Source organism: Lissotriton vulgaris, chromosome 11 (genome assembly GCF_964263255.1).
Source record: "Lissotriton vulgaris chromosome 11, aLisVul1.2, whole genome shotgun sequence".
In the NCBI taxonomy this organism is placed as follows: Eukaryota; Metazoa; Chordata; class Amphibia; order Caudata; family Salamandridae; genus Lissotriton; species Lissotriton vulgaris.
Window position 1 is genome coordinate 260,490,749 of NC_141699.1, and position 1,153,433 is coordinate 261,644,181.

General features: G+C 46.1%; 3 protein-coding genes across 4 annotated transcripts; all 3 read right to left on the minus strand.

Moving 5' to 3' along the window:
• Positions 1–66,732: 66,732 nt before the first annotated feature.
• LOC147679625 (SEC14-like protein 2) lies at positions 66,733–335,807 on the minus strand. Its single transcript, XM_086943202.1, has 12 exons — positions 335,624–335,807; positions 264,173–264,248; positions 262,621–262,664; positions 233,556–233,618; positions 226,690–226,878; positions 207,583–207,678; positions 189,900–189,960; positions 183,151–183,234; positions 152,430–152,536; positions 131,682–131,821; positions 106,503–106,672; positions 66,733–68,060 (listed from the first exon to the last, which is right to left on the minus strand). Exons 1-12 carry the CDS (start codon positions 335,675–335,677, stop codon positions 67,912–67,914), a joined length of 1,233 nt encoding a protein of 410 aa, XP_086799328.1. The 5' UTR covers positions 335,678–335,807; the 3' UTR covers positions 66,733–67,911.
• A 117,840-nt stretch (positions 335,808–453,647) lies between these two features.
• LOC147679626 (SEC14-like protein 2) lies at positions 453,648–954,692 on the minus strand. Of its 2 annotated transcripts, XM_086943203.1 has the most exons (12): positions 954,125–954,692; positions 865,336–865,411; positions 851,518–851,561; positions 850,408–850,470; positions 698,077–698,265; positions 692,928–693,023; positions 663,216–663,276; positions 620,816–620,899; positions 542,443–542,549; positions 540,000–540,139; positions 518,960–519,129; positions 453,648–460,235 (listed from the first exon to the last, which is right to left on the minus strand). In XM_086943203.1, the coding sequence occupies exons 1-12, from the start codon at positions 954,176–954,178 to the stop codon at positions 460,087–460,089; spliced, it is 1,233 nt and encodes a 410-aa protein (XP_086799329.1). In that variant the 5' UTR covers positions 954,179–954,692; the 3' UTR covers positions 453,648–460,086. The 2 variants fall into 2 exon arrangements, with proteins under 2 accessions (XP_086799329.1, XP_086799330.1); XM_086943204.1 differs by lacking the exons at positions 850,408–850,470; positions 851,518–851,561; positions 865,336–865,411 and having other exon boundaries at positions 954,125–954,568.
• Positions 574,229–575,920, minus strand: LOC147679627 (uncharacterized). Its single transcript, XM_086944667.1, has one exon. It carries the CDS (start codon positions 575,918–575,920, stop codon positions 574,229–574,231), a length of 1,692 nt encoding a protein of 563 aa, XP_086800793.1.
• Positions 954,693–1,153,433: the final 198,741 nt, after the last annotated feature.

A 1,153,433-nucleotide genomic window follows, 5' to 3' on the forward strand; every position in this document is an offset into this window, starting at 1 on the left:
AAGGACTTTTTATCAGTTGCCAAGAAACCTAAGAAGTTTAGAATACCAATAATATCTGCTAAAATGGAATCCTCACCCTTTTCTAGACACCAGCTACTCCAAGATCCCCATCCTGATCAATATCCTTTAAAAGTTCCCTGGCCCATGATGCACTGATGACTGTGAATCATCCTTTGAAGGACCTGGCAAGTCTGCGCGTGGTCTGGGATCGCTTTCACACTACTAGGGTTAGTTTGCATGTATGCTTAGGCTGTGGATTTGGCACTGCAGGGTTTTTGGGAATTTCTGGAAAGGCTGGGAGTAGAACTGGATAATCCATTGATAGTTCAAATAAGATTGGATACCATATCTGAGCTCCCCAAAGTGTCATGGCCACCACCACCCTTGCAGCTGTAGGCGAATCCGAGCCAGACATCTAGAAATCATTGACAATGAGGAACCGCATACTGAGGCTACCTTGACAAGTCCTGAAGAAAGCATCCATAGTTATAGCTACCAGATCCGGTCTTCAGCTGAAGAAATTGGATGGAGGCAAAGAGTTCTACACTGAAAGGCCCCTCAGATCGCCTGATATTGCCTGAAAATTGTGACATCTAACTGGTATTTACTGCTGCCGTAAAGACTCCTCGAATACCAGTCTGCCATCACATTGACCTGACCAAGAAGATATTCCACTCTTCAAGAGATGTCTTGGTGAAGACAAACTCCCATAGTGCTTTGGCTAGCTACACCAGAGGCCTTGATCTTGTACCCCCTAGCATGTAGATATATCTGACCACAGTCAGATTGCCCATACATATGTGTATTGCACGCTTTACTCTTACGTTTGATAAACTTTGGATCACAAAGGAGCCTGCAAAAAGCATTAAACAATTTAAGTAAGTGAAGTGATGTCTTCTTCTCCAAACATCCTCTCCAGTCCAGGCAGTGCCACACCTTGCCTCCCAGCCCCTTAGACTGGCATATGACTCTAATGTTAGATCTGAAGAAGTAAGGAAGACAGCGTCACCGTTCCAAGCCTCCATGTGGTCTAGCTACCATTCTATTTTTTTCCTTGCTACTACGTCTAAAGAGATAAGCTGGGAATAGGTCAATCCTTTGTTCATATATTTCCTATTTACTCTCTGTGGAGCTCTGTAACATACGTGGGTCTGGGAATATCACCTAAATAAAGGAAGCCAGGAGACTAACTATCCTTGCATGAAGTCTAAGAGATATTAGAGGATACTTTAATATATACTTTAGCTCCTTCCTTGTGGCTCTTCATTTCAGCTACAGGAGATTTAGCACTCCTCTATCCAAGCATAATAAAAACCCTAAGAATTCAATAGTTTTTGAAGGCATTAAGTCCAACTTTTCCTGGTTTATGATAAAGCCTTTGAATTATGTCCACAGCTTCCTGCACCTGTGACACCAAGAGACATTTGTTCTGAACCATGAATATCATGTCATCCATTAAAAAATATCCATCCTTATAGCTCTTGACCTCAGGTAGGCTGCTACTGGTTTGACTACCTTCTTTAAGTACCATGGAGCTGTGGAGAGACCAAAGGTTAGGGATTTGAATTTGTATGTCTGAACATCCCCCTCCCATATAAGCTGGAGATATCGCCCGTGATGCTGATCAATGAGAACCATTAGGTAAGCATCTTTCAGATCTGTCCTCATGATCCAGTCCCCCAATAAACGAATATCACTTACGGATACCACTGTTTCCCTCTTGACATGTTGGTATGTTACAAATTGGCTTAGTCTTATAGATTTATCACTGTCCGGAATTTCTTGTTCTTTTTCTGTACTAAGAAAATATTGCTGAAAAACCCTTTGGGTGTAGTCTATACCTTTCTACTGCTCTTTTTCAAATGAATTCTATTACTTCCTTGGGGATTAATTCTACCTTCCCTGGGTGAAAATCATTGGAAAAAGTGCCCTTTGTTGTTAAGGGATGGAATAATAATCTATTTGGGACTCAAGGAACTCGAGAGATAGTTTGCCACTTCTAGAAAAGCTTGGCTAGCCTGCCACCAACTTTTGAAAAGGAAGGGTGAGAACTCTTATCATGGGCTCTCACTCCCCTTGCTTATTCACTGAATGGGCCAAATTGTCCTCTTCTTCAGGAAGAAGGGTGTACCGGAGAACCCAATCTGTCGATCAAAGTAGGGTCCGTTATGTCACTTGGCCAGCAAATCAATCCTTAAATCTGCCGGCCGTGGGAGAAACTCGGCCAGCAAAGGTCATAAGTGACAAATGGGCATTTGCCAAGGAAACAAACGCTTTGACATATTTGTCTTTTTCTTTTATGTAGGCTGCCTCAAACAAGGAAACCTGAGATGAGTATCCAACTTCTGACTCTGCCATGTTACCTAGCTTAGGGGCAATTCTAAGTAACAAGCTCTTGCTTCTCTCAATAGAGACCCCCTCACTGGCATTGCTTATAAAGCATATAGCTCTGTATGCCTAGTTAGATATTACATCAGGATGGGAACTTCTGAGATCTGTCTCCTGCTTTGTTGCACCTCGCATTAAGCTATGGGGCACCTTTAGCTCCTCCTTGTGAACAGAGCAGCATTCTTCATCCTTTGAAAGGTTATTTCAAGTCATTATATTTCTGTCAGCAGTACCATGAAGGTGTAGTATTTTGTTTTGGGATTGGGCAGGGGCTCCTTGTCATGGGGTGGCATCATCCGGCAGTGCCCATTAGTTAAAGGCTTTATAAATCCAAGGTGGCCAGCTCTCATGTGCTGTCTCTGCCAGACGGAGATGTACCTGCTCCTGTAATTTGTCAATGTCAAAATGTTTGCTGTTTTGTGATTTCTGAGATTATCCTGTTATGCTGTGAAGTTTTAGTGTTTTCTGCAATATCACAATGTTTCATAACTTTTCATTCATGTTGTGTGACATTAAGTCAATCTACGTCTTTTTGATGACACATTCAGGGCCTGATTCACAAAGAGCCTCTGTACTTGAGGCAGACGTACCACAGTCATGGGGGAGTCTCTGTACTCTGGAATACTCATTGCGGCGATTTTGCCCCAAATGGTGATACTCACCCACAACTGTGGGCCTCCCCCACGATTGTGGAGGCCCTTTGTGATTCAGGCCCTCAATCTCCCTGGCTGTCTTTCATTTGAGTAAGCACACCTTTGTGTGAGAGTGGGTGCGTTCTCCAGTTGAGGTTTTAGGATTTATTTTGGGGCTTGCGTCATTGTACGATATGATCTCACTATGTTAGTCAGATGTTACAGATGTGGTATGGACAGCAGAGTTAGCATCAAGTTAGTTGTCAAGCAAATCATTTTGACTGGGGACTAAAAGACCAAGCAATCTATATTGCTCGAGTGGCTAACTACAGTGGCAGCTGGTAGAGAATGGTGGTGGGTGAGGGGGCGTTTAGAAAAAAAAGACTAACCTGCTCAGCACTGGTCACCAGCCGTAGCCTTTTCTTTGTCCTCGCTGTTCTCCTGGCTCCCGGCAGCACCCTGGCTCCTCTAAGCCCATCACAACGCTGCTGTCACTATGACAGCAGAGTTGTGATTGGTCTGAGCGCCGTGGTTCGGCGCCCAGACGGGGACCGACTGCCTGTGCATGTTCTCCACCCAGGCTGTGTATTACTGCCCGGTGGAGAACATGCTAAATGCGCATGACGGTTTGGCCAACCCAAGACAGCCAACCAAACCGTCATGCGCCCTTAAGGTGCAGCAACCAATATTCCTACCTCTGATGTTACGGGAGCCCAGCCACCCCCCACTGCCGAAACCTACCTGCAAGATACTAAAAATAAAATGCTAATACCTTCTGTTATTATTTTATTTTTCCTTTTACACTGCTCCGAGAGCAGTGGGGCGACACTCCTCCACCATAGCAGAGGAGCTGCCACTGGTTAAATAGGTCTTACACACTCTGGATTCACAAAGCAAAGTTTTTCTTTGAGTAACAGATCTTTCAGATTCCGACCTTACAGAGACTGGACGGATGCCTCACTTTAAACGAAGACCTGACTCGACTCACAGGCTCACCTGCTTGACAGGAGCCCCAGGCAGTTGTCTTGAACAGGACAGTCTTGACTCTGTCACATAAAAAGATGGCAGATTACACAGCTACATTGCTGTGGCACACAAAGGCAAGTAGAAGGTACCCTTATAGTCGGATAGCCTCCTAAATACTGATAGGCAAGAGCAATCACAAGGTCAAACATCATCTAATAGTGCTATAAAAATGGAAATACATTCCTGCATTAAAAAGCAAACATTGTACACTTAACATTCCTGTTATGGATTCAATTTTAGATATATGTGATTAGCTATGAGACTTTCCATTCTGGTTTAATTTATGCTCATCTAATTTATTTATATCTAAAGAGGGGTGAATTATTCATTCACATACATTTAAAAATGTTCCAGAAATGTGGGCCTACTCATATATTGGTCAGTACCTATCCCAGACAGACCACACAGGAGTGGGGCTGGTGGTGGAGAGGCATGCAGGTAGCTGTAACCATATAGGACTCACACACTAGGACTGGTATAGTTCTCATTGCCTGCTTTCATGCATTGCCACTTGCTGTTTCAGAAATGACCGTTAAGCATTTCTAGTACATAAAGCTCTGCTAGAGCACCTCAAACATGACAAAAAATACCTTCTGATATGTTAGTACTCAGGCGATCGCATACACACAAACACATTTCCTCACCCAACATGGTCAGGTAGATTATTCTGCATCCCTGTCATTTTGCCATTAGGCTACAGTCTAGGGGGCTGCCTTCAGAAAGAGATGGTCTTCCAGAAACCAACCATGCCCCCATTCTAGTCCTGTTCTTTCTCAGTGTGGGGGTGTTTTGCCCCTTTTTCCCAGGGCTGAGGATAAGTGCAAGTCCGGCCCTCATCCTCGACCTGCATCAGGCCTTTGTCTACATAGATCGTCCCTTGCTGGATATGACAGTGCAGGATCAAGGTCTGTATAACTAGCCCACTGTGATACGTGCAACAGTTGGGTGTTGACTGCTCTCCTTTGATCTCTACATTAGTAATCTTGAGTCCCTAGGTGAATTCTACCTTGAAGGGTAGGCACTTGCAGATGACATACCCATTGCCAGAAACCCAAGGGCACTGAGCTCTGTTGCCTACACTTCAAACTTATTGTAACATGACAAGGCTGGCCATCAAGTAAAAGGTGATTGCAATGGTCTATAGGAAATAGCATTCAACAAGTTTGGCTCACTTTTTTCAATTTAGATCTTCATAAATAGTATAGGATGTACAATACTCATCACCATGTATTTGTGACAGGTGGCTGCGCCCCTTTGGTCTGCCATACATGATCCACTATGCAGTCACTGCCCCTCCGCTATGCTCTCCGTGGACAGCTTGCTGCCCATTCCCCTGACCCATTCCTATCTTCCCTCCATTGTCCGTGTGCATGCCACTATCCCCTCCCTTCCTACTGCTCTCTGTTAGAACCTGGATCTCTAGTTTGCAATGGTTTACACCCTGCCAAGGAAGGTACCCTTGCTCTAGTCAGGGCAAGTAAGGTACATACTAAGAATAACCCATGCTCACCCCCTTGGCAGCTTGGCAAGATCAGTCATGCTTATCCCAAGAGGCAATGTGTAAAGTATTTGTAAACGCACACACAGTAACAAAGTGAAAACACCTCAAAAGTACCCCACACGAGTTAAAAAAATATCCTATGTTTCTCTGATCAAACAAGACCAAAATGACAAAAATCCAACATACACTAATCAAGTTATGATGTTTTCAATATTAAGCAAAGTTCTAGTTCTAAGGAAACAATAGCTCCGACTGGGGCTATCGGGTCACCCCTGACCAGGACAAATCCACAAGTTCAGTCCAGCCGCAAGGACTGCAGGCTGGATACAGGAGTCTGGCAAATCCACTACCATACCTTGGATATGTCAAAACTCAATGATGATGTGAGGCGTAGGGTAGGTGAGGTGTAGCGAAAACAGGTGATGCATTGGTTCAATACTGCTGTGCAGGGTCGTTGGCATGTTAGTGCTCAGGGACGGCGCAGTGCCCAAAGGCGGTGAGGCGTCACTGTAGCACGTGAAGTGTCAGTTCCTGGAGGCTGTACAGGGTCGTTGAGCTGCTAATGCCTGGGGGAAATGCAAGGTGCAGAGGAGGTGATGCATCAGTTGCAGGTGCAATACTTCTGTTCCTTACGTCTGTGCAGAATGGATATTGAAGTTGGAGGGCAAGCCACGAAGCCTCGGTTTTGTGGCCTCGAGGTTGAACCACGGGGCCACAAATGTGGCATCAGAGTCAGAGCAGTGTGTCATGGACGTCGACGGTGCTCAGGACTCTCGCAGTGGCTGTTCTTCAGAGGCACGGCGACGGAGCCTGCATTGTAAGTCGCTGTCGTTGTGGCAAGCAGGGACCACAGCTTTGGTGCAGGCAGTGGCACGGTGTCAGAATTGCAGACAGGTGGCAGTTTCAAAGTCGCTCAGCATCGGTTTCTTATTGTAGCATGGCAACTTACTTCTAAGGGCCCAATAACTGGAATTGGCTCCACTTGGCAAGAAGGGCTCGCAGCAGATGAACCCGGGTATTACAGGAGGGAAGCTCAACTCAAGGCCTTGGAGAAGCATTAGAAAGCAGGATGTAGATCAAAATTTAGCCCTCTCACTCCCGGGACAGAAGCAGCAGGCAAACGCAGGAAAGAAAGCAGAAAACTGACAGTCTCTCTTGGCAGCACAACAGCCTTTCTTCCTGGCAGAATGTCCTCACTCCTGAAGTGTACTGAGAATATGGTGTCAGAAATCCAGTTCTCATACCCATTCTAACCTTTGAAGTAGGGAGACTTCAGAGAAAGGTTGTTGTAGTGCCAAAAACCCTGTCCTTCCTAGTTCTGGTTCCAGACACACTATAGGGATGGAGACTTCTTTGTGTGGGGACAGGCACAGCCCTAGTCTGGTGCAAGTGTCAGCGCCTCCCACCATTCTAGCTCAGGAGGCTTAATTAGCTGGGTTATGGGCCACCAGGATATGCGGGAAACACCTCAGCTCCCTTTGTGTATGACTGTCTAGAGTTAATTCACAAAGCCCAACTATCATCCAACCCAGACGTGTATTGTAGGGACAGGCAGAAGAACGGAATGGTTAAGTGAGAAAATGCTGATTTTCTAAAAGTAAAACCAAAGGGGGTGATGGACTGAGTGTTGAGTGTAGTTATATGTGAGCATATGTTCCTTTTTTCTAATTGAATAATTTTTCATTCAACATGGATAGATCCATAATTTCTTTGTATTATGATGGCAGAGTCTGTTACTCTATATTCCATCCATTTATTTCTCAATTAGTCCATTTCACTCTTTTTGTAGAATATATAAAACTTTATTGAACATGACAGAGACAGCCGACACATGTTTCACTCAATATGGCGAATAACGCCAGGGCTTTCTCAAGTCTATTCAAATTTTCTACATCATTCTATTGCTGAAATCCAGTTGATATCATTGTGCAATAAGTTAATAACGCATTTTAATTTAAAGAAGATGAGCGAATGTCCAAAAAAGTCCTCCATGTAATACAGTGTTGGCGATGGTCCCCCAGTCAACTGATCTGGGTTTAATCCAGCATCTTTCTTCAGCTCACTCCACCACCCCAGTTCAGACATGGCCATATGCAAATAGTCTGACCCTGTGCCTCTTGGGAACAGCCCAGCCCGAACTGCCAAGCCATGTCTTCCCTGGACCAGAAAAAAACATGCTGGGACCGGTTTCTGGCTAATCAGCCATCATGAGCCACGCTAGCTTGAATCTGGTGGCAAAGTGAGCAAGAGACTCACGTCTGGGCATACCCTGCCAACTTAGGGCAAACAAAGCAGGCCAGGTCTAAACTGGGGTGGCATAGTAAGCAAAATAATGATGGATTTAACCCAGATCTCTTGACTGGGGGTGAATGTTTTGATTTGTTCTGCATTCCGTCCATCAATCAGTCTTTTGCTTTCTCGCCCTAAATGCGCCAGGTATGCCCAGATGTGGGTCCTGTGCTCACTGTGCCACTGGAATCAAGCTATCCTGGCTGAAGAGGGGTGAAACCCCGAAACTGGTATTAGGATGCTTGTTTCCCGTCCAGTGAGTACCTGGCTTGGCAGTTCGGGCTGGACTGTTCCCATGAGGCACAGGGTCAAGACTGATTTGCATATGGCCAGGTCTAAACTGGAGTGGCATGGTGAGCAAAATAAGGATGGATTTAACCCAGATATCTTGACTGGGGGTGAATGGTTTGATTTGTTCTGCATTTTGTCCATCAATTGTGTGTCTTTTGATTTTCTAAAAGTGCCATTTTCAGACCTGCAATCCAAGAACCACCTCCACTAAAAGATGTATTCTTAAATTTTGGAAGTTGGAAGATACACTGGTATGATGTTACCAGGCAGCTCCAATGCTATGGGAGAGATAGACCTTGCTGTTGTGAAAACCAAGTTTAGCAGTTCTTCAATACCAGGACATATAAAACTCACAAGTACATGGTCTACCTCTTAAATACACTACCCCTTTCCCATGGGGCTACCAATGGACTGCCTTAGAGGCGCCTGACATGTAATAAAAGGGTATATTTGGGTGCACTTGCCAGGCCAAAATCGCAGATAAAAACTGTACACACAGGCACTGTGATGGCAGACCTGAGACAGGCATACAAGGCTACTCATGGAGGTGCCACACTCAGTGCTACAGGCCCACTAGGTAGCATTTAAGTTACCTGCCTGTATTAGGGATGTCAAGTAATTCAAATATGCCAATCACTGAGAAACCAATTACCATCATGTTTTACATACTGAACACTTGTACTTGCAAACTGGTCAGCAGTGGTCAAGTGCCCAGAATCCTAAAACCAGAATAAATGAAAGTCAGCACACAGTCAAAAAACAGGAGGTCGGAAGCAAAAAGAGTGGTGACATCATGCAAAAATATGCCAGTCCTAACACTCTACATGGTGCATTGTGTATCCATTGCATCCTTCTACCTGCCCTGCATGAACAGCTTGCTGCCTCAGCCCCTGTCCTCCTCCCACCTGACCTCTGTTGCCATGTGCAGGTCCCTGCCCTATTCCTCCTGCCCTCCATGGTTGGTTGTGCTTCCACTGCCTCTCCTGGCTGCCCCTTGTGTTCAGCCTACTGCCCTTGCCCCTTTTCCCTCCTGGTCTCTATTGTCCATGTACAAGTCTCTGCCCTCTGCTCTCCATGATCCATTGAGCTGCCACTTTCTCTTCCACCTGGTGTGTGTAGTCCATTGTACTTACGCTTCCCTCTCATACACTTTTTGTGGTCAGCTTGTTGCTCTTGTCCCCTTCCTGAGCCCTCAATTGTTTGAGTCTGTGCACCTGTGCCCTACCTCCTGGGTTCCATGGTTTGTTGTATTGCCACTGCCCCTCCTGTAGTGTTGTGTGAGAGAATGCTGCCTGTGTGCAGCCACAAGCAAAAAGAACAATTGATGGACAGAAGGTAGAACAATATCATACATTCACCCCAGTACAGAGATCTGGGCCTAAATCCATTGTTGATTTTGCTCCCCATGCCATTCCAATTTGAACCCAGTCATATGAAAATCAGTCTTGACCCTGCACCGAATTGGAACAGTCTAGCCCGAACTGCCAGGCCAGGTCGTCCCTGGACTGGAAACAAGCATCCTAGGATGGGTTTCACCCCTCATCAGCCGGGATAGCTTGACTCCAGTGGCATGGAGAGCACGGGACCCACTTCTGGGCATACCCGTCCCACTCGAGGTGACAAATGCAAAAAGAACAATTGATGGACAGAATGCATAACTATGTCATTAATTCACCCCAGTACAGAGATTTGGGCCTAAATCTATTGTTTGTTTGCTCCCCGTGCCATTCCAGTTTGAACCCAGCCATATGCAAATCAGTCTTGACCCTGCACCCAATGGGAACAGTCCAGCCCGAACAGCCAGGCCAGTTCCTCCCTGGACTGGAAACAAGCATCCTATGACCGGTTTCAGGGTTTCACCCCTCATTAGCCAGGATAGCTTGACTCCAGTGGCATGGAGAGCACAGGACCCACGTCTGCGCATACCCATCCCACTTGGGGTGACAAATTCAAAAAGAACAATTGATGGACAGAATGCAGAACAATGTCATACATTCACCCCAGTTCAGAGATCTCGGCCTAAATCCATCGTTTTTTTGCTTCCCATCCCATTTCAGTTTGAACCCAGCCATATGCAAATCAGTCTTGACCCTGCACCCAGTCAATTGTCAGTCAGTACATCTTTATTTCGGTTAATAAAAACCATAAAAGCAATACACTACAAAAGTTCATTATATACACATTATATACACATTAAAATTTGTACAGAAATAAGATATAAACATGATTACAGTTCAAACAATCTAAAACAGTTAAAATCCTTGATTCAAAGAGAAAAGAGACAACATCTATTTCATGAATATAAAGGCCCAACCCTATTTGAGGCAATCCTCATTCAGTTATGTGTCCTCCTGATAGTGAATTCATTAGGGTGAGTCTGATTTTATTTATACATGCTGCCGCTACCAAAAAACTGGCTACACTATGCGTAACCTGCATAGAATCAAGCATTTGTAAATGTAGGAGGGCAGGCCTCACCTGGACGAATTTTAGTTCCTTAAGAACAGGGTATACATTTTTTTTACGGGCTACCAGAAAGTGCTCACAAAACATCACCAAGTGGAGCGTGTCCTGTGTAGAGAGACTATCACAGGTGCAGGGTGGAGTATCTTCAGGGGTCCCCCACTTCAGATAGGTGCCTAGTGTGAGGTGGATGAGGTTGAACCTGAATCTAACTAAAAGGAAACGATGGTAAGAGTTGGTCACGTACTTCAGATAGGGTTCCATGACTGGGGAGATCGTAAGTTGATAGATTGATTTTTTTTTTAAAGTAATTTTTATTGTAGACACACCTTACGCAGGCCAATAGTTACACATATTCAGTATCAATCAGAGTGCTACAGTCTGGTATACCATTGTCTCGTTTACACAGCCTGCAGGCCCACATCCCGGGGGCCGGGCGGCAACAAAGTCTCTGCACCCACATGCCTGGTTGTACTTCCACAGGATTATTGTCTCGGAGTTGTGTGTGTGCCTACTTTTACGTCCTCAACTAAGTAAACCCTGAACTCCCCCCCAACTCCCCCCCCCGGTTCGAAGAGTCTAACCCCCCCCCCTTCCCCCCCCCATCCCACCATCCGCACAGGAGCCTCTCGATGTTCTAATCTTGGACTTCAGGCTTTCCCTTCTACCGGTTCTCTTAACTCCTGATTATTGTGATGTGCTGCCCCCGGCCACGTCTAGGTCCTCCCCTTCATCCACCATTCCACTATCCCTGAGGCCCTGTACCATTACCTCCCAGGCCGTCGCTTGTTCTAGCGCTCGCTCATTAGCAGTTCTATGCGCTATCTGATATCTATGTGTGCTATCGCAGGCCGCCCACTTCAGAAATTCGTTGTACCACCTCTTATGCGTCGGGCCCGTCCTTGCCTTCCAGTTTCTAGTAATCTCACGCTTGGCTACCATCAATCCCATATCTATGAATTTACTTGAGAGCTTGTTTTTGGGGGTATGTGGGAACCAATGCAGGAGGCACGCCGCTGCGTCAAAGTCAACAGTCCGTCCCGTCACCTCGTTCATGGACTCACTCACGGCCCGCCAATAGTCCGACAGGGCCGGGCATGACCAGAGCATATGCACCAGCTCGGCTCCTTCTGCCGCGCAGCAGGGGCACCTCGCGTCGGTCGCGCCAAAGTATCTCAGGATTCTCCCAGGGGTCATGTACGCCCTGTGCAGTATATAATAATGGATAATTTGAAATCGAGCGTTCCTTGTGCTATTACGCGCCCTCCGCACCAGTTGTGCCCATGTCGTGTCCGGAATGGGCCTGCCCAGGTCAGTCTCCCACTTGAGTTTCGGCGCGTCGAGGGGCGGCAAATGCTCGTGGAGCATTCTGTTATATAAACAAGACACCGCTTTCACCGTTCCCGCCGCCATCATGGTGTATTGGCAAGCCATGGCCGTCTCCGGCTCCGCCAGTCCCAGTCCCCAGTGTTTCTGCATTGCCCTTATCACAGCTGCGTGAAGGAGATAACCCCCGCGCGGGAGGTCAAATCGTTCCTGGAGGGCTAGGAACTGGAGGAGCTCCCCGTTTTCGAAAAGATCCCCTACCACCTGTATTCCCGCCTCCTCCCACTGCTGCAGGCGGGACCAATCGCCTCCATGGGGCAGCGTAGTTAGTATGCCCAGTGGCATCTCCGGGGCGTAGGGGTGCTTAATCCCCGCTCGCTTCTGCGCCCGGTTCCAGCAGCGCCGAAATGTATCCTGTTCGAGGGATAAGCCCCGGGCGACAAGTTTCTGTCCCAGAGCGATGTAGGCTAGTATGTGTTGTGGCGTACCCCGCAGTCGCCCGTCTTCCGGGCCCCGGTAAACACGAGCCACCTCTTGCGTAAATATCTGCAACTGGGCAGCAAGGTAGTAGAGCTCATAATCTGGGAACGCCAAGCCCCCCTCATCTTTCGGGCGGGTGAGTGTCGCCAGCGCCACTCTACACCTGCCCGCCCCCCACAGGAAGGTAGTTAACTGGGATCTAAGTCGGCGGAAAAAGGAGCTGGGGATCCAGATCGGGAGCGTTCGAAAGTAGTACAGCAGCCGCGGCAGGGCCACCATCTTCAATAGAGCTATCCTACCAGCTATGGACAGTGGAAGCGTGGCCCAGAATGTCATGCTACCCTTCAGCCCCCTGACGCATCTCTCCACATTGCCCTCGAACAAAGCCGCCGCTGTGTGATAGACGTAAACTCCGAGGTAATGGAGGCAAGTCGGCTCCCAATTAAGTAGCGGTCGGTGTTCTGGGCGGGCCGCGCCCTCCCTTAATGGAAAAAGGCACGTTTTCGTCCAATTAACCCTCAATCCCGACAGGCCGCCAAATCGTCCCAGCAACTCCTCCGCACCATCGAGCTCTGTTGCGTCGTTGTCAAGGAACAACAGGAGATCATCGGCGTACAGCGAGATAAACTGTCGCCCATCTCTAGCTTGCACGCCTGCGAAGTATCGCCCCCTGCGGGCTTCCGCCGCCAACGGTTCAATCGCCAAGGCGAACAGTAATGGGGATAGGGAGCACCCCTGCCGGGTGCCTCTCTCCACTGGGTACTGTTGGGACACCAGGGATCCAACCCGCACTCTCGCCCCTGCCGCTGCATAAAGCACCTTCGTCCAACGAATATAGCCTACGCCCAGCCCGAAGCGCTCCATGACTGCATATAAATAATCCCACTCTAGACTATCGAACGCTTTTTCAATGTCGACCGAGAGGGCAAGTGGGGTTCCACTCCCCTCCCGTAAATCTTCCATGAGTCGGATAAGCCTTATAATATTTCGCGTCGTGTTTCGGGCAGGGTTAAAGCCATTCTGGTCCTCATGGACCAGAGTGGTCATGTGCGGCAAGAGTCTCGCCGCCAGTATAGAGCTTAGTATTTTATAGTCAGCTGTGAGCATTGAGAGCAGCCTATAGGATGCAGGACTGCTGCCTTCTCTGCCAGGTTTCAGTAGCGGAATGACTATCGCTTCCCGCATCGATTGGGGGAACCGACCCGTGGTTCCCGCTTCTTTGTACACAGCTAAAAGCCGCGGCGCTAAGGCGTCCACGTATTTGCCGTAAAATTCAATGGGCAAACCATCTATACCCGGCGTCTTATTGCGGGCCATGGACTTAATAGCTTTTCTAATCTCCCCCAAGTCGATGTCTCTCCCCAAATCCTTCGCTTGCTCGTCCTCTAAACACGGTAGGGTGAGGTCGCCCAGGAAAGCCTCTGCCTCCTCCCCCCGGTCGCCCGGGGTGCTACTATAAAGTTTCTCGTAGTATCTCTGAAAGCCTTCCACTATGGCCAACTGGGTGTAGGTCAGCCTTCCCCCCTCCTCGGCAATCTGCAAGATAGGGGAGCAGCGTTTCGTGGGGTTAGCAAGCCACGCCAACAGAGTGCCCGATCGGTCGCCTTCCACATGAGAACGCAGCGCGTATGCCCGATGATCGTAAGCCCGTAGCCTTTCCACTTCGACCGCCACCGCTTCCCATAAGTTGATAGATTGATCTCACCATAGGTTTCCTAAGTTCAACTTCCTCCCTTTCCAGCTCAGGTGAATTGAGGAAGTTACGCTTGATCCACCCTAAATCCTCATTCCTGAGGCCCTGTGGTGACAGATACATTTCTGGACGCCCCAGCCTCACGCATGCCGCTCTAACATACGCGAGCCAGGGTATTCTGTCTACTCTATCCAGGGCCAAACAATCCTTGAGGATTAGGTGGTTAAGTGTGATCTCTTCATTTAGCCAGGTTTTAACCCATCGTAATAAAGGGGCCATTTTTAAGTGATCAGAAATATACCCCAAGCCTACTTCACAGTGGATGGAATATGTGGGAGATGATTGAGGGAGTGACAGGAGGGATCGTATAAACTTATTTTCTATGATTTGGATCCCTGTTGTTGGAACATAACCCCATATATCAGCCCCATATGAGGCAATCGCAACGCATTTTGATTTATAAATGCGGATCATAGCCTCCATGGGTCTTGCACCCAGTCTTTTTGAGAAGTTCATAAGGGCTGTGGTAGATCTTGCAACCACGCTACCCTTAAGTTTCATCTGGGGTCCCCAATTCCCTCTTTCATCAAATAATACCCCTAAATAACAAAAGGAAGGTACCCTTGAGATTGGCGTTCCATTGCATCTAAATGTTTTGATCTTCGTGGTTTTCCTGCATAAACCAGCCACCATTACGTGGGATTTCGAGGTGTTGATTTTTAAGTCCAAGGCCTCCATGAAGGAGCCAAAATGATCTAACAATCTTTGTAATCCAGTACCAGTTCGAGCAAGTAGGACGGCGTCGTCCGCGTACAGGAGGACCGGTATAGCCGACCCTCCCATACGCGGCACGTCCAGGGTGGCCAGCTCTAAAGATTTACCCAAAGAGGTAATGTAGAGCGTAAATAGGAGAGGGGCCAGAATGCAGCCTTGTCTGACCCCTCTTCTAGATCTAAATTGCTCGGTACATCTGCCCTCCCTTGTTACCTTAACAGAGGCCAACAAGTTCTGGTAAAGATCATTTAAAAAATTAACCAACGTGATGTCCAAGCCCATATCCCGCAAAATGAACCATAATTTAGAACGATTAACCAAATCAAATGCGGAAGAAAGATCCATAAAACCCAAATATAAAAGCCCCTCCTTCACCACTGTGTACTTACTAATAATGAAATAATTCGACCGCCACCGCTTCCCATAAGTTGATAGATTGATCTCACCATAGGTTTCCTAAGTTGAACTTAAGTTCAAGGCCCCCTGATACACAAGGGATGCCTGGTTTCACCATGGGATGCCCAGGAGTGGACACCCCACAAGGAAAAGCCAGGAGGGGTTCCCTTGTGGTAGGAGTACAAGCGCCGGGATGCCTCCGGGTCACTGTTCGCGCTATACAAATACGCCACATTTACATTTACATAAAGGTTTAGGCATTGATCCATGGTCCCCCTATGTGCCCAAAAAAACGTACTGGAGATCAGAGAGAACCCCACTCCCCTCAAGCCAATCTCCCAATCTCTGTAAGATAACTCTGCCTAGGATCTTTACGGCAGAGTCCAGCAGGGAGATTGGCCTGTAGCAAGCGGGGTCCCCCCTGTTCCCTTTCTTGAAAATCGGAACAATAATAGAGGTAGACCAGGAGGATGGGGAGCCTACGGTGAGTATTGCGTTAAAGAAATTTGTTAGAATTTTGGACCAAAATTGTGGGTTCAAAATATAAAGGTCTGCAGGGACCCCATCCGGGCCGGGGGCCTTATGTTTGCTAGTATCTTTAATCGCCTTTTCCACCTCAGGGATGTTAAACTTAATGGACATATTGTTTCGAGGTAGTAGATCTAGGGGAGTAGTAGTCTCATTATCATAGATGTTTCTAAAGTGATTAAGCCAACTCTCGTCTTCAATTACACAGTCCATATCTGATTTCCCCTCCTAAGTTAAAAAAAAGACTGATTAATGATAGCCCAACATTTTTTGCTGTCTCTCAACACATCAACAGATTGTAGATGACCCCAAGCTTCTTCCTTAATTTGGTTCTTACGATTTGCAAGTGCCAGTTTGTATTCCTTACGAAGGTTCGCCACAATTAACCTATCCCTGGGTCCACATTTCAGCGCTTTAAGTAGGGCACTATGGGCGAGTGAGCACTTTTTGTCGAACCATTTAAACACCTTCTCATGATGCCCCAACTGCCGGGCCAGGTCCTCCCTGGACTGGAAACAAGCATCCTAGGACCGGTTTTGGGGTTTCACCCCTCATCAGCCAGGATAGCTTGACTCCAGTGGCATGGAGAGCAAGGAAACCCACGTCTGGGCATACCCGTCCCACTTGGGGTGACAAATGCAAAAAGAACAATTGATGGACTGTGAGTGTCTCTGTTCATCATCTACTTGTGTTTGCTTTGTTTGCCCTAAGTAGGCAGGGTATGCCCAGACGTGGGTCCCTTGCTCACTTTGCCACTGGATTCAAGCTAGCCCGCTGATGAGGGTGTTACCCTGAAACCGGTCCCAGGATGCTTGTTTCCGGTCCAGGGAGGACCTGCCCTGGCAGTTCGGGCTGGCCTGTTCCCATGAGGCACAGGGTCAAGGCTGATTTGCATATTTCTGGGTCTGAACTGGGGTGGCGAAGTGAGCTAAAGAACGATGATGGATTCAACCCAGATCTGTGACTGGGGGTGAGTGTCTAAAAAGTTTCAGCGCTCCGTCCGTCATCTACTTGTGCTTGCTTTGTTCGACCGTGTGCAGCCAAGCATTATTTGAGCTAAGCGATTCTTGGAGATGACATGTAAATGCACAAGTCGCAAGACATGTTCTGGTGGAAATAAATCACTTGGTCTTTGACACCTCCCTACTGCTCTCCATTGTGCCTAGTACTGCCGCTCCCCCTACCGCTTGCTGTTCTAACACCACTAAGGCAACATCTAATATTGGGGTGTAGTGAACATTTCAAAAGTGGAGTTCGAGGACCAATCTGCAGCTCTCATTATGTCATGCAACTGAAAACCTAACAGGTATGACTTGAAGCCATCGCTCCCTGTTGGAAGCCAGAGTCCCAGTCCCGCACTACTGTCACCAAGTGCGAGACCCGGGGCTCCCCACTCAACGTTAGGCCTAGTAAGGACACCATTTGAAATAGCCCTGCTCGCCCCCTTAGTAGCTTGGCACGAGCAGCCAGGCCTATCTCCAAGGCAAAGTGTTCTGTATGTGCAACCACACCCACAGCAACCCGCTGGTGACACCACAAATGGACTCCACACGAGTTTGATAAAAACGAGTATAAACTTTATACAAAAAGATACACGATCAGACCACACAATACATGAGCCAACATAGAATAAAGGGTACTATTCGTTCCGGCTGGCTTGTAGGTCCAAATCCCAACCACTGCTTTCAAAATATTATGCTAGTCGCAATGCTAGAATCACACATGTTGCAATAGTGCACTGCGTAATGATACAATCCTGGGCTGGGCAAAGGAGAAATATTACAATGCGTAACGATACACCTATGTACCTGCAATGGGAGAAATAATGCAATGCGTACCGCTACATTCATGTACTGCGCAATGAAGGAATAATTCAATGCGTCACACCCCAATCACGTACTTTGCAATGAAGAAATAATGCAATGAGGGCCTCTACAGTCATGTACTTTGCCATTAAAGAATAATGCAATGCGTAACTACAATCATGTACTTTGCAATGAAGAAATAATGCAGTGGGGGCCACTACACTCCTGTACTTGGCAAGGGAGAAATAATGCAATGCGTACCGCTACATTCATGTACTGCGCAATGAAGGAATAATTCAATGCGTCACACCCCAATCACGTACTTTGCAATGAAGAAATAATGCAATGAGGCCGCTACAGTCATGTACTTTGCCATTAAAGAATAATGCAATGCGTAACTACAATCATGTACTTTGCAATGAAGAAATAATGCAGTGGGGGCCACTACACTCCTGTACTTGGCAAGGGAGAAATAATGCAATGCGTAGCGCTACAATTGTGTACTTCGTTACACAAGAATAATGTCAGGCATCATAGGACAGTCCGGCAGTTCGTTAGCAGCAATATTGGCAATGTGTATTACGACAATCAGCCTCTTCGATAACAGTTGCCCCCCACACGGTTCAACAATGACACAGAGTACAGCCTTTACTCTGGCTCCTGCACTGCCACTCCTTACGCCAGTACGGGCCCCACTCTGAGCCAAAGGAAGGGCTCACATCATCAGAAGGACTGAGAGGCAGAGAGAGTGTCCCTCGGAGCCCACACCCCACCCAGGTAGTAATCTTGGTTACCTGGGGGTGTGACCCCACTCTCCTCTCCTCCTTCCGTGAACTGGGCCTTCCGTGCAGAACTCTCTCAATGGGCCTCAGCAGCTCTGCCTGGCAGCTCAGCCAGGGCTGCAGGTCAGGGCTGCGACTGTTAGGAAGGACTCAGGCGGCCGCAGGGCACACATACCCCACGCCCCTGAAATTACTTTTATACCAGGTGCACGTTCATCACCGCACCCTCCGGGTCTCTTCTGGCACGAAGCCACACACAAAACGCTCATGGGACTCCAGGTCGACTCCGAGTGCACGCTCACCAGGCACTCCTTCCTGCGGTCTCAGTTGTCACCAAGACACGCACACCGCGCTGCAGAGACTCACTTTCTTCCATTGCACAGGATGATCAGCCGATCACCTCCACAGTCCGCACACTGCTTCATTGAAACTTACTCTACCTCCGGTGTCCGATATCCAGGCGCTCTTCACCAACACCTTTGCCCGCACCACGACATGCTCACCATGTCCAAGCCTCACTTCTCCTCCGGTGCACTCAATGACCAGGTGCTCTTCACCAACCCCTTCGATACACCCTGACATGCACCCTGCGCATCTGAGACCCACTCCACTTCCGATGCACACGTTGGTCAGGTGCTCCTCACCACGCCTCCCGTGCACCACGACATGCACCATGCCTGTTCGAGACTCACTCCACCTCCGGTGCACACGCCGACCAGGCGCTCCTCACCAGCGCCTGCGGTGCACCACGGCATGCACCGTGTGCGTCCGAGTCTCACTTCAGCTTCGGTGCACACGCTGACCAGGCGCTCTTCACTAACGCCTGTGGTGCACCATGACACGCACCCAGCCCAATAAATGTAATCTGTATTACGACGATCAGCCTCTTCGATTACAGTTGTCTCCCACACGGTTCAACAATAAGCCAGAGTACAGCTTCTTACTCTGGCCCCTGTACTGACACTCCTTACATCAGTACGGGCCCCACTCTGAGCCGAAGCAAGGGCTTATGTCGTCAGAAGGACTGGCCGAGAGAGTGTCCCTCCGAGCCCACACCCCAGCCAGGTAGTAATCCTCATTACCTAGGGGCGCGACTCCACTATCTTCTCCTCCTTACGTGAACCTGGCCTTCCTTGCAGAACTCTATCAACGGGCCTCAGCAGCTCAGCCTGGCAGCTCAGCTCCTCCGGGGCTGCCGGTCCAGGCCGCGACTGTTAGGAAGGACTGAGGCGGCCACAGGGCACACGTACCCCACGCCCCTGAGATTACTTTTATTCCGGGTCTCTTCTGGCATGAAGCCACACACACAATGCTGATGGGACTCCACGTCGACTCTGAGTGCATGCTCACCAGGCACTCCTTCCTGTGGTCTAAGTTGTCACCAAGACACGCACACCGTGCTGCAGAGACTCACTGTCTTCCGGTGTACACGATGATCAGCCGATCACCTCCACAGTCCCAGGTTGCACCAAAGCACGCACACTGCTTCACTGAGTCTTATTTCAACTCCGGTGCCCGATATCCAGGCGTTTTTCACCAATGCCTTTGGCCGCACCACAACACGCTCGCCATGTCCGAGCCTCACTCTTCCTCTGGTGCACTCGATGACCAGGCGCTCTTCACCAACGCCTTCCATGCACCCCGACAAGCACCCTGCGCATGCGAGACTCACTCCACTTCCGATGCACACGTTGGTCAGGTGCTCCTCACCAACACCTCCTCTGCACCACTACACGCACCCTGTGCGTCCGAGTCTCACTCCACCTCCAGTGCAGACGCCGACCAGGTGCTCCTCACCAGCGCCTGCGGTGCACCACTACACGCACCCTGCGCGTCCGAATCTCACTTCAGCTTTGGTGCACACGCTGACCAGGCGCTCTTCACTAACGCCTGCGGTGCACCATGACACGCACCCAGCGAGTCCGAAACTCACTTCAACTGCGATGCCAAAGTTGGCCAGGTGCATCTCCAAGCACAGTCCCAACAGCTTCTTCCTTGGTTAGAACAGAAAACTGCAGACCAGCCCCAGATCACGAAGCAAGGGTTGGTCTTTCCCCAGCAGTCTCTTTAGTTGCTCCTTCCTTAGCAGAGGTTCCTCTTCAACACGAAATGGGTCCAAGCCTTTTCAGTCTCAATCCATTTCTGTTTCATTCCAACGTTTAGGGGTTTCAGCTCTCATAGTTATACCCCTTAATGTCTTTGAAGTTTGTTGTGCTCAGGGGTCCCTGACCTCTCCCTAAATCAATTCTGGGTGTCTCCCTCCCAGTGTTACCTTTTCCCTTTGATACTAGGGGTCTGGATCCTTAATCACTCAGCAGGAGATGGGTCAATTTGTTTATAGCACCAGCCCAGGCCTTTTCACCTCCCGGGCTTCTCCTCCCCCTACTCTTCAGATGCAGGGCAGCCTGGTGCCATCTTAACCCTGGGTCAAAACTTCTCCCAGCTCCTTTCACCTCTCAGATCCAGACAGTCAATCCCCATTCAGCAGAGACACACAGAAATGCTTAAAGCACAAAACTCAGCCACTTTCTAATAGAGTGGTTTCTGAACACACAGTGACAAAACCACTTTCACAGAAAGATGTGTTATGACACTGTGAGGTCATACATACTAAACTTCACACCTCCATTTTAAACTTATAGGAAACTAGGCTAACAAACACAACACCCAGCCTCACCTATTCTGTCCTACGGGCAGGATGGCCTTTCAGCAGTGAAAAACAAAATGGTGTGTTTTTCACTGTCAGGACATAACACACACCTTAGTATATGTCCTGCCTTTTACTTTCACTGCACCCTGCCCAGGGGTTACCGGGACCTACCAAAGGGGTGCCCACTGTGTATGAAAAAGGGAAAGTAACGCCTGGCAAGTGGTAGCACTAGTCAGGACAACGTTCTAACTTAGCAAACTGAGAGCAGGCCCTACACTGCAGGCCTGAGTTCCCTTCTCCGTGCAATTTTGCATTACTAGCCCTGGCACACACAGTGCACCTCTCTAGGGACTTTACTGGTAAGGCAAACATACCAATCATGGCCAACCAAATACCATTACACTTTACATAGGGAACACTTGTACTTTGACACTGATCAGCAGTGGCAAAGTACCCAAAGCATCTAAATTGGCAACTATATGTCAAGAAAAAGCTCTAGGGGAGAGCAAAAAGTTTAGGGAACTTTCGCCAAAAAGGCCATGTCCTACACTCCCCTTACTGAATGAGCGACAAATTTACTGGTGTCAATACCAACTTCCTCCATCAGTCATTTTACCCATCGAGCTAGACGGGCTGAAGATTCAGAGTTAAAAGTTTTCTGAAGGGAGATTAAAAGTTGACTGCCGATTGATTGCCTTAATTCTCTAGTACAGTCTTGGTATTCTTTCAGACCATGTCTAATGCATAGATTCTGATTGCAAGGGAAACTTGGATAGGTGTGGCCCTGCCGTTCAAGGCTGCCATACGGTCATGTCCCCGTTGAAGTTCTGATCTGGTCTCTGGGATCAAAATCACTACCTCTGAATAAGATATCCCTTGCTGAAGGTGTTGGTTCTTGAGGCGTTGGAGAGCTCTGTAGTGCAATGGGGTAGAGAAAATTGCCTGTATAGAGTATGCAAGAAAGCCCACTATACTGGACACAAGTCTCAAGGAGACCCTGTTTCTGCGAAAAGAAGATCAAATTCCCTCCTGAACCGCTTTCAGTTTTTGCTGTGGGAGCACTAGCAGCACTGTTGAGGGGTCAATCTGAAACCCTAGAAACTCCATACGTTGTTAGGGGGTAAGCATGGATATTTTCTTGTTCACTAGATAGCCAAGGTCTTGGAGTCTTACACCCCTGGTGTGCAAGTGTTCCACAACAGGGTGCAGCACATTGGTGAAGCACCAAGGGGCAGATAACAGACCAAAGGGAAGGTCTTTGAACTGGTACCACTGACCCTCCCAGAAGAATTGTAAGAATTTCTGGTGGGATGAGTAGACAAGGCTCGATAGGTACACGTCCTTCAGAACGAGACAAACCAGCCAACCCTTGTTTCTGAGGAGGTGGATTCCATCCATTTTGAAATGGCAATAGAGGATACAGCTGTTGAATTCACACAGGTTGATGACCAGATGTGAGCCTCCTCCCTTCTTGATTACCTTAAAGATATTACTGCAGAACCCTGAGGGGTCGAGACAAGCTTGAATAAATTGCCTCTTTTTGTAATCATTTGCAGATATCTTCCTGAATAAAGGTCTGATCTAGTTAGGAAAAATGGATAGGTTGTGGGGGCTTGGCTGGCAGTGAGTCTCATAGAACTTGATCTTGGAGCCTGATACGGTCTCCAATACCCAGGAATGATGCATTTTGGCTCTCCAGTTGGAGATGAAGAGTCCCATCCTGCCCTTCAAGATAACTGACAATGGATGAATGAGACTTACCTAGGGTGATTGTTCCAGCGTTTTAATTTCCTTAGGAGCAGAAGGAGCATCATTCATATAGGTAATACCCCTGCAGGCTTTGGCAAGATAGAAGATGTTTTGCACAGGATCAGCGCTTTTTGCATAGTTAAGGATTTGCTACATAATACATTATCTGCTACATAATCTGCATATTTTAGCCCAAAAACTTCTTTCTGTCTCAAATTAATCAAAGGTTACTAGATTTGCGGTGACCTGTGTTGTCACCCAGTAGAAAGCCCCCTGCAAAGATTACCTGGCAATCTATCAGCTGCTTATTACTGTATGTGGATGATAAAAGTACTAATATGGTGAAACCTTTGCCCAAACAGTATTAACATGTACAAAAATGACAAAATGATGCTGTAATACTTTCACAAAATGTACTGCATTATGTTGCATTATTTACTGTGTCTTGCCACATAATTTAGTAAATCCTGCCATATAATTTGGTCCTTCCCTGTTGTATAATTCCAGTGGCCCTGCTTATGACATCTAACATTACAACATTGATGACACCACTGCGCATGGCAATGGCGCCAGTTATAGTTAAGTCAGTTAATGTCTTAAAAGACATTTACAAGAATGTTTTTAAAGCTTTTTTAAAACACATCAAGGAAGTTTTGTGGTAGATATTCTTCATCGCTGGGAATCCAAGTCCATAACCCCTGAACTGTGAATCTGCAGTTTCCTCTCTAATGTAGCAATGTTCTTAAGGTTCTCAACAGCATTTGACTGCTTGACCTAAAATACGTAGTGACTCAGTTTTTCCCGGCAAAGTGGGACTATGCCCTTAAGTCATTTAATAAGAGGATCCAATTAAACTGTAATGTGTTTGGCTACCTACAATCAATGAAGAAGATGCTGTCTTGCCTTGATGTTGTCAGTTTTTCCTAGATTAAGCACCAACATTGCCACCATGTGTGCACATGTTCCACAGTGCGATCTGACCGTCTACTGCCTGGGGAAAGTGAATGGTGTAAAAAAGTTGAGATTCTTTTTGTTTCTTCTGATGGCTGTTTGTCGGCTCTAGAGTCAGAAATTATGGAGCCTAGGGGTGAGGAGCAAGGGAGTGCCTATAGATTAGGAGAACCCCGAAGACTGGATTTGTAAGTCGAGTCAGGGCTGGACTGGCCGTACCAGGAATCGGGCGTTTCCCCTTTAGGCTGGAGGACTGGGCCTGGTTTTGTTGTGATGGTGCCGGTTTTGTTACTGGGGTGGATTTTGCAGCAGTGCTGCAATATCGACCTCCAGTAACAAAAGCTGAAGCGCTTCACACTTGCTCCCTTTCCTCCCCCGAGGGTTGGTACAACAAAACTGCCAGGGCAGCTTTGAGTTCCCAGTCTGACCCTGAGTTGAGTACTTACCGATAAATGTACAAAACTGTTTTCCTTCCACTGGATTGCATTCCATTTCTGCCTTTTGCACTGAATGCCTATCTTTTACAATTGCTATGTTTTGCCACTTTTTGATTGACATTAACCAACTCTTGTAAAGTGCTTCTATTCCTTTACAACACAAAACTGTATTTGAAAAGTATTGCTATTCTTGAAACTGTTACTTACCGGCAACTGAGTTCCTCTTGATTCTAAAATAAAATAGCAAAGTAATAACTTTTTATACAAAACAATTGGTCTTGGGTTCAGTCTCTGAGTGTGTGTGTAATCATTTCTTGCCTGAGTGTGTACAGCAAATGCTTAACACAGCCCTCTGATAAGCCGAACTGCTCGACCACACTGCAAAAAATACAGCTTTTAGTATTATCTACTTAAGCCTCTGTAAACCTCTGGGGATCCACTGGACTCTGTGCACACTATACCTTACTTTGGTATAGTATATACAGAGCCAGCTTCCAACAAGGAGGAAATCAACTTGAGGGCCAGTCCACAGATACCGTACTGCTGAATCTTTCTGATAAGTGACTTGTGGAAGACTGTATCGAAAGCTGCAGAGAGGTCAAGGGGATGATTGCGGCCATTTCTCCTTGGTCGTGGATGCTTCTGATGTTATCGGTGGCCACAATGAAGGCTGTTTCTCCACTATGGTTGATGCGAAAGCCTGAATGAGAGCTGTCTAGGAGTTGATGAAGTTCTGAGTGGTCTGCAAGTTGGGTATTGATTGCTTTCTCAATTACTTTAGCTGGAAAAGGAAGAGCCTGTACCTGCTGAGGGTGTTGGGTCCCCTGATGGTTTCAATAGGGAGTTGACCTCTGCATTTTTCCAGCAATATGGGAAGGTGGCAGTGGTTAAGGAGGAGTTGATGACAGCGGTGAGCACGGGGAGATGATGGTTCTTCCAAGGTTGTATATGAAGTGAGCGCATGGATCTGAGGGGGCTCCTGAGTGGATGGTATTTATCAAGGCATTGATTTCTCCATTCGAGGGGGCTTTCAGTTGCTTAGCTGCTGTTTGAAAATGAAAGAGGTGTCCGGCTGGATGGAGGAGTTTGTTATCTGTATGCTGTTAGTCAAATGTGTTGTAATTCTTGGTAATTTTCAGTCTGAAGAATTTTGAGAGGTCGTTTGAGAGGTCGTAGGAGAGTGCTTGGAATGGAATGATGTCGTTGTTGGCAGCTGCTAGATTGGAAAACTCCTTGACAATGGTGAAGAGTTCTTTGCTTTTATTGGAGCTGGCTTCAAGACTGAGAGTTAGGACCTTTTTTCCTTGCGTCTCGTAGTTGTTGGTGGAAGAGGTTGAGGGAGGCTTTGTATGTGAATCTTGCAGTGGTGTTTTGGTGAGTCTCAATTTTCTCTCAAATTGTTTGCAGTGGTTCTTGGACTCCCTGAAGTCGTTTGTGTACCAGCTGGGTTGTTTGTTGTTTTTGTAGGTCTTGTTTCTGGAGGGAACGGTGTGGTTGGCGCAGTTGATGTGCCATTTATTGAAGAGTTTGGTGCTGACATTGAGGTTCCCGGTGTGGTTGGGTGGGCATTCCTGGTGGGTCTTGGTCCAATTTTCCTCAGATTTTTTTCCCAAATGTCTTGATGGTGCTTTGGGTTTTTCTGGTGGGTGACTTGGTAGGCGGGTATCTTGAAATGTATGATGCAGTTGTTGGATCATGTGAGCAGGGTCATGTGGAAGGTGGTGATCCTGCTGTTGGAGGAGAAAATAGGGTCAACTATGTGCCCTGCTGTGTGGATTGGTTCTTGGATCAGCTGGCCGAGACTGAAGTTAATGGTATCAAGGAGGGCTGTGGAGTTCAGGGCTGTGGTGTCTTCCAGGTGGAAATTGAGGTCTCCGAGGAGGATGTAGTTGGTTGATCTAATGCAGTGGGGAGCGATGAAGTTTGCAAAGCGATTGAGGAATTCTGCTCAGGGCCCACGGGACATTAGGAAAGGGTTCCCTTAAGGGTGATGTTGTAATCAATTCCTTTTTTGAATGGAGGTTGTGGAGGTTTGTGTCCAAGTCCGTGGAGAAGGTACAGTCAATTGAATGTTTGTAGATGATTGCGAGTCCTCTGCCTGGTTTGTGGGTTTGGCTCTGGTGTCCAGTTTTGTAGGCAGGCGGGATGGGTGTGGCGATGCCTGGGTTGAAGGCTTGGTTGAGCAATGTTTCAGTCAGGAATAGAAGGTTGGTGTGCTGCTTTGGAGGATGTCCCAGATTTTGGTGAAGTGTTTCCCCAGGGATTGGACGTTGAAGAGCATTGGGGACAGTTAGTGTGTGATGGTGTCAGGTCTGAGGTGTCGCAGGTGAAATCACAATGGTGTAGGAGAAAGGTCCTACTGTAGTGCTGGGCGATGCACAGCAGCAGCGTGTTTTCCGGTGTCAGTTGTTGAGATTGCGGAGGATGGCGGAGGAATAGTGGCAGCGTTCATTGGCTCTGGTGGCGGCAGCTGTGGTGTTGCGTTGAATGGTTGTGGGGCCAGGGTTTCTAGCGCTGGACGAGGTCTAAGTGCAGACGGGCACAGACAGGCTTGCCTTTGCTGCGGCCTGCATTAAGTAAATCCTGGGATGGGCGGGGCTTCTGCTGGCGGTAAAACGCTTTGTGTGAAAACCCAGGCAGCGGAGGTGTCACTTGGTCAAAAAAAGGCAACTGGATCAGGAGGCCACTGGCAAGTTAGGTTCCCAGGTGCTTACTAATGTGGTTGCGCTGCGGCCTGCATTAAGTAGGTCTTGGACTGGGCGGGGCTTCTGCTGGCAGGGAAAACAGTGAGATGGAATACCCGGGTGGGAAACCCAGGCAGCGGCTGTGTCACTTGGTCAAAAGGCAGCAACTGGATCTGTCTTGAACAAGCAGGAACGGGAGGCCACTGACAAGTAGGTGCCTACTAATGCGGTCATGCTGCAGCCTGCATTAAGTAGGTCCTGGGGTGGGCGGGGCTTCTGTTGGTGTGAAAAATGGTTAGCAGGAAAACCTGGGCGGGAAAACCCGGGCAGAGACACTAAGTTCTTGACTAATTTAATTTCATTTAGTTGGGAAAAAATTAGGTGAATATTTTGAATCTGGCATCAGTAGGACTCTACATAAAGAAGCTATTTATATGAAACGTAAATATTTAAGAATGTTTAGTAAATCTGTTCTTACTGAGGTTCATTTCCGAATTCAGAAAGGGTACTCTATCTGAGAGAATGGTGGTTAAAGGACATAGGGCCCGATGTAGGTAGCCCTTTACCGATCCAAATCGGCCGAAAATACCGATTTTCGGCCGTTTCCGATCGGTAAAGGGCTACCGAGATGTAGGGGCACATATTCGTTAATTTTACCGAATCGGTATCATTACCGAATCGGTAAATATACCGATTCGGTAATATGTACCGAATCGGTAAAATAATGACCGATTCGGTAATATTTACCGATTCGGTAAAATTACCGAAAATGCAATGTAGGTAGGCAATGTACCTTCTGCACATGGCTTACAGAATCGGTATTTTACCATGGAATACAAATCCATGGTAAAATACCGATTCCGGTGTGCATGCACATGTGTGCATGCACACCTATGTCATGTGACAGGCAGACCTGCCCTTAGGGCAGGTATGCCTGCCACATGGCACCTGTGCCTGTTTTGGGGGTGCCAGAGGGTGTCAAAGTGACACCCCCTGCACCCTTGTGAATTCTTTAATTACCGATTCGGTAAATACCGAATCGGTAATGCCTAATCATTCCCATGGGCTTTAAAGCCCATAGGAATGAATGGGCATTACCGATTCGGTATTTACCGAATCGGTAATTAAAGAATTGTTAAGGATTCGGTAACGAATCCAGATGTTGGGACCTACATACCATTTACCGATTTTGAAATACCGAATCGGTAGGATTCGGTATTTTAAAATCGGTAAATGGCATTTACCTACATCGGGCCCTTAGTTTGCTTGCCTCTCAATAAGACTGAGGCTGGATGACAACAACCTCAGAGTCAATGGTATTGTATGGGATGTTCCTGGAGAGATGAGTAAGATCAGCGATTAAGTCTTCAATGGAAGAGTTGTATTTTTCAAAAAGGAGATTAGTGCCTTAGAGGCAAGTAGGTGGACAAAGATCAACTTTTGAAAATGCTTCTATTGCGGATCTAATTATCACAGCCCTATATAGGCTCTATTTTGGTTTGAGAATGAGTAGCAGTAGTAAAGGGTGATAAGAAGGCGGTGATGAGGACATAATTAGATCTGGCCAAGATGATTGGGTTCAAGGTATGGAAACGATTTTGTTTGGCAATAACGAGGTTGAGGGTGGAGCCTTTACTATGGTATGGCTATGGGTGCTACAAAGTTGAAGGTGGTCACTAGGTGAGAGAAAAGTCTCCAGTGCAAAATTGACCCAGTCAGAGGAGATATTCTACAGGATAATTAAACAAGCATTGGAAATGCAATAGGTCTCACATTAGAAGAGTTGGAGCTATTGGTCTTGTAAATCTAATAATTTTTTAAGTTTTAATTTTGTTATTGTAAATGCCAATATTTATATAATTTGCAAATGTGACACCTATAGCATTATTTAACATTTGTTTGTGTCATTTGTAATAAAGCATATCAGTAGTAATAGCAAATCGAACTATCACTGTTTTGTCCGGCAGAAAGCACTTGAGTTGCAGAACGAATGTGCAAAAATAAAAAAAAGTTTAGGATGAAAGCCACATACATACGAACACATATAAAAATACAGCCCCAAACGTAGCTCACATTCATGTCTTCATATGCAATCAACTGGCCTTTAGCCAACTCACTCTTGGATCTTCTCGAGGCGGACAGACTAAGTCACATTACATTGATGCGCTTGAATTTACAGCGCTTGGAAATCTGCCATGAAACGCTATACGTTGTGGCCACCTGAAGCGCCACCTCACGCAGTTTGCAGCCCTTGTCCCTTCGCATGGATGTAGGTGGCATTCATAAACAACAAATACACGTCTATAAATAAACTTTTTTCACTACTATGCCCTTAGCTCCCTCGACTAAATAATTTAATTGTTCTGCTTTCCCTTGTATTTTGGACCTTACATTCTAATGAGACCAACAGTGTTCCCCGACGGAAGTCTTGCACCCCGAGGTTGTGACGACACAGACTCACAGCCGATCAAGTATGCGAAACTACATAAAGGGCTGGAAAAAACATTGAGGCGCGGAGGGCGTCTGGACTGCGGTGGGGCACAGAATGGGGGGGTCAGGATGACGCAGCGGGGGACCAATGTCGCGGTGGGATGGAGGTTGAATGGTAGAAGAAAAGTGCAGTTGCAAGGGAGCGGGAGGTTCAAGCGGGCAATGGTGGCATGACCTTGGTGGTTATGCAGATGGGTAACGTCATGCGAGGAGGAGGGCGGAAAGCGCGCCAGTGAACTCGGCAGCAGGGGCTTTGTCAATTTAACGTTATTGCTAAATACAGCGTTTGCCTTGAAGTTCTGATACAAACTTCACCAGTGTTGATAGAAATGCAGAGCACATTAGACCATATGCTGCACACTTCCAACAGTAGATAACATTGAATAATGGGCCAGTCTAAAGGTCATCGGGTCGGATTGCCTGTAAAGGAGGGAAGGATCGGGTTGGGGGGACTGTCCAGGAGAAGGTTGGGGCGGGGCAAGGTAAAAAGCGAGCAAGGGGTGGGAGAACGAAAGGGCGTTAAACAAGTTTAAAATAAAAAAAGTACACTGGGGGGAGGAGAACACAAGTTAAAACGAGACACGGCCTGGTGGCCGTGAAAGTTGCAGCAGAGGAAATGAAAAGTGGACGCGGGCGATCTCCCAGCACTGCATTTCTCGACATAGGAAGTACCCAACTACTGGTGGCCTGAGAAGCGTCCGTGAAGCAGGGGGCGAGGAGCCGAACCCTTTGATGTAGCTCACCGCCTGGTGGCTGTGAAAAAAAGCAATTAGAGGGGAGGAGAAGTGAGGCCAGCGCGCACTGCGCACGCTGGGGAAGCCTGAGGGAGGGAGGCTGATGGCTTTGATGTGGGGAAATGCACGTGCTTGTGTCCACGTGCACTGCATGAAATCGCCAGTTTAGTTAAACTCTGGATAAGCCCCTATAATCTCGCAAGCTCAATGCGCAAGCGCATTGACAGGCGAGACCTAAAAACTCCCAGGAGGATGGTGTGAAAGCAAAAAAGCAGGTAGAAGGGATTAGTTAAATAAAGTAATTTTAAAAAGTTCAGTTGTTCCCTGTAGGGTGGGAAATACAAATGTTTAAATTGTCTTGTCTAGAGATGTACAGTTGAGGAAGGCACAGTTTAAAGTAGGAGAGAGCGTAGAGTGAAGGAAGAAGGTTTTGTGAGGGACTACAATCTTAACTGTGAAATCATTGCGTGAGCACAAGCCTAGTCTAATCTGAAAGGGATAGTGTGGGTTGTTATCATGAAACGATAGGTAACATTGTTTTGGATATCGTGCAAAGCAAGTAGTCAGAACGTCTGAAAAATACATACACAGTTACCCGAACAAATATCGTAAAGACTCGGCCTGAAAGGTTAGGACAGTCATTCATATTACTCGCATGATATTTCTGAGATCTTACTGACACTTCACCGGTCCCAACAGTTTGCTCCCTAACATAACACCGGCGGCCTTACACACGGACTTAAAATATTCTGAAAGGTTGTCAGAGGCACCGCAGTATGTATAGCTGATGCAAATGTAATGCACACCGTCAGCTGTACTGCAGTATGTTGATGCAAATATCTGATGCCAATGTAATGTACAGTGACTAAATCTCTTGTCAATCCTATTCCTCTTCGGTTTCACCACTAATTTGTCTGTCCTTTCCCTCTTACATCTCTCACTCTCAAAAAACAAACAAAAGGGGCTAGTTATATACATCAATGTATAAACGACTATTATCCAATCTTGGCTAACCCTGTAACAGTGGTTGTGATTGTACTCTTGTAAAAGCAAATAAAATTGTTTTTTTTTTTTAAAGAAAGGGCTCCCTTAAGTGTCCTGATTTTCCATGCTAGTAGTCAGCACCAATCTGAGAAAGACCACAGACGTACGTACACACGATCTGCATTGCTGTGAGTAATGTTAACGTGAAGAATGTTGTACTAAGTAAGGTTTAGCTTGGACGCTGAAGGGTGTAATATCGCCGGTAATAAACTAAAAAGAATCAGCAACCAGCTGTGTCCATTTTCCATAATGAGTGTACGGCAGGTGTATATTTTATTTTGCAGGTGTAGAAGATCGCATGTGGGTGGCACACCTACAAACTGATCGTTCACTGCAACTTTTACCATTACACATACGTTCGCTCTTTTAAAAGCAAGTGTCTCTAGTCTTGCAGCTGCGAGGATTGTGTGTGACGGTCAGACTGATTCTGCAGCTGGGATAACTCACAGAGCGCCCCTAAGCAGAGGCTCGAGCTCCGCCTCCAGCCTCGTCTTACGTGTTGGGTCTGAGTGGTTTTATCGTTTAGCCAAACAGCAGCTTGCCGCTGTGTCACGTGACTAAACGACCGGTAAAGGCTCCAGGCTTAAAGTAGATTTTTCAGAGAATGAGCAGAAAGAATAAACACGGAAGCCGCTGAGCTGGGGTTTATTTTGAGAAGGTGAGGCTAATTTGCCGGGGGGGAAGAGCACACGAGTGATTCAGGGAAGGCAAGTGGACTAGATAGCTTCCGTTGGAAGTGACGTGATGTAAAAGTACTCCCTTCACCTCTACGAAATTTGGACTCGACTGCCGTTGCACCAAGTGATTATTTCTTAACTTTCAGGGAAGCCGGTGTTCGGGTTTTAGAACTCTAACGCAAACATTTGTAAGGCAGCGGTGGTGGTAGAACAGTAATCAGAGTGGGAGTGCTGCAATTGATGGTACGTCACCGAAGTCATAGGCATTGTTTTTAATATATTTATTTACTTATTAACAGACTTATGTCATTTAAAAAAGGCAATACGAAGATTTTGTTTATATTGATTAATATACATCATGTTTCTTAAAATCTCAATTCAGCATAAATTAATTTTTTGACACCAAAATACAGTTACATCTAAAATCTTCCACTGCTCATGAGATCAAAATAATCTAAAAACCATGAGCCGGAATTTATCTCCAGTATGATAAATTCCTTATTTTTTTGGTGCAAAATGCAATTATTTATTTACAAAGTATGCAAATGACCACTCCCTTAGGCATTGTGTAAAATCCAGCTGTCACATAAAGAACAAGTGCAGTAAATGCATTCAACAGGTGAGTGGGAATGTTGTGGTATGTGTTGTGGGGTCACTGTATTGGGACACTGACCAGGAACGAGGCAGCAGGGGTTGTTGCAGATCGCAGGGAGCTAGAGGTAGCGCTAAAAAACTGAGACACACTCTGGGCTATGGGCTATACTGACTGGGACCGGAAGCTACGATCGACCCCGGCCCGTTTATTTATGCCCTCTGGCCAGAGAGTGCAACATTGTGTGTGGGTGCTTCTGGGGTTTTGCCAGCCGGCAGAACAACTAGACTGCTACATCCCATCCCAAATTAGTTCTTAACAAAACATTTTCTTATTGGCTCAACTTTAAAACAAAGTTCAACACATGAAATTAGCAAGTCTCTGGCTAGGCCGAGGATTTGGCCGTAGGTTGTATGGCCACCGATTGTCCTCACTCTCCTCCCTAGGGATCTCCTCCCCATCAGCCTGCACGGGTGATGTTGGGCTGGCCGTTGGCGATCAGCTCGGACCAGCTTCCACCATACTCACGTCCGTACTTGGCGAGGGTTATCCTTCTACAGCTGGCGGTGCAGTCAATCAGGAGAGGAACTTGCTTGAACCACGATACGTTGCGGGTCACCACTTCACCACTTCTTTCAACAGTGATGGCTGTTCCTTTCGTTGGCTTGACTGTCCATGGTCCTGCTTCATACGGAGTCCGAAATTTCCCACCGGGTCGTCTGGTACGTATTAGCACCGAATCTCCGGGGACCAACATCCGGGAGCGAGCCTTCCGCCTCCGACTGGCCTTGTCATTGGTGGTTTGTCTTCTCTCTTGGGTCGCTTGCGGGTCATAAGGCTCAGAGATCCAAGTGTCCGCCATAGGCAACATATCCCGCCATGGACCGGTCAACATGAGAGACCAGGGCGAGCGTTGCGTGGTACAGTGCGGGGTGCCCCTTTATTCTCGCAGGAAGTGTTGAAGCGCTGCTTCAGGGTCTTTGTTTTCAGCCGTGGCGATGCATAGCACCTTGTTGATTGTTCGCATAAACCGCTCGACTTCCCCATTGGCTTGCGGCCACTGGGGAGTGATTCGGTGATGCATGATCCCAAGTTCTTCCAGGAATTCTTTAAAGTCATTCCCTTGGAATGGGGGTCCATTATCCGTCTTGAGGACCTTGGGCAGTCCGAACAATGCGAAGATCCTGGTTCGAATCGGCTGTACGTTGGCAAAGCTTGTCGACGGCACAACCTCCACGAGGGGGTACTTGGTGTAGCTGTCCACTATCACTACGGTTACCCTCCCATCAGGGAAACTTCCAAAATCGAGGCTCACCCAGGACCATGGTGATGGGGCAGGATCTTCTGTAATGACAGGAGCAGGAGCTTCTGACGTGCTGGTGAGCTGGCATGATCGGCAGTTGCGAACCACCGTGTCCTCGCTTTCCTCGAGGTTGGGGAACCATACTTTCTCCCTCATTCTCGACTTCATTCTTCTGGTTCCTTGATGGTCCTCATGGGCAAGGAGGGTAGCCTGTTCTTGTAGATCTTTTGGGATTACGATCCGAGCTTCTCGGAGTACTACACCCTTGTCTGTGAAGCTCAGCTCATCGTGTATCCTCCAGAATTGCCCCAGCCTATCTCTGTCTGCTTCATTCCATCCAAGAACGTCTCGGAGGAAACCATACCATGTTCCACTGCCTAGTGCTTGGACTACTCGTTGGAGCACAACATCAGTGTCCATGTTTGCCTTGATCTCATCGATCGACATGGTTCGCGGGCATGACCATTGCGAAAATATGTTGATGAAATCCTCGGTCGTCGACTCCTGTTCAACCTCAGATCCACTGATTCCTGCAGGGTGGCGAGAGAGAAAATCTGCAGGGTTTTTGGCCCTGGGCCGGTACACTAAGTCCATTTGGTATTGTTGCACCTGGATGGCCCATCGCTCTATCAGAGGTGTAGGATGCGGCGCCTTGCCCTTGAACAAAGGAATGAGGGGTTGGTGATCCGTCACCACTCGAAATGGGTGTCCACTTACATATAGATGAAAATGGTAACATGCCCATTTCACAGCTAGGGCTTCCCTTTCGATTTGGGAATATCGCGATTCCGTGGCAGTGAGGGCCTTGCTGGCAAACGACAACGGCGCCCATGTTCCAGGTTCCATCTCTTGTGTGAGTAGTGCCCCTAGCCCAACAGGGCTGGCGTCGACCGATATCTCGGTTGGTCTGGACGTGTCGAAATAAGCTATTGTGGTGCTGTCCAATAGGGCTGCCTTCACTTGCTTGAATGCTTTGATCTCAACAGAAGTCCATTTCCACAGGGTCTCCTTCTTCGTGAGGTTCCTCAGGGGCTCAGCGATGGTTGCCAGATTGGGAATGAACCTTGAGCAGTATGTGGCCATCCCTAGGAAACTTCAGACTTCAGCTGCACTGGTCGGAGCAGGAGCACCTTGAATGGCCTGTGACTTTCGGGAATCAACCTTCACTCCGTCTGAACTGAAAACTTAACCAAAGAAATCAATTGTCTTTTTGAAAAACTAGCACTTCTCTCTGTGTAGTGTTACACCATGCTCCGCAAGTCGCTGTAACGTGGCCCTGATCCATCAGTGGTGTTCCTCGATGGTTTTAGAGTGGATCAAAATGTCATCACTTACATTCAGTACGCCTTGAAACCCTGACAAGATTTCCTTTACAGCATTCTGGAAGATTTCTGCAGCTGAGGATACACCAAAACTAAGCCTCTTGTATTAGTGGAGCCCTAGATGTGTCGAGAAAGTTGTTGTGTATCTGCTCTCTTCCGCTAATTGTAGTTGGTGATAGCCGGCATTGAGATCCAGCTTTGAAAACCATTGTGAGCCGTTCAGGTCGGCAAGGATATCATCAACTGTCGGTGTGAGGTGTCTCTCCCTTTTGATTGCTCGATTCGGCATCCTCATGTCTATGCATATTCTGATCTTGCTAGGCTGCTTCGGTTTTTCAGCTATAACCATAGGCGACACCCACGGGGTAGGGCCCGACACCTTCTCAAACACCCCTTGCTCTTCCAGCTTTAGAAGCTCCTGTTCAACTAGCGGCCTCAAATGAAATGGAATCCTCCGGTGTCGCAGCGCTATTGGCTGTATAGCAGTGTCAATGTGGAGTTTGACGGGTGGCCTCTTGATCGTCCCTAAGCCGGTGAACAACTGTGGGAACAACTCCAATATGTCTTCGGTCTGGAGCATTTTCACCGCATTTGCAAATGCTATTAACTGCAGGTCTTCGGTGGTTTGACTTCCCACCAGTAGGTCCTCCTCTCGGTCGACCACATGGAATGTGTTTGTGACTACCTTGTCTTCCGCCTTCACATGTACTGTCATCTTTCCACGGAGTGGAAGTGGGGTCTGACTCCCATACGTCAGAATGCAGATTTTGGACGGAGTGAGTTTCGGCCTTGGGTTTAACTTCTTGTATTGCTGCAGTCCCATCACATTGACTGTGGCCCCTGTATCGATAAGGCCTGTGACTAACGATCCATCGATCTCGATGTTGCACTTGGGCTGTGGCCTCCCGACTTTTCTTGAGGTCGCTTGCAAACGACACGAAATAGCATTCTCCTTCGTCTTCCGTCGACGAATCATCCAGACCCTGATAACTGCGGGATGGCGTTTTCGCCGCTCGTATCCCCGGTGGTTCTTCAAGCGATAGATGCCTTACCGCCCCAGCTACGGACTTCTTCCCCATATTGTTCCTGCCTCGAAAACCTCCTCGGCACATGCTCGCGAAATGGTTAGGTATTCCTCATTTGGAGCACGTCTTTCCTCTGGCTGAGCAACCGTCCTGGTTGTGCTCCTCCCGACCACAGTATCCACATGAGGTGCTTCTTGGCGTCTTTGCAGGCCGTCTTCCACGTCCACTCCGCGTTGGTGTGCGGATGGCATCCACCCTCTCCGTCTTCTAGCACGCCTGCGCACTCGCCGACTGGTTGAGCGCGGCTTCCATGGCCGTCGACCGAACATCCGAGAGTTCATGGGATCGTGCAAGAATCTAAATCTCCTCCAGGGAGATGCGTGGCTGTCGGATTATGAGGGTCCTTAATGTTTTGTTGCGACATCCTTGGATCAGTTGCGCTGTAACTTCCTTCATCTGATCATCCTCTGGGCACATGCTCACCAGTTCTCTGAGCCTTCTGTGGAAAGCGTCCATTGACTCTCCTTCCCTCTGCCTGGACTGGCGGAATTTAAAACGTTCAACTTGCGGGTTCAACTGGGGTCGAAATGAGCATTGAGTGCCCTGACTGCCGCATCGTAGTCATTCGGGGGTCCAGTGTTTGGGAGATGTTTGAACAACTTATAGATCTCATCGCCTCCAAAGTGCAACAACAACAATCTCTTAACGGCCCCATCAGTTTCTCGTGTTGCGATGAAATAATTGTTTAAACGACCAATCCACACAGCCCACCTTGGTGCAGCAGTTGACGGCTCAATCAACTCGCTGAATGGAGGTAGTGCCTGGATTTGTGAGTGTGCTGGCGGTGGAGGCGGCTGAACTGGCGCTGCAGCCTGTTGCGGAGGCGCATTCTGTGCTGGTTGAACGGACATGGCTCACTCTGGCTAGTGGCAACGTGTGTGTGGATGTAGGAAGACTCCTTGTAACTTCCTTCTGCCCTTGATCTGAGCTGTCTGTCGCAATTGTTTGTTGACCAGCTGTTTAAACCGTGATGTTGAGGAACCTGTGTGTGTGACTGATTCTGCCCACTGTGATATTGCCCTTCTTCTCCTCTCACTGGCCTTTCCACACCCATTGTGCCTGCACTTAGTTAAAAATTTTTTGGTTTTCTCAATGCGTGTCATCTAGTGTGCTCAACTGACCATGTCCCCACACTTTCTTGACTTTGCCAGTGCTTGTTGGGTCGTTCTTCCTGCTTGTGGCCCCGGCGCGCTTGCACTCGCGCTGCTTCCGATTTTTATTCTGGCCTGCCCTCACTTGCTGCTCCGCCGGCTCACCGCAACGCGTGAAATAAAAAAAAAATTGATACTTGTATAGCGCACTACTCACCCGCAAGGGTCTCAAGGCGCTTGTACGAATACCACTGTGGAACCCATCCTGGCTTTCCCTGTGAGGCGTCCACTCCTGGGCACCCCCAAGGGGGAGGCCAGGCATCCTTAGCGTTGTGGCGGCCGTTGTGGAGATTAAGCAAGCTATTGCCCAGAGTTGCAGAGTGGGACTCCATGATTGGAATAGGCACCGAGGTGAGAATTATCAGGTCCGTGGAATTTTGAGCCCAAGACCCGCCGAGGCGGGAAATTGAACCCTGGTCCCGGGCTAGACCTCTGCATCAGGGTCTAATCATTGAGCCACACTTCTCCACAGGCGTGGCTGTCTTCCTGCACATGTGCGATACCAACCGGCTACTGCGCATGCGCGCACTGTCTCTCCGTGCTGTGGGCCTCACTGCGGGTGGTGACGATGCGCTGGGCGCTCCGGTGAGTTTTCGCCTCCTCTGTGCGCCGTCGCTCACCTATTTGTCGCGCTGACCTGGCCTCACGCTTGGCGTCTCTGCTCCGCTTCGCGAGTCGAGGCAGACTCCCTGTGTTAGTCGCCGCACCTCTCCGCCTCTGGGTGACGGGAGTTGCTGGGTTCAGGTTCCGGTGCCCAACACGAAACGAGCATCCCACCCTCGTCGCCAGTGTTGTGGGGTCACTGTATTGGGGACACTGACCAGGAACGAGGCAGCAGGGGTTGTCGCAGATTGCAGGGAGCTAGAGGTAGCGCTAAATAACGGAGACACACGCTGGGCTATACTCAGTAGGACTGGAAGCCACGAGCGAGCCCGGCCCGCTTGTTTATGCCCTCTGGCCACGCCTGGCCAGAGAGTGCAACATTGTGTGTGGGTGCTTCCGGGGTTCTGCCAGCCGGCAGAACAACTAGACTGCTACAGTATGTAACCAGTGGTGCATTTTCTGAGCACTTAGTTGCAAATATATTCTAAAGCATGGCATATTGGCTCACTCATTTACATTGGGCACATTTTCCATTAAAATGGCCACTGAATTCAAAATTTGCGAACATACGTGACAAGAATTTTCAATTCTATTAAGGACAAGGAGGCGAGGATTATGCTTGTTCAAAGCTTATCCACCACAACAGAAGCAATATGTGCAATAGGATTATAATAAAAAGTTTTAAACACAGAATCAGATGACCAATCGGCGGCCTTCATGATGTCCATCAAAGTCACCCCTATTGAAAATGCTTTAGAAGCCATAGCCCCTTGTGCAGAATGTGCACCAAAGATAGAGACGTCTATACCAGCCTCAGTCATGAGCCATCTGACCCAACGGGCCAAAGTAGCTGGGGTGACTGGAGAAAAAGGCTTCTGTAAAGCAATTAACAATTGACCTTGCATGTCCGGTCGAAAAGGAGCAGTACTCGCCTTATAATCCTTTACACATTGAACCACGCACAGTTTGGGATTATTGGGAAAAGATGGATAGGTGACAGAAGACTTATTACATTGACCCCCACATGCATCAAACTCCCGTTTTGCGATTCCAAATTTGCGATTTTTAGCGAATCGCAAATATGGAATCGCAAAACGGGATGCATCATTGAAAGTGGATAATATTTGCGATTCGGTAAAAATCGCAATTTTTACCGAATCGCAAATATTATGCGAATTCAAATGTGCGATTTCGCAATTCCCATTGATTCCTATGGGCCAAAAGGCCCATAGGAATCAATAGGAATTGCGAATTCGCAAATTGGAATTCGCAAAATGTTGATGCATTTCATGGGTGCAGGGGGGGGGTCCAAAGGACCCCCCCTTGCACCCCTGAAATGTTTTTTTAAATGGATGTTTCACACACACATGTCCTAAGGACATGTGTGTCTGTAACATGAAAGTGTCTAAAATGCTAATTTGAGCATTTTAAACATTTTTCGCAAATTACCGCGAGGTTCCCCCTCGTGGTAATTTGCACTTGCAATCTTCAAGATCGCAATTTTTTCAACAAATGATGCATTGCATTTAAGGAATCGCAAAATTGCGATTCCTTAAATGCAATCGCATTTTCCAAAAACGCAAAATTAGCGATTTTGGACAAAAAGCAATGATGCATCCCAAAAAGCATTTTTGGAATCGCAAACGGCCGATTTTAAGGAATCGCACCGTTTGCGATTCCAAAAATGCTTGATGCATGTGGGCACGAGTGCGTCTGGAAATAGCAAAAGTAACACCCTCCGGAGTGAAACTGCGACCTGCCAGGTCCAGTGCACGAACATCAGACACGCGTTTGCATGATATAAGACACAATAGCATAGTCAGGTTTGCTGAAAGCTGTTTGCGCGATAAAGAAAAATTGGAAGGCCAGGCCTCCAAGAAACGCAAAACAATGGAAACATCCCACAGGGCCACGTACTTCAGACAAGGTGGTTTCACTAGGCGAATACCCTTAAGCAACTTAGAAATCAAAGGATGTTCACCCGCAGGCTTGCCATCAATAAGGATTGACCCGCCGAGATGGCTGAACGGAAGTTATTAACCGTTCGATACGCAAGACCGGATGAGGCGATGGAAGCCAGAAAATTAACAATCAGAGAGACATCTGCTGAAGCGGGATCCACCTCCTGTTGAGCACACCAAACACACCATCGTTTTCAAGACCCTGCGTAACGTTTGTGTGTATTGGGTGACCAAGCCTCGCTGATAAATCTGGTAGCGTCTCGTGAAAGGCCTTGGACCTGCCACCGTTCCCTTAAAGTCTCCACACAACTAGGAGAAGATGGCCTGACTCGATCAGGGGATGAGGATTGCCGAGAGGGTCCAGCAAGACATTCCCCCGCTGGGGAAGAAGGAGCAGCACCGCACAACTCATTTCCAGGAGAACTTGGAACCAAGCTTGAGCCCTTCACAGAGGAGTGATCAGAATCCGCTCCGATTGATAGTCTTGCTCGAGCCAGGACCCTGGGGATCATCATAAACTGGGGAAAGGCGTAACACATGAGCGATGGCCAGGTCTGCAGAAATGCATCCGTGGCCAGGGCTTCTGGATCCGGTCTCCAGCTGAAAAACAGGGGAAGCTGAGTGTTAAGGCGAGATGCAAACAGGTCGATCTGACACTGATCCCAGAGAGCGGAACATGCGAGGGTGAAGTCTCCAATCGCTGAAGTCCCGAAGATGACGCGAGTTCCAGTCCGCAATCAGATTGTTGCGACCAGGAAGATATTCAGCAATAACTGGGATCTTCCGCTGAAGATGAAAGTGCCAGTAATCCTTGGCGATTTCCGCCAAAATCTTGGACTTCGTCCCGCCCAACTTGTTGACATACCGAACCGCTGAAACTTTGTCCATGCGGAGAAGAATGCAACAATTGGTCTGGCGGGGAGATAAACAATGGATCGCAAAGGACCCCGCTAGCAGCTACAGGCAATTTATATGGAGAGACAATTCCTCCTGAGACCACCGACCTCCCGTCGACAACGGACCGAAACGAGCCCCCCAACCCCACAGGCTGGCATCGGACTCTATCACCACCTCTGGGGAGGCTCTGAATAGGGCTCGCCCATTCCATGCTTCCATGTGGGCCAACCACCATTGCATCTCCCACCTCGCTTCCTCTGAAAGAGGAACCAGATCTGAATAGCGAAGGCCTTTCTGGAGATGACGGATCTTCAAACGTTGAAGTGCCCGGTAATAAAGGGGGCCCGGGAAAATAGCTTGAATCGAGGAAGCTAACAGACCGACAATTCGTGCTATAGACCTCAACGACACCCTCTGTTTGGATAAAACCAAATTCAACTCCCTCTTGATGGATCAAATCTTCTGATTGGGCAAGAGGAGTTGACAAGAGAGGGAATCGACTTGGAAACACAGAAATTCTATCAACTGAGAAGAAAGGAAGACTGACTTTGGAGGATTCACCAGAAAACCCAGAGACTGCAAGAGAGTGATGGACCACTCTAAGTGCGTCATTAACTTCAGAGGACAATCTGCCATGATCAGAATGTCGTCCAGATAAATAATCAGGCTAACTCCCCCGGCTCGCAAGGATTCCACGATGGGCCTCAGAAGCTTCGTGAAGCACCAAAGTGCCGACGAGAGGCTGAACAGGAGAACTTTGTATTCCAACCAATTCCCCTGCCATTGGAATTGCAGGAACCGACGGTGTGGACCGTAAATCGCGATTGACAGATACGCGTCCTTGAGGTCGAGACGGACCATCCAGTCCCCTTCTCGAAGAAGATCCCGCAAAAGATGGATGCCTTCCTTCTTGAAGTGACGATTAACCACCCCTCCTTTGAAGTCCCTGAGATTGAGTACCAACCGGGACCCGCCCCCTTTTTTTCGGAACCAGAAAAACCGTACTTGCAAAACCCTGAGGGTGGCGGGTAGTCTGAAGAATTGCCCCTTTCTTCAGAAGGGAATCTATTTCCTCTGAAATGAACTTTTGATCTTGAAGGGAAAACACCAGAGGAGTAGGAGGGTGGGATTGACATTGGGGATGGTAGAACTCTATCTTGTAACCCTGAACAGTCTCCAACACCCATGCATCGTTGGAGATCAGACGCCAGTTTGGGAGAAAAAATTGAATCCTGCCCCCTAAGACAACTTCCGAAACCGGGGTCAACCTCACCTGAAGTGTTGGAATCCTGATGTCCTCCCTGAGAGCCGCCGTAGCGTAGTGTCCTTTCTTATATTGTCCTCTCCCCTTGCGAGAGGGATAGAAGTTGGTTCTGTTATTGTAGCCGTTATTCTGACCACCTCTTTGGAACTGTAATCCACGTAGGAATTCTGGTTGGAGCCGCAGCCGAACGATCGTCCCCTGTGTAGTCCGGTCCTAGCAAATACCGGGCAAAAGGCTAGTCGTAGAGAAGCCTGAGCCTTATCCAGCCCACTAAAGGTTGCCATGAATTTTGTCAACTCCTTCAGGAAAGGCTGGCCAAACAACAAACCCTGAGCCAAGGGACCAGATTCGGACGAGGATAGTTCTGCCAACTTGGGATCCAATTTTAGAAGAATGGAGCGGCGCCGCTCAGAAGATATCGCACAATTAGCATTTCCTAATCGACAAATAGCCCTCTGGGATCATTCAATCAACTAGTCAGGGTCAACCAGAGAAGAGGACTCCTTGGCCTGAAACCCCAGGTCCAAGATTTTAGTAAGAGGACCCAGTAAATCCAACATCTTATCTTTGCAGGAACGCCACGCCCTATCAAAACCCTTTTTCGGGTCCTTGGCATATTTCTTAAGGAAGGTGACCATAGTAGGGTCAACCTCTGGAGTGTCAGCCAAGTCAGGGCGCGGACACTCAGACCGAAGGCGAGCTCGGACATCCTTTTCAAAAGGCTGACGAATATGCGCTTGAACATATTCAGCCACGGCTGGGGATGGAAGCCAGGAGGAGGATTTGGGATGAACAGTCAGAAGGCTCAAAAGTAAGAACTGGAGGATGCGATGGAGCATCAACATAATGCTCTTTACGAGCTTTCTTAGAAGGAGGAGGCCCATCCTGCTCTGAAGACGAAGACTGAGTCTCATCAGTATCAACCTGAATCTGTGACGTCGAGGCCCCCATAGAGGACTTACTGGAAGACCGGTCAGAGGACAACGTCTTCGCCAACTTCTGAAAATCAGACGCATGGGGATTACTGGGAGACTTCGAAACACGAGAGGACGGCAACCAACCCTGTTGTTGCGCATATTTTGAAAGATGACGCTTCAAAGGGGTAATTGCGCAAACAAGCACTTTGTTAACAGATTGTTGTACCCCTTAGTCCAAAGCCTCAACCAATTCCTGCTCCATAGAGCCAGAGGCATCATCCTCATAATAATAGTCGTCCTCCTCATAGTAATACTCCATAGTAACACAAAGGTTAACAATAATGCCCACGGAGGAGACTTGTATCAAAATGGCCAAAGGCACAATGCAGACCCAACCCCAAAGCAAGCCAACAGCACACAGGTGGAACCTGTGGCAACAAAAGTAATAGTGGAGGGAGGGCTTGCTAATTAAATGTCACTCGAGGCAAAGCCTATGAAAATTGTGCAGCCCAGACGATATTCTCTAAGGCTGGGCGTAATTCGGGGCCAAAATGCAGGCTGTGGGCTTATCAGGCAAGAAACGCCGGTGTCAAGAGATCTCTGTGTCAAAACCACAAAGAAAAACAACATAAATGGCCGCCGCACATGCGCGGTAATGGCTGCCTGCCAGTAAATATCGGGAAACACTCGCGCCCCATCCCCAAATCTCCCGCTCCACTTGAATTAAGGTGCGGGCGAGGTACGCCCGAACCGGGGAGGCGAAAGCGCGCTCCCCGCAACGCGGAACAAAGCGCCGAGCACAGCAAAATGAAAACCGGCAGCAAAGCAAGAAAGCAGGCGAGAAACAGGACACAGTAAAGCGCTAGCAAAGCGCGCACCAAAGCGGCAATACAGTAAGAACATAAAGCATCTACAAAGCCATGAAACACTGAAACAAGCAGTAATGGTAGAAAAGCACTTAACTGGCTGCGGAGCAGCAAAGAAAGAGGATTTGGTATTCTCTGAGTGACGTTTTATACTGGTGACTCTATGATCTGTCATGTTATACCCTCGTGTTCATGGGTACTGTAGTTTTTCTTTTTGCCTACTGTTTTGTAATTGGTTGCTGAGCATTTCTATTAAAAGAAATGAGAAAGCATAATCGGAGCCTCCTGTCCTGACATAGAATTTGCACAGACATACAGTTTTACTGATAACATTTATAAAGTGCACAAACAATAATTAGTGGAAATCGAGGGTCGGTGAATATTAGATTTGGATATCATCAAGTGTTTTGATTTGCGTTGACCCTACTAAAATCTTTGCTTCCTCCGCTCTTCAGATTTACAAAAAAAAATTGCTACATTTGGGCTTTGGTAACTGGTGATATATTCTGAAATATTTGTACAGTTAATTTACAGGTATTTACATTTTGTTGTGTTAGAAAAAAAGGAACACTTACAGCCTTTTCTTTTAGATTCTCTGTCCCCCATTTATATTGTCACACGGCTTACTGTTGTAAATAGCATGTCTTCTTTTTTCTGTTTTCCTTTCTCGCTTCCACCTGTTCTCTATATCCCTTCTTTGTCACCCTTTCCTTTTCCTGAGTCCTATAGTGGAACATTCCATCCTGAAAGCAGACTTAGAATGTTGTGAAGGGAATGTTTACCGTTGTATGGTGACAGTTGGATTTACTGTGAGAACGTAGTTGGAGACACTTGAATAAACCTGCTTTGTATCTTCTAAGTGTGTGGCATTTCATTATGGCATTTCTTTATACTCCTTTACAAAATCCTTTCACTTTGCAGTCAAAGAAAGAAAAGTTAACACCAATCTCCATTTTGAAAGAATAATCTAAAAAGTAAGACAACATAGCCTGACTTTTGACCTGTGTTTGACCAGCAAATGTACCAAGATGGAAATAAAATTTAAAAGAATCTTGATTGCTCGTTCAGGTTCTGCACTCAAGCATTTATATTTTGGAGGTGCTACAGCACACTCTGCCTACCTGCTTCCAGCACCTATGTTGTAAGGTGGCGGTGCGCTGTTTGAGTATCAAAGTCAAAATGTTGTGTTTTATTTACGACTTCTGCTCTTCTATGCTTCTTAGCTCTAACGGCTACAGGGAAAGTTAGCAAGGCCACACGGCCTGTTTACAAAGTTGTTGGGCTGAACTGCCCCCCCCTCCCCACTATGTTACGACCGTATCTGGTTATAAGGAGCAAATGAATTAATAATGAGAGGCAAAAATTGGTGAGGAAGGGACACAAAAACTGAAAAGAAGCTGTGTTTAATGCCAGAAACCTGAGGTGCACTGGACATAGAATAAGAGAAGACCGCAATGAATGAACCAGCCCCAAGACCAATAGGGTGAGCGAAAGCTAGGTGAGAAGTAAATATGTGTTGTAATTTTCTCCTGTTACTGTATTATCCCCTTTTCCATCATCTACACTTTCCTTTTATTTGAACCTTCCTCTGTCCTTACTTCTCCCTTTTCTTACCCCCCTCCCTCTTTCCCCTCGGTTGGCACAACTCTTCTGTTGGCCAAGAGGCTACCTTAAAATGTTGGTGTGAGAACCTCCTCTGGCGGAGCTGCTGCTGGACGTGGAACTGTGGAGGTGGAATAAAGACGTTTCTTAACTGAACCTGGTGTTTCCTTCGTCTTTGTAACACTGGCAACGAGTTTAACAGGGTAGCAAGCAGAAGGCATTAAAGAAGGAGAAAGAAAATAGAAAGAAAGTGGGTCCAATGAATGAATGACTAATGTCAATAGAGATAAAATAGAAAAAAGGAGAGTTAGAAACGAATACATGGGGAAGAAAGGACAATAGTGTTTCTTGATGGGTTGGTGGTGGTAGGATCGCACTGCATTGCCCAGGAATGTGATCTTGTCTTGAATTTCCCTATAAGCAAAGCAAACAGCTCAGTGTGTGATGGGCCTTTTCACTGAGTAGGAAACTGCAAGGGCAAGCTGCAATAGAAATGCTGATCAAACTGCTCCCTTTTCTATTATCTTTCCAACTGAAATTCTCAATGCCTAACCTTCACGAGGTGGTTCTTCTAATTTTTTAATGAATTTGTGTAAATATATTTTCCTTTTTAACCTTTCCCTTGTTCGGCAAAGACGCAATGGTTGAATGCCAAATAAAAATCTTTTGAAAAGTTTGATACCCTGTTTCTTCCACTAGATTGTTGAGGTCTGGAAATCGGACTTATCTCTCAGGTGAGCATTCATCTTCGATATCCTGTGATGGCTTGTGTGTGCAAGATGCCTTGTTCTACTGATATGTAAGTTCGATAATACAATCCGGTCTCTTCTCAAGACTAGACGGCATTCCAACTTGCATAACTCTTATCTGGCTCGCATTAACTCCTTCAAATTATTTTTAGTTGCTACCTCTTGATATTTCTTGCCCTTCAAGGAAGATTCTTTATTGACTGGATCTTACAGCTATCGTTTTTGTCTACGTTATTTGTTTTCCTTTGTTGTTTAAAAATGGGCTTTTGGGAACGAATGTTATACAGTTTGCTTCACCCGTTACTTAATATAGCTTTTCTTTTTTTTGCTTATGGTTTTGAGTGTCTACACTGGTAGTCTGTTGAACTGGTTGTTAACTCATAGCCAAAAATGCAATTCTTGCTGCTGTAGCACTGACTTTTCTATCCAATGTAGAGCTCTCCCTTGAAATAACAGGAACAGCACCTTGTAGTCTGTTTTCACTCTAAATTGATGTCTCATCTATTTATAAATATTGTGCCACTCTCTGTTAATGCATGGGTGCCACAGTCCAGTTCTTGAATAAAGATGGCAACAAACGCCAGGAGACTAATCTCCATCAAAAAACAAGGAAGAGAGAAACAGAGATTCATTCAGCTTCCAGAACCAGTGCTTAAATAATCAAGATGAATGAATCCCTTACGTTGAGTTCCAGAGTTTATTGGAAGTTTATGATGAAGACACTCAACCACACTATCACGGCTGCAGTATATCTTGGTTCTCTGCTTATTTGATTAAGTGGAGTGAATCATCATAGGATCTTGGCACCTGAGTGGCTCATTCTCCAGGTGTTCATCATACTCCACCAGGAGGGAGACTGTCTGGTGTGTGACAGTCTGCCTTTAATTGGATCGAGTCTTTCCTCACTGGCAGAGCACAAGCTGTTCGTTTGGGCCCTTTCACGGCAGCCAGGGCACCCACGACTTGCGGAGTCCCTCAGGGCTCCTCTCTCCCCCCCCCCTTTTATTCAATTTATACCTCCGGCACTGATCCACTCGCTCAAGAGTGTAACTATGTTGACGATTTGCAGATCATCTTCCCTCTCGATTCCCCCGATGCTGCTAATAGCTTTCAAGCGGTGATGATCCACATACAGCTGTGGATGAACCATAACCAATTAAAATTAAACCCAGGGAAAACGGAGCTTATCCTTCCTCGAAATAGCCCAGCATACTGGGTTCCCAGTTCTGGCCCAAGGAGCTGGGCCACCCCCCTGCCCCTGCAAGCTCGGTGAAGAGCCTGGGGGTGGTCATTGTTGCGGAGCTCTCTCTCAAGGCTCAAGTAGGGGCTGTGATCTCCTCTAGTATGTTCCAACTGCGTAAAATTCGCAAAATAGCCCATCTACTACCGCATGCGGCATTGGTCCAGGTTGTGATCGCCTTGGTACTATCCCTCCTCGATTTCTCGAATTCCCTATACCATGGACTCCCACAGTCACTGCTCCGCCGTCTTCAAATTGTACAAAACCAGGCTGCCAGACTTATCCATAAAACTCCAAAGTGGCAATCCGCGAAACCACTACTGCGCAAACTGCACTGGTTGCCAGTTGAACAAAGGGCGGCCTTCAAGATCGGCTGCCTGACCTTCAAGGCTCCACTGCAATAGTCCTGATTTCCTCAAAACATTGATCACGCAGCACCGCCCGGTGCGCAATCTCCGGTCGGCTCACCTTCACCTGCTGGTCGCCCCTACAGTAAAACTTAAAAAGTTCGGCGGCTGCAGGTTTGCCCACCTGGCCCCTAAACTATGGAATCCTCTTCCCCTGTCAGTCAAGTCAAGTTGCTCCCTACTGAATTTTAGGAAACTTCTGAAAACCCTGCTTTTCACTCAAACCGGTTAGCCTGCCCCTTGCAATCTCTACACTCTTTCTCTCAGCGCCATGAAACTTATGGTGTCAGTGCGCTCTACAAATTTCGCCTAAGATAAGATAAGCTTAAAAAAGTGGGCATGCTTAATTGGATGATTACAGGTCCAATGCACCTGGTGAATGGCCGGTCAACATGTTTCAGCCTGTGTCGGATGGCTTTCTTTAGGACCAGAGGATCCAGCTGTTGCAAACATTTCAGGGGCTGTGTATGTGCTATGACAGGTAAGAGGATTCCCTCACCCTATAAAGTCAACATGTTATATTTAATGCCTGTTGTGGACATGTGGAAATAGGGCAAAGAAGACGGCCACAGCACATGCCGTACAAATCCCACATGGCGGGATTACAAGCCACCGTGCCGGCTTCATGGAACTAAGACTCCCGCATAGATTCCAGCATTAGACCAAATTAAAGCCCTAGGGTTGGCATCCCCTGGCATTGAGAGTTTATGGGAAGGGGACACATGCACACCCCTCCTGAGCTCATTAATAATTCATACTGCTCTTGTCAACCTCTGGCCCGCCCTGGGAGTTTTTAAGGATCTTGCAACAAAGCTCCACGCGCTCCAGTTCTCGGCTGGTGTTCAAAAGTCAAATCCTTCTCTTGTCTGCCCTGTTTAGCCATTTCACACACACCTGTGCTTATTTTGCTTCTGGAGGTGGGCCCTTGCTACCTGGAGCCTTTTCCACAGACCGTCTGATCTCTTAGGTGGCACATTCTGTAAGGACTAGTTCCACTGGCTCCCTGCCCCATCTTTTCTCCTTTTTCTTGTTCTCTGGTGCACTTCGACCCTTGTTTGCGTGCAGAAGCCCTTTCTTCCTGCAACTAGTCCGAAATGGGTTTAAGGGGACCAGCTTCCCTAGTCCTGGAAAGAAAACCCTGATCCTGGGGCCAACTGTAGGTAGAGTCCTTAGTCCATTAGAGCCCCAGGGGGCTTGTCTTTCCAGTTGTCCATGCTACCACCACCGTCCAATTCCAGTGAATTTGAATTATTTTTTTCTTTTAATGTTCCAGTGTCCAGCTCCAATAAAAAGCACTCTCTCACCCTTGTGCACAAGTTTTTAAGTGGGGATGGAAGGTTCTAGATGTCAGACACCCCTGGCTGAATCACATTGGTAGCCAAGAAGATAGTATTTCAATCCAAATCCGCCACGGGCCGCTGTTGCATTACGAAGTTTGGAGCACTTGTGTTAGCATCTTACCAAGGTCTGCACACACGTTCTTCACTTCTCATAAAAGACGACAATACTATCATACAATTGAAATACTATCTTCTTGGCTACCAATGTGATTCATCTTAAAGCCCGTGACGTATGTCTTCATCTATGTCCTGATATAGGAATTTGATACTGGATACATTTGAAATATTACCTTCCTGACTACTGATGAGATTCACCTTAAAGCCCGTAACGTTGTCCGCATCTTTGTCCTGATATAGGAACCTTGATATTGGAAACTCTTGCTACTGTATTGCTACTGTATTGCGTTGCATCAGGATCTACCACCATCTTTGCCCTGACAAAGCTCCCATGGTTGGGGAGCAAAACGCGTTGGCTGTCCTAAACATGAAAAAATAAAGGAAAATATAATTTTTGATACAACGTGGTCCTGTCTTGCTTCATACTTGGTGCTGCCTCCACTCTTTTCCCAAAGTCTTCGTCTGGATTTCCAGTGGGACCAAACCACAGCAGGTCCTGGAGGTTGTCAGCACAACAAATACTGAACACTTTGAGGGACGTTGGAAAATAGAGGTGCTGGTTGCTTGATCCGCTGTGGAACACTAATATTATGTGTCCTACCTCCGGTCACTGTCTAACCCTGAAGAATCCCTCCTACGGGAGGCTACCTGTGATCAGTTACCGGGATGCCCCCTACCGTAGTATCATCCATGCAACCCTCACACATGTTAACGTGTAACCAGCCAAGTGCCTCTTACCCATGATGCATTGCAGCTGCCTACCTTAAAAGGCAGACCTTGGTGGTAAAAACACACAGTCCTTTTACTGTGGGTAAGACACCCCTTCTACCTCGAGTTGGTGAGGCTCACCAACTGTAATAAGTCAAAAACCAGGTGATCCAAAAGTGAAAAATTGTTCCGGATTAAATTGTCAGAATCCATTTCGCTACAATTATGTATGTCTGGTCGCTGATGTATGTGGAACAAGGTGATGTAGAGGCCTTCCTTGATCAGGAGCAAACTGGTGACAGCTGGTGTTTAGGTATGGCATGGACAACCACCTAACAGACCCACCAGTAGTTTAACACTTCCCATCTTTATAACCCACTTCAGAAGCCTCATATACATGCAGACTCTTACTGTGTATGGTTTTTATGGATTTATTAGGTGATTACGCTTGGCAAACACTACAGTGTAGGCTATTCCTCCATTTTAATAACCTTCTCAAGCTAGCCCATTTAGGATCCTACTTCTGTTCTGAAATGGAATGGCATCTGCTGTGTTATAGAGTCAGAGAATGCACCCTGGTGTCAATAAGCTGTCTTCACCAAGAGCCATTCTAGAGCTGCAAATTTAGGTTTGAAGAAATAAGTATGTCTTCCAGCTCACTGGTGTGTGTGTGTATATATATATATATATATATATATATATATATATATATATTCTCACAAAAACCTTTATTTAAGTACAATGTATGCACAGTACAATTATATAATTACCTGAAATGCAGAAAATTAGGCACATCAATACATTGCAGCACAACAGAGATACTTGCGTGTTCATGTGTCAATAGAGGCAACACAATGAAGAGGTATCGGGGACTCATTGGTAGGGGGCAAGAGCAAGTGCTCGGGGGGAACATCAAACACAAAGGGGGTGGGCAGGCCATGGAAAAAAAGGGACCAGCTTATGGACCAGCACCGGCAGCTGCCGCGGGCGGGGAGCCAACGGGGAGCGTGGGAGGGGTTGCTGATTGCTGAGAGTCACGGCTTGAGAGATAGGTGACAAGTGGGCCCCATATATTCAGTGGACGGGTTTTAGCTGGCAGGAGATCCCAGAACTCAGACAGCAGGGTATGGCAGGGAGATGCATCTTCAAGCCAGAGCTTTGAAGAACCTTGCCAGAACCAGCAGCATGGCCGTCAAACGGTGGGAGGCGTCCGGACAGAATTGAATGAAGACTAGGAGGCAGATCGTGGGGTCAGGTTGGAGCGGTGAAGAGGTGATTTCTGAGATAATTGCACAGACATCCTGCCAATATGCCGAGACTCGGGGGCATAACCAGGCGAGATGAGCAAAGTCAGCCGTGGGCGCGGAGCATTGCAGGCATCTGTCACTGGCCACAAGACCTAATCTGTGGAGCTGGGCAGGGGTGCGATATAGTCTGTGTATATATTTGAAGTGAATCAGACGCAAACAGTAATTGGGGGAAAGGCGCTTGGTCTGAGTGCAACAGTACAGCCAATCCGCTTGGGAGATCTCCATTCCCAAGTCCTCGCCCCACGCAATGCACGCTCGATCGGAGGAGATGGAGGAAGCCACAAGCGTGTTAGCATAGATCTTAGTGACCAATTTCTTTGGAGAGGGGGAAGCGTAGAGCATATTAAGAGGAGCCAATGATGGAGGGGGCTGGGGAAAAGTAGGATGAAGCTTTCTGCCGGTCGCTCGGAGCTGGTAAAAAATCAGTGTCCATGGGGCCAGCATTGGGAGCAAGCGAGAAAAAGGTCTCCCCAGGGTACAGATCCGAAATTGTGAGGAGGCCTAGGCGAGCAGCGTGTTTAGCCATCCCCGACGATTGGAGCGAAGGAAAAGCGGGGTGACGGGCGATGGGCATGGCATCTGCCGAGAGCAAATCCATGCCGTAAATCTTACGCATGCTATCCCAGGCCCAGCGCAAGGTCTCGACCGTATCGATCTCAGTACATAGAAGCTTCGCCGGGGCGAAGAGTGCAGTTGTGAGCGGCCACGGGGTAGCAAGGTCAGCCTCCACTGCCACATGGGGTTGGAACGGAGTAGGGTGGAGCTAGAAATGGAAAAAAACTGGCCTGAGCGCTAAGAGAATAGAGCCTAAAATCCGGGGCTCCCAGCCTGCACTCGACATTGGAAGGGTCAGAGTTTCGTAAGCAATCCTGGGTTGTCGTCCCGCCCAAACCAGAGTAATGAGCAGTGAGCAGACCTTGCGAAAAAAATGAGCAGTGGGAGGGCTGGGGATGTGGACAAAAAGATATAAGAATTTTGGGAGCACCGCCATCTTTGCGATCGCTATGCGCCCTGCAAGGGAGAGCGGAAGTCGGTTCCAGAGAGGGATCTTGGACTCAAACCAATCAACCGCGCAGCCGAAGTTGGCCTACCAGAGCTCATCTACATCCCTGCTAAACCAAACGCCCAGATATCTTGTTGCCTCTGAGGCCCACACAAAAGGATAGTCTCAATCAAACGGGGTATTGGCATCAATAAGAGGAAATAATACAGATTTGTTTCAGTTAACCTGGATACCGGAATAGCCACCAAAGCGTATCACCTCTCGGACAAGAGGACTGTGATTCTCCTGAGGGTGATTAACATAAAGGGTGATATCATCCGCATACATGGAGAATAGTAAAGCCCGCGCTGCGAAGCCAATGCCCTTCTGAGTATGATGCTACCGGAGTCGAGCCGCACGGGGCTCCATAGCTATAGCAAAGAGCATGGGGGAGAGTGAGCAGCCCTGTCGGGTGCCACGCCTGACAGAAATGGGTTCGGAGATCTGGCCGTTAAATCTGACTTAAGCCCAGATGAGGGAGGAGGTAGAATAAAAAGGCCACTCCAGGGTATAAAAAGCCTTAGTGGTATCGAGCAGGGAAGCCACTGCAGGAATAGCCGGGTTGATCTGATGCTGGACGGAGAAGATGGTCCATAGGTTATGAGAGGTGGCGCGGCCGCAAATGAAACTTGATTGGTCTGGGCGGGCAATGAATGGCATAAGTGGGAGTAGGCGGGAGGCAAGCTGCTTTGCAAAGATTTTATTATCCATGTTAATAAGTGAAAGGGGACGATAAGAATCCCTCAACTCAGGGGGCTTATCCAGCTTGAGAAGTAATGTTAAGAGTGCTTCGTGCAATGATGGGGGGAATTGACCCGATTCAAAGGATTCATTATACATAGCCGCAAGATGTGGAACCAGTAGAGGGGCAAATTCTTTGTAAAAAGATGCTGATAGGCCATCAGAGCCAGGAGCCTTGTCACCTGACATACTGTTTATGGCAGTGAAAATGTTCTCCTTCGAGAAGGGCTCGTCCAAATATTCCCGATGCGCATTTCCGGGCCAAAGGAGTTCAAGAGTGTCACAGCATTGGTCGAGAACATCACGGGATGAGACTGAACCGGCTGTATAGTGTAGAAAGCACAGAAGTGCACTTTGATGTCTTCAGGAGAGGTGGTGCGAGATGGCCACCATCTTGCAAGGCGGTGTTATACGATGCTGTGCGAGGCCAACTAAGGAGGTTAGCAAGAGTTTTACCGGGGCTGTCGCCCTCGCCAAAATGACGCGCCCTCGCCTCTCTTCAGAGAAAAGCCAGTTCCCTGTCTGCCTCGTCGGAAAAAGTAGGAAGCTTCTCACGTATCTGAGCAAGCGTGTTAATGCAGTGGTGGAAGCAAGCGTTGGTGCAGCCCAGGACTTGTTAATCATCCACCACACAGCAGAGGGGGCAGCAAAGGACGGTTGCCGGGCAGCTGGGCCGACAGGGGGAGAGATGGTTCGGTCAGGCTTTGGGCTGTAGGCAGCCGGGGGAGCGACACCAGCGCAGATCTCGGCCCAGCAGCGGCCCAGGAAGGCAGGAAAGGCTCCAAAAAGCGCCGCCGGAGCAGGTGTGTGGCGGTGATGTGAGTTCGTGCAACAATTCGTTCAGTGCCTGCAGGATTTTGTAGGACGTTGAGCTTAGCCGGCAGAGCCCACTCAGAATTTGGCCATTTTGCAGCCGGCTAAGCCATGCTTCTCCACTGGTTCATATATTGAGTGCAAATTGAATCGATATAAGAGCCTCTGCAGTACTGATCAGCATGTTGGTGTGAATTACTCTCACTGGGGCTAGTGATTTGCTGCCCCCGTAACATATAATTTTGAGTGTATGTTTGTGTTCCACCTTTGGACAAAGCCATAGTTGCTAGGCTCCGCTGTGTCTGAAAGGCAGTGATTTGTAGGCTCTGCAACTTCACCTTATATTTGGGGTTGGATTGGACTTAATTTTGCCAACAAGCCTCCAAATATTATGAGAATAATTTCTTCCCTTTCCACATCCCAATGGAGGAAATGCTGCAACCATGTCTAGTCATCCTGTTCTGTCACAGTCAGATCCTTTTGTCATAGGAGTTGTGCGGTGTCATTGAGCGAGGACATGTGGAGAAACACAATTTTAGGAAGTGGTTTGGGCATTTGCACCCCTATCACTTGTTGAGGCGAAGGGCATCGCTGTCTCACCTGAAACACTGTTTCTAAGCCATGGATAGGTAGTCAACTTCACCAAATTCACCATACATTCCACCACCCAGACAGAATGACGTGTAGACTTGATCTGTTTTGAAAGTCTGGGTTGGGCTGTGTTGTACTGTGGGTTTGCACAGCATCAACAAGGTCCCCGTTCCTCCACTGTTCCGGCCCGTGATTCACATATTTAAAGCACCTCAGATCGAGCTAGTTGAAAGAAAATAAAGTATTTGGTTTTGAAGTCTTATTATCCATCGGTCTTGAACACGTTGTAAAAGAGTTTTTGAAATAAGCTCTGTATAAGGTCCCTGGTTTATGGCAACAGTGTTGGCAGGAATGAAGAAAACTTGAGAACTTGGATTGTACTTAAAGTAGTACGATAATAAGCAAGATCTCTCACAGTCAATTCAAATGGGGTGATTGGTCTGTAGATCACGTGAGTGAAGTTGTAAATGCTTCTTACTGGCCTGTACTCTTACTTGTGTTTGGTTGTGTTGATTGTTTTATACACAAAGCACTGGGGTATCTAGGGGTCCCTATGATGCATAGTTGTTTCTTGGGTGTAAGAGTTATGGAATTTGCAGGACAGTCTGCGTTGGCTTGGACCATGTGCATGCCGCTAGTGGACTTGTAAGCTTTGGGGATGCACATAGCTTGATGGACTTTAATATGTTGACCCATTTCTTGAATTTAGGCTATTTTGTGGTTCTTGACTGCCAGGTATTCTTTGAAGATGTGTTTTTTGTGGTTTTGGCATCTAGGTGCCTTTTGCTTGTCTGAATGATCTGTCTAAACTCTGTCCTTGTTAAATTGCGTAAGAGTCCTTTTCACCTGTTTAGGCCATATATGTGCCTGTTCTTGATTGACTCCGTGTGGAAACTAGCTAAGTACATAAAACACACAAAAGTCGATGGGAAGAATGCTTACAAGTCTAACCACTGGCGCAAGAGAACGATGGGTTGGAATGCTACCCTGAGAAATTGCCAGTGATTAGAATTTTTGCAAGCATTACCCCAGCACCTTTTGTGTGTGTGTAATGTTAACTTGCAAGTTCAGCACTATGTATGGTTTTAGTGATTGAAACTGTTTGCGCCTCATGGATGACTGCTAGCTTCATAGTTACCTGGGAGCTTTCATTTATTAGTTTCTGGAAGCATTTATTTATAAGGGTTTCATTGCAGCCATCTTATTTTGTGGCTGTCCGTGGCACTTGCTTATATTTGTTTTGGCTGCAAGTTGGGCAAATGCTTCAGTAAGCGCATTTGTTTTCCCCTCCTATTTGCTAGCTTTGAGCATGTCAAGTTAATTGCAAGAGCAAATCTGGCCTGGAAGCGTTTTTGACAGGCCTGTGGTTTGGCTGGGTTAATGCAGCAGTATTTTGTGCAGTCCTGATGTTTGCAAGATTCGATCTGAAATTGGGAAAAATGTGGTCTTTTGGTTTCATTCTAAGTCCCATAAGAATCTGATGAAGTTCACTGTATTCTGCTGCATAGAGCTCTCCACTCATGCTCGGAAGGCAACAAGTAGAGCTGGCTGTTATGTAACGGACTTGCTGCGAATATGTTTTGTACCAGCCATTACTTGGCATTTTGAGGCCCTATTTGTTGTTTGCTAGTTATCCTTGTAGCATTCCTGTCACAATGGGTGCATTTGAGCAGTAGGTCTAGTCATGAGACCTGAAGGCTGTCTGGACCAGATAGAAGGGTTGGCTTATCTGGGCTAATGTCATTAGGGTCATCATTTTGTCAGGTGAGTAGACCACTCTGGAGCAGGATGGAGGGAGATTTTCTCATCTTTGCTTCTTGAAACGTTCGAGGATGCATGTTGGAATTTTGGTAGCTCATGGTAGTAGTATCCAGATGGTATCTACCAAATTCGGTGAATTTGAGTGTTGTAACTATAATAGGGTTCTTTATGAGCTGGTCGTTTTATCAACTAGTTATAAGTGACCTGCATAAACAGTTCAGCTCCGTTTTTAACAAGGCCATGGTGGATTACACCCCACACACCAAGGATGGAGAGAAGAGACCAATAGGTTTAGTATGAGACAGTGTCATGATTATAGCTGTTCCACCCATAGTTTTCTAGCAGTGCGAGTGCTGGCTAGAAGTGTGGGTTGGTACAAACATAAGATTGCCGGCCGGACTTATGTCACACCCAAAATGTTGACCTAGTGCACCACAAATTGTTCAGTTGCTTGCAAGGTTTATAACTTATAAATAAAGGTTTCGTTTTCAGAAACGGCTCACAGATATATTTACAATAACTAAATGAGCTATCCAATGCTTAAAATAACTGCCCAGTGCAGGCATTTAGTAATATGGAAATCAACTATTATGGAAATAGGGGTTACCTTCACAAAATAGCATCTGCTCCGGAGACCCTTTCGTTACATTGCTAAAAAAAGACCTTTCACACATTCCTAGTTATAGGTTTCTGTTAAGTTTTTCATACTTTGAGATATAAAACATCGCCAGGAGTTAATGATGTTTACAGCTCTGCCTCTAGGTCTTTAATATAGCTTTATGGCACGCCACAGCAGGCTGAACCGGCCATTAAAGGCACGCTCCAGCGTTAAAGGCACAATGCGCCCAGCAGGGCAGGATGTTCTAATTAGAAAAACAAAGACCTCTGGGAGCCTGAGGGGATTGAATTTCCCCTAGGCTCTGAAGCCTTTGTTCAAAACTCTTGCTGTGGAAGTTCTACAGTTAACTGCCGCACACAGGGTCACAAATTTTAGCTGTTGAATATGTTATACTTAGCTTGTGTGACTTCCCTGCTGCTCAGCTAGTGTGGGTATTGGAATGCCTAATGTCATCATAGAATCTTGGGTGCCTGGCTGGTGTGTGGAGAGGCAGTTGATGGCAGGCAGGCTGAGTGGCAGGGAGGCCACTCCTGGTGGGGTTATTCTAATCTTGTACTCAAATACTTGGAACTTAATCTGGAACTAAGCCTAATTAAATCCAGCTTATTAAATGTACTTGGCTCAAGGACTTCGTTATTTACAACAGAACATTCACAGCAAGAACTGCTTTCCGTAGTTAAGCCAAGCCAGAGAAACTCAGGAGCTGAGCAGCATTCACCCCTCCCTCCTTCTGAAGCCCTAGTGAAAATGTGCTACAGGGGTGGGAAGGGTGAAATCTGCTTGTGTCCTTCTGCATGACCTCTGCCTTTCACTTTCCTCTTCCTGATTAGTATACTTAGTATACTGATTAGTATACTTTCAAGAGGCAGGGGAAACAGAAAGGCATGTTATTAGGACATTGAAATGTTGAGAGCAGCGGGCCTGTATAAGTTAATATAGCCCGCTGCAAGTTGACACTGGTGGAATTTAGGAAAGGAACATTCTGCACACTAACATACCCAGTAAGTCCATGGAAGCATACTAGATTCTACACATATAAATTAGACTGAAAAGACTAGGGATCAGACAAAACCGTGGGTAGGCAGCCATTGTTAGAGAACAGCAAGAGCAGAGCATCAGCTAACGTTTGGAAGTGGGAGTATTTTACTCTCTACTTTTGGAAGTTGGGACTCTGATATGAGCATTTTATGTGAGTGAAAAATAAAAGGTATGTAAACATTTGCTTTACCCATGCTTTCTATTTTTTTTTATAACCAACTTTATTGAAGGTGTCGCAGTTCACAAAAGTACAGTGTACATGCACAACAGTACAGAAGCCCAGCCGTCAATATTGCAAAACAATTCAGGATCAAATGACTATCCGTCAAAGCTACACCATTTCTCCCATTTTCGGCTGTGCTTTTGAGGGCAACCACAAGGCTAAAAAATCTTTTACTCTTGGTGCGCGCACCAGTCCACCCCCTTGCGTCAACACCTGACAATCTGCGGTTTTTGCAGTTTCAAAGTACGAGCTACATTCCGATAATCGACCAAACATGCCACCCCCAAAACGATTTTCTCAGCCCGGGGGCCCCAGATCTCCTTCACCAACCCCAACAGCATACTACGGGGTGTGAACTCCAGAGGGAGTCCCAAAACTGAGAAGAGTACATGCGCCCCCCCCCAAATGGCCTCATTGCCGGACATTCCCATGCTATATGTAAGAAATATGCAGCTGGGAGCGATCATCGCATACATTCTGCCTGAGTGTCTGGGAGCCAGTGCTTCAGGCGCCTTGTGGTGAGGTACGTCGCATGCACTGCAGGTAATTGAATTGAAGCATACACAGCTGCGATGAAATCACCAACTCACAGGGCTCCTTACTGTCCTTCCTCCATTCCGATTCATCAAGTTATCTCACCCAGGCTTCCCACCTCTGCCTATCCCCCTCGAGACCGTCCGGGACATGGATTTCGAGCAAGCAATAGAGCATTGAAATTGCTCCTTTAGCCAACTGCCCAAAGAAAACCTTCGCCTCAAGCGGACTAAACTCGGGTAGCGAATCTTCCGTGAGATCGTGGGCATGGTGTAGTTTAAGGTAATGAAAGAACTGTGAGTTGGTCAGGGAATATCTGGCCTTTGGGTCCTGAAAGGTCACAAATCTACCTCTCTTGTAGATGTCCCCCAAATAGGAAATTCAAATTCAGTCCTAGGGAATAAAGCCCTACAGGGTTGAGAACTGACTAAACTAAGTTCCCCACCAGACGGTAGTTCCAGCCAATGAGCCGGATAGCCGGTAAGGGAAACCTGCATGCAAGAAGGTAGGGTGGTGGGTAGCTGCACCCCATGCAGAAGATCAAGCAAACCATCTAGACTCCTCAAATGAATCGGCAGGCAGTGCCCCGGGTCAATTCACCCACCTGTGAACCAGTTGTTAATCAGTACAAGTGGGCTGCGAGGTAGTATAGGTAAATGTCCAATAGACCCAAATCACCATCAAATGGGGATCTGCACAGTGACTGAAAAACGACCTTGTGCCTACCACCCGTCTACACAAATTTGCTGCTCCTGGTGGTCAGGGGATGAAACCATTTGCGGGGGATGTGGCAGGGATAGTTACCAAGAGCATACAGGTAGTGCAGCAAGCACACCATCTTGAAGAGGGCGTTACGTCCCATGGGGTTCAATGGCAGGACTGCCCAGCGGCCCAGGTCTCATTCAAGCATAAGGCCCAGTCCCTGGAAGGAAGGGCCCAGGCTAGATCCGGGAGGGGGGACACATGGATCCCTAGAAACATAAAGGAATTGTGCCTGGTAGGAATGTCGAGGCATCTACCCGCCCTGAGGCATCTCCCTTCACCTCTACCAGACAGGTCTTACCTTCATGAATTCAGAGCCTGGACGCCTCGCCGTATAAACGAAGAAGCGCAACAGACCTCGGGGGCTGGAGTGCTGCAAATCTTTCAGAAACTAGGATATCGTCTGCATATAATGCTATGCGGTACCCCAACACCCCCCCCCCCCCCCACTCCCCCTCACTGCAGGCCCAAACCTGGGACTCGCAGCATATGTCGCGCCAGGGGCTCTATCACCAAGGCAAATAGTAATGGCGACAGCGGGTACCACTGGTGTGTGCGGCGTTTGATGTGAAACTGGGAAACACAGAAGACAAAACCCCATTTACATGGACCATGCCAGTCCGGGCATGATGAAGAATATGGACCATACGACAAAACCAGTCTCTCAGTCCCAGCCGCTGGAGGACTCTATGCATCAAATTCCATGACACTGTGTCAAAGACATTGGTAAAAATCAAGTAACAAAAGGGCCTGGGTACCATCTAGGTCCTGCACCCAGGATAAGTTTGCATGGACCCTCCACAAACAATGACACATGCTACGACCTGGCATGAATCCACATTGATCTGGATGGATCAGGTGTGGTAATACTTAACCCAACTATGCCACTAGAGCTTATGTATAAAACTTAATGTCAGTGTCAATGAGGGAAATCGGGCTGTAAATTGAACATTGCTCTCTAGGAAGACCCTGCTTGGGAGGGACTACAATTGCTGCACAATCTAAGTCGGGTGAAAAGGGCCCCTGCTGCAACGCAGCTGTATAGAAGTGCAGAAGATGGGGACATATGATGTCACGTAAGCACTTGTAGTATTCAATAGGATACCTGTCCGGGCCAGCTGTCTTCCAAGCTTGTAATCCCGACACCGGGGAGCTCACCTCCTGCAGCGTTAGGTCCTGGTCCAATTATCGAGCCAGAGCACTGGGTATAGATAACAGCAGTATGCTTTCCAGTAGAGGGTTCGCAACCTCTGCAGTGGTGGGGGATATCATAAATACAACCCCCAATAAAAATCAGCAAAAGTCTGAGCAATAGCTAGAAGCTCCTGCCGAAGGAATCCCAAATCACAGGGACCACCCGGTTTTAAATCCCAGGCGTCGCCAGCCAATACAGTAGTTTGCCCGACTTATCGCCGGTTGCATACACCCTCTGAGTTGACGCTTTCCAGCAGTGCTTGACTTCCTCAAGAGAGACCTGTAGCAGCTCCGTACGGACTATGGCCAAAAGATGATGAGTGCTTTCAGTGTCATGACAACGTAAGGCAGCTGCAATATTTAACCTTCGAGGTCAGTCAGCTGTGCCATATGGTGAACCTCCGCCTGACGTACATAGCCTTTAAGATGGCCTCTCAGAGAAGGCTTACTTGATGCCCAGAGCGTTGCTGCCGATCAGACAGAGCCTACATTAAGCTTGAAGAACTCCTGTAGTTCTTTGACGAAAGCAGCACACTTAGGGTTTGCAAATGCCAGGCACTGAATCTCCAAGCGGCGCGGAAGGTGGCCGGTTGGCTACCCCAAGGCAACAGATGCGGGGCGGGATCAGAAATACCACATGGGAGGTTACACAAAGATTGGACCGAAAAGAGATCCTGTACCCACTGCAGGTCAATACGGGACTCCGCTGCATGTGCCGCCAATTGGTTAGTGCAGGCCCACTGGGCAGAATGCCAGGAGCACAGTACATCACAGAGGCTTAGTAAGCTTGTCCACGATGACAGACTGACTGAGAGCCCCTACCCAGGTACAGGGCAATGGAGGCATCCGGATCGGAGATACCAAGCTTTCTTTTTAGATGGAAATTCATAACAGTTGAGAAAAAAAATAGAATATTTGTCTTCTTAAAACCTTCGTTCAGATCGAGGAGCAACAACAGTAAGGAGCCTCCATATAAATGCTGAGATCACTGACCAGGCCGTTTGACTAGAGCACTGCAGGTGGACACATGGGCACACGTCTCAGTCCTGCTAGTGCCCTGGGCAGAGGCGCAACTAGAGCCAAATTTCAGGGGGGCTAAGAAAAAAATTTGGGGTGGGCTGAATCTTTAAGCACTAGCCAGAGTGGAGCCGCAGGGACTCTTAGAAAGGGTGAAACAACAACAATGCCTCATTATTATGCAAATGGTCTTTTAAAGACCTGTGAAGTGCTTGGGTGCCCTGTGTGTGTGCCCGGGAAGCTGTTTCATCCCGGGCTGTCACACACGAATGGGGGGTGGGGGCTGAAGCCCTTGGAGTCCAATGGACGTTGCGCGCCTGGCCCTGGGGGATATCCATTAAAATCTGATTCTACCCGGTAATATTGGGTTTGGTTATTATAGTCTGCTACAAGCTTAGCTCCTCTAAATGTGGCAAAACATTTACTTTTTGGTGCTTTTTGCACTGAAATCCTTTTATCCCATTATTTACACCGTCCACACTAAGCCACCCCTCCTCGGTATATATCGACAGCTTTCTACTTGGGATATATACCCAAGGAAAATTGCAGGGTGCATATCAGTAATTACTAGGTGAACACCACTCATAATCTTGACACCTGTACAAACAGGTAGAAATTATCCATCTCTCTTGTTTTTAGAGCCTATATGTGTGTGTATGTATATGTATGTATATATATATATATATATATGTCCTCCACACACCCTTGCGCTCAAGAAGGCACTCAACAATGCTCTTATCAGTGATTGCCTTGGTGCTGCTCGCATTCCTTCTGCTCAAAAGTTCCAGACATGCTCGACGTGTTTTCGAGAAAGACGCCTCTTAATCATGAGCTTCACACAGATGCACAGAAAAACTCACCTGTTTCTTCACTCTCTTTTTATTGAATGAAACCGCCCTCAGTGGGCGTTGCTTACAGTAAGCACCCCATTTCATGATGGTCATTGCAGTCCAACAGGTAAGTTCAGTGTCCTTCCTATAGTAGGCTCCGTGCCCCCGTGTGGAATTAAAAGCATGTGAGTGTCCTTTAGTAGGTAGGAGCTTCTGAAAATGCATGCTTAATACTTAAACTCGTTGCTTTCCTCAGCCTTTCTACAACATCAGAAATGGTGCACCTCTTGTTAGCACGGCTCGGGCAGGCGCGCAAAATTTTGTCCTCCAGAAGGAACTCAACAAAGCTCTTATCAGTGATTGCCTTGGTGCCGCCCACATTCCTTCTGCTCAAAAGTTCAAGCCATGCTCGACAATCTCCTTCTACCTCCAATCTCTCTCTTTTACTTTCAGCAAGATCCAAATACCACAAGCACCTCTTCCATGAAAAAGCATCACATTTCAGATCCCTCCTTAACTCGGCCAAAAACAGACCCCAAAATTTTTTAGACCTCCTCAAAACCCCAAACTGCTCTCTTCAAACCATCACGCCATGAGGATTCGTCAAAGAAAGCAGCAGAATTCACTATATTCTTTGATGAAAAGGTCAAATCACTGGTGGATCAGGTCACCCACCCCCATTGAGGAGCAAAAATCCTTAGTCGCCTGGCAGAACTTTGCCGCCATCTCGGAAGATGACCTCAAATGCATCCTCGAAACCGAACCCTCCAAACGTTCTTCTGACCCCATCCCTAGTGTCATCGCCATTGATTTCTACACCCATACTCTCTTACTGGACCAGGCTAGTTAATCTTTTCCCCAGTCAAGGCTTCCTCCCTGGTGCCCTCAAAACAGGACAGGTTACCCCTGTTCTAAAAAAAAAAAAACCTCAGCAGATGCGAACGACCTCATCAACTTTCGCCCCATTACCAACCTTGCTTTTCTTTCCAAAATCACAGAAAAATGTGTTGCGAAACAATTTTCCCTACATATTATGGACAATAATCTCCTTGACGTGTTCAGTCTGGCTTCATTCAAAATTGCAGCACTGAAACAGCCCTGCTGCAAGTGATTGATGATGCGCTGCATATACTCGAATCTGGGGAATCGTGCCTTCTGATTCTTCTTGACCTCTCTGCAGCCTTTGACACTGTTAATCACAACACCCTCCTTAACACAGACAATGAGCTTGAAGGCACAGTGCTTAAATGGTTTGCCTCATTCCTGTTGGATAGATCCCAAATGATCAAAATAGCGAACAGTCTTTCTTCTCCATTAGCGGTAGGTCAAGGCATTCCTCAAGGGTCTATCCTTGTACCCACTGTGTTTAATCTCTATCTGGAACCATTAGGGAACCTCATAAGTAAATCTGGGATCCACTACCATCTCTATGTGGATGACACTCAAATCTACCTCAAGGTGACTTCCGCACACAATCTCTCACTACTCAACTTGCTCTCAACTCTATTCACAACTGGATGTTAGTTCACCAACTCATTCTCAATCCATCCAAAACTGAATTCCTCCTCTAATCTACCTCTCTCTCCCCTCCCTGTCAAATTGCCCTGACGAAGTTCCATCTGGAACGAAACGCGTTGGCTGATGTCCATGTTTTTATTTGAAACCTAAATAAAGAATCTATTTTGGGGGGAGGAGCCAAGATGGCGACCTGAACGGACGCGCTGTCCTCGGCTCCGCCGGCCCCTGATTCCCGCACCACGATCCTGTACGCCCGGCTATCCTATTTTGGTTCCAGAAGGTGCGGGATACGGAGCTGCAGCTGCTGGTGTGCCGCCGACCTCTCCACCCGCCCCGGGACCAACGCTGTGGACGGACGCGCCCCGGCCCGGGATCCAGCTTCTTCTTCAGCGCCCTGCTGCCCTCGCGCCCCCTCCTGCAGCTGCTCCGTGACCGGGAGAATTCGGCTGGACGGCGCTCCCCTCTGCATTCGCGACCGGTGCACTGCCGGCCGGCGGGAACCGCTGCATACCCCCAGGGCTGCGGGGTGCCGGATGGCTCGGGCGACTCACTAGCGGGACCTTTGTCTTTGGCCGCCATGTTCCTGCTTTGTGCTTCGAGTCCCTCCGCCTAGTGACGGCTGCCCTGCCTTACTCCGTGAGCCTCCCCACGCACTTGTAGACCCCCGGATGGTCCACTGAGACGGGCGGATCCTTGCCGGCCGGTGGGTGCCCGGTACCCGCCTGATCGCGTCCCGCTGATTTCCCCTGCCTCTCCCCGCACTGTGTCGGATGGGGAACAAGATGGCGCAGCGGACGGCTGGCCGCTGACTCGCAGGCTACACGGCTCCCCCACCACAACAGCGAGCGTCCCGGCGTTGTAGGGATCGGAACAACTCCTTCCCACAGGACCGCGACCATGGGGCCCCTCCAGCCCACATTCACCCTTGCTGACGTTGTTGTAGCCCTGGGCGAGTTGCGAATGGAAATAAGGGACAGCTGCGACGCACTGGGGGCACAACTTGACGCCTGTGCCCAAGACCCCAGCCTGAAACAGGGGCACTGCTCCCAACAAGACTCGGGACGGGAGTTGCTACAATCTGACGCCGCAACACTGTGTCGGGGGATTGCAGAGGATGATACTGTAGCCATCGTGGGAGCCGGTAAGGGTCTGTTGCCTTTTACTATTATCATCGAGGAAACAGTGTATCCCCCTTGCTCCACGCTGGACTGTGTGATGTGCGAGAGCTCATGGCCTGGGATCCCCGTGTGTTGCCCTCCTGCCTTATCGCCGGCTTGCCTGCCTTGGACTTGGACTGCTTTGCTCTGTGATCTGCACTGCTGGACCATGATAGAGCGGACTGTGGCCGAGGTGGATTCTTCTCCCGGGACCGGTCACCATTCTTCCCTCGATTGCGCACCTCCCCCCCCGCTTGAGCGGCCATCTTCCTTTGTCCTCCTGCACTACTTTGGACTAGTGAGCGGTGGGGGTGAGAGACTGAGTCCCAGGACTGGCCAGGGGTAGGGGACCCCCTTTTTCCTTGCTTGGTGTCCGGGCGGGTGTGAGAGGGTGAGGTGGACTCTGAACTTCGTTGGTCTTATGGAAGTTTGCGCATTGACTCGCTCCCCACTGTATTGCTCGCTGTATTTCTATTGATGTTACTGTTGGGGTGGGGATTGCTTATTGGACCGGCAGAGCTTGCGCGCATGTTTCATTGCTCCTCCTCCCAGATCTTTTCTTAGGGGCGTTTCGGGACAGGGGTCCTGTTTCCACTCCCTATGTCTTTGGAGTTTGCTCTTATTTTCCCCTTTCCTTTCACTTTTTCTTCTACCCCTCTTTTCTTCTCTTTCTAAATTTCGGGTTTACGGGGCGACAGACACTCTGCTAGGGGGGGATAGGCCATAGCCTCTGCATGTGTGTAGGGTGGGGGGTTACTTGTTAGTTGAGTTTTTATTTCTATGGTTCTTCTTTTTTGCCTTTTTATGATTTTCCCCTCTTTCTTAGGCCGTGTTAGGTATGCTGGGGGTTGGGTGGTGGTGTCATTTAAGGTGGGTTGTTGATTCAGCTTCCCGTGGTCTAACTATTTTGTGGCCATCCTCTGGTTGGGACTGGCATGTTGCTAATTGCTTTGCCGGACCTTGATATCCTTGTTTTGTCGAGTCCCGCCTACAGGGTCCTTGCCTTTTTCTCTTAGTTGTATTAAGTGTGGTGTAGTATGACCTGATCCTGATATTTGCACAGAAAAAAGACTTTGAAAATTAACCTGCATTGCTCCTTTGCCTAGGTATGACGGCGCTTTTCAGCCTGTTCCTGTATTGTAATTCTTGTCGTACCGCATTACCCTGGCACCGTATTGCATGCACCAGTGCTCACTGTGTGACCGTGGCCGGCCGGATGGTTGTGGCCCGTATTTGTACTGTCTCTGTGCACAATAAAGGTTTTCAAAAATAAAAAAAAAAAAAAAAAGAATCTATTTTGGACTATATACGGAATCCTTTGACTTCATCCTGGTGCACTTAGTCCTTTTCTTTTGAATACATATCTGGCTTCCAGTGGAGTAAAAGTGTGGCATACGCTGGATGCGTTTTCACAGACATTTTATAAATTGGTTTACTTAAGAAACTGAGGTGCTGAGCCTTTGGTCGGGCGCATTTTTTCTGATTATTAGCGTATATAAAGATATATTGTCATGTTCATAAATGCAAAGTTCCGATTATGGGGCGCACTGTTTGGAGTGGGAGAAAGTACCTCTAAAATTCATTGAATCTGAGAAATAAGGGTTCATTCTTGGGAAAGGGTTAAAAATACAAGTTGAACTTCAAGCAAGAGAGTAAAAACAGGAAGAGTTTCAAATATTTATTTTTTTATTATTGATCAGACGAATAAAAGATTTTGTTATAAATCTAGAGTTTCACATGACACTTCTTATTTTACAAAGACTACTCTGAGCAGAAAAGGCTGAGTGATCGAGGGAGGGCGTTTATGAGATGTGGCAATTGGAGCTTAGTGGTAACTGTGGATAGAAGCTGCAGCCTCGGGAACTGCAAATATTCACAAAATAACCCTTTTGCTTGTGCCAACATGCCTCTGGAGAATAAAGGCCCCTGCGCCATGCAGTGGGTACACCTACCTGCCACCCTGCTTACAGCATGGGGAAAGTCCCTTTTGTGGTCCTGCTGTTAGAAGTGCTGTACACATTTGCCTTGTAGGCATCACAACTGCTACTACAGTAATCAAACTCAACATATACATTAACACATTTGTTTGAAAGTGCTACTTAACAGCGTTGGATAAACAATCATTTAGGAACATCATTCCGAACACCCAAATTCCACCCAATCTTGAATCTGGCTGTGGAAAGCTGAGATGTGAACATGAGGAGCTTTGAAAGACTGAAAGGCAATGGCAAGAGAGGCTTCACGTGCTAGTGGGAATGAGAGAGCCCTGGGAGGTGGGAACAGAAGAGACTTAGGAGAGCTGAGCAGCTTGGCGGGGCTGACCTGGTAACGACCAGTATCTGGGATAGGAGAGCGGCCCTTCGGAGAACTGAATAGAGAGAATAAGAGAGCCTTGGTTGAGCTGATGAAGTGTAAAGCAAGAGACCTGTGAGAGCTGCAGGGCATTCATGGAACAAGCCTCGGAGATATTCGCAGGAGTAATGGCAGAGGCCTAAGACTGCTAAAAGGTGGGAACAAGCAAGGCCCAGAAGTGCTGAGCGGTGCGAATGAGAGAGGTCTGGTAAGGGAGAGTGCTGGGAATGGGAAAGGCCTTCTACAGCTGAGCAGTAGGAATTACAGAGGCCTTGTGGCTCTAAGTGACAGAAATGAGAGAAGCCTTTCAGAGAGTGAGAGCTTACACAAATGTCAAGGAGGGTAATGAAAGCAGACTAGAAGCACATCAGGGTAGGTACGAAAGACACTCAGCAGAGTCGAGTGACAGAAATGAGCAAGACACTTGAGCTTCAAGGATTGAGAAACCTTCAAGACCCGAGAACCTACAAGACCAGAATAGGTGGGGAATCAGGGTTAATCAGTAAGGCCAAGAGCACTTTCCATCTGGGTGCCGAGGTTCCGGATCTTTTCCTCGTAGTCTGGGTCGGGTAACAGCACCTCTACGGTGTAGCTTATCTTCTTGGAGTGTAGGTAGCTGTAGGTATTATCGAAACGTATGACATCTGCAATAAAACACAGAATAATAAGAAACGGACACAATGTTCCCCCATGTGCTCATTAACCCTCATTTACCATACGTTTTTAGGTCTGTCTCTGTCTCCACTCGCATGAGTAGCCTTCTTCACGGACCAAAGCTTGCATTTAAATTCCCCCTCATACCCAGTGTCACCATTTGACTTCCACTGCTGACCCATTCTCACAATCTGCATCCTCCCTGGACTCCATCTATGTCTCCTCTATAGACAAAATATCACCACCTACCTCCTCTATTCAGATTCAATCTTGCTATTTGCCTTCACAGACAAACGCTTACCACTGTGCCGCCGTCTCATTCTCTTATTATAAAACTCTTTTTATTGAAAAATGGAAGCTTCATACAGTATAAAGTTGAGAGAAAGTCTACAGTCATAACATGGCTATAGATCTTTCTTTCATTGCATATCAGAGCAGGCGTTTACCAGCAATTCAAGAGCGGCACCTTTGTGGCCCAATAACATTTAGAGTACACGCATTGGCCTCCTTTCCCCCACCCCCACCCCCCTTGGTGGCTGTCCCTCAGTCCTTCATTAATCCGTACCCCCTGTACTCTTGCCAGAACCGCCAGGCCCACCACACTCTCCCACTTTTTTGGACAGCCTTGGACTTTGTAGATCACTTGTTCCACCCTTTGGTACCAATCTAGTTCTGCTTCCCATACTGCAATCTCAAGGGGGAGGAGGAGGGGCACGGCTCCCCACGCCCTCCCTCTAATTTTCAATCTCATCGCCGGTCTCTTTCTGGCAATCTTTCATTCACAGCCCTCCTCCCCCTCAAATGCTGATCTCACTCACTTGCTTCTTTTTAGTAGTTGATCATCTCACCTTTCTCCTCTATAGCTACCTTACCCCCTCTTCGCTCCCAATGTGTAGTCTGTGACTCCCAAGACGATACCAGTCCCATCTGCTCAGCTGTGTAAACATCAGCTCAATTTGTAATTACTACACAATTCTCTTTGAACGTGTAGCTGTGATGTTCTGGTGTCAGGCCTAAGTTCTTAATTGAGCACTAAATGACTAAAAACATTCACTTATTCATACAATAGAGGCCAGCGCAACATTGCTTTGCAAGGCCTCTGCATGGCTTGTTTCCAGCCTAATTTCTGCTCTAATTGAGAGAACGAACACAAGTCGTCTTTCTAGTTGACCAGGTCCACGTCCCTGGCATCTTACCTACCATTTGGTCTACGTTCTTTTCTATGTTCTTGACTTGCTGCTAACAGTTTTTGTCTGTCTTCCTCCTATCTGATCTTCCTATGGCTGTACTCCGTGTCCCTCCATATATATACATGTTTTTTCTAATACTTTTCTTCCAGTTGAGCATCCTGCATACTGGACCTGGCCACCACTGCCTTTTCTTGTCTGCTTTGCCTAGCTGCATACTTGTTTTGTAAGAGCAGTTTACATTCTCTATTTCCTTGTCTGTGCCATTCTATACTTGTTAACCAGTTCCAGCAAGGGTAAACTCCTGTTGTGGGTGCTGCTCATTGCAAACACATGACAATAATGTCTCTTGAGTCTGGATGGCCTGCCCATTCACATTCTGAGGACAGCTATCTTCTACAGCATCTCATCTGTGAATATTATGTTGAATTATTTACACACAATTGTGAGATTCGACACATCTGTTCAGAGACTACCGAATAAACAAGGGTAAATTAATGAGGGGGAGGCATGTCTGAAATTTTAACAGAATTTAAATTAACAGCTTTCCTTTCTCAGGGATTCTGGAAGAGTGCCATACTCTTGCACCACTGACTTACAAAGAGGTACCACCTGTCTGATAGAGACTTCTAGCTGCAGATCCCTTACCATAGGATAATCTCCAGGCATCAGACTAGATCCAGAATTTTTTCGTGAGCAGTACACCTGTGCGTCTGTAGGTGATGTCAGCTCCACGTGGCATCGTCTGCACTGGAAGGGACGTGTCGGTAATAGGCGCCACCCTAATGCACTGGCGTCAGTTCTTTCCTTTCTGCACCAGTTAGCAAAAATCTGGAGAAGTGTTGCCCCCAGTCATTTTTTGACTGACCTTTTTCAACCCTTTTATCAAAGATTTTTGAGACTGTGTCTTCTGGTGTGGGAGGGATGTCCACAAGGAAAGCTGGGTCTAAGCCCTTTGCTGCCTGTCACCTCTAAATGTCGGTGACGGACCCACACCGTGTCTGTCTCTGGTGCCTCAAGTGTGACCATGAAGCAAAGACCTCCATAGATTGCCTTCCCCTGCACTCCAAGGCCTTGGAGGAGCAGTCCCTCAAGCTCCTTGCTACTCGATGTGTAATGTACCGACAGTCTCTATTTCAATCAAGCGGAAGGTCCTGTGCGGAAGGCCCCAGGAGGAAGGTCCTGGGATGGGATGCTGAGCTACTCCAAGCACTCGTCGTCACAGTTAGTCGCCCAGGAATTCGAGTAATTCCCACAAACGGAAGAAGAGCAACAAGTCGTAGAGGTCTTCTACTTTGCCCGGTCTGTCAAAGTCCTCTGACAAGACGAGGGAGCGTCTGCATTTGAGGCTTGGCTCCGCGGTTAAATCTGCCCCTGGACCATCCCAGCGCCTCCCTGAATTTACAGGAGCCAGAGTGACCCCTGCCTAACCGAGTGAATTTTATGAGGCAATGCACCTCCCATTTGGGCAGCCCATCACTGCTGGTGCGCCTTTGGGACCCACGGGCTCAGGAGGGGCCCCTTCTGGACTTCTGCCGGCGGGTTTGCACCCGGGGCAAGTTGGGCCCCTTGGATCCATGGATGGATTCAAAGTGTCGCTGGTTACGCCACCTCGACCTTCCCTGGCACCAGCTCCTCTGCCAACGCCCCTGGCACCGCCCTCTGTTGTGCAGTTTCCATACCCATCTGCAACTCCGATACGGAAACAGATGGGCGTCATCTGTCGCAGAATCTAGAACCAACTGGGGGCAGACCACACAGGCCAGTGTATCCTATTCCTTTGGGGTAGGACTTGGAGATGATTAGGAGGGGCCATTGGATCCTGACGAATACCGCCCCAGGTGTCACAGAGAGCACCTGGTGTGAGGTTCTGGCGGATGCCAGTGGATTGGATACCTCCCCAGATAGTGGCCTGGTTTCTCCTCCTACTGTGGCTACAGAGGACGGAGCCTTTTTCCCTATGGTGGTGAGGAGTGCGGCTGAGGTCCTAGACCTTCAGCTCCCCACTGTGGTTGTCAAGACAAATGTCTTGACTGTGGTGCTTCATCCAGGAGTCACCACATCCGAACTGCTTCTCCCATTTAACAAAGCCCTCAGGAACATCCTACTCTGGGCCTAGTCCAAGCCCTGCATAGGAGCTCCTGTGAATGGGTCGATTGCCCGCTGCCATGGCCCGTCACAGGGCACCCCAGTTTCTTCACAATACACTCCACCCCGGAAAGCTTGGTGCACCAAACCTCCACTTCCAATTTAAATCCTGGTGCATTCTCTTCCACTCTCCCAGACAGGGATTCCAAAAGGCTGGATACCTTGGGGATGAAGATGTCATCCTCCGCCAGATTGGCACGGCGAACGGTGAAAACTGTGTCCCTTTTGAGCTGATAATCCAACTCGCTCTGGTTGCACAGGTACTGCCTATTGTCTTGGAGGAGACCCAAGCTGTACTCTCTCAAGCTATTACTAACTGGAGAGAGGTAGCTAAGTTCACTATAGTATGTGGCCTGGATAGGACTGACTTGCTAGTTAGAACGGTTTCATTGTCAGTGGCCCTATGGTGCTACGCCTGGCTGAGGACGACTGGATTTTCTGGGGAGGCCCAGGCCAAACTTTTGGTGCTTTTGATGGCTCCTGACTCTTTGGTGACAAGGCGGAATCCACACTGCAACACTTCAAGGACAGCAGCACTATGGCCAGATCCTTGGGCTTTTCAATGGCCCCTCTCAATTCACTGTCCGTCTTCTCAGTCTTTGCGTGATCGAGGATGCAGCACCCACGGACCTCATGGGTCAAAAGCCAGGGGTCGAGCCAGTCCACCCCAGCTGCTGCAGCCTCCAAGACCCTTTAGTTTGTCCTCCGACCTTCACAGGCACCAGTGGGAGGCAGGATACACCATCACCTACAACACTGCAGGTCGATAACATCCGACCACTGAGAAGCCTTTGTCCTATCTATGCTTGCACCCACTCAATTTCTTCCTGAAAAAGGCAAAATTCTAAATGCTCATGCTCGCTCAAGTCCTGTCTGCCATGGACCCAGGAGGCTGGATGCTTGTGTTGGACTTGCAGGATGCATACTTCCACATTCATGTCCTGCTTGTCCACAGATGTTACCTGCCGTTCACGCTGAACCTCGAGCACTTTTAGTTTACCATGCTCACTTTTGGCCTTACCAGCGCTCCTCAGGTGTTCACTAAGGGGATGGTGGTGGCTGCTGCTCACCTGTGGAGATCAGGGGCTCCAGTCTTCCCCTATCTCAACGACTGGCTATTGAAAGCATGCTCGCCATAGGCAGTTGTGTCTCGCATCCAGACCTCTTGCACTCACTGGGGTTCAGTATCAATGTGCCGAAGTCACACCTGATCCCTTCTCACGTGTTCATTTTTACTGGAGCTATTCTGGACCCTGCAGTTTCAGGCTTATCCTCCCAAGCAGGGCCAGGTTATTTAGACTACCTCTGAGGCTGCTGGGCCACATGGCCTCCTGCATCCTGCTTGTGACACATGCACCTTGGCTTATGCGGGCTATGCAGTGGCACCTGATGCTACAATGGGCAAGTTTCAATGGATGCAGCATTAGGGGAGTCTCTCCGACATGGTCCAGATTTCGAAGGGCACTGCAAAAGATCTGCAGCGGTGGCTGACGAATCGTGATTGAATCAGCGGCAGATCCCTCTCTATTCCCCAACTAGATCTGATGGTAGTGACCGATGCATCAACTCTTGGGCTGGGGCACCCATCTGGGAGAGGTGGAGATCAGAGGACTCTGGTCTCCGGTGAAATTCGGACTCCACATCAACTTGTTGGAGCTCAGAGCAGTCCAGTTGACATTGAAAGCCTTTCTACCCTCCATCAAGGGAAGGCTAGTGCAGGTGTTAACAGACATCACTACTTCCATGTGGTACTGCAACAAACAGGGTGGGGTTGTGGACCCTCTGTCAAAAGGCCCTGCTCTCCTGGACATGGCTGGATTATCAGGTCAGGGCTCTCTGGATGCCAGAGTAGTGGAACTCAGCTGAAGATGCACTGCGGATCACAAGTGGCATCTCCAATCTGACGTGGGGCAAGATCTTTGAAGGGTTATTTGTCTGCTATCTTCCCTTTTTTGCGGCTGCATGACCTAGCCTTCCCTTTTCAAGTCCCTTATTGTAAATAGGTTCCTTAAGGTCTTCAGCACATATTCCTACTGCTCCCTTTTTGATGCCTCAATGGGACTTCAATTTGGTTATTACTTTTCTGATGTTTGTTCCCTTTGAGCTTCTTTATAAAAGTCCTCTTAGGCTCCTCACCATCAAGACTGCCTTTCTGTTGGCAAATACATCTGCCTGGCAGGTCAGTGAACTGCAGGTGCTGTCATCTCTGCCTCCGTACATTTCTTTTTACCTAGACAAACTGGTGCTTCTGCCTCAAGCGGCCTTGTTGCCAAAGGTAGGCACCCCTTTGCACGTAGGCCAGGTCATCACCGTGCCTACCTTTTCGGCTCCACCTCATCCCTCTAAGGAAGAGGAGAGACTTCACCAGCTGAACCCAACAACGAGCGTTGTTGTTCTACCTTGACTGCACACGACTGGTCCGTGTGGATGATCAACTCTTCATTAGGTGTGTCAGAGCCAAGAAAGGGAAGGTCGTACAGAAACTAACCATCACCCGATGGATTGTACTCTACATTAAGATCTACGATGCACTGGCCACGAAGCAACCCCTCATTCCACCAGAGGAAAGGCTACAACCACACCGTTAGCATGCAGAGTTCCGGTCCTAGACATCTGCCAGGTTGCAACTTGGGCTTCATTGCACACGTTCACCGAGTGCTACTGCTAGGACAGTCAAGTGCGTCGAGATGGGCACTTTGCCCGTTCAATCCTACAGGACTTTCTAGTCTAAATAGAGTTTGCAGACCCACCGCTGGAGGGGTATTGTTTCGGTATCTATTCTAAGGTAAGGACTGTGGCTAGAAGTCTCTATCAGATGAACAAGTTACTTACCTTTGGTAACGCCTTATCTGGTAGAGACTTTATCTAGCTGCAGAATCCATACCGACCCACCCATCCTCCCTTCTCTGCAAACAGATTTTTAGGTACAGGGCTGTTCCCTTTCCAGGGACCCAGTTTTTACACACCAGTGGTCCGTGATCTTCATAGCTGCACACTCCTGGTGTGGAAAGTAGTGAAAAGAAATTGACGTCCGCATTCTCTGGTGGTTCCTACATAAGCACCGCGCACATCAGTTACGGTACAGACGACGCCAAACGGAGCCGAATGATGCTACTTACCAGCGCACAGAGGTACTGCTCATGAAAAAGTTCCAGATCTAGTCTGATGTCTAGAGAGTCTCTACTGGAAAAGGTGTTACCCAAGGTAAGTAATTCTTTCATTAAGTTCAGCCCGAAAGATGAGTATTTTAAGATGCAGTTTTGATGCTCAGCGCAATGAACAATTAGGGAGATATTTTTGCAGATGGTTCCTCCTAAAAAAAGGGCACTGATGGTAAAATGTTTTCAGCACCATGGAATGCTCTGAAATGAATGTGTTGGCCGTAAAAATGACAAATGAAGAGACATTTCATGCTCACATTTTCTCTTACTCAAACTGTAACAGCAGCATTTTGACTATGGTGAAGTCTGTGGGTGGAGGTCCAAAAATCTTGTGAAAGCTAGTCTGGAAGACTAGCCTTAGGCATTCAATTCTGCTATATAGCGAGGCAATGAATTATGGGTGGAACATCTAGCAGAACTTCAAAGTAAAAAAATAATTTCTTCAGAGTAAAGGAAAGTTCATAGTCCACCACGATTCCTATATTCCTAACCACAGCAGATGGGTTGGAATATGCTTCTGTTGGCCGCAATCCAGTTCTCTATACTGAAGAACCTTTTGGCCCCACTGCGGTCCACATCGCCCACCCAACAGCTGTATACATTTGGATGGAAGGAGGAATATATATTGACAAAGGCTCCATGCCGAAACACGTAGATGCTTTTTACCGATATATTCTGGATGGACCCTTGTTGAGGGCCATTCTTTCCCATCGAAAAAGGCAAACGCTGAAACGCGTCTGGTCGCTGTGGCTTCCAAATAAATCTTTGAACTCGCCCCTGAGAGTGCTTTCCTTTCTTCTAAAAACGAGGCAAGTCGGAGCATATATATATATATATATATATATATATATATTATATTCCATATGTAAGCACCTGACACTTGGAGGCCCTCTCACATGGTGTTATTCTTTATTTCAGTGAAGCAGCATCAAAAGGAGTACAGTGAATACAGCAACCTCTTAGCCGAAGTTCCCGATGCGTTTCAGGCTCATCTTGCCTTTCTTCAAAGGGATGGCAATAGGGAGAGACAGCTCGCAGGTGTAACTTGTAGTGCTCATCACGAATAGTCCCGCCCAGTGGGCGTGCACTTGCGCTGCATTCTGGAAGTGGAAGTTTCTTGGCAATAAACCTACAGTAGGGCCAGCCGCCAGTCTCCTCACAATATTAAGAATCATACCACTCCCACTGAGGCTGAACTTAAATTGAAGCGCCGCGAATACGGCGCAAAATCACTCAGCCGCCTACTTGCTAAACCAGTGACCAAGGGCTCAGCAAGCCCGAAACGCGTATGGACATTTGAACATTGCTGCATGTCGGTGCAGATTTCCTTTGCCACCCGAGTGACAAAAAGGTCTTTCAACGCTGTTGAGTGGTGCCTCAATCTTAGGGCAGCGTCAAATGGAATATGTAGCAGCCCGACCCGGGACGCGAGGCACCCCGGCGCGTAACAGCTGCTCCTGCACGCCGTTCAAGAATCAAGCGGCGTCAAGTGGAACAGCGTTACCGTTCCCGAGGATGACATTGGCGGGGACTTGGTTTCGACAAATTTTTTATTTTTTTTATTTTGAGTTTTATATAGCGCGAACAAGATCTTTGCAGATAACAGAGCGCTTTACACAGGCAGGTGGAAGGGTAGGGGAACAAGGGGGGATAGTAGGGAGGTAGATCATCAAGTTCATGTACATAGCAAAAAACAAATTACGTATAGTACAGGTATGAGGTAGCACGGCCTAGTTGGAGCGTAGGCCATCAAAACGCTGTGAATAATACCGAAATCGATAAAAAACTGATATGAGGTAGTAAGGATCTAAGCACTTTAGACTAATATAAGTCCAGACACACGTACATAGGAATATATAGGCTGTATCATAACAGAATACTGATAATACTGTTCGCAATGTAAATCAAACAAATTGTTCAACTGTATTTAGCCATAAGGATACTTTTGACTTCTTTCTTAAAAAGAAGGGAGGAAGAGATGAGCCTCGTTTCAGGAGGAAGTGCGTTCCAGATCCTGGGCACCATTCCAGAGAAGGAGCGTTTGTAAGTTTTTTCCTTCCGGAATCTTCGCGGTTTCAACAGAAGATTGTTTGTGCTCCTGATAGCTCTGGACCCACCGGACATTGTCAGCTTATGAGTAAGGTAGCTGGGTGATTTCAGGTGTATAGCCTTGTGCGTCATGCAGGCAATTTTCAGCTGTATTCTGGCTTCAAGAGGCAGCCAGTTCAAGGATTTGAAGTCAGGGGAGATATGCGAATGCTTTTTTGATCCAGTGATGAGTCTTGCAGCCGCATTTAGTGACGCTCTGAGGGGTGCAGTTGTCGTTAGGGGGAGGCCACAGAGGGCCACGCTGCCGTAGTCTATGCGAGGGATGACTAGAGCTTGTACTGCTGTTTGGAAGTCTTTTGCTGGGAGGAAGGGTTTCAGTTTCCTCAAGGTATTTATTTTGAAGTTCGCCCCCTTAGTAGCCTTGCTGATATGCTGCTGCATGTTGAGGTTGGTGTCGAGTGTTATGCCTAGGGATTTTGCTGAGTCCACGATGGTCGGTTGGACATTGAGTGCTGTTAGGTGCTTAAGCCATGTTTGTGCGGAAGATATTTTCGTGGGAGGTGAGATTAGGAGGAACTCAGTCTTCATAGCATTGAGTTTGAGGTAGTTGTTGGCCAGCCAAGATTGGGTGCTTCTGATCGTTGAATTCAGACTCAGGATGTCTTTGGGGGATTGTAACTTGAGATATATTTGCGTGTCATCAGCGTACATGTGAAAGTGTACATTGGATGCTTGTAACAGAGTGGTGAGAGGTTCCATAACAAGGTTAAACAAAGTAGGGGATAGGCAGGAACCTTGCGGGACACCTAACGATACCGGTACTGGGGAAGACATCAGGTTTTTGCTCTTGAATTTTTGAGACCTGTTGTGTAGAAAGGAAGTGAACCAACGAAGCACAGACCCAGAGAAGCCCATTCTTGTCTTAAGGAGTTCGAGTAAGTTCTCATGTTTCACTGTGTCGAATGCTGAAGAGAGATCAAGAAGGATGAGCAGGCAGGTATTATTTTGATCTAAGATTTGGATGGCGTCGTCAATTATGTGAGTCATCGCGGTTTCAGTACTGTGCCCTGCTCGGAAGCCTGATTGGTGTGGGTTGAGGAGATCAAACTGTTCTATGTGCTTTGTCATTTGTAGTTGGACGCATTTTTCTAAAAGTTTGGCGAGAGTGGGAATGTTGGTAATCGGACGGTAGTTGTTTAGGTCCGTGGGGTCGGCTGTTGGTTTCTTCAATAAAGGTGTAACTTGTCCAACTTTGAGGGAGTCCGGGATGGTTCCTTGTTGTAGTGAGCTATTGATAATTTTAGTCCAGAGTGGGAGTAGCAAAGGGATGAAGTCTTTTACGGCGTTAGCAGGAAGAGGGTCAGTAAGGTGATTGGATGGTTTTAGGGTGCTGAGTATTCTGTCAATTTCTTCTTCAGAGTAGGTGTCAAAAGATGACCATGTCGCATTGTTTTTTAGTTTATTTGGTGTTGAGCAGTTGGGTATTGAGTAGAGGCTTGCGTCAATGAGGAGGTCGCTCCTTATATTGTCAGTTTTTTTGTTAAAGAAAGCTGAGAAATCTTCACAGGAAGGAGTAGTGCTCATGATGTCGACAGCTGGGAGTTGTTCCTTAGATTGAGATCGGATTAGCTCGAACAGTTTACTTGGACGGTTTTTTGCTTGGTCTAGCTGCATTCTGAAGAACTCTGACTTTGAGCGTTTTATTTTCCTGAAGTATGCATTTCTCTTTTTCCTCAGAGTTTTGAGATGCAATGTCGAGGGAACTGCTCTCCAGGTGCGCTCTGCCGTTCGCATAGCCCGTCTCTCTTCCTTGAGACTCCCGTTGTACCAGGGGTTGGATATCTTAGTGGATACTCTTTTCAGTTGCATTGGAGCGGCCTCATTGATTATTGAGGCCATGGAGTTGAGATAGTGGTCAGTTAGGTCCTGAACGTCAGTAGCATCGGTAGGGGGGAGTAGGAGATTGCAGCTGTTGGGGGGTAGAGAGTTTGGATTGAGTTTCCTCATGTCTCTTTTCCAGACTTTGGGCTTGGCGTATTGCACCGGGATGAGTTTTACTTTTTCCTTGATGAGGAATGTGATAATATGGTGGTCTGACCAGTCACAAGGTTGTATTGAGTCAAGTTGAGTGGTGCCTTCTTTGGAAATGACCAGGTCGAGGATAGAGCCTTTGTCATGTGTCGGGGTGTTGCAAATTTGAGTGAGGTCCGAAGCGGTAAAGAAACTTTTGAGGCTATTAACTACTGCGTCACCGCAGTCATTCCAATGGAGATTGTAGTCACCAAGGTAAAGTTGTGTGTTTTGCCGTCCTGCGTTGATTGATATTGTGTCCATGAGTTGTTGGGAGAAGACGATGTTGTCCTCCGGGGGGTGGTACATGATGTGTAGTGAACATACAGGTTTGTTCTCACTGGTGACATCAAGGCAGAAGTATTCACAGGAGGTAAGAGAAGGAGCGGTGACTTTGTTAATAGATAGGTTGCTCTTGTAAATGCAGGCGATTCCGCCACCTGTCTTGTTGTTGGACCTGTCAAGTCTAGAGATGCAGTAGTTGGGGGGGACTAGGATATCCATGATAGGATTGGAGGCTTCAGTTAACCATGTTTCAGTTAGTATGGCCAGGTCAAGGTTCCTAGACAAGATGAGGTCAGCGACCTCCGTCGCGTGTTTTTGGGCCGACCTACAGTTGAGAAGTGTGCATTTGAGTCTGGGGGTGCAAGGGGAGGTGGAGGGTTCCGTAGCGAGAGGGACTTTAGTGAGGTTGTTGGGAACAGAGCCTCTGTTGCTATGAGTGGGGTGCCTACTAGGGTTGGAGAGAATCGTAGAAATGGACATGTGCGTGGTGGTTAAGCTGTTTTGGGTTGCCGGGACATATGAGCTGAGTAGGGTGTGTATGTCGCGGTCCGAGAGAGTCTTGATTGCGCGCTGGGGGCGGTTGGCGGTATTGCGAGAGGGGATAGAGGTCCAATGTAAGGGGCGGTTAGGATGTGTCTTGATAGTAGGCTTAGGCCTGTTGGAGGTATTGCGAGAGGGGATAGAAGTCCCATGTAAGGGGTGCCTAGGATGTGGGGGGGAGTTGTTCATTCGTTGAAAAGTGGTCGTGAGGGGGGGTGCTTGCTGTGCGCGAGGAGTAACTCTTTGAGCGAGTGGAGCTCTTCTTTCACTTGGAGGAGGGTGGTCATGATTATATCCAGCGTGCCGTTGGGAGTGGGGTTAGAGTTATTGGAAGGGTAATCAGCGACAGGAGGGGTGAGGCAAATGCGGGACGAGTGGAGACTGATCGTTGTGGGGAGGCAAGTGTAGTAATGGGGAGTGAGCGTGGGGGGGAGATGTTGAGGGGGGAGTGGGGACCAGGAGTGGAGGGGGGGCTAAGGGTGGGGATTGAACTGTAGAAGGAAGAGTGGAGGCTTGAAGTGGCGGGGGGGAGATGTTGAGGGTGGGGTGTATGTCTGGCATGGGTTGAGTGCCGAGAATATGGGGGGCGCTGATGAGGGCGGAGTGAAGGCTAGGTGTGGCGGGAGTGCAGGGAGTGGGGGGGAGATGTCGAGGGGGGGTGTATGTCAGGATTTCTTTGAGTGGGGGTGGGGGGGAGATGTTGAGGGAGGGGTGTAGGTCTGGAATGGGTTGAGTGCCGAGACTGGAGGGTGCGCTGTTGAGTGAGGAGTGAGGGCTAGGAGTGGCGGGAGTGCAGGGAGTGAGTAGGGAGATGTTGAGGGAGGGGTGTATGACAGGATTTGTACGAGTGCAAAGAGTAGGGTGGGGGGTGTTGAGGGAGGAGTGGGGGCCAGGAGGGGGGGCGCAGGGAGTGGGGGGAGAGAGGACACGGCTGAGGGGAGAGCTAGGTGCGGCGCGGGTGTAGGGAGTGGCGGGGGTGGAAAGATTGGGGGGGTAATTGGGATGGCATAGAGTCGCGTTGTGAGGGTCAGAGGCGGTGGGTCGTTCTGAGACGTTAGTTGGAAGTGAGGAGTTCTGGTTCAGTTGGATTGGGGTATGTGTGGAGGGCCGCCGATTGGAGAGGTGCTCTTTGAAAGTGGGGAACAGGTTGTCGAGTAGTTCCAGGTTCCTGTCTGTGGCTTGAATTAGAACAATCCCGTTATTGTAAATAGTAATGGCTGTACTGCCAGGGAAGCGTTTGGATGGAGCGATGGAGAGTGATAGTCCATGAGCGGATTTCCTGATGGTGGAGACGTTGAGTAAGGCCTGGAAGGTTTTTCTCCATTGAGCTCTGCGTGCGGTGTGGAAGATGATATCAGTGTTCAGGGATCCATTTACCGGAGAGAAGTAGGTGTCAGCAAAGGGTCTTTCAGGGTGGGACCTCAGGAGGTTGTGTTGGTCAGCAAACCGACTTGAAGGCTTTTAAATTGAAGAAAGGTTTGGGGGCATACCACTATAGGTACAAACCACTGAGACCAGAGTGTAACAGAATCATGCCACGCCCACTGAGGCTGAACTTAAATGGAAGCGCTGCGAATACGGCGCGAAATCACTCAGCCGCCTACCTGCTAAACCAGTGACCAAGGGCTCAGCATGCCCGAAACGCGTATGGACATTTGAACATTGCTGCATGTCGGTGCCGATTTCCTTTGCCACCAAGTGAATAAAAGGTGTTTCAACGCTGATATGTGTGGTGCCTCAATATTAGGGCAGTGTCAAATGGAATATATATATGCACATGGTGTTTTAAAAGAATAAATAATTGAAAACCTACTGTTGCTGGGGTGCCGTGACTTTTGTACCATACGTGGAAAAACGAAGGAATCTGAAGCAATATATATTAAAAAAGGTTATTAAAATCTACCTTACCGACAGCCTGGGGTCCGTGTCTTCATTTCGCCGAGGTCGGAGGTTGTGAAGATAAGTGGTTTATATATATATATATATATATATATATATATATATATATATATATATATATATATATATATATATATCGTACTGGCGGTCGCCAGTAGCTAGTTATAGTTAGGCCCTAGTTTCCATAGGAAATCCGCAACATTCTATTTGGAATAACTTTGGCGCCGGTCAACAAATCTTTGCAAAATTCTCCAAGAAGATGGGGCCACGGAGCTGAGTTGCAGAGTGTTGTAAAAAGGGAGCGTGGCCTCTGAACACCTCTCTGCAACGCAGCTCCCTGGAGCATACCGGAGGTACCTGGTGGGCTAGTTGGCCCACAGGGGACCTCAGGATTGAAGAGGAATTAATTCCCCAACTTAAAACGCGCCACAGGGCGTGTTTGCACACATGTCACCTCAGGCCCCGCCCCCTTCTTTCACTATTGAGCAAAATATTCCTTTAAAATCAGCTGAACTACGAATTCCGATTTACTCACCTGTTATCACGAGAGACCTCAGTGCCGCAACTTTGAGCCTAGTACGGACCCTGAAAAGGAAATCTAAGCGTACTTACCAGTAACTTGTATTTCCTTCCATAGGAATCTATTGTGTGGTTTTCACCAGAAAAGTTTCTAAGTGTCTATTTTTGAAACGTACAAATATTCCTCTAAAATCCGCCGAACTCTTAATTCCGATTTACTCACCTGTTATCAGGAGAGACCTCAGTGCTGCATCTTTCAGCCCACTACTGATTCTGAAAAGTAATTCTAACCGTACTTACAGTAACTTGAATTTCCTTCCATAGGCTTACATTGACTGGTTTCACTTGGCAATTCTTCTAAGTGTGGAGTTTTGGAACTTTAAAAAATTCCTCCAAAATCAACCGAACTACGAATTCCAATTTACTCACCTGTTATCAGGAGAGACCTCAGTGCTGAATCTTTCAGCTACTACTGATCCTGAAACGTAATTCTAACCGTACTTACAGTAACTTGAATTTCCTTCCATAGGCTAACATTGACTGGTTTCACTTGGAAATTCTTCTGTGTGTGGAGTTTTGGAACTTGAAAAAATTCCTTTAAAATCAGCCAAACTACAAATTCCGATTTACTCACCTGTTATCAGGAGAGACCGCAGTGCTACATGTTTCAGCCCACTACTGATCCTGAAAAGTAATTCTAACCATACTTCCCAGTAACTTGAATTTCCTTCCATAGGATATCATTGCCTGCTATACAATATATATACATTAAAAAAATATAAAATTAAATAAACAAATATTACAATTTCAATATTTTTAAAAACATTTTTTTCAATTTATATTAAAAATATGTAATGTAATTTAAAAAATAAAATATCTAAAAATAAATAGTTAAAAACAATGTAGTAAATCAGTATAAAAAAATATAACAATTAATACATTTAAAAATTATCATTTACAAAACCTTTGAAATTCACTGAAAAAACCATAGGTTTCAGCCACGTTATAGATAGGAATTAGCATTTAAAAAACCTTAGAAATTCACTGAAAAAACCATAGGTTTCAGCCACAGTATAGTTAGGAATTAGCATTTAAAAAACCTTAGAAATTCACTGAAAAACCCATAGGCTTCACACATGTTATAGTTGGCTGGACATTTCACTCATACAAAGCCATTGAAATTCCCCCGTTATAGTTAGTTCAGCTAACTATAACTCGTGCGCCCGCAATGCACTGCTGATGACGTCACATATTACATCACTCATGACATGGTCAGTGACGTCACTCATGACATCACTCATGACATCCTTGTGAAAGAGTGGCAGACCTCCTCTCACCATAATATAACCTTTGATACACACACTCAAAAATTAAATTTTCAAATAAATGGAGACACCAATACCAGTTACAACAACCTATTCAGTAATTCCAACATCTACATACACATCCACTCATTCACCAACAGTTCTATATAGTGACTCATACATGTACTCACTCATCATATGCACTCATACACCTAGAAATCCTGTTACACACCGACACTCATCCATACAGTTACTCACACAGATACTCACACATGCAAATAAACTATCAAACATCCATTTACTTGCATATACAGCTCTACACACACCACTACACTTACTTCTGCAGAAACATACACATACTTACTCTCTTAAACAATCACTTATAGAAACACATACTTATTTATACAGGAACTCTTCCAATCTCTCACTCTCACATATTCTCACTTATATACATCAATACTCACATATACTAGTTTAAAACATATGTAGTTACTCATAAAGATATTATTGAGACGTCATTCACTCACTAACACACCCATACACACACTCATCCACCCATACAGTCCTGCACACATGCTGTCTTCAAAACACATACAAACAGTGAGTCAGTCAATCATGCATCTATGCGCTAAGTAATACCCCCCACCAAACCATACAGACACTCATACTGATACTCAAAAAAACAACTAAAAACCCATATAGACACTCATGTAGCTACTCACCAACCCATGCAGCCACTCATACACAAAGTGAGACACTGATACAGATATTTACATATTTAAACATTACTCACTAATACATGTATTCACTAAGATACACTTAATAAGTCAGCTATACAATCAATTTTACAAAACAAACCCATCCATTTAGACACTTACTTACCAATTTATTCTTCCATCGACCTTTAGATATACATGTATAAAAAATATTTATTTTTCAGAAAGACACACATTCACTGGATGATGTCATCAGTGATGTCATTTGAGATGTCATCAGTGATGTCACTGACCATGTCATGAATGATATATTATGTAACGTCATCAGAAGTGCATTGCGGGCGCACGAGTTATAGTTAGCTGAACTAACTGTAACGGGGGAATTTCAATGGTTTTGTATGAGTGAAATGTCCAGCTAACTATAACCTGTGTGAAACCTATGGTTTTTTCAGTGAAAAAAATAAATAATATATATATATATATATATATATATATATATATATATATATATATATATATATATATAGATATAGATATATATTCCGGATAACTCTTCCCACTTAGCCCAATTCCTCCAGGCAAAGAAAGAGCGCGGACCACTGTGGCTAGTCAGCTGCAGTTAATTCAGACTCCATAGTTAGTGCAGCAGCCATGACGCGTTTCGTCCCTCACAGGGGACTTGATCACATGACGCGCTTCTGGCTTGACAGTTGGTTTAAATATGTTTTTAGCTTTTTTACTGCTTACACCATGTGACAAATCATTAAAGTGACAGTGCAATGTTAAAACATCAATCTACTCTTTCATAGTGCCAACCTGGGGCCATGATTACTGCATAAATGCGTGACGGCAACTAATAATCGGACAGAGAAATTACATCAATGTACACATATAACCATACTCCATATTTATAAATAAATATACATATATAAATATAAATCTCTTATCAAAATTATGAGAACATCTTGGACAATGTAAAACTAGTATTTGTGTTACACTGATGTCACCACTATCATGGTTTGTTCCTGTAGTTAATACTAGTTTTCATCATGGTATAAATACCATTAGTTGCTCCATGTATATTCATCATGAATAAGCTTGATGTTTGTTCAGAGCCAAGTGCAATACATTTAAAGTGCAATAGTCATACAACTGTGCAAAACCAAATAAATAACTAAAAGGAAAAGGGCATTTTGCAGCTGCTATGTTGCCTATACATTTTCAGTGATGGCATGAAGATTTAGAGGGAAAGACAAAAATTGAACAGTGAAAACCTTATACTGTTTTTGATATAAATACCTAAAGAGAGATGGGAATTTTAAAACAAGATATTAAATCAATACCAAATAGAGTTTTATATATAACAGGGATTCTAAAACTCTGCAAAATTATGTATTAATAAATATATAAATAAATACATAAATATTTCAAAATAAATATGACACATTTCTGTTTCTGAATTTTGCATGACGTGTGTCCTCTATGTAGCTAAACAATATAATTGCATCCATTGTACTAAAACCCATTTAGTATATCTGATGTCCATACGGGTACACATTTCATTGCTGAACAGTATAAATATATATTCTAATTCACAACCTGGACCAAGTTGTAAAAATAAATATATAAATAAATGAACATCCATAAAAGCCACCTTAAAAATTTCGTGTTTGCTATAAAATTCAATTCATGAGTAAACTAGGCTCAGTATTCATTCTTTCTTAGTTATATATCAAGGCTGGTTAACAGTTCCTCCGTGGCATTTAAACCCCCTGGATGTTTAGTATTGAGGTTTAAAATATACGTCATCTCAAGTCTACGAAGTGCTTTTGTACGGTCCCCACCCCTCTTTGGTATTGGGACTGAGTCCAATAGATAATATTGTAGCCCCTTCGGACTGCCTTCATGTTTTTCATTAAAGTGACGTGCCACCGGATAGGAAGGATCATTGTTCTTGATCGCACGGATGTGTTGTAACACCCTTTTGTGGCTTTGTAGAACAGTGCTTCCTACATATTTTAATTTACAGGGGCATTCCAATACATACATTACATGATCAGATTTGCAATTCAGTACTTTATCAATGGCAATTTCCTTGTCACTCAAAGGGGTTTTGTATTTGGTCATGGACACTGCGTGCTGACAGGCTTTGCATGTTTTACATTTAAAAAATCCTACCTGTTGTGATAAACATGTATTTTTAATTGGTGGTCCGCACGGGTCATTCTTTACCAAAATATCCCTCATGGACTTACCCCGGCGATATGTAATTGCCGGTTGCCGTGGAACTCTAGAGCCAATAATGGGATCTTGTTTTATTAGGTGCCAATTTTTCTTCATTATTTTCCTTACTGCACCTTCCTGTTGATTACATTTTAAAATGAATCTGAACTTGTCCAGTGACTTGTTGTTGCTTGACTCATTATGTTTGATTCACACCAGATTCTCTCTAGATTCCTGCTTGCTTTTTAAGAGGGCTTTATCCAGACATTTCTTACTATATCCCCTCTCTTGGAATCTTTTTATGCATTCGCCCTGGGCTAGTGTAAGGTCCTGCTCATTACTACATATGCGTTTTAAACGCAGTAATTCACCATACAGGATGCTTTGAATTTGGTGCTCAGGATGGGCACTGCTAGCATGTAAGATAGCATTTCCCGCTGTGGGTTTTCTGTGCAAGCAAGTCTCAAGGTTACCTTGTTTAATATAGACTTCCATGTCCAAAAAATTCACTGAGTTTTCACTGATGTGGCCACTAAAATTGAGATTAAGTTGATTTACATTAATCTCAGCGATTCATTTTTCTGCCTAGTCTTTAGTGCCTTGCTATACCAGGAAGAGGTCGTCAATAAACCTCCACCAGGTCCTAATGTGTTTGGACATGGTCTCTTCGTGTCCCTCCATGAGAACCAGCTCCTCCCACCAGCCCATATGCAAACAAGCATAGCTGGAGGAGAAGCTGGCTCCCATGGCGACACCTCTGGCTTGCTGATAATAAGCATTTTGAAACAAAAAGATATTGTTGGTTAGGCAATTTTCTACCATGTTCAATAACATGTTGGTATGCTCACCGTATTCAGGACCCCTGCGTGCCAGATAATATTGGATAATTAAACAACAGGGGGTGGTGATGAACAGAGTTTCTGAATAAAGCAGAATACTCTCACCCAGTCAAGAGATCAGGGCTTGATCCAACACCGTTTTTTAGCTCACTGCACCATCCCAGCTCAGAACCTGGCTATATGCAAATTAGTCTGTCCCTGGCCCAGTGCATCATGGGAACAGGGCAGTCCAAACTACCAAGCCAATTCTTTCACTGGGAAGGAAACAAGCTTCCGGGGACCGGTTTCTGGCATTACAGCCGTCTTCGGCCCGGATTGCTTGAATCCTGATGGTGCAATGAGCAAGGGACTCACGTCTGAGTATACCCTTCCACGCTTATGGTGGACAAAATAATTAAACAACAGGGGGTGGTGATGGACAGAGTTTCTGAATAAAGCAGAATACTCTCACCCAGTCAAGAGATCAGGGCTTGATCCAACACCGTTTTTTAGGTCACTGCACCATCCCAGCTCAGAACCTGGCTATATGCAAATTAGTCTGTCCCTGGCCCAGTGCATCATGGGAACAGGGCAGACCAAACTACCAAGCCAATTCTTTCACTGGGAAGGATACAAGCTTCCGGGGACCGGTTTCTGGCATTACAGCCGTCTTCGGCCCGGCTTGCTTGAATCCTGATGGTGCAATGAGCAAGGGACTCACGTCTGAGTATACCCTTCCACGCTTATGGTGGACAAAATAATTAAACAACAGGGGGTGGTGATGGACAGAGTTTCTGAATAAAGCAGAATACTCTCACCCAGTCAAGAGATCAGGGCTTGATCCAACACCGTTTTTTAGCTCACTGCACCATCCCAGCTCAGAACCTGGCTATATGCAAATTAGTCTGTCCCTGGCCCAGTGCATCATGGGAACAGGGCAGACCAAACTACCAGCCAATTCTTTCACTAGGAAGGAAACAAGCTTCCGGGGGACCGGTTTCTGGCATTACAGCCGTCTTCGGCCCGGCTTGCTTGAATCCTGATGGTGCAATGAGCAAGGGACTCACGTCTGAGTATACCCTTCCACGCTTATGGTGGACAAAATAATTAAACAACAGGGGGTGGTGATGGACAGAGTTTCTGAATAAAGCAGAATACTCTCACCCAGTCAAGAGATCAGGGCTTGATCCAACACCGTTTTTTAGCTCACTGCACCATCCCAGCTCAGAACCTGGCTATATGCAAATTAGTCTGTCCCTGGCCCAGTGCATCATGGGAACAGGGCAGACCAAACTACCAAGCCAATTCTTTCACTGGGAAGGAAACAAGCTTCCGGGGACCGGTTTCTGGCATTACAGCCGTCTTCGGCCCGGCTTGCTTGAATCCTGATGGTGCAATGAGCAAGGGACTCACGTCTGAGTATACCCTTCCACGCTTATGGTGGACAAAATAATTAAACAACAGGGGGTGGTGATGGACAGAGTTTCTGAATAAAGCAGAATACTCTCACCCAGTCAAGAGATCAGGGCTTGATCCAACACCGTTTTTTAGCTCACTGCACCATCCCAGCTCAGAACCTGGCTATATGCAAATTAGTCTGTCCCTGGCCCAGTGCATCATGGGAACAGGGCAGACCAAACTACCAGCCAATTCTTTCACTGGGAAGGAAACAAGCTTCCGGGGACCGGTTTCTGGCATTACAGCCGTCTTCGGCCCGGCTTGCTTGAATCCTGATGGTGCAATGAGCAAGGGACTCACGTCTGAGTATACCCTTCCACGCTTATGGTGGACAAAATAATTAAACAACAGGGGGTGGTGCAGTGAGCTAAAAAACTGTGTTGGATTAAGCCCTGATCTCTTGACTGGGTGAGAGTATTCTGCTTAATTCAGAAACTCTGTCCATCACCACCCCCTGTTGTTTAATTATTTTGTCCACCATAAGCGTGGAAGGGTATACTCAGACGTGAGTCCCTAGCTCATTGCACCATCAGGATTCAAGCAAGCCGGGCCGAAGACGGCTGAAATGCCAGAAACCGGTCCCCGGTAGCTTGTTTCCTTCCCAGTGAAAGAATTGGCTTGGTAGTTTGGTTTGCCCTGTTCCCATGATACACTGGGCCAGGGACAGACTAATTTGCATATAGCCAGGTTCTGAGCTGGGATGGTGCAGTGAGCTAAAAAACGGTGTTGGATTAAGCCCTGATCTCTTGACTGGGTGAGAGTATTCTGCTTAATTCAGAAACTCTGTCCATCACCACCCCCTGTTGTTTAATTAGATAATATTGGATGGCTCTGAGACCATCTCTATGTCTGATTGACATGTATAACAATGTCACATCCAGTGTAATCAGTAAGTAATCATCATGCCACTTAAAATCAAAAAATTTTTGCAAAAAATCCCAAGTGTCTCTTATGTACAATTTTTGAGATTGAACAAATAGTTGGAGAAAAAAGTCAATATAAATTGAAGTCCTTTCAAAGATATTTCGAGCTGAAATTATGGACCTACCTGGGGGGTTTGCTGCATCTTTATGGATCTTGGGGATGAAATATAAAATCGGTGTTACTAGGTTATTGTTCCTCAAATATTTATATTCATCCATTGATACTAATCCAGTACTCCTCCAGGCTGATAACTTCAAGTTGTAGACTCCATTTACTGTCATTAAAGCTTATTTGTTGCAGCGATTGTAACAGTCCATGTCGTTTAGCTGCTTCATGACCTCGTTGATATAATCTTCACGTTTCCATAGGACTACATTGCCCCCTTAGTCCATTCTCCTTATGACTATATCATGATCCTTTTTAAGTTTGGTTATTAGTTCATGAAATTGGAGCTCCTTTACATTTTTTCGATGGTTTTTGTCAACAGCGCTGGTGTTTTGAATTTTCCTATATACATTTTACAAATCATGCACCACTTGATCTTGAAAGCTGTCAATTGTGTCCTTTAGCATCATGGGATAGAAAGTCAGAGGGTGGCTTGAAAGGTGTATGTTCAATTGCTTGTACAGTGAAAGGGGACAAAGGTGTTTCTTGTCTAGTGGAGGAGGTGTCTCCTTCCTCCAATAGAGCTTCCAATACGGACTCCAGTTGTTTGTCTGGTTCATTGTTGCCTGCGCCTGTATCATTTTGAGATTGCAAGGCAGAATTATCATTTGTTGATGGTGGCTTTGTAATTTTAGACCAATTCGTTTGTTTAAAATACTTTTGCAATTTTAACTTCCCCACACTCTTATAAATATCAACTCTCGTGGTTGCATAATTGAAGGAATTGTCGGGACAATAAGAGAGTCCCAAAGATAAGAGTTGTTCTTCTGCCTTGTTCAAAACAACCTCAGTTAGATTGATCACTGTTTTGGGTGTTGATTCAGCAGGTTCAGTATTTACTTGCACCAAAAATATTTCTGTTGCCGTTTCAGTTGCCTTTTGCTGCTGTTTTCTACTGCACCTGCTTGCCTTGCGCCTCTCCCTGCGCTTTCTGCTTCTGTTACTGCAGGGTTGCCCTGTGATTTCCATGGGCGTAATGTTTGCAGGCGCTCTTGTCATAAAAAATCCACCTCTTCTGTAAGTGAACATTTTCTAGCTCCCTCTTTCCTGGTTCCCCTACGATTCACCTGTTCCTGTTCACTGTCTGCTGTGGAGCTTGCATCAGATGCTGATGTTAAATCCGTTTGCATACTTGAGATCATACTTTCTATACTTTTTTTCGTTTGATGCCTTGTACCAGCTTTGTCTGCTTTCAAATGTTCAAATTTGCGGGCAAATGTAAATATTCTACCGCATTCGTAGTCACAACGATCTCTATGGAATTTAAACGCCTTACATTCGCGAATAATATTCTCTTCTTTTTTCAACCTTTTTTTCATGTCATTTTTTATTTTCTCCAATAGTTCAGTTTCACCTATTTCCTCAAGTTCTTTATTTAGTTTGTCTATCACCTCTGATAATCTTTACCAGGATAAATAATAGTTTGCGCGAAGACTCTAAATTGGTCTCAGCCCACTCGCGCATCATGTCACGATCGGGTGCCTCGTAACTTGGGGCCAATAAGATTCTTAATTCCCGCCGTACACGACCCACATCTATGTAACGCTGCAGGGATTTTGCCTCCCACCACTTTTTCTGCTCTGCTCTCATTGCTTTTTCTAGGAGCTTACTTTTTTCTTTTATCCCGGTATTTGATGTAGTTGTTGTTGCCTTCTGGGTAATTGAGTCTGTACTCGATATGTTCTCATCACAGAACATATCAGCTGCTGCCTGCTCTCTTTCCATCAGTGCGTCGGGTGCCATTGCACTTTCTTTCTGGAGTTATGTTGTGAATTTCAGTTTAGTTCCTGACCACCGGAGGAACCGCGTAATTCAACAAGTGCGGGTATTCGTTCCTCCGTTGTGATAAGACGCCACAACTCCGCTCCCAGCTTTTGCTCCGACCATCACTTCTCGGAAGTCGCCTGCTCTCCCCACGCTGATACCTCAGCGCAACGCGTGTCAGCAGACCCGCACCCGCCTGCCTGAGCAGCGGAGGCGTCACAAGCTTCAGTTCCGGTAAAGCACAGTCCTCCTGGGGGGATAATTGCAAGGTAATTCTATTTCAGGACAGGAGGCTCCGATTATGCTATACTCATTTCTTTATTAGAAATGCCCAGCAGCCAATAAAACACATAAAAAAAACACAATACCCATGAACACTTGGGTAACAACCATAGAGTCTGCAGTATATAAGGCCAGGTAGATAGTCACACTTCCTATTTCTTTGCTGCTCCGCAGCTAGTTAAGTGCATTACTATTATCTACTTACGATTTTGCTGTGTTTTTGCTTGTCTTTCTACTTAGCGCTTTGCTTGCGCTTTGTGCCGTGCTGTGCTTCGCGTTCACTCGCGTCTGTGCCGCTTTTCCCCTTCTTTTCTTTATTGCGGCGTTGCCCGGCTGGGAGCGTGTGTACATCTCCCTTTCGGTCCGGGGGCTTTGTGCCCGTGTCCTTTGCCTGTGGAGTGGGAGTTGGGGGTTGTGGAGGACTCGCGCTGCCTGCGCGAGCTCCTCTCTTCATTTTGAGGCAGCCGGTGTCCGCGCATGCGCGGTGGCGATATCTAGCGCTCCGTGTGTCTGACTGAAACCGGAGCTTCAGAGAAGGACGTCCCTTGAGACTAGCACACCAACAGCCTCAAATTTAACCCCAGTTTGACGCCGGTTGCTGGAAAAAGCTTCCGGCTGGAGAATTTGGCATAGGCTCTGCCTAGAGTGCTTTTTTGTAAGACGGCAAGCCCTCCCTCCACCTTTTAAATATTTTTGAGGCAGTTTTCTGCTTTTCCTTGGCTTGCTGTGGGGTTTTTGTCACTCCCCCTGACTTTTGCATTCGGCAAACTTTATATTCAGTCATCTTGTGGGCAGAATTACACTGTTGGTGTACAATGAGTGAATATTACTATGAAGATGACAATGACTACGACGAAGAGGCCTCTGAGTCTCTTGAGCAAGATTTGGTGGAAGCCCTTGATAGGGGTGTACAGCATTCCATGAATAAAGCACTGGTTCGTGCGATAACTCCTCTGAAGAGACATTTGACTCAATATGCTCAACAGCAGGGTTGGGTTCCTGCATCGCGTAAGTCTTCCGGTTCCCCAGGGAATCCCCATGCCTCAGACTTTCAGCGGTTAGCCAAGTCTCTGTCCGCTGCCAAGTCCAAATCTGCAGCAGCTGAAGCTGATAGTGATGAACAACTCTCCTCATCTTCTTCAGATCACGTTCCACCACCTCCAAAGAAGAGGAAGTGCGAAGAGCATTTTGTGGATGCCCCTACTCATCCTCCAGTCCTCACCTTTGATCCCGCAGACATTGTCCACCCCAATTCAACGGCTTGGCTCCCATCCCCGAAGGTGGTGGAGTATGTGCAACACCACATTTGTCAGCCTTTTGAGAAAGAGGTCCGTGCACGTCTCTGTTCGGAGTGCCCTAGGCCGGATCTGGCAGACAACTTGGCAGATACACCAGAGGTGGATCCCACCATGGTGACTCCTCTTCGTAAGTTTGCAAAAGATCCGAAGAAGGGTCTGGACTGTTCCTGGCGTTCGTGCCAGGACAAGGTCCTTGGTATGCTGGGCCTGCTTACAAAGATTTTGGATCTTGGCTTCAGGGCCAACGAGTCATCTGCGCTGGTGGATCCGGATGAGCTTATCGAGTGGGCTCAGAGGGCGATTTGCCAACTTGGCAACGCCAATTACGTCCTCTCCAGTGAGAGGCGTAGGTCTATCCTCCTGAAACTCGACCCAAAACTGGCAGAGCTTTCCACCTCTGAGTCGGGTCCTGCAGCTCAGGGCTTGCTTTTTGGTCAGCCATTTTGAAAGAACTGACCCAGTTTGTCAATACCTTTAGTGGATTAGACAAAGCCCAGACCTCGCTCCGACAAGCTTTTCGTCCGGTTTTCAGCAAGGCCGGACGAAACAGGGGACGCTCGTTCGGCCGTGGTCAACAACAACCCAATCAGAAAGGGGTACCTGTCCCACAGAGGAGGGAATACAGATTCCGGCTACTCCCAAAGATCAAACTTCTATCCCTCTAGGAAGGGTCGCGGACAGTACAGAAAGGGACGTTCCGGTGGAAACTCCGGTGGATATCAAGATTCCGCAACTTCAGGTGAGCCTGATTCCTGCATGCAGTGTTGTTCTGGGGGGCAGGATTCGTTTTTTCCTAGACAATTGGCGCTTGATCTCCAGCGATGCATGGGTGCTGGAGACGGTCCAGGGGTACAAACTAGAGTTTTATCAGCCCCAGCGTCAATCCAATCGTCCCTCTCCTCTTTGTTTTTCCCAAAGGGATCAGGAGTTCATCACCGAGGAACTAAAGTCACTTCTCTTAAAGGGGGCGATTGTTCCAACCGTGCGTCATCCACAGGGGTACGTCAGCACGGTCTTCCTTGTGGAGAAGAAGGGTGGGGGCTCAGGATTGGTGCTCAATCTAAAGGAGTTCAACGGAGGAGGGGTCTACAGACACTTCAAGATGGAGGGAATCCATCTGTTGCGGGATCTTCTGCGCGAGAAGGACTGGATGGTTCGTCTAGACCTCAAGGACGCTTACTTGTCCATTCCCATCTTCCGCCCGCTTCGCCGCTTCCTCCAGTTCCACTGGCAGGGGACTTGGTAAGAGTATCAAGTTCTCCCGTTCGGCCTCTCGTCCGCACCTTGGTGCTTCACGAAACTGTTGAGGCCGGTCGTGGAGTCTCTTCGCAGTCGGGGAGTTCGGTTGATCATTTATTTGGACGGCATCCTCCTTCTGGCGGATTGTCCACTCAAGCTGATGTCTCATCTGGAGTGGACCATAGAGCTCTTGCAATCCCTCGGCTTTCTGGTGAACGCTCAAAAGTCTGTGTTGCGCCCGACTCAGGTGATAGACTTCTTGGGTTTCAAAGTCAACTCTCTTACATGTCAGCTTCTATTACCCAATCAGAAGATTCGGTATATCAAGAGGGAATTGACTTCCATTATTACGAAACCGACTGTGTCATTGAGGTCGTTAGCACGTGTCGTCGGTCTCTTGGCTTCTTCCCTTCAGGCGATCTTCCCGGCCCGCTGCACTACTGAGCTTTGCAGTGCCTGAAGATTCGTCATCTCCAGAACGGCCTCAGATATTCGGATCAAATTCCTCTATCGGAGGACGCGAGGTCGGAGATGCAATGGTGGCTGGATCATATGGAGGCTTGGAATGGTTGAGCCCTGTTCGGGTCCACGCCAGAGGTGGTGATCGAGTCGGATGGCAGTCGTTGGGGCTGGGGGGCCCGGTGCGGTCCGGTCTCAACAGGGGGTCGGTGGTCTCCCCAAGAGCACTCCCTCCACATCAACTGTCTGGAGCTCCTGGCGGGCTCCTTTGCGATTTGTTGCCTCTCTCCCCTTCAGTTCAACTGCTGTATACTTCTCCGCATGGACAACGTGTCAGCAGTCCGCTATGTCAACAAACTGGGGGGGACTCGGTCGAGATTACTGGCGGAGATTGCCAAGAATTTTTGGCACTTTTGTCTGCAACAAAAGATCACAGTTATTGCAGAATATCTCCCTGGTTGCAACAATCTCATTGCAGATTGGAACTCGAGGCATCTGAGGGACTTCAGCGATTGGAGACTTCATCCTCGCTTGTTCCGTCATCTCCTCCGGTCCTGGGGACAATGTCAAATAGACCTATTTGCTTCCCGCCTCAACACTCAGCTCCCACTACTCTTCAGTTGGAGGCCGGATCCGGAAGCCCTAGCCACGGATGCCTTTCTCCAACCGTGGCCGACAGCGCTGTGTTATGCATTCCCCCCGTTCATGATGATTCCCAGGGTCCTAGCTTACACGAAGCGCTACCAAGCGGAGTTGATCTTGATTGCTCCTCTGTGGAGGGCTCAAACATGGTTCCTGGTTCTCCTGGAAATGGCTTGTGCAGTGCCGTTCTTTCTTCCCCAGAAGTGGAATCTCCTGCTAGATCCTCTTCAGAATCCGCATCCCCTGATTCTATCAGGCTCTCTCCTTCTTCTGGAGTGGCGGATTTCGGGGAACGCTGGTCGGTCCCAGGCCTTTCTGCGGACGCTTCCAGATTCATCAGTGACGCCTGGCCTCCTGGTACCCACAAACGCTACAGAGGCTCTTGGAAGCGTTGGAGTGACTGGTGTGTTCAACGGAAAGTTGATCCAACATCGGCTGATGTTTCTGTGATGGTCAATTTTTTGGCCTTGCTTGCTTCGTCTGGTTTGGCGTATCGCACGGTGAACAACTTCCGTTCTGCGATCTCTGCGGGTTACCTCCACGTGGACGGTAAACCGGCGGGTGAACATCCTTTAGTGGCTAAATTGCTCAAAGGTATCCTTCTTGCAAATCCTCCACGTCCTAAATACGTTTCATTATGGGACGTGTCTATTGTTTTGCGTTTTCTGGAGGCTTGGCCGGTCTATTCTTTACCCGTAAACAGTTGTCAGCCAAACTGACTATGTTGTTGTGTCTAGTTTCCTGCAAGCGGGTGTTGGATGTACGTGCTTTAGATCTAGCCGGGCGCAGTTTTACTCCTGAGGCGTCACGTTTCGTCTCTCTAGGCGTACCAAGACCAATACTGCGTTTATTTCTTATCCGTCCTTCCCTGCACATCCTAACCTTTGTGTCGTTCAATGTCTCAAAGATTACGAAGTAAGTACTTCTTCTTGTCGTTCTGATATGCAGGGTCAATTGTTGATTGCTTTGCAGAAGCCCTTTCGCCCCGTTACCCCGGCTACTTTGGCTCGGTGGGTACGTTGGCTCATGGCGGAAGCTGGAATTGATGTGTCTGTGTTTGGGGCTCATTCTGCACGAGGGGCTATGGCTTCTAAAGCTTTCTCGTTGGGTGTCACTTTGTTTGATATTATGAAGGCCGCTGATTGGTCCTCTGGTTCTGTTTTTAAAACCTTCTACTTTAAGCCTATTGCTCATGTTGCTTCTGTTGTGGTGGATCAGCTTTAAACAAGCATAATCGGAGCCTCATGTCCTGAAATAGAATTCAAAATTTGCAAACATAAGTGACAAGAATTTTCAATTCTATTAAGGACAAGGAGGCGAGGATTATCCCACCCATTGTTGTATACATTATTATTACTGTAAGCATGTTCAAGATTTCCTTGATGTTGACATGATGCAATGATTTTGTTTTTCTACCCACCCTTCTTTTTAGGATCATATTGCACAGACTGTGTATTACGGCTTTCTGTCTCTTTTCAGGATCTGATCCCAAGTGACAATTCTTCGTGGAGGCCTGGATTTCCCTGCCTGCTCCTTTGAGGATTGTGGTTCCTGTCTTCTGCTTTGTTGGCATTTGGAAATTTCCTTGGCTGTCCTGGATTGGAGATGGTGTTTTACCTTAACTGTCTTTCCATGTTAATTTTTACTGGTTATTTGAACAAGCTTTTCTCACCAAAGAAAGAGGAAGTGTGACTATCTACCTGGCCGTATATACTGCAGACTCTATGGTTGTTACCCAAGTGTTCATGGGTATTGTGGTTTTTTATGTGTTTTATTGGCTGCTGGGCATTTCTAATAAAGAAATGAGTATAGCATAGTCCTCGCCTCCTTGTCCTTAATAGAATTGAAAATTCTTGTCACGTATGTTTGCAAATGTTGAATCCTCCCGGATGCCGAATAGACGTTTGCTGCTAAATCAGTTCTCATTTGGCACAATTAGCCCGAACTTGCAGAGGGGTCCGCGTTTGAGATCGGAGGAGAGGAACCGATCTCGTCATATTCCGGATAACTTTTCCCGCTTAGCCCAATTCCTCCAAGCAAAGAAAGAGCACGGACCACTGTGGCTAGTCAGCTGCAGTTTATTCAGACTCCATAGTTAGTGCAGCAGCCATGAAGCGTTGCGTCCCTCACAGGGGACGTGATCACATTACGCGCAGGCTTGACAGTTGGTTTAAACCAGTGACCAAGGGCTCAGTCTTAGGGCAGCGTCAAATGAAATATATATATATATATATATATATATATTATATGTATATATATATTATATATGTGTGTATATATATTATATATGTGTGTATATATATATATATATGTGTGTATATATATTATATATGTGTGTATATATATATATATATATATATATATATATATGTATATATATATATATGTATATATATATATATATATATATATAATATGTGTGTGGATTGTTGATTTCAACTAAAGAAAACATCTTGCCTGAAAGACTGCAGTGTCTGCGTCTCCTTCTTTGCCGCATGCAGGTTGCGGGAGTTGTTATATATATATTTCATTCTCCAGAAACACAGCTCAAGCATTCAGACCCGTAGCGCCTCTGCTCCTGGTGCGAAAATCCTCGGCAGAGCCTCGCCGAATAATGTCTCCAACAACTTCCTCTTGATGAGAAAAATGAAAACGCACTCACAGGAAATAGCGTTTCCCCAATTTTTTAATTCTCCAAAGCATCTCCCAGGTCACACAAACCGACGAGTTTCGTTATCCCCTGATAACTTGCTCACGGCTCAACCGAGGAAGGAAGTTGTTGGATATATATATATATATATATATACGCACATACAGTCCCGTTTATCAAAAATAGGAAGAAGGTCAGTCCGATCACTATGAAGAATAAATATGCAAAAGGAGTGAAGAACTGAATGACAAATTGCTCAAGATAGAAATAGTTTCCAAGTGAATGGTCTTGGGGGATTCCATCCTTCACAGACCTTACAGTAGATTCGTAATAAGGCACATATTTCATGCATCAAAAATTAAAGAATTTAATTCAGGTCAATGACATATGTTGGATATCAGCCTTAGGAAAAGTCTGGAGAAGCAGGGGATGTTGATGATTTTAAAGGTAGAAGAAAGATCGCAACAATCTATCACTACCCGACTCATAGTTTGAGGTCTTCCAGGTTCTCTGTGCTCATGCCTGATTAGAAATTAGTTTGGTGGAGGATTTGTGTGTGTTATTTTCACTTGTCCCATTTTACTCTCACAGCTTGCGCTGGAAGCACTGTTGGGTACATGATGGGCCATCCAACCGCAAGTGTGAGTGTTTAGTATTTGTTATGCCGCTGTACAGCAAAAAAAGGAATCCACATCAGATGATTAGCCATTATACAGCAAACGTGGGTGTGTAGTACATGTTGTGCCACCACAGCTATCATTTGGCACAATCTCCCTTTGGTCCCAAGTTGCATCTATGAAGCACATTTTGAGAAGCTCTGTTAATCGGCAACCAAATCGAGTTCAGTTGTGCCTATCCTGACCTAATGTCTGAAATCACAAATCAAACAATTTTGATTGCAATATAGGAAGAAGAGAAGGATAGGGATGAAAATATAATAAAATCACCATATAAATGTTTCCCTTCCGATATAAAACATCTCTAATCCCATATCTTTAAATAATAGATACATTATCAGCATGACCTATTTGTTTTTTGGACGCTTCATTTACCCAAGGAGTACACATTCTATTTATCCCAAGGGTATATGAAGGATTGGGGACGTAATCGGCTGCTTGTCTTTCTTCACATTTGTATACATTTGTTCTGTTGCCAAAGACTAAAGCAGGTAGAACACCTGATCTTTCTCTAATGTAAAATTGCCCCTACAATAGCTTTCAGTGCATAGCAAAAGTGTTTTTTCATATTTGCGTATGTGTGGAGATGGGACTGGCTTTATCAATAAGCAAATAAAGACACTCACATAAGATAGCACATTAGCATACCGAGGGGGCGTGACCAAAATAACACCCGGGTAGCAACGGCCTTACACAGGTCTCTCAATAGAATGTGTTTGGGGGTGGGGAACTTGTGGGAGAGTTCTTCACTAATCCCTACCACACTTGAGCTTTATTTCTCAACCCATGAGCCTATGGTGATAGGCTGCAGATGGTGCAAGGACAACTGGAGGTCGGAGAGTGGCAGAACAAGACTGTGACCCATAGATATGCTGCAGCCCGCCTGCTAGAGATTGTTAAACGGTCTGCCATAATGAAGTAGCGTGATCATTTTTCTATGTGGAATGTATAAAGAGGTGCCCGCCACAATGCCAAATTCTTCAAAAAGGCACAAAAGGAGGAGATAAACTGCACGCCCATCACCCTTCCCCCATTGGGCCCGGTAGCAAACAGGTTTTTGGTGGAAGGAGATGTGTACCATTTGACTCTGGAATCTCTTGCAGAGTACTACCCATATGGTTTAACTCTTCAGTTAATGAAACACGCCATAGAATAAAACAAAACGCCTCCCCTTTCATGTCTAATTTTAATGTGCGAACAAAGCAAACACAAGGAGACAGAGCTACAGAGCTTTGTCCAGGCACTGGAAAACCGAGTACAGTAGGTAAAGGAGACCACCCAGGCCCCTCCTGACAAAGGGGAAAAGGCTTCAAAACGACATTAAGGAGCTGCAAGAGGGCTTGGAAAGTATGGCCCAGGCCCTATGTTGGGGATTTCTCAAGGGTGCAAATACTCAGACCAATGTGACTTTCTGTCTGCTTGGATAGCAGAGGGATTTTGGATACCTGTATCTGCAAAAAGGTGAAGCTTCAGCTGCAAAACTGCCAATCCTTCAACAGAGAAACTGATCTTGTAAACTGAAGTAATGACCATATTTTAGAAGCAGCAACAAGTAGAGGGAAGATTTTATTGGAAGGCAGCCCTGTTCATTTTTTCCATGACACCTGCAGGATAATAGAGAAAAAGAGGAGACCGTTCATGCTGCATCACTGTGAATTTGAATCCAGGTATATGCAGTCGAGGATTCTCTGCTTTAGAGTGCATTTGAAACTTGTGGTCTCCTGAACGTCTTGCAGCGGATGATGCCGCCCAATTGTAGATCACCTGCTTAATCGACCTTTATATGAAACTTGCTGGGGCGTCTTGCCTCATGGTGAACTCCATGCTATCTGAGGGACTGCATAAAGTGAAAGAGCTTGGAGGCCCCTTGCCAGCCTGAATTAGCCTCACTTGCGTTTGACAACTTCAAAAGTGAACTTTGGATAATGTTGCCTACTGCTGGAACCACAATTTCCCCATAAGCTCTTGAAATTGACTTATTCTACTTCTCTTCTCTTTCCTGCTTCCAGCCCACTCTCTGCCCCTTCTTCAGTCTCACCTACTGTGGTTATCCTTTTACCTTTCCCCTTTTTTTTCTCATCTTTTCTTTTTTATCGATCAATCAGGATTTATAAAGTGCTTGGGGAGGCTGTTCCAGATCTTTGCTGCAATGTGGGAGAAGTACTGTACTTCTGTAGATGTGGGGAGGACGGGCAAGTGAAGGGAGGCGGAGCGTACTCTTCTTGGCACTTAGTGGAAGTTCCGTCGGTGGTTAAAATATGCGTTGGTTGTGTAGAGCCTTGTGTGCGCGGGTCAGCAGATTGAATTAGCATCTCTTCTGTAAGGGAAGCCAGTGGAGTTTCTTGAGGTGGGGTGTTATGTGGGTTCGTTGGGGAAGACCGAGGATGAATCTGGCTGCGGTGTACTGTATGGTCTGAAGTCTCTGTAGAAGGTTGATGGCAATTCCTATGTAGAGGGCATTGCCTTAGTCCAGTCGATTAGGGATGAGGGCCTGTGTCACGGTGTGTCTCGTGTGTAGGGGTAGCTGCTTACAGATCTTTCTTGCGTAGCATGCGCAGAGTGAGGAAGCAGGCAGAGGAGAGACAGTGTTGATCTGTGATTTCATGGTGAGCTTTTTGTCAATGAAAATTCTGAGATTTCTGGAGTGGTTGGAGAGAGTGGGTGCTGGTCCTAGGTCTGATGTCCATCAGGAGTTGTTCCACATGTGGCTGTTTTTGCCAAAGACCAATACATTTGTCTTGTCTGTGTTCAGCTGCAGGTGGTTGTTCTTCATCCAGTCGGAGACGATTCTCATGCATCTGTGGAAGATGGTTCTGGTGGTGGTGGGGTCATTGGTGAGGGAGAGGTTGAGTTGTGTGTCGCCTGTGTAGGAAATTATGTTGACAGTGCGATCTGTCGATGTTGGCCAGCAGGGTCATATATGCATTGAAGAGCATGGGGCTGAGGGAAGAGCCCTGGGGGACACTGCAGGTGATCTCCTTGGGTTTAGAAGTGGATCCTCTGGGTTCTTCAAGTGGCGAAGGAGGTGATCCATCTGAGTGTGTCCCCTTGGATGCTGATGTGGTTGTCTTTCGATCAGTTTGTGGTTGGATAATATATCAAAAGCTGCCGAGTGGTCGAGGATTATTAAAGCTGCTGTTTCTCACTAGTCGAGAAGGGTTCGGATGTCGTCTGTGGCTGCGATCAGGGCGGTTTCAGTGCTGTACTTGCTGTGGATGCTGGATTGGAGGCATCGAATGGATGGTTCTGCTCCAGATGTGTCATGAGTTGATATATGATTTCTGTCTCTCTCTAAGCTGGAGCCCTTCAGAACCTTATCTGTAACTCTGTTTCTCAAGTGTAGGCATCTTTCAAATGTCCTGTCCCAGAGGTAGCTCCCATTCTAATAGTATCACAAAGGAATTTGTTCTTCAGGTCGAAGTGTTTCACCTCAGTAACTCGGGGTTATTGAAACTACTACTGTGTCTCCTGAAGACAGTAACATTTCAAGACTAGACATCAGCTAACTGTAAAGACCTTCTTCCATAGGTCTCCATCAACAGCAAATGTAAGGCAAATTAAAAAACCATTCTACCTCAGTGTTTATCTAGAAGTTTGAATCCATTTCAGCCCAACCTTTTGCATTATCAATACTAGAAATACGGTAATCTGGACATAAGCACACAACATCTAAAGTACATCTTTCAGTTGTATCGAGATTTCTCTGGGTGCCTATCAGTCTCTAGGGGCTACTGAGGCCAGCAGAGAATTCATCGAGTTTTTTCAGGACCATCCTGCCCACTTGCCCACCAATTACTAGATTGGGACTTGTTACTGTTTTATTACAATTAATGAGGAGCTTATTTGGATCGATCCCTAGGACAAGTGTCATGTGTTTCAATGGAAAACAAGTGCTTCTCCCATTAACATCAGCTAGGTGAAGCATTCGCTTTAAAGAGCCATTTCTTTATTTCAATAAAGACATGGTTATACTATGCACAAACCTACATCTCATACCAATAGTGTCATCTGACTTCCATCTTAATGAGCCAGTTTTACTCAAGGCTTTCTTTCAACACCATTCAGATGCAGTTCATAGAGCTCTAAATTGTCTTGATGTTAGGAGATAAATACTTAGAACAAAAGACTTCAGCAAATCAGAACAGCGGTTCCCTTAATTTTCAAACCCTCTTAAGGAATACATTTTATCTAAGCAAGGAATTTCAAGATGGATTGAAGCAGTCATCCAATTCTGTCTTTACCAAAGGAGGAAGACCACTGACTAGTTCAGCCATGGCACATTCTGGAGAAGTTTAGCAGTGCTCTACACAGAGGAGCCTCTGTCGTACATTTGGTGAGCTGTCACATGGAAAAATTGCCACACAGCTATCTGGCATTTCTGTCTAGCGGCACTATCAGATGGTGAAACAGCAGTGGAATAAGCAATTCTTTAGAATCTGTTTTAATAAGGTGAGCCTATTTTTTTGTGGGACACTGTGCACAAGTGCATGTTGAGTGTGCTTGTTACTGCTTACTAATCATAGTATGAGAGATCTAATGCTGGAGAAGGAACAGGTTACCATCAAGTACCTATAGTTCTTCAGCATTGGTATATTTCATAGATTCACATGTATCACTACTCCTTCACCTTTAGAGGCCACTTATGGTTATATCCCTTGTGTATATTGTATTAGAAATCTAAGATGAGATTTCCACTGCGGGCGGTGAATAGAGGACATTCATATCACTTGCTTGAGTTCAGGTTCTTTTCAATGTGGTGAGTGTGCTACTTGAGTGGCAGTGGTTAAGATACTGTGAATTGATATGGCTATTCCAAGGTTACAGTGGGTCTTCCACCTTGACAATGGGGAATGAATTCAGCATGTGAATTTGAAAAATTCTTTACCAGCTATAATAATAATAATACTGTAATGCAATTTAAGTTTTAATAATTATTAATAATTATGAATGGTCGGTAACTCCGACCATTCAAAATGTGATTTTCATGTGTTGGATGGTTGATGTTTGCTATTGGTTTGTGGTCTTATATATAGAAGGATTTCAATCCCTGGCCTGCTTTTGGGAGTTGCTCATTGTGAGTAGTTGCAGTAGGAGCACTAGTTCATCTTGAGGTGATGCCTCTTTTATTATTGGCTACAGTGATTGGTCTCACTGGTGTTTTTCACATGTTTTTGTTTTACGGGTGAGCTTGTTTCACGTCTTGTAATAATTGGTGGCGTACTTCCTCATGTATATTATAGTATTTTCATTTTTATCTGTATATATCGATATTGTTTGCTATTGTTTGAATTTTTAGGATATATTGTATACTAAGGGTCTTCTATATACGTGAAAAGCGTGACACTTTGTCCTGAGGATCGTCTAAAGTACTTTTTAGATGCCTGCAGGCCGAAAAGTCAACTGATTGAAAACCACAGTTGCCAAATTGAGAGGCTTTCAAACCTCTTTCAAGAAAATATTTTTCTATAGACTGTGACATAAGGAGAACGCAGCGGTTGGGTGGTCCCTGGTCTGGCACGTATCACCAATTAGACTTTAAAAGAAGTTTGGCGATTTTTTTCGGACAGTAGGATAGTGAGATTTCTCTTTCCCCTAACTATATGAATTTATTATGATCCAATAAATTACAACTTGTATAGTTATATAAAGAAGTATGCCTACTATAACAATGTGTTATGCATAATCTAGTAGATGTTGTTCTGCTACTTTTAGCATTCTATATTCTGACAGCATGCCCTGAAACAAGTAACTAAGTCTAATGTTCTGCTTTAGGAGACAATTTGTGTTTTGTATGTTCGTACCCAATCTCCTGTGGGATTATTGGGTTTCCCTATCATGTTGTACTTGCTTTGAATGGGAGGTGCAGAAATATGCTCAGTCCTAAAAATATGGCATACAGGAGCATTTCTGTGTTTTTTTTCTCTACACTTTCTGGAGACGGGGAAATACAGGGGAGTTCAAACAGAACAGCACTGCCAAGGATAGGCATACAACAATTACGTTTATGTGAGTTGAATAGATATGTACATGGCCCTCGATAGCACACAAATTGTTTCTAATTTCGAATTTTCTAGGATTGGTGTCAGTGTCTGCACGCTGAGGGCACTTGCGGTGTCTGTACGCTGAAGACGCTAGTACCTCCACATGCAGAGGGCGCTTGGCAGTGTCTTCGCACACTGAAGCCTCTTCGGAGTGTCTCCATATGCACAGGGCACTAGTTTGCTTGGTATTATCTGCACACAGCGGATGCTTTGCAGCGTCTTTTGTTTTTCCATTCTCAACATCAACCCAGCCCTAAACGGTGAGCATGGAGGTGTTGTAGCTTTTGTTAACATTGATTTCCTTGATGTTGCCAGGAATGCCATTCACACCATAACTTCTCCTTTTGGATATTTCGCTTTAAGATTCCTCTGAGTGAGACGTGACAACTAGTAGAGGGAGCAGCCTTTCTTTACTCATGTGATCTTTCTCCAGAAAGGGATTCCTGCCTTTCGTTTTGGCCATGCAGGCTAATCTACTCATCCTCTCTCAAGGTGGCATAGGAAAGGAAGCTGCAATGATGATGACATCTTCTGGGATTGAGATTCTGGCTGGCATAGGCATAGGATACCGATCCAGTGGGGGCCTGTTTTAGCTATTCTTCTGCCACATTCTGATCATTCCACAAAAAGAAAAGTCATTATTAAGGCCCGGGTGGTAAATTCCGTTCCGCTCGCGGAATTTGGGTAATTTTGCATTCTGCGGAGAACGTTGAATTGCCAAATATTCAACATCCGCGGCTTCATAGAATTTTGTGCTTGTCAGCGCTTTCAAAATGCGTGTTCGTGAGATATTTCTCCCCGAGCACGCAAACCGCGTTTGCGAACAGGAAAAAAGCATCGCAAACTGGCAGAATAAGCAATTCCACGCGTTTGCTGAACTTTTGTGTGCTCGCTTAGATTTTTTACCATTTCGCTGAGCTTTGCGTAGCATGACTACGCAAATTCTGCCCACCAAAAATGAATTCTTTTTCTTTCTTGGGAAAAAACTAAATAAATACTCAGTCCTAAAGGTCGTAGAGTGAACCAATTTTTATAAGGTTCTGAAAGGTTTTTATGAGGGATAAAAATGTTTTAAAACAGCCAAGCACAATGCTCCAAGATCCTATCTAAAGGAGCCATAAAAAGAGCTGTATTTTAAAGTAAATTAACTAAATTGGCAATGTAGCCCGTTTCGGCTGCTAAGTTATACAATTGTGTATTTCCTAGCCTTTCTGAACTAACGCAAATATGTTACACAAACGTGTCTTTGGAAAAAGCGCTCTGGGATCTCCGTATGTGGGTGCGTCTATTCAGTGTGTATGATTGTCGATGGAGGGCCCTGCTGTACCTGCTGCTTAGCCAGTGTGAGTGTGGTGTAGAATGTTGGTGTAGACTGGTGTGGATGATGCTGCGGAATGTTGGGTGTGTGAAGTTGGCAGTTGGATAATTAGTGTTGAGCAGCAGGAAGGCTGCTCCTGGTGGGGCTCTCTGTACCTTTTATCTGGAACCATCTATTTGAATAAATACTATCTTAAGTAACCCTGGAACCAGATCCTCGTTTCATTACAACAGGCCCCCAAGGAGAATACAAACAAGGCCAGAACATTTCCAACCTTGATCAGCCACAAGAGCTAAGTACAACCTCAGCTTTATGGCACAGCGAACTCCGGACTCGCATCTGGGGGTGCCTGTATCCTACTTGATAGGGGTCCAGGACTGATTTGCACTTGTGTTATCTTATGGAAGGGAAATGACCCTGGCATTTACAGTGGCTGTTTTATTTCAAGTACTCCATTCATGACTTTTTTGTTATTCTCATAGACAAGGCATCGCAACACTGATGTATCCCTTTGCCTCCATGACAATCAGAGGGTACAAGTGTAATATATAGATGAGAAAAGGCTAAAAGTAAATTGTGGAACTGCATTAACTTACAGACGCCAGGGTCATTGCAGATGAGGGAGCCATCTTCTGGTACTAGATGTGCATTGTACCGGTCAGTTGTGACCACCTCAATCATATCTACTGCTTTCTGACGCTCGCCTGCCTTCGTTTTCCTGTAGACTCCAAAGCCAATGTCCTCCGAGTCTGACTTAAACTGCCACCTGGGGACGAAACACACATTGGTGAGACAGGCTACTTTCACGTTTGGGAGCAAAACACTGTGTATAGTCAAACTAACAACTCTGCTAAAGGGGAGGAATATACCTAGGCAAGCCGTATCAACAAGCCACTGTGAAGCAACACTAGGTGGCAGAATAAAAACAACCTCTCTTATGTGGGTAAAAACAAACTGGGGCAAGCCACACTAACAACGCTCTTATTGGAGAGCAGCACACCAGGGAAAATCACACTAGCAAATATCTCCTGGACAGCATCATACCGGGGTGTGAAAAAACAACTCGTATGTGTTGGGGACTCACCAGGGTAAGTAATACCAGCAACGCACCTAGGGAACAACAGCCATGTGAAAGTCAAACCAACAACTCAGATGTGATAGAGCACGCCTAACTAATAACATTAGTCTGGGGGAGCAGCACACAGGGGTAAGGAAAAAGTACAACTTTAACTGGACGAAAGATATACCAGAGTTAGGAAAAAACAACATCTACATGACACAAGATGCTTTTAAATCTCGAAGCACCACAGCTGGGGACAAAAAGCCTCTCTCCTGGAGAGCAATACACTGAGGCGGGTGCACGATTTTACAACGCATGCAAATACCACGCATGTTTTATTTTTAAACAAAAACGATTGCATTTTCAGTAAAACGGTACAGTGTATCTGAATATTAATGCTGCATTCAGACAGTATCGGGCATACAATTGAGCACTGACAAAGCATATAGAGGGTGTACAATCTACCTTTTTTGTGCACTACATATTAATGACCCCATTCTCCCAAGCCCCCCCCTACAAAAAAAAGTATGTCATATGTTACTAGGTGTGAATTGGAGGCCGGAGCGGGCGTACTGAATATGTAAGTGCGTATACAATGCATAGTGAGGGGATTGGGGCAACAGGGATGTCCAGCGCACAGGTGACTGGTCTTGACGTATTATTGTTCATCAGGTGAGGCTGTATATAGTGCTTTAAATCCTTCCAACATAATATCCCATTCGAGTGAGAGTTGTTTTTGCGTAATCCTCTGAATTCTTCTCTAAGTATAGCCTCACTTTCTGCCAAGCCCCATCGCTCAAATTCTGTTCACCAGTGTTCAATTCTAGGGAGTCTTGAGGATACCTGTTGAGCCAAGAATAAGGCCAAGTTGGCAAACCCGATTGTGGTCGTGGAACTCTTGAGTCTACGACGTAAACTTAGTAACATTGTGCAGGTGTGTTCCATTGATCAAGACCAGAGACGGCAGTCAGGGCAGAGGCTACACCCGTCCAGTATCGATATATTACAGGGGGTGACCAAAGCAGATGGAGGAGATCAGCATCCAAAGCTTTACATCTTGGGCACTCGGAAGAGAGTGTAGTAAAAGCAATATTTATTCTGTGTGGTGTTAAATATGCCCTATGTAAGATAGAGACTTGTATGAGCTTAAACCTTGCATTGCAGGAGACCTTTTTTGGGTATTCTAATTTGTGGGCCCACTTCTTATCCAAGAATTCACAAATCCGGTAAGTTTCCCATTTAAGCCTAATGGGGGTAAGGAAGACTTTGAGATGCTCCCTATTGCCATGATAGAACCAGTGCACAAGGTGTCTGCCATGTTCCATGGTATATAATCTTCAAGGGATTAGGTGCTGGAGGCAAAAGCTTCTTGTAGGCCGGAAGATCTCTGGAGTGCATAGCCAATAAACCTTTGACATGTCAATTTGCAGCGATTCACAGGCGTTTGGACCCAGCGGCTCCAACAAGGGATACTGTCCAAATTGTAAGGAAGACCGGTCGGGCCTCTGGGGAGCCACAGGTCCACCACCAGTGTTGTTGAGCCTCGGAAAGTCTGTAGGACGACAGGAGCAGCAGATCAGTCAGTTTCGATGCAGTGCCTACAGATGCAGAGGGGTGACTCCTTCATTCCAAGGTAGATAACTTTGTATGTCCTTGGTGCCCACAGGTCCCTGGAGAGCATGAGAGAAGCACAGACCGAATACTTGCAGAACAGCGCGACTAGGCACAGCAAGAGTCTTCCTTGATGTAGTCTCTGTTCCAGGCGAAGTGTCCAGATGGTCGAAGAGTATTTTGGTGTCTGAGGTTAGTCTTGTTCTACGATGAATCTGAGGACCCACCCACAGGTGAGCCCTCAAATGCCCAACTACTGGTTGGAATAACTCGGAGATCCCTCCCAAGTGAGGGGCTGGGCAGAGGGGAGGATACTCCCATGTCCTTTGTCCAGTTTCACGCCAGAGCAGTAACCAAGGTTTCCTGAACTGGCTCAAACCTGTTTATGCAAGGAGGGCACCAGATGTGCTCTTCAGTGCAGTCTGGTGGTGCTGGAAAGTGTCCCCACCCCAGCCCAATACACTAAGCCCTGTCTGGGTAGTGGTCACACCTCCCTGTCAAGGAAACCTATTGTTCTACCTTCCCCTGTTCAAGCTGTGCTCAGCAGCAGGAGGGTCCTCTAAGGGGCCTCCCAGTACCTGGGATCATACTTCCAGCACCAGAATCAGTGTTGAAGTATGATTTCAACCTGTTTGATTTCAAACATGACCAGGTTCGGTGCAGCCATTATATAGTCAGACATCTAGTAATGACTGATGTTCACTACATACCTAAAAATGGCTGACTGTACTTACAAATCCTGGAGAATCAACTCTGGTGTTTGTAGTGGTGTCCTGCTCACACAGGGGAACCCTCACACTTGTAATTAAGCACCCTGCCTACCACAGGGGTGACTTATAGGTTTTATCTGTTGTGAGAGGTGCAAGCACCTTTTCACATGGGTTGTAATGGCAGGCCTGTAGCCAGAGTTTAAGTGGACTCCTATGGGTTGCACAAAACATGCTGTAGCCCATGGGAGACCGCTGATGTACCTATGCCCTGGGTATCTTAGTGCCATGTACTAGGAACTTTTAAGGGTAGACCAGTAGCCAATTCTGGATGTATCAGAGTACTTACCAGAGCCAATTTAGGGTAGAGAGCACAGTTGCTGGGGTCCTGATTAGCAGGATCCCAGCAGACTACAGTCAAAACACATTGACACCAGGCAAAAAGTGGGGGTTGCAATGAAAGCAGATCCTACTTTCCTACACACAAACGTATGGACATGAGACTAACCTTGCCCAGTTGAGTCTTCATTTTCTAAGTGGAAATGTCTGGTGAGTCCATCTGCGTTGGCATGGGTACTCCCAGGTCTATGTTCCACTGAAAAGGCCATTCCCTGTAGGGAAATGGACCACCACACACGTTTTTTTTCTTTTTCCCTTCAGCTGTTTAAGCCATAAGAGGGGCGTATGGCCTGTCTGAACAATGAAGTGAGAGCCATACAGGTATTGCCTCAACTTCAAGGTCCAGACCACAGCAAAGGCCTCCCTCTCAACAGCTGACCAATACTTCTCCCTGGGGGTCAACCTTCTGCTTATAAAAGTTACTGGTTGATCCTGGCCCTCTGCATTAAGCTGTGATACTACTGCACCTATCCCTATCTCTGAAGCATCTGTCTGGACAATGAATGGTTTGGAGTAGTCAGGACTTTTCAGAATTGGAGCAGAGCACATCGCTTGCTTCAGGTCATCAAATGCCCTGTGACTGCTAACTGTCCACTGAACCTGCTTAGGCATCCTTTTGGATGTGAGATCATTAAGGGGTGTCACTAGGGATCCATAGCCCTTAACAAACCTCCTGTAGTACCCAGTCAGGCCCAAGAAAGGTCTGACCTGAGTCTGGGTAGTGGGAGCAATCCAGTCCATGATGGTCTACATTTTGCTCTCCAGTGGTTGAACTTTGCCTCCACCTACAAGGTGGCCTAAGTACACATCCTTCCTATGCCCTATCTGGCACTTTGTGACCTTGATAGTGAGGCCTGTCTTTTGCAGTACATTTTTGAGGAGGGCCAGGTAATCCTCCCAGGTGGCGCTAAAGACAGCTATATCATCTAGATATGCTGCACTATAGGCTTTCAGACCTGTTAAGACTTTATTCACCAGCCTCTGAAATGTAGCAGATGTATTTTATAAACGAAAAGGCATTACAATAAATTGATAATGCCCACTGCGGGTTGAAAATGCTGTGTTTGGTTTACTCCAGCATCTTTTGGACCTCTCTCCTGATGCAATATCTGACATGGGCAGGCTGTCTGTAAATTGTGCTCGTTACAGACAGGCTGTCACCTGTGTCCACTTCATGGGTATACCAGGTGGTTTGACTGGGTGTCTGAGAAAAGAGACCAGGAAACTGATTGAAAACATGTCTGCAATCAGCCTGCTGTTGATTAGCGATTCTGTCTGCCAAGACTACTACTTCAACTGATCCATCAACAGGGTTGTGAGAGAGGAGATCAGGGAGAGCGTCTCTCTCTTCCTCCTGTCCCTCATCAGTGGCCATGAGCAAGCTCATATCAACCTTGTCAACAAAAGGTTTCAGATGATTCACATGAAGTACTGTGTGGGGACTTCTTGGTGTATCTAGGTCAACTAAGTAGGTGACCTCACCTTTCTTTTTCAATTAGTGTGAGGGCCACTCCACTTGTCTTGGAGAGCTGTTGTGGCCCCATGCTCCAACACACATACTTTCTGTCCTGGCTGATAAACTGCCAGTACAGCCTCTTGGTCATGCCAAGCTTTCTGAAGCTCCTCTTCCCTGGCCATAAGTTCACTAGTGTTGCCACCATGAGGATTCTAATCCAAAATTCTTCCGAGCCCTCTGGACTTCTAGGGATTCCTTATCTAGGGCCAACTGTTCCTTCTTGATTCTGAGCATGGCTCTCTCACGTTTGAGCAGGTGGTATTCCCTTTCTAAAGACTCCTCCCTCTTGCTATAGATGGAGGTCCCTATTGTAGTGGCAGAGGAGGTTGAATTAACTGAGGAGGACCTTCACCTCCCCTTAACCCTTTGTTTTCTCCCAGGAGGAATAGGGGGTCCTAACTCCCTCGAGGCCCTCCCTCTGTGTCACTAGAACTATATCCTGAGGGACTAGAGTTTTCCAGTAAGTAGACTCCGCCTTGACATGCCCCGAAGCAGATTCATGGGTGTTGGACACTCCTGGCTCGTCTTCTGGGGCATGACCAGCCATATCTAAGTTATCCTTCCCATCTGACCTTTTTTCTTGGTAGCAATAACTGTTCCCCAAAGTTTACTTCACTGTTAATACGTAACTCTCCAAATGTTTCTTGTAAATAAATCATCATAGTCTTGAGCAAGTCCTCCATGCCTTCAATCATTGTTTCAATTAAATGCTCAATATTTTGGTTCACGAAGCATATTTGCTAGTTTTGAGCATTTTATAGTATTTGTGCGCCTCTCATCTAACAACGTTTTTGTGCTTTTAGTGCATCCCATGCACTGCTCATTTGTGACCTTCCACTGACTGTATTCATTTGTAAGCTTCACACTCAAACACTATGTTTCTGGTGTTCATCATTAACACCTCATATCTGAGCTTTGCCACACATCTCATTCTGCTTATCTCACTATACCTATCTTCTGTGAGCATCTCATCCGTGTCTCTCACAGCAGGCTTTTTTACATTGGTAAGCATCTCTCTTCCAAACAAACACTGTTCATCTAATTTTTGTGAGCATCTCACACAAGGCTAATTCTTATTGCAAATTTATCTCATAGGACTTATTATACTTTTGTGCAAGATAATGTGTTTGAGTGCACTCTACACTCAAATCATCCATATGCAATAACGCTTCTGATAGATTAGACAACAAAAGTTTCTGTATTGGGCTGTATACTTTGCGATGCATTCTGGGTTTCTCCACCCTCCAGCCTCAGGAATGCAGGCGATAAACTTTCAGTGTTTGAGAAACTATTCTACGCTCTCCTTCTTGTGCACTGTTAGAACAGGGGTATCCAAATGGGGTTCCGACTGACTTTCATACTTAAACAGACACATAGAATCATATACCATACTATTCAACCTGCCAGCCTTAGGGTGGCCTTATACCACATTTTTTGCCTACTTACCTCCTCTTTTTGCTGATTCTTTTTGTTGGCCTTATGACTCTGAGCACTTTGCCACTGCTGACCAATGCTGAAGTGCATGTGCTTCTCCCCTAAAAATGGTAACATTGGTGTATACACAACTAGCATATTTAATTTACTTCTAAGGCACTGGTACAGTGGTATACCATATACATAGTGCATGGAAATTAAATGCTACTAGTGGGTCTGCAGCACTGATTGTGCCATCCACACAAGTAGCCCTTTAAACATGTCTCAGGCCTGCCACTACAGAGCCTGTGTGTGCAATTTTACTGCCATGTCAGATTGGTTTTAAAAATCTCTTGCAAAGCCTTAAACTTCCCTTTTATTACACATACGTCACACCTAAGGTATTTCCTAGGTAGCCCATAGGGCAGGGTGCTTTCTTACTAAAAGGTAGGACATGTATGTTTCAGTTTTGCATGTCCTTGTAGTGAAAAACACCTCCATTCGTTTTTCACTACTGTGAGGCCTACTCATAGATTAACATTGGGAATTCCTTAATATTCTCTTTTAAGTTGGAATTCCTGGTTAGAAAGGAGTAGCTGTGTCATGTTTTATATCCTTGGAATCGCAATGATAAATCCTCTTTACTGGTTAGGTTGGATTTCACATTAGTATTCTAGATATGCCACATTTAGTAAGTGGACATTTCTCTGCTCTTACAGCTCTGTGTGCCTGCAGCCTGTCTGCAATGCACTCCAATAATAGTTCAATTGCATTTTGAGGTTTTGGAATATTGTGAAGAGCATTAAGTTTACTCTTCCTATTTTTGTGTCCCACATCTGCTTGATGTATGAAGATGTAAGATTCAAAAACATGTTTTTTCACATTTGGTCTACTTGCTTTGTGAATGCAAATAACAATTAAAGCATACTTGCAAACTGTGACTTCATGCCAGCCAGATAGGATGGGTGTCCCTAGCGGCACAAATTTGGCGGGTGTCCCTAGCGACACAAATTTTAATTGTGCACGTGATGATGCAGGTACCGATTCGGATGAAGACGAAGTCTTCGACAACCCCTATGATGAATTTATCCTCGATTTAAACGATCAAGATCTTAATGATCTGGATTTCAATATCCAGTCTCTGAAGTTGACTCTTCCCCTACTGATAAAGATGCCATTTTTGACCCCTTGGGTGGCGAGATGTTCTCCCCCCTCAACATTTCCCACCCCAATAGTTCTAAATGGTTCCCCCAGGACCACGTCTCTAAATTCATTACTAGATGGCTGAGAAACTCTCTCGAGAGGGAGACTCGCAATACCCTCAGATCTGAATGCCCAAGACCATGCATCGAAGACACCAAATCTCGATCCTGACCTTATTAAATGTTTGTTTAAATTGGGCAAGGACCCCAGAAAAGGCCTTGAGAGAGCTCTCAAAAGTTGTCAATATCGTCTTCTTGACGTTCTCGGCCCCCTTACTAAGATTCTTGACTTGGCCGAAGAATCTTATATTTCTAATTCACCCCTTGACGCTAACCTGATTAGAGGCTGGAGCCAAAGGGCAATCGTCTTGCTTGGAAATGCTAATTCAGGCCTCAACATTGAAAGGAGGAAGACCATCCTCAATAAAATTAACCCCAAATTGGGCGACCTGGCTAAGAAGGAGCCTTCAAAAAAACCCAGTGGGCTCCTCTTCAGCGAGGATATGATAAAGACTATAGGGAAGTACGTTTCCACCTTCACTGCCCTAGACAAGGCCCAGAACAACATGAGGCGTGTCTTTTAATAGTAACTTTTTTGGACAGGCCGGAAAAAGGGGCCGTTTTTCTGGCCGTGGAAATTACCGTCCCTACTTATCCACAAGAGGCAGAGGAGCTGCTGGCAGAGGTTTCTAGCCTACCAACCGGCAGTTTTACCCCCAGAGAGGAAGCGGTTCTTCACAACAGAGGTTTCTCCTCCCGAGGAACTCCCAACAACAACCCTCCAAGTAAGTCCTCTCTCCTCTCCCCCTCCCAGGGTCGGGGGAAGACTCAAACACTTCTACCATGTTTGGAAATCCTTGACTCAAGACCTGTGGGTTCTCGACACAGTTCAGGGTTACAAAATAGATTATGTGGAACTTCCATCTCAAACACATACACCCAATCCCTTGGTTCTTCCGATAGAACATCAGGAAATTGTCAAGGAAGAAATTTGTTCTATGCTCCAAAAAGGCGCCATTATCGAAGTTCCTTTCTCCCAAAAGAGATTTGTCAGCACTCTCTTCTTGGTCCAAAAGAAGGAAAAAGGTTGGAGACCAGCCATAAACCTACGAGAAGTAAACAAATACTTAGTGTACAGACATTTCAAAACGGAGGACATTCACCTCCTCAGAGACCTTCTTCTTCAAGGGGAATGGCTGGTCAAACTAGATCTTACTATCCCCATGGCGGAAGAACATCAACCATTCCTTCAATTCATTTGGGACAATCACCTGTTTCAGTTCCAAGCCCTCCCCTTCGGACTGTCATCCGCCCCTTGGTGTTTCACCAAGATTATGAGATCAATCGTCTCTCTCCTGAGAGCAAAAGGGGTTATTCTCATTATCTATCTAGACGATATTCTCATCATGTCCCAACTTCACTCTCAACTCTTGCAAGACCTCAAGACCAACATGACTCTTTTTTTATTTTAATTTTTTATTATTTTTTATTATTTATTGCAAGCAGGTCAGATTACATACAGCATTCAATTGGTACACCATAATAAAGAGAAATAATACATTTTGTCATATAAGTTAGAACATCCAAGAGCATAAATTAAATAATAGATTAAACATTCAATATCAAAAGCAATAGAGACCAGGTTATACAGAAAAAAAGGTGTATCAGTCAGTAAGAACCACACAGTTAAACAAAACACACCAGCCATCAGGCGCTTGACTACGCTAGTTCTCCCTGAATCCACTTCAGAATTGGCGCCCATATTTTCCCTCCTAAGGCTTTTTTTCGGCCCTTTTGTTCTATAGATTGCAAATTCTAGGTTATACATAGCTAGTAAACGAGCCTTCCAGGTGCAAAAAGATGGTGGATCTGGGCTAATTCATTCTTGAGTTATACAAGCCTGCAAAATTGCCATAGAAATAAAAATCAGATTTCTCTTTTCATCTGTCATTAAAGCAGAGGACGTTCCTATCAGTACTACCTCCGCAGTTAATTTTACTGGGGACCCAAACAATACGAAAAGAAAAGATTCACTTGCACACAATAAAGAAGATAGATGTGGGCAACAAAAGAACATATGAGCTGCATCAGCAGCGAACAACCCACATCTACTACATGATGTACCCCCTGCTGTTCCCCACTTTGGGATTTTTGCTGGTGGTGTAATAAAGATCAAAGAGGGCCATATAATGTTGTGTGCGGGTTCTACCGGTCAAGAGAATAGAGTTGGCCATAGAGATTGAATCCTCTATCATAATATTCTCAGACCCCAGCTTCTCAACCGATCTATTTTGCACCGTTAATAAATCATCAGGACATATTGATATTAGTAAATTATAGAAAAAAACAATCTTTTTTTTGCTATATAAGCTGTCAATTAGAGGAATCTTGTGTAACCCAGAGCATTCCAGAGGCGTTAAAGTATTAAGAAAACTATGTAGCTGGATGTATTTAAAATAATCAGAAGTTGTAAGATTAAACTTCAATTTGAGATCTAAAAAGGATATCATATGATTATCTTGCCAAATATCCCCAAGACAGTTAATACCACAATTGCGCCATCTCAGCATTATAAAATCTCTAGAAATAGCAGGAAAAATGTGTAATGATGTCAAAGGGGTATATCTCAATATTTTTAGAATCCCTACATGACGCTTTATTAGCTTCCAGGCCCAGAACGCTGCTTTTAAGGTCTTGAATTTTGTTTTCTTATAGTAGCTGGGTTCTACATTTTTTAACAGACAACCACGCGCCTCAACCCCTTGCGCAAACTCATATATAGATGGAGCATGTGATTCTAAAAGTTGGGCTTTAACGCCTATTATTAGAGGGGTAATGAACTGCAATAGAGACGCCAGATAATAAAACAAGAAATGTGGGATTCCCCAACCCCCTCTTGTCTTCGGAAGAATCATCTTGCTATATGCTCTAGGCTGGCGTTTGTAGCCCCATACAAATCTAGTAGCCATCCTCTCCAATTGTTTGAAAAAGGTAATAGGAAACTCGAGAGGCACCGTTCTAAATAAGTATAAAAATTTCGGGAGTATTAGCATTTTTAATACATTATTCCTCCCGTATAAAGACAGATGGAGATGGTCAATCCGCTCCAGTGTAGAATTACCCTTTTTGAGAACGGGATTAAAATTAAGTTCTGGGATAGCTGAGACCGGGGTGGTGATCTTGATTCCTAAATATGTTGCCACCGAGACTATATTAAGATGCGCAGGGGGGTACTGGCCAACAAATAGTATTTGAGTCTTGGATATGTTCAATTTGTACCCAGAGAAAGCACCAAACTGAGTTGCAATCTCTTCGATCTTTGGGATTGCTTTTGCGATATCTGTGGTGATCACCACCACATCGTCCGCATAGGCCAATGCTCTATACCTGGTGCCCGCCACCTCCACTGGGGATATGTCCTTCGCTTGATTCAACTCGTTAAGAAAGATGTCAATATAGATAGCAAAAAGAAGTGGTGAGGACGGGCACCCTTGCCTTGTACCGCGATGGATAGAGAACAGGGAAGACATATTTGCTCCGAATTTGATACAGGAAGTTGGTGAATCATACAGAGCTTTCAATGACTCTATCATACGTGGACCAAACCCTTTCATAGCAAGCAGATCCCAAAGATACGGCGAGGCCACCCTGTCGAATGCCTTCTCGGCATATATACCCCTATAGGCGTATTAGTACCCTGTGCCCAGTCCATAAGAGCAATAACCCTTCGGACATGATCCGTGGTATCTCGATTGGGAATGAACCCATGTTGCCAACGTGACACTATAGAAGAAATTATCCCTGCAATTCGCGAGGCTAAAATCTTTGAGATTACTTTACTGTCAGCGTTTATGAGCGAAATCGGCCTATAAGAAGCTGGATTTAGAGGAGGCTTATCTTTTTTGAGGAACGCCATTATAATTCAATGCCTCCAAGAGGCTGGAGTTACTCCTTTCTGTGCTTCCAGAAAGGTGGACAACAGATCTTGTTTTAATATATGTCTAAATAGCCTATAGAACTCCAAAGGGATACAGTCAGGACCCATTGCTTTGTTAGCGGCAAGAGAGAACAGGGCCATCTCAATTTCCTCCCATGTAATATCGGCGTCCAAAATCTCAGTTTGTACGACAGATAGTTTCGAGGTGTTAACTAATGAAATAAAATTCAAAATAGAAGCCCTAGAATAAACTAGAGTATCTTGCTCCTACAGGTTAGCATAAAACTGCCTAAAAACCTCCATGATTTCCTCAGGGTTATTATGGACCTGGCCTGTCTCATCTTGTATTGCATTAATGGTGTTAAATACCTCTTTTTGCTTTATCTTCTTCGCCAAGATCCTGCCCGAGTTTTCCCCCATTTCGTAAATCTGTGACCTAAAGACTTCAACCTGATCCGCCAGTTTGGTCGCAAATATCTCGTATAACCTTGCTTTGTGAATAGCTAGAGTGTTTTTAATATGTTCCGCATCTTGTGATAACATAATGGCATTAACTAACTTCTCCTCCCATTCCTGTACCGCCTTATAATATGAGTCAAGTTTATTCCGAACTTCCTTTTGCTTCTTGATCGAATAAGATAAAGTCTCCCCGCGCACCCCAGCTTTAAAAGCGTCCCAGACATTTTGAACCGAGGCGCTTCCTCTATAAAACTCAAAACAATCCCTAATCCAATTGCCCATGTATTCTATATAGGACGGGTCTGCCAGGAGTTTCCGCTCGAATGACCAGGGTCTTACTTCTGCCATACATCCCGCCTCTATCTTAACCTCTATCAGGATCGGATTGTGGTCTGAAATTATTCGAGGAAAAATCCCAAATGAAGTGATATTGTCTAGTCCAACAGGAATAAAAAAATAATCCAAGCGGACAAACTTCTGGTGCGGGGCAGAAAAAAATGTAAAACCGGGTGAGGAAGAATTTTTAACAAACCCCACATCACAGAGACCATAGTCCACCACTAAGCCTCTCAAAGCCTTATAAGTCTTTTTTTTGAGACCTGGGTAAGTTAAATCGCCCCGTATATCGAAGCCGCCATCCAGATGGATATTTAAATCTCCAGAGATTATGGGCGATGGCCAATCAGCCAGCTCTAAACTTAAAAAATTCAAAATGTCGGGATCGTCAGAATTTGAAGCATAAATTGAGCAAATTGTCCAAACTTTGTCATTAATGCTAATCTCAAGAATCACCCATCTGCCATACTGGTCTACTTTAATACGTTTAAGGCACCCCAGTCCTCTTCTCATAAGAATCGCCACTCCCTTTGTAGTGGTGCCTTGTTGAGTGCACCCCAACACATGCAGACCCAACTCGTTAAATAGGTGCCTATCCTTCCAGGTAAGATGCGTCTCCTGGAGGCATAATAAATCTATCTTCATGCTCTGTATTATTTGTGCACAAACCCCCCTTTTCTTTTTGTTAAGTCCACATATATTCCATGAACAAATCCTCAATTTTCCCATCTTGGTAATTTATTCAGTCACAGAAACATGGTCTCCCCCTAATATACATATATTAATCTGAATCTCCTCTTTAGGATAGAAAAAGAAAAGCTTTTTATATATCATCAACAAACTCATATTCATGTTCAACTTCACATCACACCATAAATTGCTCTTGGTTCCAATTTTTCTGACCTTGCTTGCCCCCCCCTCAACCCCCCACCAACTTCCCAGTACCACCCTGCCCCTCCCTCCCCCCTGCAGCCCCTCCCTCCCCCCGCAGCCCCTCCCCAAAAAGGGCAAAGGGACTGAATAGTCCCTAACATTGATGATGTGATGAGAAGCATCTAGTGCCTCGCGGGTCGCTTCCCATTGCATTGCACATTTACATTTTCACTTTATGACGTAAACGATAAGTAGAGAAAAATAAGTTCCATTCTTTTTCACTAGAAGAAGAGAACGAACACTTAAAAAACCATAGCAGATATCAGAGAAAACGTGAGTAACGATTATAATGAGGCTAATAAGTCTTTAGCCGTCCCCTCAGATGTTAGATAGTGTGATCTCTCTTTATATATTACTTTCAACTTTGAGGGGTTAAGATGAAAGGCCTGGGCACCCTTAGCCTGAAAAAGTGGGATTAATTGACGAAATTGCCAGCGCTGTTGAACAGTGGCATGGCAGTAGTCAGGGCGAACAAAAAACTCCAGGCCTTTCCCCCTACGTTTCCGATCCGGTCTGGCCAAATCATAAAGCGCCTCTCTGGCCAAAAAGTTGTTTAAGCAAATCAGTATGGCCCTTTGTTTAACATTTGCATCCTGTCTAGTGTTCTTTTGAAAAGGGAATCTATGGGCCCTTTGGAGCTCCACGTCCCATTTCCAGTGGGAGAGTTTTGGAAAAGCTTCTAAAAACAGTTCGCTAACAAATTGCCTGATATTCCCCCCCTCGCTTCCCTCGGGTATGCCCAAAATTTGCAGGTTGTTACGCCTAGATCTATTTTCCAGATCAACCAGCTTCCAGTCAATCTCATCCCTTAAGCCTTCCAAAGATGATAGCTGTGATTTTTGCTGAGTCATAGTGTCTTCCATCACCGAAATCCTACCTTCGGCCTCCACAACTCTAGCGGTGATTTCATTGCAAGATTTGGCCACACGCCTTAGGTTATTTTGCAGCCTACGGACTGCACCTTGAGTGTGCAAATTCTCTGCTCTTGTCTCCTCCCTATGCTAGAGCATGACCTGATACAATGTACCCAAAGTGATTTCCGGAGTCTGTGGCCCGTCTATTACATCTGCGGGTGTGGTTGTTGGTGAACAAACATCATCGCCTTGTAATGTGAGGACCGTAGTTTACTCCCCGGCCCACTCCGGCCTGCCATTCTCCTCGCCCGCTGAACTCCGTGATTCCTGTGTCAAGTTATTCGCACTGTTAGCACTCACATCATCCCTCCATTCTTCACCTCAGTCTAAACTCTCTGACTCCAGTGCATTGGACAGATCGGACATAGAGTAGAAGTTCCCTGCTGAATCAATGGAATCTGTGTCCCCGATGGGGTCGGTGCCTCCTGTATGTTACTTCCCACTAGTAAAGCCTCTGGTATATTGTCAGTATTACCAGGACATAAAGAGGCAGGAATCTGAGTGGATGGGCTATTCTGAGGCATAGTTGCAATGTCCCAAGCAATCAGATTGTCATCGGATACTAGACTAGTCTTATCAACCTGCTGATTTTTTTTCTTAAACATCCCCGGTATTTTGGGGATTGCACCAGATCTACAGACCCCGGAATCCCCCATTACTGCCTGTATTGTCGAAATTGGAGTGGAATCACTAACTTCGGCAGGGAGAGAGCTTGAACTTGGCCATATATTTGGAGCTGATAATTGCTTCTTAGTAGCCATTATATAACCTAAGCTTGAATTAGCACTGCCTGTGTTTTGCCCAGACTCCACAGCTGCCTCTGTCGCTGTCACTGTCGCCGCTCTCGTATTCGGCTTCTGGCTCTTAGATGCTTTGGTAGAAGTGGGATTCTTGGGAGCCATCCTGTTTCGAGAGCTCCTTCCCCGATGGTGGTGAGGCCAAGGCTGAGACAGAGGGTGAGATCGAGAGCGCAAGCCTTTGGACGTCTCTTGATGGTATCCTGCAAGCCCCCTTTCAGTACCCTGCTCCGCAGTCCAACTCCGAAGACTTATAGAGAGTCTCGGTTTCATTGTAAATCGGGAAAAATCCATCCTTACCCCCTCAAAATCTTTAGAATTCCTTGGTTTCACCATAGACACTTCAAAATTCCTCCTCCTTCTTCCCAACAAGAAAATAGCCAAGATTCGGAAAGAGATCAGATTTTTTTCTAAAACAACAATCCCTTACCCTTTGAGAATTGGCCAGACTTCTGGGTCTTTTCTCTTCCTCCATTCAGGCCATCTTTCCCGGTCCCCTCAACTATCGTGCCCTTCAGAGAGTGAAGGCCAAAGCACTCAGATCCGGTCTTTGGTACGGAGACCTTGTAATTTTAGATCAACAAGCAAGGTCGGAACTCTCTTGATGGCTGGACAATTTGGATGCATGGAATGGAAGAGCTATCTTCGGGTTGACACCGGATTTTGTCCTGGAGCCGGACGCCAGTCGTCATGGTTGGGGTGCCCGCCTTCTCGGCCAGGACACAGGCGGCGTCTGGTCTCATTCCGAATCCTCCCACCATATAAACTTTTTAGAGCTAACTGCTGGCCTTTATGCCCTGATGAGTTTCAAACACTCTCTTCAGGGCAGGTCTGTTGTTCTGAAGATGGACAACATCTCTGCAGTCTCTTGTATCAACCGCCTTGGTGGAACAAGGTCAGCAGACCTCTCCGATTTGGCCAGGAAACTCTGGATGTTCTGTTTAAAACACAAAATTTCTCTGAGGGCAGAATATCTCCCCGGGAAATCGAATTTTTCCGCAGATTGGAACTCGAGATTTCTCCAAGATTTCAGCGATTGAAACTCGACGTGAACGTTTTCAATTCTCTGTCTCTTTTTTGGGGCCCATTCGATGTGGACCTCTTTGCCAGCAGATTGACTTTCCAACTTCCCCAGTATTTCAGCTGGATGCCAGACCCGGGTGCTCTTGCAGTGAACGCCTTTCTCCAGCCATGGTCCCTTCTTCACCCTTACGCCTTTCTCCCCTTTGCCATGATTCAGAGGGTTCTTCAAAAAGCGAGACAGGATCAGTGCTCCCTTGTTCTGATTACTCCTTTCTGGCCCTCTCAGGCGTGGTTCCCCACAACTCTGGAACTTTCGTGCGACATTCCCTTCCTGATTCCTGCAACAAAAGGTCTGGTTCTAAACGCAAACGGAGAAGATCACCACTTGTTTCTTTCAGGGAGTTTGAACCTTCTTGCCTGGAAAGTGTCAGGCAATCTAACGAGTTGTCTGGACTTTCGTCATCTGCTCTCACTCTCCTCATAGAATCCTGGGCACCAGGAACTCACTACAGATATAATAACATCTGGAGAAAATGGTTTCGTCGGTGCATGGAGAGGAACTTGGATCCCGTGGAGGCTCCTATCGTCAATATAGTTAATTTTCTTGTTGAACTATTCGACAATGGCCTCTCCTATAGGTCGATTAGTTGTTATAGATCTGCCATTTCCGCCGGACATTCCCTTGTTAACTGTAAGACGGTAGGTAATAATGTTATTATCTGTAGAGTTTTAAAGAGTATTAGACTAAGAAGACCTCCTAGGCCTAAATACCAATCTGTGTGGGACGTTAAACTTATGCTTGACCTTTTTGCTCTTGGCCTGATAATTCTCTTCTTAACAGGAAATGTCTTTCCATTAAACTTGCTTCTCTTTTATGTTTAATTTCTTGCCGTAGAGTTTCCAATGTGAAATCTCTAGATATTTCTAATAGATGCTTTGACATGTTTGGTGTTAAGTTTGAAATCCTTAGGAGAACGAAAACCATGTCAGATTGAATTTTTTTCCCTCGTTTTGACTACTGCAAAAAACTTTGTGTTGTTGATTGTATGAAAGAATACGATTCCAGAATGAAAGACCTTCGCCCTCCTGATGCCAATCAACTTCTCATTTCTTTTGTCAAACCTTTTAAACCTATCTCATCCTCTTCTATTGCCAGATGGGTTACATTAGCTATGAACCTTGCTGGTATTGACCTTTCCAAATTTCAAGCTCATTCTCTCAGAGGTGCTATGGCTAGCAAGTCCTTCTGGTCTGGTGGTAAGTTAGATGTTATCCTTAAAGCTGCTGATTGGTCCAATGCCTCTACTTTTGCTCATCATTATTGTAAACCTATTGAACATATGCCCGACGTTGTTCTTCAAGGCTACCAACATGCATAGTGTAGCCTCCTGTCTTGTAATGAAATTGCGATTCTCCTATTAACATGACCAGAGAATCATTAAAGACACGGAGGCTAACATTATCCCTCCCTTCCCTCCCTTGGACGGAGTATCTATCTTATGCTTTTTTGACTATTTGCACTTCATATGATATTGTTATTTGGTCATGTTCATGTTTACAATTTGCTTTTTTCTTTGCAAGATTCTGTCAACCTTTTAATTTTTCACTTTTATTTTCAGATAATTCGACCTAATGGATCTTCATGGATTTGCCTTCATTTGCTTCCTTGGAATTCACCTTCTTCATCGCTTTCTGGTCCAAGTTGCACCTTTATTTTGCTGACTTTCTCCTTGCTTCATTGCATTTAAAAGAGGCAGCTCTACTCTTGCTCATGCCTTATATTGTTGCTATGTTGTCACCACATTCTAGTTCTTATCTTTATGATGTAAGCGGCTGTTTGTGAGTTGCATTAAAAGATTAAGGCATACTGTTAGCCTCCGTGTCTTTAATGAAATCCAGATTCTCTGGTCATGTTAATAGGAGAATCGCAATTTCACATTACTATTCTAGATATGCCACATTTAGTAAGTGGACATTTCTCTTACAGCTCTGTGTGCCTGCAGCCTGTCTGCAATGCACTCCAATAATAGTTCAATTGCATTTTGAGGTTTTAGAATATTGTGAAGAGCATTAAGTTTACTCTTCCTATTTCTTTGTCCCACATCTGCTTGATGTATGAAGATGTAAGATTCAAAAACATGTTTTTTTCACATTTGGTCTACTTGCTTTGTGAATGCAAATAGCAATTAAAGCATACTTGCAAACTGTAACTTCATGCTAGCCTTTATCAATGTTTCACTACAAAACTATGCAATTGTATTCAGTTAACGGAGCATACGGCTCTCATACAATGGGTGATTTGTATTGGGTCATTGGAAAGTTCAAAAGGATGTCCTTGTCCCCCCTAGAAATGTAGTGTCTCCTACGGCCCTGGTGCTCTTGTATTGTGGACAGTTCTGTCAACAGTGCTTGTTGAACTCTTTGATCAATAGTAATACACACCCACCTGTAAGTACACCTTATTTGCATTCCTCTCCTGACATGCCTATTTATGTTTAGAATATTTGGAGATATGTGAGCCTACGGTTTCAGCATACACTCTATTTTGTAAAACCACAAGCTGTAGCTTCCATGTAGATATGCGAGGTCTCTCAGCTCCCCACTCCAAGCAGAGGACCAAGGGTCCATGTGCGAGAGGGTGCGAGCAAGATAATTACTAAATGATAGAAAAAAACAATCAAAAGGGGGAGAGATATAAACCTAAGGGAGTGAACTTAATGATTTGCTGGTCTCTTTGTGTGCCAGTTTTCAACCCGAAACTCTGAACCAATATTGACCACTGGTGGTGGTAAGTGATCACCACTATGCTGTAGTATCAGGTGGCATCATCATTGGGTTTCGAACCTAGGTACTTGCTTCCCTAGGTGAGGACCGGCTCCTCTCGAGAAAAAGTACCAGTGGGATATGTATGGGTGAAAAATTTCTAGAAATTCACCTTTAATATGAAGTGCAGTATACAGGGGTGAGATTAAAAATTGTGATGTCAATCAGACGTGTAAATTGTCTTTAACATCGCTAGTGTACTGAGACAGTTTTGGCCCTTGTTGCCCAGAAGGGTCTAGGCCTTCGTCGGGACCGGTGTTGGAGATCAACAGATTCCTTGTTGTGACTTGTAAGTGTACTTCAAGCATGGGTGTATTCTGCTGAGAGAATAGGACGAAAGTAATTAGATAGTCAAAAAACAAAACTAGATTGCGGGAGGTGTAGAGGAACATCACCAGCGTCCGCAGAAGCCACAGAGGAAGCAAGCGGCTCCTGCTTTGCTCCGGAGCCTGGAAAAAACAGATCCTGAGAGGCTAGCCCATCAGTAGGTGCAGCAGGTGCTCCCACCCCACAGAGTCGGCCCGGTGTGGCATAGACCGGGTGCGGCCTATGGGTGGTGGGAGCGCCGATAACGGCGCTTCGGACACCGGTGGTGCAGTGGTTACTTTTTTCAGGCAGCTGTAGTGTCAGCACCAATGTCAATTGCAGCCGCTCCACGGCAGAAGTGGCGGCCTCCATACTGCCCCCGAACCTGACCCCTGTGACTAGAGCAAATTTGGAGGAACCCAAGCTATCAGAAGGCGCTCCACTCCCACAGTGCAGACCGGGGGCATATTGTGGGATGTGGGAGAGCCCGACACGCTGCCTCAGGCCTGGGTAGTGAGGAGGCATTAGTCCTGACTTACCTCAACTTCCCCTCAGATCGTGATTTCGGTGGCTTGTGAACCAGGAGGATTAAGATGGACCCAGAGGCCTACCCTGTGAGGAGGGAGAGATAGGGATGTGTAGTGGTTTGGTTGGGTTCTCATTCCTGGAGATTCACCACCCCATCTCTGGCCCCAATGGAGACCTGAATTACATCTTTCTTCAGCAACAAGGTGAGGAGGCATTTGTTTTTGTTTAATCTAAGTTTCCTCTCAGCACCCATGTGCCCAACTTTAAGGGAACTCTATCCAACGGGAGTGAGCTTGAGAAGTCAGTGCCTGTTTTCCTTCAAACTCATGAAATATTTTTTTTAAACCTCATGGGTTTTAAAGTGGCTGGTAACGTGAGCCCAGGAATATTTAAAATCTATATGTTTAACTGAAAACAACTATAAAGTGACTGGCACTGTGAGACAAATATCATCCATAAAGTGACCGGCTCCGTGAGTCAGATAACTGTGGGACCATGAGCTCTGGGCACCTGCGTGGAGCAGTGCCACAACAACCTAAGAGGAAACGGAAAAAGAAAATTGGCAAAGATGACTCTTAGGCACAAGGTGGAGGGCCAGCCTCACTAATAGAAGAAAAGTTAAACATATCAACAATAATTACGACCTGTTCCCCAAATGTTTGTCCGTTAAATGTTCCGGAGGAGAATCATGTAAAGAATCCAAATGAGACCCTACAGTCAACTATTACAGATTATTTTTCCATGGGGGAAATAAAAGAAAGGAAAAGATCTCTTGGAATACAAAAAATGGCCAAAGACATAATAACGACAGAAATGAGCAGTATAAAATCGAATACAATATCATCCAATTGTAAGCACTTCCCAGGGGAAGAATTGATGAATAAAGATATGGCAGCTGCCAGCGTCAGTCCTCAAAAACCATTAAAGATAAATAATAATATAGCTTCTAATCAAGTGCAGGGTGCTCATTCCTTGGTCTTAAAAGCTCAAGTTCATTTTCCCTGTTATACAACTTTATTGACTAAGTCTAGAGGCATAAATAGTGGGTATGGGAATGGGAAAAAACAGCATTCTAGTTTAGAGATGGATCTGAGAAAGGCTTTGAAAATGATGAGAAAGATGGTGAAACACCTCATGGAGTGGCTTTTGGCATTTGTCGAAAAGAAGATAATATGCGGATTAGTGTATCATCAGGTATAGAGTCAAATTCAACTGACGATATATTTCTACCATGCTTCACTCAAGCACCGTCTGTTTCTCCCCCGGGATTGACTAACGGGAGAGAAACAGACGGTTGCTGTTACTGCTCTTCAAGTGATCGCGGCTGCGGCACTTCAGATCCGAATTTCTCACTGGGCGGTGATAAACTCCTCACATAAAGATTCAACGCTTGAACATAGGAGAAGTTAATAAGCTCCTTTAAGGCAATAAATAAGACGTCCCTAACACCAATCTGCGACACTTCAGATCCGAATTCTTCACCGGACGGTGATAAATTCTGTATATAAAGATTCAACGTTTGAACACAGGAGAAGTAAATATCTTCCTTAGAGGCAACAAATAAGACGCCCCAAATACTAATCTTCAGGTTGTCCCCCTCCCCCCATGTCCTGATGAAGACCCGAACTGGTCGCTAATAAGACAGCACCGCATCCCAGGGTCGAAACGTCGACGTTATTCCACCAATTGGTCCTCACTACATCTGAACAGAAAAAACATGAATAATTGCACTGTTTGAGAAAATTGAAGTTATTGTTGGACCTGTGTTTTTAATTGCATTTCTATAAAATTGTATCACTGTACCAGTCACTTCTAATCACCTGATCACATTTATTCACTTGTGCACCTTGTTATTGTTATTACTATACTGTGTGGACAACCAAACTTTTAATGGTTAAAAACAACTTTGCAAAGGGATTGAATAATAACAACTTTGCTTTTTGCTAAAATGTGTGGTGTGTGAATTTTTCATGAAAATAATTCCATGATTAATAATGTAAGAAGGCATATAGAACTATACACTGAGTAACAAAGAAATTGACCACAATCCGACAGAACCAATTTCTATATAATGCTACAGGATACCCAACATAATCCGACAGGTGTTCCAACTTCTATAAATTCCCGACAACATTCTACTATTGGCTATAACATTATTTCAAATAAATTATCGAAGAGTCTTATTGGGTGTCAAGTGGCCCCCAGAGTAGAAAGTGATCATAACCCACAATTAATTAATTACATTATTATTGTCAGTGTACTACTTACCAAAGTCAAGAGTTCCTGATACAGGGCCAGTTGCTTATAATCTGAAAAAGCTGGTGTTGAATTCAGCAAAACAAGAGGAGTTTTTTGCCTTCTTAGTCCCTATAATAGCTCTAGTACTAAATGACGACTGTCAAGGGAAATCAACAGCGGAAATTTGGCCAGGTCTCTGTTCTTCAGTAGTTCGCTTTTTGGCAAAACCAGCTTTTAGGGGAAACCACTTTAGGCCAAACAGAAATATGTGGTATTCATACAGGTTACACCAAAAAAAGGCTCCTAATAAAGCATCCCAGACTATTTGCAGTATACCACATGGAGCAATTACATTTACCCAATTGTGTTTAATAACGAATTTGAGAAAATCATATAAACATATAATTTGGAAAGCAAAAAGAGAATATAAGGAAGGACTGTGGTTAAAAGTGTACCATGTGAGCAAGACAAACAACCTGAGAGCTTTTTGGGGAATAATTAACACACTTGACCCTGGCAATATGAGAGCTAACAGTGCCAACATCCCAGCAACAGCCTAGGAGCTATTCATCCCTATCCTGTATGGGTATGGGTCCACTACTGCAAATGTGTCAAATTCCAACACAGATGCATGTATGCCATTTTCGATAATCAACATACATAACTGGAATGAAGGGCATGAAAACTCCTATGACGATCAAGTATTAATATTTGAGTCACAATATAAGGACATGGTAAAGTCAGTGATAAGTAGGATTAAATCAAAGGGTGTGCCAGGCCCAAATGGGCTCCCGAAAGCTGTCTTTAAAGCTAGAACGGACTTATGATCAACATTTCTCACTCAAATGTTTAAAGAAATTGTAAAAACAAAATTGGTCCCTGAATCCTGGCAAGGCAATATAATACATCCCATTTATAAAAGTGGCCCTCCTGACAACCCAGAGAATTATAGGCTAATTGCCTTGATGGATGTAGAGATGAAAATGTCTGCAACATTACCAATTAAAGATCTAGAGGAATGGGCAATGACATGGAAAGTTATTTACATTTTTCAAACCAGATTTCACAGGGGACAGTCCACAATTAAAAACCTGCAGTTACTTACCCTGTTGGCAGAGAGAGCCAAATACATAAAGCAAAAACGTTTTATTTGTTATGTAGATTTAAAGGCCCCTTGTGATTCTATTTCACATAATCGTATTTGGGCAAAGCTATTAGCATGGGGCGTATCATAAAAAGTGCTGGATATGATTGTATTGTTGTTTAATGTATTGTTGTATACAAACACGTGCAGGTACAATTGGGGGACAGAAGTTGTATCACTCGCTACCTTGAAACACATAGTGGCTATAAACAGGGCTGCGTACTTGCCCCATGTCTTTTTAACTTTCACATCATCTACATAATGTTAATGCGCACTCTCCAACCCTTACAGGCCAAAGTATAAACTATTTGCAGTATGCAGATGATACCATTCTATTAAGTCACACACAAATAGGGTTTCAAAGATTGATAGTCATTTGATCAATATATGTTTGCGAATGGTTTACAAGTAAATATAAAAAATAAATTATGATAATAGGATCAACTAAATCAGATAAGACATTCTGGAAAATTAATGAACTATCGAAACAGTAAAGGAGTATAAATAGCTAGGAGTTACACTTGATGATAGAATGACTTTTACACAACATTTTGAAAAAATTAAAGGCCAAAGCAACTTCATTGTCTTTTGCTTTTAGATTATTGCGAGTTAAACTATTATGCCCAAGTTACTAGTGTTTACTAAAGCTAATGAAAGCGAAACTCATTCCTTCGCTCACAAACCGGTCAATACTTTTTCGGGGCAAGGAAAGAAAACTTTTGGACAATTACAAATAAAGGTTGTTTAATCAATTTTTAGGATCCCAAAAAACATTGGACAGGCTACTGTTAGATTGAAGTTTTGGTTTACTAATCCAATCGTTAGTGAGGCAAACTGTGTTTTTAAAATGTTTATTTTCACTCTATTTATTGGATCCCGAGACACTTGCTTATATGTACTGGCAAGAAATAAATAAGAAAGTGTATATCAGCCCATGCAGATTATATTTAATGGCAAGTTCAATATCTTCAAGCTCCCATCTTTTGATTATATGGATAGAAATAAGACAGTTTTAAAACAGATTTTAAATCAATAGCCAATTTTGTTTTATTTTTATAGGATCAGGATAAGATTGCAAAAAAAAGCATGCCCGGTCAGTTATTAACTCGTATAATAAAATGAAGCCCCAATCCCATCTAACTTCCTATTTAAAACCACTAGTAAGGGATAGAGTGCTTAAGTTAAGGTTTGCCCACTATCCAACAAAAGATGGGATCCCAAGATGGGTACAAGATTGGCAATCGCAAAACTGTAGATTATGTGGCTGTACCAATGAAACATTATGGCACATTGTGTGTATTTGCACCAGATTGCGTCGAGAGGGAGGTTAACAATTTTAAAACCAATATTTAAGGAACTAGGGGTGAGAACGTGCTGCCAAGCGATTTATACTGTGCCTTCAAGGGCATATTATTAATTTAATAGTTTACTTTAAGTTTATATACATAGCTGAGAAAAAAACAGACTCGGGATGATGCTTTGGTCAGGCTATAAAAATAGAAAGTGGCTATGTTGGTAACCATAGTGACTTATCTCTACAGGTATTGTAACTGGAAAGAAATCTTCACTATGTCTAATACTATTGATGATATAATATCCTAAGCATAAAGAAATCTTAAGAAGCACAAATGCACTTTATACATTAAGTATCAAGATAATAATTGGACACAATACGTGTATGCTTTATGTATAGCTTCTTTTAAGGAACTGCACAAAGACACTTTAATTATTGGGCTGAGAGAGGTTCTTATGGTATGTTATTACTACCCCAATACTTGTAATGAATGTATGTAATAGCTCTGTTTTATGATGACATCTGTTGTTTTTATTGTAATGATTTTTATTAATTGGACAATAAAGACTATATTGACTAGTGACACTAAGAAAAACAAGACAAATTATGTTCTCTCTTCCTTTCAGGTTTCGTAGCTGTGTGGCTCTAAATTTATGCATTCAAAACTACTAGCTAATAATGACACTTCTTTTCTTTCAGCATGTTCTGCCAAGTACCAGTGAGACCCAGGTAAATAGTCACTGTAAATATTTACTAATATTACTAATTAAGTTTCTGTTCGAATTTAAATTGCAATACATTTAAACTTTTATGCATTAGAACCTCTGAGGCTCCCTTATAGGGTTTAGGTGTTCCCATACTAGGTTCCCTGTCATGCTGTAGCCTCCAATTAGTTCCAATTGTGTGTCGGCAGTACAAAATATTGCTGTATGACTTTGTGTATTCCTTTTAGAAACTCTGCATTGCCGGTATTGTGCTATACAATTGTACTAATGCAAAGCGTGCGGCACAATTGGTCTGAAACACCCCCCACCTGGAGATTCATCACAAGTTGGCCCATTTTCTCTCCTATCAAAAATGCAGGTAACACAGGTTCTTGAAAGCCGAGCTGCTCTGCTGATCAGCAGCTGCCTACCTGAGGACACAGCCAGGGAAGAGGATCTCATACTCCAGCTGCTCGGAGGAGCCACGGTTGACCGTCACACTCTGCTCATAGGTCACGCTGAGCTGGTCCCACATATAGTAATTCTTGGGTATTTCCCCACCATAGTTAATCTAAAAGAGGAAGGTAGAGGTTAACCACATTCACTGCCATTTTTGGGGTTTTAAGCACCCTATAACTACATATAGGCAAACCACAGAACTGCATAGGGGAACAATCCACTGATAAAATGAGGAAAGCAAACGTGCACCAGCATCAAAAGCAGACCCTCTTCTGAGGCCTGACCTGACCATGGATAGGAGAGCATATACACAATGACAGGACCTTTGCCGATGGCTCCTGGGTGCACCAGTCCTACGATCTACTGCAGAGGCTACAGACATGTTCACAAAAGTTAATACATTGTCTTATATTTAACACATGGGTAAACAGAATCACTTCTTATGTCCTTTTAATTTTTGAAAAATAAAGGAAGTGAAGCAAAACAGTTTGGTTAAGCGATGATGCATGGTTTAAAATGCAGTTTTAATGATGTACTTGGGAGGGTGCCCCCCTTAAGTTACATTACTCCACTGGTGTTTCGAACAAACTGAAGCGTATTCTTGGAGTTGATGAGAACATAAGAGCTATATGAATGATGATTCTAGATCACCGTTTACCATTATTTCAGAATTTTTAGTTCAAAATAGTTGTAAAGATAAGCGTGTTGACGCCAATGATATGAATGTTGTATGTTTTTGGTGGTAGTATTATTCGGATGATTAGGTCTCGCCTAAGCAATCCCGTTAGGGATTCTGGCGAGATTATAGAAAGGCTTTCAAAAGTGTCCCCAAACTGCGGATCGGGTACAGTGCATGTGAGCCGGGCGCGTGCACCTCGCACACCATCGGCGTCAGACTTCAAAGGAAGCCGCTCCCCGCCCCCGCCACCCAATGTCGCTCCCCTACCCCACCACGCAATGCAGAGAGCGTATTTAAGCAGCCTTTTGGCAACTGAGAGACTCGCGCACCTTCCAATACTTTGCTGCATTCTTTGTTCCCAGCCATTTCTTATTGTCGCAGTGCTCCTTAGTTGTCACATCTCTAAAGCATTAGTCCGCTTATAAACGCCATAAATATTAAGCGCTATATCTAGATTATTGGTCAAACCTTCCTTACTCGCATTACTACCCTGCCTCGTTGTATCTTTCTTTCTCAGCTTCTGTCTGAATCATTTTCTCTCTTTGTGTTCTCCGATTTCTTCTCAAAGCTTCGCCACTCTCGCTTTCAACCTCGCCCAGAGACAGATTTAGCTGAATTACCAGCTTCATGTAGTCCCAGCAATTCATAAATACACAAGCTTTGTCAAAACTGCGTGCACATCGCACACCATCGGCATCAGACTTCAAAGGAAGCCGTTCCCCCGCCCCCACCACACAATGCCAAGAGCTTGTTTAAGCAGCCTTTTGGCAACTGCGGAGCTAGACAGCCAGAGACTTGCGCACCTCTCCGATACTTTGCTGCATTCTTTGTTCCCAGCCAGCTCTTATTGTCGCAGTGCTCCTTAATTGTCACATCTCTAAAGCATTAGTCCGCTTATAAACGGCATAAATATTAAGCGCTATATCACAATCGAACCCTCTGGAAATATTTACACGACCTCCTCACCATTTGGTAGCCTGACTTCAAAGGAATCCGCTCCCCCGCCATGCAATGCAGAGAGCTTGTTAAAGGAGCCGCTCCTCCTGCAAGCTCTTAAACACAAGTAATACGCTCCCCCGCCCCCCATGCCGAGAGCTTGTTTTCTTTGAGAGAGCTTTTCACGATTAAGAACTTGTGCCCTGCCATAAAGGGACATCATACAAAATAGCTGCAGCATATTTTATTTTTCTTAGCCACGTCTCTGGCCCACTCCAATTTCGCTCAGTTTCACAATGAATGTACTTTTTTTTATGCACTTCAGACGCTGTGGGTGGCCTGGCCATTCTTTTGGTTACTTCCTCACATCTCTGTAGAAGAACTTGAATGCTCACATGGTAAAGGCAAGGAGACTGTAGTAAATGTCCTCTCCACTGTTCTCCTCTGGATAGACTGTACTATGATACTTGTGACATCATAGAATGCCTGGGTGTCCCTCTGGCTCTCAGTGCCTCTCTATAACTTACTGGGCAGTTGGTCATCTGAGGCTGAGCTGTTAACAGCTGGCTCCTGGTGGGGTCTACTCCTGTACTTAATATCTTAGAAGGAACTTACATTAAAGGAATCTTACTTACAGAGTGGACTGTGCATCTTTCCTTTACTACATTTTGGCGACGTTTTAAAGAGGATGAACCTACGTGTGAAATAAGGAAGCTTCTACAGGAAAGGAATTAAAGACATTTTGCTATTGCTTCTACAAGGAAAAGAACTAAAGACATTTTGGAATTTTAATTAAACTGAAAGGTAACGCCCGGCTGACCCCACCAGTGTCCTGTTTCACCTTGGACAGCCTGCACCTGGGCGTTTGTTTGTGAAGGAGCTGATCACTGTGAAAGTACCCTTTGTCTTCTTGCTGTCATCTGGATTGTCTCCAGCAACAAAAATTGTCTGAAACTCATCTGGCCTGATCACCCTTTTGTTTTTCTTTGACCTTTTTAGCCTTGACAGTTCGCAGTTTGGTCATGTTTGGGTATCCTAAGACCATGTGATGTGCCCACTTTCACAGATCTGCTCAACTCCAGCAGTTCTCTTCACAACTACCTTTGACTCAAGGACCATCCGTGAGTGTTTATTTATAAGTTTGCAGTGTACTTCTATTTTGTCGCCCTGCAAGTGAGCTAATTCGCATTTTTTGGAAGGAAACGGTCTCCATCTTACCGATGCATGGGGGCATTTCAGTTTCCAGCTAGCACCATTTGGCCTGCGTGAGATGTCAGCGCCGGCCTTTGTGGAGTTGTTTGGAGGTTACAAATTTCTTGTGGTGCTCATGATTTGTCAAGAACTGTCTGTCATCTGAAGCCTGACAGACACCCCTAGTCAGCCGCGCTGGTGTGTGCAGAAGGAAACGCGTTTGTACGCTATTTTTGAAATACAGACACAAGCTATGCGGTCTGTGTGAAGGAGGAATTTTTACACTTTTGTGCTTTGTCTGCTAAGGTACAGTGTATTTCATAAACTTTTTTTTAGTCCGCTTTCGCATTATTTGCGCCGCGCTGCAAGTGACAGTTCAACGGTCACTTTGACTTTCAATTAACTGTGCGCGCGTTAAGCAATGCGCTCGAGGCTTACCTTGTTTTCGCGTCGAGCACCTCGGTGGCCATTCTGACGTCTGCCTATCTTAGCTGCTTCAACGGGCATACGTTTGCCCAGCACTAACGTGCTGAGAGCCACCCTGGGCAGCGTATCCTGCGTGCCGCCATTTTAGGATTGTTTTTTTTTTAGTTTGTCTCCGTTTCCTACCGTTTTAAGCATGTTATACACACGCTTTGCCAACCACGTTTTTGATGCTCTGCAAACCACGTTGTTTTCCTCAGTGCCACGTTCTGGGCGACATGTTAGACACGACCAGTATCTGTTCGTCAAGGTGCATTACGGAGCTTTTGTCTTTCCTACCCTGGGTGACTTTTATGACGTTTATGAACATTTACATTTGGATCTCTTCAGGCTTTCTCTACATCGCTGGGTGCATTCCAGACTTGCCTTTTCCAAGTGGAGGTCTTTACAGGAACCCGGGTGAGACATCGCTCACCGGAGCTTGTGTTACCTGTTATTTATTGTTTTAGCTCTTTTCTTGCTGCATGTTTTGTCTGTGTCAACACTCTGCTGCATGTTTGGAGCTTTACAATTTCATTGTTTTCACAATGCCTGTTTTTTTTGTTTAATTGGGGTTGTGTGGGCGGTTGGTATAACAGCACTTTGAACTTGTCTTTTAACCTGGTGTAATTTTTTGGGTCAGGGTTCTTAGGTCATTGTTGTTCTGGTGTACCCTATTGTTGGTCTCCTTGTGGGTAGTCAATGCCCATGTTTGTGTCCTAGGGTTATGCAGAACCTTATCTGGATGTTAGAGGTTAATGGGTGAGTATTCTATTTGGGTGAGGTTGTGTTTTTGTGGGTATTCAATGCCCCTTTTCAGTTCCCAGGTTTACTTTCCTGCGGTGTACCCTCCTTAGGGGATGTGGTGTTTTTGTGGGTAGTCAATGCCCTTTTCCCAGGTTTACTATCCTGCGGTGTACCCTACTTAGGGGAGGTTGTGTATTAGGTAGGTTGTGTATTTGTGGGTAGTCAATGCCCATTTCCCTGGTTTACTATCCTGTGTATTAGGTAGGTGGTGTATTTTGGGTAGTCAATGCCCCATCCCAGTTCCCAGGTTTATTATCCTGCGGTGTACCCTACTTAGGGGATGTTGTATTTTTGTGGGTAGTCAATGCCCCATTTCTGTTCCGAGGTTGGATATACTGTGGTGTACCCTACTTAGGTGAGGTTGTGGTTTTTAAAGGGTCAGTACCCTGTGTTGTTTTTTTTTTTGGGTGAAGTTTGTTAAACATCATTTCTTTTTGACACTCTGCTTCTATCTAAGTCTACCTGCCTGAGATTCGTGGCCAAGGGTTTCATGTCGGTGGGACTTTGTAAGAAGTTTTTTCATTTTCTTCTTTGTCACCATGTTTTGTAAAGGGTTTGTGTCTTCGCTCGTCTTTGTTTATCAGGGTGTACCCCTTTTGTGAGCGTGACAACCTTTCTTTGCTACTTTGGTTCTCATTCATCTTAACCATGCTTTTACCCTAAGGGAAGGGGATGTGGCATATAGTAGCATTTAGTTGTTTTTGTTATTTTAAAACCTAGCATGTTATTGTATTTCTGTTCATGCTAATGTTATCTCATGCAGTACTTTTTGCCTCTAAAGTACTTTGCCGAATTGTTTCTTATTTGGTTCTTTCTCCATAAGGGAAGAGGATGTGTAGTAAATGTCCTCTCCACTGTTCTCCTCTGGATAGACTGTACTATGATACTTGTGACATCATAGAATGCCTGGGTGTCCCTCTGGCTCTCAGTGCCTCTCTATAACTTACTGGGCAGTTGGTCATCTGAGGCTGAGCTGTTAACAGCTGGCTCCTGGTGGGGTCTACTCCTGTACTTAATATCTTAGAAGGAACTTACATTAAAGGAATCTTACTTACAGAATGGACTGTGCATCTTTCCTTTACTACAGAGACAACACAGCTAGCTGTTTCATGCAAAACACAGCTGGCAAGCAACCGGAGAACATTTTGGTTATTGAATTATATTTGTGTCAGCGTTTCACCTTTCATCATTTTCAATAAACAGAACACTGCATTTCTAAAGTGCAGAGGAGGAGGTACCCATTTTAAAATACATTTCTTCATTATCGGGAGATTGTTAAAAAAATATATTTTAAACATTTAATTTGGGGTTTCTTTCAGACAACGTTCTCCTTCCTATATGCTCCATCTCTGAACTTAATTAAGTCGTCCTCCAATTAGCAGTTCAGTACGCATCGTAACAGTAAGATTTACGCTTTGGAAACACTTATTTCGAAGAATTCAACTAATTTTGTTCAATTTTATTTTCAGCAGCTCAGGAAATAAAAATAACATGTTTACACGCCCTCACACTACTTTAGGCCACACACACTGCGCACTCACACACTGTGCCCTCACACTACTTTAGGCCACACACACTGCGCACTCACACACTGCGCACTCACTCACTGCGTAATCACACACTGTGCCCTCACACTACTTTAGGCCACACACACTGCGCACTCACACACTGCGCACTCACACACTGCTCACTCACACTACTTTAGACCACACACACTGAGCCCACACACTACTTTAGGCCACACACACTGCGCCCTCACACACTGTGCCCTCACACTACTTTAGGCCACACAAACTGCACACTTGCACACTGAGCACTCACACACTGTGCCCTCACACTACTTTAGGCCACACACACTGCGCACTCACACACTGCACACACACACTGTGCACTCACACACTGCACACTCACACACTGCGCACTCACACACTGTGCCCTCACACTACTTTAGGCCACACACACTGCGCACTCACACACTGCGCACTCACACACTGCATAGTCACACACTGCGCACTCAAACACTGTGCCCTCACACTACTTTAGGCCACACACACACTGCGCACTCACAAACTGCGCACTCACACACTGCTCACTCACACTACTTTAGAACACACTGCACACTCACACACTGCGCACTCACACACTGTGCCCTCACACTACTTTAGGCCACACACACTGCACACTCACACACTGCGCACTCACACACTGCATAGTCACACACTGCGCACTCAAACACTGAGCCCACACACTACTTTAGGCCACACACACTGCACACTCACACACTGTGCCCTCACACTACTTTAGGCCACACACACTGCACACTCGCACACTGCGCACTCACACACTGTGTAATTTTGTTCAATTTCATTTTCAGCAGCTCAGGAAATAAAAATAACATGTTTACACGCCCTCACACTACTTTAGGCCACACAAACTGCGCACTCATACACTGTGCCCTCACACTACTTTAGACCACACACACTACACACTCACACACTGCGCACTCAAACACTGTGCCCTCACACTACTTTAAGCCACACACAGTGCACACTTACACACTGCGCACTCAAACACTGCGCACTCACACACTGCATAGTCACACACTGCGCACTCACACACTGTGCCCTCACACTACTTTAGGCCACACACACTGCACACTTGCACACTGAGCACTCACACACTGTGCCCTCACACTACTTTAGGCCACACACACTGTGCACTCACACACTGCACACACACACTGCGCACTCACACACTGCGCACTCACACTACTTTAGGCCACACATACTGCGCACTCACACACTGTGCCCTTACACTACTTTAGGCCTCACACACTGCACACTCACACACTGCGCACTCGCACACTGCGCACTCACACTACTTTAAGCCAGACACACTGAGCCCACACACTACTTTAGGCCACACACACTGTGCCCTCACACTACTTTAGGCCACACACACTGCGCCCTCACACTACTTTAGGCCACACACACACTGCGCCCTCACACACTGCGCCCACACACTCTGCACCCTCACACACTCTGCACCCTCACACACTCTGCACCCTCACACACTCTGCACCCTTACACACTCGGCACCCTCACACACACTGCACCCTCACACACTTAGTGCCACATAATTATATGCTACATCAATCAATCAATCAATCAGAAATGTATAGAGCGCGCTACTCACCCGTTAGGGTCTCAAGGTGCTGGGGGGGAGGGGGCGCTGCTACTGCTCGAAGAGCCAGATCTTGAGGTGCTTTCTGAAGCTGAGGTGGTCCTGGTTCAGTCGTAGGTGGGTGGGTAGGGCGTTCCAGGTCTTTGCTGCTAGGTAGGAGAAGGATCTTCCTCCAGCGGTGGCTCTATGGATCCGCAGGATGATGGCGAGGGCGAGGTTGGTGGAGCGGAGCTGGCGGGTGGGTGTGTAGAACGTGAGTCGGCTGTTGCAGTATTCCGGGCCCATGTTGTGGAGTGCTTTGTGTGCGTGGGTGAGCAGTCTGAAAGTGATCCTTTTGCTGACGGGGAGCCAGTGGAGATTTTTCAGGTGGGTTGAGATGTGGCTATGGCGGGGAATGTTGAGGATGAGTCGTGCGGAGGTGTTTTGTATGCGCTGGAGACGGTTCTGGAGTTTGCTGGTTGTTCCTGCGTAGAGGGCGTTCCCGTAGTCCAGTCGGCTGGTGACGAGGGCCTGGGTGACCGTTCTTCTTCCGGAGCATGAGCAGGGTGTTGAAGCAGGAGGATGAGACGGCGTTGACTTGTTTGGTCATTGTGAGCGAGGAGTCCAGGATGAAACCCAGGTTGCGTGCGTGGTCCGTGGGTGTTGGTGCAGTGCCCAACGCCAAGGGCCACCAGGAGTTGTCCCAAGCCGAGGAGGTTTGTCCTAGGATGAGGACCTCCGTCTTGTCCGAGTTGAGTTTCAGACAGCTGTGCTTCATCCAGTCTGCTACCTCTTTCATACCTTCCTAGAAGTTAGATTTGGCGGTGGCTGGGTCCTTGGTGAGGGAGAGTATCAGCTGGGTATCGTCGGCGTAGGAAATTATTTTTATGTTATGTCTTCTTGCGATGGTGGCGAGGGGGCTCATGTAGATGTTGAAGAGTGTTGGGCTGAGTGAGGATCCTTGGGGTATGCTGCAGATGAGTTCGGTTGCTGCAGAGCGGAAAGGGGGAAGGCGGACTCTCTGGGTTCTGCCGGTGAGCAATGAGGTGATCCATTCCAGGGCCTTCCCCTGGATACCCGTGTTGTTGAGGCGGTGTACTAGGGTGCGGTGGCATACGGTGTCGAAGGCTGCTGAGAGGTCCAGGAGGATGAGGGCTGCTGTTTCTCTGTCGTCCATCATGGTTCTGATGTCGTCTATGGCTGCGATGAAGGCGGTCTCGGTGCTGTGGTTTGCTCGAAATCCGGACTGGGAAGGGTCAAGCGAGTTGTTGTCCTCGAGGAATGCGGTCAGCTGTTTGTTGACGGTCTTCTCGATGACTTTGGCCGGGCAGGGGAGGAGTGAGATGGGCCGGAAGTTCTTGAGGTCCCTGGGGTCTGCGGTGGGTTTTTTCAGGAGGGCGTTGATCTCAGCGTGCTTCCAGCTCTCAGGGAAGGTAGCTGACGAGAAGAATGTTTATGATGTTCCGTAGGTGTGGTGCGATGATGGTGTCGGCGTTGTTGAAGATGTGATGAGGGCATGGGTCGGTGGGGAAGCCGGAGTGGATGGTGTTCATGATGTGGATGGTGTCTTCACTGTTGATGGGGGTCCAGGAGTTGATGGTGGTGGTGGGGGTCGTTGGGCTGGTGTCCGACGGTGGGGTTTGGGGTCCGAAGCTGTCGTGTATGTCTGCAATCTTGCGGTGGAAGAACGTGGCGAGGGCGTTGCAGAGGTCTTGCGAGGGGGTGATGTCGTTGTTGCTGGCGTCCGGGTTTGAGAACTCTTTGACGATGCTGAATAGTTCTTTGCTGTTGTGTGTGTTGTTGTCTAGTCGTTCCTTGAGCGATGCTCTCTTGGTGTTCCGCATCTGCTGATGGTATTCGCGGGTTGCGGATTTGAGGGTTGTCATGTTTTCCATAGTCTGTTCTTTGCGCCAGTTCTTTTCGAGAGTTTGGCAGGCTTTCTTTGTGGTTTTGAGACAGTCCGTGAACCAGGAAGGTTTTCTGGTGGTGGTCTTGCTGTGGGTGTTCTTGAGTGGAGCGAGGTCGTCGGGGCAGTTGGTGATCCAATGTGCAAGGTTGAGCGCTGCGGTGTTGGTGTTGGGAATGCTGGTGTTGGCAGGTGGGTTCTGGCTCAGTGATGCGGTGAGTTGGTCCGTGGTGATTTTGCTCCAGCATCTGCGGGGGATCCAGAGCGTGTGGTGGTGAGATGTGGCTGTTTTGAACGTGAAGTGTACGCAGCTGTGGTCGGTCCAGTGTAGTCCTGTGGCGTGGTTGAAGGCGATGTGGTCCATAATTACACTGCACTCAATGCAACATACACTCCAAACAATACCACTCAGTGCCACATAATTACACGCCACATAATTACACTGCACTCAATGCAACATACCCTCCAAATACCACTCAGTGCCACATAGTTATATGCAACATACTTACACTCTACTGAATGCAACACACACTCATCACAATACCACTCAGTGCCACATAATTATATTCAACATAATTTCACTGCACTCAATGCAACATACACTCCAAACAATACCACTCAGTACCACATAATTATATGCTACATAATTACACTGCGCTCAATGCAACATAAACTCCAAATACCACTCTGTGCCACATAATTACATGCCACATAAATACACTCTACTGAATGCAACACACACTCCACACAATACCACTCAGTGCCACATAAGTATATGCTACATAATTACACTGCGCTCAACGCAACATAAACTCCAAATACCACTCTGTGCCACATAATTACATGCCACATAAATACACTCTACTGAATGCAACACACACTCCACACAATACCACTCAGTGCCACATAAGTATATGCTACATAATTACACTGCACTCAATGCAACATACACGCCAAACAAAACCACTCAGTGCCCCATAATTATACACACCACACAATTACACTCTACTGAATACAACCTACACTCCACACAATACCACTCAGTGCCACATAATTATATGCTACATAATTACACTGCACTCAATGCAACATACGCTCCAAACAATACCACTCAGTGCCACATAATTACACGCCACATAATTACACTCTACTGAATATAACATACACTCCAGACAATACCACTCAGTGCCACATAATTATATGCTACACAATTACACTGCGCTCAATGCAACATACACTCCAAATACCACTCAGTGCCACATAATTGCACGCCACATAATTACACTGCACTAAATGCAACGTACACTCCAAATGCAACTCAGTGCCACATAATTACACGCCACATAATTACACTGCACTCAATGCAACATACACTCCAAATACCACTCCGTGCCACATAGTTATATGCAACATAATTACACTCTACTGAATGCAACACACACTCAACACAATACCACTCAGTGCCACATAATTATATGCAACATAATTTCACTGCACTCAATGCAACATGCGTTCCAAACAATACCACTCAGTGTCACATAATTACACGCCACACAATTACACTCTACTGAATACAGCATACAGTCCACACAATACCACTCAGTGCCACATAATTATATGCTACATAATTACACTGTGCTCAACGCAACATACACTCCAAATACCACTCTGTGCCACATAATTACATGCCACATAAATACACTCTACTGAATGCAACACACACTCCACACAATACCACTCAGTGCCACATAAGTATATGCTACATAATTACACTGCGCTCAACGCAACATAAACTCCAAATACCACTCTGTGCCACATAATTACATGCCACATAAATACACTCTACTGAATGCAACACACACTCCACACAATACCACTCAGTGCCACATAAGTATATGCTACATAATTACACTGCACTCAATGCAACATACACTCCAAACAAAACCACTCAGTGCCCCATAATTATACACACCACACAATTACACTCTACTGAATACAACCTACACTCCACACAATACCACTCAGTGCCACATAATTATATGCTACATAATTACACTGCACTCAATGCAACATACGCTCCAAACAATACCACTCAGTGCCACATAATTACACGCCACATAATTACACTCTACTGAATATAACATACACTCCAGACAATACCACTCAGTGCCACATAATTATATGCTACACAATTACACTGCGCTCAATGCAACATACACTCCAAATACCACTCAGTGCCACATAATTGCACGCCACATAATTACACTGCACTAAATGCAACGTACACTCCAAATGCAACTCAGTGCCACATAATTACACACCACATAATTACACTGCACTCAATGCAACATACACTCCAAATACCACTCCGTGCCACATAGTTATATGCAACATAATTACACTCTACTGAATGCAACACACACTCAACACAATACCACTCAGTGCCACATAATTATATGCAACATAATTTCACTGCACTCAATGCAACATGCATTCCAAACAATACCACTCAGTGTCACATAATTACACGCCACGCAATTACACTCTACTGAATACAGAATACAGTCCACACAATACCACTCAGTGCCACATAATTATATGCTACATAATTAAACTGCGCTCAACGCAACATACACTCCAAATACCACTCTGTGCCATATAGTTACACACCACATAATTACACTCTACTGAATGCAACACACACTCCACACAATACCACTCAGTGCCACATAATTATATGCTACATAATTACAATGCAACATACACTCCAAACAATACCACTCTGGGCCACATAATTACACGCCACACAATTACACTCTACTGAATACAACATACACTCCTCATAATACCACTCAGTGCCACATGATTATATGCTACATAATTACACTGCACTCAAGGCAACATACACTCCAAATACCACTCAGTTCCACATAATTACATGCCACATAATTACACCGCACTCCATGCAACATACACTCCAAATACCACTCAGTGCTACATAATTATATGCTACATATTTACACTGCGTTCAACGCAACATACACTCCAAATCACCACTCAGTGCCACATAATTTCTCTTATCTATTGATCTATCTATCTATCTATCTATCTATCTATCTATCTATCTATCTATCTATCTATCTATCTATCTATCTATCGCCCTCACTCTATCTATTTATCTATCTATCGCCCTCACTCTATCTATCTATCGCCCTAACACTATCTATCTATCGCCCTCACTCTATCTATCTATCGCCCTCCCTGTATCTATCTATTGCCCTCCTCTATCTATCGCCCTCACTCTATCTATCTATCACACTCTCTATCTAGCTATCGCATCACCACAGCATCACCCAGGGGCACCACAGCATCACTATGCGCTACCACAGCATCACTGAACGCCACAGCATCACTCGTCGCCACCACAACATCACTAAGCGCCACCACAGCATCAATCTGTGCAACAATTCAACAACTGGTCCAAATATGTTCTCTCAATGTTTCAAGCTTTGTTACAAATGTCACAAAAAGATGTTAATATTTCACTTCTGTTCTTGGATTTTCATCACAATAAAATACACTGAACATAATCTTCACAAAAGTTATTTACAAAAGTTTAAGCTATTGCCATAATAAATTACAATAACTTTTAGTTAAGTATTCATTATAAAAAAAAATTAAAAGCCATTGTTATTTGTAATATCAATACATCTAAGTCACGTAAATACAACACATATTACATTACAAATGCTATAGGTGTCACAGCTGCGAAAGTTGTAACTATTGGCATTGTAAATGACAAAGCTATTAATTTAGCTATTTTCAAAACCAACACATAAATAAAACATTTGTCATTTACAATACCAATAGCTCAAACGTTCCTAATGAGAGACCTATTGCATTGCAAATGCTTGTTTTTTATTTGTTGCAACAATATTTCCACGGCCGACCTATTTTTGGAAATGTGTAAGTCGTTATTAATGGTCAGCACATTGTAAATGGGTGATAGAAAGTCAGTTTGGGAATGGGCCTAATGAACCTGTTGAAGACTCACTGCTTCACTACTTGACATTATTTTAACGGCCATTTAGGAACAAAGTTATCGTGTGGGTGCCGGTTCTCTATAGGCTTCCAATATCCAGTTTCTTACTATGGCTTTGTTTAAAATCCAAAACCAGTGAAACAAGAGTGCCAAAAGAATATTCAAATGCATCAACATCTGCTTTGATGTACCATACCTTTACGGTTGTATGTCAGACCCACGCAGGCCTTTACCATGCTCGTCTTAACAATTTATTTATTTATTTATTTATGTGGTTTATAGAGCGCACAGCTACCCCCGAAGGGGTGTCCCGGCGCTAGAACCTGAGCCTCCAGGGGAGAAGAAGGACCATAGAGCATGGAGCAACAGTAGGGTAAATCAGAGTCCGGAGAAGAGCCAGGTTTTGAGTTTGGCTCGGAAGATGGGTTCGGAGGGACAGAATCTCAGATCGATTGGCAGAGTGTTCCACAGTTTTGCCGCAATGACACTGAACCCTCTGCCACCCATTCTAGATAATCTAAAACGGGGGGAGATCAGGAGGCGGCGGTCATTGGATCTCAAGGATCTGATGGAGCGAGATATCGAGACACGTTTTTTCAGGTAGTTGGGTCCGAGGTCGTTGACGGCTCGGTAGGTAAGGGTAAGGATCTTGAACTGGATACGGCTAGCCACTGGTAGCCAGTGGAGTTCCTTACGATACGCGGAAACAGATTGGTGGTAGGGAATGTTACCAATCAATCTGGCCGCCGCATTCTGGACAATCTGCAGCCGGTCTAACAGATACTGGGGGGCACCAGCATAGAGGCTGTTAGCATAGTCCAGGTGGGACGTGATGAGGGCTTGGGTAACTGTACGGCGGGAATCCAGAGGGAGATAGGGGATAATTTTTTTGATCATGCGCAACTTCAGGAAGCAGGCAGAGGTCACTTTATTGACCTGAGTTTTGCATGAGAGGGAGTCGTCAAACTGGAAACCCAGGTTTCGAGCAGAGTGAACGGAAGAGGGCGCGGGATCAAGTGCCGTGGGCCACCACCAGGAGGAGGGGATGGGAGCTTTCTGATTGAAAAACAGTACCTCCGTTTTGTCTGCATTTAGTCTGAGGTGGTTAGCAGTCATCCAGACACTGATGTTGTTGAGGCACTGGCGGAAGTTGGTGAATGCGGAGTCCGAGTGGTCTCTGAAGGAAAACACCAGCTGAGTATCGTCAGCATAGGAGACCACCCTGACTCCGTAGGACTCCACAACGTCGGCCAGTGGGGCAAGATAGACGTTAAAGAACAGGGGGCTGAGGGCGGAACCCTGTGGCACACCGCATGACAGGGGTTTTTCTTCCGACTTGAAAGGCCGTAGCAGTACCCTCTGACTTCTTCCCGAGAGGAAGGACTCGATCCAGCTGAAAGCAGTGCCGCCAATGCCTATCTGTTTGAGTCGGTCAAGGAGGATGGGGTGGGAGACCGTATCGAAAGCTGCGGACAGGTCGAGGAGGACCAGCATGGCCTCCTCGCCCCTGTCCGCGCATTCCCGAATAGTTTCCGATACTTCCAACAATGCCGTCTCAGTGCTGAATCCCGCTCTAAATCCGGATTGTGATTCGTGCAGTAGAGAGTGGTTTTCCAGATATTCCGTGAGTTGCAACTGCACGGCTTTTTCCAGGACCTTTGCGGGTTTGGGGAGGAGGGAGATGGGGCGGTAGTTGGCGAAAACAGTGGGATCTGCATCGCTTTTTTTAGAATAGGAATCACCAAAGCCTCCTTCCAAGTGGTAGGGAAGAAGCCATGGTGAAGGGAGGCGTTCCAGATGGAGAGGAAGGAGCAGGCTAGCGAAGGCGCCAGTTCTCCAATGAGTTTCGCCGGGACAGGGTCAGAGGGGGCGCCGGATTTGCAATGGGTAAGTAACCTAATGGCATCGTCCCGGTTGAGTTTATTGAAAGAGAGAAAGGACGGGGAGTCTGGGGGACTAGTGGGGGTAGGCAGGGGGACTAACCCTTTAGGGAAGGAGACACAGAGTTTATTTATTTTTTCAAGGAAGTAGTCTGAAAGTCCCTCACATAGAGCCTGACTCGCAGTGTTCTGAGTGGCCCTGGCCGGAGGATTGATGAAGTCTTTAACAATGGTGAAGAGGGTTTTAGACAAGTTTTTGGCCTTGGTAATTTGAGAAGAAAAATGATCTTTCATAGCGATTTTTTTTTGTTTGAGGAATGTTTTCAGGGCAGATCTGTAGGAAAGTTTGGCTTCAGGGTCGTAGTTTAGTCTCCACTTACGTTCGAGTGCTTTGCATCTGCTTTTCTCCTCACGGAGGGAGGTGGAGAACCAGGGGGCGGAGGGTCGCGATCTAGTGGAGGTAATGACTTTCTGGGGAGCAATGGAGTCAATAGCATTGACAAGGGCAGCATTTAGCCTAGAAACATTTCCATCTATATCAGAGGAGAGGTGCTCCGTCTGGAAGTGGAATACCGGGTCCAAGGTGGCACAGGTGACCTTGTGCCACTTTCTTCCCAACTCCTTCCTAGGGGCCAGGGGGGCAGTTTTCCGTCCGAGGGCAAGAGAGAAGGGGATAAGGTAATGGTCGGACCAGGTGAGGGGGAGGGGTGGGAGGACAGTGATAGTCGAAAAATTGGCGAATATGAGGTCCAAGGTGTGACCAGCCACATGAGTGGGACCTGCGACTAATTGTTTAAGGTTCAGGCTTTCCATAGTTTCCAACAGATTGTTCGCCTTCACGCAGAGAGGATTGTCTACGTGGAGGTTAAAATCACCTAGGACTAGAAAATATTGGTGTTTGAGGGATAGATCAGCCAGTTGGTGGGAGAGGGCAGTGAGAGAAGGGGAGGTGGCGGTAGGGGGGTTATAAACTAATGTGCCAGCCAGTATAACTGTCGCGGAGTCAGATATAGAGAAGTACATGGCTTCAATTATAACAATATTAGTAAGTTTGGTAAAGGTCAGCTGGAGATAGGATTTTAGGATGACGGCAAGACCGCCTCCAGATTTACCACCAGCCCGGTTCATGCATTTTATATCGTATCCTGGGGGGATGGCCAGATAGATATCCGGAGAGGAGGAATCAGTGATCCAGGACTCAGTGAGGAATAGAATATCCCATTCGTCTGAGGAGATAGACATCCAGATGTCATTGGCATGACGGGTCCGAACCACAAATGCGGGTCCGAACCACCAATGCGGTCCGAACCACAAATGCTTCTTTACAACGCATTCCGTTACCAATCAAGTCGTTACAACAACGTGTCTTAGGAAAAGTGCTGGACTTTGGAATAGTATAATTTACTATTCCAATTCCAGTCTGCGCAACAGTAGGGAAAGTATTAGACTTGGACCAACGTCAGTCCAACAGCACTTTCCTTAAGCCAAGTCCTTGTAATGACTTGCATGGTAAAGTAAGACTCATTTGTGATTCAACTGCGTTGCTAAGGCACAGCGTGGTTCGAGCTGCAATGTAAAGGCTGTTTCTCTTTATTTACCCTAGCTTCTCAGCTACCGGGAGTGCAAGGGCAATGGCAATTGCGTTGAGCAAGAAATACTGCGAAGCTGGCAATAATATCACAAAGCCCCAAAAACTAAAACTCTCCAACAAAACGTGAAATGGGATTCCCACCTAGAAAAGAATTGTACCTCCAGAGCACCAAAGCCTGATTTCCAAAGTCCGACGTTGAGATAATTGGGCCGCGGATCTCCGATGGTTAGTGACAGATGAACTGGAGACTTCTTGAGGAGGCCGGTCACAGCTCCATCTGATTTCCAAACACTAATATTCCAATAGGGTTTCCGCTGGTCCTGGGATTATCCTAGAATGCTGAGTTAATTTTCTAGGAGTACCACATTCTAGGGTTCTGTATCTCATGAACGGTGCTCACTTTCATAATTTTCAAGTGCAGAAGCAGTTCTTTCTGGGTTTTCATCACAAAGCAGGGTGGGAGCAGGAAATAAATGTATGAACCAAGGGGGACAGTATTGGAATCCTGAGCAGCAGCTTTTTCTGCCAATGCATAACAAACATTTACAATGCAATGGTCTCGGCATCATTAAAGGTAGAGCTATTGGCATTGCTCATGACATTTTTTTTTCTTTCAATCATAAATAAATGGCATTGTCATTTACATTGCCAATACACAGCACTCTGTACTCAACAGCACACACTACTCTGCACTCAACAGCACACACTACTCTGCACTCAACAGCACAACTCTGCACTCACTACTCTGCACTCAACAGCACTACTCTGCACTCACTACTCTGCACTCAACAGCACTACTCTGCACTCACTACTCTGCACTCAACAGCACTACTCTGCACTCACTACTCACTACTCTGCACTCACTACTCACTACTCTGCACTCACTACTCTGCACTCACTACTCTGCACTCACTACTCTGCACTCACTACTCACTACTCTGCACTCACTACTCACTACTCTGCACTCACTACTCTGCACTCACTACTCACTACTCTGCACTCACTACTCTCTACTCTGCACTCACTACTCACTACTCTGCACTCACTACTCACTACTCTGCACTCACTACTCACTACTCACTACTCTGCACTCACCACTCACCACTCACTATTCTGCACTCACTACTCACTGCACTCACTACTCACCACTCACTACTCTGCACTCACTACTCACTACTCACTACTCTGCACTCACTACTCACTACTCACCACTCACCACTCACTACTCACTACTCTGCACTCACTACTCACTACTCTGCACTCACTACTCACTACTCTGCACTCACTACTCACTACTCACTACTCTGCACTCACTACTCACTACTCTGCACTCACTACTCACTAGTCACTACTCTGCACTCACTACTCTGCACTCACTACTGCACTCACTACTCACTACTCTGCACTCACTACTCACTACTCACTTCTCTGCACTCACTACTCACTACTCTGCACTCACTACTCACTACTCACTACTCTGCACTCACTACTCACTACTCTGCACTCACTACTCACTACTCTGCACTCACTACTCACTACTCTGCACTCACTACTCTACACTCACTACTCTGCACTCACTACTCTGCACTCACTACTCTACACTCACTACTCTACACTCACTACTCTGGACTCACTACTCACTACTCACTACTCAGCACTCACTACTCACTACTCACTACTCTGCACTCACTACTCACTACTCTGCACTCACTACTCACTACTCTGCACTCACTACTCACTACTCACCACTCACTACTCACTACTCCCTACTCTGCACTCACTACTCTGCACTCACTACTCTGCACTCACTACTCACCACTCACTACTCACTACTCACTACTCTGCACTCACTACTCACTACTCTGCACTCACTACTCACTACTCTGCACTCACTACTCTGCACTCACTACTCTGCACTCACTACTCTGCACTCACTACTCACTACTCTGCACTCACTACTCACTACTCACTACTCTACACTCACTACTCACTACTCGCACTCACTACTCGCACTCACTACTCACACTCACTACTCTGCACTCACTACTCTGCACTCACTACTCTGCACTCACTACTCTGCACTCGCTACTCTGCACTCACTACTCACTACTCTGCACTCACTACTCTGCACTCACTACTCTGCACTCACTACTCACTACTCTGCAATCAGTACTCACTACTCTGCACTCACTACTCTGCACTCACTACTCTGCACTCACTACTCTGCACTCACTACTCACTACTCTGCACTCCCTACTCACTACTCTGCACTCACTACTCTGCAATCAGTACTCACTACTCTGCACTCACTACTCTGCACTCACTACTCTGCACTCTGCACTCACTACTCTGCACTCACTACTCTGCACTCTGCACTCACTACTCTGCACTCACTACTCTGCACTCACTACTCACTACTCTGCACTCACTACTCACTACTCACCACTCACTACTCACTACTCACTACTCACTACTCACTACTCACTACTCACTACTCTGCACTCACTACTCTGCACTCACTACTCACTACTCACTACTCTGCACTCACTACTCTGCACTCTGCACTCACTACTCTGCACTCTGCACTCACTACTCTGCATTCACTACTCTGCACTCACTACTCACTACTCTGCACTCACTACTCACTATTCTGCACTCTGCACTCACTACTTTGCACTCTGCACTCACTACTCTGCCCTCTGCACTCACTACTCTGCACTCTGCACTCACTGCTCTGCACTCACTACTCTGCACTCACTACTCTGCACTCACTACTCTGCACTCACACTATGCACACTAACTCTACACTCACTACTTCACACTCTGCGCACTCTGCACTCGCACTCACCTTCTGCCTCACTGAGGGATGAAGTGAGCGCCGTTCTACTGGGCAGACCTGGGGTCGGGTGTGAGATTCTATAGCAAAGTGTTTAGAAATGAGGAAACACACGATTTAAAGCGTAGTTAATAAAATGGGGAATCAAAGGCAGAGGAGCAGGCAAAATGGCAGTATTATTCACCTGTGCCCGACCTGTTGGGAGAAGAGAGTAAATGTCCTCCTGGGCGATCAGTTGCAGACTTGGTTGGAATGCCCCCGGCCCTCCTGAATGCTCGCTTCCAGGCATAGCAGCTTTCATCCAGACTCTCACAACATGACCGCGCGGGAGATTCTGTCACAAGTGTAGACCAAACCTGCTGCCGCAGCAGGAGCACAGCAGTGGCCTTTTATTTCGGTTTTAAACGTCTGAGGTTCTCACAGCAGCAGTCCTGTAACTCCCGAACCGAAAACCTCCTCCCTCGCAAACATCAAAGAGCATAATCACAAGCTAAGGATCAATGGGCTCGAAACAGCGTGGTGGGCGCGCACGAGACGCAGCGTGGGCGTGCACATCAGCTGAAGATCGCCGGAGAAGACACCGAGTCTGCCTGCTGCCATGAGTGACCCGCTGCGAGGGAAAGAGCCGGGTGAGTGGGGGTAGAGGGGGGGCGGCAGAGAGGGAGTGGGCAGAGAGGGAGGGTGTGTGTGTGTGTGTGTGTGCGTGCGTGAGTGTGTGCTTCCGTGAGTGTGAATGTGGAGCAAGAGATGTGCACGGCTCCAGGAGGCTCGGCGTGCGCGTTCACGATGGGCAATCGGCGCTCGTCCCCCAGTCTACGTCCCTTCAGACCCATCTTGGCAGCAATAGGTCTCGAAGCCGAGACCTAAAAAAGGGGGATATCAAAATTGGTCCCAGGGTGTGGATTCAAGGAGGTACTAGCCAAATTTCAAATGCCTTCTGTGAAGGAGGATATTGTTGTCAACAGAACACTCTTTCAATTTTGTTTTAAGTTTCGAGCCCGTGCGTTGGAATATGTTTCCTTTTGAATGCTACTCTTGAAAGGACATTTTTTATAACTGGAAAGGGTTCAAATACTTGCCACCAAATAAGAAGATTTCAACGCCAATAACAACGAAATATTCAGTCACTTTATGTATTTGCTTAAAAGAAGTGACCTGGTATTGGATACTAGAGGAGTGTCGCGCAGCAAATAGTTCAAGAAGCTCTGAAAAGGGTTCAATTCCTTACCTTAGATTTACATTTGGGGTCTCCATCTGGATCAGTGAGGGACCCACCATAGTATACAGGAAGGTTCTCAGGGGCAATGTACTTCACTAATTCTTCCTTCCAGTTAGCTAAGGAAACAAGACAAAATATGTAAGAACCCAAAATAACCTTTAGTCAAGAAACATTCTAAAGCTTACAAATTAGCATTTCAAAACATACGCAGAATCTACGATGAAATGGTCCTCAATATGTTTCAAGCCAACAAAGAAACTTTGAAACTAGAGAAACTCTTCTATAAATATCCAGGGGCGAAGAGAACCTTCCCTTACACTACAACGCAAGCAAATTCTTCTTATCCTTCACAGAATCCTTACTGATACCATGAGCAGTTAAAAGAATAGCAAGCTCGCTCCAACCTGTTAGTGAGAAGTAATAAGTACTAAACCTACAAAATGACAATTAACAAATGTTCTGAAGATTTTCTTAACATACTGTTATCAGTTTTGGTGTCACTGAATGCAAAGCAACAGGGCCTTCTAACAATGTGAACTGATCTCCAGGTACTAGCTGGTATGTATTCCTAAGAAAGTTTGCAATAGCTGCTTGGAACATCCTGGCGCTAAATAATAACGTGTTTATGGAAAACACAACTCAATAGTACTTATTTTATCAACCTCTGAAGGAAGAAAGGCTGAGTGGACCTGCCTGAATTTGAACCATAAGGTCAGAGAGGGTGCGTTAGTCTATCTAGTCTCCAGAGCTCTAGGTCTTCCTGTGATGGACTTGATTGCTTTTAGTAAGAAAGAACAATAGCTGAGACATTCCAATTAGATAATAAATGTGTGAATGACATAATTCATGTGGAAATGGGGGCGTAAATGATGAATACCCTGATTATTTTTTCTTTTGTCTGGACAGCACCTGAGAGCTAACTAAGGGTATGCAAGTTATTTTTTTCTGCTGGTGTTGATTGATTTAGGAAAAGTATCAATGTAATTAGGTTACTATGAAATATTGAAATATATTTTGGGGGGCCACAAGTGGTGCAGCTGGTACAGTGGCACCGGGGTCCAGAGGCAGAAGGGGGGCCTCTTCATAAGCTGATTTCTTTAGTGCTCTAACATGGCCACATCAGGATCCCTTTCGTACTGTGCTTGGAGGTCCAAGTGAGATGATGCTTCAAACTTGAGTAGGAGACTGGATGGTTCCAGTGAAAAATCCTTGGGGGCACTGTTGAAGACGTCAAGAGCTGGTGCGTATTTACAGCTCTACCACGTGTGTGCTGTATTTGCGCATGTACACATACTGAGGGTGATGGGTGCACAGAGCGCATGCTCATGTACCGCACTGTGTGGGCTCCTTGGCAGTGAGTATAGAAGCATGGCAAGGATTTGCAGCATTTCACATTTAGTGAAAAAAATGCTTTAAATGAATTAGAATGTTGCAAGAGGATTTGAAATTATTGGCTTTCCTTGGTTCTAACATTGTAATATGTCATATGTTATTAATTATAACGCATGGAAAGAAAGTGTTGTGATTTTGTTTAGAATCCGTGGCTCCGCTCCTAGAACCACAGTGGACTGTTGGGGTCGGGAGATTCTGTGGTGAGAGGCGCACGCTGACTGACTGAGTGGGCAGTTGCTGGCTGAAGGCGGCAGAACCGCTGACGTCGTGTTGCTCTACCTGGAATAAACCTTTGAACTCTCATCTTGTTTCCGCTTCGTGTTGTCCATTAGAAATATGTAATGCAGGCATTTTGGTTCCTTTTGATGTGAATGCCAAAACTATTATCACTGTGGACGCATGTGACACTGGCATAGGGGCTGTATTATCACAGAATGATGGTGTTAATGAAAAAACTGTGGCATTCTCCTCTCGCACTTTGACTCCCACTGAGCGGCATTACTTAGTTATAGAAAAAGAAACCCTGGCTGCCGCTTGGGGTGTGGAATATTACAGGATGTATGTATGGGGGCGCAGATTTATGCTATGCACTGACCACAAACCTTTGCTGAAAATACTGTCACCTGGTGAAACAGGGAAGGGGTCAGCCAGACTTGCTCGGTTAGCCTCGAGGCTACAAGAATATAATTTTAGCATTGAGTTCATTTCAGGATGGCGCAATGTCCAAGCCGACTGCATGTCGCGTCTGGCCTTAGACTGGGAAGAAGTAGATAAGACAGGCGTGTCAAAGAGAGAGAGAGAAGGAGCTATCTCTAGTGCTGATGATGTGAGTCAGTGGAGTTGTGGTGCTGTCAGTAAAAAGGAATGGGTAGAGGCTATGACTCAAGATGAAATTCTTAAAGGAGTCCTCAACCTCATCGAGAAGGGCAGACGCAGGGAAAGCGCTTTGCCTATAAGCATTAGACCTTTCAATGTGATCATTGACGAGTTATCCACTGTCGAAGGAAAAGTTATCATGCGAGGTGATAAGATAATTCCTCCATTTGGTATTCGTAAGAGACTGTTTGATTTAGCCCATGAAGGACACTTGGGCCAAACCATTACAAAGAAACGTTTGAGAAATTAATTCTGGTGGCCAGGAATGGATGGGGACGTGGTTGATTGGGTTGAGAGATGCAGTGAGTGTTGCGAGAGTGAAAAAAGACTTAAGGTGGGACCCCAATCTGTGCCAAGTTCCATCCATGACCCAGGTGTGGTGTGGCACAGTATATGCCTTGATTTTATTGGACCCATGCCGGGTGTTCACCCCAGTAAAAGATTTGGCATGGTTGTAATGGATGTTCATTCCAGATGGCTTTCTGTGTATCTCCTCCCCGAAATAACCACTAGAATTACCATTAGAGTACTACGTATGATTTTCAGAGAGGAAGGTTATCCCACTGTCCTTATTACGGACAACGGGACCCAATTGACCTCAAGTGAAATCAGAGAATTTCTAAGAGAGTGTGGCATCAGACATTCTCTCACCACTTTATATAACCCGCAATCCAACGGAATTGTGGAAAGAGCCAATCGCATGATTAAGGGAGCTATAAGTTTGGCTCTCATGAATAATCTTGACATGGACGAAACTTTGAGTGAATTGATATGGGCTTATCGCACAACTGAGAATTCTACTACAGGTGTAGTTCCCTTCATTGCAATGCGAGGCAGAAAACCTACTTCTAAATTAATGCCTCCTTGGATCAGAGAATTGGTAGAAGGGAAGAATGCAAGTGGTAGTGGCAAGAGTACTCCTGTGCACGCTACCATGAAAGAACACACCCAGGAGAAAAACTTGCATAGTATTCATGTAGGTGACTGGGTCAAAGTCCTATCAGGACGTTGGGTCAGAGGTCTATGCTAGTTTCGTGGCCCCTTCAAAGTTCAGGAAGTGTATCCTTTCTATGTTGTGTTGGCTAATGGAGAAAAATGGAACTTACGTAGAGTAGCAAAGTATTGCTCACAAGATCATTCTCCTAAAACCGTTGTTAGGAAGGATTCATGTTCAGGCTACATGTTGGCTCATGATTATCAATTACTCAACAGTGCTCGTACTGTTGCAGAGACGAGGGCACCAGGTCCCAGTGGGAACAACTTGAGCACAAGTCAAAGAGCAATTACTGTGAACGAGGAGTCTCATGATTCTCAAAGCACTCCACCTTACCAGAGACCCTTGCGAGTCAGGAGACTTCCTCAACATTTGAATGATTTTATGGTGGGATGACTTATTATTTTCTGTCTCACTTTTCTGCCTTTCCCCGTCCCGTCTTTTCTTCTCTTCCCACCCTTCTTCCCTTTGTTCTTTCTCATTCTCTACCTGCGTGTAGAGGAAAGGGGGGTATGTTGTGATCTTGTTTAGAATCCGTGGCTCCGCTCCTCGAGCCACAGTGGAATGTTGGGGTCGGGAGATTCTGTGGTGAGAGGCGCACGCTGACTGACTGAGTGGGCAGTTGCTGGCTGAAGGCGGCAGGAGCGCTGATGTCGTGTTGCTGTACCTGGAATAAACCTTTGAACTCTCATCTTGTTTCCGCTTCATGTTGTCCATTACTATAGAAAGTTTGGCCCCTATTGTTTTTTTAAATGCTAACAGTCAAATGTAAATCATTCTAACATCTTGCTAAGAGTAAATATAATGCTATTACTACCACTATCTAATGAATATTGAAATGTTCTGAGCATTTGTGTTTGTAGAGGATTTTGATTGTTTATGTTGAAATGCCCATTTATCATACTGAACTGGTCAACATTGCAGCGTGCCACCTGGCGCCAACAGTATATAGTATAACACCGGGCATCTCGTCAAGGTACAAACGAAAGGGAACCTAAGTGTACAAGCTCGGACACAACCAATACGAATCCATGTATGATGTTACCTGCACCAGCGATGCTTCAAGCAGTTCAGAGGCATCACTCCTAAACTCTCCTGAAAGTTACCATTATAAAGAAAAAGAAAAAGTATACCTGTCCTGCTGAGAGATGGGAAATCTGTAAAGCCAGCCCTGTTCTGTATCATTAAGTTGGTATTTCTTCCTGTCCTCTGTTTTGTAACTTCATCCGACCTTTGAGTTTGAGTGTAAGCTGAGAGTCACCTGAGCACTGTGAATATATTATGATGTATTGTCCAGGAGCATGTATACCATGCTTCATTCCCTTATGTGGGGAGATGAAATGCCTGGCTTGGGTGGGAATAGTCCTTTCCGAATACAGAACCGCAGGCATTTCCTGCTCACCCCTTTCTTCATATAAATACTGGGCTGCACAGAGGACAGCAGGACAGGATGGAAGTGGGTCTTCAGGGCTTCCTATAGGCTTTAACAACTATTCCGTGCTACTAACAGTGATATTCATAACATTCATAGGAATAAGCACACTAAGCAGCTGTGTTAAACAGTAGACGTTTGAACAGGTATTATACAGGAGGCTGTTAGTCTTCTTTTCAGGTGAATGCAGTATACCCAAGGGCTGGATGGCTGGGAACAGGAACTAGAGCCTAGTTCATGTACCATTGTTCATTTGGGCAAGTAAAGCTTGCATTGTTCCTCTCTCTACTACACCTGTCTTGTTTGTGTGTGAGGGAAATTCAAACTACTGGTGCCGGTTCCTTCCCTGTTTTGTGTAAGGAGGTCCTGCACTACTGCTGCTGGTTCTGTACCTTTACTTCTGTATAAGATAAGTCTGCACCAAAGCTGCACATGCTCTAAAATCTAGGTTTTTATTTGAAGCTTACACTCCGACACCATGTGCCTGACCTATTGTACGCATGCGGCAGGCTTCCACTGCTGCTACTGGTTCTTTAGTAGTTCTCTATGCGGTGAAAAAGTGGCTTATCTTGTTGCTGACTGAACTCTAACGTTTTGTGTATGCTTTGTCTGCACATGCACTGCTGCTGTCCAGTACTACAACTGTGTGGTAGAGATCAGCATTGTTGCTGTTTGTGCACAAAGATTTTTGTGTATGATGATGGGATTCTTACCCTTATGCTGCATGCTCTAAACCTTTTATTTGTGTGTATCAAGTAGAAAGGAGTTCCAAACCAGAGGGGCCAGCACTAAAAAGCTATGCCCCCCAATTCTTGCCCTTCTTTGTTTATGGATGTTTAGAAGATCCATGCCGGCTAACCTTAATTCTCGACCTGGCTCATATGTCCTGATTTTAGCCTGGAGCCCTAGGTAGGCAGAGTTAGTAACATCTAATCTAGACAAGATGGTAGTCTTGATCACCGATTTAAGGGCTTCTAGTGGTAACAGATGTGCCAGTTTACTATTAGATTTTTAAAGGAAGGCACATCTAGACATAAGTGCTCCTACCTGAGTTGCTAAGGCTAGATGACTATCTACCACAATCCCCAAATTTTTCACTATAGAGATCGGGATAGCAGGATTACCCATCTCAGAATGCCTCCAGGCAGTAGGCTAGATGTTGGAACTGGCAATGTCTCGTCGACTGAAGGGAGGCCCCCAGCCAGGCAGAACCTACCGCCCCCCCTTCAAGTTGCCAGTGATTATACTCGCTGTATAACCCGTGCTCACCCTTGGGTAGCTTGGCACTGAGCAGTTAGGCTTACTACAGAGGCAATGTGTTAAGCAAAGGCACAGCAGACACTCGTGATAAATAAACCGAGTGTTGCAAAAGAGACTTCACACTGGATGTATGTAAGTAACTTTTATATTAAAAACACATATTCAAACTTTATAACATGAACATCATATACTTTTGGGCTTGAAACACATTTTGAAATATTAATAGCAGTAAATGGCCCACACGTATTATAATCTCAATAGGATGCCCAGTGTGGACAATTCCCAATCTAACCCCCCTTCCCAGTATAGAGAGAGAGAGCTCCCTTATGCAGTGCACAATATAAAAAATATGTACATACACAAAAATAGAACACTTGCTGGAGCCATGTGGGTAAACCCAATGTCAAATGTATTGTTCTTTTGGCATACCATCAATAAATAAAGCGGCACCTCCAGCCATTTTCGTAAAATATTTGGCAGCCCGCACACGATCACTCTCACAACAAGCATTTACAATGCAATGGTCTCCCCTTTGCCAAAGTTAGAGCTATTGGCATTGTAAATGACAATTTTTTTATTTATGTGTTGGTTTTGAAAACAGATAAATAAATGGCATTGTCATTTACAATGTCAATAGCTCAATCTCTCGCATATGGCACAGAAAGAACTGAGCGATGAAAGACATCACATAGAAAAGTAGAGCAACAAGTCAAGCTTAGGGAACAAAGGGCAACCTAAGGCATTGCAGGCCTTGAATAAAGCGACACAGCAAACACAGACAACTAATGGGGTCAGTAAAACAACACAAGAGAACCTACGACAAGACTTTAAACAAAGCAACACATGGCAAACTAAGACAACACACGACAAAGCAGGGCATCAAAAGGGAAACAAACAGAAAATAAACCAAAGTAATATATGCCTCACATTTCACTACAAAAAGCAAGACAATTCCAAACAGGCTAAGACACAAGGCAATCTAACGCAACACACGAAAACTACCTTAACACGAGGTACCCTGAGGTAATTTAAAGCAAACCATGAAATGCAAAGTAGGAAAAATACTTATAAGGTTCCAAAGGCGAGACCTATTGTCTATGGTGAACAACACTTACAACGCAACTTTTACATCGCAGAGCCTTTACAACGTAACCATTACAACGCAAACTATTACAACGCATTGCTCTGGGGGGCGCTCTAGGATAGGGAATATGTTAATTTACTATCCAATAACCTTCCCTAGTGTCCACGGGGACTGGAGTTGGAATAGTAAATTAAACTATTCACTATCCATCGCCCCAAAGCACTATGCGTTGTAATGGACTGCGTTGTAATAATTGCGTTGTAAAGGCATGCGATGTAAATGAATGCGTTGTAACGTCATACATCCATTGTCTATAGCAATGCTGTTAGAGTGTGCAGTCGATATGTCTAGTCAGTGTATTTTATGCACCTGCGTTAGTTCACTTGAGGGTTGTAGTTGTCTCGTCTGGAGGTCTTCATTTTTTCTGAGAAATAATGCAGCTTTTACGTGGTTCATGGCAGCAATTTCTACACATTTTACATGCAAAAGTACGAAACTAATTACAGAGGTATGGTTTAGCGGAGCTCGTGGTTGGGATGTGTAGGACTTGGTTAGGTGGCCGACTTTTTTTTTCTGCATACATTTTGGAAGACCGTTTATACAGACCGACACATTAATTAGAGCTATTGTTGTACCATGATGCTTGATTCAAAATAAAGTTTAGACATCTTGTTTTCCCGTCCTCACCACCCCCGTGACCGACGGAAGCTTTGAGAGGGAAAGAAATAAATGGTTCAGGGTTGCAGTGTTCATGAGTTGTTTTTTTTTAAATGTAATACTTCCTGATGTTCATTAAATCAATAGTTTTGGGAAGTTTGAGGGGACGACGCCGATCTAATTATGTAGCGCATTGTTTTAATCAGCAATGTCGACATTTGAACTCGCTGATGTAAAATTTAAACGTTATAGAAAAGTTTCATTAAAGGATTTGCGCTTTGCAGAAGGCTTTCACTAGTCAACATTAATCTTGTGGCATTGTGCAGATACCCATCAGTAGTATTCTGTGATTCCCCGTTTCCTGGATGTCTAAGTTGGTGTCAGAAATGCTGAGAGTGAATGCTGTATTAGTATGTTATGTGAGGGTATAGCTAGGAGACAGACAGTTACATGAAGGATGAAGCTCTGAGGGAACACATCTTCTGTTTCTGTAACCTAAGGGCCCAACATGAAATAAAGATCTTAATTGAGTGGCTCTTGTACGAAAATCCTGCCCTCTGACTTAAACGTTTTTGCAACATGTCTGAAACATAAAATACAGTAAAAATCAGTATCCTGTGTGCCCCGGTGTCACTGCACCTGCTGCCCCAAGCCTCGCTTCTGGGTAACACTAGGATGGCAGGGACGGGTCGGGCACCACGCACCATAGTATTCTAATTCACGCTCACTAAGACACAAGCGCTCAATCGCATCTGCCTTCTACATGGTTGTCGAGGATCAGCAGAGGCGTCAGTTCTGGACGCTCAAACCGCAACCGCGCATCTGCTTCCAGCTACTGCCAGAGCACACGACTGCAAATGCCCTGCAGTCCTGTCCGTCAGAAAAGAATGTGCAGCAGGATACAGGGTGCGGGGATAGGACCGCGAGCACGTGCACTTTGCACCAGTACAATAACACTTTGAACGAACGCTTCTCAGGACTAACTAGTGCAAAATCGATATTTGCGCGTAGTGAGCTATGCAAAATGTTTACCATACGCCAACAGTGCAAACCTACTCATTTCTAGGTCAGCTAACCTGTGCACATGCTTTGCACTGGTGTGGAGATGCAAGCCTGCAGTGCACTAGTGGTAAATTGGAGGGGGGGTGGGGGTGTCATTGTCTACTAACAAGATCTAATCTGCCAGATTCTCCGAATACGCGGAGAATTCAGTGTTGTTGTAGGAGCAGGACACAGTGTTTACTTTGTGCAAGAAAACACTGGTTTAATTTTGGGAATCAGACTTAATTTCTCACCAGACTGATTCCGAGAAAGCGATAGAAAGGCAGAAAAGAGGAAGAACGATTAAGAGAAACCCAACATAACAGAAAGTGGGAGATAGTGATGAACGCGAACATGAATTACATATAAAGAGGGAGTTTAGAGAGGTGTACGACAAAGGCATGAGGTGAAATAAAAGAATCACAACAAGTGTGTACTTATTGTCAGTGTTGTGCAAATCGAGTCGTCATTGGTTGATTGTTTCAAAGAAGCTTTTCATTTGAATGCTCGTGCACACAGTTTTATTTATGTTGCTTAATATACCAGGTGTGGTTCATGAGCACACAATTTTATTTATTTTGCTTAATATAACAGCTGTGTTTCAGCACCCTGAATACTCGTGCGACTCTGCTGGCGCTGAATACTGGTGGCGCTGGTGGCTGCGGAGTGACACGACAATGACAGCTCAGCATACCCTTCTGGGCGCAAAAGGAAGGCCGGGGCCAGGTGCGGTGAGCCAGGGCTATCAGCGGTCCTACATTATTGAAAAGTCAATATGAGATGTCTCACTATTGCCTGCCGCCTAGCCTACCTCTGGAGGCATCCCACTGACTCAACTCCACAGCATCCGCGTGTTCGGTGACTCCCAGGACGAGCCCCGGCCGCCTGCTCGATTTAAGGCAGGCAGTGTCATCGTCAGGCGCAGTTCTTCACAGAATCCTTCCCCGCTAAACACTCACTTCAACCATTCAAGGAGTGCTACTGAGGCTGCAGGCCTCATTAATAATAGATCCATGCCTATCAATAGATTTAGACAACTGGTATTTACGTATTGGTTCTTATTGGAGTCAACGAACTGTCGTATGCCCCGATCCCTCGTCTAGCGGCTACATAAAAAAAATTAAACAAGCTGTGAGCGTGCACTCTCCCGAACTTCCGGTTTCGGGATGTGCACGCTCACGGCTGTCGTGGGGCGGGACTTCCGTCTTTGCGAGAAGCCCGCGCCCACAGAGTGGATGGCCCAGAGGAGCGGTGGCAGCAGAAGTCAGGAGTGGCGGCTGAGGCCGCCGATGTGGTAAGTGGGGCTTGGGGGGCGTGGGGCGCGCGCGTGTGTGTGTCTGTGTCTGCGCGTGTGTGTGTCTGCACGTGTGTGTGTCTGCGTGTGTGTGTGTCTGCGCGTGTGTGTGTGCGTGCCTTCGGCCGGCCTGCATAAGCGCGTCCACAGACCTTGGTAGTCTCGTGCACCACTCTGTCTCCCTTGAGAGACAACTCGGCGACAATAGGTCTCGAGGACGAGACTTAAAAACACATACACACACAGAAACGCACACACACACTCACTTCGCACCGCATAGCGGTGTGATAGGTATCGGCCAGTCCGCACGGCACACTCTTACACATATACGCACTCAGCACCCTAATGCGGTGGCACTGATACTCATCAGGTCAGTGGATCGGGGAAAACTCTGTGAACCCAGCCTCCTTCCACCCTCTAGTTCACACCAATTTTCCTATACCCCCAGATGGAAGATAACCAGCCCCACCTCCCGGACACTGAGCCGCATATGGCCAAAGTCACACTTATTCTGGGTCCTCAGGAAGTAGGTGGCACTATATAGCAGTTTTAACCCCTTCGGGGCTAATGACGAGCTGGGCTCGTCATGGCGCTTACCTGCCGTGCGCTGATGACAAGGCCAGCTCGTCATCAGCCCCACCCTCGGGGGAAGCGCTGGCGCTCCCCCGAGGGTCTCCGATCTTCGTTGTTTTGCTGGGGGCGGCAGCGGAAGAGCTTCCGCTGCCGCCCCCGCCCCCCCATGGGAATCCCTGATGACGTCAGCGCGCACAGCGCGCGCTGACATCATCAGGGATTCCCAGCGCTCGGGAAGCCATTTGCTTCCTGCGCGTCTGGGGAAAAGGTAGGTTTTCAGTGTCTGGCGGGGGTTTGGGGCAGCGAAGAGGCATCAGGGGAGAGGAAAGAGTTTTTCCTCTCCCCTGATGTCTCTTTGCAGGGCATTTCTGCCTCACGATCGCGCACAGCATCGCGATTGTGCGGCGGAAATGCCCCCACTAGCACCAGGAATGTAATTTTAGATTATAGGAAGCGACCCCCTGGGCAAGGGTCGCTTCCAGGTGAGCTCTGATAATGTTTTCGTTTTTCTGCCCCCCCTGGGGGCAAATCGGCCCGTTTTTTTGGCCGTTTTGCCCCCAGGGGGGAGCAGAAATTCCCCACTAGCACCAGGGTTGTTTTTTGGAGCCAAGATGGCGGCCATATTTTTTGTTTACGTTTTTCTGTCCCCCCTGGGGCAAATCGGCCCGTTTTTTTTGGCCGTTTTGCCCCCAGGGGGGACAGAAAATGCCCACTAGCACCAGGGATTTTGTTTTTAGCTTTTAGGAAGCAAGGGCAAGGGTCGCTTCCAGGTGGCCTCACACTTATCTTTTTGTTTTTCTGCCCCCCTGGGGGCAAATCGGCATTTTTTTGGCCGTTTTGCCCCCAGGAGGGGGCAGAAATTTCCCACTAGCACCAGGGATTTTTGTTGGGGCAATGTGTTTGTTTTGGGAAGCGACTCCTTGGGTAAGGGTCGCTTCCAGGTGGCCATGATTGTGTTTTTGTTTTTCTGTCCACCCAGGGGTCAAATCGGACCGTTTTTTTTGCCGTTTTGCCCCCAGGGGGGGGGGGGGGGGAGGGGCAGAAAATGCCCACTAGCACCAGGGAATTTAAATTTAGTTTTTAGGAAGCGACCCCTTGGGCAAGGAGTAGTGCTTGGCTGGCGGTGTGTGTGGAGTGGCGCTTGGCTTGCAGTGTGCGTGGAGTGGTACTTGGTTGTCTGTGAACGGAGTGGTGTTTGGCTGGTGGTGTGTGTGGAGTGGTGTTTGGCTGGCGGTGTGTGTGGAGTGGTACTTGGCTGGATGGTGTGCGTGGAGTGGTACTTGGTTGTCTGTGAACGGAGTGCTGCTTTGCTGGCGGTGTGTGTGGAGTGGTGCTTGGCTGGATGGTGTGCGTGGAGTGGTACTTGGTTGTCTGTGAACGGAGTGGTGTTTGGCTGGTGGTGTGTGTGGAGTGGTGTTTGGCTGGCGGTGTGTGTGGAGTGGTACTTGGCTGGATGGTGTGCGTGGAGCGGTGCTTGGCTGGCGGTGAGTGGCACTTGGCTTGCGGTGTGCGTGGAGTGGTGCTTGGCTGGTGGTGTGTGTGGGGTGGTACTTGGCTGTCGGTGTGCGCTGAGTTGGGTTTGGCTGGCGGTGTGCGTGGAGGGGTACTTGGCTATCTATGCACGGAGTGGTGCTTGGCTGGCGGTGTGTGTGGAGTGGCGCTTGGCTGGTGGTGTGTGTGGAGTGGTACTTGGCTGTCTGTGCACGGAGTGGTGCTTGGCTGGTGGTGTTTGTGGAGTGGCGCTTGGCTGGTGGTGTGCGTGGAGTGCTACTTTGCTGTCTGTGCACGGAGTGCTGCTTGGCTGGCGGTGTGTGTGGAGTGGCGCTTGGCTGGTGGTGTGCGTGGAGTGGTACTTGGTTGTCTGTGCACAGAGTGGTGTTTGGCTGGCGGTGTGTGGGGAGTGGTACTTGGCTGGATGGTGTGCGTGGAGCGGTGCTTGGCTGGCGGTGAGTGGCGCTTGGCTTGCGGTGTGCGTGGAGTGGTGCTTGGCTGGCGGTGTGTGTGGAGTGGTACTTGGCTGTCGGTGTGCGCTGAGTGGTGTTTGGCTGGCGGTGTGCATGGAGGGGTACTTGGCTATCTATGCACGGAGTGGTGCTTGGCTGGCGGTGTGTGTGGAGTGGCACTTGGCTGGTGATGTGTGTGGAGTGGTACTTGGCTGTCTGTGCACGGAGTGTGCTTGGCTGGTGGTGTTTGTGGAGTGGCGCTTGGCTGGTGGTGTGCGTGGAGTGCTACTTTGCTGTCTGTGCACGGAGTGGTGCTTGGCTGGCGGTGTGTGTGGAGTGGCGCTTGGCTGGTGGTGTGCGTGGAGTGCTACTTTGCTGTGTGTGCACGGAATGCTGCTTGGCTGGCGGTGTGTGTGGAGTGGCGCTTGGCTGGTGGTGTGCATGGAGTGGTACTTGGTTGTCTGTGCACGGAGTGGTGTTTGGCTGGTGGTGTGTGTGGAGTGGTGTTTGGCTGGCGGTGTGTGGGGAGTGATACTTGGCTGGATGGTGTGCGTGAAGCGGTGCTTGGCTGGCGGTGAGTGGCGCTTGGCTTGCGGTGTGCGTGGAGTGGTGCTTGGCTGGCGGTGTGTGTGGAGTGGTTCTTGGCTGTCGGTGTGCGCTGAGTGGTGTTTGGCTGGCGGTGTGCGTGGAGGGGTACTTGGCTATCTATGCACGGAGTGGTGCTTGGCTGGCGGTGTGTGTGGAGTGGCGCTTGGCTGGTGGTGTGTGTGGTGTGGTGCTTGGCTGGTGGTGTGTGTGGAGTGGTACTTTGCTGTCTGTGCACGGAGTGCTGCTTGGCTGGCGGTGTGTGTGGAGTGGCGCTTGGCTGGTGGTGTGCGTGGAGTGCTACTTTGCTGTCTGTGCACGGAGTGGTGCTTGGCTGGCGGTGTGTGTGGAGTGGCGCTTGGCTGGTGGTGTGCATGGAGTGCTACTTTGCTGTCTGTGCACGGAGTGGTGCTTGGCTGGCGGTGTGTGTGGAGTGGCGCTTGGCTGGTGGTGTGCGTGGAGTGCTACTTTGCTGTCTGTGCACGGAGTGCTGCTTGGCTGGCGGTGTGTGTGGAGTGGTGCTTGGCTGGTGGTGTGCGTGGAGTGGTACTTGGTTGTCTGTGCACGGAGTGGTGTTTGGCTGGCGGTGTGTGGGGAGTGGTACTTGGCTGGATGGTGTGCGTGGAGCGGTGCTTGGCTGGCGGTGAGTGACGCTTGGCTTGCGGTGTGCGTGGAGTGGTGCTTGGCTGGCGGTGTGTGTGGAGTGGTACTTGGCTGTCGGTGTACGCTGAGTGGTGTTTGGCTGGCGGTGTGCGTGGAGGGGTACTTGGCTATCTATGCACGGAGTGATGCTTGGCTGGCGGTGTGTGTGGAGTGGCGCTTGGCTGGTGGTGTGCGTGGAGTGGTACTTGGCTGTTGGTGTGCGCTGAGTTGTGTTTGGCTGGCGGTGTGCATGGTCTGGTGCTTGGATGGTGGTGTGGGTGGGCTGGCACTCGGCTGGCGGTGTGTGAGTAGTTACTTTCTGTTGGTCACTACACACAGCTAGTTGAGTGACACTCTACGCAGTCCATCATTTTCTGTACTTGCTGTGTCAGATATGTGGGTGTGCGAAAGTGATGGGCCCTTGAATGGCGCTGGCAGCTGGCGCTGTAAATGTGTTGTATGTGTCACACGTACAAAAGGTGTATGAATGTCCTTACTGCCCCTGTGTGATGGGGGTACTGGTAGGAGCAAAAGACTGACTTGCACCAAAGGGGTCAGGCAGAAAAAAAAAATTCAAAAAATTAACCAGTGTCTTGATGTTAAACCTCATCTAATCCCAATTGGTCTAAGCCCTATTTGATGGCCCATCTGGCTGAATTTAAATTTGGGGGGCAAATTTGTGTGTTGTTGTTTTAGTTGTTATATTGTTTGTGAAATGTGGTAGTAATTTTTTTTTCTTCTCTATTTTTGTCTTGTTTCAGGCTTTTGCTGTTTGGATTGTTGTAGGTTGCGTGTCTGTTTGCAGCTTGTGTAGTTGCTTGTGCTTGGTAAGTGAATGTATTTTGTACTACTTTCCCTTGATGTTTGTCTTTTTGAAAAAGGCTGTACTTCTAGCAGTTTGTGTGGCTCTGTGTTTTTTTTCTTTTTCTTTTTCAGCATTAGTGTTTGATGTGCACTTTGTTTTCTAATCTGTCATTTCTTTTTTTCTTTCTAGTGGGATATCATTTATTTTTGCTGTGTCTCAACAGAGTAGGTGCCGGTGAGTGTAGCTATATTTGGTAAGAGTGAAATTGTTTTGGATAGTATTTATCTTTTTGTGAAAGCCTTACCTTGTTTACTTCTTACTTTGCACAGTGTAGGTTGTTGTTCATTTGTGTGTGCAGTCTTCTTGCTTTGTAAGGATAATGGCTAGTCGCAGGATTACTGCTCAGCAGGTTCTTGGTTTGCTTTTTGAGTCTTCCTCTGACCATGGTTCAGAGAGTGAGTCCGATTTGGACTCCCAGGTGGCGGCAGAAGATTCTGGCAGTGAGTTTTCTCTTCGCATGGAATCATCATCATCGGATGATGAATCTTCTTCTAGTGCTGATGAAGGGCCTATGGTAGAGGAGGACATTGAGGTGCCGGTAGTGGGCCAAGAGGCACCTGTGCTGCTGCCTAGGGGCGCAAGGTTTCCTTTCTTTTTACGTCGGCAAGAGGCATGTGGGCTGGAGCCTGCGCCTAAAAGGCTTCACATTGCTGTGGTGCGCAAAGAGGCATCTGGTGCTTTTTGTCTTCCTGCTGGTGTAGTGCAGCAAGAGGCATCTGGGGCTGTTAGGCTTCCCATTGGTGTAGAGCGGCAAGAGACATCTGGGCCTGCTTGGTTTCCCGGTGGTGTAGTGCAGCAAGAAGCATCTCAGGCTGATGGGCTTCCCGTTGGTGTAGTGCAGGAAGAGCCCTCTGGGGATGCTATGTCTTCTGTTGGTGTTGTGCAGCCAGAAGTATCTGTGGCTGTTAGGCTTCCCATTGGTGTAGAGCGGCAAGAGGCATCTGGGCCTGCTGGGCTTCCCGTTGGTGTAGTGCAGGAAAAGCCCTCTGGGAATGCTATGTCTTCTGTTGGTGTTGTGCAGCCAGAAGTATCTGTGGCTGCAAGGCTTCCCGTTGGTGAACAGCAGCAAGAGGCTTCTGAGCTGCAGGCTGGGGTGGCTGCTCCCCCCGTTGATAGGGATGGCCTCTGGGTTCCCCCTGGCATGGTGCAGCCGGCATTGCCAGAGTTCACTGGTGTTCCTGGATGTAGAGTGAATACTGAGAATTTTCTGCCAATAAATTTTTTTCAGTTGTTTTGTGACGATGTGTTTTTGCAAGAGATTGTTGATCAAAGTAATTTGTATGCTGAACAATTTTTGAGGGCCAACAGTGCCAGCCTTAAGCCCTATGCTAGAGCAATCCGGTGGACTCCCACAAATGTTGAAGAGATGAAGAAGTTTTTGGGATTAACTTTTTTGATGGGCTTCTAAGGAAGCCATCAATGACTTCATATTTGTCCAGTAGTCCCTTGATGGCAACAGCTATATTTCCAGCAGTCATAAGTCGTGATCGGTATATGCTGCTTCTTCGGATGATGCATTTTGTTGATAATAGTTTAGCGTTGCCACGCGATCACCCTGATTGTGACCGTTTGTTTAAAATTCGGCCTGTCCTTGATCACTTTGTTGATCGTTTTTCTGAGATCTTTGCACCTGGTAAAGAAATTGCAGTGGATGAGTCTTTGGTGTTCTTCAAGGGCCGCTTGGTTTTTAGGCAATACATTCCTAGTAAGAGGGCACGCTATGGAATCAAACTGTATATGCTGTGTGACAGTGAGACTGGATATGTCTACAATTTCAGGATGTACACTGGTAAGGAGTCCAGCATTAACCCTCCTGGTTGTCCTGCTACTTTTGGAGTGACTGAGAAAATTGTGTTTGAACTAGGTAGAGGATTATTTAACAAAGGCCATCATTTATATGTAGATAACTTCTACACTGGTGTACGGTTGTTCAAGGAGTTGGCCAAAGTGGGCACTGTTGCTTGTGGCACAATGCGCAGTAACCGTAAAGGTTTCCCAAAGGAACTTGTTTGCAAAAGGCTTGTGCGGGGACAGTCTACGGCATTGCGAAGTGGGGAGCTTCTAGCTGTGAAGTTTTCAGACAAGAGAGATGTGTACATGCTGACTACTATCCACGATGAAAGTACAGAACCTGTGCCTGTTTGGGGTCAGGGTGCTGAAGTGCGCAAACCTGTGTGCATTTTAGCTTACAATAAGTTCATGGGTGGTGTTGACAGAGTAGATCAGAGGTTGGAACCTTATGCTGCTCTTCGAAAGGCTTACGTTTGGTACAAGAAGTTGGCTATCCATCTGTTCCACTTGGCATCCTTTAATGCTTTTGTTGTGTACCAGAAGTCTTGTCCTGAGACGAAGATGCCTTTTGTTAAGTTTCAGGAGTCTATAATAGGCAGCCTTGTACTTGTGCAGCAGGCAGGTGTTCCTAGATTTGGAGTGGTGGAGGAAGTGGCTAGATTGAAAGATCGCCACTTTCCTGAATCTATTCCTTCCACTACCGCAAGAGACTTTCCGACTAGAAGATGCAGAGTCTGTTGGCGAAGAGGCGTGCGGAAGGAGTCTCGTATATATTGTCCTGACTGTCCTTCTAAGCCTGGATTGTGTCTGTCAGCTTGTTTTAGATCGTACCACATGAAAACGAAGTTTTGGGAGTTTTAATGAGCTGTAAAGTGAATTGCCTGGTCTGTATTCTGTAAACAAATGTGGTTTGTTTCAAGGTTTGGCATTAGTGCAATATGTTTAGTTTTAGAATTTGTGTTAGCTGATTTGTAGGTATTTCCATTTGTTTAGTGTTATTTTGAAAAGAAGAATTCTAAATGTGATTGTGGTGTGTGCCGGCTGGTGCTTGGATGGCGGTGTGCGTGGACTGGCACTTGGCTGGAGGTGTGTGTGGACTGGTGCCTCCCTGGCAGAGTGCATGGTTTGGTGTTTTGCGGGTGGTGTGTGTGGATTTTTGTTTGGCAGGCAGAGTGCATGGTTAGGTGCTTGGCTGGCGGTGTGAGTGGATGGTGCTTGGCTGGTGGAGTGCAAGGATTGGTGCTTGGCTGGTGGTGTGTGTGCACTGGTGGTTGGCTGGTGGGCTGCGTGGACTGGTACTTGGCTGGTGGTGTGTGTGTGCAGTGGTGCTTGGCTGGTGGTGTGTGTGGAGTGGTGTTTGGCTGGTGGTGTGTGTGGAGTGGCGCTTGGCTGGATGGTGTGCGTGGAGTGGTACTTGGCTGTCTGTGCACGGAGTGCTGCTTGGCTGGCGGTGTGTGTGGAGTGGCGCATGGCTGGATGGTGTGCGTGGAGTGGTACTTGGCTGTCTGTGCACGGAGTGGTGCTTGGCTGGCGGTGTGTGTGGAGTGGCGCTTGGCTTGCGGTGTGCGTGGAGTGGTGCTTGGCTGGCAGTGTGTGAGTGGTACTTGGCTGTCTGTGCACAGAGTGGTGCTTGGCTGGCGGTGTGTGTGGAGTGGCGCTTGGCTGGATGGTGTGCGCTGAGTGGTGTTTGGCTGGCGGTGTGCATGGTCTGGTGCTTGGATGGTGGTGTGAGTGGACTGGCGCTCGGCTGGCGGTGTGTGAGTACTAACTTTCTATTGGTCACTACACACACTGCTAGTTGAGTGACACTCTACGCAGTCCATCATTTTGTGTAGTTGCTGTGGCAGATACGTGGGCGTGTGAAAGTGATGGGCCCTTGAATGGCGCGGTCTGCTGGTGTGAGTGTTGTAATGTGATGGGTCCGCGGCTGGCGGTGTGAATGTGTAGTATGTGTCACACGTATGAAAGGTGTATGAATGGCCTGTAAAGAGGTTGGTGCCTTGATGTGGCTTTACAGCTCACGAGCTGTGAGTCAGTGGTTCAGTTTATCATACTTTCAATTATACGCAGTGTATTTCATTTTTGTGAAATTACTTGCAAATAAAATTGTATGTACTGAATCATCACTCATCCTCGTACCAAATCCAACCAGTATGTGTGTGTGCTTGCGGTTTAGATGGCTGTCCAGTAATATTTGTTTTTTTTTCTCTTTCAGAAGTAGGATGTACCTTGTCCCTTTTTGTGAATGTTGTAATGTGTTGCTTTTCCTTCCGGATGGTGTCAATGGTCTGGTGTGTATCAGGTATGAAAAGTGCGTGAATGGCCTGTAAAACGGTTGGTGCCTTGTCGTGGCTTTACAGCTCACGAGTTGCGAGTCACTGGTTCGGTTTTCCTGCATTTATTTATTGACAGAGCATTTCATTTTGATGAAATATCTTGTTAATAAAATTTTATGTACTGAACCATCATTCGCCCTCGTGCCAAATCCAACCTGTATGTGTGTGTTGTTGAGGAATAGATAGCCGTGCTTGAATGTTTGACTTTTGAGTAAGTCTGTTAAGGTGTACATTATAGCTAGAAATAAATTACTAAATTTAGATATTATTGATAAACCATGGGAGTATATGGTCATGTCTTTATGGTGTATTCTATTTTTTTTTATCCACAATCTCCTGCAAACTTGAAAATGTCTGTCACAATTGCCATGCAATAGTGTTCCAAGAATTGTACGCTCTCAAATTGAAAACTTAAATCTTTCAAAACAATTTCGGCACAAATGTCCTACCACCCAGCGTTCCCCTTGTTCTCCCGAGTAAAATGATACCTCACTTGTGTGGGTGGGCCAAAGGCCTGTGACTAAGGCAGGGGGGCTTAACTTGTAAAACTTAAATACTACTTTCTTCAAAATTCATTTTTGGCCTGTTCTGCTTTGGGGTACCCACACAAGTGAGGTATCCTTTTACTCGGGAGAACAAGGGGAATGCTGGGGGGTAGGACATTTTTGCCGGAACGGAGATCCCACGCAAAAAAGTTTGGAAAAGTGATATTTCTACCTAATTTTAAGGTTTGCAAGGATTTCTGGGTAGGAAAACATTGGGGGACCCACGCATGCCATACCTCCCTGGACTCCCCCGGGTGTCTACTTTTCAGAACTGTTTGGGTTGGGTAGTTTCCAAAGATGCCCGCCGAGCCCCGGTGCAAAAACTCAGCCCCCCCACCCAAAAAAGAAGGTAATGTTGCTATAGGTTTTTTAAATTTCTCCACCGTATGATTTGGACCTTTTCCTGTTGCAGCCACTATGCCTAACCACGCAAGTGAGGTACCATTTTTATCGGGAGACCTGGGGGAACGCTGGGTTGGAGGAAATTTGTGTGAGCCCAGTGATGCCACGATTTCCCACACAAAAAAAAGTGTGAAAAAACTGATTTTTTCAGCAAAAATTGAGGTTTGCAAGGGATTCTGGGTAAAGGAACGTTGGAGGATCCACGCAAGCCATACCTCCTTGGAAGCCCCCGGGTGTCTACTTTTAAGAAATGTGTGGGTTTGGTAGGTTTCCCTAGATGGCCGTCTAGCACGGGGCCTAAAACCCAGGTAACCCCTCTTGCAAAAGCTGGTGGTATTGACATTCCAGATAGGGGGATGAGTTTTCTTAATGTCTTCGAGGAAATTCTTGACTTCAGGGATTTTGAAAAATTTTGTGAAGGACATTTGCGGTAGAGCATAATTGCTACAAGATGGACTTTAATAGAAGAACATTGCAGTTTTGCTTTAGTCAAATGAAGCAGATCTAGTAGAGTTGCCTCTTCCTGGCAAGAGATAGGATCAAATTTCTTCTGAGCACACCAGTGGCAGAACCTCTTCAGTTTAAGAGAGTATGACACAAATTTTGTTTGTTTGTTTTTTAACAATCATAACACAGCTGTGTCACAAACAGGACACTTCTTGACAATAATCCACAATGTTCAATGACTGTACAGGGCATGATTTCCCAACCATTGAGTACTTACCCAACAGGGTCCACATCACTCCTTATCCTCCTTTCCTCCTGCATTTCTTACTTGAAACTGTGATTACCCTTGAAGTCTCCTGTATGTCTTCCATGCCCCAAATCTTTGTCCATTTTTGTGGGCAGCCATTGTCCTCGTAGATTTACTGCTCTTCCACCATACACCAATGCATGTTGTCCTTCCATGTCGCTGTCGTGGGTGTTTCTCCCACCTTCCGCAGACTAGCTATGTGTCTCTTTGCCACTCCCCATCCCACTGTCAACAATATTATTGTGTATTTCAAGACTCTCCCCCCCCCCCCTCTATATGTTCAGTAACGTGCATTTTACTGGGCTGTGTAAATTCGCCCCTCTCCCTCCCCAACTGCTGCCATGCAGTCTCCTATTTCCTCTTAATAGCCCTGCACAGTGGTGCATGTCCAGAGTATGTGAATGAAGGGTCCTACCTGGGTGCAGTCTCTGAAACAGCAGTCTGAGTTGGCTCTGCCCATTTTCTTCTGGGCTACCCTGGAATTGTAGGATCTATGAAGAATATGTAGTTGGAACAATCAAAATCCCGATCTTATCACCATTTCGGGCGGGGCTCTTAATGCCTTCTCCTCCCAGGGGCCCAAGACTACCTTCCAGCTTTCTTTTAATGTTTGGAGTGTGTCAGGGAGTGGTTTTATGTTAGATCCCAGAGACTGCTTTTTTCCTCAGAGGGTCACCCAGCACGCTATCTTCTAATGGGGAGGAATCTGGGATTTCTATACCTTTTTGAACATGGACCACTATGCATATCGGAGCTGGAGGAACGAAAGGCCTCAGAATCTGGCATATCATATTCATCCTGAAGGTCTCTAACTTGGATAAAGTCATCTCCATCGCAGAGATTCCCTAGTTTGCTTATGCCAATTCAGTCCCAGCATTGAAATCTGAAAAACTTGACTACCTCATACATGAGGCCACTGTCCCATGGAGGGGGGTGTCTCTCTCGCCAGTCGTGCTTCCCATCTTGAATATTTCGTGACTTTCCTCTATTCCCTCACCATTGCTTGAATGCGAATCAGCATGTCTACTGCTATGCTATGCCTGTAAAGTACCACCATACATCATGTGTTCTCCATCACAGGCCTATCAAACCTGATTGCCGGCATGTCCTGTTTTGGGAATACCCAATCATTTATCGTGGATAGCTGTGTGCCCCAGTAGTACTTCCGCATATCCAGTTGCACGATTCCTCCTTCGCAATGCCCGCTCTTCAACTTAGCGAGTTCTATCCTGGCTGAGCCCACAGCAGAAGTCCAATTTCAGAATCTAGTTTCTGAAAAAAGCTGAGTGGTATTTTATATGGGGAATTCTGGGGTGCGTATAAACATTTTTGCAGCCTTGCCAAGCAGTAACAGCAGCAGCTTCCTCCATTGTCAAATGTTCCCCTGGAATTTATCCAGAATTGTGTATAGGTTGCTCTCCAAGAAAGTGCTCCTGTCTCCCGTGATATAGATGCCTAGGTATCCCTGGCATGAGACCTTTATCGGCCATTCTCTTATTTTGTGGATATTCATTCTATTCAGTGGGTATATGTGGGACTTCTCCCAATTTATTATATAGTCGAATATTTCCCAAAGTTTCCAAAAATAGGCAGTATCCTATCTACTGTCGGTTTGTGCTGTACCATGTACAACAGAATATCGTCTGCATATAGGGAGATTCTCTCCTCCCATGTTTCCTTTCACTATAGTCCTGTATTTAGGGGGTGTTCCCTGACACAAGCCGTTAGTGGCTCTAGGGCCAGTGTGAATATCATCGGTTACAGGAGACAGCCCTGTCTTGTGTCCCTGTCTAGCTCAAATGGACTAGACAGAACCCCATTAACTCTCACTTTTGGCAGCGGTTCACTGTAAAAAAGTACAATAGATCATCTTAAATTAGGACCAAGGCCCAGTCTGTTTAATAGCTCAAGCATGTAGGGCCATTCTAGTGTATCAATAGCCATAGTTGTATCCAGGGGTAGCACTAGTGTGGACTCCTGTATTTCTCTACTGTACTCTTCAAACTGAGTCTCAGACTTCTATCTGGCATAATTGATCTGGGTGGATCAGGGATTATATAATACGCTGCAAGTAGGACATTAAAATGTTAGTGAGGATCTTGGCCTCTGCATTTAACAAGGATATAGGTCTACAAATGGCTCAAGTGTCACATTGTTTGCCGTTGTTTCGTATGACTGTGATTGTGGCTAGCGCCTAGTAAGGGGAAAGCTTTCCTTTTGCTCATGCCTCCTCAAACATTCTGAGCATGTGAGATGTCAGTTTGTCAGACATTGCTTTTCCATTTGGGCCTGGCGCTTCACTCGATTGTTGTCCCCTTATTGCCATGCCTATTTCATTAGTTGTCACTGCGGCATCCAAGTCCTGCCTATCCGCCTTGGAGAGTTGTGTCATCTTCACATCCTGGAGAAAATTGGTACTCTCCTCGGAAGTCACCTTTGCGACAGACGTGCAGACTTATGCAATAACATGCAGCAGCCTGAGCAGCTGAGCCTTCACGGGGATGTCACTTGGCAAAAGTATTGATTCTGGACTCAACTTGTAATATTCATTGCGCTGATTTTTCTGGTCCCATCTTGTCCCTCTCCCTGTGCTTACCCTCCCTCTCTCTTAGCCCTTACATGCCTGCTCTGAGGCATCAACACCAATTTGCCCCTTTACATCTCCTACCCCTCCGTGCTGTGTGTTTGCTCGGACAACAGGAAGCCTCCTAGGCAGGCTTTTGGTTTTGGCTGCGGCGCCTGGCTCTTGCTGTGCTTGCTTGGCACCGTAGGCTTGGGATGCACATTTAAAGAATAAGGTATTATTCAAGGCCACCCACAGGAACGCTGCTGGCATGGACGCTCAAAGATCCACGTGTGGGTAAAAAACAAACAAAAAACAAGGTCTTAATATATGGTGTGTTTTTATACACTTCATCTTGGGGGAAGAAGGGATTCTAAAGTGCTACTAACAGTTCTGACATCTTGAGACCACAAACATGCAGGGTCAAGATTATTCGCTTGCATGGTGCAAGAGAAAATTCTAATACTTCAAGCTCTGTTGTTTTAGTTTTTATTATTGTATTTGATTTTAGTTTACTCACAACATTCTGGCCTAATTACACTGTTGGGCGTTCAACCAATGGCGAAATCATCCAAGGTTTCCTCCACAATGGAACTCCGGATCAGATAAAATCCTCTTTGTGGACAGAGTTTGGAGAGTATTTTTTATACTTGGTTGATCGGGTAGCATTAGTTTGTGTTTGGTCGGTCTTGGGCACATGTTTATTTAGCTATTTGCATGCTCCATTTTCGTGTTTAAATCATTCAATAAACGGCAGCGGGCACTTTCAACTTTATTTTTGGTGTCTGCAACCTCCTACGCTGTAACTGGCTTTGTACGTCATTTCACCAGGTGGCAAATAATAGTAACTTATCATAACGGCCGCACTGCACCTATTCCCTGAACTGTACCATACTTATGTATCTGTATTACTACGCACAGCCATCAGTCATTGTTTATGTGGTGGTTGTTGGCCACAGTTTTATTACTCATTACATTCTCATATTTGTACAACTCCCCTGGACACCTTCTCGGAGCCGGGTCATAAATCAATGGGTATTATAAATCATTCTGTCACAAATCTGTCATCATTTTGTTGTCATAATGTGTGTGGCCACTCCGCTGGCCACACGCTTGACCCCATCTTCTCAGCAGGCTCCCACGTCTTCTTCAACCGCACCACCGAACTCCACTGGACCGACCACTGCTGCATCCGCTTAACCTTCCGGAAACCCACAACACACCACAGCACCCAGCAGATGCCCCGTCACCGCTGGAGCAAGGTCACCGAGGACCAGCTAACCACCACCCTCGCCCAGAGCCCACCAGCAGATTCGACCGCCGCCGCCGCCCGTAGCCTCAGACAGTGGATGGACGACTGCACCAACACCCTCGCCCCGCTCAAGAAGTCCTCCAACACCCATACCAGCAAGAGAGCCAGCTGGTTTACCGAAGACCTCCATGCCGCCAAGCGAACCTGCTGAAAACTAAAAAAAACTGGATCCGTGAACGAACACCGGAAGGCTACACAGCCCAATAGAACGCCACCCGCAGACACCACCACCTCATCAGATCCGCCATAAGGACCACCTTCAAAGACGGCCTAGACAACAACGCACACAACAGCAAAGAGCTCTTCAACATTGTGAAGGAACTCTCCAACCCCAGCTCCAACACCAATGACATCCCACCGTCACAAGACCTGTGCAACTCGCTGGCCACCTTCTTGCATGGCAAGATCGCAGACATCCACGACAGCTTCGACGCTGTCAACACCCGGCAACCGCTGAGACCCCCGCTCCCACGACCACCACCCGCACCAACCGCCTGCTCGCTTGGACCAACATCAACGACACCATCAAGATCATGAACACCATCCACTTCGGATCCCCGGAAGACCCTGCCCGCACCACATCTTCAACAAAGCCAGCAGCACCATCGCACCCCATCTCCAGAAAACCATCAACATCTCCTTTGAGACAGCGACCTTCCTGGAGAGCTGGAAGCACGCCGACATCAACGCCTTACTTAAGAAACCCAAGGCGGACCCCAAGGACCTCAAGAACTTCCGACCAATCTCCCTGCTCCAGTTCCCGATGAAGGTCATAGAAAAAGGCCGTTAACAAGCAACTGACAAGGTTCCTCGAGGAGACCAGCAACCTGGACCCTTCCCAGTCCGGGTTCCGCTGCAACCACAGCACTGAAACTGCCCTCATTGCTGCCACGACGACATCAGGACCCTGCTTGACAACGTAGAAACCTCGGCCCTCATCCTCCTGGACCTGTCAGCAGCCTTCGACACGGTCTGCCACCGCACACAACGAACACGCCTCCACAATGCCGGAATCCAAGAGAAGACCCTGGACTGGACCACCTCCTTCCTCTCCGGCAGAACACAGAACGTCCGCCTCCCCCCCTTACGCTCCGAAGCCACCAAGATCATCTGCGGCGTCGCCCAAGGCTAATCCCTCAGCCCAACGTTGTTCAACGTCTACATGGCACCGCTCGGCCACGTCGCATGACGCCATGACCTCAACATCATCTCCTACGCCGACGACACCCAGCTGATCCTCTCCCTCACCAAAGACCCCCACACCACCAAAACCAACCTCCACAAAGGAACAAAGTCCATCACCGACTGGATGAGAAACAGCCGACTGAAGCTGAACTCGGACAAGACGGAGGTCCTCATCCTCGGATCCACCTCCTCGGCCTGGGATGACTCCTGGTGGCCGACTGCACTAGGAGCACCCCTACACCCACCGACCACGAACGCAACCTAGGGGTCATCCTCAACTCCACCTGTTCCATGACAAAGCAGGTCAATGCTCCTCCTGCTTCAACACCATCCACATGCTTTGCAGGATCTTCAAGTGGATCCTCACCGAAACAAGAAAGACGGTCAACCAGGCCCTCGTCAGCAGTAGACAGGACTACGGAAATGCACTCTACACAGGAGCCCCGGCCAAACTCCTGAAACGGCTCCAACACATCCAGAACGCCTCCGCATGCCTGATCCTCGACATCCCTCGCTGGAATCACATCACACCCCACTTGAGAGACCTGCACTCGCTCCCCATCAACAAGAGGATAACCTTCAAACTCCTCACCCACGCACACAAGGCACTACACAACACCGGACCAGCGTACCTCAACAGCTGACTCAGCCTCTACACCCCCACCCGCCAGCTCAGCTCCGCAGACCGTGTCCTCGCCACCTTCCCCCGCACCCGAAGAGTGACCGCCAGCGGCAGACCTCCTAACCTTCAGGAGACTTCTGAAAACCTGGCTCTTTGAACAGTAGCGGCTTCCCCCCCCTAGCACCTTGAGACCCTCACGGGTATGTAGTGTGCTTTATAAATGCTATGATTGATTGATTGATCAATCATTTTGCATGAGCATCATACATCATCCGCCAATAGGCTATTATTTGTTGTCATAAATCACTCTACCTGATCATTTTAAATCAGCAGCCATAAATCATGGTCATAAATCATCGGGATGTCCTAAATCATTCTGTCCCAAATCTGTCATAATTTTTTTGTCATAAATCATTCTGCATGGGCATCATAAATCATCAGCCATAAATCATCGGCTGGTCATAAATCACTGGTTAGTCTTTTCCTCATTTGCATATCCTAGGGACACAAATCACCCTGACAGCTCGTAGATTGTTCTTTGTTGTTTTCCACGTCCCTCTGCTTGTGGGGGGTAGCCTTTCCCTGGAGCCAGGCCCGAACTCACTACCTTGCTAGTCTCTCCTGCGCCCTGCCGTCCGGTGGGGGCTGGGCTGCGAGTGCCGTCTCCGTTTGCTACCCCAATTTTTTTGTCAGGCGCACTCACCCAGCCGTGAAGCCTTCCTGAGTGAGTGGCCCTCCTTCTACACACCGCACTGTCTGTGTGTTTCCGTAACCAAACCAATACACCTTTTGTTTCCGCCCCTTTTGGTTGGGTTCGCGATCTTTTTGCGCTCTCATCGCATGAGGGTAGCTTCTTCCAAGAGTTAGGCCCCAGCTCGCTATCTTGTTGGAGTCTGTTGTGCCCTGCTGTCCGGCGGGTGCTGGGATGCGAGTGCCATCTCAGTTTGATGCCCCCTTTGTTAGACCACTTCACTTAGCCGTGAGGCATCCCAAAGTGAGTGGCACAACTTCACTGAGCCGTGAGGCTTCCCAAAGTGAGTGGCCTTACTCCCACACACTGCCGGGTGTGTCTCCATCGCCAATCATTGCATCATTAGTTCCTTTCGTCCCTGTCAGCACTGCGACGCTGCTGTTGTAGGTGTGGGTGGGTGGGACTCAAAATCCGTTGGCACCGCTCCCCCAGCTCCCTGATGTAAAGGTGAGCTGCCCAGGGAGAGCGTCGCCTCAAATCCTCCTCCCCCTTTCTCTACTCCCTTTGTTCTTGGGAAGGGAGAGGAGAAGTCCTTAGGTGCTTTTCGCCGCGCGGCCATTCCCTGCAGCACAAACCAGCGCTAACCAGATCTGTTCCCTGCAAGCTCTGGTGGTCGTTATGGCGCCAGCCCTAGAGGCCCCCTTTGGGGGCGGCCTCTGCTATAACAGCGTCACTGCGCCCATTCCCGGAACCTTACCATACTTGCGTATCTGTATTGCTACACACAGCCAACAGTCATTGGTTTTGTGGTGGTTGTTGGCCGCAGTTTTTTCACTCATTACATACGTCATATTTGTACAACTCCCCATGACACCATCTCGGAGCCGGGGTCATAAATCATGATCATACATTATCATAATTGGGTATCACTTGGTGTCATTTGGACATCATAAATCAAGGGACATAAATCATCGGGTACCATAGATCATTCTGTCACAAATCTGTCATCATTTTGTTGTCATAAATCATTCTGCATGAGCATCATAAATCATCCGCAAATTGGCTATTATTTTTGTCATAAATAACTCTGCCTGATCATCATAAATCAGCAGCCATAAATCATGGTCATAAATCATCGGGATGTCCTAAATCATTCTGTCCCAAATCTGTCATCATTTTGTTGTCATAAATCATTCTGCATGGGCATCATAAATTATCAATATGTGTGAATAAAACCACCCAGGCAAATACTCAATACCTAATAGCACATGAAAGGTGGCGAACACCACACAAATAATGATCAACTACTGTTTTTACACATAGAATACATTTTAATTCCTTATAGAAAATATTGTATGATAAAATCAATACATGGTTATTGACATTTGATAAAACATTTTGGCATTATAGCATATGCATTCTTTCATACACAAAACACTTTTAAATATTAAAACTAATGGATGTTCGCCACCTTTCATGTGCTAGTAGGTATTGAGTATTTGCCTGGGTGTTTTATTCACACATATTGTTTACCCTGACCCAGGAAGTTGATTCTTATCAGGGGGTCCTTGTTTCTCCACATACATCATAAATTATCAGCCATAAATCATTGGCTGGTCATAAAGCACTGGTTAGTCTTTTGCTTGTTTGCATATCCTAGGGTTGTAAATCACCATGACAGCTCATTGATTGTTCTTTGTTGTTTTCCACGCCCCTTTGGTTGTAGGGGTAGCCATTCCCTGGAGCCAGGCCCCAACCCGCTACCTTACTAGTCTCTCCTGCTTGCTGCTGTCTGGCGGGGGCTGGGCTGCAAGTGCCATCTCCGTTTGCTACCCTGATTTATTTTTTTTGTCCGGCCGCACTCACCCAGCCATGTGGCATCCCAGAGTGAGTGGCCCTCCTTCTACACACCGCCCTGTCGGTGTGTTTCCGTAACCAAACCAATACACCTTTTGTTTCCGCCACGCCGCCAGGGAGGCTTCCGTCTTCCTGCTGCTCCCCCTACCCTGTGTCATCCCTTTGCGCATCCTGCTGCTCTTTCTGTGGACCTGCCCATGTCATTGCTCCACTCGAGCGCTAGGATACCCACCTCTAGCCGTATCTCTGTGAGGCTGACGTCTAGTAAGCTCTGACAGCAATCTTCCTACAAACGCCATGGTGTGCTCTGCTCCATCTTTGCTATTATGTTGTGGCACGCTTGTGTCCTTTTTGGAGTTTTCCAGCACTGTAGCCTATCCCCTCGAAATCCGTTGGCGCCGCTCCCCAGGCTCCCTGATGTAAAGGTGAGCTGCCCAGGGGGAGCGTCGCCTTATACCCTCCTCCCCCTTTATCCCCTCCCATTGTTCTTGGGAAGGGGGAGGAGAGGTCCTCGGGCGCTTTTCTCCATGCGGCCTTTCCCGGACGCGCAAACCTGCGCTAACCGGACACGTTCCCTGCGGGCTCTGGCGGCTGTTATGGCGCTGGCCCTCGAGGACCCCTTCGGGGACGGCCTCTGCTATAGCCTTCTGTTTTCGGAGTTTCAGCATCTGTTTTTTACAGGTGAATCTCGTTACTCCTTTCATTTAATTCCATTTACTCTGCATCTCGTTTCAGGCAACAACCTATATTGAATCAAGCAGGATAAAGCTCTGCTTCCATTTCACGTGTATGGGATTCCATACTCTATGGGTTCTTGGCAATTTCTCCTCCAAATGCTTTTTGAGGAATGCCCTTTATTCTTTTACATGTTAATTTACTCCCCCTTAAAGTATAACAATATTACAGTGCAGTACTAACTTTAAAAGGATATTATACTGTTTATTCTTTTTGTTATAATAGGGTTGTTCAATTGTACGACTTCTTGTTTTTGGCTTCCAATAGTCAAATGAGCACTCCTAACCCAAGATTAAAGGGGCTGTAAAATGCAAACATTCCTCAGCCCTCTGATTCAGCAGCACTTATATATGTGCAATACACCCAAGGAGAGGCTTTTTTTTACGTACGCACCTGCTACCTTCCTGTGCCACCTCATGCTGTGCACTGGTCCACCTCTCGCCTCCCCCTCTGGGTGCCCCTCCCACTCGTTTGTCTCTCTCTCGTAATCTCTGATACTTCTCACTCACTCTTGCTGCCTCTCACATTGGTTCACTTCACGTCTTCGAGCACAGTTTCTTTCCTGTGCCTTTTCAAGATTTCTATCCCTCAAACCTATGCTCTCCTCCTTTTTTTGAGGTGTCTTCTGCGTACACATATGCACCCTCTTTATGCGTCTGTGCCCTGCTCTCCCCATCTTTCTCTTTTTCACACACTTTCTGCTCCTCTATACGAAGTTCATTCACCACTTCATTCACAAAGTACTTGTCCCTCGCTCCCGTTCTATCTATTCTGTGCAGCTCTCACCCCTATCTATTCACCATGCCACCTAATTCCACTGCACAACACACAGTTCCATCCCACACAATTCCACAATTAACAATTCAAATTCAAACCACATAATTCCACTCCAAACCACATATATCCACTTCTCTCCACTAAAAACCAAAACACTTGGGGAACAGACATTGTCATTTACAACGCCAATAGCTCTAAAGGTACTAAATGCCCGACCTATTGCATTGCAAATGCTTGTTTTTTAAAAGTATTTTATAAATCCTGAACCCAGTTCCAAGAAGCAGCAGAGACTTTAGCAGAGAAAATGTTTATCGTATTAGGCATATTTCATATATGATCTTTTGTAAACAGAGCAACATAGTAGGGTTTGGATGAGGGTGAACCATCACAGCGATGACAGTGTGTGGGTTCTTATGTATGACCAGCTTCATTGTCCAGAATTCTCCATCACCATCATGTGTGATGTCTATGCAGCCTCCATCCATGCCCACCACTTAAGAAAATGGGTTGCAGATCTCTTACCTCCCAATACAATGATTTTCTTGCGGGTGTTCTCACTCAAAAAATGCTTGATAAGGTTGTATGCAACTGGGAACAACCTTGGGGCTGTAAATCAAGGCAAGGAATTAGATGGTTTGTATTATCTCAAACATAAACAATAGGTATGGTTGCACTGAACACATGGGCCAGTAGATTTCGGTGCAGTCAAATGACGCAGAAATTATCATGAGAAACAAACTATGCAATATTTAAAAATGTCTAGCATTGTACGTGCTTATAGTAAATGAACATACAATCTAATAGGAACCAAACAAAAATCAGGCGTCCACATACTAGATGAAATGTAACCGAAAGGGAATGGCTACAATAGAGTTGCTTCAGTGTCTACTGAGGGGCAAGCAAAAGGAGGGCACTTTGTTCAGTTGTTTTCCAAGATATACCACATGCTACAAAGCATAGCCTTCAGGATGAGACTTATCACTCCGAGTTAGGGATCTGACTTATTATGGAGAAGAAACTTGGTAAGACATTGATGTGTGTCAGATGTAGGACATCCTAGGTACCAATATCACTAGCACTAGGCCATTAGTATTTCTTCCCACGAATGCTCAACTGCGCACCTACTCGGGCCTCTATAGCCTTCCCCATGAACGACTACAGTCTTGCTTGCAGCCCATCTATTTATTTCAGCTCCTGGCTTAGTGGTGGAGTCCCTAAAGAATGTCGCGTCAGTGCTATCGCTCTTTTAGCCAGCAGGAAAACCAAATTGAGGAATCTGTTGCCTCCATTCTTGGGTTTAGGGCTGGCAAAAGATCTGAGACACTGAGTGAGGTGTGTGCAGATCCATCCTTCCCAGTGTCTAATCTAGTAAATCTGTAATTTCTTTTAAATATCTCTTGATCTTATAGCAGGCACATACTTTGTGAACGATTCCACATCTACTGCACTGCACCTAGGACAAGACAGAACGTGTTGAGCAGGTATTTTATTGAGTCTCTTTGGTGTAAAAAAATTTCTGTGCGTAAAGTCAATTTGTATTTATAGAACTCTGGAGTGTCGAGAGATTTTGTTTGCATATTCTAAGATGTTTCTCATTTCCCATCTTATATTTCTTTTATTTGCGTCGGTAAACAGACAAAATATCGACTACAAAATATCGAATGGACATAATATCGAGTAAAAAATATAGGCTGGACAAAATATCGAATGGACAGAATATAGACATCAAAAATATCGTTTTGAAGGTAAGTAATGTAATATCAAATTTTAAAATATAGTCAAAATATCGAAGTACATAATATAGGTTAATAAAAATATCGAACATTTAATAATATCGAATTTTTTATAGTGTATTTTATGTGTTAAAAGTGTTTATTTTTGTTATAATGTAATTTAATTAATGAATTTAATGTTATTTAAATTTTGCGTAATTTAATTCTGTAGCGGGTTGTGGGTTTATAGGGGAATAGGGTGGGAAGTAATTTAATTATAATTAATTAAATATGTAAATTTATTTATTGGTATTTGTTTATAATTAATTGTTAATTAATTTTTATTTTTAATAATTAAATTTTAATTGGAAATTAATTTTATTTAATTGATTAATTGATAATTATGTTAATTTAACTAATTTAATTTCTGTAGCGGGTTGTGGATTTATAGGGGAATAGAGTGGGAAGTAATTTAATTATAATTAATTAAATATGTTAATTTATGTAGTGTTATTTATTTACAATTAATTGTTAAATAATTGTTATTTGGTAATTAATTAAATTTTAATTGAGAATTAAAGTTATTAAATTGATTAATTGATAATTATGTTAATTTTACTAATTTATTTTCTGTAGTGGGTTGTGGGTTCATAGGGGAATAGGGTGGGAAGTAATTTAAATATAACTAATTACATATATTAATTTTTTTGGTATTTATTAGATTTTAATTGTTAAGTAACTTTTTATGTATTAATCAATTAATTGTTAATTTGTAATTAATTAGTAATAATAGATAACTAATTGTAATGATTAATTTAAATTAGTATTTGTAATTAATTAATTATTATATTATAATAAATTGGTAATTAGTTGTAATTATTTTTTTTATAGATATTAATATATATATATTTTTAAATAATATATGAAGTATCTACTTTCCCTACTGTTGCACTCACTGGAGTGGGAATAGTAATTTCTACACCTACGCTATCCAACGCTTTCCCTACTGTTGCACTCTCTGGAGTGGGAATAGTAATTTTTACCCCTACGCTATCCAACGCTTTCCCTACTGTTGCACTCTCTGGAGTGGGAATAGTAATTTTTACCCCTACGCTATCCAACCCTTTCCCTACTGTTGCACTCTTTGGAGTGGGAATAGTACTTTTTACCCCTACGCTATCCAACGCTTTCCCTACTGTTGCACACTCTGGAGTGGGAATAGTAATTTTTACCCCTACGCTATCCAACCCTTTCTCTACTGTTGCACTCTCTGGAGTGGGAATAGTAATTTGTACCCCTACGCTATCCAACGCTTTCCCTACTGTTGCACTCTCTGGAGTGGGAATAGTAATTTTTACCTCTACGCTATCCAACGCCTTATCTACTGTTGCACTCTCTGGAGTGGGAATAGTCATTTTTACACTTCTGCTATCCTATGGTAATAATATTGGATATTTTTACTATACATATATGTTTTACCAAATATGATTATAATTTTTTTTATAGCTTTAATTAATTATTTAATTATTATAAGGTAATTTAAGTATTTTTAAGTATATTTTAGTAAATAATTTCTAATATTAATTTAATTTAACATTCTTTTTAATAAAGTCGATATTTTTATAAACTATATTTTTGTAAACGATATTTTTTACTCAATATTTTTGTACTTACCTGTTTGTAGATACAAAGTCGATATTCTGTCTGTCGATATTTTTTCGCCGATATTTTTGCTAGTCGATATTATGTCCCTCGATATTATGTCAGTGATCCATTTGCGTCATGCCAGGCAGGGCTTTATATTTTCATGTGAACGGTCCCACAATCTCACCTAAACTGATTATTCAGTGCGTCGGGCTCTGGGTTACCTGTTTCACATTTGCCACACAGTATGTTTGTCAGGATGCCATATAATTAGAATTGGCCCCTGGGAAGTCCGTCCGTGCCCATCAGGTCAGTTAATGATTTCTATATGCCCATGTCATGACACTCACCTACCATTACTATCCCTACCCTTGTTCAGGCTGCATGCTGACTGGCTGTGAGAAAGCTGTGGGCCCTTGGTATGCCCACATATGGGAGGCATAAGGTATATGCTGAAAACATCTTGGTTTCCAACAAGCAACACCTCTAACATTTCAATGATCTTCAGAGCGGTCTGTGGCATCTACCATATGTGATCCTCTGTCCAGTGAAGAGACCGGTCAGGACCCCTCAGCCTATCACATCTGTTGACAATCCTGTTTCATGTAAATGGGTGTCACCCAGCTACTGTTTCTACCCATTGAAACTGCAAGGCTAAGTAGTATTTCTCAAAGTCTTAAGTGTTTAGGCATCATTCTTTTATAGGATATTTCAGATTTTCTAACACAAACCTGTGCCCTTGAAGCTAGCACCCATAAGCAAAGGGTAATAAAATAATACGGTAGATGGAAGAGCATCGCCATCTTGGCCAGCGCTGTTTTACCTACGGTAGAGATTGCCACTGTGTTTTAGAATCTCATACAGCCTTTCAAGGAGCACATGGCTTGACCTATGTTTTTGACCATCAAGCCATCGTTGACTTGATAAAGTTACACTGCAAGTTACCTGAAGGGGCACCTTTCCCACGTGGCTCTAAACGTCACCAGTTCAGCCCCCCTTCATTGGTTAAATCTGGAATGCACATGACTTTCTCCAGTTGACAATGAGGTCCGAATGTTGACCAGATTCATGAAGATGGCCAAAGTGGGTACTTTTTAAAGAAAAAATGTATTTGAGTTTTATATGGCGCTGGCTAGACCTGGAGGTATCAGAGCGCTTTACATAAGGTTCCACAAAATTACAAGATTACATCAATTACGTCAGTTACTAGAAAAACATTTCAGGAGTGTGGGAGACTAAATAAATGGAGCTTGGAGGGAGATAGGATGGAGTGACGAAGGAGACTCGGCACAAAGTCTGGCTGGGTAGGTGACGGCTGAGGGGGAAGACCACAGCCCATCTCCTCTATAGCTATCAGGTAGCTCCACCGGGCATCAGCCAATGTTGGTCCATCAGAAATATAAATAGGTTGTCATCATATAAGAAGATAGTCTTTGGGCCATCTTTTGACCGAATATTCCTGTCGGCACTGCTGTTCTTCATTAGGCTGACATGGCAGCACTGTTACCAGGAACAAGAATAAGGGGGTGGATGGGCATCACAGCCTAGAGCCTGGGGTCACTTACACTGGTGTTTAAATAACCCTGCCTGTCATAGCTTTAGCAGTGGTATTGGCACACAGCATTGAAAGCCATTGGAGTATCCCCTCTCCAAATCCTGTACATTAAAGCACAGTAGACATAATGTGAGCTATGGATATCAAACACCTTGCTGATGACTCTCGACAGGACCATTAAATAAATCATTACTTGTGAAGCACAGCTTATCACCCGTGAGGGTCTATCCAGGTGCTGCCATTGTAACCTGGTATGCCTCCTCCACGACCCTGAATAGCCTACGAAAGTTCTAGGATGTATTATGGTTTGCAATGGAGCCACTTGGCTCTGACATACCAAGGAGGGTGCAGCAGGTAGATCCATTGGGCAAGGATCTTGCTAGCTATCTTATAGTCTGTATTCAGCAATGACAAGGGCCTCCACGAGGTCCTGTCCAGAGGATCACGTTAGGGTTTGAATATCGAAATTATAAGCAATTCACCTCAACGCAGGTGCTATAAAACCCCACAAGTTGGCAGACGGAAGTTAAGAATGCCCTAAATGTGCTCTTATGCGAGCAATGCCAAAAGCAGCTATCACCGGCATGACCAAGGACTGCCTGAAAAAGCAGGATACTGTAGACTCCACTGCTTTCGACAAGATGTCTACCTGCTACCAACATTACTGAGAGCGGCCAAATGAACCCATCTCTGCCCAAGGGATTCAAGGTCTCTATACGGACCAGGAACCCTCTATTGGCTTGCTGTGCATACAGGCAGCTCGCAAACAAACAGTGTAAATTGTGCAGCGACTTTTTGCGACCAGCCTGTCATTTTTTAATGGAATCTATTTACAAATAGATTCTTGTGAACACTTATAACTCCTGATAGCTTCTCCCACTGTAGTGTGAGTCTAAACGTTTCCACATCACATATACCCAGTGCGACTTTCATCAATAGCTTTCCACTGTGTGCTGAAATCCTTGTCCTTAATGCTGAGTGTTGTAAGGATGAATATCAGTTTCTGACAGTGCAAGGAGGAAACAACGCTCACAAACTTTTTTTAGGTTGAGCCTAGCTGCAGCGCGCATGCACTGCTCGCTCTGCGAGGCATGCTGTCAGAATATGCAGTGGAAGCCCCGCCCACTCTCCACCCATATTTTGAATTGGCTTGCGTCATTGTCTTTTGTAGACGCTGGCTTCCGATTCATTATACAGCTTGTTAGTCCTTCCTGGGTACCTCCTTGTCGCCATTTGTTACCGCCCATAAGGACTGGACCTTTTACTTGGCTCGTTACACAGTCTGGTTTATCTAGTAGGTAAGCACTATTTTATTTATTGACACTAAAGGGTACAATGGGGGTTGCTTTGTTGTACTTGCATGCTGAGCATGGCTCCTGTTTAGGGACACCGCGCTCCGTTTCAATTTTATTTTTAAAGTTTGATGGGTTTTTTTCATTTTAAATTTACTCCCTCTTCAGGGACACCGCGCTCAGTTTTATTATTATTTTTTTTTTAAACTTTACTACTGAGCGCGGCGTCATCCCCAGGGACACCGCGCTTGGTTTCAATAATATATATTTTTTTAATTTACTACTGAGCGCAGTGCCCAATTCAGGGACACCACGCTCGGTTTAATTTATTTTTCTAACTTTACTACTGAGCGGGGCGCCTGCTTCAAGGACACCGCGCTCTGCAATGGGTATTGCATTTGTGGGTCTTTGGACTGTTGGCATTGTAAATGACAATACCTTTTATTTTTTTATGAAAGGCATTGCCATTTACAGTACAAATGGCTCAAAGGCTCACGACTGTGAGACCTATTGCATTGTAAATGCATGTTTTACTTAACTTTCCTTTCAACTTGTTTTCAAACTATGTCATTTTACGTCCAAAGGAAGTATGTAATAGCCACCTTTAAGTTGCCACTCCAGTCCTGGGCTAACGCTGCGTGACAGCTATGTCCAAAGAAGACCTTTTAGCTATTTCAGACACCTTCAATGGTTGCTCTGTTTTCTTTTTCTATTTTTGCACAGGACCCAGCATTTCACAAATAATTACAGTACTAAATACGTTTCAATATTTGTTGGTGAGAAAGTACTTCACTCTCCCAGTTACAGCTAAGCAGTTCTGATACCATTGCTGCTGGTGAGAATTAACTCTACAGACTTTGTGATATGTACTTAGAGGAGTCATTCTGCTCTTTCACTGAAAATATCCAATGGGCGGAGCCTTGTAGCAGTAGGGGAAGGTGTGCACAGTGTGTGTTGTTTCTGATGATCCATAGCCTGTGTGTCCATTTGCTAGTGCGCGTTTGGGTGTGTGCATGTGTTGTGTGCACAGCGGAGTAACCTAGCACCTGCAGCAGGATGTGGTCTTACCTTTGATAATGAAGAAGAACTTTAGAAACTCTGGATAGTTATCTTCAAACATAGTCATTATCTGTGGAGACAGCAAAAGGGGTTATACAGCTTTACTGCAGATCTCTCAGAACCTAGCTTCAGGCCATGCCACAATAACAGTCAATAAGAACATCAAACGCAGAGCTAGACTTGCAGAACGTCCTTAATAGTGGCATCCTTAAGTCACAGGGACTCTGCTTCAGGGGAGTTTCTCCTCACAGGTGCATACAGGTGCATACGTGTTCTCAATGTGTCAGTTGCAGCCAGACAGTCATGATCTGCATTTCTCCAAGAGAGTCTGTTTAAGATTTATAGGCAGTCACTCTTTGAGTTTTTAACACCATCACTCTGCAGCATAAAATAGCCAACCTTTAACTTTGTTGAGTAGAAAGCCATTGGCATAAAGAGTAAAGAGAAGAAAATAAGGTCAAAATCAAAGCTGAAATGCTAAAATATAAACTAATACTTCTCAAATAAAATCTTTCTACTATTCTAGCAAAATCACTGAAGCTCCAGACAAGCAGAAGGAGATCTTTGAGATACTGAATGAACTATCGACCTAAAAATGAGTTACAAAGTTTAGAGACACCAGAAAAGTTTTGCGACTCTCTAATTACCTTCTTTATAAACAAGATTGAGTTGATTATAATTCAGTACAAATCAAAAGAGATGTAAAGACCTGGTTGTTTTAATAAAAAACCTTCACGGAGTGACTACAGCTCCAGTGCCTCAAGACCCCCATGGGTGATTTGTTGCGCTCTACAAATGATTGATTAAAGAAGAGCCTCGTGACTAACTCTATGGGCTTACAGATCTCGGTTGAAGATTAGAACCCTCATTGCCTTTCTTCTTTTGACCTTTTAGATGGGAGCTACTTACAACACCTGATGGCAATTATGAGGACCATAGCCTCGGCAATAGCACTACCACTTTTAAAACTATTGAACAAATCCCTAATGCAAGTCTCAGTACCTAAAACATTTAAAAATTCAATGGTCATTCCATAATTTAAAAAGCATGGAAACAACTTGAAGGTTTTAAAAAAACTACTGCTCCATTTTCTGCTCCCATCTCAATCCAAAATAATCAAAGTATACGTACCCCAGGCATTATGTAACCTCCTTTAAAAATCTAAATTCCTCGATCCACTACAAGCAGGATTCCGTCCTGATCACAGCTCCAAATCTGTGATTCTATCTGTATTAGATGACTTTTGGCATGGCAGTGATAGCAGCTAGGTCTTTGCTCTAGTGTTTTGGGATTTGACTGCAGCCCTTGATATGGCCAACCATAAGATCTTGCTCGATCAATTAGAGGTAGCAGGACTTAGTGGGACTGCCTTGCACTGGATGAATACCTTCTTGGAAGTACTGGAAATTGTGGTTCAGCTGGGACCTTTTACCACAATCTCAACACATGCATCTTATGAAGTCCATCAGGGATCCTCTTTATCCACACTTTTATTTAATGTGTATGCCAGAGTTGGGACCATGACAAATGCCCGTACCAATCCTTCCGGCAATAATAAAGCCTCCTTATCAGATTTCCTATTGGCGAGGAAATTCTCCTTAGTCCATGCTATATCAGATTTTCGACTAGGTTCAAGGGCTGTAAACAACTCTGACCACCCAAGAGCCTGAAAAACCTTTTGCACATACTTCAGCCAGGCAATATTTGTCCTACAACCCATACAAGTAACCTACCTTTGCACCAGCACTTTCTGGTGGATACTCTATCTAACCAAATATTCCTCCCCTTTTGAATATTCCATAGGTGTCAAACTGGATCCGGTGGAGTTGTGCGGCTCGGTGCTGACTCTGAAACGCATATAGGTGCCACTCGTATGCATTTACATCATTTGCTTTCCAGGCTGTTCGCACATCCACACACAAAACCCAACAGCAAAGTGGGTTTGACCAGTGCGCAGATATCTATCTTTGGCACCTTTTTAAGTGGAAAAGAACTCCGTTAACAGAACAGGGAGGGGTAAGTGGGGAATCTGCAATTAGATTGAGTATTTACCAGAAAGAGCATTACTGAAGGTAAGTAACTTGTTCTTCTGATAGATACTTCTAACCACAGATTCCTTACTTAACTTTTAAACAGATACCAAAGCAGTACCTTCTAGGGGGTGGGTTTGTGAAGTGGCTGAAACTAAAACTTCCTAGAGGATGGAGTGGACAAAAATGTCCATCTCGACCAACCTGGCTGTACAGACAGTAGTGCTTTGTGAAAGCATGGGATGACACCCACATAGCAGCCTAGCAAATATCTAGAACAGGTTCTCTCAGTGCCAGTGAAATGGTAGCAGCCTTGAATCTGGTAAAATAAGCCTACAAACTTCCTGGGGATATTTCTTGGCGAATGCATAGCTGATTTTAATGTAGAGAATGATCTACTGAGAGATGGTTCTCTTCTGCACTGCGCTGCCTTTTTTAGCTCGAGCGAATCCCACAAAAAATGGATCATCTGCACAGTGTTCCCTGGTACGATGAATGTAAAAGCTAAAAGCCCATTTACTTACTATCCAGCAATTGAGTCTCTTTTCCTCCTACTTAGATGGAGCGGAGAATACCAGCATGGTGATGTTTGCCCTATGTGAAAACTAGTCACCACTGTCGGAAGAAAGGAAGCTCAGGTTCTCAGGACTAGCTTGTCCAGGCTTTAAGTAGTGTATGACAGGTTGACAGAGAGAGCTTGCAGCTCACTCACCCGTCGTGCTGATGTTGTGGCAATCAGGAACACTGTCTTGAGGGTGAGAAGACGTAATGGGCCGCTGTGCAGTAGTTCAAATGGAGTACACATCAAAATGTGAGGACCAAGTTAGGGTCCTACTGAGGCATGATAAAGGGAGAGAGTGGAAACAAATTCTGCAAACCTTTAACCCTGTGAACGTATCACAAGTGATTTCAACAAAAGGCTGATCCAGTCACCGCAAAAAGGCCGAAATAGCCAACAGATACCCTTTAACTGTGCCCAAATCTAGTCCTTGCTGGGCTATGAACAACACAAACAGCAACACTTTGGATAACGAGGCCAGTCAGTCAGTCTGTTGAATACCTCACCTCACTACAAACTTGTCCCATCGGCAGGCATTTTCTGATTTTGTTGAGGGTTGTCTGCCTGCCAATATGACATCTTCAACCTCAGGAGGGGGAATTTAGGGGCTGTCAGTGGTTGCCACTTAATCTCCAAGTATAGAGGTGAAGATTGCAAAGGCCTAGGTGCAGGTGCAGGCCTCTGCCTTGCTACTGTGACATAAGATACTTACCGAGGTAGTAGCCTGCTTAATGGACAGATGCTCATGCCTAGAGTTCCGGATACCACACCGTCTGTGCCCAATCTGGTGCCACTAGGACTTGGGCCCAGTGGTTCCTGATTTTCACATTTCTGGTAAGAAGTATCAACAGAAAGGCATACAGGAGTCCTGAATCCCACTTCAGGCGGAACACATCTCAAAGAGTGTGAGAGAGATGCCTTGGAAATTTCAATGTGCAAAAGTGCTGACATGGCATTTATGAAAAGATTGAGGCAAGGTTCCCCCCAGTTGCAGAAGAGACGTTACGCCATCTCTGCATGCAGCTGCCATTTGTAATCAGAGGGGCATTGTGATTGAGTACATCCTACCTGGCATTTTAAAGATCCAACCTGGTGGTGTACCACAAAGAAAATAGATGTAGTGCTTCCCGGCACAAGGTCAATGACCACGCCCTGCCCTGTTTGATGGAATACCACATGGCAGTGCTGTTGTCTGTGAGCATCTGCACCAGCCTCCCTTTGATGATTGGTAGGAAGGCATTCAATGCCAAGCAGAGGACCCACAGCTCCAGTAGGTCGATATAGAGCTTGGACTCCACCAGAAACCCGCTGCCTCTGATCTTCACCTCTCCCGAGTGGCCTCCACAACCCAGAAGCGATGCATCTGTCACCACTGCTAGCTCTGGGTGGGGTACAGTAAGGGATCTGTCGCTAACCAACTCACAGTCCAGCGACCGTCACAGCAGATCTTTTGCAGTCTCCTCCAAAATCTGGTTGTGATTAGAGGATGCTCTAATGCTATGCCCACTGGGACTTCAGATCTCACTGCAGAGGCCGCATATGCCTCCTGGTGTACTTGACCAACAGGATGCAGGAGGAATTCAGTCCCAGCAGCCTCTGAGATGCAGGACAGAGGTTAAAATATTGGTATATTAGATGGAAGGTTCTGGACTCTTCATTCCAATGGAGAATCGGCGTGTCTGTTAAGGAGTCAGGGGTGACTTTGACATGTTTATAGTGAACGCCAATGAAATGATGAGGTTCGTGGTGGTAGAGGTAGGTGACTAATACATGTGGCGAGCCCTCCTTTTTTCAGCTCTCCTAAGTCGTGGTAGGGCTAAGACTAAAACCCTGATCTCAGACGGTGTGCTGCAACCACCACCATCACTTTAGTGAACGCTTATGGGGCATTTGTAAGGCCAAAAGGGAGCCCAACAAACTGAACATGCTCCTGCCCACCATAAACCACTGATGGCGCTTGTGGGCCTGCAGGATAGCAATATAGAAATAAGTGTCCTATAGTCAATCTCTAAGGTCGAGGGGCAGACAAGGCCTGAGCCAGGGTGAGCATCTTGAAATTGTCCTTCGCAGGAAGTTGTTTAGGGAGGCAAAGTTTAAGATTGGACTAAGGCCTCAGTCGTCCTTGGGTACCAAATAGTAGCTGGAGAAACAACAAAAGCCTACTTCTGATGCCAGCACCCTCTCAATGGCTCCATTGGCCAGAAGGGGCTGCACTTCTTGCTGCAAGAGGGATGGATGGTCCTTTGTCAGACATTCTGAGCCTGGTTGAAGGTATAAAGGGGTTATCAGAAATGGTAGGGTGTAACCCCGCTGGATTATCTCTAGGAACCACTTGCCCAATGGTTTTGCATGCCCCGGCAGAAAATGTCAGATTCTTCCTCCGACATGGTCGCTGTGTGCCTTGATGGGCAGATGAAGGAGGTTTTAAGGCTGCAGCAACAGGTGGGGCAGAAGACTACTGCACACTTCCCCTGTTGTCCACGGGGCCTGCTGTTACTGCGACATCAGCCACAAAAAGGCTGAAGGGTTTTCTGGGCAAGTTGAACTTGATGGAGATATTGGAAGCCACTAACAGGATCCATGGAGGGGGAAAAAATATTGGTGCAGCAGACATATCGGGGTGAACAGGCCCAAGGAGAGTGCTGTGGCTCTACTATCCTGAAAGTGCTCAAGGGACAAGTCTGCCATCTCACCAAACACACAAGAGCAATCAAAAGGCAAGTCCATTAATGTGGACTGTACATCACTTTAGAAGCCAGTGGACCTCATCCAGGCGTGCCTCCTGAGAGCAACACTGATGCCAATTGCCCTGCCTATGCAATCTGTGGTGTCCAAGACATAGCACATGGTAACTTTTACTGCATCGCCGCCATCCTGAATAATCTATATAAAGACAGTATGCAAGTTGCCGGGAACAACCAATAGAAATGTCCAACAGAGTCCCAAAGGGTGTAAATATAATGCCCTAAGGGGTAGCTGACATTAAAGGAAAGTAGTACCAAAACTGGTTGATGAAAACATGCGCCTCCCAAGGGTTTCAATACACTTGGATTTCCTTGCTCATTGAGTCTTGCACAACTATCCTCTCAGTCATGGGATGCTGAGTTAAAACATTTGTGCTATCTGCATGTTTGCCGCTGGTCCAGAACAGAGTTTTTCCCTAGTTCTGAGAAGAGTATCTGTGAGCGCTTCATCAAAAGGAAGTACAGGCTCAGTATTTGACTGCACAGGTTGAAGGCCCTCAGTGAGGACATTAATTTTAACCTCCATATTGGTAACTGGAGGTGGAAATCCTCTGCACCCCCTTTGCATGACTATGGCTAAGGAAGCATTTCTTCCATGGCAGAGCCCGAGGCAAAGTATGCCCAGTGTCGGGCAAGGTGTCCAGTACGCTAGCACCATGAAGGTTCCTATACCAATTGTCATCGGAGTATGACTGGGCAAATTCATCCTCAGCCTCATATGCATCGTTGTTAGTGGCCGTTCCAAATAAATCTGAAGGGTTTGGTCCCTACCTTGAGACAGGGGCGAAATATCAGAATCTGATGAGTTGCCGGCTGCGGCCCATAGGAATCAGGGCATAGTGTCAATTGAAGTCCAAGCTGTGCCAACTGAGTCAAAAAGTACAACAGGTTGAGCTTCGTTGCCCAATGTTGACATCCACAACTATTCTCTAGGGTCTGGCATGGGTGAAGGCGCTGGGGTCGGAGTCGGCAGCAAAGCCAAGGCCGAGTCCGTAGCAGGTCCAGCCAGCACAGTGGTTGGACCTGCCGATGGAGTCCCAGGTTAAGGCCCTCACAGATCTGTTGAGGCTGGAGGCCTGCCAGACCGAGCCGGTAATATGTGCTGCAGTATGGTTCCACAGAATATTGTGATTTGCTGCAGCCTTGCAGATAACCCTGAAAATTCAGATTCCCTCAGGACAAAGATTTAGCACCTGCTCTGATTTAAAGGCGCCCTAAAACATAATGATCACATCACCAGGCTCGGTCCACTAGGCAGACCAGGAGCAACGTGGCCGGTTCTAGCCAGCTACACACCACATCCAGACATCGAAAAAATGTCAGACCGGGAACTTTTAGCCCAGCTAAAAGTACTAATTAAAATACATAGACAATTAGTCCAATATGTAATGCGGACTTCAACAGTCCAACCAGCTATTAACAGTCCACAGCTGACCCCTCATCAGGTAAACACAAACAAAATTACACCACAGAACATACAATCATGTCTTGGTAAAACACCCGCAAAACGGGAACAAATTCCATTCTGGCTAGCACAAAAGATAACTCAAATAGAGGCAGTATTTCCGGATACTACCCCTAGTGAGAAACACAGAAGTCTTACTATCTGCCTTCCAATGGGGATCGCACCACATGTGGAGGATTGTGACACTTGGGGCACAGTCTTTGCTTCCATTTACACAAAAACACACGGTGTTCCGTCCATGGCGGTAATACCAGATGTACTGAGACAGATTCAAAATGAATACGGTCCAGAACCTGCTTTAACTCTTGGTATGAAATTACTGAAAGACTTCAAGCAGGTCTCGGCTATATTATTAGCCAACATAAAAGGAGAAGCAGCATCTGTGGCGATCCGCCATAAATTGAAATAAACAGATATAACAGCCCAACCAATTGAACTTGCCAGAATCATAGAAAAATCCTATGAAGAACTAGGTAGAGATAGTTTGGGTGGGAAACCGGTAAAACCCCAACTAACTGAAAATCCTGAAAAGATATTTATTAAAAATAATCTAAACACTCCAAAAAAGAGTTGGGATGGAAATAAACAATCCACTCCAAAAGAAAAAAGATTCCAGTCCAGAGTAAGGTCTCCTTGGCGGAGAGAAAGATCTCCAAGGACATAAGTCTCCCCAGAGGGAGCCCTCTGAAAAAAGATACAACCTTAGAAATAGGGATAATTTGAAAAAACCTGATAGATATCAAGATATTGATACACGTCCCTCTCGATCTTTTCAGACTTCCTCGCAGAAATCGGAAAGAAGAGGACGGTCAGAACACAGGGAAGAGCACGTCAAGTCCAAAGACAAGGAACCTGCTCAAAATAAAAAATTACAATTTCCAAGAAAGAAGGTAGCCAGTATTAACATAATCAAACATGCCGAGGATACTGAGGACACAGCTGAAAAACGGAGAGTGGGCTCAGACAATGCTAGACAGCGCAGCAAAAGTGACAATAGCTCGCAAGATCCTGATGAATCATCTGGAGACAGTGGACACGAATGAATACATTCAGGTGGAAACTGCAGATACCAGAGTTAGCAAACCTCATAAAATATACGAAATAACATTGCGTATAGAGGGAGATAAGACTAGGAAAGTAAGGGGTCTGTTTTGGGATAACCTTTCAAAAGGCTATGACATCCTATTAGCTGAGAAAGACTGGCCACCAGAGTTTGTCAGGGAGTGCCCTCATGGCGAAGAAATGATTATGCCTGCCTTCTCAAATCATATTCCAATACATAGAAAATACGCATATGCAAGAAAATGGGCAGTAGCTCAAGCTCCTGCATTATATAAAAATCATGTAGGATGGGATGAGGACTCCCCTCCTCACAAAATCCAGTTAAAATGTCAACCAACTGCACAAAGGCAGTACCCAATGAAGCAAGATGCTAAAAAACAAGTCAGGGAGATCTTAGATCAACTTGAATGCCAAGGGGTGATCGAAACATGCACCTCTCAAATGAACAATCCTTTGTTTCCTGTCTCCAAGCCAGACGATTCATATCGTCTAGTCTTGGACTACAGACACCTTAAATCATGTTGCAAAACATTTGCAGTACAAAACTCACACAGTGCAGCACTAATGAATAACATCGTTCGCAAAAAATACAAAACAACATTAGACATCTCTAATGGATTCTTTTGTCAAAACATTGCACCTGAAAGCAGGTATTTAACCGCTTTCTCAATAATGGGGTCACAGAAATTTCTGTCGACTCCCACAGGGATTCAAGAATAACCCAGGATTATTCTCAGCAAGGGTAACAGAGTTACTACAAATATATGATGATGAGGCATTATCTTTTGTCGATGACATCTATCTCACAGATGATGACATGGATACTCACTTGAAAAGAGTGAACACCATAATACTTGGGTTCGCAGCAAAGGGTTACAAATTCAACTTTAAAAAGTCACGAATTGCCCACCTAACTGTCCTGTTTTTTGGATATGAAATATCAAGTGAAGGCAAAAGCCTAGCAGACAACTTCTTAGAGAAGTGCGCTGTACTCCAAGCACCAAAAACGCTGAAGAACTTACAATCAATACTAGGTTTCCTGAATTTCGGAAGAACTTACATTCTAAATTATGCAGAGAGGGTTAAACCTCTCTATGAATTAATAAAACCTGATTTTAAATCAATCAATTGGACTCAGAAACACACAGAAATTTTGAGATCATTGCAAACAGACATGTTAGCTAAAACAAAATTACAAACTCGCGACAACACACGCAACCTTGTAATCCGAGTCATCCCAGGAAGATGCGGATTCACGTACCTGACCTCTGATGAGGGAGAAACGGTACCAATAGCTTACAAATCACATTTGTACACACAAGCTGAAAAAACATTCAGTCTTACAGAAAATATTGTAAATGCGGTCAAAATTGCTGTAGCAAAAGAAAGAGCCCAAGCCCAAGGCAAAAGAATAACTGTTTATACAGCAGAATCAGCCCTTGAGGCGTTATTAAGCCCAGTTAATCTAAAAACAGTGGCATTAGATCCAAAATGGATACAGTGGGAAAATTCTCTTGCTGCAGAAGACGTGAAATACTATTTTGACCCGAACATGAAAAAACGGAAAGATCTAAAATATAAAGAAGAATATCCTCTGCCAATCGAAATTCTGCCTCTCCAACAGTACTCTTGTGTAATCTATATGGACAGATTTGCACAACATTACGATGTGGATAATAAATCCTACAATGCAGCGTGCGCGATTGTTAAAGGTCGCTGGGGCTGTGGTAAATTCAGACCAAAAATAACAAAAACTGAATCACTAAGAAACTGTTCGGCTCAGCGAGCTGAAATCAGATCTTTAAAGATGGCGCTTGAAAATGCCGATCGTGAATTCCCAACACTAATAGTGTGCGATTTGCATTTCTGCGTCAAATCTTACAATAATGACTTGCAGAACTGGGTTCAAAACGATTACAAAGATGACACAGGTGCCACAATAAAGCATAAGAAGCTTTGGGAACAGGTAGTTCTTTTGCAGAAAGAACTACGAAAGACTCACGTGATACATACACTGAGTCATCAACGGGATGGCGTTCACGTTGCAGGGAATTCATTGGCTAATACAGCCACAGCGGAAGCAACTCAACCGGCTTCCGTAGCCACAAAAAAGCGTTCAGAAAAATACATAGACGGGAAACCATGGTGGCGGTAAAAACGTCTTCAAAAGGCGACTGTGCAGCATTACCCGTGAACTATCCACTCAATTATACATACATAATTGATGCAAACTCCGTTCCTTTTGCTCAAATCCCTGGAGTGGGGAATAGAGTAATTCCAAACACGAACAAGGAGAATATTCTTGATAGCGGACGCACACATGGGATTGGGTCTAAGGCACCAAGAGATCAAAGAATCTCTGAAAGAATTACAATCAGAATACTGGTGGCCGGGGATGAGCCTGCAACATTACAAATTTGCAAAGAGCTGTCCAAACTGCAACAGAGATCGCAGTAGCGAACCGACCGGAGTATTGCCATGGCCATTCTTGTAGTTAGCATAAGTAAAATCCAGCGTCCAATTAATTTCTTTTTAAGACTAGATTCACTTAAAAATACAGACCTCAGCGCTCGGCTGACTCCAGAACTGTTATAAAAGATTTGCGAGTCTTTATCGGCACATACACAATTGGCATGCTAAATTCTGACCAGGGTCCTGCTTTTAGCTCTCGAGCTTATAAGGAGGCCATGACCAGCATGGGCATTGCATTGCGGTACTCTTGTCCCTTCCATCCTGAGGGAAATGGGATTGTGGAAAGAAAAAACCGGGACATAAAGCAATCTATAACGGCGAGGGTATTAGTTTCGGGTGATGGGTGGGTCCAACATTTAACAAGTGTCCAGCGTAGTCTTAATAATCTGCCAAGAAATTCTCTAAAAGGTTTCAGCCTGTACGAACTATTGTTCGGTACTAAAATGCATATTCAGGACTTAGATAGTCAGACTTCAGTGGTAGAAAGAAAATGCTTTGATATCAAAGATCGTTTGGCTGTTTTACAGGACTTAAATGAAACAAGAAAAGCCCTGAGCAACATAAAGTTAAAACAGCAGCCAGCAGCCACTGAAGATAAACCACCTGTCCCAGCAAGGCCTGTCTGGATTCCAAAGATTGGGGATCTGGTCAGAGAGAAGATCGCGGTGAAGAAGGAATTTGGGCCTTCTTACAGAAAAGCAGTACCTGTCTTAGCTGTCAGCGGAACAAGATCAGTTGTACTACCGCCCCTTGCTGGTAAAAAGGAGAACCGAGTTGTATCCATCGACCTGGTAAAACCACAATCATGTGGCCAATAATAAGTAGTAGGCCCAGTGGACTCCCAAGAAATAGCAGAATGCCAAAATTTGCTACAATCCAAGAGGTTCAAACTGAGAGACTAATCACATTTGATAAACATGCAGTGAATAAAAAAGGACTATGCAACCACGCCATGGAACTTGTGCCTCTTGAAACCCAAATTGAAACAGTCCATCAAGAAACACCTGTCTACAACGATGTAGCCTCAGACTATGCTAATGAAAGGAAAAATGAAAAAGCAAAGGAAAATTCGGAAGCAATTCCAATAATTGACAGAACTGCATCTGGCTACTTCATCAATTTCGATAACTTTTCTGAAGATCCAAGCGAACCTGAAGAAACGCCAGCAACAAACACCTTCAAAGACAAATTAACTGAACTCTTTCATCAACTAAAAGAAACCTATCTGATTTCTCCATGGATTGAATTTTGGATTGTGTTAGGTGTACTTTTCCTCCTGCTTTGGCTCATCGTGGTACTTTGTTTGGGAAAATTAATTGAGGGAAAATACAGTACAATGGACACAGCAAGTCAGAACATCAACTTGGTCCTAAAGCCACACAAGTCATCTCACATCGAGAAAAGAGAACTATCATCAGTGAATGTCACAGCCATTCCAATACCCGGCAGGGTAGCTTGGGACAAAATGGATTACGAAATCTATGGCCCGGTTGAACTCTTGAAATATCCACATCAGTTAAAGGTTTCATTAAGTGACTTTGTAAAACCAAGTACATTCTTTGATGATTGGGACTTTGAAAGCATAAATAATATGATGTCAGATTTAGTAATGTCAGCAAAATTTACAGAACATGATTACTTACAGGGTTCGTCGAATTATGAACAAATGTACTGTTACAATCACTTTGCACATTACTATTTACATAAATCTGCTCCAGCTAGAAATGTTTTTAAGTATAATCAATGGGAACATTGTGCAACTCCACCTAAAAGCAGTTCAAAAACCTTTTATGAGAAATTCCCATACTTCTCAGGGTTTAACACAAGTGATGCAGAAACGTTTTATTTTAAACTGTTAAATAAGACAGGGATAAAAACAATGTTGACAAATACTAAATTGATTTATTCTGAAACATTTTATGAAAAAATGATTACATTTGGTTTTGAATTCTGGAAAAACAACATTGAAACGAAAACCATCTGGGGTACAAAAAATTGGCAGGTCTAAGGTTTAGAAGCATTATTTAGAGCCTGCATGATCCCAGAACAAATAATATTCTTGAATGACACCATTCAACAGACTACTTGTCTTGGCCTAGCTAAGATTAAAGACTTAAACAAACCGTCTATTCCAAAGCCAATACCTGATGGTAATACCACCACAGATGTTGAGATAGACGTATCCAATATTTTACACCAAAACAGAACACATCCTGATTGGAAAACGTGGTTGATCTGGCCAACAGATACAAATAACTGTCAAGATAGATTCCTGAACAAAAAACAGGGGTTCAAAATGACCAGACCAGACCATAGATACTCCCAGAGACAACATCTAGGGATAGTAACAACATACAGTGTAGGGAAACTATGCCTTGAATGGCTACAGACATCCACACTGGCTGAAATTAAGCAACACTTGACTTTACTTAAAGACGGTGCTGACTTGCGTGATTTCATAATGGGACCACGCAAACAGCGTCAAAAACGTTTCATAGCGGCCGGTATATACGCTGCATACAACGAAGCTTGGAAAGTAACTCAAATTGAGACAGCAGAGAAAATACGAGAAATTGATCGTATTAATTTGGAAAAATCACTTTCTGTTGTGGACAATGGGTTAATGACTCTGTCCTCCAGAATATATTCACTGGACAGTATTGTATCATCTGCTATCGATATAATAGATCAGGACTTACTAATGTTACAACACGGTCAGTCCCAATTACGTTCTATTGTACAGCTCGGCTGGACGTTGCAAAATCTGCGTTCAGGCTACGTGCCATGGCGTTTGATAAACACAACGTCATTATTCTCTATCTTTAACCTTACTGATAAACAAATCAGTTTGGCACAAAAAGGAGCAGACTATATGATTCTGAGCATTGAAAAACTTGAGAGATTACCATTGACAATGTCAGAAAGACCTGTCATTGAATGGATAATACACGGAATAATTACAATTCCGATAACAACTTTCCAATTTAAATACTGCCAAGAGTATATACCAGCGGGCCAGTATGAAAGGTTGGGTAAAGGGTACATTAAGTAATCATGGAAATTGCCTTACACACACACATGTTATAGTGAAAATAAACAGAATGTATTTCTTAGTGGTAACAATTTTAAACAATCACTAAGCGGTATACTTCTGTGCCAAGGTATTAATTTGCATGGGGCATATGAGGGGACTTCAAATAACCTTTCATGTCACCAGCACGGCACACCTGCAACACAAATAGAGCCATTCTTTAGACGGGAGCTATATTCTAATAATGGACCACAGCTGTTGTGGCATGGTGCCAGGGAAATATATAACAAAACGGTTGGAGTAGGGTCTAAGGGGAGAACATGTTTATAGACCTGCTAGACAATCTACATACCCATATACCATGTGGAAACAAACAAACTGACTGTCAGCGGTCTGTAAAGTAAGAGGACTAAGTGTCTGAAAAGCAATGGATGTCACTATGTATAGGAAATGAATCCCATCAGCCCACCCAAATGGCGGAGCATCATCATCTGGGACTTTTCTGGATAGTCGTATGGATAGGGAGATACACTTGTTGGAATAGTGTGTTAATCTCCACTTCGCCGAGACCACCAGTGATGGATCCAACCATGGAATAACAGGGAGGGATAAAGTGGTGTGGGATATTTTAATTGCAGTGCGAGAAATATGTAAACAAAAAGTGAATAATTTAAAATTGGCTACCGTGACAGCAAGAGAAACTTTAATAAGGAGCAATCAAGGTGTCAACATTAAAACAAAGTGTACGGCAGTTTGAAAAAATAACTGTCCAGAGAAGATGGTCAACATGTTTCTGCCATTTAGTAGGGAAATTCCCTCCTGGCTTTCATCAGGACCTAATAGTACACTACTGCAAAAGACAAAAGAAAGTGCAAACAAAAGTATTTACACCAAGATACATGATACCGGATATCCAGTTGTACGTGGAAGGTCTCCTACGTCTCTTTGTCCGGTTCAAAATCTATTGGTTTCTTTCCCAATAATCCTTGTGAGTAAGCCTCACCTCACCTGGCCACTGCTCAGGATTTGGAGGCCCGCTCTCTCCGTCGGTACCTCTGGCCTCGTCCTAAGCCAATGGTGCCAGGGAAAGCCTATCTCGTAAGCGTTAGTTCCATGGTCACTTGCTGTATGCAAGTATTGTATCCAAACAGCACTCCAGATACGGAGGCGACGATTTGGCCTTCTTTGAATATCTCTTCTATTCGAATTGATACTTTAAGCAGAATGAAGTCTGTTCTTTTACAGACAACCGTGCCTTTAACGTCATCAAAAGAAACGTATGATCTTCTGGTTGCAAGGACAACGGTGGAGATACATACCCTTTTATCAACAAATTGCCCCGTGTATTTCGTAGAAATGCTAAGTCAAATCCTAAATATGTCTGATGCCAGTGGTATCCCACATATATTTACGGGACTGTTAACACCCTTCAAAACAGTTCTTGGCATTTTTCCCAATTTTGTCCATTCTGTCTTTGGCGGCCTACCACTACTTTTGGGACTCGTAGCAGGAATTTTATTTTTGATCCTTCTGCTCCGATATGGCAAGCCTAGTCGCAGACAAGACTCCAGCAACGATGGAAGAAACAATCCTAGCTATACGCTATCGGGACCGCATAACTAAAGTCCTTGGATTAGCCCGGCTAAGAGATCTGAATATGACCTGGTTTCTTCCATTCAGACCAATCTGGCAAAATTGCATCCTACCTGTGCTTCGATGTATGCTATGCGGAGAAGAATGTGTGTTGGATGTCTGTCTTACACTACCATCAGCAGTACCATTGGATACAGATACTTTGCTAAGTCCTATAACGGCTCATGCATCGTGTTGTCCCCAGCGGCTACCCATTCTGATGACGGCATTCGTTGAGACTTCACCACTACGATTAGGTGGCAGTGAAGTACGAGATGAGAGCAGCATCACCCAGGTACGACCTTCTGTGAGCATTGCTGATCCTGGCATCGATAATAGCAATCATTCTCACGACTGCACTGTTGCGGCACTTTCAAACTTGGTCGAACTTTCACCTGATGTCGTAGACCAATTTTTTGCGAGTTTGTCTGAAATGATGTTCTCCCCTGAACAGAAAGAATAACTTTTTAAGCAACGAGCACACAACGTTCCCCTGAACTCTGAATTCGGCCTTCAGCTTTGATAAACAAAAGCTACTGAAAACATTTGGAACTATTTTTTCCCCTGAAAGCGAAATTATTTTTTTTCAAACTTCCAAAATATTTACCTTTTTCTGGCACATGTACTCTGCTTAAAGTAGAACTATTCTTAAAGAACAGAGCTTCTATTTTTAGGAACTCTAGAGACAATATATTACCTCAGCCTCTAGCACATTTACAGCAACTGTATTTATATGTGATGGAATGGTCTCGACCTTCTTTTCTGTATTAAGAGCCATTTCATGTGTAATTTTCGCAAATCGTTCAGCTAATATATATAAGCATGTTTAACTGAATGATTACACTGCTTGAAAAGCGTACAGTACCAATAATCATTTTCGTGTATTTCGCATACACCATTTCAAATGCAAAAATGTATTTTGGGGTGGGTTGGAATACACATGCACCTTTGAATGTTTACTATTGCTTAGTTTTAGTAATGATGGACATTAGATCGTGGAGTGGGTATTGTGTTTTTATCTAGGAACCTAAATCAATATTGCTATTTTATGCCCTTGTACGGCTATAATCAATAATATCTCTATAATGGCATAAGAATCAGATCCATATTTAGTAAATAGCCCTTGTAGTCCAAAGCACGGCAAAGCTACTTCCTTGGATTCCTAGAGAGCACAACAAGTTCTTTCGACACACCAAACCTCCAGCAACCTGGGAAATCCCCATTTGCTTTTGTTTTGATTTGTCATTGAACTCCTGTGAACACTAAAGGAACAGTCAGTTCTTAGTGACATCTTTATTGACGTCTTATGTCCAAACCTTACGTCAAACTCGGCACCTTTCAGGTATAAATATACCAACATTGCCTTAAGCAAACACACGGTGGTGGTTTTGGAGCCGAGCAGCTATCTACTTGCCCGAGAGCCCAGCTGATGCGAGAGCCCACGGACGCTGCCCCTCCCTTTTGACGCACTGAGAGAGACGCTGTCTTTTCTCCTGCCGAGAAATCCAGCTCCGGTGTTCTCAGCCGCCTTCGCTGGCTGCTGGGATATCGAGTCCTGAAAGAGAGATACCAGACCTCCTGCATTCTATTACCCAGGTACGGAGCTGACTAAATCCTTAAAGAGAATTCTTGAGTCAGATTCTTGGCAAAACCAACTTAACTTAAACTGCTACTTACTTACTCCTTCCCACGTATTAGGCTTAGGTCAGGTACACCGGGGTAGGCGTATTTAGAAGCACCAGTTGAGTGAAGTAGTGTGGCTCACTGGTTAGAGGCGGCAGACCCGAGGACGGCCCGGGACCAGGGTTCGATTCCCGGCGCGGCAGGTTTCTGGACCAGGGTCAGCGGACTCGATAATTCTCTCGCCTCGGTGCCCACTCTGATCAGCGATCACACTCGGCAACTCTGGGCATTAGCTTGCCTCATCTTCACTAACGGCCCCACCAGACCGCCGGGGATGCCTGGTCTCACCCTGGAGATACCCATTAAGGGACCATCTCTCAGGGAAGCCAGGAAGGGTTTCGCAGCGGTCGAAGCGCCTTGGGACCCTACGGGTAAGTAGTGCGCTATATAAATGCCAATACATGATTAGTCAATGTATATATGTATGTATATATTTTATCTATTTTAAAGTATCTTATGGCTAAGAAACCATATCAATGCTTTTACAGTATTATTTCATAATACTCTTTTTACAGTACGCACTTTACTTTACATTAAGTATTGCAATTATGGCAATTCATTTCTCTTGCATGAGAAAGAAGACAGCTCAATAAATTACACCTTTTATTGAAAATGCCCGTCTCTCTTTTCTCTGCACTCTGGTGAAACGAAGTACGCACAATTGGAGTGAGTGAAATAGCTGTCTATTGTTTTCACACGACTCTAGAGATACACTCTTATTCTGAGGGAGCAAAGTTGTCATGTTATATGGTTGTCAGAAGCTAATCCCTTCATGTCTATCCAGGGAGGTTAAACTCCTCCTCGTTTATTTGAGAAAGTTTCTAGTTACCTCTGAGCTAGCTGGCAAACCTTAAGTCTAATATAGTCAGTAGAGACCTAGTCGACCTCAGTCCTACGTCTACACTGCTGAATATATTATTCCAATGCGCAGAGCCTATTGGGAATATTGGAACTACACTACAGCATCTTTTTACAGGTTTTCTGTGTATTTTCATCTTCCAGGCCTCTTCTCACCTCTCCGTAGGTCTCTATTGCTGGAATCCAGAGATGTTTCAGCCCCAGCCCCTCTAGGTCATAAATCATCACAAAGTCTTCATTCCGTTTACCGAACTGCAAGAGACAAATCACATGTCAAATTAGATAGGCTGTTTAGGAGCTTCAAGAGAAATTTAGAAGAGGCATACAAAATAATGTCACACTAAAACTGTCCAAATACAGGCTTCCACCAGGCACCATCCTGACACTTCCCTTGAGGGTGTGGAGATCCAAAAACCCTACATTAGGAAGACCACAAGAAGAGTGGAGCAACTGGAGACTCTAGGTACAAAGCTCTCCCAAACAACAATCCTTCACCAGACGAGGCATGCACCAGCAGAGGTAAAAAGAACATTCGAAGATCTTAGAAAGTTTAACACTCCACTGTGAATGAAAAAACAAGGAAAGATTTTGATCAATTGAATGGGGGATTCTTATGGTGTCAAGTACAAATCCTGCACAAAGGGCCTATGCATCCAAATTAGCAATAAGTACAGATATTCACGGTACACAGATAGGAGAAGAGAGATAATTAGGTCCTCAAAGCAGATGCCCCCAGAGGCTGGTGTATGGATTTGTAACACAGTGGGCAAAATGACACATTGCGACACTCTACGCACAAGGACAACTATTCTGCTTGCAGGAGGATTCTGAAACTCCTCTCCGAACGACAACGAAGTCTGCATCTTAGTTTTGTCTTAGTATATAACCAACGCCAGAGCTCAAGAAAACTTGGAGTACAGGGAGAGATAAAACCAGCAGCCAAATGCAGCTTCTTTTACCACATCACTTGTAAGGCATTGTCTGGAATATTGTCTAGTTTTGGAGTCTGTCTCACTAGAAGAGTAATGGTAGAATGGAACAGTCTAAAGATCTGCTACAAATGTTAAATAAATTGCCTAACTAGAGGGTCCTTTTAGGAAAGGCTCATTCTTTAATTTAAACAATTTTGTAAATTTTTTATCAAGTCTTTGATATTGCATTGCCTCTTGATGCAGACCGTACCTAATTGGGGAAAAAATATATATCTGAAACAAACAGGGTAGTATTAGATTCCTTACCTTAGAATATCCCGAGGCGCCAGACTGGATCCGGAAACTTTTGCGTAGCAGTACCCCTGCGCGTCGGTAGGCATCGTCTGCGGCTCCGCGTCCGTCATCAGCGTTGTTGGCGCCGGGATGATGTTGCCGGAGTACTTAGATGCCGCCCGCGCGCGCTGACGTCAGTTCTTCTTTTTTCCGCGCCAGCAAGCGCCGATCTAAAAAAAAGTGGTACCCTTAGTCAATTTTTGACTAAACTTTTTTGATCATTTTTGATCTTTCTTCGAAGTCGAACCACTCCGACGGTGCCGGTAGGGATGCCCGGGTTCAAGCCCTGTGTCGACTGCAGCTGACTGATGTCGGTAGCCGACCCCCATCGCCGGTGTCTACATTGCCTGGGGCCCGACCACGATGACAAGTCGTGCCCCGACTGCAGGGCCTTGACGTCGAAGGCTAGACGGGAATGGTCCCGTCAGTGCCTCAAGCTCCGGCAGTCGGCCCCGGTCCGGAAGGAGGTCGAGGGACCGGTCGCGGGGCCTGAGTCATCACAGCTGGGAGAGTCGACACCACTCCTCGGGCTCCAATTCCTCGGGTAAGAGGCACGAGAAGTCGAAGAGGCAACATCGCTCTTCTGACTCCCCCCGACGCACGCGCAACGGGGCCGGGGGTTCGGGCAACACCGCCCGCGCGGCTCCACCGGAGCCGCAGGCATCACAGCCTGCTCCATACTCGCCGGTCCCTGGGTACAACGTGACATCGGATGAGATCGATGCCTTCCTAATGGCCATGAGGCCGCTCCCTCCTCCGTCGGGTTCCGCGGTGCCTTCGAGCCCCGCGGTCCCAGCTGGGAGCCCAAGCGGGCCGGGCCCCACTGGATTCAGTTCCGGATCCGGGTCCTCGCCGGCGACGTCGTCCCCGGCCCCCCCTCGAACCAGTTCCAACGCCGGAGCGGCGGCGCTCAACACCGGCATTCGACGTCGAGAGAAGAATTTTTCTTCTATGATCCAGCCCCATCATTTGACCCGGAGTACCAGGAGATGGGTGGCGAGGCGGATTGGGAGAGGTCTGAGGACCTTCTGGCACGTGAGTGTCAGTCTTTTCAGGACTGGGCAGGTGAGCTAGGGGATGCCAATTGTTTGGATACTTCGACAGACACTGGTTTTGTCTCCTCTCCTACTGTGGCTACCGAGGAGGGGGCTGCCTATATTGTGGTGTTGACGCGGGCGGCCAAGGCCTTGGCCCTTGAACTCCCCGTCGCGGCCGTGAGGACTAACCTCCTCACTGAGGTCCTTAAACCCCAGGCAAGCTCATTCCCAACGGCTCCCCCCCGATCGGAAATCCAAGAGGTACGAACAGTATGGTAAGAAGATGTTCTCCTCACTGAGTTTGGGGTTGCGGTCAGTTAACACCTCATGCCTCTTGGGCAGTTATACCCACTCTCTGTGGGACATGGTGGCGGACGTGCTGCCACAATGTCGGAGGAGGCCCGGACTAAACTCGCCCAAGCCCTTGTGGAGGGTCGAGATGCGGCACTGTATTCCATCCGATGTGGGCTGGATACAATGGACTCGCTGGGCAGGGCGATAGCAACGACAGTGGCGATTCGTCGCCACGCCTGGCTGAGGTCCACCAACTTTTCGGCTGATGTCCAGAACACCCTTATGAACATGCCGTTTGATGGCAGTCGCCTCTTTGGTGACAAGGCAGACGATTGAGCGCTTTAAGGACTCCAGGGCTACAGCCAAGTCCTTGGGCCTGTTGGCCCGCGCCAGCAACCTGCTGCCTTTCGCTCCTTTCGTGGCCAAGGAAGGGGCGCCCCAACACGTCCTGCCAGCCATGGGCTGCAGACTAACATCCAGCGTGGTGGCGGACGTGGTAACCGCTGCGACGGTGCCTGGGGACAACAGCGAGGCCAGTGCACATCCACCCCCGCAGCATCCGCCTCAAAGCCCTCCTGGTACGTGCTTTCAGGCCCATGTGACGCCAGTGGGGGGCACGGTTCGCCATCACCTCCTCCACTGGCGCACTATCACGTCGGACAGGTGGGTGCTGCAAATCGTCCGAAGGGGCTACTCCCTCCCCTTCGAGACGACCCCTCCAGCCATCGTGTCGGGGGATCACTTAGATCGTCTGCGAGAGGAAGTTACGGTACTCTTGGCCAGGGGGGCCATTGAGCGCGTTCCTGGGCCAGAAGTAGGCTGTGGTTGCTACTCCCTCTATGCCCTATCTTGGACCTGCGGAACGTCAACGGCTTCCTCCGGAAGGAGAAGTTCAAGATACTGACACTGGCTCAGGTCTTAGCTGCCCTGGACCCGGGAGACTGGATGGTAGCGTTGGACTTGCAGGACGCTTATTTTCACATCCCCGTCCTGCCGGCCCACTGGCGTTACCTGCGGTTCACGGTAGGCCATGAGCACTTTCAGTTTACCGTGCTCCCCTTCGGCCTTACCAGCGCCCCACGGGTGTTCACGAAAGTGATGGCGGTGGTCGCAGCTCATCTGTGCAGGTTAGGGGTGTCAGTCTTCCTCTACCTCGACGACTGGTTGTTGAAGGCAGGCTCGCCCCAGACAGTCGTCAGCCACCTCCAGACTACGACCGACCTTCTGCACCTGCTGGGGTTCTCCATCAATGTGCCGAAGTCACACCTGTGTCCCTCTCAGAAGCTACTCTTCATCAGAGCGGCTCTAGACTTGGCGCAGTTTCGGCTTTATCCTCCTGAACAGTGGGTTCAGGATATTCAGGCTCTGATTCCGATCTTTCAGCCTTCATGCCGAGTTTCGGTCAGGTTGACGCTGCGGCTTCTGGGGCTGATGGCCTCCTGCACCCTTCTGGTGCATCACGCCAGGTGGGCCCAGCATCAGGGCAACTTGTCCGGCCATGTCTTGATCTCGGAGGGCACTGCAAGATAGTTGCAGTGGTGGCTCACGGACCGCGATTGGGTCAGCGGCAGATCCCTCCCCCTACCCCAACCGGAGCATGTAGTTGTGATGGACGCGTCCCTCCTGGGCTGGGGGCGTCACATGGGGGAGACGGAGATCAGAGGCCTCTGGTCTCCGGCGGAGTCCCGGCTCCACATCAAGCTTCTGGAGCTGCGGGCGGTCCGGCTTGCACTGAAAGCATTCCTCCCCTCTGTCCGGGTGAGTGTAGTGCAGGTGTTCACGGACAACACCACCGCCATGTGGTACTCCAACAAACAGGGCGGGGGTGGGGTCGTGGACCCTGTGCCAGGAGGCTCTGCGCCTCTGGCAGTGGCTGGAACATCAGGGCGTGACCCTGGTGGTTCAACACCTGGCAGGTTCCCTGAACGCCAGGGCGGACAAACTCAGCCGTCGGTGCATGATGGATCAGGAATGGCGTCTGAACTCGGACGTGGAGCAAGGTCTCTTTCAGCAATGGGGAGAGCCTTGGTTAGATCTATTCGCCACAGAAGAGAATGCGTAATGTCATCAGTTCTGCGCATTGGAGTTTCCAAGGCGGCACTCGCTCGGAGACGCTTTTCGTCATGAATGGAGTTGCGGTCTGTTGTACGCCTTTCCGCCTATACCATTTCTGCCCAGAGTGCTGAAGAAGATCAGACACGACCGGGCCCAAGTCATCCTTGTGCCTCCGGACTGGGCACGAAGATACTGGTATCCCGAGCTACTCAGTATGTCAGTCGACCCCCCGGTTCATCGGCCTCTTCAGGAGGACCTTCTGTCGCAGCGGCAGGGGACGGTCCTCCACCCGAACCTGTCCAGCCTCCACCTCCATGCGATTGAGCGGCGACAGTTGAGGCCATTTCACTTGCCTCCTGAAGTCTGTTATGTGATTCTGGCAGCCAGGCGTCCCTCCACAAAATCGGTATACGCCTGCCGGTGGAACAAATTTGTGGCATGGTGCACAGCAAAAGCTGTGGACCTTCTTTCTGCCCCTCTTTCTGAGGTTCTCCTTCTTTCTCTGGCCCAGCAGGGCTCTGCTCTGGGCACCTTTTAGGGCTACCTCTCTGCCATTTCCGCCTTTCTACGGCTACCTGATCAGCCCTCTTTGTTCAAGTCCCCGGTTGTAAATAGGTTCTTGAAGGGCATCACTCATGTTTCCACCTGTTCCTTTCGTGATGCCACAGTGGGACTTGAACCTTGTTCTGACTTATGTGCGCTCCCTTTGAGCCACTTCATAACTGCCCTCTTCGTCTTCTCACTCTTAAAACTGCATTCCTGGTTGCCATCACCTCTGCCAGGAGAGTGAGTGAGCTCCAGGCTCTTTCTTCACAACATCCTTTCCTTTCTGTCCATCTGGACAAAGTTGTGTTGCGGACGCGACCCTCTTTCCTGCCCAAGGTAGTCACAGCCTTCCACATCGGGCAGTCCATCACCTTGCCCACTTTCTTTCTGCCTCCGCAGCCCTGAAAGAGGAAGAGAGGCTCCACCGTTTGGACCCAAAACGTGCGCTCTCATACTATCTGGATCGCACACGCCAGTTCCAGAGGGATGACCAACTTTTTGTTGGTTACGTGGGCGCTAAGAAAGGACGGGCGTTGCACAAGCGAATCATTTCTCGGTGGGTCGTCTTGGGTATCAAGGCATGCTATTCTTTGGCTAAAAAGGAGCCTCCTGTTGGGCTGAGGGCCCATTCCACTCTGGCCACGGCGGCTACTACTGCCCTGGGTCGGAGAGTCCCCTTGCATGACATCTGTCTGGCAGCTACGTGGGCCTCGTGGCCTCGCTGCACACGTTTGCTAGACACTACTGCCTGGACAGCCAAGTCCGGAGAGACTTGGCTGTTCCATTCTCCAGGACTTTCTGGTGGGATCATTAGTTCGCAGACCCACGGTTGGTATTGCTGGGGTATCTATTCTAAGGTAAGGAATCTAATACTAACCTGTTTCTTTCAGATGCACAAGTTACTTACCGTCGCACTTTCCTTTATTTTCTCATTTTCCCCTTCTCTTTCATTATATCCTTCTCAAGTTTGTTCCTTCTCTTCAAAATGTGTTTCCTCTGCTTGGTTCCACATTTCGTTTCCTTCTTTTCCCTTTTCCAGTCCTTATTTCCTTTTCTCTTTTCACCTTCAGTCCCTACTTCTTTTTCAACTCTTCTTTGTTCAATTTTGTTCCTTATCTCCTTTTGTCCTTTGTTCCATCAAACATATTCCTACTTCTTTCCTTTCTCTCTTTCTATATTTTCTGTGTTTTTTTCCTTTTCTTTCTTTCTTATTTTGCCTCCTTACCTCTTTCTATGTTCTCTCTACTCCTCCCTCCCTGACCTCTAGCTTCCTTCCTTCCTCTTCTCTGTTCAGTCACACCTTTTTCTCCCTAACTTCTTTCCCTCCTTTCTTGCAGTCCCTCTTTCGTCCTCTCCTTCTTTTCCAATATATTTCTTTGTTTGTCTCCATCATATCGGCTCTCCTTTCTGCAAGTCTTGCTTTCACACTTTCATTTCCATTCTCTCCTGCCATCACTCTTTCATTTCTTTTCTCTTTCGCCCCTACACTTGTATTATATCCTTCTCAAGTGTATTCCTTATCTTTCATACTTCTTTCCTTTCCTATTCCATTCCTCTGCGTAGTTCGTTTCCTTTCCTTCTCGCTTTTCCATTCCTTGTTTACTTTTCTTTTCACCTTCAGTCCTTGCGTCATTAAAATCTCTTCTTTGCTCATTTTTGTTTCTTATCTACTTTCTTCCGTATTTATGTTTTCTACGTCCTTCTTTCCTTTCTCTCTTTATACCCTCTTTATATTCCTCTTCTTTTTTTCTTTTACCTTTCTAATTTTGTTTCTTTCACCCGTTCTATCTTTTCTCCATTCCTCCCTCCCTGCCCTCTTTCATCCTCTCCTTTGTTCATTCTCACCTTTTTTCTTTTCTTTACTTTTCCTTTCTCACATTCTTATTTTCATATTCCTCTCATTTCTTTCTTTCATCTAATTTTTGCCTCCAATATATATCCATGGACATAAGCATGACTACAACAATAGGTTTACTGGTAAAGCCCAATGAATCCTTCATATACATATTGTGCTAATAGTCATAGTTAAAGGTATCATTTATATGTTACAACTCTCTTTCTGTGTGTCAATGCTTAATCATTTTGCCAAACAGCAATAAAATATCAATAGCCAGCTGTGTCAATACTTTTTCTAGCATCACAACAACAAGTCAACATTATTCTTAATTTTAAATATTTAAGGCAGGACCAAGATCTATAATGGAAGTCCTTCAGGATGATCTCTCATAATAGCCAGTATCTCAACCCCTGAATTTTATAACAGAAAGTGACACTTGCATCTTACAAGTCAAAGTAAAAGGATTAAGCAGCTCCTTAAGAACCCTTCAGGATGCTGCTGTCATGCCATTAATAATTTTCCTCAGTGGAACCAGACTAGGTGTTTAAGGTACAGTGTTTAGGTTGCTCAGCATTTTATCCCTTATTTGAAAACTAGACAGTAGCTCCACATGGGTTTATTTGATCAAAAATCGCTCTCACTATTTCTAATTCCTATTTTACAGAAGGAAGGTATTAAAAAGGTTTTCATTGGAGGGAAATAAACTGAACTGAAATCAACTACAATAAAGAGGATGTATGACGTTACAACGCAGGCTATTACAACGCCTGCCTTTACAATGCGGTTTTTACATCGCAATCCATTACAACGCATAGCGCTTTGGGGTGCTGGATAGTGAAAAGTTTAATTTACTATTCCAACACCAGTCCCCGTGGACACTAGGGAAGGTGTTGGATAGTAAATTAAACTTATTCCCTATCCTAGAGCGCCCCCCAGCGCAATGCGTTGTAATGGTTTGCGTTGTAATGACCGCGTTGTAATGGTAGTGCGTTGTAAAAGTTTCGTTGTAAAGGTTGTTCACCCAATAAAGAATTTCTCTGTCTTTCTTGTTATCCTTCTTTTATCTTCATCTTTTACATTCTCTTCAATGTTTTTCTCTTTTTCCCCTCTTGCTTTCTAGCTGCCTCTTCTTTCTCCTTCTCTCTTAATCTACTTTCTTTCCCTCCTTTCTTGCAGTCCCTCCTTTCGTCCTCTCCTTCCTGTCTTATTTTCAATATGTTTCCTTGTTTCTCTCTTACATATGTTTCTCCCTTCCTTAATTTCTTGCTTTCTCACTTTCTCTTTACTACTCCACTGCCTTCCCTCTTTCCTTACTTTTTCCTTCTCCCCTTCTCTTTCATTATTTCCTAATCAAGTTTATTCCTTATCTTCAGTACTTCTTATCTTTCCTATTCCTCTGCGTGCTTCCCCATTTCCTATCTTTCACCTCTCTTTTCCATGTCTTATTTCCTTTTCTTTTCACCTTCAGTCCTTACCTCTTTTCCCTCTCTTTTTTGTTCAATTTTGACCCTTATCGTCTTTCTTCCTTTGATCCGTCTTTCATTTTTCTAATTCTGTCAAACTTTTCTCTCTTTATATCCTTTCTGTGTGCATTTTTTACTATACTTTCTTTCTTTCTTATTTTACTTCCTTCCCTCTTTCTAGCTTCTCTCCATGCCTGCCCTCCTCCTTTATTCCTCTCTTTTGTTCATTCTCACTTTTTTCTTTTCTTAACTTTTTCCTTTCCCACATACCTATTTTCATATTCCTCTCATTTACTTCTTTCTCTCATCTAATTTATGCCTAAAATTTATATCCATGGACATAGGTATGACTACAATGATAGGTTTATTGGGAAACCAATGAAGTCTTTCTGTACATATTGTGCTACTAGTCATAGTTAAAGATAAAATGTATATGTTAAAAATATTTTTCTGTGTGTTAATGCTAGTCATTTTGCCACACAGCAATACAATATCAATCACCAGACATGTCAATTATTTTTCAAGCATTACAAGTAAACATATTCTAAATCTAAAATATTTAAGGTAGGGCCATTATCTATAGTGGAAGTCGTTCAGGCCCTATCTCTCGTAATAAGCAGTGTCTCATCCCCTAAACTTAATATCAAAAAGTGGCACTTGCTTCTCACAGGTCAAAGTAAAAAGATTAAGCCGCTCCGGACCCTGCAGAATACAGCTTTCATACCATTAATCATTTAGCTCCCTGAAACCGGACTGGGTGTTTAAGGCAGTGTTCCAGTTGCTTGGCATTTATGTACCATGATCTGATAACTAGGCAGTAGCTCCACATAGCTTTATTGGATCAAAGGTAGCTCTCACTATTTATAATTTCTATTTTACAGGAGGACCTATAATAATAATCCACATTTGGTTTAATTGAAGGACAAGAAACAGAACTGAAATAAATTGCAATAAAAGACTCCACCGAATTTATCAAGATCACTTTATGGAGAGAGGCAATGTAATTTCCAATAAAATGGCGAATATATTAAAATCACACATGTGACGCTACCTGGATTTAATGAAGAGAAGATCTTAAATACAAGACAATATGGCGTACTTAAAGTAAGTTTAAAACAAAGACAAAATATACAATAATAGACCCACCACCCCTACCCAAATGTAACAAAAATTGCAATTAATAACCTTCAAGCCTTTTAAATAACTTCCACAAAAACAACTAACTCATCTCAGCGTCCAGTACTCTTTAACCGTAAATAGTGGCTACTTTCTTCTGTCATTTTGAAACATGTTTTGAAATAATAAAAATATTTGAAAAATAAACTATTCATAAATTGGAATCATTAAATACCTACTGCTATTATAAACAATCTCATACAAATTTAGCTTAACAAATCACTAGATCCCCTCACATTTTAAAAACAAAATGTTATATATGAAGGTATTAAAAAATAACTTCATAACCAGCCTATAATCCCACTATAATTATTCAAATAAAACTATTATATTTCCCGTACAAAAATGTAATATTCTTTTAACAACCCCAGCATCCCAATTACAACAGTACCACAACAGCAAACAAAAACATTACACTCCCCAGAGTATGATATAGTAAAAGAATATCCCCATTACAAATGTTTTCCTCATAATTACACTAATCCTAAAAATAAGGCCAAAAAATCATAAAAAATCACTTCCTTAGAATACCTTATTCGACGATCTTTAAAAAAAAAGTCAGTATCTTCTCAAATTAGCAATTTGAACCTAGAAAAGATCCTCTTTTCAACACAACCTTTTTTGTCACTCCAACCCAAAAAATATCTCATATATTATACAGCAGCAGCCTGCAAATAATATTTAAAATTAACTTAAAACCACCATAAGAACTAAATCACACCCAGTACAAACAATACCAAATAAGTGCTCACCCTAATGGAAGATTATTACAATACCATTGGTTAATCATATAGAGTGCAGCTCTTCAAAGTAAAATATATACTACAACTAAAGTACTTTTTATAAATACAACAAAGTTATATACTCACTAAATAAAGTATACATACTACCAAAATATAATCAGTTTACTATATACAAATACATAGATCCATTAGCAATATTTTAAATATGTAATGTATATATTTATATATGGATGTAAAACTAATCTTTTCATATATTTGATTCATAGACTACAGAAGACCTGCCAGAAAAAATAACTTCACATATATGGAATTGAAAAAAACATGCAAGAAACAATGACACTAACAACACAAGTTCAAGGCAATGAAAACTTACAATCAACATTAATATTGAATCATTAATGGATTGATTTATTATCATCCCACAAGTACATTTGGCAGATGAATTAATTAAACATTTACCAGTAACATGTACAATCAATAACAATGGACTCATCAAAGACATTCTACAAGAACTTTTAACAGTATGAACAAATAAAGAAATGTACATGCTTTATATTAATTAAAATGTTCTTCTGCTATTCAAATAAAATCTTTGCACAAAAATTAAAATCCTATATACATATACGCACAAAAATAAACAATAAAAAATTAAGAAAAAATTAAAAAGGAGCCATTTTAAGTACTTACACTTACTCATTGAAACAGATATACAATTGTATGCTCCCAATACCCTTTGTATTCAAAGAGAAAAAAAACAGACTATAGAACATTTTCTCTCACAAGCATTAGTTATAACTTGCTACATATCTTTCACTCTCAAACAATGACACAGAAGCTAATCCTCTATTTTTTCACTTCTCCTGTAATCATTATCCTTCTAACAAACACAATCTGTTCCCCCTCTCTTAGATTGACTCATCCTCTCTCTTGCTTCCTCTCTCTCATTCCACAACACACAAATCCATGCTGCATACATCCACTACACACAACTCATTTTCACATTTCATAATAACATGCCACACAATTCAATAGAACACACATCTGCTCCACATCATTCCACTCCATGCCATATAATTTCAAACCAATAAAATAAACTCCACATAATTAAACTCTGCTCCATACCACAAGATTCCACTTCACATTACACTGTGCTGCATAATTCCACTCCAAACCATATAATTCCACTCCACACAACACAATTCAAGTCCAGATAATTCCACTACACATAATTGCACTCCAACCTACATTTATTTATTTTTTTATTTATTTTTACAATTTATAGAGCGCGCAAATTCCCTTGGGTGTCTCGGCGCTATGGTCAACAGGGTCATGTTAGTTTATTGGGTAAAGAGCCAGGTTTTAACATTTTTTCTGAAGCTAAACAAAGAGGGGCTGGTTTTAATATGAAGAGGAAGAGAGTTCCAAAGTTTAGCAGTTGTGACCAGAAATCTTCTGTCACCCCATGAGGCCTTGTTAATAAGGGGACAGGCAAAAGGAAAGCTGAAGCAGAACGGAGGGATCGAATAGGGGTATAGAAGAAAAAGCTTTTTTTTAGGTATCCTGGTCCTAGATCTCGGGTGGCCTTAAAGGCAATGCATAAGGCCTTAAATGTGGTTCTTGATCTTATGGGCAACCAATGTAACTGAGTAAGGACTTTTGTTACTGAACTGAATTTAGGTGTGCCTGATAAAATTATTGCAAAAACAACATGTGATGGACTGAATGTGGACCAATGTCACACACTCCCCCAGTCAAAAGATCTGGGCCCAAATCCATCATTTTTTGCACTCCACACCACCCTGGGTCAGATAATGGCTTTATGCAAATCAGCTCTGACCCTGTGCCCCATGGGAACAGTCCAGTCCGAACTACAACAGCCATATCTTTCCCAGACCGGAATCAAGCATCCGAGGACCGGACCGGTTTCGAGGTAACACCTCTCATCAGCCCGGCTAGCTTGACTCCAAGTGGTGTGGAGTGCCTGGGACCCACGTCTGGGCATCCCCAGCGCACTTAGGGCGGCAATTGCAAAAACAACATGTGATGGACTGAATGTGGATCAATGTCACACACTCCCCCAGTCAAAAGATCTGGGCCCAAATCCATCGTTTTTTGCACTCCACACCACCCTGGGTCAGATAATGGCTTTATGCAAATCAGCTCTGACCCTGTGCCCCATGGGAACAGTCCAGTCCGAACTACAACAGCCATATCTTTCCCAGACCGGAATCAAGCATCCGAGCGGCAGCATTCTGCACAAGTTGGAGCTTTCTTATTACTTTTTCCTGGGCGTTTAAAAGGAGGGCATTACAATAATCCATTTTTGACATTACTAATGTGCTTATTAGTGTCTTGCTTACATTGTCGGGGAGCCACGGTGTGATTTTAGTTATCCTCTTTAAAGTGTGGAATGATGAAGAAACAATAGAATTAACATGAGGGAGAAAGGAGAGTTTATCATCAAAGATCACTCCTAAATTTCTAACCTTGGTGACTGGGCAGGGAGGAGATCCTAATTCCTCAGGCCACCAAATAGGAGAGAGATTTCCAAAGGTCATGACTTCTGTTTTGTCTGAATTTAATTTTAAGCAGTTATGTGCCATCCAGCTAGCATTCCCTCTTGAAAGCTTGCTGCCACTACTCCGCCATCCCTATGCACCGACAGCACAAGTTGGGTGTCATCGGCGTAGGAGGTTAACCCCATTCCAAATGCTCTGATAATCCGTGCTAGGTCCAACGCGTATATGTTAAATAGTGTCGGACTTAAGGATGAACCCCACATGGGAGCATGAAGGCGGGGGAAGAGAAATCGCAGAGGGCAACAGATTGAGTTTTGTTAGTGAGAAATGAGGCTAGCAGAGTTTTTGCAATGTTTTTAATGCCTAGGGACACACATTTACATTCCATGTAGATTCACTCAAATCCAAAACAAATATTTACACTCCACAAAATAAAGTCAACTTCACAAAATGCCACATAATTACCCACGGTATAATACTACTCCACACCATGCCTCATAATACCACTCCAAACCATGCTAAATAACTCCACATAATTTTAAGCCACACATTTCTGCACAAAACAAAATGACACTACACATAATACCACTCGGCACCACATAATTACACTCTACTTAATACAACATAAATACACCCCAAATAACTAAATGCACTCTATGCCATATACCAGCAATCCACATAAATGCACTCCACACCATGACACATAATTCCAGTAAGCATAATTTTGTGCAATGCCACACAGTTTCACGCCACACAATTCAACTCCACTCATTTCTAATGCACACCACATAATTCCACACCAAACCACATATTTCAAATAAACAACACATTTACACAACACACTACATACCTCTAATCCGTACAAGAAATTTACACCACATAATACAATTCCACATGCCAATCCACAACACACAATGCCATTCCACATAACTAACTCCATAACACACAAACTCACTCTACATAATTCCAGTATGCCTAATACCATTCAATTCCTATACACATAGTTCTACAGCACACCGTGCCACATATTTCAAGTACACAACTACACACCACACAATTCCACGCCACACAATTCCACGCCACACAATTCCAATTCACACCCATCTCTCCCTTGCACTTCCACCAGCTGTCATCTTTCCCCATCACACCCATTGCCCCGCTCATCTCTCCCTCACACTCCCACTACACGTCTGATCTTGCAATCTCACTTCCCCCTCTCATCCCTCCCTCACACTCCCCATCTCCTCTCTATACTGGCAGCTCACACATGCTACCTTCCTACACCTCTTCGTGCTGTGCATTGGTCCACCTCTCACCTCCCCCCCACACCTGGGTGCTTCTCCTACTCATCCTTCTCTGTGTCTCTTTCATACCATCTCTTACCCCTCCCCATAACTCTCTCACGCACTCTTCCCGCCTCTCTTATATGGTTTACTTCAGGTCTTCGAGCACAATATCTTTCTGGTGCCTTTTCAAGGTGTCCGTTACTCAACCCCACGCCCGCCCCCCTCTTCTTGGGGTGTCTCTGCTTGCAGAAACCCTCGCTCTCTGAGTCTGTGGCCTACTGTCCCCTTTTTCTCTCTTTCTCACACACTTTCTTCCCCTCTGTCTGGAGTTTATTCAGCACTACGTGCACAGACTACCTATCCCACTGTAACTTCCTTTCTATCTATTCTCTGCAGATTGCATCCCTATCTATTTATCATGCCACATTATCCCACTACACAAATAAACCACACACTTCAACTACTAACAGTTCCATTTAATTCACAAAATTCAACTCCACATCACATACATCCACTCCATACCAAATTGGACCTATTAAATTGCAAATGCTTGTTACTTTAGCAACAAGAAGAAAGCAAGTATATGAGCCCAAAACTGGAACCAAATGAAAGAAATATATGTTAAATGTATTAGAGTTATCAGTGCACCAAAACCCAATGTCCCTGTGGGATTATTTTTGCTTGTAAATGTCTACATTTCATGTTGGGGTGTCATACGTAGTCAATTTAAAATGTAAACAATATTTTTCAAATGAGTACTTTTTAGGTCTCGCCTGTCAATGCACTTGCGCATTGAGCTTGCGAGATTATAGGGGCTTATCCAGAGCTTAACTAAACTGGCGATTTCATGCAGTGCACGAGGACACAAGCACGCGCATTTCCCCACATCAAAGCCATCAGCCTCCCTCCCACAGGCTTCCCCAGCGTGCGCAGTGCGTGCTGGCCTCACTTCTCCTCCCCCCTAATTGATTTTTTTCACGGCCGCCAGGCCGTGAGCTACATCAAAGGGTTCGGCTCCCCGCCCCCTGCTTCACGGACGCTTCTCAGGCCACCAGTAGTTGGGTACTTCCTATGTCGAGAAATGCAGTGTTGGGAGATCGCCCACGTCCACTTTTCATTTCCTCTGCTGCAACTTTCACGGCCGCCAGGCCGTGTCTCGTTTTAACTTGTGTTCTCCTCCCCCCAGTGTACTTTTTTTTATTTTAAACTTGTTTGATGCCCTTTCGTTCTCCCACCCCTTGCTCGCATTTTTATTCACGGCCGGCCGGCCGTACTTTCACTTTCACGGCCGCCAGGCCATGTCTCGTTTTAACTTGTTCTGCCCATGCTTCTGACCCGTCCAGACTGTACTGCTGGTATGGCCTCTTTTTCTGCGTTCCTGCTGCCTGTAGCTCTCCTAAAAGTAGTTGGGTACTTCCTATGTCCAGAAATGCATTGTTGGGAGATCGTCGCGTCCACTATTCATTTCCTCTGCTGCATCTTTCACGGCCGCCAGGCCCTGTCTCGTTTTAACTTGTGTTCTCCTCCCCCCAGTGTACTTTTTTTATTTTAAACTTGTTTGACGCCCTTTCGTTCTCCCACCCCTTGCTTGCTTTTCACCGTGCCCCCCCCACCTTCTCCTGGACAGTCCCCCCCAACCCGGTTCTTCCCTCCTTTACTGGCAATCCGACCCGATGACCTGTAGACTGGCCCATTGTTCAATGTTTTCTACTGTTGGAAGTGTGCAGCATATGGTCTAATGTGCTCTGCATTTCTTTCAACACTGATGAAGTTTGTATCAGAACTTCAAGGCAAACGCTTTATTTAGCAATTACGTTTAATTGACAAAGCCCTTGCTGCCGAGTTCACTGGCGCGCTTTCCGCCCTCCTCCTCGCATGACGTTACCCATCCGCATAACCACCAAGCCCATGCCACCTTCGCCCGCTTGAACCTCCCGCTCCCTTGCAACTGCACTTTTCTTCTACCATTCAATCTCCATCCCACCGCAACTTTGGTCCCCCGCTGCGTCATCCCGACCCCTCCCCCCCATTCTGTGCCCCCCGCAGTCCGGACGCCCTCCGCCTCAATGTTTTTTCCATCCCTTTATGTAGTTTCGCATACTTGATCGGCTGTGAGTCTGTGTCTTCACAACCTCGGGGTGCAAGACTTCCGTCGGGGAACACTGTTGGTCTCATTGGAATGTAAGGTCCAAAATACAAGGGAAAGCAGAACAATTCAATTATTTAGTCGAGGGCGCTAAGGGCATAGTAGCCAGGTTCTGAGCTGGGGTGGTGCAGTGAGCTAAAAAACGTTGATGGATCAAGAAATCTGTTGACTGGGTACGAGTATTCTGCTTAATTCAGAAACTCTGTCCATCACCACCCACTTTTCTGAATCGTTTTGTCCACCACAAGCGTGGAAGGGTATGCTCAGATGTGAGTCCCTTGCTCACTGCACCATCAGGATTCAAGCAAGGCGGGCCGAAGACGGCTGTAATGCCAGAAACCGGTCCCCGGAAGCTTGTTTTCTTTCCAGTAAAAGAATTGGCTTGGTAGTTTGGTCTGCCCTGTTCCCATGATGCACTGGGCCAGGGACAGACTAATTTGCATGTAGCCAGGTTCTGAGCTGGGATGGTGCAGTGAGCTAAAAAACGGTGATGGATCAAGCCCTGATCTGTTGACTGGGTACGAGTATTCTGCTTAATTCAGAAACTCTGTCCATCACCACCCCCTTTTCTGAATTGTTTAGTTAGTGAGGTACTGAAACACAATGGGAAATGAATTGTGAAATTTTGAAGCATTTTTTAGGTTTTAAAGGGACGGCAAGAATAAAGAATTTGGAAGAAACCAGGTGCTGTCGCATAAAGTGTGGGGAAACAAAAGATGCCTGCATAGAAGGAAGATAGAGATTCGGACATTAACACAAACAAGAGCCCTTGGATTGGAGAATTAAAGCTTGACAAAAAAGGACGCGGCCATGGAGGAGACTGAGAGAGTGACAGATTTGTAAAATGGAGCACTGGAGGGGAGGGGTGTAAAAACACAAACATAATGAAGGAATCTGTATGGAGGGGGAGGGTGGAGGAATGACGAATAGGACAGGCACCACAAAGGAAGCTGTAATTGCTGAGAGGGGTGGGGACAAACTAAGCATGTGAATCGAAAAACAGAATGCAAGCATACCTTTCTATAATATACAATGTCTCTCACCTTGGTATTAAAACCAGATATTGTGTGTTCATTTGTGTAAGGGGTTGGCTCCATTCCCTTCTAGTAAACAATATCTCTCACAAGCAAGAGTGCATGCACTGTCACAGGTGAGACCTAAAATCGCTTTGTCAATATGGATACCTCTACACTCACAATGCTAAACAGCCACAGTTGCAATGACCCTGACTCCAAGTTAATAATACCACTGTAACAAAATTAATAACAAGTCTCTCAATACTGCATGTTTTATCATTCAAATATGAGCTTTAAATATGTTTTAGAACTGATGGGTTGTGAAAATCCACACATTTACATCAATACAAGCTTTTCAATTTTGGTATACATATATTAATTTAACAAAGAAAAAACGTCTAATTTAATTGACTGGCCTGCACATAGGAGAGCTATTTATAGGTAGCTGGAGAGCTACCAGTAGCTCACAAGCTACTCATTGGAGAAGCCTGGTCCTCACTAGGGTTGGGCGTAATTTGCGAAGTAGCGCTACGCGTAGCTACGCAAAGTGCACTTCGCACTACGCGAGCTACGCGTAGCACTTCGCGAACTGCGTAGTAGCATGTTCGCACTGTGCAAGATGTCGTTTTCAATGATTGCACAGTGCGGAAAAGCATCCGGCACTGTGCAATCATAGAAAACGGTATCTTGCACACTGCGAGCTGTACTTTTCTGCCGCTCGAGTACATTTTTACTCGAGCTGCAGCTTTCTCTGGTAGTTTCTCATGGCGAGCGGTCGCGACCACTCGCAATGAGAAACCTGACCTCCCCGCGTTGAGAATCTAGCCTGGAGGTTTATTTTCCATGCTCGCGATCGCGAACAAGGAAAAAGTCTCACGAGAATGTAATTTTGCTTGCTCGCGGTCGCCAACTTGACGCTGAGGACCGTGAGCTAGCAAAAAATGACCGCTGCACTACGCTACGCATGTTTCCACTGTGCTATGTGCAGTTTGCGTAGTGCGAAGTTGCGCAAACTACACAAGCATAGCGTAGTGCTTTGCCCAGGGTTAGTCTTCACTCTATAGCTCCTCCTGTGGCTAGTCTGTGCTTTCTAAATGTTGGCACTTTCTCCCTCAGATTTGTGTGCATTCCTACTATCGGTGCACACTGCTGTTTAAGTAAACATTGTCTTCATATCAGTACTCACTTTCTCTGACATTGTCTGAACTCGCGCCACCTTAGCCTTCTTTCCTGCTCAGCACTCACCTTTACTGACATTCCTCTCTGCCTTCAGTTCAGTATAGCACTCATCTTTGTTTACTGTTGCCTGTATTCTCACCAGCTCAGCATTCACCATCTGCAGCCCCATCACCTCAGCACTCGCCCTCCTGCAAAGTTGTCTGCAATCTCTCTAGTTCAGTCTTCTTTTTGTCATACAGCAATCAATACCATGGCCTGGGAGCGTGTGGAGTGGGGTGCTAGTGAGAAGCACCACTCCCGCTTTTTGTTACAGGGATCCGATATTGCAGCACTGCTGCAAAACCAGCCCCTACCCCTCCAGCCCACTGGGGAAACGCACGGTGCCCGCTACGCCCAGTCCTGCCCTGATCAACACTCACTCAGCTCTTACATTATTGGAAAGCTGTCTGCGGCACTTGCTTTCAAAATCTCAGAGTTTGCCTTCTCTGATATCACTCTGCCATCTGTCTAGTTTAACATTCACATTCTCTCATAGCTGTGTGCACTCCCTCCAATTTCGGGTTCACTTCCTCAGACAGCAAACTGTACTCTCATCAATCAGCACCCATCATTTTGTACTATTTCCAGCTATGCACTCACCTTCTTCAATATCAGTCCGCAATTTTTCCAGAACAGCACTCGACTTCTAAGATCCTACTCACCTCCTCAGACAGCCGTCTGCCCTCCTGCTGCAGTTTTTCACAGTCCCGAGCCTTGGTTTTGACAAGGTCTTGTTTGGATGCAGATAAGAGCAAACCTTTAACATCAAGAGGGCCCAAAACATCGTACCAGACAGGGCTTCCCTCGCGGTCATGGCCACACATCCCTCCGGACATGTACAACTGGACCACCTGCAAGCAGAAAAGGCATGTCAGCTGGGGGATGGAAGAAGAGCCAGCACTGTGGACCTCAACAAAGAGGCCATGACATTCATCCTCCTTGCTTAGCTCGGAGACCTACTATTATATTATTCTCCATGTGGTTCATTTTTCCACCTAGTGATTTGGGAGCTAACGTGTTTTAACCAGCTGGAACTTCAGAAGCAACATCTTTTCCCCAGCAAGGATGAGTTGGTGCGGGACGATGAACACACTTCGGTGGATTAGCTTTCTCTCTTTCGCCATGCCTCCTCCTTCTATTAATGGGGATCATCTTTCGGTATAAAGCAAAATACATGTCCCGCTACATTTGATCTTCTAAATTTGTGTTAGCTGAACAGACACGTTTTCATCCTTGTGAATACTACCTTGATGGCTTACAAAATTGAGATCGATCTTGAGGCATAACTATAACCATTGTTGAAGAAGTGTGATGGGGAAGCAAAAGGTTAGATATGGAATGAAACTGGCTTGCCCTGCGACCCATCTCTCTTTTTGGACGTACTTGCTTTAATTTAAAATACCCTTCAGCCCTGGAACCAGAAGGGGTAAACATCTGTAACAGAAGATATAATGAAAAGAACATCACTCTGCATGAGTTCCTTCTTTTGTAGCTGTTTGCCAAATTACAGTTTGCCTTCTAACTCGATCATCAAAATATTTCTATTAGATAAAATGCTGTATTGTGGAAAATCTTCACAACACCAAATGCTTGTGCTTAACAGTCAATTAATTGTATAATAATTGTTGCATGGTTTATCACCTAGGGACCTCTAGGTGTCAGCTTTGTCTGACAGAGGAGCACACATACAGCAACTCTTTCATCGGTAGGGAGGCATGTTCCTAATGGACAATGGGCAAATGCCTTGTTTTTCTCAGTACACCTTTTTTGGTACACCTGGGGCGTATCTGCCAACCTCACTGGCAGCGGTGGCCGGCACAGGTAAACTCGGTGTGGTGGGAGCGGTGTGAGGCGAGAAGTCGACAGACGATGGAATAGGTATATTTAATTAAATAAATAATACCTATTCCGTTGTCTGTCGGCTTCCCCCCTGCCGCGCTCTGCCCCGTCCCTCCACCCCGCCGCGCATAAATGAGCCGGCCGCCGCTGTCTGCTGGTTCTTAGGCCATGGCCCATGTACAGGACAGTAAGGCGAGAGTGTTAGCTACATTTTAAGAATAAAACCTGGTTATAAGTAAATCATGACATTGATACAGCATGATCTTAAATGTTTACTTGCATTGGATGCTGTATGGAGTGTTTTGGCATCACACTTGCAATATTTTTTTATTTCTGTCTTTGGTTTACCTGGTTGTAGATAATGTAAAAGACTGCGATGGTTGTCTGACACCTGTGAATTTGCATACCTCAAACACCGAAATCTGAAATATTAGCATTTTTTATTTTTGAAGATAGTGCTCAATTATATTTCATTGGGATTTGCTAGGAAAGCTCTGCACTGTGTATTTTACATATTAATACGAGAAGTTTCATTCTGCAAGCTTAATTATAAGTGGCTCATTTAATAGCTATGTCTGTGCAAACACCTATTGGAGCACGTGGCAGTTCTTGGAGTTTATCCAGAACTCCACTCTTCAGGCAGAACGCAGAGTGGGCAAAACTATGTGAACTTCGCCGACGGAGCTGAGTTTACCGTCCACTGCTAATGAAAACAAACAGATCTGAGAAGCAATGAACACTTGATCAACTGTATATATTTTTCTACAATAAAAAATTACAGAAATAGAGAAAACACTCTGCAATTTCCTTCGAGGAATACAATTCAACCTAAGTAGAGTCTATATGCCTCCGGTGCACCCCTTTAAACTGTGTTACACTTTATCACTAGTTTAGTCCGAGTACAGACACTTCTCATTTTACTTTAACTTGAGTTGGAACACGGCGACCCTCCTCCACCCTTTCGAATAAAGAAGAGTGCGGTTATTGAGTGCTAATAGGTGAAACATGAGCCATAAATGATGCAAAAGTAACAAAAGTTGAAGAAAGGTAAAGACCAATAAAATGTTGATGGGCCTTTTGAATTTTATGAAGGTTGATGTCCTGTCTGAGAGTGACAGGAGATGTCCTTTCTGGAGATGAACTGTGCAGGTATACTTACTGTACCCGAACCGCTGTTGGCCAACAATTGTAGTCGGGTCTCCTGGCCCCATGTCTTATCAAATCAAAAATGGTATATTAAGATCTTTGGTTTGTTTGTTTCTTACATGTCTGGTTTTGAGGATCCGACTGGTATCTCAGTTCCAATCCTTGACACTCACAGAATGTTTTTTGCTGAACTTCAAAACATCTTACACAAACTAATTATACAAAAGCAATCTACTATGATCAGGAAGAGCAAATGGTTTAACCACGAATGTAAGCAAGCTAAACTTAAATTGAGGGCTGCTGCTAAAATATATGTTTGGGACAAAATAAATGAGGCTAGAAGGCTATTCTGTACTGGCCAAAGCCAAGGTAGAGTGGAATGATAAGGCTGGCCAAGACCGACTAGTAGCACATAACCAGAAGGATAACAGAACCTAATGGCGTATTATGTCTAATGGTGGTACAGACAATCCTCTGACTTTCCAACACCACATACAGCCTGAAAATTGTATTTTCTTATTTTAAAGTATTATATGCTCCAGCGGATTCTGCCCCCTCCGCCACTATTCCGTTAAGCCCAAAGAGGGCAGTTCCCACATCACGAGTGAAATCCTTTAAGGCTCTGAAACTTGAACCTGTGTAGTTTACCCTAGACGAAATAGCAGATGCAATTTCTCCCTAAAATCAGCCACGGCTCCTAGACCTGACTAAATACCTAGAGACCTGTTCAAGTCTGAATCTTTGATTTGGACATCTTATCTCAAATGTAATTACTCTTGGAGCGAAAATTCTGGCTACCTGGAAAGCTGCTGAAATTATACCAGTGTATAAGAAAGGTGACCCATGTATTCTTTCAAATTATAGGGCTATAAGCCTCCTGAACAATTTACAGAATTGTTTTGCAAGGCAGGTACTTATCATCACTCCAAGCTGGCTTTCGTCCTAAGTCCAGCACGTCTGACTAGGTTTTTTCTGATTGGCTCATATCTATTGGAAGTAGGTTTTACTTTGCAAGCAAAGATTGTATGTGGCCGTTGTGGATCTCAGGGCTGCCTTCAATATACTGCCCAGAGAGAAACTGTGGAATGTGCTGCTGAAGCTAGGGATACCCAGAAATCTGGTCAATCTTATAGTATAGTAAAGTTGCACACTGGAAATTATGCTCAGGTTCATTGGCTCAGCATGGATTTCATTCCAGTTTTGTGCAGCGTCCATCAGGGGTGTTTCCTCACCCCCACTTTATTCACTCAATACATTGATGATGTGGCTCAAACCCTTTTAGATTGTCAGAATGACTCTCCTCTTCTAAATAACAAAAAATACCAATTCTATTATTGGTTGACGACTCACTACTTATTTCGAAATCTTCCATGGGACTCCAAACACTAATTAGCAAATTCCAGGATTTCTGCACGAGCAGAGGCCTACAACTAATTGCATCTAAGACTGAGTTTATGGTATTCGGAGCGGGGAGAGGCAGGGCCTGCATTGTGAGAGCATTGTGTCCTTGAAAGAGTAAATCATCTAGATTACTGAGGAGTTAGATTTACTGATAAATTTAGTTGGGGTCCCCAACTTAACAAGAGAATGCTTCTCATCAAGCATGGAGCTTTGGCTCCTTTGTGGCAGCATACAAAGTCAAACTCCTGTACAGTATCGCCTGCACTAGAAGTGTACCGTGCAAAAGCCCAGAGCGCTGCATCCTTTGTGGCAGAAATCTGGGGATAAACTAAATCCCAGCAACTGTCTACAGCTAAAAATAGTTTTGCAAGGTCTCTGCTATCTTGTCTGGCCAGCACCCATTGGATTCCACTTTTTTATGACTTGGACATCAATTGAGTTAACCATACAGTTGCATTAAAGCCACTGACATACTGACTACGCCTGTGGACTACCCCAGAACTCATGGAATACAGGGATTCGGCTAAGAAAATGACGAACCGTAGGAATGTCTGGCAGATTCTCTGGTTTAATTTTGTATGTAAGTGGTTTTTGATACTTGGGCTTGAAAATCTTTGGAATAAGGTTAGCAACAACTCTAACGTGGAAGCTAGAATGTTTAAAACACATTTTTGGCCTTTTACGCACGAGCAATGATTTATGAGTAAGACAAGTAGGCAACTAACTGACAGATTGTTGGAATTTAAGGATATTCCGATGTTTGAATCCTACCTTGATTTGATAACACCTGCATTTACAAAGGGTTTGTATGTGCCTTTTCGCCTTGGTTGCCTCCCATCAAAGGTTTTTACCTCTAGGTGGAAGAAAGGCACTGGTTTTAATCTCTGCCCTGCTTGTGGGATGACACCCGAGACTGTGGAGTTCCCACAGTTTTTTTGTCCTGAATATATACATCTAAGGCGCAAATGGATACAAACAATTTGTCTAAATCTCAGATCTAAATCTTATCTAGAAGTCTATAGGATTTTGACTACAGAGACGTCGACTCCTCTAGTATTCGCTGTCAGCCACTACCTAGCTGCAGTATTGCGCAAGCGTGGACTTATCTTGTCTGTGGAATGCTGAAACAATCGAGTTGTATTGAATATCATTTTATCCTGAGTCTCTGCTGAATTAATTTAATGAAGTCTTACATTACTATTTTGTGAGGGAGCCATGCATTAGGTTGCTATATTCTGTTGAAAGATGATTTTTATAGCATTTTACTGTATAGGTAATATTTATTTTTTATAGATGGTACTTTTTTAGCTTTGGATTTTTTCTTTTACTATGAGCTTTGATGGTTTTATAATATAACTGAATCAAGCATATTTGATGATGGTGCTACGCCTGCGCCGCAGAGAAAGTGGTGATAATAAAGCTGTTGTTGTCCTGATGAATGGCTTCAAGCTCAGGTTTCTGAACTGATAATGAAAGGTCCTGTTAAAAGTGATACCATTTCTTGAACATGTTTATGACTGATGGAGGAATCTTTCATGAAAACCACCTATCACATAATGGTATTGTACCCATCCTCCCCTTGTAGTGATATAAGCTAGCAAGATCAAGCCTTGCCAATTTCTCTTCCACAGAAAAGGGATTGATGGAAGAATTTGAACCAACAATTCTTAATGAGTAATTCCTCTAGGTAAGGTCCAATCCATCATTTTAGCTACTTTATTCCATTACACAAAATGACCAAATATGAATATCAGTCTTGGCCACACTCCAAAAGAAGAAGTCTAGGTCAAACTGATAGGCCATGTCCACTCTACACAGGAACACTAGAAGCCCTGCATACATTTTGGCTTTATTGTGGCTCGACAGTGTTGTGTATCTATGTAACTAGGCACAGTGGGTTCAAGGCTCACCTATAGAAAAGGGTGAAAAGTTCTCAAATATGTATCATTGATTGAAAGGTACTTATTGCATCCTATATGTTATTGTGTTTTTCCAATAAAAAGAGGGTGGTAACATAAAAGGTGATTAGGAAGAAAGGACATGGCAAAATTACTTAAGAGGCATTTCTGCAATATTTTAGTTTATTTGTGCTGTGTGAAAACTTTATTTCTTCCCCATGGGGAGTCAGGGGAATTGATATCTCTATAGTATTTACTCTTCAGTAAAACACCAGCACGCTGCAACATTAATTATTTTGCTACCCTTGTGCAAAAGTTAAAAAAAGTTTAATTGCCCAAACAGGATCGCAACAAAGAAACTTGCTCCTGTTTTAAAGAAACGCAGTGGTCTCTCACTCAAATATCTGAATTTCACACGGTAGAGGCTCACTGATGAAAGCGAGAGCAATCCGAGAGCGTAGGGCTCTATACTCCCTTTAGAAACTGCTCTTTGGTAGATCCAAATCTATCCTCACTAACCCCGATCTTCAAGGCAATTAACAGAGAGAGAGGCAGAAACAGAAAGTGTCTTTTTCAGTTTCTATAGGTTTCACATACTTGCTTCTCCCTTACCCCCATGCATCAACCAAGAAACTGATGATGGGCAAATGGTGAGATGGTAAACCCTGTGATGTAATTTGATGACATGGAGAAGTGTGGCTCAATGGTTAGAGCAGAAGACCCTGATGCAGAGGTCTGGCCTGGGACCAGGGTTCAATTCCCGCCTCGGCGGGTCTTGGGGTCAATTTCCTCGGACCTGATAATTCTCGCCTCAGTGCCTATTCTAATCATGGGTACAACTCTGGGCAATAGCTTGCTTAATCTCCACAACGGCCCCACCAGTGCTGGGATGCCTGGCTTCACCTTGGGGGTGCCCAGGAGTGGGCATTTCACAGGGAAAAGCCAGGAAGGGTTCCACAGCGGTATGCGTACAGCTATACAAGTACAAATTAATTTCATTTCATTTCATTTCATCAAAGTGCCAGACTCATTGACTTCTGCAACCCCTGAAGGCTTGGTGAAAAGGCATCCATGGGAAGGAGGGAGTGGAGGATAGGCAAAGGGAGAGAAGAATATTGGTTGGAAAAAACAGTCTGACAACAAAGATGGGAAGACATTGTGAAGATGAGATACATAAGAGAAGAACACATTAAAAAGAATTGAGTTTAAGGGGTTATGTGGGGAAAGAGTGCATGCATGCTCACCTCTGGGGGGCTCCAATTTGTCACGATGTTATCAGCATCCATATGCTTCCGGAACTCAACATGCTGGTGAAACAAAAAAAGAACAAGTAAGAATAAATGCAAATCTCTGTGGCTTTGTGCTTATTTGCGTCTCCATTCCCGCATCACAGTGTAATGAGGAGATTAGTGAGGGGCATATTCCCACCTTCTGGGGCATCAGTCCTGGAACAAGAGAGTTCTTCTAGTGCACTTCAACCCTGACCTAAATCCCCCAAAACAGAAAAAGTGGCTAGATCTTGAGTCTCCACCCTTTTCATTAATAAAAGCCACTTACATTCAATGAAAATCATGCAGAGCTACTTATATTGTTTGTGTTGTGCACATCAGGCAAGACTGCATTAGCAGCCACCCCATGCAAGATTACCAACCATGATCACTTCAGGGCATGATTGCCAGCAGTACTGTATATAAGCCTCAGCAAAGCTATGTTCTATGTGAGGTCTATTGACCTTGCCAATGTTTTTAAGCCATCTCCACACAACTGCTGTGAAACATGACTGAAAGAAAAAAAAAGTGCTATGCGGTCAACACTGGACACTTTATAGCGCTTTTTGTTTTACTTTCAACACAGCTGTATGGCAAAGAAAATATTGACAGAGTCAAATAGCTCAACTATTTGGCAGAGTCAATGTTTTTTAAGCCAAACGAGGCACCTTTTTATTTTACACTTTCATCCATACTGTGCAGCAGCTGTTTTGCTGTACAGTATGGGCAACAAAAAAAAACACACACTGACAAAGTCAATAGAAAGGAAATCCCTGAAGACTTTACTCTTCAAAGACGCGTTTACATCCCAGTAGTTAGGTCGCCATCTCTAGACATTTCTATACTTTCATCTTGTTTATTGTTGCAGTACCTGGTCAGAAGCGCTTTGAGACGACATGTCGGTGAGTTGGCGCGATACAAAACCCAGTTACAAATTACAAATTACATAGATCTTGCATAGGTGAGACCTATTGGCTTTGCCAGTGCTTGTTGGGAGCACTTATCAAATAATAATCTGTTGATTAAAATGATGCAGATGGTCCTTTCAGGAAAATAGACTGTTTAAAGAGCCTATATTTATAGAAAGTATTAAAAAAATCTGGTATTTACTTAAAATAAAAAAAACAGCTCCACTTTTTACCTTCGCAACAGGAAGAAGGCAAGTCTGTGAACCCTTAAACAGGAACCAAACAGTGGTGGCTCTTCCGCTAAGGCAGACGAGCGTCGCCCCACTGCTCTGTGAGCAGTAGTTAAAGAAAAATAAAATTATAACTAATGTTATTATCATTTTAGTTTTCCTTTCCTGGTGTAGGGACGGCTGGACTGTCAGAGCAGGGCAGGGGAGGAGTGGGATGCCAATTCCAAGGTGCGCCATGATGCTTTGACCTGCCCCCTCGGGCTGGCCAACATGTCATGCGCACTTTGCATGTTCTGCACCCAGACTGCATTACAGCCTGGGTGCAGAACATGCCAGGCTCCCATTCCATGGCTGAGCGCTGATCCACGGTGCTCAGACCAATCACAGCGCTGCATTGGCTAGGGGAGTCAGGAGCCTGAGTGCTTCCTGTGCCAGAGGCGGCGGTGGCGAGTGGACAGAGAGGCGGTGCCGGCCTGAAGGTAAGTGGTGTTTTTTTGTTTTGTTTTTTCCTATTTGCAACACTCTCTAACCCACCTGCCCCATTGCCCCATTACCCCCGTAAATAGCGGCCGCCACTGGAACCAAATGAAAGGAAATATATTTTAAATGTATAGAATGAGTGTTTCACCAGAGCACAAAAACCGAATGTCCCGGTGGATTTTTTTTTTGATGTCTATATTTAATGTGGATGTGACAAAAGAAGCAGATTCACAATGTAAACAATATTTTTCAAATGAGTACTTTTTCCGGTTAGTGTGGTGCCGCAACCCAATGGGAAAATAATTGTGAAATTCTTGCAGCAAGAATGAGCGATTCAGAAGAAACCAGGTACGGAGGCATAAAGTGTGAGGAAGCAGAAGATGCCCATATAGAAGGTAGAGATGGGAACAACGAACACAAACAAGAACCCTTGGGTAAGAGAAATAAAGCTGGGGCCAAAAGGGACGCGGCCATGGAGGAGACTGGGAGAGAGAAAGATTCAGAAAATAGAGTGGGGGGAGGTGTAAACACAAACATAATGATTAAGGAAACGTCATGGGGGGTAGGGTAGTGGAATGATGAATGGGACAAGCACCGCTAAGCCAGAGCCCTGGGGGAGTAAAATACAAAACCAGAAAAAAGCTGCCTTTGTGGAGAGGGGTGAGGGCAAACTAAGGGCCTCATTTACGAGGGCTTAGAGGCACTTTTGCGCTGCCAGATCGTTACTTTTTTGACGTTCCAGTGGCCCAATGTGTCGCAGATTATTTACAAGGCCATATAAAGCTACTTTACATAATAAATATTTGCCCCTTTCATGCAGAACACTGCACAGAGGGGCATTCCATGGGTGTTGCTGTAGGTGTTCCCATGCAACACCCACGGAATCTGACGCATTCCCAGATTTACAAGGAATCGTACACCTGGGAATGCGTCAGATTCCTATGCCTCCCTAGGGAAGGCATAGGTGTGGAGCAACACTTTTATTTCTCCTAGTGTTTTCCTCTTTCTATGCGTGCTGCATTCTGCAGTACGCATAGAAGGAGGAAAATGCCACCAATGATTGTTTTTGTGCGGTAAGGTGTCCCTTCCTACACAAAACCGTCATTCCGGCAACGCAGGTACCCTTGCACCATGGCACCATGGCGCAATGGTATCTGCGTTAGCGCATGGCTTCTGTTTGTGCGCTGGCTCAGGGGAGAAGGACCGGAATGCGCTATATCCTGCAGATACGCAAAAAACACAGTTGATGGACAGAATGCAGAACAATGTCTTACATTCACCCCAGTACAAAGATCTGGGCCTAAATCCATCGTTTTTTTGCGCTCCATACCACCCTAGGTCAGACACTGGCTATATGCAAATCAGCCTTGACCCTGTGCCTCATGGGAACAGTCCAGCCCGAACTACCAAGCCATGTCTTTCTTTGACTGGAATCAAGCATCCAAGGACCGGTTTCTGGCTATCAGCCTTCTTCAGCCTGGATAGCTTGACTCCAGTGATGTGGAGAGCCTGGGACTCATGTCTGAGCATACCCAGCCCACTGGGGTGAAAATTACAAAAAACACAGTTGATGGACAGAATGCAGAACAATGTCATACATTCACCCCAGTACAAAGATCTGGGCCTAAATCCATCGTTTTTTTGCGCTCCATACCACCCTAGGTCAGACACTGGCTATATGCAAATCAGCCTTGACCCTGTGCCTCATGGGAACAGTCCAGCCCGAACTACCAAGCCATGTCTTTCTTTGACTGGAATCAAGCATCCAAGGACCGGTTTCTGGCTATCAGCCTTCTTCAGCCTGGATAGCTTGACTCCAGTGATGTGGAGAGCCTGGGACTCATGTCTGAGCATACCCAGCCCACTGGGGTGAAAATTGCAAAAAACACAGTTGATGGACAGAATGCAGAACAATGTCATACATTCACCCCAGTACAAAGATCCGGGCCTAAATCCATCGTTTTTTTGCACTCCACACCACCCTAGGTCAGACACTGGCTCGGGCTGGACTGTTCCCATGAGGCACAGGGTCAGACTGATTTGCATATAGCCATGTCTGAACTGGGGTGGCAGAGTGGGCGAAAGAACGGTGATGGATTAAACCCAGATCTTTTGACTGGGTGTGAGTGTTTGATTGATTCAGATGCTCCGTCCATCACCACCCCCTTTTGTACTGCTTTTGGCCGCCATAAGTGTGGCGGGGTATGCTCAGACATGAGTCCCTTGCTCACTTTGCCACTGGATTCAAGCAAGCCGGGCTGAAGACGGCTGGAATGCCAGAAACCGGTCCTCGGAAGCTTGTTTCCGGTCCAGGGAAGACATGGCTTGGCAGTTCGGGCTGGACTGTTCCCATGAGACACAGGGTCAGACTGATTTGCATATAGCCATGTCTGAACTGGTGTGGCAGAGTGGGCTAAAGAGCGGTGATGGATTAAACCCAGATCTTTTGACTGGGTGTGAGTGTTTGATTGATTCAGATGCTCCGTCCATCACCACCCCCTTTTGTACAGCTTTTGGCCGCCATAAGTGTGGCAGGGTATGCTCAGACGTGAGTCCCTTGCTCACTTTGCCACTGGATTCAAGCAAGCCGGGCTGAAGACGGCTGGAATGCCAGAAACCGGTCCTCGGAAGCTTGTTTCCGGTCCAGGGAAGACATGGCTTGGCATTTCGGGCTGGACTGTTCCCATGAGGCACAGGGTCAGACTGATTTGCATATAGCCATGTCTGAACTTGGGTGGCAGAGTGGGCTAAAGAACGGTGATGGATTAAACCCAGATCTTTTGACTGTGTGTGAGTGTTTGATTGATTCAGATGCTCCGTCCATCACCACCCCCTTTTGTACTGCTTTTGGCCGCCATAAGTGTGGCAGGGTATGCTCAGACGTGAGTCCCTTGCTCACTTTGCCACTGGATTCAAGCAAGCCGGGCTGAAGACGGTTGGAATGCCAGAAACCGGTCCTCGGAAGCTTGTTTCCGGTCCAGGGAAGACCTGGCTTGGCAGTTCGGGCTGGACTGTTCCCATGAGGCACAGGGTCAGACTGATTTGCATATAGCCATGTCTGAACTGGGGTGGAAGAGTGGGCTAAAGAACGGTGATGGATTAAACCCAGATCTTTTGACTGGGTGTGAGTGTTTGATTGATTCAGATGCTCCGTCCATCACCACCCCCTTTTGTACCGTATCCTGCAGATACAGCGCTTTCCTGCCCTTTTCCTTTCATGCCCGGCAGCGCAGGAAGTCCTGCTACACTGCCATGTATCAAAAGTTTGTAAATGAGTCCCTAAACATGTGAATCCAAAAATGGAAACAAAATGCAGGTATACGTTTTTTTTAATATACAATTTATCTTACTTTGTTATTTAAACCAGACGTTACAACGTGTTCATTTGTGTACTTTTTCGTCAAGGTAACGGAGTTTGTTAAAAAGTAATATGTAGGCTACCTTGGAAAGTAAACAAAAAAGAGATGTGAGTAGGGAGCACAGCAACTTAGAACAGCCCTTTTTCCAGAAGACATCAATCCTGTAACATGAGCTGTTTCCTTTTGATGTGGCTGTGAGAAAAGACTGGTGAAGTATATTCTTTATCACAACCCCAACAGCAAGACACTAATCAAAATGAAGCAATCAGTATTTGGTCCATGGTCCAGACAAAAGAAGAAAAAGTGAAGCTGGGACACACTGCCCAATGAGAAGGCAGCAAGTAAGAGTGACAGTGAAGCCAACGAATGGTAAGCAATGGGTTGGCTCCAAGCCCCTTCTAGTAAACAATATATCTCGCAAGTAAGAGTGCATACATTGTCACAGGAGAGACCTAAAAAGGCTTTGTTAAAATAGAATGCTTCTACAAGGGCAATATTTAACAGCCACAATTGGAATGCCCCAATCAACAAGTTAATAATGCTACTGTAACAAAATCAGTAACAAGTCTCTCAATGCAGCATGCTTTATCATTCAAACACGAGCTTTAAATATGTTTTAGAAATTATGGGTTGTGAAAATACACACATTTTCATCTCTGATATTCACTTTTCAATTTTGGTACACGTATAATAATTTAACCATGCAAAAGCTTTTAATTTAGTTGACTGGGCTGCACATAGGAGAGCTATTCATAGGTAGCTGAAGAGCTACCATTAGCTACTCTTTGGAGGAGAAGCCTGGGCTAGATGAAGCAATGGAGGACTATCTTACAACAAAGTGGAGTCGTCTTTCGCCACTCATTCAATCAATCAATCAGGGATTTGTAAAGGATGGCTACTCACCTTTGAGGGTCTCAGGGCGCTGGCCTCACTGTGTTTGGAACATGAGAATTGTGTGAAAGGCATCTCAATCGTTTAAACCAATACAGATCTAGACAGTAATCTCACTTAAAAATTCACCATGTAGTACCCTTCCTCTCAAAGTTTAAGGGATACATCGTAGTTCCCTTGATTTCCAAACTGTTATCTTCGATTCACCCATCTTACAGTGCACCTCAGCTCTGACTTGCATCTCTACCTGCATTTTGAGTACTTGTACCATAGACGCAGATCTGCTAGTGTGCATAAGGCAACAATATCTGCATCCCCTTTAGTTCCAGTACCATGAGCTCTTTCACACTTCGCTTACAAAATCACAATCCTGGTGTTTTCCAACATAGTAAAATAATGGCCCACACACCACCCATCCTAGCCTTCTGATACATATCAATGTATGTTTCTGATAGAGAATTCCAGCAGCAGATTCCTCACGTTTTGAATAGTCCCCAGACATCATACTGAATCCAGAAACTTTTCAGCAGTACCTCTGTGTCCCGGAATATGGAACAGTGCGACTCGGCACTGACGCTGTTCTGCTCCAGAAATGAAGTGTGGGGTTTATATAGACACCACTACCACGCACAGACATCAATCCCTTTCTTTCAGCGTCTACAGCCACAGATCCAAAGCTCTCTCCGTGTCTCTCAGAGTTGTTACCTTAAAAACGTTTTTCAGTGTGCAAGGAATGTCATCCCTAAAAACAACAAGTTTTAAGCCCTGTAGGGACGTCGTAAATAAATGTCTGTAATGGATCTCCATCAGGTGTGTCTGTGGTTCCTGGGGTTGAGCCATGACTCTAAGGCCTTCACCAACTTCGTGTCAATGAATCTGAAGTCTATCAATGATGTGAAGCCAAACTTTACATCGCCAAGCATCAGAAGACTCCTTGCCCAGAGAATTCCAAGTCATGCTCTGCGTCCAAGGTTCAATCTCGGTCCCATTCCCAAAGGCAATGTAGCCACTCCACAAGCCAGTCTTTGTCGTGCTCCAAATCCTCAGGAAGAAACACAAGAAATCAAAGCCCTTCTTGATCACACTCTCAAAGTTGGCTGACTTTAGAGCCAATCCCGCTCCTGGTTCCTGCAGAACCTGAGTTTTCGGGACCTTTATCCACTCTGGAGCCCATCGAACCCTTGCCCATATCAAATCTCCCATAGAGCTGCCACCTCCATCGCCCCTGTGTTTCGTCGCACCATTTACTACTCCATTTAAACCACCACCTTCCACATGACTGGAAGCACGCCAAGATCAACCACCTGCTGAAGAAGCCACCTGTCGACCCGACAGACCTCAAGAACTGCAGACCCATCTCTCTCCTCCCCATCCCAGCCAAGGTCATCGAGAAGGCCATCAACGTCCAACTCTCCGAGTTCACCGAAGAGAACCACGTACTGGACATCTCTTAGTCCGGCTTCCGAATCAACCACAGCACCGAGACCGCACTCCTTACTGCCACCAACGGCTTGCACTCCATCCTCGACAAAAGTGAAACTGCAGCCCTCATCCTACTAGACCTCTCAGCTGCCTTCAATACCGTCTCCCACCCCACACTAATCACGAGACTCCACGACGCTGGTATTCACAACAAGGCCCTGGAGGGGATCCACTCCTTCCTTACAAGCCGAACACAGTGAGTCAGACTTCCTCATTTCCTCTCAGAACCTACAGCGATCAGCTGCAAAGTGCCCCAGGGCTCCTCCCTGAGGCCCACCCTCTTCAACGTCTACAGGGCCACCCTCGGGGCCATCATCAGAAACCACAGACTCAGCATTGTCTCTAACACTGACAACACCCAGCTGATCCTGTCCCTCACCAACAAACTCACAGCCGCCAGAATTAAATTTCACAGCGGGATGAAGGCTGTTACCACCTGCATAAAAGATAGCTGCCTCTAGTTCAACTTGGACAAGATCAAAGTACTTATCCTGGGATGACTCCTGGTGTACCACCGCACTGGGTACCTCTCCGACCCCCATGGACCACGCACGTTACCTCGGCATCATACTGGACACCTCGCCCACAATGTACCACCATATCAATCCCATATTCACAAAGTCCGCCTGCTTTGAAAAACAGTCAGATGGATCCAACGCATTCCAAAAAGACGGTCACTCACGCAATCATAATCAGCATACTCTTTTTTTTTTGTAACTCTTTTTTTTTTTGCAAGTAGGCATGACACATAGGTAAAATTTTGATCTGCAATTTAGCAACAATTGTTACATTGTAAGCGAATCATTAAATGTTACTCCTTGCAAAGTGAAAGTGAGTTACATTTGTACAAGGTTAATACACTGATAAAATACTCCCTGGACTTCGGAGGTTCACAAATCTCCCCTTTGTGGACATTCCACCACCCCCATATTTGCGTCCATTTGTTTGGACACCCCCTGGATTTGTAAATTAACTTCTCCGTGTCCATACACCAGTCCATATCTTTGTCCCAGTTTGCTGAAGTCGGTGGGCTCCTGGCCCTCCACAACTGCACCCATCTGCCAAGTGATCATTCAATCAGTGGTCTTGTCTTGTCTTGATTACTGTAATGGACTTTTATTGGGTGCAAACAAAACGGTCATGAAGAGACTACAACGGGCTCAGAATGCTGCTGCCCGCACCCTCTTTGCCTTCCCTAAACACTGCCACACCTCCCATCTCCTGCACCGCCTACACTGGCTTCCAATCGAACGGAGAATTCACTTTAAAACTCTTTGCACCATCCATAGGATTCTGTACAATCAGGGCCCCCAGATTCTGCAGGGGCTCTGCTCACTGTATGTGCCGACACGAACACTGCGCTCTGCAGACTTGCACCTGGCCTGTACTCCCAGGGTGCGCAGGAGCAGAGCAGGGGGGCGCTCATTCAGGTCCCTGGCCCCTGCCCTTTGGAACTCTATCCCAATCTCAGCTCACCACACTAAAAATCACTGGGCTTTCAGGAAACAGATTAAAACCTGGCTATTTTCCTCCATCTTGCCGGTGATGCCTGGGTTGGGCGCCAATGCCCCGTGGCGTCCACATCTTAGGCCTTCCCGGGCTTTCCTCCTTCTAGTCTCTCACCTCCCATCTTTGCTTCCTGCTCCCCTAGCGCTGGGACGCCCCATTGCTGGGGTAGACATGCGCTATATAAGCCCTACTAACATAACATAACATAACCGAGCAATGTTTCTTTTTGCAACCATCAGCCCCAAGGTAACCTACGTTCATTCCTGGAATTCAAGCCAGTATGGTCCCATACGTTCAACATGGCCAATTTAATATTACAATGAATCTGTCGCCCCAACGCTTCCCCATCAGGTGCAAAACCTCCTCCCAGTAGCTCTGGATCACTGCGCACTCCCAGAGAGTATGGATAAATGTACCCTCCTGCCCACATTGTTGCACACAGCCACTATCCGGAGTGTAACCCATACTAACCATCAGAGCCCTGACAAGTAGGATATATGGAGAAGCTTTAGCTGCACCTGACGGAGCCTGGAAAAGAGAGATGGCCACCTCCCGAGGGGAGGCCACCACCACCTGCCATTCCTCATCATCCAAACCCACCAAATCATGGTCCCATTTGGCCTCAAGCGGGTCAGGGGATCTGTCATGTTGTTGCTTTTTATGAATGAGTGATATGGCTTTCTCTGGTAGGTCACTGTCCAAATTTCTGTCTTCGAGTGGGGAGGATTCAGGGAGTTCACTACCCCTGGGAAGCACAGCGAGCAAGGCATGCCTAATTTGGAGATACCTGAAATATTCAGACTTAGCTAAATCGTCTTCTTTCAGAAACCGGGAGAAAAGGACCACCTCCCCCGACTTCCACAAATCACCCACCTTGGAGATACCTATGAGGTCCCATCTATTGATTCCCTTCAAGCAGATGAGCTTACCTCATCACCAGCAGACTCGACTGTGGCAAAGCACTCTACGCCAGCGTTACCCAGAAACAGCTCAGGAAACTACAGAACGTTCAAAATGCTGCAACCAGACTGGTCTTCAACATCCCCCGCCGCAGCCGCATCATCGAACACCTTCGACAACTCCACCGGCTCCTCCCAGTCAGCAAGAGAATCACCTTCAAGCTCTTCACACATGCCTTACAAATCTCTCCACAACTTAGGTCCTGCAAATCAGAACCACCGCCTCTCATTCCATGTACCCCCCAGACAACTTTCCTCCGCCCAACTTGCCCTGACCACCGACCCACGGATTCACAAGACCAGAACCCGGAGGAAGATCCTTCTCCTACCTCGCCACCAAGACCTGGAACACCCTGCCCCTGAAACTCAAGCAATCCCCGTTGCTGACCCAATTCAGGAAGGATCTCAAGACCTGGCTCTTCGACTGAACCTCCACGCCCAGACGGATCAGCAGCCCCCCTACCACTCAACGCCTTGAGACCCTCACGGGTGAGTAGCCACACTATACAAACTCCTGAACAATTGATTGATTCAGCCACACCACATCAGATAAAAGAGTTCTGTGCAGCTGTGCTCCAGCTCTTTGTTTCCCTGCAGACTCCCTCTTGAGTGTCTTTGGGCTTTAAGGAGCAAACCTTTCACCTGGGATACCGCCGGCAGCTTTGCCCGCTGTTCCAGCTGAACCCTCTGAGTCTGTCTTGCCTCGCAGCCCCAGGCACGTTGATGGTAACTTCATCAATGTCAGAGAAGGTGGCCGGCTGTTCTCTCCGATGCCAGTTTACCCTCGACCGAAGTCACGCCCAAGTCCATCCGAGACACCACTTCTGCTACTTGATTTGTAACAAGGATGTCAACACACTCTGCATTCCATTTTTGGGACAGATGTGGAAAATCACTGTGACCCGAAAATTGAGTTCACTCAGCCCTACCAGTATGACAAATGGTACAAGGACTTATAGGAGGCTAGTGGCCATTATATATCCCCAGAGACAGGTCTTTTTTCTACCTAAGACATGGTTATTATTCCTGCTGGTCCTTTCTAGTGCTCAAGAAGGATGGCGATCTTCAGCCTGCATCATCTCAATGCCTTCATCCAGAGAGAGAAATTCAAAATGTTCACCCTGGCCCAGGTCTTGTCTGCCCTCTATCCTGGAGACTGGAGGGTGGTGTTGGACCTGCAAGACACTACCTAGCGGTGGAGCAGGAGCATTTTCAGTTTGCTGTGCTCCACTTTGGCCTCAGCAGCCCCCACAAAAGTGATGGCAGTGGTATCAGCACTGTAAAACAGACTACATTATCTGTGGGTCTAACCAGTCACTTGGCGCCTTAGGGCGTCCTATACACAAGTAAAAATATTTTGAACCTCTCGATGGGAAGTCCTATTTAAAGGACGGAATCCTGTCACTCACCAAAGGTGACATGTTTCATCATCTGGGATCTCCTCCCAGCTGTAAATCTTAGTACAGCCGAGGGCTACAACCCCCTCACTGTGAAGGAAGAGCTCAGGGATGTTTTCAGAGTACAACAGGATGTACTAAAATCTAACAAATGAAGAGCTACAGTTCCTTACTAGGTAATGGGTGCAGTGCTCAGTGAAAAACCGTGATGGTGTACTGAAACTAACTACCCGAAGAAAAAAGAGTTTAATATGTATCTCGTGGTGTCAGGGTTAAAAACAGTACTAGCGCAGTTTTAAAAATAACTGCCACTTTCAAGTTAGAGGGTCGGTCTACATGTTTCTGCTATCATGACCTACAGAGTGTCTAGGATTCCTCAGGACCTAAAAGGAAGTGTGAAAAAGATGAAAAAAATTGAAATATCTACAGCGCAGGTAACAACCGCTCATTAGAACAGATATAACCATACACACCAAACCTCTGTATTCTAGGCTTGTGTAGTTGTCAAACCGGTATTGTGTGCGTAAGACACCTCACCTCACCTGGCAACTGCTCAGGACGTGAGGCATCTCTCTATCGGTTGGTACCCCAGGCTACACTGAACCGTCATCGGAGGTGGTAGCAGCACACCTTCAGTGTTCAGGAGTGTCAGTCTTCCCCCACCCTGAAGACTGGATGTTGAAGGTGGGCTCACTCCAGGCAGTCGTCAATCGCTTCTAGACTACGGAAATCCTCTGATCATCTTTGGGCTTCACTATCAACATGCCAAAGTCACACTGGACTCTTTCCCAGATAATCCCCTTCACCAGAGCTATTCTAGACACAGTTCGGTTTCATGCCCAGAGTCGAGGACATTAAGGCTATGATCCCATTCTTTCAGCCTTGGTCCTTGTTTTCAGTGAGGTTCAACTCTGGGGATGCTGGGACTGATGGCCTACTGCATCCTCCTGATGGCCTCCTGCATCCTGCTAGCTGAGCATGCCATGTGGCATATGCAGGCTCTGCAGTGGGATTTGAAGTTCCAGTGGGCCCAAAATCAAGTAGACCTCTCTGACCATGTTTGTATCGCAGTGCAGACGCTGAAATGTCTGCAATGGTCATTGCTAGACCGCACTTGGGTCAGCGGCAGATCCCTCTCCCTTTCCTATCCAGAACTGACAGTGGTGACTGATGCATCGCTTCTGGGTTGGGACCGCCATGTGGGAGAGTTGAAGATTAGAGGTCTCTCGTCTCTTGTCTCCTGCACAGTCCAGCTCCAGATCAAGCTTCTGGAGCTGGGGGCAGTCCATTTGGCATTGACACCCTTCCATCTGTCTATCGAGGGGAGGTTGGTGCAGGTGATCACGGACAACACCAACACCGTGTGGTACTGCTACAAGTAGGCTGGGGTAGTGTTGCTCAACCTATGCCAGGAGACCTTGTACCTCTGGAAATGGCTAAACCACCAAGAAATATTCCTGGTGGTGTACTTCCTGGCATAATCATTGAATACCAGGATGAACAAGCTCAGCTGCTGGTGCCTAGTTTATCACACAGCAGTTACACCCAGAGTTGGTGCTAGCCCACTTCCACGAATTGGGAGAACCATGGCGCGATCTGTTTGCCAAAAGTAAGAAGGCACAATGTGAGCACTTCTGTGCATTGGAATTTTCAAGGTATTTCGGGCTCAGAGATATGTTCCACCTCGAGTGGACCTAAGGACTCCTCTATCTCTTTCTACTGATACCACTCCTACCCCAAGTTCTCAAGAAGATTAGGATCGACCAGACCCAAGTCATCGTAGTGGCTACGGATTGGGCACAGAGAGTATGGTATCCAGAACTTCTATGCTTGAACATATGTCCTTCAATCATGCTGCCCCGCTGGGAGGACCTGCTGATGCAGCAACAGGGCAGGTTTCTGTACCTGGTCCTCCTTTATCTCTCTCATGCTTGGAGATTGTGCGGTGACAGCTGAATGCCTTTTACCTTCTTCCTGGGGTGGTTAATGTCACCTAGGCATCCAGGCATCCCTCAACTAAATCTATATAAGCCTGTTGTTGGGGCAAATTAGTGGTTTGGTGTGGCACATGCCGGATTGACCCCTGCAAGGCCAAGTTAACTGCTGTTCTCTTGTTTGTTCTGTCTCTTGCCTTGCAAGGCTGAGCTTTGGATTATCTTTTGGCTTCTTACGGTTGCCAGATCAGCCCTTGTTGTGTAAGTCACCAGTTGAGATGTTTTTTTTTTAAAGCACTGCAACACGTTACCCCTACTCCTGTTGTAATGCCCCAATGGGACGTTAATCTTGGTCTGATTTATCTGATGCGCGCCACTTGACAGCTGTCATTTACAGCTCCTTACTAGTAAAAGTTTCTCATTGCCATAATATTGACTTGGCATGTGAATGAGATTCTAGTTCTCTGTGTCAACCTGCTGTTTTTCCCAGATAATCTGGATCTGCAGACTCGGGTATAGTTCTTGCTGAAACCATGTTGTCCAAACCATCAACTTGCCAGTGTTCTATGCTCCGTCTCATCCCTGGAAGAAGAAGGAGAGACTCCATCGCTTTAACCCTGGAAGAGGGCTGTGCTTTTACATTGAGTGTTCCAAACACCACTGGATGGACAATCAGCTCTTTATAGGGTTCTCTGATGCGAAAAAAGGCAAGGCGGTGCAGAAGAGAACCATCTGCGGTTGTATCATACTATGCATTAAGATCTGCTACACACTGGTTAAAAAGCAGCCTCCGGAAGGACTGCATGCTGCTTCTACCATGATCAAAGCTGCTACCTCTGCGCTAGCATGCAGAGTCCCTGTCCTAGACATTTGCCAGGTGGCTGTGTTGGGATCAGTCTACACATTCTCTAAGCATTATTGCCTGGAGAGTTGGGTTCACCGGGAGGGGCATTTATCTCGCTCAGTTCTGCAGGTGTTTCTGGTTTGAGTCCATTCACAGACCTGCATCCAGTTGGTACTGCTTTGGTATCTATTCAAAAGACGAGGATCCTGCTGCTAGAAGTCTCTATCAGAAGAACAAGTTACTTAACTTCAGTAGCACACTTTCTGGTACCCTGCCATCTTCCCTCTGTGATTGGACTCTACCCATTAATAAGATCCCAAGACTAGTAATCTGCACACCGTCTATCTATTTGCTTTGGGGGTCTGCGTCTGGTGGCGTAAATAATCTTGAAAGCAGCTGACATAAGCGCGCAGGAATGGTGGCTATATAGGCCCGGCATGCTAGTTCCAGAGCGGAATGACATTAGTGTAGAACTACACAGCACCGCCTTCCATTGCGCAGAGGTACTGCTGAAAATACCCAAATACCCATGTCCACTCTAAACCCTAAAAATACCCTTGCCGCCCAAATACCCCTACCCACCTTAGCCCTAAAAATACCCATGCCATCCTCAACCGTAAAAATACCTTTGCCATCCAAATTCCCTTACACACCCTAAAACTACCCTTGCCTCCCAAATACCCTTACCCACCCTAAACCCTACAAACATGCTTACCACCCAAATACCCTTATCATCCTAAACCCTCAGAACACCATTACCACCCAAATACCCTTCCCCACCTTAAACTCTAAAAAAAACATTGACACCCAAATTCTCCTACCCACCCTAAACCTTAAAGATACCCTTGGCACCAAAATACCCTTACCCGCCCTAAACCTTATAAATACCCTTGCCACCTAAATACCCCTCCCCAATCTAAACCCTAAAACACCCTTGCCACCAAATTACCCTCACTCATCCTAAACCCTACAAACACCCTTGCCTCCTTAAACCCTAAATGTGCCCTTGCCACTCAAATATCCTCACCCACCCTAAACCCTAAAAAATACACTAATCACCCAATACCCCTACCCACACTAAATTATCCTTGCCAGACAAATACCATTATCCACCCTAAACAGTATAAATACCCTTGCCACTCAAATACCCTTGGTCACCCTAAACTCTAAAAACAGCCTTGCCCACCCTAAAATTACCCTTGCCACCCAAATACCCTTACCCACCCTAAACCCTAAAAATACCCTTGCCACTCAAATACCCTTACCCACCCTAAACCCAATACCCTTGCATCCAAATGTCCCTACACACCCTAACCCTAAATACCCTTGCCACCCTAAGCCCTAAAAATACCTTTGCCACTCAAATCCCCTAAAACACACTAAACCCTAAAACAGCCCTTGCTACCCAAATACTCTTACCCCCTAAACACACCCTTACCACCCAAATAACCTTACCCAACCTAAACGCTACAAATACCATTACAACCGAAATACCCTTGTCCACCCAATATCCTAAAAACACCCTTGCCACTCAAATACCCTTACCCACCCTAAACTCTACAAATACCATTACCACAGAAATACCCTTGTCCACCCAATATCCTAACAACACCCTTGCCACTCAAATACCCCTATGCACCGTAGATCCTAAAACTTGCCACCCAAATACCTTTACCCAACCTAAGCCCTAAAAATATCCTTGCCACCCAAATACCTTCCCCCACCTTCAACTCTAAAACATATCCTTGTTGTGTAGATACCCCTACCCACCCTAAACCCTAAAAATACTCTTAACACCCAGAAACCCCTATCCACCCTAAACCTTAAAAATACACTTGCCACCCAAAACCCTAAAAATACCTGTGCCACCCAAATACCCTCACCCACTCTATACCCTAAAAATACTCTTGCCACCTAAATACCCCAACCCACCCTAAACCCTAAAAAATAAAATACCCTTGCCGCCAAAAAAACCCAAACCACCCTAAACCCTAAAAATACCCTTGCTATTCAAAAACCCCTACCCACCGTAAACCTTAAAAATACTCTTGCCAACCCAAAACCTTTACCCACCCTAAACCCTAGAAATATCATTGCCACCCAAATACCCTCACCCACCCCTAAACCCTAAAACCACCCTTACCCATATATATACACATGCACTCGTACCTGTGAAATACTTACATTTTTGTTGTAAAGGCATGCATAGAAAATGTATATGCGTGGTAGAAATGTGCATAGTAAAAGCATTTGCGCAGCAATGGATGCTTGGTAAAGGTATTGTGTGGTAATGGCCGAGTGTATAGGCTGTTTCCCCCATAGCTGTCATGTGTTGGAGACAAAGATATGGATAGGGTGAGGGACAGAAGGATGAAAGGCTTATCTGTGGCACTGATTTTTTTTTCTTTCCAAGGACCAAAATTCCACCTTATAAGACCTCAAATAAGGATTTACAAAGGACAGCTAAAGTACAGTTCCATCGCACTGCCCTTATCAATGCCACAATTACTGCGATGCTTAGGTGCTATATCCCTCAAATTTAAACCATCTACAGCCCTCTCATGTTTTTAATAAGCAACTGCTGCATGATTCAAATATTTAAACAGGATGTTTTTTTGTTAGTTTGGATCTACAATATTGCTGTCAGTCAAGCACAGTTAAGGAAAGCATGTAAAGCGGGTCAAATTAGTCTTTCAGCAGCCCTATAATAAAGGAGTGGTTTGAAAAAAATCCCACGGGTTGGTCCCGGGGGGGGCAAAGAGGGGTGGGGGGGAGGGAGAACATCCTTCACCACGCAGTCAATAACATGATGTGCCTTTACACCCGTAAACAGTCTAAATATCGATTTTTTTTATTTCCACAGGCAAAAATATCGAGTTTATAATTTCGGAGGGACAGAATATCGAAATCAAGAATATCGACGATCAGAATATCGACCTGAAGGTAAGAAATATCGTTTTTGGTAATATCAAAGTTAGTAATATTGATAGCAAAAATATTGATGTTACTAATATCGATATTAATATTAGTGTTATGTATTTTATTTTATACGTTTGTTTTTATAATTTTTGCTAATTATTGTACTAGTTTTAAAATATATGTATTACATTTTTAGAAGCTATTAATAATTTATTTAAGTAAAATATGCGTTGTAGTACCGTAGCGGGTTGTGGGTTTATAGGAGAATAGGGTGGGAAGTAATTTAATTACAGTAAATTAACTAAATATTTTTTAGGAATTATTAAATATTTTTAAATACATTTTGCATTTTAGTTCTGCAGTGGGTTGTGGATTTATAGGGGAATAGGGTGGGAAGTACTTTAATTGTAATTAAGTATATATGTAATTCTTATTTATTGGTATTGATAAATATTTTTAAGTTAATCAATTATTAATTGGTCATTTTTTATTAATAGGTAATTAATTTGTGTTAGTTGATTGATTGGTAATTATATTAAGTGTATTAATTTTTTTTGAAGTGTGTTTTGAGGTTATAGGGTAATAGGGTGGGAAGTAATTTAATTGTAATTAAGTAAATATTTTTTTTAGTGTTGAGTATTGATAATTAAATTATTGTTATTCAATTATTAATTGGTTATACATTTTTAATTGTTTTATTTTTTAAATAATTGTTTATTAGTTATTATTGGTAATTAGATTAGATTGTTTATAATTTATTGGCTTTCATCAATTGCTAAATGTTTTTTAATAATTATTGTTTTATGGTATTGATTTTTAAATTTTTTAATGTTATTATTATTTGTTAAGAAATGTTTAATAATTATTATTTAATTGTATTTATTTTAATTGTTAATTATTAATTGCCAATTATTTTTTAATGATTATTTCTTGGTATTGTTAATTAATTTGTTGTAATTTAATAATTAAATTGTTATTTTTACAAACAAAATATTTATTTAATTATTAGTAAGTTGTTTTGACCCCTATGCTGTCCAACACTTCCCCTACTGTCGCACCCTCTAGAGTTGGAATAATAACTTTAACCCCTACACTATCCAACACTTTCCCTACTGTTGCACCCTCCGGAGTTGGAATAGTAATGATTACCCCTACGCTATCCAACACTTTCCCTACTGTTGCACCCTCTGGAGTTGGAATAGTAATTTTAACCCATACGCTATCCAACACTTTCCCTACTGTTGCACCCTCTGAAGTTGGAACAGTAATTTTTACCCCTATGCTATCCAAAACTTTCCCTACTGTTGCACCCTCTGGAGTTGGAATAGTAATTTTAACCCCTATGCTATCCAAAACTTTCCCTACTATTGCACCCTCTGGAGTTGGAATAGTAATTTTTACTCCTACTCCATCCAACACTTTCCCTACTGTTGCACCCTCTGGAGTTGGAATAGTAATTTTAACCCATACTCTATCCAACACTTTCCCTGCTGTTCCACTCTCTGGAGTTGGATCAGTAATTTTTACCCCTACGCTATCCAATGTTTATTGTTTTACTTAATGTAGTGTCTAATTTAGTTAAAAAAAAATGTTTTAATGTGTTATATATAGTTTTGATATTTTTATTTATATTATTATTGTATGTGTATTCATGTATTTATGATTTATAAAATGTTTTTGAACAATTTATAAGTTATTAGGGCAATTAATTGTAAATATTATTAGGTAAGTATATATATTATATTTTATATATATATGTTTATTTTTTTTACATTATGGGGTCGATTCAGATTTGGGAAACAAATCCATACGACGATTCGTATTCGTAGCCGTTTCCGTACGAATCGTAGTAATTCGTCCGAATCGCGTAGTACGATTTGTTGGCTCGAAATACGTACGAATCCTCACGAACCGAAAGAAAGTCAAGGGTGAGTCCGCACGACATAGACCCGCACAGTAAACCGTACGAATCATCAACATGCCGTACGTCCCGCCAAGTACGATCCGGACCGGGGAATGAGGACGAGATTCGTACGGATACGTCGGGTATGAGCAATTCGTACGGAGTTTTACACTATCGCATAAGCACCGTACCCCTAAATTCAAGGGGAGTACGCAAGGGGTGTACGCACCATACACGTACGACCTTGGGGGGTACGGACCGTACCCCTACCCACCGTACACCTAAATTCATGTGGGGTACTCACAGGGACATACGCACCGTACCCCTGTAATCCAGGGGTTTACGCACCGTACCCGATGCACCGTACCCCTGCAATGATGGGGTGTAGCACTGTACACGGGGTCCGTTCTGTATGCATTTCGAGTCGAAATCTGGTTTTCGGGACGTAGCAAAAGCGTTGTACGGAGTGCTGTCGACACGAATCATACTTGCTGGGTCGGAAAAAGCAGCTTCGAACCGAACGGAAGTCGCGTACTTCGTGTTCCGAATACGATTCGTACGGATCATTGAGTCGTACAGTCTTTGGTACGAATCGTACGGAGAACTGCATTGGGTACACATCGTACTACATCGTACGTACGTGTACGGTTCTCCGTATGATTCGTACGGGAAAAGCTCCGTACAACGATTCGGATGGGATTTTACCGAATCGGAATCGGCCCCTTTATGTATTCCTTATAATTTTAAATATATTTTTAACTATGTTTATTTTAATTATATGTATTATTTATTTAATGTTATATTATTTTTAAACATTAAAAAAAACAATATTTTTTACAAGGCTATTTTCCCCCCGATATTTTTGTACTTACCTTAATGTAGATAGGACTTCGAAATTCTTGATGTCGATATTCCACCTCTGATATTTTTGACGTTGATATTTTCGACGTTGATATTCTGTCAGTGATTCTTTTACACCGCAGTCAGTTCTACGACTGTAACATTATCACGCATTCCTATATCATGCAAGTCGTTGCATCAACTTGCTTTAGGAGACGCATTGTTATACTGGTGTTGAATTTTAAGCCCAACACCTTACCTACTGATACCCTGACTGGAGTTGGAATAGTAGTTTATACTATTCTAAAGTCCAGTGTCCACCAAGGCAAGTCATAGTAACAACTTGCATGTTAAAGGAATGCGTGCTAACGTCACTGTTGGGGTATTGACTGCGATGTAAAGGCATGCGTAGTGAATGCATACAGGGTTCCATCATACAACAGTCATAGGATGGTTGGGATCAGTGAATGTTTCATATCCATCCAATTATGCGCTATTAATCGAAATCTGAGAGTATGTGTTACCAACGCTGTGTGCTTGTCAACATTATTTTGGGTTTAGGTTCTATTAGGGACCTATTCCGATGTCGGACGGACTTAGTTCCATCCGACATCGGTCAGGTGCCGTAACCTACTGACCTGCTGTCATCGGTTACAGCCCTACTAATGCAATGCGACCGAACAGGGCTCGGTCGCACTCGTATACTTCACAATGCAGGCATGCATTCAGAGCGGAATGCATGCCAGCATTGAGAAAAGCAGGGGTGAAGTTCATTCCTGCACCCTATGGCTGGCACCCCATGGTGCCTTCCACCGTGTGCAGGGATCGACAGAGGGGCACCATAGATTCCCCCAGGGCACCATTTGGCGGCCTCGCACCCATGTGGGCCCGGCTGGGGGCCCATGGAGACAGTTTCCGACTGCCTTTGCTTGCCGGAAACATCGGCACAAAAAGGCAGTGAGAAAACCGCCATCATACTCCCTCGGTCGTAAAGAGGTGACCGGGGAGTACTGAAGGATTTCCAGAAGACAGACGGGCTCCCGAGCCCATTGTAAGCCATCTGGAAATTCGAGTTGGATTCCATTCCGACCGAGGCCATCAGAATGGCTCAGTCGGAATGGAATCCAGCTGGCACATACCGATGCGGTCGGCCCTTCCGACCAAAATTGGAAAACGGCCCCTTAGAGTTATATTGTGGGGTTCAAAATAATTTACGCCCCAAAAATGTAGGCCACACGTGCACTGCCAGGGAGTCCCACGCAATCGATCCCAACGGAATACATGTTGTTAGCGTGGATCCAGTTCTTATGTTATCAGAGGGGCTGATTCCGATCTCGATCGGAAGGGCTAGGAATCGGGTTCGGTATTAGCGGGTTGGATTCGTAGGCTGAATTTCCGTCCGGTTCGTACACGGGTCCGGACGACGAAGTACGATGCGAACAAGCGCGAAATCTCCGGCCGAATCGTTTCCAGGTCCGAACCGCTCTGTACGTCTCGGCCGTAGGCTAACCGTGGCACGCAATTGAGGCGAATTCCGACCGAACCAGTACAATGCGCGATTCGGACAGCCGGATCGAGTAGGAGCTTCCGGCTCACAATAGCTCCCGGAGCGGGACTTTGGGGGTCCGCATCGGACGCCCTGTTAACCGCAGCCTTACGCCTCGGACACAGGGGGAGACCCATGGGTCTCCCCAACACAGGCATGTACGGTGAGGATGGCATCAATGCGTACACACTCTAGGGGGCGCACTTGTCTGGAACAAACCCATTCAGTCAATGGGAGCCCATGTACGCCTTGTATGACCGGCTCCCATTTACTTCAATGGGAGTCCAGCCGAAACGAGTCCGACAGCATACGGACGCATTGTACTCGCACGGTTGGACTGCAGGAGTCCAGATCGGTCAGAAAACACCACGGATCCGGCTCGGTCGGAGTGATTTCCGACCCAGATCGGAATCGGCCCCAGAGTGGGAATAATCTAAATGCATTTCAGGACTCATTCATTAATGCAGTGATCCTGACAATACCATACATGTTTATAACATTAAAGGTGTATTGGACTGATACATACTATGGAGTTCGATTAGGAAGGATACATTTAAGTAAGTTGACAAATTATTAGGTCCTTTATAATTAACGGTTTGATGGAACAGGAGAGGAAATGATACATATTGATTTGCATGATTGATATTGGTTACCCATTGGATGAATAAAAATATGAACTCTATCTATGTTTACAGAAGACAAAAAATTGATGTAATAGCAGTAAGTTTTACTTACATATGAAATTCAAAAGAAATGATCATCCAAAAGGTGAATAAAAGGTGCCCTAGGGTTAAGTAATCATTTATTAAGAACAGTGACCCTCTTAAAACCAATAGAAACAAATCAAGGACTATCATGACTGCTGTTTACATGTTAGAAGATGATGAGAATTACACATGGTTTCTAATTTTATTAGCAATTGTTCTTGTGATCTGAAGAACGTATTCAAATTTCAAATTCAAATTCAAAAAGCTTTATTCGAAATTCATAATTGAAATCATAAAAGCATGCATTAAAAAGTGCCTAACACATTAGTTAAGTTGTACAATATAAAACATTCACCAGGATTAAAAAATGTGTTTCAATAAAACAAAAAAGTCTAAAAATATGGTTAGTTCTCATGATTATTTACATTGAATTTCTAAACTTGATTACTAGTTTTAAAAAGCTAGACACGGTGTAGATAACAGAGTCATTTTCTAGCTGTTGCAGCCTAATAAATGCTAATTTGCAAGTGCAGTGCCCCCACGCCCTTAAAATTGGTTTCAGAAAAGCCCTCCTTGGTGCAGTATACAATTTACAGAATAGTATACAATGAATATTTGGTTGGGCAGAGGTATCATCACATGGGCACATTAAGTTCTCCCTTGACCAGTTGTTACAGTCTGGGAAAGTGGTCAAGCGGAAAAAAGTACCCAGCCTAAAACGGGTCAATAGCATCCGAACATAACAGCTTGATTGATTTAGAAGATATCGTTGGGTCCCCTCGTTAATAGTAATTTGCTGATAATCCATAACTGAGATTTTAGCTTTTTCCAAGCCCCACCTCTTTTGCACTAAGAGATCTAAGATCATTTTTTCAATGACTTTCGGGCCACCAATTCCATGCTGGATATCCTCGTAAAGTATTCTGGGTGACCAATCTCAGTCAACATGTTCTTTACGTATGCTAGCCATTTAATATTTCTAGCTCCGTCAAGATTGAGGCAGTTGAGGATCAGATCTCTGTTTAACGTTGTCTCGGGAGTGACCCATACCTTGTGCCATAATAGTATGGGTGCTATTTTTATAATATCTAAAATGTACGGTTAACCCAGTTCAATATGTACAGTAAAAGTGGGTGTTGATTTGGGGGCACCCAGTAAATATCGGAGGAACTGATTCTCACTTTTTTGGATCGATTGTGAATTTTCGATCCCCCAAAGGCCTGAGCCATATATGGCTGTAGGAATACATTTAGCCTTGTATATTAGAATTAGTTCTTTTACTGGTTTGCCCCCTATTTTGGCTGCAAAATTATTCAGGGCGCCTACTGCCCGGGAGAAGGCTAAGTTTCTGGCACTCAGTGCTGTGTGCCAAGTACCCCTCCTGTCGAAATGTATTCCGAGGTAGGAGAATTGGTCCGTTGTCTCGATTCTCCGACCGTCGAGAAAAATTGGACAGGGAGCCCTCTTAGTCCCAGGGCCGCAAGCCATGGTGTAAGTTTTCGTAGTATTAACTTTAAGCCCTCTGTCTCTCATGAAGTTGGTAAATTTCAGGACAGCCCTCTGTAAGTCAACCCTAGTTCGAGACATAATAGCGGCATCATCAGCGTATAAAAATAATGGTGCTGGTTTTCCCCAAATGGTCGGATAGTCAAACTGTGATTCCCTAAGGTGTTCGCCTATGGAATTTATGTATAGGGTGAACAGGAGGGGTGCTAGTATGCACCCCTGTCTCACACCCCTCCTAACGGGAAACCTGCCTGAACACTCTCCCATTCTGCCATAGCGTACCCTGGCACCTGCAACCCTATATAATTCTTTAATAAAAGAGAGGATATGATCTTCTAAACTCATATCAGTTAGTGTGGACCATAGTTTCTTATGGTCCACACAATCAAAGGCGGAGCTCAGGTCCACAAATGTAAAAAAAAGGTTTCCCTTTTTGGCCTCGGTGTATTTAGAGATAACTAAGGCCAGGTTCAACCCCTGCTCTATTGTGCCTTTGCCTGTTCTAAATCCATTCTGTAGGTTTGAGATGATACCACCCTTCTCTGCCCATATTTGGATCCTGTTTAAAATTATACGGCCTGCTACTTCATTAATGCGTCGAGAAGCGAGATTGGGCGGTAGCATATGGGGTCATTTCTGTCTCCCTTTTTAAAAATTGGGACAACTATTGCTTCGTTCCAGGACGGTATAAACCAGTGATAATTTGCGTAATTTAAAACATTTGTTAGCATGGGAGCCCAAAGATCGATCACGGTTTTATAAACATCTATTGGGACTCCGTCCGGGCCGGGAGCTTTACCTGAGGAGCTTTCTTTGATAGCCTTGATGACCTCCTTATAGTTAAAAGTGATACCTAGCGGGAATGCAGTGGCTTGGTTATTATCTTCTTCAACATCCGCCTTCTCGGTCATAGAATTTACAGGGTCCAGGATGTTCACGTTATCATAAAGATGTTTAAAGTGATTCACCCAAGTTTCCCCGTTAATGGCTATGTCTATAACGTCTGTCTGTTTATTCTGCAAGTAAGGTATATTAACCGCCTTCCAAAAAGCGGTGTTGTCCTTGCTTTTTGAGGCTGCAATCAGAGCCGACCAGGCCTCTTTTTTCAATGATAATTTTCTTGTTTTGACCGCTGTCTGATACAGTTTTCTGGCTTGACGGATCTCCATAGGGGACCTGGGGGTTACGTGCAGTGCCTTTTTTAGCGATTTAAGTGCTTTTGTACAGTTGTTATCAAACCAGCCATTAGGTCGATTTAAGTCTGATCGATATTCTCTGGTCAGTAGCCTTTTTAACTCAGCTTGAATATTTAAAAAAGAGCCCAGAACTTTTAGGAGCTCCTCAGTTTGTGACAGACAGATAGAGATATCTTTGTGGGTTGTGATTACTAGGTTTTTTTAAAAGTCCCACGGGTTCCACCTTGTCCCATTTGATGGTATATCCATTTCTGGTTACTAGGTTAGACATCGATTGGTAAAATAATTTGTCCCCCGATGTCTGTTGACACCCTGCAACTTTTAGGTTAAAAGAAATTGGTTAATGATCACTAAAAACAGCATCAAGTGTGTCCCATGAGGATACTAACCGTGCATGGGTTGTCGATATAAGGGTAAAATCTATCGTTGAGTTACACCCCCTTCCGTGAAAAGTTGGACAGAACGAGATAGATGGGGTGCATAACTCGTTTACAAAAGCCAAATTAAAATAAAAAATCATGCTATTCAACGTGTTACCAAGTTTAGAGTGTATGAAATGGGTAGGATTGTCGTCCTTTTGTTCAGCTAGGCCGCAAATGCCTGTCGAACTGTAGGGACAGATAGTACAGTTAAAATCACCCACCCAGAACAAGACCGTCTCCCCTACAATCTGGTCTTTAAGAGTGGTAACATTGTGCATCAGTTTATTCATTACATTTTCCAAAGTGTTTGTTGGCACATTATTGTAAAAATGTATTAAAATCATATTCTTTACATGTCCCCAACTAATTATTAAGATTTGGTAGAACTCAGTGGTCAAGTATCTAAGTACTTTAATACCCCCTGTAGTAGAGACATAGATACACAAGCCCCCTTTATTTCTCCCCTGGGAGCTTGCTACTGCAGGTGTATGAAAGGTCTGAAACCCAAGTATGTGTAGTTCCTCTATGGACCAGGTTTCCTGAAAACAGAGGATGTTGTGTTTGATAACTATGTCTAACCATGGTTGGTGGGTCACTTTATTTGCCAATCCTGCAACATTCCAGGAAATTATATTATGGCTGGGATTCATCCTCTTGGGGGGAGTATTATCGATTACATCTCTAAGTGTCACGACCCTAGTTGGGGAGGGAACTACCATAAGTTGATATTCATTTTGAAGCCTAGAGTCAATGAGTGGTTTGTCTGCCTTATTTTGGTCCAGATGGGGTGTTACCCCTTCTACTGCTAATTCCTTGTCCGTATTTTTAATCCTAGCCCTGCCTAGATATGCATTGCTCTGAGAACTAGTTAAAGCCGGTGGAGACAAAGGGGCCATTTCTTGTAAATTCCCCACCGGGGCATTCGTCGTTTGTCAATCTAATTCATCCAGGCCTGTTAATGCCTCATATCGATTACCTAAGGGAATGGACCATTGTGGGTTAAAAACTACTTGCTGTTGTCTGCCGTGGTGGTGAAAAGAAGGCTTATCTTCATATGGTTGCTGTGGGTAAAAAGGCGCCCATCGATTAGAAACTCTGAGGGTTTGAGCTAAGGGGATGCGTCTAGATCTCTTGAGGGTCTCACAGTAAATCTTGTATTAGAAGAGGCCAGTAACGATTGGGGGTAGATGTAGCTCAGATCACGAGTTGATATTTCTCCACCTCCCCTCTCTAAGTACCAGTCAACTATATGAGTGACTACCCTGCGGTCCCTAAAATTAATAATTAAAACGTCCTCCTCAATATCTTTGGATCTGTGCCCAACCCAAGCTAGTCTTCTTACAAATACTATTTCTCCATTTATGTTAGGGGGCAGTGGTCTGTTATTTTTTAACCAGTAAATTGCTTTATTTTTAAGGTCTATATAACCTTCCTTCTTCCCTTCTGCCAGCTCTGGAACCCCAGTAAGGACTATAATATATGGGGCTGCCTCTGGTGGCAGATCTATATGCTTCCCAATTCCTTTTATGATCCTATCCGGGGAGTGTACCCTCCTAGAGGTTACATTATTAATTTCTGACACATTCGCACAGCCTACTAGTCTCGCCTCCCCAGTCATCCTTGATTAGCTGTCTTTATTTACAGGCAGTGATGTAATCTCTTTTGATGTTAATGGATGTCCATAATGGTGTTGATGTCCGTACCTTTCTGACCACAAGTCACCTGGGACTGAGTATGGGGTTTCTGTTCCTTTAATAGCTTAGTATTGGAAACAGTTACATTCAATATCGTACTAATTTGTTCGCTCAGCCTCTTTACCCTCTCAGTAAGGGGTAATAGGAGGGATTTTACCAGATGTTCTATACTCTCTAATAAAACAGCGGTGGGAGTAGACACAGGCGAAAACATATTCTTTTGTACCGATTTTCCTTGGCCCTTTGCAGGGCTTGTATGAGTTCTAAGTATTTTGGCACGTCTACCCCTGTGATAGTCCCCACCCCGCTTTCTCTTTGATGTAACCCCTTGCCCAGGATATTTATGTGGTATATAATTTTTCCTGATCCTAAGATTGGGTTTAGGTTCCGAAGTTGGTGGAGACTTCTCCAAGGAAGAGTCGAAGGAGGGATCCAGATTAACAACATTTGTATTTTTCTCCTTAGAAGATGCAATGTTGCTAGTCGGTCTTGTAAGAGTAAGGGAATACCAGGGTCACTGTTTGGATTTGCTTCTATACATTGTGTAGGTGGGGAAGTTGCTGTTTGAATGGAACCCAAAGACGAGCGTTTATTGTGGTGAAGTTCTAGGGACATACGAAGTTCTGCGGCTGCTATCTCATGATCTAATTTAGTAGCAACCTTGGTTAGAAAATGATCTAGCGTCCCCCTGATGGTCCCACCCGCCAATGAGTTCTTGCTTTTACTTAGGCATGTGGTCATTTTGTTATATGTTTAATCAGGCAGATTATATCATGCAAAATAGATAAAAATAGATGAATAAGCACCACCGTGGACCCTTAAAATTTGATAACAAGTCCTTAGCATAAGCAGAGTCTCTTACTGTACGTCCCATATGTTAAGGCCAAGAAATGTGCCCCGGCCTGGCCTCGTCTGGCCCCGATGGCCACAGATGGCCCCGCCCTTGTCCCGGGCGTCTCCCGGTGCGTCCCGCCCGCGTCCTCGCAGACGAGGGTCAGCACTGATCTTTATGCGCCTCCTGGCGTGGATTGATGGGCAGGGCAGCAGCGTCACCTGGAGCCGGACTGCGGGGCTGCTGGCAGTGGTAGTTCCGGGCCGGCGGAGCTAAGCCCAGCCGGTGCAGAGGTCAGTAGGGATTGGTGGTAGTGTGTTCTCATCGGAGCAAAACCCGGCCGAACACAAATTCCCCTGTAGTAGCAACACAAAGTCCTCGGGCCACACTGATCCTTATGCGCCTCCTGGCGCGGATTGATGGGCAGGGCAGCAGCGTCACCAGGAGCCGGACTGAGGGGCTGCTGGGAGTAGTAGTTCCGGGCTGGCGGAGCTAAGCCCGGCTGGTGCAGAGGTCAGTGGGGATTGTCGGTAGTGTGTTCTCAGTGGAGCAAAGCCCGGTCGAACACAAATTCCCCCGTAGTAGCAACACAAAGTCCTCGGGCCACACTGATCTTTATGCGTCTCCTGGCGCGGATTGATGGGCAGGGCAGCAGCGTCACCTGGAGCCGGACTGCGGGGCTGCTGGGTGTGGTAGTTCCGGGCTGGCGGAGCTAAGCCTGGCCGGTGCAGAGGTCAGTGGGGATTTGCGGTAGTGTGTTCTCAGCGGAGCAAAGCCCGGCCGAACACAAATTCCCCCGTAGTAGCAACACAAAGTCCTCGGGCCACACTGATCCTTATGCGCCTCCTGGCGCGGATTGATGGGCAGGGCAGCAGCGTCACCAGGAGCCGGACTGCAGGGCTGCTGGGAGTGGTAGTTCCGGGCCGGTGGAGCTAAGCCTGGCCGGTGCAGAGGTCAGTGGGGATTGGCGGTAGTGTGTTCTCAGCGGAGCATAGCCCGGCCGAACACAAATTCCCCCGTAGTAGCAACTGAAGTATGTATAATAGGACCCTACCCAGACACCTTAATAACTGGATTTGAAACAGTATAAATGTACCTGGAATTCAACAACAAAATGTAACACATTTAAAAAAAAAAAAGTGAAGCAGAAGTTGTACTGAAAAAGGTGACCTGTATTGCATAGATTCCATTAAGATATCAGAAAGTTGAAAGGAAAGACAAAAAACTTGTATTTATTGATTTTAATTTTCCTCTATTATATTTCAACCTTGAAAAAGTTATTTGGAACGAAATGTTTTGGTTGATTGAATTTTATCGCTTGAAGTAAGGAAAGAAAAAAGGATTTCTTGAATTAGAGGTGTACAGGGGGCGAATATCTTTGGATCTTGTATTACAGTTTGGAGAAATATAAATGAACTCTGACTTACATTGAAAGAAACACTGTACATACTAGAGTACGTTTCGCATAATTATAGGATCTCACCTTGCGCAGCATGGCCTCCGATTTCTGCAGATCAAAGTTTCTGGCTGAAATATAAGAATAGAGATTTACTGGGGGGAAACAGCAGCTTGTGAGACTTTAGACGGGTGAATTCCAATGAAACATCCACCTTTAGTTACCTTAATTTCCAGTTTATTAGCCATTATATACTCTTTGCCAACCAGCAATCATGATTAAATCCCATGCTTTATGCTACCTCGGTCTGGCAGCAAGCCCAGGGCCAAAGTGAATAGACTGCGTGTGACCCATAGAAGAATGCACCATTTATGAGCAAATCGCCTACAGTTATGTGGTTAATTGTGCCCATAAGAACAGCTTCCAAACACCACGCAACTACGGTTAGGCGCAGTAACTGGCACGAAATAACACCCTCAACACCATCCACATAGTGTTGGCTGCTTCACATTTCAACCCAAAAAAACCCTCCCAACCCCAATAGGTGTTAACTTTAGTTATCTTGTGCATGCTATGCCCAAAGGGGTGTTGCCAATACATGGTCTGATTGTGAATGTGGTAGACAAACAGCATACACCCTGGAAGCAGTTGGACACGCGTGAACTACATGGCTTGGATGGCACTGCAGTACTCGCTGGCACACAGCTTTAAAGCCACAGACAGTGGCATCATTATTCAGCTTGAATATCACACAGGCTGAGGGCCCGGCCATCCCACCCTTGTCGCCAAAATGTTGTAAATAAATAATCCAAGGAGTAGCCCCACCAGGAGCAGTCTCCCTCTGCTCAGCCTCTCATCCTCCAACTGACACTCTCCACCAGTCCACACACCAACATTCCATGACATCACACATTATTCTCCTGCCATGCAGGCTGAACAGAGAGAGCATTGATGTGAAGAAAGAAGAGGGGAATTAACCATTACAACACATAGCATGGGAGAAGGAAAGGTTTCTTGCCTGTAATACTAGTTCTCAGTCATAGGAATCTTTGATGAATCTAAAGGGAGCCCAAGATATTTAGTATCCATGGATATCAGCAAAGATACTATGGTGGAGAAATATGGAGTTCCTGCCTTCACATTCCCAAAAGGCGGAGGAACTCATACGGCATGCTGAAGGAGACACCAGGTGCTTGAAACGCATAGCCTGGAAGGTAAGGCCCCCAATACATTAAGAACAATTCAGCGCATGCTTTGGAATCCAAGAAAGGACCTAGCAGCACATAGCCTGGAAGCTACAACTGATCCCATCAGATCAGAGCGGCGGCTTCTCTGCAGTGCGAGAAGCAAAAACATAAAACAGTAATAACTTTTAGTTATTACCATTTTATGTTTGCGGGTGCTGATCTGCTCTCCGAAAAGGGCAGGGGAGGAGCTGTGTGCCCACTCCTGAGTACGCAAAGATTTTTGGTCGTCCCTATTGAGCCTCCCAAAACAGTCATGCGCACTCCCCTGTCCTCCATGCAGGCTGCATAGCTGCCTCAGTATGCACTACTGCTCCCTCCTCCTACCTCCCCGCCCACCACACACCACCCACCTCTCCCTCCTCCACTCACACTTACATCTCCCCAATGCTTACCTCTGAGCCATCGCAGGAGGTAATAATCGTCCTGGGCTGGGAGTCCGGGCAGCACATCCTTGATATTCTCTTGGAACTGAGGAGATAGAAAGTGCAGCAGGCGGTTTAATGTGTAGAAAGGGCTCTTGAAGGTGTACAGTTGTGGGGCCCTAGGCCCCCATGCAGTGATAGTAACAACACAGACACAGTCATATAGTTAGTGGAACTGGCCCAGGGTATGTGCACCCGGCCCCTTATATTACCAGGGTCATATGCCCTGTGATGGCTGTGTTGGATTGGTGTGGGGTGGAATGTAAGCCAGCACTCAGGGAGTGGCTGGCACAGCAAAGGCTAGAACAGTAACCAGCAGGTCACTACATCCCTCCCAAACTTTATTAAAACTAGAACAACAAGTCCAACCTGCGGTAGAGAATAAAACAACAATAGAAAACTTCCACTGAGTCTATTCAGCTGCTTTCAGAACAGGACAATGGTACAACTGCAGCTTGGATCACCAGTTCTACTTGGCACAGTTCAGTGGTGAACTGCTGATCTGTTCCTCCCTGGACTCATGGCGTTAAAATTTACAACCAAAGCCTATATGTACAGTTCACAGGGACAGTGCATGTGGAACGATCGTGAATCTGGAAGATGTTACGTCTTCACAAATACGTCCTGGCTTCATGAACCTCAAGCCACCGACAACGGATGACATCCTGGTTGTTGTTGCAGCTGCAGAATGGTGGAGTAATTACAGGCATCCTTCTCTCACCAGGATGCCCCTATCACAGGTATTCCCCTCTCACAGGATGCCCCTGAGGTCCTCTTCACCAGGCTTCCACTGCACTGGGTGTACTTCACTGTGTCACTCCAACACCCACCTACAAGTCCCTTGATTCACCTGGAGGGTAGGTGTTTCCGGATTGGAGTACTCCTGCCATACGGATTCTGGTGCACCAGCATTGATAGGATGGTCTTTGGAGGATCCAACTTACGACACGAGCTCTTCGTCTTCCTGGGACCTGCGGGGGAGTTGCTGTGTCCTCATCACTCGTTTCGGGATCCCGCTCTCACTGGTAATCCCTGAGGCCCTTGCCCCTTGATCGCCACGGTCTGGTGTAGAGTGGTCGGATCCTCTTCTAGATCCCATGTCCAAGGTCACTCAGGACGTCCGGGCAGGACCACAATCCAGTCTCCCATGTGACCCCAAAGGTGGATGGTACCAATGGTCCAGCTTGCTCTCATCTGCAGGTGCCAGGTTTGCTTGGTGTAACCAAAGGCTTCTGGACAGCCACCCTCTCATGGTGCCACAGATGTTACATGGGTACTGTGCTTCGCTCCCAATGTTCTTTCACTCAGTCGTCTTCTGTACCTTGTGGTGTGCCAGATGTCTGATCACATACGTCGCTCTTCTTTCGCTTTTTACTTTAGACTTTTTCTGTGGTGGCCTCATGCCACACAGTTTCCTTTTCCTTGTTTTTCACTTTGCGATGGGGTCTGGTCCCATCTTGTCTTACACTTCTTCTATGACCAGGCCTCTCCATCTGACGTGCACTTCATACGGGTCTTCCTGGCCATGTCCTACCCCTAGGACAATGCTTTCTCCTCATCCAGTGACCAGACCTCTAGTCGTAACCTTCTTCCTTTCACGACCTCTCCTGGGTCTTCATCCTTCGGCTTCAAGTCAATCTTCATCTTCTTTGACCACTCGCAGGTCATCTTCTATGACATCTGCAGGCCATCTTCTCTGACTTCTCCCAGGTCATGTCCTCTGACCTCTTGCAGGTCATCTTCTCTTGAAGACACAGTCCTGACGCCTCAATACTACGCCGATGTGGGTCTCTCCTTGCAGCCTCCACTTGGGCTGGCTTCACAGGATCTGTCACCTCTTGTGACAATCTGGGCCCTCTTCTTCGCAGGGCTCTCACTCTCTGGCTCCTGTCCATACTGTCATCTTCTCCAATCTGGTCTTCGGCCTACTTCTGACTGTGTACCGTCCTTTTATCACTTGAGGGCACTCCTACTTCTGGCACCATGTGCGCTCAAGACCTGCACTTGCATCTTTTCACCACTGAGCGCACATGCCTCGCTATTTCTTCAGTCCTTCTGGAACTTGCTGCGTGGGGCTGTTGCCCTGTACCACACCCTCCATCCAGGTGCAGTTTCTACTGGTGTCCTTACTGCTGCAGTGACCACCCATGGCCACTAGATGTCACTGCATTCCTTCTCACAACCCCTTGGCAGCCTTTCCCATCAAGGTTCCCTTCCTGCCACTGTCCAACTTAATCCCACTGGGGGAGGGAGGGCTTGCAGCAGCCTTTTCTATCCTGCAGTGCACTTCTCTATACTCTGTTTTCCATTGCCATTGGCCCTCAGCTGCCTTACCTCTTAATGTCCCTTCAGGGCTTACTTTCTGACTGGGATTTAAGTCCTTGAGCTTACATGGCATGACCGGGTCTTGGGTGGGTTTGCCACTTCAGTCTCTACCTATTCACCCCTCCCCACATCACCTTGGAGCCACAGCAGCTGTCTTTGTGCTGTGGTGCAGTTCCCTTGCACTGTCCCATAACAGTCCTTTTCTTTTTAGGGCTCGCCTGCTGATGCGCTTGCGCATAGCTAGCGAAGCTCTATAGTGGCTTATCCAGAGTTTAACCACAGGCGATTACACTGGCGATTCCATGCAGTGCATGTGCGCTTTTTAGGTCATTGCGCAAGCTTTGTATATATGCTCCATGGACCTTCAGTCCTATCTGATCTGCCCTGCATGAAGGGTTGAAACCAGTAGGGTGAGAGGAGGATGGACCAGAGCATTTTGGTTATAACAGCATGCCACGTGTGCCACCAGGTCAGGAGCAAGATACAAGCCTGAATAGGGCTTTTGGCACTGAGCATTGAAAGGCTTGGGGCACAAACCCCTGATCCAAAACTCCCACTTTAGTTCCAATTGGAGTAGGCAAAATCTGCTCATGTTCAGCTGTAATCATGCTCGTTATATAGGTCTCTCCTCATCTCACTATCTGGATTAATGGTGTGACCTACTGTGATTACGCCCTTTTAGTGCACATATGCGCAGCACTTTGTTTCCCTTACGCTTTGCTTAACTAAATCGAAACACGTGCCACTATAAAACCACACACCTCCAACAATCTGTGTTCACATATCTCACATATCTCACAAGGACCCAACACAGCAGCCATATATTCTACAGCGGACTATCAAGGTGCTCCCAACCTAAGGCACACCGTGCCCAAACATCCACAAAGCCAGCTACACCAGGCCCAGATCATCCCTAACTACTGGACAAAGAGAATGTTGCATAAGCAACTGATAAATGCCCTCTGGTAAATTTCTCACACACCCAACCATAAGGTAATTTAAGATGGCACCAAACCCGAGACGGTCCAGGAAACAATATGCAGAACACTTCATCACTGAATGACTCCGACTCCAGAGAAAAGGGCCGAAGCACACACTGAGGCACCTTCTGACAGCCAATGGTGATTCAATGACATACTAATGGCAGAGTGTGTTGTACAAATAGCAAATTAATGAAAAATGTTTGCTGCCTGCTATTATTAGAACTTCAGCTGGGTATGCTTTTCGGTCTGTGCCTTTATCTGTGATTTCTCACAGGCATCTGTTTTTAGATGTATTGTCCTTTGTCACTACTGCTGAAAGCCAGTTCTTGACGCAAACTATCCTTCCTTTTGGAGAGCTTTTCAACGTCACTCCTACCACCTCACCAAGCTTCATCCACTCCTCCCGGTCAAATCCCTTGGCCTGCGGTATGCTCCCCTTGTTTGCCACGTGAGCACTTTCCTAATCAGGGCTCTAGTTTTCACAGGACAGTTTGTGGAGGGTGGTTATAAGGAAGGATTGAGACATGACTGTGTACACAGAGTACTTGGTTGTGGTAAGCAGAATTGTCAGCCTTGAGATCTAGAATGTGGAACAGGGTGAACACATGAAGGGCTATAGAAGTGCAGAGGTCCTTTGTGAATCTCTATATTACTACTTGCGTTACTCCCTCAGTAGAGAAAATCATGTAGAGTGTAGAGCTTGTGATATCAAAGCTTCCTAAATCCAATCATTCTAAAAATCCAGATCCACTGGGAGTCATGGTAGCAGAGATGATGACAGTATGTAGTGTGAAGGCCACCTCTGATATGGAAGGTTGCAGCAGAGTGCTTACACGTGATCCATAGCCATGCCCGACATGGCTATGGATCACCATTGTGGAGCCGCGGCTAATATGAACTTTGGATTATATCAGGACGACTGCCTTTACGTAAGGATTCTATGAACTGTGCTTGCCTCAATCTCCCTCCTGACTGTAGTCCTTACATAGCAGTCTTGGCTAAAGTTCCATGTTTGCCCACAGCCGGCTGGAAACCCATGATGACCTGCACCGCCAGACAGGGAACCCAAACCGGCCCTGGCAAACAGCTCGGCCGCCCCTGAGGGGGTGGGTGCTAGTTGGAATCACCACTCCCTTCTCATCACTGCTGCTTTTATTACAGTGGACCGATATTACGGCTATGCTGCAAAACCAGCCCCGGTAACAAACACGGCTCCCCAACGGTCCAAAATCGGCCCCCACCCTGGCAGCCCACCGGGGAAATGCCTGGTGCCAACTATGCCCTGTCCCGCCCTAATAACCTGAAGAACAAGGTATATTATTGGCTAATTAAAAATATCAGACATCAGAATTTTAGAATATAGAGACATTTTATTTGTCATAAGGGTGGGTTGGATTTGCCCATCAAGAAAACATTTTCTGTGGACTGCATCGTCATAAACCATAGAAACTCGACCCTATCTGGACGTTCAATTCTGAACTGGTCTCAGCATGCTTGTTGGAACTTTAAGAACAATCACATAACTATCCTGCCATTGAGTTATTTCTGTTGTCAATTTTCTTGCACACAGCCTGTCAGGAATGGTTTACCACCCAGGTCTTCTGAGCACATCACGCGAGCCAGTATCCCTACCTCTAACATATTCAGCACTCTATCGGGTCTAGAGGATTTAGATTGACTGTCAAATGATCATGGTGTATCAATTGAGTCTAGTGGTAATGTTGGGGCAGGGTCGGCCTGGAAATGCCTGCTCACAGTGAAATGCCTTCCGAGCAGCTACAAGATTTGGACCCTTTAACTAATCCGATTTGCTGGAACATTCTAAATGTCAGATCCGAATTGGTTCAGTTATATTGCAACTATGATACTGTGTTATTGCAGGAAACCTGACACCAAGGAGATATCATTTGGGATGGGTATGAATTTTTTTATTGTACCTGCCACTTGTCTGCTGGGGAAGAGACCTGGGAGAGTTGGCTAATATGGTCTGAGTGTCTAAGCTATGTAAGTTAATTTCAATTTCATGCAATCATTCGGGGATTCGAGATTTGTGAATTGTTCACTCCAGCAGGTTTCATTTTTTTCTGATTATTTTTACAATCTGATGGATGAATTTGGTTGTCAAATTAAGGTATTGTTTAACGTAATTGAAATTTTGAGAAATTGGTCTAAATGCATATTGAGCAAGTTTCTTGTGGTTGTCAAGGGTGACTTTAATGCTAAGTTAGGCCAACATGAAATCCAGCTCGATCCTTTTGCAGCGATCAACTGTATCCGGCCGCAGTGTCGATCAGAGAGTACCACTATTATTGAGACACTTGTTGGCGTTTGACCTTTGCAACCTGACTGAAATTTAGAGTGACTTGGCAATGCAAGACACCATCTTTATAGGCCAAGAACAAGGAACAATTACAGCTTACATACTCCTGTTTAGTGGTGTGGTTAATCATGTGGTTGCCGGGGGCACTGACACAAGTGAGTATAGTGACCATAATCCTACTGAATGAAAACGCTTCCTGCTAACTTGCTTTAAACCATCTCAGTGTAAAGGAGTCAGTAACCTGATCCCTAAAGAAAAGGGACTTGGGCTTAGATGGCATGTGATACATATTCCTTCCTTGCTGCTAATGAATGAAAACTCTTCCTGCCAACTTGCTATCAACCAATCCAGTATAAAGGAGTCAGTAAACTGACCCTTAAGAATAAGGGACTTAGGCTTAGATGGCATGTGATAAATATTCCTTCCTTGCTGACTACTACTGTCAAGGCTAATCTTAGTGGAACATCCACCACCGGAACTAATTGTAGCCTTTGAAAAACTAAACCAATTCATTAAGTCCCTTTTTATTAGCCCTACTGAAAATGTTAACCTTTATTCAGCCTGGCTGGTTTGATAAGGATTATAGGGCTGCTATCAAATTGTGTGAGCTGCCCTAATCATCAGCCCTAGGGATAGGAATTTGTAGCTAACGCTAGGCAACACTACCAAAAGAGTCTTAAAAACAAAAGATGGCCCTCAAAGAGGAAGCTTGGACTAGCCTTACAATCTCATGTAAGGAAAAGGACAACAGAGGCTTCTGGGCTATTGTGAATGGGAAAAGGCAAACTGAATTCAAAAGTGATGGGTTAGGGACCAACATCAATGCAGACAGCTGGATCAACCCCATTAACCACATGGCTGCTGTGGGGATTTTTGCGCTGTGCTGCAAATTGCCATTTTGCTGGCACCATGACGAGCTCAGCTCGTCATCAGCACACGACACCCGTGGGTGATGACGAGCTGAGCTCGTCATCAGCATCGAAAGGGTTAAAGGTATTTATTCCTTTGAAAATTGCAGGATTGTGCAACCAACTGAGATTTCCCATCCTTTTCTCTTAGATGTCAGGTTTAACCTCAACAAGGTAATTACTGTTATCTCCACCAGTCCATCTAAAAAAGCACCTGGTCCAGATGGGGTGCCCATGGATCTCTACAAGGAGAACACTGTACTGTAGGCCCCAATAATCACTAAGGCATTGAATGATGCAGTATCCTGTTAGATTCTTGCCTCTTGGCAGCATGCTGTTATTATCCCAATATTTAAGAAAGGCAATAGGGAGGGCCCTCGCTGCTATAGACCAATCCCACTTTTGGGTTCAGTGGTGAAAGGGGGAAGCTCCATAGCCTGAATCCGCTGTGAGGGGAACGGCCAATGTCACTTACCGTTGCGGGAGCCAGCGGGAGACTGATGCTATTGCTGCCATTGCTGCCACGTTGTTGGAGCCGCCAGCGCAGCCGTGAGGGGACCGGCTCTGCTCAAACTACAATCCCCAGAGGGCCCTGCGAGGCACAGAGCCCATGGCGCTGCCGGAGGGCACCAGTGGCCCTCAAAATCAGCTGCAGCATCAGTGGCCAGAAGAGGCCGGGCTGGGCCACCCCCCTTGGCGAAAGACTTTTCTGGAACTCACGAAGGTACCTGAACATAACGGTAGGGCCAATTATTTACCACGTACTGGTTGCAAAGAACTCTGTAAGTTGCAGGTTATTTAAGATCCTGAGCCATAAACCCTTTCCCGGGTAAACTGTGTGTGTTCCTATTTTGGTACCTATTGCATATTGAATAATTAAGTCAGCCAATTGATCTATTTTATTTCTTTGTATTGGAGCAAGCAGTTGTGTATATTAACTCCTTCCTTGCTGCCGTTGGCCATTGGCCGACGGCAGCACTACCTCCCCAGTGCTGCCGTCGGCCAATGGCCGACGTGGCCCCGCCCGTTTTGCGGAAGTGCCGCACTGCGGGAAAAGCGGGGCCACAGTAAATGGGTTAACATGGGGAAACAGAGCATAAAAGCGCTGTGCCATGCACCTCCACGACCAGTAACTCCCCCTCTTCCCCAAACATCCATTGATAAAATGCTCCAAAGAGCGATATGGGTGGTTGCAACAGAAATAGAATGCACAGAGCGTAGGTTATCTCTGACCCCTGACCTTCAACCACTGTGTACACCTCCTAACCACCCGATTGTCTCTGATTCCCCCACCCCTACCCCGGAACAATCTTGCCAAGTACTCCACAAGACAAGGGAGAGGGCCTCACTCAAAAACTTTTAGCGAAGAAAATAGGACCGGCTAGAGGAGCTAAGAAATCCATTGTTTGTAAGTCTAACAGTAGAAATACTAGAGCCGGGACCAAGAGGAAAGCCACCCATGGTGATTCCATAGCACTCATAGAGAGTGGCCTAGACCCTAATAAGCAGAGTGAGGCCAAGCGGAAAAAGGTTGATTTAGAACCTACTTGGTTCCCTTCCCTGCTGAGTTTTCTAAAAGTACAAATTAGAGCTATAGTAAGGTAAGAATTAGCACATATTCATGGGCATATTGATAAAATAATTAGCCTCCAAGGGCAGAGAATTGAGTGTTCACCAGCTATTGCAGTCAAAAACAGCCCACCAGTCCAAGAAGAGGTGGTGGGCTCAGGACCATTAGAGACAGGGGTGAGCATTCCTGGCCAGGACGGGGGAAAATGTTACCTGTAGGGAAAAGGAACCTAATTGCCCAATGGAAAAAAGAGCAAACGGAGGGAATAGGGAGGTCGATGGACCAAGAGTTGCTATAAATACTGCCGCCAGTCTGGACCCGGCTGACAAGCCATCTAGTCCAGAGTTGCCCATCCCACTCTTCCCCCAGCTTTAATCCCTTATGTAGTAGTTCTTTCTGGAGTTCCGTCTCTCAGTCTAGGGGCAAAGGAATCACACTCCGAGTTAAACAACAATGCCTACATTTTTTCTCTAGTAGGGGCCAATTTGTCAGTGCAAACGATATTCTGCTGACAAGTAGAGTAAGTTGGGTGGGTAACAGACCAAAAGATATAAATGGGGAGTGTATAATAGTTAATCTAAGGAAGCCTCACATTATACAACATCAACTGTACCCAATCTCTGACCATCAAGCAAGAGGGGGACATATTAGATGCCTTTCTCTTACCTATTTTTATGTGCTCAACAATGTTAGTGTAAGGTGTGAGGAACAGGGCACTGGTTCAAATGTATGGCGCTGAATACCCCCACAGGGGGGACAGAATTGTTTATACCAAAATCTCATCCAGTTTACTCTCCCTTCACAAAATAGATTCAGTCATTTAGATGCAGTAGACTGACTGTTGGAGATCGAAAAGGGTAGGGAAACAGCTGGGATAGCTAGTGAACAGCAAAGACCTGATAGCTCACACCCTGAGAAAGAGAAATCTGCCCCCAGTCATACTGATGTTTATCTCTGTCCTGTACGAGCTCCACCTTCTGTCTCTTCGATCCAAAAATTGGCTTTGGCCAAGTTACAGGCTAAAAGTGGGCATTTGCCCATTAGAGGAAATGGGTCCTCTAATAAGGCTGATCTACTCTCCGTTAATTCTGCTTGTTCTCTCCTCTTGGCTTCCCTGCTGGTCTTAAATGAGGATGCCACGGAAGGGATCCACAATACCCCCCTATCCTTATTAAAACCCAGTCTAAATTTGAAGCTTCTTTCATGGAACATTGCGGACATCAAAAACAAACTGAATTGCCCGGACTGGGAAACACTGGTAGATTCCTGTGACATTTGTATGTTCCAAGAAACCTGGGCTGTCGAGGAACACACTTGTCCGGGATTTGCATCCTATTACAAATTAGCCTTCTCTAAAGGGCAGGGAAGACCGTCGGGAGGGCTAATTATATGGATCGGGATCCATCTAGGATGCACTGTCTCACAAATAGAAGAAACTGGGCCAGACATCTTGAGCCTTATCCTGTCTTTTAACAAGGTTTACAAAATCTAATTGATTAATGTTTATTCCAGGCCTGTGAATAATGGAAAGGAGTCACCAACAATAGACCATCTACATATAATAATGTCGGGCGATATAAAAGATGGTCTGATTCTTTTGGGTGGTGACCTAAACTGTCAATATGAACCCCTAAAAGACTTTGATGACTCTTGTGGCAGAGAAGAAGATGAGGTATGGGCTATCCCTGAGATAAACTCAACCCCGATCAGGGCCTGGTCTTCTCTGGTGCTTCAAATCAAGGCTTTTACTTTGAAATATTTTCTATGTGCCTGCAATGGTCGATTTAGTTCCGATTCGCCTGGTAAATACACTTTTAACAGGGTGGGCCACGAGTCAATATTGGACTTCGTTTTAATAGAATCCAGAATTTGGTCTTTCGTGACTGGATTTACTATTCTACCCAGGCATGATAGTGATCATAACGCCTTGTTAGCAACCTTTGAGTTACCTCTAAAAATGGAATCAAGAGACTTAGATCAGTGTCCCAGGGATATTCCTCTCCAATAACAAAAAAAGGTTAAGTGGGCACAGATGGAAAACTGTCAAGCGAAAGAGGCACTAGTCTATGAAAGTATCATTCCCGATCTCATGACCCTATCAGACCTGGCGGACAAGGGGCTACACCTGAAAATCACAGTAGATTACGGGCCATAAATCACTCCATCTACTGTAAATTAAGAGAAGCATTTTAGAGACCCTGCCCGTGGGGCAGAAGAAGTCATCAAAAGGTAACGTGGTTTAACAGCACCTGTAAACAGGCAAAGAATACTCTTATAGATGCTCTTAAACATAAATGTCAGAGTGCCATCAAAACAGCTCGGGCCCAGTATAAAAACAATATTGCTTCTGCCAAGGTGGCCTGGGGAATAGACAAATGGGACAGGTTAAAAACTGCCCTGGAATCCAAGGATCCAAGATCATTCTGGAACATTGTTGCAACCCTGCAGTAGTGAGTGTCGGACTCCCTTGGATGCAAACATAGCGGCAGAGAGTTGGGTTACCCACTACCAAGCTCTGTACTCTATACCACCAGACACTGGTTCTATGGTAGTATCATCTCCCTTCACACTCCCTACCGTAGATATAGATTCCCCTCAAATCTCCCTGGCTGAAGTAGAAACTGTAATTAAAAAAATTCCAATAGGAAAAGCTGCAGGGCTTGACAATGTACCGCGAGAGCTATATAGAAAAGAGCCTATAGTCTGAGCCCCCTACCTGTGGTTGATTTTTAATGCCATTCTAAAAGGGATGAACCTACCTGAATCGTGGCTGGGGGCTGAGGTAATTCCGGTATTTAAGAAGGGCTGTCCTTTTCAGCCCTCCAACTATAAACCTATCAGTCTAATAGATATAGCTCAAAAGGCCTTCGCAAGTATCATTCTTGATAGAGTCCAGACCTGGTTGCAGGAAAATAAAATAATGTCCCATCTACCGGCTGGGTTTAGATCCAAAACTTTGACTATGGACCAGATATTTAGGCTCCAACTCCTTCACTTGAAATCAGTAGTAGCAGAGGGGGGAGCCTCTATCTTGTCTTTGTGGACCTGCGGAGTGCCTGTGACATGGTTCCTAGGGAGACTTTGTGGAGAGTGTTGTGGGAGCTGGGGATACCCCCATATCTTTCAGAGATCATCATTCGGCTCCACGCAGGGTACTATGCCAAAATTAGGTATGGGAAAGGCGGGGATCTCACCATCCCTATTTCGGTTAATAGGGGAGTTAGACAGGGGTGCGTCCTGGCCCCCACCTTATTTTGTATTTACATCAACGGCCTGGTGCGCGCCCTTGAGCCAATGCAAGAACATCGATGCCCCGAAGTTGGCTCGGGGTCATGTGCTGGCGTTGATGTTTGATGATGACACGCTACTCCTGTCTAAGTCCCCTATGGGGCTACAAAGAATAATGGATGGATTTTCACTTTTTTGTAAGGATAGGGGGTTGGAGATAAACATACAAAAAAACAAATATATGGTTTTCAACCCAGGGAAATCGCTTCATTCTGGCCCATGCCTGAATGGCTCACCCCTAGAGAGGGTTAGCGAATTTGAGTACCTGGGCGTCACCCTAAATGAAAAAATTACTTGGGGGCCCCAGGTCACAAAGGCTAACCTTAGACTAACCCGAATCTCGGGGGTTTGGCCAAAGTTTTTAGGGATACCCATCACAAACCTATGAGCCCTGTCTTAGAGATTCACAAAACTCAGGTGAGAAGTGCGTCACTGTTTGGTGCTGAGATATGGGGCCACTCAAATATTAATCCAATGCTGATCACCGAAAATACATTTCCAAGACAATTAGTTGGTCTTCCGGTGAGCACCCCTCTATTCCCTCTCCGTATGGACCTAGGAGTAAGACCAATCACCCAGGTTGTAGGATGCAGGCCACTTCTTTTTTGGCGAAGGATATGGGCTACCCCAGAACTCGCTGAGTATAGAACTGAGCTAGAGGAGATTCTTAGAACTTCGGGGAACTGGAAGTTTCCATGGCTCATGTATGTTAAAAACTGCTTGATTGCTCTAGGATTCTGTGATTTGTGGGAGAACCCCAGATTGGCCTGTGAAAGCATTACTAGGAAGGTCCTGATAAGAAGAAACTGGGATGTTCAAATGGGTAATTTGTATCTCAAATAGGGCCGGCTCCAGGCTGTCTATATTCCTAGACGTAAAATGTACATACATGTTGGAGACTGTACTTGACGTTATTTATCCAACCCTGGCTAGGAAACTCTATTTACAGTTTTGATATGGTTGTCTCCCGCTCAATGCATACACAAATCAATGGGCAACCGGGCAGGACCTGGGCTGCCCTGCTTGTCCAGCCAAGGAGGAGACTGACCTTCCCCTGCCCTTTTTCTGCCGAGGATACTGCAAAATACTTCGGAAAGAGATTATAAGCTTGTTCAAGAACTTGGGCTCTGGGCACTGCAAGGAAGTCTATAGACTTTTAAAAACAAATACAGACTTGCATATTGTATTTGCAGTTTCCAGGTTTTTGTGTCGTATGTGGTGGGCAATTGCAAAACCAACAGTTGATGGACAGAATGCAGAACAATGTCATACATTCACCCCAGTACAGAGATCTGGGCCTAAATCCATCGTTTTTTGCACTCCACACCAACCCAGTTCCGACATGGCCATATGCAAATCAGCCTTGACCCTGTGCCTCATGGGTACAGTCCAGCCCGAACTGCCAAGCCATGTCTTCCCTGGACCGGAATCAAGCATCCTAGGACCGGTTTCTGGCTATCAGCCGTCTTCAGCCAGGATAGCTTGACTCCAGTGGTGTGGAGAGCACGGGACTCACGTCTGAGCATACCCTTCCCACTCGGGGGGACAAATGTATGTGGTGGGCAATGTCAGAAATTTTAAAATCGGGATGGTTTTTAGGTTTAAAGTATTTTATTAAGGTATAAAAAACATGGGGAAGGGAATAGGAGGTCAAGCGAACATACAGTACAAAAAGCGAGATGTTGCAGCGGTTCAGAAGGAAAGTAGGGAGACAGGAAGCCCCAGAGGGTAACAAGGCATAAGTCTTAAGGCAATAAGGCATCGCGAATGACCCCCCAGGAGACCCCCATTCTCTTAGCAAGGCCGAGCTGAAATAGCGTCCCGCAACACAGTAAAAAAACACACCATCCCTCCAGCCCCCCAACCCCGGAAAATTAGGAGAAAGAGAAGCAAAGGAAGAAAAGGAAGAAAACAATACCCCAACATCCCCGTCCGAAGGTCAGCATTAGAAGCATATAACCCCGCCCCCCACCCCCCGCCCCAAACCCCTGACCCCGCACATTCACTCCGCTGGAGCCGCCGGCGGCGTCAGCCTAAGAAGTCGCAGGTACCGTGGGCATGTGAGCTCGCGGAATTCCGTGGATAGCAGTGCCAAAAAGGGGTGCCAGAGTTCTTCAAACTGGTCAACATTCCCAGCCACCGTCAGCAACATCTTCTCCATGCCCAGTACCTGCCAGAGCCTGTGTAACCAACCAGTGACAGAGGGGGCAGTGGGGGTACGCCAGAGTACCAGGATGTTTTGAACCGCGGAGCCCAGCGCAATCGCAATCTGCCTACCCCTGCGGGACTTCAGCGGGTACATCAGGTCATTGGGGAGGCCTAGCAAGACATACGCAGGGAAGCGCGGGAGCTCAATCTCAAAATGCCTGTCCACCTCATCCAAGACCTCTTTCCAATAGGCCGACAGCACCGGGCACTCCCAGAGAATGTGCGTGAGGGTACCCTCCTGTCCGCAGCCGCGCCAGCAACCTCTATCGCCGATTTTGCGCATCTCGTAGAGCCGCTCCGGGGTGTAATACCAATAGGTGGACACCTTAGTAAAGGTCTCCGTCAGCCCAGTGTGGTACGCCGAGTGCCTCGCCCGATACGCAATCCTGTCCCACTCTTGGTGGCTCAAGGTCCTGCCCAATTCCCTGTGCCAGCGCTCCCTCCCTGGGTTATGGTAATGAAACGGCGGGGGTTGGAGAAACTTGTACAAGTCGGTGATAAGCATGGCATCCGAGGTCCGGGTAACCAGCCAACGCTCATAGGGCGTAATCGAGCGGGCAGCGACGTCGCGCACTGGGGGTTGTAGAGCCCAGTGGCGGACTTGCATATAACGCAGTCTGTCCCCCTCCGTCAGGCCAAACTCCTGTCGGAGCTGCTGGAAGGGGAGTACGCCCTCCGGCCCGTAGATCTGGAAAAGCGCCCTGCAGCCCGCGCTCACCCAGTGGGAAAAGGCTCCCGGTTCCAGGCCCGGAGTGAAGTCCGGATTGCCAGCAATGGGGGTGAACGGCGATGGAAAAGTGGTGAGCTCGCGAAGCTCGCACACCGCGTCCCACGCTCTCAGCGGAACCCGGGTGATAAAAGAGGCGTAGAGGTTTGGCGGGCGGTGAGTGCGCCGCAGGAACGGGACTTCCTGGAGCGTACGGCCCGCAACTGCCTGGTCTTGAAAGAGCCAGTGCTTGTCCGATTCCCACCAGCTCCACTCCACCAGATACCGAAGTTGTGCCGCCTGGAAGTACTTCCGGAGGTCCGGGACCCCGAGACCCCCCGCCTCCGGGGCAAGCATGGAGAGGACCCGCTTCATCCGAGGCTTACGGCCCTGCCACACAAAGCGGGAGATGTCTGCCTGCGCCTGTCGTATCCAACCTACAGGGGGCTGGAGAGGTAGGGCGCGAAAAAGATACAGGATCTGAGGCAGTATCGTCATCTTCACCGCTGCGATACGGCCCAGCCACGAGAGCAGGCCCTTGTTCCATCGGCCGAGTTCCTCTTTGATCTTTTTGCCCAGAGAGGAATAGTTAGCAGCGACCATTGCAGGCAGGGAAGGCGCAAGCAAAATCCCCAGGTAAGGCACCGTGGAGGAGGACCATTGCAGAGGAAAAAGACGCTGGAGGTCCCGCCTGGTGTCAACAGAGAGGGACACGTCCAGGGCGGCCGACTTAGACATATTCATTTTGAAGCCTGCCACACGGGCAAAGGAATTCAGTTCCTGGACGCAGGCAGGGAGCGACCGCCTAGGGTCATCTAGGGTCAGCAAGACATCGTCCGCATACAGGCTGACAGTATGCGTGTATTGCCCCATCCTCACTCCGATAGCGTCCGGGTTATCGCGAATCCTCTGGGCAAACGGCTCCATATAGAGGGCAAACAGGAGCGGTGAAAGGGGGCAACCCTGTCTCGTGCCACGCTCAATGGCAAAGCTGCCGGAGCTGTGTCCGTTTACACGCACCGATGCTGACGGTCTCTTATAGCAATTAAAGATCATAGTGCGGAACTTCTCGCCGATCCCCAGTTTCCCAAGAACCAGCTCGAGGTACGGCCAATGAACCCTATCAAAGGCCTTCTCCGCGTCTACCGATAGCAGCATCCGCTCCCCCGGGACGCGTGAGGCCTTTTCTAGCACGTGCGTCACCCTCTTGGTGTTGTCGACCGTCTGCCTACCGGGTACAAAGCCGGTCTGGTCCGCCTCCACCAAACCTGGTAGATGTAGACCCAGTCTGGCCGCCAAGATCCCCGTGTACAGCTTGAGGTCCACATTTAGAAGCGAGATGGGCCGATACGAGCCGCATAGAGTCCGGTCTTTTCCCGGTTTCGGGATAACCGACACGGTCGCCGAAAGAAGGTCTGGCGGGATGGCTCCCGGTTCGGAGAAGGAGTTGAATAAACGAGCTAGGAGAGGCGCGACAGTGGGACAGAAGGTCTTGTAAAACAAGGCCGTATAGCCGTCCGGGCCCGGGGCCTTGCCGTGTTTCAGCCGTGCAATAGCGGAGATGACTTCCTCCACGTGAATATCCCTCTCCAGGTGGGTCGCCTGGGCGGGGTCCAAGGCCGGGAGGGTCACTGATTCCAGATAGGCCTCAGCCTCTCCCGGTGGGGAGGGCTCTGCAGCGTACAGCGCCTCGTAAAAGGCACGGAAGGAGTCCGCCACCTCCGCGTCACCGGAAACCGGGACCCCATCTGCTCCCACTAGCTCCTTCACGACGTTGCGTTGCTGCGCAGCCCTGAGCCGGTGGGCCAGGAGCTTACCGCACCTATTTCCGCCGGTGTAAAAGGCATGTTTCAGGCGCAACGCCGCATACTCCGGCCGGTCCAGGTCCAACGCAGAGAGAAGTTTCCGCGCCGCCTTCAGCTGCCTCCAAACACGAGGCGCCTCCGTCCAGCGGTGAACTTGCTCAAGTTCCCTGACCTGCGCCGTTAATTCCTCCCTCTTGCGTTGACGCGCCTTGTTCTCCGCCGAGGAGATGGAGATAAACTCCCCTCTGATGACCGCTTTCAGAGCTGCCCACTGCGTTGCCAGGGACGTATCGGGGTTGCTGTTGTGGATCAGGTACTCTTGAATAACCTCCTCCACTCGCTTCACCACCGATTTCTTATGGAGAAGCGTGTCCCGAAGCCGCCACATCCCTCTGGAGGGGGGGGCCGCCGGCCAGGCAAAAACTCCGGAAACCGGCGCATGGTCGGACAGGGACAAAACCCCGATGTCAGCCGCCGTGGCGGCGTAGCGGAGCGGGCCACTCACCAAGAGGTAATCCAACCGCGAGTAAGTGCGGTGTGCGTGGGAGAAATATGAGTAGTCCCTATCGGCGGGGTGCATGATGCGCCAGAGATCATGCAGATCCATCTCTGCGATCTGGTCCTGTACCGCTCTAGAAAGCTCCCCCGTCTGCGGAAAGCGCTGGGCCGACCTGTCTAAGGTGGAGTCAAAGACCATGTTCAGGTCTCCCCCCAAGATGACGTGGCGGTCGGGCGAGGCAGTAACGTCTACCAACACAGATTCCAGGAAGCGATCCTGGTGGTCATTTGGGCTGTATACGGAACCAACCGTAAAGGCAACACCCCCCAGACGCATGCGATACACTAGGAGCCTCCCCTTCTGCTCGGCATGTTTATATAGCACCTCACCTCGGAAGGAGCTGGCTAGAAGAATGGCCACCCCTGCAGTCTTAGTCACCGCAGAGGAAAAGAGTTGCGTGGGAAACTTGGCAGAGCGCAGCCTATGGCAATCTTTAGAGAGTAAATGGGTTTCCTGCAGGAGGCAGATATCCGCCTGCGACCCTTCTAGCAGGGAAAGAATTGCCCTACGCTTCACAGGGTTGTTCAGACCCTTAACATTAAGGGTCACTACTTTCAGGGGCGGCATCACTCCCAGGGAAGCAAAGCGCTGTGCAGCAAGCTCGGGATCAGTGGAAGGGGCGCGCGGGGCAGGGGCGCAGGGAAGGCCAGAATCGGCTCCGCATATGTTCGGACAGTATCGGACGGGACCCCCCCAACACCAAACCAGCTTCGAAACCCCCCCAAAACCAACCCATGGCAACCAGCCAAAACCAAAAACAAGAAAAAACACCCCATAGTCTCAGTCCAGCCCAAATGGGCGAGTCTGCAGAAAACAGTCAAGTGGACGTTCAGCCACACACCTCCAACCTCACCCCCCCAACCCCCAGCCCCAACCCAGCATCGAAGAAGCTAAGAGTCTCTCCCCCGGAGAAAAGTTAGGCCGTCTGGGCCACGCCATTAGATTCAGGCAAGTTCCTGGCCGCAGTCCTCAGGGCCTCCGCCATATCCGCCCTGATGGTAGGGGAGTCAGGGCGACTCGCTGGTGCTGACGATTGGCGCCTCCTCGATCTCCGTCGGCCTCGCCGCTCTGGGCGCCTCCATGCGGGTGTCGCCCCTTCTTCCTCTGTAGCTGTGAGTCCCAGCACCCCACAGACATCTTGTAAGGAGCGCAGCTGATGTAGCACCCCATTCCATCGGAAAATAAGACGGAAGGGGTGACCCCAGGAGTAGTTCGTCTCATGCTCTCGCAGAAAGTCTGTAGCAATGCGGAAAGACCTGCGCTTCTGCAGTGTGATGGCGGACAGGTCTTGATAGAGCGCCACGGGTCGTTCTCGGAAGGACAGCGGCTGCTTCCTGCGGGCCTCTGTCATAATGCGCTCCTTTAGGGGAAAATCCGGCAGGAATGCCAGGATATCAGGTGGGGGTGCCGATGATTGGCGCTGGCGGCCCACTCTGTGTGCTCTGTCTATGCGGATCGGGAAGTCCGCTCCTTCTCCCAAGATGTCGCGGAACAGGTCCTGCAAATAGGCCACTAGGTCCGCACCCTCATCCGCGGACGGAACGCCCCGCACCCGGATATTATTCCGCCTGGATCTGTTCTCGAGGTCCTCCGAGTGGGCCTGGAGCTCGACACACTGCTCCCGTAGGCGGAGGACGTCCTGCTGGAGATGAACTATCTCCTCGTCGCGGCGCTGGGCCGCCGTTTCCACCGTGTCGACTCGTTCGCCCAGGCCTTCGATTTCTCTCCGCACTTCACGGACCTCTCCCGCCACCTCGGTCTTGAGAGTCTGAAATTCCTCCTTGAGGGAGCTGAATAAGTCCTCCATGAAGGACCTCGTGACAGGCGGTTCGCCCCCGGTGGCGTCTGTTGAGGCTCGGGAGGACCCTGGGGATGTCTGCGCCCTGTCGCGTAGTTGCTGGGCCCTGCCGAGCATGTCCGGCAAAGTGCGATCTCCCCGTGTTGCGCCTCGTCTTCCGGCCATCCTGGCCTCCGCGGTAGTCGAGGCCCAGAGCCGGCCGTTGTAGACGCGCCCAGGCGCTCGTGGGCACCAGATGCGAAGTCCTCACCGAGGACAAGGGTAGTGCGTCACAGGCGACAAAATGGCGGCTCGGGTCAGGGCGAGACGACCACCGGGCCAGGCAGGGCGGTCAGCAATGTCCGAGTCGGAGGCCTTCAGCCGTGTGCCCCCAGGGAGGACAGCAGATGTGTAGGTGCCAAGAGAAACCCAGGCGCCCGTATGACCAGGGCGCGGGCGAGGGTCACCAGCATTAGTTCGGCAAAGACAAGATGGGGGGAGGGTAGAACCCAGGATGCCAGCCCAGACCAGCCAGTCTATGGGCGACCCTCAAATGGCCACGGGTCGGGGAAGTGCGAACCCAATGTCTCCCAGTACCATCGGCCAAGACGCCCGGCCCGGGCTCCGCTCAGAGTTCACCGTTCCACTCCTCCAGGCTCGGGGTCCGCAAGGCGTCACACTCCGATACCCATGGCGGGGGAGTAGATCGTCGTCGCAGGGCAGGGGTCTGTCGTCTAGCGATGGTCCCGACCACCAGGGCGCCGGTCAGGAAGCCTCCACACTCCGCGAAGTCCGTCGAGTCCGTCCCCCGGGATCTCCAGCTTTCAGCACTCGACTCCGCCGAGGCGCGCGGACAGCGCCGCAGTATGCTCCGCCTCCAGGCCCTTCTCCTCGGGGCGACCCAGGCTCCCTTTCTCGGTTCAATCGTTGAACAAACTTTTAGGGGACTTCCCCCGGGGCAACAGAAGTCAAAGTGGTATCAAAACGTGCCCCAAGAACTCCGGCACAGTTCTCTCGCCCGCAGTGCGACGGCGGGGGGAGAGAAGCGCAGGAATCGGGGCTCGAGCTGAGCCGGGCCGGAGGAGCTACGGGAGGAAGCGTCCGCTCACCCCGCCATCTTGGCCACGCCCCCCCGGGATGGTTTTTAAATTATTTATTATTATCACTTTTGTAAAAATGGAATTTCCCTGTTTTTTTATGTTTTAAAAAATTGCTAAATGTTTTATTCTTGCTGCTTCTTTTATGGCTCCTGCCGAACTAAAGAGTTTTTGACTGACTGACTGAAAGGGGTTGGCCATATCATTTTGTGAAGGATAGAGGATTGGGTCCAACAGATTGGTGTCCTTAACAAGGTGCAATATAACTTAGAGAGCGACTGGAGTGGAAGCCCTAGGAATCCCAGACTTACTCACCACACCTTGTGCCATCTCAAGAGGGGAAAGCAGTAAGGTTAAGGAGCTCTACCTGAGGTGTGTAGTCCCAAGTAGGGAGGGCAGGGAGATTATGAAGCCCAAATTGAGAGAGTTGGTTAGCATCCAAACCATTATAGTTGTTGAGGCATGCCTTTCATACAAAAACAATGTTTGTGAAAGGGTACTCTTGATGAAATTCTGCATGGGGACTATCAGATGTCATCTCTGCTTTCCTATAGGTCAATTTGACTCTATGTCCATTTTACTTTGCCCTTGCGATGAATCTTTTCCTCAAACTTTGTCTCACTTTTTGATTTTTTTGTAAATGTTATCAAACATTTAGACGTAAATACTTAGTACCAATTCTTAAAACTACTCGTGGTTTTTAGCAACAGAAACCTGCACTATATGTTCTCAGTAAGTTGCCTGACTATTCTGTGTGTTATTTCAATGAGAGCATTTTTTTTTTAAAAAGTCTTACTCTGACGCAAGTCCATTGATTTCTAGCTCTCTTCTAATTTCAAATGCTTATTTCGTTGTATATGTATTGGAGCACATTAATTGCTATTAATTTTACTTTTTTGCACAGTCACCTATGGAAGATGGCTGAATTACAAGGTGTGCGGTCACATGGCTTGATACTGATCTTAATTATGTTTTTATGTAATTTTATTGTATTTTTATCTACTTTATATTATGCTTTTTCTTTTATGATTATATGGTTATAAATTAATAAAGATGAATAATGCAATGTGGAACTTCCCTTGCCCTTACTATGTTACCGATAAGGCTGGAGGAAGATAAAACAAGCTACAGTGCCTGGCCTGTGGATTACGAAAAGCACTGTCCCCGGTGGCTTCTAACTGCAGCTTCCTTCTCTAAACAGGTTGCCTAGGGCCTTGTTAGTAAATGTTCAGTCGCGGGTCCAGCATGTAATACATCCCTAAGGTGAAAATGATGTAATGGTGGAAAGTACAATGTGCATTGATCCAAATTAGATTGTTACATAATAGCTCACTTGTGGTCTTCATATGATAAACAATCATACGAATTTGTTAAACTGTGGGCACTTACCAAATCAGTGGGCTGGGGTTTATTTGTTTTTATGAGAACACAAGTCCTTGTGATGTGTCCTCATCAGGCCAGTCTAAACAAAACATGGCCAAAACGCATAAACAATATTATACCAGGGAATCAAAAAAGGACTAAAGAACTATATGACACTTTTTAACGTTCTAAAAAAATAAGGGGAAATAAATCCTTATTATAGGAAAAGCACCTCATGGTGCAAATAAGGACACTGAAACTATCGTGTCCTGCCCCCGAATAAAATGAAAACAGAATGAGCTATGAAAGAATGAATGGTTTTCATGCAGCTTGATATGTAAAAAAACGTGAATAATGAACTGATGTAGTTTTGAGATGAATTAAAGAACTATATAAAAGTAGGGGTGTAGAATGGTAATAACATACAGCCTGATTCATCAATCATATTTGCGCTCGCAAAGGGCCAGATTCTGAGAATCTGGCCCTTTGCGAGTGCAATTTTTGCATTTGGGATTCATCATCCCAAATGCAAAATCGCTATTTAGATACACGCAAATTTGCGAGGAATAGCATTTAAGGAATCTCTATTAGAGATTCCTTAAATGCTATTCTTGAAACATTTTAAAATTGCGAATTCGCAAATTTCGGCCGCTATTTACCTCGAGGTCAAACCTCGTGGTAAATAGCGAAAACTTAGAAAAATGCTTTTAAAAGCATTTTTCTAAGTTGCATGTTACACACACACATGTCCTTAGGACATGTGTGTGTGCAACACCTGTTGAAATGTGCATTTAAGGGGTGCTACAGGGTGTCCTTTGGACACCCCTGGCACCCTTCAAATCGCTATCTTATTTGCGATTAGCAAATTGCTAATCGCAAATAAGGAATACTCCCCATTCATTCCTATGGGCCTTTGGCCCATAGGAATGAATGGGGAGTTATTCCTTATTTGCGATTAGCAATTTGCTAATCGCAAATAAGGAATCTGTAGGAATCGCATTTAATTTTGCGATTCCTACATGAATCCTGTTTTGCGAGTCTGTAATAGCGATTCCTTATGAATCGCTATTTCAGACTCGCAAAACGGGTCTTTCATGAATCTGGCCGATAATGTGTTACCCTTTGAGAATATATATAATTGATCCCTAAGAAGAATTAAAGTTATTGTAACAAGTCACTAAAGACCAGCACCCACTCCCATGCAGAGGTTTAGTATCCTATGAGGAGGTCAAGCATGTCACACACTTACTAGTTCTTCTTTGTCTCCTTGCTATGTCACCTCCTGTCCAACTATTGGACACTCCAGAAACTGTTACAGTCCTAGGTGACAGTAGCAGGGACACTCCACCTCCATGTTAGCTCACCCTGAGTGCACAGCAGCACCACTCCTCTTCTCAGCATATTTTTTCCTTCCTCTTATTGCTGGCCACCCGTCTCCCACTACGACTTGACCAGAACATTCTCTTCCACCCCTCCCTCTACGACTAAACATAACATTCACTCACATCCTGTTGGAAGATAGGATTCTTCTACATGGTTACCCCCACTTTTTGCCTGGTGTTGTAGTGTGGCTCACCAGTTAGAGGCGGCAGACCCGAGAGCAGAGGACGGGCCGGGACCAGGGTTCGATTCCCGGCGCGGCAGGTTTCTGGACCAGGGTCAGCGGACTCGATAATTCTCTCGCCTCGGTGCCCACTCTGATCAGCGATCACACTCGGCAACTCTGGGCATTAGCTTGCCTCATCTTCACTAACGGCCCCACCAGACCGCCGGGGATGCCTGGTCTCACCCTGGAGATACCCATTAAGGGACCATCTCTCAGGGAAGCCAGGAAGGGTTTCGCAGCGGTCGAAGCGCCTTGGGACCCTCCGGGTAAGTAGTGCGCTATATAAATGCCTATACATTTACATTTACATTTACATGGTTTTGGACTAGTCTGACTGGGATCCTGCTAAACAGGACCCCAGTCTCTGTGCTTTCTCCCCTAAATTTGTATGGTAAGTACTTAGGTACCTCCCAGATTGGACACTGGTGTACCTTTATCAGTCCCTACTATATGGTAGTAAGGTACCCGGGCATAGGTACATCAGGGGTCCCCCATGAGATGAAGCATGTATTATGCCGCCCATGAGGGACCACTCAAACTGTAACTACAGGTCTGCCATTGCAGTCTGTGTAAGTTGGTGCTATCACCACTTACAAAAGATATAGGTTTCCCTATATCTAAGGTTACTACACTTAAAACCTATAAGTTATCCCTAAAGCAGGCCTTTCAATCTTGGAGGCAGTGTGCATGGTTCTAAGTGTGAGGGTGCCCCTGCATGAGCAGGACACCCCTACAGCCTTCACAGTCCATGATCCCGGGATGTAAGTGCATCAGCCATTACGATATATAGAGTGGCCATGCGTCTTTACATGATGACCATCTCTAAACTGGCTGTAACGAACCCTATCATGTTTGGTATCAATCATGTTTGAATCATACCCCCACACCCTAAACGGTGTCAGAGATATGATTCTGTGCACTGTAAAGCTCCTCTGGGAGGCCATCAGTGCTCCAGGTACCAGTCTTCTAGATCTAGACAGCACAACATGGATGCTGCTGACCCGAGACACGATTCTGCCCTCCTGCTGCTTAGCCAAGCTAGAGCAGGCAGGTAAAGGCAGAATAATAAGTATCCAGTCACAGGGTGGTGTGACCACCAACCAGACAGGGTTTAGTGTATTGGGGCCGGTTGGGAGCACTTTCCAGCAACATTCAGTTGCTTGAAGGGCACATTTGGTGCCCTCCTTCCATGATCCAGTTCATACCAGCTCAGGGAGCCGTCGGCTCCCGCTCTGGTGCAAAACTGGAAAAAGGATGTGGGAATAACCTCCCCACTGTCCGACCCCTCCCCTGGGAGGAAATCCTGAATCGTGCCAATCCTTTCCTTAGGGTACTAACAAGCTTACCTGAGGGTGGGTCCCTAGATTCATCGTGGGACACGATTCATTACAAGGTACCACTTCCTCATCAACATTATGGGCACTCAGGACTTCGCTCTGGGCATCAAGGCTGCAACTGGGAAGTCTCACGCTGCTCCTGATCTCGTCGCCCTGCTCGTCTGCTGCAATGTCCATGCCTCTGCTCCATACAGGAACCTTCCATGGCCTGTGGGTATCCAAGACACCCAAAGGAATCTCCCTTGAAGTGAAGGAGCCACTTCCCTACATCTGCAGGTACCGCAACTAAGCTGGCCAGTCTGCTGATCCTGAGCTTCCACGGACTCCGAAAGGCTCAGTAACACAGGTGGTGGTTCTTCATATCCCTTGTGGCTTTCCCTGTCCTCTCACCAAATTTGAGGCCAGTAACCCTCATTGAAGCTGCAGGAACTGAACCCTTATGCACCATGTTGACTTGCTGTTGCAAAGGCTTTTCGGCTTCCTTCCATCAAGATCTTCGGGCTCCATGTAACCCCCACCTCAAACATCTCCTGTGACCAAGGATTTGTCCTCACTGCATCCCTTGCACCGTGAGCCTGCATCTTTGGTGAGCTGGTCAAGGTCCTCTCACAACTCCATTGCCTCCGGCCTTTGGGTCCTTTTGAGGATCTTATTTGCTTTATATGGGGTTCCCTGATTGCTCAGGGCCTGCCCTGACTCCCCTGCTTGTGGTAAGTCACCTGGACTTTGCTGATCCCCATAATGCACCTTCTTTGCTTTCCACATTGTTTGCAGTTGCCAAGGCTTGTTGGTGCTCTCAACGGACACCAATCCCTCAACTCTCAACATCCGACATGGGACAGCTTGTGAATGGCTCTGGTCTTCCACTGCATTGCCTGGTCCTCACAGCTGCAGCTCCAAGGTCACTGTTAACTTCCCTGCAACTCTCGACTTCGGTGGGCATTCGTCTTCCGGGCCTCCTGCTCACTTCCAAGTGCCCTAGACTCTGTCCCCTCTGCTTGCAGGTTCTTCACATCTTGAATCCACCATTGGGTTCCACCGGACACTTTAACCTTCTCCAGCAGTGGCATCTTCCTGAAGTCCTCCATTGAGTTCGACTGCGGTTTCCGACGCCACTTCACACCTATGCACCCAGCTTCCCTGGTGTAGGTATCCTGGTTCCTAGGGTATCCACAGGTGGGGTGGCTCTCCAACCGTATGTCTTCCACAGGGTTTATTCAGGATCCACTGGAAATGGTCCTTCTTCTTTTAAATTGCAACTGCAACTTACTCATTGACTTACATTGATTCTAATGTTGTGTTCCCACTCTGCACAGAGCCTCCGTGGTGCTGCTGGTTACTTACCTGGGGTTGGTCCTTGGGTGCTAGGCACTTCTATGTCTTCTGGGTATAGTCTTAACTCAAGTCGTAGTTCGCATACCACTATTTTAGTATATGATTTGGTCTCCCCCTGGTGACCACTGTGTATTTCATGTTACTTACCCGTTTCTATTGAAAAGTATTGTGTGCATTGCGTATATCTCTGGCTAAGAGATAACTGTATGTGATAGTGAGTGTGTTATAATAAATACATATTTTTATAAATACACTGTGTGGTTCTTTTTGACTTAATCTATACCTATAAGATTATGTTCTGGTAAAACAAGCTGCTTTACACTCCTTCTGGACTTAGCCTGAAGGCTGCTCTCCACAGCTACCACTTAGATAGCTTTCTAAGGTTGTCTAGGACCACTAAAATCACCACAAGGGTTGTATAGATTGGTGCAGGGTGCCCACTTACATATGTGTGCATATCACACATCCTCTTCCATCACTCACCAGAACATTCTCTCCCATCCCCCTCCACGAGTCACCAGAACTTTCTCTCCCACCCCCTCCAAGACTCACCAAAACATTCTCTCTTTAGGCATGCCTGTGGGATCCTCATGCTGTAGTTTCCTGTGTGTCCCATACACAGTATGTTGAAGCTGGTATCTGGAACTCTGGGAGCAAATGCTGTTGTGTGTGTATGTGTGTGTTAGGAGATGTGACAGTTAGAGGTAGAATGGAGCCCTGACAGGACCTAATTGATGTTGCTATAACCTAAAGGTTAACTTAATATAAAGAACTTTGATCGCATCTGAGTGGCTCCAGACTCCTGTATGAAGACCCTAACCTCTAACTGCAACGTTCTGGTGGCAACTTGTTAAGGACCCGTGTGAAAATGCAGCACGATGCTGGTGGCTGTTGCCTCCTTAAATTGTGATAATTTGTAATAAGTTTAAAATAAACAAGACCTTTGCTTTGACTTGAATTATTTTAGGAAGGTAGAGGGTGAGTGTTGGGATGGATGTCCTTATTTTGAATCCTTGTCAATAAAGAAGTGATTTGGATACTGAACTCTCAGGTTCCAAGGTATTCCAGCAAAAGTGCCTTCATAAATACTCCACCACTCAGATCAAGAGTCAGCACCACATTGGTCTCCAGCAAGCTCTTAAGCAAGAGCGCCACTGGTGTTGTGAATCCCTTCCTACACTAATTACCATCCCAGGCAACCCCCTGTTAGAGATAGTTTTTTTTTGTTAGCAGGTTGTTACCCTGTCCTAGTAGGGAGCCTTCTTCCTAGTCAGGATAAGGGGGATACACTTGTAAAATAACCCCTACTCACCCGCTTGGTAGCTTGGCACAAGGAGTCAGGCTTATCTCAGAGGCAGTATGTTAAGCATTTGCACATAACCAGCAGTAATACAGTGAAAACACTACAAAAGGACACCACAACAGTTTTAGAAAAATGTATGTGCAAAACAAGACCCATCATGATAAAAATCCACCATACAGTTCTTGAAAATATCACTAAGCAAAAATAGACTTCGAATACAGTTCCTTGAAGTCAATAGCGCAGTCAGGGCTATCATGAAGTTGTGAACAACAAATCCAAACAGTTCTGACTGACCGCAGCGTCACTGGCCAGCTACGGTGTCGGGAAGAACAGCAAAACAGTACTTTTAGAAATGTAGGGCGTCGGGGACCTCGTGGTGAAGAGTCGGTGTGGCAGGCGTTTATTCGGGAGGTCGGTGCAGGAGTCTTCGGGCCCTTGAAGTAACGCGCTTTGTAGATTGAACTCCGTGCGGTTAAAGTCAGGAGTGCTGGTGTCGGTGGGCGTTGGGCCTGCTGTGCAAAGTGCAGCAGTGCGACGTGCTGTGCCCTTAGGACCAGGTGCAGGCAGTGGGTCAGTGACGGTCGTCCAGCAGCGTCAGTGAAACCAGGGTTGCAGTGTGAAGTGGTGCAGTGTTCATTGCAGTGCTGGCAGGTCAGGGCGCAAGCAGCGGCGGCATCGTTGCTGAAGCACCGTAGTCGGCTGATGAACTGAAGTCAGTGGTGCCGGCTGCGGTAGGCCAAGGCTGCGGTGTGGGGCAATGCATAATGTAACTTAACAAGCTGTGCCCTCAGACCACAGTGCAAGCAGCAGCGTCGATGTCGGCATGTAGCGTTGTCGGGGATACCAGGGCGGCTGTGTGAAGCAAGGCAGTGCAAAGTGCTGTGCCCACAGGCCGCGGTGCATACTGCGGCCCAGTGGCGGCGGCGGGCGGCAGCAAGACCAGGGTTGCGATGCAAAGTGAGGTGGTGCCTTCAGTACATGGAGCCGTCAGCGGTGTTGTTGGCGGCGTCAGATTGCTTTTTCTTCTGTTGCAGCACAAAACACACAGTTCACAGTGCTGGTATCAGATGAACTTGAAGCCTTTGCTGTTCCTGAGACTTCTTGAACAGGGAGAAGCTCTACCTCAAGCCCTTGGAGAACCTCAAGCATAGAAGTTGCAGAAAGTTCAGTCCAGTCCTTTCTCTGCCCAAGACAGCAGCAGCCACTGAGGTGGCAACACAGCAAAACACAGCAAAGCGGTAGTTTCTCCTCACAACTTCTCCAGCTCTTCTTCTTGGCAGATTCCTTGATCCAAAAGAGTTCTGAAGTCCTGGGGTCAGGGCCCCAATATTTATACCACATGTTCTCTTTCTCTTCTTTGTGGCAAGGGTCTCCGAGCCTAGTCCAAATCAGTTCTGCCCTCTCTGGTCCAGCTGCACTACAGGAGGTGAAGACAGCATTGTGCATAGGAGACACTGCCTATTCAGGTGCTAGTGGAAACGCCTCCCACCACTCTAAATGTAGACCAGGCCTATTCAGCCCTACTATGAGTCACCAAGGAAAGGCAGGACACACCTCAAACTCCCTAGTGACTGTCTAAAATCAATGCACATCCCCAGCCGCTGTCACTCCAAAACCAGACAGTCAATACACAAACCAGCAGAGGCACACAGAAAGGTTTGGGAAGAAAATGTCTACTTTCTAACAGTGCATTTTTCAAACACACAATTTAAAAAACATCTTCTAAAAAGAGGTGTTATTAAATTCTATCGTATCCCAGTGGAGAGTTATTCTTCTAAGATATTACAAAGCAACTCCCATGTTAGCCTATGGGACAGCTAGCCTTGCAATAGTAAAACAACTAAATTGGTAGTATTTCACTATCAGAATATGTCACACACACCAGGACATGTTCTATCTTTCAAATACACTGCACCCTGCCCAGAGTGGTACCTTAGCCCACCTGAGAGGTGCCTTACATGTAAGAAAAGGAAAGGTTAGGTCCTGGCAAGTGGGGCACTTACCAGCTCAAGATGGCAGTAAAAACTGTGCACAGACATTACAGTGACAGGTCTGAGACACCTTTGAAAGGCTGCTCATGTGGGTGGCACAATCAGTGCTGCAGGCCGACTAGCACCATTCGATTTACAGGCCCTGGGCATACACAGTGCACTATACTAGGGACTTAACAGTAAATCAAATAAGCAAAACAAGGAAACACCAATCAATGAACACAATTTACAGTAGGAGCACTTGCACTTTAACACTGAACAGCAGTGAAAAAGTGCGCAGAGACTCTAAACCAGCAAAACGAAGTCCAACATACCATAAAATCAGAAGGCCAGAAAGCAAAAAGACTGGGGAAACACACCACTACCTAACCGCCCGGGAGTTTTCTTCCCTAAGGGGGAAGAACCTAGACAGACCATTGGCGCTGGCATGTTCTGTGCCAGGGCGGTGTTCCACTGTAAAGTGATGTGCACATGGCTGCCTTTAGGGCATCAATAGCTGTCTGGCAGGCATCAGTTCTGATCATCTTCCTGGGCTACTACCTGGAAGTCAGCTCAGTCAAGGGGCAACAATGGTACCATAGCCCTTGACAAATCTCCTATAGTCACCAGTGAGACCTAAAAAGGCTCTCACCTCTGTCTGGGTCTTGGGGGGCACCCAAGCCATAATGGTGTTGATCTTAGGTTGTAGTGGTGCCACGGGCTGCTTCCTACCAGTGCCCTAAGTACACCACAGACCCTTGTCTGATCTGGCACTTACTAGCCTTGATCGTGAGGCCTGCCCTCTGCAGAGCCTTCTACACTTGCCAGAGGTGGCACAAGTGATCTTCCCAGATGGAACTGAACACTGCAATGTCATCCAGGTAGGCAGCACTGAAGTCCTCCAGTCTAGCCAACACCTGGACGACCAACCTCTGAAAGATGACAGCAGCATTTTTCAACCCAAAGGGTATCACCTGAAACTGGTAGTGCCCCTCTGGTGTTGAGAATGCAGACATCTCCTTGAACCCCTTGGTCTAGGCAATCTGCCAGTACCCAGACGTTAAATCAAATGTGCTGAGGAACTTGACAGCTCCCCACCAATCGATGAGCTCATCAGCTCTGGGGATGGGGTGCATTTCAGTCCTGGTGACGGCATTGAGCCCACGGTAGTCCCCGCAAAATTGAAGTTCAGGAGTGGCTTTGGGTGAAGCAACCTTAGGGACTAACACCTCTGGGCTGCCCCAAGGACTGTTCGAGGTCTCTATCACCCCTAATGCCAACATCTTAAAAACTTCTTCTTTGATGCTGGCTTTTACTCTGTCAGTCAGCCTGTAAATTTTTTATTTCTCAGGAGGACTATCCTCAGTGTCCACATCATGGGTGCACCAATGGGTGATACCTGGGGTCAGGGAGAACAGGGTGGCAAACTGCCCCAACAAAAGGCAAGAGTCACTCTGTTGCTCTGGGGTCAGTGTAGGGAAGAGGTTCGCACTTTCCACTGACCCATAGCACTCCTGCCCTCCTTGGTAGACAGGAGATCTGGAAGAGGTTCACTCTCCTCTTCCACCCCATCATCTCTCACAAAGAGTACGCTTACTTCAGAACTCTCAAAGTGAGGTTTGAGTCAGTTCACATGGAGGACCCTCAAAGGATTCCTGGGATATAACTTTTATGCTACACCACCTCAAAAGGCCCAGTCCACTTGTCCTGAAGAGCGCAAGGCTACACTGAGGCAAAGACCCACATTTTCTGGCCAGGTTGAAACTCTAACAGAGTGGCATTCTGATAGTACTAGCTTTTCAGTTCCTCCTGGCTGGCTTCTTGGTTCACCTGAGCGAGTTTCCAAAAGCGCAAAGTTTGGTTCCTGAAGGCCAGCATGTAGCTAAATACATCCTAGGGAGTTTTCCTGAGAGCTGCCTCCCTGCCTTCCTTCACAAAACTGAGAGGTCCTCTCACAAGGTGACCATTCAGAAGCTCAAAGGGACTGGACCCTAATTACTTCTGTGGTACCTTCCTGTATGCAAAGAAAAGGCATGGTAAGAGAATGTCCCATTTACGTTCTGTTAGACCCTTGATCATGCCTTTTTGGATTTGGTTGAATCTCTTCACCAACCCGTTACCTTGGGGGTGGTAAGGCGTGGTGAACGTGTAGGTTACACTTCACTCCTCCCACAGAGATGTCATAAACTTCTATATGAAATTTGTACCCCAGTCAGTTACCACCTCTCTGGGGAACACCATACGGGAAAAGATCCCCATTAATACCAGGTCCACCACTGGCACTGCCGTTGTCCTGAGAGGGGTAGCCTCCGGGCATCAGTTGGCATGGTCCACCAAGACCAGGATGTACCTGTTGCCCATGGCTGTCTTGGGGTCCAGGGTCCCCACAATGTCCATACCCACCCTCTCAAAATGGGTGCCAACAACCAGAAAGATTGGAGAAGAGCCTAACACTTCCTCCCACTCTTACCACTTGCCTGGCAAGTTTGACAATACCTAAAAGGAGCATCAGACTGCCTTCGCATTTGGGGCCAAAAGAAGTGGGTGACAATCCTTTCAAAGGTCATGTCCTGCTCCAAATGTGCCGTTGAAGGAAAGACGTGAGCCAGACCCAGTAGGAAGGTCCTAAAGCGCTGGGGTACCACCAGCACACGGCTGACCCAGGCTCAGCGACCTTAGGCTCACTGTATAGGAGACCATTCTCCCAGTAGATCCAGTGTGAAAAAGACAGGGGGAACATGCCAAAGGATGCCAGGTCTAACACCCCCCTTTTGTTTACAGGTTCTTTGCTTGCCTTTTAATTTAATTCCTGCCTTGTGTTGAGGTGATAAATGAATGTAGTGCACCTTGCTGCACTGGCCATCGATCACAGTCTTGGTACCCTCGTCTGAGTTCGAGCAATTCAATTGTCTGCTCTAGCTATTAGATATCAGTACACCTGGGATAACATCCAGCATGGGCTGAGGTTCACCTGAGAGTCACAGCCCACCAGGTGTGATCGGTGCAGATAAGAGCGGTGGGGCGGAGCAGGAGGCATGGTGGGGAGAAGTCGACAGACGACGGAATAGGGAAAATACAATTAATAAATAAATAAATCTATTTACTTTGCTCTCGCCGAGTTGGCAATGCGGCGAGCGCAAGTAAATGGTTTTCTTCCCCCTTTAAAAATTAACATTATTGAATTATTATGCAGGCTGAATGAATTACAATGGACTGCCCAATTGCTGAGTGTTATGGAATGGGGGTCAGAAAGGTAACATATTACGTTGTTATTGTATGTATATAGCGCTAACTACCACTGACGAGGCATTGAAGTGATTTACGCCGGGCGAACAATCCTTCTTTGGAATCCAAGGTTAGTGGTTAATCCTGTGGTGATTGGGATTAGTCTTGTGCTCTTATTAAAACCCTGTCATGCATTTACTCCAGTTTCTTTGTGGTGGTTTGAATTCAAAGGAGTTTCTTATACTAATTTTGTTTAGTAGAGTGTGACCAGTACCCAACGCCATCAAGGCACTATACTGGCCATATGTGAGGTCATGCAGTTGGTTGATGAGATTAACAGATGAGATAGAAGAGATTTGGTATTGTGAGGTTGCAGGTATGGCTTTCAAACAAGGAGAGGTTGTGATTTTTGGCAGAAAAACAGTAATAAAGCTTATAGCAAACAAGCAGGTGATTTAAAGTAGGCGGTGATAAGACATAGGAGGCATGCAGATTTGGAAATCAATGAGAGAGTCACTTGTAAGAAGGGAGAGGAGAGTTTTTATGCAGGATTTGGGGAATACAGAAGGGCTTTTTTGCGATTGCATGCAATCTGAAAATTCAGAACTGTAGAAAGAACATTTTTACCTGTGAGATAGTACTGTAATAGCTACTTTGTTAGGCACAAGAACAGGCAAACAGTCTATCTGCTGCTAGGCTACCCCTAGACTTCATTCTGTAAAGACTGCTCTTAATATATGTTGTATATATTGTGGCATTAATATAGCACTTACCCTCCGTGGAAGGGGTTTGAAAGATCAGCGGTTGGAAGAATAAGCTGATGGCTTGACGTATATTTAAGAGAATATCAAGAGCTTTAGGCTGCACTCAAAGGACTCAGTTACTTCATGATCACTACTACTTCATGAATACTACTATCCCTCAGAAAATCTATAAACCCCGCCCAGCTAAAAATCAAGAAATCTGGTTTTCTGAAGAGTTAAGATCTTTGAAACAAAATACTAGAAAACTGGAAAAATTATGGAGACAGTCTAGGAGGCTGGAAGATAAAGTACTCTTAAGTTGTACCATAAAGCCATCAGGACTGCTCAGAAAAATCACATTGCAGCACAACTTATAGAGGCAGGGAAAGATTCTAGAGTTCTGTATAACATCCTACAAACCTTTACTAGACCAGCAGCCTGTGAGACTGTGGAGGTAGCCACTCAAGAGCTGTGTAATGAGATCTCTGCCTTCTTTATGAAGAAGATAGAGGCTATCTATGAGAGGATAGTGGCCTCAAAGACGGCTGAGGGAATGAATAATAACAACAGATCCCAGTCGAGTGTACAATCAGGACCTCTTACCCAATGCCTCTCCAGCTTTCCTCCTATCTCCTTGGAGGAGGTATACTCATTGGTTGCACAAATCAAGAGTGGCAGTCCTCATGATAGTATCCCTGCCCGTATCTTGCCTAAGCTGGTAGAAGTTCTTGGACCAGAAATCCAGAACTTGGTTAATCTTTCCCTCTGTACAGGGCAGGTCCCCACGGACTGGAAGAGGGCGCTAGTAAGACCACTGAGGAAAAACACTGCCATTCCCTGGACGGTGTTGGCGAATCTAAGGCCTATTTCTCTTCTTCCCTTTCTGGGGAAAATTATAGAGAAACATGTAAATCGCCATTTCTCCAGCTATACTGAGCTAGTAGGCGGTCTGGATCCATCCCAGTCGGGCTTTAGACCAAGACACAGCACTGAGCCCACCTTGCTGTCAGTCGCAGACGATCTACGCATGCTCCAGGATAAAGGTCACTCTGTTATCCTGGTTCTGCTGGATCTGTCTGCGGCGTTTGACACCGTGTCATATGACATCATGACCACCAGGCTAGTTAACATCGGCCTGGAAGGCAAGGCGCTGTCATGGCTGAGGAGTTTCCTGACAGGTTGCACCCAAAGGGTTACTCTGGGGGCTTACCGGTCAGAGGAGTTGGAGATCTCTAAGGGGGTGCCACAGGGCTCCTGTCTGAGCCCTACTCTTTTTAACATCTATGTGGCCCCCCTAGCTAACATCATGAGATCTTATGGATTTATTCCTGTGTCATATGCAGATGACACCCAACTCCTCTTTCCTTTTGAAACCCTTACGGTGGAGGTCAGGAACTCCTTTGCTCAGGGGATGAAGGCGGTGGCACACTGGATGGCATCCAACTTCCTGCAGTGCAATGTTGCAAAGACGGAGGTGATGCTGTTCGGTGAGGCCAAACTTCTGTGGACTCCAGACTGGTGGCCTCAAGATCTTGGCCCGGCTCCAGAGCCTAAGCAGGTAGTGAAAAACATCATGGTAATCAAGTGGTGGGCTCCTGCTTTCATATCATCGGGATGCTACGAAAGGTATTTCCCCTACTACCAGACTCTACTAGGAGAACTTTGGTGCAGGCCCTAGTATTGAGTCGCTTGGACTACTGCAATGGATTGCTGCTGTCAACAAATGAAGCAGTAAGCTCTAGGCTCCAGGTGGTTCAGAATACCGCTGCCCGTCTGGTTTTGAACCAGCCCTCTCGCACCCCCTCCAACCCCCTTCTGAAAAAGCTGCATTGGCTATCCATTAAACAGAGGGTGAAGTTTAAGATCTGCTGTATAATGCATAAGTGTCTACAGGGGAAGGGCCCAGCATATTTGACTAATAAACTCTCCTGGTATATACCGACACGCTCCTTGAGATCCAGTGAGCAGGCCTTGCTTCAGGTCCCAAGATTTAAACAAGCATTTGCAATGCAATAGGTCTCGCATTAGGAAAGTTTGACCTATTGGTATTGTAAATGACAATTTTTTTATTTATGTGTTGGTTTTGAAAATAGTGAAATTAATAGTTTTGTCATTTACAATGCCAATAGTTTTAACTTTCGAAAATGTGACATCTATAGCATTTGTAATGCAATATGTGTTGTATTTACATGACTTAGATGTATTGATATTACAAATACCAATGGCTTTTATTTTTTTAAAATAATTAATACTATAATTAATAATTAATAATAAACTATAAAAACAACGTAGCGTGTTATCATTTTATTTATCCTGTGCTGGCAGGGGGGCTACGCTCGTCCGCCATTACAGAGGAGCCGTCCCTGCATGATGTACCTCATATTCCCCTTATAACCAAACCATACATCGGTGGTGGCGGCCATACAGAAACATTGGAGGGGAGGGCTCATCGAACCGGACACGACTATGGCATGCCAGTACGTAGTAATGGCAGCGGGCACCTTTAAGGCGGTGACCTGCCTCCATAATAGGATGCTAAACGAGGGACTGGAACCGCTCCTGGGGCTCAAGGCGAAATGGGAGGAGAGCATTGGTAGGCCCATTCCGGACACGGCATGGAGCCATATACTGCAGCGTACGTGGAAGGGCACGAGGAACGCGCGTTTCCAGCAGGTGCACTTCTTTGTGTTACATAGGGCTTACCTGACTCCGGAAAAGATAAGACGGTACTTCCAGGTGCAGGACGCACGGTGCCCGAGGTGCTTGTCGCCGGAGGCGGACATGGATCACCTGTTCTGGGGTTGCCCGAATCTGGAGGCCTATTGGGCAGAGGTAGGGAACCTTCTCAACGCAGTGACCGACAGGGAGGTGGAATTTGATATGGCGGCATGTCTGTTGCTCTGGTTCCCGCACACCAAACACACTAAGGTGACAAGCAAATTCATTGACCTGGGGTTGATACTAGCACAAAGAGAGATTTCGTGGCATTGGAAATCTAAGGGAGGGCCGTCAGTAAGGAGGTGGATGAATGATTTGCTGCGGTGGTCCGAGTGTGAGAGTGTGCTTCGAATGAAGCAGGCTGCCAAGCTTGATAATGAGAAAGCCTTGGAATCAGCGCGTGCGTGGGAATTGGTGGTGCAGGCCTTGCGTGATTCATTAGTGGAGGATGAGGACTGAATGGATGGGACCTGAGGACGCCGCGAGGCATACTAGTTCAGAGATATCATTGACACTGTAGCGGAACCCATACAATAATCAGGAACATGACACACGCCATTAGCGGTTGCTGGGGAGGGGGCACTAGGGGGTTGTTTAGAGGGAGTTCGGGGTGGGTTAGGAGCCGGGAGGTAGATTGGCTGCAGTAGCGACTCTGGGACTGAGACTGGGCCTGTGGGGCGTAGGTGGATAGAGGGAGGTGGCAGGGGGTACGGGACAGACATGATAAGGCCTCACAGAGCACGGGGGTGGAGCGGTAGCGGCTCTGTAGCATTGAACTGCACATGTAGGATGGCTGATGTTGGGGATAGGTTGTGGTTGGAGGGGTAAAATGCGGATACGCAAAAAGTTTTTCGACCATTGTCCCAGGGACGCTCACCATGATGTCTTACTATTACTTAGGACACTGCGCCGCCCGGCCTCCGGGATGCGGGCTGAATGGCTGTGTATGGTACACGCTCTCACAATTGATGCGGGGGGATACCATCAGTGGACTGGTTGAACAATTGTAAGCTAAGGTTTCTAATTCTGCAATAAAAACAAATTTAAAAATAAATAAATAACCAAACCATACATATGCAGCCCCCACGCTTGCATGACACCCCACACAGACGCTAGCCTCACACTCTAACCGCATACACACACGCACATCGCCCATGCTCGCATGCTACACACACATTTATGTTGGAGCCGATGCTGGGGGGCTTAGGTGGGGGCCTGGTAGTGAGTGCAGATGCTCTGGCTGGCAGGCAGCGGTGGCTTGTGTGTTTTGTGCTCTCTCTGGCGAGCGGAGCAGTTTGGCTGCCGAGCAAGCCGGGGCCGTGGGAGATGATTGGCAGTCGCACACAGCTCATTATACAGGCAGCTGAACATTTTGTGGCGAGGGGGGGAAGCTCAGACCACGCAAACCTCTAAAAGTGGGAGAGGCTGGTACTATTAATTTTCAATTTCATTTGACTTAATAAACACGATTGTGCACATCCCAGACAGCGCCACATGTGGCGGACTGTCACAAGAGCTGGTGCGGACAAGTAAGTGCCGGTGCCGAGCACCAAAACTGCTGGCTCAAATTAAAGCACTGGCTCCTTATACAAAGTTACAAGCATTGGCAAAGCTAATTGGTATCATAAGATCTAAGGAGTTTGTCTATGTTTTTTAGCCCGAAAAAAGAAAGGCTCTGATGCAGCCAGAGCCAACGGCTCATAGGGCTTTTTTTTCTTCTTTTTTTTTCACTTTCCGCCATTCTGCACGATAATCTTTCCGTTGTACTACCTGGCTATGTCTGTCACTCTGCCTCTATAGCTACCTGCCTGTTTCAGGTGTCTGCCACCTTGTTAAAGGGAAAAAACGCAGTTTGCCTTGTGACCGTCGTATTTCTAAGCGCTGTCACAGGGGCACCCTATGGATGTATGGGTCCCGGGTAGGTTTGCACGCAGTGGTCAGCAGGGGACGTCGTGTGCAAAGAGGGCTGCGGCAAGCACCTCACAGCTCGGGTGCATGTCACGCATCAGGGGTGAGCTTTGTATGCACTGTACCTTCGGTAAAACATTCCTTTTGACCGTAAAAAGCTTTGTGCGTCGCAGACAGCCCTCCGGCTCTGGTTGCCACCGTCCTCTGCGTCACGGCGGCCGTCCCTGCCAGCAGACTCAACATGTGCCGGTTTTGATATCAGCAGCGAGATGCCAAGAGTGCTCGCGTATGTATGAATGAAATGAGCAGCTGTTTCACTATTTTCGGGGGAATAGCTATCCAGAAGAAAAGACAACAAGACCTGGACGAGATAATAAGCTGCAAAGAATAACAAAACGACAAACGGGCAAAACACAAACCTGCATTAAAAAAACAAGAAAGCAGCTCGGGCTGGGCGGAAGTCAGGCAGCCCTCCTCGAGACAGAGGCGGGGCCTGACCAGAAGCAGGAAGTCAAGCGCGACCAGAGCTTCCCAGGAGGCAGGCTGCAATGGCTGGCGCAAGGCTCCGGAGCAGAGAGAGGAGAGCCCTGCGTGCAGCCGGCGTCCGCCCAGGAAGCCAAGGAGCGGAGTGCCAGTGTCCCTGTGTCCATTGACGCCGGAGGGAGCAGCCCCGGAGCGGGACCTGGCTGGGCACATTGTCTCCCCGGAAGAGTCCTGCGGAGGAGAAGTCCCGGTGAGTGGGGCTCTGTCCTTGCGTTTCTGGGGACAGGAGGTACTCGGGGCATGTTGAGGGCTGCGGGGGCCATGGTATTTGGAGTCCCCAGTGTGGGACTCCCAACGATAGTGCCGGCATCTCTCCAGAGCCCACAAGGCTGCCCAGGGGCACTGGCTCGAAAGCGAAACTGACGACGCACACACAGCAAGTAGCTAGGAGCGCGCTCCCGCGGTGAAAACTGGAAACGAAAAGCGCGTGGCACATTGCTGTCCACATTCCCAAATACGGGTAACATTAGGTCTGAAGCAGACCCCATCAATGCTCACGCATTGAGGGTCTGCTCGACCTAAAAAGTAAGACAAGGGGGAAGAGCTCTCGCTGTTGCTGGTCCAACCTTGTGGAACAGCCTCCCACTGTTTTTGAGACTGTGGAAGGACCACTTTCCTTTTAGGAAACAATTAAAAACCTTCCTTTTTCAAAATTTATCCATACCTATGGCCAAGCTCCGCTAGTTGTTTTCTTAGCTGCCAAAGGCGCGGAGATACTCCTATGGGAGGTGATCCTAGCGCGGTATAAACATGCAAATAAATAAATAAATCAGTAAGTTGAGAGAATATACAGGGTAAATAAAGCAAACACCAAGAAGGAGATTGTGCAAAGGCTGCAGTGAATGTCTTCTGATGTTCATCCTTAAACTTTGACTTAATTTGAAGAGCAAAGTGGCATAGCTTTGTCTATCCCTGGTTTAGGATGGCACAAATTAGATGTGAGGACAGCTTCCCCAGAGAGTGGAAGTGTATTGACTGCATTCCTGTGGCTGGAGGGTGGAGACCCAGACACTTGAATCCAAAGAAAACTTTGTTAGCAAAGGCCTGCTGACTAGACTTGTTGAAATCCTGTATTTTGGTAGGGCTAAGGGGTGGAACTGTTGATTCTGTTGTGCAAGTTGAAGGGGCCCTTTAGTGACAGCCAGCCTTTTAACTTTCTTGATAACACTCATACAAGGTACTGATGTACTGCCTGTCACAATGGAAAACCAGGCCAGAGTGCACTTATACAGAAGTCAGGCATGGGGGAGATGGCAACAGATCAACAAAATGGGGATGAGTTAGAAATAAGTTAAATGATCACAAGGCAGATGAGAGAAAGCAAAGAATCTGTGCAAGTAGGCTTTCCACTGGTACGGGAGAAAGTATGGGGCAGATTTACAAGAAAGTGACACATCTGTAGAGGTGCGTCACTTTCCCTGCGCCACCCTGAGAAACCCTTGCGCCACCATGGATGCGTCATATTTACAATACAGCGCACCATGGCGCAAAGGTTTGACAGATGCGTCAGAAATTCTGACGCATCTGTTGGTGCAAAAGTCATGCATTGCTGGAGTCGTGTTGCAAGCAAGACGCAACTCCAGCAATGCATGGGGAAGCCTATCCTCATTGTGCAGCATCACTCCTTCCGCCTGCTCCAAGCAGGCAGAAGGTTTTGACGCAGTGGCGTCCTAGAAGAGGTGCAGTGAAATCTCATAGATTTCACTGTGTCACTTCCACGAGGCTTTTTCGCATCGGAAAGCCCACCCTGCATACATTATACCTGATGCACGTATAATGTGACGCAGGGCTTTACAACGTGATGCATCTCCCTAGATCTCCCAGCATCACATGGGACACATTTTTATGGCGCTGCTGCATCACAATAAGTGTTGCAACCGCAGCACAAAAATGACGCAAGGGGCTTGTAAGTCTGCCCCTATGTGTATAGTGAGATTGGCAAAGGAAGCACAAGAACAGAATAAGCAGAGGTCGGGCACATAATAATACAGAGAAAATGCAGAGATGGCTGGCTGTACGGTGAATCCAGAGAGTAAATTAACAGAATTCATGCGAGATCCAAGACAGCAAAATGTATATGCATATGCAAACATTGGCACCAACAAACAAGCAGTGGCAAAGAGGAATAGAAAAGTGCTGCAGGACAGCATTCTGAACTTTATCACAGGCACCATCTTCTGCCTGGATCTCCATGGAGGGTCTTTGGGAGGGAGCGAGTGTGGGATGGAGGAGACAGGGAGAGTGAAGGTGGAGCAAGGGAAAGAGCACAAGTGCATTCTGGAGAAAAGTAAGGAGAAAGACATGCGCTCCAACAGAATGCTAACAAATGAAAGTTTAAAAAAAGTATTTGCATGACCCCAGCACCATGTTGTGGTTCCGTGGTCCCGAATTGGGTTCGATAGTTTGGAAACCCGATTTATAAAGATTGTCGGAAATGGACGATCTTGGTGTCAGCAGACCGCAAATGACGAGTCTAACGTGTCTGAGTGTTTTCGTATGAATCGATATAGGAGAACACTCTGCATTTGAGGATTTAGTTTGAACCCTCTGGTTCCATTTTGTAAATGAGGCAGCCATCTTGTATGGTTGCCCTAACATAGGCCCTATGATTGTGGCCGAACGAGTCCTTGACACGTACGCCTTAGCTGACTTCTGGTTGACCTGACCGAACTGACTCCTTGCCTGGGGCGAATCCTGCTGAGCCAGTTCCTTGGTTAGCAGCTGCACTGATAAAGATCAAAGAACAGGACGTGGTCCGATTTTATGGGCCACCGTTCCCACTCCTCTATCTCCTTTTCATCTGTTTCTGCCTTTCCATTACGACATGTTCATCGATCTGGGTTGAAGGTTTTATGATGGGTTTGTCCGGCCTGATCGAACAGGAAACTAGCATATGTGCGATCGTTTTGGTGGGCTGGACAACGGAAAGTGGGATTAACTTTGACTGTCGTGATTCGCTACTTTTTGAAATGCTACTTGTTCATTGGTTCGTTTTGTATGAACCGAATGTAAATTGTGATGTTGCCAGAAGTGTAATTTTCGGCATAAAAGACTGAGTTTCGTTCATTGAGATGGTGCAGTCTCTTTCGAACTACCCGTGTGTACTTCGTAGACCTCTGTCCCTGGTTGTAACCAATAAACTTTGGTCTTTGACGTCATCGAGAAGTATCCCGTGTCTCTGTTTGCCAAGACAGGGGAATCCGGGGTCTTTGGGTGTTGCCCTGACACCACTGGGTTATTGTAATAGTATCGGTTCCGAGAAAACTCAGTATCTCATTTGGCGCCCAACGTCGGGCGACTTCAGCGGTACCGGTCCAAGCCAGAGGTTCGTGAGGAGTGTCATGAGAAAATTCCAGAGGTTGGCCAGCCACTTCAGCGACCCCTGTATGTCGACGTGGTTCCGAAGGTCTTTGCTTCGAGGCTTCCCGCGTCCCGACGGCTATGAAGGACTGCTGCCCTGACTGTCGCCCTGTTTTGGAGCCTTAGAGGTTTGTAGAGCGAGACGATTGACGGGTCTTCTGGTGACGCCATCGACAACTCAGTTAAGTATAAAGGGAGCGTCTCCTAGTTCTTAGTTTGGTTTGTATCCTTTAGTGGATAGCTTTGATTTGGTACCTGCAGGCCCCAAAGCCAAGGGATTCGTGTATTCACGAGCTTATCAATTTTAGATTACCCTTGTTGTTTGAAGCTAGACTAGTGAGCAAGATGCCTGGTTTTACCAGTCTTAGGAATTTGTTTAGTTGCGGTACTATGAGGGATTCCCGGTTAGAGGATTCGTGTCCGGTTCCTCCGATCGGAACTCCTACATACGAGTTGTATGTGAAGCATGGAGTAGGTCCTATTAGCTATAATGAGATTTGGATTAAATATACGAAGAATGACGGTGTCCTACAGTGGCCCCGTTATGGTAGTTTTGAGACAGAAGTCTTAGACAATCTTGAAGTGAAGTTGTTCAAGAAGAAAGCCCGGCCAGCGATGTTTGACTCTTTCCGCATATGGCGCAAAGAAGCCAAACAGAAAGAAATTAAGTTAGCGAAGAAGAATAGAAAGGGTATGTCAATGGTGCAAGCCGCCGTTGCATACAGAAATGATGAAGAAGAAAGAGATAGTGAACAGATGCTTAGAGTGAGGAAGTTAGCGGTAGACAGATGCTACCCAGTCTTGCCAGCTAAAGAGCAGAAAGATGAAAAGGATCTTGTGAAAGACCCTTTGATGTCGCATTTGCTGAATTCACCACCACCTTATATGCAGAATGCTACGGCACCCCCACAGCCTATTGTGGCCGTGCAAGCTCCTATTGCTTTGCCTCCTGTTATTCCTCCACAGCCAGCTCCTCCGTTGGTTGTTCCTTCTAATGCGCAGCCTTCTCAAGGGTTGCCCACTTTGCCTCCTGCTACTACTGCTGTTTCTATGCCTGTTCCGACTATGGCTCCTACTACTATTGTTTCGTCTCCTCTTGTCCTTCCTACTGTTCCTTCTCCTAGACAGCGGATGACTGCTGCCTTTTCTAATTTTCTAACTCCTATTTTGGGACAAATGGGTATGTCCCCTATGAATGAGCGTAGACAATCGCGTAGTCAATTGCCCGATACAGATGAGCGAGTGGTTCTAGACCATATGACACGTAGATGGGTGACGTATAAGTCCCAGTATGATCTAGAAGGTATTATGGATGTTTTCCGACAATGGGAAGCACCAAAGCAGCGTTACGTTTTTGAACTCATGTGTGCATTCCTCCATGAACAATGGATGGATGAAGTGGGTAGAGTTCCTGTAGAATTATCCCGATTGCGTTCGGAATTTGCCAAAGGAACGATTGTGAGTCTACCCAATGTTGAGAAAGCGGTATCGACGTTACTGTTGCTCCGTAGCGATGTTCCTACTGAACAGTTGTTTGAGCCAGATTCGTCAGTTAGGAGACATGCGCGCCAATATCCGATGCGAGAGGTTCCTCCAGTATGGAGACCTGGTGATGCTGCTGCTATTCCACCGGTTCAAGCACATTTCCAGCGAGTGTGGGTACATGTACCATGGAAGCGAGTAGAAGTTCTAGCGCTTAAGCAGACGTTACCAGATCCGCGAAAAAGTCCGGCGGGATATTATAAAGAACTTGCGCAAACTGTGAGTTCGTGTGTCATGAATTTGGCGGACATAGATATGCTCTTTGGGAATGTTGTTCCACAGTCCATTTGGAATGTCATTCGTCATACAGATCATGATCATGAATTGGGTGATTCGTGGGTGAATCTCGCTGCAGCAAATGATAGACAAGTTGGAGGTGCTAAGCCTGAAGATGTTATTACTGAACTTCCTGGTAGGATTATTACTTTCATGAAGACTTTAATGCCTGAAGTCCGTGTTAATTGGGATAAATTGTCAGCCTGTAAGCAGAAGAAAGAAGAGTCTGTTTCAGACTTTTTCTTGCGTTTCGAGGAAACGTTTGTCGATCATAGTGGTCAGGATATGGCTATAGAAGGTGGCCAGAGATTGTTTGTTGATAAATTCGTGCACAATCTTCTTCCTGAGTTGTGTACTAAGTTGAAGGATTCCAAGAGTTCTTGGCCTGTTTCTACTTCGGCACAGATTCTTGCTACGGCTCAGTACTACGAGAATAGACGTAAGGATGAGTTAGAGAGAGCGGATAAGAAGACTAAGGAACCGAAGACTAAAGTTCTTCTACAACAAGCTTATCCACCTCATGTTAGTAATCAGCGTGACTATCAGCAGCCTCAACAGTATTCGAGGAACTCGCAAAGAGACGAGACTCCTCAACAACAGCGTATTCCCTATGGGCCTAATCAGTGTGCGTATTGTAGAGAAGAGGGTCATTATAAGAATAGTTGTCCCGTTCTGTTGCAACGTGCAAATAGCGCTCCTGGTGTTAGAGGTAGAGGTGCTCAACAAGTGCCTGGAGGTAGAGGTCGCGGACAGAACGCGCGCCCTTTGCCACCGCAGAATTCAATGAACAGCTTTGATCAACAGCAGACTTCTTCTGGTAGATCTACACAGTACTACGTAGATGATTATTATGTTGAAGGCGATGGAGAGCAAGGTGGTGATTGTTAGGACAGCCATGGACAAAGAGAGGGAGTTGTTTCAGTTCCGGTAGATCAGAGTGGACCTTACGTGGAAGTGATTGCATCAGGTGTGTCAGAGCCTTTTCTGCTAGACACTGGTGCTACGAAGAGTTCTATTATGCATTCGAAACTCCCTGGCGCACCTTTGTCTGGCTTAAATAATGTTTCTATAGGTTTTTCTGGCGCCCCCGTTATGAATCCGATTTCCGTTCCATTGCCTCTTTCTGTTGGTCCTCGTAGGTTTGAAGCACCCCTTCTTTTGACAACAGGTTGTAATGAGAACTTACTAGGCCTTGACTTGTTGAAGAGATTATATGCGACTTTGTACTGTTCCCCGTCAGGAGTACATCTTACCTTAGGTGAGAATGTGATTTCTCCGATATATGTGTCGAAAGATTGTCTTCCACCTGAATTGTCTTCTCTACCAGATTCCTTATGGGCTACGGGTACAAATGATGTGGGCCTGTTAGACATTCCTACATATGTTGTGACGTTGAAGGCGAATGCTCAGTTACCACGCATTCCGCAATATCGTATTTCAAGCGATGGTGAACGAGCGCTTTTAGCGATCATTTATGATCTGATTGATAAAGGTATTATTGAAGAGGCTCGAGGTAACGTGTGCAATAGTCCGGTTTTGCCTGTTCTAAAGAAAACTGATTCTTCACAGCCTCCTGTATATAGGTTTGTTATTGATCTCCGTGAAGTGAACAAGATTGTTGTTCCGCAATTCCCTGTTGTACCCGATATTACTGCGTTACTGACACTGATTCCGGCTTCTGCTACCTGGTTTTCGGTGATTGATTTGAAGAATGCTTTCTTCAGCATCCCGATTGCCATAGAGAGTAGAGATATCTTTGGATTCTCTTTAGGAGGACAAAGTTTCCGCTTTAAGCGCGCTCCTCAAGGTTATTGCGAGAGTCCATCAATTTATAGTCAAGCTCTGAATACGCAACTTGACTTGTTGGCCTTACCTGACGGTGCGGCCCTTATCCAGTATGTTGACGATTTGTTGGTCGCTGCTGATACTGAAGACATATGTAAGGATGCCACTGTGTCCTTGTTGTGTCATTTGTCTGAATTCCATCACAAAGTTTCTCTTTCCAAACTGCAATTTTGTCACCAAGAAGTTACCTACTTAGGTCACCTCTTATCGAAGGAGGGAAGGAAACTGACCCCAGAAAGAATCCAGACCATTGCGAAAATGAGTGTCCCTACGACACAGAGAGAAGTACGTGCGTTTTTGGGTATTACGTTGTACTGCAGACAGTGGATCCCGAATTTTTCCCTTTTAGCGAAACCTTTGATAGCCCTTACGGTTAAGGATACTCCAAATCCTATTCCTTGGACTGACGAATGTCAAAAGAGTTTTTCTGAACTACGTAATGCGTTGTGTTCGGCTCCTGTGTTGGGTACTCCCGACTACAGTAAGCCTTTCACATTGTATGTCCATGAAAGAGAGGGATGTGCATTGTCGGTTTTGACCCAACAATTTGGCGGGAAGCAACGCCCATGTGCGTACTTTTCGTCGACTTTAGATCCTGTAGCCAGAGCGTTGCCAAGTTGCCTGCGAGCAACTGCAGCAGCGGCTGTTTCAATTCGACAATCTGCTGGTTTGGTTATGGATAATACGCTAGTGGTTATGGTTCCACATGCAGTGGATACCTTGTTGAATAGGACAAAGACACAGCACTTGACTAGTGCTCGGTTGTCGGGGTATGAGCTTACGTTGTTAGCGAGCCATGTGCACATCAAGAGGTGCAATACCCTTAATCCGGGGATGTATGTCGTTACAACGCATACTTTTACTCCGCATACCATTACAACGCGGTATTTACAACGCATACCGCTACAACGCATAGCGCTTTGGGGTGCTGGATAGTGGTAAGTATAATTTACTATTCTAACTCCAGTCCCCGTGGACCCTAGGGAAGGTGTTGGATAGTAAATTAAACTTACCTCTTATCCTAGAGCGCCCCCCAGCGCCATGCGTTGTAACGGTATGCGTTGTAATGCCTGTGTTGTAGTGGTAGTGCGGAGTAAAAAATGCGTTGTAACAGGTGCATACCTTAATCCGGCTACGTTGTTGCCGATTTCGCTTGAGGCAGACGATGATAGTGAAGAGCAACACGATTGTTTCTTGAGAACTGAAGAAGAAATGAAAGGGAGGATAGATCTGAAAGATACTCCTCTCCCTGATTGTAACGATGCTCTGTGGGTTGACGGCTTGTGTTTTAAATTACCAAATGGAGATACCACTGCAGCATATGCCGTGACGACTTTACATACAGTCGTCGAAGCTGCACACATTCCTTATAATTCTGCTCAAGCGGCAGAGTTAATCGCACTTACGAGAGCATGTGTGTTGGCGAAAGGGAAAAGAGTGAATGTGTATACTGATAGCCAGTATGCGTTTGGAGTGGCCCATAGTTTTGGACGATTGTGGCGTGAACGTGGATTTTTGACATCTCATGGGACGAAGATTCAGCATGGGCAACTGGTGAATGAACTTCTTGAATCTCTTACGCTACCTTTGCAAATAGCGATTGTGAAATGTAGTGCCCATAGAAAGATCACAGATGATGTTGGTCGTGGTAATGCGTTTGCGGATGAGGTTGCGAAAGAAACTGCTAGGAATGTGACGAGTCGAATGTATGTTGTGGGTCCAGCGAGATGGGTTCCGGAGAAAGGCATGTGCGAAGACACCATTGAGAGTGTGAAGTTTATCCAGAATGAGGCTTCGTAGAAAGAGTTGGACGAATGGAGAGAGAGTAAGGGTAGGTTGGATTCGAATGGTTGTTGGACTGATTTATCTGAGCATCAAAGATGGTTGCTGCCAAATGCGTATGTGCTTCCAGTTGTTACAATGGCACATGGATTGGCACACATTAGTGTAAAAGGGATTTGCAAGTTGTTGGCTCCGGTTTGGCAGAATGCAGGAATACCCAAATGTGCAGAGAACTTGGTCAAGAATTGTATGGTGTGTTTGATGCATAATCCTGGCAAGGGAACTCCAACACCAGCTGGTCATTTTGCTCCTCCTACGTATCCGTTCGAGGCATTGCAGCTAGATTTTATCCATATGGAAAGATGCAACAACTTAAAGTATGTGTTAGTGGTTGTTTGTTCTTTTTCTAGATGGGTAGAAGCTTACCCCCTTAAGGATTACACTGCTTTGTCCACTGCCAAAGTTTTGATAAAAGAATTCTTCCCGAGATTTGGATTGCCGAGAATCATTTGGAGTGATAACGGAAGTGAGTTTGTGGGTCGAATGATGAAGAGAGTGTGTGACGGTCTCGGGATCAAGCAGAAATTCCACGCTGCAAATCATCCCCAATCAGCTGGTTTAGTCGAGTGCTATAATGGCACTTTGAAACTCAAATTAGCCAAAATTCAAGAGAGCACTGGTTTACAATGGCCAGATGCTTTGCCTTTAGCACTCTTGTCCACCCGAATGACTGTGCATTCAAGAATGGGTTTGAGTCCGTATGAGGTTGTGTTTGGTCGTCCGGCGAATATTTGGGGCGTACCAAGACCAACGAGATTTAGCGACCTTGAGTACCCTGATTTGCTTGATTACTTGCGTGAATTGACAACTAAAATGAGTGTTTTACGCCAACAGGTGCACAACTCTCTTCCACAAGCTACAGATGATCCAGGTCATGTGATCGAACCCGGTTCCTGGGTGTTCGTCAGGAACTTCCAGAGAACGAAGAATACTCAGCCCCGCTGGATTGGACCTTACCAGGTCCTCTTATCAACGAGATCTGCGGTGCGAGTACGTGGAAAGCGTCATTGGATTCACAGGTGCCATACGAAGAAAGCACCCTTACCTTTACCGTATGATAAGTGGGTTCAAGACGGTCTTGCAGACTCTGAGACTGAGACAGTACCGAAATTTGTCACATTCAGTGATGCTCGTTTGATTGGGACTAATTCAGAATTGGAGAGCGATCGGCTTTTGCAAGCAGCAATACCTCCTGCAAAGCGGTTGGACACTACCGATCCTCAGCTGTTGTTTAAGGATCAAGAGTTACCTGGAAGAGACAGATACAATTTGAGATCGAGAATTAAGGACAAATAAAAAGATTAATAAAGTTGATTTTTTTTTTAATGTTTACAGGTTAACTCTCCACCAAGGATCTACGTATTTTTGTTTTTCTGAACTGCCATCCAGTTCTTGCTGCTAGGGTCGCGGTTGCTACCAGTCTTGGGAGTGCAAGCCTGAGACACTAGGTCTTGGGTTCTGTTGGTCCGAGGCAGTCTTCCTGGGTTCAGCGGAGGCCCTCTCAAGCAGAATCAACCAACCACCGCGAGCAGGAACTTTAGTTTAGGATGGATTTCTTTGAGTTGGAGAGACCTGTGCAGACACTGACTTTTAGAAAACGTATTTGCAGAAGAATGTCGAAGAAATGTTTTTTGATACCATGCATACTTTTACTACTGAGTTTCGTAATTTTTATAATTGGTTATGTAACATTTGTTTTTAAAGTGACGTCTAATTCCACTGTGCAACCTACACCTTCACCTACTATTTCCTCTCATTCTTTCCAGCCTTTGCCTGAATATGAGGTAGTCAGACGTAAGGAGTTCGCTAATAATTCCTTCATACAGCTTTTACATCAGCATAAGTTAGTGATTAATACAACAAACTGCTGGATTTGTGGTTTGATGCCTCATACAGCCGATAAAGGAATTCCTTATTTGGTTCTACCCTTTAGTTTGAATGGTTCGATCCGAGCTTACAGAACCATGTTCATATATGCCCCCAGTGTTGACCCCTTACGTTCACCGAGAGATAATCCGAAGAATAGTCCTATAGCTAGAGGCATAGTCGACATGATTCAAGGGACTAATGCAGTAGAGACTATTCCGAAAGATGAGAGACAACCATATAGTGGTTGGAGCGTAAATGGATATGGAGTAAGTCTGAGTATTAACCAGCGTGCGAAAAGTCCTCTACCGATCTGGATAGTGCCCCATAAGGGTTACTATTGTCTGCAGGGCAACGGTAAAAATCCGAAGGCTCAGTTAGGGAAGAGCGTTTGCACTGAGACTTATGTCTTTCCGTCTCAGTCTTCCCCAGCGTTCTTAGCTGCTAAGGGTACTTACTTTGTTTGCTATGACAAAGCCTACACATGGTTGCCCCATGACTTTTTCGGGCACATGTTTTGTTTCCTTTCTGTTACCCCCCACTTTTACAGCTGCGGCAGATTATCACAAGACGAGAATTAATAGAGGTGTCTTTAGCCAAGAAGACACTGCAGGACAAGAATTGGGTGATTTCTTCAAGGGTTTTCTGCCGTTTTGGGGACCTATGGCTAACAGTAGGAATATTCGTCAGCTTACGAGAGTGGTTGAGTCCACCATAGTTGAGACTGCCGGTGCCCTTGGTAACTTGACTGCTGAGCTCCAGTCGGATAGACTTATGACACTTCAGAATAGAGTTGCCCTAGACGTTATTCTAGCAGATCGAGGGGGAGTTTGTAGATTGATCCAATCGAGCTGCTGCGTTTTTATTCCAGATAATGCTCCGTCAGTCTTCCAGGCCATTTCTAAATTGCACAAAATCTCCGATTCTGTCCATCTGGACAAAGGGGATTGGTCTTTGATGGGATGGTTATGGGGATTGATATCTACTTGGGGTTGAAAGACTTTGATGGTCATTGGGATGGTCTTAGCGATTCTGTTCATGTTCTGTCTCTGTGTACAGTGTGCTCCGGCTATTTGTGGCCTTTGTGCTACTTTGTGCGTACGGAAGCCTATCCGGAGAGAGATGCATAGTAATAAGATGATGCTACAGAAGCATATCGATGACCTGATGAATATAGATCCAGATTCAGATTAAAATGGGTCTGGGTTTATTGCCTATGATAGGGTAAAAGGAGGGTCTGTGGTTCCGTGGTCCCGAATTGGGTTCGATAGTTTGGAAACCCGATTTATAAAGATTGTCGGAAATGGACGATCTTGGTGTCAGCAGACCGCAAATGACGAGTCTAACGTGTCTGAGTGTTTTCATATGAATCGATATAGGAGAACACTCTGCATTTGAGGATTTAGTTTGAACCCTTTGGTTCCATTTTGTAAATGAGGCAGCCATCTTATATGTTTGCCCTAACATAGGCCCTATGATTGTGGCCAAACGAGTCCTTGACACGTACGCCTTAGCTGACTTCTGGTTGACCTGGCCGAACTGACTCCTCGCCTGGGGCGAATCCTGCTGAGCCAGTTCCTTGGTTAGCAGCTGCACTGATAAAGATCAAAGAACAGGACGTGGTCCGATTTTATGGCCCACCGTTCCCACTCCTCTATCTCCTTTCCATCTGTTTCTGCCTTTCCTTTACGACATGTTCATCGATCTGGGTTGAAGGTTTTATGATGGGTTTGTCCGGCCTGATCGAACAGGAAACTAGCATATGTGCGATCGTTTTGGTGGGCTGGACAACGGAAAGTGGGATTAACTTTGACTGTCGTGATTCGCTACTTTTTGAAATGCTACTTGTTCATTGGTTAGTTTTGTATACACCAAATGTAAATTGTGATATTGCCAGAAGCGTAATTTTCGGCATAAAAGACAGAGTTTCGTTCATTCAGATGGTGCAGTCTCTTTCGAACTACCCGTGTGTACTTCGTAGACCTCTGTCCCTGGTTGCAACCAATAAACTTTGGTCTTTGACGTCATCGAGAAGTATCCCGTGTCTCTGTTTGCCAAGACAGGGGAATCCGGGGTCTTTGGGTGTTGCCCTGACACCGCTGGGTTATTGTAATAGTATCGGTTCCGAGAAAACCCAGTACCTCAATGTCCAATCAAAATAGTTGCAGTGCTTGTGAACTTTGATGAGTAGTGTGTTCTGTGGTGTGGTTTCCATTTTGTGTCCAGAGGGCTCCGTGTTATCAAGATCCCGGGATAAACATTGAGTATTTTATGTTGTATCTTGACAATCAAGGTCTGTGGTGCCAGACCGTGAAGCATTATTGGCTGCACATAAGATAGGGACTTATTAACTTCTATGGTGAGAGTGTATTTATTGGCTGTGGTATTTGGTTAGTCCTGTGTGCAGAGGAGCAGACCGCACTGGTCAGGGTGGTTTCCCACTGTTCGTGATTTCGTTTTGTGTGTGCAATAGAACCAGGAGGGTGTTATTCCCCTGCAATGATTGTGTACTGTGAACTTTCTTTTAGTGGAACAGACAAGGCTTTTCTTTTTATTATATAATTATTATTGCGAAGTTTATTGCTGTGGTGTGAGAGCTGATGTGAGGTGCTGTGAGTTAGTATTGGTCGGTCAGTGTCTGTGCAGCACTGGGATTGGTCATTAGGTCAGAGGGTGCTGCACTGTGAGTGGCTTGTTTTGTGGTGCCACAAATAAATTGGAAGTTAGTGTTGTGTGTACATTTGTGAGTTGTTGAGAACCACAGGTTATTTTTATTTACTTTGACTGAATTTGTACTGTGATACCAATAGAGAAAATATGACATTCATCAAGAAATGTAGGCCCTATTTAGTGATGTTGTGAGAGTACCTGTCCATGATTGTGAGGAAACCCGTCTAGGAGCACATCTGCTAATTACATGGCTACCAGTGTTGGTTTACACATGTGTATTTGGCTTAGACAGTGTATTAAGGTAACTGCAAACCAAGGCTCCCTTGCAATTACCTCCCTATAGTACTTTCAATCTGAGAATATCTAAGAACCTGAGGTGGGTGTTGTATGAAAAAAGCCACCTAAACCGGCTCTGTATGAAGCTTGGATTCATGGGAAGATACAGCACATGCAAAAGAGAAGAGAGAATTAAGTCAAAAAGATAGTCAATGGTTGGATGGAAGCTAAGTGGAATGCAGAACTGCAAGCATGGAGAAAAGATGTGATTGAGGTAGTTAGGATGTACCTCGACTTAACTAGTGGAAGAATAGGAAGAGAAAAAAAGCACAAGAGGGGGAATGAGACTGAAGTAAAGACTTACGAAGGTAGCAATAGTGACTCTAGCGATGACTATTTGGATGATTAATTGGATTCTTGACCACCTACATATAATGTGATTGAGCTAGTAGGAGGAAACCAACCTGTTGTCTGGAACAAAGTTGTAGGAGGGTCCCCACCCTTGGTCAACCTGGGTGCGAGAGCACCTGTAGAACAAGGTCTCCCTTTGTAAGTCCTGCCCATTGCAACTGATATGCCTGTGGGTAGTACCAGCTCTTCGTATAATGGCTCTGAACACTGTCATTGTCACCCCAGCTCTAGTTCATCCTCCAGTTGTGACTGTTCCTGTTATCCTGAGCACAAATGCCACTGTAGATTCAGGCGTGATACCTGTAGAGAGTGTACCTGCTCTTGAGGTAGACGAAGTCCCAGAGTCAGAGATCCCAGAGAATGACGGCACTCCAGTAACTGCATTGTACGTGGTGAAAACAAAAATTTAGCTTGAGGAAATCTTATCTGCGTGTGCCTTGGAGTTGTGGTGATTTTTATTTTTACATTCACAAATCAATTTTCGAAATTAAGAGAAAATCCTGATCTGTGGTATAGACAAGTTGGCAGATTTATGAGCATATTGAAGGTGCTTTGGGAAGATCTGAATACCTTCTTTGACACTGTCATTCCCATGAGTTGTGGGCAGAGTGTAAGATTTCTGTGAAGTAGCTAAATGCCAAGTCTCTGAGGGATGCCCAAACGCATGCTCCCTCTACTGTAGTTATGGAAAAGTATAATCAGGTGATTAACTTTTTGAAGACAAAGTTTCCCCAGAAAGAAGTTGATTGGCTGAAACTTTTGAGTACTATTCAAGTGTCTAAACAGTCAGTGCATCCTATTATGATCAACTCATGCAAGTATTTTGTCAGCATAGCGGTGGTGAAAATCCCTAACGAGGAAATCTTAGCAATTCGGTGTCAAAGTTCTTGGTATGCATCCAGAGATTAGCTTGCACATCCAGTAGAATGTGATTTATTAGCAGTCAAAGCCTTGGTATGGAATCCTGTGATATGCAAAGTATTGCAGTGATCATTTGGAAGTCAAACACAAGAAAATTAAGAAGAATTGTGTTTGGCTTAAATGTAGATAGCCCTGGGGGGATTTCAGATTGGTCAATACATGACGAATTCTGGCTATAGTTCTAGCAGTGGTACGGAAATGCAGAGAGTTGAATATCAGTGCAGTGGTCACATGGTACAGGTTAGGAATGGTATACCACTCGGTAGATGGTGAGGAGTGCTGGTTGATCCAAATTCGGGAATGGATATAATTATGTTGGAGAAAACAATGTTGTGTCCTTATTGTAATAAGTTATGCCATTACAAGCTGGAATGTCAAATGAATGCAAATGGAATATAATTTGATTGACAAGGGCCTCATGTGACTATTAAGCGAGCTCCAACTATGAAATGCAAAGACTTTCAGATCCTAACATTCACTGAACCCCATTAATACAGTACAACTGTATGGTAATCCGAATTCCAGAGTTCAATAGAACCCTTTCCAGAGTCCAGAGATTTTGCAAATGTTCCTGGCCTTCTACACCTTTGGAAATCTAGGATCTGATCAATCACAATGATGGTGCCTCAGAGGAGAAGGAGATTGCTTGCTTGGAGCAGTGTTTGAAGTAGACCAGAGTAGCCCATATGTAGAAGGAGAGTTGAGTGGCCATCCAGTGTCCTTTTTATTCAACACCAATGCTACCCATTGTACTATAAGAAGAGTGGTCGTTCCAAACCTGCCCCTCTCAGCAAAACAAGTCCAGGTTGTAGGTGTTGCAAAAAAACAGAAAGCGAATCCACTTTCAACCAACGTCCCTGTGAAGTTTGGTCTCCTTAAAGAGGACCATTAGTTTGTGATTTGTGATGCAAGTCCCATCAATTTGTGGGGCAGAGATTTGCTCTGTACACTTAACTGTGTGATTTACATTACACCGGATGGTGTTGAGCTTTAACCACATGATGAGAGTGCTACTTTTAAATTGTACACACTGAAGCCCATTGTTGGGCTATTCTATGTTCTGACAAAAGAGGACCTGCCATCCAACTTAAAGGATTATGTGCAGGACGGAAAAATGCTTATTCCAAGATTCCTGCAAATTGGGTTGGGGACTGCTACTTAGCTTTGATCCCCTAGGAGTATCAGGTAGATACATTAGATAACCAGGGAATTGAGCTTTCGAGGAAAGCTAAACATAGTGATTCACAAATAGTAGGCAGTGTTTTTGTTGCCTTAACCCCCCTCTGTAAGAGTGATTTCAAATTACTTGATTAGAAAGCTGTCTACCTTAGGGGATAAACTCACACCCAGTACAGCTGGTGCCTTGTTAGTTGTCATTACAGAACTAGTTGCTATTATAGCTGTGATTTTGCAGCATAGGCTTGCTTAAGATAGTTTGCTCACAAAAGAAGGCGGAGCTTGCAAAACATTACACGCCCTGCAATGTTGCACTTTTGTGCTAGTTAAGAGTAAGAAGATCAACAAATATGTAAATATTACAAGTCTATCTTAGGAAGCAAAAGAAAAGGATTTCCTGCAGTGTGAAAATGGTTCAGTGGGCTTGGTGGTGGACTTTTAGGCACTATATTGAAACCTATTTTTATTCTGTGAGTTTTTGGAATTTGTTTGTTTTTGATGATAAAGGGATCAAAATTGATGGATGAAAAGAATTCAGAACAGAACAGTGGAGAGAGAGAAATAAGCTACGGGTAAGGGATTGAAAATAAGGAAGAAAATGAATTGGAAGAAAGGCTGTTGGTGCTGTGTCTATGACGAGCTGAAGGAGTCAGCGGAATCTAGACATAAGCAACAATGGTCATTAAATGTTTTCTGGATTGTCATGAAGGAAAATGGTGGATTTTTTTTGTGATGGCTCTGTAAGCTTTCAGAGGGGGTAAATTGGTGATGCATTGTCGCTATTTTTCGTTTGCATTTAATCACTTACTACTATGTCACTTATAACCAATGATTTCATCATAGACCCTGAATTCCATGTAAAATACTTCAGTTGCAAGACAAAAGAAATGCACATTGTTGTACAAAAAGATATAGCTTCATCATTGCTTAATCAAGCTTTCATTGGTGCTATTTAGCTAGTGGGCATGGGGCAGGTTCAGCTTTTGGCTGCTTTTGCATGCCCTGTCTCCAAAGGTTTAGCCTACTTTGGATGGCATTGAGGGCTTGAATTAGCTGAAATACATTTAATGTTGTTCTAAACAGGGCGACCTTAAAATATGCCTCAAACATCTTAACAGGGCACTGCTTTTGGACTGTGGCAGTGGCTCTAGCCAGTCGTACGCAAACAAAAAAGGCCAATAGCAGGCTTTGGTCGTTGAGCCACTCGCAAAGGTCAGTTGGTTCATGGCTCAATCCAACCCTGCCAACCACTTCTATTAGGGGGAAAATAGTCTATGTGTCCAAAGACCTGGTACAGAGAGCACATCGACACTGAGTGTACAGAAGCCGGGCCCATGAGAAGATAGTACATGTATGCACATAGGCCTCCCACAGATACTGTGGATACAACAATGTATGTGTAAGGGGGTAAGACTCCTGACAAAGAGGCACACAGACACTATATGCAGAGAGGTGTGGAAACGGGGAGAGTACATGGAGTAAGTGCAAAGAGGCCTGACCAGGGACGGACTGGCGTAGCGGGCACCGGGCATTTCCCCGGTGGGCTGCCAGGGTGGGGGCCGGGTTTGGACCCCTAGGAGTGCCGTTTTGTTACAGGGCCGCTTTTGCAGCATAGCTGCAATATCGGCCTCTGTAACAAATTCGGCCAAAACCGGCCCTGGCAAACAGCTCGTCAGGCCGAGCACATTGCCATGGCAGGTTCAAATTCCCAGTCCAGCCCTGGGCCTGACTGGTGGGAGAAAATAGAGCATATGCACAGGGGCCCAGTACATTGTATCAAGATATGGTAGAAAACACATTATAGGAACATGGGCCAGGTACTGGAAACATATAAGAAGGGAATGTAAAAAAACTTGAAAAGCGCCACAAGCTTAGAAAACAGCAGAATGCTGTGAGCTGATCTACAACCAGTGGGCTTATTCACAAGCCCCTATCGCCACCACGTCACTTTCAGTTATGTTGTGGTGGTGATTGGGGCCTCGCCTTATTCACAAGGCAGCGTTAAGCCACGTTGTGAATAGTCCCCCTTTCAGCCCGTGTTTAGCGTGAAAGGGGTGTGCAGTCGGTGTTGTGGTGGGCGTTTCAGTGCAACGCCCATTGATATTTACGCTGCCCCCTATTCACAAGGGCAGCGTAAATGGGAGCTAACGCCAAACTTAAGACCAGGAAAATCCTGGTCTTAAGTTAGCGATACGAGGAGAAATGCTTCCTTTCTCTTCGTTTTTGCATTTTCCATTTGTGCTGTCTTTAAGGTGTCCCTTTCTGTACATAAACAAACCTATTTTTAAAATGCCGCTTTGTAACTTACATGTGTGCTGCATGAAGCAGCACACATGTAAGTTACAAACTAGCACTGTAGGTTTGTTTATGTGCAGGAAGGGACTCCTTCCTGTACATAAACAAACCTCCCTGCTTGCAGACACACTTGCACTCTGGTGCAAGGGTGCCTGCTTTGGCGCTAAATTGTGAAACAGCGCCATCGCAGGGGGAAAAGCAAGGCTGCACTATGTCCTTGTGAATATGGTGCAGCCTTGCTTTTCCAAAGTGGTGGAGAGACGTTAAGCCTAGCAGGCTAACTCCTTTCTCCGCCACTTCCTTGTGAATATCCCCCTCAGTGCTTTAGGTTGGATTAACACATCTTTTCTCTAGGATGAAGTGCAACTTAAGGTTGGAGTAACTTGCATTTTGTACATGCATACATTATGTACATTTCCCAATGGGTGTAATCCACTTATGCCTACACACAAAAGGGATTTCCTTCGACCTAGTGTCTGTAAATAGTGCATACAAAAATGTAACTTTCTGAGTATTCACAAACATTTTGTTTTAAATTTCGTTTTGTTTGAACAGTAGATTCTGTGCCTGAGACGTACACTACACCAGGGTAAAGTGGTGGTTGCTTCATTGCAAGTATTTATAAAGATTTTGCAATGCATTTGTCATATTTCAACTCATATCTAAGTTGCACTTGACTGGTCCAGACAGCTGCAGCGCTGGAAGTTCACCAAAGCATGCACATTTTCCTAGTGAGGGTATAGGTATGAGAAACAACCACTGTAAAAATGTTTCATAGGAAAGGGAAAATGCAGTTTAAAAAACCTAGGGCCTTATTTATGAGGCCTTGCGTCAGTTTTGCGCCGCCGGTGCGTCACTTTTTGTGACGCACCAGCGGTGCACAAAATGCGCCTTGTTGCGCCATATTTAAAAAGTGACGCATCTAGGTAGATGCGTCATTTTTTAAACCCCTGCGCCACATTATACCTGCGTCAGGTATAATGTATGCAGGGGGGGCGTTCCCCCGCAAAAAGCCACGTAATAGTGACGCAGTGAAATCTATGAGATTTCACTGCGTCACTTTTAGGATGCTGTTGCGTCAAAATCTTGCGCCTGCCTCACAGCAGGCGTAAGACTGACGCAGGCCCTTTCACATGGGGCTTTTCCCATGTGAAAGGACGCATTGCTGGAGTTGCGTCACTTTTGTGACACACTCCAGCAATGCGTCACTTTTGCGCTTACAGATGCGTCAGAAATACTGACGTATCTGTAAGTCCTTGCGACATGATGCGTCATACATTAAATATGACGCATCATTGGTGTCGCAAGGAGTGCGCAGTGAAAAGTGACGCATCGCTGTTTTCACGCAGCGATGCGTCACTTATCATAAATGAGGCCCCTACATTCCACAATTTTCTTAATACCAAAGTGTGCAATGCACAAGTGCGCATACTAGGTTGCGAGGGAGGATCATGGGATTAGATGCAAGGACTTAAGCCCCAATTCTCAAACTGTAAATTTCCTTTGTGGTAATCATCTTTCACCTTGAGTGTAAAGAAATTAGACGACCCTGTAATTAGAACTATAAAACAACGTGGAACGTTCAATTTTCATCTTTTATTTCGAATGACTAGGAGGGTTCAAATTCCTTGGAAACCTGGAAATGGTTACAGAACAATTTGCTGTCAACAATGGAAGGCTTAGTGGGTCTTTGAAAGAGAGCTCAGATTGCCTTAGATTCAAGGAATAAGTAGTAGGTAACACGAGTGTGTTTGACAAAACCATTCACCTGGATCTGGTCAAACGACACCATTTTGATGGCTGGGAAAGAAATATAATTCGAGTACTATGAGAGGGAGCTAATAGTACCAAACTGAAATCTTTTTTACATTTAAATCTTTTTTACATTTAATTTTTTTTTACATTTAAAGTATTGGCTGCTATGAGAACGGTCTCAACCCTAACTCCAGACGTTACCAATATTGCTTAATAATGATGTAAGAATTGCTTATACATGTAGAATTTCTAGTGTGTGCTGTACAGTGGATCAGGCTGAAGAACGCATGCCGTCCTGTGTCAAGCAGCATTTCTAAAACTAATTTCTGTTGCTGTGCAGTGTAATATTAACCATGTGAAACCTCTGAGCTGAAACAGATATTAAATGGCCTACCACCCATTGAAGACATTCACTGGACTTGATCCTCAATGGAGAATCAGACATCACCAATAAAGGAGTTCAACAAATTGGCTGATCTAACCACACTTCATACTAAACTTAACAGAACATCCCTGCAGTGGAACAAAAATCATAACAATGTGATGTACAATAGCATGACTAACAACATGTTAAACCCTACCTGCATCATTGATAGAGAAATTAAGAAACCGCCTAAAACAACAGCCATTCAGCGATCATTAAAAAGCTTGAAGAAACTCAAGAAGAAGCTTCAAGAAACTCAAGTACACAAGTGAAGAGCTATTTCTCATAGTGTTTCTAACAAGAATTTAAAACACTATAAGCAAAAGACACACAGATGGTGGACATAATGCAGAGCAAATCAAACATTATACCCCAGTCAATAGATCTGGGTTATAGCCATCGTTCTTTGCTCACCATGCCACCCCAGTTTCGACCCAGCCATATGCAAATCAGTCTTGACCCTGTGTCTCATGGTAACAGTCCAAATGGAACTGCCAAGCCAGGTCCTCCCTGGACCGGAAATAAGCACCCTGGGACCGGTTTTGGGGTATCACCACTTATCAGCCAAGCTAGTTTGATTCCAGTGGCACAGTGAGCCAAGGATACACGTCTGTTTCCAGCCCAGGGAGGACCTGGGCTTGCAGTTCGGGCTGGACTGTTACCATTGGGTGCAGGATCAAGACTGATTTGCATATGGCTGGGTCCAAACTGGAATGTCATGGGGAGCAAAAAACGATGGATTTAGGCCCTGATCTCTGTACTGGGGTGAATGTATGACATTATTCTGCTTTCTGTCCATCACTTGCTCTTCACCCTGAGTGGGACGGGTTTTCCCAGACGTGGGTCCCGTGCTCCCCCTGCCACTAGAGCAGTGGTGGTTTCTGGTGATGGGCAAAAGGGCTGTGCCCCGCAATTTAACTGGCCCTAGGCTGTGGATGGTAATTGATTTTTGCAATTACCATCCAAATTGTTTTGTCTGCTTAGAATGACCCGCCTCGAAACAATCATGAGGCAGTTTTTCTTGGGCGCGTTCCCAAAGCACATGTGCCAGTTATGTGAGTGAAATCTAAGCAGCTTATGGGCTGACAAGGGGCCAGCTCAGTCATTCAATACTTGGGGTCCCTGGGGATCGCCCAGTAATGACGTGAGGCAGCGTCATATTTTCACTGCAGCCCCAGGCGTGAACAGTATTAACCCTGTATTTCCCAGGGCTGTCTGTCAATCCCAAACTGCCTCTCACAACCCCTCCCTTTCCCCAGTCCTGATAGGGTGACGAGTTTTGAAAGGAGGCATTTCAGCTTTTGGAAGAGGTCTGACATCACAGAGTCATGAGTCTCAACTCATCGCTCTGTATATCTGGGTCACATGCTGCTTGCTCTTAAAGTAATACACTGTGTAGGCTTCTGCACCTCGTGTATCTGTGTAGAGCATTACAGCAGCTCGCCTGGTAGATCTGCTACAGAGATTAACAAGCACTTGCAATGCAATAGGTCTCGCATTAACGAGAGTTTAAGCTATTGGCAATGCAATAGCTTAAACTCACAAATGCGAGACCTTTTACCTTATCATATATGATAGCACCTTCAAATGTGAGTTCAGCACGCCTACTCTACAAAAAAACCCCCACAAATATCACATTCCTATACATGAAAGGGGGCGCGACTCCTAAAGTGTTCCAGAGTCTCACTGGGAAAAGCATGTACTCCCTTGAGTCAAGTCCGGCAGACAAGTCTCAGTGCTAGGTCTTAAAAATACCAAGGACTGACACTCAAAACTTGACAATACCAGGCAGTTAACACTCCAACCTGAAGGTGTAACAGACACGGCCCCAAGTGCCCGGTGCTCTCCGGCGTGCACGTCCAGGTGGTATCTTTCCCAGTCCCAGAGTTATGGACTGAGACGTTGAAGCCTCATCTTCTCATAGGGAAACAAGGCCGCTAGGATTCCCTGGCAGAAATACAGGCTCTTTGCCTCATCAGCTTGGGCAAGGAAGGCAGGTGGTTACAGGCACAGTCCCACCCCTAAAATTAGAGTGAGCCGGGGCTGGGAACACTGCCGAGCCCGCAGACAGGGCGTTTCTGTTTGGGCACTGCCATCCCAGCTGATGGGAGGACGTGGGTGCGTTTGTACAGTGTCAGGGAGAGGGGCGACGATCAGCTGTCGAACACACACCCGAGCTGTTCACTCAGAGGGGAGCCCGCAGCACAACTGGTGAAACCTGAACAGTGTCAGGCCAGAGCACCAGAAGCAACTGAATGCACGAGCTGCGCAATAGATGACAGTTTGGTTGTAGTGGAGGTTTGAGGGGCGGAGTCGGAGTGCTCACGACAAATGCACGTGTTGCTCTGCAGTGACGAGCCAGCATGTCACGTCAACTGCACGGCTCGAGCCAACAGGCAGTCTATCCTCACGCCTGCATCAGCCAAGCCGCGATGGGAGGGGCGCTGCTCACGAGCCTTGAGACAGCAGCCACCGCTATCAGCTATTAACATTGACAGTTAGAGTGACCTGATACTGAAAAGTAACAAGCTTTCTCCGCGTGCACATCTCCTGTCCGCGCAGGCACAGCGAGCAGGAGACCGGGAGAGACAGGAGAGGTGCACGCATACACATGACCCGTACAGGACAGGAGATGTGCAAGCGTACACATGACCCGTACGCGTGAACATCCCCTGTCTGTACACATGCTCATCTCCTGTCCCCCTTCGGCCAAGAAACCGACGACAAAAGATCTCGCCAAGGCGAGCAGCGCATGCGCTGCGTTGCTGGGTGAGACATAATAACCGAAGCATCGTACTGGTGCATACCCCTGACTTCTGCAGTTTAAACTCTAGCAGCAGATTTTCCAGGCATGGAGAAGTCCTGAGAGTTCCCACGTATGGAGAGGGGAAGGCTTGTTGTTACACATTTATGTTAAACAGCTAACAAACTTTGGCAAAGCCAATCGTACTGGCAGGTTTTTGGTGTAGGTCAGTTGTTGTGTTATATATAAGGATAGAATAACATCGCAGAGAGAAAACAAAATACCGGTTGGGAGGCACACTATGGGATTCACAGAAATGTATTTAACGTGTACCCTTTTAGAGACTCAACACATTTTTCATCCCACTTAAAGACCTGTTTTCACATATTTCTATATTACTTATTGCAATCAGCAGCTTTGGGTCCTTCCCGAAGCCTGGTTAGAGCATTTTCTTCCAAAGTGGATGCTGCATGCAGTGCAAGAGATTGGGAAAGCACACACTTTTAAAAGTTTGAAGTTGCAGTGTTGTACAATTTACACAATCCTGTAACTGTTGTATTTACTAATGCAGTAAGATGTAGGTCAGTTTTTTATGTGTTTAATATTTCAAAAATATACGTTCCTGCTTCTTTATAAGCCTTGCTTTATCATTAAATTAATTTGCTTTAAAATGCACCTTTTGCAAATCTTTTTTTCAATCATTTTCTCTGGAGGAGGATACGGCCTCGACCCCATGTTTGTCATTTAATCTTGACTGTGTCACTCACTACATAAAAGTAATACCGAACCTTTATGCCTCACCACTTTTAAATGTCACCAGTTGCCACTGCACTGGAGTCAAGCTATCCTGGCTGCTGAGGGGTGAAACCCCGAAAACGGCCCCAGGATGCTTGTTTCTAGTCCAGGGACTGTTCCTATTGGGCGTGGGATCAAGACTGCTTTGCATATTGCTGGGTCCAAACTGGAATGGCATGAGGAGCAAAAAAGCAATGGATTTTGGCCCAGATCTCTGTACTAAGGTGAATGTACGACATTGTTCTGCATTCTGTCCATCAATTGCTCTTTTTGCTTTTAAAGCAATATAAACACAATTTGGAAAACTAAAAATACTTTGTCATTCCACCCTGGACAATACAGAAAGTAAATATTACAAGCTGAAATAAACAAGCCAAAAGTGATACTATTCAAATATTCAGAATTTGGTAATGATCTGCACTAAGCACCATCACCACTGACATTACCTGATCAGTCAGTACAGCAGCATAGCGTAGAAAACAAATATTTTGTATTTACTGTAAGGAAGCCTATCTGCCTTTGCTAATCTGGACTTTTGCCCTGTTAAAGTCTGAGCCTTAGTGAAAAGCCCTCAGCCCCTATATACGCTCTCAGCCCCTACATACTTTCTGAAATGGTTAACTCTTCGACTTCCAGATCGTGCTTGTCAAACTCTCGACTGACTTGACACAGTGACAGGTCACTAGGCTTACCTTAGAAGAAATCAATTATTTATTACCAGCGTACAGTCAATTGGCAGAAGAACATGGCCACCTTATATTTTAGTTGGTGTGTTGATATTATGTGGCTGTGGAGCTGGTAACAGTTTTTTCCTTAAAGGCAACATCTACAGGTAGCCTTTTGTACCACAAAAGCAACTGAAAAATGTTTGCATCCTGCTAAATTTCTCCAAGAAATAAAGTTCTGACAATTTTGGACAGTGGGTCTGATGGCAGATTTTACTATGATTTTCACAAGGTTTGTAGATTTTGGGCTAAACTCCCAAATCAGAAAATAAAAAAAAATCTCTTTTTGATCCCAAATTATAAGACTTCTCTATATTAGGTTTTGCATCCAGCGTAAGAGATAAGAGCTTCATAATGCACCTTAACTTAAGTAAAAAACACAGTAGCCGGGAATACAGTTCTTTCACAAACGTTGCCTTGTAAATTTTCCAAAAGTTTGCAAGGTTTGTCCGGAGGGAAACATGGTGTCATTTTCCCCTGTGAGTACAAGGCTTGAGGAGCAAATGTGTTGCAGGAATAGTAAACTGCAGCTTAGATACACTGGGGCTTATTTACAAGCCTCTTGCGCCACATTTGCGTTATTTTTAACATGGGAAAAGTGACGTACGGGTGGCGCAAGAGCCTTGTAAATAGGCCTTACTGTTTTCTTGTACCTATCGTCTGCTGGGACACCACATGACTTCTGACTGCATATGTACTCACATTTAATTTCCACCCCAGAGCCTGGCAAGTGCATTTCACGAAACGTCACCTTTTTACCCATCCCTAGTTGTCTTCTTTTTCTCAGTTCAAAGGAATACACAGATAATATAGGGGTTGGAGTAAAGACATTACTGGGGTCTGCCAGGGCCAGCACAGGTAGCCTTGAAGATGGTCCTCACATTGCTTTTGATCACTGATTTGCATGATCAGCACTGTGGCTTTTCTAGCCACAGTAAGCACTCTGCCTGGTGTTGAATGCAGCAGCCAAACTGCTTTCGGGCATACCTCGGTTTGCGCCCACTACCAAGGAAATAAAGAAATTGCACCGGCTACCGGTAAGAAACCGAGTACGCTTTGAAGCCCTGTGTCTGGTCTTCAAGGCGCTGCATGGTTCAGGTCCTGACTACTTAAAACAGTATTTCTACTGTTACACACCAAAAAGGCCACTTCGCTCATTAGGGGCTTGGTTGGTCTCAGTGCCACGTATAAAAAAAGTTTGATGGGGAGGCAGAAGTTTCACTTACAGTGCGGCCAAGGCCTGGAACGACCTGCCTTTCCAGCTAAGATGCATTACGAACCTCTTAGCTTTCAGGAAACGCCTAAAGACCTGGCTCTTTGCCCAATGAACTTCTTCCTTTGGCCACAGGAGATATAACTAGCGCCAGGACACCTCCGGGTAGCAGTTGCGCTGTACAAATATCATTAACATTTCTCTTGAAGTATTGGAATACCTGTCAAGTTGCGGGGTAGGTTTATAGTGCCATGGGAGAGTTCCTTACCTGGGAGACAAGCCTCTGAGTCCATCAGCTTGGGAATAATATGGGTTTCAAAGCCATCCAATGCCCAAGGTAAGTTCCCAGTGAGAATAGTTAAAACGTCTGTAGATTTTGACAAAGTGCACCATAGTGCCCACTTAAATACAGCCTAGATGCAAGCGATCAAAGTACCAAAGAGTACCCGATGAACCAATATTTTAAAAAAACGCAATGAAAATATTCGTAACCACGTACTACAGCAACCAAAAGCTTACTGAGGGCTTTTCAAACTGATTTCAGACTATGCAGCCAACCCAAACCAGACTCCTTCAGATCACCTACATTGACAAGGGAAACTTACCACTTCTGGTTGAACAACCTTCAACACAATAAATCATCATATACTATCACGGTTCAAAGAGAGACTCGCAATATACAACTTCTTATAATTGAATTGTATCCTTGCTCTATAATACAACGTCTCAGGTGTGTAGAGGCAACTTTTCTTCTCTAAACACCAAACACACATAGCTCTTCAGGGGTTGGCGCTATCTCCAATACATTTTTCTGAAAGCCTTTCCATGACTTGCGACATTTTTATTCAATGACAACCAAACAATAAATTTAATCATGCAAAATATACACATCTCACTGCAAAATAGATTGGTGGGAACTAATTGATTCATTCTAAACAGTTTCACAACACAGACAACGTCTCTCATACAAGGTACCAATTGATGCGCAACTTTTAATTTAAACCCACTGTGAATTATTACTGCCTATGTGACCAATCAATATAGACAGCTACCCGATGGGGTGATCACAGCAAGCACTTTAAATGTTTTGTGTATCCCTGTTAAGTCTCCCCAAGTGCGTATTCCCAATCCTGTTTCCTTTTTTTCTTTCCTTTCCACAGGTTTTTTCCTGAATCCAGGATTGAACACACTTTTACATTCAGACCCTTATTTGCGGTCTGTAAATTACATGTGGGAAGGGCGCGCCTTAGTGTGTGCGTACCTCCCCTTGTAAATCACACGGTCCTGACGAAAACCAGAGAATTTTTTATATTGGTTGTAACATGTAGACCTAGTTTACTTTATAATTTCTTTCACATAGCACACTTAGCTATTTTTAATTTTTTTTTTAATATATCACACTTCTCGAGACACCAAAGCCTTCCTAGTTGGGCAAAGGTGCCACATTTGTTTTAGTTAGGGTTCAGACGCTCAGGAATAAAATCTTGAACGGAGTAGTACTGGCCCTTTTTAATATACCTTCACTCATTTATAATTAGCACATATAAAAAGAAACAATATCCCGCTCCACTGTAGTCAGGTGTCGTAGCACACCCTATAGGCACTCGGCCTATGGGGTGGGACCCCAATGATGAAGCATGTCACCAACCAGGTTGGTGAGTGAGGGGTCTTCTTAAAGGACTACTACTGTCCAGATAACGGGTTTGGGGCACTTTGTGCTTACCTAGCCATACCTAATAGGAGAGAGCAAATTGCTGTTTTCCTCTCATTCAGGGGGCACTCCTTCATTGTTATTACTATTAGTTCCGGGGACCAGGAGTGCCCACCTCACATTTGTATATGTAAATTCCCTTACTCTCCCTCCTGTTATAAACATTCACAACAACAACCCAGAAACAATGAAAACTGTAAAAATACTGCACATGTTATCCAGCTTCAAGTTGACCGCAGGTGAATAGGTAAACTTCATTACTTGGAGCAGACCCAACTAACCACAGCCTAAAAAGATCTAGAAAGTCCTGGGTGAGAAAAAGGGTTAGAACAGCCAGAGCTACCATATGGGTGAAAGTCAACTATTGACTTTCTTCTTCCAAAAAGATTGCAACATGCCCACATAGGATCCAAAACTTTGCTAAACTGCAGATAAAGTTGTGGGGAGAAGCCCAGGTTTTCACATGCCTATCACATTATTTAAAAAACAATGGGGCATATGTACAAGGGAAGTGACTAAGAGAGGTGTTAGCCCGCCTGGTTTAACGCCTCCCTCAGCCACGTCAGAAACGCAGGGCTGCACCATATTTACAAGAATATGGTGCATCCCTGCATTTTCCACCTGTGCTGGCGCTACACTTAGCAGCCTAGCGCAAACGCAGGAACCCTGGCACCATAGTGCAAAGGTGTCTGCTTGCAGGGGAAGATTGTTTAAGTGCAGGAAGGTCGCCCTTCCTGCACTTAAACAATCTTGAAATGCCCTTTTGTAACTTCTATGTGCTCTGCCTAATGCAGCACACACAGAAGTTGCAAAACGACATTTAAAAAAAAATGATTGTTTATGTGCAGGAAGGAGGGCCTTCCTGTACGTAAACAGTCATTGGCCTTTTGCTGTTTTCATGTATGCAACGCAGCACACATGAAACAGCAAAAACGTTGCGCCAGGGTAAGAACAGGTTTTCCCATGTATTAATTCTGGCGCTGCCTCCTATTTACGCCTCCCTAGTAAATAGGAGGCAGCTTCTGAATCAATGGGTGTTGCGGTGGAACGCCCATCATAACACCTATTGCCTTCCCCTTTCAGACTAAGCGTAGTGTGAAAGGGGGCCTTATTTAGAAGGCAGCGTTAGGCCACGTTAGGTGGCTTAACTTTGCCTTGCAAATAAGCCAAAGCCCCTATCGCAACCAGAACGTCTCAAAAAGTGGCGTTCCCCTGGCGATAGGGGCTTGTACATTTGCCTCAATGTATTAAAGGTGGACGTTGGAGTGAGTCAAGCACACCAGTATAGCTACAAAATAAAAATATTACTCTACTAATACCAACTCTCAATCTCACATTGGACCCTCGACACAGAAAACATGAATAGCGACTGGACATATCCAAATGACTCCCTGCCAACCCTAACCCACCAGATATAATAGGCAGCAGCGGTCCATGCAGGTAACAGAGGTGGGGCGGTAGGGCCAGGTAAGGGGAGATTTCGAAGGACGATGCAGAACAGAGGAAAAATTAATTATTTATTTAATTTTCCCTCTGCATCGTCCCTCGGAAGCCCCCCTTACCTGGCCTCACCGCTGTTACCTGCACGAACCGCAGCTGATAATAGGCCTGTTAATACAGAGACAGCGCCAAATAACATGAATTGACTGCCACCTAGCAACGCGCTTGACTGCACACCTGGCCTAACTAAAGCGAAATGAGGAGTGGTATGTTAATATCTCAGGAATGAAACGGTGTACAGTTCCACAAACACACTAACATGTAAGGTTTCTATGCGCTGGTTTCTAAGCAAAGATCTCAAGGGAACTGTTCTGGAGGTGAGAGGAGGGAGCAAAGAGGAGAGGCCCATGCTGACAGAACGCTACTCCGAGAGGGCTGATGGGAGACACCTACCGGAATACTAGGGTGAGACTCTAGAGCAGTGGGAGGCAGACATGCACACATGATAGTAGTAAAGGGGATGGCAAAGGGAGTCACACGCGCTGGGTGGGGGAGAGGCAGGTCCTGGCTGGGGTAGAGGCTTGCACATGCTGGTGGCGGAGGGTGAAGAATCTGTCAGTGACAACGGGGTACAAAAAAAGATAGATAGTGATACCCTTGCATGGGAGAGAAAAGGGGGCTAAAATCACGACGTACACCCAGGGAATCACTGATCTTCGACCAGGAGGGCATATTTGTGCAGAAGAGCACCAAACGCCCAGATTGGATAGACAGCATACACCCATGCACGGGAAAGCAGGCACGCCCGGTAGAGAACAGACCTTCACCAGAGAGTAGAATTTGACACCCAAAAAGCCCTGCTGGCAGAGATCAGAAGTTAGGTTGTGGGAGAGGAGAGCGAGTTTGTAGGAGGTAGCACCTTAGACCGCGCCCTAGGGTGCTGGAGACCTTACCTGTGCTTCTTAAGGCATTATACCGCTTCACACTGGAATACAGGAGCCAGACTTCCAAACTCTTACAAAATGTATATGAATTAGAGGCAAGCTATAGCCTCCCATGTGATACTGGAGACTCAGGCATAATATTTGATTTTTTTTTAAAGAATAAGTACCATAATAAGAGAAGAAAAACAAGTTATTGAATTTAAGAGGCATTTAAGCTTCAGGCATAAACAAAAAGGGACAAAACTGTGTAGAAAGCACCAAGAAGTCATGTGTAATGTTAGATGCTGTGCAACGTCTGTCTGAACTGTTAAGAACACACAAGGAAAGAACTGTTGTGCTTTATTGGCCTCAACTACTGTTAAATTCTATGTTCATAGGTGAGTATCACTTGCTATCGATCTACAGTCACTGTTACACGGACACACAGCTAGATGACTGCTGTGTGACAGACATCAAAGACAGACAGATGTATATAGACAGAAGTATGGACAAACTGGACGCTGAGACCAGCACACTGACACATTCATGGACAGGCGGCAGATGTAACTTTTATTTAATGCATGTTTTACACTGGTCGCCACCAGATCACAAGAGGGGTGTCCCGACACCTTAATAGAGAGTGAAGCAAACAACAGATGTCGAAGCAGAGTGGGGTGCATGGAGAGGCAGATACGAAAGAAGGTTTGATGGGGAGCTCAGAAATAGGTAGGATGAGGTGGTCAAGAAGGAGCTGCTCAATCCACCGAGTCATTATGGGAAGTGCCTCATAATTTATGGTCTATAGGTTAGTTGGGTCAGATTTTAGATGCTAATGAGCCGAGCCAGTGTGGTGCTCCGTTTTATCTATACGTAGCTAGTGTAAACTTAGCATTAATCATGGTGTGGCAGCATTTGCCAAATGTTAATGTTATGGAAATTTATATAGCGCACGGCTGCTAGCTTAGATGGAATCGAGTGTTGGTAGGTATGACGGAGTTTACAAAATATTGTAAATCAGTTTAACATTATTCTGGGGTCATGGAGGAGCCAGATGATGTTGTGAAAGTATTAGTGTGGCGTGCTCCCAGTGGCTTAGGCCTACTGCCAATCTGGCCTGAACATTCTGGACCAGTTGAGTGGATTTTAGATTGGTGCAATCCTGAGAGTAGCGAGGCTAGGGTTCCAGTACTGCAGTATTTTAATCTGTCCTGATGTTACGTTGGCTGTATGTTGGACAGAGGAGATATTCGGCACTCTATGTCGTAGCATGGAATTAAATTCCTGGGCTTTAGGCTACATATGTGTAATTACTGTAGTCTCATTTCCCTTTGGCTGACATTTTGTTTTGGTGTCCCTCTGGCACAGCCACTTGACATGCATCGAATTTTAGACTGCTGGAAGCCATTTGATTAAAATGTGTCCGTCTTGTCGGGGTCAGTCTTGGGCATGGGCGAGCTGGGCCCAGGCCCGGGGCGCCAATATTCAGAGGGACTTAGGGGCAGATTTAAAAGCCCCTTGCGCCTCTTTTGCACTGCCTTTGTGTCACTTTTGTGACGCAGCAGTGACGCAAAAGATGCGCCATGGTGCGGGCTATTTACGACGTGCTGCATCTGCTAGATGCGTCACGTTGTAAAGCCCCGCACCTTAAGGAGGCGTTCCGGCGCAGGAACGCCTCCTAAAAGTGGCTGAGTGAAATCTACAAGATTTCACTCAGTCACTTTTAGGCCCATGATGCGTCAAAACCCTGCGCCTGCTTGAAGCAGGCGTAAGGCTTGACGCAGCATTAGTAGAATGGGCCCCCCAGATCATTGCTGGAGCTACGTCGCACATGCGACGCAACTCCAGCAAAGCGATACCTTTACGGCACAAATGCGTGATGCATCTGTGCCGTTTTTGCCCCATGGTGCGCCGCATTGTAAATGCAAACACAACAGGACATGGACATGGCTTTTGTAGTTCGGACTGGACTGTTCCCATGGGGCAACAGGGTCAGAGCTGATTTGCATATCGCCATTGTCTAACCCAGGGTGGTGTGGAGTGCAAAAAAACGATGGATTTGGGCCCAGATCTTTTGACTGGGGGAATGTGTGACATTGATCCACATTCGGTCCATCACTTGTTGTTTTTGCATTGTAAATGCGGCGCATCATGGGTGGTGGAGGCATGGTGCACAATTACGGGCGCATCCCTGCTAATTTGCAGGGATGCGCCAGTAATTGTAAATATGCCCATTAGTGTCATACAGACAGCAGCTCGACCATCCCAGTTATTCTCAATCAGGTCCCTTTAAAGACTTTGTGATCAGCCCTTAATGTACATCAGTTTAATTCTTAGCACCCCATCAAGACTCTGCCCTCCTCCCACCTCCTGAGGTCACATCACACCGACCACACACACATTTTCTTTCGTACCCCTCCCAGGGCGCTGTCCCGGCCAATCCGATTTAGGGCCGGCCCTGAGTCTTGTGAACATCTGAAAGAGAAGTCCCTGGTGTTTAGTGGTTTATATTGAATTAAAAAATGTAGGTAATTGCTCTTTAGAGTACCTGTTTGCTTTTACGTCAAAGTGTATATGTTTGTTTCTGGGAAGTGCTAGTACTCTACTCTCACATTAAATGTATTGCAGCGGTGCCAAGAAGTGCAGGTACTCTCCCTTTCAAATTAGAGAAGTGCAGGGATTCAGTACCGGACAGTTTGAAGCACTAATTGGCGCACTGGTCCAGTGACAGTCTATGCAGAGATGTTTTAAGGCATGGGCAAAGTGGGCAATTGCCCAGGACCCCCACCTTCTAAAGGCCCTCTGGAAAGTGAACCTTCGCTCTGTCTCACCTCTAGACATCACTCACTTGCTCTCTCTTTGCCCCAGGTCATGTTAAGGATGTTTGTAGTCACTAAGAAGACGTATGTTACCTGTTCTTGTTTCATCACGTTTCTGAAAGTGTTTTTGTTATATCATGTCAACCTGAATTAGAAGAAAATAGTAAAAAAGAAATCACAGCTTTTCCGAAAAGGGGCCCCAAAATAAGAGTTGTCTGGTCCTGTCTAAACCTAAGATGACCCTGAGTCTCATTGGTCAGAATAGCTGACCACTGGGGAAGAAAGGCTTACGTTGAAGTGGAGAGCTGGGAGTAAGTGTCCTTGAGTGCTGTCTGCAGGAGGCTCTAACTGAGGAAGGACCAACTCGGATAGCACGAAAAGGGGTCGATGGACTCCGTGGGCGGACAGAGAGCAGGATAGAGACGAAAGGAGAACACCTGGGTGGACGGGAAGGAGTGGTGGGCAAACGGACAGACAGGAGTGAGGGGAGATCGGGTGAATCATGGCTGGATGATGGGTGAGCTGAAGAAACGCATATGAATTTGAATGAAGGGTTTATGGACAGGAGGACAAGCAGAAGGGTCAGATAGGTGTGAAGGATGAACAAACCGTGGGGGGCAACCAGGGTTGGACAGATAGGAAGAAGGGATGGTCGGGGAGAGGTGGACAACCGGAAGAGACGTGGACAGGATGGGCATACACGCAGATGAACTGGTTGAAGAATGGGCAGACGGACAATAATAACGCCCGGGTGGATACCCTGGCAGACAGACGGACAGAACGGATGGATGGGTACTTACCTTGGCTAGAGCCTCTGCCTGCGCCGGACTGAGATCGCCCACTCTCCCACTCATGGTGTCACAGACTGATGGCCCTCGTGGCTGTCAGTGATACGGCTCAGTCTGTTTCCTGCTGTTCGTGTAACTCTGATCTTTTCTCACTTCGTGTATATCTTTTTCTGCTTCCTCACCTCTCCTTCCTTCGCTCGACTCTTTGTCTCTCTCGCGCAGAAACACTCTCTTGAGCATCCAAACCGCACCTCGCACCGGCCCTGCCACTCCCCTCAGTGCCCCGCCCCTCCCCTGTTCTCCTCAGGTCTCTCTTGTACCTTCTGCCGTCTCTGCGCTCTCAGAGACCCGTCTGTTCCGGTGTTTTGTCTCTTCCTGCACCTTTCCCTTCCCCTGAGCCCGGTGCTGTGTAATAATACTTGGTAACCCAGGGGAAATGCTGCGTCTTCTCTGCGCTGTGCTGTTTTCGGAGCGCTTTCTTATTGGACAACTCGGGCGTCTTTTCTGTAGCCCGAACCCTCAAGGAGAAGGCATCGTTCCCCGCCTCGCAGGGGCAACGAGAAGCAGCTGCGCTCGGAGCACTACTCCTGCTAGAAAGCACCTGCAACCGTTTTGCCCAGAACATAACAAACCCCTTCAGTGAAGGTCTCTGTGAGGCGCTGCACGGGCTCGGTTTGTTCACCTTCCCATCAGCTCTTATAACGGGTAACGACAGCCTGTCTGGAGAGGCCGAGAAATACAGACAATCAAATGTAAACGAGGGAAATAAGCGAATACCTAAATACGAACAAAAGCATTGGCAAAGCCAATAGGTATTGCCTGTGGAAACAATTGTGTTTGCAAGTGGCTTTTAGCAATGCTGTGTAGCATGGCTATAGAGCAAACAAAAGAAGGCGCTAGGTGCATCTTTGGGCGTGGTTACATAGCCCTTCTGCTCCATGCCTCGGCCCTTTCTTCGACAAACATCTAAGCTAACGACGTTTTAAGGCATGTGCAAAGTGGGAAGTCGCCCAGGGCCTCACCTTCAAAGGGGTTCCATGGGGAAATTAAGTTTCTCTGTAGCTCACTTTTGTGTACATGTGTCTTAACCTTTAACGTATAAGCAACATAGGGCTTTAATTAGTTTAACATGGGTAATACAATTCAAAGTTGTTCCTAAGAGGGCCCCCCCAAATATTTTTTGCACTGGGCCTCGAAAAATCCCTAAGATTACGCTACTGGCCTGTGGCTCTCTGTAGCTTGTGAAGCTTACCTGGAGTGTATCCAGAGCGGAGCCCTACACTCTGCCGGACATCGAGGCCTAGCCTGACCTTCGTGGTTGTGTCGCCCCGGGCCCTTGTGGACCTGGGGTACCGAGCTCTGGGCAGCCCGCCCAGCTGTGCTTCTGTGGGCAGCTCTTCCCCCCGACCAGAGAGCTGAACGACAACTCCAGGCCACAGGCTGGAAGCAGAGCTCTCGGAATCAATTATTCAGGGGTTTTTAAAGCGCGCTACTCACCCTTGAGGGGTTCAAGGTGATGAGGGGGGAGGGGGGAGGGGGAAGGGGGGGGCAGTTCCGGATCAGTCGAAAAAACAGGTCTTGAAGGTGTGCAGAGTGGGGGAGCGTCTGATGTTGACTGGGAGCTTGTTCCAGGCCTTTTGTGCGACGTAGGAGAAGGCTCTTCTCCCTGGCCTGGTTCTGCGGATGCATGGGGTCTCTCCCAGAGCGAGGTGGGCGAAGCGGAGGTTCCTTTTGGGTACGTGGATGGAGACCCTTTTGTTGAGGTATTTGTGTCCGATGTTGTGGAGGAATTTGTAGGCATGGGTGAGTAGCCTGAACGTTACTCTCTTCTCGATGGGGAGCCAGTAGAGGTCTCGTAGGTGTTGGCTCATGTGCTCATGTCGTGGGGTTCCGAGGACGAGTCTGGCTGTGGTGTTCTGGATGGTTTGGAGCTTGTGTAGCAGGGATTTGTTCATTCCGGCATAGAGGGCATTACAGTAGTCCAGTCTCCTGGTTATGAGTGCATGGGTGACGTTCTTTCTGCTTTCGGGGGGATCCACTTGTAGGTTTTGTGGAGGGAGTTGAAGCAGTTGGAGGCTACGGCGTGGATCTGGTGAGTCATGGTGAGGGAGGAGTCTAGAATGATTCTGAGGTTTTGGGTGTGGTCTGTCAGAGTGGGTGGGTTTCTGAGGGTGGAGGGCCACCAGGTGTTGTCCAAGGCTGTGGAGGAGGGTCCAAGGACGTGAACCTCTGTCTTCTCCTAGTTGAGCATTAGGCAGCTGTTGCTCATCCAGGCCGCGACGTCTTCCATTCCTTCCTGGAAGCTGAGTCTGGTGTCTTCGGGGTTCTTCATGAGGGAGAGGATGAGCTGGGTGTCGTCGGCGTAGAATACTATGCTGAGCCCATGCTGTCTAACGATGGCGGCGAGGGGGGCCATGTAGATGTTGAAGAACGTGGGGCTGAGCGAGGATCCTTGGGGTACTCCACAGTTAATCTCTTTGGGTTCGGAGAGGAAGGGTGGGAGTCTGATCCTTTGGGTTCTGCCGGCAAGAAAGGAGCGGATCCAGACAAGAGCGGTTCCCCGTATGCTGGTGTTGTGGAGTCTGGCGGGCAGAGTGCAGTGGTAGACGGATTCGAAGGCTGCTGTGAGGGCTAGTAGAATGAGGGCTGCGGTGTGGCCCTGTTTGAGTAGCATGCGGTAGTCATAGGTGGCGGCGAGGAGGGCGGTCTCGGTGCTGTGGTTGCTGCGGAATCTGGACTGGGAGGAGTCGAGGATGGCGTTCTCTTCGATGAAGGTGGTCAGCTGGGCGTTGACGAATCTCTCGGTGACTTTGGCTACGAAGTGAAGGAGAGAGATGGGCCGGTACTTTTTCAGGTCCGTTGGGTCAGCCAAAGGATTCTTGAGGAGGGGCTTGACCTCAGCCTGCTTCCAGTCGTCGGGTAGATGCCGGATTCGAAGGAGGCGTTAATGGTCCGGCATAGTTCGGGTGCTATGGTGTGGCGGCTCTATGGTAGATGTGTGGTGGGCAGGGGTCCGTGGGGGCTTCTGTGTGGGTGTTCTTCATGATCATGGCTGTTTCTTCGGTGGTAGTTTCCAGGTGCTGATGGTGGGCTGGTTGTCGATGGCGGAGAGGAGGGTGGTGTCTGGAGTCTGTCCGCTGGAGTTTTCGTAGAGGGCCTTGATTTTCAGGTGGAGGTATTATTATTAGGACTTATAATGCCCAACAAATCATCCCCAAGGGATCTCTCGGTGCCTCAGTGGCACACTACCAGTGGCTAATGACTGTTAGAACATCCATGTTTTAGCTGTTTCTTAAACTGCGCCAGGGTAGTGCAGGCTCGGATCTCGTCTGTTAATCTGTTCCAGTGGAAGGGGGCAAGATGCAAGAATGCTGGTCCTCCCATTTTAATTTTGCTGATTTTCTCAGGAGAGAACAGTTTCCGATTACTTGATCTCAGTTGGCGCACAGGGACAAGGCCGGTCCCTTGACGAGTTTTAAACACTGTAGACGAGAGCTTAAAAACGGCTTTCTTCCTAATGGGCACCCAGTGCAATTGTCAAAAGAGAGGTAATGACGGGGAGCGTACCGGTTTATTGAGAGCACGTTGCGCTGCTGTATTTTGTACTACTTGCAGCTTTTATGATAGATCCTCCCTCATTCTAACTAATAGTAAATTACCGTAATCTAGTCTACTGACTAGCAGTGCCTGAATTAGGGTCTTTCTGGCCGCCAGGGGGATCCACGGAAAAATCTTTCTCAGCAGTCGCAATATTCCAAAGCATGTACCCGAAACAGTCTTCACATGTTCCTCCATAGAGAGCTTATTGTCAATCATAATTCCCAAGTTCCTTGCCTGCTTTTTTGGACAAGGTGCATCCCCAAGTTCCATAGGCCACCAGTCCACAGATCACAGTTCCTCAGCATTCCCAAACAGAAGAATCTCCGTTTTATTGGAGTTGAGCTGAAGGAAGTTCTTACTCATCCATGTGGCTATTTTCAACATACAGGACTTAAACTTGGCTCTGGTTGCTGCAGGATCCAATTTAATGGGGTGGGCACTTCCTGGTGCTGCAGTTCTATGGACCTAATTTACATTTGTCGCTTTCTCCCCCTTAAGAGGGAATTTAAGGGCCCAGTGAACCCTTTGGCTGACCTGGGGAGTTGACACTTCTCTGTTGACTTCAGAGGTGCTGGGCACTACTGGGGACATCACGCAGAGGGCCTTTCATGGAGTAATCGCTGCCGGTACTCAAGACGCTGCCCTGCCCAGGTCTCCTGCCATGTTTGACTACACCTCAGGTCACCAGACGGTAAAAGATAGGAGATCAGCATTATCCTCCGCAACTCATTCCCACCACCATGAAGCCCGCACATGAGAGACCCCGGAAGAGGTCTTCTGCAATGTTGACTCTGAAAACCCTCACCTGTTGGCCCTGGATACTGACGAGTCCCCCCATTGATTACCCCACAGACTTCGAATGGTGTGTTTTAAACTAAACTGCGAGTGGTGATGCCCCACGCTTGTCTGCTTTTTCCCCTTGTTACAGCGATAGTCAAGTAAGAAGTATTGATCCAGTAGAAGCCTTTTTCTAACTTTTTCTACTTGCTCTCTCTAACTACACTGGGCTCTTATTTACGATTAGAAAACTCGCATCACTGCACTTTACCACTGAGGCAATGGTCCTCTGATGGATCTTTCTCCGAAATAGTGAGGGGTGGGAAATTATGATGTCCAGAAACCCATTGACGACCCAATGAGGACCATTAATTGGTAGCCAACTCACAAATTTGAGATAATGTTCAAATATGCGCCTATATACTACTCTTTCTTTGTCAAGCATCTATGAAACAGAATCTCATATGCACAGTTTCTATGGTATGAACATAAATACACACTAACAGACACAGGACATTTTAGATTTTTTGGTTGTTGTACTAATGATCCAAAATCAATGCATATAAGTAACATTTTCAGCATTTCAGTCAAGAATCTTACAGCAGGTAGTATGAAACCCTACGGTTAGTCAAAATTCAAATCCAGTGGAGGATGATTAAAAGTTATAGATTCCTACCACCATTGGAAGGCAAGAGGATGTTTTTTAACAGAATTCAAAGAGTTCTATAATAGGAACAAAAGAATCAAGTTAAAGTCCACTACTTGGTGAGTCATGGACTAAAGGGGGAAATTAGCAACATCAGAAAAGTTCAAATATGGTTTCTCACCAGACAGCCCAAAAGAGATTGGCTGGCAAGATCATTGTCAAGGGGGTACACGCATGGGGCATAAAAAAAACAGGCTATCAGCAAAGAAGGATTCCAAACAGTCTGCTAAGAGCAGCAGCACCCAAAGGTGGTCCGAAAAGTAAGAACTAAGAGGATTGTTCATCAAGAGGAAAGGTATGTGAGCTACCCTCAAAAAGAGCATTTGAAAAAGAGCATCCGTGCCCCTCCTTTGGGTTCTCATCCTTTACAGTCTTTATGACACTCCTGTGACATCAGTCATCACACCATAATGGTTTGATCATCACGTTGTTGTTCATTTGATCATCAGGTACAATTTTGTTACTCCAGCATAGTTTCACATACAGCTCATGAGAAACAACTGTTTTTCCATTCTCACAGGTTAGTTGACAGAAGAAAAATACTTTTTTGCATTCTGTGGAGTCAGTTTCAAAGGTTAGGTTCACATCAACTTACTCTACAATGAACACTAGAAGAATATCCCTAGTCATGCGAAATGTCGGATATGCAAAACAGATAAAGCAAAATTTGAAGAAATGTCAAAAGGGATGATGCAGCTTAGGAAAACCAAGTCAATTAAACACTTTTAAAGTTAACATTTCTTTTTTAATGGAATGAACTCATAATTAGATTAAAACATAACGAAATAAATCAAGCATTTCATATAAAGAAATAATGGTAATATTGTCAGTGATAACTGTACAGAAAATGACTAGAGCTAAGTGTGGCCTACTACCATAAAATTCTAAAGATACATACATGCAAATTATTCTTAAAAAATAATTTTCTAAAATTGTTTCTAAATTCTCATGATCCTAATAATGCCAAGTATCAGTACTGCAAATATCAATAATGTAGCACTTATTAACATTTTGTACCACATTCTACTTTATGATGCATTACAATGAAAGCAATAGAAATGCTTAGTCATTAAAAACTGCACTATTTTTTCAACGTTCTCATTATTATTTTTATAAGTAATCTGTTATAACACTTTATTAGTAAGTATATTAATCTTTTTGCTTTTAAATGTATCTTTTTCTACACATTCAAGCATGCTATTATGGTGCTGTTACTTCGACTTTTCTCAGTTTCGGTCTCATTTTCTCAGCTTGTGCAAAGTGCACATTTAAGTTTCTGTGTCTAAATCAGTAAATATATTGTGTAAATTATAATCATATTTATCACTTCATCACTCTCATTAGACTTCTGCTCTGCAACAGAGCCACAGACTACCACTGATGGAAGCTCATATGGTTTGGCCTTCTCCAGCTTTGTTGGTTTATGGTTGTTCCAAGTTGGACGGGGATGTTTGTTTACTGCACTCAGTTATATATTATTGTGATTGGCCAGAGGGTACTGGGTGGTCGCCCACTAATCGTGCAATACTTGATGGGATGGTGTGGGCAAATATTGCTGTTCTGGGGCAGGTTCTTCTTTGTACTTCTCTGTACTGATTTCTCCTCATTACTGCATGGCTGCTAGAGGGCCATGTCCCCAGTTGAGGTCAACATAGTCACATGGAACATTAGGGGCACTCGGACAGTAGCTAAGCGCTATGCAGTCTTTGCCTACCTAAAATGAAGAAACACGCATATAGCATTTACAAGAGAAGAGATGCACTTCATGCAGACCAAAGCTCAGAGACTTCAGGGGTGCTTGTGAAGGCAGGTGTTCTCTACTGGCTACTCAGCCTTTTCTCAGGGGGCACTAATTTGGGTGTGACCTGGATCTCGGTTCTGGCCATCTACTTACTCTTATTGATGCTGAGAGCAGATATGTGGTGGTGCATGAAAGCCGGGAGAGGTCCACAATAGCCCTGGGTAGGGCCAATGCCCCAAACTTGTAGCAGCCTTCTTTCCTGGCCAGGCTTTCCAGCAATGGAGAAATGAACCCTGGGTAGAGGGTATTTTAACTGTGTACTGGATATTTCTCTTGATAGATCATTCCCCCCTACGCTGCCTTCACTGGTCATTACCAGGCGCTATACGGCCTACCGTTAAAGCTGCCTCTGTGAGATCCTTGAGTCCCTGCTGGACGATATGGACCTGCTGCTTTTCTCTTGTGAACAGCGATTGGAATTCGAAGCATCCATCACTCCAGAGGAAATACGGGGAACCCTGCTCTCGACAGGCAAGACACCTGTCCTTGATGGCTTGCCCTTGGAGTTCTACTGGAATTTTCTGACCTTTTTGTCCCAAACTGGAATAGCTAAATCAATCGGCCATTGAGTATGGCAGTCTTCCCCCCGCTGAAGGAGGCTCTCCTTGTGTCTACTCCTAATCCAGGTAAGGATCCCACTGATCTCCTCTTATGAATCCCTAACCATTCTCAACACAGATTACAAAATGATTAGCAAGATTCTAGCCAGTCAGTTGCTCCCCCTTTTCCCTCAACTGATCCATCTGGAACAAAATGACTTTGTTCTGGGTTCGATGTACCTTGTTAAATCTTAACAGGCTTTATCGGATCATGGAGTTTATGTCCAGACTTTACGCTTTATACCCAGTGGCCTAACAAAACGTGCTAGAGGGGGCCCCCTGGAGCAGGAGCCACCCGTGGGGCTGGGGGGCTATTGTTACACTATTGCTATGCTGCCTGTCTGGTCTTAGACCCTGAAAACACCTTTGACTCCCTAGACTGGTCTTATCTGTTTCAGGTGTTATATAGATTTGGCTTTGGAAATTACTTATTATTATTGAGTGGGCTGCTCTATGCATGCCGCTTGGTGAGGGTCCAGACTGGGCGCCTTATCTCTGATCCAGTCGCCATACATCATGGCACCAGGCAGGGTTGCCCACTCCAATTCCTCATTTTAAGGTCTCGCTGATTGTCACAGAGTGGAGGTTCACTAACCTCAACTGCCGGATACAACAGGAGTGATGCTAGGATACGAATCCCCCTACTCTGGCAACACCTGTGAGTCTGTTAATAGAGCTCTACAGATATATACCATAGCCGGCAAAGGGTAAAAAGGGACAAAGGAAACAAAAACGTTGGTGCAGTAAATCAAAAGACTCGACGTGAAGGGGAGGTAACAGTCTTCGCTTCTCTAGGCGCCCCTGAGTACCTGCATGTGACACAAACAAACAAACAGTAAGTGAACCCCTCCCTACCCTTGTGAAGGAGGTATCAATGAAGTAAGAAACATCCAACTACACACTTACAGAATATACTGCCCCACAAGCTCCAAGCAAAAACAGTTCAAAAATGGAAAAATAAAGAAAAGAAATCAGAAGGGTCTATAGGCTTTTCAATGTCAATGAATCCTCCAGGTATTAACAGCATGACCTTTCCGATGTTTAGCCAATAAGTAAAGGTCAAAAGAATTGTACTTAGCTGCCCATAAGAACGATTACGCAGGACATGCGATTTCAGGTGTGCCAAACATGTAATCCTGCGCTGCTTCTTCCTTCAGAAACAGCGGTGCAAAATGATGGCAAATTCAGTCTCAGTCAATACCGCACATCTATCAAAAATCAATTCCTTTCCGTTTAAATATTCTTCAAGATGAAAAAAAGTAAATCCTTTGTTACTCTGTGTTCTTTATCACGAGGCACAAGGAATACCACTAGGTCCTGCTATTGCCGCGAATGCGCTCCAGCGCTGATTCCAATGTCGAGAAACAATGCAGAGTGTAAACAAACACTAACGCTCTCCAGCGCGGTTCGAAAAAATTCTCGTACAACAACCCCAGCAACCTGGGGAAGAACAAACAAGAGAACTCGGCTTGGGGAAATCCAGGAAGTCCTCAGGTGACAAGCACCGGAGAAAGGGAGGAGCAGGTTTAGATAGGCAAGAGGAAAGGGAAAGGAAAATAGGACAAGGCTTCAGGCATTCTGGGATATGTAGTTGTCTACTTTCTCACTGCTCTATGGCTTAATCGTGACAAAACCCCCTCTCAACGTCCGACGTCTCGGCGGACCACCAGGCTTACGGGGATACAAGGTGTGGAATCATCGTAGGAGACGCGGACAATGTAAATTACACTTGGGTTCCCACGTGCGTTCCTCGGGGCCATACCCCTTCCATCCCACGAGATACTGCACTCAACCCCTCGCTCTCCTAGAATCCAATATAGCCTCAACCTCATATTCATCCTCACCATCCACATCTATAGGGACCGGTCTCACAGGCACTCTAGACCCTGGGAGGCAAGGTTTGAGAAGGGATACATCGAACACCTGATGTATACGCCATAGGGAGGGGACTTTCAACTCCATAGCTACAGGGTTGATAATCCGAACAAATAGATAGGGACCTACGAATTTGGGCTGAAGACGTGTGTTACCCTTTATCCTCAAATGTTTAGTACACAACCAAACCTTATCTCCCAGCTGGTAAAGAGGTTCTGGAATTCTCTTCCTATCGGCGTTAGCTTTGTCCCTAGCCCTGGCTTTTTCCAAGTGTGCCTTGGCTTCAACTAAGACCTGTTTCAAGTGTGCATGATGTTCTTGAATAGTGGGATTAGCCGATTTTCCTGGCAGTTCTAATGGCAACATGTTGGGGTGATAACCATTGATGCAGAAAAAAGGGGAACATCCTAATGACGAGTGCTCGGCGTTATTGTAAGCGAACTCTGCAGTCCATAGTAATGTTCTCCATTCCTCTCCGTGTTGTAGTGTAAAGCATCTCAGGTATTGCTCCACGGTTTGATTTAACCTCTCTGTTTTACCATCAGTTTGAGGGTGGTAGCTGGTAGAGAGTCTAGCATCTATTTTCAAGATGACACACAAGGCCTTCCAAAATCTAGACGTGAATTGGGACCCCCTATCTGTGATAAAAATGGAAGGGATGCCGTGTACTCTCACTATGTTTTGTAACACTACCACAGCTAATTCGCCTGAAGTGGGGAGTTTATGCAAAGCTATAAAATGACCCATCTTAGTCAGATGGTCCACCACCACCAGAATCATAGTATTACCAAGGCTGAGAGGCATTTCGACTATAAAGTCCATAGAAATAGTATGCCACGGGCAGGAGGAGTGGGTATAGGTCTGAGTAACCCACTTGGTCTTTGATGTGAAGTCTTGGCTTGCGTACAAACATTCTGAGACGTACTGTTCAGTGTCTTTTCTCATAGAGTCCCACCAAAAATACCTTGACACTGTTTGTAGAGTTTTCTGTTGTCCCAAATGCCCACCCAAGACGGAATCATGAGTCCATTCAAGAACCTGCTGTTGTAAAGGCCCTTTTGGCACATAGAGTCGTTTATCATAAAACAATAATCTGTCCTTGCTTGCCAGCCGAAACTCTCTCTTTTTCCTGTCTTACCTCGGCTCCTGTAGCCAGAGAGTTCAAACTTAAGCTAGGGATACATTACGAACCTTCGGGTTTTCAGAAGATCAATGTAAAAAACTCCTAGGAGGGTCTTCTAAAAGTATTAATACAGTCACCCTATCAAAAGGTGATGACGACAAGTGGAATAAACTGTGGAATCTTAAGAAAAAAATGATTCGAACAGAATTTCATGCAGAATTTATTATCCAATACTGCAAGAAGGGGGTCATTCCCAAGGGCTTACAAATCATCAATGAACCTGGGTTATTTGTAAAAGATGAGAAATTCAAAGATAACTGGACACTAATCCCGAACCGATGCAGTCGCGATTGGATGTTACTTATCATTGACACAGGACAAAACTGGCTTTTTAATTGATCATTGTATATTTATGTACCGAGTATCATTTATTGTGACTTATGAATACATATGTATGAATTTTTTATGTGTAAGAAACTGTTTATATTAAGTCATTTGATGAAACCTTTTTTGATAAATACTGTTTTGATATATTTTATGTTATGATTTGTTTTATGTACGAGTATATGAGTAGTTGGGGATAGAATAGTTTTCAAGAAAGGTGTCATTGTTTACAAGTTACACTTGAGAACTAAGTTAGAATACACAGAAAGGAATCTTGTTTTTGTCTCGACATATCACTTCAGGCCACGCCCCCTTCCTTCACCACTGTGCAAACGCGCCCTGTGGCGCGTTTTAGGTTGGGGAATTAATTCTCTTTCAATACTGAGGGTCCCTGAGGGCCAAATAGCCCAACAGGTATCTCCAGTATGCACCAGGGAGCTGCGTTGCAGACAGGTGTTCAGAGGCCCAACCCCTTTTTACACCTCTCTGCAACGTAGCTCTGTGGCACTTACTGGAGGTACCTAGCGGGCTAGTTTGACCCTAGGGAGCCTTAGTATTGAAGGGGACTTAATCTCTCAACTAAGAGCGGTGACAGGGCGCGTTTACACAGTGGTGAAGGGAGGGGGCGGGGCCTGACGTGATGTGTGCAAACACGCCCTGTGGCGCGTTTTAAGTTGGGGAAAAAATTCTACTTCAAACCTGAGGGACCTCTGAGTTCCGTGACAATTGTAAGTGATGTTTTTGACTCGCACGAATATGGTCGAGTCTGGTATCTATGAACCCCAAATGACGAGTTTAGTGGGTGTATGCAGTTTCGCTGTGCTAACCTAAACCGTTCGTCTGTTATGTGGGATGTTCTATCTGTACCCACGGGTTCCATCTTAGATATGGCATCCATTTTGTCTCTTGCCCTCAAGTAGTCAGCGAACGGACGCTGTCCGCTTCGCGACCCTGGGATTCCCGAGAGATGTACGGAAGACACATGTCCTTTGAGAGTGTCTTTATGACGAGGGGGGGTGATACTGTAAGGCAAATGGCCCCGCTCGAGGCTCATCTTGCCGTGCCGGTCTATTGTCTCAGCCGTGCATCTCATTAGGCACGTCCCTTTGATGCCAGGAGCTCGTGTTTCCCGATACCTCCCCTTTTACACCCTTTCCAATTCCCCACTGTCTCCATCTTCCTTTGCACCTGTCCTTGTTCCTTCTTCGATCTGTTTTACTGCCGATTGGAATGCACTAATGGTGGGAAGATGTTTTTTTTCAGTTGGGAACCACCAAATGTTTCCGCACTTATGTTCCGGACCTTGAATGTATCAAAGAGACCAAAACGACCCCTCTGGGGAATAACTATGGGAACCAAGCCATAAACCTTTGTGTACCATGTAAACCTATGGGTGAATTATGTATAAAAGGAGCGATCCACAGAACCAATTTGAAGCAGTCTCCACAAGTAGCACGCGTTGTACTTGCCGTGATTTCTGTGTTCCCTGCAGTAAATAAAGCTCGAATCTTTGACGCCGAAGGAAGTGTCCCGTGTCTCTGTCATTTGTACGCCGGAGCAGGTTACCCACGAAGGTTTCAGGTGTTGTCCCCTGGCACCGCTGGGTCTTAAATAACCCAGTCCTTCAGTTGGCGCCCAACGTAGGGCTGCATCAGTGGTACCGGTCCAAGCCCGATGATCGTGAGGAACTTCGTGTGAAATCTCCGAGGGAAGGTGCACTCCGCTTCATCGATCCTGTTGTCGAAATAAGTGGCCCGAAGACTTTTCCCGCGAAGATTTCCGCCTCCTGACGGCTGCAACGGACTGCTGCCCTGACTGTAGACCTGTTTTGGCGCCTGGCGTAGACCTTGGTATAGCGAGACGATTGACGGGCCTTCCTGGTGACGCCATCGATCTTTGAGTTAAGTATTTGTGGGTCGCTCCCAGAGTTCTTGGTTGTGGTTACTTGGTTGTTGCATGGTTCCATTGCATTTGTGGTTCTTGGTACTTTGTTGTGATATTTGACGACTGCAGACGCCAAAACCGAGGGTTTTCGCTCTTTGCTGGGACTTGGTAAATCCCGTAACCCTTGAAGTTTGTGAAAAACGGCTAGTGTGCAAGATGCCTGGTCGCTGTACTTTGTTTAGTTGTTTCAGACGTTGTGGTACGGATTCCCGACTGGAGGACTCGTGTCCGATACCTCCGGTTGGAACTCCCACTTATGAGCTCTACAGTAAGCACGGGCTAGGCCCGATTACTTTTAATGATTATTGGATTCGGTATACTAAGAAGGATGGTGTCCTTAGTTGGCCACCTCATGGTAGCTTTGAGACTCCAATCTTAGATAATCTAGAGGCTAAATTATTTGCGAAAAAGTCAAGGCCGGCCATGTTTGATGCCTTTCGGTTGTGGCGTAAAGAAGCCCGACAGAAGGAGATCAGACAGACTAAACGTAATCAGAGAGATGGTGTTGCTACCATTGTAAAGAAAGCAGAGCAGTTTCAGCGTGATAAGGAGGATAAGGAAAAGGAAGTGTTTGATAGGCTACAGCGTATGTCCATAGATAAATGCTATCCTGCTTTGCCTACGGAGTCGGATAAGAAGGAAGAACCAGTTGAGGATCCGCTAATGTCTTATCTTCTGAAATCGCCACCTCCGTATGTACAGGGTACCGCTGCTCCAGTGGTTCCCCCTGTACCTGTTCCCCCACCTGTTCTTCAGCCTGTTCCTCAACCTGCACCCGTTCTTCCGACTGTTCCTGCCCCCTTACCCACTGCTATTCCCACTGCTCCTCCACTTCCGCATACTCCTGCTCCCGCTACTGTTCCTGCTCTACTAACTCCTGCTGTTGCTCCTGTCTCTACTCCTTCTCTTGTCAGTCCCTTGTGCTATACTTCTTCGGCTACTCGTAGTCGTACTTCTCCTGTTGCGGCTAACTTCTTTCATTCTCTTGGACCTGTCCTTGGGTCCGCTGGTTCAGATGGTCCTCAGAGACGTAGTCAGCTTCCCGGTGGTAGGGAACGCGCTTCGCTATATAACATGGCGATGGGTTGGATGACGCATCCTCTTAGAAATCCTCCACGTATTGTACTTGATACGTTCTGTCAATTCAATGTACCAACACAAAGATTTGTTTTCGAAGAAATGTGTAAAGTTTTGCGTGATCAGATATCGGCCGATGCACCTGAAGAGGTGTTGACCGCTTTGTCTGATCTTCAACTTCAGTTCTCGAACGGACTGATAGTGGATACCAACGTTCGACGTGCTGTTGAGCGGTTGTTATCTTTCCGTCCCACTCCTATACCTCAAGCCTTGTTTGTTGAGGACGTTGAGAGGCAGTTAGATGCGTCTGGTCAGTTTCCCATGCGGGAAGTTCCACCTGTGTGGATGCCAGGCGATCCTAATGCTAACCCCATTATTCCACCCTACTTCCAGAGAGTGTGGATTCATCTCCCATGGAAACGATCAGAAGTGTTGCAGGTGAAGCAATCTTTGCCTGACCCTCGCAAGAATCCTGCAGGGTATTATAAAGAGTTATCGCAGCTCGTAGATGCTACAATAATGAATCTTGCCGATATTGATATGCTGTTTGGCAATGTAGTACCGCAACCGGTCTGGGCTAAGATTCGTCAGGAAAACCATCCTAACGAATTGGGCGGTGATTGGGCTGCCATTATAGCGGCGGATGGGTTGCAAACTGGTGGTGCTAAACCCGAGCAGTTGATTGCTGCTCTCCCTCAGAGAATAATTACACTAATGAAAACTCTTATGCCGGCTATGAGGGTGAATTGGGACAAATTGTCAGCTTGCAAGCAGAAGAAGGACAAGAGTGTCTCCGACTTCTTTACGAGATTTGAGGAGGCATTCATTGATCATAGCGGGCAGGATATGGGCACTGAGGGTGGTCAACGGTTGTTCGTGGATAAATTTGTCTCTAACTTATTGCCTGACTTGGGCAGTAAGTTGAAAAACTCTGAAAGTGCGTGGGCCGTTTCTACTTCGGCTCAAATATTGGCTACAGCACAGTATTATGAGAACAGAGAGAAAGAGGAGAACGACTGCGCTGATAAAAAGACGAAAGAACTTAAAACTAAAGTGTTGTTACAGCAAGCGTATCCTCCGCGTTCGAATCAGAATGCTTCACAGCAAAATAGATCGCAGTCGCAATCTAATCGACCACAATCTAGAAATGACTTCCCATTTCAAAGATCCTCGTTAGGGTACAATCAGTGTGCCTATTGTAGACAGGAGGGTCATATAAAATTCAACTGTCCTGTTTTGAACGATCGTAATAGTGGTAACTCATCTAGAGGAGGTCGTGGTGGTTCTCAGCAGGCGTCACGTGGTAGAGGTCGTGGTGCTCAAAATGATCGATCAGATAACCAATCAAATTCTAATAATTGTTTCGATCAACGTGGATCATCGCAAGGACGATCTGCGCAGTACAATGTAGACGATTACTACGTCGATCAGGGAACTGACGACAGTAATTACTAGGACAGCCATAGACAAGGAGAGGGAGTGGTATCAGTTCCGGTTGATCAGAGAGGGCCTTACGTCGCAGTTGCTACCTCGGGCGTCGTTGAGCCTTTTCTGTTGGACACTGGTGCAGCGAAAAGTTCTATTATGCATTCGAAACTCCCTGGCGCACCTTTGTCTGGCTTAACAAATGTTTCCGTTGGTTTCTCTGGCGCCCCCGTTAGCAATCCAGTTTCACGCCCTTTGCCTCTTACAATTGGACCACGTGAGCTTGAAGCTCCGTTGATTTTGACTACTGGTTGTGGTGAAAATCTCTTGGGTCTGGATTTGCTAAAACGTTTGTATGCAACTCTGTATTGTTCTCCTGCGGGTGTAAAGCTTACGTTAGGAGAGAGGGTTGTCTCTCCTATGTACTTGTCTCTCGATAAGCTTCCACCGGAATTGAGTTCTCTTCCTGCATCTTTATGGGCAACAGGTCCCAATGATGTGGGCCTGCTTGACATCTCCCCTTATGTTGTTCAGTTGAAATCTAATGTGCGATTGCCACGTATTCCCCAGTACCGTATCTCTCTTGATGGTGAACGAGCACTGTTAGCGATCATCTATGATTTGATCGACAAAGACGTTATTGAAGAGACTCGGGGAAACGTGTGCAACAGCCCTGTACTGCCTATTTTAAAACGTACTGATCCTTCGAAGCCACCTGTTTATCGTTTTGTTATCGATTTACGGGAGGTAAATAAAATTGTGATTCCTCAGTTCCCTGTTGTGCCTGACATCACGGCGCTACTGACTCTGATTCCAGCCTCTGCGTCTTGGTTTTCGGTGATCGATCTGAAGAATGCGTTCTTCAGTATTCCGATTGCTGAGGAGAGCAGAGACCTTTTCGGTTTCTCTCTTGGTGGACGCAGCTTCCGGTTTAAACGCGCTCCTCAAGGCTACTGTGAGAGTCCATTGATTTACAGTCAAGCCTTGAAGGGTCAGCTGGATGCTTTTACGTTGCCGGTTGGTGCGGCCTTAATCCAATATGTCGATGACTTATTGGTAGCTGCGGATATTCAGGACATTTGCAAAATTGCTACGGTGTCGTTGCTGCAACATCTCTGTGACTTACATCACAAGGTGTCACCTTCTAAACTCCAATATTGTTGTCAAGAAGTAACCTATCTAGGTCACTTATTGTCAAAGGAGGGAAGGCGGTTGACCCCAGAGAGAATTGCAGCAATTGCACGAATGGCTGTGCCAACAACACAAAGAGATGTGCGTGCCTTTCTAGGTATTACGTCGTACTGCAGACAGTGGATTCCAAATTTTTCATTGCTAGCGAAACCATTGGTGGCTCTTACGTGCAAGGATGTTCCAACTCCTTTACCATGGACGGAAGAATGTCAGAAGAGTTTTTCTGAATTACGTGATTCATTGTGTTCTGCTCCTGTGTTAGGTACCCCTGACTACAGTAAGCCGTTCACATTGTACGTTCACGAGAGGGAAGGTTGTGCTTTGAGTGTCTTAACGCAACCTTTTGGTGGTAAGCAACGTCCATGTGGATATTTTTCCTCGACCTTGGACCCGGTAGCTAGAGCATTGCCGAGTTGTTTGAGAGCAACAGCGGCAGCTGCGGTGTCCATCCGACAATCAGCAGGATTGGTCATGGATAATATGCTTACGGTGATGGTTCCGCACGCAGTCGACACTCTTTTAAATCGTACGAAAACTCAGCATTTGACAAGTGCGAGGTTGTCCGGATACGAGTTGACGCTGCTGGCAAGTCATATTCAGATAAAACGTTGCAATGTTCTGAATCCGGCAACTTTGTTACCCATTAGTACAGAGTCAGATGAAATAGCAGCCCATGACTGCTATTTGCGAACAGAGGAGGAAACAAAAGGTCGAGTGGACCTTAAAAACACTCCTTTAGAAGATCCAGATGGAACATTGTATGTAGATGGCTCGTGTTTTAAATTGCCGAATGGTGATGTGACCACTGCGTATGCTGTTGTAACTTTGAGTACTGTTGTGGAAGCTGCGAGATTGAATCAGAATTCTGCCCAGGCTGCAGAGCTGATTGCCTTAACTAGAGCGTGTGTGTTAGCAAAAGATAAACGTGTGAATGCGTATACTGACAGTCAGTATGCATTTGGTGTCGCGCATAGTTTTGGACGGTTGTGGAGAGAGAGAGGTTTTATGACATCGCATGGTACGAAGATTCAGCATGGCCAACTTGTGAACGATCTTTTGGATGCACTTACGTTGCCTAAACAGGTAGCGATTGTTAAATGTAGTGCACATCGTAAGGTGACGGATGATGTTGGACGTGGTAATGCGTTTGCGGATGAGACTGCTAAGGAGACTGCCCGGAACCTTAGCACTCGGATGTATGTGGCAAGTTCGGTTAGGTGGCCTGCGGAGACTAGCATGTGTGAGGACACTATCGAGAGTGTGAAGGCGATACAGAATGAGGCCACCGAGACTGAAAAGAAGAAGTGGAATGAAAGTACGGGAAAATTGGATGCGAGTGGTTGTTGGGTAGACTTGTCGGAACATAAGAGATGGATGTTGCCAGACGCGTATGTGCTGGCTATTGTGACAATGGCACATGGGTTAGCACATATTAGCGTGAAAGGTGTTTGTAAGTTGCTGTCTCCCGTGTGGAAGAATGATGGTATCACGAAATGTGCTGAACGATTGGTTAAGAACTGTATGGTATGTATGTTGTACAATCCTGGTAAGGGAACCCCAACTCCTCCTGGTAGCTTTGCTCCCCCTTCGTGTCCCTTTGAGGTGATTCAATTAGACTTCATCCATATGGAGCGATGCAATAACCTGAAATACGTTTTAGTTGTGGTTTGCGCGTTCTCCCGATGGATTGAAGCCTATCCTCTCAAGGACAACACTGCTTTGTCAACGGCGAAAATCCTACTGAAGGAATACTTTCCTCGGTACGGAATGCCTCGGGTTGTATGGTCTGATAATGGAAGTGAGTTTGTGGGGAGTGTGATGAAGAGTGTGTGCAAAGGCCTTGGAATTAATCAAAAATTCCATAGCGCCAATCATCCCCAGTCAGCTGGTTTGGTTGAAGGGTATAATGGCACCCTTAAACTAAAACTGGCAAAGATTCAGGCTACGACTGGTCTTTCGTGGCCTGACGCTTTACCCTTAGCCTTACTGTCAACAAGGGCAACTGTACACTCCCGAGTAGGGCTTAGTCCCTATGAAATAGTGTTCGGTCGCCCTGCAAATGTGTGGGGGGTCCCTAGACCAGGTGTGTTCCGCGATCTTGAGTACCCAATGTTAATTGACTATCTTCATGATCTGACTGCTAAACTGAGGTTAATTCACCAACAGGTTTACGAAGCATTGCCGACGCAGACGGAGGGTCCAGGCCACCAGCTCCAGCCTGGAGACTGGGTGGTCACCAGAAACTTTTCTCGGAAGAAGAACTTGGAGCCCAGGTTCACCGGACCCTACCAGGTCCTCCTTGCCACGAGAACTGCCGTTCGTTTAGAGGGCCGGAAAAATTGGGTGCATGCCACCCATACGAAGAAAGTTCCTATTCCGTTACCGGCAGACTCGTGGGTAAGGAAGGGCATTGCTTCAACTGAGTTCGAAGGATTGCCGGCGTTTGTTCCTTTTAGCGACGCACAACCTGTCGGAGAATCCCCAGTGCAGCAGAAAGATACTGTTGAACATTTGTCATCAAAAGACATCCGACTGATCAACAGAACTCTGTTTCTTCAACGGATCCTTTGTTCGATGAACAGACACGTCCTGGGAAAACTCGATACTTTTTGCGATCCAGCACTAAGGACAAATAAAGTATTGTTTTGCCCCTTGGCAATTGCATTATCCTGTTTTCCACGATCAGTCTGAACACCTGTATCATTGCAATTATTCTTGTACATATTGAAGGTTCTTTTCCTATGTATTTTTGCTTCCACAGCTGAGAGACATTGCATATATATTGTAAATAAAGGCCGTAGGGCCGCGCGCGTACTTCCTTCTGGTTAGTAGGTCTTGACGCTAGGTTAAAGACCGTCGGTTCCTGGGAACTCCTAGGGATTGACTATTGCTACACAGAACGAAGTGCGTCAAGAAACGTTGCCGACAGTCATAGGGGATGGCGTTTTCAAAGCTGATGGACGTGGAAAGAGCACAGGCACAAAGATTCGAGCTACAGCAACTTAGCCGTACGAAATGCTTTATGTTTCAGATATTTGTATTGCTTTTGATTGTTTCTGCATTACTGGCGGGTGGGGTGTACCATATGATGTCGTACTTCTTACCTTCTGCCATACCTACACCTACTCCTACTTCTGATTCTAAATTCCCCTCTACTACATCTCCTCATTCCTTCCATATCTTACCCGAACACGAGCAGGCTAGACGTGCAGAATTTCGCAATAATTCCTTTATTCAGCTCCTTCACCAGCACCAGTTAGTGGTTAACACTACTAATTGTTGGGTGTGTGGGTTGATGCCACATACCACAGATAAGGGAATTCCATATTTGGTTTTGCCGTACAGTTCCCAGGGTTCCGCTCGAGCATTTCAAACAATGTTTCGAAGCGCACTAGGTTCCCACCCCAATCGAGAGCCACGATCCCCCTACTCTGGCCCTGGCTCGTATCAAAAACCTTTGTCTATAGCGATAGAGGATCTAGATAGAGATATCTATGAACCATCGCTTATTCCCGAAGAAGAGGTACAAGCCTATAGGGTCCTGAGTAGAGGCGAGTATAGTGTGTTCACTAGTGAAAAACAGCTTAAAAGCTCGCCTCCGATATGGGTCGTACCCCACATTGGTAATTTTTGTCTAATAGGTCGTGGCCGAAGATCGAAAGCCCGACTTGGAGAGAGTGCTTGCACTGAAAATTACATTTTGCCAATGGTCTCGTCCCCTGTGTTCCTGGCTGCCAAGGGTACATACTTTATCTGCCATGATCGTGCGTATGCATGGTTGTCCTTCCACTTTGTGGGCTCATGTTTTATCGCAAATTTGTTGCCTCCGACGTTCACTGTAGATGCAGACTATCACAAGACTAGAGTTGTGAGGGGCGTAATTAGCGAAGAGGACACTGCCGGTCAAGAGGCAGGAGACTTTTTCAAGGGTTTCCTCCCGTTTTGGGGGCCTATGATTAATAGTAGGAACCTGAGACAGTTGACTCGAGTGGTGGAATCGACAGCTAATATTACTGCCAGTGCCCTTGGTAATATCACCACAGAACTTCAGGCGGATAGACTTATGACGTTACAAAACCGTATGGTTTTAGACGTGATCTTAGCAGATCGAGGTGGGGTATGCAAGGTGATCCATTCGAGCTGCTGTATTTTCATTCCTGATAACGCTCCAACTGTTTATCAAGCCATCTCAAAGTTGCATAAAATCTCTGAGTCCATACACGTGGACGTAGGGGGTTGGACGCTACTTGGGTGGTTTTGGGGCCTGATGTCGACTTGGGGTTGGAAGATTCTGATGATTATCGGAGTTGTTGTGGCGTTCCTGTTCACGTGCTGCCTTTGCGTGCAGTGTGGTCCTGCCTTATGTGGCCTCTGTGCTACAGCGTGTATAAGACAGCCGCCTGTTACCAAAGAAGCTCGATTGGACAGAGCTATGTTACAGCAACATCTAGATGGTCTGATGAATATCGAGTATGATTCCGACTAGTGCTTGCCTACATGAGGGCAAAAGGAGCGTCTGAGGTTCCGTGACAATTGTAAGTGATGTTTTTGACTCGCACGAATATGGTCGAGTCTGGTATCTATGAACCGCAAATGACGAGTTTAGTGGGTGTATGCAGTTTCGCTGTGCTAACCTAAACCGTTCGTCTGTTATGTGGGATGTTCTATCTGTACCCACGGGTTCCATCTTAGATATGGCATCCATTTTGTCTCTTGCCCTCAAGTAGTCAGCGAACGGACGCTGTCCGCTTCGCGACCCTGGGATTCCCGAGAGATGTACGGAAGACACATGTCCTTTGAGAGTGTCTTTATGACGAGGGGGGGTGATACTGTAAGGCAAATGGCCCCGCTCGAGGCTCATCTTGCCGTGCCGGTCTATTGTCTCAGCCGTGCATCTCATTAGGCACGTCCCTTTGATGCCAGGAGCTCGTGTTTCCCGATACCTCCCCTTTTACACCCTTTCCAATTCCCCACTGTCTCCATCTTCCTTTGCACCTGTCCTTGTTCCTTCTTCGATCTGTTTTACTGCCGATTGGAATGCACTAATGGTGGGAAGATGGTTTTTTTCAGTTGGGAACCACCAAATGTTTCCGCACTTATGTTCCGGACCTTGAATGTATCAAAGAGACCAAAACGACCCCTCTGGGGAATAACTATGGGAACCAAGCCCTAAACCTTTGTGTACCATGTAAACCTATGGGTGAATTATGTATAAAAGGAGCGATCCACAGAACCAATTTGAAGCAGTCTCCACAAGTAGCATGCGTTGTACTTGCCGTGATTTCTGTGTTCCCTGCAGTAAATAAAGCTCGAATCTTTGACGCCGAAGGAAGTGTCCCGTGTCTCTGTCATTTGTACGCCGGAGCAGGTTACCCACGAAGGTTTCAGGTGTTGTCCCCTCGCACCGCTGGGTCTTAAATAACCCAGTCCTTCACCATGGGGGCCAAGTAGCACACCAGGTGCTTCCAGGAAGCGCCACTGCACTGCGTTGCAGAGAGGTGGTGCAGGTCGTGCCCCTTTTTAGGTCGAGCCTGACGTGCAATCAATGCAAAGCATTGATTGCTGTCTGCTCGACGACTATTGTCAGCCGTTTCTGGGAATGTGGACACGAGAGTGGCACGAGCGCAGATTTCACCTCGTGGGTGTGCACGGCGCCGTGCCCATCTCCTGCCTCGGAAGCTCCAACACCACACATGCATGCGCATACACAGAGACACACACACGAGAGCCCATGCACGCACCCATACATACATACAGAGAACCCACCCCCGCCGTCGCATACACACACGCGCACACACACACACTGCATACACACACGCTCCCCCCCCCCTTACCTCACCGGGCTCTTTTCTTGCCCTGTTTTCTTGTGGGCTCCTTCTGCCCGGCTAACAATGGATGGATGGGCGGGTGGGTGGGGGTGATGCGGCCAGGGGCTCCAGTGCTGCTACGGCCGGCGGGGGCGACGCGGCCAGGGGCTCCAGTGCTGCTACCGCGGGCGGGCGGCGGGGGGTGATGCGGCCAGGGGCTCCAGTGCCGTCCATCGCCTCTTGTACGCCATCAGCAAGCGGAGCCGGAGAAGCGGCCAAGAACACTGTGCGCCTGCGCGGAAGGGCATGCGCCCGCCTGACGTCACTGCTTCTCACGTGAGAGGCGTACGGCACGGCCGGGTCTAGTTACTACTTAGTTCCGAAGTGGCTACGTCGTGGGGAAGTCTTCGATGAGCGGTATGTGGGTCATGGGCGAGAGATTCGTAAAGAAGGTGATAGGGTGGCTTACTCGAACAAAAAAAAGTGTCTGAAAAGGAGTTGTGGATAATAAAATCGGCAAGTTACCAGGACCTATCGTCTATAAATAAACTGAGCCCATGTTTTTCGGATTCCTTGCAGTGTTTCCATTGTAACAATTATTTGTTCAAGGGCAGTGTGCTTGTGTTTGTTTTAACCGCGTGTGTTAGCGCAGATCGAGGTTTTGTGAGACTGCAGTGTGATAGATGTTTATTTACACAGTGACTCGCTCCTTACATTACAACAGGAGATACTGGAAAAATAAAACTCTTTATTGTTGAACGTTATTGTGTTTGCATTTTGTAACCTCTATTCTTCATTAATGGTGTCAACGTACTTGTGTAAAAATACCGTGTCTGTTTCTACCGTTACTTTATAATCCTTGCATTGTTAGGGAGTTTCGTCGTCTTTCGCCTACCACCATCCCTTTAAATATCGAGTCCGGAATAGTTACTCTGCTCACGAAACACCTGCTCATGGCTTGGAGATGCTGTCCACCTATTAGGAGCAATCGATGTTAGTGGCTGCATTGCTATCTTATTGGCTGTATCATTTTTGAGTCCTCGGACTGTTCTCCTGTAATTGGACCAAAAAGGCGGTACTGTACAGTAATTACCCTTTTAGATAGAGCTGCATCCCAATCGGATTTTTTTTCCTTTCCTGCCTATCTCGGTCATTTGTCCCATATTCTCCTCCCCACTCCCGACCAAAGTATATATATATATATCATCGCCGACTTGACCCCACCACCATCCTTCTCCACATTAGGCCAGAAGGTCGCCACCCTCTTTGACTCCTATATCGGGGGGGGGGGTTATTTCAGCAGGCTTATATAGGAGTAATGTAAATGTAATGTAAATGTAAATGTAATGTAAATTGATACTTGTATAGAGCACTACTCACCCGCAAGGGTCTCAATGCGCTTGTACGAATACCGCTGTGGAACCCATCCTGGCTTTCCTGTGAGGCGTCCACTCCTGGGCACCCCCAAGGTGGAGGCCAGGCATCCTTAGCGTTGTGGGGGCCGTTGTTGAGATTAAGCAAGCTATTGCCCAGAGTTGCAGAGTGGAACTCCATGATTGGAATAGGCACCGAGGCGAGAATTATCAGGTCCATGGAATTTTGAGCCCAAGACCCGCCGAGGCGGGGAATTGAACCCTGGTCCCGGGCTAGACCTCTGCATCAGGGTCTGTCGCTCTAACCATTGAGCCACTGTGACAAGTGCCAATCTCCTGTTCTTTTCTGGTTCTTATGTCTCGTATATAGCAGCGCTGTTGCCACTTTTTCAAACTAATTGTACATTTTCTCTGCCTCTCACATCTTTTACAAGAACACGCAATGGAATCCTGTTTACATGTACTTAGTTCTTTTTGATAGCCATGGAGAGGCATTTAAGTTCAGTTGGTTAAGATAGGTGTTTGAAAATCCCATATGCTCTACTAAACTAAAAACGCATACTTGCTAGTAACCCTTTCTTGATTTACATCACCTCATCTCAGATGATTTATTCCTTCTGTGATCTTTTCCGTTAATTCATTTTTGTCTATCTGTGAACAGTTAATTCAGTTCATCACAGCTATGCGCCATTCCCACAGGGGATAGGATTTGGCTTAACAGCCATAGCTGCAGACTTTGGAACTGGGGAACCAGGTTCAAGTCTCTACTTCAACTCAGCAACCCATGCCATTATAAATTACAATAACTTTTATTTAAGTATTAATTTATAAAAAAAGCCATTGTTATTTGTAATATCAATACATCTAAGTCACGTAAATACAACACATATTGCATTACAAATGCTATACGTGTCACATTTGCGAAAGTTATAACTATTGGCATTGTAAATGACAAAGCTATTAAATTCGCTATTTTCCAAACCAACACAGAAATAACCAATTTGTCATTTACAATACCAATAGCTCAAAATTTCCTAATGCGAGACCTATTGCATTGGAAATGCTTGTTACACATTTCTGCTACGCATCTCTGTGGCGCTTACATCTTTGAGCCCAGTACTGTTCCTGAAAAGTAATTCTAACCATACTTACCAGTAACTTGAATTTCCTTCCATAGGCTAACATTGACTGGTTTCACTTGGAAATTCTTCTAAGTGTGGAGTTTTGGAACTTTTAAATATTCACCTAAAATCAGCCGAACAACGAATTCCGATTTACTCACCTGGTATCGGAAGAGAACCCAGTGCTGCATCTTTTAGCCCGTTTGCAAAAACAACAGGTGATGGACCGAATGAGGATCAATGTCTCACATTCAACCCAGTCAAAAGATCTGGGTCCTAATCCATCGTTTTTTTGCACTCCACACCACCCTGGGTTAGACAATGGCGATATGCAAATCAGCTCTGACCCTGTGCCCCATGGGAACAGTCCAGTCCGAACTACAAAAGCCATGTCCTTCCCAGAACGGAATCAAGCATCCGAGGACCGGACCGGTTTCGAGGTAACACCTCTCATCAGCCCGGCTAGCTTGACTCCAGTGGTGTGGAGTGCCTGGGACCCACGTCTGGGCATCCCCAGTACACTTATAGCGAGTTTGCAAAAACAACAGGTGATGGACCGAATGAGGATCAATGTCTCACATTCAACCCAGTCAAAAGATCTGGGTCCTAATCCATCGTTTTTTGCACTCCACACCACCCTGGGTTAGACAATGGCGATATGCAAATCAGCTCTGACCCTGTGCCCCATGGGAACAGTCCAGTCCGAACTACAAAAGCCATGTCCTTCCCAGAACGGAATCAAGCATCCGAGGACCGGACCGGTTTCGAGGTAACACCTCTCATCAGCCCACCTAGCTTGACTCCAGTGGTGTGGAGTGCCTGGGACCCACGTCTGGGCATCCCCAGTACACTTATAGCGAGTTTGCAAAAACAACAGGTGATGGACCGAATGAGGATCAATGTCTCACATTCAACCCAGTCAAAAGATCTGGGTCCTAATCCATCGTTTTTTTTGCACTCCACACCACCCTGGGTTAGACAATGGCGATATGCAAATCAGCTCTGACCCTGTGCCCCATGGGAACAGTCCAGTCCGAACTACAAAAGCCATGTCCTTCCCAGAACGGAATCAAGCATCCGAGGACCGGACCGGTTTCGAGGTAACACCTCTCATCAGCCCGGCTAGCTTGACTCCAGTGGTGTGGAGTGCCTGGGACCCACGTCTGGGCATCCCCAGTACACTTATAGCGAGTTTGCAAAAACAACAGGTGATGGACCGAATGAGGATCAATGTCTCACATTCAACCCAGTCAAAAGATCTGGGTCCTAATCCATCGTTTTTTTGCACTCCACACCACCCTGGGTTAGACAATGGCGATATGCAAATCAGCTCTGACCCTGTGCCCCATGGGAACAGTCCAGTCCGAACTACAAAAGCCATGTCCTTCCCAGAACGGAATCAAGCATCCGAGGACCGGACCGGTTTCGAGGTAACACCTCTCATCAGCCCGGCTAGCTTGACTCCAGTGGTGTGGAGTGCCTGGGACCCACGTCTGGGCATCCCCAGTACACTTATAGCGAGTTTGCAAAAACAACAGGTGATGGACCGAATGAGGATCAATGTCTCACATTCGACCCAGTCAAAAGATCTGGGTCCTAATCCATCGTTTTTTTGCACTCCACACCACCCTGGGTTAGACAATGGCGATATGCAAATCAGCTCTGACCCTGTGCCCCATGGGAACAGTCCAGTCCGAACTACAAAAGCCATGTTCTTCCCAGAACGGAATCAAGCATCCGAGGACCGGACCGGTTTCGAGGTAACACCTCTCATCAGCCCGGCTAGCTTGACTCCAGTGGTGTGGAGTGCCTGGGACCCACGTCTGGGCATCCCCAGTACACTTATAGCGAGTTTGCAAAAACAACAGGTGATGGACCGAATGAGGATCAATGTCTCACATTCAACCCAGTCAAAAGATCTGGGTCCTAATCCATCGTTTCTTTGCACTCCACACCACCCTGGGTTAGACAATGGCGATATGCAAATCAGCTCTGACCCTGTGCCCCATGGGAACAGTCCAGTCCGAACTACAAAAGCCATGTCCTTCCCAGAACGGAATCAAGCATCCGAGGACCGGACCGGTTTCGAGGTAACACCTCTCATCAGCCCGGCTAGCTTGACTCCAGTGGTGTGGGGAATGTGTGACTTTGATCCACATTCGGTCCATCACTTGTTGTTTTTGCATCTTTTAGCCCAGCACTGACCCTGAAAAGTAATTCTAACCGTACTTACCAGTAACTTGTATTTCCTTCCATAGGAATCCATTGTCTGGTTTTCAGCTGAAAAGTTTTGAAGTGTCTATTTTCACAAAGTAAAAATATTCCTAAAAATTCACCTGTATGACTTAAACGCATTCTTTCAACTGTTTACAGGAGATGCACCAGTGCTGGATCCATGATCCACCACTGAGTAAGAAAAAGTAACGATAACACTACTTACCTGGTAAGTGAATTTCCTTCCATAGGGTAACATTGACTGGTTTCATTTGGAAATTCTTTTAAGTGTGGAGTTTTGGAACTTTAAAATATTCCTATAAAATCAGCAGAACTACGAATTCCAATTTACTCACCTGTTATCAGGAGAGAACTCAGTGTTGCATTTTTGAGCCCAGTACTGATCCTGAAAAATAATTCTAACCATACTTACCAGTAACTTGAATTTCCTTCCATAGACTAACATTGACAGGTTTCACTTGGAAATTCTTCTAAGTGTGGAGTTTTGGAACTTTTAAATATTCAGCTAAAATCAGCCGAACAACGAATTCTGATTTACTCACCTGTTATCAGGAGAGAACCCAGTGCTGCATCCTTTAGCCCAGCACTGACCCTGAAAAGTAACTCTAACCGTACTTACTAGTAACTTGTATTTCCTTCTGTAGGAATCCATTGTCTGCTTTTCACCAAAAAAGTTTCTAAGTATCTATTTTCACAAACTAAAAATATTCCTTAAAAATCACCTGTATGATTTAAATGCATTCTTTCAACGGTTTACAGGAGATGCACCAGTGTTGGATCCAGGATCCACCACTGAGTAAGAAAAAGTAACGATAACACTACTTACCTGCTAAGTGAATTTCGTCCCGTAGGATAACATTGGTGATTCTATGTGAAAACATTTCGAAGAGTCAACTTTTAAAATACAATAATATTCCTTAAAACTCACTACTGTAACCAAAACACTTTTACTCAACTGTTTACAGGATATGTCCAAGGACTGAATCTAGGATCCAGTCCTGTGGTTAGAAAAGTAATCCATAAAGTAACTAATTGCATTTAACTAGAAATTCACATTGAGCTCAATGTTGCACTGTGTTTGAAATTGAGTTGCCCATTGCAAAAACTGTAACTACTGTACTTAAAAGTATATTGCCTATTTGCAAAGTATTTAAACTAAAGTAATTCATTCTGAGAAAGAATATTTTGTAATGTAATGTATAATGTACTTATAATGTAATTTAAAAAATAAAATATCTAAAATAAATAGTTTAAACAATGTAGTAAATGAGTATCAAGCAAATAAATATAACAATTAATACATTTAAAAATTGTCATTTACAAAACCTTTGAAATTCATTGAAAAAACATAGGTTTCAGATATGTTATAGTTAGGAATTAGCATTTAAAAAACCTTTGAAATTCACTGAAGGAACCATAGGTTCCAGACATGTTATAGTTAGGAATTAGCATTGAAAAAACCTTAGAAATTCACTGAAAAAACCACAGGGTTTAGGGGTGTTATAGTTAGCTGGACATTTCACTCGTACAAAACCATTGAAATTCCTCCGTTATAGTTAGTTGTACTAACTATAACTTGTGCGCCTGCAATCCACTGCTTATGCTGTACATATTACATCATTCATGACATGGTCAGTGACATCACTGATGACATCACTGATGACATCTCGAATACCATCCTGAAGCAAATCTTCGTGGGTGGTCCACAGATGCCTCCCACTCCCCCCAAAAAATGCACTGGCCCAGGAGGATAGGATCCCCCGGATCTCTAATGCACTGCCCCGCCCAACCATGGTCCACCATGGGGGATTTCTAAAAAAGAAAGCCAGGAGACCGCTACATTTTTTAAATCAGCTACGTGACATGGTTCCTGACATCACTGATGACTTCTCTCATGTTGGGGGTACAGTAGAGAAAAGGCTGAATTAGATCTGTTTTTTATTATTATTAAAAAAAACGTAAAAACACAAAAACATTTAAATATCAGGAAATAGACTATACACGCATTTTAAATCACATCAGCAATCAGCAAAGCACAAATGAAGCACCCTTTAAAAAATAAAAATCTGTGAAGGAAAGAGGGTTCCTATTGGATCAAAAGAAATCAAGACATGGAGATGTGCAAGTGATAAACATTTACTGAAACTTGTCATTACACATTCATATTTAAACAATCTATTTATACCAACAAAACTGTACTGTAACTGTAACTGTCTATTAAAATGTATTGGGCCTTACAAAGGAAAATGTGAACTCTGCAAATGACAGTGCGCTACCTCAAGAATTCTCCAAAATGCCACATACGGGATTATGGAATTCTGCCAGGGCATTTAGCAGGATCATTCCAAATTGAATCAAACATTACCATATATTGGGAAGCTCCTCCGGTGTTACAGCAATAAATTGGACATGAGTGTCCAAGCAAGTATAATTAAAATGGGCATAGCGTATATCATGAGAAAACCCCCTACTCCACCTAAACAGTAAGATTTAAATTACATGGGAGTCGATCGTACCATTTACCATCGTCCTACATCAGTTCCCGTAAAATGGCGAAACAGTGCCACCCGGTGGTCTAGTGCTGCAAATTCTAAGCAGCATTTCGGTAAGATTGTTGAACAAAACGCAACTGCATCGAGCCCATACAACAGCATTTCATCTGTAGTATTTTTATATAATATTTAAAGACATGTTAACCTGTCGGTTACCAGTGGCATGCAAACTTAGCTTCCCAATTATCACAACTCAGCTGTATTTATCTAGGGGGAACAGCCATCACAAAGCAACTGTTACTACGCGTTGCTATTACATCGCATGTGTTACAACGCATTAGATGTTACAACACATAGTAAAAACTACGCATACCATTAAATCGCATGCACTTTTTCAACGCATGCAATGTAATGGCTTTCCACATCGTTGTGAGGAAACTGAGGCTGTTTCAAAAAGGAAGTAAAGGCGATTCTCATGGAAAAATTCACATGATCATTACCTAAGGAAACCATGACTTCTCTAGTACCTCAACTGTTAGTTCTTTTACAACATGGGTACAAACAGTCAACCTACTTTGCACAGGTGCTCTCTCAGTCCGCGCACTTCTCTTTGTTTTATTTTGCACAACGTGCTACTCATATTTGATCTAGCTCCTTTGTTTGATTTATGTTGCACATTATGTCACATATATTTGGTTCGACTTATCTCTATTTTGTTGTATAATTTTTCATCACTACTTGTAAAGCGCTCTGATATCCGCAAGGGTCTGGTTCGCGCTCTATAAAACTTTCAAAATAAAAAAATAAATAAACTACGTCCACCGCCCCTGGAAGCAGGAAGCAGGAACCGGGAGGAGAGATGGTGACACTGGAGAGGAACCACGAGGAAAGAGGTAAGGATGATTGTGCTTGGGGTGGGGCTAGTGGTTTAGGGTAGTGTTGTAGTGTTTTAGGGTTAGCGGTAGTGAAGAGGTGGGAGTAGTGTGGGTAGTGTTGTAGTGTCGTAGTGTTTTAGGGTTTAGGAGTAGTGTAGGGGTGGGTAGTGTTGTAGTGTTTAGGGTTTAGGGTAGTGTAGGGGTGGGAGTAGTGTGGGTAGTGTCGTAGTGTTTTAGGGTTTAGGGTAGTGTAGGGGTGGGCGTAGTGTGGGTAGTGGTATAGGATAGGGTAGTGTCGTAGTGTTTTAGGGTTGGGGTAGTTTGGGGTGGGAGTAGTGTGGGTAGTGTTGTAGTGTTTTAGGGTTTAGGGTAGTGTAGGGGTGGGAGTAGTGTGGGTAGTGGTTTAGGGTAGGTCAATGTCATAGTGTTTTAGGGTTAGGTGTAGTGTAGGGGTGGGAGCAGTGTGGGTAGTGTCATAGTGTTTTAGGGTAGTGTAGTGTAGGGGTGGGAGTAGTGTGGGTAGTGTCGTAGTGTTTTAGGGTTAAGGGTAGTGTCAGGGTGGGAGTAGTGTGGATAGTGGTATACGGGTGGGTAGTGTCGTAGTATTTTAGGGTTTAAGGTAGTGAAGGGGTGGGAGTAGTGTAGGTAGTGGTTTAGGGTAGGTCAGTGTCATAGTGTTGTAGGGTTAGGGTAGTGTAGGGGTGGGAGTAGTGTGGGTAGTGTTGTAGTGTTTTAGTGTTTAGGGTAGTGTAGGGGTAGGAGTAGTGTGGGTAGTGGTTTAGCGTAGGGTAGTGTCGTAGTGTTTTAGGGTTGAGGGTAGTGTAGGGGTGAGAGTAGTGTGGGTAGTGTTGTACTGTCATATTGTGTTAGGGTTTAGGGTAGTGTAGGGGTGGGAGTACTGTGGGTTGTGGTTTAGGGTATGGTAGTGTCATGGTGTTTTAGGGTTAGGGGTAGTGTAGAGGTGGGAGTAGTGTGGGTAGTGTTGTAGTGTCGTAGGGTTATAGGGTTTAGGGTAGTGTAGAGGTGGGAGTTGTGTGGGTAGTGGTTTACAGTAGGGTAATATCGTAGTGTTTTAGGGTTTAGGGTAGTGTAGGGGTGGGAGTAGTGTGGGTAGTGGTTTACGGTAGGGTAGTGTCGTAGTGCTTTAGGGTTTAGGGTACTATAGGGGTGGGAGTAGTGTGGGTAGTGATGAAGTGTCGTAGTGTTTTAGAGTTTAGGGTAGTGTAGAGGTGGGAGTTGTGTGGGTAGTGTTGTAGTGTCGTAGTGCTTTAGGGTTTAGGGTGGTGTAGGGGTGGGAGTAGTGTGGGTAGTGTTGTAGTGTTTTTGTAGTGTAGTGTTTTAGGGTTTAGGGTAGTGTTATAGTGTTTGTGTAGTGTTTTAGGGTTTAGGGCAGTGTTGTAGTGTGTGTGTAGTGTAGTGCTTTAGGGTAGTGTTGTAGTGTATGTATAGTGTAGTGTTTGTATAGTGTAGTGTTTTAGGCTTAATGGTAGTGTAGAAGTGTAGTGTTTTAGAGTTTAGGATAGTGTTGTAGTGTTTGTGTAGTGTAGTGTTTTAGGCTTTAGGGTAGTGTGGTAGTGTTTGTGTAGTGTAGTGTTTCAGGATTTAGGGTAGTGTTGTAGTGTTTGTGTAGTGTTTTAGGGTTTAGGGTAGTGTTGTAGTGTAGTGTTTTGGGATAGTGTCGGGGGGTCGTGCCGGGCAGTGTAGTGTTATTGTAGGGAGAGGACTGGGGGTCGGGGGAGGGTTGTGTAGGGGTAGGGTTTCACTTACCTTGCAAACTTTAACCACGAGTATAGCTTTACGACGCATGCCTTTGCGTTGTAATGGCATGCGTGGTAATGGCATACTTGTGGTAATAGTTTGCGATGTAATGGCATGTCGTTGTCATTGACATTGCGTAGTAATACCCGAGTTGTAATGGCATGTGTGGTATTAGTATGCGATGTAATGACATACATTCTTTATCTAGAAGTAATGCAAGCATATAGTCATAAGTTATCATAACGAGGATGACAGTGTTATTTGAAATAAATATAACGTGGCAGAAAACTGGTGACCGGTGGCATCGGGCAACATTGACATTGGTAATGCAGTGCTCAGTATTGGTATTTCCTTACACCAGGGGCCGTCCCAGTCCTGCTAGCAAGGGCGAAAGATAGCTGGAAAAGGCCTTGCATGCGCACTGCTAAAAGCGTTTCATTTAGCATATTTAGTGCCGGCCCATACCGGTGGGGCCTGCACCCTTAGCGCTGCGAATTCCCATCTGACCGTCCAAGCCCACGTGCAGGTTGGCAAACGAGAAGAATGTACAACAGGTGTGGAGGACCAGTGCTGTCAAGTGCAGTAACTTTTCAGCAAACTCCCTGCACATGTCCACAATATATATTTCAATCAATCAATCAATCAAAAGAACTTTATTCGGATATCCAAGTATCCACAGAAGTATAGATACATGAAAACACTGCAAGAATAAAAAGACATCATAAAATCCCAAATATATATTTAAATATGCCCCTGGGACCTGTCCCACCCAAGAGTTTAGTTGAAAACAGGTGCGGGAGACCACACTTGTTTTGTAAAAATATTTTTTCAGTGAATTTGCGGATCAGCAGCAATTTTCTCCACAATTTTGTTAAAAAAAAAAGGTGCAGTCTAAATATCGATTTACTAAATATTGACCTACAGTAATATCGAGCCAAGAATATCATTGGACAGAATATCGACCCTAAGGTAAGTAATATCTATTTTTTTTATATCGATGTAAGTAATATCGATATCAAATATATCGATGTTACTAATCTCGATGTTACTAGTATCGATAATCTCAAAGTCAAATGTGGAGTTCCTAATACGATCCAGAACGCTTAAGGAAGCGGGCTTTGAGTAACATCTTGAATTGCGGGAAGGAGGCGGGCATTCTGATATGTGGGGGGATGGGTTCCAAATCTTGGCAGCATTACCCGCAAAGGATTTGCTGGATGTTTTGTGTTTCTGGGACTTCATAGGAATGAGTAGGAGCGTGTTGGAGCTTCTGAGGTTCCTTGACTGACCGGCCCTTTTGAGCTTGTTGGCCAGATATTCTGGTTTGCTTGTATGCAGGGCTTTGTGTGTGAGGCAGGCTGTACAGAAGCTTGATCGTTGGTCAATAGGGAGCCATTTCAGATCCTTAAGAGCCGGGGAGATGTGATCGTATTTCCTAGTTCCCGCGACCTTTCTTGCTGCGGCGTTTAGGGTAGAGGTCAGAGGTCCCAGGTGCGATTTGGCTGTTCCAGTCAGAGTAGCAATGCCATAGTCAATTCTAGAGAGTACCAGAGCCTGGGTGGCCTGTTTCAGGTCTTTCGTGGGGAGGAAGGGTTTCAGTTTGTAGAGAAGTTTCAGGTTCAGGAAAGCACTTTTGGCAGTTTTTGAGATGTGTTCTTTCATGTCCAGTTTGGGGTCAAGGTATGGAGTTTGAAGGAACAAGAGGAACATTCAGGCCGTTTAGGGCTTTGAGCCATTCTAGAATTTGTTTTTTTTAAATCTTTGTTCGAGATGAGGAGCACTTCTGTTTTTTCTTCATTAAGTTTGAGGTGGTTGGATCGAGCCAATGTTAAACTTCAGTAAGTGTGCAATTCAGTCTGTGGATGTCTGCGATCGACGTGGTTTCCAGATAGAGTTGTGTGTCGTCCGTGTAGAGGTGGAAGGGGATGGTGGACTTCCTTAGAATTGAAGTGAGGGGCTCCATGTAGATGTTGAAAAGTTGTGGCGAGAGTACTGACCCTTGTGGGACTCCTCTACTGATGGGGAGGGTGTCCGATTCAAAGCTTTTAATTTTGATTCTTTGTGTGCGGTTGTTGAGAAAGGAGGAGAACCATTTTAGAACAGTCTTTTCCAGACCCGCTTTATCTTGGAGGACATTGAGTAGCAGGGCATGATCAACTGTGTCAAATGCAGCCGAGAGGTCTAAGAGGATGAGAAGGCTACATTGGTTGTAGTCGAGCGACTAGGACATTTAGGATTGCGGTTTCTGTACTGCAGCCTTTTCTGAACCCTGATTGGTGTGGGTCGAGAAGATTTGTGTTCTCTAGGTGATGGGATAGCTGAGACAGCACACATCTTTCCAGAACTTTCGATAAGTGTGGAAGGTTCGAAATTGGTCTGAGGTTGTTCATGTCCTGTTGGTCAAGGCCGGGTTTTTTTAGGAGTGCTGTAACTCGACCTACTTTAAGGCAGTCAGGAATGGAGCCTTCGCTCAAAGAGCTGTTGATGATTTTGGCCCAAATTGGAGCTAGAGTAAGCTTCAGGTCTTTGGTCAATCTCGGGGGAAGCTGATCAAGGGAGTGGGACGAAGGTTTGGCGGTGGCTATGAGATTGCGTATCACTTCCACCTGGATAGGCCGGAAGGAGGACCAGCGAATGGTTGCGGTTGCAGGCCTGATGTGGGTAGTTGCAGAGGGGTGGGAGGAGGGCCTAGCGCAAAATGATCGATCAATTTTGGCAATTTTTTCACTGAGAAAGCTGGCAAAGTCGTCACATTGGGATTTGGACGCCGCCATGTTGTCTATCACAGGAATGGAGTTTTGGTTCCTGATGATGTTAAAGAGTTCTTTAGGGTGGTCTTTAGCATTGTCTAGAGCCAAACAGAAGAAGGATGACTTTTTGCTCTGATATGGTTATAGTAAATTCTGCGTGCTGTCTTGAGTTGGTCCCGGTTGGGGGAGGTGTGGTTGGACCTCCAGGTTCTTTCCAAGGATCTTAGGTATCTTCTTTCTTCATTAATGTCAGTGGAGAACCAAGGCCTGGAGGGGATGCTTCTTGTTTTTATTAGTTTCCAAGGTGCCAGCTGATCTAGGACGAGCTCCAGCTTGGAGTGGTAAAGCGAGGTGAGTTCCGTGGTTGAGAAGAGTTCCGTCGAGTTCGGGAGGAGTGAGCTAAGTCCTTCTAGCTTGTCAGGGGGGACTCTCGATAAGTTTCTGACCCACTTGGGGGAGGTTTGAGTAGGTGGGAGGGAAAGAACAGTATGATTGATATGAAAGAGAATGGCGTGATGGTCTGACCAGTCCACCGGGATGATGTGGTCAATCGAAATTGTCTTTTTATCCGCGATGATTGCAAACCAGCCATCCACCTGGACATCTTTGGTCTGGTAACAGTAGAAGAGGCTCTCAAAACGCTAGCCATGATAAAAAGTGGTTCCCCCAGCGACCCGGTTCCCATTTGCATCCTAAAAACGGTGGCATCTAGAATCGCCACTCTTCTAACTGACCTCATTAATTCCTCTCTATGCCAGGGAACGGTCCCTCCCGGCTGGAAGGCTGCAGTCGTTAAAGCCCTTCTCAAAAAAACGCTCCTAGATCCTTCGGATCTGGCCAACTACAGGCCAATCTCCCTTCTCCCTGGAATCAGCAAGATTACGGAAAAACTAGTTAACAAAAAACTCCCCCACTTCTTGGAGACTAACAACCTTCTCCGGAAATCACAGACTGGATTTCGCCCTCCTGGCTGTGGTTGAGGAGGCCAGATGCATTCTGGATGCAGGAGGATCAGTGGCAGTGGTCCTTCTGGACCTCAGTGCGGCCTTCAACACTGTTAACCACCAGGTCCTCATCAAGCGACTCAATGACATAGGGGTGGTGGGAACTGCTTTGTCATGGCTTACGTCATTTCTAAGCAACCCCACCTTCCAGGTCTGGGAGAGTAACACCCGCTCCACGGCGATTCCCCTCCAGTGCGGAGTACCGCAGGGCTCCTCCCTTAGCCCAACTTTATTTAATGTTTACATGTCCCCACTGGAGGAGGTGGTCGCCCCGTTTGGAGTAAAAATCGTTAGCTACACCGACGACACCCAATTGGCCGTCTCCCTATCCCAACCTGACCAAGGACCGTCCAATCTTCACACCTGCCTATCTGAAATCCTCATCTGGGTGAGGGAATCAGCCCTAAAACTCAATGGATCCAAGACTGAGATCATGCTACTCGGGCATAAAGGGTCCACCCTTCCCCCAAACATCTGGCCCACATGCCTGGGAGAGCCCCCCTCTGCCAAAGAGGAGATCAACAGTATAGGGATCTGGATGGAAAAGGACCTTTCCTTTAAAACCCAAGCTAAAAAAACAGCGGGAATCTGCTTCGGCCTTCTCAGATCAGTCCGAAAAATTCTGCCCCTTCTCCCGCAAGCCTCCCGGAAGCTGCTCATCCAAGGTCTGATCCTTTCCAGACTGGATCATAGCAACACCATCTTCCTGGGAGCACCCAAATCCACCCTCAACAAACTACAACAAATTCAGAACGCCACAGCCCGGCTTCTCACAAACACCCCGGCCAGAACATCTGCCAAACCAGCGCTGAAACTGCTGCACTGGCTCCCAATAAGAGAAAGGATAACATTTAAATCCATTTGTTTGGCACATAAACTTCTACAGGACAAGGGCCCCCCCATCCTCAAAAACGTAGTCACGCCCTACAAAGCCAAAAGGCCCCTCCGCTCGGATCATGAACTCCTTATCACAGTGCACAGAGTAAAAAAGGCACGCACAGGAGGTCGGCGATTCTCGGTGAACACGGCTAGACTGTGGAACGCCCTACCTCTCAAACTCAGGAGCGAACCCTGTCATCTCCGCTTCAGAAAACTCTTGAAAACCCACCTTTTCCCCTGAACCCCTTTTCTCTTGGTCACCACCTCTGAATCAGCTGTCTTGGTTTTAGCGCTGGGATGCTTCTGGGTTACTACGCGCTCTATAAAACCCGCATTCATTCATTCATTCATTTATCAAGGATTGCTCCTCTATGGTGGGTTTCTTCTGTGCAGTGCTGGGTCATATTGTGGTCTTGTAGAAGGGTGGTGAGAGATTGGATGAGCAGGTTTTTTGTTACATTCCATCTTAGGTTGAGGTCGCCCAGAATTATTCTGAAGTCGCTGTTGAGAGCGGTTTGAGTGATCAGATCCGCCAGCTGAGCGCCAAATTCGGAGGAGTTGCCCGGAGGATGGTAGAGGAGAAGGCATTGAAGTGGACAGTGGTGAGGCAAATTGAAGTTGAATGAAAGGCATTCAAAGGAGTTATATATGACGGAGGGAGATTCAGTGATGGAGAGGTCACTTTTGTGGATAATAGCTATTCCGCCACCTTTGTGTACGGGCCTGTCTTTGTGTATAATTGAGAAACCATGCGGCACCAGCGTGTCCATGATGGGAATGGATAGAGTGTTTAGCCATGTTTCAGTGATGAAGGCTACATCCAGGTCATGGGAGAGAATGGTTTCGGCTATTTCCGTTGCATGTTTGACAGCGGATCGGCAGTTGATGAGCATACAGTTAATCGGGGTGTCAGTATTCGAGTTTGGGTTGACAGAAGTAGCTCTGGGTAAAGAGGAGAGATAGGTTGGTGGTCTAGCAGCTTTTCGGAGGGGCGGGTTCCTCCCCACTCCAGTGATGACTTGAAGCGAGGAGAAGGGTGAATGGTATAGGGGTTGTGTTTGGGCTGGCTGATTAGGAGGGGTTTCGTAGGAGGCGATGAGGGAGCTCACATCGTGGGGCGAAAGGGAGGGAACAATTCTTCTAGGATTGTCAACTCGTGACTCGGTCCTGGGTTTGGTGAGAAGAGGCCGAGAGCCTGGGGGGGGGGGCATGGACCCAATGGGAGGCAGAGAGTCATTCCTAATGGGAGGCAGATGTAGGTGGGGAGGTGCGATGTGAGGGAGGGTAGCTGGAGTTTCTCTAGGGAGAATAGAGTTTCCTTCAGGCCACAAATCAGAGTAGCGATCTGGGCTTCTAGGAGGTCCAGGCATTGCGTCATTATGAGTGCTGGGGAGGAGGGGGGCGGGTGGGTGAAGCTGGGCCTGGAGTGAGAGGAGCAATGGGGCAAGACGTTGATGGGGGGTAGAGTAGGGGTTGGGGGGCCCGGTTCCAAGTTAGTATTCGATTGTGAGAGGACTAGAGAGTGAGAGGGGCTTAGGGGAGAGTTACTGTTGGGTGGTATAACAGGGGAGGGAGGCACGGAATTAGCTTTCGAGTACGGCGAGCGAGGGCTAGGTAGGGGGAGGGGCTTAGGGGCGAGTTACTATTAGTGGGGATAGTCGGTGGGAGGATCTGATTCGTGTTTCGTGTTCGGATGGGTCAGGGATAGGGAGGGAAGAGGGTTGCGGTCCCTTTGGAGGTGGTGGTTATCTTCACTAAGGGGGACGGTGTGAGCTGGAGGAGTGTGGGTTTGCTCAGGGGGCTGTGACTCGGGGTTGATAGGTGGTCTGGGATCTCTATGGGAAGGAGACTGAGAACCTGGAGTGCTATGGGAGACGTGGGGAGGAGGGAAGGAAGTCGGATGGGTAGGTGGGGGTGGCAGAGTTCTGGAAGTTTGGGTGACGGGGGAGGAGGCCTGGGGATGTAGGGTGGAGGGGGGTGGGGCTGGGGGAGACGGATGACTGGGGATGAGATTAAGCGCAAGGGGAAGGGATTGTTGAGGTGATGGAAGCATGCTCTGCGGGTTAGGAGTTTGACCAGAGTCATTGGGGGTGGAGGTGCGCGGCTATTAAGGGTAGTGAGCCATAGCCGTCTTAAGAGTGAGGAAGAGGGAGTCGAAGAACTCTAGGTTTTCATCTTTCGCCTGGATTAGAATGGTGCCATTCACGAAAATAAAGATGGAGATGTCTCCGGTCAGGGACTGTTGGTTCAGGGGGAGATAGTTAGTTTCCAGTTGTGTTCAGAGAAGGTGGTTTTGGAGACAGGGAGGAGTGAGTTAAAGGTGGTGACCCACACGTCTGGCCTGGTGATGTGGAAAATGAAGTCCATTTTTCTCAGCCCTCTCGCTGAGCAGTGGTAGGTGTCCACAATTAGTGTTTCGGGGTGTTGCCTAATTAAATTCTGTTTAAAGCGTTTTTTGGCTTTGAAGGAGAGACTGTGTGGGAAGGTAATGGTGATGGAGCAAGGATTTGCACGTAAAGCGACTTGCTCTGATTCAAGAACCTCGCCTAACTTGTAATCATATTAATTCAACCTGTCCGTCATTTATTTAGCATTTTCCCCAACACGCGGGTGTCCCCAGGAGGCTTGCCTGTGTGTCTTTTCATCCTAACAATGCTTGCACTACGGAAATGGCTGCTTCGCAGAAATCCAGTCTGCGCATGCGTCGGTCATACCCATGTGATGTGACGCACTCGCATTTTGGAGGGATGTTTTCGCTCATGCGCATTGTTGCAAACATGGCCGCTTGTCCCTAACCATGCTCTCTGCTTGCCACCGCTGCTTCTGCATATCTGTCTTTTTGCACTAAACCTTAATGCTATAGATATTATAAAGTAAGGGGTGCAGTGAAGCTTTTTAATGGTGTACAGTGTAATCATTTTTACATGTGATTCTGATTTGTTCTCGCTTACTTTTCATGTACCGCGTATCAATGGGCCGGGGGGACGGGGAGCCGATCCATATTGAAGCTCTTCTAAACCCCGTCACGTGACATGGGAAAAACCCCTCTGCGCAGAAGCTGAAACAAGCCAGCTGGCTCCTGAAGCACGATGCGCCTGGGAACCCACCTCGAAGATGCTGCAGTCTACCTTGACTGCGCAACATTGTTGCTATATACTGTGCACTTTCATTGTTTTCTATATTCCTATGCCTGGGAACGTGAACTCTAAGGGGCGGGTATGAAAAATTATATATTAATGAGGAGAACACTGAATTATAGGAGGTGACAATGACAAAGTCACCTCTCCTGACCAATCATAATGTGGGAATCTGTCACTTGCAACATTTGTGGGTGGTCTAGGGGTCCCCAAAACAGTATAACTGGCCTAGTGTAGCTTAGATAAATTGTCCGACTTGTCCGAGTAGCAGACCTGTCACTGACCCTACGAACTCTATAGGTGATTAATCTAGAGTGCTGCGGAGCACTCTGTCCATACTTTCCACAAGCTCCTAGGGGTGGAAATAGTCCTAAGTGCTGGCGAAGCACTTTGCTGGGAAATTCGAAAACCCAATCGGGGTTACTGGCGGATTACTTGCAGAGAAGGGGTAACGCAGGCGTTGCATCCGAAGCTGTAGGTGTTGGTCGTACCTTGGTGAGCCCAGTCCAGACCCAAATCCTGAGGGGTATCCTGTCCTGACTGTCCTTGAGCTGTACCTGCTCGCATACTGGTATTCCAATCCTTGAGGGTCCTTGTCCCCGTCTTTCCAAACTGACCCGTGGCCAGGGTTAGTCCTCATTCCTGTCTAGGTAATTATTAACTGTGGGTGTACGTCTTTCTATCTCTCTTTCTTCTCTTCTTAATAAAGCACTCTTGCCTGTGATATTGCCCTATCGCCTTTTGAAAGCAAATTATATGCAATTGTTTATTAGAAATGTTCCACTTCTCTCCCTACCTGTAGGATATTATTGAATTGTCATATTACATTAGTGTGTTCCATTTTTCCCTCTCCTTTAGCATGGTTGCAGTGAATTTAGTAAGAATAGCATAAGTAGCCTAGTTTAAGTACACATTTTAGGTCCTGTTCATGTCCCATGCCCTAGCTTAAACTTTGGTGAATAGCTTGTTCCTCAAATACTCTTACCCTATCAGTGTTCCCAATTACTCTAAATGGTACTTGCCCTAATACATAGTTACATTGTGGCTTTAATATTAATAATTGATGTATTAATGTGTATTTGCCTTATTATTTTGGCATATTCATTCTGAAATTTCTTTATAAACTTAAAAAAACTCATCAGGTGTCTGTGGTCATTTTACGGTATAAAGTGTGGATAAATGTACTAAGAGTATAAGAGTTCTACTCCCTTAGGTATCCTGTCACCTGTCCACTGCTAGCTCCTGATCCATCAGGAGTAATGTGCCTGTGGTAAGTCAGGTACATGAATAGTAAGTGGTGTTAGAGTCACCCTCGAATTACTCATAGTAGCGTGCTAAGGATTTCACCCGGTTCATGAAAAACACTGTCATTCACATGCACGTTAGGGCCCAGTGCGTGGAAATTTGGTAAAACTAGTGACCCGGGTGACCTGCGCGCTCTATCAGTAATTTTCTGGTAGCAGTAGTATGGTTAGGACTAGTTAAGATAGGTAGGCAGGATAGTTGATAAACAAACCGTGAAAATAAAATGTGCTGCTGAAATTTCTATGCTGCTATATTGATTGCATTGATTCAAATATTGCGCAAATGTTTAAAGGATTTATATGTATATGTAAATGATTTTTTGCATTGCTGCTATAAGTATTATATGTGATATTAACAAAAATTGTTTGTAAGTGTTCAGTGTAGTCCGAATCCCCGGGGAAGTATATAGCTAACGGTGAGCAGAATCCGGTTAGCTGGTAAGGTCACTTGTCGTGAGTCATTAGTGCAGGGTTAGGAATACATGGAAGCACTAATTAGGATCTTCTTGCATCTGAATAAATGATAGCTATGAGTCCTTTTGTATAAAACTTCCATTGTGATATCACCTAGTAAGGGTCACATGCGGAAGGAGTAATAGGGTCTCCGAGGCTTGAATGGTAAGTAAAATAGTCCGCTGGTGAAAGCCTGACTTAGTATATATCCCTGAAAGAAGTGGATGAGTCAGAGGAGTAGCAGGTTCTATATTGCTCGTGTGGGAGGTTAGGCAGAGAAGTCTATCCGGAGTGAATGAAAAGTAGACAGAAGTGGTTTACTTGTAGTGAGAAGAAATTTTTCTATCTGTTTAGAACACTCAGACACAGTGGCAAACGTTGTGTGTTGTTGACTAAAATTTGCACTCGCACTTTAGGAAAAGTTAAAAGTTTCCGTTACCTTGTGAAGGAGGGAGTCGGTCGGAAGACTGCTCTGACGTCACTCCGTGCCGCGCTGGTATTGGTCGAGACAGCGGGCGTGTAGTGAAGCTGAAATTGTAAAGGAGGGGTGAGTGCCGGAGCGTGAGACCTCGTCTCGCGAAAAGGCCGCGCACCCATTGGACAAGGATTTTTGTAATCACAGTGTTGATTGGTTACTACGAAGTAAAAGTCGCATTAGTATTGGAAGCACAAAGGTAAACAAAATTAATCAACAGGAGCTTGAGAGGGGTCTGGAAAGGTGTATGTGGTATCCTGAGTTCTTACCTAATCCACAAAACTTAGGCTTCTATAAGGAACAGATTTTACGAGGTAGACCGCGCATAATGTATGGAGTAAAAAGAAAAATTTCATTTGTCGATAAAATAAAGAACTTTTTTAAAACGGACAAGCCCATTAGAACAAGGGAGGGTGTGATCATCCCTCCACCAAATACTCCTGCCTCCTTCATGATGTTTGAAAAAGGGTATCATACCTGTGTATGGCTAGAGAACTGGGCAAAGTATACTGCAGATGACGGAGTTCTAGCATTCCCTATTGATGGTACGTTTAATGGCAGAATCTTGTTTAACTTGAGGACCCGCATGAACGAATTACATCCCAGACCCAGATTAACGCAGTACGAAGCCCTAGAAGAATGGGAGATTGAGGCTCTGGAAAGAGATAGACCCCGGATGGACAAGGGAGTAAGCAAATGGTATCCGAGGGTCCATAGAGAAACCAAAGAGCAGAAAATGAAACAGTGGAGACAGAATATGATGGTTGAAGGATTGTTTCCAATGATGGGGGTACTAGAACAAAGGAAAGGGAAATGTAAAGAGAAAACTCATCACTTAATGGCTGTGGGAGACTCTGAAGATGAACACCTAGAGGATTTGTTGATGAAAAACCCCCCTCCCTATGTTGCAGAGTCTGAGCCTCTGAGTTCACCAAACCCGTTTTCTAAATATCCTAGATGTCGGAGGGAAAGCGAGACAGATGGAACGGGAACGGATAGTAAAACCAGTGATGGGGATGGGTTTTGCAAACCTAGTTCTACGGTCCCGAATTACCGCCCGTTTGGGGAAGACCCACCTCGGTTGGTTACTCCGACAGCCCCAAGTATTTACCCTCCCTTGGTACCCCAAGTATTGCACGACAATTCCGCAGAAAAGGCTTTGCGTGAGCGAGAGAAGGAAGCTCTGGCTAAACAGCGAGATGATTTAGTTCGGACCATCGCCCAGATACATCCCCATCCAGATTCACTGACTATCCCAGTAACTATTGGCCCAGCTATTCCTCATTACGGGGATAGACTGGCTAGTCCACGACCTACTGTTATGACCCCAAATATGCCAACTCCTAGCATTCCACTCCCGAGAAAAGAAATGCTCATAGATGATGATCAAGAAAGCGAATACGAGTCAGTGGTCTTAATGGATATGCCCATTAGGGAACCTAGAACTAGCATGCCAGGAGCAAGAAGTCAGAGTAGGGCAAAAGAGGTTCTGATTGAAAGCACGTCTGGGGTTAGGAGTGCCACAGTAGTATCTCCAGAAGAATTGGACAGATGGACCAAAGAGTTAGAAAAAGAGACCACACCCCAACCAAAACACTTAGAAATCTATAAATTAAGGATAGAAATAGAGGAACTAATGGCTGGAAATGTAGGATTAGACCGATTAAACTCCTTTAACGAAGAAGAGTTACTGTTCATCAGCAAAAACCTTACCCGGAACGCTAGATTACTCCATGAGAGATTGATGGACACTGCCGCAGAAATGGGAATCGATGTCAGTCGCTCCAAAATCCTTCAGAAACCCTACAGAGTAGATTTTTCAGACAAAGACTTAGAGAGCTTGAATGTGGTAGGAAAACAGATCCAGATAAAAGAATTACTGAAACTCTTACAGAAATGGGGGGATGTAGGAAAATGGAGAACCCAGTGGGCAAAGAAAAAGGAAGACAGTAGGGCTAAGTCCCAAACTTCAGAATACGTGCTTAAAGAAGTAGGTCCCGCAGAAAAATTGTGTCCCATGAGAGAGGTCCCTGGGGGAAAATACGTCCATGTTCCTTGGTCTCGACAGGATATTGTGTCATTTACAAATGACTTTCCAAAATTACGGGAGAAACCAGTTGATTCGTACAGACAGGTCAAACGCTTCATAAAAGTTCAGAAGTGCCTTCTGAAAGACCTGGATGGGTTTTTCGACATTGTAGTACCTGTAGATTTATGGACCGAGTGCAAAATTGAAATTGATTGGCCCAATGACGAGTATGCGAGAGACCCCAGAACCGGGGCTCCCTCACCCGAGGTAATGAGAAAGTATGATCAAGTCATACAATACCTCAAGAAAAAGGTGCCCGCAAAGGAAACCGATTGGACCCGGATAGATAGAACTACCCAAGAGCGCGATGAAACCGTCCACTCCTTTTATGAAAGATTGCTGCAAGTGTTCAAAACTTACAGTGGAATCGATAATGTGGACATGAAGGACATGACCCATTTCAGTTACAGATTTGTGCTGGGATTAAGGCCCGAAATATCCCAATGGATTCGAGATAATAAAATCAGTTGCCAGGGAAAGCCCATAGATGATGTCCTCAAGTACGCCAAGTACTGTGAGGATGAGATAGAAAATAAGAAGAAAGCCCTAAAGGAGAAGGTGACGTGGGCACAAGTGAAATTGGCTGAACAGCAAGAAAAACAGTTAAGTAAATTGAATTCTAATAATAATACCCAGAATATCAATGCTGGGGGAGGAGGAAAGCCCCGGGTAAAATTGAGTCGGGAGGAGGCTATGAAGAAGTTCCCCAGCCATGGGTGCGGCCAGATAGGGCATTGGAGAGACGAGTGTCCACACCTTCAGGCCGGTAATGCCCCGATAAATGGTTTAAATCCACAGGTGCAGAAAGAGGGGACAAGAAAGAACCAGCAACAGGTAAAGCTACCTCCAGTACCTCGCGCTCCTAGACAGAATTATAAGAATCAGGGCCAGCAGAATGAAAGAGCGGAGGTATGGGAAGGAGAGAATGAGAGAAATGCAGCAATTCCACAGTACTTGTTAAATGATTCTTTCCTCTGTGATGATCAAGATTGACGGGGCCTGAGGGGGGAGGACAAGGAGTGCGTACTTGGCGCCTCCTTACCGGTAGACCAGACTGGACCATACATTGAAGGAAAGGTTGAGGGAAAAGACATCACCTTTCTATTGGACACTGGTGCTACCCGTTCTACTGTGAGAACAGTGGATGTTCCTAACCTACCCCTCTCGGGAGAAGCAATCCAAGTAGTGGGTGTCTCCAATCAAATAATCAGTACTCCAGTAACTGAACCTGTGGAAATTTCCATAGGAAATTTTAAAGAGATGCACAGATTTGTGGTCTGTGATTCCAGTCCCGTGAACTTGTTAGGACGTGATTTGTTGTGTAAGATGAACTGTACCATCTATTGCACACCAAATGGTGTCGAAATTCAGACCCCAGATGAAGATGGCCTGTACAAATTGATGTTAGTAAGACCTGACACCGAAATTAGACCCTTGTCTGTTGACGACCTACCTGAAGAACTCCAGTTAAGAGTGGTACCCGAAGTATGGGATTTCACGGGAAGAGATGTAGGCTTAAAGGCAAATGTGGATCCAGTTAAAATAGCAATAAAAACAAATGCTGTATACCCCAGAACAAGACAGTACAAAATGAGTGCAGAAGTAAAAGCGGGAGTCGCAATTGAAATAAACAGGTTACTTGAAGCAGACATCATACAGGAAGTAATGAGCAGTCCCTGCAATTCGCCCATCATTGGGATTAAAAAGCCTAGCGGAAAGTACCGGGTAGTGCAGGACCTGCGTAAGGTAAACCAAATTGTTGTACCTTGCTGTCCCATTGTGCCCAACCCTGCAGTGATACTGTATCAGATTCCTTGGAACGCGGAATGGTTCACTGTCATTGACCTGTGCCATGCCTTCTTTTCCATCCCATTGCATCCAGAAAGCAAGTTCCTTTATAGTTTTGAATTTGACAGCCACGTCTATGTCTGGAATCGTGTCCCCCAAGGGTACACTGAAAGTCCATCGATTTTCAACCAGATCCTAAAGAAATGCCTTGAATTTTTAGTACTGCCAAGAGAGTCCGTTTTGGTGCAGTACATAGATGACCTTTTAGTGGCATCTAAAACTCAAACTGACTGTGTCACGGACACCATTGCCTTGCTGAATCACCTAGGAAAGGGAGGACATAAAGTATCGCCAGATAAATTACAGTTCTGTAGAAACTCAGTAAAATATCTGGGGCACCAGATAGAGAAAGGGATCCGAAAAGTCACTACAGAGAGGATCAAAATAATTCAAACAATGGACCTACCCCGAACGCAGAAAGAAGTAAGAATGTTCCTAGGAGTTGTGGGGTACTGCAGGCAATGGATTGTAGGATTTGCAGCTCTAGCCAAACCTTTGATAAAAATGACCAAGAAAGGAGTGGAAGACCCAGTCAGTTGGGACAGTGAAAGCATGTCCGCCTGGGTAAAATTGCGAAATTGTCTATGTACCGCTCCTGCATTAGGCATGCCTGATTATTCCAAGAACTTCGAACTGTTTTGTGACACAAGAGAAAATTGTGCACTCTCAGTCCTGACCCAGGAGCATGGGCTGGTCAGGTGTCCCGTGGCCTATTTTTCGGCCACTTTAGATCCAGTGGCTGCTGGATTACCCGGATGCCTGAAGGCAGTAGCTGCTACTTGCGTCAGTCTAGAACAGAGTGAGAATATTGTCATGGGACATCCTGTCACTGTATATGTTCCACATTCTGTTGTAATCCTACTGACGAGAACCAAGACCCAGTATCTCACACCTAGTCGGCTGACTAAGTATGAGAGAATTTTAATTGGTGCTGAGAATGTAATTATTTCCCGGTGCAATGTCTTAAACCCTGCAACCCTGTTACCCGTTCCTCTGGATGTAGAGGCAGAGGATGAAATGGAGCATAACTGCATCGATTTAACAGAATTCAGCACTAAGCCACGTCCTGATATCAGAGAAATAGCCTTACTTGATGGGGATCTTACCATATTTGTGGATGGCTCGTGTTTAAGACATGAAAATGGAGGTCTGAGTGCTGCCTATGCTGTAGTCACATTGACGACAACCCTGGAAGCGTCTTACCTGTGCGAAGTAAAGTCTGCCCAAGTAGCAGAACTAATCGCATTGACAAGAGCTTGTAGGCGGGGTAAGAACAAAAGAATAACTGTATATACCGACAGCCAGTACTGTTATGGGGTTGTTCATGACTTCGGCCAACTATGGTTACAAAGAGAATTCATGACTTCCTCAGGTACCCCTATCAGAAATGGAAAGGTGGTACAAAACTTACTGGAAGCTATTCAATTACCCAAAGAATTGGCTGTGGTCAAATGTGCGGCTCACAGATCCGGAAATGATGATGTGACAGCCGGAAACAGATACGCTGACCAAATCGCCCAGTTTTGTGCCCGACACCAAATGTCCCTCCAAATTGGGTTATGGGGTGGTGGAAACAGCTGCCAACTGATGTTGTTTGAAAATGTGTCAACATGGGAGGAATTGAGAGACTTACAACAGGCAACAGACAGGGAAGAAAAAGGCTGATGGAGGGCGAACGAATGCAGAATAAGGAATGATGGCGTGGTGGTAAACTCAACTGGGGTGCCTGTACTGCCCGACAGCCTGGTAGATCCCATGGTCAGGATGATACATGAACTAACACATATGGGAAGGGACGCAAAGTGTCGTGTGTTTGACAAGGTGTTCTATAATTCAAAATTCAGGAACCAAGCGGAAAGGCTTTGCCAGAGGTGCCTAGTGTGTCAGCAATTCAATGCAGGAAAGAGGACTGTAGTAGAACAGAGTACCATTGGAAAGGCAGTGGGTCCCTTTGTCAGGATGCAGGCGGACTTTATAACTATGCCCAGGTGCAAAGGATATAGATATGTCCTGGTCATAGTTTGCCTGTTTTCCAGGTGGGTGGAGGCCTACCCAGCAAAGAAAAATGATGCCTTGACTGTAGCCAAACTGTTACTCAGGGAGTTGATACCTAGGTATGGAATTCCTGAGACGATTGAAACAGACCAAGGTGGGCATTTTGCCAACGATGTCCTAAACGAACTCTGTACAGCATTTAAGATGGAGCAAAGGCTGCACTGTGCATACCGTCCAGAGGCTTCTGGAATAGTTGAACAGCTAAATGGCACGATAAAGTCCAGACTGGCGAAAATGTGTGATTCCACCAAAATGGACAGGATAGAAGCTTTGCCCCTTGTGCTGATGAGTTTGAGAAGTATTCCGAACCAAAAAACAGGCCTGAGCCCCCATGAAGTGCTAATGGGGAGAGTGATGCGACAGGCATGGGTACCTGGACACAAACTGCTAAGTATTTCGGATGATTTGGTATTAGAATACTGCAAGCAACTGGGTGACCAAGTGCGTTCTATCTCTCACCAGATTGGAGAGACAGCTGACGACTGGCCCAAGACCCCAGCACATAAACTGCAACCAGGTGATTGGGTGGTGTTAAAGAAACACACCCGGAAGAGTTGCCTTGGACCAAAGTGGGGAAAGCCTAGACAAGTGATCCTTGTCACCACAACTGCTGTAAAGTGTGCTGGTGTACCGAAGTGGATCCATGCCAGCCACACGAAGCGGGTAACTGGAGAAAACGCGACTGAAGTTGAAGGTAGTCCAGCTGAGGAGACTCCCGAAGAGGGTCCGGATCTCGCTGACATCGAACTACCGAGCACAAGTCAAGACGTTGATTGGTTCCCTGCCGACGACCAGGTTCTTGATCCAATGCGAACCAGAAAATATTCTTACCTAGACAGTGAGTGGGATAGTGCAGGTGAGACAGAACTAGAGGACGAAGGTCAGGTCATCGAGACTCACATCAAACCTGATCAGGAAGTAGGCCAAGCAGGGACAGATCAAGCCATCGACACTCCTCCTGAAACTCCGGAGTCTGGAAAGGGACAGATAGTGGTCAAAGTTGAAGTTCATGCGGAAGAAAATGAAGGGAACGAAGTGCATGAACAGGAGCAGATAGAGATAGATGAACATGTTCAGGAGGCAGAATCCAGATCGTCTAAAAGTAAAGAACACATACGAAGCCAACCTGAACAAGGCCAGCCTAGAAACCAGGCAGAAGAAATAGATGAAAGACCTGGAACTAGTCAGACAGGAAGGGAAATAGACACTGTCAAGCCCAAAGAACAAAATCAAAGTGAAATAAAAAGAGTGCACGAGGAAGGCCAAGTTTCCTCGACCACTGAAAGCCACAGAAGCAAGGGTGAACCCCGATACATCAAAAGACTGAGACTCCGAATAAAGACAGTTGAAGAAAAACTAAAGGACCGAAAAAGGGCAGAAAGTGAAAGGAAAGCAGCCCGAGGCAAGTCTCTGAGAAAGAGCGACAGAGTAAAGAAACAGAATCGGCTGTATCGGAGCCCTGAATGGACTTACTTGGTGTTGGAAGAAATTGACGAGCCCAACCACAGTGGCAAAAGTGACGAAGAGTCCATTGCTGATCAGAGTTCTGACGAAGACCCTCCTTGAGACAAACCCGAGTGAGCCTTTGGTGTGAAGAGACAAAGAGGGGTTGCAAAAGCCACCTGTAAGCTATAATGTCTGATTCAAGTGTCAATGGAAGATCCAGATTTAGTTGTTGTAAGACTTGCTGTAAAATATGCTTATGTAGTATAGCCATGTTGATAGTGATATGGATAGGACTAACAGTCTTTATACCCTTTATGATAAGCAAAGATCCTAACCTGTCCCCTACTGAACCAGAGATGTTAGACACAGACGTTGTACAGACTGCAGAAACACCACGAAGTTTAGAACGACGTGACAATACAGTTAGTCTGAGACACACGCGACCTAAATTAGAAGCATCAGATGAGGGTGGACTACATTTTCACAAGATGAGAAACCGGACACATTTAAATGTTTTTGCTAACCTTTTAGTGCACTATGTAGAAGCTATGGAAATAGAAGATTGTTATGTCTGCATGAAGCTACCCACTTCTGTAGCTGAAGGTGTGACCTATCACCATTTACCCCTAACCTATGGAATTTCCTGTAGTATATTAGCCAGCTTATTCTATAGAAGCACGTTACAGTACTACTACTCAAACACTGACGTAATCTTTTCAGAACTCCCTATTCGAGGAAACCTGAACCTTGTACATATTAAAAGTGAGGTGACCCGCTACATGGGAGAATATTTCCTGACTATAGGTGAAATAGACTTAAATGAAGCAAGACAAGCTAATCTGACCTGTTCCTTGCAAGAGCAGGAAAAGATGTTTATAAAAATGGCAGACAGAAGGAGGGAAAAGTTTCAGAAAAAGGCAAATGACGAAAAAGATAGAGTCGCTAGGTGGGCAGAACATATGGACAACACCTCGCAAGGCGAAGCTAATCCTGCTTTGTTGCTGGATTTTGAACGGAAAGGGAAACTTTGTCTCCATAGAGAAAGGACAGAATATTATAACAATGTATTCATCGGTTCCAGCGAGTGTGAACATAATTACAAGGTAATTGGAGGTTGGGGTTTCAAAAATGGGTCAGAACCTGCGTTTCCAGGAATTTATTATATATGTGGGAACAAGGCTTATTTCTAATTGCCGGATCACTGGTATGGAAGCTGCTACTTTGGCATTGTCTTCCCAAAAATATACCATGTGAATAATGCTGCTGGAAGCAATGAAGAAACTAATGACTTAGCGCGTAGAAAACGTGAAAGTGTAGGAGAAATTATAGGTGATATTTTTAGTGCACTGATACCTGGAATGGGGGTAGTTCTGAATACTCACAGAATCTGCAAATTGTCTACAGTAGTGGATCGGTTATCAACTGACACTGCTGCTGGATTCCTGCTGGTCAATACTGAGATGGTTGCGATCAGATCAATGGTTTTACAGAATCGCCTTGCTCTTGACACCTTATTGGCAAAAGAGGGCGGAGTCTGCAGGATGCTGAAGGCGCAACATTGTTGCACCTACATACCTGACAAAAGTATCGAACTTAAGAAATATGTAAGGAACATAACTAATTTGGAAAAAGAACTCAAACCATTAGAGGTTGACAGTGCCTGGACGAGACTGACTGGAGGTCTCTCCTCTATAGGTAGTTGGTTTTCTAACTTAGGTAAAAATCTTCTATGGAAAATACTGATGCCAATAGCTGGAATAGGTGTGGTTGCACTGATCATATTCATTTGCTGTAAATGTCAAAAATGCAAAAAGTACACTGTGAATAAGAGAGGAGTGAAACGAAATATTGATGAGTTAGAATTAGAAGAATTAAGGAATCAAATCTATAAAAAGGCCAAGAATCACCACTCTCATAGAGAAGCCGAAAGAAAACTCAACAATAAGTCAGTTGAAATTGAGATGGATGATATGGAATAAGGAAGTTGGCATCTGTTTCCTTTAGTGATGATAGTAAATATCATCAAAGAGGGGATTGATGGAGCAAGGATTCGCACGTAAAGCGACTTGCTCTGATTCAAGAACCTCGCCTAACTTGTAATCATATTAATTCAACCTGTCCGTCATTTATTTAGCATTTTCCCCAACACGCGGGTGTCCCCAGGAGGCTTGCCTGTGTGTCTTTTCATCCTAACAATGCTTGCACTACGGAAATGGCTGCTTCGCAGAAATCCAGTCTGCGCATGCGTCGGTCATACCCATGTGATGTGACGCACTCGCATTTTGGAGGGATGTTTTCGCTCATGCGCATTGTTGCAAACATGGCCGCTTGTCCCTAACCATGCTCTCTGCTTGCCACCGCTGCTTCTGCATATCTGTCTTTTTGCACTAAACCTTAATGCTATAGATATTATAAAGTAAGGGGTGCAGTGAAGCTTTTTAATGGTGTACAGTGTAATCATTTTTACATGTGATTCTAATTTGTTCTCGCTTACTTTTCATGTACCGCGTATCAATGGGCCGGGGGGACGGGGAGCCGATCCATATTGAAGCTCTTCTAAACCCCGTCACGTGACATGGGAAAAACCCCTCTGCGCAGAAGCTGAAACAAGCCAGCTGGCTCCTGAAGCACGATGCGCCTGGGAACCCACCTCGAAGATGCTGCAGTCTACCTTGACTGCGCAACATTGTTGCTATATACTGTGCACTTTCATTGTTTTCTATATTCCTATGCCTGGGAACGTGAACTCTAAGGGGCGGGTATGAAAAATGATATATTAATGATGAGAACACTGAATTATAGGAGGTGACAATGACAAAGTCACCTCTCCTGACCAATCATAATGTGGGAATCTGTCACTTGCAACATTTGTGGGTGGTCTAGGGGTCCCCAAAACAGTATAACTGGCCTAGTGTAGCTTAGAGAAATTGTCCGACTTGTCCGAGTAGCAGACCTGTCACTGACCCTACGAACTCTATAGGTGATTAATCTAGAGTGCTGCGGAGCACTCTGTCCGTACTTTCCACAAGCTCCTAGGGGTGGAAATAGTCCTAAGTGCTGGCGAAGCACTTTGCTGGGAAATTCGAAAACCCAATCGGGGTTACTGGCGGATTACTTGCAGAGAAGGGGTAACGCAGGCGTTGCATCCGAAGCTGTAGGTGTTGGTCGTACCTTGGTGAGCCCAGTCCAGACCCAAATCCTAAGGGGTATCCTGTCCTGACTGTCCTTGAGCTGTACCTGCTCGCATACTGGTATTCCAATCCTTGAGGGTCCTTGTCCCCGTCTTTCCAAACTGACCCGTGGCCAGGGTTAGTCCTCATTCCTGTCTAGGTAATTATTAACTGTGGGTGTACGTCTTTCTATCTCTCTTTCTTCTCTTCTTAATAAAGCACTCTTGCCTGTGATATTGCCCTATCGCCTTTTGAAAGCAAATTATATGCAATTGTTTATTAGAAATGTTCCACTTCTCTCCCTACCTGTAGGATATTATTAAATTGTCAAATTACATTAGTGTGTTCCATTTTTCCCTCTCCTTTAGCATGGTTGCAGTGAATTTAGTAAGAATAGCATAAGTAGCCTAGTTTAAGTACACATTTTAGGTCCTGTTCATGTACCATGCCCTAGCTTAAACTTTGGTGAATAGCTTGTTCCTCAAATACTCTTACCCTATCAGTGTTCCCAATTACTCTAAATGGTACTTGCCCTTATACATAGTTACATTGTGGCTTTAATATTAATAATTGATGTATTAATGTGTATTTGCCTTATTATTTTGGCATATTCATTCTGAAATTTCTTTATAAACTTAAAAAAACTCATCAGGTGTCTGTGGTCATTTTACGGTATAAAGTGTGGATAAATGTACTAAGAGTATAAGAGTTCTACTCCCTTAGGTATCCTGTCACCTGTCCACTGCTAGCTCCTGATCCATCAGGAGTAATGTGCCTGTGGTAAGTCAGGTACATGAATAGTAAGTGGTGTTAGAGTCACCCTCGAATTACTCATAGTAGCGTGCTAAGGATTTCACCCGGTTCATGAAAAACACTGTCATTCACATGCACGTTAGGGCCCAGTGCGTGGAAATTTGGTAAAACTAGTGACCCGGGTGACCTGCGCGCTCTATCAATGGCGTAGGTGTTCCTTCCAAGAGGAGATAAGTGGTTAAGTGACGGGCTGGGATGCATGTCTAAACGCATGGGCGGAGGCATCGTAAGAGAACTAGGGGGGAGTGAGGCCACTAGGTGACTGAGGTGACCGGCGTTGACAATGGTGGGAGAACTTAGTTGTAAAATCAGAAGGGAGGGAGTTCAGCCTGAGGCCACTATTATAACTTCCTTGGGAAGACTCTTGAGATTGGTCAAAGAAGTTTGTTTAATAAGATTGTGTGAAGTCCGAGGTGGCGGCCGTATTGGGGCCAGGCAGCCCTAGGTAGGGGCGGAGAGAACTGGAGCTTGTGTGAGGGGCAGAGTATGGTGCCCCTGTAGATCGGCGTTAGTCTCCTCTGGTCGCGTCGTCGGGCTAGCGCAGCAGGGTCCCAGATGGAGTAAGTAAGGTTGGGAAACTCCTTATTCGGCTAATAAAAAAAAATGAGTTGTCCCAGGTGGCGACCATATTGGGGCCAGGCAGCCCTAGGCAGGGGTGCAAAGAGCTGGAGCTAGCGTGGGGGGCAGGGAATGGTGCCCCTGAAGATCGGCGTTTGTCTCCTCAGGTCGTGGCACCGGGCTAGCGCAACAGGGTCCCAAATGGAGTAGTTAAAGCTAGGAAACTCCTTATTTGCCTTTTACAGGTTTAAGAGAAGTCCAAGGTGGTGCATATTGGGGCCAGGCAGCCCTAGGCAGGGGTGGAAAGAACTGGAGCTAGCGTGGGGGCAGAGTAAGGTGCCCCTGAAGATCGTGGATTGTCTCCTCTGGTCTGGTTCTGAAAATTCTGAACCTATGTTTTAAATATCATGATTCTGTTATGAATTTGGTATCAGCAAACCGCAAATGACGAATGCGGTATGCATGAGTGTTTTCATCATGTTACATCAATGGATTCACTGTGTATTTGAAGGTTCTGTTTTGAACCCTTGGGTTCCATCTTGTGAATAGCAGCCATTTTGTGCATTGCGCTTACAGTAGGCTCTCACCATGGCAGAACAAGCATTTAAGGACATAACCTTAGCATGGGTTTGTGCTGACTTCGGCATGACCTGACGAAAGCTGACCCTGTTGCTTGAGGCTAACCTTGCCAAGCCAGTTCCTGCCCTTTAGCTGATCAAGATTATAGATCAGAGCACAGGACATTGTAAAGATTTACTACACACAAACGTGCCTATCTTACTTCCATCTGTTCCTGTTCCTGCCTCCACGAGCTATTTATGACATGGGCTGTGATCTTAATGTTTTGGGTTTATCCGGCCTTGTCAGCTAGAGAATGTACGCATTATGTGGACATTGTTTATGGCCTGGACTTATCTTGAAAGTGGGTTTGTCATCATACAGTGCTTTGTGTGCACGTCCTGGGAGTGACCAACAATAATGTACTTCAAAGAGAAAATGTGTGCCTAGGGCATAATAAATTGTATAAAAGGTCTGTGCGGAGACCATTCAAACCGGCTGCCTCATTCAGTTGCTTTAGGTGTGACTGGGCGACGTAGCCTCACAATTAATTGTAATAAAGATGTCTTTTCATATTTCAGATTCTCTGTTGATTTATTTGCTGCTTTTGAATGGACTACTTATTGGTAAGACCCCTGAGAAGAAGTATGAGGATTTTTAGGTACATCAGATGGTGCGACCAACGGTGGGCCTCATTATGAAGTGACTATCTGGAGGAGTAATCTTGTCAAAGGACAGAAATCTACTGGGGAAGGCAAGACAGAAATCTACTAAAAGAGGTACTCTGTGCACGGAGGTTCTGGGGGATTCTCTGTCTTTGCGGCTCAGTATATTATGATTTTTCTGACTTAAACTCTCCAAAAGATGTCGCTCCTGACTGAGCAACCTTTTTTTTGGGCGTAAGTTTTTTTTAAGAAAGAGACTGTTAGTGCAGTTAGAACTTGGCAGTTAGAATTTGGACAAGGTTTGTATATGCGAATTGCAATTTGTGTAGGCAGGTAAGGAAGGGATTTTTTTTCTCTCCATCTGCTTTAGTTGAAGTATAAGTGGGTCGCTCCCAGTTCTTTGTTCTGTGGTTCTTTGCTTGGCTTGTTTAGTCCTTAGTATTATTTGAAGATTGCAATTTTCAATAACCGAGGGTTTTGTATATTTACAAGTGTATCGATAGAGATAGCCCCTTGAAGTTTGAAGCTAGATTAGTGAGCTATAAGATGCCTGATCTTAGCAAATTTGAAGGTTTGTGTTGGCCAACTTTGTATACGTTTGGATTAGCCGGTTTACGAACATATTTCTTCCTTGGTGATTTTGCATCCCCAGGGAATTCAAATATGACATAATACATAACAAGGATCCTTTGCTCTGTGCAATTTTATGTATGGAGATATACAGAACGATTTTTGGTGTTCTGCCAGCTACAGCTAGTGAATTGAGTGTATTTTTGGTTTCCTGCACATTCAGTGGTCTGTTGGGCTGTTTCTGCAGTCTTTTGGAACACTATTGAGAAGTGTTTCTTGTAAATATGACTTACAGCTACGTACAGTCAGGACTGTCCTGTTTTCGTGCTGAGTGTTGATTTGTGGGTTTAAATGTGTGTTTAAATGTTTATGTGGTTTTTCTCATTAGTGTAACTTCGGTATGTACATAGCGTTCGCGCAATTTATGAAAGAACTGTATTGTGTGTCCTGAATGTTTCAACACTTTCTGTTTATGTCTGAAATGAGCTCAATGTGTGTGTGTGGGTCACATTTAATAGATATAAATTAGGCCCCAAACAAAAACGAAATTACCTATTTTTGCAAAAATAAATAAATTTACAGCATTTTTCCTTAGATGCACTGTATTAGACGTTAACAGGCAAACCTTTCAGCTGCAGTATATTTGATTGGAATGTTCATTCAGCCAGCACTTTTTCAGTTAAACACGGGTGGAATTTTGCATAACAGTCCTTTTAAATAAATGTAGCGCAAAAATGTGACGCAGGATTGTGACGCGTTTCAAGTTAGGCATATGCGCTTAGGTTTGTGAGTTACTTCATCTAAATGATAGGCAAGTGATGCAGCGGGCTCTTATATGTAGAACAATAACAAAAAAGGAATAATTGGTTTTTTTTAGAAGACAAAAATTATTAATTATGAAAAATAATTATTAAAAAAATAAGTGCTACAGTAATCGTTTTTTAATTTTTATAAAGCTTAACACTCATACTATGACCTCCTAGCATTAAAATTTGATTTAAGTTATGTTGCATCACTAAAATGGCAAGTATTCGTGTGTATAATTTCCCCTTGGCATAGGCGCAAGCAAGCTCATTTTTATAAAGTATAAGTTATTATTTTCAAATACCTGACTCATGGGTTATGTAATAGACATTCTAGTAATGCATATTATGCAAGAAAATTGTAGGATATTCATTTTTAATGCCCAAAATATGAAAGTCGATTTTGAGTAAAAGCACTGTTTAAACTGCATTTTACTTTCATTCAGAGTACTTTTAAAAGTGTCTCAGGCTTATGCAAATGCATACATTTAGGTTTTGATATATATTTGTAGGTTGTGCCTTCTTATGGTTCAGTGGGTTAATGTGCCAGTACACAGGCTTGTTTTAATATCAGGGTTGAAGGTTCTAGCTTCAACTAGGCCTAACGAAAGTTTGTTTATTTAAGACTGATGAAGTGTGTACCATAGGATTGCAACAAGCATTTACTCTAAAAAAGTGGTCTGTGTGTCTTTAGGTTTTGAGAAACATTGACAGTAAATGTAGTTGAATGATCTGGGCATAGAGATAATTTTGGCGCCTAAAAAAAGAGAAATTATTTTTCAACATAGAGTAAATTATTGCAGGTTAGATAGAGCCTTTTGGCTTTGACAGCTTCAATGTGGCAGAGGCCGGGGGCCGGGAGAATTTGCAGAGGCTGGCTTGAGTGCGCTGCTGAGATGTTATCTTTTAGTTTCCTGTAAACAATGGAGAAGGCTGTCATGTTGACATTTGTGACCCTTTAATTAGGACTTTGCCTCTGAGGAATGCAGAATGAGCTCTCTGAACAGGCCTCTAGAGGTGAGGTTTCTGGTTTCTCCGTGAGAACATCAATAAAATAAAAAGAACTTAATTTAAAAGGGAAAATAAATAGGGGTTTCTCTGAAGGTCCCAAACATGTGTTAAATAATCTGCAGAACTGATACATTTGTGTCTCCACGCTAAGGAAAATAATGTTTGCTAGCTGCGTTTATTTTACAGAAAATGAAGTGTTGCATTGTCTTAGATAAGAAAATAAGATGCAGCCCTTTTCCAAAATTTTGAAGGCTACAGGCCTAATTAAAAAGCGATTTGCTCATTTGTTATTAATTTTCAGTGCACATTATAGGTACCAAATTAATATGGAGTGTCAGTATAACCATTTCTTTTAGAACGGTAAAAATAAGATGGCTTGATGTTGCGAGGTGAACTGACAAGAGAGTAACAGTTATGTAATGAAAATTTACTTTTTGTGTATGTTACAATTTTTTTGTGTTGTGTATTTTTCTGCTTCTGACAACAGATTATTCATGGATTGTTCTAAGGCAGACAAGACACGTGAGTTTGGTTAATTGAAAAGAGATGTGTTTTTGTGTAATTTCTTTGAAATGTTTTTTTCATGTTTTCGTTTGTGTATTTGGCCCTATCGTGAAATATTTTAATTGGTCCTGTATGTTAGGAGAGAGACAGTAAAGTTATATTTGACAGTGGACTCCAACAGCGTTGTGGTCTACTGTCAAAAGGATGGTACAGGCCCAAATATTGGGTTTTTGGCTGCAGGTTTACAGTGCATAAAGTACATATGCCATGGTGCTGTGTGTCACCGCTTTGTATGTTTTGTTTTATGTTGTTACTATTACAAGTTCTCCTGTGTTGTGAAGGGATCCGTATGACGATACGTATCGTTACACAAGAGTTAGATGGATTTGGTATAATGATAAATTTCACAGATATGGTTTTCATACTGTGAGGAATACAGGCAGCACTTTTACCAGTGCATGCCTTAATCTGGCTATAATGATATTGAAGAAAACTTAAAAGATATACAGGTTCAAAGTGTATCACCTGATGTTAGTCACTTACTGCACATTCCCTTAAAGCAGTGGTCTTCAATCTGTGGGGCGCGACCCCCAGGGGGGTCGTGGAACCCTGGGAAGGGGGTCGCAGATTGTCAGTTTGCCTTAGATGGTGTCAGGCTGATTGAGGGTGCTCACGGTGGAGGCCTAATTCACACCGAGGGGTGAAAAACAACAAAGCCTCATTAACAAGTAAAAGGTCTTTTGAAGACCTGTGAAGTACTGGGGTGCGGCTTTGTGTGTGTCCCTGAAGGTGTTTAAGCCAGGCTCACATACACAAGGAGGGGAAGGGATGGGGGGCAGGGGAGGAGGCTGTAGCTCTTTGAGTTCAATGGACGTTGAGGGCCTGGAGCTGTGGGTCCTGCCTGTAAAGCACAAAGCACGAACCCTCACACCTGGCGCCTGTGCAGGAGAAATGTGCCTGACAGTCTGTTCTTCAGGTGAGATGTTGTTACAGCCTGTCCGCCCCCAGCAGGGAGGCACAGAGATGCCCTCCCATGAGAGAGGAAGAAGACACAGAGAGATACTGACCCCCCCTCCGCTCACCCCCATGAGAGAGGCACAGAAAAGGTGGGTGGATGAATGGATGAAAGGGTGGATGGATGAAGGATGGATGTATGGATGGATAAAAGGTTGCATGGATCATGATGGATGGATGTGTGAAAAGGTGGGTGGATGAATGATGGGTGAATGGATGGATGAAAGGGTGGATGGATGAAGGATGAATGGATGGATGTAAGGATAAAAGGGTGCTTGGATGAAGGATGGATGGATGGATATGTGAAAAGGTGGGTAGATGAATGATGAGTGGATGGATGAAAGGGTGGATGGATGGATGATGATGGATGGATAGATGGAAGGAAGGATGAAACGGTAGATGGGTGAAAGATGGATGTATGGATGGATAAAAGGTTGCATGGATGAATGATGGATGGATGGATGTGTGCAAAAGTGGGTGGATGAATGATGGGTGATTGGATGGATGAAAGGGTGGATAGATGAAGGATGTATGTATGGATGGAAGGAAGGATGAAACGGTAGATGGATGAAGGATGGATGGATAAAAGGTTGCATGGATGAATGATGGATGGATGTGTGAAAAGGTGGGTGGATGAATGATAGATGGATGGATGGAAGGATGGATGGGTAAACGATGGATGTAAGGATGAAAGAGTGGATAGATGGATGTATGGATGGAAGGATGAAAGGGTGTATGGAAGGATGAAAGGGTGGATGGATGAAGGATGGAAGGATTAAAGGGTGGATGGATGGAGGATGGATGTGTGAAAGTGTGGGTGGATGGATGATGGATGAATGTGATGAGGTCTAACAGGCGCATTTATGGTTGTCGATAGTTGTTGATGATGAGGAGTACCAGTTTATAGAAACTTTTGTTGGAAGGGGGTCCTTAAGCCTAAAAAGGTTTTACAAGGGGGTCTCAGCATCAAAAAGTTTGAAGACCTCTGCCTTAAAGGAATAGGCAGCCCTAAATTTTTATGTATCCTTGATTGGACCTAAGGATGGAATTATAGATCTGTGACTCAAGGTGACCTAATTTCTATATTGCGTTACTTAATCATGTTCTGTTTCCCAAATAGCATATGGCTTTGTCCCTTGAAAGGAAACCAGGTTTCATTTTTTTCTCTCCTGAAGAGAGAACAGGAACATTAGTTAGGATTACCGTATATGGTGTAGTTGCCAGCGGTAGAGTTAAAATTTTTGTAACTTTGGTCTTTTGTGTATCCCCCGTACTCTTGGTGCTGTGTCACATGCCTGAGGCATCCAAGCAAACTCTTGTTCTTCCTATAGATTTTTCTTTTGTTGCTTCTCCCCTGATCAATGTCGCATTATGCTTAGTTATTGGGGATTTTAGTTGTGTCCTAGTTCCATTTCACTTTCCCATATTCCTTTCACCAGTCAGCCCATTTATTATTATGGGTGTATTGTTTATGTGCACACTTCTAGACTGTAGTGATGTATCAGGGACCCCCCATGTTATATAAAATGTTTTTTCAGACTGACTGTCAGGGTAGTGATAGGCTGGTTAACTGACCCAATATTATAGTAAGACAAGTTTTCCATCTCAATAGGAGATATCTTAAGTTTACTCTTTTGAACATGGCGAATTTTCAATGTCTATTTTACATTTTTCAGTTCTCTTTTTGTTCCTGCTGCTTTAATTTTTGGTGGGATCAGATGTGTTCTAATCATGCAAATACCAGGACTTTCTAGTGCTTGTCCTTTCTCTGCACATTTGATCATTAGCCTTTGTATTGCATAGTGCACCTGATGCACATTTTTTTAAAGGGACTTTTCTTCATGTCCTTGATAATCTGTATTATGTTGTTTCTCTATTTGAGATGTTCTAAGATAAGGAATTTAGGAACACCTAGGCTTAATAACTGAGGAAAATATGTATTTACCCCATTAGCATTGGCCACTGTGTGAGGACATCCATTTAGATTCCTATGGCGTATTGCCACTCCCTTGCGGATTGCAGGCCACCTGTTTGCAGTCCCCTTGTTAAAACCCATGAACTGTTTTTTGTGCTTGATTTGAGGGAAACTAACAATTGTGTTACATTTCCTATATCACTAGGTTCTGCTGGATCTTCCAGAGTCAAAGGAAGAGTGATTCCCTGCAGACCTGTGATCAAGACTAAGCCCACTCCCCAGATGAATGACAGATTTATTGGCTCTACAATTTCTGCAACAAGGAAGCTGCGATGCTGGACAGCAATCATCAGCGTGACATCAATGGTACCTCCCAAGCAAGGCATTTGCTTCATTGGAAGGCGTTGCAGAGAAAAAAGGAGCTGGTTCTTTGTTTGCCAAAGAACGGGAGCTACTGTGTGTTTGAGCTTTGTACCTGGTATGTGCTGGAAACCTCTGTCAGTGTACAGTCCCTTGAGCTCTTGGCCCGAGTTTTGGCCATACACACGCCTCTTTTGCTTTGCTCCAGCGGAAAGGCAGTGCACCCAAGGATCCACGTTTGGAAAAAGGCACTACATTCTGGCGTCCATGGGAAAGCAGCTTGAGCATCCTCTGACACTAAATAATGAGTGTTGGAGTCTGAAAGTGCTGCTGATCTTGAAAGGTTGTTTCTCAGTAGTGCCTGGATCTGCACAAGATGCTTTGTGCCCTTGATCAATGAAGAGCACATCATTTGTAGTGTCTGCCACAAAGAAGAGACACTGGTGCATTGTTTTGAGACATTGAGACTTTCGAGTGAGCTGTGGGTGTTTTGCCAGAAGGGCACTCCAACTAAACAGTATTTTTTTCTCATGAAAAAGCCTGAATTGAAGAGGCTCAACGCGGAAGAAAACAATGGAAGCGGATTTGTAGGCCAAGAACTATGACTATGGACTAATAAAAAGTTTTTTCTTTTTGATTGTGCAGCTCTCTCATCCACGAAACTTGCTCATTTTTGATTTTCGAACCGCCACCCGGTTCTGCTGCTAGGGTCGCGGTTGCCACAGTCTTTGGAGTGCAGCTGGAGACGATTAGGTCGACAGTTCTGGTTGGTCTAAGGGAGTTGCCCTAAACTGACAGAAGCACTCCTTAGCAGAATCAATCTCCCACCGCGGGCAGCAACTTAGAGGATGGAGTTTCCCAGGATGGAGAGACCTGCCAGATCAACGAACTTTGAAACCAGAATATGCACTGTGATGGCGAAAAAAATGATTTTTAATAATATGCATTTTTTATGTTGTGTAGTGTGATGATGTTTTTAATAGGTTATGTTTGCTTCACTTTTCAAGTGACATCTGTACCCACTACACAGCCCATACCTCTTCCTACTGTTTCCTCGCATTTTTTTCACCCTCTGCTTGAACATGTAGTCTGCTAGAAGATTGGAGTTTGTCAAAAATTCATTTGATCAGCTTTTACACCAACACCAGTTAGTGATGAATATAGACCTGGACTCAGATTAGCATGAGTATAGGTTATTGCCTATGTAAGGGCAAAAGGATGGTCTGTGGTTCTGAAAATTCTGAACCTATGTTTTAAATATTATGATTCTGTTATGAATTTGGTATCAGCGAACCGCAAATGACGAATGCTGTATGCATGAGTGTTTTCGTCATGTTACATCAATGGATTCACTGTGTATTTGAAGGTTCTGTTTTGAACCCTTGGGTTCCTTCTTGTGAATTGCAGCCATTTTGTGCATTGCGCTTACAGTAGGCTCTCACCATGGCAGAACAAGCATTTAAGGACATAACCTTAGCATGGGTTTGTGCTGACTTCTGCATGACCTGACGAAAGCTGACCCTGTTGCTTGAGGCTAACCTTGCCAAGCCAGTTCCTGCCCTTTAGCTGATCAAGATTATAGATCAGAGCACAGGACATTGTAAAGATTTACTACACACAAACGTGCCTATCTTACTTCCATCTGTTCCTGTTCCTGCCTCCACGAGCTATTTATGACATGGGCTGTGATCTTAATGTTTTGGGTTTATCCGGCCTTGTCAGCTAGAGAATGTACGCATTATGTGGACATTGTTTATGGCCTGGACTTATCTTGAAAGTGGGTTTGTCATCATACAGTGCTTTGTGTGCACGTCCTGGGAGTGACCAACAATAATGTACTTCAAAGAGAAAATGTGTGCCTAGGGCATAATAAATTGTATAAAAGGTCTGTGCGGAGACCATTCAAACAGGCTGCCTCATTCAGTTGCTTTAGGTGTGACTGGGCGACGTAGCCTCAAAATTAATTGTAATAAAGATGTCTTTTCATATTTCAGATTCTCTGTTGATTTATTTGCTGCTTTTGAATGGACTACTTATTGGTAAGACCCCTGAGAAGGAGTTTGAGGATTTTTTAGGTATATCACTGGTCACGACGTCAGGCTAGAGCAGCGGGGTCCCAGATGGAGTCATTAAGGTGGGGAATCTCCTTGTTCACCTCCTATAAGTTTGAGGGATGTCTGAGGTGGTGGCCATATTGGGGCCAGGCAGCTCTGGGCAGAGGTGGAAAGAGCTTGAGCTGGAGATGGGGTGGCCTGGGGGGGGGCAGAGTATGGTGCCCCTGAAGATTGGCGCCTGAATTGATTGCGTTAGCAAATGGGCCCAAAATGGAGCAATATAAGTCGGGAATCACCTTCTTTGCCTTAAGTTTTAAAGGCGGGCCGCCATCTTGGAAGCAGGCAGCCCAGGTTGAACGTCGCGTCTCCTAGGACCAGAGCGGGGGGCCACGGCCTCTCCGATACGGGCCTCTCTCGCGTCACTGCTGCGAGAATCAGCGTCGCTGTTGCAGTTCCTGGCACCTTACTCCTCTCGTCGGAGCACCTCGCCGCTTCTTCAGGGCAGTGAGCCTGGCCGCGCTGCAACCAGTAAATGTGGACAGTTTTACCGGAGGGGGTAGCCAGGAGGGGGGGGCAAGAGCATCGGCGCTGGCCCGGGAAGGGCGGGGGTCAAAGATGCGTACCTCCTCTCGTAGCGGTCTCGCTCCGTCTTGATCCCGCGGACGCTCTCAGGGGTACAGGGTGGCCGCCGGTTCCGGGATAAATCGCCGGGAGCGTAGCTTGACAGTCCTTCCTTACGACAATGGGGTTCGGTGTTCCTTTTCCAATAAGCCAGTCTCTGATGGTAGTTGTTCTATGATCGTCCACTGCAGGTCATTTACTGTGTGGGTTTCAGACAGGTAGTGAGACACCATTTTTGTGGTGCTCTTCTTACATCGAACATTACTTTTGTGTCCGACGATTCGGATTTTGGCTGGTCATGACGTCATGCCAATGTACTCCAGCCCACAGGGGCACGTGATCATGTACACGACGTTATGGCTGTTGCAGTTGGTGAACTTTCTCAGCTCCCATTCACTGCCATTTCTGAATTTCACCCATTTACTTTTTTTGGTCAGGTGGCACGTGCTGCAATCGCCACAGGGGTGGTGGCCCTGGACCGGCTGTAGAGTGGGATTGTTCGTATGTGTGGGTGCGCCTGTGCGTGGTCGTGTGTGGACCAGCTTGTCCTTGAGGTTCCTGCCTCTCTTGTGTGCGAACAAAGGTTTCTCTAAGTTAAGGTCACCGCAGATAAGAGTTCTCTAATGCTTGTTCACAATTTTTGAAATTATGTTCGAATGGGTGTTAGAGGTTGTTACGCAGATGGGTCTAGTGTCTGGATCTTTGGGAACTTTGTCTTCCAATAGAGCCTCCCTGTTATTATTGCGCACCCTTTTTATTGCCCTCTCTATGATGGGTGCCGGGTACTTTCGATGGGAGAGTTCAGTTTTCAGATCTGAGGCTTGTTTTTTTGTAATCAGTAAAATAGGTGCAGTTCCGCCTGAGGTGAAGAAACTGCCCATAAGAGAGATTGTCGCGTAGGTAACGTGAATGGAAGCTGTCATACAGCAACAGACACGTCTTTGATGTCGGTTTGAAGCTTGTGGTTGTCCTCAATAATCCATCCTCAGGGTAAATATTGAGGTCTGGGAAAACCAATTGGTCACGGGATGAAGTGCTAGTGAATTTAAGTTAAGGGTTTTATCGGTTGAGCCACTCCATAAAGTGCTCAATCGATTGGGGGTCACCCTCCCAGATGACCACATAATTCTACACATAATATTATTTATGTATAGGCAGTATTAGACTGTCGCATGTGAGTAGGGTAGGGATCTGTGCACCCGTCCTGAAGAAGAAGCTTTAGGCTTTGAAACATGTCGACGCACGCAGGAGGTTATTTACATTAAATCCACGAAACCTCCACCACACTATTTTAACAATACCAGCACCGAGGTATATTAAAATTCTTTTTAGCCCTCACATGTCAGGTATTTTTTAACACTCACTTTCCATTCACTTCTGACTCTACCACTCACTTCCCTCGCACACCACACATAGTGATTACATAAGTGCTCTCGCTTCCGCTGGTTAGTAGCACGCTGCGGTCCGTAGAGGGACGCTAAGACCCCTATGATGAAGCATGACACCAAGGGCCCATTTGGTGTGTGAGGAGTATTTAAAGAACACCACATGCTTCCCACCATTGTAGAAAACACATCCAATTCCAGATCTTTTTCCTATTGTTTCACCTATCTTGCATAGTTGAATTCTATTTGTTTATAAACAAAGTTGGGGAGATTGAATCCGCCCCGTATGTCTACGTGGACACGTTCCCCTTTCCACTCCATCCTTTGATATATATCACATGTATTTGTTGACACGATTTTTAAGGACTATTGGTTCGTCATACTAAATGCTTTTCTTTCCAAGTGCTCAGATTTATCCACCATACACTTTGTGTATCCCACATGATCATTATTTTTGTCTTGTATGATGCCTCAAGAGACTCCGAAGGCTTTTCCCTACTAGTGCCACTTATCTACTCAATTTGTACATTTTTCCTTTTCCTATTCTCTTTTCTTTGTTTTTCCCTTCTTTTTCTGCGTTTTAGTGACTCCTAACAATATCATAGTTTCAAGTAACGTGATCCCCACCACCACAGTGCAGTAACCCCACCACCACAGTGCAGTAACCCCCCCCATCCCTCCCCGTCCCTCCCTCCTCCATAAATAGAGCAATCAGGATAGCCCTGAATGATGGTTGTCAGTGAAAGGTCCTTGCCGCTAGGCCGCATCTTGTATTTTAACAAAGGAAAAAGTCGGCCTTGATCTATTTACACCATGTATGTTTTGAACACAAAAGGAGGAAGGAGAAGAAGCCCAAAATAATAAAAAAGAAAAGAACACACCATATAACCACAAGGTCATAGTCAATTGAAGAGAGTGCCCCCAGCCCCTGATGGTCTACCGGAAAGCCCCAGAATGTATGTTTGTCAATTAACATCCCCATCAATCAAGGGTGATAAGGGAACGACATTCCATTAGGCTAATACTTATTCGCTAAATTAGCATCCTTATCTCATACTGGTTAATTTCCTCTAGCCTTTACTTGCTCCCTTTTTTGCCTTCTGCGTTCTACCATTGTGTGACAGAAGTCAGGTTTGGCAAAAAATATCACACCGTTAGCCCCCGCCAGTGAGTTCGGACGGGCTTGTTCATAGACAAATTGTCTGAGAAGGAAGTTCCCGAATAACACAGGAATGCCCTGGGTTTTTCTCCGAATGAGCTGCTGCCATTTTGTAGTTGTTTCAAGTTGAAGGGTATGTGATGTGCCCGTTGGACTTCATGGTCCCAGTTTGATTGATCCAGGAAGGTTTCACGCAAAAGTTTCATGATGTAACGCCTTTGGTCATCTCCCTCGACTCCTTCTGGGATGCCTTGCAAGTGGAGATTGTTCCTGTGCTGTCGATTCTCCTGCTCCTCCATTTTCATCCTTATGTCCATCAGGCATGCATCATGAGTCGAACCTTGATGTTTTAGAGCAATTACTTCCGTTTTGAAACTCTTTGTGTGACCTTCAACCATGCTGACACAGTCGCTGATGTCAGTGCGTATTTTGTTTAACTTTCGCAAGCCCCCTTGAAGCTTTTTAGCAGCCCCCTTAGCTGCTCGGTTGTCGAAGCGGACCTCTTCTTGAAATTCCTTTATAGAAGCTAGGATTGAAGCTGAAGAGGGTTCTGCCAAGTTTTCTGTTGTTGGTTTAATATTTTCCCAGATCGAGGTCTGTTCTGCTTCTTCGCAAAGGGAGTAGGACATTTGTGAATCTGAATAGTCCCATTTTAGTTTACTGCATCTTTTAGATTGGTTTCTGATTTTCTTCTGGTGCTGCACAGTTCCGGTACCTTTAGAGGGATCCATGCTGGTGTCGTCAATTGAGCTTGTTTGGTCTCCATCAGAGTTCATCAGAGGTCGTCAGAGAGCCGCCGAGACAGAATAGAAGTTTTCACCATTGATCTCTGTGGTCTAGGGGGCTTGCAGGCCGGGATTAGGTTCTACTCCAAGAATATAATCCCTGATGCCTGTTGTTAGACGTTTTATCCCAGTCTCAGTTTCGACTAGCTGCATGGTGGAGCCTGAGACTAAGGAGGCTGAGGAGGCGGAGTCCGGAAGTGATATTAAGCCTGAGTCTGATATGGCTTCAACAGCAGATTCAGTGGGAGCAATAGTAGAAAGTAAATTGGCAGATAGATTAACTGAGGTCAGCAGTCCTTCTGTGTGACTTTGAGCTTCCGGCTGCTCACTGGGGGGATAAGTTATCTCAGTTTGCAAAAGGGGGTAACTTTTTTTAACACAGGTTTGGATCAGGGTTCATGCTCCTTTGTGTTTCAGTGAATGAACTGTCTAGTACGAGCTCAGGGTGGGTGTAGAGTCTAAAGCAGTGTGTGGTATTAGTGGTGGTGCCTTGGGACTGGAGAACATTTTGGCAATGGTTGGCTGAGAGCCCTCTCTTGCACCCCCACTGCCCGAGCCCCCCGTAGCTCTTTTGAGGCTGTTAGCCTCTCATTTACCTTTAGACGGGTTGACCGACGCTGCTGCCTCCCCAAGAGCAGTACCGACTTGTGCAGGTGGAACTGCCTTTATCTTGTTGCCTTTCCGATTTTGGCTCCTTTTGATGACATACTTTAGCTCCACTGCCGTCTTCTTGCCGGTAGCACCAGTGTACAAGATATCGGAGCGAGCGCTAAGGCAACAAAGTAGCACAGTAACCAGCATCTCAAAAAGGAATGTAGCACTCTTCCTTGAGCAGCAAACCTGTGTATATTGTTAATTGTGCTAGCGCCTCCACTAGCTTGAAAGTGGAGCCGAATGACTTGCATCCTGCTCCCTCCCAGGTTCAACATTGCTGGTTAGTCCGAATAGCTGATGGTCGATGTGCACGGCTTGCGGGCTGAGCGGCGTAGATTCACGCTGACACCATCTTGCTTCCCGGGACCAAATCCCACCCAAATTCCACCTTTGTCAATGTAGTTTGTTTAAATTTTTATTTTAACATTTTTATTTTAAAAGACATTTAAGGTTTTAAGAAAATGCGATATTGACCAAGATGAGGAGCTGATATGTTTTACAAACAATTATATTTTGTTACACAGCTACTGTCTGCATTATTCTTGCCTCATCATAGTCGCTAATTGTAAAGCGGGCAGGAAAACGTGACGATGTGGTAGGCGGTTAACACTTGGTTTTATTTGTATTTTTAGCGAATAGCTCTCAAACAAACATGTTCAGGCAGCGATGTCATTGTCAGGGGGAATCAGTTTGTTTCCCTCCTTGGCGTCTTCTTTACTCGCCGTCTCTCAGGCTCGGGTCCATGGTGAAAGAAAACAAAAGGCACTCAAGTTAGTGCCGGGCTATGGCATACTTGTGGAGAAAGGTGTGAGGATATTTCACCTGCCTTTCTGGAATGGTGCAAGGGGGGGAGAAAAACCATCGCAAAGAGGCAAGCAGGCTTTGGGCGCATCAGGGGTACTTAACCCTCAGACTCCGTAGGCTGCGAAATCTCGTATGCCTGCCCAGCCCTCCCGGATGCTGTTTCTACCCTCCTCCCAGGAAGCGCGCTTGTACCTTCTCAAGCCACGTTTCTCCGGGAACGTAGCAGGTGCTGAATGGGGTCATGGGCATCCGGGCTTCTCCACCTCTTCTTCCAAGCAGCTCCAGGTCTTCTTCCCTTCTCCCTGCACCCGGCTTCCTGATTCCGCTTTGACGATTCCATTCTCGGCTCCTTCCTTCTTCCGGGGATCAGCTGCCTGGGATAGGTCTCGGCGGCTTATCTGAAGCTGACGCTGCAAAATCCCACCCCCAGGGTGCGGAGCTCAGTTTGTCTGGCTGAGGGGCGTTAAAGGGCCAGTCCTACAGGTCCCAACACTCGTCCTGTTCCATCCAGTAGTGATCCGGGACCGGGGACTGAAAGTGAAAGAGAGGGGCGGGCTGGTGAGGTGCGGCATGTAATTGTCTGGGGAGGAAGGAGGCTGGATCCCGACACTAATATACAGTCCTGCAAGCTTTTAACTCGAGAAAGAGCAATGTGTACCATACCCTCTTTGAATTCAGTTGAGCCAATGTTAATAAATGCATAATCTAAGCTTGGTCCTTGAGATTTGTGTATTGTTACTGAATAAAGAGGAAACTGTTCAAAACAAATATATAAATCTTTCCCAAACAAGAATCTAACTGCACATTTGGAAATATGTTTGTGCTGTTTAATTTGGTCAAATTTGATGTCTTGATTGTTTCCAGACGTAACAAAGTCCACAAATAATCCCATTGCTCCATTTACTAGTCCTTTTGAAGTTTTTCCATATATATAAAGCTTTCTCCAGTCCAGTGATTCTCCATTTTATCTTTAGCAGGAAGATGTACACTTGTTACTTTTTCCAGATTTAGCATTTCATAGTTTAATTGTGCACTTTCTTCTACAGTCAGCATTAAACAAACAATGGTTTTTGATTGCGAAATAAGATAATGCATAACTTCAGTAGGTGAACAAAGGTTAGGAAATAGTTTTCTTGTATTTCATGCCCTTACCATAATATTTGTTTAATATGTTACAATACCACGGCGAATGCCTTTCACCTCAGCTCCTCTCCACCTACAGCTTTTGGTGGAGAGTTGTAGCCCATATCCGGGACCTAGCGGCCCCAATATGAGGAAGAAGCCCCATGATGAAGCATGTCACCTTCGGATGAGTGAGGGTTCACATCCTTATAATGGAATACTTTTCCTTAGTAAACAAACTAAGGCCCACATGCATCAAAGCAAAAACCGGTCGCAAACGGGCAGATTCTCAGAATCTGCCCCTTGCAACTGGTATTTTTGAAAAAATCGCAATTTAAGTAATCTCTAAATTGCGATTACTTATATTGCCGTTGCATTAAGGAATCGCAAATTGAGATTCCTTAAATGCAATGCATTAAAGTTAAAAAACAAGCGATCTCACTAATAAGGCGGTGCAAATTACCATGAAGTTAAACTTCATGGTAATTTGCAATAAATTCTATTTTACACACACACATGCCCTTGGGGCATGTGTGTGTGCAAGATGTACTCATATGCAGATTTCAGGGGTGCAACAGGGTATCCTCTTGACACCCTGACACGCTTGAAATTGCATTCTCAATTTGCGATTCTCTAATTTGGTATCGCAAATTGAGAATGTCTTCCCATTCATTCTTATAGGCCTCTAGGCCCATAGGAATTAATGGGGAGGTATTCCTTAATTGTTTAGAAAACGCTCTTTTTTAAGCGATGTCTACATGCATAGCCTTTTGCTATTCCTTATTAGCGAATCCTTATTTTTCGCTAATAAGGACTCGCAAATGGCATCGTTAATGCATGTGCCAGTAAACCCCCCCTGACTCAAGTAGAACGTATGTTTTGTGAGTTTTAGGTATTAATAGGGAGTGATACGTTCTCCTCTGGGACTGTCTCCCTTGGATTCCTAGTGTGATTTTGATTGAATGCCTTTCAAAGTCTTGGTATTTTCTTCATCGCTAGCTAGCCTCATATTTTATGTTAATTCTGTATATGTGAAATGCAATCAAATGTTGACATTGCCTATACTTCCCAAACAACTCCAATTTTGGCTTTGCAAACATTTGTTGAAAATCTTTTTTCCTTTTACAAGTGTTAGTCATAATAAGTCTTCCTACACAACCCCACGTTTGCCTCCAAACAGCACATCATAAGACTGCATAGGAAGATGAACAAAACCAACATTAAGTTAGAAACCATACTTACTCCATCTATATTCAAAACCTTTAGATTTTAAAGGTCTCTATCAAATTCTTCCCATGTATCAGTCAATAATGGTTAAGTATTCCAGTTTTTTTAATCATGCTCCACAGGTAGTAAGAGTAGTCAAGGTAGGTGATTTTTTAGATTTAAAGTGCTGCCAAGCCAGTAGAAGAAGTAAATGGATGTATGACGTTACTCCGCATACCGTTACAACTACCTACCATTACAACGCGACCATTGCAACGCATACCATTACAACGCATAGCGCGTTGGGGTGCTGGATAGTGGTAAGTATAATTTACTATTCTAACTCCAGTCCCCGTGGACCCTAGGGAAGGTGTTGGATAGTAAATTATACTTATTCCCTATCCTATAGCGCCCCCCAGCGCAATGCGTTGTAATGGTATGCGTTATAAAAGTCGCGTTGTAATGGTAGTGCGGAGTAACGAATGCGTTGTAACAGGTGCATACCGAAGTAAATATATACAAGATAAATTAGAGCTAGTAACTTTATGCACCTAAGCAGTAACTACTCTAATAAGAAAGCTTTCCATAATCATGCATGCCCACTTACATATTGTAATGTCGGTTCATAAGTGGTACATTCACATATTCCATTTTAGTCCTTGATCGTCTAATTCTTTTAGGTATTTAACATTTTTTAGTTGTTCACTATTTAATTGCTATATTAAGTTATCTACATTATATATATCCTTTTTGACTTCGCCCATTACATTTTGAACCTCGTCCATGGCAAACACAGCGTCCATATCAATATTTGACTGTCCAAGTGGGTCAGCAGTCCTAGAAGTAGAACTATTATTATTAGACGGAGTATTATATTGAATTTCTGCATTTATATTGTTCTCTTCTATTTCTTGATTTGAGCATGTGTAAGTATGTCTGAAATTCAGGCAATACAATGTCATTTTTATAAAAATGAAATGCATCTTTATAGCATTCAAAGGGACATATAAGTTCTATTTAGTTGCACTATGGATTAAATAGTTGAAGAAATGCTAAATAGTTAAATTCTTTCTTTTCTTCTGTGGTACAACTTATTTTACAATGATTAATAACAATAGGTTTACTATGACATATTAAAGAACCATTGGTACCCTCCACTCTCCATTTCCAATGCTGATATCTAATGTCACATTGTTTCTATATTTGTAGAACTGACCATAGGGACATGATTAGGATTGTCTAACAATGGACTTGTCTTTAAGTAGTGTGTGTTCAACATATTTGTTTTCAAAATGCCTTTGTGTGTGGGCTCAACATGTTTGAGGTATTCGGTTTTGAGTAGGCTTTTCAAAACTCTTCGCATTGATGATGACAAGCCTAAATTAAGCCATGTGATTGCCCTTGTTTTACAAGGTAAGCTTGAGGAGCTTAGGCGGTCACTGGCTTCATAGCTACTAACCTCATGGTGATATAGCATTTGTAGGCTAAATCTGTATAATCTTTTACTTAAGGATTGCTCAGCAGATATTTTTCTCATACTTCCTTCATATCTGTTTTTTCTGCCTTTGTAAAGTAGGAAGTTAGATGACATGCAATCGCTGTTGAGTTATCTGCAACAAATTATATATGCATGTTAGCATCCCACTTATGTAGATTTAAAGGGTTGTAGTCATTGATCCGTTGTGATGATTAGGGTTTTAAGGCTGTCTGCGTTTTTCGGTGATTTGCCAGTAACCACATATTTTACAAATGACATTAAACTGTTTCCTCTTCTTTTCTATAGAATTGGTCTTGAGAAGCAGCATTTTGAGTAATATTTAGATTTGGCGCAATATTTTGTTAAGCAGTATTTACGGACTAAAAGAGTAAAACATGCTCAGATAGTTTCTTGTTGTTCTCTTTTTTTGAGATGTCACATAATGTTCAGTAAAAATGTAGAACTGGGTCATCAGATTTGGATCCTAACTTAGGTGCGTCTTTGATCCAGATAAGAATATGAATGTGCGGTGGACCTCTTGCTTGATACCCTTTCGCTAAAAGCAATCAAGTACTTCAATTATACTTTATTGTTGGTTAAGTAGTGAAGCATAGTTTGAAATTTGTGACTGAAATATCTGCAAACATTGCCAGAATCCAAAGAACATATGTCTGCTTGTGCTTTTCAGTTAATGTCTGGAATATTAGCATTTGCTTCAAGAAGAAATTGATTCAAGTTGTCCCATCCGTACTCAACACAGTTTACAGTAATAAATGAAGTAGGTGGTCCTAAATTTCTGAGCATACATTTCAATTCTCTGTGTCTTCAAAACCAATATTAATTTGTTCCTTGCTGACGTGCCATAATGTTAAGTTATAGACAGTCTAGATTTTCATGCACCTTTTCAATAAAATCCTGTGTTGTTATATTAATTCAAGGCATTTCCAGTTTGCATATTATGTTCAACAGCATAAGAAGGGACAGAAAGTTCACTTTCATATAGTAGTGTGAAAGTCTAAGGAATATTGTGTCCCCTCCTCCTCTTGATCCTCTGAATATAATGATATAGCTCGGTAATCACATGCTGTAATATGGACTGGATGATCATCATATCCTCTACCTTTTCCAGTGGTTAACATTTTGCTTCTAGTGCTTTTTCCCATACACTAATAGGCTCTCCTTTAGCTTCCTTCCTCGGATACAGTTCTAAAGCATAACCTATCATGTCTCTGGGATGTAGTGGGTATATAATTCAATGTATTTATTCAGCCTGTGGGTCATCAGTAATCTGATCAAATTGTCCTGTTTGATATGTTTTTCAAAATGCTAAGGGGCAGATTTACGAGCCCCTTGCGCCACTTTTATGCCGCTGTTGCGGCACTTCTGTGATGCAGCGGCAGCGTAAACCATGCACCATGTTGCACCCGATCTACAACGTGACACATCTAGGGAGATGCATCACGTTGTAAAGTCTTGCGCCACATAAAACCTGCATCAGGTTACATGTGGGTGTTCCAGCGCGGGAGGGGGGGGGGGGTGTTCCAGCAGAGTAAAGCCTCGGCAAAGTGCCAAAGTGAAATCTACAAGGTTCCACTCAGTCACTTTTGCGATGCCGCTGCGCCAAAACCATGCGCCTGCTTGAAGCAGGTGTAATGCGTGATACACCATGTTATGTATGGGCAGGCCACTAGCATTGCTGGAGTTGTGTCGCGCTTGCGACACAACTCCATCAATGCGCCACCCTTCCGACGGGAGATGCATCATGCATCTGTTTATCCTTGCGCCATGATGTGCCGCATAGTAAATGCAGCGCATCTGTGGTGGCGCAAGGGTAAACTTGCGTGACCCATCTTACCTGGCGCATCCCTGCTGATTTGCAGGGATTCACCAATCATCATAAATCTGCCCCTAAGTATGTAATGGAGATGTAGTTGCAAAATCAAAATGTTGATAGTATATGTTGATTTTGATTTTCTGAATGTGCTTTTGGAACTTTTTTTACACCAATTAATTATTGCCAATTTTCTTTCTGGTTTTGTAGGTATTCCATTGACTACAACCACTAAGGTTCTTCTATTTTGTGTTTATATTTATTTTTGAAGTCTAATGGCCACTACTTCATGTAGCTGAAATTTTCCAGATTTTGGTTGCATTCTAGCTATGGTTTCTAAAGAATGCCCTGTTTGAAGAACAAGTTGCTTACCTTCAGTAACCCTTTTTCCGGTGGATACAGTATCTGCACGTGGATTCCTCACCTTTTAAATAGCCCCTTGCGCAGCATTTCACAGAAAGCTTTTTACAGCTCTCCCACATCGACGAGGACGTCACAATGGTCCGGCTCCGCTCGCGACTCCACACAATGTCATCAAAGCCATAAGAAGACCTCTTCGGCATGCTGTCAGTTGCACCCATTTTTTCTCTGCCTTCGAGGAAAACGGATGAACCAACAACATTACACAAGTATACACAGTATACAATATATGCACAAATATACTCAGTATATCATTCAAACATGAAAGGAAACTGGAAATTCTAAAATATAGACATTTCCTAGTGACAAGAAACACAGAAAGTCATACCCAAAATGATTTGCTGTATAAGTAGGCAGACAACGGGGAAGCGGGCAGGTCAGTGAGGAATCCACAGACAGATACTGTATCCACCAGAAAAAGAGTATCATCTGACAGATGATATAACATCCACCACATCCGGTGGGTTGAACTGTTCAATCTCCAGGCATGAGGGTGTAGAATCTGCACCTCCGATTGCGAGAGGAGGTCTGCCCTGAAAGGGAGACGGAGCGGAGGGTGCGATGAGAGGTGAAGTAGGTCTGTGTACCACACCCTTCTTGGCCAATCCGGGGCGATCAATATGACTTGGGCCCGGTCTTGGGGAACCATCCTCCGAACCCGAGGAATCAAGGGTATGGGAGGGAACGTGTAAAGAAGCTGTGAGCCCCAATCTAACTCGAACGCGTCCCCCAATGCTCCTTGCATCAGATACTGGAGACTGCAGAACGACGGGCAGCACACATTCTCATGAGTGGCAAACAGGTGCAACTGAGGAAACATCTATATTCTGAAAATGTGATGGAACACCGCCAGATGAAGACGCCACTCGTGATCGGCTGAGTACTACCAACTGAGACTGTCCGCATGCACATTCAGCACCCCGGCCAGATGAATTGCAATCACACAAATCTGATGGTCCTGAGCCCAGGACCAGAGTCACAGAGCCTCTCTGCAGAGACAATACGACCCTATTCCTCCCTGTTTTTAATGCACCACATAACGGTAGTGTTGTCCATCAGTACCTGAACTGACTGACCATGAAGGGAGGGAAGTAAGGCCTTGAGAACCAAACGTATTGCCCACAATTCTAGAAGATTGATATGAAGCAATATTTCCTCTGGAGACCAAAGACCCCTGATCATCAGATCCCCCAGATGAGCACCCCACCCAGAGTGGAGGCATCCGTTATCACTGTGTCCACTGGAGAAGGAGGTTGAAACAGCTTCCCATGAGACAGGTTGCCTGAAACACTCCACCAGAAAAGCTCTGTTGCAGTGTCCCTAGAGATCCGGCCTACCTCCATGAAATCCCTATTGTGTTGAAACCACTGCCTGCAGAAGCACCACTGGAGTGCCCTCATGTGCCAGCGTGCAATGTTGACCAACAAAATGCAGGAAGCGAACAGACCAAGCATGCACAGAACCTTCAGGACTGGAACATTGGAATCATAGCTTGGATGTCTAGAATCCTCTGAGGAGGCAGGAAGGCATGACTCACAGTAGAGTCCAGTACTGCCCCTATGAACAGGTTGCGATGAGAGGGCACCAGGTGAGATTTGGGTACATTTATCGAAAAACCCAAGTCAAACAACAGCTGTGTTGTTCCCTGTAGATTACGCAACACCATCTCTGACGACATTGCCTTCAGCAGGTAATCGTCTAGATAGGAGAAAACAGGAATCCCTGTCCTCCTGAGATGTGCTTTTACTACCGCCATCACCTGTGTTAAGACCCGTGATGCGGATGTAAGACCAAATGCGAGGACCGCAAACTGATAATGTTGAGATCCCACCGTAAAAGGGAGATACTTACAATGCGACTCAGGATGGTAATGTGAAAGTACGCATCCTGTAAATCAATCAACACCATCCAGTCTTCCTGCTGAAGTGCCACTAAAACCTGAGCGAGGGTCAACATCTTGAATTTCTCCTGTTTGAGGTAAAAAAATTCAAGACCCTGAGGTCTAGGATCATTCTCAATCACCCGTCCTTTTTGGGGATCAGAAAATACTGAGAGTAGCATACCTGACCCATGTTCCTGCTCCAGAACAACCTCTATCGCACCTTTCTGTAGCAAGGACAGAACCTCCTGTTGCAGGAGCAACAGGTGGTCCACCGAAAACCTGCCCTGGCGAGGAAGGAAAGGAGGGTAAACTCCTGGAAAGAGAGGGCGAACCTATTTTCTACAAGATTCAAAATCCAAAGATCTGATGTAAAATATTTCCAATTTTTTTTTAATGGGACACCCGACCACCCATGGGTCTAACATGAGCTAGGATGGGGGATCTAGAGCTGCTTCCCTGCGGAGCCAGTTGGGGGAACGGGGGAGGGGGAGGAGGAGACTTGTTGGCGAGCAGCTCCTCACAGATGACCTCTTCTCTTCCCTCTGTAGGTTCAATACAGCGGGTTCTGTTGCTGTTCCTGCTGCTGACAACCCCAAAATGGAGCAGCCTTTCCAAAGCCCCAAAATCTTCAGTATCCAAAACTCTTAGGCTGAGATTGCAAACTTAGAGATTTAACCTTAGCTCTACTATCTTTAAAATGCCATAGCACTGAGTCCGCCTTGGTTCCAAAGAGTCTAAAGCCATCAAATAGAAGATCCAACAGTGTGGACTGAACATCTGGAGAGAAACCTGATCCGCTCAACCAGACATGCCTCCTAGTTGCCACCGATGAGTCCATCACCCTAGCACCGGAGTCAGAATGTTTAATTTGACCTCTGAAGTGGGCAACTGTAAATCCAGAAGGCCAGCAGCCTTCGTTATAACAGAATGGTAGGAAGAAACCTCCTGGGAAGGAAGAGCTTTGGGAGAAGAGAGTTGCCACTAGCTTCCTGAAGCCCTTCAAAATCATGCAGGGAATCCAGTATCTCCCATTCCTCTGCTTCTTCCAGTTGATCCTGGAATTCCTCCTCTTCCCGAAGCCTATATACCTCCCTTCTTGATCGTATCTTTGGTTTTGACGCCAGTGCCAGACGCGACACCGGTGACATCGGAGCCGGCATCAATGGAGGCACTTCAGGGGCGGATGGAGGTGCTGCACAAAGTCGAGATGGTGCAGGACCGGAACCTGACAGTGAGAATAGTCCATCCTTCCCTCCTGGGACAGGATCGGTGCCGAGAACCTCGGCGTTGGGAGAGGCCACGTCGTAGTCTGTGGCACGAAAGGCATTAAAGATGCCTGGGCATAATGATGGGGTACACTCATGTTGAAGGAAAGTGGTCCCTTGGGGCCACCAGGCACACCGGTTGGGTTAACCGCACTGGCAAATGTGCCATAGATTGCATTTAAAAAATGCAAAGGATCCATACCTGGAGCTGGAAAAGTAGGGCCTGATTTGGAACCGCCCAAGGTCACAAGGCTGGTTTTGGCTGTGGCGCTGGAGACACCGGAGCCAGGGGCGTAGTGGTCGGATGTAAAGGAGTCGCTTCCCTGGGCGCCGGAGAGCCCCTAGTCCCTTGGAGCCAGAGAATGCACCGGAGTTACCTGCAGTGAAGGGGAAGGCGAGATGTTATTCTTCCTGTGACGCATGACACTGCTTTTTCTTATGTTTCCTCGACGACTTCAAGGTGTGTGGAGTCGGCGACTTCGACCTCAGTTTTGTCCTCTTCCAAATCTCCTCAGCTTCTTCGCCCGGGCCTTGAACAGTTTTGCCCACCTCTCTTGAGGGCCTTCAGGTACATATGGCAACACAAAGAGCCTCCCTTGGCGTTGTAGTCAGACGACAAGCACCAAAGGCAACCATCGTGGGGATCTGTGATGGACATGTGTACCCCACATTCCCTACATGGTTTAAAACCAGACTTTGTGAGCAGCCATCGAACTTCTACAACTAGAACAATGTTACACCACAAAGAAATGGAGAGTCCTAGAAAAACCATTACGCGTCGATAGCGTGGAAAAAAGGGAACTGACGTCAGCACTCTGACAAGGTCTTTTTATGGCTCTGATGACGTTGTGCGTAGTCGTGAGAGGAGCCATACCATTGTGACGTCCTCATCTACGTGGGAGAGCTGTGAAAAAGGTTTCCATGGAATGCTGTGCAAGGAGTAATTCAAAAGGTGAGGAATCCACAGGCAGATGTATCCATCAGGATTCAAATGTTTTCAGATAAATTCAGTTGCTGTAGTGCTCTAGGGATTGGATATATTTCCAAATTGTTTTGAATTCCATGTGAAGGCATGATGTTATGGTCTAGTATTCCAAGGTGGATATTGTATATTTCATGGTATTTGCAGAGATCTTATCAATCTTCTGTAAATAGTAAGAGAGTTATTTTTCCATGTCAATTTTTCCTCATTTTTTTTTTCAAGGAGATCAATCATTTTTACTTGCTTCTTACAATGTGTACTACTGCAAAGAAAATGCAACTCTGACTAGGGATTTCTGAAATTGTTTCTTGTAATTCAATAATAATGAGATGATTTCCAAAGTGCCTGGTTAGTCCCAAAGGAGTGTCCCCCCGCGCTTGGCCTTGCCTAAGTACATTAAGGGATTTTCTGATTCATTGTTAGGGAAGGCAACATCTGGACAATTTCTGTTCTCGGAGAGTGCATCAAATCATTTAATTTGGATATAGTCTGTAATATTGTTGACTTGTGCTTGAATAGAGTGAAGTAGAGCATAATTCAGATTTTCCACTAGTAGTAATGAGGTTTTACAAAGTATAATATCCCCTCAAGTTTTCTTACCGATGAATTATGTGTGGATAGCATTTTGACAAGGTGAAATATGGTGTCACACTTGATTCTCACACAACTTTAAGAATGTCCTTGGAGGTTAATAATGGTCTGAAATTAGCAGATATCTAGTCTTTGGAGAACTGTCATTTTTTAAAGTAGTGATTACATTGTATATGTCATTTGAAATGTCCTTAGCTTCAGAATGGATGTGTCTGTGATATTACAAATAGTATTGCATTTCCGTTCAAATATGGGGCTCTGTTTGTTTCCCAGCAATCTTCACTAGATATTTTTTGGTTGAATTTGTTTTCTCCCATACCAAATTTCCTTGTAACACTTCTTAACACCAGCCTTAATGTGTGACTGCAAACACATGATTATTCTGTTGATGATAACTCTCTTCAAGAAAGTATGGTTCAGTGTTTGACATAATGAAAAATGTTACAGAAGTCTAGTCTTGTTAGTTGTTTCTTTCGTAGTTTATGGATTTTATAAATTGTAACTAAACAGTCAAGGATTTTGACTCAATTCATTCTGAAAATTAAGAGTTTTCTTCTGACATGAAATGATTTTTCAAAAATATGTTGAACACATTATTTCTGTGTACATTTCTCTGTCTTTTCCTTATGAAAGAAGGTGTCTGAAGCAGATTTTTCAGGCCTTGTGTTTTATGATGTAGAGTGGTGTGGCTCACTGGTTAGAGGCGGCAGACCCGAAAGCAGAGAACGGCCCGGGACCAGGGTTCAATTCCCGACGCGGCAGGGTCGTGGACCAGGGTCAGCGGACTCGATAATTCTCACACTCGGCAACTCTGGGCATTAGCTTGCCTCATCTCTACAACGGCCCCCCACATTCGCCGGGGATGCCTGGTTTCCCCTTGGAGATACCCAGTAAGGGACCATCTCACAGGGATAGCCAGGACGGGTTCCCCAGCGGTCTACAGCGCCACGACACCTCAGGGCAGCAGTGCGCTTTACAAGACCACATACATTACATTACATTACATAATGCTTGCAGTGATACTCCTAATCTTGTCTCTTCTTATAAAAGTGTATATTTTTCTTGAATAGCCAGCATTTTCTTTGTCGTAATAGCTCATTATTAACTGTGCTCTCTTAGTCAATTGCTTCCTATTAACGTTTGTACTACTAAGGTTAGTGTGTGTTTAATTTTAATTTAATTTCATTTTTAACTTTACAGGTATTGTTCTTTAGCCATTGTATTCAATGTGGCCAAATCTGATTTAGAAAAGACATAAAGAAGCAATGGTTACAGTAGTAATTCTCCTAACAAAAGTATTATTTTTGTGTAATAAAATGCTTGTATTATTTTTATAACAACATAACATTAAAAATTGTACCTGTTTTATGTACATATATATAAATGGAGGTATAACTTTCAATTTCTGTATAAAGTCTTTGAAGAAGAAATACAGTTGTATTGTTTTCCAACAGTCAACAGAGATTCTGTGGTTGTAGGTGTTATTTAGTAGTACCGGTCTGTGTTTATAGCCCACCTTGTGTTATTAACCAATCCTATAATGTTTACTTCTTAATGTTATTCCTTATCAAGTTGTCTATGTATTTCATTGTCATGTGACCAGACATGTGAGTTTCAAATGCCTTTCTAATACTTGTTGAACGTCATTGCTGTAGACTAATTTGTCTTCTAACTCCATTCTGGTTTTTGGTACTATTGTGGTAGTCGCTCTTCTATTTTGTACATGATGATTATCTGTTATGTACCTACTGTAAAGCTCTCCGATACCCCTGGGTCGGGCCAGTGCTATAGAAAACTTTGTAAATAAAAAATAAATAAATAAATACATTAGGAGCCCACTTTGTATTTAAGCCAAGCATTGTCCTCTTTCAAAATTAAGGGCCTGATTTAGATTTGGCTACATCTAAACTGAGGGGGCATAGTGTGCAAAATTATGATAAACCAGGATGCAGCCTGAGTAATTACTAGTAGCTGAGATTAATTGACCACTGTACGATTTCAAGAAGGACTCATATTGTGTTGCTTGGATGTCAAAGCATTATACACATCTATTCCACATATTGGAGGAATCGAAGCAGTAGAATGGGCCTTACTAAAACAAGAAGAATTGCGAACTGACAAGGTATTCCTACTCGAACTACTTCATTTCTGTCTCCATCATGGATATTTCACTTACAAAACTGAATTTTTTCTACAAAACAAAGGAACATCTATGGGATTTTCTGGAGCCCCTGCCTACGCGAACACCTATATGGCTAAATTCGAGGAAGAACACTTGTTAAAGGACCCTGAATGGAAAGAAAACACAACCCTATATTGTCGGTATATTGACGACATCTTCTTGATATGGCACAACTCCCAAGAAAAGCTTGAGCAAAAAATTACAGAACTCAACACTTATGATGAAAACCTTCAGTTTACCAGCACCATAAAAAGTACTAGTATTCCCTTTCTTGACGTATTAGTAACGATAGAAGACAACGGAATCAGCACAGAAATATACCACAAAGCCACTGACAGAAATACAGCTTTAATGTTCAACAGCTTTCACCCAAAGAACCTTATTGAGAACCTGCCATACTCCCAGATGCTAAGGGCGAAAAGAATATGCACTGATACACAAACACTTGAACACAACCTGGAAACCATCGTTGACAAGTACATGGAGAAAAAATATCCCAAATCTCTCCTAGAGAACACTAAACAAAAAGTAGCCATCAAAGATAGAGACTCATTACTCACATCTACTACAAAACCCCAGACAAGCCGCCAGGTATTTGTATCTACATACTCCACCAGCTCTCGAGAAATTAAAAAAAGTATCATCCAACACTGGGATCTTCTCAGCAACGAACAGGACTTTCAAGGGTTATTCAACGAGAAACCGATTTTTGCCTATAAAAGATCTAAGAACATCAAAGAAATGTTAAAAACACCCATCAGGAACCCTCATGAAAGGTATCGAGGAACTATGAAATGTCACAACTGTGTGCAGTGCAACAACGTCATAGTAAGCAGCAATATCAAACATCCGTATACGGGTGAAGCTATTCAAACCAAACATAACGCTAACTGCAACTCCACACACCTGATTTACGCCATAAAATGCCCCTGTGGGTTGTTATATATAGGCAAAACAGAACGAAAAGTTAAAACTCGTATATCAGAGCATAAAAGCACTATCCGAAATTCTAACCCCAATAGCAGTCTAGCCAGACACTGGAATGAAAATAGACACACCATAGCACAACTTAAATTCCAGGTGCTCGAAGTAGTTCAACCCACCCCTGGTCAGGATCCTACAAAAAAATTACTTCAAAGGGAAATCTTTTGGATTAAAAGATTAGATTCTCAGGATCCCAAAGGGATCAATGACAGAGTAGACCTAGGATGCTATCTGTAATATTGTATCCTTTGTCGCCTGCGTGCGACTTGTGTTCAGTTGTGGTTATGATCACGTCTGATTCATGATCTGTACTCAATTGTAATTTTCAGCAGACCGTTTTACAGTATCATCAGCTTTTTCTTCTATCATTCGACACTGGTTGGTTTCTATCTCTTATTTCCTTTATTTACACCTCTCTATCATGGCTGACACTTCTTTCAGTTTCTCCTGTAGTCCGTTTTTTTAGTCAGTTTTTTTAGTCCGTTTTCTATTCACTAGCTTGACATGGTAGTCCCACTTCCATGCAACTATCCTCAGAACTAAGTAAGAAACAGATTGATTCCCTTGGGTAATGTACACGAAAAGCTAAAACATTAGCTATAACAAAGTGAAATTTTACTCCTCAAATTAAAAATATAAACAACATTCAAAGTACATAACAATTTATTGAAATATTAAAAAAGCTTACAATACATTTGTAAAATAGTATAAACACACAATTAAAAACAGATATATCTTTTTGTGACCTGCACAAAAATATAGGACAGACAAAACTAAATTGTAAATCATAAAACTTGAAAGTTTTACAAGGCATACATTCACAGAAAAAGTTTCAAACTGCCCTGGTGTTATAACCTCACAATCTTATATGCATCAGGGAGGAACAACATGAATTGTACTTGAGCTTGCGTCGACGCGTTTCGGTGGTTTTACGTTTGATTCGGTGCCACCTTTATCAAGACTGTAATTTTCGTTGTCTGTCATACAGTTGGATCTTCATAGGTCTCCTAAGATGGATATACATGAAATTAGATATCTAATTTTCAAAAACAGATTAACTCCATCTACTACAGCGATTCTAATCTGTCTGTCATCTAAACAGTGCTTTGCGGAGAATAAGTTGGAACATCACTTATTTCTTCTTGGAGCTTAGAGGTTATCTACACCTTAAGGTTCTAGACCCTACTGCGACCCATTGTTGGGGCTTGATTTTAAATTAAGGTTCCATGTTATGGGATATTAGTTTAGTGGATGAACTAGAGAAGTGGTTAGTACTCTATTGTGGGGAAGGCTAATGAAAAAGCTTCCTTTCCATAAAACCTTCTCACTAGACCTCTCAGTATATGCATACCTGTATGTTTCTTTAACGTATCGTTTCTTATAAGTTGTAGTGGCTGTGATTTTCAGGTAATCAAGAGATGTTTTTACCATCTACAAAGGGAAGAACATGTACCCACTTGATTAATTCTATAATGAATTATATTCAAAACCTATAGTGTTCTAGGTCTATATTGAAAGGAACATACCTGCGGACTATTATAGTCATTCCTATCCAATAACGGTTGTGGAATTTAGTTCAGGTCCGTCAATCTGTGGACGTTTTTGTACAATTAGCCGACCGTTATATCTGGCAAACGTCAGGGAGTACTGCTGGGCCAATTCTGGGGATGGGCTAAGTGAACCATTCTACAGTGGAAATAGAAATTGGGAAAAAAACCTATTTCAGGATGTACCTCTATGTTAGTAACTAGAGTGCTGCACTAAGAACACATGGGCATAAGTAAAGACTCTATCGAATTCTTACCGATATTTGTGGACCACTTGTTGTCAAGAAAATGTTTGAGAAGGCGCGGTGTGCTGCCTTGTTCTAGTTAAAAACGGGGTATTTTGGATAGTCGTATCCCCTAGGGAGGTAAGAATAAAGCTCTAATTAAAAACGGGTTTGCAAAGATTTTAACGACTAGCCTATAAAACGGAGCCCTGTTGGGGAGATTCTTACCTGTTTTTGCTGTAGCCTTGCTTCACTACGGGTGTCTGTTCTTCAAATGAGAGATTGCGAGTGAACACACGCCTCTTCTCTAATACTTCCTGCTTGGTGGTGATTGGTTATAGAGTAGCTGTCATTAAGGCCAATGGGAGCACGCTACTGCCAAGTAGCTCTATTTGCATATAAGCTGTCCTATCGTGACGTGGGGTTAGGGAACACGTTTCTGAAGGGCGTTTCTGAAGGGCGTTTCCTAGCTAGGTTAAATATAGTTCCCTATTAGGTCCTCACCCGGATATGGGTTTCTCTCAAACGTTGTAATGTGCGCTCCAGGGAAATGATTGATTGTCACAAATGCTATCTGGCTGATTCCGTAAACAAATGGCTTGCAAATTGAACTCATTGGGGCAGTGTGTGCTATCTATAGAGTATAAGTTATATTGTTGTAAATTAAGCCGCTCGTGCTCTAATTGATAGGGAAAATCTCAACTTGACTCATGACACCAATGGGAGCGAGCTACTATCTAATACCTATAAATGCATTGTAGGTTGTCCTATGCTTACATTGTATTAGAGGACACGTCTCTGGTGGGCGTGTCCTCGCGGGGTTAAGTGCAATTTCCTTTCGGATCCTCGCCCGAAAACGGATTTCTCGCACGCGTATCAATGGGCGCTCCGGGGGGATGAGCAGTTATAGGAAATACACACTGTAGGATCAAGTACTGATGGTTGAGTTATCCTACTGACTGGGGCAGTGTCTATTACTGTTGGTATCTTAAGATATTAAGGCTCAACTGGTTTTGCCCAAATTTTTAAGGAGACGCCACAAATTTACAGATAACTCCCTCATCTCCCTAATTACTGGGAGCCGCTTATTTCTATAATGACAGGGATATCACAGGTATCCGGTATAAGACTATGGAGAGGCTGGGTTGTTAGCCTTACAAGCACTTTGCCCAATCTTCTCTGGTATTCAAACCCCTATCTATAGTATCAAGGTAGCAGAAATACCATTGTTCTCTTCTTTTTCTTAATCTATCTATGTCGCCACCTCTTCTGGTTTGTCTTACCTTCTCTAGTATGAACCATCTGAGATCTTCGCAAGAATGCTGCTTGTCTTTGTAATGTTCAGTCAATGGCGCATTAATTTTAGAAGTACGTATTGCTGATTTGTGCTCCAACACTCTGGTGCGGAGCTCTCTACTTGTTTCGCCCACGTACCCTAGATTACATGGGCACAATAGTAAGTATACTATATTCTGGCTACGGCAATTATTAAAAGTCCTAGGTTTTAACTCCTTGTCGTTGTATTTGAAATTGCTGCCTAAAATGCAGTGTGGGCAAATGGAACAAGTTCCACACTTATAGTTTCCTACAGCAATATTACCTGACAGAGTGAGCTGTTGTTCTTTTGCGGTGGGGTAAGTATGTACTAGACTGTTTTTGATGGTCTTATTCCGTCGAAACGAAAATAGGGGTTTGCTTAGTTGGGTTTCTCTATTTTGATTAAGTATTTTCCAATTTCTGTTTATTATATTTTTGATCTGATTGCTCAGATGGGAAAATTGGGTCACAAAAATTATTCTATTTAGAGGGGAATTATTTTTAGACTTCCTTTCTGGGTTCAAGAGGCTATCACGGTCATAAAACCTGGCACGTTTAAGTGCATTCTTTACAAGTTTCTTGGGGTAACCTCTATTTAGCAATTTTAATTTGGTGTTCTCCGCATGTTTATAGAAGTCGTCCAAATTGGTACAATTTCTGCGGAGCCGCAAAAATTCCCCGAAAGGTACATTGTCTTTTTGGGACTTGGGGTGGTTGCTAGAATATAGTAAGAGGGTATTTTTATCGGTAGGTTTAGTGTAGAGTTCGACCTTGAGGGTCCCTTCCTCTTCCTTGATAATTACATCCAAGAAAGTAACTTGCTGGTTACTATGTTGCCCTGTGAACCTTAGGTTAGGGTCCCCCAAGTTAAGCCACTCCAAGAAATTGCAGAGGGTCTCGCTGGCACCGCTCCAGATGAAAATGATATCATCTATGTAGCGGTGCCAGCAAGAGATATTCTCATAAAATGGGGCCATCTCGTTAAATATATGCTTGTCTTCAAAATTACTCACGTACAGGCAGGCCAGACTAGGGGCACATGTAGCCCCCATACTGGTCCCCTTGACCTGTAGGTAGAGGTCCTCTTTAAAAAGGAAAAAGTTTTTTTTGAGGATCAAATATATGCATGACATTATAAATTGGTCGTTGCCTCCTTTTAGATCTTCCTGTTCTAATATGGATGCTATAACTTGTATTGTATCATTTTGTGGAATATTGGTGTAGAGGGCTTCAATGTCCAAGGCGACCAGAAGCTGGGTCGCCTTGTTGAACCCTCTACCTTCGAACGTCGTGATCGCATGGGTGGTGTCTTTAAGATACGATCTTTGTTTTTTGACGATCGGCTGGAGAAAAAAATCTACATACTGGCTTAAGGGTTCTAGAATTGAACCTATACCGCTAATTATCGGTCTCATTGGTGGATTGTCCAGCTGTTTATGGATTTTGGGGAGACCATATATTGCAGGGATTGTTGGATGGTTATTGTGAAGGAATTTATATTCATTGTCACTTATTAGCCCGTCTTCCTTTCCTTTCTGTAATAATTCAGTAACTTCAAGTTTTAATGTATCTAAATCAGTCAATCTAGCTCTTTTGTAATGTTCCTCTACGTTTAGTAAGTTTCTAATGTTTTGTTCATAATGTTTCGTGTTAAAGACTACAACCCCCCCCCCTTTATCAGCCGGTTTGATGGTAATCTCCTTGCTATTTTGGAGGTCCATGAGGGCTGTTTTCTGTTCTTTAGTTAGGTTATGGTTGATTTTGTTTCTAGCTGTTCTGTCATACAGGGATTTAATCTCCATCTCTACTATATGTTCAAATATCTCAACCTTTTTCTCTAATTGGTTAAGGTTAGGGAAGAAGGTTGACTTTGGTTTAAAACCCGTTACACTTTCAGGGGGGTTATAATCACGATTTTCAAAAAAATGGTTAAGTCTAACTTTTCTGAAGAAATTTTTTAAGTCACTTTCTAGATTAAATAGTGGGTAAAAGGTCGTAGGAGCAAAACTAAAACCCTTCTGAAGTACTTCTTCCTCTATTTCTGATAGAACCTTGCTTGAGAGGTTGATGATGGGGAAATCTTTTATCGCCAGTACTGTTTGTTCCTGGTCGTGATGTATTCTTTGGTGGTGCTCTGAGGTGGATGGTTGGGAGGAGCATCCTGGCGATTGTAGCCTCTGAAATTTCTGTTGCCCCGATAAGGGCGTTTCCCTAAAAAAGGTTCCCTTTCATAACTGCGGCCAGATCTGTTCTCTTGGACTCTCTCTGGTTCCTCCTCACTACCTGATCCTGAGGTTTCTGAGAAGGTTATTCTCCTATTGTCACCTCCTCTGGAGTATATTGGTCTCTGTTGGTAGGGTCTATCGCTTCGGGGTTCGTTTTTATTAGAGAAATAGTCTTTATTAGTATAGGGGTAGACTCCTTCTACTGAATATTTCTCTACGTCTTTTTTAAATTTTCTAAGTTTTTTGTTTGTCAGGTACTCCCTATAGCCGTCAACATCGTGTTTGATCTCTTCTAATTTCTTTTTAGCATCATCTAGGGCTGGTGACTGGAGTATTTCTGCTTCCATTTTGTCTATCTCTTTCCTCTCTATCTCTATTATTTCCTGTGCTGTTTCTATAATTAAAATTAGCCAATCTCTACTACAGCGATTGGCTATCCTAGTCCAAGTTTCTATAAATTTAGGGTGTTCGACAAATAAGCCTGGCTCATTTCTAACCTGCAGTCCAATTGGGATTACTCCTTCTTTAAGGTAGTCTATCAGGAACTCAGCATGAAGTTCCGTTCTGATTAGTTTCTTTTTTGTATTCAGAATTTTAACTAGTTGCTCATGGCTACTGTTATTCAAGCCTTTGTTACTGCCTGCTTTGGAGTTTAGACTCATCAGTCTGTTATATTGTTCTTCGGAGAACCCAAAGGTTTGGAGCTTGTCCATACTGGTTTGCAGTTATGGATTAGCAGCTTATGTGCGACCCTATATAATGGGTAAGATGAGACAGACGCCTCTCCAACCGAATGGTTGTGCAAATGTAATGTAAAGAAAGAGAGGAACCCCTTGAAACAAGCAAGGGAATTGGGGTGTTAGACCTAAGTAAGAAACAGATTGATTCCCTTGGGTAATGTACACGAAAAGCTAAAACATTAGCTATAACAAAGTGAAATTTTACTCCTCAAATTAAAAATATAAACAACATTCAAAGTACATAACAATTTATTGAAATATTAAAAAAGCTTACAATACATTTGTAAAATAGTATAAACACACAATTAAAAACAGATATATCTTTTTGTGACCTGCACAAAAATATAGGACAGACAAAACTAAATTGTAAATCATAAAACTTGAAAGTTTTACAAGGCATACATTCACAGAAAAAGTTTCAAACTGCCCTGGTGTTATAACCTCACAATCTTATATGCATCAGGGAGGAACAACATGAATTGTACTTGAGCTTGCGTCGACGCGTTTCGGTGGTTTTACGTTTGATTCGGTGCCACCTTTATCAAGACTGTAATTTTCGTTGTCTGTCATACAGTTGGATCTTCATAGGTCTCCTAAGATGGATATACATGAAATTAGATATCTAATTTTCAAAAACAGATTAACTCCATCTACTACAGCGATTCTAATCTGTCTGTCATCTAAACAGTGCTTTGCGGAGAATAAGTTGGAACATCACTTATTTCTTCTTGGAGCTTAGAGGTTATCTACACCTTAAGGTTCTAGACCCTACTGCGACCCATTGTTGGGGCTTGATTTTAAATTAAGGTTCCATGTTATGGGATATTAGTTTAGTGGATGAACTAGAGAAGTGGTTAGTACTCTATTGTGGGGAAGGCTAATGAAAAAGCTTCCTTTCCATAAAACCTTCTCACTAGACCTCTCAGTATATGCATACCTGTATGTTTCTTTAACGTATCGTTTCTTATAAGTTGTAGTGGCTGTGATTTTCAGGTAATCAAGAGATGTTTTTACCATCTACAAAGGGAAGAACATGTACCCACTTGATTAATTCTATAATGAATTATATTCAAAACCTATAGTGTTCTAGGTCTATATTGAAAGGAACATACCTGCGGACTATTATAGTCATTCCTATCCAATAACGGTTGTGGAATTTAGTTCAGGTCCGTCAATCTGTGGACGTTTTTGTACAATTAGCCGACCGTTATATCTGGCAAACGTCAGGGAGTACTGCTGGGCCAATTCTGGGGATGGGCTAAGTGAACCATTCTACAGTGGAAATAGAAATTGGGAAAAAAACCTATTTCAGGATGTACCTCTATGTTAGTAACTAGAGTGCTGCACTAAGAACACATGGGCATAAGTAAAGACTCTATCGAATTCTTACCGATATTTGTGGACCACTTGTTGTCAAGAAAATGTTTGAGAAGGCGCGGTGTGCTGCCTTGTTCTAGTTAAAAACGGGGTATTTTGGATAGTCGTATCCCCTAGGGAGGTAAGAATAAAGCTCTAATTAAAAACGGGTTTGCAAAGATTTTAACGACTAGCCTATAAAACGGAGCCCTGTTGGGGAGATTCTTACCTGTTTTTGCTGTAGCCTTGCTTCACTACGGGTGTCTGTTCTTCAAATGAGAGATTGCGAGTGAACACACGCCTCTTCTCTAATACTTCCTGCTTGGTGGTGATTGGTTATAGAGTAGCTGTCATTAAGGCCAATGGGAGCACGCTACTGCCAAGTAGCTCTATTTGCATATAAGCTGTCCTATCGTGACGTGGGGTTAGGGAACACGTTTCTGAAGGGCGTTTCTGAAGGGCGTTTCCTAGCTAGGTTAAATATAGTTCCCTATTAGGTCCTCACCCGGATATGGGTTTCTCTCAAACGTTGTAATGTGCGCTCCAGGGAAATGATTGATTGTCACAAATGCTATCTGGCTGATTCCGTAAACAAATGGCTTGCAAATTGAACTCTGCTTCCATTTTGTCTATCTCTTTCCTCTCTATCTCTATTATTTCCTGTGCTGTTTCTATAATTAAAATTAGCCAATCTCTACTACAGCGATTGGCTATCCTAGTCCAAGTTTCTATAAATTTAGGGTGTTCGACAAATAAGCCTGGCTCATTTCTAACCTGCAGTCCAATTGGGATTACTCCTTCTTTAAGGTAGTCTATCAGGAACTCAGCATGAAGTTCCGTTCTGATTAGTTTCTTTTTTGTATTCAGAATTTTAACTAGTTGCTCATGGCTACTGTTATTCAAGCCTTTGTTACTGCCTGCTTTGGAGTTTAGACTCATCAGTCTGTTATATTGTTCTTCGGAGAACCCAAAGGTTTGGAGCTTGTCCATACTGGTTTGCAGTTATGGATTAGCAGCTTATGTGCGACCCTATATAATGGGTAAGATGAGACAGACGCCTCTCCAACCGAATGCGCCATTGACTGAACATTACAAAGACAAGCAGCATTCTTGCGAAGATCTCAGATGGTTCATACTAGAGAAGGTAAGACAAACCAGAAGAGGTGGCGACATAGATAGATTAAGAAAAAGAAGAGAACAATGGTATTTCTGCTACCTTGATACTATAGATAGGGGTTTGAATACCAGAGAAGATTGGGCAAAGTGCTTGTAAGGCTAACAACCCAGCCTCTCCATAGTCTTATACCGGATACCTGTGATATCCCTGTCATTATAGAAATAAGCGGCTCCCAGTAATTAGGGAGATGAGGGAGTTATCTGTAAATTTGTGGCGTCTCCTTAAAAATTTGGGCAAAACCAGTTGAGCCTTAATATCTTAAGATACCAACAGTAATAGACACTGCCCCAGTCAGTAGGATAACTCAACCATCAGTACTTGATCCTACAGTGTGTATTTCCTATAACTGCTCATCCCCCCGGAGCGCCCATTGATACGCGTGCGAGAAATCCGTTTTCGGGCGAGGATCCGAAAGGAAATTGCACTTAACCCCGCGAGGACACGCCCACCAGAGACGTGTCCTCTAATACAATGTAAGCATAGGACAACCTACAATGCATTTATAGGTATTAGATAGTAGCTCGCTCCCATTGGTGTCATGAGTCAAGTTGAGATTTTCCCTATCAATTAGAGCACGAGCGGCTTAATTTACAACAATATAACTTATACTCTATAGATAGCACACACTGCCCCAATGAGTTCAATTTGCAAGCCATTTGTTTACGGAATCAGCCAGATAGCATTTGTGACAATCAATCATTTCCCTGGAGCGCACATTACAACGTTTGAGAGAAACCCATATCCGGGTGAGGACCTAATAGGGAACTATATTTAACCTAGCTAGGAAACGCCCTTCAGAAACGCCCTTCAGAAACGTGTTCCCTAACCCCACGTCACGATAGGACAGCTTATATGCAAATAGAGCTACTTGGCAGTAGCGTGCTCCCATTGGCCTTAATGACAGCTACTCTATAACCAATCACCACCAAGCAGGAAGTATTAGAGAAGAGGCGTGTGTTCACTCGCAATCTCTCATTTGAAGAACAGACACCCGTAGTGAAGCAAGGCTACAGCAAAAACAGGTAAGAATCTCCCCAACAGGGCTCCGTTTTATAGGCTAGTCGTTAAAATCTTTGCAAACCCGTTTTTAATTAGAGCTTTATTCTTACCTCCCTAGGGGATACGACTATCCAAAATACCCCGTTTTTAACTAGAACAAGGCAGCACACCGCGCCTTCTCAAACATTTTCTTGACAACAAGTGGTCCACAAATATCGGTAAGAATTCGATAGAGTCTTTACTTATGCCCATGTGTTCTTAGTGCAGCACTCTAGTTACTAACATAGAGGTACATCCTGAAATAGGTTTTTTTCCCAATTTCTATTTCCACTGTAGAATGGTTCACTTAGCCCATCCCCAGAATTGGCCCAGCAGTACTCCCTGACGTTTGCCAGATATAACGGTCGGCTAATTGTACAAAAACGTCCACAGATTGACGGACCTGAACTAAATTCCACAACCGTTATTGGATAGGAATGACTATAATAGTCCGCAGGTATGTTCCTTTCAATATAGACCTAGAACACTATAGGTTTTGAATATAATTCATTATAGAATTAATCAAGTGGGTACATGTTCTTCCCTTTGTAGATGGTAAAAACATCTCTTGATTACCTGAAAATCACAGCCACTACAACTTATAAGAAACGATACGTTAAAGAAACATACAGGTATGCATATACTGAGAGGTCTAGTGAGAAGGTTTTATGGAAAGGAAGCTTTTTCATTAGCCTTCCCCACAATAGAGTACTAACCACTTCTCTAGTTCATCCACTAAACTAATATCCCATAACATGGAACCTTAATTTAAAATCAAGCCCCAACAATGGGTCGCAGTAGGGTCTAGAACCTTAAGGTGTAGATAACCTCTAAGCTCCAAGAAGAAATAAGTGATGTTCCAACTTATTCTCCGCAAAGCACTGTTTAGATGACAGACAGATTAGAATCGCTGTAGTAGATGGAGTTAATCTGTTTTTGAAAATTAGATATCTAATTTCATGTATATCCATCTTAGGAGACCTATGAAGATCCAACTGTATGACAGACAACGAAAATTACAGTCTTGATAAAGGTGGCACCGAATCAAACGTAAAACCACCGAAACGCGTCGACGCAAGCTCAAGTACAATTCATGTTGTTCCTCCCTGATGCATATAAGATTGTGAGGTTATAACACCAGGGCAGTTTGAAACTTTTTCTGTGAATGTATGCCTTGTAAAACTTTCAAGTTTTATGATTTACAATTTAGTTTTGTCTGTCCTATATTTTTGTGCAGGTCACAAAAAGATATATCTGTTTTTAATTGTGTGTTTATACTATTTTACAAATGTATTGTAAGCTTTTTTAATATTTCAATAAATTGTTATGTACTTTGAATGTTGTTTATATTTTTAATTTGAGGAGTAAAATTTCACTTTGTTATAGCTAATGTTTTAGCTTTTCGTGTACATTACCCAAGGGAATCAATCTGTTTCTTACTTAGGTCTAACACCCCAATTCCCTTGCTTGTTTCAAGGGGTTCCTCTCTTTCTTTACATTACATTTGCACAACCATTCGGTTGGAGAGGCGTCTGTCTCATCTTACCCATTATATAGGGTCGCACATAAGCTGCTAATCCATAACTGCAAACCAGTATGGACAAGCTCCAAACCTTTGGGTTCTCCGAAGAACAATATAACAGACTGATGAGTCTAAACTCCAAAGCAGGCAGTAACAAAGGCTTGAATAACAGTAGCCATGAGCAACTAGTTAAAATTCTGAATACAAAAAAGAAACTAATCAGAACGGAACTTCATGCTGAGTTCCTGATAGACTACCTTAAAGAAGGAGTAATCCCAATTGGACTGCAGGTTAGAAATGAGCCAGGCTTATTTGTCGAACACCCTAAATTTATAGAAACTTGGACTAGGATAGCCAATCGCTGTAGTAGAGATTGGCTAATTTTAATTATAGAAACAGCACAGGAAATAATAGAGATAGAGAGGAAAGAGATAGACAAAATGGAAGCAGAAATACTCCAGTCACCAGCCCTAGATGATGCTAAAAAGAAATTAGAAGAGATCAAACACGATGTTGACGGCTATAGGGAGTACCTGACAAACAAAAAACTTAGAAAATTTAAAAAAGACGTAGAGAAATATTCAGTAGAAGGAGTCTACCCCTATACTAATAAAGACTATTTCTCTAATAAAAACGAACCCCGAAGCGATAGACCCTACCAACAGAGACCAATATACTCCAGAGGAGGTGACAATAGGAGAATAACCTTCTCAGAAACCTCAGGATCAGGTAGTGAGGAGGAACCAGAGAGAGTCCAAGAGAACAGATCTGGCCGCAGTTATGAAAGGGAACCTTTTTTAGGGAAACGCCCTTATCGGGGCAACAGAAATTTCAGAGGCTACAATCGCCAGGATGCTCCTCCCAACCATCCACCTCAGAGCACCACCAAAGAATACATCACGACCAGGAACAAACAGTACTGGCGATAAAAGATTTCCCCATCATCAACCTCTCAAGCAAGGTTCTATCAGAAATAGAGGAAGAAGTACTTCAGAAGGGTTTTAGTTTTGCTCCTACGACCTTTTACCCACTATTTAATCTAGAAAGTGACTTAAAAAATTTCTTCAGAAAAGTTAGACTTAACCATTTTTTTGAAAATCGTGATTATAACCCCCCTGAAAGTGTAACGGGTTTTAAACCAAAGTCAACCTTCTTCCCTAACCTTAACCAATTAGAGAAAAAGGTTGAGATATTTGAACATATAGTAGAGATGGAGATTAAATCCCTGTATGACAGAACAGCTAGAAACAAAATCAACCATAACCTAACTAAAGAACAGAAAACAGCCCTCATGGACCTCCAAAATAGCAAGGAGATTACCATCAAACCGGCTGATAAAGGGGGGGGGGGTTGTAGTCTTTAACACGAAACATTATGAACAAAACATTAGAAACTTACTAAACGTAGAGGAACATTACAAAAGAGCTAGATTGACTGATTTAGATACATTAAAACTTGAAGTTACTGAATTATTACAGAAAGGAAAGGAAGACGGGCTAATAAGTGACAATGAATATAAATTCCTTCACAATAACCATCCAACAATCCCTGCAATATATGGTCTCCCCAAAATCCATAAACAGCTGGACAATCCACCAATGAGACCGATAATTAGCGGTATAGGTTCAATTCTAGAACCCTTAAGCCAGTATGTAGATTTTTTTCTCCAGCCGATCGTCAAAAAACAAAGATCGTATCTTAAAGACACCACCCATGCGATCACGACGTTCGAAGGTAGAGGGTTCAACAAGGCGACCCAGCTTCTGGTCGCCTTGGACATTGAAGCCCTCTACACCAATATTCCACAAAATGATACAATACAAGTTATAGCATCCATATTAGAACAGGAAGATCTAAAAGGAGGCAACGACCAATTTATAATGTCATGCATATATTTGATCCTCAAAAAAAACTTTTTCCTTTTTAAAGAGGACCTCTACCTACAGGTCAAGGGGACCAGTATGGGGGCTACATGTGCCCCTAGTCTGGCCTGCCTGTACGTGAGTAATTTTGAAGACAAGCATATATTTAACGAGATGGCCCCATTTTATGAGAATATCTCTTGCTGGCACCGCTACATAGATGATATCATTTTCATCTGGAGCGGTGCCAGCGAGACCCTCTGCAATTTCTTGGAGTGGCTTAACTTGGGGGACCCTAACCTAAGGTTCACAGGGCAACATAGTAACCAGCAAGTTACTTTCTTGGATGTAATTATCAAGGAAGAGGAAGGGACCCTCAAGGTCGAACTCTACACTAAACCTACCGATAAAAATACCCTCTTACTATATTCTAGCAACCACCCCAAGTCCCAAAAAGACAATGTACCTTTCGGGGAATTTTTGCGGCTCCGCAGAAATTGTACCAATTTGGACGACTTCTATAAACATGCGGAGAACACCAAATTAAAATTGCTAAATAGAGGTTACCCCAAGAAACTTGTAAAGAATGCACTTAAACGTGCCAGGTTTTATGACCGTGATAGCCTCTTGAACCCAGAAAGGAAGTCTAAAAATAATTCCCCTCTAAATAGAATAATTTTTGTGACCCAATTTTCCCATCTGAGCAATCAGATCAAAAATATAATAAACAGAAATTGGAAAATACTTAATCAAAATAGAGAAACCCAACTAAGCAAACCCCTATTTTCGTTTCGACGGAATAAGACCATCAAAAACAGTCTAGTACATACTTACCCCACCGCAAAAGAACAACAGCTCACTCTGTCAGGTAATATTGCTGTAGGAAACTATAAGTGTGGAACTTGTTCCATTTGCCCACACTGCATTTTAGGCAGCAATTTCAAATACAACGACAAGGAGTTAAAACCTAGGACTTTTAATAATTGCCGTAGCCAGAATATAGTATACTTACTATTGTGCCCATGTAATCTAGGGTACGTGGGCGAAACAAGTAGAGAGCTCCGCACCAGAGTGTTGGAGCACAAATCAGCAATACGTACTTCTAAAATTAATGCGCCATTGACTGAACATTACAAAGACAAGCAGCATTCTTGCGAAGATCTCAGATGGTTCATACTAGAGAAGGTAAGACAAACCAGAAGAGGTGGCGACATAGATAGATTAAGAAAAAGAAGAGAACAATGGTATTTCTGCTACCTTGATACTATAGATAGGGGTTTGAATACCAGAGAAGATTGGGCAAAGTGCTTGTAAGGCTAACAACCCAGCCTCTCCATAGTCTTATACCGGATACCTGTGATATCCCTGTCATTATAGAAATAAGCGGCTCCCAGTAATTAGGGAGATGAGGGAGTTATCTGTAAATTTGTGGCGTCTCCTTAAAAATTTGGGCAAAACCAGTTGAGCCTTAATATCTTAAGATACCAACAGTAATAGACACTGCCCCAGTCAGTAGGATAACTCAACCATCAGTACTTGATCCTACAGTGTGTATTTCCTATAACTGCTCATCCCCCCGGAGCGCCCATTGATACGCGTGCGAGAAATCCGTTTTCGGGCGAGGATCCGAAAGGAAATTGCACTTAACCCCGCGAGGACACGCCCACCAGAGACGTGTCCTCTAATACAATGTAAGCATAGGACAACCTACAATGCATTTATAGGTATTAGATAGTAGCTCGCTCCCATTGGTGTCATGAGTCAAGTTGAGATTTTCCCTATCAATTAGAGCACGAGCGGCTTAATTTACAACAATATAACTTATACTCTATAGATAGCACACACTGCCCCAATGAGTTCAATTTGCAAGCCATTTGTTTACGGAATCAGCCAGATAGCATTTGTGACAATCAATCATTTCCCTGGAGCGCACATTACAACGTTTGAGAGAAACCCATATCCGGGTGAGGACCTAATAGGGAACTATATTTAACCTAGCTAGGAAACGCCCTTCAGAAACGCCCTTCAGAAACGTGTTCCCTAACCCCACGTCACGATAGGACAGCTTATATGCAAATAGAGCTACTTGGCAGTAGCGTGCTCCCATTGGCCTTAATGACAGCTACTCTATAACCAATCACCACCAAGCAGGAAGTATTAGAGAAGAGGCGTGTGTTCACTCGCAATCTCTCATTTGAAGAACAGACACCCGTAGTGAAGCAAGGCTACAGCAAAAACAGGTAAGAATCTCCCCAACAGGGCTCCGTTTTATAGGCTAGTCGTTAAAATCTTTGCAAACCCGTTTTTAATTAGAGCTTTATTCTTACCTCCCTAGGGGATACGACTATCCAAAATACCCCGTTTTTAACTAGAACAAGGCAGCACACCGCGCCTTCTCAAACATTTTCTTGACAACAAGTGGTCCACAAATATCGGTAAGAATTCGATAGAGTCTTTACTTATGCCCATGTGTTCTTAGTGCAGCACTCTAGTTACTAACATAGAGGTACATCCTGAAATAGGTTTTTTTCCCAATTTCTATTTCCACTGTAGAATGGTTCACTTAGCCCATCCCCAGAATTGGCCCAGCAGTACTCCCTGACGTTTGCCAGATATAACGGTCGGCTAATTGTACAAAAACGTCCACAGATTGACGGACCTGAACTAAATTCCACAACCGTTATTGGATAGGAATGACTATAATAGTCCGCAGGTATGTTCCTTTCAATATAGACCTAGAACACTATAGGTTTTGAATATAATTCATTATAGAATTAATCAAGTGGGTACATGTTCTTCCCTTTGTAGATGGTAAAAACATCTCTTGATTACCTGAAAATCACAGCCACTACAACTTATAAGAAACGATACGTTAAAGAAACATACAGGTATGCATATACTGAGAGGTCTAGTGAGAAGGTTTTATGGAAAGGAAGCTTTTTCATTAGCCTTCCCCACAATAGAGTACTAACCACTTCTCTAGTTCATCCACTAAACTAATATCCCATAACATGGAACCTTAATTTAAAATCAAGCCCCAACAATGGGTCGCAGTAGGGTCTAGAACCTTAAGGTGTAGATAACCTCTAAGCTCCAAGAAGAAATAAGTGATGTTCCAACTTATTCTCCGCAAAGCACTGTTTAGATGACAGACAGATTAGAATCGCTGTAGTAGATGGAGTTAATCTGTTTTTGAAAATTAGATATCTAATTTCATGTATATCCATCTTAGGAGACCTATGAAGATCCAACTGTATGACAGACAACGAAAATTACAGTCTTGATAAAGGTGGCACCGAATCAAACGTAAAACCACCGAAACGCGTCGACGCAAGCTCAAGTACAATTCATGTTGTTCCTCCCTGATGCATATAAGATTGTGAGGTTATAACACCAGGGCAGTTTGAAACTTTTTCTGTGAATGTATGCCTTGTAAAACTTTCAAGTTTTATGATTTACAATTTAGTTTTGTCTGTCCTATATTTTTGTGCAGGTCACAAAAAGATATATCTGTTTTTAATTGTGTGTTTATACTATTTTACAAATGTATTGTAAGCTTTTTTAATATTTCAATAAATTGTTATGTACTTTGAATGTTGTTTATATTTTTAATTTGAGGAGTAAAATTTCACTTTGTTATAGCTAATGTTTTAGCTTTTCGTGTACATTACCCAAGGGAATCAATCTGTTTCTTACTTAGGTCTAACACCCCAATTCCCTTGCTTGTTTCAAGGGGTTCCTCTCTTTCTTTACATTACTATCCTCAGAACGGCAGCTATTCCGCCAGCACTCCGCGTAGAGTCACGGAGTTTCCCGGTCTCTTCAAGGTGAGCGTCCCTCGTAATACTCCGTAATCGGAAACCTACGGGAACTTAGTAGTTTACTTATCCCGCCATTGTTACTTTTTCAGCACGAAGAGCTTTCTGCTTAGAACCGTTTCTACTTCCATCAACATACCGCCAAATCCCGCTGCCAACCCCTGGTATGTTTGTCACCACTCTTTTCTACTTTGTGACTATTTTAAGCTTCGTTATTCTTACACCCGATTTTCCTGTATTTAAATAGAACCCATTTTTCTCTGAAGTGCGCCCCCTTCGCTACGTAACACATATGTATATCGAAGGTTAGTGAATCTCTGTGGCATCGTGTGCACATCATGGTGTGGGATACAGGTTATTCTATTCTCCTCTTAGCGTTTTATTTCAACTGAATTCCTTTTCTTGTCAAGACTGCACCCTATAACCTGGAATCTAATTTCTGTTTGTTCTCTTGATGATACTCTACATCATCCAATCAGTCCTGCATGACTTGTACAGAAACTGGATCACTGTTTGCTATTGTTTCTATTTTCTAAGCACAAACTGACTGTTAACCCAGTACATTCCTAGAACAGTGTCAAACAGTGCGTTTATCTTTTTGATTTTCACAGATACCGCCCCCGAGGAAGGGCCAAGTGGCCCGAAATGCATAGGGCATCACTAAAAAATGCATAAAATGTAAATGTATGAATCATAAATGTGTAACCATAATCCAATGAGAAATACAATTGGATCAACTACATGTTTTTGAATAACAAACAAAGTAAAATGTTTATGCACTAACGCAATTATGGTTTCAATAATGTTTATTGTATGTTGAAATGCTATGCACAAAAGGTTTAGAACTTTAAACTTAGCACTCCAGCAGGTAAAGCAACAGTGCGCATTAGGACAAGCGGTGACGCTTGTATCTCTTTACCTATTGAACAGCACAATATGGACATTGTGCTTTCCTAAGCAGCACGCATAGAATAACTTCTAAATCTTAGTTTCTAAAGTTTAAAATTAAGGTGTGCCCAGCTCTAGTTCCATAGTATTAATTGAATCATACCATCCATCACTTTTTTGTATACTTCATTGTCATGCCCTAAGTGGGACAGGTCTGCCCAGACATGGGTCCCACTCACACTGTACCACTGGATCCAAGCCAATATCGGCAAATAAGCCCTAATAAGGGCAAAACTGGTCATACTGGAATCTACACCCACACATAAGACGGACAGCACTAGGGATCAGGTGAAAACCTGGATAGCCATCCATCATTAGAGAATAGGAAGAACAGGGCACCAGTTTACATTTGGAAGCAGGAGCATTTCACAAATTACTTTTGTTTAATGGGAGACTAATATGAGCATTTTTATGCTATCTAAATATATATAATATACTTCACTGAAAAAAACAAAGGTTATAGGGACGTTATTGTGAGGTTCAGATTTAACACACACATAACCACTGAAACTCACCAGTTGCCCTAAGGTAATTGTAAATGGCGAACTAGCCATGCGCCGTTATTTCTCCAATAATTTCAATTCAATGTTGCAGTGATATTATCAATTTTCTTATCATAGAAGATGCCATGACCAATGTAATATATATATTAATTAGTAGTGCAGGGCGAGGGCGCAAGTTACAGGTACATTGGAGCATGAGTTATTACTTACGATAACTATAACTGGTGAATTTCAGAGGTTTGTGTGAGTAAAATCTAAACCTAACTATAAAATCCCTGGTCCCCCCTTCCAAACTTTGCTCCTCTCCTACATAGTGACTAACACACATCACACATATCTCACCTGATAACTGCCCTAATAGCCCTGTGACTACCCTGTTGAGCACGCCTAGCCTTTCGCATACCCCTCAGCCAGAAACCCAGCCATATGGTGGTTGCATTCCTCTACCAGACTCCCCGATCATGCTAGCAGAACAGGTCCTGACCCACAGTGCAACCTTCACTAACGGACCTTGAAACACTGAACCTTAGAGGAGCCAACATAGCTCAGAGCATCCATGAATCTATTCTCAAACTAAAGAGCATCCTAAACCTCACTGAACACTATCTCTCGAAAATCAAGCTCTCCCATAACTCCGTTCTTCTCCCACTAACCTAGCCCTTCCTTCAGCCCATGCTACTGTCCAATAGACACCTTCCCCCTTCCAAACATTCCAACTATCTCCTGGAGGATGAAATTCTAGCTTTACTCTTATCCTATGAAACCACACCTGACGCTCCCAGTCCTCCAGACAAGAAAGATGAATACATAATTCATACGGTCTCAATCAACTCTAATAGATCATCAACTCTCTGTAATGGAGGAGTAAACAGCAACAACTTAGCGCAAGTACCCTAATTCACTCTAACTAACACAAGCCCCAACCCTGCACTCTCTAGCCTCCTACTTAACTCCTGTTCAGCAGTGAAGCATGCCTCCAAAATCTCTGCACTCATCCTGAGCCAAAAAACTGACATAGCAATCCTAACAGGATCATGGCTCAACAAAACATTGTCACCTTACCTAGATTTATTGGTCCCTCTAAATTACAGTATTGTAAGGCTTGACAGGCAAAAAAAAAGGGGGAGGTATTGCTTGCATCTACTGCTCCAACCTCTCCATCACTGAACTTCACTCCAACGCCACTGACTCCTGCGAATATATCGCACTCTCCAAATGTAACAACTCTACCCAGTTGTGCAAACTGCACATCTTCTACCACCCCCCAGGTAAGAACGACACATTCATTGACCACCTCATGGAAATCAATACGGCAAAGGTCTCCCCCCATTCCAATGACTTTAATCTTCACTGAAACAACTTCAATGACCCTCAGGTCAACGCCCTCAAAGACTTTCTTTCTGACCAATCACTTACTCAAGCCTGCACGCCACCAACTCACACACAAGGTTTTACGCTGGATTGGATCATTTCTAAGGCAACCGTGGTCAGGCTTAGCTCAATAGATCCATGCTACTGGTCAGACCACCACGCTTTTACCTCCCTAATGCCTGGCGTCCACAAGAAAATGCCAGCGAAATCAGTGAAGTCGAAACTCTGGCTTAGAGACACAAAGAGCCTACACCTCAAGAAGCTGGCGGTGCATTGAGAGAATGACCCCACCCAAATTTATCAAAGGTCAGCGATCTTACAGAGCACTGCAACTCAACTATGTCTGACATAATTGACGCTCTTGTCCCATTAAAGCTAAAAAGATCTCAAATCAAAAATCCATGGTTCAACTGGTCAATCAACAATGAAAGGAGAATTATTTGGCTAACAGAAAGAAACTGGAGACAGCATTCCTCTGCCTCCCAACTAAAACTTCTCCAAAAGACCAGAAATGCATACAACAAGAACATCCTCAGAGCAAAAAGAAAAAAGCTTGAAACTGGTAAATGCTAGGAACAGACTTCGTAAGCTCTTTGAAATGGTTAAACATCAATCAAACAAATTGGCAATAATCTCCAAAGAAACAAAAAAAATCCCTAATAACATGTGAAGAGTTCTCCTCCTTCTTTACAGCCAAAATTAACTCCTTAGGAAACGAGCTTAATTCCGTCACCAACATCCGTCCTCCTCTTCCCAGGGCCCATCTCTTTACTCACCCCCCGCCTCCCCCCAAGGCAACACCCAAAAACCAAGCGCACTGGTTCACTTTCAAGTTATATGCCGACCATTCCATCTCGAAAATGCTATCCTCCATAAAACCCAATAAACACTTTATTTACCCGCTCCCCTCCAACTGCTTGGCCACGACCTACCAATTTATCATTCCTATTTGGACTACAATAATCAACGCTTCCCTACTACAAGGTTCCATACCTGACTCTCTAAAAGCCGGTCAAGTCATCCACATCTTAAAAAACTCACCTTGAATCCTGCTATTCCAGACAGCTTCAGTCCAATATTCCAATTCTAGCACGCAAAAGAACTGGAGAAATGAGTGCAACATCAACTGAGCCAAGACATTGCTAATTTCAACTTGCTAGACAAATATCAATCTGGTTTCAGGCCTGGTCACAACACTGAAACTACTATTCTCCATATTATAGATGACGCACTTCAAGCTCTTCGACCAAGGCAAAACATGTCTCTTAATTCTATTGAACCTATCTCCGGCATTCAACACAGTCAACCATGAGAAACTACTAGAACGCCTCGAATACAGGATGGGAGTAGGGGGAACTGTTCTTGAATGGTTTAAATCTTTCCTCCGGAACCGCTCCCAGAGGTTCTTAGTCAACAGTGATCTATCTCCCCCTTCCCAATAACGAAGGCTCAACTCTCACCCCAACCCTTTTCAACCTCTACCCTGAACTCTTAGCTGAAACACAGCGTACCGCCCACATCTCTTTCCACATATATGTCAACGATACATCAAAATCTCATCCCTAGAGGAGATCAACTCTTTGAATGCGGCCCTAAAGCTGACTGTACAATGGCTCACCAGCAACCAGCTCAAAGTAAATGCACAAAAAACTGATTTCCTTCTAATCTCACCCCCTAAAAGGGCCACTGATATACTGGAATGGACCAAGACGATCACAGCACTAAACTGCACACCGCATCAACCATAGTGGAACCCGCCAAATCTCTCGGAATAACCCTGGACAGCAACCTGAATATGCAAGACCATATCAAGGTGATAGCCAAAAATGGCAGGTTTCACCTGAGCTACTTGAGGAAACTAAAACGATTCCTTGATGCTTCTGACCTAAAAATGGCAGTTCAGGCATTAGTTATCTCCAGAATCGAATACGTGCTCTACCTGGTCTGGCCTACCCAAGATCTCTACGGCCCCCCTAAAAGGTTGCCTCAACGCTGCAGCTAGACTCTTAACAGGCTCGAAAAATTTCAGCCCCCTCTCACCACATCTGAAGGTGCTGAACAGGCTTCTTCTTGAACCCAGAATCCCACTCAAAGTGGCATGTATCACGCACAAAGCGGCTACACTCAAATTCCCCGGCTTATCTTACCCAGAAAATCCCGGTCCACTAGAGACTCTGTGCTCCAACCACCCCACTTCTGAAAGGAAAAAACAAACAATCAAGCTTTCTCTGGAGCCGCACCAAAAATCTGGCACTTGCTGCCGCCTAACATCAGAAGAACACCTTCTCTGTCAATATTGAAAAAAGAAGCGAACACCTTTCTAATGAGCAAATTCCTCCCATAAATCTCATTCATTACAAACACCGCACAGTGGCATAGCTTTCTGTTTTCTGCTTGTTTCTTGATTGTTTTTGTTGCTTTTTGTTTTTGTAATGACTTGTTATTCCCACAAATGTAAAGCTGGATATCTCTGCATAGTGCTCTCATGTTTGCCGCTCTGAATATTGTAAATATCTGGGTATTCCTCAAGTTCCATCTATCCCTACCTATATTATTGTCTATTTCAAATTTGTATACGTGTTATCACTGTAAAGCTTGAAGATACACTAAAGGGTCACATTCGCGCTCTATAAAACAGTAAATAATTAAATATATAGCCTTTGTTTTTTCAGTGAATTTTTAATGTTCTTCAAATTCTATTTCCTGTCTAAAATGTCAATGTAAACTTTCGTTTTTTCATGGAATTTCTATGTTTTTTAATGCTACTTCCTAACTATAACGTCCCTGTAGCCTTTTGTTTTTCTAGTGAACTTCACTGTTTTAAAAAAATATAATTTGTACTACAATTTGACCCATAAGTTCAATTTACCAATATACATTTTCACAAGTTTATAAATACATTTTATTCACACATTCTTTATGTTTTTAATTCATTTTATGGCTCCGTAGAGCCGTCCCCAACCAAAAGCAAACATTCAATACTAAAACAACACATTTAATACAAACATATGCCATTGCAGTTTCTATAAGTATATCTTTGCCTGCGTGTGGGTGTGTGACTGGCTATGTGAGTGACGGTGAAGGTCTGTGAGGGCGTTCATGAGTAGATTGGTGGGTCTGTTAGTGGGTGTCGAATGTCTGTATGGGTGTGTGAGTGGTGTGAGTGGCTGTGTGGGTCCGTGAGTGGGTGTGTGAGTGCTATTGTGGGTCTGTTTGTAGGTCTGTGGGTATTGAGTGGTTGTATGGGTGTGTGAGTGGTTGTGTGGGTCTGTGAGTGGCAGGATGGATGTGTGAGTGGCTGTATGAGTGTGTGTGTGATTGTGCAGGGGAGTATGAGTGGCTCTGTGAGTGGGTGTGTCAGTGGTTATGTAAGTGAGTGTTTGAGTGGATACATGTGTTTTTTTAGCTGGGGTCTGGATCTGCCGTGGAGCTCACAGGGGGACATGCTGAGCTCCACAGTGGATCATTGGACCCTCATGGGCTAAACAAAAACTGTTTTTGTACAATTTCTTGACCATAAGGGTCCTTCACAAGCCCCCTCCATCAGTCCCACGGCGTTAGGGTACCCACACCCTGACACCATCTATCACTTAAAAATTGTAATGTACACTCTGAGAACAAGTACCAATACACAAATCGGCAGCCGCAACTTTAATTTCAGGTTGTGGCCAGCCAATCATGGCATTTCTGTATGCAAGAAGTACCGCCAAGGTGGATCCGCATCTCTAGAAATACATAAATGTTTACTTAAATAACTCCAAAACTACTGAACAGATTTACAAAAAGTTACAAAAAGCACTCTTTCCAGACTAAGATCTAGCTTTCTGCCAAGTTTGCTGTAATTCCGTTAAGTAGTTCGGGCTGTAGTCGTGTTTAAAATCCCTATGGAATATTGTATCAGGAAAACATGTTTGGGATCTTCTCTTTTTCTCGGCCCCCACTTGACGGATCACCCTAAAACTTTAGTGACAGTAGCGGAAGATCCTGGCTAACTAGATTTGAAAATTTCATGAAGGATCGTCAAATGTCATCAAAGTTATTAGCAAAACCAAAAAAGCTCTTATGAAAACTAGGTCCTAACTATAACTACCTACTAGCGCCACTCCACTATACACAATTACTTTAGGTCACTGTCACTCTACTGTACTCCGTACAACTATACGCAATTCCAAAGTATTCCACTCCACTCTACACTATTTTATAGTATGCCTTTCCGCTCATCACTACTCTACTGTACACTATAACACTTTACCACGCTCCATTCAATGCCACTACACTGTACACAACTCTACTCAACGACACTACACTCTGCAAATCTTCACTGTATGCTATTCCAGTCTACGCTACTCCACTGTACCCTACTTCACTCTATGTCACTCCAGTATACACTTTTCCACGACACCATATTCCACTCAACTCTACGCTATTCATCTCTACCCCACTACACTGTACACTATTCCACTGTAAGATACGCCACTGTACATCACTGCACTTTATGCGAATCCACTATACCATATTCCAATCTATGCCACTCTACTCTACATTGGATGCTATCCCACTATACACTACTCCACTGTATGCCACTCTACTCTACCCCACTACACTCTGCGCTATTTTACTTTATGCTACTACACTGGACCTCACTCCACTGTACTCTGTGGAACTCCACTATAAGCTATTGCACTCTACCACACTCTATTCTAAAGCAATCAACTACCCCACTCCACTGTACCTCACTCCTCTTTACACCACTCTGATGGTGAACCGAACACACTCCACTGTACGTTATTCCAATCTACGACACTCCAGTGTATTTCACTTCACTGTACGCTACTCCACTGTATGCTATTTCAGTGTGTGGTAGTGTACTGTACGCTTTTCCACTCTATGCAACTTTCCTGTCCACTACTCCAGGGCATGCCATTCCACTATACACCACTCCACCCTACCACACTTCACTCTATGCCACACCCTGTACTCCACTCCACTTTATGCTATGCCACTCCAGTCCACAACAATCCACTGTACACTACTCCACTGTACACCAATCTACCCTACGCTATTTCACTGCATACAACTCCACTCTATGCTATTTCACTCTATTGTACGCCACTCCAATGCATGTCACTACAGTGTACGCCACTTGACTGTATGCTACTTTACTGTATGCTATCTCAAATCTGTGCTATTCCAGTGTATACCACTCCACTATCTGCTATTCCACTGTATAGCACTCCGGTGTATGCTACTCTGCTGTACCCCACTCCACTTTACCCTGCTACACTGTACGCCAATACAGTAGATGATACTACGCTGTAATCTACACTGGTGTAGAGTGAGCTGTCGTGGCGTGGCATCCAATGGAATAGCATACAGTGGAGTGGCGTAGAGTGGAAACTCAATGCCACTCCACTGGATGCTATTCCATTGGATGCCACTCCACTCCACCACAGCCCACTTTACACTATTCCACTCCATTGTATGCAGCTCTACTCAATGGCATTCATGGCACTACACTGAACAACACTACATGTCACTTCACTGTGGCAGACTGTCCCACACTCGTCAACTCTACCTCACTCCACTGTACTCCACTCTATGCCATTAAACTGTACTCCACTCTCCGAAAGTATCACAGACTGTACAACTCTGCATACTACTCAATTGCTACGCGACTAGAATGTACTACACTCCACTCTAAGAGATGCCACTCCACTCAACTGCACTATACAACATTTTAGCCCACTGTACACCACTTTACAAATCTCCAATGTACCCTACATCACTCTACAAAACTCTACTATATGCTATAAAATCACACTCTACACTCTATGCCAGCATACAACACCGTATTAAACTGTATGCCCCTATACTACACTGTAAAACACTCTATGCTATTCCAAGACAGTCTACTCAACTCTATGCCACTCGACGACACTGCACTCCATGACAGTCGACAACACTACAGTTGACAATACTCCACTTTGACACTCAACTGTACGACACACCACTCCACAACACGCCACACCACTCTACAATACTCCCCTCCACTATATGATACACCATGCCACTGCACTTTAAACCAGTTTAGTCCACAATAAGCAACACCACTTCACTGTATTCCACTCCACAACATTTGACTCTATAAGAGTACACTGTAGAATACTGTCCTTTATCTACTCTACAACACTGTACCTAACAACACTCAATTAAATGACAACACTGATTTCAAACATATTTTTATTAAAAATAAAAACTATTTCAATTTAATGAAAAAACAAAGGTTAAAACTCAGTTATAGTTAGGAAAAAAAAGTGTTCATTCTTTATATACAAACCCAACTTAAACTACACAAACGGAGAACTAAAAAGTTATAGCTATAACTTACATTTCTGATTTATGCATCACTTTTATGTAGAATTCATGCACCACCTTCAATTTACTATATGTTGTGCACCTCTGTCCACATTTGTCCCGCATCAGTTGTCACACTACATTAATTATATCTCGAAACTGTACCATGCAATGTGTTATGAGAAATTATGTCGTTTTAGATATCATAATTTTTTTTTTAATACTTTATTGAGGTCATTAAAGCAATCCACATTATCATCAGGCAAATATATATCATGTACATAGGAATAGCAAGTGTCACAGGCAATATAACAAAGTGTACATGTAATTGTCCATTTGGATCGCGTAATAGAATATCGTGGATGTAGCAGTGTAAACTTTTTCTGATAAGGCAACAGGTATGAATATATACCAAAACAAATTGCACGAAAAGTAAAAGAAAGATAAAAGAAACAGAAATCATATTTGTTATCTTGCGAGAACAACACTTCAATGCAGCCAGTGTAACAATAAGCATTACTATTGGCAACAACCACATTAGAGCAAAAACAGATGATGCCCTGTACCACCCTTCAAGGATACGTGCAACTATTGAGAGCCAACACACGTGGTTGATGACAGAACGTTCCGCGGGACGGACCCAGCACAACACAACAGCCTGCAGCCACAGGGAAAAACGGCTCCAGTGCCAGGAAAGGTGAGGAAACCCCAGCCCACAAGAACCAGGCCACAACTCACAAGTGGAAGAAGCGCGCCGCAACAAAGTCAACACCAAAGCGGGTTCAAAGAAGGAGGGCTCCACGCTCTAACCCACCCCGGTCGGAGTGTTGGGATGTAGGGATTGAGAGGTTGCCACCCCCGCCCTCCCGGCTAAATATTGGCGATATGGACCCCAAATGTCCACTGGACGGGAGGAGGTTGGGAGCTGTTCCGAATATTCCACACTGTTCACATTACTGTACGCCACACTCCTGAGCCACGATGTGACCGTGGGAGCGCGCCGCGAGCACCAAAGCAGAGCCACCTCCCTTTTGGCCAGTAAGAAGCAAATGGACGCCAATTTGCGAGTTTTGCGAGGGAAATTGGACACATAACCCAGCAGGGCAATCTCAGGCGTGACAGACAACGATTGATCCAGCATTTCACCCAGAGTTCTGCGTACCTCAACCCAGTAGGTGTACAATCTCGGGCAGGTCCAGGCAAGGTGTGCAAAGTCAGCCTGAGGGGCGTTGCACTTGGGGCATGTGTGGGGTCTGGTGGGGTCAATCCTGTGTGCAAGCGCCGGTGTGTGGTACAGCCTCCGAAGGAATTTAAAATGTATGAGTTTGTGCCTGCTATTCATGGAGACCTCCCTGGTCATGACAATACACGCCTCCCATTGATCGTCTATGATCTGTGTGCCTATATCAAGTTCCCACGCGGTGCGGACCGCTTCATCCGACGTGGGAAGTGAAAACAAGCCCAATTTGTAGAGTTGGACACCATGTGGGCCCCTGAGGTGTTCTGTATGATGTGTGTAAGGGCCGTATTATCATCAGGCGGGAGAGGGAATGTAGTGAAAGTAGATCTCAACAGCGCCCGCACCCTTGTAAGTACAAATGTATCCATAAAGGTACGATCAGTGAAGCGGGGGTCTTCAGTTATCGTAAAAGCGTGGCCATTGGGGAACAGGTCGCCAATCGTGTGCAGCTGGAATTTCGATAGCGATCTGCGTATCACCATTTCGCCCGTTATAGGGAGCCAGTGGGAATTGGGCAGCGGGAGGGCGGAAGAGTACAGCATGTCAACGTGCAGCAAGCGCCTGAGTTTGTCCCAAGCCCAAGTCGTTGTGGTGAGTGGGAGTATGTCATGTGGTTCTCGGGGGAGGCCCTTGGGAAGAATCGTCGCAAGGTTCACCGGGAGCGCCACGTCGGCCTCAGGCCTCAAATGCGGAATCCTGGCGTCAGGATGATACCAAGAGTGTGCGTAGGAGCACTGGGCGACCAGGTAGTAAAGGTAGTAATCCGGGACCCCAAAGCCATCCTGCTCGTATGGTAGAGTCAGCGTGCGCCAAGCTAGTCTTGGGCGTTTCCCCCCCCACACCAATCTCAACAGGGAAGTGCGCAATTGTGCAAAAAAAACCTTGGTAAGAGGAATCGGAATATTATTGAAAAGGTACAAAAACCGGGGGAGAACCACCATCTTAACAATGGCGATGCGCCCAGCCATTGACAAAGCGAGACGGAGCCATCTGTCGGTGTTATCCTCCAGAAAGTCGAGGGCTTGTCAGTAGTTCAGGCGGATAATGTACACGTTGTCAAGATGTATATGTATCCCCAGATATTTGACAGATTCTTCACACCACTCCAGCGGGAGGGAGCAGGGCCATTGCACGGTGGCAGGGGTGAGAGGAAACAATTGTGACTTGTGCCAGTTGACCCTGAGGCCCGAGTACTCGCCAAAGCGTGCAATCTCAGATAGCAGGGGTTGTAGATTGGCCTCCGGAGTGCGGACATATAAAACCATGTCGTCCGCATAGAGCGAGACCAATAGAGGGCCCGTGCGGAATTGAAGTCCTCTGTGAAGATGTTTTTCCTGTAAGTGTCGCACCAGGGGGTCCATTGCCAAAATAAAGAGCAAGGGAGACAAGGGGCATCCCTGGCGGGTACCTCTGGAGAGAGTGAATCTGTCGGTGATGGTGCCATTTAGGCGAATGCGGGCCGCGGGAGCTGTGTACAGCAGTTCCACAGTCGCGACAAACATCGAGGGCATGCCCATCCTTCGCATCACCTCCAGAAAAAAGGGCCACTCTAGAGTGTCAAAAGCCTTTTCGGTGTCTAAAAAGACCACAGCAGCAGGGGTGGCTGGGTCGATTCTGTGTAGAACCGAAAAAATCGTACGAAAGTTTAGTGATGTTGACCTCTGAGGGACAAAGCCCGACTGTGCCGGCGATATAATGGCGTTAACCAGCAGCGCTAGCCGCATCGCCAACACTTTGGCCAAGATCTTATAGTCCAGGTTCAGGAGTGAAAGTGGGCGGTAGGAGCTGCAGACAGTGGGGTCGCGTCCTGGTTTGGGCAACAAAACTATGACCGCTTCGCGGAGCGTCGGAGGAAGAATACCAGATTCCAGGGCTTCGGCGTACACTTCCATAAGTATGGGCACTAGTTCTTCCTTATATGCCTGGTAAAAATCGGCCGTGAAGCCATCCAGGCCAGGCGCCGAGGACCCCTTTAAGGAGTCGATCGCTTCTGCAATCAATTCCGGAGTGATGGGATGGGCCAAAAAATCTTGCATATATTTCTCCAGGAACACCATAGCGATTTCATTAATGTACGGCCCAGGTCGCGACGCTCCGCAGTTAGGGCAAACTTGTAAAGATGCCGATTGTAGGTCAAAAAGGTGTTGCAAATAGCGGGGGTAGTAACATGACGGTTGCCCTGCGCATCCGCTATTTCAGTAATATATGCCGCTTGTCGGGGAGGGCGCAATAGCTGAGCCAGCAGTCTACCCGGCCGATCGCCCTCACCGTACCGGCGCGCCGTATGGTATTTGCTCAAATACTTCAATTCCATGTCTGCCGCGTCCCTGAACTCTAGGAGCAATTCGAGGCGATGTGCCTCGTGGCCCGGGGAAGGGTCAGCAAGGATTACAGTCTCAACGGCCAACAACTCTTTTTCTAGGCGGGACAGAGTAGCACGGATGTCTTGCAACGCCCCAACATGTTTGGTGATGCACACCCCCCTTATGGTAGCCTTGAAGCCCTCCCACAGTGTGGCCCAGGTGGTCACAGATCCAGTATTAAGTTCGAAGTAGTCCTCAATTGCAGAACGAACCCCCTCCGTGAAGACCGGGTCCGCCAATGCCCTCCCAGGGAATCTCCACTGCCGTTCGTAACCGCCCAACCTAGGGACTGCGAGGGACAGGACCACAGGGGAATGGTCTGAGAGAGTGTGGGGAAGAGTGTTATGATCGGTGACCCATCCCGCTAAGCCTGGAGAAAGTAGCCAGTAATCTATTCTGGTGCTAGTGTTGTGGTAGCTGGAATGATGAGTGAAAACAGGAGAGTCAGAGTGTAGCTTGGCCTCTGTGTCCAGGAGTGAGAAATGGGAGTGAATAGATGCCACCGCAGCGTGGGCGAGTGGTTTGCGATCAGGGGAGGGGGACGTGCTATCCCTACTGGTGTCCATCAGCATGTTGAAATCGCCCCCTAGCGCCAGCATGTCTATGTCGGAGTGCAAAAGTGAGAGGTACAGGTCCTCGAAACAGGCCGGGGAGTCAATATTTGGACCGTAGACCACCACAAAAGCGATCTTATGGCCAAACAATAGGCCAGAGATCAGCGCATACCTGGCCTCACCATCAATTGTACTATTCATGAAGACAAAGGGAATCCGTTTATGTATTAGAATTGCCACTCCACGCGCATATCTACTGTAGCATGAAAACACTCTGTGGGAACCCCAACCCCTTGCAAAGGAGGCCGTGTCAGCCTGAACCATGTGAGTCTCCTGTATAAAAAGAACATCAGTTTTATGTCTTTCAGCATATTGCAGAACCTGTTTCCGTTTACGGGTGGAATTCAGCCCCGGAACATTCCATGTCATCAATGTCAAACTAGAAGGACCAACCTGTAAACCTATCCGGGCCATAACGTCACATCAAGGGCTGTAAGCAAAAAGTGGTCATTCAGCAAGCCGACACCATGCGTCTCGCAATCAGACAACAACAAAAAAAAAGGGAACCAAAAAAAATACACACATCCCCTCCCCCACCCAGCCTCCCAGCACCCCAAGAGAGGCAGAACCCAACAAGCTTCTGAACAACGGTGCAGAAGAACAATGAACAATGATACAGAGCATCTAGACATTTCTGCAAATTTAAGCGTAACAAGCCCCAGAAAAAAGAGCAAAACATGTAGGCATACGCCATGGGGGGAAGCAACGCCATCCCCCAAGCGGGCATCCCAACAGCACAAAATTGGAGATGTTAGCTAGTATGGAAATCCGGATGTGACGGACCACCCCATCAAACAAACAAGCAGCCATGTCTGGAGTGTCACAGGCAATCAGCCCCGGCCAGTGTCCGCAAATAAATCTGAGCTAGCTTGTGTGTCCGGCTGCTGCGGAGAGTTAGATCTGGAGCCAGAAGCCGAACCCGGACCCTGTTTGTATGAGTGGCAGAAGTCTTGGGCCTCAGCCGGGGAATCGAAAATAAGGAACCTGCCATTGATGTCTACTTTTAGACGGGCTGGATAAAGCATACTGTATTTCAAGCCGAGATTGCGAAGAGCCGCCTTGACACTGGTGTACTTCCGTTGCGCTTCCTGCACCATCAAAGTGTAGTCCGGAAAAAAGGACAGCTTCTCCTCTGCCACTGTACCTCCCCATCTCCCGTGCAGCCCGGAGGGCAGCATCGCAGTCTCGAAAGTTCATGATCCTGGCGATGATGGGCCGGGGCAGTTGCCCCGTACGTGGTCTAGGCCCCAAGGACCTATGAGCCCTTTCCACCACAAAGCCAGCCGTAAAAGTGTCCTTGCCAAACAATTCGATGAGGAGCTTCTCCACAAAGGTGTCGAACCGGCCAGTGGCAGTTGTCTCCGCCACGCCAAGGATTCGAATATTATTACGCCGGCTCCGCGCTTCTAAGTCCTCATTCTTGATGGCCACGTTCTTAAGAATCTTCTCGACCCGTTCCAGCCTTTTCAGAGCCTTGGAGGACCCGTCTTCCAAATCAGATATTCTGGACTCCGCTAAGTCCAGGCGCCGGTCGTGGGCCTGTACCGTGGAGCCAATGTTAGACAGTTTTTCTCCAGGCTATCAAAGCGAGTGTCCAGTGCCTTAAAGCCAGCACGCATCTCCCCCATCAAGGCGGCCATCATGGATATTGCGTCGCCATTGTCCTGTGCCCCCTGTGCGCCAGGAGCCGCGCCCGGAGGGGGATCAGCGGCAGGTAGTGGAGTTTTATCAAAATTAAGCGTCCTCTGGGCCGGGTCTTTTTTCCCCCATCGCTGTGGACGTGAGGCGGGGCCGCAGACGCAGCGACAGTGGCGGAGAGCAGGGATCAATGGTAGGGCAGGCGGTCGGCGTCAACCTCCACCAGGGCAAGTGTAGTATAAAATGTGCGGCGGGCAAGTGAGTAGGCCTCAGACCAGGGAAGTCAGTGCAATGAAACGTGAGCCAGACATAGGCAGCCCAACGGCGCGCCTCCGGGCCTTCTCCACGTGCAGGTCGTCGCCACCTCAATCGTGGGTGTGCACTGAGGAATCACGGTGTAGCATCACAAGGCAGCGCAGGTGAGTGTAGCACAGAGGCACGGCGGGGCCCTTGAGCAGCGCCGGAGATCTCCCCCAGCCCTCCCGGCAGCCGCGTGACCCGCCCCCTCCGCCTCCCGCAGGCACCACCCCAGATCCGCGCGAGCCCGTAATCTAGGCCCCGGCTCCCATACACAGTCGGGCCGAAGGCCCCAGCCGCAGTCGGGGACCGGGGAACCAGGGAAACGAGGACCGCTCAGCAGCAGCGGCGCCCCCGTCAGCCCAGCGGGGAGTACAACAGAGGGGGAGGGGGTCGCGGCCGCCAAGGCCGAGCGGGACTCGCCCGGCGCTCCAGCGCATTAGGGAAGATGGCGCCGACGCCCGAAGGCCTCAGATCCCCTCCGCCGTGTTCACCGCGTCCGGCCGCTCCCGCGGCTCGGAAATGGCACCTCAGTAGTCCGCAGTCATCCGGAGGCAGGAACCGGCATTTGGTGTGGCCAGGGGCTCCAATTCACATCCCCGCTTGCCGTTTTCGGGCGCCCGCTCGGAGGAGCTTCACTGCGGAGCAGCCATTCCGCTTGCCGCCGTGGCCACGCCCCTTTAGATATCATAAATCGAATTATAAATGCTATTATTTCACATACTATATTTCATATAAGTTATATAATATGCAAGGGTGTAGCCAGTGCATGAGGAAATGGCAAATTATAGTTAATATGGTAAATAATGTCTGCCAGTCTAGCATCTAAGGGAAAACCTAATGTGATTCAAAGAGTTGGGGCAACTTACCCTGAATAACTATTATTTGATCCTCATAGCATTTTATTAAGAAAGGTGATAGATGCACGAAACAGCTAGCTCAGAGACGCATGGTGTGATTCCAGGCAACTTTCTAGGTTATTCAGATTACTTCAGTATTAGATAGATTTAACCGAGGCTGAACTAAGAAACACATCCATGTTAGGTTCTAAAAATCAGAGGTCCACATGTATGAACAGTCTTACCACAGGTTTTGTGCGTAAAGTTAACAAAATGTCTGCACCTGCAGAAAGTAAGTACCAACGTTAAAATTCCTTGCTGCTTTAGTAACCTCCCACTCGCGGATGAAATCCCTAAAGTTATGATTTCTGTCGACTGAGGTGAGTAAACTTCAAAATTAGAGATTGTGGTGTTTGTTACCTCATCCATGGTATGCACGTTTTGTCTTCTTGGCCTAGATCAGGTAAGAGATTGTCAGTGCATTTAGTAAAGGTTCAACGCATGTCACTTTTTCAACACTATTAATGAACATTTAGATGGATTATTTGGAAATGTATCTGGATGGCCTGAAAATAAATCTGGAATAGATTCGTCCGTCCTGGACCAGGCTTGGACAACCCTGTTCTAATACTGAATCTGCCTTTCAGAGGCCATCTTTCTTGTGACTTGCTAGACACTTTCAGAAAATATTTGTTCGGTTTTAGATGAATATTCAAAGGCTGTAATGCCAGAAATTAAGGTGGAAGAAATAACTCTTGTTCCTAAAACTGCAGGGGCTGGGAAACTGGTTAATTTCTCCGACTTGCCAGCACTTTCTTCCTTCTTTTTGACTCTATTTTTTAATGTGTTGCACCTCTTCTTTGCTCTTTTATATTATGCCAATATTAATTTTTATAATTGGGATCTTGAAATTGTTTAATGACTTTTTATTCATGTTTATATGTATGTGCTTTTATGGTGATTTTTAATCATCGAATAAAGAACCCTTGAAATTGACTCTACACTCTTAAAAACTGTGCGTCACATCTTGGATGCTGATCCGAATATTAACGGTTTGCTTGACATGGAGAGTGAAGGTCACCTCAACGGTGAAGTACAACTAAAGTCGAGGTCCTCAACATCAAATGGGACCTCGATGGCGAAAGGTAACTCAACATTCACAAGTTATCAATGTCTAATTTTGTGTGTTTGCACGGTAAACAGGGGCAGTAACAATGCCACTGAGAAACCTGAAGGGATAAAATTGCTTCCAAAAAGTGCTGAGGCAGAGAAACCACCTGCTGGTGACTGGGTTCAAACACCATTCCAGGTGGCTCTTTCTTTTTTCCTTATAAATCCCTGGTAGGACTTCAGGTAAGCCCGCTCTACCGTTTGCCTTCCTTTGTGGGATCTCTTGACTGATGATGTAATCCTCAATACAATGTATGCTAATCAGGAAGACAGACCACACAATATGTTTGATTTGTCATGTTGGGGCGTTTTACAACAACCGGAAGGCCACTCAAAGAGAGGAAACGGCTTAGAGAACAGTTGAGACACTCGGACAAAAAGAGGTAAACTACATTTTCAACCATAACAAATGAAACAGGAGCCAAACACATAGCCGATATCCTCGGATTGCCAATGAAGCGAGCAATCTGCTTTATGTGTGATTTTCCACGAGAAAAGTAAACCCAAAATAATAATATTTATTCAGGGAGCAGAAAAATAAAATTCGTCAAGTGACTACTAGGCCGACGGGCAGACTAGCACATTCTCCTATGTAAAAGATGATGCCAGGTTGCACCCTGCCTGTTTTGTTTTTACATTTTCAAGAACTAATGTGTAATGGTGCTCCACTTTAACTTTAGTTAACATAATGCAACTGAATATTAACTTTTTAGGCATGTTTACCACAAAATTATTTTCAAAAAATGAAATGTTATCATGCGTATATGGAGCGATATTCTCATGTTTAGAAATACACTGTTTGGAATGTGAGACCAAGGTACCTTTTACTTCCAAAATTCCTTCGATCTGGGGGGTAAGTTTGGATTTTTGAGAAAAGAGTATAAAATACCAAGTTGAACTTTAAGCAAGAGAGTAGAAACAGGAAGAGTTTTAAATATTAGTTTATTTTCTATTGATCAGAAACATAAAGAAATCTTTTTATAAATCTAGACATTTATATCGCGGTTCTTATCTTCCCTAGACGACTCTGAGCAGAGAAGGCTGGGTGGCAGAGAGGGCATTCATGAGGCGTGACAGCCGGGGTTTAGTGGTGCCTGTGGCAAGCAGCTGCAGCTTCAGGAACTGCAAATATTCGCGCTAACCTGCCCTTTGAAAATAAAGACCCCCTCACGCCATGCTGTGAATACCCCCACCTGCCATCCTACCTCCAGTATGGGAAAGCCACTAGTGTGGTCCTACTGTCCACACCGGTTAAGAGAGCTGTAAACATTTACCCTTGTAGGCATCACAACTGCTACTACTATAATCAAACGCAACATTGAAATTAACTTATCAGTTTTAAAGTGCTAATTACAGCGTCGCATAAACAATCTGTTAGAAACATCATTACGAATCCCCAAATTCCACCCCAAAAACATTTGAATTTCTTCTGATTCGGGGAAAGAGGGAAATGACTTGCTAAGAAACTTACAATATAACTGATCAGACGTGGACTTGTTCCAATGCCTGGAGGGGCGCAGAAGACACTCAGCCAAGCCACAGGGAACATACCATTGATCGCACACTTAGGCAGGCCACAATCAAAACACTATATGGAACACGTAGGCCTGACACAGGGAACATATCCTGTCGCACATCCAAGCTTGCCATATCTGACATTATCTGACATACCCAGCCATACCACAGAACATTTACAATAGGTCATGCACAAGAATTCCAGTGTACTTTCTGTAAGCGCCTCAAGTATACTTAAAGGTGCACAACCTACAGCACTCCTACAATGAGCACACCACATACGGCACACCCATGCATGCCATATGGCAGTAACATATGGCATACTCAGGTATGCAATGTCGCAAATACCATAAATGTCAGAACCAACCATGCACAAAAAGTTAGTGTGCCAAAGTGTATATACTGTATAACACACCCAAGTATATCATATGGCACACCTCGCTGGGCTACAGGCACACGCCATGTGGCATATCTAGACACAATAGAACATTTATCATGTGGCACTCCAAGGAATTACAGGAAGCACATATTGTATGGCACATCCAAATTAACCACAAACCAAACAGACCACCATACCTTCACATGGGGCATATGGCACTCCTTGGCATGCCATTGAACACATATGCAATGGCACACACGTGCATCAGACAACATGCCATATGACATACCTGGGCATGGCAAAGGACTCATATGAGTTGCAACACACTCATGCCAAAAGATACACACCTCATGGGGGCAGAGTCAGGCACCCACACAGTACACACCCAATGACCTACAAAAATAGTCTAAGACCAGGTTGTTGTAGCCCAACTTCATTATAACGAATCAAGGTTTCCAAATTTGAGATATCTCTCAATATCTATATATGTGTCTCTGGTTTCTACACGTTTTTACTTTTCCTTCTATTTTATATGTCTACACAGTCGTCTATTATTGCAGCACTAGAATGCTCACGGTTGGATGCTTAGCGATATACAGTTCACCGTGGTTTGGTATGGTAATGTATAGAAACTGGCATGTGCTATGCAATCTCTTCTATACAGTATAGCACAGACTTTATAATCGGACAGGTTTTGGTATGTGCTGTATTGCGTGCATATATGTGCTATACAATAAGGTACACTCGTCATATACTGTATAACATTCATACGCTCACCACAAGGCACATGCATTAAAGCCCACCAAGGTATGTGCTAGCCACGGGCTTTATGGCACAGAGAAGTACGCCCAGATACTTTATGATAAGCATTCATGGTGCACTCGGGCATATCGTTGAGCACATTTCATACAGCACACTTAGGCATGCCACAGATGCACACAGAGCATATTACACTCACATTTTTCTGGAGGGAAACTAAAAAAGTGCTGTTGTAAACAATATAAATCAGAGGAAGCTGTGAGGGTGTTGGGACTCCTTGAGTTGTGAAGGAGAGATGCCTCGGTTTTATCATTAGAAATAACAATGCAAATAAACAATGCCTGAACAATGTCTGCCCCCGCTCATTAAAGCAATGTGGCTGGTCATAGCCAAGTCTGAAACAGGAGATGTCGGTTTTCTTGAATGTGCAGTGAGTTTTTGGTTCCTTAAATTTTGAATGTTTGTTCATTTTGTCACAAAACTTTAGTTGAACCTTCTGCGCCTTATGTAATGAAAAAATAGTTAAGACATCAACACCTGGAGAAGCAATGGTTGAATATTCAGCACCATGTGTGATGAAACAATGGTTGATCCTTCAGGACTGTGTGATGAAACAATGGTTTAACCTTCAGCATCATGAGCGATGAAACAATGCTTGAGCTTCAGGATGGTGTAATGAAACAATGATTGAACCTTAACAAAGATGTATTATGAAACAATGGTTAAACTTTCAGCATCATGTGTGATGAAACAACAGTGGAACCTTCAGCAAGATGTGTGATGAATCAACGGTTGAACCCTCCCTCAGCAACATGTGTGATCAAACAATGACTGAGTCTTCAGCGCTATGCATGATAAAACAATAGTTGACCATTTAGAACCAGATTTGGCACATACATTTTTTGGTATGTTTGTCTATCATGTACTATGGTATTTTATGTATCCATGGTGTGTAAAAGCTGTTGCCATGTGCTAATACATGTCTTAGGGTGTCCTATGTATCTATAGTGTTGAGGAGCAAGCTGCCTTGTGCCCTACCATGGAGTTTCCATTGTGCCTGGAAACCCACGGATTATAACAGGGAGCATTGCTTGAGTATGTTGTATATGAGTGGGTTGCAGCAAGCATACCAATGTATTAAAGGTCCAGGACGATTTGTGTTTGTCCATGACTAGTTCTCGATTTCCTGTTTTTTCTCTTTATAAAGTGTCCTTACCATAAAGGGGGGATGTTTGGGTCTATCATGTTCAGTGATAAAATACTCCAGAATTTTGTCTTTTTGTATCCATGTTGTATCATAATTGGATACCCACCAAGTAGCATAATAGCAGAGAATCACCTATAGGGATGCACACCAAATTAATGAATTTCACAAAAACTATAGGGGTAATGCCCATAACAAACCAAAGGCAATGACGAACATAATGCCATGTACACGAAACCCAAGACCAAATTCCAAATGTGCTAAGTAGACATCACAAAGAATCAGTAGTAGTGACCAATCAGGAAAGTCACCTTAAAATAGAAAAACCTTTGATGTCATACAGACGTAATACTCCACGACTAGCCTTTCAGACCTCGTCTTACAAGAAGGCACAAAATCTGGAAACAAAGTTATGTTTCTCACTGGTAGAAATACACTATAGGTGATGGAAATCGCACATAGCATCTGGAGTCACAGAGAATTATATTGGTACCTATCTCTTGTCATAAGAAACACTTTGGTAATCTTTTACAAAATGTTAAGTGCTATTCTACTTGGGTGCATGAATGTGTGCATTTGCTCCCACTCACCATCTGAAGACTGAGCAGTGAGGTCAGAAACAGATACTTCATCTCCTAATTTACAGGTGGAGCGTTGCTTGCGTATGCATTCGTACGGACTAATTCGAATTTGTTAAAGATTGTTTAAGGGCAGGATTGTATCATCTTCCCCGTTCACCTGATGAATCCAAAGCTGTTTGCCAGTCTGGTATGCTGAAACATCAACTATAGCTTCTGGGATAATTACGCATTCAATGATTTAACTGCATGTCAACTTAATTCACATATTTACTACCATCAATAGTTATCTGGAAGCTGCCTTTTTCAACAGGTTGCTATGGACTTTGATAATTTGGTATTGATTTTGTGTATTTTTTTATTACTGGTGTAGTATTTACTATTGTCTATTACAGGTAATAAATACATTGTTTTATTCTGTGATAATCTGCTTTATGATTTCCTTGTCATGTTTTTGGGGTCTGCATGATGTACATTTTACACTGATGTTCCTCTTTGGTCAGTACCACTAAGTCACTGTGATGAATACTTTCCCGCTGTGGGGTTTTGCCTAAAGTTCCGTACACAAAGGGCACCAATATATTTTATGATACTCAAAAGGTAAGACTTCTAAAAAGTTTAAAATGTTTTTACAAACAACTCATCTCCTACAGGTATAGGCACAAAGAAGGAACTCCACAGGACAATAAAGAGATGCACTTTTCAGTCACTCTGGCACACTGGTCCTCTCATTCGCAATGTGTCCTCTTCCCTCAAACATAGGGGGGCTCTGCCCTCCTACTATCCCCTTCACTTATTTCCACACACAAAAAAGCATGTCCTCTGTCCCTTCACTTGCAGAGGGCGTTGGATATGGATGACTGTGATCAATTTCGCTGTTTTTGCTAGTCTGACTGGCAGAATAGATCCTCAAGTGGTCACATCAGCATCAATTCTAATCCTCAGTTTGCAGCTGGAATGGCTAAAATAGGCATGGGCTAGGCCTATACAACATGGAGCAATTATACAAAATATTAGCGCTTCTCCTTAACAATGCACCTACCTTCCCCTACCTCCTCACATGCTACTAACTCTTCCATTGCAGTTGTTCTACTTCACAGATGGGTGTAAACTAAAGCCAAACTCAAGCCAGCAATAAAATAATAAGTGAAATTCAGACTCTTTTATGTCTTTTCCTCAGTCTCTTTCACTGACGCCCTTCAGCAGATTACACTCTTACAAGCTTGGATTGGTGAGGTAGAAACCACACCCCGAACTAGAAAAAATGAGATTGTAGTCTCCAGGTGGCCAAGTGCAGAATCCAAACTTCAATGGTTGCAAAAGATCTGAGGAAGATTGTTGGCGTTTTACAGGTGAAGCAGCAGCGTACCGACTTGAGATGGTCTGTGAATGTTCATGTTTCACCAAATCAAAAGTCTCTTAACAACCAGAGGGGCAGCTTAGAACCTGGATGTGTGCTGAATTAACAGGGCCAGGTGATGGTCCAAAATCTTAGTTACAGCGGCGCTGAAACCTTATGATGTCCTAAACAAGCTTTTTGTCTTACCAAAGTCGCACAAAGCATTGCCTCATGAGAGGCAAACTCTTGTTGTATAATCTGTTCTTGGACAATGGAGAACAAAACTACTCCTGAAAAAGAAGTGGGGCATTACAATGTATCGGACAGGATGCTGTGGGAGGAAAGAGATGGTCTGGGATGAGAGAGACCCTGAGAACAAAGTAAAGGGAATGAAAGATCTAAAAATATTTGGGTCTATGAGAGAGAGTGGGAAGGAAAAACAAAGCGGTGTGAATGAGAGTCATAGAATAGCAGCAAGCACGAGAGCAAGATCATCACGAGAAGCCCGACTAGTGGAGCCGTGTCAGTGATAGCAGGGCAGAGCGCGAGGGATAGGGCAGAAAAAGCAAATATGAATGAGTGCACAAGAAAGGATGGTGGTGATGAGAGAATGTGCGCCCAGGAGGGCAGTGAAACAATCCAGCATAGCAGAGCAGTGTGAGGGAGTGACCCAAAGAATAGTAACATGATAGGAATAGGAGAGGTCGTGGAAAACACAGTCCAGCTGGTGAGAAGCAAAAACCCAGAAATTCAGAGCTCTAGGAGCGGGAAATTGTTGGAGGAGAGTGGCGAGAGTGAGGTGACGGGAACACAGCAATAGCAAATGAGGGGGCTACAAGCGCTGAGGGTTATGAATGAAAGAGACCTCACAGAATTGAACAGTGGGAATCAGGAGTGGAAAGCTGAAAGGGGGAATGTTAAGAGCTTTGAAGAGCTGAAAGGTAAGAATAAGAGGGGCTTATGTGTAATGTGTGGGAATGGCAGAGACATTTGAGGGCTGTGAGGTGGCAACAGAAGAAATTTGGAAGAGCGGAGCAAACTGGTGGGCTGACATGTTGGAATGAGAGGGATCCCGGGGAGCTGAGAGGGAATCGGTTAACTTGACAGTAAGAATAAGAGAAGTACGTTTGAGCTGATCGGTTGCAACCTAAGAGAGCTGCAGTGTGTTCATGGAAGAAGCCTGGGAGATATTAGCAGTGGTAATGGCAGAGGCATTAGAGACCTGAAGGGTGGGAACAAGTGAGGCCCAGAAGAGCTGAGCAGTGAAAACGGGAGAAGACTGGGAGGGAAGAGTGGTGGGAATGGAAGAGGCCTCTGAACGCTGAGCAGTAGGCATTAAAGAGGCCTTGTGGTGCTGAGTGATGGTAATAAGAGAGGCTTGGCTGAGAATGAGAGCGCTCACAAAAGTCACAGACTGTAATGGAAGCAGACCAGAAGGACCTTGGGGTAAACATGAAAGACACTCAGGAAGGTTGATTGACAGGAATGAGCAATCGCTAGAGCTCCAGAGGCGGAGAATTTCAGAAGACCAGAGGGGCAAGATCTTGGAGACCCCCTGCCGAGACACACAGGCCAGAGGTTCATTTAGGATTAATCAGTAAAGCTGATGGCCCTTTCCAACTGGTTTCCTAGGTTTTGGATGCTGGCCTCGGAGCCTCGGTCTGGTAACAGCACCTCTACGGTGTAGCTTATCTTCTTGGAGTATAGGTAGCTGTAGGTGTTGTCAAAACGTAGGACATCTGCAATAAAACACAGAATAATAAGAAACAGACACTAGGTGATCCCCATGTGCTTATCAACCCTCATTTACCGTACTTTATGGGTCATTTCTCTCCACTCACACATTTAGCCTTCCCAACAGACCAAAGCTTGCCTTTAAACTCCCTGATACCCAATATCATAATTTGACTTTCACTGAGTCATTGTTACAATCTGCATTCTCCTTGAACTCAATCTCATTACATTGCCTCTTTAGAAAAATATCACCACCTACCTGCCCTACCCAGATTTAGTCTTTATATTTGTCTTCAGACAAACCCTCACCACCTGCTTCCTTCTCAGTGCCAATCTCATCATGTCTCCTCCTAGGTCAACTTTCATCCACAGGCCTCCTCCTCCTCGCAAGCTGATCTCACTCACCTGCCTCTTCTTAATAGCTAATCATGTCACATTTCTCCTCTGTAGCCATTATACCCCATCTTTGCTTGCATTATGTAGCCTGAGACATCCAAAGCCTTAACTGCTGCATAGCTGTATAAACAATACATCATTTCTCTTTTAACTTGTAGCTGTGAAATCCAGCTTACATTCGTAATTGAGAACTAAGTGGCTATACACATCTTTGTTTTAGTGTGATAAGAGGAGCACTCACAATTTTATTCTTTACTTGAATTGTTAATTTCAATTTATGCAGTTTAACAAAGCGTGCAGCTGAGGTAGCACGTCTGTCCTACAACGTGCCTAACTATAGACAACCTTATCTTAAGTGTATAGACACTTAACCTTAGCGCACTGTTGCTGTATAGCGGAACCCGTTAAAAATTGTTTAGACACACTTCAATGCGTTTTCAAAATTTTTAGTGTTTTTTTTAAATTGAGTATTTTCAAAGCATTATAATTTTTCACAGCATTATAATTTTACACGTAACACAATTTTGTCATTTGTCAAACAAAACACGTTTTTTCTAACAAAACATTTCAAAACTTCAAAATCAGTTTCTTATAACATGTTGTCTGTATATGCCCAATGCATTTCGAGCTGTGTGCAGCTCTTCTTCGGGGGCCTGAAAAGATAAAATATAAAATGCAATACAGTCACTCGTGTGTTTTCAGGTACGAGAAAAGGTACTTAAATAAAGTGTAGAAAGAGCGATACCGTGGAAAGAACGATACCGCATTATCAACTAAAACCTTCACCAACACCTCAGTGCATAAGTGAAAATAATGCCAGAACAAAAACTTACTACAGTCACGCTCCGCTGGAGCTATATCCTTCTGTGAAGATAAAGCACACCACCAAACCAATGTATCCCACCTCATCACTGAATGGGGATCTGAAAACATGAACAAGGGCTCAAGAAACTAACAACTCTTCCCTTACCTTGGACACCACCAGTGTTCAAGTTACACTTCCGTGTACCCAACGCTTCAATTATACTGTCTGAAAATAACGGAGAGACCATAACCAGTCAGTCGGGAAAAATAACCCTGCCAAATACCATAAACACAACTGCAGCAACGCTGCATGCTCACCTTTGTATTCCAACTCGACGTGTTTACCGAACAGCTCTCTGGCGCTCTCACAATCACTACACTCTGGGACACCGTGAATGAACGGAACCTAGCCACACCGGCTCCTATACACGGCAGTCTATCACCGACATAGAAAGCGGACTCCTAACTCTTACTTGATAATAATAACCCGCGCCATCTTGGAATGGTAAAAATAAAGGCTGACAAACGTGAATAAAGAAAAGTGAAAAGAAAAATTAAAAAGAAATGTATCGTTCTTTCCACGGTATCGCTCTTTCTACACTTTATTTAAGTACCTTTTCTTGTACCTGAAAACACACGAGTGACTGTATTGCATTTTATATTTTATCTTTTCAGGCCCCCGAAGAAGAGCTGCACACAGCTCGAAATGCATTGGGCATATACAGACAACATGTTATAAGAAACTGATTTTGAAGTTTTGAAATGTTTTGTTAGAAAAAACGTGTTTTGTTTGACAAATGACAAAATTGTGTTACGTGTAAAATTATAATGCTGTGAAAAATTATAATGCTTTGAAAATACTCAATTTAAAAAAACACTAAAAATTTTGAAAACGCATTGAAGTGTGTCTAAACAATTTTTAGCGGGTTCCGCTATACAGCAACAGTGCGCTAAGGTTAAGTGTCTATAAGCTTAAGATAAGGTTGTATACACATCTTTGTACCATAGAGATAAATGCAACACAGCTTTACCATGCCTCTGCATGACTTGTCTACATAATTTTTTTTTTGGGGGGGGGGGGGGGTGTTATATAGCGTGAACTAGACCCGAAGATATCAGAACGCTGTACATGAGCACCAGTTGAATTACAGATGGACACATTCATTTTTGTCAGACCCGGGGAGATTACGTGATTTGCCCAGAATCACAGGATGCTGAGCGTCCCTGCCGAGACTCGAACCAGGTTCTCCAGCTTCGAGGACAACCACCCTAGTCGTTAGGTCACATCCTTACCCTTCTTTCAGCTCTAATAGGGAGGAAGAGGACTAGCTACTCTCTTGCTAACTCGACATCACTTGCATCCTGTCTACTTTATTTTCTATGTTCTTGACTTGCTGCCAACAGTTTGGCTGTTTCTCCATTCTCCTCTGCCTGGGGCTGTATTCAGTGGTCCTTCCTACATTTTTACTTGACTTCCACTTGATCCTCTTGCATACTGGTCCCGGACGCTACCGATTTTTCTAGTTTTTTGCCCAGCTGCATACCGTTTTTTTAAATACCGGTTTACATTCCCCAATTCCTCTTCTCTGACATTCAATGCCCGTTAACAAGTTCCCACAAAGGTAAACTCCTGTGGTGGCTGCTGCCTGCTGCTCAGTGCAAATATGTAACACTTACGTCTGTTGAGTCTAGATGAGCTGCCCATTCATACTCTGGGGTGGCTGTCTTCCACAGCACAATCTCATTCTGTGAATATCATGTTGATGTGCTTTGGAGTTTGTACATCATTGTAGTATTGTCCGTATGAACCAACAGGGAGTTTGTGTTTATCGCAGGAAGGAAGGACTTCAGTGCTAGGTGCACCACTATCAGTTCTACAAGATTGATATGGTAAGATGCTTCTTTGTCTGACCATACTCACCGAGTCTGTAAATGGCCCATATGAGCACTCCATCCTCGGAGGAAAGCATCTGTGACAAGAGTTTGGGTCGGGAGATCATGATGGAAGGAAATCCCCAACTTTATATCTTTTGCCTTGGGAGAGACAGGAGTGCAGGCTGCGACAGAGTTAGTTTCTGTTCCCAGCTGTTTGAGGACTACTTTCACTGACGCTCCAGACACTGTTCCCACGGTGTCATGTAAAGTCTGGCATTGGGAACTATGCAAGATGTCATTGACCCCAGTAGGGGCGATATCCGTCGAGCTGAAGGATGATGAGTTTGCAACAGAGTGAGACACTTCAGACGGATAGATGACAGTATATCCTCCAAAGGATACACTTTTGTTGACTGGGAATCCAGAATAGCAACCATATAAGAGTACTATTAATTTGTTTATGTTAACCTGAAGACCGAGAAGTGAGAATGCATCCAGACAAATTTGGAAATGCTTCAGAGTAGTTTTTGAGGATGAACTCTTTATTAATTTAAATTTAATTACATTTACTTAGTTTATAAAGCGCGTCCTCTACCTCAAACAGAGGTGTCCCGGCGCTATAGGAGGGTAAGCAGTGAGAGAGAGGGTTACCAGGGATCTAGCTCTGGCTAAATAGCCAGGTCTTCAGTGGTTTTCTGAACTCCATTTCAGATTGAATCAGACATATTTTGATAGGTAAAGAATTCCTTAGTCTGGTCATTACCACTGTGAATGCTCTACCACCGATTATTATTATTATTATTTCACCAGTCTGTGGGTTTACCATGGTGAATGAGAAAGGAACTAGATAGTGATCTGTCCAGACCATTTCTTGCGGTGTCTCGACAACCAAGGACGGGAGATTCGAAAATATTAAATCTAGAGTATTGCCCGCACAGTGGGTAGGGGCTTTTAAATGTTGGGATAGATTTACCCCATTGAGTGGCTTTATTAGCTGAGAGGCATGAGTACAACCAGGGTCCATAATATGTAGATTAAAATCTCCTAAGGCCATGTAGTTGGCGTACTGTAGTGATTTTTGGGAAATGAAGTTGCATAAATCTGGTATTAGGCTGAGGGAAACATCTGGGGGTGATAAATCAATAGTCCTGCGAAGGAGGCCCTGGGTCCACTATTGATACAAAAATGCAAACCTTCAATCAGGCCCAGGCTTTGTAGCTCTGAAGTGGAGATCTCCCAAGAGTCCCTCACAATAATGGCTACCGTGCCTCCTCTTTTATTGCCTGTTCTATTAGCACAACAAACGTTAACGCCTGGTGGAATGGATGGCTAGAGCTGGTTTAGAGTTCTCCTTTAGCCAAGTTTCGGTCAAAAACATCACATCCCAAACATTGTTGGACAGCGATAACCATATGTCATCTGCATGCTTGGGCAGTGACCTACAGTTGATAAGGCAGGCTCTTACTCTGTCTCCTGGTTTCCTTAGCCCCAGGTCATGAGAACGTGCTCTCTTATTTCCTGGGATCACCCCTGTGTTTCCTAGGACAAAATGACAGCCTTCACAGAAATGTGGAAGTATGGCACTCGCCACATCAAAATCATGGCCTACTGGGCATAAGTTCCCCCTTAAACTCAAAAGGGAGTCTTGTGTCCAGGTAGAGTTTCTATCGATGTTAAAAGGGGCAGCATGGCTGGTGCTGGCCTTTGGCGCGCTGGTGGCGTGGCTGCTGTGCGCCCGTGCACACATGTGGATTAAATAGTGTGTATACCCGGAAACGAGACAAGCCTGGGGGTAAAGCAGAGTCCCTCCTTACAACAACAGGAAGTGTCGCGCCAGACCAGGGACCGGTAAAGTACAAAGTGCAATGTGCCAAAAATACGTATTTCCACAGTTTTTAAACTCAGTAGTAATCTTAAAAACAATTCAATAAACTAATGATATAGCAACTTTTGAAATTAGCCCCTCTGCGCGCTGCTTACAGTCCGCTGCGTGTCTGTGCACACATGTGGATTAAATAGTGTGTATACCCGGAAATAAGGCAAGCTTGGGGGTGGAGCTGCATCCCTCTGTACAAAGACAGGAAGTGTTGCGCCCGACTAGTGGAGAAGCGTGGCTCAGTGGTTAGAGGCGGCAGACCCGGAAGCTGAGATCGGCCGTGGACCAGGGTTCGATTCCCCGCCTCGGCGGGTCTCGGGCTCAAAAAATTCCATGGAGTCGAGAATTCTCGCTCCGGTGCCTACTCGACTCACGGGGTCACACTCTGCGACTCTGGGCAATAGCTTGCTTAATCTCCACTACGGCCCCTCGCGGCGGGATGCCTGGCTTTCGCCTTGTGGATACCCGGCCGGGATATCTCACAGGGGAATACCAGGACGGGTTCCCTAAGCAAGCGCCTTGGGACCCCTGGGTTAAAGTGCGCTATATAAAACGAAACACATAAACATAAACTGGGGACCCATAAAGTATAATGTGCCTAATATAAGTTTTTCACAGTTTTAAAAATCAGTAGTAATCCTAAAAACAATTCAATAAACTAACAATCTGGCAACTTTTAAAATTATCCCCTGTGCGCGTTGCGCACAGTCCGCTAGTCGTCTAGATAGGGATAGATGAATAGATTTTACTTTCTTAGATGTGTTGCCACGTTAGCCATGCATTTTGAAAAGGTCATTAGAACCAACTTTAGCCAGAACTGTGAATTGAAGTTGCTTGGAGCCTGCTATGAATTGTAAGAAATTCGATGTTTCTGTATGATTGGTATGTGGACATAGGTATCTTGATGGTCTATAGCACAAATTCAGTCTCATTGTTGTACCTGGGAATATATCTGGTGTAGTGCCAGCATCCAGATTTTTTTTGTATACTTTTGTATAAATTGTATTTATTTGTTGAGATTTCCTATGTCTAACATGGGCCTGAATTCTTGTTTGGGTCCTTTCTTCTGAACCAGGTATTACCAGTAGTAAACCTCCTATCCTTTCTGATAGTGTGGAACCTCCTTCACAGTGTTCTTCTCAGCAATGTGTTGACCCCCTATTGCAACAGATCTATCTCATAGTCTGATGGTTTGGTTGGTGGTATTGAAAAAGGAGGGGGATCTGAAACGTAGAGAATATTTATTCTGCACAATATACAAGACCCATTTGTCTTTGGATGTTTGGAGGCACGCTTAGACGTAGTTGCTTGCACTTCCTCCTACTTGAGTAAGCAAGAGAGAATGGGGAAATCATTGTTGTGCAGGTGGTTTACCTGTGGAAGCAGTTTGTGGTTGCTGGAGACTTCCTCTTCCTCTGGAAGATTTCCTGTTGTGGTATGGTTGTCTTGGTTTTTGCTGGTGCAACCAATGAGGGGTTTGAACCGTATGAGGGTTCTGTATCGCCTTCTGAATGCCTTCCTCTTTTCCAGGCCAACTGCTTTTGAAGTATCCATTTCAGACTTAATTCTTGCATCATCTGCATGAGAGCCAAATAATGTTGAGCCTGAGAATGGCAAATTAGCAATCCTCTGTGATGCTTCCGCTTTTAGGCCAGGCAGCCTCAGCCAAGAGTTGGGTCTAAGAGAGATGCCATGGCAGTTCTCATGCGCTGCCAAGTCTGACGTATCTGCCGCTGCCCCAATGATTTGATTCCAGACTAGCATTCTGTCATTAAAAAGACTTCTTGGAAGTCTTGTCTATTTTCCTTTGGGAGTTTGTCTGAATATTTTTGTAAAGACTCCCACAGGGAACAATCATATGTTCCCAAGAGACCTGTCGCACTTGCTGCCTTCAAGATTGTTGCAGATGTTCTGCACATTTTCTACCCAAGAAGTCCATCCTTTTGCTCCATTTCTATGGTGGGGTAGTAGAAGTTGGAGCAACCATATACGTTTTTTTAGCTGCAGCTACAATCACCTAATCCTGAGTAGGACCTTGCCTTAATAAAAGAGAATCTTCATCTGGTGGTTTGTACTTCTTTGGAATTCAGAAACAAACTGACCTAATCGATTCAGGCACCAGGTACAGCTGCATTTCTGGTTTTAAAAGATCTGGGAACAAAGGTAGGAGAGGTCTAGAAGAGGTTCTTTGGTGTAAAGTCTAAAAAATGACTGAAGTTGATGTAGTCATTATGGGCATTGTGAAGTTACATTTTGTAGCCCCTCTCTCGAACACATTTATTAAAAGTGGGGAAATCATCAACTGGAGAGACTCTAGCTGGAGAAGTGTCAATTAGGGTTAGTGTTTAATCCCTTATAGAAGACGGTGAGGTAGTTTGAGGGTGAATATCTCCAATAGTGAGATTGAGACCTCGCCAATCTTCTACCTGATTGTCTTTAGTGAGAAGAGGCAGACCTTGCAGTACATGGTTTTCTAGAACTAGTTCTAGATCAATTATGATGTTTTCTCCTCTGTGATCTCAGTCTTCTTGGGGGGAGGAGGGTGGCAGGTTTCTATCTGACTGTTGACGGAGCAGACTAGGCTTTTCTTAACAGCCTTACAGATGAGACTGGCCCAGGAGACAGCTAGATGGACCGGCTGTCTCTGGCGCATTACTAGAAGTTGAATATGTTTGAGAATAACCTGAAGCAGCAGTAACCCCTCTCCGGTTACTTATGTCTTGCAACCATCTTGGTGACAAGTGGAGTGAATGAGCTCAAGATCTTGATGTCACAGATGTTGGTCTTGACTGACACTGGGTTTGATGTGACGCTTAAGTCTTTGACGTTGATGGAGGTTGCCTCAACAATAGCGGCTTTGCCACTGGTGGCGGTGTCTTTGCTGTCAATGCTGAATGCTTCCAAGTAGACTTTGGTGGTGTCTTCGGTGTCGATGGTAGTGGTTTCAAGGTCCAAGGAGGAGTTTTCAACATCGACACTTGCCTTGATGTCGATCGACTGTGGTCCCTTGACCTCGAATGGGGCCTCAAAGTTGACTACGATAGAGTACCAGAGGTAGGTAGATTCTTCGACGTTACGATCCTCGAAGTCATACTCCTCGACCTCGATCGGGAACAATGTCTCTCCCCTTGATGCCTTTTCTCCTTGGATCTGTCTCTAGGCACCTCCTTGGAGCAGGAGGAGAGCACTCTGGTGGAAGGCTGACCTTGACCAAGGCTTCTTCTGGAACCAGTATTTTTCTCCTGCTATTTTTCCTGAGATCCATGCTGTCTAATTTTTAGGTCAAGGACTGCGTCGCACTGCGTAGCAGTGTGGGTAGAGCTCTGAGATTTAATGTTTCTTAGTTAGGGGGCTTGAACCCGCCCCTCTTCTCCATTGGCTGACCTCGTAAATGCTGGCCAGCCATTGGAGGAGAGGGGCGCCACTCCCTTTAAGCCCCGTCTTTTTCGGATTCGGGGCGAGTTTTTCTCTTCTTTCTTGTTTTCGTTCTCTCCTCTTCCCATTGGCTGGAATTTTACCTTCCAGCCAATGGGAAGAGGAGAGAACGAAAACTACGCCCCAGAATCGGAAAATGTTGGCGCTTTGCTGAAGCCATTTCAGCCCGACCACCGCCGGAAGAAGTCATCCTCAGGTGAGTGCTTGCTGTCCTGCCCCCCATCGTTCGTGCTTGCTGTCCTGCCCCCCTCGTTGTTCGTGCTTGTTTAGGACTTGTGCACTGTCGCACTGAACATCCAAAGACCGAATTCATGCTAATTATGAGCGTTAACATTGCGTGCAGACTTGCTTCCTGGTTCGTCTGCCCCTCGATGGGAAACTGGCAGTTGTGCTACTGCATTGACATTATATTTATGAAGAGCTAGGCGGGGAGGGCGCCGTCCGCAGGCGCGGCAGCTCTGGCCGCAATAAATCCTCCCCTCTGCCTAATGATGGTAGCGGCTTAAGGAACGTCCGTCGACACGGTACATTACACCTCGGCCTGTAATCATGCAGCAGAAGGCAGCCTCTGACGGTGCGCCCACATGGAAATTAGCAGCGGATTTATAAGGAAGAGGCGGCCTTCCTACCACATCAAGATGTTGTGCCAAAAATAATACGCCAGTCTCACTGCACCAGGGGCATTATTCTTTGCGAAGATTGTGCTCTTCAAGGAGCCTTCACTAGAAATGTCTTCAGGGGAGAGAAGGGGCTCAGAAACAAATCAGCAACCGGCAGCTTTTCATCGCAGTCAGCGGCCTGGAATCGGAACTCACGCAGTCTGCCCCAGTGTCAAATCCGCTCTCTGGAGCCGGGCCCACGCGTGTGTAGGCTGTCCGTCCTTTGTGGTCAGAGTTCCGGTGACACAGTGTTCCGGTCCTGGGCGTTTATTTTGCAAATCAGTGTTTTCAGGTGTGTTATTTCAATTATATAATCAGCTGTAATGAACTACAATTCCCAGAAAGCATTATGTTTGTAAACTAAACCCTAAGGTTAAAGCACTATATCTTTGAGCCATTGGGTAACCTTACCCAGAAGCCCCTTTTGTGTCTGTCATTACCAAAACAGTAGGGCCCATTATTATCCTTTGTCCTGGCCCTGATCATAGTTAATTATTGTAATCTACCTCTCCCTAGAGTTGGGCCACCGAGCAGGGCCTTCCCTTGTGGCTGTCCCAAAACAGTAGGGCCCATCATTATCCTTTGTCCTGGCCCTGATCATAGTTAATTCTTGTAATCTACCTCTCCCTAGAGTTGGGCCACCAAGAAGGGCCTTCCCTTGTGGCTGGTTTATCGTCAGAGCTGAGACCTTCTTTTGTGTTCAGTTGCCTCCCGAGCTGGGGCAGCCTTTACTATATGTACATAGCTAGAGCTCGGCTAATCCTTGTGGTCTGCCTCTCTCAAGAGCTCTCTCCTCGATTCCCCCTTCTTCCTACAAGTCAACACGTTCCCCTGTTCTCTACTCACTGGCAGCCGAGAGGGGGCGCCTGTCCAGGTTCGACCATTCCTGGAGGACGAGACTGACCTGCAGCTTTGGTACTGGAGCTAAGGGCGCCTCATCAACCTCCACTCTGGGCAGGCATTGGAGGTGCAGAGTAAAGGCTCTGCTGTGCTTGCTCTCCTGCCCTGCCCCTCGCTGTGCTTGCTGCCCTGCCCCCTCGCTGTGCTTGCACCCCTGCCCCCTCGCTGTGCTTGCTCCCCTGCCCCCTCGCTGTGCTTGCTCCCCTGCCCCCTCGCTGTGCTTGCTCCCCTGCCCCCTTGCTGTGCTTGCTCTCCTGCCCCCTGGCTGTGCTTGCTCTCCTGCCACCTGGCTGTGCTTGCTCTCCTGCCCCAGCCCCATCGTTGCTTGTGCTTGCTCTCCTGCCCCTGCCCCTCGTTGCTTGGGCTTGCTCTCCTGCCACTGCCCCCTCGCTGTGCCTGCTTCCCTACCCTTTCGCTGTGCTTGCTACCCTGCCCCCTCGTTCGTTGTGCTTGCTCTCCTGCCCCTGCCCCCTGTGTGTGGGTGCTAATGCAATAGGTCTCGCATATGCAAACGATTAAGCTATTGGCAATGTAAATGACAATGCCATTTATTTATTTTATTTTATTTTTTTTAACAATTTTTTATTGAAGTTCTTTGGATCATAAGGTCTGAATAAATACAGAAACAATATCAAAGTCAAAGCATAAATTAAAACATGAATACATTCAAATACAGAAAGGGCTACGTTTTCAACATAAATACAATAGTCCAGAATTACTCAAAATACGATCTCCAAATTTTTTCAAACTTCCTCATCCCTCCTATTCGTTGTGCATATAAAGATTCACTTCTTCTAACATTCTTCATTTTTTGCAACCATGCGTGAAACAGAGGGACCTGAATTGATCTCGAATTTTGCAATATTAACGACCTTACTACTGCCATTACAATATACAGCAATTTATCCGTTTGATCAACAAATTCAAGCTCGGAATCGTATCCCTACAGCATTAATTTCACATTATACGAAATCTGAATCTCACAGTCAGTTTGCAGAAATCTAAAAATCTCATGCCAAAAGGGTACAATTTTAGAGCAATAGACTATGATGTGAGACCAATTAGCAGGGGCGAATTGCTGACATCTAAAACAATTAGCAGATGTATTAACGTACAATGCCATTTATGTATGATTTAAAAAATAAAAAAAATGTCATGAGCAATGCCAATAGCTCTACCTTTAATAATGAAGAGACCATTGCATCGGAAATGCTTGTTTTCTCTGTCACTTAGTGTTCTTTAGAGGTTTTTACAGTGTCTGCATGAACTACGATGGTGATCTTTAAGGTAGTGGATACAGACCCTGTTTGGATCTATCTGTTTGAGCCATCTTCTTTCCACAGGAAGGGCACTTCACAAAAAGTGAAGGCATTCTGACAGAAAAATCACGTCTTTTAGTCAGAAAAAATGCAGTAAATTACTCTAATCCTGAAAGGATGTTGAGTAAAAACCTCAAAACAAGTTTTAAACAAGAATGTCTTTGGATATTTTTAAAAAAAGGCAGAGATCAATGCCCCAGGATCCCGTTTCCAGGAGCTGGTAACATGAACTGACCTGTCACCTGTAGTGCATGATGGGATACTGTAGGTACTGCAATGTCCCTCAAGGCACAATCCCAGTTATATTAGCTGAACGTATTCCTTGCAGCCTATTGACTAATTGTGTCTTTCATTTCCTTTTCAAGAAAGGTTTGTGAAAGATTTACTGTGTTCACTTATACTTTACACTGACATAAATTAAATGTTTCTTTTTTTAAATGAAAATAAAATGTGGACTTCTTGTATGTATAAATACACGTGTTTTATAAGTGTTCAGGGATCCCACTGCATGGGCATTAGTGCTTATGAGTATTGATGAGAATCGCCTGGAAGAGAAATACACCTTTTGAGGCTGGAATGTCTTGAAGAATACTATCCACGTGGTTCTAACTCTTCAGTTAACAAAAGGTGCCAGAAAATAGACCAAAACATCTTGTCATTCAATTCTACATTTGATGGGCTACTGAGATTTTTTTCAGGCACTGAAAAGCAAAGTGTAGTAGCTGGAAAAGCCTGTTCAGCCCCACCTGAAAGTAGGAAAAAGCTTCAAAACAACATGAAGGATGTGCAAGAGGTCTTGGAAAATATGGCCCAGCCTTATGTTGGATATTCCACAAGGATATGTAAACTTCGACCTATGACTCTTTCTGTCTGCTTGGATGGCAGTAGAATTGTGGATACCTGTGGAGGACCTGTTTTCAGCAATAAGGAGATGCTTCTGCCTCAATACTGCTAATCCTTCAACAGAGATAAAGGCATCAGGTCTGACATTAAAACAGAAGTAAAGCAGCAAGAAGTAGAGTGAATAATTCTTTTGAACGCAGCCAGTCCTGTTTATTTTTTCACAACATTTCCAAGATAATGGAGAAAAAGAAGAGAGCGCTCAAGCTACTTCATTGTGAATTTGAAGCAACAGACATCCAGTTGAGAATTTTCCTCCCCACAAGGCTTGATGTAGACCCATTGGTTAAAAGGACTGTTTTAGAGTTGACTGGACAACTGTGGTCTCTTGGACTCATTGCAGTGGATGACGCCTCCCTTGTTGTAGAACATCTACTTAGTCAACCTTTATATGAAGCATCTTGCCTCATCATGAGCTCTGCGATGTGCATGGGACTGAAAGAGGCGAAAGAGCTTAGAGGCCCATTCCCACTCTCTATTGACCTCACTGTGTTTGATGGCTTGAGAGGTGAACTTTGGGTATTATTGCCTACTGTCGGAACCACGATTCCTCCATATGGTACTGTAATTGAATTATTCAACTTAGGTTCTCTTCTTGACCTCTAGGCGTTCTCTGCCCTTCTTCAATCCCACCTGCTGTGGTTATCCTCTTACCTTTCCCCTTCTCTTTTTCTCATCTTTTCTTTTTTATGATTTCTCTCCCTCTTTCAAGCTGGAGCCCTTCAGAACCTCTAGCAATGGTCACACAGGTTGCTCTTGGGCTTGAGGGTAGCTGTGTCTAGATAGATGTTGTATGAAAGTGCCATTTTTGAAATGGTTAGCCCCTACTTTTTGACTGGAAAATTATGTGATTTCGACTGAAAGTGCATTGGGTCCCTGCTAACTGAGTCCCAGTGCCAGAGCTTTTCCCCAAAACTGTACCACAATTGGCACAACTTCAGCAACTCCTATAAGTCCCTAGTAAACGGTACTCCTGGTACCTAGGACATTGGGACTGAAGAGGGTACATTAGGGCTGCAGCACCAATTGTGTCACCCTGGGGATCCCTCACCAAAATCATGCAAATTGCTATTGCAGGCTGTGTGTCTTAGTGCAGCGAAACTGAAGAATCGACATGGCACACAGCCTTGTGTGTCATGCCCACTGATACTGCAGGAGGTATAGGTAAATCACCCCTACGGCAAGTTGCACTACATGCCCTGTGTGTACATATCTGTATGAGCAGATATGCCCCTACAGTATCTAAGACCATTCTTGGATATTGAAAGTGTACAAGGAAGCCATATAGGGACCATGGGCTGGACACCCATCATTCCGAGTTGCCCAGGATCATGATGGCTTCACTGCACCCAGGGATGTCTGGTACCAAACATCTCATATTAATAAATCTACACTGATGGCAGTGTTGCATTTATAAATAAATGCACACAGGGGACACCTTGGTGGATCCTCTAAAAACTACTAAACACTAGTGTGGCCTCTGAATAGTTTTAGGCAGCCTGCCACCATACAGATTTCTGACCTCATGGGGTAAAAGCCAGCGCTCTCATGGACCACAAACAATGCATGACCTGGAAGGAGGTGCTTCACACCTCCTCCAGATCAGAATGGTATTCCAAGGCGGGAAGCTTCAAAGGTGATGACCCTGGAGTGGATCATCTCGGTCGTCTCCGGAAGAAACCAGAGAGTCCGCCTCCCCCCTTCCGATCCGCGGCCACCAAAATCATTGCGGCGTTCATCAAGGATCCTCGCTCAGCCCCACCCTTTTCAACGTCTACATGAGCCCTCTCGCAGCCATTGCACGCAAACACAACCTAAACATCATCTCCTACGCCAACGACACCCAGCTGATCCTCTACCTCACCAACGACCCCGCCACCGCCAGAGCCAGCCTCCCGGAAGGAATGAAAGACGTCGCGGAATGGATGAAGATCAGCCGTCTGAAACTGAACTCAGACAAGACGGAGGTCCTCATCCTGGGACCATCCCCCTCTGCCTGGGACGACTCCTGGTGGCCCCCTGCACTGGGCACCGCCCCCAAGCCCAGGGACCATGCACGCAACCTGGGCTTCACCCTGGACTCCTCCCTCACGATGACCAAACAAGTCAACGCCGTGTCGTCATCTTGTTTCAACACCCTGCGCATGCTCCGAAAGATCTTCCGGTGGATGCCCACCGAAACGAGGAAGACGGTCATCCAGGCCCTCGTCACCAGCCGACTGGACTACAGGAACACCCTCTACGCTGGAACAATAGCCAAACTACAGAAAAGACTCCAGCGCATACAGAACGCCTCGGCACGACTCATCCTAGACATCCCCAGTCACAGCCACATCTCTGCCCATCTGAGAGACCTGCACTGGCTCCCCGTCAGCAAGAGGATCACGTTCAGACTCCTCACCCACGCACACAAGGCTCTCCACGACATGGACCCCCAATACCTCAACAGCCGCCTCACGTTCTACGCACCCACCCGCCAGCTCCGATCCGCCAGCCTCGCCCTCGCCACCGTCCCACGTTTTCGCAGAGCCACCGCCGGAGGAAGATCCTTCTCCTACCTAGCGGCCAAGACATGAAACTCCCTCCCCACCCACCTACGGCTGACCCAGGACCATCTCTCCTTCAGGAAACAACTCAAGGCCTGGCTGTTCGAGCAGTAGCGGCTCCCCCCCCTCCTCCCAGGGCCTTGAGACCCTGGCGGGTGAGTAGCGCGCTCTACAAACCCCCTCCTCCCAGGGCCTTGAGACCCTAGCGGGTGAGTAGCGCGCTCTACAAATTTGATTTGATTTATTGATTGATGCCACCTTTGAAATGCAACCCAGGCATCTCCAGATAGTGGAGGATGCCAACCGTCCTGCTCCACATTTGGTGGGAGAACAGGTAGGAAAATTAGTTATATTAGGAGGTGGCCATGCAATGTGGATCCCACTTTTCAGTTTCCTCCATATTGTTTGAGAGGGAATGAGCCAATTAATGTCAGTGTTGGGCCCGCTCCCCCAAAAATATGTGGTCACATAGAGGGTGCAGACACTCTAAAGGTACGTAGCCCATTGGCTACTCCCTGGTACTCCCCTTAACGCCCCTAAATTTAGTATTTAGGTGGCACCTCTGGATCCAAAACTTCAGATTCACAGGGCTTAAAACGAAACCGGACAAAGAAGAGCTGCTGACCCAAGAACAGAGTACCTGCTGCATAATTGTGGCGCAAAACCAAGCCTGCTACCTCTAAGGACTCGACCATCGTGGTGTGCCATCTCGCCCTGCTGCTGTGAGGCCTCCAAGAACACTGGAGCACCTTCAGCCTTTCGCCAATCACTAGAGATTTCCCTTGGAGTAGAGGATCTACTCCCCTATAGTCAACAGGCAGCGAATGCGCAGAGTCCGGTTTACCGACTTGTAGCTCCCCAGCAACACCGTCGCAGCAACCGAACCAGAAGTGGTACACTAGCTCCAGAGGGTCAGATCTGTCTCCCCACCACGTGTGAAGATACCAAGACCTACAGGAACCGTGCCGTACCAATACCCGGGGTACAGGGTCCCCTGCAACATGCACTAAGGGGAAGAGTCCAATCTGGACTACAACTGCCCAGGAAGCAAGCACCAGTCGACGGACATCAGAACCACTGAGACCCATTTCATGAGGGGCCCAGCTGTCTGGAAATCATCTCTGCAATCTGCTTGCCCCTGAACGTGCTGACCTCCTGGACACCCAGAGCCCGACTGACCTACCTGCTCTGCACCAAGCCCTTCCGGCCTGGGAACCGATGAATCAGCTGTGCACCCATGGTCCTGAGGCCCTTTAGACCTGAGCCCTCATTTGGGGTCCCCCGGACTTACCTGTAAGACCTCTTGTGTAGCCTGTTTTGAGGTGGCCCCCTTTTTCGTAGTGCACCAGCTACCAACGACCTCAGCACCCTGCTACCGGCCGGCCAAATCTGGGACTCTCCTGACGATCTGCTGGGGGAACATTGGACCTCGGCCTGATGCTACCCTACATCCAGAAGGTGAACCCTGAGAACCGACTGTACGATTTTATATGCATTTCTGTGTTTTTCTCCATAGAATTTCATTGTGCGTAACTACGCACAAGTGAGCTATTTTCCGAACTTTGAAAAATAATAACTAAAAAAGTACTTACTTGTGAACCAAGTTCTTAGTCTTAAAAATTATATCAAAATCTGTGTTATTTTTGGAAATTGGTCTCGGATTTATTCTTGAGTGTCTGTCTCATTTACTACCTCTGAGAAAACAACAAATGCTTAGCACTACCCTCTGATAAGCCCAACTGCTCGTTCACACTACTACAAACAGAGCATTCATATCATTTACTTTTGCCTCGGTATACCAATCTTGGTCCCTCTGGACTCTCTGCACAGTGTACTTTGTTTTAGTAGAACCAGCAAAAACAGCTTTGAGGCCAATCCCAGTCTCTATAGGCCTCATTGTGTTTGATGACCTGAGAAGTGAACTTTGGGTAATGTTGTCTGCTGTCGGAACCAGAATTACTCCATATGGTCCTGCAGTTGAATTATTCTCTTCTTGACCTCTCTAGCCATTCTCTGCTCTTCTTCAATCCCGCATGCTGTGGTTATCCTCTTACCTTTCCCCTTCTTTTTTTCTCACCTTTCCTTTTTTTATGATTTTTCTCCCTCCCTCAAAGCTGGAGCCCTTCAGAACCTTCAGCAATGGCGACACAGTTTCCTTTCGGATTTCATGGTAGCTGTGTCTAGATAGGTGGGGTTGAAAGTGTCTTTGGGGCCCCTAAATACACTTATTTTCTCCCTCTCTCACGGTTGGAGCCCTTCAGAACCTCTAGCAATGGTGACACAGGTTGCTTTGGGCTTATGGCTAGAGGTGTCTAGATAGATGTGGTTGAACGAGTCTTCGGGGGCCCTAGTCACACTTATTGTGAATTAAATGAAAAATAAATGTATAAAGAGCACTAAACCGAAAGGTATCAAATCGCTCAGCCAAAAAAGTAGGGATCTCAACAGATCCTGAGTTTACAAAGAAAAAAGCCACGTTTTCAAATCTTTTCTAACAAGGAGAAGTATTCAACCTCAGAGATATGAGCAGCCAGGGAGCTCCGAAGCTAAGCTCCAGCAACTGAGGGAACATCCTCCCCATGTGGCTTTACCATAGCTAGGAATAGTCCCTTTCTGGCAAAGGATGATCTAAGAAGTTTACATGGCTGGTACCATTTGATGCCTAAATTATTTCTGATGCTATGCCAAAAAGACTATATGAAGCACTTTAAAGTGTATCCATTTTCTAAATGGAAGCCAGTGGATAGAGCAAATATCCTTCTAACGGAGAGACGTGTAGGAATATTCAGAAGCAGGTGCACCACTGCATTCTGAACCATTTATAGTTTGTTAAGGGAAGAGCTATTATTGTTCATATACACTGCATTACAGTAGTCTAATTGCGATGTAATCAAAGCGAAGACTACTGAATGACATTTCAGAAGGAATTAAAGGAAAAACTTTCCTTAAGGCACTGATACTATAAAAACAAGCGCTGGTGGTGCGGCTAACCTGCGACTCAAAATTGAGAGCCATATCAAAAATGATTCCAAGATTTTTGGCAGACTTTAGTGGGATGGGTAGTGGGCCACAAACCTCCGTCCACCAGGCATCGGATCAGATGGAATCCTGAGCCCAAACACCAGCACCTCCGTTTAGTAGGCATTTAACTTTAAGAAATTATCTTTAATTCGACCGAGTGGGGTGGGAGTACTTGTGGGAGGTGTTGAAGAGGATTGGTATTGTGGGCCCTTATTTTGATTGGATATGCTCACTCTATGATGCACCTCGGGCAAAGATTAGCTACGGTAGAACGGAGTCACCCACGTTTTTGATAGAGAGGGGAACAAGGCATGGTTGCCCTCTGTCCCCTCTACTTTTTGCGATATCTTTGGAGCCTTTTTTAAATGCATTAACAGCTCAGGATAGTATCACACCTGCACAACACGGGGGTAAAAATCTGAAGATAACTGCCTATGCAGATGATATAGCAATATACACTACCGATTTGGCTACAGCAATTCCGGCAATAATACAAGAGGCTGAAAACTTCGGAGATGTGTCTGGCTATAAACTAAACGTAAGCAAGACACAAGTTATTGCTAATCACAAACCTTCGGAACCAATACTGGGTTTATGCCAAAGCGCAACTTACCTTGGAATTAAGTTGGCAGCCAATATAGAAAAGGTGATAACTATGAATTATGACTCCATGTTAAAGGAAATCACATCACTTCTAAAAAAATGGCACACGATTCCGCTTAGCCTAGTGGGGCGAATCAACTTAATTAAAATGAAGATTTTGCCCAAACTTCTGTATTTATTTAGATCAATCCCTTTACAAATTAACAAACTTTTCTTTAAGAAACTAGAAGGCATCTGTAGCAATTTTGTGTGGGGCTATAAAAAAGCTCGCAGATCTATCAAATTATTGAAGCTGCCTATTGAAAAGGGAGGCTTGATGTTTCCTGATTTTAGATTATATTATTTTGCTACTTTTTTTTTACGTATTCGAAGCTTGCTGAAAAACGATAGTTCCCTATTCTACCACCATTACATGCTGGGACCTGACTGCAACCAATTCTTATTTCGTGCACACGATCCTAATTATTTCAAAAGAGTTAAATTCAAGACAGCGAGACATATCAAGAAAATCTGGGACCAAATTATGACTTTAGAAAGAATTTCTTACTATAATGCCGAGCTTAGATTGTGGGGCAATCCTGGGCTACCTGGTATTTTTTCAGATGGTGTAGGGAAGATATGGGCTATGCATGGAATTACTACTCTGGGAGACCTTTATGGCCCAAATGGTTTGTTAGATTTTGGCATACTTAGGCTTATATTTCAATTAAATGAAGACATGTATTTTAAATATATTCAAATCAGGGACTTTTTACTTCGTAAGATGAGGATTGTAGAAGTATCACACTCGGACACTTTAATATGTCTCTATTCAGATAAAGTTAAATCACTTATAAGCCTAAGCTATGGTTATCTGACTGCAAACAAACGGGATGACTGTGGGAATCTAGCGGCTAAATGGTCGACTAGACTAGGAGTCAACATTAACCCTAAACAGATCTCAGCCTCATTATGTCAAATAAACCGGGTTGTTCAATCCTCAAATTTAAGGCTCCAGCAATATCGAACAGTAACCCAGCTATACTATACTCCACAGAGAATAGCTAGTTGGACATGTGGTAACCAGACTAATGATCGTACTAAATGTCCGAAATGCGATATGGATGCAGCTGGCATCGAACATATGCTGGTTTTATGTCCGAAGCTATCTATATTTTGGAAAGGAATAACTGATGCTTTGCTGAAGAAAAAAATTAATACTCCGCCGATATCGCCACAACTGATTTTACTTGATATTCAAGACAACCATAGTCAATGTAGGGATTTATTAACAATTGTATATGCTTGTGCAAGGCTAGTCATAGCCAGATCCTGGATCTTAAAAGATCCTCCAAGTGTAATGGAATGGTGGAGCTTGATAAACGAAATTAATGTTATGGAACTTTCCTTAGCAAGACTTAGAGGACCGAATGCCTTGAAAAAGAAAGAAAAAATTTGGGGAACCTTCGTTTGCTTTGAACTATAATCATGTTTACAGGCCAGTGTTAAATCTATTGTTCTAACTATGGTTTTCTGAAAAGCATTTTTATATTGGTTTATCCCCTGCTTTAGCTGTTAAATGAAAGATTGTATATAATTTTTTTGTTTTGAATGATGATGTTCTTCCTGCAATAATAAAAAAATTAAAAAAAAAAAAAAAGAAATTATCTTTAATTCAGAAGCTGATGACGGACATACACAGTTTGTATTTGTCAGGCACAAAAGACAAACTGTCAGAAATAGACACAATGTTTTGAGTGTCGTCCAAATCGTATAAAACCTGGAAGCCGAAAGATTGTACCAACTTCGCAAAAGGAGAGACATATAGATTAAAAAGGGTCGGGTTAAGGGATGAGTACGGCGGTACCCTGCATGGGAGACTAAATGCCTTAGCCTTGAATCCTTCACAGTTGCCAATTTGCACACTATCAGTTAGAAAGGAGTGAAGAAGAGCAGCACCATTCATTTCAGTGCGCAGTAACCGTTGAACCATGCGCAAGGGAGAGACGTTATCAAATGCCGCGAGCAGCACTAAGATAGCTGCTCCACCCTGATCTACCTGATGCTGGGACTATTGAATGGAGTCCATTAAGGAAAACAACTAACATCGAAAGTATAGGAGGAAATCAAATGGCTATGTTCTACTTTTCCCCTAGCTTGAGGTCTTTGTACTGTGAAGTAGATGCTGTAGCAAAAGCTACATTGATATTTTTGTCATGGTTACTCTCTTTTAAACCTTAATTAAAGAAAAGTATGGCACATATGGTTAACAAGTGCAGCAAAAAGAAATCAATGGATAAGTCAATTGTATCACAAATAGATTTGTTCTGCAGGTCTAAGTATTTCATCACAGCGGCTCGGGATTACTGAATCTGTCATTGTGCCTCCTGAATATAGAGCATTTTGGAGAGGCAAGGGATGTTTCGACCAATAGCCAGTATAAAACAAATTGGAAATTATTTTGCATTTGATGTTCATCTAGAGGTCTTAATCCTTTTTCGATGCAACCTTATGCAAAACTACCTTACTTACAAGAGGTAGCATAATCCTGAACTAAGCACAATTCAATTAAAGTATGTCTTGCAGTTGTGCCAAGATTTCTTCCGGGCTCCTAATTGCCAAGCTGTTGGACCATCAAAGAACTATTCAAGGGAACTTTTCAGAACTTTTCAGCCTTCTCACTCCACCCCACCAAATCTTGGTTCAGTACGAAAACAATGAGTAACTTGGAGTTAGAGAATTAGGTTAGTATGTAAACGGGATCTTATGCGGTCATTGCTTAGTGTATTATTTGCCTACCTTTATAATTGATCTGAGGATTGCCGATTGTTGTTTTAAAATATTTCATATATTTGTTGTACTTTGTAAGGAATTTTAATTAAGTGCTTTTGTATTAATGCATTCTTTTATGTCACCAATAAAAATATATATATATTTTTAAAGTTACTTATCTCTAACTTTAGCTCTCAAGTGTTGGCATCTTTCATATGCCATTTCCAGGAGACAGCTCCCATTATAATAGTATTACAAATGGATTTTTTCTCCAGCTTCAAGTATTTCACCACAGCAACTCAGGGTTGCTTAAGCTATCGGCATGCCTCCTGAATCAAGTGCATTTTCAAGACTTCATATTTTTGCAGACTGGAGAGACATTCTTGCACAGGCAATAGCCGATTACAGTAACAGCACGTAAAAGGCAAAAATTAAACGATTCAGCATTTGGTCTTTATCTAGAGGTAATAATTCATTTTTGGTTCAACCGTATTTGATTTTACCGCACTTACTAGTGCTAGTACACATCAATTCAATTATATCGTGCACTTGTATCAAGGTTTCACTAGGCTCCTCCTAAGGCCAATCCTTAAGGGTCATCCAAGAATTCATCAAGTATCTTTTCAGCATCTTCCTGTCTGTTCGCCCTACCAATGAAAAGATAGGGACTCATTACTATTTTATCGCAATTAGTGAGTAGCCCATAGAAATCGATCCCTAAGGCAAACCTCATATCTTTCTAGGAAAAATCATTGTTACTCGCATCAACATCACCCAGGAGAACGAGTGAAATGCAACAATTCACTCTATAGGGCTATTTCTTTATGTCAATCAGGACAAGGTTATACCGCACACAAATCTACATTTCATGGCAAAAGTTGTCATCTGACTTCCATTTTATGAGTGTTCTGTGTAATTCAGATACTCTGTCCATCACCACCCCCTTTTCTGAATCGTTGTGTTCACCATAAGCATGGAAGGGTATACTCAGATGTGAGTCCCTTGCTCATTGCACCATCAGGATTCAAGCAGCCGGGCCGAAGACGGCTGTAATGCCAGAAACCGTTCCCCGGAAGCTTGTTTCCTTCCCAGTAAAAGAATTGGCTTGGTAGTTTGGTCTGCCCTGTTCCCATGATGCACTGGGCCAGGGACAGGCTAATTTGCATGTAGCCAGGTTCTGAGCTGGGATGGTGCAGTGAGCTAAAAAACGGTGATGGATCAAGCCCTGATCTATTGACTGGGTATGAGTGTTCTGTTTAATTCAGATACTCTGTCCATCACCACCCCCTTTTCTGAATCGTTCAATTTTAATGAGCCAGTCATGCTCAAAGCTTTATTTTAACACCCTTCAGATGCATCATAAATGACTCTACACTGTTTTGATGTTAGGAGGTATGTAAAGGTTAACTAGAGAGGCAAAAAGACTTCAGCAAATCAGACCTGCTGTTCATTTAATTTACAATGCCTCATAGGGGGGACCCTTTATCCATCCAAGGGATTTCAAGATGGGTGGCGGCAGCGATCATATTCTGCCTTATCAGAGCAGGAAGACCACTGACTAAGTCACTCCAGCACATTTTGGAGAAGTGAAGTTGTATCAGCAGGTCTCTAGACAGGAGTGCCTCTGTTGAACATTTGTCGAGCTGCGACATGGAAGAAATGAGTTACTTACTCGTAACTACAGTTCTCCAACATTGATATCTTTAATATATTAAATGCTTGAATCATTCCCCATTGTCAGGCAGGGAATCCCTGGTACATTAATACAGCAGTAAACAGTGTCAAATGTACGGCAAACAATGCAAGAATGGCAGAATAGGCCAGAAACAACATAGTAGCTTTAGTAGCACATCCACCTCAATAGAAAGAACCCCCAATGAGGTGGAAGCTTAAGCACTCCTACTCCCCTAGAAGCCACCATAGCTCAGATTTAAAAGGACCAGTGTAACAATAAAATACACTGAGACTCTGATGGGGATGAGGGAGGGTCGCCTGTGAATATATAAAATATATCAATGTTGGAGAACTGGAGTTACAGGTAAGTGACTGGTTTCTTTTCCAACACTGAATCTCTTATATATTCACATACTTCAATCAGAGTGGCAAGCAGTAAACATTATAAATTTCAACAAAGCAGAAAGCAGGCTCACCTTTGATGATACAGGTTTCTCAGAACTGCTTGTCCCACTACTGCATCAGCTTCTGCATCCACATCTAGGCAGTAGTACTTTGTGAGCTTTTGCCTGCTCCTCCGGGTGGCTGCACAGCAGATGTCCTTCAAGGGAACAGATAGCCACAGATAGCCACAGTTGAAGCTCTGCCCATGGTGGAATGTGCCCTCACTTTTCCAGGGACAAAACGCTTGGCTTTGACATGACAGAAAGCGAAGCAAGCTGAGAGCCAACAAGCTACCCTGTTTGGACAGTGCTTGACATTTTCATGGTTGACTAATCAACACAAACAGCTGGTCTGATGTGCGCATGTCCTTTGTCTTGTCTATATAGAATATGAGACATCTACGTAAATCCAAATAATATAACTATCTTTCTGCTGTTGAAGATAGGTTTGGAAACAAAGACCTAAGAATGATAGGTTCATTTGGGTGAACGTCAGTTGGAACCTTCAGAATGAATTTAGGGTTGGTTCTGATCATTACCTTGTCCTTTATGAACCGGAGTAAAGGCCCTTTGGCGGTGAATACTTGAACCTCTAACACTCTCCTAGCAGATATGCTGCTTTCCAAGAAACACATTTTAAGTGTACTTTATTTATAGGCTCAAAAAGAGGTAGCATCAGCTGAATGAGGGCTGAATTAAGTTCCCATGGAACTAGAGGATGGCAAAGATATTGAAATGCTCAGAAGAGCTCTTTCATCAACTGTTTAATGATTATTTGGAAAAACAGTAGACGTTGATGTATCAGTTCTTCTAAATCTCGAGATAGCAGCAAGATAGATGCAAGATAGATCCTGACTGAAGAATATTGGAGTCCACTCTTGGCTAAATTTAACAAATATTGAAGGATCTGAATAGATTTTAGTTCAAGTGGATGAGGACCAATATTCCTGATTCAGATAAACAATCGTAAATGGAAGCGTTTCTAACTCTTATTAGTTGATGGAGCTCAAGCATGCACCAAAATATGTTTACATTCTTGCGGTAGATATAAGTTGCCAAATTCTAGGTTGTCAGATACCATGCTGTCAACTTCAGTGACTGGTGATTGTGGTGGAGAATCTCTCCATGAGATCTTTAAAGTATCCTGGGATGCACCTTCTGAGGACTGACTGGGTGTGCTGATAATGCAGTTGCTCACTGTACAAATACTGGTGAGGCCATGCCGCTGCAATGAGGATCAGACTGCAATGGACTAACTTTGCCTTCCTCAACACCCTGGAGATCAGAGAAAAGGATGAAAGTTGTAGGCAAATATCTTGGACCAACTGATCAAAAGACCATTGTCTGTCGTTCCTGGATGCCAGAACCTGCTTGCGAAGCACGGGCATCACTTGTTGTTCGATGTGGGAAACAGATGAACTATGGTATGGCCGCATTGATAGAAAATTTTATCTACCTATGTCAGTAATATTTCCCACTCATGACAATCCGACATTTGGCGACTGAGTGCATCCGCCTGATCGTACTGGCAGCCTGGCAGTGATGTCTATCCTGTGAGAAATGAGCCAGTTCCACAACAGCAGAGCCTCTTCTGAAAGTGGTTTGGAATGTGTTCCTCCTTGCTTGGCAATGTAGCAAATGTATGTTGGGTTGTCTGTTCTTACTAGGACTGGTTGACCTGCCAATATGGGGAGGAATACATTGATGTGGAGCCACTTCTCTGCATTTGAACAGAGCCCTCTGGTTGAATGTTCTTGCAAGTGAGCTCTCCAACAGTCCATGGACGCATCCATGAAGAATATTACCCTTTCTGTTACAGGCATTAAAGAACAACCTGCATTTAGGTTTGCTGGGATCCTCCACCTCATTAAGGTTTGCTTCAAGCGCCTTGTGTCACAGACCGTATCTTCACATGAGCCTTCTCTCAGTTTCCTTTGCAAATTCAGTTCTTGCTGGGCAGGTGCCATACAGAGTCTGCAAGATGGAATAAGGCATATACATGATACAATCAGGCCCAATAGGAACTTGTATTGCCTCACTGTTATTGTTTTCCAGCAATAGCCTTTGCCACTGTCTGCAACGCTCTCACCCTTTCTGCTGTAGGAAAAGCTTTTCCCAATAGTGTGTCAAATATTGCTCCTAAAAAGTGGGTCTTTGTCTAGGGTTCCAATGATGATTCTTCTATGTTCAAAGTGAGATCCAATCTCTGGAAAAGACTTATGCAAGCATTAGTAAAAGCTTTTGCTTGCGAGTGGTGTGGGTCACTGGTTAGAGGCGGCAGACCCGGAAAGCAGAGGACGGCCCGGGACCATGGTTCAATCCCCGATGCGGCAGGGTCGTGAACCAGAGTCAGCAGACTCGATAATTCTCACCTCAGTGCCTACTCTAACCAGGGATCACACTCGGCAACTCTGGGCATTAGCTTGCCTCATCTCCACAACGATTTACAAAAGGGGGGGTGGTGATGAACAGAGTGTCTGAGTTAAACAGACCACTCTTACCCAGTCCAAAGATCAGGGCTTGATCCATCACCGTTATTTATCTCACTGCCCCATCCCAGCTCAGAACCTGGCTATATGCAAATCAGTCTGTCCCTGGCCCAGTGCATCATGGGAACAGGGCAGACTAAACTACCAAGCCAATTCTTCACCAGAAAGGAGACAAGCTACCGGGGACCGGTTTCTGGCATTTCAGCCTTCTTCGGCCCGGCTTGCTTGAATCCTGATGGAGCAGTGAGAAAGGGACTCATGTCTGAGTATACCCTGCCACACCTATAGTGGCCAAAAACGATTTACAAAAGGGGGGGTGGTGATGAACAGAGTGTCTGAGTTAAACAGACCACTCTTACCCAGTCCAAAGATCAGGGCTTGATCCATCACCGTTATTTATCTCACTGCCCCATCCCAGCTCAGAACCTGGCTATATGCAAATCAGTCTGTCCCTGGCCCAGTGCATCATGGGAACAGGGCAGACTAAACTACCAAGCCAATTCTTCACCAGAAAGGAGACAAGCTACCGGGGACCGGTTTCTGGCATTTCAGCCTTCTTCGGCCCGGCTTGCTTGAATCCTGATGGAGCAGTGAGAAAGGGACTCATGTCTGAGTATACCCTGCCACACCTATAGTGGCCAAAAACGATTTACAAAAGGGGGGGTGGTGATGAACAGAGTGTCTGAGTTAAACAGACCACTCTTACCCAGTCCAAAGATCAGGGCTTGATCCATCACCGTTATTTATCTCATAGGTAGCTTGTTTCCTTCCCAGTGTAAGAATTGGCTTTTGTAGTTTAGTTTGCCCTGATCCCATCATGCACTGGGACAGGAACAGACTAATTTGCATACAGCCAGGTTCTGAAACTGGGATGGTGCAGTGAGCTAAAAAACGGTGTTGGATCTAGCCCTGATCTCTTGACTGGGTGAGAGTATTCTGTTTAAGCCAGAGACTCTGTCCCTCACCACCTCCTGTTGTAAATATTTTTGTCCACCCTAAGCGTGGAAGGGTATACTCAGATGTGAGTCCCTTGCTCATTGCACCATCAGGATTCAAGCAAGCCGGGCCGAAGAGGCTGAAATGCCAGAAACCGGTCCCCGGTAGCTTGTTTCCTTCCCAGTGTAAGAATTGGCTTTTGTAGTTTAGTTTGCCCTGATCCCATCATGCACTGGGACAGGAACAGACTAATTTGCATACAGCCAGGTTCTGAAACTGGGATGGTGCAGTGAGCTAAAAAACGGTGTTGGATCTAGCCCTGATCTCTTGACTGGGTGAGAGTATTCTGTTTAAGCCAGAGACTCTGTCCCTCACCACCCCCTGTTGTAAATATTTTTGTCCACCCTAAGCGTGGAAGGGTATACTCAGATGTGAGTCCCTTGCTCATTGCACCATCAGGATTCAAGCAAGCCGGGCCGAAGAGGCTGAAATGCCAGAAACCGGTCCCCGGTAGCTTGTTTCCTTCCCAGTGTAAGAATTGGCTTTTGTAGTTTAGTTTGCCCTGATCCCATCATGCACTGGGACAGGAACAGACTAATTTGCATACAGCCAGGTTCTGAAACTGGGATGGTGCAGTGAGCTAAAAAACGGTGTTGGATCTAGCCCTGATCTCTTGACTGGGTGAGAGTATTCTGTTTAAGCCAGAGACTCTGTCCCTCACCACCCCCTGTTGTAAATATTTTTGTCCACCCTAAGCGTGGAAGGGTATACTCAGATGTGAGTCCCTCGCTCATTGCACCATCAGGATTCAAGCAAGCCGGGCCGAAGAGGCTGAAATGCCAGAAACCGGTCCCCGGTAGCTTGTTTCCTTCCCAGTGTAAGAATTGGCTTTTGTAGTTTAGTTTGCCCTGATCCCATCATGCACTGGGACAGGAACAGACTAATTTGCATACAGCCAGGTTCTGAAACTGGGATGGTGCAGTGAGCTAAAAAACGGTGTTGGATCTAGCCCTGATCTCTTGACTGGGTGAGAGTATTCTGTTTAAGCCAGAGACTCTGTCCCTCACCACCCCCTGTTGTAAATATTTTTGTCCACCCTAAGCGTGGAAGGGTATACTCAGATGTGAGTCCCTCGCTCATTGCACCATCAGGATTCAAGCAAGCCGGGCCGAAGAGGCTGAAATGCCAGAAACCGGTCCCCGGTAGCTTGTTTCCTTCCCAGTGTAAGAATTGGCTTTTGTAGTTTAGTTTGCCCTGATCCCATCATGCACTGGGACAGGAACAGACTAATTTGCATACAGCCAGGTTCTGAAACTGGGATGGTGCAGTGAGCTAAAAAACGGTGTTGGATCTAGCCCTGATCTCTTGACTGGGTGAGAGTATTCTGTTTAAGCCAGAGACTCTGTCCCTCACCACCCCCTGTTGTAAATATTTTTGTCCACCCTAAGCGTGGAAGGGTATACTCAGATGTGAGTCCCTTGCTCATTGCACCATCAGGATTCAAGCAAGCCGGGCCGAAGAGGCTGAAATGCCAGAAACCGGTCCCCGGTAGCTTGTTTCCTTCCCAGTGTAAGAATTGGCTTTTGTAGTTTAGTTTGCCCTGATCCCATCATGCACTGGGACAGGAACAGACTAATTTGCATACAGCCAGGTTCTGAAACTGGGATGGTGCAGTGAGCTAAAAAACGGTGTTGGATCTAGCCCTGATCTCTTGACTGGGTGAGAGTATTCTGTTTAAGCCAGAGACTCTGTCCCTCACCACCCCCTGTTGTAAATATTTTTGTCCACCCTAAGCGTGGAAGGGTATACTCAGATGTGAGTCCCTTGCTCATTGCACCATCAGGATTCAAGCAAGCCGGGCCGAAGAGGCTGAAATGCCAGAAACCGGTCCCCGGTAGCTTGTTTCCTTCCCAGTGTAAGAATTGGCTTTTGTAGTTTAGTTTGCCCTGATCCCATCATGCACTGGGACAGGAACAGACTAATTTGCATACAGCCAGGTTCTGAAACTGGGATGGTGCAGTGAGCTAAAAAACGGTGTTGGATCTAGCCCTGATCTCTTGACTGGGTGAGAGTATTCTGTTTAAGCCAGAGACTCTGTCCCTCACCACCCCCTGTTGTAAATATTTTTGTCCACCCTAAGCGTGGAAGGGTATACTCAGATGTGAGTCCCTTGCTCATTGCACCATCAGGATTCAAGCAAGCCGGGCCGAAGAGGCTGAAATGCCAGAAACCGGTCCCCGGTAGCTTGTTTCCTTCCCAGTGTAAGAATTGGCTTTTGTAGTTTAGTTTGCCCTGATCCCATCATGCACTGGGACAGGAACAGACTAATTTGCATACAGCCAGGTTCTGAAACTGGGATGGTGCAGTGAGCTAAAAAACGGTGTTGGATCTAGCCCTGATCTCTTGACTGGGTGAGAGTATTCTGTTTAAGCCAGAGACTCTGTCCCTCACCACCCCCTGTTGTAAATATTTTTGTCCACCCTAAGCGTGGAAGGGTATACTCAGATGTGAGTCCCTTGCTCATTGCACCATCAGGATTCAAGCAAGCCGGGCCGAAGAGGCTGAAATGCCAGAAACCGGTCCCCGGTAGCTTGTTTCCTTCCCAGTGTAAGAATTGGCTTTTGTAGTTTAGTTTGCCCTGATCCCATCATGCACTGGGACAGGAACAGACTAATTTGCATACAGCCAGGTTCTGAAACTGGGATGGTGCAGTGAGCTAAAAAACGGTGTTGGATCTAGCCCTGATCTCTTGACTGGGTGAGAGTATTCTGTTTAAGCCAGAGACTCTGTCCCTCACCACTCCCTGTTGTAAATATTTTTGTCCACCCTAAGCGTGGAAGGGTATACTCAGATGTGAGTCCCTTGCTCATTGCACCATCAGGATTCAAGCAAGCCGGGCCGAAGAGGCTGAAATGCCAGAAACCGGTCCCCGGTAGCTTGTTTCCTTCCCAGTGTAAGAATTGGCTTTTGTAGTTTAGTTTGCCCTGATCCCATCATGCACTGGGACAGGAACAGACTAATTTGCATACAGCCAGGTTCTGAAACTGGGATGGTGCAGTGAGCTAAAAAACGGTGTTGGATCTAGCCCTGATCTCTTGACTGGGTGAGAGTATTCTGTTTAAGCCAGAGACTCTGTCCCTCACCACCCCCTGTTGTAAATATCATCTCCACAACGGCCCCCCACAAACGCCGGGGATGCCTGGTTTCACCTTGGAGATACCCAGGAGGGAACATCTCACAGGGAAAGCCAGGACGGGTTCCCCAGCGGTCTATAGCGTCAGGATGCCTCCGGGTAGCAGTGCGCTTTACAAGACACACACATTTACATTTACTTTTGCTCCTTCCCTGGATGGCGCTTTGACTAGCTAGTCATCCAGGTATGACAACACTTGGTGACCTCGCTTGAAAAAGAGGCAACTGTGGTGAAACATTTGGTGAATATTGATGCACTGATTGGAGTCTAAAAGGGAGCGTTTTGAAGGATAAGTTACTTACCTGTAATCCTAGTTCTCTTCCAGGGGTATTCTCATCAAAGTCATAAGCACTGAAATTTCCCGCCCATGTGCGGGGACCCCGGAGAATAATAAAATATATATATATATATATATATATATATATATATATACACACATACACACACACACACACACACACACATATCATTTTTTCCCATACCAATGCAGCACCATATAGGAGGCTAAACAATGCAATATAAGTAGATGAATGCATTTGCAGATACGCAATGTAAATATAGATCACAGGAGTGCAACTACACTTGAACTCTTTTTAATGAGTAAACGCATGAAAAACTGCTCAAAAAAGCAAGCATTGTTAGCATACAGACTGCATTGCAAAGCAATAGCATAGAAACTGAAAGACATTGTACAGAATTGGTACGAAGGGCTGCTTCATTAATTGAGATAGTACAATGTTCAACTGCCATAGAGGCAGTGGAGGTTTTATCGGAGGAAAGGTTTGAAATAATCCTTTCATGAACTGTTTAATGCTTTTTTCGGACCACAACGATGGTCCTGAGGAAGTTCATCTATACTGTGATATAGCAGCGAGATTCACTTTAATAGAAGCATGGGCTAAACCAGATTTTGCCAAAAGCAGAATATATGGGATAGTTTCATGAGCTGCTGACTTCAAAGGATGAATCTTAAACTCTTGGCACCATAAACAGAACCTCTTCCCTTTCATCCTATAAGTTCTGTTTGTACTCTCTGCACTGGCCTTAGATAATATATCTCTGCATTCCGATGAAAGATCTAAATGTTGAAATTTGCAGTGTTCAGGAGCCAGGCCGCTAAGCGTAGTGATTTCGGATATGGATGAAGTACTTGTGCCTGAGACATTGACAAGAGCGAAGGTATCGGTTGAAGGCGAATCGGGTGAACCTCCGACAGTAGAAGAAGCTCCGTGAACCAGTGTTGTCATTGCCACCATGGGGCTATAAGTATTATTTGCATAGCTCCTTCTTGATCTTTGTAAGAACGCATGGCAGGAGGGGAATTGGCGGAAAGGCGTAGGCAAAGATGCCTGACCATGCCATCAAAAACGCATTCCCCCAAAATCCCTGTTGATGAAGCCAGCTTGCGGAGAACCAGCATTTTTTGTTCTGAGCGGTCACAAAGAGGTCCACTGTTGGTTCTCCCCATCTTAAGAAGATGCTTTCTAGGATATATCCTGGTTGATCTCCCATTCGTGGCAGGTTGATTTGAGCCTGCTCAGAGTGTCTGCTTTGATATTCTGATCCCCTGGAAGATGTTCCACTTTTAGGGATATTCAGTGTTCAACAGCCCATTCCCATACTTTTGGGCTTCCTGAGACAGGGAGAGTGATCTTGTACCTCCCTGTTTGTTGAGATAATGGACTGCTGTTGTGTTGTCTGTCCTGATTAGTACAGCAGATCCTTGTATTCTCGGCATGAAAACCAGCAATGCTAATCCCACAGCTCTGAGTTCTAGCAAATTGATGTGAAGTTGCTGCTCCTGTAATTTCCAACGACTGCTGACCTGGAGGTCTTGAAGAAAAGCTCCTCACCCTTCCAGGGATGTATCGGTGGTAATCACCAGCAGAGCTGACTCTGTAAGGAAGGAAAGACCCACTGAAATGTTTCGTTTTTGGGTCCACCATGCTACTACTTGACCCATGGCCGTTGTGATCTTTACAATGTCGTCGAAGGATCCCACTGCTTGACCTTATTGCCGATCCAGTTGTTTCTGTAACAGACGCATTTTCAATTGGCAGAAAGGAACGAGGGGGATGCAAGAGGACATTGTACCTAGTAGTGACTTGTAACAGAGTACTGAAAGATACTTTCTTTTTGCAAACATCTGGCAAAGAGAGATTAGCCTCAGTTGTCTCTCCAGAGAGGGAAATGCCTTGTTTACTGTGGAGTCCAGAATCGCCCCCAAGAACGTGATGTTCCTTGCAGGTTGAAGGGATGACTTCTCCGTATTCAGAGTCAGACCCAACTTAGCAAACAACTCCACGCATGTCGCTGTCGACGACTGAGTCGATGTACGTGAAGGCGCTTTGACTAACCAGTCGTCCAGGTACGGAAACACCTGGTGTTTTTGTTTCCTTATGAAAGCCGCCACTGGAGCCAGCCATTTTGTTAAAATTCTCGGGGCTGATTTGAGGCCGAATGGCAGTACCTTGAACTGGTAATGGTCTCCGGCTACCGCAAAACGAAGATACTGCCTGTGGGAAGGATGAATGGGGATGTGGAAATACGCATCCTGCAGGTCTAAGGTGGTCATATGATACCCTGGGTTTAAGAGTAGCAGAATGTCTTGGAGGGAAACCCTCCGGAATGATTGCTTCTTGAGATAAGTATTTAGAGATCTCAGGTCCAGAATAGGACGCCATTCAAGAATATTCTTTCGGACTAAGAAAAAACGGGAATAAAATCCCCTTCCTCTCTGGGAGATCAGCAACGGTTCTAATGCTCCTTTTCGGAGCATTGCCCAAATCTCTAGACGCATCGGATGTAGATGCTTGATCTCTTGAAGTGTCAGAGGAGTACAAGGGGGGATTTGAAGGAATTCTAGAGTATGTCCGAATTGTATTATATTGAGGACCCATTGGTCCGTAGTTATGTTTTGCCAATGATGAAGATGAGAAGCAATTCTTTCACCATGGGGAACTTGTGGAGGGAGAGGGATACATGTAGCCGGATCCTGAAGATTGTCATTGTCTTCAGTCAATCAATCTATCAGGAGTTTGTTAAAGAGCCACTTACTCACCCGTGAGGGTCTCAAGGCGCTAGGGGTGGGTGGGGAGGGGGGGTGCAGGTTCCATTCCATCAAGGAGGGGCTCTGTCGAAGAGCCAGGTTTTGAGGTTTCTTGCGAAGATGGGGAGCGATGTTGTCTGTCTGAGGTGGAGCGGAAGGGCGTTCCATGCTTTGGCCGCGAGGAAGGAGAAGGAGCGGCCTCCCGATCTGGTCTTTCTGGTGCGAGGGACCACGGCGTAGGAAAGCTGGGCTGATCGTAGGGTCCTTTGGGGTGCGTGGAATTTGAGTCGGCTGTTCAGGTATGCTGGTCCGGTGCCGTGGAGGGCCTTGTGTGCGTGGGTGAGCATCTTAAAGGTGATTTTCGCCTCGACGGGGAGCCAGTGGAGTGTGCGCAGGTGCTGGGAGATGTGGCAGTGTTTTGGCAGGTTGAGGACCAGTCTTGCGGCGGAGTTCTGGATGTTCTGTAGCTTGCGGATGAGGTTTTTGTTTATTCCGGCGTAGAGTGCGTTGCCGTAGTCAAGTCTGCTGGTGACCAGGGCGTGAGTGACTGTCTTTCGGTGTTCGAGGGGGATCCATTTGAAGGTCTTACGAAGGAGGCAGAGGGTGTGGAAGCAGGAAGATGAGACAGAGTTGATCTGGCGGTCCATTTTGAGCCCGGAGTCCAGGAGTCTTCTGCAATTGTCCTTTCCTTGACGACCTCCTCTTCCTCTAGGGGCAGATTTTGTATAGCCCCATGCCTGTCGATGACCATACTGTTGACAGTATGGCTGAGAAGATGTGGAGTAAGAGGGATATCTGCCCTGTTGGTATCCTCCTCTATATGATGCTTGGCCTCTACCCCTAGCCCCTCGAAAGGGCACCTTCCGGTATTGTAGTGTTCCTAGGGCCTTTGCGGTATCTTATCCTTCTTGATACTTTGAAGCGCATCATCCACATGTTTCCCAAACAAGTCTTCCCCATCGAAGGGAAGATCCAAGATCTTATTTTGGACCTCCGGTCAAAAAGGATTAGTTACTTACCTATAATCCTAGTTCTCTTCCAGGGGTATCCTCATAAAAGTCATAAGCACTAGAATATTCCTGCCCATGCGCGGGACCCCGGAAGCACAATCATATATGTGCCCCATTTTATATATATATATATATATATATATATATATATATATATATATATATATATATATATATATATATATATATATATATATATATATCAACTGCAGCCTTATATACACCAGAGATGCTGTAAGGACTTCCCATCTATATATATAAAAACGAATGTATGTCTGTCTGTCTGTCTGTGTTTGTTTGTCCTTTATGCATTACTACACCATTCATCTGATCGCCATGAAACTTTGGGAAGTTGTTGAGGACACTCCCGCGAAGGTTTCTGGCATAACATTTTTTTAAATATAGGCCCCCGAGGGCCTTCATAATCTTTCGAATACTGATGTACGCACCAGACAGAAAAATAACGAATCGTGTATCCACAAGCACTCTAATAAATAATTAGAATTAAAACACCATTCATCCGATCGCCATGAAACTTTGGGAAGTTGTTGAGTACACACCCGCGAAGGTTTCTGGCATAAAATATTTTTAAATATCGGCCCCCCAGGGCCCTCATAATCTTTCGAATACTGATGTACGCACAAGACAGAAAAACTAAAAATCGTGTATCCACAAGCACTCGAATAAATAAATAGAATTAAAACAGCATTCATCCGATCGCCAGGAAACTTTGGGAAGTTGTTAAGTACACACCTGCGAATGTTTCTGGCATAAATTTTTTTTAAATATCGGCCCCCCAGGGCCCTCATAATCTTTCGAATACTGATGTACGAACAAGACGGAAAAAAAACGGTGTATCCACAAGCACTCGAATAAATAAATAGAATCAAAACAGCATTCATCCGATCGCCAGGAAACTTTGGGAAGTTGTTGAGTACACTCCAGTGAAGGTTTCTGGCATACATTTTTTAAAAATATCGGCCCCCCAGGGCCCTCATAATCTTTCGAATACTGATGTACGCACCAGACAAAAAAACAAAAAATTGTGTATCCACAAGCACTTGAATAAATAAATAGAATTAAAACAACACTTTGAAATGTTTTCCATATTAAAATGAATCAGTTTCAATAAAAATGACACAATGTAAATTGAATGTTATCATAACGAGTTTCCTTGAATTTCCTTTCTTCGGAGATCACAGCAACGCGAGACGGGTAAGCTACCTATTTCATAAAAAACACACATTAGAAACAGGGAAAAATAACAGCAAAACATGTTTTGAAACTGTTTTAATGCTCAGCAGTCAGCGGACAACCACAAAGGACTGAAAGCATATATAGCTCCCAGGCTGCATTGCAAAAACACAGTCTAAAAAGACTTTAAGGCAGTCATGACCCCCAGCTTCCCATCATGCCTCAGGGGTGACAGTTAGGTCAGTAGTTCTTTGTGGTGGCTAAAAAGCCATGGCACAAAGAGTTGACAATACCTTCAAAATACCATAATCCTTTGCCCAGGGAGGTTGCTTATGACTTTGATGAGGATACCCCTGGAAGAGAACTAGGATTACAGGTAAGTAACTAATCCTTCTCTTCCAGCGGATCCTCATCAATAGTCATAAGCACTAGAATAGAATAGCGAGCCTCAACTCATCCCCCTGCGGGCAAAGGAAAATAAAGGTACATTTAACAATAAGCTCAGAAAACTAAGCCATGATAGCCAGATAACTATCCGAACAGGTTCCTCAAGGAGGCTTAGCCTACTTGAGTATCCTCTCTGGAATCTGATTCGAGGCAATAATGCCTGGTGAAGGTGTGAACTTATCTCCAGGTCGCAGCCCATTGCATATTTCTGACATTGGGACATCATGCAAGAAAGCCACTGTGGCCGCTTTCCCCCTAGTGGAGTGTGCTTTAGGCGACAACAACAAGGGCCTTTTAGCCAGCTGGTAAGCCAATTTTATGCAGGACACGATCCACCTGGAAATTGATCTTTTAGAAGCTGGGAAGCCTGTCCTCATGGCACCATAATTCAGGAATAACTGATCCGTCTTTCTTATACCCTTGGTTCCCTCTAGATTGAATTTAAGAACCCTTCTGAGGTCCAAGGAGTGTAACGACCTCTCCGCAGGGGTCATGGGGTTTGGAAAGAAGGATGGCAGGGAGATTGACTGATTAATATGAAAATCAGACACAACCTTTGGCAAAAAAGAAGTGGGAGCCCTTAAGACAACCCTGATATGGTGAAATACAGTGAAAGGCTCTTTCGCACACAGCTCTTGGATTTCACTTACTCTGCGCGCTGATGTTATTGCTACCAGAAAAGCAGCCTTCCAAGATAAGTGCTGCAAAGAGGCCTTGTGAATCGGCTCAAAAGGCGGGCCCATTAATTTGGACAGGACCAGGTTCAACTCCCATGGAGGAGAAGGGTTTCGAACAGGCGGATATACTTTTTTCAACCCCTGTAAGAAGTCCTTGACCACCTGCATTAGTGAAAAAGAAGGTTGGTTGGGTGACTTTCTATATGCCGTAATGGCAGCCAAGTGAACTCTAATCGAGGCATACTTTCACCCTGACTTAGCTAGATATAGAAGGTAAGGAAGAATTACATCCTCCTGTCCCTTCGTAGGATCAAAGTGATGTTCTACACACCATAGGAAGAACCTCTTTCACTTGAACGCATATGACGCTCTTGTGGAGGGTCTTTTGGCCTCTTTCAAAATGTTCATGCAATCTTGTGGCAGCCTCAAATGTCCATATTGGAGGACCTCAGGAGCCATGCTGCCAAGTCAGCAAGGAAAGATTGGGATGGAGAATCTTCCCGTCCATCATGGTCAGCAGGTCTGCTCTGCAAGGGAGTCTCCTGTGTGGAAGTGCTGACAACTGTAGAAGGTCCTGGTACCACCACTGCCACGGCCAGTCTGGAGCTATCAGAATCATCTCCATGTTGGATCTGATGAGCTGGGACACCACCTTCGGAATCAGAGGCAGGGGAGGAAAGGCGTAGGCAAATGTCCCTGACCAATCCATCAGAAGCGCATTCCCCCTTGTCCCTGGACGGTGGAATCTGGACGCAAAGGCGCAGCATTTTTTGTTTTTGTCGTCTGCAAACAAATCGATTGATGGACGACCCCAACGATGGAAAAGATCTGCCACCACCTCGTCGTGCAGCACTCAGTCTGGATGATCTTCGAAGTGCCGACTGAGAGCATTCGCTTTGATGTTTTGCTCTCCTGGAAGGTGCACTGCCACCACGAGAGGTTTCGGGCTAACAGCCAGTGCCAGATCGTCTGAGACTCCAGGGAGAGAGGGCGTGATCTTGAACCTCCCTGTTTGTTTAAATAAAACATGGTGGTCGTGTTGTCCGTTTGGATCAGGACCGAACTGGACTTCTCCCTGTTGGCATGGAGGCCCAGGTCGTGCAACTGCTGAAGGCAAACTTGAAAGTCGCTCCTTATTTGTTGAGGAGATGGGCCTTTGAGAAGCCAATCGTCTAAGTAAGGGTAGACGAACAGACCTCTTCTGTGAAGTGCGGCTGCCACCACCGCCATGCATTTGGTGAAGACTCGTGGGGCAGACTTGAGCCCGAAGGTCAAGACTTTGTATTGGTTGTGCTTGTGTCCAACCACAAACCGCGGGTACTTGCGATGTCGTGGAGCAATGGGAATGTGGAAGTACGCATCTTGAAGGTCCACCGAACACATCCAGTCTCCGACTTGTAGATGTGGACATATTTGATGAAGGGCCAACATGCAAAACTTCTCCCTGATGATGACTCTGTTCAGAAGGCGAAGATCCAGGATAGGTCTGGATTTGTGCTCCTGATCTTTTTTGGGCACAAGAAAGTACCTGGAGTAGACTCCTTTCCTCCCTGAGAGGGAGGAACTTCTTCTGTAGCCTGTTTTTGAAGAACAACTTTCACCTCCTGCCGGAGTAACTTTAGCTGATGAGGACGAGATCTTTTCAGAGGAATGACCTTTGGAGGCGCACAGAAACATAGAGAGTACCCATTGCGTAGTATATTGAGCACCCAACAATCTTTTGTGATGTTGCACCACTCTGCCAGATGTTGTGAAGCACTTCCTCCCACTGTAGTGGGCAACGGCGCCGGAGGAAGCCACTGCTCATGACTTTTCCCCTGTTCTGGCCATGGTGGTGGGTTGCTGTTGATTTCTACCTCGACCTCTGTTGGACTTACGGCCCTGATATTGGGACTTGCCCTGGGACCACTGAGGGGTTTGAACCCTCTGTTGGGAACCCTTGCCTTTGTTGGGCCTCCAGCGATGCTTGAACTCTTCTTTTTTTCCAAGCCGACGGCTCTGAGGGTGTCAAGCTCAGACTTCATTCTGCTCAACTCCTCGTCTGCGTGGGTGCCAAAGAGAGAGGAGCCAGACAATGGGAGGTTTAAGATTCACTGTTGTGCATCAGGTTTGAGGCCTGTCAGCCTCAACCAAGATGATCTTCTGGCGCAGATCCCATGAGCGTAGGAATGTGCTGATAACGTAGCGCCGTCTGCTGCCGTAGACGCCGCCGAATTGCAGACTCTGCATCCCCAAGAGTCCTGGGACCTGCTCTCCTTATCTGGGGGAACCGAGGAAGAGGCAGTAACAGCATGTGTCTTCCGTGCTGCAGCAACAATTACAGTCTGCAGTCGGATCCATCTTTCCGAAGACGGGATCTGAAGAAGCTGCCTTATACTTCTTCTGTATTCGAACTGGTACAGCTTTGATGGCTGATTTGCTACCAGCGATCCTTCGGTGACTATCTTTTTTTTTTTTTTTTTAAACCTTTATTGAGAAACATGAAGATACAATAGCAATCATACAGCCACATCGGGTCGGCTGGCAACATTTCCAATAATCATATCAGGATGAATAAATACACAGCCCTTCAGCCGACAACCCTAGGGCCCGGCGGCAGTTGGACAATCATGTTGTGTCATACATTACGTCGCAGGAGAAATCAGGTTTTTGTTTTGTGTTTTTTAGAAAAAAACAACCAATCAAAAAGTAAGAAAATAACTACAGAGGCTAAACTGAGGGCAGAGACATAAGTGATCCTTTTGGGGAGGGAGTACCACATCCACAACTGTTTCATAGTCTATAGGAAGAGCAGACGGGAGGGGGGGGGGAGGGGGAAAGAGAGATAGCCAGCGATTTATAGACAAATCCAAACCAGAAGGAACATCACGCTAGGGGGAGTGCAGCACTTCCGGTGGAGGCTCAAATGGGGGGGTACAAATTTCGCCAACATATTGGTTCCACTGATTCCATATCCTCCCCCATTTCTTGGGCCTGCCCCGAGCGATGTAAACTGTTTTCTCACGAAACATGCACCAGTCCATGTTCCTAGACCAGGCCGACAGGCTGGGTGCCCTAGACGATCCCCACAGTTGTGCAATGTCACGCTTAGCGATCATGTTACCCAAGGAGGCCCACTGCGTCTGTGCCACATTATAATCATTAGGCTCCCACACATTCAATAGACACCTTCGGGCCTCAGGCAAAAGCGAAACACCCGTCACCTCAGTCATAACACCATGCACACGATTCCAAAAGGAAGCTACCGCCGGACATTCCCATAAAATATGAAGGAACGTACCCACCATGCCACACCCACGCTTACACAGATCATCTGAGACATACCCCATACGCAACAAGCGAGGACCCGTCATATACACTCGGTGCAGGATTTTTAACTGCACCAATCTCAGACGGGCCGAGAATGTTACCTCCTTCGGGGAGTATATCGCCGCCTGCCAGTCCTCATCATCAAGTTCCAGTCCATCGCCGGTCCAAGCCGTACGGAGCTGTAGAAGAAGGTCCGCTCGGTCGTTTATCAGCTTTTTGTATATAAGAGAGATTGTACTGTCCGGGACGTGTCCATCGAGTACTCCGTCCTCCAGGGGAGAGGATTCTGGAACAGGTGTGCCAGCCGGAAAAACAGAGGAAAGGGCGTGTCGGACCTGTAGGTACCGAAAGTATTCTCGATGACTAAGTTTGAATTCTAGTTCTAGTCTTCAAAAGACTTTATCTTGTCTTTCCGCCAAAGGTCCCCCACCCTACTAATTCCAATTAGGTCCCATTTATCAAAACCCTTGGTAGTCCACAAATTGCCCAACCTCTCAGCAGCGTAAAGTGGAGTAGCTCGAGTGAGAGTATCCGATCAGCCCATAGCAACATTAGCGTTGTACCAGACCCGCACCGCAACTCTGGTAGACCCGGTCAAAGCCACATCGGACCGTTTGGAATGAAGCGCCCTGTTATAGTCTCCGCCCGGCAGCAGCCATTTATCCATAGCAAAAGCCGGGTTAGGAGCTGGACCATACATCGCATGATTAACCGAGCTCAGTTGTGAGGCCCAGTAATATCGTCGTATATCTGGCAACACAATACCGCCATCATACCAAGGCAGCGTAAGCTTAGCCAAGGCAATCCGGGGACGTCCGGCCCACAGCAGCTTCCTTTTTAGGCACTCGATCTCATGGAAGAAGCTGGAAGGCACTGGATCCAATGTATTCTGAAGCGCATACAAAAATCTGGGAAGGGACATCATTTTGAATAAGGCAGCTCTGCCCACCAGGGACAGCGGCAGCCTGCTCCAGGCTTTCACGTCTGCTTTTAAGCGAGTAAGCGGGGGGAGTAGGTTGCGCTGATACCTGACAGCCGAATCACACGAAACATAGATACCTAAATATTTAAACCCGGTGGAATAAATTTGTATTGGACAGATGCGCGGTACGAGTGGAGTATCGTCTGTGAGCGAATACACACAAGACTTGCCCCAATTGATGACCAGTCCAGAGTTCTTCCCAAAGGAATTAAGGACGTCGAACAATACCCCCAGTGACTTCCGTGGGGAGGTAAGGTAAAGAAGAATATCGTCTGCATAAAGTGAGATGCGATCTTCAAAACCGGGGGCCCACCTGATACCCTTGAGGGACGGCTCCCATCTCAACCAAGCGGCCAAGGGCTCTAGAGCCAAGGCAAAAAGCAACGGGGAGAGAGGGCATCCTTGCCGCGTACCCCTCCCCAGAACAAAGGGAGCCGACACTCGACCGTTAACTACAACCTGGGCCAGGGGCTCCTCATAAAGTAAGCGGACCCACCCGATGAACACCGGTTCACGTAGCATTTCTGCCCTCGCCAGCACGCCATGAAGACGCCGTAAATTCAGCGCGGTATTACGAGCTGGAATAAAGCCAGACTGATCTGGATGCACCAAATCTCCAATCACTTTAATCAGATGGTTAGCCAATATTTTCGCCAAAACTTTAGGTTCCACATTCAGAAGTGAAATAGGCCTATAGGAGGTACAGAATTCACTGGGTTTTCCCTCTTTAGGGATCACCACGATAGACGCTAAGCGCTGGTCACGGGGAAGCGAACCCCTCTCCCTGGATTCCAAGAACATCGAGCGGAGATATGACGCCATTTTGTTCGGACACAACTTGTACAGCTCGATGGGAATGCCGTTTGGGCCCGTGGCTTTTCCAGAGCGAATGGAGCGAATAGCGAACGCTACTTCATCAGTGGAGAAGCCCACCTCCATTAGGTCTCTATCAGAGTCGAACAGGCAAGGCAAAGCGATATCCCTGAGCAAAAGATGGGAGTCTTCCTCCGGCCGATCCGAGACCGGAGCGTACACCTTACGAAAGTGGCAAGCAAACTCCTCCACAAGCTCCAACGGATCAGTCACACGTACACCATCCACGCGCTCAACCACAGGCACCACACAATTCAATCTCTCCCTCTTGTCCAACCAAGCTATCAACTTCCCCGCCTTATCGCCCACATCATACAAACGGCCCTGTTGTTCACGACTCATAGCTTTTGCGGCATTCGTAATCAATGCTCTATATTCAGACTGCTTCATTTGCAAAACATGCACTTTTTCACGCGTTACCCCACACTCAAGATCCTTCTCCAAAGCCACTATATCAGACTCCAGTTGTTCAACCTCCCCATTGTGGCGCTTCTTAGAGCTGGCGATCAGCGACACTGTCTGACCCCGTATCACAGTTTTAAAGGCCTCCCATAGGGACACAGACGAGGACACCGATCCCACATTGTCAGCAAAGTAGTGGTCTATAGCTTTAAGCACCCCAGCCCTAGTCTCAGGAACACGGAGATGCCAGGGATTAATTGGGGCGACCCGGCCTCCTGCGTCTAAATGGAGATCTATATGGATCCATAGCGGGGAGTGATCCGAGATGCCTCTGGGCAAATGTCGGGCCTCTCGCACCGTTGTGGCTTGGGCTGCGGGCACAAGAATATAGTCAAATCTGGCTAAGCTCCCATGGGTCCCGGTGTGGAAAGTATTTTGGGCCTGACCTGGGTGAAACATCCGCCAACAATCCACCATACCAAACGTTCCCAAGAAACCACTTAGGTAGGACTGCGACGGTGTAAGAGCCCTGGGAGGATGTCGATCTTCCAGACCATCAACTACCGAGTTGAAAACCCTCCAACCACCAGGAGCCCTTCCGGAAGCCTCAGTACCAATTTGCCCAGGTCGACAAATGTAGTGGCCTGCAAGCCTGTGGGGACATATATCGAGAGGACGGCAACCGTTCTCCCCTCCCACCTACCAACAATAGCCGCATACCTTCCCCTGTCATCCAGTATCGTTTCATCAATCTCCAAGGGAAGGGAACTACGGATCATAACACCAGCCCCTCTCGAGCCCGAAGTGAATCCCGAGTGTGCAACCAGCCGGTAGCCCCTCCGGTTCATTGCATGGAACGTGTTCCCCACCAGATGCGTTTCTTGCAATAGGACAATGTCGGGAGAATGGCGCTTCACATATTGGAGTACAATTCCCCGTTTTATTTTGTCCCCCAAGCCGTTGACATTCCAACTCCAGACTCTCAATCCCCTACCCCCACCCCGAAAATGAGCAGTCGGGTCCCCCAAACCCCACGAAGGAAACACAGAATAAGCCATACAACAATACGTAGCCTCAAGAACAGTACAAACAAGAAAAGAAAGCCCGTCCCCCCTCCCCCAGGATACCAAAACAACAACCCCCCACCCTGCACCCCTGCGATGAAACCAAAAAAACACCCCATTCAGTAGTGTGCCTGTCGCCCTACCCCAGAAAACTAAACTACGAGTAGAAAAGGAAACACCCCCGGAGGAGGAAAAGTCCCGAACTCCCTGACGCCCCAGGTCTTGTCTTTAAGAAAGTCATCGACCCAAAAAAGCTTAATAATCCACCGTAACACAATACGATGGTGCCCTTACTCCTCCTGGTCCTGTTGGCTGCCATCAGCACCTCTGGATTGGTCCGCATTGTCCCGTGGCATAGATAACGTGTCCAACCAGTCACTGACCACCTCTGGCAAATCAAAGAAGAGCACCCGCTCATTATGTTCAATTCGCAGTCGGGCGGGGAAAAGCATAGCATATTTCATGCCCAGGTCTCTTAATCTCCGCTTCACCCCAGAAAATCCCAGTCTCTGCTTCTGCACCGAAGGGGTAAAATCCGGGTAAAAGTTAATGGACGCATTCTCGAACTTAGTGGGGCCGCTAGTCCTCGAAGCCTGCAAAATGGCGACCCTGTCCCTGAAGTTAAAGATCCGCGCAATGATGCGTCGCGGGGCAGTCCCCTGCTTGCGTCTGCCGCCCGGGATTCTGTGGGCACGCTCCACCGCAAATAGGTTACTCAGGCCCTTAGGGGCGAGGTGGTTGATGAGAGATCTTCAACGAGTAAGTCGGTCGATTGATCGGCTGAGGACTCTGGAACACTGACTATGCGGACATTATTGCGTCTAGCGCGACTTTCAAAGTCCTCAAGCCGGCGGGCAAACTGATCACTCGAGGTCCGAAGAGTCCGGATCTCAGTCTGGAGTTCGGAGACATCTGTGGTGAGACTAGTTGTCTTGACATCCAACGATCTGACTCTTTTGTTGGTCTTGGCCAAGTCCACCCTGATCAGGCCCACATCCACCGCCACTGTGTCGATATTGGCTGCCAAGGTTTCGTACTGTTGGCCCATCGACGATTGTATGCTAGCGATGGCGCCCATCACGTCCCGAAGAGCTGGGTCCTCCGACTCGGGGGGGGGGGGGGGCCACCACCCAGGTCCTCCGGGGTTTTACCAGTCCCGCTGGGCGAGCCTTTATTGCGCGCAAATCTGTCCATAATGGTGGTCTGAGTCCCACCACCGTGAGTCGCATTCTTGAGGGACCGCTTGTCACTTTCAGACTTGGCCGCCATGGTGGGTTGCGCGCCCCTCAGGGGCTTTTGGGACCTGGTGTAAATGGCTCCCCTCAAGGAAGAACCACGAGAGACTGAAATGCAGGGCGTCGACAAGGATATGTCAAGCGACGGTGCTCACAGGCCAGCTTGGTCACTAGGCAGCCACCTCCAGTCTTCGTAGCCAGAGAAAACGAAACCGAAAGTAGATCCCGGGTAGCCGTCCCCTACCACAGGCCGTTGTTGTTCAATTACTTTCGGGGTGCTCCAGATGCCCAAGTCCCGGGATGAGCCACGGTGTAGGCCTCCAGGCTTCAGGAAAGAGCATTTCGGGCGTCCGGCATCCGATTCAAAATCTGAAAAAGGCCTTTTAGATCAGGAGAGTCTTAGCTATTTGAACCAGTCGTCAGAAACAGGATTTACGCCAGGATAGACGGTGGAGGCGGCGAGGGTTTTGGGAGCTCACAGCTCACGCGTCCATCTTGGATGTGCGCTAAGCTCCTCCTCCTTCGGTGACTATCTCAGCAAATTCTTTCTGTTCTTCCTTTGGTAACTTTTCTTTGAAGCAATCCAAAGAATCCCATAACGCCCTATCGTCGCGGCCTTAGAACACAGCCACGCTGGAAACCTTCAAGGTAAAAGGAAGAGAGGTCTTGCTTTTGGATGGTGTTCTAGACCTCTTGGAACCCTTCCTCACCGGAGACCTTCCTCTTGAAGACTTCTCTGCCAGGCCATACAGGCGGATCCTTTCTCTGTCTTTTAAAGTTCTTCTAGACAGAGACTGGCAGTGAGAACAGGTAGACAAAGGATACAGACTTCATGTAAGTCTGTCTTGGCCTTCTTTTTACTACAAGGACAGGTGTCAAAAAGAGATGGCATTTTGAGAGGAAAAAAAATGCCCAAAACTGTAAAAAAAAAACAGCCTCTTACTTCAGAAGGTGAAAGACGTCGAAGTAAGGTGAAAAAATTGAGAAAATGAAAGATTATTTCTGACTAAAATCACAAAGAAGTGGAGCTGTGTTACCAGGATCCTTCCTGAAGGAGCCAGAAAGAACAACTGACCTGTCACCCCTGAGGCATGATGGGAAGCTGGGGGGTCATGACTGCCTTAAAGGCACGGTGCCAGTTTATCTCTATGTTGCTATGAGTTAGCTTTTCAGTCTTTTTAGACTGTGTTTTTGCAATGCAGCCTGGGAGCTGTATATGCTTTCAGTCCTATGTGAGTTGTCTGCTGACTGCTTAGCATTACAACAGTTTCAAAACATGCTTTGCTGTTGTTTTTCCCTGTTTCTAATGTGTGTTTTTTATGATATAATAGGAAGTCCTTACATCATTATTCAGCTCTGGTGTATATAAGGCTGCAGTTGCTTATTTTTATATATATATATATATATATATATATATATATATATATATATATATATATATATATATATATATGTATATATATATATATATATATATATATATATATATATATATATATATATATATATATATGTATGTATATTCTTTGCAATGTGATCATTTGTTCGCTAGTTTAGCGCTCCACAGCGGGTGCTCCGAGTTGTGGCCGGATCATGGCCATTAACTTTAATTCATCCACAAAAGACGCGGCACTCCAGATTAGGTTGTTTTATGGTATTATTTATTCATACCAAACACCAACTCGACCAACGCGTTTCAGCCTGACTGGCTTTTTTCGCGGTCAGTGAGTCTCTCTTATCTTTCACTATTTGTACCCATGTCTGCCACAATGAGGCATTATGGGACTTGTAGTGATTCTCGTGAATTTAAAAAAACTTTATGCAGTTTTACATTTCAAACACATTCCATATTTTTACATTTTCAAAAGGACTATGTGCGAGTGGCTTAATTTCGGTCATTACATTGTTTCATCATGTAATTTTTACTTTCAATGTCAAATTTTTGTGACTTAAGTATTCCTTATTTTTGGATTTATCGTGCCTCAAGTCAACCGGTCTAGTACCCAGTTCTTCCAATAGCGCATAGATACCCCACTCTCTCCTGTGAGGGCCATATAAGGCATCTTGTGGGCAAGTGTTTCGGGGTACTGAAGACCCTAAACAAAACTTTAGTCCTGCTACCCCTAGAGGCCAGAAGGACGTTGACGCAGGCGCTGGTGACCTCTCGGTTGGACTATGGAAACATTCTGTTCCTTGGGTCCACCGAGGGTAGCCTTGGTCGCCTGCAAGTCATCCAGAATGCCGCCGCCAGACTGGTGCTAAGGAGACCTAGGAGAGCAAATTCTCAGCAGGCACTGGATGCGCTTCACTGGTTGCCAGTGAAGAAACGCGTGCTGTTCAAATGCCTCCTCTTCTGTCACCGTATTGTCTGGGGCAGGTCGCCCGCCTATCTTAGAGACTTAGTCAGCCGCTACAAACCACCAAGGGCCCTCCGCTCGGAGGGCATTGGGCTGTTGACAGTCCCAAGGGTAAGGAAGGCCAGAATGGGCGGACGATCTTTTTCGCTCCAAGCTGCTCAGCACTGGAACAAACTCCCTCCTGCCCTGAGACTGGAGAGCAGTGAGACGGTGTTTCGGGCTAGGCTCAAAACTCTACTCTATACCTTGTAGGGCTAGGGGTTCTGTAGTGGGTGGTTGTGAGTAGCTCCATTCAGTGCGGGGACACGCCGTGATGGCGTTACTGTGCGCTTTATAAGCTCTTTATTATTATAGTTGTTTCTGGTGATTACAGACATTTTTATGTTTTGGGTATAGTACCCAATCCATTGCTTGATACCAGCCTATGCTGAAGTCTATATGGCACCTCTCTTCATCAAAGTTTGCCGATCTATTCAAGATGTACATAAAGTTCCTCGTCAAAGTTGATCCCACGAGGATGTTTTGTTCTGAGTTGTATAATATATTTGGACTCAATTTGACGCAGTTTCCTGATTCTGTTTCCCCCTCGTTCTCCTGGGGGGATCATGTGGATTGCATAGTATTGCATTGCTTTCCAGTTTCCTTTTTGGCATATGGCAAGGTGTTTTGCTGTGGCGTATGCGAGGTTGCCATTGTTGACAGCACGAATGTGTTCTAATTGTGGATGAATATACATGTATATATATATATATATTTGGAGATACATGTATGTGGGACACATATATGATTGTGTTTCCGCGGTCCCGCGCATGGGCGGGAATATTCTAGTGCTTATGACTATTGATGAGGATCCAATGGAAGAGAAGCTGTTACTCTCAGCCATCCCTGAAGGCGTAGCACTGCGGCTCCTCCAAGCGATCTGAAAGCTGTGGTCGCAATGTCCATCGCGCAATCAATGACTTCAGCCAAAGCCTTTTTCCTTCTTCTTGACCTCTTGTGTACTATCCTCAGGAATCAGGTCTAGGGAAGGTGTCAGGTCACAACACATTTGCCTATCGAACCTGCCCAGAATGGCACGGGCATTCGCAGTTTTAATCAGAAGAGCAGACATGGACGCAAAACTGTTTTCTTGCATTATCCAAGCACCTACCCTGCCTGTAGGGAGGCGTTGTAATAGGAGCTGACATATTTTTTGGTTTCTGTTGTGCCGCTTGGGATATGACAGAGTCCGGTTTGGAATGGCCCACTAAACAAGCTGGAGCATCTAAAAGAGCTTTATATTTCTTCTCCAGTCTGGCGAGCACTGGTGTGACTGTCGCCGGTGTCTTCATGACCTTCAGGCCTTCTTCCCAAACATGGCTAACAATCGGAATAGCAGGGACTGATTTCTTGTATGGCTCCTAGAAATCATACAAGAAACAGTCCGTTTGGGTAGTTGACATCGAAAGTTCAAACCTCTTCGCAGCTCTTTCCATCAGATTATGGAACCCACCGATGTCCTCCGGCAGAGAATCAATAGGCACTGGAGAGGGAGAAGAAGGCGATGGAATAAGGTAAACGAAAAAAGAACAATTGATGGACAGAATGCAGAACAATGTCATACATTCACCCCAGTACAGAGATCTGGGCCTAAATCCATTGTTTTTCTGCTCACCAGGCCATTCCAGTTTAGACCCAGCCATTTGCAAATCAGTCTTGACCCTGCGCCCAATGGGAACAGTCCAGCCCAAACTGCCAGGCCAGGTCCTCCCTGGACTAGAAACAAGCATCCTAGGACCGGTTTCGGGCTTTCAGCCCTCATCAGCCAAGATAGCTTGACTCCAGTGGCATGGAGAGCACAGGACCCACGTCTGAGCATACCCGTCCCACTCGGGGTGACAAATGCAAAAAAGAACAATTGATGGACAGAATGCAGAACAATATCATATATTCACCCCAGTACAGTGATCTGGGCCTATTCTATAGTTTTTTTGTTCACCAAGCCATTCCAGTTTGGACCCAGCCATATACAAATCAGTGTTGACTCTGTGCCCAATGGGAACAGTCCAGCCCGAACTGTCAGGCCAGGTCCTCCCTGGACTGGAAACAAGCATCCTAGGACCGGTTTTGGGCTTTCAGTCCTCATCACCCAGGATGCTTGTTTCCGGCCCAGGGAGAACCTGGCTTGGCAGTTCGGTCTGGACTGTTCCGATGAGGCACAGGGTCAAGACTGATTTGCATAGGGCTGGGTCTAAACTGGGGTGGCATGGTGAGCAAAAGAACGATGGATTTAACCCATATCTCTTGACTGGGGGTGAATGTATGATTTATTCAGCATTCCGTCAATCATTTGTTTGCGTAGCATTTTTCATTCTAAGTGGGATGGTATGCCTTGACGTGGGACCCTTGCTCACTGTGCCACTGGATTCAAGCTAGCCTGGCTGATGAAGGGTAATACCCAGAAACCGGTCCCAGGATGCTTGTTTCCAGTCCTGGGAGGACCTGGCTTGGCAGTTTTGTCTGGACTGTTCCCATGGGGCACACGGTCAAGACTGATTTGCATATGGCTGGGTCTAAACTGGAGTGGCTTGGTGAGCAAAAGAACAATGCATTTAACCCAGATCTCTTGACTGGAAGTGAATGTAAGATTTATTCAGCACTCCGTCCATCATTTGTTTGCGTAGTACTTTTCATCCTAAGTAACCCTGGGCGTAGTTTGCGTAGTCGCGCTACGTGTAGCAACGCTAAGTTGCACATGCGCTTCGCGAGCTACGCGTACTGCTACGCGAAATGTATAGTACGCTGTTCAGGATGATCACATCAGTGTCGTATGCTTGTCCGCACTGTGCAATCTTTGAAAATGGCATCTCGCACAGTGCGAGCTGAAGTTGTCTGCCGCTCGAGTAGATTTTTACTCGAGCGGCAGATTTCTCAACGCGGACTGGTAGTTTCTCATTGCGAGCGGTCGCGAGCATGCGCGACCACTCGCAATGAGAAACCTGACCTCCCCGCGTTGAGAATCTCGCCGGGAGGTTTGATTTCCACGCTCGCGAACGGCAACTTGATGTTGATAATCGCGAACAGGGAAAAAGTCTCGCCGAGATGTCATTTTGCTCGCTCGCGGTCGCCAACTTGACATTGAGGACAGCGAGCGAGCAAAAAATGACAACTACGCTACACGATTTTGCACTGTGCTAGCGCGCAGTAGCACATACTATGCAAACTTCGCAAGCGTAGCGTAGTTGTCTGCCCAGGCCTAATCCTAAGTGGGATGGGTATGCCCAGACGTGGGTCCCTTGCTCACTGTGCCACTGGATTCAAGCTAGCCTGGCTGATGAAGGGTAATACCCAGAAACCGGTCCCAGGATGCTTGTTTCCAGTCCTGGGAGGACCTGGCTTGGCAGTTTTGTCTGGACTGTTCCCATGGGGCACACGGTCAAGACTGATTTGCATATGGCTGGGTCTAAACTGGAGTGGCTTGGTGAGCAAAAGAACAATGGATTTAACCCAGATCTCTTGACTGGGGGTGAATGTAAGATTTATTCAGCACTCCGTCCATCATTTGTTTGCGTAGTACTTTTCATCCTAAGTAACCTTGGGCGTAGTTTGCGTAGTCGCGCTACGTGTAGCAACGCTAAGTTGCACATGCGCTTCGCGAGCTACGCGTAGTGCTACGCGAAATGTATAGTACGCTGTTCAGGATGATCACATCAGTGTCGTATGCTTGTCCGCACTGTGCAATCTTTGAAAATGGCATCTCGCACAGTGCGAGCTGAAGTTGTCTGCCGCTCGAGTAGATTTTTACTCGAGCGGCAGATTTCTCAACGCGGACTGGTAGTTTCTCATTGCGAGCGGTCGCGAGCATGCGCGACCACTCGCAATGAGAAACCTGACCTCCCCGCGTTGAGAATCTCGCCGGGAGGTTTGATTTCCACGCTCGCGAACGGCAACTTGATGTTGATAATCGCGAACAGGGAAAAAGTCTCGCCGAGATGTCATTTTGCTCGCTCGCGGTCGCCAACTTGACATTGAGGACAGCGAGCGAGCAAAAAATGACATCTACGCTACACGATTTTGCACTGTGCTAGCGCGCAGTAGCACATACTACGCAAACTTCGCAAGCGTAGCGTAGTGGTCTGCCCAGGCCTAATCCTAAGTGGGATGGGTATGCCCAGACGTGGGTCCCTTGCTCACTGTGCCACTGGATTCAAGCTAGCATGGCAGATGAAGGGTAGTACCCAGAAACCGGTCCCAGGATGCTTGTTTCCGGTCCAGGGAGGACCTGGCTTGGCAGTTTGGTCTGGACTGTTCCAGTGGGGCACAGGGTCAAGACTAATTTGCATATGGCTGGGTATAAACTGGGGTGGCATGGTGAGCAAAAGAACGAAGGATTTAACCCAGATCTCTAGACTGGGGTTGAATGTATGTTTTATTTAGCATTCCGTCCATCATTTATTTGCATAGCACTTTTCATCCTAAGTAACCCTGGGTGTAGTTTGCCTAGTCGCGCTACGCGTAGCTACGCTAAATTGCACATGCGCTTCGCGAGCTACGCGTAGCACTAGGCAAACTGCATAGTACGCTGTTTGGGATGATCACACAGTGCCGGATGCTTGTCCACACTGTACAATAATAAAAAATGTCATCTCGCACAGTGCGAGCTGTCGTTGTCTGCCGCTCGAGTAGATTTTTACTCGAGCTGCAGATTTCTCAACGCGGACTGGTAGTTTCTCATTGCGAGCGGTCGCGAGCATACGTGACCACTCGCAATGAGAAACCTGACCTCCCCGCGTTGAAAATCTCGCCGGGAGGTTTGATTTCCACGCTCGCGAACGGCAACTTGATGTTTCTGATAGCGAACGAGGAAAAAGTCTCGCTGAGATGTCATTTTGCTTGCTCGTGGTCGCTAACTTGACGTTGAGGACAGCAAGCGAGCAAAAAATGACATCCATGCTACGCTACACGATTTTGCACTGTGATATGTGCAATTCGCGTAACGCGATGTAGCACAAACTACGCAAACTTCGCGAGCGTAGCGTAGTTGTCCGGCCAGGCCTAATCCTAAATGGGTTGGGTATGCCCAGACGTGGGTCCCTTGCTCACTGTGACACTGGATTCAAGCTAGCCTGGCGGATGAAGTGTAATACCCAGAAACCGGTCCCAGGATGCTTGTTTCCGGTCAAGGGAGGACCTGGCTTGGCAGTTCGGTCTGGACTGTTTCCATGGGGCACAGGGTCAAGACTGATTTGCATATGGCCATGTCTGAACTGGGGTGGCGGAGTGAGCTAAAGAGTGGCGATGGATTAAACCCAGATCAGTTGACTGGGGGTAAGTGTTTGATTTGCTCAATCGCTACGTCCATCATCCCCTTTTGTATCTCTTTGCTCGCCCTAAGTTGGCAGGGTATGCTAAGACGTGAGTCCCTTGCTCACTTTGCCACTGGATTCAAGATAGCCTGGCTGATGAGGGTTATGAACCCAAAACAGGTCCCAGGATGCTGGTTTCCGGTCCAGGGAAGACATGGCTTGGTAATTGAGGCTGGACTGCTCCCATGAGCCACGAGGTCAGACTGATTTGCATATGGCCATGTCTGAACTGGGGTGCCGGAGAGAGCTAAAGGATGGTGATGGATTAAACCCAGATCAGTTGACTGGGGGTGAGTGTTTGATTTGCTCAAACGCTCCGTACATCATCCCCTTTTGTATCGCTTTGTTGGCCCTGAGTTCGCAGGGTATACTCCGACGTGAGTCCCTTGCTCACTTTGCCACTGGATTCAAGATAGCCTGGCTGATGAGTGTTATGAACCCTAAACCGGTCCCAGGATGCTTGTTTCCGGTCTAGAGAATACATGGCTTGGCAGTTCAGGCTGGACTGTTCCCATGAGGCACAGGGTCAGACTGATTTGCATATGGCCATGTCTGAACTGGGGTGACGGAGTGAGCTAAAGAATGGTGATGGATTAAACCCAGATCAGTTGACTGGGGGTGAGTGTTTGATTTGCTTAAATGCTCCGTCCATCATCCCCTTTTGTATCACTTTGTTCGCCCTAAAATGACAGGGTATGCTCAGACGGGAGTCCCTTGCTCACTTTGCCACTGGATTCAAGATAGCCTGGCTGATGAGGGTTATGAACCAGAAACCGGTCCCAGGATGCTTGTTTCCGGTCCAGGAAAGACATGGCTTGGCAGTTCGGGCTGGACTGTTCACATGAGGCACATGGTCAGACTGATTTGCATATGGCCATGTCTGAACTGGGGTGGCGGAGTGAGCTAAAGAATGGTGATGGATTAAACCCAGGTCAGTTGACTGGGGGTGAGTGTCTGATTTGCTCAAACGCTCCGTCCATCATCCCCTTTTGTATTGCCTTGTTTGCCCTAAGTTGGCAGAGTATGCTCAGACCTGAGTCCCTTGCTCACTTTGCCACTGGATTCAAGATAGCCAGGCTGATGAGGGTTATGAACCCGAAACCAGTCCCAGGATGCTTGTTTCCGGTCCAGGGAAGACATGGCTTGGCAGTTTGGGCTGGACTGTTCCCATGAGGCACAGGGTCAGACTGATTTGCATATGGTCATGTCTGAACCGGGGTGGCGGAGTGAGCTAAAGAATGGTGATGGATTAAACCCAGATCAGTTGACTCGGGGTGAGTGTTTGATTTGCTCAAACGCTCCATCCATCATCTCCTTTTGTATCGCTTTGTTGGCCCTAAGCTGGCGGGGTATGCTCAGACGTGAGTCCCTTGCCCACTTTGCCACTGGATTCAAGAAATCCTGGTTGATGAGGATTATGAACTAGAAACCGGTCCCAGGATGCTTGTTTCCGGTCCAGGGAAGACATGGCTTGGCAGTTCGGGCTGGACTGTTCCCATGAGGCACAGGGTCAGACTGATTTGCATATGGCCATGTCTGAACTGGGGTGGCGGAGTGAGCTAAAGAATGGTGATGGATTAAACCCAGATCAGTTGACTGGGGGTGAGTGTTTGATTTGCGGAAACGCTCCGTCCATCATACCCTTTTGTATCGCTTTGTTCGCCCTAAGTTGGCAGGGTATGCTCAGACGTTAGTCCCTTGCTCACTTTGCCACTTGATTGAGGCATTGGATGTGGGGATCTAGGCAAGGGCTCTGGCAGTAACTCCCTGCTACTAACTGGAGTAGTAGGAATGGAGCGTGGGCGCGGAGCAGCTAACTGTACTTCTTGAGAGGCCGGAGTTGGTGGACACCTCTTTCTGTAGTCCGCAAGCATAAACTGTAGATCCATAATTAAGGAAGACGGCATGCCAATCATCTCTACCTGGTAGCCCTGGTGATATTGTTGGGGAGGATACTGATACTCTCTGTATCCCTCCTCAAAATCATCCTCCTGGCACTTTACATGCAATGGTGAGGGGCTCCTCGCGTAGCCAAAGGGGCCTTCATCCTCTTCCTCCTCTGAATCCTGCTCTTCTAGCAGGTGTGATGGCACAAGAGGTGTAATCTTGCTTGGTGAGGTGATTTCTGGCGTAATCCTCCTCTTCCTGCTAATTTCCAACTTTTCTGGTGTTTTTTCCCTCGTCGACGAGCCTGTCAACGAGATCCCTGACTAAACCATTGTCGTCGATGCAGCCGTCGACACCAACAGCAATGTCTTATCCGTCGTTGAAACGGGATTAATGACATTTACTAAAGTCTCGTCTCCGACGAGCTGCATGTATTCACTGTTTCCAGTATGCTGTACTTTGTAATGCACGCGTGTGATACTCAACGTGAACTGCCACCAGTCTGACCCATCAGTCACAACTCAAGACCTGCTTGTTTTCAACTCACGAATACTCCACACAACCCGCCTGCATGACCCCTTTCCTTCCATATTTTCAATAACGAGCCGCATGTATTTACTTACTCCATCGCGCTGCCACCCTCCTTGAGAATTCTCACTTAGTGCACAAAACAGCATGTTTTTTCCGCCATCAAATCACCAGTCACCTCGCACTTTTACCAGGATCTAACCCCAGTGTGAACGTCTGCAATTAGTGTTTTCATGTTTATGTTTTGTATACATTTACTGATAAGCGCTTGGTTCTGTTTCTTACAGCGCTCCTAGAAGAAGGACCTTATGGTCCGAAATGCATCGGAGCACCTTTATGTTTAATCCCTTGTACTAAAAGAAGCACTTTTTGGATACTATGAACGTTGAATTATAATTTGCAAAGAAAACAACCAAAAAACGAATCTTTGAAAGTAAAAAGATTTCCTTTATTTGAATGTATCTGTTGTATTTCTGCAACGAACCACAAAAGTGTGCCCAACTGCAGGGATGCGTTTACACTCAAAGTAACGCACTCAACCAATTATCCGTCATTGACGACATAGTTACCGTCATCGTCTTTGCCGTTGATGATCCCGTTGTCGCCGATCCTATTGTCGAAACTGTCACTGTTGCTGATGAAGTCGACGACGCCGTCATCAATGCTTCCGGAGTTGAAACAAACGTCGATGGGGACGCTGTCGACGGAGAGCCAACCGTAACAGGCAGTAAAGGCTTCTTTGAAATTAGCTTTACCTCATTCTTTGTCATCGACGATGAAGATTTCTTCGTCGAAGATCCCATTGACGATGCTGTTTTTGCTGATTTTACCTTGGGAGGCATTGATGAAGGCTTCCTGAAGGCTTGCTTGACTTGAGGGGGTGATTTTGATGGCTCAGAAATTGTCTTTTTTGTTGGCTTTTCCCCCCGGAGCATGTCCATTACTCTCCTTTTCTCTAGTTTGAGGAGATTTTGAGGGACTGTGCCCAGAAGACCCTTGAGTGGTCTTTTTGAGGGCCTTCTCAGGACGTTCCTCTGAGGAATGAGCATGAGGAGATTTCCTTCTTTTCTGAGATCTCCTAGATGCAGAAGAGGATGCCTCAACACCATCACTGGACATAACCTCCTTTCTGGCTTTTAGCTTTTAAAGCCATATCAAAAGGCGCCATTCACAATCCCTCAGGGTTTTACTTGAAAAGGTACGACATACCTTACAGTCTTTAGCTTGATGGCCCAGATAAACACAGTAAATACAATCAGCATGAGGGTCGTCAGTGTAGAGCCTCTTCTTGGAACAGGTGGCACAGGCTCTAAATAAACCCTTTTTCTCCTTTCCAGACATTCTTAGAAGAATGAACTAGTAGGCAGCAAGAAAGATTATGAATTCAGATGAAATCCACAGAACAAAGTTCCCAATCTCAAGTAGAAAGAGAAGATTTTGAGCAGAGCTCAAAGGAGACTCCCTACTAGCACCACGTGCAGTAGAAAATCTGAGGGGAAAAGGTTCTCTCAGGAGTGTTCTAGTGGATGAGAGGTTCTGATTGGTTTAGAGACAATGTTGGTCTCTTTTACATAACAAGGGTAATGGGTTGCAAAATGGAAATGGGCCTAGGTCTTTTTTCAGTTTGCTATTTATCTAAGCATTGCTTTTTTAAATACTGGGGACTCCCATCTCGACGATGGGGAATGATTCAGGCATGTGAATCTATGAAAGCTTGAAAACACAAGAGTAAATAGATTCTCTCACAGTGCTTAAGCTTCCACCTCATTGGCTGAGGCTTGAGTTCTTTCAAATGAGGTGGATGTGCTATTAAAGATACAATGTTGTTTCTTACCTATGAACAAGAGGCATTGTATGCTGTATATTTTTACACTGATTACTGCTATATTAATGTACCGGTGGATTCTTAGCCTGATGACGGGGAATGATTCAAGCATGTGAATACATAAAAGATTTAATGTTGGAGAAAAATTGCCACACAGTTACACGCCATTACTTTCTGGAAGCTCTATCAGAAGGTGAAACAGCAGTAGGACAAGCAGTTCTTCACATTCTTTTGCAATATGGTGTTCATTTTCTTTCCTAGCCACTGTATGCAATGTTCATGATGATTGTGCTTGGTACCGTTTACTAATCTGATTCAAGCTTGTGAATCTATGAAAGATTTAACGTTGGAGAACAAACAAGTTAATAATCTGTACCTAAAGATTTCAAGCACTTTTAACCTTTCACAGATTCACATGCCACTTTTTCTCCTTCACTTAAAGGAGACTTACCTATGGTTATAGTCTTTTTTTGTATACATGTGCTAGAATCATTTGATTTGAAGATGAGATGACCTCTGGAAGGTGTGGATTAGTGGACACTCATATCACTAAATTCAATTTATTTTCAATAAGGCGAGTGTGCAATGCGAAGAGTCACACAGGTATTATACGGTGAATCCATACGGCTACTCCTCGTTTACAGTCGGTCTCCCACTTGTCAACAGGAAATGATTTAAGTATGTTACTTTGAAAGATACTTTACAAGCTATAACATTATTACTGTGATGTAATGTAGGTTTTAATAATTCCAACTTAAGGGAACGGGAGACTTGTGGACAATTAGCCATCCGATAGTCATACGTTGGATCTCCCAAGAATTCTGAATGACTATGATGATTTTATGTCCCAAGAAGTATTACCTACTTTGGGCAGTAGGGGGAGATTTTGGATTAGTTACGGCGGATGGCATGTGAATGTGACAAAGAGGTGCATCATTAAACATCATTTTATGTCCAAAGAAATACATTTTCCCCAATTCTCTAGGACTGTAACTAGAATACGAAATTATCCTGCTCTCCAGTATTTTGAGTATTTGCATGCTTTCAGGAGGAGGAATACAACATGGCTACTTCTCATACTTAACAATATTTCTGTACTGCTCCGCTGCTTTGAAAGGGAGGTATAGGAATATATTCAGCCCATAAAAATATAGTATACAACATTATTTCTTTCCTACCCTTACAGGGGGCAGAAAAGTACAGCGGAGCTGAAACAGAACAGCACTGCTAAGGCCCTGCACAAAACAAGAATAATATCCAAGTTTGTGGGAGCTGAAGATGCACATGGTCCTGCAAGAGAGTATACAAAAGGCTTCCTAACAAAGAGGGCTCTTGACAATGTCTGCTCACGTTAGTGCTTCTTGGGAGCGTCTATGTATGCACAGGGCACTTGTGTGCCAGCCAGTATCTATTCTGTACATAGAGGTGCTTTGCAGTGTCTTTTCATTCTCAGCTTCGAATCAGTCCATGGCAATGATTATGTGGGCGCTCTACCCTTTATTAACATCAGTGCCCATGATGTTGAACGGGGATGCTGTTTCTCATCTTGACTTCTCCTTTTGGACCTCGCCCTGCAAGAATCCTCAGAGTGAGACTGGAGCACTGGTAGAGGGAGCAGCCTCTCCTCACCCCTCAGATCTTTCAGAAGGAAGGGATTCCTGTCTTTTTCACTTTTTTCTTGGCCATACAGGCAAAACTTCTCAAGCTCTCTCAAGGTGCCACTGAACAGGAAGCTGCGGTGACAACATCTTCTGGGACAATGGGATTCTGGTAGGCTTAGGATACAGATCCAGTGGAGATCTGTTCTATCCATTTTTCAGCCACATTCTGGCCATTTTACAATACGAAATGGCATTTTTGCAAAAAAGAACACATAGAAATTAGCTCAGTCCTAAAGGACATCGAGTGAGCCAATTTAAAAAAGGTTCTGAGGGTTTCTGTGGGGGGAAAGGCTTAAAAAGGGTGAGCTCAGTGCTCCAAGATTCTGTCAGCAGGAGCCGTAAATAGAACTGAATTAACTGAAACCTATAGGGCATGATGGGACATCGGAGGTCTATGTGTCCTTGAAGGTGCAATGTCCATTTTCAGTCTAACATAACAGCAGTCTATAAAACTGCACTACCTAGACCTTCCCTTTCATTCACTTTATAAGAAAATCAAAAGGCTTTGTTAAGAATGTTTTATAATTTTCACTTTTCTTCCTTTCAAATGACTTTAAGGCAATATGTATTTTCCTGCTTTGAACATTAATTATTGGAATTGCAATATAGCCTTTTAAGCTGCTACATTAGAAATTGGTTTCTCATGTACTTCCTGGCTTTCCCCATTGAGGTAAAGATGTACATAAAATGTGACTTTCGAAAAAGTGCTATGAGTTCCCCGCATCAGTGCGAATGATTATCAATGGATGTCCCCAGAAGGAGAATACAGGACAGAACAATTTCGACCTTGGTCAGCCAAGGGAAGCCTCAGCCATATGGCACAGCGAGCAGAAGACCCATGTCTGGGTGTCTATATCTTCCTTGAAGGTGGCCAGGACTGTTTAACACTTGTGTTCTCTTACGGAAGGGGTATGACCAAGCATCTGAGGCTGGCATTTACCAGTGGCTGACATCATTTCAAGGACTCCATTTATGACTTATTGCCATTCTCAGAGACAGGGCACGTGTGCGTATACAGATGGGGGGGAAAAGCTGAAGTAAATTGTGAAACTGCGTTAACTCACAAATGCCAGGCTCGGTGCAGGTGAGGGTGCCATCTTCTGGTACTAGATGTGCATTGTACCGGTCAGTGGTGACCATCTCAATCATATCTCCTGCTTTCTGGCGCTCGCCTGTCTTCGTTTTCTTGAAGACCCCAAAGCCAATGTCTGCTGAGTCCGACATGAACTGCCACCTGCGGGAGGAGGAAGAAATAGGTGAGACGTGCTAATTTCACATTTTGGAGCAACTTACTGTGTAAAACCAAACTAACACCTCTGATAAGGAGGAGGAATACATCTGGGAAAACCATATCAACAAGCCTCCGTGAAGCAACACTAAGGGGCAAAGAAAAACCAACCACTCTCACATGGGTAAAAACACAAAAGCACTGGGGCAAGCCACACCAACACAACACTCACACTGGGAAGTAACACAATGAGGAAAACCAAACCAAACAAATCGCTCCCGGACAGCAGCAACATACAAAAGCATGACAGAACAACTGTTTTGTGGTGGGGGCGACTTACTTGGGCAAACCATACTAGTAATGTACCTGGGGAGCAACAGCTCAGTACAAGAGAAACCAACAACTCAAATGTGTCAGAGAACATCAGGACAAACCAAAACAATAACAATACACGGGGGCACAACACATACGGGTAAGCAAAAATGACAACCATCACGTTGGGAAACAATATACTAAGGCTAGAAAAACAACATCTGTACAAGACACTGTGCTTTTACTCCCGGAAGCAAAATAGCTGGGCAAGAAAAAGTAACAACTATCACTCCTGGGAAGCAGCACACTGGAGGTAGTCAAATCAACAGCTGAATACATCTCAACAAGTTTATAAATCAAAAAAGTTAAAATGAGGGCACAGATTTTCTCATAGCTCACATAGGCAAGTCGAACTAACTGTTCTCATCTGGACAGGTACACTCTTAGGCAAGACAAGCTGCTTTTACATTTGGAAACAACATACCTGAGAATGGAGAACTAACAACTCTCACCTGTGGAAGAAACACGTTTGGGCCAGCCGAACCAACAACTCTCACCTGAGGAAGGATCACTCTTTAGCAAGCCAATCCTATAAACCTCATAAAAGGAGGAAATACACAGAAGTGGGAACAGTGTCTTTGCAACTGGGAGAAACACACCAGGACTACGCAAACCACTATAATCTGAGAGAGGAGCACATTGGGGATGCCAAACCAACAACACTCATGCGGGGGAGGAACACACATGCTGCTTTCACATCTTAGAGGAACACATCAGGGCAAGACACACATCCACCACTCTGACATGGTGGTAGGACACCCAGCGGCAAGCAAAATCAACAACTCATCTGACAGGAAAGCGGCTGGACAAAAACATTGGCGCATTTACATGTGTCCCCATCACATATTGGAACACAAATATGTCCTTTTGAACACTGGCAACATCCAGAAGAGGACATATTTTGCAACTCTCAAGCACTTAGAGAAGGCCATATTAAAATATCAACGATGCTTCAATGGACAGGGTTTTGGAATGTGAACTTATTTTAGGAGACATGCTGCACATTATGCCGACATATCCATCATTCCAGTTTTGAGAGAAGCACTTTATTCCACCGAGCACTATTCCCTGCAACCTCCTGGATATAGAATGTTTTTCCAAGGGCCCTGTTCTTAAGGCTCTCTGAATCTAGTCTAAAGAAGATGCAGCAGATTCATAACTTGGCAGTCAAGCTGGTTTGTAAACTGAAGAATTCGCACAATGTTTTAGAGATCTGTAACTCGTTACACAGGCAGCATGTTCACCATAGTGTTCACTTCAATTCCTTGTGCATTGTTCAGACTTTTTCACAGAACAGCACTTCTCTGTTTGCAAAATAGCATACAACCGTATACATCTCAGATTACTGCAATCTGGGGCGCCATTTCTCTTTCAGAATCCAAGCTTTCGGCACGACCGTTACTGTGGTTTGGGAGTTGAGCGCTAGCTGAGGGATGATCGTCATCTACACCTTATGCCAGCCACCTTTGGTCTTAGAAGGCAATAAAACACATCTTTACTTTTGATTATTCCCTCCTACACCTAAACGTTATGTGTGTCTAAATGTTGTTGGTATCTCACTCAAATGTGCACTGGCAGATAGCTATAAAACAAGGTAAAGTGGGACAAAGGCACCCTCTGAAGCACGCCCATCACATGTTTTTATCCTGTAGTTTTTTTAAACGTTTGGTACTATTGTAAAAAAAATAGAAAGTAAGTGCCCATCAATAATAAACACAAATTAAGCACTGATTAAAATGAATGTTTAATGAATTGAATTTAAAATATTTCTATAGCGCGGCATTCACCAGACGGTTTCTTGGCGCTTTTGGGAAAATGGACTGCAGCAACAGAGGGATAAACAGAAATCAATCTATCAATCAATCAATCATCTTCTACCTAGATGCAACACTAGTGAAAACAATTATTTTCTTAAACCCCAAAGAATTGAAAAATGTTGGTTGCTGTTTGAGTTGCTGGTGTAGCAGCAATACGTTAGATTATATTACTGGTTTGTTGATACCACGCCCTATTCATCTCCACGAGGGCTGTCTGTCTCCTAGTGGGAGAGCCAGAGGCACCATTGTAATGTCATAACGTCAAACACTTTAAACAAATAAGGCTAAACACTACTCAAACAGAAACCTTTTCAAAGCCTTGCATAACTGACGCATATATATTTCTGACGTTGGAGGTTACAACCTCTATGTTGAGTAGTCTGGTGACACCTCCATAAGTCCTGATTATTTTCTGTAGAAAGATACAGTAGTGTAAGTGTGAACCATATTGCAGCATTTATTGTGGAGAAAATGCCATAAAATAAAAACATTGACCTATAACCCTGCAGCAGATGCAGAAACAAAAATGAAGGGAAAGGTGCCTATCAGGTTGAAAATGCATTAGCTGAACTCCGCATACACTGTACCTTTAAGACAGCCAGCAGCTTCCATCACTGAGAATACCTAGGATGGAGAACTAGAAATACAAGTACGCAACATTTCCTTCTGCATCATAGGATTCTCACTGATGAACGCAGAATAGAGTAGCAAGCATATCCCAGTTTCGCGGCTGTTAATGCAATGATTTTTTTTTATTAAATACCAATGAAGCATGCAGAAAAGTCAAGAAACAAGTTAGGGTTAAATTAAGACATTTTGCAATATTGTTTGACCCACTAGAGTATCATGTCTAGAGTCTTCATATAGACTAACGTCTAGTAAAAGTGTGAAAAGATTTTTATGTTGCTGCTTCACACATTTTTGAAAGGGGAACATTTGTGAACCAAGTGGCAGAAGCTGCTTTGGTTTGGTTTTTACAATACGCTGTTATAGCAGCCAAATGCACTTTTATAGAGGAAAATTGCAGTTTTGAGTTTGCTAAGTGCAGTAAATAAGGAAGGATGGCATTTTCTTGGCATGATAGTGGATTGTAATTCTTAGCACAACACCAAATTACAAATATTTTCCATTTGAAAGCATAAGACGTTCTGATGGATGGTCTTTTAGCTTCTCGGAGAATCCAGTTACAGTCCTCAGGTAAACCTACATTTCTGTATTGTATGACCTCAGGAGTCATACTATCAAATGTAAGGATTGTACGCTGGGGTGGAACATTCTGCCTCCGATTCTGGACAGTAGGTTGTGATTGCATGGCAACTTCCTGATAGGTTTACACGATAGGGGAAGTAGGTCTGGATACCACCATTATCTCTGCCACTCCGGAGCTATCAGGATCATGGTTGAATATGATTGTTAGCGTTTGATGATCACTGACAAATGAGTGGTTTTGGAGAAAAAGCGTACTGTAATTTATTGCACTAGTTTATCAAAAGATCATTGCCCTTTGAATGGGGATCCCAGAGCGTTTTTTAGGTAGCAACTTGGTCTATTTCAGGATAAACCCAGTCTTTGAAGATGAGGTACAAGACAGTGTCTTATTTATTTGGATAGTTTTTTACAGTGCATACTTGACCCTTTCGGGTGTCAGAACGCTTTACAGAGTTACAGAGAGCAGCACAGTGATAGCAATAAAATCAATATCAATGCATTGGTGTCAACCAGAGAAGGGAGGGAATGCTATAAAAGGTTCGTGGAGAAGAGGGGAAACATCAATAAAAGCCCAAAATAATGTTAAGTACAAACTTTAGGAATAGGCAATGTCAATAAACGTGAGGGTAGAGTCAGGGCTGAATGAATAGAGAACCAAGAAGTCGCCGGTGAAAGTAGTCTCGAGTGTGGTGGAGGGAAAAAGGTTATCATGGAATCTAGGGAAGGTATTTGTTCATAAGGAGTACTTTGACTTCTTTCTCTGACTTAAGGGGCAATATGTTCCAAATTCTCAGGGCCATCCCAGAGAAGGATCGGTTGTACACTTTCTTTTTTAGGAATCTCTGTGGTTTCAAATGAAGGGTGTTGGAGCTTCTGGAGGATCTGGAGCTGAAAGAAAGTATGAGCTTTTGAGCAAGATACCTGTGGGATTTGAAGTGGAGGGCTTTATGTGGCATGCAGGCAATTTTTAACTGAATTTTTGCTTCATATGGGAGCCAGTTGAGGGATTCCAGATCAGAGGTGACATGGTTGTTTCTTTTTGAGCCGGAGATGAGTCTTGCCACAGCGTTGAGCGAGGCTTAGTGGTGCCAGTTTGGATCTGGATAATCCAGAGGGGGTAGCACTTCCATAGTCTAATCTAGGATTCACTAAGGCTTGCACTGCATGCTTGAAATCCTTGGGGGAAGGAAGGATTTTAGTTTTCTTAGACTGTTCATTTGGTGTTACGCTCCTCCGGATGGCGGCACTGAAACATCTGCTGAGTTAAGTCTGCTTGTTTGTTTTGCAGACCTGGCAGATGAGCTGCCTGAAGTGACAAATTCCTGGATATAAGTCAGTGCCAAATTAGTGTGCTTTTAATGATAGAGTTTGTGATCTTGATCCTCCTTGTTTGTTTAAACCGTACAGGGTTGTGGCATTGTTCATCTGTACTAGCAGTCTGTTCAAAGTTAAAGCTGGGATAATGCCCTGAGAGCTAACTGCACAGCTTTTAGCTCAAAGACATTGATGTGATAAAGCTGTTGTTTAGGAGACCAATGACCATTAGCCCTTAGGTCGTTCAGATGAGTTCCCCATCTGGGGAGAGAGGCGTCAGATTTAATTGCCTGAGTAGGAAGATCATGTTGAAATGGGACTCCTTTGAGGATTTGTGTTTGTTGAGCCTCCTGTGATGTGATTGATGAGTTTGTAGCATTAGCATCACATTGTTCACCCAGTCATTTAGGTGTTGTGACCACTAGTCTTCCAAGCATTGCTGTAGAGGTCTCGTGTAGAGATGAGCTTTGGGGACTCAAAAAATGCACGGGCCATCTAGCCAAGTAGAGAAGAAATTTGCCTTACTGAGGGATTTGTGTTGTGTAATAATTGGAAACATTTCTGAGAAATGGTACACAATCTGGCCTCCCAAAGGAAACACTTCTTCTTCATGGTGTTTAAAGTTGAGCCTAGATAATTTGTACTGGAGATGTAGATTTTTCTAGGTTCACACACATTTCTAGTCATAATAACAAATTGACAGTAAAGTTGAAGCTCTGGCGCAACACTGGACAAAGGACAGGGTAGTATCCTCCCCTCTGGGGAACCCTTTCCTTGGGTATTTAAGGGCTCCCCTGTAGGTGGGTCCTCAGATTCGCCGTGGAACAAGACTCACCCCTGAAACCAAGACACTTTGACGGTCTGTACACTTGTACTTCGTTGGACTTCACATGGAACCAATACTGCATCAAGGAAGACTCCTGCTGCTCCTGGTCTAGCTCTTCTGAAAATCTTCTGCCTCTTTTATATCTGTGCTTTGCTCAGGTTCTCCAGAAGATCTGTGGGCATCAAGGACATCCGAAAAAAATTCCCTTGGAGTGAAGGAGTCACTCCCCTGCATCTGTAGGTACCGCAACAAAGCTGACCGGTCTGCTGCTCCTGTCATCCTACGGACTACCCAAGGCTCAGTAACACAGGTGGTGGTTTTGTGGCTCTCCAGAGGCCAGACCGGTCTTCACTGCAATTTAGAGGACAGTATCCTTAGTCAGAGCCGTTGGGACAAAACCCCTGTGCACTGCGTTGACTTGTCAAGGTTTGTTGGCTCGCCACTCCAGAAAGTTTCAGGCTACAAGAAGCTCCAGCCTCCAGCACCTCATCCCTCGAAGATCAGCGTCCTCACTGTATACCTTTCACTGTGGGCCTCTATCTTTATGAGTTGCCTGAGGTCCTCTTGCGACTCCTGTGCCTTCTGCCTGTGGCCCTCTTGAGGGTCTTTTCAAACTTTGGTGGGCTCCTTGCTTGCTCGGGCCTGCTCTGACTCTCCTGCACTTCGTGAGACCCCTGGACCATGCTGGTCCTAACAATTGAATCTTGTTGTCTTCCACCCCAGTTGCGGCTACCAAAACTTGTTGGTGCTCCCGCCGGACACGAACTACCTAGACATCACCATCCAACGTGGGACAGCTCATGTACGGCTCCTTGTCTTCCTCAGCGACGCCTGGTCCCCTAAGCTGCAGCGACAAGGTCCTCATCAACTTTCCTAAGCTCCATGCCAAGGGTGGACATGGTGCTTCTGCGCCTCCTGGTCACCGCTACATGGCATAGACTGTGTCCCCTCTGCATGCAGGTTCTCCTCTTCAAGAATCCATTCTTGGATCCCACCTGACTTCTTCAGAGACTTCTCCAGAGGCCTTTCTTCCCAAGTCTTCCATTGTCGTTAACGGGAGGTTCCGACGTTACTTCATCCCTATGTACCTGGCTTCCATGGTGCAGGTAACCTGGTTCTTGGGGCATCCATGGGTGGGGTAGCTCTCAAACCTTCCGTCCGCGAAAAGGGTTTCTCTGGGTTCTTCTGGGAAGGGTCCTTTTTCTTTAAAACTGCAACTGCGACTTCTCCATAGACTTCCATTGGGAAAACTGCTGTGTTTCCCCTCTGCACATAGCCTCCCTAGGGTTCCTGGGTACTTACCTTGGGCGGTTCCTAGTTCTTCCAGCTCCTCTTAGTCCTTTGATCCAAGTCCCATTCTTCTTTAAAGTTTGCATTCCACTTCTTTACTATGTGGTTTTGTCTCCCCTTCGAGACCAGTGTGTATTAGTGCTACTTACCTGATTTCTTGAAAGTATTTTCATGTGTATTGTTGATATCTCCGTCTAGGAGATATTCCAGTGTAGTAGTGATTGTGTTGTGTAACAAATAGACTTCTTTTTCATAAACACTGTGTGTTTTTTTTCCATCTAATCTATACTACTGATTAAACGTGGTACAAAAAAGTTATTTTACACTCCTTCAAGGTAAGCCTGAAGGCTTCTCTCCACATCTACCACTTTGAGAGCCCAAGGTTATCAAAGACCACAAAAATCACCATAAGGCTTCCCTGGATTAGTGCAAGGTGCATCACTCCTTTAAGTGTGCACCATATACTAAGCCAGCCTCTACAGGGCCGAAAGATTCCTTGCCGTGAGAAAAACATAAAAAAGGGGGAGAAGCCAGAAAAGCCCCAATTTCACCAACAGTGCAACCAGGAAAAACCACCACCAAAAACAAAACCTTCACTGAAAGAAACTTATAGTCGACTGAAGTAAGAGGTTCAAACAGAGGACAGGTCATTGCCAGAAGCACCAAGGGAATATTGCAGGGGAAAAGATCGCATCGCAGTTGGGGGGTTGGGAGGGGGGGCCGGTTGGCAGGTCGTCGAGGCAGCAGACTCCTTAAGAGCCGTGTCTCAGAGGGAGAAATAGGGGACAGGCTGACCTGGCAGGAACAAGGCTGCAAAATTGAGGGAGAAAGGCAGTCTCTTCTGAGGCAAAAAGATTCTGACAGGGGAGGTTGAGTTTGGAGAGAATCTGCTTAAAAAGAAGGGCGGACAGACACAGGGTCACAGATGAGGGAAACACCCTGCTCAGGAAATCTGCAGGGCCATTCTCCTTCACCAGAAAATAGAATGCTGAGGGAGACAAAAGATGCCTTTTGGCCCACAGGCCAATTTTTCTGAGAGGAGAAAGAGAGCCCTCTGCATGCCCCCCTGCTGGTTGACATAATCTGCAAGACCTGGTTGTATGTCTGGACACACACAGCCTGGATCTGAAAAAGAGAAGCAAACCAAAGAAGTGCCGGTCAAACCATCTTCAACTCCCTCCAGTTCGAGGAGTGAAGAGCCTCAGAGTAGGACCATCTGCCCTGGGCCTTGGAATTGCCCAAGACCACCTCCCACCCTCTGCCACTTGCATTGGTCGTCAAGACCACCGAGGGAGGAGAATTGAGATTGAAAGCCCATGAGAGATTATTAGGCGACAACCACCACTAGAGAGGCTCACAAATCTCTAGGGTAACAGTAATGAGAGCATTGTATTCCTGAGACGTCAGATCCCAGTGGCGAAGAAGGTGATGCACGAGGGGTTACAAATGGATGCGTGCCCAGGGGAGAACTTGCAAAGTGGAGGCCATTTCCCCCTAACTCCGCAGCCAGAGACGGGCTGAAACCTGAGATTGGGACAGAACCCAAGAGAGATGTTGGAATAGAGTCAATTGTATCTCCAGAGAAAGGAATACCATTCCCAGGTCCATCCTGCAGAGGCCCCTGATGAACCTCAGGGACTGAGAGGGTCACAGAAAGGACTTTTTGTGGTTGATGAGAAATCCAAAAGCTTCAAGAAGAATCACCTCTTCTGCTGCCTTATAAAAAGAAGGAGAGCCAATCATTCAGGTATGGGTATACTTAAAAACTGTGATGATGAATAGTACGTACCAGGGTTTTGTAAAAACCCTATGCATCAATGAAAGGCCGAAAGGAAGGACCTGGAATTGGTAATGCCTTGTGCCCATCACAAAGCAAAGAAATTTCTGTTACGTCAGGTGGATGGGAACTTCCAGGTATGCGTCCATCAGGTCTAGGGACGTCAGGAAAGTCCCCTGATGAACCAACTGAAGGATTTACTGTTAGGTCACCATCTTGAAGTGTCTGTGTAGAATGTCCATGTTCACCCCCTTGAGATCTTAGACTGGACGGTAGTCACCCAAGGATTTCTGCACAAGACACAGGATGAAGTAATAACCCAGTTCCCTTTTCTAGAGAGGGACCTCGATTATTGCCGCCTTCTCAAAAAGAATCAGGAAATTTCCAGCAACGCTACTTGGTTCACAGGATTCCGAGGCAGAAGAGGCTCCTTTAAAACCTGAGCCGGGCGCAATAAAAATTTGATCGAGTAACCAGAGATTATGATCTGACCTGCCCAGGCATCTGATATTCCCCACCACTAGTGACAGAAGAAGCAAAGAGGACTTCCTGCCGGGAGGAATGGATAGTCACTACTTTGGAGAAGGAGTAGTTGAGGCAACAACTGACTGAGGCCGGGATTTGTCTAATCCAGGGCCCCCCCTGGCCATGACTCCTGACCTTGAAAGGGCTGGCTAGCACCTCTAGCCTGGGGATAGACAAAGGCGCAGCAATATCTAAAACCTCTTCCCCTGGAGGGAAGGTGAACGGGAGCAACCAGCTTCCTATTCTCATTGTCTGCACGACCAGCGATTTGGAGCAAACTGGCAAAACCGCAACTCCAGTTTGCTCATGGCATAAGAGGCCAGTTTAAAGCACCATGTAAAAGCTAAGGAAGAGAGCAGTAACCACGGAGAGGGTCGGTTGAAACTCCTCTCGTGGCAGAAATCCTTACCAGAGACTTGCCCTCTCCCATGGAAAAGAAGTGCTTTGGAGCTGGTCACCGCTTAAGGTATTTGCAAGTGGTGAAACATGGAGCAAGCGGACTTTAGTTTTATTTTTAAAAGTTGCACGGACTGCAAGTAAGAACTGGCAGCAACATATGGTTTGCTGGTTTCATAGTGGTTTTAAATGTTGCCATTTCCCGATTTGTTAACTATAAATAATGACACTTGTCAAGACACTGCAATATTTAAATTGGGAACATGAGCGTGAACATTAACACAGAGTTTAATTGAGCACACGTGCTGGTATATAAAGTTAAAACGCGGCTCTCCTTTCAGTTGAAAAAGGCTAATGGAAAAGCCGAAACACGAACTGAGTGCTGGCTTGGACAATGAAAATAAAAATTAATGGAGTTACTCCGAGTTAGAGTGCAGTCCTTTCTCAATTTTTTGAGGATTCAGTGGCAATATGTATATATGTATATATATGTGTTTGTTTATTACTAGCTTTTCTGATTCATGCATGTGAATCTATAAAACACGCAATACTGTATAAGAAAATTGGTTACTTAAATGTAACTTGTTCTCCAGTATTGGTATCTTTTATAGATTCACATGCAACCCACCCTCCTCCCCGGAGAGTCTCCCTTTTCCTCTACCTCTACTATAGCACACTTGTGCTCTAAAATATGAGTCTACCTCTACTATAGCACACTCATGCTAAAAAATCTGAGGAACTCTGCCTCTTTTGAGAGCATTCTAGAGGGTGCTGAAACCTGATTGGTTAAAGATTTATATTTGGTCCTTTTTTAAAAAGGACATAGATAGACTATAGAACTACAGTTCAATGCTATATCTGTCTCCTATTCTTTTACATATTGCTTGCTATGATACCGACAGACTCCTACTTAAATGATGGGGAATGATTCAAGCATTTGAATCTATAAAAGATACCATACTGGAGAACCACAGTTCCAGGTAAGTAACACATTTTTTATAGACAGTTGGTAATAAAATATCAGCAGGCAATAAGGCAGAAAAGAGTCTTTTATTTTAGCACTAAAATTTAAAGTGCCAGAAATTAGTCAAAAGAACGATACAAAGTAGTCAACACCCTGATCACAATACCTATTTGTATAGCAGCCCTTCCGCCTTCCACTGAGCGATGTGAAATTTTCACCACTGCTTTTACAAATAAAGTAAAACATATCTTAAATTCCCTCCCAGAGAACACATCTCCTTGTCCAACTCCCTTTGAAGAACCAATAACGACAGCTTAACTTACATCTTTTCCACCCCTATATTCATATGACATTTGTACCATCTTAAAGTCCATAAAATCTTGCTCACCAGTAGACCCAGCTCCATCTGATGTCCTACTACTAGCTGGTGACATAATTTTACCTACTTTATTGAAGATTATAAACAGTTCTTTGGCAATCAGTAGTGTTCATCCTGCATGGAAGCATGTTATAGGCAGACATCTGCTGAAGAAACCGCAGGCAGACCCCCTGATGGTCAAGAACTACAGACTAATCTCTCAGCTTCCAATTGCCAGCAAAATCTTAGAGAAGCATGTTAATACACTTCTCTCTTGCTTTTTAGAAAATCATTCCATCCTTCATCCCACCTAAACTGGTTTTAGACCTGGAAACAGCACTAAGACCACATTGCTGGTGCGCGATAAGGAGCTTCAGGCCATTCTTGACCGGTGTGGCTCAGCAGCCATGATCATGCTGGATGTCAGTGGCGCTTTTGACAATGTTTCCCTCTGTATCCTGGTCCAAAGATTGTAAAATGCCACTATCACAGAACCCTGCACTTAAATGGATCATGGTTTTTCTAAACAATAGAAGTTTCCCGGTTCGCAGTGAACCTTTTTCATTCTCTACATATCCCATTGAATGTGGAGTTCCACAGGACTCTTTGTTGAGCCCAACACTCTTTAAAGTATATGTCCTCCCGCTGGCAAAAAAGTGTACAAGAAATGGCTTAGATTTGTCTCCTATGCTGAGGATACTCAACTTGTCCTTGCACTTACAAGTGAAGCTCAATGGGCATCCACAAGCCTACAAACCTGCCTTAAGGAAGTAACTGAGTGGATGTCAGCCAGCAACCTTAAACTCAACGGGGGACGACAGAAGTGCTGGTCATTGGCAGCAATACAGCTGCAGATTTGCAAAGTAGTCTCAATTCTAATGGTTTTGAAATTGCAGATAGGTTTACTCGAAATGTGTCCATGTCCTCAAGGTTTAAAGATTTTTACATGCACTTACCTTTTAGGTTTCATACAGCTTCTTACCTTACATTCTTGTAACATGGTGTGTTCCTTACCTTTTGTTTTTGTTAAGGGGAAGATGTAGTGTTCATACTTTTCATCTGTTTGCTTGTGTCCTACTTTTATGTTGCATATAGTCACATGCATGGTCTCGAACCATGTTTATTTTTATGAATTGGATCATTATGTGTTTTTTCTCCATGACTTCCAACTTGTACTTGAAATATCATCCTTTGACCATCTGCCTGGTGTCTGCGCCAGCTTATACCTCAATATATTGTTATATGCCCACAGGATGTTGAGCTAACTTAACGCGGTGCCTCGAACCTGGATCCCCAGTTCCAAAGTCAGCAGCTCTGGCCAGTACACCACATTCTTTCCCCTACTGGCTTAAATAAGATGGGGACCGGATGGAGCATTGCTTAGTCACATCAGGTCAACAGCACCCCCCGCCCCGCAACAGACCCAAGATCCCACAAATAACAAACAAGACACCAGTGTTAGATTGAGAAAAGTTGCTGCAGGTTTATTACATACAACGTTATGTAATCACAGTGGGTTATCTTACGGGCGATCCAAGGGCAGGCCGCATTCTTGCCACCTGCCTGCATGATGAGCCAAGCAGCACAGTGGCGAACCACCCATCTGCTGCGCCATTATGGTAATAACTCTACTCATGCCCCTTGAGGGGCGTATCTAGGCAAACCCCCGGTTGCACAGGCACACAACCGCCTGAAGGACTACTGGGGCGCCGACACGGGTTCCCGGACCTCCCATGAGGTTCCAGGTTAGGCTCTGGCACCCCTATGTGCCCGCACTCAGGATGCATTTCGGCTTTTCAATAAGCCTTTCTCAACTGAAAGGAGCGCCATGTTTTCACTTTATAAACCAGCATGTGTGCTCAATTAAACCCTGTTATATTGCTCATGCTCTCGTTCCTAATTTAAATATTGCAGTGTCTTGACAAGTGTCATTATTTATAGTTCGCAAATCGGGAACTGGCTAAATTTAAACACACTATGCCAAAAATGTTCAATAATAGAAGCCGTCAACCCTTTATGTTGCTGGAAGTTCTTACTTGCAGTCCGTGCAACTTTTAAAAATAAAACTAATGTCCGCTTTCTCTATGTTTCACCACTTGCAAATACCTTAACGCCTTAACCGCGGCGGGTATTCTGCCGCAGTGCAGGGCGTTCCATCGAGTGGGAGGGACCGCGTCGACCAACGGATGTGCTCAGCACTAGGGAGGTAGTGCTTGTGATGGCCGTTGGCCGACGCGCGCTGCAAAGGGGTTAAACAATGCCTGCTCCAAAGCACTTCTTTTCCGTGGGAGAGGTCTCAGGTAAGGATCTCTGACAACAGTCAGGTTTCAGCACGTTCTAGAATGCTCACAAGAGAGGCAGACTTCCTCAGATTTTTGAGCACTAGTGTGCTATAGTAGAGGTAGAGGAAAAAGGAAATGGAAGAGAAGAAAGAAAAGAGTAAAAAATGCGTTACTTACCTGTAACTGCAGTTATCCAGTATTAGTGTCTTTCATAGCTTCACATGCCTGAATCATCCCAGTCGTCGAGGCTCCCGTCTCGACGACGGGGAATGATTCAGGCATGTGAATCTATGAAAGACACCCAAATACTGGATAAGCGCATGTTTCTAATATGTTTAATTTCACAATGCTTGTGGGTATACAATATGTTTTTGTCCATCCTAATATATGTAGACTATTGTCTATATGCGTCCCTTTTATTTGTTGAGCAGCAACCAAATCAATAGGGTCTGTTTGGGTTGCAAAGTGAACCAACTCCTCCCTCCACCCACTTCCTAGTCTGCCATCCTGGCAGCAATTGTCCATCCTAATATATGTAGACTATTGTCTATATGCGTCCCTTGTATTTGTTGCACAGCACCCAAATCAATAGGGTCTGTTCGGCCTTTCGATTAAAAACACGCACGTATTGGACACGCGCGTATTCGAATCCAATGATGTTTATATATAAACACGCGCTAATGTTGCAAAGTGAACCAACTCCTCCGCCATCCCTCCACCAACTTCCCAGTCTGCCATCTTGACACAAACTGTCCATCCTAATATATGTAGACTATTGTCTCTATGCGTCCTTTCTTAATGTTGCCAAGTGAACCAACTCCTCCCCTCTCTCTCCACCCACTTCCCGGTCTGCCATCCTGAAACCAACTGTCCATCCTAATATATGTAAACTATTGTCTCTATGCGTCTATTGTAGTTGTTGCGCAGTAACCCAATCGTTAGGGTCTGTTCGTCCTTTAGATTAAAAATACGCGCGTCTTTGACACGAGCGTATTTGAATCCAACGTTGTGTATATATAAACACGCGCTTATTCAAATTCAACGTTGTGTCAACATTTCAAATCAATCGGTGAAGAACTTTCGTAGATTTAATATTTTTATCAAACGCACATTGACATTTTTATGTGTCTTTGTGCTTTCGATTAAAAACACGCGCGTATTCAAATCCAACGCTGATGATATAAAAACATGGCCGTATTCGAATGCAACGTTGTGTCAAAATTTCAAAGCAATTGGTGAAGAACTTTCGTAGATTTAATATTTTTATCAAACGCACATTGACATTTTTATGTGTCTGTTTGTGCTTTCGATTAAAAACACGCGCGTATTCGACACGCGCGTATTCGAATCCAACGTTGTGTATATAAAAAAACTCGCATATTCGAATGCAACGTTGTGTAAAAATTTCAAAGCAATCGGTGAATAACTTATTGAGATTTGAGATTTTGAACAAACGAACAGTTACATTTTTATTTATAGATATTTATAAATATATTTATATATCTTTTCGAGGGGAAACGCGTCATGGCGGACGCGCTGGCACTAACAAATTAAAAAGCACTTTGCACCAGCAACTAAAGGGTCTGCTCTCCCCCATTAGTGGGAACTGGCAGCGCGAGCTTGCAGTGTGACGATCCTCTGGATATATATATATATATATCTCGATAAAATACAACCTTTTAACTTTTACAGCCAATGAGGATGCATATGAACTTATGTAGAACCCAGCATGAATGCATTCATATACACTTATAATCAAGCGGTTGGTGGGATTGAAGTTAGGAGAGGCTTAGCTTATTGAGATAAGTATCTAAGTACTGCTTGGCCCACAGCTGCATCTGCCCTGTCTGTCTCATCTAGGCAGTAGTGCTTCGTGAAATTGTGCCTGCTGCATCATGTTGCAGCCCTGCAGGTATGTCGAATGGGCACACCAGTAAAAAGAGATGTTGAGGTGGAAACAGCCTTGGTGGAATGGGCTTTAACCTTGTCTTGCAATGACTTCTCAACTTGTCTGTGGCAGAAGGGGACTGTAGAGGCTATCCACTTGCAATAGTTTGCTTAAAAACTGGGCGACCTTGAGAGAGGTTACTGAGTGATACAAATAGTTGATCTCCCGTACGGATATGACGGCTTCTGTGGAAAATAGAACTTGATACATCCCTTGACGTCCAGAGAATGTAAAGATTATTCCGCTATTGTCTGTGGATTTGGGAAATTGGTCTAGAATACAACAGGCTCATTTAAATGGAAGTCCGTAGGAATTCTGGGAATAAATTTGAGGTTAGTTCAAAGATATACCTTGTTAGATTTGAATTGAAGGAAAGGTTCCTTTATGGTAAAGGCTTGGATATCACTAACCCTCTTTGCGGAAATGAGAGCAAACAGAATGTTATGTTATGTTATGTTAAAATTATTTTTAAGGCGCACTTACACCAAGCGGTTTCATGGCGCTAAGAACAGAAGGACTGCGGCAATGAGAATCTTGGAGTGTTATTCATAAGCTTGTGAGAACAGGAAAGTTTTCAGAAGAGTTCTGAATTGAGTATAGCATGTTACCAATCTCAGCTCATTAGGAAGGGAGTTCCAGAAACGGGGTGCCAAAAAAGAAAACATAAGACCACCGTGTTTTTTTTGTTTGAAAGTGGGAATAATGAGCAAGTGAAGGTGAGAGGACGAAGTTCACATGAAGGGAACAGAAGTGCTGTTTTCCATGTGAGGAACTTCAACTCAGATTTGTGAATTGGTCCGAGTGGGGCTTTCATAAATTGGCCAAGAACAACACAGAGTAGCCATGATGGTGGAGGTTTTCTCACTGGAGGAAATGCCCTGAAGAGACCATTGAGAAACTATTGTATGATTCTGGAAGACCATAATCTTGGCATCTCACCGGCGCGTCGGAATCTAGAGACTGCTGCGAGGTGAAACCTTATGGAGGAATGTGCTAATCCAGATTTAGTCAAAGTGAGTAGATACAGAAGGATTTGGTCTGGTGAGGATGAAAAGGGATGAACATTATTTTGTGTACACAAGAGGCAAAACCGTTTCCATTTGCAGGTCTTGTTAGTGGACTCTGCTCTTGCTTGGACAAGGATTTATCTACAAACTGAAGGAATATCTATCCTGGCAAACTCATTGTACTCAGTAACCAGCCCAAGAAGTGCAGCGATGACAGACCTGGCCCTGATTTATGGTGAGCAGCAATGGTATAGGTTTGAGTGGAACGTGAAGTTGATTAGACAGGAGAAGGAGTTCTGTGACCAAGAACTGCCTGGGCCAGCGTGGGACAATGAGGAGAATTTTACATGGATTTCATTTAGTTTTCCTGATAATCCATGGTATAAGAGAGATCGATGGAAAAGCATAAGCATAGATTATTGACCATCTCATCGAAAGCACATTTTCCCCTCGATCCTTCTTGGTGATGCCAATTTGCAAAGTACTGGCATTTCTTGTTCTCTCGCATGGCGAAGAGGGATAACCTCGGTTTGCTCCAAAGGTGGAACAGTTTGCCCAGAGTGTGCAGATCTAGTTCCTGCTTGAGGCAGTCGACACTGGTGAGACAGCGAGGCTGTTGGATACCCTTAGAGCATGTTCTGCCTTTAGGGATATGTGTTATTTGAGTGCCCAGGTCCAGATTTGTTGCACTTGAGTAGATAGTGCTATTGAGCGCGTTCCTCCCCGTTTGTTCGAGTTGATAATGCTGGTGTGTTGTCCATTCAAATGAGGAATGAGGAGTGTGCAATCTTGGGGCAAAAAGCCTTCAATGCCAAAAAGATAGCTCTAAGCTCCAGAAGATTTATGTGTATGTTTTTCACTTGTGACTGCCATCTTACACTGATAGTAAGGTCCTGAAGAAGAGCACCCCAGCCTTCCAGGGACGCATCCATTGTGACAGTATAGTCTACATTCTGCGCCAGAAAGGAAAGATCCTTGGAAAGACTGGATGCCAGTGACCACCCAGTGCATGGTTTGTGACACGAGAGGGGTGTTTGACCAATGTCCTCAAACAAACCTTGTGCCAGACGACATGGTTTGTCAAATTCTACTTGAAGTGGTCTCATCCGAAGATGACAATTTGGAATGAGGTGTATGTATGAAGAACGCATTCAGAGTAGAGATTTTTATGTCCGGAGAGAAGTGGACATTTTTGCTGCCAATCTTTTTGCTAGATATTGAATTATTAGTTGTCTGTCTTTGGAAATGAAGGCCTTGTGTTAACTGGTGTCCAAGAATGACCCTGAGAATGTTAAAGTTTGGGTGGGATGTAAATGTGATTTTTGATAGTTGATGGTAAGGCCCAGTTTGCGGAAGAGCGTGAGGCAGATTGAAGTGGCCTCGGAAGCTTGGCGAGGCGTTCCTGCCCAAGTATGGAACTACCTAGATTCCCCATTGTCTGAGATACAAGCTACTGGTGCTACGTCCTTTGTAAATATTTGAGGTTCTGATTTCAGTCTGAAGGGAAGGACAGTGAACTGATAGTGTATGCTGGCTAACTTGAACCTCAGAAATTTGCTGTGTTTTTTGGTGGATGGGTACATGAAAATATGTGCCCTGAAGATCCAGGGCTGACATATGATCTCTGGAATTGAGGAGGTGAAGAATTTTCTGGATTGTTACCATGCGGAAAGATTGCATTTTTAGGAATTTGTTTAATTTGCAGAGGTCCAAAATGAGGCGGCATTCTCTTGACTTCTTGTGAATGAGGAAGAAATGAGAATGAAATCCTATTCCTCTCTGACATTTGGGGGCTACCTCTATTGTTTCCTTTTGTAACATGAGGGACAATTCACTGAGGAGCTGTTTGAGGTGAGACGGGGTGTTCCTTTCGAAGGGGTGTTTAAAGGCCACAGGATGAACTCCACAGTTTGACCCCAGGCGATGACGTCTAGTACCCACTTGTCTGAAGTTATGAGGGACCACTGATGTAGCTGATGGGAGATGCAACCTGCCAATTGATTAGGAGGATCAGCAGAGGTAGCCGTCACCACTAAAATGTCACAGCTTCCTGTTGTAATCTCTTACACAAGAGGCAAATTTTCCTATGCTTGAATTTTTATACAATGCAGACGATTGTTGCCTGTAAGACTGCTGTGATTGATTTTGGTATTGGTGGCGATATTGATGTTGCAATGGCTCATATTGGTTTCTGTAAGGTTGAAAACCTCCCCTAAAAAAGTAGTTGCCTTTGCTCCCCGAAAGGGCTGCTTTTGAATTTGTATAGTCCCAAGAGATCTGGCAGTGTCAGTATCTGCTTTAAAGGACTGAAGCACTTTGTTAATGTGCATACCGAACAATGATTCCCCGTCGAAGGATAAATCCAAAACTTTAGTTTGTACCTCTGGGCAGAAGGAGGTAGATTTGAGCCATTCTTGTCTGTGGAGAACTGCTGTTCTTCCTAGCTACCTGAAACCAGTGTAAGAGATATCATTGGCACAATCTATGATCTCTGCTGAGGTTCTCTCTCCCTCTTGTAGGATCTTTCGGGCTTCTATTTTACTGTCCTCAGGTAACAGGTCGATGTACGTGGACAGGTCTGACCACATCTGGCGGTCATAGTGTGCAAGTATTACAAGAGTCGGCAGGCTTGACTGTGTTGGCCGCTATCGATGATAATCGCTTGTCAATATTGTCAGGATTGAGACCATCTTTGTCGGGAGGTGCCAAGATTGGAGTGGGTGAGGTTTTGGAGTGGCATTATGCTGCCTGTGAAACTACAGAATCTGGTTTTAGTCAGGCAATTAGGCATGCAGGAGAGTCTTCAGGGGCTTTATATTTTTTATCTAGTTTGGGAATGACTACTGAGACTGTTGCCGGAGTTTATTATTTGTAGGCCTTCTTGCCCAATAAAATCAATGATAGGGATGGATCAAATAGATTTTTGGTGGGTTCTTTAAATCATAAAGGAAGCAATCCGCTTGCCTGGATAATAACGGAATATCAAATCTTTTGGCATCTCTTTCCATCAAATTGTGGAATTCACCAATATCTTCCGCCAAAGAATCTACAGCTGACGGGCATGGAGGGGTAGTTGGTACTAAGTAATCATCCCACTCATTCAGGAGTGATGCAGTGTCTCTAATTTTGCCTTCTTCTCTCTCCTTTGTCTGTAGAAATGTGATCATCAGCGGGAGGATCTGCTATCAAAAAAGAAGCCTGTGGAGTAGACGGTGCTGTGATGCAGTTGTATGTGATGTCCGAAGTGGAGGAAAATGCTGTGGAATGAATGGTTGTTGCCAGCTGGTTCTGGAAATCTTTGATAATAATCTTGCAGCATGTGTTGCAAGTTGTTCACTAGCGACATGGGCATTTGGATAGATTGGTGGTGTGAATAATGGGAATATTCTTGAGGATATTGTTCAGCCTGCTCATCCCCTGTGCAATATTCCTGGTAACACTGCTCTTCCTTATTGTCTTCCTGACATTTGACGTGGAGCTCAGGTGACTGTGAGCTATACCAAAATCCTCCAAGGATTTTCGTATAGCTCAATTTTTCAATGCTTCTCATGACAAGCAGCCCTGTAGGACATGTTCTTTTCTATCTAAAGCAACCATGACAGTCCTTGAAAGTTCTTTTCAAGGCCCTTTGTACCACTGCGGTGAAGGGGGACATATTGTATGAGCTGTCGGTGGAAACTCGGCTTCCTTTAAGCTCTAGTATTGCCCTTTATCTGCCCTTGCATCATTTAATCAGTAGATGTCTACGCACTGGCCGACACTGTGTTGATGTTAGATAAATGTCTACTTGCGAGCCCACTGGCTAATCTTGGCATAGCTACGTAAAGGCTACGAGCATCTGCTCCCTTTTCAAGTCCACACAAAGTACTAAAGAAATTACTTTTTGATTATCAGTTTTTGTAGCTGAGTGGCTCTTATTTTATTCCTACAAAACTACTGGCTAATAGTCGCACTACTTTTCTTATAAGTGCCACTGGGGTCCAGAATAGATTCCCTGTAAATCTTTACAAATTAATTTTCTTTTATATTTTTAATGGCAACACATTTAAACTTCTATACACCAGAAGCTCTGAGGCTTAGCTAGTATCTGAACTCTTAGATCTTGAAGCAGCAACATTAATACATTTCCCCAGCCTGACAGAAGGACCACAGCATGGTCCAACATGGTGTACATTAACTGCAAAACTCCATCCCACAAGGATTAAAAAAAGGACCTTTTTTGGGCAGTTTCTGTCCTTGCTGGGCATCCTTGCAGATCCTTCTGTAAGTCTCTACAGACCAGCTGTTTGTTATAGAGTTCAAGTATTCCCCATACAAGGGTCTCATTATGTAGGGTCAGTGGGTTCGCAACTGACAGGCGTCGGTAGCGTTCTGACCTACATCTGGTGCCGCAGTCCAACCACCACATTATGATGAGTGGTGGTTGGAGGCAGCAGGAAGAGGGACAGATCAACGCATCCGACGGGCTCAAGGAATCTGTCCAATAGTCGGTCGAAATGTAATATCCTACAATAGGGTGGTGCCTGTTCATGCTATGCCATGGGGTTACGATGTCCCTTTCATACAGCTTTTCAATGGCGGTCCGACTGCCGCTGTCAGCACTGAGATGCCTCCAGGTAGCTACGTGCTTAATAAATGCTTTTTTCATTTCATTATATGATGCGCGATTTTACAATTGTAAAGCGTATAGGCGCAATTAGTGTATAACACCCCTCACATCAAGATGCATCACAAGTTGGTCCCATTTCCCTTAGAGATGCCGAGCTTCCGTGCTTATTTGCAATTGCCTACCTGAGGACACAGCAGGGGAAGAGGATCTCATACTCCAGCTGCTCGGAAGAGCCACGGTTAACGGTAATAGCATGCTCATACTTCAGGTTGACCTGATCCCGCACATAGTACTTCTTTGGGATGTCCCCACCATAGTTTATCTAAAAGAGGAAGTAATCGATTAATACACACATGCACTTTGGGAGACTTAAGAACTGCATAGGAACACAATCCACTGATATGCCGAAGAAAGCAAATGTGCACCAGCATCAAAAGTAGATCCACTTCTGAGGCCTGACCTTGGCTCCGACCCTTGGGCTGCAAGATTACTACACTTAATTGCATACGCCATAGGTATATCTACAAAAAGTAATACATTGTCTTTTATACAGCACTGAGTGAAGAGAGTCACGTCTTATGTGCTCTTAATTTTTAATAAGTAAAGGGACAGAAACAAAGAGAGAGAAAGACATTACCCAGGATATCACAGTTTGGATAAACGGGGATGCATCATTTAAAATCCATCTTTCATGATTCTGAAGTCTGCACTTAGCAATTTATGTGCAGCAACACAGAAAAAGTCAGTTGAGGTTGAAGTAGTAGTGCGCAGCAGTAAGCAGAGTAATGAAAATCAGTCTGACTTGATGAAGGAAAAGGAGAGAGAGAGAGCATACCAAAAAGAGTATTTGTTACAAGTGAGGTTCTAAGAATCACTAAAGTTCTAGTAAGAATTCTCAAGGATTAAACAGACAGTGTTTTAAATGCAACAAAATAATCCACTTTGCAAATGTGTGCAACAGTGTCTGAGAGTAAGTTGTTATTGTGTATAAATGTGACCTGCCCAAAGATATTTCAACGAACTTGGTATTGAGTGTGGTTGAAGAAGGAAGTGGGTAAGTATTACAAGGTGTTACCCAAAATCCGCAGTTTATTCTTGGGGAAGATGAGAAACCTTATGAGCTATGTTAATGATATAGAACATTATGTTAGATTCCTGGTCACAATTTACCATTTTTTACAAATTATTTTTCAGCTTCATCGGAAAGATAAACGTCTTGAAGCCAATGATGTGAATGTTCTTGCCTTTGATGGTAGTATTACTCGGTTTGATGATGGTATTAATAGGAAGACTGGGTGTGTTACAACAATATGCTTCCAAGGTAGACAGATTCTTGGAAAAGTGCACTCAGCTAGTAAAGATCAGCACATTTTAGGTTGATGGTACAGTCATTTTGGGAATTAGCTCAAAAACCTCTTTTAGACTTACTGTTTCACTTGCTCTCATTATTATATTGGACACTCAAGAAGAAAGATATCTTGTGAAGGCTCTCTGCATCCTTTCCGTATATGTTGGCTTTCTATGGCTTTTTTTTTAAAGCCGAGAATCAGTAGAACAAGAGTGCCAAAGGAATTTTACAGTGCATCGACATCTGCATTGATGTCTGCATCAATGTCTGCTTTGATACATCATTAGTTTATCATAGCTTCTTGGCTGCCTTAAGGGTAAGGGCCATTAAACAACTCAATTTGATCAACAAAGGGATACTAGCAAGCTGGCAATAACATCACAAAGCACTAAAACTAAAACCCACCACCAAAAAGGAGAACTGGAATTTCCATCGAGATAAAAAGTATGACTCCCTAGCACAAAATATCTGATTTCCAAAGCCACAGTCCCAGGTTGAGATAATGGGGCCATCGGGTCTCCAATGACTAGTGACAGGTGAACAGGAGACTGTTCATGAGGAGGCCGGTTACATCTAAATCTGATTTCCAAAGTCTAATATTCCAATAAGGTTTCTACTCGTACTGGGAATATGCTAGCATGCAGGGTTAATCTATCACGAGTACCAAATTCAAAGGTCCTGCATCTCATGAACGGGCTACTAAGACTAATACTTTTCACGTGAAGGAGCGCACAGAGGACCGGGGCCTCCCTGTGGACTCATCTCTTTGCACTACACTGAGGAATTCAATAAAAGGTTAGTCAGACATATTTCTAGCTTTACTTCATACAGCAGGATGGGCACATGAAAAGAATGTATGGTCCAATAGAACAGTGTTGGTATCCGGAACAGCAGAGTTTTCTGCCAATGCAGAATGAAGGGGGAGATCAAAAAATGGTCATAGGATGTGGATTCGAGGACTAACCAACCTTCAGTTGGCTTCTGAGAAGGATAATATTTTTGTCAACTGGGACATACTTCCAATTTTGTTTCAACATGAGAGCCTTTACATTCAGAAAATGTTTCATTTTGAATGCCACCCCTGAAAGACAATTTTAGATAAGAGGAAAGGGTTCAAACACATGCCACCAAATTAGAAGAATTCAATACTAATAACGATGAGAGGCTCTCTCGCTTTATTTATTTGCTTAAAGAAATGAACTGATATTAGAGACTAAAGGAGCAGCGTGAGCACAGCAAATAGTTCAGGAAATTCTGACGAGGGATCAATTCCTTACCTTAGATTTACACTTCTGGTCCCCATCTGGATCAGTGAGGGACCCACCATAGTATACAGGAAGATTCTCAGGGGCGATGTACTTCAGTAAAGCTTCCTTCCAATTATCTAAAGAAATAAGACAACATATGTAAGAGTCCAAGATAACATTCAATGAAGAGAAATTCTAAAGCTCACAAATCAACATTTGAAAAATATGCTGAGTCTAGGAGCAAATTGTCTTTAATACGTTCCAAACCAATAAAGATAAATTTGAAGCCCTATAGAGAATCGTTTCTATACGTATCCAGGGGCAAAGAGAAACTGCCTATAAAATCACAATTTTCAAAAATATTCTGTAGATTTTCTTAACATACTTTGTGTATCTGTTCTAGTGTCACTGAAATCTAGGCAGCAGAACCTTCCCAAAGTGTGAGGTGATCTCCAGGTAGCTGATTTGTATTCCTTGTAAGTTTGTAATAGCTGCTTGGAACATCTTGTTGCTAAATAAAAGGTGTTTTTGATTACACAACTAATCGGTACTTATTTTATCAACTCCTAAAGGAAGGAAGGCCGTGTACACCTGCCTGAATCCAAACCTGGGCCATAAGATCATAGTGGGTGCATTAGTCTATCTAGTCTCCAGAGCTCTAGGTCTCCCTGTGATGGGCTTATTTTCATTTCTTAAGAAAGAACAATAGATGAGAAATTCCAAAAATAGAACTGTGTGAATGTCATAATTCATGTGCAGATGGTGGAGTAAATCACAAATACGCAAATATATTTCCTCTCTCTTCTTTTGTCTAGACCCGGTGTCTCCAACCGGTCGATCTCGAGATACCGTTAGCTCGTGGAGACCCCGGGAGTAGCTCTGGTAGCCCTTCTTTAGTATTTGTAGGTATTTTGGGCTATTACCCTTTCCGGCTCCATTTGCCCGCCCTCACACAAACCAGCCGCTCGGATTGGAGCTAAGCTGGGGTGGGGGTGGGAGAAGAGGATGACGCTCCTCTGCTGGAGCTGCAGACTCCTCTCGTGAGAGTCTGACTCTTGTGACGTCGTCGTGTACTGAAAACGCGCTGGCATCGCACTGTCTGCCATTGTCAACGGTTTGCCAGCGCGGAGCAGTAGGAGACGTGACTTCCACCACCAGAAGCAGCCAGGAGACGGGCCTTCCAACACCAGGAGACGTGCCTTTCACCACAGGTAAGCTCAATAGTGGAATTAGGGATCCCGTGGGAGGGATGGCTGACAAGGCATCAAAGAGCACTAGGGGAACAGAGGGCAGAAAGGCACAAAAAACGAGTGGAACAGAGGGCAGAAGGGCACAAAAGCGAGTGGAACAGAGGGCAGAAAGGCACAAAAAACGAGTGGAACAGAAGGCAGAAAGGCACAAAAAACAAGGGGAAAACGAGTGGAACAGAGGGCAGAAGGGCACCAAAAATGAAGCAAAAACAAGTGGAACAGAGGGCAGAAAGGCACAAAAAACGAGTGGAACAGAAGGCAGAAGGGCACAAAAAAACGAAGGAAAAAATAGAACAGAGGGCAGAAAGGCACCAAAAACGAAACAAAAACAAGTGGAACAGACGGCAGAAAGGCACAAAAAACGAGTGGAACAGAGGGCAGAAAGGCACAAAAAACGAGTGGGACAGAGGGAAGAAGGGCACAATAAACAAGGGGAAAACGAGTGGAACAGAGGGCAGAAGGGCACAAAAAATGAAGCAAAGACAAGTGGAACATAGGGCAGAAGGGCACAAAAAACGAAACAAAGACAAGTGGAACAGAGGGCAGAAAGGCACAAAAAACAAGTGGAACAGAGGGCAGAAAGGCACAGAAAAAGAAGCAAAAAGGAGTGGAACAGAGGGCAGAAAGGCACAAAAAAACGAGTCGAACAGAGGGCAGAAGGGCACAAAAAACGAAGCAAAAGCGAGTGGAACAGAGGGCAGAAAGGCACAAAAAACATGGGGGAAACGAGTGGAACTGAGGGCAGAAGGGCACAGAAACGAAGCAAAAACGAGTGGAACAGAGGGCAGAAAGGCACAAAAAAACTAGTTGAACAGAGGGCAGAAGGGCACACAAAACGAAGCAAAAGCGAGTGGAACAGAGGGCAGAAAGGCACAAAAAACCTGGGGAAAACGAGTGGAACAGAGGGCAGAAGGGCACAAAAAACGAAACAAAAGCGAGTGGAACAGAGGGCAGAAAGGTACAAAAAACCAGTGGAACAGAGGGCAGAAGGGCACAAAAAATGAAACAAAAACGAGTGGAACAGAGGGCAGAAAGCACAAAAAACGAGTGGAACAGAGGGCAGAAAGGCACAAAAAATGAAGAAAAAACAAGTGGAACAGAGGGCAGAAAGGCACAAAAAATGAGTGGAATAGAGGGCAGAAAGGCACAGAAAAAGAAGCAAAAACGAGTGGAACAGAGGGCAGAAAGGCACAAAAAAACGAGTCGAACAGAGGGCAGAAGGGCACGAAAAACGATGCAAAAGCGAGTGGAACAGAGGGCAGAAAGGCACAAAAAACATGGGGAAAACGAGTGGAACAGAGGGCAGAAGGGCACAAAAAACGAAACAAAAATGAGTGGAACAGAGGGCAGAAAGGCACAAAAAACGAGTGGAACAGAGGGCAGAAAGGCACAAAAAGCAAGTGGAACAGAGGGCAGATGGGCACAAAAAACGAAGGAAAAACGAGTGGAACATAGGGCAGAAGGGCACAAAAAACAAAGCAAAAACAAGATGAATGGAGGGCAGAAAGGCACAAAAAACGAGTGGAACAGAGGGCAGAAAGGCACAAAAAACGAGTGGAACACAAGGCAGAAGGGCACGTAAAACGAAGGAAAAACGCGTGGAACAGAGGGCAGAAAGGCACAAAAAACGAGTAAAACAGAGGGCAGAAGGTCACAAAAAAAGAAGGAAAAACAAGTGGAACAGAGGGCAGAAAGGCACAAAAAACAAGTTGAACAGAGGGCAGAAGGGCACAAAAAATGAAACAAAAACGAGTGGAACAGAGAGCAGAAAGGCACAAAAAACGAGTGGAACAGAGGGCAGAAAGGCACAAAAAACGAGTGGAACAGAGGGCAGAAGGGCACAATAAACAAGGGGAAAATGAGTGGAACGGAGGGCAGACGGGCACAAAAAACGAAGCAAAAACAAGCGGAACAGAGGGCAGAAAGGCACAAAAAACGAGTGGAACAGAGGGCAGAAGGGCACAAAAAACGAAGGAAAAACAAGTGGAACAGAGGGCAGAAAGGCACAAAAAACGAGTGGAACAGAGGGCAGAAGGGCACAAAAAACAAGGGGAAAATGAGTGAAACGAAGGGCAGACGGGCACAAAAAACGAAGCAAAAACAAGCGGAACAGAGGGCAGAAAGGCACAAAAAACGAGTGGAACAGAGGGCAGAAGGGCACAAAAAACGAAGGAAAAACAAGTGGAACAGAGGGCAGAAAGACACAAAAAACGAGTGGAACACAGGGCAGAAGGGCACAAAAAACTAAGGAAAAACGAGTGGAACAGAGGGCAGAAAGGCACAAAAAATGAGTGGAACAGAGGGCAGAAGGTCACAAAAAATGAATCAAAAACGAGTGGAACAGAGGGCAGAAAGGCACAAAAAACTAGTGGAACAGAGGGTAGAAGGGCACAGAAAACGAAGCAAAAACGAGTGAACAGAGGGCAGAAAGGCACAAAAAACAAGTGGAACAGAGGGCAGAAAGGCACAAAAAACGAGTGGAACAGAGGGCAGAAAGGCACAAAAAACAAAGGAAAAAAGAGTGGAACAGAGGGCAGAAAGGCACAAAAAACGAGTGGAACAGAGGCCAGAAAGGCACAAAAAACGAGTGGAACAAAGGGCAGAAGGGCACAAAAAACAAGGGGAAAACAAGTGGAACAAAGGGCAGAAGGGCACAAAAAACGAAGCAAAAACGAGGGGAACAGAGGGCAGGAAGCCACAAAAAAAGAGTGGAACAGAGGGTAGAAGGGCACAGAAAATGAGTGGAACAGAGGGCAGAAGGGCACAAAAAACAAAGCTAAAACAAGTTGAACAGAGGGCAGAAAGGCACAAAAAACAAGGGGAAAATGAGTGAACAGAGGGCAGAAGGGTACAAAAAACAAATAAAAAACGAGTGTAACAGAGGGCAGAAGGGCACAAAAAATAAAACAAAAACGAGTGGAACAGAGGGCAGAAAGGCACAAAAAAACGAGTGGAACAGAGGGCAGAAAGGCACAAAAAACGAGTGGAACAGAGGGCAGAAGGAACAAGGTGAAAACGAGTGGAACAGAAGGTAGAAGGGCACAAAAAACCAAAGCAAAAACGAGTGGAACAGAGGGCAGAAGGGCACAAAAAACGAAGCAAAAACGAGTGGAACAGAGGGCAGAAAGGCACAAAAAACAAGGGGAAAATGAGTGGAACAGAGGGCAGAAGGGCACAGAAAACGAAGCAAAAATGAGTGGAACAGAGGGCAGAATGGCACAAAAAACAAGTGGAACAGAGGGCAGAAGGGCACAAAAAACGAAGCTGAAACAAGTGGAACAGAGGGCAGAAAGGCACAGAAAACAAGGGGAAAATGAGTGGAACAGAGGGCAGAAGGGCCAAAAAAACCAAATAAAAAACGAGTAGAACAGAGGGCAGAAAGGCACAAAAAACGAGTGGAACAGAGGGCAGAAGGGCACAAAAACCTAAGCAAAACGAGTGGAACAGAGGGCAGAAAGGCACAAAAAACAAGCGGAACATAGGGCAGAAGGGCACAAAAAACAAGGTGAAAACGAGTGGAACAGAGGGCAGAAGGGCACAGAAAACAAAGCAAAAACGAGTGGAACAGAGGGCAGAAAGGCACAAATAACGAGTGGAACAGGGGGCAGAAGGGCACAAAAAACAAAGCTAAAACAACTGGATCAGAGGGCAGAAAGACACAAAAAAAGGGGAAAATGAGTGGAACAGAGGACAGAGGGGCACAAAAAACAAATAGAAAACGAGTTTAACAGAGGGCAGAAAGGCACAAAAAACGAGTGGAACAGAGGGCAGAAAGACACAAAAAATGAAGAAAAAATAAGTGGAACAGAGGGCAGAAAGGCACAAAAAATGAGTGGAACAGGGCAGAAAGGCACGGAAAAAGAAGCAAAAACGAGTCGAACAGAGGGCAGAAAGGCACAAAAAAACGAGTCGAACAGAGGGCAGAAGGGCACAAAAAACGAAGCAAAAGCGAGTGGAACAGAGGGCAGAAAGGCACAAAAAAAATGGGAAAAACGAGTGGAACAGAGGGCAGAAGGGCACAAAAAATGAAACAAAAACGAGTGGAACAAAGGGTAGAAAGGCACAAAAAAACAAGTGGAACAGAGGGCAGAAAGGCACAAAAACGAGTGGAATAGAGGGCAGAAGGGCACAAAAACCGAAGCAAAACGAGTGGAACAGAGGGCAGAAAGGCACAAAAAAACTAGTTGAACAGAGGGCAGAAGGGCACACAAAACGAAGCAAAAGCGAGTGGAACAGAGGACAGAAAGGCACAAAAAACATGGGGAAAACGAGTGGAACAGAGGGCAGAAGGGCACAAAAAACGAAACAAAAGCAAGTGGAACAGAGGGCAGAAAGGCACAAAAAACGAAGAAAAAACAAGTGGAACAGAGGGCAGAAAGGTACAAAAAACCAGTGGAACAGAGGGCAGAAGGGCACAAAAAACGAAACAAAAACGAGTGGAACAGAGGGCAGAAAGCACAAAAAACGAGTGGAACAGAGGGCAGAAAGGCACAAAAAATGAAGAAAAAACAAGTGGAACAGAGGGCAGAAAGGCACAAAAAATGAGTGGAACAGAGGGCAGAAAGGCACAGAAAAAGAAGCAAAAACGAGTGGAACAGAGGGCAGAAAGGCACAAAAAAAGAGTCGAATAGAGGGCAGAAGGGCACAAAAAACGAAGCAAAAGCGAGTGGAACAGAGGGCAGAAAGGCACAAAAAACATGGGGAAAACGAGTGGAACAGAGGGCAGAAGGGCACAAAAAACGAAACAAAAATGAGTGGAACAGAGGGCAGAAAGGCACAAAAAACGAGTGGAACAGAGGGCAGAAAGGCACAAAAAGCAAGTGGAACAGAGGGCAGATGGGCACAAAAAACAAAGGAAAAACGAGTGGAACATAGGGCAGAAGGGCACAAAAAACAAAGCAAAAACAAGGGGAATGGAGGGCAGAAAGGCACAAAAAACGAGTGGAACAGAGGGCAGAAAGGCACAAAAAACGAGTGGAACACAAGGCAGAAGGGCACGTAAAATGAAGGAAAAACGCGTGGAACAGAGGGCAGAAGGGCACAAAAAATGAAGCAAAAACAAGTGGAACAGAGGGCAGAAAGGCACAAAAAACGAGTAAAACAGAGGGCAGAGTGTCACAAAAAAAGAAGGAAAAACAAGTGGAACAGAGGGCAGAAAGGCACAAAAAACAAGTTGAACAGAGGGCAGAAGGGCACAAAAAACGAAACAAAAACGAGTGGAACAGAGGGCAGAAAGGCACAAAAAACTAGTTGAACAGAGGGCAGAAGGGTACAAAAAACGAAGCAAAAACAAGTGGAACAGAGGGCAGAAAGGCACAAAAAACGAGTGGAACAGAGGGCAGAAAGGCACAAAAAACGAGTGGAACAGAGGGCAGAAGGGCACAATAAACAAGGGGAAAATGAGTGGAACGGAGGGCAGACGGGCACAAAAAACGAAGCAAAAACAAGAGGAACAGAGGGCAGAAAGGCACAAAAAACGAGTGGAACAGAGGGCAGAAGGGCACAAAAAACGAAGGAAAAACAAGTGGAACAGAGGGCAGAAAGACACAAAAAACGAGTGGAACACAGGGCAGAAGGGCACAAAAAACTAAGGAAAAACGAGTGGAACAGAGGGCAGAAAGGCACAAAAAATGAGTGGAACAGAGGGCAGAAGGTCACAAAAAATGAAACAAAAACGAGTGGAACAGAGGGCAGAAAGGCACAAAAAACTAGTGGAACAGAGGGTAGAAGGGCACAGAAAACGAAGCAAAAACGAGTGAACAGAGGGCAGAAAGGCACAAAAAACAAGTGGAACAGAGGGCAGAAAGGCACAAAAAACGAGTGGAACAGAGGGCAGAAAGGCACAAAAAACAAAGGAAAAAAGAGTGGAACAGAGGCCAGAAAGGCACAAAAAACGAGTGGAACAAAGGGCAGAAGGGCACAAAAAACAAGGGGAAAACGAGTGGAACAAAGGGCAGAAGGGCACAAAAAACGAAGCAAAAACGAGGGGAACAGAGGGCAGAAAGGCACAAAAAAACAAGTGGAACAGAGGGCAGAAAGGCACAAAAACCGAAGCAAAACGAGTGGAACAGAGGGCAGAAAGGCACAAAAAACAAGGGGAAAATGAGTGGAACAGAGGGCAGAAGGAACAAGGTGAAAACGAGTGGAACAGAAGGTAGAAGGGCACAAAAAACCGAAGCAAAAACGAGTGGAACAGACGGCAGAAGGGCACAAAAAACGAAGCAAAAACGAGTGGAACAGAGGGCAGAAAGGCACAAAAAACAAGGGGAAAATGAGTGGAACAGAGGGCAGAAGGGCACAGAAAACGAAGCAAAAATGAGTGGAACAGAGGGCAGAAAGGCACAAAAAACGAAGCTGAAACAAGTGGAACAGAGGGCAGAAAGGCACAAAAAACAAAGGGAAAATGAGTGGAACAGAGGGCAGAAGGGCAAAAAAAAAACAAATAAAAAACGAGTAGAACAGAGGGCAGAAAGGCACAAAAAACGAGTGGAACAGAGGGCAGAAGGGCACAAAAACCTAAGCAAAACGAGTGGAACAGAGGGCAGAAGGGCACAAAAAACAAGCGGAACAGAGGGCAGAAGGGCACAAAAAACAAAGCAATAACGAGTGGAACAGAGGGCAGAAAGGCACAAATAACGAGTGGAACAGGGGGCAGAAGGGCACAAAAAACGAAGCTAAAACAACTGGATCAGAGGGCAGAAAGACACAAAAAAAGGGGAAAATGAGTGGAACAGAGGGCAGAGGGGCACAAAAAACAAATAGAAAACGAGTTTAACAGAGGGCAGAAAGGCACAAAAAACGAGTGGAACAGAGGGCAGAAAGGCACAGAAAACGAGTTTAACAGGGCAGAAAGGCACAAAAAACGAGTGGAACAGAGGGCAGAAAGGCACAAAAAATGAGTGGAACAGAGGGCAGAAAGGCACAGAAAAAGAAGCAAAAACGAGTGGAACAGAGGGCAGAAAGGCACAAAAAACGAAGCAAAAGCGAGTGGAACAGAGGGCAGAAGGGCACAAAAAATGAAACAAAAACGAGTGGAACAGAGGGCAGAAAGGCACAAAAACGAGTGGAACAGGGGGCAGAAGGGCACAAAAAACGAAGCTAAAACAACTGGATCAGAGGGCAGAAAGACACAAAAAAAGGGGAAAATGAGTGGAACAGAGGGCAGAGGGGCACAAAAAACAAATAGAAAACGAGTTTAACAGAGGGCAGAAAGGCACAAAAAACGAGTGGAACAGAGGGCAGAAAGGCACAAAAAACGAGTTTAACAGGGCAGAAAGGCACAAAAAACGAGTGGAACAGAGGGCAGAAAGGCACAAAAAATGAGTGGAACAGAGGGCAGAAAGGCACAGAAAAAGAAGCAAAAACGAGTGGAACAGAGGGCAGAAAGGCACAAAAAACGAAGCAAAAGCGAGTGGAACAGAGGGCAGAAGGGCACAAAAAATGAAACAAAAACGAGTGGAACAGAGGGCAGAAAGGCACAAAAACGAGTGGAAAAGAGGGCAGAAGGGCACAAAAACCGAAGCAAAACGAGTGGAACAGAGGGCAAAAAGGCACAAAAAACGAGCGGAACAGAGGGCAGAAGGGCACAAAAACAAGGTGAAAAGGAGTGGAACAGAGGGTAGAAGGGCACAAAAAATGAAGCAAAAACGAGTGGAACAGAGGGCAGAAGGGCACAAAAAATGAAGCAAAAATGAGTGGAACAGAGGGCAGAAAGGCACAAAAAAACAAGTGGAACAGAGGGCAGAAAGGCACAAAAACGAGTGGAAAAGAGGGCAGAAGGGCACAAAAAATGAAGCAAAAATGAGTGGAACAGAGGGCAGAAAGGCACAAAAAACGAGTGGAACAGAGGGCAGAGGGGCACAAAAAACAAGGGGAAAACGAGTGGAACAGAGGGCAGAAGGGCACAAAAAACAAGGGAAAAACAAGTGGAACAGAAGGCAAAAGGGGCACAAAAACAAGGGAAAATGAGTGGCCTTTTGGTGTTCTAGGGAACTCTTAAGTCTGTCCTGTGTTGGGTATTTTGTTCAAACCACAGAATGGCTCTGATAAAATTAGGCTTAAAGTCAATGAAACTGGGCGTGGGGGGTCTCTCGGAAAAATGCGCGAGTTGCTTCGGGTTCTGAGCTCACGACGATTTTCACTGTCCAGAAGTAGCTCTGACTACACAAAAGGTTGGAGACCCCTAGTCTAGACAGTATCTTTGAGCCAACCAAGGGTATGCAAGTTATTTTTTTCTCTTGGTGTTGATGGGTTTAGGAAAGGTGGCAATGCAATTTGGCTAATATGAAACACTGAAATCAATTGAGGGAGGCAAGACTGGTGTGTTTTTAAATCCAGGTGGGTAGCTAGCAGTTACACCTAGTACAGTGTCACTGGGGAACAGAGGTAGAATGGGACATCTGCATCAGCTGATTCCTTTAGTGCTCTAACATAGCTCCTGTGGGCACAACAGGATCCCATTCACTCTGCGATTGGAGGTCCAAGTCTGATGAGTGCTAAAAACTTGAGTAGGAGACTGGACGGTTCCAGTGAAGCAGCCCTGGGGGCACTGTTGAAGACGCCAAGAGCTGATGCGTATTTAGATCTCTGCTGCATGTGTGCGGTATTTGCGCATATACAAATTCTGAGGGTGACGGGTGCACAGAGCACATGCTCATTTACAGCACTGTGTGCGCTCCTTGGCGGTGATTATACAAGCATGGCAAGGATTTGAAGCATGGCATATTCAGTGACAAATAATTTTTTTAAAGTAACTTGAATGTTGCAAGAGGATTTGAAATAATTGGCTTTCCTTGGTTCTAACATTGATAATTTGTCATATGTTATTAATTATAATGCATGAAAAGAAAGTTTGGCCCCTGTGGGGAGGAGGAGGAACAGGAGAGCCCATCCGCCGCAGAACGAACCCGGACTTCCTGGTTGCCACCGAAAACGAACCCGGAAGCATACAACAGCGCTCTTGCCTTCGACTGGCTGAAAAGGGAGGAGTCGCGTCATCAGGCGGAAGTGAATGGAGCTGAGGCAGGGATAAAAGGCATAGGCGAAGAACGGACGGTGTGCGGTGACAGCGAGGAGAAAGCACAGCACCCGGAGGAGGAGGACCGAAGAGAGGAGAGCAAGAGGAGAGCGGAGGAGGAGGACCGAAGAGTGGAGAGCGAGAGGAGAGCGGAGGAGTCCGAAGAGTGGAGAGCGAGTGGAGAGCGAGGGGAGAGCGGAGGAGGACCGCAGGGCAGAGAGCGGAGAGAACAACGTGGGGAGACAACGAGGCGTTCTGTATACTGCTTCCATACCCGGTGGGCTGAAGGAGGGAGAAGACTCCACGGGTCCCTTTCGCTGCAGTTCGAGAGGCGGGCCGTAGCCCAAGGCAAGTACCGTTACAAAGGGCATTCTAGTGGGGCGCGTGGGAAGGGGGGAGGTAGAGCACCTGAGGGCGGTGGGAGGTCGGGCACGTTCGAAGGTGAAGCCCAATAAAAGGCCCTGCACCCTGAAATCCCTCTTTCATTTTGTTTCCCACACACCTTGGTGACGGTAGCACAGTGAGATCAGTACAGTTTGTAACCCCAGTTTTCTTTTCCCTGCCGAGGCTCAGAAACCCCAGGGACGCCAACAGGAGCCAGACAGAGGACCATGAAGTTTGCATTCCTGAAAACCCGGATTCAAACATTGAATTTAACAAAAATAAATATCCCTGAGAGTACATTAGCGTGGTCTTGTGTTCCATACCCATCTAACCCCTGACAGATTTGGTGTCAGAAGTGGGATCTTGCATTGATGACATATCACAGCCCGTGCCTATCCCAGTTGAGAATGTCATCTCCCAACTAGCAGAAGGTCAGAGACACCTACAGCTCATTTTTGAACAGCAGATACAAACCGCCAAAACAGAAAGGGAGGCCCTACAGGATGCCCTAAAGGAACAGGCCACCCTTCTAACCACAAACCAACAGATACAGGATACGGCTATCCTGCGCCTTACCGATGCAATAATCACCACCCGTATCCATCCCAACGTACCTAATTCTGTGTTACAGAAGTTTCAGGAAGGTGACGACCTGGATTATTTCTTTACGAACTTGGAACGGGTCGCAACAACTGCTTCTTGGCCCCGGGAGAGATGGAGCCAGTACATAGCCCCCCTTCTTTCAGGCGAGCTACAGGCTGCTTACCAGGCTGCGAATCCAGCAGGTAGAACAGATTATGAAGATGTAAAAAAGGCCATCCTCAAGAGACTTGGTTGCAATCAAGAGTACTATTGAGCTAAGATCAGGAAAGAAAGATGAAACCCCGGGGACAACCCCCGGGCCTTGTATTATCGGATTCGGGATCTAGGCACACGGTGGCTGGCTCCCCAAGAGACCTCCCTAGAGGATCTGATGGCTAAGGTCTTTTTGGAGCAGTTTCTGGATGTCTTACCACCTACTACTCGCTCCTGGATCAAGCAACACCCCAACCTCAACCCTACTGTAGCGGTGGACGGCCTGTGCCCATCACAGGGCACCCAAATTCCACACTGGCCTCAATAAAACCCCTGTTTCCAACCCCAGACTAATAAACCCCAGACCACAGAGCAGACCCGAACCCCGAGTTCCTTTTCTTCCCTGTGTTCCCTTTAGGCCAGTACCACCTGGACCTAGTGTGAGCCCTCAAGGACCCCAATGCTATCATTGTTCTGAGTGGGGCCACATAGCCTGACAATGTCCGCATAGAACCCCTCCAGCAGAACCTATGGAGGTAGGGTATTCCAAGGGGCAGGTATACGTAACAGGCAAGGGACATCGCTAGTACAAGAGAGAAGTACTGCTCAATGGAAAGAAACAACAGGCCTTATTGGACACGGGTTGTCATGTTTCCGTAGTAGACAAAACCTTAGTACACCCACAACAAATACAAAAGAATGAGACAGTGTATGTGACCTGTGTACATGGTAACACCATTGGGTATCCGGTAGCAGAAGTGTTATTGGATGTTTCTAACGACCCCCAGTTAGGCAGGGTAGGCGTGATCCCCTCTCTACCTGAGGCTGTCATTATAGGAACAGACCACCCCCGGTTCGATCACTATATCGATGAAGCCAAGAAAGACACAACCGACTGGTGGAGGGAAGCCCCGTTTAGAGACAGTGAGATAGAAGGGATGAAGGGGAAAGACCGTAAAAGTAAACATGAAAAACGAAGAGCCAAAACCAATTTTTCTCTGGCAACAAGTCAGTCGCATGTGTTTCCTGTGACCCTTACAGACGCAGTAGGGCCTGCCCCTAGCCTCCGGTCAGCCCAGATGGACGACAATACGTTACTCCATGCTTGGGAACAAGTACAAGAACGGGACAACGATAAGGTAGGACCCTATTTTTTTGTGCAACGAGGATTGTTGTATAGAGCTACAAAAAGGGGTGACACACTAACAGCCCAGCTCCTAGTACCGCTATCCTTTCGCACCCACGTCTTGGAACTAGCCCATAATTACACGGGGGAGGACATTACGGAAAAGAACAGACATTGGCATATTTGTTAAACAAGTTCTATTGGCCTGGCGTATATAAGGATGTGGCCAAGCATTGTGCAGCATGTACCCGGTGCCAATAGTCCAATCCAGCTGGAATAAGAAAGGCCCCCTTATACCTTCTTCCCATCATCGATGTACCCTTTAAACATGTGGGTATGGACCTAGTGGGGCCCTTTTCACCCTCAGCACGAGGCCATAAATACTTGTTAGTGGTTAGCGACTATGCCAGTAGATACCCTGAAGCGTTTCCCCTGTCCACCATGACTACCCCTGTGACAGCCAGAGCCATGATTACATTGCTCTCACGAGTAGGGTTTCCTGAGGAAATCCTCACTGATCAGGGGACCCCCTTTATGTCCTGCCTGATGGCACAAGTATGTGAGATCCTGGGTATTAGGCAAATACGGACTTCTGTCTATCATCCCCAAACCGATGGCCTTGTGGAGCGGTATAATAAGACCATAAAGAACATGCTCCGCAAGGTCATCTCAGACACAGGAAGGAACTGGGACAAGCAAATACCCCTCATACTGTTCGCCATAAGAACCCACGAGCAGAAGTCCACAGGATATTCCCCCTTTGAGATTCTTCTCGGCAGAAGACCCTAAACCTTGCTGGACATGGCAGCTGAGCAGTGGGAAGAGGAAGAGGAGGAGGGTAAACCCCTTCCCCAATATGCGGCTGACTTAAAACATTCCATCACTCATATTTGGGGTACGGTCCATGATCATATGGAAACGGCTCAAATAGCCCAAAAGCGCCTTTATGACCGTAACAGTCAGATCAGAATCTTCCAACCCGGTGACAAAGTTCTCTTCCTCCTTCCCTCCTCTGACAAACTTTTGTCCAAATGGCAATGACCCTACACTATTGAAAAGAAAGTAACCCCTGTCACATATAGCATACTCCAACCCCTGCATCCAGGGGGAAGACAAATATATCATGTAAACCTTCTTAAAAAATGGGTAGAACCCCCTGAAACCAAGGGAGAGGGTATGTCTTCTCTTCTGGTTAACACACTGAAACCCTTAAGCATTCCTGTGATCCCCACTGAAACAACACCACCAGAGGAGGCTCCCGTAGGAGAGGTGATAAACCCAACACAACGATCCCAATTAAAGGCCACCCTCGCCCGGTTTCCTGGACTCTTTCCTTCCACCCCGGGATTGACCTTATTGGTACAACACAATATTGTAGTTCTGAACAACACCATTATCAAACAGAAACCCTATTGCATCCCAGAGGCCAGGAGGGAGGCAGTAGAGAAAGAAGTATCCGCTATGATGCAGGCACACATTATTGAGCCCTCTACTAGCAACTGGTGCTCACCCATAGTGATCGTACCAAAACCTGACGGAAGCTTGCGCTTCTGTATTGACTTCAGACAGGTCAATAATGTTACCAAATTCGACTCTTACCCGATGCCCCGGGTCGATGAGTTACTGGAGAAACTGGAGGCTGCCGCCTACATGACCACCCTAGACCTTACAAAAAGTTATTGGCAGATCCCCTTAACACCACAAGCAAAAGAAAAAACAACCTTTTCAACGCCCTCCGGCCTCTACCATTTTTGCATATTGCTCTTTGGCCTACACGGTGCCCCTGCTACGTTTCAGAGGCTCATGGACCACCTCCTCCAACCACACCGAGACTATGCAGCAGCATATCTTGACGATATAGTTGTATTTGGTGCAACCTGGGAGGATCATCTAAAACACCTCTTTGAGTTATTCTCAGCGATCCAGAATGCCGGGCTAAAAATCAATCCAAGAAAATCGCTGTTGGCAACTGATGTCATACACTACTTGGGTTATACCATTCAGGGAGGCCACATAAAACCACAAATGAGTAAGATAGAGGCAGTAAAGGTGATTCCTGCTCCCACAACAAAAAAAGAGGTCTGATCCTTCCTAGGGTTTATCGGCTATTACAGGCGCTTCATTCCTCATTTCTCCACCATGGCAGGACCCCTTACCGACCTTCTCGCCAATACCCAACCTACCCGTGTCAAAACATGGGGACAGAGGCACGAAGAAAGTTTCCAAAAACTTAAAACGGAAATCTGTTCTAACCCTATCCTACGTTGCCCAGACTTTCGTAAAAAGTTCGTGTTACAGACTGATCCTTCGGGAATCGGCTTAGGTGCCGTCCTTCAACAACCCGACCCTAACGGAAAACTGGTACCCATTCTATTCATAAGTAGAAAACTGTTTTCCAGAGAACAACAGGACTCTACAATGGAAAAGGAGGGCCTGGCTATCAAACGGGCAGTCAAAGCCCTGCAGTACTACCTTCTAGGGCGTTCATTTACTTTGTTGACGGACCATGCACCCCTAACCTGGCTCGCACGTAACAAGGACACCAACCAGCGCATCCTTCGTTGGTTCATGTCATTGCAACCTTTTTCGTTTCAGACACTGCATATTCCCGGTTCCAAACAGATCTGCGCTGACTACCTCTCCCGGCATCCCTACCCAGAGTGGCCACCCCGTCCGTTCTTAAGGGGGGAGATGTGTGGGGAAAGGAGGAACAGGAGAGCCCATCAGCCGCAGAACGAACATGGACTTCCTGGTTGCAACCGAAAACGAACCTGGAAGCATGCAACAGCGCTCTAGCCTTCGACTGGCTGAAAGGGGAGGAGTCGCGTCATCAGGCGGAAGTGAATGGAGCTGAGGCGGGGATAAGAGGCATAGGCGAAGAACGGACGGTGTGCGGTGACAGCGAGGAGAAAGCAGAGCACCCGGAGGAGGACCGAAGAGTGGAGAGCGAGAGGAGAGCGGAGGAGGAGGAGGACCGAAGAGAGGAGAGCGAGAGGAGAGCGGAGGAGGACCGAAGAGTGAAGAGCGCGAGGAGAGTGGAGGAGGACCGAAGAGTGGAGAGCGAGAGGAGAGCGGAGGAAGACCGCAGGGCAGAGAGCGGAGAGAACAACGTGGGGAGACAACAAGGCGTTCTGTGTGCTGCTTCCATACCCGGTGGGCTGAAGGAGGGAGAAGACGCCACGGGTCCCTACGCTGCGGTCCGAGAGGCGGGCCACAGCCCAAGGCAAGTACTGTTACAAGGGGCATTCTGGTGGGGCATGTGGGGAGGGGGGAGGTAGAGCACCTGAGGGCGGTGGGAGGTCGGGCACGTTCGAAGGTGAAGCCCAATAAAAAGCCCTGCACCCTGAAATCCCTCTTTCGTTTTGTTTCCCACACACCTTGGTGACTGTAGCACAGTGAGACCAGTACAGTTTGTAACCCCGGTTTGCTTTTCCCTTCCGAGGCTCAGAGACCCCAGGGATGCCAATAGGAGCCAGACGGAGGACCAAGAAGTGTGCATTCCTGAAAACCCTGATTCAAACATTGACTTTAACAAAAATAAATATCCTTGAGAGTACATTAGCGAGGTCTTGTGTTCCATACCCATCTAACCCCTGACATCCCCTATTGTTTTTGAAATGCTAACAAAGTCAAAGTTAAATCATTCTAACATCTTGCTAAGAGTAAATATAATGCTATTACTACCACTAACTAGTGAATATTGAAATGTTCTGAGCACTTGTTTGTAGAGGATTTTGATTGTTTATGTTGAAATGCCCATTTATCATACTGAACTGGTAAACATTGCAGCGTGTCACATGGCGTCAATGGTATATAGTATAACGACAGGCATCTTGTCACGGAATAAACAAAAGGGAACCTAAGCGTACAAGCTCGGACACAACCAACACTAATCCATGTATGATGTTACCTGCTCTAGCGATGTTTCAAGCAGGTCATAGGCATGATTTATAAGCTCTCAAGAAATTTAAAAGTATAGCTGTCTCACTGAGATAAAAAATCTATAAGTCAGTCCTGTTCTGCATCATTAAGTTGGTATTTCTTCACGTCCTCTGTTTTGTCACCTCATTCAACCTTTGAGTTTGAGAAGAAGCTGAGTCACCTGAGCACTGTGAATATATTATGCTGTATTGTCCAGGAGCATTTATACTATGCTTCATTCCCTTATGTGGGAAGATGAAATGCCTGGCTTGGGTGGGAAGGATAAGTTACTTACCTGTAATCCTAGTTCTCTTCCAGGGGTATCCTCATCAAAGTCATAAGCACTGAATATTCCCGCCCATGTGCGGGACCCCGGAAACAATATAAAAATATATATGTAAAAACACATATACCTCACTCCCCATATATGTACATACGTATATTATTTTTCTCACACCAATGCAGCCCCAAAACCAAGGCTAGACAATGTAAACACTTATATAAATACAGCAATTAGTAAGGAAGGAACAAAAAACACATCAGGTCAAATAGTCCTTGAACGTTATGTTTTAATGAGTAAAACTACTCATAAATTCTGAAAATTGCTCATAAAAGACATTGTAAGTCATAGGCTGCATTGAGAAGCAATAACACAGAAACTGAAAGCATTTTCAGCTAAAAACTGGCACCGTGCCTTTAGGGCAGCTATGACCCCAGGCTTCCCATCATGCCTCAGGGGTGACAGTTAGGTCAGTTGTTCTTTGCATAACCCTGAAGTCAGGGCTAAACCACAAGTCAGAGACATACAGCTCTCATTTACCTGGGGAGGAGGGTGGGTTGCTTATGACTGATGAGAATACCCATGGAAGAGAACTAGAATTACAGGTAAGTAACTTATGCCTCTCTTCCAGGGGATCCTCATCAATAGTCATAAACACTGAATAGAATAGCAAGCCCATCAACCACCTGAAGGTAAATGATAAGTACATGACCCAACCGAAAAAGACCAATCATAACAGCCCAAAACTTAGCTATTAAACAGATTCTGCAAGGAGGCCTGGCCTACCTGGGTATCTGCTCTAGTGTTTGAATCAAGACAGTAATGTCTGGTAAATGTATGGATGGACCGCCAGGTTGCTGCCTTACAGATCTAAGACATGGGCACATTATTGAGAAAACCCGCATTCGCAGCTCTACCTCTGGTGGAATGCGCTTTAGGAGAAAACCCAAGATTTTTCTGAGCTAACTGGTAAGCAAGTTTGATACACGAAACGATCCACCTGGAAATAGACCGTTTCGAGGCTGCATGACCTGTTCTGATTGATCCATAGTTAACAAACAGTTGATCGGAGTGACGAATAACCTTGGACCTATCTAGATAGAATTTCAAAACTCTTTTCAGGTCCAAAGAATGCAGAGCCCTCTCAGCTGGAGTAGAGGGATTGGGAAAGAAAGTGGGCAGAGAAATGGTCTGATTTACATGAAAAGCTGACACCACTTTAGGAAGAAAAGACGGATGCGTCCTTAGCACCACACTATTCAAATGGAACACAGTATACGGTTCTGAGGAACAGAGAGCTTGAATCTCGCTCACCCTACGTGCTGACGTGATTGCGTCCAAAAAAGCTGCTTCCAGGAAAGATGCTGCAAAGTAGCTTTATGAATGGGTTCAAAAGGAGGACCCATTAGCTTTGATAGCACCAGATTCAACTCCCAGGGAGAAGGAGGACGTACTGGAGGGTACAACTTTTTCAGCCCCTGCAGTAAGTCTTTTACAGCTGGCATTTGAAAAAAAGAGGTTGGTGAAGGTGACCGCCTGTAAGCTGTTATAGCAGCCAAGTGCACCTTAATAGAAATAAACTTTAAACCTGCTTTAGCCAGATACAACAAGTAAGGAAGGACTGCCTCTTCCTGACTCTGACTGGATTATGACCATTCGTCATACACCATATATAGAATCGCTTCCATTTGCATGCATAAGAATGTCTAGTGAAGGACGTCTCGCCTCTTTTAGGATGGACATGCAGTCTTGCGGCAGTCCTAGATGGCCGTATTGTATGACCTCAGGAGCCATGCTGCCAAGCTCAGTGACGGAAGGTTGGGATGATGGATCCTCCCGTTCATCTTGGATAACAGGTCCTGCCTGCAGGGTAGCCTCTTGTGAAGAGTCACTGACAGGTGAAGCAGGTCCGTGTACCACCAATGCCTCGGCCAGTCTGTGGCGATGAGGATCATAGTCGTGCACGAGTGTGTCAGCTTGCTCACCACCTTCAGGATCAACGGAAGGGGAGGAAAAGCGTACACAAATTCCCCTGAGCAGTCTATCAAAAGAGCATTCCCTCTCTATCCTGGCTGGTAAAACCGTGAGGCGAAGTCTCTGCATTTGGTGTTTCGGTCGTCTGCGAACAGATCTATGGTGGGACAACCCCAGGACTGGAAGATGTCTTCTACTACTGCGTCGTGGAGGACCCAGTCTTCCCTGTCGTTGAAATGACGGCTTAGAGCGTCCGCCCTCACATTCTGCTCTCCTGGGAGGTGGACTGCTGTGACGGACAACTTGCGAGCCAGAAGCCAATGCCAGATCCATTGGGCTTCCAATGACAGAGTCCTTGAGCGTGTTTTCCCCTATTTGTTCAGGTATTACACATTGTGGTGGTGTTGTCCGTCTGTACTAACACTGAAGCTTCTTGAATCGAGGGAAGGAACGCTTTGAGAGCTAGGTGGACCGCTCTCAACTCCAGCATGTTGATGTGGTAGGTACTTTCTTTGGGAGACCACAGACCCTGCACTTGTAGCTGACCCATGTGCGCTCCCCAGCCTAACTGAGAAGCATCTGTGATCAATGTTTGCACAGGAGGAGGTTGATGGAACAGAACTCCCACTTGCATATTTTGCTTTTGGTCCACCATGGAATGGACGCTCAAGCTGCGTTTGACAGAGTAAACTAGGGAATGGTGCCAAAACTAGGGAATGGTGCCAACAATATTCAAGTGGCGAATATGACATATCCCCTTCCATCATTATGGCTAGAAGGGTGGGGTGGGTAGGACACGGGGTGAAGAACATTAATGGAGACTGTATCGTTGTCAACTTTTCAGGGAGAGATGTCGCTGAAAAACTACTCTGGGATGGGTCCCCCATTATAAACAACGATATTAAACCCCTTCCTTTAGGATATTTCTATCCTCCGTGGGGGAGCAAGAAACCACGCTTCTGCTCCCAGAGGGCATCAGGAAAACCTACACTAGGACCATGTCACTTTGCCATGTACCCCAAGAGTGGTGCCCCTACTCTTTCTCTTCAGCACCCACCCCCAATCATGATACCTACACTGATTTCCGATGACAAACAGACTGGGGGCGTCTCATTATCTAATCGCTTTACTCCACTGTCACATCTAGACAACTCCGATTGACTACATAAGCCACGAGATATTAATCATACGTCTCTCCCGATCAGAAAGAATACAGGTAGAATCCTCAGCTGGAACATTGCCGGCTTAAGATCAAAGATCGAAGATGAGAATTGGCTGGGCTTTGTCTCATCATTTGACATAATATCTTTTCAAGAAACCTGGGACACAGCCAACAGACTCGCCTTAGATGGGTACGCCTACTTTAGTATTCCTGCCAAACCAAGTGTGGCAGGGAGAGCAAAGGGTGGTCTATCCATACTAACTTCACTTAACTTGAAAGGGAAAGCTAAACAGCTAGAGATAGGCTCCCCTCACTGTCTAGCAGTAGAACTGCTAGTGATGAACTCACTCTCTATTTTACTTATTAATTTTTATAACTCCCCAGAATTCGTCAGTACAAATCAACTCATAGATTCCCTTGAGGAACTTCTAGATAATTACAGAATAATCAATAATAGTTTCGAGGTTATCCTCATGGGTGATTTTAATATACATCCCTGCCACCTGGATTGCACCTTGGAAGACAAAGGGGGGCCACCTTTTTCGCTCCTCACGCATTTTGAACATACTAAACATGGGGAAGCCATGGAGAACCTTTTGGCCTCCTTTAATCTTTACAAATCAAGTTGCTGTCTAGTAGGCCCTAGACCCCTAACGTTTAAAGGAAAAGACACAGGTTCGGTCATAGATTATATTTTTTTATCATCCTTTATTTTGTCTTTTATTTTAAGTTATAGGGTAGCAGACTCTATTTTTAGCGATCATAACCCCGTGATATTGGAGGATGCTCAGGGGGGGTTACTAGATTTTAAAGACTTTGAGGCGCGATGCGATACTGATTTGATAACTAAAGATCAGGGTAGAAGGTTGAAATGGTCTAAAGTGACCCCGTCACTTTCTTAAAAGAGGTACTAGCAAAGGTTGAAGAGGAGGTCGGTATTTGCTTAGACCCTGTGCCTTTAACATCAGAATAGTTGAGGCCTTTAATTCAATATGCCAACAAGTAAATAATGACCTAACACTTAAAGTAAAACCAGGGGGGCAGAGAGGAAAACGGTGGTTTGACACTAACTGCACCAAGGCTCACTCCGCCCTCTTAAAGGGACTAAAGGAGACACCAAGAAATAAAATACATATAGCTTTACTCAGGAAGAAATACAAACAGGCTATCTACGCTCGGAAAAACCAGATTAAAGAACAAGCTTGGAATGACCTGCAATCGGATGAAGTTTTACAGGATAGTTCCAAATTCTGGGAGGTGATTAATCAGCCCTATTTTTCAGGGGTGGAGAATCACGGCGCAGAATGTGTCATCCCGGATGAGCAGTGGCTCTCCCATTTTGGTAACATTTACAGCCAGCCTACCTCTGGCCACATACAGGAGCTTTTTCCCCATCCTCGCTCAGAGCTAATTCAAGCTTTCGAGGCGGAGGATGTAGAAAAAGCAATAAATTAAACACTCAAGAATAAGGCGCCGGGCCCTGATGGGGTCCCTGCAGACCTATATAAGTCCGCACCTAAATTTTGGGCCAAGATTTTGACAAATGTCTTTAATTGTGCAAGAGAAAACAACTTTCCTCAGTCCTGGGCTGGGTCTATAATCATTCCAATTTTTAAAAAGGGTCAAAGGGGCGACCCAACTTGCTATAGACCTATTTCCCTAATAGACTCTGCTGTCAAGATCTTGGGCAGAGTCATTTTGGGCAGGATAACAACTTGGCTAGAAGGTAGAGGAACCCTGTCGAATACCCAGTATGGTTTTAGGTCCAAAAGGAGCACACTGGATCATGTTTAAATTTGCATTTGATCATTAGCAAATATACCATAGTGAAAGAAGGGGCACTGTATATGGCCTTTATGGACCTCTCCTAAGCCTTTGACCTGGTTAACAGGTCAAGGCTATGGGGGGTCCTTTTGGATATGGGCATCAAGCGAGCATTGGTGGGTTTCTTGGCAGATCTCCATCAAGGATTACAGGGCTCTGTTAGAGTCACCCAAGAAGGAAGATGCACTAGCTTTTTTAAATCTGAGAGGGGGGTGAGGCAAGGGTGTATCCTTGCCCCTCTCCTATTCACTTTATACATAAATGCACTTGAGCCTGCGCTTACCACCTCGGCAGTCGACGTCCCGCGTGCAGGAGAGACCAACTTCCCGGTCCTCCTGTACGTGGATGACGCAGTCCTTCTGTCCCGAACAGGTGTGGCCCTTAATAAATTACTGGCCTCTTTTGGTGATTTCATGACCTCATTAGACCTGAAAATAAACACTCAAAAATCCCAGGTCATGATTGTGGGACTAAAGGGCAGGAAAAAGAAGCCTATAACCTTCTCTTGCACAGAGAAAGAAGTACTGAGGGTCTCTTCTTTTACTTACTTGGAGCTTGCTTTTCGATGACAAAGGAACTTGGGGCGCTCAACATAAGTCTAAAACAAACGCAGTTGCTAGGTCCGCTGCAGCCCTCCTGAGTTTTCTTAAAAGAATGGGGTCACGACCAATGGAGGCTATTCTTAAAGTGTACAAAGCCAAATGTTTGGCTATAGTCACCTATGGGTCTTCCATCTGGGGATACACAAAACCAGATACCATCCAGAAGGCGGAGAATAGATTCCTTACATCACTACTTTCCGTCCCCTAGTCCACTCCCACCTTCACCATACATTCAGAGTTAGGCATTGGGTTTGTCACAGACCAGATAAAATCTGCCCCTGTTATCTGTTGGCTAATAACCTGGCTTAACGAGGAAATTTATTTAAACCATCTGATCCTCAAAGATTGCCTGGCCCTGGACGGAGCCCAAAAAATCCCATGGCTGGCCTATGTAAAATCTATGTTATCATATGTGGGGCGCATAGATCTTTTTTATTCTCCTGATAGTATTAAAAAAGAGGATGTTACGATGATAAAATCTACACTGATAAACTCATTTATGGCAGAGCGGGACAAGATAGAGATGAAAAAAACGCTTGTTAGAAGAAATTATGCCCTTATCACCGTCTCAGGCCCTGAACCCTACCTGGTTTTTGTAACCAAACCATTTCATTGTTTCCTTTTAACAAGATTTCGTTTTAATTTGATACACTTTTTGTTGGGCTCCTATGCTACATGGGATACTCCTGTTAACGCAAGTCCTTGTGATTGCGATCATTTTTCGTTACAGGACACTTTACATTTTACTATGTTTTGCGATCATTATGCACTAATCAGGAAAAAATATTTACTACCAATTCTTCGAGAGGCTGGCTTCTTACAGGTCAGGCCAGCACTCTTGTTTTTACAACTTTTGCCTAGTGCACGCATTATTTTCCATGTAGCAAGCTTTTTAGCTGCAGGAGTTCGCATAAACAAGAAGCGTAATAAGGCACGGCTAGGACACACTTTAACTGAATTATTCTAGTAAATGCCGTTGCTTTATCTTTGAAGATTATAAATAATTGGCATCATGAAAAAAATTTTTAACGATGTAAGAAATGTTTACATATACTGCTTTTATTGAACCTATGAAATATGCTTATTTTAAACATGAAATATTTTTGTATATATTTTATTGTTGTATTCTATTGTTTTTTTGATGATTTGTATCTTGTGTCTTTTTGTGATTATTAAAAATCGAATAAAAGTGATTGACTGACTGAGTAATCTGGTCGTCCCAGTGAGCTGACTGTTGGTCCCATTTGTCCTCCAGATCCTGCTGAAGAGGACGCATCCGAAGTCTGGCATTCGGGACCTTGAAGATGCATGATGCCATCGACCCTAGCAGGAAGGCAATTGTGCGCACTTTCTGAGTCTTGTTGCGAAGTACCAGCTGACATTTCAGATTTATTGAACACTGTCTCTCCTCCGAAGGAAACACTTTTCCTACCTCAGAGTCCAGCATAGCTCCTAGGAAGTGAATTTTCTGGGTGGGCTGAGAGACTGATTTGCTGAAGTTGACATGTAGCCCCAGTCGCTGGCAGAGCTCGAAGCAAGTCATAACGCCCCAAAAGGGCTTCTGCATTGGACACCTTGAGGAATGAGGATGAAGTAGTACAGACTTGTCTCCCCCACAAATCTTGTGTCTTGCTCTCCTTGTCTGGAGGTACCGTGAAAGAGGAGGCGACCGCACTGGACTTTTTCACTGCTGTGATTATTACTGAGTCCGGGGGCGGATCAGCTCTGAGAAACAGAGGGTCCTCCTCTGGCGACCGGTACTTCTTGAGGATCCCCGCCGGAGCAGCTTTTACCGTCGCTGGAGTGAGAAAAACCTCCATCACCGGCTCTATAATTCCAGGTACCAACGGCAACAGAGGTTTGGTGAAGACCTGTGATGCAGAGTCTCAAAGATCACTGAGGTCTTGATCTGTGGAGTTGTTAAGGGCACTCCCAGTTTCAGAGCCCCCCTACCCAGTATGTCCTGAAACGTGAACATACCATCAATCAGAGATATTCTTGATGGTGGAAAGTCCGTCAAAGTAGGCGAGTAGTCCCTATGAGAGCGTGTAGGAGAAGAAGATGGAGTTGGAGATCTTCGTTCTCTCCTTCTGCTCCTAGATCTTGATCTTCGCCTGTTGGACTGCACCCTGGAGTGTGACCTTTCTCTGTGCCGCCCCGGGGAGCGTGATCTTTCTCTTGGCCTCACCGGAGAGAGTGACCGTTCTCTTGGCCTGGAGATAGGCTTTTGCATCCTAGACGCCGTCTCCTTGTCTGTAGCCCAGTGGTGTAGAGGCCTATACCATCTTGGAGACAGCCTGGGTGACTTATGCGTTAGATCTTGTTGTCCATGCGCTGGTTGTGCAGGAGAACGCTTGATTCTTCGCTGTCGGATGAATAAATGACTACATCTGGTGATCCACCTCGATGAGGAGAGGAGCCTGAGGAGGATGAAGACAGGCTCACAGGAGACACCTGGGATCTCGAGTGACTCAGAGAATCACGGTGTTCTGGTGTTCTCTTCCGCTTGGTAGAGCGACGGACGCTCACTGAAGAACCATGTACACCTTCCGCACTGCTGGCTGAGACGGCTGGGATTGTACTGGAGACCCTTGCCTCGACGACACCTGTCTCGATGTCGAACGCTTGTGAGGAGACGTCGACGGAGGCCTTCACGACGTCGAGCGTCGATAGCTGGACGCCGACGGAGGGTGTTTCGACGCCAAATGCCCTCGACTGGACTTCGATGAATGTCTTGACGTCGAACGCCCATGTCCTGGCGGCGACGGAGAGTGCCTGGAGCGTCGATGATGGGACGCCGACAAAGGATGCCTCGACGTCGACCGTCGATGACTGGACGGAGGATGTCTCGACGTCGAACACCAATGGCCCGGGGACGACGGAGAGTGCCTCGACGTCGAGCGTTGATGACTAGACGCCGACGGAGGATGCCTCGACGTCGAGCGTCAATGACTAGACGCCGACGGAGGATGCCTCGACATCGAACGCCGATGACTAGGCGTCCACAGAGGCTGCGACGTCGAAGACTGGACCTGAGGCTTCGACGGTGGAGGTCTCGACGTTGAGCTCCTCTGCTCCAACGGAGACCTCTCTCTCGACACTGCACGTCGCCCGGTTGACGGTAGCGGAGTTACCTTGACTCTCTCCACGCCAAAGTCTTCACCGTCGAGGGAAGTTGACTCGTCGTCGTCGTTGGTGGAACCTTCGTCGTCGATCCCGACGCCGAAGGAGAGCAAGTCGGGACATCTCTTGACGTCGACCGCGTCCTCCGCTTTTTCTGTCTCTTTGGAGACCTACCTCTCTCAGAAAGTCCATAAATTCGAAATCTTTCTCTTTCCTTGAAAGTTCTCCTTGACAAGGACTTGCAGTGATCACAATTTCCTGCAGAATGTGTGTCAAGAAGACAGAGGATACACACAGGATGTGTATCAGTCCAAGCCTTTTTCTTCCCACAGGAAGGGCAGGCGTCAAAAAGCGAAGGCATTTTGACAAAAAATTTACCTTTTTTGAACTCAAAAAAGCCAGCACTATCTATCTAAGGCAAAAAAAATTGAGTGAATACAAAAATTGAAGTAAATCACCAAGAATTTCTGACAGAAAGTCAAAAAAAGGTGGGAGCTGTTTGACCAGGGTCCTGACAGAAGGAGCCGGAAAGAACAACAGACCTAACTGTCACCCCTGAAGCATGATGGGAAGCCTGGGGTCATGGCTGCCTTAAAGGCACGGTGCCAGTTTTTAGCTGAAAATGCTTTCAGTTTCTGTGTTATTGCTTCTCAATGCAGCCTATGGCTGACAATGTCTTTTATGAGCAATTTTCAGGATTTATGAGTGGTTTTACTCATTAAAACACAAAGTTCAAGGACTATTTGACCTAATGTGTTTTTTGTTCCTTACTAATTGCTGTATTTATATAAGAGTTTACATTGTCTAGCCTTGGTTTTGGGGCTGCATTGGTGTGAGAAAAATAATATATGTATGTACATATATGGGGAGCGAGATATATGTGTTTTTACATATATATTTTTATATTGTTTCCGGGGTCCCGCACATGGGCGGGAATATTCACTGCTTAGGACTATTGATAAGGATCCCCTGGAAGAGAATAGTCCTTTCCGAACACAGGGCCAGCAAGTATTTCCAGCTCACCCCCTTCTTCATATTAATACTGGGCTGCACAGAGGACAGCAGGACAGGATGGAAGGGGATCTTCAGGGCTTTATATAGGCTTCAACACCAAATCCTCTGTGCTACTAACAGTGACATTCATAGGAATAAGCAGACTAAGCAACTGTATTACACAGCAGAGTATGAAGAGATATTCTTTTGTGGCTGGTGGGGAGTTGGGTGAATGCAGTATACCCAGGGGCAGTGTAAAGGACATTAGGCATTGAGCTAGACAAATACTTTTGCACCTTTGATCAGTTGGGCATGTAAAGCTTGAATTGGTGCTGTCTCTACTACACCGGTCTTGATTTTGTCTGAGGGAAATTCAAACTACTGGGGATTTTTACTCTTATGCTGCCCGTTCGGTGCCTTTTCTTTGTGTGTGTCAAGGTTAAATTGGTGCACACTAATGTTACACCTGCATCTCGGAGATGATACAAAGTTGCAGTGATGTTCGCCGGTGCAGGACTTGTCAATTGGAATTGAGGGAGGCTTGCTCTTGTGATGCCCAGTACAATACTTATTGAATGAGTGTGAGGAACGCTGGCTTTACAGTGCTGCACATGTTCAATATTTAAGACAAGCTTGCAGGTTTTGCCCAGTCCTCTGTGTGAGCTGATGCTTGCACTGCAGCAGCCTGTGTTCGACGAGTTACTTACCTTCGGTAACGTAATATCTGGTAGAGACACAGTCTAGCCGCAGATTCCTTAACTTTTAACTCTTCCTAGACGCCAGACAGGATCCAGAATTTCTTTTGCGGTACCTCTGTGCGCCGATGGGCGGCATCACATGGCTCTGTGATGACGTTGACTCTGATCATGACGTCAAGTGGAGCCATATAAGTCCTCTCCAGTGCACAGACATCAGTTTCTTCTGTGAAAACTTCTGCGCCAGAACATTGGAACCACTCTAGAAACTGGCTGTGGAAACTGTGTCCAAAAAACAATCAACATCTTTTAAAAAACACACCAGTTACGAACAACAGAAATGGTATGCCACCACGATCCAAAGGGTTTACGATAAAAAGCCCACATTAATCAACGATACTTAGGCTAAGTGAAACCCTGCAGCCTGAAGCAGAACCATCCTTAAAAAGGGGAACACCCTCCACTCTACAGACCACCAGCCAATGCAAGTGAGAGGTATGGCCATACCAATACAAGACCCATGAAACAACAACAAAATGTTTGTTGAGTCACTATTACGTGAGATAGTGACCACAGATATACAAACCAGTATTGATACAGGGTATAACCCCTTGTCTCATTGGTATTTTGCAGAGAGGGTAGGATGGGCAGGGCGTTAAGGAATCTGCGGCTGGACTGCGTCTCTACCAGATGAACAATAGTTACTTACCTGTAAACAGGTGGTTCTCCAGTATTGGTGTCTTTCATAGATTCACATGCCTAAATCATTCCCCGTCGTCGGAGTGGGAGTCCCACGGTATATATAAAAGCAATAAAATGCCATAATACATATAGCAAATATCAGAAATACCTAACCAGGAAGTAAAGTAGCACCAGCTACAGTAGAAAAAACCTTCACAATCGTGACTATCCTAGTCATTATGTATTAGTCCAAACTGCAGCCAATCAGGCGACAGCACCCACCAGAATGTTCTCCCCAGAGGCTCAGGCTCTCAGATTTTCTCGCACAGGAGTGAAACCCCATAATGCCTGGGGGGAGGCGGGCGGGTTGCATGTGAATCTATGAAAGACACCAATACTGGAGAACCACCTGTTTACAGGTAAGTAACTATTGTTCTTCTCCAGTATTAGGGGTGTCTTTCATAGATTCACATGCCTGAATCAGAATAGTAAGCAGTACTCCTAGCATAACGCTCGTAGACGTCAGAGTATCAAATATATATACATATATAGACATATATATACACAGTATAAATGAATAATAATAATCATCAACATCTGAAAACGTCTAAAGAGCATAGAGGAGGAGGTGGAAACAGAGGCTCACCTTATTTGAAAAGATTGCGCAGCACTGCTCTTCCAACCGAAGCATCTGCGTCGTCTGCTAAATCTAGACAGTAGTGTCTAGTAAAGGTGTGTCTGCTAGACCATGTAGCAGCTCTGCAGATCTGTCGAAGAGGCACACCAGCAAAAAGGGCAGTGGAAGAGCTAACCACCCTTGTAGAATGTGCTCTTGGCAAGGCCTGTAAGGGTCTACCGGCCTGCTGATGACAAAGTCCAATTGTAGAGGAGACCCATCTAGCAATGGTCTGTTTTGAAACTGCACAGCCCTGGCGCTGCCGCCCATAAGCCACGAACAGTTGGTCTGTTTTGCGGATGGCAGAGGTTCTTGAAAGGTAAAATTTAAGACATCTTCTAATGTTTAACGAATGTAGTGCTCTTTCAGCTGGAGACTGTGGTGTTGGAAAGAAAGTCTTGAGGACAACCGGCTCATTCAGATGAAAATCCAAAGGCACTTTTGGCAGGTACGTTGGATTAGTACGCAGTACTACCGAATCCGTAGTGAATTGGATGAAAGGAGCTTTAGATGTAAATGCCTGAATATCGCTAACCCTTCTAGCAGATGTTAAGGCTAGTAACAATGACACTTTCCATGTTAAAAATTTCAGGTCCACCTTATGGATCGGCTCGAAAGGGTGACGCATGAGCTGAGTTAGTACGACATTCAGATGCCATGCAGGAGGAGGTTTCCGCACAGGCGGAAACATACGAAACAATCCTTTGAAAAATTGTTGTATGATCCGCACGGAAAACAAAGAATTTGATCCACCTTGACGAAATCTAGAAATGGCAGCCAGGAAGACCTTAAGAGTAGAATGCGCCAAACCCAATCTGGCCAAGTGCAAAAAGAAGGGAAGAATTTGCTCAGGTGTGGCATGAATGGGATGAAGACCATTAGACTGGCACCATGCACAGAAACGCCTCCACTTAAATCTGTAGGTTTTGATCATAGATGGAGCTCTGGCTTTCGCCAGTACCTCTTGGCAATCCTGTGGAATGTTTAAGTGTGCAAATTCCATGTGCTGAGGAGCCAAGCTGACAATTTCAGCGAGCTCGGGTCCGGATGGTACACCCTGCCCTCCTGGGTGGAGAGAAGATCCGGAATGCGAGGAAGTTGGATAGGGTTGCATTCCGAGAGAAGGAGTAGCTTGGTGAACCAGTATTGCCGGGGCCATCGTGGAGCAATCAGTATCAACCGGCATGGCTGCTTCTTCATCTTCTTGATGACTTTCGGGATCAGAGGTATCGGTGGAAAAGCGTAAGCGAACACTTGGTTCCAATTTATCGAAAGGGCATCCCCGCACGAGTCCTTGTGGGGAACCCAACTTTCAATGTATGGGCATTTCCGGTTCTGGTGCGTCGCAAACAAGTCCAGGTCCGGATGCCCCCATGTCTGAAAGATGTGGTCTAGAGATGGTTGATGTAGTTCCCACTCGTGAGTGCAGCCTGTGGATCTGCTGAGAGAGTCCGCTAACACAATCGCGACTCCCGGGACATGGACCGCTGACAGATGGATATTGTGAGTCAGGGCCCAACTCCAAATCTCTTGTGCCTGTTGCGACAGACGGGCTGATTTTGTGCCTCCCTGCTTGTTTAGATAATGCATGCAGGTGGTGTTGTCTGTCCGAATCAAAACTGTGGGGCCTTCTAGGGTCGCCTGAAAGAACTTCAGGGCTAGAAAGATGGCGTGCAATTCTAGCCTGTTTATGTGCCATCTCATTTGGATCTTGTTCCATTTCCCGCTGACCGTCATGCCTTGGAGGTGTGCACCCCAGTTTGTCATCGAAGCGTCTGTTGTCACTATGAACCTGGGCACTTCTGTGAGGAAAGAGCAACCCACTTGTATGTTGCAACCTTGACTCCACCATTGAATCGCTTCTCGCATTCGAGGTGCTATTTGGATGATATCCTCGAAGGACCCCGATACTTGTATCCACTGGCGACTGAGCTCCTCTTGCAAGGGCCTCATCCGAAGACGACAGTTGGGGGTGAGAAGAATACAGGAAGAAATCATCCTGATGAAGGACTTGAACATGCGCACTGAAACGCACCTTTTTAATAACAGTGTCGCAGCCAACCGTTGTATTTTTTTTTCAAAACCATTTTTATTAGGAGTTCAATCAAGATTCAGTACAGCCCTCCACAATCAGGAGGAGACTGTCAACAGCAGATATGAAAAGATATAGCATTGATATAGCATTGAACCCAATACATAGAGCAAATTTTTTAAACTACACCCGCCCACCAATCCCAACACCCCACCCAACCCCGTCCACTACCCACCCCTTATCCCACCCTAACCCGGTGCACGTGATCACAGTTCAGCCATAGGAGATGGTATACAAGGGTGGAGCCGGCCAACAGTCTAGGGCGTGGGGTCAACATCCTGCGGCAGTGCATCATCCATGTCCATGGGAGGGTCGAGGGTCAAGCCTCTGTAATCCGCCCACCATTTCCATATTTTGAAATGTTTGCGGGGACATCCCCAACCGTTGTATTTTTTCCTGTCTTTCTTTTGAGATAAATACTTGGGCGAACTTGGTGTCCAGTGTCGCTCCCAAGAAAGTCTTTCTCCTTGCTGGCGTGAGTTGCGATTTCTCGAAGTTCACTAAGAAACCCAGGCTTTGCATTAGTGACAGAGTTGTTTGAATGTGGGCTTGCACGATGTCGAAAGAACTGGCCTTGATAAGGCAATCGTCTAGATATGGATATATCTGTATCGACTGCAATCGAAGATGGGCTGCCACCGGGGCCAGTATCTTCGTAAACACTCTGGGGGCTGAGCGCAGTCCAAATGGAAGAACTTTGAACTGGAAGTCCCTGCCAGCCACTCTGAACCTTAGAAACTTCCGGTGCCTGGGAAAAATTGGTACGTGAAAGTATGCATCCTGAAGGTCGAGTGTTGCCATATACTCTCCCGCCGAAAGAAACTGGAGGATTTCTTGAAGTGTCAGCATCCTGAATGACAGCTTTTTTAGGAATTTGTTTAGGGCACGCAGGTCGAGGATGGGACGCCATTCCCCCGACTTCTTGCGAATAAGGAAAAATCTTGAGTAGAAGCCTTTTCCTTTCTGATGATGAGGTACCCTTTCTATTGCTCCTTTCCGAATCATAGTGTTGATCTGGGCAAACAGCTCCTTGAGATGTGCTGGAGGCGGTCCTCTTGGGGGGCAATTTGGGGGAGTTTTTACGAATTCCAAAATGTGACCTCTGGCTACCACATCCAGAACCCATTTGTCTGTGGTAATTTTGGACCAATTTAAGTAATTTTGGGATATTTTTCCTCCAATTTGGTTCGGGTTGGGACAAAGTGGCGGCAGGATGCGTTCCTCACTTCTTATTGTCTCTTCCTCGATAGTTAGATTTTCCTCGAGGCTGAGAGAAATTTCCTTTTCTCTGTCCGTAAGTCTGCTGCCGATATGGCTGGAATCTCTGGTTTCCCTGGGCGGAAGTATAGGAGCGCTGTTGGTTATAGCCTCCTCTATTAGAGAAATTCCCTCTTCCTCTTGCTCCACGAAAGGAAGACTTCCTGTATTGTAAAGTGCCCAGCGAACGTGCTGTCTCAGTATTCTTTTTGATGGCTTCAAGAGCATCGTCAACATGCTTTCCAAATAAGTATTCTCCATCAAATGCCATATCTATGATCCTTGTTTGGACCTCCTGCCGAAAGGATGTTGCCCTCAACCATCCTTGCCTCCTGAGAACAGCTGCACCCGCTAGTTGACGAAATCCTGTGGCAGCAACGTCAACTGCAGCATCAATGATCTCAGACGAGACGCACTCTCCTTCCTGAAGGATCTTCTTCGCTTCAGCCCGATCTGGTTCAGGAAGTTTGTCCACATACGGCGAGATGTCCGACCACATCTGCCTATCGTATCTCCCTAATATGGCTAGGGAGTTTGCGGCTCTAATGGTCATAGCTGCAATTGTAGAAACTTTTTTCCCGATGGAATCTAGGCGTCTACCGTCCTTGTCTGGCGGAACAGAGACCTGAGCTGTTGGGTTAGAAGACCTCTTTTGCGCTGCCTGCGCTACCACAGAGTCTGCTTTTGCTTGTCCAATAAGGCATGCTGGAGATGAATTCGGCGCCCTATATTTCTTATCTACTCTCGGGAGCACTGCTGGCAAAGAATTTGGCTTGGACATGATCTTCAGTCCTTCCTTCCATATGAATTCTATGATAGGTATGGTCCAACTCTGTTTTTGTGGTGTAGATTTGAAGTCATACAAGAAGCAGTCTTCTTGTTTTGACTCCATGGTTATCATGAACCTCTTCGTTGCTCTATCCATGATCTTGTGGAATGAGGCAATGTCCACAGGAGGTGACTCAGATGTAGTAGGTTCTGCCGGAGAGGGCTTGTTTGCATTATAATCCTCATACTCCGACGATTCTGACCTATTGTCTAATTCTCCTTCTTCTTGCTCCTCATGATCTGAGAACTCTTCATCTCCTGTTTGAGGAGCTGTGACATGCGACGCAGACAATGCTGGACGTCCTTCCTCTAACGTCACCGAGACCACTGGCTGTGTCTGCTTTGAAAGCGGCGTCGCTATTTTAGGTCTTGGCGTAGATACCGGAGAGTCACCTGACTCTGAACGCGGGAAACGCCTATAATAGTCACTGAGCATATACTGTAGATTGCGAAACAAATCCTCAGGCATCTGTATGCCGGAAGCAGGCCTGTCCTCATGTGACATATGTTCTGTTTCATCCATTTCTTCCTCCATATCGTCTTGAACCTTAATTTGGAGGTCAGATGGGCTTCTGGCTGCTCCAAAGTTTTCATCTTCATAGGATCCTTCCTCATCTGAATCCAAAAGTTTCTCTGGCACTACTAGCGTAGAAGGAATCGCCTTATTAGTAGCCCTTTTCTTCAGCAACGTAGCTGTAGTTGCAGGTGATGGTAACGGAATCCCTGATGACTGTGCTGACCAGACTTGTAAGGTAGTGCAGCTTGATAGAGGCGGCGTCGACGGGATCTCCGTTTGCTGTTGAATTGGTTGCCTCGTTGACTGTACCATCGTCGACGGGGCCGTCGTCGAGGTCGTCGACGGTAACTTCGTTGATGTGGATTTCATCGTCGACGTGGATTTCTTCGTCGACGAGGTCGTCGACGGTAACATCGTCGACGGGGACGCCGTCGAGGTAGTCGACGGTAGCTTCGTCGACGTGGATTTCGTCGACGACGTGGATCTCATCGTCGACGGGACCATCGTCGGCGAGAGCTTCGTCGACGGAAACATTTTCTTCGTCGACGGGGAGCCAACCATCGACATCATAATCGTAGACGAGGAACTCGTTGACGGTACTTTAGACGTCGTCGACGGGACTATCGTCGACGACGAGATAGGCCTGATCTGCACATGAACCAGCGTAGGCGATGAGGCAGAAGACATGACAAGAGCCGGCTTTGGAGAGGAGAAAGTCATGGTGCAGGTGGTAGATGTGGCCACATGAGAGGAAACACAGTCCTTTTTTGACGTTGAAATGGTCAAAGGTGGCAACTGAGGAGGCACAGATTTTGAAGATTTCTTGGGAACTGCAGATTTCCCAGACTTCTTAGAGGGCGTACTATCCACCTTACCAGGTGGAAGAGTCTTCTTTGAATCACTAGGCCCAGGAGTATCCAGAGAGGATTGGGCCTTCTTCGCCACCTTCGCCCTAGGAGATGAAACTTCAGTTTCAGCCTTCCTCTTAGTAGAAAGTAATGAAGAACCAGAGGCAATGCTTCCTACCTCAGACAAAGGGTCCTCCTTGTCCTTGAGTCTGTTAAGCCACAACAGCAGTCGTCCTTCTCTATCCCTGATAGTCTTAGGGGGGAAGGTCCGGCATATCTTGCACTCCTTTGCCTTATGGTCAGGATAAAGGCAATATAATTTTTTTTTGTGGGGATCTTCTTTGAATAGTCTTTGCTTCCCACAAGAATCACAGGCCCTGAACAGGGATTTAGAAGAAGACATCTGTAAAACTTGAAGAACTAACTAATCTAGAAGAAAAACTGAGCAGAGCTCAGGGAGACTCCCTTCACACGACGTGCGGTAGAAAATCTGAGAGCCTGAGCCTCTGGGGAGAACATTCTGGTGGGTGCTGTCGCCTGATTGGCTGCAGTTTGGACTAATACATAATGACTAGGATAGACACAATTGTGAAGGTTTTTTCTACTGTAGCTGATGCTACTTTACTTCCTGGTTAGGTATTTCTGATATTTGCTATATGTATTATGGCATTTTATTGCTTTTATATATACACCGTGGGACTCCCACTCCTACGACGGGGAATGATTCAGGCATGTGAATCTATGAAAGACACCCCTAATACTGGAGAAATTATGTTACCAAAGGTAAGTAACCTGTACATCTGATGGAGACATCTAGTCACAGATTCTTTAACTTTTGAATTAAATACCATGGTTATACCCATGGGAGTAGGTCTGTAAATTAATCCTACAATAGTTCTCAAAGAGAACCAGATGGTCAAAACCAACAACCGACTAAATGTACCATGAAAGGAGAACAATAATACCTCCCTGGCATAAAGAAATTTGCTTGGACAAAATGACCACCCGAAGGTTAATTGAAAATGTAAAAAACAATTATACCAAACAGCTTTGAATCTGGTATAGGTTTCATCAAATATGCCAGATGTATAAAATCTTGCCACAAAAATGTATGTGTGTGTATATATATATATATATATACAAACACACACAGATATATATATATATATATATATATATATATATATATATATATATATATATATATATATGTGTGTGTGTGTGTGTGTGTCATGTATTATCCACCAGAGAATCAGAGTCGCCCAACAACTCACGAAAATTAACTACCCAATGTCCCCTGCCGGACCTCAAAATGTACAAAGCTTGTACCCGCTTGGCCTTCAGAGCCATGGCCGGGCAGTCTAAACATGACCTCAAGTCATTGACATCTCAAGGCACCAAAAGGGAAACGAGGAAAGAGAAGCAACTGCATCTCGCAATAAAAAATGCTTTCTGTTGTCTTCCTTTCTTTTTTTAAAACAAAAAACAAACATGTGTAACACACGCATACAGCCATGTATGCACTGTATACACAATGGCGAAACAGAACTGAAAAAACAGTTTAAAACACTTTATAATATCATTGAAAAAGGTACTGCAGCTAACAGCAAACACCTAACAGCAACCACCTCAAGTGTCATGTACCAAAAGTATCAGAACCATGGGTAACCTGCCATTAAGATAATCCATGTTTTTAAACCATTTGCTACCGAACAGTAGCCCTTCTAGATATGTACTGTCCTTTGATTTTATACTTGTCCCATCTCCAATGGAATAAAACACGTTGCTGAGTGATGGAGGTAATTTTTAAGCATGGGCGGAAAATCCGTTTCGCTCGCGGATTTTGCGGATTTTCGGTAAATTCGCAATCCGCGAGATTCGCGAATCTCCCGCAAAATCCGCAAATCCGCGAGCAGCGGATTTTGCTCGCACTGTTCGCGTGAGTTCGCGGCTTCCCAGTACAACTTCACGCCCCGCGAATAAGCGCAAAATTGCAGAAATACGATCTTAGCAAAACTGAAACTACTTACCAGGTTCAAAAGTTCAGGCTCATCATTAGTAGCCATTTCCTGTAGTGCTTCCTAAGGGGCCCCTCCAGAGTTCAGTTGCCAGTTGCAACTATTATGTGACCCTGCTCTGAACCTCAGAATAGTTACACATATGCCACAAAGGTCCTGAATTACAGCTAAGGGAGACAAGCAGGAGCCAGGCTGGAAGTTCAAATCCATTAATCAGCCCCTAATTCATTATTGTCAGTTGGGGCAGGGCAGGTGTTGTAACTAATTTTGCAACAATGAAAGCACTTAGCAAGTGCAAAAGATCACTAATCAGGAAGCACTAAGGAAGCAGGTGCCAGCTAAAAAAATATTCTGTGACACATTAATCAGCCCCAAATTAATTCAGGTCACTTGAGGCAGGGAAGGTGTGCTTGCTTTGCCACAATAATGTACACTGACTGGACAACCAGAGGGTGCTGTGATGAAACAGAGGGTGGCATGGGTGGGCCAGAGGGTGGCATGAGTAGTCAGAGAGTGGCAGTGGTGACAGAGAGTGGCAGTGATGAAGAAGAGTGTCCCAAACAGGCTGGACACGTAGAAACAACAAGTTGGCGAAACTTGCGACCCGACAGGTAAGTTCGCGTTTGCGATATTGTACAAAACCCTCGCGAACTGGCAGAAACCCGCGCAAACACACAAAAAAAAAATCCGCAAATTCGCGAGAATTCGCGGATTTTGCGAATTGCGAGTTCGCAAATCCGCAAAATTCGCGAACGCGAGATTCGCAAAATTCGCCCATGCTTAGTAATTTTACATCCACTTTATTTACACTTTCACGATCTCTAATCACTACTAAATTCACCAGTAGTTCTCCCTTCAGATGTAGTAAAAGCACATTGTAAGACCCAATGATTATGCTTTTCACGTAGGTACCCAAGTGGAAAATCAAGAGATATGGTCACGGTACCATTTACATGAATGAGGGTTATTATAGCCGGCTAACACCCCAGACCATGGTAACAATACAGGACAAGTGATCCATTCTTCTATGATAACATTAAGATAATGCCTCCTGTTAAACTTAACCCTTGCCAGCAGCAAGCACATGCAATCAAACCTGTGATCCACCTGTGAACCAAAACAAAATGTGATTGTTAGTGTACCGGTACTTATATATTTAAACAACTATATACATAATTTATACTGCTTCAAGAAGCAACAGCCATGATTTCTCCATGACTGTTAAGTGCCGAAAAGAAAGTTAGATACATACCTCAAAAAGAGAGGTAATAGCTAACCTTAGACAGAAAAACATATGCAAGAACAGTGCAGGAGAATAATAATAAGACCTTCTTATCCTAAAAAATCTTCTACTATGTAGTGCATGACTTAAAACAGCCTTAACAGTTTCAGACACTGTCTCTCAGACAGTCTAAGACATTGAGCTTACAACGCCATGTTCCAAGATTGAACAAAAGATTCATCTATGCCCTCCAAGAAAGGAGGCAGCCAAGACACAGTGTATTCCAAAGAATACAATCATGGTGTTCAAAAATCAAAACACTCATACTATGGGGGTCATTATGATTGCGGATTTTCCGCATCCTCGGGGCCGGCGGAAGCCACCGCCGGCCCAGAGGATGCGGAAAATCCGCAGCGGACTGACCAAAGACCCACCGCCAGATTAGGATGGCTGGTGGGTCCTGGTTTCCGTCCGCAGCTTTTCCGCCGCGGTCGGATTACAACCGCGGCGGAAAAGCTCTAATATGGTGACGGTGTCTTCCAGACACCGTCCACCATATTAGGATGGCCAGTAAAGTATGCTTTTCCGCGGCGGGTTTTCTGCCGCGGAAAAGCATACGGAACTTCACTGCGGGGGCCCGTTACGGGCCCCCTAGGTGAAGGGGGGGTGGGGGGTGCACATGGGGGGTACCTATGGTACCCCCCTGCATTTGCATGCAGAAAGCGGCAGGCACCGCGCGGTGCCTGCCTCTTTCTGCAGGCAAATGCAATGCGTGCATTTTTAACATTGCCGCGGGTGCAGCTTGAAGCTGCACCCGCGGCAATGTTAAAAATAGAGGATGTGACGCCAGGGTGGCGGTCACATCCTAATTGCACAGGAGGGAACTCCGCATGCCATGCGGAGGTTCCCTCCTGCTCTGGGGTCGCGGACGGACGCAAGTCCGTCCGCGATCCTACTCGACCCCTTAATTTGCAATCCACTCAAGAAGAGAAAACAAACTGCGCTAAATACCCTGATTAATAAAAACCAGACAAGAGTTAAAGGTAGCACCGAACAAAATAACGGCTATGCGCTCACCGTAATGGCCCCTAAAGAGCATATAATATAGTCCAAGAAGGACCAATCTAATAACCACCAAACCGCACCAACCGCACCATAGCTCTCCATTGGACAGACCACAGCTGTGTTCACTTCAGCTACAAAACCACCTTGACCCACTACCGCCCACAACCTATTCCTCGGAGAAACTGGAACAAAATAACCTCCGACCAACTCCTCAAATCACTCAACCAAAACCCTCCCACCCTCTCATTGGACCCAAACCAAGCGGCCACCAAACTCAAGCAATGGATCACCCACAGCGCTGACGAATTAGCACCCCTGAAAAAGCACCAGATCAACTCATGCAGCAAAAAAGCTCCCTGGTTCAATGATGACCTTAAAAAATCCAAGAAGCTATGCCGCACCCTAGAGAAAACATGGAGAAAAAACCCAACCACCGACAACATGGCTACCCTCAAGGCGGCAACCCGCAAACACCACCAACTGATTAGATCCACCAAGAAATCAGCTTTCAAGGATCGCCTCGACAACAGCGCCCACAACAGCAAGGAACTTTTCAACATCGTCAAAGAATTTACCAACCCCATCGCAGCATCTAACGACATCACTCCCTCCCAAGACCTCTGCGATGCGTTATCCTCCTTCTACAACAAAATTGCCGACATTCACAACAGCTTCGAGAACACTCCCGGCGAACAACCCTCCCCACCCCCATCAGATCCTACACCGCCAACTAACAAACTCAGCGCCTGGAACCCAATCACCACTGAAGACACCATCCACCTAATGAACTCAATCCACTCTGGCTCGCCAACCGACCCCTGTCCCCACCACATCTTCAACAAAGCAGACTCCATCATTGCACCCCACCTCCGTGATGTCATCAACTGCTCGTTCAACTCTGCCACCTTCCCAGAAAGCTGGAAACACGTCGAACTCAGCGCCCTCTTGAAGAAACCCACAGCAGACCCCTCCGAACTTAAAAACTACCGACCCATATCCCTCCTCCCCTTCCCCGCCAAAGTCATTGAGAAAGCCGTCAACAGCCAGCTTGCCGCCTTCCTTGAATCCAACAACTCCCTCGATCCCTCTCAGTCCGGATTTCGAGCCAAACACAGCACCGAAACCGCCCTCATTGCAGCAACAGACGACATCCGAACACTTCTGGATAACGGAGAAACAGCGGCCCTCATTCTTCTCGACCTCTCGGCCGCTTTCGACACAGTCTGCCACAGCACCCTTATACAACGCCTCAGCAACATCGGCATACAAGGAAAAGCCTTGGACTGGATCATCTCATTCCTCGCCGGGAGAACTCAAAGAGTCCGACTTCCCCCATTCATCTCAGAGGCCACTGAAGTCATCTGTGGAGTACCACAAGGATCATCACTCAGTCCCACCCTCTTCAACGTTTACATGAGTCCACTCGCCTCCATCGCGCGTCAACACAACCTCAAAATCATCTCTTACGCCGACGACACCCAATTAATCCTTTCCCTCACCAAAGACCCTAACACCGCCAAAACCAATCTTCACGAAGGCATGAAAGAAGTAGCCGAATGGATGAAACACAGCCGCCTAAAACTCAACTCACGATTTAGAAAAGGGGGTGGTGATGAACAGAGTGTCTGAGTTAAACAGACCACTCTTACCCAGTCCAAAGATCAGGGCTTGATCCATCACCGTTATTTATCTCACCGCCCCATCCCAGCTCAGAACCTGGCTATATGCAAATCAGTCTGTCCCTGGCCCAGTGCATCATGGGAACAGGGCAGACTAAACTACCAAGCCAATTCTTCACCAGAAAGGAGACAAGCTACCGGGGACCGGTTTCTGGCATTTCAGCCTTCTTCGGCCCGGCTTGCTTGAATCCTGATGGAGCAGTGAGAAAGGGACTCATGTCTGAGTATACCCTGCCACACCTATAGTGGCCAAAAACGATTTAGAAAAGGGGGTGGTGATGAACAGAGTGTCTGAGTTAAACAGACCACTCTTACCCAGTCCAAAGATCAGGGCTTGATCCATCACCGTTATTTATCTCACTGCCCCATCCCAGCTCAGAACCTGGCTATATGCAAATCAGTCTGTCCCTGGCCCAGTGCATCATGGGAACAGGGCAGACTAAACTACCAAGCCAATTCTTCACCAGAAAGGAGACAAGCTACCGGGGACCGGTTTCTGGCATTTCAGCCTTCTTCGGCCCGGCTTGCTTGAATCCTGATGGAGCAGTGAGAAAGGGACTCATGTCTGAGTATACCCTGCCACACCTATAGTGGCCAAAAACGATTTAGAAAAGGGGGTGGTGATGAACAGAGTGTCTGAGTTAAACAGACCACTCTTACCCAGTCCAAAGATCAGGGCTTGATCCATCACCGTTATTTATCTCACTGCCCCATCCCAGCTCAGAACCTGGCTATATGCAAATCAGTCTGTCCCTGGCCCAGTGCATCATGGGAACAGGGCAGACTAAACTACCAAGCCAATTCTTCACCAGAAAGGAGACAAGCTACCGGGGACCGGTTTCTGGCATTTCAGCCTTCTTCGGCCCGGCTTGCTTGAATCCTGATGGAGCAGTGAGAAAGGGACTCATGTCTGAGTATACCCTGCCACACCTATAGTGGCCAAAAACGATTTAGAAAAGGGGGTGGTGATGAACAGAGTGTCTGAGTTAAACAGACCACTCTTACCCAGTCCAAAGATCAGGGCTTGATCCATCACCGTTATTTATCTCACTGCCCCATCCCAGCTCAGAACCTGGCTATATGCAAATCAGTCTGTCCCTGGCCCAGTGCATCATGGGAACAGGGCAGACTAAACTACCAAGCCAATTCTTCACCAGAAAGGAGACAAGCTACCGGGGACCGGTTTCTGGCATTTCAGCCTTCTTCGGCCCGGCTTGCTTGAATCCTGATGGAGCAGTGAGAAAGGGACTCATGTCTGAGTATACCCTGCCACACCTATAGTGGCCAAAAACGATTTAGAAAAGGGGGTGGTGATGAACAGAGTGTCTGAGTTAAACAGACCACTCTTACCCAGTCCAAAGATCAGGGCTTGATCCATCACCGTTATTTATCTCACTGCCCCATCCCAGCTCAGAACCTGGCTATATGCAAATCAGTCTGTCCCTGGCCCAGTGCATCATGGGAACAGGGCAGACTAAACTACCAAGCCAATTCTTCACCAGAAAGGAGACAAGCTACCGGGGACCGGTTTCTGGCATTTCAGCCTTCTTCGGCCCGGCTTGCTTGAATCCTGATGGAGCAGTGAGAAAGGGACTCATGTCTGAGTATACCCTGCCACACCTATAGTGGCCAAAAACGATTTAGAAAAGGGGGTGGTGATGAACAGAGTGTCTGAGTTAAACAGACCACTCTTACCCAGTCCAAAGATCAGGGCTTGATCCATCACCGTTATTTATCTCACTGCCCCATCCCAGCTCAGAACCTGGCTATATGCAAATCAGTCCCTAAGCGTGGAAGGGTATTCTCAGATGTGAGACCCTTGCTCATTGCACCATCAGGATTCAAGCAAACCGGGCCGAAGACGGCTGTAATGCCAGAAACCGGTCCCCGGGAGCTTGTTTCCTTCCCAGTGTAAGAATTGGCTTTTGTAGTTTGGTTTGCCCTGTTCCCATCATGCACTGGGACAGGAACAGACTAATTTGCATACAGCCAGGTTCTGAAACTGGGATGGTGCAGTGAGCTAAAAAACGGTGTTGGATCTAGCCCTGATCTCTTGACTGGGTGAGAGCTTTCTGCTTAATTCAGAGACTCTGTCCCTCACCACCCCTTGTTGTAAATATTTTTGTCCACCCTAAGCGTGGAAGGGTATTCTCAGATGTGAGACCCTTGCTCATTGCACCATCAGGATTCAAGCAAACCGGGCTGAAGACGGCTGTAATGCCAGAAACCGGTCCCCGGGAGCTTGTTTCCTTCCCAGTGTAAGAATTGGCTTTTGTAGTTTGGTTTGCCCTGTTCCCATCATGCACTGGGACAGGAACAGACTAATTTGCATACAGCCAGGTTCTGAAACTGGGATGGTGCAGTGAGCTAAAAAACGGTGTTGGATCTAGCCCTGATCTCTTGACTGGGTGAGAGCTTTCTGCTTAATTCAGAGACTCTGTCCCTCACCACCCCTTGTTGTAAATATATATATAAAACTCAACTCAGACATAACGGAGGTGCTCATCCTAGGATCCTCCCCCTCTGCCTGGGACGACTCTTAGTGGCCTTCCGCTCTGGGCACAGCACCCACACCCACAGACCACGCACGCAACCTGGGCTTCATCCTAGACTCCTCTCTCTCGATGTCCAGACAAGTCAACGCAGTCTCATCCTCCTGCTTCAACGTACTTCGCATTCTCAAAAAGATCTTCCGCTGGATCCCCCTCGAAACAAGAAAGGCTGTCACCCACGCACTGGTCACGAGTCGACTGGATTATGGTAACACACTACACGCCGGAATCACAGCAAAATTACAGAAAAAACTCCAACGCAACCAAAACGCATCAGCGAGACTCATATTGGACATCCCTCGCCAAGATCACATCACCGGACACCTAAAAGACCTCCACTGGCTTCCCATCAACAAGAGAATTACATTCCGTCTTCTCACCCACGCACACAAGGCCCTCTACAAACTAGGACCCGAATGCCTCAACACTCGACTGTCCTTCTACACACCCACCCGCCAACTTAGATCGTCCAATCAAGCCCTCGCCGCAGTCCCGCGCATCCGAAAATCCACCATGGGTGGCAGATCCTTCTCCTTCCTGGCGGCCAAGACCTGGAACTCACTCCCCACTCACCTTCGCCTTACTCAAAACCACATCTCCTTCAGAAAAGAACTCAAAACCTGGCTATTCGACAAAAATGTAACCCCCCTTCCCCAAGCGCCTTGAGACCCACTGGGTGAGTAGTGCGCTATACAAATCCCTGAACTTGAACTTGAACAAATAGATTACGTAAGTATTACACATGCAAGCTATACATTAGCCAACTAATACTCCACATAGAGTAAGATGTATACCATAAAAGGTATAAACTCTTGAGACTAAGCTCCCCATCAGAGTAAAATAAAAGAACAAAACAGCTATGCAGCTGCAAGGGCCATCCAGAGATCAAAAATAGTCAAATCCGGAGGCTAACAATCTCTCAGTCAGAAAGAAATAGTGCTTAATACTTCGACACCCGCAAAGCACAACAACAAAAGAGGTAGTAAATAAACATTTACCCAACTTAAAGATCCACGACCATGGCTGTATAAAAGGAATGGAAAAGCGCCCAGCCATGAGGCGGTGTAACCCTGAATTCGCACGGCTGTCAAACAAACACTATCAGAGGTCATACTGACTCAAACAGACACGAGGAACTTTGACTACCGCAACAAAGCGTGTCTGCAAAGAGTAGCACAACAAGCCATGACTCCACCACAGAATCGGTAGTGTAAAAATCATACAGACTGAGACAATTCATGCAAAAAGGAGGGAAGCCCGCAGAACAAGGTACCCATCCACGCAAATTGAAAATGGAAGGAGAAGATAGGCTAAAGATCTGACCCTCCCCGACTAGCCCGAAACCTGCATAGTGCAGCATCCGCTTGGGCTCCAAAAAGATGAGTCCCATCAAATGGCATGTCAATCAAGATAGACTGGACAGCTTCAGAAAACCCAGATGCCCAGAGCAATGCCACAACAGATGCCCTGGCCTGCCAATGGAGTCAGTGGAACCAATTCCACACTTGTCTGTCTGTCTGCCTGAAGGCCATCTGATTTCAACTGATGCAAATTCCCCCTATTAGCCTCATGAAACAATGGGAAAAGTTGGTCCAAAGACTCCCACAGGTATGGAGAAAACGTCTGAGGGCGCAGACCATATTAGTGGAGTGTAAAGCAGCACTAGCTGAGGAAAAAACACTTCCCGCAAGTATCCTGTTCCCTGGACTCTTTAACAAGGAATGAGGGAGGTTCTCAATCTCAGAGGACGCTGTAATGGCCAGAACCACCAAGCTATGATGGGTCGGCTGCCGGACAAGGCAAACAGAGTCACCAGGGGGAGGGCGGCATGTGTGGGCAATAAAGCGGCCCACTGGCATTCCTGACACAGGTTTTGCTCATGCCCAGATAAAATGTCAGTAAGGGCTTCACAAAAAAGGAGCACCACCTCAACCTCCAACTGGCTGGGATGAAGAACCGCAATAAGAGGGTCTATAACCTTTTCCACCATAGGAAGAGTGAGAAGCAAGGCGTCAGTCACTCTCCTCAAAACCTCTGCCAAATAGGAACTGGCTTCAGAGGCAAGGTCAGGAGGTGACAAAAGGAAGGAAGCAGGGGACAAATCTAGCCTGCCCGCTTCACCCAGCTCTGCAATCCAGCTGTCCAACCCAGAAGGGGTCACTGGCTGCTCCAAGGGGGTCACCTTCTCACGACCTTCCCCTAACAAGTCTTCTGGATCCTCCACAGAAATGTTCGGCACCGCAAACGGCTCTATGAGCGATGTTGAATGGCGTTGATGCGACACCCTGCCGCCATTCACCTGAGAAGGAGAGACGTCAGCTGGTATCTTCGCAGATACCTGGAGCCGCGGCGAAGCCGGCTCTACAGTGCACACCGACTTCAGCTTGCAGTCTACCGGCACCGCAATGACCGCCTTCGTGTGGGAGTCAGCCGACGCCATTGGTGGCCCCGAAGGACCGTGCACCGGCAACTCCGAATCCGATGCTGGATCTACTGCTAAGGGCGAACCGCTAGCAATGATGCAGTTACAGCACCTACAACCTCCTTGGGGACAGCAGGCGCTCCAGAGGGAGACGAGGGTCCAAAGACCAGATGGAGAGCTTTGTAGTACCTCTGCATCTGCTTCCAGATCGCCCCAGCTCCAGGGAAAACAGTGAAGCTTGGGAGTGACGTCAGAGCGGGAGTCTCGGCACTAGGGTGAGAGACACCTTTGCGATCCACATCTTGAGTCGAAGACGCCATAGAGTGCCGGGCCTTCAACCTCTTGCAACACTTCTTACCATTTGATGTCAACAGAGACTGGGAACGTTTTAGTTGACCACGGGGTGAAGAGAGGCGCTTCGGGAAGGACCTCTTGCCCGGGTGAAAGACCGACAATGTGAGCTGGAAGTCTCCGTCAATCGCGCTGTCTGTCGCTTAATGCGCCGCTCCCGCAGCGCCTTCAACTTCAACTGTTGACAGGTGTCACACTCGTTGATGTCGTGGTCCTCGCCCAGGCACCACATACAGATAGAATGTGGGTCCGTACCCAACATCCTGCGAGAACAAGACCCACAAGACTTAAACCCAGAGGGCACAGAGCACACTGTCTAGGTTGGCCAGTATTTGGCAGGTTTTAAAGGGATCATTCAATTCACGCACATTACATGTCAGGCGAGTTCCCAGCCATATGGCGCTGATTTGTTTCGGTCTAGCTGCTGATGTCATGGTGCTAGTGTACATGGTGTACAGATCTAAATGTAAACTTAGTAGTCGGACACAGCAGTCCTTGTATAGGACAACCATGGGGAATTAATCCATATTTAGGTTGTGTCGTGCATATCGAACCCACCCAAATGCAGTAATCATACACCTTAACCTAACATCCCCCCACCCACACTAGCAACCCCCAACATGCCAGTGGATACCCATCCCTGTGAATCCCAACACAAATGGGTGTCAACAATAACACAATCCAAGATCCGAAGTGGGAACATGAATAACCATACAGAGATTACCCCAAGGGGAAGCACATGGTACTGGCTGAATCACACCTCCAACAAGAGGGGAGTGTCCACTGGGCAAAGATCTTTTACTGAAGCACAGCCACAGGTTGTCCCAAGACATTGCTTGCTGTCTGTGGACACTGGGCGGCTGCAGGGAGCCAACTAGGTACTAGGCGTGTTGATGCAGGAGACTTTTGATGAGCCGTCTCATGGCAGCATTTTTGCTCAAGCGCCAGCAACAGCAGTTATCTTAGGCAAGGGTAGGAGCAACTGCCCGACCGTACCATCTGGGTTTTGCCTTTGCTACAGCCAGTCACGGTCAGCACTGTTCTTCAAAGTATACCACGCAGCATACTGCACCAATCTGAACTGGTGCAAACAGTAGCAGTCAAAACTTCCAATCTAACCTACAAAACTCAATGAGTCTCCTGTGGTATTGCGGTCCCTGGATGGGCTACATTTGGCTGCAAAAAACAGCTGCTTGACAAATCAGTTGGTGCTCTGCAACGACTATCATATGCGGGGATTGCTTTAGTGTGTGATCTTCAGGAACCCAGGTACAGCATGACTTATGGTATGCTGGCTTGACGGAGTTTACGTTTTACAGGAAGGCATTCTCTGCACACCTCCAGTACCGCTCTGGTGAAGTATGGATAAATGGAAATAATGTGGCCTCTGTGTGAGAGCGGCCGGTTTTTCCATGCCATGCCAAGCACCTTGTTGCAGTGGCGATAACTAAACAGTTTAGCAATTATGGGTCATGGGGATGCCCCAGGAGGAGGTAAGGGACCTCGGGGCCTATGGGCCAGCTCTACCGAGAACAGCGGGTAAAGAAGTCAGATCCAAAAAAGGTTGTTAAAATGTTATAAACATAGTCTGCCATATTACCAGTGTCCGTGGATGCCAACATCACCACCAATCGTATGTTATTTCGGAAGAATCTGGCTTCTCAATCCTCACTTAGCCTGGATGATTTCAAGGATCTCTGACATTTCTGCCATGATTTCGCTGTGCTTTGCATCTAGCGTCAATATGAGGGACTCCACGGTGTTAAGGCATTTATTGTGTTGATTTAGAGTGGTAGTCATTTTGTCCACTCGCACTATGAGCGAGCCCAGTTTACTGTCAGTGGTGCTGATACTATCCTGTATACGGTGCAACAGTCTTAACATCTGCCTTTGCCGTGTCATCTGAGGTGACGGTGAGACATCCTACTTTTCAGAAGAGTGCACCCCATAGGAGTGCTATGTTAAAGCTGAGCTTTGATTGCCTGGAATTGTCTTTCACCCTTCCTGCACCAGGCCAGCACCATGCTTCCTTACTGCTATGCACATCAACTCACTTCACCAGTTCCTGCCACAGGCCACAATGCAACAACAACACCCCTACATTCTCCACCAGATCAGCAGGGTGTTAGCAGAGAGGGCCACCAGGCTTCCTCACTTCTCACACTCCTTAGCCCTTGTGGTTCTTCCCGTCAACTCCTGACCACTGGGACCACACCAATCCAGTCCAGGGGGCAGCCAATGATCCTGGGGAAGCCAGGTTTCATGGGCGACTCCTCCCCCAGAGCAGATATGGACCTCTGCCCTGTCGCTGCAACTCACCTCTTCCAGGTGCCTCCACCATCACAGCCTCTGCCTAATGGGTTGTGCAGCTGTAGCTCCCGCCGCCGTACCCACCAGCAAGCTGTTCCAATAAAGGATGGGCCAGCATCCAGATCCCAAGGTAGCTGCCTGGTAATCTCGTCCCCAGTCAGGGCGGCGGAGCACATTTTGCTAGGCTCAGGGCAGTCTGGGGTGTCAGCAACTACAAACACGGCAGCCACTCACAGCTACATCTTCGATTCTGATCACCTCCCTCGCACCAATCTCAGCATGGGGAGGAGAAATGGGCTCACCTATCAATGGTGCCACTCCGGCACTCCCGGCCATTTCTGATACGGGTGCCGCCATCTTGGCATGAGCTCAGCCACCCGAGGGCTGCACAAAATAATGCCGTAGTTAGTTGCGGCACACCGCCCGGGGGCCTCAGCACCTTTTATGTGGCCTCCCAAGCCCCAGCATCTAACCAGATGGTATGTAGCAGACCAGTGGCAGGTCTATACAGCAAGTCTATGCACACAGCAGAGTGTGAGACCTTCTTGAAGCTGGGCACTCTGGTGCAACCATTTTACCTACATTATTATGTATGAAAAAGAAACCTTGTCATACGCGGAAATTATATTGAGAAATGATTAAAGGATCCTTCCTTTTTAGAAAAAAGTCCGACTAGGGTGGGATATGTCCTATAGGCAACGATCAAGTAACTGGAGAATGTAAAGCACTGATTACATGGCCATCAATTGAAATAATACCTAAAATCTAACATCCATCCGATAGGACTACATATTAAAAATGACCCAGACATCTTTTAGAAGATTCCAAATGCAGGCACAATATCCTGCTTTGTGGCTAATAAATGTTCCAGGAACTGGATGGTGCTTGGAACTGGCACATCTTTAGAACATATAAAAAAAAATAGAGAAAGAAATAGCAGAGCTAACTCAAGAGATTATTGATGATGAAGCATTGACCAATCCTAAAGAAGCATTAGAAAAAACTATTTCGGAATTCAACAGCATTATACAGCACTGTAAGCTGGATAAATTGGTAAAATATATTAAAACGTATGATAAACACAAAACAGCCCTCTGACTCGAATTGCTATAGTAAGATAGGATATGACCACACCAAGGATATGACCACACCAAGGATATTACAAAACTAATCAAAGAACGTCCCAAATAGGGTTTAAAGATGGGCTTTTCAAGTAAAAATGAATATGATTTGATTAACAAGGACCATCCATGGATTCCAGTCCTATATACATTGCCTGAAATACACAATAGACTTGAAAAACCGTCAGCAGTCCAATAGTTTCCGGATGTGGCTTCGTATTGGAGCCACTTTGTCAATCTGTGAATTTCTTCATAAAGGAACAAGTGACCAAAAAAAGGGCATATGTAAAGTACAGTATGCATTTTATGAATATGATCGAAAATATTGCATTTGAACAGACATTGAACATACTTGCAACTTGTAACAATGGGCCTATATACAAATATACCCCAATAAAAGGCATTAATGGGGATGGAGGGTATTTTAGACCAGTGTGAGCAGCCCCATTGCATGCCCACTCGGTTTATAACAGCTCTGACTAATATTGCCCTCAGAAAAAAATATTTCCAGTTTGATAAGCAGTTATATTTAAAAACAAGGGAGTTGCCATGCGAGGCGGGTTTGCTCCGGACTTAACAAATCTCTTTATGGCAAACTATGACGAAAAATACATCTTCACTAGTACCAATCCATTCAGAGATAAAAAATATATTTTGTCCACACTACATAGATGACGTTTTTCTAGTTTGAAAGAGGCTTGGTGCAACTTCTCAATGATTTTCAATCAAGGCTAAGCAATTTATCTAATGATATTCAGTTTACTATGAGCTTTGACCACATAGAAATCTCATTTTTGGACCTCTTAGTTAAAGTAGGGGGTGAGCAGATATATACAGCTTGTACAGAAATTCTGCATAAATAGCCTAATATATCCTCTTTCAAATTATACCCAATATAAAATATCCTAACCAGGTTTTATCAAAATTCAATTAATCAATTAATATTTAAACAGAAGATAAACAGAGTACTTCTATGTATCTGTATGTTTGAGCAGCAACAAAAGAGGAAGATGGCTGCTTGACATGGTGCTTTATACATGTTCTAAGTTCTAGAATGTTTTAGTGATATTCTAATTCTATGATGTTGTTGCTGCTGTGTTTGGGCAGTCATAAAAGGATATGCATAATATTGGCCTCCGGGCCTTTGACATAAACTCAAAGTCATCACTCTAGAAACTTACAATAGAGTTTGCCTTTTAAGCAGTTCCTGTATATTCCTAGAAACTGCTACGAAAACAGTGATTTCTTTACTGAATCGATATTCCTATTGAAAACCTCAATAAATAAGGCTACACCAAAAGGTTAGTGAAATAGGCCTGAAAAATAGCATGTTACAACCCTAGGGAGTCACTATTAGAAGTACATAGTCGTGAGAAAAGCACAGACCAGCTGATTTGTGTGAACACCTACAGTACTAACAGCAATAAGATAACAAAAATATACGTGACCTATTAGTGCAAGCAGCTCTTCCAAAAAACACCTGCAATTGGGTTATCCCACAAGGACATATTTGTGCCTATTGTAGGTAATTTCTAATGTGGTCATTGTGTAGCAGTAAATATTGCTTTGTGACTAAGGACCTGATTTATATTTCGGCGGACTGGTTTCGCCGCCACAATGGGGACGGGAATCCAGTCTGCAAATATAATATACATTTCATTATATCCTATGGGATTTAAACTTCGACGGATGGGATAACTGTCACCACTGTGACGGAGTAAGAAAATAAGTTACTTACCTGTAACTGCGGTTATCCAGTATTGGTATCTTTCATAGATTCACATACATGAAGTATTTCCTGTCGTCGAGATGGGAGTCCCACGGTAAACTATTCAAGCAGTGCTTCAAAAACTTCTTATGCTATAATGGCCTAAGTCAAATAAATAGTAGCCTATCTATGTCCTTTTTAAAAAAGGACCAAATGTCGGAACCTAGTCAATCAGCTGCCAGCACCCTCTAGAACCCTCTCAGCAGAGGCAAGTTCTCTCGATTTTTTAAGCACAAGAGGGAAGAAAGAATCTCAATAGATTCACATGCCTGAATCAAAATAACAAGCAGTACATAAAATTGTACTGAGGAAGGAGGGAGACATGTAAATCATAACCCCCCAAGTTACTGAAATATAACAGGGGCATTTGTAACCGTGTATATAATCTTTCAATTTCTGGATAGCTGTCTAAAAAGATGCCTAGAACAAAACATGAAGCCTTAACATACTATAATATTCAAGGTATTTCTAATGAAGTGTTTTAGTAGAATAAAAAACTAGAACATTTAGGATACTGTTTAACTTCCAAAGTCATTCAAAAAAAGAAATCCACATTGGCAACAGAAGGAAAGTAAAGTTATATATTTTAAGTAAAATATAGAATTCCTCTTCTATCAAACTAAGAGGCTGACCTTAATTAAAGAACTGACGAAGTACCACTTGGCCCACAGCTGCATCCTCACTTTGAGTAGATTGGAGACAGTAATGCCGCGTAAAAGTGTGGACACTTTTCCAAGTCGCAGTACGGCAAATGTATTCCAATGTTACTCCAGCAATCATAGCTGCTGACCTAGAAACTGCCCTGGTGGAGTGTGCTTTGGTTCATGTTACTAAAGGCTTGATATCCTTGTCATGGCAGAATTGGATCGCAGAAGAGACCCACCTGGCAACCGTGGCCTTAGTTACTGCTGTTCTTTCTCCGCCTTGTCCACAGGCCACCACCAGCTGATCTGTCTTTCTTATGTCTTTTGTTTTATGCAGGTAGAATTTTAAACACCTCTTAACATCCAATGTGTGCAAAGCCCTTACTGGACTAGATGAGTTTGGAAAAAAGTATTAAAGCATCACTGGTTCGTTGAGGTGGAACTGTGTCAAAACATTTGGGATAAAAGGTGGGTTAGTCCACAGAGCTACATAGTTATCAGTGAAACGCAGAAAAGGTTCCTTGATGGTAAAAGCTTGTATCTCGATAACCCTCCTTGCAGAAGTGAGAACCAGTAGGAGGGCCACCTTCCAGTTGAGAAACTTAAACTCTGCTTTGTGAATTGGTTCAAATGGCTGCCTCCTTAACTGTGCAAGCAGCAAGTTAAGCTTCCATTCAGAAGGAGGAGCACGCACTGGGTGAAATGCGCAGAAGAGGCCCCTCATGAATTGTTTTATAAGACTAGAAGCTCAGAGAAGGAACTTGAGGAGACTTCCTGTAACGGGAAATCGCAGCCAGATGAACCTTCACTGAAGAGAAAGTGAGACCTGACTTCGCCAAAGAGAGGAGGTATGGCAAAATCCGTTTAGGAGATGCTTGAAGCGGGTCAAGATTGTTTCGTTGGCACCAGAAACAGAATTGCTTCCACTTGAGGCGGTATGTCTTGTTAGTGCTATCAGCTCTGGATTTGGCAATAACCGCCCTGCACTCCTGCAAGATATCAAAGTCCTTGAATTCTAGGAACTCAGGACCCATGCATGCAAATGAAGGGATTGCAGGTCTGGATGATTCACTTGGCCCTTTTCTCTCATCAGCAGAGATGGGGAGGGTTGCAGGCGTATGGGCCTCTCCTCTGACAGCAAGAGTAGCTCCGGGAACCAGTACTGCCTGGGCCATCCTAGCGCTATTAGGATTAGACGACAGCCTTCCGTCTTCATTTTGGTCGATACCCTGGGGATTAACGGGATGGGGAAAAGTGTAAGTATATATCCCGGACCAATGCATTAAAAGTGCATTCCCCCTTGACTCTGGTAGAGGGAATCTGCTGGCATAACACTGGCATTTGGCATTCTCAGTCGTTGTGAAGAGGTCTAACGTTGGATTTCCCCAGTTTCAAAACAACTTTGAGTTCAGACTGCTCCAGCTCCCACTTGTGACAACTGATCTGCGTTCTGCTTAACGTATTTGCCAGAGTATTGTGCAGAACTCTGATGTGCTCGGCCTTTAGTGAGATCCCATGTTGCGTCATCCAATCCCATAGCTCCTGTGCTTCCTGAGATAGGGCAATGGATTTGGTTCCACTTTGTTTGTTGACATAGTACATGCTGGTTTTATTTTCCATACGAACCAGCACAGAGGAGCCCGCTATCCTTGGCAAGAAAGCTTGAATAGATAGGAAGATTGCTTTGAGCTCTAGCCTGTTGATGTACTGATGTTTCTGCGCAGAGGACCACTTGCCCTGAATCTGTAACTTTTGCAGGTGACCTCCCCAGCCATCCATTGAGGTGTCCATTGTCATTATGAAGTCTGGGATAGTCTGGAGTAAAGTAAGGCCTTTTACAAGATCTGGTGCATGAAACCACCATCGCAGTCCCTCTATCATTTGTATTGTGATCTGTATTACATCCTCAAAGGATCCCGAAGCCTGTTACCATTGTTCTTGCAGCTCCTCTTGAAGAGGCTGCATTCTCAGTCTGGCTGGTGGCACCAGAGCTATTGCTGAAGAACACATCCCCAGGAGCGACTTGTACATTCGCACAGAAACTGACCTCTTTCTTGATATGCTTTTCGCCAGTCTTTGCAAACGTAACTGTCTTTCATGAGATAGGAAGGCTTTGCATTGGATGGTACTCATGGATGCTACCAGGAATGATATGACTTGACTTGGATGGAACGAAGATTTCTATTTGTTTACTGTGAGTCCCAAACTCCTGAACATGTGAAGGCAGATGCTTGTAGCTTGACTGGCCTCTGTGCTGTTGGTGCTTTGAGCAGCCATTCGTCGATATATGGGAATACTTGGAGCCCATGAGATCGTAGGGCTGCTGCTACGGGCGCCAGGCACTTGGTGAAGATCTTTGGGGCCGATTTGAGACCAAACGGAAGTAGTTTGTATTGGCAGTGGGTACCAGCCACCGTGAATCTTAAGAATTTCAGATGGTTCGGATGGATTGAGATATGAAAATATGTGTCTTTCATGACGAGTGAAGTCATGAAGTCCCCTTCGTTTAAGCGACCTAGGATATTGGAAAGCGCTACCATTCTGAAAGTCTGCTTCTTGAGGAACTTGTTGAGCTTCCTCAGGTCCAGTATCGGTCTCCATTCTCCTGGTTTCTTTTTATTAGGAAAAAAGGAGAATAAAACCCTTTTCCTTTTTGCAACATCGGGACTTCCTCTATCGCTCCTTCGGCGAGCATGACCAAAGCCTCTTTGCATAATAAGTGAGGACGAGGGGAGGGGGTGGTGGGGGCACCCTTGGGTGGAGTAGTCGGCGGGCGCTGAATTAATTCCAGAGTGTGACCATTGGTTACAAAGTCCAATACCCAGAGATCCATTATTTTACCCCACTGGTGGACATAGCTGGAAATCTTCGCAACCACAGGTTGGGAGGGAAGTTGGTACCTTGGCGGGATCATCGCTACCTGTTTGAGTCACAACCTTGTTGATGCATTCGTTTGAGGTCTCCCTGGCGAGGGCAACCAGCTGTAGACTGACAGCAAGATGGAGGATTATAGGATTGTCGAAACTGACTGGTATGACTGATACTGTTGAGCCCTCTGGTAACCTCCTTTGTAGGGGGTACCTCTGAAAGGCACCTTTCTGTATTGCAATGTGCCCAAAGACTTTGTGGTGTCTGTGTCATTCTTAGTCACCAACAGTGCCTCATCAATGTGCTTTCCAAACAGTGACTCACAATCGAAAGCCATATCCAAAACTTTTGTCTGCACCTCAGGCCTAAAGGTGGTCGCTTTTAGCCATTCTAGCCATCTGAGCACAGCAGCTCCCGGCAGCTGTCTACAACCAGTATTGGCTACATCAAGGGCACAGTCAATGGTTTCTGAAGCTGCACGCTCCCCTTCCACTAGTATCTTTCGTGCCTCTTGTCCTCAGGTATAAGGTCTATGAAACCTGCCATGTCTGGCCACATTTGGCAGTCATAGCGGCCGATAATGGCTAATGCATTTGCTGCCCTAATTGTCACTGCTGCCTCAGAAGAGAAAGTTTCCCTAAAATGTCTACCCTACGCCCTTCCTTACCAGGGGGAGTGGTAATATGGGTAGCAGGTTTTTGGAACGCCTTTGCGCCGCCTGAGAAATGACGGAGTTTGGTTCGGGGTATCCAATGATGCAAGATGGAGAGTCCTCTGGCGCCCTATACTTCTTCTCAACACGGAGTAGCACCCGTGGTATGGATGCTGGTGTCTTCATTATTTTGATGCCTTCCTGCCATATGTAATGTATAATTAGTTTGGAGCATACCAATTTTCTTGTTTCTTCCTTGAAGTCATATAAAAAGCAATCGGTCTGTTTGACCATAATAGGCAGATGAAACCTGTTGGCTGCCCTCTGCATTAAATTATGAAACCTCACAATATCCTCCGGAGGAGAGTCTGATGGGAGATGCAGAGGAGGGGAGAGAGTTGGAATAACATAATCATCCCAAGGATTAGAAGTAGAGCTTGGATCCAGCAGCTCACCTTCCTCTCTATCCTCGTCCGAAGAGGAGGCATCCGGTACTCCAGGGTCGGTTGGCCCGGGTCAGGAACATTCACAGGTGTGCTTGGCGGTTGAGCGGCTGGAGTACCTGGAGGATCTATTAGAGGTACTGGCCTAGCTGGCTGATCCTGTTGCAGCAGAAACAGCTGCCAGTAATCCCTCAACAAAGCCTGTAGATCCTGTGTCAGTGATGGTGGCAGATGGGCCATGTCCCTGGGGCGCAGCACTGGCTGAAAACCATAGATATGGTAACAGTGACACAGCGCCATATACCCCTGCTGGTAGTATTGCAACTCGTCATGGTAGTCCTCATCCTCCTCATCTTCATCACCCTGACACTTTAAGTGTAGCTCAGATGGCCTATTAGCCACACCATAAAGACCATCTTCGTCATCATAACCTTCATCATGTTCTACATAGCCCTCTACCAGATGCGACGAGAATAAGGGTGAAACCTTGCTAAATTCCTGCATGGCTGGCTGTAGGAAAGTCTTGGTGGCTCTGGTAACTTGAGGCATTCTCGTCAACAGTGGCGTTGAAGGTGCACCCACAACAGAAAGAGAAAATTCCATTGTTGACGGTGTCGTCGTCGACGGTACCATCATTGACGACACATCAATGGAAGAGCAGTTGTCGACGGGGCATTAGTTGGCGAGTTGGTCATCGTCGGGATCTTCGCCAACGGTAATTTTGTTGATGTGGGAGTGTCGACAGTCTTAGACGACGATGGACCCCTTGTCTTCGACGTGGAGATTCTAATAGATGTATTGGAGCCTGGACTGCCGTTGTCGTCACTGTTGCCGTCGATGACAGCATTGATGTAATACTGAATGTCGTTGATGAGTGAGGGAGCGTTGTCAATGATTTTTTGCAAGATTTACGCTCCTCAGGATCCGAAGAGGGAGCACTGGGACAATCTCCTTTCTTCCTGGAAGGCATAGAAGTTACAGATAATGCGGGCTCAGAGGAGTGTTTAGATCCCTTCTCTTTTTTAGAAGCCTTGGAGTCCTTGGAAGGCTTATGATGTTTCCTACCTTACCTGAGGAACGGTCCTTAGATTTGGCCCTCTTATGGGATGTAGACGCCCTCTCACCTTCCTCATCAGACGAAGGCAACTGGAGCCTAGTGGTCTGAAGGCACAATAACAATCTTTTTTTTTTTTTTTAACTCAGGGCAGTCAAAATTAGGCCCATAAACATTAATTATAAGGACATCCAGGCCCCAGCCCCGCCAGCTGGATATAACGTATCAGCCTCTGACATCCTCTTGCAGTAACCAAAGCGTAAACGGAGTTCTGGGATTAACCCAAGTCAGGACCCCCCTAGCATGTTTGGTGAACCCCGCCGCATAAATATTACCCTCCAAAGTTCTAACTTTGAGCATAGGGCTAGTTGTGGGTAGATGCGTCTCTTGTAAGAGAGCCAGGTCTATTTCATGCCTATTAAGGTAACTAATCACTTTACGGATCTTACGATGGTCATGAAGTCCCCTGACATTCCAGGAAAGGACTCGCAGCCCGCCCAATCCTCCTCTGGGATCTAGTGTTTCACGTGCCATATAGTGTCCGTGTAAGCAAATATGTGTAGATAAACTGCATGCGGGCCAACAGTGCGTGTTTCATCTGTTGAAAGAAAAACAAACCTTCATAACCCTCCTGGGACCCCTCTACCCCCCCCCCCCACCAAACCCCACCCACAGCAGGCCTCCCCCAACATGGTCGCATGAGATATCAGTCTCCACCCATCAACCCCCCCCACCCCCCCATACTCCATACATTAACTTTGTAATGCAACAAAAAGAACAACCACAGTGCGAGGCACACGAGGGCGGAGGGCGCTCACAACTAGGAAACTGTAAGGAAGCGATAACCAAAATCTAGCCTCAGCCCAAGCTCCGCCCTTTACATAAGAACATTTGCAGTTGAGGTCATAGAGTTGAAGGCTCCCCAAATTCAGGGGTCGAGTGTCCCCGACCAGTTTCAATGAGTAAGTGACAATTTGCGCCACAAGAGTCACCATCAATAAGCCAAGTTCAAAGCATTCTCACGTATTCTAATTGTCTACATTTGTCCATACATTGTCTCAATAACCTCACATTGAGTGGCGGCTACCTTATCCAGCAAACCTTGCCCACCTGTGTTCACCACCCCAAGCAGAGCCCCCACTGCGACATATATAGGTAAATGTCCAGTCCCACATAGCATCTCGCAGTGCAACAGCCTTGCCACGCAATGTTAAAATGTTATGTATGTGTCTTGTAAAGCGCACTGCTGCCCTGAGGCGTTGTTGCGTTGTGGACCGCTGGGGAACCCGTCCTAGCTATCCCTGTGAGATGGTCCCTACTGGGTATCTCCAAGGTGAAACCAGGCATCCCCGGCGAATGTGGGGGGCTGTTGTAGAGATGAGGCAAGCTAATGCCCAGAGTTGGCGAGTGTGATCCCTGGTTAGAGTAGGCACCGAGGCGAGAATTATCGAGTCCGCTGACCCTGGTCCACGACCCTGCCGCGTCGGGAATTGAACTCTGGTCCCGGACCGTTCTCTGCTTCCGGGTCTGCCGCCTCTAACCAGAGAGCCACACCACTCCACACCACTGTTACCATGTAAATCAGTCTTGTTCATCCAGCACTGAGTCTGCCATGTCGTCCTGTTGCGTTCTCGTCGGGCTGGTTCTTTGGTCTTTGGACCATTTCCTGATGGCCTGTTGGAGAACCTTGGGATCCGTGAATATGTGTGACTTCCCTTGTCGGTTGACCCGGAGCTTTGCAGGATACAACATGGCGTAGTCTGCTCCAAGTTCACGAAGTTGCTTCTTCAGGGGTACAAAATACCTGCGGGCCTCCGGGACCCTAGCTTTGAAATCGGGGAATAGGGATAGCTCCGAGCCCTCGTATTTTAGGACCTTCTTTTCCCGTGCAATCCTCAAAGCAGCGTCCCAATCGCGATAGTTGAGCAGTTTCGCAATAATGGGGCGCGGGGAAGCGCCTGGTGGCGGGCGGGGCCCCAGGGCCCTGTGTGCCCTCTCCACCACAAACAAGGCAGAGAAGACCCCCTCCCCCAACAGCGTGACAAGCAATTTTTCCATAAATTGCTCCATGTTGCCCGTAGCTGTCGTTTCTGGAAGACCTACCAGTCTCAGGTTACAGCGCCGGTACGCCCTTCCAAATCCTCCGCTTTGTCTTGCAGAATGCGGATAACTTTCCCCAGTTGTTTATTATCCGCATCCAGCGTAGTGTGGGACTCCTCCACTTCTCATTCACATCAAGTCGCTCAGCATGTTTATCTAAAGTTCCACCATTCTGTCCATCCTAGACGACATGGCATCCATTTTAGTTCCCAACGCCGAGATGCCATTCTGCAGAGAGTGTTCCATAGATTTCAATATAGTACGAATGTCATTTTCTGCATCGTCCTGCACCGGCGCGGTCTCCTCCGCACTCCTGCCAGGGCCCGGGTTCTGTGACTTAGATCATCGTTGTTCAAAAGACAGCTTGGATTGTCTCTTGTCTTCTTTACCCATGGCTGTAGGAATCGAGAGTCTCAGGGGAGTAGTATTACAATAACAATCTTCCCTCTCTTTTCTTGAGGGTTTTAGTTGAAAAGGGGCAGCAGATCTTGCATTCTCTCACCTCATGCCTTGGATAAAGGCAGTAAATACACTCCTTGGGCCCGATTCACAGAACTAACTTAAGACAAAATCCTAAACGTACTACCATTTTGGCATTCACAGAAGGCACTTACTCATTTTGGTATTCACAGAAGGCACTTACTCATATCAGTATTCACAGAAGTTAGGAGTCCTAACTTTAAGACTCCTAAATGCCTTCTGTGAATACCGAAAGTCTTAAAATTAGGATTTTTCTCAGTTTAGTAGTAGTAAAGTTAGGATTCCTAACTTTAGGACTCCTAAATGCCTTCTGTGAATACTGAAAGTCTTAAAATTAGGATTTTTCTCAATTTAGTAGTAGTAAAGCTAACTTTACTACTACTAAACTGAGAAAAATCCTAATTTTAAGATTTTCGGTATTCACAGAAGGCATTTAGGAGTCCTAAAGTTAGGACTCCTAACTTCTGTGAATACCGAAATGAGCAGGGGCCCGATGTAGGTAAATCTTTTTTACCACTTCATAAATACCGATTCATACCGAATCGGTATTTAAGAAGTGGTAAAAAAGAGAAGGGCAGATGTAGGTAATTTTATTTTAAAAATTACCGAATCGGAAGGAATCGGTATTTACCAATTCGGTAAATACCGAATCGGTAATGCCCATTGATTCCTATGGGCATTGAAGCCCATAGGAATCAATGGGCATTACCGATTCGGTATTTACCGAATCGGTAAATACCGATTCCAGCAAGGGTGCAGGGGGTGTCACTTTAACACCCTCTAGCACCCCCAATACTGGCTTGTGTGCCATGTGGCACACAGACATGCCCTAAGGGCATGTCTGTCTGTCACATGGCATAGGTGTGCATGCACACATGTGCATGCACACCTGAATTCGGTATTTTAACACCCAATTGGATTGGGTGTTAAAATACCGAATCTGAAAGGCCTGTGGGACTCAGAAGAGTCCCACCTACATCTGGAAGATACCGAATCGGTAAAAATACCGATTCGGTATTTTACAGATTCTGTAAATTTACCGATTCGGTAAATATACCGAATAGGTAAATACTGGCCCCCTACATCTCAAAGTGCCAAATACCGACCGGAATTTGCCACCTACATCGGGCCCCAGGTGCCTTCTGTGAATACCAAAATGAGTAAGTGCCTTCTGTGAATACCAAACTGGTAGTAAGTTTAGGATTTTGTCTTAAATTAGTTCTGTGAATCGGGCCCAGTATGTGGATCATCCACACGGACTCTTTTCTTGCCACAGGACTTACAAGGGCGGAAAAGGTCTTTTCTGTCTGACATAATGCCAAGATTTGAGAAAGTTGAAGAAAAACTGAGTAGCACTCAAGGAGACTTACTTCCACACGACGTGCAGTGAACTTGCCTCTTATAAATGTGGTTAATTTCTTTCGTTTCACTTGCAGATGCACTAAATGTATGACCCACAAGACTACTAGTGATTTGAAGCATAGTATACATTTATCTTGTATTTCACACTCCTCTGATGCACTGTTTTGTAAAATGATCCACTATGTATACTTACTGTTAAATATTAATATTCTCATTAGACCTATGCAGGAAAACTCGAAAAGTAGGTCATCTTTTACCAGTTTTAAATGGACTCCCTTTGTGAATACCATGTTCCACTGGTTAACTATCAATTGTAACAATGAGGGAGTCTACATGAATTGCAGCATATTTTCTAATGACTTTGTTTAACGGAGATACATACTTAAATGATGGGATTACACAAATATGGCGTAATTCACCCATTATTCTGCAATGTAAAATCTAGGTTCAAATGGTCACATGTGTGTTTCCCGCAACTTTGAGTTATAGAGGTCTTACATGTGATTTTTCCACAACTGGGAGGTAAGGCTCAATTAATCATTTTTAGACATCTAAATTTAATTATTAGCATGCACACAAGTAATGATTTGTATTACTAAACTTTAATTCTTTAGGTTGTTTTCTCTACTTTTGTTCTGATTGAGACCCGATCATAAAGTATTTAATGGTTCGAAGTGTCAACGTGCTACTCTGTTGACTGCCCAATATTGTAGTATTCAACTTGTACTTAAAACTTTGAATCTTAGTTAGGAAATGTTGGTAATACTCGGTCAACAGAGATGAAGGTTTTTTGAGTGTAATTTATCACCAGTGCACTTTTCTTTCACATGTCCCCAATCACTTTCACTGTGCCACTTTTAAGGAGCACCTATTGTGTATATTGAATGTCCACTTAACATGATTAGACAGCAATAAAATATCCTGTTAAAGCTCTTACAGATGAGTAATATATCCTGTATTTATGCTTTAGAATTCTAAGCGCATAACCTTCCCCTGTGAGAACCATTGTTGTTACTAATATCGACAATGAACCCAGGTTCTCAGGGATACTGGGTGGTCCCATAGTATTAAATAGTCATTTAGAGTCAGGCAGACCTTCTGTATATCGACAGATATATATCAGTATATCGAAACTACTCCATCTTCACTGCCAATATACAGCTCCGACGGAGTAAGGGCCTTCAGAGGTTATGCCATTTGTCAGCCCTATTTAAAGTGGGTGAAAAATTGGCAACTCCCATGGTGAAGGTGTCATTGCATTTATTTTCTTTCTTTTTAAAAAAAAATGTATTTACGGTATTTGCATATATACATACAGTGAACAGGGTGGCTTCAATGCGAGAACCCGCTTGTTAGCATCTTTACATCATACATGTTTGGTCAATGTCGGGCCCCTCGTTCGGATGAGTAATATAGGGAGAAAAAGTGAATAAGTAAAGAGAGAAGAGAGAAAGATTACATCGGTCTGATAGTAGCATGATTTCATACATTTATTTTTGGCTAGTTGTCGAGCTTGGGTTGTTTGTCGCTCAAAGGGGGTCAAAAGTTGGCAGGGTGGAGTTGAGTGAATTCCATAAGTGTCTGGAGGTGGATCTCCAGGGTGAGTATCTTCTCGTTAACGTGTCATCTCCCCTTAGGTAGGTTATCCAGGAGAGCCACCCACCATATGACACTTTAGATGTGTCTTTCCAGTTTGTGAGTATTAGCTTCGTTGCTGCGATTAGGAGAAGGTCAAAGAGTTCTCTCTCTCCCTTTGTAGGGAGGTTGGTTCGGATAGAGGCTGTGATGATCGAGTGAAATCCCCTTGACATTTTGCCTTGGAACATCTGGTCTATGAAATCAAAGACCCTCCCCCAGAATGCCGTGAGAGTCGGGCATAGGAAGATCAGGTGTTCTAGGTCGCCTTTGGCTCCGTTGCAGTTCCAGCATGCATTGCTATCTCTTAGTCCCAGTTTGTGCAGACGCTCTGGGGTCCAGAATGTTTTGTGTAGGAGCCACAGTTTGGTCTGCGCAAGTACAGGGGTGATCTTGGCCTGTGTGGTTGATGCCCATAGATTGTCCCATTCTTGATCATCTAGTGGTGGGTGTATGTAAGAGTTCCAGTATTTCTCTGTCTTTTCATTGGTGTTGTTTTTTTTCACGGTGAGAGTTTTGTATGTGCGGGAGACCTGGGGTCCTAGCTTATTTATATTTGTGACATACGCAGATTATGTAAGTGATAGAGAGCCCAAATATTTCATAAACAACGTTGGCATGGTAGGATAAGTTACTTACCTGTAATCCTAGTTCTCTTCCAGGGGTATACTCATCAAAGTCATAAGCACTGAATAGTCCCGCCCATGTGCGGGACCCCGGAACAATAGCCAATAATATGCATATATCTACATATATATATATAAATACACATTAAAAAAACATATATATATATATAGATAATATGCATATACACATAAATATGCAGCCTGAAATACACCATACTAGGCAAAAAAAACCTGCCATTATTGCATGTAACACTTTTACGTTTGCTAAATAAAGACATATATAATACATTATATGATAATGTAAAGAAGAAACACTGCCCTGGGTTTCTTGTGAAACACACAACCTTTATTTTCAAAGGTAAAACAGGCAGGATCATAGAGGCAGATTTAGCCTAGATAGGCTGCATAGTAACAACTGAAAAACTTGGTGCCGTGCCTTTAAGACCTCCATGAGCCTCCAGGCTCGCATCATGCACCACAGGTGACAGTTAGGTCAGTTCTTTTTGGACGGCGTATAACAGTGCAATCACAGTATGAGTAACATGGAAAAATAGATCGTCCTGGTATTCGTCCGGGGAGGAGGGTGGGTTGCTTATGACTTTGATGAGTATACCCCTGGAAGAGAACTAGGATTACAGGTAAGTAACTTATCCTTCTCTTCCAGGGGATACTCATCAATAGTCATAAGCACTGAATAGAGTAGCAAGCCCATCCCATATCCTGCGGACGAATACCAGTCTCTCTAAAACAGTATACTAATAAACATTACCCAAACAAATTCCTCAGGGATGCTTGACCAACTTGAGCATCCGCCTGAGTATCAGAATCAAGGCAGTAGTGGCGTGCAAAGGTATGGGCCGAACGCCACGTAGCTGCCTTACAAATTTCATGAATAGGAACATTTTTAAGCATTGCTATCGTAGCAGCTTTTCCTCTAGTGGAATGCGCTCTCGGCTTGCCCGGGGGCTGTTTCCGTGCCAACTGATAAGATAACATAATGCATGAAACAATCCATCTAGAAATGGACCTCTTAGATGCAGACAAGCCTGTATTCAGAGGGCCATAGTTCACAAACAAATGATCAGACTTTCGAACACTCTTGGTCTTGTCAAGATAACATTTCAGCACTCTTTTTAGGTCCAAAGAGTGTAGAGCTTTCTCAGCTGGAGTGTTCGGACTAGCAAAAAACGTAGGCAGTGTAACTGACGGGTTAATGTGAAAATCCGAGATCACCTTAGGAAGTAATCTCGGATGAGTGCGAAGTACCACTCTATTCGCATGGAAAACGAGATAAGGTTCTGTAGAACAAAAAGCCTGTATCTCGCTCACCCTGCGTGCAGAAGTGATAGATACTAAGAAGGCCACCTTCCACAACAGATGTTGAAGGGACGCCTTATGAATAGGTTCGAATGGGGGACCCATCAATTTTGACAAAACCACATTCAACTCCCAAGGTGGAGAGGGAGCCCTCACCGGAGGGTAAACTTTCTTGAGACCCTCCAGAAAATCCTTTGTGTTATGTTATGTTATGTTATGTTATTTTGGCTCTTTTATAGCGCACGGCTACTCCATGGAGTGTCCCGGCGCTTTGACAAAGACCCGAAGGAGAGACAATCCAGGGCAGATGCAGAGCAGCAGAAGAAAATTACTGGGTAAAAAGCCATGTCTTCAGTTCCTTCCTGAAAACCAGTAGATTGCTGATTTTCCTAAGGGAGACGGGAAGGAGTTCCAGCATCGTGGAGCCAAGTATCGAAAAGAGCGGCCTCCAATTCTAGCCCGTCTGATGGGAGGAACAGAAGCCATGGCCAAAGAGGCCGATCTCAGAGTTCTGGAGGGCCGATAAAAGGCAAGACGCCTTCTGATGTATCTAGCCCCTGCAAGATGAAGTGCCTTAAAGGCGAGAGTCAGCGCCTTAAAAGTAATCCGTCTCGCGACAGGGAGACAGTAAAGCCTTTTAAGCAGCTCCAATGCACTCGCTCTTCGATGAAGGCCGAAAATGTCCCTTGCAGCGGAGTTCTGCACTAGCTGAAGGCGAGCAAGAAGAAATTTTGGCAATCCCAGATAGAGCACATTCGCATAATCTAGGCGGGACCCTATCAAAGCCTGTACTGTGGTCTTTCTGTGCTCCAGGGACAAGATTGGAAGGAATTTCCGTAGCATTTTTAAAATGCCAGAGCATTTCCCTGTGAGCTCGCGAATCTGAGGCCCAAAGGAAAGGCCATCATCAATCTGGAAGCCAAGATTCTTCGCATTGGAAGAGGCATCTGCCGGAGGGTACATGTCAGGAGGCCACCAGGCCTTCCATCTCGGATCAGGAGAGCAGCCAAAGAAAAGCAATTCCGATTTATCGGAATTACATTTCAGACTGTGCTGTTTAAACCAGTCAAAGACCGCTCCCAGACAGTCCCTGATCCGCATACCATCAAAGTCAGAGCCCTTAGTGCAGGTGAAAAGGAGCTGGGTGTCAGCGTAGGATACGATCTGGGCACTGAACGACTCCGCAACTGCCGCCAGAGGGGCCATGTAGATATTAAAAAGGGTGGGGCTCAAGATAGAGCCCTGAGGCACCCCCACCTCCAATGGCGGCATGTCGGCAGAGAAAGGTGGCGCCCAGACCGTTTGCCGGCGGCCGGCCAAGAATGACTCGAACCACTTCAACACCACTCCACGCAATCCGATCTCCCAGAGTCTTAAAAGGAGACCGTCATGGGGAACTGTGTCGAAGGCTGCCGACAAATCCAGCATAACTAATATGGCCTTTCCACCTAAATCCAGAACTTCCCGGATGGCATCAGCAACTTCAAGGAGAGCGGTCTCCGTACTCATGTTGGTGCGAAAACCCGACTGAGTATCGTGAAGGATGTCGTTACTCTCAATGTAGTCAGAGACGGAGATGTGAACATGCTTCTCAACCACCTTTGCCAGAGCCGGGAGAAGGGAGATCGGCCTATAGTTAGCATGGATTAGATGGTCCAAATTGGGTTTCTTGACAAGCGGCAGGATCAAGGCATGCTTCCAGGCCTGAGGAACCACCCCTGTGCTTAAAGACATGTTGAGCACCGGGTTAAACAAGGAGTTTAATTCTGGTGCTACTTTTCCAAGGCATTTAGCGGGACAGGGATCCTGCGGGGAGCCAGACTTGAGCTGGGTGAGAAGGTCAAGAGAGGCAGGGAGGGACAGAGGGGGAAACTCAGAAAGAGAGGGGCCTTTCACTACCAAGGATGGAAACCGAGAGAGCCTGTGCTCGGATACAGATACTGAACTCAGAGGGGAAAAAGTATCTTGAATAGCTTTACCACTGGCATTTGAAAGAAAGAAACCTGATTGGGTGACTTTCGATATGCTGTTATTGCTGCCAGATGGACCTTTATAGAAGAATACTGTAAACCTGCTTTGGCCAAAGAAAGTAAGTATGGTAACAGTACCTGTTCTTGACCTCGAATCGGGTCATGACCTTCAGCAACACACCACATGAAAACCCGCTTCCACTTGAAAGCATACAACTTTTTTGTAGAAGCTCTCCTTGAATCTCTCAATATGTGCATACAGTCCTGCGAGAGGCCTAAGTGCCCATATCGGACGAACTCAGGAGCCATACTGCTAGCTTCAGGGACGGCAGGTTGGGATGGAACAGTCTGCCGTTCTCTCTGGTCAGTCGATCCGGACAGCAAGGCAGCCTCCTGTGCAGTACTTTGGAAAGATACAGAAGATCCGGGTACCACCATTGGCGTGGCCAATCAGGAGCCACCAGGATCATGTCTGTCTTGGACTTGTACAGTTTCTTGATCACCAAGGGAATGAGTGGAATCGGTGGAAAAGCGTAGAGTAATGTCTGACCAGTCCATCCATAGAGCATTCCCCTTGGACCCTCGTTGTGGGTATCTGGACGCGAAGACGCAGAATTTTGCGTTTTCGGCATCCGCAAAGAGATCGATTTCTGGTGTGCCTCAGGCAAGGAAGACATCTTTTATTACTTCTTCTTTTAAGACCCAGTTGTGTGCTTCTGCGAAGTGTCTGCTTAGGTCGTCTGCTTGGATGTTGAGGACACCTGGCAGATGGACCACCGATATGCTCATACCCAGAGCCAGAAGCCACTTCCAGATTGCTTGCGCTTCGAGCGACAGAGGTCTGGATCTCGTTCCGCCCTGCTTGTTCAGATAGTACATCGTTGTTGTATTGCCCGTTTGAACAAGCAGGGAGGATGTCTTGATTGCTGGGAAGAAAACCTTGAGAGCTAGGTGGACAGCTCTGAGTTCCAACATGTTTATGTGATACAGTCTTTCTTTCTCCGACCACACTCCTTGAATTTGAAGCGATCCCAGATGAGCGCCCCATCCCTGAAGGGACGTATTCGTCACCAGTGATTGTCTGGGCATGCCCTCCTGGAAAGGGACTCCTACTACCAGATGACTCCGCTGCATCTACCATCGGATGGAGATCTGTACTGACCATGGTAGTGACAGTCTGTCCTCCCAACAATTTGAAAACTGGGACCACTGGTCCTCCAGAGACTGCTGCAGAGGTCTCATGTGCAGCCTGGCGTTTGGGACAAGGAAAATGCATGAAGCCATGAACCCTAGAAGAGACGAGATCTGCCTGGCCGTTGGACGATGAGTCTTCAGTAGCGTTTGACACTTGAGGAGAATAGAGGAGAATCTCTCCTCCGAAGGATACGCTTTTGCGTCCTTTGAATCCAGAAGTGCGCCCAGATAGTGTATCCTCTGCGTTGGATTGAGGATAGACTTCTTGAAGTTTACATGCAGGCCCAGTCTCCGCAGCTGAATTATGCAGAACGTGAGATGTTGTTGAAGCAGAACTGGAGACGCACTCTTTAGCAGCCAATCGTCTAGGTAGGGATAGACGAAAATGTGCTTCTTCCTCAGAAAAGCCGCTACGACTGCCATGCACTTTGAAAACGTGCGAGGAGCTGACTTTAGCCCAAAGGGCAGGACTGTGAACTGGAAGTGGCTTGTTTGGATGCAAAAGCTTAGAAACTTCCGATGCTTTTGGGCGATGGGGATGTGAAAATAAGCATCTTGAAGATCTATGGAGCACATCCAGTCCCCTTGATGCAGAAGTGGAATTATTTGATGTAACGCCAACATTCTAAACTTTTCTCGCCGAATGAACAGGTTGAGGCGCCTGAGATCTAGTATGGGCCTTAACTCCTTGTTTGGACCTTTCTTTGGACCTAGAAAATATCGGGAGTAAATGCCTAGCCGCGCAGTGTCTTTGGAACCTCCTTGATGGCATTCTTTAAGATTAAGGCCGACACTTCTTGTCTCAAAAGATGAATACGATTGGTCACAGACTTTTGAGGAGGAATGGAAGGAGGAGGGGGCTTGAATCTCCATTCTTTACAATACTCAGAACCCATTTGTCTATTGTGATGTTTGCCCACTCTTCCAGGCAAAAATGAACACTTCCCCCCACCGGAGTGGGTAACGGGCTTAGGGGAAGCAAAAGCTCACTGTTTTTGTTACTGCTGCTTGTTTCCAGGTGCAGACTGCCTGGAAATGCCACCTCTTCCTCGACCAGGACGACGCTGGGAGAACTGAGATCTTCCCTGATTCTGCTGAGACGACCATTGAGGGGTTTGAACCCTCTGCTGGTTCTGTCTCCTGTCGTACGGACGGTATTTTTTCTTAAAATCCTTCCTTTTCTCAAGACCAACAGCTCTCACTGTATCAAGTTCTGTTTTCATACGTGACATCTCATCATCAGCATGAGATCTGAAGAGTGATTTTCCGTTAAAAGGCAGGTTAAGAATTCGGTGTTGTGCCTCAGGCTTAAGACCCGTGAGCCTCAACCAAGCGGAGCGCCTGACGCGGAGTCCATGCGCGTAACCATGCGTAGATAAGACAGAAGCATCAGCGGCTGCACTAATCACGTTGTTAGCTACTAGCCCACCTTCCTGTAAGATCTCCAGAAAATTGTGTTTGTCTTCTTTTGGAAGCTTCTCTGCGAAACGAGACATGGAGTCCCATAGGGCACGGTCCTAGCGACCCAGCAAAGCTGAAGGGCTGGGGACTTTCATGTAGGAAGCAGAGGTGGAACACATTCTATTTCCTACTGAGTCTATAGCCTTACTGTCTTTATCCGGCGGCACAGAAGATGGCGCCGCTCCGGTTTGATTCTTACGTGCTGCTGAGACAATTACAGAATCCGGTTTTGGCTCAGCCCTCAGAAAGAACGGATCATTGTCCGGTGCTTTATATTTCTTAGCGATCCGAGAAGGAACCGCTTCCAATGCTGCTGGAGTTAAGAACTTGTGTTCCGCTGGCTCCAACAGACCTGGCACCAGAGGAAGTAAGGGCCTTGACGTTAGCTTTTGGTGCAAAGTCTCGAAAATGACCGTTGTCTTGGTGGTAGAGACCGGCATTTCGATATTAAGTTTAGCTGCTACACGACGGAGAACCTCATTAAAGGTAATCACGTCATCAATCGGTGAAATCCTACTTAGAGGAGTTGATAACAGTGTCGGCGAATAGCCCCTTTTCGAATTTGTAGATCTTGTAGAGGATCTAGTATCGTGCCTCTTCGAAGAATGGCGACGTGATGATCTAGACGAAGGTGAAGACCGCCTCCTCACTGATGGAGACTTTCTCGGAGGAGTACGCGCACGTCTTCTCGGAGAGTGCACCAACTGTCTTTGAGGGGATCTTGATCTTGAAGCAGGTCTTGCAGACACAGGAGATCTGGAATAAGACCTTGGAAGATTTATTTTCCTTATCTTCCAGTCTCTAATCTCCCCCAGCGAGATATTAGTTGCCGGCTGAACAGGTGAAGGCACTCTCGAGGGCTCTGGAGAGACTTTCACAACCTGTAGTTCAGAGGAGGAAGAGGAACTCCCAGAAGACACAGTATTAGCCCTAGACCGGTCTTTAGACACCGTCCCAGGCTTCTTAGGCGCAGGAGACGCCGACCACGACCTCCTCGGCACCGATTTCCTCGGCGGCGATTTCCTCAGCGGCGATTTCCTCTGCGGCAAATTCCTCGGCAGAGAATTCCTCGGCGGCGATTTCCCCGGCGGCGATTCCCTCGACGGCAATGGTCTCTTAGGCGTCGACGTCATGCGCCTCGACGGCGATGGATTTCTCGACGTCATGTGCCTCGACGCCACCTGGCTTGGGCTCCTCGACGTCGAAACCTCTGCTGGCCGGTTCGACGTCGACGTCATGGCACCTCTCGACGGCCACCTTGACTTATGTTCCGAGCCTCGCGGCGGCGACCGTCGACGTAGATGAGACTACGTCGAGTCCCGCCCTCTTGCAGTCGTAGGCAAGCCGGACCTGGACCGCCTACGCTCATGTCTCTTCTCACCTTGCTTCGACGGTGTGATCTTCTTCGACGGCGAAGGATGCCTCGACGTCGACGGTCGCCGCGATGGTGATTTCGATGCCGATTTTGAACACAGAGGTACCTTAGAAGAAGATCTGTCCCTCGACGCAGTAGGGAACCGATGTTTTCTCTTCTCCCCTTTGTCTTTGCGCTCTTTGTGCTGAGAAGAAGGCCTCTTGGAATGAACATCTTCTCTTCCACTCACAGTTTCTCCTCTGTCATACAGGGACTGTTGCCTGATCTTCTCCCTCTCCTTGAGAGTTTGGTTAGACAACTTGCTGCAGTGGTAGCAGAGTTCTGGCTTGTGAGAAGATGGTAAACAAGCTACACAGACCGAATGAGGGTCTGACTTGGCCATTTTTTTACCACAGGCCGGACACTTAACAAACAAGGCCGGCATTATGACTGGAAAAATAGTCAAAAACCAGAAAACAATTGTTGAATTAGTCAAACAATGACTAAAGACGTCGAGTAAAGACGAAAAAAATAGAGAAATACCAGAATAAAGTGATAAAATATCACAAACTGGCGAGCTCAATGCTCCAGGATCCTCACAGAAGGAGCTGGAAAAAAGAACTGACCTAACTGTCACCTTTGGTGCATGATGGTAGCCTGGAGGCCCATGGAGGTCTTAAAGGCACGGCGCCAAGTTTTTCAGTTGTTACTATGCAGCCTATCTAGGCTAAATCTGCCTCTATGATCCTGCCTGTTTTGCCTTTGAAAATAAAGGTTGTGTGTTTCAAAGAAACCCAGGGCAGTGTTTCTTCTTCACATTATCATATAATGTATTATATATGTCTTTATTTAGCAAATGTAAAAGTGTTACATGCAATAATGGCAGTTTTTTTAGCCTAGTATGGTGTATTTCAGGTTGCATATTTATGTGTATATGCATATTATCTATATATATATATATGGTTTTTTTATGTGTATTTATATATATATGTAGATATATGCATATTATTGGCTATTGCTCCGGGATCCAGCACGTGGGCGGGACTATTCAGTGCTTATGACTATTGATGAGTATCCCCTGGAAGAGAAGATTTAGTTACCGTCACAGCTAAGAAGATCTACAGAGTGACTATATAATCCCTGAAACTAAGGGGACTGGTTATTTTGATTAATTCTAAAGCTTCAGGGTTTCAAATATTATGGAGAATTTAGCAAGAGGCCTTTAAATGTATGATTTGCTTGGTAGCACTCCTCGTTATTTCTTGAAAAGTCATGATGCCATCGATCAGTGCAACTCTTGCTGGTAACGCCGACAGAGAAATGGGGGGAATACATCAATGATGAGTCTGAGGTGGCATCATTTCCTAGTGATCTAGACCCTCTTGGTTCAGTGGGAACTATCTGCTTGGAGCACAGTGAAGCACTTGCACCAGTATCTCTTCAGCAGTTGCATGCACTGGTGGAGTGACGTAAAGATAAGGTGTTGCTCCCTTTCTGTGCGAACAGTGTTTTCTGTGGTAGAGATCTTTGGATGTCAATGACCTTGATATCCACTGAACAGTCAATGTGTCTCTCGCCAGGGTAAAACAATACTGTATCTTTGTCTCCAATGTGGCCTCCACTTCGAATGGGATACATTTAGGGTTGAATGCTTTGGCATGGAATGCCTTTCAGGGATCAGAGGAGGAGAAAACAAAAATGGAAGAGCCCAGGGCAGTCTTGGAAAAAGAGGAGCTGGAGGCATCAGCCACCTAAATCTCAATCTTAATGACAGATTTTCCATGAAGTCAATCATGGTAGGGTTCTGAAACACTAACTGAATAGATGAGAATTACTTATGGATTTTGTAAGGGACTATATAACACTTTTTAGTAGGAAGGCCATTCCCTCCCACATTGGAATTTGGTGTTCAGAGGATAGGGTATTTTTGTGACTTATGCTTTTCACATGAAGTGAAAGCATGGTGGTTGGGGAGGAAAAAGTACAACACTGAAAAATTCCATCTCAAAAGGACTGTGACGGGTGAAAAGCTTCAAGGGAAATGGGCAGAAGGAAAAAACACACCAAATAGGACTACAAAGAAGTAGGCAGAACCTAGGGATCAGAATCCTATCTTTGGATAGCCCAAAACTGAGGTGCCAGTAAACTACTGTATCTATGACCTCTAAGATAGAAGGAGACTTTTGAATGTTAATCTCTAGCAGTAATGCTTTTACATTTTCCTACCAATTCTGTCTCATCTTTTGAAAAATGCAGTTAACAAATGTATAAGTCTGGCATCGCGCGGTCAGATTGTTATACATTTAAATTAAAAAAAGATTTTTCGATAGGATAGGTGTAAGACTTGGCCCTTTTTGGTAAAGTCCCTAATCTTTTTGCTTTCCCCCATACCTTTTTCTGACATAGTGTTGCCAACTTAGATGCTTTGGACACTTTGCCACTGCTAAACAGTGTCAAAGTGTAGGTGTTCCCTTTATAAAGTAATGGTAATTGGTTGTCCATGATTGATATGTTTGCCTTACTAAGTGAAGTTCCTAGTAAAGTGTACTATGTGTGCCAAGTACTGGTAATGCAAATGCTACTAGTGGGCCTGCAGCACTATTTGTGCCACCCACACAAAGCCTTAAAAAGGGAACTCAGGCCTGTCATTGCAGGGCCTGTGCGCAGTTTGTGAAAATGCCATGTTGTTCTGTCAAGTCACTCACTTGCCAGACCTTACCCTTCCCTTTCTGGGCACCTAAGACACCCCGATGGTAGGTCTAGGGTCCTCCCTGGACAGGGTGTAGTGCATGTGAAAGGTAGGACACGTACTAAGGTGTGTGTCATGTCCTGACAGTGAAATAATCTCCATTTTGCTTTTTCACTGTTGAAAGGCCATCTTACCCATAGGACAGAATGGGAGGGCTGTGTTATATGTTTTCCAGCCTGTCCTCCCAAAGGCTTAAGATGAAAAGGCAAAGTTTAGTATGCCTGAACTCACAATGTAATAACACATCTTTTTATGTAGGTGGTTTTTGCATTGTGTGTTCAGAAGCTACTCTTTTGAAAGTGGCTGCGTTTTTGTGCTCTGACCTTTCTGTGTGTCTCCGCCTGGCTGTGGTTTGACTGTCTGGATTTGAAAGCGATAGGATCTGGGGAATGTCTTGACACAGGGGAGGAGGTGGGACAGCAGCAGGCTGACCTGCATCTGGAGTATAGGGGGAGGAGAAGCCTTAGAGGTGAAAAGTCCTGGGCTGCTGCTATAAAACAATTGTCCCATCTCTTGCTGAGTGATTGGGAATCCCGACCACCACCAATCAAAGGAAGAGAGGTGTCATGGGCAGGGAGGCACCCAGAACTGGTTTGAGCAGGGGGCAGTGCCCCCTGAAGCACAAAGACTTCAAAGCCATTGAGGGGTATAACTAAGAGAACTGAAGCCTCTGAACTTTGGAGAATGGCTTGATCAAGTGTGAACAAGACTGGAGCTACTTCGTGGTCAAGAGGACCTTTGCCAAGGAAGAAACAACTGAAGAGAATGGTCAATAGGACAGCTCTTGCTGCGTGATCTGTGGCTGGCCTGCAGTTTGCTGTTTCAACCAAGGAAAGGCTCAAGGGATTTTGCTGTGTGCTGTGTCCCCCTGCTTGAAGGACTTTGCGGTGTGCTGTGTCCTGAAGTAACTTTCCCCAAGGGCCTGAGGTGAGCTGGCTCCCTGTCCGGAAACACAAGAACACAAACGTTTCCAAAGAAGAATCTCAGAGACGCTGAGTGCGTGTGCTCTGTCTAGCCTGAGATCTTTGTAAGGAGTGCCCTGTGATCGTGGCACCTGGAGTCCTAGTGTGTCTCAGAGATGCTGGGTGCGTGTGCTCTGTCTAGCCTGAGATCCTTGAAGGAGTCGGCTTGTTATCGCGTACACCGGAATCCAAGTGAGCCTCGACGCCGTTGTGTGCGGATGCGTTGTGCACCGTGAGACTTTCGTGAGGATTGGCCTTGTCATCGTGTGCACTGGAACCCAAGTGAGTCTCAACGCCGTTGTGTGCGGGTGTGTTGTGCACCGTGAGACTTTTGGAGGATTTGCCATGTTTTTGTGTGCACCGGAGTAAAGTGAGTCTCAGCGTCGCTGCAGGTGTGATCTTTGTGCAGCCGGAGACTCATGTGTGGAGCGCCCAGGGATCGTGCACTCCGAGTAAAGGAAGATTCAGCGATGTTGTGTGCGTGTGCTTTGTGGCAGCCTGAGATCTTCGTATGTGAAGCGGCCCGGACCAGCAGTCCCGGAGGAGCTGAGTTGCCGGCCCGAGCCACCGTTGCCATTCCACAAAGCTGCTTGGAGGCCCAGCCACTGGACGAGGAGAGGAGAGTGGGTTTGTGCCCCCCAGGCATTGTGTGTCGACTCCTGGTGGCGGGGAGTGGGCTTGGAGGGAGATGCTCTCAGCCTCTATCTCGTGCTGGCAGTGTGAGCCTCTGCTTCGACTCGTAATGAGCCCATGTTGCGAAAAGGAGTGGTGATACCGGGGCTGGAGTGCGAAGCTGCACTTTGGAATTACATCGTACTGTGTTGGGTGCAACTGTGAAAGGCTGACTGAAGGTCAGAAGAGGAGGCGGACAGACCGCCTAAGGCCCGGTAATCAAGACCCGAGTGTACTACGTAGTATTCAATTTCTGAGGGCGGAGTACCTGACTGACATATTACACATTGCAACATTTCTGTATAACAAACTACTTCATTGTCATGTGACGCATTGCCTTGTTCCTGCATAACGAGCTACCTGATTAGCGTATTGCGCATTGCATTAGTCCTGCATAACAAATTACCAGATTAGTATATACGCATTGCCTCAATATTGCAGAATGACACATCTGGTGGTGAGGGTACGCGTTGCATTGTTTTACCTTGCGAAGTGCCTGATTGTTGCGTTACGCGTTGTATTCTTTTCATTGCAGAGTGTCAGATTGCTATGTTACACATTAACGTTTTTTTACATTGCAAAAGTACCTGATTCTAGCATTACGAACTGTATGACATGTAATTAGGAGTACAGGAGAATCTTTAGAAGTGCTCATTGACATTGCCAGAACTTACAAGGGCTGGCTGGCCTAACAACTGGCCAGGAGAAATATTACACAACATCATATGCTGGTTTTATTGTATATCTTTTTACATAAAGTTTATACTCGTTTTATAAAACTTGTGTGGAGTCTATTTGTAGTGTCAGCATTGGACTATTGTGAGCGTAGTTGGGGGCTATCTAAAAAGGTGACTTTCCTTTCCCTGATGTGTGAACGCAGGTCCCTACTTGGCCTAAGGTACCTACCTCAGCCAATCAGGGATCCCGGGTCTAATAATAGGCATTTGCGTATATATAAGAAAAATAGAAGACTTATTTTATTCAATTTTTCTAGGATCCTGCTGGCAGGCTGAAATTCAATGTTCATGAAAGATCCCTTGATGATAAGCCTATACATACACCAGAACCACTGTGTGATTAAGTCCAGAAAATACCCTACTAAAGCACAGAAAACACTAGAAAAGATTACTTCCTGAAAATGTGAGGGCCCAAAAGAGCACTGTGTGTAGCAGAGCAGTATGCAGCAGCAAATGGATCCCAGAGATAGCCTTTAAAATCAAATCTACTACCCAAGCTGACTTCACTGAACACAAAACTGATTATGTTAATGTTTAATAGCACATGCACAACCCAAGAGATCTGTCCTTAATCTACTGAGTCCTGGGCAGAACCTCTTCTGCTGGATGAGCTCCTCTGCCAGTTGCCCATATCATTCCAGAACTCAAAGCCCAGAAGAGAACATTCCATAATTTAACAGACCCAGAACCAATTAATTGGATCACCATAAACAGACGCAGATCCTAATAAAGAGCAACTAAAAACCAAACACACCAAAAACAGATTCAGACCCTATGCAATGTACAATGTAGTGAAATATTCTGTTTACTCCCATTACGATTGGCCACACCCAATACCAAATGGTAGGCATAAGGAAATTTCCCTTTTCACTTAATCAACCCCAAAGTTTTGGCTGATCCTGGTAGTTTTTCAACTCGGAGACTGCACTGAGGCCTGCTAACGAGACCTCAGTGCCAGGGCTCTGACCCTCAAAAGAATAGGTTTGATTGGCTTAAACCCTATTGCATAACTTAACTTACCTATAAGTTCCTAATATATGGTACTACAGGTACCTAGGGCTTGTAAGTTAAAGTGTAGCTCATGGACTGCAGCGCTTATTGTGTGTGACAAAGTAAAATATTTCTCCCAACCTGCCACTGCAGATCAGTAAGCAGTTTTAAAGTGCTAACATGACTTTGATATGTAAACTGACAAAGTCATCCCTAAGGTAGGTCTATCAAACCCTATGACAGGGTCCTGTATATAAAAAAAAGTGGGACATATATTTTCATATGCCCTAACAGTAAAACCCCAAAAGTTTTGTTTTTACTGTTGAAAAAGGTGGTAGCCCCATTGGCAAGTACAGGGTTACATGCTGACTACTCAGCTGTGCTAACTCCTGAATGGGTCTATTAAAGTTGGTTCTTTAAGGTATCAAAAGTACCTTTACATTGAACCGGACTTGATGCCCAAGTCGAATTTGATATGACCTTTTAAGTAATAAGCAACCTTTGAAAGTTGTCACTCTGTTGCACAAGTTTTCCAGTGGCCATTCACAGGTGCTGGCCACAGGAGAACATTCTGCCCGCCTGGGGAGAGGTGTGACTGACTCCCAGAAAAGGAAACAACTGTGGCCTGCCTTTAGGAGAAGTGTTACTTTTCCACAGCAGGAAGCCACACAGGGTGAAAGCCCAAAAGTGAACTTCAAAGGGCAAGTGGCCTTTGAAGGGTAAATGGTGGACACACACAAGCAGGGCTGCTCTTTTGTTGTGGTAGACAGGTTAATATTGGGGACAGAGAGGGGAAATAATTGCCAGTTTTCCCATGGATGTGCAGCCCGCAGGTAGCCTCACCTCTAGGGTGGGCTACCAAGCTCCACACATCGAGAGAAGGATCCTGCTATCTTGGGAGTGGACAGAACATTGCACTTTGAGGTAGCTAGATGGCACACATGGCAAGAAGACATCATCCGATGGTGCCTTGTAGCCCACTGCTAATAGTCACCACATCCCACGTGAGCAAGTTGTGAGCATAAAAGAGGCACCCCTGTGTACTCTAGATCTAGTAAAGAGAGGCTGCACCAAAGAATGAACTGCACCTGCTGCTCCAGGGCTAGCAAAGAAAGGACTGTTCCTGGGGTGCCCTGCTCGGGAAAAAGTCGACCTCTGAGATCCAGACAGAAGAGGTGAACTCCAAGAGTCAGTTGTCGGACTTCTTGTTACAGTTCCAGGGTCACAAAAGCTGAAGGTGCTGCCTTGTCAAAGTTGGTATCAACAATTGCTTGTTCTTTGCTGCGCTCCAAGGCACAGACTTGGAGACTGAATATTGTCACTAAAAATTTTCACCTGAGTCTACTGGACACAGCACAGTCGTCAAAGTGCAGTTGGTTGGTCGCCCAAGACTGACACCAGCCACTGTTAAAGAGAACCCTTGGTTAAGCTGTGACCGGAGACCAGTAGAATTCGTTTTTTTGGTTAGACTTCTTCTGGACTTAGAGGGACATCGAGCTGGTGGCCAAAATCACCACAGCACGTTTGTGGACCAAGATGACCCCAGGAAGCATCCTTGGCATTCTGTATTCCTTGCTTCAGGCCCACTCTATTGATGTCTACGGAGGTTTGCCCATAGGGCCTGAAACTGTACTAAAGACAGCTTTGACTGCAAGGTAACTGTCCTATTAAGCCTACCGGCCCCTTAACTTGCTTCCTACCATAGTTGCTGCCACAAGGGGGCCAGAGTAGCCAAACACAACTTCATCAAAAGTTTTCAAAGAACCACTAACTGCGGTATTTGTTAAATGCTTGTTTGCATTTTCAGAGAAAAGCAGTGATTTAACGATTTGCTAAAAAATCTGTATCTCCCCTACAGTGTATTTTGTTTGTTTTGGTGTCTACAAACTCATAAAAATAAGATCTATTTTTAAAATTGGGGTCCGATTTCTTTTGTGTCGTTTTTCGTTCTTGTTCAATTGTTTTGATACTTCTAAATGCTTTGCACTAGGTTCCTTTGTAAAAGCCTGACTGCTCAAAGCCACAGCTACCCAGGGTTGAGTTGAGGTTTTACAAACGAGCTTGACTGAACCCAAGACAGGGTTGTGAGTTTATTACACAGTGAGATTGCACAACCACACCATATAATGAACTGCATTTCCTCACTGTGCACAATACATACTCCACTCCCTAGCAAAATATTTTTTGGCCACTCCTTAACCCTTCCAAATTGGCTGTTTTCATGCCTTTTCGAATTTCTGGAATGATCACTCACTCCTCACCCTCACATTAACTTGTCTCTGTTACAACTGCCACATACCCATTTTTCAAAAGTATTTGATACATCGAGTACCTAGTTTCAAGAAGCAGCATAGACATTAACACAGAACGTTTATCGTAGCAGGCACTTTGTTTATATGACCTCTGTAAATACAACAATATATACTAGGGTTAGGTAGAATCACCAACATGTGGATAGGGTGTGTGTTCCTATGTATGGCCAGCTTCACTATCTAGAGCTCTCTAACACCATTCTGTGTGATGTCTATGCAGCCTCCATCCATTCCCACTGCTTCAGGAAAGTGGGTTGCAGATCTCTTACCTCCCAATACGATTATTTTCTTGCGGGTGTCCTCGCTCAAAAATGGCTTGACAAGGTTGTATGCGACTGGGAACAACTTTGGGGCTGTAAAACAAGGCAAAGATATTAGATAGCTTGGAAGGTATACCTCACCTGGTTGATGGAATGTGCAGGACAAAGTGAACTCCAAGCACTGATGCTGCCCCACACCAACCTTTGAGGGAGAGAAGGCAGAGGGGAGAGTGTATATGGTTAGCGATCTAGTTTAAATATAAGGGTTACCAGATGTTGTGCACTTGAGCTTTGCTCTCATTCCTTGGAATTTGATGACCATACGTATCTTTCTTAAACACAAAGGAATCTATGGCATGCTGACTAAAGCACTAGAGGAAGAGCTTTTTAGCTGCAGAAGCCATTCCAGCTGGCTCTTGTTCGCTCGGAGCAAAAACCTACTTAAAACATGAACCAAATTTATGGTCAGGCAAAACACTTTGAGCAATAGAGTTAAAATTAGATAATGACAAACAAATTATCAAGAGAAACAAACTATGCAGTGTTTCAAAATTCAAGACAAATACGTACTTCTAGTAAATGAACATCATAACAATTTAACAGGAACTAAACAAAGGTAAGGTGTCCGCATATTAGAAAAATTTAACAGAGAGGGAATGGCTATTATAGAGTTTCTTTAAGGTCTACTGAGGGTGGTTGTGAATGAGGCAAGCTAACAGAGAAGCACTGTGTTCCGCTCTTTCCCAGGATACATATTATACATTGCAAAAGGCAGTCATGAAACTGAGACATATGACTTACAGTGACCTCACAATGTCAAAGCTTTAAGATGTGCCTCTTCCCTCTCAAAAAAATAGGAACAATGTGGCCAATTTTAGGTCGAACCTAGGCAGCGAGCATGTAAGACCTGTTGTTATCTCCTCTATCGGCTTTTGGCATGTCCATGATTTGCCAATTGTCCGTTGTTGTGCCATTTAAACATACAGGGTTTTCATTGGAGCATTGGGTCTGATTCTCCCGCCTTTGCGTGCTCGGGTCACGTCCAGGCGATTTCACTCATTGCTGCCTTGCGTTGGCCATCCAAATACATCAGCGGTTCCTCCTTATCATCCTGATCTGCCTTTTCATTTTCTAGGCTATCAACATTGTGTTAGGCTTTTGGGCCGTTTCATGGAGCAATATTCTGTTCGGCACCTGCAAAGTGGCAATTTCTGTCCGGTAGCTGTTGAGCTGTGCCATAGCTCAAACTCAATTGTTTTTAAAACCTATTGCATTTCTAATGCTTGTTTAACTTTGGCTCAGACGATGATGGAATAGGAAAAAATGCTATGAAAAGTATGCTGCTTAAGACAAACTAACAATGCAGGAAAATCAGGTCCAAGGCATCCAAGGGCTACTAATGCCAAAGGACAAGAAGTCACTGACAATTTATCAGTTCAGCACTGGCGATGTTCAGGGAAGTTTAGAATGGACCAAATATGCTCTTGTTATAAAAGCTTCGTCAAAAGTTACTTTCGCAGCAATGATCAAGGACAGTCACGACAAGGCAGGACACTGGAGAATCAACTACTTCGGCAGTATGTGCATTTACTGTTGTATTCCACTGGGAGCTATGAAGCACACCTGATTCGGACCATGGGATAGCAAGCACCCATGTTTACCAGAAGTACCCTATTAGCGTGATGTATATAAAAGCAGGTCGCAAATAAATGGTGAAAATTGAGTGGCTATGTTTTGGAACCAGCGAGTTATTTTTTAATGTCACTTATGTTCTAATAGGTCACATCGCAAAAAGTCGATTAGAAGAGTGTTGTATAATGACCTGTCTAATAAACGTTAATTTAGCAAGTCACAATTTGGTAGCTGGTAAATGGCTGCGAAAAAAAGAATTGTGGCCTACAAGGGACCTCAGACCCCCATTGTTGCATTTACTTTCCTAAAGCACAAGTTACTTACAAGTTAATTCCCTTCGGTAACAATATATCTGTAAGAAACAGTAGTAGTATTAGATTCCTTACCTTAGAATATCCCTAGGCGTCAGACTGGATCCGGAAAATTTTGCGTAGCAGTACCCCTGCGCGTCGGTAGGCGTCGTCTGCGGCTCCACGTCCGTTGTTCGCGCCGGGATGACGTCATCGGAGTACTTGAACGCCGCCCTCGCGCGCTGACGTCAGTTCTTATACACAGCTTTTCTGCTCCAGAAAACGCAGAGCCATGATAAAAACCAGCACTGGTGCCATAAAACTAGGGCCCTGAAAGGGGATGACCTTAACCCTAGATATCAGTTTGCAGAACGGGGAGGATGGGTGGGGCGGTAAGGAATCTAATTCTAACTACTGTTTCTTACAGATATATCGTTACCGAAGGTAAGTAACTTGTGCATCTGAAAGAAACAGGTTAGTATTTGATTCCTTACCTTAGAATAGATACCCCAGCAATACCAACCCCGGTGGTGGGTCTGCAAACCAATGATCACACCAGAAAGTCCTGGAGAACGGAACGACCGAAAAAGCCATCTCTCTGGACTTGGCTGTCCAGGCAGTAGTGTCTTGCGAACGTGTGCAGCGAGGCCCACGTAGCTGCCTGACAGATGTCCGGCAAGGGGACTCCACGGCCCAGGGCAGTGGTAGCCGCCGTGGTCCGACTGGAATGGGCCCTCAGCCCAACAGGAGGCTCCTTCCTTGCCAAAGAGTAGCAACTCTTGATGCACAAGACGACCCATCGAGAGATGGTTCGTTTGTGCACCGCCCGACTCTTCTTAGCGCCCACGTAACCAACAAAGAGTTGGTCATCCACCCGGAACTGGCGTGTGCGATCCAGATAGTATGAGAGCGCACGTTTTGGGTCCAGACGGTGGAGCCTCTCTTCCTCTTTCGAGGGATGCGGAGGCTGAAAGAAGGTGGTCAAGGTGATGGACTGCCCGATGTAGAAGGCTGTGACTACCTTGGGCAGGAAAGAGGGTTGCGTCTGCAACACAACTTTGTCCAGATGGACAGAAAGGAAAGGAGGTTTAGAAGAAAGAGCCTGGAGCTCACTCACTCTTCTGGCAGAGGTGATGGCAACCAGGAATGCAGTCTTTAGGGTAAGAAGACGAAGGGGACAGTTATGAAGTGGCTTGAAGGGAGCGCACATCAGATAAGTCAAACAAGGTTCAAGTCCCACTGAGGTATCACAAAAGGAACAGGAGGGAACATATGAGTGATGCCCTTCAAAAACCTATTTACAACTGGGGGCTTGAACAAAGAGGGCTGATCGGGGAGCCTTAAGAAGGCGGAAATGGCAAAGAGGTAGCCCTTTAGAGTGCCCAGAGCAGAGCCCTGCTGGGCAAGAGAAAGAAGAAAGAGGAGAACCTCTGAAAGAGGGGCAGAAAGGGGATCCACAGCCTTTGCTGTGCACCATGCCACAAATTTATTCCACCTGCAGGCGTATTCCGATTTTGTGGAGGGACACCTGGCTGCCAGTATCACATTACAGACTTCAGGAGGCAAGTCAAATGGCCTCAACTGCCGCCGCTCAATCTCCACGCATATAAGTGGAGACTGGACAGGTTCAGGTGGAGGACCGTCCCCTGCTGCTGCGACAGAAGGCCCTCCTGAAGAGACAGACGAATCGGGAGATCGACTGACATGCTGAGTAGCTCGGGATACCAGTATCTTTGTGCCCAGTCTGGAGCCACAAGGATGACTTGGGCCCGGTTGCGCCTGATCTTCTTCAGCACTCTGGGCAGAAGTGGTATAGGCGGAAAGGCGTACAACAGACCGCAACTGCACTCACGAAGAAAAGCGTCTCCAAGCAAGTGCCTCCTTGGAAATTCCAACGCGCAGAACTGATGACATTGCGCGTTCTCTTCGGTGGCGAATAGATCTAACCAAGGCTCTCCCTACTGCTGAAAGAGGCCTTGCGCCACGTCCGAGTTCAGACGCCATTCGTGATCCATCATGCACCGATGGCTGAGTTCGTCCGCCCTGGCGTTCAGGGAACCTGCCAGGTGTTGAACCACCAGGGTCACGCCCTGATGTTCCAGCCACTGCCAGAGGCGCAGAGCCTCCTGGCAAAGGGTCCACAACCCCACCCCACCCTGTTTGTTGCAGTACCACATGGCGGTGGTGTTGTCCGTGAACACCTGCACTACACTCCCCCGGACAGAGGGGAGGAATGCCTTCAGTGCAAGCCGGATCGTCCGCAGCTCCAGAAGGTTGATGTGGAGCCGGGACTCCGCCGGAGAACAGAGGCCTTTGATCTCCGCCTCTCCCATGTGGCCCCCCCCAGCCCTGAAGGGACGCGTCCTTCACAACTACGTGCTCTGGTTGGGGTAGGGAGAGGGATCTGCCGCTGACCCAATCGCGGTCCGTGAGCCACCATTGCAATGGTCTTGCAGTGCCCTCCGAAATCAAGACTTGGTCGGACAAGTTGCCTTGATGCTGGGCCCACTGAAACTTCAGGTCACACTGCAGAGCCCGCATCCGCCACCGGGTGTGATGCACAAGAAGGATGCAGGAGGCCATCAGCCCCAGAAGCCGCAGCGTCAACCTGACCGAGACTCGGGATAACGGCTGAAAGATCGGAATCAGAGCCTGAATATCCCGAACTCGCTGTTTGGGAGGATAAACCCGAAATTGCGCCGAGTCTAGAACTGCTCCGATGAAGAGGAGCTTCTGGGAGGGACACAGGTGCGACTACGGCACATTGATGGAGAACCCCAGCAGGTGCAGGAGGTCGGCCATAGTCTGGAGGTGGCTGACGACTGTCTGGGGCGAGCCCGCCTTCAACAACCAGTCGTCTAGGTAGGGGAAGACTGAAACCCCTGACCTGCGCAGATGAGCTGTGACCACCACCATCACTTTCGTGAACACCCGTGGGGCGCTGGTAAGGCCGAAGGGGAGCACGGTAAACTGAAATTGCTCGTTGTCTACTGTGAACCGCAGGTAACGCCGGTGGGCCGGCAGGACGGGGATGTGAAAATATGCGTCCTGCAAGTTCAACGCCACCATCCAGTCTCCAGGGTCCAGGGCAGCTAAGGCCTGAGCGAGAGTCAGCATCTTGAACTTCTCCTTCCGGAGGAAGCCGTTGATGTTCCGCAGGTCCAAGATAGGGCGTAGGCCCCCTTTGCCCTGCTTGGGAACCAGAAAGTAGTGGGAGTAACAACCACACCCTACTTCTGGCCCAGGAACGCGCTCGATGGCCCCCTTGGACAAGAAGGCCGCAACTTCCTCTTGCAGAAGTTTCAAGTGATCCCCCGAAACACGGTGGTTCTGCGGTGGCATGGCTGGAGGGGTCGCCTCGAAGGGGAGGGAGTAGCCCCTTCGGACAATTTGCAGCACCCACCTGTCCGACGTGATGGAGTGCCAGTGGAGGAGGTGATGGGGAACCCTGCCCCCCACTACCGTCAAATGGGCCTGAAAGCTCGGACTAGGAGGGCTTTGAGGCGGATGCTGCGGGGTTGGATGTGGACTGTCCGCGCCATTGTCCCCTGTTACCGCCAGGACGATAACTACGTCCGCCGCCGCGCTGAACGGTAGGCTGCGGCACGTGGCTGGCAGGACGTGTGGGGGCGCCCCTTCCGTGGCCACAAAAGGAGCGCTGGGCAGAAGATTGCTGGCGCGGGGCCGACGGGCCCAAGGACTTGGACGTAGCCCTGGAGTCCTTAAAGCGTTCCAGCACACTATCTGCCTTGCCAAAGAGGTGGCTGCCATCGAACGGCATGTCCATAAGAGTGTTCTGGACATCGGCCGAAAAGTTGGCGGACCTCAGCCAGGCGTGGGGGCGAACCGCCACAGACGTGGAAATCGCTCTTCCTAGGGAGTCTGTGGTATCCAGTCCACATCGTATTGAATACCGCGCTGCGTCTCTTCCCTCCGCGAGGGCTTGAGCGAGTTTCACCCGGGCCCCCTCTGGGCGCTCAGGCAGCGCTTCTGCAACCGTATCCCACAGAGAGTGGGTGTAGTGGCCCAAGAGGCACCGAAGAGGCCCCGAAGCACCCGACGGCGTCGGGCCGAAGCACCCGGCCCGCTTGGGTTCCCAGTTGGGGCCGCTAGGCCCGAAGTCACCGCAGAACCCGACGGAGGAGTGAGCGACCTCATGGCCATGAGGAAGGCCTCGATCTCCTCCGGCGTCCCGTTCTGCCCAGGGTTCGGCGGGTATTAAGCAGGCCGCGACGCCTCCGGCTCCGGCGGAGCCGCGTAGGCGGTGTCACCCAAACCCCGGCCAGGTCGCGCGAGCGTCGGGGGGAGTCAGAAAAGCGATGTCGTCTCTTCGACTTCTTGTGCCTCTTACCTGAGGACTTGGAACCCGACGAGTGGTGTAGACTCGCCGAGCTGTGATGACTCCGGCCCCGCGACAGGTCCCTCGACCTCCTTCCGGATTCGGACCGTGAGCGGCGCGGGGCCGACTGCCGGAGCTCGAGGCGCTTACGGGACCGCTCCTGCCTAGCCTTCGACATCAAGGCCCGGCAGTCTGGGCACAACTTGTCATCGTGGTCGGGCCCCAGGCAATGTAGGCACCGGCGATGGGGGTCGGTAACCGACATCAGTCGGTTGCAGTTGGCACAGGGCTTGAACCCGGGCATCCCTACCGAAACCGATGGAGTCGTAGACTCGAAACGGATCCCAAATGGATCGAAAAAGCTTAGTCAAAAAATTACTAAATGGTACCACTTTGTCCGGACCTGCGCTTGCTGGCGCGGAAAAAAGAAGAACTGACGTCAGCACGCGAGGGAGGCGTCTAAGTACTACGACAACGTCACCCCGGCGCCGACGACGGACACGGAGCCGCAGACGACGCCTACCGACGCGCAGGGGTACTGCTACGCAAAATTTTCCAGATCCCTTCTGACGCCTGGGGATATTCTAAGGTAAGGAATCTAATACTAACCTGTTTCTTTCAGATTGCGAATACATTTTTTTTTTAAAGCAGCCCGTATCCATTGGAGGGGCCCAACAAGTCTTTTAAGAACAACCCGGTCTGGGAGAGCACCCGTGGCAGCTGGTGAACTTCAAAGAGAGTGGGGCATAAAACCAACTACTTAATTTGCCTCAAGGAGGGAGCACACTTGCCGCCCTCCGCCTGAGCAGCTTATAGAGAACAGATACTTACTTAGAATTCTGGGACTTGTAGTCCCAATTTTATAATGGGCTAACTTATAAGACCAAACGTTCAAGAAAATAAGTAAAAAAAACCTGAACTGGATGAGATGCTCATGCTTGGTCCTAGGAAACTTGAGAATTCTGCATTTGGTCACGTCCTTATTGCTGCTTCCAAATGTAATTGGGGAGAGTGTACCACCTGCAGCACCATAAAGACGTAAGGTCCTGCTTTTTTTCTCATGCATATTGTTCCACTCTCCTCCCCAACCCCCACCTTAGTGTCACATCACTCCCAGCCTCAGAGAGGCAATAGAAACCCAGTCCTGCAGCCCCCACTAACATTGCAGCGTGGTACAAAGTCATGGGACACTAAATTGTGCCTACTCCCTAACTGCATCAGGAAGAAAAAGGTGGGAGAATGTCAACCTCGTCTACCTATTCCAGCTGAGCAACAAACTACAGTCTGTAAGGGCGTATGCTGAAAGGAATTAAAGGATTATCTGCTTAAGCCTTGCTTCCCCAGTACTGGCTTTAGTACTGGTGGTGCCTGATGTGACACTTTTTGTGCCCCCTCTCCTGTGACCTCCTGCTGCACAGTTTTCTTCACTGCCACCCTCCAACAGTGCCCCTCTTCTCTCCTTAGGCCCTCTCTCACATGCATTCATTTGTTTTATAGTGCTGCTCATACCATTTGAAGGTGTCAGAGCACTTTACACCACACACTGTATATAGAGACAATGAACCATGTCGCTGTAAATCAGTCTGTAGGAAAAGTTACATTACACAATGAGAGATGGGCAGCATATTTCAAGAGTGTTTGGTATGGAGAAGCACAAATCCAGGATTTGAAATGTCCCACAATTGTATCGGTTAGCTTTGCTAATAGGGAATTTCTACCCAAACTAACCCTTATTAGCCACATTAAACTAATAAAAAACTGGGGAAACACATAGCATTCTAACCGATACCTTTTAGTTTGGATGCAGCTCTTTGACTTATCATGACGGCCGGGAGCCGTCTGAACGTTGCCGCTCCGCCCACGTGCCGTTAATTCCCCGCCTGTGCGGGAGAATTAATCAGTGGGCCGGAACCGGAATGCTTCCACAGGTGCTGCCGCACTACGGGCTCCGGCCAGAGCTTCCGCCCCCTATTTTAAATTCCCTGTTCACTTATGCACAGTGTCCCCACACACATCGCTCATTTTTTACATGTAACTTTTTTTATATCATTTTTAATTTGAGAGTTATTAGGGTATCGGAATACATAGAGGCGAATGTTTAAAAATTGAACATTGATAGCCTAGAACTGTTGAATATGGCTGCTATGAATTAAGTGTATGATCCATACTGTTATATTGGACGAGTACCTGATTATTTTGTTAAATATTGAAAACACATCATATAAAAGAGGGTATAGAGCGCACTTGCGCGGAATTCATGTTTATAAATTCCCCACATGGGAATGCAGATGATGTTTGCCCCGTGCAGTAGATTTTTCCCATGATTTTCTATGGGTTGATTTTAATAATGATGAAATATGATCATGTGTACTGTTTGCCTATCATATATTTGGTATGAGATTGGTCGCACACTTGTGCAGGATCTGGAATTAGGGTAATTTTCAAGGCTGTAGTAGGATTAGCAATAAAATGTAATTGAATGCAGGAAATTCACTTAGACTCTGGCACAAAGATGCACATTATTGCCCCGCAAAGATGATTCTCTTCCAGGGGATCCTCATCAATAGTCATAAGCACTGAATATTCCTGCCCATGTGCGGGACCCCGGAAACAATATAAAAATATATATGTAAAAACACATATATCTCGCTCCCTATCTATGTACGTACATATATTATTTTTCTCACACGAATTCAGCCCCAAAACCAAGGCTAGACTATGTAAACACTTAAGTACAGCAATTAGTAAGGAACAAAAAACACATTAGGTCAAATAGCCTTGCACTTTGTGTTTTAATGAGTAAAACCACTCCTAAATCCTGAAAATTGCTCATAAAAGAAATTGTCAGCCCTAGGCTGCATTGAGAAGCAATAACACAGAAACTGAAAGCATTTTCAGCTAAAAACTGACACCGTGCCTTTAAGGCAGCCATGACCCCAGGCTTCCCATCATGCCTCAGGGGTGACTGTTAGGTCTTTTATTCTTTCCGGCTCCTTCTGTCAGGACCCTGGTCAAACAGCTCCCACCTTTTTTTGACTTTCTGTCAGAAATTCTTGGTGATTTACTTCAATTTTTGTATTCACTCGACGTTTTTTTGCTTTAGAGAGATAGTGCTGCCTTTTTTTAGTTCAAGCCTTCGCTTTTTGACTCCTGCCCTTCCTGTGGGAAGAAAAAGGCTAGGACTTGATACACATCCTGTGTGTATCCTCTGTCTTCCTGACACACATTCTGCAGGAAATTGTGATCACTGCAAGTCCTTGTCAAGGAGAACTCTTAAGGATAGAGAAAGAATTCGAATTTATGGACTTTCTGAGAGAGGTAGGTCTCCAAAGAGAAAGAAAAAGCGGAGGACGCAGCCGACGTCGAGAGATGTCCCGACTTGCTCTCCTTCAGCGTCGGGATCGACGTTGAAGGTTCCACCGACGACGACGACGAGTCAACTCCCCTCGACGGTGAAGACTTCAGCGTCGAGAGTCAAGGTAACTCCGCTGCCGTCAACAGGGCAACGTGCAGCGTCGAGAGAGAGGTCTCCGTTGAAGCAGAGGAGCTCGACGTCGAGACCTCCACCGTCGAAGCTTCAGGTCCAGTCTTTGACGTCGCAGCCTCCGTCGATGCCTAGTCATCGGCATTCGACGTCGAGGCATCCTCCGTCGGTGTCTACTCATCGACGTCGAGGCACCCTCCGTCGGAGCCAGGCCATCGGCGTTCAACGTCAAGGCATCCTCCATCGCCGTCCAGTCATCGACGGTCGACGTCGGGCATCCTCAGTCGGCATCACATCATCGACGCTCGACTTCGAGGAACTCTCCGTCGCCGCCAGGACATCGGGGTTCGACGTCGAGACATCCATTGGAGTCTAGTCGAGGGCATTCAGCGTCGAAACACCCTCTGTCGGCGTCCAGCTATCAACGCTCGACGTCGAGAAGGCCTTGTTCGACGTCGAGACAGGTGTTGTCGAGGCAAGGGTCTCCAGTACAATCCCAGCAGTCTCAGCCAGCAGTGGCGTAGCAGACCAAGACGTCGAGTCGGCCGTCTCCGTCTCCAAGTCATGGGCCTCGATCGCAGAGGTCTCCAAGATCAGCCTCAGCTGCGGAAGGAGTACATGACTCTCCAGTGAGCGTCAGTCGCTCTACCAATTGGAAGAGAACACCAGAACACCGTGGTTCTCAGAGTCACTCGAGATCCCCAGCATCTCCTGTGAGCCTGTCTTCATCCCCCTCAGGCTTCTCTCCTGTTCCTCGAGGTGGATCACCAATGTAGTCATTTATTCATCCGACAGCGAGGGATCGAGGCGTTCTCCTGTACATCCCCCGCATGGACAACAGGATATAACACCTCCTGCACGCTCCCCAGTGAGGGACACTGCGCCGAAGTCGCCCAGGCTGTCTCCAAGATGGTATAGGCCACTACACCACTGGGCCACAGACAAGGAGACGGCGTCTAGGATGCAAGAGCCTATCTTCAGGCCTTGAGAATGGTCACGCTCTCTGTTGAGGCCCAGAGAAAGATCACGCTCCCCGGTGCGGCACAGAGAAAGGTCACATTCTAGGGTGCGGTCAACCAGGCGAAGAACAAGATCTAGGAGCAGAAGGAGAGAACAAAGTACTCCATCTTCTTCTCCTACACGCTCTCATAGAGACTACTCGCCTGCTTTGACGGACTCTCCACCAGGAAGGAATTCTCCAATTGATGATATCTTCACGTTTCAGGACATACTGGGTAGGGGGCTCTGAAACTGGGAGTGCCCTTAACAACTCCACAGATCAAGACCTCAGTGATCTTTGAAACCCTGCATCACAGGTCTGTACCCAAACCTCTGTTGCCTTTGGTACCTGGGATTATAGAGCCGGTGATGGAGGTGTTTCTCACTCCAGCAACGGTAAAAGCTGCTCCGGCGAGGATCATCAAGAAGTACCGATCGCCAGAGGAGGACCCTCTTGTTTCTCAGAGCTGATCCGCCTCCAGACTCAGTAATAATCGCAGCGGCGAAAAAGTCCAGTGCGGTCTCCTCCTCCTCCACGGTACCTCCAGACAAGGAGAGCAAGACACAAGATTCGTGGGGGAGACGAGTCTGTAGTACTTCATCTTACTTTCTCAAGGTGTCCAACGCGGAAGCCCTTTTGGGGCGTTATGACAGATCCCTGTGGGATTCACTACAGCGTTTTGTGGAAAAACTCCCTCAAGAAGACCGTAAGGACTTTGAGGAGATTCTCTTGGAAGGCAGCCAAGTCTCAAATCAAGTCATTAGTGCCGCAGCGGATGGAGCTACCCTCGCAGCTCATGGCTATGCCCATGGAATATCAGCAAGGAGATCATCCTGGTTGCGCCTAACGGCTTTGAAACCAGAAGCTCAGGCGAGGATCTTGAACTTACCCTTTTCCGGGACTTCATTGTTTGGGGCAAGTACGGATGATGAAATGCAATGTATGAAGGCAGAGTTGGACACTCAAGGCGGTAGTGCTTGAGAAAAAGAAGGAGTTCAAAAAGAAATATCGCTCCTACAACAAGGGCTCTTCAAAACAGCGGGTTCAAACCCCGCACTGGCAGAAGAGTCAAGACCAGCAGGGACAGCAAAAGTTCCAGTACAGAGGCAAGCGTAATCCCAGAGGAGGAGGGAATCAACGGCAGGGCAACAATTCCAACAAAGCCCAGTCTAAATAATGAGGCCTTCCTTCCCCCAGCGCCGTGGACCGCTCCAGTGGGGGGAAGCATCGCAGGGCATTTAACAGAGTGGCAAAGCATCACAAAACATTGATGGGTGTTGACTACACTTCAGAATGGATGCTGTCTTCGTTTCAGTCCCCCGCCTCCATCTGTTCCCCCGATGCCAACGTCGAGTCACCATCTACACCTTCTGGAAAATGAAATAACTACTCTCCTCGAGAAGGTAGCCATTGAGAGAGTTCCAGTGGCTCAAAGGGGAAAAGGAGTGTACTCCCGATATTTTCTGGTCAGAAAAAAGGGCCAAAAGGCGGAATACAGACCCATTCTGGACTGGAGAACACTCAACCTGCATGTCAAAAAAGAAAGATTTCGCATGTTGGCGCTTCACCAAATATATCCACATCTCAGGAAGGGAGATTGGATGTGTTCGCTGGACCTGCAAGATGCCTACTTTCATGTCCCGATCCACCCCAGTACCAGAAGATTTCTTCAATTCCGGGTGGGGGCCTCCCACTACCAGTTCAGGGTCCTGCCGTTTGGGTTGAAGTCGGCTCCCCAGGTGTTCACTAAGTGCGTGGCAGTGGTAGCATCTACTTTACGCCGCAGGGGGGTCTTCGTATACCCATACCTAGACGATTGGCTGTTGAAAAGTCCTTCCCCAGACAGTGTAAGAAGTCAATTCCAGACTTGCATCGAGCTCTGCCAGCGACTGGAGCTACTGAGGAAACAGAAATTTTATGTGGTCAGTGTGTCCCCCCACTCGCACCCTATCAACGAGCCTATGCCCCATGTATGTCCATGTTATCATGTAATTCCCTTCCCGTGCCTGTCATAACAATGCCCCTGCATTTCCGTCTAATGTTAGCATGTCAGTTATTAAGCCTTCCATGAATGAAACGTTAATTCTGCACTGAGGCCTGAGTTGCCAATGCATCTACATGGTACACGTTTAAATATCGAGAAGCGCACGTTTTGTGGCCCGGCCGCGCCAGGCCCTGAATTCAGGCTCCGAGCCTCTTCTGTCTCTGAAAGTTGCAGTTTAGGTATGCATCCCTGACCTCTCCCTCACTCCCAGCCCAGCCGAGAGGTGCCCGGCCTGGCCTGCCTGCCAAGACGGTATTTTGCCTACAGTTATCTGTTCAGCCTCCGCAAAAACACATTCCAGTCTAGTGAAATAGGTAAACATTTTCCGCCTGCAGAGCATAGGGCCTAGCCTTCCTGTCTCCATGCAAGTGATTTACTGAACCCGTTGCCATAGTAGGCCCATGGTCCCCATACAATGCACAAAGAAATATATGCACACACTAGCTTTTAGTGATGAACAGCCTTTACTCGAGAGACCTTTACTTCAGACAATACATCCTCCAAACACAAGATATCAGATATGCCAAAGGTGCAGGTCGTTCTGACATCCCAGACTCCAGACTCCTCTACTAGTGCTAAAATCAACCCCCCAGCTCTCCCCAGTTACACGTCAATTTCACGTCATGATCAGTTGCGCGCACATGCAGGGTAAAGGTTTCTGCTGACCCTGCAGACCTTCTCTATGCATCCACCCACCTATGACACTCCTATGACTCATCAAGTGAACACCCACGTGTACGCCTTTTTACACGCCTTCTTTTACGCCCATGTGTTCTTATCTCTCTCTTTTCACTTGCTCCGCCTGGAGTGTTCCGCCTACTGTATTCATTGAAATTGTATGGTTTTACTATATATAATGTGTGATGTTAATAAAACGTTAGATATCCCTTCCTGAACCTTAGTGGTGATGGAACCCGATTCTCATTGACTCGAGTCATTTGAATTAAAGCCCTTTTGACTCAGATACCACGGACTCTGCCTCTCATTTTATGAGCTATCCTTATTCTTTATTAATGTATAGAAATTAAGTCCGGGTAATTTTATTTACCACACTACATGTCAACTTCAGCAAGTCAGTCGCTCAGCCCACCCAGAAGATTCACTTCCTAGGAGCTATGCTAGACTCCGAGGTAGGAAAAGTGTTTCCTTCGGAGGAGAGACAGTGTTCTATAACTCTGACATGTCAGCTGGTACTTCGCAGCAAGGCTCAGAAAGTGCGCAGAATTGCCTCTCTGCTAGGGTTGATAGCATCATGCATCTTCCTGGTCCCGAATGCCAGACTACGGATGCGTCCTCTTCAGCAGGATCTGGAGGACAAATGGGACCAACAGTCAGCTCGCTGCGACGATCAGATTACTCTGTCAAGCGCAGATCGAGCGTCCATTCCATGGTGGACCAAAAAGCAAAATATGCAGGTGGGAGTTCTGTTCCATCAACCTCCTCCTGTACAAACATTGATCACAGATGCTTCTCTGTTAGGCTGGGAAGCGCACATGGGTCCGCTACAAGTGCAGGGTCTGTGGTCTCCCAAAGAAAGTACCTACCACATCAACATGCTGGAGTTGAGAGCAGTCCATCTAGCTCTCAAAGCGTTCCTTCCCTCGATTCAAGGAGCTTCAGTGTTAGTACCGGCGGACAACACCACCACAATGTACTACTTGAACAAACAGGGGGGAACACACTCAAGGACTCCTGTCATTGGGAGCCCAACGCATCTGGCATGGGCTTCTGGCTTGCAAATTGTCCGTCACAGCAGTCCACCTCCCAGGAGAGCAGAATGTGAGGGCGGATGCTCTAAGCCGTCATTTCGACGACAGGGAAGACTGGGTCCTCCACCACGCAGTAGTAGAAGACATCTTCCAGTCCTGGGGTCGTCCCACCATAGATCTGTTCGCGGATGACCAAAACACCAAATACCGAGACTTCGCCTCAAGGTTTTACCGGCCAGGATCGAGAGGGAATGCTCTTTTGATAGACTGGTCAGGGGAATTTGTGTACGCCTTTCCACCCCTTCCGTTGATCCCGAAGGTGGTGAGCAAGTTGACACACTTGTGCACGACGATGATCCTCATCGCCGCAGACTGGCCGAGGCAGTGGTGGTACACGGACCTGCTTCACCTGTCAGTGACTCCTCACAAGAGGCTACCATGCAGGCAGGACCTGTTATGTTATGTTATGTTATTATGAGTTTTATATAGCGCTCAGCTACTCCGAGGAGTGTCCAGGCGCTAGCAACCCAAGGCGGTACAGAGCGGGAGAGAGGAGACAGAACTTACTGAACAAAAAGCCACGACTTAAGGTCCTTCCTAAAAGCTAAAAGATTGACACTCATCCTCAGAGACAAAGGCAAGGCATTCCACAACTGTGGCGCCAAAGGTTTGAAAGAGTGGCCGCAGCAGCAAGCACGCCTGATAGCTGGTACAGAGGCCAGGGCCAGGGAAGATGACCTGAGTGATCTAGATGGCTGATAAAATTCCATCAGTTTTCTTATGTATTTAGCGCCAATACCATAAAGTGCCTTAAAGGCCAGAGTGAGTGCTTTAAAGACAATGCGCTTCCGAATTGGAAGCCAATGGAGGGTCTTTAAGAGGTCTCTAGCACGGGATCTCCAATGAAGACCGAAAATGGCGCGCGCAGCAGAGTTTTGAACAATTTGCAGACGCGTTAGGAGGAATTCCGGAAGGCTATGATACAGCAGGTTGGCGTAGTCCAGGCGAGAACCTATCAACGCCTGCACAGTGATTCTTCGGTGGGCCAAGGATAGTAATGGCAAGAATTTCCTAAGCATTTTTAGGAGACCAAAACATTTGCCGACTAGGCCCAGTATCTAAGGTTCAGGGTGAGACCGTTGTCAACCTGTACTCCAAGATTCTTGGCCACCGGAGAGGCCGCTGAGGGAGGAAACATAGCTGCAGGCCACCAAGATTTCCACCTCGGGTCAGAAGGGCACCCGAATAAAAGCACCTCGGATTTATCGGAATTGCACTTGAGGCTGTTCTGCTGAAACCAGTCAAATACAGCCCCAAGACAACTTCTGATAATCTCTCTATTAAAGTCAGAGTTCTTGTCACAGGAGAAGAGGAGCTGGGTATCATCTGCGTACGACACGATCTGGGCACCATGGGACTCTGCCAGTGCCGCCAGAGGGGTCATGTAGATGTTAAAAAGAGTAGGGCTCAAGATTGAGCCCTGAGGAACTCCTACCTCCAATGACGGCACTGCAGCAGAGAACGGGGGGCCCAGACCGTTTGTTGGCGGTCGGCTAGAATAGACTCAAACCAACTGTACACCGTCCCCTTCAGACCAATCTCCCAGAGTCTTAAAAGGAGACGGCTGTGGGGGATGGTGTCAAAGGCTGCAGAGAGATCTAGCATCACCAGCATCGCCTTGCCCCCAGAGTCCAAGATTTCTTTGAGGGCCTCCATGACTTCCAGCAGTGCTGTCTCCATGCTCATATTAGTCCGGAAACCCGACTGGGTGTGGTGTAAGATGTTATTGGTCTCCAGGAAGTTGGCAAGAGACAGATGGGCGTGTTTCTCCACAACCTTCGCGGATGCTGGCAAAAGAGAAATGGGCCTATAGTTAGTGTGGGCTGTGGGATCCAGATTAGGTTTTTTCAGGAGTGGCAGTATGAGGGCCTGCTTCCAGGTCTGAGGGACCACGCCTGTGCTAAGGGATAGATTGAGCACCGGGTTGACTAAAGGGTTGATCACTTGTGCAGTTTTTGTGAAAAATTTGGCAGGGCAAGGATCAAGCGGGGAGCCTGACTTTAGTTTAGTGAGAAGGTCCAAGGAGGCCGAAAAAGAAAGGGGAGGGAAGTTCGAAAGAGTTGGACCCTCAGCATCTATGGTCAGTGGGGGGAGAGACACTTCCGGAGCTGCGGCCACGCCTGAAGATGGGAAGGAGGCCTGGATGTTTTTAATTTTGCTGGCGAAGAAGTCAGCCAACTGAGTAACCCAAAGCTCAGAATGCGGGCTTTTGGGAGTGCTCCACGAAGGAGAAGTAAATTCCTTCACTATTAAGAATGTTTCTTTACAGGAGTTTGTAGCTGCCTCAATTCTAGATTCCCTATATGCCTCTTTAGATGTTAAATCGTACTGACGGCGCCATACTCTTTCAGCTTTTTTACACTGCCGCCGCTTCTCCGCCAAGGCTGATGAAAACCAAGGGGCAGAAGCCTGGGGAGAGTTTTTTCTGTCAGCTCGGGAGGGAGCAAGTTCGTCCAGTCGCTTAACAAACCAAGTCTGCAAGCTTTCCAGGTCGGTCTCTAAAATGCCCGACATCTGGCAGGGAAAGGATAGTAGGGCCTGCGCCAGCATTTCCGGAGAGACACGATGGAAGGCTCGGGAATTCTGCCATTGGCCACCCAGCCCCTCGAAGATACTTTATCGGAGTGAATGATCTGAAAATTCGCTAGATAATGATCAGACCACAGGACTGGCACTGGAGTAGATGTATCAATCGGGACAGTTGAAAACACTTAAACCAGTGTGTGGCCTTTGTTATGCGTGGGGGCAAATAAATACAGAGTGAGTCCCAATGGAGTGGTGGTGTCAATGATCTTAATAGTGTCTGCCGCGTCCTCCATATCCATATGGATATTAAAGTCACCTAAAAGCAGACAATGCTGTGATTTTAGGCATAAAGCAGAAACAACGGAGTAGAGCTCCTCATGGAAAGAGCAGATGGGGCTGGGAGGCCTATAGATCAATAGCCCCGAACAGGATTGATATGGGATGAACAGGAGGATCCATCATCCCAACCTTCCGTCACTGAGCTTGGCAGCAATACGGCCATCTAGGACTGCATGTCCATCCTAAAAGAGGCGAGACGCCCTTCAACTAGACATTCTTATGCATGCAAATGGAAGCAATTCTATATGTGGTGTATGCAGAATGGTCATAATCCTATTCAGAGTCAGGAAGAGGCAGTTCTTCCTTACTTGTTGTATCTGGCTAAAGCAGGTTTAAAGTTTAATTCTATTAAGGTGCACTTGGCTGCTGTAACAGCTTATAGGCGGTCACCTTCACAAACGTCTTTTTTTCAATTGCCAGCTGTAAAAGACTTCCTGCAGGGGCTGAAAAAAGTGTACCCTCCAGTGCGTCCGCCTTCTCCTCCCTGGGAGTTGAACCTGGTGCTATCAAAGCTAATGGGTCCTCCTTTTGAACCCATTCATTAAGCTGCTTTGCAGCATCTTTCCTGGAAAGAAGCTTTTTTGGTGGCAATCAAGTCAGCTCGTAGGGTGAGCGAGATTCAAGGTCTCTTTTCCTCAGAACCATGTACTGTGTTCCATTTGAATAGAGTGGTACTAAGGACACATCCGCCCTTTCTTCCTAAGATGGTGTCAGATTTTCATGTAAATCAGACCATTTCTCTGCCCACTTTCTTTCCCAATCCCTCTCCTCCAGCTGAGAGGGCTCTGCATTCTTTGGACCTAAAAAGAGTTTTGAAATTCTGTCTGGATAGGTCCAAGGTTATTCGCCACTCTGATCAGCTGTTTGTTAACTATGGATCGATCAGAACAGGTCATGCAGCCTCGAAGCAGTCTATTTCCAGGTGGATTGTTTCGTGTATCAAGCTTGCTTACCAGTTAGCGCAGAAAACTCTAGGGTTTTCTCCTAAAGCGCATTCCACCAGAGGTAGAGCTGCGACTGCGGCTTTTAACCATAATGTGCCCATGTCTGAGATCTGTAAAGCGGCGACCTGGCAGTCCGTCCATACATTTACCAGACATTACTGTCTTGATTCGGACACTAGAGCAGATACCCAGGTAGGCCAGGCCTCCTTGCGGAATCTGTTTAAAAGCTAAGTTTTGGGCTGTTATAATTGGTATTTTTCGGTTGGGTCATGTACTTCTCATTTACCTGCAGGTGGTTGATGGGCTTGCTATTATATTCAGTGCTTATGACTATTGATGAGGATCCCCTGGAAGAGAAGGATAAGTTACTTACTTCCAGGGGTATCCTCATCAAAGTCATAAGCAACCCACCCGCCTCCCCAGGTAAATGAGAGCTGTACGTCTCTGACTTGTGGTTTAGCCCTGACTTCAGGGTTATGCAAAGAACAACTGACCCAACTGTCACCCCTGAGGTATGATGGGAAGCCTGGGGTCATGGCTGCCTTAATGGCACGGTGCCAGTTTTAGCTGAAAATGCTTTCAGTTTCTGTGTTATTGCTTCTCAATGCAGCCTAGGGCTGACAATGTCTTTTATGAGCAATTTTCTGGATTTATGAGTGGTTTTACTCATTAACCCCTCCCCTGCTGATGATGGAACAGCTCCGTCATCAGCCGCGGTCGTGCTGTGCTGATGACGGAGCGGTTCCGTCATGGCCCGGCCGCCGCGCCTGCGCGGCGTTGATTTCGCGCCTGAGCGGCGCGTTCTATTCTGCGAGCGGGGGGCTGTGACGGAACCGCTCTGTCATGAGCACAGCTCAACCGACGCTGGTGACGGAGCGGTTCCGTCACCAGCATGCGCCCGCCGCTCGGCCGCCCTCCCCCCTTAGCACTGCGGCGGAATAGCCGCCGCAGTGAAGGGGTTAAAACACAAAGTTCAAGGCTATTTAACCTAGTGTGTTTTTTGTTCCTTTCTAATTGCTGTACTTATATAAGTGTTTACATTGTCTAGCCTTGGTTTTGGGGCTGCATTGGTATGAGAAAAATGATATATGTACGTACATATATAGGGAGCGAGATATATGTGTTTTTACATATATATTTTTATATTGTTTCCGGGGTCCCGCACATGGGCGGGAATATTCAGTGCTTATGACTTTGATGAGGATACCCCTGGAAGAGAACTAGGATTACAGGTAAGTAACTTATCCTTATCTGCGTGTAAGTAGATTAATATTAGTATTGTTATGTTGATGTTTTAAATTTTCAATATTATGCTTATTATTTATTACATATAACGCTTTAAACGTTGCGTTAATTTGCACTAGAAGGGCATATTTTGCTGAATGTATCTGCTATGCTATGCAGTTTTAAAAAGCGCACAGCTGCCCCGGCAAAGGGGAGTTCCAGCTCTGAAACAGAAAACAGCAGAACAATAGACAACATACAACAGTCTATAGTGGGGAAAGAGGAGCGTTTTGATAGCCTTACGGAAGGCCAGGTAGTTTTCCATACTACGAATGGCGGTGGGGAGCGCATTCCAAAGTCTGGCTGCCAATACACCAAAGGATCGTCCACCAGCACAAACCCTCCATGCCCGTGGAACAATCGCCAAATGCTGGCCCATAGTCCGGAGTTGGCGGGTGGGGGTGTAAGGTGTAAGCAGATTGGCCAAGATGTCTGGAGAGGAAATATTTAAGATTTTAAAGGACATGCAAAGAGTCTTGAACTCTATTGTTTGCCACGGCCAACCAATGTAGCCGATGGATAACAATGGAAGTGGGGCATGTTCTGGGCAGACCTAACACAGCTCTCTATCTCAACATGTAGGAAGTCGAACTTGAATGTCTCTGCCCTATCTGGAAATGTTGTCTGTCTTTTCTGTTTACCACTATGTACGATGTGTGTTGACAAGCAACTTGGCTTTTGAACAAGACCGCAAGGTTGAAACGCGTTGCTGCTGTAAATAAACCTCTTACCTGGATAAACGCGACCCTGGAGTGTGACTCATATGTATTGATACTGATGGGAATATATGATGTTACAACGCAAACAATTACAACACATGCTTTTACAACGCAGTTTTTACATCGCAACTACCATTACATTGCATAATTTTACAACGCATGTCATTACAACGCATAATACTTTTAGGGCAACAGTAGGGTAAGTGTTGGATAATGTAAGGGTAAAAATTACTATTCCTACTCCAGTGTGTTCAACAGTAGGGTAAGTGTTGGATAGTGTAGAGGTAAACATTACTATTCCTACCCCAGTAAGTAGTGTAGGGGTAAGAATTACTTTTCCCAAGTACCCCAAAACCCATACCCACCCTAAAACTAAACAATCTCCATTAGTAACCTTATAATGAGATGTAATGGCATGCGTTGTAATGGCATACGTTGTAGTGACATTCGTTGTAATGGCATGCAATGTAAAGGCAGTTGTGTTGCAACAGTTGCATTGTAAAGGTAATGCATTGTAATGACTGTGTTGTAATGGATGTTTCCCTACTGATTGTATACACCCTCTTTTGCATATGGTAAACGGGCCCTGGCACCAGTTATTCGCACCAGCCCCGCTTTGGTGGAAGTGACCAGCATTGCCAGGAGTTTTCCTGGATATATATATATATATATCAGTCAATCAATACGACATGAATTCAATACATAGCAAGTATATAACAGGATTAATGGGAACAATAATTAAGAAATATATTCCTGTAAGCGTTAAACATAAAAAAAACTCTCATACTATAGAAATGTGATATAGCAATAGTGGAGGAAGGGTAGAGAGAGGTGGCTCACCTTAATGAAAAATATGTCGGATTACTGCTTGGCACACTGCTGTGTCCTTTAGAACTGCTGAATCCAAGCAGTAATGTCTAGTAAATATGTGTCTATTCTTCCACATTGCTTCACTGCAAATTTCCGAAGTGACACTCCCGCAAATAAAGCTGTAAACTTAGATATAGCGCTCGTGCAAAGGGCTAGAACTCTTGAAGACAACGGTCTGCCTGTTTTGTGATGGCAGTGCTTGGATAGTAGGAAACCTTTCCTTGGAGCACTGTATGCGACCAACAGCTGAGAAGTCTTGCGCAAAGCTGGCGTCTTTTTCAGATAAAATTAGGACATGCCTGATGTATAGCGAGTAAAGAGTTTTCTCTGAAGCTGTCGAGGGATTTGGGAAGAAAGTCTTTAGTACCACAGATTCATTAAGGTGGAAATCAGACAGGACCTTGGGTATGAATTTTGTATTTGTGCGGAGGAGAACTCAGTCAGCTGTGAATTACAAAAATGGTTAGTGTATAACAAAAGCCTGCATTTTGCTGACCCTTCTGGCTGAGGTCAAGGCAAGAAGTAAAGCCAACTTCCATGATAGGAACTTGATCTCCGGTTTGTTAATTGGTTTTAAGGGAGTATTCATCCATTTCGAAAGGACAGTGTTTAACTGCAACGACGGAGACGATGCCTTCTAGGAGGAAAAACATGAAACAGCCCTTTGAGGAACTCTTTAATTATCGTAGAAGACCACAATGGTGGAGAGGAAAGTGATCTTCTATAACGGGAAATGGCTGCTAAGTGAACCTATATCGAACTAGGCGCTAAGCCTGATTGCGTCAGATGTAAAAGGTATGGTAAGACTTGCTCTGGAGAGTAGGAAAGCGAATGTATTCCTGCTTGATGGTACCAGATGCAGAAACATTTCCGCTTAAGGCGGTAAGTTTTGTTGGTACTGTCATGCTGGACCATGAAACTGAAAAGGCATTCCCCCATGACCCCGGTTGGGGATGACAATTTGCATAGTACCAGTATTTGCAGTTCTGGGGGGTTGGAAATAGATCCAAGTGTGGCATGCCCTAGCAAGAGAAGACCCTGTGTAGGGTCTGCTGGTGGAGGTCCCACTCATGGCATGACGTCGTGAGCCTGCTGAGTGTGTCTGTAAGCGTATTTTGCTTACCCGGAACGTGTTCCACTCAGAGGCAGATTTTATGTGCTATCGCCCAATCCCATATCTTCTGTGCTTCCCTGGAAAGTGGAGGAGATCTTGTGCTGCCCTGCATTTTTATATTGTGTATCATTGTGGTATTGTCCTAACAGACGAGCACGGTTGAATTTCGTATTCTGGGAAGAAAAAGTTGGAGGGCCAGATGCACTGGTTTGAGTTCCATCAAATTTATGTGGGATTGACTTTGAGTCCGGTGCCACTTCCCACCTACTGGGAGGTAAGCTCTCCATCCTTCCAGGGATGCATCCATAGTAATTACCAATGGTGCCATTATTGTTTGTAGGGACAGCCCTACTGACAGATGATTTTTGTTTGTCCACCACTCCAAGGATTTTAGCATTCGTGGAGATACTTTGATGATGTCGAAGGAGCCGACAGATTGCACCCACTGCTTGTCCATCTCCTCCTGAATGGGACACATCTTGAGATGACAGCAAAGGATCAGTGGTATGCATGATGACAACATTCCCAAGGGTGATTTGTAAAGTCGGACCGAAATAGACTTTTTTCTTTTGATGGGATTTGCTGGAGTGAGAAGCTGCTGTTGTTTTTCCACAGGGTATGCTTTTAAGCATACCGTGTTTAACTTGGCCTCCCAGAAAGACAATTGTTTGCGATAGATTCTGTCTGGATTTCTGTAGATTGAAAGTCAGACCCATTCTCTAGAAGAGAGTTGTGCAGGCTCTTGTGGATGCTCTCGCTGCTGTCTTGCAAAGTGCCTTGATCAGACTGTCGGTCAGATATGGAATGACTTGATTTTGGTGTTGTCTGAGAAATGCTGCAATCGGACCAATTCACTTGGGAAAAATTCTGGGAATGAACTTGAGATCACAAGGGAGCACCCTGAATTAGTACTGGCTACCATAAACCTCAGGAATATTTTTAGTCTTGGCTGAATTGGTATGTGGAAATAGGGGTCTTGGAGGTCTAGGGTTGTCATTACGTCTCACTGGTTTAGGAGCTTCAGCACATCCTGCGATGTGACCATTTGAAATTATTGTTTTTTCAAGTAGAAGTTGAGTTTTATGAGGTCAATAATTGGGTGCCACTGCCTTAACCTCTTTCTGATCAAAAATAAACAGGAGTATAAACCTGTGCCCCTGCTGGATAGTGGGACCTTCTCTATTACTATTCCCTTGACCCCTTGTTGAAGAGACAAGAGATACCTCTAGAGGGAGGGTTGTAGGGGGCTATCGGTGGTTTTAGGATAAATTCTATAGTGTGTCCAAATTGTACCAGGTGTAGAAACCACCAATCTGTGGTAATTGCTTGCCATTGGTGGAGGTAGTTGTAAATGTTGCCTCCCAGGTAGGGGGGGGGAGGGGGGGTTGAGGCTGAAAAGACTGTGGAGGATGTGTCGCGGAAGACTTGGAGCTGGAGCCTGTATAATACCATTGTTGATGGTTGGTATCTTTGCCAGCCTGAGGTGTTTTCCCCCCTATTTGATCTGACTTAGGATGTCTGAGGTGGTTGTCTCTGCAGGCAGGTAAGACTGAGTATTCAAGGAATAGGAAGGGCATTGACCCTGCTGATACCCCTCTCTATAGGCGGCCCTCTTCCTTTGGATCCTCGAAAAGGGTTTTTCTTGAACTGCAGCACCCCCAAAGACTTGTCAGTATCTGTGTCCGCCTTGATGGTTTTGAGGGCCTCCTCCACATGAATTCCAAAAACAGCTTCTTCATCATACGATAGGTCCAGGATCTTATTTTGAACTTCCGGGCGGAAGGAGGTGGCTTCCAGCCATCCCTGCCTTCTTAGAACTGCTGCTCCTGCTAGCTGCCTGAATCCTGTGATAGCGACGACCATTGCCAAATCTATTATCTCATTGGACGCCCTCTCTCCTTCATGCAAGATCTTTTTTGCTTCTTCCTTGGTATCCTCCAGCAGTTGGTCAATGTAGGGAACAATGTCTGACCACATCTGGAGATCATAGCGCCCTAAGATCGCCAGAGAATTCGCTCTCCTCACTGTCAGTGCTGACATTGCCGAAAAACGTTTGCCATTGGAATCTAGAAGACTGCCTTCCTTCTCAGGAGGTGTAGAAAGAGGTGGCACAGGATTTTTTGAGTGGCTTTGAGCAGCATGCATTACACGGAATCCGGTATTGAGTGCCCTGAGAGGCACACTGGAGCGTCATCTTTGGTCTTATATTTTTTTTTATCAAGGCATGGAAGTACAGCTGGTATAGAGGCTGGGATTTTTCAAGATCTGAATGCCTTAATGCCAGATGTAGTCAGTTATGGGTATAGCCCTGAGAGATTTACAAAATGGTTCCTTAAAATTGTATAAGAAACAGTCAGCTTGTTTATAAGGCATTGGTAGAGCAAATCTTTTCGCTGCACACTCTAGCAGATTGTGAAACCCCCTATGTCCTCTGGCAAGGAATCTACCAGTAGAGGTGCTGGTGAGGCAGGTAAAGACATAATTTAGTTGGCCCATTCCATGGCCGTGTTGCGAAGCTCTCCTTCTTCCCTTTCCTCAGATCTGTTCCTGAAGAGGAAGAGACTGCAGTGTATTTGGAACAGAAAGCACGGTATGAGTATTTACCTGTACTGGTGATCCCACCAGAGGTGGCGATTAATTAACAGGCACCAAAGGTGGGAAGTACCTTCGGCAATCTTCCAGCATAAATTGCACATCCGAGAGCAACGCAGAAGGTATTGTAACCATCTCTTGCTGATATTGCTGATGGCCTGGTTCACGTTGGGTATAATAGGACTGACTATAATACAGTTGTTCCTCATCGTCATCATCCAGTTGACACTTAACGTGCAAGTCAGACGGACTCTATGCATCTCCAAATAGGCCTTCTTCTTCTTCAGAATCTCCCTCCTCTAGGAGATGAGTGGGTAAGAGACGTGTAATTTTGGTGAAGAATGTTTTGGTGTAATCTGTCCTTCCAGACGTCTAACCGTAGTCGTTGACTGCGAAACACCCATCTGTGATGGTGACCAGATGGTCATTAACAGTGTTTTTGGCACTGAAGGAATCCTCGTTGAAGAGAGGTCTTACGTCGAAGGTGGACTCGACGACGATGTCTTTGCTTCCATTATCTTTATCTTCGTCGTCAATGGTGACTTCGTTAACGGCTGTGACTTTGCCGACAGTGGTGATTTTGTCAGCGGCGGTGGCGCCTTCGTCGATGGTGGTATCTTTGCTGACTGTGGTTTCTCCATCAATGTCGACAACGATGACTTAGTTGATGGTAATTTTTCCGACTACACTTTAGATGTCAACTTCAATTTTCAATGCAACGACAAGTGCTTCGTCAACGATGGGTCAACCACCATAGCGGAAGATGCTAGAGGAATGGTCGACGAAATTGGAGCCTGAGTCGACGACGATAAGGATGGCAGTGGAGAAAGTAGTCGATTTCTGCAGCCTTTTGTCATTGACGGTGCTGACCAACATTTCTTCGCCGACAGAGACCTCGTCTACGACTTGTTGGAAGAAGGCCTTTTAAAAGTAAGTTTGAGCTCTGGAGGTGGCATTTTCAGCTCAGATACAGTCTTGGATGGCTGCTCTTGTTTGTGAGAACTTTTTTTGCGCTCAGAGGAAGATTCATGAGAGGACTTCTTGGGGCATTTCTTGTAAGGTTCCTTCTCTGAATGTGAAGAATCCTTCTGCGTTTGGGGGGAAATTTTAGAAGAAGTAGACTGCTTGTTTTCAGAGTCTGACACATGATCAGATCTGGTCTTAATTTTTTGTAGCCAGATGAGAAGGCGTCCTTCACGATGTCTGAGGGTCTTGTTAGAAAAGGTGCAACAAATTTTGCAGTCTGACGTTTTATTGGCTGGGTACAAACAATAAATGTAGTCTTTGTGAGGGTAGCACACTCGGTGAAGAAAGCCTTTTTTGCCTTCTCTGACATAGTTCACTTAGATTTTATGTCAAATAAACATATATAAAGAGGAATATATATTTGTCTGAGAGTATATATCAAATGAAAGTATTTTCCTGAAGAATGAAGTCCAGAAATATTCTGTGAGAAGGTGCAGTTTGAGAAAAGCTGAGCTGAGCTCAGAAGAGACTCCCTAGAACAATGTGTGGTAGAAAATCTGAGGTACTGAGCTTCTCGCAGGATTGTTCTAGAGAGTGATTCATGCTGATTGGTTAAGGCAAAACTTTGGTCTCTTTTTTAATAAAGACTATGATAGGTTAATAAAGTAAGAGCCTTAGGTCTTTTTTCTAGTCTATACCTATCATGGTACTACTGTTAAAAAGCACCGGGGACTCCGATCAGGACGACGGGAATGATTCAAGCATGTGAATTTAGAAAATTCCAATACTGGAATAAGCCCTGTAAATTCTGCAACCGCAGGCATCTACGCACCAACCTAGTGTCTTTCTAAAGAGCCTGCTTTTGTCTGACCTCACACAGAGCGAGGGTCAATAGCGCCAAACAATTCACTACTATCGCAGTTTTAAAAATAAGGAACAGGTAAAAATTGAGGAGGGTGGTGCAGTCCTTTTGCCCTATTAAAGCAGCATTAAAGGTAGCAGGCAGTGGTCCAATGGACTAATGACTTCACTCCCCAATGCTGCCCGACAATTCCCAAGGGCAAATCTGTCCTACTAAGATATTATATACCAACTGCTATGAGGTGTCGGTGTCGATCAAGAGTTTGAGATCACAATAGTGATCAAAAAGGACATTTCCATTTGCCCTTCCACTTTTGCCAGCCACTAATTAACATTTGCATTGGTGTGAAAGGCCTCCCAGGAGTAAACAATAGGCTGAGATGAATGGGCAGAGATGCCCCCTCTGAACATGAGAGTTTGCAGGTTGGGCCTATGAGCATAATTTCTGACAGTAGTGTCAAATCCTGCTTGGCAGTCTGCTGAGGTTTTACATAGAACACCTGGGGTGCACTTCAAAGGCAGAAACAGAATGGCAAAACAATTCTTGTGTATGCACTGTCTAGTTGCTGGCAAACCCTGCTTGTTCTACCAGGAATCTATCTCTGGGTTTGTTATGGGTACAGTGACTGCCCCAAACGGAATTTTAGTGTTAGATGAGGGAGGACACTAGGATTACCACAGTCCACTCTCCACACAAACCCTCATAGCTCTCAGATACAATTTTGTGTGGCATATCTCCAGTACCCCTTATTGGATTTTTGTCATTTTGGTGTCCATTTCTTTACTAAATTGTACTCTAGTTTTCCAATTTAGTTTGGGATTGCTATTGTTATGTATGTATACTATATTACTGTTATGGTACTGAGAAAATACTTTACACATTGCTTGAAGTTAAGACCGTCTGTTCTGTGCTATAGCTACCAGGGGGTTGTGATCGGGCATATTTAGTGACTTTGATGGTCACCCTAACAAACAAGTTACTTAACTATGGTAGCGCTTTTTCTGGTGGATACAGTATATGCCTGTGGATTCTGACCTTTTGAATTACCAAATGTACAGAATTCCACAGAAACTTTTCTCCATAGCTCTCACATCGACGAGGACGTCACAATGGAACGGCTCAGCACGCGACTCTGTGTGACAACATGGGAGCCATCAGAAGACCTCGTTGGCGTGCTGACGTCAGTTCCACCCACTTTTTCCGTGCCTTCTAGGCGTACAGGTGAACCAACAACATTTCCACAAGTATACTCAGTATACAAAACCAAGATAGAAACTGGAAAGTCTGGAAATTCTAAAACATAGACATATACTAGTGAAAAGTCCCATCATTTCAAATATTCCATAATAAAATACATGAATCACATGTCAACTATTTTTCGAAATAAACAGACAGGCAATGGAGGGAATTCGTTCAGGAATCCACAGGCCAATACTGTATCCAACATAAAAAGCGTTACCGATGGTAAGTAACTTGTTCTTCTGATGAATACATCTACCTGTGAATACCTCACCTTTTTAATTGAATAACCAAGCAGTGTTGCCCTTGGAGGAGGGTGCCTGCCTTCCTATACCAAAAAATCTTATAGCACAGAATGTGCAAAGTGGCCGTCCCTCCTCACCTCCGAGTTTAAGCAATCATGCTTTGCGAAAGTGTGGAGGGGGACTCAAATTGCCGCCTTTCAGATGTCTACTATAAAGACACCTTTAGTTACAGCTGAGAAGTCTGAGAAGAAGTCTTAGCTCTGATGGAATGAGCTTGAATATCTTTAGGAGGCTCCTTCTTGGCCAAGGCATAGCAGATCTTGATGATCCACCTAGACAGCATTCTCTTATGGACAGCCATGCCCTTCATCTTGCCCACATAGCCAATGAAGAGTTGGTCATCTAACCTGAAGTCTTTAGTCCTGTCCAGTTGAAGCTGACCAACCTCTTACAGTCCAGGCGGTGAAGTCTCTCCTCTTCCGTAGAAGGCTGAGGGGGAGGATTGAAAGTGAGTAAAGTGACAGAATGCCCTAAGTGGAGGGGAGTGACCACCTTTGGCAGGAAAGCAGCTCTGGTCCTAAGAACCATCTTATCCGCATGAAATTAGGTAAATGGGGGCTTGGAGCTAAGAGCCAGTAGCTCCCTAACCCTCCTAGCAGAAGTGATTGTAATCAGAAATATTGTCTCAAACGCTAAAAATCTCAAGGGACAACTATGCAAGGGTTCAAAGGGAAACCTCATCAAGAAAGTAAGAACTACATTCAATCCTACTGAGGCATAATAAAGGGAGTGGGAGGAAACCTATTGGTGAGACCCTTAATAAATCTCATGCATTGGGGGGATTTAAATAAAGAGGGTTGGTCTGGTACACAGAGAAAAGTCGCGGAGGCAGGCAAGTAGCCTTTAACCGTAGCTACTGCACAACCCTGTTGTGCCAGGGAAAGAGAGAAACTCAGAATATCAGACAAATGGGCTTGCAATAGATCAAATGATCTCTCGCCACAACATTTTACAAACTTGGCCCACCTAACATTATAGACAGATTTGGTAGAGTGTCTTCTGGTCTATAAAATAAAATCTACCACATCCAGTGGGAGAGAGAAAGAGCTCAGGTTGCCCCATTCAATCTCCAGGCATGAAAGTGCAGGCTCTGGAGATGGGGGTGTAGAACCTGCCCCTGCAACTGCAAGAGGAGGACTGCGCTGAGAGTGAGATAGAACGGAGGCCTGTGTACCACACCATTCTTGGCCAATCCGGGGCGATCAATATGACTTGGGTCTGGTCTTGGCGAATCTTCCTCAGAACTTGAGGAATCAAAGGTATGGTATTGGAGGAAACGCGTAAAGAAGCTCTGAGCCCAAATCTAACTGCAGAACGACAGACAGTGCACATTCTGTGAGTGGCAAACAGGTCAAACCAAGGAAACCCCCACATTCTGAAAATGTGATGGACCACCTCTGAATGGAGACACCACTCGTGATCGGCTGAGTACTGCCGACTGCACGCACATTTAGCACTCCGGCCAGATGATTCGCAATCACGTAAACCTTATGATCCTGAGCCCAGGACCAGAGTCGCAGAGCCCTTCTGCAGAGACAATACAACCCTACTCTTCCCTGTTTGTTGATGTACCACATCGCAGTAGTGTTGTCTGTTAGGACCTGAATCGACTGACCCCAAAGGGAAGGAAGGAAAGCCTTGAGAGCCAAACGTATTGCCAGAAATTCCAGAAGATTGAATTGAAACAATCTTTCCTCTGGAGACCAAAGGCCTTTGACCTCCAGATCCCCCAGATGAGCTACACGCCCTAGAGTAGAGGATCTGTTATCACTGTGGCCACCAGTGAAGGAGTTGAATAGGCTTCCCTTGAGACAGGTTGTCTGAAACACTCCACCATAACAGCTCCGCTGCAGTGTCTCTGGAGATTCTGACCACCTCCTTGAGATCTTCGTTGTGTTGAACCAACTGTCTGCGGAGGCACCACTGGAGGGATCTCATGTGTCAGCGTGCATGGTTGACCAATAGTATGCAGGAAGCAAACAGACCGAACAGACACAAGACCGTCAGGACTGGAACAGCCACTCCATTCTTAAAAGTTGGAATCATAAGTATTGTTCCAAATACTGTAATGAGGCCAATTGCTGCTATGACTCCGTGTATCTGTTGGAACTATATTCACTACATGTTCGAACACGCATTACCATATTGTAATACCAGTCTAATGTGAAGTAGGACCAAATTGAATCCTTCTGCAATATTGTATATGTCATTGATGCCTTCATGTTAATAAAGATTTTCAAAAAAAAAAAAAGTTGGAATCATAGCCTGGGTGTCTTGAATCCTCTGCAGAGTAGGGAAAACATGACTTGCAGTAGTGTCCAGTACTGCCCCTATGAACAGGTTGCACCGAGAGGGCACTAGATGAGATTTGGGTACATTTATCGAAAAACCCAATTAGAACTACAGCCGTGTTGTTACCTGCAGATGATGCAACACCATCTCTGGTGACTTTGCTTTGAGCAGCCAGACGTCCAGATAGGGAAAAAAGGAATCCCCTATCCTCTGAGATGTGCTGCTACCACCACCATCACCTTTGTGAATACTCGAGGTGCGGAAGTATGACCAAAATGGAAGGACCGCAAACTAGTAGTGTTGAGATCCCACCCTAAATCGGAGATACTTCCGATGCGACTTCAGGATGGGAATGTGACAATACGTATCTTGCAAATTGATCGACACCATGCGGTCTTCCTGTTGCAACGTCAGAAGAACCTGAGCCAGAGTCAACATCTTGAACGTCTCCTGCCTGAGGGAAAAAATTCAAGACCCTGAGGTCTAGGATCTGCCTCAATCGACAGTCCTTTTTTTGAATCAGGAAATACCGAGAGTAGCATCCCTGACCCGTTTCCTGCACCAGAACCACCTCTATCACACCTTTATGCAGCAAAGACAGAACCTCCTGTTGTAGAAGCAGCAGGTAATCCTCTGAGCACCAACTCTAACGAGTGGGGTAAGAAGGGGGAAACTCCCAGAAAGGAAGGGCATACCCATTTTCTATGAGATGAAATACCCAGAGATGAAATCAAGTTACTTACCTGTAACTGTGGTTCCCCAGTATTGGTAACTTTCATAGATTCCCTTGCTTTTGTATCATTCCCCGTCGTCGGAATGGGAGTCTCGGAAACCAAAAATAACATAGCAGTAGGTACAAAAGAGAAAGAAAAGGCCTAGGCCTCATTCCCTTTTGTAGCATATCCGCCTCTTTTTGTAAAAGAGACCAAACTAATCATTAGCCAATCAGAAGAGCCTCACCCCTTAGAACCCTCCTGAAGGAACCTCAGAGACTCAGATTTTCGCAGCCGTTGTGTAACAGTAACCATATCTGCTGGAGGCTGAGCTTTCCTTGGGGAGGAGGGTGGGCGCATGGAAATCTATGAAAGGTACCAATACTGGGGAACCCCAGTTACAGGTAAGTAACTTGCTTTCTTGCCCCAGTATTGGAACTTTCATAGATTCCCATGCTTTTGTATCAGAGTAGCAAGCAGTAAGCCATAAAGCACATTTTGTAGCATAAACATACATTGCAAAAGCCATCAGTATTCTAAAGATACAAAATGTGCAGAAAAGGAAGGAGGGATAGAAAGGAAAGCTCACCAATCAGTGGAAGAGGTTCCTCAGGACGGCCTGGCCCACCGCTGTGTCCTTTTGCGTCAAGGATTCCAAGCAGTAATGCTTTGTAAAGATTTGCATGCTGCTCCATGTTGCAGCCCTGCAAATGTCTCTGATGTGTACTCCCGCAAAGAGAGCGGACGAAGAAGCCACAGATCTTGTGGAATGTGCTCTAATTCTGCTGGTCAGCGGCTTCCCCGCTGTTGAGTGGCAATAGAGAATGGCACTGGAGATCCATCTCGCAATACTTTGTTTTGAAAGAGGGAGGCACTTACGAAGACCACCAAAAGCAATGAAAAGTTGCGAGGATTTACGAAATTCCTTGGTGCGATCCAAATAAAATTTCAAGCACCTTTGCACGTCCAGAGAATGCAGTGACCTTTCTGCTGGTGTGGAAGGGTGAGGAAAGAAAGATTTAAGAATTACTGGCTCATTCAGATGAAATCCGAAGGTACCTTAGGTATGAACCTTGGATTAGTTTGTAAGATTACAGTATTCCTCTTGAATTGGAGAAATGGCTCCTGAATCGTGAGAGACTGTAGCTCCCCAATGCGTCTTGCAGAAGTGAGGGCAAGAAGGAGAGCCAATTTCCATGAAAGGATGTCAGAAACCATCGAGGACGCCACTGACGAGATGCGATGCTGAGAGACTACATTTCCCATGAGTCTCAGTCGCGCGCTCGCGAGGACGTCATTGCACCATTGACTGAGCATATTTATTCCGGCAGGAGAGATCTGCGGTTCCCGGTTACTCCTTCCCGCTGAGTCACCCGAGGATTCCCTGAGGTCTGGTAAGGGTGTTGTCGCACCACTGCTCCTGTTTCCATCTTCAGTCCGATCCGTTTGTGTTCTCAGCGGAAGCAGTGTTTCTTGTTTCCGACCTTCCTGTTCACGATCTTCCCGTTGGATGAACCAGTACTCGGTTCTTGCGGGTGATATCCATTGTTGCAATCCGTGGCTTCCCTGTTGGATGAACCACTTTCTTGGTTCTTGCGGGGAAGCATAATTTGAGCACACTAATTGTTCTCTCTGGAAAAGAGAGACTGCTTGATATTCTACCTCCGTGCTGTTAACGGAGGGGACAGACTTGTTTGTTTGTTTAAACACTATTGTATCTGAAAGTACCTAAATTCTTAAGTCTACCTAAAGATTCTGGGAAGAATCAGATCAAGGAAACTGGATAGCATTTTCTGAACACTATTAAAGTTCTAGTGGAATTGAATTACGCTGGCTAGCCATATTGACTATTCCCCTGAATGGAGCTAGTGTGTGTCTAATCGCCTATGTTGGGGCATTTTCTGTTGTCTTGAAAACAGGGGATCCTGAATTATTCTACTGTCAGCCCTGCACCCCCTGTAAAGGCAAAGAGTCACATATCCTTTGGTAGGTAGGAGAAAGGCTAGCAGGATATTCACATCTATAGAGATTAGTATTAATTATTGTTTCCTTCCTGTAGATGTGTGCTACGAACTGACCTCAATTTACCTGCTGACAAAAAGAGAAGATTATTTTCTTTTACAGGTATTTATACTAGGGCATGTATATGTAGTGAGATCAAGAGAAGAGTAGGAAATCTTTATAACAGTGTGTTATCAAAGTGCTTTTGTCTTTACAGGTCTCCCTCCCTGTTGTCCCCTTCCTTCCCTTCCCTCGCTTGATCACTCCTGTGGTACTGAAAATTTTGAACCCGTGTTATAAACATCGTCGTATCGTGACGATTTTGGTATCATCAGACCGAGAATGATTAGAATACTATGCACAAGCATTTTCGTCATATTCGGTTGACGAAATCATCCTGAAATCAGAGTTTCCATCTTGAACCCTCGGGTTCCATTTTGTGAACGGCAGCCATTTCGTGATTGCCCTCACATAGGCCCAATGACTAAGGCCAAAAACGAGTCTGAAGGACACGTACACCTTTGCTGACTCCTCTGTGACCTGGGCAAGCTGACTCCACTGCCTCAAGCCAAACCTGTTCGGCCAGTTCCTTTCCCAGTGAGCGAATGAGATTAGTATCAAGGCACAACATATCATAAACCTTTCATCGCACACAAACCATGCCTATTCTTACACACACCTGTCCCTGTTTCTTTCTTTATGACTTGCTTTATGAGGAGGAGGTACCCGTTTTTATTGGGGGTCCGTCGATATGTGATGAAAATACTGGGCCTTGCCGGGTAATTGATTGTGAGCTGGACAAACTGAAATATGGGCTTGTCATCATGACTCTGCTTTTTCTTTGTAGTGGAAATATGTGAATGGTCAACTGTAAAATAAGGAATGTTTGCCTAAAGCATGATATTTTGTATTAAAAGAGAAGGCTGGCTTTGTAAGATTGAGCAGTCTCCTGAAAATATACACCGTGTTGTACTTCTAGGATACCTGTTACTGGCTGCAGCCAATAAATACGATCTTTGACTTCACCAAGAAGACTCTGTGTTTCTGTAGTCTGAAACAGGAAGGACTCAAAGTCTTAGGGTGTGTTCCCTGGCACCGCTGGGTTCTTAAAAACCAAGTACTTCACTCCATGGAGTCTGTGTACTAAGTCAGACCGTGGTGGTATCAAGAGGTGGACCATTAAGAGCAACATAAGACTGAGGATTCAAGACTGCGACAGAGTAACCGGCCTACATATCAATATCCTCCCAGTCGCATGTTGAGATGGCCACTCTGGAGGACGTCATAGCAGCCCTTACCCTAGTACAAACAGAACTCGCTGCATCTAGGGCAGAAACAGCTATGTTACAGGCGGTAGTGGATCGAATGCAAAGGAACCCTTTCAACGCAGGTGCAGCATCAGCTCCCCCTGTAGTAGTATAAGTGCCTATACCCATTCCCCTGGCCACTCCTGAGAGATTTGCGGGGATAGTAGTAAGGTAAACGTGTTTCTAACGCAGGTTATGTTGCACTTTACAAGTAAGGCTAAAGCCTTTACTACCAACCACTCTCTGGTAGCATTTCTCATTTCTTATGTGGCAGGGGATGCGGCACAATGGGCTGTGCCTTTAGTACGTAGGGACGAACCCGTTATTATATAACTGGGACTCTTTTATAAGGGAATTTGAAAAAACCTTTTCAAATCGGCCACCCTTTCTGTTGATAGGGATATGTTAGAATTACGTCAAGGAAGTAGGGATCTTATCTCTTATTTGAATGACTTTTGTCGACTCATCACTGACACCGAGTGGCCCGAAGCGAAGCCGGCTGCTATCTTTCATCAAGCCCTACGAGAGGAGATGAAAGATATTCTGGCGCAAATCGACCCTCAGCCAGTAACCTGTGAGGATTTGATAAGTCTGGTATTAAGGCTTGATCACAGATGGAACGGAAGGGAGAACATAAAAGAAAAGAGCGGGAATTTACGAGAGTGGAGGTACCCAGTCCATCCGAAGGACCCATAACTAAAAACACGGAACCCACGGACTTTGGGGCTGTGCGCTCTGCACTTACCACAGAAGAGCGGGAATACCGAAGGAAGAAAGGCCTATCTCTATATTGTGGCAAGAAAGGGCATTTCATTTGGGGATGTACATTAAGAACAAGGTATCCTTGTGCTGACAATAGAAAGATGTTGCCTGTGGCCTCTACGGTAGCTGCGGGAAACTACAGCGCTTGAGGGCCATCAAAGGGGTCTCCTCAGGCTGTTCATACAACCCTTCTTTGGATAAAAATCCCCTCATTAAGACAGACCATTTCTTCATGAAACTTCATTTCTTTATCAAAGACTTATGGTGTTCATTGCCCGCCATGGTGGATTCTGGTGGAACAGGATGTTTTATTAATCAAGAACAAGCATGTACCCTGGGACTGTCATTACGAGAAAAAGAACATCCTGAAGCAGTCTATGCGGTTGATGGCCGAAGGTTGGAGGCTGGTCCCATTCGATTCTGCACGGAAGACATGGAGGTACTACACGAGCCGGACCATCGAGAACAATTGGTTTTTAGTGTGATAACGGCACCTCAATATGGCGTAATTTTAGGGTCACTATGGTTGAGGAAGCATAACCCTCATGTGAATTAGATGGATAAATCAGTTTCTTTCCGGTCTGATTATTGTTTACAGAACTGCCTGAAAGAAAGACAAAATCCAGCTTCCATATTGGCAGACAGACAATATATAGCGATGGCAATGGAACATCCCGTGGTATTACCAGAGGAATATCAAGACCTAGCAGATGTCTTTGACGAGAAAATGGCTGAAACATTACCACCACATCGGCAATACTACTGCCAAATTGATCTACTACCAGGGGCAGTCATACCATTGGGGAGAGTATATGCATTAACGGAACCGGAGACTTTACATCTCCGTGGGTACTTGGATGAATACCTGGCCTTGGGTTTCATCACAGTCTCTAAGTGACCGGCAGCCTCTCCATTATTTTTTATACCTAAGGCGAATGGGGAGTTATGCGCTTGCATGGACTTTCATTCACTCAATGCAATCACTGTAAAAAAACGGTATCCGTTGCCTCTCATTAAAGTTTTACTAGAGCAAGTGAAGAAAGCATTGATATAAACTCGCTTGGATTTAAAAAGGAGCATACCATTTGGTAAGAATGAGACAGGGCGACGAGTGGAAGACGGCATTTAAAACACGATTTGGGCTTTACGAATATCTAGTGATGCCATTTGGATTATGTAATGCGCCTGCCGCGTTCCAATACTTTCTGAACGACGTGCTACAAGAATTCCTTGACCATTTTGTGGTGGTTTATATTGATGACATTTTAATCTATTCATCCAACACAGAAATTCATGGCGCTCATGTAAGCACCATCTTGCAGACATTACGAAAGGACCAATTATATTGTAAGATCAGTAAGTGTGAATTCAGTGTTACCACCGTTGAATTCCTAGGAGTCATGTTAACCCCGTGGGGTCAGGAGATGTCGGATCGCAAGATACAAGCTGTGAAAGACTGGCCTACTCCTAAGACGGTTCGAGATATCCAGTGTTTCCTGGGGTTCGCAAATTTTTACAGTCGCTTCATCAATCATTTCTCTATGTTGGCCGCTCCTCTATCACGCCTTTTGCAGAAAAAAGTGGTGTTTCAGTGGAACAAAGAGGCCCAACTCGGATTTGAGGCTCTGAAAACCGCATTCACATCTGCTCCAGTATTGAGACCTGCTGGTCCGGAACAACCATACATTGTGGAAGCCGATGCCTCTGAGTATGCGGTAGGGGCAGTGCTCTCTCAACGTCATCTCGATTCAGGTCACGTACATCCAGTCGCCTGCATGTCCAGAAAACTCAATGCTGCTGAACATAACTATACCATTGCTGAAAAGGAGATGTTGGCCATCCGGAATGCATTCCAGGAGTGGAGGCAGTATTTAATGGGATCCAAACATGTTGTAACGGTTTTCACTGACCATCGCAACCTGCAATTCATGAAGGATACAAGACATCTAATACCCAGACAACTACGTTGGATGCTGTTTTTTGCGGAGTAAGACTTCCTGGTTACCTACCGCCCAGGGACAGAAAACAGGAAGGCGGACGTCCTGAGTCGACAAGAACCTCCCATCACTCCCGAAGTTCTTCCCAAGAACCCTATTGTAAATCCTCAGAATGTGATTTGTGAAGCCAGGTCTGGGATGACATACTCGTCCCATTCTACGCCTTGAGTAGGTCTGCCATCAAAGTTTTGATCCTCTTCCGAGGAATCATCGTGAGTGTCCAGTGGTATTGAAGGTACCTGTGGAACTGCTGTTTGCGGCTGAGATATCACCTGAGCCGGCAACTCTGGAGAAACCAGTGCTGGGGTCGTAGGGACCGGCAGGGTTTGCGTAGTCGGAAATAGCAGCAGGCTGTGAACATCTGAATTTGTAATCCTGCAGCATGTTGTGGAGATCCTGCAAGAGCGAAGAAGGTACAGACACCATCTCTTGCCTCGTAAAGTCCTGTGGCTGAGCAGAATGTTGATACCCACATTCCTGCAGGTACTCTCCTTCGGAATCCGTCTCCTGACATTTTACTAGAAGCTGGGAAGGACTGTGTGCATATCCATACGAGTCCTGATCCTCCTCATCTGAGTCGTCATCATCCTCTTCTAACAGAAGAGCTGGAGGCAAGGGGGTAACCCTCCTCGGGGACGTCATGTCAGGTGTAATCTGCCTCATGGAAATAGTGATCCTTTCCGTCGACGACAGTATCGTCGACGGTCCCGTCGAGGATGGAGTTGTTCCTGGTAATGCTGCCGTCGTCGGCGTCGTCACCGGAGTAGACCCCGTCGACGAGCAAACTATCGACGACGCGATGGGTGTCGACGCCGTCAACGAGACCGTTGATGCTCCTGCTGTCGTCGTCAAAGTTGTCGTCGAAGCACTTGACAATGAAATTGTCGTCGTCACCTGCCGACGACAAAAACATCAATGTCGCTGCCGTCGTCGATGCCGTCGTCGAAGTCGCTGTCACTATCGTCGACGACCCCGTCGACGCCTACGATCCTGTCGACGTCGATCGTACCGTCGACGAGCCCGTCGACGGCACCACTTTAACATTGGGCTTCAACGCCTTCGTCGGCGAAGCCTCAGCTGTGTCGTCGACGACTTGGAACTCTTGTCAGACTTCTCAGAAGACTGAGAAGATTGTTTCTTGAAGGCTGGAGCATTCTTTGTCCCAGAAAAAGGTGTAGATGGTCCATCCCTCTCCTTTTCACCGTGGTGAGGAGATTCAACCGGACTTTGGCTCTCAGACTCTCTGGGGGTCTTTTTTGAGGCCTTAGATGGACGCTCCATAGAACGAGAAGGGGAAACCCTACCCCTTTTGACTCACCTTCTTGAAGAGGAGGCTGAAGAAGAGTCTTCACTGTCACTAGAGGCTGTGTCCTTTCTGGACTTCAACTTCTGGAGCCAGGTAAGAAGCCTACCCTCACGGTCCCGAAGGGTCTTGGTAGAAAAGGTGAGGCAAATCTTGCAGTCCGCAGCCTTATGATCAGGATAGAGGCAATATATACAATCTTTATGCCTATCCTCAACAAAACAATCTTTTCTTGCCACAGGTGGAGCATGGCTTGAAAAGGGCCTTCTTCTCCTTATCAGACATCCTCGAAGGGACAGCCAACAATTCTGAAGAGAAATCCTGAAGAAAACACTTGAAAAGAGTTGAGATTGAGCAGAGCTCAAAGGAGACTCCCTAAGCACAACGTGCAGTAGGAAATCTGAGGCTCTGAGGTTCCTTCAGGAGGGTTCTAAGGGGTGAGACTCTTCTGATTGGCTGATGATTAGTTTGGTTTCTTTTACAAAAAGAGGCGGATATGCTACAAAAAGGAATGAGGCCTAGGCCTTTTCTTTCTCTTTTGTACCTACTGCTATGTTATTTTTGGTTACCGAGACTCCCATTCAGGTAACGGGGAATGATACAAAAGCATGGGAATCTATGAAAGTTCCAATACTGGGGCAACTGAAGTAACCTACCCCCAATTTTGTAGAAAGTGGGACACCCGTCCTCCTACAGGACCAGCATGCTCTAGCATGGAGGATGTAGAGCTGCCTCCCTGCAGTCCCAGTTGGAGGGGCGGGGTCAGAGGAGGAGGTTTGCTGCCAAGCTGTGCCTCGCAGATTACCTTTTCCTCTGTATGACTTATACAGATGGTTTGCCTGTTGCTGCTGTTGGGGCTGCTGCCATTTGTTGGGTTTAAAAGGAAGAAGTACTGCCAACCCCGCAAAATCTGCGGTACCAAAAACCTCTGGACTGGGACTGAAGACCCAACGATCTCACTGAGACTCTACTATCTTTAAAGTGGTGTAGCACCGAGTTCGCTTTGGCACCAAAAAGAACAGAACCATCAAAAGGCAAGTCCAATAGGGTGGCCTGTACATCAGATGAAAACTCAGAACCCATTAGCCAAGCGTGTCTCTTGGTTGCCACCGAGGAACCCATAACTCTGGCAACAGAGTCTGTAGTATCAAGTCCTGACTGAATGATCTGACAGGCCGCAGCTTGGGTGTCATAAAACTTCAGCTTGGGAGCACGTCCTTTGCTGAGTCCATCAGAGCGTGGATATAGCAACCCAGGAGACATGTCGCATTTGTCGATTTCAGAGCCATACTGGCTGAGAAAAATACTTTCTTTGCCGACTGCTCCATCCTCTTCGATTCTATATCTGCAGGCGTAAATGGGAAAGAGCCTGCAGACTATTTAGTAGAGCATGATGCCTGGATCACTAAACTCTCAGGAGATGGGTGTGTGGAAAGAAAAGCAGGATCTCCTGGAGCCACCTTATATCTCCTTGCTATCGATATGACACCGCAGAGGCAGTCATTGGTTTCTGCCACAACTCTAAAATGGGCTCAGACAAAGCCTCATTTAAGAGAAGCAGAGGTCCTGGAGCAGAAAAAGGAGAATTAATCACTTCTGTTAAAATATTGATATTAAGCTCTGCAGTAGGTAACAGCAAATCAGTAGATCTGCCTGCCTTATTATAGAGTGATAAGAGGAGACCTCCTGTGATGGTAGGTCTTTCGGTGAGGACAGCTCCTGTTAAGGGGATGTGTCCAACCCAATAGCCTCCTGCAGTCACTCTAACTCCTGCATAGGGTCAACAATCTCACCCTCTGCAGGCTCTTCCTGCTGCTCTTGATATTCTTCCTCCTCCAGCAGCCTCTGTGCCTCCCTTCTGCATCTCATCCTAGGGATCAGCGTCAGAAGCCCCAGATGTGGCGCCAGTGACTTCAGGTCCGTTGTTGATGGAGGCTCCACAGGAATAGTTGAAGGCACAGGACAAGGCTGAGTCGGCGCCGGACCAGAGCCAGATGGCATCGGAGAAGAGCCATCTAACGGCACTCTACCCTCCAGGGATTGAACCGGCGTCAAAAACCTCAGTGTCGGGAGAGGCCAACTCCAAAGGAGCCATTGTAATGAAAGGTGCCTGTGTAAAGTGAGGTGGAAAACCTCCAAGGGAGTATGAAAACGTTCCCATCGGGACAGCCAGGGCACCAGCAGGGTTAACCGCTCTGGCAAACATGCCGAACATTGCATTCAGGAAATGCGACTGATCAGTACCTGGAGCTGGAAAGGCTGGATATCCTTGATCCTTTATCACCCGCTCAGAGACCGCTTGAAGAGGCAGTCTAATTGGCTCCGGTTATGGCGTCGGAGACACAGGAGCTTGGATCCCGACCTCCTCCGGACCCTTTTCTGCTTTTTTCTCCTTAGCCATAAACAACTTGGCCTCCCTCTCTTTCAAGGCCTTCGGATTCATGCACCTGCATGACGAACACCCCTTGACGTCGTGGTCTGACGAGAGGCACCATAAACAATCCTCATGGGGGTCAGTAATTGATATATGACCCCCACATTCCCTACAAGGTTTAAAACCGGACTTCTTCTGGGTAGCCATAATCACTACTACAATTACAAGAAGAACCTGCAACAAAGAAACTCCAGAAATGGAGAGCCCTGGAAAAAAAAGTTACACATCGACGGAGCAGAAAAAAAGGGAACGGACGTCAGCACACCGACAAAGTCTTCTTATGGCTCCGATGATGTTATGCGGAGTCACGTGCGGAGACATTCCATTGTGACGTCCTCATCGAGTGGGAGAGCTATGGAGAAAAGTTTCAGTGGAATGCTGCGCATGGGCTAATTCAAAAGGTGAGGAATCCACAGGAAGATGTATCCATCAGAAAAGGGTTTCTATTGTTCCCTTTGTGGGTAGTCGCTCACTCCAAATAATCCATTTTCAAATATTGTGCTTGGTGCAGTGCTGATGGCTGGCCTCCATGGAATCTGTGGACACTTAAGCCACCCAATAGCTTCGAACGTTGTATTACAACTCTAAACATTTCCCCCTCACATATACCTAGTGTGGCCTTCACTGACAGCTTTCTCCTTTACTGGAATCCTTGCTCTCAATGTTGAGTGCTGTAGAAATTAATATGCGGTTGTGGCAGTGCAAGTTGGAAACAGCGCTGGTAAATGTTTGTTAAATAACCTTCCTTCCAAATTGTTTTCAAAAGTTGTTACTCTCTGTCCAAAATAAGTATGAAATGGCCATGTTTAAGTTGATGGGTTTAGCCCTATGCTGCCCTGCATGACAACTATGCCCAAAATAGACCATTTAACATAAAAGATCATTCTTGTTGTTTGCACAGGACCCAATGTTTCACAAATAGTGACAATAAATATAATTCAATGTTTGCTGGTTAGAAAGTATTCTACTCTCCCTGTTGCAGCTAAGCAGTTCTGATACCTGTACCATAGTTGTGAATTAGCAGTACAGACTGCCTGATGTGTACCTAGAGAAGTCATTCTGCTCCTTGACTGGGTGTATCTCAAGGGTGGGGGGAGTGGTGGAGTAGTGAGGGAAGGTATGCAGTGTGTGTTGTGCATGATGGTGCATGGTCTATGCATGTATATTTGCACACTTGCTAGAGCATATCAGCGAATGAGCACTTTCTGTGTGCATAGTGTGTGTTGTGATTGATGATATTCACGGAGAGTAGCCTAGCACCTGCAATACAATGAGGTCTCACCTTTGATAATGAAGAGACGCTTGAGAGATTCAGGATAGTTATCTTCATACATAGTGATCACCTGTAAAGGTAGAGAAACGGGTTATAGAGCTTTACAACACATCTCTCAGAACTTCACCTCAAGAGTAGCCACAGTACAAGCCAATAAGAACATCAACCCCAGAGCTGGATGCTCAAAACGCCCTTAACAGTGCCATCTTTTACGCATAAGTGCTCTACTTCAGTAGAGTTTAGGTACATGCGGACACATAGGTGTTCTCAAGGTGTCAGCTGCTGTCAGACAGTCATGACCTGCATATCTCCAAAAGCGTCTGTTTAAGATTTAAAGGCAGTCATTCTGTGAGTTTTTTACACCATCACTCTAATGACGAACTACATTGTATACCCTGGTAACCCTCATCCCATAGCTAGGCGGTCAAACTCTGCAAGGATCACCCCAGGGGTTGTCACAGAGATATAAGGTCTCAATCAGCACGTTTCTAAAAATCACCACAATTACATGTCCTTCATGTCTATGGGTCTCATCTGCAGATTGATGCTTAGGGGCCAATTTGGATGTCGGTCGGAAAGCCTCCGACCGACAAACAAGGTTTCAAATTTCAGCCTGTCAGATTTGAAATAGGCGGATCAATACAACTGGCTTCTGACGGGGTCAAGGAGCCCTTCAGCCAGGTAGAGGCTGCACATAATCCCCTATGGACGGCGTTTCCACGTGGGGTGTATGATGGAGGTTTCCGGCAGGCTTTTCATGTCGGAAAAGGGCTTTCCAACATGAAAAGCCTGTCGTAAAAGTGACCTCCGGGACCCCTAGCAGGACCCCCATGCATCAGCAGCCTTGGGTGTGCCGCCCTGTCAATTCGTGCACCGCGTGGCAGGTACGATGAGGTGCCTGCCACGCAGTGCAGGGATACACACAAAATCAATTTTTTTTATGGAAGCTTGTGCTGCAGCCGGCTTCTGGCTGCAGCACAAGATCCCATAAAGAAATGGGAGTCTGCAACTGTAGCATTTCGGTTGCATCCTAATAATGTGGTTGGAATCACCGACCAGAGGTCGGTTGGTCCTGATTCCGCCCGACATTGTAATCAGCCCCTAAGTCTCATCAGCATATTAGCCTGAAAGATATTTAAAAAGCTGATGGATGAAATTCTTTTACCAGCTCTTAACCACCAAGAATGTGTGCTGGTAGCATTTGAGTCCAGCATATTTGAACTCCTTTATCATTAAATAATGGGGGCCAAACATAGGCAAATTAGTCTTGACACCCCCCAACCTGAACTCTTAGCTCACATGCCTTCTTTTGAAATACAAGTCACCACAGGTGCTTTTCTGGCTTATAAGCCTCATCAGTGAGGTGGACTTGGAGTACTCAGGCAGTGCGAGCTTAGGTCTCATGTTTCAGCATATAAATCACACAAATCAACGCACTGTGAGGAATAAAAAAATATTGGCTTAAAAGGCCTCTTAAACACTGGGAATTCCTTTGGTTAGTCTGTGTATGCCATTACAAGAATAGACCAACCATAGGTAAATCAGTCTTTACCTAGCCCTAAAAGAACACTTCAACCCAAATTGATAGAGGAACAGGGCCCCTAGCTTGAGATGCACAGAGACTTAAGCTGCACCTTCATATACGAGGCACAGAAAAGACAAACCACATAAGGACTTGCTTCTGTTCCTGTGGTAGGACCAAGACTGATTCGCATTTTGCTGGTCCTCTTCTATAATACCACAAAAGTACCAAAAATATTATGGAATGCTACCCACAGGAATAAAGCAATTAAGAAGTTGTGGCAAAAGCATTTTACATCAGTAACTTATTTGTTATCTCAGTGAATTTGTAAATGGGAGAAGTTCACCAAGACTGTGCCCTGAGCTGACTCTGCCCTAGTATGACATATATGCCACACTTGAAGACGCTCAGCAACATGAAAATGCATGCACGGTTGCAGGTGTTCGAGACACGGGGTCCTCCAGTCTTAGCAGCACATGGTACAGTCCTCGGCTGTAGAGAAACCCAAGCTCAAAGAAGATGTTCAAGAATGCAGAGTTCCCAGCAAGTTAAAGGCCACGTTATAACCATCCATCATTTTTTTTGCCCATCACCTTTATGTTGTCTGACCATAGAGATGCCCACATTTTACCTTTCTGAGATTATCAAACTATAGTTAGATATACGTTTTGCCTAGGCATCAGTGAAAGCCATATGGCCTTCCACATGTCTCCCTTGTGGAGCATTCCCCCCCAGCAAGAATGAAAGAATGAAAGAGCTGACTGAGGAAAGCGAATTGGGCGAGGAGTATCTCTGATTGTCTGCTGAGATCTTTCAATCCAAATAACATAAATGCATCCCATAAAGAAACACATAACATGTTTCTATGTTGTAGCTGCTAATCTTTTAAGTCATACTGTGTACAGCATGTTAGTGAGTAGAAATTGTACAAATTTCCACAAAATAAAGATTCTAGAAAGCTGAATGGTGACTTGCACACTAGGCCATTCTACCATGCATTTTGAGTGGAAAATGAGCCATCCAAGAATCTTACAGCACCAGCCAAAAGAAGTAGTAGCTAAAATCTAGTCTATCACTGAAAAAAATCCCCTCACCTGAAACTCCATATAACATGATTAATCAACATAAATTACATTGAAAGTTGCAGCTAATTTTAAGACTTTAAAGCTTTGTTTCGAGCTTAGTGTAGAATTAGATTTCTACCAAAACCTACCCTTTAAGACAGGATTTTTAAAACATATCCAGAAATAAAAAATAAAATAAAAGAGTTTGAAGCTCTGTGTCACTACTCTTACATCATAAGCCTATATTTTATCTGCCTCGTTTTGATCAGGAGAGAATGAACTACCATATGAACAAGTTACCTACCTTCTGTAACGCCTTATCTGGTAGAGACTCTGTCTAGCCGCAGATTCCTTACCATAGAATTTTCCCCAGGCGTCAGACAAGATCTCGAAATCTTTCGTGAGCAGTACCCCTACGTGCCGGTAGGTTGTGTCATTGGCCTCCACATGGCATCTTCGGCATCGTCTGCGCCGGAAATTACATGCGCGGTGCCTATATAGGTGCCACCCAATTGCGCTGACGTCAGTTAACACTGACCACTGGTGTGTAAAACTAGGGCCCTGAAAAGGGAATAGCCCTGTCCCTAGAAATCCGTTCACTGAGCAGGGAGGATGGGTAGATCAGTAAGGAATCTGCAGCTAGAGTCTCTTTCACAAGATAAGTAACTTGTTCATCTGATAGAGACTTGTTATGTTATGTTATGTTAATATTTTATTAAGCGCAAAACAGCTGCCCCAGCAACGAGGCGTCCCGGCGCTGAACCATAACATAACATAACTTCTAGCCGCAGATTACTTATGTTTGTATAGATACCCAAGCAGTACCTCCCTGGAGGTGCTATCTGCAAAACAATTTCACACTAAAAAGTCCTGCAGGACCAAAGGGGCAAAATGCCTGTCCCGACAGACCTGACGTTCCAGGCAGTATTGCTTATTGAACAAGTGCAGAGAAGACCATGTTGCTGTCTGGCAGATGTCCAGGACCAGGACTCCTAGTGCCAGCCTTTGTTCTGGTGGAATGAGCATGTAAACCCTCTGGGGGTTGCTTCTTGGGCAAAGTGTAGCACATTTGAATGCAGAGCACGAACCATTAAAAGATGGCCCATTTATGCATGGCATTATTTTTCTTGCCCTGACATACCAGACGAACAGTTGACCATCCACTTGAAGCAGTTTTGTGCGGTCAAGGTAGAACAACGACGCTCTATTTGGTTCCTGCTGGTGGAGTCTCTCCTCTTCCTTTGCGGGATGAGGCGGGGTGAAAAAAAATAGGATAACTTGAAACTGTGCCTGCTACTTAGACCCTGCCACATTTTAGCTTTCATTAGCTCTGCCAAACAGTTTTTGCACTTTACTCTTTTTAAAATGTTATTTTTATCGCCACACTTTGCTGTAACAGCTTGAGGGAGGATGCGCTCTCTTTCCTGATTGGCTGGGGGGAACCAATCTGTCAGCTGGGGGAGGAGTCTGTAAGAGCTCCTCACCATCTTAATGTCACCAGTGGCGTGGACGCGCCATGGGCGCACCAAGGGCACGTCAAACGCAAGGCTGTCTTCTCGAGCCAGGGGACAGCCATTTCGCCCAACGATTCACTTACAAATCGAAAGAGCTTACGCTGTTACATTCTACAGTCCATCAGTCCTACCCTTCGACTTCTCTCCGATCGTGGGTTACTGAATAAATCTAGCAATGCCACTGTCCTGGCGGAACCAAATATATTCTTCTCTACTGATTCCCCTGGAAGTTCGCCTCTCCTAATCAGCTTTACATATTTTACTTGAACATCAGATCTATGGTTAAACATGAGATCAATATTTTCCACTTATTGGACTCTGATAATCCCAACATTTTGTTTCTCACTGAGACTCTAACATCCCCTGATATTCTTGCTGCCCTCCCAGAAAGCTACTATATTCTGTCTTCTCATCGCCCCACTAGCAAAATTGGAGACAGTGTAGTAGCCATTATAAAGAAGCATTTAAAGTTCCCTAGTCTCACACCATTAGACATGCCGTTGATTGACAGCCTTATTATAAAACTTGACTCCTCAACCACCCCCTTGATCTGTATTTTAGTATATAGGCCCCCGGGCCACATGCCTCATTCCCCTCAGTCCCTAGCAGAACAGATATCTCCAGTAATTGAGTCTGCAAAGATTTTAATCTTAGGCAATTTTAATTATTGGGCAAATTACGACACAGGTGGTGAAATATCCTTTGATTTAACTTACCCGACATATGTCCTCACCTACCCACAAAAAGGCTGGACCATGAATCTTTCTATTTCCCCGATAGCAGTACTGCCATGCACGTGGTATGACTATTCCCTAATCAAATTCCTACTTGCTGATGTGACCCTGTCTAAGTCTCAATCAGGCGCTAGCAGTTTCTCTAGAAATTGGGCCTGGGTCAATAGTGATGCCTTTTGCAGCTTTTTGGCAAACTCCTTGCCTGACCCAATTGGCAGTTGTAACAGACTTGAGGAAGGAATTGAGAAATGGTTGACCGATGCTAGCGATATTGATGCTCCTCCTCGGAGAGTCAGACCTCCAAGGTGCCACAACACCTCAAAATGGTTCTCTGATAATTTACAGTCAGACAAATTAGAACTGCGTCGTGCCAAACGCAATTGGTGTGAAAACTACTCCGCTGACAAAAAAGCAACTTACTTGACACTTCTCAAACAGTACAAGAGGCTCATTATACAAGCCAAATTGGACTTCTTTCCAGACCAAATTACTAAGTCAACTAATAGGTCTTCAAAATTGTAGCCGAACTGTCTAATCCTGATAGAGTGACTCCTAGAATCACTCCCTCTCAGAATTTATGTGAGGCCTTCAATTATTTCTTTATCGATAAGATTACTAATATCAAAGCCAGTATCTTCACCCTCGGCTACATCTACAACAGACTGCAACTCAGCCATAATGTTTGATCTGCCCACCATTAGCAAGGTGTGTCTTACAGACCTCTTGAATAAAATGAAATCGGGCTCTCCAAATGATCCCTGCTCTCCTGAGGTCTTAAAAATTGTCATTACTCGCTTCTCTGGTCTCGCCCTATTTCTTTTCACCAAGTCCCTACCTCCTTCAAGGAGGCAATAATGGTCCCTCTACTGATAAAAGTCGGCGACGATCCATCCATCTTAAACAAGCATTTGCAATGCAATAGGTCTCACATTTGCTAGAGTTAGTGCTATTGGCATTGTAAATGAAAATGTGTTTAATGTAATTGTTTGTTTGGAGTGGACAAAGTGAGGAAGAAATACAGAGGGGAAGGTTGAGAGTGCACTGCGAGATGTAGTGGCAGAGGGCAGGGTTAGAGGAAAAAGGAGGGACCTGGGGACATCAATTAAATAAACGTGAGGGAGGGGGAGAGCGGTAAATGCAGATGTGGATTAATGAGGTAGTGTTTGAGGAGAGGAGAGACAGATATAAGACAAGACAGGCTGAAGAGAAAGGGGGGCCATGAGACAATCCTATTATCCTGGCCGAATTAGTAGCCTTTGACAAATCCCCATTAGTGTCAATATGTATGCAGAATAAAGCTGAGCAGGACCCTGGCTGCTTTTTGTGTTTTTAACCATTTATTTCTCTCTGCCCAGGCTGCACCAGGTATTTCAGTACCTCTAGGAATGGTGCATGTCCTTATCTAGTGAAAACTGCAGCCCCTGCTGTACATGGATGTCATGTCCAGATAGTGGGCACTAGAACCCATGGGGTCAGGGATGTGGGGAGGGGACACCGGACACCATATCCGGTCAAGGGGCAGGGGAGGGAACGTTCCTGGAGGTTTCCATGTTCTTATTAAAATATAACAAGTAAAAAAATAAAAAATAAAAAAAAGATTCAGAAAAGGGGGTGGTGATGAACAGAGTGTCTGAATTAAGCAGACCACTCTTACCCAGGCCAAAGATCAGGGCTTGATCCATCACCGTTATTTAGCTCACTGCACCATCCCAGCTCAGAACCTGGCTATATGCAAATCAGTCTGTCCCTGGCCCAGTGCATCATGGGAACAGGGCAGAATAAACTACCAGGCCAATTCTTCACCAGAAAGGAGACAAGCTTCCGGGGACCGGTTTCTGGCATTTCAGCCGTCGTCAGCCCGGCTTGCTTGAATCCTGATGGTGCAGTGAGCAAGGGACTCATGTCTGAGTATACCCTGCCACACCTATAGTGGCCAAAAACGATTCAGAAAAGGGGGTGGTGATGGTAGGTAGGACGCAAGGCGAGCTGTGCGACAACAACAAATAAACATACCTGAAGTAAAGCAACTGTGTCGCGTGATCCTTGGGGGACCATCACAATATTACAACTGGCGACGAGGGTTAAAGGAAACGCGTGTATATCGCCTGCCTCGCAATTTAAACCAGGAGCCCACCCTGGATCGCGTCGTGTGAGAAAGGAGGATCGCAGCGAAGCCAGGAGCCCACCCTGGTTCGCACCTCCGTGGAAAGCAATGACGTAGGAGCCCATCCCGATCGCTGCAGAAGCAAGATCCAGGTGCCCGGTAAGCACTGAGCATGAGCGCGAGATTTAAAGAAAGCTGGCGCGAGCTCTCGCAAGAGTCTCAGCTGCCATTTTGGAGACAGGCAGAAAGAGCCAATCAGCGCGCGAGGACAACGAGCGGCCATCTTGAAATCAGGCAACGCTCGGATTGGTCCTGAAGTCTTGCAAGAGTCTCTGTGGCCATTTTGAAGTCAGGCGAAAGGGCCAAAAGAAAAGCGGAAAGGGCCGGCGGCCATTTTGAAACCAGGCAAAGTCGAAAAAGATGGAAAGAAAGCCAGAAAGAGCACCAAAGGAAAAAAAAGTGCCGGGAAGAGCACCACTAGGGTGAAAAACAAGCCCAAACAAAGAAAATAAGGACAATAAGAACAAGAAAATACAAAATAAAAAGGGGCACAAAGAGATGCCAAAAAGAAGACAATAAATAGAAAAAGCAATACAAAGTGAGGCATAAATAGTGACAGCAGGAAGAAAGCACAAGAAGTGACCAAGAACACAGAAATAAGAAATGGCAGAGTCAAGAAGTGAAAGGCAGAGCGCCCAATATCGCAGACCTCTCCCATTCAACCTCTCAGAGCCACAAGTGGGAATAAGATGGGAGTGATGGGTCAAGAGATTTCAGAGATACATGGAGGCCACTGATGTAATAGAGGCCAAGCAACTAGGTATGTTCCTCAACTTAGTGGGCGATGAAGTAGATGACCTACTAATGACCCTACCAGAAAATGAGATATCAACGTACAAAGACCTAATAAAGTACACCCCGCTCGGTATGATTATGTTAGATGCGGAAAAGGCATTCGACCGAGTGGGGTGGGAATATCTGTGGGAAGTATTAAAGAAATTGGGACTCTCTGGGTCTTACTTAGATTGGGTAAGGTCTCTTTATGACGATCCTCTGGCTTTGATAAGCTATGGAGATATAAACTCAGCTAACTTTAAGATAGCAAGAGGTACAAGACAAGGTTGCCCCCTTTCTCCATTACTTTTTGCTCTTTCTTTAGAACCGTTTTTAAATGCACTAAATGAACAAATTAATATTATTCCAGTGAATCATGGGGGGATAGCTCTTAAACTAACTGCTTTTGCTGATGGCATAGCAATATATACAACCGATATTAATAAAGCCATGCCAGAAATAATTAATGAAGCACAAAAATACGGTTTAATCTCAGGTTACAAATTGAATGTGAGTAAAACCCAAATCATAGTTAACTATACTCCGGATGTTCACATTTATGACACCTGCAGAGAAGCGGTCTATCTAGGTATTAAATTAGCAGCCAAAGTGGGGAAAATTTTGGAAACAAATTACGAGACATTCTTAAAAGAAACTACTATAACTCTCCAAAAGTGGCATAAAATCCCTCTTAGTTTACTAGGCCGACTTAATTTGATTAAGATGAAAATACTACCTAAATTACTTTATTTGTTCAGAGCCATACCATTACAACCGAATCAAATTTTTTTTAAAAAGCTGGATAGCATATGTAGCAGCTTTATCTGGGGGTATAAAAAGGCACGCAGGTCTATTAAATTTCTGACATTGCCAATAGCTAAAGGGGGACTTGCTTTTCCGGATTTTAACCTATACTTTTTGGCTACCTTTTTTTTTCGAATAAGGAGCTTACTAAAAAATGAGTCTCCCTTATTTTTCCATCAGTATATGCTGGGTGCCGAATGTAACCAATTCCTGCTTCGCACTCACGACCCAAACTATTTCAAGCGGGTCAAATTTAAGACTGCAAAACATGCTATAAAAATTTGGAATAAAATCTTGCACATCAGTAAGAGTTCATTCTATAATGCTGAACTCAGACTATGGAACAATCCAGGTCTCCCGGGTATCTTTTCAGATGGGACAGGAAATCGATGGACTAGCTGTGATATTAACACTTTAGGAGATATATTTGGAATTAATGGTATGTTAGATTTTGAAACATTGAAAATAATAAATGGTGTAACGAATGATATGCACTTTAAATATCGCCAGTTAAGAGACTTTTTCTATAACAAAATGAAAATTACGGAAATTACTCAATCTGATATTTTGGAGTGTTTATATTCTATTAAAACCAAATCACTCATAAAATTGGGATACCAACTTCTAATTAAAGACAAATGTGAAGATACTACTAAAATTGCAACTAAGTGGTCTCGTAGATTAAACATTGACATAAATTCAAGGCAGATTGAAAACGCCCTAACTCATTTAAGTGATGTTGTGCACTCCTCTAACCTAAGAATGCAGTCGTATAGGACAATCACTGAGATATATTACACACCACAGAGAATTTCCTCATGGACGCAAGGGAATTCGCTTTCCGATAAATCTAAATGTGCAACGTGTGACACATATGCTGCTGGTATAGAGCATATGCTTTTTTCCTGTCCCGCACTCTCTAGCTATTGGAATGGAATAACAGACCTTCTTAAATCCAATCAGATAAAGATTCCTGAACTTTCTCCACAGCTGGTCCTACTAGACATTCTTGAGATCAATTGTCCAAACCAGGACCTTATAACAATCCTGTTTGCTTGTGCAAGATTAATCATAGCAAGGACATGGATCTCTAAGGATCCTCCAATCGTAGCCGAGTGGTTAGCATTGGTTACAGAAATTAGAACTATGGAAAGAACAAGTTACTTACCTGTACACTATGGTTCTCCAGTATTATCTTTCATAGATTCACATGCTTGTATCTTCCCCGTCGTCATGGTGGGAGTCTCCCGGTAAATAATAATCATAGCAGTAGAAGAAAAAACTGCCTGAAACCATAGAGTAGAGAAACCAGAGGGTAACCTCTCCTCCTCATTATGTGGCCCAAACTGCAGCCAATCAGCAACCAGCCCCAGCCTACACCATTCCCAGCAGAGCCACCATACCTCAGATTTCCTACCGCCCAAGAGTGAGCTATACAGGAAAACCAGAGATAAAAGGCGGTCTACCTAAAGGAAACGGGGAGGCGGGCGGGCGCATGTGAATCTATGAAAGATAATACTGGAGAACCATAGTGTACAGGTAAGTAACTAGTTCTTTCTCCAGTATTCAATCTTTCATAGATTCACATGCTTGTATCAGATTAGATAGCAGTTCCTGTAGTTAGAGCGTTTCTAGGCTAGACCCCTTTCCTATCTCAGGGCTGTGTGCCATAAATTGCTTCTATTACAAAAGAACTTTCCACAATACCAAGGCATGATCAATTAAACATTGTCATCATAATTATTTGCGTAAAGAGAAAAGCATATTATACAGTAAAAAAGAAATTTGCAGAATACAATTCATAAACATGTACCTTATTTAAAGAGATGACGCAGGACTGCCTGTCCCACTGCTGCATCTGCTTTCCATTCCGTGTCCAGACAGTAATGCTTGGTGAATGTATGAGCAGTCGACCAGGTTGCTGCTCTACATATGTCTGGAAGGGGTACTCCTGCCAGCAATGCAGAAGACGTCGCCATTTTCCGTGTATCATGGGCACGGACTTTCCTGTCGAGAGGTCTTCCTGCTTTCTCATGACAGAAGCAAATAGCGGAAGCAATCCATCTGGATATGGAGGAACGTGAAAGGGCCAGCCCTTTTCTGACCCCTGAGTAAGCAACAAACAGTTGGTTTGATTTGCGAAAGCTTTTTGTCTTTTCAATGTAAAATTTTAGGCATCTGCCGATATCCAAAGTATGCAAAGCTTTTTCAGCCGCCGTGGATGGGTTCTTAAAATATGTCGGCAGGATGACAGGTTCATTCAGATGAAAATAAGAGGGTATTTTAGGCACAAATTTAGGGTTGGTTCTTAGCATCACCTTATCCGGCTTGAATTGAATGAAGGGATCCAATATAGAAAAAGCTTGTATCTCGCTCACCCTTCTGGCAGACATGAGCGCCAACAGCAAAGCCACCTTCCATGACAAGAATTGTAATTCTGATTTGTGTATGGGTTCGAAGGGAGCTTTCATCAACTGCGACAATACTGTGTTAAGCTGCCATGAAGGTGGAGGATGCTTGACAGGAGGAAACTTCCTGAACAGCCCTTTCAAGAATTCCTTGATTAGCCTGTTAGACCACAAGGAAGGGCATCCTGGTGATCTTCTATACCTGGAAATTGCAGCGAGATGGACTTTTATAGATGAGTGCGCCAGTCCTGATCTGGCTAAATGCAGTAAATACGGAAGGATTTGCTCAGCCGAGGACGTTAAGGGATGCAGTGCCTTAGTCACGCACCAACTACAGAATCGCTTCCATTTTGCTACATATGTCTTATTGGTAGACAGTGCCACAGAACTTTGCAGTATTTCACGACATTCTGGGGTGATATCTAGGGACCGGAATTCGTGCTCAAAAGGTTCCAAGCAGACAATCTTAGCGAGGTCAGTTGCGGATGAAGTACTTGGCCTCTGTTCATGGAAATCAGATCTCTGGTTATCGGGAGCTGTATTCTCGGTTCTACCGACAACTGCAGAAGCTCCGTATACCAAAACTGCCTCGGCCATGCCGGGGCTATCAGTATTATCTGGCAAGGTTCTGCTCTCATTTTCCTTAGTAGTCTGGGAATTAAGGGGAAAGGAGGGAAGGCATAGGCAAACATCCCTGTCCATCTGAGGTGAAGAGCGTTCCCCCTCGAATCTTGTTGAGGGAACCTGCTGGCATAATGACTGCATTTTTTGTTGCTCAGAGTCGCAAACAGGTCTAGACCTGGTTTGCCCCACACTTTGAAAATCCGGTTCAGCTGGATCTGGTTGATTTCCCACTCGTGGCAAATGTCGGATGACCTGCTTAACAGATCCGCTTTTGTGTTGTCCACTCCCGGAACATGTTCTACTTGCAGCGATATTTTCTGACCCAATAGCCATTTCCAGATTCTTTGTGCCAGAATCGACAAGGGTTTTGATCTCGTTCCGCCCTGTTTGCGCAGGTAAAACATTGTTGTTGTGCTGTCTGTCCGCACCAAAACCGATGAACCTTGGATCCTGGGAAGGAAAGCCTGGAGGCCCAGAAAGACTGCTTCCAATTCCAAGAGGTTGATGTGACGTTTCGCCTCTTGAGGAGACCAAAGGCCCTGAATTTCTAGGTCTTGCAGATGAGCCCCCCAACCTCGCAATGAAGCGTCTGACGTCATGACGTAGCTTGGTGATTGTGGTTCGAATGTGAGGCCCTTTGTTAGGTTGCTCCTGATACCCCACCATGACATTGCCCGCTTGATCTGATTTGTTATGACCAGCTTGTCGTCGAAGGAACCCCGGGCTTGGACCCACTGCTTGTCCAGGGCTTCCTGTAACGGTCTCATTTGCAAACGGCAGTTGGGGATCAGCGGAATGCAAGAGGATATCATTCCCAGTAATGATTTGAATATCCTGATGGAAGTGAACTTTTTTGCTGCTAGGGATGCAGTCAGATTCAAGATTTTCATTATCCTTTCCTCTGAAGGGTAAGCTTTCAATTCTTGTGTTTTCAAGATTGCTCCTAAGAACTGTAGAACGCAAGTCGGGACAAAGGATGACTTTTCCTTGTTTATCCGAAGACCTAGACCTCGGAAGAGATCCATGCACTTTTGTAGAGATCTTCGCGTTGCTTGGAACGATGGTCCTTTTATCAACCAGTCGTCCAAGTATGGGAACACCTGTAGGCCTTGTTTTCTTAAGTGCGCCGCTATAGGGGCCATGCATTTTGTGAAAACTCTGGGGGCGGATTTCAGTCCGAAAGGTAAAACTCTGAACTGGTAATGGCGCCCCTCCACCATGAATCGAAGATATTTTTTGTGCTTTTCGTGTATCGGAATGTGGAAGTATGCTTCCAGCAGGTCTAGAGAGACCATGTAGTCTCCTTTGCGAAGCAGTAGCAGAATTTCCTGCAAGGATAGCATACGGAAAGAAATCCTTTTTATGTATGTGTTCAGATCTCTGAGGTCCAGCACCTGTCTCCATTTCGATGACTGCTTTTTCCTTATAAGGAAGAAGTGCGAATAAAATCCTGTTCCCCGCTGGTTTGGTGGTACCTCCTCTATCGCTCCTTTCAGAATGAGTGATAAGACCTCTGCTTTGAGAGCCGTTAGGTGTTGATGAACTCTGCAGAGAGGTGGACGATTTGGAGGTTTTTGCGAGAATTCCAGGGTGTGACCCTGTGTAATAATGTCCAATACCCATCTGTCCGATGTTATGGACTGCCAATACGGGAGAAACTGAGAGAGGTAGTGGAACTGGTTGATCTGAAGCGGCAATAGAGGCGCCTGCGGAACATCACTGTCTGCGCCCAGAGTCCTGCTTTCCTCTGGCTGCGGACTTTCTCCTTCCTTGCTGCTGGAAGGAAGTGTTTGAGGACCGATATTGTTGGTTGGAGGGGTACTGACGGTAGCCCTGCTGGTTATACGGTTGGTACCGATTAGATTGATAAGAGGAACGTTGTTGTTGAAAGTGTCCTCTGGATCCTCGACCGCGAAAGGACTGATAACGGCCCTGTTTCAATGATCCCAAGGATCTAGCAGTGTCGGTATCTGCTTTTATCCCCTGCAACGCCTCATCAATCTGTTTTCCAAAGAGGCTTTCTCCATCGAATGGCATATCCAATATCTTAGACTGGACTTCCGGCCGAAAAGACGTAGCCTTGAGCCATCCCTGCCTCCGTAGGGTTATCGCCCCGGCCATTTGGCGAAAAGCTATAGATGATATGTCCATTGCCACATCTATGGACTCCGACGCTGCTCTGGCTCCATCTTGAAGAATGGTAGTTGCCTCCTCTTTCTTGTCCTCTGGAAGGTGCAACAGGAAAGGCGCGATGTCCGACCACATCTGTCTATTGAACCGACTCAGCAGAGCCATTGCGTTGGTAGCTTTGATGGAAGCCGCTGCCATCACCGCAAAGCGTTTTCCTATGCCATCCATCTTCTTGCCCTCCTTATCAGGGGGCGCCACGCATGTGGCCATCGGGTTCTTGGAGCGCTTCTGGGCTGCTTGAGTCACCACCGAGTCTGGACGAGGATGTCCAATAAGGCATGCTGGAGCCTTCTCTACAGCGCGATACTTCTTGTCCAGCCTGGGTATGGACGCTGGGACTGAAGCTGGATTCTTCATCAATTTGAGTCCTTCCTCCCAGATATGCTCAATGATAGGAATAGCTCTTACCGACTTCCTGGAGGACTCCTTAAAGTCATAAAGGAAGCAATCGTTTTCCTTGACTGGCATAGAAAGCTTGAACCTTGTAGCCGCTTTCTCCATTAGGTCATGAAAGCTGGCTATATCCGCTGGAGGAGAACTTGATTGAGGCAAGGGTGACGCTGGAGACGTTGGAGCAATATATTGGTTCCATTCGTCTCCCACTTCCTCGTCCTGAGCAATTTCCCCTTCCTCCTCCTCATGATCAGACTCATTCAGGTCATCACGAATCGTGATCACGTTTTGAACCTCCTTCCTAGGAGGGGGAGGTGGTTGAGTTATAGGCGCCTCTTTAACAGGTTGGGAGCTTTTCTCAGAGGCCGCAGGAGCATTATCTTCTGGAAAACGACGATAATAGTTGTCTATCATACTCCTTAAGTCGGATATTAAAGAGATTGGCATCGACATTGACTCATCTCGCGCAGGCGTATCCACTTCCTCCTCATCATCATCATAGTGATAGGCCTGGTGGAAAGACTCATATCTCATTTGGCCCCTGACCGGCCGGTCTGTAAAGGCATAGTCCTCCTGTTGCTCTTCCTCATCAGTGTCCTGATGCTTAATATGGAGCTGCGAAGAACTGTACGCCGCTCCAAAAGATCCCTCCTCTTCCGATTCCTGGCCATCTAGAATGGTGGAAGGTAGCAGAGGTGATATCTTTGGCGTTGAAAATTCTCCTTTTCTGCTCGTCAACCCCCCCGTCGACGGAGCAATCCTTTTAACAGAGATGTAAGTTGACGTTATTTTCGTTGGAGAAGACATCTTCAATGATTTATTCGCCGTCGACGGGGTCGTCGACGGGATCGTCGACGGGGCCGTCGACGGGATGCTCGTCGACGAAGATCTCGCCGTCGACGAAGACTTAACACTCACCGTCGACGGAGTCGTCGTTGTCAGCGTCGTCGACGAAGCTGTCGACATCGAGACTGTCGTCGTCGTCGTCGTCGACGGACTGGACCTGGTCGTCGACGGAGCGGTCGTCGTCGCCATCGTCGACGGAACGGTCTTCGCCACCGTCGTCGACGATCTCGTCGTCGATCTGACTGGATTTTTAACAGATCTCGATGACGGAAGCGACGACGGAGCCTTCTTTTCTGAGGAAGGCTTGAGAGGAGTTGGAGGGAGTGAAGTAGAAGGTTCACCTTCCTTAGATTTTCCTGCTTTTTGCCTCACATCTCCCTTTTCCTCAGAGGACCCTCTTAACTTCTTAGAGGAGTGTCCCATGGCTTCTCCTTCAGATTCAGAGTCATGAACCTTCCTTTTCTGAAGCCATATCAGGAGGCGCCCTTCCCTATCCCTCAGAGTTTTGGGAGGGAAGTTCTGGCAGTACTTGCAGTCCTTAGGGATATGCTTGGGGTACAGGCAGTACAAGCATTCCTTGTGAGGATCCTCCGAAAAAAGTCTGGCCTTGCCACAGGATCTGCAAGCTCTGAAAAGACTCTTCTTAGAGCTTTCAGACATCGTGACTGAAGTAATTCCAACAAGAAAAAACAGTACCTGAATCCAGCTGACAAAGGTCAAAAGTTCAGTGAAGAGAGAGAAAAAACTGAGCAGAGCTCAGGGAGACTCCTCACACGAAGGCGGTTAGAAATCTGAGGTATGGTGGCTCTGCTGGGAATGGTGTAGGCTGGGGCTGGTTGCTGATTGGCTGCAGTTTGGGCCACATAATGAGGAGGAGAGGTTACCCTCTGGTTTCTCTACTCTATGGTTTCAGGCAGTTTTTTCTTCTACTGCTATGATTATTATTTACCGGGAGACTCCCACCATGACGACGGGGAAGATACAAGCATGTGAATCTATGAAAGATTGAATACTGGAGAACTTACACTTGCTAAATATAGAGGACCAAAAGCCCTTGCTAGAAAAGAAAAGATTTGGAAACAATTTTTGTAGTATAAGAAACGGGGACTGTTAAAGGTTTATACTATGCCAAATAATATTTCTATGTTCCCCCAATTCATTAACTAATTAATTAAATTAACTAATTTCTTCCTTTTTCGCTCCTCATTCTCTTATTTGTTTAGTCTTTGTTTTCTCACTCCTAACTCTCACTCTTTCATTCGTAAAATTATACTTATTGAATTTATATGCTTATTAAGTTTGTTGGAAATTGTATCTATGTATTACTTTTGTCTTTGTCGTTTTCTGCAACAATAAAAATATTTAAAAAAAAAAAACAAAAAAAAAACAAAGACCTAATAAAGTGCTTGACAAACAAATTTGACCCACAAAGAAACATTGATTTCGAGCGATACACTTTCACCATAGCATTCCAACACACAGATGAGTCGCTAGACGACTTTGCGACGCGATTAAGGAAGCTAGTAACTCACTGCGAGTTCGATAAATGTAACAACGAACAAGCAATTCGCCTCCGCATCATTGAAGGGTGTCATGACACAGAGTTCTGCACAAGGATTCTGAAGGAACCAACATCACTGGAGAACATCCTGTCACTAGCAAGGGTGGAAGCAAGAGAGGCAATACAAGCAAAGCAAATGGAGCGGGAAAAAGAAAGACGAGTCGAACAGGCACACCGCATGACAGAGAACAGCCGCACCAGCAACTGGAAGAAGGGACAAAATTACCAAGCAACAAGAAAGCAACAGGAATCATCATGCTATAGATGCGTACTTGAATTTACACACAGAGGCGCGTGCCCAGCGTTTGGCCAAACATGCAGGAAATGCAACAGGAGCAATCACTTTGCCAGTGTCTGCCAAGGGCTGCAGTTTAGAAGTGAAAGAGGAAGACCGGGAAGACCGCGGATGACGACAAGCAGACATGTCAGGCATGTTGAGACAGCAAACAGAAGCTCGTGTAAATGGTTTTGCGTGAGTCTCGAAGTGACGTTGAGTGTCTTCTTGTGTGCTGTTGGCGTCTCCGTATGCATGTGTGCATTCGTGGGTGTCTGGTTTGCGTGTGTTCATGATTTTATATATGTGTGTGCGTGAGACAGCCTCTCTGCTCTACAGTCCGCGCACGGAGGTGTCCCATGTACAGCCGGGGTTGAAACTCCTATTACCCCTGCCCTCTAGCGACACATTACCCGTCACGGGTGGTGGTGGACATGGTGGTGGCAATGGTGGATGTGGCGGTGGTGGACGTGGTGGTGGTGATGGTGGACATGGTGATGGCGGACATGCTTATGAGCTGATGGAGCCTGGTCACGTATGTGAGAAAGTTAATTTTGTGGCCTGTACGCGTGCATCATCGGTAATTGCAATAATGTTAACAGCGGATGCTTGTGAGTTGTCCTTCCAAAGCCTTTAATTTAGCGCACTGAAGTGATGTGATGACGCTACGTGAAACAATGAATGAAGTTGTAGGCGCATACAGTCGAGGACTTGGAGTCAACCCGTTTCCACAATCTTTCTTGTCCTACAAATTTTTTATTTGAAAAAAACAAGGCGATATTAAACACTGCCCTGCGGGCCGGCTTACAGCTTTAGCCAAAAGGAAGGTACTTTGGTCGGGAGGTGCTGGGCTGGAAGGTAAAAAAGATGCACCTGGAAGCTAGGTGGGCTACCTTGTGGTTATATAAATGGAGCCTCCCAGGAGGGTGACACACTCATATTCCCTCATCCCCCCCACAGTCACACCATAAAGGCCCGCATCACATCCCGCTGCTGCTGCAGTTACCACTTTTTGCTCATCTCGCTAACGACTGTAATCTAATAATATCCTGTGGTAAACAGTTGGCATGTTCGAGCAGGAATGAAATCCTTGACGTGCGACACACAAGCAAATCCAGCGCTTTCATGGCAGACATCTTAAAACAAATAAAAACAAGAGTGAATTTTTCCTGAATGGAAGTGGGGAGGGGATGTGGAGGGGGGCGGGTAGGGGATTGGGGCAAACTCAACCAAAACGACAACATCCTCTGTTGGTCAAGTGCCTTTAATAACTGCCTACAGGGCGCAGAGATGCCACTGGATAACCATGCGATGGTCGACAATATACACAGGTAGCCCCGAGATAGCCATCTTTGAAATCAATTACACATAAATAAGGGGGCGTTACAGGGAACAAAGAACACGACATCTGCATATCTCTTAGTCTAGGGGAAATGAGTGTGGAAATCAAAAAAGGCTGATTGTAGGCATTATCAGACCGCATTACAAATTCTTATCTCCAGGCTGCGACGGTAAGTGGTCGAGACACTGTTAATTAAGAGGACCAGGGAAACAGGTGGACAAGTGACCACGAAGCCGTAAAATGGCGACAGGCAACAAGTGAAACAAGAAGCGAAGCAAAGCGAAATGGTGAGCCAGCAAACAGGGTCACCCAAATGCAGATTGGATAGCTGGGTTCCTTAAAAACAAACATCATAGTATTTTGCCAACGTCCGCAGTGTAAAAGAAAAAAAAATAGTGTATGAAAAATCAAGCAAAAGCTCTCAGCAGGTGAAAGAACCTACAAAAGCTTTTTGGAGAATTTGGTTGCAATAAAAATGTTTTTGCAAGAAATTTCGCACAGGTAAAGTTTTCCAAAGGCAACTAAGGTCCGATCTTCATACAGTTACCAAGTTCGTCAACTGTGCCAAATTTCACTCACCCCAAAACAGAAAAATGCATTAAGAAAAATGCGCTTGAAAAGTATACCTTTCGAGATTAGTTGCTTCCCTGTGAAATGGATCCAAAAACAAAGAAGCCCGCGAGTGGTGCGCGAGCGCGCGCCACAGCGAGCCAAGTGGTTTCAATTATCACGCCCGCCTCTGGGCACGATAATTGAAACCACATGACAGCCAGTTTGCGTAATAGACACCAATAGGCCATGGACGGTGGAATGCGCCCACCTTTGGCCAATTGTGTGCTGTCTTTCATAAAAAGACGCATGCAAAAGCCAATAACATGGACCAAAAGGAAAAGCACATGAACGAGCGTTTGCGATTCCTAGGTCCGTTTTGAAACCCCCTCAAGAGGTCTCCCGCTGTGTGAGCAATGCTTCGCACTGCAACGCAGGAGCGAGACCTAAAAACGACTGTCATATTTCTTTGCTTCCCTACCTGGCAACGGTGCTTGAGACTCATGCAGCTGATGGCATTTGCTCTTTTGTGAAGGCAACAAATTTCCTTGACCCCCACCAAGCCCGCTTTCGGTTGGCCCATTCTACTGAGACGGTTATTCTCTCGACGATCTACGAGAGGCAGCCGACATGGACACCAACTAGGCATTGTTGCTTCTTGACCTTTGGGCAGCATTTGACAAGGTCGACCACAACATCCTGGTGAACCGTGTTGAGGCCGCAGCGCTTCAACCTTCTGCACAGGAGTGAATTGTCTATTTTTTGAAAGATTGGCCCCAGGCGGTTAGGCTTTCTGCCTTCCGCTCCCCTGAGGTTAGGTTGACCTGTGGTGTTCCTTTGGGATCTTCTCTGTTCCCCAACCTTTTTAACTTGTATGTTTTTATCCACTGGTGGGCTCTTTGAACCGATTGAAGGTCAAAGTTTACAATTATGCAGTTGATTTGCAATTGATCTTCAGTACAGACAACTCCCCGGAATGCAAATTCTCTTTCCAAAACACAATGTTATTAATCTGGATGAATGACAACCGATTTAAATTAAACTCAGAGAGAGATTGACATCACCAGAAATAAATAAACATGACCCTTGGAGGTCGACATTCTGGCCTGTCCCCATGGGTTCTCCCCATGCCCAAGAACTCAGTTAAGAGCCTCAGAGTACTGACCAATGCCAAATTGTCAATGAAACCTCAATTTGAGGCTATAATCTCCACCTGCTTTCTACAGCTCCAAAAAATTAGAGAAGATCAGTAAATTATTTTCCTTCGAGGCTCTCACCCAGTCTACTATTGCTTTTGTCACCGCCAGGTTGGGCTATGCAAAGTCCCTCTACTTTGGCCTACCGAAGTGTCTGACCTGAATATTCCAACTGGTTCAAAATCAGGCAGACAGATTAACGTACCAACAAACTTGGAACGGTCACATCACTCCCCTGCTGAGGAAATTGCACGGGCTGCCCATAGAACAACTTTCCATTTTTAAATCTCTACAGATTGGTTTTATCTCTGCTCGCATGCAAAAGTCCATCCCCTCTCGCAATCTGAGATCTATGCACTCAAATTTCCTCACCATTCCTACTTTTTTTAAAAGCCTCTTGGCAGCTCCAGATTTTCCATACTTGCCTCCCGCATCTGGAATGCATTTCCACCTGAAATCAGGTCCACCGCCTATTACTCTGGGTTCAGAAAAAATGTAAATACCTGGCTTTTCTGACAAGCGCATGTATAGTGATTAGTCGCGTGCTCCAGATACCTTAGCACCATGAAACTGTTTGGTGAACGTGCACTCTAGAAATGCATCTAACATAACATAGGCACTGTGATGGACTAACCAATGTGGAACAGAGTGTCGACCTTTGGGAAGAAGTGTGCTGGAGTCCAAAGGACCAGTTTGTCGGGGGAAAACAAGATGTAAGGAGGCTGAGAAGGCAGCGCCTGTAGTTCTCTGACCCCCCAGGTAGGTGTAATTGGCACAAGAAAGGTTGTCTTGATGGTAAGGAGGCTATCAGAAAAAGAATGAAGTGGCTCAAAGGGAGAGCATATTAAGACAGTAAGAACTAAATTAGGGTCCCACTGAGGCATAGTAAAGAGAGCTGGGGAAACATGTGCTGCAGACCTTTAAGGAACCTATTTACAATAGGGGACTTGAAGATAGATGTTTGATCTGACAGTCGCAGAAAAGAGGAGATGGAAGATAAATAACCCTTCAAAGTGCCCAATGCAGAGCCCCATTGGGCCAGGGTGAGGATAAATAAAGGACCTGGGAAAGGGGAGCAGATAAGGGGATAAGCTTTTCCTCAGCACACCATGCCAAACATTTATTCCAACGCCCGGTGTGTACCAATTTGGTGGAGGAACGCCATGTTGCCAAGGTAATATTACAGACTTCTGCCGAAGTTTAAAAGCTGTCAACTGTCACCGCTCATTCTCATCGCATCAAGGCGGAGGGTTGACAGGTTCGGATCAAAAACCCTCCCCATCTGCTCTGACAGAAGAACCTCCTGAAGAGGCAGCCCGATTGGGGGACCGATGGCCATGCTCAGCAGCTCGGGAAACCAAACTCTCTGAGCCCAGTACGGAGCCACCAAGATGACTTGAACCCGGTTGTTCCTGATCTTCTTGAGGACTCTGGGCAGGAGTGGTATTGGAGGAGAGGCATACCGGAGGCCTAAACTCGACTCAAGACGAACATTTTCTCCAACAGAGAACCGCATTGAAAACTACATTGCGCAAACCTGTTGACATTGTGCATTTTCAGAGGCGGCAAACAGATCTACCCAAGGCTCTCCCCACTACTGAAAGAGACCTTGCACTACCTCTGAAAGGATAAGCCATTCATGATCCACTAAACATATTTGGCTGAGTTTGTCCATACAGCTGTTCTGAGAGCCTGCCAGGTGTTGAACACCAGGGATATGCATTGACGTTAAAGCCATGTCCAGAAGTGTAGGGCCTCTTGACAATGAGTCCACAACCCCACCCTGCCCTGTTTGTTGCAGTACCACATGGCAGTGGTGTTGTCTGTGAACACCTGCACTAGCATTCTCTTGATGGAGGGTTGCAGGAAAGTAGAATCTGCTTTCATGGTTACCCCTACTTTTTGCTGGTGTCAGTATGTTTTTTACTAGTCTGAATGGGATGCTGCTAATCTGGAACCCAGTCATTGTGCTTCTGCCCTAAATTGACCGTGCTAAGTACTGCTGTATATCCACAATTGGTTACTGGTGTACCGTTGTAAGTCCCTAGTATATGATACTAAGGTACCCAGGGCATAGATACATCAGGGGGCTCCCATGGGCTGCAGCATGTATTGTGACTGACTATAGACCTGCCATTGAAGCCTATGTGAATTGGTGCTTGCACCTCTCAAGACAGATATGTTTTCTTATATCTAAGGTCACTACACTTAAAACCTATAAGCTACCCCTATGGCAGGCGTTTCAGTCCTGAAAGCAGGGTGCTTGGATGTAAGTGTGAGGGTGCTGCAGACCTTTAAGGAACCTATTTACAATAGGGGACTTGAAGAGAGAGGTTTGAGCAGGACACCCCTACAAACCCCAGAGTCGAAGTACGGTCAGCCATTTTGATACATTTAGTGGCCATCTGTCATTACGCAATTGCTAACTATATAGTGGCTGTGCCAAACCTGGGCATGTTTGGTATCAAACATGTTGGAAACATACCCCAACACTGTTACCAGTGTTGGATGTATGATTCCATGCACTGAGGGGATCTTACAGGAAGCCCCTATTCCCCCCGGTAACAGCCTTCCTGGGACTGCCAGCCAGCTAGTGTTTCTGCTGACAACAGATACGATTCTGCCCTCCTGCTGCTGAGTTGAGCAGGGGAAGGTGTAACAATAGATTCCCTGTCACAGGGAGGTGTGACCACCTCCCAGACAGGACTTAGTGTATTTACCTGGGGGGGGCGGGGTAATTGCCAGCACCACCAGACAGCTTGAAAGGGCACATTTGGTCCCCTCATTGCATACTCCGGTTTGGGCCAGTTCAGGGAGTCCCTCACTCCCGCTCTGGCACGAAACTGGACAAAGGACATGGGAGTATCCTCCCCTCTATCCAACCCCTTCCTCTGGGAGGGACCCCTGAGTCATCCTAACCCCTTTCCTAAGGTAGTTAAGGGCTTACCTGTGGGTGGGTCCACAGATTAGTCGTGGGGCAAGAAACCAGGTCACTCTTAAACCGACTTGACACTTCGACTTCGCCTGGAACTGAGGCTGCATCATGGAAAACTCCTGCTGCTCCTGGTCTCACTGTTCTGCGACTCTTCTTAGTCGCTTGTGTCTCTGCTTCATCTTCAACAGATCTGTGGGCATCAAGGACACCCAAAGTATTCTCCCTTGGAGAGAAGGTATCACTGCATCTGCAGACTCACCAACAAAGCCTACTGGTCTGTTGCTCCGGACGTCCCACGCACTTCAAACGGATCAGCAACACAGGTGGTTAAAAGCAACTCCCTCAAGGCCTGACATTCCTCTCTGAAATTTGGAGGCCAGTATCCCTCGGCTGGGACCGAACCCCTGTGCACCACGTCGACTTGCCGTTGCCAAGGCCTGTTGGCTCTGCACTGCAGAGATCTTCGGGCTACAAGAAGCTCTAGCCGCCAGCATCTCTTCCTGCAAGATCAGCTGGTGCTCACTGCTTCCGCTGCACTGTGGGCCTTTATCTATGGTGAACTGCTTGAGATCATCGTGTGACACCTGTGCCTTTGGCCTGTGGGTCCTGTCAAGGGTCTTCTCATGCTTCACTGGGCTCCCCCTGCTTGCTGGGGGCCTGTTCTGACTCTCCTGCTCCTGGTGAGTCACTTGCTGGTCCCAAAGTTGTGCCTTTTTCACATCAACACCTGTTGCAAGTGCCAAGGCTTCACATGGCTCCTGGTCTTCCTCAGCATCGCCTAGTCCTCACAGCTGCAGCGACAAGGTCACTCAACTCTTTTGAACTGTCCGTCATCTTTGGGCCTTGCTCTTCCGTGCCTCCTGTTCACCTCAAAGTGGTATAGACTCTGTCCCCTCTGCTTACAGGTTCTTTACTTCAAGAATCCACCCTTGGATTCCACTGGACTCTTGCACAGTCTACTCCAACTGCATCTTTTCTGAAGTCCTCCATTGTGGTCTAAAACGATATTGGATGTCACTTCACACCTATAAACCTGGCTACCCTGGTGTAGGTATCCTGGTTCCTGGGGTATCCACAGGTGGGGTGACTCTCCAACCTTATGTCTTCCATGGGGCTTCTTCAGGGTCCACTGGTAAGGGTACTTTTTCTCCAAAATTGCAACTGCAACTTTCATGTTGACTTCTATTGGACATGCAGCTGTGTTTCCACTCTGCACGCAGCCTCCGTGGGGCTTCTGGGTACTTACCTTGGGTGGTTCCTTGTGTCCCCAGCGCCTCTGAGTCTCCTGGTACAAGTCCTGATTTTGTACGAAGTTGACATGCCACTTTCTTTGGTCTCCCCCTGAAGACCACTGTATTTTGTACTACTTACCTTTTTGCAATTGCAGTATTGTTGTGTGTTTGTGTATATATCTCCGGGTAGGAGATATACCAAAGTGTTAGTGAGTGTTGTGTAATCAATACACATATTTTTATATATATACTGTGTGGTTCTATTTCGTTTAACCTACACTACATGATTAACCTGTTAACCCAACACTCCTTCAAGATAAGCCTGAAGGCTGCACTCCAAATCTACCACTTTGAGAGCTTTCAAAAGGTTATCAAAGACCACTAAAATCACCGTAAGGGTTGCATGGATAAGTGCAAGGCGCTCCACTTAAATAAGTGTGCACCATATACTAAGCAAGCCTCCTACAAGGGTAGAAAGGCTTGTAATGCCAGACGGGTCCCTCTGAGCTCCAACAGGTTGATGTGGAGTCTGGATTCCACGGAGACCAGCTTCCTCTGAACTCCACCTCTCACTCTTCCACTGAGTTTGAGAGCTTCGTTAAATGGTAGAAGCAGTTTAGATGGGTTAACTCCCAGTTGAAGCACCTCCATGAAGACGTGTGGCTTGACAGCCCTGAAGGGCAGATTAAGGTCAAGGACCTTGGCCACTCTCCTCACCACCATAGCAATTGAGGCTGCCTCTCCCGCAGCCATGGTAGGAGGCGAGACCAAGCCAGTATCTGGTAAGGTTTCCAGTCCACTGGGGTCCGCCAAATCCTCACACCAAGTGTCATCATTGGGGTCTAGGGGATGGTATTCATAAGGTTACAGTGGCCCCTCTCAATCATCCTGAGTTCTAGCACATAGGAATAAAGCTCAGGCTCCAACCTGGGTGACAAGGCTCCAGTCAGTGTTGGTGTCTGCGTCAGACAACAACCATCCAGCTCTGTGTCAGATTCAGGGGATAAGAATGGGGGCGGCACTGCCAGAGAGCACAGGTCGTGCTGGTCTGGATCCGTCTGTAGAACAGGTGGATATGGAGTCCGGATTCTGCTGGAGACCAAGTCTTCTGATCTCCACCTCTCTCAGATGGCTGCCCCACCACAGGAGTAACGCATCTGTCAACACTGTCAGATCTGGTTGGGGAAGGAAGGGGTTTCTGATGCAGACCCAATCGCAGTTCATCAACCACCACTACAGGTCCTTTGCTGTGCCCTCCGAGATCTGGACCATGTTGGAGAGAGTCCCCTGATTGTGTGCCCACTGGAACTTCAGGTCCCACTGCAAAGTCCGCATATGCCAGCAGGCATGTGTCACAAGCAGGACACAGGAGGCCTTGAGACCCAGAAGCCTCAGAGTTAGCCTCACAGAAACTCAGGGTAGAGGCTGAAACATCAGTATCATAGCCTGAATACCCTGGACTTACAGTTCGGGAGGATAAGCCCTAAACTTCACTGTGTCTAGAACAGCTCTGATGAAAGGGAGCATGTGAGAAGGGTTCAGGTGTGACTTTGGCATGCAGAGGGCAAACCTGCTGTCAAAAAACAGTAGTGGCCCTCCTGAACCCATAGGGCCAGAAGGGGCTCCAGAGAGTAAGGGCCTCCCAAATATGGTGCATAGCCTCCTGTGGTAACTAGTACATTTTAAAAGTGGTGGGACAGAAAGCTGTGAGTTGAATATAAAGTCTGAGCGAGCTTGAATCAAACATGGGTTGGCGGTGCAGGGGGGATTATTTCCTTGCAAGACGATTTTAGAAGCAATAGTTGTAAGTGATGTGTTTTCAGTTTATCTTGCAAGAAAGCTTGCTACCATTAATTATTTCATGCAAATAGCCTCATAAAGACTTGCTACACTCCCTGTACTCAGCAGACATATTACTCACCCTACGCTCACAGACCAGGTGGACTCTTATAACTCACCCTGCATGCACACAGGCACAACGCTCATCCTGCACTCACACAGTAACACCACTCATCCCGCATATGCCTTATTGTCATGCAAGCTTCTCTTTCAATGTCTTGACATAACTGCAGGGAGGGTAGGGGCATTGTTAGACTCACTTCGAATGATAGCTCCATCTCAAACTTAAACATGGCAACACGCCGTTTACAGCATTGATGCTGTGATGTGTTAGTTGGTATTTTTTCCAATTTTTATTTTTTTTTTGTAAAATTTTAATCCAATTTTTTTTAATGCTGATGTCTACCTCTCCCAATAGGCAGTCAGCAGGTCAATGGAGATGTGCAGGCTGGGGCTGCATTCTAACTTAAATCAAAGGCACACTGCAGCTCCAAAAGGGTGGCCATTAGGCAGCACTGATACGTATGCAATCCTGCTGCTCGAGGCATTGAAGGTGGCAGGAGCAAGGCGCACCATGTTGAGTTATGAACAGAATTATCTGCACCCATTACTTCTTCCATCATGTTGATAAACTGCCAAATACACCGTGGCCCCTTCTCCAGCTCGTCCTCTTTGAAACAAAACTTAACATTCCTGCATGGGTTGGGGAGGAGTTCGTACATTTATACCTCATAAAAAAACCCTGCCTCTCTTGTTTCTGCCGCTGTGTGGTCCTGGCAACGGGCTACAGGACTTAATGACAATAAAGAAACAAATACAGTGGCAATGCAAAATGCGGTGCCCACCCTGTGAGGACACAACACTGCCTTGTGCTTCCAGGGGAGTAAACTCTCACCCAGCCTGACACCTGGGACCATCCTCTCAACTGGGATCGAGACTATCGCGGCATCGTACATCGTGTCGCAAGGAGCTTGAGGTATCGCTCCCTGAAGGCCTTGGGGTGCATGGCGCGACAATCTATGTAGGTCTCGACGTAGTGCTCGCACTCAAGGGGCCAGAGACAGACGAGGTGTAGGTCCATCACCGACATTTATCAGTGATTGGCGCCACAAGGCTTGAATACAGCCTTCCTCGTGGACATCCCTACCATACCAGGAGATAAGCCTCAAAACAGCTTTGACAAAAAGTCAAAAAATGGTAAAAAAATAACTAAGGGTAGCTCTTTCCCTGGATCTGGGCTGACTGGTGCAGAAAGAAAAGAACTGACGTCAGCACACTGGGGTGGCGACTATATAGATATAGGCACCATGCACATCACTTCCGGCATGGACGTCGCCGGTCACGGGAAGCCAAGCAATGTTATCTACTGGCGTGCAGGAGTACAGCTCATGAAAAATTACTGGATCCAGTCTGACTCTGGGGATACTTCTAAGGTAAGAAATCTGTAGCTAGAAGTCTCTATCAGATATTTAACACCTTGTATATAACCTTACTTTTTAGGTCACTCCATAAAGGCAATAGCAAGGCTCTGCCCCCTGAGAACATGCACACAAGAGCTGCAAGAAACCCTGTTTGGGCACAGGCATCATGTGTCTGCAGAAACAAACAGGAGGTACCTGGTCAGATCACTTATCTACGTGCTGTGTCATGCCCAAAAGACCACTACACCAACATGTCCTCACAGTGATAATACTGGGTTAGAAAAATTCCCATCAGCCCACCGTTATTGGTGGAGTGTCGTCATGTGGGATGTAAACCATGAACCATAGTCTCTCCCAATGCACCTGATGATGATGCGGAGATAGGTTCTGGAAGGTGTTATTCTGAACCTCAGTATTTCAGAGGTAGGACCAATGGAGTGCAGTGCTTGTGCAAAAGAAAACAAAGGTGATTGTAAAATTGGCTCCTGAGACAAAAAATATGTTTATTCAGTATTGTCCAGGGTCAAGAATAAAAACAACGCCTCATAGTCTTAAAGAATGGCTATGTCATGGCGTAGTGCATAGTGGTCGACATGTTTCAGCTGGGAGGACAACTAGTCCAAGCTTTCTTCAGGACCTTAAGATGTTATGCATCTGCACTGTGTGAAACATAAAGTGTATTTAACATTTTGGATTAATCCTACCGGATCTTTGAGCCCAAAGTGTCCTCCCAGCTGAAACATGTCGACCACTATGCACTACGCCATGACATAGCCATTCTTTAAGACTATGAGGCGTTGTTTTTATTCTTGACCCTGGACAATACTGAATAAACATATTTTTTGTCTCAGGAGCCAATTTTACAATCACCTTTGTTTTCTTTTGCACAAGCACTGCACTCCATTGGTCCTACCTCTGAAATACTGTGGTTCAGAATAACACCTTCCAGAACCTATCTCCGCATCATCATCAGGTGCATTGGGAGAGACTATGGTTCATGGTTTACATCCCACATGACGACACTCCACCAATAACGGTGGGCTGATGGGAATTTTTCTAACCCAGTATTATCACTGTGAGGACATGTTGGTGTAGTGGCCTTTTGGGCATGACACAGCACGTAGATAAGTGATCTGACCAGGTACCTCCTGTTTGTTTCTTCAGTTGATTAAGGGGTTTGAGCTACCGTGGTCATTAAACTTTCCCCTCTTGACCCCCCCACCTTCTTTTTCTAATCATGTGTCTGCACTCATACAGGCACATGGCCCATCTTGCACTCATACATGCATACCACTCACCTAGGTTAGAGGTGGTTCCTGGGACTGTGTCTTAGGAAGTGCAGAGCTCTAGTTACAGAGGGAATCTGTCATTATAGCATATTTCTACAAGAGGATACCTACCACATTACAGAGCATATCATCTCTCTATACAAGCATAGGTCCATGGGTTTAGATACACTGCATGTTTCTCGAAGACAGCTGACAGTCATATACAATCAGCTTATGCCTCTGACGCGGTCACCACAAAGTCACAAATACATTCTGCATCACTCTGAAGACATTGCAGAGGAGTTAGATAAACATTACTGGTCACTTGAAGTGTCACTCCAAAGTAACAGACAGGTACAGTCTTCAAATCTCAAAGAGATTATCTTCCAAGAGTTAAACTAGCATGTTGGATGTCACTATTTGACTGTCATCCCAGATTAAGGTAAACACATTCTGCTTATCTATTTCCTGAAGAGTATTGCACATTTTACTTGTTTCACCAGCATCACTCCAGAGATGGGCACAACCCTTCCTGCCTCAGACTGTTGCCCTTATGCTACTACATGCACTCAACAGGTCTTTTATAGCATCTCATTGTGTATGCTGAGTAGAGTCACTTTTGTGGTGCTGATACATTCTGCATACCATGAAGATCTTGACCTTAAATGTGGACATTGTAAGAGTATCCTTGTGTTCCAAGGGAGAACTGGATCATTGTATAGATCATTCCAGAAAACGATGGGCAAACACAGCATATCTCTATGTGCAGCAATCTGCATATCTAAAAGGGTTACTCCGGAATTTACATCTTTAAGGTGTATAATAATATGCAGGTCACACGTGGTTTACATGTCTCAAAAAATGCCAGTTATAGACTGGCACATTTTATGTGTGTCACCATCATTCTAGAGTAATAGAAAGAAACCGTAAATGTTTCAGTGCTTTACAACAGATTTTAACGCAACCTCATTCTACTGGTGTCAGGGTCTCACGCGTAAGTGGCACTCTGAATCTAGCATCTTTTAAAGTGTTTCTCTGTAATTTTCCAACTTCAGGCTTCTCCTCACCTCTCCATAGGCCTCGATGGCTGGTTTCCAGAGATGCTTGAGCCCCAACCCCTCTAGGTCATAAATCATCACAACGTCTTCAATCCGTTTACTGAACTGCAAGAGATTAATCATATGTCACATTGGAGAGGTTATTTAAGAGCATTATTTGAAAAGTCATTTACAAGAGGCAGAAAACATTGTCACACTCCACTCAAGAACTTGCCAGAATACATGGTTCCACAGAGCACCACACCGACTATTCTCTTGAGACTGTCGAGATCGAAAAACACTTCCTTAGGCAGACCACAAGAAGAGTGGAGCTACTTGAGACCCCGTAAACCAGGGCCACCCAACAAGATATGCGACAGCAAGAAAGTACAAAGATCTTCAAAACGATAATACTTCTCAGTGAATGAATAACTAGGACGGATTTTGAACAACTGAATGAGGGATTTACATGGTGACAAAAGCAAATCATGCACTGAGGGTCTATTCAGCCAAAGCAGCAATAAGTTAAAGTATTCACACTATACAAACAAGAGAAAGATAATAAGGTTCTCAAAGCAGATGCCTTCAAAGCTGATACATGGATTGTTAACACCAATGGGCAAAGTGACTTGTTGCCCCACTCCATCCTCAGGGACTATTCTGATTGTAGGATCAGTGTGAAACCCTTCCGCAGAAGACAACAAAGTCAGATTCTAAGTCTTGCCTTAGCATATAACCAACCCCAGAGATCAAGAAAACTTGGAATATATTGGGAGAGATAAGACCAGCAGCCAAATGAAAGTTCTGTTACTACCTTACTGTTAAGGTATTATTTGTAATATTGTCTAGTTTTGGAGTCTGTCTCACTAAATGAGTAACGGTAGAATCTAGACTGTCTAGAGATGGGCTACAAACATTGAAAATTGTTTAACAGAGTGGTGTAATTAAGGGTACTTTCTGGACAGGCTCATTCTTTGATTTAATTGACTATGCATTTCATATCAAGTATTCCGGCTATTGAATTGCCTCTAGGGGTAGACTATAGGTAAGGGACTATCAACCCCATATCTGCACACCAAAGGGTCACACTCTATTTAGTAACAGCATGGTAAATAAGCATGGGCGGAAAATCCGTTACGTTCGTGGATTTTGCGGATTTTCGGTAAATTCGCAATCCGCGAGATCCGCGAATTTCCCGCAAAATCCGCAAATTCGCACGCAGCGGATTTTTTGCTGCGTGCGGTGTAAGTTCGCAATTGCGAACTGGTACAAAACCCTCGCGAACTGGCAGAAATCCTTGCGAACTGGCAGAAATGCTTGCGAACACAAAAAAAGCATTCAGCAGGTTCAAAAGTTCAAACGCATCATTAGTAACCATTCCCTGTAGTGCTTCCTGACAAGGGCCCCTCAAGAGTTCAGTTGCTAGTTGCAACATTTATATGACCCTGCTCTGACCCTCACAGCAGGCTCATAGAATAGCTACAAGTAGGCCACAAAGGTCCTGGAAGAAAAATTGCACTGCAACAGAAAGCAAATTACAGATAAGGAAGCAGGTGCCAGACTGGAATTTTAAAAAAGTGACACATTAATAAATCAACCCCAAATTAATTCATGTCAGTTGAAGCAGGCAGGTGTGCTTGCTTTTCCCCCCCATAATCTACAGTGATGATGAACCAGAGTGTGGCATTGATGCACCAGAGGATGGCATGGGTAAAACAGAGGGTGGCAGGGTTGAAACAGAGGGTTCTGGGAACCTGTGATGATGAACCAGACGTAGAAACAACATAATCGTGACCGTTGCGAGCCGACATGTAAGTTCGCAATTGCGAACTGGTACAAAACCCTCGCGAACTGGCAGAAATCCTTGCGAACACAAAAAAAGCATTCAGCAGGTTCAAAAGTTCAAACTCATCATTAGTAACCATTCCCTGTAGTGCTTCCTGACAAGGGCCCCTCCAGAGTTCAGTTGCTAGTTGCAACAATTATATGACCCTGCTCTGACCCTCACAGCAGGCTCATAGAATAGCTACAAGTAGGCCACAAAGGTCCTGGAAAAAAAAATTGCACTGCAACAGAAAGCAAATTACAGATAAGGAAGCAGGTGCCAGACTGGAATTTTAAAACAGTGACACATTAATAAATCAACCCCAAATTAATTCATGTCAGTTGAAGCAGGCAGGTGTGCTTGCTTTTCCCCCCCATAATCTACAGTGATGATGAACCAGAGGGTGGCATTGATGCACCAGAGGATGGCATGGGTAAAACAGAGGATGGCATGGGTAAAACAGAGGGTGGCAGGGGTGAAACAGAGGGTTCTGGGAACCTGTGATGATGAACCAGACGTAGAAACAACATAATTGTGACCGTTGCGAGCCGACATGTAAGTTCCCAATTGCGAACTAGTACAAAACCCTCGCGAACTGGCAGAAATCCTTGCGAACTGGCAGAAATCCTTGCGAACACAAAAAAAAATCCGCAAATTCGCGAGAATGCGCGGATTTTGCGGATTGCGAGTTCGCAAATTCGCAAAATTCGCGAACGCCAGATTCGCAAAATTCGCCCATACTTAATGGTAAATTAGAGATAGCAAAACTACCTTCATGGTGATTCCAGTACATTTAATCCTTGAGCTCTCTCTAGCAAATCAGTTGGAAATTGCTTGCACAGGAGAGGAGGAAAATATTCTCTAACTAACACTATCATTTTGAAAGAATTTGAAAGTCCTCCTTCTAACATGTGAGTTCCCTATCTATATACATGTCCCAGACACCTCACCAGATCATACATTTTTTTCCAGACATCCATGGTTTCAATATGCCAAATGCTGGTGGAGCGGAAGACTGGCGGGTTTTGTTAAGAGGGGAGGTCAAGGACCAAGAATGCCGGAATCACCATGGAAGTGATTACTTTGATATCTTGATATCCATGGTTGGAAAAACGGATTTGACATTTTAAAACAGAAAGGAATGCATAAGACAGCACATACACAGCCAGGGATAAAGCAAACACATTTTGCAGATTTTCCTGGCCGAAAAGCGGCATCTTTCTCAAAAGATGCACTCAGAGCAAGGGTCTCCAACATTTTCTGCAGTGAGAGCTACGTTTGATCAGTGAAAGTCATTTTGAGCTACTGAAGGCTAAACAACTTTCACATTGTGCCCAGACACCCTCACACCCAGCTACATTGACTTTAGGCCTAATATCCAGAGAACGAGATTCCATGGTTTGAACAAAATACTTTGACTAGGGGCACTATGACAGGACAGCCATGTGTGTCAGTGAGAGTGTGGTCTTTGGGAATGTATGAACAGGTGTGCATATAAATGGGATAAATGTGTATGGGTGACTGGGAGCCTACATCGTATGTACTTGTGGCACTGGAATACTCTGTCATATGTGGCCCTGTTACACATATAGTACAAACATACAATCATTTTTTTAAATGGGATAAATTCAAAGTCATAAAACGTTCTTCAAAAATGTTCATGATATGGAATATTTTTTTTCACTTTACATTTCTACCACTTAAAATAATGGTTGTATTTTTCAGTTATAAATATGGCACTATTTCTACCAGCAACTGGGAGCAAGATGCATGCTGTGTGTAAAGGCAACACTTCGAAATGGGAGAAAATTAAACTGAAGAGTTAACTTTATATGGATTTCTTAAAACCTATTTTCATGTATCACATTTACAAACACCAGGTATCTTTCTCCCAGTGGCCTGCAGGTAAGGTGCCATATGTATAATAGAAAAAAACAGCCATTTATTTAAATGGTAGGAATTTAAGGTGAAGAAACATGCTTCATAAAACATTAAGATGTAATTGGCTAATTGAAAGTGGAGAAAAACATTAAGACAGTGTTTCATAGAAATATTTTCTTCACTTTACATTTACCCCATTTCAAAAAAGAGGACTGTACATTTCAGTTATAAAATATGGCACAGTGTCTACCGGCTACTAGTAACAAGTGGCCTGCTGTTTGCAAATGCAACACTTAAATAGGAGAAAATTAAACTGAAGCGCTAACTTATTCATTAAAGTACATTTTCCTTTTACTTTTCTACCATTAAAAGCATTCAGAAACCTCATTTTGTTCTCACACTTCAATATTGAGTTGACAAGGACTTATTTAAGAGTTAAATACCTCAGCGCTCCCGATCTGCACCGGTGTGCCCCGAGGAGTCATAAATCTGACACAAGCACTGCTTGTTATCAGGCCCTGCTATCTGCAGCTTGCAGATGATAATGTAAAATAAACAGTCTTCCCTTAATTTTAAAAGAAAAATGTGACCCTGTGCTTTTAAAAAAATGTACTTAAGTATGTGAGATTCTCCGAAGGTATTAACAAGCTGCTAGTAGCTCCCGATCGACTGGTTGGAGACACCAGTACACTATAAAATATGAGGCCAACTCAGATGTGCCTGTACCTCTGGTATGAGGCCATATCCTGAACTGTGTATGGTGGCACAGTGTCAGGTCAGTGGTCAGCAATCTAGTGTTCTAGGTTAATTTTAACTATTCTTCCTTTCAAAAGTGGTTCGGCCTCTAGTTGTTTCTTTTTGGGTAGGCAGTCTATCAAATCTGCCATCTTCTTACTCATATCTCTGAACCATCACTGCAGAGGTGTAATAAAGTGTTTATAAAAAGTTGCAAGAATGCGACCCTTCCTTTTCCAAGCATTAGGTTGACTACAGTAAATTAGAGAAAAGTAGATTACATGTAAAATACAGAGTGCAGAATATGGACTACCAATATACTGTCAAAGTAAGTATATATAAGTAAACAGTGATTTACTATTCTTAACCCTACATCAGCATACACCATCTTGCATAGTTGTCTGGGTTCTCTCCAGTTCAGTATTCTCTTTCTCAGACAGCAATGAATACTCACTCAGAGTCGGTTTCTAGAGAGCAGTGTGCAGCACCAACTTTATTCAACATCTCAGAGCTTGCCTTCTCTGTTATCACTTTGCCTTCTGTCCAGCTCAGTACTCACATTATAAGATAGTGGTGTGCAATCTCTCTAGCTTGGTGTTCACTTTCTCAAGCAGCACACTGTACTCTCACTGATCTGCAATCACCAATTTGGTAATGCTTCTAGCTCTGCTCCAGCCTTCTCCAAGATTAGTGCTCATCCTTTCCGCGAGAGTGCTCAACTTCTAAGACCATACTTACCTTCTCAGACTGCTGCTTGCACTCCTGGTGCATGATTTCACAATCCCGAGCCTTGGTTTTGATGAGGTCTTGTTTGGACGCCGATAGGAGCAAACCTTTAGCATCAAGCGGGCCTACAACATCATACCAGATAGGACTTCCCTCACGGTCCTGGCCGCACATTCCACCAGACAGGTACAGCTGGACAACCTGCAACCATAAAAGGCATGTCAGCTGAGGGATGCAATATGGGTTCTGCATTCTGAGTGAAGAAACACAGAATTCATAGCTTATCTTTTGAGACCAAGAGACCTGCTACTATTATTCTCCACATGTTTTCAATTTTTTATGTATTTGGACAAAATATTGAATTGCCAATATCAGGAGACAGAAATATAGAAAACATATATTGTGATATATAAGTAAGTATTGTATATAATTAATTAAAACCTTTACAATATGGTTACATTAAAACACATGTTTTAAGAATAAAATATTCGACTTTAGAAGATCGTTAAAAAAAATACAAAAAGAATAACTTTCTAAAATGTCTATATATTTGATATATTTGTGAGAGGGGATTCAGAGTCTGTTCATAACACTTCAGGCATCCTTGTTCGAGCATTCAGTAATCTTTTTTCTCAGTCTTCACTACTAGCAGCAATGCCTTTTGACAGAATCTGGCGGCCCTACAAGCTGTCTGCAGATGGTAACTATTCAGTGCTAGCATGACAGCTGGGCGGCATGATCTAATCTGAAAAAGACGGAATACATGCAGTAGATAATACCGTCTCAAAATTTTCAAAGATGGGCAGATGATATATAATATTGTGATGCAGAAATATTGTTGTCTAGCATATCATTTTTTTCATTTTTTTCTAGGTAAGTAATATCATTAAGAATATTGTTGTTGCTAATATAATTTTCAAAAAATATAGTTGAAAACTATACTGTTTAATTATTTTAAAGTGTTTTAGTTCATATATTAATTGAATGTGTTACTATGGTCTGTATAATTGTGTTTAAGTTTTGAAAATATAGTTTGCAATTAAGAGATTTTGATTTTTTTATTTAATTACTAAGAGTAAATTTAAAGTGTTGTAGTGGCTTGTTGCATTTGTAGCGGGATAGGTTGGAAAGATCAATAGGTAATAATATATCAATATTTTTTTTTTTAGGTATGTGATTTATATTATTTATAATATGTAATACCGATTTAATTTACTTACATTTTAGGTGTGGGCTGCTGGCTTTGTAGGAGCATAGGTTGGGAAGTTAATTAAGTAATAATTAATTACGGTAACAATTCATAATTAGTGTGTTATTAATTATTACATTGATCATGAATTATGTACATTATGTAATACTAATTGTAGTCATATTTAAGTTACGTGTTGCATGGTTTGTAGGGGTATAGGGAGGGAAGATCTTTAGGAATTAAATTAAAAATTGATAAATGTATAATTAAATATTTAATTGATTAATAATTATGTAAATTGGGTAATAATTATATTTTCTAGCTATAGTGTGGGCTGCTGGATTTGTAGGGTTGCTGGAAGTTAATTAAGTACTAATCAACAATGACTTATTGTTAATTAGTGTGAGAAGCTGGCCTGGTATATGATATCTACTAATGTAAGTGGGCACCTTGCACCTGTCCAGACAACCATTATGGTGAATTAAGAGGTATTAGACAACCTTAGAAAGCTCTCTAAGTGGTAGCTGTGGGGAGCTGTGGCTTAGTCCAGAAGGAGTGTAAAGTAGCTTGTTTTACCAGAATACAATCTTACAGTATAGATTAAGTGAAACAGAATGACACCAAGTATTTATAAAAATATGTATTTATTTTATAATACTCTCCAGTATGTTCCAATATCTCCCACATGGAGATGCACACAATACTTTAGCACAGAAATACAGTAAATAGCACTAAATACACAGTGACCCCCGGACCAAACCATATACTAAGAAAGTGGTATAAGAACCATGACTTGAGTCAAGACAGTGTTGAGAGGACGTAGAAGTACTGGGACGCCAAGGAACCGCCCAAGGGGAATAGATAGGGACTCCACGGAGAGCGTGTGCAGTGTGGAAACACGACTGCGTGCTCCGTACAACTCTATGTGCACGTCGTGGTTGGATTTAAAAACATTAAGGACCTTTCCCAGTGGACCCTGAAGAAACCCCATGGAAGTCAGGAGGTTGGAAAGTCACCCCGCCCGTGAATACCCTAGTACCCATGTTACCAACACCAGGAAAGCTTAGTGCATACTTGTGAAGTGGTCTCGGAAACCGCAGTCGAACCCAATGGGGAACTTCAGGAAAGGGCCGCTGCTGGAAGAGAAGAAAGTGTCTGTGGAAATCCAAATGTGGATTCTTGAAGAGGAGTACCTGAAAGCAAAGGGGACAAAGTCTATGCCACTCAGAAGTGACCAGGAGACTTGGAAGCCGAATGCCCTCTGATGTAGGGTGCTACAGGGAGGATGACTATGACCTTCACTCTGCAGTTGTGAGGACCAAGTGATGCTGAAGAACACTAGGAGCTGTGCACGACCTGTCCCACGAAGGATGTCGAGTGCTGAGGGCTCGGTGTCCGGCGGGAGCACCAACAAGCCTTGGCAAAGGCAAGTCACGCAGGAATCAAAGAAGGAGCAACGTCTGGACCAGCAAGGTCCAGGGGACTCACCAAAGGCAAAGAAGTCAGGGCAGGCCCAAGCAATCAGGGAAACCCAAAAGAAACAAGTCTGACCCTCAAGTGGACCCACAGCCCGGAGGCACTGGAGTGGTGAGAGGACCTCAAGCAGCTCACCAAGAGATGCAGGCCACAATGCATACAATGCGGTGTGGCTGAAGATACTGGTCATTGGAGGTGCTCGGTTTTGGGGCTACTTAGAGCCCAAAGATCTTCTAGCAAAAAAGCCTTTGCAACTGCAAGCTGGACGCGGTACACAGGGGTTCGATTATTGAACCCCATAAGGGATACTGGCTAGAAACTTTGTGAGAGGGTAGAGCATGCCTCAGGAGCTGTGGAAAACCACCACCTTGGTTGCACTGAGTACGGAAGAACTCGGGATCTGCAGACCTGTTAACTTAATTGCGGCGCCTGAGAATGCAGGGGAGTGTCTCCTTCATTTCAAGGGAGATTACTTCAGGTGTCTTTGATGCTTCATGGGCCTTGGAAGGGTCCTGTATGATGTACAGGTACAGACGATGCAGGAGACTAAGTCAGGCCCAAACGAAGTCCAGGGATTTCCAGATTGCCCAGACGGTAGAAGTGCAGTGGTGTCTGATCTGAATCTTCTCTCACGCCGAATCTAGGGACCTACACCCAGGTAAGCATTTAAGTACCCTAGGGAAAGAGTTGGGAAAATTCAGGGAACTCTCTCAAGGAAGGGTCTAGACGGGGGGACGTTATTCTCATGTCCTTTGTCCAGTTTCGTGCCAAAGGCTCCAAGAACTGGTTTGATCTGGGCTATGCATGGGGACACAAAGTGTGCCCCTCATAGAGACTTTCTTGTGCTGGCAAGCGCACCCACCCAGTACCAATACACTCAATCCTGTCTGGAAGGTGGTCATACCTCCCTGTGACAGGATGCCTATTGTTCCACCTTCCTCTGCTCTGGCTTGGCTCATCAGCAGGAAGGCAGAAATGTGTCTCTGGTCAGAAGTATACATTTTGTGCTGCCCGGGTCTGGAAGCCTGTACCGTGAACCCCGAGAGCCTAATGGAGAGCTCTTCCAGTGCTTGGAATCATACCTTGCACACCGTTTAAGGTGTGGGTATATAAGTCCAACATGTTTGATCCCAAACATGAAAGGATTTGTTGCAACCGTTTGAGATGGTCATTGCCTAATTACGCGGTGGCCCTCTGTATAGTATATGGCTGCTTCACTGACAACAACCCGGGAGAATTGACTTGGTAGGCTGCAGGGGTGTCCTGCTCATGCAGACGCACCCGCTCACTTAGAACCAAGCACCCTGCCTTCAGGATTGCAAACGCCTGCTATAATGGTGACATAGTTTTAAGTGCAGTGACCCTTTGATATAGTAAACCTATATCTTCAGTAAGTGCTGCATGCACAAAGTTACACAAGCTGCAACAGCAGGCCTGTAGTTCCATTTTGCATGGTCTCCCATGGGTGGGATTATGCATGCTTTAGCCCATGGGAGACCTACGGGGTACCTATACGCTGGGTACCTTAGTACCATATACTTGGGACTACTAAGTGTGCCGCAGTATCCAATCTGGAGTGTACCTAAGTACTCAACACAACAACTTAGGGAGAAAGCAGATAGACTGGGGTCCTGATTAGCAGGATCCCCGTCCTACTAGTCATAATACAGCTTAGCACCAGGCAAAAAGTGGGGGTAAACATTCAAGTAGATCCTACTTTCTTAAAATCAGATATGCAATTTATTAGCAATTATGATATACCGTGTTATACTTCTTTATTTTAGCTATATTTTTGGCGTGGGTTTCTAGGTCTCAATCAATCAATCAGGGATTTGTAAAGCGCTCTACTTACCCGTGAGGGTCTCAAGGCGCTGGGAGGTGAGGTAGCTGCTACTGCTCGAAGAGCCATGTCTTGAGGAGCCTTCTGAAGGCGAGCAGGTCTTGGATCTGCCGTAGATGGGTAGGGAGGGTGTTCCAGGTCTTGGCGGCGAGGTAGGAGAAGGATCTGCCGCCTGAGTTAGTTTGTTGGATGCGCGGGACGGCGGCGAGGGCGAGGCTGGCAGAGCGGAGCTGGCGGGTGGGGGTGTAGAAGTTGAGTCTGTTCAGGTAGGCTGGTCCAGCATTGTGGAGTGCTTTGTGTGTGTGGGTGATGAGTTTGAAGGTGATCCTTTAGTTGACGGGGAGCCAGTGCAGGTCTCTTAGAAGGGAGGAGATGTTTCTGTGGCGGGGGACGTTGAGGATCAGTCGTGCTGAGGCGTTCTGGATGCGTTGTAGTCGTTGCAGGTGTTTGGCTGGGATTCCTACGCAGAGTGCGTTGCCGTAGTCCAGTCTGCTGCTGACGAGGGCCTGGGTAACTGTTCTTCTGGTTTCGGTGGGGATCCACTTGTAGATCCTGCGGAGCATGCGGAGAGTGTTGTAGCAGGAGGAGGAGATGGCGTTGACCTGCTTCGACATGGAGAGGGAGTAGTCGAGGATGAATCCCAGGTTGCGCGCGTGGTCCGTGGGTGTCGGAGCTGTTCCCAATGTGGTCGGCCACCAGGAGTCGTTACAGGCTGAGGGGGTGGGACCTAGGATGAGGACCTCCGTCTTGTCAGAGTTCAGTTTCAGACGGCTGCACCTCATCCATTCGGCGACGGCCTTCATTCCCTCGTGGAGGTTGGTTTTGGCAGTGTGTGGGTCCTTGGTGAGGGAGAGGATGAACTGGGTGTTCTCCGCGTAGGAGATGATGTTCAGGATGTGCTGATGGGCCACTTGTGCAAGGGGGGCCATGTAGACATTGAACAAGGTCAGGCTGAGGGATGAGCTTTGGGGGTATGCCGCAGATGTCGGTGGCTTTGGAGCGGTAGGGCGGAGCCGGACTCTCTGGGATCTGCCAGAGAGGAAGGACGATGTCCAATCAAGGGCCTTCTTCTGGATTCCGGCTTCTTTGAGGCGTGTTCTGCGTGTGCGGTGGCAGACCGTGTCGAAGGCGGCTGATAGGTCCAGGAGGATGAGGGCTGAGGTTTCGCCGTTGTCCAGCTGGCGCCTAATGTCGTCTGTGGCGGCGATGAGGGCAGTCTCGGTGCTATGGTTGCGTCTGAAACCAGACTGGGATGGGTCTAGGATGCTGTTGTCCTCGAGGTGCTGGGTCAGCTGTATGTTGGTTATTTTCTCGATGACCTTCGCCGGGAAGGGGAGCAGAGAGATGGGCCGGAAGTTCTTGAGGTCTTTGGGGTCAGCTTTGGGATTTTTGAGGAGTGCGTTGATTTCGGCGTGCTTCCAGCTTTCCGGTAATGTTGTGGAGTCGAAGGAGATGTTGATGATTCTTCGCAGTTGGGGTGCGATGGTTGCGTCAGCTTTGTTGAAGATGTGGTGTGGGCAGGGGTCTGATGGAGATCCCGAGTGGATAGAGTTCATGAACATGCGTGTCTCTAGGGGTATAGGGTTACAAGCTAATGAACTAATAATTAAATAACCAATTTTATTTTCATTGAAAATAAATTACATAGTTTATGAGTTTTGTAAATTGGTTAAAACAATTAATAAATATATTTGTATATTTTATATTAAGTAATAATTTTTATATTAAGAGTTTTATATTTTTCAAAATTAATAGTGTTATTCAGATATGTAATGCGTTTGAAGTAACTTTGTTTACCTACTGTTACATAGACTGGAGTGGGACTAGTAAATATAACCACTTCAAAGTCCAACACTTTCCCTACTAATGTACAGACTGGAGTGGGGATAGTAAATGGAACCCTCTCGAACTCCAACACTTTCCCTACTGTTGCAGACTGGAGTGGGAATAGTAAATCTTACCCCTTCGAAGTCCAAAACTTTCCCGACTGTTGCATGGACGGGGGAGGGAATAGTAAATCTTAACCCTCTGAAGTACAACTCTTTTCCTACTGTTGCACTGTTTGGGGGAGTTAAATATATTATTCCCACCCCAAAGTCCTACACTTTCTCTACTGTTGCATAAACTGGAGAGGAAATATTATATAATTTCATTTAATTTCAAAATCTTTATTCGGATACGATGAATATCCATAAAAGCACAAATCCAAACATCACGACATATAATAAAAATACATAGGTCTGATAAAGGGGAAGACAATTAAAAGTGGGACAAGTTGTGACAAAATTGATTTCTGATGGAGAGTCAACAAATACATCATACATTCCATTATAGTTAAAAAAAATACAGTATAAAAAGGACTCGACAAGATGTATCTATGATATAAAAATACAATTTAGCAAAGACAGATTTCAGAGGGTACACATTTATTTACGAGCACATGCTGTCACTTTCAGAAAGGAACCTATTTGGAAGGTTAACTCCTCATCTTCCAAAGTAACAATATACCTATAGGCTACCTTGTAATCAATCGAGGGTATAGTCTTGAAAAATGGCATCAAAAACTGTTTTGTGTATTTTAAATAAAAACTACAAAAAAACTTAAAAGTGCAAAATTGTTTGTTTGCATTAAACTTTACAGGGACATGGAAGTTGATCAAGATTAGAATTGTACCCCAGTGGGAAACAGAGCAAAAGTTTCATAGTGTCAACCCTTAATTGAAAGAGCAAACCCCCTCTCCCATCGGCCAATAGGTCTTAAAAGATATCTAGAGGGAGAAGCCAAGATGGCGACCGGGTCGGACGTGTAGTCCCTCGGCTCCGCCGACCAATTCTTCTATCGCGCCTATCCTGTCCCCGATCCTGCGCTCAGTCGGCATGATGCGGTTGCCGCATTGCACCGTCGGCTTGTGGGGAAATCCTGAAGACCGCGCTCCCCTGCAACCGGGAGAAATACTCGATTGAAGATCGAGACCCGCGGCGGCCCTCAGACCGGGGCCTCGCATAGATCATGGCGCCGGCTGTGGAGTGAACAACGTCGGGCGTCGGCAGCTTTGCCACGCCGGCCGGTCCAATTGAGGGAATCGCGGCCGGCTCCGGCCCTCTCGCTTCATCGGACGGCAGGTAAAGGATTGATTATGCCCGGCGCCTGGGTCTGGAGTGCTTCTCTACGTGAGGAACCTGATGTAAATGAAGTTAGAGGACTAATAAAGGATTATAAGGCATTTATTATGCACTACAGAGAATAGCTGGTGATCCCATCAGAAAGCAGGGAGCTAACTGACTAGGCAGAACACAGTAGAAAATGACATCAAGAAAATGGATTATAAGGCATTTATTATGCACTACAGAGAATAGCTGGTGATCCCATCAGAAAGCAGGGAGCTAACTGACTAGGCAGAACACAGTAGAAAATGACATCAAGAAAATGGAATGTCAGACTTAAAGTGATACAGCATAAGTACAGAGAATACAACAGAACCCTTTATCGCTTTTGGCCGATTGATTGCCCTACCGCTGCCCTGCTGCCAACGAGTGGTCTCCCATCTCCATGCCCCACCGACTTCAAGCGGAACGGCTGGCTTAAGGGATATTGTCAACTGCTGCTTCCTGGTGTCTGTTTGTCACCGTATCTCAGCATAGCCCCATTGTGTACTGTGAGGCGCCAGCCCCTGGTTTAGAGGGCTCCCATTTGCAGTGAACAATGGCGCACTTTCCTGGGGAGTCGGGCCGTCGAACGGCTACGTTTGTGATGAGCTGGGGGATGCAAGTGGATGTGAGCGTGGGTGTACCCAAGGCTACGGTGCTTTACTGGCGGCCATCGTCTCCCTCCGTCAGGAAATGACTTTCTCCGCGCTCACCCTGATTGGCAAGGTGGACAGTATACTGTCTACACCGGAGGGCTTCAACATGGCGGACTTGCCGGACCACAGAGCTGCGCCTCCCCCAGGGTTTGACTATCACAAGATGGCGACCCCGCACCATAGTGATTACTTCGCGACTCCAACATCCGGAGCTGCCTCTGGAATCAGCGACACCAGCCCGAACCGATGTCTGACCCTCGGCTTGCGTTTTGGACATGAGTCTTTTCCCCATGCCTCGCCCCTAGGTACCCAGAACTCGCTTCAACAGGAGCAGGACATCGTAACTCTCCCCATCCGTTTAACCCTGGAGTCTCCTAGGGGGGTTAAGCACTCCTTGACTGGTCTGTTGACCCTCAGTGTTCTTGCTCCGGCAGTGTGTGGGAATCGATGTGCCCCCTTTGGATTCCTGCTCGCACCTTACTGGGATACCCTTGCTGGCAGGGAGGGGAGAGTGAAGACGGGACAGGGATGAACGTCCTTTGTTATTGCCTGTTGATTTCCCGGTTGCAGACCGTATTGGATATGGACCGTGTTGGTGCTTTGGGTTATCCGGTGTGCTGACTTTGCGCTTTTTCACACTATATGCTTGTATCGTGATCCTTTTTATCGTACAATATATCCTGAACTACTATGTAACTGCTTCACCTGTGGAAAGATGGCGCCGAGAGACTGGTAGTGGGCTCCTCCTCCACCTTTCTTTATATATTACTTTCCTTTTCTTCTTTTCCCACTTTTTTCTGTTTCTATATTTCGGGTATTCTTTTTTGGGCGACAGGCACACTGCTAGGGGGGGCTAGGCCGTAGCCTCTGCATGCGTGTAGGGTGGGGAGGTTGGGGGGGGGGGATTTTCTTTTGTCCGTTTTTTGTTTCTATGGGCCCTATTTTTTCTTCTTACGATTTCTTTTCTTGTCTTATTTCTGCCTTTGGGTTGTAGTTTGGTTCGTTGTAAGGTGGGCTCTGATTGACTCAAAACATATTGTGTGCTCAATTATCCTGATGTGTATTTCGTCATTCCGTTGCATTGCTTATAATTTTTCCTTTGCCTCTTGGGACTCCCCTACTGAAAGTTGCATACTCGTGTTGTAGCGGGATTGACTGGACTGTGACTCTTTTTGTTTCTACTTCTTTAGTATAAAATCTCAACAAAAATGTAAAAATTAACCTTCACTCCTCCTGTCTCCTGGTGGCACGAGTAAATCCAGTGTATCTCTGATCGATTGCTTATTTGGACTGCCATGCTACTAGGTTATCGTATAGATTGCGATTGTGCCTTAATTGTTCCGCGGCCGGCCAGGTGGTTGTGGGCCCGTATTTGTTTGCTGAATCTGCACAATAAAGGTTTAAAAAAAAAAAAAAAAAAGATATCTAGAGGGTAAATGGGAGATATTCTCGATCGTCATGTATCTGGAGACTGAAGATTTTCGTACCTCTGTTTCATATCTAGTTTTACTGTAAACGGCATGAAGTGCCTTCTGTAGACTTTTTTTTACTTATGTCATCTGAGTCGGTCGGATTTAAAAATAACCACTGAAGATTTACACTAATCAGGCTCTTACTGACAGCAGCAAGCCAGTGTATTTCCCTTCCCTTGTCACAACTAAGGCAGTCTTTTATTATTTCCCTTGTTAACTGAGCTGCGGGGTTCTTCCAGACCTCAAGCCAAAATATGGCTGACCGGCCTTAATATAGTCTTCGATGTAGGGGAGTTTCATTTCACTGTGACAAGCATACCGTGGAAAAGAAATAGGGGCACCCAATAGTTTGCGACAAAATCTGTTGTCTTCCACCTGGATGCTATCACACTGTCTAAAACCCCAAACTTCTGCACCATAAGTAGTAGTGGTGATGCAGTGTAGTTTAAAATTTTAGATGATGGCAGAGACTACCTCCGTCTTTCTAGGTTGGGGCAGGCTAAGTATATTATTGATCGCTTTAGGAAACGTATTTCCACTGTGCGCCACGTGCTCAGCCCACAAACCATTCACTGTGAAAACCATCCCTTAGTAGGGAAAAGTGCGAGTGCTCTGTAAACTATCTGAGTCCACAACAATGGTATTGTTAGAGTACTTTTTCGAACCACAAGCCATTAAAAACGATTTCTAAAAATTGGTGCATAGGTCCAAACTTGCCATAAAATCAACAAAACCCTGCACCAAAATGCGTAACACATTTGGTGTGCGGGTCATTAGGACTGCATCGTCGGCGTACAGTAGGGTGGGGAACGTATTACCATTAATGATAGGGACATCAGAAGTAAGTGATACCAACGACTCGTTAAGGTCGTTAATATAAAGAATAAAAAGAAAGAGGGGCCAGGACGCAACCCTGTCTGACCCCTCTTCCGACTTTTATGTCTTTTGATACCTCTTCGCCCTTACCAATCCGCACCATGGCGTACAGGTCCTTATGCAAATATGCTAAAAAGTGCACTAAAACCTTGTCCTAGCCATATTTTAAAAGGATGGACCAAGCGGGGACCTGTTGACAAAGTCGAAGGCCGAGGTAAGTTCCATAAAGGCCAGGTAAATAGGGGATTTTTTAGCTGTTGTATATTTACCAATTATCAAGTTGAGGTTTAGGCACTGCTCAACAGTACCCATTTTACTTCTAAACCCCAACTGACAGGAATGTAAAATATGGCCCCCCTCGGCTCATACCCTGATCTTATTAAACAGATTCCTCCCTAGAATTGTCAATGTTTTGTCAATCAGGGAGATCGGGCTGTAACAGCTTGGGTTGGAGTGATCACCCTTTTTAGGTCTCGCCTATGCAGCGCGCATGCGCTGCATAGGAAAGCGACCTCTTGAGATCGCTTCAGCTTTCCAGGCATAAACGTGCACGAGTTGCATTGCTTTCAATGCAACGTTTTGGCGATTTGCTTGCGGGAGCGCGCAGCGCCATATGGTCGCACGCTCCCGCAAGGGAAACGCTGCCTGCTCTGGGCTGCACCCCACCCCCATCCGTACCCACTTGCGCGAGGCTCCCATCATGTGCTGTTGCTGAGAGCGCCCAAGGCATTGCTGTGAAGAAAGGTTGAGTCAGGCAGCATGCTACCCCCTACCTCCCGTCTTGTCCTGTATCTGCAGGCCCCACGCGGCATCAGGGGATCAGGTCACAATGGACACCTCGCTAAGGACCCCGCTCCACACCGTGGGTTCATAGGTGTGTCAGTGGTTCCCTGGTCCGCGGCAGTTCGCCACTGCGCCCGTGCCTTCCGCAGACCCCACCCTCAGGCTCGCCTGAAACCCCTATCGTCTCCGGGCTCCTGAGGGCAATGTCCGGTCCGGGGACACAGGAGGCTGGTGCGGGCCTTAGCGGGCATCTGCTGGTGCCGCAATCAGCCCCATTCGTTCTCGGATGCTTTCCGATAACTCGCCACGCATGGGAGGTGGTGATGATCGCTGTTAGTGCCGGCAGACAGAGAAAGGCGGCCGACGGCTCAGGAGCTTCGCATCTAATCGGCCACCTTGTTTGCCTGCACGGCCACGCCCCGAATTAGCATGCTGTTAATTGAGCAAGTAGACTTTAGGATATTAAAGATTTTTAAAGTCTACTTGCTCAATTAACAGCCTGCTAATTCAATAATACATTGTGCAGTATTGCCTTCCATCAAACTAAGCTATTCATTACTTCTTCCAAGAATTTACCCACACTACAACATAACCTGATATTACTGCATAACATTATAGTTCTGTTTAAATCCTGCAAGCATCGAATTTGAAGATCTCTAAAAATAGGCAACAGTCTCCATCTTGGTGTCCAAACACTGAGCAAAATACAAGCAGGTGATAAAGTGAGAACGTACATTGTTTACAGCAAGGACAAATGGCCTGATCTCCATACTCCTTTCCATTATTTACATTATTTATCTCCATTTAATAAAAGCTGACACTTATTCTGTGCTACAACATGGATTTGATTAAATTGCTCTTTTGAGCAAGCTGGCTAGTAAATGCCCTCCCCTCTCCCTTCTCTGGCCCTCGAACCGTCGCATTGTGCAGTTAATATCAAATATTTAACAGCTCCTTGGCTTCTAGCGTCAGACTCCTGCTCTTGCCTCCGACAGTGAAATGTGTCAATTTTGCCAGAGAGGCCAATCCCCTTGGAGGATGGCTACCTGCATTATTTATGCTTTATCGTCTGATAGATGTGCGGTCCCTTTATGCGTATAATCTCATGTTTAGGGGCTGCCTGGCCCTTAGAGAGCCTCATCCTGGCTCTTGAAGGACCTGCTGTAGAGGAATAGGGGATTGGTTTGCCGCGCTCTGTGCCCATTCAGTCACTGGCCCCTCTGCGGAGACGTGAAATTACTCTGCTTTCCAATGAGTACTCAGAGCTCCAAACTTTTTATGTGGTCTTCATGTTAAAGTGAAACTTCAAGGTTACAGTAATACACGCTGGAGTTTTTCTGTGCTTGTTCCATGACTGCAGGGTCGGCACCACTTCAACATTTCTGTTCATTTAATGACGTATCAACTGCTTCCTTTGGGTGTTGCATTTATTTCTAGGGTATATTATTTGCTTTTGAAAACACGACACACACAAAAATACCTTAAACTTGACACTTCCTGTTTATTGACTTTATAAGTTGGACAATCCGTGTGAATGAGTGAAATCCAAAATTGAAGGTAAAACTCCCCGTCAAACCCCACTTAAGAAAAGATCACACTGATATCACGCGCTCGTGATGTATCATTCCGCCTCCCATAGATGACATTGCAATGCACGAGGGACTATTTTAATTCTCAAATGTATGTTCTATCACCACACTGTTTGTCACGCTCCATTGTTTCTCTAATGTCGCCTGCATTTGTTACCTACAGAAAACAATCCTGTTCTGCTACTTTCTCCCAGCACTTGGTCAATCAGTAGGGTGTCTTTAATGTGAAAAGCGACACTTCTGAATGCATAAACTTACATCCATTTCTCTATTAATGCCATATTTCTATTGGCTTTGCCAGTGCTTGTATAATGTTTATGATGTCCATTGTGTTGAACAGTGTTAACCAGTTGTACTTCGGTGAGGCCTACTCCGTCTCGTGGCAGTGGGTATTAACATGAGAAATGGATCTGACATTGCATTTTTTTTGTTTTTGTTTTTAGATTGTACTGGGCACGTGCCGCCTTACAATTGTGCCGCCTTACAAGCTTGCAAATGTAGCTGCCCCACAAGCTGTGCTAGAAAATAACATTCGGGGGACACCTGCCTTCGCAGCTGCGGTCTGCATAGTTTTGTCGTAGAAACATCGTGCTAAAAGATGACTTTTGTTCTGGCCGATGCCCACAACGAATACTAATTAGAGGCAAATTCGTGGGTTGAAACTCTGAGGATGGCACGCTGCTTTCATACCGTGTATCCTCTGGTTATTGAACCAGCAGGTCCTAGACCGGGACAGCTATATCTCTGCTTGGCCGGGCACAGCGCAGTTTTTAAGGTACACGCCTCACACGAAGGTGTACGTACCTTGCAGCACGCACAGCAGCGTGGTGGGTAAGCTGTCGTGGGGTGTGTCCTTTGTGATGGAACTTAGACCTCGGGTTGTTCCCTTTTCAGTGCACAAGAGTTAGGCGGAAGAAAGGGCATATGTTTACATTGTCATGGATGGAACCTAAGGCATGTGGGGAGCTGTCGAGTCTCATCAGGGGGAGTTGTGGCAATGTTTACTTTTATGAGGGATTTTTTTTTAAGGTGGGGGGTTAGGCGATGATGCCGACTTGGAGAGGCCATTGGAAAGTTTCAATGCAAAGGCATATTCCTCCTGCAGTGGTGTGACGCAAAAAATGATGGAGCCCCTCAGCAGACTGTGGATGGTTAAGTTGCACTTAAACTCCGACTCTCAACTTTAAGGGACCACACCACCATCTTAATTACGAAAGATTGATCATAAGCAAGTCATTATGTAGTTAATACTACAGTGAGTATGGCACGCGCAGCGGAAATTACTAAACAACAGCTCACAATGTCAAAAACTAGATGTGCAACAGCATACAGCGGAAACTAGTCACACTAACATACAAGTATAAAGTACTGAAAGTCACGTAATTTCTCACAGGGAAATCGATGGGAGTTTCCCAACTCAAGCATACTGCAAACATGTTCACATGGCAAAAATATGCGGTCTCGTAGGTTTCGCCCGACTTGGTGTCATTTAGTCCCAAATTAAATCAATTTCTTGTGCGCACAATGTCCCAGGACCTGCACTAAAATGAACATATACATATACACACATACACAGATATACATATATATCAAATCAAGTTTCTTCCAGGCTAGGAAAGATGAGCACTCCAAGCTGCTTCGTAACATGATTATTTTATCAAAAACAATGGAGAGTGTGTTTGGGAAGCACTGGCAACACCCAAATTGAATCGGTAATCCTATCGCTCATCGCCTTGTTCAGAAGTGGGTGATTGCCGCCTCTTTCCTCACATATAAAGTAAAAGCGCAATTGACATACTGCCATAAACGTCAAGAACGGGCTGAGGCATCAGTATTGCGACATGATAGTAGCAGCCATATTGGAACAGGGTAGTTTACATCATGTATACATATATTCAGATGAATAAATGGGCCCTTAATCGATACATATTGCAATGCATACGCTGAATCAAGTATACACATAGCATGGAACAAGACAGATAATAAGCAGTATGTTCCCTAAACCGGTCCTGGCTATCCACAGGGACGGCCTTGCTGTGGCAGCTAACTTCCAGAGAGCTATGCTTGAGGTCAGTACCTGGATGACCTCGAACTGTCTTAGGCTCAACTCGGACAAGACCGAGATTATGACCTTTGGAAAACTCTCCCCTGAATGGTCTTCCAGTTGGTGGCCGGAAAAGCTTGGCCTTCCACCTGTTCCAGTGGAAAAAGCCAGAAATCTGGGAGTGATATTTGATAGCAAGTTGGCTTTTGACCTTCACACTAACAAGGTTGTTTCGTCATCATTCTTTGTTTTGAAAAAAATAAAGAAATTACTGCCTTATCTTCCTCCCTCAGCTGGGAAGACTTTGGTCTCCACCTTAGTCTTCTCAAAAATAGATTATGGGAACGCTCTCTTTCTTCACACCCAGAAGCGTGTCATAACTAAGCTGCAATCCATTCAGAATGCGGCTGCCAGGATTCTTTTAAACATTCCTCGCCGCAAATCTACTACTCATGGCATTCGTCAGCTCCACTGGCTGAGTGTTGAGAGCCGTATAAAATTTAAGGCCCTCTGTATTGCATATAAGGCAGTACATGGCATAGGACCCAGGTTCCTGACTGAAGCCTTTCAGCTTTATGTCCCCAGAAGGCAATTAAGATCGGCTAACATCAGTCTCCTCTCTGTGCCACGTACAAGAACGGCCACTTGGGGAGACAGGCGTTTTCTTGTAGCCACATCAAAACTTTGGAATCTTTTGCCACTTGCCATCAAAACTGCCCCATATCTGATGAGCTTTCGCAGGCTCTTAAAAACATGGTTGTTTAACCAGTAAGAGGATAGCTGAATTTAGTAGCTCCACAGCGCCAAGACACCTCAGGGTATTTGTTGCGCTATAAAAGTTGCGTAAATAAATAAATAAATAAATACTGTATGCATGTTCACGGTGTACACATAAATGCATTTATACGGCCCCGACAAAAATAAAGTGGTGGAGCAGCATGTGTAAATTCCAGAATGCCGACATACTTGTCATAAATTAATGCCCACGTAGCTGTCACAACGTACAATGAGTTCTAAATATAGGACCTGTGCAAGAGAATTCTATAGTAAAGTGACAATGTGCGAGGTAAAGTGCACATGCAAAGTGCTGAATAGAACCCCAATGGGACATTCCAAAGGATGGATTAATAATTCCACTGGTGATACTGACTACCCCAAATAAATCGATAATGCACATAGATTGCATGGCAGCAGCCTCTGAACAAAATACACAAGCGGAGTCTGAGAACATGTCCAATTAAATAAATAAAATGGAGAGAGATGCACTGAAATAGCACAAAGTTAAATAAATAAGAAGAGGCTTGTATCTTTCCACAGGGATAGTTTTGGTGAGTGGAGTCCCAATGTCAGAGACTGTCATGTGAATGTACCGAAAAGTGAAATTCTAGAAGCTAACCATGATTATGCAGATACATTCATTGAATGGAGAGACAAGGGTCTGATGATGTGAAGAATACACATTTCTTAACTGCAAACACCCTAAGATACCCATACTTTATCTACTCCCCAAGATCCACAAGAATAAAACCAATCCCCCAGGACACCTATTGGGTCTTCCATAGGGTCCTTGTTGAAAAATACCTCCAAATACGTAGACTTCTTCTTGTGGTCATTTGTTGTAGCCCTCCCATCACACATGCAAAACACCAAGGACTGCCTGACCAGTATTGGTGGCATACATTGCAAACCTGACTTCTTACTGGTACCCTTGATTTAGGAAGTCTCTACATCAGCATAGGGCATGATTCAGGGATTATGGGATGCAGACTTTTTCTCAAATCTACATCCATTTCATTACTCTTCCACACCAAGATGATCTTGGAAATGATCGAACTGTCTCACACAAACAACTTTTTTTTTGTTTGATGACAAATACTTCAAATAACAGCAGGGGACTGCTAAGGGTACTTGTTTGTCCCCAGTTTTGCAAATCTGTTTCTACAGTGGTGGGAAGAACAGCCAGTGGGTACCCTAGACACTTTAAATGCGCATGGAATTCTATGGATCAGATTCACAGACAATCTCTTCATGATATGGAATGGCACAATGGGTGAGGCGGAGTACTTTATAAATCTGTTGAATGTCAACTGCATCAATATTAAAATTCACAGGGGAATTCAGCAGTGCATCTGTAGAGGTCTTAGATGTCAAGGTGGAAATCATTGATAACAACATAACAATCAGGAAAATTACTGCAGGAAACACACTTCTGCATGCCCAGAGTAGCCATCCTAAACCCCTCTTTCAAAGTATACTCTAGGGTGAGAGGCTGCTTGCCCAACGCAACTGCAACACCAATGAGAGTTTTCATGTGGAATGTGATATAATGCTGAAAGGGTTCACGGCCAAGGGACAGTCTGAATCTGTACTTAATCTCTTCCACTTGAAGGCATATGCTGAATCAGGTTGACGGCCATTTAGCCTGTGTCTAAATTTCTTCTTGTCTTTCTTCTTTACCAGAAAATATCTGGAGTAAATGCCTGTTCCCCGTTATTTGTGAGGAACGACCTCCACTGCATGCTTCTGTAGCAGGATGTTGGCTTCCGATCCAAGCGTTTGCAGATGGTGATTGGATGGTTTTGGTGGTGTGGTCGGTGCAGGAATTGTGAATCTGAGACAATACCCATTTCTAACAATATATAATACCAAGGCATCTTCTGTGTTTTTTTGCCAATGTTCCAGAAAATGAAAGATGCTTCCACCTACCAGAGTGGGTAACGGAAGATGGGGGAAGGAAAGATTCATGGCTTGGAGCCTGTGTGTCAGTTTACCCCCTTGGGCAGGCTGTTGGATGGATCTTACTCTAGGCTGTATTCGCTGCGGCTATTGATAAGTTTGTTGCAGTTGTGGTTGCTGGCAACCTTGTTACAAGTGAGGGGGTTTGAACCCTCGGAGGGTAAAACCGCTACTCGTAGGGCTTAAAAGAACATCTTTGTTCTTTTGGCCTATGTAGGCTAACCACCTTAAGAGTCTCCCTCTCTGATTTCATCAGAGCTATATCGTCATCAGTGTGGCTGCCCAAGAGGGTAGAACCTGAGAGTGGATGAGGATCCTCGGTTGAGACTAGGGTTTACGACTTGTAACACAGAGCCAAGAATGCCTTTGTAAGGCTACGCCGTGACAGTATTAGTGTGCCGCCAACAAGGAAAAGTGCTACTCAAACAAATGATGGACAGAATGCTGAATGAATCATACATTCACCCCAAGTCAAGCAGATCTGGGTTAAATCCATTGTTCTTTTGCTCACCATGCCACCCTAGTTTGGACCCAGCCATATGCAAATCAGTCTTGACCCTGTGCCCCATGGGAACAGTCCAGACCAAGCTGCCAAGCCAGGTCCTCACTAGACCGGAACAAGCATCCTGAGACCGGTTTCTGGGTATTACCCTTTATCAGCCAGGCTAGCTTGAATCCAGTGGCACAGTGAGCAAGGGACCTACATCTGGGCATACCCATCCCACTTAGGGTGAAAAGTGCTACGCAAAAAATGATGGACGGAATGCTGAATACATTTCACATTCACCCCCAGTCAAGAGATCTGGGTTAAATCCATCGTTCTTTTGCTCACCATGCCAACCCAGTTTAGACCCGGCCATATACAAATCAGTCTTGACCCTGTGCCCCATGGGAACAGTCCAGACCGAACTGCCAAGCCAGGTCCTCCCTGGCATGGAAACAAGCAACCAGGGACCGGTTTCTGGGTATTACCCTTCACCAGCCAGGCTAGCTTGAAGCCAGTGGCACAGTGAGCAAGGGACCCACTTTTGGGCATACCCATCCCACTTAGGGTGAAAAATGCTACACAAACAAAACAAATGATGGATAGAATGCTGAATACATCATTCATTCACCCCCAGTCAAGAGATCTGGGTTAAATCCATTGTTCTTTTGCTCACCATGCCACCCCAGTTTAGACCCAGCCATATGCAAATCAGTCTTGACCCTGTGTCTCATGGGAACAGTCCAGACCGAACTGCCAAGCCAGGTCCTCCCTGGACCGGAAACAAGCATCCTGGGATTGGTTTTTGGGTATTCCCCTTCATCAGCCAGGCTAGCTTGAATCCAGTGGCACAGTGAGCAAGGGACCCACACCTGGGCATACCCATCCCACTTCAGGTGAAAAGTGCTATGCAAACAAATGATGGACGGAATGATGAATAAATCATAACTTCAGGATGTTTCAAGCAACTGGGTCCATAGAAAGCTACAGATGCGTGATTTCTCACAAAGTATCTTTGGAGAGCATCAAAATTCACAAGGCCAAACAGCCGCAGGGATGGGAAGCGTTGAGAAACAAAGAGATGCGTCAGTTTCTGAGACCATGAAGAGGCAATGTGACAGTTCTGCTGCACACAGAAGTGATGCGTTGAATCTGGTCTGTAGGGGCTAGTGATGCGTCGATGCCAAGACGATTCTCGTCCGGGAGTGATGCGTCGGGAAACCTTAAGAAGATATTCTATGAAAAAATGCTTCGGGATTCCCGCACGCGGGCTGAAAAATGCTTATGATTATCAATGGAGATCCCCTAAGAAATATATATATGGGAAACTGTTATAAATCTGCCAGAACCACCGCCAACTCTCATGGATTAAGTGCCTGTTAACTGAATGTCATCATTGCCAAATGTAAGGGTCTTGGTTACCAAACCTGTTCCTATGGCTACTTACCTGTGAGAGGTCAGAGCACGGCAGGGCCAGGAACTGACACATTTTCCACAATTCATGAGTGAACATTTATAAAATTATTGCAACTGCACGCTCGTTTCCACTACAGTGACAGGACTTTACAATGATGTCTTTACAAGTGAACAGCCACCCTCACTGAGAGAATGGAGTATGGTGACGTATCAAGATGGAGGACATTATTATGAGAGAGTAAAAGAGGAAATAGTCAGTTTCCTAGTCACCTGAGAGTAAATTGTCAAATGGGAAGCTGGACATGAGTGTTTAAATTGTGGTCCATGCAAAAGAAAAAAAGACTGGAATTTAAAAGGCTAATTTTGCTGGAACATATCTGTCAGGTACCGCGAGTGCCCCGATATTTGGTGTTCTTGTGTTCTACAAGGTGGTCACTATCATGAAAGGATGCACTCACCCGCAAGTTTTTCGGAAGGATGAAGAGACATTTGGTGGAAATAAATATATATATATATATATATATATATATATACACAAGCGAAGTCCAGTGAGTTTGGCTCACAACGCTGTACTCCTCCTCCAGGTACAGATCTCTCAAACACCAAAAGTTGTGAAATAACGTGTCTTTATTCCCTCCTCACCATCAGCATATATATATGATTATGTTAATAACCTTCCTTCTTTTATCAGAGATACAGGTCATTTTTGGGAAAAACTTAAAGAGGTCAAATGGGAAGATGATTATCACTTTTTAGTGATGGACATCTGTTCATTATACACCAGTATAGATCATCAGGCTGGTTTAAATGCTTTAGGTCATTTTTTATCTGACAGAAATGTTTGTTATAATGAACACACCAAAATGCTGCTGCGCATGACAGAACTCTGTCTAACCAATAACTTCTTTATTTTTAATAAGGAATTATATCAGCAGCTCAGAGGTGTTGCGATGGGGGCGTGCTTCTCCCCTAGCTATGCGTGTTTACACGTAGGCTGGTGGGAGAAGCACGTCCTGGCCCAGACTTTCAGAAAAGAGCTCTCTGAACACGTCATTCGATGGTGGAGATTCATCGATGACGTTTGTGTTATTTGGAAGGATTCCAAAGAATCTGCTTTGGAATTTGTCAAGAAGATTAACGTGAACTCGCTTAATCTTGAGTTCACGGCTCAAATTAGTAACATGAAAGTTGAATTTCTAGATGTTGAGATTTTTGTAGATGAGAATGTTATTTGTACTACACTACACAGAAAGATCACATCTGGAAATTCTATACTCCACGCCAGTAGTGCTCATCCTAAGCACCTTATTAAAAGTATCCCTTATGGGGAGTTTTTAAGAATTCAGCGAATCTGCAGCAGAAAGGAGGATTTGAACACTTGTCTTACTGAGTCCATGAATAGGTTTCTGGCCAGAGGGTATGACCCTAAAATTTTACAAACTGCATTGGCCAAAATTAGTAAAGGGAAAGCATTGGATGATGCATCTCATTTGGATGAAGCAGCTACACATCCAGTTGTTTCACTTAAACCTGTGGTGAGACTTATCACCACGTTCAGCAGTCAAGACAAAGAAATAAGAAAAATTGTCAGTAAACATTGGCCTATTTTAAAAACGGATTTGACATTAGCACCCGAAATTGCAGCACAACCAACCATTACTTTCAGGAGAGCACCCTCTATGAGGGATGCGTTGGTTAGAACAAGCCCTGAGACAGTTAGTTCGGTTAACTGGCTAACCAATAAGAAAGGTTTTTTCAAATGCACTTCATGGCGTGCATGCAAGTTTGGGATTAACAAACATACCTTTTTAGATCCTTTTTCTAATATGTCTAACCCAATTTCAGGCTATTTTACATGCAAAACAGATTTTGCTGTCTATGTTTTAGAATGCAATTGTCAGCTCTCATATGTCGGCAGTACGAAACTTCCTGTGTTTAATCGCATTTTGCAGCACTTATGGGCAATCGTTAATTCGGATCCTTCCTACCCGGTTGCCCGACATTTTAAATTAGTGCATCAAAATAATCTTCAGGATTTGAAATACTATGTTATTGACGCGGTTCCCAAATCGATAAGAGGAGGGAATCGGGAAAAGAAATTGCGTCAACTTGAAAGTCAATACATTGTACGTCTGAACACCAAAATGCCGAACGGTCTGAATAATGGAGAGGATTTAGTAAATTTCCTTTAAACTGTAGACTATAGTCTGCTGTTCTTATAATCATTGGGTAAATGTTTTTACTATTTATGATGACATTTAATTATCTTCTGAGTTTCTGTTGCATATTTAATGAAATTACTAGTATATCTAAATTGTGGTTTTCTGATATTTGTGTGTATTTATATCATTGTTGAATTTTAGGCATTATAGTATATTTATAATATTTATTGGTTTTATGAATTTCATCTAAAATTGTAGAGTTTTATTAGTTCAACTAGGTTCTTAGTTTTACTAGTATTGTCCTCTGGCAGTGGTGTAATGAATTCTCCAATTATAAAATATTTATCGTGACCTGTATTTTCTACACATGATTGTTACATTTCAGATTTTAGAAATACTATTTAAAAGTCTGTACCGTTATTTTTTAGCTGTTGTTCATGGTTCTTGACATCTTGTTTTGCTGTTTTTGCTTTATATTCGCATCGGCTCAATTGATTTTAGCTTGAACATTTTGACAAGTATTAGGATTATTTCAGTACTTAGTCATTACACTTTGGGTGTACCTCATTTTTTGGCTCTTTTTTTGCTCCCTTGAAGAAATTTCTATAAAATGAGAGAAATATATTTGCTGCTATTCATGACTAATTCGGGCACTAGCCCAGGATTTTATATTGTAAATATTGAATGCAGATAATTTAATATGTAATGTATAATTTAATGTGTGTTATTTATTTAGCACTTCAATTATATAGTCCTCTCTCTATTCCTATGAACTGTGGGGAGTGTTTCTAATGGAGCCATGTGCGATTTAAGGGTGTGGGCTCTCTAAGCATGTCATGTGATCAAGGCCGGGGCAACCTGGTTGAAACGCGTCATGTTGGAGGAAAATAAAATTGCACTTTAAAAAGAATACTACCTTTGTTGCGATCCGTTCCTGTTTTCGAAGCGCTGGGTGGTGTTTTGCCCTACTGCTGCGCTTCAAGGACTTGTTTGATATATATATATATATGATGTGTGTTGCTCACAACCTTATGTCTATGTCTATGACTCAGCGTGACATGTGACCACAACCTACCTATGAGAATGTATTTTCACTGAGCACTAGCACTTTAAAAATTGCCTCTTCCCCAGCGTGCGTCATGTGATCAAGGCCTCTGTGTAGGCCGAAACGTCATGCTGTGGTGTGCCGCTTCCTCGAGGAAATAAAAATTACTGCTCACTGCACCTGAGGTCTCCTCTCTTCTTCCTGCGCAGCGGTATCCAGGACTGGGCTCCGGGCGAGAGGTAGCAGGGATTGTCACATACATATATATATATATATATATATATATATATATATATATATATATATATATACTTGTGATGCGAAGCAAGTCATATCGCTGTCTGTAATGCGCGAGTCCTAGTGAGACAAAAGTAGGGGGAAGTCGGCTTGATCGATTTCCTTCTGCTGGTTTGAAGCCGACCGGGTCCTTGTTAGCCTTAATGGAGAGCTGTTTTTTTGCTGGTATATTGTAATCCTGGCGTCATGTCCTTTCTCTGATTTAGGCTAGGGAGAGGGACCTGAGTGGTCCCTCAGGCACCTCGTGTCGTTAGGTCCCTGATGTGCTGGGGTACTTGTGGGTTCTATAGCCCTCTCGTTCTTAATCCCACTAAGCTTTATTTTCTGGTCCTGTGGAATGTTGATGGGCTGTTAGATTGCTGGCCCCCTCAGTAGTTTGTCTTCCTAGAGATCCATTCTCTGGTGGGCTTATCAGCGAGCTTGTGCTGAGGGGTCTGTGCCTTTTATCCATGTGTATGTCTGCAACTATGACCTTTGTAATTCCCAATGGTTGGGTTGACGGATGGATAAGTTACTTACTTGTAATCCTAGTTCTCTTCCAGGGGTATGCTCATCAAAGTCATAAGCACTGAATAGTCCCGCCCACGTGCAGGGATCCCAGAGAAATAGCCAATAATATGCATACATCTACCTATAAATATACATAAATACCCATATATATATATATATATATATATATATATATATATATATATATATATATATATATATATATATATATATATTGGCATCCAAAATCCTGAAGTGCAGCAACTTGAAGCAACACAACAAACAGGTACAGACCACTCCAGCGCTTAAAATGAATAGTGCTTTATTTCTCCGTATCTGGTGGCACGACGCGTTTCGACCGGGGCAACCCGATCTTGATCACACGACGACACAAGAAACCTGCGACATTTAAATAAAGGTAGAAAGCATCCGCTCCTCCCCAATCGCCATGGACATAGTGATCAGACTGCCCATAATAACAACCATCCTATAGCTTATACATGAGCAATTATAGTTGATGTACAATATAAAAGTGTATAACAATTTATAAATAATGAAATATACACAATGCATTTAAATGATTTTACAATAAAGGGCAAGTGCCCAATGTCATCAAATCTTCAAATGGTCATTCACAAAGCCATATGTCATTATCAAGTCCATTTCAAAGCGGTTAGTGTGACCCCCTGTATCAAAAGTGAAAAAAGTTAATGTGTGAAAATAATAAGAATGGATCTTTACTTAATACATCCATGATTCAAAAATTGTAGCGATGCCCTATTCTATTCAAAGTGCAAGTGCCAAAACAGCAAATGACAAAATCATTGACTCAACAGGAACCATAAATACAATATATACGTATGGTCAAAAAAGGTTACAATAAAAAATCTCATCATGAAAAAATAAATATATATACATAAAATATATATATATAAAAATGGAAGGAAAGGAAAAAAGCCCAGTTAAATTTTTTAGTTCATTCTAAAAACCATGTATCAGTTCAAATCACAAGTTAAAACTCATGAATTCATTAACACATCAATAGACCAATTACAGAGCAGCAATGTAGACAAAAAGGCAGCAGGAAAAATTTGTTATATACATTTCATAAAAATCTGATACAAGGGGACAAGCCTGCCCCCTATATATAAGTGGTTACTATATTAAATATAATATAATAAATATATAATTTATTATAAAGGCTCTCCTTTTGAAATACCCGATTGTTGGTGGGGGCTGCTGAAGCTCTCTGTATCTTCCAGCCGGCAACTGGGACCGCGACCCTGCCGTTAGTCTCCCCCTGCCGCCATTGCCTTTCCAGACCACGGCACGGCCGCAGTGAGGGGGAGACTCCATTTCCCACCTCCCCTTGCGCCAGGAAGCTGCACACCCCCTGCCCAGCGCCCGGAGGCGCATAAAGTTTGGCGAGAGCCCCCGTGTCGCGGGATCGCGCGCGGGTCAAGGCTGGGTAATGCCTGGGACAAGGGCGGGCCGTCTAAGGCCGTCCGAGGACGGAAGAGGCCGGGCTGGGCCACCCCCCGTGGATGTAGAGGAGTGCAAGACTCTTGTTGCCTGTTAGACTGAGAAACAGTATACAAAGTAAGACATTAAGACTGTTAGTCACTGTGGACAGAATCAGGATGATTCACAAAATCTAACGTGGTATCTGCTAAGGTTATTATTTGGGTGTTCGGATGTGCTAGGGTAGTGTGTATCGAGGGAAAATAGGGTAGTTATTTCATTTTAGTAATAACTTCACTCTACCTATAGCATGGCTAGTTGCGTGAAAACCTGTTCATCAAAAGTTAAATCACATAATACCCCCACATCTCGAGCCACACAGCCGGAGCCTAATCTATCGCTCCCGCGAAATGCACAGCTCACCGCAATAGACATCATGCTGCGGAAAGTCAATGGGGTAGTTTCTAGCAAGATCGAGCTTACAGAGAGACGCCTCTCCCTAACCCCATCAACCGACCTGCCTGCTTCTCAGAATAGTATTGACAGTGAGATAGTGGTGGTCTCCCCCCACGCTATTTTGGCGTCATCCGCGTATGATATCCCTTGCGCTCAGATGCCCGTTGTAGCAGAAACGCTGGTAAATGTACTGGATAAGGAAGAATCTAGCTGCAAAAAATGAAGTATAACCAAAGAAACCAGGTGCCAAAAAAACAAAAAGGAAGGTTACAGCTTTGTCATCAGAGTATATAGATTTAGAAGATATGGAAACCCAAGCAACAGAGGACCCTGTCCCGCCGAGGTGGATGGCTCAAATAATTGTGGGCATACAAAACCATTTAGAAATGTTTATTGCAAGACAGATCAAACCACTAGATAGCAGGCTAGATAGAATCTTAAATGAATTAAACAAACATGGTAGGACACAAGATACCGCTATGATCACTAAAACATCAACCAATACGGGTACTAGGGTCAATAGTACGGAGCCCCAATCATTGCCAGAAATTACTAACCAAGGTAATAAGAATCAGCCTGATAGCCAGGTACCAACTTCATCTAACACTACCATACAATTGGGGGTGGGTAACACCACGGGGATAGAGCCAAAGGGTGCAGACAGGGGAACGGGTGAAGAGCAATCCCAGTCAAATAATAACAAGCCTCCTACCCCTAAACCAGTAGAAGTTCCTCACATATGGCAGGGGAGCACTGGAAGAAGTTCGACTTCTGTGCCCACTATTAACTTACCACCTGAAGCCTGCCCCTATGTGGTTGTACTGGTGGGGGTCCCGGAACTCAGGCCAGAACAGAAAGAGACGCATAATGAATTAAAAAATAAAATAACAAACTGGTTAAATCTGAATAGTCCCTTTCCAGAGAATAAAAGTGGGGAGATCCTCCATGTGAGAAGAGTGAACTGGTTAGGTACAAGAATTAAAGACACAACAGGCAATTGCATAATAGTGAATTTTAGGGACACAAGTTTAGTGGAATACATATTGTACAATGGCCACATAAGCCCTATAAGTTCAATAAGACGTCTGCCATTGGGTTACTTGTATCCAGTGCATGGTGCCACGCTTAATGCAAGGCATCTGCCGGGTAGACCAGGGCTGGCTCCAAGAGCACATAATGTTACCAATTATAGCTGGGAGGGCCACATGCAGAATGTACAGGGTGCTGCGAATGGACAAATAGATTTAGCCCCCTTACGTCCCTGGACGCGAACGATTGACTGTCTAGATCAGCTCACCACAACTCCGATTCATTGGAGCTAGGAACCATTAGGGTACATGAAGCGACAGAATCCACGACAGGGTTGACGGATGTTATTGTCGCATCACAATCCCCGGATAGGAATCGGACTAATTTGCATGTACAGCATAAAAGGAGCAATATTCTGGAGTACGAGAACCAACATATTATGCAGGAAGGCCCCAATAGTGTAACAGGGCTAAGGGTGGTTCCAGCACAACAACCCATGTTAGCCCAGGGGGAACAGCCTGTGCTGGCAAGGTGGGAGGAAGGGTAACAAAAGCACCCTCGGGACCAACGGATAGGACAAATGAATACTCACTAGAGGGGGGACCGAAAATTCTGTCATGGAATGTAGCGGGACTGGCGGGGAAGTTTCACAACAAAGAATGGCGACAATATATTAGTGGGTTCCAGGTTATAGCTCTGCAGGAGACATGGGCGGTGGACAGTACCCTGTATCACATAGCAGGCTACAAATGTTTTTTGTGCCTGCTCAAAAAGCTAGATCAGGTAGGGCAATTGGAGGGTTAGCGCTATATGATGATATGATGATCTAAACCTAGAAGGAGTTTGGACATTGCCCCTCTGGTCCTCATTTACCCTTCAAGGAGCTGGATTTACTGGGAGTGGGTGGAGGTTGATTTTATTCAACATCTATAACATGGGGTTTGCAACAGGAACTAATTCCTCGATACAGGAATTAGATCATAGACTTAGTCAGGAGCTATAAGGCAAGAAAGGGGTTGTAGAACCTTCTGTCTTAGTGATGGGTGATTTAAATTGCCATTTATGCCCAAACTTGTTCCCATTGACTGGTGACTGGTCATCTTGTACAATTGAGAAGGGCTCTCATTTTGAACACACTGTGGAGGGAACAGCCCTTAGCAAGCTTCTAAAATCCTACGCGTTGGAACACACGATAGACATGGTTAGCTTGGAGGAAGATGAATCGTTGACCCCCACCTTTAAAGGTAGAGGTTGTTCCTCCTATATAGATTATATTGTGGTTTCCAGAATTTTTCGAAATTGCATTAACTCGGTCAGGATAGACTGGAGCATATTCAGTGACCATAATCCCTTGGTTCTTGTACTAATAGATAAAGGTAGGCCCAAGAGGGGTTTAGATGCGGATATTGAATTGAGAGCAACGGACCAGGGTAGACGACTGAGGTGGGCTAAAATTGATAGCAATTTTTTTTATAAATCTTTAATAGATAAAGGGGAAAATAGGATTGAGCAGTGCTTAAATCTAGAGATAGTGGGCAGCCCCCTGGTAGAGGCATTTCGGTCAGTCACTAGACTGGTTGAAAACCTATTAAAGGCAAAGGGCCCTGAGGGAAATATCCCCCACTCAAGATGGTTTGATAACAAATGCTCATGTGCACTAAGAGACCTAAAAGCCAGCTTGAAATCTAAGCCAAGGGATAGACTAAGGATAATCCACTGTAGACAGATATATAAAAATGCTCTAAAACAGAGGAAGTCGTCTCTTCAAGCTGAAGCGTGGGCTGATTTAGGGGAGGCTGGAGAAAAAAAAGACCAGACAGCATTTTGAAGAATAATCAATAGGCCATGCTTCCAGGACAGTACTACCCCAGACATAGGGAACAATATCCTGCCCGAACAGTGGGTGTCTCACTTTGAGGGCCTCTATAATCATGAGCTGGCAGGAGATGGGGGGGGGGGGGGGGGGGGGTTGGGAGGGAACGCGGAGTACAGACGTAGAATTCTCTCTGGAAGAAATTACCAGGGGGATTCAGGGCCTGTCCCGTAACAAAGCTCCATGCCCTGATGGTACACCACTAGACCTATACCTAAGCTATGTTGACTTATGGGCCCCCATCCTTACAAGAGTTTTTAATGCGGTAGTCAAGTCCAAACTACCTCGCTCTTGGTCGACCGCAATAATTGTCCCCATCTTTAAGAAGGGCAATAGGGACAGCCCTCAATGTTATAGACCCATCTTAGTGATCGATGTATCGGCTAAAGTCCTGGGCCGGGTCATCCTTGAACGGTTAATTGACTGGAATGAAGAACACAGCATTATCGTAGATACCCAGTGTGGAAGGGGAGCGCCTCTCACCTCGACAGAGCGGCACCCGAGCAGGGATTCTATGACTGCTGACCCTCCCGCGTCCCTGACGACCAGGACTCCTACTCTCTCTCTTTCCCTGCAGGAAACGAAACAACCAGCGGGGTCGCGCAACGAACCGGAAGTGAACTCCTGTGACCCCGGAAGTCCCGCCCCCATCATCAGCCCGACACACAGAAAAGCCGACGACGAAGAGAGGAGAGCGTTCAAGGCGGCGGACTCGTGGCAGGAGACAGCGTGCGGAGAACCTGGGACGGAAAGCGGAAGGAGCAAGAGCGGAAGCGAAGAGGAGGAGGACGTCTGGACCGAAGATTGGTGGAGTCCTCAGGAGGTTGCTGGAGAGCGGCCGCAACTCACTGGAGAGTGGCGGCGGGGTACGTGAGTACACTGTTACCTTTTCTCAGTGTTTCCCTGTAGATAGTTGTATATTAGCTGTACATAGATCCCCTCACGGACAGTACACTGCTGCACTGTATATACGTAGTCGTTTCAGTACACTTAGCCCGTTGTATTATAGCCCTTGCACTTTCCCCTCACCGCTGCACGCTCTTCCCTCTCCTCTCTCGTCTACCCCATTCCTCGAATCCTCCCTTTCCGTCCTCATCCTCCCGTTCCCTTTGGCCCCCTCACAACCCGGTGGTTGATGACAGTACTCCGACGGTCCACAAGCAGTAAAGGACTAACTGCCCTCTTCTCTCTCTTTCCCCTCCGAGGCGAAACCGGATCCCAGCCTTAGACCCGAAGCCAACCCGAAGACCTCCTCACCCGGACGGACGAGAACGAACTTCCAGCCATCCAGCCTCACCTTCTTGCAACCCCTCTTGTTTACCCTGCTTGAGAACAATAAAAACAGCTGCAATAGCGCAATACATCCGGCCTCCACGCCTGTTATTCCGGTCCGCCCGAAGCCCTAGACCACACCCAGTATGGCTTTAGAGCAGGAAGGTCCACCAGCGACCAATGTTTAAATCTGTACATGCTGGTGGCCAAATACACCAATGCCAGCAATGAAGCCATATACATGGGGTTCATGGATTTAGCGGCAGCATTTGGCCATGTGAACAGGAGCAAGTTGTGGGCGATGATGAGTCAGATGGGCATTGACCCTGGCCTGATCAGTATTCTTAGGGATTTACACCGGGATACAACCGCACAAGTGCTCTACAACATGGATGGCGGGAATACTGAACCTTTTAGGTGTACCAGTGGAGTGAGCCAAGGGTGCATTCTCGCCCCTTTCCTTTTCTCGCTCTATATTAACAATCTAGAGAGGACCCTAATTGCCCTAAACACAGACTGTCCGAAAGCAGGCTCACGCCATATACCGGTGCTTTTGTACGCGGATGACGCGGTCCTGCTTGCTCGCACCCCGAGGGGTCTGCAGTGTCTGATTGACGGATTCACCAATTTTATGGACACTTTAGATTTATCAGTGAATCTGAGTAAGCCATTCGTGATGCTGGCAGGAACGAATCCCTGTAAGAAATTTGTATATAAGATAGGGTCTCACACCCTAGAGAAGGTGCAGTCTTTCTCTTATCTTGGCTTTTTGACGGGGCACTAAAATTTAAACCTCTAGTTGATGAGCGGTGCTCAAAACTCATACCTGCTAATGGTGCCATTACAAATTTTGCCCGCAGGCTTGGCCGTTGGTCCCCGGAACAATTTATGAACTTATACGGAGCCATAAGTTGCACCAAAGCCATGTATGGGGCAGAAGTGTGGGGTTTTGTGGATATCAAGCAGATGCAACTGGAGGAAGATAAGTATTTAAGAAGGGTTTTAAAAATCCCAGCAAGCTCCCCGGAGATAATAGCCCACGGAGAATTAGGCAGACCATTTATGTAGGATCAGGTCAAGCTCAGGCCAATTATGGCATGGCTGAGAATCTGGGGAAACAAAGAAGGTGACCTGAATAGACACATTATGAGAGACTGTTTGAACAGGGATAGGAGCCAGCATATCCTGTGCAGATTTAGATGAGCCAAACCTTTTTAATAATCCTAGAGCGATATCGAACCTGGAAAAATTGAAGATTAAAAAGCGGTTACTTGATCAGTTCGATACACGCAGGGCACAAGTGGAAGCCTCGAAACGTACAGTCAGATCTCACTGTCTTATTAGGAATAGTGTGGGCATGGAACCCTATTTGTATCTGATGCATAATGCCCAGGATCGTTTTTTAATGGTTCGTTTTAGGCTCAATTTATTACCTAATATACTGGCTGATCCACCAGGTTTTACTGTAACCATTGAGCAGAAGGGTGTCTGCGGCTGCGACAATAGGTCTCTGCAGGACACCCTTCATTTTGTACTTTTATGTTCTTATTATAGGTCCCCCAGACGGAAATTCTAGGTAGAGATTTAAATCAGGCGAAGTTTCGTCATGCCAAAGATGCCCTGCTGTTTTTACAAAGAGCAAATGACGCATACACTTTATGTTGTATAATGAATTTCATTAAGGTATCAGTTAGGCTGAGAAACACTAGAGGTTTGAGCTAATCAATGTTAAAGATAAGCCTGTTTCTACCTTTTATCTGTATTGACTTTTTCATATGGAGTTCAGAGACTGTATTTAATTCGTTTTTAAATGTAGATATGTGCTTTTATGATGTTTTTTTATTCATCGAATAAAGATTTCTGAACTACTGAAATATATAAATATCTAAAACCACACATATATTTATAAAAAGTTATGTAAATCCGCCCCCATATTCAGACCATTTGGGATCTTTGTGTCGAGAAGTAAAATATATTGGCTTTCCAATTGCCTGAGCGTGCGTCCTCTGTCACCTCCCCTCTTAGATTTGGGCACAGCATCGATGACAAAATAACTTAGATCTTTTAAGTTATTCCCATGTACCAGCTTAAAATGACGTGCCACAGGGTAACTAGGTACAGAGTTGACAGTCGCCCGAAGATGTTGCAGGATGCGATTGTGCACTTGGAGCTTAGTGCTCCCAACATATGTATGTATATATATGTATATTACCTACTGGCGATAGCCAGTAGGTATATATAGTTAGGACCTAGTTACCATAGGAAATTCCGAACATTCTATTGGGAATAACTTGGCACCGATTGAGGGATATGCCTGTAATTTTCCTTAAATTTGCCACGCTGCGCTCCGCTCCTTCCCTGAAAGTTTCGGGGGGATTCGTCAAGTGGGGGCCAAGAAAAAAGGGGGGTCCCAAAACGTGTTTTCCCCATGTTAATTTCCATAGGGACATTCTGACAAGGCTACAGCTCGAACGGCTAAACGAAATTACACCAGATTTGGCAAAATGGTAGGGACTGGTATGTAGCAGTCCCTTTTGTATGTTTGGTGAAATTCCCTCCAGTAGTTCTTGAGAAAATTGAATTTGAAATTTTTCAAATGGCATTTTCTATGGGACCTTTAGACATGGCTACAGCCCGAACGGCTGAACGGAATTACACCAAACTTGGCAAAATGGTAGGGACAGGTATGCAGTAGTGCCTTTTCTATATTTGGTGAAAATCCCTCCAGTAGTTGTTGAGAAATTGAATTTGAGCAAATGATATATCTATATGCGCTCAACATTCTATTGGGAATAACTTTGGCGCCGATTGAGGAATCTTGTGTAATTTTCCAGAATTGGCCATCTCCGCTCCGCTCCTTCCCTGAAAGTTTCGGGGGGATTCGTCAAGCGGGGGCCGAAAGGGGGTCCCAAAACGTGTTTTCCCCATTTTAATTTACATAGGGACCTTTAGACACGGCTACAGCCCGAACGGCTGAATGGAATTACACCAAACTTGACAAAATGGTAGGGCAGATGTGCCTTTGCTACGTTTGGTTCTTGAGAAAATTGAATTTGAAATTTTTCAAATGGCATTTTCTATGGGACCTTCAGACACGGCTACAGCCCGAACGGCTGAACGGAATTACACCAAACTTGGCAAGATGGTAGGGAGAGGTATGCAGTAGTGCCTTTTCTATATTTGGTGAAAATCCCTACAGTAGTTGTTGAGAAAATTGAATTTGAGCAAATGATATATCTATATGCGCTCAACATTCTATTGGGAATAACTTTGGCGCCGATTGAGGAATCTTGTGTAATTTTCCAGAATTGGCCATCTCCGCTCCGCTCCTTCCCTGAAAGTTTCGGGGGGATTCGTCAAGCGGGGGCCGAAAGGGGGTCCCAAAACGTGTTTTCCCCATTTTAATTTACATAGGGACCTTTAGACACGGCTACAGCCCGAACGGCTGAATGGAATTACACCAAACTTGACAAAATGGTAGGGCAGATGTGCCTTTGCTACGTTTGGTTCTTGAGAAAATTGAATTTGAAATTTTTCAAATGGCATTTTCTATGGGACCTTCAGACACGGCTACAGCCCGAACGGCTGAACGGAATTACACCAAACTTGGCAAGATGGTAGGGAGAGGTATGCAGTAGTGCCTTTTCTATATTTGGTGAAAATCCCTACAGTAGTTGTTGAGAAAATTGAATTTGAGCAAATTATATATCTATATGCGCTCACCGTACGCGTACAGTACGCGTACGTGCGCGTACCCTTACGTGCGTGAGCGAGTTTCTGATTGGCTGGCAGTCGACTGTCAACATTCCAAACTGTCCAAACCAGGAAGTGTTGCCCACCATCTTGTTTTTCAGGAGAACTGAGGCACAAGAGAGCCCAAAACAAGAGTGGAAAACACGAAAAGGGGCAGGGTAGAGACCCCCCAACCCTCTAGCCCTTCTCAGGGGGTCCCAAAAGGACCCCAAGGGCAAACAAATTGCAAAAAAAATTGCGGGGTAAGCGCACCGTACGCGTACGATACGCGTACCGTGCGCGTACCCCGCGATTTATGAAAAAAATGTTTACACTTGGTGGTCCTTCTGAGACCCCCTGAGAAGGGCTAGCGGGTCAGGGGGTCTCAACCCTGCCCCCTTTTCGCGTTTTCCACTCTTGTTTTGTGCTCTCTTGTGCCTCACTTCTCCTGAGAAACAAGATGGCTGCTCAGGTGGTCGCAGAAGGATAATAACATATATAAACGTTATCCGCTAATAGAATTAGCATTTACAAAACCTTTGAAATTCATTGAAAAAAAATATAGGTTTCACGACTGATATAGTTAGGAATTAGCATTTAAAATACCTTGCAAATTCACTGAAAAAACCATAGGTTTCGAGCCTTATATAGTTAGGAATTAGCATTTAAAAAACCTTGCAAATTCACTTAAAAAACCATAGGTTTCAGGCCTTATATAGTTAGGAATTAGCATTTAAAAAACCTTGCAAATTCACTTTAAAAACCATAGGTTTCAGGCCTTATATAGTTAGGAATTAGCATTTAAAAAACCATTGAAATTGCTCCTATATAGTTAGTTGTACTAACTATATTTCGCGCACCCGCAATCCATTGCTGATGATGTCACATATTACATCATTCATGACATGGTCAGTGACATCACTGATGACATCACTGATGACATCTCATTTGACATCACTGATGACATCATCCAGTGACTGTGTGTTTCTGTAAAGTTTAAATATGTTTTACATATTGAAGAAGGAGTGGATGTATAAGTGTCTGGATGAAGGATTTAGTAGATGCGTGACTGACTGTATGAGTGAGTGATTAAATGTGTTGTTATAAATGTGTCTGAAACCTATGGTTTTTTAAGTGAATATATATATATTCACTGAAAAAAACCATAGGTTATAGACCATATATAGTTAGGAATTAGCATTTACAAAACCTTATTTTACTCACACAAAACCATTGAAATTCGCATATATAGTTAGTTGCAATAACCATATATCGCGCACCCGCAATCCACTGCTGATCATGTCACATATTACATCATTCATGACATGGTCAGTGACATCACTGATGACATCACTGATGACATCTCAAATGACATCACTGATGACAACATCCAGTGACTGTATGTTTCTGTAAAGTTAAAATATGTCTTACATATTGAAGAATGAGTGGATGTATAAGTGTCTGGATGAAGGATTTACTGGTGCATGACTGACTGTATGAGTGAGTGATTAAATGTGAAATGAAATGAAATGAAATGAAAACAATATTTAATAAAGCGCACTGCTGCCAAGCGGCTTCCTGGCGCTGGGGGACCTGGATCAGAACTCACAGAGGGGAACACAAGGGAACCTAAGAAGGGAAAGCCAAAGAAAAAAGAAAAGTTTTTAAGGCTTTACGGAAGTGGCTAAAAATAGGAATGGAACGAAGATGAAGTGGGAGACTATTCCAGAACTGGGGAGCCAAGACAGAGAGACGAGTGCCCCCGGATCTCGATTTACGGAAGCGGGGAATATGAAGAAGGGAGAGAGAGGAAGAGCGGAGGGTGCGACTGGGAACATAGGAAAAAATGAGGGAAGTGATGTTGGCAGGGGCAGAGCGAGAGTGGGCACGAAAGGCAAAGCAAGCAAGTTTGAAAAGGGATCTAAAGCGGATAGGGAGCCAGTGAAGGGATTTCAAAGCCGGGGTAATGTGAGAGGATTTGGGGAGGGAGAGAATGAGACGGGCAGCCTGGTTTTGAATGGCCTGTAAGCGTCGGGATTCGTGGGAGGGAATGCCCACGTACAGGCCATTGCCATAGTCGAGGCGTGAGATGACTAAAGCCAAGACTATGGTTTTAAGCGCGTCGATGGTGAAAAAGCGAGATATTTTCCGAATGAGACGGAGGGAAAGGAAACATGAAGACACAACAGAGCTGATCTGGCTGTGCATGGTTAAGTCAGAGCTGACTTTAATGCCAAGGGTACGAACAGAGGAAGAGGGCGTGGGGGGGGGGGTGAAAGAAGGGGGCCAATGTGCAGGGGACCAAGGGTTAGAAGGGCCACCCGTGAGGACAAGTTCCGTCTTATCGGGGTTGAGCTTAAGATGGTTGGCGCTCATCCACTCAGAGATAAAGATAAGGGTGGAACTGAACTTGGGAATAGAATCGGGAGAAGAAGACAGATCAAAGACAAGCTGGAGGTCATCTGCGTAATTATATACAGAGACCCCCAGCTTGAGAAGAGAAGAAACAAGGGGACAGATGTACAGATTGAAGAGGAGAGGGGAAAGAGAGGAGCCCTGAGGAATTCCACAGGTGACCGGACAGGAGGGGGCAGAGAAACCGGAGAGATGAACAGCCTGATGCCTATCCTGGAGAAAGGATGAAAGCCAGGAGAAGGCCGCGCCCCGAATGCCCGCTGCGCAGACACGGTCGAGAAGAATGGAATGGTCGACCGTGTCAAACGCAGCGGACAAGTCGAGAAGCACCAGGGCTTGGGGAAGGTTAACATCTGCCTTGCCCTTGAGTTCATACAAGACCGCTAGAACCACCGCTTCTGTAGAATGGCCAGGGCGGAAGCCCGCCTGGTGGGAAGCTAAAAGACCATTGTCCTCGATGTATGAGGAAAGGCAGGAGGTGACGTGGGTCTCTAGGATTTTACCCAAGTAGGGGAGAAGGGAGATAGGACGGAAATTAGCGGGGAGGGAAGGATCTAGACCAGGTTTTTTAGAATGGGGAGCACAACAGCAGATTTAAAGGAAGAGGGAACAGTACCAGAGGCCAGTGAGGAGTTGAGAAGAGAGAGGGGAGGACCAGGACAATTAGTGAAGAGGATTTTGAGGATACGCGCGGGAACACCGTCCAAGGGAGAGCCAGATTTAACTTTAGACAGATAGTTGTGAAACAAGTCAGGGGAGATAGGGGGGAAAGTGTCGAGGGAAGAAGAAGGGGGAGTGGCAGGGCTAGTGAGGATAGGCTGAGGCACAGTAGGAATGTTAGCTTTAATTTTCGCAATCTTGTCGATAAAAAAGTTATTGAGTGTCTCACTGAGTGCATGGGTTAGTGACTAAACTGTCTGAATTTGTGCATCATTATGTCTGTTGTTCTGTAAACTGCTGCATGTGTTGATCAGTAGCTATATGAGTAACTATATGGGTTAATGATTGGTTGCCCAAGTATTTGTATGGGAGACTGAGTGTGTGTGTGGGTGGCTGGGAGGTGTATGACTGTGCATAGATGTGTGAGCAGTTGATTCACTAGATGTATGGGTTCAGAAGTGCATGTGGAAACAGCTGTATGGGCGGTTGACTGTGTGCATGGGTATTGGTGAGTGAATGGATATCTCAGTGCTACATGTCAAAGTAAGTACATATGTAAAACACAGTACATGCGAGAGTTGACATATATAAATAACTGCATAAGAGCCAGTGAATGTGTGAGTGGCTGTATGGATCATTGTGAACTTGTATCAGGGATTGTATAAGAGAGTAAATATGTGTTAGTATATGTTTGAATAAGTAAGGTGTGTATAACTGTATAGTTGAGGAAATGGAGGTGTGATTGATTCTTTGCATGACTGACTAGGTGTGTGAGTAACTCCATGGATGAGTGACAGTCTGTGAGTGTCTGTTTACACGGAGTGTATCTAAGGTTATATTAGAGTCGGAAGAGGTTCATCGTATTATCACATGAATGAAGTCATCAGTGATTTGATCAGTAATGTCAAATGAGATGTCATTTGAGATGTCATCAGTGATGTCATCAGTGATGTCATCAGTGATGTCATTTGAGATGTCATCAGTGATGTCATTTGAGATGTCATCAGTGATGTCATCAGTGATGTCATTTGAGATGTCATCAGTGATGTCATCAGTGATGTCACTGACCATGTCATGAATGATGTAATATGTGACATGATCAGCAGTGGTTTGCGGGTGCGCGATATATAGTTAGTGCAACTAACTATATATGCGAATTTCAATGGTTTTGTGTGAGTAAAATAAGGTTTTGTAAATGCTAATTCCTAACTATATATGGTCTATAACCTATGGTTTTTTCAGTGAATATATATATATATATATATATATATATATTTATATATATATATACACAAATACCAAAGTTTCCTTCTTCGCTTGCTCTGCGCTCGGGACCCACGCCTCCACGCCAACAAAGGAAAGGATATATATATATATCTAACATTTCTATGGCAAAATGAAACCCCTCATTTTGTTCCTTTGCAAATTAAATGTTTTAAGTGTTAACATTTTATTCCAATCAAGATGACTTCAGGTGTGCCATACTTTTGTCATAAGTAAGACTGTTAGCGCTCTAGTTGTTCTTTAGAACACTCTGGGACATTCTGTCACTGGGCTATAGTTGGGCTACATCTGGCTGATATTTGGGCTACATTTGGTTTTTTTTGTCTCTGGTGGCCATCTTTGGGCTACATTGGGCTACATTTGGGCTCTAACATATATATAGCCCAATGTAGCCCAATATATATTTTTCAAAGTTAATTTTCGTAAAAACCACTGGAGCATATATCTTGAGACATAGCAAAGGCACATCGGGCTACCAGTCCCTACAATTTTGCAAAGTTTTGTGGAAATCCATTCAGCCGTTCGAGCTAAAAGTGAGTCCAACCACCCTATGGAAAACTCAATGTTAAAAACACGTTTTGGGACCCCCCCTTTTTTCTCGGCCCCTGCTTGACGAACACCCCCCCCCCCCAACTTTCAGGGGACGCTCAGAAACAAAATGTGCCATTTTCCTGAAAATTTCAGCCAATTCCGTCCATCAACGCCAAAGTTATTCAATATAGAATTTTCAGAAATCCCTATTCAAAAAAATCCTAACTATATATACCTACTGGCGACTGCCAGTAGGTAATTATATATATATATATATATATATATATCCCCACTCGACCACTTGCAACCAAGTAATCCTAGGACACAACGGGGTAAGTTTCAGGAGCCCTTTATTCACTGCAGTATACAGCATAATGCATTTCGGCGATTTTGCCTTCTTCAGATGCTGGTGACCGCCAGGTGACGCCTTCTCCCTCTTTAGAACTCCTCGGACACTCCCACAGGTGGGAGATCAGCTGATCCTGTTGTAGTTCGGGAAGAGGCATTACACTGTCCAACTACCTCTCCCAGCATGCACCAGAAGTAGTCCGTGTGGCAGCTGGATCATGCTCGTGTGAGCGCTGTGTGTCCCGCTAAAGAGGGGCCGTGTTGTGGCAGGCGAGCCCGTATTTCTTGTGCCAAGGGCTCCCTCAGGTCCCGAACACCTTCGCCTCGAAATAGAACAAGTCGGACCGTAAGGCGGGAGGGATTCAACCCGCCTCCCCGTGTAGTCACGGTCTACCACTGGCAGCGGCCACTGAGCCTGCTCGTTCCTGGGGCGGTACAGGGAACTATCGATACCTCGATTCGTTTACAGCTTGCCAGCAATGTTCCCTGGACTCTTGTAAGGCGGGTCCTAGTACTGCGTTCCTGGCAGACGCACACAATTTCTCCACTCGACCACTTGCAACCAAGTAATCCTAGGACACAACGGGGTAAGTTTCAGGAGCCCTTTATTCACTGCAGTATACAGCATAATGCATTTCGGCGATTTTGCCTTCTTCAGATGCTGGTGACCGCCAGGTGACGCCTTCTCCCTCTTTAGAACTCCTCGGACACTCCCACAGGTGGGAGATCAGCTGATCCTGTTGTAGTTCGGGAAGAGGCATTACACTGTCCAACTACCTCTCCCAGCATGCACCAGAAGTAGTCCGTGTGGCAGCTGGATCATGCTCGTGTGAGCGCTGTGTGTCCCGCTAAAGAGGGGCCGTGTTGTGGCAGGCGAGCCCGTATTTCTTGTGCCAAGGGCTCCCTCAGGTCCCGAACACCTTCGCCTCGAAATAGAACAAGTCGGACCGTAAGGCGGGAGGGATTCAACCCGCCTCCCCGTGTAGTCACGGTCTACCACTGGCAGCGGCCACTGAGCCTGCTCGTTCCTGGGGCGGTACAGGGAACTATCGATACCTCGATTCGTTTACAGCTTGCCAGCAATGTTCCCTGGACTCTTGTAAGGCGGGTCCTAGTACTGCGTTCCTGGCAGACGCACACAATTTCTCCACTCGACCACTTGCAACCAAGTAATCCTAGGACACAACGGGGTAAGTTTCAGGAGCCCTTTATTCACTGCAGTATACAGCATAATGCATTTCGGCGATTTTGCCTTCTTCAGATGCTGGTGACCGCCAGGTGACGCCTTCTCCCTCTTTAGAACTCCTCGGACACTCCCACAGGTGGGAGATCAGCTGATCCTGTTGTAGTTCGGGAAGAGGCATTACACTGTCCAACTACCTCTCCCAGCATGCACCAGAAGTAGTCCGTGTGGCAGCTGGATCATGCTCGTGTGAGCGCTGTGTGTCCCGCTAAAGAGGGGCCGTGTTGTGGCAGGCGAGCCCGTATTTCTTGTGCCAAGGGCTCCCTCAGGTCCCGAACACCTTCGCCTCGAAATAGAACAAGTCGGACCGTAAGGCGGGAGGGATTCAACCCGCCTCCCCGTGTAGTCACGGTCTACCACTGGCAGCGGCCACTGAGCCTGCTCGTTCCTGGGGCGGTACAGGGAACTATCGATACCTCGATTCGTTTACAGCTTGCCAGCAATGTTCCCTGGACTCTTGTAAGGCGGGTCCTAGTACTGCGTTCCTGGCAGACGCACACAATTTCTCCACTCGACCACTTGCAACCAAGTAATCCTAGGACACAACGGGGTAAGTTTCAGGAGCCCTTTATTCACTGCAGTATACAGCATAATGCATTTCGGCGATTTTGCCTTCTTCAGATGCTGGTGACCGCCAGGTGACGCCTTCTCCCTCTTTAGAACTCCTCGGACACTCCCACAGGTGGGAGATCAGCTGATCCTGTTGTAGTTCGGGAAGAGGCATTACACTGTCCAACTACCTCTCCCAGCATGCACCAGAAGTAGTCCGTGTGGCAGCTGGATCATGCTCGTGTGAGCGCTGTGTGTCCCGCTAAAGAGGGGCCGTGTTGTGGCAGGCGAGCCCGTATTTCTTGTGCCAAGGGCTCCCTCAGGTCCCGAACACCTTCGCCTCGAAATAGAACAAGTCGGACCGTAAGGCGGGAGGGATTCAACCCGCCTCCCCGTGTAGTCACGGTCTACCACTGGCAGCGGCCACTGAGCCTGCTCGTTCCTGGGGCGGTACAGGGAACTATCGATACCTCGATTCGTTTACAGCTTGCCAGCAATGTTCCCTGGACTCTTGTAAGGCGGGTCCTAGTACTGCGTTCCTGGCAGACGCACACAATTTCTCCACTCGACCACTTGCAACCAAGTAATCCTAGGACACAACGGGGTAAGTTTCAGGAGCCCTTTATTCACTGCAGTATACAGCATAATGCATTTCGGCGATTTTGCCTTCTTCAGATGCTGGTGACCGCCAGGTGACGCCTTCTCCCTCTTTAGAACTCCTCGGACACTCCCACAGGTGGGAGATCAGCTGATCCTGTTGTAGTTCGGGAAGAGGCATTACACTGTCCAACTACCTCTCCCAGCATGCACCAGAAGTAGTCCGTGTGGCAGCTGGATCATGCTCGTGTGAGCGCTGTGTGTCCCGCTAAAGAGGGGCCGTGTTGTGGCAGGCGAGCCCGTATTTCTTGTGCCAAGGGCTCCCTCAGGTCCCGAACACCTTCGCCTCGAAATAGAACAAGTCGGACCGTAAGGCGGGAGGGATTCAACCCGCCTCCCCGTGTAGTCACGGTCTACCACTGGCAGCGGCCACTGAGCCTGCTCGTTCCTGGGGCGGTACAGGGAACTATCGATACCTCGATTCGTTTACAGCTTGCCAGCAATGTTCCCTGGACTCTTGTAAGGCGGGTCCTAGTACTGCGTTCCTGGCAGACGCACACAATTTCTCCACTCGACCACTTGCAACCAAGTAATCCTAGGACACAACGGGGTAAGTTTCAGGAGCCCTTTATTCACTGCAGTATACAGCATAATGCATTTCGGCGATTTTGCCTTCTTCAGATGCTGGTGACCGCCAGGTGACGCCTTCTCCCTCTTTAGAACTCCTCGGACACTCCCACAGGTGGGAGATCAGCTGATCCTGTTGTAGTTCGGGAAGAGGCATTACACTGTCCAACTACCTCTCCCAGCATGCACCAGAAGTAGTCCGTGTGGCAGCTGGATCATGCTCGTGTGAGCGCTGTGTGTCCCGCTAAAGAGGGGCCGTGTTGTGGCAGGCGAGCCCGTATTTCTTGTGCCAAGGGCTCCCTCAGGTCCCGAACACCTTCGCCTCGAAATAGAACAAGTCGGACCGTAAGGCGGGAGGGATTCAACCCGCCTCCCCGTGTAGTCACGGTCTACCACTGGCAGCGGCCACTGAGCCTGCTCGTTCCTGGGGCGGTACAGGGAACTATCGATACCTCGATTCGTTTACAGCTTGCCAGCAATGTTCCCTGGACTCTTGTAAGGCGGGTCCTAGTACTGCGTTCCTGGCAGACGCACACAATTTCTCCACTCGACCACTTGCAACCAAGTAATCCTAGGACACAACGGGGTAAGTTTCAGGAGCCCTTTATTCACTGCAGTATACAGCATAATGCATTTCGGCGATTTATATATATATACAGATATATATATAGATATATATATATATATATATATATATATATATATATATGACATTAACCTCCTCCAAAAGAAAGAGACGTGACCCGCAAAGGAGATTAGAAGGAGCACTTTAATGAACAGCAGTCCCAGGCGAATGCATTTCGGCACATTTTGCCTTCCTCAGCGCCCCTCTCCAGCTGCTCCTTGTGCTGTTAGTGTTCCGCCTGTCACGTTGTTTAAATCAGCAGCCTTACTCCGCCCCCATGATGTGCAGCCTTCAATTTTGTGTAGTCTCGTGTGGTGGGACTACACTTCCCACAAGGCCCCATGATTGAGCCTCGAAGGAGATCGTAAGCTGCTGTGGCCTGATGAAAATATGAGTCAGCTACAACTGACAGGCGCAGCCTAGGAAGTCCGTTGGTAGGTAAGACAGCTGGTCATCTTGGCGCCCCCTCAGGTCTCCCTTGTTTTTTCCGCCACTACCGCTCTGCCTGACTTCTTTCGCGAAGGTAGGCACGGGAACCGGTCACCCAACGAGAGGAAAAATATCCACTTTCCGCGTTGTAGGTCAGGCGTCCTGGTGGGTAATGGACCTCATTGCTACCGCAATCAACAGGAAATGCTCACTCAAGCTTGCCAGCGAGTCCATACCTCTTGCGCGGCGGGGGTACACGTCAAGCGCTCTGGCTCTGCGCTGAATGTCTGACATTAACCTCCTCCAAAAGAAAGAGACGTGACCCACAAAGGAGATTAGAAGGAGCACTTTAATGAACAGCAGTCCCAGGCGAATGCATTTCGGCACATTTTGCCTTCCTCAGCGCCCCTCTCCAGCTGCTCCTTGTGCTGTTAGTTTTCCGCCAGTCACGTTGTATATATATATATACACAAAAAACCAAGTTGCCTACGTGGAGTCATTACTCGTGGAAGGGAAACAGCACACAGCCCCCGGCAGTATCAGCACAGCGCTCCCATTGCCAATTCGCCTGCAAACTGCCATACGCGTTTCGAGCCCAGTTGGCTCTTGATCACTGGCTTGCACAAAAGTAAACGGAACAGCAGGAAAATGCTATGTGGCAATATTTATTTTCATGATAGTTACCGCCCATGTGGGCGTTACCCATAGCATGCTGGTTGATGTAGTCCTCATGGTAACTGGACTTTGATACAGAACCTTAGGGTAAGTTTTGCTGTCCTCGTTAAAAATAAACGCCAAGTGGAATAGTGTTCGAAAGTAAAAGTCATTGGAAGTGGCAGATGGTTATCGCCGTATTGACACTTTTGTGCAAGCCAGTATATATATTGTGTTTCTATAGTAGTACATTTAAAGAATGAAACAACACAATTTAAAGAATGTAAAATATAAACAAGTTACTTACCTGTACTCTGTGATTCTCCAGTATGGATATCTTCATTGATTCACATGCTTGAATCTTCCCCGTCATCATGGTGGGAGTCTCACGGTATTAGAAATATAGCAGTATAAAAGACAAAAATTCATATAAACCAATATAAAGGTAATTATACATTGTTAACCCATCACCATCTTTATATGGTCCAAATGCCAGCCCTGAGATCACAATCGCCTGCAAAGCCTCCATACCTCAGATTTCAAGCACAAGTGTGAGCCAAGGATACTTATCGTGAGGTAAAAGTGGTCCACCTTAAAACGAGGAGGTGGAGGGGCTGCATGTGAATCTATGAAAGATATCAATACTTGAGAACCACAGTGTACAGGTAAGTAACTTCTTATTTCTCCAGCATTGAATCTTTCACATGCTTGAATCAGAATAGAAAGCAGTATCTCACGCATCAAAAGCTTTTTAAGCATAAGGCCCTGTCAGGGGGTCACTGACACGGACGGACGGGGTGCGGACCTTAATCCCTGTTAGTTTCCGCCCCGTCCGCAGGACCCTGACGGCCCCTTTAACGTTTCCTGGATGTCATCGACGGATTTGCCCTCGGCAGCGGCGTCATCCCTCGGGGGCCAATCAACCGAGCCGGCGTCATCGCCATCGGACCAATCAGAAATGTCGGGGGCGGATAAGGAAGCTCCCTGCTCACAAGAACGCGCAAATGCCGGAGACGGAGGTGAACCAGAAGACGAGAGAGTTGCTGTAGCCGGAGGATTGCCTGACCCCGTTGTGGACGAAGACCTGGTCCTACCTTCCGATAAGCCAGGAGGCCACCGATACCACGAGCCGCCCTGCCACACTTCCGGAGAAGTGTGGCTGGATAAGGTACAGGGCCTTTTAAGGGGTCTGTTTTCTTCACGGGGTGGGACGGGTTAGGGGTGGGTGAGGGAGGTCACGGGGCTGTTTATTGTCGGTCTTCTCTTCCCAGCACTTCACGTCTGTTTTATGGTTGTCGTTGACGATTGGTGTTGGAACCCCGGTGATCCCCTCACGCCCCCATCCCTCCTCCTTCTAAAGAGAGTCCCAGAACCACTCAGTAACGCAGGGTGTTTTTTCTTTCCTTTTTGAGCCATCCATTCGGAGAAGTATCCGGAACCCCAGAGACCGCTGTGTATCCTCAGGAGCCGCACCAGGAGTTTCAGCCAGAGCCAAGATTGGAAACTATTGCGGAGCTAATTCTTTTCTTTAAACTGTTTTTTATTTTTTTTATTTTACATTTTTAAAACCTTTATTGTAGTAAAGCACACAGCTATTCAGCCTAACATCCCGGAGGCAAGGCAGCAAAATCTCAGGATAGTCATAGTGCCAAGCGATTCATGTCAGAACAATGCAGGACGTTTTTTATTTTATTTACAAAACAGAAACGTGAACAGAAGCGCCCGAGGGCGCGGAAAAGGCAATGGAAGGAAAAATGACTATGAGTCAGTAGGAGGCGTCAGAGGCTAGAGAAGATTCAGAAAGAACTTAAGTAGGATATAGAAAAAAGGGGGGGGGGGAGAGAAGGAAGAACAGGAGAATCAGAACGTGAGTAGCATAGCCGTTGTCAACGTCTACGGTGATAGGCGTTCATCTCGGGGCATCGGTTCAGGTGGCAGACACAAATCCCCTCTGTAAGCATTCCAAGCACCCCACACCTTATTCCATGTCTGAGGCCGCCCCCTGGCAGTGTATACAGTCTTTTCACGCAACATACACCAGTCCAAGTTGGCCTTCCATTGTACCACCAGGGGGGCCACGTTGGATCCCCATTTCTGCGCTATGTCCCGTTTAGCGACCATGTTGCCCAGTGTAGCCCATCGGGTCTGTGCCGTGTTATAATCATTCGGCTCCCAGACATTGAGGAGGCACCTACGCGCCTCCGCAGCCAACCCCACTCCAGTCACCTCCCTCATCACTCGATGTACCCTCTCCCAGTAAGGGGCAATAACGGGACACTCCCACAATATATGCAGAAAAGTAGCAGGGGCTCCGCAGCCACGACGACAAAGGCCATCCGGCGAGAAGCCCATACGCACAAGCCGGGGGCCGGTGACGTACACCCGGTGAAGGATTTTGAACTGGACTAGCCGCAGACGCGAGGAGATGGCGACCTCCTTAGGGGAGGACACAGCACTCTGCCAGTCCTCGTCGTCCAGTTCCAGCCCATCGGCCACCCACTGCCCCCGCAAGCGCTGGAGGAGGTCGACCTGAACATTAATCAGCTTCTTGTAGGACAGAGAGATGGCGCTATCCGGCATATGCCCGTCCTGTACTCTGTCCTCCAAGGGAGAGCTCTCGGGGATGTCACCCTCCTCCGGTCTGGCGGCGGCTATGGCGTGCTTAAGTTGGGCATACCGGAAGAACTCCGTTCCATTCAGTTGGTATTCCGCCTGCAGCTGCGGGAAAGTCTTAACTTCCCCCCTGGCCAGCATGTCTTCGACCCTTGAAATCCCTATGAGGTCCCACTTGTCGAAGCCCTTGGTATGCCAGAGCTTGCCTAAGATGTCGGAATCGAACAGAGGGGTGAATTTCGTCAGTCTGCCCTGCCAACCCTGTACCTTATTAACCGTTCGCCACGTGTGGACCGCCGCCTTGGTCGGACCCGTGAGGCTCCGATCAAAGGATCGAGAGTAAAGAGCGCGGTAGTAATTCCCACCTTGCAAAAGCCATCGATCCATAGCATAGCCCGGGCTGTCAACAGGACCGTAAAAACCATGGTTGATAGCGGTAAGTTGAGAGGCCCAGTAGTACCTCCGCACGTCTGGTAACGCAATGCCTCCGTCGTACCATGGCATGGTAAGCTTCTGGACAGCGACACGAGGCCGACCATCCCAAAGCAGGGCACGCTGCAGGCTCTCAACCTCCCTGAAGTAGCGGGCCGGAACAAGGTCCTGAGTATTCTGCAAGGCATACAGGAACCTAGGCAGGGACATCATTTTAAATAATGCCGCTCGGCCCAGGAGAGAGAGAGGGAGCTTACGCCAACTCTCCACATCCCTCCGCAACCGGTGGAGCGGGGGGAGTAAGTTGTGGTCATACCTCGCCTTAGGGCTGTTCGAGATGTAAATCCCCAAGTACTTGAAGCCTTGCCCGGCCAGTTGTATGTTGCAACCTCTGGGGAGGCGCGGCGTGTCACCCTTGAGGATGTAAAGGGAGGATTTGGCCCAGTTAATAATCAGGCCGGAGTAGCGCCCAAACAACCTGAGCACATCACACGCCACAATAAGCGACTTGCAAGGGGAGGTGAGGTAGAGCAGGATGTCGTCCGCGTACAGGGAGACCCTGTCCTCAAAGCCCGGGGACCAGGAGATCCCATGCAAGTCAGGGTGCGAGCGTAGCAGAGCCGCGAGAGGCTCCAGAGCCAGCGCAAACAGGAGCGGAGACAAGGGGCAGCCCTGTCTGGTGCCGCGTTGGAGCGCAAAGGGAGCAGACATGCGGCCGTTAACCGTGACAGCAGCCAGAGGGCTAGCATAAAGGAGTTGTACCCAGCCTAGGAAACCCGGTCCGAACCCAAGTCTTGTCAGCACCGCCCAGAGATAGTTCCACTCCAGGGAATCAAAGGCCATCGTGGCATCGAGGGAGGCCAGTACCACAGGTTCCGTAAGGGTGTGAGCTCTGGCCATAACCCCGTGCAGGCGTCTCAAGTTGAGGGCAGTATTGCGGCGAGGAATAAAACCAGACTGGTCCGGGTGCACCAAGTCGCTTATAACCCCGACCAACCGATTGGCCAGCAGTTTGGCCAGAATCTTGGGCTCAACGTTGAGGAGAGAAATGGGGCGATAGGACCTACAAACATCCCGCGGCTTGCCTTCTTTATGGATAACAACTATGGTGGCCAGTCGCTGGTCCAAGGGAAGGACACCCTCTTCACGGGCACGGAGGAACATGTCTCTCAGATAAGGGGAGATCACATCCGGCCGAATCTTGTACAGTTCAACCGGTATGCCATTGGGTCCGGTTGCCTTGCCCGCACGCAGAGCGCGGATCGCCAAAGCAATCTCGTCCGCAGTGATGTCTCGGTCCATGTCTGCACTGTCTTCCTCCGAAAGGCAAGGAAGGTCTATCACCGAAAGGAAGTCAGACGAGTCGGCCTCGGAGCGGTCCGAGCCGGAAGTATAAACACCCCGAAAGTAGTCCGCAAAAGACTCAGCAATGGCACTCGGATCAGTGACCACCACTCCGTCCTCGCCCAGGACCTCAGGGACCACCCGGCTTGCCATCTCTCGCCTGTCCAACCAGGCCAGCAGTTTACCAGCCTTATCCCCGACATCATAGATGCGGCCTTGCTGCTCCTTTTCCAGGACCAGGGCTGCGTTCGTGGCGAGATCGTGATACTCCGATTGTTTCAGAGAGAGTTCGTGCAGGAGAGAAGGGTCGGGCTCAGGCCCCAAACGGGACTCGAGATCCAAGACCTCCTCCTCCACATGCAGAAGATCAGCATCACGAGCTCGTTTAGCCGCTGCGATGAGAGCTAAGGCTTCACCCCGCAACACCGTCTTGAACGCTTCCCACAGAGTGACCGCAGAGCCCACGGATCCCGTATTTTCAGTAAAGTATAGGCCGATGGCCTTGGCCAGGAGTGCTCGCGTGTTATGGTTGCGGAAATACCAGGGATTCACCGCGGCCGGGCGGCTGGACAGAAGGACACCGAAGTCAAAGGAGATCCACAACGGCGAGTGATCGGATACGCCCCTCGCCAAAAAACGTGCCTCAGAGATGGCAGGGGACTGCGCCGCCAGGGTGAGGACATAATCTAAGCGGGACAGGCTCCCATGAGCCCCAGAGAGGAACGAAAACTGGCGGAGCGTGGGATGTAATAACCGCCAACAATCCACCAGACCCATAGAGTCAAGGAAGGCCGGCAGCCACGTTTGGGAACCCAGGAGGACTCTCGGTGGCTGGCGATCAAGAGTGCCAGAGCAGACTGAGTTGAGATCGCCCCCCAGGATCAGTAAGCCCGAAGGCAGGGACAAGATGGCGCTACCAAGGTCCCGGAAGGTGCTAGATTGGAGGCCAGGGGGAACATAAACCGAAAGCAGGGCCAAGGAACGCCCCTCCCACCTTCCCGCCACAGCTGCGTAGCGTCCTCTATCATCAAGTAGTGTGACGTCTATTTCAAGAGGAAGGGACGCACGCACAAGGATGCCCGCCCCCCGGGAGCCCGAGGAGAACCCAGAGTGGGCAACCATTTTGTAACCCTTACGATTCAGGGCCCTACAGGAGTTTCCCACTAAGTGCGTTTCTTGCAACAGTACAACATCAGGCATGTTTCTCTTTATCAGCTGGATCACCACCCCTCTCTTCACTCGGTCACCTAATCCATTGACATTCCAGCTAAGCACTTTCAATTTTCTACCCCCCATCCCCGAACAACCCGCCCCACCCGACTCCATCCAACTCAAACGTCAAATGCACAGTAAAACACACAGTCCATTGCCTCAAGGGAGAAAAAGAGATAGAACAAACAAACAATAAAACTTGCATAGTTGCACCCCCCACCCTGCACCCCTGCATGTGACTAAAAAGCCCCCCCAACCAGCAGTGTGCCTGTCGCCCCATAACTACTCTACAAAAAGACACCCAGAGGAGTGAGGAATCTCCGCGAACACCTCCCGCCACCCTCCATGTGCTAACAGGAAAGATAGCATGGCACCTCAAGGCTACATGTGATAGACCACTGAGGCAAGCAAGATAATCAAGGAATCACCCACTATAGAACCAAGTCTCATAGGTCCGAACCGCCAGCCGCGCCACCCTCATGGTCTTCCTGTGCTTCTCGGCGCGGTGGTAGAGTGTCCAGCCAGTCACTAACGTTCTCAGCGAAGTCGAAGAAAAGGGCACGACCTTCGTGCTCGATCCGGAGCTTAGCAGGGAACATCATGGAGTACTTGAAACCTAGGTCCCGTAGTCGTCGCTTCACCCCTGCATAGCTTTGGCGCTGTCGCTGAACTGTCCTGGTGAAATCTGGATAGAAATGGACATCGGCGTTTTGGAATTTAAGCGGCCCATGTCGTCTGGAGGCCTGCAGGACAGCATCCCTGTCACGGAAATTGAGCAGCCGGGCCACAATGGGTCTAGGTGCCACGCCTGACTTCGGCGGGCCACCCGGTACTCGGTGGGCACGCTCCACCGAGAAAAAGTTGCTGAGGCCAGGCGGGGCCAGATGAGTCCTGATCAGGTCTTCAACGAGGAGGTCCGTCGCCGCCTCCTCCGAACCCTCCGGTACACCAACAATGCGGACGTTCTGCCGCCTGGCCCGGCTTTCGAAATCATCCAGCCGCATCGCGAATTGCTCCGCTGTCCTCTGCAGGTTCCGGACTTCAGTTTGCAAGTCCGAAACATCTCCCGTGAGACTGGTCGTCTTGATGTCCAAATTCTTGACCCGATCATTAGTTTTGCCTAAGTCGGCTCTAATGAGGGACAGATCAACGGCCATGCCATCCACCTTGTGCGTGAGGACTTCATGCTGTTGCTGCATGTCCGCCCGGAAGTTTGTAATGGCTCCCATAATGTCGCTCAAAGTGGGCTCAGAGTCGTCCGGCGAGCCCGAGTGCGGGTTGCCCTTGGCAGAGGGTCCAGTAACAGGCGGCGTCTTCGGTTGGGTATAACGCTCAATCCTATTCTGCTGCTGTTGCGATTTACCGCGCGCTCCTCTGTTAGACGGCTTGTCGAGGTCCCCCTTGCCCGCCATGTTAGATCCAAAAGAACAAAGGGCAATGCCAGGCAAGTCCAAGCCCAGAGAGTCGAAGATTCGTCCGGGAGGACACTAGAACACCGTCCCAGGTTCACTCCGCTGTCCGAATAGCACCGCTGTCCAATACACTTCGCCGCTGATGAGGGCAGGCAGGCACTCCGCAGATCGGCGGTGCGTAGCAGCGGAATCCACAGAGACAATGGCACTGAGCTGGCACGGAGTCCCACTCGACGTAGCTCAGCGTAGGAGACACCGATTCGAGATCTGAAAACGGTTCTCGCCTCAGTGGGCCCTCATCAATGGGTATCCACCCTCGTGGATCAGGATTTCGGGCAGGATAGTTGCGGAGGATCGGAAGGTCCGCGGAGCTCCGAGCTTACGCGGCCATCTTGGTTGCCCGCGAAGCTCCTCCTCCTCTTTAAACTGTTTTGAGATGACACCCTTGCTGTGACTTCTTGAAATAAAACAGCAACGAGAGCACCACTAAGTCTGAAGACTGCTTCTTAGGTTCCCCCCCCCCAGCCAGAATCTCACAGGCCCCTACTGACCTTATGGCCAAAATAGTCAAAGTTCATAAGCTACTAGATTAATAGCATACATAGCAGATTGTGTGTCTCAGAATGTAAAACCAACAAAGCTAAATAAAAACAATCATATCATGCATTACTTCATATACAAGCGTATTCTTTTGAAGGAAAGAGTACCTTAAAGGAAAAGTTGACGGAGCACAGTCTGTCCAGTCGCTGAATCTCCTTTCCATTCTGTTTACAGACAGTAGTGCCTGGTAAAAGTATGGACATTTGACAACGTTGCCGATCTACAAATGTCCGGGAGCGATACTCCCACAAAAATGCAGCAGAAGTAGCCATCTTCCTTGTCGAATGGGCCGAAACCTTTAAAGTCAGAAGTCTTCCTGCCTTTTTGTGGCAAAATGCAGTTTCTGAAGATATCCATCTGGATATACTGTTTCCGCATAAAGCAACCCCTTTCTTGGGAGTGGGGAAAGCAATTAGCAGTTGGCCTGATTTTCTTAAAGTTTTTGTCCTCGCAATATAAAATCTTAAGCATCTTCTGACATCCAACGTGTGAAGAGATCTTTCCGCTATAGATGTTGGATCTTTGAAGTATGTAGGTAGGACAATGGGTTTGTTTAGGCAGAATGACGTCGGAACCTTCGTAATGAACTTTGGTTTCGTTCTCAGCATTACCTTGTCTTTTATGAACTGCATACAGGGTTCAGAAATTGAAAAGGCTTGGATCTCACGGACTCTTCTGGCTTGTGTCAGAGCCAGAAGTAGGGCTATTTTCTATGACACAAACTTCAAGTCAGCCTTATGAATGGGTTCGAAAGGTGGCTTCATCATCTGTGCAAGGACTGTGTTAAGCTGCCAAGGTATCGCTGGACGTTTTATGGGAGTGAAACCCCTGAATAGACCCTTCATAAACTCCTTTATTACTCCGTCAGACCACAGAGATGGTGACCCGTCCTTCTGAGATATCTTGAGATTGCCGCAAGATGCACCTTCAGAGATGAATGGGCTAAACCTGCTTTAGCTAGATACAGTAAATATGGCAGGATTTGATCAGGCGTTGAAAGCAAAGGGTGTACAGAGTGATCCAAACACCACTGGAAAACCTTTTCCGCTTCGCCGCTTATGTTTTATTGGTGGAAAATGCTCTTGAGTGAGTCCGAATATCACGACAATCCTGAAGAATATTCAAGGATTGAAATTCATGGTCATGAGGTTCCAAGCTGACAATTATAGTGAGCTTATTTGAGGATGCACCACTTGTCGCCTGTTCATAGATATTAGATCGTGCACCGACAGAAATAGAATATGAGGAGATACAGACATTCGTAGAAGCTCCGTGAACCAGAACTGTTCGGCCATGCCGGAGCTATGAGGATCATGTGACACGGTTCCGATTTCATTTTCCTCAGCACCTTCGGAATTAGAGGGAATGGAGGAAATGCATATGCAAACATTCCTGTCCATAGTAGCTGAAGAGCATTCCCCCATGAGCGCTTTTGAGGGAATCTGCTCGCAAACCTTTTACATTTCTTGTTATCTCGAGTGGCAAATATGTCCAACCCTGGAGTTCCCCATCGGTGGAATATCTGGAGACTCCGATGTACATCTAACTTCCGTTCGTGGCATAGGCTTGCAGACCTGCTTAAGGAATCTGCCCACTGGTTGTGGATTCCTGGGACATGCTGCACCTGTAGCGTGATATTGTGCTTTAGAAGCCACTGCCAGATTTTTTGAGCTTGGGCTGATAAGGTTTTGCTACCTTGTTCCTCCTTGCTTTAGAAGATAAAACATAGTGGTCATGTTGTTCGTTCTTACAAGAACTGGCGAATTGTAAATTCTGGGGAGAAAAGCCTGTATACCTAAAAACACTGCTTTTAGTTCCAACCAATTGATGTGCATCATCGCTTCCTGCGAGTTCCAGTGACCTTGTATTTCCAGGTCCTGCAGATGCACTCCCCATCCCTGCAAGGATGCATCCATTGTTATTATGAATCTGGGAGGTTAAGGCTCGAAAATTAGACCTGCTGAAAGATTCTTCCTTACCCCCTACCATGACAGAGCTTTCTTTATTTGTGGGGTGACAAGGACTAGATCTTCGAAAGATCCCTGAGCCTGAACACATTGGAGGTCGAGTTGTTCCTAAAGTGGCCTCATGTGGGGGCAACAGTTTGGAACTAACGGAATGCAGAATGAGAGCATTCAGAGTATGGACTTGTACATCCTTACTGAAACGGACTCTTGAATCTAAGATCCCAACTTTAAGATTTTCTGAATACGTTCTTCTGAAGGATGCGTCTTTGCCTCTCTTGTGTTCAACGCTGTCCCTAAAAACTGAAAAGTTTGTGACGGTATCAGAGAGGATTTTTCCACATTTGTTTTTAGACCTAGGTTTATAAATAGCCGAAGGCAAGCTCTTAATGCGTTTTGAGTACAATATTACGTCGGACCTTTTATCAGCCAGTCGTCTAGATAAGGATAGACCTGGTGTAATTGTTGTCTCAAATATGCGACCACTGGCGCCATGCACTTCGTGAACACTCTTAGTGCTGAGTGGAGACCAAAGGGCAACACCCTGCATTGGTAGTGGCACCCCGCCACCTCAAACGTCAGATACCGGCGATATTTGACGTGTATTGGGACATGGAAGTCTGCATCTAATAGATCTAAAGATGTCATTGTCTCCTCTGTTCAGCATTAGAAGAATCTCTTACAGCGATAACATTCTGAAGAGTTGTTTTCTGATATAGTTGTTCAAACCCCTTAGATCCATCACCTGCCATCATTTGGTACTTTGGTTTTTCTTTATTAGGAAAAAATGTGAGTAGAATCATTTCCCTTGATGATTTTGAACCTCCTCTATTGCCCCTTTTACAAGGAGATTCAAGATCTCTTTCTTTAGTAAGGATAGGTGTTGATGTTTCTTGGGAATGGGAGGACGGCCGGTGGTTTTTGAACGAACTGTAGGGTGTGACCCTGATGTATACTGTCCAACACCCATTTGCCCGATGTTATGGACAGCCATTGTTGGAAATACTGAGAGAGGTAGTGGTTCTGATTAGATTTGCTTCCTGATGAGGTGGGTGGCTCCCTGAGAATGTCACTGTCGCCTACTACTGTCCTGCGACTTTCCCCTAGCCGGCGTCTTTCTTCTGTTTTCCTGTTGATGGTAAGGCACATTGGTCAATCAAAACTGTTGTTGATTAGGGTATAGGCAATACCCCTGTTGCTGGTTGGGCTGGTATCTATAGGATTGAAAAGACGGCCTTTGTTGGTATTGGCCTCTTGCTCCTCAACCACGAAAGCACTGAAACATTTGTTGTTGTACAATTCCTAAAGCACGTGCTGTGTCTGTATCAGTCTTAATTCACTGAAGAGCATCATCCACATGCTTTCCAAATAGATTTTCACCATATAATAGCATATCAACAATTTTCGATTGAATATCCGGACGAAAAGAGGTAGCTTTGAGCCAGTCTTGTCTGCAAAGAGTGATAGCTCCTGCCATCTGCCTAAAAGCCACTGATGAAATGTCCATGGCTATATCAGTAATTTCAGAGGCTGCCCTAGCCCCTTCTTGTAGAATTTGTGTCGCCTCTGCCTTCTTATCATTAGGAAAGTGACATAGCAAAGGCGCTAAGACAGACTACATTTGGCTGTCATACCGGCTTACTATGGCTAAGACATTTGATGCCTTGATGGACGTGGCTGCCACAACTGCAATTCGTTTACCTGTGCCATCTAGTTTTCTACCCTCCTTGTCTGGTGGAGCGGAAGATGTAGTGGCCTGGTCCCTAAAGCGCCTCTTCGCTGCCTGCATGACCACTGATTCAGGTCTAGGATGGCCAATTAGACATGCCGGAGACAATTTTGGAGCTTTATATTTTTTCTCCATTCTCGGAATTGATGCCGAAATAGAAGCTGGATTTTGCATAATTTTTAGACCTTCCTCCCATATGTAGCTCACCAATGGAATGATCCGAATTGATTCCCAAGCCGAATCTTTGAAATCATATAAGAAACAGGCTGCACGTTTCACAGGAAGAGGTTGATTGAACCTCTTCGAGGCTCGCTCCAGTAACTTGTGGAACCCTCCAATGTCTTCCGGCGGAGAATGTGCTGGGAAAGCTATAGGTGAAGGAGATGATGGAGCAATGTACTGATCTCATTCGTCACCCACAGGCTCTTCATCCTGTGTCAGTTCTCCCTCTTCTGGTTGTGCTTCCACATCACTCTCTATATAGTCATCCCTGATGGCTATCACTGTTGGAGGAAGTGTCTTCTGTGAGGCCTGTGGGGGCACTGCCTTCTCAGAAGAGGGTGCGCTCTGCATCTTACTCAGGGTGTTAAATAAAGGAGCATTTGCTTCCAGTAAGCGTTTGTAATAGTCCTTGATCATGTGTATCAGATCCGTAACCAACGAGATTGGGACTGAAACAGTATCTTCCCTGGGCAGTGGAGGATTATCCTCCTCTTCCTCATACTCATAATTGTCCTGAAAAGATTCGTACCTCTCTGATCTTGATGGAGGACAATCTTTAAAAGAGAAATCATCTTGCAAATATTCTGTTTTGTCTTGATACTCTTCTTCATCCATGTCTTGGCATTTCACCTTGAGCTGAGAGGGACTATACGCAGGTCCAAAAGAACCCTCCTCCTCTGATTCCTGCTTTTCCAACAGATGAAAAGGTGGTAGCAGCGAGATTTTGCTCCCAGATGCCAATTCTGTAGTAACTTTTCCTGAATCAGGTATTACTTAGGACCTTTTTCTCTCCGTCGACGAGCACATCAACAGTGGAAACCTCTTTAGTGAAACGGTCATTGACGAGCTTTGTACATTTGGAGACTTGAATAACATCGTCGATGAGGTTGTCGTCGAGATCGTCGCCGGCAGCTCCGTCGTCAATTTCATCGACAAGCTTGTCAATGATGGTATTCAAGTCTTCAAATGTCTTCATCAAGGCTGAAGTTCCTGCCTTCATCATCGTCGTCAGTGTAACCGTCATCGACACAGTCAGTGAAGATGAATGCGCTGCTCTCATCGACGAGGCTGCCGCCGACGGGCCCGTCAACGGGGCCTTTTTGTCGACGGATTTTTTATGAGGGGGGTGTGGCACTGAGGAAGAAGACTTCCTAGAAAAGCCCTCAGGAGGCAGTAAATCAGACACCTTGTCTTTGGTTTTATTGACTTTTGTTTTTTAGAGTTAGTTTTAGTAACAGTAGGCTCTAGCTTTCTTTTTGGAGTAGAATGAGCCTCTTCAGCCTCTGAACCAGACTCTGATCTGGTTTTCTTCTTCTGTAGCCACAGAAGTAATCGTGCCTCTCTATCTTTTAGAGTCTATTAGAGAACGTGCTGCAAAGCTTACACTCCTAGGGAACATGTTTGGGATATAAGCAATATAAACAATCTTTGTGGAGGTCCTCAGAGAACAGTCTAGCCTTCCCACAAGATCTGCAGAGTCTGAATAACCTCTTCTTAGAGTCCTCAGACATCTTTCCAAAATGAAGAAAATGAGAATATATGTATCCAGAGAATACAGAGTTGAATAGAAAGGTCAAAAGTTCACTACAGAGAGAAAAACTGAGCAGAGCTCATGGAGACTCCTTCTCACACAACATGCGGTTAGAAATCTGAGGTATGGTGGCTTTGCAGGGGATTGTGATCTCAAGGCTGGGATCTCATTGGGTGACATTTGGACCATATAAAGACGGCGATGGGTTAACAAAGTATAATTACCTTTGTATTAGTTTACATGAATTTTTCTTTTATACTGCTAAATTTCTAATACCGTGAGACTCCCACCATGACGACGGGGAAGATTCAAGCATGTGAATCTATGAAAGATTCAATGCTGGAGAAATATTTTTAATAATTGTATTCCATTATATTTATGCGTTTTTATATATATATATATCTCATGTGATCAAGTCCGGGTTTCCCGGACGAAACGCGTCATGTTGCCGTCCCCATCGATGGAATAAAGCACTTCATTCACCTTTAACTCCTCGTCTTGTGGTCTGTACCTGGTCTGTGTCCGTGCGCTGTTTCTGGCACCTCAGGATTGTGAATTCTTATATATATATATATATATATATATATATATATATATATATTCACAGAAAAAAACAAAGATTACAGGTACTTTATAGTTAGGAAATCGAATTTTAAAAAACATAGATATTCACTGTAAAAAGCCAAAGGTTACGGGGACGTTATAGTTAGAACTTAGCATTGAAAACACCTTTTAAATTCACTGAAAAACCCAAAGGTTACAGAGACGTTATAGCTGGGCTTAAGTTTCATTCATACAAAACCAGAGAAATTCAATAGTTTTAGTTAGCTGAGCTAACTAGAACTTGTGCCTACGCAATGCACTGCTTATGACCTCACATTAAATAAGTCATGACATAGTCAGTGACATCACTCATGACATAATTGATGACATCTCGGATGACATCACTGATGACACTATCCAGTGACTAGGACTGTTTTTAAACAGTTTATGAAAGTCAAATATACACACCAAGGTGTATTGGTGAATCAGTGAGTATATGAGTGACTGTAAGGATGATTCAGTGGGTGTGTGACTGACTATATAAGTGAGTGATTTGGTGTCTCATTGAATGTATGGGTGAGAAACCGGTTATGTTAATGTCTTTATCAGTAAGTTAGCTGGTGTGTAAGTTGCTGAATGGGTGTGTGAGTGGGGGTACATGAGTAATGTATGGGTGACTGAACGGTTGTCTGAGTACCTGTATGGCTGTATGAGTTTTGTATGGGTGGGTGAGGGGGTGTGTGACTGCCTGCATGGATGAGTGAGTGGGTGTCAGTGGCTATATGGGTTAGTGAGTGCATCTGTGAGGGGCTGTATGGGTGACTGAGTGTGTGCATGCCTGTGTCAGAGAGTGAATGAATGTGCAAGTGGTATATCAGAAAGTAACTGGATATGTGAAAGGCAGTATAGGTGAGTGTTGAAGTATATGAGCAGGCCTCGAAAAATCAGAAAAATGTTACTAGGCCTGCAGGTTTAGTGACTTATATAAACTACTCAACCTATTTTTAATGCTCTTGACCCATAAACTGGTTTGAAATTATGTGATCATGGGCAAATAATTTAATTCATTGACCCAACATTTTCTTCATTATCACATATGAGAGCACCTTCAAATATGAGAGTTCAGGGGCGTGGCTAACAGCCAATGAGAATTTCCGCTGCCTAGCGAAGCTCCCGTTTCCTGCACTCCTATCCTGCCCTATCCTACGCCATCTACAGCTAGAAATCTGCTAAAATTGCCGTGGCTCCTTCCTTACCTCCCCGTGCAAAGATTAGCCGGTCCAGTGGCTTGTGCGGGGATTCCGACCTCCTTTTCCAGGGCTCCGGCCAGAGCGGTAATGGCGGCTCCCTGCTGACGAGTGAGGAAGGTGCGGCTTGTATGGAGCCGAGGTGCCTGTGACGTGTCGACTCCAGTGAAAGCCCGGCATAGCCCTGTGCACGAAAGAGATGCTGGCGATACCCGGTGGAGATTGAGCGGCGCTACTTGTTGGCGGCCGCCAGACCTGAGGAGCCGTGGTGAGTGCTGAGGAGGCGCAGCTGTGGACGGAAGCCCCGGATACACTACCCGGGCATTGCTGAGCACAGAGCAGCCGGCGCGGTCCAAGGAGGCGCCTGTGGAAGAAAGCCTTGCTAGCTGAACTTAACTGGCTCTGCGGGAGATTGAAGCCTGGACCGGGGGCTCAACCGGCACACCCGACCGTCGGCAGAGGAAGGTAGAAAGGGGCACGAGGGCCGGACGATTGCTGGAGGCGGGGCTTCACAACAAATTGAGGCCCCGGCTTTGCGGCCTACCGCAGATCTGTAAACCGGTGAGGTACTGGGGGCGAGAGGACAGCAGGCGGGCGGCGATTTGAATACTGGGTAAGGGGCGCCCAGAATTTAAAAGCGCGCACTGAAGATTGCTCAGCAGGAACAGTTTGTGCAACCTAACAGAGCACATAGACATGTCTGCTGCCTTGGGGGCCTGAAGTTGTGGAGTGGCCAGTCCTGCCGGGATACACGTGGGGCCTGAGTCTCCTGCTGGACTAGATAATACTATTCAAAGGCAGGCACCCACTTGAAGGCCCGAACAGCTGGGTGTGAGCGGGCCTGGTGGTTGCATTGAGCTTGGGCGATTCACTATAGCACAGAGACTGGGGGCAGGGGAGAAGGTTGTGAGATAAGCCTGTCAAATCTTACCCACACTGGAGGAACCCTGCAGGACATACAGTCTCCCAAGTGTTGAGGTGCCGCTTTCCTTTAGTTCACTTATTGAGTGGAGTGGGACCTGTGGGGTCTGGTGATGCGAAGAGTGGACCAGACTTTGGTTCTGAAATTGATGAGACATCTGGGCTCACAGGATGTGGCTGACCTGGCCGGAGGTGAACATAAGGAGGTGCCTTGTGAGGAACTCCAGGAGGTGGGACTAGCAGGCAGAAGTACGAATAGAGCGCAAGGGTGACGCCTGATTTAGGTGGTGATAGAAGCTGCAACCGGCAGGGGGGAACTCGCGCCTAGCGGAAGAGCCTGACCTGCAGAACCTGTGACCGGGACAGGAACGGACGAGAGACAGCTCAGAGGAGCTGTAGTGCAGCCTGGATATTCCTCTTAACTGGTTGCAGATACCCCTGGGGTTGGCCTGTGACCGTATCTGACGTGCTACAAGCTGACCCGCACTAATGGCATCGGGCGGTAAGGCTCCCAAGGCTAACGCTCAAAAACAGCCTGCCAAGTTTGCCTCGTATAAGGCAGGAGACAAAGGTGATCTGACGCAGATGGAGAAAGACAGGGGGGCCACTGCCTCCAAGGAAGGATCGGAGCCAACCCTGCATGACGTTATGGCAGCTACTAATGGGGTGCGTGCCTCGCTGGACTCAGTGACGGTGGAGGTTTCCCTTATTAGGGCGGACTTCCGGAAGATGGATGAAAAAGTCAAGGAGCTCAAGATAGTTACAGACAGATACCTCGGAACTACAAACGGAAATGCTCGAATTGCAAAAGAAGCAGGAGCGGATGTCGCAGCACTTGGATGAGTACGAAGGCCGGGGAACACCGTAACAATATCCGCATCCTGGGTGTTTCCTAAAGAGCGGAGGGGCCGGCGGCAGACCTCTTTGTGGAAGATCTCATTACCAAACACCTCAAGCCTAAGACTCTGTCCAGCTATTTCTCCATTGAAAGGGCTCACAGAGTGTCGGGAGGACGGCCGAGGCCGGGAGCGCCGCCAAGGCCCCTCATAGCCAGAGTGTTTAACTATCGAGATAGGGACAATCCTTCAGGCAGCAAGATCTAGTCCCCCGCTGAAAATAGACAACTACGAGGTTGCTTTCTTTCCTCACTTTACGGTCAAGGTTCAAGCCCAGCGACGCAGCTTTCAGGCGGTTAAGAGGGAACTGCGCAACAAGAGATTAAATATGCGATGCTCTTTCCGCAAAGTTGAGAGTGGAATCAGATGGTAAACCATGGTTCTATGAGTCGCCGGAGGCAGTTTGGGACTGGAAGGAAGGTTGGAACACCGTTGGAGGCCAGAGGAGAGATCGTCCTGGTAGATCGGGTCACCCAAGAGGTAACCGCTCAGAGACAATGACCAATGGCCCAGCGGAGGGGGATTCTCGGACGGAGGAGCAGGAGTAACGACCCCTAGAGAAGGCTGTGCAGTAACGGGACCTTGTTGAGAGCGCAAGTATGGGGGGGGATGTGGTGTGAAATACTCATTGGTGCAAGAAAGACCATGTGCTTTCTGTATTGACTTGGAATGCTAACGGATCGGGGGATAAGATCAAGAGGGGGATAGTGCAACAGTATTTCAAGTGTCAGGCACCCGATGTGGTTTTGCTGCAAGAAACGCACCTGGTGGGACAGAAGACTTAGGCCCTCACCAGATGGGGGTACAATCTTCTGATACATGCAGACTACACCACAGGTTCGCGGGGGACGGCAATCCTGGTAAAAAAAGACTACATCCCTTATAGTTCATAAGACGCGGGCCGATCCGGGAGGCAGGATCGCCGGGGCTGAGGCCCAATGGGATGGAAGAGATATTAATATACTTTCAGTTTACTTGCCACCTGCTCTGGGTAAAACAGCGCTAGAAGACTTTGGTTGTAGGCTGACGGGGCTCAGAGAAGGCACTTTAATCATGGGGGGTGACCGAAGCCCGCCGAGGCGTAAAGCGAAATCTGATGGACAAATGGCTGAATTCGTGAAGGCAATGGGGCTAGCTGATATAGGCCGGGCGCTTCAACCTAATGGGAACTTATTTACATACTTCTCTAACGTACACAGTAGATTGTCGCGCACTGACTACTTTCTTACGCACATGTCCGCCATAGGGAATATTGCCCAGTCTTGAGTCCTGCCGCGAGGCATATCGGACCATTCCCCAGTCTGGGTAGACTACACACATTGGGAGCGCCAGAGGCGTACCACCATTGTAATCAATCCCTGGCTTTTACATATCCCAGACATGAGGGAGGAACTCCGCACGCAGTCAGAGAACTATTTTACTGAAATGTAGACTTAGTTGAGTCCATGCACACAATTTGGGAAGCATATAAGGTAGTCCTGAAAGGGCAAGCTTTATCTTTGAAGAGGGGGTATATTGCCAAAAAGGGTGAACTTCTGGTCCAGGTGGAGTACGACCTCCTAATGGCAGAGCATGAGCATGCACGAGATCCCAAACCAGACACCAGCCATAGGCTTCTGCTGAAGCAGGATGAATATCGGATAAAAACTAGAGAACACATGCTGGCCAAGTATCGACACACCCAACATAGGATAGAGCAGGCAGGACACTGGCGTGGCTGGAAAGGTGAGAACAGGGTACGAGATGGGTGCATAAACTGACAACGCCGGAGGGGGACACAGTGACACACCCGCGGAAAATTGCGGAGGCATTCGTTACCCACCTAGAGGGAGTGTATTCCCCCTCTACCCATTACACAGCGGAGGATTCAAGACAGCTTCTCCAGGATAGTGACGTACCAGCCCTCTCAGATGAGGAGAGAGTGACCCTGGATGGTGACCTCTCACATGACGAAATAAGCAAGGCTATAGGGCAGATTAGATCTGGGAAAGCGATGGGGCCTGATGGCATCCCAATTGAGTTTCTGAAAGCTACTGCCTCTCTAACTGTGCCACACCTGAAGGCCATGTATTTGGAAAGTTTAGAGGCAGGTTGGCTACCAGTGAACCAACGGTTAGCTACGATAGTATTAATCCATAAGCCAGGTAAGCCGCCAGATAGCTGTAGTTCCTATAGACCCATATCGTTGATAAATGTGGAAGCAAAGGTTTTGGCCAAGGTTCTGGCTAACAGGTTAGTGACAGTTATTAAATCATTGGTTCACTCGGACCAGTCTGGGTTTATGCCAGGGAGAAACACGGCCCTCAACATCCGGCGTTTGCACAATGCGATGGCTCAAAGGAAATATATCGAGGAAGATGCTGCGGTGTGGTCTCTAGACGACTCAATGGCCTTCGATTCCATAGAGTGGCCCTACCTGTTCGAAGTCCTAGAGAGGGTGAGATTGGGTCCTAAATTTATAGCTTGGGTGAAGCTGCTCTACACAGACGTTCTGGGGCAGGTGAGGGTCAAAGGCTACACGTCCCAGACATTTGGACTACACAGGGGCACTAGGCAGGAATGCCCGATATCCCTGCTTCTATTTTCCCTTTTGCTGGAGCCCCTCACGGCCTGGGTGCCCCGAGATGTGATGGTGCGGGGAATGCACTGGGCAGCTGATGTGGAAGATCGTATATCTTTATATGCGGATGATGTACTGCTGTATTTGGCATCCCCGTACAAGTCACTTAATATGGTACTTGACATATTCACGAATTTTGGTAAATATTCCGCATATGCGATTAACTGGCATAAATCCGCATTGTTCATGCTACATGGCCCGGTTCCCCGGCTTCCGACTGGATATACTATAGCGGTGGCAGAGGAAGGCTTCCGATATTTGGGGATTTTCGTTACTCCAGATCGTTTCTGTAGCTCTAATTTAGCCCCCACACTAGCACATCTGCCTGCGGATGTGAAGCATTGGCGGTCTCTCCCTCGCTTGCTGGTAGGTCAAGCTGCACTCTTTAAGATGTTGGCCCTCCCTTGCGTCCTTTATATTCTTCAGAACTGCCTACATAGAGTCCCCGACTCGTATTTCAAGGCAGTGGAGGGGGAACTTTGCATGCTGCTGTGGGATGGGAGGGCCCCCGAGTGGTGTTAAAGAAACTCACGAAAGGGTGGTATGACGGGGGCATATCTTTGCCCAACTTACAATTACTACTGGGCGGCGCAATTCGTGACTGTTAACCACTGGATATACCACCCCCGATGACCCAGCGTATGCTCTTGACCGATACCAAACTGACCTCTCCGGGTACCTAGGGGCCCTTTATAATACTGGTACGAAAAACAAGCAGAAATTCTTTGGACCTACCAAACGTACATTGGACATCTGGCGCATAGTACATTCCCATCTGGGCTGGGCAGGCGTCCTTTCTAAGATGGCGCCACTGTGGTACATGCAGAAACTAGGCATGTTGTGCTATCAGCCCGGGTTTGACAAGGGGGACCTCATAGGGATCTCAGTGGTGAAGGGCCTGGTGGAAAGGGGGCTGTACTGACATTTGGAGAGCGTCAGAGCTGATATAGTTTGGCCCAGGGAGAAATGTACAGATATTTGCAAATAAGGCACGCACTCCTGACGGCTTTTCCATCCTTTACGGACATACCTGACTCGGCTCCATTGGAAGACCGGCTGTTAGATGGGCCCTTATGTTCCAAAGCGATATCCCTCACATATAAAAAGCTCTGCAATAGCTTACCAGACACCTTTCTAAAGCTCAGGGAGCAGTGGTAGGACGATCTGGGCCAAATAAGTGACGAAAACTGGCAAGCGGCTCTTGTATCTCCTCGAGAAGCGGCCATCACACTTAAGTTTAGGCTCATACAGCTCAGGATACTTCACCGATCATATATGACAGGGAGAACCTTGGCTAAAATTGGTTCTAGGCCTGACGACATATGTCTGAGGGGGTGTGGACAGCAGGCCACTTTCTATCATTGAATTACGAAGAGCCACTAAAGGCAGCTTATAGGCAGGGTGTTAAGAACTATCACAAAGAATCTACCTGGCAAAAAAAAACTACTTTGCCAGGAGGATGGATGAGGCTTCCAACACCAGTAAAGAAATGTGTATGATTGTAAAGGAATTCACATCACCTGCCTCCACTACTACCAAGTGCTCCTTCTCTGATCCATGGGACTCGGAATTGGCTGATTACTTTGCCAATAAGATCCGTAGCATTCAGACGATTTTTTCGCTGGCTGTTTTGGGGACTGTCGCCAATGTCGGTCCCCGTTGTTCTCCATCTGCTGCGGAGAGACCCACACTGTCTAAGTTTCCGCCTCTTGACCCCAAAACCTCGTTGGAACTTCTTTCCAAAATGAAATCAGGTTCCCCGCTGGACCCTTGTCCCGCTAAATAATTAGCCAAAATTGCACATGCCATCAACCCCATCATCAATCCTATTTTAAATTGCTCACTTGAGTTGGGGGTGGTACCGCCGGCTTGGAAACAGGCGATGGTTCTTCCTCTCTTGAAAAAGCTGACGCTTGACCCGAGCATTCATGCCAACTATCGGCCTATCTCTTTGCTCCCGGTCCTGGCTAAGATCGTGGAAAAACACGTGCAGACAGCTCTGTCGGACTTTGTTGAGACACAGGGTGTCCTCCATCACACCCAGTCTGGATTTAGAGCAAATATGAGCATGAAAACGGCTCTGCTGGAGGTATCGGAGGCCATCAAAGAGGTCCCGGACAAGGGGGGTAAAGCACTGCTGGTAATGTTAGATCTCTCAGCGGCGTTTGACACCGTCCCCCACAACCGTCTCCTTGCAAGACTCTCGGAGATCGGGGTAGAGGGGACGGTGTTCAGATGGTTCGAGTCCTTCCTTTCGGACCGCCAACAGACAGTATGGGCCCCTCCCTACTCAGCCGCTGTGCCGCCTCTGGAGGTGGGAGTTTCCCAGGGTTCTATCCTGAGCCCCACTCTCTTTAACGTCTATATGTCCCCTCTGGCGGCGCTGGATGAGTCTCGCGATGCCCAGATTGTCTCTTATGCCGATGATACACAGCTCCTCTTCACCTGTGGAAAGAACACGGACTTTAATGGAGAGCGGATAAAAAGTTGCCTGAATTCCGTCTTTGCATGGTTCCAACTAAATCAATTGAGGTGCAACTCAGATAAATCGGAGGTCCTCTTCTTTGGCTGTCCTCCTGATCCTGGTTGGAAGTCCTGGTGGCCGGAAGCCATGTTTCCATCTGCCACAGATACTGCAGTTGCTAAGAATCTCGGAGTGAAGATGGACAATGGTCTTACTTCTAAACCGCAGATTCTGAGCCTGGTGGGTCAGTGCTTTGGCCTCTTAAAAATGATGAGAAAATTCCTCCCACTTCTATCTATTGCCCATAGGAGGACGATTGGGCAAGCCTTGATTGGATCCAGGTTGGATTATGTGAATGTGCTATTTCTCGGCCTCCCTGACTACCTTCTGTCTTGCTTGCTCGGTCTTAACCAGAGATCCCACTCGGCATGGCTTCTGAAATCTCTTCACTGGCTGCCCATACGAAAACGCATTGCTTTTAAGACCCTTACAATTGCGTTCAAGGCCTTACATGGCAAGGGTGCCCACGATTTAAGGTACAGGATCAGCTTTCACCATCCGGCCAGGATCCCGGCTATCAGACGTGCTCGCATTGGAGGTCGCTCCTTTAGATACCTTGCGCCTAAGGCCTGGAATGCTTTGCCACGGTCACTAAGGAAGATCGACAACCTGCTGTCATTTAGAAAAGAGCTCAAAAAATGGCTGTTTTGTCAATAAAGTCCATCTGGTTCCTTGTTCTGTGCCTTGTTGGGTCTGATAGCGCCAGGACACTCTGCCGGAGTAGCCGAGCGCTCTACAAGACCCCGGATAACATAACTTAACATAACATATCATACTCTGTGGAGCTGCCCAAGAATACATACGCTCTGGGAGGGAGCTCCGGACCATATGCAAAAAAGGAAAGAGATAGTATTGACACCACAATTGGGACTGCTTAATATATGGGAGGCGACTGATCTCACTGAAATTGAACAACAGTTCACAACACTGGGATACACATTGGTTAAACGGGAACTAGCGAGGGGATGGGGGGGATCCAGTGTGCCGCCCTATCACCGTGTGGGGAAAGAAAATGGACAGATGCATGTTGGCGGAGACAGAGGTGTTTGTGGCCAGGGGATGCCCCAAAAAATGGGATCAGAAGTGGTTAGTGTGGAATAAATATCGTGGTGATCCTTGTGTATCCACTGTGGTGGAATTGGAGATGCGGAGAAATGTTGAAAATGATGTTGCTCTGTAATGACTAATTTTGATTACTGCTGGCCTGGATACTCTCTTTGCTTGATTTGGAAATGCTGTATGCTTCTATTGTGTAAGGAACCAATAAATACATTATATATATATATATATATATATATATATATATATATATATATATATTCACTGAAAAAACCATAGGTTTTAGCCCATATATAGTTAGGGATTAGCATTTACAAAACCTTAATTTACTCGCACAAAACCATAGAAATTCGCATATATAGTTAGATGCAATAACTATATATCGCGAACCCGCAACCCACTGCTGATGATGTCACATATTACATCATTCATGACATGGTCAGTGACATCACTGATGACATCACTGATGACATCTCAAATGACATCACTGATGACATCTCAAATGACAACATCCAGTGACTGTATGTTTCTGTAAAGTTAAAATATGTCTTACATATTGAAGAATGAGTGGATGTATAAGTGTTTGGATGAAGGATTTAGTAGGTGCATGACTGACTGTATGAGAGAATGATTAAATGTGTCTCACTGAGTGTATGGGTTCATGATTAAACTGTCTTAATTTGTGCATCATTATTACTGTAGTTCTGTAAACTGCTGCATGTGTTGATCAGTAGCTATATGAGTAACTATATGGGTTATTGATTGGTTGCCCAAATATTTGTATGGGAGAGTGAGTGTGTGTGTGTGGGGGTGGCTGGGAGGTGTGTGACTCTTTGCATAGATGTGTGAGCAGTTGATTCAGTAGATGTATGGGTTCAAAAGTGCATGTGGAAACAGCTGTATGGGCGGTTGACTATCTGCATGAGTGCATTGGTGAGTAATTCGATTTCTCAGTGCTACATGTCAAAGTAAGTACATATGTAAAACACAGTACATGTAAGAGTTGACATATATAAATAACTGTGCATAAGAGCCAGTGAATGTGTGAGTGGCTGTATGGATCATTGTGAACTTGTATCAGGGATTGTATAAGAGAGTAAATATGTGTTAGTATATGTTTGAATAAGTAAGGTGTGTATAACTGTATAGTTGAGGAAATGGAGGTGTGATTGATTCTTTGCATGACTGACTAGGTGTGTGAGTAACTCCATGGATGAGTGACAGTCTGTGAGTGTCTGTTTACACTGAGTGTATCTAAGGTTATTTTAGAGTCTGAAGAGGTTGATCGTATTATCACATGAATGATGTCATCAGTGATGTGATCAGTAATGTCAAATGAGATGTTATTAGTGATGTCATCAGTGATGTTATCAGTGATTTTATCAGTGATGTCATCAGTGATGTCATTTGAGATGTCATCAGTGATGTCATTTGAGATGTCATCAGTGATGTCATCAGTGATGTCACTGACCATGTCATGAATGATGTAATATGTGACATCATCAGCAGTGGGTTGCGGGTGCGCGATATATAGTTATTGCATCTAACTATATATGCGAATTTCTATGGTTTTGTGCGAGTAAATTAAGGTTTTGTAAATGCTAATCCCTAACTATATATGGGCTAAAACCTATGGTTTTTTCAGCGAATTTCAATGGTTTTTTAATAGCAAATATCAAAAGCTGTCAAATGTCAAGTACGTGATAGGTAAAAACATTTTCGTGTTTATGCACGCTGATGTGCTTTGAATGCTGCCCCCCCCCTCTTTTCTCTTAGTAGTACTCTCTCTTTGCAGATAGTGAAGGGTAGTTAACGCAGGCCTTTGCCCCCGTTGTAATCCGTTGTGCCTGCTTGTCTCTCCATTTGATTGATTGTTATCCAAGCATTTACTGTTTTAGAATTGATTCTCTTTGGTTCATTCTCTATTTACAAACAAGCACAAAGTCGCAATACTCTGTTTAGTCTTTGCAGATAGTGAAAAATCGTGTAAAAAAACAAAAGTAATCGAGCAAAATCAGTAGGCTACTAATGGGATCTCTTTTTGACCTCGCTAAAATAGAAACATTAGGAACAACCCTTCATGAGAAATACGAAACTAGTGAGATGAACTGAGCTCCACACCATGATGGCTGCAAGACAGCTCGGCTCCGCCACCCACCCCGCCCAAAATAACGATAAACTCTATGCAAATATTATAAATATATACAACACGCCAGCAAAGTAACAGGGTAAAACATTTTATTAAATAACTATTTACATAACTATTTTATACTTTTTGTTGCCTGATCCGGCTAGCTCAATCAATCGAGCATGAAACTCATGCACTCTGATAGCAAGCGTTGCTGCTGATGCTATGCAGACAAAAACTGGTTTTCAGTTTGTACATTCTTCAAGATTTTTCCATCCAAGGCTGGTTGAGAGTTTGTAGAACGATGGCTTCAGATTTTCAACATACGGTGTGGTGGCGCGGACTGGGAGGGGGCGCTTGGCTCCTGCCCCCTCCCCAAGTCGTGTTGCCCTGGTGTGGCCTAAGATCGCCCCCGACATAGGCGGCCGACTCCCGGGGTCCGGCGGAACATTTTGCCTTTTGATGACTCTTCCATTCTGGACCTTGTCCCACAATCCGTTTGACCTGAAGACACGCTGTAGTAGGGCGCCCCTTTACCGTTTCAGTTGCCATTCCGCCCGCTTTTGCTACACTGTGCCTCTTCCGCCATTCAGCTGTTTACCGCCTGCTCTTGCGACTACAGCGTCTCGCTCACCATGTAGTTGAGTTGTTCCCGCTCTTGCGATGCAGCGATAGGCGGCTGCCACAGGACTCTCAAAATGGCGGCCGGCTCTTCAGATTTGGGCGTGGTCCACTAAAATGGCCTTGGGACACCTTGGAACTCGGACGCTTGTCTGCTAGGGCTTGGGCCCCATTCTCGAAAGCGTCCACTGAGCCTTGAAGATTCTACAAAAGTCTTGGGGGGCCCCCGACTCCCGCAGGCTTCTGGTGGGGAGCGGCTGCCATGATTGCTCGTGGAATGGCCACGACTGAGCTACGAGATGGTGGTGCTCTCATGCTGTGCATAATAGCAATTATAACAGTTACAACATGCTGACGCCAGCTTCAGTCTGAAACATCCAGAAACACTGTAGACTACCAATTCGATCAGTTCCGGTAGCGCCCCAACGTGACCCGGTAGGGAAGAACTTGCCCTCCCCTCTTTGACTGATGGTTCTTGTTGCCTGTCCCTTCTGTTGTCATTTAACAGAACTTTTTAGACTGCTGAAAGGGGTTGTGTTCCGACCGCTGGTTGGTGGAGACATTTTGACTATATTCTGGACCTACGTTGTCGCGTAATGCATTATATGACACGCCGCGTTAGCACACCCGGAAGTGCTCCGGTGCGCGAAGCGCAGCTTCCCGGAAGCGATCCGGGGCGCGGCGCGCAGCGCGTAACGTAAGCATAACAGGTCATGTGACTTGTTAATAAAACTTTTCATTGGTTCATTTTACTTTTGTTATTCTAATGATGAAAGGCTTGGTCATATGACCTAAAAATTACGCTTTTTATTGCTTTCGAACATTATTTTTTCTTAAACATATATGTTATAATGTTCCAGGCTAATGTACTTTCCCGGAAAATTTACAACTGTCCTGCAAGTAAAATATATTCCTTTTTCTAGCAAAAGGGCGTTTCTTCGTCCCATGACGGAGCCGTTGAGCAAAAGATGCTCGGCCTGCTGTCTTAGTAGCCGATACGCCTGAATATCAGATTCTTATTGATCACTTTATGTTGCAGGAGTAGAAAACACAACAGCCCTTGACCATTTATCTTTACTGCGTTCCTGCGTATTATACCTTTTATCCGTCATGTAATTGGACTGCTTTATTTCACATGCCTTTTACTGATTCGAAAACAGTGACTAAAATTAAAAACTTTACCAATGTAAATACTACTACCATGTTTAAAAACCTTTATTGTGAAAATGCCAGTATACAAATACGGGCCTATAACCTATAACCACGTGGGCCGGCCACGGAGCAAACTGGAATCGTATATGATGAGGAGACATTTACACTGTAGAGGAACGTAACGAGCGGGCCATTAGGTTGCAAGAACTAAGGTGTCTAACAGTTGCGGAATCGGTGGACGTACATTTTGTAATTAAAATACGACAGGGCCACTTACAATAAAATTTTCTAGATATACATTTGCGGGCAAGTACCATGGGTGACGTTAATTCGAACTTTAAATAGTACAGTAATCAATAACACATCAGAACTTAATATCAATAAGGATGTCGAAATATTCAATCAATTCTCGTCCCCGCCCGCCATGTGCTTCAAAACTGCATACGTATCTCGTGATATCAAGGTTGAGCAACCAGTACACAACAAGGAGTTACGAGTCCCATTTATACCAGCGCCATTTTGGGCGAGGCCGGGCAGGCCCAGGATATAGTCAAAATGTCTCCACCAACCAGCGGTCGGACCAGAACCCCTTTCGGCAGTCAAAAAAGGTTCAGTTAAATGACAACAGAAGAGATAGGCAACAAGAACCATCAGTCAAAAGAGGGGAGGGCAAGATCTGAAGCCATTGTTCTACAAACTCTCAACCAGCCTTGGATGGAAAAATCCTGAAGAATGTACAAACTGAAAACCAGTTTTTGACTGTATAGCATCAGCAGCAACGCTTGAGTCAGCTTTGTGTGAAGCCGCCATTTTGATTCAATCAATAGCGTCCCCCTGCACACATTCAGGGACCTGGTCGTGTCTTCAGGTCAAACGGATTGTGGGACAAGATGCAGAAAGGAAAAGGAAAAAAGTTCCGCCGGACCCCGGGAGCCGGCCGCCTATGTCATGGGCGATCTTTGGCCACACCAAGGCAATAGTGAAGCTGCAGCAGGTGCAAATAATCTTCAGACAGTGTTACAAGCGCTGCTCAGAACTCTCAACTATGACACCACCTCCGTGCCATCCGGATCTTGGCGCCTTGTGCTGGTTCCGGCCTATTCACACATCGGTCCGCTACTGACACCACCTCATAGGCCAACGGGGCACCCCACGCCGACTTTCGGCGCAGCATTGTAGGATGGCCACACCAGTGCGGCAACTTGCTAGACACCACCTCGGTGCCATCCAGATCTCGGCGCGTTGTGCTGCCTTCGGCCTACTGTAGCCGCAAGTGCGGACGCAACTCAGCTGGATAGCGAGTGAAACACCAAGGGGCGCCCCACTGCAGCCGAGGAGCCTCCATCTTGGGGGCGATGCACAGCATCACATTGCTTTCCAATGCAGTCAGATCCTCAAACAGCCCCCACTGACTGACGCGACCTCACAGGCCAACGGGGCGCCCCACGCCGACTTTCGGCGCAGCATTGTAGGATGGCCACACCAGTGCGGCAACTTGCTGAACACCACCTCGGTGCCATCCGGATCTTGGCGCGTTGTGCTGCCTTCGGCCTATTCGCACATCGGTCCGCTACTGACGCCGCCTCACGTGCCAACGGATTTTCTACGCTTTTTATAGCAGCGCGTAACGTAAGCATAAAAGGTCATGTGACTTGTTTATAAAACTTTTCATTGGTTCATTTTACTTTTGGTTTCCTAATGATGGAAGGCTTGATCATATGACCTAAAAATAACACTTTTCATTGGATTAAAACATTTTTTTTTCCCAAACGATGAAAGCCCCACCTTGTTTCTGGATGGTTCAGACTGAAGCTGGCGTCAGCATGAGAGCACCACCATCTCGTGGCTCCGTCGTGGTCATTCCGCGAGCAATCATGGCAGCCGCTCCCCACCGGAAGCCTGCAGGAGTCGGGGGTCCCCAAGACTTTTGTAAAATCTTCAAGGCTCAGGGGACATCCGAGTTCCAAGGTGTCGCAGGGCCATTTTAGTGGACCAGGCCCAAATCCCAAGAGCCGTCCGCCATTTTAAGAGACCTGTGGCAGCCGCCTATCGCTGCACAGCAAGAGTGGGCGCAACTCAACTACATGGTGAGCGAGACGCTGTAGCCGCAAGAGCGGGCGATAAACAGCTGAATGGAGGATGAGGCACAGTGTAGCAAAAGCGGGCGGAATGGCAACTGAAACGGTAAAGGGGCGCCCCAGTACAGCAGACGAGCCTCCACCTGGGGAGGCCCGTTCACGCCCCCCCCCCCCCGGGGCGCCCCACGCCGTTTTTCGGAGCAGCATTGTAGGATGCCAAAACCAGTGCGGCAACTTACTGGACATCACCTGGGTGCCATCCACATCTCAGCGCGTTCTGCTGCCTTGGGACTATTCGCACAACAGACCGCTACTGACGAGGCCTCCCCCCGCACCCCCCGGGACGCCCCACGCCGTTTTTCGGAGCTGCATTGTAGGATACCAAAAACCAGTGCGGCACCCAGGTAACATCACCTGGGTGCCGTCCAGAACTCAGCACGTTGTGCTGCCTTGGGACTATTCGCACAAAACACAGCTACTGACCATTGTTGCTTTTTTAAAAAAATGTTTAAATGTATTTACTGTTTTTGTTGCGTTGTATATATTTATAAGTTATTAAAGTGTTATAATCCTACTACTTTGTTGGAGTGCTATATATTTTTAATGTGACACATAATTGTAAAAACTTTGATGTACAAAGAGGCATCCCAGGAATCTTCCGCTTCAGGCTCGGGCCCACACACCCTCACAGTGAGAATCCCCTCCCCAAGCACAATACAGGATGGTTATCAGATAGTAGGAACGCGTGTGGTGTGACGGATCTCATCGGGTGGGGGCCTTGATCTACTGTAACTCCTTTGAAGAGGGGTGATTCTCTACAGCTGGGGCCATAAACTACATCTGCAGGGCTAGGTGATAGCCTGGGACCGGCCTGGACAATCGGACACAGAGGAAGAGGAGTGTCAGAGGGTGCGGTAGTGAATAGAGTGAAAGGGAGGTGTCTGGCGGGCACAGGGTGTGATACTCAAAGAAGAACAGCGCAGATGGGAGGAGGTTTCTGGCCCATGCATGAGAGAGAGAGCGGGGGTGACCAGTGCGTGGGGGAGATGCTTGCGAGGGTGGGGAGCCATGCTGAGGATCGGCGGCGTGCAGAGAGTGGGTCTGGTCAAGGCATCTAAAATGGCTGCCGTGCTCAACAAAAGTGTGGCATTACAAAAAAGACAAGATGGCGCAGACAATGTTTATCAATAAGGATTAATTTATAACAATTATTTTTAACAAAATATTTACTCGCAGTGACAAAATGGCGGTCAACAGTTCCTGATTTCCATCGAATTGAACGTTAACAGACGTCACGCAGCAAAAAAAAAAAAACGCTCACGAACAGCGCAGATGGAAGGAGGTTTCTGGCCCATGCATGAGAGAGAGAGCGGGGGTGACCAGTGCGTGGGGGAGATGCTTGCGAGGGTGGGGAGCCATGCTGAGGATCGGCGGCGTGCAGAGAGTGGGTCTGGTCAAGGCATCTAAAATGGCTGCCGTGCTCAACAAAAGTGTGGCATTGCAAAAAAGGCAAGATGGCGCGGACAATGTTTATCAATAAGGATTAATTTATAACAATTATTTTTAACAAAATATTTACTCGCAGTGACAAAATGGCGGTCAACAGTTCCTGATTTCCATCGAATCGAACGTTAACAGACGTCACGCAGCAAAAAAAAAAAAAAACACTCACGCACAGCCGCTGGAAGACATGTATCAACATATATGAGCCTCCTCAGCCACCCTCAGAAAACATAAGGGGTCAGGATACGTCTCCCGTACCCCCTTATACCTAGTAATTTAATTAAATCGAAACACAAAATGGCGAATTCACGTTTCGCTACCAGTTTGCGACCCAGTTCGCAAACCGAGAAGCGCTTCTACCACGAAAAATCAAATTTTTATTATTTGCCCCACGGGACCCTTTAATAACCCCAACATCATTCCTAGGGGGTCAAGAGGGATCTACCTTGCCCCCTTTCATTAAATTCCCCCTTCGTTTTTCTCCTCCTCTTGTCTCTCGATCCTACCGAGAGACAAGATGGCGGCTGCACCGGACTGTTTAGAATGTTGACAGACACCGGAGAGCCAATCAGCTTCGCTACGCAAAGCTCCGTTAAGCGAAAAGTACGCGATCTGGTGCGCTATCTGGGACGCTGTCACAGATATATCTGTTTTTTTAAACGTTAATTTCTCAAAATCCACTGGAGCACATATATTGAGACCCAGCAAAGGAACATCGGGCTAACAGTCCCTATAATTTTGCCAAGTTTCTTGTAAATCCATTCAGCCGTTCGAGCTAAAAGTGAGGCCAAAGGCCCTATGGAAAAATGAATGGGAAAAACGCGTTTTGGGACCCCCCTTTTTTCTCGGCCCCCCCTTGACGGAACCCCCCCAAATTTTCAGGGGCTGCTCAGAAACAAAATGTGCCATTTTCCTGAAAATTTCAGCCGATTCCGTCCACAAACGCCAAAGTTATTAGACATAGAATTTTCAAAAGTTCCATAGAGAAAAAATCCTAACTATATATACCTACTGGCTATCGCCAGTAGGTAATATATATATATATATATTTATATATATATATATATATATATATATATATATATACACACGAGTTCAGCATGTCTGCTGTACAAAAAACATTTTGTTTGATTATTAGACTAAACATTCTTTCTATATATAATACAAATCCAGTCACATATAGGATACACATGACCCCTGACTTGCCTCTTAGTTCATTAATAGCTTATTCATCAGGGCGGGGCAATGGCCACAAACCTTATCACTAACAAGCAGCTTTACTAATACAATATATAGTGTACAAACAATACTGTTTGGAAATGGATTTTCTGCATATATGTGTCACTTGCACAAACCAAATAAAGTGTTCTGGTTTGTTTTTCTCCTATTTAACTCTGTTTGCATTACACTTATTAATTACAACAACAAAAATATTTTGTAATTCCGGATATATTTTAAAATATTTGTAATTTTAATTTACAGGCTAATTATTTAAATGTTGTGTTAGAGAAAAATAACATACATCTTCAGACAGCTCACTTGACAAAAACCTCTAACTCTAGTAAAAACAGTACTTACGGATATCTCATTTTACTGCCCCATCAAGAAGTTACAAAATAAAAATGATCAAATCGAGTTAATCATGGGAAGTCACAGGACCTATTATTATTTAGTGTGCCTTTGCCTCATCATCCAAGTAGCTAGTAGATAATGAGAGATGACCCACACCACATCTGTTTTACACATTACCACTAGCCTCTCAATTTCACGTTTACTCAATCCATTTGCCAAAGGAAAAATCACTTATTCCCTGTGGTAACATATAAGGGCAAACAAATTGCCTAACTTCCTCAGTTTGATCTGTGCATTTATAGCCCTTCTGTTGTACGCAGTCACCGGGCAGCAGACACCTTCAGGTCCAATTTACACACCAGACACAAATTGCTGACTGGTGAGTGTTATAGATAAAGATCAGCTCAATCCCCTAGCAGGAGAAAGGATGTGGTGTTAAAAGCTGAACAAGATTCTAGTCGCGTTGCGGCATAGGCTCAACATCCTGTGATTCTTAGCAAAAATCACGTATTCAGACCGTACATGAATTTGTTATGTTATGTTACTAAATTTATTAAGCGCAACAGCTGCCCCAACAAAGGGGCGTCCCGGCGCTGCCAAATCTTGGAACAGATGAGGAGGCCATCCAGAGAAAGTAAAGTAGGAGACTATGATGATGGAAATAGAAAGGTTTTAATGGCCTTCCGGAATTGCAGCAGATTGTCGATGCCACGGATGGAATCTGGCAGAGAGTTCCATAGTTTAGCTGCCAGCACCCGGAAGGAGCGACCACCCATGCGGCATAGTTTAAAGCGCGGCACCTTCGCCAGGTGTTGCCCCAGTGAGCGCAAACTGCGTTGCGGGACATACCTGGTCAGCAAAGGGTGTAGTAAGGTTGGGCTCTCAGTTTTAAGAATCTTGAAGGCCATGACCAGGGCTTTAAACTAGATCCGGGATGAGATCGGTACCCAGTGAAGTTTATTCAATGTAGCTTTCACTGAGCACCAGCGAGGAAGCCCTATCAGAGTTCTTGCGGCCATATTTTGAACTTTTTGGAGTCGTAGGATCTCGGATTTGTTAGCACCCAGGAGCAACATAATCCAAACGTGAGGATATCAAGGCTTGTATGATGATTTGCCGTACGTTCGGTTCAAAGTATTTAAGGATAGGCTTGAGACCTCTCAATAGACCCACGCAAGTAGCAGCCACTCTCTTAGTATGGGTCTGGAAGGTAAGTGAGGAGTCCATCCAGACTCCCATATTCTTAACAAGGGTTGTTGGTATTGGCATTTCACCCAGCGATGCCGGCCACCAATGCTCATTCCAGAGAGCAGTGTCCTTCCCTGCCAGTAAGACCTCCGTTTTACTGGCATTCAACTGTAGGTAGTTATCCGTCATCCATTGGGCAACAGCTGTCATTCCATCTCTGAACCTGGTGGCTGAGTCAGATGGTCCTTCGGATATGGTAATGACCAGCTGGGTATCGTCTGCATACGATACCAGCGTAAGGCCCCACTTTTTTGCTACATCGGCCAGGGGTTGCACATAAAGGTTGAACAGTGATGGACTGAGTGCAGAGCCCTGCGGGACCCCCTGACCGATGTGATGGGATTTAGAGATGAAAGGTGGGGCTGAGACCCGGAAAGATCTCTCCTCAAGGAAAGAGCGGAACCACTCTAAGGCAGCTCCCGTAATCCCTATCGCTTCCAGTCGACACAGAAGGATGTCATGGGACACCGTGTCGAAGGATCATCCTGAGGTGTTCAGCAGTAGCGAGTAGGGCAGACTCGGTGCTATGACCTGGCCTGAACCCGTTTTGCGACGGATCCAGTATATTATTGTTGTTCAGGTATTGGGACAGCACTTCACTCACATGGGCTTCCGCAATCTTTGCGGCCCACAGAAGGAGAGAAATGGGCCTGTAGTTTGCTGACAGAGAGGGGTCTAAGGTTGGCTTTTTGAGAATGGGAGAGACCCAAGCTTGTTTCCAAGCTTTAGGGACTCTAGCAGAGGAGAAGGACATATTAATGATATCGCCAAGCGGCTTATGGAAGTGCGCCAATGAATCTAGAAATTGTGTTGGCCTCATAGGATCGGCCGGAGAGCCAGATTTCACCTTCCTACAAAGTTTGCCTAGCTCTGCATCCGACATTTTGGGTATGGCCTCCAGAATGGGACCATCCAGCTTAATTTCGCCAGGGGTTTAAGGGCTCAAAACGTGTTGTGGGAAGGTCTTGTAGATTTTTTGCACTTTTTCAATGAAAAAGTTGGCTAGTTCCTCACAGTGCTTTGTTGAAGATATTTTAGATGTCGTGCTTCTAGGATTTTGTAATTCTTGCAAGATTTTAAAGATGCATTTAGTAGGGTTAGGACTAGATTGTATTTCCTCCGCATAGTATGAGGCCCGCGCTGTACAGATAGCTTTATGATATATCTTCAACTTGGTCAAGTAGATGGCTTTGTCCCCATCCTTGTAGTCTCTCCTCCAGGATCACTCCGCTCTCTTACAGTCTTTCTTCAAGTCTCTCAGAGCATCATTATACCATGGGTTTGAAGTGGATTGACGTCCCTTTGTATATTTCATAGGTATGCAGGCGTCCAGACCATTGGTAACCCAATTGAATGTACAATGATCCAAAACCTTCGGATCGAGTTTGGGCTAAATAAAATAGAAAACAAACTTACATTTACCCTATCAGTAAAAACATTAACTCAAGTTGACGATGCCTGCTTTCCTCAAACTCCTAATCTAACAAAAGGCGGAGTCAGTTTAAAGCCTTTAGTGAGTATTTTATGGCAGCCAGAGAATAAGACAAAGTGTGCGCTGCTTTAGCCACAGTGTACGGAAGAAAAATACACTGCGCCATCAGCTCAAGCGCGGTGTTTAGAGGGAACCATGGCTGTAGTGACACCTCTGCAACTCGTCACGCTGTGATTACTTGGGAAAGGGATGGGTTGGTGAGAGGCAGCTTAGTAAATGACAAGCAGCGCATAGAGTACAGGGCTGATTCTGTGCACGCCCGGACTGCTTTAAAAATACAATGCTGAATTGCGTTAGAACTGGGTAGTCCTTGGGCACCCCACGTTTTGCAGACCCGGGCTGAAATATACCACCTGCCTAGCCACCATATAAACTGGCACTGACACTTGCAAAAGTGAAGGTGTGTTCCTCGCTGCCTGACCTCCATTTCAGCGAATGGACAGAAAGCTAAGGCAAGATATGCCTATATTATAATGGAAAATGGATGGTGATGGCTTCTTGTAATTACCATCCATAATGCTAGTAACAAGAAGTGTGCAGCCTCTCCGCCCAGCAACAGAAACATATTGAGACATCACTATGCACATCGTCAAAGAAGAGTGTAGGGGACGAAATTAGTTACTTATCAGTAAGTCCAGTTCTCCAACGTTGGAATCTTAAATATATTCACATGCTTGAATTATTTTTTATCATCAAGTTGGGAATACCCAATACATTCAAATAGCAGCAAACAGTGTTAAAATGGCCATACACGTGAACAAAAGTGTTCATTTAATAACACATCCACCTAATTTGAAGAAACCCAGATGTAAAAGGGTCAGTTCTCCTAGACCCTAGAGAGGCCACCATAGATTGCATCTCAAAGCACAAGTGCGATAAGAGTATGTAATGAATCAACCTCCAACAGGGAAGTGGGAGGGCCGCATGTGAATATATCCAAGATTCTAGCGTTGGAGAACTGCAGTTACAGGTAAGTAACTAATTTCTTGTCCAACATTCGATTTTTCATATTTTCACATGCTTGAATCAGAAAAGTAAGAAGTACATATGGACTGCCTAACTACTGCTGCAATGGTTTCTGTGTCTATGTCTGGGCAAAAGCGCTATGTTTTCTGCGTGCCTGCACTTCCAGATGGCTGCACAGCAAATGTCTTGCAAGGGCTCACCAGCATATAGTGCTGCAGTCATAGCCATAATCCTGGTGGAATGGGCCCTCACTCTTCTGTGGATGCTTGACCTTGGTGCGACAGAAGGCAAGAACATGCTGAGAGCAATGTGTTATCCCCTGTTCGAACAAGGGACAACCTCTTCCTGGTTTTCCAAAAGACACAAACAGCTGATATGAATAGCGTATGTTCTTTCTTTTATCAATATAGAACCGGAGCCATGTACGTAACTCCAATAAGTGTAGTGATCTTGGTGTTCATATTTATAGGATTAGAAAGAAATATCATAGAACGACTGATTCATTCAAAGCATGGCACAGTAGAAAACTTGCATGAGTCTGTAGTTCACAGGATGGCTCTGTCCTTTGTGAACCAGCAGAACGGTTCTTTGCTTGCATTTCCCCTACTACTTGGTAATGATATTGCTAGGGGCAGCACTGTCTTCCTTGAAACAAATTTTAAGTGCACCCTATCTACGGGTTCAAAGGGAGGTTGCATTAACCGGCTGAGGAGAGCATCATACAGGTGGAAATACCCTGAAAAGCCATTTCATAAATTGCTTTATGATCCGTTGGGAGAACCGAATAGATGACTATGGATCTGTTCTTCTAAATTGTGATATTGCAGCCAGATGGACTCTAAATGAAGAATATCGGAGTCCACTCTTGGCTAGATCTAACAAGTACAGGAGTAATTGATGAAGTTGTATTTGAAATGGGAAAAAGTCTTAGCACCTGAACCAGACACAGAAACGTTTCCAATTGTTTTTGGGGTTGGCAGAGCATGTGCCTGTGCTAGAATGTTTCTACAGCCTTCTGGTGGATCCAAGTGGCCGAACTGTAAGTGGTCAGTTACCATGCTGTCAGGTTCAGCGACTAGGGATTGTCCTGCAGCATCTCGCTCTGGTATCTGGAGAGAAGTTTGGAGTGCAAATTCAGAGAAATGTCTGGAAGTGCCGTCAGCCGTAGGAGTTTACTGTACCAGTATTAATGTGCCTTCGATGGAACAATAACGATCAGAGTGCAAAGATCAATTTTTGCCTTCTTTAAAACGATAGGTGTCAGTGAAAACTAAGAAAAGATATAATCAAGGATTTTGGACCAACTAGTTGAAAGGTTATTGCCTGTGGTACCTGGATGCCACAATCGTCTTCTGAAGTATTGGCGCAGTGTGGGGACGAGATCGTCCATGGGTTAACCCCATTTTCGGAACACATAATGCACTTGGTCCTGGTGTAATTCTAACTCATGCAGTTGGATAGCTTTCAACTGAGTGCATTGTTTTGGCGACCTAGTAGGTGTTCCACAGCAATGCTGATTTTATGAGAAATGGCCCATTCCCACAGTAGTTGAGTCTCTTCTGAGACCGCGTTCTCCCCGGTTTGGCTACGTAGAACAACGGTGTCCAGTTCTTGTTGTACAGGTCTCATTTGGAGTATGCAAAAGGGAACAAGGATTATACACAATGACATTAGAGCTAACAAGGATTTGTACTGTCTGACTTTGACTGAATAATTTGCAGATAAACTATTTGCAATGGCTTGGAGCTGTATTGCTCTTTCCACAGATGAAAAGCCTTTCGTGACTGAGTATCGAGTATTGCACCTAGGAACTGCATTATCATGTGGAGCTCGAGTGATCATTTTCATCTGTTCAGTATGAGACCCAAGCTCTGAAAGAGACTGATGCAGGCAGCCATTGAAGCCCTGCCCTCTTTCTTTGATAAAGCTTTGATGAGCCAGTGGTCTACGTACGGGTATACCCTTGACCCTGTTGCCTTAGGAAAGCTTCAACTGGTGAAAGACACAGCAAAAATCAAAAATGCTGATTTGAGCCGCAAAGGGAGCGCCTTGAATTGTTTATGTTGTGCTTTTACCGAAAGGTGAAGAAATGTATTGTGCTTCCGGTGGATGGCTTTAAAGAAATATGTGTCTTGAAGATCTAAGGACGCCAGGTAATCACCTTCTTGGATCCTCAAGAGAAACCCCTGAAGTGTAATCATCCAAAAGGATTGTTTCTTTGGGTATTTGTTCAACTGTCTAAGGTCCAAAATGTATCTCCATTGTCTCGTCTTCTTTCTTATTTAGAAGAATCTGGAGTAAAATCCCTGATTTCTTTGGGATTTGGAGACCCTTTATATTGCTTGCTTGAGGCTGTGAAGGAGAATTTCCTTTTGTAGCTCCTTCAGATTGATAAGATATTCCTTCTTAGCCAAGCAGACAGTCTCTGAAAAAATTACAATGTCTGACCTGTGGGAACAAATTGCCTCACCCATTTGGTAAGGTGTGACAGACTGATTGAGAGGCCCTTCTTTCTTCCTGATGACTTTCCATACCCTTAACTGTGATTGTTCTTGGAGGATAGAATGGTCGACCTTAATCTCCTGGCTGGTTGAATCCTCCCCTGTATTTCTGGGATCTTCGTGAGCCATGACAATTGGATGAACCAGATCTGCGGTATTGTAACTGTCCCAATGCCTTTACTGTATCCGTGTCAGTCTTAAGATCTTTTAAGGGCCCCATCTACGTGTTTTCCAAACAAGGTGAACTCATCGCAAATCATGTCCAGGATTTTCGTTTGAACCTCAGGATGGGAATTCTGTGAATGTGACCCAGCCTTGTCTTCTTAAGACAGCTCCTCCATCCAATTATAGCTGCTGAAATATTTTCTCCCTTTTTGAGGATAGCTCTGGCAGTCTCCTTATAAGGCTGAGCAATGGTGCAATGTCATGCCACATCTGGCAAGCAGAAACGTCCTAGAATACCCAAAGCGTTAGCCTCCTCAATAAAAGTAATAGCCAGTAAACTAATTCTTCGGCCCAGATTGTCTATACACCACGTACCTCTGTATGGCTGGCCAGAGGATGGTGTAATGGGTTTTTTAGATCCCCCTCTAAGCAGGCAAAGATATAAACGAAGTATACAAAATGATGCATAAAATACTTGGATTATTCTCAGCCACTGATAATTACTCCGCGCCATATCCCAGTCTATCGTTATTTGAACCATATACAAATCAGTCTTTACCCTGCTCCAATGGAAAAAGACCAGCCCGAACTGCCAGGCGAGGCCCTTCCTAAACCAGAACACAAGATATATAGGACCGGTTTCGCCCTGATTAGAGTTCATCACCTAGGAATAGCTTGGCTCCAACAGTGACACAGTGTGCACAGAAACCAAGTTATGGGCATACCCGTCCAACTCAGGGCAATACACTGAGGTACACAAAAAGTGATGGATGGTATGCTTGAATTAGTCTCAACCAGTGGTAATTACTCGGGCCTGTATCCCAGTCAATCGTGATTTAGCGCACCATGCCACCTCAGTTTGGACCCAGTCAATTACGAATCAGTCTTGACCCTGCTCCAAGTTATAAATGAGTCCAGCTTTGGATCGTCAGGTAGACATGTTGGGGCTTTGTATTTTTTCACAAGAAGTGGTATGACAGCTGGAACCATACTAGGTGTCTGCATTAGCTTCAGCCGTTCAGACCAGACAAAAATCCATGGTAGGGATTTTATAGACTTTTGTGGCTGTTCCTTAAAGATATAAGGGAAATGTTGCTGGTCCACTGACGTCCTTGCCACGACGAATTTCCTGGTAACCTTCTCCATTAAGGAATGAAAATGGGATATATCACCCAAAAAATCCTGTGGACTGGCAAGTTTGTTCTAAGGCCGTTCCGAAGAGGTGAGATTGAAGTCGCCTGCCAGGATTATGTTCTCCGCATCCCTCTCTTCTATGATTCTTCTGAGTTCGGTAACCACTACTTTAGCCCCTTTGAGCCTGTGCTTTGGATGTATGTACGTGTTAATTACGATAAGTGACCGATCTTCCTTATTGATTTTAATTGTTATAGCTGTTGCTTGTATGGCATTTGGGGTTGCAATTTTAGCCTTGATCTCCTCTGTTGTTCCTATTGTAAGTATTGAGGCATATGTCACCAGGCCACCTGAACAATGGCCGAAAGTTGACCCTTTGATAGCTGGGACAATTTGTGACTTGTATCCTGTAGAGCTATCTCATGTTTCTTGAATTAGTCTCAGGTCAAATGACCTTAAATAATTTAGCATTTCAGGATCCTCCAGCTTGTTCACCAGACCGTTAATGTTCCAAATACATATTCTGGTTTTTGTTGGGTCGGCTTGTGTTGAGGTTGAGCCGGGTGTCCCTTTGTCACTGGGTACCCTCCATCATTATTGTTCACCGTATTCTTGCCCAACTGGGAACAGATGGCAGTGTTGTTGGGCTTTTGGTGTTTAAGAGACTCCGGTGGGACCCTGGAGACTGGCTGCGTGCTCCTTTTAGAATTGATGTGACTATATGCGGTGTGTCCTTGTTACTTTCTTTTATGAGGGGCGTGGGATAGGCTAGTTTTGTTCCTTGCTCTAACCTTATCCCCTACTGAGAGAATTTGTTAGTGTTCACCAAGATTGGGTCGACCATCTTGTTCGATTTCCATGCTGTCTTTGTTGCTTATATTTACAACAAGGGGTGGTGAGGGACAGAGTCTCTGAATTAAACAGAATACTCTCACCCAGTCAAGAGATCAGGGCTAGATCCAACACCGTTTTTTAGCTCACTGCACCATCCCAGTTTCAGAACCTGACTGTATGCAAATTAGTCTGTTCCTGTCCCAGTGCATGATGGGAACAGGGCAAACCAAACTACAAAAGCCAATTCTTACACTGGGAAGGAAACAAGCTACCGGGGACCGGTTTCTGGCATTTCAGCCTCTTCGGCCCGGCTTGCTTGAATCCTGATGGTGCAATGAGCAAGGGACTCACATCTGAGTATACCCTTCCACGCTTAGGGTGGACAAAAATATTTACAACAAGGGGTGGTGAGGGACAGAGTCTCTGAATTAAACAGAATACTCTCACCCAGTCAAGAGATCAGGGCTAGATCCAACACCGTTTTTTAGCTCACTGCACCATCCCAGTTTCAGAACCTGACTGTATGCAAATTAGTCTGTTCCTGTCCCAGTGCATGATGGGAACAGGGCAAACCAAACTACAAAAGCCAATTCTTACACTGGGAAGGAAACAAGCTACCGGGGACCGGTTTCTGGCATTTCAGCCTCTTCGGCCCGGCTTGCTTGAATCCTGATGGTGCAATGAGCAAGGGACTCACATCTGAGTATACCCTTCCACGCTTAGGGTGGACAAAAATATTTACAACAAGGGGTGGTGAGGGACAGAGTCTCTGAATTAAACAGAATACTCTCACCCAGTCAAGAGATCAGGGCTAGATCCAACACAGTTTTTTAGCTCACTGCACCATCCCAGTTTCAGAACCTGACTGTATGCAAATTAGTCTGTTCCTGTCCCAGTGCATGATGGGAACAGGGCAAACCAAACTACAAAAGCCAATTCTTACACTGGGAAGGAAACAAGCTACCGGGGACCGGTTTCTGGCATTTCAGCCTCTTCGGCCCAGCTTGCTTGAATCCTGATGGTGCAATGAGCAAGGGACTCACATCTGAGTATACCCTTCCACGCTTAGGGTGGACAAAAATATTTACAACAAGGGGTGGTGAGGGACAGAGTCTCTGAATTAAACAGAATACTCTCACCCAGTCAAGAGATCAGGGCTAGATCCAACACCGTTTTTTAGCTCACTGCACCATCCCAGTTTCAGAACCTGACTGTATGCAAATTAGTCTGTTCCTGTCCCAGTGCATGATGGGAACAGGGCAAACCAAACTACAAAAGCCAATTCTTACACTGGGAAGGAAACAAGCTACCGGGGACCGGTTTCTGGCATTTCAGCCTCTTCGGCCCGGCTTGCTTGAATCCTGATGGTGCAATGAGCAAGGGACTCACATCTGAGTATACCCTTCCACGCTTAGGGTGGACAAAAATATTTACAACAAGGGGTGGTGAGGGACAGAGTTGCTTCTGGGCATTGTTGATTTGATCTCAGTTGGAATTCTATTGCAAGCAGGTCTGTTGTGCTGATGTTTTCCAGTCCTTTGATTGAGTGGAGGAGTCTCAATATGTTTCCCCTATTTAGGGCATCCACTCTTCCTTTGGATTTATATTCTGGGAAAATAGGATAATGTCTGTCTCTTTTGATGCAAAGGCCCGGGTTTCCTGGGGTGAAATTATTTCATGGTGGTTAGACCTGTGTGAGTATTGGTTGTCATTTGTGCTGTCAGGGACAGCCATGCTGGCTCTATGAGATTCCTCTGATACTTACTCAGTAGGCGGCTTTTTCTTGCTTTCTATGTCTTTCCTTGGCAAGTTTTCTGCCGGTCCCCTCACACTACTCTGTGTGTTACTTTCCAGCTCAGTTCGCCCCCTTTGCTGCGTGCATGTTGACATGCTAATTTCCTTCTGCTTTGAGTGTTTGCATCTTTATCTCAAGTAGGATTGTTGGTTTTGGAAGTTCCGACATATTTGGATTCCTTATGGCTTTCGATCTCTTGTATGAGGGTGATGTCTCCTTGGCCAGAATAATGATCGGGGAATTCCTTGTTTGTTCTTTTTCCCCAAGGGGTTCCTGCTGGCTGATCCTCCTTGGTGTAACTCACTGCAATTATTTTCCTATTCCTGCCCTTCCTTTTTAGTTTATGGTGGGCTCTTGCATTCCTGAATGCTTCTGTACTGGCCCTTTCTTCAGTTGAGTTAGATAAAATTGAATTTTCTGGAGTCTGTTTTGGGTTAGGGGATGAGTTCCCTATTTTTTGATGTCTGGTCGGCATATTGTTATTTCCAATTGATCGTTCTTTCGGGCCAGTACTTCCTGCGTTGGCTTCAGTTGTAATATGCAGTGTTTTATTTAATTTTAAGACAACCAAGAGGTTCCCTAGCATTGTCGGTAATGTTGATAATTTATCAATAATTGGGGGACAGAGCAGTCGGTTTGTAAAATTTGGGTGGCTTGTGCAGCTTCTTGCCCCCTTTTGATGAGGCCATTAAGATCTGCAAGTTTTCTTTCTATACTGGAGGTGAATTTTGCAATGTATGGAGAACTGCATGTCTAATTTGTCAGATTGATATTGCAGTGCTGTTGCTGATAACTGGATATTGTGTAATAAATTTGCCCAGAATGTTTTTGACGGGGCATTGCTCCCTTCTCTGTGCGCACTAGTCGATTCCTCCGCAGAATGGTTAGCGATTGGTTTTAGAATGTATGAAACCACTAGATCTTCCCATCCATGTGATGCGAAGAAAGTCATATCGCTGTCTGTAATGCGCAAGTCCTAGTGAGACAAAAGTAGGGGGAAGTCGGCTTGATCGATTTCCTTCTGCTGGTTTAAAGCTGTCAGGGTCCTTGTTGGCCTTAATGGTGAGCTGTTTTTTTGCTGGTATATTGTAATCGTGGCGTCATGTCCTTTCTCTGATTTAAGCTCGGGAGAGGGACCTGAGTGGTCCCTCAGGCACCTCGGGTCAGTAGGTCCCTGATGTGCTGGGGTGCTTGTGGGTTCTATAGCCCTCTCGTTCTTAATCCCACTAAGCTTTATTTTCTGGTCCTGTGGGATGTTGATGGGCTATCTGTTAGATTGCAGACCCCCTCAGTAGTTTGCCTTCCTACAGATCCATTCCCCAGTGGGCTTATCGGCGAGCTTGTGCTGAGGGGTTTGTGCCTTTTATCCATGTGTATGTCTGCAACTATGACCTTTGTAATTCCCAATGGTTGGATTAAATTACTTACCTGTAATCCTAGTTCTCTTTCAGGGGTATGCTCATCAAAGTCATAAGCACTGAATAGTCCCGCCCACGTGCGGGGATCCCGGAGCAATAGCCAATAATATGCCTAAATCTACCTATATATATACCCATATATATAGATAATATTCACTGAAAAAAACATAGGTTTCACACCAGTTATAGTTAGCTGGAAATTTTACCATAGAAATTCCAACGTTATAGTTAGTTGGACTCACTATAACAAGCGCGCCTGCAATGCACTGCTGATGACTTCACATATTACATCACTCATGCCATCGTCCGTGACATCACTCATGACATCACTGATGACACCAGCCAGTGAATGTGTGTCTTTCTTTAAAATTAATATGTTTAATATTTGTATTTGTAAAGGTTGATGGAAGAATAAATGGTTAAATAAGTGTAAATGGATGTTTTTTTTTAAAAAAAATGATTGGTTAACTGCTTTATTAAGTGTATTTTATTGAATACATATATTAGCGAGTAACTTTTAAATATTGAAATATATGTATCAGTGTTTCACTTTGTGTATAAGTAGCTGCATGGGTTGGTGACTGACTCAGTGTTTGTATGTGTTTTGAAGACAGCATATGTGTAGGACTGTATGGGTGGATGAGTGTGTATATGTGTGTGTTAGTGAGTGAATGACTGTCTCACTATTGTGTTTTTTAGTAACGACATATTTTATTCTAGTGTATGTGGGTTTTGATGTATATAAGTGAGTATATGTGAGAGTAAGAGATTTTAAGAGTTCCTGTTTAAATAAGTATATGTTTATATAAATGATTGTTTAAGAGAGTAAGTATGTGTAAGTTTCCTTAGAAGTAAAGAGGTAGTGTGTGTATAGTTTTATATGCGAGTAAATGGATGTTCAATAATTTATTTGCATGTGTGAGTATGTGTGTGAGTAACTTTTGGATGACTGTCGGTGTATAACAGGATGTATCACTACATATGATGAGTGAGTATATGTATGAGTGACTATATAGAACTGTTGGTAAATGAGTGGATGTGTATAAAGATGGTGGAATTACTGAATTGGTTGTTGTAACTTGTATGGGTATCTCCATTTTTTTGAAAATGTTAGTTTCTATTTTTGAATATCTATTTCAAGGGTTAGATTACACTAAAAGGAGGTCTGTCACTCTCTCACAAGGATGGTGTCATAAGTGATGTCATGAGTGATGTCACTGACGATGTCATGAGTGATGTAATATGTGACGTCATCAGCAGTGCATTGCAGGCGTGCTTGTTATAGTGAGTCCAACTAACTATAACGTTGGAATTTCTATGGTTTTATGTCAGTAAAATTTCCAGCTAACTATAACTGGTGTGAAACCTATGTTTTTTTCAGTGAATTTAATAGGTTTTTTAAATGCTAATTCCTAACTATATATAAGGCCTCAAACCTATAAAATGTAATATTTTTTATAATGAATCCTATATTGTATATTTATATAATGTTTATTTATTTATTTTCCCTGGTGCGCTCCCCGGTGTGCGCACTGGAAAGCGCAGTTTTTCGGAGCGCCCCGGGTCGCGCACCCATTAGCGCTATTGCCGCGAACGAAAACATTGTGACGTATCGCGTAGCCGCGTCCGCGTGATACGCACGGCGTAAGCGCACCCGGAAGTACTCAAGCAAATACGATCGCGCAACGTAAGCAAATACGATCGTGCAACGTAAGCATCTGACGCGCTTACGCGACGTGCCCCGTGGCGCGCCCGGGGGCGCGTCGCGTAAGCGTGTCCGGTCATGTGACCTGAAAATAACACTTTTTATTGGTGCAGAACAGTTTTGGTTTCCAAATGATGAAAGCCCGGGTCATGTGACCTGAAAATAACACTTTTCATTGGTTCAGGAAAGTGTTTTTTTTCCAAATGATGAAAGCCCCCACCTTTTTTCCTTATTCTGACTTTGTCCTTTGACTGAGGAAGACCTGTTTGGAGATATAAGAGAAATATTTTGTACTTTAAAATGGCTACAGTAGCAGCTGGAGCATCTGCACCACCACCACCACCAAGAGGACCACCACATCATCACATTGGTGGTCAAGAAGAAGAGGAGGAGGAGGAGGAGGAGGAGGAGGAGGAGGAGGGGAGAAGGTGGCTGCCAGAAGACAATACCCCATACAGGCCAAGGCAGCACATTGTATGGGAGTTTTTTTCTATCCCAGAGAGCAAGAAGAAAGTCAATGCGCCAAAGGTGACTTGCAAAATCTGTGGCATTGAACTTTCAAGGGTGAACCCTAACAAAAAATATTCATTTGGTAATAACACCATGATTAGGCACATGCAGCGCAAGCAACCGAACAACTATGCTGCCGCAGAGGTGAGAGAACTGGCCAGGAACCCTCCCCAATCTTCAACCAGCACCATCCAAAAGAAAGCAACCCACTCCATCGGGACCAGAGACTAGGGAGACGATCCCTTGCATACAACCACGGTTTGGTGAATTCAGGATCACATGTATTTTTTGTGGTAAGACCATCTCCTATGGTGAGCAGAGCATAAAGCTCATCCTCCTTGCTGGTTACAACCACAATTGCCCCAAAAAACCCTAATTTTTTCTTGATTTTTTTGCTCCAGTTAAGCCATTTTCAATTCCCTGTTTTTTGTTTCTCCCCATAAAAATAACAAAAAAAATTAAAATAGTTCATAAAAGCCAAAAAAAGTACAAAATGTTCAAAAAACATTAAAAAAATATAAAACAACAAAAAGAAGAAAAAAACCAGTTCTTTTTAGAACTACCTCCAAATTATAAAAAAAGGCTAAATTTTTAACAAAATCTATCATTCTTTTTTCCCCATGGAATGCTCCCCGGTACGCTCCGCGGTGCGCGTACCGGGCGCTCCCCCGCACAAAAAAAAAAATCTAATTTTTTCGCCCCACGGGGCCCTTTTATAGCCCCCACATCAAACCTAGGGGGTCAGGGGTGGTCTACTCTGCCCCCTTATGGTAATTTCCCCCTTTGTTTTTGCCACCTCGTGTGTCTCGATCCTACCGAGACACAAGATGGCGGCCGCTCCGGACTGTTTGGAATGTTGACAGACTCCCGAGAGCCAATCAGCTTTCCGCGCGCGAACTCGCGTAGCGCGCTGGTTAGCGCCCAGGTGCGCGTACCGGGGAGTGCTTATAGATATATATATATTTTTTTACCTAAATTACTCAAAATCCACTGGAGCACATATCTTGAGACATAGCAAAGGCACATCGGGCTACCAGTCCCTACAATTTTGCCAAGTTTGGTGGAAATCCATTCAGCCGTTCGGGCTAAAAGTGAGGTTGACCGCCCTATGGAAATTAACATGGGGAAAACACGTTTTGGGACCCCCCTTTTATCTCGGCCCCCGCTTTACCAATCCCCCCCAAACTTTCAGGGAAGGACCGGGGCACCGCGAGGCAAATTTGAGGAAATTTTCAGGCAGATTCCTCAACCGGCGCCAAAGTTATTCACAATAGAATGTTGAGATTTTGTATTGAAAATAATCCTAACTATAACTACCTACTGGCGACCGCCAGTAGGTAATGTATATATATATATATACATACATATGCAGCCTGAAAACATGTTACTAGGCTCACAACTGCCCCATTGCATTGTAAATCTTTTACATTTGCAAAAATAAAGACCTATAAGTCATGATAACTTATGATACATATAAAGAAAACTGCTTTGTTTGCTTTGAAACACACAACCTTTATTTTCAAAGGTAAAAAAAGGCAAGATCATAGAGGCAGATTAGCCTAGAAAGGCTGCATAGAAAACAATTCGAAAATTGGCACCGTGCCTTTAAGACCTCCAGGAACCTCCAGGCTCCCATAATGCACCACAGGTGACAGTTAGGTCAGTTCTTTTGGACGGCGTACAACAGTGTAATCACGGTATGGGTAACAGATACATATATCTATGGCCATGGTATTCGTCCGGGGAGGAGGGAGGGTTGCTTATGACTTTGATGAGCATACCCCTGGAAGAGAACGGAGAACTAGGATTACAGGTAAGTAACTTATCCTTCTCTTCCAGGGGATACTCAATAGTCATAAGAACTGAATAGAGTAGCAAGGCCATTCCCGTACCCTGAGGACGAATACCAGCATATCAAAACCATTTTACCAAAACATATATTACCCAGACAAATTACTCAGGGATGCTTGATCAAACTGAGCATCCTCTTCAGTGTCAGAATCAAGGCAGTAATGGCGTGCGAAAGTATGGACCGAACGCCACGTGGCTGCTTTACAAATTTCTTGAATAGGTACATTCCTAAGCATCGCTATCGTAGCAGCTTTGTCTCTAGTAGAATGCGCTCTCTGCTTGCCCGGGAGCTGCTTATGTGCCACTTGATAAGATAACATGATACATGACACTATCCATCTAGAAATGGACCTTTTTGAGGCAGGGAAACCAGTGTTCAATGGACCATAATTTACAAACAGTTGGTCAGACTTTCTTACACTTTTTGTTTTATCAAGATAGAATGTTAATAATCTTTTTAGATCTAGAGTGCAGAGCTCTCTCAGCAGGAGTGACACGGTTTGCATAGAAAGTAGGAAGACCAACTGACTGGTTGATGTGAAACTCCGAGACCACCTTAGGAAGGAACCTCGGGTGAGTACGCAACACCACTTTGTTCGTGTGAAAAACGAGACAAGGCTCTGTAGAGCATAAGACTTGTGTCTCGCTGACCCTGCGGGCAGATGTGATTGCCACGAGAAAAGCAGTCTTCCACAAAAGATGCTGAAGGGAAGCTTTGTGAATTGGTTCGAATGGGGGAACCATTAGTTTAGAGAGCACCACATTAAGCTCCCAGGAAGGAGATGGAGACCTAAGTGGGAGACATTCTATATGCTGTTATCGCTGCCAGGTGAACCTTTAAGGAGGATTATTGCAAATACAGTACGTATGGCAACAGTACCTGTTCCTGACCTCGAATAGGGTCATGATCCTCAGCAGACCACCACATGTAAGACTTCCTCGTAGAAGGTCTCCTAGCCTCCTTCAAGATCTGCATGCAGTCTTGAGAGAGACCTAAATGTCCATATTGGATGAACTCAGGAGCCATGCTGCTAATCTTAGGGACGGCAGGTTGGGATGGAACACCTTGCCGCCCGCCCTGATCAGCAGATCCGGATGACATGGCAACCTCCTGTGTGGTACTTTGGACAGATGAAGAATGTCCGGGTACCACCACTGGCGAGGCGACTCTGGAGCAACCAGGATCATCTCTGTCTTTGAATAGTACAGTTTCCTGATCACCATGGGAACAAGGGGAATTGAAGGAAAAGCGTAGAGTAATGTCTCTGACCAGTCTATTAACAGAGCAATCCCCTCTGATCCTGGTTGCAGGTACCTGGAGGCGAAGAGGCAGCATTTTGCGTTTTCTGCGTCCATGAAGAAATCGATGTCTGGTGTTCCCCAGTTGTAGAAGTTGTTTTGCGCCACTTCTTGTTTTAGCAACCAGTCGTGTGCTTCTGCGAAAGGCCTACTTAAGTCGTCCGCTTGGACGTGGAGGATGCCTGGTAAGTGAATTGCAGAGATTTTCGTGTCTCATGCCAGAAGCCACTTCCAAATCGACTGTGCTTCCAGCGACAGTGGTCTGGACCTGGTGCCCCCTGCTTATTCAGATAGTACATTGTTGCTGTATTGTCCGTCTGAACAAGCAGAGTAGTCAATTTGATGGAATGAAAAAACGCCTTGAGAGCCAGATGCACCGCTCTGAGCTCCAGCATGTTTATGTGGTATAGTTGCTCTTTCTCGGACTACATTCCTTGGATCCGTAGTGGCCCCATATGAGCGCCCCATCCCTGAAGGGACGCATCCGCCACAAGAGTCTGCTTGGGCAGCTCCTGCTGAAAGGGGACTCCTATCATGTGATGAGTCCATCGCATTCACTATCTGATAGAGTCGGACAGATAGAGGTAGAGTTAAAGTGTCCTCCCAGCGATTGGAGATTTGGGACCACTGATCCTCCAGAGTCTGCTGCAGAAGTCTCATGTGAAGTCTGGCGTTTGGAACCAGAAAAATGCACGAGGTCATCGAACCCAGCAGAGATGAGATCTGCCTGGCCATGGGCTTATCTCATCATATCTTCAGGAGAGTCTGACACTGGAGAATGGATGATAGTCTCTCCTCCGAAGGATACGCTCTTGCGTTTACTGTGTCCAAAGTTGCGCCCAGGTAATGTATCCTCTGTGTTAGATTGAGGATGGATTTTTTGAAATTTACGTATAGACCCAGCTGATGAAGTTGTTGAATGCAGTACGCGAGGTGCTGCTGTAGAAGAGTTGGAGACACACTCTTAAGAAGCCAGTCATCTAGGTAAGGGTAGACGAAAATTTGCTTCTTCCTCAAGAAAGCAGCTACTACTGCTATGCACTTTGAGAATGTGCGAGGAGCCGACTTCAGACCAATGGGCAGGACAGTGAACTGGAAGTGGTCTGACTGGATGCAAAACCTTAGAAAATTTTGATGCTTTGGAGAGATTGGGATGTGAAAATAGGCATCTTGAAGATTTATGGAACACATCCAGTACCCTTGATGTAGATGCAGGATTATTTGATGTAATGCCAGCATTCTGAACATCTCTCAGTTGAGAAGCCTGAGATCTAGTATAGGCCTGAACTCCTTGTTTTGACCTTTCTTTGGGACCAAAAAATATCTGGAGTAGATCCCCTGTCGACGTTGATGCAGTGGGACCTCCTCTATGGCCTCCTTTAGGAGTAAAGCGGACACCTCTTCTCTCAGAAGATTTATGCGAGGGATGACAGTCTTTGGAGGAGGAATAGAAGGTGGAGGGGACTTGAACCTGATGGAATACCCATTCCTCACAATATTGAGCACCTGCTTGTCTAGTGTGATTTTGAGCCACTCTTCCAGGTAGAAACGTACACTTCCCCCCACCGGAGTGGGTAACGGAGTTAGGGGAGGCAAGCACTCACTGCTTCTGTTGTTGCTTGGCAGCAGGTGTGGACTGTCTGGAGTTCCCTCCTCATCCTCTACAAGGACGACGCTGGTAGGACTGTGATCTTCCTTGATTTTGCTGGGAGGACCACTGAGGGGTTTCAACCCTCTGCTGGTATTGGCGCCGATTGTAAGGGCGATAGCGTCACCTGTAGTCCTTCCTCTTCTCCAGCCCAACCGCCTTCACCATATCCAGTTCAGTCTTCTTTCTGGACATTTCGTCATCAGCATGAGAGCTGAAGAGCGATGTGCCATTGAAGGGGAGATTGAGAATACAATGTTGCGCCTCTGGCTTCAAACTCGTCAATCTCGCCAGGCAGAGCGACGGGCACAAATCCCATGTGCATAACCATGGGCAGCTAAGTCAGAGGCATCAGCCGCTGCACTGATGACTTGATTGGCCACCAAACCATCTTCATGCAGGATTTCCAGGAAATCTTGATCGTCTTTGTTGGAATTAGGTAGCCTGGCCTAGGGCAAGACTCACATTCGGAGGCACAGTGTAAAGGTTGCAGACCACCCAAAAGTAATTTCACGCAATAGCACTCAAAAAGAAAACACTACACCAAAATTATATGAAAATACGTACTGCTTTATATAAAAATAATGGTCTCTTTGTTGTCAATTATTAGTAGCTCACATATAAATAGTTCAAAGCAGTTTAGATCACTTTCAGGGTCGGCAATTACACTTTGTACGTTACTAGCAGATTATCACTTTTTAAATTACTAGCAGTCACTGTATTTCTGAATTCTTATCACACTTTTGCATTTGGAGAACCTGTACCTTATAATCAATAATTACTTTTGAAGCTACTAAACAATTTATCAATAGAATTTCTATGGTGCATTACACTTGCCAGATAATCAATAATGACACTTTCAATTATAACATATCCACATTCAGCAGGATTAACAGTTTACCTCATCAAGCACTGTGCTTGTTTAACCTATTAAGTTATAGCTTCCTATGACTCTTCAAAGAGATAATACCAGCACTTTACTTTAGATAAGGCTCTAGTATTCCAGAGTTGTAGATATAATCCCCTCTGCCACAGTTGAACCTTAACTCACTAAGAGGACATGTAACCTTTCCCTCTTCAGCAGGCACTTTCAGAGATATTAAATTAATAGTGCAGTTAACTAGTCTCCAGAGTCACTGGATATGGCTAATATGCTGTACCAATAACTTCCTCTTCCTAGCTCACAGTCAAAGAGGGTTTCCTCAGGCTTCCCACCACTTTATGAATTACAGTAGCTGAGAGGAGCAACAACCATTAATGGATCACTAGATGATTGCAGGCACTAGCGCCACCTTCCCCCTCCAGATGACCTCCTTACTGTCAATTTCAGGCTCCTTCGAGGTCCCACCGGCCTCACTCCACTCCCTCCTGCCGAGCCAGTTGCCTGTTTAATGCTGGGGCGGGGGAATAGTGAAGCGCACTTGTCTCCTTGACGCTGGGGCAGAGGATCAGTGAAGCGCACTCGGTAAGGCCCCCTTTCCGCTCGCGCCAGCTCCTTTCTGAAGCGCCTGAGCGAAGGGGGAAAACGAAGCCTCACACTCCCTGGCCGGGGACGCGCTGATCACGGGGGCATGCGCAATGCGCTCCTCGCTCCTCAGCAGTTGCTCCCGCCTTCCTTGATCCGGCTCCACCTCACGGAGCCCGGCGGCGCTACAGAGCATGCGCGAAGGATCAGCGTCTTACCGCTGGAGGCCGCGCTGTACTTCCGATGCTGCTCTCTCCTCCCGGCTCACCTCAAACGCTGCCAAAGACTTCCCCGGCTCCGCTCCTCACTTCAGAGCCCTTGGCACAGCTCCACAACCGCGTCGCTCGCTCACACAGATGAAAGGACAGCACGGCCAACTGAACGACCGGTCCTGCTCCTTCAGCGTTCCCACACCGACCCAGGTGTAGAGCAACTTGTGGTCCCGCTGTCTCCGCTTCTCCAGCCCTTGTGGTCGCAGGTAGGGGTTTGGCACCAGGGGGGGCGCGATTTCAACAGATAGGCAGCACTGGGGTACAAGCAGAGCAAGGGGAGGGGCACCAGGATCAGCCCCTCTCCGTAGGAGAGTCCTTCTTTACAATCTTCTCCAGAATCAAGCTGCTGAGCAGAGGACTGCACACCGCAGCGCTGCAGTCTCCTTCTCCTATAGACTTCCCCAATATGTTTTAGAAAAGGGGCAAGCTAGGCGCCCAGGGTCTCCAGTAACTTCCCACAGCGGGGCCAGGGCAAATAACCAACAGGGGAATCGTGGGTTGGACCAGTAAGGTGGCTTCCCAGTCTAGGAGGTCAATCCTAAGTCCAGCCTCTTCCCACCCTCAGTTACAGCCTGCCCTCCAGCTGACTTCCACAGGTAGACCAAATGGCTGCCCCGCATTCCGCCTTATATAGGCTGCCCTTCAGTGGTCCAGAATGGACCAGAAGGTTCTGGAATGCCCTATGTTAGGCTATGGCCAGGTTCTGTTGGTGACAGTTGGGGCAGTTGGTGGCCACCATTTTAGGTGGTGCCAACTTTCCTGTCAGAACAGGCCTCTGGGCCTAAGGTAAAAGATTATGAGGGGGGAAGAAAACACCTATCCCCCTGACCAACACCTACAAAAAGTCAGTAGACACAAAAATTAACAAGGGTATGAGGGGCAAAAAGGGGACAAAATAAATAAAAATTAGGAGGGACTTCGCCAAAAAGCCAGACAGGTCTAACACGCGTCCCCCCCAGCTGAAAGTGGGGAGAACTACCCAACCCCTTGGGAGTCCTCATCACTAAGGCGGAAATACCTGGAGAGACCGTCTGCATTGGCGTGGTCCACTCCAGGCCGATGTTCCACCCGGAAGTCCATTCCCTGTAGGGAGATGGACCACCTCAACAACTTGGGATTTTCCCCCTTCATCTGCATCAGCCAACGAAGGGGTCGGTGGTCAGTCTGAACCAGGAAGTGCGAGCCAAAGAGGTATGGCCGCAGCTTCTTCAGAGCCCACACCACCGCAAAAGCTTCCCTCTCAATGGCACTCCACTTCTGTTCCCGGGGAAGCAGCCTCCTGGATAAGAAGACTACAGGTTGATCCAGGCCCTCTTCATTGAGTTGCGATAACACTGCCCCAATGCCATGTTCTGATGCATCCGTTTGGACAATGAACTCCTTGGAGAAGTCTGGGGCCCTCAGGACCGGTGCCGCACACATTGCCTGTTTCAACTTTTCAAAGGCTTGCTGACAAGCCTTTGTCCAAACTACCCGTTGAGGTTGTTTCTTGGAGGTGAGCTCTGTGAGGGGCGCTACAATAGTGCCATACCCCTTCACAAAGCGACGGTAGTATCCTGTGAGGCCCAGGAAAGCTCGGACCTCAGTCTGTGTCTTGGGGGGTTCCCAGGCCATGATTGCCTCAATCTTAGCCTGCAGGGGCTGCACAGTCCCCCTACCCACCAAGTGTCCAAGGTACACAACCGACCCCTGCCCAATCTGGCATTTGCTGGCTTTGATGGTCAATCCAGCTTGTCTCAGGGCCTGGAGAACGGCCTGCAAATGCTGCAGATGGTCCTCCCAACTGCTACTGAAGACAGCAATGTCATCCAAGTAAGCAGCAGAGAAACTCTCCATTCCAGAGAGGACCTGGTTCACCAGCCGCTGAAATGTGGCAGGGGCGTTCTTGAGCCCAAAGGGCATCACACAGAACTGGTAGTGTCCCTCAGGCGTGGAGAAGGCTGACCTTTCCCTTGCTCCATCTGTCAAGGAGATCTGCCAGTACCCTGAAGTGAGGTCAAAGGTACTTAGATATTGGGCAGCTCCTAGCCGGTCAATCAATTCATCCGCCCTAGGGATCGGATGAGCATCAGTCCTTGTCACTGAATTCAGTCCTCGGTAATCCACACAGAACCTCAGTTCAGGTGTGGTGCCTGGTGGTGCGGCTTTTGGCACGAGCACCACCGGACTGGACCAAGGGCTGTTGGAAGGTTCAATTACTCCCAGCTCTAGCATTTTGGCAACTTCTCCATGTATGCTAGCCTTCACCTTGTCAGACAGCCGGTAGGTCTTGGACTTCACTGGTGGGCTGTCTCCTGTGTCCACATCATGGGTACACAGGTGGGTCCTTCCCGGGACAAGGGAGAACAACGAAGAGTACTGCTCCAGTATCTGGCGGCAGTCTTCCCGTTGCTCAGGAGTGAGAGTGGGAGAGAGAATCACTCCCTCCACTGACCCATCCTTCTCTTGGGACGAAAAGAGATCTGGGAGAGGTTCGCTTTCCGCTTCCTCTCCCCCGTCAGTCACCATCATCAGCATGACTTCGGGCCTCTCATGGTGGGGCTTGAGTCGGTTGGCATGTAGCACCCGTAGGGGCTGTCGAGGGGTCTTAAGGTCCACCAGGTATGTGGCCTTACCCTTCTTTTCCAACACCTCAAAGGGGCCTGTCCAGCGATCCTGGAGGGCGCTAAGCTCTCCAGGCTCCATCACCCACACTTTCTGTCCATTGATGGTAACCCATTGCCCATACTTTGTAGTATTTGGGGGCACCTGGATCTTTGGCACCATCTCCCGCTCTCCCAGGGACACTAAGGTGACACCCGCCCACTCACCCCCCTTATCTAAGGGCATCTCCTCCCCGAGCGCTACACTAGCTACTCCCGGTGACTTTCCTCCGGTGGGAGGGGGTGGTCTCTTTGGGCATCTGACATCTCCCTTATAATGTCCAATGCCACCGCATTCAAAACAGTGGAGAACCCTGGGCTGCTGGCTCTGGCCAGGATGAGGGTTCCGGGGCGGGTTTGCCCTAGGGGTGAAACCTGCTCCCTTCCCTTGGAAGTTATTTTGGGGACCTTTAGAGAACTCTTTCTTTTTCTCCCCCCCCTCCTTCTTCTGGGGGGCGCCCTGACCGGCTTTTTGAGATTCCCCTCCAGTCCCCTTGGAGGACACCCGGGTACTTGTCCAGATGTCCGCCTCCTCTGCAAGCTTCCGGGGATTGGTCAGCTTGCTGTCTACCAGGTGTTGGCGCAGCTCGGGAAAACATTTCTCGAGGAGGTGTTCTCTCAAAAACAGATCGTACAGCCCCTCATAATCTTTTACCTCACTGCCCTTGACCCAACCCTCTAAGGCCTTTCTGGCGTAATCAAGGAAGTCCACCCAGTTCTGAGTGCCCATCTTGTGGCTCCCCCTAAACTTCTGTCGGTACCTTTCTGGGGTGAGCCCGAACTTCCTCAATAACGCCAGCTTCATGGTGGGGTAGTTTGTCTGTTCCTCTGGATCCAGGGCCAGCAAGGTGTCCCGACCAGCAGGAGGCATGTACTTGTACAAACTACCCCCCCAGTGCTTCTCCTGCACTCCATGAACCTTCAAAGAAACCTCATAAGCGGCCAGCCACTTAGCAACATCATCCCCCTGACTGAAGCTCGCTATCAGGTCCTTTGGGATATAGGGTTTGGTCTCCCTGGCTGACTATTTCGGTTCGCTGCCACCATTCCTAACAGGATAGGACCCCCGTTGCAGACTTTGGAGCTCCAGTTCCTTCAGTCTAAACTCGTGGACCATCCTCCTCTCCTCTTTCTCCTGCTCCAACTTAGCCAACTCCCACTTTAGCTGTCTTTTCTCCCTCCTATCGGTGAGCTCGGCTTCTGTTAGGCTTTTCCCAGAAATGCTACTGCCCTTTCTGGAATAGGACACTGGTCCGGTGAGCAAGTTTTCCCCCTCATGGCGGAATAACTCCTCCACCTCCCCCACCGTGTCCTGGTCAACCTCTTCATCCTCCTCCTTTGTCTCTTGGTGTGCCTCCACCCAGGCCCTGAGGCTAGTCTGGAGCTCCTCCTTCCTAGCACCATGTTTGAAAAAGACCCCCATTTGTTGGCAGAACATTCTCAATTGGGGCACGGAATAGACTTCCAGGTTTTCCACCGCAAACTCCATTGTGAGTCTGGCAAACCTGGATACACACCAGAAATTCTAGAGTGGCGAGGGCAACCTAAAACCAACTCCACCCACCACCAGGAATAAATTTAGAAAAAACAAAAAGACTAATTGGGAGGGCCGCAAGGAGAAAACTCCTGGTGTAGGTTGGGTGTATTAGGTCAAATTACTAGTAAGTAGCTGCAACCAAGTCCGCAATCCCACCGCTAGGCACCAATATGTTGGAATTAGGTAGCCTGGCCTAGGGCAAGACTCACATTCGGAGGCACAGTGTAAAGGTTGCAGACCACCCAAAAGTAATTTCACGCAATAGCACTCAAAAAGAAAACACTACACCAAAATTATATGAAAATACGTACTGCTTTATATAAAAATAATGGTCTCTTTGTTGTCAATTATTAGTAGCTCACATATAAATAGTTCAAAGCAGTTTAGATCACTTTCAGGGTCGGCAATTACACTTTGTACGTTACTAGCAGATTATCACTTTTTAAATTACTAGCAGTCACTGTATTTCTAAATTCTTATCACACTTTTGCATTTGGAGAACCTGTACCTTATAATCAATAATTACTTTTGAAGCTACTAAACAATTTATCAATAGAATTTCTATGGTGCATTACACTTGCCAGATAATCAATAATGACACTTTCAATTATAACATATCCACATTCAGCAGGATTAACAGTTTACCTCATCAAGCACTGTGCTTGTTTAACCTATTAAGTTATAGCTTCCTATGACTCTTCAAAGAGATAATACCAGCACTTTACTTTAGATAAGGCTTTAGTATTCCAGAGTTGTAGATATAATCCCCTCTGCCACAGTTGAACCTTAACTCACTAAGAGGACATGTAACCTTTCCCTCTTCAGCAGGCACTTTCAGAGATATTAAATTAATAGTGCAGTTAACTAGTCTCCAGAGTCACTGGATATGGCTAATATGCTGTACCAATAACTTCCTCTTCCTAGCTCACAGTCAAAGAGGGTTTCCTCAGGCTTCCCACCACTTTATGAATTACAGTAGCTGAGAGGAGCAACAACCATTAATGGATCACTAGATGATTGCAGGCACTAGCGCCACCTTCCCCCTCCAGATGACCTCCTTACTGTCAATTTCAGGCTCCTTCGAGGTCCCACCGGCCTCACTCCACTCCCTCCTGCCGAGCCAGCTGCCTGTTTAATGCTGGGGCGGGGGAATAGTGAAGCGCACTTGTCTCCTTGACGCTGGGGCAGAGGATCAGTGAAGCGCACTCGGTAAGGCCCCCTTTCCGCTCGCGCCAGCTCCTTTCTGAAGCGCCTGAGCGAAGGGGGAAAACGAAGCCTCACACTCCCTGGCCGGGGACGCGCTGATCACGGGGGCATGCGCAATGCGCTCCTTGCTCCTCAGCAGTTGCTCCCGCCTTCCTTGATCCGGCTCCACCTCACGGAGCCCGGCGGCGCTACAGAGCATGCGCGAAGGATCAGCGTCTTACCGCTGGAGGCCGCGCTGTACTTCCGATGCTGCTCTCTCCTCCCGGCTCACCTCAAACGCTGCCAAAGACTTCCCCGGCTCCGCTCCTCACTTCAGAGCCCTTGGCACAGCTCCACAACCGCGTCGCTCGCTCACACAGATGAAAGGACAGCACGGCCAACTGAACGACCGGTCCTGCTCCTTCAGCGTTCCCACACCGACCCAGGTGTAGAGCAACTTGTGGTCCCGCTGTCTCTGCTTCTCCAGCCCTGGTGGTCGCAGGTAGGGGTTTGGCACCAGGGGGGGCGCGATTTCAACAGATAGGCAGCACTGGGGTACAAGCAGAGCAAGGGGAGGGGCACCAGGATCAGCCCCTCTCCGTAGGAGAGTCCTTCTTTACAATCTTCTCCAGAATCAAGCTGCTGAGCAGAGGACTGCACACCGCAGCGCTGCAGTCTCCTTCTCCTATAGACTTCCCCAATATGTTTTAGAAAAGGGGCAAGCTAGGCGCCCAGGGTCTCCAGTAACTTCCCACAGCGGGGCCAGGGCAAATAACCAACAGGGGAATCGTGGGTTGAACCAGTAAGGTGGCTTCCCAGTCTAGGAGGTCAATCCTAAGTCCAGCCTCTTCCCACCCTCAGTTACAGCCTGCCCTCCAGCTGACTTCCACAGGTAGACCAAATGGCTGCCCCGCATTCCGCCTTATATAGGCTGCCCTTCAGTGGTCCAGAATGGACCAGAAGGTTCTGGAATGCCCTATGTTAGGCTATGGCCAGGTTCTGTTGGTGACAGTTGGGGCAGTTGGTGGCCACCATTTTAGGTGGTGCCAACTTTCCTGTCAGAACAGGCCTCTGGGCCTAAGGTAAAAGATTATGAGGGGGAAGAAAACACATATCCCCCTGACCAACACCTACAAAAAGTCAGTAGACACAAAAATTAACAAGGGTATGAGGGGCAAAAAGGGGACAAAATAAATAAAAATTAGGAGGGACTTCGCCAAAAAGCCAGACAGGTCTAACAGTCTTTTTTTTAGGAGCTTCTCAGTGAAGCGTGAAAGAGAGTCCCACATAGAGCGGTCATATCGACCCAGTAAGGCCGAGGCGCTGGCTACCTTCATGTAAGATGCTTAGGTAGTGCACATTCTCTTGCCAACAGAATCCATGGCCTTACTGTCTCTATCTGAGGGTACCGCAGACGATGCTGCCCCAGTCTGATTCTTCCATGCCGCTGAAACAATAACTGAGTTCGGTGGAGGGTCAGCCTTCAGAAAGAATGGGTCCTTCTCAGGAGCCTTATACTTTTTGGTGATCCGAAACAGGCATTTTAATCTGAAGCTCCGCAGCCCCTCGACAGAGAACCTAATTGAAGGTCAGGATATCATCAATGGGTGATATTCTACTCAGAGGAGAGGAAGAGGGTGATATTCTACTCGGAGGAGAGGAAGAAAGAGTAGGAGAGTAAACAGCCTTGGAGTCTGAAGACAAGGAAGAAGATCTATGGCTTTGTCTTCTAGGAGAGCGGTGTCGAGATCTAGATGCCCAACTCCTAGGAGAACGTGATGAGCGCCTTCTCAAAGATTAGGATCTTCGTGGAGTGGCATGTCGCTCATGTCTTTCAGGTGAGTGTACTGACTGAATTATAGGCGATCTGGATCTTGTACAGGAACGTGGCAGCCTTGTAATCCTGCGGATCTTCCCTCTCTTATGTCCCCTAGCCAACTCAGAGAGATATTAGTTGGAGGGGCTGGAGTCGGTACTGGTGAGGGTTCAGGAGTGACTTGCACTATCTGAAGTCCTGGGGAGGAAGAGGCACTCCTTGACGTCACCACCTGGGCATCCCACGTCAAGCGTTCTCTCGATGTCGCCCTAGGTCTTTTTGCAGCAGGAGACCCGTGATTGGAGTGTGATCTCCTCGACGTCGACCTAAATCGCGATCTTCTTGGCCTTCTAGATACAGAGGGAGTTTTTCGAGATCTCGACATCGATCTCCTCGACTTCGACCTCCTGGGGGACGAATGCGTCGACATCATGCGTCTCGGTGACAAATGCCTGTGTCGAAGCCCTCGGAGTTTGGCTCAATGTAGATACAATTGCACCTCTTGACGTCGGTGGTGATCTCGACTTCGCCACTGTACCTCTCGGCGGCGGGCTTCGACGTTGATGGGTGGACGTCGAGCCGCGGCCTCTTGACGTCGCAGGCGAGCCAGACTTGGACCGCCTACGGGTTGGCGTCGACTTCGTGTTATGGGTCTTCTCACCTGAAGGCAGTTGTTTCAACGGAGAAGGACGCCTCAACGTTGATTTCAACGCCGACGTGGAGCACAAAGGTATTTTGGAAGTCGATCTGTCCCTCGACAGTGTATGAGACCAATGTCTCCTTTTCTCACCTTTCTCTTTGCGCTCCAACCTTGGTTGAGAGGAGGGCTTCCCTGAGGAATGTTCTGGCTGTTTCTTTTCATCTCTCCTGCATGGAGTGCAGCTTAATCTTCTCCCTTTCCCTAAGGGTTCTTTTTGAAAACTTGCTACAGTGGTAACACTGGTCTGGCTTATGAGATGAAGGTCGACAAGCAATACAGACTGAGTGAAGGTCTTACTTAGCCATCTTTTTTCCACAGGCCGGGCACTTATTAAATAAGGCCGCCATTTTGACAGGAAAAAATAGCCAAAAGTCAGAAAAAAACAGTAGGTTTAGTTAGCTAAGTACTAAAGACGTCGAGCAAAACTAAAAATGTTCCCTTTAAACCAGAAAAAAAAGTGATAAAGAATCACTAAATGGCGAGCTTAATGCTCCAGGATCCTCACAGAAGGTGCCGGAAAAAAGAACTGACCTAACTGTCACCTGTGGTGCATGATGGGAGCCTGGGGGTTCCTGGAGGTCTTAAAGGCACATCATCAATTTTCCAAGTGTTTTCTATGCAGCCTTTCTAGGCTAATCTGCCTCTATGATCTTGCCTTTTTTACCTTTGAAAATAAAGGTTGTTTGTTTGAAAGCAAACTCAAAGCAGTTTTCTTTATATGTATCATAAGTTATGTCTTTATTTTTTCAAATGTAAAAGAGTTACAATGCAAAGGTGGCAATTTTGAGCCTAGTGACATGTTTTCAGGCTGTATATGTATATATATATATATGTGAAACAACTTCTCTCACGGAAAGATGAAGCCGCACACGCTACGATACATGTATTGATTTATTCGCAAGCAACACAGGCAGTCCTGGCGAATTTCGGTCATTCTTTGACCTTTTTCAAAGGTAAACCTTGGCAAGCAGCAAAACCGGGTGATGCATTCACAGTCAATTGCACTTTTATCATGTATTTTTTGCCCCCTGGTGGACACCACAATGGGTTTAAGGTGCTGGTGCATGCTGGTACTTGTGGTCGTTCAGCCGGTAACAATTCTGGCCCTCCAGTGGGTGTTGCCGATATTTCTGCTGCTATCAATTAGGTCTTTTCAGTAAAAATGATGTGAAGCCTTTTCCCTGCAACGTTGCTCCTTAGGCAGTCCTATTTTCGAGGCTGCTAGGATCCAGACCGGAATCGGTTTCCGGTGGCAGCCCATTACCCGTTATCGTTCTCACGAGGCATACAGGGTTGGTTCAGGTTCGGGTAATGACGGTGCTCTTGTAGGTGGTGCATAGCTTTGCGGCGGAACCAAGCCGCTGAACATGAAACAACTTCTTCTCTTACGGAAAGATGAAGCCGCACACGCTACGGTGCAGCCATTGATTTATTTGCAAGCAACACAGGCAGTCCTGATGCGTTTCGGTCACTCTTTGACCTTTTTCAAAGGTAAGCCTTGGCAAGCAGCAAAACCGGGTGATGCATTCACAGTCAATTGCACTTTTATCATGTATTTATTGCCCCCTGGTGGACACCACAATGGGTTTAAGGTGCTGGTGCATGCTGGTACTTGTGGTCCTTCAGCCGGTAACAATTCTGGCCCTCCAGTGGGTGTTGCCGATATTTCTGCTGCTATCAATTAGGTCTTTTCAGTAAAAATGATGTGAAGCCTTTTCCCTGCAACGTTGCTCCTTAGGCAGTCCTATTTTCGAGGCTGCTAGGATCCAGACCGGAATCGGTTTCCGGTGGCAGCCCATTACCCGTTATCGTTCTCACGAGGCATACAGGGTTGGTTCAGGTTCGGGTAATGACGGTGCTCTTGTAGGTGGTGCATAGCTTTGCGGCGGAACCAAGCCGCTGAACATGAAACAACTTCTTCTCTTACGGAAAGATGAAGCCGCACACGCTACGGTGCAGCCATTGATTTATTTGCAAGCAACACAGGCAGTCCTGATGCGTTTCGGTCACTCTTTGACCTTTTTCGAAGGTAAGCCTTGGCAAGCAGCAAAACCGGGTGATGCATTCACAGTCAATTGCACTTTTATCATGTATTTTTTGCCCCCTGGTGGACACCACAATGGGTTTAAGGTGCTGGTGCATGCTGGTACTTGTGGTCGTTCAGCCGGTAACAATTCTGGCCCTCCAGTGGGTGTTGCCGATATTTCTGCTGCTATCAATTAGGTCTTTTCAGTAAAAATGATGTGAAGCCTTTTCCCTGCAACGTTGCTCCTTAGGCAGTCCTATTTTCGAGGCTGCTAGGATCCAGACCGGAATCGGTTTCCGGTGGCAGCCCATTACCCGTTATCGTTCTCACGAGGCATACAGGGTTGGTTCAGGTTCAGGTAATGACGGTGCTCTTGTAGGTGGTGCATAGCTTTGCGGCGGAACCAAGCCGCTGAACATGAAACAACTTCTTCTCTTACGGAAAGATGAAGCCGCACACGCTACGGTGCAGCCATTGATTTATTTGCAAGCAACACAGGCAGTCCTGATGCGTTTCGGTCACTCTTTGACCTTTTTCGAAGGTAAGCCTTGGCAAGCATCAAAACCGGGTGATGCATTCACAGTCAATTGCACTTTTATCATGTATTATTTGCCCCCTGGTGGACACCACAATGGGTTTAAGGTGCATGCTGGTACTTGTGGTCGTTCAGCCGGTAACAATTCTGGCCCTCCAGTGGGTGTTGCATATATTTCTGCTGCTATCAATTAGGTCTTTTCATTAAAAATGATTTGAAGCCTTTTCCCTGCAACGTTGCTCCTTAGGTAGTCCTATTTTCGAGGCTGCTAGGATCCAGACCGGAATCGGTTTCCGGTGGCAGCCCATTACGCTTTATCGTTCTCACGAGGCACACAGGGTTGTTTCAGGTTCAGGTAATGACGGTGCTATTGTGGATGGTGCGTCGCTTTGCGGCAGAACCAAGTCGCTGAACATGAAACAACTTCTCCTCTCACGGAAAGATGAAGCCGCACGCGCTACGATGCAGGCATTGATTTATTCGCAAGCAACACAGGCAGTCCTGACACGTTTCGGTCATTCTTTGACCTTTTTCGAAGGTAAGCCCTGGCAAGCAGCAAAACCGGGTGATGCATTCACAGTCAATTGCACTTTTATCATGTATTTTTTCCCCCCTGGTGGACACCACAATGGGTTTAAGGTGCTGGTGCATGCTGGTACTTGTGGTCATTCAGCCGGTAACAATTCTGGCCCTCCAGTGGGTGTTGCCGATATTTCTGCTGCTATCAATTAGGTCTTTTCATTAAAAATGATTTGAAGCCTTTTCCCTGCAACACATATATATATATATATATATATACATATATATAGATAGATATATAGATATATACACATTATTGGCTATTGCTCTTCGGGGTCCCCGAACGTGGCGGGACTAATCAGGGCTTATGACTTTGATGAGCATACCCCTGGAAGAGAAGAACAATAGTTACTTACCTGTAATCTCAATAGTTACTTACCTGTAATCTGTGGTTCCCCAGTACTGGTGTCTTTCATAGATTCACATGTCTGAATCATTCCCCGTCCTCGGAGTGGGAGTCCCACGGTACATAAAAAAGCAATAATATGCCATAATAACATAGGAAAAGCCAGTAATTCCCAACCAGGAAGTAAAGTAGCCTAAGCTACAGGAGAAAAAACTTCCACACTCATGACTATCCTAGTCATTTTGTATTGTCCAAACTACAGCCAATCAGGCGACAGCACCCACCAGAAGGTTCTCCCCAGAGGCTAAGGCTCTCAGATCTTCTCACAAGGAGTGATGGTAAACCAATGTAGCCTAAGAGCCTCTGAGGCGAGGTGGGCGGGTTGCAAGTGAATCTATGAAAGACACCAATACTGGAGAACCACAGATTACAGGTAAGTAACTATTATTCTTCTCCAGTATTAGGGGTGTCTTTCATAGATTCACATGCCTGAATCAGAGTAGATAGCAGTACATATCCGTGCCTGGCAGACGCTAATGGTAGCTTAAGCTTGTCAATATGAGTAGCACATAACAATGCAATATGTAAATAATACAGCATTAAAAGCATGATAAAATGCAGTTACTTGAGCATGTGCACAATAAAAACATAGCAAGCGTCTGACAGCAGTAATAGGAGGTGGGAATAGAGGCTCACCTTAGTTGAAAAGATTACTTATAACTGCTCGACCCACTGAAGCATCTGTCTCACTGGCCGCATCCAAACAGTAGTGTTTGGTGAAAGTATGTCGACTGGCCCAGGTTGTCGCTCTGCAGATGTGCTGAAAAGGGACTCCAGCAAACCGGGCCGTTGAAGAAGACACTTCCCTCGTAGAATGCACTCTAGGAGCTGCTTGCAGAGGTCTTCCTGCATGTGCATGGCAAAAGGCAATAACTGTAGAAATCCATCTTGCAATTGGTTGCTTAGAAACTGCTTGGCCTTTACGAATTGCACCATAAGTGATAAACAGTTGATCAGATTTGCCTAAAGTAGATTTTCTTTGCAAATAGAACTTTAGACATCTCTTAATGTCCAGAGTATGCAATGCCCTTTCCGCAGGTGATTGTGGATTAGGAAAGAATGTCTTTAAAATTACATGTTCGTTTTGATGGAAATCTGAAGGCACTTTAGGTATGAATTTCGGATTAGTGCGGAGCACCACAGAGTCATTTGTGAATTGTAAGAAAGGATGATGAACCGTAAAAGCCTGGATGTCACTGACTCTTCTAGAGGAAGTCAAAGCCAAAAGAAGTGACACTTTCAACGTGAGGAATTTCAAATCGGCTCTGTGGATAGGTTCAAAGGGATGGCGCATAAGTTGCGCTAACACTACATTGAGATGCCACGATGGAGGTGGACGACGTACTGGAGGGAACATTCTAAAAAGGTCTTTAAAGAATCGTTGTATAATTCTTGACGAGTAAAGAGAAGTAATCCCATCTTGAAATCGCTGCCAGGAAAAGCTTCAGGGTTGCATGAGACAATCCCGAGCTTGCTAGATGTAAGAAAAAAGGCAAGATTTTCTCTGTACTAGCTGAAAAAGGATGAATTCCAGCCGAACGACACCAGATACAAAAACGTTTCCATTTGAGACTGTATGTCTTTATGGTAGCAGGCGCTCTTGCTTTGGCCAGAACTTCCTTGCAATCAGCAGGAATGTTTAGATGGGCGAACTCAAGGTACTCTGGCGCCAGGCCGCTAATCTCAGCGATGTCGGGTCCGGATGGTAAATCTGACCGTCCTGAATGGAAAGTAGATCCGGAATTGGACTCAACTGAATCGGTTCGCACTCCGATAAGAGAAGGAGCTCGGTGAACCAGTATTGGCGAGGCCATCTGGGAGCAATGAGAATCAGCCGACACGGTTCTTTCTTCATCTTCCTCAGGACTCTGGGAACCAGCTGTACTGGTGGAAAAGCGTAAGCATATATCAGAGACCAGTCAATCGAAAACGCCTTCCCCTGAGAGTCTTTGTGGGGATGCCAACTTGCAAAGAACTGGCATTTGCTGTTCTTGGTAGCAAAGAGGTCTAGATCTGGATGACCCCACTGTCGGAAGATCAGATCTACCGTCTGCTGATGAAGCTCCCACTCGTGAGTAGACACTGTTGTCCTGCTGAGAGTGTCTGCAAGGACGTGCTCTGTTCCAGGAACATGAACCGCCTAAAGATTGATTCTGTGTCGTATTGCCCATGCCCACAGCTCCTGGGCTTCTTGAGACAACAGAGCTGGAAGGAGCCGGAGACCTGCAGCCATTGTAAGCTGAGTTCCTCCTGAAGAGGCCTCATTCTGAGTCTGCAATTCGGTATCAATGGAATGCAAGACGATACCATCCCCAGAAAGGATTTAAACCGTCGGACTGAGCCATGTTCTGTATCTTGTCTTGTCTCTCGTCCGAGGCGAAGGCTTGGAGCAGCTGGGTGTCTAAGGTTGCTCCCAGGAAAGCCCGTCTTTGGGACGGTACCAACTGGGATTTGCTGATGTTGATGGAGAGACCCAGAGACTGCAAAAGGGTTAGACACTGCTGTACATGATTGTCTGCGTCCTCGTAAGAACTGGCCTTGATAAGGCAGTCGTCTAAATATGGGAATATTTGTATCCCCTCCAGCCGAAGGTGCGCAGCCACCGGGACCAAAACCTTTGTAAACACCCTGGGTGCCGAGCGCAGCCCAAAGGAAAGAACTCTGAATTGATAATCCCTGCCAGCCACTCTGAATCGCAGGAAATTTCTGTGGCGAGGTAAGATGGGGATGTGGAAATACGCATCTTGGAGATCCAAGGTGGACATGTAGTCTCCAGCTGCTAGAAGATGCAGTATTTCTTGTAGCGACAACATTCTAAAAGTTAGCTTCTTTAGATATTTGTTGATGGCACGTAGATCCAGAATCGGACGCCATTCTCCGTATTTCTTCTTTACCAGAAAAAATCTTGAGTAGAATCCTGTTCCTCTCAGAGTTTGAGGAACTCTCTCGATTGCTCCTTTTTTCAACATCAGATTGATCTGGACAAAGAGCTCTCTCCGATGAGCTGGAGGTGGACCTTTCGGGGGAACGTTTGGAGGAACCTGTTCGAATTCTAGGGCATGGTCCTTGACCACAATGTCCAGGACCCACCTATCCGATGTTATTGATGACCATTTTGAGTACAATTTTGAGATTTGTCCTCCAATTTTTACTTGAGAGTGGGGCAGTAGCGGTGGCAGGTGAGAAGTCTCATTGACATTTGTCCTTTCCGCGGTAGGACGGTGTACCCCTGTTCTGGGAATAATTATTTCTTTGTTGGCCGTAGGACTGATAGCGCTGGGTTTGGTAGCGCTGATTTTCCTGCCTGTAGGAAGATTGTTGTGTATATCCACCTCTGTTGGAGGACGATCCACGTCCTCTTGCTCCTCGAAAGGGCGGTTTACGAAATTGTAGGGTGCCCAAAGATTTCGCTGTTTCTGTATCCTTTTTTATAGTCTGCAAGGCTTCCTCCACTTGCAGGCCACGCAGAAACTCTCCGTCATACGGAATATCTAATACCCTCGTTTGTACTTCTTGACAGAATGAAATGGATCGTAGCCACCCCTGTCTACGCAAGACAGCAGCACCAGCCAATTGCCTGAAACCAGTTGAGGCAACATCAACCGCCGAGTCGATCATCTCAGCTGAGATTCTTTCCCCTTCCTGCAGGATTTTCAGCGCCTCAGATTTAGAAGGCTCAGGAAGTAGATTTATGTATGGGGAAATATCCGACCACATCTGCCAGTCATATCTGCCCAGGATGGCCAATGAGTTAGCAGCCCGGACCCTGGTAGCTGCCATCGTTCACACGCGTTTACCAATGGCATCCAAGCGTCTGCCATCTCTATCCGGTGGGGCTGCAATTGGAGAGGAAGGGTTCCTAGATCTCTTTTGGGCCGCTTGAACAATGACTGAATCCAGTTTTGGTTGTCCTATAAGGCAAGCAGGAGATTTTGCAGGTGCCTTATATTTCTCATCGATCCGTGGCAGGACCGGAGGTATGGAAGCTGGGGTAGACATGACCTTAATACCCTTCTTCCGGATGAAGTCTATAATAGGTATAGATTTTGCTTGCTTTCTTGGCTGGTCTTTAAAATCATACAGAAAGCATTCCTGCTCCGTATTTTCCAGGTCTATATGGAAGCGCTTCGTAGCCCGCTCCATGAGAAGGTGGAATCCACCCACGTCCACTGGTGGTGAATACGAGGTAGCCGGAGGTGATGGAGAAGGAGTTTGTACTTGGTAATCATCCCACTCCGACATCATGGACCTGTCATCAACTTCTCCTTCCTCTCTTTCTTCTTCGTCAGAAGAATGTTGTTCGTCTGGCTGGTTGGACGGTGTAGGAGGAGGAGACCTTGGAGGTCTGAAGTCTGGTAAAGGCGTTTCCACCGCAGGTGTAGGAGGCACAGAGCCTGTAGATTCTGATGGCAGAAAACGCCTGTAATAGTCGTCCAGCATGCATTGAAGATTGGTGAGCAATGCATTTGGCACCTGAGCTGGAGGGACATTTGTTACCGGTGATGTCATTAGTTCAGGTGAATGTTGATCAAATTGGTCGTCCTCCTGATACTTTATGTTCAGTTAGAAAGGACTTGTCGCCGTTCCAAAGGTTTCTTCAATGACAGAATCCTCCTCACTGTCTTCAGAGTCAAGAAGCTTGTCTGGAACCTGTAGAGGTACCCTTTGCAGTGAAATATGCAGAGGTGATAACTGCTCCAAGGTTGAACCACGTCTCTGGAGCAAAGCCGGTTTTAGCGTTGACAGAAAAGCTGTAGACGGCGACCACACTTGCAGAGTGGTACAAGAGGATAGCTGCGGCGTCGAAGGTGGGTCCACCAAAGGACTCGTTTACCTGGATTTGGCTTTAGACGACGACAAGGTCGTCGTCAACGGTGCAGTTATCGTCGTCGACATTGATGGTTCCGTCAATGGTGGTGTTTTCGTTGACGAGGTTGGCTTCGTCGACGGTGTTATCTTCATTGACGTCTTCGTCGACGATGGTGCCTTCGTCGTCGACGGTGCCTTCGTCGACGATGGTGTCTTCGCCGATGGCGCAGTACTCGTCGACGAGCCCATCGACTGTAGTGTCTTCGTCGACGGAAGAGCAAGCGTCGACGATGAGGTCGTCGATGGTGTCGTCAACGGGATCTACTTCAGAGTAGCCGTCGAAGAGACGCAGAAGATGAAGACCCTGCCGTCGACGAGATAGGTCTAAAAGTGACATAGACCATCGTCGGCGATGAAGAGGCCGTCGACATAATCATCAGTGGTTTAGGAGATGGAAAGGTTACCGTCGACGTAGATGTAGCGTCGACGGAGATCTTCGTCGACGAAGGAGTCAGGGGCTGAATCTGAGGTAAAATCTTCTCAGATGTCTGAGGTAACTTTTTGGTGAATCTTCTCGGGGGCGTAGATGGACCACCTTTCTCCTTAACAGGGGGAGTAGCCTTAGATAGGGAAGGCCTCTCAGACCCCTTAGTTGGTAGTTGTTTCTTAGCAACTTTAGCCCCAGGAGAAGTTAACACCTCAGCTGCAGCTCTCTTCCTAGAGACTGAAGTAGACCCAGAGGCAATACTGCCTACCTCAGAAGCAGGATAATCCGAATCCTTAAGCTTTTGTAGCCACAAAAGCAGGCGGCCCTCTCTGTCCCTGAGGGTCTTCTGAGGGAAGGTTCTACAGATCTTGCAGTCCTTTACTTGATGTTCAGTATTAAGGCAATAAATGCACTTCTTGTGGGGATCTTCTTTAAAAAGCCGGAGCTTACCACAAGAGTCACAAGGTCTGAATAAAGATTTCTTGGAAGACATCTTCAAAACACTAGATTCCAGATGGAAAATAGAGAAGTACTGAGCAGAGCTCAGGGAGACTCCCTTCACATGACGTGCGGTAGAAAATCTGAGAGCCTGAACCTCTGGGGAGAACCTTCTGGTGGGTGCTGTCGCCTGATTGGCTGTAGTTTGGTCTATACAAAATGACTAGGATAGTCATGAGTGTGGAAGTTTTTTCTCCTGTAGCTTAGGCTACTTTACTTCCTGGTTGGGAATTACTGGTTTTTCCTATGTTATTATGGCATATTATTGCTTTTTTATGTACCGTGGGACTCCCACTCCGACGACGGGGAATGATTCAGGCATGTGAATCTATGAAAGACACCCCTAATACTGGAGAATCTTTATTACCAATTCGGTATTAGCTATTCCTTATTACCGAATCGATTTTTTGCATTTAAAAATAAATAAATAAATAAATCGCAAATCTGTGAATCAGCCAATCCTGTGCTTCGTGATGACCTCACAACCAGGAAGTGGCCACACCCATGCAGTTACACGGATCCTGAAGCTGTGGGAGAGGCAGTGAGCAGAAGCAAAGCCCCAGGTGCTGCATAGCAACCACCTTGCTGACACACCAAAAATACCATGGACACACAGGAGAAGGGAAAGGATGCCGGAGAGAGGAAGAGAAAACATAAGTTCAGAGAGAGGGAGTTGGAGGTACTAATTGAGGAGGTGGTGAAAGATCACGACCAACTGTTTGGGAAAAAATCACTGCACGTTCCTGAATTGCAAAAAAGGAAAATATGGCTTGTGATCCAGCAGAAAATAAATGCCATTGGCATCACCCAGTGCTCGATAGAGGAACTTAAGAAGCGCTGGTACGATCTCCGCAAAGGTGCCAAGGAGAGGGTGGCTGACAGGCTCACACAAGCCAGAAAGACAGTAGGGGGACATGAACAGCGCCTGCACCAACTGCCTTGGAACAAATGAGTCCACCCTCCAGCCGGAGAGCGCCTGTGGCATTGGAGACATGGACAGTTCATCCACAGGAGCCAACAGACAAGGTGAGTTGCATGCACAGCATACTGTATCCCCCCCTAACCTCAAACCCCAATTACCCTGCAAGAATCCAGGTCCAGTCCATGCTTTGTCAATAATCAGCAATGTATCATGGGAGACGTAGTCCCAAGCAACTAATAGCCTAGCCGTCAGTCCACTGAACCCAAATTCATGTCACACACATCAGTAGATAAGCAAGCGGGGGACAGACCGTAAGATTGGCAGTCATTAAATATATTGTAAGGCAAATGCTGCTAGACAAGTGAGTAAATGGTCATTCTGTATCCACAAGCGAGCCATCGCGCCAGGCTGCAGGAGCGGAGACAGAAGAGGCACCCAGGGAGCCCAACACACTGGAGGAGGATGTCCTGTCACCTGCTGAGATCACACCACCATCACCATCACCACCATCACAAACACCAGCACCACCGAGAGTCAGGAGGCATACGGTGGCTAGCCTCAAAGAGATGGAGGGCTCAGAGGAGGAGAGTATGGGCGCCCAAACGACCCCGCAGGACGAGGATGGACACACAGCAGGAACACAGTCCCCCATGGAGTTTGGTAAAACAGGTGCCCGAAGACGCCGACCAAGGGCGCACAGTCCTGAGGTAGAGGAGTCCAGTGTCTTTGCAGGTCTGAAGGGGAAGATGCTGAAAGTGCAGCACCTGCAAGGCACAACAATGAGGGCAATGCAACACCAGATGGTGGACAAATACAACGAACACATGCGCGACATGAAGGAGGCTATATATACTACCTCAACAACACCGTGTTATGCAGCAAGATGGAAAGCGAATGTGGGGCAAGGCGCAGGGACAGACAGAGATTGGATGGGTACACAAAGTCAGTGAACCGGCTATGCAATGCCACCCATGCCCTCAGCAGGTGCTCGGTGGCCATGCAGCTGGAGATGGCCAAGTGCAGCTGTGACGTCACAAGGGGATTGGTCACAGTCACAAGTGCCCTGGAGGTGCTTCAGACCAAACACATCGCTGCCACAAGATCTGGGGATGGGGGTGAAAGTGAGGAGGTAACAAGCCGCAGCAGTATCACTCCCCCATTACAGGAGTCCAGGAGGCGCAGTGGAAGGCACGGGCCAGCCGCAGGACAGACCGCTAGGGAGGACAGTGTGCCTAGTGAACGCAGCAGTGCTGCATGGGGGCGCAGAAAATTAAACCAGGCATCCCCTGGCATTGGTAGATGGGTGAAGTAACCCATTTGACATAATGATCGGATTGTGAACATTGCATGGGGAGTAGCTATGCCATGTTGAGGTTGTTGAGGCACTGTGAGGCCATCATGGTGTGGCGGGGTGCTGTCTTATTGCCTGACTTAAGGTCAATTAAAAACCGTTAGGCTATTGCAGTTACTCTCTTTGTCTCATTACTTACTCAGAAATAGTTGTGTGTGATCTCAGCCTGTCTGTGTCTCCTATCTGGTGCTGCTGCTGCTACACCTGCTGCGCTGTGGCTGTGGACAATCCTCTCCCTCATCCTCTGATTCAGTGAGTTCCACGGGTGTTCCTTTCCTTGTAGCCAGGTTATGCAGCACGGCACATGTTGCTATTATTTTCAGATGGCAGTACTGCTGTGCAACTCCACTTTTGTGGAGGCAACAGAACCTGCTTTTGAGGAATCCGAATGTACGCTCCACCACATTTCACGTTGATTTATGTGCAACATTGAATTGCCTTTAACTTGGGGTAGATGGTTTGAGGTATGGAGTCAGGATGAATGCTCGCACTGCATATGCGCTATCACCTAGGTGTTAAAGGAAGAAAGATTATTCGTAGTCAGCAATAGATACATCAAGGGTAGACAACAGGGTGTATCACATTTATTTACCTAGCAGGTATCCTTCTCCAAATTCACCCCCAGCTAGACGGGTATAGATCCCACTGTTCCTGAAGATGTAGGAATCATGCGTGCTCCCTGGAAATTTCGCAATAATGTTGGTAATGATGTGAGACGCATCACATATGACCTGTACGTTGATTGAATGTGTTGATTTGCGGTTACGGTAGATATACTCAGCAGGAATGGGGGGCGCAGATTGGTATGTGTGTCCCGTCAATGCACCCTATTACATGTGGGAACTGGGCCTTCTGATAAAAGTCCATCTTTGTCTTGTGCAGTTCCGCCTGTGAGCTGAGGAACCAGATATAGTGGTGCATCCTTTGCATCATGGCATCCAGGAATTTGTTGAAAAAGTGCAACAGGCAACTCTGTGAGACACCACCAGCCACAGCTATTACCCCCTGGTAACTGCCGGATGCTAGTAGGTGCAGGCAACAGAGGACCTGCACAAGTGGATGTATTGCGTGCGCCCATGGTGGCTGGTGCTCCAGGAGTGGGTGCAGTCACGTATCTGGTACGGGATGGTGGTTGGGTGAAGCCTGTACCTCTCATGGATTTCTGCCTCTGTGAGTTGGAATAGTGAGATGTGCAGTCTGTATAGGTGTTCCTGTCGTATCCAGTTCCTTTGAGCTGCAGCTTGTATCTGTATCTGCCTTGCAATGATATAGAGGGCCACCATTATGTTCACGCAGATGCATTCTGGGGCCGTTTATATGCTGTGCACCTGGTTACCACCTTCTTTGAGTTAGTGGGAATTTGCGACTCTTATTTAGTGATTTTTAATGGAATCGGTATTAGTGATTTTAGGTACATTGTTCTGCGACTTTATTTAGTGATTCCTTATTTAGCGATTAGCTAAATAGTGAGTCGGTGTGGCATATTTGCTAAATAAGGAATCGCTAGGTTCATTCCATTAGTTTTAGCGATTCTTTATTTTGCGATTCGGTGTTTCTGCCTCTACATTACGCATGGGGTTTTAGCGATCGCAAACGTGGAAATTCTGTGAATTTCTGTGTTTGCGATCGCTAATTCACTACCTACATCTAGCCCTAAGAAAACAAGTTACTTACCTGTAGCTTTAGTTCACCTGTATTGGAATCTTTCATAGATTCACATGCCTGAATCATTCCCCGTCGAGACGGGAGTCTCTGGTATATAAAAAAGCAGTGCTTAGTAGTATAGCAAACTGAAAAGAGGCCTAGGACCATTTCCCTTTTGCAACCCATAGCCTTTGTTATGTAAAAAAGGCCCAAACTTTTCCCTGAACCAATCAGAGCTCCTCACCCTCTAGAACACTCCTGAGAGAACCTTCTGCCCCTCAGATTTTTCGCGCACATGTGCAAATAACACACTTCCTGTGCTAAATCAGAGGTGAGCCTCTCAGGGGAGGAGGGTGGGTGCATGTGAATCTATGAAAGATTCCAATACTGGAGAACTAAAGTTACAGGTAAGTAACTGGTTATCTTACTCCAGTATTGGAACTTTCATAGATTCACATGCCTGAATCAGAATAGCGAGCAGTGAAAAAACAATGCACATTTCCCTGATACATTACACAATTATGCAATACCATTAGAAACGAAGCATAATCTTATATACATATATACACACGTATATAAAATGTGGCTTTGTAAACAAGAGAAGTTATGGATGGAGGGATGCAAGAAAGGCTCACCGTTACTGGATGATATTCCGCAGTACTGCCTCTCCCACCGCCGCAACAGATTCTGCGGCTGCCTCCAAGCAGTAGTGCCTGGTGAAGGTGTGCGTAGATGCCCAGGTTGCTGCTCTGCAGATATCCTGGATTGGCACTCCTCCAAACAGTGCAGTGGATGTGGCCACCGCCCTCGTGGAATGGGCACGGACTCTTGCATTCAAAGGCTTCCCAGCAGCTTGATGACAGTAGACAATTGCCCTGGAAATCCATCTGGCAATTTCCCTCTTTGACAGTGGGAACCCCTTCCTGGGTGCGCTGAAGGCGACAAATAACTGAGATGTCTTGCGAAATGCCTTAGTTTCTTTCAAGTAAAATTTCATACATCTCTGAACGTCCAGCGAGTGCAATACTCTTTTTGCCGCTGTTGATGGATGAAGAAAGAAACGTTTCAACACCAATGGTTCGTTCAAATGAAAATCAGTTGGCACCTTCGGAATGAACTTCGGGTTTGTCCAGAGAATCATTCTATCCTCCTGGAACTGCAAGAAAGGCTCCTGAATCTTGAGCGCTTGTAGTTCACCTACTCTTCTCGCTGAAGTCAATGCAATGAGAAGAGCCACTTTCCAGGACAAGAACTTCAGGTCTGCCCTGTGTATAGGTTCAAATGGTGGCTTCATCAATTGAGAGAGTACAATATTCAGATTCCATAATGGTGGTGGAGGCTTTACTGGTGGAAAGACTCTGAATATCCCATTCATAAATTGCTTGATAATCCTTGAGGACCATAAGATGGGCCTGACGATGACCTCCTGTAGCGGGATAACGCAGCCAAATATACCTTGATGGAGGCGTGTGCTAATACTGACTTTGCTAACAGCAGAATGTAAGGTATAATTTGATGAGGTGCAGCAGTGAGGGGGTGAACATCATGCCTCTTACACCACAGACAAAACCTCTTCCACTTCATCCTGTAGGTTTTGTTGGTTCTCTCCGCTCTGGCCTTGGACAGGATCTCCCTACATTCGTGTGAGATGTTCAGATGGTTAAACTCACAGTGTTCAGGAGAAAGGCTGCTAATCGCAAGGATTTCGGGTCCGGATGGAGCACCTGCCCCTTGGACATTGTCAGAAGCGATGGAATTAGGCGCAACCGAATTGGACGGTCCTCCAACAGCAGCAGCAGTTCCTTGAACCAGTGTTATTTGGGCCACCACGGGGCTACTAGGATCAGCCGGCACGGCTCTTTCTTGATCTTCACCAGTACGCGGGGGAGAAGAGGAATTGGAGGAAAACCGTAGGCAAAGATGCCGGACCATGCCATGGAAAACGCATTCCCCCAAGATCCCTTCTGGAGTAGTGTGGCTCACTGGTTAGAGGCGGCAGACCCGAGAGCAGAGGAGGGCCCGGGACCAGGGTTCGATTCCCGGCGCGGCAGGTTTCTGGACAGGGTCAGCGGACTCGATAATTCTCTCGCCTTGGTGCCCACTCTGATAAGCGATCACACTCGGCAACTCTGGGCATTAGCTTGCCTCATCTTCACTAACGGCCCCACCAGACCGCCGGGGATGCCTGGTCTCACCCTGGAGATACCCATTAAGGGACCATCTCTCAGGGAAGCCAGGAAGGGTTTCGCAGCGGTCGAAGCGCCTTGGGACCCTACGGGTAAGTAGTGCGCTATATAAATGCCTATACATACATTCTGGGGAAGCCAGCTTGCGAAGTATTGGCATTTTATGTTTTTCCTTGTAGAGAAGAGGTCCACTATCGGTGTTCCCCATCTTCGAAAGACGCTGTCCAGGGTCCCCTGGTCTAGCTCCCAATCGTGGCAGGAGGATTTTAGCCTGCTGAGAGTATCCGCCTTGACGTTCTGATCCCCCGGGAGGTGTTCTGCTGACAATGATATTCCTTGCTGCAGAGCCCATTCCCATATCTCCTGGGCTTCCTGACACAGGGAGAGAGATCTCGTCCCCCCTTGCCTGTTCACATAATGCATCGCCGTGGTGTTGTCTGTTCTTACCAACACCGGCGAACCTTCTATCCTTGTCAGAAAAGCGAGCAATGCCAAGCGGATCACTCTGAGCTCCAGCAGATTTATATGTAATTGCTGCTCCTGTGCTTTCCAACGACCGCTGACTTGAAGGTCCTGAAGGAAAGCTCCCCATCCTTCTAACGACGCATCCGTCGTTACTACTAGAGGAGCCGCTCTTGCCAGAAACGTCAGTCCTTGAGACACATTTGCTCTTTGTGTCCACCACTTTGCTGCCTGTATCATCACTGGTGTCACCCTTATTGTATCGTCGAAGGATCCCTCCGCCTGACGCCATTGGAGATCGATCTGTTCCTGCCATGGTCTCATTCTTAGCCTGCAGCAAGGCACCAGGGGAATACAAGAGGACATCGTGCCCAGCAAGGATTTGTACCTGCGGACTGAAAGAGACCTTCTTTTTACCAAGTCTTGGCAGAGGGACACAATCCTCAGTTGTCTTTCCTCGGAGGGAAACGCTTTGTTGCATTTCGTGTCCAAGATTGCCCCCAAAAAAGTGATTACTTTTGTTGGGTGGAGGTTTGACTTTCCCTCGTGAAGAGTCAATCCTAGATCGGCGAATAAGTCTATGCAGGCTTGTGTTGACGCCCTGGCCTGTACCTTTGATGGTGCCTTGACTAACCAGTCGTTGAGGTAAGGAAATATTTGATGTTTTTGCTTCCTCAACACAGCCACCACTGGAGCCAGACATTTCGTGAACACTCTTGGCGCTGACTTTAAGCCGAATGGCAGTACCCTCAATTGGTAATGTCTTCCGGCTACCCAGAACCGAAGGTACTGTCTGTGTGCAGGATGTATCGGCACGTGGAAATACGCGTCTTGTAGGTCCAATGTGGTCATATGATCCCCTGGGTTTAATAATGGAAGGATGTCCTGCAGAGATACCATTCTGAAAGATTGTTTCTTGAGATAGGTGTTTAAGGATCTGAGATCCAGAATGGGGCGCCACTGGAGCTTGTTTTTCTTGATAAGAAAAAAACGGGAGTAAAACCCTTTGTTTTCCTGGGATTTCGGTACCGGTTCTATTGCTCCCTTTCGGAGCATTGTCCGAATCTCCTGCCGGAGTTGATGCAGATGGTTGGCTTTCTGGTGCATCGGTGGTGTACACGGGGGCGCTTGAAGAAATTCTAGGGTGTGACCGAATTGAACTATTTTGGAGGACCCATTGGTCTGTTGTTTTTTTTCCGCCAATTGTGAAGATAGTGGGCAATCTTTCCACCCAGGGGAGCATCTGACAGAGGTGGAAGATGTAGGTTGTCATTGTCGACGGGTGTTGTCCTTTCCTCGGCCACCCCGTCCTCTTGGAGTTGATTTTGTATATCCTCCTGATTGACACTGGTTGTATTGCTGACGGTAAGGCTGCGAAGAGGACTGATAGGAAGAAGAATATCTTCCCTGTTGGTATCATCCTCTATACGAGGATTGTCCTCTACCCCTGGAGCCACGAAAAGGGGTTTTCCTGTACTGCAGTGTTCCCAGAGCATTTGCCGTATCAGTATCCTTCTTGATACTCTCTAGAGAATCATCAATATGCTTTCCAAATAATTCTTCTCCATTGAACGGTAGGTCTAAAATCTTGTTTTGCACCTCCGGTCTAAAAGCTGTTGCTCGCAGCCATCCTTGTCTGCGCAGGACCGCTGCTCCTCCCAATGATCTAAATGCCGTGGTAGCTATATCCATAGCGCAGTCTATGACTTCAGCCCAAGTCCTCTCCCCTTCTATGAGAATTTTCTTCGCCTCCTGCTTCTCTGGGTCCGGCACCAGGTTAACGTATGGGGACAGGTCACACCACATCTGCCTGTCGTACCTTCCCAAGATAGCGAGGGCATTAGCAGCTCTCACAAGCAGAGCCGACATTAATGAAAACCTTTTTCCTGTGTTATCCAACCTTCTGCCCTCTTTGTCTGGAGGTGCTGCAATCGGAGCAGAAGGGTTCCTGGATTTCTGTTGTGCCGCCTAAATGATAACAGAATCCGGCTTGGGATGACCCAAAAGGCAAGATGGAGCATCAGCTGGTGCCTTATACTTCTTCTCCAGTCTGGCCAGAACCGGTGTTACCGTTGCTGGCGTCTCCATGACCTTCAATCCTTCCTTCCAAATATGAGACACTATAGGTAGGGATCGTACGGATCTCCGCTTTGAGTCCTTGAAGTCATATAGAAAACATTCAGTTTTCTCTTCGGTCATGGTCAGTGCAAATCTCTTAGTGGCTATTTCCATCAAATTATGAAATCCACCAATGTCCTCCGGTGGAGAATCTACTGGTCTCCGCAGAGGAGTCAAAGATGATGGGGCGATATAGTCATGCCATTCTGCATTAGTGTCCGCAATCTCACCATCCTCATGATCCTCATCCGAGGTATCGTGGTGTGTCGTCGGCGGTGGGGACCTAGCAGTAGGTTCCGGTACAATCTCTCTCCTACGAATCCGCGTCCCTGGAACCGATCATTGACGTGGAGTAGCCTCTAGGGCCTGTTGAGCGACTGGAGTCGCTGGGTATCTCTTTCTATAATCCTCCAACATTCCCTGGAGATCCCTCAACAAAGAGGATGGCACACTTGTCATCTGCTCCCGTTGTTGTTGGCGATATCGGTGCTGTTCCTGGGTTTGTTCTTGATAACCCCCATATTCCTCCTCAGAATCGTCTTCTTGGTACTGGACCTGTAATTGCGAAGGGCTACTAGCAATTCCATACTCCGAATCTTCTTCCGAATCTTCCTCCTTCAGCAGGTGGGATGAAAGCAATGGGGAGACCTTGCTTGGAGATGTAACCTCCAGTGTTATAGGTTTTTTCCAAGGCACCAACCTTTTTTCTGGTGTTTTTTCCCTCGTCGACGAGATTCCCATCTCCGTCATCGACCAAGTCATCGTCGTTGACGCCACCGTCGATGGTGTAGTTACCGTCGACGCTGTCCTCGTCGACGTGGTCGTCCTCGTCGACGCTGCCGTCGACACTGCCATCGTCGACACAGTCCTCGTCGACGCTGCCGTCGTCGGTGCCGCCGTCATCGACGCTGTCGTTGACACAGTCGTTGACGTCCTCGTCCACGGTTTCACCATCGACGATATCGCCATCGACGGTGAAGTCGTCGACGCTGTTTTCTCACCAGCCTTAGCATTATAATTTTTCGTTGACGACTGAGGTGTTTTTGTCATCGTCGATGGTCCCTTCTTTGTGGACAGCCCCCTTCTCCTCAGAAGGCGTAGAAGAAGACCGTTTGATGGTAATCTTGATCTTCTGAGGTGATTGTGGCGGATCTGAGGTGGATTTTGCTCCTTTCACCTCACCAGCAGAACCCTTCTTCCCCTTAGATGAGACTGAAGGGGATTTTGAGGGACTGCACCCTGAAAACCCTGGAGTGGTCTTTTTTGGGGCCTTCTCAGGTCTTTCCCCTGAGGAATGTGTCTGAGGAGATCTACTTCTCTTCTTAGATCTTAGACGCCACAGATTCCTCCTCACTCTCACTTGAAAGGATTTCCTTCCTGGCTTTGACCTTCTGAAGCCAGATAAGTAGCCTTCCCTCACGATCTCTCAAGGTCTTATTCGAAAAGGTACGACATACCTTACAATCTGCTGCCTTATGATCTGGATAAAGACAGTAGATGCAGTCCTTGTGAGGGTCATCTGTGTACAGCCTCTTCTTGGAGCAGGTGGAACAAGCTCTAAATAATCCTTTTTTCTCCTTATCAGACATGGTTGATGTAAAAAACCTCAAATCTAAGACAAAATACTGTAGTAGTAAAGAGTTTGAGCAGAGCTCAAAGGAGACTCCCTAGCACAACGTGCGGTAGAAAAATCTGAGGGGCAGAAGGTTCTCTCAAGAGTGTTCTAGAGGGTGAGGAGCTCTGATTGGTTCAGGGAAAAGTTTGGGCCTTTTTTACATAACAAAGGCTATGGGTTGCAAAAAGGAAATGGGCCTAGGCCTCTTTTCAGTTTGCTATACTAATAAGCACTGCTTTTTTATATACCGGAGACTCCCGTCTCGACAACGGGGAATGATTTAGGCATGTGAATCTATGAAAGTTCCAATACTGGAGTAAGTCTCCTATTCCCTTTGGTTGGTCATCCCCAGTTCCATCACTAAGTCTGCTATTCCCAGAGGTAAAGTCTGCTGGGCTACTGTGAAATGACCAAACTGTCACAATAGACGTAGTGCAAATGTATTTATGTCTTTTTATGTATTTGTTTATGAAGTGCTACATTTACCAGGCAATAATCTAGTTTCACTACACCAAAACAAAAAAGAAGGGCAACACGGCGGGCAATCAAATTTCTATAGAACCACTAGAACATATTTTATCTATATAGCCAGGTTGCATAAAGAACTGAGGAAGAGGTGTGGCAAAGCGGTCAGGGCGGCTGACTCTGGAACCCAGGGGCTCACGGTTGGGTCGCCGGCGGCAGATCAGCCCTGCACCATGTGACTCTGGGCAATAGCTCGCTTAATTTTCCCGACGGGCCCCAGCCCCTTGACAACTCAGGTAATTGTTTGCGCTTTACAAATACTGGACATTTACATTTTATTTTTCTTTCAAGAGGACTGCAGGACGGTTCGTGCAGCTACATCTTAATAGAGACATTAGATTTAATGCGTCTTAGGAGAACCATCTCAGAGTAGCAGCTCAGAATTTAGCAATTATTGCCTTTTAGGGCCATTGAGGATATAAATGTTTTTTTTAATTGAAAGATTGGAAAGTTGTTGACCATTTTTAATTGTTGTCATTGATCACAATAGTTTTATTATACATTAATCACTATAACGCTGAAGATTAAGGGGAAATATAGAAGTCTTGTTATATTATTTACAATTCTAAAGTACAATGACTACAAAGCATCTAGGTGCTGTTGCACTAAACATAATTATCAGCTGTACGATTAATAGAACAAGGATTTTACCTAGTATCGAAGAAAAGGAAATATGTGATTTAGTGTATATCAACCTAGAAACCAAGGGTGACTGTTTTTGTGACCAGAGTAGGGACTGACGCGCAAAACAAGCATAGCCAGTACAGTTCTACTTGAACTGGGCGGGCAAGCAATCAGGTGTATTTGCAAATACTAAACAACTAATAGAAGATGCTCAGTCAATTCTGAGGGAACAGAAAAATGCTGAAGTGCACTTGAGCACTGCACTTCACTCGAGTTCACTTGGTTTGAACATCCACCTTGGTAAGAGTGTGTAGGAGCATGAGGACAGGTACCCAGCAGGGCCCGGTGGCTCAGGGCTGTGGTCCTAGATCTAGTACTCCTTGAGCTCCAGGTGACGATTCTCCGCCAGTAAGGGTGGGCCGATGGACTCTTTACTCTAGCCAGGTGATGGGCAAACTTTTTTGAATTGGGTCCCTGCATTTCAGCAGCATTCAGAATTTTTCTGTTCCCTCAGAATTGACTGAGCATCTCCTATTAGTTGTTTAGACTGTGATTGGGGAGCGGAGGTGTTTTCAGTCATTAATTAAATCCCCTGAGACCCTTCTTTACATTGTATTTTTTGTATTTGCAAATACTCCCTTGGGAACAATGGGTATGGCTTTGAAAGTAATCATACCTCAGGAACCAGTTGTAGGACCCTAGTGAAGGCATGAAATGTTTGCTAGGCTTACCAATGACAATTTAAATAATGTAAGGCATAGATATTTATTCCAGGTTCTTCATAACACATTTGCAGCAACAGTACCTCATTCCTCGTGGTCTAGAAACTTGATACGAATTTTCTGTTCTCGGAGGTAAAAATCTAAATCCAATTCAAAAGCAAAAAAACAGTTCAGGCTGGTCTTTTGCTCACATTTCGCCTAATGGACAGGTTTCCATGTCTCAGAACTGTTGCCCTGATGAATCGCCAGAGTGCACAATAGCTTAAAACTGGTGTGAGAAGGAAATGCTGTACTGGATCCATCACAGTGTTAGAGACCAGCAGACGAAAGGCAGCTGAAACAAAATAGTTCCCATGTCACTCCTCCAGTGACAATGCTTTTCTGTCTTGCCTTCAAACCTCGAACTCGTATCTCTTCAGGTCATATTTAACAATCCTACTTGCTTAAATTCTCAGATCAAATCGGAGTTGAAAGCTCTTTTGAAACTGTTGACACACCGAAAAAAATCAATATAAACTTTGTACCACTAGCATTTGAACCCAGTTTAATACTGACAGACGTTTCAGCTATTGACGTTCTTAAAATGGAAAAACAAATTACTCCTTCCAACATTTACAATCTCATCCCCTACAAAGCACAGAGTTCCTACATATACCTTTAGAGAGATCTGACATTGGCATAGCACAGACAGCAAAGCATACACATATAACTTTCGTCACTTACTGATTCAAAGGTTGTCAGAACAAATAGAGCTGACCTTGACAGAACAGTGCTTACACCACAACATTCATTGACAGGGCCGGACTGGGAACTGAAAGCAGCCCTGGCAACTTTTGCCAAAGCAGCCCCCATCCGGCACCAAGCGAGCGTAGCGAGCGAGCCCGACCGCTACTAGGGGGGTTTTGGAAAAAGACAGACCAAAATGTTGCATTTTTCAGCACATTTTTCATTACATATTCAATTGTATTAACTTTCAAAGCACAGTAAATAGTGGATGATGATCTTAGTCGTCCGCTCTGGCCCCTGCTCATAAACATCAGGCCTGCCCTGCTCAGAGTCACAATTTTAAATCCACACTCAGAGGCCCTGGGGGCCATTGGTTCAGGCGCTAGTGCGCTGCTTAAACATGGCCCTGGGCAGGTGGGTGGGGGGTCAGAGGGCCTCTACCTTTGTTTAATCCGGTCCCGGCCGACAAACGACTGGACGCCGGACACGGACAGACAGACAGGCACTAGTAGTGAGTGAGTCACCGTACAGTAGTCGGCAGCAGGGAGTAAAACAGGCAGAGGCACTTGCTCCCTAAGCCAACCAGCCCCCTCCGTGTGTACCACAGAATAAGTGGGAGCCCTTATGGGCCACACTTCCTTCTCAGTAGCGCTATGAAGCGAATCTTGGGCAGTGTGCCTAGAGTTATGACAAACTCTTCAGGTCAATACGCAAAACCCTTCGGGAAAGGTTTAAAGAAGTCTGAACACTATACAAAAAGCAATAGATAAAATAAAAAAACTCCTGTACAATTTAATATTTCAAAATGTAGTTCATATTTTGTAGTGTTTGACTAGAAAGCAGAGTGGACAAGTGACGGTGTTATGTACAGCCGAGGATTGCAGTATTTGCGGCGCCTTTCCACGGCTTCCTGTCAAATCTTTCCTTTCATATGAATTTGCAGTTGTGTAGTAATGGTTCCGGTTTTAATGTCTTTTCTTAATGCTGAGGACTTTCTCTCGTGATTAATTTACTTGTGGTGGAGAAGATATACGCCCAACAGAAGTCTTTGCTCTGTTAATTATTTAACAGATGTAAGGAAAATATGTGAATTAGCCTTGTGGTGCAGGAAGGATGACATGGGCTCTGGTGCAACCATGGAAAAGGGCCCACCTGACTCTGTTAGGGTTATCAGGGTTCGATGGGCCCCTCAGGGCACCTGCTGTACCAATGGTAGCTATGCCTTTGACACAACCTGCTGTCATACCAGTGTGTGAGAATACCTACCTGGAAAGGCCTGCTGGAATTGTTTTAGCTTTGAAATTCTGGAGGATTGGGGAGCAAATGTACTGTACATTATTATCTAATATTAAGTAAAACAGTGTTTTACTACATGTGTTTCTTCTTGCATTGTACCATTCTATTATGGGAAATATCCGATTTTGATGGGGAGTCCCTCTGACCTTTTCTCCTTTCCAACCCTGTGTGGCCTTCTCCTGGTCGCAGGAAGATGTCAAATCCTGTGCTTAAAAAGTAAAAAAAAAAAATAGTGCAAGTATAGGAGCCCAAAGTTTTTATTTGGAGCCCACCAGCTGTGTATGCCAGGTTTGCTGAATACCACGGCTGCCTGGCCTTTATTCCATGTCATGCCGTCTCATGCGTCTTTATTCCACCACCGGACACTTATGTATCTTTATCTGCTGTTTTGGCCCTGCTTTTATTTCTCTTTTTATCAGTTTTCATTACTTTTTCTTACACTATATTTCCCTCTTTTCTGTTTTTCCTTTTTTTCTGACTTTCTCTCTCTTGCTCAGGACTAAAGCCTGAAGACTCGTCCTGGTCCCACCACACCACTACCGCTGGTACACATTCAACACCCCTGGTCGGATCAGTGACGTTTCTTTAATACAGTGATCGATGTCTCTGTAAATCTCCCTTTTGTAGCTAGATGCCAGAGCAGACACTTCGCTCTGTTCACCGGGCCCTGATTAAAGTAACACATTTCCAGACACCTGCTTTCAGAGTGTACCTTACTGCCTTTTATTTCCCCGAGGCTGCGTCACAGACACCACCTTTGAAGAAAGTGGCCGGGGCACAAGTGTGCAAAAGTGTAAGCCGTATAAATATGCATATACAACTGGCTGCGGATTGTCAATAGAGCGGCCTGGCCACACCCTGTCTGTGTTTAGGCCCAGATAGCGGATTGTGTATTTCTGCCGCCTCCCTGTGAGTTCTGCGGTTCGCCACATCCACGAACATTTAAATCACACACATAAGCCCCTTGCAGAGGTTTGTGTGCCCACCACAATTGCATTTCTGATATTTAAGCAAGAGGCGTAATGCAGAGTGCTGCTCCCCCATCCCCTCCCAGAATGTGGTGCGCCCTGCGTCCCCTGCGTTGGATACTTCTATATTGCTCCTGAGGCAGGGGCTAGTAATAATTAAATAATGGGCAGCTCTCTCACCAGGTGTCGAGTGTTGACGTAGTTGCAGTCTCGGCTGGGCCTCTTACTTCTGGAATGCTCCTCGAGACCTCGACCTGGCCTCACCACCGGATACACACACTTTTTATTGCGCATGATCACCACCGGCCGCCCCACTCAAAAATGGGTTAACTGAAGGGACTGCGCAGACGCGACGGCGGCCGTGGAGACATCTGCATGCTGCGCGCTAGCGCAACACTCCCCCACCCACACTCACAGTGCTCCAAATATACAAATGCATGCCACCATTATTTATGCATGAATGACTCAGAGATTGAGAGTTGTGCCTGCTTTTTTTTTCCCTGCACGGAGCGCGACGGAGAGAGACGCATGCCGTCTGTGAGAGATCATGCAAACTTCGTTAATTTATTCATTTATTTTTCTAAAGCCGGTCAGACTAAAAATCGGCTGCAGCACCAAAACCGGCCCCTTGCCAAAAAAACTGCCCCCACCCCATCCAGCCGACCGGGGGATTGCCCGGTGCCCGGCATTGCCAGTCCGGGCCTGTTCAGTGATCGATTGAACGACAGATCTGAACTGGTACAGCCCTCACTACAAAGAACAAAGTAACATTCACTGTTTCATCGACTGTCGGAACCGACAAATGTTATCTGAACCCTGCTCCAACAACGCAGCGTACCCAATATTCACTGAGTCAGGCCGCCAGACCAGAACAATCCAGCCCATTTCACTAGAGGTTTCAAGTTGAACTTATAGGAATCGGGAATTCCAAGTTACTGAAATATTTGGCTACCATGGGTTTTTAGAAATTTGGGTGATCTGAAGTTAAAGTTGAGTGGGCTGCATATGTCAAATACTGAAATATGAAACATTATTTTTTAGAAAATCCTTATTACATGATATTGGGATTTATTAGATAAGCTTTGCACTTTGTATTCTACACATCAATACGAGAAGTTTCCTTCTGCGAGCTTGTTTTCCAGTGACCCTAAAATTGCTATTCCTGTGCAAATACTGTTTACAGGCCCGGACTGGCAATGCCGGGCACCGGGCAATCCCCCGGTCGGCTGGATGGAGTGGGGGCCGTTTTTTTGGCAAGGGGCCGGTTTTGGTGCTGCGGCCGATTTTTAGTCCTCCGACCGGCGTTAGAAAAATAAATTAATAAATCAACGAAGTTTGCATGATCTCTCACAGACGGCATGCGTCTCTCTCCGTCGCGCTCCATGCAGGGAAAAAAAAGTAGGCACAACTCTCAATCTCTGAGTCATTCATGCATAAATAATGGTGGTATGCATTTGTATATTTGGAGCACTGTGAGTGTGGGTGGGGGAGTGTTGCGCTAGCGCGCAGCGTGCAGATGTCTCCACGGCCGCCGCCGCGTCTGCGCAGTCCCTTCAGTTAACCCATTTTCGAGTGGGGCGGCCGGTGGTGATCATGCGCAATAAAAAGTGTGTGTATCCGGTGGTGAGGCCAGGTCGAGGTCTCGAGGAGCATTCCAGAAGTAAGAGGCCCAGCAGAGACTGCAACGACATCAACACTCGACACCTGGTGAGAGAGCTGCCCATTATTTAATTATTTCTAGCCCCTGCCTCAGGAGCAATATAGAAGTATCCAAAGCAGGGGACGCAGGGCGCACCACATTCTGGGAGGGGATGGGGGAGCAGCACTCTGCATTACGCCTCTTGCTTAAATATCAGAAATGCAATTGTGGTGGGCACACAAACCTCTGCAAGGGGCTTACGTGTGTGATTTAAATGTTCGTGGACGTGGTGAACCGCAGAACTCACAGGGAGGCGGCAGAAATACACAATCCGCTATCTGGGCCTAAACACAGACAGGGTGTGGCCAGGCGGCTCTATTGACAATCCGCAGCCAGTTGTATATGCATATTTATACGGCTTACACTTTTGCACACTTGTGCCCCAGCCACTTTCTTCAAAGGCGGTGTCTGTGACGCAGCCTCAGGGAAATAAAAGGCAGTAAGGTACACTCTGAAAGCAGGTGTCTGGAAATGTGTTACTTCAATCAGGGCCCGGTGAACAGAGCGAAGTGTCTGCTCTGGCATCTAGCTACAAAAGGGAGATTTACAGAGACATCGATCACTGTATTAAAGAAACGTCACTGATCCGACCAGGGGTGTTGAATGTGTACCAGCGGTAGTGGTGTGGTGGGACCAGGACGAGTCTTCAGGCTTTAGTCCTGAGCAAGAGAGAGAAAGTCAGAAAAAAAGGAAAAACAGAAAAGAGGGAAATATAGTGTAAGAAAAAGTAATGAAAACTGATAAAAAGAGAAATAAAAGCAGGGCCAAAACAGCAGATAAAGATACATAAGTGTCCGGTGGTGGAATAAAGACGCATGAGACGGCATGACATGGAATAGAGGCCAGGCAGCCGTGGTATTCAGCAAACCTGGCATACACAGCTGGTGGGCTCCAAAGAAAAACTTTGGGCTCCTGTACTTGCACTATTTTTTTTTTTTTTTTTACTAATCAAGCACAGGATTTGACATCTTCCTGCGACCAGGAGAAGGCCACACAGGGAAGGAAAGGAGAAAAGGTCAAAGGGACTCCCCATCAAAATCGGATATTTCCCATAATAGAATGGTACAATGCAAGAAGAAACACATGTAGTAAAACACTGTTTTACTCAATATTAGATAATAATGTACAGTACATTTGCTCCCCAATCCTCCAGAATTTCAAAGCTAAAACAATTCCAGCAGGCCTTTCCAGGTAGGTATTCTCCCACACTGGTATGACAGCAGGTTGTGTCAAAGGCATAGCTACCATTGGTGCAGCAGGTGCCCTGAGGGGCCCATCGAACCCTGATAACCCTAACAGAGTCAGGTGGGCCCTTTTCCATGGTTGCACCAGAGCCCATGTCATCCTTGCTGCACCACAAGGCTAATTCACATATTTTCCTTACATCTGTTAAATAATTAACAGAGCAAAGACTTCTGTTGGGCGTATATCTTCTCCACCACAAGTAAATTAATCACGAGAGAAAGGCCTCAGCATTAAGAAAATACATTGAAACCGGAACCATTACTACACACCTGCAAATTCATATGAAAGGACAGATTTGACAGGAAGCAGTGGAAAGGCGCCGCAAATACTGCAATCCTCGGCTGTACATAACACCGTCACTTGTCCACTCTGCTTTCTAGTCAAACACTACAAAATATGAACTACATTTTGAAATATTAAATTGTACAGGAGTTTTTTTATTTTATATATTGCTTTTTGTATAGTGTTCAGACTTCTTTAAACCTTTCGCAAAGGGTTTTGTGTATTGACCTGAAGAGTTTGTCATAACTCTAGGCACACTGCCCAAGATTCGCTTCATAGCGCTACTGAGAAGGAAGTGTGGCCCATAAGGGCTCCCACTTATTCTGTGGTACACACGGAGGGGGCTGGTTGGCTTAGGGAGCAAGTGCCTCTGCCTGTTTTACTCCCTGCTGCAGACTACTGTACGGTGACTCACTCACTACTAGTGCCTGTCTGTCTGTCCGTGTCCGGCGTCCAGTCGTTTGTGGGCCGGGACCGGATTAAACAAAGGTAGAGGCCCTCTGACCCCCCACCCACCTGCCCAGGGCCATGTTTAAGCAGCGCACTAGCGCCTGAACCAATGGCCCCCAGGGCCTCTGAGTGTGGATTTAAAATTGTGACTCTGAGCAGGGCAGGCCTGATGTTGGTGAGCAGGGGCCAGAGCGGACGACTAAGGTCATCATCCACTATTTACTGTGCTTTGAAAGTTAATACAATTGAATATGTAATGAAAAATGTGCTGAAAAATGCAACATTTTGGTCTGTCTTTTTCCAAAACCCCCATAGTAGCGGTCGGGCTCGCTCGCTACGCTCGCTTGGTGCCGGATGGGGGCTGCTTTGGCAAAAGTTGCCAGGGCTGCTTTCAGTTCCCAGTCCGGCCCTGACTGTTTAAGCAGGGATCGTAATTCCTGCTGGTGTAATGTTTATTGCATTAAGTAATAAAGACGTATCCCGTACTTTTTTTATTTTAGGTCGGGGAAAAGGGGGAAGGGAAAAGACAAGACAGAGCAAGATATCCCACACGACCTATATATCTTCTACAACAGCTCTAAGTACACAGAGGACTGAATGAAGAAAAAAAACATTTATATTTGGTATCAGTGTATATTTTTTGATTGTTTTTATCATAGATGATGCATACTAACATGCTTTACTGTTTACATATCCACTATATTGTTTTTGATTATTGTAATCATGTATTTTTTGATTTCTTATATAACAAAACTACATTTTTACAAAACATTTTTACAATGTACATTTTAGCTAAATATTAGTATGTGACTGTTTTCACCCCATATCACAAAGAACTCACTCACTTATTCACAGAAAACACATTCTCTCATATATACCACTCATTCCAATCCCAGCCACTCTCACATACACTACAAATTCTTTGTTGAGAGCTAGGATCTCTCATAAAGACAGTCAATGCACGTTTTGATGGGTAAAAAATGTGATCGATCCACCTTCTTCAGGACCACTCAAAATAGGACATAGTATATAGTGGGCCAATGGGAGATGATGTTAAAACCATAAGTCTCCTGCCAAGTTCTACAGCGAGATATTTTATGTCATATTTCTATTCATTCAATGGAGTCCTGCGGGCACTAGGTATGACTCATTATTGTTTCTCTTTCATATCCTGTAGTGTACAAAGCGCTGCTGCTTTAGGCATCTCCCACATGTTTATGTCAATGGGACATCCTTCTGAGAATTTTCCAAGGGGGTGCCTCAGGCAGTCAGTGACTCCAGGCACATTCAAAAAATTGAATATATAAGTAGTGTGGGATATCCTGCTTTGCGATGTTTACTGCACCCAGTAATTACCAGGTGCTATAAAGATTGCACCGTTTCTTAAATTTCGGCAGCTCAAACCTGCCAGAATGTGAGAGTTATTTCTCAAAAACTAATAATATGCGATAATTATCGCATATGAAGCATTCTGAAGAGCTCAGTGTCAGCCTTATGTGGTTTCAAGGAACAGGTTCAGAAAAGCTGAAGATCCTGATTGATGTAGATGTCTTTGTCAATCTAAAGGTCGATATTTTCCATAAGGCAAAAGCTTTGGAGAGCACTGTGCCATATAACAAAATATAAAATGATTTTGTAAATAATAAAGTATATACCTGATAAAAACCAAACAGACGTAAGAAGCAAGGGAACTCTAATCAACAAGCGGACTTTATAGAAAGATGGTCAACCGATATGCAAATTGATTTTTCAAATTAGCTGGAAAAAAGCATTCAGCAGTTTTCCACGAGGAATACAATAAAACCCAAGTTGAGTCTCTGTGCCTCTGCTGCACCCCTTAAGTTGTGTTGCACTTCATTAATGGTTTAGTGCAAGTGCAGACATTGTTTTCAAATTTTGAAGGAACGATTGTAACACTTCGAGTTGGAGAAACATGCATGACCTGTACATACATTTTCATTGGAGTTGGAACACAGTGACCCCCCACCCCTCCACCCGCACCATTTAGAAAGAAGTAAACGCAACATGAGAGGGAGTGAGGTTAAGGAATGCGGATGAGTGAAACATAAGCAATAACTGATGGTAAACTGAAACAAGCATTCGCAAAGCAAATAGGTTGCAGTAATGCAAGAACTACTGGCTTTGTCGCTGTCAATGTCTTTTAGCTATGTTGTATAGCAGTATCATAGCACTTTTTGCCCTAACTTTCAGCCATGTTGATCAGCAACCGTGCTGCGCTGTACAGCATCGGTAACAGACAATGACAAAGCCAATAGCTCTTACATTGACAAGAAACGTTAACTTTGGCAATGCTTGTTTGTTTTACTTTCGGCCATGCTGTACATCCGCCACGTTGCTGTACAACATGGCAATTTTTTTTTTTAAAAGGACTGACAAAGCCAACAGATCTCGAATAGGTGAAACCTGTTGACTTTGCCAGTGCTTGTTTCCAGAATTAGGTGCATAAAAAGAGGCAGGGTTGGCGGAAGTGTGAATGTAGTGCAAACTGAACCCAGGTGAATGGTGACCTTAGAAGATGAGTGACTGAGAGTGCAGTGCAGCAAGGTAGAGTGTCATAGAAGGCAGTGGTGTAGAATAGAGTGGCGTAGAGTGCAGTAGTGTAGCGTATAGTGGTGTGTGTTGACTGGCGTAGAGTGGAGAAGCGCAGAGTGGAGTGGCGCAGAGTGGAGTGGCGCAGAGTGGAGTGGCGCAGAGTGGAGTGGCGCAGAGTGGAGTAGACTGCAGTGGCATGGAGTACATTGTTTCAGAACAAAGTGAAATGACGTAGAGTGCAGTGGGACAGAGTAGATTAGAGTGACTTAGAGTGGATTGGCGTAGAGTGCAGCGGCATCGAGTGGAGCGATGCAGAATACAGTGATGTAGAGTTCATTAACATAGGGTGCAGTGGCAGAGTAGAGGGACATAAAGTAGAGTGTCAGAACGTGCAGTGTTGTAGAGTGAAGTGGTGTATAGTAGAGTGGCGTGGAGTGCATTGGTGTAGAGTGCTGTGGCACAGAGTGGCAAAAAGTACAGTGATGCAGGGTAGAATAGGGCAGCATATGGTGCGGTGACAGTACAATGGCATAGAGTATAGTGGAATAGAGTGCATAGTACTTGGGCGTAAAGTGCATTGGTTTTGAGTAAAGTGTTGTAGAGTGCAGTGGTGTAAAGTGGAGTGATGCTGAGTGCAGTGGCAGTGGTGCCGGGTGCAGCTGCTTAGAGTAAATAGTTTCAGAGTAGAGTGCAGTGGTGCAGAGTAGATTAGAGGGGCATAAAGGGGACTGGCATAGAGTGCACTGGTGTGCAGTGGAGTGGTGCAGAGTAAAGTTCATTGGCGTAGAGTGCAGTGGCACAGTGCAGTGTTGCAGAGTAGGGTGGCATATAGTAGGGTGGCATAAAGTGGAGTGGTGTAGAGTGAAGTGGCGAAGAATGCAGTGGTGCATAGCAGAGTAGTGTGAGTAGAGTGCATTGGCAGAGATTGGAGTGGAGGGGTGTACAGTAGAGAGAATTGTAGTTGTGCAGATAAGAGTGTACTGGGGTGGAGTGGTGCCGAGTAGAGTGGAGTGGGGCAACGTGGAGTACGCATGGTATGGTAGTGTACTACCATTATAGACAACAGTCTTCAATCGATATGACCAATACATTTGCACACATTTCAAGCCAGGGTTGAATAAAAAACTTTGCAATGCATAGCATGTACAGGCAGTACTGAACATCCACTTAATAGCCAAACAAAAGAACATTTAACCGGTTCGATGCGGCTGACGGAACCGCTCCGTCATCAGCTGCGGGTGCGCTGTGCTGATGAAGGAGCGGTTCCGTCATGGCCCGCTCGGAACGCCTGCGCGGCGCGAATTCCGCGCCTGCGCTGGATGTTCCATTGAGCGAGGCGGGCTATGACGGAACCGCTCCGTCATGAGCACAGCTCAACCGAGGCTGGTGACGGAGCGGTTCCGTCACCAGCATGCGGCCGCCGCGCGGCCGCCCCGCCCCCTTAGCACTGCGGCGGAATAGCCGCCGCAGTGAAGGGGTTAAGTAAATTAAAATAAACACAGACAGAAAGGGCTGGATAGGACCACCCACAGGCAACTGCTTCAAATTCAACTGAAACGATCCTCATCCAGTGGCTTCTACGACTATAAAATAGGGTGAGCGCGACAGCGCCAAACTAACCATATTTACTTCTCCCCTGGGAGCGGCACTTCTCTCTCTGTATCAGCATCCTCGAGCAGGATAAGGAAGGACTTCCTTCCTGCTCAGGGGAACGCTAACAACCAATAATGGAGCGGCTCTCACCACGAGAGCAGCTCCAGAATTAGTAGGAGCAGGCTGACCCAGCGCTCTTTTTGAGGTTGGGGGCATGTGCCAGCAATCCCCCGGCTATTGCAAAGCAATGGGATTGCAGGGTGCACACTATGCATGTTGGGCTGTCTGTAACAAAATGGACATGCGCACTGCAGGGGCAGCTTTAATCCTATAATCGAAGGATTCTCCCCCGCAAACTGAGTTTATGAGTAAATAGCATTGGCATGCCGTTTTACTTATTTGTGTTTGCCTGCAGCGCGGGGCAACGCTCCTCCGCTCTCAAGGAGGAGCTGCCCTGTGATCATTCCCGCCAGAGTAGGGCATGTACCACACAAACGCACGCACACACGCATGCACACACACACACACACCCCCAGCGAGGACAGCACCGCATAACATATGTGGAAAGTTGTGTACTCACAAACACATACAAATATATACAATACACATTCATTTGGCATTCAGAGCAATACAGAGCTGGAACATTAACAGAAATGTAAGCAGCTTGAGACGGTGGGGGTCAATCCAGAGGTGAGGATTGGGGAGGGGGCTAGTTTCCGCATAATAGACTGCCCAAGTACACTCGCTACTGTGCAGTACTGGACCCATAAATCAAACAACACAGATCATTATGAGTCATAGAAAGCGGATTTACAGCTCCAAGTAAAGGCCAAACATTATTTTCTGCAGTTACACTTGTTATACAAAAGAACACGCATCTGTGTTCTCTCATTAACAAAAGTGCTTACTTCTGTAGCAGGGTGGCCACCTTACTTAGCATGGAGAGACAGTCAAGCACCAAGCTTTGAAGGACAAACAATGCACACTGGGAAATGTAAACTGTTTGCTTCCACTGAGCCAATAAGAAAACAGTAACAATCACGCCGGCATTTATTTTCCTTTTTAGGTCGAGGTAATATCCGGTCTGCCAAAGGCAGACCGGAAGTCCGAGATTTTATGTTTCTTAGTGTTGGACTATTGTCCCACCTCAGTTTTTGCCTCTCTCCCATTGGCTGGCTTCCTAAACGGAGGCCAGCCATTGGAGGAGAGAGCTGTCCCTCCGAATAGGCTCTGTCTTTTTCAGATTTGGGGGCGTAAGTTTTGCTGTTCTTTAGACAGTGACGTAGTCTGTCACTCAGAACCACAAAACCACGCCCCCGATTCCGAAAAATTCTGAAGCTTACGCCGCCATTTTTTTTCCACCCCCAGTGTGCTTGTGTCTTGTCCGTCGCCGAGTCTTCAAGTGCAGAGGAGAGCCTCCTCCTAGCAGCACCGCAGTGAAGGTGAGCAAACAGCGCTTTCAGGAGCTGCTCGGGTCCGCTCGCCTCCCCCCTTCCCTCTGCCCTCCTCCGTCGCGCTCTCGCACCCCCCCTCCCCCGCCGCATTCATACCAATTCTGCTTAATGCTGCTCCTCAAAGGAGGGGAAAGTTGCTGCCTTTCCGTCGTTTCAGAAAACAGGCTTTCTCATGATGCATAGGCTTGCCCTGGGACACTTAGTTCCAAAAATAGAAGCTTCCCGAGCCATTTCCATACTGTTTGCCCGAAGCAGCCCCGCCGTCGCCCATGGGTGCCCTGCTGCCTGCATTTGCGCCTCTGATCTTCTTAGTTGTGTGAAAAGAGAGACATTCATACACCGGCCATCCCCTCCACACATTCTGCCCCCCCCCCCCACACACACACACACACACACTTGCTCCGTCGTTTTCATTCCTCTCTCCCAACTTGTCGGTCTCTTTCCACACTGGTTCTCTCTCGTACGTCTCTCTATCTCCCCCTCTTCCTTCACCCTCACTCCCCACCGTATCCGTCTCCCGTACCCACCAAGTCTTCCTCAGCCCCCTCTCTTCTTCCTCATCTTGGGGTGTCATGGAGCCCCTGGGGCCCTCTCTGGAAATGCGAGCTTGCGCACTAAGGTGTGAACCGTTCAAAGAAGCGGATGGAGAGGAGGGCGGCAGGTAGAGGGTCTGGCTCTTGGAGGTGATAAGAGGCGGGGAGCCCTCTGAGGACAAAAACAACCCCAGAGCAAGAGGCAGACTCTCCACGGGGGGGGGGGGGCTGGTGTACACTGAGGTTAAGGGGCTGCCACCTTGTGACAACCTGAAATAAAGTCGTGAAAGCAGGAACTCTGTGTACACCATGGCACCATTGCAGGAGGAAATGGAAGTCTTCTTTGTGTATTTTGCAAATTATCAGTCAGAAATGCAGTTTGTTTCTGTGTTGGGTAGAACGATCAACAAAAGAAATTATTCCTTTTCCGGAAAACAGAATTTATGTTACAAGGAACACATTTATAAAAGGTGGAGCAGCAGACCAGCCGTTGTTCCACATGTACGTGGCAGCTTACACCTGCATGTACAACAAAAACAGCTGCAATGCACGAAAAGGTACAGCGCAAGCTTCCTTAACAAACATAGCTTAGGTTGCAAGTGTAGCAAAACAACCGTAACATGCAGCCTTTTACAACAGAGTGACCTGAACTACCAATCACCCACCTACTAAATAGAGGTAGAGCGAGGACACTCTGGTAACAAAGACAGACCGGCATAATACACACCAGAACTTCAATAAAAACCGCACCTGAGTGGGTGCCAAGTGGCTGCGGGTGATATCAACAGACCTCATTTTCTTTGAGCTCATGTCTGCATCTGCAACGATAATAAATGGTGCACTACAAGTCCCAGAATGCATTACGAGAGGCAATGCATCCTGGTCAACACCCACCCACTTGCCTGTAACTTCAGCAACGCAAATACCAACCTACTTTGGCAAATGGAGGATCAAAGATGGACTAGAGGTGCATTGGACTAGAGGTGAGTTGAAGGCTGAGGTTTGTGCCAGGGTGCTACGGAAAGCGCCATGACAGCCGGTGCCGGGCACTGCCCTCACAGGGCTGACCCGTGCCAGGAGGATTCGGCAGAGCGGAGATGTGCTGATCCGAGGGAAGGGGCGGGGACAAGAAGGGTGAGGTGGGAAGGTTTGGTCCAGGGGGAAGGAGGCAGCCCGGACGCAATCTCCTGATAAAATGCGGGGATGGGGGGCAGTGAGGGGGAAATCCGAGTTCAGCAGGCATCGGAAGGGAGTTGTTATTACTTCACACTGCATTCCAGACCCAGACAAGCAGCAGCAGGGGGCGTCCACCGGAACCAGGAGGTCAACACAGGGTAAGTGCCTACCGATGCTAAGCACTAGATAATGTCCTCATGTGCCAACCGATGCCAAGCGCTGTCTTTAGATAGCATCCTCTTGTGCCTACCGATGCCAAGCGCTGTCTCTAGATAGAGAGACGTACGAGAGAGGCACAACGGATACTATCTCTCCCTCTTTCTTCACCCTCACTCCCCACCGTATCCGTCTCCCCGTCCCCACCATATCTTTAGATCGCATCCTCTTGTGCCTACCGATGCCAAGCGCTGTCTCTAGATAGTATCCGTTATGCCTACTGATGCCAAGCGTTGTCTCTAGATGGTAACCTCTTGTGCCTACTGATGCCAAACAATGTCACTAGATAGTATCCCTTGTGCCCACCGCTGCCAGTGTGTTTAGTTCCCTTGTGCCCACTTATGCCAAACGATTTCTTTGCAGTGAGTGACTCAGCCTCTGCTCCCGGTTCATTCTCCGGCTCCTCGTGTGCGCACTGCGACTTCCACAGAGCTCCACACTTGTGCCAAGCACCGCTTGTGCACAGTAGCACTGCTCCTGGCACCTTGTGCAAACAGCGCTTTCAGGACCTGCTCGGCTCCCCCCCTTCCCTCTGCCCTCCTCTGTCGCGCTCTCGCACCCCCCTCCCCCGCCGCATTCATACCAATTCTGCTTAATGCTGCTCCTCAAAGGAGGGGAAAGTTGCCGCCTTCCCGTCGTTTCAGAAAACAGGCTTGCTCATGATGCATAGGCTTGCCCTGGGACACTTAGTACGAAAAATAGAAGCTTCCCGAGCCATTTCCATACTGTTTGCCCGAAGCAGCCCCGCCGTCGCCCATGGGTGCCCTGCTGCCTGCATTTGCGCCTCTGATCTTCTTAGTTGCGTGAAAAGAGAGACACTCATACACCGGCCCTCCCCGCCACACATTCTGCCCCCCACACACACACACACACATTGCACACCAAAAAAATAAATCTCTCCTTTGCTCTCAAACTTTGAATTGTTAAAATGCACGACTTTGTTAATAAAGTGCAGTGTCTGACTCTCCCAAGATGTAGATGTCTGTTGAATGAATTGTGTTCGCTAAGAGTGTTGGCGGGGACTTCTGGGTTCATAGATGCATTTGCTAAAAAGTTGGGCTCTCTAAGCCGGTTAATGCAGTCAGCCACTACCTTTGTTGCTAGAAAAGGTTGTTGTTGGTCTATGCATCATAGAGCGTTGCCATGATATTGTGCTCTCAACATCTTTTTGCTGTGTTCTCCCCTTCAAGAGGAAAGCGTCATAGATCACAGGTAGATTTTAGGTACTCAAGTTTTAGGCAACAATTGTTCAATAACATTTTGCTTTAGAGAGAGAAAATCCTGTTTTTTTTTTCCTTGGGGGTTTCTTAGAACCTCAATTTTTCTGTGTAAGACAGTGTGTCTTTCAAAGCACTCTCGATCGATAACGAAGACTTCCTTGGTGCCATGCAGCCCCCTTCTAGTCGAAGGCGTTTGATGAACCTTTGGGGTCCCGTAAATTTGTAAGCTAAGGCTAACACAACACCGGCTCTTATAGGGAATAAGTTGTACTTCACAAGAGCGAAGGTGGGGACAATGTATGTAAATGTGAATATATTTGGGGTAGGTATGAAGAAACTCTACTGTCGTCACAGCCAGTAGGTTAATTCTGACCGCTGTAAAAGCTCTACGGGGGCGACGCAGTGGGCATGTGAATTAACATTAGGGAGTCAAGAGGGAACTTGAAAGGGGTTTAACAGGAGACCAGAGTCTCCAGCTTAAGTGAAAAGTGTTCAGTACAGGTCCCATTAAAAAGAAGATCAGTGTATATAGTGAGTGAAGCGGAGCGGGTAATAAAGGCCAAAAGATCAGGAAAGGGTAGAGGGAGTTTAATAGACAAAGGACCAGTATGAATCTTGTGCTGGAACGTGGCATGTGAGCGTTTTAGGAAGTAACCTGCTAGAAAGAGAGAGGGGTTAAACGAAGGTGAGAATCTTGTTTCCAACAGATCCATGTGTATTTATATTTATGTATATGGTATTTGCATAGTTTGCACCTAGCTGAGAGCTATATCTGGGCAATATATACGTTGCTGTATGTTGCTCTTTTCACCATGACTTCCTGCTTTCCAGCGTAGACATGAATCTCATTAAAGGTCCTCATTCCATACGGGGGTAAGATCAAAGCATTTCTCTTTGAACAAGGAATTAATAGGATGTTAATAAGACACTGATTGCTTCAGTTCAAAGGACATTTCTCCCTATATGTGTGCATTAGTGCATACATCAATCGAGGTTTTTATATGATGCTGCCCTACCGCATAGGTGTTAGAGCACTCCATAGTACAACAGCACTACCTGATAGCCAGGCCTACAGTTATAGTTGAACAGGTCTTCTTGCAACAAGGGATTTGAGCAACGAATAATAATATGGTAATATGGGGGGGGGTGTTAGGGACTGACACTAGTAAATAATTGCTATTTGTTTGTTTAAGATATACAGGTAAGTGCTACATTTTTATGTGTTGGTAGATAGCGTTTCTACCTCACTCTCTCTCTCACTAACTCACTCTCTCTCCCACTACCTCACTCTCTCTCTCTCTCTCACTACCTCACTCTCTCTCACTAACTCACTCTCTCTGTCTACCTCACTCTCTCTACCTCACTACTCAATTCTCTCTATCTCACAACATCACCTCACTACCTCACTAACTATCTCTCTCAATACCTCATTACTCTACCTCACTACTCAATTCTCTCTATCTCACAACATCACCTCACTACCTCACTAACTATCTCTCTCAATACCTCATTACTCTACATCACTACTCAATTCTCTCTATCTCACAACATCACCTCACTACCTCACTAACTATCTCTCTCAATACCTCATTACATCACTATCTCTCCCTACCTCATTCTCTCACTACATCACTCTCTATCTCACTACCTCACAACTTCACTCTCTCTCTATCTCACTACCTCACTCTCTCTTTATCTCACTACCTCACTCTCTCTCTATCTCACTACCTCACTCTCTCTCTATCTCACTACCTCACTCTCTCTCTATCTCACTACCTCACTCTATCTCTTCTATCTCACTACCTCACTTTCACTACCTCACTCTCACTTTCACTACCTCACTCTCTCTCACTACCTCACTCACTCACTCTCACACTACCTCACTCACTCTCACACTACCTCACTCACTCTCACACTACCTCACTCACTCTCACACTACCTCACTCACTCTCACACTACCTCACTCACTCTCTCTAACTCACTCCCTCACTCTCTCTACCTCACTACTCCACTCTATCTATCTCACTACCTCACTATCTCACGACTTGCTCTCTCAAAACATCACTACCTAATTCTCTATCTCACTACCTCACTCTCCCTCTATCTCACTACCTCACTCTCTCTCTTTCTATCTCACTAACTCACTTTCACTCTCTCTTTCACTACCTAACTCCCTCTCTCTATATCTCACTACCTCACAACCTCACTCTTTGTTTCTATCTCACTATCTCAGAACATCCCTCTCCCTCACTACCTCACTCTCTCGGTCTCTCACTACCTCACTCTCTAACTACCTCACTCTCTATCTACCTCACTCTCTCTCTCACTACCTCACTCTCTATCTACCTCACTCTCTCTCTATTTCACTACCTCACTCTCTCTCTCTATCTCACTACCTCACTCTCTCTCTCTATCTCACTACCTCACTCTCTCTCTGCTAATGCAATAGGTCTCGCATATGCAAGCAATTAAGCTATTGCCAATATAAATGACAATGCCATTTATTTAGGGATTCCAAAAAAAATATATAATAATGAGCAATGCCAATAGCTCTACCTATAATATTGCCGAGACCATTGCATTGTAAATGCTTGTTAAAGTGTCTGTCAAGTAAACACAATGAATTACATGTAAAGCGGATAAACTGAAAGTCGCGCTCATTTTGGTGTTTTTTTAAATAAAACTTTACCGAGTCTAAGAAAGTAATCTTCATGTGCACAAACATGAATCGTCACTCGGGTTCTAGTAGAAGACAGACACTGTCAAGGAAAACAGACCCACGGCGCTAGCAGGGCACACTTCAGGCAGAAGATCGTTACACACAGACTTGAAACATCACATGAAACTGAGTCTCACCTGCACTGCTTCAAGGGGTCTAAACCGATCTGAAACCTGAAAAAGGTATGTTCCGGTCGGAACTGCAGGTGGCAGTTCAAGGGGGTGGGGGTTGCTTTTTATGAGGAACACAAACTATGCAGTAAAGGAAAGAGTTTGATTCTAGCAAAGATCTCAACCTATAAAGGCAGGGGGAGCAGCTGTGTGAACAGAGAGCCTTCTCATGCCGCTGGAGACACCTCTCCTGTGCTTACACCGCCATCAGCTGAGGAAACAAGCAGTGATGAGGAAGGGGCTGTGGGCACAGAACAGGCACCTTCTGAAAACAGCGTCAGATATCTGATCTCGGTGTTTGAATGCTCAGCAAATGTGACGAGATAAGAGCAAGATTTAAGGGCTTGTTTACAGAAAAGGAGCAGAGCTTGGAGCAAGTAAAAACTGGTCAATTGTGTGAATTGCTTTTCAACAAAGAAAAAAATAGTTCCTAAAACAGAGGCTAAAATGAAACCAGTGGATTGATACAGTATTGGTCTACTCTTTCAGGGAGGGCTAAACACAGGAAGAGGCATTGAGGCATGCATGCTATGGACAGATGGTGAGAAAGAATAGAAGAGTGAAAAAGACCAAACAACATAGATTAATCAAATTTGATGGTGCTGCTGTGCCACAGTAGAGAAAGTAGTATCCACTCAGATAACTAAGTTGTTGCACCTAAAATAGGGCTATCAACCATGGAGGAGGCACTGAGTATTGTTGCTCAACACCCAGCATTGTGAACATTAGTCCATCTGAATGGCTTCATGAGGCAAAGTCCAAGATCAGTCTTTCTGAACTGACAACAAAAGGTCTTGTTAAAAGTAGGAGGGTAGAGACAGATCCTTCGAAGAACCCCTTGCTTTCATCACTACTTTAGCATACTGTGTGAGTCTCAAAGACATGTTCATAATTGATTGGGGAAGAACAGTTGTTACTTACCTGTAAACAGGTGGTTCTCCAGTATTGGTGTCTTTCATAGATTCACATGCTTGAATATTCCCCGTCGTCGGAGTGGGAGTCCCACGGTAAATAAAATAGCAATAAATGCTAAATATATAATAATATATAATAAATATATATATACATAATAAGGAAAAACCCAAAAAATGCATACAATAACCATCTGGTACCTAACCAAGAGTTTCCACATAGGAATGCATGGGGAAAAAGAAGTTCCAATGCAGCCTATCCTTGTCATTATGTTAGTCCAAACTGCAGCCAATCAGGCGCCAGCAGCCCTCTAGAACCTTCTCCTCAGAGCTCAAGCCCTCAGATTTTCGTAGCACAAGAGTGACCACAGAGTCTATGAGGAGAAGAGAGCCTCTGAGGGGAGGATGGGAGGGTCGCATGTGAATCTATGAAAGACACCAATACTGGAGAACCACCTGTTTACAGGTAAGTAACAACTGTTCTTCTCCAGTATTGGGGTGTCTTTCATAGATTCACATGCTTGAATATAGAATAGTAAGCAGTCCGTATCCGTACACAAAGTTTCCAGGATGCACTGTATACACAACAGGTTAAAATCAACAGGATTAAATCCATGTCACGGAAGTCATAAAACTGTATGTATACATAAAGAAGACATGCACAAGACTGGAAACCATAGGAGGAGGGTAGAACAGAGGCTCACCTTATTGAAAAAGATTCCGGAGCACAGCTTGTCCCACTGCGGTATCCCCTTCGGCCATGGCACCCAGATTGTAGTGCTTCGTGAACGTGTGCCTGCTGGACCACGTGGCAGCTCTGCAAATCTGATGCAATGGAACTCCGGCAAAGAGTGCAGTCGAAGAGGCCACAGACCTGGTAGAGTGGGCTCTCACTGCAGACTGTAAAGGCTTTCCCGCTTTCTGATGGCAGAAAGCAATCGCCGAGGCCACCCAGCGGGCTACTGTAGGTTTGGTGACTGGTCGCCCTTTTTGAAAACGGCCATAGGCCACGAAGAGCTGATCTGATTTTCGGAACTGGGCCGTTCTGCTGATGTAGAACTTTAAACATCTTTTAATGTCCAAAGAGTGCAGGCGTTGTTCCGCAGGTGATTGCGGATTGGCAAAGAAAGACTTCAGTATAACAGGCTCATTAATATGGAAGTCTGACGGCACTTTTGGAAGGAAAGTAGGATTAGTGCGTAAAAGCACAGAATCCGGTTTGAACTGTAGAAATGGCTGTTTAATTGTGAAAGCATGCATATCACTCACTCGACGCGAGGACGTCAGTGCGAGTAAAAGCGCAACCTTCCAGGTGACATACTTGAGATCTGCGCTATGAATTGGCTCAAACGGAGCAGTCATTAATTGTGAAAGTACAATGTTGAGGCGCCACTCTGGAGGAGGACGTCGAACTGGTGGAAAAGTCCGAAGAAGTCCTTTGAAGAACTGACGTATCAATCTGGATGAGCATAAGGAGGCGGAGCCATCATGGCGGAAGCGTGAGATTGCCGCCAGAAAAACTTTTAAAGTTGCATGTGACAAACCCGACTGAGCCAGATGGAGAAAGAAAGGGAGGAGCTCAGCGGGCGTGGCACGCAAAGGATGTACCCCGGCGTCTGCACACCAGTGGCAAAAGCGTTTCCACTTCAACTTATAGGTTTTTATAGTTGATGGAGCCCTGGCCTGAGCGAGGATGTTACGACACTCTTGAGGGATGCTTAGATGTGCAAATTCACAGTGCTCAGGTTCCAGGCTGACAAGCTCAGGGAAGAGGGGTCCGGATGGTAGATTTGACCCCTGTTCATGGAGAGAAGATCCATTCGAGGATGAAGAAGAATGGGTTTGCATTGAGACAGGAGTAGCAGCTCTGAGAACCACGCCTGTCGTGGCCACCTGGGGGCAATCAGAAGGATGTGACAAGGCTCTCTCCGCATCTTCCAAAGTACGCGAGGCACTAGAGGGATCGGAGGAAAAGCGTAGGCGAAGAGATTCGACCAATCCATCAGAAGGGCATTGCCTTGGGACCCTTTGTGGGGATGCCAGCTTGCGTAAGCGGGGCATTTGCGGTTCTCTGGAGTCGCAAAGAGGTCGATTGCAGGGTTTCCCCAACGGTGAAAGACCATATCGAGTGTTGGCTGGTGGAGTTCCCACTCGTGGTTGGATGATCGAGATCTGCTGAGGGAGTCCGCCAGGAGGTTGGACAAACCCGGAAGATGTACTGCCGTGATTTGGATTTGATGATTGATGGACCAGTCCCAAATCGCTTCTGCCAGGCGGGACAACACCGGAGACTTTGTTCCGCCCTGCTTGTTTATATAATGCATGCAGGTCGTGTTGTCCGTTTGTATTAGAACTGACTCTCCCTGCAGCACTGGTTGAAATGATTTCAGGGCTAGAAAGATAGCCATCAGCTCCAACTTGTTGATGTGCCAGGTCTTTTGATGGAAGGTCCATTTCCCTTTCACGGACAGGTCTTGGAGGTGAGCTCCCCAGCCCTCCAGGGAGGCATCCGTCGTCAGTGTTAGATCTGGGGTGTTGGACAGAAAAGACGTGCCTGCTGCTAGTTGGTGAGGTTGTGCCCACCATTTGAGCGCCTTTTTCATGGGAATGGTGATGGAGACCTGATCGTTGAAGGAACCGGTGACCTGACGCCACTGCTTGTCCAGAGCCTGTTGGATAGGTCGCGCTCGTAGTCGGCAATGAGGGACAAGAGCGATGCATGACGAAGCCATCCCCAAAAAAGACTTCAACAAGCGGACTGAAACGCACTTCTTTGCGAGAAGTAGCGATACTAGCCGGAGGATCCTCTGTTGACGTTCCCGGGAGACAAATGCTTTGACCAGGGTGGTGTCCAACGTTGCCCCTAGAAAATCTTTGCAAGTTGTTGGCTGCAATTGAGATTTCTCCAGATTGATGGACAGACCCAAGGAACGGAATACTGTCTGGCAGATTGCAGTATGATGTAGAAGTTGTGCCCGGGATTGTGATTTCAGAAGGCAGTCGTCGAGATATGGGAATATCTGGATGCCTTGAAGACGAAGAAAAGCCATGACCGGAGCCAACATTTTTGTAAAGACTCGGGGGGCTGAACGGAGGCCAAATGGAAGGACCCGGAATTGGAAATGAAGGTGCCCCACCTTGAAACGCAGGAACTTGCGATGCGCCGCTAGAATTGGGACATGGAAGTAGGCGTCCCGGAGATCGATGGTAGTCATGAAATCTCCGACTGAGAGCAAACGCAAGATCTCTGTAAGCGTGAGCATACGGAAGGTCTGGTCCTTGAGATAATGATTGAGTGCTCTCAAGTCCAGTATTGGTCTCCATTCTCCGTTCTTTTTGATGACGAGGAAAAAACGGGAATAAAACCCCTTCCCTCTCTGCGACTTTGGCACAACCTCCACCGCACCCTTTTGAAGGAGAAGGCGAACCTGATGAAATAGTTCTTTGAGGTGCGGAGGTGGCGGTCCGGAAGGTGGCGTTGGAGGAGGTACCTCGACAAATTCCAATGCATGGCCTCTCTTCACAATGTCGAGTGCCCAACGGTCCGTAGTAATGGAGGACCATTGAGAACCAAACAGAGAGATTTGACCTCCAATCCTCCGTTCGACCGAGGAGTCACTGGCGTTTGTTGGATTGACCTCTGAAATTAGACTTCCCTCTGTAAGTCCTGGCAGGCTGCTGACGGGACGACTGCTGGCGGTTACCGGTGTAACGCTGGTTACCTTGGTTGAAGGACCGGTATTGACTGCTTCCTCCACGAAAAGTGGACGTAGTGCCACGTCCTCGAGCACCCCGAAAGGGCTGTTTCCTAAACTGAAGGGTACCCAAAGCACGTGCAGTGTCCGTGTCCTTTTTAATGGATTGTAGCGCCTCATCAATATGCGCTCCAAATAATGACTCGCCGTCATATGGCATATCTAGGATTCGTGCCTGAACTTCCTGCCGAAACGAAGTCGAGCGTAACCAACCCTGGCGACGCAGAACAGCTGCTCCAGCGAGCTGGCGAAAACCGGTGCAGGCTACATCCACTGCACAATCGATAAGTTCTTCTGCCGTCCTCTCTCCTTCTTGCAGAATTTTCTGTGCTTCTGCCTTGGAAACATCTGGAAGTAACGCTATGTAGGCGGCTAGATCAGCCCAAGCCTGGCGATCATAACGGCCTAAAATGGCCATGGCGTTGGCCACTCGAACTGTTGTAGAGGACATGGAGGAAAATTTTCGTCCAATAGCATCCAGGCGACGGCCCTCACGGTCCGGAGGAGCAGTGATCGTAGATGCCGGATTCTTTGAACCCCGTTGAGCTGCCTGCGTGACGACAGAGTCGGGCTTAGGTTGGCCTGTAAGGCATGCTGGAGATCCTAAAGGAGCTTTGTATTTCTTCTCCAACCTTGGCAGCTGCGCTGGTAGAGAGTTTGGCGTCTTCATTATCTTCTCCCCTTCAGACCAGATGAAATCTATAATCGGGACTGTGTGGATTTGTTTCAAGGGCTGGTTTTTGAAATCGTATAGGAAGCAATCTTCCTCTCGGTGTGCTCGTGGCAATTTGAAACGCTGTGCTGCCCTATCCATTAACTGGTGGAAGCCTGCGATGTCCACTGGAGGAGAATCCGCTGCAGGCACCTGAGAAGGAGATGGTGTTTGAGCACGATAGTCATCCCACTCCGCCAAATGTTCCTCACCATCCTCTTCTACTTCAGAAACTTCACCATCTTCACGCTCTGGAGGATTCTCGTCATCATCATCCTCTGGATAGATGGTAGTGTGAACACGAACCGATGTAGTACGGTGAACAGTTACAGGAGACGCTGGTTGAGGAGGAGCCAGAACCAGGTTAGAAACCGGATTCACTACTGATGGGACCGTTGTAAGCTGTGGCGTTGGTGGGAAACGCCGATTGTAGTCTTCCAACATACTTTGGAGGTTTGATATCATGGAGATAGGCAACATCGCAGTTGGAATCTGAGTGTGAGTTGTTTGATGTTGATCATAAACCTCTTCCTCGTCATTACTGAATTCTTGGCACTTAATATTTAGGTCCGAAAGACTGTGAGCTTGGCCATCAGACTCTTGTTCAGAATCAGTCGCAAACAGCGGAGATGGAGGATTAATCATCTCTTGCTCTGCAAGAGTCTCGAACTGTGGTCTGCTGGACTGCAAGGGCAAAAGAGGCATAGTAACAAAAGAAGAGGCCGGCGTCGAAATAGTGTCCTGCGTACGCGATGACGGCATGACATCAATTGACTTCTGCGATGGGATCGATTTGGATGCCATCGTCGACGAGGAGACCGTCGACGGAGCAGTCTTCAATGGTATAGATGGAGTCATCGTCGACGGAACCTTTACTTTCAATGTCTTCGTCGACGGAGTCATCGCCGACGGAGTCATCGTCAACGGAATCTTCGTCGACGGAGTCATCGTCGACGGAGTCATCGTCGACGGCATCATCGTCGACGGAGTCATCGTCGACGGCATCATCGTCGACGGCATCATCGTCGACGGAGTCATCGTCGACGGAGTCATCGTCGACGGAACGGTCGTCGACGGAGCAGATGGAATAGGTCCCCTCGTCGACGGGATAGCCGTCGACGGTGCGCTCGTCGACGAGAGCGTAGACGGAGTCAAAGCCCTCACACTTCTAGTCGACGACGACCGGGTCGTCGACGAGTGAGCTCTTTTCGTCGATGACGATGAAATAGGAATCACAGAAGGCACAGTCTTAGAGCTGAGAACCACTCTCATCGACGATGAAGACGTCGACGCTAAGGCTGACGACGATCCAGAGGCCATCGTTGTTGTGACTGTCGTCGTCGATTTGGAACCAGAGACAACCATTCTCGTCGACGGAGTAGAAACTCCCGTCGTCGACGGCAAATCCGTTTTCCTCACAGAAATACTGGATCTTGAAGCAGAAGGAGCCTGAGAGCTTTGTCTCGTGGGCCCAGACGTGGTAGGCAAAGGTGAAGACACCGCAGGGGCCATTGTGAGGGAAACTTTCCTCTTTTTAAGAAATGGTGAAGGCACCTCCTGCACACTACCACGTTTAGAAGCTGCTTGAGAACGGCCTGACCCCAGACTTTCAGCGTCAGAAACTACATTATCTTTGTCTTTAAGCCTCTGAAGCCAGACAAGTAAACGGCCTTCTCTGTCCTTTTGAGTTTTCTCTGAGAATTTTCTACAGAGTTTACAGGTACCCACTTCATGGTCCGGGTAAAGGCAGTAAATACACTTACTGTGTGGGTCATCATGATATAATCTCAGCTTTCCACAAGAGGAACACGCTCTGAAGAGAGATTTCTTACTTGAAGACATTTTGGAAGAAACTGGAACACTTGAAGAAGAAAACTGAGCAGAGCTCAGGGAGACTCCCTTACACACGACGTGCGGTAGAAAATCTGAGGGCTTGAGCTCTGAGGAGAAGGTTCTAGAGGGCTGCTGGCGCCTGATTGGCTGCAGTTTGGACTAACATAATGACAAGGATAGGCTGCATTGGAACTTCTTTTTCCCCATGCATTCCTATGTGGAAACTCTTGGTTAGGTACCAGATGGTTATTGTATGCATTTTTTGGGTTTTTCCTTATTATGTATATATATATTTATTATATATTATTATATATTTAGCATTTATTGCTATTTTATTTACCGTGGGACTCCCACTCCGACGACGGGGAATATTCAAGCATGTGAATCTATGAAAGACACCCCAATACTGGAGAATCATTGATTTATATCACCTATCACGTGATGGTAATGTACCCACCCTCCCCTTGTAGTGACAGAAGCTATCAAGATCAAAACTTGTCAAATTTACTGTCACAACAGAAAAGGGATTAATAGAGGCGATTGAACAAAAGATTCTTGAAAACTGGCAATTCCTCTAGCCAGCATCCCATTCCATTGTTTTTAGCTTCATTATTGTTTCACAGAAAGTGAGCATACATATGAATATCAGTCCCAGGGCCACTCCAAAAGGAGAAGCCTAGGTCAAATTGATAACCCATGCCCACTCTACACAGGAACAAGAGAAGCCCTGAATACATTTTGGCTTTATTGGGGCTCATCAGTGATGTGCACCTAAGTCCCTAGGCAGAGTGGTTTCAGGGCTCACCTTTGGAAAAGGTTGAACTGTTCTTGCATATATATTAGTGATTAAACGGTACATATTACATTCTAGATGGTATTGTTCTTTCTAATAAAAAGAGGGTGGTAATATGCAATTACCAACATGATTAGAAAGGACATAACAGAATCTCTTAAGAAGTGTATGTGCAATGCATGAGTATATTTTAAACTGTTATGGTTTTTGCTGTGTGAAAATTCTATTGCTTCCCATTGGAGGACCACAGTAAAAGTGATCTAAATAGTATTTACCCTTGAGTAAAAACCAGTACACTGCAACATTAATTATTTTGCTACCCCCTGCAAATGACGAAATTAGCATAATAGCCATGACAAGATTGCGAGAAAGAAATACCTTCCTATTCTATAAAGGTTATAAAACGCAATGGTCTCTCACTCAAAGATATGAATTTCACAAGGCAGAGTCTCAGTGATGACTGAGGGAGCAGGCAGAGAGAGGAGGACTATATATGCCATTTGTTAGCCCCAAGTCTATCCTTACTAACTCCAATCTCCGAGGCCATGAGAAGTGAGAGGCAGGTAAAGAAAGTGCACTTGTCAGTTTCTGTAGGTTCCATTCTTGCCTGTTATTTACCCACAACCAAGAAGTTGACCAGGGGTAAAGGATAAGATGGTGGGTCAAACCTTTGATGCCATAAAAGTGCTGATCCCAGTGGCTTCTCTAAGCCTTAATAAATTGGCCAAAAAAGTCTATGAAAAGGAGGGTGAGTAATGTTACATAGATAGGAAAGAGCAAGAGGATAGGCAGAGGGAGAGAAACAAATGTTGGAAATAACATAGTCTGACAACAAAGATGGGAAAACATTGCAAAAGGTGAGAGACTTATGAGATACATAAAAGAAGAATGGATGGAGCTTAAGGGGATATGTGGGGAAAGAGTGCACGCAAGCTCACCTCTGGAGGGTTCCAATTTGTCACGATGTTATCAGCATCCATATGCTTCCGGAACTCGACGTGCTGGTGAAACATAAAATACAAAGTGAGAATAAATACAGATTCCAGTGGCTCTGTGCTTACTAACGTCTTCATTCCCTCATCTGGATGTAATAGGAAGATTAGTGAGGGGCATCCTCCCCACCTTCTAAGACACCTGTCCTGAAACAAGAGTGCTCTTTTAATGCACTTCAACCCTGTCCTGGCTTACCCCTAAACAGACAAAGTGGCTAGATGAAGGGATACAAGACCATTTTACCATTTTTCAACTCAAGGAGCCATATTTCGCTACTAACTGTGATTGGAACATAAAACTGTGTGAAAGGCATCTCAATCCTTCACAACAACGCAGGTCTAGACAGTATATGTCACTTAAAAACGCATCATATTGTACCATTTCTTGCAAAGTCTAGTGGGTACATCTGTAGTCCACTTTGGTTCCAAACTATTATCTTCGATTACCAGTCGGTACAGAGATTGCTTCATCACTCTTACAGTGCACCTCAGCATCTCACTTGCATCACCACCTGCTATTCGAGTACTTGCACCAAAGACACAGATAAGCCAGCGTGCTCAAGGCAACAAGGTCTGAATCTTCTTTAATCTCGGTGCCATGAACTCTGCAACAAATTGCTTATGAATCACAATCCAACTGTGCTCCAACACAATCTAATAATGATCCACATAGCACACTTCCTAACTTTGTAGTATGTGATAATGTAGATAACAGGTTGAGAAATAATACAATGAAACTGCTAACCTTTCTCTCCCTCCCCTTTTATCCGATCTGAGGAGGTACCAGACTTGGGGCAGCCCGGGACATTCCTTTTCATCTCATGCCTCTGTATAAACCCAATAGGGCAGATTTCACAATCTCTTTAGATAAAGGTAGAATTGGGTATCATTTCTTCATCCCGCTTGGCACACAGTTGGCATGTGATAAAGACAAAGGGAGAGCATGAAGAGCAGGATAAAAGGATTATATGTGGCTTTGAATTCCCAGCTTATAAGGATGTGTTTTATTGATTTTGTTGCTGCCAAGGACCAAAGTCCAATATTCCAAGATCTCACCTTACGCAGCATGGCCTCCGCTTTCTGCAGATTGAAACTTCTAGCTGAAATATAAGAATAGAGATTACAATCTGGATAACAGCAGCTTCTTAGACTTTGCACTGGTCAATGTCAACAAAGCATCTATCTTCAATTACCCCACTTTCCAGTTTATTAACCAGCGTTCGCTCTTTGCCAACCAGCAATCATGATTAAATCCCATGCTTCATGCTACCTCGGCCAGGCAGCAAGCCCAGGGCTAATGTGAATAGACAGCATGTGATCCATAGAATAATGCACTATTTATGAGCAAATCACCTACAATTATTTGTTTAATTGAGCCCGTAACAGCAGTAACAGCTCCCCAACAACATACAACTAGTTAGCTAAAGAAAACTGCCAAAAAAACTTTCAAAACCATCCACACAGTGTTAGCTGCTTCACATTATAATCCAAAAGAACACGGACCACCACCCAATAGAAGTTAACAGCTAAAAATAGTATCCCCAAATAACACCAAGACATCACCTACCAAGTGTTCGCTGATAGAAATAACATATAAAAACAATCTTTACTAGCTTCCAGAAACTATACCCTGGAGTTACCACTATTCAACACTTAGCAACCCTTACTAACTGCTAGAAACAGTACCACGATGTAGCCTATCACCAAGCAACCCTTATTAGTTTTTGCAAATATCTTATGAAATAACCCTAACGCCAAGAACATTTATTTAACTTTTGCATGCTATGCCCAACGGGGTGCTGCCAGTACAAGGTATTAAATCAAACTTGGTAGACAAACAGCATACACCCTGGAAGCAATTAAACACACCAGTAGTACATGGCGTGGACGCCACAGAGGTGCTCACCAGTACACAGCTTTAAAGCCACAGACCGTGGCATCATTATACAGCTTGGAAATCTCACGGAGTGTAGGCCCGCACATGGCATGGAAGAAGAAAAGGTTTCTTGGCTTGCATGGAAGACTAGTTCTCTGTCATAACAATCTTTGATGGCTCTAAAGTGAGACTGAGATATTTAGTATCCATGGATATCAGCAAAGGTACTATGGTGGAGAAATGAGGAGTTCCTGCATTCATATGACCAAAGGACAGAGGAACACACATCAGCATGCAGAATGCTGAAGGAGACACCGGGTGCTGAAAACGCATATCTTGAAAGTAAGGCAGCGCTCCCAGTACAATTAGAACAATAGAGCATATGCGTTGGAATCCCAAAAAGCACCTAGCAGCACATAGCCTGGAAGCTATACATGATTCCACCAGAACATATAGTACAAGAACAAGGGGTGTTGCCAGTAGACGCCATGCAAGTAATATAATAAACATATAGCACGCTCCCCAGTTGCAATAGAGCCACAACCAGCTCTTGAAATATATTTTCAGTATCCCTTTGCTATCCACATTTTTGAAAGTTGCCTTGCTGGCAAAAATCTAACTACTGGACTAGTAGTCACTAAAGGTCCAAATAGCACATTTCCTGGAAGCCAACGGGGACAAGCCCCTCCCTATACAAAACAATAAAGTCATTGAGGAGCTACTAACATGCGGTCTGGGTGTCACTTGAGACGCCCATCAACACATGATATTGAGGAATCAAGGATAAGACTGACAATACCAAGTCTGGAGGCCACAACAGCGTTCTCTAACATGCAGTCTTAACATTACAGGCAAAATCGTCAAGATTTAGTCTGAAAACCACAGGGTCAACAACAGTGCACAGAGTGACAATCACAGACGGGGCTGCAACTACAAGGTCTTAAAGCCAATAGAGAAACTATGCCGCTTGCTACCTATATACATCAAGTGTCCAGCAATACATGCCTTAATGCCATAATGCGGTTCTTGCCCAGGCAGATGGTTCAAGTCACAGGGGGTGCCTGCCAGAATGCAGAATTGTTGTCACAGGGTGTGGAAGCTTACGACCTGGAAACCAGTAGAAGAGTCTGCTTCCACGTGGCATTAAATTGTTGCAACGGGTCTGCATACTTACTTGCCACAAAGAGTTAAGGGAGAATCACGCCACAAATTGTGACACTCTCAATGCATTTGATAACACTATATAATTTTGCATGCACATTACTGGACAATCATTCTTCCATCTTTAATTTTCTCCTTGCTAGCTTGGGGAAATATATTAAATTCTGCATGTTTCATAACTGATTTGAGCTCTCGATTTTAAATTCTGCATGTTTCACATCTGATTTGATCTCTCACATCTCATGTCTACATCGCAATAGCTTATCAAAACAAGCATTTACAATGCAATGGTCTCGGCATTATGAAAGGTAGAGCTATTGGCATTGCTCATGACATTTTTTTTCATTTTTTAAAAAACATAAATAAATGGTATTGTCATTTACAATGGCATTAGAGAGTACTAGAGAGTATTCGCGGACATAGAGCCGTGCACACAGACAGAGCCACTCACACAGACATACAGACAGAGCCACTCACACAGACACACAGACAGAGCCACTCACACAGACACACACACAGACAGAGCCACTCACACAGACACACAGACAGAGCCACTCACACAGACACACAGACAGGGCCACTCACACAGACAGAGCCACTCACACACACAGAGCCACTCACACACACAGACAGAGCCACTCACACACACAGACAGAGCCACTCACACACACAGACCGAGCCACTCACACACACAGACAGAGCCACTCACACACAGACAGAGCCACTCACACACACAGACAGAGCCACAGACAGGGCCACTCACACAGACAGACAGAGCCACTCACACACACAGACAGAGCCACTCACACACACAGACAGAGCCACTCACACACACAGACAGAGCCACTCACACACACAGACAGAGCCACTCACACACACAGACAGAGCCACTCACACACACACAGACGGAGCCACAGACAGGGCCACTCGCACAGACAGAGCCAAAAAAAAAAAAAAAAAAAAAAAAAGGAGTACGCAGTGAAACAAGCAAAATAAAAATAATTTTAACAAAGTTTGTTCTCTGCGTACCAAGAACAGGCATAAATGAACAAGTAGGGGTGGACAGGCCACCTTCTCTTTCTTGCGTCCAGGCCCCTTGCTGCTCTGTAGCGCCTCTGCTTTGGCCATATCGTGTATCTGCTTAGGTTCTGTACCCTGTGATGAAACTCACCATCCCATCAGGAGTGTCCCCAGCCTGCTGTGGGACCACAACTTCTATCATTTTTTGGGAATTTTCACCAAAGGTTTCTGTAGTTAGAACCAAAACTAGGCCATGCGGATGTGGTTCCCAAAAAGCAGGCTCTGGGACCCTTTGCACTAACTACAAAACATCTACAGTTATGTCTCTGCGATGTAGATAGCATTGTGCAAGGGGATGGTGTGTGGGCTGCGCACTTCATGACTGCACGTTTAGGTGGATTAATATTTTCTGCTCACTTTTATTGCATGTATGCTTATTGGGGCAGGAGTTTATACAGTTACTTTCACATGAATAGACAGAACTTTCTCATAGTTTCGCTGCAAATGCACCATGTAAGGACACAGGACTTTAGGTTCAAATCAGTTTTACAATCACTACATAAACATCGGAATCGAAATTGGCTGTGCGATATTTCCTTGCTAGGACTCTGAAACAGTATTAAATGCTAGAATCTCACTGCACAAGGGTACATCATTATGTGTATGCTGTTGGCTGCGAGTGCAAAATTTAAGGAGCAGGACTTCACAAACAAAGTACCCCACTGCTTGTGCTCATAGTGTAAAGCAGACAAACGAATGTAATCCAAATTACGTGCACCACTCAGCAGTCTTTCATTAAGACGTGGTAAATCTCTCTGTGCATAAAAATGCGCAAAGCATTAAATGTCAGCAAACGCCGAACGGCGTACATAACAAATAATCCAACAGCCCAGAGGAATTCTCCAGCACCCAACCCAGCCACACACACACGCCCAAGTATTTACTCACCGCTCTTGGGTTTAGTTTCCCCCGCGAGCCCGGTCGAGCCGGCCCTGGGCTGGGCTTTGCTGATGGTGCTGCGGTCCATGTCGGCTGCGCCGGCTGGGCTCAGCGGCATGGACGGGGGTGCCGGAGGGGGGAGCGGAACACGGGAGGTGCTGGAGGACACCGAGGCTCATGGCGTTTGGGCACTGCGGGAGGGACCACACCTCAACATCATGGAGACATCCTCAGGGGCTGCCGAAGCCAAACAATAGACAAACATGCTGCCTTCCGTGAAGCCGGCCAGGAACAGAGCAGTCATCGGCGCGCGGCGGAGACGCTGGTGCCGTGAGCGCTACCAAATCCGTGCGTGGATGGAGGCGAGCTGGGAGTGAGAGTGCAGGGAAGTGGGAGGTTACAGGGCAGATTGCGCGCAGGACAAGAAGCACCGAGAGGGAGCCTGCCGGAGCATGGAGCTACGGACTGGGAGGACGGGTGAGAGCGAAAGGGAGTAGGGAGGTGGGAGTCTGCAGGGGTTGAGAGGGAGGCTGCAAGGTGACTGAAGAGGCGACCTCACAGGGGACGGGTTGGGGAAAAATGGCCGACTCAAGCTTTGGATATTTTTCGGACTTGGGGGCGTGGTTTTGCTGTTCTGAGTGACGGATGACGTCACTGTCTAAAGAACAGCAAAAATGACGCCCCCAAATCCGAAAAAGACGGGGCTTGTTTGGAATGACTCACTTCTCTTCCAATGGCTGGCCTCTGTTTAGGAAGCCAGCCAATCGAAGCGAACGGAGCTGAGAGGCGGGTCTAAACTGCCCTACTACACAGCATAAGATCTCTTTACATCCGGTTTTGCCTTCGGCAAAACCGGATATACCTCGACCTAAAAAGAGCACAAGGGTAATCAACGAATTATTATGTCAACGAAAACCTAGGACATATGGAGAAATGCAATAGCCATTGGAGAAAGGAGTTCCACGGGCAAGATGACAATAGACAGGCCTGAGCTCTTTTGGAGAAGAGTAGAAGAGAAGCTGAATGGGTAGCACGTGCTGTTCAGATCACTGCACTATACACCTCAATAACACTCAAACAAATACAAGCACACAGGAACACGTTACAAACTGTGTTTTTCTGGGAAAATGTCCTGACAGCAAACAGTCTAAAAGGCCAAGGAGAAAAGTAAAAGAACAGAGGCACTATTCATGTAAAACCGGAAATGACCAGATTTAGACCTGAGGAGAGGGGATGCGTTTTATGTTCTATGGACAGAGCGGAAGGGATAGAAAGGCATCTTCTTCACAGGAACAGAGAATACACGATAAGAACATGCAGGTTTTTACGTGTCCACTTACTCCAACTCCGGATACAAACAGTGCTTACAGTTTAACAAACTAACCTAAAATAAATCCCTCTGATATATTGGCTTGCAATTGGTATTGGTTTATAAAGCTGAACAGTCTTTCACAGTGCTTGCTCCCTAAAAGCAGGATATGCAGAGGAGGTGGCAAGTGAAGTAGTAGAGAGTGACAGCAGCTACTCATGCTGTACTGGGTCCATTACCAGAGTTCATAATGACTGAGTTTACAGCTCGAATCAACGATATGCCATTTTCTGCAGAGAGCAAGGCCAACCCAGCCTTCCATCCTTCGGAGGTCAGTAAACGATGAATATATTCAATATCTCACAGATGGTGCATTACATGTTGTCATGTCAGGTCACTAGGCGAGGAAAAATAAATCGTAGATTGCCTTACACATCTGGCAAGTATTTGCAGGATATCATCATGAACACAAAGTTCGCCCGAATGCTCGGCTCACAAGCGTCATTGCTGAGCATACATCACTATGCATGTCAAATATGACAACTTCCATGGATATTCATAATGCACATTAACAAATGTAACGAATAAAAAAATAAAAGCTAAAAGCATTCTTAAACCGACGAGCTTTATCCATGAAACTCTCCATTTTGAGACCGAATCTAGCTAACAATTAAAATAGTTGCCTCAGGTGGACAAAAGCAATTACGTAGCAATTCTAATCCATTAAAAATATTGTCCATACATTTGTAACCCCCTTGCTTACTATATACCTTTCCACATAAGAGCCTTTAATGACTCCCCTAGGCGATTTTCAATGATGTGGGTGTTGTAAATCTAATTGTATTCCATCCTTGTACAGGGGTAATGATCATCATTTGATGTTGATATCGACAGTGTAATTTCTATGCAGTGCTGTGTGGCATCATCTGGGTCTTGTCCTTGCTATACAAAACGCAAATAAATAAATAGTAGGTGTAGGAACTGGTGGAGGTTTGTCTTGTGTAAGGAAGTATCAGACCCTCCCACAGCACAATACTGGGGATGCTTGGCTGGTGTAGGAGACGGTTGCAGCCATGGGTGCGAAGTACTGGCGCCACTATATATGGTGCAAAAAATGGTGGGACCCATTAAGGTAAAGTAAACGAGGAGCAGTGTCTGGTATGATGAAATGTGCTAGGTAAGATGTTACAGTAGTGGGGGAGCTCTCTATCACATAAAAAACTGTGCAGTCTTGTAGGGCTGTGGTATTGGAGCGCTGGGTCTGCTGTAAAGATTTGTGGGACCTAATGTGGAATATGACTGTGAGGCCTGTGCCTAGAATAATTGGCCCTATAGGGTTGTAGATCTGGGAAAGCTATGCATTCTGTAAGAACTTGTGGGATCCACTGGAGTGCAATAGTGGGGCAGCTGAGTCTGATATAAATAAGTGTACATCCATTGGTGCTGAAGTACTGTTAGAGCTCTGTCTCGTGAAAGGCAGAGTAAAACTCTCTAGGATGTGTTACTGAGCTCTGCCTCTTGTAAAGTAGAGTATGTTAAGATCCAGGTAAGCGCTTAACAAAGGAAACGCGATTCGATGATGAGGAAGACATTTTTTTTTGCACATGGAACAGAGTATAACTGGTAGAAATAGAGAAGTAACACAACAAAACACCAGTCAGCATTCATCCAATTCCCAGCTGACAATATCCACTCCATCTAGATTTTAGCATTTACCATCATTCTACATTCCACACCCCCTTACTCATGCATCATCATCCACTCAACAAACCCACATTTCAAGCCAATACCACAGAGTGAGACACATGGGGTGAACTGCTGTGAAGCAATGATGTTGTAAAGAACGGGTGAGATGCATCAGGTGCAATAACAAGGGAGCAATGTCTGTTGTAAGGGATGGTCCTGCTCAAGGGTGTGCATTTCGCTGTAATACGTTGGGCGCTTTGACTGGTCTAAGGGACTCTGAGATCTATGTAAGCTGCAGTACAATGGGAGCTATGGCCTGTGTAAGGGAGTGTGGAACTCACGAGGCTGCAGCACCTGAAGAACTTTGGCTGGTTTAAGGAAGTGTGGGACCAATGAAAATGTAGTACTAGGGAGATACATCTGGTGTAAGTAAATCTGGACCTATGAAAATGCAGTACCAGGGAGCAGTATCTGGGGTAAGGGAGTTTGGAAACCATGAATATGTAGTGCTGGGGAGAAACACCTGGTGTAACGAAGTGTGGAACTCATGAAGATGCAGTACTGTGGAGCTCTGTTTCTGTAAGGAAGTGTGGGTTCCATAATATTGCAGTGCTGTGGAACCAAAACAAGGCAAGCGAAGAGGAGAGTGTGGGTCATCACTATGAGCCGTTAACAATGTCATTGTGTAGATGTGTGTTGTGTTGCTTACTTATTGTATTGTTCCTTTAATCATACACATTCTTGTTATGTCATTACTGAATGTGGAATGTTATACATGTCATGTTGATGTGCATCCTTTGTAAGAGTCAGTTATTCCTTGATGCTGATCTTGCTGGATTACTTGTACTGTGCTCTTCGATTGAATAAAGCATCAACCCAATTTCCTTGAATTTATCTTCATTTCACTGGCGACGAGGATTCGAAGAGCAGAACCTACGCGGGATACTTACTGCAACCTGATTTTAACATTTTTTTTTGTTTTACCTCTATGGACTGGAAAGGACGTTAAAGAACTCTGATGACAATTACCTACCTTGGTAAATATACCAACTATTTATTGACTAATTACTTTTGGATTAATCTTAAGGTGCTTGAGCATATTTTATAGCGCTGTTCATTTTGAAACTGCATGCGTTTTTAAATACCGAGCTATTGCGAGCAAAAACAAAGGATTTACATTAACTCCTTCATTGTTGGATTTTAACTATGAATCCTAATGGAAATGAAATTTTGGCGTGACTAATTGTAAATTAAGGAGAGAAGCGCTTTACCGTTGTTGCTATTAGCGCGTCACAGCTCGCACCACAGCTCGCTCCAAAGCTCGCACCATATTCAAAAGTAAACATTTCGCCTTCTGTTTCATCTTCAAACTTGGCGTACTGACGTTCCACCTTGACGCCCCGACGTTCCGCTTTGAATGCTGGGTAATTGCGTGTGACGTAACACGTTGTGGCGGCCATTTTGGTTAAACCTGAAGTCACAGACACCTTCGTAAAGACTCGGAGTAAAGATTTAACAATCTACATCAGCGCATTACCATCTTTGAAGAATCGGAGGGAAGATTAAACAATTTTCAACAGCGGGTTACCATTAACGGTGATTTGCACACCTTCTCCACCGCCATCAGCGGGTTACCATCAACGGTGATTCGCACACCTTCTCCAACTTCATCAGCGCGTTACCATCAACGGTGACTCGCACACCTTTCTTTATTTCTCTATATAATTATTTATTTTACGGTATTCAGTACAGTGATGATTTAATTTAGTGTGACACTATTTAACAGGTATAAGCACATTATAAGTTTTTGTAATAGCGACAATATTTAAAGTACTTAATCCAGCATTACTTCACATTTTTGATTTTAAATTATTGTGGTATTAGGTTTTCTAATTTACGATGACTCAACCTAATTACAACATTAGCCCTCCTCAGGCATTTCTGGTAGTGAACCACCACTTAAGTGGTTGGAATGGAAGCCTTATTTCTGTAACTATATAGATGCATTAGATGAGGATGGAAAAATGTCTCATGCTCGAAAAAAGAGACTTCTTCATTCTTTAGGTCCTGTTGGACTAAAGGTATATGAAACTATGACTAAACCCTCTTTTCCAGGTGATTTGAATGTTTATATGTTAGCGCTTTTACATTTAGACACTTACTCTGCTCCTAAAGTGTGTATTGGCGTAACAAGATTCAAATTTTTTTCAAGAAAACAGACTAAAGATGAGAACATTGATCATTTTCTTGCTGACCTTAAAAAATTATCATTAGACTGTAAATTTGGTGTACTACAAGAAGAATTAATTAGAGACCAAATTGTTATGCATTCTTACAATGCTTCTATACAGGATAGGTTATGGATTAATGGGGATTCTCCTTTAGATGATATTCTTGCTATTGCACGCAAAGCAGAAATGTCTGGCAGGTACGCTAACGTTATAAAGAATGATAATAGTGCACTGACTAATGAAGTGGTTGGCAAGGTGAATGCTACTGAAAAAAAGAGGTTTAGTTATAACTCTAGACAATCTTTTGGTTCTAACAACAAATCCTTTTCAACTAAACATCCTCAATCTTCCTCGAATTTTAAACCTAAGTGTTACAGATGCAACAGTTTGGAACATTTAGCTGATTTCAAAGGATGTCCTGGCCTGAAAGCTAAATGTTCTAGTTGTGGTTTGAAAGGCCATTTGACAAAAGCATGTAACAGGAAAAAGAAGAGTAAAGTAAATTTTGTAAATGACATTGATGAGGAAGAAAATTTTGAGAACGACATAGAAGATAATTTGGTAATGAATGTTCATGATAAGTTAGTTTTAAGAATAAGAGATGAGGACATGGTTAACAAACCTATTTGTACAATGAGTATTGGTGGAGTAGTTGTCAAAATCTATGCTGATTCGGGCTCACCTTATACCATTGTTAATGAGGAAATGTGGAAATCTTCTTTTATCCAACATGTTGGTGAAAAGTTATTGCCATCAGATATCCACCCTGAAGGTTATATGGGAGAACCTATTTCTATCCTGGGTTTTCGTTGGTTTGTTTTCAGATTCAAAGGAAGAGAATGTAGGGGAAAGCTTTACATTTCTAAGAAAGGACCACCTGTTTTAGGGTGGTTTGACCAAAAACAACTTCACATTATTCTAGATCCAAACAGTAAAGAACAAGTTTTAGTAGTGGATGATAGTTCTGTTGTTACTGACGATATTTTACACAAATTTCCGAAAGTTTTTAGTAAAACTTTGGGAAATTTAATTGGTTTTGAGCATAAGATTATATTAAAGGATGATGCTTGTCCAAAGGTACATAAATGTAGGAACGTTCCTATTTTGGTAAGAGATGAAGTCAGCAAAGAACTGGATAAACTTGTTTCTACTGACATTATTGAGCCAATTGAAGCGAGTGAATGGGTTTCGCCAATTGTCGTCGCGAGACGGAGCAATGGTAAAATCAGATTGTGTGTGGATTTGAGGTATTTAAACAGCAATATTGTGGTTGACAAGTTCCCACTTCCTAAAATCAATGAGATGGTTTCTAGTCTTGGTAATGCACAATGGTTTTCTACTATAGACCTATCGTCTGCATACCACCAGATTTCTCTGTGCCCTGAATCAATGAAGTTTACATCCTTTGTGACACCCTTTGGTTGCTTCCGTTATAAACGGATGCCGTTCGGCTTAACTTCGGCGGCTGCAGTTTTCCAACGACTAATGTATCAATTATTTAAGGGTGAAAAAGGTGTCAGATTTTTTCAAGATGACATTCTTGTTTTTGGAGATGATGAAAATGAACATTTGTCAAGACTACATAAAGTATTGAATATTCTTGAAAGCAAGGGCCTTACCGTTGAACATTCTAAATGTAAATTTGCTCAGAAGAGTGTAACTTATCTAGGCCATATCATTGATGCTGAAGGTGTTAAACCAAAACCTTCTTTGGTTTCAGCTATCTCTGAGGCTCCTGTTCCTACAAGTAAAGACGACATTAAGTCATTCTTGGGATTGGCCGAGTTTTGCTCTAAGTATGTTCCTAATTTTGCGAGTGTTACATATAATATTCGACAACTTTTAAAGAAGGGTGTGAAGTTTGAATGGTCTAAATCTTGTAATGAAGATTTCAAGAATATTAAGAACGCTATTGCTCAGGCCACTGCTCTACACAGTTTTGATCCATCCTTGGAGAACGTAATTACTACTGATGCTAGTAACAAGGGTCTTGGAGCTGTTTTGGTGCAAATAGATGAGCAAGGGAAGGAAAATGTAATAGCCTATGCTTCAAGATCTCTTTCTCCTTGTGAAGAAAAGTACCCTATAATAGAAAGGGAGGCTTTAGCTTGTGCTTGGGCGTTAGATCATTTCAAGTCTTTCGTTTGGGGTAAAATGTGTTTATTACGCAGCGACCACAAACCATTAGTTAAGATTTTGACTACAGAAGGAGTTATCAATGCTTCTGCTCGCCTGGCTAGAATTTCTATGAGGTTACAGAACTTCATTTACAAGATTGTTTATGTGCCAGGTAAAAGCAACGTTCTTGCCGATTTTCTGTCAAGGATGCCTGTAATGTTAGAGGAAGTTGATAATAACGATTGGAATGAATTACAAATAGCCTATGTTCATGATGAAGGTCTTTCAGCCTTCAGCAGGGAAGAATGGAGTAGTGAGTACTTGGCTGATGAATGTTTACAGAAAGTAATTTCCTACACAGTTGAGGGTTGGCCAGATAAAAAAGATGTGTTGGATGATGTTTTAAGACCTTTTTGGGAAGTTAGGTCTGAACTCTCAGTTGCTCATGAGACTTTATTAAGGGGTGAGAAGATTGTTCCTCCTAGTGGTTTGCGTGAAGGAATCATTGAACTTTGCCATGAGGGTCACCCTGGGATTGTGAGATCTAGATCATTGGTAAAGAATTTATTCTGGTGGCCTGGTTGTGATTCTCAAACGGAAAAGATTGTTAGAGATTGTGTCATTTGTGCTTCTGCAGACAAAACTTTGCGTACCTTTCGTCCTCCTATGTTGGAGTGTTCTTCTCCTGAGTTTACTTGGGAATCTGTTGCGGTGGACATTATGGGCCCTATTCAAGAACAGGATGGTTCTCATCGGTATTTGATTGTCCTCATTGATTTGTTTTCTAAATGGCCGTTGTTAAGGTGGTAGAGAGAGCAGATCCTGATTCTGTTTTAAGTTTCCTGGATGAGACTTTTGTTACAGAGGGAATCCCTTCTTGCATTCTCACCGATAATGGTGTTCAGTTCTTGTCTGTAAGAACGAAAAGATATTTCAGTAAACTTGGTATTAGGCATAGGACAACTTCTCTTCATAATCCTGGTGGTAACGGTGTCGTAGAACGTTTTAATAGGGTATTGAAGAATACTATTCAGCTTTCTATTAGTAATAATCTGGATTGGCCAACTCAAGTTGGGAAAGTTGTTTGGAATTACCGTATTACTGTTAATGATTCTACTGGGGTTTCCCCTTTTGTCTTAATGAAGGGTAGGAACCCACGTTCTAAAACTATCCCTACTCGGTTATTTTCAAGTGAAGTTGAGCCTTATTCTAAGGACTTAGTCGAGGCACGGTTGGTACAGGTCCATGACAAAAGTAAAAAATATCATGATTTGAAGCATGGATCAAAAGAGGTCAAGATAAAAGGTTTTTTAATTCTAATCCAATCACCAACATTTAAGGTACAGAAAGGCGAGTCTACTTTTTCAGAACCCTTTCAAGTAATGGAAGTCTTGAAGAATTCTGTTAAACTTAGCAATGGGAAAGTTTGGAATTTGAGTAGAGTTGCCAGATGTAATCTGAGTTGTTCTTCTAGGCCTGATGTTTCTAACACCCTTTGGAAACCAGAAGATTTGGATGTTGATGGTTCTAGTGGTAACAATAATTTGATTGACAATTCTGGAGTGGTTAGTTGTCCTAGTTCGAGTGATATTCCTAATTCTAGTGTGGTTGTTTCTGAGAATGATAATTTAGAGTCTTCTAGCAACATCTCTGAAGATTCGGTTGTCACTCCTATGGAAGATGGTTCTGTTACTTGTGAGGATCCTACTCTCCGTCATTCCTCAAGGAAGGGCTTGGTTCCTCTGTGGCTTAAAGATTATATCACTAACAATAGTTATGGGTTATATCACAAACAATAGGTAGTAGTTTCTTTTTTTTATTTTGCATATGATTGGAAAAGTTTTGATCCACTTAATGTATGCTTTCCTTGTTCTTTATTTTTTTTATTTTTATTATTAGAAAGGGGGATGTGTTGTGTTGCTTACTTATTGTACTGTTCCTTTAATCATACACATTCTAGTTATGTCATTACTGAATGTGGAATGTTATACATGTTATGTTGATGTGCATCCTTTGTAAGAGTCAGTTATTCCTTGATGCTGATCTTGCTGGATTACTTGTACTGTGCTCTTCGATTGAATAAAGCATCAACCCAATTTCCTTGAATTTATCTTCATTTCAATGCTGTTGGTAAAGGTAGGTCTTTGGCTTCTTTCTGAAGGCGAGATTGTCGTTGAACCCCCATGATCTCAGCTCGAGTTACATTACAAAAGGTTGCTCGCCTGTCAGACATGAAGCTCATCCTCTGTAGGCCCAGGTTTCTTGTTTTCTAATAAATGCTCTCTCTGACTGCAGAGACCTTTGACTTCCCACAGTCTCCTTAACTTGGACATCTTGCAGGGAGTTGGATAGGTCATTGTGCTAGAGATAAGGGGGAATGAAGCTTATCTCTGGGAGATAGTCTGCACTGCTGCGCCCTCCAACCTTTAAACTCTCCTTACAGACTCCATGTCGTATTCCTTCGAGCTGGTACAACTCCAACCCCACCCCTCCAACACATACACACATCACCTTTCTTTCCCTCCAATGCTTACCTCTGAGCCATCGCAGAAGGTAATAATCGTCCTGGCCTGGGAGTCCGGGCAGCACATCCTTGATATTCTCACGGAACTATGGAGACAGAAAGTGCAGCAGGCGGTTTATTGTGCAGCAAGGGATGTCGAAGATTACAAAATGTACAGCCAGAACAACATCGGAAAATCCGATTATAGTATGGGTATCACAGCATTAGTTGCTCAAAATAGGGTTGCAAGGGGTGTTGGAGCACCCCTAAAAATAACCATGCAGGAGTTCAGAAGATGAAAGCGCAATAAAGAGGCCTTTAAGTTTTGCTTGTATCTTGACACAGAAGTAAAATGTTAGGATGTCTTCTATAAACTGCTGGTTATTCTTTTAACATGGAGATCGGTGTTTACTTTTCTTTCTCCGACTGCAAAGCCAGTGGATTTTGCACCATGATTTAATAAATTTGCAACAGGGTGCTGCCAAATGCAACACTGTCTGAATACCACAACCTTACCACTCTCCTGCTGAATGGACGTCGCTCATTTGCTACACTTGTTCTTTGCGTGAAGCTTGAATTTTTCACAATCCCGATGACTTCAGCGACATAACACTGATCGCAGCACCCCCACTCTTGAATATTGTTCAAGCACCACTGGATCAGAGTCCCATGGTCCCTCCTTCAGATGGCACACACAGCTTTTCCCCATCGCGCTGTGAAGGCCATTGCCAGACAGCACTGTCAGACAGCTTTCAGACTGTTAAACCACCCCTTGCTAGAGACAATGCACGCACTCACACAAACACCTTTGACAATCTCTTTCCCTCTCTATCTCTCTCGCTCTCTTTCTCCATCTCTCTCTCAATCTCCCACCCTCTCGGAGAGCACCTGCCTGTTATTACCAAGCACACATACACAGTTTTCCGACGGTCTGAGGACCCAGGCTACAGATAGTGCATGAGCACACACATCTCTTTAATAATAGAGGCTTATCAAGGCAGAGGTACACTGCAGACAAGACCTGGCAGGACCATCTGATCTGCCCTGCCTGAAGGGTTGAGAGCAGTAGGGTGATAGGAGGTGGGCCACAGCATTTTAGTTATAGTAGCATACTAACTTGCTATGCCTTTCGTGTGCCACCAGGTCATAAGCAAAATATGAGCCAGACTATAGTTTTATGCAGAGACCAGGGGGGTCTTGGTCGCAAACCCCTGATCAGAATTGGCCACTCGACCTAGGAAGAGCAGGCAAAATCTGATCATGTTCAGGTGTAATCGTGCTCATCTGGTATAAAATGTAGAGCAGCAGACTGTATACCCACCCTGAAAAGGTTTGTATTGGTATCTCCTCGTCTCACCATCTGGAGTAATGGTGTGACCTACTAGGATTACACCCATTTAGTGCAAATATGCTAGGTGAAAGTAAAGCACAGTGTCCCCCGCAAGGGTATCATGGCGCTGAGCCGGTGTATGCACCTAGCACTGCCTTGGGTAGGTTGGTTAATTAGAAGGCCAGGTCTTAAGCTTCTGATGGAATTCAAGAACAGAGGAGGAGACTCTAAGAAGTAGTGGGAGGTCGTTAGAAGCTTTGGAGGCGATATAAGAGAACGCTCGTCCTACTGGTCTGATTCTGTGAATGTTTGAAACTCTGCCAGTATGAGCCCTGTGGAGCATAGGTGTCTGGGTGGGTCGTGGAAGTAGAAGCGACCGCTTATAGAGGTGGGGCATAAGTTGTGTAGTGCCTTAAATGTGTGTGAGTAATTTGAAGTGAGCATGTTTCTGTATATCGGGAGCCAATGGAGCTCCTTGCAGTGTGGTTTGATGTGAGTTCTATGTGGGAGGTTGAGGATGAGTCTGGCTGCGGAGTTCGGCATGGTTTGTAGTTTTCTGGTGATCTTTGCATAGAGGGTGTTTCCATAGTCCAATTATCTGGTGACAAGGGCGTCACAGATGGTTTTTCTGGTGTTGCTTGATAGCCACCTTCTGGAGCGTCTTCAGTGTGTGGTAGCAGGATGAAGTGATGGCGTTCACTTTTTTTAACGTTTATTTATTACTTTTAACATGAATACAGTTTAAGCATGCAAGTAGCAATGAGATGGGCAAGTAATTCTGTTACACAGTTGATGTTCTGCTCAAGTGTTAGAACTCCCCAGAATAAATCAACAAACAACATAGGATCTCTGTCCACTCTTTGTTCGTGTAAGGGGGCCTGGGACAGAAGGGTAATAGGGTGTAAGGGTGGTAGTGGGAGGTAGAACCATCAATGGTGGGTCGTGGGTGACCTGGCCTTGCAGTGGGGTGGGGGTGGAGTACTCTCGATTTACCCCAGTCCTATGTATTCGGAGCATAGGTTGGGGGTCAGATAGGGTGTGGGAATCAAGTCCAGGGTCCCCGGGAGGAGTGGACAATCCCCATGGCATGGGGCTGGGGTCCTACATCTGCGGAATAGGAGGAGAAGTCTGAGGGTGACTCGATCAGCCAACAAGTGATGCCTCCAATCTTGGGCCATTATGCAGTGATACAGATCCCTGGCTTCCTCATGGTGAAGGCCACCGAATCAGCCTTTGCCCTTCGGCTAAAGGTGCTCGCCCAATGTTCTGGACGAGGTGGGGTTGGAAGAGTCCAGCATGTTGTGACCATTTTCTTGGCCGGGATGAGGGCCAGATCCAGGGTACATGCTGCTACTTTTTGTTTGAGTAGTCTTGCATAGATACCCAGGGCTCCTGCCTCCCATTAAGTAATGCCTGCGATCCCTGTGACTTGTTCCATGTGGGATAATATTGTGTTCTAGTAATGTCGAATCTGTGGGCAGTGCCTCAGCAATTGTCTTAACTCTGCTCCAGGGGTGCTGCACCTGGCACAAGTATTAGTGCCATCTGGAAAGATGTGGGCCAGTCGATTAGGGGAGAGGTATGCTCTATGAAGAATGTATAATTAGTTCAACTTCAGATGAGCATCATGTGACACCATAATTTATCGTTAAGTGGCCTATCAAAATCCTTTTCCCAGGTGTCTCTCAGGGGTCTCAACGATGTCTGTGTGCGATTAGAGCCTTATTAAGCCAGCTAATTAGTTTACGAACATTGCCCATTGCGTGTATTGTTTTCTGAAGTGGATTTGCATCTAGTTAGGTCTTGTGTGCTGCCCAAATGTTACCCACAGTGAGTTTTTGGGCGGCGTAAAGGAGGAATTGAAGTTGGGGAGAGGATACTGTTCAATCAGGGTCTCAAATTACATCAATTGTCTGTTCTGAAACAGGGCCATTTGCTATACAGCCCAGTCTCTTCCAATATGTGCATTTGTTGACTTTAGCGGTTTCCCACCTCCCCATTGGGAATCCGTTCAGCGGAACAGTAGGTACCTGGGACGTTTGGGGGTTGGTTAGAGGAACGCTTGCGTCGGACAAGAGAAAGCTACTGCAGAAGGAGAGAGGCGTCCAGTGGCGGTTGGGTGCTAGGGTACAGGAGCATGAGGAGAGCCTCATAAGTCAAAGGAGGGCTGGCCAAGTACATGTCCTCCAGGAATCGGTCCACCAACTGTATGCAAGCCATTGTAATTGGGCACCCGAGCAGTAATATTCAAAATTAGAAGCCCCAACAGCCCCCCAGCTCCAATGTGAGTTGGGGTTTATGTGACATCCTTCAGTATAAGACGGGATCATCTGTGTACAAAGATACTGCATGGGGGACATCCAGTAGGTGAATTTGCCACTACCCCAATCCCACCATTAACCCCCTCTCCACGGCCCGTGCCATGGCTGCCAGTGGCGCCATTGACAGGGTGAAGAGGAGAGGCGAGATAGGGCAGCCCTGTTATGCACCCCGCCTGACTGGGATGGAGCTGGAAAGGCACCCCCCAAAATTAGTTCTAGTTGTTTGTGGTGGAGGAGGCATATAGCAAGTGGATTAACTTGGTAATCTAGGGGCCAAAGCCAAACATTTGCCAGGACTAAAATAAATAGTCCCAGGTGAGGGAGTTGAATGCTTTATGAATACCGAGCCCTAATGCAGTTGCTTGGGGCCATGTGGTTTACACTGCTTCCATTATACAGGCACAAGTGTTGGATACACACAGAGTTATTCCTCCTTGGGACAAACCCACTTTGATCCTTGCGGATCAATGGTGGTAATATCTGCTGAACTCCCTTGGCCAAAATAGTGCTCGGAATTTTGTTGTCCATATTTAATAATACAATAGGGCGATAGGAAACAACATCTATGGGGTCTTTCCCGGGTTTGAAGAATGACACATAGGAGGCATTCTTTAGTGTGGAGGGGAGGATCCCCGAGGCCAGTGTACTATAATTGAAGCAATTTGGGGGCTAGAGTGCCTTGAAAAGCTTTACAATGCCGGTCGGCCCAGGCGGGTTGCCAGTGGACAAAGCTGTTATTATTGTCTTCACCTCCTGAACTGTAAGGGGAAATCAAGTTCCCCCCATTCTACAGGAGAGATGTGGGGAGGGATATCGGCTCTAAGGATGTATCAAGGTAAACGGCTGAGGCCTCCAGAGGGGGTCGGTATAGATCTGCATAGTATGAGGTGAAGGCAGAATATATTGCCTGTTGTGCCAGAAGATGGATGCCATCCGGGTCTTGGAGTGTGGTCAATGGCGGCAACTTAGTCTCCCTATTGGCCAACCACGCTAACAGTCTGCTGGAATGGTCACCCTCTGAATATATACTAGTGGAATATGCTGCAAAGTCTAAACAGCGGAGGCGCTCTAAAAGTCGAACCTCCTTTTCTCGTCATGGACTCTAAGCTGGAAGGAGTTGAGAGTTTATGGCCAATCACCTTTCTGTTTGTATGTAGTCTTGCTTAGCAAGGTCTGGGTCTCAAAGGAGTATGGGCTAGACTCTGACCAGCGTCTGTATATACTCTGCCCAGAATCCCAGCTGGAAGGCCTCCCAATATGCTGCTGGGGGAAGAAGCTGTGCCTTACTTGCATTCAAAAAAAAGTCCTGAACCGTGCAGGCTGGGGCATCACAGAATGGGGTTTCCTCAAGGGTAGAGTGTTGCAATCGCCAGGTCGGAATTGGGATGCTGGCCTTCCCCACTGCTGACCTAGTAAAAGGGGGCTGTGGTAGGAGAGTTCCTGCATAGGTAATCCAGGGAGGTAATAAAGGGCAGATAGGGTGCAAGCAGACTATACAATCCAGGCGTGCATAGACCTTATGAACTGGGGAATGAAAGGAGTAAAGTTTTGCACCTGGGTTTCGATGACGCGTAGGAAGTGGCGGGTAAGATTGATCCAGAATAGAGTCCAATACTGTATTAAATCCCCTCCCAAAAGCCAACGGACATGTGGCCATTTAGCAAGACTGAGGGATAAGTGCTGTAATAACGGAGATTGCTCTGTTGGGGCATATGTGTTTCCTAAAAGTATGAGCCTACCGTTCAGGGCTGCTTCAAGGAGGACAGATCTGCCCTTCGTGTCCATCTCCGGTGACCGTATCTCAACTGGGATCCCCACTCGCACCAATATGCACTCGCACCTGGCTTGAATGAGCTTGGTATCACGGCCTTCAGCCAGTCCCATGCCTTGGATGGTTGTATGAAGAAGACTGACTTGTTGTTTCATTTAACTTTTAATTTGGAGGTAAAGAGGAAGGCGTACTGACGGCCCAGGTCTCTGTCTTTTTTTTTTTTTAAATATCTTTATTCAGTTTCTAACAACAATTTTTCGCCCACCTCTCCCCCCCTTACCGGTCAGACAAGTATACATACAGTTACATTATTTAATCATAACTTTCGATAATTGTAATTCCTGAATACATTAGCTTCAAAACAAAATAAAACAAAGATACACCCATATCTGGCTTCAACTAAAACCTTGAATTCATTTACATCTAGCCTTGAGATTGGCACCATTCTATTAGAGGGGTCCACATTTTTTATCCTCTTTTACGTCGCCTTCTGCCCTTCCGTTTATAGAGTTTATAGATGATGATTTCTATATTTGAGATGGCGAGTAATCTGGCTAACCATTGTTGGAATGACGGGGCAGTAGCGTCCAGCCCCGATGAGGCAATACAGAACCTGAAAACAGCCATAGCTCTGAAAATAAATTCATGACCCATTCTAGCATTGCTAGGATCTGCTGCTCCTAGTAAAATAACATCGCTAGATAGAACTGTCGCACTATGCAGAACTGTAGTTAGAAATTTCCCTATCTCTTGTTTGATAGATGTTAATCCTTCACAAGTGTAGAAAATATGTACACAGTCAGCATTACAGAGCATATATCTAGGACAGCACGTGCTTTTGCCACTTAGCTATTTTATCAGGTGTATAATATAGAAAAAAACAGGTTTTAAAAAATTGTGCTTGCAGTTTGGTTGACATGAGAATTGTTTGTGACATTAAATAAGCATAATTAAACTCATCATTTGACATTCCAACTTTCTATTGCCATTTCTGCGAGGTTTTCTCCATATCGTCCGGAAACAGTGCATTAATAAGAGAATCGGGCTTTCTTTTACCAGGCATTAGTGTTTCTACTAGATTGATTTTTTCAAACCTCCCCCTCCTCCCTACCATTCGTGACAAAAAGTCTCTAATTTGAAGGTACTTAAAAAAGTCGCGCCAATCCAGTCCAAAATTACTTTTTAATTCTTCAAAGGAATGAATCCCGACAGAGGAAAGGAGGCAACCTATTTGGACAATTCCAGTATCATTCTATTTGTGTTTATAACTGTCATTAAAAATTTCCAGAAAAATTGGATTTTTCTTTAAGCGAGTATAGGGGCGTAGCCAAGGAGCATCACCGACAGGACATGAGCTCCTTCGGCTCCCGACCGGCCAGCCGCATTAATCGTGGAATAATCCTAATTGCAGAGATTGGACCGGACCCGTGAGTCTGTCCGGGACCCTGCAGACGGGGGCGAACGCCCGGTAGAGGATTCGGATGGCTCCGCGAGCTGGGACCGGCCATCCCGGCGCTGGGCCTGCGAGACTGCCAGCCGAAATCACGCGAGGCTGGGGATGAGGCCTATGCCGGCGTGAAGAAGACTCGGTCCTGGCGGCCGCCTCGGGCCCGGCAGACTGCCATTGGCGCCTCGCTGCTGCGGGGGAGGCACCCACTGCCATCGGGGGCCTCCCGAGAGGGGCTAAACACCTGTTTTGCTTCCGGCCCCACGGGTGAAGGTTGAACCGTGTGCGTAGTAGCGGGGAGCCTGGGGAGAGCGGCGGAGCCCCTACTGCCTGGAGCGTGCCATCTGCTCCTCGGCTATCCCGGTACTCCCTCCGGAGGTGCGGCAAAGTGGTGGCGGCGCCATGTCGAGTAGGGGGCTAACTGGCGGCCAGTAACCCGGGATCGCACCTACGCACGGCCGGGGATGCGGCCTGCTTCGACGCGGATGAGGTCTGAGACTTTTGTACATTCGGCGGTCCGGATTGGGCGTCCCGCTATGCCCAGATGAACACCCGCGGACATCTGGGGCCTGCCGCAAAGGGGTTTTACCCTGTATTGCCTCTGGCCCCCACGTGTGGGCGGCAGATCACGCGGTTTGCCCGGGGGCCAGCGATTGGACATCGGCGGCCCGGTGCAGGCGTTCTTCCGTCAGCTGTCCACGGAACCTGTCTGAGGTGCGGCGAGGGGTGCGTGGGAGCAGCGCCACCTCTAGAGACAACCCAAACTACGGCCAGACACCCGGGGCAGTCACAACGCGAGGCCGGGGAAGTGGCCTGCATAACAGGAGGTGAACTACGTGGTTTGGCCCCGGTGGCGGCACCTGTGGACTTGGTGGAAGCGGAAGTGGTGCCCGCTGCTGAATTCTCCTTTGCCCCGAGGCTCCGAGGACTGTGGCATGAGCCCGGGGCACGGTGAAGGCGCCCCTGAGGATTGGGGATGGAGATACTAGTCTGGGAGACGGTGGCCTGCGGCGGAGGCCCTGCAGAAACTGGATTATGCTCATCGTGACGAAGAGGAGTGAGTGCAGCAAACCATGCTCGGGCCGGGGCTCTTCTCCCTGGGGTTCTCCTGCCGTGCCTCCTCTGACTTGCCGGTGGGGCAGGTACTTGTAAAGAGAGGACCTGAGACGCTGATCTTTGCAGACCCCAGAGTGACCCCAGCCAGCTAACACAATGGGTAGGGACAGACTGCCCCGCGCCTCTCAACCCAATACCATAACACAATATACCGCCCAACGCCTCCCCTCGCAGCGGATTGCGCATCAGATGGGGCTGGACGGGGAGGGTGATGCGGCCGACGAACCCTCTCGGGCAGAGCTTCTGCAGGCGATACAGGGATCCCGCACCGCCCTGGAGAAGCAGATAGAGACAGTCTCCATTGACATAAACCTGCTGCGGGCGTACCTGAGGAATGTAGCAGATAAAGTTTCCATGGCGGAGGGGGATATCGTCCAGCTGCAGGGGGAGGTCGCCTCCCTGAAGAAAACTGTCTTGCAGCTCACCTCCGCAACAGGGAAACTGGAGCGTAGAGCAGAGGAGACGGAGGGGAGAGCACGCCGCAGTAACATTAGGGTCCTGGGTGTTCCAGAACGTTCGGAAGGGAGCAATGTGGAACGATTCTTGGAGACTTGGATACGCACGAAACTCTGCCCTACAGGGCTGTCGGAGGTCTTTGTGGTAGAGCGGGCCCATAGGGCGCTGGTCCCGCCGCCGCCGCGACCGGGCGCTCCCCTGAGAGCCCTAATTGCTAAAATCCTGAACTATCGAGATCGAGAAAGTATCCTGAAAGCGGCCAGAGAAACAGCAAATCTCACCTTTGACAACGCTAAGATCTCTATCTACCCGGACTACACCCGCCAGGAGCAGAGGAAATCCTTCCTCGCTGTTAAGCAGAAACTCCGAGACCTCCACATGCAGTACATGTTACTCTACCCTGCCAAGCTCAAGGTCATATTCCAGGAAAAGGCACACTTCTTTGATACCCCGGAGGAGGTATGGGAGTGGCTTGAGATCCGGGGTGATGCCCTCCCGCCGGGTGCACATGGGGGAGCCCGGAGTGCTTGGGGTTTCAGAAGGAGAGGCAACAGACGCAGGAACCGATCAGTGGATGCCACCCAGGGAGAGAGACAGCGAATCACGGTGGGAGATGGCGGCGCCCTCCGCATTGAGTCTTCGGAGATGGATGAACCCCCTGTGCTTTCAGTAGCGGCGCCCCAGGACGGGGACTTAGTGCCGGAGACCCTGTAACCAACTACGGACACTGTTCCTGAGACTGTCAGAGACTCACTTACATCCTCCCCGGTCCTGCATGGAGGATGATATCCTTTCATTGTTTCTCTGCTCAACTGTTATGGTGGGGGAGGCCTACCATTTAAAGGCTGGGGATTGCCTCCTTGGGGGGTTCCAGCTAGTTAAATCTTCGCACATAGATAACAGGGGAGTCAACGAATGGGGAGCTGGGATCCCAAGTAGGGGTTGGTTGATCACTACTGTACTTCTCTAGGGGAATGGGACGCATACCCCTGGGCTGTTTAGGACAGCGAGATACGCGAGGAGACGGCATTGAGTTGAGCGCTAGGCCTGGACGGGTGGAGGCTTAGTGGCTCCCCGGACGCTTACCCTGTTGGCCCGAGACTCTGCATAATGACTTGGGGCGGCTGGCATGTGTCGGGCGCTGGACTTGGGGGAAGGGAGTTCTCTTCTCCACTTGTTGGGTAGTTTGGCACGGTTGGTCCTAGGGGCTAGCTGTGCACGTCCTGGCACCAGCATGGGAAGGGCATTTCTGCATGTTTTGTTGTTGTCAGTATATTGCTCGTGGGAGGGGGAAGGATGTTCGTGGGGGGATTGTTTGTTTAATTCAGGCATCGTGTGTACTTCATTTCGGGCATGGGACTGGGTTGGCCACATGGTTAGTGGGCTACAGTATGATTGGTTACTTCACCTTGCATGGGGCATAAATTCCTGAGTTGGAACGTGAGAGGGCTGGGTACGTGCACCAAGAGATATAGGATCCTGTCCTTCCTTCGCAGGCACAAGGTCTCGATAGCGTGCCTCCAGGGAATCTCACCTCACGGACGACGGGGCTCAGAAATTGGGGAAAAAGTGGAGGGGTCAGGTTTTCCACTCTTCATTTTCCACATATGCCAGGGGAGTCTTAGTCTGGGTGGCCCCGGAGTCCTATTTGCTGTCCAATATGTGGAGGCTGACATCCATGGGAGGTTCCTGCTCCTTAGAGCTAAACTAGATGGCAGGGATATCGCCATACTGAACACCTATGCCCCGAATATTGATGACCCAGACTTTTTTCAGGCCATGCAGGAGGTGCTGGTCCCGGAACTGAAGGTTCCCCTGCTCTGGTTTGGGGACTTTAACTGCGTCCTTGACTCCATCATTGACAGATCTCTTCCCCGTGCAGGCACGAAGCCGCGTATAACAGCGAAACTCCAGGAGGTCATGGGCAATAAAGGAGCCAAGGATATCTGGCATCAGAGATACCCGACTCAGAAGGTATATACCTATTTTTCCTCCACTCACAAAACATATAGCGTTCTGGACAGGGTCTTAGTCGCAAACCCTGAAGCCACCATGTCCCTTGAGGTTACCCATCAGGCGCAATTCCTTTCTGATCACTCCCCTGTGGCGTGTGAGGTGCAGTGGGGGACCGTGGTGTGTCGCCCCTGGACCTGGAGGTTACCAGCGGAGATTCTTGCGGACCAGGTGGGGAAGCACCACATAGAAACTGCCATCGCTGACTACGTAGACCTTAAGTGGGGGGGGAGGGATATCTCACTGGCTACGAAATGGGACGCCCTAAAGGCAGTGGTAAGGGAGGCGTGTATGTGCCTAACCTATGGGGTGCAGAAACAGCTCCAACGAGAGCTGCAGGAGGCGGAAAGCCACCTCGTGGAATTACAGATCTCCGAGGCCCACAACACCGTCACAAGAGAGAGAGAGTATGGCACTCAGACTTGCATCCACGACATTCTAGGTAGGCTCAATAAATATACTCTCACACAATATAGGCAGCGTCTTCATAGGGAGGACGATAAATCGGGCCGACTGTTAGCTTGGATTCTTCGACGGGAGAGGGCCCCGGAGAGGATTGTGGCCCTGCAGGGGTCCACAGGGGGCTTGGTCCACTCTGAAAAGGGTTTGCTGCGGGTCCTTCGGTCCCATCTCCAGCAGGTGTACGCTGCGGACCCCACTGTTACTGAGTCGTCTTATCTCCCTTACCTTCGGGAATTGTCCCTGCAGTCTCTCCGTAGGTCGGCGCAGGAAGACCTTGATGTAGTTCTATCTCTGAGTGAGGTGCGCACCACCCTGCAGTGCCTGCCGATGGACAAGTTACCAGGGAGTGACGGATTCCCTTCTGAGTTTTATCAGGGCTTCGGGGATGTACTCCCCCCAACTCCTACTGCAGGTTTATCTTGAGGCGTTTGAGAGCGGGACTCTCCCACCGAGCATGACGCTGGGGGAAATATGCATGATCCTGAAACTAAGGGGGATGCCCAAGAGCCTTCCTCGTATCGTACGATCACAATGATCAATATGGACCTTAAGATCTTGTGCAAGCTCCTGGCCATGCGCTTAGCGCCATACATGACTCGCTTGGTCCACGAGGATCAGTGCGGCTTCATACCGGAACGTAATACGGCCATGAATCTGCGGCGGTTGAACCACATTTTACACGAGGTACGTGGGCAGCAAGAGCAGATGGTGTTGGTGTCTATTGACCTCGCCAAGGCGTTTGATACAGTCGACTGGGGTTATCTTTTTGAGGTCCTCCGTGTCATGGGGCTAGGCCCCAATTTTTGTCGCTGGATTTGCATCTTATATACGGCCCGCAGACCAGGGTAAAGCTTGGGGGCGCAAGGTCTGAGGAGAGGCGGCTGGGACGGGGTACCCGCCAGGGGGGCCCACTCTAGCCGCTACTGTTTGCCCTGGCCATAGAGCCCCTCGCTGTTCAGGTTCGCACAGACATGGAGCGGTGGGGTGTCAGAGCGGGGGACACGTGCAATGTCATTTCCCTATACGCGGAGGACGCTTTGTTCTATTTGACCGCCCTCCGCCCCCCCCCCCTCCCCCCCCGGGATGCAGTGCAGATGCTGCTCCATCATTTGGACCGGTTTGGGGAGGTGATGGGGTTACGACTCACCCGCCATAAGTCCCTGATCTTCCCACTGGCGGGGTTAGATTTGGTGCCCTTGGGAGACCTACCTGACCTCGGGCTGCGTTGGGATCGGGAAGGGTTCCGTTATCTCGGCATACGGGTGGCTCCGACGAACGCACAGGCGTTAGTCCAGAATGTGGATCGTATACTTGCGTCCCTACAGCAGTCAGTGTCTTTCCGGAGTTCTCTAGCACTCTCGTTGATAGGACGACTGCCCATCGCCAAGATGGTATGCTGCCTAGGACGTTATATGTCCTCCAGAACTCGCTGTGTCCGCTCCCACCACGAGTCTTCCGCACTCTTAATATGCTTCTCACGTCCCTGCTCTGGGCGGGCCGGCGCAGTAGGGTGGCTCTGCACACCGTTGTCCGCAGCTACAAGGAGGGGGGTCTTGAAGCCCGCACTTCGACCTATACTATTATGCGGCCCAGTTGCAACATGCGACCAATTGGTTTACAGACACGGATAATTGGGAGACGCGAAACCTCCTCTCTGGTAGGGCAGATTCCCAAACGTTACAGGTTGCCCTGATGCAGGGTAAGGGGTGGAAACGTCCCTTCCATATGTGGTGTGACACACGGCTAGTGTGTGGCAGCGGTTTGTGGAGAGAGTTTTGCGGAGGGCACCCTTTCACAGGGAGCTCCCAATTTGGATACTAGCCCCCTTCATCGATATGGGGCAATGCGTGTCCTTTCGTTCCTGGAGGGAGGGAGGCTGCGAAGTTTTGGCTGACTTTTACCCTAATGAGTCTTTTCTTACTTATGAGCAGACGGAAGAGGCCTTTAGTCTTGGACCGGGACAATACCTACATTTCGGGGGCCTTCAGGAGGTGGAGAAGGTCACCTGGCCCAAGTACCCAGACGCACTGCCCCTGACCCACACCTTAGACATCCTCCTTTCCTGTGGCAAGGGGCGAAGGCTGATTTCGCTCCTCTATAAGGCCATGATAAGGGACTCGACCCCCACCGGTACTGCCATCCCGGCCGGCCTGGGAGGCAGATCTCGGCGCTCCACTGGACCAGGGACAGTGGACGTGCAAAGGTACCCTCACCCGCAAGGTCTCCTGCACTGCAAGGTTTAAACTTATGCACTTGAATTGCCTACACCGCACATACCTAACCCCAGTATCATTGAAGCACATCTCCGAGGATCGGGGAGACAGTTGCCCTAGATGTCACGCTGAGAAACCGGGCTTCCTGCACTTAGCCTGGGACTGCCCTTTGGTTAGGCAATTCTGGGTAGGGGTGGTGGAGCGAATAGTCGCAGCCATGGGCCTTCGGTTAGCACTCGAGCCCCTGGATAGTCTGTTTGCTCTAGTCCGGAAGCCCAAAAAAAGAATCTCTCGTACAAATTCCTCCAATTAATGTTGGTGCTAGCCAGGCGCAGGGTGGCAATAACTTGGATGAGGCAAAGGGCCCCGGAGGTATTCTCTTGGCCCAGAGATGTAAGAGAGTGGTCACTGGCCGAGGAAACTCACATGCAACTCAGTCGGAGGGAAGAGAAGCTGCAGGATGATCTAATTGCCTGGCACGTAATGTGTGCATCGGGGCTGGCGGAAGAGGAGCTCTCCTCATGCGACACGGCTGAAAGTGGGGGTGGTGAGTTGGATGCGCCTGTTGGGTCTGTGTCTGACGGAGAGCAGGGGCGTGGACCCCAGTGATATTCACCGCTTGTATCAGCGGCATGCCTGGCTCCTTCTCACTGTGCTATTATTGTGTGCTTTTGTATCCCTTCCCCACGAGTACGTTCCCTCCCTGATGCCGCCTGTAGTCCTAAGTGCCGCTAATGAGGTCGTCAATCTGCGTACATACACTGAAAGGATGCCAGTTATGTGTTATTGTTTTAATGTATAAACAGGAAAAATAAAGTAAAAAAAACATTAAAAAAAACATGAGTATAGAAAGACAGAGACAGTCCCTAAACCAAGCATTTGTCTAACAGACTTCCATACCTTGAATCCACTGTATAATGTTTTAATTGTAACCTTTTTGTGGTAACTGTCGTGCAGATGTCGCCAAAGATAACCTCTGCTCTCACAGCCTAAAAGTAATTGAAAAATAGATGACGTATAGTCCTCTCTCTCTTCACCTTCCCCGTTATTCTGTAATAGCTCATTACTATATAAAAGCAACGGTTGTCTAATAATACGCCTTTAGGTTTGGGAGAGCTAATCCGCCTCTATCCTTGTGAAGAGTGAGGAACTTATAGGCCCCCCGAGGTTGTGAATAGGCCCAAATAAAGCTTGAGAACATCCGTTCTATTGATTTGAATCAGGAAGATGAAAATTATAGGCAAATCGCTCTGAACATATACAGAATTTTGGGGAAAAAGACCATTTTAATCGCATTCACTCAATGATAGAGAGGTGTAAATTGTCTAGGCGTTGGAGGTCTTTCTGCATTGCAACAGTTATTGGTTACAGATTTAAACTAACCAGATTTTCGAGATCAGATGTAATGAAGACTCCTAAATATGTAGCTTGTTCCACAACTCGAGCATCCCTCATTTCACTTTTCCTATTTAGCAAAATCTGTGTTTTTCCCTTATTAAGTGCGTAGACGGACACATCACCAAATTGCTTCGCCTCCCTTTCAATAGCAAGCATGGCCATGTTTGGATCGTATGTCACAATTGCGGTATCATCCGCAAAGGCCAGCGATTTGGTGGCATAGTCCTGTGACATTATGGGTCTAATTTCTCTGTCCTCTTCTAATCTGTGGATAAAAGGATCTGTATAGATTGCGAAGAGCAATGGCGAGCAAGGGCAGTCCTGCCGTGTTCCACGCAATATTATCAGTTCTTCAGTTAAACTACCATTTACCATAACTACAGCCCTGGGATTCACATACAGTTTTTGGACTGCCTGTATATAACCTTCCTTTATGCCCATTCTGGACATTGCAGTCCACAGGAAGTGCCAGGAGACCCTAGCGAAAGCTTTCTCTGCATCAAGCAGAACTAGCGCCATAGGGTCTCCTGTAACATCCATGCCATCAAACAAAGTGATCACTCGCTGGATGCGATTAATAGTGGATCTGCCTGGCACAAATCCAGGTTGGCTTTGAGCAATCACTTTGTGAATAATAGGAGCAATTCTGTTGGCCAGGACGTTCGAATAAATGTTGGAATCCGAGTTAATGAGGGTAATGGGACGATATGGGCCAAGCTGCTCCGGCGGTTTATTCTTTTTAGGAAAAATGACTATTTTTACCCGGGACCAAGATTTTGGGGGATGTCCACCTTTGAAGATGTGTATGATAAGATCTATCAAGATACTTTTAATTTGATCTAGAAAGGAAGCATAGAACTCCGATGGGGTGCAATCCAACACGGTTGCATTCCCTTTTGGCAGATCTTTGATTATGCTTACAATTTCATCTACTGTGGGAGTTTCCTCTAAGAGATTTGCATCCTCGTCCTCAAACTTCTCATTACCAGACTTATCTAGGTATTCCTTAATACTTGCCTGGTCACCTCCCCCTGTTTCCGTGTATAAATCTCGATAAAACCACCAAAGGCTTCTCTTATGAGTTCAGGGACAGATACTCGATCTCCCTGAGAATCATGGATTTCACGAATCAAATTTGAAGAGGCCTGTTGCCTCATACGAACGGCTAGTTGGTGCCCGATTTGCTCGTTCACTTCATATAACATCTCCTTTTGAGAGAGTGCTTTTTTAGTCGCTTTATCAGTGAAGATATTCATAATTAGAGCCTTGGCAATTGCCACTTGGTTCTGTATTTTTGTTATTTCTTCATTCTCACCCGGAATATTTTCAGTTGTCACTCTTATTAAACCTTCCTTGGCCATCCTCAAGTTTTCTTGCAGCCCCTGCATAGCTTCCCTGGCTGGTTTATTCGTTTTTAACACCATCGCTGCTGCTGATATCTCCCTCCTGTGCTGGGCCATAATGTTAATGGGTGTGGTCATGACGAGCTCAGCTCGTCATGAGTGCAGCTCCACTTTGCCTCATGATGACGAGCTGAGCTCGACATGAGCATGGAAGGGCTTAAGGAGTATTGCAAGGTCCCCCCTCGGATCCCGACTTTTAGCGCATCCCACACTACTTTGATTGAAGTGTTCCACTCATTGTCTGTTAAAAAATTGGGGATCCACTCTCTCATGTGGCTGCAATAATTATCATCTAAGAGCAGGGATTTCTCAAAGGTCCATGAACTGGGTGTGCCTTTTTTGTTTCAATTTCTACGGAACAGATTAGTGGATTATGATCCGATAGGATTTGGGAAAGTTTCTTCATTTGGCATTTAGTTTTTATCGAGTTAGATATCAATATATAGTCTAATCTTACATGGGTAAGATGTGGACTGGAAAAAAATGTGAACCCTGGATCATCAGGCTTTAAGGTCTGCCAGCCATCCACTAGCCCATGCATGCAACACATTTGTCTCAGTGCTTTAAATACTTTGGGTTTAAGTACAACATAGTGCCAACCATATTTTAAGGGCCAGTTATTTGGAAGGTTGATGTTGAGATCCCCGCAAATCATTAAATGTAATGGCCAATGCGTAAGTTCGTTTGAGATCTCATCAAAAACTGACGGATCATCGCTGTTACTACCATAAATTGCACATAATGTCATCTTTTGCCCATTCCCATACTGGCATTCTGTAATTGCCCTGCAACTAAATGTGTCTGCCTTAGAGTGACTAAAAACAAACCCGCTTCCCCTGGCTAGAATAGCAACCCCCCGTACCCTAGCTCCTTGTGCTGTGGCACAAATCAACCTACACCCTAATGTTTTTAAAATGTCCGTTTGTGAACCCTCGATGTAGGTTTCTTGTAAACAAACAATATTTGTGCCCCAAGCCTATCGACTTACTGCAACCGTTTGTCTTTTTTTTAATATCATTTAGGCCACAGATATTCATTGATAATACTCTTAACAGACCCATCTTCCTACATTGGGTGCCCCATATATATATAACCAAAACCTTGCAAATATCGAAACCGGGTATTACCAACATACCTAATATGTTTGTACCATTTTTTGCAATTTAGAGCAACCTGTCTGACCCATACCCCCCACCCCCCTCTCCTGCCTCCCCCCCCCACCCCCACCCTCCACCACCTTTGGAGGTTACCTGGCCGAGCCAGGAATTTGACATCCCACGTGCAGAGCCCCGCGCTCCCGCTGAGCCCCTCCCACCTAAAGAAAAAAAAAACATAACCTCTGGTAGCAGTCACCCCAAAAGACACACAGTTCCTTAATGATTAACAAGAAAAAATAAATCAAAAACAACAAAAGATGGAAAAAAGAATTCAGCAGATGAAAGAGCTCCTAAGCATTATTTCAAGCCTACATTCTCCACATATTACTCAAGCATTATCTAAGCATGATAAACAAATTGCCACAAGGAAACCCTCAATATGCATTTTTGAGCTTATTGTCTACATTATTTATGACCAGAAAGTTTCTCTAGGTACTTTTGCGCATGAATTTCAGAAACAAAGCTGCGTGTGGCACCTTTATATACAATTTTCAGCCTGGCTGGATTTTGTAAGTACACCTCGGCCCCTTGTTTCTGAAATGGTTCAAAAAGCTGCCGGAGACTCCACCTGTGCTCTACTGTGGCGTGTGCGAAATCGGGTCTGGTGAAGAAGGTTATCCCGTCAAAGGTTGGTTTCTTTATGGGTCTGTCCAGGTCAAAAAGAGTTTGGCGGAGTAGAAAATTACCAAAAAATAAAAGCATGGCACGAGGGTGCTGTGATGCCGTGGCATGTTTACCAGGAAACAAAGGAAATCTGAGGGCTCGTTAAATTTCCCTGTCCAAATCCCATGATTACATTTCTGGAAAAGCCCCTTTGAGCAAAGTAATCATACATTTCCTGGGGTCATCTTTTTCTGCCCCTTCCGTAATTCCTAGGAAGCGGAGGTTGATGCGTCTCTGCTGGTTTTCCTGCTCCTCCATCTTCCCCATCAAGTCTTTCACCACCCCCTCATGCTCATCATGCTTTGTATGCAGAGTGGCAACATCTTTTTCTAGTTGTTCCGTCCTATCCTCCACCATAGCCATTCGATCTGCAATATCGGCCCAGGTTTTGCCGACCTTTCTGACTGCCCCTTGCAGTTTTTTGGCCGCCAGACGGGATCTACGGCTGTCTGCCTTGACTTCCTCCTGGAAACTTTTGATGGACTGCAAAATATCTGTCAAGGCAGGTTCGCTTCTTGAGTCTCCGTGATCTCCCCCTTTACCGCTGCCAGTGTTTGTTTGATTGCGCTCAGAAGCTGTGGTGGAACTTGAAAGTAGCGTGAGAGGGGTGTTGTTGTAGTCCCATTTCAGCTCTCTTGCACCCTCTTTATCAGACATGTTGCCATTTCTTTGCACTCGATCTCTACACTTTATTTGAGTACATTTTTAGTACCCTGTTTATTTCTCTAAGTATCAGTGTTAGGACTGCTGTACCACTTCTTGCCTTCTTCCCCACTCGACAACGAGATACTAATATCTGACATTTCCGATTCCTCGGTCAGAGAGAAAAACTTGTCCTGGTTGTCTGGCGTTTTTGGAATACAGTCTAGCGACGCACTGTCATCCGGTTGAGCTAGTGGTAAAGGGCTAGCAGTGTCTGCAAAGCATTAACAGAAGTCATGTTGTTACCCAAAGTACAGGTGTTTTTCTAAGTGCTGGTCAAATTGCCCTCTGGGCTGCCTTCTGCTGCCAAAGTTACAGGTACGAGGGCGAGGGCGTTGTCTAAACCACCAGATGAAAGAGCATCTAATAACTGTCCTGTCAAACTTACTAACTCTGACTATCCAAACCACTGGCAGGCACATTGTTCTCCGCCCCTCTTGTTGCAGTGAAACTGCTGGGGATTAAGGGCTGCAAGCCATCGGATTCCTTAAGTACTCGAGTGGTGCTTTTTTAACCGTGGCCGTGATTGCAGTGTCTTTTTCCTGTGAGCCCTTATTCGAACAGTCACCTTTTTCTCCCCCAACTCTGCCTTTGGTACTTAGAGTATCCACTCTTTTTGATGAGTGAGTGCAAGCGTTGTACTTGCCCGGGAAGATGCTAGAGCGGTCTTTCCTTTGCCTGCCCTCGCATCCTTGCCGGTCATCCATACTTGGGTGAGCTGAAAGCAGACACGCTTGGTGATACAAAGTATCCCTGCAGTTATCCCGCTCCACGCTCCGTCTCCGTAGCGATTGCAGCGCTGCCTCAGCGGGAAGCTTTTCTGATGCGAGCGATGAGCGTGCTGTCTCCCGATTGCTCTCCTGCTGTCCTGCCGAGCCAGGAAAAACTCACGCAGGCCAGGTTGCATCCGTGGAGCCCGAGCTGCCTTGACGTCCTCGCGGCAGGGGCAAAGGGTAAGTACAAGCTGCAAAGGGGATTCTTGCCAGATTTCGATGTTGCTTTTCTGCTGCATTCTTTTTTACTGAGAATGGGTTTAAAGCTAAGTTTAGGGGTTCCTCATAAATTCGCTACCAGAAAGTGATCAAAGGCGTCCAGAGCCGTCTCTTAGGGGAGACTCAGCCGAGCATCTCCGCGAAGATGTCAGTCAGTCGCTATCTTGCCTCCTAATTCACAGCCCAGGTCTCTCAATTTACATTTAACTCCTAGGAAAGAGGCCCATTGACGTTGAAGTGCCCAATGTAGTCTGGAGAAAAGAGAATCTGGTGGTTGTCCCAAAGGATTGGCTTTGAGTGGCAAGCTGCCTTGAAGATTGCGCCAGGGTATTCAAATGTAGGAGCTCAGCAACAATAGAATGGTGGAGCCCCCAGTGGGGGTCACATTTTGGAACCCAATGGCCTCATTGAATTGAGAAAAATGGGGTAAGAACCTGTCCTGGTACGAGTTCCTTAAACTACTGTTCCAAATGATCCACCATATTTGGCTGGGCCCGTGCTGCCATTGGTAACTCCTATGTTGCGAACATTGATGCGTAAGGCTCTCCTCTCCGACTCCTCGACTGAGGCCTTCAGGAATTGCACTCTTTGAAGTCCCACAGTTGTTTTTGGAAGTCCAAAGTCTGAGGAACCCCACTGTGAGGATAACCCGCTCCGACAGCTTCCTATGGTCTTGCTGGAGTAGATTAAAGTCTTCAGCAACTGCTTTCTCCTTAGTTTCTAGAAGAACCTTGGAGGTTCTGATTGCTGCCAATATGGCGTCCAGATCATCCTGTCATGCCGGGTCCCCCCACTTCCTCCGAATGCCACTATGGGGACCTTGTGAATGACGCCATCACTTTAGCTGGCTTTGTTCGTCCCATCGCTCAGTCTCGAGGTCTGGTGAAATGCAGTTGAGGCTTTTCTGCCTTTCCTTTCAGGCCTCCTTAGGTGAATTGTGGAATAATCCTCTGTGGCTGGTCCTGTCTCTGGGGGAAAAGTTTGATGATTCCCAGGTTCAAAGTTCTGCTAGCCACCAGTAAGTCCCATGGCGAGTTGTTATTGCTGAAGATCAGTACTTCTGTCTTGACCCTCTTGAGGTTGAGATAGTTGGATTTTATTCAGATGGCAACTTCAGTCATGCAGGTGGAGAACTTGTTTCTTGTGTTGAGGTCTCGTTCAAGAGGGAGCAAATGAGGTGTCTCTCGACGGCATAGGAGAGGATGTTGATGTAGTGTGTATGGAAGACTTTGGCCAAAGGGATCATGTATGCATTGAACAGAGTTGGGTGAAGTAATGAATGTTGTGGCAGTATACAGAAGAGTTTGCAGGCTTCCAAGGTGTAAGGTGCTACGATGACAGCTTGTGTTCTAGCCATTAAGAAGAAGAAGATCCAGTGGCGAGTGGGTCCCTAAATGAAAATCTCATGCTGCAGAGAGGTCCAGTAAAATAAGTGCTGCCATGTCTGCTCTGTCAAGGATCATGTGGATGTCGTCTGTGGCAGCGATGAATGCTGTTTCTGTACTGTGGTTGGGACTGAATCCAGACTCTGTGGCATCCACAAACTGGTGGTGATTGAGGTGGTTGGTGAGTAGTCGGTTGATGAGTTTCTCTAAGACCGTAGCCAGGTTTGGCAGCACGGACATCGGTCTGTAGTCAGAGAGCATGGCTGAGTCCGTGGATGGTTTCTAGAGTAGAGTTGTGACATGGAGTGTTTCCAGGTGCCTAGGAATGTTGCCTAGTCGATAAACAAAAAAGGTACTGCCAAGGTTGGCAGGGCACGCCGCGCACTGTGCTGATACAGTCCTTGTGGACTCTGTGCTTAAGTATTCAAAATCATACAATAAACAATACAAATACAATGATTCGATCCAATGATATCACTCAAGATCATAAATGTACTTATGTGTACTCTTTTATATATCTTGATATGTTTAAAGCAAATGATTAAACTCTTTCCTAATAACCATGTATCTCTGGTTCAATTGAAAGATATACATTCAATGATAAGAATTTAACATAGTAGTATAATATCATACAATTTACTCTTCATAGAAATACATAACATAACAGTATTTTTTTGGAATGCCCGATGCATTTCGGGACGATGATGTCCCTTCCTCAGGGGAAATCTGACTGAATACTGCTAATCACCAACTGATGGTAAAGGACAGCTAGTTTCCTGTGCAATAATCAATGTGTACCGCCTGGTCAACATCAAATCTTCAGGGCCAATAGATATATACAGCGGCGCAGTGTACGCCGAACTTATAGCCCCAATGTTTGGCAGTAAGCAGTACTACGCTGTGCCGAAGGCCGGTTCAGATGGCTCTTAATTCCACAAATTCATCGATCACTCTAGTCTCCACTAGTTGCTACATACAACAAGATGTGTCCAGGAGTCGCTCGCCCCCGGTTTCTAATGAAACCCCAAGCCTAGTCAATAAAAGCATTGAGAATAGTGCTTTGCTGATTGGTAGGAGTCCCTTGGTCAAAACGTGGTGGGTGCAAGGGTCAAATGGGCCCCCAAGTGATTGGTCTTCATGGTAGTGGCTGTTGATGGTGAGGAACGTGGTTAGAGTTCAAGCTCCGATGGAGATGGGGTTCGGTGAAGGGTCGAAGTTGCCGTAGATAAAGGCAATATTGTTACAGAAGAATTTCAAGTACTTGTTGCAAAGATCTTCAAAGGGGTTGAGGCGTCAAGAGGCGTAGTGAATGCTTTGAAGATGGTGAAGATTTCCTTGCTTGCTGTTTGTGTCGGAGTAGGCAAGAGCTGTGCACTTGGTGTTATATATGTGGTGGTTGTAGCGTGTTAGGACGGATTTGAAGAGGTCTTTATCCGTGGTGTCTATACTTGTTCTTCATGTGTGCTTCAGCTGCTTGCAGTGGTGTTACGCAAGAGGGAGCAGGGCACGCCCCTTACAACTGGTGTGCACGCTAAACCTGAATACCCAAGATTAGTTTGTTTAATTCGAGAAACGCAGGAGTGCAGGTTCACCTCTTTGAACAGATTGCAGTGGTGTTTCGTCAGCTTGAGTTCCTCTGTGTACTAGCTGGCCTGGTGTTCAGGCTCTTGCCGTTGAGTAGCAAGAGCCTGAACAGTGCTTTTGCTACCCAATGGTAAGAGACACATTGTCAGTGCATTCAGTGATTCAACTGTAGAGGGACCTGATGGCTTTCGGCAAGTAGCTGGTGTGTTAACAGGTCGGAAACCCAGTACTGTTCTCCAATGCGTTTCCAGCTGCAGCAGGTGGGTGTGGTCAGGGTAGGTCTGAGGTGGTGCACGAATCGGCATGCTGAAACTGACCCGAGTGTGGTCTGTCAAGGTCCTAGTTGCTGACTTGTCAACTGTGATGCTACTGATTGAGGAGCAAATCGTGTCTAATAGGTGTCCCGAAGTGTAGGTGGATTTGGTAATATGCTGGGTGAGGAAGAGAGTTCCGACAAGGGCCATAGTGTTTGGGTACGTGCAATCTTCTAGGTGAGACTTAAGTTTTCCAAAGAGGCTGAAGATGCTGAGGTTTAAGAGGTCAATGATGTCACTGGCAAAACTGGTGAGGGGAACTGGTGATTTGTATGAGGATTCCACCCAGGGAGAAGTTGGCTGTGATGCAAATCTTGAACATGAGTTGTTTAACATAGCTGTTGCGGGTGTCCGGGTAGGTGCTGTAGCTGATGGTGTCTTTGAATATGGTGGCAACTCCGCCTCTGAGCTTTTGCTGATATCTTGACTTGAGATCTTGTAGCCAGTGGGGTTGGTGGTAGCCATGTCCAGTGCAGAGATTAGATTTAGCAAGGTTTCTGTAAAGAAGTGCAGGTCCGGAACGTAGTCGTGCAATAGGTCCCATATTTCCATTGGGGGTTGGTGAGCGAGCGGGTGTTGAGAAGCTCACACACACGAGCACCTTCAAAACGGACATGGATATGAGTTTTTTCGTTGGCCGCTGTAAAGGCCTATGGCTTAGCACAATACTTTATGCGCTTTGGTTCTCGACTGCAATTAGCGTGAACTGTGTGCACTTGGATTATAGACTTACGTACTGTACGGAAATTTCTGAGCACTCTTATTCAGATCTTTTGATCAGGAATCTATTGGAGATATCATCTACTTACCTGGGCCAATAGCTTGTGGAATCCTTGTGCTTTGTGGACCGTATCCTCGCCTGTAAGAAGCCTGCAAGGGTGAAACGCGTTGGCTGTTATGTGTAAACTAATGAATTAAAGGATCCACAACAGCATCTAGAGAAAAAATAGTTCTATCATCGCTTTTTTCTGTGTTTTTAGGATTAAACCCTATGAGTGTTGTCTTTACAATAATGCCTCTCCCACTCTTTGTGCTTATAGGGTGTTGAGAAGCATGCATGCTAGTGTGGCGTGTTGCTTGGATGGTGGTTGGTCTGTGTAGGAGTGAGAGAGCGGGTGGCTGGTTTGTGTGCCAGCGAGTGGTGTGCTGTTGGCACAGGAGTGGTGGGTGTAGAGTATGCAAGATTACATGAGAGCTTGTAGGAGGTCCAGGTGAAAGCCCCTCCCTGTTGTGTGGTGTTGTGTGGTGCTGTATGGTAGTAATGTGGTCAGTGGTGGCTGGAGTTAAGAGCACAGAGGAGCACAGCAGAGTACCCATGGACAGCGGGGGAGGACCAGGATTCTTGGCGCTGGGCTCGGTCCAGGCACGGACAGGTGCGGAATGGCTTGCCTATGGGGTACCTGCAATACACATCTGCACTATTGCCGACATTAAGTAGATCCTGAGAAAAATGGAAGCGTGCAGGAGGTGGTGTGCAGATGGATGATGGGAAATGAAGTGCTCTCTCTTGGTTTCTTTTAAAGATGGTTTTGGGGGGGAAGCCAGTGATGTCACCTCATGTCTCCTGTGCAGATGGATGTGGATGGACTGTTTCCCTAAAGCCTTGTTTAGCACTACAAAGTTAAGCCTACTAGGGAACATTCAAGCACTTGCCAGTATAAACCCACACACATCCAACATTTTGTTACAAACATCTCCCATACACCAGACAAAACACTGATATGCTATACAGCGGCCTATGAAGTTGCTCTAAACATCAAGGCACACCATGCACAAACATCCACACAACCAGCAACACCAGCAAATCTCTAACAACTAGAGAAAGAGCATGCTACATGCACAAGTGACTGATCAATACCCTCTGGCAGACTTCTCACACACCAAAACCATGCACCAAAAGTGAATTTAAAGAGGGACCAGCACCCAACCCGAAACGGACCAAAGACAATATAGAGAACAATTTATTACTGAATGACTCAGATTCAAGTTTACAATGAAAATCTTGGAAACTCATGCTGAGGAACCCACTGAGAGACAATAGTTATTTAAGGACATAGTAATGGCAGACTGTTTTATACAAACGCAAGGCCCATTCACAGGAAAAACAAGCATTTACAATGCAACGGTCTCGCCTTTGCAAAAGTTAGAGCTATTTGCATTGTAAATGACAACATTTTTATTTATGTGTTGGTTTTGAAAACAGATAAATAAATGGCATTGTCATTTACAATGCCAATAGCTTAATCTCTCGCAAATGCCAGACCTATTGCATTTGCAACCACACACACACACACACACCCAGAGCCACACACACACACACACATAGATGTGGTGGATGTGATCTGGTGGATGTGGTGGTGGTGGATGATGTGGTGGTGGTGGATGATGTGGTGGTGGTGGATGATGTGGTGGTGGTGGATGATGTGGTGGTGGTGGATGATGTGGTGGATGTGGTGGTGGGTGTGGTGGTGGATGAGGTGGAGGTGGATGTGGTGGATGTGGTGGTGGATGATGTGGTGGATGATGTGGTGGATGATGTGGTGGATGATGTGGTGGATGATGTGGTGGATGATGTGGTGGATGATGTGGTGATGGTGGTTGTGGATGTGAATTGGTGGCCGATGTGGTGGTGGTGGATGTGGTGGTGGATGTGGTGGTGGTGGGTGTGGTGGTGGTGGATGTGGTGGTGGTGGTGGATGTGGTGGTGGACGTGGTGGCGGTGGACGTGGTGGATGTGGTGGATGTGGTGGATGTGGTGGATGTTGTGGTGGTGGTGGATGTGGTTGTGGTGGTGGATGTGGTTGTGGTGGTGGATGTTGTGGATGTGGTGGTGGATGTTGTGGTGAATGTGGTGGTGGTGGATGTTGTGGATGTGGTTGTGGTGGTGGTGGTGGTGGTGGATGTGGTGGATGTGGTGGTGGATGTGGTGGTGGATGTGGTGGTGGTGGACGTGGTGGTGGTGGACGTGGTGGTGGATGTAGTGGATGTAGAGGATGTAGTGGATGTAGAGGATGTGGATGTGGTGATGGATGTGGTGATGAATGTGGTGGTGGTGGTGGTGGATGTAGTGGATGTGGTGGTGGATGTAGTGGATGTGGTGGTGGATGTGTTGGTGAATGTGGTGGTGGTGGATGTTGTGGATGTGGAGGTGGATGTGGTGGAGGTGGATGTGGTGGTGGTTGATGTGGTGGTGGTGGATGTGGTGGATGTGGTGGTGGTGGATGTGGTGGTGGTGGATGTGGTGGTGGTGGATGTGGTGGTGGTGGATGTGGTGGTGGTGGATGTGGTGGTGGAGGAGGTGGTGGTGGAGGAGGTGGTGGTGGTGGATGTGGTGTGGTGGATGTGGTGGTGGTGGTGGATGTGGTGGTGGTGGTGGATGTGGTGGTGGTGGATGATGTGGTGAATGTGGTGGTGGTGGATGATGTGGTGAATGTGGTGGTGGTGGATGTGGTGGATGTGGTGGTGGTGGACGTGGTGGTGGTGGTGGTGGACGTGGTGGTGGTGGATGTGGTGGTGGTGCATGTGGTGGTGGTGGATGTGGTGGTGGGGGATGTGGTGGTGGGGGATGTAGTGGATGTAGAGGATGTAGTGGATGTAGAGGATGTGGATGTGGTGATGAATGTGGTGATGAATGTGGTGGTGGATGTAGTGGATGTGGTGGTGGATGTAGTGGATGTGGTGGTGGATGTGTTGGTGAATGTGGTGGTGGTGGATGTTGTGGATGTGGAGGTGGATGTGGTGGAGGTGGATGTGGTGGTGGTTGATGTGGTGGTGGTGGATGTGGTGGATGTGGTGGTGGTGGATGTGGTGGTGGTGGATGTGGTGGTGGTGGATGTGGTGGTGGTGGATGTGGTGGTGGTGGATGTGGTGGTGGAGGAGGTGGTGGTGGAGGAGGTGGTGGTGGTGGATGTGGTGGTGGTGGATGTGGTGGTGGTGGTGGATGTGGTGGATGTGGTGGTGGATGTGGTGGTGGTGGATGATGTGGTGAATGTGGTGGTGGTGGATGTTGTGGATGTGGTGGTGGATGTGGTGGATGTGGTGGTGGTGGACGTGGTGGTGGTGGTGGTGGTGGTGGTGGACGTGGTGGTGGTGGACGTGGTGGTGGTGGATGTGGTGGTGGTGGATGTGGTGGTGGTGGATGTGGTGGTGGGGGATGTGGTGGTGGGGGAGGTAGTGGATGTAGAGGATGTTGTAGATGTGGTGGTGGATGTTGTGGATGTGGTGGTGGATGTTGTGGATGTGGTAGTGGATGTTGTGGATGTGGTGGTGGATGTTCTGGATGTGGTGGTGGATGTGGTGGATGTGGTGGAGGTGGATGTGGATGTGGTGGTGGATGTGGTGGTGGATGTGGTGGTGGTGGTGGATGTGGTGGTGGATGTAAATGTAAATGTAAATGTAAATGTGCTTCGATTTATATAGCGCAACACTTTAACCCAGGGGTCTCAAGGCGCTTGCCTAGGGAACCCGTCCTGGTATTCCCCTGTGAGATACCCCGGCTGGGTATCCACAAGGTGAAAGCCAGGCATCCCGCCGCGAGGGGCCGTAGTGGAGATTAAGCAAGCTATTGCCCAGAGTCGCAGAGTGTGACCCCGTGAGTCGAGTAGGCACCGGAGCGAGAATTGTCGACTCCGTGGAATTTTGAGCCCGAGACCGCCGAGGCGGGGAATCGAACCCTGGTCCACGGCCGATCTCAGCTTCCGGGTCTGCCGCCTCTAACCACTGAGCCACGCTTCTCCATGTGGATGTGGTGGTGGATGTGGTGGTGGATGTGGTGGTGGATGTGGTGGTGGATGTGGTGGTGGATGTGGTGGTGGAAGTGGTGGTGGAAGTGGTGGTGAATGTGGTGGTGAATGTGGTGGTGAATGTGGTGGTGTTGGATGTAGTGGATGTTGGAGTGGATGTGGTGGTGGATGTGGTGGTGGATGTGGTGGTTGTCTTATAATTACCTAAAGTCCCGCCATACATTGACAACAATGTGAGTGTCGAGTGGGAAGTCCGCTGAAAGTTTACTTCCCAGACCATTAAAAATAACAGAGCCTGTCGCCCTCATTGAAATAGGCACGTGCTGGTGGCAGTAACAAAGCCACCTGTCCGTAAACACTGAAAGCACCTGGTTTTAAACCCAACCCATATTTAACCTCCCAGACACCTACAGCCATTAAACGTGCAATATCTACAGCAGCCTCTTTTTCCATGATTTCAAGTGAGGGTTTGCCACAAAAAAGATTGTTTGTTTTCCCTGTTGGTTTTCACCGGGTTGAGCAGTGAGCTAAGATGGGCCAAACGAGAAATACAAACGTTTGACAGCTGGTTGTTGAAAAATAACTTCGCTCTGCAAAAAAAACATGAGGGACATATTAATGCTATAGTAAACTCTTTAAAAAATATATAAAACTTATTGACAGCTAATCATACATAATTCTATATGGTCCGCACCCAATCAAGGAAAAAAAGAATAGATAATAAACGTGGTTAAAAAAAGGATTGCATGTTGCCAGCCATAAGGATTTGCAGCAGGGACCTTCTAAGATACATATCTGTAAAAGGAGGAATGTAACCATGCACTGTTAGAGGATTCTGGATCATTCAACTCTCTGCTATCAGAGGTGTGTGCTATTCCTCTTCTCTTTCTTTCACAAAGGACAAGGGAGACCCTACTCACAAGGAACCAGGGCGATTAATTATATCAAGAACATTGGTTCCAGTGGCGTAATCTAAATTGATAACTTTTAATTGTTATGCTCAATGGCAATGATTATTACGACTGAGGATTGAGAATGGCGGAAAGAAGTACACTCACAATTATATTGTATACTTTTTACTTTATAGACTCTTATTGAAAGAAATTTTTTCATACATATTGATTCATAGGAAAAACACAAACAGTACATAAGGGTGCAGTGTGTCCCAAGTGTGTAAAAAACAACCAAACTCACAATACATAAAACATGAAAGCTCAAAAGGCACAGTGGTTTCCAACTGAATATATATATTGGAAAAAGACCCAGAAAAATTACTATAAATGTAATGAGTGAATCTACACAATCATAGGCACTCTCTTTTAAGGGTTCTTTTTCACGTGGGCGTCGACGGCGTTTCGACCCTATGGGATTGGGGTCTCGTCAGGACAGGAAATTATAGGACATCTGGTTTCTATTCCTATGATCACCCATGCGTGGTGAAAGGAAAAAGATTCAAACACTTACAAGTGACCCAGCCGGGCACACTTGTAGTGGTCGGGAATGCGCAGTATGTAGCGCGCAGTAATAGAGTTAAAAACGTTTGATGATGTAGGTAACACCTGCAATGGGTGTGCCATATAGGAGATATCACGGGCGGAAGCGGGAAGCTGTTAGACGCGACTGGGCTCTACAGAAATAAGGTATTACCCTTGATAAAATTGAAAACGAACTTACCCCAACCTGATGCATAATCTGACACACGGAATTGGATATCATTGAGATATCTCATATATGGCACACCCATTGCAGGTGTTACCTACATCATCAAACGTTTTTAACTCTATTACTGCGCGCTACATACTGCGCATTCCCGACCACTACAAGTGTGCCCGGCTGGGTCACTTGTAAGTGTTTGAATCTTTTTCCTTTCACCACGCATGGGTGATCATAGGAATAGAAACCAGATGTCCTATAATTTCCTGTCCTGACGAGACCCCAATCCCATAGGGTCGAAACGCCGTCGACGCCCACGTGAAAAAGAACCCTTAAAAGAGAGTGCCTATGATTGTGTAGATTCACTCATTACATTTATAGTAATTTTTCTGGGTCTTTTTCCAATATATATATTCAGTTGGAAACCACTGTGCCTTTTGAGCTTTCATGTTTTATGTACTGTGAGTTTGGTTGTTTTTTACACACTTGGGACACACTGCACCCTTATGTACTGTTTGTGTTTTTCCTATGAATCAATATGTATGAAAAAATTTCTTTCAATAAGAGTCTATAAAGTAAAAAGTATACAATATAATTGTGAGTGTACTTCTTTCCGCCATTCTCAATCCTCAGTCGTAATAATCATTGCCATTGAGCATAACAATTAAAAGTTATCAATTTAGATTACGCCACTGGAACCAATGTTCTTGATATAATTCCTCTTCTCTTGACAGGCACTGACTGAAATTCACAATTTCAATAGGTATTTCAGATGGTGATCAAGCAAGCACATTAAAAAGAAAACACAAAAAGAATATTTAAACCTCTCTACGCTTGTTTTCATTAAACCATATGGTACCGATCACAATTCATTACGTTCTTTCATTAAAATGCACTTGAATTAATAAAGTATAACGAGAGAAAAAAAGCCTTTGAAATTAGCAGGTCTGTGACATGAGTTTCAGTTGACAGCATATAATCACCGCAGGACAAGAAAAACAAACAAACATTGGTAAAGCCAATAGGTCAGGGTTTAATGTGCTAACACGTGTAGTGTTAGCACATTAGAGTTAAACAAAGGGAAGGAAGCAAGTATGAGCTAACCGAGAGGGTTATAGTTGTAAAGTGGTCTTCCTGTAATGGAAACACTCCAATGTAAGAGGTAGGGGAATACCAAACAAACAAAAGCATTAGATGAGAGATGAATACTCCACTGGGATGTGTTAGGATGTGATTGACAAGGTCTGAATCCAATGGCTGGAAGACTGCCAATGGTTGAAAGGGGAGGGGTGTAGACCCAAAACCCACTCTATGTATATTGTAAGCAATCAGTAATTCGGTGAGCTGCGCTGTCAAATACAGACCTCAAAATAGGCCTTCTATTAAGGTCGAACTACTCAAAAGAAGACAGCAGAACATAGTCTAAGTTACAGAGCGGAAAAAGGGTGCACCAGATCGCGTCTCTGGTTTTCAGGTATGTGTGCCTCAAACTACACCCAACTTTATAACTTTTGAAAGTGTGAGGCTTTCTTATTTTTGGCAAGCCTTCTCTTAACACAACTTTCATTTGTTTACTGCATGGCCACCGAATCGGTTTCCAGGCTCCTCTACCAACTTCATCACAATCGATGGAAATGTCTCACCTTCATAGCGCCTCCGCAACTAACCACCTCCATCTCTTGGGGCACCAATGCTTTATGTCTAGCTCAAGACCAGCCCACTGCCCTCTCCTCCCCAGTCTCCTCGCTTTTATCATTTACAATGAACTCTCTTCACCTCGCAACATGTACATTAATTTCAGTTCACTTCACCTCATCGCCCACCCCCTTCCCTCGCACCTACAGGCCAGTAGTTGTACACCCTCCTCTGATCACTTTTTCTCCATGCTACATTTACACCTTCCCCTAGTGAACTGATGGCCCCACTCCCGCCCCCATCGCCCCATCGCCCCACCCTTTTAGAGGTTATCCTTAGCTCTTGGCGTAACACAGGCCCCCGCAGCCCACGCATTGCGGGGGGGCCCCGTGATCCAGCCTCCAGGGGGCCCCCCCGGCCGCACTGCACCTTTAATAAACAACTGCACACGCGCGCCACGGCGGCCCCGGCCGGGCCCCCTTAATGTTCTTAATAAATGGTGCGAGGCCCCGGCCGGGGCCCCTAATTTCGTTTAACAGCCGTACAGTGGGAAAGCGTCTTATATTTCAGAAACAGGCAACTGTGCTAGCCTTTAACATTTAACACTTCTTTGTTGCACCCACAGGCTACGAAGATAAATAATTAACCTTTCACCCAGAAAGCGTGTTGCCTCTCTTCCTGATCCAAACTCTGTGATAGAAGCAGGATGAGCCTATAATAAATGGTGGGTGGGTGCGCGCAGTTGCTTCTGCGACGCGTGTGCGCAATCTTCAGGGTGGGACAGAGCTGGTGACCAATCATGCCCTGATTTGAATATGTCCTCACGATCAAGCGCATTGAGCACGTGCAATTAAAAGTGCGCGTGAGGTATCCCAAGAAGATCAAGCCACGCAGCTGCTCCTACGCCGGACTGTCTAAGTCTGTCACTGGCGCCCATAATTTAAATTAATTTATTAGCTACCCGGCCCCTGCCTGGCTAACCTTGTCCTGCCCTACTGCCTGCTCGCGCCTAACTGAAGAAACTGCAGGCTAGGGCCAGCCCTAGCCCTCAGGTCAAGGTGAGTCAGTCTGCGCTGCGTCCGAGGCCGAGCCAGGAGCCTAACTAGTAGCAGGAGTGTCCGTGGTGTGGGTGGGGGCGAGGACCGTCGGACTGAGTCTCAGTGGGTGGCGGGGGCTGTTAATGCCCCCTGAGACTGTCCTTGTGAGCGGGTGGCTCGAGAATGTTACAGAATATGTCAGGAAGCGAGTTAAAACCCAAAAGTGTGTTGCAGCAGTCATATTAGTATCTGAGCCTACACGGGTGCAACAACAATTGCATTCCACACCCTGGAACAACACTACATCAGAATCTGGAGAGGAGAGGCACAGACAAGATAGATGAATTCTCATGACAGTCTCAACATGTTGCATGAGAAAACGACAAGGAGAAACAGCAGCCCGCAGACAGGGCAGCTGCCTACCACAGTAGTTGGGAAGCGTGGCTCTCATAAAGAGGGGGACTCGGGTATGCCAGGTAGGCAATGAGTCTCTGTAGATAAAAAAAGTTAATTGTGCAGCATGTTCAATCATTTCTTTGCTATGGCACCAGGTAGTAGCCTTGGGTGGCATTATAGTCTCTGTACTCCACTGCAAATTCACACTGCAGGGTACGGATGTCACACACGCAGAATGTCTGGGTCTGTTGTAGGTCCCGATGTTAAATAATGACGCAGTGCATTGTTGTGATGATCAACCGATGCCAAAGAGCCAATAACAAAACAATGATCCCCTAGGATCGATTTGCTAAATACATGGTTGCATTCTAATTCAGAATATTTCATATTTAGGTTCTAAGAAAGCAGGGTCATATATTCCATGCCTTAATACGGTGATTTATTATGAACGTTTTATTACAGATCATGCCTTAACACGCGCTGATATGTTACGTGGACGAATTTCAATGTCATTTTTAAGTAAATCTAAAGCACCCATTAACCTTAACATGTCTGCGAGGCTGCATGCCTCTCTGTGGCCTAGAAGCCATCGTATTCAGTGTTGTGCACTTGCACATTGCATTGTGTAGTGAACTCAGTGTTTTTTTTTATGTATCTCTATTTTCTTCCCAAGGTTTGTGTACTTTCCTTCGAGTGATACGATCCTGCATCCTGCTCATTAACTTCTTTGCAGTAACAAGTTTCGATCACATGTTTAAGTTTCTATTGACATGTATTGAAAGAAACTGTATATAAATGTGTCAGAAATATATTAATTTTAGCAATAAATGCTCAAATTGAATTTTTGGTGGATGATCTTGCCTGTTTAAATGACAACTTTCCCTTACTATGTGCTTACATATTGGCTATATTTACATTGAATGTATGTAAGACTTGTGGGCTCCCCCGAAGAGCTATGTTTAATTTTTCACATGTCCCTATATTCTGGATGCATAACAGCATCTTTTACAAACCATATGTACTCCTGGTTATTAAAACGCTGACACTGAAGAGAGTGGCCTGATTGACAGGCGCAGAATACACCTCCCAGCTTCCCCCGCTCATAAATCTGCTCATGCTTGTTTTTTTCTTATTCCCAGATAGAATCAACTGCATATAGGGCCATCCACTGATAAAATATGAGCAAATGTGCAAATCAAAACAGAATGCATGTACACAAACTGACGATTAGGCTTTGAAAAACACAGAACGGTGACTGGCTGTGTGCTTAAACAGATGTGTATATTCCCATTTTTGTAAGGGTGTGAGACGTTTATGATACGGTCCATGCATGTCTCACAAACACCAGGCACTACACTCAGGGGATCGATAGCCAGACTAGCTGGGCAGTTTGGGAATAATCGAGTCATATGGTGGAGGCACACTGTGCTTTGGAACAAGGGAGACTGCTTTGAGTACCTCAAGAACCTCACAAAACCCTTATAAAGATAAACTGTATGCCAGTGCATTGCACTGAGCACGCTGCTAAACCTGGGCCACTGGAATGATGTGATTTTGTGGCTGCTGCATTTTCTGCATAGTTATGGATTTGGCGCATTTGCAACATAATCCACCATCTACTGCATAATCTGCAGAGTTTAACTAAAAAGATTTGGTTCGATCTCAAACGGGTCAAAAGTTGCTAAAGATGCAGCGACTCGTGTTGCAGCGCAGTGGAAGGCCTTTCACAAAGGTTGACTGGTCATCTTTCTGTTGATGACTGCTGTATTTGAGTGTCAGCACACGGTAGTAGCAGGCTCTAGTGTTGGGGGCTTCTTAATGAGAGACTGACTGAGAGGGTGCATGAAGTCTCATTATTCCAGGTGTTAAAAGTGTTGCAGAGGGGACCAGGGTCCAGGCCACGGCAAAAACAAGGAGAGTGAGTAGCATTGTAATCTCCAGCCTGGTTCTCCTACCGGCTCAGCCAGCAGAGAAGAGTAGTGGCTGCCGTAAAGGGCCTACACAGCAGAGCTAGCCTACAAGATGGTTGAGGTCCCCAATATAAATTCTTGAATTGACGGGGTAGGCATCAAGGTGCGGAAAATAGAACTCAATTGCACAACTGCTTCCAACACACACACACACACACACACACACACACACACATGGAACACAAACAATTGACAATGCCTGAATGGTGCACAAGCTGAGATGCTGCTCATTGGCCATGTAAAGCAGACTCTTGAAAACAATCTAGCCTCTATCACTTACTTACCCCTGTAAGTAAGTTAGAAATCTGGCCGCCGTCTTCGACTCTCAATTATCTTTCTCCATTCAGGTTAATTCAATGAATAAAAAGATTGTTTCCCACTTCCAATGCCTCTGTGGATGCATCCATTACTGGAAACTGAAGGCCAAATCACCCTCATCATACTAGCGTCCCTCTCACATTTCAAATAATGTAGTTCAGTACCATCGTATTCCCAGATAAATCCTACTAAAAACTACACTGAGCACACATAACTTGGTCGCATGATTCGGTACGATGAGTGTGACATAAAAACATTAAAACAAAAGAAATAAAATATGTTGCTACCCATTTGGGTACTGTTAGCTAAGTTCTAGGTAATTATTCTATGCAAATGCAACAAAGGCGATTAGATATGGTGGCCCTTAATGGGGCCTGCTACAGATCTCACAGGCATTTATCTATTTATCTATATATTTTGCAGCAGGTCTGGGCAGAGTCTATCCGGAAAAATAGATCAGACAAAAATACCTATTATGCCTTTGATATCAAAATAACATGACATGAACTCTGCTGGTATCACTGTAATTCCCCCACCAGAGGATGTTATTAAATTTAAGATTCATAAATACAGACACTGGTCAATCCAATTGGTTACGCCCTTGGGACCTTTTGGCTTAGCCTTTTGCTTTTGGCGGTCCTGTACAGCATCAGGATGCCTGTAGAATAGTCAAAATGAAGAGAAAAAAAAGGTGAGATGCCAGTCCCATCATTCTAATCCAGCACCCATGCTTTACAAAGTACGTGCATGCCAGCGAGATGGACAAGGCACTATTTATTTAAACATTTTTAGGTACTGATCCAAGACCGAGGACACTAATTGGGTTGGTAAATAAAAAAAATATTGTTTAAAATGAATGCACCAATTAAAAAAAAGTAATAGCGGACTGGGTAGAGGGATTTCTTGTTTCTGTGCACTAAGTCTGTGTGACATAAAGCGTGCTCTAACACGATACATGAGATTATGGAGAGATGAGGTGCACCGATGGAGGGAGGTAGTGAGGGAATCCAAGTAGGAGGTCATGGACAGTGGGACAGGGTACCAACAAAGATTGCCATACTGGATGCCTGTAATGCAAAATCAGACCTGGGATTTTGTGTGGTCCGCCTTGGATTCAGAAAGTGAGAGACAGTGCCAATCACCCATCTAGATTTTATTTTCCATGGTGCAGAGTCCCCTGGCTTACCTCTTTACTTAGATCATTATGAACTCTCCAAACTAAGTTTTTTCATGTTCATTTAAATGGTCTACACATACGAAAATAATACACAGATACCAAAAACCGCATATTGAAATGGAACCTAGACACACCCCATAAGGTGAATTGGAACCATAGGTAAAATAAAAAGAAATTGGATCCTGAAGGTCTCTCTAAAACCTATAGATTATAACTTTGAAAGCTACAAGATAAAAAAAATGCTTCTTTAATGTTGCACCTGATAGCACACTGAGGTTGTATATTTCATCACATTTTACAATATGTACCTGGCAAGTTTGACATAGTGGTGTGGACGTTTTCACATACAACCACGCTCTCCTGCCATCATATGAGAAACCTTATCTGGTTCTAGCTTTTTATCCAAGATAAATGTGCATTCTGGAACTGGTAGTTTTGAATTTAGCTTTTAAACATGGGATCAGAAATCCTTGTTTGCACCGTGCTTTTGGATAAAATGCCAGGAATGACTGACAGTGTCACATATGACATGTTGTCACCTGTGCACACCTATCCCTCCATACTTCATCACTTTTTGTCACATAGGCTTGTTCTGCTGCTGTGGTGTTCTACCTGTTTGGGTGAGAGATCCTTGCACCGCTGCTGTCACTAAAGTACCTCTCTAATGAAGGTGACTGTTATTGCTTGGAGCTTCCCATGGTGTACCACTGTTGTGAGGGATATTTGCAGAACTTGATTCCTGGGCTGTATCTGTTTCTTGGGGAAACCTCTACAGCTGCTGCTCATATTTTTCATGTTTAGTGCGAGAGAAGCTTTCACATCTGCTACCCATGCTGAACTTGTCTTGCTAGAGAAGCTTGCACTGATGCTCACAGTAACTCTCTGATGTGATAGCAATTTGAATGCTAATGTCCATGCTGTAACTTTTCTGTGCAGGGGAGGTTTGCAGTGCTGTTGCTCGTGGTGTGCTTGTTCTTTGTGTGAAGGAAGCTTGCACAGAAGTTGCCTCTGCTATGCCTATTTTGCATCAGGAAAGCTTTCATTACATTGCTCTGCTATTTTTCTTTTGTGTGAAGAAAACTTACACAGGTACTGCTTGTGCATAACCTGCATGAGGACATTTTTCTCTCCTTTGCAATGCTGCCGCCTGCATAGTACCTGCTGTGGGTGTGTGAATGAAGATTGCACTGCATAAGTGGAAAATATGGAAATAAAGAGGTTAAGGAGTAAGGGAAGCTGAAGTTGAGTTAGCTGAAAGGAAAATTCTGAGTAATAAAAGACAGAAACAAGAAGTAATTGGGTGTCTGGGAATGAGGGAGGGATCTGTGAAGGAAACAAGTGTGATAGGGGTTTGGAAATAAACAAAATGGTAAAGATTAACATAGTTTGGAAACTGGGGATGCAGAAGCAAGACTATCAGAGACAGTGCTGACAGTAGCATTGAGAGGTGATAGGGAGATGAGGAGAATAAAGTGGAAAGTAAGGGATGAACTGAAGAGAGATAATGGGCAAAGGTAAAATTAAATGTAAGAGGGAGGGTGGTATAGATATGAGAGAATGTGATGTGTGCAAGTTGAAGGTAAATATGAGGAGTGAGAGGGGAATGAGCTTAGGGTGGCAGTAAAACTGGGAGCGATAGGGGTGAGTGTGAAACGTTAGAGGTATAGTTTAGAGAATGAGAGAATCAGAGTTTAAGGAAAGCAGCAAATTGGAAGAGATAGAGTGTACTAATGAGAGACTGAGGTGCAAAGCAACCCAGGAGAAATATAGGAGAGGGAGAAACTGTCAGAACAAGTGGCATAAGTGTGAGGGATCATGACAGCAGCATGAGAATGAGAAAAATAATCTTGTGTTCGAAGAGGAAACTCCAAACAATTTATGAAATCGGAGGAATTAAGAGAGCTGGGAGAGAGAAGAGAACTGGAAGCAGTGAGTAGGGTAACTGGGAAGGCTAGAGATAAGAACGACAAAGGTAAATGACATCAGTGCTAGTGGCAGGGAGGCCTAAATATGCTGGAAAAGGGTAAAAGTGCATGAAGTATAAGAGATCAGGTGAACTGTTCAAAGCAGAAATGGTTATGAAAGAATGAGGGCTAAAGATGAGTGGCTGACCGGAAAAGATTGATCAAGAAATGTGAGACATTAAAATGACCGGTAACCTGGTCCATTGGTGCACTGCAAATGGAAGTTTCAGTAACACAAAGTCACCACTTTTGCTCACTACTAACTTTGAAATGCTCGTAGCCCTATGACTGCAATGGAATCCCTTCATGTCACCAAGCATGTCCCCTTTTTCACCTATAGCTTAATTTTGTAAACCAATAACACCAAAAAACAGTTTTTAAATACCCGAATTTCTCCCTGACTGCAGAACTTGTTGATTTACTTGAAGCCATTTGTATCAGTGAAAAACAAGCTGCTAGCTTTGAGGTAGGTTATGAGGGTCCGGTGCTTTAAACCAGCGGGTGGTAGTGTGATCGAATAAGGGGGCCCCCTTGCAGTACATTGCAGGGGGGCCCCCTAAGGTTTCTTTACGCCACTGTATCCTCAACACTTTCTCCCCTCCATCTATCGCTCCACAACCCCATCACACCCTCCGCCCCATGTAACCTCTCACCTCCTCTTCGCTCTCGCTCCTGAAGCAAAGACAGGCCGCGCGTTTCTTGTAGCCGTCCCCATCGTGGGTGCGTGTCTGGTTGGACTTCAGCTTCATCATTCTCTAGCGGCGATGCACAGGCTGGTGTGAACTCGGAGTCCAAGGGAACACGGGCAGGGCGTTCTAGGGCGCGGGTTTAAAGAGAAAGGGCCGACAGCAAAGACAGGAAGGTGGTCTGGGGACGAGTAGGCCGTTATAAACAGGACAGGGAGGATGGGTATGGAGCTCCAGGGGCTGAATGTGGCGGTTACAACAGCAGGCACAAGGTCGAGAAGGGTGGCAACCAAAACAAAAATAAGACAGCCGCTGGCGCTAGATTAGGGGGTGGGGGTCGTAAACCATGTAGAAGGGCAGTGCTGCAATAATTAACGGGCGAGAGTAGACTCAGGCCTGGGGCAACGAATGCCGTAATAACGGTGGCAGGTCAGAGGGAGCACGAAGGAGTAACAGGTTAAGGGGTCACTGTAGGCGGGGACGGCCCAGTGGGTGGCGACAGGCCGAGGGAGTGGGTAGGAGCCGCCGGGGGAGCACTGGGACCGGACAGGTGGTAGTACCTCACTGGAGCCCCACGAGGAGGCCCGAAGGCCCCGGGGGCGCTAGGTCAGACTCGGCCCTCCTTGCTGCTCTCTCTCCGGCTTTACCGCTCTTAGCGATGCCTAATCCGCCGCCTGGTCTCCTCTGCCCGTTCCTCCTCGCTCAAACCCACCATCTCGGGTCGCGCTACGTAAAACACGCATATCCGATGAATGCAGCTGACTGGGAGAATGCCTGCCGCAGCTGCAGAGAATCGTAGTCTTCCCGCTACGTGCGTAGTTCACTACCTCAGTACAGAAAGCGCATGCCCCGGCCGCACACTCCCGGCGCCGCAAACTAGTTTATAGAATACAAGTAGTAACGCCTTTGGCGCAGGGTGAGTGACTACGCCGATCATATGACAGGAGGATTTACGATAAATGCGCAGCCGGGAGTAGTAACAGTGACGTCTCTATGGAGAGAATGCGTTAAATGTATTCTCGGAGGCAACGTAGAGGGAGCGGTTCGTTGAGCGAAAACAATAAGAAAAGCGCACGAAAGTAACGTATGTAGCAGCGAGAATACTACCAAAAGTGAATTTTGAAGAATTTTCAGCAGAGTGCGGACGAGGCCTCGACCTAAAGAAACAAGCATTTACAATGCAATGGTTTTGCCTTTGTTAAAGTTAGAGCTATTGGCATTGCTCTTGACATTATTTTTATTTATGTTTTTTTTTAACATAAATAAATGGCACTCGCCTGACTGCGTTGGCCTTTCATCCTTCCCCAGATGTGTTTTGGCGAAATCCCGTCCGCTGATCATCTCAAAGCCCCCCCACCCCCTAACACCCACCCACCGTTCGCTAGAGGAAGGGTCGGGTCCTCCACACGTGCAGCAGGGACGGGCAGTCTGGGTCACACTTCCAGGGTCAGTGTGGGGTGCTGCAGTCTCTGCAGAGCGGTGCCCGGGCCATGTCGTGTCCCCCATCGGACAGGACGGCCGTCTGGCACCATGGGGTTCTAGGGCCGATAAGAACAAGTTCCCCATTCCTTGCTGTAGGTGCACCTCTACCCCGTGGTCTAAAATGGCTGCTTCCTCGGTATGATCGGGTTGTGTTTTATAAACACGCACTGCCTCCGAGCTCTCTTCTCGGCGGGCCTCACGGGGCTGCCTTGAGTTTTTGTACATTTTGCACATCCCCACAAATGGGATGTGGCCTAACGGCTAGAGCACGACCTCGAAGCTGGAGAACCGGCTACTAGTCTCGGCAGAGAAGCTCAACATCCTGTGATTCTGGGCAAATCACTTACTCTCGCCGTTTCTAACTTAATCAATGTGTCCGTATGTAAGGCAACTGGTGCGCTGATACCTTTCGGTCAAGTTCAAGCTATATAATACTCCCCCCCCCCAAAAAAAAGTTGTTTCTAGAAAAGAATCAGCATCATTGGTGTGCAGTGACTGGAGACGGCGATTTAAAGGCAAATTAATTCAAGCGAGTTTTCAGAGATAGGGTTATTGAAGAGTACCCTGTCTAATGCGAATGTTTTCACAGACGAACGTGGTGCCATAATTGATATTACTCAAATATAATATTTTTGTTTGAAGCGCACCTGTTCTAAAACATATTATATTTTTAAATATTACACGTGTTACTATCCGCACAATTTTTGCTACTGTTTATTTGGTGAATTATACAATGATATTATGATGAATAATATCGTTCTTTAGCTAATAATGTTGGAAAATATTACCAATACGGTGCAACATGTATGTCAAGTTTTAATAAATAACTCAGGCTATTTTATAATTAAGGTTCCATATAAGTGCTATGAAGTGGAGACAGGTCAGCATCCTAGCTCTATATAAAATACATATGAATATCAATACGTGTGCGAGTATGGTTAAAGCGCCAAGCGTACCAGTGCTTTACAAATGCCCCTTAACATAAAATACGTATACAAATTATTTAATAGCTTTTTTAGGATTAAAAATATATAATTTATATGCAGCTGTGCATAAATTATGACTGCCTCATTTTTGGAGACCAACGAAAAATGTAACATTTGTCAAAAAAATCTGTGAATAAATAATTTTGCGAGAACAAAGGTGTCAATTTTTTTTTTTTTTAAATGAACGTTATTTATCTTGTGATTGGCCAAACGAGGGACACATAATTTGAACTGCGTGTGTTCCAAATAGATGCCATTAAACGCAATTCTGATTAGAACTCACCTTCTCATTTTTTGCGAATGTCAGCAATATTATGCATTTTTCATTTGGGTGCCATGAAAAATATAAGTTGTATTTCGTACATTTGCACTTTTATTTAAACAATACATGTCAGTCACGCGTCCATACTTGCTCATGTAAAGCTCAAAATGCGGCGATATATAATACAGCAGCACACTCATGTAAAATAAGCAGTTTTATCGACAAATACATTTGACCATCTGCATTTTCTCAAAAACATGATCTCAACCCTTTCCAACTCCCCATTCTGTTAACAATACGCAAATGCAGGCCTTGCAGCAATGACAGACATCCTGGGGAGTCACTCAAGGGACTAATAATCTTATGGACCTGTCCTGTAAAAAACACAAAATGGAAAACACATTGTTTTCGTCTATAATTATTTATAATAATAAAAAAAAATGAGTACTGTGAAACTTAATGTTAACAGATTTCTTTCAGAAAGCCCTTTTGATATATTCTGATCGGCTTCACTTTCATGTCACAGTTGTTAACTTAAGATTCGAGTGAACTTATATCCGTTCTTCCCTTCCACCACTTGTCTACTCGTAACAAGTGGCTAGTTTTACCGGTTTGTGGTTGCTCTCCAGATAAATAACATTCCGTTTCATACAGCGCTTTAATACCGTTCTGTTTCAGATAGCGCTTTAATACCGTTGTTTACCATGTTCCCCAATCCGGTCACTTTTGGCAGAGGGTGTCTCCGAGGCACACAAATAAAGTGGAATGCCCAGTAACACACATTTTAATCGAGCGGCAAAGCCGGGCTTAGTACACACGTGTTAGCAGCGACATGCATCTGCCGTGGTCGGCATGGAAGAGCGGGCGGGAGAGGGGGCGGGAAAGGCGAGCACGCCCACGCGAGCAGGAAGGCGGGTGCCGTCAATGCCGGAACAGACTCGGGGGCGTTCCCGAGAACTGGCTTTCGGCTGACGTAGCCAAAAGCCAAAAAATCTCGGGAACGCCCCCGAATCTGGTCCGGGATTGACGGACAGAGCCGTCTTCCAATGGCTAGCCTCCATTTATGGAGCTAGCCAATGAAAGACAGGGGCGGATTCCCAGCCCCCATACTATACTCATTAGGTTTTCGCCTAGCGAAACGATGCTTTCGCATCGTTCTCGCCAGGCAAAACCTAAAAAGGGCCGGGACTTAAAAAAAGACACAGAAACGCCCATGAATCGCGTCGTGACGGGGTAAGAGTGATTGACAACCAATCTCTTCCAATGGCTAGCCTCCATTTATGGAGCTAGCCAATGGAAGAGAGAGGCCGGACAAAGCCCCATACTGTAGGATCAAAAGATTTCGCCTGCACGAGTACTGCTGCGCAGTGCTACGGCCAGGCGAAACCTAAAAACATATTTTGTTCTTTTTTATAATGATGCATGAGGGCCTCGCTTTCTCAGCCAAATTGTTTAACTTTGATGAAAAACACCAGTACTTTGGGCTACTTGAAGTGCCTAGGGACAGAAGTGAATCAGTGGAGATAACTGTTTTCACATGTGAAAAGCAGAGATACATGTGATGCTTTCATCATATCAAAAGAAACTCGCAAGCTCCCATCCCACAGTACTTATGAGATAACATGCAGCAGAAATAATGTGATAAGATTTTGTCACTCCACGGAAAGTAACTGAAAAGATACAATTAGGATTTATATCTTTGTTGTGAATGGTTTTATTTTCATCTTGCTTTTATACCATTCTTAACTTGTTGCACTACATATAAACACCAGCAACACCACATGTTTGACTTCTATGAAGCTAAGACTTTTGGCACGTTTTACTAACCCAACACAACACAGAACCAGCTTGGGTGGGAGCAGTGTGCAAGTTCCCATTATATGAAGAACAGCACTGATGGTTCTCCATTGGTAGCAGTGGCAACATGTTGCCACTGTCCGGTCTACTCTCTCACTTCAGAGTACTCGTTCAAAGGTAAGCTCCTAAAATAATTAGAAGGAACCTAAGGTGCAAACACCACACTTTAGGTGGGTGGTGACTGTGCATTTATTCTGTCCCAACAAATTCTTTTGATACATCAGTAGACAGAAATAAATAATAACACTGCTGTAGCCCATCAGATCCTAAACAGATAAGATAATCTAGTGGGCTAATGCACTTTCTGCCAAGATGTTCTTCTAAACTGTAGCTTTCTTAGTTCAAAACGTGTTATTTAGCTTTTCATTTCTGACACAAGAGTGGGAAAGCAAGTGCTGTTAACCAACTTGCATGTCCTGTCATCAATATGAAAATCCTGATCTTCTTCATGGCCCTGATCTGGATAGAAAACACGCTTTTTAAGCATCAAATATGTGTGATGTTTTCGGGCATTTTGAATGGTAGAGCACCCAGCTGTTAGACCACTAATGTTATTAGCTATTTGTTAACTTGCGCCTATGACTTTGGTGGTGTGCTTTCTTCAGAAGTCTGAAAACCCACATCCACAGTGGCTCTATCGGGTAGCAAATATGATCAACAATCCTAACATCTTAACAAGAGAAAATGGTGATGGAATGCAAAGATGAGAAGTGAAGGGTGATTAGAGGAGAGCAAATTGATTGAGAAGATGAGGGTAAGCAGGAAGAAAAAAAAAAGAGGTGGATGAAATGTAGGAGCTTGGCAACAATCGGGCATGGTGGTGGCCCCGGTAGGGAGCACCCTGTCAGAACCCAATGAGATGTTCACCCCATCGCTCAGTCTCGAGGTCTGGTAAAATGCAGTTCTGGCTCATCTGCCCCTCAATTCAGGCCTTCCCAGGTGAATCGTGGATCAGGGCGGTTGATTAGAGAGGAGTAAGAGGGTGACGTCATGAAGTAGAGAAGAAAATGTAGATGATGTACGAGGTGAATTAAGAATGAAAGAAGAGTCGGAGAAAGTAGGATGATGGAGGAGGAAAATGAAGAGCAGATTTGGTGAAGGGCGTAGGATGACTGGTAGGTATGTACTGAGAGGTGGTAATGAGAGGGCAGTTGACAGAAAGAAATGGGAAATGGAGAAGATCATGCGGATGAAGGATGAGGATGATGAGAAAGGAAGAAAGGTGATCAGAGAGGAAGGTGATGAGCAAATAAGTTGTGAGGGGAGAGAAGATGTGTTAAGGGAAGGGTGGTAGAATAGAAGTGAGATACTGGTGGAAAAAAGGAAGAGAACATGAAAGAGGAGGGACCATGCCAGTTACAATTTAGAAGAGACAGTTCAGTGTTGAGGCAGTCACATGTGCTGTACATTTCCTCTGTTTCCATTAAAACATTCTTCTCATAGAACGGACAATCAAATATTCACCTTAAAATACATTCTGCTCAAAGAACTTACAATCAAAAATTGGTTGCAACACATGCTGCCAAATGTATAGTCCAGTTGCCAACTTCAGAAACTGTACTGTTGGCACATTGGGGAGCTAAAGGTTGAAACACGTCTACATTTTATGCTTGGTAGGTTCTGCTCAAGTTGCCAAATGTTATTGGTCTTCCAATTCTTTTTGCGCTTATTTGGAGTAAATGAACAGCAGTAGGCACTATCTACAACCTTAAAAGGCTAGAGGTCAATACTATCTCTTTTAAATATGCAAATCCCCCAAGTCTTTATAAATCGTATGCTTGCTCGTGAGCACACTCTATATAATTCAGGTCTTGGTGTTGCAGCTCAAAATGTTGAAAACATGTACAGGACTGCAGGGTCAATTACGCATATCCACGAACCCACACATGTACAGAAGCAGCTCAAGCTTCCTTTATATACACAAATTAGTAGCCCAATGCACAGCATTAGCAAGGGTAACTCTGATTGAATAGGCAGGAAGACAGGAGGATAATGTTAAGAAAGAGGAGGGTGAGGCAGAGACAAAGAGGAGGATGACGGTGAAGTGGGAGGCTCCAGAGGGTGAGGTGAGCAGGAGAGCAGGGTGAAGTGGAAAGAGAGAGCGAGAGCGATAGAGAGAGTGTTCTGGCAGATGGAAAGATAGATGAGGCAGAGAGAAAGTGAAAGAGAAAGTGAGACAAGGGCAGCACAAGAGAGAAGAAAGCATATGGGTAGAAACCACCAGAAATAAAGAATTAAAACGAATAGGCATGATTCCGCCAATAGATACAGTATGAAGCACATCCCCCTAAGGAGACCATCCAGCATGCTCAAATCCAGTTTACACACAGAAGAGGCGAGGCAAATCCCTTAATCTTTTTTCTTATATACCTCTTTATAAGATTTCGCTATATTGTTCATGTCCTCATTCACGCTAGATACCACTGTTAGCAGTATACATGTGCATACATGCTGTGGCCACATATCATGTCGGAGCCAGTATATCCCCCAAAAACATATGCACATTACATTATATTCCACATAACTCGTATACACCCACCCTCTTATCCTCAGTTGCCTCAGTGATGCGACCACAGTTGTCCTTTCCAAGTTTTGTGCGGTTTCCCTGCGTACAATGTGCACAGCATATGTATTATAGTACTGTCCCCGTATCTACTTTAACATTTGATGTTCATGCGTTGTTATCCCATGGCCAGAATAATCAAGTAAGTGTGTATACCCCATCGTCTGGTTAGTCAGTGATGAACCATGTCCATGTGTGTTTGTTATGTGCTGTGTATCTTGGTCTCGGGACACATCATCAGACTTGGCTCTAGGCAAGAATAATGTGTTCCATTCAGTAGAGGCTTTGTCTAAAGGTAACGGCGTGTCATTAGATTTAGCTCTGCCACACTCCATTTAAGTAACTTTCGTAGCCTATGCGGCCTAGATGGGGGGGGTCTGCAGCCTTCCAGTTCCTAGCTATTGCTCTCCTGTCTAAAGCTAGAATGTGGTGGCGTGTCTGGACAACTGTGGTCTCGAGAAACACCCCAGCAGGCACACAGGAACTTTGTTAAACAGCGGTCTGACAGTCATTTCAGTGAGCAGTGTGAGGATGGCGGGCCACTAGGGGACAATAGGGTGACCAACTGGCATGTGTGCAAATTCACGACTGAGTGTCAAAATTTAGGACAAAGGGTCAAAATTCAGGAAAGAAGGTCAAAATTCAGGACACAACTTCAGGAAAAAAGGTACACTTTACAGACACATCAGAGGAGGTCACGCAATAGTATATAAGTAAGTAAACAGGCAGCCAACATAAGTACAAGTCAAAGAAGTTTATATTAAGTTGAGACAATCGTGTGTTTTCTGGTATGTGCACAGCTTTGAGCAACGGTGCCGGTATTTTTGTGGTGTTTCAAATGATCACAATCTATTTATATGGTTACTGCACTGGGTTGGCCAGTCAGATATTCTGTTTACAGTTCATGGTCCTGAGCAGGCATGTTGGGTGAGAGAAGTGGTCGGGAAGATCTGCTCGAATGGACTTGGTTACTGGTATCTCATATCTGAATGCTGTTGTGAGATGTACAGCAGCATGCATAGAGTGGGGGTAATTGGGACCTTCAAGACTGGACTAAAGTGCAGTCCTCTGAGTGGCCGGCTTTAGGTGTCACCTTGCTTCAGGTATTCCATGCCTGTTCAGCTGGAGATGACTTTTGCAAGGGCTGGTACAGTACTGAGTGATGGATAAGACAAATAGCAGACAGGTCTTGTATGAGGGTAAGAGCATTAAGCAGTAAAAGGGAGTTATTAACCAGCCAGCAAGAGCTATAATTGGCTGTACACTGCTGAGTGTTATGGTATTATGGGGCCAGAACGGTTAGATTGAAGTTGAAATTACTACATAATGTATCTACACACAAAGAGGGAAACTTAAAGACCAGCGAGGGAAAACTCCCCAACAGTAATCACCAAACACACAAAGGCTATCTGGTCTGCAGGAAAGAGAGAACAAAAACAGAGGAGGCTGACTGGAAAGGAGGTGTCCCTTTAAAGGATGGATTCCATCACCCACCAGAGGTGGCATGCTTCATCATTGGGAATTCTCCTCGCACCATGAAACCTAGTCATGGTGCGGGCTACAACCCCCTCGCTACGAGGGAGGAGCTCAGGGATGTTTTGATTGTCAAAGGGGATAACACCAAGACTCAATGTGAGCTAGCTTGGTGTAGTGAGGGGTGCAGTGCTAATAGTGAAGTGAGTTAAAACTAACTACAAGGTTTACCACATTAATATATTCTAGCTGCCTTGTGATAGGATTAAAAACAAAAAAGGAGGGGGGCGTTGTCAAGATGGCGTCGGAGTAAGACGCACTTTCGAGTCCCTCCGGCGCCCGACCAGCTTAGTGTTGTATAGCATCGTCCACAGGGTGCTGACCGACCTCCAGTCACCTGCAGAGGCCACTGACATCGAGTGGAGCGGTCCGGCGCTGCCGGCGGGGCTGCGGGAGGCCAGAGAACGCCGTTGGAGGAGAGGCGACTTCCGGCCTTGTAAGCACCAGACTTGCGTGAGAAGGAGGCCGGCCCTTGAGTGCGGAGGCACCTGGCGCCGACTGGGCGCGGTGTCGCGGGGCCGCGGGGTTCGTCTGCCTTCCATAAAGCCTGCCAGTTCTGCGGCACGCCATCGAGGAAGACCTGGCGGTTTGGGGCACTCTGTTGCAGTCAGCTGTGGGGAGTTGGTAGCCGGCCGACCACGTGGAGAGTGCCATCGGGCTACCAGAGGAGCTGAGAAAGGCTGGGAGCGGCCATTAGAGGAGTGCGCCGGAGGAGCTGGTTGCGGCCGCTGGAGGAGGGGGACGGCCCTACTGCAGAGCAACTTTGGGATCTCTGATGCCCTGACCGCAGCGTGAAACGGCTGGTGACGAGGGAGTAGGCCCTGACCTGAGAGCACCGGTCTGGAGTGAGAGCAGACCCGGGTCTTGGGGACGCCGCGGAGCTCCGCGGTAAGCAGACTGCCACAGCCTCGGGCCTTCTGATCGGATTGCCTGCCATCTGGAGCCGCGACACGGCGTTTGGTTCCCTGGAAGAGAGGTGCTGGGGGGTTCGGAGGCCAGAGACACTCCGAGGCCCACAGAAGCGGTACGGCCTACATCGCCTTGCGGACTGAAGAACTAGCCGGGTCTATTCCTCCGACTGAGGCCGTGCCATAGCCTTGAGAGGAGTACGGGGGAGCACTGCCGGAGCCGGGGAGCCAGGACTGGTGGCCCCGATCTACAGTAGCGGAGGACCCAGGATCGGGCGCAGCGCATTCTGCGGCCTTAGGCTGCCGGACTCAGGTATCACTGCATTGACTTTGGAAGACGCCTCCTGGCGGGAAGCTTTTACGACGCCATCTTGGCTGGGCAGCCACTGACGGTGGCGCAGTTACGCGGGGGCCGAGACTGGATACCTAGTGAGGTCTTGCGCTGCACCTGAGCGCCCCTTGTTCCTGGGGAGTGAGCGACAACCCTGGTCCCGTGCCACAGCCGGAACTCCATGATGTCCACCACGCTTCGTAAGGGAAGGCCGGGAAAGGACGGCACCTCTAAGTCCTCGCAGCAGCCGGCCTCCCCCGGGGCCAGTGGTTCGTCCAAGCAATCGGATGATGAAGCGCCCGCTACCAAGGCCTTTATGACTGAGCTATTCACCTCTATTAAAGAGGACATCTCTGAGCTCCGCGCCCAGTTGGCATCGGATCTCCGGTAAGTGCGGAGAGAGGTAGATGGAATTGGTGAACGTGTAGCGACGCTGGAGGATCACGATCTGAGTGTAGTGAACGACGTGCACCAACTACAACAAGACATCATCCGTCTTACTGAACAGAATTTGGACCTGCAGACCCACACAGAGGACTTAGAGAATCGTTCCCGGAGGAACAACATTCGCATTAGGGCGGTCCCATGGGATGGAGAAGCTGGGGACCTCCGTGGATATGTCCAAGCCCTGTTCTTACAGATTTTAGACGAGGAAGATGTGCAAGAAATTAAAATGGAGAGGGTACATAGAGTCGGTCTGCCTAGAAGGGGAGGGGGTCCCCCTCCGGACATCCTCGTTTGTGTGCATGACTTTCAGGTGAAGGAGCGCATCCTGCGAAAGGCTAGAGCCATCACTTCCTTGCAATTCAGGGACCACCGTCCACAGCTCTACCAGGATCTGGCAGCGTCGACACTTCAGAAGAGGAGGGAATTCCGCCCTGTAACCTCCTTCCTGCAGGAACGCAACATTTCGTACTCCTGGGGGCACCCCTTCCGTATCATATTTCGATGGCAAAATAGGCTGGCGCAAATTCGCTCCCTGCAGGTGGCAAAGGATCTTCTGGGTCTGGAGGACGTTCCTCCCTCCCAAGCGACACGTTCCTCACCATCGAGGAGACGACACCGGTCTTCCTCCTGGCATAGAATTGGTTTGTCCCCGAACCGGCGGCGACCGGATCGCGCTGCTAGCTTGCAGGAAAGGGGTGATGCGGTGGCATCGGTGGCCTCGGCCACAGTAGCAGATTCCCAAAAAGCTCTGGAGCAGCGTGATCCCAGATTTTATGAAGGTTTGGCGCCGGAGGGACTCTGGCCCTAAGGTCCCGGGGTACTATTGTACTTTTGGAGAAGACACCACGGACCGTGGCCCTGGGGGTCCCTGAGTTGGTGCCCCCACCCCGATTCCAGTCCGATGAGGGCCTTGTGAACTATGGCCCATTGGAACTGCTGAGTACTCTGTTCAGGATCAGTGTCTTGAGTTATGCCTTATTGGGTTTTTGGTTGCAGGGGGGGGGGGGGCGGAAGGTGGGGGGTTTCGGGGGCAGGGGGCGCAGGGGGGGGGGGGGTGTTGGGGTTTGGGGCGAGGGGGGAGTTGAGTGTGGTGGCGACCGAAAAATGTGTGTGTGAGGTATTGTTTGCACTAGTGGTGTTCTCCATTGCGATCGTTATCTTGAGCCTTACTGAGGAGTATACACTTTCTGATGTTTGCATGGATGGGGGTTGTCTGGAGCTCTGGGAAGGGGTGTGTACTGTTCCTCATGGGCAGGAGGTGCTTGGGACATTGTTATTGGTGTCTATATCCGATTGTTCTCAATATGCGGATCATATTGTCTGCCTGGCTCTGGGAGGTCCGATGATGTGGAATTGCTGGAGGGAAGGGGGGGCACTGAAGATTGGAAGAGGTTGTTGGGAGGTGGGTTTGGCCCAGGGGTGTGACCGAGGTCTGGGCTCTGATCATCCTACTAAGCACACAGAGCGGAGTCTCCCACCATCATTATGCCTGTTAGTATAGGTACCTGGAATGTGAAGGGTCTCAATTCCCCGCAAAAGCGCCAGAAACTCTGGAAGTACCTATCTGATCATCATCTTGATGTAGTTGCCCTCCAGGAAACCCACTTAGCTAGGAAAGATGAACTAAGGCTCCGACATAGACACTTCCCCCTTATTTATAGGGCATCAGCATCCACCAAGCATAGGGGGGTGGCCCTCCTATTCCGGGCGTCTCTCCACTTTCAGCCTCTGGGGGTGAGTAGCGATAAGGAGGGTCGTTGGCTAATGGTGAAGGGGTCATTATATGGCCGACATTGTACGTTTGTGGTGGTTTATGCTCCTAATGCTGGACAGAATGGTTTTTTACAAGGCCTGATGGACAAGATGGGGGACTTTGTAGAAGGGCACTTGTTCCTATTGGGGGACTTCAATATGGTGTGGGACAGGGATATGGATAGTTCGGGAGCGCGCAGGGCAGACTCTGGGATCTTTACGGAAGAAACGCAGCGGCAAATAGGCGAATTGGGGTTGGTGGACAGCTGGCGCTTCTTACACCCTCAGACCAAGGATTATACATTTTTCTCTCATGTCCATCGCTCGTACTCTCGTATAGACCATATTTTTATTAGCCAGGCCCTCAGGGGGGATGTCTGAATAGCTAGTGTTTTTCCACTCTCAGTATCTGACCATAGCCTGGTAGTTCTTGGGTTGCATTGGTCCGTGGGGGGGGACGGTTGGCGGAAGTGGTACTTCCCCTTAGCGTTGGTACGGGATGAGGTGTCTTGTAAAGAGCTGCGAAGGGCTATGGGAGAGTTTTTTGCTCTTAACCCTCCCTCTGATACATCAGTATATACCACGTGGGACGCATGCAAGGCCTCAATACGGGGTACATGCCTCGCCCTCAATGCGAACCTCAACAAGCTTCGGAGGAAGGAGAGGGAGGCCCTGGAGATGGAACTCGCTGCTTTGGAACAGGCGCACAAGTCAAACCCCTCTAGGGTGACCCTCCGACCACTAACGGCGGTGAGAGGAAAATTGAAAGCCCACTACAACAACCGGGCTGAGTTTACCCTCCTGCGCCTCCGACGCGTCTCCTACTCCCAGGGGAACAAGGTGGGGCGTCACCTGGCCCGGCAGCTTCGTGATAAACGCGAGAAGGATTATATTGGGGGCATACAGGACCATACGGGCTCTGTTCGGCACAGGGATGCGGACAAAGCAGCCCTTTTTGGCCGCTTTTATGCAGATCTTTATTCGAGCGACGCCCTTGACCAGGATGCCCAATCTGCGTTCTTGAACGGTCTCCCTATACCACAGGTTTCCAGGGAATGGAATGACTTGCTGTCTTCCCCTATCACTAGGGAGGAGGTATTGGACGCCATTAAGGCTCTGAAACTCCACAAGGCCCCGGGCCCTGACGGTTACACAGCCTTGTTCTACAAAACGTTTGCATCGGACCTTTGCGATTACCTGGTTTCCCTCTTTAATACAACGGCGTCTGAGGGGAGAACCTCTGAAACTATGGCCGAGGCTCTGATTACCGTCCTCCCCAAACCAGGGAAGGATCTTACCAAATGCACGTCTTATCGCCCAATAGCGCTCCTTAATCTGGGCGCTAAGTTGTATTCTTCTATTCTTGCTGGTGGGTTACAGGATTTGATGCCGGCCCTTGTCCACCCGGACCAGTCCGGGTTTATAAAGGGCTGGCAAACTCATGACAACTTGAGGCGAGTGATCCATCTAATCGAGAAGGCTAATAGATTTCGCATACCGGTGGTATTAGTAGGGCTCGACGCGGAGAAAGCCTTTGATCGCGTTGATTGGAGCTTTTTACATCGCACACTGGAGGCCTTCGGTTTTTCACCCCACTTCATAAGAATGCTTGAGGCTAATTATAACAAACCCACCTCTCGGGTGCTGATTAATGGCCATAGATCCGGGAGTTTCCACCATTCCCGCGGAACACGTCAGGGGTGCCCGCTCTCCCCACTTCTCTTTGCTTTAAGCATTGAACCGTTGGCCCTAGCGATTCGGGAGAACGAACAAATCTTGGGCCTCCCCTTCTCAGGTGAACAACATAAGATCTCGCTCTTCGCGGACGACGTGTTACTTTCGGTTAGGGATCCGGCACTATCGTTACCCTATGTCCATACGGTGCTCTCGGAATTTGAGACGGTGGCAGGATTCAGAGTCAATTTCGACAAATCGTATATTCTGAACCTAACACTACCTCCCGAAGAGGTGCTCCGGATTCAAGCGCTTACACCACTATCATGGTCGACTTCGTCCTTGTTATATTTGGGTGTGAGACTGACCTCTACCCTAGGCGCACTGTTCCAGGCCAACTTCCCCCCGATGCTGGCGGCAATACGCGCGGAGCTGGAGAGATGGAAGCCGAAGTACATCTCGTGGTTGAGTAGGATTCATGCGCTTAAAATGGTCCTCCTACCGAAACTTTTGTATCTCTTCCATTCCGGTGGAGTTGGACTATTTCCGTCGACTAAAGACCTTGATGTTGTAATTTGTATGGCAAGGCGGCCGGGCGCGACTTTCCTATGCAGTACTTCGACGTCCACGAATGGAAGGGGGGTGGGGTTCCCAGACATGCACTTGTATTATAAAGCGGCCCAATTAAGAGTACTGGTGGAATGGTCCCAACAGCTCTCAGAGAAGCACTGGCTCCATATGGATCGGAGTGTGGCCGGGAGATCCATCTGGGACCTGGCCTGGAAACCTAAGGCGGACCGACCCAGAAACGCGTATATTAGCACCCCCACCAGCACGGTGTTGAAGGTTTGGGACATGGTCATTGGCGACGACCGGTGGACCACCTTCCCGTCCCCATTTACTCCCATCCATTTCAACCCGGCCTTTCCTCCTGCCCTGACGGATGGACCCTTTGGTGTCTGGAGAGAGGGTGGTGGCAGAGCCCTCACTCACCTGTTTCATGGTACGGCGCCTCTTACCTTCCATAACTGTATGCAGGATTATGGGGTTCTGCCCACTGAGCTCTTTCGGCATCTCCAACTCCTACACTGGGCAACGTCACCTAGAGTGGTGGATGCCGCTACTAGACCTTTGACGAAGTTTGAGGCCTTTATTCTTCGCACGTCCAACATGAAGGGAACGATTTCCTTCATTTATGGGATGTTACTAGACACCACGGTGTGTCCCCGACCTCGATACATGGACCACTGGGAGACCGCATTGGGTAGGGACATTTCTGACAATGAGTGGAGGGGCCTTTGGTGAGATGTAGCAGCACATAATCATTCAACAGATCTTAGAGAGGCTCATCTGAAGCTTATATTTGACTGGTATCTATATCCATCTAAGTTACATCGGATATTTCCGACGACCTCAGATAAGTGCTGGCGAGGCTGCGGTCTGCTGGGTGACTTCCGCCACATCTGGTGGGACTGTCCCACCATCCGACCATTCTGGTCCGAGATCCTATCCCACATCAGGGATGTGATGGGCTATCCAATTCCGGATTCAATGGAGTATGTCCTGTTGGGGCTTAGAGACCCGCTGTTGGAACACCAAACTAGGGCCGATAAACGCATTATATGGCTGTGCCTGGGAGCGGCCAAATTGACTTTGGCAGCCGCTTGGAAAAGCCCGACAGCTCCGGCTATCTCTTTATGGCACGCACGGCTATGGCGACTACTGAGTATGGATAGATTGTCAGATATTTTCCTGGGGAATTTTAAAAACTTCATGTTCAACTGGGGACCCTTGGTTAGGTTTCTGTCTCGAGGTTTGCCATCTGCGGTTTGCCCCTCAGCTCTTCGTGCATTACATCTCTTCCAAATTTAACCGCCTGCTTGTATGACGTTGTTTGAGTGCATGATGGTCGCCACCACCGGGGACAGGGTGGGGGGGAAGTGGGGGTGGGTGGGTTGTTGAGTTGGGGTTGTTGATATACTTTTGGTTGCGACAAAATTTGCATGTGAAGACGGATTGCACGGCCTTCCTATATGATAGTGATCCTGGTTGGGACGCCACCTGCTTTTGAGAACTTTGGACTGTTTGCTGAGACGTTGGTGCTCCCTCCAATCGATGGAGATTGGCGAACAATGACATTTGCACTGCGTCTGACAACGCTAATTGCCGTCTCCCTTTATGTAATTTTGTTTTTTTTCTGCAGCACTGTTCTCTAGCACCCCCTGTGTGGGGATTTATGGCGGGATGTCGTCTGTTCCTTTATTCTCTCCTCTTTCTTTTTCTTACCTTCTTTTCTCCTCCCTTTTTTCTGCTTAAAACTTTGAATAAATACAAATTTTACAAAAAAAAAAAAAAAAAATAGGAAACAAGATGTACAACAAGAACCATTAGTTGAATCGTGCTGAATTACATCAACATGTTTCAGCCAGTAGCCTAGAGAACGTTGTGGCTTTCTTCTAGTGCATGCTAATGCTGTCTGAATGATGTCTAAATAAAAAACTGGAAAAAATGTTGACAACAATGGCAAGTGTGGTCTAGCTGGTAGGGCTCGGGATCAGGGTCCATTTAGTTGTAGATAGTTAATATAGAGCAGGCCTCCTGCGTGTGGCCTTTAACCAGTTCCATGCGTTTGTCACCCAACCGCCGTCGCGAGCACTACCTCCGTAGTGCTGCGCACGTCCGTTGGCCAACGCAGGAGGAGACAGTCGCTTCGTGGCGCCGGGGAGGGGGGGGCCCTCCAACCCCTCTTCCCTCGAGTATACCAAGTAACGACCACTACAAGACAGAGGTTCCCGCGACCGTCTCAATCGCTCCCAAGGTTCAGGGAGGAGCGTCTTGCCCGGAGAACTTAACTCTGTAGAGTGGACGTCTGGAGGCACACTCCGGTTGTAAACACCGACATTAGCGGAGAGAGAGAGAGAGAGAGCGGCAGTGGAGAACGTCCCAGGACATCGGACATGGCTGAGAGGAGCTGGTACGGACAGGAGTGCGCCCGGCCCACCCTGGGGGAGGAGGTGGTAAACCACCCGTGATAGTCAAGCGATCACTGAACACAGACCCGCCGGGACCGGTGGGAAGTCGAGCCGGGTGCCTCTCCCCACCCCCCACCTCTCTCCTCCCCCCCCCCGCTTCACCCTGGACGGGTAACCTGAGGCCGTAGAGCTGTGAAGTACCCTAACATCCCCCCGGCAACATCAAAGGAGGTATGCTGCCTGGAGATGAAAGGTAGCGTATGGCAGGCGCCTGTGCTTACAAGTCCGGCTGACAACAGCCTCATTGGTGGGACCTGGAAACACTGGGGCACGTGGGGGAACGCCTGTCGTCGGAACCCCGGGGGAGACATTGGTGTGGGGGCCCCATCTGATACTGATAAAAGGGTCCTTGGCGTACCAGAACACTACCTGAGAATACGGGAAAACAGCTACAAAAAGAAAGAAAAGCCACCTTGACCCGTCCCTCCCCTGTGCGGACCCACAGAATCAAGCAGGGAACCCCGACCTCATCTAGCCTGGTGAGTGGGGGCGGAGAACCCGCAGCATGGACATCGGGACACGGGATGAGACACGGGAAGGGGGCGGCATCTTAGTTAATCTGCACGAACTAACCAGCTGTGTGGAGCGGAAAATGCAGACACTTGGCCCTCCGGGCATAAGTAAATGTCCAGTATTTGTAAATGTAAATGTAAATGTCCAGTATTTGTAAAGCGCAAACAATTACCCGAAGGTGTCAAGGCACTGGGGGCCGTCGGGAATATTAAGCGAGCTATTGCTCAAAGTCACATGGTGGTGGGCCGATCTGCCGCCGGCACCGGGGATGGAACAGTGAGCCCCTGGGTTCCGGAGTCAGTTGCCCTGGCTGCTGCGCCACATCTCTTCCCCAAGTAAGAGGGCTTTTCTTCTCTCCTCGCCCAGCACCCCCACCTCCCCTCCCCCTCCCTCCCTGCTGCAGCTCATCTGCATACCAGGACAGGGCGACACAGACACAAACTGGCCTGCACTACAACTGGTAGGCCGTGCCAAGACAAGCAGAACGCCACTACTGTGTAGCACATACTCCTGCTGCAAAAACACCAACATACTACGACTCTACCACCAGAGGGGACATACTGGGCCCTCAAGATCTGACGACACGCACATCCGGATGTGTATGCAGCGACAGGGCAAATACCTCACCTGTGCATAGGGCAGAGTAGCCTGCATGGAAACCCACCGGGGACATGGCCTTGGACCAGGAATCCAGAAAGAAGTGAAGGCGCAGATGGTCCTGAGAACCCCCTCCCCCCGCCCTCCTCTCATTCACACCATATCAGGCACGTCCAGCAGTAACCTCAGATAGCTAAAGACAAAGACCCGAAACCGCAGAGGAAGGGAAGATGGATAAGTTTGCCAAGATCCTAACTACCACGGAAGACCCCGCCACTGCCCCTGCAGATGCTCCAGATAATAATTTCACTCTTCAGGCTATCCAATCCTCCAGAGAGGCATTGAAGGTAAAATAGACGAAATAAAAATAGACGTTACACTACTGAGCCAAGATCTCGGAACGTCTCCGAAAAAGTCACGCAAGCCGAACAGAGCATATATCGTAAGTAGAGGATACCTCACACAATCTCAGGTGGGAAGTCACGGCCTTGACAATGGCCATGAAGGATATGGCATGGAGAATCGACCACGCCGAAAATCGCGCTCGGAGAAACAACCTCTGCTTTTTCGGTTTTCCAGAATCTATAAAGGGAGCGGATGCTGGTGCCTTCCTGCACAAATGGCTGATGGCCTCTCTCCCTGACGCACGGTTCTCACCTTTCTTTGTGATCGAAAGGAGCGAAATCACCAACAGGAGCCCTACCTCAACCTACCTCATCCGTTGATTGCGCGTTTCCTCAATTAACAGGATGGAGACCTCATTCTTCGAGAAATAAGACACAAAGGAGAAATACGAATGGATAACACCAAAATAATGGCGTTTCCGGTTTACTCAAGGGATGTGCAAAAACAAAGCAAGACATTTGATTCAGCTAAAGAAAACCTGCGGAACTTACAGAGCACATATATGCTGCTCTTCCCCGCCAAACTTAGAGTGATTTACAAGTCCAAAACACAGTTTTTCAATATCCAGGAAAAGAGGCCTGGCAGTGGCTGGCGGAGCGCCCTCCAAAAACATCATCAGGAGACTCAGTAACACTTCCCAAAAAAGCCACCCAAGCACCCGGAAGTAGAACATGATCACAACGCTCAAAATGGAGAACTAACACCACTACACTGGGCGAACAAATCAGGGTAACGCCATACCGAAGTAGGAAACCTGATAAGTCGACACTCGAGGCATCAGACTCCGAGCACAGTGAGGAGTTGCGAGACAGAGGGACTAGGAAGCAACACTCAGCAGAATGTACGGACCAAGACATTACGACTGATTGAGGCTTTGGTTTTGTGCCCACATGCATCGGGATTCCTTCCAGTTACATCAGGAACTATTCCAGTTTTTCAGAAGATCAGATTGCACTTCTTCTTTGCGGACAAGCCCACTGTTTCCATAGAGGCTTCAAATACTAATACTAATCTGAGAAAGAAGTCAACATTCAATCCATCAGTAGAATTCCTACCTGCTGAAGTGGCCACCTTGAAAAGGCAGTGCTGAATTACATCAAAAGGACACTACCATCAACATCCTCGGTCTTTCAAAATCTTACCAAGAAGCAACATTTGGCCCTAAATACCCTGAGTAAGGATACATCGATAGTCATAAAACCTGCCTATAAAAGGAGGAGCCACTGTCATAATGGCTACAGTTGTCTATCGGACGGAGTGCCGACGTCAATTAGAGGCGTCTACATCTTACCTAGAAAGTGATCCAACCAGCAGGTTATCCTCCATCATCACTTCAATGGTAGATGACGCATTAGAAAATGATGGGATTACTGCTAAAGAGGCTGAATTCTTGAAAACAAGTGAGCCCATTACTCCTTACTTCTACATCCTCCCAAAAATCAATAAACCACAGAGACCACCACCAGGGAGACTGATCATTTCGAAGAATGGTTCCATCCTGGAGCCACTATCTCATTTTGTGAACTACTTCTTAAGACCCCAGGTTAAACAGATGCCGACCTATTTACAAGATACCAAAGATGTACTTTGACTCATAAATGAGGTAACCTCAGACACAGAAACCAATTTCCTACTGTCTTTCGATGTGGAATCACTATACACGTGTATCCCACAGGACCAAACCCTGAGTACTGTTGAGGACCTTCTCCGTGCCAGCCATTTGGACACCATCACCCAGATTCCTTTCATCATGAGATGTGCTACATTGGCCATGAAGGAAAATGTATTTCAATTTGAAGAGCGCCTGTACCTACAGATATTAGGGACCCCAATGGGAGTACATTTGTCCCAAGTCTGGCGAACTTGTATATGCACGCTTTTGAGACCGAGAAGGTCCTGAAACAGCACAATCCATACCAGTCCCGCATTGTTTTATGGAAGCGGTATATCGACGACATCTTGGTGATTTCGTGTGGCGATGCCATCTCCATAGAACAATTCCACATCTGGCTCAATCACCAAAATGTGTTTTTACTTTTTACCTGCGAGTACAGCAAGTCATGTTTACTCTTTCTCGATCTTCTCATCTACCCCAGTGCTGGTTGGCTGGAAAGTGAATTGTATCAGAAACCCATGGCCCGGAATGCCCTTTTACAGTGCGAAATATATAATCCAAAGGTTTTACGGGACAATTTACCAGTTGGTCAATTTTTCAGGCTTAGACGCAACTGTATCAGTATTGAGAAGTACAAAGAACATAAAAACGAATCTACGGCAGAACCTTTTGGATAGACACTATCCACTTCCCTTGGTTAAGAAATCTGCCAAAAGAGCTAGGAACAATGAGGTGGCGTGGCTAACGGCCGAACATGGCACCCGATAATCCTGAACATATCTGCGAAGCTGGGGGGCATACAGTATTGATTCAACCCCCCTACCTCCCCCCACTGTGCACACAGATCGGAGGGACTTGACGGGGGCGGCGTGGCTCTGTCGGACGGCCCTGGAGCCACGAAATCCACAGGAAGGGGTGTAGACTGGCTGCGCATGCTCTGGGCTGGCGCACAGACCGGGTGAACGGAGCTGCTCTCTGAGGCTGGGGGCTCCTGTGCTGGCAGCCGGAAGACGGCGCCGATGGCCTGGACTGTCAGGCAGCGGGCTCATCTCCAGGAGGCGGACAGCGTACTGTACCAGCAGTGGAGACGGCACCCAGACCTGAAGCAGCCTTTTGCCCTTTCCCCTCTGAGCGGCCCGACTGCATGAACCGAGGTGTCTCTGGCCCAGCTGAACAGGTGGGGGGGCCGCGACCTCAAGCAGACACACTGAGAAAGGCCCTTCGCCATATCTGGAGCCTGGGGCGTTGGGAGACAGCAGCGGATCCTGCCTGAAGCGGGCGTGGGAATCTGGGGAGGTCACGCCAGCCCGCATGTCGATCTGCCAAGAACCGCTGGACTACGAAACTGACTACAACGCACTCCCCGTCTGTGTGGTGAGTTGACTCCCCCTGCAGGGCGGTGCACAGCTTCTATACCGGAGCTTCCTTCGACCCTGGGCCTGCTCCTCTCGTGCCCGCGGCTGGCGGGCGGGGCGGTCTGGGCCTCCTGCGACACGAGCCAACTGAGAGCTGAACCACCCACACTGAAGACCTCCCGGGTACCTGATGCATCAACAGTGAGGCAAACACCCAACCAGTGGGCCCGAAAGTTCACGACATACTGGCCTGTTGAAGACCTAATCCGGTCAACTGAGGCTCTCTCTAAACCCAATCTGTACCCTTGTCCCACCCTGATCTAGGAACAGAGTGAGGCCTGGTGCCCCTCCAGAAACCAGGGTCCTGTCAACAGGTAGTGCATTATGCACGACATAGGAACCAACCCCCCTGCACCGAATGCATATAGAAATCTAAACTGAAAGAAGGTTCACACAGTTGTTTATAATGTTTGGACCAGCATAGTTTTTGAGCTAGTCCTAGTATTGGGAGTTACTGTTGTTATTTGGGTTTCTGGCTCGCCCCACATCGCGCCTCATACTCCACCGGTCCCATGACCCCGTGTAGACGATAGAACCGAACAAAAACAAATGGCCACACTGGATAAATACAGCATAATCGCCTGGAACGTCAGGGGGGATGGATCGGTACAAAAGTGTCACATGATTCATGTCCAATTGAACAGGCGTAAAGCACAGATTGCCCTGCTACAGGAGTCCTACCTCACAGACTCTGAGGCAGTTAAACTCCACAAAAAATGAAGAGGCGAAGTATTCACCACATCATTCTCTGCTTTTGCGAGGGGAACAGTCATATGTGTAAGACACAGGGTTCTGTTTGTGGCCTTTGAGCAATGCACAGACACCCAGGACAGATATGTCATGGTCCATGGCACACTGGATGGCAGACATATAGTGAACGGCTGCATATATGCTCCAAATTACAAGCAAGACAAATTTCTAACTAGCAGACTGGGTGGGCTATCTTTGGGTGTTGGGAGGAGATTATAATGCTATGCTGGATGTCTGCCTGGACCACTCTCACCCCATTCCGGGAGCCGTCTCAACCAAACAAGTCGAATATTTACAGACATGGGTGGCGGGCTGGTCATTAGGAGATGTATGGCGCCTCATAAACCCAAATATTCGTGAATAATGCGTCTATTCCCCGCCCCATTAGCTCTTTACCCAGCTTGATAGGATATTCTGCTCCCTCTCCATCACATCTCAAGTGTCCCACACCACATACCTGGGTAAGACCCTCTCAGATCATAACCCGATGGAGGTCACTTAATCATGGGGAAGAATCCCCACTCCTGTTCTTACTTGGAGGCTATGGCCACAGATGTTGGAAGACCCAGTCTTTCGAGACACTGTGGCGTCAACAATCACAAATTATTTAATAGAGAACACCAACTCCCCCTCCTCACGCCTCATAGAGTGGAACACATTTAAGACAGTGATCAGAGGCGCTGCCATCGGCACCACTGTGGGGGCAAGACAAGAGATTCACAATAACCTAAAAGAATTGGAAGCCACTCTAAACACACTAGAGCAAGAAGCGAGTAATAACCCCTCAAAAAAAGAGGCCCTGCAGGCAGAGCATATACAACACGCTGAGCTCTTGGAGCTGCTCTAAGTAATATATTACAAGTCATTCACTCAACACAAACATGCAGAGGCAGATAAATCTGGAGCACTGCTCGCACAATTGATACGAGAAGCGCCCCCCTCTGCCCACTCCAATACACGAGGTGGCCCTTCCGGACGGTACCATAGTAAACACACAACAAAAAATAAATCTGGCTTTAAGCGAATATTACAAGACACTATACCACACTCCTAATAACATAATAACAGCACCCATATCCGGCCCCATCACCAGGGCTGAAATCAAAGAGGCCATCCGAGAACTTTCCCGCAATAAGACCCAGGGCCTAGATCGACTACTGGTGGAGTTCTTTGATATCTTCTCAGATAAATTAACGCCTCATCTGGAATGATCATACCAAACAGCCCACGATACCGGTAACCTCCCTCTCTCCACCATGTAGGCCCTGGTTACCTCCCTCTGCAAACCAGGCATAAACCCACTGGATATTTCGGGCTTATGCCCGCAATCCCGATTAGCCACAGAATACAAACTCCTCAGCAAGATCCTAGCCTGCCGACTACTCCCTTACCTACCAAAACGGATCCATTCCAATCGGTGCAGTTTTGTCCCTGCCCGTAGCACTTTCCTGAACATTAGACGACTACACCACGTCATGAAAGGTGCCCCCAGATTTTCCCAAGAGGCTGGGTGTATCGCCCTTGATCTGCGCCAGGCCTTCGACACCCTAAATTGGGAGTACATGACAGTGACTATGGACAAATTCGGCATCCCACCGGGATACATGGGCTAGGTCAAGCTCTTATACATGGCCCCCACAGCACGAGTCCATACTGGTTCCCATATTTCACGACCCTATCCAGTAGGCAGAGGAACGCGGCAGAGCTTCCCAGTCACCATTAGTATTCGTGCTAGCTCTAGAACCCCTCGAAATCAAACTCTGTAAGGAAGTAGAGACAAAAGGAAAAGGAATCGGCACATGTACTATCAGCATACGCCGATTACCTTATTTTAAACACCCTTGACCTGACAGAGAACCTAGAACCCATTCCAAGCATTTTTCCCAACAATTTGAACATGTATCAGGGCTTGCCATAAATTAGAAGAAATCACACACGTTCTTTTTCCACCAGGGAGAGCGCCCTGAAATTATTACGTTCGGACAGTTCAACCTAGCAGGCACCCCATATACCTTCAAATACCTGGGTATCCGAATATATAGGAACTCGCAAGATTTAATAGAGGGTAATCTGATGATATCGGTCAGAGCGCTACGCGCTCAGGTTTCCTTCTGGGTATCTCTGCCCCTTCTCTGTGATAGGCAGAATAGCCATCTTTAAGATGGTGGTTCTCCTACGACTATTATATTTTTTTTTTTACAAACCTGTCAGTATTGTTACCCTCCCCTATTTTTTAGACACTGGATTCCCTCTTATCGGACCTCATTTGGGGGAAAGGGCGCAGAAGAGTGGGGGTGGCCAAGCTGCAGCTGTGGCCAGACGAAGGAGGCTTAGGAGTGCCGGATTTCCACGCTTACTGCCTGTCTAGCCAACTACAATGGTTATCGTACTGGATTGCAGGTCACAACTTACACTAAATCGGCTACAAGCCACAATCCCTGAGCCAGGGAACCCTGCATACTCTGCTACTGCCATGAAGCAAGAGACCCTCTGACAATCCTCTGCTGCTGCGAATAGCACTCTCCTACTGAAATAGGGCCTTACAATAGACTAGGCAATGCCTCCCCTCTGGGAATCACGGTTCGATCTCTGGCACCGGCGGCAGATTAGCCCAGCACCATGTGACTCTGGGAAATAGCTTGCTTAATCTACCCAACGGCCCCCAGCGCCTAGAGACCCTTACGGGTGATTGTGCGCTTTACAAATGTGGATTATTATTATTATTATTATTATTATAATAATAATAGGATTAATCACCAGACAGAGTATTCCCCATTGGACACAGGAAGGGGTCTCTTCAGTTGGGGCTTTGTTCATTAATGGCGCCCTGATGGACCACGAGAATTTCACTAGGGAACAAGGAGTTCTGCGCTCCCTTTTTATGCTACAGGCAGCCATCACCCGCTACGTAAAGAAGCACTGGTCGCCAAATGGCGCAGAGCCCCCTACACACGAACGAACACATGCCGTGTATCTGATGGGTGAGGGGCGTCATCTAATCAGATGGCTGTACAGGGGCGTCCACGCAGGGACTTCCCTAACAACTCTTAGAGAAAAATGGGCTAAATATCTTGGAAAGGACCTAACAGACAAAGACTGGTCTTCTCTCCTAGAATACCCCAAGGAGGTGTCCCACAACTCCAAATTCAAACTCATACAATATATGATCCTTCACAGGGCATACCTCACCCAACATCACCTCAATTGCATATATCCTGATGCACGTGTCTGCTGCCCTAGATGCCAGGCAGAGTACACGGACATACTACACAAGCTATGGGCATGCCCCCGCCTTGGATAATTCTGGTCCTCAGTTGCGTAAAATGTGGGAGAAATAACAGGCATCCCTGACTGGGACACAGCAGGGCGATGTTTGCTGGGCCTTCGCTGGCATCCGAAAGCACAACTACGCTACGCTGACATTGCCCTCCTCATAGCGAAAAGCTCCATTACAATGAAGTGGAAGTCAGCCTCCCCCCTATACTAACTAATTGGCACGAGGAGATGGTCCGATTGGGCGGAGAAAAAGGCACAATCATAGGGCGGGAAGAGTACCAAGGGTTACACAAAACCCTTATCTCCATGGAATGGGACCGGATGTTGGAGACTTTTAAAGCCATTGATCCAGTTACGCCATGCTACGCATAATACTCAACGCCCCCCTCTCCCTGTCACGTGACCTCGTTGGGCTTCCCCACCTGCCCCTACTGACCACTGTGCCGACCCACACGACCGCCGTCCCTAAAACCTAACGATCCCCACACGACAATCATGTGAGCAAATGGTAGACCTCCAGGTCCCAATCTTACTATTATGGGGTGAGCCAGACAAGTGGGTAGGGTGGGAAGCTAAGAAAAGTTTTGTTCCACATTTGACTTATTGGACAATGTATAACTGTAACAGCCAAAGCAAATTATTGATTCTGGATATGCTAATGCCCATAAAGGGTTATCATTTGTACGTGTTGGTCAACAGATGTTAGTCACCGCTGAAACCATCTGTGCACGAAATATGAGAGTTATGTACCACTTTACTATTCGATGCGGCGCCATGCTGTATAAAATCAATGAAAATATATATTTTTTTTAAAGTGAGATAGGAACAATAACCAAGATGCTCTTCTAGAAAAAACATCTGGCAAAGATCCTACAAACAGACTGGTCTATGTGAACACCTACTGTTCATTATCCAACAAGGTCAAAAAGTAATTCACAAAAATTGGCTTATCATGAACAAAGGCAAACATTCCTTGGATAAAACTGTTTGCATTCAAAAGGAGTCAAGTCCTCAGGAACTGTTCGCACCAGACCTAGTCTTATTCAGACCACCGGACAGAACACTCTGTGGGGACTCCCTCCTGTGCAGGGACACTATCCTAGTGGTTCTTGTGGGGAATGTGCACAGTTATCACTCACCAAGACAATCGATATTGGAACAGGAACGCCTTGGGTGATTAAACAGCATACGAATTGCAACAGTGAGAAACTCATATACTTCATTACATGCCCTTGTGGGCTCAGGTATGTAGGTATGACATGCATAAAGCCAGGACCCACATATTGGAACATAAAAGCATCATTAGGTGTGAAGACAGACAACCAAACTGACAAAACATTTCTTAGAGAAAAACAACAGCGCGAACGAACTCAGTTGGACCGTCCTCGACAAACCCAATTTGGCATCTACCACACCCAACTTGAACAAAACTCTTAAGGGTGTAGCAGAGGTGGGTGTCTAGGCTGGGGACAGTAGAGAATGGACTTAACAATGACATACCTTGGCTGACACTTGCCTGATAGGTCTGTGGCCCCCACTTACCGGCCTTGGACTGTTATATGCTTATGTGGGGCACTCACCTATTCTGATAACATGATCACTTATGCTTTTGCATATGCCAGGGGGAATATTATAATCTTAATACAGGACAGTAGCTTTCATCTCATGAATCCATCTCTTAGCTGGGCATTGGTCCTTTAGTTCTGGTTCAATACACTTCCCCTTCTTAAGTATGTTTAGGGAAACTTTTTGACTCTACACTTTGTTTGACTAGCATGTCCTTGAGTACTGTTGAGCGCGGGTACACCTACCATGTGACTCGCATTGGCCACATGGTTTTTACAACACTATCTTGCCTTCTCAATCGAGGTCTTACCGATGTGCAGCTGGTTCATTATCATTTTGAACTCGCAGCTCCTGTTTCTTTTCAAGACTCCCAAATACCTCATTTTAATGATTTCCCTTGACTTTACCACTACCTTGCTGGGCTGCTTTTTACACACCAAGAGTATGTCAATGTGGATATTCTCCTGAAAGAACTCGCACTTCTAACTTTTTCTGTGCGTTTCTTCTTCTTTTTTCTTCAACATGCGTTATCCATATTGATTGTCTCTGGCGTTATTCACCTCCTCTTTCCTTGTTTTAACTTTATTGAGGTGATTTTGTTGACAACTCGATAGCCTACATATGGTTTCTTTCTTGAAAAACATGTTTCCACAAGTGGTAGCATTTACATGGTTTGCCACGTTTAGAACACAACTTCTTTCAAGTTGGTACTCAATATTTTTACACACGGCGGGTCTTCCTCACCGTTCATAGGTTATGAGAATGGAAGACTACAGTTCCCATCCACCTCCGCTTGTGTCTCAGAAAGTAGCGGCGATGCGGCTAACTTGCACCATTTAAGGCGAGCAGGCTCCGGAGCACACCGACTATCCGGGGAACATCCTTTACGACACAACTATTACCCCGCACTACCATTACAACGCGGGAATTACAACGAAAGTCGTTACAACGACTTTCTCTGGAGGGCACTTTTGGATAGGGAATAGTTTAACTTTCTATCCAACACCTTCCCTACTATCCACGTGGACTGGAGTTGGAATAGAAAATTAAACTATTCCACTATCCAGCGCCCCCCAACGAAAGTCGTTGTAACAACTTGCGTTGTAATGGTATGCGGGGTAAAAGCATGCGTTGTACTGACATACAACCGACTATCCTGTCCCCCTAGCAGCTTGTTGCTTTGCTCCAGTCGACAGAGTGGTAAGTTTCAATTTGCGGACAAACGTCATTCTTGAGTGCCCGTGTTTGTAACCCTTTTTCATTTCTCTGTATTCTTTGGCCTTCTGAGATTATTTTGCTAGCGGAGTGTCCTGGCGATCAATGACGAACATGGGCTTGCCTCACCACCGACCCTTGAGTCCTGGGATACTATAGTGTGCGTGGTCATCTGCAAGGTACCACAGCATGTTCCATCGGGCAATTTGATTTGACACACCTATGTTCCAGGCATTTTTTGAAATCCCATGATATAGGCACATGTGTTGGTTCCCTCATATGAAGCGCTTATCCTCTTTATACTGCAGGAGTGTTGCATGTGACTTCAGTTTGGTCCATTCTGCTGTTAGATCTCAGACACTCCAGGACCCTGAACTTGAGTCAGAACTACGAGCGCTGAGTCCAGTCCTATTAGTCCGTTGATATGGCAATGACCCCCTACCTATATGAGGCCATATGCATTAAGTACACTATGCATGTCTTGTCTGTTCTGTATTGTGCACTTACTGTTATGCAATCCTCTCATTTGCTATATAAGCATCCTTTTGTTTGCGTTTGGATTTTATTTGGCCATTGAGCAGTTATTATCCACTTTACCCGTGCCACTCGGTTCGGCTGGTTCACTTGATCTTTCTTAATGCTATTTACCTCTAGGCATCCTCCCTATGTATGACATAAAGTACCCAGTGGTTACTGTGTTGTTCCCCATTACACATGAGTTGATATGGTCTCCGCCTCTTCATGTTTGTTGATGTGCAAATAAAAACTTTTTTCACCTAGATATGATTAACGCCCAACCTTCATCACATAGGTTGGAGATGTGCAAGCACCTTAAGCATTCTTTCTAAGGACAGCTGTGTTACTGAGCCTGACATTTGCAGGTGAGTGTCCACCATTTTGAATATAGTTCCATGACTTAGTCGCATGGTGTCTAAGTACTATGTTCCACTGGCTATGTTCGGCCATTTGTGTGGGTGTTTTGGGACTCCCTAGCCTTCACAACACTTCTGTAAATCATTGACGGACTTTGTGTTTCTTGTTTTAAACATATTGGGTGACGCCTCAATTTTCAAACAAATAAATCTGTTTGGTATGTGTGTTCTCTGTTCCCTCACAGGTACCACCGGTGCATCCAACCATCTGGTTACCCTCGAATCACTGGTTCAGTATTTTACTCAATTTACCAACACACTTGCCATTGTTGTCAACATTTTTTTCACAGTTTTTTTAGACATCACTCGTACAGCAGTAGCATACACTAGATCCTGAAGAAAGTCGTGTCGATCTAATTCAGTACGATTCAATCTAATGGTTCTTGTCAAACATCTTGTTTCCTTTTTAGTTTTTAATCCTAGCACAAGGCAGCCAGAATAAAATAATGTAGTAAACCTTGTAGTTAGTTTAACTCAATTCACTATTAGCACTGCACCCCTCAGCAAAAACACCAAGCTAGCTCACATTGGGTCTTAGTGTTACTCACCTCTGACAATCAAAAGATCCCTGAGCTCATCCCTCGCAGCGAGGAGGTTGTAGCCTGCGCAATGACTAGGTTTCATGGTGCAAGGAGGATTCCCAATGATAAAGCATGCCACCTCTGGTGGGCCAGGGAAATTGCCCTTTCTAGTCAGCCTCCTCTGTCTTTGTTTTCTCTTTTCTGACAGACCCGAGGGCCTTTGTGTGTTTGGTGATTACTATATAATACCCTGGCTAGCCATATATCAGCCCTCCTTATTGTACCTGTACATGCAAAATAGTATACTGATTGGGCCGTTTCATTTCAGTGCACTCTAAAATGCAGATTTTCATTGAAGCACAGAAGTGGGCTAGAGAATAGAAACTGTATACGTTGTTGAGGCATTATTGTAAATCAGAAGGAGGCACAGTCTTTGCACATAGAACATTTTCTATTGAAAAGGAAGCAAAATGCCTACATGCAGTTTTACTGATAAAACTATGTTGCGCACAAATAATTATCTGTGGAAATGGGGTTTCAGCAAATATATATCAATTGAACATCACCAAGTAAAGTGTTTTGATCATATTCCAGCACACTTCTGAATTACAAACAAGTAGTCGATTTGTGGTTTCCTAACTGCTGATGTTTTGAAACATGTGCATATTTTATTTACAGGCATTTAAACGTTTTGGTGCGTTACAAAACAACTGAAAGCTTACAGCTTTCATTTCACACCCCAAGAAAATTTGGGAATACATGGTGAATTATACAACACGTTTGTCATTATATAGTCAACTGTATTAGCTTCTAAAGTATAGTAAATGATGACCTTACTGTGCACCGGTATAGGACAATCTTTGTTAGGGCTCTTCAATGATTCCCTTACGATCACCAACAGTTCCTCTCATCACTTTATAGTCCCTCTCTCGTGTGTTTTTCATTTGTTTTATAACCCTTCTCACACCGGTATAAGGTGTCTGAGCATATCTCACACACAGACGCACACACAAACACACAGGCACGCACGCACACACACACTTGCGCACACACACAATGTTACATAAGGCAAAGGGGACTATAGGGTGTAGGATGCACACGTCTCCCCCACTGGTAGACATTTGTTAGGAGTGCTTGGTCTGAAGAAGCACAAACTCAGGATTCAGAATAGAACACCATGGATAGAGTTGGCTTTAATCATAAGAATGTATTTCTACCCAAATAAACCGTTTTTAGCCAGGATAATAAAAGACTGGGAAGAAAACATAACTTTCCAACCTGTAACATGCTGTTTTCATGCCTCTTTGATGGCAGTTCATCGTTCACTGTGCTAGGTTATGAATATAGCTTATGAACTGCACAGCAACAAAATAATCTCTGCGACAAAACCTGTAACCCACCAGGCTCTGCACATAAAATATTGTTCTGTGATCTGCATGGTACACATTCTTTGCAGCATGCATATTCACCTGCTGCACTACCTTTGATTAATCAAAACTGCCACTAGACAAAACTCCCATCTCTCTCAGGCAGGTAAATTAATCACCAATTTTTTCGTGACACTTTTATTGCTGCCCGAAAACTGCTGGATATACAAGGAACTTTGCAATGCTTCTAAAACTGCCGCACTGCTACAAAACCGACCACTACTAACAAAACCTGCACCCCACCCATCCAGCCTCCCAGACAAATGCCTGATGCCTGGTACAGCCAGTCCAGCCTTGCACTCACCCTCCAATGGTGCCCCTCATCTTCACATAGGCCCTCTCTCATGTGTATTTAATTTCTTTTATAGTGCTACTCATCCCAAGTATGTAGGGCAGGGTGCTGGACTGCTTTACATCACACACATATTATATAGAGGCAATTAATCATATACATTTATTGGCAATGTTACTTAAGACAATGAGAGGTACAAGGTGTAGGAGTCAGATGTCATCCATACTGGTAGCTATTATATGTTAATGGTGCGTGGCCTGGAGAAATATACTAACTCAGGATTTGAAACATAACATGGTGGTTGGGGTTGCTTTAACTAGTAAGTATTTATTATTCTAAGCCGGGGTGCGGCTGCTCTTTAGCACAGACGAGGAGTGCGAGGTGGACGAAACAGGGAGTTCTGCAGAGATCTAAGGTTTCGTGGAGGGGAAAGTGCAACTCGCTGCAATCCCCAAAATTATGGACTCAATGTGTCTGTAAAAGGGATCATCACGGACAACGAACATACGATCCAAATAACGGACAGTCCGTGAATTTTACGGACGGTTGGTCACCCTAGGTGACAATGCGTGGGCAGTCCCACCCCATATGAAAAGGTCTGCTGTTTCAGCTTTGTATCTGGGGCATTCTGATGGGAGCCCTGGGTATACATTAGTAAATAATTGAATAGCGTATATTTTGACTTCACATGGAGCTTAAACACGATACAGGGGATGCAATACATCTGCAGCATTTGGACACTTCTGGCCTCGGGTGGTGAGAGGGGCAGAGGGAATGAGCCCTTCCTTCTTGCCTGCAGCGCTCTCACACATACTTGTTTTCTACTGTGTGGAAAGTGCCAGTTCAAGGAAGCTCCTGGCTAACCCCTTGGACGTATGGCTTTTATTAACGTAAAGCGCTGCAAGTCTGCCACCCATGAGTAGGAGAAAACAACTTAGCAGACTTTTGGTAAGACAACAACTACATCCAAATCAATTAACAAATATTTAACTGGAGCCATGGGTTTGATTAGTGATAAAGTAGCAGGTGTAGAGGAGAGGCCTGTCACTGCTAAACAGGTGGTAAACAACGCTACAATCAAAACTTTCCTCTGAAGCATTGGAGAGCGGAGAGGGGTGGTCTGCTCTTCAGCAAAACTTCTAGGATCAATTCAGTGATAATTAACCCAAGTGCTAATCCTTGTGTATCACACTCTTCTTTGAATATGTCAATTTCTTCTCCACCAATGGTAGAAAATTCCCCTTCAGCAAAAAGAAAGAGTGCAACCCAGCCCTCCACGTACAAAAATAAAATTGTCTGCACAGGGCACTTTTGGAGTAAGGTCTAAACAGGCTGTTTAGAAATCTGCTGATGAGAAGGGCATGGATTGTGATTCATCAGCGAATCTGGTTTTACATAAACTTAACTCACTGGAGTGCCCTGTGAAAACATGCTTAGACGCCATGAGGAGAAAAATTGAAGACATTGACTCTACATTAAATAATGTTTTGGTTTTGGCTAAGCCTTCATTTACTGACTCTAATGGGTATGACTGATCTTCAAAATAAGAGGCTTACTAGCTTATCTCTAGTTCAGCACAATGAAGGGAATAGGGGTACTATAAATAGAAAAATACCTCAGAAAAGGGCCTCACAAGATCCTGTCTCAATACATCCTATGTGTCTCCGCAAAGAGGTGGAAGAGAGATCCACAGAGGATCAAAGTTGATTGCTTTTAGTTCCTGATCATAATTGTCATTTGGGTGCCAAAATTGAAAGGCATTCCTCCCTGTAATACCTCAAGGGTGGAATCTTGGCGAGATATGTAAAGGGTCAGTTGTTCGTACGTTCTGTACAATGAAATCATTATGGTAAAGAGGGTTAGGTAGCTAGGCAAAACAAAGAAAACTAAAGGGGACTGTATTGTTGTCAACTTCTGGTCCCCTCTTTTTGTAAATTTCTTGTTAAAAAGACTCTCTTCAGCACATAATACTTCCAGGAACATCACGATTCAGGTTGTCCCGCTGTTTTGTTTTTGTTATTTAGACTCTATCACCCAGTGAAGCTACAAGAAATTATTCTCCTACTGCTAGAATCAGCTGCCACTCGCAAACTGAGGGTTTGAATACTCGCAATAGATTCTCCCCATTAGAACCCGTAGAACCCTTGGGTGATATAGATTGACATTTAAAGTCAGTAACAACAGCCAAGAGTCATGATGACGAAGGCTATGCTAAATGTTTTGATGTGCAATATGTGAGTAATATGGCTTTTGATACTGGGGTAATAAGCAAATCATGTACTATTCCTTCAAGAAAGCCAACACAAATTACAATAGTCTTGTGAACTGTAGCAGTAATCCCTGGGAAAACCAACTCGTTAGACTGGCAGACAAATGTGGAAACAACCCAGATAGTCTGTTTACAAGAAACTTGGCACATGGGCCAAATCGGTATAGAAGGATTTGTTTTGGTGGTTACACCTGCATCCCCATCAATAGTGGGCAGAGCAAAAGGTAGCCTTGTAATTTTAGTTTCAACCTTATTTATTGGTCTAATTTCTCAATGTTTTACAGATTTTTCCTTCTACCAATTTATTGCATTGACAGTAAAGGATATTCCTGACTTTCTGATCATTAATATTTACAGTAAAAGGATTTAGATATTTTTAGCTAAATACTATAAACATTGTAGAGCAGCACCCCTCTCTCTCACTAACCTCTTCCAACATTTATTGGTAGGAGTGCCTCAACAACATTAGATCATATCATCTCATCGAACCCATTAATACCTTGTGTAGAGCTTCAGATTAGGGAGAACTTTATTAGCGACCATAATCCTTTGATATTAATATTACAGGCTATATTATGCTAGGAACCTATAACAGTGACCGTTCAGAATACTGAAACACAAGGGATCAGGATCAAATAGTCAGGATTTAGGGACAATGATTTCCTGGCACTACAGTTGCTATATGTATTCAGGATATTATAATATTTTTAGCCCCAACTACAGATTATCCTTCTGTAAAACAAGCTCAGGTAAATATATTGAGAGCAATCAATTCCTTGCTAACGATACCAGGACAAGGTCCCAACAGATGGTTTATAGGACATGCACAACTGTTAACAGAAATTTGGAAATGGCCCACGACACAAAACCAAGGGATAAGGTAAAAATGTAATTATTAAGATCAAAATATAGGCAAGCTCTTTTAGCCAGGAAAAAAACAACTTCAGGAAGAAGCATGGTCTAAATTCAGGCTCCATATACCGCTGATTCTGTTTTGTCCTGTAAAATATTAAGTACCTCTTTTTAACGAGACAAAGCGCTCCCTTCAATAGATTCGGTGAAATCCTCACATAACTGGATAGATCATTTCACTATGATTTTCAAACCCTTGAATGAGGGTATCTGACAAAGACCCATTACCCTTATAAACTAAAGTTGTTTTTACAGTTATGGAAGTTTTCTTAGATCTAAATAAAAGTGCTAATGGGAAGAATGGCAGTCCAGACATTGTCCCGGTGGAAGTATGCAAAAATCTTCTTAATCTATGGGCTCCACTTTTAACCATAGTTCTAAATGGAGCAGGGGCCGTTTTTTCCTATTATCATGTTGAGAAACAGTAATAATCCCAATTTTCAGGAAGGATGACAGAGGAGCTCCATTCTCCTATTGCCCTATATTCCTCCTAAATTCCTCTGCTAAGCTAGTAGGGAGGATTATTCTTGATAGGCTTGAGCTCTGGGTGGAAGATCAGTCTATATTATCTCCAGCCCAGTTTGGTTTTAGGAAGGGATTGGAAACAACAGAGCAAGCACTGAATGTTAATTTGCTAGTAGGAAAATATATGACGGCGAAAGATGATACTCTGCATCTCTGTTTGATCGGTTTGAGTAGCACATTTGACTTTGTCAATCATAGTAAGCTTTGGCTCACCAAGAGATCATTAGGAGAACTGGAGTAATTGGTTATTTTACTAGCTAGGAGGTTTGCAAATCTAACTGCGAGGGTACAATATGACCCCAAAGGGGAATGCACTCCATCTTTTGGGATAAAGAGGGGTTGCCTACTGGCACCTTTCCTCTTTTACCCTTATATTAATGGGTGGATGCAGAACTTCAGGAACTTACCTCCAACTGCCCTAAGGCGGGGTCTCGAAAGGTCCCTGACTTAAAATATGCAGATAATGCACTTCACTGCATATATAGAGGACAGAGACCTAAGGGTCAAGATGAAGAGAAGTTTTTCAATGGTCTGTGGGAAAGGAAGGAATTAGTCACGTTCAAATTCTATACATTGAGAGCACAAAGTGGAAATTTCGATGTTCTCATATCTAGGTGATGACATTTACACACATTATCAATTGAGGGCTGTATACTTGTAACAGTAAAAGTGTATGTCTGGGGAAATGTAAGGGTAATTTCAATTGAAGATATGTGGTCTGTAATGACACTGAGCTATGACACGATGAATACTTCACTTTACACCCCTCCACTCCACTCTGCGCCACTGCACTCTATGCCACTCCACTCCTCTGTACTCTATTCTATGTCAATGCACTCTACCCCACTCCACTGTGCACCAAAGAACTCTTCACCACTGCATTCTATACCACACCAGTCTAGACTACTCCAGTCTGCAACACTGCACTCTACACCACTACACTCTACTCTGCACCACTCCACTCTATACCACCTCACTCTAGTGTACTCTATGCCACTCTAATCTACTCTGCCCTACTGCACTCTGCACCACTATACGCCACTCTACTCTATCACTGCACTCTATGCCACTGTACTCTACCCTGCACCACCCTACGATATTTCATTGTAGTCTGAATCAATTTACTGTACGCCACTGCACTCTATGCCACTCTAATGTGACCACTCCACTCTACGTAGCACCACTCAGGCCATTCTACTCCATGTCAATTCACTCTACACCAATCTACTCTGCACCACTTCAATCACGCCACTCTATTCTACTCTGCACCACTCTACTCTGCACCACTGCACTCTATGCCACTCCACTCCTCTGTCCTCTATTCTATGTCAATGCACTCTACCCCACTCCACTGTGCACCAAAGAACTCTTCACCACTGCATTCTATACCACACCAGTCTAGACCACTCTACTCTACACCACTGCACTCTATGGCACTGCACTCTATGGCACTCTACACTATGCCACTGCACTCTACTCTGCACCACCCTACAGCTGTCCCTCTGCTCTGAAACAATGTACTTTGTGCCACTGTACTGTATGCTACGCCACTTCACTCTACCCTGCACCACTCCACTCTACCTTGACCCACTCCACTCTACCTTGAGCCACTCCACTCTACCCTGCAATACTCTGCGTCGCAAGACTGCATTCTACACTGTATCACTGCATTCTAATCTGTAAAACTACCTGCCACTATATTGTATTCTACACCACTCTATGCCATTGCATCTGCACCACTGTATTCTGCTCAGCACCACTCCACCCTGAGCCAATCCACTCTGTGACACTCCACAACATTACACCTCACGATACTTCACTCTGACACTCTACTCCATTAAATTCTATTCCACTCTATGATACTGCACTCTACTCCACTCTGACCACTCTACGACACTCCACGACATTACACTTCACAATATTCCACTTTGACACTCTACTTCACTAAACTCCACTCTGCCACTCCACTCTATGACAATGCACTCAGCTCTATGCAACTCCCTTGACGCCACCACGAGCCTGAACTGTAAAGCAGGCAAGAACGTAGTGACAGAGGGTACCAGGGACGCAGTCTCTTAATTACAACAAAGGGTGCCAAGGAAGCCGTCCTAATCATGGCAGAGCGCAAAGTGCCTTGCGTTGAGGTGATAAATAAACGTCCATCGAGCAAAGTCATGCCTGCTCGCCTTAGCTAGAGCAATTCCATTATCTGCTCTGGCGATTAGACATCTGTGCACCTATGATAACGCTCAGCAAGGGCTGAGGTCCACCTGAGACAGAGAGGCACAACTCACATTACGCACTTAAAGTTTTCCCGCCCCTCACACCTATCTCTAGGTTTACATCTTCCAGGAATGAAAGAACTGCTACCAAACTGGAGGTGTTCTCAAACATTTTATAAGCGTTAGCTCGCAGAAGCTGTTGAAATGGAGATCTGGAGTGGATTGGTGCGCTCAACAAGAAAAACCTGTTTACAAGGCACTGGTTGCCCGGCTAAGCATGCCAAGGTTTGGGGCAAATGGCTTGGGGCCTTGGGAGGAGGCTCTGAATTGCTGTGATTTTGATGTTTGTATGATCCTTGGTTTCTCATCGTGTACTGAGTTATATATTGCACTGGCTCTCATCCTGATTGTAAATGATGTGGTTGGGGTCTTCATTAGGACCATTACTGTGACTTATTTTTCTGCACTAAAGATCTTTATATAAAAAAATATTACCTCACATAAATCCAATGACGACCCTCACACTTCTTCCGCAAGCAAACAGCCTCAAAAAAATTTGGTGGGGCAGACAACGCCTCCAAATGCCTTAAACATGCAGATTTTCATGCTTTTAATGCCCCTTCCCTGGCTTCTCTCCAGCTCCTCTGATCCCTTTCTTGTACCCCCCCACCCCTGCATTACTTTTACCAGCGCTGGCGTACAATACAGGCCTGCTCTCCACCAGAGCACCAGGTATTTTGCTTGCCTGACCGCCAGGGCTCCCCGGTCACCCACTTTTGCAGGCCGGAAAAGTTTGAAGACAGTGACAAGCTGGAACCACGCTCTCAACTCAGAGCGGGGAGCAGTGCTCTGGCCAGACACTCTTCGGTGCTGAAACAAGGCTTGAAATAAAAGGATTATCCCGGGTAATCCGCTAATCTCCTCATCAGATCTGCCTGGAGCTCGCAATTGGAGGAGTCATCAACAAACCCCTGGCTCGTCCTGCAACGGGGGAGAAAGGAGGATGCCTGCTTGCACAAAGGCCTAATACACTGCTTGCCACAATGGAAACACCAGACCAGAGTGTATGTAATGAAGCCGGGAATGGGGGAGAACCCAGATATCTACATCTGACAACGGAGAGAATATCTATCTACCTACATAGGTACATGTCTGTTCTTTGAGTGAGAGAAGCTTGCACTGCTACTACATGTTTCTCTTGTTCTGTTTATTTGTCAGAACCGTGTATGTTCCTCTGCATCCCCATCCCTTTGATGCTTCCACCTGTCCTATGTATGTATATATATATATATATATATATATATATATATATATATATATATATATATATATACGCACACATACATACATATATAAACACACATACATAACGTGTATTTGTAAATCACACTTTCACCTATAGGTCTCTTGGCGCTGAATAACAGATGTTTATTGTTACCCAACTCAATGGTACTTATTTTATCCACCTCAGATGGATGAAAGGCTGATTTGAACCTGTGATCATGAGGTCGAACACAGGCCCCTACAGTGGATGCATTAGTCCACTGAGCCACCAGACGCGGCACTTTGTGTTTGGGAAGCTTGCATTACTTCCGTCTACCCAATTCCTATATTTTGCAAATGAAAGAATGAACTCAGACAAAAGATGTCAGAATTTTACTAGGTTTTGCATGAGAAGCAGTCAGTACTAGATGGACGAGACCAGTGGTTCTTAACCTGTGGTCCGGGGATACCTAGGGGTACGCAACACCAACTCAAGGGATCTGTCACTACTTAAACAGTTAAATAATATTAACAGATTAACAAAGTATATATACATAAAGAAGCAACACTTAAAAATGTTAAATGTTCTGTAAACGTGAAGGAATTTGAAATTGGAAGCTAAAAAATTAAGTAAGTATCCTTTCTCAGATGGATTCGTGGGAGCAATGCAAGTGCAATAAACAGTTTATAGAACGGACGATGGGTGGCCTCAACTGAATGTAGAAAAGCTCCAACCTTTCCATTAGGAGTATTATTTTTTTCATATTTGTTGGTGAATTAAATAAAACATTTCATCATTCGTCTATTTGGTTAATAAGTGCTTGTTTAAGTATTTTGTGTATTGTTTTGTGGTTCAAATCATCAAATTTGCTTAGGCTGGGGTTCCCGCATAATAAAAAAGTTACTCAGTGGGGGTACTCGGATTCTAGTAATGACAAAGTGGGGGTCCATAGAAGACAAATGATTAAGAACCACTAGACTAGACCATTTTATAGCCTTGCGGCTTCATTCGATGTATGTCATCATCAACCTATCCTGTCTGTTTTCAGCCAACACCATTTCACATCCTCAGATAGTTGAAATCATAGGGTTTAAAAGCAAAAATACAAAGCGCCTGGATACCCTTTCGGTTGATTAGTGCACCAAACAAGTCAAAATAACGTAACAAACACCACAATACCTTGATGGAGTTATCATCTGCCTACTCCTTTCTCTGGCTACTTTTAGCAGAACTCTTCTGCCACCAAAGTTCCAAAAATTCGTGTCTTGATGTCGGAACAAATAAATATAACACTACTTAGACACGCTAGGTGGTTGGCGTTCCTGTCTAAAGGGCAGGGCAAATGAGGACAAAAGAAAAAAAAATACCACAATGCAATATGCGGTTAGCAAAAAAGAACCAGGAGAGGTTGAAAGTTTCATATACTACTGAGCCGATTGCCAGAGGATCTAAAAGCAAACTTAAATGCATTATGCGATATTCTGTCCCCTTCTCCAAATGTAAATCTTACATTTTATTTGGGTATGTTTTAATATTGTGGTATGAAAAGCAATAATGGTCTATGAGACTAACCCCTACTAGCCACCTCACGTTTGGCCTCACTTTTCAGGTGGACTGGTTGCACTAAGAGGTATTACTGGCTCCTGCATTATCATGCACCTCATCTTTGATTGCCCCACTGTTGAGAACCATTAATAAGACACGTTGCCTTACAGGTGTGGAAGCTAGCACCCGCCCGAAAAGGGGGAACATTAACACTCTTCTAATGCCAAAGGGCTTGCTGACACACCAATCCTCCGAAGGCTCTGTGAGCACCAGCAGCAGAATGTGTGTGAATTGACACCAGAAAAGAAAAGCTCCGAGCCAGCGGCCTTTAATCCGCACCCCACACGCACAGACACAGTCACTTTTCATGCTGTGCCTCACCCTAAACATTCCCCACACCCTCTCGGCCTGCAGTTTGCCATTGTATGCATTCCAGTGAGTCACCCTGAGAGTGCGCCTGTGCACTCGGAGCAGCAGCAGTCTTTTAGATAGAGATCTTTTAAGGCACGGGCAAAGTGGGCAATTGCCCAGGCCCCCCACCTTCCAAGGGATACTCTGGTAAAGTGATCGGTAGCTTATAATCGAAAGGCTCTCTCTACCTGTCTCTCTCCCTCTCTCTACTTAACCCTACCTCACCCCTCTCTCTCTCTACTCTTCTAACTCTCTTTCTCTACCTACCGTAGCTCCCACTCTGTCTTCTCTCTCGGCGTTACTTTCTCATCCCTTTACCTCTCTCTGTTCCTCTCAACCTGCCTCCTCTTAAATCTTAGTTCTCTGTTTGCCTTGTCTCCACTATTTCCTTACTTCAGTTCGCTCTCGACTTCTCGGTCTTGCTATATCTTATGTTTATTTCTGAACACGTGTTAAACCATTACCTTTCTCACTACGTAACTTTTCTCTCTCCGTGTGAGGAATTCTTTCACCTCTCCCTACCACTCAAAACCTCTTTCTCTGCCTCATCTGTGTGAATCGTGCCTCTATTATTACTTCACATCACTTTTATTTCACCACTATCTCTTTATCTTGCTCTGTCAATCTCTACGTATTGACATCTATCTCTTAACTCTACTCCCTCTACATCACCGTCTATCCCACCTCTTTCACTACACATCTCGGATCCACCTTTCCTTTACCACCTCCTTGTGCTAATATTGACATCCCTACAATCTGACTCCCCTCCATCTCAACTATGTCAACCTCATACCTCTTTTTTGCACCTAAAAGCTATTTCAATCCAACCTTCCAATACTCTACTTAAGTCTCATCTCCGTACCTCATTTCTCGCTCCACCCTTTTGCACCTCCCTTTTCTCTACCTATCCACTCTCTAAATCACCTTTTTACTTTATCTCTCTACCTCACACCAGTTGCTACCTAATCTCTCGGTACCACCCCTTTCTTACTCACTCACTACTTAACCTCTCAATATAGCACATCATTCATTCACTACCTTGCTCTTTATCTCCCCTCTTTCTACCTCTATCGCATCTATCTCACCTCTCACTACTTTACTCCTTTCTCACAGCCTCGCTAACACTACCTCTTTTTCTCTAGTGTGACCTCTATCCCTCCATCACTGTACCTCCCTCACCTTTGTATCTACTCCTCTTTCTACATCTCTCTACCTCACCTCTGTCTCTACCTATCTTTCTCTACCTCACAACTTCCTCTCACCCAGTCTACCACTGCATAAACCTCACCTCTTTCTCTTCCTCATCTGTCTCTACTCATATACCTATTTTCTCTTAACAATTTGTCTTGCTCTTTGTCTGCTCTTACTTGCTCAACCTGTACCCTCTTTATAGGAGCTCTTTTTCTAACTCTCAGTTTTCATTTAACACCTCTACTTCACAGCTTTCTCTATACCTTGCACATGTGTGTCTTTCACTCCGCCACGTTTTAACCTGTCTACCTCTTTCTAACTCTGTCCACTGTATAACACAACCCTCTCCCTCACTCTACATTTCCTTCTCCATATCACTAGCTTTCTCTGCCTCACTATTAAACCTTACCGGTCTCTCTATGTATCTTTCTCTACCTTAATCTGTGTATCTTTCTTTATGGCTATGTCACTTTTTTCTGCCTTATGTTTCTCACTCCCCCACCTATCTCTCTACTTTATCTATGTCTCTACCTCCCTCCTCCCACTATTTTACCTCTAATTATTACCTTTTCTTTTCCTCTCCGTCTAATGCCCCCTCTTATTTCTCTTCCTTCATAGAGCCGGAGTTCGCTGACTGGACAGAGAACTGTACATATAAAATAAGGAGAGGAGTTGCAAGGCAGGTGGAAGAGAATTTAGTAGAAAATTATCAGATTTCACCCGATGGAATGGTGAAAATCCTTTGCGTAGTGCTTTGATTATCTATGTTACCGCAATGTGATAAGGGGTTCATCTGTGAATATTGATACCTGCAAAGTAAAACAATCATTTAAAGCACTATGTGCATGTGTTTTAATAGTACACCATATATCCACGAAGTTCCTCTTTCCTTGTCTTTCCTACACCTCCTTGGAGGAACAGGCTGGTTAAGCACTACATTTCTTGTAAGGTACTTCTGTTCCAAGAACGAAAAGAATAATCAAGGCATAACCAAGCTTTCATTTGGGCTGGTGGACATGGGGCACGTTGAGCTTTTGGCTGTTTTTTGAGTGCCCACGTTTCTGAAAGTTTAATATATAATTCTTTATTGGCTGGGACCATGAGGGCTTGAATTGGTTGAAAATCCATAATAATTTTAAATCTGTTCCAAACAGGGGGCCCAAAAATATGCCTCCAAATGTTTTAAGGGGCCACTGCTTTTAAACTGTGGGAGCAGCAATAGCCAGGCTGTACGTGAACAAAGTATTTAAAAAAGGCCCACAGCAGACTTTGGCCGTTGGGCCTCGGGCAAGGTCGATTGGTCAATGGCTCAATCCAACCTTGCCTATCACTTCTATTTGGAAAAAGATAGTGTATGTGTACAAAGACCTTGTACAGAGAGGACATTGACAGTGCATGTACTGTACAGAAGATAGTACATGTAGGCACATAGGCCTCCCATTGATACTGTGGATACAACAAAGTATGTGTACAGAAGCCTGACAAAGAAGCACACAGAGACTGTATGCAGAGAGGTGTGGAAAAGGGGAGAATATATGGAGTAAGAGCTAAGAGTCCTAACACATGGGAGAAAACAGTTTGTGAACAGAGGACCAGTGCATGGGAGAAAATAGACACTCAGCTCAAGGTATGTGTAATGCATTAGTGTTTATTTTACAACTTATAAATGGGTGCTGTTTTTGTGGTGCATGTGGGCAGTGGTGTAACAAAGGTTTAGGGGCCCCCCTGCAATGTACACGGATGGGCCCCCGTTCCGGATTTTATCTGGAGCGCTCATAACTGAGTACTGTGCTGAGGGGGCCCCCTGCAGCTGGGGGACCCCAGCACCACAGGGTATGCGGGGGCCTGTGTTACGCCCCTGCATGTGGGTGTACATTCAATAGTGTGTGTATGTTTTATGTGTTCTATGCTATACGTACAAAAAGGGGCATAACTTTACCTACCTATATTTTGAAAACCACACACAACTTTTATGTGTAGCTACACATTATAAAAGTGGCACTTACCAGTCTCCACTTCACCAGGGATTCACTACATCAGGAAACCGCCGCTAGGGCAATGCCAGTACAACTGGGTAATCTGAATCAGCTGCACGCAAACTCTCTGACTTGACAGCGACGGAATACTATTAGCCAGCAATGGAGTCCACCGCGTTGACGGAGGTGAGCAGCTTACGCGATGGTAAACAGTCTGTCGATGCGGAAAGCGGTGCAGCCTACACACATCTAAGTACAGCAGACGGGACTCAGTCAGCTTGAAGGAGTACTTGTAACCGCCACCACAGAGGGATGACGGGAGTCCCGCAAGGATCTAAATCAGACCCTGTGTCTATCACTGGGTAATCTAGCAACTTCAGAACTCACTCTGGTCCTGTGTAATCTAGCTACTTCAGAATTCTCTCTGGTACTGGGTAATCTAGCTACTTCACAACTCATACTTAGTTCACAGAGGGTATAATTCAAACTTAAGATCTTGAGTAATACGCACACTTCATACTCAGTCTACTCCAAAAATCGAGCGGGTTGCGATGTTTGGAGCCCAGGTCCTGGGGGCTCTTCAGAGTCAAGGTTCATCTGTCTTCTCCAGACCCCAGGCAGTGAGCCATTACACTCCCTTGGAACTTACCCAATTCCAAATCCGTGGCACTTTGCCCACTCTAGTCCACTGGTACTTCCAGACCCTGCTACTCAAAACCAGTGGCATAACAATAGCCTCTGCAAGCCTAGAGGTGCGTGGGGGCCCGGGCTCCAGTGGCCCCCTCAAGCACTGTGCATGGATTGCAGGCCCCTGGACTGAGAGCTCCTAAATGTAAATGTAAATGTACAGGAATTTATATAGCGCAAATCACCAAGCGGTTTCTAAGCGCTTGCTTAGGGAACCCGTCCTGGTATTCCCCTGTGAGAACCCCGGCAGGGTATCCGCAAGTTGAAAGCCAGGCATCCCGCCGCGAGGGGCAGTTGTGGAGATTAAGCAAGCTATTGCCCAGAGTCGCAGAGTGTGAACCCGTGAATCGAGTAGGCACCGGGGCGAGAATTGTCGAGTCCATGGACATTTTAGGACTCAAGACCCTGCCGAGCCGGGAATTGAACCCTGGTCCCGGGCTGACCTCTGCTTCCAGGTCTGCCTCCTCTAACCTGTGAGCCACACTTCTCCACTAGGTCTGGGTCCTAACTGGGTCTGGAGCGGGGGGTGGGGGGGGGCTCCATGTACCTTGCAGGGGACTTCAAGTTTCGTTATGCCACTGCCCAGACCCTGTGCACTCTGCCAACACCAGGACCAGGTACTCTATCCACTCCATGACCCCAGGTACTCATATCCCAGTTACTGTGCCATCTCTGCGTTGGGCATTATAGACCTGCAACAAGGTGCACAAATCACACCAGCCCACAAGAAGTTCGGTATGAGTCATGGAGAACAGACGTACACCCAGGGATCACTGATCTTGACCGAGAGGGCATACTTGTGCATAATACCCTAGACCTGCATGTGACAACCAAAAAGCACAGACTGGATAGACGGCATACACCCATGCAAGGGAAAGCAGGCATACCCAGTAGAGGTGAGACCTTCATCAGAGTAGCAGTTGACATCCAAAAAGCACTGCTCTCGGAGAGCAGAAGTTAGGTTATGGGAGAGGTGAGCAGGTTTGTAGGAAGATGCACTTAAGACAATGTACTATGGTGCTGGGGTTCTTACCTGTTCCTATTAAGGCATTATACTGCTACAGATTGGACTACAGGAGAGACTTACAAACTCTTGCAAAATATATATGAATTAGAGGCAAGCTATATCCTACCATGTGATACCTGGAGACTCAGGCATATTATTTGATTTTTTTTAAAGAATAAGTACCCTTATAAGTGAAGACAAACAACTTATTGAATTTAAGAGGCATTAGAGCTTCAGGCATAAACAGAGGGTTACACAATTGGATAGAAAGCACCAGGAAATCATGTGTAATGTTAGAGGCTGTGCAACGTATGTTTGAACTGTTAAGAACACACAAAGAAAGAACTTTTGACCTTTATTGGCCTCAACTACTGTTGAACTCTATTTTCATAGGTAAGTATCACTTGGTATCGATCTACAGTCACTGTTACAAGTCACTGTTACACAGACACACAGCTAGATGACTGCTGTGTGACAGACATGATCAAAGACAGACAGATGTATATAGACAGAAGTATGGACACACTAGGGGGTGAGACCAGCACACTAACAAATTCATGGACAGCCGCCATGGACAGCCGACAGATTTAACTTTTATTTAATGCATGTTTTACACTGGTCGCTACCAGATCACAAGAGGGGTGTCCCAACACCTTACTAGAGAGTGAAGCAAACAATAGATGTCGAAGCAGAGTGGGGTGCATGGAGAGGCAGATAAGAAAGAAGGTTTGTTGGGGAGCTCATAAATAGGTAGGACGAGGTAGTCAAGATGGTGAGTTGCTCAATCCATGGAGACATTATGGGAAGTGCCTCAATTTATGGCCAATAAGGTTAGTTGGGTCAGATTTTAGATGCAAATGAGTCGAGCCAGTGTGGTGCAAGTTACGTTTTATCTATGCATAGCTAGTGTAAAATTTGCATTAATCATGGTGAGGCAGCATTTGCCAAATGAGACATGCTTGCTTCGATAGAATTGAGTGTTGGTAGGTATGATGGAGTTTACAAACTATTAACAAGCATTGGAAATGCAATAGGTCTCGCATTAGAGAAGTTGGAGCTATTGGTCTTGTAAATGACAAATATTTTATTTTTTTGTTGGTTTTTAAAATAGCTAAATTTATAGCTTTGTCATTTACAATGCCAATAGTTATAACTTTCGCGAATGTGACACCTATAGCATTTGGAATGCAACATGTTTTGTATTTACGGTACTTAGATGGCAGCTCTGGTCGTTAGTCCACATCTCTAGAGAGCAGGAGAGTGCAGCAGGGGAGAGAAGCACAGCAATGCAATAGGTCTCGCATTAGGAAAGTTTGAGCTATTGGTATTGTAAAGGACACATTTTTTATTTATGTGCTTGTTTTTAAAATAGCGAAAATATTAGCTTTGTTATTTACAATGCCAATAGTTTTATCTTTCGCAAATGTGACACCTATTGTAACACAATATGTGTTGTAGCACTGAGTGGTGTGAGGGGTGTGAGGGTGAGGGGCTTGAGGGGGTGTGAGGGTGAGGGTGAGTGGGTGTGTGAGTGTGTGAGGGTGAGTGGGTGTGTGAGTGTGTGAGGGTGAGTGAGGGGGTGTGAGGGTGGGGGTGTGAGGGTGAGGGTGTGAGGCTGAGTGAGGGTGGGACCTCAGCAGCATGAAATGCCAGCAGTGCACATGTTTTGTATTTGATCTTGATTGTAAAAAAGAAAGTATCATCCACTACAGGACGTATTAATTAACTGGGAGGAAGGTCGCAAAAGTAGCTCTTGGAATAGTGTGACTTTTTTCAAATAATTTTAGGAAATGGCTGCTAGGAATGATCTGACAAATGTGCGTTCGTTTTAAAGGACTTAGTGCTGGTTATTCAAATAGATAGTGAGGAGAGGGGAGAGTGAGGACAGGGGAGAGTGAGGAGAGGGTGGAGGGAGGGGAGAAAGGAGGAGAGAGAGGGGAGAGTGATGAGAGAGGGGGAGAGTATACAGAGAGGAGAGTAGAGTGGAGAAAGGGGAGAGAGTGAGTATAGAGAGGTGAGAGTGAGAGAGTGAGTATAGAGAGGCGAGAGTGAGAGAGTATGGGAGTGAGGATAGAGGGTAGAGGTGAGGAATGAGGGAAGAGTGTGAGGGTGTAGAGGGAGGGGAGAGAGAGAGGAGAGGGGATAAAGGGGAGAGAGTTAGGGGAGAGTGAGAAGAGAGGGAGGAGGGGATGTTGAGGAGAGAGGGAAGATGGGAGGGGTGGAAGAGTTTTTTTCCACTTTTCAAAAGCCTTTTAAAAATAGTTTACAGGAATCTACAAAGATATGCGTGTCAGTGAAATCATTTAATAAAATACACTGAGATTATTTTAAAATTCAGGTCACGTTGCAAAAAAACGTAAAAAAGCAATTATAGCGCAGGCTCAAAGAAGACAATTGTCCGATTCATGGAGGAGACTAAAATCTGTTTGGAAAGGCCTAAGAATATATACTGTTTGACGAGTGGATCCGTAGAGAATCAAAGAAGGAAGAGAAGGACCATAGGTTTCATATTCTTATAAATAAGACCCAAGTATTTACATTGGGAATGGGAATTAAATGATAGAAGTATCAACTGCCAAATACCTGAACCTAACTCGCTCGCTCTCATACTGTTTTTTTCTGGATTTTGGAAATGCAACAATTAACCTGCTGACACAATAAAAGGTAAATGTGCTGATTTAAGTAATGCTGCATGAATGCTAGTGAGTGGGAAAGCTGCTTAAAGAGTTTAGAAGGGGGAGGAATGTTCCCAGTGCCTTGTCCTTATAGTTTAAACAGCTGCTGGGAGAGGGATTGGGGATGCACAGGCACAGCTTGTGGTTTCACGGCGTCTGTCATGGGCTCTGTATGGGGTGGATCGACAAATTATTTAAAACTGTGGTGCACATTAGCACAACGAAAAAATGGGTGGGCGGGGGTGTTGTCGATTATAGCATGTGCTATTATTCACTTATTGTCCCATGTGCTTTTCCTTAACTATAACATGTTGTACTTGCCAAATGGTATTACGATGTTATGTTAAAATGTGGACATTATACATATGTACGGGACTGGAGAGAGTTGCTTATGTGCTGCTCTCAGTGTTCAGCTGGGGCATTATATGCAATACAAAGCTTAACTTAGACTACCGTGTGAGCGGAAATTATTACAATTAATGGCGATGAGCTGCTCAAGGCCTCAGGAATGGAACTCATGGTGTTGGATGAAAGGGTAAGGCACAGTGCAATTTTGAAGTACATACGTTTGTGAAGAATACAGAAGAAAACGAGATCCGTCCGAAACAGAAAATTTAAACAAGTGTTCGGTTGAAAACGAGGAACGTCCAAAACAGAAAATTGGTCAGAAAATTATAGTGCATGTTCGGATGCAGGCTTCTACTAAATAAACAATATTGGATGAACGTACATTGAATGGCAGTTAAATCCATGAAGCAGTTGAATCAATTCAGGAGAGAAGAGCCTCTGGCACAGAGTGAGTGAAAGAGGAAACCCTGTGACGTAGTTACTACGATGCAAGTAACTGGAGGTGTCTCACGCATTGTTAAACAACGTGGAGGCCAGTTCAGAAGGAAAACAAGTTAAACAAGTTCAATAAGGAGACACGGCCTGGCGGCCGTGAAACTGAAAGCACGGCCGGCCGGCCGTGAAAGCCTTTGACGCTGCAGGGGGTGGAGCAGCACCAAGCTGGGCAACAGATGGCTGGCGATTTGATGCTGTGCACGCGCATTTTAGGTCCATGCGCTTGCGCATGGACCTAAAAGCGCACGGGCACAGCATCAAATCGCCAGTCTAGGTAAAGTCTGTTTAAGCCCCTATAGTCTCGCTCCGCTCAATGCGCATGCGCATTGAGAGGCAAGACCTAAAAAGCAGTATAACTTTGCTCTGGCATCAAGTAGAAGCCAAATTATGTTGTGAAAGTATTACTGTGATGTGTTCTCAACAGTTTAAGCCTACTGAAAATATGGTCTGCAAAATTTAGAAGTTAAGTGGGTTTCAGTTTGGTGCAATCCTAGGTGCAGCAATTGAGGCGAGAGTGACAAGGCAATGGTTGCAATACTGAGGTACTTTAATCTGTCCTGATGTATGTTGGACAGAGTAGAGATGAGGCTCCAACAGCACTCTGGTGTGAGCATGGAAATTAGTTCTATGTTTATTTATACATCTTTAGGTGTGATTAGTTTATTCTTATTTCCCTTTGGTAGACAGTTTGTTTTGGTGTCCTTCTGGCGGTAACAAAATGGCATGCATCCAATTTTAGACTGGTTGAAGACGTCTGACTAACATATGCAAGTCTTGTGAACCCTTCAGACTGAAAGATAAGTTGTTGACATACTGGTCTAATGATACTCTAGCTGCTCAGCCTAGATCACCACTGGAGAAGATGGCAACACATTGAAGAGGAAAGCTGAGATTAAGGATCCACGAGGTTCTAGTTGATGAGAAGCGAACTTGGACAAACTGAAAAGGCGGGCTGAAAGACTCAATAGACAGGTGAACATTTGGATGGGCCGACAGACAGGAGTGAGGGAACCATCATACTTGCATTTGGATGAGTAGAAAAGAAACGCATATGGACTAGAATGAAGGATAAAGGAACAGATGTACACCAGAGTAGGACTGGGAGGAGAAAATAGGCCAGGGCACCGAAAAGAAAGTGGCCCCCATTACAGCATCAAATAGCTAAAAAAAATGACCCACATTTGCAAATGGGGAAAGTTTCGAACTTGTAAAGTCTAGCTGTATAAGTGTTTTGCCAGGTCGCATAGGCTGCATGCATTTGTGCAAGCTGCAGGTATTATTTTTGACAATATCACGGACATAAACAGTAACCGGTCCACCGGACCATAAAACAGGCTCGCAAACAGTCATAAAACAGCCCACACACAGATCTGTTGAAAATGCCCATTAGGAATTGCGTAATGGCCCTATAGACCAGTCCGACACGGGTGGTCAGGCAGATGTTTAGGATGAACAAACAGGGGGTTAACGATGGTTGGACAACTAGGAAGAACTGTGGTTGGAGACAAATGGACAAACAAGAGAGACATATAAACATGATAGGCATACAAATAGATGTACTGATGGATGAATGGGCAGGCAGAAAAAAAACAGACAGATACACTGACAGGCGGACAGAACAGATGAATGGGTACTTACCTTGGCTAAAGCTTCTGCTTGCTTTGGGCTGAGATCGCCCACTCTCCCACTCATGGTGTCAAAGACTGAGGGTCTCCGTGGCTGTCGCTGATGCGGCTCAGCCTGTCTCCCTCCTGAGCAGTTCCTGTATCACTGATCTTTTCTCACTGTGCCTGGATCTCTCTGTCCCGTCTCTTTCTCTCTCGGCTCGTTCTCTCTCTCATAGACACACTCTCTTTAGCATCAAAACCTCATGCTCTATCTGGCCCAGTCTTCCCCTCAGTGCCCTGCCCTAGCTCACACTGCCGTTCTCTGTTTTCATCAAGTCTCCCTCTTTTCTTCTCCGTTCCGCCTTCTCTGCTCTGTCAGACACTTCCTCTGTTCCGGCCTCTTGTCTCTCCTAGCAGCTTCCCCTATCCTTTACAGAGCTCCGGCTCTGCCTGCCTCTCTCTCACACACAGAGCCTCCCTGCTCTTCTGTCTAAACCTTTAGCTGATTTCCTTTGGCAGATGACAGGTCACAGGGCCGTAGCTCCGCCTTTTAAAGCGGCCCGCTTCCTTCCCGCCAACCGTCCTGAGATGTGGACACTGGGCTGGTGGTGGGGCGTGAGAGAGGAGGCGACTGTATGCCAGGGGCGGGACTGCTGTGTAGCCCGCCGTGGGCATGGGAGGCGGAGTTAGGACTCAGGGAAACCTTTGAAAACAGGATTTAACATCGACCGAATGAATACAGGTGAAAGACAGGACCGTGCACGAGCACAGCCATTTGTCCTCCTCCAACTTGAATATAAACTGCCATTAAAAGTCAGCCTTACCTTAAGCTTCCGAGGCCGGTTCCTTGGACATCAACGCACTTTACGTCAGGGGTAGCAGGTGACGCACCACGCACCGTTTCACTCAGATGACGTCTCAGGAATGAGTGACCCCTCAAATGTTGAACAGTGTCACGGGTGTGGCTAAAGTGCCACGTGAAGGTGAGCGAGTGTCCTTTGACTTATCAACATTGATTATTTTGAAGAGGTGCAGCGCAGAGCCTGGGATGATGAGAGCATGCATTTATAACCTTTTCTAAGAAGTTGCGAACTGGGATACTCTAAATAACAAGGACCTGCGATTCAACTGCTGCATCTGATAACATAGAACACCAAAATAATCTACACAAAAAGCAGGTTTCCCAACTGACAGCAGCAGGACTTTCAGGATGCTGACTTAGAATAAGACATAAACAAGAATGCTGTCAGAACTTGCACATTCACTAATTCATCCTCCTGTATATAACTGCCACGTTTCAGGTTGTTTATGTCTGACATTACGTTAAGAATATTCCACACGTCGTAGGTGTATTCCAAGATTCTTTTATTATTCTAAGCACCAACACACGCTCCGGGAGACGGAGCGTATAACCTCAACGGACTGCCACCAGCTGTCTTCTGTCAACATTCCAGAGTTGACAGCTGGTGACGTAGGCAACAGGGTACGGAATCCTGTAGAGGACAAGAGGCAATCACAACACATCCTCCTCCCTGAGGAAGAAATAAAACATGGAGAGAGAAAAGAGAGTGACAGAGAGAAAAACGGAGGGAGGAGAAAGAATGGAAAAAGATTATAAGTAGTAGATCTGGAAACTGGAGTAAGAACTAATTGTTTACATTGCAAAGCTACTCACAAACATAATCTGACAGTTTAACCGGTGCAATAACCTCCTTCCTGTCCTGTTGGTAGTTTGGTGAGAGACCTGGTTGGAAACAGGTGTGGGTGGCAACCTCCTACCGGTATTCCCTGCGCCTGAACTAAACTACTCACAACGACTGGGAGAGATACCACTAAACTCACTAGTGGGAGGCTGTAATGTAATGTAACTGTGTCACGCCGCGCGCTACACCTCGCGGCGTGTGTTCTTTATCATTAAAGGGCTTGGCTCGTGTTCAGACCACGAGCCACGGCCCGAGCTGTAATTGTTGTGTTTCAAATGTGTTGCCTCCCGTGCATGGTCGGCTGAGTCCATCGGTTGGCCATTGTAACCGTTCGCTTTCAGATGACCAGACGCTCATGTACGGGTGGAGTTATCTATATGGATTAAACTTCACTTACTCATCTTTCTGAGTTTCCTGAGTAAATCCTTCGACGTCCTGCTTAATTTACCACATAATTTGGCGACGATCGGGAGACTCCACCCCACCTACGCCGAATTTTGTATTTATCCGGCACCTCATCGTCAGCGTTGTCTTCAAAGGTTTTCTACTAATAAGAAAGACTCCTCAAGACAGCCGATTTTAATAGGCTATTGAAGGTTGAAACCGTCCCTTCAATCCCCGGGTTTGTTTTTCTTTCTTTCCTTAACAAACCCCGCCTATTGGTCGGTTACAATCTGCTGCTTCAAACGATTCACCTCATTGGACCTTCGTCCTTTTATTTCCTGGAGGTATCGTGGGAATCAAGACGACACAACAAGGTACTGTTATCTTTAATTTTACTTTTCAAGCGTATCTTCAACGATACGCACGTTCTTCGTGGAAGCTCCTTAATTAATCATCGCGTATCCTTTCAGCGATACGCACGCTTCCATTCACTGGTTCATTCATGTTGTGTTACTGCGTATCCTTTCAGCGATACGCACGCTTCCATTCACTGGTTCATTCATGTTGTGTTACCGCGTATTTCTGCAGCGATACGCACGCTCTGGAAATTAAGCATATTTGTTGACTTCAGCGATACACACGCTTATAAAACGGGCATATTTACTCTTCAATTTCTACAGCGATATGCACGCTTATAAAACGGGCATATTTACTCTTCAATTTCTACAGCGATATGCAAGTTTATAAAACGGGCATATTTATTTTTCAATTTCTACAGCGATATGCACGCTTATAAAACTGACATATTTATTATTCATTTCCTTCAGCGTTTTACACGTTTTTAAATCTGGCTTACTTACTGTGTTTTTACTACTGTAATTCACACTGGTTTTAACGTTTCAATTTGTTGTTTTTCCTGTTCAATTTATTTACTAATTCTTTTATTGTACATTTCATTGTCACTCTTTCTTATACATTGACAACATGGCTAATAGTCAGTGGCATCAGATTACACAACCTCCGCCTTTCTTGAGTAAACCTGGTACTCCTGACATAATTTGGTCCGAGTGGTTCGGTTTATTTGAGAACCATTTGATTGCCATTGATGCTACTGACTATTCTGCTCAAAGAAAGTTCGCTATTCTTTTTGGTTGCTTAGGCCAGGCTGGCCAGCGAATTTTTAAGAGTATTATCCCTATAGCTCCTCCTATTTCTAATGATGAGAGTGGGGATAACCCTTGGAATGTATATATTGAAGCCATTGCCAGACTTAAAAAACAATTCTGTGATGAGCCTAATATCATGCTGGAGCGACACAATTTTTATTCCAGGAAACAAAAAGATGATGAGAAGGTAGAAGAATACATCGCGGCTCTCAGAGTATTAGCTATCACTTGTAATTTTGAACCTTCTCCAGATAGTTTTATTATGGACCAATTTGTATTCAACTGCGCTTCTAGAAAGATTAAACAAAGAATTCTGGGATGTAAAAACCCATCTTTAACTGAAGTCATCGATCTCGCCCTAAGCATCGAACGCTCTACTTTAACTAGTAAAGTAGTGATGGAACCATCCAAACAAGCGGTTAATGTTATAGATTATTATGACTCTGATCAAGAAGAGGCTATTTGTTCCATTACTAACAAAAACAGGATTCAAACCAACAAAACTTTTCAAAAGAAAAAGAACTTCTTCTGTTATAGATGCGGTTCAAAGGATCATATTGGAAATGCCCCGAATTGTCCTGCACTCAAGAAACGTTGTTCTATCTACAAAAAAATTGGGTATTTTCAAGGGGTTGGCAGATTCGCTAAGAAACCCCCTAATGTAAATATGATTGATGTAGATGCATGTTCGGATTCTTTTATGAACATTGTTGTTACTTTAGATTTCAATGGCGATATTGACTCCATTAAGGTCCCTCTTTGTTTCGCTATTATTGACAATGTTCATCTCCAAGTTATGGCAGATTCAGGTTCTCCATTTACAATTCTTAGGGATTCAACTTTTTATGAAAAGTGGGACAAAAGAATTGTGTTGATTGAGTCGGATGTCAATCCAAGGGCATTTGGTGAGAAGGATATTAACATGCTGGGTTACTTTGAAGGATTAGTTCAATGCCTTGGAAGAGAGACCGTCACTAAAATTTATGTAGCTGAAAAAGGTAAAGACATTGTAGGTTGGAAAGACCTAGCTAAGATGGGTCTTTATTTAGTTCCCGGAGATGAAAACCCCATCAAAGTTGGGAAGTTACCTAATTTCAAAACTGATCTTCCTATTGCTGTCGTAGAGAGCCCTAGTATAGAGAGCCCTAGTATAGAGAGCCCTAGTATAGACATACAAAACATTGTATCAGAATTTAAACCTGTTTTTAAGGAAATGGTGGGGAGCGTGAAAGGATTCGAACACAAGATTAGACTGATACCTGGAGCTCAGCCTATAGCTCATAAAGTTAGAGCAGTTCCATTGAGTGTCAGATCAGAATTGAAAGAAATGCTGAATGATCTATGTAAACAAGGCATCATTGCACCTGTTAATTCTTCTCAATGGGTCGCACCAATTGTTGTTGCCCGTAAAAAGACAGGAGAAATTAGGTTATGCGCGGATTTACGCTCTTTAAATAAGAACATAATCGTTGACTGTCACCCGCTACCTAGAATTCACGAGCTTCTGGCAAACATAGGCGACGCAAAATGGTTTTCACTGATGGATCTCAGGTCAGCGTACCACCAAGTGTCATTGGCTAAGGAATCCCAAGAACTTACATCTTTCATCACCCCATTTGGAGCTTTCAAATTTCTTCACCTTCCTTTTGGTTTAGCGTCCGCTGGTAGCGTTTTCCAGAAGCTGATGGATGTATTATTTCAAGGAATAGCAGGTGTGCAGGCATATCTTGATGATATTTTGATTTTTGCAAAAACTTTAAACGAACATAATGTTATTCTCAGGAATGTTCTTTCAATTTTGATGTCTAGGAATATGACTGTTCGCAGTGATAAATGCAAGTTTGCAGTGAACAAAATTGATTATTTGGGTCATACGGTCTCAGACCAAGGTATCACTCCCAAATTCTCAGTTATTAGAGCCATTGAGGATGCAAAGCCCCCTCCTGATAAAGATGCTTTACGTTCCTTCCTTGGATTAGCAGAGTACTATGCTAGGTTTGTTCAATCATACTCACAACTAGTTGAACCATTAAGACATCTTTTGAGAAAAGGGTCCACTTTTATTTGGACGGATGAGTTGAATAAGGTTTTTTGTGAGATTAAAAAAATGATAGTTTCTGCAAAGGCAATACATGCTTTCAGGGAGGATGCTGTCTCAGTTATCACGGTTGACGCGAGCATTTCTGGTCTTGGGGCAGTTCTTACACAAAAAGTTAATGGTCAGGAGCAAACAGTGGCGTTTGCGTCTAGAGCACTTAAAGACTTCGATTAAAGATATAGCACAATTGAGAGGGAAGCCCTAGCTTGTGCATGGGCGGTCCACAAGTTCAAAATGTACATTTGGGGTAGAAAATTCGAGTTGGTTACTGACCACAAACCCCTAATTTATATTTTCAATAAGTCCAATTCTGCTTCCATGTCGGCACGGCTTATGAGATTAGTTTCAAAATTACAGGAGTTTAATTTTACCGTTAAGCATATTGTAGGAGGTAAGAACTTTCGTGCTGATTGCTTATCCAGGATGGCTATGGTCAAGGACGATGATGAGGATTTTCTAGTGGAGGATGTGGAATGTGTAACTCTTGTGGACGCTGTGGATGAAATTAGTGATGTGATCTCAGAGAATGATTGGAAGGAAGCCACCTCTCTGGACAATGTGCTGTTGAAAGTTGTTGAGTTTATCACGCATTGTTGGCCCGAACCCAGGGGTTTGAGTGGCGATTTGCGTTGTTTTGCTCAAATCGCAGAGGAACTTTCCGTTGAGAACGGTATAGTTCGAAGAGGTGAGAAATTTGTTCCTCCTTTTAAATTGAGAGAATCCATTATTAATAAGGCACATCAAGGTCATTTAGGGGCGACTAAGACATCCATGCGTATTAAACAACACTATTGGTGGCCATCAATAGATTCCCAAGTCAAGAGTTTGATTGATTCCTGCCCAGAGTGTTTGTTGTCTGACAAACATTGGCGTACGTTAAAAGTACCTTTGCACCCGACTGAATTTCCTAACTCCCCTTGGGAGAAAGTTGGGGTAGATTTTTCAGGTCCGTATTCCATTCTCCAACCATAATTTTTCTCAAGAAAGTTTTTGATTTAGAAGGGTCTCCAAGATTTATCGTCACGGATAATGGGACTCATTTTGTTTCCGATAAAATATGTAAATTTTTGAAGCAATTGGATATTAAACAATTGAAGGTAGCACTATATTCCCCAGCTTCGAACGGTCTTGTTGAGAGGGGGAATAAAGTAATTAAAGAAGTTGTCCAGACTGCGGTATCTTGTGGTTACAGAGTAGCAGAGTTTGTGAAGCAAAAAGTTTGGCACTATAATACTTCTCCTCATTGCGTGACTGGTGTCTCCCCGTTTTCTTTGCTGAGAGGGAGAGAGAATCGTTCTGTCTTATTTCCTTCTTGGTTGCACCAGGATTCTGCAGGGAAGTCTGTTGATTTTGACTCGGTTAAGAAAGCTGTCTTAGAGAAACAAAATCAAATGAAATTACATTTTGATGGGACTTCAGATAGCAAACTGGTGGATGTTCTAGTTGGTGACTGGGTTTTAATCAAGAATCCTGGAAGAGTAGTTAAAGGACGTTCAAAATTTTTTGCCCCTGTCCAGGTTGTAAAAGTTAGCAAGGGAGCGGCTTTCCTGGGAAAAAAGGGTTGGTGGAATAAGCGCCAATTAGTGAAGCTGTCTGACCATCAAGCTGATATCATCAAAAGTAAGAAGTGTGGAGATAGGTTGGATAATTTGGATTGGAGTTTTTGGCTGGATGCTCCTTCTGATTCTTCTGTTTCTAGCCATTCCTTTCTGCAACTTCCTGTGGTGCGCTTAGCAAACTCTTCAAGGGTTGTCAATATTCAAAATTCTACTGTTGGCAAAAATGTTTCTTCTTTTGGTAGACGTATCAGGGCTCCGGAAAGATATAACGAATTTGTTAGATTCTAGTTATTTTTATTTCTTTTTATTTTGCTATTTTGTTCTCTGTTGTAAGGGGGAAGGTGGTGTAATGTAATGTAACTGTGTCACGCCGCGCGCTACACCTCGCGGCGTGTGTTCTTTATCATTAAAGGGCTTGGCTCGTGTTCAGACCACGAGCCACGGCCCGAGCTGTAATTGTTGTGTTTCAAATGTGTTGCCTCCCGTGTATGGTCGGCTGAGTCCATCGGTTGGCCATTGTAACCGTTGGCTTTCAGATGACCAGACGCTCATGTACGGGTGGAGTTATCTATATGGATTAAACTTCACTTACTCATCTTTCTGAGTTTCCTGAGTAAATCCTTCGACGTCCTGCTTAATTTACCACAGAGGCCCAGCAGTGTTTGAGCCTTGAGGTTCACCGTCCGTCTCCTCATCTGACTATCCGGTAAACGCTCTCCTAGAACCCTGAATATATTCTTGCATCATGTTGTCAGGGTCCACTTTTGTGTTTTTGCACTGTGACAGGGCTGAGAAGTGCCACAGTTTGCCATCGCTGAGCAAGGCTGAATTACAATACACCTCACGTACTATGTGCGGCTCTGTGTATCTATTACTGCCTTTGCTAATATGTCCACTCCTCTTCACCCTTACAGTGTCCCCAAACTCAAGCTTGACTTGTCTGCAACCATGTTTTGCATCATACTTTTCCTTACAGCTAGCCTGTGCCGTCTTAATTTTATCCTCAACTTGCTCTGAAGCCCAGTTTACCCTTCTAGCTGCCTTGACCCATCCTATATTAACCTTGCACAAGGGGTTCCTGCCCCGCATGAGTTCAAAAGGACTATATCCAGTGGTAACACACGGTGTGATGCGATACGCCCACACCGTTTTGCACACTTCTTGTCTCCGTTCCGGGAGACGGAGCGTATAACCTCAACGGACTGCCACCAGCTGTCTTCTGTCAACATTCCAGAGTTGACAGCTGGTGACGTAGGCAACAGGGTACGGTGTCCTGTAGAGGACAAGAGGCAATCACAACACATTACCATAGTTTAAGCACTGTTAGGTATGACATTCCATGCTTTATGTGTGATAAACACAGTTTATTGTTATTAGTTAGTAAAAACCATAAACATACAAAATACAAGCAATGTAAAAATAGTCCTCACATTTTCACGTTAATTAACAGATCTAAATGATTGAAATCGATTAATCTCTGCATCAACCTGAATAAACACTAGTGAATCATGCAGAGAGTAAATTGTATGGGCGTCAGAGGCGCACTATACAGCATACGTTTGAACAACCTTGCAGTAAACCGCACCAGCTTCCCGGCCCTCTCTTCCTGTGAATACCTATGTATAGAGAAAACTAACAATAATAAGCCAAATTGCTCACTACATTCATTCTACCATCTACCAGGAACCAACCTTCCTTTCATTGAACACCTAATGGATATCATAACTACAAATGTCAGACAACAGAACATTCAGATATTCCTGGGAGACTTTAACCTACACTGGAATGACCCGAACGACCCTGAGGTCAATAGCCTGAAAGCCTTCCTATCCGACCTTAACCTGACCCAAATCTGTAACAGCCCTACCCATGAAAAAGACTCAATCCCCGATCTAGTAATTTCCAAAGCAGACGTTACCTAGCTAGAATCGATACTACCTTGTGACTGGTCTGACCATCACATCATCACTTTACATATCAATGAAGCTGTCAAACTTCTATCTGTCCAGCCCACAAGAACAAAAATTTGGAAGAGGAACCTTAAAAACCTCCACACTGTCTCACTCGCAAGCACTAGTCCTATCTTCTTGCCCCCACCAGATGGATTAAATGACGTACATGATCTGACTAATTAGTACTTCCACTCTATGAACTTGGTTTTAGACAGGTTAGCTCCCCTACAATTGAAAAGAGTCTCCACAAAAGACTCACAACCCTGGTAGGTTAAAAAAAGACAGAAGATCACTTAGAGCAATTGAACAACAATGGAGAACGGCCCCTTCCTCTAACCACCTCAAATTACTAAGAAGGACAAGAAACTCCTATTACAGAAAGATCAGACAATCCACAGCAGACTTTTTCAGTAAACAATTAGACCAATCCAAGAACCGTCCCAAATGACTCTTAGAAATAATCAAATCCCAATCTAAGGGTGTCTATCATTCCCCCCAAGTTAACTCAGATTTACTCCCCAATTGCAAGGAATTTGCCTCCTTCTTCACAACAAAGTCTGAAAACATAAAGAGAGACCTATTCAACGATCTGTTATCCCACACTGACCCACATTTGATCTAAGCAACGATCCCGCTTTGTGGAATTTTAGTTTGCGATCTGAACATTATCTGCGCCAACTTGTCACCTATGCACTACGTGTACGGCAGCCATTCTAGGTCACCTATGTACTACGTGCACGGCAGCCATTTTAGATATCATGGTCCCCCTGCCCACGATCTATCGCCAGCGCGCCCCTGTGACCCAGCAAGCATCCTCCGCGCGCCCTGGCTCCCCCTCCCTCCTCCTTATGAGCATGACCCTTCTGCATGACCCTGTCCTTGGGAATCATGCCAGCGCCTGACCAACACCTCCTCCCCTCCCATGAATGCCCCTCTGTTGAGCAACCTCCCCTCTGCGCTGGATTGTCCACGCGGCATGAATACCACTCCATTGATGGCCCCTCACCCCGTGTCCGACTGTCCACACAGGTCCGAGGCCATTGCCTAAGCCGAGAGATATCATTTACTACCCTTATTGTATGAGGTCGCTCTCCTTCAAAGGACCCTCTATTGATCCAGGCCTCCCCACCCCCCTGTGACATGATCAGGCGCACACATCCTAAGACTCGACGAAACACTCAGCTGCGTGATGACTCTTCCTCTTATCAGCAGGTTGAGGACCTCTATTGTGAAGGTATATGGGGGTGGGATTAACACGAGGATTACGGGGATGTCTTTTCCTTGCCTTACAAAGTTGTGATTGTAATAAAGGAAGGTCACATGCCATAAACCAGTGTATAAGAGGCCAGGCCTCCGAGAGGCTGTTAGAGCACCTCGAGACGATGCCTTGTTGTCTGATCTGATGTGTTCTGCTCCGTCGGAATAAACTTCTGTTTCCTGCCTTCTGGTCTCCGGCGCCTGCCTCATTGCTTGGTAAATTTCAATGGTACAAGGGCGGTTAGCGCCGGGCAAATCTTGAGAAAGGTCCTAGCCCTACCTTTTTCTACAATTTGGCGTCCCAAAGCGTGGGGCCCATCAGCGACACGTGGATCCAGTGGGAGAGGTCCCGATGACAGAGTGAACGACTGCAACGATCGGGAAGAGCTCATGTCCGATAGACCCTCGTCTGACAGCCGATCATCCGACCTTCACTAGTTCTGAACAGACCTCTCTCGAGTGATCTACGGTCCTGACTGGGAACCATCAGGAGTGCCGCGAACATCACGAAGGAGAGAGGACGATCGGGCGCTGGATCCAGAGGACAGGAAACCGTCCATGCGGTCCGGGTAAGGTCGTGTAAACACGACGAATTGAGGAAAATTGTTTTTGTTTGGATAATACTAGTATTACGATTTGTTGAAACCTCTGGAGATTCGCTGTCTGCAAACGGGGAAAAACAAACAGGCTCTCTCTTTGCAGACATTGAAGGATAGGTAACGCAGACCTTTGCCCCTGTTGTAATCCGTCGTACCTATCTTCCTCCCCCACTGTTTCCCGAACTGTCGTTCGTGGATTATTGTCTGGAGATTCTTTGTCTACAAACAGAGAAGAACAAGGTCTCTCTTTGCAGGTAGAGAAAGAGTGGGTAGCGATAACTTTTCGTACCCACTTATTCTCCCCACTGAATTGTTTGATTGGCCGATTATTCGGTATTGGTTCGTTTGAGGTATTCACCGCCGCCAAACAACGGAGAATAGAAATATTCTGCCTAGTCTTTGCCCGCTGTGATAAGATAGGGAGTGCAGACTTTTGTCCCCGGTGTAAACCGTCATGCCTATCTTCTCCCCACTGGTTGGTAGCCTGTTTAGCCCGGACCGCTTATTAGAGATGAACCATCCAGCTCCACTGGAGGGCACCCCTAATAAGGACATGTTCACTAAGTATGGACTAGTCGCTATAGCTTACACTAGACTATGGCATAAATATACGAAAAAGAACCCTGAAAGTCAGTGGCCACTGATAGGTTCCTTTAACGAAAATAAAATAAAAACATTAGAAATAGCGCTCCAGAAGAATAAGACCACGCCCACTATGCTCGACAGTATCGGCATGTGGCGCAAAGAAACGGAACAACGAAAGAAAAGAGAAGAAGCAAAAGTAGGGAAAGAATTACGAAAGGCAGCCCACCTAGCCGCAAAACAACTAGAAGAAGAAATAAAAGAAAGAAAAGAAGCTACACAAAACCAAGAATCAGGGTCAACAGGCCAATGTCCTGTTAGGACCCCCTCTGCGCTCTACCCTGAACTACCCTCCAAACAACGGGCAAACGATGAGTTATTGCTAGGTCCCCCAATCATCTACATGCCCCCTCCATATGCTCCCAGCCAACAAAACCTGCAAGCCCCGAGTGTGAGTGAAAGTGACCCTAGTGCTAGTGCACCGGCCCTCACGGCCTCCGCACCAGCCACATTAACAACTTCGTCAGACGACCCCGAGGCTAGCAAACAATCATCAGCCAGGTTAAATAGGTTAAGCAAAGATGAGCGGGATGGGATCGACAAAATAGCAAAGACATTGGTAGAACGAAGGGAGAGCGAAGAATACACAATGAGCGTGTATAATTCACATGCCGACAGCCACAGACGGCATTTCATCTTGCGATTCAGCTACCACACCCTGAACGCGTATGAAGATAGGTATCAGAGTAAGGGTCCCGCTAAACTAACAACACTGTATAGGAAGGTTGATGTTGGAGATGGGACTGAACGTGAGGCGACGGAGCTCTTCATGCAAATGCTTGAGGTCTTCCGCCACCTCACGGAACAGAAACCAGAAGCCAAGGTTACGGTCCCTGAAACAACCTCGGCAGAAGTAGTCAATACTATGATGCCTATCAGAGAAGCGGCTCCTTACTGGATCCCGCCACGGGGCCAGGGAACGAGCGATGATGTTAATAGTGAAAATGCAAAGGGGAGGGTTGTGTACAATTGGGTTTACCAACCATGGGACCGGCAAGACATCCTAACCTTTAAGCAAACCTTGCCCGACTTAAGAAAGAACCCGACGGCATTTTATACCGAATTAGGCACAGCCTTGGGTTCGACAATAATGACTTTAGCAGATATTGACTTGTTCTTTGGGTTATGCCTGCCAGCTGATGTGTGGAAGCAAATCCGGAAGGTCGACCACACGGATCTGTTTGGACATACCTGGGACCAACTCGGTAAACTAGATAGACAGCGAGAGCCGGGGAGTAAACCAGTGAAGGACATACTGGAACTCCCAGACAAACTGGTCCAGAAGTTAAAAACCCTGGTCCCGGAAAGAAAAGTAGACTGGTCGATAGTCACAGCCTGTCGACAGAAACCCCAGGAAGATGTGTCAGAATACTTCTCCCGATTTGAGACAGTGTTCTCCGACTACAGTGGCCAAGACATGACCACCGCAACCGGACAGCACCTGTTTGTGCAAAATTATGTAAAGGGACTAACACAAGAAGTCTCCCAAAAACTGCAGACGAGCGAGAGTAGTTGGGGGGCCTCCAAACCCGCAGCTATCCTTCAGATGGCTCAATATTACGAACACCAAAAGAATGAGAATGATAGGGCGTCCGAGAAAAAGAAGAAAGATTTAAAGGAAAGGGTAATGATAGCCCAGATACAAGGTATAGCGCTTGGACGGGAACACCAACGGGGGAACTACCAATCAACCACCCCCAGACATCTACCTCCTAAAGATCACACCCTAGCACCCCACACTGGACGTAGAGACGTTAGCAATGACCAATGCGCCTTCTGCAAAGGACTCGGCCATTGGAAATTCCAGTGTCCAGTTCTGCTAGAAATGAATAGGAATAGGGATTCCAGGGATGTGGCGGGTGGTCCGAGGAATAGAGTACAGGGACGAGGGAGCCCCAACGACACCAATAATGACAGATCAGGAAGACCGAACACATTTGACCGTCCCCGACAGAACCAATATCAGCTATCTGAAGGTGAACATGCCCCCGACTTTGCATAGGACTGCCAGGGGCAAGGGAGGGATCCAGTCGAGCTCTGTGTTGACCAGCAAGGTCCTTATGTCACCGCTAAGGTCTTGGGTACAGAGTCTCCATTCTTGGTAGACACTGGGGCGACACGTAGTGTGTTATCAAAACGACTGATTTCAAGGGCACCCTTGTCTGGCTCACACATAACGTCGATAGGTTTCGATGGGACGCCCTCCACTAACCCCCTGTCCGTACCTATTACCTTTGACCTAGAAAACAACACTACTGACGCGACCTTTCTACTCTCCTCCAACTCCCCTGACGCCATTATGGGTATTGACTTACTGAAACATTTTCGAGCTACCATTAGATGTTCCCCAGATGGAATACGAGTCATCCTGTACGACAACCCAGACATGCCCAGATCCCCTCCCCCACGACACATGTGCTCCGTAACTGATGCTGACCTGTCCCTGCTTGACACCCTACCCCCGTACCTGTGGGCCAAAAATGACTCTGATGTGGGGCGAATGATGATTGATCCTATTCACATAACTGTACGACAGGATGCTATGCTCCCGAAACTCCCGCAGTATCGGATATCACCAGAGGGTGAGAAGGCACTGGTAGCGATCATTCAGTCTCTGGTAGATGCAGGAGTGGTTGAAGAGGTAGTTAGCAACGTCTGCAACAGCCCAATCCTACCTATTGTTAAGAAGCAAGGTGAAGGAGATGAGAAAGCGTACCGCTTCATCATCGACCTGCGAGAGGTTAACAAAGTGGTTGTACCCCAATATCCTGTGGTCTCTGATATCACCACCATTCTGACCCTCATCCCGTCCACTGCCACCACCTTCACTGTTATCGACCTTAAGAACGCGTTTTTCTCTATCCCCATTCATCCAGATAGCCGTTATCTGTTCGGCTTCACCTTAAAATCCCGTTCGTACCGATTCTGTAGAGCTCCCCAGGGGTACACTGAAAGTCCCAGCATTTACAGCCAGGCCCTCAAAAGACAGCTGGATGCCTTCCAGCTACCGGAGGGAGTGGTGTTGATCCAATATGTTGATGATATCCTTTTGGCGGCCGACACCACCCCGCTTGCAACGACAGCCACCGTCCAACTCCTACACTTTCTTGCAGAGAATGGCCATAAAGTCTCCAAAAAGAAGTTACAGTTCTGCCAGCCACAAGTGACTTACCTAGGCCATCTTCTGTCCAAAGAAGGGAGGAAACTCACACCCGACCGAATCCAAACCATCCTAGACACCCCCATCCCGAAAACACAAAAGCAGGTCCGCTCTTTGGTTGGCCTGACATCTTTTTGCAGACAGTGGTTGCCTAATTACAGCCTCATTGTGAAACCATTGCTTGCCCTACTGACCAAGGATGTCCCCTCCCCGCTTCCTTGGACCACTGAGTGTCAAGCCTCCTTTAAGGAATTACGGGACGCGCTCTGCTCAGCGCCCGTCCTCGGAACGCCGGATTACTCCAAACCCTTCTCCCTCTTCACCCACGAAAAGGAGGGATGCGCATTGTCTGTCCTAACTCAATCAATTGGTCCTAAGCAGCGCCCTTGTGCCTACTTCTCCGCCACTCTTGATCCTGTAGCCAGAGCCTTGCCTGCCTGCCTTCGAGCAGTAGCCGCCGCTGCTGTCTCTATCCGTCAGAGCGAGGGAATTGTACTTTCCAACTCCCTCACAGTGCTAGTACCCCATGCAGTCGACACCCTCTTGAATCAGACAAAGACCCAGCACCTGACTAGCGCACGACTGACAGGGTACGAGTTGACTCTACTTGCACCCCACATCACACTGAAGAGATGCACGACTTTGAATCCTGCCACATTACTGCCTCTGCCTGAAAATGACCCCGACGTGCCTCCCATACACGACTGTGTGACCCTCACGGACGAACAAACTAGGAGTAGGGTTGACCTCCGAGACACTGCTTTTCCCGACCCCGATGGAGAGCTATGGGTAGACGGCTCTTGCATCAAACTCCCAGATGGCACCACTTCAGCTGCCTATGCAGTAACGACAGCCCGAACAGTAGTTGAGACAGCCTGCATCACACAACGATCTGCCCAGGCAGCAGAGCTGATAGCCCTCACCCGAGCATGCATCATAGCCGCAGGGGCCACCACGAACGTATATACGGACAGCCAGTATGCCTTCGGAGTGGTCCACCATTTTGGGCTCCTGTGGAGGGAGAGGGGATTCCTGACATCCCACGGCACCCCGATCCTCCACGGAGATCTAGTTTCCGCTCTGATTGAAGCAGTTCTCCTCCCCAAACGACTGGTGGTGATCAAATGTCAAGCACACAAAAGGGTGACAGACTTAGTTGGGCAAGGGAATGCATTGGCCGACGTCACTGCACGAACCACAGCTGAGAATAGGACGGTGACGCGCATGTACATGACCAGGTCACAAGCAGAAACATGGAGTGACACAAGGATAATGATTAGAGACATACAATCGGCCAGCACCCCTCACGAGCTGACTAAGTGGGCAAGGATGGGTTTGAAGGATGAGGAGGGCTGTTGGCGAACGAAGGATGCAAGTAAATGGTTGCTGCCCGACTCATACCTGATCCCCATACTGACAATGGCTCACTCCCCCGCACACATAGGATCTGCACCCATGATCGAACTCATTTCCAAAGTCTGGCACAATGACAAAATCCCTGACTCAGCCAGACGCCTAGTTCAACAGTGCCTCATCTGTCTGCAACACAACCCCGGGAAAGGAACTGTAGTGCCCCGGGGAGGGTTTGGGACCCCCAATCACCCCTTTGAGGTCCTTCAGATGGATTACATCCAACTAGAGAGATGCCAAAGCCTGAAGTATGTACTAGTCATCGTATGTGCCTTCAGCAAATGGGTAGAAGCCTATCCAACCCGTGACAACACTGCCATGACTACTGCCAAAGTACTACTGAAGGAATTCTTCCCTCGCTATGGCCTTTGCCGAATTTTATGGAGTGACAATGGCCCCCACTTCATAGCTGAGGTTATCCAGCTAATCCTGAAAGGGTTGGGGGTGAAGCAACGATTCCATGCGGTCTTCCACCCCCAATCCGCTGGTCTAGTGGAACGCCACAATGCCACACTCAAGCTGAAACTGGCAAAAATAGTGGCCACCACTGGACTTAATTGGCCGGATGCCCTCCCACTGGCTTTGTTATCAATGCGCTCCACTCCCACCAAGCACCATTTGACCCCCTATGAGGTCGTGTTTGGGCGGCCTATGAACCTCTGGACTGCTCCCAAACCGACCTCCATTCATGACGTCCCAGACGTCCTACTATCTGATTATTTGTGCAAGTTGACTAAAACGTTGTCTGTCATTCATCAACAGGTGCAGCAGGCCATCCCCGATGCTTCCAGGGGCCCCGGTCACGACATCCAACCGGGAAATTTTGTATTGATACGAAATTTCCAGCGAACCAAGAGTCTGGAACCTCGGTGGACGGGCCCCTGGCAAGTGCTGATCACCACCCGAACAGCACTCCGAGTGGAGGGGAAGAAGCACTGGCTGCACGCGCATCATTGTCGGAAGGTCCCTGCAAACCTGGCCACGACAGAAAACGTCAGCACCCAAGAAGAGCTCCTGACCAAAGACCGACCGATATTGGACTGTTATCCAGATCCTGGGGCACTCGAACTTGCAAAATTCTCTGATCCTACTGTGCCATCCAGAGAAGGGTATTTCCTGCGTCGAAAGGAGGGAGTCTCGACTAAGTAGGCCACGGACTAAGTTAAAATCTCAGAACGGTGACCTACACACAATCAAGGGTTGCCGGGAGAGAAGCTAAACAAAGTCTGTGGTTCTGCCCACTACCGAGCCCCTTGAAGGTGATGGAAGCGCCAAATAAGAAGATGATGGAAGCGCCAGATAAGAAGATGATGGAAGCAACGGGAAATACCCAGTATAGGAATCCAAAGACTGACAACCTGCACAAATCGAAGACAATTGCACTCTTCATTGTCTTCCTCTTCTGCCTCCTTCTCATGACCTCCCTCTGGATTCTGGAAGAGAGCACACCGGCTCATGAGACATTGCTACCTACTGCACAGCCAACACCCCTGAAAGAGCATCACCTAATCTCTCTGTCGCCTCGGCTCCGAGAAAGGCGCAGGGAATTCTGGAACAATTCCTTTGTGCAACTGTTGCACCAACATAACCTTGCTGCAAATGCTACGAACTGTTGGATCTGTGGGTTGCTCCCACATGCCACTGGACACTCCATCCCCTTCATCCCTTCACCCTTCTCAGTTCACGGCTCTTGCCTCGCCTGGTTGATCCTCATGCAAGAGAGCCACAGGGACAACGCCACCTCCAGCCGGACAGTGTCACTCTTCTACTCTGGGTTCTGGCTGAACAAAACAGGAAAGACTCCAGCTGCCCTGTGTCCAGCACTCGCAGGCACCACCTTCATCAAAGACATTCCAGCCAAAGAACGAGTCGAAGTACAGGTGCTCCACAATCCAGCCAGAACCACCTTCTCTCACCTGCAGAAACAAACTACCGCCACCCTGACTGTGGCTCTGTCCGTGGTCAATGTCACTGGCCTCGTATGCCTAGAAGGCCAAGGAACGCAGCTGGTGGGTTACAGCGCCTGCCGAGTCACCAGAACATTGGACTCAGCTGAACCCCCTTCTTTTGTTGCTTCTCCGAATATGTACTTTGTGTGTGGCACCAAGGCTTACACCTGGCTCCCGAAAGGATGGAAGGGCACCTGTTATATTGCCTTCGTTCTTCCACCCACATATGTAGCCCCTGCCAACCACCACCGGCAGAGGCGTGCAGACGACCTTGGGCAAGCCGACTCCACTGGAGCACAGTTCCTGGATGCAGCAAAGGGACTTGTTCCTCTGTGGGGCCCAATGGCTAACAGCCGTGCTATCCGACACCTGACCCAGGCAGTAGAAACAACGATCAATATCACGGCTGGCATCCTCGCCAACAATACTGCGGAGCTTCAGGCGGTCCGCCTCGTGACCCTCCAAAATCGACTTGTCTTAGACGTGGTCCTAGCCGACCGAGGAGGAGCATGCCGCATCATCGGATCCAGCTGCTGCACCTACGTGCCTGACAACTCGCCTTCAGTCTACAAAGCCATTGAACACCTCCACAGACTGTCCTCAGAGGTTCACCAAGAGCAGGAAGGATGGTCGCTTGGGAGCTGGTTTTGGGACACTTTGAAAAATTGGGGTTGGAAGTTGTTTTCCTTCGTACTGATACCTATTGTAATATTATGTGGGTGTTGCTTAGGTATCCAATGTCTGCCACCTTTGCTCGGCCTTGCTTCTAACTGTATGTGCCCAAAGACTTTGGACTTCCGAAATGAGCACATGAGCCCCCTCTATGAAGTAGAAATACGTGGCCTTATGGGGATAAATCCAAACTGACAAGTTGGCGAGACATGTTAAAAGGGAGGACTGTGGAATTTTAGTTTGCGATCTGAACATTATCTGCGCCAACTTGTCACCTATGCACTACGTGTACGGCAGCCATTCTAGGTCACCTATGTACTACGTGCACGGCAGCCATTTTAGATATCATGGTCCCCCTGCCCACGATCTATCGCCAGCGCGCCCCTGTGACCCAGCAAGCATCCTCCGCGCGCCCTGGCTCCCCCTCCCTCCTCCTTATGAGCATGACCCTTCTGCATGACCCTGTCCTTGGGAATCATGCCAGCGCCTGACCAACACCTCCTCCCCTCCCATGAATGCCCCTCTGTTGAGCAACCTCCCCTCTGCGCTGGATTGTCCACGCGGCATGAATACCACTCCATTGATGGCCCCTCACCCCGTGTCCGACTGTCCACACAGGTCCGAGGCCATTGCCTAAGCCGAGAGATATCATTTACTACCCTTATTGTATGAGGTCGCTCTCCTTCAAAGGACCCTCTATTGATCCAGGCCTCCCCACCCCCCTGTGACATGATCAGGCGCACACATCCTAAGACTCGACGAAACACTCAGCTGCGTGATGACTCTTCCTCTTATCAGCAGGTTGAGGACCTCTATTGTGAAGGTATATGGGGGTGGGATTAACACGAGGATTACGGGGATGTCTTTTCCTTGCCTTACAAAGTTGTGATTGTAATAAAGGAAGGTCACATGCCATAAACCAGTGTATAAGAGGCCAGGCCTCCGAGAGGCTGTTAGAGCACCTCGAGACGATGCCTTGTTGTCTGATCTGATGTGTTCTGCTCCGTCGGAATAAACTTCTGTTTCCTGCCTTCTGGTCTCCGGCGCCTGCCTCATTGCTTGGTAAATTTCAATGGTACAAGGGCGGTTAGCGCCGGGCAAATCTTGAGAAAGGTCCTAGCCCTACCTTTTTCTACAGCTTGTGACCCCATTTAGCTGTTCTGCAAAGCTCGACCTCAAAAACAGTGCCTCCTGGGCCTCTTTCAACTTCTAAAGCAAAGAAACTTTTCGAAAAACGCTCATAGCCCTGAATCCATCCAATCACTTCTCAGACCCGCTCCCAGCTAACTACCTAAAAGTCTTTATTCCAAGTTTAGTGCCTCTATGGACCAGGATTATTAATGCCTCTCTGCTGGAAGGAACCATCCCAGACATACTCAAGGCTGGTCAGGTATCCCCTATCTTAAAGAAACCATCGGCGGATCCGTCAGACCTGAATAACTGTCGTCCAATATCCAACATTCCTATCCTGGCCAAAGTACTAGAAAAAATTGTACACTCGCAGCTTAGCAACCATATAGATCACTTCAACCTGCTTGACCAATTCCAATTTGGTTTTCGATCAGGTCACATTACCGAATCAGCCATGACCCACATAATAGATGACGCATTAAAAATATTAGACCAAAACGAAGCCTGTTTACTATTCCTGCTTGACCTATCCTCAGCCTTTGACACAGTCAAACACGACAATTTACTTGACCTCTTGAAACAGAAAATGGGACTATCGGGAACAGTTCTAAACTCGTTCACTTCCTTCCTTCAAAATGGAACTCAAAGATTCAAGATCAATAAATCTCTATCCAAGCCCACCCCAGTCTTTTTAGGAGTACCCCAGGGATCCTCCCTCCCCCCGACACTCTTCATCTGTTTATGGAACCACTCACAGAGATTCTTAACTCCTCAAACTTCCACTATCACATGTACGCTGACGACACTCAACTCTTCATTAACCCCTTCGATGCTGGTGACGGAACCATTCCGCCATCAGTCACGGTTGAGCTGTGCTGATGACGGAATGGTTCCGTCACGACCACATCCAGTTAAGGAATGTGCAGCATCGGGGAGGAATCAAGGCAGCAGGCAAGGTGTTAAGGTCCACTCACTTGAGGACATCAAATCCCTCAACTCAACGCTACAAAAAACGCAGACCTGGCTGGCAAAAAAACACTTAAAACTCAACACCTTCAAAACGGAATTCCTCCTAATACCCCCCCAATCAAACTACCATCATACGCGAGTGGATGAAGCATCTAATAGCATTCAACGGTCAACCTCTCATTATTGACTCTGCAAAATCGTTAGGAATTACTCAAGACAGTAAGCTAAACATGCAAAATCACATCAGCGCTGCGACTAAAGTAGCTATTTTCCAGATGAACATCCTGAGACGAATGAAACCCTTCATACCTGCAAATGACTTCAAACAGGCATTTCAAGCACTAGTAACCCCCAGAGTGGATTTTGGGAGTGTTGCTCTCTGCAGCCTTCCCAGATTGACGATGTCCCCTTTAAGAGCCTCAATCAATGCAGCCGCCAGACTCATCACAGGTTCTAAATTGAACTCTCACATCTCTCCGGACCTTCGTGCCAACTGGCTACCTTTTGAGGCCAGAATCCATCTGAAAATCGCCTGTATAACACACAAGGCATTGCATCACAATACCCCGAAATACCTAGTGGAGAAATTAGAACTATCTGGTGGTAGCAAAACCACTAGGAGCCCTTCCAGTCTTCTACTGAAACTTCAACGATTTACTAAGAAGAAAACTTACAACGGTACCTTCTCAGGAATGGCTCAGAGGATTTGGAATGCCTTACCCGTAGAAACGAGTCAGAACCCACCCGCGGCATTTTTCAAAAAAGAAGTGAAATCGATTCTCATGGCTAAATTCACTTGAACTCTTCACAGAGACACGTATATATTTGTCAGCTTGTAAATTATAGTATTCTCATGTATATGTTTATTATCCTGTACCTGCATCATAATAGTTTCCACTTATGTATTAGTACACCTTATATGATTTCTTTCTTTATGTCCATCACCTATAATTTCCTTGTAAAGCGCTCTGATACCCGCAAGGGTCTTGTTTGCGCTATACAAAACCTTCTTAAAATAAAAATAAATAAATAAATAATACCTGGCAAGGCACAAGACAAACTTTTGAGCATTGTTCAAACAGCATCGAGATTTATTTATTTGAAAAGTTTTATAGATCGCTAACATGACCCTTGTGGCTATCAGGGCACTGTACAAAGTGTTGAAAGCATGATTAAACACATTGTCAAGCAAAAATGGAGAAAATAATCAAGTTCAAAGGCCAGGTAGATGTCCCAACTAGTCCAGTTTCAGACGACATAACCATGCTGTGTAAAGGAGCTTTAACAGTTTTTATATTCAGACAGCATCCTATGTCCAGTAGCTGAATGCTGGAGAGTCATGCAGATAGTGCGTTATGCAAGCTTCAGATGACATACTGTGCAAAAGAGCGTAAACAGCTTAAAATCATAGGCCATCCTATGTCAACCTGACTAAACATAAGCCAATCATTCGGAAAGTGCATTGTGCAAACATCAAAGGAATACTGTGCAAAAAAACATTAACGGTTTAGAGTCATGGATCGTCATAATTCTACCTGCCTAAGGAGAACATTTGTGAGCTTATTATTACATTTTACACAGTTAATTAAAACTCTTGCAATAAAAATGCCTCTTTGCATTTTTAAGAGCAGGGCGAGGCTGACCATCGCATTTAAAACACGTTGTGAAGACAGGGCAATCATGTACAGTACCCGCAACAGCAGATAAAAAAATATCAAATTCAAAGATAAAATAAACCTTATGGCTTAGTGTAATAAGAAAACACTAGGGCATTGTCCAAAGTAGTCTGTAATGAGTTTTCGAGGAGCAGGGACCAGAATGGGAGAGACAGTGCGGGGAGATAGTAGATTTTCCAAGACTCACGTGTTTTCCAGACCTTGCAAGCGTTTGAATGTCCGATTGTGTGAAGCAAAGTGCAGATGCCTTCAAACAAGAATGCCAGATGCAAACAAGATGCAAAAGCCCATCTGCGTCCCTGCCTACATTTAAACAACTGGCTACTATTGCTCCATCCGGCATTACCTGCCTATATATGCCCTTTGTTACAGGCATATTGATTAACACTGCTTTAAATTCAACAGCACATGCCTTTTTGGGACTAATGGTATAGATACGTCAAGAATAGGGGAGGTATTGTTCTTTATGCACCTATGCTAATGCCGGTGGGCCTTCCGCATAGAAACCCTATCTTGTTCTTCATGGATGGAAGGTTGGATCGTGACAGTCAGTGATTACTATAACATAGGCACATTAATCCCCCTGGAGGAGTTGACTGCACAACATGACCTGCCATAGGGCCTATTCCTAACCTACGAGGCGCTATTTAGAACCCTCCATAACATATGGGCCATGGGAACACACAAATCCCCGAACCATGCCGTACTTCAGTTATTGCGGAAGCTGGGATCAGGGCGACATCTAATAACATGGTTCTATAAAGCATTGAACACAATGGGTATGAAACCCCTGACTCTGCTCAATGCAAAATGGTAACAGGCGTTGGAGTTCGACATCGCAATCCTAGAATGGGATAAGATCTTGGCATACCCGCGGAAGGTGTCCCGCAATACTTTGCTTAAATGCATACAGTTTAATTACACACACTTGACGTACCTAACCCCACACATAATCACAAACACTTATGGGAGTTAACTGGGAAATGCCCCAGGTGTGCCCTACTGAATGCATACTTCTGCCACATGACATGGGTGTGTGCTAGGCTACAGGAGTACTGTGGGGCAGTCCTGATAAAAACTAAAAGCAACCTTAAATCAGGCCCTTGACTGTGATATAGTGGTGTGTTTGTAGGACATCTTTCCCAAACGTATGCAGGTCAGGAATAGGTTCGTGGATCTGGCTGTGATATTAGCAAAGAGATGTATAGCAATGGCCTGGTGTTCAGGAGAGGGGTCTAGGGTGGAGATTTGGCCCAGAGACATAACCACATGGGCACTAGCAGAAAAGAGAACTCTCCAAAGAAAAGAGGCCTGTGGGAACCGACGAAGACCGATTGCTGACTAGTAGACAGAGGTGTTGGAGGAATGGTATATCCCCTCAGGTGGCTGAGCTCGCTTGATGTTGCCAGGAAGGGCAGCGAGCCAGGAAGTCTGCCCCTAGGAGGGAGGCGGAGCTAGCCAGCGACAGAGATGGCCGCCTGAGCCGTCAGCTCCTCTGCCCAGCATACCATCCGTCCAATTATCCTGCGGCTACTGGTGCCCTCCGAGCTCCGGAGAGACGAATTGTGGCTCTGATTCACCTTGTAAAAGAAAGGGAGGTCTCCTTATTAATCCAGTATGGGACAAGGAGAAATGTTGTGGTTTTGACAATTTTGACAACTCTGAATTTTGTGGTTTTTATTTGTTATATATGTGTATAGGCACTTTTTAAAAAAACATGTACATTTTAATGTATGGCACTGCATTGATGTTATTCAACATCTATTTTATCGATTTGTAATAAATTGTGCAATTTTAACAAACAAACAATGTTTTATTCATTTTGTGTGATCTCTTGTTTTCACTGTATATTTAATATTGTATACTTTTCTATGCAGTTGGCACTTTGAGTTATGAGGGCAATATACAAGAGGGTTTTTCAAGAGTTGAATACTGGGACTTGTTAAGTTCTTCACTCTGATTCACCTTGTGCACATTCTGTGCAAAAATCGCTGGTGACAGCGCCCCGGAAGAAGAGATACGAGACCAACTGGGGGAAATAGGTGCGAGAGACGGAGACGCGTCCTGTGGGGTGCCGCGTTGCAGCCCTACCTTGTCCCGGGGGTGCGGAAACGAGGTGAGAGTGCCGGGGGCCTGGCACCGAAATACCCTGCACCGGAGTGCAGCGTAGTGCGGCCGGACTGAGATCTGCGGCGAGGCGGTGAGTCAGGGAGCCGCGAAGTGGAGAGCGCACTCCCTTAGGGCCCTGCGACGGCTGAGGCGTATCACTCGAGCGCCTGGCTCCTGATGCACTACGGGGCCTGCAGACTCCCGCTGACCCAACGAGGCACTACCCCTTGTCATGTTAGGGCGAGCTGCACTGCTCGGATAGCGCTGCCTCCCTCTGCACCTCCAGAGGCCCCACATGATTTCCTGAGGACACGAGGCCTGTATTGCTGCTGCGAGGCCTTGGACACCTCCCCCAACTGGCCATTACTCAAGGCCACGCACCCTGACATATGGCCCTTCACAACGCGGTCAGAGCGCGCATCGCATGTGAGTGGGGCTGAGCACACATCTTCCTCCCCACATCGTGACTGGGCTGAAACACGAGCATATTAGAAGGTAGGAGGCTCACACCAGAAGAGCCCCAGAGCGGCGAGAAACGGGGAAGCCTGGAGGTGGTTCATGGCCGAGAGTTAAATTCCTATCACCCCACTCCCACGCCACTTCAGGGAGCGGGGATCGCACCTCTGAGCTGCGGAGAGAGATTTTGCCGTGGCGCCCTGAGAGAAGGCCCTGGAGGTTGAACTGAGTTTCTCCCACAATTATGAAGCCCTTCTCACCAGTATGAGTCGCTTTTATTACATTGACTACCCTGCATAGACCCTGGACCTAACGCAAGGCGGGGGCTGACGGTATTATGGAACAACCACGCTGAGGGATAGTGGTCCTATCTACACAGGCCTTGTGCGAAATCTGGGAGAACACAGACAATAATCCTAACTTCTGGCCCTGAACAGACTGCGAGTTTTTTCCTGACTCTGATATCGAAATCCTTCTGGTCCTGTGACGGTCTGAGAGATCGAATCTGACAGCCACGAGGCCCGGTTGCAGCTACCATGGGCCGTCTGGATCGAACACAGCCTAAATTGACCTTTGATGCCACCAAAAAAACCCAAATCACAGACCCACCGCCCCGGGAGACGGACGACGGAGCGGGGACAGCGACAAATAGAGATGCGACCAAACCTGACATCCGGAGTATTTGCTGCCTATGAAGAAAAACTTGCAGGGAGGCATTACATCTTTAGGGACAAAGATGGACACCCTCACGTACCGTATTGATCGGATGGCGGAACGGCTCAACAAACACGCCGAACGCCTGGACATGACGGAGAGGCGCATGGGAGAGGTGGAAGAGGCGCAGACGACCTTGGACTCCGAGCATAAACAACTGGGAAAGGTGATCCAACTTCTCCAGGACAAGGCTGAGGATTTGGAGGCGAGGTCGCGCAGATGCAACATACGCATCACGGGCCTGCCGGAAAGTACTTCGACCGGCAACATGGAACTCTTCGTGGAATTCCTCCTGAATAAGCTGCTGGGTGAGTCTGCTTTCTCTGGGATGTTCGTCGTGGAGAGAGCACACCGCACCCTGGGCCCGAAACCCAAGCCAGGAGCCCCTCCTCGTTCCATCGTGGCTAAGCTTCTAAATGTTAGGGACCGCAACGTAGCACTGAAACTCGCTCGGGAGAAACAACCACTACGCTACGAGGGGAGTACGCTCTCCCTGTTCCCGGCCAGGGTGCAGGAGGCTCGCCTTCAGTTTGTCCCGATGAAGCGGCAACTTAGAGAACTCGGGGGTTGATTATGCAATGCTCTACCCTGCTAAGTTGAGGGTCAATAGACAGTGGAGATCTACGATTTTCACAGACCCGAGAGCCCTTCAGAAAGCCATGAAGGACTGGCGCAGAGAAAAGCAACACCCAGCGAACGATGGAGTCCAGTAGGAGGCTTCGGAAGGATCTATGGAAGAGCAAGACTGAATAGACGACCAACTCCTGGGAGAAATACTTGCCCACTAGAGGGCTGTGAGTGCGAGAACCTCTCCATACGAACACAAGCAATGCCACTTAGAAAATGGACCAAAGCTTTGCTGCACTCGGGTCCCGCCAGAGGTTGATGTGACGATGCAGGGTAACAGTGAGTCAGGAATGGCAGTGGGGGCGGGAAACGCTCTCCATTTTTGGGGATACATTTGCGATTTGTATAAATGTTTTGCACTCCCCACTGCACTGTATATAGGTGGCATGACATCCTGCTGTTGTCACGAGGTGGAGCTCTAGAAACGGTAGAGATGTATATATATTAGCCTTTTGTATAATACTCACTTGATAAGTCATAGTTGAGATGGCTGCTGAGAGGGGGGGGACAGAACTATTTGTTAATAGGAGTACGCTTAACTTTTAGGAGGGCACTAAATGCCACTTGATGCTAATTATTTCTGGGCGGGGCAGTGAGTTGGGATTACTGATTGGACATTGCCATAGACTAACTGCGAGCAGGCTACCTACTCCCCTGTATGTTGAACACTACCCCCGCCAAGATCTCACCATTGAGGGCTTCTTGCTTTTCTGTTTTGATTGGTTAGTTATCTTTGTTTTTGGTATTTGGGATGCAGGGTGGGGGGTGGGGGACTGCGGGAGTGTTTGGAGCTAGCTTGGGAGGGACGGCAAGGGATGGGGGGGGCGGGACTTTGGGGCGCGGCCATGTTGGGGATGGGCAAGCGTGGGTGGGGGAATTGGGCAGAGTCACATGATTCTTTGTTACTGCAGTTCATGGAAAGGGGAGAACGTTCTTTTGTTATTTGTTTGAAGTTGAGCTTTATTGGCAGGAACATGGAAAGACATGCGCGTTGTACATTGGCAAGAAGGATTCCACTTGTTAGCATACACCTACCTCGTCCCCTACTATGACGCAACGCCCACATGCCAATGACACTATAACACTTCTAACATGGATGGTTAGGGGGTTAAATGACCACAGAAAGGTAAGAAGAGTGCTTCAATACTTCTCGAGACATGCGATAGCTATAGCACTACTCCAGGAGACACACTTATGATCGGACAGTCCAACACTGAACAATAGGGGACTCCATAATCACATCCATGCTGCTGGATTCATCTCTAACGCAAGGGGAGTATTGACCTGGGAGAACCCTAAATCCTCCCTGACATTGACCCTGTGGCCACGGACGCTGAAGGCCGATATGTTATCACGAAATGTGCTGGCAAAGGCATGGCCTTTCACGTAGTTAACTCTTACGGCCCTAACTTTCCTACGGCCTCTCCTTCTATCTGGCACTAGCGGGTAAGATAAGAGATCTTGGGGAGGGACATCTCTTATGGGGCGGTGATATTAACATGACCCAACAACCAGCGCTTGACCGGTCGGATGGCCCGGATAGACGCCCTTCGGCCTCAGCACGTGTTCTTGAGGCTGAGATGACCAGACTGGATTACATGACGTATGGCGAACCAGACACCCGGAGCGGGGGGGGATATACACACTACTCCACACAACACGATATCCATACCCGTATAGATTACTGGCTCCTCTCCTCGTCCCTCCTCTCTATGATACAGGCATGTGTGACGCTGCCTCGCACCTCCTCGGACCACTCTCCGGTGCTAGTTAGCATTCGAGCACCGATGCGTCGTCCTCCCCTATTTTCCTGGCGTTTCCCTCCGTATGCACTACTGGATGACGCCTTCCGAGAGGAATTGGCGACAGCCATTGAGGAGTTCTTTGACAGAAACGAAGGCACAGTAGATTCTTTCCTAACTATCTGGGAGACCTTTAAGGCTTATATGCGAGGGGTTGCTATCTCTAAATAGGCGGGAGTCCTTAAATCCATTCGGGATCGTTTGTCCCTCCTGGAGGGTAGATTGAAGGATATTGAAACGCGACGCCTTCGCGACCCCAGCGCAGAGCTAACGCAGGAACTTGCGCAAACTATTCGTGAATATCACGAGGAGGCAGACTCCGAGGTGAAGCACCTAGGGAAATATGCCATAGCCAGAACATATGGAGAGGGAGAGCGCTCGGGAGCGGTTTTAGAGAACATTGCGAGGCAGAGAAGGCATTGCATGGCGTCTCCTGTGTTGAGATCCCAGCAGACTGGGGAAGAACTGTCAAATGAGCAGGTAGCGGCCCACTTCAGGGAATACTACGCTGCACTCTACGTCTCTAGAGGTCCGATACCAGAGAAATGTATCCTCGATTACTTAACGTATACTCGACTTCCCTGGCTCAACAACACACACCGCGAGTTCCTGGTGCGCCCCTTTGAGAGGGTGGAGGTAGTATGGGCATTGTCATCTATGAAGGCAGGTAGTGCTCCGGGCAGTGATGGCTTCCCGGCTTTATTCTATAAAACATATTCTGAATTACTGCTTCCGAAATTATTAATGCTCATTGAGCAAATGGCGGAAAACGGGTGAGATGCCCCCGACGATGCGAGAAGCTATCATAGTGGCTATTCTCAAGCCGGGACACCCCCCAGAGAATTGTGCTTCCTTCTGACCACTATCACTGCTTAATGTAGACGCGAAGATATTCGCAAGGATTATTGTAAACCGCCTCAGCCCTCTGATACCCACACTAGTGGCTCCTGAACAAGCAGGCTTCGTACCCAACCGTACCCAACCGTAATTTGACATACAATTTGCGCACAGTGTTTGCGGTGTTCCAACTCACGTGTCAGGAGGTACCTGCAGTTGCGGTATTTCTTGATATGGAAAAGGCCTTCGTTTCCGTCGAGTGGCCTTTCCTTCACTGGATACTGCACCGTATGGGAGTCGGGGACCTATTCATTCAATTGTACGCTATATGCCTCCCCAACAGCGAGAGTCCACATAGGATCGCTCACCACTAAGCCTTTCCCTGTGGGACGTGGAACCAGACAGGGTTGTCCCCTCTCCTCCCTCTTATATGCCCTGATCGCGGAGCCGCTAGCGTGCACTCTGCGCGAGTACCACAGTCACCGAGGCATAAGATTTCCCGGATATAACCTGATAATACCCACGTACGCGGATGATACTCTGCTCTATATCCGAAAACCTGAGGACAACCTCTCGAGGGTGCTGAGAGAAGAGGTGCTATTCAGCTCGCTCTCTGGCATTCACGTGAACTGGGGCAAAACTGTGATGTTCCCGCTCACCCCTGCTACCGAGAGGGTTGCCTCGGACTATCCCATACAGTGGACCACTGACTCGGTCCGTTACTTAGGAATCCGGCTGCACACGGACTCGGGGGTGGTTCTTCGGGAAAATTACGGGGCGGCAATCTCGAAACTGGAGGACAATGTGAATAAGTGGATTGGCCTTCCCCTCTCTCTATTGGTACGCATTTCACTGCTGAAAATGAAAGTCCTACCCCGCTTCTTATTTCTCTTTAGTAACATCCCTATGGTCTTATCGGGCGCACTCTTCCGACAGCTGCACGCCCTGGTGTTGCGACTAGTTTGGGCTGGTAAGCAGCCCAGGGTGGCGTGGGACATCCTCATACGCCTGTATGAGGAAGGTGGTCTACACGCTCCAGATTTCAAATTATACTACCGTGCTGCCCAGGGCGCACATGCGTATGGCTGGATGCATGGACCAACTGATCCGCCACACCTAAGGATTGAGGGGATTGTGGCGGCTCTGTCTCCATTGCCTGCACTGCTGGCCCGCCCTGGAGACCGGAGAACGGGCATTTTAGACTCGTTAAATGCGGTGACACATGTCTGGGTCATTTTATGGATGCCCAGGCTTGCTCATTACTATACGCCCTGGGAGCGAAGTTGGCCTAGTGCTCGTGGATCAGCCCATGTAGAGACAAGAGTGCCTTTACTGCGCTTGCTAAATTGAACCTAAACACCATGGGAGACCTCTTCATTAATGGTACGGCCTGCACATGAGAAGACTTAGACTCGGGAGGAGACTCGGGCGCCCTGCTCCTTAAACGTTTTCACTTTCACAGAGTGAGACATGCTTTGAGATCATTTTGTTCGGCCCAATTCCGGAGTATACTACCCCCCCCACCCCACCCCGCAGTACTCCTTAGAGGAGCTCCCATGGCCCTGAACCCTGATCAAGAGATTCCTGTAAACTAAGATGAAGAAGACGCTGTGCAGCAAAGGCTGAAGACAACCACTGGCTTGGCCTCAGTTCAACCGGCCTGTCTCCAGCTAAAAGAACCTGCAAAGAAGATGACTCCTGTCCTGTGGCCAGTGACTTCCAAGAAACCCAGGAAGACTGCCACTCTTGCACAAAGACCAGATATCCAGAGGACTGGACCTGTCTAGAAGAATCTAACTTCAAGGAATTCGGAACAAGGTGAACTCGCGACCCCTGCCCACTCTGCACCCGCGGTCCATTGGCCGAGCCTGAGCGGTTCACCTGTCTAGGGAAGTCGCCCCTGTGATCCTGACCTCAACTCTATCGGTGGCTGACCTCTCCTAGACTCCACAAAGTGGCCTTCAGCCTCTACACGAAGGTTTCCCTGGCGGCGAACAACTCTGGTAAAGTAAACCCGACACCAAAAGCCACCCCTGCATCCTCAGCCCTCCGACATTGGGGAGTTCCGCCAAAGGCACCGAGGTGTCCATCGTAATCCTAGCTTACCTGTCCTGCTGTTGATCACCTTCGTCCAGCCTCCTCTTCCAAGCCTGCGGCCTCTTTGTGTGACCGAGATTCTCCATTGAAAAGCATCAGTCACCCGACGCTAATTTGCACCCTGCACTGGGCCGCCCCTGTGCCACTGGTGGTGTAGCTTTCATGTTGCCTTGTGCCCTCCCTCCATGCTTGCTTTAACCCTCTGGGTCAGTGCTCTGAAACCACGGATACTCATCTGTAACCAGCATCTCTCTGGGTTCTCCTGTCTCCACTGACTAACATTGGGCCTAGTGACCGCTGCACCCGGCTGCCCCAGTGCTGCTGGTGGTGCAGCGCCTAACTTGATCTGACCCTTACCCAGTGTTGGTCTAAACCCCCGAAGACTGGATGTGTAAATTGGGTACTCACCTCTAAAAGTGCATAAATGTTTTCGCTCCATAGGATTACTTTGCATTTCTCCTATTGCTTTTAAATGTCTATCTTGTACAATTCCTAAGTTCGACTGTTGCTGATTGATAATTCAAAAGTATCTCTATTACTGTAAAGCATTTTTACTGCCTTGCAAAACAATTCCTACTGTACCTTGAAAGTATTACTGCTCTTCAAACTGTTACTTACCATCAACTGAGTTCCTCTTGGTTCTAAAATAAAATAACAAAGTCATAACTTTTTATACAAAACAATTGGTCTTGGATTCAGTCTTTGAGTGTGTGTAATCCTTTCTTGCCTGAGTGTGTACTACAAATGATTAAAACAGCCCTCTGATAAGCCTAACTGCGTGACCACACTACCACAAATAGAGTGTATTATCTACATAAGCCTCTGTAAGCCTCAACTGGACTCTGTGCACACTATACCTTAGTTTGGTATAGTATAAACAGAGCCAGCTCCCTACAGGTGCCCAGCCTAATGGTCCCCCCATGTGCAGAAGCTGAAGCTTTGTTTTATATTTACCCCCGAGAGAGTAGTTTGATAGTTACGAGTTGGGTTATTTTCTAAATGAAGCATATTCGGCTTAAACCAACTGGTTTACTGTTATGGTCAGTATGAGACTCTTAGTTAGAGGAGACACACTTCTAATGCCATAAACACGCATCAATGGACAAAGGCTGTTTTCACGAACTCCCTGCCGCCACGAGCTGCGCCCATGGAGGCCACTAAACGATACAGATGGAGGGCGGCCCAGCCTACAGCCCCACTTCTGTTTCACTGACTAACGCTGTGTGTATTGTTATTGGTTTTGTTGTATAATGTCTTTGTATGCCGGATGCCTTGCTGACCAACGGGCCAGTGGATGCCCCATCGTCAACATTTGGTATTGTATAGATGCATTGGGAGGTGCGAGGAAATGTTGGGCACGAAAGAAGTCTTGCATCAGGTCTTCTATCTGTATGAAACAGGATGTGACTATCAATATACAATTGCAAATGAAAACAAGTTTTAAAAAGTGAAAGAAAACACAATATTTTGCTAAATAATAAAAATTTGAAGGCATTCAAAACGGAGAGAGGGAGAGAGTCTGTGTGCCTTTTTGTCTGTGTGTATGCAGATATCTGACAGAAACTTCACTGTACCTAAGTGAAATAGCCTACACCCAACGATTTACCAGAAAATACATTTATTAGTGAGTGTAAATCCCCAAATACCCTCCTGAAGCTACTACGCCCCTGACTGTTATGTTTATGACCAGAGTGGAGGCGCCTGGCATAAAGGATGCCACCCACCCTCTGTTGCCAGAGGTCATAGTTTTGTTCTTATTACACAACTAGCAGCCCGTCCCAACAATGTCCGGGTATGAATTGCTGCCGGCCAGTAGTATATTGTTTTGTAGGATTTCGTTTTGATAGCATTTCTTATCTGTGACAGGCCTGTGAAACACTCCGATTCACAGTGCACTGCTGATGCACATAAGAGTGCGCATTCAGTAGTGTGTGAATTCGAGTTAACCCTACTTTATTTTTCCTTGCAATATTATATAGCGCAAACTCGAACGACATGGCATGAGCACAATTTACATTACAGAAGAACACATTCATTTGTGGTAGGCAGGGGGAGACAAAGCGATTTGCCTGGAATCACAGGATGTTGAGCTGATGCCGAGATTCGAACGTAGCTCCCCATCTCTAAAGTTCGCAATTCTAGAACTTGTGGCGGGAGGTGTGTCTAAAAGTGTATGTCGGTGCTGGCCATCAATGAGAGAGACCTGTGCATTTTTCAAATGGGTGGTGAAAAAATATGAGTATGTTGCTGGAGATGTGGGCCGCCATACCACCAATGTACTTACCGGGGGAGGGTAAACACCCATTATTCCGCAATTTTATTTCCGCATACCATCACTCCGCATACTTTCATTACGAAAGCACCATGACTCCGCAATGCCATTATAACGCATTTAGAAAAGGGGGTGGTGATGAACAGAGTGTCTGAGTTAAACAGACCACTCTTACCCAGTCCAAAGATCAGGGCTTGATCCATCACCGTTATTTATCTCACTGCCCCATCCCAGCTCAGAACCTGGCTATATGCAAATCAGTCTGTCCCTGGCCCAGTGCATCATGGGAACAGGGCAGACTAAACTACCAAGCCAATTCTTCACCAGAAAGGAGACAAGCTACCGGGGACCGGTTTCTGGCATTTCAGCCTTCTTCGGCCCGGCTTGCTTGAATCCTGATGGAGCAGTGAGAAAGGGACTCATGTCTGAGTATACCCTGCCACACCTATAGTGGCCAAAAACGATTTAGAAAAGGGGGTGGTGATGAACAGAGTGTCTGAGTTAAACAGACCACTCTTACCCAGTCCAAAGATCAGGGCTTGATCCATCACCGTTATTTATCTCACTGCCCCATCCCAGCTCAGAACCTGGCTATATGCAAATCAGTCTGTCCCTGGCCCAGTGCATCATGGGAACAGGGCAGACTAAACTACCAAGCCAATTCTTCACCAGAAAGGAGACAAGCTACCGGGGACCGGTTTCTGGCATTTCAGCCTTCTTCGGCCCGGCTTGCTTGAATCCTGATGGAGCAGTGAGAAAGGGACTCATGTCTGAGTATACCCTGCCACACCTATAGTGGCCAAAAACGATTTAGAAAAGGGGGTGGTGATGAACAGAGTGTCTGAGTTAAACAGACCACTCTTACCCAGTCCAAAGATCAGGGCTTGATCCATCACCGTTATTTATCTCACTGCCCCATCCCAGCTCAGAACCTGGCTATATGCAAATCAGTCTGTCCCTGGCCCAGTGCATCATGGGAACAGGGCAGACTAAACTACCAAGCCAATTCTTCACCAGAAAGGAGACAAGCTACCGGAGACCAGCATTACATTTGATATGCTCTTACCACGCATACATTTACAATGAAATTCGTTGTAAATGCATTAATGGTAAAAGCATGTTTTTTTAATGTTTGGATAAGGTAAGTATGGGTATAGGGGTATATGTTTTGGGATACTGAGGTATTTGTTTTGGGGTGTTTGGGTATTTTAAGGGTTCAGATATAGTTTTGGGTTATGAGGTACAGGGGTAGTTTTAGGTTTTAGGGATAGGTATGAGTTTTGGGGTACAGGGGTATTTTTAGGGTTCAGGGATAGGTTTGGGTTTTGGGATATAGGGGTATTTTTAGGGTTCAGGGGTAGGTTTGGGTTTTGGGGTACAGGGGTATTTTAAGGGTTCAGGGCTAGGTTTGGGGTTTGGCGTACAGGGGTATTTTTAGGGTTCAGGGCTAGGTTTGGGTTTTGGGGTTCAGGGGTAGGTTTGGGTTTTGGGGTACAGGGTTATTTTTAGGGCTAAGGGCTAGGTTTGGGGTTTTGGGTACAGGGGTATTTTTAGGGTTCAGGGCTAGGTTTGGGTTTTGGGGTACAGGGGTATTTTAAGGGTTCAGGGCTAGGTTTGGGGTACAGGGGTATTTTAGGGTTTGGGGTACAGGGGTATTTTTAGGGTTCAGGGCTAGGTTTGGGTTTTGGGGTACAGGGGTATTTTTAGGGTTCAGGGGTAGGTTTGGGTTTTGAGGTACAGGGGTATTTATAGGGTTCAGGGCTAGGTTTGGGTTTTGAGGTACAGGGGTATTTATAGGGTTCAGGGCTAGGTTTGGGTTTTGGGGTACAGGGGTAGTTTTAGGGGTAGGTTTGGGGTTTGGGGTACAGGGTATATTTATAGGGTTAAGATGGGTTAGTGTTTAAGGGTGTTGAGGTATTTTAAGGAGTAAGGGTGGGTTATGATTATGGGGTGCAGGGGTATTTAAAGGGAGCAGGGTGGGATTAGTTTTTAGGGTGTAAAGGGTAATAAAATAAAATAATAAAAAAATAATAATATAAATAATGCAATTTAAAAGAATAAATGTTTTAATTAAATTAAAAAAATGTATATATATATATATATATATATAAATACACATATGTACAAACATGTATTTGATGTTTTAATAATGTAATTTTACAATGTATATGACTTTACCACACATGCATTTGCGTTATAACGGCATGCGTGATAAAGTCATATGCGTTGTAAAAGTTTTAGAAATGATGTCTTTGCGGAGTAATAGTCCCGCGTTATAAAAATTGCGGAGTGATGGTATGCAGGATGTTGGTTTGCGGAATATCATCACATAATTCCGGGGGAGGGATAGTCCCTTTCTTGCTATTTCCGTGGAGGCGGGCCATGTGTCCGGATGTGCGTGGCGCGAGGCCTGTGCGCAACAGAAGTGGAAAATCTCCAGTGTGCGCTTCAGGCGTCACCGGAAGTTAAGGCGAGATTACATTTCCTGCACAATGGCCCCTGTTTGTGCTCGTTCCGGCCCTTGGGAATAGCGCCATGCCTGACCTCCATACAGTAAAGCAGGTGCAGGTCACTGGGAGCGCGGGACAAGCACACCCGGAGCTGGAATGTACAGAACCTGGGGAAAAAAAACAATGAAATATTGGGCACAACGCTCGCTTTTTTTTCTGTAATCCCGCACCCCGCCCACGCCCCCAGCACACGATATGAGACATGGCATGAAGTGCGGAACCTACCACACGCCCCAGCGTTTGTCACACACCCCAGCACACGCCCACAGCACAACGCAGACACGTCCACAAGGGACTACTTTGCTGGCACGGTTCTTTTACCTTTTAGATGTATATGGCGGGCGTCTGCATAGCCTATGTCCTTCTGCTGCAACTGCCCTTTCCAACGCTGTATTGGGTGTTGTGATTGGTGCTGTGGTTCCTGAGATTACCCGCCTCAAAGGTTTGGGCTCTCTCTTTATTATATTAGTATAGATAAAATGCAAAAATGGTGTGGCCCACAATCTGGTGGTCTCCATGAAATCTTACAATCAGTGTCCATGTGGTCGCATTAGTTGGAGCAGGCATGTGAGGCGAGACACAAGAAATGTTATTTTCCAACCCAAGCAGGCAAAGCTAAAGAGAGCAGGCAGCAGCACTTTTATAGGAAGCCTAAAGCATGTCTTGCTGCTTCTGTATAACTCTCTGGATCTTCCCCTACTGGTGTAGATAAGCGAGGAAAGAAAGTTCTTAGGCTGGAAGTTAAGCTTTCAGCTTCTGTACAGTGCAGCTTTACGATCCCTATTTCGGATCAGATGGCAAAAACCGTATAGGCACACCAGGAGTTCATGAAAAAGATTGTTTTAATGATGCAGGTGCACATCACAATATATAGAACTCTGACCCACAGCCTTACTCACTAAATACACCCTTACGAAACAGATAAAATGGCTAACGAAAAACTGCCACCACCCTTAAACACGTGAGTTATATTACCAGCCCCCTTAATCACCACATCCTTTTTTTTCTCAATTTGTTAAATGTTTCTTGAACTTGAGAGTGGCGATCATGTGCCTCCAGACACGAAGTGATGACCATTCACATGCTCCAATCTTTCAGCCACACAACACACTCGACTAGGAGTTTTTCATTGATGAAAAATATATGTGTGCATAAGAGAAATCTCAAGTAAAGAACTGACTACTAATAGACATTACTTCAAGGAAGTCTAACAGTCTGGCTGAACAATTTATTTAAAGTGAGAGTTCATTGTGTTGGGCCTTAATGGGTGCCTTGTGATGCCCAGCCTACAGTACCCTAGTTGAGAATGACGTGTGAATGAAGGACCACCCGTAAACATCCCATGATCCTTTTAGTTAACTGTCTAAAATCTTAATCCTCCCAATCCCACCTCAAAAACTGCTGCAAGTATTTTTATACACATCTGTTCTTTCTAATGTCGATTACGTCCAGCTAAAATTCCTCAGTCCTCACACCCCCTTCCCCATGCACACTCAAACTAGTTCACCCGATCATTAGCAAGCCCAACCATCACTCCAGTCTAGTGATCTGCCAACACACCAATAACATCAACTCAACTGCTCATCAGTAGCAACTGCAGCAGCATCACCAACCCTGCACCCCTGTTCCACCAAAACACTCCCCATTCCCTGATACCCTTAACTATTAGAATCCTAACAAATCCTGTGACGAGAAACAACAGTGCCTTGAAAAGGAAGAGGAAAACCGACCCTGTTACAGGGAGGGTGGCTGTTCAAAATCCTCCCTAACTGAAGTGGTCGACATGCTGACAGTCAAAGCAAAAGGAGCACCCTAGACCACTAGCTTGTTACCCTAAGCCCTCTAAATCCACCCAATCAGACACATTGCCAATCTCCACCAGTTGCACTCCATGGCCGCATCTTGCACCCAAACCGTCCAAGGATCACCTCACCCTAGCACCGTATTGACAGGACTGCTCGCCTTCCACTTAGATTCTCCGCTGTAACCCAACGCCATATCTTAACCCGGGCTTTTTAGTAATTATGAGGAGTGAGGTTTTGGGAAGGGAAGAGAGACGCTTTGTTTTCTTGCAGGAACAAGGGTAACTGACTTCAATTTCATGGGCGCCGAATAGCAGAGGGATTGATACCAGACAACCTTTCTACCCCCACAACTCATCATTGACCACTTGTCAAACATTTAGTCCCTTAGTTGAATCCTATTTGCTGTACAGAGGCAAGGAAAGGTTCTAGCAGTGCAACTATAGAAGTTTAAAGCGCTCTTAGAAACACATTTACTTTCAGTTTCGTGCTGCTGCCTTCATGACCCCTGAGACCATGAGTTCCAACCCAAGATCAGTGCCAGCCAGGTGTGTATCTGCTACCGCTGGCCACCCCTCATACTTTTCCTTGGCTCCAATCAGCTTTCCTGGTAGGCTGTGGATGTAATTACCTTGGCTCATCAGACTTTAACTTGGAGCAAGAGAAAGAAAACAAATATGGGTGAAATACAGAGGTAGGGAAATAGAGAGGAATATAAACCTGAAAGTGTGAGATAACAGGGGAGGGAGTGTCTGTTGGTGGATGAAAAAGTCATAAAATGCAATGCAGACCATGCAGTCTCATTATTCTGCACCGCAATATTCAAAAGAACAGACCGGGGGCTTCTGGAGCCAAGCTGCACCCACCTGAAGAGGCCCAATTAGGCCAAAACGGGTCTTGGGTTGCTTGAGTTTCAGTTCAGGGAGAACCTGGCTTGGCAGCTGGCAGCCCGGACTGGACTTTCTGTATTGCAGCAGGACCAAGGCTCATTTGCATATGTCTGGGTCTAAACTTAGGTGGCATGGTGGGCTAAAAAAAGATGGAATGAGATGCAATCCCAATGGTTTACCAGTGGCTGAGATTTATTCAAGCATTCTTTTCTCACCCTGTAATTTTAGCCACGAGCTTCTTAGCAAATCTTTGGGCCTGGCACATATTCTTTTATAAATTAGGCACTGGAGAAACATATGGTGGCACAAATCAAAACATGCAGACACAGAGAGGGAAGAGATTTGCAACAATGACCCCTGAGATAATGAGTTCCAAGATCAGTACCGGCCAGGTGAGGTAAAGAGCAAGCTAAGGTGAGTATCTGCTACCGCTGGCCACCCCTCATATTTTTCCTTGGCTCCAATCAGCTTTCCTGGTAGGCTGTGGATGTAGCTACGATTGGAGCAGCAAGTTCAGTGACACCAGGGTCCGGAGGGGGCTGTTGATCCCTGTTTGCTGTTAATACCTCAACAGCACAGTAGTTGAAGGGGCCAGTTTCCCTACTTGCACCAGGGCCCATGAAATGCTTGCTACTGCTGATAGGATAATCATCTTGGAGTATGACGCCTCACTCCACACTTGTCTTACGTGTGGGTCTGTGTGTTCAGTCTGAGAGCCGGGTTCTTAGTCAGACCCACTATTCTTCTGAACTCTTTATTCTTCCAAGATCCTTTCATCAATGTTGCCGTTCACATGCAATTCACTGAGCAGCCATACAAGTCATTTTTTTCACATATCTCAAATAAACGCATGGAATAGCCTCTTTGAAGGTACAAGTCTAATCCCAATACCCAACATTAACCACTGGATTAACTGCTAACCATGGGTTCTGGAGCAGAGTGCAGCCTGGTGTAAAACACTTCAACACCTCGTCCGGATTAGTAAGCAGTTTATAAATGCAATTGCAATACAATGCACATGAACGTTTGCCTAAATCTCTTGATTGTATTTCTGAATACTGTCAACAACTCGTATGAAAGATCACAACCTCCCCTTCTTGACAGTCATAAACCTGCCACATAACAATACTTAATCTCTTCAAATGCATCCAATAACCCCAAGAATCATGTGCATTTACTCAAATAACTCCCTACCTATGATCAGACCTAACTCGCATCAATGTAATCACAAATAAACTGATATGAATGCATGGCAAGATCTGCTGAGCGCACAAACTATTTCAATAACTAACTAACCAAGTGCACTGGACTAACCACTAACCTTGGGTTCTGGAGCAGCTTGCTGTCCAGCATATCACTTCAACACCTCATCCGGCATACTAAGCACTATATAAATGCTATTACAGTAATTGTTTGTGCGTGTTCAATCATCATATTAAAAAAGTTTAGCTCAGAAAGCAGTGATGCGGTGGGATGTAGAAGTAGGCCACTAATTGGCGCCACTGTACAACTGTGCAGGGGGACAGATGGGGAGCTCAGGGCGAGCTACAAACGAGGTATAGATTCAGAACCTCAGTATGTAAAACAAGAGACAAACCAGTCCCTCAAGTTCTGGCGCATTTTTTGCCCGCAACAGTAATCACAAATTCCCTAACTGGATCTCAGTGAGGCACAAAAACAGCCAGAAAGAGACCTGACTGTAGCTCACAGGCTACCGTAGTCAAGAAAAGATCCCTGTCTGCTGACTGTCACAGAGAATTTCTGGCATAAGTGAACGTCCTGGAGTCTCCTGGGAGAATACTCACTGGCCCAAGGACGCAGTGAGGCACTTGCCATATCAGCTGGAAGGCTGGGGTCAGTGGGCCGATTAGATCTCTTTCTATGGCCCTCATTAACTTTGGACTGTGAATCCTGGGTGACAGGACAGAAGCAGAAACTAATAAATTCCAGAAAGCCACCGTTGTTGGGTGGGGGCCATGGGCTGTCAAATAACTAAACATGGTTACACAGAGAAAGACAAAGGTGCCAACAGACCCGATTCAAGAGTGAGACTCACGATTTTATAGCCAACAAATTAATGTAGCTTTCTCCCCCCTAAAGCTGCCTTCACTTCAAGGCAAGTGGGTGGGAACATAATTCATTCTGATAATTTTTTCATCAACTCACTCTTGCCTGCCACCAAACGCTGGCATAAATGGAAAGGTTGAATGATGATTATCACAACGAAAATGTAAGTGAGAGGTAACTGGAGTGAGAATGTGGAAAGCAGACTGCAAACAAGGAAAGAATGGAGGAGAGAAAAAAGAGAGCAGAAGAGAAAGAAGATTGTTAGGAACAAAAAAAATGGAAAGAAATATAGAAATGATGAAAGAGAAGAAAGAAGGAAGGAAGGAAGGAATCTTTCTTTGGGGTACTATTCCTTAAGACCTTAATTAAAAGGGTCGGAATTGCATGCTTTGATGACTCACTCGCTGGCTGTCATATAGTTCAAAATGAAAGATACTTTACCTTTCTGACTACTCCCTTGCACTGGCCCGTGGGACAGATCTCTCAATAATACGTAACTGTAGGCATTCCATCAATGGTCTGTCGACAAACAAATCTGTCTTTAATTCTATTACATGGGTGCGCCAACAACTAGGACCGGGAGCGGTGTAGTCCCAATACTGAATTTGGTGCTTCCCAATGGGAACTGTCTCTATTCCTTAACATAGGGAATCCATATAATAACACTGAAACATTCTCATAAGAATGATGGACAAAGATTCTTGTTTCAGTACTTTGTATAAGAGAATAAAAGGCAGATTACAATACTGATGCCATGAGCAACCTTTGCAGCAAAGCGAATAAATCAGAAGTACAAAGAATTCAGTTAAGTCCTAAATGAAATTCGGCATAGATTTGCCTTCTAAGGTGGGGAAAGGGGTGTCTCTCCAGTTACATGAATCCATGCACATTTTTGGAGCTTTGAACAAAGACTTTCACATATGCTGTGGGAATACATGTTTCGCACATTTTTGGAGCTTTGAACAAAGACTTTCACATATGCTGTGGGAATACATGTTTCGCACATTTTTGGAGCTTTGAACAAAGACTTTCACATATGCTGTGGGAATACATGTTTCGCACATTTATGGAGCTTTGAACAAAGACTTTCACATATGCTGTGGGAATACATGTTTCGCACATTTATGGAGCTTTGAACAAAGACTTTCACATATGCTGTGGGAATACATGTTTCGCACATTTATGGAGCTTTGAACAAAGACTTTCACATATGCTTTGGGAATACATGTTTCTTAGGGTTTGCACCAATGAGGAACGAGCTGGAAAACATTTTTTACTACAAAATACATTTGCAGATTTTGTCATGATAGTAATACCATTCTCACAGTCTTCGCTGCACAGTTAAGCCGATACATTGTTTTAGCCTAAGCCTGGGGCAGTGAAAACCGCCCTTGATTTGGCACAACGAGAAAACTCCTCTGTAAACACTTTCTGCTTACTCAAGTAAACACTAACTGTACTTTATTTAGAACAGGAATCAGCAGTAGTCATCACATGATATATTCTGATGTTGAGGCAAGATGGAGTACTGTGTAAACACTTTCCAATTTTAGCATAAGTTCAGTTCGTACTGCATTTTATTGACAGAAAATCAACTCTCACAAAGGCTAATAACTAATTAGACTTGGTGGCTTGTCAGGCAACCTATATTGAGCAGAAATCTTCTAATATTTGTTAAACCACCTTCTCCTATTTTTTGGTTAAGCGAAATTGTACAGGGATGGTGCAACACTTTCTCTGTAGAATAATGAAATACGAATACCTTAAAACTCATCAGAGATGGTTTTTACGGTATTTCAAAAAGCACATTCAAAGGGCAATGAATAGCTGTGCAGCAAACTAAATAACAACATATAATCAAAAACAGTGAGAAATGAAACACAGTTATATAATCAATGTGCAACAACAAAATAGAAAAAGCAACTGTGAAAAAACGTTTTGCCATTTTTTTTTCAAAAGATGAGGACAGTTGGCTGTGACCTATGTAATATGGGGTTAAGATTCACAATGCCCAGGAGGAAAAGTCAGAACATTAATCCTGTAGGAATCTAGAGCAACTTTCTGACTTTTCAGGAATTCACACAAATCACTGAAGTTCTCCTACTAGCTGAATTTATGAGATGAAATTTTTCAAATGCAGAAATATGACACATTTGCTTATTTGTTGTTTTATATATTCTCCACAGGAAAATATTTCCCGTAATGAAATCCCTCATGTACGCCCCCATTCATTATTTGAATATTCCCTCACCATTCCCACCAATGAAACACAGCCACTTATGCCCATGAACGAAATATTTTTTTTATTTATTTGAAGAGTTTTATAGAGTGCTAACATGACCCTTGCGGGTATCAGAGCGCTGTACAAAGCGTTGAGAGCACGATTAAACACATTGGCAAACAAAATGGAGAAAATAATCAAGTTCAAAGGCCGGGTAGTCATCCCAACTAGTCCAGTTTCAGACGTGCCCTAGAGTGACATAAAAATTTAGCATACAAGCATAAAATAAGTCGGAACAACATAGTATAATAAGTGTCAAATCTGTAGTCGACCCAGCTAGTACGGCTTCAGAGTCCAATTTCCAAAGGGCCCTAGCGTAAAATAACAATTTAACACAAGCATAAAATAAATCGACACAACATAGTGAAATAATCGTCAAATCAATGGACAGGTGGGCTTGAGAAGGCGTGCAGGTTGATGCAATTAATGTTCACTCAGGAATGGCCAATTGGCATGTTTCTTGAAAAAGGCTGGGGAAGAATTGGCTCTGATCTCGGTAGGAAGAGCGTTCCAAATTCTAGGAGCGAGACCAGAGAAGGCAAGAGTGTCGTACTTTTATTTTTGAATTTGGGAGGTTTCAAAAGTAGGGTGGCAGTACTTCTTAAGTTCTGACAAGAGCCAGAAAGTACAAGCTTGTTCGCCAAATAAGCCGGAGTGTTGTGATGTAAGGCTTTATGCATTATGCAAGCTATCTTAAAACGTATCCTAGCTTCAATAGACAGCCAATTAAGTTGCATAAGGTCAGGTGTAATGTGTTCGTGTTTCTTGGAGCCTGTGATGAGCCTGGCCAATGCGTTGAGAGTGGTTCTGAGTGGGGCCAAGCTTGCTTTAGAAAGTCCCCCATGGGATACCAAACCATATTCCAGTTGTGAGATAACCAGGGATTGTACTGCCGGCCGTATGTCTTCAAGTGGAAGGAAGGGCTTGATTTTCTTAAGGGTGTTAAGTTGAAAGTTTGAAATACCTTTGTAGGCATTCAGTGATGGAAACTACAAACAAGAGGTATGTGGATATGTGGATACCCACAATATCAATTATTATTAGTTGTTCACCTACTTTTTCATGTAAGCCCACTCAAAAACATACACAAATCTTCACCACTTCTATTTGCAAATGCAGAAAATCCATCATATTTAACAACTATATGCATTCATTGATAGATTTCGAAAGGTAAAATTCTACCATTTTTATTCTGCAAGTCAGAAATAAGAATTTACCTTTTCAAGTGTTTTTTGTTCACTTTAGTAAACCTTAGGTATGCAAAATCCATAAACAATTAGGCTGTGGGATATCATTCCAGGCTTTGGTTTTACCACAGATTGTCGGCACCCACAGTTGCATGTCAAAACCTGGAAATTGACAAACAGTTTTTTACCACAATATGGATAGCAAGAGATAATTAGATCAGTTTCATTCTCCCAGCATAAATAGTCACACACAAAAGCGTCAACATCTTTCTAGACTGACCAGCAGGCTTCCATACATGCCACAATTGCAATATCTGCAAATTGGGTAACAATAACACTCTATATATTCCCACGTCATCAGGACCACAGATCAAAATCAAAGAATGGATTGACTGCAATAGCAAATTTGTATTATCTTTGATCTTTTGCCCTTGCAATCGCCCTTACAATGGAAGCACTCTTCGGCCATTGAGAACCAGAATTCAATAACACTACAGGAATATAAATAAATACACAACAGGTCATCCCCTCACGGATCATTTTCACGAGACACACACACACACAGAAAAAAACGTACTTTCTATGGTGTTGAAATAATATACAGAGACAGGCGAGGAGGTGATCGAGAACTCAAGTTATGAAGAAGAGAGAGTGAGCTAATTCTTCAGTACAACACCATCAGAAACGGACTCAACAAAGATGCAGAAATGCAATATTCGTTTGGTGATCAATGAGGACATCCGCACCAGACCCAATTATTTTTTGCTCCTTTTACTCACTTGTTTACCCCCCTTTTTTTCAAACATGGACATCGCACTGAAGACCTAAAGGTGGATGAATGCATCCATGAGAAACTAAAGGAATTTTTTAGATATATCTCTTATTTGTATTTTTTGAACCCTGCTTAGTGAAAAGGAATTATGCAACAACATGACTATTCCTACACAGATGAGAAGCTAATAATCATGCTTATCTGAATCTAAGAAAATCATGTAAAATAACACACCTGAAAACACCCCCAAGATTTATCCTTGATGTATTCCATGAAGAGAGTTTTCTAACTATCATTTAAAAACTTATAAGAGGGGAACCTTGTAATCATACACCTGTACCATATCCAGAGGACTGATCATAGTTCACCCCAATTGTATTTAACATTCCAAAAACAGATAAGAAGCCCTTTTTATGATCACGTCTCACTGAATCCATGATTCAAATAAAAAATCCTGTAATAATACATCCAAAAACACATCTGAGATCTTACTATAATGTACCCTAGGATAAGAATTACTAACTATCATTTAAACATCATTAGAAAGGGGAATTTTTATAGAGCAAATATTATGGACACAATATGAATCCCACAATCACTCCTCCGGGCTCAGTGGCACGCCCCTGAATCCTACCACCCAATAGTGCTGGTGTAACCAATTAGGGGTCAGAACATCCACCTCCAAGTGCTGCATTTAAAGTTAACACACCTCTTGTGCTTGTATGACTACATAAAAGTTATAACATCTGCCTCTAGGTTCAGTAACTCTAGGTTGGAACACCTGCCCCAAAATAAAGTTAATTATATTAGCACACCATACAAAGATGGCGACTATTTCGCAGATAGTATCTTGATCAAAACTCATTAAAAAAAATACGATTGATGTTTGGGCAACCTGAAAATCGGGTTAATTATCCCAGTTTCTCAACCCTATCCCTCCTTCACACCCACACCCAATCCCTCCGCTGAGGAGCCATACCCCAAATTTATGATCCGGCTGTTCCATCTACACTATTATAAGATGGCTCGTCCTTAATCCACAGGACCCACCATGACCTGGAAGTCCCTGTGAACATGGGTGGTCCTACTTCCTCCATGAGCTTACTAAGAAGGACGCATTCTCCTTTTCAGCCACCCGCTCCGACTGAAGACTTTTTCCAACAGCGAAAGCAGGTAAGGCCTCCTGCGAGTGCTTAACCTATCCACTTATGTCTCCTGAAAACTGGGTACTTTTAATAAAGTGCACTTTATTAATTTATTTCTCCCAGAACCTTCTGGGAGTAAGAAACAAGAAGGGTCATAATTTTCTTTTTATGGGCCACTAAAGGTAGAGACCTCATGTGTCTCTGCAACAAGATATACCTACCTTTCTAAATTTGTCTATGCAATAGATAAAAACTAGTTCTTTCCCCGATGTTCTCTTTTTATAGGAACTCCAATTTTAAAAGCCTAATACCTGAAATTTCTACGGTAAGCACAATTACCTCCATGTCAGGGTGATGGGCCACATCTGAATAACACAGCAATAATAAAATTCAAAATCCACCCTGCATGAGCATCCTCTATACATAGTGTAACTAGGACGCCCACTCACCTTTTTTAATGTTTCTCTTGGAACACTCTACCATGGGCAAAACTTCTCAACAAGATACACTTTCTGAGGCACCAAAATAGTGAACTAAGACTCCACTGCGGCTATATACACAATTATGTCAAAACCAGCTTGTCACCAGCAAGCATGGTTTTCTCCGTACCACATATGAGTGTTTGTTATATATATAAAGACCAATGGAATACACCCAAATGGTGATGGACATATTGGAATATGGCCTTACTCATAACGTGTTCACCTTCAATGGAGAGTTCTACTCCATTTACAGGGCACGACTATGCCCACCTCCTTTGCTCCCACCAACCCGAATTTATTTATGCAGTGGTGGGAGAAGGATGTGTAAACAATCAATATAGGGAGTGAAGAGGTAGTGCTCTAGGAGCATGAAGAGGTGGATACGTCCTCCTCAAGGCAGTATATAAGAAACAAAAGGGATCCATCCCAGAACGAATGTATAACCGTGATCGACCAGATCAAGTGCATTTCCTAAAGTGGTGGGAAGCACACAGCTTTGTTAAAATACCCCTCACACACCAAAAGGGCCCTTGGTGTTATGCTTCATCATAGGAATCTTTCCGCCCCGCTGTGGAACGAGGCGTGGTACGACCTATGTGTAGTGTTGTATGCAGTCTAGTAGTTGGGATGGGAGGAGTTTCGGGGTTGGAGGAAGAGGAGGGGAAGCAACAGGAAAGGGGCAGTTAGAGTAGGGACAGGGTCATGAGCAGAAGCAGAATAAAGCTCTTATGAATGCACCCACACTTTGTCAGTCGTTATTGCTGCCACGACATGACAACTGGCGACGAGGGTGGGATGACAAGATAACCATCCCAGAAAGATCCTGTCCCTGGGCACCACGAAGAACGAGTTGTCTGCAGGACACGTGTGCCCTGAAGAAGCCGCCGCCTCCAGCCTTAGGCCAGCGGTAAATGAGCTGTTCCACGATCAGGCGATCGTGTAGAGCCCCCTTCAAAGCAGCGGGAGTAAAGCGCTGCCTCTCGGACACCTGACGCGACGTTCGCGCCGAAAGAAAACTACGAGTGTTCCCCTAAGTGTAAGCGGAAGAGAAGGAACTGAGAGCCCACCTCAGTCCTCCTGAAGCACCTTGAAGGAGTGGGGAGAGTCCGGGAAAGCGAGGGACCCCCAGGGAGGTGCCGGAAAGAAAGCGCCGATTTCGCCGACATCGGGTCTCACCCCCGATGCGTGAGGAACGGCATGCGGCAAACGCAAGACGCTGGAGCTCGCCCCTGGCCTACCTGAACGATGGAAAGTAGCCTAGAAGTGGAAGCGGAGCTGCCAAATCCCTGCTGCTGGGAGAAGAGACCCTCGGCGAGTGCCTAAAGAGACCGAGTGTGATCGATGCTGCATGGGAACTCAAGCCTCGTGGGTGACTGGTGGCGGCCATCTTGAAGTCAGGCGATTGTAAAGGACATCCCTGTGAAGTGAATGGGCGGCCATTTTGGAGTCAGGCGTCCCCAGTGCAAGACAATAACAAGGATTGGACATACAAACAAGCATTGAAAATACAAAACAAGCATTGAAAATACAAACAAGCATTGAAAATATACAACAAGCATTGAAAATACACATAAGCATTGAAAATACAAAACAAGCATTGAAAGTACAAGACAAACATCGAAAATATAAACAAGCAGTGGACAGTGCAACGGTGTGCATGAACTGGAACGCAAGCACGCTAGTGACACGTCTGAACAGCCATGTCGAACTCACCCCACCGGAAAGGAGGTGGCGCAGCGGCAGCCGCGACTGCCCCGGCTGCGTCCATAGCCTCCCATCTACGCCCCCCAGAACCGTTGACTCTGGTAGCAGGCGGAAGCATGGGCCCCCGGTGGCAGGAGTGGCAAGAGGATTTTGAAGATTACCTAGAAGGGTCGAAGGTCACAGGAGACCGAGACAAACTGATTGCACTCCGCAATTTGGTCAGCAAAGAGATCGGGATGGTCATCAAAGAACTGCCAACGGACGATGAAGGGACTTACGATAAGGTGTGTGATGCACTCAACAGAAAGTTTGTGTATAAAAGAAATGTGGACTATGAAAGATACGTGTTTCATCAAGCACGTCAGGACAAAGATAAAATAAAGAGCACTTTCATCGCACGCCTGCGCCGCCTGTCGCAGTATTGCAATTTTGACGCCTTTTCAACAGAAGATGCCATCCGACTGAGAGTCATTGAGGACTGTCATTCAGAGACCCTTCGCAGGCGCCTACTACGAAAAAGTCATGATCTCGATGAAATTGAGGAGATGGCGAGAGTATATGACCAGGCGGAAGAGCACGCCAAGAACATGGACACAGGACGGGGAGACAGGAAGGAACAGGCATACTGGACACAAAGTTCCAGCAGTCGGAGAAGATCAGGTGACCATCAGAGAAGGTCTCGTCCAATGTCCCGTCATGGTCATCAAAGTCATCGACGACATGAATCCAGGAGAAGAGAAAAGAAAGCGAACTACAACGTAAATGTTACAGATGTGGGTATGATTTCCCACACACGGATTCCTGTCCCGCGATGGGCCAACAGTGTCGAAAATGCGGGCGCATGAACCATTTCGAAGTAATGTGTGGAGCATTCAATAAGGAGAGAAGGAATGAGACAACCAGATCCCGACCAGAAGGAAAGCGACACTACGCAAAAGCTGTGCAAGACCGAGCACCGTCATCGTCCGGATCATCACACTCCAGCAAAGAATTGCACAGATCCCAATGGACCAGAAGGTCATCGTCGAGGGAGTCGAGGTCAAACTCGAGAGAAACGACATACACAGATGAATACATATGCATGGTAGCTGACCCAGATCAATTAAAGAAGTATCCTCCGTTAGACATTGAAGTGGGGACTCATGCCACCAAATTTGTACTTGATAGTGGCGCATCACTAAACTACATGCCCGTGACTGAATACAAGAAGATGAGGCCGCCGCCGGCTTTGAGCCCCGCACATGTCAGGGTGTTCACCTGGATGGCGAGAAAACCACTTCCCTGTCTGGGCAAGTTTGCAACAACACTCAAACATGAATCCACGGCAGTACAGGCATACATTCATGTCATTGAAGGACCAGAGGCTGACTGTCTCCTCAGTCTGCCCACAGCAGAGAGACTCAGACTAGTGGAAATACTATCCCGAGTGCATGATAATCCAGACATTGTCCGAAAATTCTAAAAACTGTTCAGCGAACTTGGCAAGATGAATAAGTGCTTAATTCGATTACACATAAATGATCAGGTGCGCCCCATTGCTCAACACCCAAGGAGAGTACCCTTCCACCTTCAGCAGGCAGTGGAAGACGAGATTCAGGAACTGCTTCAGGCAGATATCATTGAGAAAACGGATGGCCCCACACCATGGGTATCGCCAGTTGTGATTGTTCCCAAGAAAGGTACCCCTGAGAAAGTAAGGCTACGCGTGGACATGAGGCTTTCCAACACAGCCATAGAACGAGAGAGACATCCAGGGCCACATCTGAGCGACATGATAGCGGCACCAAAGGGGGCCCGGGTATTCTCGAAGCTAGACCTCAACAAGGGTTGCCATCAGCTTGAGTTGCACAAGAAATCAAGATACATCACAAGGTTCGCAACTCATCTGGGCCTATTCCGTTACAAAAGACTACATTTCGGGATTTCCTCAGCAGCCAAAATATTTCAGGAGGTAATACGCCAAACCATCAGGCAAATCCCGAGCTCACTAAATTACAGTGATGACATACTGGTCTATGGATCAAACACCCAAGAACACGACCAAGCCCTGGATCGAGTGTGCCATGCTCTCCTGGAGGTGAACTTAACGTTGAACAAAGACTAGTGTGAATTTCACCAATCCACTCTCAAGTTTTTTGGCCATTTGTTTTCAGGGGCAGGAATGAAGCCTGACCCCGAGAAAGTCACCGCTCTCAACACCACCAAAAGTCCTCAAGACGTCAGCGACGTTCGATCATTTCTAGGAATGGCCAGTTACTGCTCCAGGTATATCAAAGACTACGCAACCATTAGCCATCCACTTCACGCCCTCACGAAACAAGGACAACCGTTTGTGTGGAGCCCTCAGTGTGAGAGAGCCTTTCAAGAGATTAAACAAGCAGTGGAATCAGCGGACAATTTGGCCTACTTCAACACCAAGCAGAAAATAGAAATAACGGTGGATGCCAGTCTCGTGGGTCTGGGAGCCATTTTAGCTCAATATGACAATGACACGGAGCAGCGCCACATTGTGGCTTATGCCAGCCGCCGTCTGTCTGACACCGAAAAGGCCTACTCCCAACCCGAGAAAGAGAGCCTAGCGGTAGTGTGGGCCTGTGAACATTTTCATGTGTTTATCTTCGGCAAGCACTTCACCACATGATCACCGATCATCAGGCCCTGGTCACCATTTTTGGCAACCCCAAAGCCAAGATGCCGCCCGCATTGAAAGATGGGGTCTGAGATTGCAAGAATACACATTTACCATCATTCACAAACCCGGGAAGGGTGAGAATCCGGCGGACTATATGTCCAGACACCCGCAGGCATCTCATGAGTCACGCCCATCGATAGCTGAGGAATATATTCATTTTGTGGTAGATGTAGCCCAACCACCGGCAGTCCCAATAGATGCCATCAAAGATGCTACGGTGCAAGACAATATCCTGCAAAAAGTAATGCGCCGATTGCGCATGCACAGTTGGAGACATGAGAGTGAGGATGAAGCAAGCGATCCTCAAATACGCCAAGAAATGCAAGCCTTCAGACACGTCAGTGACGAGCTGTCAACCACCTCAGAGGGGCTCCTACTGAGGGACCATCGGATTGTAATCCCGAGGCAGCTACGGCAAGGAGTAGTTAATCGCGCACATGAGGGTCATCGTGGAGTAGTTGCCACCAAGAGAGCTTTGAGGGAGAGGGTCTGGTTCCCGCAACTAGATCAAATGGTTGAGCTCACCTTGAAAGACTGTCCTCAATGCCAGCTGGTAAGATCCGGAGAACCTCCAGCTCCTCTTCAAATGACTCCATTGCCGGAAGGGGTCTGGCAGGAAATGGCCATGGACTTCTACGGACCCCTCCAATCAGGCCGGTATGTGGTGGCCATCATCGACGAGTATTCAAGATTCCCGATAGCTCGGTTCGTGCCCTCCACAAATGCGTCCAGCACAATTGCTGTGCTGGACGAGGTGTTTGCTGCATGGGGTGTTCCCAAAGAACTTAAAACAGACAATGGTCCGCCGTCCAATAGTCATGAGTTCCATGACTTTGCGAAGCATCTAAACTTTCGACATCGAAAGGTTACGCCGCTGTGGCCGCAAGCCAATGGCACCATTGAGAGATTTATGGCCACACTCAAGAAAACCTTCCAGCAGGCCACACTAGAGAAAAAGGACTTGCAGACAGCTCTAAATGAAGTGCTAAGAGCATATAGGACCACTCCACATGCCACCACTGGTAAATGGCTTGCCACCCTTATGCTCGGGCGACCCATCAGAACGAGGATCCCGACGTGGGAAGGAGCTCTAGCACCGGTGTACCCGACTCGCACCCGTCAAGAAACAGCGAGAGCTGATCAAGCGGAGAAAAACAGGATGAAGACATATGCGGACGCTAAAAGGCGTGCAAAGTCTCCCTCTTTCCAGACCGGAGATTGGGTACTATTGAAACAGGAACAGACCAAGAAGACAGATTGTCGATTCAAGGATGAGCCTTTACTTATCACTCAGCAGAGAGGCACCATGATCAGGGCCGAGTCCGGGCAAAGAGGGATTACTCGAAATGTGTCTCATTTTCAGAAGTGCACACCATTCCTGAAGGAAGCACTTGAAAAGGACACAGCACCACGTGATGGTAGCGGACCAAACCAACCCAGTCCAATTCTGAGATGTGAGAGGCCACCGGAGAGTGCGCCTATAGACTCTGGACCATGTCTCAGACCACGACGAGACATACTTAAGCCAAAGAGACTAATTGAGGAAATGGATTAGGACTGACTCCAGTTTGTTGTTTTCTTTGTTAACAAAGGGGGAGATGTAGTGTTGTATGCAGTCTAGTAGTTGGGATGGGAGGAGTTTCGGGGTTGGAGGAAGAGGAGGGGCAGCAATAGGAAAGGGGAAGTTAGAGTAGGGACAGGTTCATGAGCAGAAGCAGAATAAAGCTCTTATGAATGTACCCACACTTTGTCAGTCGTTATTGCTGCCACAACATGACACTATGGCTACGTGGGAGCACTGATTTTTTAAACAAAACTATGTGTAGTGTAGAAAAGTGAGTGGAAGGGTCAGTAGTGGGTGAAGGAGTGATAACAAGTTAAAAGGCACCTGACTCTGTTGGAAGAGAAAACGTTAATATTCTGTTGGGCTGGTGTTATTAAAAGTGGAGAATGAGGTGAGCCATTATGAGCAGTGTCTCTTATGTCGTCAACATGTTTCGAAGCCCTTCCCAGGCTTTTTAGATGTAAACTTGAATAATAAAGATTGAAGTCTGGTTTCAACCATCCACAGGAAAGCTACGGCCGCAAATTCTGTTTTGCATGCCAATAGTGGGCATCCATTGGCATTAAAATTGAGTATTCCATGCAGCCAAATGCTACAAGCAGAAAGAATCTGCTCAACAGACGAATAATTTGAAAAAGAAATGAGAAGGGTGACAGAAAGATTCATCCAATGAGGTTATCCGACAAGTGTTTTGCAAAATGGAGTGAAAGAGTAAGAAGAAGGACAAAAGCACAGGTACTCTATCCAACCGAGGAGGAACAAAAGAAAGATAAAACGAAAAGGCTTTTTTTGGAATACAACACAGCACACCCCACTATAAAGAAAATAATACTGAGGAACTGGAGTATATTGCGAAAGGAGAACCTTATTAAAGATGTGGTGGACCAAAGCCCCAAAATATCTTTTTTTTAAAACCAAATCATTTGGAGATATCCTGATAAGGAGCCATTTGGAAACAACCAGAGAAAAGAATTGGCTAGCAGGTAACATAAAAGGCTTCACAAAATGTGGTTCTCCTAGAGCTTGCAAGTTTGGGATCAATCGGAAAACATTTGTAACATTGGATGGAGAAAAGCAATACAAGGAAGAACCACATGTGAAACTGAATTACTAGTCTACGCACTTAGATGCAGCTGCAATAAATATTATGTGGGTAGTGCCATCAATAAATTGAAACTACGCATATTACAATATATGAAGCTATCAGAAATGGAGGAATGAGTTATCCACTGGCCACTCATTTCAAGAATGTGCACAATTGATCCCTAAAAGGTTTTAGTTACTTTGGAATCAAGCTCATACAAAGAAACTCTAGAGGAGGAAATAGAGAGAGAGAATTGAGAAGAGAAAAATCCAAACTAATAATCTCGATGGGCATGGAAGTCCCGACGGGACACAACACAGAGTCTGTGTTATATATACGTACATCTTTAACCGTTACGCATAATCTTCACAAGAAACAATCCCTCCTTCTGTTACATGATGGAGTCCAATCAATCAATCATAATATTTGTAAAGTGCGCTACTTACCCGTGAGGGTCTCACGGCACTGGGGGATGGGGGATGCTGCTACTGCTCGAAGAACCAGGTCTTGAGGAGTCTTCAGAAGGACAGCAGGTCTTGGGTCTGCCGTAGGTGGATGGGGAGGGTGTTCCAGGTCTTGGCGGCGAGGTGGGAGAACGATCTGCCACCGGATATCGGAGTCCACCTAGAACAAATTTGATTTTATAGTTGTGAGCTCGCAATTCAGTATGGGTTCGTGTATGGACCGGATGCAAATGAACAATTGCATAAACGTATAAAATCGAACTGCCACAAGGACTAAGATATGAAAGGAAAGAGGAGAAAGAACACAATAAAAAGGCAGAAAAAGGAAAAAAAGAAATAAAGAGACAAAATGGCCATGACATGTATTTGTTTCGGATCCCTTGGACATGCAAAATTAAGTAGTTGTGAAAGTTTTGTGCCTGCTGCAAGATCTAGCACTTTATATGTAAAGTTGAAATGTTAGCACTTTATGAGGCCATGGAGAATGGATAAAGGAAATACTTAAAGAAGGCATTGGACTGCAAAGTGGAACTCTTGATATAACAAAAAATATATACATTTTTGAACATGGGAAGTGCCCTACGGCAAATACACTATTGAAATAGGCAAATGGAATATTAAATAGAGAGAAGAACATAAATGAACATTGGGGCACAGTGCAAAGGAAAACATCAAGAACCTTATCACAGTTTGAACATACTACAGCACAAGTCACTTTATAGGGACAAGTGGAATAATTGAATATAGAGAGGCAGGAGAATATCCTAAAACAGTTGCCACATAGGAAGAACTGTGCAATAAAAGACACCAAGTACTTAAGTATACATTTAGTATAGCACAGCACAAACCACTTTAACAGAATAAGTGCAGTAACCCCATATAGGAGATACCACAGCATAAGACACTTTTTAGGGACAAGTGCAATAATTATAAATAGGGGGCAGGAGGATAATTGACCGCACATGCTACACAGGAAGAATTAAGCAATATATAGAACACTGAGTATTTTAGCATAAATGCATTATAAAACAGCACAGCCCGCCCCGCCTCCCAGCTGACCCTCCCTCACCCCTCCCCTCCACTATCCGCATATGACAGTTGAATACTCGCGCAGCGACCACGCGCAGCGGTCGCGCCCTATGCGCGCCGAAGGTGCGCCAAAGGTAAGCCTGTCTACGCCCGTCCGCGCCTGGACCGCGCCCAGCGCCAGACCCCCTGGTCCACGCAATGCCCAGCCCACCCGCATTACATACGACTCTGCCACCCTCCTAGCACTTAATCCTGGCCGACTCCCCAACTGCACCCAAGCCTCACCTGGACACACCCATGGACCCTTCACATGCATCTCCTGCAAGTCTGACGGCACAAAACCCAATTCCGCATCCACTAACACCAAACATAGATCTGACGCCAACCACCTTAAATGCATCCTACTCAACACCCGATCAGTCCACAGCCACGCCATCAACCTTTGGAATCTACTAGACACCATCTCTCCAGACGTCGCCTTCCTAACAGAAACATGGATGAACGCCTCTTCGGCCCCAGACATCACCATAGCTATCCCGGAAGGCTACAAGATCATCCGAAAAGATCGTCCCAAACAAACAGGAGGAGGCATCGCCATCGTCCATAAGAACTCCATCCGCATCTCAACCAGCTCAGACGACAACCTCTCTAGCGCCGAACACCTTCACTTCCAGATCCACACCGACCCCAAGACCACACTCAGAGGCACACTCCTATACAGGCCACCAGGACCCCGTGCACAATTCACTGAAGACATCACTGACTTTATCACCCATCACGCCCTCTCCTCCGAGGAATACATCCTATTGGGAGACCTCAATTTTCACCTGGAAAAGAACAACAACAACAACACCACCACCCTTCTGGACAATCTCGCCAACCTAGGACTCAAACAACTTGTTAATACCCCACACACCGCGCAGGACACACTCTCGACCCTATCTTCACCTCCAGCAAACATATTTCCTTCAGTCACACCACAGTTCTCCAATGGACGGACCACAGCTGCGTTCACTTTGTCTACAAAAAGACCACATCCCACAACCTTCCTCAACCTACTCTGCAAAGAAATTGGAACAAAATCACCATCGACCAGGTCTCCACATCGCTTCTTTAAAACCCCCCTGCCCACTCATCGAACCCCAACCAAGCAGCCATCAACCTCACACAATGGCTAACCGACACTGCCGACAACCTAGCACCTTTGAAAAAACGTCAAATCAAACTAGGCAGCAAAAACGCCCCCTGGTTCAACGATGATCTTAAGAAATCCAAGAAACTCTGTCGCTCCCTTGAGAAGACCTGGAAAAAAGACCCAAACACCAACACCAGGGACGCCTTCAAAAACGCCTCCCGCATACACCACCAATTGATCCGGACTGCCAAGAAAACCGCATTCAAAGACCGACTAGACAAAAACGCCCACAACAGCAAGGAACTATTCAACATCATCAAAGAGTTTACCAACCCCATTGCCAACTCCAACGACATCACCCCCTCTCAAACCCTTTGCGACTCCCTAGCCTCGTTCTTCCACGACAAAATCGCAGACATCCACAACAGCTTCAACAACCAACCCGAAGACCAACCCACCAAACCCTCTGCCGTACCTTCACCCCCCTTGAACATCCTTAATGACTGGAACCCAATCTCCACTGAGGACACCATTCGCCTGATGAACTCCATCATAGCACCACACCTCCGAGACGTCATCAACTGCTCCCTCAAATCCGGCACCTTCCCAGAAAGCTGGAAACACGCCGAACTCAGCGCCCTTCTGAAAAAACCCACAGCTGACCCCACCGAACTCAAAAACTACCGCCCCATCTCGCTCCTCCCATTCCCGGCCAAAGTCATCGAGAAAGCTGTCAACAACCAGCTCGCCACCTTCCTCGAAGCCAACAAATCCCTCGACTCCTCACAGTCCGGCTTCCGAGCCAAACACAGTACTGAGACCGCACTCATCGCAGCAACAGACGACATCCGAACTCTACTGGACAACGGAGACACAGTCGCCCTCATCCTCCTCGACCTCTCCGCAGCCTTCGACACTGTCTGTCATAGCACCCTGTTACAACGCCTCAGAAACATCGGAATCCAAGGAAAAGCACTGGAATGGATCACTTCTTTCCTTGCCGGAAGAACTCAGAGAGTACGCCTCCCACCATTCAAGTCAGAGGCCACTGAAGTCATCTGCGGCGTGCCACAAGGATCTTCACTCAGCCCCTCCCTCTTCAACGTATACATGAGCCCCCTCGCGACCATCGCACGCCAACACAACCTCAACATCATCTCCTACGCTGATGACACTCAACTGATCCTCTCACTCACCAAAGACCCAAACATCGCCAAAACCAACCTACATGAAGGAATGAAAGAGGTAGCCGAATGGATGAAGCATAGCCGTCTGAAACTGAATTCAGACAAAACAGAAGTCCTTATCTTAGGTACCCCCCCTCCGCCTGGGACGACTCCTGGTGGCCAGAAGCCCAACGGATCACGCACGGAACCTAGGCGTCATCCTGGATTCCTCACTCTCGATGACCAGACAAGTCAGCGCCGTCTCCTCATCTTGCTTCAACATTCTTCGCATGCTCAAAAAAACATTTCGCTGGATCCCCACCGAAACTAGAAAAACGGTCACCCACGCACTGGTTACAAACCGCCTTGACTACGGAAACACCCTTTACGCCGGTACCACCGCAAAACTTTAGAAAAAACTCCAACGCATCCAGAACGCATCGGCCAGACTCATATTAGACATCCCGCGTAAAGAACACATTTCTGGTCACCTGAAAAACCTCCACTGGCTCCCCGTCAATAAGAGAATAACTTTCCGCCTCCTCACCCACGCACACAAAGCTCTCTACGAACTTGGACCCGAATGCCTCAATTCACGTCTTTCCTTCTACACCCCCTCCCGCCAGCTGCGCTCTTCCAACCAAGCCCTCGCTACTGTTCCCCGCGTCAACAAAACCACCATGGGAGGAAGATCATTCTCCTACCTAGCGGCCAAAACCTGGAACTCACTTCCCATGCACCTTCGCCTCACTCAGAACCACCTAGCATTCAGAAAGCAGCTTAAAACCTGGATATTCGAGAAGTAATTCCCCACCCCTCCTCAAGCGCCTTGAGACCGCTATATAAATTTACTGACTTGACTTGACTTGACTTTAATGGAATAAGTGCAGTAGCCTCATATAGGAAGATAAAATAGAATAAAATAATAGACTAATTTACAGCACATGCCACCTTTTGCATGAGTTCCCTTAATTGGGGAAAGGAGGAGATGTTTATAAAAAGAGATCAGGGAATTGTAAATTGAATTAAATTCGCAATTGGAGGATAATGCCAAAACATTGAATGCAAGAATGTACTATAACAATGAATTTGAAAATGGGAAAGGTGTTTTGAATTTTATGATGTAACACAATATGCGAGTAATGGCGGGGAAAAAGGAACCAGTTTTGGAGAGGAGTCCATGTTCTACTGGTTGACTGGGCATGAAAAGAGTGAAAGGACAGTAAATAGAACTTCCCAAGTCCACCATAGTGTAACTGGAGGGTCAGTAGAAGGTGGAAGCTGAAACGCATTGGCCTGTGATATGAATTTGGTCCGTGTAGTCTTGCATAATTATATCTATTGGAATAGGAAAAATAAAAAATAAATCAAAGGGTGAAATAAATCACAGATAATGGCGTCTGAGGAGATTGTGTTCCACCGTATGATAAGTTGTGGAAAACTACGACATTTGATGTCTATATATATATATATATCACAACACAAGGTTGAGCCCTCTTTGGGAAACAGCAACACAGTCGGAAATTTGAATCCATATCATTCAGGATCAAATGCAGCATGAGACGCACTCCGGCACAGGCATCTCTCCTGTTCCTTGCCAAACCGTTTTCGGGATCGTCCTCCCTTTATCAATGGCAGCTGTTCACATTGAAGAACCTGACGTGCACTTTCATACTTAAGAGCCTGCCCATGTGGGCTTGTCCAAACGGAATTGTGGTTCTCGTAGTGCTTATGATAATACCTCAGGTGAGTAGGTTCTGCGTGGCAGCAAAGTTAATATTAAAAGTTTTAAAACCCATGTGGGCTGATGCGTTGTGGCGTTGCGCATCCTGCTGTGTTTAGTCATCTGGTCACAGGACTCCGACCTCCCGTGGAGATGACACAGGTTTGTGCCATCACAGGTCCGCCCTGGAGCGGCATACTTCATTCCCGCGGCTGGACTCCGGCCGCAAAACATCACAACACAAGGTTGAGCCCTCTGTGGGAAACAGCAACACAGTCGGAAATTTGAATCCATTTCATTCATGATCAGATGCAGCATGAGACGCACTCCGGCACAGGCATCTCTCCTGTTCCTTGCCAAACCGGTTTCGGGATCGTCCTCCCTTTATCAATGGCAGCTGTTCACATTGAAGAACCTGACGTGCACTTTCATACTTAAGAGCCTGCCCATGTGGGCGTGTCCAAACGGAGCCGCTGGAATGAAGTATGCCGCTCCAGGGCGGACCCGTGATGGCACAAACCTGTGTCATCTCCACGGGAGACAACACCAGGAGCAAGACCCTAGAACAGAGAGCCGGCCCCAGCAACCAGAGAGTTTGATTACAAATTTATCGTCAGTTCCCCTCAGTTCAGCAGAGATTGCGGTTTTGGAAAAGGGCTTGGGTTTCATTGCAACACCTCGTCTCGACCGTTTTAAATTGAATTGCGAACTGATGGACTTTTTCCGTAAACTTCGTCTTAAGAGTTTCTTTGAAAACCAATCACAGGCAGACACCCAGATTATGAGCAGCGATACAGGCTCCAGACTTAAGTCAACTTTCACTCCTCCCTCACACATGGTACCACCTGAGATAACTGCTTTTGAACAGGCAGTATTTAACGAAGTGGAAGCATTGGAATAACCAACTCCATATGGAAATCTGAATGCAGAGGAATATAAGGCTATCCGGTCGCTTTGGAACAACACAGAGATAGTGATCAAAAGCGCGGATAAAGGGGCGGCATCGTGATCCGGAATGCCGCTGCTTATGACCTAGAATGCCGTAGACTTTTGGACAATGCTACTAATTATGTTACTCTCAGAGAAGATCCCTCACAATCATTGAAGGATGAGATTCTGGAGTAAGTTATGACAGCCGAACATGATGGTTTGATAAACAAACATGAAGCTGACTTTCTTACAACTTCAGAGGGCAAAATTCCGTATTTTTACACCTTGCCCAAAACTCCTAAGAATCGCCACCCTCCACCAGGGCGCCCTATAGTTTCGGGCATCGGTTCACTTTTGGAACCTCTCTCGAAATATTGTGACTTTTTCTTGAAACCTTTAGTCCAAGCAACCAACACCTACATCAAGGACACTAAAAGCCTCCTGAGCATGCTGCTCACAGTGGAAATGCCTGAAGATCCTTGCTTTCTTGTCGCTCTTGATATAGAAAGCTTATATACTTGCATCCCTCAGGATGCAACTATAAAAGTATTAGCAGATGTCCTGGAGAAATCATCCTGGGACTATAACACCTCCCGGTCTTTTGTGATTGACTGTGCCACATTAGCATTGAAAAGGAATTTTTTCGAATACCAAAGCCAGATCTTCCTTCAGAAGACTGGCACCTCGATGGGCAGTACTTTTGCCCCTAGTATAGCGGGGCTATACGTTTACAACTTTGAAAGCACTCATATCCTGGGTGCTTCCAACCCGTATAGTACCAATGTTATCCTTTGGCAAAGGGAAATTGACTACGTACTGCTTATCTGGAAGGGCTTAGAAGAAATCCTTTTGGCTTTCTTTGACTGGGTAAATACTTGTGATCCCCGTCTGAAGTTCACCTATGAATACTCCATCGAAACCATTGTCTTCTTGGACGTAACTATAACTAGAGAAGCAAATCATTTGCAAACTAAAACTTACTACAAACCAACTAGTAAGAATAATTTGCTTAATTTTTCCAGTTTCCACCCTCGTTCTCTTCGTGAGAATCTTCCGTTCGGTCAATATCTCCGCATACGGAGAAATTGTAGTGAACTGACCGATTTCAGAAAACAATCAGAGGGTCTGACCACGAAACTGCAGAAAAGAGGCTACGCTAAGAAGAAACCTAAGTAAGAGTTACAAGAGGGCAAAAAACCAATACCAAGAGGCCCTTTTGGAGGACTATCCAAGAAGTCCAGAAGATAACCCCCCTTTAACCTGTGTGACTACTTATAGTAGCATCTCCAATGCAGTAAGCCGCTGCATATCCAAACACTGGAAAATTCTGACCAGTAATAAACACGAGTGGCAAAAACCGTTGTTCTCATACAAACGAGAAAGGAGTCTTCGAGATGTCCTCGTACATACCCGGCCGAGAGAACATACTGATAATACCGAGCATAATGTTTTGACAGCCTGGGGCCTTCCACCTGTAACTGGCCATTTCCCATGCGGTGGCTGTGTAGTGTGCCACCTTACTGCCAGCACCAAAACATTAGCATTGGAAGCGGGCAGGCTCTGGGAACAAAGTAATCACACAAACTGTAACTCCAGCAATGTCGTTTATTTGATAGTCTGCCCATGCGGATAGAAATATGTGGGCATGACGACCAGAAAAATTAAGCAGCGGATTTGCGAGCACCAGAGTAATATTCGGTGCCGCAAAAATAGGACTAAACTAACGGGACATTTTCTGCAAGCAAATCACACCCCGAATGACATGCAATGGACCATCATTGAGCAGCTGAGATATAGCACAGAAACAAAATTGTATGAAAAAGAGCAGAGATGGATTTACCGCCTCTCAACTCATATCACAGGTCTCAATGATGCTATTCCCTGGGGTTCCATTCTGAAAAGATGATGGTCCAGTGACAAGGACAGCGTTTCCTTGCGAAACAATAGCAATGCCTTTATTTCTGACCTATTTTTCATAGGGAGACAGAGACAGGATGCAGGATCACATGTATAGGAATATCCTCTCTAAAAAGCCAAAGTGATTTTTTACTTTCTTTTTTTAATTTTTCTCACTCTTTACTTTTGAGATAACAACAGGGTTGCCAAGAAAGTTTCATGAATATTATCAGTATTTCTAAGTCATCGATTCAGGGGTATGAGAGCTATACCCTAGAGCTAGGAAGGGCTCTTTTCTTTGGGCTTTGATTACACTAGCAGGCTTGCCAAAGTTTTTTGGTAAAGTTATTTGCAAAATTTCTATGAGAACTACACCTCAGAACTACGTTTGGCTCTTTTCATTGGGCCTTAGTTACACTAGCAGCTTGGCAAATATAGTTTTTTTGCTAAACGTTTTTTTGCTAAAGTTTTTTGCAAAATTTCTCTGCACAAGTTCACTGAGACAGGGGCTTTAAACAAAATATCGCCCATGTTTATCACCCTTTCATGTTGAATACTAATTGCAGGGCTAATAAGAGCTTACGGATGTATATTGTTCTCTAGTATGGAGGCTGCTAGCGCGCTTTCATTGAGCTCATGGAAATACAAAAGATTCATTGCGGGTGATATTTTACTGGAAAGCGAGGATGATTATATTACGTGGGTTTTGTGATAAAAGGCTGCTGCTAAATAAAGCTTTTTTTCTGTAATAAAGGACAACAATCAGATTCAAATGAGTGGGCTAGAGTGCCGATCACGTGCCCAGACGTCCTGACGCTAGATAACGCTAGGCGTCACTCCATTCGGGCACCATTCGGGTCATGGATGTGTTTCGCCTAGGTTCCTAGCGGGGAGTCGCTTGATAACTGTGAGTATGTAAGATTGCTATTTTAGACAGGGACGCCTGTTACTAAACACATTTATCTGATTTTTCAGCCAAAGACGTGGCTACGCTTTGACCTGATAGAGATGTACTTTTAACTAAGCGACACTTTCTTGCAGTAAATATCGAGCGTGAGGTTTGCCCCTGCCATGAACCCAGGACGCTTAGTTATTCCGCATTTGGAAGTGAGTGGTTCATTTTTGCAATGTTATTTGTCATTTATTAACAACTAAATTGATTATTAGTCCTCCATGGTGTACGACGGAGGCTTGGCACAGGCAGAGGTGTTTTTAACTTGTAAGCAACAGTGTCCATGGAACAGTGGATGTTTGTTTGGGTTTTTTTTCACAACCAATTTTATTGAGCAAGTAGGCAATAAAATTGTGGCACCCCACAGATCGGAGATCACCACCAACAGTACAGGCACAGTATATCAAATGAATAGCAAATGTTCAAGTAGGCACCGAAAATAGGCTCAATATGTATAAACCCCCAACCCACCCTACCCCGCAACCCCCGTCTCCCCCAACTCCCAGAAACTCCCCCCACCCCTCCCCCCCCGCACGTGTACATATAGCAGCAGATAAAGGGTGTAGGTGTAGCGCAACAGGAGTGTCGCAGAATCGGGCCAACAATGTCCGTACAATCAAATGTCCTCTTCTCGCTCCGCTGGGGGATCCAGTGACAGACCCCGGTAGTCGGCCCACCGCTTCCAAATTTTGTAGTGTTTGCGTGGGCAGCCCCTCGCCTCAAAGATCGGCCTTTCAAGGCCCATGTAATAGTCCAATCCAGCTTTCCACGCAGACAGGGGAAGGGCCCTTACACCCTTCCACGCCCAGGCTAGGTCCCGCTTGGCAACAACAAGCCCCAAGAGCAGCAGATGACGTTTATAGATGTTCCCACCAATGCCCTCCATAACATGCAGCAACCCCAGCCGATGGGTGCGGGGAAGGTCCCAGCCCAGGACCTCAGACAGACAGCTCCACACGCCCCTCCAAAAGCCAGACAACCGACCACACGACCACACAGTATGTAACAGGGATCCAGGCACCGCCCCACAGCGCAGGCATTCCGGGGATTCAATCAACCCAGCCCTCCACAATCGTTCACGGGTGTAGTAGGCCCGGTGCAGGTATTTAAATTGAATAAGCCGGAGCCGTACAGCAATGGCGGTCCCACGCGGGGATTCCAACGCCTCCCTCCAATCGTCCTCATCTAGAGGGCCTACGTCCACCTCCCAAGCCGCCCGAAGAGAGTGCAGGGTAGAGGAGCAATGGATAACCAGCGTCTGGTATATCCGGGATACCTTCCTATCCCCCAGGTCTCCCATAAAGACCTTCGCCTCGACCGGGCTAAACTCTGGTAGGGAGTCCAGGTTGGCAATGCTCGGGGTGAGGGCGTGTCGCAGCTGCAGATAACGGAAGAACTGGGACTGAGGCATTTGGAACTCCGTGCGAAGTTCCTCGAATGATTTGAGGGTAGTGCCGGACATGACCTGGCCCAGTAGCGAGATGCCTATCGCCTCCCATCCCTCAAAGCCGGCCAGGGCTGAAAGCTCTGGGAGCAGGCCATTATGCCAGAGCGGCGTCTCAGCCGTCAATTTGCCCCACCAGCCCATGCGGCGTAGGGCCTGTCTCCACACTGCAAAGACCACTCTGGTGACCGACGGTAGTGCACGACGCAGACGGGCTGAGTACAGAATGGTGTGTAATGTGTTATCGCCAATAAGCGACCGCTCCAATGCATACGCCGGGTCCCCCCTGTCGCTGTACCACCACTCATTAAGAACAAGCAGTTGGGAAGCCTGGTAGTAAGATAAGAGATCAGAGGTGGCCAGGCCCCCGCAATAGGTAGACAGGAAGCATGTTTTCAACGCCACTCTGGCCGCTCCGCCAGCCCACAGAAAGCGACCCAGCGTCGAGTTAACCTGGCGAAACCACTGCGGGCCAATAGGGTAAGGGAAGTTCTGTAGCTGGTACAACAGGCGTGGAAGCGCCACCATTTTGAAGATGGCCGATCTTCCAAAGATAGTGAGGGGCATTCTGGACCAAGTCTTAACATCGGCCTGGACCCGTTCCCACACCGGCAGGCCGCCACGGTCCCAGGCCACTGCGCGCGACTCAGAGAGAAAGACGCCAAGGTATTTCAGCCCATCCGTTGCAACACGCAGTCCCGCATCCCAGGGGTCCACCACGACCCGGCCACCCAGCACCCATAGAGTCGACTTGTGAAGGTTGAGCCGAAGGCCGGAGATCTCGCCAAATATGCGCATGACCTCCAGAACCCGGGGACCCGAGTGTTGCAGGTCAGTGAGGAAAAAGAGGATATCATCCGCATATAACGCGATTCTATCTACCAATTCACCACTCCATACAAACCCGCGTATCTGGGCATCAGCACGCACCCGAGAGGCCAGGGGCTCCATCGCCAGGGCAAACAGGTACGGGGACAATGGGCAACCCTGTCGGGTACCCCGACCAATCCGGAAGTGCCTGGACGTGGCCCCGGCCACCCGAACCGAGGCCGTGACATTGGTGTACAGTAGTTTCAGGTACGATAGGAACACAGGACCGAGGTTAAGGCGGGGCAAGAGTGTGAACAAGTATGCCCAACTCACAGAGTCAAAGGCCTTGTCCATATCCGCTAGCAGGAGTGCCGCCTGCTCATCTCGAGCCCCCATGGCATCTACCGCCGCCTGCGCCCGCCGGATATTATGGCGAGTTGCCCTACGGGGCATGAACCCGGCCTGGTCAGGGTGGACCAGGTCCGTAATATAGGGCAGTAGGCGGTTCGCCAAGGCCTTTGCCAATATTTTGACCTCTATGTTTAGGAGCGAAATGGGCCGGTATGAGTCGTGCCTGTCTGGTGCCCTGCCTGTTTTCAGAAATACCACGATCTCGGCATGGCGCCAATCTGGCGGTAACTCCCCCTGGGCCCGTGCTGCCTCGAGCGCACGTCTGTACTGAGGCCCCAGCTGGAGGTGAAACTTTTTGTAGAATTCGCACGGGTAACCACTCGGGCCCGGCGCCTTCCCTGTATTGAGCTGTCCCAGCGCCTCCCCAAGTTCCTCAGCCGTGAGCGGGACGTCCAGCGCAGTTCTAGTGTCATCGGAGACGGCCTGTGGCAACAGGTCATCGAGATATGCGGATATCTCCTCCGTCTCCAGGGAGTCCCGGGGGGCATATTGTGCCTCAAAGTAATGGGCAAAGCTAGACGCGAGGCGGGCCAGGTCTGTCACCACCGAGCCATCCTCCGCCGTAATGCCCGGCAACGTGAGTGGCTGGAAGGTAGCCTGACACAGTCTGTGGAGCATCGTGCAGGACTTTTCGCCCCATTGATAAACCCTGCTATGCGTGGCGAGCCACGCCTGTCTGGCCTCATCGTGTAGGACCGAGGCATAGGATTGCTGCGCCTGCAAGAGCTGCCGTATCACTGCCTCATCCCCCCATCTCGGCCACGTTGTTCCAAGATCTCTACGCGAGCGGCAGCGGCCGTAATGGCCTCCCGGTGCTTCCGTCGGGCGGCTGCACACCAAGCGATATCCACTCACCGTATCGTGGGCTTCAGCGCCTCCCACACCACCACTGCGTCAACGTCTCCCACAAGATTATCGCGCCAATAATTATCAACCGCTTCGCGCAAGTGATGCACATATTCAGGTTGCTGTAGGTGCCATGAAGACATCCGCCAACAGAACGGCTGTCGTTTCGTGGGAAGGTCTATGGTAGCCACAACGGGGGAGTGATCAGACAGACCCCTGGGTAGGATAGCAGCGTCACTCACACGGCTCAAACAGGCACCAGGCATAAAGATGTAGTCGAGTCTCGGGAAGGAACCATGCACCGCCGACACATACGTGAACTCACGTGCAGCAGGATGAAAATGGTGCCACACATCCACCCAGCCCAAGCTGTCCGCCGTCGCACGCAGTCTAGTATGCGGGGTAGAGGAGGAGGGATCTACAGCCACAGGCAAACGTCTCTGGCGGTCCGAGCCCACATCCATCACCTCATTCCAATTTCCCCCAACCACCGTCAACACATCCGGGATTTCATCCCACACCACAAACAGTCTCTCCGACAAGGCCCACTGCATAGGAGGAGGGGCATAGACACTACCAAAAACCACTGGTTCGGCACCCATTTGTCCCTTGATAAAGACAAAGCGGCCCTGAGGGTCAATCCACTGCTTTTCATGAACGTACGCCACCCTGCGATGAACCAAGATAGCCACCCCCCTCGATCCCCTCGCAAAGCCGGCATGGTAAACTTGCTGAAAGCCGAATCTCTGGAGGCTAAGGACCTTGGAGCCCAGCATATGAGTTTCTTGGAGCAACAGCACATCCACCGCCTCCCTCTTCCCCCAGCGCAATACTGCTCCACGTTTGATTTTATCAAGCATCCCCCTCACATTCCATGTTACAACACGAATGGCCTTATTAGGAAGCACAGCAGTTTGATCAGCCATCATCTAGGCAGTCCCCCCCATCAGGCCCCCCCGCGCCACCCCAGCGCACCCCACCATTCACTCGATCCAACATCAACATACACGTGCGGTACCACCCACCCAACGCCAGACCTCCCCACCCCACCCCAGTCCTGAACCCCCCCCAACAGCAACAAACCAACACTCCCCCCATCCCCACTCCCCCCACCCCTATACCTCATAGAACACTGAAGTATCTGTCGCGGCATGGATAGACCCGGGTCCAAAACAGAGGACCCAGGGCCAGCCATACCAAAGGATCCCAACACCCCGGTCACCACACACTCACCCCCCCGACAACACCCACAACTTGTGAGGGTCTAAGGCCCTTAGAAGTCGCTTCCCGAGCCCCACAGCGTCCCCATAAGTAGCCTCAAAATGTCTCGAAAGTAGACAGTCTGGTATCCACTAAGTCCCCACACAACAGCCCCACCAGCCGATCCACCACAAAGTAGGGCAACACATTACCGGAGAGGACCAATGTCCAGGCCCTACCAGGGTACAACTGCCAGCATCTGAATGTTCAGAGTCCCTTGTGCCACTGGTCTGTGTCGCACTAGCGGAAGCCAACCGTTTGCGTGATCTGGACCTCCGATGTCGTCCCTTTCGGTTCTGGTGGTTCGTCCGCTCCTGCGATGATCCCCTCGACCCGCCCGGGTCCAGCCCCGGCTGGGCATGCGGCCTGATCCTGACTGCTTCGTCCGTCCATCGAAAGACCTCCTCAGGCGAATCAAAGAAATGCGTCCGGGACTGGTATACCACCCGCAGGCGGGCCGGGTACAGTAGAGAATACTGGAGCTTCAGGCCCCGCAACTTGGCTTTGGCGGCCACAAACGACTGTCTCTGCTGCTGCACAAGTTTCGTATAATCAGGAAAGATCATGATAGTGTGATTTTCATAGGAGAGCGTGCCTTTGTTTCTTGCCTCTCCTCTCGCAAAATGACATCGCGGTCGTGGTAATTCAAGAGTCTCGCAATGACAGGCCGAGGACGCTCACCCTCCGGCGGCCGCTGTGTCAAGGCCCTGTGTGCACGCTCAATCACGAAACAAGTGGACAGTGCCCCCGCCGGGAGCCAGCCCTCCAGCCATCGGGTCAAAAACTGCTCCATATCATCCTTCTCACACCTCTCTGGAAAACCTATAAAGCGAAGGTTGTTCCTCCGTGCACGCCCTTCGGCATCTTCCACCCGGGAAGCGAGAGTCTTTTGGGTACGCTCCATCTCCGCCATTCTCTGCTTCAGTGCGCCAATGTCCGTCTCCGCCACCGTGATCCGGGATTCGGTCTCTGTAATCCGCTCCACCGCATTGCGGAGATCTTGGCGCAGCAGCGTAACGTCCGCACCCACAGCCCCGATCTTGGCATCGAGCATGTCCCGGGACTGGGTGATGGCCGCCAAGATCGTCGCATTGTCCGGCCCTGTCCCGCTGCCGCTGCTGGGCGCCCCAGATCCGCCACTGGGCCCGGTAAATTTGTCGATAGGGCCTTGCTTAGGCGGGCCTCCTCCACCACCCCTGGTCATGGCCGCTTGTAGTCCCAACGTTGCCACTCCTCAGACAGCCGCTTATGACCCCGTCACCGGAGACCGTCACTCAGCCGGGCCGCACACCTCGAGATCAGGGCGGACAGCTTCCACGACGATTCTCAGCAAATCCCCAAGAGCAGACCCACAGCGGTGGGCGCAGGAAGCCTCGGGCTCCGGGCCGGGACGCCGCCGCAAGTGTCTTCGGGACGAAGAGCGACAATCACCGCTTCTAGTCCAGGCCAGTCCCAATGTCGCGAAACTCGAGGCCCCGGTCTCACAAGGGCGGGGCAGGCCTCCACCACGCCGCGTCGTCTGAAAAGGTTCTCCAAGGCTCGACGCCAGAACACAGGGCACCTCTGCGACTCGTAGGCAACTGGAGCTGCAAAGTCGGGCCGGGACCCGCCCAGTTGATGCGACCTCCGGCAGTCTGCCACCGACCGCCACCTGGCGTCCTGAAAATCGAGGTCCCGGGTCCAGCGCTAGTCACTAGGCCGCACTCCGCTGCCGGCGCCTCCGGTCCCCGGGAGAGATGGAACCGCGGGATCAGCACACCGGAGGTGTCAGAGCACTCCCTGGAACTGATGCCACTCGCGTGGTACCAACTGCGGGCTCGGGGGCCAGGATAAATGAGCAAATTGTGTCCGGGCCGGCGGGAGCTCTACAAGGCTGCGACCGCCATCTTCGCCCGCCAAGCCACGCCCCCCGTTTGTTTGGGGTTTTTCCCTGCAAATGGGGGTGTGCCCATACAAGAACTATGTTATGTACATTGAGATTGGACAGGCACATGATTACACTGATATATCGACATGTGCGGCTAGCGTCTTAAAACCTACTGAGTGGGTGTCACGCTAGAAACGTCAACTTGAGTAATTACTCCAGTGAAGAGAGCGTGGTATAGCAGCATGACACTCATGGACTAATAGTGAGGATATTTAAGTGTCTTGTGGGGGAATGCAGGTATGTGCTTTTTAAATCATTGGGTGCCGAGTACAGCTGCAACCAAGAGTTTCTTTTTGATTGCAAGGATGTAAGGTATATGATTAAAGTCTTGTATATGCCATACCTATGTCACATTGAATTTTTGTGTTACAGATACAAGCACCTTAGTATTCACTAAGGAGACTCAATACGGGAGTACCGTGAGTTGGCGAAACACCTTTTATTTTGACACCATAGTAAGGGAATACTTTAGAGTGTGTCCCTAACTGTGGTTGTTTAGATTCGATTCTCTTTTGGTCCTGACGAATGCTGAGTGAATGCGACTCAGCATTCATGTTGACCATATTTGATTTGACCATATTTGATTTGTAATGGACACCAGGGTTCGCATTGTCACCTTCCTAAGGGTGTCCGTTTTATCACTTGGATTTTAATGGAGTATGGCTATCCCTCTATTAAATTTGGATTAGGGAGCTGTTATACCTCCTTTTAATTGCACAATTGTTTATGGGCTGGACTGGTTATGCCCTTTCTAAGAAAAAGAACCCAATGATGAGATTAAACACCAACTTGTCTGGTGTATGAGGGTTCGTTTTTCTGTACTTCACACATTCTTCCTAATACCTCACTAGTGTTCCTGTACTATTTCTTTGTTACTTCCCTGCTTTTTTTGGTTTCCTACTATCGAGACTTTGTATGTGGGTTACAAGGTGGGGATTTTATGTAGTGTGTCGCTCTTCAGTTATTTTGATATAGTTTGTATTTGGGGTCCAAGAGCGGTCTTGTTGCGGCCCTTTCTCTCTTTTTGTTTTGATTACTTAATTAAGTGACCATCAGTGCTGCAGTCCCAGGAGTAGCATTTAATTTACAGGCACAGGTAGTGCCACCTTCCAGGGACTAAAAGTAAATTAAATATGCCAATTGGTTGTAAGCCAATTCTACCATGTTTTAAGAAGACAGCACAAGCACTTTAGCACTGGTTAGCAGTTGTAAAGTGTGCAGAGTCCGAAGTCCAGCAAAAACGAAGTCAGCAAAACCGGGGAGTTGAAGGTGAAACTTTAGGGGGAAACCACGCCAATGATGCCAGGTCTAATAGAGCTTAAAAATAATAACCCTATCTTAACTTTGCTGAATGTTTACAGACCCATATATTTTGATTTTGGGATGGAAGAGGCTCTCATCATTAATACATCCTCACTCTGAGAAGAAAATAATGCCTTCTAATGAAAAGTTATAATTTCTGTAGAATGTTTTTTTCCCAAATGTACCTTTAACAATTTAATGTCAACATGATGATTACGGCCCACATGCATCATTGTGACATTTTGCACTTCCTAATTTGCGAAAAATAAGGAATCGCAAATTAGGAAGTGCAAAATGCTATGCATCATTTTTTTCGGTATTTCCTTGTGATTCGGTAAAAATCGCAATTTTTACCGAATCCCAAAGAAATACCGAATTCTGAAGTTAATTTTCGCAATTCCCATTGATTCCTATGGGCCAAAAGGCCCATAGGAGTCAATGCAAATTGCGAGTGGCACTTAGAAAATTTCATGGGTGCAGGGGGGGGTCCAAAGGACCCCCCCCTGCACCCCTGAAATGTATTTTTCGCATCATGTTGCACACACACATGTCCTAAGGACATGTGTGTCCGTAACATGAATGCTTTTAAAATGCGTTAAAAGTGTTAATTACACTTTTTGCAAATTTACCGAGTAGTTCAACTACTCGGTAAATTTGTCCCTCTAATTGCGAATTCGCAATTTCAAAATTAATCATGCATTGCTTTTAGGAAATCGCAAATTTGCGATTTCCTAAAAGCAATCGCATTTTTGGAAATCGCAAAAATGTTGCGATTTCAAAAAATGCTTCATGCATTCCAAAAAGCATTTTTGGAATCGCAAACGGCCGATTTTAAGGAATCGCACCGTTTGCGACTCCAAAAATGAATGATGCATGTGGGCCATAGTCAATAAATCGTAGGGGCAGTGAATACCCCTGTATGCAATTCTGTATCCCTCAAGGAAAAATCTGTAGATGTCTGGCATCTTTCCTGTTGTTTCCAAATATGCAAGTTGCACTTATTTACAAAGACCAGATGTGGGCAGGGATACTATTATCCAATTTATTGGCACCCAATTTTCCAATATTATCAGGATGAAAGGCTGGATCAGACCTCCTGGGATTTAGACTTGTGACCTGCAGGTCACACACAGATGTGAGCAGTGAGCACTAATATGACTGAGCTATCCTATGACTCAATGTTGACCACATGTGCACTGATAATACCGAATAGTGTGTGATCAGTATATACTCATCTCTTTTTTTTGTTATTCCCCTCAAATGTAGTATCCAAGGTGGGAATCTAGTAGTATGGGTTAGTCCATTTAAGGGCAATCCCCATTCTACCCACTATCTCCACAGCGGAAAAGAAGCTAGCTCTGCTGTCCCCTGCAGGCCTCCGTTGCAAGGTCTATTGGTTCCCTTTCCGGTCCATGAATATGCGGGTTGAGTACTTGCTTCTTGCATATTCATGAGGAGGCCTATCACACAGTACACATGCAGCTGAAGATCGCTATTGATATCCAGCATTCTGCACATTTCTCTTTCTACTTAACACAGCAAACCTGCATGGTCTGATGCACTTCTTTAGGCACCGCAGTTGCTCTCTTTCAATATTCTATTTTTTTATTCATTCATTGCTTTTTGTTTCCGCCATATTTGCTGGAAAACCGTGTATTCACTACTTTTCCCCAATAAAAAATAGTAGCAACATTTCTCCTTGGGATCCCCCCCATCCCCGTCATGATATATATATTTTTAATTCTTTTTATTGATTTTCAAGATAAGGCACTTCGCAAAGCCGCCATGTAGGGCGGTATACAATCAACCACAACAAACAAAACAAACATCCGAATGTAATCAATATCATTGTGCATTTTCATACAGAGGACGAGGTAACACCCGTAGGTTACAATACACAGGGCAAGACATATATGTTACATTACACTGGTTCCTAGTCATCAGGTGTAGGCTCACGGTGAGAATTCAATAGCAAATAATGTCGTAATGGTTCCCAAATGTCTTTAGGCTTAGATGAAGATGGAAGTTCTTCCACATACAGCTTGAGGGTCTCCTTACAATAAACTATCAGGTAGATGCATCAAGCATTTTTGCGAGCGCAAACGGTGCGATTCGCAAAATGTGCCCGTTTGCACCCGCAAAAATGGCATTTGAGATGCATCAAGGGTTCAGGCAATCGCAATTTAGGAACTCGCAAATAATTGCGAGTTCTCAAATTGCGATTGCTTTTAAGGAATCGCAATTTGCGATTCCTTAAATGCAATGCATGAACCATTCCAAGATTGCGAATTCGCAAACTGGGGCCGCTATTTACCGCGAAGTCATACTACGTGGTAAATAGCAAAAACAGCAAAAACTTCTCATTCATTCCTATGGGCCTTTGGGCCCATAGGAATGAATGGGAAAGCCATTCCTTATTTGCGATTCGCAATTAGCGAATCGCAAATAAGGAATCAGTAGAAATCGCAAATAATATTGCGATTCCTATATGCATCCCGTTTTGCGAGTCTTTCATAGCGAATCCTTAAAATTCGCTATTAAGGACTCGCAAAACATAACTTTGATGCATCTGGGGGTATGTATTTTATCCAGCAGTCCCTGCGCGGAACCAGATGGCTCTCCCAGGTCAACGCTGTTCGACGTTTTGCTAGTAAAAAAGCAATCCGCAAGAATTTCCCCAGGGCACCTTTTACCTGAGGCACAAAGCTCAATAAACAGACTGCAGGTACACATTGTAGTTGTTGATTTGACATTACCTGCAAACAGTGCATTTCTTCTGCCCAGAACTTTGCAACAGGAGCGCACTGCTATGCCAGATGCCAAAAGTCTGCGTCCGGTTGGCTACATCTTTTACAATCACTTGTGTCGCGGAGGCCCATCTTGTAGAGCCTAAGCGGCGTGTGGTAGACCTGGTGAATATATTTGAAATTGATGTTTCTGAGATTGGCATTTGGGGTCAGTTTCCCAGTCAGTGTGCATATATGCTCCCAGTCCGATGGAGTCAGTGACGGATCTAATTTGCTATTCCACCGAGCCAAACTATCGTCCCCCTCTCTAACCAGCTCAGTACGCACCACTTTATATAGTTTAGTTACCAGTTTTTTTGCTTCCAGGGCGCCACTAAAAGAAGCTGCAGAGATTGTGAAGTAGGTGGCTCCTCTGGGAACAATTTATAGTGTGCTTTGAGTGCAAGTTTCTGGCGATGAATAGTGAACTTAAATAGCAGTGATTGGTTGGTGATGTAGTGATGATCTTCAGAGGTGAGAAACTGCTTTTCTCCAAAGAGATCCTCCATGTGCCGGATACCCACCGCTTGTAGTGAACAGATCGCACCTGAATCTTGAGTAACGGAAAGTGAGGCGTGATATGCAATCGGAAGCGCCGGAGGCATATAGTGGGAGCTTGGCCGTCAATTTACCAATAGTTTACCAAGCGGTAATAGTGGTGTTGATAGTGTTTATTTCCGTCCGGGGAGTGCCTCTGCATGTATGTGTAAGTATCCCATTTAGGGGGTTGAGGTGTGCAGCCCCATCTTCCACAGCAACGTGAGGTGTAAAGGCATGCGGATTGTGCCAGTAGTAGGCATACTGTGCCTGTGCACAGTATGCCTACTACTAAGTACAAATCTGGTGCACAGAATTCTCCCTGTGCATAATCTAGAGTGAGTGTATGCCAGCTTACCCTAGCTTGTTTGCCATTCCAAATAAGCCGAAGTAAATGGGTGCATATAGAGTGAAAGTGCGGCTTTGGTAATTTAATCGGGATATTATTGAAAAGATAGAGAAACCGTTGTAACACGATCATTTTAATATTGGCGATGCGGTCGGCCAAAGAAAGAGGGAGAGAGGACCACCTGTCCACTTGAGATGCTAGTGCCGTGCACGCTGTACCATAGTTCTCTCTTATGACAATTTCCAGATCGCAGTGTACTCACACTCCTATGTATTTCACAGGATCTGTCGACCAGATCAACAGATATTCCATCTGTGGAAGTGTAGTAATCGTCGTTAGGGGGACAATCACTGACTTATCCCAGCTTATTTAAAGCCCAGAAAACAACCCAAAGCGAATATATTGCCGCAGGATTGGGGACAGGTATTTTTGTGGCTCACGAATATAAAGCACTATTTCGTCAGCATAGAGGGATATGCAGACAGGACAATGATTGAAATTTAGTGCTGATTCTCTGTGACGCTGACGAATCATGCAGGCCAGAGGCTCAAGCATGAGGGCGAGAGAGCACATCCCTGTTTGGTGCCTCTATGAATGCAGAAAGATTCGGATGTGAGCCCCCCCTACTTGGACCCTTGCTGACAGCCCATTGTACAGAAGCTGCACCCAGCGCAGAAAAATATGCGGAAACCCTATTTGTAAGATGTAAAACATATAGCGCCATTCAATGGAATCAAACGCTTTAGCTGCATCTAACATTACTGCAGCAGCCAGGAGATCTGGGGTTAACACATGATACATGGGGAAAAGCGTTCTCAGAATATGGGACGTTGATCGTTCCGGTATGAAGCCGGATTGTTCCGGCAGCACTAGACAGGTCATTAGAGGTTGAAGTCGAGTGGCTATTTTTGGCTAGTATTTTTGCATCTAACTTAATCAGCGACAAAGGTTGATAGGAGTCACATTGGGAGGGGGTTTATCCTTTTAAAGTAATGTAATGATTAAGGCCTGCTATAGAGATGCCAGTAGTACGCCAGTTTCATGGGCCTCTGTTTACACCTCTAAAAGATAGGGTGTTACAAGATCAGCGTACTCCTTGTAGAACTCAGCTGAAAGTCCATCTGGACCAGGTGCTTTTTTATTTGGCAGAGATCATAGTGCCGCCTCGATATCCTCTGCACCAATAGGTTGACTAAGGTATTCACGGTGGCCATATGCCAGCCAGGCGCAAGCAATATCTGAAAAGTATTCATCACGTGTAGCTTCATCCACGCTCCCACACGAGGTGAACAGCTCTGAATAACAGGACCAGAATTGTTCAACTATCCCCTGGGGCGTGAAGTGTTCCCTCCCATGCGTATCCACTATCATAGTGATGGGACCCTGTTCATTTCTAAACTTGAGTTTGTTGTCCAGCTGACGGCCAGGTCGGCCTCCCTCGCCATATGTTCGCGCAATATGACGTGATAAATAATGGATCTCTGGTTCCGCCATTGTGTTGTATTCCAGTATCTGTTGCTGGATATGCGCCAATTTGGTGGTGTTTGGATCTGCTGTGTAGTCCCGCTCCAAGCCTGCTAGTGTAACCTCTATTTTAGAAAGTTGACCTCATATGTCCCGCAAAATACCCGCGGATGTGCTTATGAAGACCCCTCTCACAGTGAGTTTAAAGGCTTCCCACAGCGTGGTGGCACTGTCTACAGTGCCCACATTTAGTTCAAAGTATTGCGTTATCACCTGCCTGACAGCGTCATTGTAGATAGGGTCTAGTGGTGCCTCAGCCCTAAAGAGCCATGTGAACGGTCGGTTTGTAGAGGAGGGAATATTAAGACACAACTTCATCAGGTTATGATCTGATAAGGTGTGTGTAAGGGAAACAACCTCTGTAACCCAACTGTTGTCTTCTTCGCTTAAAAGCCAATAATCCAGTCTGGACCAAGAATTGTGCGCAGGTGTGGCATGTGTGCCCTCCCTAACTTCCTCATTGCGTAGCCGCCAAGCATCCACCGACCCCCGTCTCTAGCATAGGTCAAACAAAGGGGAATGATTCAGTTTTGGATCAGACAGAGGCAGCAATCCTCATATATATTGTAAAACAAAATTGCCTCTGACACCATAGATCAAACAAATGCAAAAACCACAGTTGATGGACAGAATGCAGAACAATGTCATACATTCACCCCAGTACAGAGATCTGGGCCTAAATCCATCGTTTTTTTGCACTCCACCCCACCCCAGTTCAGACATGGTCTTATGCAAATCAGTCTGACCCTGTGCCTCATGGGAACAGTCCAGCCCGAACTGCCAAGCCATGCCTTCCCTGGACCGGAAACAAGCTTCAGAGGACCGGTTTCTGGCATTCCAGCCGTCTTCAGCTTGGCTTGCTTGAAACCAGTAGTGTGGAGAGCATGGGACTCACGTCTGAGCATACCCATCCCACTCGGCCTGACAAATGCAAAAACCACAGTTGATGGACAGAATGCAGAACAATGTCATACATTTACCCCAGTACAGAGATCTGGCCTAAATCCATCGTTTTTTTGCACTCCACACCACCCCAGTTCAGACATGGTCATATGCAAATCAGTCTGACCCTGTGCCTCATGGGAACAGTCCAGCTCATAGGTCAAACAACCATTATTTTATCCCAAAAGATTTTTTAATTATCCTTAGGGTATAATCATATATACTGTCGGATTTCTCACATTTATTTTACAAAACATTCATGCCTGTCACTAGGCAAACTAGACACAGTTATCTTGCCTGATCTTATCTTTTCCCTATATATGTACACGTCAAGCAAATAGTTAAAATAATGTGCCCAAAGATTATGTACAGTGTAAAAAGGTTTTAAAACATACAGTGTGTTATTCAAAAAAATGAATCAAACAATAATGCTGAGGTACATGTAATATCCTAAAATATTACATCAAGTGAAGACTGATCCTATTACAATCTATCACCATGATATGAAACAGAGGCAAGTTACTACTTTTCTTGTCCTTGAATTGTAATATTTTTGTGGCCTAAAGGGAGGTCAAGGGTGGAAATAAGAGCTCAAGAATAGAGCCCTCTCATCTGGGTTCTATTTTGTCCAATTCAAGGACCCTGTGTCAACTTGGTTCTAGTTTGAACCTCTCTTGGGTGAAACCAACGTGTATCGACCTTCTAAGTGGCAATACTTTGAGCGAAGGTCTTCATCAGGGATTATGAGTCTTTCCAAAGGAGGACTTGTGTACCTGCAAGAATTGAAAAGAAAGTGGGGGATTATCAGTGTCGTGTAAAGTGTCGCACGTGCATTATTTTGGAACATGGGATGCTGAAACCTACCATATATGATTCTTGGGTGCCCAAAGATAAGGTTGAATTGTTCTTGTACTTCTCAATAGTGGCAAGAGCTGGCGGAAAAAAGACAGCAAATGACTGTGTATTAGCTGGCTGCTACTTGCTGTTTTTGATCTAGATCTGTTAGTTAAATGAGCGTCTTATTGTGTATCTGTTCGGTTTCAGTGGTGGAGTAACTCGGATAAACTGACACTCGTGGCTGTGATGGTTCTAAAACGACTTCACTGCTGTGTGGCTGTATGTGAATTCAAGTGCTCGTTATTGCCGGTGCTTCTGGCATGATTTTTTAAAAAACTTTTATATAGCCCGTGCATTGATATCCTTATTTGTTCACCGGGGACTTGCACCAGTGCGGCAAGCAGGGTGCCCAGAAAGATTAAGCAAAAAATGGGTACCTTCTGATGCACGTACTCCCACGGTATTGATTCACCCTTGGAGAACAGCCATCCTGCACAGTAGATCGATCGGGCTGTACCGTGGACGGTTCGATGTATTTCAAACGCTGAGTTTCTCTTCCATGGTGCTGCAATGGAGTTTCTTTCGTCGGTAATGTTGGTGATGTCTGTGGACGCCGGAGTCAATTTATTAGGCAAAACTGCTAAATAAAATTACAGAAGCACCCTGGGTAGCACTGAGAGCGCTGGTGCTGTCAGGAATCCTCTTTGCGGAAACATTCAGATGCTGACACATCCTGCTTCCAAGACGCTTAATTTCCCACTTCCAAAACATGAATCACTGAGTAGATATTAAAATGAGGGACTTCGTAGAAACTCTCCTTGGCGATGGGTGCCAACAAAGAGTGTCGCACCACCAGCACTTAAGCAAACCGGACTGGGTTTGAATTCAGGCGTCACGTTAACATTCTACTGTTCTGAGCAAATCATTTAATATCCCCATGCCTAGAGAAAAGATCTGACCTTGAGTGATTTAATCTGGTGCCCATGTAAAGCAAGTTTTCGCTACATAAAATGTGCAGAAAAGAAAGCTTGCACATACTTTAAAAACTAGCAACATCAATTTTTGGCATTAGATTAAAAAAAATATTTACCAACTCTTGAACCCGTGCTTCATGAGGCCTGCGTGTAAAGAATGTGATCGGTTATTCCGGGCACTTTTTGTATTTGATCCTTACACCCAGGAGTCTAGAAGATGCGTGAGGTTGTTAGCCAAATCTTTTTTAAAAGTGACCACTTAAAAGTTGCTTGCAGGACGAAGTGTAGCGTGGAAGCACCGAACGCTGCACGCAGACCAGATTTTCTTTTGTCTGTGTATAGACATGGGTTATGAATTGTGGAATTTTATGCGCGTTTCTCGATAATAGAAGAGAATGCCGAAATGTTTACTTTCCGGTGGAGCTGTCTTTATACATGGCCAGGGATCCTTGCTTTCTTTTGTTGTAGTGTTTGTTTTTTCTCGCATGCATCAGTGAAGGAGGGCGTGAGAAATTTGACACTCGCGTGTGAAGTGAGACATGTCTAGTGCACAAGCACAAAAGAGTATTTATAAATATATAAATGTATTGATTGTTTTCTGTTTGCAGAGGAAGCGTGACAGCGTCTGGGCAACAGCGGCGATTTCTTCACTTGGACAGGTGAGTCTTCTTTACCTCCTGCCTACCTCTTAATCAATGCCTTGCTCTCCCCATTACCTCTTTGACCAAGTAACCTTAATGTTAAACTTATGAACCCCTGTAACCATATCTCATTGGGCACACTATATGAAATAAAAGAATTGGAACATTTTAAAGGCAGCCCAGTCCTATTAAAAACCTAAAATAGTGGTGTTAACATGATTCTGATGTATGTTTATTTCTTTTTCCTCCAGACTCTATGAAGTCTTTGTGCTGGGATGAAGGCTGGCCATCACTGGACAACAGAACTATGAGAAGGAAGCTGGCTGTAAAGATTTGCAATACTGGAAGAGGACTAAAGAAAACTCTGAATCTAAAAACAAAAATTGAAGTTGCTGGCTTTCATTAAGCCTTTTTGTAGTATTCTGGCATCCCCTCCCCCCTCCCCCCCTTGAACAGTGTCCTGGACTTTCACTATGTACTCTTGTTCAGTATCCTGGCTCCTATGGGGTCAAAGGTGTATTTTAGATAAATAAAATTACATATTAACACATCCCCTTTGATGCTTTTTCATTTAACCATTACTTTTTTCAGTCTTTTGCCACCGCTCACCACATTAAACAGCTTCAGTTAATGCTCTGTACCTCAAAGAAAGACATGTCCCAGTGAGTCAGGAGTATGAGAGTAGCTGCACAAGTTGTTAATCTTATCTGAATGCAATGTATAACATTTTTGAAGCCACTACTTTTGTATGCATATGGTATTTCTACAGCACAAAGCGAGCCAAAAGGAATGTTTCTGAATTTTATTTTGTACAGTGCCCCCATCTCACAGTAGAGTTTAAAAAGTAATCTTTCCAGAGAAGGAGAATATTGATCTTATAATTGGGACCAGATTTATGGAAGTTTTGTTTTTGGTTTGCTTACGTTTTATAATGCAGACTTGACGCAAAATCTTTTCAGGATTTATAAACCAGAGCAAATTGGTATTTGTTACAACCCTCATCCACAATGGTAAAAGTGTTCAGGTTTTTCTAGTCATAGTATTTTTTTTGTACTGCAAGGGGGCCCTTCCAGTACAAAACCTAAGCTAGACTCTCGCAGACATCTTTGCACCATAGTGCAAATGTGTGTGCATGGTACTAGACTGCCTAATGCTACAGTGGTGTGAGGGAGAGGGGTAGACATGGCACGTTCCTGCTCTCACCCTGTGATGCAACGCAGCAAATTTGGGTGTTGCACTGCGTTAAGTGGCACTTTTGTAAATCTAGGCCTTACTTTAGAACTCATGGCATTGCAAATAATTTATGGTATTGTATAAAGAAGGCATATTGCATCCAAGAGGCCTGTTTTTGACAGGAAGGTTCATTGAGGAGGTGATCTTCTAAATATTTCCCTACCAGCAAATCCATATTCCTAAACTAATAGTGGGACCCTGCAAGGGAATACTGGCAGTCGGCTAATGTGCTTGTAACATGGACTTTTTAAGGTGTAATCCAGCCTGTAATGATTTATTAGTGATCCACAGCCTAAGTTATTCATTAAATCACCTGGGAGCTATCTACACTTGGCCTGCCGTTGGCATAAAATCCTGCAAGAGTATTTCATAGCCATCTTAAAGACCTTATGTAGTCATTGTCTAGTAATCCACACTCATTCTGTAGTTGTCCTAATATAATCCTAAATAATCTATGCTCATTTTTGAGTTATCATTAAATCATCCTGGAGTAATCCACACTCATCCTGAAATTATCATGGGATTATTCCAGATTAATCCAATTCCATCCTAAAGCAGTAATAGGATCATCCAGGAATAATCCACAATCATCCTTAAATTGCCTAGAGCCCATCCTGAAGTAATTCTCCCTCATCATGAAGTAGTCAATTAGTATTCGTGGAGTTGTAAAAGGTAATCACTCCCTGCCAGAGGAAGTCATCAGAACACCATCCTAGAATAGTTTTTGTGATTACAGTAAGAGTCATCCCATTTAAATATTTTCCCCTGTGGGCAGATTTCAGGATGGTTTGGGATGAAATCCCCAGATAATTGCAGGAATCGCCTGGCTGAAGTCATCCAATGACTTCAGAATCACTCCAGGATAATCTTCCTTTTTGACCAGGGTAGGGCCCGAAGGTTTGCGGCTCTACAATGAATTACAAAAGCATGAAAGGGCTGGGAGATATTGATGTGTTTAAAGCTGCAATCTTAGATCTAGATGATCATTTTATTCCCACGGTATGCATAGCTGTAACGAGACGCAGTTTCTTTCAGAGAAAGCAAGAAAAACACGAGAGTATTGAAGAATACGTGTCAGCGTGTCCCAGGGGAGGGTCGGCTATGCTCTGGTCGGGGGACACTGAGGGTTCCCAGGGGGGAGAGGACAAGGAAGATACAGTCTTTTATCAAGGATCTTAAAGAGGGTTTTATTTTTATGCAACTGCGTCTTTGCCGACTCGTTATCCTTTCACGGGCAAACGCTGCCGAGTCAAAAGGAGGTTTCCTCGAGGTATCCAGTTTGCTGCACTGGACACACAGGGCTGTCTTCGTCTCTCCTCGTCTCTGACTCCGGGATATGCAACAAGAGAAAGAGAGAGACCTCGTTAGACAGCAGTATTAAATCATTATACGGAGGGCCGGGAGTGAGGGAAACCAGTGATGGTGCAATCTCTGTACACTCGGTGAAAGGTAGTGCTCGTGCAGGAGGGGTTCAGGGAAGGGGGTTCTTTACAGGGGACTGCACACTCAATCCGGAGGTTGGACCCGTTGAGCCACCCAACCCGCTACAAGGCCCGTACCTGTTGTAGCCACGCCCCTCCCGTGGGTGCGTGGAGGGGCGGATCGTGAATCCGTTGGCCTCCTGGCTTCGTCTCTGGTCCGGGGTTCCAGTCGTCTCGTCTTCTTTCTCCCTCTCGCGATCCTCCTCCAGTCTCCTCTCTCGATTCTCCTTCCTCCGGGGGAACGTCGTCCGTCCTATCCGGGGTTGGGCTCACCTTTGAACTTCCTCCCAAGCACATGATGGGCGGGGCGCCATCATTCCATGTTGAACTGTTAAAGGGACCGCCATCCTCAGTCTGGCTGGTCCAATAGGATTCCTGCTCCTCTGTCCATACGGGATCCGGTGGCTGTTGAGATGCAAAGGTAGTAGGTAACAGGGGAGTGGAGTCCCACCAAGTACAATGTTCCCTGCCCGTATGGCACGCCCCATCACATACCTCCCCCACCTGGCATCTCCCGTTCGGGGAGAGGAGGCATTCGGGACAAGAAATCCGCATTACCGTTCTCTTTGACCTTGCGATGTTGAACCGTAAAGGAGTATGGCAGCAAGGAAAGGATCCACCACAACACCGTAGCGTTCTTGCTGCTGTTCTGATGCATCCACTTCAAAGGGGCGTGATCAGTATGGAGGATGAATGGTTTCCCTTCTAAGTAATATCGGAACTTCTCCACGGCCCACTTAATCGCTAGACCCTCCCTCTCAATGGTGGAATATCTACACTCCCGGGGAAAAAGCTTTCTGCTAATGTATAACACAGGGTGTTCCTGCTTATCTGCACCTGTTTGGGATAAGACAGCGCCAATGCCTACACCTGAGGCATCAGTGGCGAGTAAAAAGGATTTCTCAAAATCCGGGGACATTAGCACAGGGGCCGAAGTCATACATGTCTTTAGCTGATGAAAGGCAGAAAGGGCTTCAGGGGAGGGGTTCGTTATCTCTCGGTTCTTTGTCTCTTTGCCCAGGAGGTCTGTCAAGGGGGCAGCCTTCTCCGCAAACCTGTCAATAAATCGGCGGTAGTAGCCGATGAGGCCTAAGAAAGCTCTCAGTTCTCTTTTATTGGAGGGAAAAGGGAAATTTGTTATGGCTTTCACTTTCTCGCTTTGCGGAGCAACGGATCCTTCCCCCAAGACGTACCCTAAATATTTGACACTGGTGAAGGCTACTCGGGATTTTTTTGAGTTAATGTGTAGCCCTGCTTGCCTAAGTGCAGTCAGTATGGTTCCCAGGTGTTGTAGATGTTCTACCCAATCTTTGCTGTAGATGACTATATCGTCCAGGTAGGCCGAGCTGAAAGAGGTATAGGGCTGTAGTACTGCATTCATGAGTCGCTGGAATGTAGCCGGGGCGCCATGAAGGCCAAAGGGGAGGACGGTAAATTCATATAGGCCATTATCGGTGACAAAGGCGGTCTTCTTACGATCCTCCTCATGAAGAGGCACCTGCCGATACCCCTTCGTGAGGTCGATGGTGGTAATATACTGGGCATCCCCGATTTTTTCGGTTCATTCGTCCACTCTTGGAATCGGGTAGGTGTCAAAATTCGAGATGGCGTTCAGAGCTCTAAAATCCATGCAAAAACGCTTGGACCCGTCCGGTTTGGGTATCATTACTATGGGTGATGACCAATGACTAGTGGACGGTTGTATCACCCCCAATTGGAGCATCTTGTGTACTTCTTTCTGTACAGCCTCTCGTCGGGCCGCGGGGATTCGGTAAGGTCGTTGCTTCACCGTTTTCTCAGGGGCGGTTTCGATGCAATGTTCGATCATGTTGGTTCTCCCAGGAAGGTCTGAAAAGACGTCGGTGAAGGACAGGAGAATCCCCTGCAGCTCAGCCCTCATGGAGGCTGTTATCTCCGGGTTCACCACTAATTGATCCACAGTGGAGGTGGTCGATTTGGACGCCGCCTCAACCCAATGTGAGTCATGGGGTATGGGGCCCAGCCACTCCTTCAAAAGATTAATGTGATAAGTCTGGGTTTTACTTGGCGACAGCCGTAATCTATAGGTGGTCAGTCCAATAGTTTCAATGACCTGAAAGGGTCCCTGCCATTCATTTTTGGCTTTGCTACTTAAGGATGGAAGCAACACCAGTGCCCATTTCCCTACGGCAATGCTTCGCAACTTTTTGCCTTTGTCGTAGTTCCTCTTGTATCTGTGTTGGTGTTGTTCCAGGCTGGAGTGAGCCAGATTCCGTAGTTTGCCCAGTCAGGACCGCAGTTGGGTGGTATATTCTAGCATGGATTTCTGTTCCTGTAGCTCTTCCGTTTCCCACAATTCTTTGGTCATCTTGAGGAGGGACCTAGGGACTCGCCCATATAAAAACTCGAATGAGGAACACCCCAGGCTACTTTGTTTCTGTGCTCGCAACACGTAGAGGGTCAAAGGTAGTAGGCGGTCCGAGTTTGTGCCTTCTGATGATAACATCTTTTACAGGGTTGATTTCAGGGATTGGTTGTAACGCTCGACGAGGCCATCAGTTTGTGGATGATATACTGATGTTTTCAGGTGTTTTATCCCTAGGGATTTACACACTTCTCGCTTAAGTTTAGATGTAAAGGGGGTACCCTGATCCGTTAGGACTTCTTTTGGGAACCCGACACGTGAAAACAGCTCAACAAATTTCTCCGCAATTGCGGTGGTGGTGCTGGTTCTCAAGGGGAACGCCTCCACGAACCTGGTGGCGTAATCCACTATTACGAGTGCATATATATTCCCCTTGGTAGATCATGGTAAGGGTCCGATGAGATCCATGCCAAAAGGAATTCGGGATTATCCGTGCCCAGAATCATGTCCTCTGGCAAGGAATCAACTACTCCCACCCTAACAGTACGCTTATCCCTATTCGGTATCTCTACAGAGATGGAAGCCACCGGGTATGGCTTCACATCACCGTGAACACATCGGATATACACCTGGGCCTCCTGTATATACTGTTCTGGTAGGACAAAGCGCACCTGCACTACAGACTGTTTACACCCCGAGTCGAGGAGAGCTCTCACCCTAAAACCATTCATCCTCATACTCACATGAAAAGAACTGCCCAGCTCGGCCGAGTACATCACAGTCTTTGGTAGATATCCGACCTCCATCGGCTCTTCAGGGGGCCGCTTCCGGGGACACATCCGGGCAATATGACCCCACTCCCCACAGTCATAACATTGGGGTCCCTTAAACATGGGTGACATCATCCCGGTGGCTTTCGTTTTGGGGGCTTCGAATGATGGTCTCGGTTTCCGGTCTATCTTCAGGTGTGGGAGGGGTTTGCCGGATTTTTCGGGTTCCGCTGTGCTCAGCCGAGGTTGTGCCCTGGCGTACTGTGCAGCCATCTCGATAGCTTGTTCCACTTCCAAGCCTACGTGTTGGCGAAGCCATTGTTGTGTGGCATATGGCAGTGCGTCCATGAACTGTTCTAAGTAGATCTTATTAAGGATTTCCTCCTTGGTACACGTCTCCGGCTTTAGCCATCTGTTGGCGGCCATACGCAAACGAAAGAAGAGGGTCTTTGGGTTCTCGCCTGGCAGGCCTCTTTCCTTTCGAAACTTCACTCTATAGGCTTCCGGATCTAAGCCGAGGTGATCCAATATCACCTCCTTCACCACTGCATATGGTGTGTTTCCAAGGGCGTTCGCGGCTTGATATGCCGACTGGGCTTCTCCGGTCACGAGGGGGGCGAGAAAGAAGGGCCATTTGTCCTCGGGCCATCCCAGTGCTCTGGCGGCCCTTTCAAAATTTAACAGGAACGCATCCGGGTCTTCCCCCGGGATGTATTTCTGTAAGGCTATGCCGGAGGGGTGTGGAGAGTGTACTCGTGCTTCTCCCATTGTGAGTGGGAGGGGAGGGGGCACATTCCTCAGTCCTTCTAATTGTGCCGTCAGTGAAGACTTGAACAAGTCTCTATCCGCTTGGGCTGCTGCAAGCTGCCGTTCCACTGCCCACTCGAGTTTCTGTTGCCCTTTTATAATATGCTCAATGAGGGTGTCCATCTTGTCACTACAGATGGGGATGTTGCTGATCCCACTTCTGACACCACGTGTCCCAGGGAGTGGTCGGCTATGCTCTGGTCGGGGTACACTGAGGGTTCCCAGGGGGGAGAGGACAAGGAAGATACAGAGTCTTTTATCAAGGATCTTAAAGAGGGTTTTATTTTTATGTAACTGCGTCTTTTCAGACTCGTTATCCTTTCACGGGCAAACGCTGCCGAGTCAAAAGGGGGTTTCCTCGAGGTATCCAGTTTGCTGCACTGGACACACAGGGCTGTCTTCGTCTCTCCTCGTCTCTGACTCCAGGATATGCAACAAGAGAAAGAGAGAGACCTCGTCAGACAGCAGTATTAAATCATTATATGGAGGGCCGGGAGTGAGGGAAACCAGTGATGGTGCAAACTCTGTACACTCGGTGAAAGGTAGTGCTCGTGCAGGAGGGGTTCAGGGAAGGGGGTTCTTTACAGGGGACTGCACACTCAATCCGGAGGTTGGACCCGCTGAGCCACCCAACCCGCTACACGGCCCCGTACCTGTTGTAGCCACGCCCCTCCCGTGGGTGCGTGGCGGGGCAGATCGTGAATCCGTTGGCCTCCTGGCTTCATCTCTGGTCCGGGGTTCCAGTCGTCTTGTCTTCTTTCTCCCTCTCGCGATCCTCCTCCGGTCTCCTCTCTCGATTCTCCTTCCTCTGGGGGAACGTCGTCCGTCCTATGCGGGGTTGGGCTCACCTTTGAACTTCCTCCCGAGCACATGATGGGCGGGGCGCTGTCATTCCATGTTGAACTGTTAAAGGGACCGACGTCCTCCGTCTGGCTGGTCCAATAGGATTCCTGCTCCTCTGTCCATACGGGATCCGGTGGCTGTTGAGAGGTAAAGGTAGTAGGTAACAGGGGAGTGGAGTCCCACCAAGTACAATGTTCCCTGCCCGTATGGCACGCCCCGTCACACAGCGTTAAAAAAATTGCTAGTAAGTGTAAATTTGCTCAGTTACATGATGAATTAGTCAGTGATCAAATTGTCATGTACAAAAAAAATAAGAACTTACAGGATAAGTTGTGGGTTGAAGGTGAAGTTAACCTTAAGGACATTATTGCCATGGTTAAGAAAGCAGAATTGTCAGAACGCTGTGCAAAAGCTAGTTTATCTTCTGACAAAAAGGATGTTGTTAGTGATGAACAAGATCTCTGAATATAAAATGAGTCACAAAAATTAGAGAGATCTTAAAGTAGATGGGAAGGAAAAAAAAACATTTTAACCTAGGAAAATAGGAAATTTGGTGTGTTACAGATGCAGTAGTCGATTTCATTCTGCTAACTTTGACAGGTGCCCTGCAAGATCTTCTAAATGTCTTGAGTGTGGCATTGTTGGTCACTTTGCAAAGGCTTGCAGAAGGAAATTCGGAGATTGAAAGACTGGTACGTGATTGTGTGAGCTGTGTAGGTGCTGACAAAAGTCAGAAGACACTCAACCCACCAATGTCTTCTTTAGGGTGTCCCAAATTACCTTGTGAAGACTTAGCTTTGGACATTATGGGACCTATAACCTGGCAGGATGGTCCGTGTAAATATGTTTTAGTCTTAGTCGACCTATTCTCCAGATGGATTGAAGTCAGGGTTGTAGAACACATTACCACGTCCACCGTAATTTGATTCCTTGATGAATGCTTTATTAGAGAAGTGTTACCTGCTTCTATTCCAACCGACAATGGTGTGCAATTCAAATCTGATGCTATGAAATAGTTCATGGAAGGCACTGGTACAGAACAAAGATTTGCAGCCCTCTATCATCACAGAGGGAATTCAGTGGTAGAAGGATTCAACAGAGTTATTAAATGGTGCTTTACAATTAGCTAGCAAAGAAAGGAAGAATTGGGATACTGAACTAGACAAACTTGTATGGTCATATAGGATCACAGTTCATGACACGTGTGGTGAAAGTCCATTTGGTCTGATGGGAGGGAGATTTCCTTATTGCAAAATTAATCCGAGTTGGATGGGTTGGGGTAGGAAATATGTGTAGGACAGCACGAAAGTCAAAGAATGTATTTCCAATTCACAGAGCAAAAAACAAAGCATATTTTGACTCTTAACATGGTACCAAGAATGTAACTTTGGAGGCTGGTCAAAACCTCATTTTTCTGAACCCCAAACCGTCTCCAAAGTCATGCGAAATACTGTCATGTTGGATGATGGCACAAACACAGGTCAATCGGAGTTTTTGCTAACCTTGAATGGGAAACTTGCTGATTGGGCTGACCACCATTGGATCATTGGGGGGGATTTCAACGCTGTACTCGATCTTACACTGGATAGGTCACACCCCCCCCTGTTGGCCACTGAGAGCAGGAAACAGGCAGACGCTCTAGCACGTTGGGCTGAGGGCTGGGATTTGGCAGACGCATGGCGCAGCACACACTCACAGGAGAGGGAATATACCTTTTTCTCCCCGCCCCACCAGCTCCACACCAGAATCGACCATGTCTTCTGCTCCCGCTCCCTGACAACTTCAATTGTCCAAACCCAACACATGGGGAAAACCCTGTCCGACCACAACCCCGTTAAGCTCACTTGGCAGTGGGGCAAGCTGTTGCCCCCCATCCCGGCTTGGCGACTACCCCCCGACCTACTTGAAGACACAGTCTTCCGATCATCCCTATCCGACACTATAGAAACCTACTTCACCACAAATGCGAACACAGCCAGCACCCGTCAGATAGAATGGGACGCATTTAAAGTCTGTCTCAGGGGAGAGGCGATGGCCGCTCGAGTGGGCAGAAAGAAAGAGGTCATCAGTCAATTGAAGGAAGTGGAGGGTTACCTAGCGTCCCTGGAGAGTGAGGTAGCGGCACCAATGCACATTTCACACCACTACAGGAGGCTCACATTAGACATGCAGAGCTACTAGAAGACTTGAGGCTCCTAGACTACAGAGAACACACGAATAGGCAACATACGCAAGCGGACCGAGCTGGCACCCTCCTGGTCCGGCCTCTGCGTGATTCCCCACCTTGCCACCCAATCTTAGAAATATTGGACCAGACAGGCAATCCGACCACCACCCAAATAGGGATTAAAACGGCGTTCAAAGACTATTATACCACGCTGTACAGCCCCCCCCCGCCCCTGTCAGAGACCGCCTATGAGGCCTTCATGGGGGAACTGGACCTGCCCCAACTCACCGACATGCAAAGCAAAGACCTACAGCGCAACATCTCACTAGCGGAAATTAGACAGGCGATACGAACCCTCCCTAGGAACAAGGTCCCTGGAACCGATGGCCTCCCAGCCGAATTCTATACAACGTTCATTGATCTCCTGGCCCCACGTTTACATGCTATCTACTTGGAAGCCTTACGGTCGGCCTCCCTACCACAATCATCCATGCAAGCATTGATCACATCCCTGTTAAAACCTGGCAAAGACGGGCTACAGCTGGTCGACTACAGACCCCTGTCCCTCCTTAATACTGATTCAAAGATCTTGAGCAAAGTGCTGGCGACGAGACTAGTACAATATATACCTCAGTTGATCCATCCGGACCAATGTGGTTTTGTACTGGGCCGGAGCACGGCCATGAATCTCAGACGCTTGGCCCAGCTGATGCTAGGAAATATAGTGGGCGCGGGCTCGGAGGGCTGCATATCACTGGACCTGAAACAGGCGTTTGACTCCCTTAGATGGGACTACATGTTTGCCACACTTTTGAAATTCGGGATACCGCCCGAATTCGTCGCCTGGGTCAGGCTTCTGTACACTCTCCCTACAGCGAGAGTACGCACTTCCAGGCACATTTCGGGGCCCATAGCTATAGCGAGGGGCACCCGACAGGGCTGCCCACTCTCCCCTCTCCTATTTATCCTTGCCCTCGAACCATTGCTCTGCAGACTCAGGACGATGGCCCCCGCTATGGTATTCAGAGACATGGGACGGCGCACATTGTGTCCGCTTATGCCGACGACATCATATTGTACCTTCGGGACCTACGGGGCGACATGGGCCCTATACCCCAAATATTTGAGAACTTTAGGGCGATCTCAGGCCTTACCATAAGCGAACCCAAGTCTTATGGATTCACCTTCAGGAATGCAGACTCTTCCACTCCCCTACCCTTCGCTCCACACGAATTCCAGATAGCGGGAACCACCTTCCGATATCTTGGGATGCACATCTACAGGGAAGCTGACATGATGATTGACGGCAACCTTGGGAGGACCATGAGAGCACTGAAAGCACAAATTCAATTCTGGCTGACTCTGCCCCTCTCTGTTGCTGGCAGAGTGGCCATTTCTAAGATGGTAATGCTCCCTCGCCTCGTTTACCACTTCACCAACCTGCCATTCCTGATCCCAGCTGCGACATTTAAACATCTCGACACACTACTCACGGAACTTGTATGGGGACACGGGCGCAGACGCATAGGCCTCGCTAAACTGCAGCTCCCCTCAGGCTCTGGTGGTATGGGCCTACCGGACTTTAGGGCATACAACTATGCGTGCCAGCTACAATGGCTGGCCTACTGGGTGGCAGGCCGCAACCTTCACGAGATCAACATGTCAGAGAGGGAACATGAAAGGGGGTACATACACAGGTTGCTTCTACCCCAATCGGACTTGCCGAGAGATGCCCCACCGCTCCTCCGGCTGGCGGTGACATATTGGCAGAAGGCAGTGAAATACACTTCCCCCGCGACATCTTATGCCCCCACTATCCCGCTTCTGGGTATCCCGCTGGGCTCTGGAACACTCACGACGAACAAGCTAATGCCTTGGCAGGACGCAGGTGTGACACATGTGGGCGACCTGTTCGCAGAGGGGCGCCTACTGTCCTTTGCAGACTTCAGGGCTGCGCATAGCGTTCCTAGAGGCTCATTCCTTTTACACGCAGGCCTTCGTCACTATATAACGCACAACTGGGCGCCTGAAGGACAAGAGCCAGCTATAAACCCCCTGATAACAATGCACTACCTCATGGGCACGGGTGGCCATCTGACCAAATGGCTCACTGCTAGTATCAAAACGGGGAGGGCGGTCCCTCTATCATCACTCAGGACAGCATGGGAAGGAGAAATTGGTAGGCCACTGAGGGACAAAGAATGGGAACGCATTCTCCAGTTTCCCAAGAAGGTAGCTAGAAACCCCAAATTCAAGTTTATTCAGCTTATGTTACTACTTAGAGCCTACCTGACCCCACATCGCATACACATGATGTTCCCCGACGCGAGTAGCAACTGCCCCCGGTGCGACACTGACGACGCATCACTAATACATATGCTATGGCAATGTCCCAAGTTGGGTCATTACTGGGCCACCATCGCTGACTCGCTTGAGAGTGCTGGCACCCTGTCCAATCGCTCACCCTAGAACATACACTATTAGGGCTGGGACCGTCAACACGCACGAGGACCGTGGCGACACGTTTCACAGACTTGGCCCTATTACTAGCGAAGCGGGCAATCACGATGAGGTGGAAATCCCCCAGACCACCTGACCCGGATTTATGGAAAGCAGAGGTAATACGATGGGGCAAGGCAGAAGGCGAAGCACTACAGCGAGAGGAACGCAGGGGTCTCAGGAAAACACTGATTTCCCTGGACTGGTTCACTGTACTGGGGACCTTCGAGGCTGGGGATGAGGAGGATGGTGGGGATACAGATAACTCAATACATACGGGATGAATGGGTCCAGCCCTTCGGGACATTCACGATGTAAGGTGCACTGTGTTGGGGTACGGAGAACCCCGTACCATTGACAATTCTATCCCAGCCTGCCTGTGTGTATGGGGAAAACTGCAATTTACGGAGCAACAAGTGACCAAGATGTAAATATCACACTTATACGCATGTTGGAAGAGTGTCGGGAGGGATTCTAGAGGGTGGGGGAGGGTGTGGGAATGTTAAGGGATTGTCAAGTTGCAATGGTTCCGGACGAAAATGAAAAATCAATGATACTAAGTACCTGTAAATACTGAGCAAACATATAAATGTGACATTCTGATTATTGCTGTGCTCGAATATGTATGTAACTGCTCCAATTACTATGCTAATAAACAGATTTTCAAAAAAAAAAAAAATGTTGGATGATGGCAGTGTCCATCACATGAGCCGCGTTGTAGTCGCACGAAATGAACATTCTATCTATGAAAACATTTCCAAGGATCGTGTGATGATTACTGGTGGTTAAGTCCTGGCAGTGGTTTGGAGTTGGTGACTGAACATGGTCTTACACCTATTGATTCACATGATGCTACTGGTTTGGATGGAGTTGACTCAAACACCGAACCAGTTTCAGAAGGTGTGCATGAACATGCAAATCTTGACATTCCAACAACTTCTATCCAGTCTGACCCAGTGTGTGGGAAGGATAGTATACCTGTCTTTACAAGGTATGGGCGAAGTATTACTACACCTAAAACTTTACGATTTCGTTTGTAAATAGTGTATTTTATTTAGAATTGTTCTGTCCTCAGTGGACCACTATTATTTTTGTTTATTGTTTTTGTTTTTTCTTTTGTTTGCCTCTTTAACAAAGGGGGTGTGTAGTAACATGGTATTCTGTTTTAGTATGGAATATTCATTGTGGAACATGCTTGCATCATATGAATTGTGAATAAAAGGTAGAACCTTAGAATGCACGGGCACGCTGCCTAGGATCGTGCCAAGAGCTGCCAGCACACTTTTTATCCAGTGTACTGCTAATCCTGAATAAAGAGGATTATTTACTAATATAGTCTCAGCACCTTACTACAGGAATGTCTCACGAGTCGGAGATAAAAAGCTTATGGAGAGGTAGGAACTGTAGGCAGCCTCAGGCTCTGGGGGTCTGTAGGGCAACAATGATGTATGCAATATAACTCAGTTTGTGATGGAGCCCTTTAGTCTGCAGTTCGGCAGAAAAAAAGGCTCTAGTAGGAAAGTGTGGCTGGTTGGTTGGTTGAGTGAGTGAGATGACTGATGTATAGGTATGTGAGTGAAAGGGTGGATGGATAAGTGAAAGAATGGATGAATTAATGAAAGGGAGGGCGAATTAATGGATGGAAGATAGTGTGGGTGGGTGGATAAGTGAATAAATGAAAGGGAGGATGGATGGATGAAAGGCTGAATGGATGGATGAGTGAAAGGGTGAATGGAAGGATGAGTGAAAGGGTGAATGGATGATGGGAAAGAATGGATGGATAAGTGAAAGGATGGGTGAAGTGAAAGGGTGGATAGTTGGATGAACAAAATGATGGATGGAATAAAGGGTGGATGCTGGGACATCGTGAACCCCCAACTTTTGAGGAAGAGAGAGTATGGATGTATGAGTTAAAGGGTGGCAGAATGGAAGGATGAGTAAGTGAAAGGATGGTTGATGGGTAGATGGATGAATGAATGTCTTGATGAATGTGTTATAGAATCGATTAGTGAAAGGGTGGATGGATGGATGAGTGAAAGAATGGAAGGGTAAGTGAAAGGGAGGGTAGATGGATGAATGCATAGCAGATGGCGTGAACGGGTGGATAGATGAGCAAAAGGATGGATGAGTAAAAATATAAATGGATGACGGAAAGGATAGATACATTAAAGCATGAATGGATGAGTGAAGGGTAGGGTGGATGGAAGGATTAAAGGGTGGATGGATGGATGGATGAGTGAAAGGATGGATGAGTGAAAGGGAGGGTAGATAGATGGATGTATGGCTGAGTGAAAGGGTGGATGGATGAGAGTGAAAGTATGGAAGAATGATGGATGGGATGAGTAAATGGGAGGTTGGACATATAGATAGCATGAAAGGGTGGATGGATGAGCAAAAGGATGGATGGATGAGATGATATGAATGGATGAGTGAAAGGCTAGATTAATTAAAGGGTGGATGGATGAGTGAGGGGTAGGATGGATGGAAAGATTAAAGGATGGATGGATGAGTGAAAGGGAGGGTAGAGAGATGAATGCATGGCTGATTTAAAGGGTGTATGGATTAGAGAGTGAAAGGATTGATGGCTGAGTGAAAGAGAATGCCAATGGATTGATGGATGGAATGAGTGAATGGACAGATGGCTGGTGTGAAAGGGTGGATGGATGAGTGAAATTATGGATGAGGGAAAATATGAATGGATGATTGAAAGGATAGATACATTAAAGGTGGATGAATGAGTGAAAGGGAGGGTAGATGGATGGATGGACGGATGAGTAAAAGCATGGATGGATGAGTGAGAGATGAGTGAGTGAGTGGAGGGATGGATGAATGAAAGAGTAAATGGATGCATGAATGGTTGGGTGGAAGGATGAGTGAAAATATGATTGGATGGCTGAGTGAAAGGGTGGATAGATGAATGAGTGAAACTGAGGAAGGATGGATGGAGTGCAAAAATGGATGTAGTGAAAGGATTGTTAAGTGAAAGGATGGATGGATGGGCTTGGAGATGCATGCAAAGGTTTGCCTATGGATGGGTGGACGGAAAAAATGGTGAACGACAGAATGATAGATGAAAGATTGAATGGATGACAGACTACAAGAAATGTCATGTCTTTTAAGAAAAGAGCACATTTTTTGGGAAACAAAATGTGTCCCATTGTCGGTAACAATGGTTTTGGGAAAACCTTCAACATCAAACACAGATTGTAAACATTTTACAGCATTTTCGGTTGATGCAGAATTGCAAAAAGATTAATACAACCATTTGGTATAGTAATCAACTAAAACAATCAGATACTTGTTCTCAGTTGGTAAAACATCATAAGGGCCAGAAAAATCTAAACCCACTTTGTCCCATGGACCTGCAGGAAGAGGTACAGGACATAAAGGAGTGGAAAGAGTTTTCCAATGTTTGTCAGAAAGGAGACATTGTATACAATTATCGATCATTCTCCTAATATGTGAATCCATGGAGGGCCACCAGTAAAATTGTTTGATGCGTTGACAAGTTTTTACAACACCAAGGTGTCCTTGATGAGCAGAACAAATGATAAGATCTCGCAATGACTCAGGTGGAACAAATAAATCATTACGCATAATCATGTTGTTAACTAAAGAAAGTTCCTCCGATACATTTGCAAAAGCTTTTAAATCAGAAGACAGAGTTCTACGCTCAGGCCATTTGTTAACAATAAATTCTTTGACCTTTGAGAGTGTTACCTCACTTTTATAGGCTGAATTCCATTGAACCTCAGAAATGGGTTGACATTCTGCAATGGCATCAGTTGTAGCGACAACACACTCAATGTCATCATCAACAACAGAATTATCATTTAAAGACATTCTTGAGAGGCAATCTGCCCTAAAATTATTGCCACCAGAAATGTGTTTGATGACGAAATGAAATTCATGAAGTTTTGAAAGAAGACAAACAAGTCTTGCAGAAGCCCTGTTAGAAGTACCATCAGAAAGCATGTGCATAAGAGGCTTGTGATCGGTGTAGATCTCAAACTCACGACCCCAAATATAAGATTAAAATTTTTGTATAGCCCAAACACAAGCCAAGGCTTTTCTTTCTATTGTACTGTATCTAGTTTCGGATGAAAGAAGTGTTCTGGATGCAAAGGCAACCGTTTGTTCTTTGCCTTCCACCCATTGTCCCAAAACAGCCCCCAAACCAGTGAGACTGGCATCAACGGTGATAAAACACTTCGAACCATCCGAAAAAGGATGCAATGCTGGTGAATCCTCAATAATTTTTTTAACCTGCTCAAAAACCTTTTGCAAATCTTCTGACCAGGAGAACTTTACCCCTTTCCTCAAGAGCGCTCTCAACGGCTCAACAATCTGAGCATAGCCATGCACAAATCTGGCCTAGTATTCTGCTAAAGGTAAGGCATCTCTGATGGCTTTTATTAAAGAAAACCTAGGTTTGATACCATTGGGTGAAAGTGAATGACCCAAATAATCCAATTCTTGAACCTCAAATTTGCATTTGTCATGCCTGACAGTCATACCAACTTTTTCTAAAACCTGCAGAACTGTGTTAAGGGTATGATCATGTTGAACAATGTCATTAGCGAAAATTAAGATATCGTCCTGATAGGCCTGCACACCAGGAATATTCTGCAATAAGTTATCCATCAGTTTTTGAAAAATGCTAGCTGCCGAAGCAAGACCAAATGGGAGTCTGAGATACTTGAAAGCACCAAACGGCGTAATAAAAGTTGTTAATTCTTGAGATTTAAGAGATAAAGGAATTTGGTGATAAGCGGACCTTAGGTCCAGGAGGGAGAAGTATTTAGCCCCACCCAAATTAGCCAGTAAATCATGAATTTTGGGTAACGGATGACAATCCACAATGATATTATTATTTAGAGAGCGTAAATCTGCGCATAATCTCACCTCACCAGATTTTTTACGAACTAAAACTATGGGGGAGACCCATTCAGATGAATCACATGGTGCAATGATTCCCTCATCACATACATTCTTCAAAACCTTCTTCAATTCATCCCTTGCACTCAATGGAAGAGAATGAACTTTGTGGATAACAGGTTGAGCATTGGGTTTGAGCCAAATTTCATGCTTGAAACCCAATACTGTACCCATCTTATCCTTAAAGAGGTTTGGGAAGGAATTAATTAGGTTATCCACTTTATGATTTGGAAAAGACAAATCTGAAACATTGAAATCTCCAGTTTCATGACTAGTGTAGTATCATGAGGAATATCACCTAAAGCAATGGGTTGATCAGAATCAGGTTTAAGAATTAAACCCATTCTGGCTTGATCAAACCAACCTAGAATATCTCTGCCCTTAAGAGCAACATAAACTTTCGTGAAGGTGTATCTACCAAGACATGCAATGTTGGAATAAAAGAAACCTAACATGTCAATATCCTTCTCGCCGACTGCTTTCGGATTTGCAAAGGACAACCTTTTTTCCCCCAATTGGAATAAAATGTGAGATCTGATAAAATGGTGATGGGTGAGCCAGAATCAGCTTTAACTTTAAGTGGGACTGTACCAACTACTAACTCACACCAAGGACCTTTAATCCTGGAAATTTCAACAGAATCACATTCAATGGGCAACATGACATCATTAAGTCTGGTTGAGCAAGATTCTGAATTCTCATTAAACTCAATATTGTTAACTCTAGTAAATTTTTTGCGACCCCTGCAAACAGATGGAAAGTGTCCAATTTTCTTACACGAAGAACACTTTATCACAGATGTAGGGCAACTAGGAGAATTACCAAGATGACTCCTTGAGCCACATCTATAGCAAATGATAGGTCTCTTATTTTGTTGTCTGAAAGAATTGTTAACAAGGTCAATAGAGCTAGAAGTAGAGCCTTGATCAATCATATGAATACAAGGTTGAGAAATGCTTTCTTGCAAAGTTTTAGATGAATTGGTTGCACGTTCAATCCCTTTGGCAATATCTATTTTTTCAGACAAAGAAGGATTTTTACAGCTCAGCAAACGTTCTTGAATTTTTTTAAAAAACAAGCAAAAATAAACTGATCTCTGATAGAAGCATCTGTACTTGCACCAAAATCACATGTAGAAGAAAGGATTCTGAGTTGAGCAATATAGTCTTCCACGCTCTCATATATACTTTGTTTGCGTTTGAAGAAATTGTGACGTTCCAAGACAATGCTGGGTTCATCGTCATATTGCTTGTTAAGTCGTGCAATAGCTTCTTGATAGACGTTCCAATTGTCACCAGAGTCACCAGAAGGAGACGGGATAAGAGGAAGATTCTCAAAAACTTGTTGGGCTGCAACCCCTAGGCAACCATAGAATAGCAACCTTGCGAGGAGGATCATATTTAGTAGCATCAATGGCCACCAAATAGTACTCAAAACCTGTGAGCCAGTTGCGCCAAATGAGAGGAGGTTTGCATGAGGTTTGCAAAAATTGAACTGGTGTCTGAAACTGCTGTGAAGAAGCCATGGTAAATGCAAAATAAAAAAAGGATTGTGCTAATGTAAACTTCTTCAAAAACTTTGAAATGAATAAAAATAACTGTTTGATAAAATAGTGTGTAAAACACTGTGATATGAGATGCAAAATGTTGACAGCGTAAACAAATAAAAAAATGAATTTTAGAGTAATGCTGAAAAATGAAATTGAAAAGTGTGCTTGTCACTGTAAGCGTGGATAAACAACATGTGGTAATTAATACATGGCTTAGGGTACCTATCACTGTGTTGCAAGAAAGTAGCAAGAATGAGATTTGAAACAGTTCTTACACGTTGATGAAAAGTGATTGAAAAGTGACAGGCAAGTCATAAATAAAGCGTGCCTATCGCTGAAGAAAAGCTTTGCACTTATAAATGCTTTGCTGTGAATAAATCGTGCCTATCGCTTTGCTGCGGCGTAAGCAAACATGGTAGGAAGTAAAGCATGCCTATCACTGAATGATCGTGAACGAAGGCTCCTCTTAAAAATGGCCGATCGACGCCGTCGTCAGGGTTACAGTCGTGTGTAACTTTTGACAGGCAGTGGCCTTGAATTGCTTGTGCTGTGACGCTGACGCTGATTGTGACGCTGATTGCGCGTGAACACTTTCAAAGAGCGCGAGTGCACAGTGGAGCACGAGACACAGTCAAACTGCCACAACATCAGCTCTCGAAAACTGCAGAAAATACGACCTGAAATGAGGACGAAACCAAAGCTGATGAGATGAGCCGGAGGCAGAACGAGTGAAGATGAAGGAAACAAGCAGCAAAGATCCTGGTAAGATCATCAGATCCAGCCGATTTTGTGAAACTGCTTGGCTCTTTGGCGGTGGATGCAGAGAAGTTCCTGATCGTCGCTGTGGTGTACAGGGAAAGGGCCCTACACGTGGTAAGGAGGTTACCAATAATTACACAGACACCACTAGTTGCGGAGTGCCGGAAAGACCCCGAGCGGTCTTCCACCTCTTTATTTTATACCCCGGAGCGAGCCCGCCACGGGGGTGTGGGGATGCATGTCTGTATGTGGATACATTGTATTGAGAGGCCCGGATGGCTCTCTACATCCCTCCTTCAATTTAGTCTGTTCCTTCAGGCCGGGGCCATCAGGGTGATGTCCATGCAAAGTCTCTTAGTCTCTGGCTCGGGCCCGGATTGGGCCGCAGGTTGTATTGGTGACTTCTGACCGCCGGGGGTGTCGCAACCCCAGCCGGGGTATTCTCCTCACTCTCGGCCTGGGAGGCAAGGCACGGACGACTGGCGTTGCGAGTGGTGTTTTGACTTGCCTCTCCGAATAGGTCTCCTCCGGCTTGCCCAGATGGGGGTGAGCTTGGGAATGGTTCTTCAATGTCCTGAGGGTAATCCTCTTCCGGCTTCTGACCATTGGCCTCTGCCGGGTGTCCAGCCGGCCCTCCCGTCTTCTTGAAGCAAGATATGTTGCGTGTCACCACTTGATGGCCTCACCGGACAGTGACCATGGTCCCCTGAATCTTGTCCACAGTCCACACCTCCAGCTCGTAGGGTGTCCGAAACTTCCAGCCTGGGTGTCGATCTTGGACCACCACAGTGTCTCCTTCTCGTAAAGTCGGTTGTTGGGCATGCCGGGCTTCACTCGCTTTCTGATTGGTGGTGCGTCTTCGAGTCTGGATTGCTTCGCTATCCCTTGTTTCCGGGGCCCATGTGCGGTCAGTCGGGATGCTGTCTCGAGGCGCCTTCTTGAACAGCACGTGCGCAGGGGCACATCTGGTGGTGCTATGTGGCGTCTGCCGATAAACGCCCAGAAACTGGTCCAGAGCCGCTTCAGGATCTTCTCCGCTGTCTAACGCAATCCTTAAAGCTCTGTTGAGTGTCCTCATTAACCTCTCGACTTCCCCATTTGCCTGGGGCCAGAGTGGTGGGATTTTTCGGTGTCTGATCCTGAGGTTCTCTAGGTAGCTTTGAAATTCTCTTCCGTGAAAAGGCGGTCCATTGTCGGACTTAATTTCTTCCGGGAGCCCCATTGTGGCGAAGACGCGGTTTAGGGCCTTTTTGACTTGGGGAAACGCAATCGATGGTATCACCTCCAGCACTGGAAATTTGGAAAAAGAATCCACCAGGACGAGCGTGTGTCGACCGTCTGGGAAGCTCCCAAAGTCAATGCTAAGGTGGGTCCACGGTGTCTGGGAGGCATCTTCCGTTATGACTGGTGCTGGCGCCGGGTCTCCGCCTGTGATGGTGCAGGCATGACAAGAGCGAACCATCTCGTCCACCATGCTGTCCATGGCCGGGAACCAGACCTTGCTTTACAGCCGTGCCTTCGTCTTGGCCATTCCCTGATGACCTGTATGCCGTCGCGGAGTCAGCCGACTCGCTGAACGGGGGAAGAGGCGTAACGCCTGTGTGAGCATGGCTGGACACTTGGGGGGCTTGTACCACAGCCTGGTTCTGGGCAGGTCCTGCAGGGCCTGGTGGTTGAGGTGCAATCGCTGCGCCCTGGTTCTGGACATTGCCTGGTTGGCCTGACCCTGCCGCCGGGTCCGTCATCGCGAAGTCCTTCCGCGAAGTCCTTTCTCTGGGCGATGTGTGGGCTGGGCACTGTCTTCCTCTTCACACGTGTCTGCAGGCACGCTTTCAAGTTGTGGCCTGAGGTAGCTCTGGCCGTTCTTCCACACCACGTCTCGATGGGCGGGTAGGCTTCTGTGGTGGACGGTAGGCGGGGTGAGGCAGAGGTGTGATGAGTCTCTGGCACTCGCTGCCGTCTCACATTCACTGTGCCCCCGGAAGCAGTCCTTGACTGGTGCCCCTCACTATGCCTCTTGCACTTGCCAGTGCTTGATTGGTGAACCGGGGGACTGAGCCTGACTTTCCCCAGTGTGGTTTTGCTGAGATGCGAAGCCTCACTCAGGCTGGGGCGCGATGGTGGTCTCTGGCCGGATCTCTGGGAGCCGATGTGCAGCGTCGCTCTGCTTCACCCCTCCCCTCAGGCCGCCGGTGCGTCCCGCACACGCTCGGGGGGGCTGTGTGCCACGAGGGAGGGCACGCGGGGCCATGTAGGCTGCCGGCTGTCAGCACACGAGGCCGTGCAGGCCGCAGGCTGCCTGCACGGGCGGGGCAGCAGGAAGGCCACTCACCCTTGTTCTGAGGCCGCGGTCGGCGAGTCCCGGAAGGGGGGCGCGTGGGCGGGACTCCAGCCGGGGCGCGAGTCGTGCGATGCACCAGCGGGGCTTCGGGCTAGTGCGGTGGGCTCCATGACGTCCCTCTCTGCAGGCGTTGCAGCGCGCCGATGTACAGGCGCTGCTGGTGTGCTGGCGCTTCGGACAGAAAGCGAGGCTGATACGTGCAGGTTCGTAACCGGCCTCGTCGCCAATGTGGTGTACAGGGACAGGGCCCTACACGTGGTAAGGAGGTTACCAATAATTACACAGACACCACTAGTTGCGGAGTGCCGGAAAGACCCCGAGCGGTCTTCCGCCTCTTTATTTTATACCCCGGAGCGAGCCCGCCCCGGGGGTGTGGGGATGCATGTCTGTATGTGGATACATTGTATTGAGAAGCCCGGATGGCTCTCTACAGTCGCCAAGATGTTGAATAAAATAGGAGGCTTGATTGTAGTTGAAACGTAGGTTTATTGTAGGAAAGAAAAACACCCACAACCAGTGCCTTTCGGTCGTGAAGAAGCCAACGTCCAGAATGACGTTCTGAGGAATCTTCACGACTGAAGGGCAAAACTCTGGAACTTAGACATAGAACGAGTCTCGTGGATGCAACTGCGAGACTCTTGGTATACAGAAGACAAATATTGCATCAATCAATATATAACACTGCCCGACACAAAATCTGTCGGGCAGACTTTTTAGTATGGCATTCAGGGTACTCTGTCACTGTTACAATGGAGTATCTGTCAGCCAAACTCTAAATCAGCCCCAGAGGCCCACATAATGCAAATCGGAAACGATCCTGCGCCTCATAAGAATAGTCCTTCCCGAACCATGATCATCTCACCCATTCATCCTTCGTTCCAATGCTTTTTTTGTTTGAAATCGGTAATTCATAACCACCTGAATCTCCCTGACCCTAAGCTATGCCTTTGGGAACCGGCACTTATGTGTTTTTCTTCGTCAGACTTTAAACCATAGCAAGAGAGCGTAAATCACAAAAGGGGTAAAGGACGAGGAAGAAAAAGAGGGGGAAACTGTAAGAAAGAAAGCATGAATGAAAAGAGAAAGTGAAAGAGTGAATTAAAGGGGTAAATAGTGTTTGGTAGTGGCTAAAGAGGCATAAGGTGGAACCTAAAATATACAAACTAGGTGTTCGCCACACCCGACATGCAATAGCACCTGCCATGGTCTTCTAAGCAAAACTTTGGGCCCGACAAATATACTTTTACAATTAAGCACTGCATGCTGTCTCCCAAACCTTGGAAAATATCTACACAGCTTGTTAGAAGTTCAAAGCTGGCCCTATTTGAAAATGTGGGCCACTTTTTTAAGCTATGTGATTCGCTACTGGGGGGACTTTTATTTTAGTGCTTGGGCCTATTTGAAGTTCCAATCGAACCCTGGAGGTAATGGCTGCCACTAGGTCCACGCTGGCTCACAGATGAAATAATAAATCCAACTACAGCAGGAAAACGAATGCACTGTTGATATCCATTCTGCCTCACAGGTTAAATAAAAGTAGTAGATTTGTATAGCGCTGGTGATCACCCGTGAGGGTATCCAGGTGCTGTCCATGGGCACAAAGGCCCACATGCATCAATATCGGCAATTGCGATTTCTAAATTGAGAAAAATAGCGATTCGCAATTTAAAAATCGCAAAGGCCTATGCATGATTATTTTTTCCTTTTTTATGCAATTCGGTAAAAATCGCTATTTTTACCGAATCGCATAAAAAATGCGATTTTCACATTGCGAATTCGCAATTCCCATTCATTCCTATGGGCCAAAATGCCCATAGGAATGAATGGGAATTGCGAATTCGCAATTTGAAAATCGCAATTCATTAATCCATTTCAAGGGTGGAGAGGGGGGTCTAAATGACCCCCCCATGCACCCCTGAAATGTATTTTTCGTATCATGTTGCACACACACATGTCCTAAGGACATGTGTGTCCTTAACATGAATGTTTTAAAAATGCATTTTCTGCGTTATTTACACTTTTTGCAAATTTACCGAGTCGTTCAACTACTCGGTAAATTTATCCCTCTAATTGCGAATTCGCAATTTAAAAAGTAATCATGCATTGCTTTTAAGAAATCGCAAATTTGCGATTTCTTAAAAGCAATCGCAATTTTAGAAATCGCAAAAATGTTGCGATTTCTAAAATTGCTTGATGCATCCAAAAAAGCATTTTTGGAATGGCATACGGCCGATTTTAAGGAATCGCACCGTTTGCGACTCCAAAAATGCTTGATGCATGTGGGCCACTGAGATTAGGTGATTTGCCCAGCATCACAATATGTTGCGCTGACGCCGAGACTCAACCCGGACCCCCAGCTCCCGATTCTGCTGCTCTGGCCGCTGCACCACAGCCTCACCAAATGAATACCAGAGTAGCCAAAAGTTCCTCTCAGCCCTCACTGGCAGTAGTTGGGTATCAGGTGTTTTTGTCTGTGGTCCATTGCAGATAGTTGACCAGCAACTGATGCGCTGTTGTAATGGAAAGAAGGCTACTGTGGTCATCCTAAGGAAGCGCTTTAAGTGGGACCGAAAAAGTGGAAGGAGAGGGTCTCAAAAAGGGGTATGGCCCAAGAAGCATAACTTGAAATAATTTCTAAGAGGTGTGGGATGGGTATTAAGAGCTTGGCATAAAACAGGTAAACTAAAACCCTCTGCATTCCGTACAGCATGCCAAGCAACCAGTATTTTATCGCCTTTCAGTGAGCTTTCTGGTATTGCACCCAGAAATATCATGGGTCAGAGTTGCAGTGAAATAGGCCCAGACACCAAAATAAAGGTTGCCCCCATTAGCAAATCTGAATTTGTAAATACTCATAAAACTGAGATTCGGATATGGGAAACTCAATGCATTTGTTCGGGCTGCAGGCAATGTTTGTGGTAAAAGCTAGGAAACAAACAATAAAAAACATCTGACCATAAAACTGATCCACAAAACGCCCCAAAAAATGGTCCCCATACTAAACTGTCCGACCAGCCTTCCTGGGGCTGCCAGATTGCCCTTTTGGCCAGTCCGTCCCTTGACACATCACACAGTAATTGACATGCAACTAAAACAAGACAGATCAATTATCACTTCTGACCATTGCTCACTGCGCAAAAGCCAAAGATTGGATGAGCATATGGTCGGAACTTCTTAATGACCCACTTACTGGCACTGTGAGATGCTCGCAATGCCTTTTGTCTAAACTCATATACAACAACAAAAGAGAGGTTACATGTGTCTCAAAAGCCACAGAGACCGAGCCATGTAAAGAACAAGTTGGCCAGCCCAATTTGGGAGGATAGGAAAGCCCTCACACACCGAGCTAGTCAGTGTCATGCTTCATCATAGGGCCCCACCTCGGAGGCCGAGTGCCTCCTCGGTGTGCTACGACGCCAGGAGACTGCGGAGCAGGTTGTGTGATAGGGCGTGCAGTGAGAAAGATAAAATAAAAGTGTCTAAAGGGTATCTCAAAAAATGCTTGATTGGTAGAGCCCTATAACACAGTTAAAATTGGTCTTATGTGTCTGAATTTACAGGAACTGTGTTATAGGGATCTACCAATAAAGCATTTTTTGAGATACCCTTTAGACACTTTTATTTTATCTTTCTCACTGCACGCCCTATCACACAACCTGCTCCGCAGTCTCCTGGCGTCGTAGCACACCGAGGAGGCACTCGGCCTCCGAGGTGGGGCCCTATGATGAAGCATGACACTGACTAGGTCGGTGTGTGAGGGCTTTCCTATCCTCCCAAATTGGGCTGGCCAACTTGTTCTTTACATGGCTCCGTCTCTGTGGCTTTTGAGACACATGTAACCTCTCTTTTATTGTTGTATATCCTTAACCGGGGACCAAGAGAGTGTTTCTCAATCTCCCTGTCTCTCCCTTTGTTTCTTTATATTTTTGTCTAAACTCAACAGCTTTCAGTTGTGGTGTATTGTAATCATTGACCCACAACCTGAGCTCACACAGATACCTAGGGCCTCATTTATGAGAAATGACGCATCGCTGCGTGAAAGCAGCGATGCGTCACTTCTCAGTGCGCACTCCTTACGACACCAATGATGCGTCATATTTAATGTATGACGCATCATGTCGCAAGGAGTTACAGATACGTCAGTATTTCTGACGTATCTGTAAACGCAAAAGTGACGCATTGCTGGAGTGTGTCACAAAAGTGACGCAACTCCAGCAATGCGTCCTTTCACATGGGGCAAGCCCCATGTGAAAGGGCCTGTTAGTCTCACGCCTGCTGTGAGGCAGGCGCAAGATTTTGACGCAACAGCGTTCTAAAAGTGACGCAGTGAATTCTCATAGATTTCACTGCGTCACTTCTACGACCCTTCCTTGCGTCAATACGCCCCCCTTGCATACATTATACCTGGCGCAGGTATAATGTGGCAGGGGTTTACAAAGTGACGCATCTACCTAGATGCGTCACTTTGTAAATATGCCGCAACAAGGCGCATTTATTACGCCACTGGTGCGTCACAAAAAGTGACGCACCGGCGGCGTAAAAGTGACGCCCAGCCTCATAAATGAGGCCCCCAGAGCAGTGCTGAATTTGCGCTGTAGTTTGCTCGTTCTTGGCTCCGACACTTATTACGTAACACCAGCACATATTTATGACAGTGCACACCACATGGTGGAGCAGGCAGTCTTTTTAAAAAAAATGTTTTAAATGCCCATGAGCAAAGTTTTACACAATTCAACATACAAGGACAAAAGTAATACCAAGCTGCTCAGGCCATTCACCCGCTTTGGGTCACCTAGTTAGGGTTGCAACCTTTCAAAGAAAAATATACTGGCCATTTGTTTTAAGAGTCTACAAAGGCCTGGATGTGATACTAAAAAGGACTGTAAACAAATCGTAAGTATTAAATTGTAGCATGACGTTTCTGCCTTTTTTAACCCATGCGCCAAACTCGTAATCGGGCCCCAAGTGTTGTTAGGTTGACCTAACACAACCCCTCCCAAGAGGCGAGTTGTCCTCCCCTCCCCTACTTCAACTGCGTCCATCTTACCCTTCAAATCACACACCTGACAACGTGCTTTGGTGCCTTAAAATGTCGCAGTTTATTTAACATAACATGGTTATACATTTAGCAATTTCATGATCATTTCAATGGTAATTTATAACATCTATGTTAACACATTTTGTTGTCTTTTGCAATTGTCTATGTACATTCTTGGTTGTTATGTGGTCTCAGCCAACTCAATTTCTAGGGAGGGGGGCCTGCCTGTCTGGGCCTCCGATTCACGGGTTTAGGCTTCAACTTGCTACTGACTTGGTCACTATCCATCAGGACCTGCCCGGGCTGCAAGTGCCGTCCTGCTTGCCCTGGACCCCTTCTTGGGCCCTCCCTACTCCTACGGGTCCCTGCCATGTGGCATCCCAAGGACCCTGTGTGAGTATCTACTCTATCCTGCGTGAGGCCGAGTCCTTGCATTTCGTTCACTCAGTACCCCTGCCGTGAGGCATCCCACGGGCCCTGCGGGAGCATCCCATCTACATTTTTGTTGGCGGTATGCCATCCTTGGCTCCCTCAGTGCCTCTGCAGTGAGGCACCCCAATGACACTCTGTGGGCCTCCCATCCACCTCTAGTAATTTATCTCTTTTTTCTACCTTTCTTGGGTTCCTTCCGCCACGCTACCTACAGTTTCACGATCGGAGGGAGCTCCCCCTGCCCTGCTACCCCCTTTGTATTTTTACATGAAACCCATCTGTTCTAGCACCCCTACGATGTTCAGTAGGAACATGTCCATTCCCACCCCGGTCAGGTGCACCCCTTCCTCCAAGTGATAGACCGGGGACCTCAAATTTATGAAACTGTGTCTTACGAAACCCCTGTCATTGGCCCTACATATCTTCACCATGGTGATATTGAGTTTTCATCTGGATTTTTCACCACCCCAAGATCCATGGCCCCTCTCCATGCTCTTCGCACTATTATTTCTGAAAAAATGTCTTCAGATGGGCGTATCAGTTGAGTCATGGCTGCAAGGCCTTCCTGCATATTTTCTAGGGGGCCCCTCCTCCCCAAGGCTGCCAAGTCATTACTTCCCAGGTGGACCACCACCTTGTCCCTTTGCTTCCCACACCACGGGAGCAGTTGGTCCCATTTAATTCCCGAATTCCCCAGGCAAACTATGTTGGTGTCTCGTAGCCATTTACTGCCGAATTCGTTTCTTGCATTGCTTGGATGGACCTAGACGGAGGTGTGGAAGAGAAAAACCGGACTCAGTACATCGCAGGACGTATGTAACGTTTGAACGCGCCGGATGCCCAGCATACTATCCCCTTGATTTGCTCAGTGCCCAAACCTAACCCTGCGGCCGTGGTGGCTGTCCCGATTCTGAAGGAGTGGGACCCCTATGCCCTGGCAGGGAGCCCAACTGCCTCTAGAGCTTTTCTCATCACTGCTATGAATTGGAACCGGCTAACGAATGACCCGTCCCAATGCCTGAACAGTGGCCCGTGGCCCCCGGTCCCATGTATCTCTGAACTAAGCACTCTGGGCAGCAAATTTGTCGCTAATGCAATTTAATGTAGTCCACCTCCCTCTGCCTGACTGGTCTGTTTTTGACTGCCACAGCAAGATGTTCATGTGCCCTTCCCTTAGCTTCACGTCGGTCCTGTTTATTCATGCTTTTGCTGGGTCCCCCACCGCTGGGGCCACCAATTTTGTGATCCTGTATGCCCCAAAGAATGCCAGCGCGAACGCTGCCCGAAAGAGTGTGGCTTCCAGCTCAGAGGTTCAAATTACCACTAGAACCCCCATCACATGCTGTAGTATGTCACAGTGGATGGGCCGGCTTGTATCCTTCTTTGCTTGTTGCAACCTACCCCAACATTCCAATGCCATTCTACATTGGAAACCCCTAGTTGAGTCTTCCCCTGCTGCCATATTTGTGTAATATGCTACTGCATTCAAGTGTGCCTAGGCCCAAGATTTCGTCTTACCCGACATGAAAGAACATTCAATGAAGTTTAAGACTTCCTCCTGTCTTGCCGGCCAGCCCCCTGTTAGCCCCGTCATGGCCACAAATGTCTCCCAACACTTACGGTAATGGATCTCTGTTTTTGGAGCCAGTGCGTTGTCCAGCATCTTCTTTAACCCATGTCCACCCATACCCAAGCCTCTTCCAGCACTGGGGTCATCCCTCGGTCCGCATCTGAGGCGACCTCTTGGAATTTTTCCCGCTGAAAACGAGAAATAGCATCAGCAACTGAGTTGTCTACCCCTGGTATGAGTCTTGCCCTAAGCTCGGTGTTCTCCCTCAGCTGGCAGTCGACCAGTATTCACAGCAGGTTGACCACTGCCGGACATTTTGCTGTCCCTGTATTAATTGCCTACACCACCGCGTGGTTGTGAGACCCAGGCCCGGACTGGCCATAGCGGGCACCGGGCAATCCCCCGGTGTGCCGCATGGGTGGGGGCCGGTTTTGGGCCCCTGGGGGCCGTTTTTGCAGCATAGCTGCAAAAACGGCCCTGTACCAAAATCAGCCGAAAACCGGCCCTCTACAAAGAGCTCGGCGGCACCTCCAACCCCCCCACCCCCCCATCCCCCCCCCCCCGAGTGGGGAGGGGGGTCCGGGCGAGCACTTTGCCAGGGCCGGCTTTGTTTCCCAGTCCGGCCCTGGTCAGACCATAGCATTATAGCATTATCTGTCTGTTGCCCAGCCGTTGGGACCAAATGTGGAATGCCACCACAATTAGGAACAACTCCAGCAATGAGATGTTGGCAGTGACTTGCTGGCCAGGCCCCTGCTGTCCATGCTTTCCCTAGGATGGGCCCAAAGCCGAACCCCCCGGCAGAGTCTGTGTAGAGCTTAAGCTCGTTTGCCTGCACCCAAGGCTCACGCCACAGGAGGGTGCAGTTGAAGTTTTTCAGGAAGTTTTCTCACTGCCCAAAGTCCTCCTTCACCACTTGTGTTATGCAGACCCTGTGGTGCTTCTGTGTCATGCCCCTGGTTATCCAAGCCAACTGTCTAGCAAAGGCAAGCCGTGCAGGGATTACCTACGTGGCAAAATTCAGCTTCCCCAGCAGCTGCTGCACTTCGCCTAGCGTCGTCTTCTTCTGGTGCCTCAATCTACCAATGATTTCCTTTAGCTCCGCCATCTTATCGGCTGGCAATCTGCATGTCCCAGCCACTGAGTCTAGCTCTATCCCAAGGAAGGAAAGTTTTGTGGTTGGGCCCTCTGTCTTGTCTTGAGCTCGGGGGATTCCCAATTCCCAGGCAAGTTCTATGAAGCTTTGAAGGAGGTTGGCACAATCCCCTGTTCCTGCCATGCCGATAAAGAGGAAGTTGTCTAAGTAGTGGACCTGTCCCCCCACTGGGGCTCGTGTCCCTAGCTCCCATTCCAGGAATCCGCTAAAAGCCTCAACGTATGCTCAGCACATTGAGCAACCCCTAGGAAAGCATTTGTCATAATAGTATTGACCGTCTATCTGAAAACCTAGCAAATGGTAGCTGTCTGGGTGTACCAGCAAGAGGCAGAAGGCTGATTATATGTCTGTCTTTGTCAACAGGGCCCACCTCCCTTCCTGCCTTATTAGATCCACCACGTCATCCACCGATGCGTAGGCCACTGCGCAAGCCCCCTTCTCTAGCCAGTCGTTGATGGAATCCCCTTGAGGTGTGACAAATGATGTATTGACCTGCATTTGCCTGCCTCCTTCTTGGGCACCATGCCAACAGGCGATACCACCAAGTCCTCCAGTGGAGGGAGGTGAACGGGTTGGCCACCTGCCCCAGCTGAACTTCCTTCCCCACCTTCTGTCGTGCAAACCCCGGGTTGTCTTGTACTGATTTCAGGTTCCGGCTTTCCCAGGCACCCTTGGGTCCTTTGTAAGGGATTGGAAAACCTTGTGTGAAACCTTCTGCTAACCTTTGCTTGTCTGTCGACTTGAGATATTGTCTTTACAAACAGTCTGCTTGCCTTTATGGGGGTAGGTTGTAGCTGTCCCCCACCCACGCCCCAGTTGTTCCCATTCAGGGGGGGCCTGCTCCTCACTTTTTTGTGCCTGCTTTATCTTTGCTGACCTCTGTCCCCTGAGCCCGCTTTCTGGCATATCGCGCGATGGCCTCCCCTACATGATCAGCATGTGTGCTTAAACCTGCATGCGGCCCCTCATTTACAATCGTCCTTCTTGAACTTCCAGCATGACTTTCCTAATTTGTTACTGACCTGGTTCTTTCCTTTGAACCCCTGTCCCTGCCCTTCATATTTACCTTTACTCCCTTAGGGATGGAAATAGTGTTCTGATTTGGGAATCCATCAGGGCTAAAAGATGTTCCTCCACCCAGGAGCAGATGTGGACAGCTACGAGAGCTAGAGAATAAGAGCTCTTTCTTGCCTGTTGTTTTATGTAAGATTTGGTTACTGTGTTGTCTGTCCAAATCAGAACTGCCTGTTTTAATATCAGCAAAGAAAACCACAGAAGAGCTTTTGAATTGCAGCTAGCTCTCTCCAGTTGGAGGAATGGCCCAGTTCTGATTAGTGCTTGAGCTAAAATGATCCTGGGTGACGCCCATTCCTATTTTGCTGCCATCTGTACTAATTAATACACGTTGAAACAAGACATTGGAGTTCCTTTTTTGATATTTGCAGGGTTCAGCCTTGATTGCAGTCTCTTTCTGGTTGAAAGAGATACCATAAATGCCATGTCATAGTTTTGGAAAGAAGAAGGCCAACATTGGAGCCAATGTCTAACCAGCAGGCCAAGGTGCAGATGAGCTCAGGAAACCCCAATTACAAAGGATTACCACAGAAACAAAAAAGGAAACTAAAGTTAAGTCCCCAAGCAAAGAAAGTCTATAAATTAGACCCTTTCAATTGTTGGAATTACCATATCCCTCTGTACTCAAAGCCAATCCTTGGCTTGAGCGTTACAAGCTGGAATAGCAGAACTCTTATCTTTTCCACTTTCATCTCGATTAGATAAACCAATCCCTTTGATGTCTAGAACATTGCTCCAAAGAAATGTGACTTCTTTGTATTGTTTGGAGATCTTTGTAGGACCAGAATCTGGCAAACTCGGATTGTGTCTTGAGACGCCCCTGTTACAGACTGAGAATGGATTAGCCAGTCATCCAAGTAAGGATGTAGTATTTTCCCTGATCTGTGGAGGAAAACTACTAATGTGGCTATCACCTTGGTGAAAATTCTTGGGGCTGAAGTTAAATCGAATGACAGTACCTGAAACTGCTAATGAAAACCTTGAACACAAATTTGCAGAAACAGCTGATATTTCGATGACTTGGTATGTAGAGATGCATCCATCATGAAGGTCTACAGCCGTTGTCCATTCTCCTTGGGATATTAAATGAACAACCCACTGCAAGGTTGAATTTTGAAATGACTTTTTTAGGAACTGATTAATTATTTGGGATGGATGATTAATATAAAGTTTCCCAAATACTTTGCATGAGATACATTCGAAAATAAACCCCCTTTTCTTTAAAAACAAAAAGGTATTTATAAAGTTACATAACATACACATCGATCTTACCGAAAAAAACCCACAGAAAAGGACATTCCCCCCAAAAAACGTAGGCAGGACATACATTACAGTTTCAATACAGTACACATCAGAATTCGATACATTTGTGAATAAATTATGACGTGACCCAAAGCCCCACACATCAAGGTTTAGCACTAGAGGTGGGCGTAGTTCGCGAAGTAGCGCTACGCGTAGCTACGCGAAGTGCACTTTGCACTACGCGACTTACGCGTAGCGCTACGCGAACTGCGTAGTAGCATGTTTGCACTGTGCAAGATGTTGTTTTTAATGATTGCACAGTGCGGACAAGCATCCGGCACTGTGCAATCATTGTAAACAGCATCTTGTACAGTGCGAGCTGTTCTTTTCTGCCGCTCGAGTAGATTTTTACTCGAGCTGCAGCTTTCTCAACGTGGACTGGTAGTTTCTCATTGCGAGCGGTCGTGAGCATGCGCGACCACTCGCAATGAGAAACCTGACCTCCCCGCGTTGAGAATCTCGCTGGGAGGATTATTTTCCATGCTCACGATCGGCAACTTGATGTTGCTGATCGCAAACAAGGAAAAAGTCTCGCGAGGATGTCATTTTGCTTGCTCGCGGTCGCCAACTTGACGTTGAGGACCGCGAGCAAGCAAAAAATGACCGCTGCACTACACTACGCTACGCTTGTTTGCACTGTGCTATGTGCAGTTCGCGTAGTGCGAAGTTGAGCAAACTTCGCAACCTACGCGAGCGTAGCGTACTGCTTTGCCCAGGGTTTTTTAGCACCAATGATATAGGACACAGAGGGGGGAGCAGCCCGCAACAGAGAAGGGGAGTCAAACCAGGGATATGCAGCGTTTTACCTCCCCACAAAATTACACAGCCAGTGAACATAACCTAATCCTCTCATGTACCCGTACTGCTGTCTTGGCTGCCAAGCATTGCTGCCTCCCTCTCTACTAAGTATTGCTTGTACAGTCCCCAAAAGCCCATTGGGCGATTCTGGGGAGGCAGGAGCTCATTGTATATGTCTGACTGCATATTGCAATAGAAAATGTCTGCTCTACACTTTCCTATCAGTGGAAGCGGCCCCTTAGCCTAGCAAATAGCAACGCAACGCATACCCATCGCTACCAGCTTCCTGCCGCTTCTGTCAATATTCATGTCGTACACAAGTAGAGCTAGCAGTGGGTTAGGTACTAAGGCCTGTCCAGTAACTTCGCTCATAAGAGTGAAACTCTCCTTCCATGCCCCTTTTCTTCGTCTTTCAAATGAACTGATGCAATTTTTGTTTTTCATTACCAGGTATCAAATCCTTTGTATCAGATCTTGTTAACAGGCAGAATCCTTGGGCCTTGCTGTTGAAACAATAATCTGGAGGGATCTCCAAAAAGTCCAGATGACAGCCCTGCTGAACTACTTCCATTGCCCACGCATCTGAGATGGAATCAACCCTAGTTTGATGGAAGAGAGAAAGATGACCTCCTAATGGAACATCAAGCGTGGAAGAGGGGCGGCATAGTCGGGGCAGCTGTTTGAGTTTAGAAGAGGAGGACTGGGATCGTTGATTGCCCTGGCTCTGATTGAGAAGCACAGAATGCAAAAACCCCTGCTCTTGTAGTGAGACTAAGACCAGTATAACTACTCTTAAGGGCAGACTCTACTATTCTAACACAGGACCTGCAATAGATGCATCCTCGAATAACAAAGGCGATAAGTCGGCTAGATTAAATAACATGAGATCCAGCATGATTGATGCAAACTAGAGTTTACCCTGGGCTACTGGAAAAAGTCTTCCCAGACATCTGGGTAAGTCAGCTTTTCCGGGACCCCTTCATTCTCTAAGCTTAGGAATCTTCTCCTGTACTGGGAGCAGGATAAGCTTTTAACTGCTGAAACATTGCAGAACAAGTAGATTGAAGATTTTCCTCAAAGTTTAGCTGACAATTCTCTGCCTAATATTTGAAACTGAAGGCAGTTCTGATCTTTGAACAAACTTGCCTCTAAGAAACGGTTCAGGCTCGGGACCAGGAGGGTCTTCCTCAAACTCTGGGAAAGGCTATGATGAAATGGAGTGAAGAGGTGAGCTTGAAGACATGGAAGAAGAACCCTGACCATCTTCTTCGGGGACCTGTTCTTCCCCTGGACCTTTCTGCAACTTCTTCAGAATTTCAGAGAGGGAGGTAACAAACTCTAGTAACTGATCTTATGGAAAACCCCAAGATCAGCTTTACGAGGTTTGATAGAAGAACTCTCCTTGTCCTCCATATGGTGCATTTTAGCTGATTGTTTTCTGTGCTCCATCTTTACTCTATGCAGGAATCAGAGATAATTAAGGCATTGCCCCAGATCCTTTTATACACCAATGACCAGGATCCTTACATAGGCATTGTCGTTCCTTAGTATTTCCAATTTTTTTACGTATAAAGTTTCAAGACATGAGGATACAGCATCTGTCTGTTAGAACAATCTACCACTCAGAAATAGGCAATGTAACCAACTTTCTAATAGAAAACAGAGAAACGTTTACAATTTCTTGGAGATTTAACACGGTTTCTTTCCTTAAAGTGGTCCTTCAACATAATTTGAAGGACTCCTGGCAGTGATCACTTCCATTAGTACCCGGGTTAGTCAAAGAGCTGTGCTGCCTCGCTCTACTTACCAAAGCCAGGTAATAAAGGAAAAGACCTAGCCCATTTAAACCTATGGCACTGTCTGAAGGGAAGTAGATAAAAGAAACAACATATGATGTTGTCTCCTTCACATTTTGACCCAAAATGAGTAGCTGAAGTCTTGGAGTAAAAGAGGAAGGCATTGCACGATGCACTTTACTCCCTTCACCTCTCTTCATAGTTTTCCCCAGTCTACCGTAGATTGTTCTGTTTGAGTGGAGGGAAATCTTAGCAAACCAGAATGGTTTTACTTCCGGCAGGGCGCATCACGGAGGTTAGCAGTCTAGCTGCTCAACGGGCACTACAAAACCCGATGCACCACGGACGCGCAGTCAAAGGCAAGTCAGTCTGCGCCTGTCCGGGCCCAGGGGCCAGAACCCCTGCCTGCCCCTCTCCAGATTGTATTACTTACACCAATGAAAAGCTTAAACAATTAAATAGAAACCCCGAACCCTCCGAATGTATGACGATACTACTCGATCATGTCGATCGAGTATCTTACAACGCAGGCTTTACAACGCAAGTCGTTTCAACGAAATGCGCTGGAGGGCACTGGATAGTACGATTTACTATTCCAACACCAGTCTATGTACATTAGGAAAGGTGTTGGAATAGTAACTCGTACTATTCCTTAGCGCCCTCCAGCGCAAGTCGTTGAAACGACTTGCATTGTACAGCCTGTGCTGTACACTTACCGCAGTGAAACTCCAGCTTAGTAAAGGTCATTTCCCAACCCTCCTGCACCCACTCCATCTCACTTACTGATCAGGACAGGTGCACACACTGTTCGTACAAATTCACCCCATCTGATTCCCCTTCATTACCTACGGGGAAACCTCTTAAATTGCTCCTGCTCAATTGTAGATCTCTGCCAAAACACATAACAGAGATCTCAATATTCTTAAAAGACTTGGAACCCGAAGTGCTGTTTCTCACGGAGACCTGGCTTACCCCAAGTTCAGATCCTGATATTGTACAAGCACTCCCCCCGTGCTATCAGATTAAGTGCGCAGACAGAGCAACCGGCAAGGGGGGCGGAATCGCAATCGTTTACAAGGACCAGATGACCTGCCGCCTGCTAGGTAGTCCCTTATTAGATTGTGAGAAGGTTCATTTTTCAATTGAATTCTCTCCTACCCTTACACTTTCAGGCATCCTTATATATCACCCCCCTGGGGCTCCGAGTCATTTCTGCCAATCTGTACTAGAAACAGTCACCAATCTTGCTAGCACCTCAGCCAATTTCACCATCCTAGGAGACCTTAATCTCCACTTTGATGACCCGTCGGATTGGCCTGCAGCTGACCTAGCCTTAGATCTCGCGTCATACCAATTACTTCTGTCAGGATCTGATTGCACAAGTGTAAAGGGCCTGCCTGACTTTTAAGAACTACGAGTCCCAGACGACCTTGCGGCTCGTAGGCGGGGTCTATATAGACCTTCGGCACCCGGAAGTCGGGTTTTATCGGATTTTGTTCTTCTTCTGGTTCGGTAGCGGAGCGGCAGCCCGTTATCCTCCGGTGCTGTGGTGCTTCGCCGATCCTTCCGCGAAGACACGGACAACTCCTGCAACTTCCGCTGGTGTTGGGAGAACGCTGGTATACTTGTCGCTAATATCAGCGCTCTGAGTCGGCTGACTCGGAGGCTTTGGGTCTTGTGGTGCTTCGCTGGTCTCCCGCTGTTTGCGCGAAGACACAGATCCCTTAAGACTTCGTACCTTGGACCCATTGAGGAGTGTGTCGGCTGATGCGCTCCTCTGGTGCTATGGTGCCTCGCTGCGGTTAAGCGAAGACACGGTAACCGGCTTTTTGTTTCTCCGAGGGATCAGGAGAGAAGGCATTGGGGAATCCTGACTCACCTGTTTGTTTTGTTTTTTGAGAGAGATCTACTTTCTGTTTGGCGCAGTGAGGACATCTTTTCCACCAGGCTGATACATCCCATCAGACGCTATATACTGAGGAGCCCAGGAACCCTGTTGACTCATTTCGGTTGGCGGTAGGTGACGGGTGATGCGTATTGCAGCTGTTTGAACCTTGCTCTTCTAACTTATGACCCTTTTTTTTCTTTTGGGGATCTGGTGCTATGAACATCGGATTTTGACCGGCTCTTCTGTGACGGAACAGAAGGGGAGCGGTCCTTAGTACTTGGGGTTGGCTGAGTGACAAAAGGGACACAGGTTTTCTTCGGTAGTGATTCTGGTGTATTAACCAGGTATGTATCAAGTTCGGCTCCACCAGTACTTTAGGCAGGCACGGTAGATGATATAGAAGAAGTTAACCGGTGCTTGTGTTTTCTAGGTTACTTTCCAGAAGTGCCACGATAGGAGAGGCCCCAGGGTCATACCTAGTCGTTCCGCGCGGGGTCCTTCACTCAGGTGGGTGGTTATACATAGGGATATTAGGAGATCAGGGTGGGGTCACTGGTTTTTGTTAACGGGTTGTACTTTGTCATTTTAGATTGCCTCAGCCGTGCAGCACCATCCCGGCCCCTCCTTTTTTCCCTCGCCTGATCACCTCTAAGCTCGAGGTTCGTTTACTACCAAGCTTGGGGAGATCTGGAGGTGGACCCTTTAGAGCATCACCCAGATCCCTAGGAGCATCGTGAATCCCTGACAGAATCCGATACCCACGAAACAACGCTCTTCCTGGTCCGGGTGTTCCTCTATCATGGCTACAATGGATGACGTGCTGCAGGCTCTTCTGCTGGTTCAGCAGGAGTTGGCTGAGTCCAAGGAAGAAACCGCGGCATTGAGGGAAAAGGTGGATAGACAGGCTTGTAACCCTTTTGATATTTCTTCATCCACCCCTCATGTGCATGTAACGGTGCCCCCTCCTGTTCCTTTGGCCACACCAGAACGGTATTCAGGGGATCCTCATAAAATCCAAACGTTTCTTACCCAAATAGTTTTACATTTCTCTTGTAGGCCCGCGTCCTTTCCTAACAATCTGTCCAGGATTGCCTTTGCGATCTCTTATCTCACAGGGGATGCGGCCGATTAGGCGGTCCCACTGGTACGGAACGATGACCCTTTGCTTTCGAATTGGGAAGAATTTAGGAAGGAATTCGAAAGAGTGTTTGACCGCAGGGCTACCACCTTTAGTGCCGATAAGGAGCTGTTGGGGCTCAGGCAGGGAAAAACGGATCTGGTGTCGTACATGACGGGGTGTTCAACCGTCTGATAGCGGAGACTGCCTGGCCTGAAGAAAAGAGGATGTCTGAATGAATGAATGAATGAATAAAATATTTAATAAAGCGCACTGTGGCCAAGCGGCTTCCTGGCGCTGGGGACTAGAGCCACCAATCACAGAAGAGGCCACTAAGATTTAACAGGAAAACGCTTGAGAAAACAAAAAGGTTTTAAAGGCTTTACGGAAGTGAGAATAGATGGGAATGGAACGTATGGACTGGGGAAGGCCGTTCCAGAAACGGGGGGCCAAAACAGAGAACCTGGTGCCACCCATTCTGGACTTGCGAAATCGGGGGGAGATGAAGAAGGGAAAGAGTGGAGGAGCGGAGAGTGCGGGTGCGAGCGTGAGAAGAAATGAGGGAACTAATGAACAAAGGAGCAGAGCGAGCCTGAGCTCGGAAAACTAGGCAGCCCAGTTTAAAAAGGGGTCTCTGGAGGACAGGGGGCCAGTGGAGGAACTTGAGTGCCGGGGTGATGTGAGAGGTTTTAGGAAGGTGAAGAATGAGACGGGCAGCCTGATTTTGAATTGCCTGTAGGCGACGAGTTTCGTAGGCAGGGATGCCCACGTAGAGGCCATTTCCATAATCAAGACGGGAAGTGATAAAAGCCATAATAATAATTTTAAGGGCATCAGAAGAAAAGAAACTGGAAATTTTACGAATAAGACGAAGTGACAAAAAGCAGGAAGAAACAACAGAACTGATTTGTGCATGCATAGAAAGATCCTGACTGACTCTAATCCCCAAGGTGCAAACAGAAGCGACAGGTTCTGGGGGAGGACCAAAAGTGAGGGGCCAAAAGGAAGAAGACCAGGGGTTAGAAGAGCCACCCGTCAAAACCAGCTCCGTCTTATCCGGGTTGAGTTTCAAATGATTGAAACTCATCCACTCAAAAATAAAAAACAAAGTAGAGCGAAGTTTGTGAAGGGAGTCAGAGGAAGAAGAAAGATCGAAAACGAGCTGGAGGTCTTCTACGTAGTTATACACAGAGACTCCCATATCGAGAAGGGACAAGATAAGAGGGTAGATATAGAGATTAAAGAGTAGCGGGGAAAGAGACGAGCCTTGGGGAACCCCACAAGAAACCGGGCGAGGAGGGGCAGAGAAACCAGAAAGGTGAACTGCTTGAGACCGTCCCTTAAGAAAGGATGCAAGCCAAGAAAAAGCAGAACCCCGAATGCCCGCTGCGCCAACACGGCCGAGAAGGATGGAGTGGTCGACCGTGTCAAACGCAGCGAACAGATCGAGGAGGACCAGGGCCTGAGGGAGATTGGAGTCGGCTTTCCCCTTCAACTCATCAAGCACAGCAAGGACCACTGACTCCGTAGAGTGGCCCGGGCGGAAGCCCGCCTGATGAGAGGCCAAAAGATGGTTCGCCTCGATATAGGTGAACAGACAAGATGTTACATGGCTTTCGAGGATCTTACCCAAATAGGGAAGAAGAGAAATAGGCCTAAAGTTAGAGGGGAGTGATGGGTCCAGGTCGGGTTTTTTAAGAATAGGTAAGACGATAGCTGATTTAAAGGAAGCAGGAACTAAGCCCTGGGTGAGGGAAGCATTAAGAAAGGCAGCTAGAAAAAAGTGTTCTAAGATACGTGCAGGAGCACAATCCACCGGCGATCCGGACTTGACTTTGGTGAGTAGGGCATGGAATGAGTCCAAAGATATAGGCGGGAAATGGTCTAGAAAGGAAGAGGGCAAAGGAACAGCGGAAGGTGGGCCAGGCAAAGAGACAGTGGGAATATTGGATTTGATCTTAACGATCTTATCGATGAAATAGTCGTTAAGTGAAGAACAAAGGATCTGAGAAGGGACAGGGCTAGGGCTGGCGCGATCAGAAGAGGCTAAATTATGAACTAGGGAAAAGATCTCCCTCGATTTGTTAGCCGAAAGGGCGACTTTCTCGGAAAAGTATTTAGTTTTGGCCGAGAGAATTGCTCTTTTATATTCATGTGAGAGACGTTTATATTTGGCCCGAAGAGTAGGACAATATTTACGTCTCCACTGACGCTCAGATCGTCTAAGATCTAACTTAAGGGCTTTTAGCTCAGTGTTTAGCCATTTGTGGGCGTCATGGGGCGAACGGTCTTCACCCTCCTGAGCGGGGCAACCTGATCGCAGTAAGAGGATAGCCAGGTTCTGACCGCCTCAGCCTGAGAATCAAGAGGAAGATCAGAGAGATCGGGGGTGGAAGAAGCTAGAACAAGCGAAAGAGAGTTCAGATGGACCTGATTCCATCTACGAGCGAGAATATTTTTAGGTAGAGGGGGTTTGTCAGTGAAGCCCAAGTGAATGGAAAAGGAGACAATAGAGTGATTCGACCAGGTGCAGGGAAGAATGGTGGGGGAAAGGACCATACAACATGCTGACCAAATTTGGTCCAGAATGTGACCCTGGTCGTGTGTAGGGGCAGAGACGTGAGGAGAAAAGTTAAGACAGTGAAGAGTGGCCGAGAAATCTTTGGAGGACAAGTCCTCCTTAGGATCGCCTGGCCAGAAATTAAAATCGCCTAAGAGAAGGACCGAAGAGTTATTAACCACAAACGTGGCTAAGAGTTCCTGAAGATTGGGCACAAACAAAGGCATGTTTTGAGGGGGGCGGTACACAAGAACAACCGTGAGGGGAACTGAAAGGTTAAGTGAGCGGGCCACCAGGTAGTCCACATTGGGTATGGGGAAATAAGAGAGGAGTTGAAATTGGAAACTGGAGCAAACAATCATGGCCACACCCCCCCCCCCAACCTTGCCATCAGGACGGTCCGCCCGGAGGATATAGTATGAGTTAGGGAGAATGGCCAAGATATCAGGAAGTGAATCAGTAGAAAACCAAGTTTCCGTAAGGAATAAGAAATCGGGAGATTCCATATTCAAAAGATTGAAAAGGTCCACCTGGTGCTTTCCTGCTGAGCGAGTGTTGAGCAGGTAGGCAGAGGCAGCAGGAGGTGAAGGAGAAGGACAGGGTAGAGGGGGGGAATCCAAAGGGAGAGGGAGAGTAGTTTGGGAGGGAGGGTGGGGGACATAAATACCAAAAGAATCAAGGCAGTGTGCCACAGGAAGGGGAAGAGGTGCAAGATTATTGGCAGAATAGGAGTGCAACAGGGCAGACGAATAGACCAGCAAAGGACCAGGAACACAGGCCCCAGGTCCCGGCCCGTCGCGGACGGGCACGACTTAGGCGCAACTTCGGGTCGCGCCCGCTGCGCGGCCGAGGATACCGTGTCATAATGTAGGAAGAGGAAGGGGCGGGGCAGGGGGGGAGTGGCCAGAACACTAGCCCGTCGACCTCAGAGCTCCCAATATGGCAACCAGCCTCGCCCGTCCTCACTCCAGCAAGCCAGGAAGTAGAGGAGGGGGGCCGATCAGCGGGAGGCGCTCTGGAGGACAGAGACAGGTAGGAGTGATTAAAATCGAGCAGCGAGTGCCGTTTCAAGTCAAGGCACCGGCGTTATTAAAAATGGTCCAAACGTTGCTCCCAGGGCAGCGCCAGGGGAGGTAGATGCAGCGTCCAAGTGCACTGGTGAGAGTGAGCACCGGCGTGGCTCCCGGTAGACGCCTCAGGAGGAATAGGCAGTAAAGTCAGGTGAGGCGGGAAGTGGGCGCTAAAAAGTGGCTATAAGCGTGGTAGGAGAAACCAAAAAGGGTTTGGCATCTTCTGTGGAGACAGGAGAGGGGATCCAGGGTTCCCAGTGGCAGATACCATTGTTGGCTACTCCAGAGCAAAAACACTCTGAGTCACACATTGTGTTAGAAATGTTGTTGACCATTCATCAAACGACGCACCACATCCGGTCAATGATAGACTCAGGGGCTACAGGGAATTTTATTGACCAGGGACTGGTACATCGATTGGGGTTGAAAAAAGTGTGTAGCGAGAAACCTGAGCCAGTGTTGGTGGTAGACGGCACCCCCCTGAAATCAGGACACATAATAGAACACACCGAAACCTTAGAACTAACTCTTCCTGGGGATCCACAAGATCATGTGGAAAAAATAATCCTTAATATTATTGAGGCGCGGGGCGTGGCCACGAGCCGAGCATGGTGGACGTGTAGCTCGTTAGCTCTGTCCCATGCCCGCAACACTTGCTAAATATCCTGTGATCTTGGGGCCCTAATCGACCCATCGCGGCACACCGACAACGAGGTGGAGGTAGCCGACCGGCACAGACCAACTGCAAATCCAACAGAAGCCCCGTGTGCGGAGGGAGAGATCGGCGCCGGCGAGACCGGGATGCGCATGGTGAAGCAGCGGCCTCGATTGACAGCCAGGCCGGGCTGGGGCGGAACGACGGAAGCCGCACTGTGTGGGTGCTGACGGAAAGGAGCGATACCTGCAGGCGGATTCGCAAATTGGGCTGCGGAGGTGAGGAAGTCCCTACGCCCGGGCACGAGTAGACACCCGAGACCTGACGGAGAAGTGTACACGCGGTGCTTGGGCTCCCGCCGCCCGACTGCCTGCACCGAGGTGGCGCAGCCGGGTGGCCGGTGAGAGAGTAAAGCACGGTACCTGGCTATCCATACTGAAGGGCGAACACACGACTGCAACGAGGAAGGGGCACTGGCACTACGCAGGAGGAACGGTCTCCGCAACCAAGGAGGCGAGGCGCCCGGTGCCATTTTGTTGCTCGGCACCATCTCAGACTCACCGCCCCTGCCATTCTTGGGGCCATTGGACTTCTGTGGCTGGGACGAGACTGCACCGGCGCTGCCCGCCAGGCCAACGCCCGACCTCGGGACACAAAGTTACACTGAGGCACTAGCGGCATATGGTGGCTGGGCTATAAATACACCAACGCCCAAATAACAGAAGTACCCCTGCCGGGAATCTTCAGTGACGGTACCACATCGACAGCATCTACAACTCCATCCAATGCTGAGCGCGGCGTGGTCACCCCTTCGACTCACACGGCTGACCCGGGAATAACGAGGGTGCGCAAACTCTTCAGGCCACTGTACAACTTACTGAGACCATAGGTGTGGAGTGTCGGCGACGGGAGCGCACTGAGTTGATTGCAACAAACGTGTCCGTACCACCGCTACCCTGCAGACGAGAGCTATGGGGAAACACAGGACCAAACTACAGGAGCAGGGCGAGAAAGCTGACACCCAATCTACAGGCTCGGAGGACCCCCTGGCCTCCTCCAACGTGGAGATCATTCCTCTGACGGGAAAATGCACGCAAGACGCGAAGCTCGACCTCATCCTAGCAGAAATAAAGGCCTCCCGGGAAGCACTGGAACTCCGCATGGACAACATGGTGACTGGTCTGTCGCTACTCCGAGCGGACCATAACAAACTGGCCGAAAAGGTAACGGAGCACAAACTTGCTCTTGACGACCTCATACCTCAACAAACGGACCATTCGACCAAGCTAGAGACAATGGAGAAATAGATTAAACTAATATGGGACAAACTGGATGACGCAGAAGGGCAGGCTCGCCGCAATAACGTGCGAATTTTAGGTATTTCAGAGAGGAGTGAGGGGAGAAACCCGACGCAATTTGTTGAGGACTGGTTGAAAACAATTCTGGACCCGCAAGACCTGACACCACTGTATAGTGTTGAAAGGGCGCACAGGATGCCGACGCGGCCGCCCAAACCGGGAGCTCCGCCGAGACCGCTGATAGCACGTCTTCTGAACTATAGGGACAGAGATGCGGTCCTAAGAGTGGCGAGAGAAAAAGCGCCGATAAAATATGAGAACAAAACCATTTCTGTGTACCCTGACTTCACCCCAGCGGTGCAAAGGGCTAGATCGACGTTCCTGGGCGTGAAGCGCAAACTGTGGGACATGAACTTAAAGTACGCATTGCTGTTCCCTGCTCGTCTCAAGATCATATACGAGAACAAATCGCACTTCTTCGACTCCCCTGAAGAAGCGGCGGAGTGGATGGAGGTGACTCTGACCCCCACGAACTCCCAAGAACCGTTCGAGGAAGATGCTGGAGAAGGCTCCATGCACACCGGGGGGGCGGAAACGGAATGGATCAGGAGGCAGCCATGCCAACGCACCGGCGGCGACTGGGAAGTCGAAAACAGACTGCTCCGGGAAGACTACTGGTGTGATCCAACTGATGACTGAAGCAGTGGCTGCACATAATGCAAGGGATAACTCGGATGTGGGCAGGAAATCAGGCACACAAACGGAAGTATCTGGATCTGCGGACAGCCTGCAGCTGTTCCCCAAAATCACGGCGCAGGCGGCTGAAGAATTCTGAGGACTCCACCACAGCAATGGTCGGTAATGTATAACACTTATGTACGAGCCAAGATGGGTTGAGGGGCACGGAACTCACACCAGCTGAGGGCACGCTGTGGTTCCACCGACAGGCCCTGAGCGTGTGAACGTGGGACTCCACCCCCAACGAATAGACATGTTTTGGTGTAACTTTTGCCCACGTTGGGCAGTAACGTTCGGACCTCAGGGGTTGTTACTCGGGGGCCTTGATGTTAAGGGGTTGCAAGTTCATGGGGCACTCAATACTGTACTTACTTTACACATGGCCTTTCTGGCACGAGGCGTATTGTCTATATTCTACGTGAGCACTGATGGGGACCCTTAATACCTATAAACTGGGCACCTGGAATGTGAGGGGCATGGGGTCCGTACAAAAAAGACACAGACTCTTGGCGCAACTCAACAGAAGAAAGGTGATGATAGCCTGTCTCCAAGAAACACATTTGAACAGTGCGGAGGGTGCCAAACTTCAGAAAAAGTGGAAAGGGCAATTGTTTGCCACCTTCTATTCAGCTTTCTCCAGGGGGGCAGCTGTGTGGTTCAGGAACTCGGTGCCCTTTAAATTGGTGGAGAAAAGAATTGACCCTGAGGGTATATATGTGTTTGTGCGAGGTGCACTAGATGGCCTCCCCATTGTTGTTGGTAGTGTGTATGCACCGAACTCAGGTCAATCTGATTTTCTGACAAGCGTTAGTGGTGTACTGGCGGATTGGGTGGAATACGCCTGGGTGTTGGGCGGGGATTTCAACGCGGTCCTGGATCTAGCACTGGATAGATCGCACCCACCCCTCCAGGCCACTGAAAGTAGGCGACAGGCTGATGCACTGGCGCTCTGGGCAGAGGGCTGGGAACTAGCTGGCGCGTGGTGTAGTAAGCACACACTAGACAGGGAATACACCTTTTACTCCCCGCCTCACAAGCTAGACACCAGGATTGACCTGGTGTTCTGCGCCAAATCCCTACTGGATGCAATTACACTGGCAGAACACATGGGGAAAACGTTCTCTGACCACAATCCTGTAGAGGTCACCCTATACCGACTTGGCGACTTGACACAGAACTACTCGAAGACACTGTATTCAAAGCATCAATTTCTCAGGCGATCACGCATTACTTCACAGTAAACACGAACACTGCCAGCTCGCGTCAGATCGAGTGGGATGCCTTTAAGGTGTCGATTAGAGGGGAAGCAATGGGAGCACGCGTGGGTTTGAGAAGGAATGTGTTGGAGAAGCTAAGGGAAGTGGAAGGGCGCCTGGCTATGCTAGAAAATGAAGCTGCAGGCACGAACTTGCCATTCACACCACTGCAGGAGGCGAATGTACAACATGCTATACTATTGGAGGAACTGCGCGTACTAGATTACAGAGAATACACATGTAAACAGCACACGCATGCGGATAGGTCAGGCCCACTTCTGGCGCGTATAGTAAAAGATGCCCCGGCGCACACACCCATACTGGAGGTCACTGATCAAGGGGGGTCTCAGGCCGCGACACAAACAACAATTAACCCCGCCTTCAGGGATTACTACGAGACACTTTATGACCCACACCCACCTCTCTCAGACACGGCATTCGCAGGGTTTATGTCGGGGCTTGATCTACCGCGCCTGGAGGACAGGGAGGGGGAGATGCTAGCACGACCTATAACGGTTGCGGAAGTTCGGCAGGCTATCCGCTCGCTACCACGGACCAAGGCCCCCGGAACAGACGGCCTCCCGGCTGAGTTCTACACGACCTATATAGATCTACTTGCCCCGCGTCTGCATGTTTTATATCACGAGGCGCTGCGTACCCACACCCTGCCACAGTCATCCCTGCAGGCTTTAATTGTCTCTTTACTGAAACCGGGGAGGGATGGAATGCACCTGGCCAATTATAGACCCCTATCCTTACTAAATACGGATTATAAAATACTAAGTAAGATCTTGGCTATGAGACTAGCTCAGTACATACCGCAACTTATACATACTGACCAATGCGGTTTTGTGCCGGGCAGAAGTACGGCTCTCAATTTACGGCGCCTGAGTCAACTAATGCTGAGTGGTCAACAACTGGTGGGAACGGAGGGGTGTATCTCCCTAGATTTGAAACAGGCTTTTGATTCCCTCAGATGGGACTTCACGTTTGCGGTACTCCTCGCCTTCGGTATACCACATGCATATGTGGCGTGGGTGAAATTGTTATACACTCAGCCAACGGCTACGGTGCATACGAACAGGTGCATCTCTGACCCACTACCCATAGAGAAGGGAACCCGACAGGGCTGCCCACTCTCCCCACTCCTCTTTATCCTGGCCCTTGAACCATTACTATGTAAACTTCGCGTTCTGACTCAACACCGGGGCATACAAAGGGCAGGAACGGTGCATGTGGTCTCTGCCTATGCAGATGATATCATTCTTTATCTGCGCGAACTGAGAGGTGACCTAGATCCTATTCCCAGTATTTTCGAGGACTTCCGCACGCTTTCGGTCCTAACTGTCAGCGAACCTAAATCATATGGGTTCCTCTTTAGTGACACGGATGCGAATACTCCACTGCTGTTCGCACCACACACCTTCCAAATGGCAGAGTCCACATTCCGGTATTTGGGAATACAGATACACAGAAAGGCGGAGGACATGATCGAAGGCAACCTCGGCAGGGCCATTGCTACACTAACTTCGCAAGTGTAATTCTGGACCTCATTCCCACTGTCAGTGGCGGGCAGGATAGCCATATCTAAAATGGTAGTTCTACCGAGACTAATTTACTACTTCACGGGATTACCGTTTGTAATCCCAGCCATTGTCTTCCAAAAGTTGAACACAACACTAACGGAACTGGTCTGGGGGTCGGGGCGTAGATGAATTAGTCTGTCCAAACTGCAGCTGCATACTGAGTCGGGCGGAATGGGGGTACCTGATTACCGGGCATACAACTATGCCTTCCAGTTACAGTGGCTGGCCGCAACCTACACAAACTCAGCATGACGGAGGCGGAATGGTCTAAAGGGACCATCCACGCCCTGTTGTTACCGGGAGCGGAGATCCCTAGACACACTCACCCACTACTGCGACTAGCGCTTGCCTACTGGAAGAGGGCCGTGAAATACACATCCCCGGCGTCTTCATATGCCCCCACGATTCCACTTCTGGGTGTCCCACTGGGCACGGAATTGCTATCGAAACGGACGCTTACTGCATGGCAGGATGTGGGGGTCACGCAGGTGGGAGACTTGTTTGCAGATGGCCAAGTTATGTCGTTTGACGACTTTCGCGAGACCCATCGCGTGCCGGGGGGAACCTTTCTCTTACATGCTCAAGTGCGAAGGTACGTAGTCAGGACATGGGCGGCCGAGGGAACGGGGCCCCCCACAAACCCCCTATTGACGATGCACTACCTAATGGGAGTGGGAAGCCATTTGACGAAATGGATCACGAACGGAATACGAACTGGGAGGGCGATCTCCTTACAACCCTTGCGGACCAAATGGGAGGAAGACGTGGGCAGGCCATTCAGAGACAAGGAATGGGAACGTATACTTAAATTCCCCAAGAAAGTTTCCAGGAACCCAAAATTTAAATTCATCCAACTCATGATTTTACACAGAGCTTACCTATCGCCACACCGCTTACATGTAATGTTCCCTACCACACTTGATAGTTGCCCGCACTGCAATATGGATAACGTGCGCCTGCTGCACATGTTGTGGGACTGTCCGAAGCTGGGGTATTACTGGACCTCGGTGCATGAAGCCCTAATTAAACTAGCACCGTCCAAGCCTTATGCCACTATAGCTTACTCTATAGTCGGGCTTGGCCCTTCAGAGCGCAAGAAAAGCGTCACCACCCGCATCATAGACCTAGCCTTGCTCCTAGCGAAACGTACAATCACCATGCGCTGGAAGTCAGCTAGACCCCCGAATCCGGATGTGTGGAGGGCAGAGGTACTACGGTGGGGGAAGGCGGAGAGCAAGGCACTACAGAGAGAGGAACGCAGAGGGTTGAGGAAGAACCTATTCTCCCTGGAATGGAACACAATACTTGGGGCTTTTGAAGCAGACGGATCCCCAGAATCGGACTCTGAGCTCTCAGTTGTGTAGACGTCGAGTGTAGGGAGGAGAGTCAGCTGGATCACCTGGGGGCAATACTACCAAGTAACTAGACATCCCTGGCAGCCCGGGGTGCACGGGCATGCAACACAGACCTCACACTAGCTGTACCGTCCCCGAGTGTGCTTTGATGCAATGAACAGCAGGGTGCCAGTGCCAATTGTGGCCGTGTGATATATATGTTTTCAAGTATATCTAACAGAGTGCTAGGGAAGGGTGGGAGTGGGTGGAGGAAGGTTAGTTTATTTACGGTTGGGATAAAATGTAAAATCAAAACGACAATACTGTACGATGCTCTGACAATTGATGTGAATATGTGTACGTATTGAAACGGCTGCAAGATATTTTGAAATGTTGTACCATGTATAGTGCACAATGACTATGCTAATAAAAAGAGTTTAAAAAAAATATATATATATATTATTGAGGCGCCTCAGTACGAGATCACACTGGGAATGCCGTGGCTGTGGCGACACAGTCCTACCATGGACCGGAGACAGAAAACGCTTTGTTTTAGGTCTAGATAGTGCCTGTCACAGTGCATGAGGAATCATGGTTCCGTAGCTCTGACCCTTGCCTTGGCTTATCAAGTGGCCACAGCCTCTGAGAAGGCGGTTACACTACCGTTGGAGTACAACACCTATCGTGATGTGTTCAGTGAGGATAAAGCCGAAACGTTACCACCCCATCGCGAGTACGACTGCTGGATTGACCTGATAGACGGAGCAGTCCTTCCGTCATGCAGAGTGTATGCCCTCTCTGAACCCGAGAACCAACATCTAAGAGAATACCTGGAGCATTACTGTGCTATCGGGTTTATCCGTCCCTCTCGCTCTCCTGCAGCCTCGCCTCTTTTTTTTTACAGCAAAAGCCAATGGAGACCTTAGGGCTTGCATAGACTATCGTGTTCTGAATAAAAATACGGTGAGGAAGGCCGGCAACCGCAATCGCCCTGTTCGCCTAGGGCTCCGTACTGAAGCTCCAATAATCCTCTAATATCCTGCAACAGCTGACACTCTTCCTGATCGGACCTGTCCCATTGCACTCCGGGACTGAAGCGGTGCCGACGGCGGGGAGTTTGCAGCTCGCTGGTGCTCAGACCCGGCTGGGAGAGACTCTGTGGCTGTCTGGGCCGAAAGACGCGGTCCACAGTGAGGCGGACGGCTGGTGGAGGCGACACGACATGCGGCGGGCAGGCCCCGCCCACGGGGGAGTCGCGTCGCGGCGCACCCCGGGCGGCGGAGTGAGGACTGCCCGGCAGCCTTGGTGACTGAATCGGAGGCGGGCGGAGACGGCGTACGCCCCGTGCGGGTTGCTGCCAGGGATCGGAAGAACCTGGATACTGCGGGGAGTGGGAGGCTCGGACTCTGAGCCCGCCTAAGGACCTGTGTGTAGCGTGGTGAGCCGCGGCCGGCGGCTGGGGGGTCTCCCGTGCCGACCCGACCCCATTGAAGTGGCATTGTCACTCGGTGGCTACCAGTGCAGAACACCCCCCATCGCGAACTGGCGTGTGCAGCCCCGGTTCGGAGGACTATTGTGGCTGCCTTGGTTGCCCCCCTCCTTGAGAGTGCCTGCCCTGCTGAGGTGGTAGGGAGAAGTGGAGCGCAGCCGGGCGTGAACGCCATCTGCCTGGAACTGAAAGAGACGGGGGGACCGGAGGCTGTGCCAAGACTTGTGTGCCTTGATGACAGTGCACAGGTTAGAGGTCTGCAGCTCCCATTTCTTGCCGCAGTGAAAGGGTGCTAACCTGAGGCTGCTTGGCCTCAATGAGAGAGGTGGTGGTCGGGCCTGGAGCTGTGCGGGCAGTGCCCTGGACAACAGTGCGGTCCGCAGAATCTTGAGGCCGCGGAGGACTCTTCGGTGTTGGCGTGCGGGGGGCACTACTGTACGCCAACAGTGATAAACAGTGGCGGAAGGAGGTGAGATCGGCGGTAGCCGCAAAGCCAGGGAGCGTGGTTGGTCCAGGCCGTCGACGGCCGTCCGAGCGGGAGCCCAGTTGCATAGTTGGGCCTACAGCCCCCCTCGCTCCACCAATTGGGCAGACGCAACTGCCACCATGGGCAAAGGAGATAGAACTCAGACTAAGCTTACCTGCAGCCAAAGAAGATCTAAGTCGCAGGACACTTTGTGTGCTGAGCCCGAGCGTTTACAAACTGCGGATGCGACCCCCGCTACATCTGAAATAAAATCTATCTTACTCGCTACGGAGAAAAGCTTGCAAACGAGCTTGACCGCATTGGGCTCCAAAATTGATGCATTGTCCTACCGGATGGACAGAATGGCGGAGAGAATAGATAAATACGCCGAGCGCCTTGATATATCCGAGAGACGCCAAGTGGAAGTGGAGGAAGCGCAGATGGAACTGGGCACGGACCACAAGAAGGTTGAGAAAGCCATGCAGACGCTATTGGACAAGACCGAGGACTTGGAGGCGCGCTCGCGCCGAAGTAACCTCCGCATCACGGGCCTTCCCGAGACGACGCAGACCGGAAACATGGAACACTTTGTTGAGAAGCTCCTGGTGACCCTACTGGGGGAGGACTCATTCTCGCAAGTCTTTATTGTGGAGAGGACGCACCGTTCGTTGGGCCCGGTCCCACGTCCGGGCATGCCGCCTCACCCTATAATAGCCAAGCTACTCAACTATAGGGACAGAGACACGGCCCTGCGGATTGCCCGGGAGAAGAAAGTGCTACAATATGTGGGCTCGGAAATATCGCTATACCCGGACTTTACAGCTAGGGTGCAGGAGGCTCGGGAGCATTTCGCTCCCTACAAGAAACAACTCATGGAGCAGGGACTGGACTATGCCATGCTATACCCGACGAAGCTAAGAGTTAACAGACAGGGTCACAAACCATTTGTTCACAGAACCCTGAGAATTACAACAAGCTTTGAAAACCTGGGCAAAAGAGCGCCACAGGGATCACCCTGAGCAGCGCAGGGAGGCAGAGGCGGATATCCATCTGGACGATCAGGAGTAGAGACTATATAGAAGTCAACCGAGAATGATGGTATGATGGACAAGGGATATCAAAAGGTTATTGGTACACCTTGATCTAGTGCTATGAACGCTGCCATCCTGCGACACAGGTCTGTGGGGATGGGGGGTTATGAGGAGGCCCCTGGAAACATGCTTTTTGACGGGTCATATATCCAACAGGGGTTGTGGACTGTGGGTTGTTGACTTTTGCTATTATGCTACCGGAGGGCTACATCTGGGAGGTGTGCCCCCCCCCCACAGAACCTGGTGATGCTTGTTCTGCCACGGTACCTAAGCTAGTTGTTAAGTCTATAAGCCACTACAGATACTTTGAATAACCGGTTGTTGTGACTGTAGAGCTTCGACGAAAGGCGTAAGAGGCCACTAAGTTGTTCGGCATTTCTACATAGACTGATGGAGGCCCGGCGACCTCGGCCCCCGTGCAAGTTGCTCCACACTGACTCCATTGAGTCGTCAATCTTGAGAGTTGGGATTGAGGGAGGGTGGGTTGGAAGCGGGATTGGCAAGGCCAGGTTGGGGGTGGTCTGCTGTGGGTGGGGGGCGGATTGCTTGACAGGTGTTTATTTACTGGGGGACATGTTGGGGAATTTACTGTGTTTCTTTTACTATCGCACAACTCCACTTATGTTACTAAAGGAAAAGCTGCTGCGCACACTACGCCTACAACATAAGCATGACTGTGGCACCCACTATGTCTGACAGTCCACACATGACTACACTCCAAGCTCTCACTTGGAACATGCGTGGCCTTAATGACCATGGGAAGCTCAGGAAGGTGCTGCACTACTTACAAAGACATAATATTGACCTAGCTCTCCTACAGGAGGCGCACCTACAGCTAGCGAGCAGACTGCTACTAAGCAGGGGATGGGCGAGACACACAGCAGCTGCAGGCTTCACTACCCACTCCAGGGCCGTAATAAAGTGGGTTAACCCTAAATGGAAACTATCACAAGCCACCCTAGCTTCAGATCGTGAGGGGAGATATGTCTTGTCCCACTGTGTGGGGAAGGGGCTTGATCTGCTGATAGTGAATGTGTATGGTCCGAACTTCGATTCTCCTGAGTTCTTTCACAAGATGGTCCAATTGATACGCACATCTCCAGCAGCGCGCATCCTCTGGGGGGGGGGCGACCTAAACTTACTAGACCCAACGTAGACAGGTCTGCGGGACCGGCACGTAGACCATCAGCGGCGGCGCTGGCGGTGCAACAGGCGCTCACTGTGCTGGACTTGGTGGACATCTGGAGGAGTGGGAACAGGGGACCAGGGGGGTATACGCACTTTTCTGCTTACCATAACATACACACAAGAATTGATTATTGGTTGGCCTCCTCCTCCATGATCGTTTTTACCCAGGACACTGCCCGATCATTCCCCACTGCTACTGGTGTTGAGGACTCCTCGGACATTTATACCCCCGTTTACACGGCGCTTCCCACCTTACTCACTACTTGACTCAGTGTTCAGGGGGGAAATAGCAGAGGAGATCGATGTATTTTTTGAAGCTAATGTGGGTTCGGTGGACAACTTCCTGACAATCTGGGAAACCTTTAAGGTATTTATCCGAGGGGTAGCTATGTCTAAGCACTCTGGAGTATTAAAATCCATCCGACAGCGACTGGCTACACTGGAAAGCCAGTTGGCCTCCCTGGAACAACGGCAGCGATCTGCCCCATGCGACGCCGTCACAGAGGAGATCAAAAAACTGATCTCTGAATATCACGGGGAAGCTGATAGGGTAGTACAACACATGGGGAAATACGCCACGGCGCGTCGGTACGGGGAGGGCGAACGTCCGAGCTCGCTTATAGCCAGGCTGATTAAGGGGGATAGGGGCGAGACCCGGATTGCTGACCTGTGTACAGCGGATGGCACAAGGGTGACGGAGGAAGCAGAAATTGCAGAGGAATTCCGGAGATACTACTCTGACCTGTACTCTGCCAAAATTGGTGATATCACCGCGGAGGCGAGCGATTATCTGGACCACATTGATTTGCCTCAGCTGAAGAGCTCTGATAGGGAATTCCTAATGGCCCCATAGAAAAGGACGAAATTGTTGAAGCTTTAGCTAGCATGCGATCTGGAAGTGCCCAGGGAGCTGATGGCCTTACAGTAGCTTTCTACAAAGCCTTCCAAGATAAGTTACTCCCGTACCTATCTAAGTTATTTGACGACATTTGTGTGGACGGGGCTATGCCGCCGTCAATGAGAGAGGCCCTTATAGTTACCATACTTAAACCAGGAAAGGAGCCCACTGAATGCGGCTCGTATAAACCTCTCACATTGAATAATGTAGACACAAAAATATATAATTTGATATGTATCAATCTAGGCAACAGAACGTAATAAGTGGTCGAAATGAACTGAGCTAAAACATAGGTTTTTTGTAAAAAAGGGGTAGTTCAATTTTATTCACAAATTTTTAAAAAAACACATTAAAATAATAATACATATTCACAAATTGTATGTGACATAATAAATCAACAATACACAACAACACTGTTAAGAAGGAGGGACAAATAATCCAACAAATGAAGGTTATATAAAATGAACACAATTTTTAAGAGACAAAAAAGTGTGGCTAAATTAATCTCTACGCGCGTTTCGGCGAACCAGCGCCTTCTTCTGGAGCAGCCACGATAGTATTTAAAAAACACGAAGTGTATTAATGCTAATTGATGTTCTCAATCTGGATTATCTGTACACTGAGTTTCTTTTCTTTGGTTATGTGACGAAGATATTCTATTTTAATTAAGGTTTGCAGATAGATATTCCATAGTCACTGATGTAATTTGTTGGTCTTGATTGTTGATTTTGAATTTCTATATTTCCTTAATTAAGGAGTAGGATTTCAGTTAGACCCGCCTGCCGGAGTTAAAATTAATGGCCACGATAATGAATATTTTTGTGGATCCAAAAAAATATAGTCCTCCTGATGTGGGGATAACAAATGGCGAGATTGCCTTTTTACTTGTGCTCAAGGAGCGGTGGATTTCAAATTGGTTTAAAATAACTCCCTGTCCAATAGATATCAACAGGGCTCAAAGATTCCGGCGGCGGGACACGGGGGTTCTATGCTCCTTCCACGAAAGACACCAAAATATATGCCAAGGTGCTGGCAACTCGCCTTGCCCTTCTGGCACCTGAACTGGTGGCGCCGGAACAGGCTGGATTCATACCCAGTAGAAACCTGATGTATAATGTCCGCACGGTCCTAGGAACCATGCAACATGTACGGCCAGATTCAAGAGCGATTGCGGTTTTCCTAGACATGGAAAAGGCATTTGACTCGGTCGAATGGCCATTCCTGTCTCTAGTGCTTCAGCGTTATGGGCTGGGCGAGCCATTCCTGCAAATAATAGGGGCGCTGTATTATAAACCGACAGCGCGTCTCCGACTGGGGGACCTGGTTACTGCCCCCTTTCGGATTGGGAGAGGAACGAGATAGGGCTGCCCCCTCTCCCTACTGCTCTATGCACTAGTGGCGGAACCGCTGGCCTGCGCACTACACGAATACCACGGTCACGAGGGAGTCACTTTCCATCCTACAAGATAGTGGTATGGACCTACGCGGATGACACCTTGTTATATGTCCGCGAACCGGAACGCAATCTGTCCCCCATGCTGAGGGAAGTAGTGCGCTTTGGCACTTTCTCTAGCTTGACGGTCAACTGGACCAAATCGGTGGTATTCCCGCTCACTCAGATAACTAAGCAATTTGAAATGGAGTTCCCTCTCCAGTGGTCAGAAGAATCGGTCCAATATCTGGGGATAAGACTACACTCAGACTCGGAGACGTTGCTGCGTGAAAATTAGGGAGTGGCCTGCAGCAAACTTGAGGACGACGTTGAAAAATGGTGTAAATTGCCCCTATCGCTCATGGGTAGCATTGCCCTCATGAAAATGGTGGTACTCCCCAGATTCCTTTTCTTATTTAATGCCATACCGATGGTGCTGTCGAAGGCCTTCTTTCAGGTCCTAACACAGCTCATGGTAAATTTGGCCTGGGCGGGCAAGCAGCCCCGTGTTAAGTGGTCTGTCCTGACACTCCCATATGAAATGGGCGGTTTGGCCCCCCCGGATCTAGAGCTGTATTACAGAGTGGCGCAGGCGGCGCATCTTCACACTTGGATACATGGGGATGATGGCATACCCCACCTACGGATGGAACGTCTGTTCGCAGAGCCACTACCACTCCCGGCAGCGATTTGCCGACCGGTAGACCGTAGGACAGGCATATTGGACACACTGCTGGCCACGAATCACGCTTGGCATACTCTACTGCAGAAGTAGGGAGGAGCCCTCATGTTCTCGCCGTCCATGCGTGTTGAGTGGGCCCTCTGGCTATCGCCTCTTACGGAGCGCGGTGTCATACTTGCACTGCACCAACTGGGCATATCCACAATGGGAGACTTGTTCAGCGACGGGAGGGCCAAAGAGTGGGGTCAGGTGGTAACAAATGCCGCTCACGCCTCATTGCTACTGAAATTTCAGTCCCACAGGGTACGCAGTGCTCTGCTGACATTTCTAGGCCCGGACCTGTCAGAGCCCCCGGAGGTCCTGGAACTAACACATGTAATTAAGACCGGGTCTCCTTGGAAGCTGATAACTACACTATACAAAACGGTAATCAAGCATAGGGAACACCAGTCTGTGAAGGCTAGAGATGCCTGGCAACAGGACCTGCAGATCACCATAGATGACGAATTATGGAGATACTGCTGCATGAGCACGAAGAAAATATCTCTCAACTGCAAGCACAGACTGATTCATTTTAAATTTCTCCAGAGAGTGTACTACACGCCGGAGAGATTACACAGATATGGTCTTAGGCCCACAGCGGAATGCGAACGTTGCCGAACACAAGCTGCGGACTTCTTCCACCTGGCGTGGACGTGTCCGGGGATTAGCAAATACTGGGGTGGCGTCTACGCGGAGCTAAACAGGATACTGGACACAGACTTGGCCTCGGACCCGACTCTGGCGCTGATGGGTACTCCAGGCCGCTGCCGGTTGCCGTAAGGCGACTTGCTGATATGGGATTATTGGTTGCCCAACGGGTCTTGGCGATGTGCTGTATGAGAGGCCCACTGCCCTCAGTTAAACGATGGGCGCATGACATGTTATATTGTTGCACTCAATCAGAACTTTATAGCGAGCTTCTACCACCAACAAGCCGACCGAAAAACTTCTGGGGCTTATATGGGACGCGACTGAGTGGTGAGGGAGATGGAGAGACAGATGGTGGACATGCGACAGGAATGGGGGGAGCCTCTGAGGACGCACGGACAGATGAGGAGGTGTAGCTTTGCACTGGGTGGTGGGATTGCGGACGGTGTGACTGAGGGTTCGACAACGCTGGGACTGGTGTGATGCTCTGCAGTAGTTTAGCGATAGGGACAAGACGTAGAGTCTATTAGTAACTAAGTGGGGACGGAGGTGCACGGGTGGGGAGGTGGGGGGGTGTTGACGTTGAGTTTTGGTTTCAGTTTAGACCTAAGTAGGGGGGGTTAGGGGTTCGGGGGTGGTCGGAAGGGTATACTGTATTCCACACTAGGTTGCCTCTTATTACTGGGGAAGTATGGAAATGCACTTGTCGTCATGTATCTTCCTCCCCCATCGTCCCCCCTTCTTCCCCCTCCTCTACTCCCCCCTCCCCCCCGCTCCCATCCAGCCCTAGATATCCTTGGATATGTAACATCACCGCCGGGCCCCCGGGTTGTCGGCTGAAGGGCTGTGTTGTATTGGATAGAATCAGTCATCATCCTTGTTTAATCGGAGTGGCCGGCCTCCGGGTTGTGGGCCAGGAGCTGTGTAAGCCACGACTACTACTTAATAAAGGTCTTTAAAAGAAAAAAAAATACGGTGAGGAATCGTTATCCGCTTCCGCTTATCCCCGTGCTGTTAGACCAGGTGCGTGGAGCTACCATTTACACTCGCCTTGATCTTCGGGGGGCCTGCCACCAGGTCCGTATACGCAGTGGAGACGAGTGGAAAACAGCATTCAAGACACGATTTGGACTATATGAATACTTGGTAATGCCGTTCGGGTTGTGTAACGCCCCGGCGCCATACCAGTTTTTCTTGAACGACGTCCTGAAAGAATATCTGGACCGCATAGCGGTCGTATATATCGACGATATTCTTATTTATTTGGACTCCCCTGCCCAATACCCAACGCATGTGGGTATGATACTACAACGATTGCAAGAGAACCACTTGTATTGCAAATTGAGCAAGTGTGAGTTTAGCGTCCGACAGGTAGAATTTCTGGGTGTGATTCTGAATCCCCAGGGGTTCAGTATGGCCGAAAGGAAAGTGGCAGCGGTGCTAGAGTGGCCGGTCCCCAGAACCGTGCGTGAAGTACAATGCTTCCTTGGTTTCGCCAACTACTACAGGCGTTTCATAGCACACTTCTCACAGTTGGCAGTCCCTATAACCAGACTGTTGAGGAAAGGCGTTCCCTATGTCTGGACTCCTGAGGCTACTGAAGCCTTTGTACAGCTCAAGGAGGCTTTCTGTTCAGCGCCAATATTACGACGTCCTCAGGTCGACGTTCCTTTCATCGTTGAGGCAGACACTTCGGACGTGGCTATTGGTGCTGTATTGTCGCAAAGGGAATGGGAGACAGGCCAGTTACATCCGGTGGCGTTTTTGTCGAAAAAACTGACACCGGCTGAGACCAGTTATACAGTGGCAGAGAAAGAGCTCCTGGCCATAAAAAAAGCCGTCCAGGAATGGAGACACTATCTGTGGGGGGTTCAACACCCTGTCACGGTCTATACGGACCATCGCAACCTGCAGTACATGAAGACTGCCAGACATCTAACACCGATGCAGATGCGATGGACTTTGTTCTTTTCCGGATATGATTTCGTGATAACCTTCCGTCCTGGTTCTGACAACAGAAAAGCGGACTGGCTGTCCAGGCAGAGCGATGCAGAAAATCCACGCACAGTCTCATCTGAGGCTATCGTGTCTCCCGAGAGGGTTCTGTGTGTTGTTACCGTGGACGATTTCTTGGATCAGGTGAAAAAACACCGTTCCTTAACACAATGGCTGGAGTGGGTTGCGAAGGACCGACAGAGCTCTCTTTAGCATCGCAATCGACTGTATTTGCCACATCACGAGGTCCGACAGAAGGCATTCAACTGGTGTCATAACGCGGTGTTAGACGGACATCCTGGATGTAAGAAAACCCTTTTGTCGTTGCAGCGATCCTTTTGGTGGGAAAACATGGTAAACGACGTCAAGACCTGGGTCTCCCAATGCAACACTTGTGCTAGGGCCAAGGGGGAGTGCTGCAAAGCGAAGGGGGTCTTAGTGCCGTTACCTACCCCGTCCAGCCCTTGGCAGAACATCAGTCTCGATTTCATGGTGGGGTTACCCATGGGCCAGGGGTGTAATGCGATACTGGTAGTGATAGATAGCTTAACTAAAGCAGGACACTTTCTTCCATGCAAGAACTTGCCTACTGCTGCCCAGACAGCTCAGATGTTGCTCCAGCAGGTGGTTCGGTTGCATGACCTTCCCAAGGTCATTGTATCCGACAGAGGCCCGCAGTTTGTTGCCAGGTTTTGGAAGGCATGGTGCAAAGTGTTGCAGGTGGAGGTGGCCTTGTCCACGAGCTTTCATCCGCAGTCTGACGGTCAGACCGAGCGACTCAACCAGACTCTCAAAAAATTCCTGAGGTGTTACGCGAAGGAGGCCTCGGATTCCTGGGTATCGTTGTTGTAGTTGGCGGAACTTACGTACAACAACTCCTGGCATAGCTCCATCAAAGAAACGCCTTTCAGGGCAAATACTGGATCCCATGCCAACACCCTACCTTTGACGATTCCGAGTGAAGTAACGAATCATCCGTCGATGCATGCTCAGGTCAAGGATTTGCTGAAAATACACAAACGGATACATGCGGAGCTGGTCCGGGCAAAACTAACCTACAAGAAATGGGCGGACGTCCATCGGCAGGCTGGGCCTCAATACCAGGTGGGCGACCGGGTGTGGCTGTCCACCAAGAACATCAGATTCAGGTATCGCAGTATATTCCACCCACGCTTCATGGGCCAGTATCCGGTCCTTCATCAAGTGAATCCTGTGGCTTACCCACTGAAACTGCCAGCCTCTTTAAGAATCCATCCCGTCTTCCACTGTAGTCTGTTGAAGCTGGCGTTTGGGTGCCGGCGGGTGGCCCCTCCTCCGGTGGCTAGGGATGGACGGCTTGATTATGAAGCGCGCAGGATCCTGGATTCCCGTCTACGGCGGGCCGTCTTTGGTACCTCGTATCCTGGAAGGGGTATGCCGCGGAGGAGGATTCCTGGGAACCCTGCACGGGGGTGCATGCCCCAAGGGCGGTGCGTTTGTTCCATGCTCGAAACCCAGGCAAACCTGGTTCTAGGAGGCGCTTGGGAGGAGGACGTACTGTCAGGATCTGATGGCACAAGTGTAAAGCGCCTGCCTGACTTTTAAGAACTACGAGTCCCAGACGACCTTGCGGCCGTAGGCGCGTACATTAGATTACAAAGGGCAGAGTGATGTTTCCAGATAGGAAGGGTGGAATACAAAAACAATTCCCCTTTTATAAGACACTTTGCATGAAGATCTGAGGCAGACCGAGCATAATCGAGATTGGCCTCTCTGGACTACAATTCCCAACTTCTCCCGCGATAAGACAGGAGGTTGGCATGGTGTTCTTATTTGCCCATAACACGCATGATGACGCCAAATGTAGCGTCGGTTCTCCACAATATTGTACTTAAATAAGGTTGTGGCGATCGCTGATATTTACAAAGAAAACGTCCGCTCACAGCCGGGTGCGAGACTCTGACGACACTTTTTTCAGAATCTATCTTAACGACGCGCCACAACATTGCGCCTCTTGTAGTCCGGAAGCGAGTATATATATAAACAGCAATCGAGTTCAGCAGACTACATTTCCCAACCTTCCCAGAGGCGCTGGGAGATTACGTCACAGTTATGTCAACGGGCCAATCCCACGACACATTAAAATGACCGTTACCTCCCCGTTCGGTACCTCCCCATACACAGCCTGTCAGAACCTCCACTCCTCAGGATCTGGATGATGCAATAAGGGGTCCATCTCCAGACATCCCCGAACTCTGAATTATAGCACAGAGTTGAAGGGTTATCAGGTGAGGGAAAAAAGCTGGAAAGCCGGGGCCGGGGGTCGAACGGTGAATCTGTGGGGAGAAAAACAGAGGTTCAAGAAACATGAAACAACACGCCCTACTCTCATTCAATTCTCGCTAATGGTATGAGGCGTACCTTTTCTACCAACAGGATCAGCGTACTCTAAAGGGATATCCACCTCAATCAGAGCACTCCCATCGCTAGAACCTAATACACACAATAAGGCAGAAGTTATTACACACAACTCTATAGGCTAGTTGCAATAGTATGATAGAATCTAGAACCGAGCTCACCGGTTCAAATAATAAGTGATTGCATGTACCCCAAAACAAGACAGACTTTTGGCCCCAGAAAAATATGAATAAGAATGTTTAGTTTGTAGAAAACCAACAATGTCACGCTACTGGGCTTCCACGGTGTAGCATACCGCCGCCCTTCCTTGTTGATTGCCAGAAAAGAATATAACACAAAACAACGCTTTCAATATTGGTCTCGGTTACGTCACCGATACCAATGAGTACTTAAAGTAGACCCCTGTAATTCCCCACTTACACAGGCTTCCACGGTATTGGTACAACCGTCGCCTAATATGTGGGGGTATTACTATGGCTCTTGTCCTTTTGCTCGGTTCTTCCCCAGGAGAAACGGTTACGTCACAGTGTTTTCCTTTTTATAAGTGACTTTTCATTCTAAATGCCAAAGTTACCAGGAAGACGGCTCTACAAGCCTCCACTTCCTTTGGACGTCCATACGGTTTTCTAAATCTGTATCGCTAGTCAAAATGTACTCACCACAGCCGTGGTTATGTTCAACAGGAGCAGATCAGGATACATCCGCGTCTTCATTTCGGGAAACGCCAAGCCGCGATGTCGATGCAGGAAACAGGATTACGCACACCGAGTGCGCGACGGGTGTCTAGATAACAGTACTTCCGCCCCAGCGCCTCATGGGACATGTAGTTCGATTAAGTAGGCGCGATTCAGTTCATATCACGAGTGCTATTTCCTGACAGTAGGCCCTCCCGCCCAGCGCCTCCTAGAGCCAGGCTTGGTGGGGCATCTCCGGAAAAAGGCACGCACCGCGGCAGGGGCATGGACATTCCCACTAGGTTCCCATGAATCGTCTTCTGACGTATACCCCTTCCAGGACACCAGAAACCAGAGTGTACCACGCCGATACCGTGAATCCAGTATCTTCCGTACTTCATACTCCACATCCCCCCCGCAATCCACGGGAGGAGCACGACGCCGCTGCATCCCCAATGCTGGTTTCAACAGATTACAGTGAAACACCGGATGTATGCGGAGACTGGCCGGTAGCTTCAGCTTGTAAGCCACAGGATTGATCTGGCGCACCACCTTGTAAGGGCCAATGAACCGGGGGTGAAAAATGCTACGCATCTTGAATCGGATATTCTTTGTGGATAACCACACGCTATCACCAACCCGGTATAGAGGGCCATCCACACAATGTTTGTCTTCCCATCTCTTGTAGTCCTTTTTGGTGATCAGTAAGTGTTTACGAGCCGCCCTGTGTACCTTTTGCAACCGCCGAATGTGCACCGCCACTGCAGGCTGATCAGGAAGACTCCCCGGTATGTCTATAGGCAAGGTCTTCGCATCGAACCCATAGTTCGTCTTGAAAGGAGACATCCCCGTAGAACTGTGCCAAGAATGTTATAGGCCAATTCCGCCATCCATAGCAAGGACACCCAAGACGTCTGAGCTTCCATCGCATAGCATCGCAGATATTTCTTCAGCGTCTGGTTCAAGCGTTCAGTCTGACCGTCCGTTTGCGGATGGAAGCTAGTGGAGACCGCCGATTCAATTTGGAGTGTTTTACACCATGTTCTCCAGAAACTGGCTATGAATTGAGGGCCGCAGTCTGACACTATAACTTCCGGCAACCCATGCAACCTAAACACTCTGTCCAGCAACAGCTGAGCCGTCTGACCAGCCGTGGGCAAGTTCTTGCAAGGTAAAAAATGTCCCATTTTAGACAGGCTGTCTACCACCACCAGGATGGCCGAAAACCCCTGATCCAACGGGAGCCCAGTGATGAAATCCAAGCTCACGTTTTGCCAGGGACGGAGAGGAGTCAGCATGGGAATGAGTTTTCCTTTCTGTTTGGTGTTAACTCCCTTACCCCTAGCACAATCCTCACATCTTTCTGTCCATAGACGTACGTCCTTGGCCATTGTCTTCCACCAGAAATGCCTTTGCAGGAGTTCCATGGTTTTACGAAAACCTGGATGGCCCGCCAAAGGCACTTCATGACACCATAAGTACGCCTTTTTCTGTAGGTCTTTGTTGGATAGGAATAGTTTGTCGTTCTGGAAAGGCAAACCGTTCTTAATGTCACGATTCCTCTCATTGGATGCCCACTGTATCCATCCCTCTTTGGTTTTGGCTTTGACCACCTCTTTCATGAAGTGATCTATGTGTATCACACATATGACCTTGGCCGGGTCGATGATGGCCTGTGGTATCGAAAGGTTCTTTTCCATATCTGTGTCTTGACGTGACAAAGAGTCTGCCTTACGATTATCCGACCCTGGCCGGTATGTGATGATGAAATCGAATTCCGCAAAGAACAATGGCCATCTCATCTGCCTTTGGGTGAGATGGTGTGCGGACTTCATGTACTGTAAATTCCGATGATCGGAATACACAGTAATGGAATGTATGGCCCCCCACAAGAAATGACGCCACTCCTCAAAAGCTTTCTTGATGGCCAACAGTTCTTTCTCAGATATAGTATAATTCTTTTCAGCGTCATTGAGTTTCCTTGAGAGATACGCCACCGGATGCAGTTGCCCTGTCTCTTTATCCCTTTGGGAGAGTATAGCCCCTATGGCTTCATCCGAGGCGTCGGCCTCCACTATGAAAGGATGTTCCAATTGTGGGTGTTTGAGCACAGGAGCCGTGGTAAATGCTTCTTTCAGGAAAGCAAAGGCTAGAGAGGCTTCAGGAGTCCATTTGAAAGGAACGCCCTTACGTAGTAGCCTAGTGATGGGTACTGCCACTTGGGAGAAATCCTTTATAAATCTGCGATAATAATTCGCAAAACCCAAAAAACATTGGACATCCCGAACACATTTGGGGAGAGGCCATTCCTGTACTGCCTTTACCTTTCTTGTAGACATACTCAGACCATCCGGGCTTAATATCACCCCAAGAAATTCTACCTCCTGCACTCCAAATTCGCATTTGCTTAATTTACAGTACAATTGAAACTCTCTCAATTTTAGCAACACCTCTACCACATGTTGTGTATGTTCCTCAGTAGACTTAGAATAAACCAAAAAGTCATCTATGTAGATTACTACCGTACGATCTACATACTCTTTCAGCACATCATTCAGAAAGAATTGGAAGGCGGCAGGGGCGTTACATAGCCCGAAAGGCATCACCGTATACTCATAGAGCCCATATCTTGTTTTAAATGCCGTCTTCCATTCATCTCCCTCTCTTACTCTGACAAGATGATATGCCCCTCGGAGATCTAGACGGGTGTAAATGCTAGCCTCCCTTACTTGATCCAGCAATACAGAGATGAGAGGGAGAGGATATCGATTTCTGATGGTGTTTTTATTCAAAATACGAAAGTCACAGCAGGCCCTGAGTTCCCCATTGGCTTTAGCCACAAAAAAAAGAGGGGATGCTGCTGGTGAGCGCGAAGGTCTGATGAACCCCAAAGCTAGAAAATGGTCTAGGTAATCCCTGAGGTGGAGAGTTTCAGGTTCAGACAATGCGTAAACCCTACAAGCTGGGATAGTAGCCCCATCTACCAAATCTATTTGACAGTCATACGTGCAGTGTGGTGGGAGTTGTTCTGCCTGTTTCTCACTGAATACATCCCCAAATCGTGCATACTCCGCTGGTAATACTACCTCTTTCTCCGCTGCAGTAGCTATTTGAAAAGGATATATCAGCGCCAACGCCTGTGACTTACTATCCTGCAGACAACTTTCCTTGCATTCCTTGGACCAAAACTTCACAGACTTCTCTCTCCAATCTATGGTGGGGTTATGATGTCCAAACCAGGGCAGGCCAAGGATGACTTCGTATTGGGGAGCGTCTATGATATTCAATGTGATGGCTTCCACATGCTGACCACTACCCTCCCCAATAGATTACTGTAAAACTTCGGTTTGGTCAGTCACTAATCCTGATTTCAAAGGCTTGCCGTCCACTGCCAACACTTCTTCGGGAATCTCTCTGGGTATACGCCCTATAGCGAGTCTTGCCACTAAACCACTGTCTATGAAGTTTCCTGTGGCTCTCGAGTCCAACATCGCAAGAACCTGATGGAACTGATGTTGACATTCTAGCCCTGCTATCAAAACTATATGTGTCTCAGTCTCTTTTATAGCATTACCAGACAAGGACGGTATCTTCCACTCACTCTCTTTCTCGCTCGTGGGAGATGGAATGGAGGGAACCCCTGCCTCTGCCTTCGCTATCGAGACAGTACCTCTTTTATTCTGAAAAGAAATCCCCTGTGATTTCGGTTTAGAAGGGCATTCACGTAAAAGTGCCCCTTCTTCCCGCAATACATACACAAGCCTTGAGTACGACGACTCTCTCTCTCAGTTCGGGAGAGAGGTGCCCGTATGGCCCCTATTTCCATGGGTTCACTATGGGTATCGCTGGATGCTACCTCTTTTCTGGGATTCCTGTCTGTTCTTTAAAACGCCCTTTCTCCTCTAGGTCTATCCCCATTGCGATCCAACATCCTACCATCCAGACGGAAAGAGAGACTGACAAGATCTGAACAGGTGGTGGGTTGGGGATCTATTTGGGCTATAACGTCCTTCAACCCTTCTCTCAAGCCCTGATAAAACAGGGACATTCTCTTCTCTTCTGGCCAGTCAGATTCGGCCACCAGACGATTGAAAGACGTGAGATAAGTCACCAAATCGTTTCTACCTTGCCTCAAACTCAATAACTCTTTGTCTGCACTAAAAGAGGTTGTTCGTCTATCGAACACCCCTTCGAAAGCTTTCCTGAAGGCGTCCCAATCAGACAACACCCTATCGTTATTCTTAACCAACGGCACCACCCAGTTAGCAGCATCCCCTATCATATAGGACATGGCGAACGCCACTCGGGAGTGATGATTGGGAAAAGACGAAGGCTTGCAGGAAAAATGGAGCAGAACCTGGGTCAGAAAAACCTGTATTTTATGCGGATCCCCATCGTACCTTTCGGGGCTGGCCAACGGTATAGGAGGAGGCACTGTGACTTGGATCTGGGGATTACTAGTAACATTCACATCAAAGGGGTTACGAGACAGCTTATCCACTCTGTCTCGTAATGCCGCAGCCTCTATTCTAGACGCTGCCAATTCCTGCTGTACCAATGCTAAGGCCTGAACTATATCATCCATAGAGGCCATGGCCGATTGCCCATCCAGATCGGGAGGAGCGTTAATTCGTGGGTGCGTAATTCTGTCAGAACCTCCACTCCTCAGGATCTGGATGATGCAATAAGGGGTCCATCTCCAGACATCCCCGAACTCTGAATTATAGCACAGAGTTGAAGGGTTATCAGGTGAGGGAAAAAAGCTGGAAAGCCGGGGCCGGGGGTCGAACGGTGAACGGTGAACACGACCTCTGTGACCATTCTGACTCGTCAGAGACGGCCGCTCCTCATCACGCTGCCTCCCCGGCCCCACTGCGGTATCGTTCTGCTGTGCTCTCTTTGCCCAATTTGTTTGCTCATTTGTTCACTCAGCTGCTTGCTGCTTTGCTGCTTTGTGCTGCGCCCGATTTGTCCACTCATTTAATTATATAGCGCTCCTTACTTCAGCAGAGCAGAGTAGCGCTAGTCCATATCGGACTAATTTACATATTAGCACAGCGCGCTGCAACGCTGAGCTTCACCTGAAGTGCCTCGCTATAACGATTGTGTCTCCCTGTGCCCTAATAGTAACTTTTAGCGTGGGATTGCAAGTGTGTGCCCCGACTGCCATCTTGTTTACTACCTTGTTGTTGTTAGTCTCCCCTCCCCGGATATCCACCCCGCCTCCCAGCTGCTCCGCCCTCGCCCCTCCCCCCCAACTCCTTTATATGACTGATGTACTTCCGCGCAGCGTTCACGCGCAGCGATCGCGCCCAATCCGCGCCGAAGGTGCGCCAAAGGTAAGCCCGTCTACGCCCGTCCACGCCTGGACCGCGCCCAGCGCCAGACCCCCTGGTCCTCGCAATGCCCAGCCCTCCCGCATTACATACGACGCCGCCACCCTCCTAGCCCTTAACCCCGGCCGACTCTCCAACTGCGCCCAAGCCGCTCCTGGACACACCCATGGACCCTTCACATGCTACTCCTGCAAGTTCAACGGCACCAAGAAAAACTCCTCATCCACTAACACCAACCAGATATCTGACACCAACCACCTACAATGCATCCTGCTCAACACCCGCTCGGTCCACAGGCACGCCATCGACCTCTGGAACCTACTAGACACCATCTCACCGGACGTCGCCTTCCTAACAGAAACATGGATGAATGCCTCTTCAGCCCCAGACATCACCATTGCCATCCCAGAAGGATACAAGATCATCCGCAAGGACCGCATCAAGCAAACAGGAGGAGGAATCGCTATCGTCCATAAGAACTCCATCCGCATCTCAACCAGCTCAGACGTCAACCTTGCCAGCGCCGAACACCTCCACTTCCAGATCCACACCGACCCCAAGACCACACTAAGAGGCACCCTCCTCTACCGACCTCCAGGACCCCGTGCACAATTCAGTGACGACATCACTGACTTTATCACCCCACACGCCCTCCCCTCCAAGGACTACATTCTATTGGGAGACCTCAATTTTCACCTGGAAAAGAGCAATGACAGCAGCGCCACCACCCTTCTGGACAATCTCGCCGACCTCGGACTCAAAAAACTTGTCTCTACGCCCACCCACATCGCAGGTCACACACTCGACCCTATCTTCACCTCCAGCAAACATGTCTCCTTCAGTCACACCACAACTCTCCATTGGACGGACCACAGCTGCGTACACTTTATCTACAATAAGACCACAACTCACAACCATCCTCAACCTACTCTGCGAAGAAACTGGAACAAAATCACCATCGACCAGATCTCCTCATCGCTTCTTCAAAACTCCCCCGCCCACTCCTCAAACCCTGACCAAGCAGCCATTAACCTCACCCAATGGCTATCCAACAGCGCCGACATCCTAGCACCGCTGAAAAAACGCCAAAGCAAACTAGGCAGCAAAAACGCCTCCTGGTTCAACGATGACCTTAAGAAATCGAAGAAACACTGTCGCTCCCTCGAGAAGGCCTGGAAAAAAGACCCAAACACCAGCACCAGGGACGCCTTCAAAAACGCCACCCGCATACACCACCAACTAATCCGGTCTGCCAAGAAAGCCGCACTCAAAGACCGTCTAGATAACTACGCCCACAACAGCAAGGAATTATTCAACATCGTCAAAGAATTTACCAACCCATCAGCCAACTCCAACGACATCACCCTCTCCCAAGCCCTCTGCGACTCCCTAGCTTCCTTCTTCCACAACAAAATCGCAGACATCCACAACAGCTTCAACAACCGACCCGAAGACCAACCCACCCAACCTTCCGCAGGACCTTCACCCCCCTTGAACATCCTTAACGACTGGAACCCAATCTCCACTGAGGACACCATCCGCCTGATGAACTCCATCCACTCAGGATCCCCAACTGACCCATGCCCTCACCACATCTTCAACAAAGCAGACTCCATCATAGCACCACACCTCCGAGATGCCATCAACTGCTCCCTCAACTCCGCCACCTTCCCGGAAAGCTGGAAACACGCAGGACTCAGCGCCCTTCTGAAAAAACCCACAGCTGACCCCACCGAACTCAAAAACTACCGCCCCATCTCGCTTCTTCCATTCCCGGCCAAAGTCATTGAGAAAGCTGTCAACAACCAGCTCGCCGCCTTCCCCGAAGCCAACAAATCCCTCGACTCCTCACAGTCCGGCTTCCGAGCCAAACACAGCACTGAAACCGCCCTCATCGCAGCAACAGACGACATTCGAACTCTACTGGACAATGGAGACACAGTCGCCCTCATCCTCCTCGACCTCTCCGCTGCCTTCGACACAGTCTGTCATAGCACCCTTCTACAGCGCCTCAGAGACGTAGGAATCCAAGGAAAAGCACTGGAATGGATCACCTCGTTCCTCACCGGAAGAACACAGAGAGTCCGCCTCCCACCATTCAAGTCAGAGGCCTCTGCAGTCATCTGCGGCGTGCCACAAGGATTGTCACTCAGCCCCACCCTCTTCAACGTATACATGAGCCCCCTTGCGGCCATCGCTCGCCAACACAATCTCAACATCATCTCCTACGCGGATGACACTCAACTGATCCTATCACTCACCAAAGACCCTAACACCGCCAAAACCAACTTACACGAAGGAATGAAAGAAGTAGCCGAGTGGATGAAGCACAGCCGTCTGAAACTGAACTCAGACAAAACAGAAGTCCTCATCTTAGGCACCTCCCCCTCCGCCTGGGATGACTCCTGGTGGCCAGAAGCCCTTGGAAAAGCACCCATCCCGACGGACCACGCCCGGAACCTGGGCGTCATCCTGGACTCCTCACTCTCGATGACCAGACAAGTCAACGCCGTTTCATCATCTTGCTTCAACATTCTTCGCATGCTCAAAAAAACATTTCGCTGGATCCCCACCGAAACTAGAAAAACGGTCACCCACGCACTGGTCACGAGCCGCCTGGACTACGGAAACACACTATACGCCGGTACCACCGCAAAACTCCAGAAAAAACTACAACGCATCCAGAACGCTTCAGCCAGGCTCATACTAGACATCCCACGTAAAGAACACATCTCTGGTCACCTGAAAAACCTCCACTGGCTCCCCGTAAATAAGAGGATTACTTTCCGCCTCCTAACCCACGCACACAAAGCACTTTACGAACTTGGACCCGAATGCCTCAACACACGATTGTCCTTCTACACCCCCTCCCGTCAGCTGCGATCCTCCAACCTAGCCCTTGCCACTGTACCTCGCATCAACAAAACCACCACGGGAGGTAGATCCTTCTCCTACCTGGCAGCTAAAACCTGGAACTCACTTCCCACTCACCTTCACCTTACTCAGAACCACCTAGCATTCAGAAAGCAACTTAAAACTTGGATATTTGACAAGTAATTCCCCACCCTTCCTCTAGCGCCTTGAGACCCTATGGGTATGTAGCGCGCTATATAAATCTCTTGACTTGACTGTGGGGAGAAAAACAGAGGTTCAAGAAACATGAAACAACACGCTCTACTCTCATTCAATTCTCGCTAATGGTATGAGGCGTACCTTTTCTACCAACAGGATCAGCGTACTCTAAAGGGATATCCACCTCAATCAGAGCACTCCCATCGCTAGAACCTAATACACACAATAAGGCAGAAGTTATTACACACAACTCTATAGGCTAGTTGCAATAGTATGATAGAATCTAGAACTGAGCTCACCGGTTCAAATAATAAGTGATTGCATGTACCCCAAAACAAGACAGACTTTTGGCCCCAGAAAAATATGAATAAGAATGTTTAGTTTGTAGAAAACCAACAATGTCACGCTACTGGGCTTCCACGGTGTAGCATACCGCCGCCCTTCCTTGTTGATTTCCAGAAAAGAATATAACACAAAACAACGCTTTCAATATTGGTCTCGGTTACGTCACCGATACCAATGAGAACTTAAAGTAGACCCCTGTAATTCCCCACTTACACAGGCTTCCACGGTATTGGTACAACCGTCGCCTAATATGTGGGGGTATTACTATGGCTCTTGTCCTTTTGCTCGGTTCTTCCCCAGGAGAAACGGTTACGTCACCGTGTTTTCCTTTTTATAAGTGACTTTTCATTTTAAATGCCTAAGTTACCAGGAAGACGGCTCTACAAGCCTCCACTTCCTTTGGACGTCCATACGGTTTTCTAAATCCGTATCGCTAGTCAAAATGTACTCACCACAGCCGTGGTTATGTTCAAAAGGAGCAGATCAGGATACATCCGCGTCTTCGTTTTGGGAAACGACAAGCCGCGATGTCGATGCAGGAAACAGGATTACGCACACCGAGTGCGTGACGGGTGTCTAGATAACAGTACTTCCGCCCCAGCGCCTCATGGGACATGTAGTTCGATTAAGTAGGTACGATTCAGTTCATATCACGAGCGCTATTTCCTGACACAGCCCAGAAGGATGTCCGGGGTACCGACGGATAGGTAAGCGGGATCATGAGCCTTGCATATGGGATCGCAAACTATTGTAATCATAGACCGAAAGGGCTGAAACTCTGGGTAGACATGAGGGTTTTACCAAGCACGAACGGCTTCCTACAACTCGACTGCAACAAGCCGTAGTTTCAAGCGTATACCCATCACTTTATTATACCGCTGAGAAAGTGTTACCGTCTCTAACAAATGCCTAAATAGTTACAACAGTGGCACAGGCTTGATACACGCGGCGTCACCGACACACATAAAGCGTCTCGATAACCCCTATTATTTCTCAATTGGGTTTGTTTGAGGATGGTGTGTGAGGACGCTGCACTAAGACATGTTGAACAACAAAATGTACTCTTTCAAACCAACACGGTTAGACTTTCTAAAGTCTCTAAGTGATTCTTGTTATGTAGCATCGGGGTTCTTCCTCTGACTCTCTCCTTCTTTTTTGCCTAACTAGAGTGGTGCTCTGTTTTACCTGCGCTGTGGCCAGGTGAGATGGGGCTACATTCTCCTACAATATAGGTGAGTGGCAATTCACTAAAAGCTGATACATGCCACAGGTATTGTTCTAACAGTTGATACATTCTCATGGTATATTACTTATAAGCACCATGACACACTGCACTGTTCAGTCCTGACTTGAAAAATTAAACTTGAAGGAATATTGTGATAAGAACACAACACACCACTAATGATATGTATACATTTTCTCTTGTATGTTTCTGTCTGTCTATTGCCTTTAACACCTGGACACACATTGGATCTTGCAAATAGGAGAATTTCAGGGGACAATAATATTGTTTTTTCACTTATTTCACAACACTTAGCAGTAGCATATATGGTCCAGTAGGAAGCAGTAGGAGACCAATGGGCACCGGTTAAACTGCAGAAACATGTCGACAAAATTTCCATTCTAGTAGTTATTTGTCAACACTACTATTTGCACTGTTTTTAGATTTGGGAATAAGGAGGTGTTCATTAAAATACTTTTTTTCCACCTTACTACTCAATTGTATATATCTCACTTTAATCACTTATGATTTACACTAGTTAGCACTGCTATTCAGTTACCTCCTGATATCGAGTTAGATCACACTGACACTGGAACTTAATGGTAAGATTCGGCAGAGCCCGGCCAAATCTTCCGAAGGGTACGATTATCTACCTGCAATTTGAAGGCTCCTAGATGATGTAGGGCGGTACAGGTTGGTAATCTGATGGGAATTTTTCTTTGCACTAAAGAAAGTACCCTAGGATTGATTTCGCTCTTCACCTTTTTCAGTTGAGATCACTCATTGACAGACACATACAGGAGCGTTATCTTTCTGACCCTTTGCTACATTGTAGTTGGATGAGGTGGGAATATCCCTAAGATATGACTAGATTTCGGAAGGATCTTTCGGTTGAGCCTCATTGTAGTGTGGCATAAAACTGTCTGAAGACTTTGCGAATCCCCTCAGAATCCATAATAAGTTGCCCAGAACTATTCGTGATCTCTTTTACTTCGCCTATAGCTGCTTTCTGCCTAACCCAAACTGCTAAAGTGTGACCCACGTGTTCACTGAGTTCATAACACTGTTCCCTTTTTGCTAAATACGTAGCACCCGCCTTACAGGAAATAATCTCCTCTGCCTCAGCCTTCGCTCTGGCAAGCTTGATGAGTGCCTGCTCGAGCTGCGCACCTGAGGCTCTGCACCTAGCCAAGTCTTCCTCAGCATCCACAAGCGCCCTGGTTAGTTCTGCAATCCGTAACCACTCCTGCTTCTCTCGAAACAAACTAAAGTTAGTGTCTCCTCCCGAACCCCTGCCTTAAAGGCATCCCAAGCGATTCCTGAGGCGGTACTACCCCTATTCATTTCCCAGAAGCTTTTAATCCACTCTTTCATGTTTCCAGACATAGTTATTATCCTTCAATATGTGGTAAATATTTGATTTACCGTCTTAATTTCTATGCAGGTAAGTACTTAACAAAAATAACTCAATCGGAAAGAAAGAGGCAGAGTCCGTGGTGTTAGAGTTCTTAGGGGTTTTATTCCTTAAAAAGGAATGGTCATGGTACCAGATCGGATATCATGTTCCTGCCACCACTGGGGTGCAGGAAGGGATAGAGCAATATTTTATTGACAATACATAGCTTATATACTTAAATCATACAATAGAAACCAATACAGTAGGCGTAACAGCTGAGAGAAACAAGATAAGAGCACACACGTGGTAGTGATACGTAATTAGAAGGCGTGAACTAGGCGTGAACATGGAGGTGTGTGCTAGAAACGTCACATGTAAGTGTCACGAGTAGGTGGGTACTTAGCAGAATTTGGCAATGTCAGCAGAAATCTGAGGCCTGGATGCGCGCGCAGCTGCATGACGCGTGAATGACGTGGAACTGGAGGGTGCAGGGGACTTGACATTTACACTAGCGGAAAGAGACAGAAGTCTGGCATGTCAGATCAACTCGTACCTATATCATATCTGATATCTAATGTTTGGGAACCATATTATCTAGAGGAAAAGGTCTCTGGGGCAGAAGCTATTCTATACTGACTGTGAGTGCGTGTATAAGCGTCTAAGTGTCTGCATGAGATGTGAGGGGGCATGGGCCTACCATGGTAACAGAGGCTATGAATTACTTGCACGGAGACAGTGAGGCCGGGCCCTTTGCTCTGCAGCTGGAAGATGTTTACTTGAACTGGTAGGCAGGAATGTATGTTTGAGGAGCGGAACAGATAATTCGAAGGTTGAATACAGTGTTGGCAGGCAGCAGGCTGAGCTAAGCGCCGTTAGCCGCACAGGGAGTAAGGCAGAGGTCACGGGTACAGAGGCAGCCCAGGCTGAGGCGTTCAGAATCAGAAGGCAGGAAAAAGGCTCGATGGCAGAATTCAGGGCCTACTTCGCCAGAGCTGAAAAACGTGTAAAGTACACCACAAAAAGACGTTGGCATGGCATATTTAGGAACAGAATATTCAACCCATTCAGGGTGGATCTGAAAGAGGACATGTTAACGTTGGACGCAAATGTATTTGCGTCTTCATAGCTGGCACAGGAGGGAAGTTACATGCACTTTAGGCTGGTACATGGAGACGGTGGGGTACACGTTAGGGAACATTTCTTGACCATAAATTGTATATTTCCTCATTCCCTCCTTGTTCCCTACGGACCCTTCATGATATATCGATTCTCATAAACCGATCAGTCTGTTCTTGTAACATTATTTGCTCTTCCTTCTTCCTTTCGCGTTTTAAGTGAAAACTGGAATGTGCAATACAAGAAGTGGCGCACAGACCACAAATCGCTGGCCCACACTGTAGGCACAGGCAGCAACTGAATACTATGACAAGGGCAATGCCTAGGAAGGATAGGATCTTCCATCCCCAAGCGGTCAACGTTGTCCAGAACCAACCGGACCAAGTCCAGGTGCCTGGATTCTGATGTATCAAACTTGCAATCTTATGAAGACGTGTAATAGCTTTGTATACTGTAGGCGCGTTTTCTGGAATGAAAACACAGCAACTTGACCCGATGACCTTACAAGCTCCGCCCCTATCTGCTAGGATGACGTCAATAACAAGACGATTCTGGAGAACAACAACCCGCATGGCGGACTGCTCCTCTGTTAAGTTACCTAGGGCGGAGGCCGTTTCATTCACTACTGCTTCGAGTGTTCTAGTTAATCTGCGTATTAGTTTACTGTTTTGGACAGGACCTGTGAAGAAAAAGAATCCTTTATTGAAATCTGTGTATTGCTCCCATGCCGTTTCAGTATAGTCGACAATCGGGAGATCTCTTCTGAGTCTATTCTTTACTAGATTTGTATTTCTGTGATAATCAGGAGGGGCTAGAAAAACAGGTGGCAGAAGGAATGCAATGTAACAGGTACCATCCCAATCTAGAGGTAAGCGTATGTATGCGGTATGGCCACAAACAAAATAGGAATGACGAGTAGCTCTAAAGGAAGATTTGCCTTGATCACTGAATTCGACCACAGTAGTACATTTGCTATGACCTAAGTGTACTGAACCCTTCTTTCTGACACATAAATCACCTTTGACTGGTAATACTGACATAGCAGGGAGAACTGGTGCAGCTTCGGATTCGACAGTAAGAATCATAAGGTTAATTGTATAATTACCTAATCCATATACTTCATTTTCTAGATCAGTTCCTATTCTAATGGGAAGTCCCTTTTTGTCAGGATAACAGGCGTTAAGTAGAACTAAGTTCAAGTTTCCCCAAACCCAGTTTCCTTTGAAAACAGCAATATCAGGATCTAAGGAATTAATTATTCTAAACCATGCTCCACAAGAGCCATTGTGTGTGAACGGGTACGGGAAGAGGGGCAGAACTCCCTTGTATTTCTGATAGGGAGGGAGTCGGCCACATATCCAACAATTTGTAGCATTATTAGTCTGATGGGAGTGATGTAACATACTAATGAAGGTGTTGTTGCGCAGCGCAAGTCTGTAAGATAATTCATGGGGGGGTAACTCGCTAAAAGAATGTTCGGCAGTGACATTGTAAGCAGATTGTTCACGCTTGAAGATAGGGTAATATATGGGAAGCAATATACTAGCAACAATAATCAGAAGACTTAGAAAAAACATAATCAGTAATGTCACTATACAGTGACTACGGAGTGATTTACAATATGCATGTTTCTTGAGTTGTCTCTCTCTCTCTCTATCTCGATCTAGGGGATACATGTCAGAAACTATTTAACCGATTCACCTAGGGGAGGACTTAAACAATTAAACTGTCTGACTTGCTAGATCGAAGCTTTGATCGATACTCCTCTTGGGGAGTTTTCTCTCTTTTTGGAACTTTGAAGTCTTTAGTATCGAGGCAGTCCTTTGAGGGGGTGGACGAGTCAGTTTCTGGCAACAGTTCATTACATTTTTTAATATGACTCGTGTGGATCCACCCCTTTCGGCCTTCCACCTTGATTGCGGTCCTCGTGGTAAAAAGGACGATCTTCGGCTCCTTCCAGCGGGGCTCCAGCGGGCTTTTCCTGTTGAAGTTACGAATTAGGACTGTGTCCCCGGGACGGACATCGTGTGGCTTTACATCAGTGTTGTCGGGGAAAGCTGCAGCAACCTGTGAACGACATGATTGGAGTGCAGACATCAAGGAGGCAAGGTAATCTGTCAGCATGTTACAATCAACATCGGTTATTTTCTTAGGCATGGGCGTCCCCCACATATTCGGTGGTCTGCCAAAGACCACTTCATACGGTGATAGTCCTGATCTCGAATGGGGGACCATTCTCATATAGAACAGTGCAACTGGCAGGGCGACTATCCAGTCGACCCCTTTCTCTTTACAGATTTTTGCAAGGCGTGTCTTCAGTGTCTGGTTATGCCTCTCTACAAGGCCAGCAGCTTCGGGATGTCGGACGCAGTGGAATTTCCACTGATATCCCAACAGAAGGGAAACCTGTTTCATGAGCTCGGATGAGAATGGCTGTCCGTTATCTGAGTACACGACACGGGGCAAGCCGTACCGTGGGAAGAATTCTCGAACCAGCTGCCTGGCAGTGGTCGGGGCAGTGTAATCTGAGACTGGATATGCTTCGGTCCAACGGGAAAGTGCACAAACAACTACGAGGACATACTTGAATCCTCGACAACGGTCCATCTGGATATAATCCATCTGGAGGACTTCAAAAGGGTGATCAGGAGGATGGAATCTACCTTGCTCTACAGGGACGCTTTTACCTGGATTGAACTGACAACAGATCATGCAAGTACGCACTTTCTGTTTTGCTGCTGCTCGTAAGTGTTTGTTGTACCAGAGATTCTGTAAACTGTCTAACATAGCTTTTTCTCCTAGATGTGCTGGACTATGTGCTGTATTTATTATGACTTGAACCATAGAGTCGGGGAGAAACCATGTAGATTTTCCCTTCGTCATCCAACCTTGATCTGTCTGGATCCCTCCTAGTTCAGTCCATTTCTTGATTTCATCTGGAGTAGCATGTGTCTGAATATCGATTACATCTAGTGTGGGATCCCTAACTGTCATACAATGTGTCGGTACTATTGTCTTTGTCATATCAGTTGTCTGGGTGTGAGTCAATGCTGTATGTTTTGCTGTTTGGTCTGCCAGGTCGTTACCCTGGGAAATGGAATCTGTAACTTTAGTATGTGCTTTGCACTTCATGATGGATATGCCTGAAGGCAGATGTATTGCTTCTAACAGTGCTTGGATGAGAGGACCGTGTTGGATCTTGGCACCGTGAGAGGTCAGGAAACCTCGTTCTTGCCATAATACTCCGAAGTCGTGTACAACTCCGAAAGCATAACGTGAATCTGTGTATATGTTAACATTTCTGTTCTTGGCTAGTATACAGGCTCGGGTCAGAGCGATGAGCTCTGCTGCTTGAGCGGACAGTGTATCAATACGATATGTTTCTTTAACTTCAGTTTCAGTGGTCACTGCATAGGCGGCCACTAATTCTCCTGTGTTTGTTCTCATACATGAACCATCCACGTAAAGTGTCAGGTCTGGATTTGTCAGTGGAACATCTGTTAAGTCTCGTCGGGGCTTTGTTACAGCATTAATGATCTCTATACAATCATGCGGGGCTGAATTAGTCATAATCGAAGGTAACAATGTTGCGGGATTCAGGATGTTACAGCGTCTGATTTCTATGTGTGGCTGGAATAGTGTCAGTTCATAACCTGTCAGTCGTGCTATAGTCAAGTGTTGAGTCTGGGTTCGATTTAAAAGAACCTCTACAGAATGTGGAACTTGTACTGTTAATTGATGTCCTAAAACAATTGAATCGCTCTGTCTGATTGCTAGGGCTGTCGCTGCGACTGACTTTAAGCACGCAGGGAGCGCCTGGGCTACTGAATCCAATGTACTTGAAAAATAAGCGCAAGGCTTATGTGAACCTGCTTGATCTTGAGTGAGGACAGACAACACTGTACCATCACGTTCTGTAACAAAAAGTGTAAAAGGTTTGCTGTAACATGGTGTCGCTAAAACTGGTGCTTGACATAAAGCTTTCTTTAATTCCTCAAAGGCCTGTGTATGTTCCTGAGTCCAAGGAAGGGCAGTCGAAGTCGCTGCCTCCTGTGTTGTCAACTGAATGAGTGGTTTAGCTAGAAATGCATACTGGGGAATCCATTGTCTGCAGTACGAGGTGAGGCCTATAAAGGCCCGCACTTCCTTTTGTGTCTGGGGTTGTGGCATATTTACAATTAACTGAATGCGGTCAGGAGTGAGCTGTCTCCCCACTTTGGACAGCAAGTGACCCAAGTACACAACTTGCTGAACACAGAATTGTAGCTTCGAAGGAGACACCTTGTGTCCCTTGTCGGCCAGAAAATGTAGAACTGTCAGTGATGCTTGTTCACATTCGGGTTCACTTCGTGCGGTGATCAACAGATCATCGACGTATTGCAGTAAAGCGGTGTTAACTGGCATTTGAATACAATCGAGTTGTCTTTTCAGTGCTTGACTATAGATGCTGGGGCTTTCTGTGAGTCCTTGAGGTGCGCGTGAAAATTTGAAACTTCGTCCATTTAAACTGAATCCGAAGAGGTATTGGCTCTCTGGATCAATGGGCACACTGAAGAAGGCGTTCTTGAGATCAATTACAGTAAAGAACGTTGCTTCTGAATCAATAGCAGTCAATAGGGAAGAGATGTCGGGAACCACAGGGTACTGTGGAACGATGCATTTATTCAGTTCTCGTAAATCAATCACCAACCGATATACTGGCGGTGCATTGGGATCAGTACGTTTAAGAATCGGAATGATAGGGGAATTACAGATATTGGAGTCGGTCTCTACGACCACTCCTTGGGCAATGAGCTCTTCAATGATTTCCAGTAAAGCCACTACAGCATCGGGTGGTAACTTGTATTGTCTGATTCTTGGTAAAACAACTCCTTGTTTGAGTGTAACACGGTATGGTGTGATGTGCATGCAACCTACATCGGTCGGGCCTTGTGCCCACAGGTGCTTCGGTACATTTTTCAATCTGACATCAAACTCTCGTAATACATAGTGACCCTTAAAGTCACGCAAAAAGAGTCTAACTCCTTCCGGAGAACAACATATCACAGCTCCCAGAGCCTTCAATGTTTTGATACCTAACAGATTTTCGGGACATGATTTCGTAAGTAACAAGTCTGTAACACGTGATAATGGACCCACAGCCAGGGGGACTGGTTTCGATACCTCATTTACAATAGGCTGTCCTGAAAAACCAAGGGACACATTCTGTGAGCCTGAGAGGGGTGCCCCTGGGACTTCATTATGGCTGATTGTTGTGCGGCTTGCCCCTGTGTCAATTAAAAACTTTCTATCTTTTCCCAATACTCGACTGTGTACGTAAGGACCCTCTTGATCTACAGGAATCTCAATAAGAGGCAAGCCAACCTCCCTCTCTAGGCTGTTTCATGTGTATCGCTGATAATCGGGATAATCAGATTGGGCATACTGGCACATCTGTCGTGAAACTTGCTGTGTCGCGGCAATGGGCTGTGACTGTGGCTGTGATACTGCTGCTGTCTGTGCCGTATGTGGTGGAGCATGCATAGGTTGTGAATTCTGTGAAGTCTGTTGCTGACCCTGATCTTGTCTAGGTGGATGCGGTCTTTCTTTAGTTTTACCTGTTGCTATATTGTGCTTCAGGACTGGGCACTCATGTACGTAGTGACCTGGCTGCTTGCAGTAATTGCATGTCCCCTTAACGGGAGCTGCGGCATTACCTGTCTGGGTCGTACCCTTTCTCTGGCCATCGGCTGGAACCGACTGGGCCACTAACATTTTCATTTTCGTGTCTTTCATACGTCTCTGTTCGTGATCCTGCTCTTCTCTAATTCTGTTCTGATGGTATTGTAACATTTGTAACATCTGGGATGGCGTATTTGCTTGCCATGTACTTTCAACTTTATATACACGGTTTTTGACTGCTGTCAGGGAATTCTCGACTAACTTTGATACAAAAAGATGTGGGTACGACTCGCTACCTGGTTTTAGGCCACTATTAATAATGAAACATTTCTCGAATCTTGAATAGAAGTCACTGGTATCTTCATCGTGTTTCTGTTTACAGGCTGAGATTGCGTCCCAGTCTTCCTTTTTGGTGGTCAGTAATCTTGGCAGAACCTGTACTATTAAACCTGGTAATGCTTTAGCTTTCTCCCCAAGGCCTAGCCCTGGAGTACGAAGTTTCTCCTCGTCTTCTATTTCTGTCCATATAATCTTTTTGTCTCCCACCTCCCATTCTCTTTCCTTCAGTTTCTCGTAGATGCCGGTGGGCAGCAGTACCTTTAACATTTTCATGATATCTGCATATGTGTAATCTCCCATCAGTAACATGTCTTTAAGTTCTCTGTGAAAACCTGCAGGGTCTTTATCGTGACAGGGTACTAGTTTCTTCATCTCCAATAGTTCTAACTTGGTCAGAGGTGTGTGTACATACACACGTTTCAAGGTATTATCGGTACCCATAACTGGATGTACTTCTCGTAAAGGGTTCTGCCTTTCTAAACGTTCCATATGATACATTTTTCTTTCTGGGGGCGGAGCGGGAACATATTGTGGGCCTTGGAAAGTGTTATATCTGTGCCGTTGTTCTAGAATTATTTGAATTAACTTGGTACTTAGGCCTCTCCATCTATCCATGAGTAGTGCTTCTAATGTATCGTGTAAGGGACCTGGATCAGAATGTTTATTTCTGTATAACGTGAGGAGGTGCTGAATCATATATATACCTGCTAATTTCTGCTCGTCTGGGGATAGGTTCAGAAATGTCTGCGCTACTGTGTCATCATTGTATATATTAGGATTGTCAGCCCATAGTACTGCTGACCGGGCTAGTTCTTGTTCATCCATAGAATTGAGTACGTGGTACCCCATTCGTTCTCGAAGCATTTTATCAGTGTCTTGGAACTGATGTTCAGGAGAATTCGGTTTTGATATACCAGAGAGAAAAACTCTCTTACTTTCTGGACGAATGCCTTTCCTAAGGTAAGTTCCCTTACCTACATACGCTATCGTATCGGTAGTTATTTCTTGTTCTTCAGGTCCTTCCTCCTCTTCGGAGGAAGCATTCTCTTTTTCTTTTTCGTGTATTTCTATTACTGCTTTTCTTATTTTCTTGTACATGCTCGATATACAAGTCTTTTTATCATGCTTTCCATCGGCTATATTTTGACCCCACTTGTTTAGTGCGTCCATTTCATCCTGGTCTGTCCCAGGCCTGTCTCGTTCTCTTATTAAGCAATTTATGAAAAAACGTAATATATATGCTTGAGTGTCAACTTTCTGATGTGCCAGGGCCTCCTTAATACTATCAGGATTTTCCCCAGTCTGGACAAAATGATATATTCTATCTAGGTGATCAGTCATCCCTGAGAATAACACTAGGTAATCTGTAGCTTGTCGCAAGCGTAGTGACGCTATCAACATTCTATCGTCTTTGCCGGGTACTGGATCGTATCTGCAAACTGGAAGTTGTTCTTTGAGTATGTCGAGACGGGGTGACTGGAGTGTAGGGTGCTTCTGCATGTCTCTAAGGTGTAATCTGTGTGTTGCTGGCGGGGTCTGGTAACCCCCGGTTGCACCTCCTGAGGCGGAGGCTTGGGCATTATCCCTCTGTGGAGTCTGTATGTGTACTTGAACTTGTCTCTTAATAGGATCAGGCAAAAACGGATTTGGTATCTTAACCTTAGGTGAGGGAAGTGGTGGAGGTGGAGGAACGACAGGCTGTCGGACGGGGGAACTTTGCTGCGGTAATGGCGGGATATGGTCTGTAGGCGGGTTGCCACCTCCGTCCCCGTCACCGTCAGTAGGCAGGCGTGTGAATTGGTGTAAGCGGGTGCTACATCGTCTAGATAGGAATTCAGAAATATGTCTTTAGTAGTCCTGTGATTTACTTTAGTTGGAACCAATGGTGGCGGCAGATTTTTCGGTATTTCTGAAGTGGTTTCAGGCGAACCCTCGGCCACAAGATACATGCCATTTACAAGATTGTTTCGTGCGCGGTCTACTTGTTCTGCTTTTACTCGGATTCCTTCATTAACTAATTCGTTCTCTCGGGCTTTATCTGACTCTTCTCTATGTCTATCTTCTCTACGGAGTGCTTTTTCAGCACGTTTATGTGATTCTTTACGCCAAAATTCTATGGCGTCCTTCTGAGATTGTCTGGCTTTCTTTTTCCATAGTGCTTCTTCTACCTTCATGATGCACTCGGCATCCCATGTTCCGGTAACAGGCCATCTGTGTCTCTCGTCTAGATGCTTAGTATAATCGGCCCATAAATCTAGATACAATATGGCATCTAAGCCATGCTTATGATACATGAAATTTCCAGGAGTGTCCCTAGGGGGGATAGGAATTTCTTCCTCTAGTATCCCTTTCCTAGTTCCTATCTGCTTTAACTTATTGAAAAACGGCATCTTGTTTACTTAGTACTGAATGCTCAATCCTTGCTACTTAACTCTGAACACAGCTAGTTACACAAGAACACAATAATGCACATTAAAAACAGTCACTCATACCACGACATTAATCACATGAAAGACATTTGAGACATATATGACTACCCCCCTATACTGGATGTACTGCTAAACAGCACAGATACACTGCTAAGAACAGTGCAAGAACTGGAATAACGGATATACTGCTAAACAGTACAGATACACTGTCTAAAACAGTGCAGACCGCGTTTGTGTACCCAAACCCGTCTTTACCGGATACATAATAATGCACCCGTCTAGATACGTCCCAGCAATGGTACTCACCGGGAAGCACGGAAATCGGAAGGCCTCGGAAAACTCGACTGGACTGGACCGGACTGGACTCGACTCGACTCGACACGTGGATACTTCGGAAACTGGTGGGCCTCTTGACACCTCGGACCTTGCTTCTTTCGGCTAGGCTCTGGTCGGGATCCTCCGCACTCCTCACCGCCTCGTCTGGGTGCTGATCGCAGTCTTCGTCACCTCCGTGGGCCAGAGGGAGATACAGGAAATCCTGCCAGTACGCGTAGTTCCGTCTAACTGATGGCAGGGGACAGAGCTTGCAACGCACCAACCGGCGCGTGGGGTGGGGGAGGGGTCCCTGTTCGGGCGCCAAAATAATGTGGTAAATATTTGATTTACCGTCTTAATTTCTATGCAGGTAAGTACTTAACAAAAATAACTCAATCGGAAAGAAAGAGGCAGAGTCCGTGGTGTTAGAGTTCTTAGGGGTTTTATTCCTTAAAAAGGAATGGTCATGGTACCAGATCGGATATCATGTTCCTGCCACCACTGGGGTGCAGGAAGGGATAGAGCAATATTTTATTGACAATACATAGCTTATATACTTAAATCATACAAAAGAAATCAATACAGTAGGCGTAACAGCTGAGAGAAACAAGATAAGAGCACACATGTGGTAGTGATACGTATGTAGAAGGCGTGAACTAGGCGTGAACATAGAGGTGTGTGCTAGAAACGTCACATGTAAGTGTCACGAGTAGGTGGGTACTTAGCAGAATTTGGCAATGTCAGCAGAAATCTGAGGCCTGGATGCGCGCGCAGCTGCATGACGCGTGAATGACGTGGAACTGGAGGGTGCAGGGGACTTGACATTTACACTAGCGGAAAGAGACAGAAGTCTGGCATGTCAGATCAACTCGTACCTATATCATATCTGATATCTAATGTTTGGGAACCATATTATCTAGAGGAAAAGGTCTCTGGGGCAGAAGCTATTCTATACTGACTGTGAGTGCGTGTATAAGCGTCTAAGTGTCTGCATGAGATGTGAGGGGGCATGGGCCTACCATGGTAACAGAGGCTATGAATTACTTGCACGGAGACAGTGAGGCCGGGCCCTTTGCTCTGCAGCTGGAAGATGTTTACTTGAACTGGTAGGCAGGAATGTATGTTTGAGGAGCAGAACAGATAATTCAAAGGTTGAATACAGTGTTGGCAGGCAGCAGGCTGAGCTAAGCGCTGTTAGCCGCACAGGGAGTAAGGCAGAGGTCACGGGTACAGAGGCAGCCCAGGCTGAGGCGTTCAGAATCAGAAGGCAGGAAAAAGGCTCGATGGCAGAATTCAGGGCCTACTTCGCCAGAGCTGAAAAACGTGTAAAGTACACCACAAAAAGACGTTGGCATGGCATATTTAGGAACAGAATATTCAACCCATTCAGGGTGGATCTGAAAGAGGACATGTTAACGTTGGACGCAAATGTATTTGCGTCTTCATAGCTGGCACAGGAGGGAAGTTACATGCACTTTAGGCTGGTACATGGAGACGGTGGGGTACACGTTAGGGAACATTTCTTGACCATAAAATTTATATTTCCTCAAATAAACCCCTTTCAAAAGTCCACAAACGCTCCTGCCTGACTACCCTTGGTGTATCCAAGGAAAAAACCAGGGGGTTGTGGTCAGAGATGATCCGAGGTAATTTTTCAATGTGCAAATTTGATATCAAACAGTTTGAAACAAGGAAATAGTCTAATCTAACAGAGACCCTATGGGGTGCCGAGTAATAGGTAATCCCAGAGTCACCAGATTTTAACTTGGCCCATACATCTACTAGTGCATTGTTCTTTGCCAGACTCAGTATTGCAAGGCACACTCTCTTCTCCGTCCCTGATATCTCCCGATAGAGTCCAACCCTAAACCACCTACCCCGTTAATATTAAAGTCCCCACAAAGAATAACACGTGGAGCCCATGTAGCTAACTCCAAATCTAAAAAGGCAAACATCTCCAGGTCGTCCTCAGTAGAACCATATCTTGACCCCATGGTAACCCAGTCCCCATTAATCATGCATTCTATTAAAACCCATCTCCCCTACTGGTCCTCAAATATTTTCCTCACTACCACATCTTTAAGTCTAGACAAAATATCCACCCCTCTAGTTTTAACCCCCTATTTGGAGTGGGCAAGCAGATGTAACCCTAACTGTTCTAATAAGAACCCCTTGGCTCCTTCAATGTGTATTTCCTGCAGACACACAAAGTCAGGTCGCATAGATCTCAATACTGCAGATACTCATTGCCTCTTGAGTCAATCATTCAGGCCGCACACATTAAGCGTAACTATATGTGTAGACATTAAAATACATCTGGAGCCTGTCCTAGCCAATTAACCAGCAACAAAATGATCAGTTTCCCTTTAGCGTCTTATAATCCACAAAGATCCAGTTCCAAAGTCAATTTATATTGCATACTCCAATGTGTGCCATACATATGTTCCAACCAGTACCGGTGAGTGATGTGCCCTGTACCCGTAGAACACCCCGCTTCCCCCCGCCCCCTCCCTCCGAGCCCCACCCCCCTTACAGGCAAATAGGTCAATCCTGACCCATGTGTGACAGCTATGAGCCCGTAGGAAGTTGTGCGCACCCTATCCCTGTGTGTCCTAATCTAATAAACTTGTGCTGTTACAGTGCTCTTGATAATGAATATATTACTGCATCCCCATGGCTGCAGGGTTAATTATCTTAATGCGGCACTAGTGGCCCTTTGCTCCCTTGTTTCTTTTAACTCCGTCAAGTATGCTTGGGCTTTTTATTTCCGAGAAGAACATCCTAACTTGACCATTCGCCAACACCTTGATGACGCAACGGAAATAACAGGAAGGCCTCATAACCCAGTTTCTGAAAAGCAGATATCAACTGTCTAAGCCGCCATCTCCTCTCCACTGTGGCGTGGCAGAAGTCTGGACAAGCAAAAAATGTTGTGCCGTTGTAGGATCGCCTGACCTCGGGCTTTGCTTTGTCCATAACCTCCTGCCTGAGAAGATAATTCCCTACATAGACAAGTATGGTCCTGGGTCTATCAGCCTGGGATGCCACGTATCCTCTCCTCTGAGTCAAAGGGAACCGTTGAGCACGCTGCAATTCGTTCTCCCAATTCCATGCTGTTATTTCAGGAAAAGCCCCCCTCAGTAAGGAGATGACAAATGCCCAGGCATCCTGCCCCTCTGCCCCCTCCGCCACCCCCAGCAATCTGATGTTATTTAGTCTTTGACGATTCTCGAAATCTTTGAGCTTTCATTGTACATCCTCTGTGATTTTTTCTTGTACCACCTTGAATTCCTACCATTTAGAAACTTCGTCCTCCAGTTTCCCTGTCCTTTCCTCCACTCTGCCTGCCATGTCTGCGTAGAGCTTATTCACTTTCCTTAATGACCCCTGTATTTTTTTATTTGCCTGCTTGGCCCTTCGGCTTTCTGACCTGGCCTCCCCCTGCATCTGTTTCAAGGTGGTGTACAACATGTCCATGGTGGGGGTCTGTGGAGGGTTACCCCCTCCTCCTGGTACAGCTGAGAGGTAGCCAAATAATCCCAGTCCAGTTTTTTTAACCACCTGTGTCTATGATAGGCTCCCTGCGTCCTTTGACTTGAAGTGGGGTCTATCTTTCTGACACTTTGCCCTTTGAATAGCCGAAGCCCTCTGGACTGAGTTGCTTTCGACTGCTGAAAGCTCAGAGTCCGAATCTCCAGTGTAACTCTCCCCACTTGATAACGATGACCCTGAATCGTCATTCAGGGGAAAAAAACAATCATCATTGGGAGAACCTGGGACTCAGCCGGGTGGAACCATACTCTACTTAGGGGCAGTTGGCCCAGTAGCAGTAAGTGATGTCGATGGGAGTACTACGAACCCTGTAGTAAATGGCACTTGACCTATTTCCTCAGCAAAAGGATCAGTAACAGTGTCTATAGTGCTTTTTTTCCCTTCTACAATATTGACCAAAGATTCCAGCACACTACCCTGATCAGTGCCTAGGAGTGAGACCCCCCGTCTCTTGTGCCGTCATTTGCGCCAGAGTCCACCTCTGCTACTACTCGTAGCAGCAGCTCTGACTCCAGACCTGGTACGGCTGGTAGTCTCGGTAGTCCCAATACCTGTAATGTGTGTAATTCCACCCCTAGAATTGTCTGGATTCCGAGCTGGATCGCAGGCTGGGCAGCTCTCTCATGTTCGGCGCCTACACGGCTCTCCACCATCCGTTGCGTTTGCTCTACTTCACTTCTAGGTGCCTGCAGGAGCCGCGCGTTACTTGGATCATCCGCATGCTCATTACTTGGTTCACCTTGTCTACCTGTGTTCCCGGGATCGGTCTCATCCGCAGGGAGAGCGCTTCTAGCGTTGAGTGCCTCGAGGCTCGTTGGGGTAAAAAGGGAAAGATTCAAACAAGGTAGGTTGATTGAGAGTTGTTTCCTTGGGTTCGTTCTGCCGAGTCTTGCCCCCTCTTTTTACAGCGCTTTCTTTATCCTTGTCTTTATCTCCGACAAAACGATCGCCTGCTTCTTCAAGAGCTCCCGCATTCTTAGCGGCCTGCCTTCATGCCTGTGCCGCCGCTCGCAGGTTAGGAGCAGATGGAAGAGTCGGAACCGCAGAGCCATTGGTGGCTGAGGATTCCTTCTGTTCTTTCTGCCCCTTTGGCCCTCTTGGCGCCATTGTAAATGTAAAAAAGCGCAATCTCAGGAAAAAATGGGCTTTCACCGCTCTGGTCACCAAAGAGTTTACTCGGTGAGGAAGCTGACGGGTTTCCACCTTCAATGGCCAGTTCAATAAGCGCCGCAACCAGGTAGAAGTGCATAGCATATTACAGCATCCCCATTTATTTAGGCAGAGGGGAAGGATGTGACTGCTCCCTACGGCCGGTGAGCGGCCATCTTGCCCTCCTCTGTCCTCAACGGCCTTGTTTGCAAGAGTGTCACTTCCAGACATCTGTAGAGCAGTGACCTGGAAGAGCATTCACCCTTTTAGTAGACACTACTGTCTATACTGTATGGAAGGAGGACACAGCAGTGGGACAAGCAGTTCTTCGGTGTCTATTTCAATAAGGTATTTTTTCTGTTCAAGCTATGTAAATGTAAATGTCAAGCTATTTGTAGAACGCACTGCCACCAATCGGTTTCCTGGTGCTATTACTCATACCGCTGTGGAACCCTTCTTGGCTTTCCCTGTGATGTGTTCACTCCTGGGCACCCCCAGGGTGAAGCCAGGCATCGTAGCGCTGTTGGGGCCGGTGTGGAGGTTAAGCAAGCTATTGCCCAGAGTTGCAGCGTGGGGCCCATGATTAGAATAGGCACCGAGGTGAGAATCGTCAGGTCCGAGGAAATTCCGCCCAAGACCAGCCGAGGCGGGGACTGATCCCTGGTCCCGGGCCAGAACTCTGCATCAGGGTCTCCCGCTCTAACCATTGAGCCACACTCCTCCACTATGTATACTTATTTGTTAAAGTATACAAGTGTGTATATATATATATATATATATATATATATATATATACACATATATATATATACACATATATATATATATATTATTCCAATCCCTGCCCAATTCAACTGCGCATGAAAATCTATACCTACCAGAACACGCTTCTTTCAATATGCTGCATTGTGGGAACGGTAGTTTTTCAACGTGACCTACCGATGTCAGCCGGCAGGTAACGCAGTCTAGGTGTGCGCTTCACCATTGGGGAAGGAGACGCCTATAAATACGCTGTTTAGAGAGGCTGTGCTAAGATGGTGGCATCTGACAAAGGCAGTTCGCCGAAACGAGTTATGCCCAAATCCAAGAAATAAATGTCTTTGAACCCCGCTGCGTCCCTGTTTCTGCTTGATGGGAGGAGAACTACTTTGGATATTCGCGTGTTTGCCAGTGACCCGCTTGAAGGAACCCTTTCTACAAGAGGTCACGGCACCCATTGGCAATTGGTGACTGTTTCTTACCGTGGTAGCAGATTGCCGTGACCCGCGACTTGACCCCTGGAACTGAGGATGCGCCGGCAATTACAGGTCCATGACTTCATGGAATGGCGCAGTCACTGTACAGGCCCCTTCTATCCTTGAGCTCAGCGGGTCTAGTGAGCTGGAAAGTAGGGGACAAATGACTCTTTATTCGAATCCCTGCGCAAGTCCTCTCCCTGAACTGCGTACGATAATCTATACCTACCAGGACACGCTTCTATCAACATGCTGCATTGTGGGAACTGTAGTTTTTCAACATGAACTACCAATGTCAGCCGGCAGGTAACGCAGTCCAAGTGTGCGCTTCACCATTGGGGAAGGAGGCGCATATAAAGACACTGTTTAGGGAGGCTGTGCTAAGATGGTGGCATCTGACGAAGGCAGTTCGCCGAAACGCGTTATGCCCAAATCCAATAAATATATATATATATATATATATATAATTATATTTCCGCCACTCCACTTCGCAAGCAGGACGCAGGCGCTCTCTTCTCCCGAAGAGACACATGGAGCACAGACCCAAGTAAGTGGAAAATCGTCGGTTTATTGAGCTGGTTACTCAGTCGGCCATTACGCGTTTCGGTACTGACGTACCTTGATCACATGACACAGTAAATGGTCACCTGGTTTCTTATATACCAACAGTTACATTTTTTTCTCTTTTGTTAGTGATGCAATTTAAAGTGACAGTGCTCTAATAACAACAAATCTGTACATTAGTTATTATAACAATAGTCGGCTCCATGTTGCATTTTTAGCGCGCATTCCATGTCGGTATAAATACCATAAGATACATTTGCATAGTAATATATACATGTTCACTTCATATTTACATGTGTTCTTGTGCAAATTTTGCAATAAAGTGCATTTGATCACGGTATAAATACCCTTGAGCAGATCCCTAAAGATTGTTATAAATATATAAATAAATAAATATATATACATTTCTTAAAAAACTCAATTTCTTTACAGCTCTATCACACTTTATACAGAACGTGCAAATTCGCATGTGCAAAATAATGCTTCTTCAAATTTTCATATTACATATGTGTAGTATCTTTGAGATTGATTTGCCGGAGCCACTTGTATACTCAGGACAGATTATAATGTGGTTTAAAAGATCCTATTCAGAAGCCTCTGATAAGGATGTTTTTAAAAGAAGAAAAAGTGTTTGTTGTGTAAACCCTGATGACAGAAAAAAGAAAAGAAAACTCCCTGAAAACGTGTTGCAACATACAATTCATCATTTTTTATGTCTATGAATTGTTTATTTAAAAAAACCGTTACCAATAAAAGCTTTTTTATTTTCTATTTCTTGTTTTATGTTGAGGCTATGTTTGTCGTGACGCACTAAATTTTATTTGGGTTTACCAGGGGAGTTGTTTATGGGTATACGTTTTTATTCTGTTTGTTTTAATATACTCCGTTTTGATAATATCATTACTATATACTTCTTGACTGTTCTTACAGGCTTGTATACAGATCTTCAGTTATATTAAGCCCATATGGTTGTTTAGAATCTAGCTTTAGTATATAGCTAGTTTCCAGTCTTCTTAATTTTTCATCCCGATCTCCCCCTCTCTTACTTGGGGGTATTGTGTCAATGAGGTAGTATTTGAGTAATTTGACATCTCCCTGGTGTTTTTCATTAAAATGGCGGGCAACTGGGTAACTCGGGTCTTTATTTTTAATTGCACGTATATGTTGCAATATTCTTTTGTGTCCCTGCAATTTTGTGCTTCCCACATATCTTAAATTGCAGGGGCACTCGAGGATATAGACCACATATTCCGTTTTACACATTAGCATATGCTTAATTTGTTGGTCACCTTTCCCAAATGCTAGTGTAAAACTCTTTTTGTTCACACCATTTAAGCAAGCTTTACACGTTTGACATTTGTAGAAACCTTGTCTCTGGTTGAGCCAGTTCTTTTTAGGAATTCTATTGGATTGTTCACTACTAATCTGTCTCTCATGTTTGGTGCTCTTCTGTGAGTGACTGTTGGTTTGTTTGGTAAATGTGGACCTAGTATTGGGTCATTCTTTACCAATGGCCAATTTTTTCGAATGATTCGGCCAATTTCTTTATTTTGTTTGTTGTAGCTTACAATCATTCTAAAATCGTCATCTTGTGGTATCTCTGTTTTTGATACTTTCGTGTTTGTCTTTGCTAAGGCTGTTTCTAACAGGGAACTTCTGTCTACCTCGTTACTTTTTGTTATTGCCTTTTCAATGCATGTTTTTGAATACCCTCGTTCTAAAAATCTGTTCTTACTTGATTCTTGTGCTTTAGATAGTTCTTCTGGTGTGCTACATATGCGTTTAATTCGTAACATTTCACCGTATGGAATGCTTTCTATTAGATGTTTCGGGTGATGGCTGGTTGCGTGTAAAATGGAGTTTACAGCTGTTGGCTTTCTGTGTATTCTTGTCTCCATGTTGCCATTCTCTATGTAAACCTCTACATCTAGGAATGTTACTTTTGTGGGGCTAATATCTGCAGTAAAGTTCAAGTTGATGTCATTTTGGTTAAGCTTCTCAATGAATGTTTCAGCCTCTGATTTAGTGCCTCGCCATATAATAAACAAATCATCGATATATCTCCACCAACATTTTACATGGTCACTCAGTATGTTATTGAAGTTACGATGGAGAATCAATTCCTCCCACCACCCCATATGAAGACAGGCGTAGCTAGGGGAGAAACTAGCTCCCATAGCTACGCCTCTTATCTGTTGGTACAGGCTATGTTGGAAGAGAAAGATGTTGTTGTATAAACAAAATTCCATCATATCTAATAACATTTTGCTGTGTTCAGCATAAACAGTGTCCCTTTGATTTAGATAGAATTGTGTAGCCCGCAAGCCATCTCTGTGACTGATGCTCGTATATAACGAGGTGATGTCCATTGTTATCAACAGGAAATCTGATTGCCACTTTATGGGCCCGATGTAGGTAGGGCGTTACCGATCGGTAACGGCCGAAAATACCGATTTTTGGCCCTTACCGATCGGTAAACAGCCATCGAGATGTAGGGAACCAAAAACAGAAAGAATCGGATAGAAAACCGAATCGGAATGAGTACCGAATGGGAAAGAATCCGATACGTACATACCGAAAATCGGATATGTAACGAATCGGAAAAACACCGAATCGGATGCAAAGACCGAATCGGTCCAATTACCGATTCGTTAGTGACACCGAATCGGAAAATCACCGAATCGGTCCAATTACCGATTCGTTAGTGACACCGAATCGGAAAATCACCGAATCGGTCCAATTACCGATTCGTTAGTGACACCGAATCGGAAAATCACCGATTCGGTCCAATTACCGATTCGTTAGTGACACCGAATCGGAAAATCACCGATTCGGTCCAATTACCGATTCGGTACAAATACCGAATCGGACATGATCCGAATCGGAAAACATGCCAATTCGTATGAATCTCCGATCGGGAAATTCCCCGATTCCGACAGTTGGGGAGATGTAGGGAGGCACAGAAACACCGAAATCGGCTCAAAATCAGTAGAATTCACTCGGTATTTACCATGGATTGCAATCAGGTGGTAACCAACTCCAACCCATATAAACAGTCCCAAAATGCATTGCAACTTGCAGGATGGCAGCTTTCTATGTCATTGCGAGGCGGCTACGGCTACAGCAGGAAGGACAGAGGGAATGGCTAAGAAATTAACAGGTCTACAGACAGAGGGTAACCCTGTTCATGCTCACTGAGGCTGAGATCCTACAGAGATACAGGCTGGACTCTGACACCATACTTGAGCTCATCAGGGACCTTAAGCCATTCTTGGACCACCACACCCCAAGGGCACACGCCATCCCTGCGCACGTCCAGGTGCTATGCAGCCTACACCTGCTTGCGTCTGGCAGCTATCAAAGTGGAGTAGCAGCAGCAGGAGGGGTGAGCCAGAGCAGCCTGTCAAGGTTCTTCCACATATTCCTTGACGCCATGATAGACAGGATGGACCAATACATCTCTTTCCCTGCAACCCACGCAGAACTGCTACAAACTAAAGCTGACTTCTACCAGATGGCACAATTTCCCCAAATCATCGGTTGCATAGATGGCACACACATTCCGATTTGCCCACCAGCGGACACCGAATACATATACCGCAATCGGAAATCTACACACACCATCAACGTGCAGGTGATCTGCAATGCCAAGTGCACCATCACAGACCTGGTAGCAAAATTTCCAGGGAGTACCCATGACTCCTATATATTCCAACAGAGCGGCATATATGCACGGCTGATGGCTGGCGAATTTGGAGAAGGATACCTCCTAGGTGAGACACATCATCAGACCCCCATAACACATAGTAGGTAGGTGGAATACATGTATGCATGTGTCTAATGTGACCCCTTTCTCTTCCAGGCGACAGTGCATATGCCCTCCGCTCATTCATACTCACCCCCTACCTCAACCCCTCCACACCCAGCCAAAGGAGGTATAACCGGGCCCACATACGCACAAGGAATGTTGTTGAACGGACCTTTGGCATCTGGAAAAGTAGATTCAGATGCCTGCACAAGAGTGGAGGTGCAAGGCAGTATACCCCCATCACCTGCTGCAAGATCATAGCTGTATGTGCAATGTTACACAACCTTGCGGTCAAGAAGGGCACTGAGGTGGAGTTGTCTGACTACGAGGACTATGACGACGACGAAGCTGTGCCACTGACACAGCCAGCTGGGGTGTGTACGCCAAGTGATGGCAGATACAGACGTGAGGAGATCACTGAGAACTATTTCTGACTGAGTACAGATGCAAAGACAGCTAAATGTTGCTTGCAAGAAACAAATTTTAATAGTGATGCATCACAGTTACAGCACTGATGTGCATCAAAAAATGGAGTATGTAAAATCAAATAAAGTCCAGGGTTCTGGTTTGCTGATCCCCCCTTGCCAGGCTATTTTTTTGCCCGCTTGCCAGACCCACTGGGGTGTCCCTCGGCCCCCTCCGAATGCCCAGCAGCATCAGCGGATCGCCTGGTGCTCCTCCGTGGCTCAGATGCAGCGCTGGCCGGGCTGCTGCGGCTGCTGCTGTCTCCAGCATCACCCAGGTCCAGGGCAGGATTGGAGGCGGTGTTTGATATTATCATGGCCTCCATGGCCGTGGTGATCCTGGCCATCCCCCTAGTGAGCTCAGCCGTATGCTGACTGAGCACAGATTCTTGGTTGGAGCTGCGATGGCACAGTTGTGCGGTCGCCGCTGCAAGGCGGGCCATGGCCCGGTTCAGCACACGGGCATCCCTCCTGCGCGCCACCTCATGCTCCTCCTGTCTGGCAGATGAGTGGGCGATGGCAGTGGTCAGCCTGCCTAACCCTGCTGCCACCTCCTTGTTGGTTTCCACAACAGCCTGGAATCCCTTCACCAACTCCCCCATCTGCATGTTGTGCTGCAGGAGCTGGCGTTGGCAGGCCATGGTGGATCTGGCCTGTTGGCGCTGGATTTTAACCATCTGTCCCTCCAGGCCCAGGAACACACTGCCCTCCCGTGCTGGTGCAGCAGTGGTGGTGGTGGCACGGCGTCTGGCACTGCTGCTTCCGGCCTGCTGAGTGGGCTGGGGTGCCACTGGTGGGGGTGTGAAGCTGGCCGGTCCCTGAGCCCCTGCTCCCAGGACAGGTTGGACAGGTGGCAAGGCCACGGTTGTGGCAGGAGCTGGTGTAGGCGGAATGGTCTGCCTTGTAGGGGAGTTTTCTGGTGAGAATTGCAAGGGGGGTGTGCTGGGCAGTACTGGGGAGTGCACTGCTTGGAAGTCAATGACCAGGACTCCCTCCATTCCTAGCCCTGGGGTGTCTCCTTCCTCATCCTCCTCCTCCTCCTGGCCAGCCTGGCTGGTGCTCGGCCCTGCGACTGCAGTGTTGGACGTTGCTGCTCCCTCTGCTGGCACAGTTGTTCCGCCTGATGGGGCCCCTAGGTACAAAGAAGCATTTGTAAACTGAGTGCCGATGTATTACAGTCAGTACAATTATGGCATTCCACATGTCCTTGCATCTCCTTACACCGTGTCACACTGTTTCCTGTCTTGTGATTCTGCACTGACATATTTGGCTAACTTCTGCTGACTACATGTACCATGATGCTTGTCTCTTGTATGTTGGTGACAGTACAGTGCTGGTGTTTGCCTATGCATTGTGTCTAATGGGGAGGTGTCTGGTAGGGTGTGTCATGATGCGCATGCTTCTTACCTGTAGCTGTGGCTCTCGCAGAGCTGTCCAGGGTCCCGATTCCTACGACACTCTCCCTCTCAATGGTGCTGGAGACAATTTCCTCCAGCTCGGTGAGGGGTGGCGCCGGGTTGTTGCCTCCTCCAGTGAGTCCAGCCTGCCTTTGTATGTCAGCCAGCTTCCTCTTCGTGAGGCTGCGGATGTCGTAAAACCTTTTTTTCAGTTCCTCTATGGACCTGGGGGTGACACCCGCAGCATTCACTTTCTGGGCGATGTCGGCCCAGATTCTCCTCTTGGTGCTGTCTGGCACGTTGAGGGACAGCTTGCCAAACAGCTGGCGGTGCACCCTCACCACCTCCTCAACCAGCACCTGAAGTTCGGTGGTGGTGAACTTGGGCTTCCTCTTCTGGGAGGACTTCTGGCTTCCTGACTGATCTGCCATTTTCTCCTGTTCAGTTGGCAACCTCCTTCTCCCACTGCTGCTAACTGTGTGTGTTGGGCTCAGGCAGGCTTTCCAGAAACTTCTTAATTAGCTGCACCTGCCAGGGTTGCCACTCCCTGTTTGGGTGGGGGAGGGGGAGCCACCTCATTGGCTGAATCGCCTATTGCCGAATCGGCTTTTACCGATTCGGTAATATCCGAATCGGTAAAATCCGATTCGGTATTATCCGATTCGGTAAAAGCCGAATCGGTTCATTCAATGCATTCCTATGGGCTTTTTCGCCATGGGTCTGTTTTCATGCCTACGAATCTATGATTGCCGAATCGGATTTTACCGAATCGGCTTTTACCGAATCGGTATTCGCCGAATCGGGAATATCCGATTCGGTGGTAGCCGATTCGGTGATTTCCGAATCGTTGTTGGCCGATTCGGTACTTTCCGATTCGGACCGAGCAGAATCGGAACGTACCGAATCTCATTACCGATGCCGACCGAATCGGTATTCATTCGGTTTTTTTTCCCTACATCTCGTTTTCCGATTTCACAATACCGATTCGGCCCGCCTCGGTATTTTGAAATCGGAAAATCGCGTTTACCTACATCGGGCCCTTGATCTTTTATTTTGGCCAAAAAATCTCCTGTGTCTCTCAGATATGAGGGTAAATGTTGGACATGTTCTTGTAGAAAGTGGTCGATATATTGCGACATGTGTTCTGTTAGGCTGTTTATTGCAGAAATGATTGGCCTGCCAGGTGGATTTAGATTGTTCTTATGTAGCTTTGGTATGAAATATAACACCGGTGTTGTTGGGGTGTTATTTTTCAAAAATAGAAATTCCTCTTTATTTATCAGACCTTTGCTTTTCCACGCCAGTAGCTTGGCATACAATTTTTCATTTGTTAGTTTCAAAATATTTTGGTCACATCTGCGGTAACAGTCCTGATCCATCAGTTGCTTCTGGGCTTCTAGTAAATAGTCCGTTTTTTTCCAGATAACTACATTGCCTCCTTTATCAGCATTTCTTATCACCACTTGTCTGTTTTTAGATAGTTTGCTCATTAGTTGTTTATATCTTTTTTCCATATTTCTTTTCTTCCTGTTTTTTGGTTTGTTTATAGCCATGTTAAGGTCTTTCAATTCTTTCGTGATTTGTTCATGGTAGATGTCTATCCCATCTCTTGGCATTATTGGGACAAACTTTGATCGAGGTTTGAAATTAGTAGTACAAGTTTTGTTCATTTCTGTTACATTTTCTAACTCAGTATATGATTCACCGTCTTGTGTTTGTGTCATTTCCATTTCCGCCAATTCTTCAATAAATTGTCTTTCTTGGGTATTAAACATTAGATCTCTTTCATTTTGTTCATTTGTCAAAGGTGTTTCGGGTATTGGTATTTCTTTTCCGCTTTTTATTAGATGGTGTTTTCGCAGTTTTAGTTTCCTGATCCCTTTGTAAATATCCATTCGCGTTTTTGCATAGTCAAAGGTACTTTCAGGGGCAAAGGACAGACCCAAAGACAGGAGTTGTAATTCAGCCATGTTTAAAGTTATGTCCGATAGGTTCGTGACTGTGATGTTATTCATTGCTGTTAACGCTGTCGTTGCGATGGGGGATTCTATTTTCGATTCCACCTGCGCGTTTGATATCTCCTTGTCGGTTCTCCTTTTCCTTGCCCGTCTCCTTTCTCTTCGTTTGCGGCTTTGGCTTTTGATTTTCCCGGCGGTTTTGATGTTTGGCGCTTTGGCCGAAGGATTTGTTTTTGTTCCTTGACTAAAAAATCAAGCTCTTCCACCATTGTTATGTTAGTTGGTACTCGTCCAGATCTTATATCGTCAGAGTCACTTTCGATTGCCGAGCTTAAGCTAGAGGTTGATGATCCTCCCTGAATTTCTTGTCGGGAGTCTTTATTCGCCCCTCTTATGCCACTGAACTTTGAGATTTTCATGTTTTCATACTTTTTGGCAAAAGTGAAAATTCTGCCACACTCATAATCGTTTTTGTCTCGGTGATACTTGTACGTTTTGCGCTCTCTTATTTTTTCTTCCTCTTTTTGAAGCCTGTTGGTCATTTCTTGTCTTAATTTAGTTGCTTCGTCTGTTTGTCCCATATTTTTTATTTCTTCATTCAATTCATCTATTTTTTCTTGTAGTTTTGCGCGGTCCAGTTCCGCATACTTAACCAAAATTATCATCAACTTTCTCGATGACTCCAGATTGGCCTCCGCCCATTCTCTGAGCATGTTTGGGTCGGGGGTCTCATAACTGGGTGCCAGGAGGATACGCAGACCCCTAGGTACTCGTTTTACATCCAGATATCTTTGTAGTGACCTTCCCTCCCACCATTTACTTTGCTCCTGTTTGCACATTTTCTCCAGTGCCCGAAATTTATCCTTTAGTGTGTCACTTATAGCGTTTGATGTCCCAGGTGCATTCTGGGATTTGGTGTTTGTTCGTGGCGTCACAGCTTCATCAAACATTTCCACCGCTTTAGCCTCTCGATCTTTTAACGTGTCTGACAACATTGTAACAGCTCGTTGTAATTTACCGAGTTTGGCGTTTAATCACTACCGTTTCTGAGTGTTCGTTGTGTCCAAACACTACGGTCGCGTGACAACGCTCACTTTCCTCGTCACCCAACTTGTTAATGCCGTGCTTTGTTAGTTCTTACCTTCAGCTTTTCGCCGGCACGTCTCGCGTCCTCCGACCCGGGACTTCCGCTACTCCGCTTACTCCGTAAGAGACTTGCTGCACATGTAGCACCGTTGGGGGGCTTTCCGTAGATTTGTAATCCTCCAGGATAACTTGTAGTTTTTTCTGTCCGTTGCCAGACGCCTCCTCTGTACTCCGGAAAAAGCCCTTTCTGTTTCAGACGAGGGGTCTGTGTAGTACCGGTAAAGGAAGGACACCGGTCATCAACATTTCCGCCACTCCACTTCGCAAGCAGGACGCAGGCGCTCTCTTCTCCCGAAGAGACACATGGAGCACAGACCCAAGTAAGTGGAAAATCGTCGGTTTATTGAGCTGGTTACTCAGTCGGCCATTACGCGTTTCGGTACTGACGTACCTTGATCACATGACACAGTAAATGGTCACCTGGTTTCTTATATACCAACAGTTACATTTTTTTCTCTTTTGTTAGTGATGCAATTTAAAGTGACAGTGCTCTAATAACGACAAATCTGTACATTAGTTATTATAACAATAGTCGGCTCCATGTTGCATTTTTAGCGCGCATTCCATGTCGGTATAAATACTATAAGATACATTTGCATAGTAATATATACATGTTCACTTCATATTTACATGTGTTCTTGTGCAAATTTTGCAATAAAGTGCATTTGATTTAATTATATATGAACAAATCTTTGAATTATGTACTATATTAGTACCGTTCTATTTAAGATGCATTTCACCTTCGTAGTTTACAGAGATTATTTATTAATTCTGGATGGTGTCCAATAGATAATACATCATAAGGTTTAGGAGCAGAGCCTAGAGTTCTAGGGTTCTATGCTGGAAATGCTGTGAGATTTATGTACTACTTGCTACTCTGATACAAGCATGTGAATCTTTGAAAGATTCAATACTGGAGAAAAAACTAGTTACTTACCTGTACACTATGGTTCTCCAGTATTATCTTTCATAGATTCACATGCCCCCAACCACCTCCCTGTTTCTCAGGTAGAACTTTTTACCTCCGGATATATCCATGTCTCTCACTTGGGGCTGGAAATCTGAGGTAGGAGAGCTCTGCTGGGGAGTGTAATGTCAGGGCTTTCTGATGATTGGCTGAGTTTTGGGCCAAACAATAGGGAGGTCTTGTTACCAAATTATGTCATTCCCTATGGGATTTTCTATGCAGTTTTTCTCTATGATACTGCTTTGGTCATTCTGTTACAATGAGACTCCCACCATGACGAGGGGGAAGATACAAGCATGTGAATCTATGAAAGATAATACTGGAGAACCATAGTGTACAGATAAGTAACTAGTTTTATATATGACGTTACAACGCATATCATTACAATACATACTTTTACATTGCAGTTTTCACAACGCAATTACCATTACATTGCATGTTTTTACAACGCATACCCTTACAATGCATGCTCATTGAAGTATATTAAAACTACAATTACAACACATACCATTACAATGCATACTAATATAACACATTCCATTACAACACATAATATGTTTTCAATGTTTTTAACTAAATTTCAGTCACCTAAAATTAATTTTAATACTCTGGTATTTTTATAGTACCTATCCATTAAAATTCCTGGGTATTAATTATAAAATCAAAAAATATGTTTGAAAAAACGGCGGTAATTACAGATATTATTAAAGCATTTTTTGAAAAATACACACTAATGTCAGAGGCAAAAAGAGATTATACATACAATCAATTGGAAGCACATAACAGTCCTTCAACTATTTTTATTAGAAACTTAGAGCCAGCATCCACTCAAAATGGCTGATGTTCTGAGAATAAACGTCTAAACGGACATTTTTACACAAGACAAAATAAATGCACATTCAGTCATGATATGAATCACGCGAAAAAACTGTTTCCAAAACATATTTTCTTTTAAATTCTCGTTTACCCCAAAAACATTATAAAAGAAGCTGTACATAATTTTTTGCTCAGTGGTTAACTGACTTCCACAGTGACCACACACAGTAGGAGTAGCAATTATGCCGATTTACCAGTTGAACACTGCCATCTACAGACCGAAGTAAGTGTACATTTAAAAATAAACAACTTTCAAATAATGACACCTTATTCTTAAGTACTTATAATATATTTTAACTTATTTACAGCATTTACTGAATTTGAAAAGAAGCCCCAAACATACAGCAGATATTCTTAAATGTATCTTCCCATTGAAAAGTAAGTGTATAAAAGCACTTAATGTTTTTCAAAGTTAAAAAAAAGCCATAAGCAAAGGAAAATGTAAAAAAAAATATTTTGATATTAACAGAGATTGGACATACAGCAAAATCAAATACCTACCAGAACAAACAAATGTTTACATAATTATATGTAAGTTAACAGTAAAAAAGAATCTGAACCAAAAAACACTTTATTAATGTCAGAAATAATATATTTTCAGGCACTGATTAGTGATATGTTTAAAAAATAAGCTTTTTTCACCTTCATGACTTTGACTCAGGGAACATGCTCATGTAAAGTACTGGATGGTGGTGGGGGCACATCTACTATTCCTACACCAACAGGTGCTTGCCTCAGGGAAAGTATTGGATGGTTGAGGGGCAAATTTACTATTCCTACTCTGACCGGTGCTTGCCTCAGGGAAAGTGCTGGATGGTGGCGGGGGCAAATAAAGGTCTTTGAAGCCCCCCTGCGTCCCTGTTTCTGTTTGATGGGAGGAGAACTACTTTGGATATATATATATATATATATATGTACTGCATGTGAACAAGGGCGGCTACGCCCGAAACGCGTTGTTTCTTTTATAACTAACATTCGTATGCTGCAGTAAAAGAAACTGTTACCTGAATTGTGGTCTGTCTCTGTCTTCGCTTCGCCGGTCCGAGGGGATTGGAAGTAGCGACTGGGAGCTTCATTATATATATATATATATATATATATATATATAGATATATGAACAAATCTTTGAATTATGTACTATATTAGTACCGTTCTATTTAAGATGCATTTCACCTTCGTAGTTTACAGAGATTATTTATTAATTCTGGATGGTGTCCAATAGATAATACATCATAAGGTTTAGGAGCAGAGCCTAGAGTTCTAGGGTTCTATGCTGGAAACGCTGTGAGATTTATGTACTACTTGCTACTCTGATACAAGCATGTGAATCTTTGAAAGATTCAATACTGGAGAAAAAACTAGTTACTTACCTGTACACTATGGTTCTCCAGTATTATCTTTCATAGATTCACATGCCCCCAACCACCTCCCTGTTTCTCAGGTAGAACTTTTTACCTCCGGATATATCCATGTCTCTCACTTGGGGCTGGAAATCTGAAGTAGGAGAGCTCTGCTGGGGAGTGTGATGTCAGGGCTTTCTGATGATTGGCTTAGTTTTGGACCAAACAATAGGGAGGTCTTGTTACCAAATTATGTCATTCCCTATGGGATTTTCTATGCAGTTTTTCTCTATGATATTGCTTTGGTCATTCTGTTACAATGAGACTCCCACCATGACGAGGGAGAAGATACAAGCATGTGAATCTATGAAAGATAATACTGGAGAACCATAGTGTACAGATAAGTAACTAGTTTTATATATGACGTTACAACGCATATCATTACAATACATACTTTTACATTGCAGTTTTCACAACGCAATTACCATTACATTGCATGTTTTTACAACGCATACCCTTACAACGCATGCTCATTGAAGTATATTAAAACTACAATTACAACACATACCATTACAATGCATACTAATATAACACATTCCATTACAACACATAATATGTTTTCAATGTTTTTAACTAAATTTCAGTCACCTAAAATTAATTTTAATACTCTGGTATTTTTATAGTACCTATCCATTAAAATTCCTGGGTATTAATTATAAAATTAAAAAATATGTTTGAAAAAACGGCGATAATTACAGATATTATTAAAGCATTTTTTGAAAAATACACACTAATGTCAGAGGCAAAAAGAGATTATACATACAATCAATTGGAAGCACATAACAGTCCTTCAACTATTTTTATTAGAAACTTAGAGCCAGCATCCACTCAAAATGGCTGATGTTCTGAGAATAAACGTCTAAACGGACATTTTTACACAAGACAAAATAAATGCACATTCAGTCATGATATGAATCACGCGAAAAAACTGTTTCCAAAACATATTTTCTTTTAAATTCTCGTTTACCCCAAAAACATTATAAAAGAAGCTGTACATAATTTTTTGCTCAGTGGTTAACTGACTTCCACAGTGACCACACACAGTAGGAGTAGCAATTATGCCGATTTACCAGTTGAACACTGCCATCTACAGACCGAAGTAAGTGTACATTTAAAAATAAACAACTTTCAAATAATGACACCTTATTCTTAAGTACTTATAATATATTTTAACTTATTTACAGCATTTACTGAATTTGAAAAGAAGCCCCAAATATACAGCAGATATTCTTAAATGTATCTTCCCATTGAAAAGTAAGTGTATAAAAGCACTTAATGTTTTTCAAAGTAAAAAAAAGCCATAAGCAAAGGAAAATGTAAAAAAAAAATATTTTGATATTAACAGAGATTGGACATACAGCAAAATCAAATACCTACCAGAACAAACAAATGTTTACATAATTATATGTAAGTTAACAGTAAAAAAGAATCTGAACCAAAAAACACTTTATTAATGTCAGAAATAATATATTTTCAGGCACTGATTAGTGATATGTTTAAAAAATAAGCTTTTTTCACCTTCATGACTTTGACTCAGGGAACATGCTCATGTAAAGTACTGGATGGTGGTGGGGGCACATTTACTATTCCTACACCAACAGGTGCTTGCCTCAGGGAAAGTATTGGATGGTTGAGGGGCAAATTTACTATTCCTACTCTGACCGGTGCTTGCCTCAGGGAAAGTGCTGGATGGTGGCGGGGGCAAATATAGTATTCCTACTCTGACAGGTGCTTGCCTCAGGGAAACTACTGGATGGTGGTGGGGGCAAATTTACTATTTCTACTCCGACAGGTGCTTGCCTCAGGGAAAGTGCTGGATGGTGGTGGGGCAAATTTACTATTCCTACTCTGACTTGTGCTTACCTCGGAAAGTACTGGATGGTGGTAGGGGCAAATTAACTATCCTTACTCCGACAGGTTCTTGGTTCAGGGAAAGTGCTGGATGGTGGTGGGGGCAAATTTAGCATTCCTACTCTGACCAGTGCATGACTCAGAGAAAGTGCTGGATGGTGGTGGGGGCAAATTTACTATTCCTACTCCGGCAAGTGCTTGACTCAGGGAAAGTGCTGGATGGATATGGGGACAAATTGATTGTTTTTAAATAAAATAAAAAAAATTAGGGGGTGTGGCCAGGCAAGGTGGCCGATCGGACGTAGACCGTCTCGGCTCCCGGTCCACGCGATGTTCTGGATCGCATATTGGTGGCTGTTCGAGGCTAGGAACGCTGCAAATGGATCCTACCTCTACCGGATGATGTGATGCATCTGCAGAGGTCAGCTTTTCACTTCAGGACTCACGAGGGCAGCTTTGTTTTGCTCCATGCTGCCTCGTGGGGAGAAGTTGGTGGCAGCTAAAATGGCGGCCGGAGCTCTGACAAGATGGGAGACATTCTTGACCCCCCTGAGGGTGGTACGGACCCCAGATTCCACATGTGCAGCGCAGCGACTTGATAGAGGTAACAGTCAACCCGGGGGAACTTGCGGCGGCTAGCTTTGCAGAACAGCTCTGTTCGATGTATCCCTTGCCACGCCTGCCTCAGTCCAACATGGCGGCCGCACTTTGCCAAATGGTGGCTGACACAGAGTCCCAGAGTCTCCCGCATCCTAACTACCAGATGGCACGCTTGGTGATGTGATTTGCAGCTACTCCTCTGCAACTGCCATGGGACCGGCACCAGCCCGCGATTGGCCTGGGGGTCCAGGGTGTCATCCAGCATTACCCCCTTGCATTGACACGCTCCCTGCGCTGCTATAGAGAACGCCGGTGCAACGCTACCCAATGCCTGCAAACCCCGCGTCTGGTAACAGTATCAGAGACTGGAGGCCACAAGCAGGTGTCTGACTACCCTCCCTGAAGCTGTCTCTGGACTGATTCCTCTTAGCTGGAAAGGTTGTAAACCACAGCTTTCTTCATCTTCGGGTGCATTAAGTTTCACATGGCGGTGTCGCTCCCACGTGGCGACATCGGCCCCACCAGAACACTGAGCGACAGAGCCAGTGAGTCCCCGGGAGAAGGCTGCTACTATTCTAACGGTGCCGCTCCTTGATGCCTCGCTGTCTGCTCTTAAGCCGCAGTGAATGACTCACTTCAGCCCGGACTCTGTGTACCCGCATCATCCTTGACAGATCTACGGGGCCCTATTGGTCTAATCCATATGCCGCCGAAGAAGGCGACAAGCAAGACGCCAAGTAAGGTATCGGACTTCTTCACGACCTCAGAAAAACGCTCTACGCTATGAGGGGAAGAGGGAACTGCAGCAATGCCCCTCACGAAGGCGGAACTACTAAACATGTTTAAAGACTTTAAATGTGAACTGCTCAGCGAAATCAGCCAAGACATCTAATCCTCCATTGACTAATTGTGGACGGACTTGACAGAATGCTTGGCCTCCCTTCAACATGATGTGGACTCTGTGGGCACTAGAGTACTAGACCTCGAGGCACAACATCAGGAACAAGAACAACTCTCCACTGAACTGCGGGACGATGTACGTGCACTCAAGGACCAGCTGCACCAGACACAGCTCAAGGCAGAGGACCTCGAAAAAGGAGTATGGAGGGAGAACATACAAGTCAGGAACCTGGAGGAGGGCGCGGAGAGGCTGGACCTGGAGGCCTTCATGGAGGGGCTCTTTGCTGAGGTGCTAGGCCTGCAGACCCTTAAAATAGAATTGGACAGGGTCCATCGTGTGGGAAGTGTACAGAATGGCGAGAAGAAAAGACCCCGCGACATTCTGGCGAAATTCCACTCCTATACAGTTAAAGAGGCAGTGCTCCAGGCGGCCAGGATGAAGGGTTCCATCTCTTTCCAAGACCACTCTTGCACCATCTACCAAGATTTAGCACCGACTACCTTGGCACGGAGGCAGCTGTTCAGACCTGTCGCCACTAAGCTGCGAGATGACAAAATCAGATACAGATGGACCTATCCGTTTGGACTCCGTTTCGAATTTCAGAATAAACGTCGCCACATTACAGATTACAAGGTTTGGAGCTGCTGGGTTTCCACTCCGAGGACTGTGATACTGGCCAAGGTAAAAATAGAGAATCTTCCTGAGGCCCATGGTCAACTTCCACCTGGTATGTAGGCTCGTGTAGGGGTCGCCGATAAACTCTTGCTGATCGCCCGAAGGGATCTACGTGGCCTCTCGCCTAAACCAAGACTGGGCTTCATGGATTTCTGAACATTTGTTGCTGAGGCCGATATCTTTGGTTGTAACCGGTGGCAGTGGACAAAGACCTGCTCCTAATCGCAATCTCTATCTGCAGATCTCTTCCTGCCCCAGGCTTGGGGGCTGCTGTTTCCTTCTCAGGAAGAGGAGAAGCCATGGACTACTCTGGCTTATACGTAAGAATAGTGATGTTTTCTTTTTTCTAGAGTTAGGTCGGTTTGGACTCTGATAGCATAACTGCCTACAGTCCCATACTGTTATCTGGAGTCCCGCTTCATGTTTTAATTTCCAGTGCAGATAACCTGCTTTTGTCTTCCTTCCAGGAATGGATCTCTATTAATGATTATTTTCCAGCCGCAAAATGACATTTTCCTCTATGAGACTTATACCGGGACGAGCGTGGACAGGGTCCTTGGACCTTTTGTCTCCCCTGGTCCTTGGGGGGTGTCTTAGCCCCACAGTGGGACCTAGTTGTGGTTCTTATTGTTTATTTGTTCATATTTGTTTTTTTCTCTTTGGGGGATGAGGGGAGGGAGTGGGAGGGATATGGTGGTGGCTTTTTAACATTTTATTCCGATGGGATCTTCGGCTCTTCTATATGTACAGTAGGTATGGGAAGACGGAGCCCGCCCCTATTGGAACAGACAGAGACTTGGGGATCAGATGAGGCTAATAAGCCTCTCAAAGAGGTGTAGTCTTTTCCTCTAGCGTAATGCCGATTACTATAGGAACTTGGAACGTTAAAGGTCTTAACTCCCCCCAGAAGCGACAAAAGGTTTGGAAATACATCATCGATCACCATCTTGATGTAGTGGCCCTACAAGAGACACACTTAGCCAGAACTGAAGACACGTGCCTTAGACACAAACACTACCCACTAATTTATAGGTCCTCAGCACACACAAAACATAGAGGAGTAGCGATTTGGTTCCGCTCTTCCATACAATTTTAACCGTTAGTAGTGCATAGCGATAAAGAATGCTGTTGGGCCATGGTCAAGGGGAGTGTGAGGGGGAAAATATGCACTTTTATAGCAGTATATGCCCCCAATACTGGACAGACTGTTTTCTTACACACACTACTGGGGAAACTACTGGACTTTGTGGAAGGGCCGATGGTTCTCATGGGTGACTTCAACCTGACTTGGCAGAAAGAGTTGGATAGCACACATTCACAGCGCTCGGACATGGGCTCCTTCTCTATACATGGGCTCCTTCTCTATTGACATTCAACAGGGCATTCATGACAATGGCCTTTTAGACGCTTGGCGCACTCTTTATCCACTCACTTGGGAATACACTTCTTATTCTCATGTCCACCGTACGTATTCCTCACTTGATTATATCTTTATTAGCCAATCCCTTCAGGGTGATCTGCATGGGACCAAGATATTCCCTCTTTCTGTATCAGACCATAGCCTGCTTTCCATATGTCTGTCTTGGGGTGGAAACGCTTCAACTACTCCCAGGTGGTATTTCCCGGCGGCGCTTGCACGGGACAAGGAATCCTGTACTAAACTAAGAGAAGCCATCCCTGACTTTTTTGCTAACAATAAGCCAGAGGACACGTTGGAGTTTAAGACATGGGACGCCTTTAAGGCAGTTCTGCAGGGCAAATGTATTGCCCTTAATTCAGCATTAAATGTGCAACGTACTAAAGAGAGGGAACAACCGGAGACAGAGTAAGCCGCGATTGAACAAACTCATAAATCGAATCCCACAAGGCAAACTCTCCGTAACCTAACAGCGCTCCGAGGTAAACTCCGGGCTACATACAACAATAGGACGGAATTCACACTTCTCAAACTGCGACATCTATCATATTCCCAGGGCAACATAATTGGAAAACATCTTGCCAGACAGCTAAAAGACAAGCGAGAGAGGGAGTATGTAGGTGGCATTCAGGAAGCCTCTGGGTAACTTACGCATAGAGACGAAGATAAAGCCAGGATCTTTGGTTCCTTTTACGAAAGCCTCTACTCGGGGGAGGGCTTAGACTCAGATGGCCAACGGAACTATCTCCGGTCATTGCATTTCCCCCAGGTGTCTACTGAGTTGAATGAACTACTCACTGCTCCCATTACCCTAGATGATGACAACGCTGCCATTAAAGCTTTAAAGCCCCATAAAGCCCCATGCCTGGACGGCTATACCGCCCTCTTTTATAAAAACCTTTTCCCCTGATATCAGCTCCATCTCATGCATGTCCTACCTGCCTATCACTCTGCTAAATCTTTATGCAAAACTATATTCCTCTATCCTAGCTAGACGTCTGAATGACCTTATGCCGGACCTCATACACCCGGGTCAGTCGGGATTCATTAAAGGGCACCAACACATGATAATACCCATCGAATTATATATCTGATAGAAAGGGCCAGCAGACGTCGCATCCCGCTGTCCTGGTAGGGCTGGACGCCAAGAAGGCCTTCGACCGGGTTGACTGGGCATTCCTCTTCCACACTCTTACGGCATTCGGATTTTCGTCAAAATTTCTTACTATGATTCGAGCTAATTATCTTCATCCTCGCTCTAGGGTGGTGGTCAATGGGGTACAATCATCCTCCTTTTTCCGCTCTAGAGGCACTGGACAGGGGTACCCCCTTACCCACCTGCTCTTCACTCTTAGTATTGAGCACTAAGCGTTAGCGATTAGAGCTAATCCTGAGAGTCAGGGGATACCGTTCACTGGGGAATCCCACAAAATTTCCTTCTTCGCGGGTGATGTCCTCCGGTCCCTCTCCAACACGGCCAACCTTTAAGGTTGGAACTGGAGCACTTTGAAGCAGTGACAGGCTTTAAAATAAAGTTAGGCAAATCGTACATCCTCAATCTCACCCTCACGCAGGGGGAAGTCCACAGGCTCCAGTCTCTTACACCTCTTCCTCTTTACAGTACTTAGGGGTCCAACTAACATCAAAGGTGGAGAGACTGTATGCTGCTAATTTTCCCCCATTCTTACTTGTATTCAAACGGAGCTCACAAAGTGGAAACCTTTATTTTTGTCGTGGTTAGGCCAGGTACACGCTGTGAAAATGACACTGCTGCCTAAACTCCTTTAGTTATTAGAGGCCTTGCCTATAGAACTGGAGGGAGATGATCTTACACTACATCTGGCAAGGGGGATATGCTCGCTTCGCCTTCTTCCTATTGTGCCGCTCTCGCACAGAGGGGGGAGTGGCGCTCCCGGACATCCAATTATATTATAAGGCGGCACAACTGAGAGGCCTGGCTGAATGGTCGCAGAGTGAATCCGATAAGCCCTCGTTACATATGGATCGCAGTGTGACCGGAAGGACTATATGGGACCTGGCTTGGCAGCCCAAAAAGGACAGACCTAAGAATACTTACATTAGCACTCCTACATGCACCACCTTAAGGGTATGGGACTCGGTCGCAGTAGACGATAGATGGACCTCATTCCCTTCGCCATTTACACCCCTTCACTTTAACCCTGCATTCCCACCGGCCTTGTAAAAGGGGCACTTTCAATCGATAACCTTTAAGTATTGCCCGGCGTTAGTCGCCTCTCATACCACTCAATAATTATCAAACAAAGAGGCAGGCGCTGGAGACTGGAAGGCAGGAAAAAGGGGTTTATTTCGTCGGAGCAGAACACATCAGATCAGACAACAAGGTATCGTCTCGAGGTGCTCTGACTGCATCTCTGAGGCCTGGCCTCTTATACACAGGTTTATCGTTTTATTGCACAAAACACATTCTTGTTTATACTTTGATGTACGGGAAGACATCCCCGGAATCCCCGCTTCAGGCCCATTCCCACACATATCTATAGTAGAGGTCCCCACCCCAATCTCAGTAGGTGATGGCTATCATGCAGCTGGACATTCCGTTGGTTCCTGGAATGTGTGCGACTGATCAGATCTCATGGGGTGGGGGATTTGATCAATCGTAGTTCCTTTGAAGAGGGGTGAGTTTTTACAGTAGGGGGCAATAAACTGCATCCGCAGGGCTAGTTGATGGCCTGGGATCGGCTCGGACAATCGGGCACAGAGGAAGGGGTTATCAAAAGGAAGTGTGATCATGAAAAGGATGGAGGGAGGTGTCGGTCGGACACGGGATGTGGTTCCGAGGCAAAGTCATGCAGGAGGAGAGGTTTTATGTCCCGAGCATGAGAGAGCGGGGGTGGTCAGTGCGCGGGGGGATGCTTGTGATGCAAGAGAGACGCGCTGATGATCGACAATGGGCAGAGAGAGGCCATGGTGCTTAAAATGGCTGCCGTGCGCTTTTACGTGCGAGGTTTGGGAAGAGGCAAGATGGCGCAGATAATGTTCAGTTACAAACTAAATTTCTACAGTCCTCCCTTTTACCATATCTTGCCAACTTGTCAGTTCCGATCTATCCCCATTATATTACGTATCTCTACCTCATACAAGGCTTTCATGCGTTCGGCATCAAAGTCCAGAGTCTTAGGGCACATACAATTTGCGAAAAGTGAACACATAGGTGGCAAGTATTGAATACCCAGGCAGCATCCACATAGTATCACGATTGGTATTAGTATGAATGTAAACAACTTCCACCCCAGTCCTTTACAGTACTCCAGAACCAGATCCCAAGCGACCATCCTTCTTGTTCCTGGTGAACCTCTGAGGAAAGTCTGTGGAGGTGTTCAATTGCTTTGTAGACTGAGGGTGAGTTATCCGGTACGTAGGTGCAGCAGCTGGATCCGATGATGCGGGATGCTCCTCCACGATCCGCTAGAACCACATCTAGAACAAGGCGGTTCTGAAGAGCCACCAGGCGGACCGCCTGAAGCTCGGCTGTATTGTTCGTGAGGATGCCAGCTATGATGTTCATTGTTGTTTTAACTGCCTGGGTCAAATGTCGGATGGCACGGCTGTTCGCCATCGGACCCCAAAGTGGAACAAGTCCCTTCACTGCGTCTAGGAACTGTGCTCCGGTGGAGTCGGCTTGTTCAATGTCTCTTTCTCGTTTTTGACGGTGGTGGTTTGCAGGAGCCACATATGTCGGGGGAAGGATGAAAGCGATGTAGCAGGTACCACCCCAGCCTTTTGGAAGCCAGGTGTAGGCCTTGGTACCGCAGACGGAGTACATGTTCGGGGAGGTGACAAAGGAGGGTGGATCAGCTGAGTCCAAAGTTCTGGTGATGTGACAAGAACTGTGACCCACCAGCTGCGTTCCAAGGCCTTCGATGCACACAAGGCCTGAGACGTTGACAACAGACAGGGCCACTGTCAGGGTGGCGGCTGTTCATTTCCGGAGGTAGGAGAAGGTGGGTCTGGCTGGATTGTTGAACACCTGCATTTCAACTCGTTCTTTGGCAGGGATGTCCATGTGAAAAGAGGCGTTGGATGTCAAAGGGCAAAAGGGAGCAGAAGTTCTTCCAGTTTTGTTCAGCCAGAACCCATGATACAAGTGTGATACAGTTTTGCTGGAAGTGGCATTATCTTTGTAGCTTTCTTGCAAGAGGATCAGCCAAGCAAGGCAAAAACCATGAACGGAGAAAGGCGAAGGGATGAAAGGGATGGAATGTCCAGTGGCATGTGGCAGCAACCCACAGATCCAGCAATTCGTAGCATTAGCGGCAAGGTTGTGTTGGTGCAGCAACTGCACGAAGGAATTATTCCAGAACTCCTTATGCCTTTCTCGGAGCTGAGGTGAAAGTGAGATCAGGTAATGTTCTTTCATAGTGGTAGGCTGTGCAGTGGTTAACAATGTCTTATGAGCGGGTGCGTTTTCTTCTACAATCCAGAAGGTGGCCATGAGGAGGAGGCAAATGAGACGGGCGATGAAAAGGGCAATAGTCTTTGAGCTGTGCATTTTGTCAGTCTTTGGGTCTTTGTAGTTGCTCTTCGGACGTCTGGTTGCTTCCATCATCTTCGTATCGGGCGCTTCCATCATCTTCAAGGGACTCGGTAGCGGGCAGAACCACAAACTTCGTTTAGCCTCTCTCCTGGTAGCCTTAGTAGTGTTAGGCTACCGTTCTGAGATTTTTAACTTAGTCAGTGGTCTTCTTAGCCGAAGCTCCCTCCTTTCGTCGCAGGTTATACCCTTCTCTGGATGGCACAGTGGGATCGGGAAACTTTGCCAATTCGAGTGTCTCTGTATTAGGATAATAGCTCAGAGATGGTCGGTCTTTGTTCAGGAGCTCTTCTTGGGTGGCGACGTCTTCAGTTGTTGTCAGAGCCGAGGATAATTTCTTACAATGGTGCGCATGGAGCCAGTTCCGCCTCCCCTCCACTCGAAGAGCTGTTCGGGTGGTGTTCAAGACTTGCCAGGGGCCCGTCCACCGGGGTTACAGACTCTTTGCACGCTGGAAGTTCCGGATCAAAACGAAATCCCTTGGTTGGATGTCGTGTCCGGGGCCCCTGGAAGCATCGGGGATGGCCTGCAGCACCTGTTGATGGATAACAGACAGCGTTTTGGTCAAATTATACAGATAGTCAGACATTAGGACGTCCGGGAAGTCGTGAATGGATGTCGGCTTTGGTGCGGACCAAACGTTCATAGGCAGGCCGAAGACGACCTCGTAGGGGGTCAAGTGGTGATGGGTGGGAGTGGAACGCATTGATAGCAATGCCAGAGGGAGAGCGTCTGGCCAGTTCAGTCCTGTGGTAGCCACTATCTTCTTTAGTTTGAGTTTCAGTGTGGCATTGTGCCGTTCAACCAAGCCTGCAGATTGGGGGTGGAAGACCGCATGAAACTTTTGTTTTACACCCAACCCCTTCAAGATGAGTTTGATAACTTTGGCTACGAAGTGGGGGCCATTGTCACTCCACAAAATTCGACAAAGGCCGTAGCGAGGGTAGAATTCCTTCAGTAGTACTTTCGCAGTGGCAATGGCAGTATTGTCTCGGGTTGGATAGGCTTCTACCCACTTGCTAAATGCGCATACTACCACAAGTACATATTTTAGACCTTGGCACCTTTCTAACTGGATGTAGTCCATCTGTAGGACTTCAAAGGGATGATCAGGGACCCCAAACCCTCCCCGGGGTACGACAGTTCCTTTCCCAGGGTTGTGTTGCAGGCATATCAGACATTGTTGGACCAGACGCTTAGCTGAGTCTGTGATCTTGTCATTGTGCCAAATTTTGGAAACAAGTTCGGCCATGGGGGCAGATCCTATGTGTGCGGGGGAGTGTGCCATGGTCAGTATGGGGATCAGGTACGAGTTGGGTAGCAACCATTTGTTCGTGTCTTTTGTCCGCCAGCAGCCTTCATCGTCTTTCAGTCCCACCCGCCCCATTCAGTCAATTTGTGTGGTGAGCTGGCCATTTGAATGTCCCTAATAGTTTCCCTAGCGTCCTTCTAATTTTCTACTTGTGACCTGATCACGTACATGTGTGTCGTCGTCCTATTCTCGGCTGTGGTCCGGGCAGTGATGTCAGCCAGTGCATTCCCCTGTCCAATGATGTCCGTCACCTTTTTGTGTGCCTGGCATTTGATTACAGCAAGCTGTTTGGGGAGGAGGACTGCTTCAGTCAGAGCGGAGACTAGATCTCCATGTAGGATGGGTGTGCCGTGTGAGGTCAGGAATCCCCTCTCCTTCCATAAGAGCCCAAAATGGTGAACCACCCCGAAGGCATACTGGCTTATTTGACATCGTCCCTGCTGCTAGAATACACGCTCGTGTGAGGGAAATCAGTTCCGCCGCCTGTGCGGATCGCTGTGTGATGCGGGCTGTCTCAACTACAGTTCGGGCTGTGGTAACTGCATAAGCAGCTGAGGTGGTGCCGTCGGGGAGTTTGATGCAAGAGCCGTCTACCCATAGCTCTCCGTCAGGGTCTGGGAAGGCGGTGTCTCGGAGGTCAACTCTACTCCTAGTCTGTTCGTCCGTGAGGGTCTCACAGTCATGTATAGGAAACACATTGGGGTCGTTTTCAGGTAGGGGTAACAGAGTGGCTGGATTCAGAGTGGTGCATCTTTTCAGTGTGATGTGGGGTGCAAGCAGAGTCAGTTCGTACCCAGTCAGTCGTAGAGATGCTGCGTCTTAGTCTGGTTCAGGATGATGTCAACCGCATGGGGCACTAACACTGTAAGGGAGTTCGAGAGCACGATTCCCTCACTTTGTCGGATAGAGACAGCAGCGGCAGCTACAGCTCGAAGGCAGGCAGGCAAAGCTCTGGCTACGGGGTCAAGAGTGGCAGAGAAGTAGGCACAAGGGCGTTGCTTGGGGCCGATGGACTTAGTCAAAACAGACAAAGCGCACCCCTCCCTTTCGTGAGTGAAGAGGGAGAAGGGCTTGGAGTAATCTGGGGTTCCTAGGACTGGTGCAGAGCAAAGGGCATCTCATAACTCTTTGAAGGAAGATTGGCATTCGAGGGTCCAAGGGAGTGGGAAGGGGACATCTTTAGCCATCAGGTAAAGTAGTGGTTTTACAATAAGGTTGAAATTTGGCAACCATTGTCGGCAGAAGGAGGTGAGGCCTACCAGAGAGCGGACCTGCTTCTGAGTCTTAGGAAGAGGGGTTTCTAGAATGGTCTGAATTCGGTCGGGTGTAAGCTTCCTCCCGTCTTTGGACAAGAGGTGGCCTAGGTATGTGTCATGCCTGTCGTGGGCGCGGTAGACCGTGATGCACGATGGAGCCCTTTTTAACGAGAGTGGTATATCGGCCAACTGCTAGAGAGAACGTGGTTGGCAATGGTTGGCAAATATTATACAGGGTCTGTGGCGCATGCGCAGTGTTCGCACATGCGCAGTAGTGACGCGATGCGAAACTTAAACCCGCCCCAAACACCCAGGAAGTGCTTTGCGTTAGCCAGCTGTATCCAGTTTCGTTCCGGGTCACGGTGAAGGCGTCTGAGGAGCTAGCGGGCCATTGGGGTTGGAGTTCGTCTCTTCCCGAGTTCGTGAATTCTGTTCTTGATATTGTAAGTCCTAGGAAGCGGCTTGCTTCTGGGCTGTTGCTCTATTTTCGTTTATTATTGTATTTGTTTATTCCGCTTTGACTTTAAAGCGGCTTTGCAATCTCGTAGGTAAATTGCTTGCCTGATTTGAATGCCACGTTTCTTACCACTTAGTTCGGAGTGGTGTTTATTTGATTATTGCTTTACCGTTCGTAGTGAACTTTGAATACTTTAGTACAGCGTTCTGATACACTGCCAGTGGTGAGTTTCAGAGACAGGGGAGATTCCTTAGTTACAGTATTGCCTGGACCTTACTCATAGTGTTCTCTTGTATTTAGATATATGTTGCATTGGACAAACCATATCAAGACTGATATTGGAGTTCCAGATTTTTCTACTTTATTTCTTTATCATCTCCCTCCACTGTCTAGAAGGTACAATTACATTACATTACATTTCATACATTGGGAACACTAAGGGAGGGGAATGTTTTCACTCTTTGTTATTTTATTTTGCTACAGAACCAGTCCCAGAAGATAGACCATCCTCTGACATAAAGAAGACTGTGGAGTGTTATTGTCTTTCCCCTTCCTGCCCTTGTTTTGTTCCCCTGTTTTCCCCCTTGTTACTTTTTGGGTGCCAGTTTTTATTCCTGGCTCCCGGAGGGTGACGGGGGAGGCTGGGTGCATAGCTTCGTGACTCCAGGACACTTCCGAGACAAGAAGGAGTGTGCATGACAGAACGCGAAGCCTTTATCAAATTGTCTCCCAAGTGCCATGGATCTCACATTACAGGATGTAGCGAATATGGTGGGGAATCTCCAGCGAGAAACCAATCCATTGCAGATAGACTGGAAGGATTGAGCGTATATAGAGGAGAGGGAGCAGGTGCCAGCAATCAAAACCCTGTAGTGCAAGTAGTTACACCTCACACTATTCCCCTGGCGCCCCCTGAGAGATTTTATGGGGATCCATCGAAATGTGCAGCATTTCTAACACAGTGTCAGTTGCACTTCCTGTGTAAAGCTCCCTGTTTTCCAAACGATCAGGCTAAGGTGGCCTTTGTCCTATCATATTTAGGGGGTTCAGCAGCAAACTGGACAATTCCTTTGATAGACAAAGATGATCCCTTATTATTGGATTATGACGCCTTTCGTAGAGAATTGCGTAAGATGTTTGATAAACATTCATTCACACATGCAGCGGATACGGAATTGTTAAATTTGAAACAGGGTTCGAAAGATCTTATTACCTATATTTCCACATTCAACAGACTAGTTGTAGAGGCCGACTGGCCCGTTGATAAACGTAGTGCCCTTTTTGATAAAGGCCACCGTGATGAACTTAAGGATGCCTTCGCTCACGTAGTGGATCCTCCTGCGAACTAATCGACCTGGTGGTGAAACTAGATCACAGGTTAGGCGAAAGACGTAGAGATAGAGCACGTTATGAATACCCTAGAGTGAACACTAGAGAAAGGAAAGTGGAGGCTGAAGCAAAACCCGAGGATTCAGAGCCCATGCAAATAGGCAGTATTAAAGGGCCTTTGAGTGAGACCGAGAAACAAAGACGTAGAGAGAACAGGTTGTGCCTCTATTGTGGCAAAGCTGAACATTTCTTGAGGGAATGCCCAATCAAACCCAAACAGTTCCGCAAATCGGAAAACTAACAGACCCGAAGGTAACAGAGACCTTACCGCCGGGTCCATTGGTTCATATGGTCTCATCAGTAATGACGAATACAGGACATTTCTTTATCACTTCCAAATTGTCATGGCTTTCCAATACCCTTACACAACCCATCATGATTGATTCAGGAGCTTCGGGCAACTTTATGGACTATCAATGGGCAAGCACCCATGACATCCCTAAAGTGCAAAAAGGAACCACAGAGGAAGTATATACCATAGATGGAAGTCCGTTGAAATCTGGGCCTATCACACATTCTAGTATACTTTTGGATATGTATTTGGCTTCCACACATTGGGAGACTCTTGCTTTTGATTTAATCGATTCGCCTCAATTTCCAGTGGTACTGGGGCTTCCCTGGTCGCGTCTCCACAATCCCCGAATGGATTGGCAAAACACTAGACTCACCTTTGGGGAAGGGTGTGAACAACACACATGCACTAGAAGTAAGGACCTTCCCGATTCCTCTGCCCAGAGTAGTGCAATGCCCACACAAAAACGATTTCAGTTGCTTCGGTTACCCCCGATGAACCATATTCGGTAGGACAGCCTGACAACGTTTTACCCCCTGTGTATCAAGAATACAAGTCGGTATTTGATAAGGAACAAGTAACCTGCCTGCCTCCCCACAGAGTATACGACTGCCGTATTGATTTGCAGCCAGGCGCACGTATACCAACTAGTAGGGTGTACTCACTTACGGAAAAAGAAAATTTGTATTTAAGGGAATACCTTGATACCATGCTAGACCTTGGTTACATCAGACCCTCTAGATCTCCAGCCTCATCAGCGTTATTTTTCATCCCTAAAAGGGAAGGAGGACTACGCTGCTGCATTGATTATAGATCATTGAACGCCATTACGATCAAAACCAAGTATCCCTTACCACTCATCTCCTCTCTACTCGATCAAATAAAGGATGCGAAATGGTTCACGAAATTAGATCTACCTGGGGCCTACCACCTGGTCCGTGTTAAAGACGGAGATGAGTGGAAGACGGCATTCTGCACCAAGTTCGGGCTATATGAATACTTGGTCATGCCCTTCGGGCTTTGTAATGCTCCTTCAGCATTCCAATATTTTATTAATGAAGTGTTGAAGGAGTCTCTTGACAAAAGTGTTATCGCATACATTGATGACCTACTAATCTATTCTAAAACCCTTAATGAACATATAGGCCATGTAAAGGAGGTTTTACACAGGTTGCAAAACAATTCTCTTTTTTGTAAGTTAGATAAATGCTTCTTTCATCGCCACCAGGTCGCTTTTTTGGGGTTTATTGTATCAGCACGAGGTCTGAGCATGGATCCACAAAAAGTCAGCGCTGTTTTGGAATGGCCTCCTCCTAAGAATGTAAAGGAAATCCATCAATTCATTGGATTCTCGAATTTCTATAGGCGTTTCATACACCAGTTCTCAGATCTTGTAGCTTCTATCACGCGCTTGTTGCAAAAAGGAGTCCCTTTTCATTGGTCTGCAGAAGCTAACAAGGCATTCAACATTTTGAAAGACGCGTTCACGAGGGCTCCTATTTTGAAACACCCTGATCCGTCTTGTCCGTATGTGGTGGAAGTAGACGCCTCGCAAGTAGCGGTAGGGGGTGTCCTTTCTCAAGCGGATTCTAACACTGGAGAACTCCATCCTGTGGCCTACTATTCACACAAGTTGACTCCAGCCGAAGTGAACTATACGGTTGGGGAGAGGGAACTCCTAGCTATCAAGAAAGCGTTGGAGGAATGGAGACAGTATCTTTTGGGCACAAATCACACGGTTACTGTATTGACAGACCATCGCAATCTACAATATCTAAAGTCTGCTAGAGCATTGTCTATGCGACAACTGAGATGGACACAGTTCTTCAATGAGTATGATTTTAGTATACATTTCAGGGCGGGCAGACAAAACGGTAGAGCAGATGCTTTATCTCGTCTGGGGTTTGAGCCACTACCTACTGATGATACACCTCCCTGTATCATTGCTCCTCAACGAATAATTGGAGTCCTTACTACTGAAGAGGACTTTCTTCTACAAGTTAAGAATGCCCAACAAGAACCTGCCTCTCAAGCCGTGTTACACCAACAACAGTCCCAGGTCAGGTCAGACCTTCATTATGTGCAGGGAGGATTGTTCATCCCAACAATACCCCTTCAGAATCAGGTGATGGAATGGTGCCATTCCCATGGTATCGCAGGGCATCCAGGAAATAAGAGAACATTAGAGTTAATCAGAAGATACTGTTGGTGGCCTCATATAGCGAAAGATGTACAACAGTATGTTCGGACTTGCCACGTATGTGCTCAAGGGAAGGCATCACATGAAGGATATGTGGGCCTGTTACTTCCCCTTCCCAAGCCTTTGGCTCCCTGGCAGTCTGTATCTATGGACTTCATTGTAGAGCTACCACGTACACAAAGGGGGAATAACCCTCTATTAGTCGTAGTGGACATGTTTACCAAATCGGCTCATTTCATCCCCTTAAAAGGTTTACCTATGTCTTCTGTTCTAGCAGGAGTCTTCCTACAAAATATAGTCAGACTTCATGGTCCTCCTGCTACCCTAGTCACGGATAGAGGCTCTCAATTTATATCCAACTTTTGGAAACAGTTATGTAAGTCTCTGAAGATTGAAGTCCGCCTCTCATCGAGTCATCACCCCCAGACGGATGGACAAACAGAGCGGGTGAACCAGAGCCTTGAACAGTTCTTGCGATGTCAACTGCTGCAGGAACAGAAAGAGTGGGATGAGCTGATTTGGTTGGCAGAAATGTCATACAACAATAGTCAAATAAACAAGAAGAATCCTACTACCAGTGTGTAAAAAAGGAAAGGAGGGGGGAACACTCAGTGTTGTGTAAAATACCCCTCACACACCAACAGGCCCCTTGGTGTCATGCTTCATCATCGGGGTCTTCGCACCCCGCTAGGGGGATGCGGCACGCTACGACCTGCGACTACGCGGGAGCGTTGACAAATTAGACTATGTGTGGTGTGTGTTGAGTGTAAGTGAAGGGGAATAGATGTGAGTGGGAGGTGTAGTGAAAAATTAAAAAGTACCTGGCTAGTGGGTAAAATGAAAAAAACTTTATTTCGTACCCCTGGCTGGTGCTGTTAAAAAGTGTGCAAAAGAACGAGGTTTTTTTGTCTTAATTAGGGACAGAACCTCTGGTGTGCGTCGACATGTTTCGGTACTGGTGTACCTTCTTCAGGACGGGGCACAACTCCCAACCCTACTCACGTTTTTCTAAGGAAAATGGGTTTATTTTAATTTTTCTAAAAAGTGATAGCACTCATTAAAGACGGCTACAATGTGCCTACAGCGGTTCTCTGGATCATGTAATTACATGTCCTGAAAAAAAGAAAAAAACATTAGGTTTGGTTACCATATAGGATTGGCTCAGACAGGTGCAGTCACCTGGAGCCCCAAACAGTTAATTAAACCTGTAAAGGAAAACAGACATACAAAACACACAACAACATATAAGACACATTTAGTTTTTTTTTGTACTTATTGTCCTTGGACATACTCATGGTCTTTGCTGTCTATTGCCTCATGAGCAAGTCCTGAGCATCAAGGTACGTAGGTGGATCCACAATCTATAAGGATAGAGAAGTGGATTCAGTGTTGTTGCTTTTACTCACTTTTCATCTCTGCCATACACCTAGACAGGCTGGACTTTGTTTGAAAAATACTCACAAAATCCGCCTATATTGGCCTCCTTCTACCACCCTGCGAGAATTGAGTATATCTGAATGACAACTCCCTCCAAACAACCAATATAGTGCACCGAATCTCTGAAAATATTAAGCAAAAAAGCGGGCACGGAAAGAGACATGGTCATTTCAGACTTAAACCAATGCCCCTTTTTTTTGTTTAGATAACTAACTGGCATTCGACAACCGGATGCACCCTGAATGATGATATATTTTGGTAAATTGGAAACCAAGTATCCACAGTGACTAGCGCTAATAACATAACATCATCGCGCATGCTCTGTCGACAATTGCTTTCGCGCATGCTCGCAGAATGTGCCGAAAAACCCGTTGTGCGCATGCGCGTACGAGAGACAGCCGCGCGGCAGCTGCATCCCATGGGCTCTCGATCAACGCGAGTCACAGCAACAGCCAGTGAGTGGCTGACGAGCGGAAAGTCCATATTTGGACATACCCAAACCCGGCAATGAACGAATAACAGAGGG

Excerpts from the sequence above, each read along its gene's own strand:
- LOC147679626 (XM_086943203.1), bottom strand. The coding sequence starts at position 954,178 with ATGAGTGGGAGAGTGGGCGATCTCAGCCCAAAGCAAGCAGAAGCTTTA. Across the intron at positions 865,412-954,124 it reads AAGCAGAAGCTTTAGCCAAG|TTCCGTGAGAATATCAAGGA; the intron begins GTAAGTACCCAT and ends CTGTCTCCATAG. Across the intron at positions 519,130-539,999 it reads TTCCCCTGCTGTGTCCTCAG|GTGGCAGTTCATGTCGGACT; the intron begins GTAGGCAATTGC and ends CTCCTCCCGCAG.
- LOC147679627 (XM_086944667.1), bottom strand. The coding sequence starts at position 575,920 with ATGGTACAGTCAACGAGGCAACCAATTCAACAGCAAACGGAGATCCCG.
- LOC147679625 (XM_086943202.1), bottom strand. The coding sequence starts at position 335,677 with ATGAGTGGGAGAGTGGGCGATCTCAGTCCGGCGCAGGCAGAGGCTCTA. Across the intron at positions 262,665-264,172 it reads CCTCCTGCGATGGCTCAGAG|CCAGAAACTTTGATCTGCAG; the intron begins GTAAGCATTGGG and ends CTTATATTTCAG. Across the intron at positions 226,879-233,555 it reads CAAATTGGAGCCCCCCAGAG|GTGGTCCAGTTGTACATGTC; the intron begins GTGAGCATGCAT and ends TTCTGCTTGCAG.